The 1,153,433-nt window shown below is 35.6% G+C and overlaps 1 protein-coding gene, 1 long non-coding RNA gene and 5 pseudogenes across 7 annotated transcripts; 3 read left to right on the forward strand and 4 right to left on the reverse strand.

Annotated features, from left to right (window-relative positions):
• Positions 1–291,667: 291,667 nt before the first annotated feature.
• LOC116871727 lies at positions 291,668–293,008 on the reverse strand (annotated as a pseudogene).
• A 39,060-nt stretch (positions 293,009–332,068) lies between these two features.
• Positions 332,069–332,532, reverse strand: LOC116871728 (annotated as a pseudogene).
• Positions 332,533–348,735: 16,203 nt separating this feature from the next.
• Positions 348,736–933,856, forward strand: KHDRBS2 (KH RNA binding domain containing, signal transduction associated 2). Of its 6 annotated transcripts, none has more exons than XR_004383467.1 (10): positions 348,736–349,066; positions 443,106–443,233; positions 555,961–556,077; positions 646,168–646,314; positions 733,113–733,240; positions 739,177–739,375; positions 874,710–874,792; positions 916,542–916,715; positions 918,666–918,726; positions 933,834–933,856. XR_004383467.1 is itself a non-coding variant. In XM_032864460.1 (10 exons), exons 1-10 carry the CDS (start codon positions 348,976–348,978, stop codon positions 916,757–916,759), a joined length of 1,020 nt encoding a protein of 339 aa, XP_032720351.1. In that variant the 5' UTR covers positions 348,736–348,975; the 3' UTR covers positions 916,760–916,961. The 6 variants fall into 6 exon arrangements, 4 of the variants coding, with proteins under 4 accessions (XP_032720351.1, XP_032720353.1, XP_032720350.1 ...); XR_004383466.1 differs by lacking the exon at positions 933,834–933,856 and adding an exon at positions 897,111–897,169; XM_032864460.1 differs by lacking the exons at positions 918,666–918,726; positions 933,834–933,856 and adding exons at positions 897,111–897,169; positions 916,744–916,961 and having other exon boundaries at positions 916,542–916,593.
• On the forward strand, positions 867,358–868,304 carry LOC116871752 (annotated as a pseudogene).
• Positions 933,857–949,136: 15,280 nt separating the features above from the next.
• Positions 949,137–963,026, forward strand: LOC116871658. Its single transcript, XR_004383469.1, has 6 exons — positions 949,137–949,230; positions 952,737–952,840; positions 955,569–955,750; positions 955,872–955,974; positions 961,388–961,514; positions 962,962–963,026. It is a non-coding gene; the product is annotated as an uncharacterized LOC116871658 (long non-coding RNA).
• A 55,994-nt stretch (positions 963,027–1,019,020) lies between these two features.
• LOC116871791 lies at positions 1,019,021–1,019,177 on the reverse strand (annotated as a pseudogene).
• Positions 1,019,178–1,032,647: 13,470 nt separating this feature from the next.
• Positions 1,032,648–1,032,731, reverse strand: LOC116871786 (annotated as a pseudogene).
• Positions 1,032,732–1,153,433: the final 120,702 nt, after the last annotated feature.

Consider the following 1,153,433-nt stretch of genomic DNA (forward strand, 5'->3'; position numbering starts at 1 on the left):
TTTCTAATATTATAAATAATTATATTACATAGATAGTTTACTTTAAAAACTGTCCACAGATTATCCTACATTAATATTCCAATACCTGTGTATTAGAAACTATAAGGCAAATATCTTAACACCAGAGATTGAGATTGTTAATATACAATCTGCAAAAGGACAGCATATTGCAATAATCCTCAAATATATTTTTATGTTCTCCATCACCAAGTAAAAGAGACAACAGGTTGACTCCACATGTTCTCAGTAAAATGCCTTCTTGTTCAACCTGACTTTATTTTCCTTAGACTAAGCTATATGGCATCATTTTGGACAATTATACAATTTTCCTTGCCCTGTTTGGTCAAGAGACTAGAGGGAAAATGTTTGGGGGAAAAAACAGAATCACTCTACCTTTTCTTAGAGGAAACCAGCAAATGTCACTGAACGAGAAATGTTCTTGATGCAGAAGAATGCACCAGTGATGAGCGTATTTACCATTCTTGATGACTGCATCAAGCCCATACTACCATCAGCATTCAGTGCAGCACCAGGACCTGCAGGAAACCATTCCATTTGTAAAAGGTCAAACATTGGTGGCCCTAAGCTTTTGAAATGAAGCAGAGAAAACAATTTCAGAGCTATTTACTACCCTGTTCCCTGACAGCTTTTGTCCCGGCTTCCAGTAAGAGAGATTTGCTTTTATAGTCACAATCCTTTAAGTAAATACGATGCTTGTGGCTACAAAAATGCATTTGATTGCTTTCTTTGAGTCATAAGGCTTTTATCTTGTTTCTAAAATCATAAAGCCCACTAGACATTGCATTTTTCCAGGAGTATTGACTCGTGTCCATCCTATACATTTAGGTAATCAGATAAGAGTATAAATGATGATAGAGTAAATTTGGTAATGCAGGAAGGAATTTATAATACATGAAGGCTCTTTTACAGGGGAAGTAATATGCCTTTTGGAGGGTAGAAAAATTGTTATTATTGTTTGGCTGTAACATTTTGCATTTCTAATATACTTCCTAGCCTTTTTGTATATTAACAAAAATATATTTGGAGGTTGTTCGGCATTGTTTAACAGAAACACATATATGAGTTATCAAACTTGCTGTCATACCTTGAGAATACTGTGTTAGAATAAGGAGAGTAGTAAATATAAAGCAGATGTAGTTCCTATTAGGATTGAAGGTTGGAATATATTCTACATGTACTTTTAATAAAATAAAGGCATGCACAAAAACATTTTAAGAAAATGGCATTTGTCCAATTTTAAGATTATTTATAATTAAAGTGCACATCTTAATACCTTTATTTCATTATCACTTAAAAATTTATTATTACCACTCTCATTTTATAGTGAGGAACTTAAATGGTTATGTGACTTTCCCGAGGTCACATATTAGAAAAAATTTGCTCTCAGATAATATGAAACTTGAAAATAGAATGATATATTCTTTTTGTTTGTTTGTTTTGCTTTGTTTTGTTTTGTTTCTGTGGACATAGAGAAAGACAGCAAGAGAGGGAACACAAGCAGGGGGAGTGGGAGAAGCGGGCTTCCTGCGGAGTAGGGAGCCTGATATGAGGCTCAGTCTCAGGACCCTGAGCTGAAGGCAGACATTTAAGGATTGAGCCACCCATGTGCCCCAGAATGATGTATTCTTAAACATTTTCTCTAGACCTGTTTTTTTTTTTTTTAAGATTTTATTTATTGATTTGACAGAGAGAGATCACAAGTAGACAGAGAGAGAGAGAGAGGGAAGCAGGCTCCCCGCCGAGCAGAGAGCCCGATGCGGGACTCGATCCCAGGACCCTGAGATCATGACCTGAGCCGAAGGCAGCGGCTTAACCCACTGAGCCACCCAGGCGCCCCTTCTCTAGACCTGTTTTTTTTTTAATAGTTCTGTAAATATAATAAAGAACTTCCTGAAATCTCAACTGCTATGAACTATTTTAGGCCAATAATTATGATACGTTCCAAAATAGTAAACTTTGTTCAACACCTACCTGTTATGTAACAAGCTTTGCTAAGCTGTGGTTAAGAATGGTGTCTAGAAAAGATGAGATTCTTTCCTTCACAGAGTACAGTCTTATAGTTGTAATCAGTGTTACTGAAGAAGTAGTAGAGGATGTTATTTTAACATATAGGTAGGGTCAGAAAGTCTTCAGTAGGAAACTGTATAGGAAAACTAGAGATTAACAGACACATAGAATAAGTGACTATGTTTGCTAAATAGAGTAAGAAGGCAGAGAGACGAGTGAGGAGAAGAGCATTCCAGGTAAGAAAACAGCTGATTCAAAAACTCAGGTGAGATAGAAGCATGAGTGCACTTAAGGAACCAAAATGAGTCCAAGAAGTCTAGTAAGGCTGGATTATAGTGTTTATGATCTAGAAAAGATGAGGCTCAAAGACTTATAAACTAACCTGCACGAAGACTTATTAAATTAACTCAAAGGATCATACTGTCAGATCAGACTCTTAAGAATCAGCAAGCTTATCTGGTATCAAGCTTTATTAATAATATTAAGGATATAAGTAATCTCAAGAACTAGGCAAAATAAGGAAGTTTGGTAAAATGAATGTAAACCCATAGGTCCTTCTTGACATATTAAAATGTATTCTTTTTAAACATGAACTATCTAAATGATGCATGAGGTCATCATTTACATTGAAAAGAATTACTTTGCTCATTACATAGGTTATATAACATTTTTCCTGAAGCCATGCCCCATAAATCCTGAGTTCATATTTGTTTATAATTAACAATCCTATACAAAACTGGTACATCCTTCTATAAGCATTCTATAAATAGTGACTTTCTCACTGGTAAATGCCAATAACGTACCTGACAGCAGATCTGTCAATAGCATGTTTACAAGGGGATTTGACCCCTTTCTTTAACATCTTTCTTTCTGTTTCCAAGATATTCCATAGTGAGAATGTATTGCAGGTCTGCTGTTAGTCCTTTCCCATCCACTTATCAAATGCATTACAGATTTTGAACATTATCATAAAAACAGTGACAAAGGATTAAAAGACATTAAGCCTGATATGGTAGGCTATGGTAAAATATGGAAAACAGATTGAAAAAGAACAATTGCCAGCTTTTGGAATGGTGAGCATGGCTTGGACTAGGGTATCCCACAGTGGCATCCAAGAGAAGAAGGCAGATGCAAGGCAGGTTCACTTGTCAGAGTCCATGGGGACTTGGTGATTAAATACATAAAGGAAGTGAAAAAAAGTAGGAGTTAAGGACCACCTATATTTGAACAAGGAGGTAGATGGGGTCATCAACCAAGTAAACATTAGAAGAGTAGATCTGGCAGTCAAAATTGTGGTCAATTTTAGATATTTCAAGTGTGAAGTGACTGGGAAATGTAAAAGGGAAGCTTTCTAGTACACAGCTGGATAAATGAGTCAGGACCTCAGGAAAAAGATGTGAGCCGGAGAGTTGGGGGTTAGTAGCATAAAAATATTCACTGAGGTCATGGGAATGAATGAAATTGTCTGAAGAGATCAATTAGAAAGAAAGCCAGAAGAAAATCCAGCCAATTGTAAAGAGTACAATGTGGATAAGGAGAACAAGAGGACCTTGATATGAAATTAGGAAGCTAAGAGCTGACTTTTAGACAAATAAAGAGAATGAGTGTGTAAAACTTCTCAGTGTCCAAGCATGTGAAGATTGTTCATTTGATTTAATAATGTGGATGGGACATTGAAATAAAGCCCCAATACAGAGATGGAGACAGAGTGGATAAATAACCTCTCTCAAAGGTTTGTTGTCAAGTCAACAGCAAGATAGAGCTATAAATAAAAGGAGATTTAGGTTCAGAAAGGATTTGTCATTAATAGTATGAGAGTGAATATGTTTGAACACTGATGATAGAACTTCAGTAGAAGAATTTTAAGATGAGAAGATATCTTAGCTCCTTATCTAGGCTATATTCAATTTTGAGACTTGTAACTTTTTCTGTGTTACCCCAAATCAGCAGAAGGCTATGCATTAAGGAGTTTAAGAAATATTTTTTGAAAAGGAATCTTTTTGAAAATCCTATCTGAAGAAAGGCTGGGTTCAGATTAATTCTTTTTTGGCCATGTACAAGGTAAAACTTCCAAGTAGGACTTGAGTATAATCATCTGGGGTGGCTTTACAGCATTCCTTTTTTGCTTTTGTTTTTGCCTTAATCTACCAAATTTGGTGAACATGTATGTGCTTAGGGAATAAAATAATCCATTCATTTTAGCTTAGTCAAAGAGCTAAAAAAGACAATCTGCTATACAACTTATTACAAAATGCAATCTGAATACAGAGAGGAATTTCATTGATATGCTATTAAATTATCCATACCACTTTTCTCTTCTGTTTTCTGAATAATGGAAAAATAACTATATTTCAAATAAAAAAGGACTGGTGTGCATTAATATATTGGTATGCTCATATAGATCCCTAGGATTTAAATATGAAAGTGTTGATAGGAGTAAAAGTATTTGTTTTTAGCTTGTAACAAAAATAATAACAGCAATAATAGTAATCTCTGTTTTTAAAAGAGATCATGTCACTGATTCATCATCAGTAAAATATTTTTTCCTATAGAGGGACTTGCATTTATACTAATTTACCCCTTGGTAATCGCTGGCATTCAGTTGAGAGATTGTTTATTGAATTTAGAAATAAATTATTTAAGCAGGGAAGAGAAGAAAATATTTGAATGTGAAGAGGCTCACAACTTATCTTTTATAATATTATTTTTGATTAATTAACTTATTAACACATCATGGAATTTTCAAGAATCATTCAAGTAAGAAGAATTTGATATTTTACCTTTTGATTGAAATTGGGGAGATCAAGATTCTTTAATTCATCTAATCATCAAGGGCTACTTAGCAGTTAAATGCAGAATATCCATAATAACCTTGCCTTTCAGTGAATTCACTAAAAGAAATGAAAAACTGCTGAAACATAAAACAATTGCCAGGCAAGATAACATTTCTATTTGTTACAATTATACTGATGCTCCTTATTGCTTTCCATTGTGAACATCCCCAAAATGCCATCAGGTTTATGACTCTATAAATCTGGAAAATGCCTTACAGTGAAATAATGGTCATCTGTTTCTAAATTAAAATGGTATCATAACACTGGGGGCTAATATGTATAAAGTTGTTAACTCCTATAAGTAAAACATTAAACAAAGGGAAAATCCTTCTCAAATTTGGTATTTTTAAAATAGCTACGTATATAAAGAATGTCAAAGGGACAAAGGGAATTTTTCTGTTTACACTGGAAAATAAATTAAGATGTAGCAGACCTTTTGATCCAGTCTTGACTATAGATATGGTAGGAGATAAACAGTGGGAAGTATAAGGAATTCAGCCATTAGTTTTAAATTAACAAATTAGTAATTTTTGAGTAGGCATTCCTGAACAGAGCGTTTTGATTATAACTCAATAAAGCTAGAAATAACGACAATGAATTTTGGAGCCTGTAACATGCATAGATGTATAAGGAATGATATAATAGCACAGTGGAAAACATTAAAGATTATAATAATGTCAAGAGTTGATGGAGATGTAGGATGAAATAAAAACTCTAATACATTCCTTATAAAAATGTAAATTGGCACATTTTGAAAAAATTTGGTAATGCCTGGTAAAGTGGAAATTACCGTTAAGCAATGACCCAGCAATTATATTCAATTATACTATACGTGACCACTGGTTGACTTCAGAGCTGGGCCTGGGTAATCTGAAGTCCCTCACCCCCTCCCCTGTCCTTGGAATGTACATTCTGCCTACTCCTCCTACCAGACCATTTTCAAGGATGCAGAATTGAGAAAGCAAGGTGTTGTTGAGACCATCTGGATGGTATGTGTGAATGAAGAACCACATTAAGATCTATGTACAGATCTATGTCTATCTTATAAGATTCTGGCAGGTGGACTTGGAGATCTACTTGTCTTGCAGCTGTTCAAGACAAACCTTGTGAGTAAGTTCCTTTGCTTATTATACCTGCCCCCTACTGGCCTGGAGTGACCTCCCTCTTTCTTCAGTTTCTCCTTGCCCTCCATGTGCAGGGGCCAGTTTCAGATTTTACCCAGTTAGCTCCCAAAGTTGCCAACCAACAGACAGTTTGTTGAATTCTTTACTAGACAAAATGAAACAGGCACCTCATTTGAATGTGTTCAAGGAATTCAGTAAGTATATGTTGAATTAATGAATTATCAGCACAGAACAGAAAAAGACAAAAAAGAGGTAGTGTACTCTATTTAATCTTATCATGTCTGAGACTGAGTTTCAGCTACACAGTTTGCTCTTATTCTCATTTTGCTTAGAAATCCTTTGACATGGTCCCTGTATCCTGCAATTCAGTTCCTTGTGAAGGGTGTTTTACTAGACATAGTTTCTCTGGTGTACCACAAGGAGTCCAGGGCATTCCAACCAGCATCCTGTTCTTGGATTCCTTACTAATTATGTGAATTTAAGTAGGCATTACATCTAAACTTGTCCATTTCCCTGTTCAGTAATTTTGTCGTTTTCTCTTTTGTCTCTATATATGTGTCTTCACCATTATAACTGTACTGCAATAAACTTCCTTACAGATATTTTTGGGGGGACATTTGTGTAAGTTCTTTTAGTAGACAAATGTTCCTCCACCTTTTCAGAGTATAATTGCTGGGTCTTTGGTTAAGGGTAGTTTCCACTTTACCAGGCATTACCAAATGTTTTTCAAAATGTGCTAATTTTCATTTTTATAAGAAATGTATTACAGTTTTTATTTCATCCTACATCTCCATCAACTCTTGACATTATTATATTCTTTAATGTTTTCCACTGTGCTATTATATCATTCCTTATACATCTATGCATGTTACAGTTTCCATAATTCATTGTCATTATTTATTTCTAGCTTTATTGAGGCATAATAAAAAATAAAAGTTGTATATATTTAAGTTGGATAAATTTATGTTTTGATATATGTGTACATTGTTAAATGATTACTGTAATCAGTCTAATTAACATATCTATCATCTCACATAACTTTTTGTACATGTATGTGGTGAGAATACTTAAGATTTACTCTTATCAAATATCAGATATACAGGGGCACCTAGGTGGTTCAGTCGTTAAGTGTCTGCCTTCGACTCAGATCATGATCCCTGGGGATCTGGGATGGAGCCCCGAGTAGGGCTTCCGGCTCAGTAGGGAGTCTTCTCCCTCTGCTCCTCCCCCCTGCTCATGATCTCTCCCTCTCTCTCTCTTGCTTCGTTTTTCAAATAAATAAATAAAAATATTTTTTAAAATATCAGATATACAATCCAGTATTATTAACTATTGTTAACATACTGTACAGTAGCTCTCCAGAACTAACTCACCCTGCATAACTGAAACTTTATATCCTTTGACTAACCTCTTGCCATTTCCCTCTCCCAATAGCCCCTGTAACCACCACTCTACTCTCCATTTCTGTGAATTTGACTTTTTTAGATTCCACATATAAGCACGGTATTTGTCTTGTCTGACAATGTAGTATTTGTCTTTCTCCCTTGGCTTATTTAACTTAACATAATTATCTTCCATGTTGTCACATGTCACAATCCATGTTTTCACAAATGTCTGTATATCTTTCTTTTCTTTTTAAAAGCTAATATTTTTTAAAGGTAAATAATATCCCATTCTATACATATATACCACTTCTTTATCCATTTATCCATAGATGGACATATAGGTTGTTTCTATACCTTGGCTGATGGGAATAATGCTGAACATAAGAGTGCAGGTACCTCTTTGAATTCCTAATTTCATTCCCTTTGGGTATATACCTAGAAGTGGAGTTTCTGAATCATACAACAGTTCTACTTTTTTAATTTTTTTGAGAAACCTCCATACTTTTTTCCAAAATGGCATTAACAATTTACATTCCCACGAACAAAGCACAAACTTTTCCTTTTCTCCACATCTTGGCCAACACTTGTTATCTTTTATCTTTTTGAAAATGTCCATTCTACTAGGTATGGGTGATATCTCATTGTGATTTTGACTTGAATTTGCCTGATAATTAGTAATGTAGAGCACCTTTTCATATACCTGTCTGCCATTTGTACGTCCTCTTTAAAGAAGTTTCTATTTTGCTCATCTTCTAAACAGGTTGTTATGCTATTGAGTTATACAAGTTCCTTATATATTTTAGATATTGATTTTTATTTGATGTATAATTTACAAATTATTTCTTCCATGCCATAGGTTGTGTCTTCACTTTGTTGGTTGTTTCTTTTGCTGTGAACAAGCATGTGAGTTTGATGTAGTTCCACTTAACTATCTTTGCTTCCATTGTTTGTGATTTTGAGGTCACATCCAAAGCTTCATTGTTCAGACTGGTGTTAAGATGTTTCCCTAAGTTTTTTTGTAGTAGTATTACAGTTTCAGATCTTACATTTAAGCCTTTAATTCATTTTGAGTTGATTTTTGTATAAGGTATAAATTGAAGGTCAAATTTTATTCTTAACGCCTGTAGATAGGTAGTTTTGCCAACACCATTTATTAAAGAGATTATCCTTTTTTCATTGTGTATTTTGGGTATGCTTGTTGAAGATCAGTTGACCCACAAATGTGTGGGTTTTTTTCTGGACCTTTATTCTGTTCCGCTGATCTAAATGTCTGTCTTTATGCCAATACCATATTGTTTTTATTACTGTAGCTTTATATTTTGCAATCAGGAAAAGTGAGGTCTCCAGCTTTATTATTGCTCAAGATTGCTTTGGCTATTTGAGGTCTTTTGTACTTCCACATATTTTTTAGGATTTTTTTTCTATTTATGTGAAAAAGTCCATTGGACTTTTGATGAAGATTACATTGACTCTATAGATCACTTTGGGTAGTATGGATATTTAATAATATTAACTCTTTCAAGCTATGAACAAGGGATGTCTTTCCATTTATTTCTTTTTCAACTTCTTTTTTTAAAATTTTATTTATGTATTTTCTAATATTTTATTTATTTATTTGACACAGAGAGAGAGAAAACAAGCAGGGGGAGTGGCAGGCAGAGGGAGAGGGAGAATCAGGCTCCCTGCCGAGCAAGGAGTAGGATATGAGGACTGAGCCATGGGGCTCAATCCCAGGACCCTGGGATCATAGCCTGAACCAAAGGCAGATACTTAACAAACTGAGCCACGCAAGCATCCCTGGATTTATTTATTTATTTTAGGGAAAGATAGTGTGAGCAAGGGGAGGGATAGAGGGAAAAGGGGTGAGAATCTCAAGCAGACTCCCCAGTGGAGCCTAATGCGGAGTTTGATCCCAGGACCCTGAGATCATAACCTGAGCCAAAACCAAGAGTCAGCCTCTAAACCTACTGAGTCACTCAGGATCCCAGATGCCCTGTCTTTTTCAATTTCTTCCATCAATGTTTTCTAGTTTTCAGGTATTGATCTTACACTTCCTTTGTTAAATTTATTCCTAAATATGTATATATATACATATATAAAAATACTTTTATATATTTTAAATATATATTTATATGACATATAAATATATATTACACATATATACATAAAATATATCATACATTATATATAATATATAAATACATATTGTATATTTAACATATGTATGTTATTTATAATGTTTATATATTTATATGATATATTTTTTTATATATTTGATGCTATTGTAAAATGTGATTTTTTGTTAATTTTTGTTTCAGATAATTTGTTGTTATTGTAAAATGTTTGCTCTGTATTGATTTTTTGTGTCCTGCAAATTTACTGAATTCATATATTAGTTCTAACAGTCTAGGACTTGGTGGACTCTATAATATATTCTATTATTTAAGATCATGTCATCTATAAACAGAGAAAATTTAAAATTTCTTCTTTTTCTAATTTGGGTGCCTTTTTTTCTTTTTCTTGCCTATTTGCTCTCACTAGGATTCTCAGTACTATGTTGAATAAAAATGGTGACAATGGGCATCCTTGTCTTGTTGCTGATCTTAGAGGGAAACACATTTTCATTGTTGACTATTATATGAGCTGTGGGCTTGTCATATATGGCCTTTATCATATGGAGATAATTCCTTCTGTACTAAATTTTTTGAGCATTTTTATCATGATAGCATATTGATTTTTGTCAAATGCCTTTCTATATATATTAGAAAATCATATGATTTTTATTCTTCATTCTGTTAGTATGTTGTACCACCTTTATTGGTTCACATATGTTGAACCATCATGCTTGTATCTCAGGGATAAATCTTGATCATGGTATGTGAGCACTTTAATAAAGTTTTGAATTTGGTTTGCTAGTACTTTGTTGAGGACTTTTGTATCTATGTTCCTCTGAAATATTGACCTATGGATATGGTTTTTGCTATATCCTTGGGCAGATCCTTGGGCAGCAGGACTGCCACCAAACTAAGGTAAAGTGGTGCTGAATGCAGGCCACAGGACTGTTTCAGGAAATACAATCAGATCCCAGTTTTGCAAGATCGTTAGTGTAGGTACATCTGGGGTCTCTGGGCAGGCCTCTTGGTGAGCAGGCAGGATTGCCACAGGACCTCAATAGGGCAGGGTTGGAGTATAGTCATGGGACTGCTATAGGGACCACAGCTGGGTCTGAGGTTGGCAGGTCAGTTATTGGAGTTACTGAGTTGTGTAGCACCTTGTGAGCCCTTGGCAGAAGAGGCTGGTGATAGAATGTGAACATGCAGGGCTGGAGCCAAATTCACAGATACAGAGCTGCTTCCAGCCTACAACTAGTACCATAGGTGGCAGACCTGCTAGTTGTACATGAGACTGCCTTGCCAAAGCAGACCTCCTCAGTTTTGGGTTACAACAGGGTTTTGTAACTTCCTACTTGGTTCCCAAAGCCCCCAAAGACGCTTTTTCACCCCTGGATAGCTGCCAAAGTTTCATTTTTGTGGGGAGATGTGGGATAGAGACCTCCAACTCCACCATCTTACAGATACTGCCCTTCATTGTCACTATTTTTTAGTTTAAGCAGTCAGTTCTTTTTAAAAATAATTTACACATGAGAAAAAATATCTATTGTATTTATCCACATATTGCTATTTCTGGTGGTCTTTATTACTTTTTGTAGTTCTATGATTTCAACTTGCATCATTCCTTCCACCTGAGAAACCTAACAATTCTTTTAAATTTTACTTTTACTTTTGAAAGCTTTTTTCTTCTTTTGCTGTGAATTAAATTCTCCCTTGACTTTCAGCAATTTAAAAACTTCATTCCAGGAGCAACTGGGTGGCTCAATTGATTAAGCAACTACCTTCAGTTCAGCTCATGATCTCAAGGTCCTGGGGTGAAGTCCCGAGTCATAGGGCTCCCTGCTCAGTGGGGAGTGTGCTTCTCTCTCTCTCTCTCTCTCTCTGCCCTTCCCCCCAGCTCACACACACTCTCTCTCTCAAATAAATAAGCCTTTAAAAATTTCATTCCCATGTCTTTCGGTTTGCACCGCCAAAAGTCTAATAATACCGTGTTCTTCTGTTTCTTGTGTCTTTGTTCTCTAGTAGTTTTTAAGATTTTCTTTCTACTACTGCTTTTCAGAAAGGTGATAATGATGTGCCCTGATATATGTTAGTGTATTCTGCTGAGGTTTTATTGAGTTTCTTGGATGTGTAATATTATAATATATATCAAATTTGAAAATTCTCCTTGATATTTATTTAAATATTTTCCACCCTCTTCTTTCTCTTTCTTCTCATGGAGTTTCAATGACACATATAAATATACTAGACTATTTAATATTGTGTCCCTTATTCCCGAATTTCCTTCCTTCTCTTCCTCCCCCTTTGCCTTCTTTTCTTTGTTCTTATTCTCCTCCATTTCATCCAACTCCCTCTCCTCCTTCTCCACCCTCTCTTTCTTTCCATCTTCCTCCTCCTTCTTATTCTCTTCCTCCTTTCTCATTGGCAGTATTTTTTCTTTGTCTGTTCAGTTTGGATATTTTCTATTGCTGTGTCAAGGTCACTAATCCTTTCTCTCACAGTGTCTTACTTTATGTGAATCTATCCAGGAGATTGCAGGACTCCTCTTATTTGTTTCCCTTCCTTATGTACAACAGTCCTTCCCTGCCTCTGGTTCAATGTCTGACAATAGTTGTTTCACGTATTTTGTCCAGTTTCTAATTGCTTATAGCTGGTAATAAAGACCTATACTAGTTATTCCTTTGTAGATGAAAGCAGAAGTTCTAGGTAATGCATATATTATCTATATACTATGTGTGTTAGTTTTTAAGTTATCATACAGTAAAATTTATTATTCTCACGTGCATGATTCTTAACTCTTACTCTTACAGTGTAATTACCATTACAATCAGGATACAGACATTGTCATCACAATCCACCCCCATGATATCCTTTAGCATATTCTCCTCAAATCTTTAACCCCTAGTAAGAAATAAGCTATTCTCTATCACTATACCTTTATCTTTTTGATCATGTCATATCAATGGGATCTAGATATTTTCTACCTATTTGAGCCCTGGGAATTCATCAGTTTATAGCTCCCAGAAATTGTTCTTTGCTCTACTTTATGAAATTTTACTTTTACAAATTTTACTTCTACATATACAGGTTAGTATATTTAGAATAATGCAGTGTGATTGTGGTGTAGGTTTTGCTTTATTTTGTTTTGCTGTTATTGTTTTTAAGATTTATTTATTTTAGGGGAGGGGCTGGGGTTGCAGAGGGAGAAGGAGAGAAAGAGTTCCAAGCAGATTCCCACTAAGCACAGAGGCTGAGGCAGGGCTCAATCTCACTACCTGTAGATCATGACCTGAGCCAAAACCAAGAGTCTGATGCTCTACAGACTGAGCCACCCAGGTCCCCCTTAGTTTTTTTGGTTTTTTTTTTTTTTTTTTAATATATTCACTTGTTGAAGGACATTGGGGTTGTTTATAGTTTTGGAGATTTTAATAGAGTTTCTGTAAATACTTGAGCACAGGTTTTTTGTTTTGTTTTGGTATAGACACAAGTTTTCTTTCTCTAGGGTATATTCCCAAGAGTGGGATTGCTAGGTCATATGGTAGTATATGTTTAATTTTATAAGAAACTGCCAAAACAGTTTCCAGAGAGGCTATAATATTTTTCATTACTACCAACAATTTGTGAGAGTTTAGTATGTATGTATGTATGTACATATGTATGCAGTGCCAGTAATATGCATACTGTCAATACTTTTATTTTATCCAGTATAGTAGATGTGCAGTGATATCAGATAGTGGTTTTAATTCACATACTCCTCAGGGCTGTTGATACCAAGCATCTTTTCATGTTCTGTAGGTATACTTTTAAAGTAGTGTTATGATGTCACATAGTATCTTTGAGGAACAAAAATATATTTATTTTTAAACCACTGTCAATAGTTTTTATCTAATTATACTTATGGAATAAATTCATAATTGATTTGTACATTTTTGCAGCTATTTTTCTTATCATTAAATATTTCCATGTTTAGGAATTTTGTTTTGTATTTGCAATTTGAATCAGAGTTATTTCACTTGTATGTTTATATTGTACTAGTAAATGCTGTTTTTCTCTTCCTTATGCTACCTGTCTAGTGTTTTAACAATTGCATGGTTTCCTTCATCATAGTACTCATTGTTCTACCTTCCAGTCCAAACCAGAGTTCTCTACCTACATTATAAACAATATTTCTTGTAGTGGTTTGGTAACTGTTACTTAAATATTCTATCTCAAGGGAAAGCTTTAATCTTGGTTACTAATAGTAAGCCTAACTTTCTGCTTTGTAGTGTTTTGAGTCACTCTACAAAATTTGATTCCCTGCACTTCACTCCCTGCTCCCTGATTGGAGTACAGCTACTATACAACTATTGTTCAATCAGCATTTTGCACTTTCTGCTCAGCTTATAATCTTTTGAAATAGTCATCTTTAATACACCCAAAAAATAACTTTTAGTTAGCTCTTTTTTAAAAAAGATTTTAAAAATTTTATTTATTTGAGAGAGAAAGAGAGAGAGAGAGAACACAAGCAGTGGGAGCAGCAGAAGGAGACAGAGAAGCAGGCTTCCCACTGAGGAGAGAGCCCAATGCAGGGTTCCATCCCAGGACCCCGGATCATGGCCTGAGCCGAAGGCAGACGCTTAGCTGACTGAGCCACCCAGGTGTCCTTAGTTAGCTCTTTTAGTATATTTTCTCTACCGATGACACGATATGGAGCAGAGGTTTCTCCCAAATTTTTAGGCCATCTGGAATTTTTCCAGATAGTCTTTATGGTTTATATTAGCTGTAAAACTAGAGGTTAATACCTTGTTTACATAAAGCATCAAAGTACTGTATGTAACATCAATATGCATCTTATTCTATGTTAGTTAATCTGCATTTATACAATACTTTAATAGAAATTAATTTTATACTTTGTTATTTTATTTTATAATTGTTTTAGTATTTTTTTTTTAGAGCACAGAAAATGTTGGTATAAAGAACTTATAACCAGTGTCTAAATTAAGGACACTGAATCAGCTCTTCCATATAAATCTTCAACTACATGTGCACTTTCACCTCCCTAACTGGTATTCTTAAGAAAAGTTGACAGCTTTCAGATTCCTAAAGATTCAAGTTCAAATCAAGCTTGAGGAGTTAAATCAATTTAGGTAAATTGCTGAATAAAGGCTTTTTCTTCACATCTTAAAAACTATTTAGTGTGGAAGTTGAAAATAGAGTAAGAGTAATAAGGTCAGTGCCCCAATATGACGTCAGAAAAATTATCTACACATAGAATCTTGTGTCAAAAATAGTCATGAGGTATGAAAGACAAATACATCTACTTCATTGCTTTACTTTTTTTTTTTAATTTATTTACTTATTTGAGAGAGAGAGAGAAGGGGGCAGTGGGAGAGGGAGAAGCAGGCTCCCTACTGAACAGGGACTCCATCATAGCACCCTGGGATCATGACCTGAGCCAAGGCAGATGCTTACCCAACTGAGCCACCCAGTTCCCTTCATTGCTTTACTTTAAAACTAGAATTTGCTTACACATGGTACCTTGAAAATGTGTTGTCTGTGTAAAAGAACTTCTATGAAATAAGTGTGATAAAGTAATTTCACACCCTCTTTATGAGTCTTGTCATCATGAAGGAAGTATAGTCTAATGGGAGAATCACTTACCTGATTATTAGACATTAATACGCTAATGCTGAAAGCTTGTGCTAAGAGTTTTTCATCTAGAAATTGCTAAGACTAAAGTCAAACTCTTATTGTAAAATATTAACAATGATGGCCCTGAAAGGATTTTTTTTTCCTAATTATATTTTATTATCTTTTTAGTCAACAAAGTCTAATTAAACTCAGGGTTTCTATCCTAAACTTATTAATAATGATTAACAGAAATTTTATCTGGTAGCAATCAGTATTTAAGCTCTTTTAAATTAAAAAAAATTTTTTCTTGGACTATAGGTACTAGATAGCATTCTTGGTAGTTTTATCACTATAAAATATACAATGCTCATTTATATTTCATTATATTTATAGCAGGTATATAAGAACCACTTTATGGAAACTTTTTATCACTAGGTATTAGTGAGTTCTTTAAAATGGCACAGGCTAAATAATTTTATATAAATTAGGAAAAACTAAAACAGATAATATGAGTATATGTAGCATCAAAGTTATGGTTTGTTACACATCATTTTTCTTTCAAAATTTTTATTTAACTTCCAGTTAGTTAACATGCAGTGTAATATTGGTCTGGTATAGAATTTAGTGATTCATCATTTACATGTAACAGCCAGTGCTCCTCACAAGAGCCTGGTGGTGGGTTTTAAGGGTGGCACATATTGCATAGAGCACTGGGTGTGGTGCATAAACAATGAATTTTGGAACACTGAAAAAGAAAGAAAATTAAAAACAAACAAACAAGTGCCCTCCTTAGCTCCCATTAACTCTTTAACCCATCCCCACTCACCACCCCTCCAGTAACCATATGTTTGTTAATTCTTGTTTCTTGACTTACCTCCCTCTCTTCCCCCCCACCATGTTCATTTGTTTTGTTTCTTAAATTCCACATGAGTGATATCATATGGTGTTATAAATTTGTAAGAAAAAAAATTACTAGCTCTCCCCTATTGAACTAACCTATAAAACAATTTTCTTTTTATACCCTCTTTATAGCATTCTTGAATTTCAACTACACAGCTTAAGAAAAGTACAGCAATGATTTTTTCCATGGCAATCTAGGCTAACTTTTATATTCTTACAGATTTGGAGTCTACTTGCCCTGTCAATTACTGAGAGGTTTTGAAATCTTCAATTATAATTGTGGATTTATCTTTTTTTTTTTCCTAGTTCTATCAGTTGTTGCTTCATGTATTTTGAAGTTATTTTATTAGAGACATAAATTCATAGGGTTATTATAACTTCTTGATGAACTGAGCTCTTTATCATTTTGAAATGACCCTCTTTATCCCAGGTAAAATTCTTTGTTCTAAAACTTATTTTGTCTGATTTAATATAGCCACTACAGCTTTCTTTTGACTCATGTTAACATGGTACTTTTTCTGTTTTTAGGGTTTTTTTAAACTGTGAAACTATTTGGTTGTTGCATTTAAAGTGGGTTTCTTATAGACACCATACAATTAGGTATTATTTATTCATCCAATCTGACAATCTCTGTCTTTTAATTGGGGTGTTTAAACATTTACATTTAATGTGTTTATTGATATATGCAAGTTTCATTTTACTGTCATGGTTTTTTTACCCCTTTGTCCCATATTTTCTTTGTTCTCCCCCCACTTCCCCCACTGTTTGGGGGAGATTAATTAGATAGTACTTTATGATTTCATTTAATTTTATGTGTTGATTTATTAGCTATAGCTTTTTTGTTAATTTAATGGTTGGTTTATGTTTTATAATATTTTTGATATCACTGCTTACCTTTACTTGACATTATACATACTTCATGTATAATGTAAGAATCTTTTTTTTTTTTTAAGGTTTTATTTATTTATTTGACAGAGATCACAAGTAGGCAGAGAGCCCGATGCGGGGCTCGATCCAGGACCCTGGGATCATGACCTGAACTGAAGGCAGAGGCTTAACCCTCTGAGCCACCCAGGTGCCCCAAGAATCTTATAATAGTAAACTAATTTTTCCCCTTCTGGACTTTGTGTTAATGCTATATATTTTATTTTACTACATATTATAAATCTCACATACATTTTTATTATTTTGTTTTTATTATTTTGTTTAAAACAATTGGTTATCCTTCAAAGAATTTTGATAATAAAATAAATATAATTATCCACATAGTTACTATTTCCAATCTCTTCATTCCTTTTTCAGGTCTACATTTCCTTCTGGTATTATTTTCTTTCATTCTGAAGATTTTTCTTTGACACCTCTTATATTCAAGTCTATTAATCATTTTTCAGCTTCATTAGATCCTAAAAGATTCTTTATTTCACCTTCTGTTTTTATAGGTATTTTCCCCGGATACAGAATTCTAGGTTGATAGAATTATTTCTTTTATACTTTGAAGATATGACTTCACTATTTGAACTTGCATTGTTTATGACAAGAAATCTGCTATCTCTGTTCCTTTGTATTTTCTGTTTTGCCTCTGATTCCTTATATAATTTTCCCTTTATTGATAATTTAAGTGATTGATTGTAATTGGTCTTGGTCTTACAAAAAATTGTAAATTTTTTGTGGTTGAGGTATTTTTTTTTTTTTAAAGATTTCTTTTTTTTTCTTGACAGAGAGATCACAAGAGGGCGGAGAGGAGGGGGGGGGGGGGTGGGAAGCAGGTTCCCTGCTGAGCAGAGAGCAGGATGCAGGGCTGGATCCCAGGATGCCAGATCATGACCTGAGCGGAAAGCAGAGGATTAACTCACTGAGCCAGCGAGGTGTCCCTGTGGTTGAGGTTTGTTCAGCTTCACCTATTTGCAAATTTCTAAATTTCATCAATTTAAAAAAATTTTGGCCATTAATTCAAATACTTTTGGTGTCCCCACCCCCTTCTCCTTTCTTCTACTTTAATTATAAACATACCAGGAAGCTTGAAGTTGTTCCACAGTTTACTGATGCTCTGTTCAATGTTTTTCAGTAATTTTTCTCTCTGTGTTTCATTTTAGATGATTTCCATTCCTATGCCTTCAGCTATATTTTCTGCAATGTATAATCTGTCATTTATCTCATCAAGTGTATCTTTATTATTAGACATTGTAGTTTTCATCTGTAGAAATACAATAAAGATCTCCTTTGTATTTTCTATATCACCTCTTAATATGTTCAAATGTCCTGTAGCTTCTTAAGCATATGGTATAAATACATTTTTAATAATTTATTAATACCCTTATATAACAGATCTACTGTATGTGTCATTTTTTGCATGATTAGATTGGTTGAGTTTTTAAAATTAATTTTGGGGGTGCCTGGGTGGCTCAGTGGGTTAAGCCTCTGCCTTCTGCTCAGGTCATGATCCCAGGGTCCTGGGATTGAGCCCAGCATCGGGCTCTCTGCTCAGCAGGGAGCCTGCTTCCCCTCTCTCCCTGCCTGCCTCTCTGCTTACTTGTGATCTCTCTCGGTCAAATAAATAAATAAAATCTTTAAAAAAGTAAAATTAATTTTGGGTAGTATTTTTCTTCTTTGAAGGCCTAGAATGTTTAACTGGATACCAACCATGGTGGACCTTGCCTTGTTGGTGCTGGATGATTTGTATTTCTTTAAGTATTTTTGAATATTATTTCAAGATGTGGTTAAGTTAGTTGGAAATAATTAGTGCCTTTCTTTAACAACAAATTAGGCAGTTCATGAGCAGGTCTCAGCCTCAAGCTAATTATTCCCCAAATGAGGCAAAACTTTTCTAAGTACTCTTCCCACTGTCTCCTGAATTATGAGATTATTTTTTCTTTTTTTCACTCTGGCTAGTGGAAACAGTTACTATTCCTGAACATGATTCCTTGGTGATTGTTTCTTCTAATCTGTTGGGGTAGTTTTTTGTTTGTTTGTTTGTTTGTTTGTTTGTTTTTGTTTTTTTCTTACCCGGCTTTGCATGGGTTCCTTAAAAGTGTGCATTGATCAATACTCAGCTGAATACTCAAATGGGTATCTTGCTTATATCTAAAATTGTCTCTGTGCTATGTTTTATTCCCTGTGAATTCTCGATGTTTTGGCTTTCCTGGATTTCCATGTCAGTCTATTCAACTTAAGAAAACCACCTAACTGTTTTGGGTTTCCCTTCTTGCATTGTTACTTGGTACCCAGGGAGTAATCTGGAGAAACATTAAGGCTTACCTCATTTATTTCCCATCTGTCAGGGAGCACTGACCTTTATTGCCTGATGTCTAATATCTTGAGAATTGTTTCATGTATTCTGTCTTTTTTTAAATGTTTAAAAAATTTTTTTTCCTCAGGTACTTAAATCCAGTTTCTGTTACTACATCTTGGCTACAAATACATGTTTTTTGGTATCTATTTTAATAATTTGAATTCAACCTCATGGAGTCATCTTAACCTTCTATCTTCTGAATTCCTATCCTTCTTTAAAATACTGGATAATTTTTCCTCATCTTATTAACTAGAATGGGAAACACCTTACAATGTTTCTTTATGGTGTAGAGCTATAAGTATGACAATTCCTTCAGTAAAGTCATTTTTTTTTTTTGGAAATTTTATGAACTGGGAAAAATATTAAGAATTGGCAAGTCAAATCTTCATTTTGGTCATCCTGCATATGTTATTCCACTTAATGCAGTCTTAATAGCAGACTGAATTATGTGAGCCTCATGGATCTTTATACACTGTACATCCTTCCAAGATTAGTTGCTTTGACTCTTTTAAATTATATTTATATAAAGAGCTAGCATACACCTAAATATTCTTCAAATAGGACTGTTTCCTTATCTCAGGACTTCTCGGAGACTTAAATGTGCATTTTTTTCAAGAGATAAGTTGGTACTCAATACATCCCAAACATGTTTGGATGTGATTTTTTTGTGGTTGTTTTGAGTATATTTAAGTAATACATATTTGAAAGTATATCCTTAGTAAATATTTAAAAAATCACCAAGAAGTATTCTTCTATGACATCATTCCAAAAGAACTGTCTTAGAAAGCATATTATTATCAAATACTTAAACTGTACCATATTTTTTCTTTTATTAATGCAGAAGCCTCATCTAAATAAAAATTCCAAGGGATTGAAAAACAACATATCTTTCTGCTTTGATACCTGTGCCATTCATTAAATGCCTTTGAAATTTATGTTATTAACACAACTACACTAACAGAATTGGAAAGATGAGCATGAATATCATAGCTATCAAGAAATAGGGATTTTGTTAGACAGAAACAAATATTTCTATTTGGATATTTTTCTTAGTAGTACAAGGTATAGAAATTACAGTATTTGAATTTAAATTTAAATATCTTATAAATAATCCAAATCATTTTCTTTTACTGGCTTCTACATACTAGTTAATAGTTGATATTTTTTTTCTATATCTCAAGGCTTTTAGCAATTAATACTTCTTTTGGTGCATTTTTATTTCTTTGAATATTTTCGTCTGCTGTTGTTAATGTTAGAGACCTTAAGTTTTTAGAAATTACAAATTTAGTCACTGGTTTGAGTTATCAACTTGAATGTAAAGAGTGCCTTACTATTGTTACATTAAGTAATAAAGCATTAATTAACTAGACTACTTAATAAGTGGGTGTTAAGGTTAGCATTGTCACAAAATTTTAAACATGTTTTTTAGTCAGGAAATTGGATTATATTTGTAGAAGATGCATTGTATTTCTCTTAATAAAATCTTTTGTTGATGATTGAAGGACTTGTCCAGTCTCAGGGCCATCCTTCTGAACATCAATGAACTCTGAATTGTACTACATATAAATAAATGTGGTGTTGGATGTATCTATTCAAATTATAGGACAATACCCAGAAATGCATTTGTTTGCTGGTCTTATGATAGAATTCTTACCTCAAAATCTGAATATGGAAGACAAATGAGAAAGTAATTCTAGTTAATTGATAATTCTTTATTGTGCTTTTGTTCATGGAAATGTCCTTATTATGGTCAATTTTTTGTATTATATAAAGGAGAAAATAAATGGTTTATTAGTGATGAACCTTACTATAAAATAAGGGCCTGATAATTTTCCAACTGCTATGAAAGAACATCTTGACTATAACACCCTAACATATGTAATAGAAGGGGGACATAAATGGGGAGTAAGGCATCTCTGCATAGCAAATAGAAAAACACATTACACAAAACAGGTTTTAAGGCTTTACTTATTCATTTGGAGAGTTGATACTGAGGCACAAAAACCATTTTCCTTTTGTATTTGTTGCACCTTCATCATCTATTTCGTAGAATACATGGTCACAAAAAGCCCATAAAATAGGGATCTATATTAAGATAGATCATTTTTTTTCAGTATGGGTAGTCATGAAATAGTACAAATTATAAAAACTCACCTACTAAAAATAATAATCTTAACTTTTTCCTTACTTACATAGGCACAAAAATGTGTTTACGAAATTTCAATCTACATCGTGGAATATTTGTTTTTATAAAAATGATTTTAAAGGCATTCTTGCTTAAGCATTAGAAAATTATGAGTCACATTTCTTATTTTATCCTGACGCCCCATTGAAAAAAAAATTTAAAGAATGATCAATTTTTTAACTTCCCAGGTTGTTCTTTCAAATTCCCACAAATCAGATTTGCTACTCTGCTTCATTGCTTCATGTGGTCTGAGATTAATCTGCAGAGTGTCAATAAATCAAAAACTCTTTTATTCATGCATAAAGTACATTCAATCAATTTTACCCACTGCTGAGTTTCTGGTATTATCAAATCTCTGATCTATCTTTGTGCATTTAATACATAATTTAAGAATATGATATTGACTGATTATTCATTATTTTGAACTACTCATGGACTATAGCAATATTAAAATGTTTCAAACTGACAAACATCACCTCTAGTTGCTATTAGAGTACAATGTCTTACAATTCACTTTCTTTTCTAAGGTACAAAGTTGTCTTATGTACTGGGGATATTTTTTAAATTATTTTTTGGTATCTGGTTATATAATTACATTTGTTTTTATCTGCTTTATTATATTAAATAGTACATTGTCTTATCAACTGTATTCTTCTCCAATGACTCTTGGTCATTCTCTCATTTTCAGTTAATTTTTTATCTTGAAATGATCTAAACAGAAAATTAGAAGAATATTAGAAAATATTTCCATATGCTATTACTCATTTTATCTTACTTGACTTATGGTTTCTCTCTCTCAATATGTGTATATACATTTAGATTAAGATATATATTTTATATTTATATAACTATTTTCTTTTATATAAATATTTTTATGGACCAATTGAGAATAAGTTGCAGACCGGATGCCCATTATAACTAAAAGCCGAGTACACTTTTTGCATAACTTTAGACCAATTGGTGGTATGCTACAACTACTTTGAATTGGCTTGCAAGAGCTAAACGGGCACATCTCTTCTAACTCTTCATGTTAGTGTTGTGAAATCAGCAGTTGTGGGAATACTTATAACATGGAAATCAGTAAATGTAACAAATTTGGGCTTCCTCAACACCACTTAGGGAGAGACAGTTTACCCCTTACTTTATGTATTTTCCCTCTGTCTCTCTGTTATGGAAAACAGTAAATATGTTGGGAACATAGTCTGTGCTTAATGAACATTGGTCTAATGGCTGAATTTCCTATGGATATGTTGTTAAAGCAATCCAATACGTAAGGAAAAACTGAATTTTATCTGATGCTTTCTTAAAATTCTGATACATAATTCAATGTAAGTTCAAAATGCATGCTCAATTTTATTATATATCAACAAATTTAACTTACTTTATAAGTAATTTAATTTTCCAAACATTTAACTTAAAATATCTAGCAGTGTAATATATGGTTGAATATGATCTTTTCAAATTTCACTAGAATGGAAAATTTTTCCATTGTGACACCTCCATTCAGTGTCATGTTTATTTGCTTACTTAATTAAGTATTCTACCCATCTAGAGTGTGTATTAACACATCAAAATAGGATTTATACAGTCTGGCAAAGTAATCAATTTTGCTTGTTTTACTTTTTGCAATTCCTTGACTCTCTAGAATCCCTCCCCTACTGAGTCTATAGATTAACAAATATTAGAATGGTAAAGGTTTTCAGGGATTACTTAAACTACAAGGCTTTGACTTCAGAACATATTATCAGAACTCTGTAACAGCAACTTCCTGCTTATTAATGGACATTACTGAATGGAAAGTATCAACTATGGTATGTATATGCCTATTTATCTCTTGTCCACAGAATAAGTAAATAGAATTAATCCTTCAACTGCCATTTTATTTGGGATTTTCTATCTACACTAATTCCTAAAACATTTAAAATTTTTGAAAAGTCTTTCAATCAAGTCATATTCCCTTTATTGATTTATATTTAACCTTAAGTTTATGGTAGCTTCACTCTCTAATTCTAAAAAAATGCAATTTAATACCTTCTGGCCTTCCCTTTTCTAGCAAATACAATATATTGCTTCTATTTTCCCTTGATCCAAAAATCTTCTTTGTTATCTCTGGAGATTACCATAGAATGCCAATCACTTTTAGATTTTTTTCTAGATGTATCAGTACTACTCAATAAAACTCTAATGCTTTGAGTTGTGCCCCAGGGCTTAGCCCTTGGACCCTTACTCAGTCCTTTGGTGATTTTAACCAGTCTCACATTCTTAAGTATTATCTGCAAGCTCCTAACTCCCAAATCCAGCCCAGACCTCTCTTCTGAACCACCTGGAGTTGTTTATCCAACTAACATTTTGAGGACTCTACTTTAATAAATTAGAGATATATCCAAAATGTATATCCCAAACTAAACTGTTTTTCTTTACCAACAGTAGGGGGTATCTTCAAATGTCTCTCTTTATAACTTCTGCTTCCATTGCCACATCTCTGACTCTGACCCTTCCATCTCCCTTTTATTAAGAACCCTTTTGATTACCTTGGGGCCACCACTATAAGCTGAGTAATCTCTTTCTCAACTTCCTCAATTAAACATATGTGGAAGGCCCATTTTCCTATGTAATTAATCTCAGTGTCTGGGTGTTCTACCTTTTATGTATGTTTCTATTTGTGAAAATTTTAAATTCACAGGGACTTAAATATACAGTTTTATCAAACATATACACCCATTTAACTTATATCCCTATCAAGATACAGAATAGTTCCATCACCCCAGCAAGTTCGTTTGTGTACCAGTCATTTCCTCACCTAGAGACAACCATTGTTCCAGTTTCTATATCTATAAGTTGTTTGTTGTTGTTGTTGTTGTTGAAATTCATATAAATGAATCATATAACTTGTACCATTTCTATGACTGGCTTTCTTCCATCCATACATGCTTTAGGTTATCTATGTAGTTGTGTTCAGTAATAGTTTGCTCCTTTTTATTGCTGAGTACTAATCCATTGTATGAATATGCCATGATTTATCCATTCTATCTTTCTTTTATGAACATGTAAATTGTTTCCAGTCTTTGATCATTATGAATAAAACTACTACAAACTTTCTTGCCTTATAGATATATGTTTTCATTTCTTTTGAATAAATAAGAGTAAATTGTTGGATCAGGGGAAAACTAGCAATATATTTTCAAAATGGTTAAAACATTTTATACTAAGAAAGACATTCTTGCTGATATTTGCACTGCCAGGCATTTCAATTTAAGCCATTATAATTGGGGTGAAGTATAGTTTAAATTGCATTTTATGATGATTAATTATGGTGAACACTTTTTCATGTGCTCATTGGCCTTTCATGAAGTTCTTTGCTCATTTTTAATTGGGTTGTTTCCTTTTTTTATTATTGAGTTAAGGGTTCTTTATAATTTCTGGATATAAGCAGTTTGCCAGATATATGCATTACAAATATTTTCTCCCAATCGGTGGCTTCTCTGTTTACTTTCTCAATGATGTGTGGGTGTGTTTAACTTTTTAAATTTTTTTAAAGATTTTATTTATTTTTTTGTCAGAGAGAGAGAGCACAAGCAGGTGGAGTGGCAGAAAGGGGAAGAAGCAGGCTCCCCACTGAGCAGGGAGCCTGAAGTGGGGCTTGATCCCAGGACCCGGGGATCACTACCTGAGCCGAAGGCAGATGCTTAACTAACTGAGTCACGCAGGCATCCCTCAATGTTGTGTTTTGATGGGCAAAAGTATTTTTTTTTAATTTGTGTTTGCATGTGTGGGGGGAGTTCTTTTGAGAAAAAAGTTTAAGCATACAACTAATTATTATTATTATTTAAAAATACTTTTGGGGGAGCAGTTTAAGGTTCACAGCAAAAATAGAAAGTACAGAGATTTCCCATATGCCACTCCCCTGACACATGCACAGCCTCCCCCATGAAATATACACCCCACTAAAGTGGTACATTGTTTACAATTGATGAACCTACACTGACACATCATAATGACCCAAAGTCCATAGTCTATGAAAGGGTTCACCCTTGGTGATGATATACATTTTGTTTTGTTTTTAATTTTTGATAAAGCCCAATTTATCAAAATTTTTTGAACCCTAGTTATGTATTTAAAACATACTGTATCAGTATTTGAGAATTGGGAATCTAAAGTAAATATATGAAATGACATTGGAAGACATTCTTCTACTTCAGGCAACAGTATTTAGGAAGACGTTTAAGATCAATTACCTTTCAAAAAAATAGTTCTTTTATGAAGTCATATAAAAATATGCAAAAGACTGAAAATTGGACTATTATCTTACAATATACACAAAAATCATTTTAAAATGATTAAAAACTTAAATGTAAGACAAAAAACAATTATCCTACTAGAAGAAAACAAGGGAAAACTCTTTGATATTGGTCTTGGCAATGATTTTTTGGAAGAGACACCAAAGTAAAATCAACAAAAGCAAAATTAAACAAGTGAGACTACATCAAAGCAAAAGCTTCTGCACAGTAAAAGAAAAAACAAAATAACAAGTCAACCTAAAGAATGGGACATTATTTGCATATTGTATATCTGATAGGAGCTTACTATCCAAAATATATGACTCACACAAATCAATAGCAAAAGAAAAAGAAAAAGGAAAAAACAGGAACCAAGCAGATGTCTTCCCAGGGAAGATATACAAATGGCCCAACAAGTATATGAGAAGATGCTCAATATTACTAATCATCAGGGAAATGCAAATCAAAACCACAATGAGTTATCACCTCAGACATACTAGAATGGCTATCATCAAAAAGACAAGAGTTAACAAGTGTTGATGAGGATGTGGAAAAACGGGAATTTGGTGCACTGTTGTGGGTATAGCCACTATGTAAAATAGTACAGATGTTGTTTGTGTTGTTTTTAGCAAAAGTTCCCCACTTCTGAAAAAGAATTCTTTTTTAAATTAATTTTTTAATTTTTTTATAAACATATAATGTATTATTAGCCCCAGGGGTACAGGTCTGTGAATCACCAGGTTTACACACTTCACAGCACTCACCATAGCACATACCCTCCCCAATGTCCATAACCCCCCCACCCTCTCCCAATGCCCCTCCCCCACTGCAACCCTCAGTTTGTTTTGTGAGATTAAGAGTCTCTGATGGTTTGTCTCCCTCCCGATACCATCTTGTTTCACTTATTCTTTTCCTACTGCCCAACCCCCCCACGTTGCACCTCCACTTCCTTGTATCAAGGAGATCATATGATAGTTGTCTTTCTCCAATTGACTTATTTTGCTAAGCATAATACCCTCTAGTTCCATCCACATGGTCGCAAATGGCAAGATTTCATTTCTTTTGATAGTTGCATAGTATTCCATTGTATATATATACCACATCTTCTTTATCCATTTACCTGTTGATGGACATCTAGGTTCTTTCCATAGTTTGGCTATTGTGGACATTGCTGCTATAAACATTCCGGTGCACATGCCCCTTCGGATCACTATATTTGTATCTTTAGGGTAAATACCCAGTAGTGCAATTGCTGGGTCGTAGGGTAGCTCTATTTTCAACTTTTTGAGGAACCTCCATGCTGTTTTCCAGAGTGGTTGCACCAGCTTACATTCCCACCAACAGTGTAGGAGGGTTCCCCTTTTCTGAATCCTTGCCAGCATCTGTCATTTCCTAACTTGTTAATTTTAGCCATTCTGACTGGTGTGAGGTGGTATGTCATGGTGGTTTTGATTTGTATTTTCCTGATGCCAAGTGATATGGAGCAAAAAAGTTAGAATTTTTAATAATTACTACTTGCTACTATCCTCATTTTTAATATTTTTACCCCAAACAAAAACTGGAGCTATTTCTTGTGTTCTGGTGAATATCTATGACTTATGCTCATAGCTTACATAATAATTACTGTAAGTCCCCAAATTCAGAATAATACAACTACTTGATTTTTCACATGCAAACTATTTTTAGAGATCACCATTTGACCATTGGACAGCACTGAGTTTTACTCTTTCACCTTCAAGAAAGAGAGGTTGAATGTAACTAAATATGATTGGTATTTCCACTATTTTTAAAAGATTTCATTTATTTATTATGACAGAGAGAGAGAGCACAAGTACTCAGAGCAGCAGGCAGAGGGAGGGGGAGAAGCAGGCTCCCCACTGAGCAGGGAGCCTGACATGGGACTTGGTCCCAGGACTCTGGGATCATGACCAGAGCTGAAGGCAGCCACTTAACTGACTGAGCCACCCAGGAGTCCCTCATTATTTTTAATTAGTTCACTAACTATCATGAGTTGTCTTTTTATTAAGCCACAATATGGGAAAGTCAGTGAAATAGATTAAAGGAGCTAAAATTTCCCTAATCTATTATGTAAATGTAAACTGTTCTTTAAATGAATACATTTCAACAATTTTTACTTTTTAGTATGCATAGATGCACACTAATGTTCATGTGCAAAGATTGGCATAATGACTATCACTAAGTTGATGTTATAGAACATATTATTTCATGGTTTTAAAGTATCTTCGTGAATTGATGGACTTTGTGACACATAGTTTATTGAAAGCGTTGGAAAGCTCTAGAAACTTGTCATCATCCTCACTGTCCATAATATGTTCTTATCCTCAGGGTAATCTAAAGATTCACTCAATAGTTTAGTATTATAGTACCTGATAAATGGAGTCCATAATCCTCAATTCTTATATTGTTTGTAACTATAATAAATGAACCAGAGCCAGAGTCTTCAAGAATGAATAAGTCAATAAGAACAGTGCCATTTACTCTCTCTTTTTAAAATTTTTATTTATATATTTGACAGAGAAAGAAATAGCGAGAGAGGGAACACAAGCAATAGGAGTGGGAGAGGGAGAAGCTGGCCCCCCACCCAGCAGGGAGCTTGACTCAAGACTCGATCCCAGGACTCTGAGACCAGTACCCAAGCCAAAGACAGTTGCCCAACGACTGAGCCACCCAAGTGCCCCAGTGCCATTTACTCTTAAAACTTTTTTTCAAGATTTTTAAATTTATTTGAGAGAGGGAGAGAGTAAGAAGGAGAGAGAGAGAGCACAAGCCAGCGAGAGGGAGAAGCAGGCTCCCCGCTGAGCAGGGAGCTCAACTCCATCCCAGGACCCTGGGATCATGACCTGAGCCTAACGCAGATGCTTAATGGACTGAGCCATCCAGTCACCCCTCTGCCGTGTACTCTTGAGAATTCATAACCATATAGCAGTCTCATGAGTATAGACTTCCCAGTGGAAGCAGGCACTGCCATGAGCACACTCCTATCAGTCTTGTCTGATAAACCAAGTCAGGATTTCTGGAACTTTTAGTGCAGAGGCAGATATCTCACAAAAGTAGACTACTAGCTAACCCAAAAGGAACTGAACAAGAATGAATTATACAGAAAAATAAAATAAGTGAGGGAGAGCTCATGTGATTGTTTGTAATATTATTGGTCTCATTGTTAAATTTTTATTTTCTGATAGATGTATGAGAAAATCTCTTTCTTCTTTATCTATCTCTAATTCTCAAGGTAGTTGGCTCTGCTTATGTAAAGTGAAGTGAGACATTCTTTGAGTGATAGCTTAACTCAAATGACCCTGCAGAACTCAGGAAAAATCCTAATATTGGCATACTAAAGATTCTAAGAGGCTATGTAGTTAAAAAGTCATGCTTAACTAAAAGTCCCAAAAGCCTATTCTTCAGAGTTTATATTCTCTAACACCTATTAACATCTTTCTGAACTCTAGGATTCTCAAAACATAATTTTAAAAAATTACTATAGAGTTCATCTATCTCCAGATTTTCAGAAATCATTCCTTTGACATGGACTGGCCCTTAACAAGTTTTCTTTTATTTTAACTTTTTTAAAAGAGGCTTTGGGAGGGAGAGATTTCAGCTTCAACTCTCTATGTATTAGCAGGGAATTTCTATAAAATGTAATTTGAATTATCAGTGGGCTCAAATTGATGACTGGTCAATTCCAGCCTGCAGACATGTTAGAGTTTGGCTTAAGCAGCTCAAAAGAAAAATTTGAGTCAGCACTTAAAAACCAGGAGTTTCTGAATAAAAATAGTCATTTCTGGCACTGCCTGATAAACTGGCACATCTGCCAAAGTTAGGAATGCCTTCCCTTGTGCCAACCATCAGCCATAGCTAAGTAGTACTGCTTCATAGAGAGGGAGCTGTATTGGCTGGAACCCCTGCTGATCTACGTAACTTAACGTTAACCAGTCTGGTCACCGCATTGAGTTACGGTCCCTCATTTCATAGTAACTGACCTCAGGTTTGTTCCTAAACATTTACTGAGCCTCTTCACAATAAATGGGAAAGATTCAGAACAAAGAACACATATAATTAAAGCTCATAGCCTGGGTAAAGATAAGGAGTCAGTAAGAGCACAGAGAGTTTCATTTTTCTGGACAGTGAACAGTATTAGAAATGTCATTAAAATGAAGAAGCCCACTTCAATCAATCAAACGTTTGATAGATAGGAAGAGAGTATCACAGCATTGTAGGGGAAAAAATTAGTAGCATTACCAAGTGAAAAACCAATTTCATTTATGTTAGCCTAAGTTTTTCAGAGAGTAGGATGAAAACTTAGACTCATTCTTTCTTCATTTAAAAGGCATTTTTCAACACACAACCCTAATGAGTCAGATCCTGTGTGCTGCAAACCACTTGAGGACATCATCCTAAAGGTACTTGATAGGGTATATTTGGAGGTGGATGAGAAGAGGAAGTGAAGAGCAGTAATTTAGCAGCATAATCTAAAGCATAAGCAGTCACTTTTAGTTACAAGTCACAAAAGAAGTCACCTATCAAAAATGTATAAGGAGTCCAAAGTTAAATCACAAAATTTTCTGAATGAGTATGGAGCTGAAGTGTTCACAGCCTGGAATTAATTTGTGTTCACTGAAAAGGAATTAGTTTCACCTTTTGACTTATAATATATTTTCCCAAATAAACTGTAGAAAAGATAAGTTGCAAAGAAACACTTTCAATCATTTCTGTATGCAGATTAAGCTCTGAGGATCCCAACTATGATTTGACATAGCAATTTAGTTAGAGCTCAACTTTCCTTCTTGGAAAACAATCACTTAATTTTTATTTTGATAGTTTCTTTCATCCAAAATACAGTAACTGGACATTAAGACTATGAGGGAATCTATGAGAAAAAAATGAAAAGATGAATATTATCACACAGAGGTAGTCTTGTTTCTAAATATATTTTTCAATGTGTTTCATGAAGAATCTGGTTACCTTAATCCATTTTGAATATTTACAGACCATTCCAAACCTTTTGAGAACCTCAGCCACCGAATGAATAGTTAGTCCTTTTTCTCACTTTAATCAAACATTTCAGCATGAATTCATGCACTGAATTCTAAGGACCATTTCCTCTGAAATTATCCATAAATCCTCTGTGTCCTATGGTAGAGGAAGTAAAATTTAATATCATTTTTAAAGTCTTGAAATTAAACTATGCTGAATTTTTAATGGAATCTTAGGTTGAGTATGACATCCACAATCCTTTGGGAGAGCTACTAAAATAGTTGCAAAAAATTTTTGGATGAGACTTTCTGGTCTCTTTCTACATATACATTATTAGTCACTCTAGCTCTTTTATTTCAAAGGAAATATTCTTTATTCTTTCATAAATAGGCCTTTACTCTTTGGTAATTTTTTTCCTTTATTGTTAATATGCTCTGTGACTTTGAGAAAATTATTTACTTGGCTAGGCTTTTGATTAAACCCATATATAATTAAGATGATGAGTATTTGAGCTTTATAGTCTGAAATTAATTATGTACCAAAGTTTTGGTACTATGCATTTTTTAACCTTTAATTTTGAAATAATTCTAGATAATAGAAGAGTGACAAAGATAGGCAGTTTCTCTATACTTTTCATTTGATTTCCTTTATTTATTTATTTTTCATTTGACTTCCCTTAATAATAATATCTTACATGGCTATGATATCTTTGTCAAAACTAAGTTTTGAGAAAACTATTAGTATAACATTATACTAATATTATATACTATATAATGGTATAAACCTCAAGCTTTGATTTGATTTCATGTTTTTCCTACTGCCTTTTTTCTGTTTCAGGATCTAATTTCAGATCTCATATCACATTTAGTTGTCATGTCTCTTTAAGTCTCTTTTAAACTTGGACAATTTCTCAGTCTTTCCTTGTCTTCATGACATTTACACTTTTGAAGATACTGATTAGCTATTTTGTTAAATGTCCCTTATACTAGATATGTTTGATATTTTCTTGGGAATAGATGGAGGTTTTGGATATGGGGGAGGAATATCAGAGATGTTATATATTCTTTTCATTGCATCATATCAAGAGTAACATGATATCAACATAACTTTTCATTGGTGATATTTATCTTGATCATTGGTTAAGATGGTCTGTCAGGTTTCTTATTCTAAAGTTACTATTTTTCTCTTTATACATTCCATTCACTAGAAGCAAGCCCCCAAGTCCAGCCTACTCAAAAGGGAAGGGGAAATAAAGCTACACCTCCTAGAGGGATGGGTATCAAGGAACTTGTGGTCATTGAAACTGTGCCATTATTAGTAAATTTGGGGGAGAAACTTTGGGGCTAGGCAAAGATCTTGTTTCTCTTTAAAGTTGCACCTACAGATTTTAGCATTCATCAATGGATCATGCCAGCTACAATTCCTTCTATATCAATTAACTGGAATTCTTCTGTAAGAAAGATCTGTCCTGGGGCTCCTGGGTGGCTCAGTGGGTTAAGCCTCTGCCTTTGACTCAGGTCATGATCCCAGGGTTCTGTGATCGAGCCCCGAATCGGGCTCTCTGCTCAGCAGAGAGCCTGCTTCCCTCTCTCTGCCTGCCTCTCTGCCTCCTTGTGATCTCTCTGTCAAATAAATAAATAAAATCTTTTTAAAAAAAAGAAAAGAAAAAAAGATCTGTCCCTTCTTTCTCATTGTTTTATTTATCCACTTATTTATTTATGTCAGTATACCCTTATAGAGATTTACTTTATGTTTAGCACGATAATGTAATATTATTATTACTTATTATATTGTTTAAGTTGCTTTTGCCATTAGGACCTCTCTCAGATTGACTTGGGGGTCCCTTTAACATGACCCATCATAAATTTTGGCTTTGGGTGTGTGTGTGTGTTCACTTCATTACTTTGTGTCACTAGAAGACAATGCTTGATTCCTTTAGGAGGCTCTGAAGGGTAATCTGTTCCATCCCTTGCTCTTTCCCGGCTTCTGTTCGTTGCTTAAGTGCTTGGCGTTTCTTGGTTTGTAGCTGCCTCACTCCAGTCCCTGCCTGAATCATCACATGTGCCTTCTTCGCTATTTGTCTCTCTGTGCCCTATCTTTATAAGGACATCGGTCATTGGATTAAGGGCCCACCCTAGTACAGTATGACCTTCATCTTAAATAGTGACATTTGCAAAAAACTTTTTTCCAAATAAGGGCAAATTCCGAGGTTCTGGGTAGATGCCAAGTTTAGAGGGCCACTATTCAATTCACTACGATGTTTAGAAATCAAGATCTGAGCATTGCATTTTAAAATAAAAATCACTCTGTATGTATATGTGTGTGTATTATATATATAAATAAAAATGTGATTTTTGTAAGATATTACAATCTATTTGATAATTGCATTGCTTTACTCCTTTGTTTCACATTGTATTTAGAAGTCTAGACATTTCTTTAGGTGTACTATACATTTAATCTCTTAATTTTCAGTATATAAATGTCAAAATATTTTTGTAGAAATCAAATCTGTTGGGTCACGTGATAATGATGCTGTTAAAAGAGCTTATTTTCAGTCTTTCAGATGACCAGAGAAAGGCAAAACCATAAAATTTACATTGCTTCCATTTAGCTTAAAGCAATTTAAATTTCAATGTTTAAATTGTGAAATATTAAAAAGGTACAGGAAAGGTACACAGAGTAAGAACAATGTGTTCACTACCCATATTTAACACATGGTTTGGTAATTTTTGCAACATGAATCTTTGAAAACTAAGTAAATTATTCTAAAAAGAACTAAAATATTGGTGTAAAATTGAAAACCTTCTTTGTGTCGTGTATATTCAAACTCATATGTATAATAACAATCATATATCTATGAACATAGCATTACTTTGTTTTCATATTTATGTAAATGACATACTTATCAAGATTTATCCACGTTAACACATGTAGATATAGTATATTTTAATAACCATATATTATACAAATTTCTAGATTTTAGTAAAATACAGAATGATTATTAGTTCATTTTCTATTCAAAATTTAGATTGTTTCATTTTTCTATATTAAAAGTATTTTTCTGTAGATACCCATGTGCAAAGAACTGTTGATTTTTAATATATGTGGATATCTAGCTCTAGCTGATATTACCATATTGTTCTTCAGAGTGGTTATTCTTGTATACATGCCTATTAGCAATGTAAACAAGGTTCTGCTTCTCCAAGTCTGAGCCTATTTGATATTATCTTACATAGTTTTATATGTATATATAACATATTTTTATTTTTGCCAATTTGATAGGTGTGAAATTATATCTTATTGTTTTAATAAACATTTCCTTAATTCCTAGTAATATTGAGCTTTAAATATGTGTATTGGGAATTCAGATTTTTCCTTTTATGATTTGTTTATTTAAATCCTTGGCTCATTTTATTTATTTTTTTTGTTATTATTTTTAGAAACATAATACATTCAGAAATTAAATACTGATTACTTATAGGCAATACAAATATAATTTTGCAGTTTATGGGTCATGATTAATATTTGTTTTTGTTGTCATACAGAAATTTTAAATTTCAATGTAATGAAATGAATCATGTTTTTCCTTTGTTTCCTTTCAGTGTGTGTGCATGTGTATTATTTAATTTTATTTTTAAATTTTTTCATCCACATTATCACTTCAGTGACCACTTTACTTATTTATTTATTTACTTACTTTTTATTATATGTTAGTCACCATAGAGTACATTATTAGTTTTGATGTTCCATTATTCATTGTCTGTGTATAACACCTAGTGCTCTGTGCAATCTGTACCCTCCTTAATACCCATCACGAGTCTCACCTTCCCCTCACCCAAAACTGTCAGTTTGTTTCCCAGAGTCCATAGTCTCTCATGGTTCATCTCCCCCTCCGATTTCTCCCCCTTCAATTTTCCCTTCCTTCTCCTAATGTCCACTATGCTATTACTTATGTTCCACGAATAAATGAAACCATATGATAATTGACTTTTTCTGCTTAACTTATTTCATTTAACATAAACTCCTCCAGTTCCATCCATGTTGGTGCAAAAGTTGAGTATTCATCTTTTCTGATGGCTGAGTAATATTCCATTGTATATATGGACCACAACTTTATCTATTCATCTGTTGAAAGGCATCTCCGCTCTTTCCACAGTTTGGCTATTGTGGACACTGCTGCTATGAACACTGGGGTGCATATGGCCCTTCTTTTCCTTACATCTGTATCTTCATGGTAAATACCCAGTAGTGCAATTGCTGAGTCATAGGGTAGCTGTATTTTTAATTTTTGAGGAACCTCCACACTGTTTTCCAAACAATCTTCTTACCCTGAGGACATATAACTGTTCTTTTAAACTACATGTTTATTCCATTGGGATTAAATTTTTCATAATATAGGATAAATATTCTTTTATATTTTGTTTTTTTTCCATTTAGCAGTCCATTGTTTCCAACATCATGTGTTGAATAATCCATTATCTCTCTACTTGATGTGGTTGTAAAATCACTATCTCTTGTATATTCCAAGTTGACATATCTGCGTCTATCTGCTTCTGGGCCACCTCTCAAATTCTATTTCTCTGTCTGTGCGAAAATTGTAATATCTTAATTTCATCCTGTTGTGCTATTTATTAAGTCAAATCTTCCCACTTTACTTTTCTATGTAAGTGGTATAATGTACTGGGTTACCATGTAATGTTTAGAGATAGATTATTAGAGTTCAAATCTCAATTCTATCTTCTTTTAACAATATGACACTGGCAAGTTACTTCGACTTTCTGTGTCTCATTTTCTTCATCTGCAAAATTAAAGTATTGATAGTTTCTATATTAGAATGTTCTTTCAAAAATTAAGTGTTCTTATTCCTGTAAAGTATTAGAATTATTCCTGACAAATAGTATCTACTTGATAATTAGTTATGACTTTTCTTGGTCTTATACTTTTAGTTGTGAATTTTAGGGTTAGCATTTTGAGGAGTTTAATAAACCCTATCCAGATATTTAATTGAAAATTCACTGAATTTATAAGGTAATTTATGTTCTCTGGCTGATTCTGTGAGTCAACTTTGTTTGAGCAGCATTAATTTTAACTCAAGTTGTGACGCAAACGAATGTGAAAGTAGTCCTGATAAACAACACTGTGTGGAGCAGCTTTGCAAAGTCTCATGAATATGAAGTAGTTTTAGAAATGTGAGACTTTTTCAAAGAATAGAGGAGTAACTTAGCAATCATGTAAAATCAGGCCCCATGTTACAAATGAGGAACTTGAGGTCTGAAAACTGACTTCTCAGTGGGGCACAAGTGCTCTGGAGTAGTCCTTAGGCTCACAACTGAAGTGTGGCTCTCTGAGTATTCTAGAGTATATTTTATCAAAAACAGTTTGATTAAAAAATAGACTGACTCATTGTTATTAGGGAATTAGGAAATAAGACATATTAATGTTAAAACTCTATTGAACATTACTTAGTATGTTTGTGATAACTGACTATACTTAAGTATTTTAAAGTGGTCCCAGGTGAACAGGAACATACACTGATACTTTGGAGAATATTTAATTGAGATCCTCAGCTGAGAAAAATGGCATATAAAAATCAGCTTTTACTTGGTTTTGATACTTACCTCAAAAGAACTCTGAATTCCTTCTCAAGTCATATTCTCTCTCTCTTTTTCTACAAAGTCTATTAATCACTTACTACTCTGCAAATAATTAGAGGTTTGGAGCATCCCCGATCAGCTCAGGTTTGTGACTGGTGCTCAGCAAGCCCTCTTGCAGAGTGGTTTGGGAAGGATAATAAGGGTGCTGATTAGGTTGCTTGTAAAAACACCTAATTTTTGAGTCACACCCACCTTAAAGAAAAATTGTATTTGACTGCAATTCATGTTTCAAAATCCTGTTTTGCTGTTGTCTCTTCTGTGAAGCCATTTATAACATTACCAGAGGAAAACAGAAAATGTTTTGTAAATAACTTCATCTTTAAAAAATGAATGTAACTGTATCATAACTGGATAAAAGGCTATCAGATGATTCTAAAAATGTACTTCAAAGACCATGCACTTGGTACTATTGCTTGCAAACCATGAATAAAAATCCTAGTGATTAGGTTAAAGGAGGAAAATTTCTACTTATTTTTCAGGTAGTTCTGCTGCTTAAAGCAGGCAGATTCTTGATTCAGTTTCTTGTTGAAAAGGGTTTTACAGAGGAAAAAAAAAATCTTCATTTGTTGTTTACTCATTGGTCCATTTTTCAGCAATTCACATTGAATTTGTGATTTCCATTTCTTTTTGGAATGCACCTACTCGGACTGATATGATTGAAAGGCACTTCTACTTCAAAGCCTCTATTTTTAGTAGCTTGTAAACAAACTAATTAACTGGTGAAATGAAATGATTCATGCCTATTGTCAGTTGAAAAGTGAATTTAGCTATATGGAAACAAAATCCTTGATGTTATTTTAGAGGATTAGAGTAAAACAATCCAAAGTTTGATAAACATATTTTGATAAAAATTCTTTGGTGATATAAGTCGACCTAGACTCCGTCATTTAGATTAAACAAGTAAACGTCTGTTCAAGAACGCAGCATTATGCCTGTTTTTGATCCTCCTCATCAAGAACATAGGTGTGGTTTCATCACATTAAAGAAGTAAATTTCATATGTTAAAAGTAAAGCAAGGTTTCTACCATATTTAATACTTCATGTCTTATGCTTCCATAATGTTCATTTTTAGGAATGTATGTGCAAAACCAGTAATGGTTATAATATTACAATTAATAGCCAGTCACATCCAAATTTGTTTCTTCACTCAATTCTTAATAGTAAAGTAACATTGAACAAATTACTTAAATATTCAGTACTATAAAACAGAGAAGCAATACCTAATTTATAAAATTGTCATGGAAAGTAAATATGATATGGTAAGAAGTATAAACATTTAGACAATTTAGATATCGAGCAATTTTGTTTTCTTTCCACCCACTCTTCTTACTACTCACAAAAGAATGAAACAATCCTACAAGAACGATTTAAGACCTTTCTGTCTTTATAGAAAGGAGAGTTGGTATCTTTGAGTATAGAAGGACCTCAGGAAATGTCACCTGAGGATGACCAAGGAGGCAGGAAACCAGTCAATCTTAAAGAAGTTGTGTTATAGTGGAGAAGATTCCACTCTCTTAGATCACCTGGGTGAGCAGATATAGTGAAGGCTGACCAGAGCAACCAGGAATAACCAGCTCTTCGGAGCTGAATCACATAGCAACCTCCCAACTACTCATGGGGGCAAGATTGCTCTATTGTTTATGTCCAGGGTACTATAATGTTGAAGACCAATTGGGATCCAAAGAATTCTATCTTGTCAGCCTCCAAAACCTCACCTGTTGATTGCCAGTAAGAGTAAGATGAATGAGACCCCAGGGGCTCCCAAACTAATTTCTACATCCCACCAACCCAGTATACAAATACAACATTCCAGACCACAAACAAACTCAATTCTCTAATCATAACTATATCATGGAGGATATGAATTTAGGAGAAGTTTTAAATATTCAAATTCCACTTAGTGAATAGAAAGACAAAGAAGTAAGAATTTAAAAAAGAGATAAGCATCAGGTAGTAGAATTAGGAAAGTGGAAATCAGTTTCTTGAATGTTATTTAAAATATTAAATGCTATTAAAATCAAGAGGAATGATGACTAGGAAACAGCTTTTAGATTTGACAAGGACATCTGGTATCAGGAAAAAATAGTCTATTCATGAATGTTCAAATCATAGAATTTTGCTTAAGAAACTTTTAGATTAGGGGCGCCTGGGTGGCTCAGTTGGTTGAGCAACTGACTTGGTTTTGGTTCAGGTCATGATCTCAGGGTTGTGGGATTGAGTACCCTGTAAGTGCTTCATGTTCAGTGAAGTCTGCTGGAGATTATCTCCCTCTTCCTCTTCCTCCCCCGCTGCTCCTCCCCCACTGTGAGTGCCCTCTCTTTCTAAAATAAATAAATACAATCTTTAAAAATAAAAAGAAACTTTTAGGTTAATTGATGGAGTCTAAAACTCAACTTTCCCAAAGGAAAATTGGTTTCTTTTCTATAAAATTTACTCTTCCAAAGTTCTGTCTTGGTTTCTGTCTTTAACCATCCTGTTTTTACCATGTGGATAGGGGCATATCTTCAAGTGATAAGAGATGGGTACAAATAAATGCACCTGGCTATAGGGAAGATTTAAGTATATTTCTCTTTGCTTATCACCTCAAGATCACCCTGTGAATGCAAAGCCCAATACTCATATCACAGTATATTAGAACCTAAGCAGACTCCATTATTCTAAATATTTAAATAATACTTGATCTTTTAAATGCATTATTTGGTCAGTCATCTTTTAAAACAACATGACAATTATTTTTTCCCTCTTTCTTGTATCATGTGAGGAATTATATGGGATTATGTTAGGAGAGATCTGGTTAAGATCCATCCTTCTGATACACTTGATTGGAGGAATCAGACTAAATGTGCTCTTCAGTAACTGGAATATTTGTGTAAGGCCCTGAAAAAAAAAATAAAGGGACACTACAGATTCAAGAGGTATTGAAAGTGGCATGGTCTATACTTGTTGGATGATCTGCTGCCGGAGATCATGATGTCACAGCAAAGTTTCCTAAACTATTAAAGACGATGAATGAGAGCTTCATCTGTTCAGCAGTTATAGTTCTTGACTGAATATAAATAAAACAGCAATTTAGTTTATGCAACCATTTCTGTGAACTTAATATGTGCAAAGTCACAAGAGAGAAGCCCATTCAGTGGACTATCAAATTAAAAGACCAGATGTTGAGATTGTGGTGAATCTACTAAGAGAATACTACTGTAGGTGACTGGTCCAGGGGCCCAGCTAACTTTTCTTGTGAGATGTTGCTTTAGATTATATTGTCCTCAAAACTTTTTAACTTCTACTGCAAAGAAGTCTTCTGAGAAATTTAAATTTAATTTTGAATATATAAATCTGCAAAAATGATTACGGTGCTGCATCCTTTGTAAACAAAGCTGTTTGTCCATTATTTCCTAAGTAACTAACATTATTCCTAACTAACGTTATTTCTAATAGCTAAATTGGTTTAGCCAGTAAAAGTGTATGTATGGGCAACTTCTTTAATAACTTCTTTAATAAAATTTAAGTCAATGTTGACAGTATATTTTATACTCTTTCGATGAAGCCAAAGAAATCTCATTTTTATCTTTATTTCTTTGGAGTTCTATGCATTATTTTATGACATCTACCAGCTATGTTTTGGCCCTAATATGCATGATTTTAACTAGGAAAATTCTTAGTTTGAAATGTAATAGCTATTATAAATAATTCATTTACATAAAAGCAGGTTTTATGATGGAATCTTTACCCCCAAATCCTAATTTTGTGACACGTGGTGACAATTTTCATTCTTTTTTGTTTCTCTTTCAAGCAACTGTTTAATGACATAATGTTGATACGTTTATTAAATACACAATGTTTACTTCAACCCTATCAACTGACTGAAAAGTTAGATAACTGGAAAATGCAGCAAATATCTAAAATCATAAAATATTAATTTCAAATTTCAAAATTAGCAGTCTAAAGCAGAGGTCAATGAACTTTTCCTGTAGAGGGTCTGCCAGTGAATATTTTAGACTTTGCAAGCCATATGGTGTCCATTGCAACTACTCAACTCTGGTGTGAAATAGCTACAGACGATATGTAAACCAAGAGGTGTGGCTGTGTTCCAATAAAACTTACAAACAGGCAGCAGGCTGGATTTGAAGCCAGAGCATGGGCCAGAGTTTGCTGACTGACTTCTGAGCTTTAGCATTCAGAAATATAGACTTAAACTGGGACTGAATTATCAGTGAAGTAGCTGCACTGATTTGGAACTCAGAGCTTTGGCAGCTCATCATGGGCTTGATTCCTAAATCAAACCTTGCTCAACTCTGTGATTTTCGTCAAGTTACTTAATTTTTCTGTGCTTCAAACTCTTAAATTGCAAATGGAAATGATATGGATACCTGTTTTGTAAAAATATTTGAGATAATTACCCTAGATAATTTATTTAAAGTGCTTAGCAGAGTGCAACTTGGTAAGTGAAAAGCAGTCAATAAACCTTAGCAATGTTATGACTTTTCCCTCACTAAGATTCTATAATATATATGCTATGTAATATAACATGTTTAATATGTAATTTATTATTTGTCTCTCACTAAGATTATGTATCACATAATTCATAATGTATGTCATCTATGCAATACAACCTAAAACAGGTATTATTTGTGTAAGAACAATTGATTTTGAAATTTTTTTGCCCAATAACTTTTGTTGATTTTTCCCCCTTAGTTTTGTATGTATATTACTTAAAATGTTTGAAATAGCTCTGTACTATTTTAATTGAACACACTTTCATTTAATCATTTCTACGAATAAATTTAGGAATAGGCATAATAAGAAATGCTAGACATATTAGAATTAATTAAAGTTTAGGGGAAAAAAAAGTTTAGGGCACCTGGGTGGCTCAGTTGGTTAAACGACTGCCTTCGGCTCAGGTCATGATCCTGGAGTCCTGGAATCCAGTCCTGAATCAGGCTCCCTGCTCAGTGGGGAGCCTGCTTCTCCCTCCGACCTTTCTCCTCTCATGCTCTCTCTCTATATATCTCTCTCATTCTCTCTCTCTCTCAAATAAATAAATAAAAATAAAATCCTTAAAAAAAAGAATAACTGGAAGTCTATATACATAAAGATTAAAGAAAGCTAGGGGGCACCAGGATGGCTCAATCCCTTAAGCATCTGACTTGGTTTTGGCTCAGGTCATGATCTCAGGGTCCTGCGGTTGAGCACCTCCTCATTCAGCAGGACATCTGTTTCCCCTCTCTCTCTGCCCCTACCCCTGCTCACACACATTCTCTTTCTAAAATAGATAACTAATCTTTAAAAGAAAAATAAAGCTAGATAATCTGTTGTATTTAATTAAGAACCAGACTGACATTAAAAAAAAAAAAGTGATTCAAAAGGTTTTCACATGTTAACCACCTGTTCTGTGGAGCACCAACATTATCACAAAATAATTTCGGTCTTGGAAGTAAGGCAAATGAGATGTACGCCTTTGCTGTTTCAAATGGTACAAATTGGCAAAATCTGGATTTCATTAAAAAATATGTTCAACATTTATCATGAGTTGTAAAAATACCTTTTAGTGAATTCTTCCCTTATACCATTTGTGTATACATATTCATATAAAGGTATATGTGGCTATATAATTGCTTAAATATATTACACAACTTTCTGCCTCAACATGGTTTAATAAACATATGTGTTGATCATAACTGACCTTTCTTTGGTGGTTCAGCATCCTACTAAAATAAGCATGATTGTATTTAAGGGCCCCAGGGTGTTCCAATTATTGGTTTCATTTCATTTGGTATTGAGAGCTTCTTATCCTGTGTAATCTGGCACAAATCAATTAAAAGCATACTGTTTCATTTTTACTTTGCATATAATTTGAATGCAAGAGTAGCCGGTCTTTGGAATTGGAGCTTTGCAATATTTTTGTGCTCAAGATGTCTATTTCTGTTTGCTCCTATTTTTAGAAAGATATGACTTCTGAACTTAATATGTGAACCCAGAATTCAAAGAATTTTCCTGCTCCCTCTAAAAATATACTAAGCTTAAACTCTTGGAAGAAAATGATGATGTTTGCTGAATTCCAAAGGTTACGTGTAGGTAACAAAATAAGAATCATATTGCCAGCGGTGTGCTTAATTCTGACTATTGAAAGTTTTACATATATCAAGATTTTACTGAATAATTTCAAATAATTTTTGACAGTATGGGTAGTGAAAGCTTCCAAAAATGTTTATCTGAAATCCCTCTCTCCCTTGTACATTAATCAGTATTGTGATTTAAAATAATTGCAGGACTTCATCACTAATAAAATATTTCAGAATTTGTCCATGAGCCCAGATGGTTAAAAAAGATTCAATGAATCACCAGAAGTCAGGTTACGGATTAAATAGCTCTCATGACTCTTAATTTCTTTCAAAGCCTCAGTCAGTAGGATGTTTATAGTATTGCTGAATTGGTCTTTTCTCATTTGATTCTAATAACTGTAAGCCAGAAACCAAAGATACCGAAGATGCATAAATATGTAAACATGTGGTTTACCACAAATGTTTAAAGTTCTGGAGTTTTACTAGCAGAGGCTATCTAAGCTTAAATTAATTGAAAAATGAAGAAGAAAGTCATTAACATAAAACAACACAGGATTTTTTTTTTTTTTTTTTTTAGATAATGGTCTATTCTCCCCAGCTGAAAGGATGAAATTATTAACTATGGTACAGCCTTCAATCAAATACAAATCAAAATACATTCCAAAAGCATTCATCTTGTACTTTTCATGCTTTTATTTGTGTTTTGAAATATGCTTCCTGAAAAAGACTAGGTATAATTGTTCTTGTGGTTATTGGTGATCTTAAGAATTGTATTTAAAGATAAAATTTTTAAGGAACCTAGCAGCCTACAACTAGCTCAAGTGTCCTTGACTTACTACCTCCCCCCACTGAAGTCAGTCCTTGAATGGAGCAACTGAAAACCTGTAGCAGAAGCCAATTCAGCAAAGCTGTGAAAGAAGCAGCCAGTGTATCTTGGATCCTGTTTTCACCAACTCAGGAGAGCAGGTTGTGCATATGTCTTCCCAACTCTGTGTCAGTGACATTGTGTCGGTAACTTGAAATTGGCCATGGTAGGAGTGTTACCCCCAGAGAAATCAGAAAATGCTACAAATCAAGCCTTTTCATCTTTTTTCCTCCTCTCTACCCCCAGCCCAGTGAGCCAACTCTTAAATATTTCTGAGCAAACCACTGGATATAAATCATAATAGGATAGTTTCTGATAAGGATTCTATCTATCTATCTATCTATCTATCTATATATATATATAGAGAGAGAGAGAGAGATTTTATTTATTTATTTGTCAGAGAGAGAGAGAGGGGAAAAGAAAGAAAGAACCCAAGCAGGGGGAGGTGCAGGCAGAGGAAGAAGCAGGTTCAGCTCCCTGCTGAGCAGGAGCCAGATGGGGAACTCATCTCAGGACCCTGGGATCATGACCTGAGTTGAAGGCAGACACTTAACTGACTCAGCCACCTGGGCGTCCCTTCTTTTGGTTTATAGAAGGTACTGTGATACTCTCATTTAGATTGTTATAAGTAGAATGAATAAGGAAATAAGAACAATGAGCCAAAATCAATGATAATAATACCATTTTTACTTTAGATGGCAGATTATGGACTGTTTATTAATTTATTCACCTAATCCTTTCTTGTTTTGTTCTGACTATATTGTGTGCCAAACACTATGGCTGGGTGCAATTGTTTTGAAGATGAGTAAGAAAAAGGCATTGCACTCAAAAAGCTCGTATCTATAGGTAAAATCATATAAAAGCTATGTATTAAATGCAAATGTGGAGATATGCATGGGATATTATGGGAACCCTTAGAGAAAAGAACCTGTAACAGGACAGTGAGTTCCTAGTGGATTCCTAGAGGAGGTACCACCTAATTTCTGAATAAAATTTGGAATGTAGGTACTACAATATATACTGTTGATTAAATCATTATCAAAGAAATGGAACTTTTCACTTAAAATCCTGCATTTAAAGTATATATTTAATATTCTTAAATCTATCACAATAAAAACATCTTTCTCTTTAATCTAGAATATATATCTATTCTCTTTGTATCTAGCCATACATCTGTCATGATATCATGGTATTTTCTACTTTCAAATTGTCAAAGAGAATTTGGTTTGTTCTCAGACTATGCAATAATAGCTACATGCAATGGGAAGAAAAGAAACATTTTCAATGTAGATTTTATTTTTAAGGGTTCTGATATTTATGTACATACATACACTTGCTTAAATTATGTTTTTGCATATGTCAGAGAAAATATATTTTATGCTTGGCAAATGAAGGTTTATAAGACCTTAGTTGAAAAAATGAAAAATGCCTTAAAAGGTGGCCAAAATGAATTCAAATACTTAAATGCACAGGGTGTGTCCAGACTGCACTGGATGGTTTTTGAATATTCCCAGAGATGGCTTCATTATCTTTGCAAACAAAAATAATTACTAACAGAATCCCATAATTATAGGTTTTATGTGAAGAAGTCATTAACAATGGCAAGAATAAACTCCATTTCAGACCTCAGACACGTGAGTACTAATGCCAGAGAAATCACCTGAAAATCCAAGTACTAATGAATAAAATGTTATTTGTCCAGAGCTGAGACCATCCAACTTGACTAAATATGAATGTGGTACATGTTAGGCCCCAGAATCATTGCAATAAGGCAAGGGCTTCAAATTATGTTACATAACTGAATGCTTATTTTCATCAATTGGTTTGTGTTGAACATTAGTTGCTGAGGTGTTATTAATAAATTTACAAGAATGTTCCCTGAGGTAATTTTCCAGTGGTGAGGTATTAAGCATAGTGAAGACATAAAGAATCATTCTTAAAATTAAATCTGTCAGAGAATGATCTACTTAGCAGACTCCAAATAGGAAAAACTTATATCCATGGTGCTATCTGTATGGAGAAATATTATCAGGGTGTAATGGTGAAGAAATCCTAATTGGATCCAATAGGATGGCTTAGGGGTCCAAATGGGAAGGTTACCCAAAAGAAAGGCAACTTTGAACATGGAAATAATTACCAATAGTTGAATAATGCATTATACATCCAAAATACTTTCAGGAGCATCACCTCATTTTAATCCTAATAAATACCCTGTCAAAAAGGATTTCTTTTTATTACCATGCTGCATAATAAAGCTCAGAAATGGTATGGAACTTGTTTGAAGACACAGGGCTAAAAAGAACTAGAATTGAAATTTGATCAGCAATATTCAAAGGCCACATTCAAGATTCCTGATACCATGAGGGAATTTTAAAAGAGAATTCCTTCAGCTAAAACTGAGATGAATCACTTGATTGTAAACATAATCCAGTGACACAGTGAAAGTACCTGTGATCACCTGGATAATTGTATTGTACAGCATGTGGACGGTAATGGTTGGGTATTCTGACCCACTCAGACTACATCTTAGGGCACTAGTGCAGAATCAATAAGTGTGGCCCTTTATTGATATTCAATCACAAATGCCCTTCCTCTCTTTTGAAATATGAAGAGAAATCTGGTCATTTTCTTCCTAAATTCTTTGCAGAGAAGTAAAAGTCAAGTAGGTTTTAAAGCAACAAGCTTAAGCAAGTCATTTTATAGGTGTTTAACTTCCTTCTTTTACAGTACCAGTATTCTGGACAATTTCTAAAGTGGAGAGGGGGAAATCTTTATGTGAGAAAGAAAATTTACTACCTAGTAATGATGGGAATTTCCTAGAAGGCATTCAAGAATATCAATGTTATGTAATGTAATTACTTTGATTTCTGATAGTTTTAAGCGAGGTCTGGCTTTCGAAGAATATAGGGTAAACTGCAAAGTGTATGAAACTTACATTTAATTTAATTTACTGAGCACTGTTTATGTCTAACGTGTTAGGGTAAACAGAAGTGAACACAACCAGGTATCTGCCATGTTGGTATTTACAATTTGGTGAAGAGAGACACAAGGACCTTTGATATAATGTTGCAGTAAATACTATAGAAGAGGTAAAAATACAGTGAGAGACCAAGAGGAAGAAAGAATATTTTCACTGGGAAAGAGATATGGAAGAGGTAGTATAGAATTAAGACAAGGAATGGCAATTGGCAAAAATAGTGGAAGGGGTAACCTGAAGAACGACATGCTTTGAGAGAGGTTTGAGATGGATTGATGAGACCAGCATAGAAGGATTCTGCTAAGAAGACTGAGACCCGGAAATCAAAAAGACATAGTGGTAACATAGAAGCCAAGGCAGACAAGAGAGAAATTTTCTCTAAATGAATTCAGATCATTAAAGCTGCTTTTGGCTTTGACACATCAAGACTGTATGTTCATTTCCAGGATAGTTCCCAGGGAGTGGAAAGCCATGGAAGAAGAAAGTAATCTCAGTGTATTGAAGAATGAATGGAATTTATAGTGATGATGGGAGGTGGTGTGAGTGGGTAATATTTCTTTCTGAAAATATGCTCTTAGAGAATATGTAGGTGAGTAACAAAGAGTCTTGAAAGAGCAAGTTTATAGGAGCCAGCAGGGAGGGCTAGAAAAAGAGGAGAAATATGTCATGGGCATTGCCTTGGAGGAAACTGGATCCATCACTCAGGTGAAAACAGGGAAACTAGTCCTGAATAGAAGGTGGGACATCTTTAGCTGAGACTAGAAAAAAGGAAGGGAAATATGGATAAGGATATGTTAATAAGTAAACGTGTTGGAAAATTGGAAATATCTACTTCTAGTTACTTCAGTTTTCTACTCGAAGTTGAGTTAAACTACCAAAAGATTATGTGGCAAGTTAAAGCTTGAAAAATGAAATCTTCAGTGAGGGGGAATGGAAGGTGGAACTAAGTAAGAACAAATAAATGCATTATTAAATAGATTTGAGGGTCCAGCTCTGTCTGAAAAACTTTTTGTGTGTGTGTGTGTGTGTCATTAATCTGCATGGTTGTTTAGTTTTATCTCGCAGAGCTTAGGAAGCTGCCTAGGTAAGAAGAAAGAGACTAAGGGATTGAGTCACAATTGCAATGTTGTCCGCAGTGAAAAGACACAACTGCAAGATTATTGAAAATGCTAGTGAGCAGTTTCAGAAGGAGGTAGGGAGAACACACCAAAAAGATGAGATCAGAAACTTTTTACATGCTAGGTGAAATGGAGGGATGGAGGGACTAGAGTTATGAAATTGTAAAGGAACTACACGGGAAATGATGTCCAAGAGAGAGAACACAGGTATGCACATTAATTTATCTTTTCAGGGTTACTTTTTCTCAATTCCAAATCTTACCTTTTGTGTAATAATTCTAAATATTTTCAAAATACATCTATTATTTCATGCTTAACCTACAGATTCAAAGATTTCCTCTTAAAAAAGAAAAAAATCACATCATAGCATCAGCATCCCCACCACAGAACTGATTTGGGGAGACGTGTTTGGCAAATAGCAGTTTGCTTGGATTGCTGATTCAGCTCAGGTGATGAGGGTCGGTTCTCATACACAGTGCAGCTATATGAAGACAAAATGAGCTTAACAGCTAAACTGTAGACGATTCGACATTCTCAGCAGGTGAGCTCTCTAAGTTTGGCCCCACAGATTTCTAACTACAGGAGGCTGCCTGGTAGTCATACTGCATTAATTGGAGCTGATTTATTATTGGACCAGCTACTGTACATGCATTAAGTCACAGATTTTTCTACCTGCTAAATTGAGGTCACTGTGTACAATTTAAGGGCTTTTGTTAGGTAATAATGCTTCTAAAAGTAGAGAAAAATATTTAACAAAAACAAAATTTAAGTTTGTATACGATTAACGTGTAACACCCATAGGGTCTGAAACTGGTAAAAGCATACTTTAATATTAATATTAATTTAATATTGCATGAAGTTATTTTCATTCTGGATGGAATATTGACTATAGATTTTGTTAGACTGTTTGGAAATCTCCCTTTAGCATACCCTCGGTTTTCTGTTAGCCTGTTCACCTTTGTCTTCCTCGCATTTTAAGATATCTTGAATTACCCAGGCTCAGTGTTTAAGTAAGGTTACAGCATTACTGAGGAGAGATGGTAGTAAGTGAAACTTGGTTTTTAATTTTTCATCTAACGAGAAACACATTTTCCAGAAAATCTCATAACCAAACAGTGAGCTTACTCTATTTTTGGTAAATTCACAAATTCCTTTTCCTTCACTTCTTTTTCACTCATAAGACCTTAATAGTATATCAAAACATATATAGGGGCGCCTGGGTGGCTCAGTGGGTTAAAGCCTCTGCCTTTGGCTCAGGTCATGATCTCAGGGTCTTGGGATCGAGCCCCACATCGGGCTCTCTGCTCAGCGGGGAACCTGCTTCCCTCTCTCTCTCTCTGCCTGCCTCTCTGCCTACTTGTGATCTCTCTCTCTCTGTCAAATAAATAAAATCTTTAAACACACACACACACACACACACACACACACACACACATATATATATATATACACTGAATCCTTTTCATATTACATACCACTGTGCTAGATATTTTGGAACACAAAACGATAAAATCCAGGCCATGACGTTAAGTTCTGACAATCTGAGGCAGATTAGTATCATTCAGGGAATAATAAAGGCCAGGAAAGTAGGGGAAATATGAAGTGTTAAATTATGCTCCTGACACTCCTTTATTCAGCAAACATCAATGGAGTACCTCATTTCAGGTACTCCTCTTCAGGTACAGTACTGAACAAAACTGATAAAAAATACCTATTCTCGAATGGCTTACAGTGCAGTGGAACAGACAACAAGCAAGATAAATAGGTAAATACATTAAAGAGTAAATAATGCTAAATAGAAACAATGAGGAGGAAAGGGGTATGCGAAATGTCAACAGGACAGGGTGAGGAATTTTGGTAAGGTAGCCAATGAAGGGGTCACTGAATAGAAATCTGAAGCAAGTGTAAGAGCTAAATTGACTGGCCATGCAGATAACTGGAAAAGCCCAAGTCACGTGGAGGGGAGGTCAGGTACAAAGATCCATAGCAGAAGTATGTATGATCAAGGGGACAGAATAGTGGGTATGGTGTGACTGGAGAGAGAGCATTGGGTAATGAAGTCAGAACCAGATCATTAAACATACATAGGTCATTGGAAGAATGTTGGCTTTAACTTGGAGTAAGAGAGTTTTGGGGTGAGAATGAATAGAAAGGATATCCCCAGGATTTCAGCTCTGAACTGGGTTTCAATGAGTGAATAGAATTGAATTGTTGTGTCATTATTGATAAATAGCTTAATATTAGCAAAGACATAGTAAAAATTACTTTAGAGTCTTTGAGGATAAGATGCCTAGTGTGCCTTGAGTAGAAGAAACATTCTGGGACTGGCTAATTGTGGTGGAATTAAATTACTAATGGCCTTGAAAGACCTGAAAGGAATTTCATGTGGGATTTTATAGAAAATCAATAATCTTGGAAGTTTTTAACCAGCACTTTTGAATAAATTGGAGAAAGAGCAGAGAAGGACAAGAGATAAAAGGAAAACAGAGAAAAAGAAAATTGACCTCTCTAGCAGTTTAAACAATCAAACTCTTATTCCTAACCCTCAGTGGACTTTGATTTTCTTCCCATGGTTTGTAAACATGGATCATTATATGCACTTGTGAACAGAACCACTGATAATGATAATGTAAGAAAAGTAGTTTGAGATGGTAGAAGAGACTAAGAAGTAAAGAAGGATAAAGGAAGATAGAAGAGGTAGGAATAGGAAAATAAGTGAGAACATATATGAGTAAGCCAGACAAGCTAGAGTTTTATTAATAATTTTTATAAGATATTAAGAATGTGTTAATGTAGTAACATTTGTTGTAGTGTATTAATCTGTTTTTTAGGCTACCTCTCACTGGTCCTTCAGGTGTCAACATTTTGAGATAGAGGGTGGTTTGAAACCTATTTTTCTGAGAGTAAAATAATAAAGTACTTTAATGTTTGCCTCCTACTGCCTCTCTGACACAGAAAAATTTTCACACAGGCTGATATAGGAAGTAAAAATAAAAACTGCTTTTACTGAGCCATTGGACTGTGAAATGCAGTAAATTTCTAAATAGCAACACTAGAATGGTGTTTATGACTGTGGAGGATTTGCTTACTACAGGGTACATTTTTAGGTGGGTTAGCAATTTGTGAAATTCTATTTTCTATATGTGACCTTTAGCAAGTATAGAAGATGGAAGAAAAATTCTTTTCAACCTTAACTGGTTTACAAAGTAATCTCCAATAATTGGGTTGTCACTACCCATGGTTAAACTAACTGAAAACAGAATCAGTGTAAATATGTGAAGTTTCATGTTTCTGAGCCAAAATCAAAAAGAGGTAGAGGAGAGTTCTGTGAACAAAGATAAAGAGCAACAGCATCTCTAATACATTTAATGAATTTTCTGTGATCTTTCTTATCAACACTTGTTCTTATTGTCTTCGATGAGACAATCCCAGTATAGAAACATAAAACGCCCTCATTACCTCACACATTCTATTACTGATGGCAAGGGTATAGGAAGCAATATTCTAAGACAGGGGGTCTCAAACTGGCTGGTGGACTAAATCTATGAACCCCTGCTTCTCTTTGTAAATAAAGTTTTATTGAAACACAGTCATATGCATGATTTACCCATGGCTTATGGCTGTTTTTTGGATACAATGAAGAGTTGAATAGTTGCTATAGAGGTTTCCTTACCCACTAAGGTTAAATATATTTCTATGCAGCCTTTTATAGAAGAAGACTGAGGCCCTTGGGTGGCTCAGTCCCTTAAGCGCCTGCCTTCGCTCAGGTCATGAGCCCTGGGTCCTGGGATAGAGTTCCCCCGCTGGCTCCCTGCTCAGCAGAAAGTCTCCTTCTTCTTCTTTGTCTGCGCTCCCCCCCCCCAATTTGTCCTCACTCTCTCAAATAAATAAATAAAATCTTTAAAAAGAAAGAAAAAGTTTGTCATTCCTCTTCTTAAGAATCATTGCTTATGAGAATCATGCCACTGAAGGTAACAAATATTCTGTTAATGGAAGGCAAAGGAAAGTGGGGGAAGAAGTGGATGGCAGAGATAAGAACTCATAGCAGTAAAAGAGCTCATGGGCCTCATTAAACAGCTTTTGAGTACTACTGTCTATGTACAGCTTATTCGAACCCCTATGTCATCCAGTGTTTTATTTTTTTAAATAAAAAGTTCCCCCCCCTGAATTCTATAACACCATATTTGTCATTGCCTTAGGAGGAAGTATTTATTCTCCTTGTACCAAACTACTACAAATACAGCTAGGATGCAACTTAACAAACAATTGTTAAGAATTATGTTTCTTTACCAAGGTGGTCAATAACAGGCTGTTGTCATTTTCTCATTTCATCCCTTTCCTTGTAGAAGCAGTCACATCATTTTGAGACTGTATGGATGAAAATTGCTACTTGCTGAGATCAAAATGTAAAGGCAAAAAGAGATGAGAAATTCAGATGTATCACGTGCCACATGGGCTACTATTTATTTAAAGACTGAAATTTGTTTTGTGTACTGAGGGGAACATCCATATTCTCTCTCTCTGAGGAGAGCCTGATAACACTTCTACCTCATCCATGAAAACTCAAGGGGCCGTGCAGTTCATGAACACGTGCGGAGAACGTGCATAGTACCGTGGGGTGATGGAGACACTGACTTCAGGGCTCCCTGTGAGCTAGCTGCCTTTGCTGCTGCTTTCATGGCTGTTCCACCCTGTTGAACAAACTGGATTGATAAATATTTTCACTTGTTTCAAGACAATTATTGTTAAATTTTTCTGAAGAACTATGCCTCTTTTCACTTTTACAATAGATTTTAAAGATTTTATTAAAGAAACACTATACATGGTCACATAAATATTTTAATTCAAAATAACTATTTATTTATTTATTTATTTTAAAAGAAAATTTGATTCCCCCTCCCCAAATTCTGTAAAGGTAAAAGCGGCATAGTTTTACTTTTTTTTTTTTTTTAATACTTTATTTATTTATTTATTTGACAGAGAAAGACACAGCGGGAGAGGGAACACAAGCAGGGGAAGTGGGAGAGGAAGAAGCAGGCTGAGCAGAGAGCCCAATGGGGGCTCGATCCCAGGACACTGGGATCATGACTTGAGCCAAAGGCAGACGCTTAACAGCTGAGCCACCCAGGTGCCCCAGTTTTACATTTTGTAAGCCTCTTGACTATCTAGCTTAATAGAAGATGTCAGATTCCTTTATGTACTTCTGCATTCATTTTACTGCAGTATGTTGTTTGGTGGGAGTATATGAGGAAATTCTGGCTTTGTATAGATATGTTTGTTGTGATATATTTCTCTCTTCACTTCTGCAGTGTTTGCTTCACATATTTGGGAGCACTGATATTAGGTACACCCATACTTGTAAATGCTGTATTTTTTGGTAAACTGACCTTTTATCATTATGTAAAGTATTTTTTTAAATATAACAGTGTTTTACTTACAATCTATCTCCTCTGATACAAATATGGCCATCTCTCCTCTCTTTTGATTACCACTTGCATGGCATATCTTTATCCATCATTTCCTAAAATGTCTTCAGGAATCCATCAAAATCCTTAAGGAGAACACAGGCAGCAACCTCTCTGACCTCGGCCACAGCAACTTCTTGCTAGACACATCGCTAAAGGCAAGGGTAGCTCTGGCAAAAATGAACTATTGGGGCTTCATCAAGATAAAAAGCTTTTGCACAGCAAAGGAAACAGTCAACAAAACCAAGAGACAACCAATAGGATGGGAAAAGACATTTGCAAATGACATATCAGATAAAGGGCTAGTCTAAAATCTATAAAGAACTTATCAAACTCAAAGAAGAAATAATCTAATCAAGAAATGGGCAGAAGACATGAACAGACATTACTCCAAAGAAGACATCCAAATGGCCAACAGACACATGAAAAAATGCTCCACATCGCTGGGCATCAGGGAAATACAGTCCAAAACCACAGTGAGATACCACCTCCCACCAGTCAGATTGGCTAAAATTAACAAGTCAGGAAATGACAGATATTGGTGAAGATGTGGAGAAAGAGGAACGAACACTCCTATGCTGTTGGTGAGAATGCAAGCTGGTACAGCTGGTACTGGAAAACAGTATGGAGGTTCCTCAAAAGGTTAAAAATAAACCTACCCTAAAAATAAAAATACCCAGTAGTGCAGTGCAACTGCACTACTGGGTATTTACCCCAAAGATGTAGTGATCTGAAGGGGCACCTGCACCCCAATGCTTTTAGCAGCAATGTCCACAATAGCCAAACTAAGGAAAGAGCCCAGATGTCTATCAACAGATGATGGATAAAGAAGATATGTTTATATATGTATTCAATGGAACACTACTCAGCCATCAAAAAATGAAATCTTGCCATTTGCAATGTCATGGATGAAACTAGAGGGTATTATGCTAAGTGAAATAAGTCTATTAAGAAAGACAATTATCATATAATCTCTCTTATATGTGGAAATTAAGAAACAAAGTAAAGGACCACGGGGAAGAGAGGAAAAAATAAAACGACAAAATCAGAGAGGGAGATAAACCATAAGACTCTTAATCACAGGAAACAAACAAAGGGTTGCTGGAGGGGAGGAGTCCGGGGATGGGGTACCTGGGTGATGGACATTAACAGGGGCATGTGATGTGATGAGCACTGGGTGTTATATAAGGCTGATGAATCACTGACCTCTACCTCTAAAAGCAATAATACATTATATGTTAATTGAATTTTAATAAAAATAAATAAATTTTTTAAAAATGCCCAAACACACCCCCCAAAAACAAAGAACAAACAAAACATAAAGTGAGTCTCTTTTAGATAGCATATAATTGAATTTTTTGTTGTTAATTTAGTTAATCTACGTTTTTGCTTAGGAAGTTTAATCCATTCACATGTAAAGTAATTGCTGATAGAGATGGTCTTATCATTGCCATTTTCTTTTGTTTTATGTCTTGTAGCTATTTTGTAGCTATTTTGTCCTTCTTCCTTGTAGCTATTTTGTCCTTCTTCCTCTTACTACATTTTTTTGTGCTTCATTGATATTTCATAACCTTGTGCTCTGAATACTTTCTCATTTCCTTTGCTGTACATTCTGTAAGTATTTTCCTTGCAGTTACCATGAGGATTACCTAACATCTTAATTATGTAACCTATCTCAAATTGATAACAACTTTAATTGCATAAAAAGCTCTATTCCTTTCCATTTCTGTCTTTTCCACTTCATGTTACTGATTCACAAGTCACATCTTTTTATATTGTATATCACTGTCATAAATTTACAGTTATTTTGGTACTTTTATCTTTTAAATTCTATGTCAGAATTAAAGGTGATTTAACCACCAGTGGTATAATACTAAAGGATCATTTTTCTGTCTATATATTTACCTTCACCAGAGAGCTTTATATTTTTATATGCTTTCATGTTGCTGTCTAGCATCCTTTTGTTTCTACTTGAAGGCATTCCTTTAGCATTTCTTATAGGGCAGGTATAATATTAATAAGCCCCCTAGCTTTTGTTTATCTGGGGAAGTTTTAATGTCTCCATTTCTTTCTCAGCTTTATTTCAATATAATTGACAAAAAAAAGTATATATTTAAGGTGTACAATTTGATGTTTAATATGTATATACATTGTGAGATAACCAGCACATTCAAGTTAATGAGCATATCCAACACCTCACATTATTATCATTGTGTGTGTGTGCACGTGCGTGTGTTGGGAACACTAAAGATTTGCCCTCTTAGTAAATTTCCAACACACAATGAAATATTATTAACTATTGTCTCCTTGTTATACATTGGAACTCCAGAATGAATATATTTTACATAACTGAAACTTTGTATCTTTTGATCAACATCTCCCTATTCCCCCATCCCTTGGCAACCACCATTCTGCTTCTATGAGTTTGACTATTTTAGTTTCCATATATGAGAGAGATCATGCAGTATTTGTCTCTGGGCCTGGCTTATTTCACTTTGCATTGTGTCTTCCACACAAGGGGTTGGTGAAGATCAAAGAAATCACATCTGGATAGGAAGAAGGAAAATCAAACAGAGCAAACTCCAAGAGCTAAGACACTTTAGGGGAATGATTATCAGGGTGACCCTGCTGTAGCTGATAACTTACATTTGTTCACCAGCCAGGAGGAGGAACAGTTTGGAGAAACAGGTCTTTTTCAAGTTCTTTCTGTGTTCTATTTCTATTATTTCATTTAAACATCTGATTAATTCACGTAATATTTGATATCTAGAACACCCGAAAATATTAAAAGGAAGAGTTCAAGTACCTGACATTCTGCTTTGATCCTTCACAAAATGGTAGGGAAGAAAAGATGCAAATAAAATCTCCATTCTTTATCTACCCCCAGTAAAGTGCTCCAAATAGTCATGTTTTCATCTAGTATATGTCAAACTTGTGCCAACTCTTTGGACAATGAATAAAAGGGAGTCTGTTCATGAGAACTTAAAGAGTTATTTCCATCAGAGCTTCCAGCCTAGAAAATGTCCTACACTGCTCACTGTTGCACTTAGCTATTGACTTATTTGTCTTGAATTATTTGTTTTGAATGTTCTGAAAAATATTTTGAAGTAAATGGAGCAATAAACCACTGATAATATATAAACACCCAGATATACAGATATACACATAGGTAGGTAAAATGAGGAAGCATGTAGGGTATAATACCTTGGAAGAGTCAAGAAAAAGAAATCTGTAATTTATGTCCATTATTGCTGATGCTTCCAGATAAACCATCTCGAATTTGAAAATTATGTTTTCTAAGAACATACCAAGCCTGTAAGTCAGGTTTCTAGACATACTTTTCCTTATATGTAATTAATCAAGAGTAGATTTTTATCTGTTATCTTTATCTTACTAGACAATTAATCGATGGATTCAGCCCTAAAGGCAGTGGCACTGGGAGTGTAACTAATGCGATATTCACAAATGCGAATCCATTTGCAAAACTCATTCTTTGACTCAGAAAATAAATTCTACCATTGAAAAGTAGACATTTTCTTCTTGAAATATTTTACTATAAATACAAAAATATTTGCGTGCTTTGTCATGCTCAGAAATAATAGTTTCATGTGCTTTATCAAAAAAGTTTTAAATTTTTAAGTTTTACTGTTCTCTGGTCATTGCAAAAAAGTGATAAGAAAACGGCTTCTAGCAGGTCCAAACACCTTGTCCATAAATCAATAAATATGTTAGTATTGATATTTTTATAATTGGACAAAGAAACACAATTTTCATCAACTATGATCAAAGCCCTGAATTTCTCAATAAGATATGCTTCTTTTAAAGAAAAGCAGTTATTTAATTCTTATTTGTCGTTCTTTTAAAAAACACATCATTTCTTAATTTTGTTTACATTATTACCTTTTTATGCAGAAAGCAATACAAATTCTATTGAGTAAATTTCTAATAAAAATTAGTATTTACTGAGTAATTCAGCATGCTATCTTCTTTTTTACCTGCATACCTGAAACTAATACTAGGAAATATTTTTACTTTTTAAGCTTTAACCACTTAAAGCTCAACAAAATTGATTAGCTTTTGAAAACTGCTTCCTTTCATGATGATATATTAACTAGTAAAACAGGCAAGGGAAGAATAAGAAGCCGATCATAGCCACTGAAAAGAGAAATTTATAATGTTACGCTCATATTAACTTATGTGAAATTTCACAAAAGTGTGTCTGCTGATTTGTAAAATTAATCAAGTGTATTCGGGGTTTAAAAAGAGATATAATGAGCCAAAATACTCATAATTACATTACATTTAATTTAATAAAAATTTATATTTCAAAAGTGGCCTACTGAAGTGACATCAGCATTGGTGGGATAGGAAGCTCCAAGTTCACATTCTCCCAATAGAAATACTGACTTAGCAATAATATATGGCCCAAATTACCTTTCTACAAACTCCAGAAACCAAGTAAGAAGTTGCAGCACCGCAGGTGAGTACAAATCCAGAAAAAGATGGCTAGAAGCCAGTGAGAATGTTCCTTGCTTTTACCCACCATAGTCACCCCTGCGTGATCTGGAGAAAACTCCACAAACTCTCAGGCTTCTCCCTCCACTCAGGAGAGGAAGAGAAGCGTGGACTGTGAGTCTAACGATCTCTTTTTTTCAGAGAATACTCAAGGGACTGCTTTCTGTCTTAACTGATTCAGAACCCTGAAATAATTGTCGGTTTAGCGCCAGACCAAGGGCCTCTGAACAAAGCACGCCTTCTTGAGGCACCACTAGAGAGACTGTTTTACTGCTGGTAGTCACCAGGAGGCGCAAGAGATTACAGGATGCAGAGAAGGGGGCAAACTTCTCTAACTGGGAAACTACCTGTACAAGCCCAGAAAAGGTTTTAAACACTCCCCAAAATTTCTGGCTAGGCTTATTAACCAAGATCTTCCTTGGTATGAAGATAGTAAAGACTGAGAGATATGGCTGTTTTGTTTTTTGCTGTTGTTTTAATTATTCAAGACTAATTTTTTTTAGAAGTTTTAGGCAAATGTATTATTGGATGTTGACTTTTCATGTTGTTGATGATTTCTTTTGCTGTGTAGAAGCTTTTTAATTTGAGGCAAACTGAATCTCTTAGTTTTGCTTTTGTTGCCTGTGCTTTGGGGGTCATATTTTAAAAAATCATTTCCCAGACCAATGTCAAGAAGATTTTATCCAATTTTTTTCTGTTAGTTTTATGGCTGCACATATTAAATTTAAATTTTTAAACCATTTTGAGTTGATTTTTGAAATAATAAGAGATAAGGATTCAATTTGATTCTTGTGCATGTGAATATCCAGTTTTGCCAGTACCATTTGCTGAAATGACTGTCCTTTCCCCATTATATATTCTTAGCAACTTTGTTGATGGCTATCATCAAAAAGACAAAGAGTAACAAGTGTTAGTGTTTATATATACATAAGTGAATGTTGTTTAGTCTTAAGGGAAAAAAAAAAGAAGGGGGGAAGTCAATAGCTAAGTGCAACAGTGAGCAGTGTAGGGCATTTTCTAGGCTGGAAGCTCTGATGGAAATAACTCTTTAAGTTCTCATGAACAGACTCCCTTTTATTCATTGTCCAAAGAGTTGGCACAAGTTTGACATATACTAGATGAAAACATGACTATTTGGAGCACTTTACTGGGGGTAGATAAAGAATGGAGATTTTATTTGCATCTTTTCTTCCCTACCATTTTGTGAAGGATCAAAGCAGAATGTCAGGTACTTGAACTCTTCCTTTTAATATTTTCGGGTGTTCTAGATATCAAATATTACGTGAATTAATCAGATGTTTAAATGAAATAATAGAAATAGAACACAGAAAGAACTTGAAAAAGACCTGTTTCTCCAAACTGTTCCTCCTCCTGGCTGGTGAACAAATGTAAGTTATCAGCTACAGCAGGGTCACCCTGATAATCATTCCCCTAAAGTGTCTTAGCTCTTGGAGTTTGCTCTGTTTGATTTTCCTTCTTCCTATCCAGATGTGATTTCATTGATCTTCACCAACCCCTTTCACCTCATGTCTTCTTGATTCATCTTAGGCTAAGTGAAATATCACAGGACCCATCAGGATGAAATGTCGTAGTAACATTTACACTGCAAAATGGCATTGCAGAGCAGCCTTCAACAACTGAAATGAATATCAAAGTAGTGGTCTTCCTGAACATCTTGATGGCTCATACTCTTCTAGCCTATTGTGCTTTAACACTAGCTCTTGATGTCATAGTAATTTTATCAGGCAGCCTGATAAGCCATGCACTATTGCATATCTATACACCTGTTGAGGGTGTACCTGTTTCTAGAATTTCTTCACTTTAAAAACACAAAGAAATGATTCATAGCAGTCAAGAGTTTGTGCTCATTTATTATAAAATACAGCTAGACAATGCTGTGAAAACTGGTAAATCTCTGAATTGACTTATGATAAAACAGAACAAAAATAAACTGCCTTTAAAAAAATATATGGCTTGTCAAATATATATGCATTAGCTTTAATGAGGGAATAATCCACTTTTCCTGTCCAGAGTAATAAACATTTTAGGTTAAATTTTAGTCTTTTGGTGATCTGCTTCTGAGGAAAGTCTAAGTCTTTTCATACACTGAGTCATAAATAGTGAGGTAGATGCAGTGGGGAGGAACTTGCAAAGTTATTTTAACTGAAAGAGTAGATCATTAGCTTCTACTAGTACTACTTCTTTAGGCTCTAAAATATAGTTTTTTTCAGCCCTTACTTTACAAAGATTTTGTTACATAGTTAAGAGACTCAAAGAGCAATGCTACAAAGAAAACAAAACCAAAAACAAGACAAAATCACATTATTTTCTTGAATACTAGTAAAATTCTTACATATACAAAACCCATGTAAAATATACATATTTGCATATTTAACTAACAACACACTGGATTTGGAAAGAGCATTTTTTTCTATACTAATTTATTATTCACTATTCATCCTTCTTTTCTCCATAGTTCCTTTTTGAGCAAAGAAATGTTATATTTGAAATCCTAATGAATAAATAGGATATTAAAATGTTTGCAGTTGGAGTAGTGTGCAAATTAAAATGCAGTGTTTTATACTCTGAACTTCAAAGATTATCACTTAAACTAATTATCCTCAAATTAAAATGACACTATCCATCTATTACAGAATTACTCAAAAGTGATAAAGATCCTTTAACTAAATTTGAAGAACAAGCTTGGAAAAGTTTGATTTGGTAAAAAAGACTATATAGTACATGTGAAACTCACTTGAATTGTCATTAGGGGACATTAAAAAATATAGTTATTCTGTAGAGAATGAGAAAGCATGGCTTTTTTAGCTTCAGAGGTTATGACTGTATAGTCTAATGATATATAGGCTATGTCCTACTTAAAATTCATCCATTTATATGCTCAATAACAGACTACCTGTTACATTTATATGTTTGAATTCCTAGGATAAAATAGTTTATACATTAAAAAACAGGTTTTATATAAATACATATAAATAAATTATCTATATTTATATATACTACTACTATTCTTTTTATGGCCATTTAACTTTTTATTCTTTTAAATATGTTTTTCTAACATGGAGTTTATATATTATATATTACTGTGTGTGTGTATATATATCATTATAAAGTATATATATCATTATATATGTAATATATAAAATATGATAGTATCTATCTCTCAAATTATATCAAGACATCCAATTCTTTCTGATGAGGCCCACCTTGAGCTTAAACTACCCAAAGAACTCAGAACTCTTCAGTTAGAAAGGGTCAGTCATGCTTCCAAACATCTGGTGAAGAGGTAGTTGGGGGGTCAGTTTCATTGTATTTATCTCTGCCAAAGTTGCTGAAGAAAGCTAGTGTTAGTCCTTCACCTGCATCACCTCATTTTAGAAATATCATTCCCTACAATTTTAGTAAAGAGAAAAAAACTAAGTCATAAAATGAAATAATTTGCCTAATAAATTGATTAAATGTCAGATTCAGGATTTAATCCATGGTCTTTAGATCCCAGGCTCCACATTCTTTTCACAGTATAATAGTTCTCTTCATAATCAGCAAAATTAACATTTTGAAAGAATGTTGATATTTCAAGTTCTGCATTCACTGGCAATTTAACAGCCTAAAAATGTCATTAAAAGTAATATGAGAAATTATACTTGTAACAAGTAGAGTGCACTAATTAATCCAGCTGATATCTAGTGCAATATGCTAGTTATTAATGAATAACACTTGACTAGTATCACAGCAATTTAAATTTTATTTATGCATGAAAGAGATGACACTTTTTCTTTTGCTGACTCCTTTTTCTTTCCTATTTTCCCAGCAGGTGACTTGAAAATGGTTTGCATATTAATGTGCTAGTATAGCCAGGATAGCAAGGTTTTTTAATTTGACTAAGGACCAAGAACTGGAAGTTATCTACTCATCCATCCATTCACTTGCTCATCATCCATGTGTAACTTAATATAAAATTACAGTGGACCATTTATGAATGTGGCACACTAGAGAATGTTACATCTTTTTATGGATTTGCTTACTTAGAAACTAAGTCCTGACTTCAAAATATTTGGGCTCCAGACGTAGACTGGAATAGTCAGCACAATATAGTGGAAAAACATTTTCGCATCAGACAAATGTGAATCCTAGATCTGCCACCAACATTTATTTAACTCGAAGGATGTTTCAAGTTTAAGTACTAGATATATTTTCTCTTGAGTAGGTATGTAAACCAATATTTCAGTACTTATTATGTGCCAGGCATTATGTCAAGAGCTCCAAGCTTACTGTGCTATTTAGAAGTCATGTCTCAATAAATAAATAAATAAATAAATAAATAAATAAATAAATATTGCTACATAATTATGTGGGAATTATTGCAATCTTTTATACTATTTTTTAATATCATAGAACTTAGATTAATTCATTGAAGGTTTTAAACACAGTAAAAGAGAAATCCAACAGTCACATTCAAAATTAATGGTTCATAATTTTCTTTCATCATACTTTATAGTAATCATCTTTTTTTAAGAGATTTATTTATTTGGCAGACAGATAGAGAGCATGAGTAAGTCAGAGCAGCAGGCAGAGGGAGAAGCAGGCTCCCCGCTGATCAGGGAGCCTGATGTGGGGCTCCATCCCAGAACCCAAGATCATGAACTGAGCTGAAGGCAGCCGCTTAACTGATTGAGCCACCCAGGTGCCCCTATATTAAGCATCTATGAGGTTGTATCTTTATAAAATTAAAACACAGAAAGTAAAATATATAATAAAGCCTTGACATATTTGAATTAATTTGTCAATAATTTTAGAGCCTATAAGAAACAATAATGAAAAGCATTACTTTGAAATTCAGTTTTACCAATAATGAAAATATGTATTTGTAGAAACCATGGTTATCCATAGAAAAAAGAATACCATCTTAATATTTGCAAAACCAAAAGAAAGGAATATTGGTCTATAATCCCACAGGGCCAAAGACGAGGAAATCATGTTTGAATATCTCAAGAGAGGAAGCCATGACCTATTAGCAAAGCAAGAAGCATTATGACTCAAGTACCAAATAAATTTCAGAAAAATATCCCCCCAAATCCAACTATATCATTTTGAATAACTTCAGTGAGAAAGAAAAAATGGAAACTAGGAAATATCCAAAGAAGTGTCATGTTTGAACAATTACCTCCATGAAAAACTTAGATTGGAAAAAAGGTAACAAAATATAAGTTTGAAATGAGTATCAAATAACTATGCTAACAAACAAATGGTATGACAATATATTGAAAATTTCAGTGATATGAAAACCTTACATTGTTATAGGATTATATTTTTAGAAGCTAAAGATAATTGCTAAAGAGTCTTTTGTTTATTGTTTGTTCCTTTAAGAATGTTCAAGCAAGAAAATGAAGAAAATAGAAGTCTTTTATGAGTATGCTCTATAGAATCTAGTGAGTTCTTTCAAATATCCAAACTGGAGAAATCTTTGCCCAGTCCTTTAAAAAATGTAAACTATCATTCATTGTTCATAAGTTGTAAGTTCTTGTGTAATGTCAAGACATGACAGAGATGGAACTTTTTATACCATCAGTTTGTAACTTACTAATTGTACTACCTCAGAGGAATTATTTAACTTATTTGTACCCTAGTTTCTCACCCTTAAAATGAGGATAAAAATAGTTGCTAGCTCACAGTGTTATTATGAGATTTAAATAGGTAACATAATGTATAGAATTGTTGAATCATTACATTATAAAGATGAAGTGAATATAACACTGTATGTTAATTATACTTGAAAAATACATAAATAGGATAACACATTTAAAGCATGAGGACCAAAAGGTACATGGCAGCATTTAATTCTTTGTTTCTTTTACTCTACTCCTTGGTGTGCTGATAAACTATCCATAACCAGGTGGATAGGAGGGAGACTTGATCTATAGTGCTTGCTAATGTCTATGGTGCAAATACTCCCATCATGGATGATTCCATCCATCATGAAGTCATTGAATGGAAGCTGGAAAGGGATGCACGATAGTATATCACTTCATAGTTCCATCATACAGATATCAATAACTTCAAGAGCATAGATAACAGTAAAATATAGTAAAGTAACTAGGAAATAAGTTTTGAGTAACTATTACTTTGTTTTTAAGAAGAAAGAAAGAACGAAAGTAAAGAGACTTCCTTGAGTAATGAATTGCAAAAATACATATTCAAGGTGTGCCATGTGCAAAGCTTACTTAGAATCTTAGATTCTAGGAGAGAAGACTATGTCTACTCTATTTGACATTCATTTGACTCTCCACAACCAAGAGTTAATGAATAGAAAGTACTTATTCATGGAGGATTTGGTGGAATAAGAAGTAATATTTTAAAGATATATCTATATCAGTAATATGGTATTATATATCTGTATATATATTTAGCTTTTCCATACTTTGCACTTATTCTACAATAAAAAAATACTACTCTTATTATTAACAGCAAAAAGTAAAGCTATGTAACATCCAAATCAAGGTAGTTCATATAGAAACAGAATTAGGTAGCCAACATTACAGGGATGTTAAGTCATGATTGTGACCAAGTTATAGCTGGATCCAAAAGTTAACACAAATTTTCACAGTTTCCTTTTCAATCCAAACTCCTGTAACTATGAGTTGGTTTTATGCTATCCTAATACTAACAGATTTTCATCACCCTGGTAGATCGAATGGTCACATTCTCCCAGTTATTGTGGTGTGACCACAAATGTATTCTACACTTGATTTGGCATAAAACTCTTGCATAAAACTTCTGATTGACCCAGGATGGTTAATGGGCCCATCCACAAACCATCTCTGTAGCCTTGAAATAGAGTATTCAGATTAACCAGTATAGATCATATTTTCTCTAGTGGAGGAGGAGTGGCTTGCTGAACTTCCCAGTTCTATAGAAGAGATGATTCTCTAAAGAAAACTATGAAGGGAAGTAAATAATATGTATCTACTGTAATTGTGACATGAGGGTGAAAGGTAAATTGGTAGCTAGAGGGGAATACAAGGCCTAAGGAATTCACATAAAGTAAAATGTTATGTATGATATTTGGAAATTACCTAAAAGCTGAGAGGAACTATAAATATAGTAGATAGGAGGACTGGACTCAAAATAATCTCAATTGACAGAAATGAGAAACATAAGACAAGATGTAATTTCAAAGGAACAAATATAAATTCCTACATTTAGGTTCAAACAGTTGGTTTTATATAAATAAAAAGTGGAAAAACAGGATTTGTAGCAGTTCTACTGAAAAAGAAAAACATGAAGTTTTATTTAGCTTCAAGTTCAATAGGAACTGACAGCATGACACTATTGCTAAAAAAGGTAATCCAATTTCAGGCTGTTGTATGGTTCAGAACAAAGATGATTATAGTCTCCTAGTGCTCTGTACTGATCACATTAAATCCGGATTATTGCTACCAGTTTTGGATTCCATACTTTAAGAGTGACACTAACAAACTCAGGGGACTCCTGAGTGAGATGAATAGGATCAAATAATATCTTGAAACAACAGAATAAACTGGGTATGTTTTTATCATAGAAGGGATGGCTTTAGAAGTGTAAATATAGCATTCTTCAACTATTTTCAGATATATCCATGGGAAAGGAAGATCATTAATTCTGGGGTCTAGAAGGACAGACTTAGACTAACAGAATTCAAAATAAAATGACATTTTAGGCAGATGCCATTTCTAAATGAAATGACTGCATCTCAAAGTAGTGTGTGTCTTTTAAGCTATAAATCAGCATGGTGAAGTGAGAGAGTTAATATCACTAAGAAAATGAATAAGAGCAGGAGGTTGTGGACACTGGTCCCTGCTAAAACACTACACAGATATTTTAAATATACATATCATTTATATTCTAACTTTTATTTGCTTTCTGCAATTTTAATCCATGCTGTCTTTATACCTGTTTTTTAAATTTTATTTTTAACAGTTTTATTCAAATGTATTTGACATAAAACAAACTGCACATAAAGTATATAATTTGATGTTTTGACATATGTATGTATCTGAGAAACCATCATCACAATCAGTAAAGTGAATATGTCAATCATCTCTAAAAGTTTTCTCACGCCTGGTTGGAAATCCCCCCTCCCAAAACTTCCCTCACTCTAATGCTTGTATTTCTAGGGAAACACTGATCCTTTTTTTTTTTTTTTTTGCCCTATTTTGTTTGCATTTTTTAGAATTTTATATTTGCCACTCTTTCTTCCTGTCTTAGTTTACCCAGAATAATTACTTGTGGTTTATCCATGTTTATGTGTATCAATAGTTTAATCACTTCATCGCTGACTAGTATTCCACTGTATAGATATTCCATAATTTGTTCATCTAGTCACCTATGCATGGACATTTGGACTGCTTTCAGTTTGGGGCTATTACAAACTTTGTCATAGACATAGACTTTCACATCTTTTCTGTAAAGATCTAGGAGTCAAAAGGCTGGATTGTATAGTATGTATATGTTTAACATTTTCAGGCATTTTTGCCAAACTTTTTCCAAACGGATTGCACCATTTTACATTTATACAAGTACATGAGAGTTCCATTATTTCCACATCCTGGTCAATCTACTCAACTGTAAACATTCAAATGGGTGTATAGTGGTAATTTTCCTAATTACTAATATTGTTAAGCATTTTTTCATGGGTCTATCTGCCATCCACTTGTCTTCTCTGAAGTGTCTAAGTCTGCCCATTTAAACAAATTAGTTTGATTTCATATTATTTCATATTATAAACACAAGATTTTATCAGATACACGAGTGCAAATATTTCCTCTTCATTTGTAGCTTGTCTTTTATTCTTCTAATAATATTTTTCTAGAGCAGTGTTTTTAATTTTAATGAAGTCAGTTTATCAATTTGTTTTATGGATTATACTTTTTAAATAGAGTGTGTTAAGAAATCTTTAACTAAATATTCATAAAGATTTTCTCAAAAGTTTTATTTTAGAACCTTATTGTTTTTGGACTCTACATTAGGTCTGTTATCCATTTGGAATAATTATTTTATATAATACACAGGATGGAACCAAATCCATTGTTTTCACATATGGATAAGTGATAGGTCTAGTATCATTTACCAAAAGGATAATTCCTTCTTTAGTTAAATACCTTTTATATGCTTTATAGGAAATCACTTATTATTATTATTTCCAAGGTAGGCTTTTTATACACATAGCATTGCATTACTTAGTTTGGTTACGAACTTATATCCAAGGTAAATATCATTTTTTTCTTTACAGATGAAGAAATAGGGTTAGGGAGGTTAAGTAATTTGGAAAAGGTCACACAGCTAGTAAGTGCTTGGCTGATATTAGAGTTTGGGAATCTGATTCCAAATCCAAGTTATTTCCATTTGTCATTTCACTTATTTCAGACTCAGTAGCCTCAAATGTTTTAAAAAAGGAAGGATCAGATAATCTTTTAACCTATGTCACTTTGGAGGTTCACTCTCTGTTTCAGAGGTGACAGGGCATTTCTTTAAAATGGAGCAGAGAGAGAAACAATCAAGATGGCAGAGATGTAGGAAACCTTAGTTTCGTCTGGTTCCAGGAACTCAGCTAGATAGCTATCAAATCATTCTGAACACCTGCGAACTCAACTGGAGATGTAAGAGAAGAAAACTGACCACTTTCTGCAAGAATGACAAGATGGAGAAACTCACCTTGAAAAAGAGAACAAGAGGCAATACTGACTGCCAGGGACCTAATCAGAAACTAAAAGAATTTGTGATTACCAAACCAGCCCTACAAGAAATATTAAAAGGGATCTTTCAAGCAAAGAGAGACCTCAAAAGTAACACAGACCGGAAACGAACAGAGGCAATATACAGGAATGGTGACTTCACAGGTAATTGTCACAGATAATACAATGGCACTAAACTCATATCCTTCAATAGTTAACTCTGTAAGTAAATGTGCTAAATGCCCCAATCAAAAGACACAGGGTATGAGATTGGATAAAAAAGCAAGACCCACTGATATGCTGTCTGCAAAAGACTCATTGTAGACCTAAAGTCACCTCCAGATTGAAAGTGAGGGGGTGAAAAACCATTTATTATGCTAATGGACATCAAAAGAAAGCTGGGGTGGCAATCTTTATATTAGAACAATTAATTTTAAAACAAAGACTGTAATAAGAGATGAGGAGGGACACTATATGGTAATTAAAGTGTATATCCAACCCGAAGATCTAAGAACTGTAAATATTTATGCCCCTAATATGAGAGCAGCCAGTTATATAAGCCAATTAATACAAAATTAAAGAAACAAATCAATAATAATACAATAATAGTAGGGGATTTTAACACCCCCCTCACTGCAATGAACAGATCATGTAAGCAGAAGATGGACAAGGAAACAAGGGCTTTGAATGACACACTGGACCAGATGGACTTTACAGATATATTCAGAATATTCCATCCTAAAGCAACAGAATACACATTCTTCTCCAGTGCACATAAAATATTCTCCAGAATAGATCATATCCTGGGTCACAAATCAGGTCTCAACTGGTACCAAAAGACTGCCACCATTCCCTGCATATTTTCAGACCACAGTGCTTTGAAACTAGAACTCAATCACAAGAGGAAATTTGGAAAGAACTCAAATACATGGAGGTTAAAGAGCATCCTACTAAAGAATAAATGGGTCAGCCAGGAAATTAAAGAATTAAAAAAAAACATGGAAACAAATGAAAATGAAAACATAACTTCAAAGCCTTTGGGATGTAGCCAAGGCAGTCCCAGGGAAGTATACAGCTATACAAGCCTTTCTCAAGAAACAAGAAAGGTCTCAAATACACAACCTAACCTTACACCTAAAGGAGCAGTAGGAAGAAGTGCAAATAAAGCCTAAATTCAACAGGAGAAGAGAAATAATAAACATTAGAGCAAGAATCAATGAAATAAAAACCAAAAGAACAGTAGAACAGATCAATAAAATTAGGAGCTGGTTCTTTGAAAGAATTAAAAGATTGATGAAAGTTTAGCCAGATTTATCAAAAAGAAAAAAAGAAAGGACCCAAATAAATAAAATCATGAATGAAAGAGGAGAGATCACAACAAACACAACAGAGATATACACAATTCAAGAACATATTATGAGCAACTATATGCCAATAAATCAGGCAATCTGAAAGACATGGATGCATTCCTAGAGATGTATAAACTACCAAAACTGAAACAGGAAGAAATGGAAAACCTGAACAGACCGAAAACCAGCAAAGAAACTGAAGCAGTATTCAAAAATCTCCCAACAAACAAGAGTCCAGGGCCATGGCTTCCAAGGGGAATTCTTTTTTTTTTTTTTTTTTTTCCCAAAGGGAATTCTACCAAACATTTCAAGAAGCATGATTACCTATTATTCTGAAGCTGTTTCAAAAAAATAGAAATGGAAGGAAAACTTCCAAACACTTTCTATGAAGCCAGCTTTACCTTGATCCCAAAACCAGAATGAAGACAGTACCAAAACGAATTACAGAACAATATCCCTGGTGAACATGGATGCAAAAATTCTCACCAAAATACTAGCCAATAAGGTCCAACAGTACATTAAAAGAATTATTCACCACGACCAAGTGGGATATATTTCTGGGGCTGCAAGAGTGGTTCAACATCCACAGATCAGTCAATGTAATACACTACATAAATAAAAGAAAGGACAAAAACCATATGATCCTCTCAATAAATGCAGAAAAAAGCATTTGACAAAGTACAACATTCTTTCTTGATTAAAATTCTTCACAGTGGGGGCACCTGAGTGGCTCAGTCATTAAGCACCTGCCTTTGGCTTGGGTCATGATCTCGGGGTCCTGGAATGGAGCCCCACATCAGGTTCCCTGCTCTGTGGGAAGTCTTCTTCTCCCTCTCCCACTGCACCTGCTTGTGTTCCCTCTCTGGCTGTCTCTCTCTCTCTGTCAAATAAAATCTTAAAAGAAAAACAAACAAACAAACAAAAAAAAAAACAAAAAACAAACAAAAAAAATCTCTTCACACTGTAGGGATAGAGACAAGACACTTTAACATCATAAAAGCCATCTAAGAAAGGTGATAGTATCATTCTCAATGAAGAAAAACTGAGAGCTTTTCCCCTAAAGTCAGGAAAATAGCAGGGATGTCCACTATTACCACTGCTCTTCAACATGGTACTAGAAATCCTAGCCTCTGCAATCAGACAACAAAAAGAAATAAAAGGAATCTTAATCAGCAAAGAAGTAGTCAAACTGTCCCTCTCTGCAGATGACATGATACTGTACATTGAAAACCCAAAAAGATTTCACCCCCAAATTGCTAGAACTCATACAGGAATTCAGCAAAGTGACAGGATATAAAATCAATGCACAAAAATCAGTTGCATTTCTATACACTAACAATGAGACAGAAGAAAGAGAAATTAAGGAGTAAATTCCATTTACAATTGTACCCCAAACCATAAGATATCTAGGAATAAACCTAACCAAAGAGGCAAAGGATATGCACTGTGAAAACTATAGAATACTCCTGAAAGAAATAGAGAAAGACTTAAAGAAATGGAAAAATCCATGCTCATAGATTGGAAGAACAAATATTGTTAAAACGTCTATGTGTCCTAGAGCAATCCATACATTCAATTCAATCTTTATCAAAATACCATTGACATTTTTCACAGAATTGGAACAAATAATCCTAAGATTTGTATGGAACCAGAAAAGACCTGGAATAGCCAAAGAAATATTGAAAAAGAAAACCAAAGCTGGTGGCATCACAATTCCACACTTCAAATTCTATTACAAAGCTGTAATCATCAAGACAATATGGTACTGGCACACACACAAAAAAAAAAAACAAACGAAAAAACCCACAAAAAAACAGACACATAGATCAATGGACCAGAAATGGACCCAGATCAATGGTCCAGAAATGGACCCTAAACTCTATGATCAACTAGTCTTTGACAAGGCAGGAAAGAATATTCAGTGCAAAAAAGACAGTCTCTTCAACAAATGGTGTTGAGAAAATTGGACATCCACATGCAGAAGAATGAAACTGGACCATTTCCTTACACACAAAAATAGATTCAAAATGGATGAAAGACCTCAATGAGACCGGAATCTATCAAAATCCTAGAGGAAAATACATGCAGCAACCTTTGTGACCTCGGCTGCAGCAACTTCTTGCTAGACACATTTCCAAAGGCAAAAATGAACTACTGGAACTTCATCAAGATAAAAACCTTTTGCACAGCAATGAAACAGTCAACAAAACCAAAAGATAATCGACAGGATAGGAGAAGATATTTGCAAATGACATGTCAGAGAAAGCGCTACTACCCAAAATCTATAAAGAACTTACCAAACTCAACACCCAAAGAACAAATAATCCAATTGAGAAATGAGTAGAAGACATGAACAGACATTTCTCCAAAGAAGACAACCAAATGGCCAACAGACACATGAAAAAATGCTCTACATCATTCGGCATCAGGGAAATAGAAGTCAAAGCCACAATGAGATATACACCAGTCAAAATGGCTAAAATTAACAAGTCAGGAAAAAACATGTTGGTGAGGATGTGGAGAAAGCAGAACCCTCCTACACTGTTCGTGGGAATGCAAGCTGGTGCGGTCACTGTGGAAAACAGTATGGAGGTTCCTCAAAAGTGTGAAAATTGAGCTACACTCTGACCTAGCAATTGCACTACTGCATACTTAGCCAAAAGATACAAATGTGAAGGGGCACCTGCACCTCAGTGTTTATAGCAGGAATTTCCACAATAGCCAAACTATAGAAAGAGCCCAAATGCCTATATATAGACACACATACACACACACACACACATATACAAACACACGCATAAATATATATATATATAGAATGTAAATATGCGTACACACAAATATATATATTTGTGTATGTGTGTGTGTAATGTGTGTGTGTATATGCATACACACACAAATATACATATTTGTGTGTGTATGTATATATATATATATTTGTGTGTATGCATATATACACAAATACACACACTGTGGAATACTATTCAGCAATCAAAAAATGAAATCTTGCCATTTGCAATGATGAGGATGGAACTAGAGGGTATTATGCTAAGTGAAATACGTCAATCAGAGAAAGGCAATTATCATAAGTTCTCACATGTGTAATTTAAGAAACAAAATGGAAGATCACAGGGGAAGAGAGGGAAAAATAAAACAAGATGAAATCAGAGAGGGAGACAAAATATAAGAAACTCTAAATCATAGGAAAAAAACTGAGGGTTGATGGGGGAAGGGGATGGAAGGAGGGATAACTAGGTGATAGACATTAAGGAAGGCATATGAAGTAATGAGCATCATATAATGAGTATTATATAAGACTGATGAATAATTGACCTCTACCTCAGAAACCAAAATACATTATGTTAATTAATTGAATTTACATTTTAAAAATGAATATTAAATGAAACAGAGATCCAAAACAAGAGAAAACAAAAGAACCCTATGTCACTTTGTAGACACTACCAAAAAAAAAAAAAATCAAAAGTTAAGTTTTAAAAAGTATGTGCATGTGGCACAGCACAATGATTAAAATAATAAAACAGATTGTCCATCCATCTCTGTGCCAGCATCCCACTTCCTAGAATTCCCAACACCAAAATATTTTATCTGCACAGGTTTCACTTATTTGAGTAAAAAACAAAAAACAAACAAAATAAAAAAACAGTTATTATAGCCTGAAAAAAATTACAGCATTTATTTCTAATTCTAAAAATGAAGCTGGTACACTCTTTCACTAAACCAGAAAATATACCTTCCTCTCTCATAAGCCTGATTCATATTTCTTTTATTAATTCAATATGGGGTTCATAGAACAATGCATTTTATGACTATTAATTCACAACCTGTCTTCTCAATTTTCAAGTGGAGCTCCCTAACTGTGAAAAGAGTTTCATATTAAATCTATAGTAGGATATGACCCATGGTTTTGTGCCTTGAGATTTCATCAGTGGATTTATAACTCCATAATTCATGCTTAGTTGTTGTAACTTCTATACCTGAGTAGTATATATTTAAAGTATGTTTACAAAGCATGCAGATGCAAATATTTCTGAATTAATTTTTGTGTTGGTATTATAGGCTGTTTTCTTTGATGTACATTTTACTTCAATTTAATGAATTAAAAGTGAAGCAAATTGGAAAATGAAAATGATGGAAAATACAAGTGTAATTTCTTTGGGTTTTTTTAATAGATAAGTTTAGAAGGAATAACTTATGTGTATTACATGAAGTACCCAGCATAGTCTACGACATTCCCCTCAAACCCTCCTACTGTCTAATTAAGGGTGCCTTAAATTTATCCTAATAGTAACTTTTAAAAATAAGCTTTATTTCTTACATTTAAGAATTTAATAATAGGTTAGAAATGTTTTTTTTTTTAACCAGTTGCTTATATTTCAGTGGGAATACAGTCCTGATACTTTCTGAGAGGTTTCATTTACTGATCTTTATTGAATCAATCAAACAATGTTGACTGAGTAATAATTAGATGCCAGACACCATGCTAAGCAATGAATTAACAGATAGGTCCCTTCAGTGTTGGAGGCTGTAGAGTGAAACCGTGGTTAGCATGGACAAATCAGGCCAAGGTACTCTGGGATGGTGAAATCAGGCTGAAATCTAAATCAGACTGAAAACTGAATGAGAGAAGTCTAAATAAGGCAGTTCCAAGAGGAACAAACAGTAAGTGCAAAGGTACAAAGATAGAAACAAGCTTAGAATGTTTAAGGAACAGAAAGAAAGCCAGTGTGGTTTGAAGGTGGAGAGAAGAGGGAGAGGTCTGGAAGATAATATTAAATAGATATGCAAGTACTAGGTGTGTAGAATATTATGTGTCATGGTATGGAGTCTGGATTTTATTCTAAGTATAAGAGGATGTCTTAAAGCAAGAGTGATTTGATTAACTTATTTTTAAAAATTATTTTGTCTGTTCTTTGAAGAATGAATTGAAGGGGGCAAATGTGGGGAGGTGTAAGTGTAAGATGGAAATTTCAGATTTATTTATTTATTTACTAATCAATGACAGAACATGAGGTTGACAGTGGGGTTGGAGAGAAACTTACTTAAGACTTATTTAAGCTTATTTTGGAAATCAAGTCAATAGGATTCACCAATTAATTAACTGGATTCAGGGAAGAAAGAAGAGTTAAATCAAAGGAACACTCTTGATTTTTTTATCTAATCTTATAGATAGTTCCATTTATCATGATGGGGAAGACTAGAAATAGGGTATAGTTATGTGTTTGGGATATTTAATGGGTTAAGTTAAGAGTCCCATGTTCAATATGGTAAATGAAGGGACTATTATTAAGACAATGAGATGTATAGAAGGAAGCTGGATATTTTGAGTCTGGAACTTGAGGGAGGCAAGTGATGGATGCAGACAATTATGAGTCAGATAAATACAGATAATCTTAAAGCCATAATCACCAGAAAATGATACAAGTAAAGAAAAGTTTAAAAATCAAACGGTGGTTTAACTTAACATTTAAGGTCAGTCATAAGAGGAAGATTCAGGAAAGGCAATTGCTGAGGAAGTGCAAACAATTCAAGTAAATCAGGGACATATTTTGTGGAATCCAAGAATGGAAAATGTTTCAGGGAAGCAGTGGCCATCTGTGCTGAGAGATGGAATAATATGAGGGCAGCCAAGTGACCAGTGACTTTGGCAACATGAAGGCTAATTATGGGGTTGAAAACACAGTTTTAAAATAATATATTTGATAGGACATATCAGATAAAGGGCTAGTATCCAAAATCTATAAAGAACTTATCAAACTCAACACCCAAAGAACAAATAATCCAACCAAAAAATGGGCAGAAGACATGAATAGACATTTCTCCAAAGAACTACAAATGGCCAACAGACATATTAAAAAATGCTCCACATCACTTGGCATCAGGGAAATACAAATCAAAATTACAGTGAGATACCACCTCACACCAGTCAGAATGGCTACAATTAACAAGTCAGGAAATGACAGGTGGGGCAAGGATGCAGATAAAGGGGAACCCTCCTATACTATTGATGGGAACGCAAGCTGATGCAGCCACTTTGGAAAACATTATGGATGTTCCTCAAAAAGTTGAAAATAGAGATACCCTATGATACAGCAATTGCACAACTGGTTATATGCCCCAAAGATACAAACGTAGTGTTCTGAAGGGGCACATGCACCCCAATGTTTATAGCAGCAATGTCCACAATAGCCAAACTATGGAAAGAGCCTACATGTCCATCAACAGATGAATCAATAAAGAAGATGTGGTATATATATATATAATGGAATGTTATGCAGCCATCAAAAAACCCTGAAATCTTGCCATTTGCAATGACGTGGATGAACTAGAGGGTATTATGCTAAGTGAAATAAGTCAATCAGAGAAAGGCAATTATCATATGATTTCACTTACATGAGGAATTTGAGAATCAAGACAGAAGATCATAGGAGAAGGGAGGGAAAAATGAAATAAGATGAAACCAGAGAGGGAGACAAACCATAAAATAATCTTAATCTCAGGAAACAAACTGAGGGTTGCTGGAGTGGATGGTTGGAAGGGATAGGGTGGCTGGGTGATGGACATTGGGGAGGGTATGTGTGCTATGATGAGTACTGTGAATTGTGTAAGACTGATGAATCACAGACCTGTTCCCCTGAAAAAAACACATTATATGTTAATTTTAAAAAGAATATATTTGATAAAAAGGCAGAGAGGGGTATAATGTTATTATGAGAAACTAAATGTTCATAGGCACAGAGTAGCTATAAGTCTAAGTTTGCCAGAGACAAATTTCTTATACTTCACACATCAGTGCCTACAGAACAGGTAAAAAGCTTTTCCTATTCTACATGGTTGGATTACTTCTTTGACATTTTATTTTCATCATACTCCAATAATGTTTATAACTCACTAATTAATCTGGCAGCCTAATTATTTTTTTAGAAGATTTATTTATTTATTTTAGAGAGACAGAGAGAGTGAGAGAGGAAGTAGGGTAAGGAAGGGGAAGAGGGAGAGAATCTTCAAGCAGACTCCTGAGTGTGGAGCCCAATGCAGGACTTATTCTTGAAATCCATGAGATCATGACCTAAGTCAAGCCAAGAGTTTGCTGCTTAACCAACTGAGCCATTCGAGTACCCCACAAAGATTACTCTTTCTTCACTGTCTTGGTACTCCAGTCAAAAATCAGTTGACCATAAATGTGAGGTTTATTTTTGGACTCTCAATTCAGTTCCATTGATCCGTATGTCTATTCTTAGGCTAATACTATCCTGTTTTGATTACTGAAGTTTGTAGTAAGTTTTGAAATTAGGAAGTGTGAGTGTTCCAACTTTGATTTTCTTAAAAAATTGTTTTGGTTATTCTGGTTCTCTTATATTTCCAAATGATGCAAAAGAAATTCATCTGGGATGTTGTTAGGAATTGCCTTGAATCTGTAGATCAATTTTGGGAAGCAATATATTTCTGTGCACTAGCAATGAACAAATAGAAAATGAAATTAAGAAAACAATTTCATTTATAACAGCATCAAAAAGAATAAAATAGTCAAAATAAGTTTAAAAAGCAAAATGTAGAACATTCTGAAAACCACAAAAATGTTTTAAAGAAATTAAAGAAAACTTAGAAGAGAGAAAGAGCATGCAAGTGAGTAGGGAGAGAGGCAGAGGGTAAGAATCATCAAACAGACTCCCTGCTGAGCCCAGAGCCTGATGGGAGGCTCAATCCCAAGACCCCATGATGAGATCATGACCTGGCTGAAACCAAGAGTCCCATTTTCAACAGATTGAGCCACCCAGGTGCTTCTTGGCAGCCTAATTCTTAAGAAAGAATTAAAGATTTCCGGTAGTGTTTACCTACTCAGTGCCTGCTACCTCAGTTACAGGGGTTTTTCTTCTAATTTTGTCTTCTTGCACTTTGATCTTCCTTTAAGGTTTATCTTTTACTTTTATTTAAAAAAACATAAAGCATACGGGACAGATGTATTTTTTATAATAATAACAATTTTAAAATTTAATCATCAGTTACACTATTATTATATTCCTTGGTGGGAGATTTGTGTCAAATATTGGAAGGAACTCCCAATTACCATTTAATACTTACTCATGCCAAAATTGAGCACAAAATAACACATTACATATAACTAGGTATAAGTATATAGTTGGAAGTTATGCATATTATAACTTAAAACTTTTCTCTTGTGGGAAAACAAGAAGCAATCAATTATCATCTTACTTGTCATTCTTACAAATTCATAGAATACAAAGAAAATCCTTTTGGTTTTTAGTAGAAATAAAATTAAATTTCTTCAAAATTCTTTATAAATTTTCAATGTTTGTACAACATCTTAAATATAGAACAAGTGACAAAAAAGATTACCTCTTTAATGGATATATATGTAAGCATATATGTACATGGTAAAGACAAAATATAAAAAGCTTTATATATACTGATAAGGTAAGATAAAGTTACCTTAAGACCTTATCAAATACCACACCACAACTGTGCTGGTTATTTCCAATTTTAAAAGATATATAATAAAGTTAGTTATCCTTTCACAATTGCAAATAAATTTAAATCTATGTGAAAAGATAAATTTGAGCTAGGGATTCTAAAAACTAATCATCATTTAAAAAGTTAGCAGAAAGTATACAATAGATCATTTTAATTTCCTCAGGTTGACATAATATAGATGACAAATATTTCATTTATAGGCAAAAGAATATAACTCAAGAAGTACAACTTGAGTAATTACATGTGTTTAATGTAATGACATTATTTTAAGGATTTAATTCATTTAGTGGTTTGAAATAGTATTAAAAGAGAAAATTATCAGTTGACATAATGTCTACCTCAGGTGAATAGTACCTATTTGTTGCTTAGTTGAAGTTAAATTAAAACATTTATCAAATAGGTAACTTATATTCTGAATTAAAAGGATAAAGAACTAAGTGATTTGTGAGTTAAATGATATAACATTTATTATTTATCCTGAAAAGATTACCTAGTAAATCCATTACTTCTTGACTGCTTTCATAAATTATTTCAAGACCTTAGTGAATATCATCTACTTACATACTACCTGCCTGAATGGTTTCAGGCATTACAAAAATGGTGGTGGACACCTATCTGTACCGAAAATGTTACTTCTTACCTCCTACACTTGGAAATCACATAGTGAGTTAGTATAATATTAGCTATTATCAACCATTTTTGGCAGATTCCCCTGAGACCACTTTCCCAGAATACTTTAATAAGGACACTAACTTTCATTCGTGAAAACTTTTGTTTGAGGTAGAAAATATTTTTTCAATCTTTAGGCATCTATATATGGAGCACATCAAACTAGTGCTTTCCATGTTGAATATCTGAAATATTATCGACTGAGGAGACCTAATTTTGAGGGTCCCAAACTAGAATGTCACCTTGGTAATTACTCTATCTTCTCAAAAAAGTTAACTAGAAAACTAGAAAACAAGACAGGATTGTTTTGGGGGCACCTGCGTGGCTCAGTCATTTAAGCACCTGCCTTTGGCTCAGGCCATGATCCCAAGGTCCTGGGATCGAGCCCCACAGCAAGCCCTACAAAGGGCTGTCTGCTCAGTGGCGAGTCTGCTTTTCCCTCTCTCTCTGCCATTTCCCCTGCTAGTGCTGTCTCGCTCTCTTTCAAATAAATAAATAAAATCTTTAAAAAAAGAGAGAGAGGATTGTTCTGCTTGAATGAGAAATATCAAACTTATTCAGCAAGAATCTTTCTAGAAAGTCATGGTTTTCTTTTAGAGAAAATGTTCATCCTTTTTGAAAAAAATCATAGCATATTGATGTATTAATTTCAATATACAAATTAGAACATACTATCAGCAAAATTTCCAATTTTTACTGGAAGAAGTTGCTATTTCCAAATCACGTGGCAAGCAAGTAACTTTGCTCCAATCAGAACCAAGCTTTGCTGACCATTTTCCCACAGCCCATCATGCTACACTATGCAATTGTTCCTGAAGTGTCTCCTTTATGTAATGACAACAGCGAAAACAAATCCTACCGAAGATATTTGTCTTTGGGCCAGGAATATCTGCCATTATAAAAGCCCCTTGCTTTCCAACCACAGTGGCTGTGAGATTTATGAGATTCATTGGGAAAGAAGTTGCATTTTAGAATATTGCAATACTCTGTTGGCACTAAAAAATTAATGACACAAAAAACTGTCTGCAAGACAAAAAGTAACGGAAACACTCTATCGTTCAATAATCATTCTGGTAGGGCGCCTGGGTGGCTCAGTGGGTTAAGCCGCTGCCTTCGGCTCAGGTCATGATCTCAGGGTCCTAGGATCGAGTCCCGCATCGGGCTCTCTGCTCAGCAGGGAGCCTGCTTCCCTCTCTCTCTCTCTGCCTGCCTCTCTGTCTACTTGTGATCTCTGTCTGTCAAATAAATAAATAAAATCTTTAAAAAAAAATAATCATTCTGGTATTTAGTATTTGAAGATGGGTAAGATTGTCTCCAATGTATCATTCTCCTAAAATGAAAGAGTGCTTTAAAAAAAAAAAAAAAAAAAAGAAGAACCTGAGGTATTTCCTAACAAGAAATTGAAAAAAAAATTTTAATACTGTCTAAGCAGATGAAGCAACAGCAGCCAGAATTTCCCCTTAAATTGATATGCTGTGAGATGTATTAAAAGCAACAGCTTTCTATAATTGTGGCATTCAAAAGCTAATTATTTAATATCTGTAGCCCTTTTAAGAGATTTGGAAAAACAGAATTCAAATTAATACCTCATTTCTTTAAATCATAAGGTTTCCTACTAATGTTAAAAAAAAGTGTTAGATAAATTTTGAAAAATGTTACTATGCTGTTAAATGTCTCATTTATGTTTCATACACAGTTCTCAGAAATAGGGACTAATTTACTACTGAGTATTTTTGAATTAAGGAACTAAAGATTGAGAAAAAAAGAACTCTGAAAAGTTTAGAAAATTACAAAATATTTTTCTCATTATCAAAGAGAAAGATATATGCTCTGTGGGCAAGAGATCTAAAAGAAAGTAAAGAAAATAAATACCTTGCCTGGACCCTGAGATACAACTACTTACAAGATATCCATTCACTATGAAAGATAAGATGAGGACAATGAATTTTCTGTAATGACCAATGAATGCACAAGCCCATAAATGGGTCTTGTAAAATAACTGAAAAATAGTCCATGTATAATCAAGTTTCATATATGATTATGTAATTAATAACAAGGTCATATAACGTCAATAATTTGAGGAAAAGGATACAATTTCATAAGAATTTTTGGCACAACTGTCATTTTATTTCTTCTTCTGCAAATATTTTATTCATTACCTACTATACTCCAGCAACTAGGCAATTGGTATCTAGATAAACAAGACAGATGAGGTCCTTCATGGAGCACACATTTAATGGGAGCATGGAGAAGACATTGCCCAAGTCAAAAATGTATATAGATAATTTCAGGCAATTATACATGCAGGGCTATAGAGTATATATAATTGGAATCTGGCTGGGGCAAGAGTAATGTAGGGTGGGAGTGGGGCTTTTTCATTGAGGTAGATCAGTGAAAACCTCTCTAAAGGATAGTATTGGAGCTGTTCTGAATCATGTATTAGAACCAAATATACAAAGCTATAAAAGAATAGTGTTGCTGGCTGGAGATCAAGTATTAAGATCCTGGGGCAGAAAATAGTTAAGGTTCCATAAATATTATTTGATATTTTATTTGGAAATTTTGACTGTCATTGGTGCTCACACTGAAGAAAAGAAGCAAAGCTAAAACCACAAGTGTGAAAATTCACAGATTCTTTCATCTACTGCGATCTTAAGTCATTTATTTCTCTATTCTTATTCTTATTCTATTCTTATTTCAGTACAATTCTGTTTAAAAAATATGATCCAAATGTATTTAAGATTATAAAAATTTTCATTTAGAAGGCCAAAACTAAGTGATGCTATTGTCTTCAGAAAACTTTTAATGATAAAGCACAGACAATACTTGTATCATTTTTCTTAAATTCATTAATCTAATCTAAATCCTAATTCCAATAGTGCAGAGAAACACAATAGTTAGCTTTAAACTTGAGTTTTAAATTATATTTCCACTTTAAAGAAAGTTTCATAAACATGTTGTTTTGTAAAAAAAAAAAAAAAAGGAACTTTTGTGCATTAAAGGACACTACCAACAGAGTGAAATGTGAGAAAAATGTTTGCAAATCAAACATCTAAGGAAGGCTTAATACCCAGGGTATATAAAGAACTCCTCCAACTCAACAACAAAAAATTTTGATTTAAAAATAGGCAAATAACTTGGCTAGACATTTCTCCAAAAAATATACAAATGCCCAACAAGCACATGTGAAGATGCTTAACATCACTAATTATTAAGAGAAAACCAAATAAAAAACAAATAAAAACACACTGGCTATTATGAAACACATGCACACATGCTAACAAGTATTGCTGAGGATGTGGAGAATTTGGAACCCTAGGCATTGCTTGTGAACTGCTGCAGTTCCTATAGAGAATGGTACATCAGTTATTCAAGAAATTAAACATAGAATTATCAAATGATCCAGCAATTCCACTTGAATTTACAGCAGGGAATTACACAGACATTTGTACACCCATGTTCATAACAACATTATGTACAATAGCCCAGAAGTGGAAGCAACCCAAGTGTCCATCGAAAGATGAATGAATAAACAAAATGTAGTATATACATAGTGGACTGCTCTTCAGCCTTAAAAAGGAAGGAATTCTGACACATGCTACAACATGCATGGGACTTGAAGACATCCTGTTGAATGAAATAAGCCAGTCACAAAATATTAAATACCATGTAATGTACTGACATGAGCTACCTAGAATAGTCAGATTCATAGAGACAAAAACTGGAATGGTAGTTGCCAGGGGTTGGGGGGAGTGGAGAGAATGAGGAGTTACTGTGTAAGTGGTACAGAACTTCAGTTTCAATAGATAAAAAAGGTTTTGGAGATGGATGGTGGTGATGATTGCACAAAAATGTGAATGTATTTAATGCCACTGAACTGTACACTTAAAAATGGTTAAAATGGTAAATTATGTTATATGTATATCTAACACAATTTTTCAAAAGAAAAAAAAGAAATGTCTTATTAAACGTGGTGGTGATGTATTTTCCATTTGTGATGCAGACTCCTTGCTTAATATGGAATTCTCAAATAAAGCAGCATAACTTTTGCTGCTTTGATTGTGTTAAATATTTCAAAATCTCCAGCACTTTCTCTTATTAAAATAGAGTATCTTGAAACTTGTTAACAAAAAAATTCTACATATAAAATTTTCTTCAAATTTTCTTGATTTTATATGATTATAAGTAGCATGGTGAAATGTGTGAAATTAAAAAAAATGATCTTATGTGCTGGCTAAACCTTATTTACTACATATATTATATATATTATGCTATATAAAGAGAGAAAAGTGGAACCTACTATAACATATACTTCAAATAAGTCAAATTGTCGGCTGTAACATGTAACACATTTCATCAAAATTCAAAATCAATGAAAAATTCTAATAATTGTGCTAGAGCCTTATACCACTGGTTATTGAGAAAGTGATTTTTCTCTGGAGCCAAGCAATTTATAAGAAAGACTGCACATTGTACATGATGACATTTTATATTAATAAACATATGTTTCTAGTAATGCCATGGTGAATTCCCAAAGCATTGCTTTAATTAAAAGTTTTATTAATTAATGTAAACCTCATGTAGTGAGAATGAAATAAACTGCTTTTTCCATCGCACTGAGCTATAAAAGCCTAAAGACAAAAGGTAACTTTACAATAGGGAAATATATATTGAGAGATGAAAAATTATGAAGCTGTCTTCTAGGAAGCAGTTTGCTTCAAAATCATTTATACTTAGTCCAAAACTACAAAAGACCATGAAACATCCCCCAGCCTCATAGAAGGCTTTCCTGAGCAAAGCAAACTCAGAAATTCAGCATCCGTTACACTAGGGAGTGGCATCTCTCATCATTTATGCTACATACATATTATTATAGTAAAAGGTAGGGGAAACCAGTGGTAACAAGACAACAGAAATGTGGTTATTGAACGCTCTAATTGTGTAGAAAAGCCTGTATTTTAGCATATTCTCTAGTGTATTTGCATAACGTATCTCAGTTTGTTTGCCTAAATCCACGGAGATGACTATGGCTAGAAACACAAACCCATCTGGATTCTAGACTCATGTTAAAACATAATCAAAAGTCTTCAAGTTGAGCACTGCTCAGCAATCCTTTTTGTTGCCACTATTTACTCCCCTCTCTTTCTCTCTTCCAGATTTTGTATTTCCTTTTATCTTCTCAAAATTCCATCTCCCATTCCACTTTCCTAACTCTTGAATGATGACCTTACTTTTTATTTCACTTAGACAACAAGACTACAGATGACCATTAAACAACACAGGTTCAAACTACATGGGTCCACTTACGTGAGGATTTTTTTTTTTTTTTTGGTAAATATATAAATAAACACACTGTAAATGCTTTTTCTCTTTCTTGATTTTCTTTCTTTCTTTTTGAAATATTTTACTTATTTATTTGACAGTGAGAGACACAGCAAGAGCAGGAACACAAACAGGGGGGCATGGGAGCAGGAAAGCAGGCTTCCCGCTGAGCAGGGAGCCCTTTGTGGGGCTCGAACCCAGGACCCTGGGATCATGACCTGAGCGGAAGACAGAGGTTTCACACCTGAGCCACCCAGGCGCCCCTCTTCCTTGATTTTCTTAATAACATTTTCTTTTCTCTAGCTTACTTTATTATAAGAATACAGTATATAATACATAGAACATACAAAATATGTGTTGACGGTTATGCTACATGTAAGGTTTCCAGTCAATAGTAGGGGAGTCAATAGTTGTATGTGGATTTTCTACTGCATTGCAGGTTGGCAACCCTAATTCCCATGTTGTCCAGGGTCAACTATATAGGCAACTGCCAATTATACCACTCCATTTGCCTCTGCTTCCACTCTCTCCCTTCACTCCTGACCGTGCTTTTATCAAGGCCAGCACCGCCCCTCTAGATCCTATACCCTGACTTCCTGAAGGAATTTGCTTAGTAATTCTCCCCTCTCACATATCATCAATATTCCACCTCACCAGGATTCTTCTTATGAGACTACGAAATAAATTTTCATTTTAATAATTTAATAACTCCCTTCCTTAAATCCATTTCCCTCTTTCTATATGCATTACATTTCAACTATGTAGAAAAATCACTCAAGAGAGCAGACTATACTCATCGTTTCCAATTTCTCACTTCTCATTTTCTTTTTAGATCATTCTAATCATGGCTTTTTACCCATATGAAACACTCTTTTAAATGACTGCCTTGTAATATCCCATGTTAGAAGCTTCGTCTTACCTTATAAAAATTATCAGTAGCATGGCACAATTATTTTGTTTTATTTTTTCAAATTCTAAGTTTCTTTCTTTTTTCCTTTTTTCTTTCCTCCCCTCTTCCTTTCCTTCTTCCCTCCTTTCCCTCTCCTTCCTTTTTTCCTTTTCCTTCCTTCCTTTCTTTCTGTTTCCTTCTTCCTTTCTCTCTCCCCTCCCTCCCTCCCTCCCTCCCTCCCTCCCTCCCTCCCTTCCTTCCTTCCTGCCTTCCTTCCTTCCTTCCTCTTTCTTTTCTTCTTTTTTCTTTCCCAGAGAAATAAATTCAAATATGAATAAAGAGTTAATGGTCTCCCCCATTTTGTCTCTTGAAATAACCAATGTTAAAAACCTATTGTCTAACATTCTTCATGTTTCTTCATTACCATACAATCTTACACAATTGTATGTATACACATATATAGTATGATTCCATTTAGAAAAATTTCTAGATCATTCTAATCATGCCTTTGTACCCATATGAAACATTCCTTCAAATGACTGCCTCGTAAAATTTCAAAATGGAATCATATTATATGTTTCTCCATAATTTATAAATGCTTCTGATTTATGCATATTTAAGTCTTTTTAATAGTTGAATAGTATTTCATAATAAGGACATACCAAATTTTATTCAATTATTTATCTTTTGCTAGTTGTTTCAATTTGTCATACAAATAAGAGTGTTGTACAATTAGTATCTTTGTTCATGTATATCTATGTCTGGGTTTCCCAGAAATCAGAGCCTAAAATAAATGGTTATGTGCAAGGGCTTTACTAGAGCTCATCATTTAATGAGCAGGAGTGAGAGAGGAGAACAAAGCAGAAAGGACTGAGAGCTAATACAAATACAAATGGTATTCTAAATATTACTTCTTTACTTCTAAGTTTTCCCTCATCTTCAGACAGTATTTCAACTGGTTTGAGCCATTAGTTGCCTTGATTTTATTGAACTGTGGTATGTGACCATTATCACTGGACACAGATGCACCCAGTAAATCCTATGTTTTCCTTACATAATCATGCCTGACCCCAGTGTGTAAAAGCAAAGCTAGTTCTTTATGCTAATCAAAATGGATTACCCCTCTCCACCTCTCCCACCCATGTAGCACGTCCTTTCTTTTGATCCATGGCCATGAGTAACCCAAAGTGAACAAGTAATTTCAGCTTCAAGGTCAGCAGAAGATTATCTGTCTATCCTCATAAGAACTAGAACTAGGACTTTAAATCTGGAAGAGACTAATTTTGGGGAGATAAGAGCACTATTATTAGTGGGTCTGTAAGAGTAACCAATCCTTTGTTCCTCAAACTGAGCATTCTATCCAGTAGAAACACAGCACCCACCACATATTGGTTGTTTATTCAGCAACTCCACTGCATGTTATTGTCCATTCTATCATCCATTAGGATTTATTTGGCTGTTCTGGATAATAGTATACATGATAAGATAAGATTTCATGTGGTTTTGTGTCCCTCTTTTAACTTCTCCTTCCTAAAATGGGCCTCTGATCTGAGGCAATGCTCTGGGGGATGTCATGGCTGAAATTCACTAGACAGGTCATACCATCTACCTAGTTGGAGAATTTCTGTGGTGGACATCTTCTGAAGGAATACAAACTACTGCTTTTGTGGGCAGTCCCATAGGCCTATCTACACATCTCTTTCTGTGTTTCCTTATCCTAAATCTTTGATTCCCACCAGGAGCTCTTTTTCCAAAATATACAGCATGAAATATCTATAGAATCCTAAGTTCCACTATTTCAATTATCCTATTGAGGCTTTCCAGAAATCTGTAGGATTTTCATATAGGAAAACTATTATTCACAGATAACTCTTATTCCATTGGACTTTCTGCATCATATAGCCAAAGAGGTAAGGCATCTTGCCATCAGACTTGATTTGCTCTCTTGCTCTATGTTCACTGAAAACTGGACATCTTCTTAGTCCCCTGATGAATGGTGATAGGAACAGTATTCCCAACCATGGTATATGGTGCTGCAAAATCAAAGACTCCCATGAAGCTCTGTGGCTCTTTCTTAATGGGAGACAGTGCCAGAGTTAATAGCCACCAGTATGTTCCAGAAATTCAATCCCAAAGTACTTCACAGAAGTGGAAAGTCTTTAATTTTCCTAAGTGTACTTTCTGACCGCCAACATGCATGTATTTAATTAGAAAGTTCAACATGTGTGCCACTTATTTCCAGCTCAACTTTGCATACTATCTGCAATACAAAGAAAAACTGTGATATTCTAAAGAATGTTAAGTGATCAAGGTTCTTCTGGAACAAAAGAAAAATTACAAGGCATTATAACTCTGGGGTACTGTTGTGAATATATGCCGCTGTATTTTCCATGCAATTCAAAACTGTACTTGATTCTTCCTATGGATGAATATTAAGAACACATTTGCTAGCTCCACAACCTTATTTCTTTACCTCTCTGTTGGTGGTTTGGCAATAGTTTTACTAAAACAGAGTTTAAGTCAGGGGTTTTATATTCAGCCAAGTAGTCCATTAAGTAAAAAACAAATAATATTGAAAGTGTAAGAACATAAAAAGTATTAGAGCTGTGTTGTGCAAAGTACAGCAGCCACTAGCCTCATGTAGCTAAAAACAACTAAATTAAAATTAATTAAAATTAAATAACATTTAGGGGCACCTGGGTGGCTCAGGGGTTAAAGCCTCTGCCTTCGGATCAGGTCATGATCCCAGGGTCCTGGGATCGAGCAGGGAGCCTGCTTCCTCCTCTCTCTCTGCCTGCCTCTTTGCTTGCTTGTGATCTCTGTCCAATAAATAAATAAAATCTTTTTAAAAAATTAAGTAACATTTAAAATTCAGTGCCTCAGTCACAGTAGCCAGATTTCAAGGCACATTCACTAGTGCTACTTATTGCATGCATTTAGAATACCTCCATCATAACAGAAAGTTCTATTCAACAGCACTCTAGTAGAGGATGAGCTTGATTGAACAGAAATGGTTAGGAAACCCCAGCACTGCTGGTGAAACTTGAATATATTTAATAAGTTGAATACTCTTTATTTGACATTGAAACTACTTTTCATATCTGGAAATAAAACTAAAGAAAGGAAAGGATTAAGATGAAATGTTGCTAAGTACATGACATGTACTTTTACAAGAAAGAAATAATACAACTATCTCTTTTTAATAGGAAGAAAATAGAGAACAATGATAGAAAATAGAATAGAAACCACTGACTTCTATAGTTTAGGAGCAATAGGTGGGAGATAAAATATATCATTTAAATCTGATAACCCAAATAGTAGAATCTTAAGTATATAAAAGATAAACATTAAATAATCTCACTAAATCAAACTGGGTGAAGGAGAAGAGAAATAGAGAGGAAGACTTAACAAGTTTAGTTTGTTTTACTCACAGTAGGGGAATCAATAAACAGTATATGAAAAAGAGGCAAAAAAAAAACCTACATGCTAGTATAAAAGTAATTTCTGGAATAAAAGTGGGAACTTTATTAAATATTACAACTTATATCATCATGATGAAAAAAATATTATTTAAAAACTTAGAGAAGGGGCACCTGGGTGGCTCAGTGGGTTAAGCCTCTGCCTTCAGCTCAGGTCATGATCTCAGGGTCCTGGGATCGAGCCCCACATCAGGCTCTCTGCTCAGCGGGGAGCCTGCTTCTCCCTCTCTCTCTGCCTGCTGCTCTGCCTACTTCTGCCTACTTGTGATTTCTCTGTCAAACAAATAAATAAATAAATCTTTAAAAAAAAAAAACTTAGAGAAAGTGAGAGTAATATTTACATATATACCTATTATATAAAAAAGTAAGAAAAAAAAGAATGTTAGTAAGAATGGTTCACCTATCAGAATTATTTCCAGATTGTCTTTCAAAGCAAAAACCAATTCTATGCTATAGTGATAGATGATTAGGAAAAATTGAATATAAACAGGGGACCAAAAGCACACAGGCAACTCCAAACAAAAGGCAAGTGGAGTTTTCTCTTATCAGACAAGCTAGATTTCAGTGCAAAAACACTGAATGAAATAAGCTTTTATTCATCAAAATTCACAACAATTATAAAAGTCATTTTATATATATATATGCATTATATATATATATATATACACACACACACATACACACACACACATACACATATATACCAAATAGCATGTAATCTTTAAAGAGTGAGTCATCTCAATGCTAACTAAAATGTTCAGAATATGTAAAAAATAAGAACACTTATAAGTGATTTCCATGAAATGAGTATAGTTGATACCAGGACTTTTTAAATATTGGAAGCAATTATTATTTTGGTGATTACATTACAAGGATGGCAAATTGATTTCTCTCATTGAAGCACCTTCAATATACTGGCAATAGTGATGGACATTTTGTGTTGAGAAGGATTCTGAAGGTGCAACAGGGCACAGTGAGTATCTTCATTAAATAATATTTTCATCAGGAAAAAAGTAAGCTGTCTTTGGTCAGATGATTATAATTTTTTATTATTAAAAAAACCTGCAGCAACAGGCAATTGACTTTTATTTTATATATGTATTTATACATATCTAAGTTCAGTATTGTGATATGTTTTGTATATACACTGCTGAACAAGCACAATTGATATATTTTGTGAAAAGTATATTGTGAAATATTGTGATATGCTTATTAAAATACTAACTTTAAAGTTACTCAAAGTAGGTTTCCCTACAGTAATTTTACTTCACTCTAGTCCTGAAGGCCTTGATACAGTTTAATGAATAAGCAAGTCATATATAGCATGTTGACCGAAACTACTGAATCTGGAATTCAATGTGGGTTTGTATACATACTGGATTAAATACTTTGAAAAGTTTTATTCAGTTAGATTCACTCGTTTAAGTATTTATATCAGAGGTTATAGGGATGAAACATTTTATACTGGTTAAGAATATAAAATCTGAAATACAAGCTCTGTTTTTTAAACCTCCACTTACTGGCTGTGGAACCTTGCCTCAGTTTCCACTCTGCCTCAGTTTCCTTGCCTGCACCGTAGGAATTATAATAATATTTATATCATAGAGTTGTAGGAAGACTAAAGTGAGTTAATATTTATTATGTGCCTAAAACAGTGCCTGACATAGAATCATATAAATGTTTGTGAATAAGCTGTGGGGCACAAAGATTATTCCTTACCCTCAAAAAGATAGCAATCTTGACTCATGCTTCATTACATCAACCATTTTCTGTGTCAAAAAACCACAGTCAGCCTGGGTGGCTTAGTCATTAAGCATCTGCCTTTGGCTCAGGTCATGACCCTGAGGTCCTGGGATTGAGCCCTGCTTCAGGCTCCCCACTCAGTGGGAAGCCTGCTTCTCCCTCTCCCACTCCCCCTGGTTGTGTCCTCTCCCTTTCTTTCTCTCTATCAAATAAATTTAAAAAATCTTTTAAAAAAATCACAGTCAAATATCATAGAGAAAGGGAAAGGTATTTACAAATTAAACAACTTGAGAAAAGCATTGTTTTTGTTACTGATCACACACACAAAGAAATATGATGCAAGTTGTTGCTCAATAACTTAAAAAGTTATTTGATAAAATATTTATGTAAAAAATGGCTTTTCAATGAGTGCTGCTGAAGTCCTAGAAACTTTTCCCAATACATTTTAGCCTACGCATATTTTATCTGTTAAAATTTTAATCTTGGCATGGAATTAGCCCTGTATGTGGACAAATGTCTTTAGCAAAATTGAATAAATTAGATTTTTTTAAAAGATTTTATTTATTTATTTATTTATTTATTTGATAGAGAGAAAGAGATCACGAGTAGGCAGAGAGGCAGGCAGAGAGAGAGTGGAGAAGCAGGCTCCCTGCCGAGCAGAGAGCCCGATGTGGGGCTTGATCCCAGTACCCTTAGATAATGACCTGAGCCGAAGGCAGAGGCTCAATACACTGAGCCACCCAGGTGCCCTGAATAAATTAGATTTTAAAATAATATTATTCTTCCAGATATTTAAGAATCACATATATTGCCTACAAAATAACATTTTCCAATGCATTTTACAAGACTTCAGATATGCATATGATTTTATTTGAAATCTAGTTTTACTAATTTTCATTACTTTTCAATGACAAAGTATAAGATTTATTAGCATATTTTTATTTCATTGACCAAATATAAAAAAAGTAATTTAGAAAATTTATCCCTACTGTTTTTGGGATAAAGGAAATAGATTAGGAAAAAATATATATACATAATAATGACCTAGAGATGTTGGCTCTGAGTTGTCCCTTCAATAAGAGGATCTCTTAATTTTTTTTGTATTTTAGTATGATCATGAAAAATATCTGTATTACTACTTTAAAATGAACCATGTCAACACCTAGCATTATTTCATCCCCTTCCCCTGACTAGACCTATGAAATTTATTAAAGTTTTTTTTGTATGACCATCCCTCATTTCCCAGTTAATTTACTGAACCGAGATTTCTTGGTTCATCCTTACCTATACAGCTTTCACTTAATTTTCTTTTACCATTATCCAATTGACAACCAGAATCTTACTTTTCCTACTGGGTTTCTCCTGTTTAATTAAGTGATTTAATAGTCCATGCTGAAAAAGCTTCTGCCTCACTCTGTTTTCATTAAAGAAACATTTCCTGATTGTCAATTGTACTAAGGGATATGAGGAAGGCATTTTAAAAAAGCCCCACAGTGATATCAAGAAGAGAAATACACATCAGTTAAACACTAGAGACCAATTAAAAGGCAACAAATCAGTAAGCCCACGATTATGTGGTATAATCAATATGCGTGAGTACCAGGAGAATGAAAAATTAGGGAAAATAAGTCTGAGATATAATTAGGTCTAATTACATTCTCTGATAATAAGCCTGATCGTCCGGTGGTGATTTTACATTTATTGTTTGAGGTCGTGAGGATATGGTTTACCCATTATTCATTCCACGCAGTAAAGACATTGCTGCAAAGGATTACCTTAGTCACCTAGACAGTGTTGTTGTTATTATTTCTCTCTCTGTGGCTTTTGAGTTTTAAGTAAATGCTTTTGTATGTCCATGTTATACATTTTTAAATGTCAAATAAATATCATGTAAACATGACATAATTTTGAGTGTTATAGATTAAAAAAGGTTATCCCATTTTTATCTTTTCATTTTAACTTCAAACTAAAACAACACAGATTAAAACATATTGAGGACCAAGAACTGATTCTCATATAGGAAGAAGAAAATTAATAAAATCTCCTTACCTTTATTATGTTTTCATTTTTGTCAAGTAAGTAATATATTTAGATTATAATTTGAAGTAATCCAGTCTTGCCTTACCCCTCAAAACATAGGATTCCATGTGAATCCAACTTTCCAGAGTATGGGGCATTATGAACATGTAGTGACAATCTACACATGAAAACATGCACAAGCAATAGATATATTTCCATATTGCATGTATCACATGTATGTATTTGCAACTCTTAAAAAATTGCATATGACTATATACAAGATGATCTGATTTTAAAAGCTCTGTCCCATTTTATTTAATGGAACAACCACCATTAATTGAACAAATTTGCTCTTTATGAACTCTTTTTGATTATGACAAACAGTTACTTGGTAATATTTTTATGTTATAGTCTTCAATATTGGTTTAGGCATATTTATTCACCAAATATATGTAAATTTAGAGATCTCTATATGCCCTGAAGTAAATTTGCTTGGTTAATGAGAAAGCAAAGTTAGGTGTTCTTTTGTTTGTATTTTCCCAAATATTTCTCCAAAAAAAGAGTATAGGTTTGTACTTTTGCTAATAATGTTTAGTGGCCTGTTTTGTCTTATTTCATATTTCAAGTATATTTCAAGATTTTGCTTAGGTGAATAAAAATACCTCCTTGTTATTTCACTTTGCATTATTTATAATGAGATTCAACATCTTTCAAATTCATTGTCCATTTATATTTTGCTTTTTCTTTGCCCATTTGTATATTGAGTTTTGGGTTCTTGTTAATTTATAAGCACTCCTTATATGTTAAAAATATTTAGCCACTTAACTTTCATATTTTTCTCGGGTTCTTGTCTGTCTTTGACTTTGTTGTTCATTATTTTATTTAGAAAATTTTAATTTATATATAATTAAATATGGAAGCAGTTCATTTTTAGAAATAGCATGTTTTCCCTTACAAGATATGCTATAGCTTTACTATAACTATAAGCTGTACCATAAATATTTCCTCTACTACTTCTTTGCAAAGGTAACAAAAGACTACTCAATAAACATATGATTGTTTATATTTATATTTATATTTTGTATATTGAAAACACACACAAAATAGTATTGTGTTTTAAAGTTACGAAGTCCAGGGCAAATTGACATCCATGACAGAAAACTACTGCCAATTACTGACTTTTACGAATTAGTGAACAAGCCAGCAAAACAGGATTAAAAATGAAGGAGATCATATCACAAAATGTACTTTGTTCCTTTATCTTGACAAATGTATTTCAGTACCAATTCTTTGATAATGCTTCAGGGTAGACTAGTAAATTTCTTCTAACACATTTTGTGAAAATAGTTTAGTGTGAGTGATAATGAGGTCTCACTCCAGTTCTTAGCTAATGATTTGTTGCTGAGAAATGGAGGAAGATGGCTGGATATGCAATGAGAATGATGGGCTTTGCAAGCTATGGAAATGACACTTAACAAGTTTCCCTTAATGGGGGAACTATTTTATCTTTTTGGAGTAGGATGCAATTTCATGGCTGTCTGTAATTCTAAAAGCCTGTGGTGAACCTGGAGTGTCACTGTAACTGAAAATGAAATATTAATGAATGAAATACACTTAGTTGCAATAACTAAATATATCTATGACTGCAGAGGAGAAAAGTAAAACAGCAGACAAAGGATTTGTATTTACAAGGGCTATCTCACAACTTGATATTCAACACCTTTTTTTGGCTTTTCAATAAAATGAAACTTGGTCTCTTCATTTCCACGTATGTGGTGTAAGAATACAAGTGTAAGTATTGATACAATATGTTAGAAGTTCATAAGGAAAATAATTAAACAAATTTAATTTTGATCCAGATTAAACTTTTAGGAAAAGCAGTTTACAAGGTGCTCTGGGGTATATATCACCACATGATTATGCATGGGATTTTGCAAAACCATAGTTTGGTCATAAAGAATTTTTGAGGAGGGCAGAATTAGGAGAGAGACTAACAAAAAACAGACTACTAGTACACTACACCAGCAAATTATGTGATATGAGAGCTGTGATTTTCATCCATTCCCTGTTTCCCATCATACTGTATTCATATTTAAAATATACCAATCTATCTCTTAATGGAAACAGAGTTATGTAGGAATACAAATTTCTTTAAATTTCTAGTCCTTCTTCTTCAAATACAAATATCCCATATCTCATCTTGTGAACAAATGGTATAATGATTCTTAAACTTCCCTTTCCTTTCTCCTTTCCTCTCATTTTGCTTCCTTTTATTTATTTATTTTTGCTCTGCCCTCCTTTACCCCTATTTTCTTTATATTTCAGTTTTAATGCAGTAAATACTTGAAATGTGCTAGGAGTCAAGATTTCAAAGATATATGAGTAAAAGATGGACAAATGCTAGATCCCTACCCATGTGAACTCACAGTTAGAGGAGGGATTTACATTCTGGTGTGCCAAGATAAGGACATTACCAGTTCATTCTTGTTTCCCCAATGTAATTACAACAGAACTTTCTTTGATTCTCAGAAGCTTCCCAATGGGAGAGACTATATGTTCACTCTGGATGTTGGAAATATCGGGGTCCGAGGCTTGCTTTATTTGATGTAATTTCAATCACTGCTTTTACATCTTGCCCCTCCATTACTGCAACCTCAAGAGACTTAAGCACAATTTAGTTCAAGCAAGAGAATTCAGAGGTATTAAAATTTGAGGAATGGAAAATTTCTAACTCAATAAAAATTAATTTAAGAATTTAAGAATTCAGCAAGCCCTAAATATAAAAATATTTGCTCCATTAGAAATGTTGAGATTTACTCATATGTAACTCAGAAAAAAAAAACAATTAATTATATAAATAAAAACATTTATTTTATGGTTAGAGTTTTAGTGGTTGTTCTCTACTTCCCTTTAATGTATTAAGTGCCTGTGGAAGCATAACATCTTTTTTTGTTTTTTATTTTGTTTTGGTTTCTTTGGTTTCTTTTCACAATTTGAAGGAAACCAGATGAGGGAAAACCAAAAAGGACCACTGAACCAATTTTCACTAGTTTTGTTGTCTAAGAAGTTCAAACTGATAAATATAAATAATAAAGACAAATACAGAGTTTTTAAAGAAGGCTCTATCTACTATGACAAACAAGGATTAATTCCTTTTATTTGAGCAATATTGTATATTTGATTTGAAAAAATATTTTGGATATATTGCTGATCAGTTATTTAGACATCTGCTTCAAAAATAGATATAGTTTTTAAAAAATATATATATATAGGACCCTTGAACAACAGGAGATTTAAACTGCATGGATCCACTTCTATATGGATTTTTTTTTTTACAGTACAATACTTCAAATGTACTTTCTTTTCTTTATGATTTTCTTAATAACATTTCCTTTTCTTTATCTTACTTTAAGAATACAGTATGTAGGGACGCCTGGGTGGCTCAGTTGGTTAAGCAGCTGCCTTCGGCACAGGTCATGATCCCAGCGTCCTGGGATCGAGTCCTGCATCGGGCTCCTTGCTCAGTGGGGAGCCTGCTTCTCCCTCTGACTCTGCCTGCCACTCTGTCTGCCTGTGCTCGCTCTCACTCTCATGCTCTCTCTCTCTGACAAACAAATAAATAAAATCTTTAAAAAAAAAAAAAGAATACAGTATGTAATACATATAACATACAAAATATGTGTTAATCAACTGTTTACATTATTGGTAAGGCTTCAAGCCAATGGTAGGCTATTGGTAGTTAATTTGGGGGGAATCAAAAGTTATACACAGATTTTCAATTGTGCAGGAGGTCAATGTTCCTAACCTCCATATTGTTCAAGGTCATCTGTATACTTTAAGAAAGTTATGATGAATAAAATATCAAGTGATGTTAGGTAGTGCCAAGGACACAGTTCTCACTTTCAAAAATATGACTGCTTGCTAATTATCCATAAACATTGAAGACAGAGTTTACTGTAGTGATGCAGAATTAATCAGATTGCTTATTATTTAACATGAAATGCTATCTCTATACACCTGTCTATAATACGCAAAATCAAGTATTATTTACATTCCCCTTAGGAGAAAGATTTCACTTACCATAGTGTGGTTTCCTGGATTTATGTTTCATTATTTTTCATTTGTCTGATTTTGTTTGTTAGATATTGTCATTTATAATTTTCAAAGTGGGATGCATAAGGACAATAAAATCTTAATCAAGTTTTCTTATTTTTAGAGAAGCAAGAAATGCATATTAGTCAGTAAGCCAAAAATGTTGTAGTGTTAGAATAAACATACCCAGACCACTATTGATTTATACAATGGTTTGGAAAGGAGAATCATAAAACTTAACTGAGCTTGCAGGAAGCAAAGATGGAGTCAAAGACACAAATGGCTTTTCTCAGACCTAGCGGATATTTATTTCCTGGAAAAACTCAGATGGAAAAAATGGGGGAAGAAGAGCTGTTCAACCTACATTCCAAGAAATAAAGAAGGCACATAAACATGACCTTTGTTTTCTTTTTCCTGGGGAATATTCAAAAGAAAAAAATTAGTTTCATTGTGTCTATTGTGATTCTATCAAATCTTGTTAGCTTCATAACATGAATGTAATTATAGATTTTATGAGTCTATAATTTTATATAAAGATGAAAGATTGTATTTCTTAATTTTAGTCAATTAAATGTATTTTTGTTGGATACATTATACATACTGGAAAGAAGTACTTTCTATTCATTCATTCTTAAGTGCATTTATTCATAATAAGAGTGTACTACACATACACAATTAGGTTCTGGTGAGAATTGCTGAGTGGCTTATGGTTAATGACCTCTAGGAATTCACTGGTTTTTCATCGCTTAGCAAACATTTGTCATTCCATGTCCTTCGGCTTGGACAAAATCAAATCATATATGTTTCAATTATATTATTAGGAATATTGGCTTCAATATTTAGTGAGGTTATTTAATTTAGCAACAATATGACAGTTCTCACTTTGGATGATTCAATATGCAATCCCAACTACACAACTCAAATTTCAATTATCACAGTATATTAATTGTAATTACACAAAATATCAACTTTGCTTTTAGCTTTTTAGTCTATAAACTGACTGCATAAATAGCAAATGTGCATTACAATCAGGAACCAAGCATGTGACTTCTTTCAAAGGCTGTCAGCAATAGGTCATTGCACATCTATTATTCAGCTCACACACAGACAGCAAAGAGTGTAGTTGTGTTGCCTCATCTACAGGTGAGAGATACTAGAGGCAAATTATAAATTATAATCAGAAAACCTTTCAAGTACCATTTCTGTTGAATAATGCTCCAGGCTACCCTGATTCTCTTTGGAACTTGAATAAAAATGTGAACATTTAATTTTTACCACCAAATTCAACTTCATCAGTTCAGCTAATGGACCAAAGAGTCATTTCAACACTTGAAGCCCTATCGTCATAGACAAGATAATGATGCTACAATGGAAGATCATGAAATTTCTTTAGATGAATTTTGGAAAAAATATGACTTATAGCATGCCTTGGAAAACATTTAAGCATGATGGCAGTAAGTAACAGAATAAAATACATGCAGTACAGCAAAAACTATATTGTGCAAATAATTTTCAGAATTCAAATCAAACATAAAAGGGGTTGCAGAAGAAATAGCTGATCATGGGAATGTCAACACTGCAGCTGTTTGGGAGATACTAGGTATGCATCCAGAGGAACTTTGTGAAGGCACACTTATTGAAATAATGATGACAGAAAATGGTTGTGATGAAAAAGATGAAGATATCTCAGAAGCGATGTGGGCAAAAACTTAACATTAAAGCAATTCTCAGAGGCACTTCATGACTTCAAAAGAACAAAGGATAAAATGTTGGAAGTGGATCCAGACTTAGAAAGAAGTATGTCACTTCACAAGGCATAGAAAGGATGTTCAATCCATACTGTAAGTTATAATGACAGGGAGGAGTCAAACACTGTTCAAACTATTGCTGACACTTTTTTTTTAAAGATTTTATTTATTTATTTGACAGACAGAGATCACAAGCAGGCAAAGAGGCAGGCAGAGAGAGAGGAAGGGTAGCAGGCTCCCCACAGAGCAGAGAGCCCAATGTGGGGCTCGATCCCAGGACCCTGGGATCATGACCTGAGCCGAAGGCAGATGCTTTAACCCATTGAGCCACCAAGGCACCCCTGACACATATTTTTTATCAAGATATAGTACATCTCAATTCTCAATGTTCTTAATATTTTAAATTATAATATATAAAATAAAATGTAAATTTACTATTTTTAAATTTTCTATATACATTTATAACTGACATTTTCATTTCTTGCCAAAAACTGCTGAAGTTAATAAGGCAATCATAAATTTCTCATTTGCTATTAAGACCACTTTGCACTCTTTCAGCTTATACAGTCATTTATAATGCATTAACACTACAGAGCAAGACGAGGACTGCCCACATTTACATTATTTAAAGTAAAAAAGGAAAGTAGATGTGAATCAGTACAAAATTATAGTTTTTACTTATATTTATTTACAATATATATCATTTATTTATATTTTATTATTATTTTTACATTTATTTATTTATTTATAGAGAGAGCAGTTGCAGGGGACAGGCAGAGGGACAGAAGAAGAGAGAGGGAGAGAATCTCAAGCAGGCTCTATGCCCAGCATGGAGCCCATCACCAGGCTTGATCTCACAAGTGTGAGATCATGATCTGAACCAAAATCAAGAGTCAGGCACTTAAACAACTGAGCCACACAGCCACCCCTACTTATATATTTAACTTTAAAGATCTTTTTTCCCCATTCTTCTTCAACACTCTCTTTTAGACAGAGACTAGGCTACGTATATGTTAATTACATAAAGCAAATAATAATATAAATTGCAATTATTTAAAATTCTAATCTAAAATAGCTTTTTTAAAATACTTAAATTGTTTAATTTATTTTTAAAATTTCTTTTCAGTGTTCCCAATTCATTTTTTATGTACCACACCCAGTGCTCCATGCAATACATGCCCTCCATAATACCCACCACCAGGCTCACCCAACTTCCCACCCTCTGCCCCTCCAAAACCTTCATATTGTTTTTCAGAGTCCACAGTCTCTCATGGTTCATCACCCCCTCCAATTTCCCCCAACTCCCTTCTCCTCTCCATCTCTCCATGTCTTCTGTGTTATTTCTTATGCTCCACAAGTAAGTGAAACCATATGATACTTGACTCTCTCTGCTTGACTTATTTCACTCAACATAATCTCTTCCAGTCCCGTCCATGTTGATACAAAAGTTGGGTATTCATGCTCTCTGATGGAAGCATAATACTCCATAGTGTATATGGACGACATCTTCCTTATCCATTTGTCCATTGAAGGGCATCTTGGTTCTTTCCACAGTTTACAGCCATTGCTGCTATGAGCATTGGAGTACAGATGGCCCTTCTTTTCACTACATCTGTATCTTTGGGGTAAATGCCCAATCGTGCAATTTCAGGGTCATAGTGTAGCTCTATTTTTAATTTCTTAAGGAATCTCCACACTGTTTTCCAAAGTGGCTACACCAACTTGCATTCCCACCAACAGTGTAAGAGGGTTCCCTTTTCTCCACATCCTCTTCAACACTTGTTATTTACTGTCTTGTTAATTTTGGCCATTCTAAGTGGTGTAAGGTGGTATCTCAATGTGGTTTTGATTTGAATCTCTCTGATGGCTAGTGATGATGAACATTTTTTCATGTGTCTCTAACATTTGTATGTCTTCATTGGAGAAGTTTCTGTTCATGTCTTCTGCCCATTTTTTGACATGATTATCTGTTTCGTGTGTGTTGAGTTTAGGAATTCTTTAGATATCCCGGTTATCAGCCCTTTGTCTGTATTGCCATTTGCGAATATCTTCTCCCATTCCGTGGGTTGCCTCTTTGTTTTGTTGACTGTTTCCTTTGCTATGCAGAAGCTTTTGATCTTGATGAGTCCCAAAAATCATTTTCACTTTTGTTTCCTTTGCCTTTGGAGACATTTCTTGAAAGAAGTTGCTGTGGCCAATGTCGAAGAGATTACTACCCATGTTCTCCTCTAGGATTCTGATGGATTCTTGCTCACATTGAGGTCTTTTATCCATTTTGAGTTTTTCTTTGTGTATGGTGTAAGAGATTGGTCAAGTTTCATTCTTCTACATGTAGCTGTCCAATTTTCCCAGCACCATTTATTGAAGAGACTTTTTTCCACTGTATATTTTTTCCTGCTTTGTCACAAATTATTTGATCATAGAGTTGCAGGTCCATATCTGGGCTTTCTACTGTGTTCCATTGGTCTATGTGTCTGTTTTTATGCCAGTATCATGCTGTCTTGGTAATCACAGCTTTGTAGTAAAGTTTGAAATTAGGCAATGTGATGCCCCCAGTTTCGTTTTTCTTTTTCAAAATTTCCTTAGCAATTTGGGGTCTTTTCTGATTCCATACAAATTTTAGAATTGTTTGCTTAGCTCTTTGAAAAATGCTGGTGAAATTTTGATCGGAATGGCATTGAAAGTATAGATTGTTCTAGGCAGTATAGACATTTTAACAATGTTTAGTCATCCGATCCATGAGCATGGCATGGTCTTCCATCTTTTTGTGCCTTCTTCAATTTCTTTCAAGCTTTTAAGAAAATAAAACCCAGGAACCTAATGTGTTTTTTGAAATTCCTGAGAAATAAAAGAAATAAAATGGACATTAGCAGCTATTGTTCTAATATTTTATTACATTTGAATCTGGCAGAAGATTTTTACATATTGGTAAAGATCAACCACCTCAAATGAAGGGGAAACCTAGACTAAATACTATTAAGATGGGCCAAAATGAAGATACCTAGGGATACAATTCAAATATTCAAAATGCATTTTAAAGAAGGTAATATGCATGTTAAATTGTTGCTTTTTTTACTTGTTAGACATAAAATTTCATTGAATTTACTTATGTAATTCACACACAGTTATATATACATATCTGTATGTCTGTATGTCTGTATGTGTGTGTGTGTATATATATATATACATATACATATATGTGTGTGTATACACACACACATACATAAGACATACAGACATGTATATATGTATATATACATACATACACACAGACATGTACATATGTATATATGTGTGTATTCTCAGACCAAATACGTCTAGTTTTACCCATTATTACATTTTATTCCAAAACTTGCACACTGGAAAAATGGAAGTTGGGTTTAAGGAAGAATATTTTATAACCATAAGGGTGATGCATTCTAGTTGTCTAAGTAGTATAAGCTCCAATGTTCATAAATCCTGTAATTAAAGATTCCAAATAAATATTTAGGCATATCTGATGTTATTGTAATACTTACACATTTCTCGGACCATTACTATCGCTCTAAGTTATGAAAATATCCCCCAGGTAAGAGAACTGATTTCAGTAAATATTCATCACAACTGAAGAATTAGGCATGGGGGAATGTTGTTCATTCATCAGTTCACTGTATTAGGTGCCAATGATTGTTTTTTCCCATATATATCTACACATAGTCTTTCCATTTATTCCCTCGGATCTTTCTGACTTCCTCTTATTTGTTTACTTCTTTCTTCTCTCCTGTTCCTCCAATTTGCCTGGCTTACTCTTTGGTTTCCCCTTTTGAGTACATCATTAGAGTAACACAATAATTTTATGTGCCTCCAGTGTCAGAGTTTAGATTGTGTTCATTAAAATAGCACAACCTCTCTCTCTTTTTAAAAGAGTTATTCATTTATTTGAGAGAAAGAGAATGAGCAGGAGGGGCAGAGGGAGAAGGAGAGGGAATCTCCAGCAGACTTTGTGCTGAGCACAAAGCTCAATACAGAGCTCAATCTCTCAACCCTGAGATGACCTGAGCTGAAACCAAGAGTTGGACACTTAACTGACTGCACCACCCAGGCACCCCCAAATAGCACAGCCTCATAAAAGTAATATAGAACACTGAGGAGACAGTGATTTATAGTATTTTTCAACTTCTAGTGTGATAATCATCACATAATATAAAGTGTTACTATAGAAGAGATCCTGAGAGGCATTCAAAGAAACTGGTAATCCAAAGTGACCAGAAGGTAGCACAATAAAGTAGAGCCTATGGGTGCCTGGGTGGCTCAGTGGGGTCCTAAGATTGACCATGCCCAGTTCTACACTCAGATCAGAGTCTGCTTGTCCCTCTCCTTCTGCTCCTCCCTTGTTCATGCTATTGCAAATAAATAAAATCTTTTTAAAAATAAATAAATAAATGAGAATAATCTACAAATGACAATTGGCTTACATCTTCCTGCCCCTGTTCCATACTCCTATTCTTTATGGTCTTCCTCTTCCGATAAGCACACAAAACATATTGTAAGTGTTTTCTGATTTTTGATTCTCAAAATTGTTTGCATGTTCTAAAATCTCTAAGCGCAGGGGTTAAATTCTGCAATGGCTTTGACATTCAAAAGTTGAAAATCCTAAAGACTGGTTTTGAAAGAGCTAACAGAGCTCCTAGTATTCACAGAAGATTGTTAACTAATTTTATTATTCTGTCAAGTGCTTTATACCCATGGTTCTTTATAAAACCCTATGTAGACACTTTGAAATATGAAATTTTGGTTGTTATACTTCTATACTTTAGTTTTATTTTTATACAAATGTTCTAATCCCTTGGAATCTTAAAGAACAATGAGGCACAAATTTCAGGCAGCTCAAAGAAAATTTATTTCCTTTGTGTGCAAATATCTAAGAACACCACCTTCCCCAAGAAAGAGAGATCAAATGGCAATTAGAGGCTGCCTTTAGATGGGGTTTTTTTTGGTGTGTCAGTTACTGGGAAAACATAAAGAAACATATGCAGCCAGCTTACACCAGAGACTCCTTGCAAAGGAAATGCCACAGCTGATAGAAATGCTAGGGAATACGTGACTCCCAAAGGAAAGAAGGAAACTGGTGCTTAAGTGCAAGTTGACAAAGATCTGCAGGCCAAACCTCCAACTGATGATGATCAAGTGGAATCCTGACTTTAATTATGAAGTAGGAAAAAACAATGGTGGATTTTAACCATCTGAATATAATGTAGTGTGTGAAGCGTAGAAAATAAAATCACCAAATACAGTTTCAACAACATATACTAGATATAGATCGGTGAAAAATCTCTATGACAATTCTAAGTACAGTACAATGAAGAAGATCAGAAATACATGTGTGTTTCCCCTAAAGAAATCGTAATGTGGAAATCTTTTGCTGCTTATCTAAATATGCCTTTTTCCATTATACTTATGTTTTGTGGTACTTAGCTCTCAAATTTAGGTATGGAAAGGTGAAAACACTGAGGATTAGGTGGAATATGTGTGTATTCATTCATTCGTACATTCATTCAAGAAACAAACAATGAATTCTTTCTATATTTTATCTGATTTTCTTGAATTAATTATAACGGTTAAAAAACAACAGTACCATGGATCTTAAATGGAGAAAAGGGAGATATGAAAATAATGGAGGAGGTATCAGACTCTTGATCAGTCTCTTAGATGTCTGCATTTTAACTACACCAGGATGAAGCCAGCTTTCCAGTGACACCGCCGAGCACAGGAGAGTCATCATGTCTGAGCCTGAACAGAGTTTACCATCTCAAAAGCACTTTTAATGACATCATAAATCCCCCTTCTCTGCTGTTTTTTCATCACACTAATATGGTAAAGGTTCATTGCTGGCTAACCCAACTATCTACTGTTCCTGTACATGCCTTCTAGTAATCAACCAGTGCTGGAAAAAGTAGGTAAGTTCAATGATAAACCTAAGATCAGTATATCAAATGGAATCAAAGAGGCAATTCTACTCTATTTTTTAAAAGATTTTATTAATTTGTCAGAAAAAGAGAAAGAGAGCACAAGCAGAGGTAGTGGCAGCAGAAGGGGAAGCAGGCAGAGGGAGAAGCTGGCTTCTTGCTGAGCAAGGAGCCTGTTATGGGACTTGATCCCAGGACCCTGCGATCATGACCTGAGCCAAAGGCAGGTACTTAACTGACTGAGTTACTCAGTCATCCCCACAATTCCACTCTATTCTTTTCCTTTACCTTGTTCTCATAATTTACACATGTATGCATACACACAAACACAAACTCTACAGTCTTCTTAAATCTCAAGTCTTCCAACAAATCCTCAAGTCTTTATAGAAGATCTACAATAAATAGCACAGGAATTTTTCAATGCAACCATAAAAAATTATATCTGTGAACACCCTGTCTTTCCTACTTATTACAAGGGAGGAAAGGCCCTTACTATGAATGTACTATAAATCCAGTGGACTTTTTAATGTAGGTCCATATCTACATTTTTAAATTCAATATTCTAATATTATTGAATACCCTTTTCTCATTTTATATTCAACCTCTACCTGGATTCTTCCCATTGGATTTTAGACATATACAGAATTCTCATATTCATACCATTGGCAATAAACACACCTCACCATAGTCACTCTTTCACTCATTCTTTTATAGCTACTTTGGTAGCTTTCTCTTTTCTTCTCTTTTGTTAGGAAAAAGGTTTTCTATATAAGCTGTCTTCATTTCTGCATCTTGCTCTTATTTCATATTTGTTGTGTGCTAGTATGGATATAAGCCCAGCTGCTAAAACAGAGATCCAGACTTAGCAAAAGGCTAAGCAAAAGTGAATTATCTTTCTCTTGTAAAAGTTGGAACTATTGTGGCAGCACCCTTCTGATAAGTTTTCAAAACTCATGCTCCTTCTTATTGCTCTGATATCCATAAATTGTTGTCTTTACCTGCATGGACAAAGACAGCTTACCAACATATCCACATTCCAGTAACTGGGTGAAAGAATAGGAAAAAGAAGGAGCATTACTAGGAAGTTGTGTTATGTTATCTGTATCTATATCCATAAATCAAAAATATAATCACATTTAACCATGATGGTAATAGAGAAATATTGGCTTAATTTTGGAAGTCCAGTGCACAGATAAAAATGGGAGGTTCTATTACTCTGTAGGAGAAGATAAGAATGGATATTGGAGAATACACAGAAAAATCTACCAATTTTATATGTCCTCCTCCAAAAGAACTTCCACTAAGAATGATGATTGTGTCATAAATTTAAATTCAGTAGGTCTGAGAAGCTAAGATGGCAGAATAATAGTAGGACTTGAGTCTTGCCTCATCCCTCAAACACAGCTTGATAAATATGAAATCATTCTGAATACCAAGAAATTGACCTGAAGACTGACAGAACAAAATACACAACTAGGGAAAGAGAAGAAGCCACATCATGGAGGGTACGAGGTATGGAGATGTGGTTTGGGGAAGAAAAGGATCAGAGATGTGGTAGAGGGTAGGCAGCCCTGATCACAGAGAGAGGGGAGGGAGGGAAGAAAGGAAGGAAGGTGAGAGAAAGAGAGAGGAGCACACAAGGAATCACACCAAAAAAATACTTTCCCAATGTCAATGTCTGAGAAAATGAAGGGGGCTGATTTTCATAAGTTTTTACAACCAGTGGGGCTCAAAGACCAGAGATTAAGAGGTCTGTAGGGGATGGTTGGTGTGGCACCCCCCAAGGCACAACAGTGTTCCTGTGGAGAAGGAGGTCAAAGAACAAGAGAGCAGATGGTGTGATCTGAGGATCCCCTGGGACACATTGGGAGAAGTGGCATTGCCTTGCCAAGGACAAAAAAGCTAATAGGCTCCATTTCCCTCACTTGTCCCTCAGCATAGGTGCAGAGACACCTATTGAGGTGGCTAACCAGGACACTGGCTCTTTGCTGTGCTTTACTCTAAACTCCATGCCCTTGTATTTTGGTGCAGTTGCCCTACTGAGACAAACCTTCATTAGTCCCAGAACAGTGAGAACTTCCCACAGAGGACTAACATGGGTCTGTGTCTCCTAAGGTCCTTAACACTTGGAATTTTAAAACTCAGCAGGCCTGCCTGGGATAGACCCCAAGGTGCACTGTGCTGATGGGTGGACAGATAGCCCAGACACGGAGAGGGATCTGAGGGACAGCTGGGGCACACAAGGGGAGGCTGTTCACTCTTCTGGGAGTGCTTCCCAGACAGCAGTAAGTGCAAACTCCCCTCTCTGGGATAAGGGTGAGTGCTGGCACCTTTCTTTCCTCCCCCCAAACTAACGTCGGCAATGAGCATAGTGCCAACAGTGACAGTCTAAACCACTTACATCAAGCCCCACTCACCAGTGCTCTGCAGGTACTGCTTTTCTCAGGCAAGTGTGCTTGAGAATCAGCACAGTTGGCCCCTTCCCTAGGAGACCAGCACATATCCCTTACACAAACCATGTCTACTAACCGAAGAGTTCTGCAAAGCTTCAGCCCTAGCGGAAATAGCACCAGGTCTCTTCTAACAAGCAGACCAGAACACAGCTACTTAAAACCCACCACACTCTGGCCAAGGTCCAAACACTCTCCACTGCAGCCAAGGAGAAGCTCTGCAGAGGATGGACTTGGGGGAAAGAATAAGCAAAACACAGCAGCAGAGTACACACAGCATACAGCAGAGACACCTCCTGAAGTGCCAGGCCCTGGATAGCATATGACCTCTCCTTCATAAAACCATTATGCTCAGGAGCAAGAAACAGCAGGTTTTCCTTACACACAGAAGAAGACAAGAGATCTAGATAAAATGCAAAGATGGAGGAATTCATTCCAAAAGAAAGAATAAGAAAAGGTCAGGGATCTAATCCAAACAGATATAAGTAATATGCCTGATTCAGAAATTAAAGCAACATTTATAAGGATATTAGCTGGGCTTGGAAAAAGTATAGAAGACACCAGGAAGTCCCTTACCACAGAGATGAAAGAAATAAAAACCAGTTAGGCAGAAATGAAAAATGCAAGAACCAAGATTTGAAACTGACTGGATGTAATGACCACAAGGATGGAAGAAGCAGAGGAACAGATAAATACCATAAAAGATAGAATTATGAAAAAAAAAGAAGATAAAATTATGGAAAATAGTGAAGCTGGGAAGAAGAGAGAAATAAAAATATTAGACCACAAATGTAGACTTAGGGAACTCAGTGACTCAAAAAAACTGTAATAATATTTGTATCATAGGAGTTCCAAAAGAAGAGAGGGGAAAAGGGGGCAGAAGGCTTATTTGAGGAAATTGTATCTGAGAACTTCCTTCATCTGGGGAAGGAAACAGATCCCCAAATCCAGGAGGCACAGAGAACTATCAAAATCAACAAAAGCATACCAACATCAAGACATATCATAGTTGAATTTGCAAAATACAAAGATAAAGGAAAAAATCCTAAAAGTAAGGACAAAAGAAGTCCCAAACTTAAAGGTTAGATAAGTAAGGTTAGCAGATGATCTCTCCACAGAAATGGCAGGTCAGAAAGAAGTAGTATGATATATTCAATGTGCTAAATGGGGAAAATATGCAGCCAAGAATACTCTATCCAGCAAGGCTATCATTCAGAATAGAGGAGAGACAAAGAGTTTTCCAGATAAACACAAAGGAAAGGAGTTTGTGACCACTAAACCAGCCCTGCAAGAAATATTAAAGGGGACTCTTTGAATGGAAAAGAAAGACCAAAAGCGACAAAGACTAAAATGGAACACAGAAAATCTAAAATAATAATAATAAGAAGAAGAATAAAATTAGAAGAAGAAGAAGAAGAAGAAGAAGAAGAAGAAGAAGAAGAAGGAGAATGGGAAGAGGAAGAAGAAAAGAAGAAAGTGGCACTAAATTCGTATATATCAATAATTACTCTGAATGTAAATGGACTAAATGTTCCAATCAAAAGATAGCATGTTAGAATGGATTAAAAAAAAAAAAGGAAAAGAAAAAAACAAGATCCAGCTATATGATGCCTATAAGAAACTCATTTTAGATCTAATAAAACCTGCAGATTGAAAGTAAGGGATGGAGGACCATTTGTCATGTAAATAGATGTCAAAATAAAGCTGGAGTAGCAATATGTATGTCAGACAAACTAGGTTTTAAGCCAGAGATAAAGAAGGACACTATATCATAATTAAAAGGTCTATCCAACAATATCTAATAACTTTAAATACTTGTGCCCCCAAATTGGGAGCATCCAAAAATATAAAATAATTAATAATAAATATAAAGGAACTCATTGATAATAATACAATAATAGTAGGGGACCTCACTTATATCAACGGACAGATCATTTAAGCAGAAAATCAACAAGGAAACAATGGCTTTGAAAGACACACTGGACCAGATGAACTTAGCAGTTATATTCAGAACATTTCATGCTAATGCAGGAAAATACACTTTCTTTTCGAGTGCATGTGGCATTGTCCAGAATAGATTAAATTAGTCTTCAAAAAATACAAAAAGATGAGATCATACAAAGCATATTTTCTGACCACAATGTGATGAAACTTGAAGTTAACCAAAAGAAAAAATTTGGAAAGACCACAAATACATGGAGCTTAAAGAACATCCTACTAAAGAATGAATGGATCAACCAAGAAATTAAAGAAGAAATAGAAAAATACATGGAAGCAAATAAAAAAGAAAACTTGACTGTCCAAAACCTCTGGGATGCAGCAAAAGCAGTCCTAGGAAGGAAATATATAGCTATATAGGCCTACCTCAAGAAGCAAGAAAAATCTCAATACACAACCTACCTTTATACTTAAAGGAGCTAGAAAAAGAACAACAAATGAAGGCTAAAGGCAGCAGAAGAAATAATAAATATTAGAATAAAGAAATAATAAATATTAGAAATAATAAAGATTAGAACAGAAACAAGTATATATATATATGTATACATATATATACACGCACATGAAATAGATATATTTATACATATATATATATTTATATATATAAATACCTATAGATAGATACAGATATAGATAAGAAATAACAGATTGATCAAATCAGGAGCTGGTTCTTTGAAAAATTTAATAAAATTGATAAACTCCTAGCCAGACTTAATAGAAAGAAAAGAGAAAGGGCCCAAATAAATAAAATCATGAATAAGAGAAGAGAGATAACAACCAACACCATAGAAATACAATTATGAGACTATTATGAAAAAGTATATGCCAAACAATTGGGCAATCTCAAAGAAATAGATAAATTCCTAGAAACATATAAACTGCTAAAACTAAAACAGGAAGAAATAGAAAACTTAAACAGACTGATAACCAGAAAAGAAATTGAATCAGTAATCAAAAATTTCCCAACAAATTAAAGTCCAGGACCAGATGGCTTCCCAAGGGAATTCTACCCACCATTTTAAGAAAAATTAATTCCTAGTCTTCTCAAATTGTTCCAAAAAATAGAAATGGAAGGAAAATGTCTAAACTCATTCCACAAGGCCACCATTGCCTTGATTCCAAAAGCAAAGATGTCACTAAAAAAGAGGATTATAGGCCAATATCCCTGATGAACATGGATGCAAAAATTCTCAACAAAATACTAGCAAATCGAATCTAACAGGCATTAAAAGAATCATTCAGCCCAATCAAGTGGGATTTATTCTTATATTGCAAGGGTGGTTCAATATTCACAAATCAATCAATGTGACAAACCACATTAATAAAAGAAAGGATAAGAACCACATGATATACTCCTTAGATGCAGAAAAAGCATTTAACAAAGTACAGCATCCATTCTTGATAAAAACCCTCAACAAAGTAGGTATAGAAGGAACATACCTCAACATCATAAAGACCATATGCAAAAGACCCACAGTTAATATCATACTCAATGTGGAAAAACTGAAAGCTTTTCCTCTACGGTCAGGAACAAAACAGGGATATCCACTCCCACCACTGTTATTTAACATAGTACTAGAAGTCTTAGCCTCAGCAATCAGACAACAAAAATAAATAAACTGGATCCAAATTAGCAAGGAAGAAATCAAATTTTCACTATTTACAGATCTGAAAGACTCCACCAAACAATTGCTAGAACTGATACATGAATTCAGTAAAGTCACAGGATACAAAATCAATGTACAGAAATCTGGTGCATTTCTATAAAGAAAGAGAAAGCAAGGAATTGATCCCATTTATAAGTGCACAAAAAACCATAAGTTACCTAGGAATAAACAAACCTAACCAGAGGTAAAAGAGTTGTACTCTAAAAACTACAGGAAACTTGTGAAAGAAACTGAAGATGGCACAAAGAAATGAAAAGACATTCCATGCTTATGGATCAGAAGAATAAATATTCTTAAAATGTTTATATTACACAAAGCAATCTACACATTTAATGCATTCCCTATCAAAATACCACCAGCATTTTTCATAGAGCTAGAACAAACAACCCTGATATTTGCATGGAACTACAAGAAGAAGAAGTAGTATATATGCACAATGAAATATTACTCAGCAATCAAAAAGAATGAAATTTGCCATTTGCAATGACATGGATGGAGCTAGTGTGTATTATGCAAAGCAAAATAAATCAGCTAGAGAAAGATAAATATCATATGATTTCATTCATATGTAGACTTTGAGAAATGAAATAGATGGACGTATTTGAAAAAAGAGAGGCAAAACATAAAACAGACTATTAACTATAGAGAAAAACATGAGTGTTGCTGGGAGGGAGGCTGGTGGGTGGAAGGGATAATTGGGCAATGGGTATTAAGGAGGACACTTGTGATGAGCTCTGGGTGTTATATATAAGTGATGAATCACTGAATTCTACTTCTGAAACCAATATTACACTGTATGTTCACTAACTAGAATTTAAATAAAAACCGGAAACAACAACAATCCAATAGGTCTTTCTTCCATATTACTCTTGTGCCACTTCTTAGCATCAATTGGCACGGATGACATACTTCCTTCTTGAAATGTGCTTTTGACTTGATTTCTATGACACAATTGTCTCCTGTGCCCTCTGATTTTTCTTCCATCTACTTTGTGGATTCAATTTTTCTATCTATGAAATTCTGGGATTCATTATGAAAACAGCACACCGTTCTCTCTTCCTCTCTCACTTTTTCTGTATTCTGCCTCCTGTAGGCAGATATTTATATTTCTTCTAGGTGCTTCCCTGATTGATGCCACCTCCAATCTAGGCATCTTCTAATGCTCCTCATTCCAGTTAATGACACCAATATGTTCCCAGGTGGGACACTTCCAGTGCATAACATAGTTTCTAGTTTACAGCAGGCACTTGATACATCTTTTTGAAAGAATAAATGAATGAACACATAGACCAATGAGATGATAGCATATCTATCTAGGAGAATCATTTTTAATCACTTTATGCTATATTTTGTACTTATTAAGGATGATAAAATTGAAGCCTAGACAGATGAAATTATTTTCAGAATCCTATAACAGAGGGAATTGTATTCGAAACAATGTTTATCTGTCTGCAAACCTATGGTCTTCCTACAATATTATATTGCCTGTTCTTGACAGAATATGAAAGAAACCAGACTGCAGGAGGAACAGAGAGGAAGAAGAGAATATGAAAATTAATTTTGAAATGTATTAGCTGTAGGAAACAAAGGAGAAGTGTGTGGAATTGTGAATTTGAGTCATTGGGAAAAGACTGGCACCATGAAAAGAAAGGAGACATAATGAATTGAATTTTTGACAAAATAAGTTTAAACTGCTGAGAATCTATGTAAGATTTCCAAAAGTTATTTGGAAGAATGATTCTAGATGTACATCCTAAAAGTAAGCACTGGAATGTAAATATAGGGTAAGAGTGTAGCAAAGGGGAATATTAAGCTGGGGAAAAAATTATCTGAGAATTTTTCTTTGTGATGCTTCTGGCTCCTTTGAATATGCAGAATAAAAGTCACCCTGCCCAGCTTGTCATGAAGTCTAGTACTAGCCATTTTATGGAAAACTTTGATCACTTCTGACCTCAATAGCCTCGCAAATCTCCTTTGACTGTGGTTTTTCCAGATGTTAATTAACCTGTTCTCCACATTATCTATATGAGAAGAGAATTCCTTCTCTGTAGTGTCAGATCATTCTCTCTTCACATGTTCAGCTATGATCGTTACATACAGATGACTTCATTTTATATGATTCTTCTGAGTTTTTCAAGTAAGTATTCAGTCTAATAAAACTGGATTATTGAGATGCATGTTCTCCTCATTTGACATATACACCGGTCATTCTCACATTTTTTCCCACTTTAACGCCTTTTCAGATGCAAAAATTGTCCTTGAATGCCATTAAGTTTTGACAGTCCTGCTGCAAAACTATAACAGAGACTTTTAGAATAGAAGGTAATGTCTGGATTCATTCATGAGCATTGCTGTCGAAAGATTAAGTAAGAAAATCACGTGATCGTGTTGAATTCACAGGAAGACCCTCTAGATATGAAATTCCTTGAGGACTGGAAACATATCATGTTCATTTGTTTCTTCATCAATTAGGCCATTTTCTGGCACATAGAAGGCACTGAACATTTTTGGTGTTCTGAAATGATCTGAGATGGTGAACCATTTTATGTATTACTAGGACATAAACATAATTCAAAATTCAATTTCTACCAAAATAGGGAACCCGTTATCTGTTGCCTTAACTGATCCATGATTTAAAACTCAAAATGCTTTGGCTACAATTTTTAAAGGGCATGGAACAAAATGTTTGTTATCAGTATTGGCAAAGTTATCTCCCGGTGTCAGTATTTCCTTTGGATAACATAATTTAAAAAGCTAAACAAAGCACACAAAAACCCCCAGCATGGATAACCCACTTCAAACAGTTGCAAAAATTGGGGGGGAATCTCTTGCTGTTGGAAAGAGCACCATGCAATTTGTCATGATTGTTGTAGTAATTGTGTCTGCCTTTAGGAAAAATCCAAAGCAGAACTGGGTATTATACTACCTCAGCGTGATCTCTTCAGGCAAATATATCACCATGTGGCAGAATGCCATGCTGAAGCAAACTGCCCTGCGCAAGTCTGAAAAATGATCACTTTTAATCCCTGTATGATGTATGGCGGCATAACACTTAAACTGTTCTCCATTCCCTGGTTTTTAAAGCAATTATACTGTAGGCTGCAGGGCACATTGTTAGATGCGTTTTTCTGTCCTCAAAACTTTCCTTTCCCTATTGAATATTTTCCAACAGGAACGATTCCTAGCTTGCTATGGAAACTGAGTATGAAGCACAGAAGTTGTAAAGGCAGCTAGAAAGTCCAGGTTTTGATCCAAAGCAAGAAATAATAGCTCAATCTGGGATTTGGTTGTGAAGAAATCACCCTCTCTCCTATTCACCTACATACTCTCCTAAAGGTGTTTACTTGCATGTTATTTTAATGTATCTTAAAAACCTTGAATTTTGAAATTGTTCAGTAGATCATGAAGGTTATTATTAATTGGGAATTCTCAAATATCTTAGTAAAAGAATTTCCTCATAAAGTACATTATAATTGAAAAGTATTTGTAGATTCCCATTAAATGTTTTTTAGAAAAAGAAAGTCACTTATAAATATAGTTAAATGCATTCCACTTGCGTCATCTTTTTACAGAGCGCTGTTTTCCTTGTGCTTCTCTTTAAAAATGGACAAAAACAGTATGAAAATTAAAGTGTTCACACCAATGAGTACAGAAAAATCAACCTTCATTGTAGTATAGAAAGGAGGTGCCTGGTCTGTGATGAAAGTTAAAAGAAAATCTTGTTCCCTCTCTAGCCCCTCCAAATTTGTAACTCAGCAGAACTGAAATTTAAGTATATGGCATAGACCTTCAAGTCTATTATAAGTTGACAAGGAAAAATTCCTGCTCCAGAGGAAAGCTTGAATTAAATGAGGTCATCAGTTTAAAAGTAGGAAAGTAGGTGAATATGTTAACCCTTGATCTCCATTGGTAGGTCCATTGGTAAACCCACCCATGCCTCCTTTAGTCTCCTTCAATTGCTGCGGCTCTGTTCATGGGCACACTTCATTATTCACTCATTTACTCATTCATTCAAAATAAATTGTTGAGAACTTCTAAATGTTCTATACCGTATGAACCAAAGAGTGGGGCAAAGAGGCATTCAATACCTAAGTTCAAAAAATACATTTTGAAGATTGTGTATGTTCTTTGAAAACCCAGGGTAACAAGAGAAAGACAAAAGTAGAAATAGATTGGATGCTTTAGAAAAGCTTCTGACTATCTGACCTAAGTGTAGAAGTGTTCTTGTTAATAGCTTATAAGTAGCTATTTCCATCAGAATACAAACATGTTTTCTCTAGCTGCCAAATTGGGACATGTTCTTTCAAAGACTGTCTAACTTGTTACTTTAGTTGCCATGCTAACCATGTCCCTGTTTTTAGTTCCTAGGCTGCACCAGGGCCAAATTCTTAAAGACACACCAGTGCCAATCCTAAACTTTTAGGATTATCAATCATATGTAGATTGCTACTCTGCTCAATAGGATAAAACACTGACTATATTACACATGCTACAACCACATATTCCTCCCCTCCTCCCTCAACAGCTGCCTAAAATCCAAGATCAACATTGTTAGCATATTGCCCATAAGATTTCAGAGAGAAGATTTATCTTAGGTATTACTTGCCCAAGTCAGTAAGTTTTCAAACCATGAAGGACAATCAAGCAGGACTGTGAGCTCCTGTCATTTTTCATTTGATCAAAAACTGATTAGTGATCTCTGGTAGGATTTTGTTTAAAAAAAATTCTGCATTCTATAAGCATAAAATCGCTAATTTACCTCACTATATCACTATCTGCTTAAATAAATTAAGGCACTGAAATGAAGACTCTGAAGCCCATAGCATTAGTTGCTGCTCTTACCATTTACCCACTAATTTTCACTTAGCCAACATAAGTTATTTTTTGTAGTCCACACATTAAAAAAAAAATGAACCATACAAAAATGATAGAAGCAGGCAATAAAAAAGTATATTTAGATTTGGATTCCTTTTCCTTGGAGGCTAACATTTTTTACTTGGTGTTGCCTCTCAGAATTGTCCCTGAATAAAATGCTTCCAATGAGGCACAATTTCATTGGCTATTCAAGGAAAAAACATCTACGGAAATACATTATGAAGTCAAATATACTTCTATGAGCAGCCGAAAGCCAGAACTAAGGAGAACAAAAAAAGACAGTGGAGCTCGATGCAGCTCGATGTGCTTTTACTCTTCTCAAGGACTCAGACTAATTAAGAGTGCTCAGCACGTGTCAGAGACTTAAAAAAAGAGTAAAAGGTCTAGTTAGAATGTTGGAGCCTAGAAATCTTAGGTGAATGCCTCTGACCGACATCAGAAATACTGCTGGGCAATTCAAGAGAAGACAGCCTATTGACCAAAGTCGATAAAATCGCCAAGCTTGTGACAGTTTAGCAAAGGTAACAAATTTACCTTTGATAACCTCTAACAGTTATTTGTTCTGTTACAATCAGGAAATGATAATAGATGGAGAAATGGTCACTGCTATTTAGACCTGAGACCATAGGAGACTTCGAATTTGTTTCTGGTCAGTGGTTTGTCACAGGATGAGGGAAGTCAAATATCAAGAAATGAGATGGATTTTTAATAAGCCTATCAGAATTTTTTATATTGAATTGAACATAGAATTCAGACCAGTTTGAATACATATTTTTCTAATGATGCTTTTACTTTTAAAAATATTTCTAATGCATTTTTATGTTTATTTTCATTGCTCATATACTATAAAAATTGATAACTGCCATCTTAATTGCAAAGCAAAAATTTCCTTTATTCCTCATTCCTGCTATACTCTAACTATAGTCCCATTGCTTTTCTCAGTGCAATTCTTAAGCTATATGAATGTCTGTTTCCAAAATCCCAAATCTTCTTCAACATTTCTTCAGTGCAGTATAACTTTTCTCCCTTACATAAGTATTTAAAATCTCGTAGCCTTGTCTTCAGCTTTATTCTTCAAATATCACGTGGCATTTTATCACTTTTTCTGTCGTGAAGTTGTTTGCTCTTATGCCTTTTATTCCATGGCTCTATACCTCTCTGGTATATATTTCACTAGTTCCTTAGCACCTTCCAGTATAAATACTCCAAAATAATCAATTCTGCTCACTGCTCGAATTTGAAAATATCAGATAAATTCCGTCATCTCACAAAACAAACTGAGGGTTGCTGGGCAGAGGGGGGTTGGGGGGGGGTTATGGACATTGGGTAGGGTATGTGCTATGGTGAGTGCTGTGAAGTTTGTAAACGTGGAGATTCACAGACCTGTACCCCTGGGGGGAAAAATATATATATATATGTTTATAAAAAATAAAATTATTAAAAAAAAAAATTCCGTCATCCAGGATATCTATCATCTTTTTAAGCCTCAATTTTTTCAACATTGGAATAAGTATAATAATAATAACAGCTGGTTATAGTCAAAGAATTGTCGGAATCAAATGTGTAAAATTAAATCATAAATTTGAATAATTTATAAAGATATGTTGATCAATGGCTAACCAATTAGAATCACATTGACAAAGGTGTGTCTGTGATGCAAAATGGCTCGTCAGAAAGTTTGGTGGAATTTTTTTCCTGAGTTGTCAGGGAAGACACTCTTTTCTGTGATTGATAAACTGAAAGATATGGTCTAATTAATTCTACCATACAAAGAAAGGCTGTTTGAGAAACAGAGAGAGACAGAGCCCAATGATATTGCTTGAGTTCTTGAATCCAATCCTATCCTTGGAGGAGCCAATCAACTATTTTTTCCTTATACCTGTTTATCCTTTTTTTTTTAATATTTTACTTATTTATTTATTTGACAGAGAGGGAGAGCACAACAGGGGAAGTGGCAGGCTACCTGCTGAACTGAGCCCAATGTGGGGCTTGATCCCAGGACCTTGGGATCATACCTGATCCAAAGGCAGATGCTTAACAGACTGAGCCACCCAAGCGCCCTTAACTTTTATTTTAAGCTATCAAATCACTGTTAATTCCATATTTTTCCTCTTGTTCAAATCACAGTGGATATGAGAATTCACTCTTACTAGGATAAAAGATAATCTATTTGCATAAATATACTTATATTATTCATTAAAAAGTGCCAGAAGTCTATAAGGAATCATACAATCATAAAGCCTTCTCTAATTAAACTGAACTGAAGAACTCAAATATCTCCAAGTCCCTATCTTCTTGTTTGCGTAGAATTACATATCCACCTCAAATGCCATCCCCCTTCCTAACATTTACCCTCTGTTGAAATATTACTAAACACACCATGCACACAGCAAATGTCATTTCACTTTTAAAAATCCTGTCTTACCAATGTAATATTGTATGTATATCCTGTCTTGCTTCCCTCTTCTATGGTAGCCCTCTACATTGGTTATCTAGATGCCTTTTAAATATCTCTTACTAAAGTATAAGCTCTCTGAAGGCAGCAATTTTGTGTTCACCTTTGTAGCTCCTACAATACCCACGAAATGTAGATAGCTGATACTCTGTTACTATTGGTTTGTTTGAGTTAAATCATGTTCTTAAGGAAATGGGAAGATTTTGGTCTTTAAAACATTTAACATTCCCTATAGTTATCCACATGAAAACAATGGGGACAATCATAAAATTAGTGTGTCAGTTAGAAGGTGAGTATCAGAACCCTCTCTCCCTTTCAAATTGTTAACTGAATTAAATAAGCAATAAATTGAGAGCATCTCTTGGGAAAAAAACTGCCCACTCTTCCTAAATAATTTGTTTGTTTTTTAAAGATATTCTCGCCTTAGTATCATTATCTAAACCCAATATGCCTTCTGCAATAACCTTTAATTTTTCGCAAATCTTATACTGACATTAGGAGAACATTAGTACTTGAAACATTTTTCAATGCATTTGTGATATCCCTGAAATTATTAGATGGATATGAGTTCTCCTTAAAGTTAAAGCATTAAGTAATTCTTTTAATCATTCATAGCTTGGCATAATTTAATAAGGAAACTATAGTTAAACCAGACTAGAAGCATTTAGTTTTCTATCCAATGCATGGGATTTCTAGAGACTCCTCATCTACCCAAAATAACTTCATGCAACAGAGGAAAGCTTAGTGTGACTCTTTACATGCCTCTCTCACATCACATAGTTCTTACTCTTTATTGGTCCTAGGATTGCAATACAGAAACATTATTTATGTTTTTTTTTGGTATACATTTATAACTACCATCACCACTTATTCTATTACTAAGGTATTACATCCATTAAGAGAATTAATTTTAAGATTCATACAGACTTGGGATCAAATGGAGACTAATACCCGCTAGTTTTCTGATATACTGCCCATTAGTTTACTTCACCACCCTGAGTTTGATTTCTTTCCTGTAAAATTATATTGTCATAACAAGACAGATAAATCTAACAATGAATTTGCCATAAAGCTATGTATGAATATTCAATTTTAGAAAGTTGGAGCTGAAGCACTTGGTTGGCTCAGTAAGTTGAGCATGAGATTCAATCTCAGGGTTGTGAGTTCAAGCCCCACATTGGGCGTGGAGCCTACAAATAATAATAATAATAAAAGAAAATAAAATGTTGTAGCAAACCTGAAAAGCATAAACAACTTTGTTGAAAAGTCCTGCTTTGTTCTTTATAACAGAAATAAAAGGACCCTAGTAAGAGAATATCTATGTGGCTTGGATTTATGTGCTGTTCATTTCTTTTCGGCTTTACTGAGCAATAACTGATAAATAAAACTGTATTTGAGGTATCAAAGTAATATTTTGATGTACATATACATTGTGAAAAGATTCTGACAACTGAATTAATATATCCAGACTCCCCACTGAGCCTGGAGTCTGATGTAGGACTCCATCACACAACTCTGAGATCATGACCTGAGCCGAAATCAAGAGTTGGATGATTAACCAACTGAGCCACCCAGGAGCCTCTTCTTTGCCCATTTTTAAATTGTTGGATTTTTTGTTTGTTTGTTTGTTCTATTTTTGTTTCTTTGTTTTTATCATTGAGTTGTATGGGTTCTGCACAAGGTCTTTCTAGGGAGATATGGTGATTTACAGAAGGCTGCTTTGAGAAGCCCAGGTGCATTCTTCAGGCTTCCAAGTCTCTGGGGAAAATTGTCGTCAGCTCCTAGATGAGTACTAAATTAGCCTGACCCTTAGGCAGCAGCTTTGAAAGTATCCAGATGGCCTCTTTCACAGCAAGACTGGAAAATGGGCATTTTGTTTGTTTGTTTTTGTTTGCTCCCTCTGCATTGGGTCTGGAGGAATAGCCATGGTAAGTCTTTGTAAGTCCATTAAGAATTCTTTCAGGGCACCTGGGTGGCTCAGTTGGTTAAACAACTGACTTTGATTTTGGTTCAGGTCATGATCTCGGGGGTCCTGGGATGGAGACCTTTTTCTAACCTAAAAGTAACTGGTTATATGTATTTTTATTTTTAATTGTGGTGAAATACATGTAGGCAGAGAAGCAGGCAGAGAGAGGAAGGGAAGCAGGCTTCCTGCTGAGCAAGGAGCCCAACACAGGGCTCAATCCCAGCACCCTGGGATCATGACCTAAGTCAAAGGCAGACGCTGGGCGCCTGGGTGGCTCTGTGGGTTAAAGCCTCTGCCTTCAGCTTGGGTCACCTGGGATCGAGCCCCACATCGGGCTCTCTGCTGAGCAGGGAGCCTGTTTCCTCCTTTCTCTCTCTCTCTGCCTGCCTCTCTGCCAACTTGTGATCTCTGTCAAATAAATAAATAAAATCTTTTAAAAAAATATTCTTTCTTTGTTAGCTATATTCTGTAGTCTCATGGACACAAGCCCCATTGGCTTTCAGAGCTAGGTGTTTTGGGCACCTTTCCCTCAGGTGGGAGTCTTAAAAGTTGTCATGCTAGATGTGGGATTCCAACTCTTCACTCCTTAGGGAGAAGCTGGAAGTTAAGTATTCCCTTCAGATTGCATGGCACTATGCTGGTAGTGGAGTTTATGGTGAGAGCATGTCTCAGCCTTTCCTGCCCATTTTGATGTGGGTGATGTGGGTATCTTCTCATTTGCTTGATGTTTAGGAGTTGCCTAGCTAATTTCTGAATTTCTTGCAAAGGGGACTTCTCTGAATGTCAGTGTAGATTCATTATGTCCGTGAGAGGAGATGAGTTCAGAAGGCTCCTACATTCCAATCTCAGATTAGATAACTCCGAAGTTTTTTATGGGATTAATTCTCCCCAATGTAATAAGAGTGACATATATATAAGAGTGACAAAATACTCAATAACTGGGACCATAAGTGTCTATCCTAGAGAATCTCAGTGGAATTAGTACTATCTCTTTTTATTCAGTAGCTTAAACTATTATCACTAGTTGTAGACCATTTCTGGAAAAAAATATATATATTTCTAAGCTTATATTAAAGAATATCATAGGACGATCCTCAGACAACAGTGCCAACAATTTTGTTTCTTCTTGCAGAAAAAGATGAGTAATGAATGGGCTGAGCGCAATATTGAAAGAGAAGGAACAAAAAAAATCCAAGATTGAGAGCACTGAAATTATACTTGACATTTAGGTCACACTCACACATTTGGGAAAGAGCAAGTAGAGATGACTCTGAAAGCTTAACTGAAAGATAAGGATACAAATAAAACTGCTTACCAGATTCGTGGGACAAAGGGCAGGAGAGGCTCTGGATGGGGTTTAGCTGGACTTGCTATAATAAGCAGAATTTGTATAAGTGTGTCAAGAGGGCTTATACAAGCATTATTAGTAATAAAAAGAGGTTGTAAGAACAAGTAATGTTTGGTTTATAGCAAGTTAGATTTGCAAGAAAGACAGTTTACTCTTTCTAAAAGATAATGAAAAAGGACATACTACCACAATAAAATAGCATTATCTATAGCTAATGTCCTGAGGTCTTTACCTTACAATACACAGAAAAAGGGGAGATAAAGTTTTAGAGGTCCAACAATGTATTATGTGGTAGTTGTTTGCATTAATCTACAAATATCCTTAATACAAAAAAACCACATGCTGATATGTCAGATTTTATGCATAGTTTTTAGTTGCTTGAATAGAGAAAAACAAAATGTGGTTGTAGCATGTTCGATAGGGGAGCCTGACTGAATTAGGCCACTGGGAATGGAAATGGAAGGAAAGAAAAAGAGAGAAAAGAGAGCAAACTGGCAGTAATACAGCCACTTACAGTAGGATTAGGTACTGTTCATTACCAAACCATTAGTATCACAGCCTATGGCATATAAAAACTATTGGCCTCCTAATGAATACTGAAAGTGCCTCTAATATATCGTGTGTGTGTGTGTGTGTGTGTGTGTGTAAATTCATGTTGACATCTTTTAACTCCCTTTTCTTGCACATTATTTCATGGATATTAAATAGGAAAACCATAATTAATGCTTGAGCAAACTAGTAAATATCTCCCAGCTGCAGCGCTTCCACAGGGGAATGGCTCAATTTCATTGTGTTCATGAGGTTTATCAATGGTTCAGTGTTTAAATCAAACAAGGTATGCATTTTCCTCAACTATAATTGGTGTCAGTTATTATGGTTGAATGGAGTAGATTTGAGAATGCATTCTACACACCCTTAGAAGCACAAATTCTTACACTGATGATTGATTAAACTACACATATTAAGTTGAATGTTCATATTTGCCTCATATTTAAGAGGGAAAATTATTCTTTAACCAACTTGTTTTGAAACATTGTGTGATGTTAGCAAGAATCAAAAGTTCAATTAAAAAAATAGAGAAAGTCAGCTAAGAAATCTCAAATTTATTCTAATATAGTTCTTGGGTTCTTAAAAAATTTTGGATTCTTGAGATTAGATTAGCCGTTATTAGCTCACCTGACTTTATTCTGTCTAAATTTATATTATCCAAGTGCCTTCTAGTTCTGATTAGTACAGCTTTATATAGACTATATATGGATGTAGTAATATCCCTTTCTTGTTTGTTTTGTCCTATCATAGACACAGGGACCCTTCCATAATAGCTTCACATATATTCTCTCTCTCTCTCTCTCTCTTTCTCTGTAATTGTAAAACCATGTACTTGTGCCTGGTCATGAATTTAGTCTTTCTTCTCCCTTCTTAAATTCCAATACATAAAGAAAAACTACTTTTCTTTAATCTTTGATCACTTTCTTGTTCTTTCACACATGTAATTTAGATACATTTTAAATTATTAATAATTTACAAAATTTTAGAGTAATTTTAAATTCATGGCAAAATAGAGAGGAAAGTACAGACATTTCCCAAATGCTTCTTTCTCTTGTACTTTTCCCTCCCCAATTATGAGTATCTCCCACCAGAATGATACATTTGTTACAACAGATAAATTTATGTGGAGGTATTATTATTACCACCTGAAATCAAGAGTTTATATTAGGGTTCAGTCTTAGTGTTGTATTTCAACAAATACATAATGTATCTATTGTTAAAGTATCATTCTGAGTATCTTCACTACCCTGAAAACCCTATTCATCCTTCTCCTGCTCCCTCAGCTCCTGGCAACCACTGATTCTTTTACTTGTCTCCACATTTTTGCCTTTTCCATAATGTTGTGTAGTTTGAATCTATAGTATGTAGACTTTTCAGATTGGCTTCTTCTACTTAGCAATGTGCATTTAAGGTTTTGTTTTCATGTCTTTTTGTGGCTTGATAGCTAATTTATTTTAAGTGATGAATAATCTTCAATTTTCTGAATGTAGTGTGGTTTACTTGTCTATTCACCTACTGACAGACATCTGGGTTTCTTCCAAGTTTAGGCAGTTCTGAATAAAAGAGCTATATACATCATATACAGGTTTTTGTGTGTATATAAGTTTTCAGTTCCTCTGGGTAAATATTTCTGGGTTGTACAATTTCTGGATTGTAAAGTAAGAGCATATTTAGTTTTACTTTTAAGAAACTGCCTGACATCCTAAGTGGCTGTGTCATTTTGCAGTCCCATCAGTAGTGAATGGGAGTTCCTGTTGTCCCACATCTTTGTTAGCATATGGTATTGTCAGTCAGTGTTCCAGATTTAGGCCATTCTAATAGGTGTATCATGGTAACTTGCCATCTGGACATCTTCTTTGGTGAGGTGTCTGTTAAGATCTTTACACCATTTTTTTTTTAAGATTTTATTTATTTATTTGACATAGAGATCACAAGTAGGCAGAGAGGCATGAAGAGAAGGCGGGGGGGAAGCAGGCTCCCTGCTGATCAGAGAGCCCAATGCGGGGCTCAATGAGGGGCTCCATCCCAGGACCCTGAGATCATGACCTGAGCCGAAGGCAGAGGCTTACCCCACTGAGCCATCTAGGCACCCCAGATCTTTACCCCATTTCTTAATTGAGCTGGTTCTATTCTTACTATTGAGTCTGTGTATATTTTGGATAACAGTCTTTTATCAGATGTGTCTTTTGCAAATAGTTTCTCTCAGTCCGTGGCTTCTCTTCTCACTCTTGGTTATGTCTTTTACAGAGCAGAAGTTTTTAATTTTAATGAAGTCCAGCTTCTCAATTATTTCTTCCATGGGTCAGGATTTGATGTTGTTATCTGAAGAGTCATCACCATACCCAAGGGCATCTAAGTTTTCTCCTATGTTATCTTTTAGGGTTTTATAGTTTTGCATCTTGTACATAGTTCTGTGATCCATTCTGAGTTACATTTTATGAATAATGTAGGGTAATGTCCAGATTCATTTTTTTGAAAGTGGATCTCCAATTTTTCCAGCACTGTTTATTGAAAAGACTATCCTTTCTCCATTGTATTGTCTTAGCTCCTTTGTCACAGCTCAGTTGACTTTATTTATGGTGATCTATTTCTGGGCTCTTTACTCTTCCACCGATTTCTTTATTATTTAACCAATACCAGACTGTTTTGATTACTGTAATGTTATGATAAGAATTAAAGTTAGGTAGTGTCAGTCTTTCAATTTGGTTCTTCTTCAATATTATTTTGGCTATTCTGAGTCTTCTGTCTCTCCATATAAAATGTAGAACCAGTTTGTCAATCTCTATAAAATAACTTACTAGGATTTTATTGTGATTGCACTGAATCTATGAACCAAGTTGAAAAGAACTGATATTCTGACAAAATTGAGACTTCTTATTCCTATCCATGAACATTGGCTATTTCTCCATTTATTAAGCTCTCTTTTTTATTTACTTTATTAGCATTTTATGGTTTTCTGTATATAGATTTTGTGCATATTTTGTTAGATTTATAACTCAAGTATTTCAATTTTGGGATGCTAATATAAATGATATTATGTTTTTAATTTCAAATTTCACTTGTTCATTGATGATATATAGTAAAACAATTGACTTTTTTATATTAACCTTGCATACCACAACCTAGCTAAAACCCTTTATTAGCTTTTATTTTTTATATTATTTCATGCATATTTATATATATTCATAAAAAGGAATATACAATATTTACAATATTTATTGAGATTAGTTTTACCTTTTCCTGGAAATCATCTAAATGTAATCATTTAATATGCACTTTCAGGGGCTTTTATTAGCATAAAGCTCATGACATTAATCATAGTTTCATGCTTTCCACAGTTGATGGACATTTTTACTGCTGAGTGGTATTCAGTTATATGAATGTATTTATTTATTCACTTATTAATGAACATTTTGGTTGTTACAAGTTTTGTGTTACTAGAAAAGTGACTACAAATATTTATCTACATAATCTTTTGTAGATATATGTTTTCACTTATTTTGAGCAAATATCTACAAGCAGAATGTCTGTGTCATCATTTTATTTATTTATTTTTGTTGTTGTTTTGTTTTGTTTTTTTTAATTTTATTTTTTATAAACATATATTTTTTCCCCGAGGGGTAGAGGTCTGTGAATCTCCAGGTTTACACACTTCACAGCACTCACCATAGCACATACCCTACCCAATGTCCATAACCCCACCCCCCCTCTCCCAACCCCCCTCCCTCCAGCAACCCTCAGTTTGTTTTGTGAGATTAAGAGTCACTTATGGTTTGTCTCCCTCCCAATGCCAACTTGTTTCATTTACTCTTCTCCTACCCCATTAACCCCCCATGTTGCATCTCCTCTCCCTCATGTGTCATCATTTTAAAGCAAAGCCAAAGAATTAACCAGAATGCCTGTACTCTTATTCTTCTCCTACCAGTAGTGTGTGAGAATTCCAGTGGTTCCACATCCTTGCCAGAATTTGATACTCTCAGCTTTCTTTTTTTTTATTTTATTTTACACATTTTAGGGTGTATCTGACTCTCTCTCTAGCTCTTCCTTGTCTTTTCTACATCATCCTCTTAGTGAGTAATTTCCACTCATTCTACTTCTGAAATATATCTCTAACACTCTATAGCTATCCCAAGTTGTGTCTTTGTAACTTTAACTTTTTTTTTTTTTATAAACATATAATAAATTTTTATCCCCAGGGGTACAGGTCTGTGAATCGCCAGGTTTACACACTTCACAGCACTCACCATAGCACATACCCTCCCCAATGTCCATGACCCCACCCCCAAACCCCCCTCCCCCCATCAACCTTCAGTTTGTTTTGTGAGATTAAGAGTCACTTATGGTTTGTCTCCCTCCCAATCCCATCTTGTTTCATTTACTCTTCTCCTACCGCCTTAACCCCCATGTTGCATCTCCTCTCCCTCATATCAGGGAGAGCATATGATAGTTGTCTTTCTCCAATTGACTTATTTCATTAAGCATGATACCCTCTAGTTCCATCCACGTCATCGCAAATGGCAAGATTTCATTTCTTTTGATGGCTGCGTAGTATTCCATTGTGTATATATACCACATCTTCTTTATCCATTCATCTGTTGATGGACATCTAGGTTCTTTCCATAGTTTGGCTATTGTAGACATTGCTGCTATAAACATTCGGGTGCACATGCCCCTTCAGATCACTACGTTTGTATCTTTAGGGTAAATACCCAGTAGTGCAATTGCTGGGTCATAGGGTAGTTCTATTTTCAACATTTTCAGGAACCTCCACGCTGTTTTCCAGAGTGGTTGCACCAGCTTGCATTCCCACCAACAGTGTAGGAGGGTTCCCCTTTCTCCACATCCTCGCCAGCATCTGTCATTTCCTGACTTGTTAATTTTAGCCATTCTGACTGGTGTGAGGTGATATCTCATTGTGGTTTTGATTTGTATTTCCCTGATGCCGAGTGTTCCATGCTCCTGGATTGGAAGAATAAATATTGTGAAAATGTCTATGCTACCTAAAGCAATCTACACATTTGATGCAATTCCTATCAAAGTACCATCCATTTTTTTCAAAGAAATGGAACAAATAATCCTAAAATTTATATGGAACCAGAAAAGACCTCGAATAGCCAAAGGAATATTGAAAAAGAAAGCCAAAGTCGGTGGCATCACAATTCCAGACTTCAAGCTCTATTACAAAGCTGTCACCATCAAGACAGCATGGTACTGACACAAAAACAGACACATAGATCAATGGAACAGAATAGAGAGCCCAGAAATAGACCCTCAACTCTATGGTCAACTAATCTTCGACAAAGCAGGAAAGAATGTCCAATGGAAAAAAGACAGCCTCTTCAATAAATGGTGTTGGGAAAATTGGACAGCCACATGCAGAAAAATGAAATTGGATCATTTCCTTACACCACACACGAAAATAGACTCAAAATGGATGAAGGACCTCAATGTGAGAAAGGAATCCATCAAAATCCTTGAGGAGAACACAGGCAGCAACCTCTTCGACCTCAGCCGCAGCAACATCTTCTTAGGAACATCGCCAAAGGCAAGGGAAGCAAGGGCAAAAATGAACTATTGAGATTTTATCAAGATCAAAAGCTTTTGCACAGCAAAGGAAACAGTTCACAAAACCAAAAGACAACTGACAGAATGGGAGAAGATATTTGCAAACGACATATCAGATAAAGGGCTAGTGTCCAAAATCTATAAAGAACTTAGCAAACTCAACACCCAAAGAACAAATAATCCAATCAAGAAATGGGCAGAAGACATGAACAGACATTTCTGCAAAGAAGACATCCAGATGGCCAACTAACTTTAACTTTTTAAAGGCAATAACATTATTATTTCTTTGACAGTGTGATTCTTTAACCTCCACACAAAAACTAGCAGAATGCTAAATATCATCAGAGGTTAAGTGACATTAAGTTCTTAAATCACAGAACAGTGAGGTAAAGGAGACATTTTCTTGGTGAATGCTTTGCTTTATAGGTACTGTAAAGCATTCAGATTGTACTTGTATAATGCAATGCTCAAACTACACAATGGCTGAGTTAGGTTGAGAAAACAAATCTTTAGCTTGTGATTCAGAACAATGTACACTGTACCAGGCGGCTTCTCTTGATAGATTGACAAGTAAGTTGTTTTGAACTCTGATCCTTTTAAGAGTCAAAAGGTAAGGGCATGCAGATTTGAGTCTCTAAATAATAACATATCCTGAGGAATGCTTCCGTCCCTGGGGTATCCATTTTATGTTTCTAACTTGGTGCTCATGACAACTTTTCCTCCTCATGAAACAATCTCAAAGTTGGGATTTTTTTTTTTTCCTGGTAAACAACCTGAGTTTTATTTGGAATGACATAAGGAAAAAAAGGGATTGCTTTGGATTTTTTCAGAAGCCATAATATTTAAAAAAGAAGAAGAAGGAGAAAAAGAAGAAGAAGGAGAAGAAGAGGACGAGGAGGAAGAAAAGAAGAAGAAGAAGCAGAAACAGCAGCAGCTATAATATTTCAGTTAATATATAAACACTATATTTAAGAGTTTTTAAATAGATTCTTTGCTCTATTTATTATTGTATTTTTGTTGTACCAGGATTGGGGGGAAAAAAAGAAAGTACTACTCACTCCTTGGAAATTGTGGCAACGACTAGATAAGCTTGTGATATGAAGCACATCTTGGAATATATAGGTCTTTCCAAGTTTTACCAGTACTAAAAAGATCTAGACAAATCAGATGTGGACCAACTCTATGTGGATTTCAGAGTCTTAAATTACCAGATCAAGATATGTTGCTATTCATAGCTTTTCTAACTGCTATTCATATCTTTTCACATATGATAAATGACACATAAATTATGCACAAAAGAAAATTTGAAATACCTACATTTTAATATTGGGAATTAGAGCATTTTCTTATATTTCTATGAATTCTCTTCTAACTATAAGTACTATGAAGAATTCAGAGCATGCCAGAAATTATGGCAATGCTTATCAGAAGCCTAGAATATGGGTAAAAAATTGTTTATTGCCATGCTTTGTTCTTTGAAAATCTATTAACTATTCCCTTATCTGTCCAATAAATCTTAGGAAGATATTTTGTAAATATATTTTTATAATTAGTGTATAAAGACAGGTCTTAAAATTTAGCAGAATATTTCATGACTACTAAGCTCAGACACATAATTCTTTTTTCCCTAACTTATAGAGTAGGATCTGGCTATTCTTAAACACTGACAGTAGTTTCATTGCCTTGCCTGTTGATGCCTCTGACTCAGTGAACACAGAATCTTGCAGTATTCTCAATGATTCTTACAAGTGTTGATCCCCTCCCAACAAAGCAAAGGTGTTAAAGACTATTGTGTTGATAACATATTTCTACATTTAGACCCCTTGAAATATTATCAAAGTCCTTTCTAGGAGATTCTGGAAAGCTGAAATATACTTATATCACATTACGCTGAAAGTTCTATGGCAAAGGTAACAATTTTACCTATTATATAAAATATTTCCTCATTCTGTCAAATGACCTATACAAAAGCATATGGAAAACATTGCCTAGTTTCCACTTAATCACCTGCTGTGGCACTGGACTCCTTGAGACTTACAATACTGTTCTGGATCATAAAGGCAAGATATGTTTTGTGGTTGGGAACCAAAGGCCAAATGCTTATAATATCCTTTATGTGCAATTGTATAATAATTGCATACCCTCAAGGTGAATTTTTTTTTGCTGATGCTGAAGACCAGAATTTTTGGAAAAAAAAAAATAAACACCAAAAAAGAAACCAGTAAATTCATTTTTTTCCAATGGCTTGACAGTTAAAGTTATAACAGGATGTTGGTATGTTCATAGCACTGTAATTACAGATCTTGGATTCTCTTTTGATTCTTACCGTATTTTTCACAATATCTAAAAGTTAAAAAAAATTACAGGATTTATTTAACTATTTACTATTTTTTAAAAAGTTTTTAAAGATTTTATTTATTTCACAGAGAGAGAGAGAGAACGAGCCAGGGGAGCAGCAGGCACAGGGAGGAAAAGCAGGCTACCCGCTGAGCAGGGAGCCCGATGTGGTGCTCCATCCCAGGACTCTGGGATTATGACCAGAGCTAAAGGCAGACACTTAACTTACTAAGCCACCCAGGCATCCCCCAAAATTACAGGATTTAATGTTTGGTTTTTATTCAGACCATGGTATCCCAGAGGAATCATGGATAATCTTGCCTGTAACTATTGGTTTATATTACTTCTCTGTATTAGTGAGAAAAACAGACATTATAAACAGTAATTTATTATTTTAAATCCTACAATTATTTTTATTCTATATGATATAACTATATTATTAAAATGACCATATGCTCAGTTCATCACAAAATAATAGTATTTATTCTGAAATATACTTTTATATTGAGGTTTCAGGACCTAGGATAGACAAGGGTGATTTATTTCTTGTGTTTTACAACTAATTATTAACGTGGATTTTTACCAATCTATAGGGGGAAAATAATTACACTTGTAACCTGTGAGAAGTATTTTCCAAGGTATCTGGGAAAAAAAAAAAACCCTTTAGTTAAATTACCAATGTCATATAGATATGTATTGAAAAACTATTTTAAAATAAAAGCCGTTGAGAGATTTCATAGGTGAAATTTTTAATGTTTTACTGAGGTTTACCATGCATAATGTGTGCAAACATAAGTGTACAATCAATGTTTTATGTATAGACACCTAAATGGCCTTTAAGGTACATCTAATACTAAAATTTTAGCTCCTTGTTATATAACAACAATAACAAAAATCTGTCCCTTTTCTATCAGAAGAAATGGACAAGCTAAGCAAATTTGTTTCTTATATAATTATTTATTTATTATATGATTGCTTTGGGGGGGTAGCTAGAGGCCAAGCATGATGGTCAGTCTTGAATTCATCTTGTATAGGCCACAGTACGCAGTTATTCACTGAAACACTAATCTACTTGTTGCCTGTGAAAGTATTCTGGAGATATGATTAACATCTACAATCAGCTGACTTTAAATAAAGGAGATTACTCTTAATAATCTGGATGGGGCTCATCCAATCAGTTGTTTGGCCTGGAGAGAACTGAGGTCGCCCTGGGGAAAAAACTCAGCCTCTGAACTGCAGCACCACGGAATGAAATGAAGGATTTTTCAGGAGCTACATTTTTATCAAATTGTAAAATGTGATGTCTCAGCTTCACTGTAACTTTAGTCTCAGAGGTTCTTGATACTGTAGTGGGGGCTTCTTTGACCCTGGGCTGTCCTGATTTCCTTCACTTTTCTGGTTACTCTCTCTCAGTGCAAATTCCACCGCATGTCCACTCTCCTCTATGTGTATTTAAGTAGTGGATTTGACAAGAGTAAATCTTAAACCCTCTTCTCCTCTCACTCTGTACTCTGTACTCTCCTCCTAGGCAATTTATTCATGATTGTGTGTGCAACTGTAACCATATGCTAATGATTTCCAAATTTGCCTTTTTAGCCCACATGCCATGTGTAAGATACACATGCATAAATCTCTATCTGATATCTTGGTTTTAATGTCTTTAAGTTGTCTGATAGTCGCCAAACTCAAAACCCAGCTCTCAGTTTTTCTCACTAATGCTTCCTCAAAGCACAGCTACAGGTCCTTCATTGCGCAAGAGCCTTTTGAAATCACAGCAAATGCATATGTGCCAATGAAAGAGTAGTGTTGAGGAATAAAATTTAGTCAGGAGAGTTAGCAATAACTACCTTTCGCACTCCTTCCCCAGCAAATCTGTATTGTGAGACCAATCCTTCCACTCTAAAAACCAGCTTTAGCTTTGTCGCAAGCATTACAATGCTTCTATTTCGAGTCCTTGAATATGCCCTCAAGAGCACAAATAATTTAATTTTGTGCAGAGTTGTACACAATACAGGGGGTAACAGAGATCTAAATAATGAACCTTTCAAACATTCTTTTAATTAATTCTCCTAACAGTTCTTGAAATAGGTAATGTTACCCATATTTTGTAGATAACACAATGCAGGCACAGGGAGAGAAAGTATTTCCTCCAAGATCATAGAAGACAGCAATAAAGTTAAGATTTAGATATAAATGTATCTGAGTCAAAAGTCCATGAGCTTTCAACTTCATGAATCTAGGAATTGACATTCCCTTTACTAATCTACAGCTTAAGACTTACATATTCAAGAATGATTTACCTAATAGCAATTTTCAAAAAATTGAATCTAGTGTTCACTTTATATATTCCTAGAGATTGCAACTTTATATAACTTCTCATGTAACATAAAATGGCATGGAGATGTAGATTTATTTTAGCAAAAATATTGTACTCTAGTATAACAACTCTCTCAGGCTGTCTTTTTAACTCAGAATAATGTGTGTGTCCACACACTTGAGTGTGTGTGTTTAATATGTCACAATTTCTTTCTGTTTGACTATTTTTTTGATATTTTGTGTACTCAAGATTCCACAACTGATTTGTACTTTTTCCCACAGTGTTTTAAATAAGGTTCTAAATTAGCTCATGTAAAAATGTTATTAACTGACTATTAACTTGCTCTTCCAGATCATGACTCAATAAAATATCTTGTGGAGAAGAAATGAGAATAATGTTTTTTATTTTTTCTTGCATAACAATTGGAACTTAATAAGATTTTTTAATAAAAAGGAGACATAGTCCTCTCACAGTCTGAAAATTACAAACACCTTAATTCTTATTATAAAATAAAAACTGTCATTATGCCCCACAGTATAGTGCCATTTTCAATAGCAAGATTTGAATACTTTTGATTTTGAAAATGAGGGTTTTTTTTTTTCCCCAGTCCGCATGGTTTAAGTATTTCCTGACATCTATTTACATCTTCCTTATAGAACTGGATTAATATCAATCACTTTATAGACTCTACTTTCGGCTGTCAATTGTCCCCGCCTCTTCTTTCACTTCTGGAAAGCTCTGAATAGCAGACCCTTGCACAAGTGTGACCTGGCCAAATGTATCCTCTACCCCAGCTCCCATCACCTAGAACTTGCTCTTTTTTTTTCTTTAATTTTTTTTTAAGATTTTATTTATTTATTTGACAGAGATCACAAGTAGGCAGAGAGGCAGGCAGAGAGAGAGAGAGGAGGAAGCAGGTTCCCTGCTGAGCAGAGAGCCCGATGTGGGGCTCGATCTGAGGACACTGGGACCATGACCTGAGCCGAAGGCAGAGGCTTTAACCCACTGAGCCACCCAGGCGCCCCTAGTACTTGCTCTTGATTCCACTTTTTTTTTTTTTTTAAGTGTCCTACTTCTACAGTACCTCTGATTCTTTCAAAAGAGTTTTTAAAGGAAGAAAAGAAAACAAAGATAAATAGACCAGTATAGACCAGAAAAAACAAACAGATCCCAGGCATATGTATAAGAGAATGAAAACATAATCTTTGGTCAAAACATTTGTCTTTAAGGGCGCCAACGCGACTCAGTTGGTTAAGTGTCAGACTCTTGGTTTTGGTTCAGGTCATGATCTCAAGGTTGTGAGATCCAGCCCCATGTAGGGCTCCTCACTCAGTAGAGTCTGCTGGAGTCTCTTTCTCCCTTTCCCTCTACCCCTCCCCCCATGTGCTGGTGCACCCTCTCTCTCTCTCTCTCAAAATAAATAAATAAAATCTTAAAAAAATGTTTATGTCTCTTGATGAAATAAATTTAAATTTTACTTGCTTTTTAAAATCTTACATTAGCCTAAAAAGGAAATAATTTTTCTTATTTTTTCATTTTTAAGCTGCTAAAATTTCAAAAGAAATTGTAAAATGTAGTAGAATCATACTCATTTTAATGACTGAATGAATTAGATTATGATCAAAACAGGACATGAATTTTTTTTTAATTGGCTAATAAGAATGGTCAGTGTTAGGAAGCCTATACACAGTTTTCTCAACTAAAATTAAGTTACATATACTTAGGCTTTTTTTTTTTTTAATTTCTCTCTCTTTCTTCTTTCTTTCTTAAAGGTTTTATTTTTTTTTCTTTTTTAAAGACTTTATTTTTTTGTACTCTTATTCTGCTAGCTCTGCTACTGAAAATATATTTTTATTTATTATATTTTAATTTTTCTGATTAAAAGCAGCAAAATTTCTACATAGATTGCATTAGTGATTGAAATATTCTTTAGATGTTACCTAATCTGATGTCTTTCTTTCTAATTTGTAAATATATACAGTCAACCAGAGTCATACCTTTATACAGAACTCGCTCTCTTCAAACATTTTTAAAATGCCCTTCTAGAAAATGGCATACTAAGAATACCACATCATTTACCTCCATTAAAAATAATTTTCCATTCATGATATAAAAAATGAACAAGAGTTTCAATAAATAATTATTTAATTATTAATTAATTTATTTATTGTAATAAAATTAATTATTGGAATATTCTGTATGAAGTAGGTCTTCTGGTCTTCTCACTTAACTTCAGAAAGAGTTGATTTAGCTTGAATTATTCAGATTCTACATCTCTTTGGTGTGGATAATTTGGAAAGTTTTACCATTTCAATAACCGAGTGTCTGTCAATTCAATTAGCCATGTGGGACTCTGGATCAACCATTTAGACCACACTCCAACTGAACATGCTAAGATCCTTTTGAATGTGTTCAATTCTTAAAGCTCTATGAGTCCCATCTCTGTGCTGTGCTTTATAGCTTGAATAACAGCAACACAGCTTACTTCCTTCAGGGAAGGTGTTTTAATAGCTGCAAAATTCTGCCTTGTTTTTAAATGCATAATTATAGGTTTTGCATTTGCCTGAAGATTTTAATAATTTAAAAGATGCTTTTCTAGTAATCAAAATGAAATAATTTTTCCTGATAATTACCTCAGTCAACTTTTAAAGAGTCCATGATGAACATATTCATGCTGTGAGATATAAAAAGGTGATTAAACAGAATTTAGCATTGAATACATTTTCTCTCTGCCATCCATTGAAATCGCTATTTAAGTTTAGTACTGATGAGAAATTGGTATTTCTGTAATGGGACATAATTAATAGCATCTTTTTCATTTCAGGAAAAATAAATTTTATGCAAGTTTTTTATTTTCATCATTGATGACTGTACTGTGAGGGAGCACTGAGCAGGGATGTACAGAGTTATTCCCTGAACCTAGAGAATGAACTCACTTCAAAGACTACGTCAAGGCAGCTTCATAGACTGGACACCATCTCTAAAGAGACAGAACTATCTCAAGCTTAAATTGAGGGCAGTTCAAGATAAGGAAAATTTCAAATTATGAGCAGAGCAGAGTACTAAGGAGTCCCCATGATAGTTAACACATAGAATACATTAAGGAGAAGTTGGGTTAAGGCACAGCGCTAGTTTCCATTCCCTTAACGAAGATAAAAGCAAGGCTTAGGGAAATATCTTCAACCTACAAATTGGTATTGGGATATTTTTAGGTAAGAAGTGGGAAAGAATATAGAAGAGGAAGTAAGAAAGTATCTAGTCCTTTGGTTCTTTGAACTAAGTTGATGAGAATGAGTGTAATTAGAAGCAGGATTGGATGAAGAGTGGTGATGATGGTGGATAAATATGACTATGAAATAATGTAAAGTCTGAGGTGTGTTCCTCGAGCAAATGGGTCCAGGGTCTTGTAAAAATACACAGGGTATCACTTTGGAGCTTAGTGGTCATGACTAAAAAGCCATAACTCAAACATTTGAATCTGCATTGTCTAATTCTGAGTTTGATTTGAAAACACTGGGTATTGTTGTAAGAATACGGAGAAGAAAATATAAGGGGATCAAGACAAGGAATGAAGAGTCTTCACGATACTATAACAATGTCTCAGGTCTCCTTTAACTCTCAAACAAACTTAAAATTAAATAGTGTTCCAAGATTTTCTTTTTCATATAATGAAGTTTCTCAAACATATCTTGTTTCTGGGAATAATTCTGCTCATTCACAGAACTGTTTAATTCTGCTTTATAAAACAGAATGTTGGTGAATGCTGATTCCCTCCTCTAAAGGACACGTTTCTAGAACCCAAGATTTCAACATCAGCTCACTGGCAATGATTAGGAAGAATTGAGTAGAGAAATCAAGCAGGATTATTACAACTTCGGCAAAAAATAAATTAAGTATATATTCCTTTAATGGAGGACAGTGGCAATGTTGTATAACTCAAAGAATTTGGAAGTTAAGGCATTTTGTAAAACAGTCGTACACTCTCATAGATGAGGAAATTTTGGTTAAAATATGATTTTTTCATATTCTCATCCAAACAATGTTCATTTTAAAATATTTGTATAAAGCTAGTTATGCATCAATGCTGTAGTAGAATGTAATGTACAATGATAATAAGGAGTCATATGCTGTATTCAAGTTTATAATATGGCACCAATGTTAATTTCCTACTTTGACAATGTACTCCTTATTTGAGATGTTACTGTTGAGGAAAGCTGCATGAACGGTACAGGGAAACTCTGTACCATCTTTGCAACTGCTTGTGCAACAAACAATTTCAAAATTAAAAGTAATTTAAACTAACAAAGACAAGGTAGCTCTCCTCACAGGTATCATGGCATACAAAATGAGAGAGGAATTAAGTAAATAGTCACAACAGTCTCAACTATAACAAGTGCTATGAAGCAAGACACTAAAACACAGCCTTGGAGATTTATACCAGTTATATAACCAGAGAATACTTCTTTCTGGAAGTCTAGATGCTGACTAAGAGAAACTTAATTAATTGAACTGGTTGGGGGGAGCACAGCAGGCAGGCAGGACAATCATGTCAAGACTTCGATGTGAGAGATCTGGGCAAATATTTGGAGCTCAAAGAAGCCCTCTTCATCCCGAATACACAGCAAAGTGAGCAAGGATGCTCGGTGTGGCGAGGGGACTAGATAATGCAGTACTTGTATGGTATGATAAGAGTATTAATTTTGTTCTGGTAGTGATGAGATTCTTATGAAAGTCTCTGAGATGCTCTACAAATTAGAGGACAACTGATTAGCCTTAGGAAAATACATGTACTCTTTTTCCTTACGGAAGCGGACATGTCTGCATGGCACAACAATCTTTTCTCAATTCAGATATACAATGACTTATTACAGCATATAAGGATAGCTCACAATCTCAAAGCTAACCTTTACTTGAACATTCATTTTTTTAAAAACTTTCTATCAAAACATACCACAAATACATTCACAAATCATAAAAGTATAGCCCCAATTTTCACAGTGACCACTCTCATGTAGCCACCAGCCAGGTGACAAATTAGAGCATCAGGAACACTCCAGGAGCCCTTCTCATGCCATAGGTACCTGCCCATCTCCCAAAAGATGGCTGCTATGCTGACTTCCATTCTGAGGTCTGACTTGTGCTTCTTTGAATTTATATCATGTAATCTTTTATAGTTGCCTTCTTCCCCTCACTATTGTGCTTGTGATGCATCCGTGTTATTGCATGTAGCAGTAGTTTGTTCATTTCCATTACTGTTATTCTGTTGTTGGAATATTTACTGATTTATCAGGTCTTTTCTTGATGGAAATTTGTGTTGTTTCTATCCACTTATTTTTAAGCATAGAGTATGATGGTTTGGGTCATTATTTTGGGGTAGCAGCCTCATTTGTGAATTTTTTATATACATAATTTAAGCCACAATACATAAATACAATGAATTATTAATAACATAATTTAACAACATAGTTAAAATATGCTAAAGATACTGGAGAAAAATAGAAAATTAGGGAATTTCTTGTTGATTAAAGAGTTTGAAATGAGTGGTAACAAAATTTATAGGTTGGAGGACAGGCATTGAATTAACAATGTTCAAATCAAACATTTAATTTTACATTTTGGTGACTCATATATTGTTATGTTAGACATCTCTTAATTGTTATTTCTTGCAGAAAAGGGAGAACTAAAACCTGTAATTATATAGGGTTTACAACTAACATTAGGTTTCAAAAATTTTCTAAAAGCTTTCTTAATTTTTCAAGATACCCTGCTGTGTTTGGCACAGCTATCCATTTGTTGTGTTTGGCTCTACTATCCATTTACATAATTGATCTTTCATATGCATTGTAGAGAAAAAAATGACTTCAAGAACAGCTCCCTTGTGTTTTTTTTGTGGGCTTCTCTTCCAGAGGACAGACTTAGAAGAGAGAAGATACTGGGATGAGCTACCACTGTCATGACTGGAGTCAGGGACTACATATGGTATTCATCCTGTCCCTCCTCTACTATCCATTCTAAATTCTCATCAAACTTGGCTATCACCTTGGCAGATCTTGACGACTTATCTTGTGATGTGACCCAATATCATTCCTACAGAGTCTGAGACCTCAGTAATAAGAAACTTCGCAGGCTAGGGTTTCTTCATGTATTGATCCAAAGTTACCATTGTTGCAAAGGATTTACCAGAAGGCTCTCCAGTGGATCACCAGCACCCCACACAAACTCCTCCCTGATGGCATTGTGAAACAGTAAGCCTAGTTTTTCTGCTGATCAGGGCTAACTAACCCTGCAAGATAGTGATCCCTAACACAAGAAATCCAAATTACTCTGGATATATCCATAAATTATAACTCAGTAGTATATTTGCTAGTCTTTAGAGTACAGTCCTTCAAGTATCAGGACTTATAATCATTCAGAGCCCAAGGTTAGATGATGGGGTACACTATTGTTTTTGAGTTCTCTCTTGGCCAAGGAGATTGGGGAAATTTCAGAGGTTTCCACTTGACTGTCTCTATCATGATAAATATTAACCCACAGGCCAACACCACAATGTGAAGCTTATTCTAACTACCAACTATGGCAATCCCAATTATAAATGACAACTGGTCGGTCCACAAATGTGATTTGGATTTGGAAATGGGCTTATCCCTGGGAAATGAAAGAAAGTTATCATAACCTTTCGAGGAGACATTCCTAGGCCTCCTGCTCCTCCTTCTTCTGTCTATAAATATTAAATAGCAAACTTTTATCCAGCCTGTCCACTTTACCCCTAGGTATGCTCTCTTAACTATCTGTACAAATCCATGCCAGTTGAGCTTCTTGGTGCCCTTCCACTATTGCCAGTTGTTGCAGTACTTCTAAGCCTCTTGTATCCAGTGGTGAGGTTAGTCATCATCACCTGCCCTCTGTTACTAAGAATTGAGGGAGGGGGTGCCTGGGTGGCTCAGTGGGTTAAGCCTCTGCCTTCAGCTCAGGTCATGATCTCAGGGTGCTGGGATCGAGGCCCGCATTGGGCTCTCTGCTTGGCAGGGAGGCTGCTTTCCCCTCTCTGCCTGCCTCTCTGGCTACTTGGGATCTCTCTCTCTCTCTGTCAAATAAATAAATAAAAATCTTTAAAAAAAAAAAAAAAGAATTGAGGGAGAAGACTGAGCATTATGTCCTTGGATATTATGAGTCCAATTGTGTGATCACCTTTCCTATTATCACTTGCCTGAACCACCCCAGAACTACTTGGTGTTATCCATGCTGTTCTCTCCAGCACATTCCTGATGGCCATGGTGAAAAGAATGCACTCTGGGCCCTCCAGCTGAGCATAATCTATTGTGGCCTTACATAAAATGTTCATTCAGTCATGACCATTTCTCTTGGCCCCTTCATTCCTTCCTCTGCTGTCTACCAGAGCAACCCAGGCGTTTCTACTACAGCATTGGCTCTTGATTTCTCTTCTAAGAGCTTCTAAGGGACAGGCTTCTAAAAGCCAATTCGACCTCATCCCCTGGAGTATTTTCCAGGGTATTAAGTCCCGAGGATGTGCCCTCAAGTTAATGGAATTCTCACTTATCCAGTCTAATGTCCCAACTTCCTTGATCAAGCATCCTTACTACTACTCTGGTTCCTGTCAATGCATGCTAGATAGTACTTATAGCTCTTCTGGTTTATACTCTCTTTTCTTCCTTATTAGGCACAGAAACTCCTCAGCAAGGTTGTAGTTAGAGGTCTGTCAACAAGGAGAAGGAGTAAGGGTATTCCTAAATGGAAATACCTGTTAACTTGCAAGGGAGAGGCCTCTGCAGTCTTCCAGCATGGGGGAAGTGCTAGCTTTGGTTGGGAGGGGTCAGTCACCTATGCAAGCTAAGGTCATTGAGGAGATCTGCAGAACCAATAAGCTCAGAGGCATATCAATGTCTCCCTCCTACATTTTCCAGTCCCAGATGTTCTCAACCAGGACCCTGACTATAACACAAGACATCTGCTTTGAACGAGCTTTTAAATGTCACTGGAGCTCTACCACTAATTATCAGAACCTCAGTTCTACTTTTTAATTTTTTTTTAAGTCCTGCATCTTGTGGGAATGAGCCTGTATTAGTACTTCTGCTATGTTAATTGGCTAGGTACTGCCCTCCAGAAATATGGCGCAAATACAGAGATGGAACCAGAAGAGAAGCAGCTGAAGACCTCAGTCTTATTTTCCCTCCACACGAGATCTAGTCGCACATTAGCAAGGCTGCCACAAACACATTTTTCAGTCTCCCTTTTCAACTGGTTACCTATTAAGACAATGGAAAGCACTGATGGCATATTGATAAAAGACAGGGAGATACCAGGGAATTACTCTCCCTCTCTTTCACTTTTGCTTGATGACCAAAACAACTGCACCTCTTTTATGGTTTCATCAGAGAAAGGTTACAATACAGCCCCTCTGTCTATGGTTCCAGCAATTTATGGGCAGTCCCTGCTATGGTTCCAGACTGTCCTTGGGACTCTGGCTTCTGTGATCTCAATGGGCTTCTCTCATTGTCTCTTTAGCCTTAGGCGAGACTGAGTTTCCCGACGTCTGTATTCATCTCTGGATTCAATCACTGCTCTCTCTGGCTTCACAACTTTTCCCTCATCTGAATAATCAGTTTCTTTTAGTCAGTTTCCTTTTTTTTTATAATTTTTTAATTTTTTAATAAACATATAATGTATTATTAACCCCAGACGTACAGGTCTGTGAATCACCAGGTTTACACACTTCACAGCACTTACCATAGCACATACCCTCCCCAATGTTCATAACCCCACCACCCTGTGCCTACCCATCAACCCCCACCCACAACCCTCAGTTTGTTTTGTGAGATTAAGAGTCTCTTATGGTTTGTCTCCCTCCCGATCCCATCTTGTTTAATTTATTCTTTTCCGGCCCCCCAATCCCCCCATGTTGCATCTCCACTTCCTCATATCAGGGAGATAATATGATAGTTGTCTTTCTCTGATTGTCTTTTAGTCAGTTTCTTATAATTTGAACAGTTAAAGTCTTTTTTAATTTTTTTTTTAATTTTTTACCTGCCTGGGCTTTAACTAATAGAATTAGGATAAATAATGTAGAAACCCATGTCACTTTTATAAAATGATATCTTTTTTCTTTATATCTAGCTTTCAGAAAAATGACTATTACAATTTTCTTATAAAATCTTCCTAATTTAATATATTAAAATTATTATCAATTTTAGGGATATTCTTTTCCTATAACTTACATTTCTAATTAACACGTTCTTAAAATCACAGCAAAAGTGAGTTAAGAAAGAACAAGAAATTACCTTCCATAAAACATGTTTAATTGTTGAAGATATACAGTATTTATACTTAGAGACATATAATTCTAATTCTATCCGGCTGAACTTGACATTTAAAAAATTTATTAATTAGTTTAAAACTAAATCAATACACATACATTGCAAAATAGAAATGTGTATTAATTTAGATATTTTTCTTCCCTACTTATTGAGTTTTCAAGCCAATAGGTAAGGGTAATAAAATGCTCAATGATGCATTTAAAATTGTTAATGCCTTTTTTAATGGACTGTCCAAATACAGATTTATCTACCAGATAGATTCATGTTCACCATTTAGGCTGAACTATAATGAACACATTTATCTGTATCTTGATCTCTACTGATACGTTTCACTAGACAAGTAACCTTTCTCAGTGTTTCTGATCAGTCTGCATTTCAAGCATTATCAGTTAGCAAGACTTGCACAGTCTAACATTGTCTATGATAAAGAGTTCTTCCTTCAACACACATACAAAGAAGGGAGGGGAAGGAAAAAAAAGAAAGTAGAGGTCAGTGGAAATAGAGATTTTCTTTGCAGTTTTACTTTATACATAAGGAAAAAATATGCAAATTGTTGACTTTGAGAATGATCTTGACTCTATAATCTTGTCTTATCTTCTGGACACAGGCCTCCACCTTATAGACTAAACTCACCAGTCTTTTTTGGCCATGCCTGAACCCATACCAAAGCCTAATTATTGAAGTTTCCTAGTGGATTTTAGAGAGTGTAGGGTTCAATGGCAATCTAATCGGGATGTTTTTTCCACTCATATCCTTAATAAATTCTCTATTATAATTGATACAATATAGAAATGATCCATACACTAAGTGAACAGATTGGCTGTCACCTGATGCTGGAGTAAGACAGTAAGACTGAAAGTCAAGAGGTCTTTATTGATCTCAGAGAATTCCTATCTCTAAGATAAAATTAGCAAAATCCTCCCGATATATGATGCATTTGAAACCTCTTTGATTTTTTTTTCTTAAGTCAAAAAATCTAATCAGAATACCATCTCCTTTTTATTTGGTCGAACTATAGGAATTGCTGATATTTGACCATTTTTGGTCTAAAAAATAGCAATTTCATAAAGTTCAACAAAATAGGCTTCTAAAAGCTGAAACAAGATCACCTAAAAACATCTGTTGAGCATGTGAGGCTCCACGTACATGTGAAATAACCTGATGCCATTTATAAAATGAAGACATTCAGCAAATATCTATAATCTGTGTGAAATCACCCAGACTCTGCAAAATGCCAAAACCAGATTTTTCAAAGCATCAATCTTTTCTCTCTACTGACCTAGTGATCTTGCAAGGTTTCAAGGTCAATGTGCCTATAAAGGAATTAGTATAGTAAATCCATAAAGGTTCAGACTCTTTCATCCTGACCATCCTACTTATAGCAAAATGCTGTTATTCAGAGAGAAATCTGAATGTTTTTTCCAGGTCTGTCACCAACGAGTCTTATAAATTTTAAGAAACTGTTGTCAGAATATCCTTTTCACTTGGAAAGAAAGGGTATTAACCTGATGATTTCTGAGGTAATTTTAATTCTAAAAAATGATTCATTATATAATTCTGTTCTTAAGAAGTGGCTTTATTGGCAAATCACAACCTGCTTTTGCCTCTTGAAGCATTCTTCTGAATTAAATTCTTCACTTAATTAGGGCACAGTAGTGCTTACTTTTTATCGCATCCCTACAATTATAAGACCTGTTGATCTGACTTTATATCACTGTGCCATTCACAGAAGTTCTCTTATGTAAATTGGTAAGCCTGCAGTGTTGGTTAAAATTATTTTGCTAGTTTTATGATTTAAACACAAAAACCAGCAAAGAAGATTTTAACCAACATTAAAGAGCCATAAATTTAAGTTAGCTTTTCTTGCTATGTTTTTCTATCCCTCTAATTTTCACTGTTCTCTGAGAGTCATGTTCCCACCTGTAGCATACATAAAAGCCCACACACTTCTGGCAGAAGCTTGAAGATCTGATAGTACCCACAATTAGCACTGTCTGGGCTACAACCAGAGCCCATGAACACCACACAGTCAAGGTTGCTCTAGCATTCCTGCCCTAGCTGGCAATAGGACCCTACTGCTTAAGAATGACAATGAAATCCAGATTCTCCCACCGCTGCAGCAGGTGCTGCTGGAAGCACTCTAGAAGCAGAAACAATAATACTTTTCTTTCCTAACTTTCACACTCAGACTAGGATTTCCCATTAGCAAAAAGTATCTAGGATCCAACACTAAGGAAATCTGGGTTATGTAGTTTTCTCACTTACCTCTATGTCTCTTGATAATCTATTCTCACCTTTGTACCCCTATTCAGCTTCCATACATCATATATAAAACCACTTCATACATTCGCCTAAAAAGGCAAGTGTTTTTGTACAAATTAAGCTGCTCTCAGAAAAATGGGAAGTACAAGGACCCAGAAGTCTCCATACCCATGTCTGTGTGGTGTTAATTTCTTTTCCAGTACATTCAATATCCATCCTCCCTATTCAGCAATCTAAAGACTAAATCACACTGTCAAAAACACTGTGAGTACTCCTTACACAAGAGAGTAGGGGAAAGGGAGAATGTGAAACAAGAAATAAAGTAACTAATGAATATACATAAATGCTCAGAAATAATATACATTAAAATTACAAACACATAAATAATATGCAAACAAGAAAATGTGCACTAATGCTCTTTTCTACACATGGTTACCTAGCCACACTTGATATTAATAACTATATAGATAAGTAGGCACAGAGAGTGAGGAAGACATAAAGAAATGGAAATAGATACAAAGATAAGGACCATAAAGCATAAATACTTAACCATAAAGTGATATTAACTAAGCTTGAGCACCAGTGAATCCTTTTTCCCTCCACAAACCAGTTTGAGAATCCATAAGAATATAGACCCACCTCCCCCTAAAAAATGTACATGAGCAGATACATGTACTATCTCTCACACGACTTCAGAAGGTTCACTGACTCCCTGAAGTCCACCAACCCAGTATTCATTTTTTACATTGATCATTTATTGTTTTTTCTAATGAGAGAAAACTAAGCAATACGCCAAGAGCACATTTCTTCTTCTTAAGAAGAAGAAAAGGAAAAGCAGCCTACCTGATAATAGGGACATTTTCTATATCTCTAGGAAATGAAAACAACAAAATCTTTCTAAGGTTAAAACGGCCACATAATATCAAACCAGTTTGTTTGAATATGAGAAGACAGTCATTTGTTTTGAGCAATTTCAAAGGATATGGGGTTCTGTTCATGAGTGCTGCATCATTTTTGTAATGTAAATTTTACCTTTTAAGTAATGTAAAACTAAACTCAAATTATTCATTCAAAATTGCTTATAATAACTCAAAAATCTTCCATAAAAACATTGTATTTTATTTAGTTTATTTTCAAACTGACTCATTTGGGAAATCCTTCTGAATTACAAACTAGCAAATACATGAAGTCTCTGTTGTGGGAGAATGAAAATTATTTTATAGTATATAATAATACTTCAGTGATTAATATCTGATACATGTAGAGGTTTAGTTTCAATTTTCTTTGAAAATAGAGATTAAGCATTTTTCTTTCAGGGTTTTTAATCTAGTATTTTCCCTTTTTTCAGATCCTGTTGAAACCTTTAGAACTATGTATCCACCCAGTGTTTCTTCAACTATGCTATTTTAATCATAAAATAAGGATTGAATTTTTTCAAACTCATAAATATTGCATGTAATTCAATTAATTGGTGATGATACTAATGCTGCTTAAGAATAGTTTGTTACTAAATTCACAGGAGGAAGCAACCACCTGAAAGCAAATACCCAAGAATAAAATAATTGCACATTATTTATTTGATTTAATACATAATCATGAACAAGTTAATTGCACTTGTTTTTTTCTCAATATTATTTTCAACTTATTTTAGGAGGTAGGTGAAAGAAAGATGGAATGAAGGAAAATAAAATTAGAATTTAATTTACGTAGATTTATAATAATTGTAACTTAAACATCTAAAATTTAAAAAATAAAAATATCTAATTCAGGTAATGAAATTAATTTGTTTCAAACCCAATTTGATAATTTTGTCATTATTAATGTTCATCCGTCTTCCACTTTGGGTCCTACCTTGTGTTTTGTAGCCCATTATTTGCTTTTTAGGTATCTGCTTTTCACCAGGGACTAATGTTTTCTCAGGCATCAGGATAGTTGTTGTTTGTGTTGGATAATAACCCTCGTACTCCTCTGAATATTTCTCAGGCACAATACATAATTCATGGGACAGGGCTTCACTAAAACAAACATTGCAACAGTATCTCAGGGCCCCCTATATTTCCAATTTTATTTCCTACTTTTAACTTTGAGGATTCTAGAAAGTTATCTCCAGTAAGCTGAGAACCATTGTTTCTATATTTCGGCATTAGTTATGGAATCAAAAAGGACACCTTCTCCAGTGGGTGCCCAACAAATATTTACTAATGTAAAAATCTGAGAAATCTCCAGTCAGATCAGTCACCTCAGTTTGACCTTTCCATGTACGAATACTTTCATTCGTTCATCAGCACACATATCTATTACCATCTCTCCTTCCTGTGAATTATCTTAGTTGTCATATTGAATCTCTGGGTCTATCAAATAGATTAGATTGTACACCATTGTTGGTATACTATATGAATTTATTTTGGTTTGTTAGCTTTTTTTTCTCCAATACAATTATAGGCAGAAATGTTAACTGTGTTCTTCAGCAACCTCCTCTATCACCTATTTTCTCGTTGAGTGAAACATCGGGGGGTGAATTGAATAAGCAAGCCAAAGGCATAAGCAATTGTAGATACTTATTCAACCCAAACTTATAGCACTAATACTTGATGTGAGACACTATGCTTTTGATGCTGAGGATTCAAAGCAAAATAAAACAAAAACACTGACCTCATGGAGCATGCTCTGTTGATGTAGAAAGAAAATCACACCAAAAGTTAAAATTCAAGGCAATTAGTACTATCATAGAGGAAAACACGAGATGCAATTGCAAAAAGAGGGAGACTCTGGATTGTGTGTAGGGCAGAGTCAGTGAGAACCTGACAGAGGGTAAGGGTTAGCATCTGAACTTCAGTGCAATAGAGATTTAATATGATTATTTTTATTTGTGTATAATAATCCCTGGTCCCGAGGTAATAAATCTCATTTATGTATATTGTTTTACCCATGTGAAAGAACAATTTTTTCATTGTTAAATCTCCATCTATACTAAATGCTACAACACAGCTGAGGACAATTAGAGAGCTTTTAGGTATTAGTTTTCTCATGAAAAGAAAAACTAGTAACATAGCTGCCATAAGAGTACATTTTTATTTCAAGTGCAGATTTATTTATCAATTTATTTTTAATCCTACCCAGAAAGCAGCACAATCTGTGGGCTCATACTTTCAGTTGTAGGTGTGATTCATTCAAGCAATACCGATGAGACAACCCCAGTGCAACTTTATCTTCCGTGTTCATTTACTCCAAGTGCTCAACTTAAAAGCTAATCCAATGCTGCCTAATTAAAAATTACATGTTTCATCTTCTCATAAGTTAGCAAAATTGTGCCTTTTACTATCGATACTGGCTTGACATAGCAATTTCTTTATATAAAAGCACTAAAACTCATTATAATCCTTATAATGAACATATATAATTTCCTTAATATTTGGAATAACTTCTAAAATGCTTCTGAGCTTTCTGAGCCCTGTTTTGGCCAGGGCTTCAGGGTCCTAGAGTAAACTGTATCACAGTTTTGTCTGGGAGATCTTGACGTTTGGGCTCAAAGTTTGCTTTGTGGGATTTTTTCTTAAGTATGAAAGCTGCACATGCCTGGCCTCGTGCATCCAAAACTACACAAAATCAAGATGTATTTCCTTCATATAAACAAAGTATTAGAAAAGGAGCCTTACACAAGCTTTCACAGGAGAAACCTATCCCGGGGTGTTGTCCAACTCTGTGTAGAACTATTTCCTCTGTCCCGCCACTCACCAGAATTTGCATCTTACCACGGGCTCCCAGTTCTACAACCGCCTGGCCCTGTGTGGAGCATGGACTCTGTGGGAAGAAGGCTGGAAGTCTGATAGCCACAGGACAGCCTTGGGGAGAGGAAGCCAGTGCCCTTCTTCCACACAATGTACCACTCTGGCTGCTTTTAATGTTCAGGGCACCCTGTGGTGGATGAGGTGAAGAGGCAGTCATTAGCCATTGCAGCCTCTTCCTAAGTGCCTTCCTTAACCATGAGAGGCTGGAGAGCTAAAAACTACTTTGCACAAACTCCCTTATATCCAGAGTTATGGATGGGAATTAGCATCTGCCAGTTAAACGCACTCTCAAGATGAGATGGGTAGAAGTGAGGCTGCAGAGAAGCTGCCGTTGCTGCAAGCGAAAGGGGCATGGAGGTGTGGAGCAAGCCTGTTGTGGTGTTACGGTCATGGGTTCTGGGATTGCTGACATGTAGGTATGCTGGATCACTGCTACTTAAGTAGGTCCCTAAGCCCCAAAGTGTACAGGATGGCCTCTGGAGGCCCCTCCATCCTCACTGGGATAGAGGTAGCAGCTCTTCTGGAAGTCCAGTTAAGCAGTGTGTTTTGGGGGTTCACTCCTGAACACTCGGCTAATAATTCTTATGACAACTTCCTGGTTTAAATCTCTTTCTCCTTAAAATAACTAGAATGGTTGCTGTTTTCTGCAACTGAACTATGACAGATATTCATTATGAGTCTCACTCATGGCTGCCCAAACTTGCTTCAGAGACTTTTTCTGCCTCATTTCACTACATTTGCAGCTGTTGCTGTGGTTGATGAATGATACACTCATTTTAGTAACCTTATTCCCAAACTACTTTCACATGGTGAGGGATAGTTGGAGATCATTCCTGAAATAGTTCAGGAATGTCTTATAATCAGAGATGTATGAGTTCCAGAGTACAGACAAAGAGGAGACCCCCTACTTTACCCTACCACTGATCCAAAAATCTGCTTCATTAATTGTCCTAGAAATAACCTCCCCCTGCATAGCTATTATTGGCAGCCTTGACTCCCTTCAGTTGAAACACAACCCTCACTCACAAGTTTTCCTCTATCCTCAAGATACATGATAGCAACTGATACATATATACTCCTTGAAGAAAAAAAATATCCTATTTTGTCTTCATTTGCTTTATAATACTTATAACTATCATATCAGAACAAGCTATAATTATGACCTTATACCTGTTGGCAAAATCCTAAGCCAGAAAAAGGGTAGTTCTTATTAACACATCAAAATTGGGCATTTTTTATATACACATTTATTCTTATCTTTTCAATGATTGAAAAAGCTACCCATCTTCTTAAAGACCTATGCACATTAGCTAATGTTAAAATCAATTTTTGTTTTTATGAATATTTTCACTTTGGTCTTTTACTGAGTTTACTTGAGATACAATAATGTACTCTCTGTACATGGAATAGGAGGAACTATGATTCACTTACATACATATCCACTTTCAGACTTTGACTCCCCAAATCCATAGATCATGTGGTTTTCCCAAATTATTACGGTATCTGGTACACTTGAGTGTATAACATTTTAACTGTACAGCGGAATTGTTTGGGGATTTTATTTTTAATTATCTGTATATTCACTACTCAGATACTGAGTATGCTCAGTATATCCATTTATTTATTGTACTATATTAAAGATGCTACTCTTCCCATTGACAGATGGACTCTTTCCCTTGAAATCAGGCTTGCCTTATGACTTTACATGCCTAATAAAATGCAGAGGAAGTGATGTCTTGGGAATCCAGGGTAAGATCATAACCAATTTTTTAGGTTCTACCAAGCCTATTTTGAACATTTTGTTGAGCGCACATCCTTGTGGAAGTCAGCTTCATTGAAGAAGCGCAACACTGAAACTACCATGATGTGAGAAGCACAAGCCACATGGAGAATCTCTGGAAGATGAGACACCATGTGGAGGGAGGAGAGATAAAGATGGAGATGGAGATAGAGATAGAGATACAGAGACAGAGATAAAGACAGAGATGTAGAAAGAAACCAAGGAGCTCTAAGGCTCAGACATGTAAATGAAACAGCCATCATGGAAGAGAATCCTGAAGCAGCCATTCTCCCAGCAACCACTCCCTTCACAAACTTCTGACCTCTGAAATTGTAAATAAAATAAAATGGTTGTTTCAAGCCACTAAATGCTGGGATAGTTTGTTATGACACAGTGAGGAAAGAATAATCATTCATTCAGTAAATGTCTTCCCAGAAAATGACTGCATGTTGAGTAATACAAAAATGACCATATTTAAAAAGAAAAATCTCTAGTCTTAAATGAAGAAACATCCTAGTATTCACAATAAAAATTGGTAAGCAAATAGTTACACAAAGACCTGCTAAGAGAAATATTAAAAAAAATGTACAGAGTGTTGAGAAGAAATGAAGACATACCTCATTCCAAGTAGGAGCTGGAGAATGAAGTGAAGAATCACAGAGTGGTATCTAAATTGAGTCCTTGTATATTAATGGGAATCCAATTGTAGATAAAGAAGTCAGACATTTAAGATACACAGAATAACTTACAAAGGGAAAATGACACATGTTCCATCATGGTATCGGTGAGATGTCCTAGTATAGATACATAGCATGATATGCACAGGGAGGAAGGTGAAGCAGATTTTGAATGAAGAGAAAATTTATAATTATCAGGTGCCTCGTGGGTCATAAATAGTATCTAACAGGTAACAGAATTTTTTAAAGGATTTTAAAAGTAGTCAAACTACTATTACAAATAGATTCCCAAATATTTGGCAGCACGAGTTTATTTCTTGCTCAACAGAGAAGTCCTGACAGCCACGGAAGTTCTACATTAACTGTTAATGGAAGGATGGCAGGGATAGTGCAGGAGACCACAAGGGAAGGGAGGGAAAACTGAATGGGAAGAAATCAGAGGGAGCCAAACCATGAGAGACTCTCAACTCTGGGAAACAAACTGAGGGTGGTAAATGGAGAGGTGAATGGGAGGATGGGGTCACTGGGTGATAGGCATTAAGGAGGGCACATGATATGATGAGCCCTGGGTGTTATTCACAACTGATGATTCATTGAATACTACATTAGAAACTAATATGTTGGTTAGCTGAATTTAAATTAAAAAAAAAAAATAAAAAGGAAAGATGGCAGTGGGACAGTGATCTTCTGCTCCACACAGTAATTCACAGAATCTGAGTGAAGCAAGCTCCATGTCTTCAGCAAGTGATGTTCAAGGTCACCCTGAGTGCAAACACAGCAAGCAGAAAGGAAAGAGTATGGTGAATCAACCTGTAAGTCTCTATGAGCCATCCCTGGAAGTGACACGTAACACTTCCACCCATATTTCCCTGGTTAGAGGTCAGTCTTAGGACCACACCTAACTATAATGTCATCTAGCCAGATGACCAGAAAGAAGAATTTTCCTGAGCAGCCAGCAGTTTCTGTCACAAGGGTAAAATTAATAGATTTTGACAACTAATTAGTGTGACAGAGAAGGTGTTTAGGCTGACAACCAGATTTCTCACTTGGACAATTTAGGGGGTACTCATGTCTTTGAACTAGCATAAGAAATACAGTAAGAAAATGTCACTTACAGGGTTTTTTTTTTTTAACGATTAAGTGATGTTAACAATAGGTTAACAGGTGTCATCACATCTTGATATTTTTGGATGAGGAGCCAGAAATGGTGACGGGTTAAGTAAATTTCCTAAAGACACACAGCTATTAGATGAGAAATTAGATCTATTTTTCAAATAGATCCAAAATCTATTTGATTTCATAGCTCACATTTTTAACTACAAACATGACATCTAAGTTAAAACATTCAGAAAATGGCTGTGAATTGTATTATAATGCACAGAAAACACTTGAAACTGGGCCTATTTCTGAGCTTGCCAAGGGAGAATGCATAGAGAAATAAGAGGACCTAAGAGGAGCAAAGAAAGTCTGCTCAAATGAGTCTCTTAGTCCTGATGCTAGACCACAGCTCCACTGTGGCATGGCTGAAGAAGCTGACAGGCCATGTAAGAACTGCTTGTCTTTGAAAACTGAGGAAGGAGTCATAGGGACACTCTAAATTTGAGAAATCCAATACTACAATGTCTAAACCAAGGGCCCATATGAGGTGGGAGGCTAACAGTCTTCATAAATGTAGCTCTCAAATCCCCAATTCAGAGTTTAAGTTGATGACCTACTAGGCAATACTAGAAACAAAGATCAGGTCTTAGCAAAGAGTTTGTCCTTTGCACTAAACATGCTCATAAAGTTTATGTCTTATTGCTTCCTCTTATATCAGGTTAACTACCAGATACCATCATGTTTGCCTTGTAGACTTCCACTATGCTTCCATTTTGGTATGACAGAGACTACTGTGTTCACAAAGCCTGGGTCCTCTTCCTCCTGAACCCACAACTAGACTATATTTCTCAGACTTCTGATTAAGTTCGACTATGTGACAGTGCTATTGGTCAGTGCCATAAAAGCAGACGTGGTGCAAGATACTTAAAGGATGCCCTTGTTCACAGTATCTCCCTTCATGCTCTTCCTCCATCCACTAACTGTACATAAGTGATTCCAATCCTAGAGTGCATTAGATACCCAATATGAACAGAGCTGTATAAACAGGTAGACTACAACATGAACAAGAAATACGCTCATACACAGTTAAGCTAGGGTAATGTTCAGGATTGTTTGTTACAGCTAGTGTTACTTTAATTACTGCATAGAAGGATAATGAAAAATTCCTACAGCTCAGACATGAAGGCAGATAGGATTCTTTTAATGAGGGTGAACGTGTTACAATGCAAGTCTTGGGATTCTAGCCATTTATTATATTTCCAAATTTAGGCATTTTCCCTTATGAGTGGCCATTCTAGCCCAACAGAATTCTGTAGAAAATCTTTAAGTGGAGATCAAGGGAGGTCAAAGGCATGAAGAAGAGAAAGGAGTATGAAAGATAAAAAGAAAACTAGGGAGACAGTGGCACAAAAGCCAGGGAAGGGCAGAAATTAATGAAGCTATGAGTGAGCCAGAGTTAAATGCCATACTATTATGGATTAGTTTAAAGAAAGAAAAGAAAAAAGAAAAGAAAAACAAAACAAAACCTTGAATTTACCAGTTGAAGTCATGAGTGATGACTGCTTAGAAAGTATCATTTAGTACTTAGAATGTACCAGACAATGTGCTAGCTAGAGATGGAAAAAGAAATGAGGAAGACAACAGCATACTTCCTTAGGGTTTGCATTTCATAAGAGTGGCTCTTAATTTGAGTTTATTTGAGGTAGATTAAATGTGATTAATACAAAAGAAGTAAACACAACAGGGTAAAGAGATAGAGGGTGGAGGGGTAAAGAGTGTATAAACCAATATAAGACAGGCAGCTGGAACAAGCTGAATCTGGAAGGGAGATAGATGAGCTCAGAGATGACAGACAGGGGCCAGATCACATAGAACCCTATAAATAAGGATCAGTATTTGGGGTATTTCTAAGTGTGATAAGAAATCATCAGAATTTACTCTAGCTTTAGAAATTCTAGCATTAGAAATTACTTTGTTTTCTTTAAATATCTGTCTTTCTTCAGTTATACACTTTTGGGGAATATAGACATACCTCAAAGATATTGCAGGCTTGGTTTTGCAAAGCGAATATCACAATAAAGAGAGTCTAATGAATTTTTTAGATTCCCAGTCATAGAAAAGTTAGTTTTATATCTAACTGTGGTGTATCAAGTGTGCAATGTGTCTCTAAAATGTACATACCTTAATCTAAAGACACTTTAATCCTGGAATTTGCTAATCATCATCTGAGCTTAGTGAGTGATCTTTTTGCTGGTGGAGGGTCTTGCCTCCATGCTGATGGCTGCTAACTAATCAGTGGAGGTTGCTGAAGTTTGAGGTGGCTGCAGCAATTTCTTAAAATAAGACAACAATGAAGTTTACCACATTGACTGACTTTTCCACTCACAAACAATTTCTCTGTAGCATGTTTGAGAACATTATACCCACAGAACATCTTTCAGAATTGGAGTTAATCCTCTAAAAACCTGCTGCTGCTTTATCAACTAATTTGTGTTTTACTCTAAATCCTCTGTTGTCTTCAACAGTCTTCATGGCATCTTCTCCAGGCATAGATTCCATCTCAAGAAACCACTATTTTTTGTTCAGTCAGAAGAAGTAGCTCCTCAGATAGAGACTTTTGAGATGTATTTCTTACATAAAAAGACTTGAAGGTTGAAATCACTTCTTGATCCATGGGCTGTAGAATGTTGTATTAGCAGACATGAAAAAAAAACATTAACCTTGTAATACATCTCCATCAGAGCTCTTGGGTGACCAGATGCATTGACAGTGAGCAGTCATATTTTGAAATAAAGGATTTTTTTTTTCTGAACAGTACTTCTCAACAGTGGGCTTAACATATTCGATAAACCATGTTGTAAACAGATGTGCTGTCATCCTGGCTTTGTCATTCCATTTACAGGACATAGGCAGAGTAGATTTAGCATAATTTATTATGCTAATATATAATTTATTATGCTAATATTATTATGCTATTATTCTTAAGGGTCCTAGGAATTTTCAGAATAGTAAATGAGAACTGGTTCCAATGTAAAGCCACCAGCTGCATTAGTCCCTAGTAAGGGAGTCAGTCAGTCCTTTGAAATTTGAAGCCAATCATTGACTTTTCCTCTCTAGCTATGTAAGTTCTAGTAGGCATCTTCTTCCAATATAAGGCTGTTTCATCCATGTTGAAAATCTGTGGTTTAGTGTGGTCAGCTTCATGAATTATCTTGGTAACCTATGGCAGCTTCTACATCAGCACTTGCTGCTTCATCTTGTACTTTGATGTTATGGGGATGGTTTCTTTCCTCAAACATCATGAACCAACATTTGCTAGCTTCAAACATTTCTTCTATAGCTTCCTCACCTTTCTCAGCCTTCATAGAATTGAAGAAAGTTAGGGTTTTGCTCTGAATTAGCTTTGGAGTAAGGGAATATTGTAGCTGGTGTGATCTTCTATCCAGATCATGAAAACTTTCTCCTATCATCAGTAAGTCTATTTTAATTTTACTTTCTTATCATTTATGTTTTCACTAGAGTAGCACTTTCAATTTCCTTCATAGCTTTTTCTTTGCACTCACAATTTGCTTAACATTTTGTCACAAGGGACCTAGCTTTCAGTTTATCTTGGCTTTCAACATGCCTTCCTCATGAAGCGTAATCACTTCTAGCTTTGGATTTAAATGAGATACGTGGGGCGCCTGAGTGCCTCAGTCAGTTAAGCATCTGACTCTTAATTTTGTCTCAGGTCATGATCTCAAGGTTGTAGGATCAAGCCCCACACTCCCCATGAAGGAAAAGGGCTGCTTGAGATTTTTTCCCTCTCCCTCTGCTCCTCCCCCTGCTTGTACACTCTTTCTCTTCTCTCTAGAATACATAAAAATAAATAAAATGAGAGACATGCAACTCCTCCTTTCACTTGAACACTTAGAAGTCATTGTGGAGTTATTAACTGACCTAATTTCAATATTGCTGCATTTATGGCATAGGAAATTCTGAGGAGAGAGAGGGGGAGAGAGAGAGAAAGACCAGGGATTGGCTGGTTTGTGGAACAGTCAGAAAATGGTGGAACATTTATGAATAGCTTGTGATCTTATATGAATGTGGTTCAAAACAATTACAACATTGAATATCACTGATCACAGATCATTGTAGCAAATGTAAAAGTATAGGATATTACCAAATATGACACAGAGACATGAAGTGAGCAAATGCTGTTGGAAAAATGGCACCAATACACTTCCTCAACTGGATGGTTACCACAAAACTTCAATTTGTAAAAACATAATTTTTACAAAACACAATAAAATGAACCACGATACAATGAGGTATACATGTACTGATTTGTCAAACTTTATTTAAAAACTTGTTGGTATTTTTATTAGGATTACATTGACTTCAATTTACGTTAGAGAGAATTGACATGATTATGATGTTGAGTCATCCTATACAAGAACAGATGGCGTCTCATTTTTAAAGGTCTACTTCAGTACCTTTCAGGAGTGTTTTAAAGTATTCTTCATATATGTTTTATGCAATTCTTGTTCATTTTTTTAAATATTTAATCTTTGTTGCTATTGCAAATAGGTTATTTTTCATATATTATGTCCTCTGGTTGGTTATTGTCTACATAGATGAAGGCTAATGATTTTTGTATGGTAATTTTTTTAGCCTACTAACTTTTATTTTATTAGTTTTTTATTATTGTAATATTAGTTAATTGTTAGTTTTAGCAATGATTCTTTTCAGTTTCCAAAGTTCACTGTTATATAATCTATAAATAGATATTTACATTTATTTAATTATATATTTATTTTAAAAATATATATATCTTTGATTGAGTTGTCTAATTTCTTTGACAAATGTATATAGTAGAATGCTGAATAGTAGTGGAGAAAATGGGTATCCTGGACTTATTTGTTCCTTATCTTAGTAAAATGCCCTTAGCATTTTCTTATTCTATAAAAACTAAGATAGCCTATTTTCTTGAGTTATTTTGTTTTGTTTTTAATCAGGAAGAAGTACTGAATTTTGCTATAGTTTTAGCATATATGGAAATACAGGATTACATTATTTTTTTCTTTGCCATTTTATCATAGTTTATTATATTAAATGATTTCTTAATATTCAACCAAATTGTCATCACTAGAATAAATTCCACCTGATCACTTGTATTATTTTCTTAGTATGGATTTAGATTTCTAACACTTTATCTGGTATTTTTACATTAATATTCACAACAATGTTTCTGTATTTACCAGGTTTATATATAAAGAATTAATAAAAATAATTAGGGGATATAATTCATTACAATACCCTGAAACCATTCATAGGGCATTAGGTCTATCTGGTCTTTAAGGTTTAATAGACTTTGTAAAAATATCTGGGTTAGTTGCTCTTAGAAGGAAAAGGGAACAGTTATTTAATTACTATCTCTATTTCTTGTACAAAAATCGGTCTGTTTAGATTCTCTTTATGGAATGGGATCAAGTTTGATAAACTGTATTTCCACAGAAAGTTATCTGCTTCAATTAGGTTTTCAAATGTATTCACATAGAAATAAACATGAGCAGTGTCATGGTTTTTACAATTTCTTGTTTCAGGGATTCTTCTTTAATTTATTTCATTCTTAGTTTATTTTCTACCTTGCTCAATGATCCTTATTAAATTATCACTTGAGTTAAGCCTCTCACATACACTTTGTAATTTAATTGTTGTGGACATAATTTTTTTTTTTACATCTATTTCCTGACTTCTAACAATTCTTCTCATTCCTTATTTTTTCTCTACTTCTGTTTCTAGTTTTGTTAGTTTCTCATTCATCATGGTTTTTCCTATTGACCAATGCTTGTTGAAATCTATTCATTCAGTTTGGAATGTTGCTTTATAGTTTCTTTTTTCCACAGTTGTGTTTCAAGAAAACTTTTCAAGAGTTGAGTTTGTTGGACCTTATTTCCTGATGTTGTGTGTGTGTGTGTGTGTGTGATAACTCAGAATAAGTTTTGCTTCTATGTATTTTTTTTTAATTTCCTCTTTGCTTTCTTCATTGACCCATTAGTTGTTTAGTAGCATGCTGTTTAGCCTCCACATATTTGTGTTTTTTCCAGGTTGGGTTTTTTCTTTTTCTTTTTCTTTTTCTTTTTTTTTTTTTTTTTTTTTTGGTATAATTGATTTTTAGTTTCATACCATTTCGCCGGAAAAGATGCTTGATGTGATTTCATTCTTAAATTTATTGAGACTTGTTTTGTGGCCTAACATAGGATCTCTCCTGGAGAATGTTCCATGTGCTCCTGAAAAGAATGTGTATTTTGCTGGTTTTGGATGGAATGTTCTGCATATATCTGTTTGATTCTTCTGTTCTAAAGTGTAGTTCAAAGCCACTGTTTCTTTATTGATTTTCTGTCTAGATAAGATTTGTTGATGAACTGGCCGTGAGAGATGATGGAAAGAGGGAGTAAGAGTATATTTCTGGCTTGAGTAAACATGTGCTTGGGGGTGACTTTTATTATAATGAGGAAGACTGAAAGACAAAGATATTTATGATTGAAAAATTTTGCTTTGATCTTGTTAACCTTGAAATGTTCAATATGCATCCACTTGGAGTTGCAAACTGGCTTTATTATTCTGAAATTTTGGGATAAAATCAAACATGGAATTACCTTGTTATGTTATTTTATCAATGGTCTATGACCTCTTATTTCAATGAGTTATCTAAAAAATTAAATATTCCAAAGAAATTTTCATTTTTGAGTTTCTTCCTCTAGATCAGTACTTCATCTTTCATTTACATGTTTGTTCTTTTACTTTAATTTACTTTCTTCTTACAGTAGCAGGTTTTGCATTGACCACTATGACTCTTCTTTACCTCATATTCATGCTGAACTTAAGCAGTTTTGTCCAGATAAGGAGAATTCAGCTGGAATTACTTCTGTACTCTTATTTGAGATTATTTTAATTGTCCTTGCTAGGCTATACTTAACCTGATAGGGAATGCAGTCATTTATCATAAGGGCATAAATAAATCCTAATGGCTCCCTAATTTGCCAACAGATCCTAGAGGCTCTATTTCTGTCAGTGAGAGTCAGATACCATATTTCATCCCTACTATTTAGCCAGACTCTCTATGGCAACTACTTCTATTTTCACTCAACCATCTTGTGGTTTTCCACCTTTTCTAATCCTCATTCCCAAGTTAAGAAGGGAAAAAAATAATATTCATAAGCCTAATTACTTGGAAACATGATGGTCTAAGCGAGCACTGTGACAATTTTGTTTAGTCAGAGTACAGCTTCTGAGGTTGGATTAGGGGTACTTAAGAGTAGTATTATCCACAATTTACCAGTTTTCTTGGCTGTCACCTTGAGGTATATGACATGAAGTTAAAATCCTTTTCTTGTTTGTTTAATACTAGAAAATTTTTGCCTTAAAATTTTTAAGTTTTGCATGTTATCAAGCACTGGAGAAAAGATTTGTAATCTGGTGTCATCCCACCATCTGTATATGGAAGTCCTAAATTGAAAAGTCTACATAATGTAATAGTTAGAAGTCAGCTACAAGGGTCTAAAGGATTCAGTAGTAAAGATTTGGAGGCAATAGGTCAGGATATTTTTTTTAATTTTCTTAAAAAATAATTTTGAAATTATTAAGAAGAAATAAAATTGGAAGCAGGAAAAGAAACAAGTTCAAATAATTTTTGTTAGTTTTAACATTGGAAAGATAGATGCATGATTCAAGTTTAAACTCAGAATGGAAGATGATTTTTACCATGACTGTAAAAGTCACTTATATTGTGGGCATTGATTTTTAAACTTTCACAATGAGAATACTTCTTATTTTTAAAGTGTTTCATGAGAATCAATGTACCAACGTCTACAAAGCTACCATAAAACTGAGAAGTTTTTTTTATTGTTTACTGTGAGTTTTTGTTTTTCCTATGCATTCTCAACTATTTAGCCCTTCCTGGGAGGGTTCCAGGAGTAAAACCTATGCAACCTGGAGTTAACTACAAAGAAGTAAAGCCAAATTATTCATAGTAGGTAAAAGCATGCAAGTTCTAAAGAACTTATGGATATTTCAAACACTCTCTATGAGCAGACACTACTCGTTCCTCCAAAAACCTGCAGGCAGGAAAAAAAAAAAAAAAAAAAAAACACCAACGAAAGCAGAAACAAAAACTCTAACGCAGGGATGGCAAATATGTGATAGTGAGTCCTCACTCAGTTCTCATTTGCCAGTGATGGCCTTCACTGACACACCACAGCTCTTCTTTGCGCTGAACAGAATGATCTCAGAATCATTCTTTTTTTTTTTTTTAATTTTTATTTATTTGAAAGAGAAAGAGAGAGAGAACGTGCATGAGCAAGGGTGGAGGGACCCAGGGAGAAGGAGAACCAGATTTCCTGCTGAGCAGGGAGCCCAACTAGGGGCTTGATCCCAGGACCCCCAGATCACAACCTGAGCTGAAGGCAGACACTAACTGACTGAGCCACCCAGGTGCCCCAGAATCATTCTTTTTTTATTTTAATTAATTAATTTTATTTATTTATTTTAAAGATTCTGTTTATTTATTTGACAGAGAGAGAGACGGAGAAAGCAGGAATGCAAGCAGGGGGAGTGGATAGGGAGAAGCAGGCTTCCTGTCCAGCAGGGAGCCCAAGGTGGGGCTTGATCCCAGGACCCTGGGGTCAGGCTCCATCCCAGGGCCCTGGGATCATGATCTGAGGTAAAGGCAGATGCTTAAGGACTGAGCCACCCAGGCACCCCTCCCTAGAATCATTTTTGATAAAGCTACCTCTGTTGTCTTTTTCCACCAACGACTAGACCAAGTAGATAATTAAAATGAACGTGAATTTGCCAATGGTGTGTGAAATCACTGGTGTTCAGCTTTGTTTGTGTCTTGGAATCACCTGACAGCCACCTAAAAACCACTTCTGCTTATGCAACACCCTGAGAGATTGATTTCCTTGTTCTAGAGTGTGGCCTGGGCACCACTGTAGTTTAGAACTCCCTGAGTGATTGTAATATGTAGCCTGAAAAAGTCTGAGAGGGACTTTTCTAGCAAACACAGACTGCACATTCAACCTGTGCTGGTCTTCATTCAGGGAACTATAATTTTTTTCATTCAGTCCACTGTAGCTGCTCCTGTAAAGCTAAGATTTTACTCTCCCCACAGGGTATGTTTCCTGCAGCAACCAAAATATTGCCTCAGCTGACCCAAAGAAGCCCGTCCAAGTCTGAGGGAAACCTCCTTCCTGCCTGGCCTTTGTGCACCCTGTTTTTTTTTTTTTTTTTTTTACATTAACTAGTCTACATTAATGTGTCTTTACATATATACAAATCTAGCTTCTTATTTAAAAAAAATAGAGGTACCACCTAGTCTGTTTCCTTCATTTTAAAGAAAAGTATATTGAAGATCAGAGCGATCAATGATTTGTAGAAAGTATCAAACTTGACAGAGGCAAAGCTTAGCTGAGAATTCAGTTCACTTTTCTAACTCCCGGGACAGTGGTTTTCTAGGTTTAATATTTCTTAAAACTAATGTTTACTTCCTTCCCTGTTTACTTCCAAATGGTAGAAACAAAAGCACAGGCCACTTTTATTATAATCTGATGCCATCTTCAGAAAAATAGTAACAAACAGCACTCTCTAATTTGATAGAAAGATCCTAAGGAAAAAGTACTCTAGTCAGCAGGCTTTATTCCACCTCCCCCTGCCCCGCCCCAAATTCTTACTGACTTGCAGTACTAAAGAGAACAGCAAGGTTTACCATAGCCCTTCTAGCTAATTTCTGATGGCTCAATGAGATTTTTTTCTTTTGAACTTTGAGAAATTACTCTGAACTTCTGAGTTTATTGAGACTCAGTCCTCATTTCCAGAATTCATTAAGTCTCACACTACTAAATAATTTATTCTAGAAAATAATGATACTCTAGGTAATAATTGGTTAGATGAATTCAGCAAAAGACTAGAGATGTGATAGATCTGGAAACAGAAAACAAAACAAGAATAATTCCAAACTTAGAAAAGTAATAGGGATGGCACAACTAACTTCATATTTTACGGTATGCAAATTAGAAATCTTTTTATGTAAAACCCAAACCCAATCAAATACCATGAATTGATTTTTAAAAAAGTTATTGTTGGGAAAAATTTATTATATAAGACTTTCATTATGACATAACTTACTACCTTAGAGAATCATATCACCAAGTTCAAATTACATTCAGAGATTCATATCAACATACAATAAAAGCCTGACATAAAACAATCAGTGCATGAGGCATTCATAAGCATTAATCTTCTCTAAGATAATCATATTTAAAGTGTTGTTGTAGTTGTAAATAAGTATTTTTAAAATAAATATATATTCTGGGAAAGGTTAAAATTTTTGTTTAAAATGATTAATAATTTTATAGTGAAAATATTAACTCTGAAATGAAAATCCTTATTGTTCCTCAGATATTTGAAACCTAGGTTTAGGCCTATCCATTCAGCATCATAATAGGCAGATGAAATAAAACACACATAAAGGATTAACAAATAATTTATAATAACAATAATACAATATCAAAGCACTTGCCTTGGATATTTATTTTTAATGAAGATCTGTAGATAAATGGTAGAGAGAAAGAACAAAATGATTACAATTAGACATAAAAGAGTAATGATTTCAATAAAATTTCATGTTCGGGAGGTAGTATGGTCTACTCAAAGGAAAAATCCAGTACTCTCATTAGCTAGCTCTGTAATCTTAAGCAAATTGTAATATTTGGGAAATGTGTGTGCTTTAACAAAGATACAGCCTTCAAAATAAATTTGGGTAATGTGGTACGGGTTTGAAGGTTAAATAGAAGGACTTCCTATCACCAAATATTAATGTCAAGTTGTCCCAGTGCCTGTTATTTCAAAATGACGTTCTCTCTTTTAGGTTAAACTTTATCTTATCCTTGGCAGCCCTTCCTGAAAAAAGGAAAGACTTCTGCATAAATGAGGAATTCAATGAAGGCATTTCAAGACAGTAAGTTGGTAACGATTACTGGGGAGAAAATTTCTTCAAAAAGGACGTAATGAGAATAACATGACCCCAGAGAAGGAAAGAATATCTAAAAAGGGAAAACTATGTTTAGAAGAAGGCATGTATCATAAATCTAAGACATATATCATAAATTTTCCCAGGACACCCTTATTCATCAAAGAGCAATTTTACTTGAAGTAAAGAAAGCTTTCTTTACTGTCATTTAGTCTTTGGGTTGTTCCAGAATTGAGTCAAGAAGAAACCAGACTGAATATGTGTTATTCAGATACATTAATTTCATTTAAATGTATTGACTTTAAAATGAAAACTGTATTTCATCCAAAGGAAAGACATCTTTTTTTAAAGATTTTATTTATTGGAGAGGGAGAGACAGGACTAGAGAGAGTAAGCACAAGTTGGGGGGGGGCGCAGCAGAGGAAGAGAGAGAAGCTGACTCCCTGCTGAGAAGGGAGCGCCATGAGGGTCAATCCCAGGACCCTGGGATCATGACCTGAGCCGACGGCAGATGCTTAACTGACTGAGCCACCCAGGTGCCCTGGAAAGACATATTTTAAGAAGGAAATAAAGCATGTAAATATAGGCGAACAGATAAAAATTAGCAAAAACAGAAAATGGAAAAACATCTACGCTTTAAGCATTTACCTCACCATTTAAAAATTTCCTGCTATTACAATGTTTCTGAGATAACAGAACTCATCAGAACAGGATTTCAAAGAGATAAAAGGTCAATTCCCCCTTTGCTATAACACTGCCAGCCTTATTGAAACACATCTCCTTATTTTAAAAGAAGTTGTCCCTATGCCTTTTCAATCTGTAAAAGTTATATAGCAGCATGTTAAAGTGAGGCAGCAGCCTCTAAAAAGAAGCTGAACCTGTGTTAGCCAAGTTGGCAAGATAAGAATCTCACTAATACCAACAGAAGAATTTGGGGTAGAGATGTGGAATGCAGCACTTCTAAAATTCTGAGAAGCACCAGAAATAGCACATTATTCCAGAAAGAAGATCTTATGAATCAATAAATTTAGGTTGAAGTATTTTCTGTATAAGGTCATTGTGAGGTCTACATAAGTAAATATAGGTGAATGACATCGTTTTGAGACGAGTATATGGGAAGAAGCAAATATTAATTATAGGTACATAATTTTAAACTATATAATAGTGAATTTTTCCTGGAAAATATTTTATTACTAGTCTTGATGATCAATGAGGATGCGGCCAAAACCTCTGCTTTGAATATTTATGTTTAATGAAGACTGTTAGAATCAAAGCAAGAGAAAGCAGATAAAGAAGCAGTTATTTCAACAAAAGTTCATATTTCAGAGACAGTACAGCCTGACTTAAATATATATATATATTTATTTATACATACATTTTTATATATACATAAATGTATAATACACACACACACACACACACACACACACACACACACACATACACACCAGCTCTGTCATTATTTAGCTGTGCAATGTAAACCAGAGCTTCTCATTTGGGAAAATGTGTGGTTTAACCACAACATAAACACTCAAAATTATTTACTCCCTCTCTATGACCTCCTCATCCTGACAATCTGTTCAAATGCCAACCTTTGATCTTTCAACCCTACTGATTAGGAAAGCCTTCTGTATAGCAGGGATTAGCTTCAGTTGTTCTGAGTTGTCCTGTTGTCCAAAATCCTGTCGAGCCTTCTCTCCCTGAGCATTCCGGGTGGCATAGCATAGTACTCTGCTCCCTACCACCTTTCAAATCTGTTTGCCCTTTTTGATGATAGGGTGCAATAAGAATTCATTGTTCCATTATTTGATGCTGTGTATGTCCCTTCCAATTGCAAATTTCTGCATGAAGAAGCACTCAAGCTACTATTCTAAATCAGAGGTTGGCACTTGCATAAATTGGATTTGTAAGTGGGAGCCATTTACAGTTTCTTTGCTTTTAGATTTTATTTAATGAGGAGAAACAAACACATTCAAAGTTACTTTACTGCTTCTACCAGAAGGGCACGATATGATGGTACAGTTAACTACGGAAAGACATGAAATGAATGCTGAAAGCCAATGGGTCTCCGGGAGTGGGATCTCTCTCATCTCGTCTCTTAAGTCATCAGATCCCAATGGATGTTTGGTATCAGCAAAGCCAATGTTATCTGTCCATGCTACATCAGCTCTTTGGGGGGAGGGTTGAAGAGACCTCTTTTTTGGAGAAAAAAAGGCCAGGCTCTTCTTAGTAGAGCCCAAGCACTTGAACATGCTACCTCAACCCCCAGTTACCTTAAATCTTTCTCATTTAATCCAACTTTTACCATTGAATCAAAATTGGTTTTTGGCAACAGAATTTTACTAATTAGACAGGATTCTGGGAAGCATCTGAAAGGAGTAAAATAGCCTGTTATTTCAAGCCCAAGAAAAAACAGAGAGAAAGATTTCCCTAGGATTTACTCAAGCTACAGAACAATGGCATTAAATACTGTTTTGTGTATGGCTTAAATAATCATAATCTTGACAAGCCCAATTTTGATTGTGTCCTGGAAAAGAGACAGCTGAGGTCTTGAAGGAATATAAGTGAAGTAGTCCTCAGCTTACGCAAATCAGACGAGACCCCAGAGCTGACCAAAGCTAGGAGAGTGGTGGGTAAATTGGATTGGTGAGGATAGGTGGTAGCGTGCAGAAGATAGAAAATACTGAATGGAGGAAAGACCACTCCTAGCTATTGCCACATGTATGTTTTCTCTTTATTCTCAACATTTATTTTTTTAATTTTATCTAACATAACCATTTCCTTCAGAAAAAAAAATTAGAAACTACCCCAAAATTCTGTTAGAAGATTGATTGATGCATATGAATGAAATGATATAGCTATGAAATGCTTTTGTTGAGTAATACTTAACATTGAAAACATATGCATGATATATTCTTGAGTCAAAAATGGTTATGCAAGAATAAATACAAAGTAATATTTCAGAAATTATTTTTGTATATATATAATCTGTAATCATGTCAGAAGATAAAAAGAATATGCAGGAAAAAATAGCAGTGATTTTTTTTCTTTCATTATAGCTCTTTTGAGTCTTTTTTTGCTTCTTTAGGCTCAAACAGCTCTTGGTTTAAGGAAACTCTTTTAGAACTTGTTTTTGTTTCGAGAGACATATCAGTTTTCCTCTGGGGGCTCACAATACTATAAGGGAGCGTGACAACACAATCAATATAAATTATAAAAACAGGGCAACAACAATGACAAAGTCAAGATAATATGCTGATATATTGGAGAACACAGACTCACCTAGGAAGTGACATCAGGATTGAAATAAATGCAGAAGTGCTTTGCAAAAGGTAATGTGTTTATACTAAAAAAGTATTTATATGTTAAATTCTGGAAAAAGATCTTTCTGATGGCCATCTTCTGAACAAGACACAAATAATTAATAGTTAATTAAAATAACTAATTATGACTCAAGTTTGGTGCTGTAACTCAGTAATCTATTTACCACACCCACATTAATATTATATTTATAGCAAGACTGAATTCTTAAACAATGGTATGCTCTTTTAACAAAAAATGTAATATTACTTCAGTAAAATAAATGGAGAAATTTATCAGATTGATTTTAGGAATACATTCATCCAAGTGTAAACTGATGGACAAATAGGCTGATGATAATTTCATTAAGTAATAAAAGCAGGATTAAGAAAGACCTGAAAACCTGTAATGTGATTCAGAGGGAGCTGTTTTAAAATTGTTCCTTCCTAGTCCCATTATTCATTTCTTATACATATTTTATATATTCTAAATTTGAAATTGCTATTAAAAAAATAACACAATGAAAGTGTTTATGAAATATATGGTTATAAGATGAAATTTACAAGCTCCCTGATATCCAAGTCCTACTCTTTGATGGGAAGGGGGCTTATGTTTTTTATAAATTTTCAATGGACAGACATGTGTATGTAGACACCACAGAAACACAGATGGACATGCACAAATTCATCTAAACAAACAGGATTATACAATACACACCACACTGTAACATTTGTTAATCATTAATAATTTCTTTTTTTTTTAAGATTTTATTTATTTCTTTGACAGACAGAGATCACAAGTAGACAGAGAGGCAGGCAGAGAGAGAGAGAGAGAGAGAGGGAAGCAGGCTCCCTGCTGAGCAGAGAGCCCGATGTGGGACTCGATCCCAGGACCCTGAGATCATGACCTGAGCCGAAGGCAGCGGCTTAACCCACTGAGCCACCCAGGCGCCCCTCATTAATAATTTCTTAACCAGAAAGATAATAGAATGAATTTGTAAGTCCATTTATATTTATCCCTTTACTTTTTAACAGCAGCCTTTGTATATATGAATCTATCACCACACTCTCCCCCTTATTGCCATATGACTTATGCCCTGCTCTTCTGGTCACACTTTAAATGTCACCTCTTCAGAGTTCTATCTTGAACCCCCCCCCTTACCTAATTTAGGCTTCCTATTTCCTCTATCATGCTCCTTGATTTTGTTTTCTTCATAGTATGCATTACAACCTGAATACGTATACGAATACATATATATAAGCAAAAATTTGTTGTTTTCCATGACTTCCACTAGAATGTAAGCCTTTATCTTGTTCATTTTGGCCTACTTACAAAGTTTAGGACTAAGCCTGACTTATAACGGATTATAAGTACTTATTGAGTAAATGATCAAATTTAGTCACTTTTTTGGTAAATATTTTTCCTAGTTATCTCAAGATTACAAGCAATACTGGAAATAAGATCTTTTTATTATTTCTATAATGCAAGTATGTGTGTAAAAAATACCAGGAGTCAACTGGCTAGATTAAAGAATATGTACATTTAAAAATGTTGATAAACATTGCCTTCTGAAACTCACAGCAGTATGCACTCTCACCAATAGCATGGGAGAAGATTATTTCCAATACCTTGAATAAAACTCATTGTTATCAAACAACTTAACCTCTGCCTATCTGATAAATAAAAAAATATCTCATAGTTCTTTATATATTTTTTAAAAGATTTTATTTATTTATTTATTTGACAGAGAGAGAGATCAAAAGAAGGCAGAGAGGCAGACAGAGAGAGAGGGGGAAGCAGGCTCCCTGCTGAGCAGAGAGCCTGATGTGTATCTTGATCCCAAGATCCTGAGATCATGACCTGAGCTGAAGGCAGAAGCCTAACCCACTGAGCCACCCAGGCGCCCCTCATAGTTCTTTATATTTACTTTATTATGATAAAGTTTCACAGCTTTTTACTTATTATGATAAAGTTTCACAGCTTTCTATGGTATACACACACAATGGAATATTACTCAGCCATAAAAAGATGAAATCGTGCCAAATGTGACAACATGTATGGACCCAGAAAGTATTATGCTAAGTGAAATAATTCAGACAGTGAAAGACAAATGCTATATTATTTCACTTATATGTGAAATCCTAAACAAACAAACAAAAAAAATGAAGAAACAAACAAAAAAGCAGAAACAGACCCATAAATACAGAGAACAAAGTGGTGGTTGCCAGAGGATATGAGGGTGGCAGGAAGGACAAAATGGGTGTGGGGAAGTGGGAAGTATAGTAGCCACTGGTTATGGAATGAATAAATCATGGAGGTGAATGGTACAATATAGGCAGCATAGCCAATGGTACTGGAATAGCACTGTATTGTGACAGATGATACGTATACTCCTGGTGAGCAAAGCATAGTGTATATACTTGTCTAATCACTACATTGTGTACACCTGAACCTAATGTACATTGTATGTCAATGATACTTAATTTTAAAAAATCAATTTAATTTTTTAAAAGTACCACATCTTTCTACATTTAAATTTACTTTTTGGTGACCTCAATGTTACATAATTTAACTATTTGTCTTGTGAGTTACTAGTCTTTTTCTTAGTTACTTGCAAAAGCTATTTGTACATTAAAGAAATTCTTCCTTAGTTAACTATGAGAACTAATTTTTTTAGAATTTCCTTTGTGTTTAAAAATTCTTTAATGATATTTTTCTGCATAAGTGTTTAAAATTTATGTAGACAAACTCATCAATGGCTTCTAGGCTATTATTCATTTTCTATAACTGTTTTAAATGATTTCATTAGAAATGGCCAAACCATTTCTTGAAGATATTAGGTAAGAATGATATACACAGATGATGAACAAATCCACAGTCATATCCAGAAATAAAAATCATAAATGTGAAGCTGCAAATTAAAAGGCAAATGAGATGAAAGCAGTAAGCCTTGAAAGAATAATTCATCCCAGGCTTGATTTTTTAAAAATCAAGTAGGCTTGATTTTCTTTAAAAGATTTTATATATTTATTTCAGACAGGGAAGGAGAGAGAGAGAAAGAGCGAGCATGAATGGGGAAGGGGGATGGGCTGCTGAGGGAGCAGCAGATCCCCTGCTGAGCAGAGAATCCCAATCCAGGACTCCATCCCAGGACCCTGAGATCATGACCTGAGCAAAAGGCAGACGCTTAACCAACTGAACCACCCAGGTGCCCCGAAACAGCCTTGATTTTTAAAAACTGTTTAAAAATAAGAGAATTAAATTTAGTAATGTCTAAAATTTAAGTGCATTTTTCATAGATGAAATTCCATACAAATGTTCTTGAAATAAGCTTACTATTTCGGGGGGGAGAATTTAAGAGAAAAAAATAGAACTTTAAAAGCTGAGAGAAAAAAAGTTAATTTTTTCTGAGAATCCATGTGGTTTAGAGATGGTACAAGTAATACACTCAGAACAGTTTTAAGTAAGTAGCTTATTTATATCTTGAGTTAATCCACAAAGGATTTAGGATGGTTTATAAAAACATAACCAACAAAATAGTAAAACATAAATAAAATATCAGGATCAAGGAAAATATAAATTAGAATAGAAGGAACAGACCAAGGGGGAAAGAGAACACAGATAAGCAGATGTAAGGTCCAAAATGGTTGCTATAATTGAGACATAAATTTGTGTCTGACATCCCAAAAACTCAAAGCAAAAAGGAAGGTGTTGTTAGTTACATAGTTTTCATTATCTATGAGAAGAAAATAATCCAGATCTTTGGGAGAAGCAAACCTATTCTTAGATAACATTTTAAAACATATTTTTTATGTAGATAAGCAACATGTGATTTTTGAGTTGGAACTTAAATCTTTAACTGGAAATAAAAGTCATCTGTCACATATGCAGTTGCCTCCAGTACTCCATCTATAGCCATGACATGGCATGTTACCTCCCAAGGTCAATCATTGATTTGTGTTTTCATTTATCTCTGGCAGAAAGCAGACTGTCGCCCTCTTGGAGCTCATAGTGTAATGGAATCCCCAGAGATGAGTAAAGCCAGAGAGCAGGGTAGGAGCTTGGGGTTTAAACAGAACTAGAAGAGGGGCATCTGAGTGGCTCAGTCCTTAAGTATCTGCCTTTGGCTCAGGTCATGATCCCAGCGTCCTGGGATCAAGCCTGCATCCAGCCTGCATCCAGCTCCCTGCTCTGCGGGAAGCCTGCTTTCCCTCTCCCACTCCCGATGCTCATGTTCCTGCCCTTGGTGTCTCTGTCAAATAAATAAATAAAATAAAATAAAATAAAATAAAAAAACACAAACAAACAAACAAAACCAGAAGAACGGGAAAGGTTTTCCTTGCAAGCTGGAATCTGAACAGAATCTGGAAAAATTTCACAAACCTTCAAGGTTAAAGAAGGAAAGGTCATTTATAATTCTGTAAGATTATAAAATAAAGGCAATTTCAATATACATTAAAAGCATATAAATTCATACGGGTTTATATTTTGATCCAATAGATAAAATTAGTCTTTTCCATTAGGTTTTTTTAATATTCGGTAGACCCACAATATTTCTTAAAGCAAATCTTGGATAAATTGAATAACTTTAAATAGAAAATTGAATTGTAAAAAAGTATCGTCATCTTGGTTGACCTTCCCCAGGAAGATATTTAGTTGCTGATGTTGAAAACTTGCTTTACACACAGGAGACCTCTATGGAAACTCTCCACCCATCTTCTGTCACATCACCTATTTCATTTTCTTCATTACAGTTCTCTTTGAAATTATCTTTATTAGTTGTTGATTGTCTCCTACATAATGTACACGTCACAAAGGCAAATTTACAATGTTCTCAGCATTGCTCAATAAATATATTTTGACTAAATAGATAGATTCAGAGGTTCATGATATAAATTTAAGTTGACAATTTTAAAAATGGAGAAGAGGCAAGGTCAGGCCTCAGTGTAGGAAAAAAGACACCATGTCCCCTGGCAAGTACTTATCACTAAACTGTTATTTTGATGGCTGCTTCCCATAGCTGCAATATCATAGATTTTAAAGATGTCCATTTATTTACCTATTTAAATTCTCTAATGTTGTCCAGGACTTAATTTTTGAAGATTACAATACTGAATTATATAACTATATTGGGGGAAGCTATCAAACTTGGAGCACTTTTCTCTGACCCCCAACATTTGTTAAGAACTAATAATAAGAAAGTGAAGGTAAGTGTGTCTTAGTTTGTTGAGTACAACCTTGTAGAAGAGGTAGCATATCTACCCAATGTTTGCCAGTAGGGAAAAAAAAAAAATGAACTTTGCAATTAGAGTAAGTTGAATGTTGTAGGCTTGGCCACAAACTAAGGTGCAAACATTCCTGATCATGAGAATTGTTTAGTGATGTAAAGAAGTCTTCTATGAGGTCATGATTTCCAAGTGTTCAAGCAGAGATCAGATGTCTTGTATGTATACGAGAACTTTTCTAGAGGCTGGACTTCATTTGAGGTATAGTGTGTTCACTAGTGGGGGATGAGTGACAAAAATAGATTAGACTATTAATTGATTTGAGAATTAATTGTGGTTTAGGGCCAACAGAACGTGGTTAATACATTGCAGCTTAGAGCCTAAATTAATCTGATTAAAAACCATATGTTGTTTTTTACAAATTAATCTTCTCCATGTGTTGCTTTCTGGTATGTCAAGACACACCTGTGTCATGATTAAAAACTCACTAGCTTAGCACATGCTCATCTCTTTGACCTTAAAAAAAAAAAAAAAAGCATGAACAAGGTTCTTGTAGCTATTCACAGTTGTACTTTCAGTGTCTAACATCCCATGAATCATTCTATATAGGGGAAGAGTTCTACTCTGGTATACTGATAACTTTGCACAAGTCCACATAGACCATGTAGGCAAGGATCGACTAAAATTTATGCCCAAGTCTTTGTGAAATACACTGTGATTTCTCTGGAACAGGGAAAGATAAGGAGCTTGGTGAGGAGATGCCATGAGGCCATTTCTCATCCACCTCCCCATCTTGAGGGAACTGCCACAATTTGTTTCTATATTCCATTTCCCTAATTTCTGTTGGACACAGGACTTTCTACCTTATCTTCCTCTATGGTACAATTAAAGGCTTTAAAACCCCTTGGCTTAGTGTTTAATGTTGACTCTTCTAAGTCAGAGCAAACTACCACCCAAGAGCTGCCTGTTTCCTGCCTTTCTGGTTGGTATCTTCCTGTAGGTCTTGGGGCACAGAAGCTGACAACATGCAGAACTTGCTGCTGCCATTTGTGCAAGTAATATATTGTCTGAATTCATTCAGGACATTTTCCTTACTAGCCATATCTAGTAAGGAAGAGTGGCAAGGCAAACTAGCAGCTCCAATAGTGGGTGTGGTGGCCCTGGTAGCCACCATGTTGCTGCCTAATGACTGTCACATCACTTAGTATTTTATACTCAGCAAGAGTTACCCTATCCCCAGTCCCTTCTTCTGCCTACCTGGACTTGGTAACCAGATTATAGTCTTTTGGAATGTCATGGAACATAAACAGGAGATTTCAACAAACAATATTCACTTCTGATGTACCCCCTTCTTACTTGTGCATTACAACATGGTCCTCTGATTTTGAGTTACACCTCAGAGGACAGGCAGGACAATGCGTTGTGGAAATCTCATCTTTCTCTGACATCTGTGTTGCTGCCCAAGATACTCATGCATACATTCATGGAGATGAATTATCTCTGTTTTCCAATCTGAGCTCCATCTTGAATTAAACAAACTTTGCTTTTGAGTTTTGTGTACGTATAATCCATTGATGCACATACATTTCAAAGAACTGCCTCTTCTAACAGCATAGTGGTCCCTCCATGTCTTTACAATGTTTGCTGCATGAGAAATTTACAAATATATCACAGAGTTTGATTATCCAAAAGCATATCATGTATGCAAATATTAGAGCCTTCATATCCTATATTTGATAAGGTTCAAAGACTAACAAATCTTCCTAATGATTCATTATTCTTTCAAAATCCCCTGAGTAGGGAAAAAGTATTAAAGATGACCATTTCTCTGTAATCACTACATTTGTAGTTCATGACAAAAGAAGAGAGAGAGCAGCATATCATTCCAGACAGGATGTCCTGGCAGCACCTTAACAGGTATGAAGAAGAAATAGAACAAGAATCTAAAACTTGGTTTATAAAATTGACACAAAGATCACCACAGCGACTTTTCTCTAAGAATACTATCACAGCTTTTGTTAAAAAATATTTATATCTTTCTGATTAAAACAGTTTTATATGTATATGTGTATTTACTATATATACATAAATGTATAAAGATCATATTTAATCATCATATTACTAAGTATATAAAAATGAGTTAACTAAATTAAGTGGCAGATGATCAGTTATTCCACAATGTGCATATAAAATATATAATTTACAGAAAAATACTTATAAGTGGTAAAGCAAGATATAAATACAGTATAATCCAAATATACATTTCATTTATAGATAAAGATACACAAATATAGAGTAAAGCTTTTTAAAATTTAATCTAGTTGTTATTAGCTATTTGTGCTATCTGGAGCAGGGAGTCCTAAGAAGTTACATGTTTTTTACATTGCTTTTCTAATTTTTCCAACATGCATGTTATACATATTGGTGACAACACTTTTTAAAATAAGCACACAGTATACTCATTTCTCTCCCCTCCCTCTTCCTCCTCCACTTTCTCCTCCTCTTCCTCTTCCCTGTCCTCCTTTCGATAAACTGTTGTATGAGTTTTAACTCATGTATTCTGATAACTACCATCACCAAAAGAATATAGAACAATTTCAACACCCCCAAAGAATTCCCTCCCTTCCTCCTTTGTACTCAGACTCTCTTCCTACTCCAGATCCTTGTCACTTGTCACTGATCTGTTCTCTACTCCTATAGCTTTGCCTTTTCCAGAATATCAAGTAAATGGGTAACCCAATTTTTATTTTCACCTTAAATGTTTTCATATTGTTTCAAATTAAGAAATGAGGTTTTCACAGAATTATTTGTTTACAAAATGGTTATATTATAAGAAGTAAGTTCTGGATTCAGAATTGCTTATTCAATGGCATACCTTTTGATTGATTCATAGGTACGTCAAATTGCTTTCCAGGAGTTCAGCATCAATTTTTGCCTCTACAATTAGTGTACAAGGCTGCTCTAAGAAAATGCTTTGCTATCATAGATTGAAAATACGGCAGGTAAAAATTACATTCTATTCACCTGATTTTTTTATTACCAATTTGTTAGATTTTTTTTTCTAAGCATGTTACTAGCCATGTACATTTTCTTCTATGACTCATTGGTTCATATCTTTTGTTTACATTTTCTAGACTATTGGTGATATTTTTAATTATTAACTTGTAGAGGGGATCTGTGTGGCTCAGTCAGTTAAACATCTGCCTTTGGCTCATGTCACGACCAGGTCAAGATCTCAGGGTCCTGGGATCAGTCCCAGGTCATGTCTGGCAACCTGCTCAGTGGGGAGTCTGCTTCTCCCTCTCCCTCTGCCCCTCCCTCCTGTTTGTGCTTGCTCTATCACCCTCTCTCTGTCTCAAATAAAAATCTTTTAAAAAATTATTAACTTGCAGAAATTCTTTAAAAATAAGCATATTAACCTTGCGCCTGTTGTATTTGCTGCAGAAGGTTTCCCAGTTTGTCTTCCTGTTTTCATTATGATTTTTTAATCTATTAAAGTTCCATACAGTTTTTGTTAAACCTATCGCTCTGGGAGTTTTTAACTTTTTCTATTGATTTTATTTGGAGGAAAATATACCCTCCCTCAACATTAAATATTTATTTATATTTTTATTTTGTAAAAAAAAATGAAACAAAACCCATAATTCTGTATTTTCTTTCATAGATCAAATGTTGGTTATTGGATTTCTTTATTTTTGTTTTAGTCATCGTCCACTTGGCTGTGTGTAGATCTATATTTGGACAGCAGATTAAAATATCTGATTCCCAGTCCTCCACAATTCACCCTCTATACTCTTCCAATTCTTAGAAGTGATGAGGAATATATTCCAGCAGCCTATGTCAGACACAGTTAATTGTTTTCTTTTTCTCTCCTCTCTTTCTTGAAAAACAACAACAACAAAAACTGCCTTTTTTTTTCCAGACAGGTAATGTGCTCAGGCCTAAATGATAAATCATAATTGGTTTAAGATAGCATGACTGTATTATTTGATTTCCCAACTCTTTTTATAGTAGGGTAGGTGTGTGATCCTGTTACGATTGCCTGATGGAGTATAGGATATCCAGTTAAATCTCACTCTCAGATGAACAATGACTAATTTTTATGTCCCTAATATTGCACTGGACATACTTAGAGTAAAAATTAGTCATAGTTATAGTTACTTGAAATGCAAATTTAACTATTTGCCTTATATTTCTACTTGTATATCTGATACTCACCTATACCCAGTTCTCGCCAATGAAATCTAATGGCAAGTCTATTGAAAAGATTTCTGGGAAGGTTTCTGTCTTCCAAGTAAAAGAGTCACATAGGACTAGCCCTGACTTTTGCCCATTCATGAATGTAGATGCAGTGTATGGTGGTGTAATAGCCATGTTGGGATGAGTGTTATCCCCAAAGAAATAGAAATGAAAATCACAAACTGAGAAGGCAGATAGAAAAGCTACCTGAAGCCTGGGCTCTGGCATAAGGGGCACTGGAACCCGATTCCTGAATTCTTTCCTTTACAAGAAAAGTAACTCCTATTTAATAAAACCACTGTAAGTTGGATTTCAGAAAAGCTGAATGCATTTCTAATTGTTGCATACTGCTGCGGGACGATTTCTGCACTAAGAGTGTTTCATTTATAATGATAATAAATACAATCATTCCTTCATTTAGCACTTACCTTTTGAGCACTGACTTTATGTTTGAGAAGCACTGATTTACTATACCACTCTCCTAACTGTCAATTATTTTCCAGGGTGGTGCAAAGTATAGAAAGTTTTTGGCATTACTAACATACTTCAAGTTCTTCAAAAATAATGTTAGCCACATGCCAGATGCAATATTTAGGTCAGGGTCAGAGAAGAGGGAATTTATAGTGTATCCTCCTATTTTTGTTCAGAAAGCTAGCACAGTTCTTTGACATAAAGTGAAAAATATATGGTCACTGGTAATTTTCTCAGTCTAATATTTTTGGTTTTATAAGCTGTGAAAATTATTTCTAGGTACTGGGGATAGGTCATCAAGCATGGGTTTGTAGTGTGGCTTTTTCCCCACTTGCTCTTTTGGGCATCATCTCACAATTGGGCTGTCTCAAGAGATATATTAGATAATACTATTAAAACCTGATGTTCCTATTCTTGGAAAACTTGACACAGTTGTCTTGTAGTCGTGACTTACTTGCTGATAAATTTTACATCCATGTTGTAGCAGAAGGTAATTCCTTTTAGGAACTAGCACATTTTTCCAATGTTACAGGCTTTGTATCCTGTTGTATACGGAAGGAAGAAGTGAAGGAAATCATGAACCAAGCACAGCCAATCAACTTCAATCCCAACCAGATAAGTTTTCAAAAATAAATCTAAGTTCTAGTTTGCTTAATATTTTTAAATACTATATTCAAAATAAATTTTATATTAAAAGTATATTATAGGGTTGCCTGTGTGGCTCAGTCAGTTAAGTGTCTGACTTCAATTCAGGTCATGATCCCAGGGTCCTGGGACTGAGCCCCGCCTTGGGCTCCATTCTCAGCAGGGGAGACTGCTTCTCCCCCTCCTTGCTCATGCTCTCTCTTAAATAAAATATTTTAAATAAGTAAGTAAATAAATAAATAATGTGTTGCAGTATCAATTACTCTATTATATAGTCAATAAACTCTTTAGTAACTGAAAAAATATTAATGGAAAATTAATATGTTGATTAATATCATGTTGATTACCTGAACAATTGGTTTCTGAGGAAATATAATTATATGTTATATATTTGGTGATATTAAAGTTATGTTAAGCTATTCAGTGCTTTCTCATTTTAAAAAAATACATCTTCTTCAAGTGAGGTTACTCAAACTTTATTTAGTTAACAGTAGTATACATGGGTTAAAAGCATAAACTACATGTGGTTGGCTGAAATGGCTTCCCAAAATGTTCATGTCCTAATTCCTAGAACCTGTGAATGTTACCTTATATGGCAGCAGGAACTTGTCAGGTTTGGCTAAAATGAAGAGCTTGAGTGCATAGATTATTCTGGATTACCCAGGTAGAACTGATGTAATCACAGGATCTTTACAAGAGGAAGGAAAGGAGTGTCTGAGAGACAGAAGGAGATGTAAAGACAGAACAGATATTTGAAATGCTATACTTCTGGCTTTGAAGATGGAGGAAGGGGCCATCAGCCAAATAATGCAAGGAATGCATCTCTGAAACCTAGAAAAGTCAACCAAGATGGCAACATGTGTCATTCCTGAATCGCTACCCCTAACAAGAACAACTAACCGCTATACAATAACAGGACAGCACTGAGAGGTTCTAGAGTCTGAGAACACAGGCATGAGGATAAAGCACCATACTACAATACAAGATCAAGACAGACTGCATTCGAAGGGTAAGAGAAGTGGCTACATGTTGACCGGACTGCTCCTCCCCCAGGCCAGCACAGCACCATAAGGAGAAGTCCTCCCTAAGTGTTCAGCTTTTCTAGTGCAGAAAAAAACCCATGGGGGACAACCAATGCTCCACAGCATTGTCAGTCTCTTTGTGGGAGGCACCAGTCTGATCTCATCCCACTGGGATTGCAGAGCAATCTATGGGACCCAGCCACTGGGAATCTGACTATAATGGAGAATGGAGGAGGGACCTACAACAACCAGCACTCATATTTTAGCAGACTAAGTTCATGCCTGCAGTGCCAAATGGCAATCCCAACCAGCAGCTTTGCTCATCTGTAGAACCAAGTCAGTAGCGCACTCTGACCAGGAAACTCAACGGGGGTAAAGATCTGCTTGATTTGGATCTCCAAATCGTTGAGTTTTGCCAGCCCTAGAGCCCAGTTTGCAAACACCCAAGCAAGGAGATGAGTCATAATCCCTCCAGTTGGAGAGTGTCTCCCAGCCACATCTGACCAGAGGGCTTGTATAGCCCCACAGCACTCAAGCTCAGAGAAGGGCTGGCAGAGCTGATCACTTGCAGAGCAAAGCCAATGGGCCTGTTCAACCAAGGAAATTGAGGTGCAGGTCAGTTTGAGTTAAGACAACAGAGAGCTCTACTAGTTTTAGAGCTGCTTCTCCCACTGCAGTGGGGCAGAAAAACTAATTCATAGCCCTTCCTATTACTGTATACAGTCTCCAGAGCACATAGGAAAACTGGTTAGATGACTCGTCACATCTGCAAGGCAAAACCAGTGGTCCACATGAGCAGGGAATTCAGTGTGGTCTTCTTGATTGATTTGATAATGCTCAAACAATGAGCATTAACAGGCCCTGGGTCCCATCCTGCTGCCCTGCCAGGGCAAGAAAGCTAATTCATAGTCCCATTCGTAACTGAATATAGTACTTTCTCTTCTTCTTTTGGTGACTGACGCTTACAATTTAACTTCAGAGAAAGATACCCAACCAAGGACAAAATTTTTGCCTAAGCAGGGGTCTTCCTGTTGACTCTGAGGCCAGCTTCATTTTTGACCTTCCTATGTTTTAAACTCAAGAGATGACACACTCTCCTTTAAGAGGTGCCTCTTCTAAACTGAATTTCTGTCATTGGCCTCTAAAGTATCTGACAGATGCACTCACCTCCATATGTGTCTTGTTATCCACCCACTTTTACATTATGTTTAAGCCTACTCAGATTGCTTCATATTTTCAATATTTTGTGAGACTTTAAGTATTTTGTTTCCTCAGTCTGAACTTGACTTTATTTAAACATGTCTTAAAACATCTAAACACCTGAAGGTACAATTTAATATCAAAATATTATGTCTTAATGAAGTTTTTCTTATTCTTGTAGTTGCAAACTACATGTTTGCAACTCCATGTTCTTATAGCTAGTGATTTCCTTCAGATTTGAACTTGCAAAAGGTATACTTCAGTCTGTACTTTAAAACCTCTTGCTCCCCAGAATCCATATCCTTCTTTTAATCAATTCCTTCTCAAAAATGTTTCTCAAAATTTTTTATTAATACTAAGGTGGAGTAAATGACTGTCATTTACAGTGTTATTAGTAACTGATATTTTTTAGAATAAAAATGATCCAAATAATAAGAATAGGTTGTTAAGTTCTAAAGGTAGAAGTTCAGGTATTAATAAAAAATCAAGGTGATTTCATGGGTCTTTAGGCTATCAAGTCACACTTGGATTTCTTAAGTCAATTATTGTGTGAAATACAAAATTTAATTATGTATCATTAGTTGCCTTGTAACAGAAGTGTTTTTAAATAAACTCAGATATCTAAAGTATCTGTAGGTGTTTAAAAAAAAACCCACAGCTGAATCAATATGTGTGGCAATGATTTTATATTCTTGTGGTTATCTTTTAAAATGTAATCATGTGTATAACAACCATCAACATTTAATCTTCAAATGGACTGTTAGTTTTAAGACAGAATAAAGATACCTCCTCTTTTCCTGTCCGACTCTACCAGATAACAAGACGAATGAGAAAGAAAAACGGAAATCTGCCTTGATGATAAGAAAAAATAGATACAGAAAAAAACTTTTGCATATATACATGCTTCCCATTATAGTAAAAATAACACAGGGATGAGAATGAATGCCTAAAAGCATGCCTGCTGGTACAGATTTCATGCAAAGGTATTGGGAAACTAGCTTTTCAAGGGAAGTGGGCTACTCTAAGTGGCAAGATCAATAATGTTTTCCTTGAAAAAAGCAGATTTGTCTCAAGGATGAGAACTCCTGCAGAAACTTCCTTCACATTTTGTTCATACCAGGATCTTGCAAGGGAAGATGAAAAAACCCACCATCTTTGCAACTGAATGGCAGAGTGGAAGAAAACCTGTGGGTTGGAAGCAGTTTTCAGCTAAAGAAAAACACATGCCAGGGGAAAAGATGTACTATGTATGGCATGAAAATCAAGTAAGCAATTTAAGTGTGTTTAAATGTATGGAGATAACCTCTAGGAAAGCCAGGAATTATATAATCTACAAAATACTGTGGAACAATGGAGATTACAGAGATGGAATAAAGTAGATGTATAGAAATTTCAACATCACTTGCAGTAGGAAATCAGTAGGCACTGATAAAGTCACAGATTAATTCCACTAAATAAATCACAATTATGAAGGACCACAATAACTTTAAGAGAGCATAAACTTTTTAAATTATCAAAGGTAAACATACACAGAGAAGGAAACACAGACCTTCTTGAGAAAGAAAATAAACAAAATATAAATTTTAGGAAAAAAATAAAGATGCAAAACTAATCCAAGAATTAATTTCATCTCCATAAATTTAAATGAGGTTTGCTTATCTATTAAAAGAAAAAATATGCTCACATTGGATAATTAAGCAAAGCCCAACCACATGTTATATACAGGTAATATAAAATAAAATAACTTGGAAAGGCTGAAAAGAAAAGAGCAACCAAAACAGAGCAGTAAACTGAAGATTTAAAACTTCTCAGCACATTATCAGATAATACACATTCTACTAAAAAAACTGAATCATAAATAAATATGTTTGCAAACACAATCTAGAGATTGTTGTTAACCCAGTCCTATATTTGCTAATATAGAGGGATTCAGTCAACAGAACTGTTTTTCAAGGAAGTCACAGTTAATTCTGAAAACTTTGATAAGAACTAGCCTAAGAACTATTTGGTAATGAGTCACTTCATTAATTTTTTCATTTTGACACCAACATTATAAGCATTAAAAAAGATGACAAACTGTGGGCTGCTTTAGAATGAATTCAGAAGAATAAAAACTTTATCCTGACTTAAGAATAACTTATGTTTAATCGTTGATTTTAATGCCAAAGGGTATTTCATATGACTTCCACAGTGTTCTAATGTTCTGATTAAAAACAAAAACAAAAACCCCGAAACCCCAACTATGGCACTTCTTTATGTATTAGTCAATAACAACTTTTTTGTTTGGAATTTCTAAAGGATTTCAGTTTTGAGACATAGTTACATTAAAATGAATCAAACTATATTTCTTTTTTTTAAGATTTTATTTATTTATTTGATAGAGATCACAAGTAAGCAGAGAGGCAGGCAGAGAGAGAGGAGGAAGCAGGCTCCCTGCTGAGCAGACAGCCCGATGCGGGGCTCGATCCCAGGACCCTGGGATCATGATCTGAGCTGAAGGCAGAAGCTTTAACCCACTGAGCCACCCAGGCGCCCCTCAAACTATATTTCTAAAATAACTATTTTTAATAGAAGTTTTACCATGATTAGGTTATTCTGGAATCCTGAATTAATTTTTTTTTGGTAGAGTCTAGCAATCTTCTCACCTTGTACAAGATATCCAACTCCTGAGACTCAATTACTCATGTTTAAAATAACAATACTCCCCTCATACAGTTCTTGTTAATCATTTCAAAGTAGGTAGTGCAAAAATGATTCCTACATTAAGCTTCTATTTTACTTTATTACTTTTGGGAGTGGGGGTAAAAGGATTTAAAGACTATTATCTTTTGCATAATATTTACAGAATCAATATTCAGTGCCTCAAATGACAATGCATGCAGTTGAAAACAAATATGCTTAATTAGTGACAAAGCATTTCTACTTTTGATAGCAGTCCAGTAGTTTGTGTGAGACTCATCCTCTTATATATATGGCAGTTGAAAACTCTGTGAAAAAGCTGAAAAGATAACTACTGACAATATTGGAAAACAACCTACATCAGGCAGAACTGGAGGGTAGATGATTGCAGGAAGGGTAATTTTCACTGTGTGACACTTGAGTTTAGATGGCTTTTCTCTCTTTATAGTGTGAAGAAGCGCAAAGTCAGAGTCTAACTAGTCTGAAAAGCCAGAGTTTAGGAATTCCAGAGGAATTAAAACATCCAGGGAATATGGAGTATCCACAGATAGGAATAGACCAAAACCTGACTATAAACTTATTCAATAACCTTGATTCTTCCATAAATTATGTACACAAAGGTGCCCTACAGATAGCAATAGATGAAAGATTACAGCATTGAGCAGGGATTTTTCACTCCTCCTTTCCTGAAGGTTAGACAGAGTTTAGAATTTAAGTCCAATCAAATTCACTACTTGAAAAAACAAAACTCAACATTCTTCAAAGAAAGCTAACGGGTTTCAGTGTCTACAATGCAATAGTCATAGTGCCCCAAATACCAAAACAAAGCAAAATACTAACTGAGAATTAGAAGGAATATCAGACCATTAGATAAAGAGAAGAAGTGATCATTAGTAACAGAATCTGCAGGTACTCAAATGTTGAATGTGGAAGTGGAAAACCAGAACTTCAAAGCAGCTATTATAAAAATGTTTGGACTTAAAGGGAAATACGGCCATAAAAAATAAACAGATGGAGAATCTTGGTGGAGAAATATAAGCCATTAAAAAAAAACTAATTGATATTCTAAAATTAAGAAGTAAAGTATATGAAATGAAATCAGCTATCCCTCAAATGGCTTTAGCAAGCTTAGTGGAGATGCCAATAAACATGGTGAGCTTGGAGATAGAGCAATAGAAGTGATCCTACCAGAAAAACAAAAAGGAAAAGAAAAGATTTTTTTTTAAAGATTTTATTTATTTATTTGACAGAGATCACAAGTAGGCAGAGAGATAGGCAGAGAGAGTGGGGAAGCAGGCTCCCTAATCAGCAGAGAGCCCGATGCGGGGCTTGATCCCAGGACCCTGGGATCATGACCTGAGCTGAAGGCAGAGTAGCTTTAACACACTTAGCCACCCAGGCGCCCCAAAAGAAAAGATTTTTAAATAGTGCATAGAGGCTTCCCGTCAGGCAATATCGAGAAGTCAAACACATGTGCAATTATAATCCTCAAAGATGAGAAACACAGAGAAAGAGGGAGGGAGGAGAGATTATCAAATAAGACAAAATATAAACCACTGGTCAACTGGAGTGTAAGTTATTTAAACTTTTTTTATTGTTCTTGCAATTTTTCCATAAGATTGAAAATACATAAAAAGAAAAAGGAACTAAAGCCAAAAAAAAATTATGCTGCTTTTATTTTTTTTCTTGAAGTGCAGTTTAAACATTTGATTCACCTCTATAATAAGTCAACACCTCTGGGCTATTTAATAAGACACTTTAGAACAAATTAAATTAGAGTATTTACAGTAATGGTTAAGAATTCAATTAAGGAAAAGTCCAACATGTATATAATGCATGATGGAAGAACTAATTATTCACATTCATAATAATCTTAGAAAGAGACTAATCTTTCTATAACTTTATTTTCAAAGACAGAGTAATATTGAAAATAAAGATGAAGACTTAATTAAGTCTTAAAAATAGATTCTGAAAAATTAACTGCATTTTCCATTTAATTTGTAATGCAGAATGCTGTTCTATTGAGCAATATTAAATAAATACACTTTCAGTGTGTCAATGACCTGAAACCTTTATTTTTCCAGATTTAGACCAACCTGCTTCCAAGAGTTTGGCTAATTTTAAAAAAGAATTGGGCGTCTGAATTTGGGTCAGATTGCTCAAGGATATCTCAAAGCAGAGCCTTTGCTTATCTTGAATTTACACTTTATGCACAGAGTCATACCTTTTTATATACCCATTCATACATACATATACGTACACAACTACAGAGTAATTAAACAGAAAGGTTACATTGTTCTAATACAGAAAAATTATTTTCTCTAAAGTTGGATTTTTTTTCTCTGAGAGCACATTAAAGACAATGAAGATCTTTAAAGTGTCAAAAAATAATACTTTTCTCCAATTTAGGCAGTTAACTTTTCAACAGGATTTTTTCTTTTCAATATAGAAAGTATGTTTAAAATCACAAGTAATTTGCAAACTCAAGATTGTGGTATGAAAACTAGGGTAGTAGCGTTTTACAGCATTAATGTTAATAGGTTCATTAACTTAGATTTACTTGTATATAACAAGTCAAAACAACAGCCTAAATAAGAGTAAATGTGAATAATGCAGAAAATAACGTAATTTAATAATGTGAGGTTTATCTAGTTTTTCCACTTTTTAATGTGTTTTGAATTATACAAATTATAGCTAAATGTGTACTTGTTAAAAATGTCAAGTTGTACAGAAAATATAGTTCGGAAAGTCTGCCTTCACTGTAGCCCTGCATCTACTTTATTTCTTTCTCCAGATATAAATATGTTGATGTTCGGTTTTGTTTTTCCAGACCTTTAAAATTATTATTAAACTTTCATTCATGAATGTATGTATATCTATATTTTTTTCATATATTTCCCCTAATGAAAACTACTAAATATTATTGTGGAGTGCCTTTTTTACTTAATAATAATATAACCATGCCATACATATCCTAATATCTATGAAATAATTCCATGTCTATAACACTTCCCTTAAAATTATTCCTCAGTATTCCATTGTACAGATATAACATATATGTTATCATTCTCCACTGAGAGAAATTTAAGTTTTACTATACAAACCTGAATGCAATGGTTCTGCTTCTTCATACATCTTTGAGTACAGGTGAATTGCAGTGTCAAAGGCTTTGATAAATATTGAAAATCTGACTTCAAAAAGATCACTGGTTTATAATTTTATCATTAGTATCAAAGGTACTGTTTACCATTCTCTTTGCAGCACTGAATATTATAGAATTGTTCAGTATCCTGAGGCCAAGACAATATTATGTTGTATTAATTTGCATTTTCCTGTGATTGAGTATTTTTATTAGCCATTTTTCTTTCCTAAGTTTTTTTAACTTTTTAGGACATTTTTCTTCAATGCTGTTAACTTTGTTCTTACTGATTTTTTAAGAATTGTCTTTAGTTTTACTTTGTCTTTAGTTAGCATTTATTTTCCTGAACTGTTGGCGGAGCTCATGATACTCAATGATGAATGAAAAAAAAAAGCTGAATATTTATTGTCAGACATTAATAATGATGATGAACTCTGGAAAAATTAGACCATTTACTTTTATATTCCTGAATCTAGAAACTTCTAGGAATATGATAGGCATCCTTGAGGGCCAAGGGATGCTCTCTAGCAGGCCAATAAATTCTCTCAATATGTATGAAAATATTTGTGTTCATGTGCTTATTCTTTTCCTGGCAAAAGCATAGGTTTGTTTCTTTTCCTTTCTTTTCTCATCTCTTTTTTCTCTCCTCTTTCCTTCCTTTCTTTTTGTCTCTTTCTTTCTTCCTCCCTCCCACCTTCTTTTCCGTTTTTCCTTTCTTCCTTTCTTTCCCTCCCCCCTTCCCTCCTTCTCTTTCTCTTTTCTCTTCTTTTGCTTCCTTCCTTTGCCTCCTTCTCTTCCTTCCTTCCTCCGCCTCTCTCTCTTTCTTTCTCCTTCTTTCCTTCCTTCCTAGAATTACCAACTGGCTATAAAAGGTACAACTCAGGAACAGCCAGATGGAAGAGATGCATAGGGCAAAGTATGTGGGAAGGGGCATGGTGCTTCCACCACCTCTCTGGATGAGTGACTCTTCCAGTACTTTCTTTTTTTAAAAGATCTTATTTATTTATTTGAGACAGAGAGAGTGTGGGGGAAGGGGCAGAAGGAGAAGAGAGAGTTTTAAGCAGACGCCACGCTGAGTGGGGAGCCTGAATGGCTCCACACAGGGCTTGATCCCATGACCCTAAGATTACCAACAGAGTCGAAACCAAGAGCCAGACACTAAACCGACTGTACCATCCAGGTACCCCACTCTCCCAGTACTTTCATGTGTTTACCAAGCAGGAATCTCTAGATAGATTTCATCAGATTCTCAAAGAGGTTCCAAACCATAGGAGTTTATCACTGTTTAAGACCAAACATGGAAATATTCTTACAATTTATTGCATGTGACTCTTCTAACCTTGATTCCAAACCAGACAAACTGATATAGAAAAGAAAAATATGACTAACCAAAAAAAAGCAAAAATATTAAAGCATTCATATGTAGAACCCACCCATGTCTATGAGAGATAGTATACTATGATAAAGTTCAATTAACACAGAAACTCAGTAGCACAGTGGTAGCAAATTAGGAAATGTCAGTTCCACAATAAATATGTCATTCCCATTCTAATTAGCAAATATGATAACTTGAATATACTAAAAACCTTTGAAAATATTATCAATAAAATAGCAAAAGCTCACTATCTCCACTTTTATTCAACCTGGGAAGTCTTAGTTCGTGCAATAAAACAAGGAGATAAACAAAGATTAAAACCCAAGGCTATCATTATTTGCAGATGTTTTGGTTGCTTACACATAAAATACAAATAAACCTATAAATTAAGTTATTGGAATAAATAAATGAGCAATTAATAGTTGAGTAAGTTTACTGGAGGGAAAAAAGTATAAAAACTAGTTGTGTTTTTATTTACCAGAATTAAACTGAAAATGTAATTGTAATAGGATGTGATTGATAACAGGGTATCTGAAAATAAGTCTAGATTCTACATAAGCATAATTACATTCTTATAACATTTTGGGTTGTGAAAAGAGACTATTTAAAAGATATCTTCATAAATCTTATGTTATGATACCACTGATGTCAATTATTTAAATGCACATGATTACATGCATAAATAGCTATATGATTGTGGTGATTCAGTAAGTTAATGGCAGTAACCTCTGGCTACTAATATCTCAGGTGAATTTTACTTTCTCATAATACCATGTATTCAATTTTGTGCCAAATTAACTTCTGTCATTTACCTAATTAAAAACTAGAAAATAGGCATAATATCACTGTTGCAAAGCAAAACTCAAAAACCTGCACGGTACTATGAAAATTTATTTATCTTCATGTCACACTGTTTAGTTTAAACTAAAACAGTTTAGGTGTTTTAATGGTTGCTGATAACACGCACAGTTTACATCATTCTGAAAATATATCTATTCTCAAGAACATGAGCTAACGCTGCTCATTCTACTTTAAAGTTGATCTCTTTCAGAAATCATAACAGAGAGAAACATATATAAGAAGAATATAGCAAAATCCTTCGTAAGCTGAAAAATGTGGGTACCTTAATGTGGGGAGAATAAACACTAGAAGAACTGTCATACCAGAAGTGTCATTTAAGCTGGGACACTGATAAAATTTGGGGAGTCACCTGTGAGGAAGAGACAAGTGATCCTGCCAAAAGAGAGTACAGAAAGAAGACAACCAAGCATGGAAACCTGGATAATCCCAACACTGAGAACCCCTTACAAAGTTACATATAGAAAATCCATAAAATACTCTTTTGTGGCAAGAAAACATGCCATTGAATGGGGAGTGTAGCTGAGTCCAAGCTCCAGCTCACCACAGGACAAGCTAGTAAGTCATGAGGCAAATTGCTCAAAAAAACAACTTTATTCAGAAAGCCAGCAATCTGATGGTGGACTCTTGTCCTAAAGAACCATCTCCCCTTGGCATGAAATTCCAGCTCCTTTATGTTAGCAAGAGAAGGAACTGGGAGGGGACTGAAATCACAAGATGAATGACATCTCTAGACATCTGGGGAAGGTTGTACAACTTCTTTGTCCTTGGTCAGTAGATCTTTGTGTACAGGAGTCCGGTCATGTTGTTTCTGTAAATCTTTTAAACAGCATAGTTATTTCTGTACACTCTTACTTTTCTCCTTAGGTGAAGGAGATTTGAAGTAAAAAGCAGTTTTTGTAAATCTTAGCTGTAACATGTCTTTGGACAGGGCTAAGCAGAAGTTTTTAAGTGACAAGTCACAGTAGCAAGGGAAACAGAAGCAGTATGGAGTCACATATGCCAAATTTCTCCCTGTTATAATGCCTACTGTCTAAGGTCCATTCCACAATCATATGGGATAAGGGACAAGGGGACATCATCACTCATCTGACTACTTCCTGCTGAAACAGGATCAACAAGGGGCAACAGTAGAATAGAATCATTTGACTTGACTTGTGAAATATTCCTTAGTGCCTCTTTTTGGCATTGGGGTCTTAGAAGTAACCATAACCATTTCTATGGAAATAAAAGACAAACACAGGTTAATGGTTGAAGCAAATTATAAACCCAGTGCCCAAGTCCCAAGGACTGCCAGTGAGAAGATTTTCAGATGCTGGGCTCAAAGCATCCTCAGATGGAGTGAGGGCATGCAGCAGCATTCTGATAGATTTTTCTGGTTTGTAGTTCAAATATCTCTGGTGATCCTTTTGAATGGCTCACACAACAGGCATGAAGATTGTCTATGTAAGAGCTTTTGTGGCAATTTCTCTGAAGTTTACTTCAGGTTGTCTAGCTTCAGTTTATAGGACTTTAGGAAAGAGGGCAGTTTTAGAACTTGGTGATTTCAAATGTAGAGAATGGGAGAAAACTGGAAATTTAATTTGGGGAGTTATGACCAAATGTTTGAGGAAAGTGGAATAATTCAGGATCCAGATTAGTTTTAGAAGTAGGGCGCCTGGGTGGCTCAGCGGGTTAAGCCTCTGCCTTCGGCTCAGATCATGATCCCAGAGTCCTGGAATCAAGCCCCGCATCAGGCTCTCTGCTCAGCAGGGAGCCTGCTTTCCTCTCTCTGCCTGCCTCTCTGACTACTTATGATCAATCTCTCTGTCCAATAAATAAATAAAGTAAAAACTCTTTAAAAAAAAAAAAAGCAAATAACACTCAAAGACTAGAATCTAGTGAGAGAACTAGAATCTAGTATCTACAGAAGTCTGTTTCTGAAACAAAATTTTTCACTCTAAAATCACCTTCATTTTGATCAAAGATATCCAGGTGAAGAATAATTTGATTGTGAAATAAGACCAGTTTTAACAGACTTGACCTAATTATTTACATAAATGCAGCAAGAATAGTGATTAGTGATTAGCCATATCGGTTCTTTTTAATCTGCCTCACTGAACTTTTTCTAAGGAATTTCAGATTGGACTTCTAACAGCCTTTTTTTTTTTTTGAGATGTTATTTGTTTATTCATGAAAGACAGAGAGAGAGAGAATGAGAAAGGCAAACGGAGAAGAGGGACTCAATCCCAGACCCTGGGATCACAACCTGAGCCAAAGGCAGACACTTAACAGACTGAACCACCCAGGCATCCCCCTAACAAACAGCCTTTTAAAGCTAAGAGGCAAGCCAAATGTCTGCCATCAGATTTGCCTGCAATACCTGTGTTGGTTATTTGGGTGAATTCCTCTCCTCTCAAGGTCCCCAAAATATCTTGAGGTTCTTGCACCTGTCAGGAAGTGACATTCTTTACCTTCCTGGTAAGGCTGCTGGGAACTCTCTAAGCAGAGTATCAGGCTGTTTTTGTTTCCAGGGGCTTTGTTGGCTGCATAAAGTCGACCTTAGTTCCTTAAAGCTGCCTGGTCATCTCCAAGTCTATTGTCTCTCTCAAATATAACATTCTAGTCAAGCCTTGGTAATACAACCGATGTTTTCAATGGTGTTCTGTTATAAGGACAACAGATGTCTACTGAATTACGGAAACAATAATAATTGCCATGAAAGAAAGAATACTCACTGAGAGTTTCTGAATTCTGGAGAGTTCAGGTAGGGAGAAAAGATAAATGTTTCAATTCGCGCACAAAGGAATATTTTATCAAATTTCTGTAAATCATAGATAGCTTAAGAGAAAAAGTTTCCTTAAATCTGGAAGGGCAAATATTAGAAAACCAGTGATGTTTCATACAAAAGTCATAAAAACTATCATAATTTTTCTCAATTTATTTAGTCTCATGTAACCAATTCTTGTTCTGTTTGCATGCAAGTTTTCCATTAGTTTCTGAAATCCCTAGTTCAGTTTAATGATCTTAAAGATAGCAGAAACCTCTATTTGTCAAAAGTCCTTTTCATTAATCTCCTTGAAGCTAAACACATTTACAAGAGTATCAGAGTGAAACAATAACTGTAAATGACAAAGACTCAAAAATGGCCATGAGTAAAAACTTGATGAGAGTTCATTATAATGTTGACAAGGAAACCTGGTTATTTTTGTGACACATATTTCAGTAATTAGAATTACATATGATTGGGGTGCCTGGGTGGCCCAGTGGGTTAAAGCCTCTGCCTTCGGCTCGGGTCATGATCTCAGGGTCCTGGGATCGAGCCCCTCGTCAGGCTCTCTGCTCAGCAGGGAGCCTGCTTCCTCCTCTCTCTCTCTGCCTGCCTCTCTGCCTACTTGTGATCTCTGTCAAATAAATAAATAAAATCTTAAAAAAAAAAAGAATTACATATGATGACATTATACCAGGACATATTAAAACTTTAATTTTGTATAATTTCTGCAACAGTTATAGCATTCACCCACACAATATAACCTCAGAAGTTTTTGCAATGCTTCCCATGTCACTCAACATACCAAATAAACAAGCCTAATTGGTCAAAAAGACTTAATTTAGAATTTGAATTTTGGGAAATTTTGTTAAAAACTTCAGAAGGTTCTAAAGGGCATGCCTAAATAGGATTACAGATTATTAGAAAATTTAATATTTAACTCTCTATCCAACCAAAGTGGCAATAAGAGATTTCACAGATCACATAGTTAACAAAACTTAGCTCCTTTATTGTTGAGAAGTTTTAATTTTTTTTTTATTTTAAGATTTATTTATTTATTTATTTTAAAAGCGAATGTGACCAGGGGGAGGAGTAGAAAGAGGAAATCCTTAAGCAGTCTCCCCGCTGAACTTGAAGTCCCGAGACAAGGCTTGATCCCAGGACCCTGAGATCATTACCTGAGCTGAAATCAAGAGTTGGATACTTAGGGGCACCTGGGTGGCTCAGTGATTTAAAGCCTCTGCCTTCGGGCTCAGGTCATGATCCCAGGGTCCTGGAATTGAGCCCTGCATTGGGCTCTCTACTCAGCAGGGAGCCTGCTTCTGCTCAGCTGGGAGCCTGCCTCCCCCTCCTTCTGCGTGCCTCTCTGCCTACTTGTGATTTCGGTCTGTCAAATAAATAAATAAAAATATAAAAAGAAAAAACAAAAGAGATGGATACTTAAGCAATTTAGCCATCCAGGCTTCTCCAGAAGTTTTACCTTTCTTAAGTATTCAGAGTCCTGATGAAGGCAAAACATAGAAACTTTGTTTTTCCTGAGCCGATAAAGAAAAAAAAAAAAAACACCTTATTTGCAATTTCTTATCAAAAGCAGACCAAAAATCTAAGAAACCAAATTCTAATCTTATACCAGTGTACTCTTAAAACACGTTCATTCCCATCTCAGTCCTGACCATGCATAAAATTCTTTTCAAAGACTTTCCATCATGAATCCTCTACAACTTCCTTTTTCGTTAAGATTTTGTCCTAAGTTTTCCCTCTCTACACTGTGAGTCTAATTTAGGATGATACCTTTTTTTTCCCTCAGCAAAAACGTATTCTCATTCCTCATCTTTTTTTTAACCTGTAACACATATTGTTTTCCTTATCATTTCTATCATTAATTATGTTTTCAGAATTTTAACTTTTTAAAAAACCTTAGTTTCCAGTGAAATCTAACTAGTAACCAATGGTGAACTATTATACCAGAATTCTTTAGATTGGCAAATTTATACATAGATTTCAAAATTTTTAGAAACATGTGTTTTTCATGTAGAAAATAGAGCATAATATATGTTTACTAACAGACCCAAGTATTTTTGGTTTCTCTATAAGACAAAGGCATACAAACCCATGTTTAGCAATTAATGGTTTAGTCTCTTATCTTTTTTGTAAAAGACTTAAGATATTCAATGAACGCAACACAATTTATCATTTAACCGAGCAAAACTTCAGTTTTAGGTTCCCAAAGATAGTGTTCACGCTATTTAAAACTTTATCTATAAACCTTTTGTTATTTAACCTATTTGCTCTTAACAATCACCGATGAAAACTTCATGAGACACTATCAACCATCATTTTTAAGTCATTTTCACTGACAACGTGCAAGAGAGATAACATGAGCTTATTTGACTTTTAGTAAACCTTGTAGAATAAGTTTTATATCTAATGCTGATGATTCTAAAGGCATGTCTATCTTAAGTTAACAAGCCTGAATTAGCTTTAACATCAAAATGTTGCTACCTGTACCCACTAAAAGTCAACCACTTTGCTCCCCATTGTCAGTTGTTGTTGTTTTTAAGATTTTATTTAGTCATTTGAGACACACAGAGAGAGAGGGAGAGAGCATACAAACAAGGAGGAGGAGCAGAGGGAGAGGGAGAGGCCAACTCCCTGCTGAAATGGGAGTCCCATGTGGCGCTTGATCCCAGGCCCTAAAGATCGTGACCTGAGTGGAAGGCAGATGCCCAACCATCTGAGCCACCCACGCCCTCCCCTCCCGGGTCAGTTTTACCTGGGCTTCCGTGGGGAAGTTTGGAGTGGGCAGTTCAAGCCCCTGGGGCCCCTTCATGTTAATTTGGGAGGTGTTTCAGTTTGAACCTCCAAAGGAGGTGGCTCAACAGGTTGGGGTGCTTTCTGCTCCTCTATACTGAGGGTAGGAGGAGCAGGAGCCCATGGCACTGGGGTTGTGGAAGATAGTGCAGAAACCATCTGCACAGGCAATACTGGTGATAGTACAGGAATGGGAGGAGGGGAAGGTGAAGCCAGAGCTGGCAGGGGTTCAAAGTTTGGACTAACATTCCTCCATCTCCTTCTCCTGGCTCTCCTTCCTGCAAATTAGGCTTTTTCTCTGGTTGCTTTTCAGCATTCTGCACCATTTATTCAAAATAGTCCCTACCAGACTTTCTTTGGGAACAGAACGAATATTCCCTATCCTCCTAGGCAAAAGCTCAGAAAGAACACAGAAGAAACACCACCATAACTAAACGAAGGCCAGGGGACCTCTGTGGGCAATGTTCCTCCCCAAAGGTCGGGAGTTGGACTGAACCAAACGGCCTCCTAGACAAGCTCAGAGAGCCAAACCAAATGGGAACCATTTGGAGGCAACCAAATGGGAAAAAGATCTCCAAATTTTCCAATCTTTTCCAAAAGATTCCAAATTTCCCATTTGGACGCAACCAAATGGGAAAAAGAAAGCTACGAGTCACTAATATCTGTGCAGGGAACATTAAAGTCCCAATTTCCAAATATCTCCCTTTGAGGAAACAAATCTAACACAGCCAGTTTCGTCCAAAGATACCAAAAGCTGCAGCAACAAACAAATCAAATGCAAACGAAGGGGTTCACAGACAGAGCTTGTCAAAAGTCCAGCAATTCTTCCCCTCTCCAACAGGGCGCCTGAGACAAATGCAAACCAAGAGGCTTCTCCCCAAGGAAAAGTCCAAACCGACAAGCAGGGAGTTCCTGGATGTACACGCCGCAGCGACTCACCCTGCTTTCGATTCGGTGACTGGCGGAGGTTTGCACATTCCTGCCGTGACAGCCTGACACAGGGGTGGCCCGCGGCTACAGGAAGTGGCCGAGGAAGTCCCCCCCAACCAATGCTGTCATCCCCCCGCCCTTCAAAAGGGACTTCCGGGAAGAACCGCCGGAAGGTGGGCGGGCTGACTACATGAGGTAACTCCTGGCTGGGTCGCGAAATTGTAAGCCGGTGCAAGCTCGTTTTGCTTGCCACAGGCCAGGCCAGGAAGTCGAAGGCGAGATGATGGGGTAAGGAAAGCGACTTTATTTGGAAGCCAGCAACCCGTCAAGATGGTGAACTATTGTCCTAAAGAACCATCTCTTCTTGGCCTGAAATTTCCAGCTGCTTTTGTTAGCGGGAGGGGATTGGAGTCAAAAGATGACTCACATCTGTAGACCTCTGAGGAGGGTCGTATAACTTCTTTGTCCTTGTCAGCTGATCTGTGCACAGAGGAATATGGTCAGGTTGTTCCTGTAAGTCTGAAGCAGAGCATAGTCATTTCTGTATGTACTTCCTTTTCTCCTCAGGGGAAGTAGGTTTGGGGTAAAGAGCGGGTTTTGCAAATCTTAGCCGTGTGCAGGGCCAAACAGAATTTCTAAGCCGTACATCACAGCAGCAAGGCAGATAGAGGCAATATGGAGTCACATGTGCTAGGTTTCTCCCTGTTACAGGAGTGATGTGGGTTGCAGATGTAAAAACTCTATGGGGCCCTGCCCACATCTTTGAGCCAAACTCGCTTCAGTGTTCGCTGGAGAATTTCCAATGCCATAGCCTTTCGACATGTGTTCATGATAGACTGAAGTATTCCAGAATTAACACCTCTTCTGGTTCCCTGATTAGCCTTCAGTCAATAGCTGTTAGTGGACTGGTGTTTAAATATCCCAGTATTTTCACCTTTTGGGTTAGTAATTCCAAGGTATGGGTTGTACACCACTTCCCACAGTTTCCCCATGTATTTGAATTGTTGCCACAATGTTAGCTGAGTTAGTAATGTACACTTTATTGGCTGTCTTCTCTTTCCTACCTCAGGTTCCCATTCCTGTTAGTCTTACCTTCACTTCCCACATAAATCATTTGCACTCAAATCCTTGTCTCAAGACCTACCCAGAGGAACCCAAACCAAAACTGCAGAAAAGTTTGCAGATAAGGACTTAGTTAGGAAGGGTACAGAAGTGGACAATTTTCAGGTGGTTATTGGCCAGCAGAGACTTTTTTTCCCCCACATGTCGAATTTTAAGCTTAATGTTAAACTATAAAGTAGTCACATGAATAAGTGGAGAGGAAACAGTAGAAACACAGTAGGGATTTTTTTTAAATGTCCATGCGCTAAAAGGAAAAAATTATCCTTACTGGCCATTCCAGATGAATTTATAGTTGGCAACTGCGGCAGATATATTTGTGATACTGGTACCATAAGCCAATGAAATTAGGTGGGTGGGAACAGGGAGTGTGGACAGAAAGTACTGGAAGAATGAGTGAAATCATTCTCAAAGACTCAAATTAGAATGTTGTTGTTAGAACTGACAAGTTAATTTCAAAGTGTTATGTTAACAGACTTTTGTAGCAAGTTATTTTCTAAGTCAGAGATGATGCAGGTATGTCTCACTTGAATCTGGTTGAAAGAGTGACTATGGAAAATTTGAAGAGAAGCAAATTCATCTTTTGACATAAACCAGTATTCTAGTGATCCTGTGGTAGAGAGAGGTTAGTAGTCAAAATTAAAAGAGCTTTTTAAAAAAGGTACACCTATGTTCTTATACTAGTAAACGGGAAAATATATAGGAATATCTCATTGTTGTGGTAAATGAATGATGTAACCGGATTCTAACAGATGGCTTTTCTTCTTCATTTTATTACGTTAGAAAAATCCCACCTGCTTTTAGAAAAATAAACAATGCTGTCTTATTTATAGGCAAACTATTTTAAAGGCAGTTTAATAATTAAAATTCTTAAGGCTTTCTTAGTTTATGGGGGTGGGGGGGAAATGATTGCTCCTATACAGAAACTTCTGGTTTGGAGAACAATATGCAGATGTTTGTTATAAAAAAGAATGTATATTTACAGTTTGAAGCTGTTACTGAATTTTAAGACTAGTATTCAGAGTCACTTTTTCTAAGTAATTATTGGTGCTTCTTTCATAGTTTGATGACTTAAAGATGTTGAAATATAATATTTGCACTAAATTCTTAAGAGACCCACTTGGGTTATTTACTTAACTGTCTTAACTTATTTTAATTTAATAATTGGGAATGGAATATTGCAACTGGCTTTAGAGTAGCCAGTAAATGACAGTTTTTACTAGGACTGGATTTAGATCATGATGCCTTCAACTACCTATTGCAGAAGCAAAGTTTCACTCCTTGCAGGCTCATCATTCTAATGGACCTCTTGGTTCATATTCTCTCTGTGCTCTGTCATTTTTGTGATACCCCTTAGGAAGTTTCCAACAGTCTGCCCTACCTCAGTAGAATGGAGAATAGCAATATTAATTAGGAGACAACCAGATGAAATGGTTGTCTGAGCCATTAAAAAAAAAAAAAAAACCCTTCTTGGGAGATAAAATAATATGCTGTTGAACAACTCTAATGTGTGTTGAAGAGTAGAAAAGGTCTCTTTGTCTTATGTCCTCAAATGTTCTTGTTGAAAAGAATTACCTGGAATAGCATAAGCCACAGTCTGCATAATGCAGTACATCAAAGTCATGGCTGATTGCTAATTCCTCTTCTACATCACTCTTAGAATTGTGATTCTGATGACCCTCTTACATTTTTGATGACCACTATTTATCCTTGGCAATCCACTTCTATGAAATCTGGTTGGCTTAACCTTATCCCATGAACAGTAAATTGTACTGAAAGTGTGGGAAATGAGGCCACACTTAGGGGGGCCTCGGAAATGAGTAGTCTGCTTTAAAGTATGGAGAAAATAATGTGAGATGAAATAATCTTTTCAAGATCACTTTTTAAAACTCTGTCCTTTGAAATCTCCACTTAGACTCCTGAAAATTGTGTATCTGGAACAGTAGCCTCTTAACACTCTTTTTGTGATAGGTAATTGCTGATTATTGCCCCTGTACAATCATCAGAATTCTCTAGAAGAAAATGAGCATTCTGGAATCATGCAATAAGACTGAATGAGGCAGAATTCTTTACCTTTGTGAAATGAATTTCTTCAAGTAAGTTTTCTCTAAATCCCTGAAATAGCCAAAGTGAAGAGCAAAATACTATTTTCAGTGGCTTCAAATTCTCCATGTATGGGATAACATTACATCAGAGATCACTGAGTGAAACTTATTAAGTCTGAGCACTATGTCTAAAAAAACAAATATAAGGACACATTTAAAGCTGGTTTCAGTCCTGGTTCCTTGTTTGCTTTGATGTTGGGACTGAGTTTAAAATGCTTTTAAAGGAGATTCTGATGTATGCCTTAAGGGGACAGCAAGGATGAAAATGAAAACGGCTAGAGAAAATGAACAGATTCCAAAGGAAATAAGATACCTTAGTCACCTTAAATGTCACTTGATTTCAGAGATACTATTTACCATCATTTAACAACTTAGAAAAGACTATGCCTTATTAAAGTATTACCCGTTTAAGCAGAACTCTTCAAAATCGACAAGGGATCATACTTAAACTCATAGCCTAAAGTGCAGTGCATTTTAGATACTAGTTGATGTCCTCTCTTGGCAATAACAGTCAATCCTAGATTGCTTTAGGAAGAACTATAAAAATGTAAATTACTAAGACCTGATTTGGTCTTATTGCCTTAGCTAAGTTCTAACACTTAAACTTAAAATATATGGCTGCTGGAGCTAATTAATACTGGTTAATTTGCATATTCAAGAGTCTTCCCATAGTACTCCTTCTCTCTCTTAATATGAGATGACTCTTTCAAAGCTCATGAGGCCATTTAAATACTGAACTGGATTAAAATTTGTGCCTTCATTTAAAATGTTTCAAATTTTTCTCAGGAACCATATCCCAGTTTGAATTCTATCTTCTGTTCCTTACTAGTTCTCCTCTCTAATAAACAGAAGACAAGGACTATTTGGTATCAAATAACACAATTTAAATAGAAAGTAATGTCTTAAATTAGCATAATAAAAAGTTTTAGAAGTGATTGTATACTCATAAAATAATTCAATCATGCATTTAAATACAGCAGAAAGTAAGCCTAGAATATATACTTGCAAATGGGTCATAAGAAAATATCTACCAGAGTAGATTCATAACACAGCAGAAATGGGAATAAAATAGTTACATATTGGGGCTCCTGGGTGGCTCAGTGGGTTAAAGCCTCTGCCTTCGGCTCGGGTCATGATCCCAGGGTCCTGGGATCGAGCCCCACATCGGGCTCTCTGCTCGGTGGGGAGCCTGCTTCCTCCTCTCTCTCTGCCTGCCTCTCTGCCTACTTGTGATCTCTGTCTGTCAAATAAATGGATAAATAAATTCTTAAAAAAAAATAGTTACATATTTGGAATAAAATAAAAGTGGTATTACTTGATATTAATGTTAATTTTCCAAATTCAATAGTCTCTGATTTTGAGATTACTTGGTTTTTCAAATAAATGGGAATTAAGAATAATTTATTACAAGTTACTGAATGAAACTAGTTGGGTATACAATTGTATATTACTCACAAAATTCAAGGCATATGTTGGTAAATATGCCATCTATACAGAAAATGATATAAAAAAAGTGAGGGTGACTAATGTCACATGCAAGATCTGGTAACCCAAATTTAATCTTTTATAATATTTTTAAACTTTTCTTCATAAAATCCATCAATATTAACATTTTTTTGAAAAATTGAGAAATTACCTCCAAATTTGTTATCTTACAAAGTTAACATAGTGTTTACCACAGGACATTATGCCCCTCTTACTATCATCACCAAAGTATATGAAGGACGTATATTTAAGGAAATAGTCATTACTGAAACAAGTATATGGTCACACCTAGTTGACTACTTTTCAAGGAGGAATATAATATCAATAAGAGCTTATAGCCACCCGTGATCTATAAATGGCTACATCAGAGATACATAGCTGAATTTACCCAGACACAGATAATATGTCAAACTTCATTTCAGAGTTCTAAATTTTTAGTACCTAAACAAGTTGAGCATGCCTTAAACAAATTCTAAAGCTAAGAAAAAAAAGGGGAAAAAGTAAGACAATTGGTCCTTCATTACAAGGCTTTAAATACAGTTGCAAGCTTCAGTTTTAAAATATGTTATCTAATGCACCCTGGATCTCCAATGTGTAATTAATTTTTATGGTTACCTTCCTCTTGAAGGACAAAATGGCCGTTGGACATTTTATCCTTCAGTAAGTTGTTTTCCTCATCCTTTACTAGACTGGACTATCTCTCTCAACACTATTTTAATGTCTAAAACCAAACACCTAGAATTTTTATGAGGCTAGGATCTCTCAACTACTAGTTTTAATTGAATGTCTTAGCATGTTTTGTATCCATTATGGAAAGGACAGGATATACAGTTTCCACAGAAATAATTTAAGGATGCTGTGTTTCCACATTAATAGAAAGCAAATTTTCACTCATGTTCTTCTGCCAGAATTGCATATTCCTAATTCAAAAGCATGAATGGGAAATTCAGTTAATTAGAGATTGTGGTGTGTTTTCAAAGTAAAAACCTAGTATACTTATTAGAAGGCATGAACCCATCATTGTTCTGATAAGCCTTTATCGCATTCAGTGAGCACTTCCACTCTCAGCTATGGGAAACTTGTTCCTAAAAGCAACGAGACCACCTGTACCCGCTCTCTTGCCTCCACTCAACCCCGAATAGTACATGTAAGATTGTAGAAATAACACCAACTGATGACAGAAACCAGCAACTCTTGAGAACTCAACTTTCACTGCACTTTGAGAAAACACTGGAAAAAAAAGAAGTTGAGGATGAGTACTTGATTGCACCTCTCCAACTTCCACACTCAGCATCTGACATCAGTCGAGGTTAAAAATGAGAACGGTGTTTCTTTTGAAAGTTGGATATCATGCTTAGAGTATTGCTTAATGTAAGCACATAAATTAGTGTATTTACATTAACAAATTTATGATGAAAACTATTGGTTAAACACTGAGTGCTCATATATTCATTTATAATTTTCAAAATAAGTTAGTTGCAGCTTATTTGAACTTTACAGCATGTTAAAAAGTTACTCATGAGCAAACTGAAGCCCAGTAAAAGTAAGTAATATGTTTTTTGAATCACTCATCTAGAAAGTACTAGACCCAACCTCCCCCCTCAGGGCTCAGCAGATCTGGCAGGAGGGGCCTTACCAGCTTCTGCAACAGAGTGGCTTCAGACTTGGAAAGGAGGTTCCGGCTGCCTCATCTCCATGGGGCTTCCAGGGAGGGTGAAGTGGGGGTGGGGGGACTTGCAGGAGCATGATGCATGATGCAGGAAAAATTACCAGACCAATATAAGGGTCTACCACATCCTGGTCTTTCTTTAGATGCGTGATACTTCTAGGGACAGAGATTTCCTTCCTTTGAAAGGCAAATAATACCATTGCTGTTGGGAAGTCTAATTATTAAAAAACTCTTCCTTTCATTGAGCGAATGTGTAAATGAGCTAGTCTTTTATTGACTGTTATTAAAGAATAAAGAACATAACATTAAATCTAAATTCAATAATGAGTTTCTTGCTGTTTGGAGACAAAATGGTTTTGGTACTTCACTTTATGATGTCATAACTAAAAGTAGATATTCAATTCAGTGAAATAAATTCTGACCATGCCTATGTCAAAAGTCCTGTGAAAAATGCAAAATTAATTGAGCTAAGCTTGAATAGTAAGAACAGAAATAATTCATTAGTGTTTCCTCTCAATTATCGTCTAACTTAAATCTTGAAGAGATTTAGAGTGACAGTAACAATTGTGACTGAAAATCTTACATGTGCCCATAAGTACAGTTGGCTAATTTTAGACACCTGACATAAAGATGTCAACATAGTCACTTTCTTGTCAAAGAATAAGAGTGTCATTACCCACTTCCAAACAGACAGCCAATACACTTCAGTCTGGTGTCATTTGAAAGAATATCATATGCATTACACACTATGAGATGTCTCTGCTCTAGCCTACAGCAAATCTCTCATCTGTTTTTTTTAGAAACTCTCTTCTATTGATTATCTCTTCATTCACCTGAATCTACAAACTCTACTCATTCCTTCCTGCCTGTCAGAGTAAAAATAGCACCCCCAAAGTTAAACAGGTAAGAAAAATTTTATTCAGTACTGTTGCGATACAGAACACACTATTAACTCTGCTGAAACAAAGGGCACCATAGTTTCTAGGAACTGGAGTAGGGAGCTTGTAGGCGATTGGTATTTGCTGATTGACCTTACCCAAAGGAAAAGTAAACTTTCTGATACCGTCAAAAAGGAGGTGGTTTTACAGTTTGAGCAAGTGCCCATCAGACCCTCCCGTAGACACTGGGAGATAGGGTGCTACCTTCCCTGATGTTCACATTTCAAAGGGTGGTTCCCAGGTCCTTGAGAAAGACAGTCCAGGGTTATAAAACTAACAAGAGGCTTTTTAAAAGATTTATATCTCAAACACGCAGAGAAATACTTTGCAGGTACAAATTTTTTTAAGTAAATGCCCTGAGCAAAGGGAGGCCAAGAGACAGGAAGAAATCCACCTAAAGTTTAATCACACTGAGAGGAATGTTGTGGCTATCTAAAGGTACACAACTATTTCCCTTCTTAAAACAATAAGCAAACAAACCCCAATTCTTCTTTCAACCCCTTATTCTCTTTTGCTGTGAAGTGGTGTAGGCAGGAAATGATGGAGATGAGTGGTCTGCTCTGACCAAGAGGAATATTTCATCATTGAATTGCCTATGCATTGTGATAATAAACACAGACAGATGTTTACTGAGTTCTCTTACTGTTTTACAGTTCTATAGATATAGTGCAAAGTCTTATCCCCTGCATGTTGGGCAGAAAACACCAACTGTCTCTGCCCATAACCCCTTCACATCACTGCCTCTTCTGCCCTGTTTCTTGTTTTCCCTTCAAAACCAAACATCTTGAGAGTATTTTCAATGCTCAATGTATTTGCTTCCTCATAGAGATCATACTATGCTAAGGAATTCACTTTTTCCAGTCACTAAGAATTGAATCATTTCTAAGTCCAATTGATATTTCATAGTATTTATGTTGTATATTCTCTCAGGTATATTTAACAGTTTGTAATGTCATACATCTCCCGTTCTTCTGTTGCTCCGGCCTATTCCTTATCCTCTTTGGCAGTATTTCTTGCTCTGCCATGTCTTAAAATGCCCATGCTTCTCTTTCAGACGGTCTTATCTTCCCACTTAAAATATTCTCTGAGCAAACTTAGCCTTTCCCATAGATTTATGCACATCCATATTCTGATGACTGCAAATTATAATTCCAGCCCATGTCTCTTTTCTGAGCATTAGGCTTATACTTCCACCTTCATTCTAAATATCTTCCAAAGCTCTCCCGAGGATATCCTAAAGTCAACAAAACAGAAAAAATCAACTTGCTTCCAATTCTGCTATTTTTCTAAATTGAAAACCCAATAGCTAACCTTGATTTCTCCTTCTATCCCTCATGTCAGATTTAGTTAAACAGAAACTTTTTTTTTTAAAGATTTTATTTATTTATTTGACAGAGAGAGATCACAAGTAGACAGAGAGGCAGGCAGAGAGAGAGAGGGAAGCAGGCTCCCTGATGAGCAGAGAACCCGATGCGGGACTCGATCCCAGGACCCTGAGATCATGACCTGAGCCGAAGGCAGCAGCTTAACCCACTGAGCCACCCAGGCGCCCTAAACAGAAACTTTTATATCATCTCCAAATTACACATCTTTCAAACCTATCCTCTCCTCTCATGCTGTTTTCTACCAAAATCAGGGCACTACACAGCTCATATGAATTATCACAACCTCCAAAGCCAGCAGCTCTGTGCAGTCAATGAAACTGTCCTTTTTTATTCAAAGTTTTATTCTGTTCTTAGCACACTGCCCAGGACAAAACAAGAATTTTATAGATTTTTTTTAAGTGAATAAAGGTAAACCTGATATTTTTCTTATTTTCATTGAAAAGGAACATAGATTTAGAATCTTCTCACTTTTTTTTTTAAGGAGGGGGTAGGAGAGAGGGGCCGAGGGTGGGGGAAGAAAGAGAGAGAGAGACAGAGAGAGAGAGAATGAGAATCTTAAGCAGGCTCCATGCCCAGCATGGAGCCCAATGCAGGGCTCAATCTCACAACCCCGAGATCATGACCTCAGCTGAAATCAACAGTCAAACAACTAACTGACTAAGCCACACAGCTTCCCCTGCTTTTGAATATTTTCAATAATTACTTAAATATTTTCAGTTTACAATCCAAAGTTACATGCCATATATTATTGAATAGGTTACTAGGAGCTACATTCTCTTTCAACTGCATATTTATCTGTTTCATATTTGAGCACAATACCAGAATGTGGAATAAGTTAGGACCCTCCTCTACCCACTACGAAGTAGGGCTGAGTTATGCCATGCTCTGTATTTCAAGTACCTGTCTGACACCCTTCAACTTAATAAATTAAAGCAACAACTATTTTATTGTATGTCATGATTCTATGAATTGACTGGGCTCTGGGCTTGATTGGGAAGTTCTGCTCCACAAGTGTTGGCTGAGGCTGCAGTCATCTGAAAAGCTCTACTGAGCCCAGATGTCCAATCAAAGTAACTCACTCACATAGCTGACATTTGATGTTGGCTATTGGCTGGAGCTTCCTGGTTCTGGTCCCACCTCATATTGTGGCAGTGGGTTCCAAGAGCATAAAATCAGAAGCTTGTAGGCCTCTTAAGCTTGAAATTCAGATTGACTGAGCATTATTATATTGATTATTGTCCCATATTGTATTGATTAAAGCAGTTCACATGGTTGGCACTGATTTAAGAGAAGGGAACTTCTGTGGGAAGTTTTAGGTGATTTTGATTATTGTGAATGATGCCAACATAAAAATTCATGTACATGTCTTTGTATGAACATATGCTTTTATTTCTCTTGAATAAATACCTAAGAGTGGAATTACTTGGTCATATGATAAAGTGTCTGTACCAAAATTGGAGGAAATTCAAAGCTTTTTTCTCCCAAGTGACTGTACATTTTTACATTGCCACCAGCAATGAATGAAGATTCTAGTTTCTCCAGATTCTCACAAAGATATGTTATCTTCTTTCTTATTACTGCCATCTAAGTGGATATAGAGTAGCATCTCTCTGTGTTTTGATTTGCATTTCCCTGATGCCTAACAATGTTGAGCATATTTTCATGTGCTTATCTCATTTATATATATTTGTATAATCTTTGGAGTAATATCTATTCAAATCCTTTGTCCATATTTAATTGGATGATTTGTATTTTTATTACTGAGATGTAAGAATTTTTTATACATTCTGGATATAGTCTATTATCAATATTTGAATTGCAAATACTCTCTCCCATTGCATGGGTTTTCGTTTTTATTAGTCTAACCACTCATTTATTTTTAGTTTTATTGAGGTATGATCAATATAAAAAAGACACACATTTAATGTATACCTTTTGATGAGTTTGGACATATGTTTGTGATACTGTTACCACAACCAAGGTACTAAATATATCCCACCTCTAGCAATTTCTTTGTATTCTTTTGTGGTGTTCTTTCTTCCTTTGGTAAAGAACACATGAGATCTATCCTCTCAACATATTTTAAAGTGCAAAACATTGTATTATTAATTATAAGTATTATGTCGTAGAGCAGATCTCTAGAACTTGCTCATCTTGCATGACAGAAACCTTATACCCCTTGAAAATAATTTCCTATTTCCCCTTCCCTTCTGCTTTTATTGCTTGGTTTGACTATTTTAAATATCTCATATAAGTGAAATCACACAGTCTTTGTTCTCCTGTGATTAGCTTATTTTACTTAACTTAATGTCCTCTATGTTTATTTATTTATTTATATTGTGAAAAATGGCATTTCCTTTTTTTTTTTTTTAAAGCTGAATATACCATTGCAGGTGTACCACATTATCTTTATCCTTTTATCTATTAGCAGATATTTGGGTTGTTTCCTTATCTTGGCTATTGTGAATAATGCTGCAATTAACATGAGGGTAAAAATAGCTATCTCTTCAAGATCCTGATTTCAGTTCTTTTGGATATATATTATCATTTATGCTTTTGATATCATATCTAAGAAAGCATTGTCTACCCATGGTCATGAAGATTTACCCTAGGTAAACTCTTTTTCTAAGAGTTTTAATGTTCTGGATCTTACATTTAGATCTATGATTAATTTTAAGTAATATGCTTGTATGATGTATAGTAGTGTTTCAACTTCATCTTTACATGTGGATATGTAGTTTCTCAGTACCATTTGTTGAAAGGACTATACCTTTCTTCATAGAATTATCTTGACACCTTTTCAAAAACTAAACCATAAATATCTGAGCTTATTTCTGTACTGTCAATTTAATTCCATTGATCTATAGATTCATCCTTATGTCAGTAGAACACTGTAATGATTATAACAACTTTGTAATAAATTTTGAAATTGGAAAGTGTTTGTACTCCAACTTTATTTTTCTTTATGAAAGTGGTTTTGTCTGTTCTGAAGCCCTTGGATTTCCACAAGATTTTAGAAACAGCTGGTCAATTTCTGGGAAAAACTATAACAGAAATACCAATAGGGCTCATGTTGAATTTGTAGATTAGTTTGGAGAATAATACCATTTTCACAATTTTTTGGATTCATGAGCTTGCAGTATCTTTCCATATATTTAGATCTATTTAAATCTCTTTGAAATTTTCATTGTACAAGTTTTGTACTTCTTTTGTTAGATTTATGTGTGTTTTATTCTTTTTCAATATTATTGCTAAAGGATTTGAAAAAAATTTTATAGTTGCAGTGTTCATTTCTACTGCATGTAAATGCAATTGATTTTTGTATATTGATCCTTTATTCTACTAACTTGCTGGACTCATTTATTAGGACCAATAATTTTAGGGGATACCTTAAGTATATTCTGTATATAAGATTGTGTCACCTGCGTATAGTGATTTTATTTCTTCCCTTAGCAATCTGAATGTCCCCTTTTTTCAATTTCCAGAGACTTCAGATTGTTTTATTTGTGTTTTTTAATTTTCTCCAGTTAAATGTTTTTGTTAGGGAGCGAGGCCACTGCACCCTTCAGTTTACTCCAGAAGTCAGTCTCTGTTGAATCAACTTGGGCGCATCTGGACTCTTCAAACCAGGCAGATTGCCAAGTTTCAGTCAGAGTTCTGGCAAGAAATAAATGGCACATTCTAGGGTATTAACTAGGGTATTAACTGAGGAGAGTTTAACGAATGTATGGAGAGTTTTATGGAACAGCAAATTTTAGTGAAGAACTCTGGAATGAGAATATTAGGAAGCCATTACTATATGAGACAAGAGGGGCAAGAGAAGAAATTATTTAATGAAGCCTGTAGAGAGCTAAGAACCTTGGAAATGGGTCATCCAGTGAGCTGCATCTGTAGATGCTACTCTATTATTTCCTTTCTCTCTCCTGAGTGTTTAATCACTGAACCTCTACTGGTCCTTTCACATAAACCAACACAATTCAGATGCAGGGAGAAAGTGAAGGAAACTCCAGACTATCTCTGTTTCCACACATCCATCTCCTGTTGGTGCTTTGTATTGTACAATCCCCATGGGAAGACCGGGGGGAAGGGAACCTGAGTGATACAACTTGTAGAAGTCATCTCTTATGCATAGCAATACAAGTAAAGGGAGAGAGTAGATTTGGAAGGGCAAGTAAAGACTAACAATCCCAATCACAAACCCAATTGCTTTAGAATCTGATAATGAAGGTTACCACAGTCTGTTCCTCTGTGTCTACCACTACATCTGACTCCTTTAGATATTTTTTGCTATTATGTATCCAGATTGAGATTGTAATTTTGCTTTATATACTGTTATTTAAACTTTTTATTACCATTTTCCCTTGGTAAGATTTATTGCCCTAGTTTTAATTTCTGGTCCTCTTCATCCCTGCCAGCCTGCTGAAGAGGCCCTAGGCATTCCTTTCTCTACAATAGTATGACTTGTCCCTTGCAAAGTATAGATTATATCTAAGGATAACCTAGCTACAAATGTGCTCCTAGACAGAAGATGAATTTAAGTGTGTCTTGAGGTTATTTATATATTAAAGAAAGCCTTGCCATCAACAAGGCAATAATTTAATTTTTTAAAGTTAATGAAAATGTTGTCTTTTTTTAAAATACAGTAATCCAGTAAAGCCAAATGTTTTAAACCATTTTTCATCTGATATAATAAAATTATAATCTATATGACATGGATAAAAACAAGTTGTGTTTTTGCTGCTATAGAAAAAGGAAATTCGTTTAATTCATTGAGTACTGAAAAAAATGAATATAACTGTAAGGGGTATGTCCTAAGGTACTGTTAGATACATTGCAATATTAGATGAGTGTCTGACATGAAATTACTCTCACACTATTTTAGTGTTCAGTACAATGTGTTCAGTACTCTGAAGCTTAAGACATTGTAGGGGTGGAAAACTTCTCCCTTCTAAACTTCTAGGTTCTTTGGCTGGTCTAATAATTAAATTAATATAAAACAGATTAACAGAAGGAAAACAAATTTAATTTTGTGTGTACATACAGAACCCCATAAGAAATAGGCTTAATGAAATGAACAAACCAGTGGATTTTATACTTTTTAAACAAAGAAACAATAACTTTCTAAAGAATTGATAAGATAAAGAAGGTTGGATTTCGGGTAGTAAATTAATGAGGAAACAAGTTTTGATTATCCATCTTTCTCAGCCCTAAATGTCATATCTCTGATGATAAGGAGGCCTTCTGCCCTCCTAGTACAGGAAGGGCACTTTTCACAAGGGAGATTTATTTTCTGCTTTCAAGGGGACAAAGGAAGATCAGAATGTCCTTGTTGTACTGTCTATTTCTTAAGTAACTTTAACTCAAAATAATCAATATGCCAAAATGACTTATTTTGTTTTAGCATATTCTGCTTCTTTTCAATATATATTAAGAATATATGGTTTGGTCCATAGATGGTTTTCCTCAGTTAAATCAAAGTTAGTATTTTTGCCTTTAATTTTTCTCGTTTTCCATGATAAATAAATAGAAAAAAACATTTCTTAAAGTTTATTTATTCTTCATGTAAAGTATTAGTTTGAAAACTCAGTTCTACTGACATTAATATTTTAAAATTGATATTATTTTGAAAAAAATTCAATTTAATATCCTACAATAAGATTGATAAAAAAAATTTCCTTTTCTAAATGTCTAAATGATTATAATCTATGCCCTTTACAAAATAAAGATATTTGTTTTCAAGTATGTCAGTAGTGGAGGAGTGTGAAATGCTTGGGGCTAGAATTGATCTTCAGAACACCTTCTGAATCACACACAAAAGTAATTTGATGACAATTCTAGATGTTTACCTAGTATTACCAATAATGAGCTGTAAAGCTGAAAGCAGCTTTCTAAACTATCAATAATAAGCAAATTTTTATAAATTATACTAGAGAAAAAATACTTTTTTATTCTCTCCACTAGTTACCTTACAAATAAGCTATCAGAATTTGTAGCCAACAAAATGTAGAAAAATTGGTTATTATTAATAACATGGGTTAGGCAATTAAATAATAAAAATGGGGTCACCTGGGTGGCTCAGTTGGTTAAGCATCTGCCTTCTGCTCAGGTCATGATTTCAGTGTCCTGCAATCTAGCCCTGCATTGGGCTTCCTGCTCACTGGGAGTCTGTTTCTCCCTCTCTCTGCTCATGCTCTCTCTCTCTGTCTCTCTCAGATAAATCTTAAAAAGAAAAAACTTTCTAAATTAAAATTTAGATTTTTTAGATTTTGTAATGATTTTGATGCTTGTCAGCTTTAAAATTTATTTTTATGAATGCTTTTTCGTTTTGAATAAATATTCAGTTGTGTGCCTACTCTTGTGTTCTGTTGCTAAAGTTGAGTATGGGAATTGCATGAGTTCCATGTTCCACAAAACCTAGATTTGCTGCTTACTGACCACCTTCAATGACATCTTTCTAACTGTTCTCCAAGCAGCTTCTCCCATCCTGTCACCAACAAACACTGCCAAACAGAAGTCTGAGATTAAATAAGGATAATTTCAAACACAGAAAAATCTGGGTAGAACTCTGTAGAAATCCCTGAAGCAGGATGCTTAGATTATGAAGTGGTTTTTCTCTGGGACTAGGAATGATTAAGTAAAATGGACATTTGGGGTCACCCTGGATGGTCATTATAAAATCCCACCTCATCCAAATACTAGTATTTCCATTATAAATGCCTGGAATTGAACTGAAATTATTCATATGGGTTAGAATTATATTATTAACTTTTCCCCTCTTTATCCTGATTACTCTGGCTAATTTAGAAATCATTGAGAGCAGCTAGTCAATGTTCCCCTTCTCTAGCAAAGGGAATTTAAGTGTTTATACTTGCATTTACTTAATATTAAATTTTCCCCAACTAGGCAAAATGAAAGGCGTATTTTCTAGTTCTTCTTAGGAAAACTCACCTATCCCCTTTTTATATTGTGCTCTTTCTTCTAGGAAAAAAAAGTAGTGGAGTCAGTGCTATTGGACATTACTTTTATGCTTCTCATACTATACCTGGATTTCTATCTTGTATTTTTGTTTTAAATCACATTGACTAAATTATCCAACTGGATAAAAAATGAGGACTGAGGGAATATCTAAAGTCTTCACAAAAAATAGAAGCAAAAATATTTATTAAGATACTGTATAATTTGATCATTCCCAATGTTTGTGTGGTCAAATTCAGAAGAATATGATAGTAAGTAGTCTTTGGTTAATTGGTGTTAATGATATAATTATATTTTATGTGAGAAAATGTTGGTTTCTTTACTTTATAACATTGTTAAATATATGGGTTTTTTTAAAGTTAAGACAGAAGACTAAATAATAAATATGATCCAATATCTTTCTACTACAATATTTACCAAAAGAAATCTTTACAGTATTTAATTTCATTAGACATCATTTACAAAATGAATTAAAATATTATTTTGTAAACAAATTTTAGTTAGATCCAATCTTGATAAAATATTACAAAAAGCAGTATAGCCTATATAACAAGAAAATTAAAAATTCAACTTTAAAACAACTAACAAAATTTTATTAGATACTATCAGATAATGTGAAATTCCTGTAGAATATTACCACTTTAGGTGCACATTTTGCCAGAGAATTAAATAGATGAGATTGATAATAGTTCTTAGGAAAATTTCCCAATTAAAATGTCATAATGAACATAAGTTTGTACTCAATTTACTAGCAATCAGTTGGCCCTTAGGCTATATTGATGCTGAGTTTATCATAAGTAGCACAAATGAAATTAGTTTCTGAGAAACGCAGGAAAATCTTGTGTTTGAATTGATAATTCTCTTTATATTTTTAGAGATAGGTTTGTTAAAGGGCAGATAAAAATATTTGAGCAGCTTTTGTTAAATATTTTATTAATCAATCTAAATTATTTTAACTTAACAGCACTGTCTCAGAAGACTTTGTCTTGGCAATTAGATTCTTAAATTCTGCCTTTAACAATGCTGCTTTTTTCATTTTCTTCCATTTGACTTTCAAGAATATCTTTGCTTTAACAGAAACTTCTAGTCTTGCAAATGTGCTGTCACCACTCTTTCTTGCAGTTCTATGGGGAAAGAGGAGGGGGACACATTCTCTTTTTGTTTTTCTGCCCATGTCTATTTTAAGTCTTTCCTTCCAGGCAGGTTTCTCTTTCTCCAGGAGGACTTGCAAGATTTTTTCAGCCCACATGAATCTCTCCTCTCCTGAACACTTGTTTAGCCACTCATTTGTAAAGTAATAATGCCCTGATACTTTAATATTCCATATGGTTTCACACTTCATCATGTCTGAATGATTACAACAAATATTTTGCACTCTAATCACTGTTTTCTGTGTTTGACCTATTCTACACCATCTCTAGCTCCATCTCTGATCTTTGACATCATCTAGACTTCTGAGCCTATTTATTTTCCCCTAGTTTATCCACCTTGCCTTCCTCTTTTCCTGCCTTCATTGCCTAGATCACTTTCACAACTCTTGTTCATGCCTCAAATCCTCCTACCTCACACTATTACCTTGCTGTACTCACTATAAAAATCTGCCTGGATATACATGATAGTCTGCCTTCAACATGTAAAATACAGTAGTTCCCTCTTATTTACGGTTTCACTCTCCGTGGTTTCACTTATCCACAGTCTCAATTATCCATGGTCACCTGCAATCCAGAAAGATTATCCTCCTACTGACATATCATCAGAAGGCCCATGGAAGCCTCATGCTGTCATCGAATAGGCCTTTATCATCTCATATCAATTCAAGAAGGGTGACTACAAGATGTTTTGAGATAGAGACCTTATCACATAACTTTTATTGCAGCACATTGTTATGGTTGTTCTATTTTATCCTTAATTATTGTTGTTAATCTCTTACTATGCCTCATTTACAAAATAATTTTATCATAGGTATATGTGTATGGGAAAACACACAGTACATATAGGGTTTAGTTCAATGCCTGGCCTCTGACATCCACTCAGGGTCTTGGAATGTATTCCCCTCTGGGAATGCAGGGAGGATAACTGTACCTAAAAGATTAAGTAACTGCTGAGGAATTGCATCATAATGTAGACCAATGCCATTGCACATCACTGTTGAAGACTTCAACTTTAGCTGCATCCTCGTTGATCTCTGAAAATCTTTCTTTGCCTTACCCAGCTTGTACATCATTCTTCAATCATCTCCTCCAGCTTTGCACTTTTCTTAAGTCTCTTTCATAGCATCTACCACAGTCATTTTGGTAGACTTTCTGGCCTTTTCTCTGACTCTAAATGAATGGGTTAAGTTGATTAGCCATAAACTCCTTCAGGTTCAAAATCATAATAACAAAGTTAACAAATTTGCTACAATATTCCTTTCTTTTGTTTAGTGTCTGAGAAAGATACTCCTTCTCATCTTCAGTTTGGCAAATTCATCTCCAGATAGTAGCTTTTTAATATCACTCTAATTCCTCTCCCTGGTCCCATCTCTTTTACTGCATTAGTTCATCATTTTTAACCTTCTAGGGTGCTTTTCCTACCAACCAAATTCATTCTCTGTATCACTGCCAGAGTGATATTTCTAAAATATAGACGGAATGTGTCATTCTGTACTCAAAATTCTTGATGTCTTTTCTTTAATTTTGTTCACAACCCAAATGACTTAGCTCCACTAATCAGACTCATTGTGAGTCTGGCTCATCACTCAGCTTCCCACCAGCCACTGAATTCCTTTTATTGCATCACACGTCTTACATCCTCCTGTATTTGTTTCTGTGTTTTGTTTTGTTTCATTTCATTTTTGCCTCTGTACATGTGGCTTCCTCTACCTGGAATTCTTTCTCCCTGGAAAAATTCTTGTATGTAATTCAGTTTTGCCTGATTTGTAACATTCTGGACAACCTCTCTTCCAACCCTCTTGTCATCTTTCTTGGGTCTCATACCCTTTGTTGTACTCTGTGGCTTTGTGTTTATATCCTGCCTGCGCTGGGGGGGGGGGGGTAATGATAAGTTCATTTACCTAAGATCACATTAAAAATGAAATATAAAGCTTATTTCCCCAAAATTAAAATGACCCTATTTTGTTTTGTTTTGTCTTAAACATCTCATATAAAATAATGCTAAGGTTATCTTACCTTGTCTTTAACATATCAGGCAAAATAGCATTTTGTACAACATAGTATAATGTCACATTTACATTTCATGATTGGTGTATTTTATTAAAGAGTAGGCATTATTGAACAAAATACCTAGTACTAGCAATTCAATCCAAGGTAGAAGGGACCAGGTTGAAGTGGCCATAGTCTGTCAGCATGTGGTTAGCAGTGAGATCCTGTCCAAAGGATGGTTTTATAAGTATGTTTAGATATTTTGTTATAGACACAGAAAATTTTCCGTAATTTGTCTTATTCTTATTCATTAATTTATTCATTTATTAGTTCCTTCAGTATATGTTTATTGAACATCCAGTAGGTGCTAGACACTGTGTTACTTGATGGAAAAATGCTGGTTACAGAAAATAGTTATGGCTCTGACTTCATGATACTTAGAGCTTTTAATCTTGTCATTCCAGTTACAAGTGCAATATATACTAGATAAGAATATAGCAAACACTTCTGCTCTAATATAGGCATTTATAGGTATATGACTGACAAAAACATACTAATGTCTCAACACCTGTTTGGAGCTAGAAGTAAAATTTCCATTAGATTTTACATAAGCTTCCATTTACTCTCTATATGAATGGTTAGTCACACAGTGTCTTTATTAGAAAACATATATGCACCTTATAGCTGAAGGAAACTTTTCAGTTTCTAGTAGAGATACTAGGTCAGGAAAAAAAGTAGTCATCTTGTATTCCGAAATAAATGAGGAAAATAACCCTTTCCAAACACTGCCGTGAGTCAGTGTGCTAGCCATTCTCTTACGCTATCCTATTTCATACAGTAGACTTGCTATTTATATTCTTACACTCATTTACAGACAAATGTTCAAATATTCAGAAAAGATAACATTTTTTTCTAAAGGGCACTCATCCAATAACTATCAGGCCAGAATTTTAATTCAGGACAGTGATCTTTTTATTACCTAGATGCTATATGATTAACAACACTAGGGTGGAACAGGTTTTCTTCCAACCAAGGACACAGCACAGTGCAGGAATTCCTTGCTGAAGAAGTGTCTATAGAGTAGTAAACTAGTGCATCAAAGAATTAGGGCTAGAAAGCTTATTTGCTTTCAAGAAAACCATATCCTTTAGTTAACAAAAAAAAAAAAAAAATGTGAGCAAGAGTCAGTATGAATATCTCAGCCCTCGATAGAGAGGACAATCAAGATGGAATTACGTTTTTGAAGAGAATGAATAATATCTCTTAATAGAGATGTCAGCAGGAGAGATTTAATAGATGAGGATATATGTCCATCTGATAGATTCTCGTGACAAGTTGCCAGAGAGGCTTATTTCAGGAAAATAATACTGTGCTGGATGAATTAGTGTCAAGATCTAGCCCTCATATATTTAGAATTATTTTGTAGGAATTAAAGCCCTCAAACCCATCCACAGAGTTTCCTTTTTTCTGCTTTAGGGCATGAGTAAAGTAGCACAAGATCAACATGTCATTTTCTATGTTTTTAAAATGTTTTGTGAGAGTCCTAAATTGAACCTAATCCAAAAGTGATAAAGATATTTTCTTTTTGAAACTCTACAATTGGCTTTCTTGGATTCCATATTTGTATATAAACACTTCTTTTTTTAAAGATTTTATTTATTTGAGAGAGAGAGAGAGATTAAGCGGGGCACAGGGGGGAGAGGGAAGTAGGGGAGGGACAAGCAGACTACTTGCTGAGCAGGGAGCCAGATGTGGGACTCGATCCCAGGACCCTGAGGTCATGACCTGAGCCGAAGGCAGACCCTTAACCAACTGAGCCACCCAGGTGCCCCTGTATATAAACACTTCTTTAAATAATTTCTGCTTTGCTTTTAGTTCTAATAAGGGAAAGAAATTTGAAAGGTCTACACCATTAGAAACCTGTTAGAGTCCTTTCTTGGCTTATTCAGTAGTTTTGGAGTATCTATTTTGTATCAGGCTCTGGCATATGCTAGGAATACGGAAGTGGACAACTGACATGGTTTCTGCTTTCTTGGAGTAGCAATCTAAAGGGAAAACAAACAGTTCACGATTAGTGTTTGAAAAAAAAAAATAGGGGCACCTTGGTAACTCCGTTGGTGACTCTTGATTTCGGCTCAGGTCATGATCTCAGATTGTGGGATCCAGTCCACCGCTGAAGTCCACACTCAGTGGGGAGTCTGCTTCTCTTCCTCTCCTTCTGCCCCTCCCTCTATTCTCTCTCTCTCTCTCAAATAAATAAATAAATCTTCAAAAAAAAAAAACTTAAAAAATGAAAAAACTTATAGGTATGTGCCTTCTTGATATATAGTCCAAGATAATTCTTCCGAGATATTTGCTGGCAAAATAAATCTTAATAGAAGATTAATTCATTTGCTGTTGGTTATTCGAAGGCGAGACTGACATTAAAAGGAATTAAGTAACTCCTTTTGCAGATTCTGGCATTTCTATGATAACAAACTGTCAGAAATATAGACCATCTCTTTATTCCCTATACTGAAAACTTCTGGTTTTGCTTTCATTGGATATATCTTTACTCTGGTCTGGTAATGTCACCTAAATTTTCCAGGGGGAATTTCTACTCTTCATTGCTACACAACTTCAGTGGCTGTCAATCAAGGTGCACTGTGTTCATTTTGAAAAGAAATAGGTAAAGGACCCAGACTAGAATCATTTGAGTCTCTTTTCTGGGCATTTTAATCTAAAGATTAAATTTAATCTAAGTCAAAGGACATGAAAACACAGGTTAGTTAGAACTTATTTGTCCACAGCAACAAGGCCCTAAAAAAAACATCTCATTCATGCAGCAGCCTGTATTTTCCTGTAGCAGCTCTGTTTTCTGTATTCTCTTCAGTCAAACCCTACCCTATGCGCTGTGAGTAATATGGTGATGAAAACAGATGTGGCCTTTGTTCTCATCATGCTCAAAGTACGGTGGTGAGGGTAGATGTTTATGACATAATCACACAAGTTAGTTAATTGCAAACCAAGAGAAATAGGACCAAGGAAAGACTGAGGTGAGCATAGCAGTTAGGTGTCTAGTAGTTAGCATTGTGGAAAGTCCCAACACCTTCCCCATCTCTCTTGCTAAGTGAAATTTTTTACATTTTATTGAGAATTATCGTTTAATTTGGTTTGCATAGGTAGAGACATACAACTCACAATGAAAGCCCCATGAAAGCAAAGGGAGCTAACAAACCGCATCATCATCAGTTTTCGTTCTTCTTGGAGAACCTGTTGTATAAACAAAAGAAGTTTTTTTGTTCAGTAGAACGCTAACATCATCAAAACTAAAATGATATGGATCAAAAAAGGTGAAGCAATTACGACACTATTAAGCTTACATGAAATGAATAAAAGTACTCCACTTCACTTACTTTCACTTCAACATGACATACTTAGAGCATAGGTATAGCTAAAAGAAAATTGAAGATTATATGATGGTAAAACGTCTGTCTTTATGATTGTAGTAGATATTGCTTCACATTTGTAGCCTTTCTATTTAAGTGTTATGTTTCCATTGGAAGAAAGGAATGTTAGTATTTCTCTGTAGAAATCAATTTTCATGGCTTAAAAAAACAAAAATAAACAAACTGGAAGGTCGTCACCAATAAAGAAATTTGCTGCAGGCCTAAAAATACAAATTTAAGTGTACAAAGGTGAAATTTGAGGTTAAATATTTATTCATTTAGAAGAGTAATCTTTTCCCCTAATATAATATGTATATAACAGCAAACAGCAACTGTTAGAGCTAATGCATATTTTTTCTTAAAATCCTTAATTGGTTAAAAATATTTATAGGTGAGCTAACTAGCCCATTGATGGATTTATAATATTCCTTACTGATCATTACAATAGAATTCTGGTATAATCTTGTAAATATTAACAATAATATTCGTTATTCATCAACAGTAGTTAACTCCAGTCTAAAGGGAAAATTCAAATATTGATGCGCAATGTAAAAACATATTTATTTTCTGACTTTAGCTACATATACTTGCACATATGTTTTTCACCATTATCTTTTTAACTCCTCTGGGGAAAACTTAATAGTTGTTTATAGATCTTCAAGAAAATCATATTTACCAATTGTAAATTTTTCCCTGATTTATCTGTGACAGTGTAGTTATGGATTCTGTATAAAGTTTGTCTTTTACTTGAGAGTGATATAATTTCAGTATACTCTATTGTAACCTGCCTTTGTCATTAGACACAAATTATGAATATATTAACATTTTATTAAATACATTGATAAAAGAGTATTTAACCAATATTATAAATGGAATATTTCATTTGTTTTTCTTTTTTATTATAAAATTGAAATAAGTATTTTTGCAAAAATAGTTTGGGATGTGAAATAAAATTGTTTTCAGTTTGTGCTTACATAATTTGGTAATTATATTTTATTTCAAATTCCAGTAAGTTAACATACAGTATTATCAGTTTCAGATATACAATACAGCAATTCCATACATCACCTAGTGCTTATCATGACAAGTGCACTCCTTAATTCTCATCGCCTATTTTACCCATCCTAATACCATATTAGGTAATTTCGAACTGATTTGTTTCTCTTTATTTCTTTTGCTGTACATTCCTTACTTTGAAACAATTAATTTCCTCCAATATGTAACCATATTTCCAACAATTATTTAGATAATGATTACATTCCCCATCCTTTTAGACCACAAATTTACATTCTTGAAATTTCTCTTTTCCTCATTTTTCAACTGAATGAACGGAGTGGATACTCACAGACTAAATCCTTGCATATGTACGAAGAGTGTCTCTTGGCATTACAAGGTGGTTTGGGAGGGGTGAATTTGTTTCCACCATTAATCTCTCCATTTTTTTCTTTTGTTTAATAAGCAGAAAGGAAAACTGAAGTCAGGTATTTTCCTTCAGTGAAAAATTCTGTCCATGTGTTTAGATGGCATATTTTATTTTACCTTATTATTGAATAATTTCAGCAGGATTCACTTAAGAATTTATATTCTCTTTGGAATTTGGTGCTATTTGAAGGATTTCTTCATATATATAGAATTAAGACTTAGCACAGAAAATTTATTTTTTTAGTTATCCATACTTTTCATTTCTATCCTATTTGTTCTTTCTCAAAAATACATGTTAACACTTTTCCCTTCTTCATAACTGTCACCTTGAACTGTTTTCATCTATTTGTCATTTTCTTTCAATCATTTCACCACTTTTACTCTCATGTAAGTTATTTGATTTTTTACAATGTCAGTTCTGTGTTTATTAGTACAAAAAGAGATTTTTGCATTGTTCCATTATAATTTGCGATTACAATTTTTCTTATCTCACTTAGCTTTCTTTTTAAATGACATTTTACCTAGATAAAAGATTTCATCATTCTATCTTTCACTGCATTCTTCATGCAATCCATGTTTTCTTGAATTTGGCAGAGATCACAAATGACATAATACCTGAAATGGATTTCTTATCTTATTAAGGCTTATAGAAACTATGCTTGTCTTCTATTTCAAATTTTATTTTTAGGGGCGCCTGGGTGTCATTCAGCATCTGCCTTCAGCTCAGGTCATGATTACGGGGTCCTGGGATCGAGCCCCACATCAGGCTCCCAGCTTAGCATGAGGCCTGCTTCTCCCTCTCCCACTCCCCCCACTTGTGTTCCCTCTCTCGCTGTGTGTGTATCTCTCTCTCTGTCAAATAAATAAATAAAATCTTTTTAAAAATAATTTTTATTGTTGTTGTTTTTCCCCTAATCTCTCTTCTGTTGTCTTGAATGGTAAAATATCTATTGGCATTTTCTTGAATTCTAAGACTACTCTCTGCATGCTCTTAGGATCTTCTTCTCATATCTTAAGAAATTTGGATGGCTGAGGTAAAGTGACATTACCAGTTCAGGAATACTGCATTCTGAGATAAGTAGGACAGTTTTCTTCCCCATGGTAGCCAAAGTGTTCCCAAGTTCATTTGTTCTTCCTCATCATTGAGCCCTGTCTTCAGCCTGCCTAGCTCAGTGTATCAAGAACCCTGCTAAGCTAGTTGATTAAGAATTCCCCACTCTTGTTAGCAGATCACCCTGGCCTGCCTTCAGTAAGAGTTCTGTGAAGTTGGTTTATCAAGAATTCCTCTACCTTTGGTCTCCCCTTAATGATTTTTTTTTTTTAATCTACTCACCCTCTTACTCTGCTCTTTGGTTTTAAATCCCCAGCCGACTTTGCTGTGTTTGGAATTGAGCCCTATCTCTCTTCTTTGTTGCTATATTCTTGACACCTATTATACTAGCTGTGAATGAAGTCTTTCTTGCCATTTTACTAAGTGTCAGAATAATTTTTTCTTTAACGTGAGCAGTTGCCTTTTGGCAACTCTTCCACCCATTGCTTCTTTTCCACTCTCTCCCTTGAAAATGAAGAGAATCTAATAAATCAAATCATGAGATTTAAGATTATAAAATATTTTCCTTTGTTTTAAATAGAATATTTTCTATTACTCTAAAAATTAGTTTAACAGAAAGTAAATACCTAATATAAATGACTTTGAAACACATCATGTATGATTTGTGTGTACATATTTAATCTGCATTCAATAATTTGTGACAGATAAAGTGTGAACCACCGAATCTAACCAATTTCCTGTATCTCAGTGTTGAAACCAAATTGAGAAGTTATTTATTTTTTAAGACCTGTCATGATTACTGCTCCATTTATCTGATCATATACAGACAAGGCTTACATAAATGTTAAAAATAATGAATATATTACTGAGCTTGAATATAGTCACATTTATTTTGACATTTTATTCCCTTAACCACTTATTTATATATTGGCAACCACATGGAAAGATTTTAATATTATGTATTTTTCTCTTATTGTATGAAAAAACATCTCAGAAACTGTTTAAGTATGGGATCCTTTCAGTATTATCTCATTTGAACTGTGTTTGCATACGTCTGATGAAGATCCCTTTTTTAAAGATATTATTTATTTATTTGAGAAGAGAAAGAGTGAGAAAGAGATCATGAGCAGGGGGGAGGGGTAGAGAGAGAAGCAGACTCCCTGATGAGCAAGGATCCCTATGTGAGACTCGATCCCAAGATCCTCGGATCGGGACCTGAGAAGAAGGCAGACACTTAACTGACTGAGTTACCCATTTACCCTGATGAAGACCTTTGATTTAATTTTTAAAAATGCCTTGACAGGGGTGCCTGGATGGCTCTGTGGTTTAAAACCTCTGCCTTCAGCTCAGGTCATGATCCCAGAGTTCTGGGATGGAGTTCTGCATCAGGCTCTCTGCTCAGCGGGGAGCCTGCTTCCTCCTCTCTCTCTCTCTCTGCCTACCTCTCTGCCTACTTGTGATCTCTGTCAAATAAATAAATAAAATCTTTTAAAAAAATGTCCTGGCATTAGGTCATCGTATTTGACTTGTGCATGAATATATATGTAGATCCTAATAAAGGGAATATTTAAGGTCAAAATGATCTTTTTAAACATTGTTTTTAAAAATTCGAATTAATGGACTAAAAACAAAGCTTTTTAAAATAAAATGCTACCTTATTTTTTCTGACACCTATTAAGCTCTTTTGCAGCAAAGTGAGTTTTTAGGAGATGTGTATATCATTTATGAAGTAAAGACAACTTTATGCATATATTTCTGCTGAAGAACAGATAAGCTTATCTAAACAGTATTTCATTTACCCAACTGTCAGCTTACATTTTATTACCAAATTTTTATCAAATGGTGAGAGTGGCATTTTAACACTCAGATGATGAATTATTTAAAGCACATTTTTCTAAAATTATTATCTTTCAGGAATTGTAAAGTCAGTCATTGATAAAAGGAAAGAAAATAATTACAAGTTAACCAAAATCATCCTTTTGATAGATAAATACATGATTTCATAGATTTGTGTTTATTTATTTTGTAGCTGGACTTACATTCACATCTCTAAGTCTAAATTCTGTTTAATTCATTATCATGTACAATATAATTTCTCCCTAATCAGTTCCTTGCACAATTTATATTACTCCTCCAAACCCCTGCTAGTCTTTCCCCATTCTTATAATCTAGTCCTTCCCCATTCTTATAATGATCCCCATATTGCCCAATAAACACTGGTAAATACTTTGAAGTGTTCCCTAGGTGGTATTTCGTCCAATTAACTTTTTTTCTTATATAAGTTTGAAGACTCTACCTTAGCCAAACAAAATTATTTATTACAGACACAAAATTGATTTATACTCTAAGAGTGTGAAGTTATTAATCTACCTTCATTTGCAACTCTAATTAATATGATTCTTAACGAAATCTTGCCAGACTAATCCCTTTATGGTCTTTGACTTGAGTGAGCTCCCGAGCCTTTATATTTCCTTACCTCCTTAATCACTTTGTGCTTCCACAGCCCTCAAGTGTTATCCTCCAAAATGTGCAGCATTGAGAAAAGAAGAAAATTAGCAGGATAAATTTGCTAATTTAAATTTAATTATGTACAGAGTAAGAATAACAGATTTAATTTCAATGCTGGTTTATGGGTATAGACTGTCTTTTCAAAAACATCTGTGTCATCCATTGTGATTTATTTTGCTGCAGTGTCTTTGCACTTATAAAGAATGGCCACTAGAGTGCTGCAAGTATCCGTTCAAGTTTGAGTCCTTACTCTGTGTAGATATTTTAGTAGTGATTAAAACAATAAGGCTGATGTGTCTTTGGAACATCTGGGCCACTATCAGTAAAGAAATGCCCCAAATCACTTAAACCATGCACAGTTTTATTTGCTAATACATTTATGCTTCTGATTCTTTCTCTGTTCATGTGTTACATTCAGAAGGTCTAGAAACTATTAAAATAAAGTCAGTGTTTTAGTTAATAAAAGTTAGTTTCCAGGGGTACCTGGGTGGCTCAGTGAGTTAAGCCTCTGACTTCAGCTCAGGTCATGATCTCAGGGTCCTGGGATGGAGCCCCACATCAGGCTCTCTTCTCAACATTGAGCCTGCATCCCCTCTCTCTCTGTCTGTCTCTCTGCCTACTTGTGATCTCTCTCTCTGTCAAATAAATAACATCTTTAAAAAAAAAATTAGTTTCCATTTTACCTTCTTACCATCAGCACTTTACAATGTAGTTACTTTCTTTTAACGTTGAGGCTTGAGTATTTATATATATATCCTTTACATAACATTTCTTAATTTCTATTCACTAAGAATATAGGCCAAGCTAGAGATGAACTTTGATTAATTTTCTCTTTTAAGATATGTTTTTGAGTTTATATATCAATTCAAAATATCAATGATAAGTTTTTGGGAAAAAAAATCCTTTTTTACATGTATAGGCTTCAAGGTCAAGCTGCCCCAAGATGGGCCATTTTGGCATGAATATTATTATTTTGAGTTAAGGCAATCAGAACTCAACAGATTCAGAAAAAGCTCTTTACCTCCACATCTACTCCTAATAAGAATTTAGACAGGGAACATGATCCAGAAAGAAAGTTATTACCATAGATATCTACCTAGTTATGGTAAACAGCAAGGAACTAGTTATGGTAAACAGCAAGGAACCTAGCAAGGTCTGTTTAATCAAAATCTTCTATGTTCCATTGTTTCTGAGTGCCAGCAAACATTTGTTTACCAAACATCTTTTTCTTTTTTTTTCTTTTCTTTTTTTTTCTTTTTTTTTTTTTCAGCGTTTATTTTTGCACCACACCCAGTGCTCCATGCAATCCGGGCCCTCTACAATACCCACCACCTGGATCCCCCAACCTCCCATCCCCCGCCCCTTCAAAACCCTCAGATCTTTTTCATCTTCCTGGGAACTGCATTCCTTCCCTTCGAAGTCCCAAACTCCTACTCTCTTCTCCTTAGTTTCTATATACCTCATTTTGACTGCCTTATCTTTGGAATTTCTGTGTGGATTACCTGTGTGTATAAAACTAAACTTCAGTTTATCTGTCTCCTGTCATTTAATTCTTAGTCCAGCTAGAAGAACCTTGAAGGACAGAGTAAATTCTTTCTCCCTGACATGTTTTACTAGACATGTTTGAATTTTAAAGTTCAGCCTACCAACTAACTGCATTTTTTATACTTAGAGGTGAGTTTGTTGAGGAGCAGGTGCTATTTTATTTATCTTCATAGTTATAGTGTCTACTTTGTTTCTTTAAAAACAAATATGAATAATGATCATTCAAAAACAGGAGAATAAAATGTATTTCTTAGTAAACATTAAGAAAAGCACTTGACCTGGCATATATGTATTTTATTGTCTGTATTCATTCTGATATTTCCACTAGAGTAATACTTTATATGAAATACCTTGGGATATTGTGATCAATTAGAAATATATGTATTTGCTCTTCGTCCCCATTTCTGGCACAGAGCTCCTAAAACCCTTGGAATTTCTTAAGTGATGATAGTGATAGAGGTGTCTTTTGTGATGTTAATGAGAGTTTGGGAATGCTTCTGGGTAGCTTAAGGATGGGGGCTAGTTCTCAGAGGAACCAACAATGTGATTAAAGGGTTGGAACTTTCATTCTTACCTCCCTGACCTCCAAAATGGGGAGAGGGCCCTAAACTGAATTAATCACCAATGGCCAATGACTTAATCAATGTGGACTATGTAATGAAGCCTGCATAAATTTTCAAAAGGATTGGATTTGGGGAGCTCCTAGGTGGGTGAACATGTGAAGATGCTGGGAGAGTGCTGCAGCTGGAGAAGACATGGAAGCTCAGAGCCTTTTCCTCTTGCCTTGCCCTGTACATCTCTTCTCTCCAGTGATTCCTGAGTGATACTTTTTCAAAATAAACCAGTGATCTCATGGGTAAGCAGGTCTCTTGAATTTGTAAGCTGCTATAGCAAATTAATCGAAATCAAAGAGCGGATCTTGGGAACCTCTGATTTATAACAAATCAGTCAGAAGAAGTACAGGTAACAACCTGAAATTGCAACTGACATTTGAAGTTGGGGAATGAAGGCACTCTTGTAGGACTGAACCCTTAACCTGTGGCATTGGACATTATCTCTTAGTAGATTGTTTTAGAATTAAGTTGAACTTGAACTATTTCTTAGTGAACATTAAGAAAAGCACTTGACCCGGCATTTATTTATTTATTCTTGAACTCCTACTGGTATCTGAGAATTGCTTGGTGTTGTGGGGAAAGTCCCCTCATGGTGGAGTTAATCCAAGAACACAAAAAAGATACCTTATTCCTTTTGTTAGGATTAGAAGTATAGGGTAGTAGTACTATTTTCACTGTAAATAAAAAAATGAGATCAAGGCACAGAATTTACTTCATATATTAAGTTGTTAATAGATATTTTACTGAAATTCATATCTCCTAACTGAGAAAAGAAATATTTTTATCATCTTCTTCCTTGTGATAAAGTCTTGAACTTGCCAAAATCTCTATGTTCAATCAGCTCATATCTCAACAGTATGTAAATTACAAGTATATCACTATACACCAACTAAGTAGAATTGGTTAGCTTCAAATTAATTTAACATATTTCAGCTAAGACCAAGAATTAGTATTTTCACCAAAGTCAAGAAATCAGTCATTAAGATCCTAATTTTGTTCATTTGTGTCTGAGAATTACAGGTTGCCCATTGTAGACTGATAGAACCAGTTGGTGATACAGGCATTCATCTTCAGTAAAACTTTGCTTCCCACTGCTTGCAGGCATCCAATCAGTTTTCCATGAAACTTGAGGCAAACCTGTATTTCCAGTCTCATTTTCCATAAGAATCTTTAATAACAGGTACCACCAGAATTTGTTTCTGCCTGTGCCTATATTCATCATGCCCTCTTATTCTAAAATGCCCCTTTTACAAGATAGCTCAAGTTTGGGCTCATTTGTTATGCCTTCCATAAATCTTAAATTGGATATAATTGCTTCCTTCTTTGGAATCCCATAAAGTTTTGTTTACAGATCTAATTATAATATGGTATATATTTCTCTCTGTTTTATTAAATAGGCCCGATTTTTCCTGATGTGTTTCTCTCAGATAATTAATTATCTATTCATTCATTACACAAGTATTTGATAAATACCTACTATGAGCTCAGAATTGCTATAGGCCCTGAAAGTGAAATAGTGAACAAGACAAAATCCCTGCCCTCATAGGGTTTACTAGACTGTAGTTTAGGCAGATAGTAATAAATAAATGGAAGCACATAAATATGTACATAATTGCAGGAGATACATCATATGCAAAATATAAAGCAGGTTAAAAGAATAAAGAGTGACAATGAGCAATGTAGATGGCCTCTGTGGAGATGACAGAAGTGAGCAGATATGTGAGTGCTGAAAGGAGAGGGGCAAGCCATGCCACTCTCTGAGGAAGGAGTGATCTGAAGAGAGGATACAGCAACCGCAAAGCCTAGGGGCAGAAGTGGACTTGGCAAGGTGAAGAACAATAAGTGCTTCGCAAAGGCCTTTAAAGGAGACATGTTTAGGGACTCCTGGTGGCTCAGTTGGTTAAGCACCTGATTCTTGATTTTGGCTCAGGTCCTGATCTCAGGTTAATGAGATCAAATTCCACACTGGGCTCTGGGCTGGGCTTGGAAGCCTGATTAAGATTCTTTCTCTCTCCCTCTGACCCTTTTGCCCCCTTTAAAAAAAAAAAAAAAAAAAAAAAAGGAGACACCTTTAGAGAATAGAAAACAATATGATCATGATGCCTTACCTTCCCTTGGTTTCTTGTATCTCATTGCATTTAGTATACAGGGTTTTACACAGAGTAATACTCAGTGGTAATACAATGTGGTGATTTTGGGGTAAGAAAAATTGGGGTTTGAATTAAATTTCATCTCCTTATCAGCTTAATGACCATGAGCAGATTGCATAACCTGAGCCTTTATGTCTTTGTTTGATCAATGTTTTCACTTTCCAGTTAAAAACCTTATATTAAGATCATCTATTAAGAGAGAAAAAGATAAGTTAAAAAGGTAAATTCTCATAGGAGAAAATATATATTTAGGATAATTAATCAAATAGAACTTATAAAATAAACACTCTGAAACACATTAATATTCAAAAATTGGACAAAGTTGGTAAATTGTTTTAACTAGTAAAACTCCTTAGAGAACCTAGCACCTTTCCTCACTGAAAATCAGCTCCACAGAGCCTTTCCTTGCTCTGAAGAACAAAACTCTTGAAAAAACGGGGCTCATTCATCCGGACTCCATTTTTTGTTCCTTTCAACCTGATCTGCGTTAAATTCGGAGTCTCACTCTATTTTCATTCTTAAGACAACTGGAAAAGACTAATTCAAATGATGTAAACTGCCAGTAGACAAACATTACATTTTTCTATTTATGTCTATGATTAAAAATATTTTGAGGGGTGCCTGGGTGGCTCAGTGGGTTAAGACTCTACCTTCAGCTCAGGTCATGATCTCAGGGTCCTGGGATTGAGCCCCACTTTAGGCTCTCTGCTCGGTGGGGAGCCTGCTTCCCCCTCTCTCTCTGCCTGGCTCTCTGCCTACTTGTGATATCTCTCTCTCTCTCTTTCAAATAAATAAGTAAATAAATCTTTTTTTTTTTTACAGTTTTTTTTTAAAGATTTTATTTATTTATTTGACAGACAGAGATCACAAGTAGGCAGAGAGGCAGGCAGAGAGAGAGGAAGGGAAGCAGGCTCCCGGCTGAGCAGAGAGCCTGATGCGGGGCTCGATCCCAGGACCCCGGGATCATGACCTGAGCCGAAGGCAGAGGCTTTAACCCACTGAGCCACCCAGGTGCCCTGTAAATAAATCTTTTAAAAAAGTATTTTGAGATAAAAAACTAGTCATTGTCATTCTCTTCCATTTTTAATGGGCAGTAAAATTCAAGATCCTTCATTAAGGAAAATAGTTTTCCCCAAATCTGGAAACCAATAAAATTGGTATCAATCTAGCCTGAAATGGTTTATTGTCCTTTTGAGGTAGAAGAATCTTCTGATAATATCTTATGTCCTTCACTTACTTGAGCTCCCACCTATCTTCTTACATATGTGAATAGAAAATATTGATCATTTTAAATGTGAACTGAAGCAGTATGTTCATTTACTTTTCTGAAAAAAATCTCCAGAGTTAGCTGCACACTTAATATGCTTCAGAAGCCTGGGTTCGCTTTACCAGAAAATAATAAAATGAACAAAATAATTTTGCCTTTTAACACATTTACTTTCAGCATATGCCCTGAAAAATTAATATTCCCTAATTAATTATAAGTTTTGGGATGAATTTCTAATTTCATTTCCTGTAAACATGCTCTTTGCTTCTCTTCTTTTGTACCTCTATACCCTGGAAAACAATTTCTTTATATCTCTGTAAGTTTGTATTTGTCCTTTGGTACCCTATTCTCTTTTTACCCTTTCTCTTTGAAAATTCCTAGTATTACTAATTTAAAAAAAAAAAAAGTCTTCACCTCTCCACTCCCCCATTAGAATTAATCAGATATCAATATCTGCAATTGATGAAGGATCATTGGAAGAGAGGCAAGCAGGGACAAGAGGACCCCTGCCCCCCGCCCTAGGAGGAAACCACCCTTAAGGATTCTACACCACTCAGAAAGAGCCCTCTACCATTTCCCATGTGATAGATGACAAACACCTGGTTAGATGTCAAGTACATGGAGGGTTGTAATCAGATTAAAACAGCCTGCCAACAAGCCCCTAAAAACCCCAGACTTAGAAACTCTGGTGGCAACCCTCTCAGGTCCCCTCCTGCTTTGGGAGCTTTGTGCTATCATTTTACTGTGGCTCAATTAACTTTGCTTTTGCTGCCCACCACTCTTTGTCTACTCTACCTCCTTATTCTTCCAAGTGGCATGATCAAGAACCATGAGCACTGAGAGGAGAAGAAATCCTGCAACACAATGTTCCCTCATCATTTTATAGACATTATATTCTACTCCTTGTGCTAGGATACAACTAATGTTTTACAGTTTACAGCCTTCTGTTACATTATAAAACACTCGGACAGAAAGTACTTGTGTTATTAATTTTTGTAACCTAGAGATGGACCCAGTGAGAGGTACATAGTAGATACAAAATTTTTATTTGGTTAATTTCACCTTAGAATAAATAGTATTTCTTTCTGAACTAGAGAATTTCTCCTCTGTAAATTGCCTAGTCTTACCATTTTTATTCTCAAAAAGAAGAAAAAAGTTACCTATCTGTGAAATTACTTATCTGTAAGATATTGGCTGATAATTCTGCCTTGCCGCACCTAGAATTTATCTCATCTTCTTGTGTCTTTACCAACTGCTTGTAAATATACTGTCATCCACTGAGTCTTAGGAAAAAGATACTCTTTATCATGAAAACATTCGCTAAGATGTCAGCAATCATCTCACATTGGAAACTTCTAAGTACTTATGCACCTCTCAACTTGGGCAGTTATGCCAAGTGGCCTCTGTGTAAAGTAGATCGCTCAAAATTTGTAATAGATTTTTAAGCCTTTTGAAGATAGAAGCTGTGTCATACTCTCTTTGTATCATCTGTTGAATTCAACACATGCCTTGCACATGGAAAGTAATTAGTAAGTATATCTTGAATGAGTATGTTAGTATATGTATCTAAGGATATATTATAAATAGATAATTTACTACTGTCTATTAATACCTGTCTTATTAATTAGCTATACATTTGTAGTGACTTTACCTAAAAGCTGTAAGAGATAGGAAAATTAGTATTAAGCAGGGTTAAGCAGGATATTCCCTGGGAGCCCAATCCTGCTTGCCACCTGTTTCTGCATTGCCCATGAGTCTAGAATGGTTTTCACATTTTTTAAAAGGTTACAAAGTAATCAAAGGAAGAATATTTTATGGAATGTAAAAATTACATGAAAATAAAATTTCAGTGTCCATAAATAAAGTTTTATTGGATAATAGCCACACCCTTTTGTTTGGGTATTTTCTATGGCTGCTTTCATGGTACCATAACGAAGTTGAGTAGTTGTAACATGTGTGGCCCTTAAAGCCAAAAATAGTTACTGTCTGGCCCTTTATAGAAAAAGTTTAATGAACTTTTGGGACTTCATCAAGATCAAAAGCTTCTGCACGGCAAAGAAAACAGTCAACAAAACAAAGAGGCAACCCACGGAATGGGAGAAGATATTTGCAAATGACAGTACAGACTAAAGGTTGATATCCAGGATCTATAAAGAACGAAACTCAACACACACAAAACAGATAATCATGTCAAAAAATGGGCAGAAGACGTGAACAGACACTTCTCCAATGAAGACATACAAATGGCTATCAGACACATGAAAAAATGTTCATCATCACTAGCCATCAGGGAGATTCAAATTAAAACCACATTGAGATACCACCTTACACCACTTAGAATGGCCAAAATTAGCAAGACAGGAAACAACATGTTTTGGAGAGGATGTGGAGAAAGGGGAACCCTCTTACATTGTTGGTGGGAATGCAAGTTGGTGTAGCCACTTTGGACAACAGTGTGGAGATTCCTCAAGAAATTAAAAAATAGAGCTTTCCTATGACCCTGCAATTGCACTACTGGGTATTTACCCCAAAGATACAGATGTAGTGAAAAGAAGGGCCATCTGTACCCCAATGTTTATAGCACCAATGGCCACAGTCACCAAACTGTGGAAAGAACCTAGATGCCCTTCAACGGACGAATGGATAAGGAAGATGTGGTCCATATACACTATGGAGTATTATGCCTCCATCAGAAAGGTTGAATACCCAACTTTTGTATCAACATGGACGGGACTGGAAGAGATTATGCTGAGTGAAATAAGTCAAGCAGAGAGAGTCAATTATCATATGGTTTCACTTATTTCTGGAGCATAACAAATAACATGGAGGACATGGGGAGGTGGAGAGGAGAAGGGAGTTGAGGGAAATTGGAAGGGGAGATGAACCATGAGAGACTATGGACTCTAAAAAATAACCTGAGGGTTTTGAAGGGGCAGGGAGTGGGAGGTTGGGGGAGCCAGGTCGTGGGTATTATGGAGGGCACGTATTGCATGGAGCACTGGGTGTGGTACAGAAACATGAATTCTGTTACGCAGAAAAGAAATAATAAATAAATAAATAAATAAATAAATAAAGCTCTTGCTGCAGAAGACAAAAAAAATTTTCCTCCAAATATTTTGGATTTTGAGTATGATTGCGTACAATTTGGATAAAAATATGTGGAAAAGAAAAAAAGAAAAAGTTTAGTGGCTCTCTTCATCAAAACAAAACAAACACTTGATAAAGCAAAATTGACTATAACAATGTTTGTAATCTTTTTTCAACAGCAGGCTTTTCTAATCATTTCTCTAATCTTTCAGTAATGCAATCCCATATTGTATAGGATTAGTTTTTTAATTCCATGTATAGCAGTGATGTGTAGATTTCTCCTGCAAAGGATTCAGATATATGCATTTTCAAACACACATGCAAACACACATGTACCAAATCAATTCATTATAATAAGAATTGGAAGAATCATGGAGCAATTTTATGCCGGGAAGCATTCCAGTGGCTGGAATGGTATATAAATCTAGCACAAATTTAATAATTTTGATTATCTGATATAGGTAAGAGTAATATTTAAAATACTGAATCTTACTAATTTTAACTTTTAAAAAATTTAAAAATAAAAAGTATACTAAGTGCTAATGTGTTCATGTTCCTCCCAAATATTACACAAGCCTGTGATGAACTTTAGGTGAAACTGCATCTAACTTAAGTTACATTTGATCATTTTAATTAAAGGAGGTACAAAGATTTTGTTGTGCATCTTTAAATCCAAAATACTCTATTGGTCTAAAATGCCTAATTTTGATTTTGTTTATTTCTCTCAGGACAGAGTCAGATGAAGAAATTTCAACTGATATTTAACAGGAATCTTACAATAAAATAAACTGAATTTCTGCTTTTAAAAACAACCTGAGCTTAAATAAATGCACTCATTTTAGCTACTTCTTTTCTTTTCCACCACAGATCTATCTCCTAATAATTTCTTCACTCAACAGTCTAGCAGACTCTAACCAGCTAAATTTATAAAATGGAAGAAAACAGTTAAGCCACAGAGTTGATTGGGTAATCTTTCTTTCATAGCAACTGCATTGCTAATTGAGTCTCGACTTCTGGTGATGAACTGTTTGACTTTTGCCAATTTAATGATTTCATGTGTCCAGGATTGCACAGCTGATGTGGCAGTGGGAGTCTACCGCTATATCATTTTGTGTGTGTATTGATGAAGAAGTTTACCTTCATATACACCTTAACTCAAATTTTCTGTTGCATTACAGTAGGTATCGATTAATGATAATTATTCCAAAGCTAGTACACATGATAATTCTCAACAATACCCCCAAATGCTGGTTACCTTTAAGACCCAGAGCATAATTTTAAAGCGGACCAAGTGTCTATGGCATATTTTCAGCTCCTTTTGTGAACTTATATATACTTCCTACATTTTCACAGTGCCTCTGTTATACCTGATGCAAACTTCTAGCCTTCAGAGATCTCTTTGGTGTTCCATCCCTTCCTGTCCTATGACACAAGCCCCTAACTAACATTATTTTCCCGTATTATATGATCACAAATGCAGCCATTTATTAAAATTTCCATGTCACCATGTGACTTTGGGGAGGAATTATGTTAGAACACACACACATATTAAAATAGAACATGAGTAATCAGAATAAGTCCGTGATATTTGATTGGGTAGTGATGACATAATAAGAAGAAGTAATTTCCTGACATTTCTGAAAATACCAAGGTGCTGCCATTAGAATTCTCTCCACATGATAAGCTACACTTTGGGAAAGTAGTGCCCTCATAATTTATAAAGTCACTTAATTTTTTTAAGGCATTGTTGTATAGAATAAAGAGAAATGGTACCCTCATACCAATCTTATTTCCATACTCCCTTACCATTGTCTGACTCTCTCATCTACTTAATATAATCTTTAAAGTCCTATCCTCTTCTTACTAAATAAATAGTCTCAACATTTGCAATGATAGAATGCCATAAATTTGAGTATTTAAAAAATAACTGAAGTCCAATATCAGAAGCTAAATGTCTTCTTAAAACAATATTTATCCCATGTTTCTAGAATATTACAGAAACCCAATCAAATTTTACTTTTTCATGCGCATCTTAAGTATAATACACTGAATAAGCACATTCTTTTTCCAAGTGAATGAATGAATGAATGAAAACCAAAATTAACCAACCTAAACCAACAAAACCAAAAGTCTCTACAGGAAGAAAATTAAAGTAGAAGGAAAAGGAGGAGACACTGATAATGACCTGACAGACTGGTAGGCATTTCTCCTCATATTCTCTCAAAAATTGCTTTTGTGAGCATAACAGACTATCACTTAACACATAAGTATAAATGACCTCAGCTGAAATCAGCAGAGAAACTGTCCAGGTGAGTCCATTCCAAATTGCCAACCCACAAAATCATGAGCCAAATGCATGGTTAGTGTTTTAAGCAACTAAGTTTTTGGATTGGTTCATTAAATTGCAAAGGCATAACTGTGACACACACAGATGATTCTCTTTCTAGCTATCCTCAGTCCTAAACAGAGCAAAAGAGGAAATATGGATATATGAATGCTCAGCTTATTTACATTGACTCCAGCTAAATCACAGAACAATAAAATAGGTCTGCCTTAACCATTAAGTCCTAAAGTCTTCGTACTCATTGCAGGCTTTAGTTTAGATCTCAACTGCATTTCTCCATCACCTAATTTATAGCTAGTTCGCTGAGCAAACAAAACCACCCCAATTCTGCCTCCCGCTCATTTCTTCCTCTGAGTGATTCTCAACCCATTATTTTCCTCATTATATTGTTAATCTCATGAGGAACAAGGCCTAATCACTTGGACATTCTTAAGGTATATGTATAGTTTCATGTTAACTTGAATATCATGTCAGACTTTTTTTTGTTTTAACTTGTCTGTCATCATTCTCTCATGCTCTAAAAATATTTAAGCATTTTTTGTGCCAATTCTTCATGTTGTTAGATTTTCCCCAACCATTCCCTGAATTTACTAAAATATTACATTATTTTCAACTGATTAATTTATAAAATTTGATGTGTGCAAAATATTAATAATCAGTATAAAAAATATTAAATATGTACAACCTGGCAATTATACTCATTTCAAAAGATTTAATCAGTTGCTTCAACACCAAATTTCTTTTTTTAAATCATGTTTTGTCAACTGATAAAATGCTAACTTTACTGTATAGTAAATTCTGAAATTGACTTAAATTTGATTTTGCACTTTACCATTCAGTTCTATCAAGCTATCTAGACCTAGTAGTAAGAAATCTCTTGAATTATCCTGTTTTTGAATGTATTTCAACATTTTCTAGAGCTTAATTGGCCCACTTGATTATTATTCTTTTCCAGCATCTAAATGGCCCTTTTCATAAGTTATTTTTTTAGATTAAATTTCTATTATTTGTCAAATTCCACAATAATCTTTGTGCTTTGATTGGGATTGTTTTGAATTTTATAGAACAATTTAGGCAGACCAAATCATACGATTATTATCTTCATAAATACTAGAAAATGCATTTGACAAAATTCAACACTGATTTATATTAAATCATGTATAAAATAGGAATTTATGGATACTCTCTTAACATGATAAATTATATATAATTCAGTGCAATTGCTAGCATGTTACTTAGTGGCAAAGTAAGAGATATTCCTACTAAATTCAAGAAAAAGATAAACATACCAATTCTCTATTCTACTAGTTAACATTCAATGGAGGATCTTAGCCAAAGCAATTAAACAAGAAAGTAATTAGAGATTATAGATTTTGTAACTATAGATAAAGCTATAGATTAAAAAGGTAAGAGGCATAATAACATATCAACAATCACATTTTAGAAACTTTTGTTTCTTTGTTAGTTTGCTTGACAAACTAACAAATTATGTAACAAGTCAAGAAATGTGAACACACGTAATACTTAGAAAGTATTTTACTATTTTAGGTGTGATAATAGTATTGAAAATATACTTACAGAAGATTCTGACACATTATCAGATAAAATGATGTATCATCTCAAATTTCCTGCAAAGTGTTCTGGGGTGAGGGAAAAGAGAGGTAGTATAGATAAAATTAGGCTGCATGAATTGTCAGAGTTGGGTAGTGGTACTTTGAAGTTCACTATACTGTTCTCTCTAAATTTCTGTATGTTTGAAGTTCATCATAAAAATATATGCACATTTATTCATTTTTTACTCAGCCCTTCTTTGCTTATAAAGATGTTACTCCTCCCAGAAAACAATGTACAGTCAACACTTTATACTTTCTGTATGCACCCTCAGTGTTTTCTTGGGAGTTTTGTTTTCCTGAAGTTTTTTGTATTGATTGGTTATATAAAGATGACAGGAAAGGAGGAAGGTTAGAAGACTGTATACTAACAGAATCTGTCAAGTTCAGAGATCAGAGGGGCTGAAAGAGAGTAACAAATAGACATCTACACAAATTTTTTATTGGAATAGATCTCACAACTCAAGATTCAGAAGCTGATGGGTCTTTTTACCTTTTCACATCTGTTTGGTTGCTTTATTTATTTATTTATTTATTACAGTAAAGGAAAGAGGTGTTTTTTTTTTAAGATTTTACTTATTTATTTATTTGACAGAGATAGTGATATAGGGAATACAAGGCTGGGAGAGGGAGAAGCAGGTTTCCCGCTGAGCAGAGAGCCTGATGCTGGGCTCCACTGAGCCACACAGGCACCCCAGTAAAGGAGAGAGTTCTACAGTTAAGTCCAGGCAACTCAATTAAAAATAAAATCCCTTAAAAGAATAATAGCATGAAATGTAGAGACACCGATATATATCGTTTGCAATATGTAGTTTTCGACCAAAATTACTAAAAATGCAAAGAAATAGTCAAAATTCAGGAAAACTAAAAATATTCAATAGAAGTTGTCTCTGGGCTCCAGTGTTGATGTTAGTCACAAAACCATCAAAGTAACCTTATAAATGTGTTCAAAGAATTAAGCAGTATGCTAATAAGATTCAAATAAGAAATAACCATAGAGAACTGGAACTAAAATAAAAACAAATTGGAAATTATAGAGCTGAAAGTACAGTAATTTAAATGAAAAATTTATCAGCTAAGACTTATATAATATAACAAGCAGTTGCACACATGGTCCACAGTCAGTGAGACGTGCATGGATGGATGGATGGATTGATGGATGAAATTTAAGGTTTTATTCTATCTAAGAAGTGAATTTACCATTTCTCTGCTTGAGTAAACACTCCCTAATGGGAAAACCTTGGTATATTTCTTTATGCTGGCCTTTGTAATCATCTGTTATATAATTTCACACCTCTGTACCCATTTCCTATCTCTTCAAAAAATTAAGCAATAATAGCATTAAACTATCTTGTAATTTATTTGGTAAGAATAATGAATTGATGTATACAAAACATTTTGTTAGCATAATGAAGCATATTAATGTTAAGTACCATGATTAATACTTCTGATTGTTATGAGAGGGCATATAAAAGAACTAGTAGAAATTTATAGCTCTTTAGAAGAATCCTATAAACAAAACTCCCTAATGGCTCATCTTAGTTCAACAGAGGAAAAAAAAAAAAAAAAGATTATCACTTAGAATCATTATATAACAGTACCTTTACTATACAAAATTTCAAGTGCTAAAATGTTTTAATTTTCTACTTTCTCTGTTCCAGAATTCTAGATTCAGTGTAAATAGGATAATTTTTGGACATGGGATAATTTCAACAATACCATATTATTTGGTTAAAATCCCCTTCCTGAATTTTCTAGTTCCCCCAGCCCTCCCCAACTCTTCCCATTTATACACACCAAGGCACATATACAGAGGTAAATACATACAGTGTTCCATTTTACTATAATGAACTTATGAAAGTGTCACTATTTAATGCAATGCTTTTAGTTCTATTGTTTCTATATTAGAACATCAGTTGAACAGTACATATGAAATATTTTTCTCATAAAATGTATTTTTTTAAAGATTTTATTTATTTGTTTGAGATAGAGAATGAGAGCAAAAGTATTGGCCGAGAGACAGAGGGAGAGGGACAAACAGGCTCCTCACTGAGCAGGGAGCCTGATGCTGGGCTCGATCCCAGGACCCTGAGATCATGACCTGAGCCAAAGGCAGACGTTTAACTGTCTGAGCTACTCAAACTCCCTTAAAAAGTGAATTTTAAGAAAGAATTACAGATACTGTTAAAAATGATAGTTACCAGTTCAGGCTTAAACACTGGGAACATATGTTTATTTCTTCTCCATAATGAGAATTCAATATAATGACAGAAAAGTATAATTTTAAATGGTATAAACAAACAGATACAAACTGATAACAAAAGTGAATGAGAGATATATTGTTGGATGAGATTTCTGTCACATTTCTGGAAAAAGAAAAGGTGATGGAGGAGTGTTGACTGTGAAACAGAAGGAAAGAAATCTTACATAGAACAGCATGCAAAGCGTGATACACCAAAGGAAGGGAAAATTCATGGTAAAGGCTGCTAATTTTCCCCAACATCTATTCTGCCTTTCTTCCTTTTTGATAATTAAAGAACACTGACATCCAACCTCCCTTCTTAACAATATGGCTCAGATAGAGATTTTATACCTTTGTTTTCCTTATAACTAAATACAACCATGTGACTAAATGCAAACCAATGAGATGTGAGCAGAATTTGATGTGCAAATCTTCTGGGTCAAAATCTTAAAAAGAAAGATGATTGTGGAGCTTTTTTTTCCCCCCCCTCTTTCCCTTTTAGATTGACAGGAAAATAAATGGCCACAGCCAGTCTACAAGCTGGGGGTCTATGGATAATGTCATGGAGTGGAGTCATCTATCTGCCATGAATTACCCACAAACTTCCGGTCTTTTATGTTAGAAAGAAATTAACTTCTGTTTATTTAAATGATTGTATTTTGGAGCATTTTTAAAAGATTTTATTTATTTATTTGACAGAGAGAGACACAGAAAGAGAGAGAACACAGCAGAGGGGGTGGGAGAGGGATGAGCAGGCTTCCCGCAGAGGAGGGAGCCCAACATGGGGCTCCATCCCAGGACCCCAGGATCACGACTGAAGCCAAAGGCAGACGCCCAATGACGAGCCACCCAGGCACCCCTTTTAAAACAGCTTAGATTTAACCTAACGAATAATCATTTTACCTGACAAAATTCCATATAGGCTCCAGACCATGAAAAAATAACTAAAAATAGTAATGAGAAATTGGGTTGAAAACAGTACTGTTTTGAAAATTTTAAATAGAAAATTTCACTCCACCCGTGTAACATCCTTTTCTAAAACACCCTCATCTGCAGTCTATTAACTTAGAAGGAAAAATGAAGTGCTGTTCTCTTTGGAAATTAAACCAACTTTTAGGGAAGTAAGAGGACAGTTACATTTAGATTTATCCAAGGCAGGAAGCACAGTGAGTTGAGTGAAAGCGAGTGTGGTCAAGGGAGGCAAGTTGAGGTTTGGATCCTATCTTATTTAAAGTAATGGTATTTTTCCACCAGGGATTTTTTTGGCATTAATTTTGATTTTTTAAAATACTGTATTAAACGTACCTTGATTACTATGTTTTTTGTCACCACCCCAAATTCTGTGTCAGTGTCAAGTGCCTCCTCAGTCATTCCTTCTAGTTCTAGCTGGGGTCTTAACAGCTCAGTTTTCCGGAGATCATTTAGATGTCTACCAATGTTTTGTTTGTTTTTTAGGGAGGGAGGTGGGGGAAGAAGCAGAAGGAGAGGGAATTTGCTTAAAGAAGATATTTGCTCAAAGGTGAGCTATCAGTGAGCCATTTTTAGCATTGGCAGAGATCTCAGGGCATCTGGGTGGCTCAGTTGTTAAGCGTTTGACTCTTGATTTCTGCTCAGGTCATGATCTCCATTGGGAGATGGAGCCCTGAGTCAGGCTCTGCACTGGGTGTGGAGCCTACTTAAGATAATGCTTATCCCCCTGGGGCTAATAATACATTATATGTTAATAAAAAAATTAAAAAGTCAAAAAAAGAAAAAGATAATGTTTATCAGTTTTGTTGCTCTATTCTGTTTCTTACCTCAGTAGTTTCCAAAATAACTAGAAATGTAAGCACATCACAAATAAACAGTTATCTAGTATTTTCATTTCCCTTTTTATGGTTTCTCACATATTAATTTATGTTATCCACCTTTCTGCCAAATATCTTAATATATTAATCATATAGAATATAGCTCTCATGAGATTTATGAAAGAATATTTGAAAGTTATTTGAAGAAATATTAAAAATGTGATTTAAATATATAAAAATATTTAAATGAATTAAGGAATGAATACTCAATATGATTATGATATTCTGAATATAGAAAGGTGAAAATCAGCAAATGGGTTTTGATTTTGCAATAATAATAATATCAACAGTATATAAAATAGCAAAAACTAAGCACAGGAAAGAGATATCGAAATTAGCAAATTTAATATAAATTCCTAAAACGCACATGCAAATGTGAGTGTGTATGTGTTGGGGGGTGATTATCTCAGGTCATTTTTCTTTATAGCTATGAGTTTTCTACACTTCTATGTAAATAATTTTACTCTAGCAGGAAAGATATGGTAGTAAGGGAAGTATGTTGATGAAAGAGGTGTATATGCTTTTCAAACAAAACCAAGTTAGAATGCTAGCTCTATCTTCTTAACTTTCTAATGTGATAAAATTGTGTAACTCTGATGTGTAGTATTGTCATTCATAAAATGAAGGCAAAATGGCTTTAGATTATGATTTAAATCTGGGAGATAACAGATGCAAAGAACCTAACAAAAAGAAGATACCTTATATATATTAGCTGTTTTTTGGGGGGCAGGGCCGGTGGGGGTGGGGGATTTGGGATCTGGGTATAGAGGAAGGGTTGTTATAATTAGCAGGTACATTGAAAATAACAAAATTTAGACTTGTACTTTGATTTTATTTTTGTGACTAGTTTTGTAATCTTGAGATACATGTTTAACTTTAATGAGACTGCTTTTTATAAAATAAAAACATATGCTTCAAATAATGTTACTGTGAATGTTAGGAAAATATTCATAAAATGTCTAAAGTGCTTATCAGTAAACACTCAAAAAATAATTGTTATTGTTCTTATTAGTAAGTACTACTGCTACTATTATTTTGACATTTTTTAATGAAAGTCATCTGTTTGCATTAAAAAAAACTCTCCTAAATGTCAAGCCGAAATTTACATTATTATTCATAAGACTTCTATCCATTTTTTAAAATATGCTACTTATAATATGCTTCTTTTGCTCTTTGCACTAAAATTTCAACAATTTACATTTGATGTGATTAATTTTACTCTTTAACTACCGTTCTCTTATGTAATCATTAATTTTAGGGTCCACACTTTCAGAAAATTCCTACTTTCATCTGTTTCAAACTGTCAAATAGAAATCAGTTCTGGATCATTAGGTAGTTTATCTAAGTTAGCTTTTATCTTAGAAATGTGTCACTAATATTAGATTGTCTTGGACATATATGGATATGAATCAATGGTATGACTGTATTTCCCATTTCTGTTATTCCTTTGCCTATACTGCTTAAGAAGACAAAAATCCATACATACTACTTATCCCTTCATACTTTGCTAGTTTCAGCTGTATGAAAATATCAGTATTCCCAGATGTGAAATCTTCATTATACATGCTCTTAATTTCACAAACATTTGGTTGTTGCAGTCTTCAAGGTTTTATGCACTTCCCCTATTCATTATTGGGGGAGATTTTCTTCATAATTAAATAAAATGTAAAGTTGCCAGTTTTAAAGAGAGTGACACAAAAAGTACTGTTTTAAAATTTTAGACTGATAACTATAGTTACCACATTTTGAAAAAAGTCTCAATGAACTAGTCTAAACAATAAAAATCATATAAAGTACTACATAATTGGTCTTTTGAATAAGGTACAGACAGATGTCTACTAAAAAAAAGAGTGCCTAGCTTTTCAGAGAGGAGCTATAAGTAGTTTCATAGAGCAGGAGTTATGGATTTACTTTTTTAAAATGTCATGCATTTTCAGGGTAGAAAAAGGAAAATTATTAAAAAGCAAAAGGAACAGTTCATGTCAAAGAAAGCAAATATGAAGTGTGTGATGCATTTTTCAAATACTGAAATGTTTAGGAGGTTAGAGTGTTATGTGCCCAATTAATATATCTGAAAAGTTGAGCCATGTAATGTTTATTGACTAAGTGGATTAAGGGAAAGAAGGGAAGGTGGTAGGGAAGGAAGGAAGGAAGGAATGTAGGAAGGGAAGAAGGAAGGAAGAAGGCAGGCAGATAAGCAGGCAGGAAGACTGAGCCATGCTAGGTAAGAAAGATATTTCTTCATCCTAAAGGGAGGAAAACAGGTACTTACAGATACCACTGTCTACAAGTAACAGGTAAGTCTACAAGTGACAGGATAAGAGGGACAAAAGCCATTTTTCCTATGATGAATTTGATGGCAAAAATAAATTCATAAGAAGTTTATTTCAAAGTTACAGGAAAAGTGTCATCAAAACTGATAAGTTTGAAGGCTTGGAAAGTAGGCTTAAGAGCTTTATTGACTCAAATCAGAGAACTCTCATCTCAAAATACTAGATTCATCAAGTAACTGCTTGGCAGAAGTGGAATTTAGGGTGTGGTTTCAATTTAATAGAACCAAATGGAGATGAACGAAGATTGTAAACTTTGATTCCTTCAGCTCTCTAAGTAACTCTGTGTGTCCACCCTCTGGAGTTCTTGACTTTTCAGTAAAACTAAAAATATCAGTTATTTCAGTCACTTTTAAACTGGGCCCCTCATGATATGATAAGAACAAAGCTGAACAAATAGTGTTGCTTAATACATGTATTTGACAAAAGTTCAGAGCAAAAATGTCTTCAACATTTTTATTCTTCACTGAGGACCAGAAATTATAACCAACTTATAAACTCACATAAATAATTAGTAGCAGAATCTAGACTACAACCTAGGACTCTAAAATAAAAATGAAAGGAGTACAATTTGCTTCTGGCAGTAAGGTGACATTTAACGGGATGCAGTTCATGACAGGAAGGTGAGAGAGACTCTTTTAGCCAGAAAGGTGCCATAAAGTATATGAAGAAGAAAGCTCTATATAATTGTGTTTGTGTCGGGGGAGGGGAGGGGGTTATTGTGTAGAGATAAATTGATTCTCCAGCAGGAGAAATTTGGGTCATTGAGACAGGTAGTCAAACAATACATATCTTATGCATTGGAAAAGATGTCTTTTGGACTTAGGTTACCAGATAGGAGTCTTTGGAGACATATCTTGAAAGAAGTTGCTGTGGCCAATGTCGAAGAGATTACTACCCATGTTCTCCTCTAGGATTCTGATGGATTCCTGCCTCACGTTGAGGTCTTTTATCCATTTCGAGTTTATCTTTGTGTATGGTATAAGAGAATGGTCAAGTTTCATTCTTCTACACATAGCTGTCCAATTTTCCCAGCACCATTTATTGAAGAGACTGTCTTTTTTTCCACTGTATATTTTTCCTGCTTTGTTGAGGATTATTTGACCATAGAGTTGAGGGTCCATATCTGGGCTCTCTAATGTGTTCCACTGGTCTATGTGTCTGTTTTTGTGCCAGTACCATGCTGTCTTGGTGATCACTGCTTTATAATAAAGCTTGAAATCAGGCAACATGATACTCCCAGATTTGTTTTTCTTTTTCAACATTTCCTTAGCAGTTCAGGGTCTTCTCTGGTTTCATACAAATTTTAGGACTGTTTGTTCCAGCACTTTGAAAAATGCCAGTGGAATTTTGATCGGGATGGCACTGAAAGCATAGATTGCTCTGGGCAGTATGGACATTTTAACGAAGTTTATTCTTCCAATCCATAAGCATGGAATGGTCTTCCATATTTTTGTGTCTTCTTCAATTTCTTTCATGAGTGTTCTGTAGTTCTTCGAGTACAGATCCTTTACCTCTTTGGCTAGGCTTATTCACTGGTATCTCATAGTTCTTGGTGCTAGAGTAAATGGAATTGATTCTCTAATTTCCCTTTCTATATTTTCATTGTTAGTGTATAAGAAAGCAGCTGATTTCTGTACATTGATTATGTATCCTGCCACATTACTGAATTGCTATATGAGTTCCTACTAGTTTGGGGGTGGAATCTTTCAGATTTTCCATATAAAGTATCACATCATCTGTGAAGAGAGAGAGTTTGACTTCTTCTTTGGCAATTTGAATACTTTTTCTTTTTGTTTTCTGATTGCTGTTGCTAGGACTTCTAGTATTATGTTGAACAACAGTGGCGAGAGTGGGCATCCTTGTCATGTTCCTGATCTCAAAGGGAAGGCTGTCAGCTTTTCCCCATTGAGAATGAAATTTGCTCTGGATTTTTCATAGATAGATTTTATGAAGTTGAGAAATGTTCCCTCTATATCTATACTTTGAAGAGTTTTAAAGAATTTTTTTTAAGGTTTTATTTATTCACTTAACAGAGAGGGAGAATACAAGAAGGGAGAGCAGCAGGCAGAGTGGGAGGGAGAAGCAGGCTCCCCACCAAGCCAGGAGCCAGATGTGGGACTCAATCCCAGGACCCCGGGATCACAACCCAAGCCGAAGGCAGCCACTCAGCAAACTGAGCCACCCAAGCGTCCCCGAGAGTTTTAATCAGGAACGGATGCTGTATCTTGTCAAATGCTTTTTTCTGCAACAATTGAGAGGACAATGTGGTTCTTCTCTCTTCTCTTATTGAATTGTTCAATCACATTGAGTGATTTGCGAATGTTCAACCACCCTTGCATCCTAGGGATAAATCCCACCTGGTCATGGTGGATAATCTTTCTAATGTACTGTTGGATCCTATTAGCTAGGATCTTGTTGAGAATCTTGTCATCCATATTCATCAGGGATCTTGGTCTTAAATTCTCTTTTTTGGTAGGATGTTTGCCTGGTTTGGGGATGAGGGTAATGCTGGCTTCATAGAAGGAGTCTGGAAGTTTTCCTTCTGTTTATATTTTTTTAAACAGCTTCAGGAGAATGGGCATTATTTCTTCTTTGAGTGTTTGGTAGAATTCCCCAGGGAATCTGTCGGGTCCTGGGCTCTTGTTTTTTGGGAGGTTTTTGATCACTACTTCAATCTACTGGATATTGGTCTATCCAGGTCGTCAATTTCTTCCCGTTTCAGCCTTGGAAGTTTATAGATTTCCAGGAATGCATCCATTTCGTCTAGGTTGCTTAACTTATTGGCATATAACTGTTGATAATAATTTTTGATGATTGTTTCTATTTCCTTGGTATTAGTCATGATCTCTCCCCTTCCATTCATAATTTTATTAATTAAGGTCCTCTCTTTCTTTTGGATTAGTTTAGCCAGTGGTTTATTGATCTTATTGATTCTTTCAAAGAAACAGCTTCTAGTTTTGTTGTGTTCTACCTGTATCTCTAGTTTCTAACTCATTGATCTCTGCTCTAATCTTGATTATTTCCCTTCTTGTGCATGAGGTTGGCTTAATTTGCTGTTGATTTTCCAGTTCTTTAAGGTGTAAAGAGGGTTGGTGTATTTGGGATTTTCCAGTTTTTTTGAGTGAGGCTTAGATGGCTATGTATTTCCCCCTTTGGACTGCCTTTGCTGTATCCTATAGGTTTTGGACTGATGTGCCTTCATTCTCATTGGTTTCCATGAATTGTTTAAGTTCTTCCTTGATTTCCTGGTTGATCTAAACATTCTTGAGCAGGATGGTCTTTAGCATCCAAGTTTGAATTCTTTCCAAAATTTTTCTTGTGGTTGAGTTCCAGTTTCAAAGCATTGTAGTCTGAGAATATGCAGGGAATGATCTCAGTCTTTTGGTATCGGTTGAGCCCTGATTTGTGACCCAGTGTGTGGTCTATTCTGGAGAAAGTTCCATGTACACTCGAGGAAAATGAGTATTCTGTTGTTTTAGGGTGGAGTGTTCTGTATATATCTATGAGGTCCAATTGGCCCAATGTGTCATTCAAAGCTCTTATTTCTTTATTGATTTTCTGCTTCGATGATCTATTACCGAGAGTGATACATTAAGATCCACTATAATTAATGTATTCATATCAATCTGACTCTTTATTTTGATTAATAGTTTTCTTATGTAATTGGCTGCTCCCATATTGGGGGCATAAATATTTACAATTGTTAGCTCTTCTTGGTGGATAGACCCTTTAAGAATGATGTAGTGTATTTCTGTATTTCTAACTACAGTCTTTAGCTTTAAATCTAATTTATCTGATATGAGAATCTCTACCCCAGCTTTCTTTTGAGGCTCGTTGGCCTGAAAGATGGTTCTCCATCCCTTCACTTTCAGTCTGGATGTATCTTTAGGTTCCAAATGAGTCTCTTGTAGACAGCATATGGACTGGTCCTATCGTTTTATCCAGTCTGCAGCCCTGTGCCATTTTATGGGAGCATTTAGGCCATTCATGTTGAGAGTGATTATTGAAAGATAAGTTTTTATTGACATCATGTTGCCTGTGAAGTCCTTGTTTCTATAGATGGTCTCTATGCTTTTCATTCTGACCCTACGTACATATATGGCACAAATTCTATAGTTCATCATATCAGCAAGTACTTAGAGTTCCTTTTTATTAATTTCATTCATTAATTTAACTTAAATTTTGTTTAGTTGTAAACTCTTTGCCAGTTGTAAAAACATGTAAATAATTGCAAACTTTATGTTCAGGCAGGGAAAACAAGCTCAACTCTCCTTATCACTATATCCACAACTATTTCTTCAATGAAAAAATAAAAACAACGTCCATAAATTACTGCAATTTTATTTCTCCTTCAGGGTCGTATTTTCACTACCAAAAAGAATAAATATTTAGTATAATAGAATAGCTTTGGGGAACACACATGTAGTTATCCTCATTCTGGTTTTAAACCTCCTGAAATAGACACTACTCATCATTATTCTGTGTTTTGATTTATATAAGTTTTTGAAATTGAACTTTTTACATTTGAAAATATTTTCATAAACTGTTTTATAAATTGTTTAGCAAGATGTTAAAAAACAAATTGAACTGAGTAAGTTTTAAAGATCTTATTAACTTTATTCAATGCTTCATGAAGTGAGCAACATCCAATTTAGCATATAGGAAAGAGCTATGAGGAGCTGTTTAAATGAAAAACTTCTTGTAAGCAGAAGGGAGCAGGAAACAAAGAGGTTACAGTAGGCAAAAAAAGCAGATTGGTTATGGCAAGACCATTTTCCTTGAGGGGATAAAAGGGACCTATCAGGTAGATTACCTAAATAGTGCTAATCAGGGAATTCCTGGTTGAGTGGTTTAAGGTTCCATCACTGGGGGAGCCAAAACTGTAATTAAGTCCAAATTGGGTGAAATGGGGCTTACTTTACCTGACTCCATTTTGAGCTTGTTGTCTTATTTTTAACAAAGATTAAAAAATAAATGAACATTTAAACCGCTTTGATTTATTTAAGCGATCTATTTTTTTTTCATCCTTTTTGGGAGGTGTCTAAATTTTTATTTCAATAAATATTTTTCTGTATTAAGTAATTACTCCAAATGCCTTTTAACCTGCTCTTGTAATATATAATTACATGTAGTAGCAAATCAAAATTACACATTCTGACATGTTCTGAATATTTTGTAATAAGAAAGAACTAAGCAGAACTTTGATTTACTAAAAATCCTTATTGAAAAGTTACATTGTAGTTTTGTTCAAAGCAACCACCTTACCTTTTCTAGAATATCCAATTCTCCATGTAAATAGGAGAAGAAAATGGAGATGGGATCTGGTTGGCAAAACTCTTCTTACTAGAAGTTACTTAAAGCAGTGTTATTTCTGATACCAGAATTCATACTGTGCATCCCCATAGTGGTACAACCATTATTTCTTTGAACTTACTTAGAACATATTTAAAACCCTTTAATTCACATGAAACAACCAATAAATGATTCACCATATATTTTTATGAATAATATATATAAATATTTACATATATATGAATACATGTACTCATTCTCAAAATGAATTATATTTTGCTATATTTTAACTTTGGAATGATCCCTAATAACAATGTTTGAGATTTATTTTCTTCCAAAGGGCTATGGGGTTGTAAAACCTTTTTATATATAGATTATTTACTATCATTTTAATCAAACCTATAGTTATCAGAGACATGCAGATTCCAAATAAGTAATAAATTAACTTAAATAGAAATTATATTTATTTGAAGAAGTATTGGAAATGAATTAATCTGATCTTAAAATTTTACTATTCTTTTGTATTTTAAGTTGACTGTAGCTCATGGTGATATCATCTAAAATTCTTTTGACATGAAAGGAAAGACATATGATTAAACAGTCTTTGCCATCATCCATCTCCAGGATGTGTTGAATTAGAAAACCTGGAGGATTGAATGACACATTTTTCTTTCATTTAGTTTCCTTTATGTGATCCTGTTATATACCCAGCTGCATGATCCAAACATCACAGGTGTGTGTGTGTGTGTGTGTGTGTTTGTGAGAGAGAGAGAGAGAGAGAAGTAAAAGAAAAAGGAAAAAGAAGAAGAAGAACAACTAGGGACAACTGGCTGGTTCAGTCAGGGGAGCATGTGACTCTTGATCTCAGGGTCATCAGTTTGAGCCCTACCTTGGGTGTAGAGTTTGCCTAATAAATGAAACTTTAAAGAAGAAGAAGAAGAAGAGGAAGAAGAAGAAGAAGAAGAAGAAGAAAACAAAAGACAAGATGAAAGAGGAGGAGAATGAAGAAAAGACAAAGAAGAGAAGGAGAGGGAAAAGGAGTAAGAAGGAGAAGAAAGGGCAAGTGTGGGGAGGAGTAAGAGAAGAGTAAGAGAAGGGGAAGAGAATTGTAAAGAAGGAAGGAAAAGATACACACATGAAAAGATATGAGTGCAATAAAATAGAGAAACAAAAAAACAATGAGAAGCACAGAGAGACAAAAACAAGAAAAAGAAGCTTTTACAAATCTTTTATTAATCTTTCTCAAAATGTTTATCTGTGCAAAGAATTTTTCCTTTCTTTTGCTAGGCATAAGGTCTTGGAAACTGGCAGCTAAAAAAGAAGGCCCTATTGCATAATAGTTTAGAATCTGGGTTCTGGCGTTAGAACATTTTATTTTTGAACCCTGGGAACTTACCATAATGAGGAATTGCAATGAACCTCAAATAAACAAAGTTAAATTTTTATACACAGCTGTTGGCTATAATGATCTGTTCAGTTTTGAAGGGTATTTAATAAAAACACTTTTTTTTGGAATATTTGAGATAAAATATTTTGTATAGAAAAAGCTAGATACTTGAAAGAAAAATTAAGGCTACTGTTGGCTTGTGATATTATTCTTTTTAGAACTTACAAAACTGAACTCAAATAAATGAACATAATTTCAAAAGAAGAAGGAACATCAAATGATCTGATCTCTCACCCTTGCTGTTCTAACTGCACATTGCTGTTTAAATGTAGTTTGCATAAGATCATTCAGACTGAATCCATATTAATTTCTATGTCTTGACCTACAACCATAATTGTCAATATTCTAATCTTTAAAAGAGGCCAGTCGTCTCCTCACAATCTTTGTCCCTCTTCAAATAAAGTAAAAGACTGAGGCAGAGATTAAGAAAGGGATAAACATGTTTAATATCTATCTGTTCCTCATACATAATATTGGATTGGAAAGGCTGGACTTGGAATTTATTAATGGTATAAGATAAAGGTGACAAAGCAGAACTCTGAAATTACACGGTGAAAACACTCAATGGATCTTTGAAGTAGAATTGCCTGTATATTGAGTCTATTAGTCAAGATCATATTTTAGAACTAATCTGAAGGACAAGAGTTTGCAAGAATCAGAATTAATAGTTAAAAGAGATATGGATGCTTTTAGGGACAAAATGTTTTATTTGCTTTGATTTGAAGTTTTAAATGAATAAATGAGAAAATACTACTTGATGTAATCCAATGAAAGAAGAATTTAAGAAGTATAAATTTTAAATATTTTTATCTCTGGATTGAGTAGGAGAACACATATGCAAATTATAGCTTTGCTTGTTTCACTGGTGACCTACATTTTAGCTTACTTTTAGTCTCCCATCCCCCATGATATATGTTGGAACTTAGGCTGGAATTTCTAAGGGCCATGTATGTTTTTTTTTCCTTTTCCTCACCTTTATCCCATCCCATGCTTGGGCGTACACACCAATATTCTCTTCCATGGAAGACATTAAGGAAAATAGTTTTTAATAAGAATGTAGGGTAATTTCTTCGTTTATGGATGTCCTTGTTGAAATGTTTTCAAATGTACTTTGTTTTCACCAACACAAAATCTGAGAAAAATTATCCTGTTCTGTTTCACTGAAAGGGGCTATTGTTACTTATTCATCTTGGGATAGTCAGCACATAGCATTTTGTGTGATATTGTACTAAGAACTCAATCCATATTTGAAATAATGAATAAATGAGTAAATGACATGAGTATAAAGGGAGAAAATAATGGAAAGGAACATTTCTCACAGGAAATATTTAGGAAGAGAATTTTTAAACACCTCACGTGTCTCTAAGTTTTACAGAGACAAAAATAGACTAATTTATGGTTCATTCTTACCTAAGATTTTTCCTGCCTTCACAAAATCTCTTGGAACATACCATATATTATGGCTTAGTCTGAAGGAAGAGTTCCAATAATAGGATTGGTTAGAAAAATGGTGAATAAGTAGATTCCCCTATCAATAGTTCTTGTTAAGATAAATGCATTGCTATGTTTTTTGTTGTTTCAGTCTTTTCAGGTTTTTTTCTCATCATCATACATAATATAGGACCTGCTTAATCAATTACATGTTTTTAAGGTTCAAGTCAATGGAGAAGCATAAGAAAAATCAATTCGTAAATTTATAATTCATAACTCAGGCTGGAACACTGTTCTTGTTTACAGCTATTTCTTTATGATGTTAACTAATTGTTACTATCAGAGGGCTTGTAACAATTATTTTTGGTTTCTGTCTGTTGATTTCAATAAAAAAGAGGTTGAGCACAGTGGATTTCACTATTTGGTTGTCAAAACACAGCATAATGTTATTAAGTAAACTAAGGCTAATTATGCACTATTTTTTTTTTTTTTTTTTTTTTAAAGATTTTATTTATTTATTTGACAGAGAGATTACAAGCAGGCAGAGAGGCAGGCAGAGAGAGAGGAGGAAGCAGGCTCCCCGCTGAGCAGAGAGCCCGATGCGGGGCTCGATCCCAGGACTCTGAGATCATGACCTGAGCCGAAGGCAGCGGCTTAACCCACTGAGCCACCCAGGCGCCCCTAATTATGCACTATTTTAAATCAAACACAGTAGCTAGAGTTTAGCTCACAAGCATAGGCATGAATATCAAGCATTCAAAAACAAAATCATCGGGTAAATTTCTGAAGTTTCATTTGTATGAGTATTTTTAGGGAAATACAAGAAAATTAAGAACACTTGTGAGGTGTTCAAAATATGGGCAACTTCTGAACTCATCCCCTGTTGAAATTTTCTTATTTACCCATGTATTAAGAAATCACACCAGAGGGGCGCCTGGGTGGCTCAGTGGGTTAAAGCCTCTGCCTTCGGCTCAGGTCATGATCCCAGGGTCCTGGGATCGAGCCCTGCATTGAGCTCTCTGCTCAGCAGGGAGCCTGCTTCCTCCTCTCTCTCTCTGCCTGCTTCTCTGACTACTTGTGGTCTCTGTCTGTCAAATAAATAAAATCTTTAAAAAAAAAAAAAAAGAAATCACACCAGAAAACCATGAATCAGTGTTGAAATTAGCCTTATTGCATAGTTGATCTGATTCTTTGAAGGAATAACCAACTCTGTAGTTTACTCTTCACATTTGCTGTAATATATGATAACACCCTGCAGAAGTATATATTTAATTTAGCATTTTTATATATCTTCAAGAATTATTTTTTTCAAGCTAAAGCCAGTAGTCAGGTATTTTCTTAGCACATGATCACTGGTTGAAAGAATTTTTGAAGGTAGGGTTTCTAGATAAAATACAAGAAACTCATCTAAATTTGATTTTTGGATGAACAATGGTTAAGTTTTTAAGATAAGTATGTATGTAATATTTGGGACATAGTTATAAAAATTATTGGTCATTTATCTAACCTTCAATTTTAAATGGAAATCTTGTATTTTTAATTGCCAAACATTGGCTATAAGAGTTCTTTTAGAGTGGATTATAATAAATAGCTATGTACTAGATGTTTTACTCCCCTTTGAGTGCCTTTCCCACTTAAAAGTATGAGCATCAGGCACCAAAATACTCTTAATGATGCCGAAATTACAGTATATGAGAAGTTGTCCCATGGCCTTCAGAATATTTAGAAATTATTGAGTCTTATTATTAGGTAGGAGAAGGGAAAGAAGTGAATTGATGGTTAGGGTTAGGGTCATGCAGATATAGTTTGTTTTTCTTTGAGGTAGTAGTTTAATGGAATGCGCTGGAAAACTGCTAAAATGCTAAAGCTAGAACACTCTTTGTTTTGTAAAGAGTTTAACCTTGCCCAAAAAGACATCTGTCTTTTGTTATTGGCTCCAGGAAGATAATCTCTAAGCCTTTGAAATGTCTTGCTTTGTAAGAGTATCTTCGTTTGCCTGGGGGCTTTGGGCCCCCAGATGGTAATAGTGTGATTTAGGGCCACTTCAACAAGGTAATGTAGGGTGGTGGTTTTGGGTTCTGCAGGAGGTGTCAACTCAGCCTTCTAAAAGGCTGGAGACTGAAGTAAGCCCCTTGAAAGAGTAAATGAGGCTTATGTGATAGAACCCAATAAAAACTCCAGACATCAAGACTTTGGTGAGTTTCTTTTGTTGGAAGTACTCCATGTGTATCGTTACACATAATTTCTAAGAGGCATTACAACTGTCTGTGACTCCATGGAGAAAGGACATTTGGAAGCTGCATGTTTGGAACCCTCCTGGACTGTGCCTTTTGCCTTTCTTGCTTCAAGTGATTTTAATCTGTATTCTTTCCCTGTAAAGCACTGTGACCATAAAGATTACATCTTTCAGTGAGTTCTGTGAGTTCTTCTAACAGATTATCAAAATTGAGGGGGATTTTGAGAATCCTCCCAAACCTGCAGTTGATGATGGTCTTATAGGATCTGTACTCTTCCAACTTCATAGTTGGCTAACTCTTGCACCCCTCAGCTCTCTTTTATCTATAAAATAATATCAATTTGGTTAAAAAAAAACTTTTCAAAAACAAAACAAACGCCAAAAGGAGTAATCTAATTTTATTACTATTATCTATTGCTACATAATAAACCAGATCATACTATCTGTCAGTTTTGTAGATGGATTGAGCTCAGCTTGGAATCTCTCTCTCCTCATGAAGCTAGTTTAGGCTTGCCCACAGCATGGTGGGCTCAGTGTAGTCAGACTTCTTACAATGGTCAGACATCCCTCTGAGCTAAGCTATTCTAAGACCATAGGAAAGCAGAAAGGCTTCTTTTGACATAATCTTTTGAGTCACAAAGCATCAGTTCTTCTTCATTTTCTGGGTAAAAATTTACTCCTGTTGCTGATCCTAGTTTAAAAGGGGGTCATCTACATAAGAATAATAAATACTAAAAGGCATCACCCACTGGGTGACCATTTTTGAGACCGTAACAAAATATTCAATATGATATCAGGAAAAGAGTTGTCCACCTATAATTAACAAAGTGCCACCACTATTTTTTTTAACAAGGTTAAATAAAGATACTTTCACAAAAACAAAAACTGAGAGAGTATTATAAGGGCCTATTTAGCCAAAGTGATTCCATCTCGGTTAAACAGTGATTTTGTTGTTTATGCAGTAAAAGTTAAATTGACCCCCCCCCCCCCCAGCCCCAAGGAACTTACTTAGCAGCAAGTCCGGGAAACCAGTAAAATATGGTCGACCGGTCCCTGATAACAGAGCCCAAATACAAGGGTGGGTCAGGTCATGTGGAGATAACAGAGACCGAATGCAAGGATGAGCCAGGCCAGGTGGAGATATCCAATCACTATCTCCCTAAAGAATATGGGCCCCGCCTCTTGGGCACCTTTTGGGCACCAATTCTGACCAAAGTGATAGGCTAGTTCATATAGCTACTATAGGGTGAATTGTAATTCAATTGGCCACCGTGTGTGACCTAGCAACATTCTCTGTGTGTTACAATTTCATTGGCCACCTATCTGTGGCCAGGCTTAACCACATGGCCTTTGCTCTATAAAAGTTAGTCTGTGAGGCTGGGAGGGATCACTCTCTCTGTAAGAGGCGGCCCCAACCGGTTGGTTTGATTCTCGATGCTTGGCGCAAGATAAAGCTTTGCTTGCCCTTGGCTTTGTATCAAGCTCGCTCCTTTGATCACGGACCCTAACAGTATGTAACAGAATCTCAGTAAAAGAAATTTTAAATGAGCACATTAGCTAGAAGAAAATAATTCCAGGTGGAAATACTGTGATATGAGTAAGAAGGATTAATGTTTGTTGCCAAATCAAATAATTAACTAAGACAATGATAATGATATACTGCCTTAAGTGACAGATTAAGTGGACAAAATTTAGTAAGAGTTTAGAAAAATTATACAACATAAGCTTGATCTAATAGGCATATATAAAATTCCACTGAAGAAGTTGACATAGTGTTCTCAAGAACATACAAAACATTAAGAAAAGAAATCTTAAAAGTAAATATGAAATATGATTATTCAAATAAAGTTTAAAAATCAATATTTAGGCAGAATTGAAATGTAAAAGTATATAACTGTAAGAACATATAGAACTATAAGCCCATTTTTATGACATTAGAAAATTAGTACCTCCTGTTGATTGTCTCTATATCAAGAGTGGAAAATATTACCTAAACTATATTCTGAGAATGCTTAGCTTACTAAGAATAAACCAACTAGGAGTTTGTAAAGGTCTAGAAAAATCCACAACCATAGGAGACATTGAAAAGTTATTAAGGAATCACCTCCTAAAATGGCTCTGGGATAAACATTTTTAAGCTTGAATTATTTTAAACTATCTAGAAAGAGGAAACTCATGTTACGATACCCATGGTAAAACATAAAAAGAGGGAATGTTATGCAACTTAGTGCTAAAACTGACAATGAGAACATAAAAAATGAAAAGAATTGATTAATGACAGCAGTTTCAGGTCTCATTCCAACTCTGACTCATTAGTAGTAGCTGCTGACAAGTATTATGTAAATAATGAATCATTAGCCTCATTTGCTTTCACCAATTATGATATCTGCCATGAACACATGTGGTTCTACAGATGACAAGCATTTTCCATTCTTGCTATAAAAACCATTTTGTAATAACATAGATAGAAATTCCCATATAGCATCATCAGAATCAATTTCAACATTATAGTAGATAGTAATCAGTTACTATGAGTAAGATGTGTTCACCCCAGGAGTCAAAGAATAATAATATCTTGGGAGATCTATTAATATAATTTATCACATTAATAGATCCAAAAAAAAATCTCTCAAATGATGGTATAAATTTAACAAATATTCCTAGTAATGGACTCAAAATTAGTAATGGCAAGATATTTCTTTATGGTGAAAGTTTCCTGACATAAACTAATAGCTAACTTCATATTTTGTGGTGAAATTTTGCTGGTGCTACCACTGCCAGCCCAGATTTTACTTGAAGGTGTTTTGTTTGTTCCATTTTAGAAATTCTATCTAATGCAATAGGCATAAAATTGAGTTAAAGATTTAACTTTTTGAATTAAAGAAGGTATAAAATTATCATTCAATTGTAAGTTAAAATGCAAAAGTGTTTATTTTAGTAAGGGGAATCATTTCATGAAGTAGCTAATAACAGCCCTAACTACAAATGCTTAGACTTCTTCCAGTTAGAATCTAGAAGAATGTGAAAGACATTTGTTTCATGATAACAAGAAAAATATGAGCAAATAGTTACTGTAGTATTTTATGTGGCTATCAAAGAGCAGTAGACACAAGAAAACCTTGAAGAATTATATTCCAGAGAAAAACAGCCTTTCTCACACAAGTAACAGGGCTACAACTTCCATACCTAGAGCAGGCTGGGACAGGTCAATTGAAGAGTGGCCCTAACATAGAGAATAATTGCAGGGACAAAGAGAAATCAGATGATCATTAGATGAGGTAAGGGTAGCTAGAATGGGGATAAAGTCAGGAAGACCCCCAATGCAGAAGCAAATCAAATGACCAATTTTTCTCTTAAGACACACACTCAGGTTTAACCAAGAAAGTACCATGGAAGAGGGGTTAGATAACAGAGTAATTGCATAGTTCCAGCAGGCTTGGAAGGGAATGTATGTGGCCAAACAAGAAGGACTGGAGTCCAGAAGAATCTCTCACAGATGACTGGAATGTAGATGTGAGAGATCAAAAAACCAAGGTATCTTACAAATTAACAAGTAAACACAGAGATTTGTGGCAAGTATTGTCATATTTAGGAAATACCCAGCAGATGTTGATGGAAACAAATTGCTGAGTTCTACTGCCAAAGGAGAGCTAAATATCTTGCATCATCATGATGGGTTAGAACATATGATTTCTCTCTTGATTTGAACTAATAAATCTATTATACCAACAAACAACTTAGAATATGCTACATTGTAAAGCCTTTGAAATTATAAGTTCTAAAACTAATGAATTGAATTGCATTGAAAATTTTTGAAAAGGAGTCAAACTATCCCTTGTCCTTATTTCTAGCAACATTAGGCTGAGTTCCACTGTGGAGGTAGAGAGAATAGTGGGCTGCCCTTTTCTACCATGGTCATCCTGGTGCTCTTCCCCTCATCTTGGGACAAGGAAGACAGAGGATACAGTCATTTCTTTCAATGCTTGTTCTTATTGGACAGGATGATGTGAGTAATCCCATGCTTCATCTATCAAGATTGTGGTGGTACTGCTAGTCATTATTGTTTCTCTGTCCAATACCAACTGGCTATTTGTTCTTTCTGTATTTTGTGTGTTTTAAAGCCATTTCCTAGTGGTGCATTTGCTGGTTCCTCAAAGTTCTAGATCTTACTCACACATGATCTCTGGGCATGGGAGAGCCACTTGAATTGCAACCTTCTCCTTTTCTCCCCAACTCCAAGCCATGCCATGGCCAACTACCTCATAGCCTTGTGCAGTTAGAGTTCTCTCCCAGAGAGTGGCCTTCTTGGAGGCATTGGCAAGAATACTTAAGATGCTGTAACCATCCAAAGTATCTCATGGACTCATGGGAAGGCCCTAACCATTGCTATGTTAAGTGAAGAAAATCCAGGCTCTCATTTCAGCTCTGCCCCCTCTCTTCTGCCCCTTTTGTGCTCTCATAGCAGCAGAAACTGAGCTGTTTTAGTGACTCAGCAATTTTCTGATAAGAGGGCATCATTTATTAGAACTTAAGAAAAACATGTTTTAGGCACTTTCTGGTGAAGAAGTTGGAAAGAAAAGAGATGGATTGGTTGTTGCTGCATAACTTCATTCATGTAAAGACCATACTTTCTCACTCCTGGTCTACTTATTGTATCTCTTGATTAGTTCACTAAAAGAGTCTGACCTTCTTCTAATACCAGGGAGCATGAGAATTTTATATGAAGATCCAGGTATTCTTCTGACTCTGGAGCAGTTAGCAACTTTTCTGTAACTACACTTTAATGACAGCATTATTTGCATTAGCCACACTCCTGCATCCACCTAAAATATAGATCTTAATCAGTACCTCACAACCACTTTTGTAAGTATATCTCTGTGATAGAGATTTATGGAAATAGGGTAAGTTATCTATGGCTTTTTTGATCTTCTGCAATCATCTATAAACACAAAATGTATGCAAACCTGTATCTTAGAGCATTTTATATTGTCAGGGATGATATGGGTACATTCTACCCAGAGAGATGGATGGCTAATGTTCCTTTTAGGCCATTTTCAGTTGCAGAGTTGACATTTCGGCATAAATAAAATATTCAAAGTAGCATGAAAGGTGCAAATTAGGATTGGTAATAGCTCTAGTATCAGATATATTAATATCATTTTCTGAAGTTATTATCTCATACAAAATTCTCTCGAGAAAGACAAAGAATGAACTCTATAATTACACAAAATATAGGCATCTTACAGTTGCTTCCTGTGATGGCTCTTAAAATGATTGCTCTCCATGTGAATATTTTAGTAGTTGTAACCATCCAATTAGATATACTTAGGTATAGTAAATTAAAAAGTTTATTTCATCTACTGTAACTCTTGAATAAATCACATCAGCAGTTAAGCAAAGGAAAAGTATTCAGAAGTTTAAATCAGAATGAAGGAAAACAGCATTTTCAGTTTTGAGGTACTTTCTGAACTTCTCAGATTGACAGATTGTCATCACCACACCTATCCCTCTAAGGAACATGGCTGGTTTTCTTATTGTCACAGAGCAGAAAAGTGGTTTTCTGGTAGCAACACTAGCATTTCTGCCATCTCTTAGCACCAAATTTGACACAAATGGAACACAACAGCCTATAATTTTCCAAAAAGTGGCACCAGAGATGTGACACCATCTTAAATTACTGTCAGCTCTACTCCCTGAACTGATGGCTTACTGCTGAGAAAGGCAAAGCTGGAGATGAAATTCTCTCATGATGACTGCATGGGATCTTTGTCAACACTCGGCATTCTGGGAATTTTCAGTACTCTGATTATCAGTGTGCATGAAAAAAGACAATAAGGACAGAGATTTGAGCATTAAGGCAGATTTATGTTTGTTAGGAAAATCTATAATCATAATATACGCTATATTATTTTCAATCACATTCCTACAGTTGGAAAGAATAGGTACCTAAAGCTACATTGTGATGAGAGTATTTTATTTATAAGTTGAATTCTATTATAGAGGACCTTATCTATGCTTGATATATAATTAATGATAGAGCACATTGTCTCGTAGCATTCTAACTCCCAAATAAACCTGTTAGGTGAATGGTTCCCCATTTTGCAAAGAAGAAACTAAGACACACAAATTGTTATTCACCTTATTTCAGATCACATAGCTAGGAACTCTCTGGCATGGAACTTGAAATTAAGTCCACTTCAAGATCAATACCTTTTCTTATATGCCACAATTGTCTTTGCATCATGGAAGGGACAAGGGGTGAAATGGTAAGAACACATACTTCTCAAAGTTTCAGTCAAACAAAGATCCAGGAATCAGATTTGGAAAACATAATATATTGACTTTTGAACAAATGTTTTCAAAAAAGATTTAAAAATATGTGTTGGTTTCATTATGGAGGCACCTATATGAAGTACTCCTCATCAAAAGCAAAGGCAGAATGGACGCTAGACACATTCATTATGTATTGCATAGAGCAGGACCTAAGACTTAAACACAGTCTAAAGTCACTTGTCATTTGTATGGGTGGTTGTCTCTTTTAGGACAACTCTATTTCTGTTTTGTCAACTCTAGGTCTGTTTTGTGACTTCTGGCCTTTTAGTATCTGCTTATAGTGTCTCAAAAAAAAATCAAGAAAAAATACATTCTACTCATAGAGACTTCAGAATTTTTTCTGTTTAATTTAATAAGTAATTCAAGTTATATGTAGAACTCCAAACCATAATCTTTTAGAAGTAGCAGTGTAAGCTGGCAAATCAGAAAAATGTAATCATTTGATTTACTAACTCATTGCTACTTGCAGCACCGCACGGATTAATGAGAAGGCAAAAATAGGAGTCAAGAAACTCAAGACAAAGGAAGATGATTCTGGTTTAGGGTGCTATTACCAAATACTAAACCAAAAGTGAGTGGCTTTGAGGTTTCAGTGAGCACTGGCTCTCTGCTGTCTGACCAAGAAGAGTAAGTACCAACTTCGTGATCTCACAAGTCACAACCACCCTTATTTCCACTCTCCCTTATTATACTGAATGGTCAGAAGAGAAGACAGATTTTTTTTAAGTCAATAAAATATAAGAAATGTCATCAGAGAGAAAATTGGCAACTACTTAGCCATTTTTTCAGCCCTGCAATTTTTTTAAGTGTACCTTCCAATTATAGTATAAAACCTTACTTTGACAATGAAGCCATACGGTCCTTCTGAAAATAATTCACTAGTGGCTCCAGACACTATAATCAGCACCAAATGCTAGGGAAATCCTGAAATAATGATGTCCTGGGAGGTAGTCAATATTCTGACACTAAACAAATGCTCCCATCCACTTGGCTTTGCCATCTTGGAGCCAATCACAAGCCCGGCAGGCAGAGACAAGAGCAACAAGCAAAAGAAAATACATTTTTGAGCAAATGATAACTAGGAAAATAGCAACAGTAGGGAGCCAGAACTAGTGTGTAGCAACTGGAGATGAGAAAGCTCAATTTGATCTAAATTATCTGACCATCCCTGAGGCATATTATGAGTCAACCTTTGAAGCTCAAATTATGTTGGTCATTTCCGTCATTAAGCAGCCTCTCTTTGTAGAGATGCCACTGAGTAGACAGGGAAGAGTGTAAGGCTTGTAAAATACATACTGATAGTGACTCTTGTTGGATTATTAAATCTGTGTGCCAGTTGATAAGTAGCTATTTGGATGTGGTCCGGTACCTTTGAAATTACAAATGGACTGCCATTACCATATTTGAACTTAAGTTCATTTGTAAGGCTTAGGGCTTCATGTGAACATTGAATCAAAGGGAACATAATAAACAATAACAACCTGTCTTCATGGAGGTTGAGGACTAACCCATATTATATATTGTTATTATGGTATACACAGAATCAATTTTTGTGAAGCTTTGCCTGACCTGTGTGATAGCCATATTTATTTTATAATGGTTCCTATTTTATTATGCTGTGTTTTATTTGGATAATTATGTGTTCCATTTTTCTCATTATAATTTGTGTGAATATAGTCCTATCAAAATATTCCAGACATGCTGGCAACATGTGATATGCAAACAAAGACAATAAAAATCAACTAACTATTTTTAGTTAACCTAGTAACAGGATGGGCCCATTATCTGGACATGTCCTGAGACATCAGTCAGTTTGGCCGAAAACGTTCTCATCAATTGACTTAAAAAGGGAAATGATAATGATATATTATGATTGAAGACATTTACTTTAGAATAACATTTCCATTTTTATTTAGGGTGTGGAAGGTTTCATGATGAAGAGGTGGGAGCTTCATTGTTGCCTTTGTAATACGGAAAAAAAAGTGGCTATATTCCCTTCCCCCCATGTAGAGTTGCAAGATGACACATATGATTCTGCGAGTTACAGAAAGATATTATTGCATTTATTTTACTTTTAACATTTCTAACTCATGATGTAGCCAACTCTTTCAACAGATCCAAACTTGCAGGCAGACCCAAGTATAAAAGGGACATAATAATAATACACATTTCCCAGTATAGTAACGATTAAATGAAATAATGTACATTAAAATATTTTAAAATACAAGTATCACTTATAAAAGTAAAACTTCCCATTGAACTCACAAAATTTCTAAATTAATGAATTTAACTTCAGCTTCCTTATTTAGTTATAGCTGAAATTTATTGAAGCATAATTTAGGTATAATAAAATAAACAGATTTTAAATGTATAGTATGAGTTTTTGAAATGTACAATTTAACCATCACCAAAATCAACATAAAGGAAATTATTACAGAACAAAGTTTAATTGTGCCAATTTTTGGACAATCTCCACCCACCTCCCCCTTTTCAGAAGCTACTAACATTCTTATTTTTATCACCAGAGCTTAGTTTCCCTATTCTAGAACTTTATGTAAATGCAGTTATACAGTATATACCCATTTGTGCCTGGCTTTTTTTGCTCAGCATAATTTTCATTGTCCTTAGCACAATGTGGGAGGAATACTGACATATTCGCTTTTTGAAATTCCTTTGAGTTATAAAGCACCCAGGTAACACCCTGGATTATAGCAGAATACTATTGAATTTTTTTTTCATTTTTGTAACATTTCTGACCTATGGCATAATCAACTGTATACGACAAATTGATCTCAAAGCCAAGAGAACTGGTTTTTGTCATTTAATAGTTAAATAATATTGGGCAAGGATTCAAATTCTCTGCAACTCGATTTACTTATATACAAAATAGAGATGATAGTAACACACAAGATTCAATGCTTTAATAAAGGTTAAATAACAAATAACAATCTATATGAAAACGTAAGACTTCTGGTTTCGGCTGAGCATCTAGACAACAGATAATCTACAAAAGTACAACTTTTCAAACCATCAGAGATAGGTCATAGAGAAACTAACCAGTCTATAATCCAAGGACAGGCAGAACTTTCAAGTAGGAGTGTGGTGTGAGTGCTGACTTATATAGGGCAAACCACAGGAGGAAAATGAAGTTTTCATACAAGTGGGAAAAATAATTCAGGTAAAACTTTTAATGAATGCTGAAGGTTTTGTCGGGCTAATCTGAGAGTTTAGAAGCCTTAAGAACTGCAGACACAAAGGATGTTTGCATTCATTCATTGGCATTTCTACAAAGAACTTCACTGAATACTCATGAACAAAGTGAAAGTAGGGTTTTTGACCCAATAAACTGCCTCAGTTTTGCAGATTTGGAGGAAGAGAGCGTTCACCACCTTGGAAAAATGAGGAAACCTCACTTGGTTCCTTATTTCCTACAGAACAAAAGCCATTGTCTTTTGGGGAAGGGAAGCAAACTCTATATTGATCCTAAAACACATGTGAAGACCCATTGTGACTTAAGAAAGGGAATATGAAAAATCCCTCTATCCTTGAGAAAGGGACAGTAAATAGTCCTGAGCTTAGATCATTCAAAATTTTCTTCATCTGGAGGATGGACAAAGTTATTTCAAAGTCTCACCATGGGGGGACCTGGGTTGCTCAGTCAATTAAGCATCCTCTCTTGATTTTGACTCAGGTTATGATCTTAGGGTTGTGAGATCATGCCCCACATGGGGTTCCATGCTCAGTGTGGAGTCTGCTTGAGCTTGATTCTCCCCCTCTCCCTGTGTCCCTACCTCCACTCATGCATTCTAAGTAAGTAAGTAAATAAATAAGTAAATAAATAAATAAATAAATAAACTTCAAAAACAAAATCCCACCATGAAGACACATGGACACACCATCTGCTTCAGACTGAGATAGGATCAGAGCACTTCCCCCTACTTTGCACCACAGGCTGGCAAGCCCCCAAAACTAGCATCAGCTGTCCAGTCCTGGAGAGGAGCAAAGTTTAAGGGAAACTGTTGATCTGATAAAGGAGGTTCTAGAAATTTATGTAGGTAGTTTCTTAGGTAGGACATTTGAACTTAGGTAAGACAATTATTTTGGTAGCTCCATTTTACAGATTGGAAAAGTTCCTAAATTATTTAAATCTTAATTTTTCTAAGGTCACACAGTAGGTAGAGCAGAAGCAATTACTCAAGAATTTAGAGAGGACTAGGAATAATTACATGGAACCAGTTGAAGATGTGAGAGAATAATTTTTTTTTTAAGATTTTTTTTATTTGACCGAGATCACAAGTAGGCAGAGAGGCAGACAGAGAGAGAGGGAAGTAGGCTCCCTGCTGAGCAGAGAGCTCAGTGTGGGGCTCAACCCCAGGACCCTGCGATCATGACCTGAGCCAAAGGCAGAGGCTTTAACCCACTGAGCCACCCAGGCACCCCTAGAGAACATTTTTTTTTATAATTTTATGTAGAGTTAATATTTCTCTAGTACAGAACATATATTGTGATATTTTATGGTATATATAATGATGATTTAAGATACAGTCTTGTGTGATGGTTGACAATCTAAGCTCTAGAACCAGATAGTCTAATTTTGCTTCCTATCTCTGCCCATACTAGCTATGTAAACTTAGGCACATTACTTAACCACTGTGTCCTTCAGGTTTCCTCTCTATGAATGGTGAATACAATAATAGCATCTAACTGATAAGGACGTCATGAGGATTTACTGAGAAAATAAGTATTGGTTACTTAGGGCAGTGACTGGCACAAAATGTCCCATAACTGTTAGCTAATATCATCTCCATCATCACCCGTCACCACCACCATCACATCATCATTAGGAGTAGATATTATCAAGAACAGATAAAATAAAATTTCAAAAATTAAAGTTCTATTAAAATGTATTACAGAGATGATGGAGAAAAGAAAGGCATACGTTATAATATTTTTTTTATTTTGGAGTGGAATCATCAATTTAAAATTTACCATGTTCTATTTTAGTTACTTACCTATATGTATATGACTGTATTTCCTGTTAGATTTTATGTTCTTTTATTATTGGAAAGTTTTTTTAACTTCCAAAGTTTTGAATAGTTCTACGCATGTAGTAGTTATCCAATGTTTATTGGCTGACCACAAATGAATGAATAAAGTAGTTGTCACCATTTATAGCACAGAACATGGGAAATGAAGCATCATTCATGTTTAACAGAAAGTTAATTGAAATAAGTAGCTATTTTTGATTAAGCACCTTTCTCAGTTATTTAAATCTTTTGGAAGCACTGAACTTGGCTAAAATATAAAGGGATTACTTCTTTGGGAACATGAATTAAGATACATTTGTTTGTGTTTAGTTAGATGAGGACCTTTACCAATAGTAATTTCACTGAATTCAAATTACAACCTTATTAAATAGTGAATGTTGAGTTCCCTTCTTACAAAGCCATTAAACAATGGTCATCTCATTGCATCTTAAAGTTGAAAGGTATTTTCTTATCAGTGCAGTTTCTTATTTTGCTACTAATTTGATAAAACAAATAGAGTGAGTTCCATAAATTTTCAAAAAGGACTTTACAACATTTTGTTAAAAATTTCCCTAAATGATAAGAAAGATTCATTTTCTTCTTTTTCTAGTGAAATAAAATATATGTCTTTCTACCCTTCATTTTGATCATTTATGCTCAAAGTTCATGGAAGAGGTATTTCCATAAAATATTCTGCATTAGTAGAACATAGTAACTAGTTGATTCATATACTAATTCAAAAAAGGCTGCTCCTCATATCAAATTAATCTTCCACAGTAAAGATTCATCCTGGAATTGTTACCCACATGGGAACATAATGTGCTTTTTCTCTATATTCCTGCTTGGATAGTAAGAGTGTATTCATATTGATTTGCAGCAGTCAATACCATGGTAACATATGAGTGTTCACTCTTTCGTATAAAACAATTACACTTTGAAATAATCTTTTGAGAAAACTAGAAGGCATTGAGGTGACTGTATCTTTCAGTGTAATGTCCTGTGCTTATGAAAGAAGTGACCTATGCTTACAGTCTCAAAAATATTTTGTATAGCAAAATTAGGGACATCTTAAATATTCTGATATTTGTCTACTGATGGAAAAAAAAGGAGCATATATTTCTTAAGCAGAGCCAGCTAGAATGTATGGAAATGACTGCTGTAAAGATCAAAAAGAGGTAGGTTGTGACAAATCGGAACTCATTATTTGAAAGTACAAACAAAGCCAATGTGTGTATATGAAACAGAAACCTGAGAGAGGTCTCTTTGAAAATTTAAAACTATAAAAATGAAGTCTTCAATACATGTGAACAGAATGAGCAGAAAGTTAACAAGCTAATATAAAAATATGTGTTGATTAAAACCTGTTAGTCATAGGCACTGAGATGCTTTGTATTTTTTTATTTTATAAGAGGATATGAAAAATATTTCAGTAACAAGAATATGTAAAAGTAATAGTAATAGGAACTAGTAATAGGGATTAGTGATAGGAAAAACGATACCTGTAAATCACTGCCATATTTTATTAATTAGAATAAAGGATTGAAGGAGCAATCATTAGTGAAATTCTAGTGGAATAATAAGCTAAGAATCTGTCTTCTTATTTTTCCAAACTTTTAGCTTCCTTCTAGTTTAGGATGATGAATAGCCTCATATATATACTTCATTTTGTGTATATACATATATATAATGTATATGTATATATACATACATATGCATGTGTCTGTGTGTGTGTATGCATTATTATGAGAAGAGTGAGGTTCTGTAAGCTATAAAGTATAACTTTATGTTATTATTATATTAATTCTGAAATGTTCACTCTACTTGGTTGTCATCAGGTCTAGCTATTCCTGTGCCTGTAGACATTAGAATTGTTGTACTTTTAATATGTCCATTTCTACAATTCTTCTCTGAAAACAATCTCCACAGCTCCACTTCTTAACTACTTCCCTATTTGTACTTCGAGCAACTATAACCAGACTTTACTTATCCCTGTGATTCTAATTCTGAACCTGTTCTGGACCTTCTTGATTTTTCATGACCCTAAACCTGGTTTTCCCCCACTGTCATCTCTTTTTTGCTTTGATCTTGAGCTTCCAAGCCCTCTTGAGATCACTATGAAGTAATCTTCCCTGACTTGAAAAGAACCTACTATTTTCTTAACAATCTTTAAATTGATCTGTACTTGACTTCTTATTACATTATTCACAATGTCTTTGCAATCTTCTAAATAATAAAAATAATCATAGAAAGCAGTTCCATAGTGCCCACAATGTGCCAGACATAGTCCTAAGCACTTTACATATATTAACTCATTTAACCCTTACAGAAACATAAAGGTATTTAGGTGAGAAGATTTTCAAGAAAAGAATCAGCTATATCACATATGCAGGAAAAGAAAGTAATTATCGATTTTAATGTGATTTTCTGACCCACGTTTTCAATGAAATTCTTCTGTAAAGTCAATTATCTTCTCTCACTAACCCAGTTCAATAGCAGGTTTTAAGCATATCATTCTTGAGCATCCTGTAAAACGTAATGTTTGGCCAGACTTCTTTCTAACATTCTTTCCTTTCTTTGCTTCTCTTATATTGCTTTGATTTAGTTGTTTTCTTATCTTCATACTATGTAAGCTTTCCCATTTTATTATTACTCTCTTTTCTCTTTGAGCACCCTGAATAAGAGCATTCCAAAGTTTGTGCTTTGACCCATAGGACTGAAGCAGATGTCTTTTTCATAAAATCATCCATTGCCCTCGGCACAACTCTGACTCAAATGTGCTTTCTGATAGACAGTTCAGAGCAACCTCAGAATCATCTTGGCTATCAGGGTCCCACTTCAAGGGCATAATGTCTTTCAGCATTCTGCCCCAGGGCATTCTCTGAACTGGCTATTTAACAGGGAGCCACCCAGAAATTCAGCAAGAATTAATCTCTGTGGGCACTCATTTACCAGTGGGTTATGGGAAATGGTGGCTAAATGCTCTGGCCTCTTGCTTTTAGGTGGATAATTCTAGGAGATAATTTTTATGCTTCTTGCAAGTCATGGTGTTACCGAGCCCAGTTATTTACAGCAGCGACCTTAATGATACATCTTTATATTTAGGCTTTTCCCTCCTCTCTGTCCAACTTTGCCTGTTCCCTCTCTCCTGCTTCCTGGAGTCTTCTTCCAAATAAATGACCTGACTTTGTCTTCGTTTCAGGTTCTGCTTTCAAAAGAATGAAAACTAAGTAAGCAGGTAAATATTTTATGGGGAAGGGGTCTCTTAAAAAAAAAAAATAAAAAATGTTAGTTTCTGATAAATCACTGAACACTACATCTAATATTAAGTATGTACTATATGTTGGCTAATTGAATTTAAAAAAAAAAAGATACATGACATATATTTTTTATTTTTTATTTATTTTTTTAAAAGATTTTATTTATTTACTTGACAGACAGAGATTACAAGTAGACAGAGAGGCAGGCAGAGAGAGAGGAGGAAGCAGACTTCCCGCTGAGCAGAGAGCCTGATGCGGGTCTCGATCCCAGGACCTGGGATCATGACCCGAGCCGAAGGCAGAGGCTTTAACTCACTGAGCCACCCAGGTGCCCCGACATATATTTTTTTAAAAAGTGGCAGGGATGAGGATCAAAGAAAGGCGTCTCAGGTCTGGCAGAGGATAGAGTACCTATTGAGGGGCCATTCTGCTGGTCTTTGCTGGTCCATAGGTGTGAGTTTATTTTTGTACAGTGGGTGAGGGTGAGGGGGCACTGTACCCTTCTAGCCCCTTCAAGGGCCTTGTTGACATTTCTATTTTTGGTACAGTTCCTATCATCCCTGTGACAGAGTTGTGTCTCCAATAAACATGTGTCTTGAAGCACAAAAATAAATAATGGTGAACCAATTAAAAAAAAATTAGTTTCACAAATTTTACAAAACCATGTGACCACATGAAGCTATTCCTAGAGACTCTCCCATGGCCTTGGAAGGGGCACATACAAGTGATGGGCCCAGTTACATTATAAGTATCATTTTCAGCATGAAAACTGCTCTTGGCACCAATGCAATAAACAGAGACCAGTGCCCAAAGTGAAAGCAGAAAACAATTTTATTAAGGACAGTACAGTCTCAACGTGGGAGACCAGGCAGTCTCAGAGGTCACAACTGCCCTGAGGCTATGGAGGAGGGGAGTTCATTCTTTTTATGTGAGGTGGGGGGTGCTTGCATCATGCATAGTGTAGTTTCTAATGGAGGCTGTTTCCAATCATTTGGGGGACTCCTCCTCCAGGTTGGGACAAAACCCTACAAGGTTTATTATGGTAGCCTTCCTCCATGGGGTGGTGGTAGCATTGTAATGCAAATGAGTAGAGGGGTTATGCTGGGGCAGAAGTGGAAGAGAGCTTAGCTTGTGGCTCTTGGTTTGTTAGCCCCAGTGCCTATGGAGCCACAAGATCAAAATGTTGTGCCCTCAGGCTTCTAATGTGTAACCTATATATCACCCTCTTCACCTCCAGCCCCTGTCTAACTAACTTCCTACTCTATCATTCCCCTCTCAAGGACTTGTGACTCTAAAATCTTTCAGGTCAAGGTATGAAGGTTCCTCTGTGCATTCCTTCCACTGCTTTTATCTAGCTTCTACCTAATTAACTTTTTTTGACATGTGGGTACTATTTGTCCACTACTTTTCTCTCTCGACACTCTCTTAGCAGAGTTAGCTATCATTTCTATGTGTATATTATCTAATTCTGAGCTACAAATCTACATAAATAATGCCATGCTGGATACACCATCCTGGGCATCATCTTAGGACATCAAGCATAGTCTGAACAACTAAGCACATTTCTTTCTTAGGTTCTTTTGTTCCAAATGGTAATATTTGATCCCTCACACCTGATGTGCAATTATTTATACAACATTCTGTAAATGACTCATCCCATTTCCAATCCCATCCTTCCTAATCAGCAGTAAGTTTCTAATACCTCTTGTCTGTATTTTTAAGTATTCCTAAGCATAGACTAAATTCTCATTGAGATAACCAGCTATACTGTCCAACTTACTAATACAGCCAACGTGTTGCTTGCAGATTGTTTCTTCTATGTGATTCTAATCATATTATTCATTTGCTTATATATCTTTAGGTCTTCCCACTGCTAAAGTTAAATATCAATTTCCAATTCTGTCTTTCAATCTATTAATCAATCAATCAATGTATCCTACCTATTTATGCAAAGGTGAGCTGGCAGAAAAAGAAGGAATATATTTCTAACACCAGAAACAACAGGAAAGGTTAAAACCAGAAAAATTGAGTATTTACCCCAAGATAGTATGATTAGCAAATAGAAAATTTAGTATTTAACTTGGCCATTCTGGACCCAGAAGAGGACCTTTCATTCTTACTTTATTCTTTAAACACTTTATTCATTAAACACCATTGAAAGAGAATTAGTTATTTCCAAGTTACATTTGAAGAAATTATATAGAGGATAGGATATTGAAACAAAGAAGACAAACATGAAAGAGATAACAGTTTCACTGTGAGGTATCTAGATATGTATTTCCTTTTATTTTTACTGATTGATATTTGTTGGGTTTCCTGAATCTGAGAAGTATTTTTCATTAGTTCTGTTTAGCAGTTTTATATGTTTGGTAAAATTGGTAAGGCTAAGTGTACTCATACTTTATTCTCATCCAGGGACTGATTATAAGGATAAGATGATTTGGTTGACTACTTGAATAAGTGAGGAAAGAAGAATTGTTGCTTCATTGGAATTGGCCTGACTTTTGGAATTTGTCCATACAAAATATGTGAACATTTTCCATGGATCAGAGGTGAGTGATGCAAAGGAAAGATAACCAACCTGAGGCCAGTTCAAATCCTCTAAGAAAGTTACCAGAAGAGGAATGGGAGGCTAAAAAAGAATTGATTGAAATTATTAAAAATAAGGATCCAAGGAAAAGGCACATCCCCTGACCTTATTATGCAATCAAATATCACCAGCGGGGGTCCCTGAAGTATCTTTAAATATACCTATGGGAGAAAAAAAAATAGTTTTTCAATATACACCAGACCCAGACAAACAGATTTATCTAAGAAGTTTATAAATCTGTGTGAGAACATTCTTTCCCACCAAACTCAATTCCCTTTTCATGATTGGACCTTGTGAAACCATATTTAGGAGGCTTATAGAGAGAGAAGTAGGATGACGCTCTTCTTCCCCACATCAAGAGGCCAACCAGAAGAAAGGAACAAATTTATCATTAAATCTAAATCAGAGTTTTGGTTATCATTGAGACTGTATATTTTTAATAATTTCTTCAAGACCATGTTGGGTCTTAAATAACTATAGGCTTTTCTATTGTCTAACATTGATTAGAAAAGTCACAGTATATAAGTAAAGAGATACGGAGAAATAAAACAAAGTTTCTCTTACAAATCCATTTTATAAACTATTCTTATTCAACATAACAGTTGCCTATAAGAAATTGCTTCTCAATTTAATATATTTAATCTTGATATTAAAAAAGACTCCTTTATTCAACTGTCTAACCAACATATACAAGATAGACACATCCCGTAAAGATAAATTTCTTTGAAAATCTGGAAAAATAGGTCTTTTTTGGGTTTGTTTTTTGTTGTTGTTGTTGTTTGGTTTTTGTAAGATAAGACCAAATTTTGTCATGTGTCCACCTCTGTACCAATATCATTAATCAGGAAAATGTCAAGTACTGATTTGCTTAACATTGGAATCCTGTACCTGGCAAGGAAGAAAGTATTAGCATGATTGATTATGACTAGTATCAGTCCCAAAAGTGAAAATGGAGTCAACTTCTGGGGCATTAGATTGGCTAATTGGGGAAGAGAAGTATAAAAATCAAAGCAGTGTATTAACACCAGGAAAACTGGTAAAACAGAAGCTATGAACTATCAACAGGGTATCTTTGTCTATATTTTGTTCCCTTTATTTTATTTTACTTTTTAAAAATTTTTTATTATGTTAGTCACCATACAGTATATTGTTAGTTTTTGATATAGTGTTCCATGGTTCATTGTTTGCATATAACACCCAGCACTCCATGCAATCCATACCCTCCTTAATACCCATCACCAGACTCACCCGTCTCCCCAACCCTCTCCCTTCTAAAATCGTCAGTTTGTTTCCCAGAGTCCATAGTCTCTCATGGTTTGTCTCCTCCTCCATTTCCCCCCACCTTCATTTTCCCCTTCCTTCTCTTAATGTCCTCCATGCTATTCCTTATGCTCCACAAGTAAGTGAAACCATGTGGTAATTGACTTTTTCTACTTGACTTATTTCACTTAGCATAATCTTCACTAATTCCACCCATGTTGATACAAAAGTTGGGTATTCATCCTTTCTGATGGCTGGGTGATATTCCATTGTATATATGGGCCAAATCTTCATCCATTTATCTATTGAAGGGCATCTTGGCTCTTTCCACAGTTTGGCTATTGTGGACATTGCTGCTTTGATCATTGGGGTGCATATGGCCCTTCTCTTCACTACATCTGTGTCTTTGTGGCAAATACCCAGTAGTGCAATTGCTGGGTCATAGGGTAGCTCTATTTTTAAATTTTTGAGGAAGATCCACACTCTTTTCCAAAGTGGCTGTGCCAACTTGCATTCCCACCAATACTATAAGAGGATTCCCCTTTCTCCACAACCTCTCCAACACTTGTTGTTTCTTGCCTTGTCAATTTTTGCCATTCTAACTTGTGTAAGGTGGTATCTGAACATGGGTTTTATTTGAATTTCCCTGATCATTAGTGATGATGAAAAATTTTTCATGTGTCTGTTAGCCATTTGTATGTCTTACTTTGAAAATTGTCTGTTCATGTCTTCTGCCCATTCGTTTTTTTATTTCTTTTCAGCATAACAGAATTCATTGTTTTTGCACCACATCTAGTGCTCCATGCAATACGTGCCCTCCTTAATACCCTCCACCTGGCTCCCCCAACCTCCCACCCCCCGCCCCTTCAAAACCTTCAGATTGTTTTTCAGAGTCCATAGTCTCTCATGGTCACCTCCCCTTCCAATTTCCCTCAAATCCCATCTCCTCTCCATCTCCCTATGTCCTCCATGTTATTTGTTATGCTCCACAAATAAGTGAAACCATGTGATACTTGACTCTCTCTGCTTGACTTATTTCGCTCAGCATAATCTCTTTCAGTCCCGTCCATGTTGCTACAAAAGTTGGGTATTCATCCTTTCTGATGGAGGCATAATACTCCATAGTGTATATGGACCACATCTTCCTTATCCATTCGTCTGTTGAAGGGCGTCTTGATTCTTTCCACAGTTTGGCAACCGTGTTCTGCCCATTTTTTGACATGATTTTAGATGTTGAGTTTGAGGAGTTCTTTATAGATCTTGGATACCAGCCCTTTATCTGTAGTGTCATTTGCATATATCTTCTCCCATTCTGTGGGTTGCCTCTTTGTTTTGTTGACTATTTCCTTTGCTTGCAGAAACTTTTTATCTTGATGAAGTCCCAAAAGTTCATTTCCACTTTTGTTTCCCTTGCCTTTCTTTGGAGACATGTCTTCATCATTTTCACTTTTGTTTCCCTTGCCTTTCTTTGGAGACATGTCTTGAAAGAAGTTGCTGTGGCCGGTGTTGAAGAGGTTATTGCCTGTGTTCTCCTCTAGGTTTTCGATAGATTTCTGTCTCGCATGGAGGTCTTTCATCCATTTTGAGTTTATATTTGTGTATGGTGTAAGGGAATAGTCAAGTTTCATTCTTCTATATATAGCTGTCCGATTTTCCCAGCACCATTTATTGAAGAGACTGTCTTTTTTCCATTGGTTATTTTTCCTGCCTTTTCGAAGATTATTTACCTTAGAATTGAAAGTCCATATCTGGGCTCTCTATTATGTTCCATTGGTCTATGTATCTGTTTTTGTGCCAGTACCATGCTGCCTTGGTGATTGCAGCTTTGTAATATAGCTTGAAATCAGGCAACGTGATGCCCTCAGCTTTTTCTTTTTCAACGTTTCCTTATCAATTCACAGTCTTTTCTGGCTCCCCACAAATTTTAGGATTGTTTGTTTCAACACTTTGAAAAATGCCATTAGTGTTTTGATCAGGATGGCACTGAAAGATTGCTCTGGGTACCATAGACATTTTAACAATGTTTATTCTTCCAATCCATGAGCATGGCATGTTTTTTCATCTTTGTGTGTCTTCTTCAATTTCTTTCATGAGTGTTCTGTAGTTCCTAGAGTATAGATCCTTTACCTCTTTGGTTAGGTTTATTCTAAGGTATCTTATGGTTTTTGGTGCTATTGAAAATGGAATTGATTCTCTAATTTCTCTTTCTACAGTTTCATTGTTAGTGTATAAGAATGCAACTGATTTCTGTGCATTGATTTTTGTATCCTGCCACGTTATTGAATTGCTCTGTGAGTTCTAGTAATTTGGGGGTGGAATCTTTTGGGTTTTCCAAATAAAGTATCATGTCATCTGCGAACAGAGAGAGTTCGACTTTTTCTTTGGCAATTTGAATACTTTTTATTTCTTTTTGTTTTCTGATTGCTGTTGCTAGGACTTCTGGTACTATGTTGAACGACAGTGATGAGAGTGAGCATGCTTGTGTTCCTGATCTTCGAATGATAATCATTTGGATTTTCCATAGATGGATTTTGTGAAATTGAAGAATGATCCCTCTATTCCTATACTTAGAAGAGTTTTAATCAGAAAAGGATGTTGTCTTTTGTCAAATGCTTTTTCTGCATCAGTTGAGAGGACCATGTGGTTCTTCTCTCTTCTCTTATTTGTGCGTTCTATCTCCTTTTAATTGATTGATTTGCATATGTTGAACCACCCTTGAATCCTGGGGATAATTCCCACCTGGTTGTGCTGCACAATCCTTTTAATGTACTGTTGGATCCTATTAGCTAGGATCTTGTTGAGAATCTTGTCATCCATATTCATCAGGGATATTGGTCTTAAATTCTTTTTGATGGGGTCTTTGCATGGTTTTGGGATCAAGGCAATGCTGGCCTTATAGAAAGAGTCTGGAAGTTTTCCTTCTTTTTATATTTTTTGAAACAGCTTCAAGAGAATAGGTATTATTTCTTCTTTGGATGTTTGGTAGAATTCCCAGGGAATCCATCAGACCCTGCACTCCTGTTTTTCGGGAGGTTTTTGATCACTGCTTCAATCTCGTTACTGGTTATTGGTCTATTTGGGATGTCAATATCTTCCTGTTTCAGTCTTGGTAGTTTATAGGTTTACAGGAACACATCCATTTCTTCCAGGTTGCTTAATTTATTGGCATATAGCTGTTGACAACAATTTCTGATAATTATTTTTATTTCCTTGGTGTTAGTAGTGATCTCTCCCTTTTCATTCATAATTTTATTAATTTGGGTCCTTTTACTTTTTTTTTATTTTTGATAAGTCTGGCCAGTGGTTTATTGATCTTATTAATTCTTTCAAAGAACCAGCTTCTAGTTTCATTGATGTGTTCTACTGTATTTCTGATTTCTAATTCATTGATCTCTGCTCTAATAAATTATTTCCCCTCTCCTGCATGGGTTAGGTTTAATTTGTTGTTGATTCTCCAGATCTTTAAGGTGTAAAGAGAGTTTGTGTCTTTGGGATTTTTATATTTTTTTGAATGAGGCTTGGATGGCTATATATTTCCCCCATAGGACCAACTTTGCCATATCCCATAGGTTCTGGACAAATGTGTCATCGTTCTCATTGGTTTCCATGAGTTGTTCAAGTTCTTTGATTTCCTGGTTGACCCAAACATTTTTGAGCAGGATGGTCTTTAGCTTCCAAGTGTTTGAACTTCTTCCAAACTTTTTCTTGTGATTGATTTCTAGTTTCAAAACATTGTGGTCTGAGAATATGCAGGAAATTATCTCAGTTTTTTGGTATTGATTGAGACCTGATTTGTGACCCAGTATGTGGTCTATTCTGGAGAAAGTTGCATACATGCTTGAGAAGAATGAGTATTCTGTTGTTTTAGGGAGGAATGTTCTGTATATTATCTATGAGGTCCATCTGGTCCAGTGTGCTATTCAAAATTCTTGTTTCTTTGTTGATTTTCTGCTTAGATGATCTGCCTGTTACTGAGAGTGGAATGTTGAGGTCTCCTACTATCAATGTATTATTATCGATATGTCTCTTTAGTTTGGTTAACAGTTGGCTTATGTAGTTGGCTGCTCCCATGTTGGGGGTGTAGGTATTGATAATGGTTAGATCCTCTTGTTGGATAGACCCTTTAAGAATGATATAGTTTCCTTCTGTATCTCTAACTATACTCTTTAGCTTAAAATCTAATTGGTCTGTTATGAGAATTGCTACCCCAGTTTTCTTTTGAGGTCTGTTGGCACGAAAGATGGTTCTCCTTCCCTTCACTTTCAGTCTGGATGTATCTTTAGATTCAGAATGAGTCTCTTGTAGACAACTTGTGGATGAGTCCTGTCTTTTCATCCAATCTGCAACCCTTTGCCATTTTATGGAAGTATTTAGGCCATTCATGTTGAGAGTGATTATTGAAAGATAAGGTTTTATTGTCATCATCTTTCCTGTGAAGTCCTTGTTTCTATAGATTGTCTCTGAATATTTCTGTTCTATATCACTCTTGGGGTCTTTCTCCTTTTATAGAACCCCCCTTAATATTTCTTGCAGGTCCGGCTTAGTTGTCACATGTTCTTTTAATCTCTGCCAGTCCTGGAAGCTCCTTATCTCTCCATCAATTCTGAATGACAGCCTTGCCAGATAAAGAACTCTTGGCTGCTTGCTGTTCTCATTTAGTACCCTGACTATGTCTTGCCAGCCCTTTCTGGCTTGACAGTTCTCTGTGGACAGGTCTGATGTTATTCAGTGTTCCTCCCACTGTATATATGGAATCTCTTCCCCCAGTTGCCCTTAAAATGGTTTCCTTGGTTCTAAGATTTGTGAGTTTTACTATTACATGCTGGGGCATTGATCTTGTCTCCTTGATCTTGGGAGAGGTCCTCTCTGCCTCTAGGACATGAATTCTTGTTTCATCCCCCAGATTAGGGAAGTTCTCAGCTACAATTTGCTCAAATATATCTTCTAAGTTGTCTCTCTTTCCACCCACTCAGGGATCCCAATAATTCTGACATTGGGACATTTCATGGCATCATTTATTTCTCTAATTCTGTTTTCATGGATTTAAGCCCTTTGTTCCTCCTCCTGTTCCTTCTTTCTATTTATTTTTCTTCTAGATCACTGATTTATTCTTCTTTCTCATTTACCCTAGCTGTTAGAGTATCCAGATTAGATTGGCTCTCATTGATAGCATTTTTAAGTTCTGCCAGATCAGCTCTCATTTCTGCCCTTAGAGAATTTATGTCACCTTAATAGTTTTCTCATGCCTGACTATTGTCTTCATAACTGCTACCCTGAAGTCTATTTCTGACATCTTGCTGATATCCATATTCATTAGCTCTGTGGGAGAGGCCATTGTCTCTGGGTCTTTTCTTTGTTGGGAGTTGCTCCTCCTAGTTATTCTGCTGAGTTGTGTTTGAGGGGATGTACAGCTGAAAATATCAATCACAATTCAGGCAACCACAACTCTTCAACCACAACTCTTGACTGATGATCCTCTGCCCCTGTAGAGATCCAGATGTGTATAATCTTACATCTCAGACTGATTTCATGGGTGTTCAGAGTGGTTTGGTAGATTTCTAGCTAAATTCAGAGGAATAGTTGAAACGGAGTCCCCCACTCCTCCACCATCTTGGGCAAAATCCAGGATCTGTTCACTTTATTTTACTTGATAGGAATCAGTGGAAGTAAAGAAATACTTTTATTAAGTTATTAAGAACATCTCTATTAAGTTATTAAAAACCATTTTTATAGTATTGATTTTCTTAAACCAGTGTGTTTAAAAACCACACATACAATACTTAGGCTTCTACAAAATTTCTTTTGTCCTGTTGGAAATAGCTGGACTCAACTGCTTTCAATCTCAATTCATAAAAATGCTCATCTTCAATGTGATTTTCTATCATACTGATAGCACAGCAAAGTGTCTCAAATAAAATACTGTCTAGGATGTTGTACTTAAAATTTGGTTTCAGAATCCCATTTTTTCTTCTTCAGAGGTCTTTCCTTAAAGATGTATTTACTTGGCTAAAATATGACTTGAGATTTACAGCTAATGCATGCAGAAAAATGTGTAGTCCAGCTTTATAAATAATCAGGACAGTAATAATGGGAAGAAATATAGAGATTACCTTATATCTTATTAGTCATCAGTAGTTCTTTTTACATTATGCTATAGATTAAATACCTTACAGTAGACATGGAAAAAATGAAAATATTTTCCTTTGCAGAAATATAAAATGAATCCTAGGGCTTCTATTTCGATAGATTTATATGTTCTTTGTGTTGTCAGGATTTATATTAGGAAAATATGTTCATTTTTGACACACAAGACTATTTAAATATTTTAAATTTTCATGTTCTGTCTGAAAAAGCTATCATTTATAGCATTTTTTTGTACAACATCAATTTCTAAATGTAGACTACCAAATAAAATTCTTTGTCACTAAATTTAGATGGTATATGTTAGGGATTTGTTCTAGTCTGCTTTATTATTGCTTAGATTTAAATATATTTTTCTCAAATGACATCCAAGAGAGAAGTTATGAAATTACCAAAATTATCTCTATTTTTGATACATGAATTCTAAAGGTATAGGATGCTCCATTGTGATTCTTAATGGCCGTGCGATTGTTGCTGACATCTATTAGAATATTGTTACTAATAAGTCTACATCTCTTTTTGTAAGAGAGAAAGTATACTTCCTTTATGTTTACAGGCTTGATCCTGCTTACAGCTTAGCTTCCTCCGTTTACAAGAACCATTCCATTTCATATTACTAACATGCCAGCTTGGTCTGCCTGTTGCTATGGTTTCCTAGCAGTCATTGGCTATGCCCTGTTGCTTGAAATTATGCTTAAGCATGTCCTCATAGAATTTCATCTTTCTACTGTGATTTTGGTTGTTCTCAGTTTTGCATAGAACAGTAATCCATTTTTTGTAATCCATTTCTACACTGATTTTATTTGACTGCAGCAGAATTGAATGTCTCAAAGATTTGGTTGGCTCAGGATTTATGGGGGCTTGCCTTTTTAATGGCAGACCCTAGACTTGTAATATCCCTACTGCTCATGGAGTTGAACAAATGGCATTGTCCCTGCATGTGCTTTAATACCCTCATGAATCTGACATATTATTTACCTAAGATGAGTTTCAGTGGTGACACAGCTGTTGGTTTCATCTAAGGGCTTACCCTTTTGTTCATTGTGACATGGTGGAAGTACTGACATTAGCAGCATCTGTGAAAATCTAGGTCTCACAGTCAAATTTCAAATTGCATACTACCACTATTCTATGGGCTATTAGCTTGGCTAGGAGCATTTTTCTCCACTGGTGTCACATTTTGTTAGCTAGGCTTTCTGGGAACATGCTGGCATTCTTTATTTTGTTCTCTATTTCCTGAATATCATGCTGTTTAATATTTTGCCAAAATGGTAAAATTCAATAATCAATTTTTATTTTTTCATCTCCAGTAAAAGGTTTTATGCTCTCATGCTATGATGTGGTTTCCACTTAGATGAACTTCAGACTCATTATAGTTATTAACATTACTGAATAACAATTATTAAACACTCATTAAAGTAAGATCCTTTTAAAGAGAAGTACAGAATCAAAAGGGGAGAAACTTATTTTGATTTTTTGAATCATCATTTATTTTTTATGATATTTTTTCTATTCAAAATTAACTTTTTTACAAGATACTCTTAGAGAATTGGTAGAGAATAGAGAGAAAAACAGGGAGGACACAGGGGAAATCAGTTCAGACTAAACAATGGTATGATTGGTCTGGATAGAATAATTAAATATTAATGAAGTTATATATTCACATACTTTCACATATACATTCATATTAAAGCCTTAAAAATGATCTGACAAGACATTTATTTATTATCAAATACATCTATCTCCAATTCATGCTCAGTTACACCCCAGAAATATCTTAGAATTAAATTTACAAGGTTAGTTTTAGATGTAGAGAGACAAAATTACAGTCTCTGTGTCCTTTAATTTGGTCATGACTAGGTAGTATAACTTCATTATTGGTTAATAAAAACCCTAAAAGAATGATAGATTTTGGATATAGATAATTTGAGAGGACAATCCATAAGGTGGACATTTATTCTGTTGAAGAACTGTTAAGAAAGAAGTTAGCAAATATTTATATGTTACCTTAAAATTTAAGTTAAATTTAAATGTATTTTGTATAATAGCATCATAAATTTGAATTTCCTTGTAAGCCCATTTGTTAATCAGGGCAAAGGGTTTTCCTGGAATTTTGAAAAAAAAATGGTATGTATATTGTCAAGTATTATTGATTGATTTTAATTCCAGAAGCTGTCATAAGGAACAGCATTTGTTGGGATATTTGTTATGTAAAATCATATTCACTCATTCAAAGTTTTAAACCATGCTTCTATAAAACATGCATCTTCACCATGACCTTGGTAATAAATTAGCTCAATTTTGCTATAACAAAACCAATCCCCAAATGTATAAAAAGACAGTTACAGAATTTAATCCTGGTAGAAACATGGTAAGGTTCTATTTCTTCTCCTAGATTATAACTGCAAGCAAAATAAAAAGTTAAGTAAAATAAAGATGGTCTTAAAAATGATACAGATTCTGAGTTCATGATCACATAGGATTTTGAGAATATTCAGTTAGACAAGAGCACTGTCTCCTAGACTCGGAATCTCAGCATTAATACTCTTGCTGTTGATGAATTCCTGTCAATGATGCTGCTTTTATAATGGATATTATTTTGTATTATTTTACATGTGCTTCCCTGCCTCTTCTATTTTGGGCCTACTAGACTATGTTCTCATTTTACCACTTGCTTTCTCTGTGGCCTCAAATATGTCACTCCAGTTTTCTCATTCTCTGCTGTCTGGAAAATGAAGAGGCATTTTCTGAGAATGAAATGGGAGAAAAAAAAATTTTTAAGTTTTTATTTTAATCACCTGGTGTTCATCAGGACAAGTGCACTTTAATCCCCATGGCCTATTTCACAACCCCCCCCCAACACACACACAATGGTCAGTGTGTTCTCAATAGTTAAGAGTCTGTTTCTTGGTTTGTCTCTGTCTCTGTCTCTCTCTCTCTCTTTTTTTTCAAATGGGAGAAAATTATGATAAAAATTTTAATCTGTAAAATAACACAAATGTGAATTGTTAACTTAGCAGTTGTAGAGGACTATTTCATGGATTTCTGAGGATGTCACGTATTCTAAAGTTGAAACTGTTTTCTGCCAATTACATAAAACCATATTTGTTTTACTTTAGAGACAGAAAATATTCTCCTATCACTAAAGTCAATGTATGAAATTGAGGTGAATAAATATAAGCATTTTATCAGAAAAATACTTTTCTTCCTCAAAAATTTTCCTTTGTGGGGCACCTGGGTGGCTCAGTGGGTTAAAGCCTCTGCTTTCAGCTCGGGTCATGATCCCAGGGTCCTGGGATTGAGCCCCACATCGGGCTCTCTGCTCAGCAGGGAGCCTGCTTCCCTTCCTCTCTCTCTGCCTGCCTCTCTGCCTACCTGTGATCTCTCTCTGTCAGATAATTAAATAAAATCTTTTAAAAAAACAAATTTCCTTTGTTACAAGCCAGCCATTTTCTACTTTTACTTCTAGGTTCTTGACATAACTCAATGCATTCAGAATTTTTATTGTTTTAGCTTAAACACATTCCACATGAGAGTAATTCATAATCATTATAATGGACATAAAATACAAAAAAATGTAAATAAGCAGATAAAGATAACCTGTTATATTGGAAAGAGTAGGACTAGTGGGTTCAATAGATTTGGGCTCAAATTCCAATACTTCTACTTTTTAATATGAACTTTTGGGAAAATTGTTTAATTTTTTGTACCTTAATTTACTAATTACATAAGGACAATAAATCCATTTTCCCAAGATAGTCTATGTAAGTGATCTAAGATAATACACATAAGCCACCTTTTATAGGGCATGGCACCTAAGTGCTTAAAAATGACAGCTTTTATCATTACAAGACTCCCATTCCCTGTGGAACTATTGTTTATATTATTTCTTTGCTTAAATTTTAAAAAGTACTTTTTAGCTAGAATAAAATCAGGAAAATTAACTATTAGAAACAAACACAAAGATTATCAATCCTCCAAACTTTATATTACATGCCTGCTTACTCTTTATAGTTTTATGTAACTTTTGCTTAAATAACAGTTTCCAGGCATTTTTACTAGGTAAGCATTTGTTTCTTAATTTCATATTCAAAACGTGGGCCCCAGAATTAGATTTACTATACCTTAAGTATTGGACCAGTGAATATTAGAATGGAACTAATCTTTTTCTCTGTCTGGATAATATGTTTCTATTACTAGAACTTTTTTTTCCAAATTCTACTTTCATCCTGAAACCACAAGAAGGTGGGGCACCTGGGTGCCTCAGTTGGTTAAGGGTGGGGCTCTTGATTTTAGCTCAGGTCATGATCTCATGGGTCATGGGGTCCAGCCCAATGTCAGGCTCAAACCCCACCTCAGCCTCCATGCTCAATGGGGAGTCTGCTAGAAGATTCTCACCCTCTGCCCCTGCCCCCTAAAATAAATAAATAAATCTTAAAAACACACACACACACACACACACACACACACACACACACACACGAGGGTGACTTTTGGTTAAGCTTGAGTTCCACTGAAGGGTCCTACCTGTCACTCCTAAAGAACTAATACCTTTGTTTTTAAATTGAAAATGTAAATACAAAATTTTATATTCTTCTTGAAAAGATTTTATGTATTCATTTGACAGAGAGAGAGAGAGCACATGTGCACATAAAGAGGCAGGGCAGCAGGCAGAGGGAGAGAGAGAAAAAGGCTCCCCACTGAGGAGACAGCCTGATGCAGGGTTCTGAAGCCAGACGCCTAACCTACTCAGCCACCCAGGAGCCCCTATATTTATTCTTAATAAACCTTATCTGCCTTGTTTTAGCTTAATATTCTAGCCTAATTTCACATACTTTTATTCTGATCCTGTCGTCAGATATTTTAACAATCCTTCCTGCTTTGTAACATTGACTGAATGCTTTATATATCTTTAGAAATATCTTGACTTTTTAAAAAGTTAAGTAGAATAAAGCTAATATGGAATCCTATGGCATAACCTTAGAGCAGTTTCTCCAGGTTGACAACATTTAATTGATAAATACTCATTTTTTTGAGACAATTACTCAAATAACCATTAGTCATATGCTTATAATCTGGTGTCTATTTCTCCACCTTATCCACAATACATTGAGAATTTTGCTGAATGTAAACTAAAATAACAACATACTGTTTATAGAGCAGTCAAATTCATCTATTAGTATAAAGACCCAATCATGATAGAGTAAGTCAATTTAATTTTTACATGATTCCTTTTAGTGGGGATGGTGGTTCAGTATTACTTTTGTATTCTTTAACAAATCACTCATTTAATAATCTGCTAGGAATTTTTATCTTGATATTGAACATATTGGTTTGATATGATATATTCCAGATTCCATTATTTTTTTCTATTAAATAATCCATTTCCATTTATTTTTATTGCCCAAGCCTCATATTATTGTTTTTATTTTATAGAATAACAAATATCCAGAGGGCACTTACCCTGTGCTAAGCCCAGCGGTGATGCAATGTTGAACTAGACAGACAGATCCTTTTCCTTATGAAATTTATATTCTAGGGAGTTCAATAGACAATAAGGGGGACATCACTTAATGCACAAAGAAAAGAAATCTAGAAGGAAGTAAAATTAGAAAGGAAAAGAATAAATTGCTATGATAGAGAATAATAGAGACAGTTTTTCCACAGATACAAGTTTAGGCAATGACTGCTGAAGGGAGTTATATTTTAGATTAAAAGGGGTCAGCTGAGTGATGAACCAGGAAAAGAAAATTTCTAGCAGAAAGAATAATACAAGGACCCTAAAGAGAAAGCATTTTTTCTTTTCTTGATTCAAATAGAGCTCCAGGTACTCAAGTGTGGTTAAACAGAAAAAGAGTGGCCTGAGAAGAAGCTGGACACTGAGTCAGGAGTCAGATCACTCAGGGGATATTAGGCTTCTCCCAGGCAGATTAGATTTTACTGTGTAAATTGGGACTCCATTAATAGACTTTAAATAGGCAGCGATATGATCATCATAGCATTTCAAAGTGGAATGGTCTCTGGCTGCTGCGAATGGAGAGGATTGATAGGATGCATGAGAACAAAAAGAGGAAGACTAGTTAGAAAGATTTTTAATATTCCCATTAAGATATAATGAATGAATTACTTTAGTTCAGTTTGTCCGAGAGAAAATATGCATCAATTACAAAATTCTTGAATCTCTACAAATAATTCATAAATATGCTGAATGATCAATATGCTGAGTGGTAAATTTTCCAAATTTACCAATTTACTGGAAGATGTTATTTATTCATAAAGTTTAGAGATATTTTGATTGAAATGGATGGTTTTAATAAACTTTGAAAATTCCTAAAATGTTTTAGTCAAGGAATTTAAGTTTTAATTCAGTTTGTTTTAAATTTATTATGAGTGATTTCACTCTGGCAAGCCAAAAATCTAGTGTATTCCTGATTGTTTTACTATTTCCTTGTTGAAAATGAGACTATCTTACACATTTTCAGTGACAAGTTTTGGGCATATATTCAATATTGGTACTTTAAAATGAATGAGTTTCTATCTTCCAATAAATTGAGAGTCAAAAATTCATCAATAAACTCAAACAAGTTAATATTTGAGAATTCCTTAAGGATTAAATTGTGAATCCCTCTTAAAATAGACATTTAAATAAATTTCACCAAAAAATTCACTGCAAAACAACTACAGTAAGTAATATGTAACAGTATTAAAACTATTATGGATCAACTCATCTTAAAGATTATTTTAAAATCCTGAAAATCTCATTAAATATCCCATGTCTCCACAATATGCTGAAAAACTATATAAATACTTAATATAGATGTGTTTGAGGGAACTTGCATTTTTATGAATTGGTTTTTAGACAATTGATTTTACACTAATTTGTTTATTAAAAACACACAAGGTTTTGGTGAATTGAGGATTTAGCTGAAACATTGATAGTGGCAAAGACAATTAAGGTAAGTGGATATGATATTCTGGTTGGAAAGACTACCACATTTGATGCTAAGCTGGATTTGAGGAATGGAGGAAAGGATAGATCAATGACTACTCCTACAGTTTGGAGTTTGTAGACATGGTGAGGGCTAGGACTATTCTCTGAGAATAGGGAAATTTGGGTATAACAATGTTTGCTGCCAATAGGAAGGAATTTTTTTTCAAACCAATATTTTTAATATACTTGGGATGTTAATATAAACACCGTGTAAAGCTACCAAGTAGACAGTAGGATATACCAACCTGGATCTAACAGGAGAAGACTAACATGGAGACAAAACTTTAGGAGTCATCAGAATATGGATGGCAATTAAAACGAAGGATGGGAGAAGAAAGACACATTAGGATTCACTACTGAAATTCTCCAACATTTATACTATGTAGAGAAGTAATATAGATGGGGAAGGAGTCTGAAAGGAGTAGCCAGTGAGTTGTGCTGCTGCCAAAAGAAAGAAAAGGAAGTTTTTTGTTTGTTTGTTTGTTTGTTTGTTTTAATTTTATTTTTTATAAACATATATTTTTTCCCCAGGGGTACAGGTCTGTGAATCGCCAGGTTTACACACTTCACCGCACTCACCATAGCACATACCCTCCCCAATGTCCATAATAACCCCACTCCCCCCAACCCCCCTCCCCCCAGCAACCCTCAGTTTGTTTTGTGAGATTAAGAGTCACTTATGGTTTATCTCCCTCCCAATCCCATCTTGCTTCATTTACTCTTCTCCTACCCCCTTAACCCCCATGTTGCATCTCCTCTCCCTCATATCAGGGAGATCATATGATAGTTGTCTTTCTCCAATTGACTTACTTCGCTAAGCATGATACCCTCTAGTTCCATCCACATTGTCGCAAATGGCAAGATTTCATTTCTTTTGATGGCTGCATAGTATTCCATTGTGTATATATACATCTTCTTTATCCATTCATCTGTTGATGGACATCTAGGTTCTTTCCATAGTTTGGCTATTGTAGACATTGCTGCTATAAACATTCGGGTGCATGTGCCCCTTCGGATCACTACGTTTGTATCTTTAGGGTAAATACCCAGTAGTGCAATTGCTGGGTCATAGGGTAGTTCTATTTTCAACATTTTGAGGAACCTCCAGAAAAGGAAGTTTTCAAGAAGGGTAGAATTGTCAGTTGTTTCCTATAAAACAACAAAGTTTTATTCAGGTTATCACCTTTGACTACCCACTTTTTTTTTTTTAAGGTTTCTAGTTCATTTTATTAGCATACTTCCTGTGCTTTGTTTTTTAAGTACATAAATACAGACATACATCCACACATGCTTGCATGTATTGGATACATACAGCATCTATTTGTGTGATTATGTCTGTCTTCCACTTCACTCTTAACCACGAACTTTTTGAAGGCAGGTACCTTGTCAATCATCTTTATATGCTTAGCACAGTATCTGGAGAATAAAACGTACTCAGAAATATTTGTTGAATTGCATTATTTGTTGAATTGCAATATTTGTTGAGTTGCATTATTATTTCTAATAAGGACTTCATCTTAGTCACCATCAGAATACAAATATAAATATTAATAAAACCTATAAGTGCATCATGCATTTTCAAGTCAAAACTGCAAGTGTATTTCAGTCCTTACTGGGCATTTTAATCTTCACACTTGAAAACCAAGTAACATTTTTTTTATTGAACGCACATTATTTCTTTTCTGTTTATCTCTAAAATTCTTTCTTTGACTGTTTATGAACATCCCTTGAAACTACATGGTTAAATCACAAATGTTGAGCTCAGAGAAGAAAATTAGCAAAAAGCCACATCTGCTTGCTGCACCAGCTACTGATCTGAAACTGCAAACCGCACCTGTAGTGCTAAAATTGATTTTACTCATCTTTGCATATGTCATCAAGATCAGCATGCATTTTGAACCATTACTTAAGATTTGTTATGAAATATTGGAAGTTGCAGTCTGTGAAAATGATTGGTTTTCTGAAAAGCTTCTCTGCTCATTTGCACAAAGACGAAGGCCATGTGTAAGCTCCTCAGCAAAACTGTAAACCTGGCATTATGCCATTATATGAGCAAAAATCCCAGAGATTTGTTTATTCCGAAACAACATAAATGGGAATGAGTTCCATTCTGTGAGATCACATAATAAAATAATAGAGAATGTAACCTAGTATATGTGAGAAAAAATTAAAAAAAAAACAAAAAACTAGAATCGGAATGAGTCATCAGAATCCGTAAGCATAATCCAGAGGATACATGTTTAAACTGACCTTAAAAGTAAATCTATGTACAGAAATCAGTTGCTCTCTTATACACTAACAATGAAAATATAGAAAGGGAAATTAGAGAATAGATTCTATTTACTATAGCCACAAGAATCATAAGATACCTGGGAATAGGCCTAACCAAAGAGATAAAGGATCTGAACTCAAAGAACTACAGAACACTTGTGAAAGAAACTGAAGAAGACACAAAAAGATGGAAGACCATTCCATACTCATGGATTGGAAGAATAAACATTGTTAAAATGTCTATACTGCTTAGAGCCATCTATGCTTTCAATACCATCCCAATCAAAATTCCACCGGCATTTTTCAAAGTGCTGGAACAAACAATCCTAAAATTTGTATGGAATGAGAAAAGAAGCCGAATTGCTAAGGAAATGTTGATAAAGAAAAACAAATCTGGGAGCATCACGTTGCCTGATTTCAAGCTTTACTACAAGGCTGTGATCACCAAGACAGCATCGTACTGACACAAAAACAGACACATAGACCAGTGGAACAGAGTAGAGAGCCCAGATACAGACCCTCAACTCTATGGTCAAATAATCTTCAACAAAGCAGGAAAAAAATATACAGTGGGAAAAAAAGACAGTCTCTTCAATAAATGGTGCTGGGAAATTGGACAGCTATGTGTAGAAGAATGAAACTTGACCGTTCTCTTACACCATACACAAAGATAAACTCGAAATGGATAAAAGACCTCAACGTGAAGCAGGAATCTATCAAAATCCTAGAGGAGAACATAGGCAGTAATCTCTTTGACATTGGCCACAGCAACTTCTTTTAAGATATGGTGGACCATATCTTCTTTATCCATTCGTCCGTTGAATATACAATGGAGTATTATGCCTCTATCAGAAAGGGTGAATACTGAACTTTTGTATCAACATGGATGGGACTGGAGGAGATTACATTGAGTGAAATAAGTCAAGCAGAGAGAGTCAAGTATCATATGGTTTCACTTACTTGTGGAGCATAAGGAATAACACAGAGGACATGCGGAGAAGGAAATGAAAAGTGAGATGGGGGAAATTGGAGGGGGAGACAAAGCATGAGAGACTGTGGACTCTGAGAAACAAACTGAAGGTTTTGGAGGGGAGGATGGTGGGGGGTTGGGTGAGCCTGCCAGTGGGTATTAAGGAGGGCATGTATTGCATGGAGCACTGGGTGTGGTGCATAAACAATGAATTCTGGAACACTGAAAAGAAAAGAAATAAAATAAAATAAAATGAAAAAAATAAATATATGTGCAATAGATTTTCTAGCATTTCAGACTCAATCTTCAGGGTTATTTCATTATAAAGCCACAGAATTTCAGCATTAAGATGAAGCTTAAGAGATCTTACCTGACTTAAAGGGGAGGGCCATTGGATAGCAGGCAATACGGGGGGAAAAAGGTAAGAACAGCTGCATTCATGTCTACTTACATTGTTTTTCTACCTTATCACATATTTCTCGAAGAGATGAAAGCTCTTATCTCAATCTAGTTTAGTATGTTGAATGTTTCCAATAAATATGATTGCAAAAAATATGATTGCTAGTTAATAATCTGCTTTTAATTATACTTGATATTAAAGTAACAATGAAAAACTCCTTTTTATATGGCTTTGTCATATATTTATGACTAGTAATGGCAGCATACCAACCTCATATTAAAATTGGTCTTCATCGCCTAATTACACACTGGGATAAACGAGAAAGGAGTGCCAGTGGCATATGTTGAGAATCTAAACATTAGCATTTGAAATTGATCAACCATAAAGAGCACCATTTAACATATAGTATTTTTTTTTTATATTTGGGTTGTTGATGTTTATTTCTTATCTTTTCCCATGAATTTTGCAAAACAAAAGGAGAGATTCACTCAAAGTGGACAAAATGAAACCATCTTTCTGTTTTTTATCTTTAAAGTATGAATCGCCTATAATAACTCCATTAGCACTAATGGAAATTTGCATGTAATAAATCCTTTTGGTGCCTGGAGAATATACCACAGCTCTTTTAAAGTATCTGGTGCTTTTACCCTTGGGTGTCTCAGAAGCGATGAACCATCAGATATAGTGTTCTTGGAAAGGAATAGGAAGATAATTAGAGTATATTCAATTTTCTGTCTTTGCATATAACAGTCCTTTTTTTCCCCCAAGTGCATGTATACATATCTTAATACTCCAACACAACTACAGAAGAGCTCGGGAAAAAATGCTGAATCCACATGAAGGAGACTATGGTTATTACTTCTGAGAATCTTATAAGAATTTCCTATATTTTGTATAATTACAGTTAGTTATAAAAGGGGTTAGAGAATGTTATGTATACCTTTAAGAACATAGTGTCTGCTTAACTTTAAAAGGACCAGTTGCTTCATTAACTTAAAAATGGTAAAAAATTACCAAGATAAAAGTCATACTTCAGTGTATCCATCACTTAGAGTGTTTGCTATTGTGTCTGAGTGTGCTTCTCATATTCACAGGTAGCATTTCTACATATGAATTTTGGAAGACATAATTCAGACCCTAACAGATGTGATCCAACTAATATAGAACCTCTTTCTGACCAAAAATGAGAAGTTTTTATAATTCACCAGCTCTTTTCAATTTATTTGTTTGTTTGTTTGTTTAAGAGAGCAAGAGAGAACACAAGCAAGGAGAGCAGCAGGCAGAGGGAGAAACAGGCTCCCCACTGAGCAGAGCCCAATGCAGGACTCAATCCCAGAACACTGTGATCACGACCTGAGCTGAAGGCAGACATTTAACCAACTGAGCCACCCAGGCATCCCAATCAGCTCTCTTCTATATGACTACTTAAGTAAAACTCTGGATAGAGGGGTGCCTGGGTGGCTCAGTGGGTTAAAGCCTCTGCCTTTGGCTCAGGTCATGATTCCAGGGTCCTGGGACCGAGCCCCGCATTAGACTGCTTGGAGGGGAGCCTGGTTCCTCCTCTCTCTCTCTCTCTGCCTGCCTCTCTGCCTACTTGTGATCTCTGTCAAATAAATTAAAAAAAAACAAACAAACAAACTCTGGATAGAAAGGCTACCAATTAAGATGTATTTATAAAAATATTCTGTTGCTTTAGGCAGATTGTCACCATGCCTTAATTCATCTTTAGCCAAAACATACAAAATTATTGATTTGTATCAATTCTGATATAATGATAAATTGATAATAACATTAATAGATTTTATACATTTAAATAGTAATTATGTGTTAAGTAGGGATAGTGGTAGTTAACTTTCAAGTATTTATAATTGAGTGTTTAGCTAAACAGATAAGAAAAGTCTATGATATGGAGTTATACTTCCCTGATATGAATAATGCATTCTCTCCATATCCCATATCCTTTTTAAAACTATCATGTAGTGGAAAATTCTTTTGTATTAATACATCAATTCAAATTCATCTGTAATTTTAATAGATATTTTAATATTTACTTTTTAATAAAGCTATTTCTTTCCCAATAAACCAGATAATTAAAGGGTTTAAAAATAAACAAGCTAGGGGCACCTGGGTGGCTCAGTGGGTTAAAGCCTCTGCCTTTGGCCCAGGTCATGATCTCAGGGTCTTGGGATTGAGCCCCACATCAGGCTCTCTGCTCAGAGGGGAGCCTGCTTCCTCCTCTCTCTGCCTGCCTTTCTGCCTACTTGTGATCTGTCAAATAAAAAATATATATATATATTAAACAAGCTAGAAAATACTTATTTTAATGGGCATTCCATTTGTACGTGAATTTCTTTTAAATATGTTTAATGACAATAAAATGATATTTAAATGCACTAGTAAAGCTTGCTAACAAATCTTTTGTAGAAGAGTCAGTATTCAACATGAATATTCTACAGAATACATGGTTTGTAATTCCAGTGGCCATGATAGTTTTCTAGTAGCAAAAATTATTTTTAAAATAATACTTAATACTACAAACATATATACAAAGAAAGTTATAAAGGAGAACAACAAAATTATTCATAAACTCATAACTCAGGCAATCCATACAGATTTGTTAAAATGAAAGTAAAAAAATCCATAAAATTAGAAAATTTAACAAATAAGTAAAACCCCCCATCTCAAACCTGCACATATTTTCTCTTCCAACGATAACCATTTTAAGAATTTTTTGTTATCTTACATTTTATTACACATAGAAGTATATATTAATTTGAGCCATATAAAAGTGCTAAATATTGACCAGCAATTTTATGACTCAAACTAATACATGTGATTCTATATCTTGTTTGTTAATCTAATAATATATTTGAGTACTTTTTATATTAGAAAATGTACTTTATTTAGATTAAATATTATCTTACATATGTAACAGACACTTTCACTGATGCTCTTTTGGTGAAAATTTATGCATCTTTTTGCTATTTCAACCTTTATAGATTATATTGATATATGTTTGTATATATATTTATAGTTAAGCACCTAATAGTGCAACTATTGTATCAATATGATGCACATTTAAAATTTTTACAGGTACCTTTAAATTACTCCCCCAGATTTCTCCCTCCATAGCACATACACAACTTTGTCAGGACTAGGTATTACTTATGATTGATTAAAAAAAATAGTATCTCATTTATTTAGTTGTGAGTTGAACATTTTTTCATATGTATTCATTTATCATTTGTGTTGCTATTTCTCTTCCGGTATACTGACTATACATATGCTTGGTTCCTTTTGATTTTCATATTACCTGTAAAACACTGATTTTCATATCTCCTTGTATGCTTTTTATAAGACAAATGGTGCTTTATTTACCATATATCTTGTCATTCTTCTGAGTTTGTTTACTAAAATCACAAATAAATTTATCCAGCTTTTGCTTTTAGAAATCTTGGATTCATTTTTACATTCAAATCCTTGATCTATCTGGAATTTATTTTGATATAGAAGTGAAGATGACATTTAGCTTTGTATTTTTTTTTTCCGAAAAGTCTGTTGTCACTATTGTAAATGACCCATCATTCTTGTTAGTATGCATCTCACAGAATTTTCTCTTTGTTTTACATGGATTTCTTAACTTAATAATCTTGGATTTCCTAAATAAAGAAATATATCACAAACGATAATTTTGGCAGATGAAACACTGGCCACATTGCAAAAGAAATTTGAGAACTAAAAATACATATTAATTCCATGATAATGATTGAATTATCTAAAGCAGAAAATTTATAAAAGGTATAGGTCTACAGATTAACCTTTGTAGAGTATCAAATATCAGTTTACATTTAATATTGGAGAAAGTAAGAAAAACAAAGTAGAAGTTTCTCTTCACAGGAATTGGAAGAGAACCATGAGAGCATATTGTTGCCTAAGTCAGAGAACTTAAAAAAGTGAAAATTGAGACAAAAACTCTAAAATTGGTAAGAAAAGCAATTTGGACACAGTTATATGCACAAAATTAACATTAGGGATCAGAGAGGGAATGGTATAAGTAAAGGATATCTCAGTTTGTAGATTATTCTTCCTAGAAGTTGGATCTACTAAGAAAAGAGAAAAACACAGCAGAAACTATCTTTAAATCAAAGGCATTTTTAATCTGAATCGAGATTTGTGCAATTTTAAAGGCAGAAGAGAGGCCAAGAGAGGCAGTGGGTGAATGAGAAAGTATGAGAGCTAGAACATCCTTCAGAAGTCAAGAAGGATTAAAATACTGGTATCACTGTAATTTTGAGGAAAATAGAAATGGGCTAAGGACAGAAGGCCAAACTAAAATATGTTCTACTCCACGAGATTAGGTTTGGCATTTGGGAAACTCTAAAACAACCAATGTGAAAATTAATTGAATGGTATCTAAACATTTAAATATGAATATAAATAAATATTCTAACGAAGTCCACAAATGTCAATATTACTTAGTAATATCCATAGCTTTCATGGAAAAGATAACAGAAAGTTAGGAGAAAACATTTGAAGTATTGCAAATGGGGACTTAAGCGAAATTAAAAGCAAAATTTGAACATAAGGACACTGTAGTAACACAGAGGAGAATGCCAGTTAACTTAAACTGATGTATATGAAATTCTTCCTCTGGTGAAATTTTTAAAACACCAAATTATAAATATTAATAGCATTGAGTTTGTTATCTGTTAATCTATTATGCATTTGTCATAAATCATAGATAAATCATAGATTTTAATGAAATTCCTTTTATCAGTAAATATATTCATCTATACCTATCAGAACATTTTTGTAATCTTTGTGAGCACAAATGGGCTTTATTTCTTTCATATGTGAGTCATATATACACACATATATGCATATAAGCAAATAAAAAATATACCTATATGTGTACATATATATGTATATATATAGTATACAAATATACATATATACATATAAATCTCCAAATACATATATATACACATATATAAGCAAATAAAAATAAAGTCAATAAAAATCTATCATGAAAGTGTCCCAAAAAGGTCTTTTGGAAAATGCATTTTCCAGAAATTATATAACATTTATCTTTTATCCAAAATAAACTTAAACATTAATAGTGGCTCTCAAATAATCATGGCAAAGTAATTTTAAATAAATGTTTCTTTTTTGCAATCTTTGAATAAATAAGTTTTTCTATAGTCTATATTAGGTGATGTTTATTTTACTTTGATTAGATTGAAAACGGATTTTTTATTGCTCTATTTCCTGAACATTTCAAAGTAATTTTCAGTCCAATTGAACAAACACATCTTATTAGTTTTTCCCTGAAATGTAATAATTTAAACAGTCCTATTTGTAATTAAATACAGAGGAAAATTCAATCCAAAAAGGAAACGTAGCAAGATAGAGGGCCACTGTATTTTGAGAATTATTTTTCCCAAAATCTGACTGGTATTTAATTAGATAAAGGAGAAAACCAGACAATGAGGAACTTGGTAGCATTATCCCTTGCATTTGGCAACACTTGCCATAACATTAAGCTATTTCCTGGATTAAAATTCCTGTTGCTTTCAATTCTCCATAGATGAATATAAAACCTCCGTTTTGAGAGACCACTTGGTCTTGTTCTTGTTTATGAATCCCTTGAAAGAAACTAGGAGAAAATAGGTAACACTGACATACCCAGTATATGAACTCTTTATCCTTTTATAATTATAGTTCAAAATAAAATATACTACATGTATTCTTGAGTATGTCTTTATATCAAGTTCTTGAATGTAAAATTACTTTTGGTCTTTTATAATTTCATGATATTGGAGTTAATTTTTTTTAATTTTTTTCTTAAGATTTTATTTATATATTTGACAGGTCACAAGCGGGCAGAGAGGCAGGCAGAAAGACAGGGGGAAGCAGGCTCCCCCCTGAGCAGAGAGCCCAATGTAGAACTCAATCCCAGGACCCCAAGATCATGGCCTAAGTTGAAGGCAGAGGCTTAACCCACTGAGCCACCCAGGCACCCAGTGGTGCTGGAGTTTAAAAATGAGAGGGATGTCCGCCTCTCTCTGTGGCTACAGCTTTCTTTAGGACAGACAGATCTGTTGCAGGACTACTAGAGTCAGCCTTAACTTCTGGAGTTCCAAAGGACCTTTCATTGAGAAACTATGTTTCTCAAAAAAATGCAACATTCATCTTTTATTCCAAACAAACCTAGATATTAATGGTAGCTTTCAGATAATGATGACAAAGCAATTGAGCCTTATTTTTTTAGAAGAATACTTCAGCTAAAGAGTTCTGTTTATTTTTTAAAGAATGATGGAAACACATTACTTTGATTAATAATCTCCATGAGCCTCCTAGGAACTTAATATGCAAGTTCAGTTTTTCATAGACAAGGGATTTCCCACTTATCATTTTAAATGTAATTAATTATTTCCATATATATGATGTTACTGTTAAAACACATTGTGTTCCCTACTGAAGAGACAATTCAATGTTAGGCTTCTTCATATTTGCCTTTGATCTTTATTCTAAAGAGCTTCTTGTAGCAGAAGCTTAATAATTTAAAGCCACAGCCTTGAGAAAAATCAGAAAGAAAAATGAAATTAGAAGAGATAATAAAAAGGTGAAAATAAATAAACATAGAGTTACATAGTTTTCTTAAACAATAAGCTCTTGGGAGTTCTTGTTGAAGAGATTATGCTGAGAGCGATAGAAGGATTGTACATGATATTCCTGCAGTTTCTATGCCTCATAGGAAAAAGAGACAACCTACTTCACATTTGGGCCCCATTTGCCAGTGTGTGAATGTGGGAAGTACAGATAATAAGAACTAGGAAGAGGGAGGAAATACTACATTTCAGGAGTGCTGAACTGTTTAAATTCTTTGTGACAGCTCCTATTCACCAATATCCAAACTAAAATCCCACTTGCTGTTATCTACAATGGACAAATGGGAGATATTGGCTGTAAGGAGGCAGATAAAGGAAATCATCCAATCCATGAGGTAAGGTCTGGATGGCTTCTCCAAGGTAGGTTTTGGAATTCCAAAGGATAATCTTGCAATTCAAACATCTAACAGTGAGATAATTCAGCCTTGAGAATGGAGCTCAAAATAAATACGTGGGTACTCTGGACCACAAAGTTTGTTTGTTTAATAATATATAGAATAGGGGAAAATTGATAAAAGGAAACTAGAAAAGGAAATAGGATTATACGATTTACTCAGAAAAAATTTTTTACAATCAATTATTCAATAATGTGATTCCTACATTTCTTTTATTAAGCAAGAAATGAGGCCAATAATCTTCATTTATTGAAATATTTTTTATTATTGACATTATTCCTTTGGATAATTTGTCTTTCTAAAAGTCAAGTAACTAGAGTAAATTACTTCTCTATGATACTTTTAGCTTTTTGAGTTAACAATCTAAATTTTTTTTAAGATTTTATTTATTTATTTAACAGACAGAGATCACAGGTAGGCAGAGAGTCAGGCAGAGAGAGAGGGGAGGAAGCAGGCTCCCCGCAGAGCAGAGAGCCCAATGCAGGCCTTGATCCCAGGACCCTGGAATCATGACCTGAACCGAAGGCAGAGGCTTTAACCCACTGAGCCACCCAGGCGCCCAACAATCTAAATTTTTTATTCAAATTCTTACTGGTAACCCAATTCTTTTAATGTATACAAGTTAACATATTCGTATTTTCTAAGAATCAATCCTTATTCCTAAAAATATGAAGAGATTAAAAGTTAATTCATAACATCATGAGGTGAGTTCTATCATGCACTGGGATAGGAAGGAATTCCTTACAATTATATCCTTTCTATCAATAAATCATCTTAAGCACTAATTTTATGCAAGGCTGTTTGTTAGGCCTAGGAAATATATATATTAAAAAAGCAGCTCCTATTCTTAAAGAATATCGCTGCTGACCTAGTTCTGATTGCCATCTTTTCTTACCTGTATTGTTACAGTAATTATGTAATTGTTCTTTCCTCATCCTGTTCCTTTTGCTTTAAAGCTGCCTAAATTCTCATGTCATACACTTCTCAAAATTTTCCCATTTCTCCTTTTCCCTAAATTGCTTAACATGTAGCCCAAGATTTTCCAATATGTGATTCCATTCTGTCTCTCTTAGCTTTGTCTTTACCAACATCCCTCCCATGTACACTAACATCACAAAAATACTCATTCTGCAAAAATTTTGTGATTTTGTAGCTTTTCCCTTGACCTGATATGTCTTTATTAATTTATATTCATTTCTTGTCCATCAAATTCAAATTCAAATCCCACCTATTCTAAGAAATTTTCCCTCATCTTTTCTTATCTTGAAGGAAATGTTCCCTGTTCTGTGTTTCAACAGCACCTAGTATGTTATGGTATTATTTCATTCTCCTTTTGCATCATATTTAATCACCCTTTTTTGGGTCTCCCATTTGCCTTGAAACTTTTAATTCTTATTTCTTTTTTCTGTACAGATGTCTTTCACTGAGGACCACTTCAAATCCCTTTTTTTTTTTTTTCCCATAATAATCTTTATTGTGACAGGCAAGGCTGGTCCCTCCCATGCTGGGAGATACCGTGTGGCCAGTGACAAAGATCTGAACCTAGCCCCTTTGGGGACTGCAGTGGTAGCAATGGGGGAAGGAGATGGGCCCCATGGCTGGACTAGTACCATGACAGAAGCCTGCTGCTTTGGGGAGACATACTCTTCTAACTGCATCCTTATGCCTCTGGACTTTAGGCGAGAGCTTTCCAGCTCTACTTGTCCTGCATCTTCTCCAGGATAGGCACAATCATGTCGAACTTGGACTACTTAGTGGGTCTTCATTTATGCAGATCTTCACAAGCTTACATACATGGGAGGAATGCCTAGTGGGATGGTAGGCCAAAGGCCCTCCAATGCCACCTGCATTTGAATCTCCATGTTGGAGAGGTCAGCCAAGGGTACCTCCCATGTCACCATTTCCCACAGAAGCACTGCAAAACTCCACATGCCTGCTGAGCATCTGTTTGTATCTTCAGGATTCTGCAGAGCTCAGGGGCCATCTAGGCAGGTGCATACATGCACTGAGAAAATTGCAAGGAGAACTTGACATTGGCCATGTTGATTAGGTCAGTCATGTCCTCACCAGTCATTACTTATGGCTATTAAGTGCATGTTGTGGGATGAGGGGCTCTAATGTGTGTAGGAAGGCCATGCCCCTTGCCATGTCCAATGTAAACTCTACAGCCTGGCTCTGGTCCACAAGAGTTTGCTGCCTTCATGTAATACATTGTACAGGGATCCTGTGTGTGAGGCTGTGGTGAGGAGAAGGTGGAAACCGACAGGCACCTAGCACAGGGAGAACATTTGGATGAGAAAAAATCCTGAGATGGGGACATTCCTCATTGAAGTCCCTGATCTTCCTTGTACTCCAGTTTCAAACCTTTAGCATCTTCATGATGATGTCATTGACCTGTCAATGGCCCTTGCATAGCTCTCCAGAATGATAGTCATTGAATTCTGCCAGAAAGTTGAGCTGTTTGAAGTCAGTGCCAGCATGTTTGTGCAGAGTCCCATTTTGGGGCCAAGTGCAGGTGGTTCTCTTCCAAAATGTGTCCTTGTATGGAATATGGTTAAAGTTGTGGCCCATCTTCTCTGCCTGCTCTCAGAGGAGATCCCTCAGAGGTCCTTGGCTTTGTCCGTGGACATCTCTCCATACTTGTTATAAATGCTGACAAGGGTCCCATTAGCCACCAGGTCCTCTGCAACCCGATGTTGGCCCAAAAAACAGGCATAATGCAGGGGCACATTTCCATGTTCATTCACTGCATTGATGTCAGCTTTCTCACTGCTGCAGCTTCTGCACAATATCACGGTGTCTGTGACTGGCTGCCAGGTGCTAGGGGGTGTCATCACCACGGTTCATCACATTGATTCGTGTTCCCCACATGATCAGCATCTCAACTACAGCACAATAGCCCTCTTGGCAGGCCCAGGGCAAGGGGGAGAAGCCATGATCATCTCCTGGTTGAGGCTGTTTTCCATGTTGTCCAGCCACAGGTGAATGGCCACCACGTTGCCCTCCCACCACTGGGTGAAAATGTCATCCATAACAACTTCTGGGCACTGAATCCGCTAGATTGGGGAAGACTGCAGATGGGGACTTAGGCTGCAGCAGCCTTCTTCGGGGAACTCCTCTCCGGCCAAGCCAGCCGTTGGTCCACCCCTGGCCCTCTTCAGACAGTGGGGGCCCCCATTCCTCCCTCCTTCTCACCTCCCTTGCCCTTCTCTCAAATCCTTTTTTTTTTTTTTTAGTTTTTATTTAAATTCCAGTTAACTAACATACAGTGTAATATTAGTTTCAGATGTACAATATAAATATTCAGCACTTCCACACAATACCCAGTGCTCTTTGCAAAAAGTGCCCTCCTTAATTCTCATCACCTATTTCACCCATTTCGCCACCCACTTCCTCTCTGGTAGCCATCAGTTTGTTATCTGTAGTGAAGTGTGTTTCTTGGTTTGCTTCTCCCTTTTTTTATTCCCCCATGTTCATTTGTTTTGTTTCTTGAATTCCGAAAATTAATAAAATCAGACGGTATTTTCTTTCTCTGACTGACTTATTTCACTTAGCACAGTACTCTTGTAGCTCCATCCATAACATTGCAAATGGCTAGATTTCATTCTCCTTATGGCTGAGTTATATATATATATATATACATATATATATGTATATATATATATATATGTATATATATATATATACATATATATATATGTATATATATATATATGAAACTTCTGTATTCATTCATCAGTTGATGGACACTTGGGCTGTTTCCATAATTTGGCTATTATAGATACTGCTGCTATAAACCTTGGGGTGCATGTATCGCTTAATGAATCAGTCTTTGTATTCCTTAGGTATATACCTAGTAGTGCAACTCCTGGATTATAGGGTAGTTCTATTTTTAGCTTTCTGAGGAACATCCATAATGTTTTCCAGAATGACTGTGCCAGTTTGCATTCCTACCAACAGTGCAAGAGGGTTCCCCTTTCTCAACATCCTCACCAACACCTGTTGTTTTCTGTGTTGTTTTAGCCATTCTGACATGTGAAGTGATATCTCATTGTAGTTTTGATTTATATTTCCCTGATGATCAGTGATGTTGAGCATCTTTTCACGCTTGTTAGCCATTGTATGTTTTCTTTGGGAAAATATTTATGTCTTCTGTCCATTTCTTCACTGGATTATTTGGTTTTGGATGTTGAGTTTGGTAAGTTCATTATAGATTTTTAATACTAGCCCTTTATCAGATATGTCCTTTACGAATATCTTCTTCCATTCTGGAGCTGCCTTTTAGTTTTGTTGATTGTTTCCTTCTCTATGCAGATTTTTATTTTGATGACATTCCAATTGTTAATTTTTGGTTTTGTTATTACCCTTATCTCTGGAGACATATCTAGAAAGAAGTTGCTATAGCAGATGTCAAAGAAGTTACTGCCTATGTTTTCCTATATGACTTTTTATGGTTTCAGTTCTCACATTTAGGTCTTTAATCCATTTTGAATTTATTTTTCTGTTTGATATAAGAAAATGGCCCAGTTTCATTCTTTTGCATGTGGCTGTCCAGTTTTCCCGACACCATTTGTTGAAGAGACTGTCTTTTTCCTGTTGGATATTCTTTCCTGCTTTGTCAAAGATTAATTGACCATAGAGTTGTGGGTTCATTTCTTGGTTTGCTTTTTTGTTCTATTGATCTATGTGTCTATTTTTGTGCCAGCACTGTACTGTTTTTATCACTACAGCTTTGTATTTTAACTTGAAGTCTAAAATTGTGATGCCTTCAGCTTTGCTTTTCTTTTTCAAGATTACTTTGGTTATTCTGGGTCTTTTCTGGTTCCACACAACTTTTAGGATTATTTGTTTTAGCTCTGTGAAAAATGCTGTTGGTATTTTGATAGGGATTGTATTAAATTTATAGATTGCTGTGGGTGGTATAAACATTTTAACAATATTTATTCTTCCAATCCATGAGCATGGAATATCTTTCCATTTGTTTGTGCTTTCTTTAGTTTCTTTCATCAGAATTTCATAGTTTTCAGGGTATAGGCCTTTCACCTCATTGGTTAGGTTTTTGCCCGAGGTATCTTATTGTTTATGGTGCAATTGTAAATGGGATTGATTCCTTAAATTCTCTAACCACCCAAGCACCACAAATTTATCAGTTTTAAGAGGTTTTTTTGGTAGAGTCTTTTAGGTTTTCTATATGGAGTATCATGTCATCTGTAAAACAGTGGAAGTTTTACTTCTTCCTTGCCAATTTGGATGCCTTTTATTTATTTATTTATTTAATTTTTGTTGTCTGATGACTGAGGCTAGGACTTCTAGTACTATGTTAAAAAACAGTGGTGAGAATAGACATCCCTGTCTTACTCCTGACCATAGAGGAAAACTCAGTTTTTCCCATTTGAGGATGATATTTGCTGTTCTTTCTTTCTTTCTTTCTTTCTTTCTTTCTTTCTTTCTTTCTTTTTTTACGATTTATCCATTTATATATTTGACTGAGAGAGAGAGAGAACAAGCAGAGGGAACAGCAGAGGGAGAGGGAGAACCAGGCCCTCCGCCGAGCAGGGAGCCAGTAGCTGGACTCCATCCCAGGACCCTGGGATCATGACCGGAGCCAAAGGCAGCCGCCCTAGGGACTGAGCCACCCAGAGACCCCATGGTGTGCGTTTTTCATATGTGGCCTTTATTATGTTGAGGTATGTTCCCTTTAAACCTACTTTGTTGAGGTTTTTGTTTTGTTTTGTTTTTTGAGGTTTTTTTTTATCATGAAGGGATGATGTACTTAAAATCCTTTTTTTAGGGGCACCCCAGTGGTTCAGTTGGTTGGGCCCCTGACTTGATTTAGGTTCAGGTCATGATCTCAGGGTAATGGGATCTAGCCCCATTCAGCGGGGAGTCTAGTTGAGGATTTTCTCTTTCTCCTTCTTCCTCTGCCCCTCCCCCACTGGTGTATGTACTCTCTCTAAAATAAATAAATCTTTTTAAAGTTTTTTTTTTTTAGGGGTAAAAAGATTATGTCAGTAAATAAATGTCTTTTCCTCTAGGTTGAACATTAGATAGAGGCAGAATCACATCGTGGTTGCTTTTGCCTTAATCAATAAATATATACTAATTGGATTGAAGGTGATATAAATTGAATTGTTTTCAACACCAATTAAATGGAAGATGTTTCAGAAAGAATTTTTATAAATAAGAAAGAGACCTGAGGTTTGCTATGCAAATTCATACTAATAGTGAAAATCCTTTGAGTCGTAAGTCACTTTAAGTTTCATGTTTTGTCAAACACAATTTATATTTCAAATTATGGAGGGATGGAAAGTTGTAAGAGTAAGAATAATTTCTGATATGATAGATTATTATCAAAGCTAATGTTTGTTTTATATAAAGAATCAGTGGGGTTATTTAACCCTAGGTACTTCTGTTTATTACTGGTTCTCACTAATGAATGAGAAATTAATAGAGAGAAAATAAAAGAGCACAAGTATACACCAGACTTAATAAATACCAGAATGAGAAAACACCCATAGTTTATCTAATTAAACTATGTGTGTTGGTTTCAGACACACCTGATGGCAGGGACATTTGCCTGGAGGGCACTATTCTTGATGAAAATATTTAAATGCATCTGTGTTACTTTATTCAATTTTTTATAAGCCATTATGTCATTCATCTATGTATTTTTCAAATACTCATTGAATCTATTAATATTTTCAACTTGTATTGCAGCTTTAACAGATTCTACATACTGACTCAAGCCAATAAAATTCAAATAATATTTACCAAGTGCCTATGATAAACCAGCATCTATTCTGAGCAATGTTATTCAAAGGCATACCAACAGACTTTATTTTAAGATGATTGGCTAACATAAACACCGTTATAAAAGAGCATGATGAAACAGCCAGTGGTAATTTTACATAAGTATTAGAGGAGCCCTGAAGAGAAGCTTCTAACCTGTGCTAGTACGGCTAACGTTGGCTTTCAGGAAAAATTGAAGACTATTAGAAAACTTGAGGCAAAGTTATGCAATTAGAAGAGAGGGAAGACTGAAAAAGAAATGGAAATTCCAAGCAGAGGAGAAAGTGTGAGTTAAAGCAGAGAGAAGCATGAATCAGTAGAACTGGAAACTGCTGACAGTTCATGGTTGCTAAAAGATAAACCATTCTCAAACAGGCACAAAAGGAATGACCAGTATTTCTAAGGTCTTAGAATTTGGTCAATAAAAACATGGTTGCTTTATCTTTTGTGTTGTACATCTTTAAAAAAAAAAATTCTGGCCTTTTAGGACAACAGTCATAATAGGTATAATGATAATGACATATATCATATAATATATGATTAGATATTATAGATAAGTTTATATTATACATAATATATAATAATATATATTATGTCTCTATAATAATACCTATATATTATGTGTGTATACATAATAATATGTATATGCTATATAATTACAACACATAATTACATATAATATATAATAAAATTTCTTAAAGGCTTATGTCCCAGATATTGTGCCAAGTATTTTGCTTCTGTCATCCAGCTTTATCCTCACAAAATCCTTTGAAGTAGATGGTGTTATCAGCCCCATTTTATAAAATGAAGAAATGAACTTTGTCCGAGTTCATACTGTTGTAATGTTATTGGAATCCAGATAATCTTAGGTGCCTTCACTAACACTTGAAGTTTCTCTGTATCATTTTGAGGTGGTAATTAACCTTTCATTAATTACGTTTTTAAGCAAAGAACTTTTTAAGTGACAAATTTTCATTTCTAAGTTGTGGCTTGTCATTTTCTCTGTTCTCCAGGATGATGTGGAATTTCCTGTGGAAAATCTTGGGACCCCATTTGTCACTGATTTTCTTTGAGAAATAATTATTTTGGCTCCTCAACCTCTTTAACTCCCTACCCTACCTTTTGTCATTTTCTAAATTATAATTATCCATTCAGTCATTCAGGATTAGATGATGATTATTATAGTTTCAAATCTGTTCTCTTTTCTGTGTCTTTGAGCTGGCAAGTTTCTCTCAAGAAATGGATGCACTTCTTCTGCTTTTTGAAGGAGCTGATATACCTAATTCTAAGACAACATCTATACTGTGACTTCTTAACCTTGATTAAACTAACGTTTTATTTTGAATCTACCCCATATCATATTTTTCCCTTGAGCTTAGACAAAATTAGTATGGATTTGTATTGTTTTTGTTTTTCTCCCTTCAGAAACTTTGAATTCTAGTTCTGACACTTAGAGAACTATATCAACAGTTTAAACAATTTTCTTTGGATTTGTTGTGATTAAACCTCAGCTCGTTCCAGTCCATATTCCTCCCTTTTCTCAATCTTTCTCAATTAAGAAAATGGTTATGTGTGAGGCTTTTACTTTATTCTGTAGGTCTTTGTTTCCTAAGGTATTTTGTTGTTACAACTGGAAAGAAATTTATTTCTATTATTATGAACCAGTGTATGATTTTCTTTAAATGTTTGAACAAATCATGGCATCATGCTATAAAAAGAAAATTCTAGTGGAGATTAAAAACACCCCACTCTCCATTTACCCCTAACCGAAAGCCTTAATGCACTATATATAGCATTAATCTGAATTACGTATCTTTTTTGACCAGGAGCTCTCAAATGTTAGTGTGAAAAATAATCACTTGAAGAACTTATTAAAATGAAAATTATCTGGCTCCTACCTAGGATGCCAGGGTGGAGTGCAAGAACACCTGTGACTAGCTTCATTATATAATACAATGTAGCATCTTCAGTACACACTTAAGAATCACTGAGTAAGACTACTACAAAACACTTCTTTTCCCAAGGCTCTACTTTTGCTAGGGAAGCTCCTTGACACATCTTCCCTGGAAGCTCACCTAACTTATTTATTTTAATAGTTTTGTTGAGGTAAACATTTATGTACAGTAAAATGCATTCATTGTAAGAATACAATTCAATAATTTTTAGTAAACTTAATGAATCATGTTATCATTACCACAGTTCAACTTTCAGATATGTCTATTAGCCCAAAAAGTTTCCTTATGCCCTTTTGCAGTCTACTGTTTACTTTCTGTCTCTTTATGTTTGTCTTTTCTAGACACTTCAGTCATTCACTCTGTGGTCTTTTTTGTCTGGCCTCTTTCATCAAGCATAATGATTTGAGATCTATCCATGTTATAGTATGTGTGTATCAGTGATACATTCCTTTTCATTGATGAATAGTATTCTAGTGTGTGGACTTACCATATTTTAAAAACATCTATGCTTCAACACACAGACATTTGAATTGTTTCAAGTTTTGGCTTTAATGAATAATGCCAAGATAGTTTATGTATGAGCTTATTTTGACATCTTTAACATTTTTATTTTTCTTGGATACCTTCATCTAATTCATTTTTAAAACCATCTGTCCAGTATTCAAATATTTTATTTCTTGAAATCTTTCCATTTGCAATGGCATGGATGGAACTAGAGGGTATTATGCTAAGTGAAATAAGCCCATCAGAGAAAGACATTTATCATATGATCTCCCTGATATGAGGAATTTGAGAGGTAGGGTGGGGGGTTGTGGGGAGTGGGGAAGGAAAAAATAAAATAAGATGGGATTGGGAGGGAGACAAAACAGAAGAGACTCTTAATCTCACAAAACAAACTGAGGGTTGCTGCCGGGTCGTGGGGTAGGGAGAGGGTGGTTGGGTTATGGACATTGGGGACGGTATTTGCTATGGTGAGTGCTGTGAAATATGTAAGACTGATGATTCACAGACCTGTACTCCTTGGGCAAATAATACATTACATGTTATTGAAAATAAAAAAAAATTTCCATAATCAAAATGATATTAAAAATAATTTTATTCCTTAAGGAAGAACACAAATTTATAGGTATTTACATGCATTGCTTGTGTTACATTAAATATACAGTTTGTGAATCATGTGCCAGAAATCAGTAGTTGTCTAATTCAAATTTTATGCTTCCTTCTTTCTTGAGTAACAAAATTTTCATTTGTTTTTTGTTTTGTTTTTACTGAGTACATTGTTACTGAATCAAAAGGCTTCCCAATTTCCATTACAGTTAAATGTGACCATGTGATTAAGCCCCAGCCAAAGAGCTGTAACTAGATATATTATCTGGAATTTCGGAGAAGACTGCATAGAACAAGTTTACTTAAGCTTGGAGGGACAGCTACTTGTAATTGTACCTTCAATGATGTAAATATAGATATTATTGTATTAAATTTTAGTTTTTCTTACTTTAAGTAAACTGCTTTTGATATTAAATATTTATTTCCAATATTTTGTAACCCAAAATTAGCACAGATATGTCAAAAATATCAGGTTTGTTAATAGATCATCTTTGAAATATTATGAATATTATAACAGAGTTTACATGATCATCCACAAAATTTCAATTCAGAACTTATTTTCCAGGGTGAACTGAGATGAAATAAGAGGGGAAAAGTCATAATATATGTTATATGATATTCTTCTCTTTGATTTTATCTCTTTAAAATTTTTCTCTTAAAATTTGAGGAATACTGACTCAGTTACTGTAAAATTTTGCTTTTATGTGAAGGGTTTTCTCTCTGTATAATGTAACTTTTATGATTATTAAATTACTACTGTTTTTCTTAGTAAATAAAAATATTTTAACCATTGAAATTTTTTAAAAACTTGTATCAGAAATGCTTCTCCAATGTATCATATACTGTGATGACTAAGTTAATAGTGTGTGTAGGTAAATATTTTCTCTTTTTAAAGCAGATTTTTAAATTTTCAGATAATTTTAGACTTACAGAAATTTGCAAAGATAGTAAAAATAGTTCTCATATACCTCACATTCAGTATCCTTCTTTTTTTTTTTTAAGATTTTATTTATTTATTTGACAGAGAGAGATCACAAGTAGATGGAGAGGAGAGAGAGAGGGAAGCAGGCTCCCTGCTGAGCAGAGAGCCCGATGTGGGACTCGATCCCAGGACCCTGAGATCATGACCTGAGCCGAAGGCAGCGGCTTAACCCACTGAGCCACCCAGGCGCCCCAGTATCCTTCATTTTAACATGTTACACTACTGTGGTACATTTGTCAGAACTAAGAAAAAATATTGGTATATTATTATTAAATAAACTCCGGACTTTGTTTGGAATGCACCATTTTCCCCTTAATGTCCCCTCAATTCAAGGCACCCCAGTGCATTTAACTGTTAGGTTTCCCTACTCTCCTCTGGTCTCTGATGTTTTCTCAGTCTTACCTTGCTTTTCAAGTCTTCAGCAGTTTTGAGGAATCCCATCCATGTGTCCTGTGGAATTTCCCCCAATCTGGGTTTGTCTGATATTTTTTCTTATGTTTAACATGGAGTTACAGGCTTTGGGAAAAGAATGCCAGAGAGGTGAAATGTTTTTCTTGTCATATAACACTGAGGGTATGTGCTATCCACATAATATCACTGACAATGCTAAGCTTGATGAGGTAGTATTTGCAAGGTTTCTCCACTGTAAAGCTACTGCCTTTCCCTTTCCCTACTCAACTCTTTGAAAGCAAGTTCAGCCCATCTTCATGAAGGGAGTATATTTATGTGCATGATTTTGAATTCCTTTATAAGAAAGATTTATATTTTCTTCCTTATTTATTATCCAATGTAAATATCTTCTTGATTGCGAAATTTTTTCTTTAGGTAATGTATTATTCAATATATTAACTTTAGAATATTATATGATGTATCAGTCAGGGTTCTTGAGAGAAACAGACCAATAGGAAATACATATACATACATGTATATGTATACAAATACCTGTGCAACGTGCATGTACATGTACATTGTGAGAGAGAGTGTGTTAATTCAAGGAATTGGCTCATCTGGTTATGGGGGCTGGGAAATCCAAAATAAGGAAGGCCAATAAGCTGGAAGTTCTTGGGTAGATGTTGATGCTATAAGGCTGAGGCAGAATTTCATCTTTGGGAGACTTTAGTTATTGCTTTTAAAGCATTTCTATTGGATGAGGCTCACCCAAATTATCAAGAACAATCTCCTTGACTTGAGTTAGCTGATTGTAGATGGTAACCACATTTACAAAATAGCTTCACAGTGATAACTAGAGTGTACTCAACTATATAATGGGATACTATATCAAGATGACACATAAAGCTAACATGTTCTGTGAGTTAAATTTGTGTCCATAAAGGAAGACATTGGTGCAAGTTTTGGTGTCTTTTTCTTCCTAAAGTGCATTTAATTTAAATTTATTTCCTATCATTTGCATCTTTAGGCAAGCAAACAAATAAACCAATGAAATAAAACATGTAGAACTGTACAAGCACCTGGGTAAAGGAACTTTGGTCATTTTCCAAGAAAGAAAAGGAATTACAAAGAAAAACTAGTGCATCAAAGGCAAGAACAACTGCTCTCTCTTAGCGTCGGTTCCCCCAGAGCAAAGCCTGAGGCAGTTAATGGAAGAATGTAATTTTAGGATGTAAAAGTGAGGGACAGGTGAATAAACAGAGAAGTTAAAATACAAGGTCTGTGTCTACTGAGATCTACCCTGAGAGTGTTGGGTACTCAATCCCACAGGACCTTCTGAGAAGTGTCCTAAGATGTGCTCAGGATTGACTTAGACCGCCCGTTGGTGTAGGGTAATCACCCCATGAGTGCCACATGGTTTTCTAAGAGACTGGTACAAATAGTGAGAGGCCCCATGCAGGCTCACGTGAGGGGGGTTTGTTAATGGCCTGCAAGAAGCTGGCAAGCCCAGGGAAGCTGGCAGCTAGTGCAGTGGCTGGAGCAGGAGGCAGGGGGACAGGTTATGAAGAGATGTACACATGTGCTCCTAGCTTTTCTGATTGATCGTGTTCCATAAAGTCATGCTCACTGTCAGTAGAAAACCTCTGTCATTAACAATCTCCAAAGCAAACATGACCATTTCCTTATTAGCTTTGGTAGACTTTCAGGGCCGGGATAGACATTGAATGGCTGGAGAGAGATATTTTTCAAGTATGAAAAAAAAAAAAAACCGAGGCCATTTTCTCCTAAACATTTGAGGATTCATTATTTCAGCCTAGAGTATGGCTTCATTATTGAGGCTCCTGACCGCAGAGTCTCTCTCTTCTGTTACCTACGGCATTCTCCTGTCAGATACATCTGTTTATTCCATTCCTTTTGAACAAATTGATGCATGTTACTGCAGCCTTAGCTAATTTTGAGCCCTAGCACACTACTTTTAGCATGTGGATAATTCCCAGAACTTACTTGTCAATGTGTAGTGTTCCGCTCCTTGAGAAGTAAACCATTAATTTTATTTTCCTGATATTATTGTTGGTAATTCCCATGGTCTCTTGAACCACAGTACCTCAATATGATAAAATTTCAAAACCATCCGCTTTAAAAATAACATCTTCCCCTGGCCAGACTTATCAAAAAGAGAAGAGAAAGGACCCAAATAAATAAAATCATGAATGAAAGAGGAGAGATCACAACTAACACCAAAGAAATACAGACAATTATAAGAACATATTATGAGCAACTCTATGCCAACAAATTTGACAATCTGGAAGAAATGGATGCATTCCTAGAGACATATAAACTACCACAACTGAACCTGGAAGAAATAGAAAGCCTGAACAGACCCATAACCAGTAAGGAGATTGAAACAGTCATCAAAAATCTCCAAACAAACAAAAGCCCAGGGCCAGACGGCTTCCCGGGGGAATTCTACCAAACATTTAAAGAAGAACTAATTCCTATTCTCCTGAGACTGTTCCAAAAAATAGAAATGGAAGGAAAACTTCCAAACTCATTTTATGAGGCCAGCCTCACCTTGATCCCCAAACCAGACAAGGATCCCATCAAAAAAGAGAACTACAGACCAATATCCTTGATGAACACAGATGCAAAAATTCTCACCAAAATACTAGCCAATAGGATTCAACAGTACATTAAAAGGATTATTCACCACGACCAAGTGGGATTTATTCCAGGGCTGCAAGGTTGGTTCAACATCCGCAAATCAATCAATGTGATACAACACATTAATAAAAGAAAAAACAGGAACCATATGATACTCTCCATAGATGCTGAAAAAGCATTTGACAAAGTACAGCATCCCTTCCTGATCAAAACTCTTCAAAGTGTAGGGATAGAGGGCACATACCTCAATATTATCAAAGCCATCTATGAAAAACCCATCGCAAATATCATTCTCAATGGAGAAAAACTGAAAGCTTTTCCGCTAAGGTCAGGAACACGGCAGGGATGTCCGTTATCACCACTGCTATTCAACATAGTACTAGAAGTCCTAGCCTCAGCAATCAGACAACAAAAAGAAATTAAAGGCATCCAAATCGGCAAAGAAGAAGTCAAACTATCACTCTTCGCAGATGATATGATACTATATGTGGAAAACCCAAAAGACTCCACTCCAAAACTGCTAGAACTTGTACAGGAATTCAGTAATGTGTCAGGATATAAAATCAATGCACAGAAATCAGTCGCATTTCTCTACACCAACAATAAGACAGAAGAAAGAGAAATTAAGGAGTCCATCCCATTTACAATTGCACCCAAAACTATAAGATACCTAGGAATAAACCTAACCAAAGAGACTAAGAATCTGTACACAGAAAACTATAAAGTACTCATGAAAGAAATTGAGGAAGACACAAAGAAATGGAAAAATGTTCCATGCTCCTGGATTGGAAGAATAAATATTGTGAAAATGTCTATGCTACCTAAAGCAATCTACACATTTAATGCAATTCCTATCAAAGTACCATCCATTTTTTTTCAAAGAAATGGAACAAATAATCCTAAAATTTATATGGAACCAGAAAAGACCGCGAATAGCCAAAGGAATATTGAAAAAGAAAGCCAGAGTTGGTGGTATCACAATTCCGGACTTCAAGCTCTATTACAAAGCTGTCATCATCAAGACAGCATGGTACTGGCACAAAAACAGACACATAGATCAATGGAACAGAATAGAGAGCCCAGAAATAGACCCTCAACTCTATGGTCAACTAATCTTCGACAAAGCAGGAAAGAATGTCCAATGGAAAAAAGACAGCCTCTTCAATAAATGGTGTTGGGAAAATTGGACAGCCACATGCAGAAAAATGAAATTGGATCATTTCCTTACACCACACACGAAAATAGACTCAAAATGGATGAAGGACCTCAATGTGAGAAAGGAATCCCATCAACATCCTTGAGGAGAACACAGGCAGCAACCTCTTCGACCTCAGCCGCAGCAACATCTTCCTAGGAACATCACCAAAGGCAAGGGAAGCAAGGGCAAAAATGAACTATTGGGATTTTATCAAGATCAAAAGCTTTTGCACAGCAAAGGAAACAGTTAACAAAACCAAAAGACAACTGACAGAATGGGAGAAGATATTTGCAAACGACATATCAGATAAAGGGCTAGTGTCCAGAATCTATAAAGAACTTAGCAAACTCAACACCCAAAAAACAAATAATCCCATCAAGAAATGGGCAGAAGACATGAACAGACATTTCTGCAAAGAAGACATCCAGATGGCCAACAGACACATGAAAAAGTGCTCCATATCACTCGGCATCAGGGAAATACAAATCAAAACCACAATGAGATACCACCTCACACCAGTCAGAATGGCTAAAATTAACAAGTCCGGAAATGACAGATGCTGGCGAGGATGCGGAGAGAGGGGAACCCTCCTACACTGTTGGTGGGAATGCAAGCTGGTGCAACCACTCTGGAAAACAGCATGGAGGTTCCTCAAAATGTTGAAAATAGAACTACCCTATGACCCAGCAATTGCACTGCTGGGTATTTACCCTAAAGATACAAACGTAGTGATCCGAAGGGGCACGTGCACCTGAATGTTTATAGCAGCAATGTCTACAATAGCCAAACTATGGAAAGAACCTAGATGTCCATCAACAGACGAATGGATAAAGAAGATGTGGTATATATATACAATGGAATACTATGCAGCCATCAAAAGAAATGAAATCTTGCCATTTGCGACAACATGGATGGAACTAGAGGGTATCATGCTTAGCGAAATAAGTCAATCGGAGAAAGACAACTATCATATGATCTCCCTGATATGAGGGAGAGGAGATGCAACATGGGGGGTTAATGTGGTAGGAGAAGAGTAAATGAAACAAGTTGGGATTGGGAGGGAGACAAACCATAAGTGACTCTTAATCTCACAAAACAAACTGAGGGTTGCTGGGCAGAGGGGGTTGGGGGGGGGTTATGGACATTGGGTAGGGTATGTGCTATGGTGAGTGCTGTGAAGTTTGTAAACGTGGAGATTCACAGACCTGTACCCCTGGGGGAAAAAAAAAATATATATATATATATATGTTTATAAAAAATAAAATTATTAATAAAAAAAAATAAAAATAAAATAAAAAAATAAAAATAACATCTTTTTCTTGGCTTGACATTTTGTCCATGAGCCATTAGCCACAAATATATCCTGCATACATTTCTTTAATTGAAGAAATTTAGAATTTCACAAAATATTTTCTCTGAATTTCACAAACATTCCTCTGACAAATAAAACTATAAGTGAAAGGGTTTTACACATTTATTTACCAGGAAATGAACATTAGAAAGAAGAGTCTTGAGTCACTTTTAAACATTACTGCAAAAGTTTAAAAAGAAACATGTATTTTTCTTATTTCTCACTCTCTTGTCAAGTGGGAATTTTCTTCCTCAATAATTACATTTAATTACATTTCAAATTACATTTAAATTTAATTACATTTAATTTTACATTGTAATTACATTTCTGGATTCCTACAGATCTCATCAGAATAATTGCAAATATTTCAGACTTGTTAGTATTTCAGATCATTGATTGATAATAATAGAGAAATCTATTCTTTACATACCATGTGCCAAATATTGTGCTAAGTACTTCACATACATTTATTCACTCAAAGTTCACAAAGACCCAAACAACAGATGAGGACACTGAGGCTCGCACAGGGGTCTGGCTTATCTAAGACCACAGAGTCAATATAAGAGCAAAATACAGGTTTGTCTATCTCTATAAACGATGTGACATACCCAAGTCGAGGAACCTTTCAGAAGCTAGTACCACTCTGACAATATTTTTCATTTGGGCCTGACACACATTATCTTCTCGATTTTAATTTGTGCATTTCTTTGAAATTGATGATATTACATTAAAAAACTTTTTGACTCTTTGTAAGATTGGATTGGTGATAAACAGGAGACTATTTTTTATTGAATTATAATCGACATAATAATATATAAGTTTCAGGTGTACAATATAGTGAGTCAATATTTTTATACATTACAAAATGATCACCACAATAGTCTAGTTACCATCTGTCACCATACAAAGCTATTAAAATGTTATTGACTGTATTTCCCATGCTGTACTTTATACCCCCATGGCTTACTTATTTTATAACTAGAAGTTTGCCCTTCTTAATCCCCTTCATTTATTCCCTACTTCCTTCCCTTCTGGCAACTACCAGTTTTTCTTTTTATCTATAAACCTGTTCATGTTTTGTTTTCTTTGTTCATTTGTTTTGTTTTTTAGATTCCTCATATAAGTAAAAGCATATGGTATTCATCTTTCTCTGACTTATTTCACTTAGCAAGATCTCCTCTAGTTCCACCCATGTTGTGGCAATTGGCAAAGCTTTTTTTTCCATAGCTGAATAATATTTCATTGATATATTTCCCATTCACTTATTGGTGAACACTTAGGTTTCTTCCATATCTTGGCTATTGTAAATAATGCTTCAGTGAACATAGGGACATATACATCTTTTTGAATTCATATTTTTGTTTTTCCCCGATAAATACAGAGAAATGGAATTGCTGGATTTTATGGTAGTTTTACTTTTAATTTTTTGAGGAAACTTTAGGTTAAGACATCTGTGGTCTCATCTTTGTGGAACTCATAAGGCCTGAGGCTGGAGAAGGCCTGAAATGGCAAAGGCCATAAAAACAAAGTGGAGGTGAGATTAATAGAGGAAAGGAGAGGGCCATTTTATTTTTAAGTAAGTTTTATGCCCAATGTGGGGTTGAACTCATAACCCCAAGAACAAGAGTCTCATGCTCAGGGCGCCTGGGTGGCTCAGTGGGTTAAGCCTTTGCCTTTGGCTCAGGTCCTGATCCCAGGGTCCTGGGATGGAGCCCTGCATCGGGCTCTCTGCTCAGCAGGGAGCCTGCTTCCTCCTCTCTCTTTCTCTGACTGCTTCTCTGCCTACTTGTGATCTCTCTCTGTCAAATAAATAAATAAAATCTTTAAAAAAAAAAAAAAGAGAGCGAGTCTCATGCTTTACAGACTGAACCAGCCAGGCACCCCAGAAGAGGGCAATTTTAGATTGAGGAGATAGAATGGACAGAGGAGAACTGATCCTGGCAGGTCCAACAAATAATAAAGTCATTAACCTTCATTAGCAGAGAGACAGAAATTGGCTTAGTTCATGAGAGAGCTTCAGATTTTATCCAATGGGATGGATTAAATTCAAACACCTGGAAGAAATATGCTAAGTCTTTGATAAAGAGGTAAAGAAATGAGATGGTGTTTCTTAAATATGCTTCAGGTGAGAGTGAAGAGGCCACAGTGGTAAAAATCTAGAGGCAGAAATACTGGCTGAAATATATAGTAATCTAACTGATATTGTAATTTAGGCTGGTAATTGCTGAAGTAAAGCTAAAAAAGAAGCAGAAAATATTGTTGTGGAAACATCAGGAAAACCAAATACCTAAATTGATACTGGATGGAAAGATGTACAGGCAGGATGCAATAAAATACAATAAAAAATAATTGCAAAAGTTTGAGGATGATGGACCAGGAGACTGATAGTCTTTATGGAATTGTATGTTTTTGTGGGAGAGGATCAAAAAATAGTACTTATACTTAGTCTTGAATGTTAGAAAATTCCTCAAATTCTCAGAAAATACAATGGTATTCAAAGACAATTTCATAGTAGTTCATTTTTTAAATTAAAATTCTAGGGACATACACATTAAAATGTGGAAATTATTTCAAGTTGTGTTGCATTTAAATGCACTTAATTTGTATAAATCACTTGTGTATTCAAATAGTTGACCTTTTGTGACTAGATCAATAGTCTCAAGGTGATCTTTAAATATCAGCCTCACTTTTTGAATATCAATTTTTAGCTTTCCAATCAACTTAATTTTTTAACTATTAGAAAATGAATCTAAGGAAATAAATACAACATGTTGTATCTTTCTTTCTGCTATTTACATATTTTTTGTCTTGAACTTGGATTTTGATACTAACCACAATGTCTTACCTTGACCCGTGAATAGAAGTGGAATCCAACTTTTACATATCTGATTAATAGATGAATATATTAACATAGACTCACTCATATTACATTCACCAGGATTTTTCTACTATTTCTAACCTGGAACCCTGTAGAAATTTTCCTTTTTTGTTGCTTGCCATTCACTAACGTGTTATTTATTGAGCACCTAAAAACTGCTCTCAATAAAAACAAACAAACAAACAAAAAAAAACCTGCTTGCAATATTAACCCAGCAGCAACATAACACTTTAGGAGATTATATTCTAGTGGGTAGAAATTGACAATAAGTAAGTAAGTGAGTAGGTAAGCAAATTAATGAATGAATAAATGAATGATGAAATTTCTGATTATAAAAGTTATTATGAAGAAAAAATATGGTTTTATGATATAGAAATATGTAGAGAGGATAGCCAATGTTAAAGTGGTTAGCAAAGACCTTTCTGAAGACATCACTTTTTTCTTAAAGATTTTATTTATTTATTTGAGAGAGAGAGAATGAGTGAAAGAGCATGAGAGGGGAGAGGGTAAAAGGGAGAAACAGACTCCCCACCAAGCAGGGAGCCTAATGTAGGACTCAATCCCGGGACCCCAGGATAATTGACCTGAGCTGAAGACAGTCAGTCGCTCAACCAACTGAGCCACCCAGGCACCCTGAAGACATGACTTTTGAGACAAGACCTAAACAATAAAAGAGCTAACCATTCTAAGAGCCAAGTGAGAGGGTCCCAGGCAGGGGAAATAAGAATTAAAAGCTAAAACTGTAAAACTCTTAAAAGAAAGCATAGGCATAAATCTGCATGATCTTGGACTTGGGAAAGGATTCCTAAACATAACATCATACGTATAAGCAACACATGAAGAGAAATAGATAAACTGGACATCATCAAAATTAAAGCTCTTTTTTTCAAAGGGAATTAAGACTTTCAAAATACAACATACAGAATGGGAGAAAATATTTGCAAATCATATGTCTCATAAAGGACTTGTGTATAGGATATGTGAAGAACTTTAAAATTCACCAATTAGAAGACAAAATAATTAAAAATGGACAGATGGTCTGAACAGGCAGTTCTTTTTCTTTTTCTTAAGATTTTATTTATTTAAGAGAGAGAGAGAGGGAAAGAGAGCAAGAGCCTGGGACTGGGCAGGGGGAGAGGAAGAAGCAGAGTCCCCTTCCCCATCAGGGAACCCAATGCCAGTCTCGATCCCAGAACCAGGACCTGAAGATGAAGGCAGATGCTTAATCAACTGAGCCACCCAGGTGCCCCTGAACAGGCATTTCTTCGGAGACAATATGCAACAGGTACGTAAGCATATGCAAAGATGCTTGACATCATTGATCATTAAAGAAATGTAAATCAAAACCATAATGAGATGCCACTTCTTATCCAGTAGGATGGCTATAATAAAAATAAATTAATAAGATAATAACAATTGTTAGCAAGGATATGGAGAGAATAGAAGTCACACACTGCTTATAGGAATGCAAAATGGTGCAACCACCTTGGAAAATGGATTGACAATTTCTCAAACAATTAAACATACAGTTACTATAGGACCCAGCAATTCCACTCCTAGCTATATACCCAAGGGAAATGGAAATATATGTCTACACAAAAACTTACACTCAAATGTTCATAGCAACATTATTCATAATAGTTGAAACGGAGAGACAACCCAAATATCCATTAACTGATGAATGCACAAACAAAATATCTGCATCTATAAAATAGAATATTATTTGACCATAGAAAGGAATGAATAATTGATAAATGTACAACATAGATGAAATTTGGAAATGTTATGGTGAAAGAAGCCAGTTACAAAAGACAACATATGATGACATTCATATGGGAATCCAGAATAAGAAAATAAAGAGATATAAAAAGTAGATTAGTAGTTGCTGAGGGCAAGGGATATAGGACAAGAGGACAGTGGAATGAGAGCTAAAGGGTATAGAGTTTCTGTGAGGTGATAAAAATATTTAAAATCAACTATAAAAATGTATTTGTGAAAATATTTAAAATCATGGAGTTGTGTACTTTAAAGGGTGAATTATGTGGTATGTGAATTATATCTCAACAAAGCTATATATTTTTTTTTAATTAAAAAGTCTTTGGGAAAGAACAGAAAGAAAGCCACATAGCTGAATTAGAGTGACATGAATTGCAGATGTTGGGGGACGGAAGGCCAGAAGTCAGAAAGTCCAACAGGCCCTCTGGAAGTGAACCTGGAATTCCCTTCCCTTCTCACTGAATCTCACATCAGCGGCTGCCTGCTTGACCGCTGGGATTACCAGCAGGTCCTGAAGAACGGTTGGAATTTACCTTCACAGCCTTCTCCGTGATATGCAACTTTTCTCTGTTGGCAATACCAAACCTCAGCTTTCCCAGAAAAATGAATGGTAAAGATGGGTCCCATACCTCAGGCTGAACATGGCTGTTTCCTTCTTGTTACTTAGGTTCTGCACATACACACCTTGTGACCTGGTTCTCACCATCCCTGCTTTCCTTTCAATTGCTTCTTTTCTTTGTTTATTTCTGCTTTTCGTGGGAAAAGAGTTTAGTGTCTGCAGAATTGGGAAAAAGGGCCCAGTTTCCCCTACAGGTCTGTACTTCCAGATGTTAATTAATGTTAAAAAGGCCCCCTTTACTTGGATATATAGCATTTTCGTTATAGCCTAACACAAACATTGTACCTATATGGGCTGAAACCCACTCATCATCCTTGTTTCCACATTGTCCGTTGTGACATGGAATAATAATGAATGAGAGGTGCAAATTATATAACCACAATTTTATTAGAAATAATGAATAGGTTATTTGTAAGAAAGGGGGAGTTGAAGAAAGGAACAATTTATCGAGAACCTATTATATACAAGAACTAATACTTAAAGAATGCTATATACTTTAAGCCTCTGAACAATCTTATCCTTTAAGTATTATAGGTCCAGTATTATACTGGAGAAACAGGCTCAAATGCACTGTTACCTATCAAAGTGGCTACACGCCTGTATGTGGGACCTTTCACTTGGGGGACAGAGCTGGGAAGTGGCAAGAACATGGACTAGGATATAGTGTAGAGGGGACTATGTTCCCCATTCCACAGTAAATTCTGAAATGTCCAAGAATTTTAAATTTGAGCATGGACTTCCAGGTTGGTATGGAAGTCGGATAGGATACATCTACTTGATATTGTTAATATAATTTATAAATGCATATTTAGACATACTGTGTATGGCCTCCTTTGTTGTCTTGTTTCAGATCCTTAGTGTTGGGGATAGGCTTGTATTTGTGGATGTGATTGTGCAGGGGTTGCAGTAGAGGCATGGGGGATCGTGGGTAGTAGGTTAGGGAACTGAAATCCTATTTATAAAACACTGTACATGGGGACTAGAGGTTAACATATTATGCATACAGTCTGGGAAATTACTCTGTTGTATGGTGGATGTTCCTCTCTGCAGAGAGGAAGAAAGAATTAACTTGCTCCCCAGTCCAAAGATTAGAGCCCTTATGACGGTACTTCTAGCTGCGAGTCAGGGTGCAGTCAGGAGGGTGTTTGCTGTTGGCCAAAATGAGGGACTCCACAGTGTCCCTCTCATCCTTGCCTTCTGAAACAGCTCTCAATGGAGCAGGACTGTGGCTGACTTTCTTTGTGTCTTTATAAGAGATAAGGATTACTAGGGGAGTAAGAAGATCAACCCAACCCCTACCCAGATGGAGACTGGGTAAATATCCTTGGTTGCGAATATCACAGAACACATGTAAATGTTCATTGCCACTTTGAGGGTGTCAGGATGAACCCAGTGAAGCAGGAACTTGCGTATTATTTCCACAGTTCTGAGGGGGCATATTTGAAAGGATTATAGAGGGGAGGTGAAGAAAGAGAAAGAACACTGCTATCCATTGCAGTGGCAGGTGCAAATCCGCTGCAAATTGGTAGCCTGATCGCCTGTTAGTTAGGAAGGCATTCTCTTTTTAAAATTGTTTTTACACCAAGGAACACAAAACACCAATGCACAGATTGAATTCAGCTTGGTGACATTACGTTTTCTGTGCACAGTGCATTTGAATATGATGTATTTAGATAAGCAGACTTTCTCCAGTTCTCCATATCCTCAATTTTACGTGTCATCTCTTCTACTCTGTATTGACATTACCGAGCTGGCCCTGGTAGCATTTGAATTTTAGCCTCTGGTTTCGACTGTGCTGTCTCTGGAGATTAATACTTGTTCTTGAGAGATGTGAGTTTGTATGTGTGTGTCTGTGTGTTCAGGTTCAAGAGAGACATAGAGAAAGAGAGATAGGTGGAGAGAGAGAGAGAGTTTGAGAGAGATAAAGAGAGAGGCAGACAAAGAGAGACAGAAAGAGACAGAGTGACAAAGAAAGTAAGACAACATCAGAAGGCAGGGACTAAGCAGAAAAATCCAGAGAAATCTGTGCAGTCATTAGCTGTAGCTTTCACTGATACAGAGACCTCATGATGGTCCAGATACAGAGTGCCTGCTCTCCCTAGAATTTCTAGGAGATTGGGACTCATTAAAACTGAGAAAGACACATAAAGAGAAATAAACTGTGATGGATTAAATCATGTCCCCTCAAATTTGTATGTTGAAATCCTCACTGTAATGTGACTATATTTGGAAATAAGGCTTTTAAAAGGTACCTAAAGTTAAATGAGGTCTTAAAGGTGTGGTTATAATCTGATGGGATCAGTGTCCTTATAAGAAGTCAGAGAGAAAAATGTCTTTTTGAGTTCACACACTGAGAGAAGGTCATGTGAGGACCCAGTGAGAAGGCAGACATCCGTAAACCAGGCAGAGAGCTCTCACCAGAGCCCAGCTATCCTGTGCCTTGATCTCTTTCTTATTCTAGTCTCCAGAACTGTGAGAAAATAAGTTTCTGTTGTTTAAGCCATCCAATCTATGATATTTTGTGACGGCAGCCCAAGCTGACTAATACACATAGTGAGAAGAAAGGAGGGATGGATTTCACAGTGAGCTCACCCCATTGATAACAGATGACACTTCCTCCCAAAGGGATCAGAAAAAGAAAGTGCTAGAGAGTTGCACTTTGAGAATCAGGTAGGGAAAACAGGAAATTGGATGTCTATGTGGAGTTTAATTTTGGGATGCTTTTCTCTTGTACTTTGGGGAAGAGTAGTGTTTAGACAAGTGTGAAATGTTTCCATCCCCTTTTGCCATGAAATTATCAGAAGCAACTTCATCTCTTAAGTAAAATCTGTTAGGTTCCTTCAATGTTGCTTGCCAATAGGGAGAATAAAGGTTTGAAGATATCCCATAAACTTTTATTAAGAGGGAGAAATGGACTAAAGAAAAGAAAGGAGAGAGAGAGAGAACTAGGTGATGAGCACTGACTCTGCTCAACTTGGGGAGGACAGGAGAACACAGCTATTGAAGAGAAACTGCCTAGTAGATGGTAGGAGAAGGAATGTGGGAGAGCCCTTCTTTTTTCCAGGTTAAGAGAGAGAAAGGTAACTCAACAGGATCTAAAGGGTTCAGAAAGACGGACATATGGGTAAATTAAATAATATTATGGGACCTAACTAGACTAACAAGAAAAAATTATCTTACAAGAGAGATTGGTACAAAGGCATACCTGGAGTGGATTTGCTTTAATCATATATTTGTGAATTGATAATTGGTCATACCAAGAGAATAAAAGGGACCAAAGGCAAACCATCAAATCATCACAGTCATTTCCACAGCAGCTGGCCCTTCGGAGGGGGTGATGGCAAAGGCGGTAGGGCTTTTTAAAGATTTATTTATTTTATAGAGAGAAAGAGAGTACACTCACACAGGTGCTTGAGAAGGGGGAGGGGCAGAGGGAGAGGGAAGGAAACAGACTCCCTGCTGATCATGGAGTTAGATGTCTGGACCCTGAGATCATGACCTGAGCCAAAATCAAGAGTGGGATGCTTAACGTACTAAGCCACCCAGGCAACGCAATGGCAGTAGGGCTTTTTAAAGGTACATTTCTTACCTCTGTATGTCAGTCCTGGAGATTATGGCATCCATCTTAGATGTAAGGAAGGCTCAGCATATTGACAGATGTTGCTGCACTGCCAGATTCCTATTATCAAGTATATGATACATAATATTAGGAGTGGAAATCAATGCTCTGTTAGCTTTTGTTAGTAACAGATCTGCATTAATTTTTGTGGTGGATGAGACTATGGTTGGACGTAATATTAATCAACATTAGTTACAAAGCAAAGGTAAGTTTTCCATGAGAAAAGAAATAATAGTAATAATGCCTTGTATCTGTATTACCTTTGATAGATTACCGTATGCAATCACGTAACTGAACTCATTTAATCTTCACAGCAGCTTGTCATCTAAGAAAAATAGCTATTACATTATTCTAATATTTTTGCAAGTCAGGATAATACTTATGTCAAAGTTTACTAGGTAAATAAGCAAGAATGTATTGAGTACACATCCAGTGTTTGCCCATCATAACCACAGCCGTTTCCTGTAGCAGATAGCCCAGGAATGGAGGGAGATGTGGGCTCTATCCATCATGGGCTAGCAAGAACCTCATACCCTCACTACAACTAGCACTTTCTGTTTTCGTATCTCAGCATACTATTCAGGCAATAACCTAAGGAAGAGTGCCCTAGGGCAACTCTCACAGGTGCAAAATAAATAACCAGAATCTTATCAAGCCAGTGGAATTCCCTAATGCCTTGTTTAATTTTTTAAAGCCCACCGATACAGTTATCTTTAAACCACTAGAACAGAGTTCTAATGCCAAAATCCAGCATTGATATTAGGCTTTCTGTATTTTAAAGAGACTTACTGAGATTACAGAACTGTCAATGATATATTGAAGTTTAAGAAGAGCTTCATAAGGTAGTCTTCAAGTAATTAGTTAATTAGTGTGTCTGTGTTTTTTTTAACCTTTGTTGCTCTTTCACAATTGAAATAAGCAAAACTTTCAGCATTCAACTCTAAGTTTCATTAATGATTAGCTTATAATCAATAAGTAGGTGACATCTATAGATGTTATAGTAAATTCTACATCTGTTATTGAAAGAAGTAAACTAAATTAATTAAATTTCCATAATATACCACTATAGGTCTTTTTTTCTTTGCCCACAAATCTAATGGTGACAAACAATATGAATTTACTATTTTCACTGGGTCATTAGATGTTATAAATTAAAATCTTCTTTTAGCATTATATTTAGGATTGGCTAAATATTTGTTACTGGAACCAAGAACATTTATATATATTTTTAAAGATTTTATTTATTTATTTGAGAGGGAGAGCAGGGGAAGGGGCAGAGGGAGAGGGAGAAACAGACTTTTCGCTGAGCAGAGAAACCCATCGCAGGGCAGGCCTCAATCCCAGCACTCTGGGATCATGACCTTTTTGAATGAGTCACCCAGGCATCCCTGCAACCAAGAACATTTAGAACCAAGAGACATGTAGAAGGCCATGTAGATATTAGATGAGTTCCTTAAAAGGGGAAAGCTTATCTTTGATAGATTTATAGTCTCAGCACTGAACACATGACTTGCACATAAAAATAAACGTTTAGTAAGTTGAATTCAAGAGATTTGAGGTATAACTGTAGATCACAAACATTACAGTATTTCAGCTAAAAACAAATCCAGAAACAAAATCAGAGAATAAGTAATCATTAGTGGTTAGCCATATATAGCTATATAGTAGTGCAACTTTTCCTTTCCTTTAAAGTCATAATTTGAAAATCACCTTGTAAATGTAAAATCCTACTGAAAAGCTAGATTTCATTTAACTTTTAATATGTATTGTTTCCCACAGCGGGCAGTGGGTTTCTTAATACTGAGACTTAATACTTAATACTTAATACTGAGAACCATGACATCTGTGAGTGCAGGTCAGGACGCTTCTCTGGGCTACTCTCCTATTAGCAAAATTGACTTTATTCCACAGATCACTCTATAGAATAAAAGCACATATGAATTACATATTAGACTATGAAAATTCCAACAAGTCAGGGACTGATATTTGTTTTGTTATTATTGTATACTCAGGGCCTTGTATACATTTGGTACTAATAGGCACTCAACAAATTTTTATAGAATATCAAAATTATAAAAATATTAGTACAGATAATCTTGCAGTTCATATCATCTGCTGCAATAGTATTTTTCAAGTGTAAATCACTACATGATAACATTTATTGAGCCATCATTCTGTGTAGAAAATTGAATTGTGCATTTGGAGACAAAACAAAAGAAATATTTCACAATGATTAAAAAAGCATACAAATTCCTTAAAAGTCTTATTTGAGCAGGTGTTTTGGCATTTGCTAAGCATAATGTAAACAGATTATTTTTCTATTACACACTTTGAACAGAAATGGCTCGGAAGAAATTTTAAAAGACCCAAAGTAACTGTTTTTGGATTCTTGGACAATATCTGCATTTATACCCAGTGGCATGCTGTGATTGACTCTGTTACTCTTGGGGCATTCTTTAGAGTCTGGAATCAGATCAGAATCTAGAAATACTTCTCTCTTGTTCTTTTAATTTTTTTTCCTTCCCGTCAAATCTCAAGACAAGCCAACAGTGTGCACCAGGAAAAACTGATACTGGGGCACAGAGTTTCACTTTTTCAAAGTGAACTAAGCAAAATACTCTCCTTTTGTGTTTTTATTCTGTGGTTGAAGCTGGACTGGAGCTTTAGGCTCTTCGTAAATCTATAAGGAGTCATTACATTGGTGATGACCCTTACCTCAGGCATATCAACAATGTCCAACTCAAGATTTGACCTCATGCAACCCTTTGATTAGATAACTTACTTTAGGGCTAAAAAGGAATCAAGTTGATATTTGGAAAGAGAAAAAGAAAGTTATGGTTCTCAATACACCTACATCTCCATATCACACAAATGCTTGCTGGAATTATACAGAACAAAAGGAACAAATGTATTAAATGTAAGGAAAATTCTTCACCATGACTGTTATAATATCTCAAGCAGATACCAATGGGACTTATAAAATCTCCATTTTCACTGAATTTGATTTAAAAATAACTTATAAAGATCTTAGAAATGCAAGATCTCAAAATAGTCTTAATTTTCATGTGTGGTTTTCTGTTTTGTTTTGTTTTAATGTTTTCAGCCTCCCAGTGCTGCTTTTGCTTCTCACCCAAGTTACTAAGATAGTTCACAGCCGGTCTTCATGTTGCCATTCGTCAATTATAAAGTGTTCCAAATATAACTTGTAGAATAGTCTTCAACATTCAAGAGACTATGTGTATTTCAGAGGCTGCTTCCAGGGTAGTCGACTGGACAGGTGGAAGGGACAAGACACTGCCGGATAGCCTGAAATCCTGAGGGAACAGCTTCAGGAAGAGAAAAAGAACAATCCTTAGGTCTGGGCAGATAAAAAGGTACAAATACATTCTTTTTCAGAGAGTGTGGAAGGGACCTGGGAGCTCATTCGTAGAAACAATGGGAAATGGGACACAGGAAACAGGGGGGAAAAAATTGGAAAATTCAACTGGGCTCATTTGAATTGGGTCTATTTGAATTGATAGATTAGAAATTATAGTATAGATTACAGAATCCCCTGGGAAAATATTTGTCATTAAAAAAGTCTGATTGTAGCAGACTGACTGTTAAGGGAATTATTATTCAGTCTAACTCCTTAGAATTTGGTCTGAGCGTCAGGGTGAAGGCAAGGAAATCCTTAGAGTCGTTTCATAGACAGAGATGACATCAGTTGCAAAGAAGAAAGGTGTCCTCAGTTCCTTCAGTTGCATTGTGCAAACAGTCACCCAGATGATGCAGGTGGCTGAGTGTTTTGGCATTAAGAGAAAGATGAGTTATGAGTGAGCAAACTAAAGCAGATGTGGCAGACAGTGGTGGCACCACCACAGGGAAACCGAGGGGATTAGTTTATGAAACCTGTGTGAGAAGCACATTTGGAAGCAAGCCTTAGGGAATGGTTGAGGTGTGGTGATGCTTTCATTCCTGAAGCTATCATTTATTCTGTTAGGTATTCTCTTCTTAAGATTTCAGGCCTGTCTGTGCAATTACAGGATTTATATTTCTATACCTGATTTGTAAGATGCATTTTCAACTGCATAGTAACTGCTCTACCTGTATGACCTACTTGTACCTTGAAATCAGCATGAGCAATCCCAAATTTATTACTCCAGCTCCAAAAGCAGCAACTCCTGGTGACCTGCATGTTTTGATTAATGGCACACACAGTCTCTGACTTACCCAGAATGAAACCTCAGAGACATCTCTGACTCTTTCTTATATCTACTTGATAAGTTGAAAAATCCTCAGTTACCTCCAAAGTGCCTTTTACTTCCAGATGCTGCTTTCTATTTTCACTTCTACTACCTCCTTTTAGTTAACGCCATTGATGATGACAGTAGCTGTGATTATTTGGTAAATGGTTCCTTATTAGGTGTCACCAGAGCACCAGGACCTTTCACAATTTACCTTATGCAATCCTCAACAAATCTAAAAAGAAGGAACTACTTGTAGTTTCTGTTTTCTGGATGGAGATAATGATCCCCAGAGAGATTTAATTATTTGCCTAAAGTCACCAAACTGATAAACAATGGGGTCAGGAGTAGAGCTACAGCCTAGCCCCACAGCCTAAAATGTTCCACATGTGCTCATCTGGCTTCCATGGAGACGTGTGGCTTTCTAAAGCACAATTTAAACAGACTCCTGCCTGAATCTTGTCTTCCAACACACTTGCTCTTAACACTGATTTATCCTAAACATTGGTGTCAGAAAAGTTTTGTGATAGTGTGAAACTCCATTTATGTCAGCCTCTCATAATACCTTCAATGGCTGTCCATATCTACCGAGACTGGTAAAACATTTCTCTCTGCAACTCCAGAACTTTTATGGTTTGGCCATAATCTACAGTTTTCTCCTCCTTACTTTATATTTTTCCTGCATAACAGTTCCTGTGCAATCTCTGTAATTTTTCTGATATTATAGATCAGTGCCCAAAGTTCCTTCTGCCTTAGTTGCCATCCTATTGATTTCCTACTTGGTCTTCAGAGAGATTTGGAAATAAAGTCTTGAAGATGAATATGTTTTTGAGATAATCTTGTAGGGGCATTATGTCTGCTGGGCTTCTATTTTTAGTGATGTCTGTACATCACTAAAAACCCTTAGCTTCCTTTCATGCACTTGCGTGGAAACTATTCAATTTATTTGAGAATAAATTCCCCTGGCATTGGACCTTGGCCTCACTATTCATTTCCATTTTTATTTTACACATTGATTTATTAATTATCTAACTAATTGTACACTGAATCACACTGAGCTGACAGACGGGAAAAGGAAAGGTGTTTGATGTGGGAAATAACTGTGCAGAGGTGAAGAACATCAGGGGCTCGGGAAATGGAAACATTTAAAGGGGGATGAAGTCATAAGTCGTATATGTACTCCAAAGTGGGAAGACATAGATCAGGAATGCAGTCCTGTCATGGTAGAGTTTGAGGCAATGTCAATTGTAGACTGGAGCAAACGTTGAATTAATGGGTAAAGCTACCAGGTTGTTTTGTCACAATACAAAGAGTGCAGGACCAAGATATTTTGAGGGAAAAATGAAATACATGAGATTGACACTGGATGGCTCAATTTTATAAATAAATTGCCAACAAAGCCACCATCTTCTGGGGTTAAGGAAGAAAGAGCAAGTTGATGACTAAAAGAGAAAGGAACAAGTTTATCGTATCATATCCTGTGGGGAAGGAGAAAAGAACCCAACAAAAATGGATGAAAGTATTCATCTGCAGCAATAAGAACTAAAGGAAGGTATGGAAAATTCTAGCAAACCCAGTGAGCACGATTTTACTTTAATCCATAATGTTGAGATATTGAAACAATTAAGAAACATTAAGTTATGATGTAACACTATAAAAATTGTATAGAGACAGTTAATTTGGAATGTAAATTTTAAATGAGTACTGCATTTTGTGTATGTGTGTGTTACATAGAGCCAGTTGTGGTACTATGTATATATTAGTTCTATGAAATATATTTTATAGAAGACAGGTGTATATATTTATATATATATATTAATTAAATATATAATATAATTAAGTTATGTATTTTAATTAACATAAGATATACATATACATATGCATATTAAATGACAAATTACAGATGGGAGGATAAAGTAATAAAATGACACCTTTTCTAAAAACATTATGTGACTGCAGCTATTTATGATGAAAATGAATATATATGACTAGGAAGATAATTCAGGCTTTTCTAGAATTAAACTTTTCTAGAATTAAAAGTTATCTTTTTTAAAAAAAGATTTTATTTATTTGAGAGAGAGAGACAGAGAAGGACGAGCAGGGAGAGGGAAGGAGGCCGACTCAGTTCTCGACCCCAGGGCCTTGGGATCATAACCTGAGCCAAAAGTAGACGTTTAACCAACAGAGTTACCCAGGCACCCCTAAAAAGGTATCTTCTTTTTTAATGATGAGAATTTCCACCTGAAAGTGGACCTTGTTCATTTTCTTATTCTAAAGTCTTTCTCTCTTTCAACTTAACATCTAATATTTATATGTACTTTCCTTTCATAAAACTATTTTTCTATATTATGTGGTTATATCATTTTCCTAAATAACACTCACCATGCATATAATGAACACTAATGAGAAGGTACCATTGAGCACTTCTCTGCACTATCAAACAAATAAGATCCTTATACTATATCATTTATAAAAGGTCATTTATGTTTGAAATGAACTTCTAGGCGCTCAATCCTTGTCCTATTCTTTATCACGGCTCTAATCAGGTATAACACTGCTTTATACCATTCTCTTTTTAAGTACACAAATTAAGAAGTGCTCAGTAAATCAGTCTTAAGTCTGCCCTATATTAATCCTACTCTGACTTTGGGCCTAAATTAGCTAAATCTGTCTTATTGCTTGTGACTCATTCTTTGACTTTTATTACTTTTTTCAATCCTTCAGTCTGGTATGTGCCATATGATAACCACTGAACTAAGCCCTCATGAGACAAAGATATATAGGATCCCCTGCCTTGAGGAACAAATAGGAGAAACTATCTCCCAGCTTTTGCAGGGCCTAATACTTGCCTTTATGTTATAAATGTGCTTGCTCTGTTTCCTTCTCAACCCAAGTACCAGAATTTTGATAGTTCTAAATTTATAACGGAGGTTCCACAATCCATTCATTATATAACCCCACCGCTGGTTGGCCTCAATGCACTTACACAATGTACACTGGTAGTCCTTATTGGGATCCTCATTCCAGGTGTGCCTGGGTGGCTCAGTTGGCTAAGAGTGTGACTTCGGCTCAGGTCAAGATCTCAGGGTCCTGGAAATGAGCCCCATGTCCAGCTCCCTGCTCCACAGGGAGTCTGCTTGTCCCTCTGCCTCTTCTCCCTGTTCATCCTCTCTTTCTCTCAAATAAATAAGTAAAATCTTAAAAAAAAAAAAAAAAAAAGGAAACTTCATTCTAGATATTTATCCTTGACCCCTGACATCATCATCTTGCTCTCTCCATATCCACATGGGGTCAGATCCCCAGCACTTTTCCAAAACTCCTCCAGAAATATCTAATAATCCTGCAGTTTTTTAGGGCTATCTCTCCAAGTCTGATTTGCTGGTATATCCTTTTCTATTCTTTTAATTTTAAACTATTTCTTTGAACATGAAGCATATTACTTGTAGAAAGCATGTAGTTTATAATCTGATACTCTCTGCCTTTGGTCAGAATGTTAAATCTATTCATTTTTAATGTTATTATAGATATGTTCGGATTTACATCTGCTGTTTTGTGTTACATTTACGTAACACAAAACATGTCACAAAACATGTGACATGTCACAAAACACAAAACATGTCATAAAACATGTGACATGTTATGCGTCTCATGAGTTTAGTTCCTCTGAGCCTCCTGTTTTGCCTTCTTTTGTGTTAAGTGGGTGTTTTTTAGTGGAATATTTTAATTCCTTTTGTGGCTTTTTCATTATATTTTTGAATTATTTTTCTTACTGGTTGCTCTAGGGCTCACAATATACATCTCAACTTATCAGATGTTTTTCAGACTCATACTTGGGTGTAAAAAGATATAGAAACTTTACTCCTATAATTCTAATTCTTCTCAACCATTTTATGTTATTCCTTTTATACAAATGTTTTATATGTGTTTCAAAATCCATGCATAGTTTTAATGATTACCTTATATAATCTTACTGTCTTTAAAGATATTGAAAAAAAGAAAAAGAGTAAGAGCATATTTATAAAGTTTGTTATATTAAGAAACTTATTTATCAGGTCCCATATTTTGCTATTTCTTCCAAATACAGAAAAATTATTTTCAAATATTTTATTATTGTTAATAGAAAACACATCCAGAAACCTAATAGAAAGAGGAAATAAACACAAAACTTTTCTTGGCCTCATTTGCTTACCTTCTATTTCATGTAGAAATAGCCCCATGAAGACATGGGGCTCTGAAGACTTTATAGTCTCCAAGAAAAGTTCATTATTTAAATAGCAATTTTCTATTACTTTATGTCATAACTAAGGAAACTGTCTATCTAGTCATATTCTCCTAGAATTTCTTTTAAAGTATTTATCATCTAGTTTAGCCAAATTATTTTGCCTACAAATAGAACCCAGTTATGACACTTACTCTTACATTATATGATGAGAATTTAATTAAAAGCTGTCTGTTGCCTCTAGTTATGGAATAAATAGGTCATGGGGAAAAAAGTACAGCATAGGAAATATAGTCAATGATATTGTAATAGTGCTGTATAGTGGCATGTCAGCTATACTCAAGTTAAAAAGAATTTAAAAAACAAACGTAAAATAAAAGCTGTCTGTTATGTTTTTATTGACTTCCTATCGTACCTATAATTCTCTACAATCTTCACAATCTTTAGGTCTGCTAGTGATACAATGTTTATACTTTTTGTTTGCTTCTTATCTGTTTTCATCTAAAAATGTCTGAAATTTACCTTCATTTATGCTGTTTTTGCTAAATAATAAAATTCTGGATTCAAATTATTTTTTTTCTTCCCCTACCACTTTGAAGATGTCATCTCATGACTTTTGGCATCCATAATTTCTTTTGTCGCTTATTTGGAGTAATGAGTATTTTTCACCTAGCTGCATGTTCACATTTTCAGCAATGTGAACATGATGTGCTTAAGAGGGTATGTGGATGTGTGTTTTTTAACCTCATATAGATTTGTGGAATACTTGGATCTGTGAGTTGATACTTTTCTTCCTGTAGATTTGGACATTTTTGTGATTATTTCTTCAGATATGGCTTTCATCCCAAGGCACTTGGATGGCTCAGTCAGTTAAGCGCTCTATTCTTGATTTCAGCTCAAGTCATGATCTCATGGCCAGGAGATCAATCCCTGCATGGGGCTCTGAACTGGGCATGGAACCTGCTTAAGAGTCTCGCTCTCACTCTCTCAAAAAAAAAAAAAAAAAAAAAAAAGGCTTCCATCCTATTTCTTTTCACTTTTTCCCTTTGGGATTCCAGTTATATATATCCTAGATGCTGTGATCATGTCCTGTGTGTCTTTTATATTTTGCTTTGTGTCTTTTATGACCATGTCCCATATGTCTCTTATACTTCATTTTTTTTCTTTTTTTCTTTTGGTGTTTTTCTGTTGCTCTATCTTCATGTTCATTAATCTTGTCTTCTGCTCTATAAAGTCTATAGTTTATCCCACCGTATGATTTTTTTTTAGTTCTGACATTGTATTTTAGTTCTAGAATTTCTATTTTCTTTTCATTATTCAACTCTGATGAAATTTCCCCCCTCATATATATGATCCATATTTTCTTTAATTGTTCCTTTATTTTGTCTAATTATAACACACATATTTACTTTGAAAATGTTGTTTGCTAAATCCAGTGTCTGGATTGTCTTTGGGTGTATTGTATCTCTTCATAATTGAATAGTGTTTTCCTGCTTCCTTATATACCTAGTTGTTTTTATTATATGCTAGATATTTTAGAAAATACTTTGAAGAGTTCTTGGGTTATTTTAATATCCTTTAAATAGTATTGAGTTTTGTTCTGGGGTCTACTTACGTTACCATTGGATTACACTAATTTGATCAATGATTGCTCTAAAGCTTTATTAGAGAGGACAGTCCTGGTTTGCCCATACTCTCAAAGCACAATCCTTACTTTTATGGCATAGTCCTTATTTGTATGATAATGGCTTTTCCTCAGTTTCTACTGAAAGCCTAAGGTGTTCATAAGGTGTCTCTGTTCCAGAAAGACCAAAAATCCCATCTGTATCTCTTCACTATTGTGCAGACTAAGAATTTCTTCTCTGCTCTCTAGTCCTTGGTAGCTATTCTCTCCTAGGTTTTCCAGAGATCCAACCATGTACTCACAGATTAATGCCATCTAAAAGCAAAAACTCTGAAAAAATTTTACAGAGATTATTAGGGTTAACATTCTGGGGCCTCTGATTCCTGCCCCCAACTTTCTTGGCATCCTTGAACCACAATCTGTTTTTTCCCTCCAGAGAAACTTACTATTTAATTGGGTTCTATTTTCCTTAGCTGGAGTGTGCAAAAAATCCTTACAAAGAAATCTGTTAAACTTATGTTTTTCCTTGCTTTTAGGATCAGAACTTTTCATTGGTTACTGGATAACTCCCTGAAATTGTTGTTGTACATTTGTAAAATATGTAGATTGAATATTACTTTAGCATGGAGGGTTTCAATGCCATCTAACCCACCATAGCTATAAATGGAAGTGTTACCCATTTTTTCTGAGGTCTCTTGCTCATTTACTCCATTCCCCCCAAGGATGGGGGGAAGGATTCCCCCCACACTAGTTATGGAAAAAGGCATACTATCTATTGCCTATTGTCAGACTCACTGATGCTATTAGTTACATTTGTTTCCAGTAAATGCAAAAATCTTGTCTTGATCTCTTCTTTTTCCATTGTTCTGTTCTTCTCACATTATCATCCTACTTACAGTGTCTGTCTAAGTATCAGATCCTTTTTCTCTGAATCTCTGTAATACGTTATTTAAAGATTTTCTATGTCTGCCTTACAGTGAAAGCTTTATCATTTTTAAAAACTTAACTTCCTAAGAGGGATGAACTTGCTTTATATTGAATTTGAATTGGTTATGTATTGTTTCCAGGGCATAAGTTAAATACAACCATATATATAGTATACACACACACACACACACACACACACATATATATATATTTTTTTTTTCTTTTTTAAGTAATCTCTACATGCCCAATATGGGACTCAAACTCCCTACTATCTTGAGATCAAGAGTCACATATTCTACTGACTGAGCCAGCCAGGCGCCCTTGATGCAACATATATTTTAACTTAATTGATAACAACCACTTAAGTGAAATGGAGGAAGTAGAGATCAGTTTGCTGAGGAATGAGAAATGAGTGGGAAATGAAAATAGATGTAGATGTTGGTCTGTGAAGCATTGGCAGGAAATAGGTTAATAGCTAAAGCATTCAGGCCCTCAAATGATTAATTTATGATTTTTCCATTCCTTAATCCAATTAATATTTATTGAGTACCTACATATATATTAGACACTGAGATATTGTGATAAAAAAGAAAATGAACACAAGAACTTATCCTCATGGAACATGTTTGAGTGGCATGTTTACAGTCAAACAAATATTTGAAGATATCTAAATGCTGGTAAGAAAGAGCAAGTGACAAGGGAGAAATGGAAGGTTCAGGAAAAATAAGATAATTGAGAGTGTGAGGTCTTCGATGAGATGTAAATTGATGGGGAGCAATAGTGCAAATCAGGTTTACTGTTGTCCTTATAGAGGAGGAGACAGAATAAGCATTTATACCTGATTTCATAATAATAATAACACTTGTAGATTGTTCCTATATTCCAAACATTTTTCTAAGCATTTTAATGCATTAACTCAGTTATTCCTCACAAAATTGCCCTAAGTAGAAGTTATTATTCACATTTCACAGATGAGGAAACAGATCCCAAGAGAAACATGTCCAAGGCCACAAGCTAGTAAGTGGTAGAATCAGATGAAGACTCAGACATTTCAGAAATGATTAAACTTTTGAGGGAATATAATATAAAGATAAGTAATGTTGTAAAGAATTAAATTTTAGTGAGGAAGGAACTATAATGAAAAGCTAGGAGCTAGGAGCTAGGCCTTGTAAGTGCACATCAAATTTTATCATTATTGTTCACCAAGTTATATGTTCCCTTCTAAGCACAGCTAACAACTTCTATGGTTGTAGACTGATTTAGATAAATGAAGTGTCATTTGAACAATATTTCTGTGTATTTATTTGAGATGAAAAAAATGGCTCAAATATATTCTCTGCAACCAAGATTTTAAAATGTTAAGATACTATATAAACTGTTTCATTGAGCACATAAAATAAAAATTGGATTAGAAACTGAATTAATTGATAGTTCACTAAGCAATAAACTGAATTAAATATTGATCCTGAATACTTTAAGAATGAGAAACTAATTCGCATCTGAAGTTGATACAAGGTATGTCTTACATAAAAATCAGTCTTTTACTAAGAGAAATAATATAAAGATTAATAGAAGTAATTCTTAGTTTAATGAGTGCTAAAGAGGCATCAGTTGGTTGAGATAAGAAGCTAGTTCAGCACTGTGGGAAAAAGGTAACCTAGTAATAACTATAATGAGAGATTGATGACATTTGAAGGATTAGAAGAATAGGAGTTTTCAAGAGAAATTTATTAAAAACAACCAGATTTACATATAGTATTTTATTATGTCTCCCTCTTGCTTAAGATGGTGACAATGGTAGAATCCAGAAAATGGGTCATCTTGAAATCCCCATTGAAATGTATGAACCATGGGAAAATATAAAGTTGTGAAATGATGTGATCAGGCCTGAATTAAAAAGAAAGAAAATCAATCCCATTATTTCTAAAGAATAGATGGACTAAAGAGGGGGACTAAAACTGGGAGGCCAGGAAAGTATTTCAGAGGTTATGGCAAAGTGCATTGGAACATAGTGATAACATTCATTAAAACAGTAGTGACTGTAGGAAGTTGGAGAGGAAGCAATAAATTTGTAACTGATTGAAAAGTAGGATCTACAGAATCTGTGGCCAGTTGGAATGGGGAGGTGGGGGACATGAAAGAATCAAACATGATTACCAGGGTTTACACAACTGCATGCATAGAAGCATGCCAAAAAGTATCTTGTGCTAGGTATCTTGCATTTCCTTTGCAAATACAACTTGCTTTGCTCTGAGAGGCTGACTTATGCAAGCTATTCTATTCTATTCTATTCTATTCTATTCTATTCTATTCTTTGGCTTCTAATTTAGATTAAGTCCATGGGAAAAAGAAAGGACAATAGAAGAGAGTGATGTCAGTGTATTTCTCTGGCTCCTCCCTTCAGTTTTACCTTAGGTCTCACATTTTCTTTTTTCTAAAGATTGTATTTATTCACTTGACAAGAGAGAGACAGTGAGACAGGGAACACAAGCAGGGGGAGTGGGAGAGGGAGAAGCAAGCTTCCCACCAAGCAGAGGACTCGATCCCAGGATTCTGGGATCATGACCTGAGCCGAAGGTGGGCATTTAATGACTAAGCCACCCAGGCACCCCAGGTCACACATTTTTTCAAGGAAGGCTTCTTAACTTGATCTCCTTCTGAGTTCTAGTAAACATCTTATGTCCTAGGCCCAAAGGGACCAGGGTTACTAACAGCTCTGCTGCTATTAGCCTAGGATGGTTATACTGTTTTTTGTGGCTTCTCAGTGTGCAACCAAATCTCCACGAATAACCCCTCTGAATATAAGTATTCTTTAAATTTTACTAATTTGTTTGCCATGCACTTCTGTTTGGGATCCAGACTGAAATGAGTATGATCTGGCTTCTATTTTAAAATTGTAATTGTAGGGGTCCCTGGGTGGCTCAGTGGGTTAAAGCCTCTGCCTTTGGCTCAGGTCACCATCCCAGGGTCCTGGGATTGAGTCCCACATCGGGCTCTCTGCTAGGCGGGAGCCTGCTTTCCCCTCTCTCTCTGCCTGTCTCTCTGCCTACTTGTGATCTGTCTGTCAAATAAATAAATAAAATCTTTAAAAAAAATTGTAATTGTAGAATTTTGCTTTGCACCAAGATAGAGAAACAGGGACTAGATTTGTTCACTTGAAAAAATAAAAAATGGTAGACATCAGGTAATAATGGACAATGATCTCCAAGAAATTGAAAACAAAAAAGGAGAGCTCTTTGCTTACTCCATCACTTTGACTGCTGAGAGAGAGATTCCAAGCTAAGGTACAGGGAGAGCACCCAGCTGGAGGTATAGGTGACAGTGCCGAGAGATTAAGGCAACTTGTGTTCACAGGACAGAGTACCAAAGAGGAGACAGCTGTACACAAAAAGAACTCCAGCGAGTTTCCTACAGAGGTTCTATCTCAAGTGTTCAATAAAAACAAATTGATTAGCTCATGGGTGTGAGGATACCCAGGACGTGAGGAAAGAACTATCTGGAAGTATTAAAGAGAACAGTTTCTAGCATCCAGGATGGCTAATGTAATGCAGTGGATATGGGAATCTGATATCTCTTCAATGTAGAGATGTTATTGCCTTTGAAAAAATACCTAGAAGTAGGATTGCTGGATCATATGGTATTCCACTTTTAATTTTGAAGGGAAATTCATATTGTTTTCCATTGTAGCAGTACAAATTTACATTCCCATCATCACTGCATGAGGGTTCTCTTTTCTCCACATCCTCACCCGTGCTTGTTATTTCTTGTTTGTGTGATAATAGCCATTCTAATAAGTATGAAGTGATAGCTCATTGTGGTTTTCATTTACGTTGTCCTGATGATTAGTGACGTTGAGTGTCTTATCATCACCAATGACTGAGCAGAGTTCGTAAAGAAGGAAATAAAAATGTTTCATAAGTTATGAAATGCTCAATCTCTTTCATAATAAAATAAATGCAAATTTAAACAACACTGCTAATATGTTTCATCTATGATCAAATTAACAAAAAATCCAAAAGTCTGACAGCACACTATCTTTATGAAAATATGAAGAAATGGGGACTTGATAACATTACTGATGGGAGCATAAATCAGTAAAAAAGGAATAGAGGGCACTTACCAGAACAAAATGAGGACACAAATCTAGAACACTGACAACACCAAATGCTGGTGAGAATGTGGAGTAACAGGAATTCTCACTCATTGCTGGTGGGAATTTAAAATGGTTCAGCTACTTTAGAAGATGGTTTAGTGGTTTCTGAGAAAACTAAACACACTCTTACATATGATCCAGCAATCATGTTCCTTGGTATTTACCCACAGGGGTTGAAAACACATCCATACAAAAACCTGCACACAGATGTTTGTAACAGCTTTTTTCATTGCTGAAACTTACAAGCAACCAAGATGTCTTTCAGTAGGTGAATGGATAAGTAAACTGTGGTACATCTACATGATGAATTATTATTCATCACTAAAAAGAAATGAGCTATCAAGCTATGAAAAGACATGAAGGAAACATAAATGCATATTATTAAGTGAAAGAAGCCAATCTGAAAAGGCTTCATAATAATATTATTCCAAGTATATGGCATTCTGGAAAAGGCAAAACTGTGGAGACCGTAAAAAGATCAGTGGTTGCTAAGAGGTGGGTGGAGGAGATGAATAAGTAGAGTACAGAAGATTTTTAGGGCAGTGAACACACTCTGTATGATAGCACAATGATGGGTACATGCCCTTAAACATTTGTCCAAACCCATGGAATATGCAACACCAAGACTGAACCCATAATGTAAACTATGTACTTTGGGTGATAATGATGTGTCAATGTATGTTCATCCATTGTAATTAATGTACCACTCTGGTGGGTTGATGCTAAAGGGACAGGCCATGTATGTGTGGGATCAGGGGGCATATGGGAAATCTCTATACTGTCATCTTAGTTTTGCTATGAACCTAAAACTTCTCTTACAAAAATCTTTACTTAGAAAAAAGAGGAATGAAGGCTAATTTGGAAATACCTGTCAATATATTAAATATCTATATTCTGCTTGTAAAAAAATATCTTAAAGATATGTTCATATACAAGAAAAGTGACATAACTTACCCTGTTTATATTATTAAGATATTGAAAACATCTCAACATTTGCATTAGTAGATGTGTGGCAGAGACACTCATATGGGCTCACCAATATTATCTTATTTTTCTCTTTGTTACACTGCATTTATCATTCTGCCTATTTTTAGGGGGGACCAGGTGACTGAGTTCTGTGGGTCAAAAGAATGTGGGTAGAAGTGATGTGCCTGATTTCTCAGTTCTCCCTCAAAATCCTCTATTCTTCTATCTATACATAGGTATTTAAAATGTAGTGCCCTATGAGCAGAGGAGGTAGATGAATGAGGGTATTGGAATCAATAAGAATGAGTATAATATTATAGTAATTATATTTTACAAATCATTAGTTTAAGCTCTATATTCTCTCACAGCTTATGTTAATTAATCATCTTCCTATTGTTTTTTAAGTTTCCAGTAATAGGTATTGAATTTTATGGAATGTCTTTTCAGCTTATACTTTTGTTTATTAGAAAATGATATATTGTGTTGAATTACTAATACTTTTTCTGATAAATATATTAACAATTACTACTAATATTACTCCTCCTCCTCCTCCTCCTACTAGCTAGCAAATATTGAACTCTTGTAATTTTCTGTTTTTTTTTTTACTCTGGCCAATGAAAATTTATTATTATCACGTTTTTGCTATCAAAATTTATGATCTTGGTCTTTCCTTCTTGCCTTTGTATAAGGCCAAAAGAGAGAACATTGGCTACTTTTGACAACCTTAAAGCAAACTCCAGGAATGTCACCGACAGCATGACCTTTGTGACCAAATCCAGCAACCAGAACCTCATCATTTTCCTCAATAAAAATCAAACAACCATCCTTGGGTACAAAGGCTGTGATTTTTTTTGCCATTCTTGATCAGCTGGACCCTGACACACTTCCTGATGGCAGAATTTGGCTGCTTGGCTTCAACCCCTACTTTTTCCAGCACAATTCCTTTTGCCTGGGAAGTGCCTCCAAAAGGGTTGGCCTTCAGGGCTGTGCCCACATGGGCTTTCTTGTACTGTTTATCATGCCACTTCTGATCTCGTCGGTGGCTACGGAGCTTCCTGACAGTACAGAGACTGCGACACTTGCCCATCCTGCCGGCCCCACGGGCCTGAGCAAAAGAGTGAACACTTGCAATTTTCCAGACACTATTTTACGTGTTTTACAGCATTAATCAACCTAAATCTTCACAACACTTGTTTGAGATACATAACACTAGCCCTATATTATGAATAAAGAAAGGGAGTCATGTCAAGTTCAACAACTTGACAGAATTAAATGTCCAGTAAGTGGCTGAGTTAGTCTTCAAATCTTCCCTTAAACATAGATTTATATTCTCTTTTATTAAATTACCTTGCATTCCTGAGAACTAATTTCACCTATGACTAAAGACTATTTTAATATACTGGTGAGCATATTTGCTTATATTTAACTTAAGATTTTTACATTTTTATCTATAATTGGAATTGGAATGTTAAAAAAATAAAGTTTTGGTTCACTTATATTAGCTTCTTAAAATGATGGCAATAACTATTTTCTTACTCTGAAACATACGGTATAGACTAAGAATAAGTCTGCACCATTAAATTTGAATTGAACTCAACTATATGACACTCTCAGATTGGAGATTTCAAGAGGTAATTCTTTCAATCATTTCATTGTCTTACCTGATCATAATCTATTCAGACTGTAAAATTTTCTTATGCCACATTTGGTAAAATATATTTTCCCATAGAATTATTCTAAACCTATACTCTTGTAACTAGAAAAAGTAGAATTTGTTTGTCAATAATATAGAAAATTTTCTTTTAAAAAAAGATAATTTTTATCTGACTTGTAATTTGACATTTGCTTATTTAAATGTATCCAGAGTGAGACTAGCATGTTCTGCTTTAAGAAAGTTTTCATTTGCCTTCATGGAATAAACATAATTAGTTTATACACAGAAGCCTTCCAGAATATCTGTTTTTTGTATTCTTTATTAATACATAAAGAAATATTACTATCAGTCTACTGTATTAAAATTTTAACTTTAAAACTGTATATGTGAAACAAATTTAGTTTTAAATTAAAAGTTGCTTTTTATTGAGTTTTTGAAATGAGTTTTTTGAATTTTTATTTCTATATTTACAATTAGACATTTCTTGGCACTAGAAGGAAAATATATTCAAATATCAGACAATTACAAAAAATATTTAAAACATCTGTTAACCTTAAATTGCCATCATACTTAAAAGAAATGCTCATGTACACTAATTTCATTTTTACAGAAGTCTTTTAAAATTTCTTTCTTTTCCCAAAACATTAAAATACACTAAAAATAGCAATGGCTCTATTTACTTGAAAAAGTATTGTAATTTCTGTTTTGATCGTAACGAGTTCCTGTAAGATATATTTTTTTAAGAAAAAAGTACCTGATTCATCAGGTATCAGATCTGTCGGCACCTTCATCTTCAACTTCTATCCTCTAGAACGGAGAAACAAATGCTTGCTATTGGGGAAAAAAAAAAAGGGGGTATTAATAAGATAAATTAGTAGAAAAAGTGGAAAAGTTGGAGAAAGGTCTATATTAAGAAAAAGATATAATGAGGACTATATTTTTTAATGTAAAATTTCATCAAACAGTAATGTAACTTCAAATATACCAAAAGAAAATCTCTACCTGAAAGTTTGGGGACAAGACTGGACAAACCAGGGGTTAAACTTGGGAGGGGGCTGGGGATGCTAATTTCTGGAAATGTGGCAACCCAAGGTGGGAAGCCACTGACCTGCCTTATTTAACACCAGAGGGAGCCAAGACAGGAACTCACGAAGTGATTTGGACACAGCACAGAGGACTGCAGATGAAAAGTTCTTTCTGTCACTGAAAGTGTATATAGTTTCCTGATTTAACAGAGAGGATAGACTAGGAGGAGGGTGGCCTGATGGGAGCCCAAAATAAGTTAGGAAACATCACCGAGAAGGAAAACTACTGAATGAGGAGGAGGAGTAAAGTGTTGTTCTAATTGTTCAACAGTCAGCTGGAAAGTCTTCATTTAAAGTTAAAACTGATTGGGTAGTCAATATCCAATGTTCAAATACGCCAACTTAGTGAAAACTGAAGATCACTTATAAAGATACATTTATTTGTGTATCTGTATATTAAATTATGTTTATTCTTCTCACAAACCATTAGCAGTAATGTAAGTTCATGAGCAGTGAAGCTTGTCTTATTGACTTAGAAATTTAGGGGCACCTGGGTGGCTCAGTGGGTTAAGCCGCTGCCTTCGGCTCGGGTCATGATCTCAGGGTCCTGGGATCGAGCCCTGCATTGGGCTCTCTGCTCAGCGGGGAGCCTGCTTCCCTCTCTCTCTCTCTCTGCCTGCCTCTCCGTCTACTTGTGATCTCTCTCTGTCAAATAAATAAATAAAAATATTAAAAAAAAAAAAGAAATTTAGCATACACATAATGAGAGCCTTTACCCTTTACTTAAATATGGTTATATGTGTGCACGCACACACACACACATTTACACACTTGTGTGTGTATATTGCTTTCATGGAGAGGTGAACTCCTTGAGGTAAGAAATCACTAATTTCTCTTTTGTATCTATTATCACTTAATGCGTATCCTTTCATATAATGAGTTCATGATGACTGTAAACATGATATAGTTTGTTTTTATATAACCTCCTTACATTTGATTCTAGTATTTAGTACAAGCAATTTGCATGATGGTTTATACTATGTAGATAGTAAAATCACTGAACTCCAGGACACTGAATAATTGTTATTCTAAAGAAAAGCAGGGTAGTATAAAAAGAAGGAATCTAGGGGAAAGAACTATTTATATCGCTAAGTTATTATTTTTTCTATAAAAATATATTCCAGTCTTTTCCCCAGTGGATACATTGTAATTTCTCCTGGCTAGAATTGGCAATGCCCTTTTATTTACTCCTCTTACTTCTCATTTAAATATCATGCACTAGACTATCATTCTTGATTTTACTACTTTTTACTGCCTATGGGCTTTTCTTTCAACTCATTTAAAAGGCATTATGCTTTGATAATGGACTATCTGAAGATGGAACTAAATTATAATTTTTTTAACTTCAATTTAATCAATGCCAGAGGCGACCAAGAGATATAGGGTTTCTCATGAAAAGTTCTACTCTCGTTGAACTCTTTATATATTGTGCTGTATTGGAAAAATTTCAGAGTCTATATAATAACGATGTGTGGACAAATATGTAAATATATTTGCAAAAGTAATTCTCATCATTGTAATTAATTAGCATTAAGACAGTATCTTAGAATTTGTTTGGCTTTATTTATAGGATGAACATACAAGAAAGAAGCAATTTTTAACAGTAAGAACACGGACCTCGGGATGTGGTAGATTAGCTTCAAATTCTTGTTCTGATTTATTTTAGCTTGTAACCCTGGTGACATTTTTTAACTTCTCTAAGTTACCCATCTGGAAAACGATGATGACAAGCCCTACAACTGAAGTTTGAATTAGATAACATTTTAAATCACTAGCCTTCAAAAACATTAGTATTCCCCTTAGAGAAAAAGAGAGAAGCTAATGGTTTAAATAGAGGTCCTGTTTGTGTGCTTTTTTCCTCTAGAATACATGACAACCACAAGAAATGGCATGTTTGCACAGCAGCTTCATCTACTTCTGAGTAACATAAAGGGGAAAAGAAAAAAAAGAAACAACTCAGGTTCAAAGAGAATTCCTAAACCCACTATAGGGATATAGCTCTTCTGATGAAATTCTAATTAACTATGAATTTTATAATGAACTTAGCAATTACAGTCATTTCTGAAAGTATATATCCATTGCTTGATAGATTTAGCACAGATTTAAAATAAATATGATAGAGGGATTTATTATTTCTGAGATGCATCCAAAGTGAAGTCTTTATTTTTCCTCAAATCTTGCCTCTTCAGTTTATCCCCAATTCAGTAATGAAGACACCTACCAAATGGTTGTTCAAGCCACTTATCTTGGATTAATTTTTGACATTTCTATTTCCCTCACCCTGCCATGTCCAATCTATTGTTAAGTCCATGGTCTCTCCCTTTAAAATAAAGCTTGAATGTGTCTTTTTCTCTCCATAGCCACTGTCTCTCTATGCTGCCTCTCATTTGATCTATTACATCAGCATCCTGTATTAGGTATTGGCTGCAATAATAGAAACCCCCAAAGTAACCATTGCTTTTAAAAGTTTGTTGTTTCCTTCCTAAAATAAAAGAAACATAGAGTTAAGTAATCCAGAGTTGGCATGTTGGTTCTATGAAGCTGTTGGAGAACCAGAGTCCTTCCTGCTCACCATTTGGTGTGATTCTCAAACTCATGGTCCATGATGACTGCAAGAGCTCCAGCCATCACAACCAGCAGTATGGAGAAAAGAGTGCAGAAGGATGTATTTCCTTTCTTTAAAGAAAGGAGAAAAAAGTGCACATGACACATCAGTTTACATAACTTTGGCGAGAAATGAATTCCATGGCCCACTAGTTATAAGGGATTCTGTAAAATATCTTTAAGTCAAAATGACCAGCTAAAATTTGGGGTTCAGTTTTTATCTGGTTCTTGTTTGCCTTTCCATGTAACATTGCAGCGAACTCCTAGTATGCCTTCATTTATGTAAGTATATACTAAACTTTCACCACTGCATGGTCTTAGCCTGAACTATGTTCTCTGCCTAAAGGGTTCTAACTCCATTCCTCCCCTGGATAGCTCCTTATCTTTGAGGTTTTAGGATAACTCCTTATCTTTCAGTTTTTACTTTTTTTTTTTTTAAGATTTTATTTATTTATTTGACAGAGAGAGATCACAAGTAGGCAGAGAGGCAGGCAGAGAGAGAGAGGAGGAAGCAGGCTCCCTGCTGAGCAGAGAGCCCGATGCGGGGCTTGATCCCAGGACCCTGGGATGACCTGAGCTGAAGGCAGAGGCTTTAACCCACTGAGCCACCCAGGTGCCCCCAGGGTTTCCTTTAATATCACTTCTTTGGATACATCTTCCCTGATAATCCAATCAAAATTGCCTCCTTCCATCAACCCATTTTTTTTTTCTCTTGGAGGACTCCATTATTTCCTTCATAACACCAATTGCCAATGACATTTATCTGTGTTTTTTTTTTTCTTGTTTGATTTCTACCTGTTTACTTTATCCACCACTCTAAAAAGCCTATGAAGGTGAGGACCGTATTTCTTTTTTTTTCAGTGTGCAATGCCGAGACATAGTGATACTCAATGAGCGTGAGGGGAAAAAAAAGGAAAAGGAAAGAAACAAGGGAAAGATTAAGGAAAGAAGATAGGAAATATAAATTCTTTTGAAAACCCAGAGATGCTAATGCCTTTATAAAATGATTGGTGGTTTGGCTTCAATCTTCCTATTAGTCATTTCTTCCATTTTTCTTGTCTCAATTACAGTTCCCAAAAAAGTACATTTAATTCAACAAATATCCATTGAGTTCACATTTATCTTAAATATGAAAACAATCAGAATTGTTTTTAAAGTGTTCTGCTTTGAAATAATGCTGATTTTCCAGATTCAGCTCTCCAGGTGAAAATGAAACGGATTGAATCCAAAAATTTTCCTTCATGTTTAGACGTTGTTTCCTAAGAAAAGAATTTGAATAGTTTTGGAGTCACATTTATGGATAAAGACTTGCAGACCTCTCTCTGCAAGTCCAGACACAAAAATACGAGGATTAAACTCCTCGTACCTTACAAAGTGCCCCATCTGCTGCTGTAATTGTTTGTAAGGAAGTAAAAATACATTAAAAGGCCTTTTGCCTGTATGGTGATATGTATGAAAGTGTTCTACTGAATATAAAATCACATATTTTCCCTCAAAATCAATCCAATTGGATTGAGTGTCCCTGAATACTTTATGAAAGTTTGTCAATCCTAAACATGTCTCTTAAACTTGCTTTGTGTTTAATTGTCAATAGTAATGTCTTATTTTGCCTTTCCCTGAATGACACTTTTACCTTCAGTAATGAATATAGAAAACTAATTGAAATCAATGTTTATCTTGAATAACATTAGGTTATTCTCAGAGCTCTTAGCTATTCTAGTCTGTACTTTGATTAGTTTTATTTAAAGATTTTTCTGTCATATGATGTTGGTGTACCATTTGGATTTTCTCTATTTTTTTCATCATTGATCTGGTTTTACTGTTCTTTTGGTTTGCCTTGTAGGAAATTAAAATTTCCTCTCATTTTACTTTCTACAAGCCATCTTTGAGACTGTAGAACATTTTTTTTTTAACTTTTGCCAAAGAACACTTCATAAACATTGGTGAAATAGTGCACTGCCAATACTTTTAGCTGAGCTGTATTTTATTTTTAATGAAAGGATATATTAGTATTCATGGGAGAATATTATATATTTTGAACTCAGTCACATTTCCATTTGGCTGCTTTATAGAAATAATTTTTCTTTTTATGGGGGATTTATCAGAGAATTTTAAGAAAGGAAAAAGCCTTTGAAAACCATTACCCTGCCACGAATACATTTTGAAGTAAGGGACATCATCATACATGAAAGTTATTTTCATTTAAATAGAAGACAATTCTTCATTCACTAATATAATTACGAGAATGCATACTTAGTAATTCATGTGCCTAAAAATATAGATGCTATAGTAGGCAGAATAATGGCCCCCATAAATGTCTACATCCTAATCTCACGATCCTGTGAATATGTTAGGATTGTATTGTATTAGTTTTCTATGGCTGTTGTAACAAAATACCACAAACTTAGTAGCTCAAAACAATACAGTTTTATTATTTTATAGTTCTGGAGGTCAGAGGTGTAAAATGAGTCCACAGGGCTGCATTTCTTTGAAGGCTCTAAGGCAAAATCATTTCCTTATCTTTTTTGGCTCGGGGTTCCTTCCTCCATCTTCAGAATAACAGTTACAAATTTCTTTCTCACTCATTCTCTCTCTCTCCTTTCTTTTTCTTCCTTCCTTTATCTCCCTTTCTGTTGATTCCTTTCCCTCTTCTCCTTCTCTTTCTCTGTGTCTATCTCTCTGTCTCTATCTCTCCCTCTCTCTTTTTCTCTCAGACCCTCAAACCCTTGCCTCCATTTTTTAAGGACCCCTGTGATGACACTGGGTCCCCACCTGGGTAAATCAGAACAAGCTTCCCTTTCTGAGCTCCTCCACTTATTTGCATCTGTAAAGTCTCCTTTGCTATGTAAGGTAACAGACTCACAAGTCCTGGGAATGAGGATGAGAATGGACATTTGGGAGGAGGCATGATTCAGCCTACCACAACTGCAGGTGGAATTAAGATTGCTAATCAGGGGGCACCTGGGTGGCTCAGTGGGTTAAGCCTCTGCCTTCGGCTCAGGTCATGATCTCAGTGTCCTGGGATCGAGCCCCGCATTGGGTTCTCTGCTCAGCGGTGAGCCTGCTTCCCCCTCTCTCTGCCTGCCTCTCTGCCTACTTGTGCTCTCTCAATCTCTCTGTCAAATAAATAAATAAAAAAAAATCTAAAAAAAAAAAAAAAGATTGCTAATCAGCTGACCTGAAACTAGGGAGATGATTCTGGATTATATAAGTAGGCTCAATGAAATGATAAGGGACCTTGAAAGTAGAGAGGGAACCTGAAGAGTAGGTCAGTGTGATGCAATGTGAGAAGGATACAATCTGCTATTGCTGTCTTTGAAGAAAGGGATCTGGGTCCATGAGCTAATTCAAGGAGCCTGAAGAAGCTGGAAAAGACAGACCTTCCATAAAGCAGGACAAAGACAACCTTGACAACACATATAGATTTTAACCCAATGAGACCCATGTGAAACTTCTGACCTATAAAACTGTAAGGAAACAACTTTTTGTTGTAGTAAGCCACTGAAACTGTGGTAATCTGAGACATTTGGCCAGCAGCTATGTTGGATGAGTCCTATATATCTTAGCCAAGCCTTTATATGACTACAGCGTTAAGCAAAATTTTTGACTGCAACCTCATAGAGATCTTAAGCCAGAACTACCCAGCTAAATTAAACCCAGATTCTTGAACATCAGAAACTGTGTAATTATAATCAATGTTTATTCTTATAAACCGCTAAATTCTTGATTTGTTGCACAGTAGATAACTAATATAAAAATTGATCGAAGCCTGGCATATAGTAAGAATTATATATGAATGACTGGCATTGATGTTCTTCTCTTGAGGGCAAATGAATATGTGTCTTATCTCATCTACCCATCCCTAAGGGAATTCCAACAATCAGGAGCGATGAATAGTCAAATCTAGTTACTCTAGAATGGTGAGCCTTCTTGCTCACACAGGCTTATTAGTGTCTCTAGTATTTCCTTAGGGCTCTGTTCACTTCTTAGAAGTGTCAGGATCACATTTCCAGTCCCTGACCTCTGCCTGCAGAGTTAGAGTTTAGGTTTAACTTTCCAGAAAGTGGACAGATGAGGCCAACAGAAAGCTGCATGCAGAAACTCACAATTAACAAGTGAGAAGGGTAAAGTGTGTGTGTGAGTGCATGTGTGTATGTGTATACAGTGAGTGAGTATATTAAAGATTCAACATTTTGTGGCGAATTGGATTACTTAATTGGTACTCAGGGCAAAAGAATTTGAGAATCTGTTAATTAAATAGGAAAACAAGTTCAGGTCCAACCAAAAATTATAGAATGTCTAATTGTGGCGAAATCTATGTAACTTGATTAATTAGGTTTCTAAGGAACTAGTATTTAATAAATACTATGGGCCCAAATTATTTGTGTATTCTAAATTTTGAGCAAATTAGGATTAAATTTGAAAGTACTGATAGCCTTTATTTTACTTATTTTTCAGTTACATAATGCTGCTCCTGAAAGTCTCAAGTTATTTAGTCCCCAGTGAACACAAGACTGATGTCATTCCTTTAAGATTCCAACTCCCTGGGCGGTTTAACCAGATTATGCTGCCATCCTATTTGCTTTTCTATTATATAATTTAAGAAATACCTAAAAATTTCCAAGCCCTCTCAGCAGGCATAACTTAATGTCATGAATGGGTAAAGTTAAGTCCTTTATTCCCTGTGTGAGTGTGTGTGTGCATGCACGCGCCTGACATGCACACATGTGCACACACAAGCATAAATCTCTTTCAACTAAGTAAAACTCACATTCTGCTATATCATTATGTAGTGACTCTGAGAAAAGAATTAAATGAAAGGTAGAGAACAGCGACTTAACCCGATAAAAAATGAGTATATGGGGGACTTGTTAGCCCTGGAATCCCTTTCAATAAGTGAAATAAAGATGCATTCTACATATTTCCAAGCTTGAGGTCCTACAGCAGCATTTTCTGCTTCTAAACTTGCTTTTAAAAATTTGTTCCATATTTTTATTTTATTTAGGTGAAGTTCACATAACATAAAATTAGTCACCTTAAAGTGAACAAATTCAGTGACATTTAGTAGATTCACAGTGTTTTGTAGCCACCACTTCCATCCAGTTACAAGACATTTTTCTCATTCCAGAAGTAAACCCATTCTCATTAAGCAGTCACTCCCCATTTCCACCTCCCCTCAAATCCTGGCATCTCTCTCAGTCTGCGTTATGTCTCTATGGATTTATTTGTTGTGGCTATTTCAAGTAAATGGATTCATACAATATATGAATTTTTGCATTTGTCTTTATGTAGTATGTTGGTTTCAGTTTCTCTGCATTGTAACATGCATCAGTACCTTATTCCTTTTGTGGCTGGATAATATTCCATTCTATGACTATATCACATTTTGTTTATCCATCCAATGACTGACAGAATTTGGGCTTTTGACTATTGTGAATAGTGCTGCAATAAATACATGAGTATATGCATTTGCTAGAATACCAGTTTTCTATTCCTTTACATATATACTCAGATCATATGGTAATTTTATGCTTACTTTTTGAGAAACCATCAAACCTCTACACCGTCAGCAATGTATGAAAATTCCAGTTTCTCCACATCATTGCCAAAACTTGTTTTTTTTTTCTTTTTTCTTTTTCTTTTCTTTCTTTCTTTTTTTTTTTTTTTAATAGTGGCCATTGTAGTGGGTATGAAGTTTTACCTCATTGTAATTTTGCTTTTCATTTTTCTGGTGATTAATGAAGTTGAGCATCTTTTCATATGCTTGTTGGCCATTTATGTATCTGCTTTGGAGAAATGTTTATTCAAGTTCTTTGCTAGTATTCTAAATTGGGATGTCTTTTTGTTGTTGAGTTCTGAGAGTTCCTTATACATTCTGGATACAGGCCTTTATTAGATAGTTGATTTGTAAATATCTCCTCCCATTCTATAAGTTGTCTTTTCATTTTTGGATAACCAAAATGTACTTTTATGCACAGAAGTTTTTAACTTGAATGAAGTCCAATTTGTTTATTTTGTTGTTGTTGTTACATGTGCTTTTGGTGTCATATCTAAGAATCCATTGCCAAGCCAAGGTCATGAAGATTTACCCCTATATTTTCTTCTAAGAGTTTCATAGCTTTAGATCTTATACTTAAGCTGTTGTTCCATTTTGGGGTAATTTTTACATATAGTATGAGAAGGGGATCCCACTTCATTCTTTTGCATTTTTATATCCAGTTGTCCCAGCATCATTTTTTGTAGAAATTATCCTTTCCCTTTTGAATGGTCTTGTCATCTTCTTTGAAAATCAATTTGCCTTAGATAGCTTGCTTTCCTTTGGACTCTCAATTTTATCCTACTATCTATATGTCTATACTTAACCAACTACACCCTTTCTTGATTACTGTAGCTTCATAGCAAGTTTTTTGAAATCAAGAAATATGAGTCCTCCAACTCTATTCTTCTTTTTCAATATTGGTTTGGATATTTGGGGTCCTTTGCATATCTTGGCCTTCCCTCCTTATATTTGTGAGGATTCAGAAGAGCAGTATTAAAACACAAGAGTAGGCTCTCTACATATATCACTTCCCTTCTCTCTGTTTCTCTTCTACTGTCCTTTAATTATACACTTGTGTCAGCTTAAATCCAATATGCTAATTTGAAAGCTTCTCAATCAGAAAACACCCCCCCCCCCCCACCACCCCCTCCGCCACACACCGTATATAGATAGGCCAGCTTTGAGTGCTGAATTTTCATTTTGTGCTGTGGCATATTAGCATATAGTATGCATTCTGGCTCTGGAAAAATTACATACAGAAGATTTCTCACTGCTCATGCTACTACTGCTATTGGTTCTTGCACAGACAAGTCTCCATTCCCTTCTTCCTTTCTTGAAACCCTAAAATATATCATGAAAGTGAGAAAGAAAACTGGAAGTACTTTCAGTTGTCTAGTTAGTGAAATTAAAACAAGTAGAAATATTAAACCAGCACCTTTTATGTAATGAGCTCTGCCGGAGTCTTCACTAGATGAAAATATGTCAGTCTTTTACTATACTCTGTCCAAGGTACCAAAGCATTAGAAAGCTTAGAAATATTATTACCTTAAGTCTCTATTATCATTACATAAATTATTGGATTGCTGTAATTTTACTAACCTATGATTCTCATTGTGAGTAGCTTCTATTAAATCCTCAAAGAAGGAGTTAGGCTAGTGAAGTATCCCTAAAGTTGATGAGAACTCTGAAATAGAAACTGTGTGTTTTATTTAATAATACTGGTTGGGCACTTTTTATTAGTCTGCAGAAATAAGCCTGATTAAATGCCCTTTAGCTTGGCCTTTCTTATAAGTGTTTGTGAAAGTGTTGAATACACAGTCTGTGCATTAACTGCAGGACACATTCTATAGTGCATACCTTATTCATCCTTCCAAACCAAATTTAGTTGGTGCAAAATTTTCCATAATATCCTATTGTAAAAATAATAGTGCAGGAAATGAAATACCATTAAAAAATTTTTTCAGGACTAGAACTCATATTTAAAATGAGATAAATATCTAAGATATATAAATCAATTCAGTGGTAATTTTGGTTATTTACACCATTAGAAGAAGAGGTGGGCTTACCAGTAGATGTAATTTGTTCATGTACAGGCACATAATACTCTATACAACAATCACCTATAGAAGGCTATACATCTATGTTTACTAAATGTTTACATTAATAAGGTTATCCACTAAATAATTGTGGTATCTATAAAATATTAATATGTGAAATAAATGGAGAACACAGTGACAGAGTCATCTATTTAAAACACATATATCTCATGCTGGATAAACTTATGCAAAGGGTACTTGAAGAGTTTGCCTTTATTCAGCCATATCCTATTTGGAAACAGACAATATTTTACAAGTCAGTTCTGAAGCATGCCAATTTTTAAAAGTCAATACAATGTGTATGTTTTTATTTTATGATGTCCATAATGTGCTAACACATTTGTGTTATCATCTTAAAGATTAGGTTAGCATTCATTAAAAAAATTTTTAAAGGTACATTAATATATTTTATTTCTGTTAGAATGCCTTTTAGGCATTTGCTGAGAGTTTACCTGGGAAAATAAAATTATAAATCGTGTTTGATAATAACTAGGAAAAGTAAAAGTTAGCTAGTTTATCATATTTATAATGACCTGAATATCCAGAAATACTGTATAATAAAATCAGCCCTTGGACAGCTCTCCATGGTACCTTCTTACTGCACCTTTAATCATAGTAAGAAACCTGTGAATAGATAATGTAATTGCTGTTACTGAACATAACAAGAGTTAGTGCATCTTTTTGACCCATGAAACTGGGTCTATGCATGTCCCCATCAATGTCATATGCTTTTAATCTCTTGGCATGCTACAAAGCAAAATGCAATTTTAATTATTGCACAATAATTTTTCTAATTTATACTCATTCCAAAATGTTTACAATTTATCAGCTGTGGTTGTCATCTTATCTACTCTCCATTGCTATTGCATTCCTGGCCACCTCTCTGAAGACTGATGGCACATTTTCCCTTCATATCTCTGTAGCAAGTCAGATGCAGAATGTACAACCCTTCAACTGCTAAGCATCCTACCCACATTCACCTAAAATGGCAAGTACTCTCTATAAATATCCTCCATTTTACATCATAACTTCTTTGAAAATAAGAACCAAAAGAAATCATTTGAGAAGCAAGTGCAAACAGCATGAAAACAATCCTTTGTGGTTCCCCTAACATACATAATGAAATCTGAATTATTTTCCAACCACCATCCCTCACCTTTCATATTTGTCTTTTGTCTTCCACAGCATTGCAGTCACATTGACTCCAGTCAGTTCTGGGAATAGGCGAGCTCTTTCTGCTCACATGGCTTTTGCATGGGCAAATTCACCTGCCCAGAATGCTCTTCTCTTCACCTTACAGATAGATTCTTCTTATCCATTAGGTTTTTCTTTAAAAGTCAACTCCCTAGCAAGACTTCAAGTTTACTTTGGGGAAAAAAAAGAAAAGTTCTTTTCTTTGCATTACCTTTCTTTTTTTTTTTTTTTTAAGATTTTATTTATTTATTTGACAGAGATCACAAGTAGGCAGAGAGGCAGGCAGAGGAAGAGGAAGGGAAGCAGGCTCCCTACTGAGCAGAAAGCCCGATGCAGGATGAGATCCCAGGACCCTGGGATCATGACCTGAGCTGAAGGCAGCGGCTTAACCCACTGAGCCCCCAGGCGCCCCTGCATTACTTTTCTTAACTCCTTGTTTGGTCCCCTCTTGGGCTTTTTTGCAGGCAGCAATTACCAGTTCTCTTGTGTACTTAGTTTTATTGGTCTTTCTTCATTAGAAAACAATCTTTATGATGACAGGCTAGGTTCTTTTCGATATTCAATAAACGTTTATTGAATGCAGACATACATAAATAAATTAAATATTTAACATACAAAAAGGTAGGCTAAAGCAGTACAATCTCGAGCTAAATGGTGCTAAATTCACTTGAATTTTAATCTCAACTTTATTACTAACTAGCTACAAGACAAATTTTTTTTCCTTGCAGGGGTGCCTGGGTGACTCAGTCAGTTATGCGGCTGCCTTTAGCTCAGGTCATGATGCCTGAGTCTCAGGATCAAGTCCTGCATCAGACTTCCGACTCAGCAGGGAGTGTGCTTCTCCCTCAGATCCTCTCCCCTCTCCTGCTCTCTCTCACTTTCTCTCTCTCTCAAATAAATAAATAAAATTTGTATTTTTTTTAAGATCTATCCTTTACCAACTGTATCATTAACTTTAGTCACTCTACTATATATCACATCCCAGGACTTATTTATTTTATATTATTTATTTTATAATAAAGTTTGTACCTTTATAATAAAAAACACTTTTTAATAAAGTTTTTACCTTTTGACAACCTTCATGCATTTGCCCATCCCTCTATCACAAGATACCTTTATAAGCCTAGAGAAACAACATTATTGGGAGCACAGATTATTTTAAGGTGTTAGGTTTTTGTTTTGTTTTGTTTTCAAAGATTTTCATTATTTATTTGACAGAGAGAGACCACCAGGAGGCAGAGTGGTAGACAGAGGGAGAGGAAGAAGCAGACTCCCTGCTGAGCAGGGAGCCCCATGAGGGTGATCCCAGGACTCTGGGATCATGACCAGAGCCAAAGGCAGACCCATAATCAACTGAGACACCCAGGCCCCCCAAGTTGTTAGGTTTTTACATAGGAAAGCTCTTGATTTAAAAAAAAAAAAAATCCTAAAGAAATGTGACATTTTTTCCTATTGTCAAAACCCCAAATTATCAAAGAGTCATGGTTCTCACAGCTTATTTCATGAACTTTTAGCAGTCCTATCACATTTGTTAGCCACATATCCCCTCATCATTGACTCCCATGTAGTATACACTCAGCTTTTGGGTGGGGTGAACATGGCTGATGCCAAAAGAGATCATATTTGTTAGTTCTGGATCACTGAACTTCTCTATCTTTGCCTTCATTTCCATACCTATGAAACAGAGAAAGCAATACCCATGCCATGTTTTTCAGAGTGCTTCTGTGAAGTCAAGTTGAGGTAACAGATGTGAAGACACATTGACATATTCAAAATTATATAATAAAAAAATGTATCATGCTAAGTACAAAATGCAGATTCTGGGGGGAAAAATAAAAATAAAAGCTGAAGTTTCCAAAAACAAAAAATAAAATAAAATAAAATAAAATAAATAAAATAAAAAATTATATAAGTAAAAGATACTTCTCCAACCTCATCTTGAGAAATAATAAGGACAAGATTTGAATACAAGAAGAGAACTTGGAAAAGTTTTAGCACGAATTGTAGGAAAATTAGTCCCCATTCTTCTACAATGAAAACGGTAGTGGAGAGGCAGATTGGAAAATGATTGTTCATGAAAAGAGACGGTGGGAAGATTGTTTTGTAACACTTATAGCATACAAGCTGCATTTTCAGGCCCCGTTACTAAGAGAAGGATGGGCACTGCTTCCAGTATTGGTGATACCTGGAGGATTTAACTCTCCTTTAAATAGAGGTGGGATAGATACAAAGTAGCTCAGCGACAGCACCAGGTGAAACACACTGCCACATCTAAAATAAAGAAAAAGGGGGAAATTAGAGCAGCCGTGGATACCTATTTTCTAGTCTCTTCCTTCTTCCACTTGTCTTCCCAATTCCTTCACAAACTGTAGCTAACTGATTACACTACTCTTTAGTTTTAAAATTCAGCCCCCTACCAGAACCTCTCCTATCGATAGGGATTGGGGGAGCAGGAGAGGGACAGGAGGAAAACCAGAACTAAGTCAATACCATAATGATTGTACACTGGAAGCATGTTGCTGTACAATATCGCCCCAGAGCCGCTTTGTTTATCAATGAACATCCTACTGCGTCCCCGAGATGTAGGTCAGGCTCATTGGAAAATATCAGCCGCCGATCGCATGCAGTCTTCATGATATTTCCAGACCGGGTGCGCTGCTGATTCTTGCACCCTGGAGTGCATCTGAGCTGCGTGATGGAGAGGGGACACCTGTACCTTAGGGACGCAGGTGAAGTCCGGTCTACCTTCCTGGTACTTTTCCTGGCGCTTCCTCATTCCTTCCCTCAGCCTCTCACTCTTCATCTCCATCTCCCCTGCTGTCTTGGACCCAAGCTCCTCTGCTAAAACGGTGCTTTTCCCGCTCTCTCCTTTCTCCGCACCTCAGCGGAAGACAGAGTGCTTCACACAACTGGGCATGCCTAATAACCAGGGAAAGCTCGGGTTGCAAGAAGAAAGCGCTTGCACCTTCGGAGCGGCCCTCCCCTCTGCAGCTGCCTCCTGCCAGTCAGGCGATCCGACGTGCAGCGAGGCCCAATGAGAGTCCGCAGCCTTCGCGGGGGCCCGGCCTCTCCGGGCGCCACCACCAATGAATGGTTGGCGGAGGTGGGACGCGCCCTGTTCCCGCCTCTCCAGTTAAGGCCGCCGGTGTGAGCCGGGGCTCGGCGCGAGAGAGGGACGACGGAAGAGACCGGCAGGTGTGGGCGCGGGGCTGAGCAGCCCGACGGCGGGAGTCGCAGTCGCTCGGTGCATGGGCCAGTGAGGACGCGCGGAGATCCCCTCGCCGCGGCGGAGGCGGAGCAGCGCCAAAGCAAGGCGCTGCCCGGCGACCCTGCGTCCGAGTGAGCGGAACCTTGCGCTTCGGCAGGGGACGGTCCGAAGTCCGCGCTATGGAAGAGGAGAAATATTTGCCTGAGCTGATGGCAGAGAAAGATAGCCTGGATCCATCTTTTGTGCATGCATCGCGCCTTTTGGCGGAAGGTAGGACTTGTCCCCACAGATGGGCGCAAACCACTGGCCGCTCTTCTCACCCGCGGCTTGGTTAGGGGAGTGAAGTTGGGGAGGGACGCCTGTCTCCTTCGCAGACACTGTCCCCTTCGCAGACACTGTCCCCCTGAAGATGCTCGCTTCAGACCTCGGGCGGACCGAGCCCGTTCTTGGGGCGGGCAGCAGTGCTCCTTCTCTACGTCTTAATTTGGGGAAGACCAAAGCTACGAGACGTAATGGCAGTAGTGATGTGACCTGTTAGGATCATTGATGGAGAAACCATAAAGTGTGGCGCGGTCAACAGGGATATTTTCACTTTGCAGAGGAAAGGGACATCAGTTTGGGAGTAAATGGTGATCCGTGTGGTTTTCTAAGAGCTTCTTAGCTGCAAATCAGCATATTTTTTCTTTCTTTATTTCTTTCTTTTTCTTTCTTTCTTTCTTTCTTTTTTTTTTTTTTTTTTTTTGCTGCATTTCGGAAGTGATTTTGATACCCTTTATCTAATTACAGCCGTTCCTATGGAAAGTCTTAGAATTAACCTAGATTAAGACTATGCATGTTCGTATATGTTTGTGGATGTGGCAAAGGCTAAAGTGCTTATCAATTTATTTGAAGTGTGATGATTGGGTACTCTGAGAGATACTGGCCCCTGAGAACACTTCACAAGTGATCAACTGTTTTACCAAGTGTGCATTTTCTTTTGTGTACCTGTAATGTTAAAGGAGATTTCATTCCCAGAGGAACATGTGTATCTTATCTTTTGCGTTGCTTTGAAAGATTGTTTAAACACGCGCACACAAACTTCTGTATGACAGAAATATTAGCCCAGTTACTCTATTCATCTTGAAATAATGCCATCTATCTGGTAAAGATACAATATGTGTAGTTATCTACACATGCCTTTTTAAAAACAACTCCAGATTTTTTTTTTGATGAATCTTTCATTAATAATGAATTGCTTTATCATCAAATTGACTACAATGCAGTTTTGTAGCTTAGGTTGTTATGGACTTACCTATGCCAAAACTAAAAGTGACAACTTCCTCTTCCTTGGCCCTTCTGCATTAAAAGAAATGTTTTCTTTTTTGAGACCTAGTTGTACATGGAAGGAAAAATTATGATCCTCCATGTAGAATTCAAATAACCACTTGGTTTGTTTAAAATTTTCATTTATAGGGTATTTATAGCACAATGAAGTCCAAGTTATTTTTTTTTCTTTTTGCATACTAAACAATTAAGATTTATAATCAAAATCTTGAACATGTGAAATGGCTAAGCTGCTGCAAGGAGTAGGTTGGTTTTCCAGAGGATCTGGTAAGGTGAAAAGCAATTATGCCGACTACTAACTATCTTGGTTACTGAATGAAAATAATAGAAATTAAGTTGAAAAGTAAAGGCAGTTTAAAATTGAAGTTCTCCCTCTACTTTATTGAAAATAAGGATAAATGCATAAAAGTAATAGGAATATTGACAATGAGTTAATAAATGCTTAAGATTGTTCAAAATGATTTAAAATGCAATTAAGCTTTCTGAAATCTTTTATTTCAATATATCTTACAGAAGCATCTTTATTACGCTGATAATGTCTTTAAAATGAAAAAAAAAAAGTTACGAATTGATCATTTTTCTCTGACCTGCTAATTGGAGTTCTCTTTGGGACAGCAGGCTCAATGATTAATTCATCAGTCATTGATGAGAAGTTAGTGGAGTTGGTATATGTTTCAAAACCACCACACTAAAGAAATGCATATGAGAAACTCTTAGCAGAGTGCATAAGTATTTCTGTGGCGGATGAAACAGTCAGAAAAGGCTGTCCCTTTGATTCTTTAACATTCTATCATTCCCAGAAACTTGATTTTTTGATACTTAGGAACATGTTTGAATGTACCTTGTAATTTAATTTTTTCCCAGTAGGGGGAAGCATGTCCTGCTTTTGTAAAGAATTAGGAGGCAAAAGCTCCTAAATAGAAAAACACCTAAGTAAGAAACAAAGAGAGGTGTTCAAATTTCAGAGAAATCATAATGAGGAAAAGGGAACGGAGAAGGTGATGATTATAATCTTGGAATATATAAAAATGTATGCAAAAAATGCATAAGTTTTACACTAATTCTTTATTTCTACCTTAAGTTCTTTATATGTACTTATTAAAGAGTATAAGGTGAGTGTCCTTTGGAATCTCTAATAAATCTTAACGTACATTTTACGTTATAGATCTTTCATTGTTTTTTCAAAAGCCATTTGCCAAGATTTCCAGATTTTGTTTCAGATCTCTATAGGAGAATATGTTGAGATGATTTTATTTCTCTTACCTGGAAATGCACTGATTGAAGGCAGTGGCTATAAATAAACCTGACATAGATATTCATTTGGAGAGAAGGTGCACACTGAAGTACATTTCAGTCAGTACTGTGCAGACAGTCTCAAGACTGAGTGAGCAATAAAAATGATCCAGATGATTCTTCAGAATGATTTTCTGGAAGCTAATATATATATATATATATATATATATATACACATATAAGGTCAGTGATGTAAAGCAATGAGCTTTCACAGTGATTTATTTTGCATTTTTGATTGGCGATAAATGCAGGTCAGTGCTCAATTGCAACTACTTTGTAAGGCCATGGGGTTAAACATACTAGTTTCTTGATTATTTTGTTATTTTTATTGTAATTTGTTTTATTTCACTTGTTTCTGCTATGTGTTTTCAGTAGGTATGATTCTGTGAAAGCTAATGGGAGAACCCATACATTTTATGTATTTGATTGTTGCTTAGAAAAGATCTTGAATAATATGGTTTGAAGAGTGCTTATAATATGTTTGATTAATTAAAATAATTTTCCTCCTGTGATTATAATATTGTTTAATTATCCATTTGTTATAGAAGGTGCTTTTGAATATGATAAAACAGCAAACTCAGCATGATCCTTAAAGTTCCACTCAGCCTCTGAATTTGCTTGCCAGATGAAATTAGATGAGGTTATTTATATCTATGCTGCTTCTGGGAAGTGCACTAAACTGAATCCAGATACCTGGATTTTAATTCCACTTTTGCCTAAACAGAATGTTGATAAACTTCCCTTTCCCCAGGCCCTAGGCCTTGTCTCTGAAATTAAGGAGTTGGACTAAATGATGTTTGGGTTTCTTTGTAGTCCCAGACTTAATTAGAATTATAAAGTTCTCCAGTCTGCAAGATTTCCTAACCTGACTTCTTCACAAAAATTGGTAGATTCATCATTGTTTTGGTTGACTGATCAAATAAGGAAGTCAAATATTGCCAAATATCCCAATAGTTAATTTGTTAGTTAGTTTGTTTGTTTTTTTGTTTTAACATTAGGTGCTATTTTAAAATTCCGGTGAAGAGCATGGCCTTCCATCTAGGATTGGCTTTCATGTTTGTAGGTATAGAAAAACTTTTAAAGCTATGAGAGAGGGGCGCCTGGGTGGCTCAGTGGGTTAAGCCACTTCCTTCGGCTCAGGTCATGATCTCAAGGTCCTGGGATCAAGCCCCGCATCGGGCTCTCTGCTCAGCGGGGAGCCTGCTTCTCCCTCTCTCTCTGTCTACCTCTCTGCCTACTTGTGATCTCTGCCTGTCAAATGAATAAATAAAATCTTTAGAAAAAAATTTTTTTAAGCTATGAGAGAAACAGGAAATAATATTTATCACAAATGCTGACTTGCGGTGACTTAACTACATGTAGATTCTCAGTAAGGATCATTATTTAATTAGGTTGTATTCCTCAAAATTTTTTCCACAAAGCAAAGAGAGTTCTTTAAAGAAAGGCATTGGAATAATGTCTAAAACTAACATCTGATAAAAAAATAGTATTCACATGACTTTTCTTTTGATCAGTGTAACCCATTTTTTCTCCCTGTACATTTGGAATAATCTGGTTTATTTCTTAAATAAAAAATAAAAATTAGTGAAAAAATAAATTTCAAGGTATTTTTGATTTTCAATTGAGACATAATTATGATACAGTGCAGAAACTTTGCTTTAGCAAATAAAACACTTGGGACAGAGTGTTGACACTTCTGTCTACCATGAAATATGGGATATGTCATTTATCTCCTCTCTGATTCTGTTTCTTCATCTGTAAAACAGAAAAAGTTGTATCTACCACCCATGGTTGTGTTAAGTTTAAAAAATTCCATTTGTGATAATATAAGCAGTATTTTATACAAACATGTATAGATCTTTTATACAAATACAACATGAACAAATTACACAAATATAAAATGATGCTTTTAAGATTTTCTTTAACATTTTAATGGTCTTGTGGACTTGACCTCAACTTGAAGCTTGGCTTTGTAAGAAAATGAGCACTGCCTTTACTCTTTGGATCACTGCTGAGTGAATTTTGAACTTACAGACCAAATTATGAAATAAATTGTCTTATGAAAAATTATTCCAATCAGGGTTTTTAAAACATCGTGTTCCGTTATGTTCCCAGTGCTCACTTTCAGTGTTTTACTTGAGCTTAATTAGCCCTTGCCCCATGTCTTTCCAGGGTAATTCCAAACCTCCTCAGGCCTCCTCATAAACCCACACATCCTTCACTCTTGGCAGCTCACTTCATCCTCTGTTTTAGTAGGAAATGAATATATCTCTTCTGACATTTTTCAGCCTCCCATCATCTAAAGACCTGCATAGTCCTTCTTACTCTCCTTCATTCCCAGAAGGTGATATGTTTCTTTTTTGTTCTAGGCTGACTTGTGCACCAGTATCCTAGATCCTAATGCTTATCGTGTCCTCCAGACTCATTCCATAGTTCTGTCTCTTCTGCAGTATCTCCAACTCCCTCTCCGCTCTTTTATAGTAGTAGCCTATAATTGATCCAATCTGAATAACTTAAAAAAAATATTTTTTTCACTTGCCAAAAGTAACCCAAATTTTCTCTCTCCATACTCCTTGTTTCCTTCAAGTTTCCAGTAATATTAGTCTTTACTTAGCTGCCTCACTTTCTCAGTTAACCTCTTCAAAGCTCTTTATTCTGGCTTCTGTCCTCTTCATTGTCGTAAAACCAGTGACCAGGAGACAGAGTCATCTCTGAATTGCCAAATCCAGTAATATCTTTCTGACCTCTCATCAGGTCTCTTGGCTGCAGTTTCCACTGTTGGCCTTTTTCCAGTTTCTTGGCTTTCCCCTTGGCTTCCAGGCACTACCATATTCCTGATTTACTCTTCTCTGTTTCTTGTCCTCACCATCCTTTATCTGTCTTCTCCCCTCCCCAGCTATGCTTGCCAGAGTGATTCACTCAAAGTCAAAGTTTGATTGTGTCACACTTTTTAATAATATTCTTTTTGGGCAAGCCTCCTCTAACACCATGCCAGCAGCGGGAGAGGGGACATTACTTTAACACCTGCAGGTGGAGGTGAAAGTCCATGTTCCCCACTAGGGACCCATTGACACCATTCCGGCCAGAAAGGGGGAGGAGCACTGTGTTCCTGCTTTCTACTTGGGACTCCAGGGACACCAGTAGGGTTGGGGAGGCCTTACTCCTGTTGGAGCATGATGAAAATTCCAGCAGAATGAGACCTCCGATACCACCCTGGCTTGGAGGGAGAAGGGTGTCTTTTTACTCTTCATAAGATGGAAGTCCAGGGTTTCTCTGTGGCCTCCACTTCAGGACACATACTTACTGCGGGTGGAAATGAAGTCCCTGTTCCTCATCTAGTCTTTTCTGATTCCAGCCAGAGAGGAAAAATATATCTCTTTACATTTGGGTGAGATTGGAAGTCTAGGCTCCTCTACTTAACCTTTTTTGACAGAGGTGAGCATGAGATGCTGTTTTGTTTTGTTTTGTTTTCTTCTTTCTTTCTGTATTATTTGACTAGAGAAGGATGTCTGTCTAAAAGTTTTCTATCTTGCTAGGTTGCTCTCTTTCTAGTCCTTTGGCTAGCAGGCTTCTCTTGAGGCTTTTTTTTTTTTTTTTTTTTTTGTTCTCCTTTCTGTCTGCTTCTGTTGACTTTTCTGGTTTGCCAGCTTTTCTTGTACCCACTTTGATGCATCTGCAGCTCAAGAAAAATTAAGGAAACTACTCCCATCTCATTCCTGGGTCTTGTGATACCTCGCCATACAGCCTTCTTTTTTCTTCCTTTTGTTACTGAACCCAGAAGTCAGATCTGTGTGTCTGATGCACAGTAAGGCAATCTCTAAGTCACCAGGTTTAAAGCAGTAAAGGTTTATTCTCAAAAGAGCAGCCCAAGGAGAAGGTAGGGATTTGGTTAGAAATCTGCCTTGTCTTTGTTGAGTCTAAGGACTATGGAGCTAGCGAGGTATGTGGGAGTTAGGGCAGGTACTGGATGGGCCTTGAAACTTATTTACAAGGAGAGGCTCAAAATTTTTGAGATTGTGTGCTGTTTTGGATATCCAGGCTCCATTCTAGGGCCCTGGTGCATTATATTCATGTCTGCAGAACAGGTGTTACCAAGTAGCCTCCTTCCCTGGTTCTTGCAGGTAGTATTGGAAAAAAATAACAAAGAACAAGGTTGATAATTCTTGCATGGCTGTGGAGGAATGTGCCTATGTGCATCGTGTGAGGTTATAATGGAGGAAAAGCCTAGAGTGGGTTGACATGAATAAAGAAGTGGGAGCCCAGACTTCACAATGTCTTCTATGTTTATTTCATATGTAATATTCAGTCCCTACTTATTTGTGTATTGTAATTTCTTTCTTTCTTTTTTTTTTTAAAGATTTTATTTATTTATTTAACAGAGAGAGAGGAGAGAGAGATCACAAGCAGGCAGAAAGGCAGGCAGAGAGAGAGGGGGAAGCAGGCTCCCTGCTGAGCAGAGAGCCCGATGCCGGGCTTGATTCCAGGACCCTGAGATCATGACCTGAGCCGAAGGCAGAGGCTTAACCCACTAAGCCACCCAGGAGCCCCTGTAATTTATTTCTTTGTAAAATTTTCCTGTGAGAGGCACTTGGATAGCATAATTAAGTGCGTTGGACTCTTGGTTTCAGCTCAGGTTGATGAGATCAAGCCTGGAGTGGGCTCTGTGCTCAATGCAAAGTTTGCTTAATACTGTCTCCCCCTCTGCCCCTCCCTTTCCTTCCCTGGCTCTGGAGCGTGCTCTTTCTCTCTCTAACTCTCTCTCTCTTAAATAAATAAATAAATCTTTAAAAAAATTTTTATTCTTGTAAATGCATGTTAGGCATTGTACATTCATATTTCATTAACTGGTTATATATGAATGAGAATGACCAGGATAAACCCATCTGGATAATGGGCCCAATATCTTATTTCAAAGGTGCTTTGAGACAGTTTCTGAAACTGAGATTGAAGTGATGTCTGGTCATTATTCTTAGTTTTTCTGTTTAAGTATACAATCTAGATTGAAGCTCTTTGTTTCCATAGTAGGTGAAGGGAAAGAAGTTTTAGATGTAGTTTTTAGAAACCCTTGGAAATAATTCTATAGTATTGCCCACTTTTCTTATATCCTCATTTGTTTGACACCTGATTTGATCTTTTTTTTGTCTGAATATATAAGAAATGTGTCTTAATTGGAATTATATTCTGATAACAGTTTATTTTTTAAAGCTGTAAACAGTGAAAGATTTAATAAATTCAGAGATTGAAATATGATTTGTTTTCTCACAAAAATGGTTAATTTCAATAAAATAAGTGTGATATGGAAATAGATTTATTAAAAATAATGGCGTACTAGTTGATAACCGATTTGCCAAATTGTTAGCAAATACCTATGCTGTATGACATCTTCATTTTCTCAATATTTTATGTTTTGTTAATGAACATTATTGCATCTTTTATTTGTTAAAAACTTGAGAAGGCATAGCCAAGCATCCTGTTGCTCAGTTATTATTAAATACTTTGGGAAATAAGTCATTTGTAGCATATCCTCTTTTGTCTCTTGCACACTATTTCCAAGCAGATTTTGCAGTAGAGAGGTAATAAACATTTGAGAACACCAGAATGACAAATTTTTAGGCTGTTTACTATAGATACCCTTATAGTTTAGCTACAGTTTGGGATCAGAGTAGGATTCTACTACATTTTAACTATGTAATCACACATGCACTTTAATGTGTGTTGGTACCATTTGTCTGCAACATGTGCTGTTGGTATTTGAAGAGGTAGTAGATGTTTAGTGTATTGTTTTCTGAATAATCTGTGGGAGATTCAGTATATATGTAAGCTGCAAATAGCAGTGCATAGGAAAATCTGCTAGGTTTTACAGACCAATGATATCACGGGGATTCATGATTCTTGTTGGTCATGGTTTCCATAGATTCTTCTTCATTGTTGTCATTGCTGTCAACATTTATTGGGAGATTACTCCTTTGTCAGATGCTGTTCTAGAGGTTTTGCATGCATTACCACAATTAACTCATCCAGCAATCCTGTGTGATAGTTACTACCATCATCCTTGTTTTACAAATGGGAAAAATGAAAAATTAGGGAAGTCAATTTATCTCAAGTCACACAACAAATAAATTGTAAATCTGAACCCCAGGCTATCTTACCCAGAGATCACATGTAACCATTGCAGGGTACTGTCTCTTGTGAAAGAGACACAGTTTTAGTGAGGCTTTAAAAGAAGGGCCAATATTAATATGCAAAGTATGCCTAGGAGATTAGCATGGTTGTTGCCATTAACTTCTGAAATAGGTTCCTGAATGCAAGTATTAGATGAAATTACTTCACAATATTGTTAGATAATTATAGTATATAAAAGATTGGTGAATTTATAAGTGGGGGAATTTTCCTAAGTACAGAATTGGGTTAAAGATTATTCAGATAGCCTAAATTTTCCGAATGTCCTCTATTGACAGTGGTCTCTGAGGGAGTTTGGTGATGAGGTGGCAAGGAACAAGAGAACATTTTCCACTTTTTTTTTTTTTCTTTTTGAATCCCAAAACGTGATTTGAGAACTTTGTGTGATTTGCTGAGGCATTTTTCTTTCCGTGTTTATTAGAAAATTACTTATATTTGCCGAATTTTTCTAGGGAAGGACAGCTATAGGTCCTCTCTTTGTGTCTTGAGGTGGTGTTGGTTTTGTTTAAAATTTGGAAGTGGGCAAATTTCACATGTGGCCAGAAGCAGATAGCTCAGCAACATGGCTTGATTAAAATGTTATCTATAGGTTCTGCGGTTTTAGGATTTAATAACTTTGAAACGGATTGGTTGGTATTATTACACTGTTATCAGAAATGGCACAATTGATGTCTATTTCCCTTAAAATATTAAAGATTAGATTTTACTCTTCTAATAGAAAAGCAGAATGAATGTGTTTTCTCTAGAGTGTAGATATTTTTAGCAGGTTTATAGAATTGTATGTCAGAAAATGATGGGCCCTGGCTACAACTCAGAAGAAGGAGCCTCTGTGACAGAAACTCAGTAAAGGGGCTGAAGGAGAAGAAATTTGTTAATTTGAGAATAGAGGGATGACTAAAGTAATAGCTTCTTTTATTGAACTTACTACACCCTGGCTCAGGTCCTTGCATTATATCCCAAAGTCAGGTAATGCTTCACCTATATATGGGGGAAGATAAAGAGGCAGATTAGAGAGTAGCATACTCAATTTGGCTTTTTTAAGCAGTAAGTCAGAGGTTATATAGATGTTCAATTATAATATAAAAGACTGTCAAAAAAGCAACCATCAAACATTGAAACATTAAACAATATTGAGTATTACTGGTTTAGGGGAATACCAAGAACATGGCTTGGATAAGTTTTAGAGGAGTTAAATACCTGTAACTATAGAATTTATTGCTTCTTTTAAAATAATTTTCTCCAGCAAATTTAAGGAATTTGGTACACATGCAGCAATATACTCATTGTGTGAAAGAACACTATAAAATGCAAACAGTAGATGAATGAATACATAATAGCATACATTTCTTATATGTTTTTAGGCTTGTAAATATTACTTAAGTGGGAAATTTAAATGAGTGTTAAGTTGAATTAGGTACCATTCATGTCTCCAGATAGTCTAAGTTTTTCTTTCTGGGAGGGGAAAAAAAAAAACAACCAAAAACAAAATAAAACAAAAAAAACAAAACTAGAAGCTGCCTTTTTATCCATCCAAGAGCTGGTGGAAGAGGAGGCCCTTAAGGAATTGTGTGAAGATGAAAGAACATTTGGTGTGCTGAGGCAGATGGCATTTTATTATATGATTTTGTTTTGGAATGGACTGGGATGATAGATGGCTGTGCTTTAAGCTAGTATTCTGAAATTGGTGAAAGATTGGAAATTATATCATATCCACATAAGGAAAATCTAGTAGAATAAAGCATTATAATAATTAAAGGCCACTTTAATGGAATTAGATGGAAGTGTTAAGTGTTTGAAATAAGTTGTAGTAAGCCAAATGGTTTTCTTTGAGTAGAATGTGTGTGTGTGTGTGTGTGTGTGTGTGTGTTAATCATATACTGGACATAGGTAATGAATGAAAAACAGTGCAGACTTGGTTCACTGTTTTTTATTATCTGTGCTCTATATTGCCATCGGAGACTTAACTTTAGATTGGGGAGGTAACAAGAGTTTTAGGCAATTAAATAAGGGCACCTAGGTGGCTCAGTCTGTTAAACATCTGCCTTTGGCTCGGATCTGGGATTGAGCCCTGCAATGGGCTCTCTGCTCCGCCGGAAACTTCCTTCTCCCTCTGCCTCTGCCTCTCTCTCTGTCTCTCATGAATAAATAATAGAAAAAAAAAAAAGAGTTATAGGCAATTAAATAATTCCCATAGCATCTGCAAAATGCAATCATAAAGTAAACAGATGATGCTTTAGGAGTGCTGGCTAGGGCACCTAAAGGAGTCTACTTGTAAGGGCCTATTTAGTCAGAGCGGCCCACCCCGGTTGAACTGCCATTTTGTTGTAAAACTTAAATTGACTTTGCCCCTCCCACCACCAGGGGAACTTACTTAAAAACAAGTCCCAGAAACCAGTCCCAGGTAACAAAGTCCAAATACAAGGGTGGGTCAGGCCACGTGGAGGTATTCAATCAGTGGGGGGCGCATACTGTCTCTTAGCTACCAAGGAGTATGGGCCCCGCCCTTTGGGCACCTTTTGGGCGCCAATTCTGAACTAGGTGATAGGCTGGTTCAAATGTCTACTAGGGTAAATTGTAATTCAATTGGTCGCCTAGCAACACTGTGGAGTTTCCTGTGTGTGTTACAATCTCATTGGCCACCTGTGTGTGTCCAGGCCCAACCACACGGCTTTTGCTCTATAAAAGTTAGTCTGGAAAGCAGGGAGGGGTCGTCCTCTCTGTAGGGGCGGCTGACCAGTCTGTTTGATGGTTGGTCTGATTCTTGATGCTTGGCGCGAAATAAAGCTTTGCTTGACTTTCGCTTTGTATCAGTCTTGCTCCTTTAATCACGGACCCATTATTGGGGTACCCAATTTTGGGGGGACCCAACATACGGAAGTCATGGTTGTCTTCAGTAGGAAGGGGCATGTTAGTTGAGGTCTAACAAATAAGTAGTATATGGCCAAGATTCGGGGAAGAAGGATCTAGAAGTATACAGGGCTACAGCAAACAACAGCTCCAAAGCCTGAAAAAAGAACATTTATTTGAATAAGTATAAGTTAAATGGGATATTGTGATTTATAATAAGAAATACATACTCAGTTTTTCTTCTGTGTTCCTGTCAGAGCTCCTAAAACTTTTGGAATTTCCTGAGTACAGCCATTGAGGTCTTTTGTTATGTTAATGAAGTGATTTTTCAAATTTACCTAAGGATGGGAGCTGGTTGTCAGGAGAACTAACCCTGTGATTAGGTGGCTATAACTTTCTCTTCCACTCCCACTGACCTTCCAGAAGGGAAAGTGGGGCGTGGAATCCATTTCCAGTAGCCATTGATTTAAGCATGTAATGCAGTCTCCGTAAAAACTCTGAAGGACTAGGTCAAAGAGCTTCCTGGTTGGTGAACTCATTGAAATTTGGGAGAGCACCGAGCTCAGAGAGAGCATGGAAGCTCCTCAACCTTTCCCCAGTACGTTACTCTGTGCATCTCTTCTGTCTGGCTCTACCTGAGTTATCTCCTTTGTAATAAACTGGTAATCTAACAACTATGATGTTTTTGTGAGTTCTGTGAGCTGCTCTAGCAAATTAATTGAACTCAAGGAGGCTATGAGAATTCTGCTGACAGCCAGTTTGTTAGAAGTGCAGGTAGCAACCTAGATTTGCAACTGGCATCTTCAGTCCAAGGAAGGGAGGATTGGAATCCCCAGCCTATAACTGGTCAGTCAGAAGTACAGGTAACAACCTGGGCCTGCAGTTGGTGTTTGAAGTGGAGAGGGGACCGTTCTGTAGGATTAAACCCCTAACCTGTGGTATCTGATATTATCTCTGGTTATAGTGTCAGAATTGCTTGTGCTGTGTGGGAGGGAACTCCTGCACTCACCCTACCCCCCAACTTTGGAATTGTGTCAAGAGATCCAAAAGATTAAGTATGTTTGGAAAATACAGTAAAAGAGAAAGCGTCAAGAAAAGTGGGTGTAGGGGTGCCTGGGTTCAGTGGGTTAAGCCTCTGCTTTCAGCTCAGGTCATGATCTCAGGGTCCTGGGATCAAGCCTCACATAGGGCTCTCTGCTTGGTGGGGAGCCTGCTTCCCCCTCTCTCTCTGCCTGCTTCTCTGCCTACTTGTGATCTCTCTCTCTGTGTCAAATAAATAAAATAAAAAAATATATTAAAAAAAGTGGGTGTAATGAGAATGGTAGTGGCTTAGTACACATATTCTGTAAACTACTGTGTTAAGTTTGGATTTATGCGAAAAGCAATAGTAAGTCATTTAAAGGTTTTTAAAAGGGCAAATATGACATCAGAGTTTCATTTAAAGCATAGCATGGCTGCAGTGTTGGAGAATGGAATCAACAGTTAAAAGACATAGGCAGGTCATTGGATAGCTAAAGCAGCAATCCAGGAGAGAGAAGTTATGGTGACCTGAATTCAGATAATGAGAGATATGAAGTGGACATAACTAATAGAAATTTAACAAGTAAAAGATAAAGGTTCAGAATGGATAGAGGGTTTGAAAAATAAAGGGTGGTCAAGGCTGTTGTCTGGGTTGTTCCTTCGTAATAGTGGTATCAGTTGTGGACTGGTTTGAAGGTGGTATCAATTATTAAGCTAGAAATTAAAGGAGGTTAATGCTGAGTTCAGGTGGATATACATACATAAACATGAAAACGCACTTGAAGAGTAGGGTTTGGAGTAAGATATGTGCTACCTGTAATGGTTTCATTAGCATGTAGGTGATAACTGACTTTGGAAGTTAGAAGAGCTCACCTTGGGGGAGAGGATATGGAGTACAACAGACAGGAGATTTAAGATAAAACCCTGAGGAATGTCTGCATGTAAGAAAAGAAAAGAAAAGTCTGCAAAATTGACTAAAAGGAGTTCCCTAGAATATAGGTAGGAAAGATCAAGTAAGTTCAGTGTCAGATAGAGTATTGGGATGATGAAGGATTTGGTTAATATTTTCAAGTGCTGCAGATAGGGCAATTAAAACAAACATTATACATTTCTTTTTTTAATATTTAATTTAATTAATATATAGTGCATTATTAGTTTCAGGGGTAGAATTTAGTGATTTGTCAGGTGCACATTACACCCAGTGCTCATAACATCACATGCCCTTCTTAATGCCTGTCACCCAGTTACCCCATCCCCCATCCCTCTCCCCTCCAGCAGCCCTCAGGTTGTTCCCCATAGTTACAAGTCTCTTATGGTTTACTTCCCCCTCTGTTTTTATTTTATTTTATTTTTCCTTCCCTTCCCCTATGTTCATCTGTTTTGTTTCTTAAATTCCCCATTTGAGTAAAATCATATGGTATTTTTCTTCTCTGACTGGCCTACTTTTCTTAGCAGTAATACATTCTAGTTCCATCCATGTCATTGCAAATCACAAAATTGCATTTTTGATGGCTGAATAATATTCCACTGCATTACTTATTTTATATACTTTTATATTATATATTTTATTTTATATATTCATATATGTGAATTTTATTTACATATTATATATATAATTTTAATTTTCTTAAGTGTCTTTTGTAAGGCAGAAGTATATACACACCACATCTTCCTTATCCATTCATCTGTCGATGGCTATCTGGGCTCTTTCCATATTTTGGCTGTTGTGGACATTGCTGCTATATACATTTCTTCCAATGGATTTGGCAAAAAAGAACAAATCAAGAAAGGTGATGAAGAAAATCTCAAATTTCTTCAACCTGAGGAGTGAATAGTAAGGCTATGAGAGAATGAGGTTGGAAAACTCTTTGAGGAACTTCAGCTTCATAGAGGACAAGAGCTAGGAGTAATTTGTCGAACTATAAGAAATAAAAAATATTTAAATATTTTCACCTAAAAACAGCAATTTTGTACGGTTTAACATATTGTGGGGGAGAGAGGCATTTGAGGCAAGTGGTTAACAGCATAGGTGCTGTAACTAGACTCCCCAGGTTCCAATTTTATTCTTATAATTAAAGCTCTGTATTATTTTGGGTGAGTTACTTTCACCTCTATGTGCCTCTTTTCCTCATGTGTAAAATACACGAATAGTTTTAGGCTAACAAGACAATGACAGCCAAGCATTATTGTTTCTTTTGCCCACTTTAAATTACAATGTGATTCCTAGACTGCTCCATCATCGGTTTCCCATTCCCTCTGCTTCCACCTTGTTCCTTTTCTTAGCATTACATGGACCATCCTAATGCAAAACTACATCTTATATCAAAAAATTGTCAGTTTAATCCCTACTCTTTTTCCCAGACTGTCTTTGAACTTGAGTCTTTCCTTATCCCAAATCCATTGCATGCACCTGTTGTTTCGTTTGACTGTTCTTATTGACTTGCTGGCATATACAACTTCATTGACCATTGCCCCTTTCTAGATATACTTTCCCCCTTGAATATGTGATTCTACCATCAATATGGGAATTTACTACTTTCGTTCTAATCAGTGAAGCTCTGATGCACCGTGAGCATAAGATGGGTGCCAAATCTACGGTACTCTTAGATCCTTAAAACTTGTACTATGAGCATTTTTCCACACTGAGTAACATTATAATGTGAAAAGATACACGAGTTCATTTCAGGACCGGAGGAAATACTGTGTTGGTCCTGAAAGAAAACATGTGCTTATGCAAAATTTTAATTATACGTTTCAAGGTTAAACATTCCTTTTGAAACATTTATTGTGTGTGTGTGTGTGTGTGTATATATGGTTATTTCTTAGTCTGGAATGTGGTAAAACAGGTTTGAGTACGATTACCGCAGAAAGAACACATCAAGTGAAGTCAAAATACTAGTGTTTGAGTCCCAGATCTTCTATCTCTTTGCTTTGTGACTGTGAGCAAATTTCTAAATCTCTTGAACCTGTATTTCCTAATCTATCAAACAGGCAGGCTCTTATTGGCTATATCATAGCTCAACCAATCATCTCATGAATCCTATGCAAGGGTACATGTAGTGCATATCTGATGGCAGAAATCAGTAAAGATTCTTATCTGTACTCCACTTTGCCTGGTTTGCTTACTTTAAAGAAATTGAGACAAATTTTATAAACAGTGAAATACAGTTTTTAGGTATACAATTTGATGACTTTTGATAATTGTATAATCTTGTGTAAGCAATACTCTTGGCATGATGGAGAACATTTCTTTCCCTCAGCCCAGAGACTTTCCTTACCACCCCTTCCCATTAATTTTCATTTCCTTTGCCGACCACTATCGTGTTTTCTACTGTTTTAGATTACTTTGACTCTTCTTCAACTTTATGTAAATGGAATAATAGACTACGTACACTTCCTTCTTAAGATCAGTGTTATTTTTGAAGTCATCCATGTTTTTGCACTTATCAATAATTTTTTTTTCTTGCTGAGTAGTGTTGGAATGTATAAGTATGTCATAATTTGTTTATCCAGTCCCTTGTGGATGGACATTTGGGCTGTTTTCGTTGTTACTGTATTATGAATTAGCTGCTACGAATGTTCCTGTGCACTATTTTGCTGAACAAATGTTCTCTTTACTTGGAGTGGGATTGCAGGGTCTTAGAATGTCTATGTGTAGTTAGCCTTATATTATACGGTATTGCCAAATATTGCTTTAAATCTATTGAAATATTTCACCTTCCATCAGTGATGTATGAAAACTCTAGTTGTTCCACTTCCTGGCCAACATTTGAAGTTCTCAGTCTTTTTTTTTTTTTTAAAGATTTTATTTATTTATTTGTCATACAGAGATCACAAGTACGCAGAGAGGCAGGCAGAGAGAGAGAGAGGAGGGAGCAGGCTCCCTGCCGAGCAGAGAGCCCGATGCGGGACTCGATCCCAGGACCCTGAGATCATGACCTGAGCCGAAGGCAGAGGCTTAACCCACTGAGCCACCCAGGTGCCCGAAGTTCTCAGTCTTTTTAACAACAGTTATTCTAGTGGTTTCAAGTGCTAACTTAACCTTGGTTTTCGTTTGCATTTCCTTGATGATTGATGATGCTGAGCATATTTTCATATACTTTTTGACCATTTGTATGTATTCTCTTATTTGAAACAATTCGTTGGAATGTTGACAAATTTTATTTGGATTATTGATCTTTTTATTGTTGTGGGAGTTATTGATATGTTCTGGATTTTCATCCTTTGTTAAATGTATGTACTGCAAATATTTTCTCCCCAGTTTGTGGTTTAGCTTTTAATTTTATGAAGTGTCTTTGGAAAGAAAGAAGTTATTAATTTTTCCTGAAGTCCAATTTATTATTTTTTTCTTTATGCTTACTGTTGTTTGTATTCCCTCAAAGAAAACTTTGCCTACCTCAAGGTACCAAAGATCTCAATATTTTCTTCTAGAAGCTTTATGGTTTTAACCTGTAAGTAGAAAGAGAAGTGATTTTTCTATATCATGTCAAGTAGGGTCACAGTGCTTCCTTTTCTTTTAAGATTTGGAAACCCAGTTGTTTTAGTATCATTTGCTGAAAAGCTTTTCCTTTGCTCATTATTGTGTTTAAATGTTGGAAGATAGAGTGCAAATAGGATGACTGTATAGTGCTTAAATGCATGAAATACAGGAAAAGATCATAGTTTTTAAGTATGTGAACTGCCTTACAATATTGGCTCTCCCAAAAAGAAATGACTACCTTAGAATTATTAAGCATGACATGGGTTTATACTGTGCTTTTAAATTATGTGTAACTTGCGTGCCTGGGTGGGTCAATGGGTTAAGCCTCTGTCTTCAGCCCAGGTCATGATCTCAGGTCCTGGGATCGAGTCCCGCATTGGGCTCTCTGCTTGGTGGGGAACCTGCTTCCCCCTCTCTCTCTGCCTGCCTCTCTGCCTGCTGGTGACCTCTCTCTCTGTGTCAAATAAATAAATAAATAAATAAAATCTTTTAAAAAATAAAATAAAATTATGTGTAACTTTATTAAATGTTTGCCTTTTCCTCATAATTTAGAACATGATCCTTGAAGAAATACGAATATGCTTTTCTTATTATTATTGAGAAGACGACTAGCCAGCCATCTTAGAGGCCTTGGTGTTTACTGAATCTGACAAGTATAGCGTTCTACCAATAAAGATGGAAGGTATTTGCTGCTTATGAGCAGTAGTGATAGCTATTAAAACTTGAACAGTTGCACTGTCTTGAGTTGCCGTGTAGGTTCTAGTATCACAAAACAGTAGGGTCTAGTGTACACATTAAATATTTTATTTAAAAAGACCTTATAATTTTAGATAATAGGTTATATGCCTTTCCTATTTTTTCAAGAAAAAAGCATATTGTACTGAAACAATATATTGTATAGAATTGACAACCTTACCCTGGGTGAGAAAGGTATACTGGTAGACGAACAATGGAGACCTACATCTACATCCACAGTGATAGCCCATTTATTATCTCTTGATCTTCAATGGCATAGTAAATGCCAGCATTGCTATCACCCTGAAATGTGGACATAAATTTTTTGAAATTGCTCAAGGGAGTAAGTGCCTGGTGACTTTACATTAATCCCTAAAGCATAGGTACCAAACCACTATCATTTCGTAAACACATAGGTACTCATCATGTCAACACTAATAACCAAAAGGAAGACTTAACAATGATCCAGACTGAAAGACTAGAACAGTGCTGGCATCTGACAAGGTAATTCTTGGGGGAGTGTGCTTATATGGGCAAGAAAGCAACTCCCTGAAGGAAAATGATAACGTTGTGGGGTTTAGAGATGCAGTGGACAACTTCTGTTTGCATTTGGACAGGAATAAAAATGGATTTAGATTCTATCAAGTGATATAGCATTGTGAAGTACCAAAATGTGTTCCCATGGGGGTATTTAGAAACTCCTATAGAAAGTTGTGAGAAAAATGGGGCTCCTGGGTGGCTCAGTGGGTTAAGCCTCTGCCTTCGGCTCGGGTCATGATCTCAGGGTTTGGGATCGAGCCCCACATCAGGCTCTCTGCTCAGCAGGGAGCCTGCTTCCCCCTCTCTCTGCCTGCCTCTCTGCCTACTTGTGATCTCTCTCTGTCAAATAAATAAAATCCTTTTTTAAAAAAAGGAAAGTTATGAGAAAAGGAAAAAAAATAACTATATTGTTTTCCTCAAAGGATATAGATTGATATGTCCTTGGAAATGGAGATTTTGGTTGGATAACCCATGAATATTCATTTTATCTTATATTTTAAAAATTTCATCATGTTAGACAATAATTCCTTATGTTACCATAAAGGAAAATGGTTTTTGAAATTTATCTTAACAGTATGTTAGAGTGTATGATTTTATGTTAACAGTATAAAAACTTATTAACAGTGTATAAGCCCTATATTAACAAAGAGATATAAACTGTCTTTTTATATATGTATCAAACTTTTACGATTTTTTATTTAAGATTTAAGTGTTTAAGATTCACAGTGAGTGAATAGGAGAGAATAAAGTCTCTGATGCATCTAATGTTTAGCATTAGTAGCTCATTTTGACCACTCCCAATTAGAAATGAAAAAACAAGTACAACTTTCTTAGATGTAATTTGCTTTCTAGTCCCTAATACCAAATATTATATTGATGTTTTGGAATCTTCTCTAAATTTGTTTTGACCCCTGTTCTCTTAAAACTCCAGTCCCTTTCTTAGTGCTCTGTGTTACAGACCCTTGTTCACCTGGCTGCAACCAAATGGGTAAGAGTGGCTACCAAACTCTTTCTGGTAAGAAATTGGCATTAAAACTGGGAAAAAGCCAACAAGTTTGGACTGGTTCTTAGTACAGAGGAAATGTAAACTCTGGAATTGTAGGTCTAATCTTCAGACAGAGCAAAACAGATGTACAAAGTGAGGCCAATATTAGAGATAAGTTCCTGAATTTCCTTTCTGAGAATGTCAAGGGGCCCAGCTGTCCTTGTTTCCTTGAGAAACTCCCGAATTTGTCCAAGATACACACTTTTCTGATAATTACTTAAGATAGCTCCAATTGCAACTAAAATAACTTGGACTAAGGGAAAATAGAACTGGTCCGAGGATAATATTGATCTCTTGGGATGTTTTAGTTTGGATTCCCATAAAAGCAGACCCTGAGATGAGAATTTGAATGTAGGAACTTACTTTTACTAGATAATTGTCAGCACTGAAATGAATTAAAATGCCAGAGCAACTTTTTTAGTCTCTAAAGAGTTAGGATTTTTCCTTGTTTGTTTGAATGCTGGCGAGTCTAATTATAATTTTATGTAAGTTAAAATGCCTATATAATATACACTATTATTTAAAATGTTTCTTTTTAAAAACCTATTAATCCTAAGAAATGGAAATAAAAGACAAAGAACACAGTTATTAGTTTGTCCTATGCTCTGTTGACATCTTCATTGTTAATGGTATGTTAGAATAAATATGTATTTCGGATTTGTCCTGTATTCCTTTTGGGTGAAGTTAAGTCCAAACTTATTTACCAATAGTTGTATGCATAATGTCTTACAATTTTCTCCAGATTAAGGCCTTGAGAAAATATTAGAGTTCAAGTAATTTATTTTGGAGCTGCTCTCAAGAAATGGAGCAGTTAGACACATGAAGGAAGCAGCCCAAAAAAAAAAAAAAAAAAAAAGGTTTGTTTTTTTAAAGCAAATTATTAGTTGAGGCAACTGATGCTTAATCACACCAGGAAATTTTGGAAGCCAGCGTAAACTATATCCGCACTGAGGGATGAAGGAGCTCTAGCAAATTTGATTTCACACCGAATCCTACTAGTTATTGGTTGAAAGTAGCTCCTTAGGGAGCATTATTTCTTGATGTATCATGCTTATCACTTGGGGGCCAAAAGCGGGCCCTTAACAGCCAGTGCTAGCCCTCAGGCAGGAAATGTATAGACCCTTGCTGTTGGAAGTTCAGCAGGTGTGCCTTGATATTGAAAGGATGAGGGAAATTAGGCAAGCACAGACACTACCATGCCTCAGTTGCTATAATGCAATGGATTGTTATTTAATCCATTTTTTATCAGTTTAAGACAGACAAAACATGCAAGAATCTCTTGTGAGTTAGAAAAGAGTTGGCTAAATAAGGAGGAAGAAGGTTTGTCTACCCAACCACCCCCCTCCGAAAACAACAAATTGATAAACACGAATGAGGTTTGGAGAGTACCTCCTCTGAAATGTTTCTATATGAATGAACTTTAGAATAATGCTGCTCTTTATTGAACTGAGGCAAAATATTTTAGCTGCCTGATAACAGCCTGCCACATTACAAATCACCACTTGCAAGGTTACACAAGGTGCCTGTAGAAAAAGCTAAATGAATTACTTCAAATAGTATGTTTGTATTCAAAAGGGAAAAGCTGCAAGTTTGGTAGTGACAGTCTTTTCTTTTGGTTTCAAAAGGCCCATTGCCACACTTTGCCTTTCCATTTGCTGCTGGGAGTTGAAAGCCTGCCGTGAGCAGGTGAATAGAAGATACTCCTAACTGAGAAAGAAAATAAGAAAAGAATTTTTGTGAAACAGTCACAAGATCTCTCATCTGACTATTGTAATATTTATAGACTCTCAGTTTGGTTAAACTAAGTGCAGTTGAAAATATAACATTTAACTATATTTTGTTTTCTTAATCCCTCCTCAATTATTTTCTTATTAGAAAAAAATCCCGTACTTTTGGATCCTTTTTTATGTGTTAAATCTAGAGGAGTCTATCTAATTTAACTGCTAATGATATGTCTCGAAAAAGCACACATAAACACGTCTGTATACACACAGATGGCATTAGGGGAGGGATACGAACACACATGCACACACATGTTACAGTAGTGCTGGTGTTTATTCCTATCCAGGTGGAAGCATACATTGGCTTGTACCTGGGAGGAGACAGCTGCCCGTTTGGCCAGGGTAGTATGCAGGGGACAACTTTTTCAGTGGTTTGTTTTACCCTTACCTTATCATTCTGATGGCTTACCGTATGGGCAAGATCAATTAAGTTCATTTTCTGTCTAAATACTGTTTTAGTGTATATTGTACCACAAATACTTTCAAGGACGCCTGTTATCTCTCTTGGTTTACTTAACAGTGTTTCAGGTAAAACTTTTAGCTTATTGCTTCTCTGATAGTTTGTGAACCCCAGCTCATTAAAAAAATATCCTTCTTTTTACTGATACTGGCCAAAGTACAAACTTCCTGTTATTATTCCATTGGATCTATTGTGTTTAGAGTTTATTTTCATATTAAGTAGTTGAAATTGTTGGTCTGATTAGTGAGTAGGAGTAGGGACCTCGAAACACTTGCTATTCAGTTCTTTGTCATGAGAAATTATATTTGTGGGATCTCTGGAAAGATAGTACAACCTTGGATGACACTTAATCTTTGAGTTCCTTTTCAACTCAGATTCAGTTTTTCTAATAAGGAACAGGAAAAAAGATAGGCTCAGTAAATTGGATGATAAAGGAAATAATGAACTAAAAATGTAGATTAAAGAAAGAGGAAAAGGCAAGGTGACCAATCAGTAAAGTTAGAATTATGTGGTTATAAGCTTCTACTATAATTATCTCAGTAATTACAAAGCCAGTCCACTATCACATTTCACAGTGAGAATACGATAACTTGAAAGCTGTGAATAGTTCTGTGTGGGTTCTTGCAAAAAGGTCTGTAGGAATATGTAAGGCTGGAGACTACAGTAACAGAAGAGAATAGCCTACCTGTGATCTTTTGTAGTGTCAGAACCTTAAGGGTAGCTTCAAGAAGCCAACAAGTTAAATGTGTGAATCACTGTGTGAACACATAAACTGTCTTTCTTCTGAAATGAATATAACAATTATAATATAGTGCATAGTCAAAAAATACTGATATATGTCTTTGGATCTTAGAGTATTTGATGACGGGAATGGGTAATGAGGATTTTTTGGTATGACATGTCCCTACCAAGAGAGCAGGTCCCTGAAAAACTGTTAATTATTATTTTTTAAAAACTGGCATTAAAATCTGGGATGTAAAGGAAGCATAGTAAAGTTTCCAGCTAATATTTTTTCAGCAAGCGATATGACTCAATCACTTCTTATATATAACTTTTTTTTTTTAAACTACCTGACTTTAGCTGATTATGAAGAGTATATATTGTTAATATCCTTTCATTTATTTGGCTAGATGCCTACTTAAGTTGTCATATTAAGTCAGACTTAATTTATTTTTTTAAAAGATTTATTTATTTATTTTAGAGAGAGAGAGTGAGAGAGAAAGAGTGAGTAGGGAGAAGGGCAGAGGGAGACAAAGAATCCTGAAGCAGTCTCCCTGCTGAGCACAGAGCCTGATGCTGGGCTAGATCCTAGGACCCTGAGATCATGGCCTGAGCCAAAATCAAGAGTTGTTTGCTTAACCGACTGAGCCACCCAGGTGTCCCTCAGATTTCCTTTAAATGAGAAATGATACATTGTTGGTTTTTTTTTTTTTATTGCATTATGTATGTAGCTGTGTATTTGATCGTACTTTTTGAGAAAAAAAGCTTCCCTTCATTCTTTTATTTGCTAATAGGACAGTGGTGTCCTATGGTTTTCATCCTGAGGGCTCAGATTTTATCTCTGAAATTAAAGCAATTTCTGACTTGCACAATTGTGAATAACTTGTCTCAGTGCATGAATTAATTGTAAATACTACTCTGTGGGCACAGATATAAGAACAATGACTAGAGAGGTCATTTAAACCTAAGGCTTGGTGCACATTTTTGTAAAGTATTGAATATGAAGCAGTAACTAAGAGAATCTAGGAGATAGATGTTATTATTTAAAGATACCCGATTTCATAAGTAGAAGAAATGTTCGCTACATAGCTTGTAAAGAGATTCTCAAATTTTTGTGTTATAGAATGTAGTTGGGAAAAATATGTGTAGGTTTGCAGTGGTCTTAGTGATGCAGTAATATTTTAGAGTGGTAAAATATGAAAACAATTGATATTAATTATTCCAGGTGAAATTAAGATAGTACCACCCTGTTAGGCAAAAATAACGTATTGTTTTCACTGCAGTGGACCTGAATCATGTGTGGATAATATTTGGTTGCAACAATATGCAGCAACTCATATTTTTAAAGATATTTAAAAATAGTATAGTTGATAATTTGTGTAATGGAAAAAAATGAGTTGATATTACAACAGAGGATCCTGCTGGATCCTCAAAGTACCTAAAAAAAAAAGCTGGGTCTTTAATTATGAAAAACATTCCACATCTTATGCTGAATTATACATTTATAAAAATAATTTATAAAATTTCTCCAGTAAGTAAATGTGATAGTTTTATTATGGAAATTTTATACCACTGAATGTGCTTTTGAAAATTAGGTTGAACAAAATATACTTACTACAACTGATGTAGAAAATGCAAATATAAAATTCTAAGTTACTAATGAAAACTTTCTTGGAAAATTCAGTGAGTGGCAGTGTATGAATATCAGGTTTGTTTCATACAAGTTTTATGTTTATACTTAAACTTTGATCTCTTGCTTTTTGTTTGCCTGCCTGCAAGTTTTAAAGGTAGGCATGATGAAATGTCAGTGTGACACAGGTAAAGCAGACTAAGGCACCAGTTTTATGTATATTTGATTTTAGAGAACATTTTCTCTCTAGAGAAAATTCTTAATCTATTTTTTTATATATTGTGGCTTATTTTTCTACTGAGGTTCATTCATTTACTTATAGTTACTTTTGTATATTACATATACATATAGGTGCTTTTGTATATTAAATATATGCTAATAATCTAACTTAGCAGAAATTTATCAAGTGTAACTATGATGCAAGCACTGGGTTAGATTTTAATACACCAAGGTGATAAAACAATCCTGGCTAAAAATAAACTCTTCAAACCCCATGAAATTAGAATTTCAGAATTTCACATATGGTGTTGGATTAGATTCCAATTGAGGTTTCATGAAGTTCTGTACATTTTATTAAAAGCTGTATTTCAAGAATTTAATTTTTAACTTTATTTCTACTTTTATTGTTTAAATATGTAAATTAATATAAAATGCTTGATTTTGCTGATCGTGATAGGTTAGCCCAGTGACAGAACCTCAGATGGTATGGCTGGTATAGATGTGTTTTAATGTAATTTCACTGGAAGTTCATGTGTCTGGTTATAACAAAATGGGAATTACTTTTAAGATTTAATTGATGTAAGTGATAGAAATGCACAGTGGAGTCCTGAGTCTTCACTTCTGATGTCTTGTACTAGAAGAGTACTGTATTTCCAGAGCTATCCAGATATTCATATCTAAATACTGAGTATGCCTCCTGCCACTTCTTGATAGAATTAACAAAATAAATGAGGGGAGTTTAATTTTTTTCAGTTTTTAAATAATTATATCAAAGCTTCTGTGAAAAACACTAGTACGTGCCCATGTCTTTGATTAGCTATTTATGGGGACTTGGGATAGAGAAAAATCTCATTGTTACCTGTTTTCAGATTATCTTCCAATTCATGGGCTATTTAGTGCCACCAAATATAAAATATAGTGGTCATGAGCTTAGAATTAATGTTTGTTGGATTAAAATGAATAAATTCCAAATATTAATATATTTTTAGTCTATTACCTGTGGACCAGATGGATGATATATGATTTTTAAAGATTTTTATTTATTGTTTATTTGAGAAAGAAAGTATGTGCATGGTGGGGGGAGGGGCAGAGGGAGAGACTCTCAGACTCTGAACTGAACCTGGGCTGTCTCTCTGACCCTGAGATCATGACCTGAGCCAAAACCAAGATTTGCTCGCTTAACCAACTGAGCCACCCAGGCACCCCAATAATGTATGATTTTAAAAGTTCTTTCTTACTGTATGACTTACTTTGAATGGTAAGGAAAGATATTGCTTGTTTTCTGCTTTAAGAACACTTGCTGGCTAACTCGCCACTATGGAAAATGGTTTATTTGTCTTCTATTCAGAGGTCTCTTATATTATATTAAGAGGACTGTTAGAACATACATACATCTCTTTAGTTTTAAGTCATTCTGTATAATGATTTTGGACATAATTTTAGCAAGTAGTAATACATTTCTTATAAAATGGGAGTCACCAAATTAGTTGCAACTCACTGATACTGGTACACTTTTGCCAGTACGAAAAACACTGATGATCCTTTTGCTTATTCAGATCTAGCTCAGAACTGGTAAGTAGTTCCATGGAACTAAAGCATGTGGGCACACATGAAACAGTTGAGACTAGAAAAATTTACAAGGACAAATTCATGAAGAAAGTTAAGCCCTAATGAGTTGAATATTTATTCTTTTGGTAAAAAGAAATTATAGGTCTTAAGTAAAGAGTGAAATTATTGTAGTGGCTTAAATCTATTTAAACACTATTACTTAAACAATCAGCACATTCATTTAGAATCTCTTCTATTTTTCATAAAGCTATCATTATGGATTAATAAAAGCAAGTAAATCTGTTTAGTAGCCTAGAATTAGATGTATTGCTGGTGACTAAGTTTCAGGAGGAGAAAATTCTGGGTGTGAGAAAAGAAAATAAATTCCTTGAAACAGGACACTGGAAAACAAAGGCTACACTAGCTGTTGTGAATTGTTATTAATTCCTTTTTTTTTAAAAAAGAAAAAGTATTTCTAGGGGTGCCTGAGTGGTTCAGTTGGTTAGGTGTCAGCTCAGGTCATGATCTCAGAGTCCTGGGATCCAGCCCCATTTTGGGATCCCTGCTCAGTGAAGAGCCTGCTTGTCCCCCTCCTCCTCCCCCTGCTCCTGTGCGCTCTCTCTCTCTCTCTCAAATAGATAAATAAAATCTTTAAAAAAATATTTCTTAATTTTGTCTGGTTCTTAAAAAATTACTTAAGTATTATGTTTGCTCATTATAATTTGAATAAAGGTGATAAAGCAATAGAAATGGAAATGGTTAGACCTGACACTTGAGGAAAACTTTCCTTAAACTGCCACAAAGGGATTGAAACTGTTCTGAAAGTGATTTTCCCGTAGAATATAGCTTCAAAGGTTGATACATTTATCTACAAGTATCAGTCTTAAAAGAGGTCACTGGACATTTCAGGTAAAAAGGCCAGATGGCTTTTCTTTGGACAGGAGAAGAGAAGTAAAGATCAAGGACTGTAGGGATAACTGCTTGAGAATAGTGTCAAATTGTCACTTTCTTTGAAGCTCTGAGGGGTAACACACGCGTAATAGTAGTACGGTTTAGGAGGAGTCAAAGATGGCTGCCACTGTGTTCCATTCAATCAAAGACACATAGTTTAACTCAGACTTCTGTGATAATCAGATTTTGTTAATGGAACCAAAATTGTATTTGATGAGAAGTCCATTCCTTGCTTTTATCTAGAAGCACAATGTATGTTAAGTCTGAATTTTTATAGGATTAAGGTTCATGTTACTTCATTGGAGCCTCAAACAGAGGCTATAAGGATACACTGTATTTGCATCTTACTGATAAGAGAGCCGAGGTGCATGCAGCCAGAGAGGAGCCATGCCAAGCTGGGCTTGAACCCCAGACTTACTGACAGCAAAGCCTGAGTTCCATGTGCAGCACCGTGAGGACTTTTGGACAGGTGCTGAGTAGCCTAATCACATAGTCACACTGACAAGTAACAAATTACACTCTGTATAATGTTGACTGCTTAGAGCTACCTTGAAAACTGGGACTTTGTGCACAATACAATCCTGACATAAATATTGTAATTCTGGAATTATCTATGATTGTCTTCATTGTGTTTTTAGTAATCCCAAGATTTTCTACAATGACATTTATTTCTTTTAGAATCAGAAAAATATTCCTAAAAGAAAACTATTATGTTTTGGGTTGAAGCTTTTAGTAGGCATAATTCTTTGTCTATTGAAATGCATCCATTTTCCTTTCTTCATCTGTTAGAGCATAAGGTTGGTTTCTCTCCTTTGGCAAACTGGGACCTTGAGAAGGGGTCCATTGCCTCATTTCTCATTTTCTCCTCTGCAAAAAGGAGTCACTGCACCTAATACCTGAGATTCATTTCTCCACTAACACAGGGCATTCTTCAGAATGCTCTCTTATCTGAGAGGTCATCCTGATGTTGCCATGGGCAGAACTGGAGCCCCCCTGCCAAGGCACCCCAGTAGGAACACCACTCATTTCCATGAATTGTTAACTAGCTAAACCTTCTTCAGGCTTGAGGCCACACTGGGTCATCCCAGGGATTGCAGAGCAAAAATGTTTCTTGTAATTAGGGGAATATTAAGAGATGGATGTGAGTTTATCTTTCTGGGAAAAAAACAGGGTGCTTGCTCTCTAATTTTTGTGTTTCAAAACAAGAAACCAAAAAAACCACAAACTTGTTAGAGACCAGGTGAGTGAGAGGTTTATAAACTCTTGAAGTAGGTCAGGAGGAGAGGGAAATGAGAGTAAATGGCTAAATTTACCTATTCATCTAATAAGCAAGCAAAATATGGACTTGCTTTTACTCAGTGGAGGAAATAAGCCAAGGATACAGGAAGATAAACTGCCTGAGGATATTTTGACACTAACTTAATAATGGGTTATTAAAGACAAATAAGAATTAGTAGTAAGTCAGTTGTCTCTTATAGGAGGGTTAATTGCCTCACAATACTGTGAAATTAATCTACTTTCATATATCCTCATCTTTGATAGTTTTAATAAATGCAAACAGATAATACACCACTTGTGCAACAGAGAAGGCAATTAGTATTCGTTATAAAGCATTGGTTATATGCTAGTCAATGTTCTGGTGCTTTCCATCTTAAATCCATCTAACAACTCAATAATAGGGTTGATGATAGAGATAGCAATAGTAATTGTAACAGGGCATTTTATTTATTTATTTATTTTTAAAATTTTTATTTTTTTAAAGATTTTTATTTATTTATTTGACAACAGAGATCACAAGCAGGCAGAGAGAGAAGGAGGGGAAGCAGGTTCCCCGCTGAGCAGAGAGCCCAATGTGGTGCTTGAGCCCAGCATCCTGGGATCCCAACAGTGGCATTTTATTGTTTACATTGTGTCCAGGAGAATGCTGAACTTTGTGATTGAGGTTGAGACCAAGGACCTAGATTCCCAGTGACAACACTTGCACTCTATGTTGTCTTGGGAAAAGTTCTTATCATTCTGTACACCTCCTTTTCTTTTCTGTAAAATGAACACTGTATTGACCTAACACAGTAGCTTTGAGGGTAAATCCATACGACTCACTGATAAAGTTCATGACATACAGGATAGGCTTAGTGAAATCATTGCTGCTTCTCCTGCCCTACTACCTTATTATCATTTATCTGCACAACATTTTGTGAGGGTGATACTTTTTAAGCCCCATTTGGGGAAACTGAGGATCAAAAAGCATAAATAACTGACCCCAAATCACACTGTTTATATGAATGAATTCAAGATTCTCTTTTGCATCCTGAATGCACAGAAATGACTGCTTCAGTTCCCTGACCCTGCCTACTACCTTATCATTGCTGCCCCTCTGGCTGTTCTTGAGAAAAAAATAACTTAAATTCTTCAAAAGTAGTTGCAAGTGAGAAACTGGGCCAAACAGTAACAGGTGACAAGCTTTCCTGGGATTACAGGAGTCAGGTTATCTGGACAGGTGCCCCGGCAGCTGCTGCTTGAAGTCCAGACTTCTTCCTTAGTCCTGAGTGGAAGGAGGTTTTTGGGTTGGTTTTTCAATTTGTGTCAATGCAGAATTTTACTAAAGATTCAGTTGCTCAACTTACTGTGTCCTGAAAAAGTATGTAGGTTGGTTTTACCCGGGTATTATATTAGGATACCCTGTATTAGGAGGCAGAGCATCATGTACCAATAAGTTCCGAAAGAGCTTGATCAAGATTCACAGGCAAAATCACAGGATTCACATTACTATTTCTATGGGATTTCTTTCTTTCTTTTTTGAGCTTAGAGGAGTAAGAGTAAATACAGTTTACTTGGTTGTTAAGAGGGTTTAAGAGAAAGCAAGCTTGATTTGAACTGCCTGGATTTGACTCCCTGCTCTGCAAACTACTGACGGCAGGAGCTAGTTAACCTGAGGTTCTTTGTGTTTCATCCACACCATGGAGACACCCATACTATGTACTTCCTGATGTTGCAATGGGCTTAGCATTATGCTGGTACTGGTTTAGCATCCAGTCAACGATAGCAGTTGTCTATTTTCCTCTTATGTACCATATGGACCCCTGTTTGTCAAACTCAAACTGTAGAATTAGTATTATTAACACATTATAGATTACGTAGAACTCGCTGGGAAAAAAATAGTGGACATTTTTTTTTCTGAGAAGCATGTGCTTTAGATTTCCAGTTATGGAGACATGAAAGAACTTCAGGAAGACCCATTTATAAACTGGAAACTGCCTGTTTATTTTTCTCACTTTATAAACTGCCACCATATACAGTGATTACAGTTGCATGGCCTTAAGTGGAGTTCACCTTAGCTGGAGTCTCAGGATTAGGTTACGATTAGGTTACAACTCACTATCCAGATTTCAGGATCCGTGGGAAAAAACAACAGTAAATTTTTTATCACTAACACTCATTTAAGACTTATAATACACCATGTATTTTATTAGCACCACATTATATATACATTGCAATTTATAAATAACTTTCCTTTTTAACTTTTTTAGCAAATAACATTATTATAGTATTATTATTATTATCCTTTTATTACTTTTTCATATTTTTGTTCCAGTAGCTTTTGTTTTGTTTTGTTTTCGAGTTTTTATTTAAATTCCAGTTAGTTAACAGATAGTGTGATAATAGTTTCAGGAGTAGAACTGAGTGATCATCACTTAAATATAATACCAAATGCTCATGACGGCAAGTGGCTTCCTTAATAACCATCACCCATTTAGCCCATCCCCTACCCACCTCCCCTCCATCAACCTTCAGTTTGTTCTCTGTAGTTAAGAGTCTCTTGGGGCGCCTGGGTGGCTCAGTGGGTTAAGCCTCTGCCTTCGGCTCAGGTCATGATCTCAGGGTCCTGGGATCGAGCCCCACTTCGGGCTCTCTGCTCAGCGGGGAGCCTGCTTCTCCCTCTCTCTCTACCTGCCTCTCTGCCTGCTCGTGATCTCTCTCTCCATCAAACAAATGAATAAAATCTTTGAAAAAAAAATAAAAAAAAGTCTCTTATGATTTGCCTCCCTCTTTTTTTCCTTCTCCTATGTTCATCTGTTTTGTTTTTTAAATTCCCCATGAATGAAATCATACAGTATTTGTCTTTCTGACTGATTTCACTTAGTATAATATACTCTAGCTCCATCCACATCATTGCAAATGGCAAGATTTCATTCTTTTTTATGGCTGAGTAATATTGCATTATATATCATTACACACACACACACACACACACTATATATAGTGTGTGTGTATGTATGTATGTGTGTGTGTATATATATACACACACACATAGCACATCTTTATCCATTCATCAGTCAGTAGATACTGGGCTCTTTCCATAATTTGGCAATTGTTGATGATGCTGCTATAAACTATTATTACCTTTTAGAAACCCTCCATAATCTATTCCTTCAACTGCTTTCAGGAGTGTTAGAGCCTGCTGTCAAACTTCTCTAACCCTAACTGCCCATTGCAGTTAGAATGAATTATAGTGTCTAAATCAATGGCCTACTCAGTTCCCCCTTCTCTAGCCTTGTCTACCTTTCTCATCTAATTTCACACCACTTACATTCCATTGTTCACTTTGTTCCAACAGCACTGGTTCCTTTTTCTTTCTTGACCATTGGTCATTTCCTGCATTAGGTCCCTTGTACCATTTACTTTTCTAGGAAAGTTTCACCCCCAGAATTTTGCATGGCTGATTCCATTTCATTGTTCTTGCCGCAGCCCAAAGTGGCCTTCCATGGCCAGTTTAAATCAAATGGTCTCTTTCCTCAACCTTCTCGGTCCCATTATCATCTTTTCTTTTATTGAAAACATTTGTCATAAACTTAAATTTGTTAACTTACATGTATCCTTATATCCTTTACACATTTTACATTCTGTAAGTGCAGAATCTTTTGTCTCTCTGATTCTCTATACCTAGAAAAGTACTTGGCATATATTAAGCATTCAAATATTTGTTGAATGAATGGATGAGGTTAGGAAGGTTACGAAATGTGTCTATCATCTTGGAGCTAGTGAGGTGACAGGATTCAGTTTATTTGAATACAAACCTATTGCTCTCTAAGGCATGGGGACATATAAAATGCATGAGCATCAATGGAGCAAAACCATAAATGTTATGATGTAATAGTTTTTTGACATTTGTTTTATTTTGTCAACCTTTTTGCAAGGAAGAAATGCCATACCTTACTTCCTGTTGCACTTTTACTTCCCATGCATATGAATTTCTGTCAAAGTTGATGTTCTGGGTCAGTCATATCAGTCTCTGTTAAAAGTTGGAACCCTTTCCTGTGCCAGTCTGCATGGCTGCTGACTAATAGGCGAATTCCCCACATGAAAGAAGAACTCTGGCATATGGTTCCTTGGGTTATGTCTGTGAAGGAGGAAAAAGTTCCCTCACAGTTGTACCAGAAATAGAAAAGTTTTATTTCAGAAAAATAATGCTAATTGCAGTAGTTTGTAACATTCAAGTCATTTCAGATCTTGTAAGGAAAAGGAGGAGGGCATTTGTGTGTCGGGATTGGGTGAAAATATGGAGTCTAGTTACACAAACTTACTGTAATAATTACTACAGTGATTATAAATTATTACAAAATATTTTTATAAGAATCACTACAAATATATTACAGTGATAATAGGATTATTTTTCTCTTCTTCATCCTCTTCCTTGTCCTTCTTCTGTGTGTCAACTTTATTCATTTTATAGATGATTATTAATTTATTTTTATTTATTTCTTACAGATAATTTTTTAGAGGAAATGGAACCCGAATGTTAAACAGCTTCCAAATTGTACACCTTGCAGTTTTATTAGAGAAAAAGAGGGGCACCTAAGTGGCTCAGTTGGCTAAGCATCTGCCTTCAGCTCTGGTCATGATCCTGGAGTCCTGGGATCCAGCCCTGCCCCTGTTGGGCTCCCTGCTCAGCAGGGATCCTGCTTCTCCCTCTGCCACTCCCCCTGCTCATGCTTTCTCTCTCACTCACCCTCTTTCTCTCAAAAAAAGAAATAAAATCTTAAAAAAAAAAAAAGAAAAAGAAAGAGAGAGAAAGAAATGGCAAGAGAGAGAGGAGGTGAGAGGGAGAGCGGGGGAAAGAGAAAGAGATTGCCTTAATGACTTTTCTGATCCTCAGGACTAAAAAAATCCCAGAGAAGGGTTTCATAGAACCAACTTTGGTTAAGCTAAATCTTTTCTGAGGGAGGGGCAAGAGAACAAGGTTAATATCCTATGGGTATCCATAGTGTGAGTGTGCATAAATTATGTATAATTCATGTGTCAATATACATAAGGCAAAGAAACCGCACCTGATTAAAATGTGAAGACTATCTTGATACTCGAAAGCAGTACTGTGAGTCAAACACCACACTAGAAATGGCATCAGGGAAATAAAAGTAGAAAATACTCACTGGTCTCAAAAATCTCATAATGAAATTTGGGATACATAAAACAAACAATAATTTTCAAGGCAGAATGATGTTTTATATGCCCTATATGGGATATATATGCATATTTTAGGGTGGAGGAGGAAGCCATGGTAGAATTTAAACAAGGGGAAAACCACCCAGTGTTCCACTCTGAGGCTATTACTGATAATATGTTTATATACGCCATTCACGTTGTTTTATATTATAATTTGGTTTTTCAAAGTCATGATGATATTTTATATATGCTTTCTGGGTTGTTGTGATTACTTAACATTTTAAGTACAAATTTGTGATTCAGATTCAAACTATGAGCACATTAACCAGGCAAAGGCAAGGGACAAGTTGAAAATTTTTTGAAGTCTTCCTTTGAACTGGATTTTTAAGAAATTGAATATTTCAACTAGAGAGAAGAGAAGGAACATTCATGCTATTTGTTTTCCCTTAAGTAATCACAAGTAATGTCAAACAAGATTTAAAGACATTTTAACTGTATGAAACTTCAGGAAAAATCAAAAATAAAATCAGTAGTAAATATTGAATTGATTCATCCAGAGGCCCTTAAGCATTGTGATTAATATAAAGATATTTTACACAGTCCCTTGTCTCAAGGAGATTATAATCAGTTTGATTAGAAATGAAAGAATTGGTAAACAAACAAAAATCCAGTTTCTATAATAAGATTTGAGTAAGTGTTCAAAGTAATGAGAAGGCATACCAGAAGTTGGTATTTATGGCTAAATGAATGAAAACATTTGAATCTGAAATAGTCAGGAAAAGTTTTAGACAAAGAGGTGAGATAAAATTGTTTATAAGGGATCAATAGAGAAGAGCAGTCATGTAAATTCTGGCTGGTAGGATGGTGGAATGAAACCATAGAGGCCTTTACAGGTGGGAAGCTTTGCTGTAAACCCATCAACCATGAATTGTTTCCTAGAGTAAATCTAGCACTCATAATACTGAGTGCTGTCATCAAGCAATGAATATTATCATTATTGTTTGTCAAAGCCTATTAAAAATATAAAAACCTGAGGGAAAGAACACATTTCTAAGACATTTATTATACTTCTCTTATAAATTCAATCAATAAATATTATTATGTGAAGTGTTATACCAAGAATGCTCTCCTTGGTAATAGGTAGGCTACTCATTCGTGTTCGCAAATGTCCCACTTTGAGACATTACAAATGGTAATGGAACTGGATTTTAAATTACTCTGAGCATTTAGTCTTTCATACAGTCCTTATTATTCTTACAATTTTAAATATTATTTATTCTCTTTAAAACTATATTTACTGCTCTCTTTCTTAATAATTGTGAATTTGAAGTAAAAAGATAATAACTTTTGTGGGTGCAAGAAACATCATTTATTTTTTGTTGTTTTTGAAAATTAGTTCCACAGTGTGTAACTACATGAAAAGTAGAGTGTTAAGTATGTATGTAGAGTTTTAGTATCTGGATTTGTTGTTAAGTTGACATCCTCTAACCCATTTGTGAGGATAACTGTACTACCTCATTGTCATCTTCATTTATTAAAATCCCTGAGCCTCCTTTGCTATTTCCACCAACTTATTTAATGAACTTTGAAAAATTGTCATAAGAGGCACTTTGGACTTAAGACTGTCTGGGTTTGAATCTTGGCTCTGTCAATTATTAAATATGTGATTTGGGACCAGTTGTAAACCTCTTTGCTTTTGTTTCCTTAGTTGTGAAGAAGAGGGTGCACATCTCAAAGGTGCTTCTTAAGAATTAAATGAGTGGTGATAAAGTTATTCATACATCACATGGTACATGCTTTGAGGTTTGTTAAAAAAAAAAAAGAAATTCAAAGGTGCTAAAAGTGCCAGTCCACCTGCCACACATTTTTTAACATTTTATTTTAAAATAATTTCAAACTTACAGGGAAGTTGTAAAAATGAAAATAGTACAAAGAACAAAGAACACCAGTATACCCTTTATCCAGATTCACACGTTTTTAAACATACATCATGTCTCTTTACCCCTAAGTATTTTAGTGGGGACATTATCTAAGATTAGGAATACTCTGTTCCGTAATTACTGTTCAGTTGTCAACCTCAGTAACTTTGATGCAATGCTTTTATGTAATCTATCATTCCTAATATACTTGTATCTGCTGACACAATAATGTCCTCAACATTTCCTTCTCCGGTGTGGGATTCAGCTTAGGATCAGATATTCAGCTGAAGAGTTATGTCTCTTTAGCCTGTTGGATCTAGAACATTTTCATAGTCTGTCTTTATCTTTAATGACATTTTTGATGCATACAGTACCACAATCTCCCCCCCTTTTAAAATGCAACCTCTATTATTTATCATCTAATTTTTCTCTCCTTTGCAACCAATAAGCAATCTGTGGTGAGACACTCCAAAATCCCTCTAGATTTAGCATCTAATTCATATAGCATCTAATTCATATAGCATATAATTCATGCCTGATACGATCTGTACTATTATGATTAAAACAATGATATTTTCCAACTCTGGCACTCCCTCCACATTTACCAGCCAGCTTTCAGTATTCCACTGAAAACTAGAGCACTCTTTTTTCTTTCCTTATTTCCCTCTTTCCTCCCTCCCTCCTTTTCTTCCTTCCTTTCTATATGAGCTCTATTTTTCCACCTTTGATATCAAAATCTATATACATTTCCTAAATTAGGTTATAGAAATTTCTCATTAGAAGTTACCTATTTAGGGGCGCCTGGGTGGCTCAGTGGGTTAAAGCCTCTGCCTTTGGCTCAGGTCATGATCCCAGGGTCCTGGGATCGAGCCCCACTTCGGGCTCTCTGCTCAGCGGGGAGCCTGCTTCCCCCTCTCTCTCTCTGCCTGCCTCTGCCTACCTATGATCTCTGTCTGTCAAATAAATAAATAAATAAATAAATAAATAGAAGTTACCTATTTAAACACGATTATAAGACACTTGTCTAATTACCCTTACATAAATCAAAGCTAGTTGTATTCTCAGACTTGTATCTTATGTTATTATTTACAGGGAATATCAAGAAAGGATATTATGCATATGTATAAACAAGTCTAAGCATGCTTTATAATTATAGTGTTCCATCAACAATGGCTGATCTAGAGGAAACAGTTTGTTTACTCTCGTAACTAAGTCTTTATTCATCTGACAGGAGAGTCAGTGTGCTTCTGTATTCCCTGGGATAGACTTTTGAAGGTTTTCTGGGTAGCAGACTGACTATTGCCCGGGGAACTATTTCCATTTCCATTTAAGTGATAATAAAAGTGTTTTCTTCTAATTTAAATCTAGTCTTGAGTGCAAGAACAGAGCACTACAGTTAATAAAAAGATAATTAAGAGACAACATGTGGGTAAAATTGGTGCCTCTGTGGAACTTCTGAACATACGAGGAAGCTGCCTTTTTAAATGTCAACTTCAATTAAATAAATTTATCATATTAGTTATCTGAGGCAAGACTTTTTTATGGAACTGTGCAGCATGGACTTAGTCATTAGAGAGTGGAAGGTCATGTTCTTTTCATAAACATGAAGGCCACTTTTCTGAATTATTCTACATGGAAAATATGCCCTTGATAGAGAAATTGAACATATGTAATGTAACATAATATACTGGATTGCACAGGGCAGCAAGATGGCAGTTTTCCATTTGGGTTAAATGGAAGCTTGTATTTCATAAATTATAATGGTGGTGAAATGAAAATTAAATTTTTTTTGGTCTTATTTTAGTTTATTTTAGAATATATTTCCCATATTAGTAGTTGTCATATACTCTTTATTCTATAAAATATTGATAAGTTGAGGGAAGAGAAAATTAGACATATTGATGTTGCTCCATTATTGCTTGGCTTTGTTTGAGAAGTTAGAGTAGATGTTAACCATATAACTATCCAAATGAGATTTTAGTCCACTAATATATTTGATTCATGACAAATATCTTGTAATGTTTAATACACTACCTTAGAAATTGATGTTTAAAACTAAGTTTCAGATTAAGGTAAGCACTCTATACTTTTCAAAATGTGCTTTCTGGTATGCAGAATCTACCAAAGAAGACATAGGTTGAGATCTTCCTTAATGATACATGGATTTTTCTGTATTTTTGATCATTGGGACTATAAATAAATGTGTAATGTCACATACATATATAAATAATTGTGGCAGTTAAGCAATAGTGGAATACTTTCCCTGAGAAATTTTACACATTTAGCCTATCAGTTACTTTAAAAAATTTTTATAGAAATGGCTGAATGAACATGTTTAAGCCATGTTTTAAAATCTTTTTTTCAACACGAAGTTATAAAAGTTGATGAGACTGTTTTCTGCAGACATTTTTGCTAAATGTACAGGTCAAAATCTAAAGGATTATTTATTCAAAATATTACATTTATAAAGAATGATAGCATTTAAATTAGTCTTGATTTGTCTTTTCTTTCTATCTGAAGTCTGTAGATGTCCTCATTCTCTTTTGAATATAGTCTTTATGCATCCATTTTAGTAGTCTTTAATTCCCCCATTGTGTCTTCCCCTGTTTGCAGTTGCACTGGTACAACATGCTTACTTTTCAGTTATTTTCTAATGTCTTTTGCCTTTTGGGGTTTTCCTCTAAAATCAAGCAATTTAATTGAGCTCTGCATCAGTCTTTTGAAGTTGAAGACTTAATGCCATCAATAAAAATGAGACTGGATCAAACATCCTGATGGGTCCAGGTTAAAAAAAAAAGAATCCCTTCTTTGTATTGATAATTTTATCTAATTCTGTTAATTACTCATGCTCTTATTTAAGTAATTACCTCTTTTTCGTTTTTGTTTTATTTTGTGAATCCTAGAAATAATGGAAGCTAGCGTGGGCATAACCATGATTTATGGTAATTTGATTAAATTCATCATGTGACTACAAACTAGCTATAGAGTTAACAGATCTAGTGTAGGCCAATAACTTCACTAGAATTATTAATTTATGTGTAACTTATTTACCAGTTAGCATCTATCTGAAAATAATTTAGAGACTGAGATTTGCAATGGTATCTTTGTTTCAGGATAGCATTACATTAAAGCGTAAAGGAAGACCTTTTTTTTTTTAACTTTACTTTTTCAATGTTCCAAGATTCATTGTTTATGGATCACACTCAGTGCTCTATATAATACATGCCCTCCTTAATACCCACCCACCAGGCTCACCCATTCCCCCACCCCGCTCCCCTCCAAAACCCTGTTTGTTTCTCAGAGGCCACAATCTCTCATGGTTCGTATCCCCTTTCAATTTCCCCCAACACTCTTCTCCTCTCCTTCTCCCAATGTCCTCTGTGTTATTCCTTATGCTCCATAAGTAAGTGAAACCATATGATACTTGACTCTCTCTGCTTGACTTATTTCACTCAGCATAATCTCCTCCAGTCCCATCCATGTAGATAGAAAAGTTGGGTATTCATCCTTTCTGAAGGAGGCATAATACTCCATTGTATATATGGACCATATCTTCTTTAACCATTCATCTGTTGAAGGGCATCTTGGTTCTTTCCACAGTTTGGTGACTGTGGCCATTGCTGCCATGAACATTGGGGTACAGATGGCCCTTCTTTTCACTACATCTGTATCTTTGGGGTAAATACCCAGTAGTGCAATTGCAGGGTCATAGGGTAGTTCTATTTTTAAGTTTTTGAGGAATCTCCACACTGTTTTCCAAAGTGGCTGCACCAACTTGCATTCCCACCAACAGTGTAAGAGGGTTCCCCGTTCTCCACATCCTCTCCAACACTTGTTTACTGTTTTGTTGATTTTGGCCATTCTAACTGTGTAAAGGTGGTATCTCAATGTGGTTTTGATTTGAATCTACCTGATGGCTAACAATAGTGAACATTAAGGAAGACCATTTTCTAACACTGTAGAAAAACTCTTCTTCATCCCCAGTGAAACTTCATTGGGTTTGAAAAATGGAGCTATTTTCCATAGAGACCTTCAAACAAGAAATTAATACCTACCTACAGCCTTCTTATTGACAGGGAAATGATGGTATTCTAATTGACTACAATTATTTAGTAGTACTAGTAGCTGCAATTTTTAAAGCACTTTTTGTTCCTATTACTATGCAAGTCACTTAAACCTTTTGTCTCTTTTCATAATGGGGATTGGTCTGTGAAGTAGGAATTATCTCTATTTTCTCTTACCAAGAGGTTTAGAGAACCTAAGATAAAAGAGTTAGTGAGTGGAATAGCAAGGTCTAGAATCCAGGTTGGCCAGACCCCAAAAGCCTTTGTTATGCATGAGGTTTGTAAATAATGCAGCTGACTTCTTAAATTATGATAGTGCGTATTATTTTATGCAAAATAAAAGAATTCTACAAAATCTCTTTTTCTTATAAAGCTAGAAATTCCTCATTAGTGTTAAATGACTTCCAACGTAAGCATATGTTCTTTTGGTGTAACCTGTACTATAGTAGCTGTAGAAATAGAATGTAAACTTAATAGTGGAGTTGTGGCCCTAGTGGCTAGATTTAAAAATGTACCAGAAATGTCAACCACAATAGTGCTGTTTACCAGAAGAGTTAGGACAGAGAGGGTTGCTGTTTTCTTAAGCTTTTAGAGGAAGTTTCTTTCCCTTCTCTCTCAGGAGACAGTTTGTGTATAATGAATGTGTTTAGTATTGATCAGACAGCCTTCATCCTTATAAGGTATCGTTGATAAAATTATTTCAACCAAATCTTTTGGCCTAGGACTCAGTGATCTACAAATTTCCTCAGAAAAACTTAAAATAATTCACTGTCAGATAATTATTCAGTCTCGCCACTTTTCATGTTTTGACTGATAAATTCAGTTTCTTTTATTACAATAATGCTTTCTATTTGATTCATATATTTGTTTGAAATTGAACTCAATTGAAAGGGGCATGGCAGTATAATATTTTGCTTTACCAAATTAGGGAAAATATTTTAAAAATCAGAAATCACTAAGGTATGTATAGATATATTTCCCTGAAAGCTTCATTAAAGATACATGAGGGTTCATTTTTCTTTTCCTACTTTGTCAGCATTTGAAAATGACTCTATATTTTTCTTCTGAAAGCTGACTTTGATTAAATGCCCTGTATACTATGCACTGAAAATTTCTTACTTCTTTTATTTTGTAAAGCAGGGTATTTAAAGTTGTATGCTGTAGATTGCAAAGAACAAGAATTCCTGTTATATATCCTTCCAGTACCACTGATAAGAAAATCTGGAAAACCTCACTTGAAAAAGGAACTGTTAGCAGTAGACAAGAGAGGGGAGTGGAAGTTTTTTTTTTACAAAGTTATCTCAGGTTTATCTCAGTTGAGGAAATATGTTTTCTTTCTTTTTTTTAAAGTTTTTTTTTTTTTTAATTTATTTGACAGACAGAGATCACAGTAGATAGATAGGTGGGGGGGGGGCGGGAAGCAGGCTCCCTGCTGAGCAGGGAGCCTGATGCCCCGTGATGCAGAGCAATCTGATCCCAGGAGCCTGGGATCATGACCTGAGTGGAAGGCAGAGGCTTTAACCCACTGGGCCACCCAGGCGCCCCATTAAGATTTTTTTTTTTTAATTTATTTGACAGACAGAGATCACAAGTAGATAGATAGGCAGAGAGAGAGGGGGAAAATATGTTTTCTAAGGTGCAAAATCATCTAACTCCTGCTAGCTAATATAACTTGCTGAATAATCAAAAAAAGATCTTTCTTGTTCATTTCTTGGAACTCCTGAGTCTGGCTGATTCTTTATCCTGGTTCTCTGGCTGTTAATCCTCCCTTATATACTTTTGGAGACAGGTCACTATAACAAAAACCCCTTACTTTAATATACATTCCTCCACTTCGATGACATTTTCCCGTACATTGAACAAGATTAATACTAGCTTATGGGGGGATAATTTTAACAGTGATTTTTATGTACCAAATAATTACATTAAGATTTATAAATTCTCCATTTAGAACACATTATTTGGCACAACTCCACATATGTATGTATAGGTGTGTGTGAAAGTTGTGACTGTCAAATTTTAGAAATTCTCAATAGACTGATATTGGCACATCATTTCTATTTTGTATTTAAAATACAGATTCTTTTAGAGATGCAAACAGACTTGTTTGAGCTGATTCTTGCCTGTAGTTATTTCAATAATCACATACATTTAGGCCAGAGCTTTGCTTTCAACTGGAAGTGCTTAAAGTAGTAACAGACATAAAATAAAATGTAATTATTTGATTTTAATTTTCAAAAGATTTTAGCCACTCTTTTCAATTTAGAGGAACTGCAATTAAAACAATATTCAGGAAAGTTTCATTTAGAGTAGTGAAGGTAAGATTTTCTTTGTGTAGTCTGCACAGGTTTGAAACATTCAATTAGAATTTCCTTTTTCAGATAGCTGGGCTACAGAGATGATATTGAGATTAAAATGCTAGAAAAGCAACCAGAAAATATGTGTCTAAAAGTAACAAAGAATACCAAGAACAAAGAGAATGCAGCATACCTTCTTAAGCATTAACAGGATGAAGAACATTTCTGAATTGCACTTTCCACCTTGTGTTCAGATATTTATTATCAGTCTTCAAAACCCTTCCAGATGGATGAGTATGTTGGCTGTATTTTTAGTGTTCTGGTGTATGAGGATCTTGGGAATAAGCCATAGAACTCATAAAATGCCATAATTCCCCTCTTCTCCTAGGCAGAAAGTGACCTTTCTTGGTGTAAGCAAGGGTTGAGCTTGTGGCTGTGTTGCTGGGATGACCATAGCCCTGAGGTCATGGGGTGCAGATACTTACCTGGCTGGCTTTGCCCAATATTCCAATATTCCAATAATCACCGGAGGCTGCAGAAACAAGTGCTGAAACGTGGCAAGGCAAACGCAAACTGCTGTGTTCACTAGAGATTACATTTTAAAGACATGAGATTTGGATGCAAATAGGCATAGTTCAGAGATCTGTAATGGAGATCTTTAGAAACAGATGTATTATTTAATCTGTTTCTACTTATCAGTTTACAGCTGGACTCTGGATTAATGCCATAGTGACACCGTTCATTTATCTGCATCGATAAGAATGTTGGATATCAGAAAAAAACCTATTTCTTTCTTATATCTGAGCTTTATGCTTCCCCTGAGGTCCAGCCCATTGTCTTTAATTTATTCTCAAAATAGTCTTTTAATTGCCACTTGACAATGCCTATGTGCTTCCTTTGTTTACTTCATAATGTCTGTATTTGTCACACTTCTCTTTCTCCACCTTTTTTGTTTTTTAAGGTAACTTGAGACCATAGACATTATAGGCAGATGGATTTCAACTTCCTTTACATTCTTTTTTTAAAATAACATTTGCCTAACAATGGAAGGAGCTATTTAGAAATAGGCAAATCCTATTCAGCTTTCCTTGACCTCAAGCTCTTTATGATATATAAAGACTTCCCTCACATAGAAAAATATGGAAATATTCCAACCTGTGTTTTTGATAGCAAAACCCAACATGAGGCACTGATAAAGCAAACAAAGCAAAAAGAGAATAATTACATGCATACATTTAGATGGAAAAACCCTAAATACATTGTTAGGAAACTGAGCGGTCTTTTTAAAAGTAGCAGATGACAGGAACAAGTAATGTTTTGTTTTGTTCCAGGAATGACAGGATGATTCAATAATTGGAAATGTGATTCATATAATTTATCACAGTAATTGATAAAAAGGGAAAAGAAGATGTAAGATGCTCTTGAAAATTATGGAAAAAAGCTTTTAAAATACTCTATTAGATTCTTAGTACACTGTCTGTAGGACACTTCCTTTAGCTGTTAAAGATTCACGTCTACCATTTAGTGAACGTCTATTGTGTCCAGCTCTTGGCTTGCCATTTTATATACTTCTTAACCCATCCTTTCAGGAGTTAGGCAAGGTAAGAAATGATAGCTTTTGTTTATTTATTTGAGAGAAACGGAGAGAGAGAGAGAGAATGTGCACATGTGATTCAAGGGGTGGAGGGAGAGAATCTCAAGCAGACTCCGCTACTCAGAGCTGAGCCCAACCCAGTGCTCCATCTCAGAACCCTGAGATCGTGACCTGAGCTGAAACCAAGAGTTGGATGCTTAACTGACTGAGCCACCCAGGCACCTCACCAATGATATCTTTATATACAAAGATACAAAAGATTATGAGATTTAGGTTTGAACCCACCAAGTCTGACTCCAAAGTCCATACTTTTCCATTAGCACTTCTGTTTCCTTGTAGATTTTTTTCTATTCCATTCGAATGAGATTTCTTTTTCCTTCTATTTTTCAGTTAGTTATTATGTCTTTTTTTTTTTTTTTTAAGTGAACTCCATGCCCAGTGTGGGTCTTGAACTCACCACCCCATGATTAAGAGTCATGTGCTCTACCATCTGAGTCAGTTAGGCACCTCTTGTCTTATTTTGAAGTCTTCTGAACACGTTGCTTTTTCTTTACATTTGAAAGTAAAAGTAAAATGCAAGAAAACCACCCTGGAGGGTAGACATCTCAATATAATCAGTCCCTTTACATGTCTTCACTTTGTTTACAAACCTGACCAGCAGTGTGATTGTTTTCATTTTAGGTTTCTATGTTGAGGCCACTGAACCTTAGTGTATGTGCTATCCTGGAGTACTGTTTATATTATAAATTTCAAATTGATCCACAAGAGCAAATAACTACATCATGCCAATCTTTATGAAGAGATTCCCTGACCATTGTAGAAGACATTAGAAACTGAGTGTTTCTGGGCCACCTGGGTGGTGTGGTCCTTTGAGCCACTGGCTCTTGGTCTCAGCTCAGATTGTGATCTCAGGGTTGTGAGATCGAGCCCTGCACTGGATTCTGTACTGAGCTTAAGTTTCTCTCTTCTCCTCCCTTTGCCATTCCTGCCGCATGCACTTTCTTTCTCTCTCTCTCTCTCTAAAATAAATAAATAAATGAATAAAATCTTAAAATCTCAAAAAAGAAGAAGAAGAACTACAACAAAAAGAAGAAAATGAGTGTTTCCTGCCTCAGAAAACTCTAGAATTTTCAAAGCAAGTTACCTATTAAGGTGTGTATCCACAGGTATTTCTAAAGTAACTTAACGTTGTGCCCAAACAGGGAGCATTGCGTCTTGTATGTTGGACCCTGTGTCCATTTAATTTCAGACTCAGAGGCTAAACTGTTGCAAAGCTCACAGGATGGGAAGGTGTTTCTGAAAAAATGATCTCAGTACATACACTGCTTCTCCCATACCTTTTGTCATTCTGTGAGGGTTATGGTTGTAGCACCTGACAAAGTGTACAAAAGCAAAGAGGCATGTCCTGCAGGTGTAACATGAAGGCCAGCTTTGGATTGGATTTTAAATCGTGTCAGCGCCATAAGGGCAGATGTCTTTAAAGAAACAAGAAAAGCATTGGTTCTGAGAGAGAATACATTGTTCAGTTCTCTACTTGTGAGGACGTAATTTATAAAAGAGACGTGTGTCTTTCTTTCTTTTCTTTTTTTTTTTTTTCCCAGTGCTATCAAGTTTGACTTGTTTTGGAATAAAATTTGAGTCAGTTAACTCCTGGGGGAAAGAAAAAAGCTTTTTTAAACTAAGCCTTGATTTTGCTGTACTGTCAAAAGTTCTCTTATTTACATTTAGTAAATACCATTCCCCTAAAGTTTTGGCTCTTGACCAGGATGGCAGTCTCCCTTGGGCACATTGGCAATGCCTGGAGACCTTTTGCTTGTCACAACAGGTTTATAAAGTAAAAGTTTTCGGTTGTCGTGTCCAAGTCTGTAAGTTAGGATCATCTAAACTCCCTGATGTTGAAATACTACACACTGACATTTGGGAGATCCTTGAAACTCTTCCAACAAAATAATTCCTCTCTTAGAGAATAGAAGACCAATCTAGCAGAGCAGTATTTTCAGTTTATTATATATATGTATAAACACCCATTTGTTCTTCTACTATAGTTGGCTCACAATCTGATATTCTGCATAGTCATGATAACGATTGCTAACATTTTTTGAGCCATAACTGTGTATCAGGCACTCTCAGTATTTTTTCATCCCCATTTGCAAATAAAAATTAAGCCTACAGTATTTCAGTAGTTTATCTAAAGTGACATTTGTATTAAGGGTGGAACTGAGATTCAAACCATGTGGTTCCCACGGTGGCCTGCTGCCTCTCTGGTTCATTGCAAATACCTGTCTTCAGCATTCTTCTGCAGGATAACTGAACACTGTTGGAAAAACAATCACACAGAGCTCATGGCCTAGTACAGGTGTGAATGTATTTTCCAACCTCAGCTAGTTTACCAGTAATTCATCTGTTATTTCCTTGTATTTTCAAATAAACTATTCAGCACCTCCAGCACTTTCCTAAAGCTTATCCACAGCTTCTTACCTCAATTATATGACCTTATTTTATATCCTTTTGTTATAGGAAAAAAAAAAAAAGGAGAAAAAAGATAGTCCAGGGTTTTCTATTAATTCTTGATGATCACCTTCCTCTGCATCCTTATATGATATCTAGCCTCATAATCTTTACTATTTCCTCATAAGGTGACCATGAAGATACCAAAAAGTTAATCAAGCTTAAGCTTCAGGGTCTCTCTTTTATATGTTCTCTTCAAAGGCAGTCGAAAGCCTCCTCGCAATGTCTTCTCGTGGTTTTTTATGATGTTATAAATTTGCCAAAATAGGATGATTTTACCTTATTTTTTCAACAGGTTTTTTTTTTTTTCATTTTGAAATACTTCAAACATGTAGAAAAGATACAGCAAGAAAAACACCCATGCAGGATGAAAAAGACGTTGATCTTAGTAACTTTGGGAATGAGCGCAGTCTGTATGATCAAAGGCAAAAGGCATTGCACATAAGCACTGTATTCTACAGATAAAGTTGTGTCCCAAGGAGGTAACAGTCAGTAGTTCTGAAACTACTATATATATGTGTACTGGAGTTGAACAAGGAGGTGAATGTACAGTGGATGGGAGGTGCCCCATTTCTCATTGCTGGAATGAGTGGCTGCATACAAGCAAGGAGAGAAGACTAGAAAGATCCTTGTAGTAATGAATTTAGGTTAAAGACATCTGTATGAACTCATGGTTATCATAACATGTGTTATGTACCGGCTAGAGACATTATATATTATATATTCATGATTAATATACACACATGTATTTCCTTGCTCTGTGTTCTGAGAGAGCCTACAGTGATGACCATCCACGAGCAATAAGCATACCCAGCAGTCAGATCTTGCTTTTCAGTAAGCTTCAACCTAAGTAAAAGAAACCAGGGTCTTTGGGAAATCATTGATTGTAGGACGGGGGCAGGATATATACAAGATGAGCCTGAGCATCTTGTAGTGCTAGAAAGTAAGGGGAATTCTTTTTTAAAAAAGCCCACGATAATGGAAATAGGTCAGAAGGACACAAGAACCACTGAAAGAACTCCCAGTGGCAACTATGGAACAGTTTGAGTTAAAAAAAAAAAATAAATAAACAAACCCGTCTTGGATGTTAACCCAAAATTTGAGATAGATATCCATGATTCCACGCTGCAATAAATAAATAATTTATAGATAAATAAATGGGAAAAACACAACCAAATCCTGTGCAAGAGAATTCCAAATAATTTATGCAGATACTTTGTCCTCAAGAAGGAAGGAGTTGAAGCATAACTCCTCTTTTCTGAAGTAAGGGCTGTTCATAGTAACTTTCTCCCAAAGAATATAGTATGGAAAGGGAGGAAAGTAACTTTACAGTGAGGCTCCCTGAGAGATGCTACCTCACTCAGTTAGGCAATCCAGGTAAACATCAGTTGTGAGGTCACATTCATAATATGTATTCTTGTTATAATGTAGCAAGAATGTCATTTTAACTGTGTGGTATTTGTCCCCAAAACACATTACCCTAATCTAATCGTGAGAAAAATATCGGGCAAATGCCCATTGAGGGATATTCCACAAAATACTTGATTAGTACTCCTCAAAACTGTCAAGGTCATTAAGAACAAAGAAATCTGAGAAAATATCATAGCCAAGAAAAGCCTAAGGGGATTGACAACTAAATGGGATTTTATTATCCTGGATGGGATCATGAAACAAAGGACACTAGACCAAAATTAATCTATGTGTGTGTGTATGCATGCATTCACGTATCTATGTAAGCATGCGTGTGTGGTTGTGTGTGTGTATATGTGTGTGTGTGTGTGTGTGTGTGTGTGTGTGTTTAAATAATCAGGTCATTTTCATACTTGTAATTCAAATCTAGCAATTCAGAGTTCTTTCCCACCTTCCCCCATTTCATATCTCTATCTGCCTTTTTCCATAGTGAAAATTCTGGTTCCCCAAATATTGGTGTTTTTACTCATTTGCTCTGTACTTAGGTATATATGAATTAGTTGCAGAATTTCCACACTGTTAACACTATCTGCAAATTTAAAAAGCTCTACTAATTAAAGTTGAGATTGCTTGTCAGTTCTTTTTATTCCTATGGAATATTTAATAAAGTTGTGTGATCAAAATACTCTAAAGTAGCTTGATTTATTGTATGTGTGTGGTTATAGTTATTAATTTGATACACATAAGGCATATTCCTCTTTATAAATGATTTTAGAACTTTTATTTTTTAATTTATTTGAACCACGTAAAACACAGTCCTTTAGTTCTGTATTTTCCAAAATGTCATCTAAATTGAGTCATATAACAGTAGCTTTTGGGTTCTGGTTTCTTTCACTTAGAAAAATGTGTTTGAAGTTCTACCCATGTTTTGCATGAACAGATTGATCTTTCCTTTTTATTGCTGAGTTGTATTCCATGATAGGGATGTACCACAGCTTGTTTATTCATTCATCTAGGTTGTTTTGTTTTTTTTTGGCAATTATGAGTAAATCTACTCTAGGTGTTTATTTTACATATTCATGTCACTTCACTTGGCTAAGTTCTCTAGAGTCTGATGACTGTGTAGTGTAGTAACTATATTTTTAACTCTAGAAGAAACTAACAGACTCCAGATAAGATATTTTTTTGGGGTGTTTGATGTAATCACCTTATTCATTTTGTTCCTTTCTAGATGATGACCTAAAAATATTATGTTTAATAAAATGCTTTTCTTTTTATAAAATGAAACTATATTTTCTGAGAAAATATGTAAGAACTGAAATTAAGGCAGAATAAATAACTTACTTTTTTTGGAGTAGGTTGAAAATAATTCTACTGACATATTCACTTGGGACTTATAACCAAAAAATGCTTTGTTCTCTTTTTTCAAAAACCTATAACTTTTTACTTTATTTTTTATTTAATTTTTTTAAAATTAAAAAAAAATTTTTTAAGATTTTATTTATTTATTTGACAGAGACAGAGGGATCACAAGTAGGCAGAGAAGCAGGCAGTGAGAGAGGAAGAAGCAGGCTCCCTGCTGAGCAGAGAACCTGATGCGGGGCTGGATCCCAGGACCCTGAGATCATGACCTGAGCCGAAGGCAGAGGCTTTAACCCACTGAGCCCTCTCCGTCTACTTGTGATCTCTCTCTGTCAAATAAATAAATAAAATCTTTAAAAAAAAACAAAACAAAACACACTGAGCCATAATGTACTATTAGCCCCAGGGGTACAGGTCTGTGAATCGCCAGGTTTACACACTTAACAGCACTCACCATAGCACATACCCTCCCCAATTTTATTTAATTTTTTCAAAAGATTATATTTACTTATTTACTTGAGAGAGAGAAGAGGGAAAGCAAGCTGGGTGAGGAGCAGAGGGAGAGGGACAAGCAGACTCCACCCTGAGCACAGAGTTCAATGCCCAGAGCCCAGAGCCTCAGCGGGACATTTAACTGACTGAGGCACCCAGGCTCCCCATACCTGTAACTTTTTAAAAGTGAGAAATGCTCCTGAAAAGATAAAACAAAATGAGAGAAAGAGATACCATTCTGACAATGGGCAATTTTAACATTTCTACATAAAATTGGTGCTTTAGATGCCATGTTAGACAGAGGTAGAAGAAGGAGGTGAGTTACGTGGAAACAGTCAGATTTGATTTAAATGTAAACCTTCATGGGAAATAGTAATGCTTGTTTTGGTTACACTTTCTTACCTTCACTAACCGCATACACAAACAAATTCAGCCTGAAGATATTTTCATTTGCTGCACTTCACCTTTTCATTTTTGTCTTATTTCTAAAGACAGATTTACTTTTGGGATTATGGCATAAAAGAACAGTGGCAGTTAATCGTAAATGCAAGTTTAAATGTCCCCTCAGTGGGTGGGATGGGGACAACAATAGCCAAACTAACACAAATTTAAACAGTATGATGAACATTAATCTAGCATAAACTGATATATGAGGTGTGAATTGGGTCTGTCTGTGCACCTAAGGCCTCTTATAGAATGAATGCCTAGCAGTACTGAGTGAGATCCTGGAGCATAAAGAGGCTTATTTTTCTTCATTCATGGGTATTGCTGAACTCATATGCAACATGATGTATACCAGCATTACTGGCATGCAAATTGCTCTATACAGATTGGTGTATGGAACTCACATTTTAAAAATTCAGATAGTTCTTAATGACATTTTCACCTTATATGCTAGCTTTTTGTCCTACTCATTGTATCTAGAGTCTTTTTTTTCCCCAAATTTAATTATTAATGGTGAATGCATATAAAATGCATAATTACCAATGCTTTTGCTCATTTATGATTGGTATACAATATTTGCTAAGTTTTGAGTGTAAATTTGGTACTTCAGATTTTTTTTTTTTTTACTTTACTAAAAAAAAGAACTTTGTCATTCCTTGAAGAGGTCAGCCTATGATATGTCTTCAAACCATGTTGGAACAATGAGTACTTATGGTTATGAGTACTTTAAAGTAATGTGAGTTCTATTTAATACATGCAAGGGTTGACTGCACCAATACGTTAATAGAATAGTCTAGTTGAAGAACTTAACTGTGTTTTTTTTTTAACAAAGGAAAATTTCTTCTCTAATATAGTAGAACTCACTACTTAGATTATATGCTATTTCAAAATGTAAACACACACACGCATATATATGTATGTATATATATATATATATATATATATATATGAACTTTTTATGTATTTATATATCCCTGGGAAATGTAATAAGGTCTATATTTTTTGCATTGTAGAAATCCCAAGCACTTTGAAACTACATAAATATTTGTCAGTAGTGACAAGTGACTTTCTTTTTAGTATCTATATGACAAATCCAAAATCAAATACATTGGCTATTTGTTCATAATATATTTTGTAAGACAGCTTTGATTGAACTGAAGAAAAGATCTGTGACTCTCCTTTGTGTCTTTCCCTTCTGAAAAGTGCGTCCTCAAGGTTATTTTGTTGGAAATTCATGATTTTAAAGCTTTTTTTACTGATTTTTTTGACAAGAACATTAGATCCTTTAATCATACTCTTAAATTTTTATCATGATAAAACTGAGGTTCAGAGAGTTTTAATGATTTGTCCAAGGCCATGCAATTGGGTATTGTTAGGACAAAGATAAAGCTAACTTATCTTGATGCCCATGACTACTCTTACATTAGGTTAGGCTGTGACTTAGTTCTCTATGATATCTTAAAGATATGGGGTCTCTAAAAGGTGAGTGTAAAGATATGTTTATACATAAACATATTTACATAAAGATATATTCATTAGCCTAAAGTCTCAGGTGTGATAGTGGAAAGTATCAACTGTTTTAGATATCTACCTATCTACCATTGGATCAATTAATCAATTGATTTTTCTCAAGTACCATAAGTAAAACCTATTTTGTTTCAGGAAAAAAAACAAAACAAAACAAAACAAAGAGTGTTTAGCAAATTAAGTAGATTGGTATTGTAAAATTTAAGCCAAAATTTATATACTCTTGTCTCTATTTTCCAAACTCAGATAATATTAAGCTTCTTAATAGTTAAGGAGCATTTAAATATTTTTCTTCATATTCTACTTCCACTGTTTTCTTCACTTTCTCATAGATTTTTATGGCTAATAAAACCTCCAAGTTTTCATCTTTTTAATATCATTCCTATTTAATGATTTTTGTTTTTTGTGAAGGTCTGATTTAGATCTTATCAAGATACTGCATTAACACTTCCATTGTAATTAGATGGAGCAGTGATGGAATGTTTCCTATTAGTGGCAACAATTGGTATAAGTTTTTTACCCCCTTTTATCACCTTGTGTATATTATGAGTGAATTATTTTAGTGATCTTCCCCTTTAGCAAGGAAATTACTTATTACAATAAGTAATTTCTACAGAATTCTCTCTCTTTCTCTCACACACACACGTATTTGTTATGGTATGTCAAAAAATAATTAGTAATAGAGAATTCTTTTGAAAATGAGTTAGTTGCCTATGCCAAGACAGTGAACAATTTTGATGATTACTGCCATTAAGCCAGTTCTACAAACAAAAAGGGATGATGGAAAGGCCTTAAAAGTGATCTAATATTCTTCCTCTGAAATAAAAAATGGTAGTCTAAATAGGTCATGTGACTTAGTCAAGATTATAATATTAGTTTAAAAAATCCAAGGAAAATCAGAATGTTTGATCTGTCATTTCTGTAGGTTCACAAAATTAGATTCAAAGTAATTAACAAGTTTCACATTTTATAAATCTCTGAGATACCCCATAGAAGAGTCTTGATATGTCGTTTGTTTTGGGGAAGGAGGTAGTGGTGAGGGAGAGAAATACTTCACTGATCTTGCCATTTTTTTGGATAAGTTTTAAATGGGATGAGAATGGTTTTCTATTATAATCTTTTGAACAAGTGTCCCAAAATGTTGTATTATTCAATCAAATTCTCAGGGGGAAATTTTGCATTCCAGTGGCTTCCTGGGAAAGTCATTTGGACTCTTCAGTGAGAAAACACAACAAGAGTACACATAATATCTGATCCCAGAGGAAATAAATGCAATTCTGGGACAAGAAGATAAAATTTAAAAATAAATGAAATTCTCTGTGATAATTATCCTCAGAAAGATATGAAAAGATAATGTGACTTCCAGTTTCAAGGTTGGTAAAATAGAGGCAGAATGTAGGCTGGTAAATAGGTGAGTTGGGGTGGATGGCAGGTTGTGATACTAGTTGAGTGAACATTATGATCCAAACAGTTTAAGAATATCAGGAAGCAATGAGAGAGAAACATAAAACAGAGATAAAAGGGAAGTGTGAATTGGAAGGTAGAAAAAGAGCAGCATGGGTAACATTTCTTTAACAATTTATCACCAGAATATTAAGTATATGATCATCTTTTAATTAGGAGCTCAAGATAGATCATGTAAGCAGTTAGTCCAATGGTTTGTTGTTTTGAACTGGCTTAAAAAAAAACAAAAAGAAAAAACAAAACAAAACAAAAAAACCTCAAAACTAAAGTAAGTGGAAACATCCTCAGTTTGTAACATAATAAGAATTCTGTAATCTGCGTTAAATCTTTTATTAAGTGTTCATCATTACCAACCAAACCATTTACAAATGAAGTATTCTAATGTTTTTAAAATAACCATTTTATAGTTGAAATTTTTGTTTTAGTTGGGTTTTGGTGCAGAAGGGAAATGGGACTGTCCCCTGACACAGGAGCTCAGCTTTAATCTTTGTCAAATCTGTCTTGGCCATTAGAGATGACTAGATATATGATAAATAATGATTTTGCGATGGGACTGGAAGCTGTGCTGGAGGATTTATTTTCAAGCAATTCTGTGAACTGGTCGCCATTCATTGTCCAAGTCAGAGAATGGGGCAGTCGGCAACAAAGGAACATTAAGGATTTTGATGACATTAATGACTATTCTTTCTAATAAACTTGTTCTCACTATTTTGTGGTTATTGAGTTAGACTTTCCAAACTTGCACTTTCCACTTTAACATAGTATTTTTAAAACAGTATTTTATGTATTTTTCAAGATTTTATTTATTTATTTATTTGTTTGTTTGAGAGAGAGAGAAAGAGAGCATGTAATGCAAGTTGGGGTCAGGGGAGTAGATGAAGAGGGAGAGAGCATCTGAGGCAGACTCTGCACTGAGCATGGAGCCTGTAGCGGGGCTTGATCTCAGCACCACAAGATAATGACCTGAGTTGAAACCAACAGTCAGACACTTGCTTAATCAACTGAGCCACCCGGGCACCCCAACAGGTTTTTTTTTAAGTTTCAGATTGAGATATGAGAGGAATATAGAATATAATGTAATGATTCTTGTCTTTTTCTTTGTATCCCCAGGACCTGGGATATAAAAAGTACTCAGTAAATATTTTTTGACTGAATGAATAAATTAGCTGACTATATTGCATTGGCCCTTCCATATGCAAGTTACATAATCTTCACAGCAAAAGTGTATTGTGGTTAGTAATAAAACCCCATTTCACAGAGAGAGAGGGCTTGTGGGAGCTTAGATGATTTATCTAAGGTTGCCTACTCATAGTAGCAAACTGAGACTCAAATCCAGTTTGTATCTGGTACTCTTTTTCTCCAAACTACAGGTGCTAGTTTAGGAGATTGGTGGTTGGAGCTCTAGTGTTAATGTTGCTTATTATCAGTCAAACTATTTTGAGCTATGCATTTAACTTAACTGCATTTTGTGCGTTATTTCATATTCATAAATTTAGAAATTTAGAATACATGCATAATTTCTAAAAAAAAAACTGCCTCTAAAATTATATAATTCTACAACACAAAACCCATGTTCAATTTTTCCACAGTGCTTACATGTTTATGGTGTGAGTTATGATAAAATCCTCTATTTAGAGTCTTATCTATAAGACATTTACTCCAACTTCACTTTTTATCCTGAGATTTTTGCATAATGGTGTGTACTGACAGTAGAGAACAATTTTCCCCCACTCTTGTAGTTTGCTTCCTGTCACGATAAACTGTTGCTATAACCCTGGTCCTCTTGTGGGTTCTGCCCCAGAAATGGACTGATAGGACTGATTAATAAATTTGTGAATGCTCTCTTCAGCCCCATCTGCTTCATTCTGCGAGACAAGAGCAAGAGCATTAGGAGAGAGCACATAGCTCGATCTCTTTCCCCAGAGGGCAGATCTTTGTGAGGCTCCATGTGGATTAATGAACACATTTAGTTTACAGACTTAACCTACATTCTCCAGCCTGGCCCCTATCGGCAATAACAGCAATATTTGACTCTCATTTACAGTATTTATTTTAGTTCTCATTTTGATCTTAACTGAGCATGGGAGAAAGGTGCTATTTTTTGAGGCTCCCATAGAGATCCTAACAGGATTTGATTTCATGGTTATTGTAGGTAGTTAACAACATGAAACCTAGTTTTCTGATCATGTCTCACTTTTATTGACTAGACCTTTGAAAAATATGCTATTCTTAAAGATACCATATATTTAAATTTCTTTTCAATGTGAGGGGCTACTGGGTGGCTCAGTTGGTTAAATGTCCAACTCTTGATTTCAGCTCTGGTCTCAGTCTCAGGGTTATGAGTTTGAGCCCCTCGTTGGGCTCCATACTGGGTGTGGAACATACTTTAAAAAAAAAAAAGATTCTTTTAAATGTTTAAGCTCAAGAATTAACTGTATTGGTAGGCTACTAAAAATTGAATATTCAGTTTTGTGATGTTGATAGCTTTTGGAGGAAACAATTGAATTTCCATTTCATACTTGCACAAGGCTAGAAACACTGAGATAGTAATGGAATGGAAGCACTGAGAAGGAGACTGTTGGATGTGTAGAATGCCCACTTATCCATTATGCTTTCTTCCTTTCCAATAGAAGCCAGATTTTGCTCTGGGGTCTGAATCTCCTTCACCCAGCTCTGTGCTAAGGAAGCTATCCTTCTCACTGGTGTTGAGGGTGGGCCAATTAGATCAATCATCATATGACATTTTTTTAAGCAACTGTGGGCAACCTAATGTAGTCCAGTAAAACGAAAAGGAATGACTATGGTCATGGTTCCAAGAAGGGTTTCTTTTTCTTCATGTAAAATGTGATAAGGAACCATGATTCTTTTTTTTTTTTTCTTTTTTTTAAGAACCGTAATTCTTAAGTGCTTCTCTTTGGTGGGGGTGACAGAGCAGGGGAAATCAGGTTCTTTGTGACCTAGTTTTACTTCGCTGGTGGGCTCTAGTTCTCTTGGTTTGCTTTAATTTTAGGCTGTTTAATATGTCAAGTAATCAATTTCTTTATTAAAACCCATTTTATTATTCTAAAACCAACCTAGTGAATTCTTGTAAGACATTTTGAGAGAAAAAAGTTTCAGAATAGAAAATAATGGCCAAAAGAAGACAGGAATCTATTTTTAAATAAAGTCTTAAACACAGTACATTCAGTAAGTTTCAGGTGTGTGTTTCAGGTATGTGGGTGTGTTTCAAATAAGTGTTAGCAGGTTTTAGATTCATGTGTGCATGTATTTATTTCAAGTGTGTGTTTTGTTTCTTTGGGAAAGTAACTGGTACTTTTCCTGTTTTGGAATTGCTTTCCTCAGAGTAATTTTACTCTGAGGTCAATGGCTTGGTCAAAAGAAGAGAATTTCATTTGATACATACTGGGATTGGATAGGATGAAAATCATTTTCACTTGCAAAAAAGACTTATTTATTTGTTCAGCAGGTATTTATAAAGTGGCAATATTTACCACGTACTATTTTGAGCACTGAAAATAGAGGTCTTAAGCAAGACAGATAGTTTTTTTCTTCATGGATTCGTAGTCAAGACGTCAATTCTCTAATACTACAGTGTTACAGTATCTGTACAGTTCAGGTCAATCTGAAATTTGTGAAAATATTAAAATGTTCTCTCCCTTCTAAGAATAATTATTTGTCCCAATAACAAATCCTTTTTTTTTCAAAACTAAAAATGATAGTGTAACCTAGATTCAATAGTGTAACTGCCCTCATGGAAATACAGAACATGAACACATTAGAAAGGATTATTTAAAAACATAGTAATCTAGGAAACTCTATATCTGTTCATTACTGTACAATATGATAAATTGATATCTATAAGAAACATCATAAGAATCCATCAGGAGGCAATCAAGACAGATTGGTGTCTTGAGCGTCCATCATAACTAGGTAGACCATGTATTGCACCTTATCTCAAACACTGGGAGTAAATGCCTCCAGAGAAAGCACATTTGTCAGAAAGCAAAAACAAAGGAAAAATGAAAGATAATAAAAATGTTTTTTGGAAATTAAGGTGTACTACAAACAATATTTTATAATTTTTGCCAATTAGTTCTCAGCTGCCCCTAGATATGCATAATTTATTAGGCTTGATGCAGAGTACTGTTGGTGATTTTATTTTCCATACTGTTGAATATTCTTGGCATGTGTGATTTTGCTGGGGAAATTTTACATTTGTACTTACATTTGGACCTCTCAAACAGTGATTGGATTATGAGGCATGACCATATGAGGCGTGGACTCTTGTATGACCCAGAATAGCATTTTGCATTTGCTTTGACACATGGCCCAGTCAGTTACAGTCATCATGCATTTATAGGAGCTGCTGATCATATGGTGATTGATTTGGGTCCTGGACTATTCAGAAAGAGCAAAATAATCAAACCAGTCAGATTCTTAACACATGTAGTTGTTAAATTCTTGATGATAGCAATATCGTCTGATTTAGTCAAGCTGAAACATCATAGTTTGGGTTTTTCACTGACCTCCGAATTCGGGATTGATTTTTCTTTCTCCTTACTTTCAAAAGCTTTTGGAAGGTAGTGAATTGGGTAAATGCACTTGACGTTAGCCAAAAGACCAAGAAGCACTTATGAATCAGGTAAATATGTAATAACATGTAAGCAATTAAAATATAATGATTAAGAATTTCTTCTAAGTGCTAGGAACTATTTTAATTACTTTCCACATGTGAAATTCTCTTAACTTGCTGTAAAGTAGCAGGGCTAGGATTTGATCACTAGCATGTGCCTCTAAATTCAGTGATAGCTACCACTGTATTATATTGCTACGGTCTGCACAGAACAGTCTTTCTAAGGGAAAAGATTATTGTCCTATTACAAACTTGGAATTCTAGCTGAATCTTAGAATTTTACTAATAGTTTACATAGATTCTAATTCTAACAGCTTCTTATCAATTTAGAGTCTGTGAGTCACTTAATGATGTAAGTACTGCAGAGATTTCATTTTTGGGCTTCTTCTGTCATTGTGTTTGTCATTTAATTTCCTGCTAAATTTACTCCCAAACTAAACAGAAACTGTTTTGTGCCATTTTAATGAAACATTTTTTTTTTTGCTTTACTAATTTATGAACTTGCAGAAAATAAACAAAAGGGTGTTGAAAAAATGTAAAATATGCAGATAAGGCAAACTGGCCTTTTCCAGGTCTGCATATTGCGTATGGGAGGACATAATACATTTGGATTTTCAGCAAACAATGAGTTTGTCTTCCACCAACACACCAATTTCAGAATCATGGTCTGTAGGTATACATAGAGGGGATCTCCAGATTTCATGAAGATCATTGTGTTTCTCATGCCAGCATATAAAAATAGGAAATAATTTAAACACTTAAATTTTTATTTAAACGGACACACCCCAAGTTGGTACAGTAATCCTCTCTTCCACTTGTTAAATATATGATTAAAAGGCTCTTTCATGAAAGTGTGAATAGTTCACTAAAATTATATTGAGTTTACAGAAGATGACATTAAGTATATCCTATTCTTCACAGCTTAGAGTTTTTCTAATATTAATTTTTTAATTCCTTATTCTAAGGGTGCTTTCTGTCCAATCTAGAAAACATGAAAGAAAACAACACAAAATTACTATCACACCAAGATCAGAGGGATAAGAAAACCCTCCCCGATTGATCAGATTAGACAAGGGTTTCGCAACGTGGCACTATTGACATTTTGGCCTAGGTAATTCACTCTTGTGAAGGACTGTTTTGCATATTGTAGGCTGTTTGGTTCACAGACTTCTACCTGCCAGATTCTGGTAACACCTCCCTCAGTTATAAATTAAAAAAAAAAAAAAAATTCCACATAGTATCAGATGTCCCCTTGGGGTAAAAAAAAAATCACACTCAATTGAGAATTAACAAATTAGCCAGTATTAGAGGGAATATTGAAACCAAGAAAAACCCAATTTGAAGAGTAGACAAGACACTGGGAAATGTGTTTTGTTGTTTTTGTTTGTTTGTTTATGTTGACATATCAGATATAGGTATCTTTGAGCATGCAACTTTTCTTTCTATATTTGGACCGTGAGTCATTTAATCCTTTTATTTGATGGCAGTGTAACTCAGAAAGTCACAAAAGATTTTTACTTAACTAATTTCTAGACAGTAATGGTGGAAATTTAGATCATGCTTCCATTCCTAAACACTGCACTCTTAAACACTTCATATAAAATTTCGAAGATGGATTGGACTGACACCTGTTTAAATATTACATATACATAAATTCTAAACTCAGCACATAAGGAGAAAATTGTGTATGTCAAAGTAATTATTGAAATCTATAGGATGGTGCCAGGTTGAAAAATGATATTCAGCCTGTTAGTAAGTCCTGAATAACTAGTGTTTCCAAAAATGTTAGGAAAGTTTAGCCATTTATTCATCTGAATACCAGATGAAAGGGTTATGTTTAGGGAGTTATAGTCACGTGTGTACCCACACCCTTCTCTCTCTCTCACATACACACATGTGCACATGTGCATGTGTTACACACGAGAATGAGCACACACATATACACACTGCATCCCATGGAGATTTGCAAAATACTAATGCTGAGAGAAGCACATCCAATCCATTTCTACTGCCTCTTACACAATTTCAAATTTTCCTTTGTTTTATTACTCAGTTTAAAACATTTTCTAATTTCCATTGTGATATCTTTCTTCAATGGTTTATGAAGTATATTTCTTGATTTCCAGGTGTGCAGAGATTTCTAATTATTTTACCATTTTTAAATTTGTTTCTAACTAAATTTTATTGTGGTAAACCACAGACTCTGTATTATTTCAGTTTGTTAAAATTCGTAAAAATTAGTTTTTGGCCCAATAAAAGGTCAATTTTGTAAATTTGTGAACTTTCAGGTGTGCTTGAATAGACTATTTTGCTAACAACATCAATAAAAATTAGTTGTCTACCTATTCATAAATTTAGGTTTGTAATTATTTTGCTCAAAATACTGATTCCCCTTTTTTCTGATCAATCTATCAGTTTTTGAAAGGATCAAGTTTAATTCTAACTGTGATGGTGGATTTTTAAATTTTCTCTTATATATAGCACTATCAGTTTTTGCTTTGTATACGTTGAGACCATGCAATTGTTTATTAATTTAGAGGTTTTATATCTTCCTGATAAATTAAACCTTTCATCACAATTAAGCGACTCTTTTAATCTAGTTTTTTGTGTGTGCCTTTTTGATACTAATATGACCATTCCAGCCTTCTTTTCTTTTAGTATATACATACTGTATCTTTGTATATCCTTTATTTCCACAGTTCTTTTTCCTTAATATATAGGTTTTTTTATAAACAGCAAATTATTAAGTATCTCCAATAAAACAATCTTTTTCTTTAAGTTGGAGCTTTAATTTCATTTCCATTCAAAATAATCACCGATATGTTTGCTTTTAAATCTGTCATAGACTGGGCGCCTGGGTGGCTCGGTGGGTTAAAGCCTCTGCCTTCGGCTCGGGTCATGATCCCAGAGTCCTGGGATCGAGCCCCGCATCGGGCTCTCTGCTCTGTGGAGAGCCTGCTTCCTCCTCTCTGTCTGCCTGCCTCTCTGCCTACTTGGGATCTCTCTCTTTCAAATAAATAAATAAAATGTTTAAAAAAAACCATAGTCTAAGTGCTTTCTATATGTCTTGTTTGATGTCACTATACTTTTTCTTGCATTTTTTATTATTTTATTATTCCATTTTTACTGTATTATGAAGTTATGTATTCTTACGCCATTCATTCATCTATTGCCCTAGAAATTATATAATAGCTAATGTGAGTGATGATAGTCTAATGGTCATTGCTAATTCCACTCTTCTCCTTAGAACACTTTAATTTCCCTTACTCCTGATATCCTTAATATATGATTTATTCACATATTTGTGTGCACATGTGTATACGTATAGTTATATACAAATATGTACACTTAATATGTGTACCTGTGTATTTAAGTGTGTATATATATTGTGTGTTTATATATGTTGCATATATATATATTGCCCAGTAAAATCCTGTTATCATTAAAATTTATAAAGGTGATAAGCCATTTAGATTTCCCCATGTAGATAGTATTTTCATTGTTCTGCTTTCCCTTTGTGTGTTTGTGCTTTCATCTGATAGCATTCTTCTATTGAGGAACCCTCTTAATATTTCATTTGCTTAAGCTTGTTGGTAGCAAATTCTGTCACCTTGGTTTTGGCTGATTGGCATTTATTTCTCTTTTTAAAAATACCTTTATTTGGTATAGAATTCTAGGTTGCCGGTTACTTTCTATTTGAAGGCTATTCTCTTGTCTTCAGGCTCGCATTGCTGTTACTGAGAACTTTTCTGTCAGCCTCATGCTCCTCTCGTCTTCTTTCCACTGACTAGTTATCATATATTCTCTTTATCTTTAATTTTTGCTATTTTATGCTGACATAATCAGACAGGAATTTGTGTACACTGTCAACAGTAATTAATTTTAATACTTCTTTTACTTGAACTTTCAAGATTCTACATTTTGGTGTTTTATGGTTTTATGTTACCATAATTTTTCCTTTGGCTTTTAAAAACTAGCCCCCATTAGTATACAATGCAAATTATATTTCCATGTTATGTATTTAAGACAATTTGGCACATTTTCTTAGGATCAAACTGTTCTAATCAAGATATCAGTTGGTCACTCTTCTAGAAAATAAAGCATACGGCGCATGGGTGACTTTTGGCTGTTAAGCATCTGACTCTTGGTTTCTGCTCAGGTCCTGATTTCCAGGTGGTGAGATGGAGCCCCACCGCCAGCTCTGTGATCAGCAGTGAGTCTGCTTCTCTCTCTCTGACCCCACCCCAAAGGTGTGCATCCTTTGTCTCCCTCTCTAAAATAAATAAATAAATTTTTAAAAAATGTAGTTTAAATGTCCTTTTACTTATGAGCCAATCTCCAGTGTTCTAGCTAATTTTCCATTCTGCACTCCCTTGGTACTTTACTAATTCTTATCACATTGACCACACTATATTACCAATCACACATTTCGAAACAGCTCTTCCATAATAAGGATTGAGTATCATTAATGTTTATATCCACAGTGCCTACCACAGCATCTGGAATTTAGTAAGTCCACAGTAAATGCTAAAACGAATTAACAACTTTTGCTACTCAGAATTGTTAATTGAGCATAGTCAATGAAGTGGCATTAAAATATACCTCTTGAATACAAAACCACAAACCAGTTGTTAAAGGCTCTGTTTGTATTTTCAGCTTTATTTATTTATTTATTTAGGAAAATAGTGTTGATTGATTAGGAATAATCTCATTCTGATTTTAGTGTGTGATTTTAGGTTTGTGAGAGACTCAACTTCTTTTTGAAAAAAGCATAGAGATGTTTCTCCATTATTTAAGAACATGTATTACTCTCTGAATTGATATAGCGTTCAGAATAAAAATGTAGTAGAGATGTTGATGATAACAAGAACATAGTCTCAAATTTTGTTCTTTGACACTTTATTTTTTTAATTAGATCATCTTCTTTTGAGAGAGATTTCAGCCACACAATTTCTATTGTCTGTTAGTTCACCTCCTCTTGATACCAACCCCTAAAACCACTGTTAACAGGTCTTGGGTTCATTTCAATAATAGTGCTTGGTTCTCCAGAGAATGAAAATTAAACATGTCTGGAAAAGTTTGTCCATGTGCAAACTTCAGGCTCCTGATATCCAGCCAAGATTTAGGGATCCAGGCCTTTCCTCTTCTCTTCTGCTATTCTATTCTGAAACTTGCTCTTCTAACATTGGGAGAAGAACTACAAACACTGAATAAGAAAACAGAAGAAGGAAGAAAAAGAAGTATGTTCAAATTATTTGAAGAAAGTGGAGCTAACCTTAGTTATACAACTTTTTTGCTTTGCTTCCAAGCCCACCACCATTGCCATGCATCATTATAATGAATCCTATAGAACACCAGTCTCTCAGAGACCTTTAGAATAAATGTATTTTAAATGCTGAGGGTGTCTTACTCAGTCCATTTAGACCCCTAGCCTTTAAATAGTTTATTGTTTTTATGGCATATAAACACCTCTGTATATTTCATAAGAACGTGCAGATTCCAGGTCTAAAACAGATTAGATATGCTCTGCTGAGAGATTTTTTTTTTAATTAAATTTAATTTTTTCTGAGTTCCAAGATTATTTATACACCATATCCAGTGCTCCATGCAATACATGCCCTCCTTAATACCCACCACTAGACTCAAACTATGCCCCCATCTCCTCCCCTCCAAAACCCTTAGTTTGTTTGTGAAAGCCAGTCTCTCATGCTTCATCTTCTCTTACAATTATCCCCAATTAACTTTTGCTTTCCTTCTACTAATGTCCTCCATGCAATTTCCTATGAACCACAAGTAATCTGCTGAGAGATTTTAAAGGTCCACAAAATAAATCATTGTGTCACTAGTTTTATTTAGAATTATCACTCAACCTTATTCTTAATCATAGTAGTCAACATTTTGTCAAATGATTCCAAGTTGTCATTGGACATTTTTTGTAGCAGTGTGAAGTGTTAATGTATGGTGATTCTAGTACTTGAAAGTCAGTTTTATTGAGTGTTCTGGAGATTTAAAAGTAAAATCCAAAAGGAGTCTTAAATAAAAATGTCTATAATTGATGTACAACTCCTATAATTTATGACTAAACAAAAATTAAAATGTTGAGTCCAGTCAACATGTGATCAGCTCAACATGGATAAAAATACTAATATGTCCACAGTGTTTAAAATTTTAAAAAGATACAATGTGAAAATTTTTTAGTGTTATTTCTAAATGAGATTAAAAAAAAAAAACAACCTTGTGAAGATACAGTTCATGGCTTATGAAAGACCATAAAACTGAAAATATGTCTTCAAATGTCTTATATTAATTTACAGGGCAATAAGCCTGAGTAATATATATTGTTTAGATATTTTCTGTGGTTTGAAGAAGATCCCAATTTAAAGAAGATGAACCCAAACTATAAAAATGTCATATGTTTATTCCGGTAGGTTGGGGAGATTATGCTGAAATCTGTGAACTCAGAATGGCTTAAATTACTAAGAAGACTTTATTTTCTAATGTAAATACTATATATATAATTTTTGAAAGGATATTGTCTTCTTACTGTGTTTGGGGATGACATCTTCCCAGGACCTAGTATTTCTTTTCATGTGTAAGAATCTCCAATAATTTAGCACACCAGACTGCTCTCTATTTCCTCAGTCTCTTCTGTCTAGGAGGAGGAGGAGTGGTTTAACATGGTTGAAGAAAGTACTGAGTGATCATAACCCAGCCTCTGTCTCCTTCCTTGTACAGAAAGTTTCCTTCCCATAGGAAATGTGTGTTTTTCTCTGTTCCTCTGTGCCCTAGAATTTAATGGGCAGCATTCCCTACTCTAGTGAGATGAGATAGCACTGCAGGTGATTAGGTGAGGAGAGAAGATATGTCGATTATAGGAATCAGAAATAGAAAATTAACTTGCTTGTGTAACTAAGTTATATTTTTGAATTTCTACTTTATCAGTAATAACATGGTATTTTGGTCTTTGTAGTTCCTTACTTTTATTTCTCAACTGATTCTGAATTTCCCTAGAGAAAAAGGATGCTATTAGAATCCTGTTTGCTTTCCAGGAGAACAATGACAAGATCAGTGAACTTGTTTACATTTTGATGTATTTTAAGTTTATTTTCTTTCACTTATGTCTTGATGTGCATGTGTATTTCTTTCCTTAAACTAACTGAATGAATAAATATTGTCAGTAACAAATGAAGAAAAAATATATTTTGGGGGGCGTTGATGAATGTGATTAAAGCTTTCAGCCAAGTTTGGGAGGAATGGAACTGAGTGGAAATAAGAGGAAATTGATTATTGTGATCTGTTAAGGAGGGGGAGAGAATATATGTGGGAAGTACTTATTGTCCAGCTAAATTCTGCTACTATGGGTAAAATTTTATGTAGCAGAGGCTTGCCAGATGCTGCTGAGCCAATTTTCTCTTTCTGGGTACTCAGAATAAAGAAGAAGAAGAAGAAGAAGAAGAAGAAAAACTACCTTTCAGATAAGCTGTAGTTGTGTGAATGAGTTTTGATCAAGGGCATGAGTGAAAAGGATGTCAGTGATTTCTAGGCATGCTTCTATTCCTTTTTCAATGACTTCAGTTAGCTGTTTTTCTTCTTTATGTCCAGGATTTAGTTTTCGTTATCTGAGGGAGAATTAGTCTGGCAAGATCTTACTCAACCAATATCACCAGTTAACTTCTTAATGGATTTATAGTTCATCTAAGTTATTATTTCTGGGGAATTTTATTTTATAAATTTCATATCATTACAGCTTTCCAGGGTTACAGTTCTGTTTAGCACTAAAAGAAGTTCATAATATTTCAATATTTCATCCCTGCATTTATATAACCATGAACAGTGGTTCTAATATGATATATAATCCTTTCCTGCATATGGTGGAATGGTATAAAGTGTGTATAGTGGAGTTCAAAAAAATAAAAGGTATCAGCAGTTACACCAGTAATTTATTTTGCACAAGAAAATTTTGCCATGGATGCATTTTTTACAATATAAATCAAAATCTCAAAAGTAAACAAGTGAAGGATCAAAAGGCATAAAACAGGATTTGAGCATACAGAGAGAAAGGTCTGCAAGGGATAGAAGACAAGGCTGTCCAATTTGCCATGGACAAAATCTTGGAATTTGTTATTTTCTAAATACATTTTTACTTATATTAAATGCCAGTGTGTTTTATCATCTTGTTCATCTCTTGGCATAAAACCTATTTGAGAAAACAAACACATATATATTAGAATTAGAAGTTTAAGTTATTCTTTTTTTCCATTACAAAGCTGGATATTATTTCCCAAACTTGTTTTATCTCTGAAATCTTATAACTACAATCTGACTCTTTATTTTCCCCCTTTGAGTTTACAAAATCTGTTCTATGGTGGGCCAATTCCCTTGATAATTTTATTTATATAGTATTTTCTTTTAAACAAATTTAATGTTCCAGGATGATGTTACCTGATAAGGACTACACATTATCTCTTTTGGCAAAGACTAGCTGATCTTTACAAGAACTCAGATGCTTAATCTATGACATGTTTGTTTTTCAGAGATATCCCAGTATAAAAGATAAAAGAGGGGAACTTTTCGAACTGTGTGTGTGTGTCTGAAGATATGTATATTTAGAGAAAGAAAAAGAGAAAGAATCAGGTGGTGTTTGCAAAGCTGTATTTATTAGTTTGAATATTCATTAGAGATGAAACTTTTTAATACATTAGAGTGTTATTAAGAAAAGTTTTTGGCCTGGTGATCTATATGTGGAGTTTTCTCTTCTATCTTTTTTTTTTCTTTTTCTTTTTCTTTTTAAATTATTTTTTATTTTTTAAATTTCTTTTCAGTGTCCCAGAATTTATTGTTTATGCACCACACCCAGTGCTCCATGCAATATGTGCCCTCCATAATACCTACCACCAGGCTCACCCAACTTCCCACCCAACGCCTCTTCAGAACCCTCAGATTGTTTTTCAGAGTCCATAGTCTCTCATGGTTCATCTCCCCCTCCAATTTCCCTCAACTCCCTTCTCCTCTCCATCTCCCAATGTCCTCCATGTTATTTCTTATGCTCCACAGATAAGTGAGACCATATGCTAATTGACTCTCTCTGCTTGACTTATTTCACTCAGCATAATCTCTTCCAGTCCCGTCCATGTAGATACAAAAGTTGGGTATTCATTCTTTCCGATGGAGGCATAATACTCCATAGTGTATATGGACCACATCTTCCTTATCTATTCGTCTGTTGAAGGGCATCTTGGTTCTTTTCACAGTTTGGTGACCGTGGCCATTGCTGCTATGAACATTGGGGTACAGGTGGCCCTTCTTTTCACTACATCTGTATCTTTGGGGTAAATACCCAGTAGTGCAATTGCAGGGTCATAGGGAAGCTCTATTTTTAATTTCTTAAGGAATCTCCACACTGTTCTCCAAAGTGGCTGCACCAACTTGCATTCCCACCAACAGTGTGAGAGGGTTCCCCTTTCTCCACATCATCTCCAACACACGTTGTTTCCTGTTTTGTTAATTTTGGCCATTCTAACTGGTGTAAGGTGGTATCTTAATGTGGTTTTGATTTAAATCTCCCTGATGGCTACTGATGATGAACATTTTTTCATGTGTCTGATAGCCATTTGTATGTCTTCATTGGAGAAGTGTCTGTTCATGTCTTCTGCCCATTTTTTGACATGATTATCTCTTTTGTGTGTGTTGAGTTTGAGAAGTTCTTTATAGATCCTGGGTATAAGCCTTTTGTATATGGGGTTTTCTCTTCTATCTTTATTTATTTATTTATTTTTAAGATTTTATTTATTTATTTGATAGAGATCACAAGTAAGCAGAGAAGCAGGCAGAGAGAGAGAAGGAAGCAGGCTCCCTGCTGAGCAGAGAGCCCGATGCGGGGCTAGATCCCAGGACCCTGGGATCATGACCTGAGCCAAAGGCAGAGGCTTTAACCCACTGAGCCACCCAGGCGCCCCATCTTCTATCTTTATTTTAGAGAATAACTCAGATAGGTTCTTAACTTCATCTTTAAAGTCCACTGAAATAAAATCAGTGATTTTTATTATTAATTGAATCAGTGTTAATTGAACCATTCATGTTCAGGTTTCTCTAATAAAGTAATTTGTCAGTAACTCTTAATTGGAAACACATGAAGAAATATGACTTCTCTAGAAAAGAGGTAATCTATTTGCTGATGACTTTAAGAATACTAAAATAATTGCTTTTTATTTTTCTATTGTGGCTAGCATGTGCTTAGTGTTCATCAGGAATTTATTATTTAACCAGAGAATTCTTAAGAACACCATCTCTACTTTCTACCATTCTGTCCAGTAAAAGTAGATGATCTGATCTGCGATTCTTTGATGATAATTGTTCTTAACCGATAAATAGAAAGCAAACTATTTGCAAAATTTCTTGCCTGTGTGATATGAGTCCTAAACTTTATGTAGTCTTCTCAATATCTAACAGTAGTATGGTTAGAGAGTGTGTGCCTATGTGCACATGTGTTCATGTGCTGTGCATGGGTACACATTTTTATGTACGCAGGGTATGTAAGACTTTATACAATATGTACTTTGAGGAATGGTCTGTAAAGCACCAAGAATGAAGCTTATCCACTCTCACAACATAATATGATCTGCCTCTATCTTACTCAGTCTTTGATTCCCTCTCTTCAAATCTCCTTCCACTTTGACTTACATTTCTTACATACCAGAAAGAAGAATGGTAGGAGATGTTGAGAAGTGCCGTTTGCTTTTTATATCATTCTTTTCTAAGGAATCATCTACTACTAACTCCTTTCAGAAATCCAGTCCCTTTAAAATAATTTTGTGTGAATGCTCCCAGAAATGTAGAGATGACATTCTGGTTAGCTATATGATAATCAATTGGGGCGACAGATGTCAAAGACAGCTTACCTTTATATAATAATGTTTAGATAACAACGAAGAGTTTTGTGGATTCCTTTTAAATTTCTTTAGTTTTTTTTTTTTTTTTACACACATCTTTTTTTTGTTGTTGTTGCAAAGCATCCTTCAAATTTAAAATCCACTTTCCCATAGATTTTCATTTTGGCTTCAGGCAGTTTGGGAGATAAATTGGTCAAGTTGTTATCCACTCATCTTCCTGGTTAAAAAGGTATGAGGTTTTGTAATGTAAGGATAATGGTTCCAGTTTCTTTCAGTGTCTGAGATTAAGCTGGTAGATAGGAGCAGCAGTCTTACTAATTATATAAACCAAATTGGCCCTGGAGTTTGTGGCTAAAACAGACATTTATAACACATATCGGAATACATCTCTGAGTAACAAATTATCCCATTTAAAATGATTAGATTTGATGTTATTAATGTGTTCCTTTATATGCGTACATATGTGATACTTCAATTTTTATATTATGGTTTGCAGAGTTAAAAATATTTTTGTTTACTGATGTGTCCCAATCATCTTGAACAATGCCTGCCACATAATAGACAATAGTTTGTTGAATCCACACAGTTTCTGAAATATGGATGCATAGATCCAAGTTTAACAGTAGTAACTGTGGGATTATTTAAACTTTTCTGTTCTGCTCTTTGCTTTTTCATATGGTATTCTTTTTCTGCCAATAACATTTTTATTACATCTATAAGTGTTTTATGTATGTGTGGGTGGGTAGGTAGATAGAAAAATAAATATTGTTAGTTGATAGTTTTAGACTTCATTGTTAAATGATGCATACTGCCTCAGCATTCCTTTGGTGACTGAACATGGAGAAGACAGATCAATAGCAATGTGTCTACACATGAAATGAGAACACTCAAAAAGTCAGTAGGGGGAAAATCACTTTCAACCACTTACCCATGCATCCATCTCTGTCTCTATCTAGGTGTGCATCTATCATTCATCTACCTTTTCTATAACTTTGTATGTATTATATAGCATAACTTCTTTTTAAAATTTTTTAATTAAGATATAATGTATTATTAGCCCCTAATAATGTATTATTAACCCCAGGGGGGTACACATCTGTGAATTGCCAGGTTTACCCACTTCACAGCACTCACCATAGCATATACCTTCCCCACTGTCCATAACCCTACCACCCTCTCCCTACCCCCCTACCCCCGGCAACCCTCAGTTTGTTTTGTGAGATTAGGAGTCTCTTATGGTTTGTCTCCCTTCCGATCCCATCTTGTTTCATTTATTCTTTTCCTACCCCCCAAACCCCCCATGTTGCATCTCCACTTCCTTTTATCAGGGAGATCATATGATAGTTGTCTTTCTCCAATTGACTTATTTCGTATATAACATAACTTCTTAATTAGTACTTGAATATGGATATATAATGTAAGTATGCATGTATATATGTATTTGTATCCCAAAAGCATTTAAAAAGGAAACTGGAAAGATTTGAGTAATGTTTTCAGTATAGTAGGATAGATAGAAGAGGCCAGGGGAGTTGCCAGGCTTCTGTGTTTTTGAGGTACTGACAGATAGCAATGTTGAATTGGGAGGTCAGTTATTAGTCAAAGTTGGTGTGAGAGTCTGAAGAACACAGTTTCTGAACATTTAACAGCAAAATTCCTGTTCACTGATTATAAAATTGGGGAAATGGTATAACTTTATTATAAAATACTATTTCTAACTACAATAGAATGTGTATACTAGTTAGAAGTGTATAACCAGAATAAATACAAGCTTTATACTTAGTGTTGATTTCTTTTTAAGTGAGGTTATTTTCACATACTGCTTGGAAACTACATCTTAAAAAAACAAATATTTATTGCATGTGCATTTAACTATGTAGAGTTTTTGACCCTAAGGGTTATTTAAACTTTTTAGATAGCCACAAGAAAAAATATTTCTGAAATCAAGGAGATAAAAAACACATCCCTAAAATATTTAATTTTTGAAATTTAATTTTTGAAAGTGCACAACTTTGAAATGTGTAAACATTGACATTACTGAACATTAGCTATCTTTTATAGAAAGAGTCTCCTCCCTACTAGTTTAAGTCATTATGCACAAATGACTTACAGTAGTGACTAATGTTTTAAGGTCATAGGACAGAATATTTTATTCCTCTCATCTATTTGTCCAAAGCAAAAGTGGAAGTTTGCTTCACAAATTAATTTAGTTTTGTTAGATGCATGTATTTACCCATGTCCCTGTCTTCTATTATTTATACCAGCTAGATGTCATTTATGTGAGGTCTTAAACGATCTTGGACATTTTAATATGAACTGCACACTATTGTTCCAAGCGTCTTTAAAGATTCACAACCCTTTCTGACAACTTTCAAAATGTCTTTCAAATGTCTGCCACATTTACCACATTTTAATTACACCTTTTCTGTTCTATTTTTATATAAGCTTCTTTCATCTGTTTATATAAGCATTAAAATTCTTATCCCTACTCTAAAATCTGTGTTTATAAATTCATGGACTTTGTCTCTATTAGACACACTAGAGGGCTTTTGTGTTTATTAGTCTGAAAGACTGGGCTCAAGAAAGCTCATTTTTAATGCTTAGTGTGATAAATACTTGAATTGGCAAGTATGTGTCTTACTAGAAGAGTAAACTCCTTCAGGACCCATTATTCTTAGAAGCAGCATTCTTAGAGTAATCTTAAGGAACAGTTTCTGTAAATGATTGGTGATGTATTACATATGATGCCAGTTAGAATTCATGATGATTTGATTGTACCACAGCTTTCCCTCAGTAAAATAACAGGTTTTCAGAAATACTGTTTGATCTATGTTTACAATTGAGTTTGCAAGTTTTAACTTGATGTTATGGTACATATCTTTATCACATTTTTCTCTGGTTGTGATGAAATTTTAGGGAAAACGTTAAGACTGTTAAATCTGCTTGCATATCCAAGGGGCTTTGAAATTACCTATACATGATAGATTTATTTATTATAATCTAATACTCCATTTTTTGAGGGAAAATTTCATGTTCTGAATCCTTATTCTAATTTTTTTCCACAAGATTAAAAGCTTATGTAGTTGCTCTAAGTATCATACAAATTATTTTTGTCCTTGGGATTTTTATCTTAAAGATTTTATTTATTTATTTGTTAGAGAGAGCGCGCATTAGCAGGGGGCCAGCAGGCAGAGGGAGAAGCAGCTTCTTCTCAGGAGTCCTGATGTAGGACTCCATCTCAAGACCCTGGGATCATGACCTGAGCTGAAGCAGACCCATAACCAACTGAACTACCCAGGTGTCCCGGAATTTTTTATCTTATTTCGTAAAATGCAAGAGGACAAAGTAGATTATAGAGTGACCTGCATGGTACCATCCTCACCAGACCTGGGTCCGTGCTCTGAGCAATTTGCTTTATAGAAACCCCTATTGTTCTCCTCTGGCTGTGCCTTCCCCATGAGGAAGGAGACCAATAGGACCAAGCAAAATTTCTCTGCTAGAAAATTAGACTCCATTCATTTCTACATTCATTCAATGAAAATTTTTGAGTGTCCAATAACCAATGACAGGATGCTATTATTATTTCACAGTATTCAAGTCAGTTGTACTACAACAACAACAAAAAAAATAAGCTGTGTTTTATAATAAATGTGTTTTTTTTTTTAGGGGAAATTTTGTTGTGCCCATGTAGAGTCACAGCCCCTATCCCCATTCTCTAGAATATAGGTCTGAAATCCTCAAATCCCTGCCCACTTGACCTAAACCCACTTCTCAGACCTATTTAAGTTTATTCCTCAAGTCCATCTTTCTGACGGCAGACCTCATTCCTAGTGTATGAATATCTAGCCTGAAGGTTTCCAAGGAGTTGACTATATACAGGGGATGTGTGACTGAAGCTTGGAGGTATAGGCTGAGTGTTCCATCTTCCTGTGGATAGACCACATCACAGGTATGCATACCCTGAGCTGCTTCTAAAGAATGTGTGTGGGTGATGTATGGGTGGAATATGTGGTGTGGGCTGGATATCCATCTTTCCAAGGATAGACCACACACAGATGTGTCCACCCAGGGCCTAAGAATTCCAAGACATGGTTCTCTGCAAAGATGGAGTTTGGTGGTGGGATGGATGTCCACACAGATGTGGGCATGGCCTTTTTCAGTACTAGTTAGAGCTGAGAGTGAATCTAGCTCTTCCTATACCATTCTGTTTGAGCAGAGAACTTGGAAAAGTTCTGGACATCTAAATCTAATCAGGCAGTTAACCTAACTAGAAGCATATTTATCAGAGAGTAGTGTATAACAGTACAGCATTGAGTAGAATTTGTCGTATTAAAAGAATAGAACTTATTTTATTGAAAGTTTGTTAACTTGATTTATAACTTTCAAATATTTAGATTTATGATATAGGACCTTCTTTTTGTATTGCTACCCCAGGCCCTACAAGTGATAGGAGTTGGTCTAAACAGTGGTTCCAAATTCTATTTTCTAAATACAATATTCACTTTTTATTAAAGCTTCGAGTTCTTTTTATTTATAGAATTGTAGATCCCACAGGGAACTTTGAGGTCCTTTGGTCCACTCCCTCCCCGAGATTAGAAAATCACTTTGTAGGATCATGTTTTACTATGCCTCTGTTTTAATATGTTTAGACATGGGCATCTTAACAACTTACGAAGCAGTGCTCCCAATTATTTCTTTAATTTAAATTTAAAAAATAATTTTTAAGATTTAATCATGTTCTTTTTTCCCTCCATTTGTTCAGTTGAAATAGGGCTCAGTGTCCCTATTGTCCAGCCTAAGCCAAGACTCAGCACTGGAGCCATCTTCTCTGCATGGAGAGTTTCCTCTGGGGATGAGAATTTACTAATTATTCTTAGTTAGACTGTGCACAATTTATGTATTTTTATACACACCATTCATTTTCTCATTCATTCTATGAAGATTTATTGAGTGTCTAACATCCAAGGATGTTTTTCATTCCTTAGCTTAGAAAAGATTCTCAGAATGCTGTCATTATTTCACAGCATCAATTTCATTTCAGTTTTACCAGAAAAAAAAAAAAGCTGTGCTTTATAAAAATGTTATTTATTTTTCTAGGGGAGGAAGTTTGTTTAATGACTAAGAAATTTCTCATTCAGTCATTGTGTTTTCCTCAAACTTATTTTATTAAGAACTTTGCTGATTTGGAAGAATAATGTAGGAATACTCTCTCTTTCAAAGAATTTATGGGGGGGGATGATAGATAGATTGTTAAGAGAATGTAAATGCCAAAATATAGTTGACATAGAGAACCCTGAGAGATTTACACAAAAAATATTAGAACTAATAAGTAAAAAATAGACAAAGGTTGCAAGATACAAGATTATCCAAAAATAAACTTATTTCTATATCAAAGGTGAAGGATCAAAAAATGAGTTAAGAGAATAACTCCATTTACAGTACATAAAAGGAAATAAAATACTTAAGAATGAATTTAACAAAATGTGAGGATTGCATGCTGAAAGTTACAAAACATTGTTGTAAGACATTAAAGACCTAAATAAATGGAAATGCATCGCACATTCATGATTTGAAAGAGAAATTTTATTAAGATGACAAAGTTGCCTTATTGACCTATAAACTTAATGCAATCCCTATCAAAATCCTAGCTGCTTTCATGCTTGTATAAACAGGCAAGCTAATCCAGAAATTCACATGAAAATCCAAGGGATCCAAATAGTCAAACCAATCATGGAAAAGAGGAACAGATTTGGAGAATTCATACTTCCTGATTTCAAACTTATCTACAAAGCTACAGTAATGAAGACAGTGTGGTATTGACATAAGAATACATTGAAAGATCAGCAGAATAGATTTGAAAGTCCAGAAATATGTCTTCACATTATAGTCAATTGATTTTTGACAAGGGTGTCAAGAACATTCAGTGTGGGACAAATAATCTTGTTAAAAAATGGTGTTGGGACATCTGGATATCCACTTGCAAAAGAATAAAGTTGAACTTCTACTTCACACCATACCAAAAAATAAAAATAAAATAAAAATTAATTCAACATGGGACAAAGACCTAAATTTAAGGGCTGAAATTATAAAATTCTTATGGGAGTAATTTTTGTGACCATGAATTAGGCACTGGATTCTTACATATGAGAATACAAAACTTAGATGACCAAAAAAAAAGGATGTATTGGACTACATCAAAATTAAAACTTGGGTGGAAATGATGCCATCAAGAAAGTAAAGAGAAAATACAGAGATTAGGAGAAAATTACTTGTCTGTTAAGGAACTTATATCCAAGAACGTAAAGAACATTTACAACTCAATAATAAAAAGACAATCCAATTAAAAATGTGCAAAGGATTTTAGACATTCCTTCATAGAATATATGCAAATTACAAGTGATCATATTAAAAGACGCTCAACATAATTAGTTATTAAAAAGCAAATGAAATTCATAATGAGATACAACTTCACACACAGTAGGATGGTTAAAATAAAGATAGACAATAACACGTGTTAATGAAGATGTGGAGAAATTGGAACCCTCATGCATTGCTGGTGGGATTTTAAAATGATACCGTAACTTTGGAAAACAGTTCTATGGGTCCTCAAATGTTAAGCAGATAGCTACAGGACGACTGAATAATTGTAGGAATCTATCCAAGAGAACTGAGCCCATATATCCCCACAAAAACTTGTACACAGATGCTCAAAACAGCATTATTTATTTTATCAAACCAGTAGAAACAACCCAGATGCCCTTCACTTGATGAATGGGTAAACAAAATGAGGTATATCCATACAATTTAATATTGTTTGGCCTATGAAAGGACTGATACATGCTACGAAATGATCTTGAAAACATAGTAAGTGAAAGAAGCCAGGCCTAACAGAGTACATATTGCATGAGTCCATTTTTATGCAAAGCTTAGAATAGATAAATCCATAGAGATAGAACATAGATTAGTGGTTGCCAGCAGCTGCCGTCAGAGGAAAATAAATAGTGACTGCTAATGGGCATGGGGTTTTATTTATTTATTTATTTAGTGAATGAATTGTTTCAAAATTTGATAGTGGTTATTGTTTCACAGTGCTGTCAATATATTTAAAAAACCCCACTGAATTATAACTTTTAAAGGGTCAATTTTATGGTGTGTGAACTCTATCTGAAGCTTTTAAATGGAGAGATACAGATATAGATTTATGAATATATAGATCTCTCTATTGGCGCCTGGGTGGCTTAGTCGTTAAGCGTCTGTCTGCTCAGGTCATGATCTCAGGGTCCTAGAATCGAGCCCCGCATCGGGCTCCCTGATTGGCGGGAAGTCTGCTTCTCCCTTTCCCACTCTCCCTGCTTGTGTTCCCTCTTGCTGTCTCTCTCTTTGTCAACTAAATAAATAAAAAATCTTTAAAAAAAATATAGATTTCTCTATATATCTAATATTTATTCATCTAATGTCTGTCTAGCTAATATCTATATCTACATCTATATCTAGATATACCTCCTGCCAGAAAGGTAATTCACAGAATCCTGTCTAACTCACCTAGCTTGTTTTGAAGATACAAAACAACTTTCATCTGTAAAATATTTTTTGACACAGGAATACTTCCTCTTTTACCACAGCTGAGATTTCCAGATGAAGATACTGTGGTCAGCTAACTAAACAGGTTAAATCTGTGAATAAATAACAAATACATGCTGTGTAAGACAGAGTGTCTTAGGCTCTCCCTTATCTTGTTGACTTTTCCTTCCTTTAGCTATACTTCTGAGGAGTCTCCAGTTTGAGACCATAATGTAAGCATGGTGCTTTTTCCTACAGGTAGATTCATGGACATCAAGAATTATAAAAACAGCAATAAAAGTATATCAAGTAATATTCTAAGCAGTTTAGTTGTTATCACCATTAACACCAAGACAACAGTGTGAAGTAAGAATATTGTTATCTCCATTTGATAGATGAGGAAAATAGAGCCCTGTTTCTTAGGTTACTCTTAACCATTATAATATAGGATGTGAGCAATAGTGAAATTGCAGTAAAAATGAAGAAGAGATGAAGTTACAAAAAGAGAAAATAAATCAAGTTAACCTCAAGCTTTTTAAATCAAGGACCAAATAATTATGTTGAACCCGTCTACCCTGCAGATATCACATTCTATTTTTGCATGATAAAGTTAGACTCAACACGTAGCGGAATTGGAAGAGCCCTTCAGATTCGTTAAGGAAAAAAAATATCATTTGCTGATAATGACCCTTGGAACTAAAAGTGTAAATGGACTTGCACAAGGCCAAGTAATGGAGTAATGGTACATGTTAGTAATAATAGTGGTGGTAATTCCAAGTTTCTAGTCATATGAGTGCGATAAAATGGATATATTTTAGCTACTTATGTTTGGCATGGGAATAGTAATGAAACATGGACTTTATGTTCTAGGACATTGTCAAATGATAACGTGTGACAAAGAGAAATTAGAAGCTTTTCAACTGTTATTTATGTCTTCATATATTTGAAAATGAAAATGTCTCTCTGACAGTGTGACAGGGGGAGTGCAATACAGTGACAAAGTAGAAGGAAAACAGCAGACAGTTAAACCTTGGGTTCCTTCTGAGTAGCTGGTACAATTGTGTCTGTTAAGGAGAGAGATCTCAAGATCCCGGTTTCTAAGTGTACAGTCAGCCACTTGTTCCCACTGCATGTTCCTGAAGGACCAATGAAAAGAGATTGTTTCCTGGGACGTTGCCACAGAACACATTCTGCTTTATCAAATGGTAATCTGTGCCATTTGTGAGACCTATGGAATCTATGGCAATTAAATTCAGACTGCGCGCCCACCAGACATTGGGACCTTTTCCTCAGCAACATTTCAACATTAGAGAATTCATTTCTCAAGGATTTACTGCTTCATTGGTGAGGAGAAGCAGAGGAAGGCAGACTCAAAGAAAATAAAGCATTTCTCACTATATCTAAAGAAGAGCAACCGAAGACAGACCCTGAGTGTGTATTTTGTTCAGGACCACACCATGGTGGTAAGAGGCCCATTCATAAGATGAGACCAGTCTATTTTATCATATCATTTGCATGGGAATAACTAAAAAGAGGAATAGGAAGAACAAATGGAAAGTAGATCATCTTAAGCACTATAGAAACTTTCTTTGTAATATGGCCTCTCATTGATTTTTAGCAGAGGAATTCCTCTCTTTAGAATTGGTTAAAGATGATTGGGGTAAAGGGAAAAGGTTGGTAAGAGAATAGAGAATAGAGAATAGAAATTACCACAAACACCAAGTCCATAAATGATATCCTGTCCAATTTTTAAAACAGCCCAACAAAGTAGGGATATATATATATGTGTGTGTGTGTGTGTGTGTGTATATCATATATATCATATGTTATATATTATATGTTATATAATATAAACACATATGTATATATATGTATGTATGAATATACACAGACATTTATTTGGAATCTCTTAATTGCTTCTATATACTTATGTCATAATTGGATAACTGCATATATCATATTCAGCAGTAACATTGATGCTAAGGAAGAGGACTTCCAATTTATATTTATGTCATTTGTATATACTGCATATAAATTTAACAAATTCAATTTGCCTTTGATAGTTTGACTTACTGAAATATACAAATAAGAAATTAGGCATGATCTGAACAAGAATAAAATATTGTTTCACTGTGATACTTGCAATTATTGGTGACTAGATAATTACCATTTGAAGAGAGGATGTTACTTCTGCTTTTTCTTCTTCCCAATAACTTACACACAATAAGACATTCTCTGTAACGTTTGCTGAGTGAACAAAAGTATTGGATGAAGTAATTGTGCCCTGGAACATGATGAATGTGAAGCAGGTCATATTCAGTTCTATTTAAATACCTTCTGCTTTGGCATATTAGGAATTTTTAACTCCAGTGAATAATAGCTCACCTTTATTCAATTCAGGAAAATTGATTTTCAAACACAAGGAATACCTAATGTAATTAGACTTTTGAACATCTTGAAAATAAATTAATACAAATTCAAGCACATCTGGGTGTAGTATTTCTGTAAAATTAGTCTAAATGGTGAATAAGTGCTGATTTAGATAATTATCGCAGTAAAAGTAGACTCAGGAAAAGATCTTTTAATTTGAACTGAATCAATGCTGATTTAAAATTTTTTTTCTTTATTAAGATAGTATATCTCCAGGCAAAAGTTTATCTTTGGCAAAAGTAAAGTGTCATTTTTTTCCCAACAAACACATATATATATGTTCTACTCATGCTCTAGGGATAAAAATAGTTGAATATGAATATGAGAAAATCAGAAATAACAATAATGACTGCAGGCTGTGCCCACTTAACACTAGTAATACATTTAAAAAAATAAAATAAATTAAATAAAAAATGCTGACACTTTACTTTCCCATATTTTACATAAGAATATTATAATACATAACATATCAACTCAAAAGCTTTAACCAGTTTTCTAAAATAGAACCCAAATTACAGCTAAATAGCAATATGTAAGTAACAATAACTCATATTTGATTGCAACATGCTTAAAATATCACTTGATTACTAAACAAACTTCTACCTTAAAAATAATCTAGTTTTTAGACCTCTGCCTCTAATACCTTAGCCTTCATCATATCCCACCTGGTCTCTGTCTCACAACTGGTCTTTCTGCCTCCTTTCTGGCTGTTCTACATAAGACTGCAGAATAGTCTTTTAAAAACACAAATCAGATCAAAGCCATGGTAAAATTCTTCAAACTCTTTGCATCACACTTAAAATAAAAATTCTGTATCATGGTATATCATCTGTTGTTTCATAATAAATGACCTCAAAACATAACAGCTTAAAATGACTAACATTAATTATCTCACAGTTTCTGTAGGTAAAGAATTTGTGAGAAGCTTAGATGGGTGGTTCTGGATTAGGGTCTCAGAAGAAATTGCACTCATCTGAAAGTTTTCCTAGGGACAGAGTGTTTGCTTCCAAGATGTCTCCTGTGTATTACTATTAGCTGCAGGCATCTAGAATGTGGAACTCTACCTAGCGCTAGTTGAGTATCCCCATGACAGGGCAGTTACTTCCTCTAGACACATGATCCAAGAAAACAAGGAGGAAACCATAGAGTTTTTCATGATGTAGTCTCCAAAGTCATACACCATCACTTCTGCCATATTTTATTCATTAAAATTGTGTTACTCCATCCACACACAGACTACAAGTCCTTCATGATATTACTCCTTCTACCTCTCTCACCTTATCTACACGATCCTTGTGATAGTTGTCAAGAACGCCAAATTCTTTGCAGTCTTAGATGCTTTGGACTTGCTGTTCCCTCTGCCTAGAAAACTCTTCCTAGATGTTGATGAATTTAACCCCTCATTTAATTCAGGTCTCTGATCAAGTATTAGTGTATTCAAGACACATTTCCTAATCATCCCTATCTAAATATCACACCCCTCCCACCGTTTTCTGTCATTATGTTTCTTTGAAACATTTATGCCCACCCAGATTCTGTCATAATTTACTTATTCACTTACTTTCTACTTCAGTTGTCTATAAGATTCAAGAGGGTAGGGATTCTGTCTGTCTGCATTACCATAGTTTTTCTCATTCCTGGAATGGGGCCTGCTACACAATAGGCTCTCAGTAAATATTTATTGAATGAAAGGGTTAATGGTGAGAAGGTTAATGATTGATTTCATGGCTAAGCACCAGCAAGCATAAATATATATTCTTCTGCATTTGTTTTGTTGAGTGCAACTTGGTGTGTGTGTAACCCAGCAAGAACTAAAATAAAAACATTGAATGCATTCAAAGAAGGGCAAACCCAAGATTGTGCATGGGTATATTTGGAATGAGTAGCGATAAAATATTCTATTCCTTTTAAAAGGCATTAATTTTAAACCTTAAGACTTTGTGTCTGGCAGTTAACTAGGTTGAAAATTAAAAACTTGACCTCTTGTCTTTTGTGAAGTACCACTGCTTAGTGTTAGGTGACAATACTATCCCAAAAACATATTTTTGATGCGGTCTCAACAAATTAATTCTATACCTGTTCTTACTATCACTGTGGGATTATGTTTCTCATTCTTTGTCATTTTGTCCTATTTCTCATTTAAATCAATGCCTATGACATTTTAAACATGTACATAATGATACTAGTCTGGTAAAGGAAACAAATGTAAATCGTGGATGTGCCCTCAATAATTAATAATCTGCCTAAAGACTAGGTGTAATCATGTGGCAGTATTGTCTGTCATGATCTTTTTTTTTTAAGATTTTATTTATTTATTCAACAGAGAGAGAGAGATCACAAGTAGGCAGAGAGGCAGGCAGAGAGAGAGGGGGAAGCAGGCTCCCTGTTGTGCAGAGAGCCTGATGCTGGGCTCGATCCCAGGACCCTGAGACCGTGAGTGGAAGGCAGAGGCTTAACCCACTAAACCACCCAGGCACTCCATGATCTTTTTTTAATAAAGATTTTATTTATTTATTTTAGAGAGAGAGAGAGAGATTACAAGTTGGGGGGGGATGGGCAGCAAAGGAGAGAGAGGAATAAGCAGACTTTGCACTGAACGTGGAGCCTGACCGGGGTTCAGTCTCACGTGACCTGTACTGAAACCAAGACTTGGACAGTTCGCTGACTGAGCCATCCAGGCACCCCTATCATGATCTTTTAATGATGGAAAAGAAAAGAGTTCAGTGAAACCTCATGTCCAGCCATCAAAGACAAGTAATAAAATTATGAGCTCTTATTATGTATCAGGTATTATACCAAATTATTTTGGATAAACTTCTTTGACTCATTTAATCCTTACAACAGTTTTACGAAGATATTATACCATTTTACAAGCAAACAGTGTGGCACAAAATTTCTAAGTAAACAGTGTACTCAACTAGTCCCTGTATAGGATCATTGCCTAGCACATAGAAAATTCTTAGAAAGGAATAGGTATCATCACTCTTGATGCCAAGTGTTCTACAACAAATAAGTAACAGATACAATACTATATTACGAAGTTATGATCTTGAGAAAATACTAGAATGCGCTTGCTAAGATTTGTTTCTCATTTAAGGTAGGTTGGAGGGTGGGTAGGAGGGAGCAGGTGAAGCCCAGAATGCTTTTACATGTCTTGTCCAAAGCCATAGAGTTAGGGTGTGGCCTTGTGTTATGACTGAAAGGTAGTTCTGATTGAACATGTAGTACACAATTTGAATCATAGGAGTTCACAAAGAGAGAAATCCCTGTAAGTTACTCTGTACTCCATGGGGAAGAGGACCTGTGAGCTGAGACTTAACAGTGGTTGGAATTTAGAAAAGCAGCCAGGAGAGGGCGGCACGTAAGTATCAGTAGTTTCACAATTTTAGTGAGTTCAGGGTATTAAAATGAATTAGTAGTTAAAATAGTTCGTAGTCTTATGGTTAATCTTGTTGAAAACAAGTAGTTGCGTTATTTATGTATTTATTTATTTATTTATTTATTTATTTATTTATAAGTAGGCTCCACCCTGGGCATGGAGCCCAACACAGGACTTGAACGCAGGACCCTGAAACCAAGACCTGAGCTGAGACACTTAATTGACTGAGTCACCCAGGCACCCCTGGGTTGTTTTTAAATAAAGTTTTACAGTTTGTTTCTGTTTCAATTATCAAATTACTTTTGTATGTACTTAAATTATTTGCAGAACTTTACTACTGATTTATCATTAGTAAATCTGAAATAATTGTTCATGCCTTCAGTAAAAAGGAAAATATTATGCCATGTTTTGAAACATCCTCCCATCCCTTAAGACCTTTTGGAATTGGACTACTATTTACTACCCCTGTTGACCTTCATTCTGAGAGATCCATTATTTGCAACATCTCTTTTGCTAGTATCATTATTCACACATAGAGTTCCCTTCTTATTATTTAAGCGTTGTTTTATAAGAAATTACCCATTGCATTTTACCTTGGTGGGAAACACATATTTAGGGCATAATTTCTTCTTTTATCTAGTCAGTCATTGGGCTAAGTTCACAGATTGTGAAAACGAGTAAAATAAATCTGCTCAGACATTAAAATATAGGGGGAAAACAGGTATGAACCATTATAATATCAAAAAACATCATAATTATTGCCCAATTCCCATAATGTCATCATTTGATAGATTTGCTTTCCTTAAAAAAAAAGGAACTAAGGCCAATTTGCTTAAGATTTTGTAGCTATGATTTTTTAGCATTCAGAGTTAACTCCGAAGACCAAAAAGAGAGCTTAGAGAAATTTTGCATTGGTAGAGATTGTTGGCTTAATGATTAATTTTTACTACTGAATATTAATTTTAAAATAAAATGGTACTTATCACTTATTTCTGAGGTGGATTTGAGGTAGCTTATAATAAAGCATGTACAAAATAAGGGTAAAAATGATATCACAAATTAAACAATCAAAAAGTTGTAAAGAGGGTGAAAAGGAAAAAGAATTACACAAGAAATCCTTATCCTAGGCTAGTTAGAAGAAGGTAAGTTTTCTTTAAAGACAGCTCAGCTCTGAGCTTTCTAGAAGCACGTGAGACAAGATATGAACCTTAGTTACCCACTCCCCAGAAGATATTTTATATAAGAACAAGTTGCTAAATGGTATTTTTAAAAAGATTTCTTTATTTATTTTGGAGAGAGAGAGAGAAAGCACGAGCAGGAGGGGCAGAGGGAGAGAGACAGACAAAATTTCAAAGCCAATGTAGGGCTCCATCTCATGACCCCGAGATCATGACCTGAGCCAAAACCAAGAGTTGGATGCTTAACCAACTGAGCCACCAAGGTACCCCATGATAAATGATACTTTTAAGCAAAGTCTGGCTCTTTTTTTTTTTTTAATCATTTTTGTTTGCATTATTAAATATAAGGCTACATTGAGAACTGCTCTTCTTGAATTTTTATTTATTTTTTATTTTTTAATTTTTTTAAAAGATTTTACTTATTCATTTGACAGACAGAGATCACAAGTAGGCCGAGAGGCAGGCAGAGAGGGGAAGGCAGAGAGAGGAAGGTAGAGAGGAAGGCAAGCAGGCTCTCTGCTAAGCAGAGAGCCCAACGCGGGGCTCCATCCCAGGACCCTGAGATCATGACCTGAGCCGAAGGCAGAGGCTTTAACCCACTGAGCCACCCAGGCGCCCCTCTTCTTGAATTTTTAAATCCCCCCTTTTCCTATTGTTTTCCTTCTTGTATTTATAGTATATATTACATTAGCTCTTTGAACTCCTGTTTATTTATTTGAAAAGGGAGATAATTGTTACCCCATGGAGTTATGCTGCTAAAAAAAATTACATATGTCAAAGTGACATTGATATTTCCTCACCCTTTCTTTGAGACTGAGATTTGAAAGTATATATATCTTTCTGATCAATATCAACAAAGCAAATTTTGTGCCAAATCATTTCCTCAGATTCTTTTACAATTAATGTTAAGTTTATGTTTCACAACAAACAGTTGTTGTTTATGGTCTATGCGGCCATTCATTCTAGACTTAGATTTTTAGAATTTTAAAATGCTGGAATCCTCTTGCATTATAGAATGCTGATGTCTGAGATTTTACATGGGGATTCTAAAAGGAAGATGAAAATTACTCTATATTTCACTCTTTTATTCTATTACATTAATTGATAAAAGTTTGGTTCTGTATTCAAATACAAACAGCAGAAAACATTTCTACTTAGCAACTTAAAGGGTATAATTTGAAGGTGAAATAAGTAGGATAACCTTTGCTCAGTTTTATAATGTAAGTGTAAGTTGTTCATGCCTCATTTATAATAAGGACTTCTAATCACTAGGCAGTTGAACATAATTTGTATTATAAAGTCTTTTTGGAAAATACCCATAAATAAAATAATTTTTTACAACCTCTTATTGACTTTTGGTTTTAGACAAAGCATAAATTTCAAAATAACTCAATACTGGCATCATTCCCCATTGTTATATTTAAAGGTCATTTATATTTTATTGGCAATAACTTGTTTTCTTCCCAGACTAATTCCATGTTCTTTGCTTCAATATATTATACAATTATACCTTGCATGTAAATGTTCTTTTCTCTCATATTGCATTAAAAATTATTTTCAAAGCCTAACTGGAAAGTAAATGTATCTTGATTCTTTAAAATTTCACGAGAACTAGAAGTTACTTGAATTTTAGAACTCTTAAGTACTTGGAAGAGCATGTATTTCACTCCATGAAAAAATTTAGGCACAAAAAAAGTTAAGTATAACCATGCTCTTTGTAATTTGTTTGACTAAGAACATTTATTATTATTTAGTATATAGTTCTAACAAGATTCGTTATATGATTTCTTGGTGAAAAAAATCAGCACGTCTGTGCACACTCGCACACACGATCGATGTTGTTGCTAGGATCACTTATCTAGGGACTGTCATTTATTTTTCCCTCCCTCCCCCTTCACTTCTTACCTATAGTTAGGAGAAGATATCTTACTTTCAGGATTTATCCCAAGTCTCATCGCTAGTGGCTCTTCAACCTCAATCATGTATGCTAAGTCTCCCTCATTATTTCCTGGATTTTACACTTTTTCTTCTCTACTTAATCCTCTATATACTCTGTGAGGTAGACTATAATTCGGGAGTATTTATTCAATTAATGAAAGACTAAATTCATTGCTCACATTGATTAGCTTTAATAGAATCACTCACATTCATCATAAAGTCCCTGGATCATGCAAAGCATATTCTTTGAAATGACTGGGAAGTAAAGAATTTATTTTAGAAAGATCACTTAAAATATGCAACTGCCCAATTTTAAATTTGGTTTTAAGAGAAAAGCTCATTTATGTTAAATAACTGATTTTCCATGAAATAAGATAATTGTGATTTCCCTGTTATTGTGTAATTATATGTCATTTATATTTAAAAAATATGAATCTCTATAATGTGCCAGTTACAAAAATAAATTTAACCACAATAAAATAACTTGTAGAAAGCATTGCTATACAGACACAGCCTAACACATCAATTTTATGGCTACTGATGTTTCTAAAATCTTAAGCCAGCTGTATTCTGGAGGTCAGAAAAATGCTATGTAGAAGTGTATGGGAGACCACTGTTAAATACTCAACACACCCAGTTTAGAAAGTATAAGTTATGGGCACGCCTGGGTAGCTCAGTTGGTTGAGTGATGGACTCTTGGTTTTGGCTCAGGTCATGATCTCATGGATGGTAAAATCCAGTCCAGCCTGGGCTCCATGCTCAATGGGGAGTCTGCTGAGGGATTCCCTCCCTTAGCGCCTCCCACTGTTGGTGTGTGTGTGTGTATGTGTGTGCACACATGCACACGTGCACCCACATGGTCTCCCTCAAAGTGGATACATAAATTTTTTTTAAAAAGAAAGTGTGAATTATGACTTCAGAAAAAAATCACATATATTAAGAAAGTGACTAGAATGTGGAGGTATAAATTCGGATAGAATCCCCTTCATTGAAATTTTATTCATATTTTCAGGATGAGTTTAATCTAAACTTTAAACGATTTGACATTGTTTAAGCTTGGGGCTATAGAATATAATAAACTACAAACATAGGGCAGATACTAAAAATATTTTTAAAATATTAGCAAAATGAAAAGGCTTTCTTGATACGTAAGAATTATACAATATAATTCTTCAGTCCAGCAAGTTGCTTTCCCTGTTTCTCTATAATGTTTTCTTAATCTGGAAATCAGTTTCTGGATCCCTCTTCAGTGAAATTTTGCCTTATGGCTGTAGTGCAGACATTGTTTTGGTCCTTTTAAATTTAGTATATAATAATGAGAATAATAGTAAAAACAAACAGTGCTTTTGACAGACACTTTCCTAAGCACCTTGCTCATATTAATTTAATTAATCCTTACAATACACCAAAAATTCTTTCCTAATTTCCAGGTGTCAAACTGAGGCAGACATACACTGCTTATATTTTAAAACAGTTTTTTGTCTTCTTGCTTTCTGTGTGTGTGTTTGTTTTTTTAAAGATTTTATTTATTTATTGGATAGAGACAGAGAGAGATCACAAGCAGGCAGAGAGACAGGCAGATAGAGAGGGAGAAGTAGGCTCCCCGCTGAGCAGAGAGCCTGATGCGGGGGGTGGGGGGGGTCTTGATCCCAGGACACTGAGATCATGACCTGAGTTGATGGCAGAGGCTTAACCCACTGAGCCACCCAGGCACCCTGTTTGTTCTTTTAAGCCTGAGTTTTAACCACTGTCTGAAACTAATTTTGTAGCAATTACTTCTAGTCCGTTAAATTTTGCATTATTGTTTATACCTGTCAGCCTCAAAATCAATCTCTCTCTCGTTCTCTTTTCCACCCCTTTTCCCTCTACCTCTCTTCCTCTTTCTGCCTATCCCTCTCTCTCGGATCAGAACATTGAGCTAGTCATAGCCCTCCATTCATGTGACATTATCATATAGTTCTTTTATGAAACAGTTTCTTGAATTGTAGTTTTTAGTATTTCTTCAGTTTTATTGCTTTAGTTTTCAACTTCTCAGAGCTCCAGGTATATACACCTTGGTCATTACCTGTCTTTTACATCTTTCATTTTCTCTCACATCTTTTTAACTTTCTGATTTGATAGTGGTGCTTAATTCTTTCCTCTGATTTTATTTCTCTTCTTTTGTCCATTTAGTCTTTTTTTTATTTCTAGTTTATTTTTCACTTATGAATTAAACTCTTTCTCATTCATTCCTGAGCTTTGATAGCTCTTTTTACATGTTCCTCTAATTTATTGGTTCTTACATAACACATTTCTATTTCTGATACATATCCCTCTTTTATTACTTTTGTACATCCCATATCTTACCCTCATTTAATATATATTTTCTGCTTTATTGTGTTTCTCTCCTGCTTTCACTTTCTGTCAATATATTATTTAGTTCATTTTCCTTTTTTGTTTTTTTATGTAATATACTTGTATGAGGTTCAACACAAACTGTTTCTCTTTTTAATGTTTAAATGAGAAAGTTTTGCCTATGTTTTTAGGAGGTTTCTCTTGGAATAGACTCTTCAGCTGGGGTGTCGTCCTTGCCTTACGCTCCTTGAGGACTTTGCTTGAAGCAGTTTTTCCCTCTCAGGAAGGGACTTATTCTTAAAGAAAGACATTTTTGTTTTCTGAAATCCTGAAGTGCTTGTGCTACTATAGTACTGCCAGCTTTTTCCTCAAGCATTGTATAGTCTCCATTGTTTAGGTTTTCCTCATGAGTTATATGGTCTCCATTGTTTACTTCACAATCACTCATCATTTGGAGCTTGTGTGGTCTTGTCCCAGTTTTTTGTTTTTCTTTCTTTGTTTTCAGATCATAGAGAATTCTACATTACAGATCATCTCTTCTTTTGAGGATAAGTACTTGCTTGAAATTTCTGTGTTCCAGGACTCTTGGAGCCATCTAAATTTTCATTTTTTTCACACTCTACCTTATACAGGACCTAGTAGAGTTCCTACTATTTTCAGTGTTTTCAGAATCCTACTTTTTGATAGGGTTCTTATAGATCGTCTGGATGTTTTCAGAGTTTAAGTTTTTTTTGTTTTTTTTTTTTATCCTAGGCATTTGTCTTGTTTCTATAGGAAATTAGGTGAGGTTAAAAATCTAAGTCATTGGGGGTGCCTAGGTGGCTTAGTTCGTTGAGCATCCAACTTTTGATTTCAGCTCAGTTCATCATCTCAGGGTTGTGAGATCGAGCCTTTCATGGGGCTCGTCGCTCTGTGGGGATATCTGCTTGAGAGTCTCTCTCTCCCTCTTCCTCTTTCCTACCCATGCACTGTCTCACTCTCTCTTAAAAAAAAAAAGAAATGAATAAATATTTTAAAAAATATAGGAGCAGTTGGGTGGCTCAGTTGGTTAAATATCTACATTCAGCTCAGGTCATGATCTTGGGGTCCTGGAATGAAGCCCTGCGTTGGGCTCCCTGCTCAGTGGGAAGCCTGCTTCTCTTTCTCTCTCTGCCTCTTCCCCTGCATGTACACTTTTACTCTCTCTCTCAGTCAAATAAAATAAAATAAAATAAAATAAAATAAAATAAAACAAAATAAAATAAAATAAAATAAAAAATCTAAGTCATTGGAGAGAAATGGAAGTCATAGAAATACATCTTTTCTGTTTGTGGGAATGTTCCTACCATATTTTATGGAACAAAATAGTAGGGTTTGGTCAGATTAAGTATGTGCATAATTTAGGAACCAAAATTCCACTTATACACATATTACAAAGAAATTCTTGCACACTTCTTTCATTCCAAGTTGAGCCCAGTGTAGGAAAAAGATCACATTGATTTACAGCTAACTTTTAACCCAAAAACAGAGAATATATACCCATTCCGGGTAATGTTTATAAGTCCTGACCAAAAATTTACCTACTAAGAATTCCTTCATTGAAATCTAAAATATAGGGGTGCCTGGGTGGCTCAGTGGGTTAAAGCCTCTGCCTTCGGCTCAGGTCATGATCACAGAATCCTGGGATCGATTCCCGCATCTGGCTCTCTGCTCAGCAGGGAGCCTGCTTCCTCTTCTCTCTCTGCCTGATTCTCTGCCTGCTTGTGATCTGTTTGTCAAATAAATAAATAAAATCTTTAAAAAAAAAGGAAAAGAAATCTAAAATATAGAAGTAATACTAACAATGCAATTTAAAAAAAAAGAAAGAAATTAGGGATGCCTGGGTGGCTCAGTCAAAGCATTTGCCTTTGGCTTAGATCATAATCCCAGGGTCCTGGGATCGAGTCCCATATTGGGCTCCTTGCTCAGAACAGAGCCTGCTTCTCCCTTTGCTTCTGCCACTCCCCTTGCTTGTGCTCTCTGTCTCTCTCTCTCTCTGCCAAATAATAAAGTATTTTTAAAAAAAGAAATTAATATCAAAGTAAGACTGGCTCTGCCATTTGGACATTTTTCTTATTTTATTTAATTTTATTTCTTTTTAGTGTTCCAGAATTCACTGTTTATGCACCACACCCAGTGCTTCATGCAATACATGCTCTCCATAATACATGCTCTCCAAAACCCTCAGTTTGTTTCTCAGAGTCCACAGTCTGTCATGGTGTGCATCTGGACATTTTTAAAAGTGATATTAAACACTAAACAACATTTTGAGAGTAACAAAATGAAATTGCCAAAATTCTGCAAAGATATTTTATTTGAAACACAGCTAATCAGAATAGACAGGTATAGCTGAAGAAGTTTTCTAAAGAAAATTCATAGCATTAAATACATCAATCAATAAAAATATAAAAAAGAAAATGAATTAATATGCAAGTTAAAAAAGTTTTATAAAATAAAATAAACCAAGAAGAAGCAATTAAGAAATTATATGCCCAGGGGCGCCTGGGTGGCTCAGTGGGTTAATCCTCTGCCTTCAGCTCAGGTCATGATCCCAGGGTCCTGGGATCGAGCCCCGCATCGGGCTCTCTGCTCAGCGGGAAGCCTGCTTCCTCCTCTCTCTCTGCCTGCCTCTCTGCCTACTTGTGATCTCTCTGTCAAATAAATAAATAAAATCTTTAAAAAAAAATAAAAAAAGAAATTATATGCCCAAAGAAAATGAGGGAAAAGTGAAACAAAGCAGAACTAAAAATTCCCTTCAAAATATCTTCTGACCTGAAATCTACAAAAATTACTAACCAATATGAAGGAAGATACAAATAAGAAGAAGGAATCCTGTGTTTGTGAATTGGAAGACTTTATATTGATAAGATGTCCATAATACCCTAAGAAACCTACAGATTCAGTGCAATCCCTATTACATCTCAATTATTTATTTATTTATTTATTGCAGAAATAGAAAAAAATTCTAAAACATGTATGGGATCTCAAGAGACTCCAAATAGCCAAAATAATTTTGAAAGCAAAAGACAAATTTCAAGTGTCATAAATCCTGTTTTCAAAATATGAGACATTGTAAAAAATTGTATATTATATGTAATACATTACACACACACACACACACACACACACCACATCTTTATTCATCAGTTCATGGACATTTGGGCTGTTTTCATAATTTAGCTATTATAAGTAATGCTGCTGTAAATATCAGGGTGCATGTATCCCTTCAAAATAGTATTTTTGTATTCTTTGGGTAAATACCTAGTAGTGCAACTGCTGGATTATAGGGTACTTCCTATTTTCAACTTTTGCAGAACCTCCATACAGTTTTCCAGAGTGGTTGCACCAGTTTGTATCCCCACCAACAGTGTGAGGGAAGAGGGGAAAAGAGAGAGAGAGAGTCAAATCAAGAAATAGACTCTTAACCATAGAGAATAAACTGATGGGTATCAGAGGGGATGTGGGTTCAGGCATGGGTTAATTAGGTGATGAGGATTAAGGAGTGTGCTTCTGATGAGCACTGGATATTGTGTGGAAGTATTGAATCACTATATTGACACCTGAAACTAATATTGCACTGTACGTTAACTAACTGGAATTGAAATAAAAACTTAAAAAAAAAAAAACCCAAAACTGAAACAATACATATGTATGTATGTATGTATGTATGTGTGTGTGTGTATTATATGATGTAACACTAATGATGACAGTGTGATACTGACATAAAGACAGAAATATAGACCATTGGAACAAAATATAGGGCCCAGAAATAAACCCTTGTGTATGTGGTCTAATGTTCTTCACCAAGGGTGCCAAGAACATGCAATGAGGGAAGGACAGTCTTTTCAACAAATAGTGTTGGGAAAACTGGATCTCCACATGCAAAAGAATCAAGTTGGAGTCTTAACACCATACATAGAACCTAACCCAAAATGGATTAAAGACCTAAAAGTAAGACCTAAAACTATAAAACTCCTAGAAGAAATCATAGGGGGAAAGTTTCAGGACATTAGATTTGTCAGTGATTTCTTGGATATAGCCGATATCAAAAAAACAGAAAATGTCAAGTATTGGCAAGAATGCAGAGAAATTGGAACTCTTGTGCACTTTTGTTCTGAATGTAAAATGGTGCAATCATGGAAAATAGTATGGAGGTTTCTCAAAACATTTAAATGGGATTGCTATGTGATCCAACAGTCCCACTTCTGCATATATATCCAAAATAATTCAAAGAAAGAGCTCAAAAAGATACTTCCATGCCCATGTTCATCAAAGCATTATACACAGTAGCTAAAAAGAGGGAGCATCTCAGATGTCTATTGATGGATGAATGGATAAAGAAAATGTACTATATATCTACAATGGAATGTTATACAGACTTTAAGAAGGAGGAAATCCTGACACATGCTACAACATGGATAAACCTTGAGGATATTATGCTAATTGAAATAAGTCAGTCGTTAAAGAGCAAATACTGTGCTATTCTACTCATATGAAGTATCTAATGTGGTCAAGCATAGAAACAGATAGTGAAAAGCTGGTTTCCAAGGCCTGTGGAAAGGGTATGGAAAATGAGAGTTCAATGAGTCTAGAATTTCAGTTTTGCAAGATGAAAACATTCCAAAGATATGTTGCATAACAACATAATAAACTTATCACTATTAAACTGTACTCCTAAAATGATTAAAATGGTAAGTCCTGTTATGTGTTTTTTATTACAATAAAAAAATATTTTCTCACTATAGCTTCTAGCTGACTAAAATGCTAGTGGATGCAAGGTGAATATACCCATGACCAAAAGTTAACTCTGTTGTAATGTCATACTTTCAGTACTATGGAGAGAGCCACTAAAAATAAGACAATGAATGCTTTAAAAAAATTCTTGAACGAATATGGACGTTAACAGATAAAACATGAAAGGAGAACAGAAAATACTAAAATCTGTGTAGTTTGACATTTAACATAAGCTTACCCTAATGTAGAATATGTTTTCCCAATAATATGAAGCTAAATTTAAAGAGAGACCGTATAAACAAGTATAAAACAATTGTTCAACTCCTCTGCACAGAACTGTTTAGTTATTGCTAGATGATAATGGGTGCCTTTAAATTTTTATGGATACCTGTATTGTCTAAACGTCCCACAAAAAAATGTGCATTAATGATGAAATAAAGAATTATTTTAAACTAAAATTTAGAAAGGAAAGGTGTTGTATACATTGTTTTCTCTGGTTTTAAAATCAGGCAAATTTGGCTTATACCATTCTGTGACTATGCATTTGACAAATACAATTACTGAGCTATTAGTCATGTAGATATGTCAAGAAAGACAAGATAACTCCTGAAAGTATCAGAAGGGCAAAAGATGTATCAACATTTCTAAAAGGAAAGTGTAGAAATGAGCAGAAAAAGCATCGAAATGGTATTTTATTCAGCACCATTTCTTGATGGAAAATTTATTGGAATTAATTACTGATTGATAAAATTACAAACATCTGAAAATGCCAAGGGTAGTAGTTTTGTAGAGAACAAATAATGACAAACAAATTCAGTTTATTTTATGGCAGAGTGACAAGGGGAAACCATACATTTAGTAGAGTGGGGATTGAGTTGGTTTCTTCCATGTGTCTCACATTACAATTGCCTCAGAGGGCAGTGATCAGAAGTTCACTGTCAATGTCAGAAGACAGAATGAATATTCTTTCTTTGCAGTTGTCAGAGTTCTGTATGTAATTATTATATAAGGGATTGAAAAGCTTGAATAGAGAATATTGCTTGTTTGAAAAAGACAGTCAGTTAAAGTGGCTTGTTAATAATCTGGAGTGGAAAAGTAAGAATCTGATGCCTTTGTTATAGACATACTGCATATAGATTCTTTTCAAGCAGTACAGTTTATTTTAAGATAATTGTCTTTAGTGAAATTACAGCATATACCTGAAAAAAGTGATTGTAAATGACTGTGCAAACAATGCAGTGTAGCATTCATTCCGCCAATCTGAGGAAGCAATGTAATCTTACTTCAAAAAGATTTTTAACAATTCCACATGAGCCAAATAAATAGTATGCTAAAAGATTTCCATCCGGAATGTTATAGGGATTTTATGTAAGGTATGTGAGATCATTTTGGAAAAGATGCTAATTACAAATAAAATAGCAAAGAACAAAGCTGTTAGATGCAATACAGAATTCCTTTCACCTCCAGAAGTAGTCAGATCTGTAAAAAATAATTGTTCAAAATGTAATATAAATTAGCATGAATTGAGAATTTCCATACTTAATGGGTATCATCACCTTTCCTTTACTCCAAAATTACAGAAACAGAATGCTCTTGCCCTATATCTAATAAAACTAAAAAAAAAGTAAAAAAAACCCTGTCTTAATAGCTTTATTTATTCTTTATCCCCACACATAAATATGCATGTGTATGTTTATATATATATGTGTGTGTGTATTCATTTTCTAATTTCTCATTTTTCGCATCAGAATATAGATTCCATGAAAACAGAGACTTTTCTATTTTGTCTGTGGTACCCACAGTAGAGGTTTAAGAATCTTTGTGGAATAAACTAATTTTAAAAAGAGAGAGTAGATAAATATTGTACATTTGCTCAAAAAATATCCATTTTGGGAATAGTCTCATAAGGCAACAGCAGTGATTCATTTTAAACATATGGACAGATAATTTCATAATGATGAACATGAATGATAGCATTTACAGATTTAATCCTTTAAACGACTTTGCTGTAACTCGCTTTTTAATTGCCTTTAAGTTTTGTTAGAATATAAAATAACATGCTATTTATCTTTACTATCCAATTTGATAATGGATGATTACTATTTTCCAATTTTTTTGTAGGAATAATCCAGAGTAAAAATAAAACATGTAACCTTAAAATATATTTTGTTCTATTTATTGTCCCTAAGAAAGTTATGTTCGTTTAGATATTTTTTATTGTTAAAGGGCATATATTTTTCCTTGTGTTTTGTTTGAAGATGCTAAAAATTAACTTCTTCATGGAAGACAGTCGCATCTTCAGTGGTAACTTTTTAGTTTGAGTTGACAGAGGACTTTGTTTTTAAAGATTTTTATTTATTTATTTGACAGAGAGAGACACAGCTAGAGAAGGAACACAGCTGAGGAAGTGGGAAAGGGAGAAGCAGTCCCCACCCCCCCACAACAACACACTGCGGAGCAGGGAGCCCAATGCGGGCTTGATCCCAGGACCCTGGGATCATGACCTGAGCTGTAGGCAGACGCCCAACGACTGAGCGACCCAGGAGCCCCCCCCCCCTTTTTTAAGATTATATTTATTTACCTGTCAGAAAGTGCACAAGCAGGGGGAGTGGCAGTCAGAGGGAGAAGGGGCAGAGGGAGAAGCAGGCTCCCCGCTGAGCAAGGAGCTGGATGTGGGACCAGATCCCAGGACACTGGGATCCAGACCTGAGCCAAAGGCAGACACTTAAGGACTGAGCCACCCAGGTGTCCCAACAGAGGTCATCTTAATGTATGGTAGCAGCATGTCCATAGCTGTTAACAGATATTTCAAGTCTATCAAGAGTCTTCAAAGTCTCTTTTTAAGAAGGCAAGTAATAAGAATACTCATATTTATGATAACTTCTCCTTTTGCTTACTGTTTTTTCTTGTGGTTTTTTTTTTCAGAAATTGAAAAATTTCAAGGTTCTGATGGAAAAAAGGAAGATGAAGAAAAGAAATATCTTGATGTCATCAGCAACAAAAACATAAAGCTCTCAGAAAGAGTATTGATTCCTGTCAAGCAATATCCAAAGGTACTGCAATATATGCTCTGTTCTCATCGAATTAAGAAAAAAAATGATAAACATATGACCTGATGTTTTATTCATTGTCTTTCATGAAGTAAATATTTAAAATTTCATTATATTAGTATACACAAATATATGATACTGATACAGAGGAAAGAGAAGTCTTTGAAAGTACACCGATATGAACTGTTTTCACCTAAAGACCGTAGCACTTTTATTCCATGAATATGGGAAGCATAAATAGATATTTAATTTTTTTTAACATGTAAATTGTTCAACAGTTTGTCCAAATATACATACTCAATGTTTTGGTTCATGTTGCAATATATATTCCTACTATAAAAAAGAATAGAAGTAATGATACCAAATACACAGCATTAGCCAATCCACACGAAATTATTATAACCAAGAAAGTAATCTAGTCTGTACTAGATCCTTAGATTATAACCTCTAGTCTTCTGTAGTCCGGGTTCATTTATAAAAATAATTATCATACTGTTCTCTTGAGAGTACTTTTTCACTAGGCATTTGCTTTTCCTACAAGATTTCTATCACCAGAATCATGACATAGCATTCAGTGGCAAGGTTTCATCATTTATACTCACAGATTCCAATGGGTAAACGGAGTTCCTTTTTTAAATAAATCAAGTATGCTAACAATGGAAACTCAGATTTAAGCTGGTAATTTACTTTCTGAAGAATGAATTTGAAACAAGGACCATGTAATTATCCTAATGATAAAAATTACAGAAATAAATGCTGTAGTTTACCAATTGTCTTCTAATATGATAAATTTTAGTAAATATTATTAAGTAGAATGTTGTGTTTATAATTATTTCAAATAGGAATAAATTGTTACAGCCCATCAAACCGTAAAATTTAACTTTCATATGAGGTTTTTGGGCATGCAACTGTTTAGTTTTTTTGTGGGTTTTTTTTTTTTTTTAAGCTAGATTTACTCTATTGCAAGAAAGGTGCATTCAGTAGATTTATATTTTACAATTAAATTTTTTAAATTTATTTCATAAGCATGTATTTATGAATATTAAATTAGGCAAAGAAATGTACATGAAAATGTTTACTTAGTAATGAAATGTGGGAGAAATAAGGGTATGAAGAAAAATGTCTTTTTAAAGGAATTTGATTAATCCATTATGAAGTACAAGATTCTCTCTCTAAGTCATCTATTTAAATATTTATATAACTTGATACTGTTTCTCAGAAGAACACTTGTCTATTCTCTGGATATGGGAAAACCAATGACAGACTCAATATCTCTTTCTCAATAAAATGCAGCTCTGTATCTCTGACCAACTCAGGTTGGCCAGGTGTGAAAGGCATTTCAAGTCCTGGTGGCTCTTCAAGTGACAGCATGAGTGATTTTATAGTGAAGATTGCCGTAGTCTGTATTTGATGCGTAATGATGAATATTGAAACAAGAACACTGTATAGTGCCTAATTTTTGTGTGAGATTTAATTTCACAATTTATGGGAAGAGGATCAAATAACAAAACTGCCTATTTGTATTAAAACAGACCATATCTCACTAGCAAGTTATTGTACCTGCTTGAATATTTAGAATCGCAGAATGTTTAAGCTGGGACTAATTTTCGAAATCACAGAATATATAAAACTTTTATTTTCCAAATGAGGTAACTGGGAAATCAAGAATTACTCAAAGACATATCTTCATTGCAGATGGAGATAGCAAGGTTGCTGTTATTGTAGATTCTTCACTTTTTGGGGACCCATTACATTTTTAACTTGACCGGTAATGCTCACATTTTTTATTACTTATTCATGTAAACTATGGAAGAATGTGAGGAATGAGAGTTCCTAATGATTAGGACTTTTATGGAATATTATCAAGTAACAATTTATGCCTTAGAAAATTTGCCATTTTTAATTGATGAATAGAATGCTAAATCACTTTAAATTGTTTCTAAAGGGATGTGCATTTCATACATCCAGTTATCATAGTGAGAGAAGTCTTAGAGCCCTTTTACAGAAAAAGGTACTGAGAAACGAACGGAACAGAATCATCTATCAAGCTGACCTACATTTGTTTTCGTTTGCTTTTAGAGTATAGCAAATTAAAACCAACATTCTGAAAACCGCATTTTATTTCAAAACTGGTGATTCCCTCCTGCTGAGTAATTATTGCCTACCTCTCACAAAAATAGCGGTGGGGTGAAGATTACAGTCACTGTGCTTGAGCCGTATTGGATGGACTTTTGGGAGCTGTAAAGTATGTGGTGTGGTGTGATGCTGTGAACTGTTGAGCAGAGCACAACGGTATTTATGGATTTAAAGTTTAATCTTTTATAATAAAAAGTGATTTATCCCTCGGGGGGTACATTGGAGAAAGACCCACTTTTCACAACTTCTCTCAGAGCCCTCTCTCCCCTTGATGCCTGCTGTCTGTTTGATCCGGTAATTAGTGTGGGAATGACACAGTCCCCTCCAACAAAGGGCAATAAATAACTATGGGACTTCTTGAGGAAATGACCTTATCCTGACTTTACCACATGACCTTTTTGGATAGATTGGACTTCAGTTAGTCTCCAATATCAAGTTAATTTGCTGACTTAATTGAGTAACACAAGGAATTGAAAGACATTTAAGATTTTGAATTACAGAAAATATAAAAACACTGTCAAACACTTAAAGAATGATTTATCTAGCTCTCCTGCTTTACGTTTAATCACTCAATGTGGGGAAAAATATGTCATATCAAATTATTACAATAAACAGCTTTTCTTATTTGTTTTTAATATTTTTGTTTGCAACAGGATTAGTCAAGAAATAGACTATACACATCTATTGTTTACATTCGCAGATGTTTCAGAATCGGTGCAATTATTTCTTGATAGTCAAGTCTCCAAGGAGACAACATGTGGCAGTATGTCCCTCTGTAAGCCTAAGAGACTCACACAGAAGATCCTGGAGAGATTTAGGCAGAAAACTCACCATCATTAATGTGAATTCTTTCTCCCTAAATCCATACATGCTATATTTCATAGTCTAATACACACTTATTTTTTTAAAATTTTACCATTTCCAACTGGTATGCATATTAGAATCATTTTACAGTCCCTGTCGGGCAAGCAGTGGTCATAACTCATAACAAGTTGTCTATAAACTCGGTCCAAGTAAGCTTGGCCATGCCTTCTTGCATGCAGTTGTTTATTGTATTGGAAAAACGCAGATTGAGTTTCATCACTATTTAAAATGTCTCCAAAGATTGCGTTATGATTTAGTGTTGACATGCAGAGCTATATGACATATCCAAGAAAAGAATAGAACTGTAGCTAAGGTACAAATTTGGTATGAAGACAATATTTATCGTTGGAAGTAAGAAAAATAACATGATTTCATGGTCCTCCACCAACAAGTGCCTTATAGGACCTAAGAAACAAAGATACATGTAAGTGGCTAAGGCTGTATTCTCTTTTATTACTGCTAGACATGCAAAAGGACAGTGTCTCACAAGCGTGGGCCATGAGTGGATGGGATATGCTGGTTGCTTGCAACTATACCTATTTGGCCACCTGGGCAATCGAACCTCTCCAACGCCTTTTAAAAATATCTTTTGACGTTGCCTTCAGAATCCTTTGAAATGCATCAGACCTTTCCTTCAATTAATTTTGCCTCGAGGCCCATTTTTTATTTCCCAACTTGAATTGCTGCCAACTTTTTAAAGCAGTAGATCGCCAGGAGTATAAATCGGCCCCAAATTTGGCCCCTTTTAAGATCAAACACAGCTACGTTACCGAGTGCTGCTTTTCAAATCAATTCCTTATGTAGATTAATGCAGAAAATTAAAGTTCCAAAAGATGTTCAAAAGCACCACACTTGCCCTATATTTTGGTTACCCTGCTCAGTCCCAGAGAGAGGGGCTGCCTTTGTGCCCGGCTGGAACCAGTCTCTGAAAACTGGCATGTCTTCTCACAGAGCTTGTTTCTTTCTTTGTGCTCCAAAAGATGAAACCCAAATCCCAATTCTTGATGAGTGTTATTTTTTCTAACTTAATAAGTAATTATCAGATAACTTTAAGAAGAGGTAACCCAGTGTTACTAGCTGTGGAAACTATGACCGAATATCAAAGCCAATATCACCTCCTACAATCTGGGAAACACCTCTCTATTTTTCTAAGCAATGTGGTTTCCCAAAAGCCACTCAGTAGCTTACATCTTAAACCTGTTTTATCTTTACTAGACAGACTATTGCATAGCATTGCTTTTTTACTTCTCTAAAGGAAATGGAAGAGAGGATTTGATGCGGGCTTCGTGATTTCAATTTCATTTATATCAGTTGCCTAGTCTCTCACCTGTGAATGTAAATCTCAATTGGAAAATAACATGACACTCAGATTCACATTTTCTATGAAAAAGAAAAACATTCCAAAATGCCATGGACTGCATTCTCTCTAGTAGAATGACACCTAAAATAACTCTGTTTTTTGCAAAATTTAGAAATTTGCAGTGATATTTATGTCTAGTCCTCGTCTTTTCCAATAACTCTTTCTTTTAACTAATGTACATCCCATGTATTTCAATATTATTTTCCATTTGGTACTTAAAGTTTTTTTCGTCTCCGTGTTACACTGATCCGTGTGTTCCTAATCCTGAATCACGTTCTTCTCTCCACATCCTTTTTAATGGGTTCAGCACAGCCTCACAAAATATGTCCTCATACTTCTCTAAATAATCTCTCCTTTCTATGTCTAGATCTCTTAGAGGATCATTAGTCTGTTTTCGTCTGTTGTTTCCTTTCTGCCAGGTTATTTCACATTTACCCTCAACTGGAAAACTAAAAACTACTTCAGAAGGATCATTAAAATGCAAGTGCCTTTTGAAATATGTGTAAACCTATATCCTGACTCAAGGGCTCCTGGAGAATGAAAAGAACTTCCACCTCACGACCCTCTCTATAATCTTACCATTCTTCATTCGCTTCCTTGTTCATTTAATTCAGCGAGCCTTCAGTGAGTTTCTCTGCACCCATAGAACACAGATGACTCTTCTGTCATTTCTTTCATTGTTGCAGTAGAAGTGGCTTCTCATATAGATAGACCTTAAAGGACTAGAAAAGAAAGATCACTTAAAATCAAGAGGTACTACATTAGCAGTAATGGATTCCCATATTATTACTGGTTTTGAAGGAGTTAGTGACATATGGAAGCAAGTGAATTTGATGTGAATCAAACACTCTATATGCTGAGATTCACAGAAAAACAAACTTTCTCTGGAAAGGATACAGAAAGTAAAAATGAATGCATCCTGCCCGCCACCAAACAGCTAGATAAAGGATTACTGTTACTTGTAGTATGAAGTTAGAACCTGACTGTAAACACTTTTTGAAAGAAATTTAGATCCATGCAGAAAAATTGCTACTTTTATTTGCTTTCTCAAATTTAAGTGATTGTTTAATTTGTGTAGCACATGGGGCTCCTGGGTGGCTCAGTGGGTTATAAGCCTCTGCCTTCAGCTCAGGTCATGATCTCTGGGTCCTGGGATCAAGCCCTACATCAAGCTCTCTGCTCAGCAGGGAGCCTGCTTCCCCCAACCCCTCTCTGCCTGCCTCTCTGCCTACTTGTGATCTCTCTCTCTCTCTCTGCAAATAAGTAAATAAAATCTTAAATTACATAATTAATTATGTAACACAATTTAGATTTCTATCATTTTATAAGTAATTTCCTTAAATATATATGGATTTCACAAGGATATCACAAAAAATAAAACATTGCAAGAATTGAGTTTGAATATCAATGCAGGGGCTTTAAGACATTACCAAATGTTGTGTGCCAGTGTTCATAGCCTCGTTATTTACGATAGCCGAGAAGCAGAAACAATCCAAATATCCTCAGAAGCTAAATGGATAAATAAAATGTGGTGTGTGTGTGTGTGTGTGTGTGTGTGTGTGTGTACAACAGAATATTATCCAACTTTAAAGAGCAATGAAATTCAGATACCTGTTATAACTTGGATGAACACTGAAAACATGCTAAGTAAAATAATCCAGACACAGAATAAATACTATATGATTCTACTTATATGAGGTACTTAGAACTAGCAAATTCATACACGTGGAAAGTGGAATAGGTGTTACCACGGGCTGTGGAGAGGGAAAATGAAGAGTTACCGTTTAATGGATACAAAATTTGTCTTTGGGATGATGAAAAAGTTCTGGAAATGGATGTGGTGATGGTTGTACAACACTGTGAATGTACTTAGTGCCACTGAATTGCACATTTAAAAATAGTTAAAATAGGGGCACCTGGGTGGCTCAGTGGGTTAAAGCCTCTGCCTTCAGCTCAGGTCATGGTCCCAGGGTCCGGGATCGAGCTCCGCATCAGGCTCTGCTCAGCAGGGAGCCTGCTTCCTCCCCTCTCTCTCTGCCTGCCTCTCTGCCTATTTGTAATCTCTGTCAAATAAATAAATAAAATCTTTTAAAAAAATAGTTAAAATAGTAAATTTTATGTTATATAAATATATCATAATAAAAAATAATGTCACAAATATACCAACAAATGTACTTAAATGCACATTACAAGCAGAATAAATTACACCCAAATGTATTTTGTTTCAGGGATGTAAGAGTGGTTGAGTATTTAAACATACTTTTAAAAATTTAATGAATTTTAAAATAGGATCAAACATGATAAAATTTTACAATAGGATCAAACTTGATAGGATCAAAATTGATAAAACAGATTTCTCATCCCTCATGAAATGTGGACATATATTCTATAGTAAGTATATATTTGTAATCAGAGTGAAAAAATCCTTTATTCAATAAATATTGGAAAAATAACTAGTGAAGCATTTAGAGGCAAAAGAAAAGAAAGACTAAATCTCTAGTTCATCTTTTCTACCAATATCAATCTCAACTGGTCTAAGATTAAATGCAAAAAAAAAAAACCCAGAATATATTATGGGAAATTTATTTAATGGGTTTCTAAGAAAGATGGAAAAATACTAAAGCCATAAGTCAACAATTAAAATATTTTATGACATTAAACTTCTGTACAAGCAAAAATGATAATAATGATTACCAAAATCAAAGATCACAATTAAAATGCCAAACTGGTATAACTATTTGAGAAATATTTGAAAAACAAATGACAGAATGTTCATTTCCTTCATATGTAAGGGACTCAATTTTTCTAATTGCACAAGAAGTTGATGATACCAACAGATAGCTATCACACACGAACTGTTTCATTGAAATGATTCTGTTTTCTATCAGACTGACAAGTTTGATTATAACCAAAAATGATGTTAGGGTATGGGGAAAAAAATACTCCATAACCTGTTGTTCAGAACATTGAGATTTAGCCATTTGGAGAAGCAGTTTTGCAAAATCAGTGAAAATCACAAAGGCACAGACTTTCAGAAGCAGTTGGATATCTAGCAATTTATTTAAGAATTATATATTTGCAAACATATATACTGTTAAGTGAAAGTACAAAAGATGATAATTTATTCCTCGAGTATAAAAGGAATATATTTACATTTATATTTGTGTATATATATATATACATATATATATATATATGATGCTAGATTATAAGTAAAAGGAAGGAGGCCCTTTTTTTACTGCAGTCTGGTTGTGCTGTTTGAATTAGTGTTAATATGTTATTTTCTTAATAAAGATATTTTAAAAATAGTTTGAGCTAATGACAACATATTAAAATAGAAACAATTCTGTTTAGAATTTTTTCCTAGAACAGAGGAACAAATAATAAAAACTAAGGATTATTGACTTTTTTAAATAAATCAAACACTTTATTTTGTAGTTTTTACATATGTTAACTCATTGTAAAAATTTTAATAATTCACTCCTTCCCATCTTATAGACAAGGAAACTGAGACTCAGAGGAACTTATTTGCCAAAATCACATTACTAGGAAATGACCAATTCAGAATTTATATCCAGCTACTCTAATTTCACAACTTCTTGTGAAATTAGAGTATATTTCAATTAGTGGTGCCTGGGTGGCTCAGTTGGTTAAGTGTCTGCCTTTAGCTCAGGTCATGATCCCAGGGTCCTGGGTTGGACCCGCATTGTGCTCCCTGCTCCCTGGAGAGCCTGCTTCTCCCTCTCCCTCTGCCTGCCACTCCCCCTGCTTGTGCTTGCACTCTCTCACTCTCTCTCTGTCAAATGAATAGGTAATGATACAAAAAATTCTTTAAAGAATATGTTTCAATTATTATAATGTAAGCGAATGACATCTAGAAACGTACAGTAGAAAATTTGACTCCAAACATGACTCCTCAAAATTTATTATGATCTTCAAAACCAAATAAAAATTTTGTCTTGATGAAAAAATCTTATATTTCTTTTTCTGGTTTATCAGTAAGTATGTTGCTTAAATGAAGCATGTGTTCTAGAACTCAAGTTTGCAGGAACAGCTAACTTTAAAACATGAAACTAGTCTTTAAATCTGGGACCTCCCACTTAGAGAATTAAGATTTTTTTTTTTTTAAGAATCCAGTGCATATCAAACACTGCGCAAAGCACAGTGAGCTATTTTATTCCTTCAAGAATACTATAAAAGTTCTGAAGAAGAAACCAAGTTTAAAAATATTTAAGGAGCTTTCATAAAGCCACACAATGTATTAGTGATAGTATTAACATTGAAATTCATGTGTGTTTGTACTGAAGCTTCTCTTCTTTGCATTAAACCATTGTTATAATTCACTTTTTTATAATACGAAGAGGCATTGAGATAACTCTGGACACAGACTGCTCAGATTGCAAAGGCCCACAGATGGAAAAGCAGATGTATTTCTCCTCCGGTGTTAAGTGAGGCAGAAATAATAGACTCATTAGTTGGAGTGTATCTCATAGGTCGTATGGTCTAATCTACCCAATTAGGAATCATTTCTAGAATATCTGTGATACTCATCAGCCTGTCTGTGAATACCTCTAGTGATTAAAAAGAAAGTTCAATATATTATAAAACAGCTGGATCTAATAATGAGTAGATGTTGCTGTTCGAATTTTTTTTCCTCATTGAAATATGATTTTTATCCTTGTAAGTTGCCATTAGTCCTGGTTCTGCCTTCTGCATCATAAAAAAAATCTCACTTAAAACACTTGAATCACGGTCTTAATTGAAGTATCACTGATAGACTGTCTTCTTTTGGCTTCTGGACACCAGATTTATTTTTATCTCCTGTTATAAAACTGGTTTCATTTCTCAGCCGCCTGCTCTTTCTCCTCTTCCACAACTTAATGTGGAAGTTTCCCAGGGATTCACCATGGTACTCTTCTCTATGTACATTCACACTCCCTTGGTCATCTCACTATGACATGGCTTTACATACCCTATAAACTGATGATCCAGCCAAGACCTGTGCTCAAGACTTAGATACATGGAGCCATCTACTTGATATCACCATGTAGATGTCTAGACATCTCATATTCAAATGATATTCTTCTGACCCCATGTGTCTTACTGGTTGGCAGTACCATCCTTTTATTTGGTCAGAACAGAAACCATGGACCCTCCTTGACGCCTTTCTTGCTCCCACACATCCTATCCAACCTGTCAGGCAAATCTGGGAGTCTTATCTTCAGAATACATAAAGAATCAAATAGCTCTCACCACTTCCACCATTACTTCCCTGGCCCAAGTCATCATTTTCTTTTACCTGGATTACTCTGATGGTCTCAGCCTTTATGTGTCTACTAGTTCCTTCATCTATCCCAATGCAAGTACTCATAATCCCTTTATCCTTCTCTAGTTTTTCTTTTTTCTATAGCAGGTATCACCTTCTAATGGACTTTGTAATTTACTTGATATTTTTCTGGTTTCTCCACATTTGTATGTAAACAAAAAATTGCCAAGTCTCCTTGTCTTTCTCGATCAATCATGTATCCCTATCACATAGAATAATGCCTAGCACATAATTAGGTGGTTTATAAATAATTGCTGAATGAATGTAGTGTAACTCCATAGCCTCTTTTCTAGGACACTCTCTCTGGAGGAAATACAACCGACCCAGAACAAGGATCTCCCTATTCTCACCTCTTGCCTCTTCTTACAGAATTTTCAGGGGACCTATCACACTTGTAGGAGTGACATCACAGTTTCTCTCAAGGAGACCCCAGTATTGCTGTCTTCATTGAAGCCCCAGTGCTGTTCTAATCTTGCCAGAGAGAACCCAAGTACAAGAAGAAGGCAATAAGAGTGAAAATTTTACTCAAGTCTAATGCCTAGATAATCGATTATTTTACTTAACCAAATTTTCTAGTTAAAATGAAGTTAAAGGTTAACTCAGAAATTAATTTCAAGTCATTTCTGAATATCATGTTATAGTTTTATTATTTAATTATCCATTTTTAGTAAGTGCAGTATATTGAACATCATTTGACCTTTTTCAAAAGAGCCTACGAGGCTTCCATATCATAATTCTGAATATTAATTTCAGTTCATTCTTTCATTCAGGAGATATTTATTGAATCTGTATGGCGGTCACTTGGAATTTTACTTGTAAATGTGAAAATTAAAAAGATGCTTTCATGGATCTCAGGATGTCTTGTAGTAGTTTTAAACAATTGTCCCAATATGGCTTTGTACTGGGATAGATCCTAAAGCTTGGGGACTTTATTAGTTTAAATATAAACCTGAGGTCAGATTGTCTTTAAAAGTTTCCCTTTAAACTTAAGAGACTGATACAGAATGAAAAGGAGACAGAAATATGAGAAAATAGGCCTTATTTGAAAACAAACAAACAAGCATAGCAGGTAAGAGAAGGAGGGATAGGGTATTACTTGGAATGTAGGGTTGAGAGGAGCAAAGATCAGAGGAATGTTTATTTTACTGTCAAGTCCTCTCTATAGAGAAGCTTTACTTTATATGGAGGTTTTTGCAACCTGGTAATTTTTAGGTCTGGCCTCTTTGTTTCTGGAAAGAAATCTGTAAGAATATATTAAGATGTAGCATTTTTGAGAGGCTAAAGAGAGCTGTGAAGAGGCAGTATAATGTACTGGGAAAATAATAGAATTTTGGACCAGATAGACCTAACTAAGTGTGAGTCACAGCTCCACCTTCATTCAGCTATGGCAGTGGAAAGTTCCATAAACACCTTCGTCCTCAGTGTTTTTTCAGCTGCAACATGACTATAATGATATGCCATGAAGTTTCACCCAGGATGCTTGAGAATATATCTATATATTTGGCTTGTATCAGTACATGGTGTAAGCTTGCACAAGTATCATCACTAAGTAAAAATTATTTTCTTCTCTTTTTTTCCACTCAGTAACAATCTTTTTGGTGGGGAAGCATCCACTCTGTAACAGGCTCTGTATGTGTGTGACACAGATAATTGGAATTTTTCCCTGAGAATTCTGTAATACCATTTCTGAAAGGGAGGCATTAAGACATTCATAAAAATAGGGAGAAAATGAATGAAAGGGGATAATGATTAAATTGAGGGTAATAAAAGTTTTATTTGTTGACTACTGTGTATCAAGCAATTTTATCTGTGATTTTATAGTACTACCTGATTTAATCCACTTAGTGTCTCTGTGGAATATGTACTATACAGAGAAAGAAATTAAGGCACATGGGCGCGTGGGTGGCTCAGTCGATTAAGCGTCTGCCTTCAGCTCAGTTATGATCTCAGGGTCCTGGGATTGAGCCCCGCATCAGACTACCTGCTCCCCGGGGGATCTGCTTCTCCTGTGCAGCTCCCCCTGGTTGTGCTCTCTTGCTCTCTCCCTCCTCTCTCTGTCAAATGAATAAATAAAATCTTAAAAAATTTGATGCAGAGATAATTAAACTGTTTAAAGTCACATAGACACTTAATCAGATTGAAGAAGAGAAGAAAACTTGTGCATAAATGTTGTCTTGAAAATCTACAATGTTCATTTACAAACTAAATTTTATCCTTATTTATTTAAATAGAACTGTAAAGCATTGCTCACATATTATCTCCACCTCCTTGTTCAAATGTTTAGAATTTGAGATTTAAATTTGTGAACTGTTATAGATTGACATTCATTCATTAAAAATGAATATTTGGCATATGACATTAAATTATGAAATGAAGTTTATGTAACTATGTTGCTATAATTGAAGTTTTACACATTAAATCTGTGCCTCATTGTGTACACCAGTTTGTGTTAAAATATGAGTACAAACTCTTGACAGTGTATTTTGTTTACTTCCTATGTTCTCATCTGAAGACACATCTCTTAGAGGTAGAAATTGATGCTGCTGCTAGTTTATTTTTAACTATGTGTACTAACTAAGTGAGAGTGAAATGTTTTGTGTTTCACTTACTTGGATATCTGTTAACCAACAAATATTGAAGTTTCACAGAATTTTTCATTATCACTTGTGCCAAGAATAACTGCTTCATTTATATGAAAGCCCGTGTAATGTGAAATTAGAAATCATAACCCATGGGCTTAGCTTGCATCACTTTTATTTTCTTCTTTTAGAGTAAGGCATTATACTTAACGTAATGGAAAAATTATTAATTTTATGGTGTCATAAAAAGCTACAAAATTAACTTTTTAGAGGCGTAACTCTCATTGCCAGAAAAACCTAATGACATACTTTTTTTGTTTTATAATTTGAGCAATAGAATCTAACAAAAAGCTGAGGAGAGTATTTTCTTTTCTGTACTCTTATTTTTTGCAATTCAGGTAGAATACTAATGTTAGGTCCAAAATAGAACTTAAATTTTAAGGTAAAATTGTAATGAGGAAAATTAAATTTCTGAAATGGTCAATGCCCTTCTGAATTTTCATCAAATTAAGAAAAAACTCAAGTTAATGAGCACTTTTGATAGTTTGGTTATCTGCTGGGATCTAGTTTCAAAGTCTTCAAATAATTTTTGATTTTATAGTTTCATACTAACTATGCAGTTGACTTTATTACCAACATTTGAGCATGTAATCAACCTATTACTCCATTTTGCTTTAGGTCAATCTAAATCTAATGAATTAGTCAAAGAAATATTTTATTGTAAGACTTAATGTAGTCCTCAAAAATTCTCTACGAAATTGACTGTTAAAATGTAACTTCTCAGTTGATAAAAAAATAAATGGTACAAGACACACAAAAATGTACATAGTTTTGTGGAAGTTGGGGAACATTTTTCACATGTTTATCATTTTTATGTTTGCATCACAGATGGTTTGAAATTATTAAAAGCTTCTTTACACACAGTGATTCTGTACCTAAACTATCAGATATAATTGGATCGATTGCATTACTAAGAACCTTTTATATTTCTGGTATGGATGGAATTGTTTCTGACTACACACTGGGAAATGTGTGGGGAAATGCATTAAGTTAACATACACAATTCTGCTGCCAGACAATATGTTGTCTAACTAGACAGAGAAATTGCTGCAACTGCATTTCACACGTGTGATAAAGGAGTGAGCCCATTATGTACTCCGAAATTATGATGGGATTTTTTTCCCCCAAGACACTCCAGTTGGATAGAACACTCCAATTTTCACAAAAATGGAAAGATTATGCAGAAACTATCACTTTCCCCCTATTTCCATTCTTCTTGCAAATGACTTATGTGAACTCTTGTATTTTTGTAAACTGCGGAAGACAGATCTGGGAATAGCTTCCTCTGTGTATTCTAAAAACAACCATATAGGAGGAAAATTGTTTTAGATTATATGAATAGTAATTTTACATTAAAGACAAAAAAATAATAGCCTAGAAATAAAATTGAATAAAATGAATGCATGTGCATTTTGCTACTCTGGGCATTGTTGAGAGGAGAGCCAAACCTACTAGCCTTAAAGTCTGCATATGAGCCAGAAGGTACATGCATTATGGTCTTGGGCCAGGTCCCTTATGTTTGCTCTATACCAGTCCCTGGCAATTCCATCTCCTGCTATAATCCTCAGAGCAATGTATTTGTTAATGACTTAAAATCCAAATCTTTAGCTGATATCTTTTTTTGACTTCCAGATTTATTCAGTAACTTAGTTGACATCCTCACCTGAATGTCCCCAAGGCCGCTCAAACTCAGCAAGATCAAAACCAAATTACTTCCCTTTTCAGTAGAATTTGTTCTTATTCTTCTCCTATTTCAGTGAATGGCACATCATCATCTTTGTTGAAGAGAGAAATTTGGGTATCATTTTTGACTCTTAATTTGACTTTATAATTGCCAGAGCCTGTACATTCTTACCTTCTAAGCACAGTTCAAGTCCATTCATATTTCTCTAGCCCCACTCCCACCCCTCCTCCTCTAGGCTACCAACATTCTTGACATATATTTTTGCAGTAGCCTGCTGACATGTTTTGCAGAATTCAGAATTCCTCCTTCTGATGTATTCTTCATAAAGGATCTTGAGTAAGTAGTTGTACATGTTGTTCTCCTGCATAAAACCCCTTAGTGTTTCCCTACTGCCTGAATCCAATCTTCATGATACTTCTTGTCTGATTTGAATGGTTTCACTGTTCCTTGAATCCCGTCATCAATTGCTTCTGTATTTTGGTATATTTGTGCATGACTGATCCTCAAAATTCAAAGCTCTGTGTGGTTATAAACTCAAATCTAAATAATAAAGGCGTGTGTTCTTGTATTCTTAAAACAGCGACCCTTCACTTGACATTTTCTCTTCAGCATCATTTGTGCTACTTTTTCAATTTTATTTTTTTTGTTTACATGATCTTTTTTTTTTTACCACTTTATTGACTCTTAATTTTTTTTCCCACTTTTTCTTTTCGAGAGGGAGGGGGAGGGGCAAACGGAGAGGGACAGAGAGAGAGAATCTTTAGCAGGTTCCATGCCCAGTGTGGAGCCTGACATGGGGCTCAATCACACAACCCTGAGATCATGACCTGAGCCAAAATCAAAGGTCAGACACTCAACCAACTGAGCCGCTTGGGCAGTGACTTCTCTCCCCTTCTTAAGATGGATAGAAATAACGGAAGCAATGCTAAGAAATGAATCCTTCCACAAAGAGACGTTAGCAGAGATTGAGAGAGCATATACGTTGGAACCCTGCTTCTTTCTTCCATATATAGCTTAAATAGCAGAGCTTATATTATTTGCTATTTCTTAATTAAAATTTGATATATTTGTGAAGTATCTGGCTAGAAGTCCCATAAAGTCACTAAATAGTGAAATAATTTCAGAGCTTTTCATTCCTTTTTTCTTCTATTCAAATCTAGGTTAGAAAGCATGCAACAGATGAAATAAGGCAGAGGAAACTAGAAATATAAGCGGGAGATCTCAAGAGAGAACATGAACAGAAGCCCAGTGACACCTGGGTGGTGTGTCCCAGGAGCCCAAACATATTTGTTCTACATCTGTGCCTACATTTTCTGAACCAGCACTTGATCATGCCAAAGCCTTCTCTGATGCAGCCTCTCATTATGCTCCATCAGTACCTTGCTTGGCTTCCTCCATTTTGTCTTGTCCAGGAGGTATTGTGGTCATTTTAGTACAAAGATGATAATCCAGTGATAAAAGAGCTTCTGCTAGTGAAAAAAAAAGAAAGCAAATGCCCAGGATTCTAGTACCCCCAACTCCTTAAGAAAGATCTGTTTCATGACTTCAGGGGAGGCGGGCGTGGAATGATTAAGTAGGATGTCTAGGAAAAGACGTTTGAGATTCTTACCTTTGAAGTCATACTATCAGCGCTTTAGGCAAAGTCTGGGTGGAAGACTTCTGGTGGTTGCAAAAGAATCTCCCTTAGCTTATACTTATGATTCAAGAGAACGGAGTATAATTATGCCAGACATTTTCTAAAAAGCAAAAGAATATTCTTCATTAGGTTTAGTGAACAAGAAAAATTTGGCATGAAAGAGGGTTGAGTGAATTTGACAGTAGCTATTCTGCCATTTTGCCCATACATCAAGATGTAACCATGGCCTTGGGAAACACTGATCATATTTTATTGTTTTCTCTCCATGTTTTACAAAAATAAATATTGGAATGAATATTTATATCATTTAACTTTAAATGCACACTTAAAAAGGGAAACCTTTTAAACCATTGTGCTTAGTTATTATTCTGTGCTTTTTAAAAAACAGTATAAAGACTGACATCTCTTATCTTTTCTTTCCTTTTTTTTCCCCCTCTTATCTTGGGGGCCATGCATTACGCTTTTTATCATAACACCAGTCATAGCTCCCTGTAAAAGAAAGTGCTTCTGTGCTATTTGAGATGAAATATTAATGGATTCTGAAAATTTGACTCAGTACTCATCTTTGTTTTTCTTTATTAATAACCAGGTTTTACTTTGCAATAAACAAGCCTTCAGGACCTTCATCATTTGCTCAGTACTCATCTTTGTTTTTCTTTATTAATAACCGGGTTTTACTTTGCAATAAACAAGCCTTCAGGACCTTCATCATTTGCTCAGCCTTAGAATTGTACAAGCAAATTTGGATTTGGAATTTTTGCAGCATGTCCTGCTTAAAACACTAAACAAGTTATTCCCTAATGCTCAATTCATTCATAGTTTATGGTAATGAATTTAAGTCTTGGAAGAGAGTGAAACTAATCCTTGAGATATGACCTTAAAATGTGAAGTTTAATGTTTATCCCATTGAGCAAGCTACAAACTGTGAAATCCTGTTTCACAATCCAGGGTTTCCCCTCCAAGCCCTTCATTCACATACATAATCACCACTGTTCCTCACGTGGGCCCAGCTCCGATGCTATCAGGTGGATCCACAGCTCCATAGCTTTATCCTGCTGTGTTCTTGGTCTCTAAATATGCAATTTAGAAAGCTTGTAACAGGCTGAAGATATTAGTTTGTTTATTTCAGATCTGAGTTCTATTCCCTGAGGTTACTTGTCATGCACAAGTTACTTCTGAGCCATTCCTTAGGAGTGATGTGTGTATGTGAATGACAGCTGCAGAGCACACTGTTATGGTGTATGCCAGCCGTCTCCTCGGAGCAAGCAGGTGGTAAGGCCATAAATGAACCACAAAGAGGAATTTAGCCAGGTCAAGATTTGAATATAGATTTTCCATCATCATCTTCAAGACATTTTGGACAGTCTCCTACGAAAAGTCTGCATTTTCAAATTTTTAATAACTTGATTAAATGAGTGCTAGTACCCCACTCTAAGAGTCCTTCATGTCAATCATGTATTTTCTCAAGAGTCAATGGATTATTAAGTAAACAAAGTAATGCCTTTTCTAAAGCAAATGACTCAACCCAATTTGTCTTAATATGCATAAGGATAAACAGTTAATGAATTCTTATTGAGTGGCAGGCACTGTGTTTTTTACTTGTATTATCTCAGTTAAGCCTCACATAAGTCCATGTGCTAAATATCATTATTATTTCCTTTTAGCAGATGAAGACATTAACTTATAGAGAAGAAAAGTATATTGCCTAGTCACATGCCTATCCATATATGGATATTTAAGACTCAACCCAGGCAGTTGGCTCCAGATGACATATTTAATATTCACTACACTATTCTGGCGTATCTGTTTTTCCCTTCTTTTTAAAAATTTTGCCCATGTGATTAATATATATATATCTTTCTGCAGATACAGCATTTTTGTTCCATATGTTATGTGCCATCTTTATTCGAGATTAACACCAGTGCTGGATCTTAGTTAGGCTAGCCTGCTGACATTTCTTATTTGCACTGTAATATTGGAAAGTGTGTATATGTCTGTGTGTGTGTGTGTGTGTGTGTGTGTGCATGTACACATACCTGCATGAATAACCTTTCTTTTTCTTATGCTTATAACGACTTTAGTTCACCACCCAAAAGCTTAAATATCTTGCTGCCACTTCCTTCAGTGTTTAGTTAATTTGCGCCTCCAAGATATGTGTCGTGGTCCATCTTAGATTATACAAGCCTGGAGAAGACTAAACTGCATTTTTTTCTTCCTATACTCTTAGATATCTTTTTCTTGGTTAAGATTAAGGAAAGCTCTATTCCTCACTGAAGGGGAAAATCTTAAATCTAAAAGCAATCCTATTGTTTAATTTTCAAGAAAGCAGCATTTCAGGAATACTCCCAGAGAGAAGAAGATTAATTCTGGGACTGTGATTGTGAAGTGTAGAAAAAGATGGGTTTTATGTGACAGTATGTGAACCCAATCTGTTTTTTGAGCTAGAAGGAAGGGAGAGTAATATCTATTACTAGGGGGGAGTAAGGGGGAATGAAGGGAGAATAAGGGGGAAGTTCTGATACAGTAAGTTCTTATATCCAGTTTAGAGATGAGGAAACCAAGGCTAACAGAAATTAATTAAATACCTCAGTATTACATCAATAGTGTGTTGCCAAGGCAGGATTTGATGGTATGAGCCCCGAGTCCACATATGCTCCCTGTCTCCCTACTGCTGCCCTGTAACAAAAGATGCAGGTAAAATCTCTTGGGAGGGTGGGGGATGAAGGTGACAAAGTGAAGCTGAAAGGAAGTTTGTCCAGGGAGAATTGAGATTAAATTAAGATCAAGCATGAATTATAAAGAAGGATTATCTTTGGCTTTTGAACCCATGTAAGAACAAGATAAGAGCTGTCAGTTGCTTACAGAACTATAAATTAAAATCATTAACACATTGATTTGATGTCTTCCTTATAAATATTCACTGTGTTCTGGGAGTATAAAGATTTCTGTGGCATAGCCCTAGACCCTAAAAGATCAACAGACTCCTTGTGGGGAAATGGCTTTTACATTGAAGCAAAATACCTAAATAGGTGAAGACAGAGGAACCAACGTTTTTTATTTGGGTGCTTTGAAAAATGTTTGTTTGGATCAAATATTTTTTTAAAATAATTCATTTTCAATCTTTAGTGGAACACCTTTTAGAAAAAACGGGAACATTATGGTTTGGTGTTTAGGCACAAAAAAATGGGACTGCTCTTGATCAGAAATATTACTGTACTACTTATTACTAGCAATGGGTGCAACCAAGGGACTCTCTTTTTCATATCCATGATCTGTGGCCATCTTTAGCACAGGGATACATATAGTACCAACCCTACAAGGTTTTCTTTTCTTTCTTTTTAAAGAATTAAATTGAGATAATGCATATCAGATACCCAACACAACTTCCAAACCATGGTAAGCAAGCTTCCAATGTATGCTAGAGTTTAAAATAAATATTTTATATACATATATATATATATATATATATATAATTTTTTTTAATAAACTCTCAAGAATGATCTCTGTCTCGACTCCCACCAACCATATGGTGGCATTATCAGGGCCATTACTGAAGAAGTGGACATTTATTCCCCCAAATGTTGAGATTGGAATGTGGTAATAAAGGAACCAGCGCAACATAGCTGGGTTAAATGTAGTGTTTCCTTTTGGCTGCGTGACTTTCTAAGAAGACCCCCTGCTCCTACTGCTGATCTGGTTTGCCGTGGATTTAAAGTGAAGAAAGGAAGATTATTATGAATTCAAGATGTACTACATGCCAGCCACAGAGCTAAATGCTTCACATCTGTTATTTCATTTAATCCTTTTTAACAATTTATGATGTGGACAGTATAACTTCACATGAGAAAAAGAAAAATTGAGTTCCGTTGGGTTAGATAAATCACTTACCAATCAGTGCTAGTACATGTTAGATGGAAAAGGTTAGAACACAGCTTTGTTCAACTACATAGGTCTATATGGATGAAAAGTTTTTTGATAGGTATCCTTCTATAACCATGAATACCTTTAACGGGTTATTTCCTGAAAAATTTTCTTTATGTGACTAATTCAATAAGTTCTTACATGCTGAACCATATTATACTTGTTTTTTTGTTGAATTCTTAGAAAGTGCTTTATTTGTATTATATCAGTTAATCATCATCTACAGGCTCTGTAAGTTAACTTATTTAATAAATATTTGTTGAGCAAATTACTCTTTCATGCACTATGCTAAGCAGCAGAACTAAAAACACCTGTAGTAGTACTTGTTTTTTAAATGCTCACTTTTCCTTAAAAGACCTTTTAGCTTGGGAAGAAGACAAGCAAGTGCCGTGTGCATAGACCCTGTGGGGTAAACTGCACAGTGGTTTGGAAGCATGCCACTACCCCAAACTCCAGAATAAGGAAAGGCTCCTCAGAGGATCTGAAAGGTGATTTAAGACATTGAGGAATTACACATATAAAGAGGGAAGGAAAAGGGCAGTGATGAAGGGGTAAGGTTCTTCTAGGTATTTAAAGTGAATACCCAAAACCCTTTCTGTTTTTGTGGCATTGTTCTAAGTAACTTTGAGTGCAAATAAGAGAATTTTGGGTGCTCACTTTTTTTTCTCGCTTGTTTTAGTTCTTATAATGGACCTTGTGCTTACTTACATCATCATGCTTATCACATTGCAAGTCTCTGTTAATGTACTGAATCTTGTCTCCAAGACTGTGGGCTTCTTGGAGCTAAGGGCTGCCTTTATCTCCTTGTTCTTGGTGCCAATCTCAGTGCCCTGCTTGTAAACGGCAGTCAGTAAATGCCTTGGTAGATTAACTAATTTATGCCCATATTATGGACCTTGTTCTTTATAATTGTAAAGAGTAAGTACTAGAGGTTTTAGTCTATGGTTAAGAAAATAGACTGTTTAATAAAGGATACCAGGACTTTGCTTTTATTTGTATTTTGGCTATAATTGGTTTAAAAAGTATGATCAAAGATAATCCAGTTACAGACAACTTTTTATTAATTTTCAAATTCTTGAAGTCAGTCCATTCAGGAAATGTTCAGATAAAAATGTATGCTAACCCATCAGCCATGAGTAGTACTGATGATTCCAGTTTGCTTGTTTCAGAGCCTTTAAAATTTTTACTATATCCTGCGGAGCATTTGCGTCCTTTTTTTATTTGCTCCTGGCTCTGAAATGGATAACATTTGTAAGAGCTTTGTGTTATCCTTTCATATGCAGACTTTTGGTGCTGAAATAAATTATTTAGTCCCTGGCTATTTGACCTCCTCAGGCCATGGGTTTAGGGAAAAGCAAAGAAACCTTGGTGTAAAGAAAAGAGATGTTATCAGCATTATCATGGACATACACACCCTTTCTTAACAAGACACTGTAAGTGGTTTAATGATTACATTTATCATCCCCTCCAGCCACTAAGCTTTCCATATTACCCCAAGGAAACCTCTCAGAAATACTGGCAATTCCCAGGGTTTAATTTGAGTTCTTTGTTATTACACATCCTTCTTCTCACATATTATTTCTGTAAAAGTTCTTTGAATAGCAGCTTTTTCTTTTTCTTTCGTGTGTGCGTGCATGCATTCTAGAAGAGTCACAGGGGCAGCTGGCAGCCTAACTTGATTTTGGAAAAAAGAAAAGAAAATCCATGATGGAACCAAACAAGGTGAAATTAAGCGGTGTCCAATGACCAGTGACTTATGGGAAATAAGCTATTTTCTCTTTCTTTCTCTCTATAAAAGACATATTGATAATGTAATTTGTAAAATCAGAGAATCCTCGCTTACTAAACATATTGCTGTTATTTGACAGATTTAAGGAAAATCTTCTGCTTAGTAGAGTGTTTCTGGGAAGAGGTAGGGAAAAAAAACTTGCTTACTTCAGTTTGGGCCACTTCCAAAGTCTTTGAATTCCTAAGATTGATTGCCCTAGGAGAATTGAAGCAACATAAGGCAAACTTCTTTCCTCAAGGGATTAGTCAACTCCATAAGCAAGAATAACTGGACACCCAAAATGTAATTTCTGAAGAGGAACCAGTCTGAGGGCTAATAACGGTGCATTTGTGTGATCATGTGAATGTCCTTTTGTAGCTCTTCTGTTGTGAGTATTTTTAACAGTAAGAAATCTAAATAACTGAGTGTAAATACTGTTGGGGGTGAGACTTGGGCATAAAAGTACAGTCTTTAACAGCGGGAATTGCTCATCCCAAGATTCACCAGGTCAAAAGGTTAGAGCCCTTTTACCAGTGGAGGAGCCTGTGCAGATATTTTTGTATCTGCAAATAAATGTTTCTGCCAATGTTTCCAAAAGTTAGCATTTTCATTGATGTATACATGTATACATTTCTTAACACTTGAATTGGGTCTGATGCAGAAGAGATAGATCATCTTTGCTGTTGGGGCTTAATGCTGGGATTAGGCCTATACATAATTGTAATCAATTTAAAAATACTTATGAAAGGTATAATTAGTATTTAGGAGACAGCTTTCTTTTGGTCACTTTATACATGTTGGCACATAAATAGAGTTTTTGTGCATGTGCTCCTTTTATTTTTCTTTTAGGGAAAATAATTCATTGCTCTGTGGCTAAGAGATGTTGGCAGTAAAGGGAAAGCCTTGTAGTAGAGAATATATTGTATAGGAATGGGGATCAAATCTGTAGAGACTCTTGTAAAGACCATACTTCCAAGGTGCAATGTATGGAAAGAACTTTTAAACCTTTTAATTTTCTTCTTTTAAAATCCATCTATAAAGTAGTTACTTAAAAGCAGGACAGTGAGGTCAGAGATAGGTGAGAAAAGGGATAGCAGTGAGTGATTTCTTAAAATATTTTCTTTTGTTTAGGTGATTTGAGACACTGGTCATCCAACATACAGTCAGTAGGGAGAGATTATGGAAATAGGGAGATAGTAAGGAAAATTTTAAAACTTTAGGGGACATTTTTTCTGTTTCTGAGGTAGTAAATCATAATAATTTATTAACAATTCATAATAATCAATGATATTCTGAGTGTAGTAGTGGTCAGTTTTGCCTTATGGGTAGAATAAAGGAGAAATTACATGATAATTCTCAAGTAGAGAAATATCCATATGGAATCTGAGAACAGAGAGGTGGCAGAGACCCAGAAAAAACAGGCAGTGGTTTCATTATTTCATCAGCACAATTACCAAACCCCATTTGAGAATCCTTTGTCTACTTCCAAGTTTGGAAGCTGAAGGGAAGATGAGTTTCTGAGTAGAATAAAAGAAAGAATGCAAAACAGAATCCAAGAATCAAAAGCAGTACAGTGGGAGGAAGTTTCATGCCCAGATGTGAGAGTCTGGACAAGGAAAAGACTAAGTTAGGAAGGGGAAAGAGATAACACTACACCACAAAAGCCGGCCTGGTAAATAGGAGGTTTTTCACTCAAAGAAAATAAGATCCATTCCTATGGCCTGAATTGCATCCTCCCCCAAATTGGTATGTTGAAACCCTAACCCTCATTACCTCAGATTTGACAAGGCCCTTAAAGACATGATTAAATTAAAATGAGGCCATTAGGGTGGGCCCTAATCCAATCTGGTGTTTTTAGAAGAGGAAATTTGGATTGAGCAAGAGGGTGGCCATTTGCAAGCAAAGAAGGGAGGTGTCGGAAGAAACCAGTCCTGACAACCCCTTGGTCTTGGACTTCTAGCATCCAGAACTGTGAGGAAATAAGTTTCTGTTGTTTAAGCCACTCAGTCTATGGTAGTTTGTTATGGAAGCCCTAACAAATACATCTGTCTGTCACAAAGCAATTGCATTTGAGAATGTGGAGTGGAGTGCTGGGATAAAAAAAGGAAGGAGGATGGTAATGTTTGCACACGTCTTTCAATGTGCTAGAAATTACTGAATTGTACATATAAAATGGATGGTATGTAAATATACCTCAAACCTAGTTGAAAAAATTATAATAAGTATAACCAAGATTATAATTTATTTCAGAGGATCAAAGAGAATACTTCCTAACACATTCTATGAGGCCAGCCTGACTTAATACCAAAACCAAAGACACTGCAAGAAAACTGCAGACCCATTACCTCTCTTTAGCATAGATGCAAAATCCTCAACAAATTATTAGAAAATCAAATCCAAAATACCATGAAAGGAATTAGATACACACTACCACCAAGTGGAATTATTCTAGCCATGCAAGGCTGGTTCAGCATTTGGAAAAGCAATTAATGTAATACATTGCATTAATAGGCTAAAAACAACAACAACAAAATCACATGATTATATCAATAGATGTAAAAAAAGTATTTGACATTCAATAACCATTCATTAGAAAATTCTCAGTAAACTAGATAGAGAGGGAAACTGCCTTAATTTGATTTAAAAAAATCTACAAAAACTCCACAGCTAATATTATACCTAATGGTGGGAAATTCAAAGCTTTCCTACTGAGATCAGGTACAAGGCAAGAATGTAAGAATGTCTCCTCTTACCACTCCTTTTTTAACACTGTGCTGGAAGTCCGTGTTAATACAGTAAGTCAAGGAAGGGAATAGAAGTCATACGGATTGGGGGCACCTGGGTGGCTCAGTGGGTTAAGCCTCTGCCTTCGGCTCAGGTCATGATCTCAGGGTCCTGCTCAGGGTCCTGGGATCGAGCCCCCACATCAGGCTCTCTGCTCAGTGGAGAGCCTGCTTCCCCTCCCCTCTGCCTGCCTCTCTGACTACTTGTGAGCTGTCTCTGTCAAATAAATAAATAAAATCTTTAAAAAAAAATAAAAAATTAAAAATGTATTATCAATCATTTAGATTACAACACCAAAATGAAATACTTAGGTATAAATTTAACAAAACACATACAAGATCTCTATGAGGAAGACTACAAAACTCTGATGAATGAAATCAAAGATGAACTAAGTAAACTGAGAGATATTTTATATTCATGGATAGGAAGAATCAATATTGTCAAGATGTCAGTTCTTTCCAACTTGATCTGTAGATCTGACGTGATCTCAGTCAAAATCCCAGCAAGTCATTTTTACGAATATCAACAAACATTTTCTAAAGTTTGTTCCAAGAGGCGAAAGATTCAGAATTGCCAACATGATACTGAAGAAGAAGAGCAAAATTGGAGGACCGATACTACCCAACTTCAAAACTTACTACAGGGCACCTGGGTGGCTCAGTGGGTTAAAGCCTCTGCCTTCAGCTCAGGTCATGATCCCAGAGTCCTGGGATCGAGCCCCACATCGGACTCTCTGCTCAGCAGGGAGCCTGCTTCCCTTCCTCTCTCTCTGCCTGCCTCTCTGCCTACTTGTGATCTCTCTCTGAGAGAGAAAATATTGTAAAGGACACATCTGATAATGGACCTTTAACCAAAATACAAAAAAAAAAAACAAAACAAACAAACAAAAAAAAACAAAAAACACTCAAAAGTCAACAATAAGGGCACCTGGATGGCTCAGTCAGTTAGGCATCTGCCTTATCCTAAGGTCATGATCCCAGGGCTCTGGGATCAAGTCCCACATCAGGCTCCTTGCTCAGGAGGGAGCCTGCTTCTCCCTTGCCTGCTGCTTCCCCTTATGCTCTCTTCCTCTTCCACTCTGTCAAATAGATAAATAAAACCTTAGGAAAAAAAAACTCAATAATAAGAAAACACATAAGCCAATTAATATATGGTCCAAAATCTTAACAGATACCCCACCAGAGAAAATCTACAGATGGCAAATAAACATATAAAAAGATGCTCCCCATCATGTTTCATCAGGGAAATACAAATTAAAACAATGAGATACCACTACATACCTATTTGAATGGCCCAATCAGTCATAGTAACACTGAGAACAACCAATGCTGGAGATAATGTGGAGCAGCAAGAATTCTCACACCTTGCTGAGAATACAAAATGATACATCCACTTTGGAACACAGTTTGGCGGTTTCTTGCAAAACTAAATATAGTCTTGCGATATGATCCACTAATTGTTCTCCTTGATATTTACCCAAAGGAGTTGAAAACATGTCCACCCATGAACCTGCACAGAAATGCTTATAGGAGCTTTACTCATAATTGCCAGTTACCACTTTGGTGGGGGATGCTGATAATGGGAGAGGCTACGTGTGTGGGGGGAGAGGGTATAGGGGAAATCTCTGTATCCTTCTCTTAATTTTGCTTTGAACCTAAAACTTCTCTGAAAACCACAGCGTATTTAAAGAAAGGGAATGAAGTTTTATTTGGAAATATCTCTCAGAATTTTAAATATCTGTGGGAAATTATCTTAGAGATGTGTTCATATACACGAAAAATGATACAACTTGTTTATATTCATATAATATTGAAAATGTCCTTAGTGTGTATCAGTAGCTATGTGACAGAGACACTCATATGTGCTTACTAATATTATTTTGTTTTTTCCTTGGTCACGCTACTTTTATTACTCCCCCAGTTATTAGGTAGAACTATGTGGCCAAATTTTGTGGCCCTGAAAACATTTTGCATGTTATTGTAATGATGGAAATATATCATTATACATCTTTCCAAACCCATAGGATGTACAATACCAGTAATGAACTCAAAGGTTACTATGGACTTTTGGTGATCCATGTAGGTTCATCCTTGGTAAGAAAAAAAAAAAAAGTACTATTCTGGTGAGTGATATTGATAATGGGGGAAACTATGCATGTGTAAGTGGGGGTGTATATGGGAAATCTCTGTATCTTCTCAGTTTTATTATGAACCTAATACTGCTCTAAAAATAGTTTTAAAAACCTCCAAAATCTATGATGCTTTTTTCACATATTGATGGCTCAGTCTAAAAAGTGGAGAAATAGGTCCAAGTATGTGTGAAAATTTATGATGTAAAAATTGGGCCTGTCAGAACATTTGTAAGAGATATTTTACTCAATAAGTGATGCCACTGCAGTAAAATTACTTTGTCTCATAATTTATCCCAATGTAACTCAGAGTATTGAAAATTTTAATATATATTTTATAGTTCTAGATTGAAAATTTTGATAAGTGAAGGTCTTTCACAGAATCTTCTTTTTTTTTTTTTTTTTTAAAGATTTTATTTATTTGACAGAGAGCGAGAGATCACAAGTAGGCAGAGAGGCAGGCAGAGAGAGAGGGAAGCAGGGTCCCCGCTGAGCGGAGAGCCCGATGTGGGTCTTGATCCCAGGACTCTGAGATCATGACCTGAGCCGAAGGCAGAGGCTTTAACCCACTGAGCCACCCAGGCACCCCTTCACAGAATCTTCTTAAGGTCAGATCTCATAATGAAAAAAAATGATTTGAGAATTTTTGCATTAAAATTATAATGAAAGGGGCACCTAGGTGGCTTAATCAATTAAGTATCTGTCTTTGGCTTAGGTCATGATCCCAAGGTTCTGGGATTGAGGCCCACATCAGACTCCCTACCCAGCGGGAAGCCTTCTGATCCCTCTCCCCCACTGCTTGCTCTCTCTCTCTCTTTCTCTTTTGCTTTCTAACATAAATAAATAAATAAAATCTAAAAAAATAAATAAATGAAATGAAACTGTAGGTCTGTATTTGTTGACAGAGAAAGATGTATTTTTAACTATTAACAGGAAGTTGCATAATAGCTCACATGGAATTTTTTTTTTAAAGATTTATTTATTTATTTGACAGAGATTACAAGTAGGCAGAGAGGCAGGCAGAGAGAGAGGAGGAAGCAGGCTCCCTGCTGAGCAGAGAGCCCAATGTGGGGCTAGATCCCAGGACCCTGGGATCATGACCTGAGCCGAAGGCAGAGGCTTTAACCCACTGAGCCACCCAGTCGCCCCTCACATGGAATATTTGTAAGCACTCAGCCGACCACACTATGGTGTTTAGGCTATAACAGTAGGCACCAAAGAAATACTGATTTTTATTTTGTTGTTTTATAATGTATGTGTTTTAATATTTAGCATTAATATATCATTAAAATATTATAATTAATGATGTAATTAATATACATTTACTATAATTATAGTAAACCATTCAGTGTAATCAAACATCCCTATTAAATTCCCTGCACATCAACTTTTCAGTCCATGCATTCTCTCTTCAACGTGTCATATTAAGTTTATTATGATGGCCAAAAATACCACTTCCATAGACTACCGACACAAGAAAAATTGATTCCTTCGTTTGCTTCTCATCTTTTTTGGTCTATTTCTCAGTCATCTCCGACATAATGTATACAACACAGGACTATGCAAATATTCTTCCTCTAGATTTATTCTTATTTCTAATTATGGCACTTGTGTCATTTCAGTTGCTTGCTCTAGTATTTGGGTTTTATTCTTGACACCCTCTTCTTTCTTGAGCCTCACAGTAATTATAATCCCTCAATGTAGTTGAGTTTGTCCATTTCTCTCCACCTATTTTGAGAAGTAGCAGCTGGGCTCCCAGCTTCCAGTCTTGTCCTTCATTCTCATACAGTTTTCAGACAGCAGGCAGGTAATCATTTAAGAAAGATGAATCCAATCATGAATACTGCTTGAAACAATTTGATAGCTTCCCAATGCACTAAAGAAATATCCTTAATATTTGACAAGGTCTATCACATGGTTTCCCTCCCTAACTTCATGGGCATGCTACTGTCTTCCATATACATGATTCTCCTTCATGCATTCTGTCACATGCAATCTTATCTCAGCCTTTACATTACCTTGCATCTTCTTTCTGGGATATTCTTTTCACTCTACTTATCTACCCCAAAAATGCTTCTCCCTGTGATACTAGGTTAATGTTATTTTTGCAAAGGAGCCTTTCTTACATCCTTCAAACTGTAGTAGGTAGTGCTGTCATCCATAAATGACAATAAATGTTGACTGGTAAGATGAAAGTGAGATCCAAATAATTGAGTAAAATTGTGAAGGGCATGTAGCTATTTCACATGAACTTGGGTCCCCTAGAACATAGAAATTTCCATATCCAGGTATAAAGGGAGCTTACAGATAAGATCATTGAGCCACTGTCAGAGTTTGCTGACGAATAGAAACATGTATTCAGAGGAGCTCTGAGAGACCCAGTTTGGGGAAATGCCTGCTAATTTTTATAAAGCATAGAGGATAGAATTTATGAATCACTGACTGGTTGACTTGCTATCAATCCTGAATGCTATCTTCAAAGACTTTATTTAAAAATATATATATGTAAATACTTAACATTTAAAACAGGAAAAAAAAATGTGTGCTTAGAAATAACTAGCACGGGTCTCTAAATGTAGATTATACCAAACTAGCTTTTTTGGCAATAAAATATAGTAGACTTAACAATCTTGTCCTTATTAAGGCATTTTATTAATTCCTTCATGATATAATAAAGAAATACAGGGTACAGGTAAAAGTAATTGAGGAGACTAGTGCCTGGTTTTAATTGTCAGTTTTGAAAGACATGTTTATTTGAGTGCTATGAGATACCTTCACTACTTTTATGACTAGTTTAAATGAGGTGCCAAGAGTAGGCTTATCACTTTGTTGTTGTTTCAAACTGCAAAGAATGGCTGTTATATTGAATAACTGAATTAAGATATGTTTTGTATCTTAAAAAGGGATAGATTTCAAAAGAGATAAATACAAGAACATGTATTTTTTCCCCGAACATGTCATAATTCTTATCTATATAAATCCATAGTGTACCACAGTTTTAAGAGCAGCATGCTATTCAGAATAAGTGAATCAGTAATCCTATTCTGTATTACTCAGGCTCTTAGTATATTACATTCTGCTCTAAACCTAACACTCTAAAATACTGGGAGAAAAACTACCCTGGGACTTACCAAAAGGAATTACCATTATATGATCCAGAGTTGCTCAAAATCACCTATTATGAAGAAGAGTACATAGAACTGGAAATTTACCATGTGAAAGAGAGGATTGCAGGGAAAAAAAATGTAGCAGTCTTTAAACATTTGTGGTTGATACCTGAACATGGAACAAATGGGTGTTAAACACAGAGAGGCATTTCAGCCCAATACAAATAATGTGAATGCTATTGACTACTGTCTTTAAACTGTTTAATATATACATTAAAATAACTTTATCAGTGTTAAAATAGCTTATGTCTTATAATATAGAAACAGCAGGCTGTATGTATACATGAGTTTAGCATAATAAAAAAGTGTGAGTAGTTTTTCAGAAAAGGAAAGCTTTTGTGGGAAGTGTACAGTGAGTTAGAAATTATACCCATTAGCTTAATTACAATAAATTTGTATTACAGTAGTATCACATAAATCTTATTATAAGGTGAATGAAACATCAAGTTTATACAGAAACTTTGCTAAAGGCTGGGGATACATTTTCTCCTAGTTTTCAAGCCAGAATGAGTCATTTATGTGACAATTAGCTTTAAGGTAAACCTATTTTTGAACTTACGGTTTTGTAGATGCTAAAATAGGTGATTTTAAAACTAGTAATTAATACAAAGTTAATATCTGTGTTTTCCAAAAAATCTAAAACCCTGTTAATTTAGATGTTGAGGAAGGAAAATCAATTGTATATATACATATACATATATGTATATGTGTGTATATATATATTTGTGTGTGTGTGTGTGTGTGTGTGTAAATAAATTGATCTCTATCTAGTTATAATGTATAATGTGTAAATGTTTTCCTGGATATATTTCACCACCTGCTTGTTTCTAATATGTAGATATTTAATTACAGGACTTAATACAATTCTTTAAAAAAAACATAAATGTATAGCTTATATAAGCTTTAACATTTGTCTGTTCCTTCTTAAATTTATACACATAATATATCTTGACTTACAGGGTAGGGTAGGACTTATAGGGTAGGAAATAGGACTAGGGTAGTCCTATTTCCTTGTTGACATGGAATTTCCTTTAATATTCATGTTGCTTATTCCATGGTGGTATTCTAGATGTTTACTTAAGTTTACAGTGTTACTGATGTTTACTTAAGAATAATTACATTGATTAGATTTTTAGATGGAAAATAAACCTATAGTTACATATAAAACAAACATCGTGCTTAGGTACTTAGAAGAGGTACTCATGTTTAAGGACAATAGTCTTAAAGAGTTCAGTTTACCAAATATTTCTTTGGAATGAGGCTACATCCTGAGATCTGTGTTCTTTAAAAATAATCTGGGTTCTTGTGCATAATTAGTCTCTGGGTGTCAGTTTAGTTTATTAGAACCTAAATCAAATCATAATTTCAGATCAATAGGAACAGATATGTTCAGAGACATACTTTCTTGGATGTTTTAAAATACAAATGGAATTGCCTTTGTAATCTGGGGAATGAGGAGGTCTACATTTTGATATTTATGTTTCAAGCAAAACTTAGCTTACTCCATACAATAGTAATAATGGTAATAAAATAGGATCACTACCCACTCTGCAAAGGCGTGAGTCTTCACTGTCTTTGTTCCCAGGAGGAATATATTTTCATGCTTTGAAAACTGAATCTACATAATATTTATAGTTAAAAAAAAAAATCTCACCTGTACGGAAAGCTGCACCAAATAAACTATAGCTTCAGCTTTTGACTACCAAAAGTGACATGAGTATAAATAGAATGGCAAAGTGTAAGAATCAGATCATCATACCTAATGTACAACACCAAATCTTTTGGATATATGACCATCCAAGTGTGCATGAGTAAAACAGCAGCTCATCGAAACCAGCTACAGGAGGCACTGATTGTACTCTGTCCAGAATGTGTCAAGTGTCCTACTTGAAGTACCTTCAAGTGGCTAGTTGAGGGCTTTTTCTCATTCCAAACACAGATCGTGTCAGATGTACTAAGGAATTAGTTACTTTGGGCACAGCCCTTGGCCAATGACAGATGACAGTTGGGGTTTCTTTACTTCTTAGGTGGATAACCTGAGGAATGTTCTCTGCTGTCTCACAGAGGTCCCCAGTGACACTGAGCCACAGCTGCTCTTAGCAATAACCTGATGATTAGTAGGCTTTCTTTCATTCTTTTTCTCACTTACTCCCTTCCCCAGTGCTCCCTAGAATCCCCTCCCAAATAAACTAGTCATACTAAAGCCTTTGTCTCAGTCTGCAGGTAGAGCAATCCAACCCAAGATAACTGCTTATTGACCCTTCCGGGTGTTCTCATTGACATCCATGTTAATGCACCCAAAGAGATAGAAGGTTGGAGAATTCTACACTGAGGGAATATTAGGCAGCAGTCTTTCAGGGTACAAGACACATTTCTACCCATCAAAATAGAAATAGAAACCTAAAGCAATAACAACAATTAGACAGGAAGAAGGCAGTAGTTTTTCATCCCATTCCTATTTTGTATCCTTTTGTGGACTTTGGTCTTTGACCTCCAAAAAACTGGCTAGAGTTTAACCACTGCTATTTTATCATTATCTTGACAGACTGATCTCACTTACCTGCCCTCATGAGTATCTTCTTCCTGTAATTCCCACAAATTGAGTATAACCAGTCGAAAAGAGTAGAAATTCACCCGAGGAAGCAGTAGTAGATACAAAGAGTCCTAGGACTGTTGATTGTCATTTTTCTTTCTCACTTCTCATTTTCTAAATTTTTATTTTTAATATTTTTTGAATGTTTCAAGTTTTTCTTTATATTTTAGTTAGTTAACATACAGTGTAATATTAGTTTCAGGAGTAGAATTTAGTGATTCATCCCTTACATGTATCACCCAGTGCTTATCACAACAAGTGCCCTCCTTAATACTCATCACCCATCTAGCCCATCTCCCACCCACCTTTCTCCATCAGCCCCCAGTTTGTTTTCTGTTATTAAGAGTCTCTTATGGTTTGTTTCCCTCTCCCCCCTTTCCCCTATGTTCTCTGTTTTATTTCTTAAATTCCACATATGAGTGAAATCATATGGTATTTGTCTTTCTCTGACTGACCCACTTTGCTTAACATAATACAGTGTAGTCTTTCTCTACTTTTGGTGAGTTAAGATGTATGGACTATTTAAAACCACTCAGGGATATTTCTCACTCCATATATTGTTTGACAAAGCATATTAGGAAAGGTAAAATTTTTAGCCCAGGGAAATCACAGTAGAAAATATACTTTAGATACAATACATTTAATTAAAAGTTCTGTATATCAGCTTCTTTTCTAACTTAAAATCTAAGGGTACAGTTATTTTAGCAATCATATAAATGAAAGGTACAAGAGGAAATCTGCCTACCTTATATGTTAGTATGTGCCAGAGTAACATGTGGCATAGAGTAAGTACTCAGAAAAACAAATAAATAAGTAAATAAAACTTCATATATTCCATACATATCAAAACTGGCTATATAAAAATATTATTATTATGGAGCCTATGATGTAATCCTTAAAAAAAAAATTTCATCTCATTTAAAAACTAAGCATTGTATTCATTATGCACAGGAAAGAGATATTTTGAAAAAAAAAAGATTTGTTACTGTAAACAGAAGAAAAATGAGAAAAGCATCTACTGCACTGAATTTAAACTTTATTTTGTTGAGAAAATTGAGGCCAACAGGCATGATCTCTTTCGTCTGCCCTATCTCTAAAACCTAAGGACTGCTCCTTCATCTGTCACATAGGATGAAGTTTCCTTTGTATGCTTAATTTCAAGTCATTTTCTTTTTCTTTTTTTTCTTTTTGTTTGTCAATTCTCACATCATCTTCTCACAATCTTCTCTAGAGCTTTGTTTTATTAATATTGTTTGCCAACATCACCATTCTACAGGCCTTTTCTTCTTAGTCAAAGTAAATATCTAAACCTCTTCCTTCAGAATAGGAAGTATATATATATAGCTGCTATCTAATATCTTTTCCCTCTTTAATTTTAGCTTTAAAAAATAATTCTGTTCTCACTGTGGTCACGTCTACACTGCTGTTAAATTCCAAGTTCACCCTGTTCTGGCTTTCTTGCTTATTTCTTCCTTATTCAAAGCTATTACACATTTTTTGAAAATGTTTAGCATCCCCCAATCCTGTGAATTAAATTTCAGTAGTTGTGACAATCAGAAAACACTTCATATATTTTCAAATGCCTCCTCTCCAGGTGTAATGGTATCTTCACTGATTGTAAATCACTGTTCTTTCAAAACTGTCCTCTTTAAGCACTTTAGTGGTATTCTAGTTGTAATCACCATAGAATTTCTTTCTATGCAAGACTTCCATACTAAATTGTAACACAGTTAATCTTGTTCTCCTTTTTAAAGCTTTATATTTCCTTTGATTGTAAAGCAGTGCATTTTCCACTTTCTCCTTCTACTTCTCTAGTTATCCTCTTTGCCTTTTTCCCCCTCTCTTGGTCCCTTAATTATCAATGTTTCTCAGAGTTTCATTCATTGCATGTAACACTACACGAGTGATCTTAGTGCTTTTGGTTTTTTCTCTCTGAAAGTCTATTGACAGCTATGGTCTTTTAAAGGGGGATGAGTGGTGGTAACATGCATATCACAAGCACAAGACATTATATCTATATTTCAGAGGGCTTAGGAATTCTCTGAAGCCCATTAGTGGACTTCTGATTTAAACTTTTGATCATCGACTATCATTAACTATCCATTGATAACCCCAAAGTTTAAATTATTTATTTCCATGTTTATTACAGAAGTCTCCCAACTGTTCCAGCCTCTAGTCTTGCCCCCAACAAATGCATCTTCCATTCAGCTGCCAGAAGTGTCTAAAATGGAAATCTGTCTGTTGGTTTGTTTAAATATCATGTAGGATGCTTCCCATTCTTTGTACACTACCTGTCTCTCCTGCCATATCTCTTGTTATCTCCTGCACGTAAATACTTTTCATGGTGTGCATGCTATGGGCCAGAAACTATATCGATTATTTTGCCTTGTGTGTCTCAAAAAGTTGTGTCTTGTTAAAGTCTTGCTAAGAGATTTGGAACTCTTTATGGAAACTACAAAAAGCTAGGAACTTAAGAGGAATTATGGAAGAAAAGTAATTATGAAGGAAAAGGTTTCCTGGAAAGTTTGTATCTTTGAAATTATGGAATGAGATTAGTAGACCATAGGGTTCGGGTTATTTTTTATTCAGATCCAGACATTTTAAATATTCTACATGAATATTTGAACATAAACAAGATGGGCCAGGGTAGAAGGAAAACAGCTGGGAGTGTGAAATCTCACATGGCAAATTTGAAAAGTGGAAGTGGCATTAGGGGGCAGTAGCAGAGCATAAACCGTTGGCAGAGAAGCTAGGTTGATTAGCTAGCAGCCCTTATGGTTGATTGTCATTTAGTGAATGATTTGACTTATGTCATGTTACTCTAATGGTTTAAAAGTCAGTGACCTTCCCATTATTCTCATCAGAATCAAGTAGCTCTGATTAAGTGTATGGTGTATTGATAAAGGGTCTGTATAATGAGAACTACGTGGGTTGAATCAATATCTAGAAATGGGGTAATAAATGGTTGTCTTAATATATTTTCATGTTCTTCTAGATTTATCATTATATATCAGTGATTTTCAAGGATTTTTTAACTCAAACTAAAAAAGTCATTCTAATAAAATAATATATATTTCCACTTTTGCCTTTCCATTGGCATCTACTGAGACTTTTTTTTCCCCCTGACAATTTTTGCTCTTCGAAAAGTAATAAAATCTTAAACCAAAGGTTCCAAAATACTATGTTTTCAGATTGTTTTTCATCTTAAAAAAAAAAATCAGTTGTTTTCAGCACTGCCCATTACAGGATAAAAAGGGAAGCATTGTATTTACTAAGAGAAAAGTGCATAGGAAAAAATTACTTATGACTTCCCAGTGGCTATTTTATGCACCGCCTAGGAATAATTTAAAATATCCAATTTTACACTCTTCCTGTAAAAACATGCTGGCAGTTTGATAAGATAAAACATTAAAGAGGCAGTTTTGTTTATATTTAACTTTACACTTAGTTATAATGGCAACACATATAGTTTTTGGTGATATTTCTCTATTTTCCTTAAATCTTTCTTGAGGGAGTAATCTGTTTAAGTCATAGCTGCAAAATATAATGGGTCTGGAAATTCTACTTCATAGTCAATTTCACACAGAACCATTTCTAGGTTTAATCCACCTCCTCGATGGTCTTGACAAGCTTCAGTTATTTGTTATTCCCTTTGTTTGGCAACAGACTACTATTTTAGGATTAAGTGAAAATGCTATATGAGGAACTCATTGTAGAATCACTTTTTTATTAGCCTTTGAATTGGTCATAGTAGTAAGAGATAACATTTTTGGTTAGGTTTTGTATAAGTAGAAATTTAGAGGCCTACTTGCTTTACAAATAACAAGAATTTCACATAAATCACAATTGATAGTATAATATTATCCAGAAATATGGATCCTTTAAAATACAAAACGACTCTTATCAATATTGGTTTTATTGCAGAAGTGGCACTGCATCTTCAACTGATCTGATTAGTCACAAGTGCAAATTCCAAGGGCACAACTGTTGAAAAACAAGTGCATTTACAGAATAATTGAAACTTGTCAAGATCACCTAGATGCCCGAAGAGGAGCATATGATAATCTTTCTGCATACAATATTTAGAATCAAGAAGACAGAAGGTTATTGAGTGCCTTTGCATGCTATTGCATTGACTCCAAGTCTTGCTCAGAATATAGTGATCAATCATGGTTGTGTTCCTAGACCAGAGAAGAGTTAGCCCACAAGTTTAATATCTGTCGACAGTAGGCCCAGGCAATGAGGGAATAGGAAGTGTGCGCGTGAATGCAGTAGCAGAACAGACATACAGAGCTGCAGCCATCAAAAGGTTGCACGTTGTGAACTTTTTCATGTAATTTGAAGATCCCAACTAAATAGATCTCACTGAACAATAATTAAACCACTAGGAGGAAATGTTGTTCATTTAACTTTGGGAATATCAAGACATGAACTCAAAGATTTTAAATAATTTAAAGTAATTGAAAACTTAGGGGCACCTGGGTGGCTCAGTGGGTTAAAGCCTCTGCCTTCGGTTCAGGTCATGATCCCAGGGTCCTGGGATCAAGCCCTGCATCGGGTTCTTTGCTCAGCAGGGAGCCTGCTTCCTCCACTCTCTCTGCCTGCCTCTCTGCCTACTTGTGATCTCTGTCAAATAAATAAATAAATAAATAAATAATCTTTTAAAAAATTAATTAAAAACTTAAGTCAGATTTTCTAAAGTAGGAGCCTATGAAGTGCATTCAATCTTCACAGCATTTAAGGAACAGTAATTAATGGACAGTATTTAAAACCTGAGTATTTTACATAGAGAATCTGTTTCAAAATATTGATCAAAAAAATGTGGAAAAGAGGGTAATACTGGGTTTTATAGCCTAAAGTAATTAATCAGGTGGTGAGAAGTAGTGAGTCTTTCCTTCTGGTAGGTTATAACCTCCTTTAGTGTGCTCAAGCCTCCACCACGCCCTATTGTTCACTGGCACAGAAGACAATTATCAGTTGTAACTTAATATAAGTCTTGCAGTGCTTTTTAATTTATATCTGGAATTTACTCTCATTATTTTTAACCTGAATTGCCTCTGAAGACTTTGAAATTGTAATTCTGCTCTAATTAAACTGATTTTGAAATTATATACCTAATATGGGTTATGCCCAGGAGACTGTCTACTTTAGCATCGAGAAATCTAGAAGATGAAACAAGCAGTCTCAGAATCTGAGAATTACACAGATTTAAGAAAGAGCTAGTAACCACTCAAATGAGATTTGGCATCTAGGGGCTCAGCCCAAAGAATAGGGGATGGGGAAGAGACCAGGCCAACTTTGCAGGTGCAGTTTGTGAATTCTTACGTATGTCACTGAGGAACTATGTGCTTTGCCTCAGAGAATAGAAGAAAAGACTGTGTCTACATTGCTGTACTTTTAAAGTGCTTGGTGAGCATTTGGCAGGCAGAAGCCAGATATCTCCTAAGATTGTGACCGTTCGCTGTGGTAGAGAGGCCGAACTAACAACTCACACTGACAATTTAACATTAGTGATAGTCTTACATTGTTATTGGTTTTCGAATGTTTTTTTCATAAAGGAGGAAGAAAACTCAATGCCTTAACATCATAAAATATAATTTCAAGAAACCAAATCTATCATCTAAGTAAAAGCAAACACTATTCTATTTGTGATAGTCATACAAAATTAAGATAATCTTGAATAAACTATAATGCATAAAAACATTTATATAATAATGGAATGCTGCTGAATCTTTAGTTTTAACGAGTTCCTCATATTTAAAGGAGTATGTCTCCTGATTGGAAACATTTACTGAAACTGCCTCTTACTAAGCTGTATATGATTTGGGGGGAAAAAAAAAAACCATCTTTCTTAGTTCCTTTTTTCATGTCTAAAGTTGTTGTCCTCAGATTCCTTAGTTCACAAGAGTTGACAAAATGATGGCCTATGGATCAAATCCTTGACACATTTTGGTAAAGTTTTTTTTAGACTCATTTGATTTTGTATTATCTATAGCTAACTTGTTTTATGTCATAGCTGAGTAGTTCCAAGAGAACATATGATCTGAAATCTCCAAAATATTTACTATCTAATCCCACGCCTTAGATATTCAACTAATTTTTATGAATAAATCAGACCAAAGTAGACCCTGCTAATCTGGTTCAAAACTATCTGCAACTTGTGTTAAGATGCATGATTTCTGGTCTTGGTGCTGGAATTCGTGGGAATTTTCTAAAATCCATGAGAAGGAAAGAAAGTAAGAGACCTGATCCTTTTTAAACACATTATAGTTGGTGGCGTAATGAACATCGTATTAGCATATTATATGTTTCTACCAGGTATCTTTCTACAATGATCATAATGATCAGAAGGTTAACATGGTGACAAATTCATCATTTTAAATCGGGCTAAAACTGTAGAAAAGTTTCCATCAGTACATTTCGGTTCCTTCCAGATACTCTGGTTTCAGCTATATTGGCTGCCTGCAGTGGATTACAGATAATCCATTAAAGGAGTGGTTGTCAAACTATAGTTGCCTCAGGATCACAGGAAGGGCTTGTATAGTAGACACAGATTCCTGGGCTCCACTTTAATATTTGTGACTCAATGGGGCTGGGGGAGGGGCAATAATTTGTATTTCTAACAAGTTTCCAGATGGTACTGATTCAGCAGCTTGGTCAAGTGACCACACTTTGAAAAGCACATTAAGGTGTTCATTCAGTGATAAGAAAACAAGGAATATCCTACATGACATACTCGCCTGTACATTTTAAGGACGATATTAGGTGACTCAGTAGTTTCCCTTTATCTGCAGGGGCATACATTTCAAGACCGCCCGTGGATGCCTGAAGCCCCAGATAGTACTGAATCATGTATACCATGTTTTTTTCCTATACATACATACATACCTTTGATAAAACTTAACTTATAAATTAGACATAGTAAGAGATTAACAACAATAATAAAATATAACAATTGTAACAATATATAGTAATAAAAGGTACATGAATATGGTCTCTCTCTCAAAATATCTCATTGTACTGTACTCATTCTTCTTCTTGTGATTATGTGAGATAATAAAATGCCTATGTGACAAGATGAAGTGAGGTGAATGCCTTAGACGTTGTGACATAGCATTAGGCCACTACTGACCTTCCGATGATAAGTCAAAAGGAGGATTATCTGTTTCCAGACTGTGGTTGACCATGTGTAACTGAAACCATGGAAAGCAAAGCCACAGATAAGACTACTATAGATTAATAATTTAAGCAAAGGACAGAAACTTTAAAACAATAGTAAAGACCTGGATCTGAGACTGGCTCTTTCTTGTATTCATCAGCCAATTAAAATCTCAATTTTCGGGGCACCTGCTTGGCTCAGTAGGTTAAAGCCTCTGCCTTCAGCTCAGGTCATGATCTCGGGGTCCTGGGATCAAGCCCCACATTGGGCTCTCTGCTCAGCAGGGAGCCTGCTTCTCCCTCTCTCTCTGCCTGCCTCACTACCTACTTGTGATCTCTGTCTGTCAAATAAATAAAATCTTTGAAAAAAAAAATCTCAGTTTTCTTGTATTAAATACTGCAGATGAATTTCAATTTCTACCTATCTTATAGATGATTTTATAGTATTAATGACTGCTTGACAATCTGAAAATTACTGTTAAAATGTAAGACATTTATAAACATTTCAAGACTATTAACTAGTTCCTAGCAATGTCATTCATTAAAATAAGCTAGATCATTTTGCTGATATCTATCCATAACTATCTACTTCACCTTATTCTCAATGTCTTGTTAATGCACAGTTGTGATTTGCATCATTAGAAATTTTTATGTAGTCATTTGGAACGCAGTCCACCATAAAGATAACAAACCATTCATTGAAAATGAGAAGTACTAGACACCTAATGTATATGACATGCATCTCCCATTTACTTCTCCATTTCAAGCTCCTTACTGCTGTCCTTCCTATTTTCTGCTATAGTCATGATATACATGCACTACATCAATAGGAAGTAGAGACCTCTGGCTTCTCATTGGGTTTTATCAGTTAGGAACCCAGCAGGAAATTAGGAAGAAAATGGAGAATGAGGTGAGGATATTTATTCCCCTGGTTCTTCTCTGATATTTCTCAAGATGGCTGTTTCATCAGAGTCATTGTTCCTCTCATGGAACCTGCTCTGTGGCACTTCTCTGCTAACCTCTGCTCCTTCCTCTCTTCAGACATGATGAAGTTTCAGCTTGATGTTACAAGCTCCACATGGAGACTCACTTGGGTGACCCTTAGATACTACTTTTACCTGTCTAAATATACCTTTTATAGTAAAGCCCTATGAATTATTGCAATTTTAGTGGCTCTTGTTGGGATCCTAACTAATAATAACACCCTTGCAATGAACTTCTGAAATAAATATTATTCTACCATTTACAGATGAGGAAGCTAAGGCTCCAAGAAGTGTCTCTATTCAAACTCAATCCCAATGCTCAAGTATACAGTGTTTCTGCTACCAAATTTTCTTAAATGTTGGTACATAAAACAATTTCTTGGAGAGTATGTGATACATATTTATTAGTAAGCTCCATCAACAAAAATTGTGAATTTTGGTAAATATGATTCATTTTAGAAGGCCACATTTTAGAAACACAGTTTTTCCTGGACATAATAATGTTAATAGCAATCTCATTACCTTTACGAATACTACCATTAATTAACATTTCTTATGTTCCCTATTAGGTAATATCTTTAAAAAATCGTGAGGAAAAATATGCCATTCTTACCTTTTTATAGATGAAGAAACTGATGAATACAGAATTTAAGAAACTTGCCTAAGGTTATATACCTCAGAGCAGTGGCTCAGGTATCTGATTACCAGCCCATGCTCTTGTATACCCCACTATATAGTAGACTTTTGGGCCATATATTTTTTTTAAGATTTTATTTATTCATTTAAAACAGAGCACAAGCAGGGGAGAGGGACAGAGGAAAAGGAGAAGCAGACTCCCTGAAAAGCAGAGACCCCTGCCACCACGCTCCATTCCAGGACCCTTGGATCATGACCTGAGCCAAAGACAGATGCTTAACCGATGGAACCACCAAGGCTCCCCCTTTGGGCCATTTTTAGTGAATTGCTGCAAACTACCAGTAGGTCCCCAACTTTACGGCCTCTCAATATTCTCACCTTATTACATGTCTTTAGTTATTATTCCAAGTGAATGAGTCTATCATTATTATAATCCTAGTATCTCTAATTTACTTCCTTATGCCAAGGGCTGTGAAAGCAATAATACCATCTGCTTTGTTTGTTTGTTTTTCTTTGTTAATTTCATTAGACAGAATTATATCGCTACTAAGGATTTTGGAATTTATTTATTTATTTATTTATTTTTAAGATTTTGTTTATTTATTTGACAGAGGGAGAGAGATCACAAGTAGCACAGCAGGCAGAGAGAGGAGGGGAAGCAGGCTCCCTGCTGAGCAGACAGACTGATGTGGGGCTACATACCAGGACACTGAGATCATGACCTGTCTGAAGGCAGAGGCTTAATTCACTGAGCCACCCAGGCACCCCTGGAATTTTTTTTTAAATGGTTATAAGCAATGAAGCTACTTTTTTAATATCTGGGTTTAGTAGTTACATACAGATAACACGTCCAGTCTTAAAATGTATGGATGTTTTTTCAGCTGATCATCTATAAAGAATCTTGTCTCATTTTTCTGTTTTGAAATATTGTGTATAACATCTAGAACATTGGCTTTAGGTGATAATAACAACTTCATTCCGTATCCCTGAGTCTGAAGAGTAGTGTTTTCTTAACACTCTAGAATACTGTTCTTTAACAGAACTTTCTGTGATGATAGACATTTTCTCTCTGCATTGTCTAATGTATTACTAACTAGCCACATGTGGTTTTTGAATACTTGAAATATGGCTAGTGTGACTGAGAAACTGAATTTTTCATGCTACTCAATTTCAATTAATTTAAATTAAAATAGTCATATGTGACTAGTGGCCATCATATTAAAGAACACAGTTCTAGAAAGCACATTAAACAGCACTCTTTGGTCACTGACTCTTTAGTTGACATATTTAAAACAAATTTAAATCTATTTTTTTTTAACTTGGAAGCGGCTAAGATATTTAAGTCATTAAGAAGATTTAGATCTTTTTCACCAATGATTCTATTTCTATTGCTATTTAAATTTAACCCAGTGTATCAAAAATATAAAGTTGGTTTTGTATTCTATGTCTAATGACTTATTCTTTTTTTTGTCCCTGTGTTATATGTTTTATGAATGCATTTGTTGCACTTTGGAACTTTATTTTCTGTAGTTGTGATGGATGTTGTCAGAATACTCCAATATTTGAACAGTCCCCCATGAAATCATGACAGTTACCTATAAGAATACAATTCAGTGTGTCTTCCATAAATCTTTAATCAAATATATAACTTGTGGGGTTTTAATAAAGTTGTAAACATAGGAAATTTAAAGCCATCATTTCACACTGTTTTAATCCATAAAACATAGAAAAGTGGTTGTTATTTTATCCATCTGCAGCAAAATAGAGTGATTTTAACAAGCCTTGGAATAAATACATTGAATATGATACACATTTTTCAGTTGAATCTGACATCCAACCTCATGAATAAAAAAGGTCCTATTTATCATGCAGCGATAGTCATACACATCATATTTATCATGTCTGTAAAGGAATAAGTTATTTCCTGAAACTCTCTTTTGTTACTACGTAGTAATTATGTAATATAATTATAATCATGTTAAGTATATAAGCAGACTAGAACTACTTTGAATTTGTTTTTAATTTTATATTAATCTGTATATTGGCTGGGATGTGGTTTTAAAATGTCGACATTCTTTTTTTTTTTTTTTTTTAAAGATTTTATTTATTTATTTGACAGAGAGAGATCACAAGTAGGCAGAGAGGCAGGCAGAATGAGAGGGGGGAAGCAGGCTCACTGCTGAGCAGAGAGCCCGATGTGGGGCTCGATCCTGGGATCATGACCTGAGCTGAAGGCAGAGGCTTTAACCCACTGAGCCACCCAGGCACCCAAAATGTCGACATTCTTAATGTGTTCTTATAACAATTTTCATCTCGAAGTTATTAATTCTGTCATACTTATGAATATCTACATTAAAATATATTTAGAAAGGTATAAATCTTAAATTTATCAAGCTGAATGAAAGTAGTTAATGAATTCATTCATCGGACAGATTTGAAAGGCAGTTACTATTTTAAAAGACTGTGATACTTTCAATTTCTTTATAACAGATAATATTTAAGAGAAATTTGGAGTCTTTCACTTAAATAACGTTTATCCTAAAAATCATCTCTCCTACATTTCCACTAAAATATTATTAAAATACATCCTTAAAGAGAAAATCTTACACAGTGAATATTTGAATTCACAATTCACCTATATCCAGAATCACAGAGATCTATTCACCAACTATAAAACCAAAGGAAGTAGACTGAAAAATTCTGTAATAAGAATCATCTCAACCCTATGAAGTAGCTACTGATAATATCCTCATTTGCCAGCTGGGGAAATAGGAGCACCAAGTAATTTGCCCAAGGTCTTACAGGGAGTAAGGGGCAGAGCCTAGTCTGGCTCCTGAGTGCGGGCTCCTAACAATTCTGTGTAAATACTTAACTCTCTCTGCCCCGGGGGAAACTATAGACTAATAGGAGGGCATAGGTTTATAAGCTTTTAAATGCAGGAAAGTTACTGGTTGTAGGTAGACTCATGTAAGCTCATATAAAAGAAGAGAAGGAAATGTTACTTCTATAAAAGGTGAGAAAGATATAAGACAGAAACTTTTTTTAATGTGTATTTTCAGTGGCTTCTCAGCACAACCCTTGGTGCCTGGCAAACTCTAGGCATGAAATAATTGCGTGGTTGAATAAGTGAATTAATCAGTCAGTGAATGGATCATTCAGTGAATGAGAAACTGTACAGAAAATCATAATCAGAGTGTTCAAGGGGTCTTGAAATATTATAAGGACACTAGAAATATTAGGCTTGAATGGTAAAGATAGCCTCTGTATTAGTAAAAATTTTTCAGATATCAAAAAATTTTCAGATATTGAAGAATAGGTATATTTGTCCTATATGGCTCCATAGGGCAAAAGTAGGGAAAATTAGTAGAAATTAAAGCATAGTAAATGTTGACATGAAGTAAGAAAGAATTATCTAAAATTGTTCCCATTTGTATCTTAATTTATGAAATGTATGAAATTTATTTCATAAAAGTGAAATACCTTAATATAATAAAATACTTAGTATAATAAAAACTTCAGTCCATTTCAAGTAGCATATATTAGTTTGTAACCTATTAATATATTACTAATTGTTACAGTAAGAATTTTTTAAAACATTGATCTCCTATTTTCTTAATTGTTAAAGTATAATTAACATACAGTGTTATATTAATTTCAGGTGTACAACATATTGATTTCGACAGTTCTGTACTTTCCTTAATGCTCACAGCATCATCTGTCACCATACAACACTATTACAGTATTATTAACTATATTCCCCATACTATACTTTTCATCTCTGTGGCTTATTTATTTTATAAATGGAAGTTTGTACCGCTTAATCCCCTTGGTTTCACCCATTGCCCCATCCACATCCCTCTGGCAACCACCAGTTTATCTACTCTATTTGAGAGTCTGTTCATTTGATTTGTATTTTAGATTCCACATATAAGTAAAATCATATGGAATTTATCTAGAGTAAGACTTTATTTGACCAAATCAGTGATAAAGTTGGCCAGTTTAAGTGCTGCATTTGTCTCTCAAAAGCTTAATTATTTTTATATGTAAGAGGGAGTTTAATTATATTAGAGAATTCCCGTCACTTTTGAAGGCAGTTTGGCAATTTGTTATGAAACTAAACAAACTCTTATCATATAATCCAGCAATCATACATTTTAGTACTTAACTAAAGGGGTTAAAAATTTATATCCACACAAAAGCCTACATACAGATGTTTATAATAGCTTTATCCATAATTACCAAAACTTGGAAGCAACCAAGATGTCCTTCAGAAACTATGAATATAAATGGATAAATAAACTGTGATACTTCTAGACGATATTTCTCAGCATTAAAAAGAAATGAGCTGAGGCACCTGGGTGGCTCAGTGCGTTGAAGCCTCTGCCTTAGGCTCGGGTCGTGATCTCAGGGTTCTGGGATCAGGCCCTGTGTTGGGCTCTCTGCTCAGCGGGGAGCCTGCTTCCCCCTCTCTCTGCCTCCTTGTGATCTCTGTCAAGTAAATAAATAAAATCTTAAAAAAAAAAAAAAAAAGAAATGAGCTATCAAACCATGAAAAAAACATGGAGGAAGCTTAAATACATATTACTAGGTAAAGGAATCCAATCCAAAATCCCTGTAATTCCAATTATATGACATTCTAAAAAGACAAAACTATGGATACAAAAGAAAATCAATGGTTGCTAAGGGCTGTGGAGGAAAGAGGGATGAATATGTGGAGCACTGATTTTTAGGACAGTGAAAATACTCCAAATGATATTATAAAAATGCATGCATTTCATTACATATTTGTCCAAACTCTCAGAATGTACAAGATCCTGCATAAACAAAACAATCTTGAGAAAGAAGATAGCTAGAGGCATCACACTTCCTCATTTAAAGTTATATTACAAAGCTCTAATAGTCAAAATAATAGAGTATTGTCGTAAAAACAGACACACAGTTCAGTGGAACAGAATAAAGATCCCAGAAATAAACCTGTGAATATAAGACCAATTAATTTATGACAAAGAGACCAAGAATTTATAATGGGGAAAGGATAGTCCCTTCAATAAATGATGTTGGGAAAACTAGGTAATCACATGCAAAATAATGAAACTAGACCCCATCTCACACCATACACAAGATCGACTTAAATAGATTAAAGGTGTGAATATAAGACCTGACACCATAAAACTCCTAGAGGAAAACTAAATTGTAAACAACTTGACATCTGTCTTGGCAATGAATTTTTGGGATTTGACACCCAAAGCATAGGCAACAAAGGCAGAAATAAACAAGTGGGACTACATTAAACTAAAAACCTACATAGCAGGATAAAAATTAAAAAAAAAAAAAAAAGAAAAACCGAAAAATTAAAAAAAAAAAACTGGTCAGAGGATCTGAATAGACATCTTTCCAAAGAAGACATACAAATGGCCAAAAGATACATGAAAAGATGTTCAACTCAATAATCATCAGAGAAACAAATAAAAACCACAGTAAGATACAATCTAACACCCATTAGAATGGCTATCATCAAGAAGATAAGGGATACGGGGGTGGGGAGGAGTCAAGATGGCGGAGAAGTAGCAGGCTGAGAATACTTCGGGTAGTGGGAGATCAGCTAGAGAGCTTATCTAAAGATTGCAAACACGTACAAATCCAATGGGAGATTGAAGAGAAGAAGAACAGCAATTCTAGAAACAGAAAATCAACCACTTTCTGAAAGGTAGGACTGGCGGAGAAGTGAATCCAAAGCGACGGGAAGATAGACCGCGGGGGGAGGGGCCGGCTCCCGGCAAGCGGCGGAGCAACGGAGCACAAAATCAGGACTTTTAAAAGTCTGTTCCTCTGAGGGACATCGCTCCAGAGGCTTAACTGGGGTGAAGCGCACGCGGGGTCAGCATGGCCTCAGATCCCACAGGGTCACAGAAGGATCGGGGGTGTCTGAGTGTCACAGACCTTACAGGTATTAGAACAGGGAAGCCGGCTACAGAGACAGAGCCGAGGAGTGAGCTCTCAGCTCGCAGTTACCTTGAAACGGTCGCAGGCTCGGTCAGCTCGGAGCACGGCCGGAGGCCAGGGTGACGGGAGTAATTAGGCGCTGTTCTCTGAGGGCGCACTGAGGAGTGGGGCCCCGGGCTCTCGGCTCCTCCGGGCCGGAGACTGGGAGGCCGCCATCTTCACTCCTGTCCTCAGGAACTCTACGGAAGCGGAAAGCGCTCAGGGAACAAAAGCTCCCGAAAGCAAACCCGAGAGGATTGCTCAGCCCGGCCCCTGGTAAGGGCGGTGCAATTCTGCCTGGGGCAAAGACACTTGAGAATCACTACAACAGGCCCCTCCCCCAGAAGATCAACAAGAAACCCAGCCAGGTCCAAGTTCACCTACCAAGGAGTGAAGTTTCAATACCAAGGAGTGCAGTTTCAATACCAAGGAGAGCAGCGGAATTCCGGAGGAGGAGAAAGCAAAGCACGGAGCTCATGGCTTTCTCCCCATGATTATTTAGCCTTGCAGTTAATTTAATTTTTTTTTCTTTTTAAATTTTTTTCTCTTCTTCTGCTACATGTTTTTAACTTTTACCCTTTTCTTTTTTAACGTTTTTTAACTAGTTTATCTAATATATATATATTTTTTCCTTTTTATATTTTTTCTTTATTCGTTTTCTTCTTTTAATCGTTTCATTTTTTTTCTTCTTTCTGAACTTCTTTTTATCCCCTTTCTCCCCCCTCACGATTTGGGATCTCTTCTGATTTGGTTAAAGCATATTTCCCTGGGGTTGTTGCCACCCTTTTAGTATTTTACTTGCTCCTTCATATACTCTTATCTGGACAAAATGACAAGACGGAAAATTTCACCACAAAAAAAAAAAGAAAAAGAGGCAGTACCAAAGGCTAGGGACCTAATCAATACAGACATTGGTAATATGTCAGATCTAGATTTCAGAATGACAATTCTCAAGGTTCTAGCTGGGCTCGAAAAAAAGCATGGAAGATATTAGAGAAACCCTCTCTGGAGAGATAAAAGCGCGTTCTGGAGAAATAAAAGAACTAAAATCTAACCAAGTTGAAATAAAAAAAAGCTATTAATGAGGTGCAATCAAAAATGGAGGCTCTCACTGCTAGGATAAATGAGGCAGAAGAAAGAATTAGCAATATAGAAGACCAAATGACAGAGAATAAAGAAGCTGAGCAAAAGAGGGACAAACAGCTACTGCACCACGAGGGGAGAATTCGAGAGATAAGTGACACCATAAGACGAAACAACATTAGAATAATTGGGATTCCAGAAGAAGAAGAAAAAGAGAGGGGAGCAGAAGGTATATTGGAGAGAATTATTGGAGAGAATTTCCCCAATATGGCAAAAGGAACAAGCATCAAAATCCAGGAGGTTCAGAGAACCCGCCCTCAAAATCAATAAAAATAGGTCCACACCCCATCACCTAATAGTAAAATTTACAAGTCTTAGTGACAAAGAGAAAATCCTGAAAGCAGCCCGGGAGAAGAAGTCTGTAACATACAATGGTAAAAATACTAGATTGGCAACAGACTTATCCACAGAGACCTGGCAGGCCAGAAAGAGCTGGCATGATATATTCAGAGCACTAAACGAGAAAAACATGCAGCCAAGAATACTATATCCAGCTAGGCTATCATTGAAAATAGAAGGAGAGACTAAAAGCTTCCAGGACAAACAAAAACTGAAAGAATTTGCAAACACCAAACCAGCTCTACAGGAAATATTGAAAGGGGTCCTCTAAGCAAAGAAAGACCCTAAAGTAGTAGAACAGAAGGAACAGAGACAATATACAATAACAGTCACCTTACAGGCAATACAATGGCACTAAATTCATATCTCTCAATAGTTACCCTGAATGTTAATGGGCTAAATGCCCCAATCAAAAGACACAGGGTATCAGAATGGATAAAAAAACAAAACCCATCTATATGTTGCCTACAAGAAACTCATTTTAAACCCGAAGACACTTCCAGATTTAAAGTGAGGGGGTGGAAAAGAATTTACCATGCTAATGGACATCAGAAGAAAGCAGGAGTGGCAATCCTTATATCTGATCAATTAGATTTTAAGCCAAAGACTATATTAAGAGATGAGGAAGGACACTATATCATGCACAAAGGATTTGTCCAACAAGAAGATCTAACAATTTTAAATATCTATGCCCCTAACGTGGGAGCAGCCAACTATATAAACCAATTAATAACAAAATCAAAGAAACACATCAACAATAATACAATAATAGTAGGGGACTTTAACACTCCCCTCACTGAAATGGACAGATCATCCAAGCTAAAGATCAACAAGGAAATCAAGGCCTTAAATGACACACTGGACCAGATGGACATCACAGATATATTCAGAACATTTCATCGCAAAGCAACAGAATACACATTCTTCTCTAGTGCCCATGGAACATTCTTTAGAATAGATCACATCCTGGGTCCTAAATCAGGTCTCAACCGGTATCAAAAGATTGGGATCATTCCCTGCATATTTTCAGACCACAACGCTCTGAAACTAGAACTGAATCACAGAGGAAATTTGGAAAGAACCCAAATACATGGAGACTAAACAGCATCCTTCTAAAGAATGAATGGGTCAACCAGGAAATTAAAGAAGAATTGAAAAAGTTCATGGAAACAAATGATAATGAAAACACAACGGTTCAAAATCTGTGGGACACAACAAAGGCAGTCCTGAGAGGAAAATATATAGCGGTACAAGCCTTTCTCAAGAAACAAGAAAGGTCTCAGGTACACAACCTAACCCTACACCTAAAGGAGCTGGAGAAAGAACAAGAAAGAAACCCTAAACCCAACAGGAGAAGAGAAATCATAAAGATCAGAGCAGAAATCAATGAAATAGAAACCAAAAAAACAATAGAAGAAATCAACGAAACTAGGAGCTTGTTCTTTGAAAGAATGAATAAGATTGATAAACCCCTGGCCAGACTTATCAAAAAGAAAAGAGAAAGGACCTAAATAAATAAAATCATGAGTGAAAGAGGAGAGATCACAACTAACACCCAAGAAATACAGACAATTATAAGAACATACTATGAGCAACTCTACGCCAACAAATTTGACAATCTGGAAGAAATGGATGCATTCCTAGAGACATATAAACTACCACAACTGAACCAGGAAGAAATAGAAAACCTGAACAGACCCATAACCAGTAAGGAGATTGAAACAGTCATCAAAAATCTCCAAACAAAAGCCCAGGGCCAGACGGCTTCCCGGGGGAATTCTACCAAACATTTAAAGAAGAACTAATTCCTATTCTCCTGAAACTGTTCCAAAATACAGAAATGGAAGGAAAACTTCCAAACTCATTTTATGAGGCCAGCATCACCTTGATCCCAAAACCAGACAAGGATCCCATCAAAAAAGAGAACTACAGACCAATATCCTTGATTAACACAGATGCAAAAATTCTCACCAAAATACTAGCCAATAGGATTCAGCAGTACATTAAAAGGATTATTAACCACGACCAAGTGGGATTTATTCCAGGGCTGTAAGGCTGGTTCAACATCTGCAAATCAATCAATGTGATACAACCCATTAATAAAAGAAAGAACAAGAACCATATGATACTCTCAATAGATGCTGAAAAAGCATTCGACAAAGTACAGCATCCCTTCCTGATCAAAACTCTTCAAAGTGTAGGGATGGAGGGCACATACCTCAATATTATCAAAGCCATCTATGAAAAACCCACCGCAAATATCATTCTCAATGGAGAAAAACTGAAAGCTTTTCCGCTAAGGTCAGGAACACAGCAGGGATGTCCATTATAACCACTGCTATTCAACATAGTACTAGAAGTCCTAGCCTGAGCAATCAGACAACAAAAGGAAATTAAAGGCATCCAAATCAGCAAAGAAGAAGTCAAACTATCACTTTTTGCAGATGATATGATACTATATGTGGAAAACCCAAAAGGCTCCACTCCAATACTGCTAGAACTTGTACAGGAATTCAGTAAAGTGTCAGGATATAAAATCAATGCACAGAAATCAGTTGCATTTCTCTACACCAACAACAAGACAGAAGAAAGAGAAATTAAGGAGTCAATCCCATTTACAATTGCACCCAAAACTGTAAGATACCTAGGAATAAACCTACCCAAAGAGGCTAAGAATCTATACACAGAAAACTATAAAGTACTCATGAAAGAAATTGAGGAAGACACAAAGAAATGGAAAAATGTTCCATGCTTCTGGATTGGAAGAATAAATACTGTGAAAATGTCTATGCTACCTAAAGCAATCTACACATTTAATGCAATTCCTATCAAAGTACCATCCATTTTTTTTCAAAGAAATGGAACAAATAATCCTAAAATTTATATGGAACCAGAAAAGACCTCGAATAGCCAAAGGAATATTGAAAAAGAAAGCCAAAGTTGGGGGCATCACAATCCTGGACTTCAAGCTCTATTACAAAGCTGTCATCATCAAGACAGCATGGTACTGGCACAAAAACAGACACATAGATCAATGGAACAGAATAGAGAGCCCAGAAATAGACCCTCAACTCTATGGTCAACTAATCTTCAACAAAGCCGGAAAGAATGTCCAATGGAAAAAAAGACAGCCTCTTCAATAAATGGTGTTGGGAAAATTGGATAGCAACATGCAGAAAAATGAAATTGGATCATTTCCTTACACCACACACAAAAATAGACTCTAAATGGATGAAGGACCTCAATGTGAGAAAGGAATCCATCAAAATCCTTGAGGAGAACACAGGCAGCAACCTCTTCGACCTCAGCCGCAGCAACATCTTCCTAGGAACATCGCCAAAGGCAAGGGAAGCAAGGGCAAAAATGAACTATTGGGATTTTATCAAGATCAAAAGCTTTTGCACAGCAAAGGAAACAGTTAACAAAACCGAAAGACAGCTGACAGAATGGGAGAAGATATTTGCAAACGACATATCAGATAAAGGGCTAGTGTCCAAAATCTATAAAGAACTTAGTAAACTCAACACCCAAAGAACAAATAATCCAATCAAGAAATGGGCAGAGGACATGAACAGACATTTCTGCAAAGAAGACATGTAGATGGCCAACAGACACATGAAAAAGTGCTCCATATCACTCGGCATCAGGGAAATACAAATCAAAACCACAATGAGATATCACCTCACACCAGTCAGAATGGCTAAAATTAACAAGTCGGGAAATGACAGATGCTGGCGAGGATGTGGAGAAAGGGGAACCCTCTTACACTGTTGGTGGGAATGCAAGCTGGTGCAATCACTCTGGAAAACAGCGTGGAGGTTCCTGAAAATGTTGAAAATAGAACTACCCTATGACCCAGCAATTGCACTACTGGGTATTTATCCTAAAGATACAAACTTAGTGATCCGAAGGGGCACGTGCACCCGAATGTTTATAGCAGCAATGTCTACAATCGCCAAACTATGGAAAGAACCTAGATGTCCATCAACAGATGAATGGATAAAGAAGATGTGGTATATATACACAATGGAATACTATGCAGCCATCAAAAGAAATGAAATCTTGCCATTTGCAACGACGTGGATGGAACTAGAGGGTATCATGCTTAGTGAAATAAGTCAATCGGAGAAAGACAACTATCATATGATCTCCCTGATATGAGGGAGAGGAGATGCAACATGGGGGGTTAAGGGGGTAGGAGAAGAGTAAATGAAACAAGATGGGATTGGGAGGGAGACAAACCATAAGTGACTCTTAATCTCACAAAACAAACTGAGGGTTTATGGGGGGAAGGGGGTTGGGAGGGGGCGTGGGGTTATGGACATTGGGGAGGGTATGTGCTATGGTGACTACTGTGAAATGTGTAAACCTGGCGATTCACAGACCCTACCCTTGGGGATAAAAATATATTATGTGTTTAAAAAAAATTAATTAAAAAAAAAAGAAGATAAGGATACCAGACAGTGCCTGGGTAGCTTAGTCAAGTAAGTGTCTTCTTAGGAAGGAGGGAGGATATGCTAGAGGTCTACAAATAAGAATTGGTTCATTAAGGTACCTTGCATGATTGTTGTTAAGAAACTATGAATATAAAATTCATGAGTCAGAGAAGAGGAGGAATGCAAAAGAAACCATAAAGACAAATGGCATTTATAGGTAGCAGGCAAGACTTACACAAAGCCATTTTTAACCAAACCAAATTCTTTATGGCTAATATAACTTGTGTGGGTATCGGTGTTTAGAAGACTCAATTATCAGTCCTCAAATTAGCCACAGTGGCAATTATTTTTTGAATTACTAAACATCTACATGTAATACTGAACTACATGATCTGATGAACAAAACATCCAGTTCTTGAACTTAGAGAGTTGCTAGCTTTAAAACATGGGGTCCCCACGGAAACTTCGATATGCAATCCAAGATAATGGCTGCAGGATCACACAGGAGAGTGTGGTGAGGAGGAGGGTTCAGGAAAGATGTAATAATAGAACTGATTCTGAAATTCAGCAAATTTCCATTGAATTAAGGAGGAGATTCCAGGAAAAAGGGGAGAGAAAATATGTAAATAGGGCATGAAACAGATTTGTGAATAAGAAACCCTGAAGGGTTTTGTGGCCTACAGCACAAAGTTCAGAGTGGCATAAGTTGAGTGGAGCACTTGAGAGAGTGTGGATGACCACCAAGTCACTCAAGAGCCATGTATTCAAGGAAAGTCAAGGTGGGTTGAGGCAAGGTGAGGTGAGGAAACCTTGGACTTTATTTTAGATGTTTTCAGGGACAACATCTATCATAGAGGAAGTTAGAAGTTGAAAATTGCTTGAGGTTGGTGCTCAGGATTGACTTTCCAAGTAAACATTTACTTTATGACACCTGAAGCCAAAGAGGTGAAAAGGGCCCTTGGGCAAGAGCAGAAGGCCACGCTCAGATCCTTGGGGATGCCAATATTTAGAACCTTCAACTCCAAACAACAGATAAGTAAAATGAGAACAGAAAAGTGTCCATCAAATTTCGCAGTTTGGAAATACTCATAACTTTGCCAAAGCAGTTTAAACACACACTGAGAAGGACACATACAGGGGGGAAAATAATCAATGTGATATTGTTTTATCTACTCACATCTTATCAAGGCTCAAAGGACAGTTTTACAAAGGACATATGACATTTGTTTGTATTTTAAATGATAAATGCGAATCTGCCCAAAACAAATCAACAATAACAGAAGGAACAGTGTTCATAAGTGTCCACAGGATTGAGACTAAATCTACCTGATGTTGTCAAATAGCATTATAGGATTTGCACACCTGAACAGAAGCATACAGAATGCATCACATTGCAAGGTGTTATCAGTGATAAGGTTTAAACATTCTCTTTTGTGGCCTAATGCTTCTTAAAAAATTAAATTCAACTTTGAACAAATGTAATTTATTATGCAATATAAAAGTTATGGATGGGGCCTCTGGGTGGCTCAGTCAGTTAAGCACCTGCCTTTGGGTCAGGTCATGATCCCAGGGTCCTGGGATCGAGCCCCACATAGGGCTCCCTGCTCATCGGGAAGGCTGCTTCTCCCTTTCCGTCTGCCTCTCCCCCCACCCAACTTGTGCTTTCTCTTTCTCAAATAAATAAATAAAATATTTACAAAATATTTAAAAATTATAGCATTAATAATTCTAAGGCTTTGGAGATTTGGCTATGTTGTTTGAAAAACAGAAGGCAGAATTTAAGGGTTCAAGATAAATTTGTAACATGTTTTAGAAAACTTTAAAAAATATGATTGGAGTTTATCCTCAAGTAATTTGATGATGCTGATGAAGCTGACCTTGTTTAAATGGTCTTGCCATTCACCTGTAATGGACACTCGTGTTTAAGAGAATGCATAGAGGACAAATTGACTGTGTATCATTAAAGCATGGAAATAGCCTCACAAAATAAGAAATTTGCTCATTAGAAAAAATTTTTTTCTGGAGTTTTGGAAGTTGGTATACCTTTATCAACTGCTTACATGAAGCAAGCCATTAACACACGCATAACCATATTATTTTCCTCCAATTGAGTCTGTCATTCTATTTTTAGTGAAAGATCATCTCACCACCGTAAGCCCAAGTTCATACAGAAGCTTAAGACTTGGGAGTTCGGCTTTCATCTTACCTTTGCCATTTGTCTTTCTTCCCTTTGAAAAGTTACTTGCCCTCTCAAAGCTTTGATAAATCTTTATCTGTAAAGTACTGAGTAATGAGATAATGGTAGCAACTCCATCCAGCAACACATTCTAATTATGACTTCAGGAGCAGTAATCCTGGGGTGAGCTGGACCCTTAGTGTATAACGTGTCCTGCAGACTGTAAACATGTCACCCTTTGACTGTCTTCTCCAAGACCTCATGTTCTGCATAACCTTAATATAAAAATTAATTGTATAATAAAAAAAATTAGTTGTGGTTTATATTCAAACTCATTCTTTTGGGAGTAAAATAGACTTTTGAAATAAATCACAATAAGAACAGTAATTTTGAGAATGGAGAATTTACATCTATTTGTGGATATTTTTAAAAGAAGAGAGAAATTCAGAATCATTTCATCATACAGAATCAGAACCAACTGAACCACTCCTAAATTAAATAATTGCAAATGAAAGGGCAAGTGAGAAATAGTTTCAAAGGGCAGATGTGAATTCCTTCCATTAAATATTTATGCCAGTAAAAGAGTTCATAGACCTGGCATTATTAGATATTGAATGTGAAGTTTCTTTAATATTTGGACTTTTCAAGTTTTGACATTTAAAAAAAAAATTTAACGTAATTGTATATTGCAATCAGCATGCACTTAGTGTGGGTTTTGTTTGTTTGATTAGGATTAAGTTGAGGATTTAGACTCTGGAACCAATGTGTGCTAGATTCCCCTTCAATTCCCCTGATTCTTTGTAAAATGGGCATAGTAAGACTTTTAATGAGTTACTACAGATAAAATGCTACAACAATACCTAGTATATGATAATGTATATTAAATGTAAGCTGTCGTTGTTGATAATACAGTTTCTGTCACTTAGATCATAATATAATTAGGTGATGAATAATACTTACACAGAGTTGTAGGCTTTTAAAAACATATTTTATTTATCTATTTACTTATTTATTTATTTATCTGAGAGAGCGAGAGAGAGTGAAAGAGAGAGAAGGAGCAGGGGGAGGGCAGAGGGAAAGTGAGAAGCAACTCCCTCCTGAGCAGGGAGCCCAGCGTGGGACTGGATCACAGGACCCTGGGATCATGATCCGAGCCAAAGGCAGACACTTAACCAAGGTGCCCAGAGTTGTAGGTTTTTAAATCTTCTACATTGTATTTCATTTAGTACTTTTTGTGGCTGACATTACTGCCATCCTATTTCTCAAATAAGGAAAAAGGCTCAGAAAGGACTAGTCACCTGTTCAATATCTCAAAACTATTCTATTGCAGAATTAAGTCACTAAAACATGCTGCGTTTTCCCTTTTGTCAGCTCACAATTGAAGAGAAGAGCCCTACTATTATTATTTATTTTCATTTATTGAAAGCAAATGTTTCTTGCAAGTGACATTTGATTTGGTCACTGAAGCTTTTTATTGGCTCTCATTAATTTCACAGAGTAGGAATCATTAATTTTTATTTTTTGTTGCATTTGGTTCCTCTAGCTTTATTGGCAAATAATTGACATGTCATTGTAGAAGTTTAAGATGTACAATGTTTTGACTCGATAGACTTATATTTTGTGAAGTGATTACTACAGTAGTGTTAGTTAACACTTCCATCACCTCACGTAATTTCATTTTGTGGTGAGAACATTTAAGATCTACACTCTCAGCAACTGTGAAGTATGTAATAGAGTACTGTTAACTATAATCCCCATGATGTACATTAAATCTCTAGAGCTCGTTAGTGTTATAAGTGGAAGTTCGTGTCATTTGACAGACATCTCCCCATTTCCCCAGCTCCCTAGTCCCTGGCAACGACCATTCTGCTATTCTCTTTTTTTTAATATGTTCAGCTTTTTTAGATTCCACACATAAGTGATATCATATAGTCATTCATTGTCTTTCTCTGTATCACTTATTTCACTTAGCGTAATGCCCTCAAGGTCTATTCACATTGTCACATAATGGCAGGAGTTTCTTCTTTCCCATGGCTGAATAATATTCGACGATATGTATAACATATATATGTAACTGTGTATGTATATCTGTATACCTATTTATAGATGTATGTCTATCTCATACCTTCTATATCCAGCACAAATTGTTTCTATATCTTTGCTATTGTGAATAATGCTGCAATGATTATGGGAGTTCAAATGTCTCTTCAATATCCTATTTTTATTTCCTTTGGATATATAACCAGAATGAGATTTCTGAATTATATGGTAGGCCATTTTTAGTTTTTTGAGGAACTTTTATACTGTTTTCCTTAGTGGATGAACCAATTTATATCCCATCAGCAGTGCACAGGTGTTGCCTTTTCTCCACATGCTCACCAACATTTATTATCTCCTTTTTCGTAATAGCTATTTTAACAGGCATGAGATGATATTCCATTGTGGTTTTTATTTGCATTTTGCTGATGATTAGTGATGTTGAGCATTTTTTTCATGTACTTGTTGGCCATTTGTATGTTTTCCTTGGAAAATAATTTCTATTTGGATCCTTTGCCAATTTTATTAATTGGGTTGTTTGTTCTGTTACCTATTAAGTTGTATGAGTTCTTTATATATTTTGGATATTAACCTCTTATCAGATATATGATTTTTTTCCCATTCTGTAATTTCCTTTTTGTCTTGTTCATTATTTCTTTGGCTGTATGGAAGCTTTTTAGTTTGATATAGTCCAACTTTGTTAATTTTTGCTTTTGTTTCCTTTGCTTTTGTTGCCAAATCCAAAATCTCATTATCAAGACCAAAATCGAGTTGCTTATCCCATATATTTTCTTTTAGGAGCTTATGGTTTTAGAGCTTATGTTTGAGCCTTCAATTTTGAGTTAATTTTTTGAGTAGTATAAGGTGGAGGTCCAATTTTATTCTTCTACATATGATTATACAGTTTTCCCAGCACCTTTTATTTGAAAAGACCATCCTTGCCCCATTGAGTATTTTTGGCTTCCTTGTCAAATATTATTTTATATTATATGCAAGGGTTTATTTCTGGGCTTTCGATTCTGTTCCATTGGTCTGTGTGTGTACATTTATACCAGTACCATATTTTCATTACTATAGCATTATAGTATTGCTTGAGATATGGGTTGTGATGCCTCCAACTTTGTTTTTCTTTGTCAGGATTGTCTTGGTATTTGAGGGTATTTTGTGGTTCTGGATAAATTTTAGGATTGTTTTTCCATTTCTATGAAAAATGCCATCAAATTTTGAGTAGGATTACATTGATTACTCAGTATGTAGTACGGACATTTTAACAGTATTAATTCTGATCCATAAAGAGAGGGTATATTTCCACTTATTTGCATTTTCATCAATTTCTTTCATCAAAGTCTTACAGACTTTGGTATAAAAATCTTTTACCTTCTGGGTTAAATTTATTCCTCTGCATTTATTATTTTTGAATTATTATAAATGGATTTATTTCTTTTTCAAATATTTTATTGTTAGCATGTAAAAACTCAACTAATCTGTTAATTTTGTTTTCTGCAACTTTGCTGAATTTGTTGATTACTTCTTTTTTTTGGTGGAGTCTTCAAGATTTTCGGATATATATGATCATATTAGCTGCAAATGAAGATAGATTTCTTTATTTTTGTTTTTAAAGATTTTCTATTTATTCATTTGAGAGAGTAAGTGAGAGCATGAGCAGTGGGAAGAGTTAGAGGGAGATGGAGAAGCAGACTCCCCACTGAGTAGGGAGCCCAACTCAGGGCTCAATCCCAGGCCCCTAGGATCATGATCCAAGCTGTGAAGGCAGACACAACTGAGCCACCCAGGTGCCCCATGTAGACAGTTTGAATTTTTCCTTTCCAACATAGATGCATTCATTTCATTTTCTTGCCTAATTGCTTTGTCTAGGTGTCAAGGACTTTGTTGACTAAAAGTAGTGAGATTAGGAAACCTTGTCTTGTTCCTGATCTTGGAGGAAAAGCTTTCAACCTTTCATTGCTGAATATGATGTTAGCTGTGTACTTGTCATATATCTCTTTTATTATGTTGAGGTATGTTCCCTCTTTACCAATTTTGTTGAGAGTTTTTATCATGAGTGGATGTTGTTTTTTTTCCAAATGATTTTATCTTTATCTATTGAGATAATTATATGATTTTTATTTTTTATTTTGTTGCTATGTTGTATAGCATGGATTGATCCGTGTATGTTGAACCACCTTTGTATAACAGGAATAAATCCTGCTTGATCATGGTGTGTGATCTTTTTAATGTAGTGGTGAACTCAGTTTGCTAATACTGAGAATTTTTGAATTTATATTCATCAGTTGTTTTCTTTTCTATAGTTTTCTTTTCCTATAATGTCTTTATCTATCTTTGGTATCAGGGAATGTTGGCTTTATGAAATAAGTTTGGAAGTGTACTCTCTTCTTCAAATTTTTCAAAGAATTGGATTAGGATTGGTGTTCTTTTTAAATTGCATAGTGACGTTTTCAGATACACCATCTATTAGGAGGTTTTTCATTACCGATTCAATTTCCATATTAGTAATTTGTCTGTTCAGATTTCTATTTTTTCATGATTCAATTTTGATAGTTTGTTTCTAGGAGTTTATTTATTTCTTCTAGGTTACCCCTTTTGTTGGTGTATCACTCTTCATAGTAGCCTTTTATGGCTACTGTGTTTATGTGTTTATAGCCACTGTATTTATGTGATATAAATTGTAATATTTCTTCTTTCATATCTGTTTTTGTTTATTTCTGTCTTCTCTCTTTTTCTTAGACCAATACAGCTCTTAATTTCATTGCTCTTTTCATTATTTTTTTATCTCTATTTTTTTAAATTTCTGCTCTGATATTTGCTATTTCTTTTGCTGAATTTGGGCATCTTTTTTGTTCTTTTTCTAGTTTCTTGAGTTATAAATTTAGGATTTTTAAATCTTTTTTTAATGTAAGGGTTTATTGCTATTTTTTTAAACTTTCCTCTTTGAACTGCTTTTGCTACACCCTATACGTTTGATATGTTATGTTTTTCATTGTCATTTGTTTCAAGGTATTTTTAATTTTCCTTTTAATTTTTTCTTTTAGTCATTGGTTTTTCAGGAGTATGTTGTGTGTTATTACTTTTTTTTTTTTTAAAGTAGTCTCCACACTCAACATAGGGCTTGAAGTCATGACTCTGAGATCAAGATCTAAGACGATATCAAGAGTCAGACACTTGACTGACTGAGCCACCCAGGCCCCCTGTGTGTTGTTACTTTTCACTTTTGTGAATTTGCTAGCTTTACTTCTGTTATGATTTCTAGTTTATATCATTGTGGTCAAAAAAGATACTTGGTATGATTTCAGTCTTCTTAAATTTGTTAAGACTTGTTTTGTGCTCTCTCATGTGATTTAACTTGGAGAATGTTCCAGGTGTATTTGCAAAGAATGTGTATTTTGCTACTGTTGAATGGAATGTTCTGTATATGTCTCTTAGGTCCATTTAGTAAAATACGGTTCAAGTCCACTGTTTCTTTATTGTTTTTGTCTGGATAATCTATGCATTTTTCAAAGTGGGATATTTGAAGTCCTCTACTATTATTATATTGTCTCTTTCTCCCTCAGATCTGTTAGTATTTGATTAATATGTTTAAATACATCCATGTTGGGTGCATTATATTCATGGTTGTCATAGCTTCTTGATGATTGAACCCATTTTCACTATATAATGACCTTTGTTTTTTGTTACTGTTTTTGGCTTAAAGTCTATTTTGTATGATGTAATAGTAGGTTCTCTCTCTTTTTCTTTCTATTTGCATAGAACATCTTTTTCCATCCCTTCACTTTGATCTTATGTCACTTCCTTAAAATTGAAGTGAGTCTCAGAATGGATGCCTCTAGGTCAGCTGAGAGATGGTGGAGTAGGAGGACCTAAAGCTTGCCTCCTCCCAGGGACACAACTAGATACACCCATATCACCATAAATAGCCCAGGAAATGACTAAAGGACTGGCAGAATAAACTCCACAACTAGAGGCAGGTAAGAAAATAGAAGAAGGTAGGAAGGCAAAGATGTGGCCTGGGAGCACATGAGAGATGTGGACTGTTGCTGTCCACTGTGGGGAGGGAGCCTGTGGTACAAAGAGTGGCAAACAGACTTTCACGCTGGGGAGCCCATGAACAGAAAGGAAGAATCTCCATAATATTTGCCTTTGAAATTGAGAAGGGCTGCATTTCATGAGTTCTTAAGACCATTAGGTCTTAAAGCCTGGACTTTTAAAAATCAGTGGGCTTGCCTTTGGGAGAGCATGAATGGAATTAAGAAACAGAGTCCCGGCTCTTAAAGAGACACCAGTACAAACAGCTTAGAACAAGCTGTTCGAAAAATACCTGCGGCAGATGCAAGGGAGAGTGATTTGCTTAACTCAGAATCAACCTGGAGAGAAAGATTCACAGGGACTGGGAGACCCCATGAAGAACAAAGGAGCTAGCAGGTACCATTTTTGTCCCCTCTCCCCAGAGTAAACAACAGCCAACTGTCAGAGACATCCTAGCACCAGCACTCCTTATCTAACTTCCTTTCACCAAGCCCTGCCCCCATGCTTTGGGGGAATCCACCCTTCCTAGTTGGGCTGGTCTCAGTCCAGGTGCATCAGGTACCTCCACCAGAAGACCAGTGCAAATCCTTTTGACAACGCATCTCCTGACCCACGTGTTTTGTGGGACCTTAGTTCTAGCAATGACAAGAGCAGGTCTCATTTCATAGGCAGACCACCACACACCTTGCTGCCCACAACAGGCAAAGAGAACATCTGCAGACAACAGGACTGAAGGAAAAAAGAGGCCAAGACTCAATGGCAAAGGACATGCAACACACATAGGAGGCACTACGTAAAGCGCCAGACCCAGGGAACACGCAACACTGCACTACAAGACACTACATGGCACCACAAAAAGAAAATAATGCATATTGAGAATAATCTCAGAAGACTCAGTGATTCCATCAAGCATAACATTGAACTATAGGAATCCCAGAAGAAGAGAGAAATGAGAGCACAGAAAATTTATTTGAAGAAATAATAGTTGAAAATTTTCTTAATCTGGGGAAGGAAATAGATATCCTGATCCAGGAGGCACAGAGATCCGCCCAAAAATTCAACCCAAGGCGGACTATACAAGACACATAGTAATTAAAATGGCAAAAAGTAGTGGTAAAGAAAAATTTAAAGCAGCAAGAGAAAAGACCATTACATACAAGGAATAATTCATAAGACTATCAGCAGATTTTTAAGCAGAAACTTTGCAGGCTAGAAGAAAGTGGCATAATACAAAGTGCTGAAAGGAAAAAATCTGCAGCTAAGCATACTGTATCCATCAAGTCTGTCATTCAGAATAGGAGAAATAAAAGAGTTTCCCAGACAAACAAAAACTAAAGGAGTTCATGATCACTAAACCAGCTTTGGAAGAAACATTTGAGGGGACACTTTGAGTGTAAAGGAAGATGATTGGTAAGAGTCTAAAAATTTAAACACACACACACACACACACACACACACACACACAAAAGGAATAAAAATAAATATTTCTGTAAAAATTACTCAAGGGATTGATGAAAGCACATAAAATATGACATCATCTACCTAAAATATGGGGAGGGAGAGAAGTAAAGAATGGGCTGAAACCTAAGCAGCCATCAACTTAATATAGACTGCTGTATGCAAAAGATGTTATATACAAACTTAACGGTAATGATAAAACAAAACAAAACAAAAAAACAGTAATAGATATGCAAAGAATATCATTAAAGAAAGCCAATAAGCAATAAAAGAAAGCAAAAGAAAAGGGAAAAAAAGGTTAGAGAACGCCTGTAGAAGCAACCACAAAACAAGTAACAGAAAGTCAGGAACAAGACAGGGATGTCCACTCTCATCACTTTTATTCAGCATAGTACTGCAAGACCTACCTAGCCACTGCAATTAGGTAACTTAAAGAAGTCAAAGGCACCCATATCAGTAAGGAAGAAGTACAAGTCTTAGTATATGCAGATGGCGGGATACTATATATAGAAAACCCTAAATACTCCACCAAAAAACTACTAGAGCTGATAAATGAATTTAGTAAAGTCACAGGATACAAAATCAATGTATAGAAATCTGTTGCATGCCTATACAGTAATAACGAAGCAGAAGAAAGTGAAATTAAGAAAATAATTTCACTTACAGTTGCATTAAAAACAATAAAATATCTACGAATAAACTTAACCAAGGTGGTGAAAAATACTCTGTACTCTGAAAAGTATAACACTAATAAAAGAAATTCAACACAACACAAAGAAATGGAAAGACTATTCCATGCTTATGGGTTGGAAGGACAAGTATTGTTAAGATATCTATACCACTCAAAGAAGTATATAGATTTAAAGCAATCCCTATCAAAATACCAATAGCATTTTTCACAGAGCTAGAAAAAATAATTCTAAAATTTGTATTGAACCACAAAAGACTTCAAATAACCAAAATAATCTTGAAAAAGAAAAACAAAACTAGCAATATCACAATTCCAGATTTCAAGTTATAATAATTAAAACTGTACAATACTGACATAAAAAGAGGACATATAGATCAATGAACTAGAATAGAAGACCCAGAAACCCACAATTCTATGGTCAGTTAATCCTTGACAAAGAAAAAATGAATATACAATCAGAAAAACACATTTTTTTTCAAGAAGTAATGTTGGAAAAACTGGACAGCCACAAGCAAAATAATGAAACTGGACCACTTCTTTTCATCATATACAAAATGAATTAAAGACCTAAATATGAGACCTGAAACCATAAAAATTCTTGAAAAGTGCTCAGACAGTAATCTCTGATACTAGCTTTAGCAACATTCTTCTATATATGCCTCCTCAGGCAAGGGAAATAAAAGCAAAAATAACCTATTCGGACTGCATAAAAATAAAAAGTTTCTGCATAGTGAAGGAAACAATCAAAATTAAAAGGCAACCTACTGAATGGAAGAAAATATTTGCAAATTACATATCTAATAAAGGGTTAGTATCCAAAATACATAAAGAACTTATTAAAAAAATACCCCCAAGATTCTGATAATTCAATTAAAAATGGGAGAAGACATGAACAGACATTTCTCCAAAGAAGACATACAGCTGATCAACAGACAGGAAGAGATGCTCAACATTACTCATCATCAGGGAGATGCAAATCAAAACCACAATGAAAAATCACCTCACATCTGTTAGAATGACTAAAATAAAAAACACGAGACGCAAGTGTGGGTGAGAATATGGAGAAATGGGAACCCTCTTGCACTGTTGGTGGGAATACAAATTGGTGCAGCTATTGTGGAAAACAGTATGGAGTTTCCTCAAAGCATTAAAAAATAGAACTACCCTACAATCCCGGATTCCACTACTTGGCATTTACCTAAAAATACAAAAACAATTCAAAGGGATACATGCACTCCTGTGTTTATTGCAGCATTATTTACAAGAGCTAAAGTGTGGAGTCATGGAAGCACCCCAGGTGTCCATCGACAGATGAATGGATGAAGAAGAAGTGGTATACACACACACACACACACACACACACACACACACACACACTGGAATATTATTCTGCCATAAAAAGAATGAAATCTTGCCATTTGCAACAACATGAATGGAGCTGTAGTGTATAAAGCTAAGCAAAATAAGTCAGAGAGAGACAAATAACATATGATTTCACTCATATATGGAATATAAGAAACAAAACAAATGAACAATGAAAAAAAAAAAAGCCAGGAAATAGACTCTTAACTATAGAGAACAAACTGATGGTTGCTAGAGGGGAGGTGGATGAGAGCATGGGTGAAATAGATGATATGGATTAAAGAGTACACTTACCATGATGAAAAAAAAATAAAATCAAATTTAAGAAAGTATAAAAAAAAGTTTTCTTTAAAAAATGAAGTGAGTGTCTTATAAGGAGCATATAGTTGTGTCTTGTTTTCATTTTTTAATTTCATCCATCCATCCACTCCATGCCCTTTGATTAGAGAATTCAATCCATTTACATTCAGAGTAATTATTGATGTGTAAAGACTTGGGAATGCCATCCCCCGCCCCCGGGTTGTTTTGTAGTTCTTTTGGTCCTTCCTCTCTTGCTACCTTTCTTTGTGAATTGATAGTATTTGTAGTGGTATGTTTGGATTACCTTCTTTTTATTATTGTGTATCTACTGTATATTTTTGCTTGTAGTTACCATAAAACATCTTATAGATACAAGTCTATTTTAATACCGGTAACAAATTAGAAGGCATACAAAAACTCTACTCTTTTATTCTCTCCTGTTATGGTTTTTATGTCACAATTTATCTTTTTTAATATTGTGTATTCATTAGCTGATTTTTATAGCTATATTTATTTTTAATACTTTTTTACTGTAACCTTTATACTAAATTTATGTGGTTAATACCACCAATTCGTGGTATAGAGTATTCTAAATTTAACTTCTTACTTACCTTTATTAGTGTGGTCTGTATTTTCCTGTTTCCTATGTTTTACTTGCAAATTACTGTCATTTCATTTCGTCTTAGAAACCTGTTTCAGCACTTTTTGTAGTGCACATTTTAAGGGTGCTGAATTTTCTCAGCTTCTCTTTTCTTGGGGTAGTATTTATCTCTCCTTTATTTCTGAAGGATAACTTTGCTAGTTAGAGTATTCTTGATTGTCAGTTTTTTCTTTCAGCACTTTAAATATATTATCCCCACATTCTCCTGGTCTGTAAGGTTTCTGCTGAAAAATTCACTGATAGCTTTATGTGGGTTTCTTTGTATGCTATATCCTTTTCTCTTGTTGCTTTTTTCAGAATCTCTCTCCATCTCTGAATTTTGATAGTTTTGTTTTAATGTTTCTTACAGAGGATCTCTTTAAGTTGAATTTATTTGGTGACATACAAGCTTCATGAACTTGGATATCTGAATCTCTTTCCAGATTTGGGAAATTTTCAGTAATTATTTCTTTGAATATTTGTTCTGCCTCCCTCTCCCTCTCTCCTCTTTCTGGAAGTCTAACAATTCATAAGTTGTTGGTATGTTATAATTCATGTAGGCTTTCTTCACTGTCTTTCAGTATTATTCCTTTATTCTGCTCTGACTGGATAATTTCAAAGTGCCTGCATTCTAAGTCACAGATTCTTTCTTCCATTTGATCCATTCTGATGTTGGTGCTTTCCATTGAATTTTAAAAATGTCATTCATTGTATTCTTTAGCTCTAGAATTTGTTTGCTTCTTTTTTTAATGATTTCTGTTAAACTTTCTATTTTGTTTGTGTATTATTTTCCAGATTTCATCAATTGTCTTTCTATGTTTTGTGCTAGTTCTTTAAGTTTCTGTGAATAGCTATTTTGAATTTTTTACCAGGTATATTGCAGATCCTAAGTCTTTCAGATCAGTTACTGGGAAACTGTTTTGGTTTTTTGATGGTGTCATGTTTCCTTAACTTTTCATCTTCTTTCAAGTTTTGTATTGCTGGCTTTGCATTTAAAATAACAGTCACCTCCTCTAGTCTTTACTAACTACCTTTGGGAGAGAAATATCATCCATAAATCCTGCTAGTTCTCCTATTAAATACATCTGTTTTGCTCTTCTTTCTCCCTTTTGTGGCAAAATTCTTTAGCTTGTTTGCCTTCTCTTCATCCTGCAACATGCCACACCAGATGCTGACAGCTTCCTTTTTGTTTTCCCACAAGTGGGACTAAAGTTCAAGTTTGTGGTCTCTCCTTGGCCTGCAGATTCAGGCCAGCTTTCTGTACATGTTTACTAGCTGTCAGCCAAAGCTCTCTCACCACCACCATAGGGAGTGGGTATGTATGACTAGAGAGAGCTAGTCATGGGTGAGGGATGTGTGTAAGTCCTGCAGAGGGGGAGGTGGTGAAAGGGGGGTATGCAAACAAGGCATCCCCAGCAGTTTGTGGGCTGTCTCTCTCTTTTTTTTATTTATTCATTTGACGGAGAGAGAGAGATCACAACTAGACAGGCAGAGAAAGAGCAGGAAGCAGGATGAGCTCTCTGCTGAGTAGAGAGCCCAATGCGGGGCTCAATCCTAGGACCCTGAGATCATGACCTGAGCTGAAGGCAAAGGCTTAACCCACTGAGCCACCCAGGTTCCCCTGTGGGCTCTCTCTTGATGGAGTCCATAACACATTCAGTAGTATTCATGTCCCTTTAATGCCCTCCTAAAGTCCTATCCATATTCTCTTCTTGCCCCCAGTTATTGGGAGCAATTATTGGGAGTATTATGCAGTACTCTGAATATGGCAGGGGAGAAATGGCTTTTGGCAGCATCCTGCATATCTGGGATAGTGGATGCTCATTCACATGCTGTCATTTTTCCCCCATGGGAGAAATCATGGGGTAAAGTTCTCTCTTGGTGCTGAGCTGTGCTGCCTTGGAGGAGTAATGCAGGTAAAATCAGTTTCTTCTACCCTCTCCAGTGCAACAAAATTGTGTATTTTTTTCTTCAATGATATATTGGAACTTCTCTGCTGAAAAACCTGGACTTCCACAAAGTCTCATTCATCCATGGGTTATTGTCTAAGACAACATTTTTCAGAGGATCCTGGACCATGGCTCAAATGGGTAGGAGTCAGCTCACAGGCTCCTTCAGAATTCACAGCTGGAACTGAGGTTTTTGCCTATACATGGGTGGGCAAGACCCCTTGGTTCCTTGGCATGTGGCACTGGATCACACAACTCCCACAAAGGCACTTTTGTCCATGGATGGATTGTTGTTAAGGGGGAAATATGATGAGAGATGTCTTTTTCAGCCATTAAGATCCACAGAATGGGAATATTGCCATCTTGCTAGCTCCTGAGAGTCATTACTAGTTGTATAAACTGTGATTATGTTAAGGTTTGGGATTTGCAAATTCTCTGTTAGTGAATATATTTTGTCAAATCTCTGATTCTTCTTGCTAATTTATCAGATAGCCCTCCTCAACTGATAAATGCCAAATATCTAAGGTATTTCACACATTTTAAAAAGTCTCTAGGGAGAGTTGAATGTCCATAATACTATTGTTATGAGCATAGAAGCTGTATAATTTTTTGAAAATAGCATTTGGAGAGACATGAAAGGATGATAAGGTTTGTTATCTCTACATAAAAATGACTTGCCATAATTCTCTGAAAGAGGTTAGACCAAAACAAAGCAATATTTTTATTATATTTTTCTATATTTAATACTAAACCTAAAGGTACATTTCTAAAACCATTTTTCCAAATTAACATCTTATCATTCATATTGTCTCAGTGAAAAGATATATTTTCAGCACCTGAAAAATTATATTCTCATCTGTCACCAGCAATTCCAAAGCTGGACTATAATACTGTTTTCTCTTTTTTTTTCTTAATTTTAGGTTTTGCGTACCATGAGCTTATATAGCAGTCAGTATGTCCCATGAAACTTTTGTTCAGACAGAGCATGAGTCTTGTGACATAATGCATGCATAAAGAACAGTAACCCTCAGGACATCTGGGTGGCTCAGTTGGTTAGATGACTGCCTTCTCCTCAGGTCATGATCCTGGAGACCCCAGATCGAGTTCCGCATCAGGATCCCAGCTCCACTGGGAGTCTGCTTCTCCCTCTGACCTTATCCTCGCTCATGCTCTCTCTCACTGTCTCTCTCTCTCAAATAAATAAATAAAATCTTAAAAAAAAAAAGAATATTAACTCTCAATTTGTTGATTTTTCTGGGTTTTAATATGTAATATACCATTCCTGTAATGTTATAGTTCCCTTACATTATTTCCCATTAAATGAGATATTTGAGTCAGTACATCCCCTGGACAGCTTCATTGGTTAACCAAATAGTGTCAACACATTTTGGATGCCATCGATTAAAAATAAATGGTATTTAAAAGGAAATGCTAGCTAAATTACATAGAAACATGGGTGGTTGGGTGGTTGGGTGGTGGATGAATGGATGAATGGATGGGTATAGAGATAGACATCACAATTTTGGTGCATGTTTTAGTTTTTCTGTGAAATATTTCCACTTACATGAAAATTCAGGGAAAATATCTGGTTAAAGGTGATTTTGATGCATTGGCTGCCCTGTTATTCCAAGAATGTTTGTAATGCCCTCTTCACAGAAGGCATGGTTTCTGTTGAACTTTTTGGTGAATAATCATTCTGGTTTGTCACCACACAGTAGTTTATATAAGTGTGATAAAAATACACAGAAAGCTTACACAGTAATTTAGCACCTTTATTAGGTTTTGCTACTGCCCTTCATTATATAACACTTTTCATTTTTGGAAAGGATTATTGTATAAGATATGGGGTTGATTTTATTACCTTTTTCTATTTAAGTTCCAGTCTTCTGTTTCACTCTCCTCATGAGAACTCAGTGAACAGATTTGTTGGTGTATAAATCCCAGTGGAGATGCCCTATTTATTCAGTGTTGCCTAAATCTTTTGTGCCCAAAAGATTTCTTCTGGTTCTATTGCTCCACTGTGATATTTTAATATTCTCAGGGTAGAGAGATAGATAACTTGAGCCAAAAGAATGCTCAAATATGCAGTAATCATTTGCCCTATCAAAGTTGCTAGAGTAGGTCTCTCCCATTAACTGAAGAAGTTGGTCAGATTTGGGGTTCACAGAATTTTTCCCCAACTCTGTTAAGAAATATTGCAAGTGTAAATGCCACACACAGGAGTGCTGGTTCAGTTTAAATACAGACTTTCACATTTGTAATCATGATATAATATGTGAAGTGAGATTTAAAGTGATAAAAGGTGTTTCTTATTTTTTTTAATTGAGGTACCTTACCTTTATTACTCTCCAGATTTAAACTCTATTTTTTAATTAGTCACAATTATACAGTTATTTCTAATAAATCAGTGATTCACAAAGAATGATTCCTGGGCCAGCAGTATCAGCTTCACTTGGAAACTTACTAGAACTACAAATATCCTGTACCAGCTCAGACCTCCTGAATCAGAAACTCTGTGTTTGGCATTCAGCAATCTATTACTTAACACTCTCTCCAGTTGAATCAGATACAGCTACAGTTTGAGAACTGCTGTAATAAATCATATAACTTACCACAGGAAATTAAGTATGATAGCTGAAGCATACAAATTTCCTAAACATACTGTCCAATTTCACAAAATACTTATGGGACTTCACCATCAAATAATTTCATATAAGGTATGCTGTGACGGAGGCAACACATAGAATGGGCATTCAGAAATATTTGTTGAATGAATAAATGAATTCTGTGTAAACCTAGTTCATTTAGGCTCTATAATAGTATACCAGTTTTAGAATTTGAAAAAAATGACCCAATATGCAGCATATTTGAATGCCATTATTTATATTTCAGGGTAGTCTTAATACATCACACATTTTTTTTTTCCTACAATGGTAATAAACATAGATTTAGCTATGAATTCTAAGTACATGTGTGGATACATTAACTTCCAAAAGAATCATAAAATATCTAAAGTATATTGCATGAAAATACAGCAGAATTGATTTGCAACAACTGATCTAGTATTGAACTGTGCTGTCACAAGTTGTAAGCATTTGCTGTAGTTCTTTAGCTATCACAGAAGAATAAAATAGTCACTTTATATATTTAATGGCATTATTACAAAGATCCATTATACTTAGAAGCAAGTTCTAAATTTTAACACACAAATATATTAGCTGGATAGGCTGTCAAAATGCACTTTACATTTTTTCTGTTATTTTTAACAGGTTTTTTGAGTTAAAATTGATATACACGCAATAAACTGTGCATATATAACATATACAACAAATTTTTACATATATATACATATATGTACACCAGAGAAATCATCATTAAAATCAAAATAATGACCTTCATGGCCCCAATTTTCTTGTCCCAAGAGATTCCATCGTAGTCCCTCACTCTAACCCTTACTAATTCATTTTATTCATAGGCAACTTCTGTTCTGCCTTCAGTTACTATAGATTAGTTTGCATACCATTGAAATTTATATAAATGGAACCTTACTGTATGTGGGGCTTCTTTTGAGTGCAAGGGCTTGTTTTTGGTTTCTTTCATCCTGAATAATTAGAAGATTTGAATGGCAGGATTATATGTTAAGTGTGTGTTAGCATTTTCAGAACCTGTCAAATTGTTTTTCAAAGTGGTTGTATCATTTTATGTTTCCATAAAATTATCACCATCTTCCACATCATCACCAGTACTTGATGTGATCAGTCTTTTTAAGTTTAACCATTCTACTTAGTAGGTAATAGTGGCACACTATGGCTTTAATTTGAAATCCCCTAACGCCTAATGATATAGAACATCTTTTCATATGCTTATTTGCCATCTGTACATCTTTTTGATGACTGTCCAGATATTTTTTGCCTGTTTTTTTTAAATTGAATTGCTTTTTTATTATTGAATTTTGAATTTTCTTTATGTATTCTGGATACAAATCCTTGATTACATATATATCTTGAAAATATTTTCTTCCAATCTGGCACTTTTCTTTTTATTCTCTTACACTAGTGTCTTCTGAAGAGCAGAATTTTAATTTTGATGAAGTCCAGTTTATCAGTATATCACCCCTTTTATGAAACTTGTTTTTGGTTTCATATCTAAGAAATCTTTTCCTAACCCAAGGTCATAACGTTTTTTCATATGTTTTCTTCCAAAAGTTTTAAAGTATTAGGTTTTATATTAAGGCATATAATCCATTTTTAGTAAATTTCTATATGCAATGTAAAATTTAGATAGAAATTATTCTTTTCTTTCTTATCCTCCCTCCTTTCCTTCCTTCCTTTCTTTTTCTCCTCCCCTCACCTTCTCCTCCTCTTCTACTTGTCCTCCTTCTCCATTTTTTTTTTTGCATGTAGATATCAAGTGTTTTCTCCACTAAGCTGACTTTAAACCCTTTGTCGCAAAATCAATTGTCCATATGTGTGTAGATTTATTCCTGGGATCCTTTTTGTTCTACTGACTTATCTGTCTTTATAATAAGACCCAGATAAGTAGTTTTACTTCTTCAACTTTGTTCTTCTTCTTTAAAGTTGTTTTGGATATTCTGGTTCCTTTGAATCTAGTTCCTTTGAATTTCTATATGAATTTTAGAATCCAGTTGTTAATTTCTATTTAAAAAAAAGCCTGCTGGGATTTTGATTGGGATTACATTGAATCAGTAAATGAATGTAGATGATGTAGATTTGGGAAAAATTGACATCTTAGAAATACTGTTTTCTGATTCTTGAGCACAGTATATCATTTCATTTACTTAAACCCTGTTTAATTTCCTTAGGAATATTTTGTAGTTTTCTACATATTTTGTCAAATTAACATATAAGTACTTCATATTTCTGGTATTTTAAATGGTTACTTTAAATGTCAGTTTTATAATATTCATCACCACTATACAAATATAATTTCTTTTGTATATTGATCTTAATATCCTGTTACCTTGCTGATCTCACCTATTAGTAGCTATTTTGTAGATTGCATTGGATTTTCTATGTAATTAGTCACATTATCTCTGAATAGAGTTTTACTTCTACTTTCAATTCTGGATGCCTGTGTTTTCTTTTTCTTTCCTCATCTCATCAGCTAAACTTATAGTGTAAGTGAGTAGAAGTGATGAAACTAAACATCCTTGTACAATATTTTTTCTTCCAGTATAGTATTAGCTGTAGGATTTTAGAAGATGCCCTTTATACAACTGAGAAATTTTCCTCCTCTTCAACTTTGGTGAACATTTTTTAATAGGAATGGATGTTGGGATTTTCTCAAATAATTTTTTCATTATCCAGAGATGATGGAGTGATTATATTTCTCTTTTTCAGCTTATTAAGGTGATGAATGTATTGATTAATTTTCAAATGTTTAAGATAACCTTGCATTTTTGGAAAACAGTCCTTGGTAATCCTTTTTTATATATCATTCATTTCTATTAACTAAAATATTATTAATAATTTTTGAATTTATATTCTTGAGGGATATTGATCTATACTTTCCTTATATATTTTTTGTTTATAGTGTTGGGGTAATGCTGGCCTGATTGAAAAGGTTTGGAATTATTTGCCCCTCTGTAATTTTTTGGAAGACTTTGTATATAATTAATATTATGTCTCCCATAAGTGTTTGATAGACTTCATCAGTGAAGCCATCTTGACTTTTATTTGTAGAAGAAGTTTAACTAAAAAATACATTATCAAAATTCATATAGAGCTATACAATTTATCACTTTTTTGATGAGACATGATAGTGTGTTTTCAAGTAATTTGTCTATTTCTTCTATGTTGCCAAATTTATAGACATATCATTATTTATGTTTCTTTATTTTTTAAATATCTCTAGATTCTGTAATGAAGTCACTTCTTTTATTCCTGTCATTGATATTTTGTATTTTTTCCTCTTTTTTCACAACCAGTTTGTCTGCATATTTATCACTTTTATTTATCTTCAGCAAGAACTGCCCATGTTTCATTGATTTTTCTTTATTATGACTTTTTGTTTTCTACTTCATTTATTTTCACTTGAGTTTTTTGTTTGTTTGTTTGTTTTGAAGATTTTATTTACTTATTTGACAGACAGAGATCACAATTGGCAGAGAGGCAGGCAGAGAGAGAGAAGGAAGCAGGTTCCCCACTGAGCAGAAAACCCAATGCCGTGCTGGATCCCAAGACCCTGGGACCCTCAATGAGTCAAAGACAGAGGCTTTAACCACTGAGCCACCCAGGCGCCCCTTCACTCAAGGTTTTTTTTTCCCTCTTCTTAGTTTGGATTTAATTTATTCTTCTTTTACCAGTTACTTAAGTTTGAACCTGGGGTTATCGATTTTGAGACCTTTTCCTCTTAATATAGAAACATATTGACATCAGTTTCCCTTAAGGAGTCTTTTGGTGAGACTGTGCAGGTATTGATTTGTTGAGTTTTTATTTTCATTCAGTTTGGAGTACTTTCTTATTTCTCTTTGGGTTATATTTTGACCCCTATGCTATTAAGAAGTGAATTATTTACTTTCAAAATATTTGGAGATAATTAAGGTGTCTTTCTATTACTAATATACAGTTTAATTCCATCGTGGTTACAGAACATATTTGAATGAGTTTAATCTGATTTGAAAAAAATGGTCAGAGTGTGCTCTATTTTGGCAAATATTATGTGTACACTTGGAAAGAATGTGTGTGGACTATTGCTGGGTAAAGTGTTCTGAACCTTCAGTTACCTCGAAATGGTTGGTAGTCCTGTTAAATCCTTCTATTACCTCACTGATTGTCTGCCTTGTTAGTATTTTTGTTTAAACAATAAATTTGCCTTTCAAAGTGATTTTAAAAATGAATAGCTTATATATTTTCCTATATGCTTACTATTTCCAGTGTTCTTTGTTCTTTATATAGTTTCATATTTCCCCATGGTGTCATTTTTCTTTTGCCTGAAGAGCATCTTATATATTTTTGGTAATAAAGATCTACTGTTGATGAATATTTTTAGTTTGTCTGCAATTACTTTATTCCACCTACATTTTTTTAGAAGATTTTATTTATTTCTTTGACAGACAGAGATCACAAGTAGGCAGAGAGGTAGGCAGAGAAAGGAGGAAGCAGGCTCCCTGCCCCTCCACCTACATTTTTAAGAGATATTTTACCTTGTATAGGATTCAGAGTTGAGTTTTTGTTTCTTTCAATACTTTTTGAAAGTCTTGCTTCACTTTCTTCTCACTTGAATTATTTCTGATGAAAAATGTGCTGTATCGCTATTGTTTGTTTCAACATATCTTTATTCTCTGGCTGCTCTTCAAGTTTTCTCTTCATCACTGGTTTCAGCAATTCAATTATGTTGTGCTTTGGTGTACTGTTCATGTTTCTGGTGTTTGGTAAATGATGGCCTTCATGCATTTGGGGTTTATGGTTTTAACAGATTGGAAAAAAATCTTCAAAAAAATTTTTGGGGGCACCTGGGTGGCTCAGTGGGTTAAGCCTCTGTCTTCGGCTCAGGTCATGATCTCAGGGTCCTGGGATCGAGCCCAGCAATGGGCTCTCTGCTGAGCAGGGAGCCTGTTTCCTCCTTTCTCTCTCTCTCTGCCTGCCTCTCTGCCTACTTGTGATCTCTCTCTGTCAAATAAATAAATAAAATCTTATAAAAAATTTTTTTGTCCACTGTGAGTACTTCAATTACATGAATATTTAGGCTCTTGAAGTTGTCCCATGGTTCACTGATACTCTTTTAATCTATTTAAAAATTTTTTCTTATTGTGTTTCACTTTAGATAGTTTCTATCTATATTTCTACCTATATACTCTAGCTATGTCTTTGAGTTTACTAATTCCTTGCTTGGCAATGTTTAGTCTCTTACTTACCCTATGCAGTCTATTTTTTATCCAAGGTATTTTAGCTTTCATCTCTTGACTTAGCTGGGTCTTCTAAAAATCTGTATCTCTAACTTTTTGAATATATGGAACACAGTATGATAACTGTTTTCATGTCCTTGTCTGTTAACTTTATCTTCTGTATTAGTTTATTATCTGTATTATCCATTTCATCTGACTGATAATTCTCTAAATAATGGCTCATACTTATTGCTTTTTTACATGTTTGGCAATTTTTGGTTGGATGCCAAATTATAAATTTAACATTGTTGGGTGTTGGATACTTTTGCATCCTTAAAAATAATTCTGTGATTATGAGTTTTGTTTTGTTTTTTTTTGTTGTTTTGTTTTGGTTTTGTTTTATTTTTTTTTATGTTTTTGTCTGAACTGCAGTTGAGTTATTTGGAGATAGTTTGATTCTTTTAGGTCTTGCTTTAATGGAATACTAGACAGTCTTGGAGCAGTATTCAGTCTAGAGCTAATTATCCTCCATTATTAAGGCACAGTCTTCCATATAATATTGGTACTATATCCAGTATAGTATCTTTCTCGGTGACTGTTTTCTTGGCCTCAGATAATTTCCTCACATTCATCTACTAATCAGTGTTATGCTGAATACTTGAGGAGAACCGTGGCTATCACAGGTACTCTCATGTGAACTCCAGCTGCCTTGGTCTCTCTGGGCTCTCAGCCTTGCCTCTTAAATTCAGGGAATGTAATGCATCTGCCAAGGATTTCCCTCCCTATCTCACTCCCCGGAAACTGTCAAGCAGTAAACTGGGGTAGACTTAGGCTTCACCTCATTTGTTTTCTATTTCTCAGGGAGCCTTCCTTTATTACTTGATAAGCAGTATGTACCTGATAAGCACTATCTTGAAAAATGTTGCCTTTGCCCCATTCATATATTTATATACACATATATGTATGTATATATAATAATATGTACATATGTATATACATATGTATATATTTCCCCCCCGATTTATTTTTGGTAAATCCAATCCTGGTTTCTCTGTTTTGCCTATAACTTGAAAAGCTACCTGTCTTCTGGTTTTTCACTGGGGTCTTACATAATTTTTTTCAGGATGTAAGAAAACCTGTATTTGAGGTACTAAAAATGTATATCATTTTCATGTTTTATTTGCATAACTATTTTTGGTATACCTTATGCAACAGCTCAGTATTTGCCCAATGGTGTATCTCAACATACGCTCAATGGGATATCTCAAAATTACATTTCTTCCAACTATAGGCAGGGAGAAGTTTCATTTTTACTTATAGAAAAGTAGAAAATATTATTGTTAGTCTATCTCTGTACACAACCGCATTAAATTATACTAGAAAAAGTTATGGGACACCTGGGTGACTCAGTCAGTTAAGCATCTGAATCTTGGTTTTGGTTGTCCCAGGTCATCATCTCAGGGTCATGATATCAAACCCCATGGCAGGCTCTGTGTTCATCGCTGAGTCTGCTTGAGATTCTTTCCTTCTGCCCCTCCACCCCCCTGCTTGCACACTATCTCTCAAATAAATCAATAAATAAATAAGAATTATACTGGAAAAAGCTAAAAGTATTGACTGAATAATTTTAGTGCAAATGGGCAAGTATTTTTTTGCACTTGTGTTATCCCTGTCCTTTTTTTTTTTTTTTTTAAGATTCTATTTAATTATTTGTTAGAGAGAGACAGAGAGAGAACACAAACACAGGGAGAGAGGCAAACAGAGGGGAAAGCAGCCTCTCTGCTAAGCAGGGAGCCTGATGCAGAACTCAATCCCAGGACCCTGGGATCATGACCCGAGCTGAAGGCAGATGCCCAACCAACTGAGCCACCCAGGTGTCCCTTATCCCTGCTTTCGTGTTTGGTTGTTATTCTGTTAACTAACATCCTTAGATTATTATTTGTTTCAAGTATTATTCTAGTGGTTGCTGATTATTTGGGGAAAAATTTGAATCAAAACAATTTACATTTATTTTTAAATTATCTATTTTTAATGATATAATTTCTAAAAATTAAATAGGAACATATATAAGCCACTCTGTTATAAACATTTAAACAATTGCAGTCTGTTTTTGAGAATCCCTCAAATTATGTTCAAAGTATGTGGATTTCTTAATTAATAAGGTTAAAGGATCCTGCATTTTAGAACCTACTAAATAATTACTGTAGAATATAGTGTTTTATCATTATTTATAACTCTTAAAATAAACATAGGCAAAAATTTTGATTTAGTTATTCTAATTAAAGAATTTTGCTGAGTACCTGAAACAATGATATAACTAGTGTATTTGCTTACATTTCAAGTCTTTCAGACTCCGGGAAAAAGTTCTATTAATATGTGTAAACTTCATAATAGAGTTGTAATGCTTGTGTGTGCCTCTTGAAGAGTGTAAGATCATCTTATGTTAATTTGATTGTTTCTTGGAGTTTCTGAAGATTTGTGAAAAAGAAAATAATACAGAAAAGAAAAAAGAAAAGTTAAATGGGCTTGCATTGAATTTCAAGTCCATAGTGATGAACTTTCATATATCAAAATGAACACCCTCTCAGTCAGTATGTCCAAAACTGAATTCCTGATTATCTACCCACCCCACAAATTTCCTTTACTTTTAATTCTTCTGTTTGTTCAGAACAAAACAACTTTGATTACTCTTTGGCCCAGACCCCGTATTCATCAGTCAAGAAGTCTACGAACTCCACTTTTAGTATATATCAAGAATGTTTTTCGCTGTGGCTGCTTTGTCTGAGCCTCTGTTATTTCTTGCCAGGACCATTGCAATGACCTCCTACCTCATTTCCTTACTTCTTGCTTTGTATGCATGCCTACATCTATTCACAACAAAGCCGTCCAAGTGATCTTTTTATTAAAGTGGACTGTTACTTTCCTCTGCTCAAAACCTGTGGAGGTACCTGTTTCACTCCATAAAAACCCAACCCTGCAGTTGCCTGGAAAGTCTGTTTTACCCACTCTCCCCTCCTGAATCAATTGCATCAAAAATGTGCTTGTTGACTTTTTTGGTATAACTTGAGATTGGCTGCTGCATCTAGGTAGAATGGTATCTTTTAGAACAGGTTATCTTTGGTAAAATTTTAACCTTTTTTTGATTGTTGAAGCCTAAGTTTTCATACCTTGCATGTGTTTTATTTCCCCCACATTATAAATAAAAAATGAACTACCTGATCAACTACCTGAATTTATTAGTCTTTATAAAAATCTGCAACTGTGACACAATAGCTTTCATCTCTTTGTTTAGTCTAAAGATACTTACTTTGTGACTCTTACCCAATAGGCTCTGAACTTGAGGCTGGCTGAACAAAATAAACGAAAGTCCTGCTCCCAGATAGTTTACATTCTTGCATGTGATAATGACTGTAGCTAAATAGTTATGGAAATGTTTAGTTATGGTAGTTTTGATGGCTTTTATCACAGGGACCCAGTCTCATCTAGAAAGTCACATATAACTTCCCCAAGGAAGTAAGATTTGAACTGAGATCCGAAATGTGCAAAGAATATAAATTTGCAAAGTCTAAGAAGGTTGAGGTAGATGGATAGATTTGTCAGGGAAGTCTTGAAGCCGGAAGATGTATAGAAGCTGGATAAATGTTGGTGTGTCTGGAGAATAAAGAACAATGAAGGGTGTGGTGCAAGAAGAGGTTGGAAACAGATAGAAGATGGAGACTGAATACCTAATAGATTGTATCAAGGATTTACGTCTTCATTCTAATTATACTCTTGAAGACTTTTACTATGGGAGTAATATTTTTCATTTAATAAGTGGTCACACTGAAAGCCATGTGTATTGCAGATTTAAAAAGGTGAAGAATGAATGTGATAAAACTCATTAGGAGGACAATCCAGTGTGCCAGCCAAGAGATGGTGGTTCTTGGGTTAGGGTGGTGACAATGGAGATGGAGAAAAGTAAAAGAAGGCTAAAAATATTCAAGAGATAAAAGCAGCAGGTTTGAATAGTGCTGCAAAACGTAGCACTGTATCAGTGAAGACTTGTAGGTTTGAACTTTCACAACTATATAGAGTGTGGAGTGTAAGACCTTTTACTACATTAGGGAATGTTGGCAAAGAATCCTGTTCACCTGATTGTGAGTTCTTACTTCGGGATGTTGAGTTTAGACTCGGAGATGAAACTTGGAGATGGCCATTGACAACTGGAAGTCCATATGTGGAGTTTAGAATAGATGTCTCTTCTAAAGATCTGAATGTGACGTCATTGGCACATAGACAGTCATTCAACCATGGGCATAGATGAAATAACATATCACTGAGTGAAAAAAGAGTGTCCATACTATAGTGTATCCTATTTTAAGTAGAAAAACTCTCTAAACTGCCTTTCTTTCAATTTAGGGTCTTGTTATAATAATTTATATTCCATTTTAAGAGTGTGAACTTTTTCTCTCAGTTGTTTGTAAATCTGACCTTTCAAGAAAATATCCTTTGTGAGGAACAGGCAGGCACTAGGCATGTTTGTTCTGTTATTGACCAGTGTCATTCTCATGATAACCCCAAAGAGAAAATCTTTTAAGAAAAACATACTCTTGTTTTTGATATTCACTAGATTTTCATAGACTTTTGTTTTTTATGAATAGAAATTAGTGTTGGACTAAGATGTATAAACTTGATATAAGCACCTGCATTTTTAGAATCTTAAACAATACTCTTCAAGTGGCAATGGTCTGTATGAGCAATTTGGTATTGTTTTGTTTTGGTGTGGGGAAGGAGTGGTACACATAAAATTATAACTCTCAAAGTGGCAAAACAAAAGTGTGTTTTAACATGTCTCCTTTTGAATTTGAATCTTAATGAGTTAACCCTAGTTTCTGATCTGAATGAGTACCCTATATCCCTCCCATTACCCACATTCATTATAGATAGCAGATTCATATGTGTTTTCTTGTATTCATATTATGCCTTTGTTATTTTGTTGATATAAATTTAATAGGTGCCTTGATAGATAACTGTATAATTTGTCCAATTCTCTCCTGGCAGAAAGAGTCCTGGAAATACCAATTGTTCCTTTTATGTCTCCTTTTCATCCATAGAGGTAGCTGTTGGACCTTCTAGAAAACCAGAGCTCTATGGCCTAGAATTTAAGACTATCAGTCACTCTGTTTTGAAATGGATTTAGAATCTTCGCAATATGCTTGAATAATTCCTTCCTCCGTCTATTTTTATACAGAAGTATATGGTCATCTCTGCAGACTTGGGTCCTTATTAGAGTATTTTTTTTTCTTTAATAGGAGAATGTCAATCTTATTCTCAGCCATTAACTCTGTTTAAAAAATGTCGATCTTACCTTGATCAGCAACCTAGACTATCTGAATTCTAGGCATTTGTCAGATATAACCTCAAACTTACTGGTTTTTAATACCTATAAAAAGCTTAGTTGGGGGAAATGACATCTACAGAGAATTTCCTAAAGCTTGTTCATTCATGTAGAAACTCTGAATTTTACCCTTGGACTGGCAGAAGCCACCCGAGACTTATGTTTTGCATGCTACCCTTTCTTTTGACTTTATCTTACTTTACCTAAGGTCAGAGCAGTTTCTCCACTTCCTTATTCCTTATTCTATTTTATAATATATATTGTTGAAAGTTGCCTTATGTGTTTTTGACTGGTTTGTGCCTAATTTACTGAATAAAAGATGGAGGACCTTAATCCGTCAGTTGTTCATAGCTGAATATGAAATACAAATATTTAAACATCTCCTTATGCAAAAGATAAATGCTGTAAAAAGGCTTACCCTTCCATTGATTTCTCAATATTAAATAAACCAATAGTATAAAACTCTCCAAATCTTGCTATCAGCCCTTTCAGAATTAACCTGTCTGGTACTCCATAGTGGTTTTATCTAAATCAACCCCTGAATGGAAGCTAGAGGCTAGACAGTAGACATTTCCTATTTTATACTTTTCTAACATTCATATGCCTTACAAATTAACTGATAATTGATCATAAAAGTATAATTCCTTTTTCTGCAACAAAAATTAAATGATTACCTTGCCTTTTCATTGTTCCAATGCATTTTTCACTTTTACCTATAAATTAGAGTCAGAGAAGAGTGATTAATATAAAGGTCATTTATAAATTCATCTCTATTCCAGAGAAAGAAGGTTTTAGGAAAACATGTAACAGGAGAGGCAGAAATATAATGAAATATTATATTACCTTTGATCAGGTGGGTAATTTTTTTTAATTAATAAACTTTATTTTTTGAGTCACAGCAAAATTGAGCAGAAAGTAGACAGTTCTTGTATACCCTCATTAGGAAGGTGATTTTGATTAGTGTGAAATATCTGTTTTTCCCATAGGCAGAGGCGAGAGGGGAATAGAATAACATACACTAGTTCTTAACCATTCCAGCTTTAGAGGAAACTTTTTAAGAGTCTAGTAAAGTTGCTCTGTGTAATGTTTGACTCGGGGGTGCCAATACTTTCTGATGTCAATGGGAGCTGAGAGAAAACATTTGAAACTGATCACCTATTTGGAAATGTTTATTTCCATAAAGTTATTACCTATTTCCAGGTTGTGTTCATTAAATCATTCTCAAGAATGTGATTTTATTGGCCTCTTTGTGATTATCGCAGCTCAGTAAATGCCATGTGGATGACTTATGCAGTGAGATGTCAGGGGCCAAACTCCAAATCCATAGAATCTGACTGTGGGGAATGAATACGGGGTCTTGGATGGCTGGGACCTATAAAAGACCATTGGGAACAGAATGGCAGAGGGAACAAAAGTAAAACCCCTGGAGAACACATGAAGCAGGACTTTAGGAGATGTATCATTGGATGTGACAAGGCCTAGTTGTCAAGTAGGGTATTCTCTACTGTCTTTGCAGTTTGCTCCCTATAATGACCCCACCCTGTGCATCCACCTAGAGGCTCCTTGATCTACTGAGGTTTCACTTAATCCAGAACCTGGTTAATAGTTATAATTGATAATTAACATATAGTGAGCTTTGGTAAGCACTAGTCTTGATGTCCTATATGTAATCCTTAGAACAAACCATAGCATTATTATCAACCTCACTTTATAGGTAGAGAAATGGTGGTATAGGAATGTTCAGTAATTTTTTTCAAGGACTCAAGAAGCAGAGCAAGAACAGGGCCAAAGTCAGCTGGCTCCAGCATCTGTAATTTTTAACTCTGTGCTCGACTTCCTGATGATCATGTGATGATGTGGAAATGGTACTTTTTCTGGTGAAAAATTAATATCTATTATTATTATTAATTGGGAATTCTGACAACACACTTGAAACCATGAATGGCAAGCACATGGGCTATCAATGTAATTACAGAAAAACACAATTTCCTGGAAAGAAAATGTAAAATGTCAACAACTTTCATTAGTGTGGAATGAGTAATGTACTTAAGTGAATTAATTTCCTAACTTTCTATTAAATGCCAATGGAATTACAGTTTCAGATGACTATTACTTTTATTTTCCTCATGAGTAGCACCAAGGTAATTAAATACTGATATTTCATGCTAAAATTATTAGAAAATTATCATTCTTTATGTATGTTATACAACCTAACTAGAAAAAATGTTGAGTATACTGATAAAATTACATTATTAGCTTATGTGTATGATGTCAGTGACCCTTAGGACCAATTCTAGCTCTAAGGTTTTATGAATGTGCTCATCAGGTCCTCAACCTGGAGTATAACTTAAATGTACTGTTCAGTGATATCAGGGCATGGCAATGCTGTCCTTTTAGAAGAGTGCTGTGCTTTTAGTCATCCAAACAGGCACCCAGATAGTACTGCAGCTATGTTCCCCATGTCAGAGCCGCCGCTGGGTTGCAGCAAAGAATGTGACACATTCTGCCATTCCCAGTTACCGTGTCACCCATACGTTGTGGGAATAGCATTATGCCGGTGGTAACTCTGTTTCTCATAGAAGCACCTGCCATTCTAACCCTACCGAGTGGTATTTAAGGTGCATATTGGTCAGTATTCTTTGTGACACTTGCTAAAATTATGTACCTAAATATACCTCAATCAATGATGTTTCCACCTTTGATTTACCTAGTTTGAAATAAAATTGACATCAGGAACATAGAATTCTGAGTTCCTTGGAGAAATTTTCCACTTAAATGTAGGCTAGCATTTGTAGTGTGCATTTTCATCTTAGTAACTTCTATTTATTTTAAAATCAGACTGTTGGATAATAGAAATGGTATCTCTGTTCTCCCTGGCACATAAACATATTCAGGTCTCTTTGGATCATCATGCATGACTGGTGCTCAGTAAATGTTAAACAGAACCCTTTCTGTATCCTCTGGGGGTTATTGGCAGATACAGCACTGCTCCATTATACAATTTATGCCCCAGAAGGGAACTGGCTTTGTCTGCCAATATATGGAACTTAGAGTGCTGAGCACAGAACTGTTGACTACTACATGTCATTGACAGTGATTGTTAATTTCTTTTGCTTTCTTGATATAAATGAATAATTTCTATCTTTGGAGCCAACCACTCCTGGGGATTTAAAACTGTGAGAAGAGCCTATGAAAAATTCTAGACTCTTTCAAGGATTAATTTCTTGGGTACAGTTAAGGAGCTATTTCTTTTCTTTTTTTTTTTTTTTAGATAAATGCTTGTACTCATCTACTATTTGGCAGAATAAGTGCTTGATTCTTTTACTTTACATACCTGTTTTCAAGGTAATAAATTGACTCCCTATCATTTTTCAAAGTTGGCAAATCCATTTTCTTTAAAACGTCTTTATGAACTGGGATTAAACTATATTTGAGGAGCTTCAGTGCATTATAGTTTTCACCCCTTTTGGAGCTCAAATTATTCCATTTTGGGCCAGTGGGAATTTTGTTCAGTTTTAAGTTGATTTCTGAGTTCTTTTGACATCACTTCAGTATAGTAGTCTTTGGTAATTTTTTCATTATCTGCTATGACCACAATTCCAGTTACCTTGTTGATTCTTCTACCCTCAGTATGCTTTTCGTCCAATAAACTCTGATTTATCGTAGTGGAAGGCTGTACACAAAACTGCAGTCTTTGTGCTAGGAGTATGCATATGTTGGTCATTGTTTCTGGAACTTTTCAGGAGGCAAGCACTGGGCATAAGAAAGGGCACAGAATACTGAGGTGTAAGCATCATACGAGTTCTCACTGATACTCTCAGTGAAGGACTACGTGGTTTTTTTACTTACCTTTTTAAATAGTATATCTATATAATATCCATACCACAAATGCTGGTTCTCCGGGTGTATCCCTTATGGTAGAAGGGATTGAACATGACCCCCAGTGACCCCACTTCTGTTATTCATCCTCTGATAATCCTTTTTTCTTAACCACAAGACTTGTTTCTAATCAACAGAATATGGCGAAGGTGATGAGATATCACTTCTGTGATTATATTATGGAACATAAAGTATTGTCTTGTGGGAAGACTTACTGTAAAGATTCTTACTGGTTTGATTAAATAAGTGACCATATTGAGGAAGGCACAGGGCAAGGAACTTCTGATGGCTTCTAGGAACTGCAGGCAGTCTCTAGATGCTGAGCGTGGCCTCTCAGCCACAAAACCTGAAGTCACCGGTTTTATATAGCTGTGAAGAACTGAACGCCGCTGACAGCCATTACTGTGTAAGAGGATCTTTCCCTGGTCAAGCCTTCAAAATCAGAATCCAGCTATGGCCGACCTCTTAACTGCAACCCTACACTCATAAAACAAAACCCTGGACTCATGCCTGGACTTCTGATCTGTAGAAGCTGAAATAATGTGTGCTCTTTTAAGCCCCAGTACTTTCGCACTAATTGGTTATGCAACAATAGAAAACAAATAACATCCCCATACTTACTGACTGGCTTTATGCCATTTACATAAGCAGTAGTCTTAGAATATCAATTCTAATGCTACCCACCAGTGTGATCATTGCAAACGGTAAGTAGGTAAATAAATAAATAAATAAATATCACATGTTCTTCCCTTTTCCACACATTATCTTTAATAACCTTACCACATGTACATTATCAGAGCACACAGCTGTTTCTACAGTATACTTTTTTACCTTCAACTCTTATAAGCTCCAGGTCTGCACATTATTGTTTAATCCTCACTACCAATTCCGATTTCAAGGACTCATTACTTACTTAGGTTATCCCAAACTACTTCTCTGTGGGATTCTTCGGCAGGTGCTCACATGTTGAGTTCTTACGTGTTGAGATGAGTTTGATTATGGCCTTTTTATGCTTGAAAAACCTGGTGGAGAAGAAATCCCTGGCTCAGGCTTTCTTGAGTATCTTGAGGATGTTACTGCATTTTGTTTTTCTGTTATAAAGTGTGGCTGTTGAAAAGCCTGGTGGTAATCTCATTTTTTTCCCTTATGAGTCACTTTTGTATAGATGTCAAAGAACTTTTTCTTTTAATTTGAAGTCTTGTAATTTTAATAGACATATTTTTTAATGTTGATTGGTGTCAGTATTTTCCTGTACATGGTATGTACTTTCAATATGTAGTAGCTTCTTTTCAATTTCAGAAAATTTTTCTAGAATTATGACTTTTAATATTTATTCTGTTATGTTGCTTTTGCTTTCTTTTTCAGGGAACCCTGTTTTTCCATTTGATCTTCTTTATATATCTTCAGTACTCACTTTCTTTTTTTTTTCATTTTATTTTATTTTATTTTATTTTATTTTCAGTGTTCCAGCAGTACTCACTTTCTATTAAACTTTATATCATCTCATTTTTTTTCATTTATTTCTGACCTACTTTAAACATTTTTCTTCTATTTTTCTTATCATTATCTATTATATTAATTTACCTTTTTTCTTTCCAAATTAGTCTAAATTTATTAAATGGTTTTCTTTTTCTTTTATTTCTAAAAAAATTATTTTTGAATTCCCTAATTTTGATTTATCTTTAGCCCTAATATAATTTTGTTAACGTCTTTAAGGTTATTTGAAATAATAAAATACAATTTTGATATGTTTTGTGGCCATATATTTCTGGCATGCTTTTATGTTTGAAGGAATCTTACATGGTCTGTATTCAGTTTTTGAGTTATAATAATTTCATAAAATTTGACTTTGATCCTTTTCTGGTGCTCGTTCATAAAATTCATGCTTTCCAAACTTAGAAGGAGGCACGGCTCATATGGGGTTTTTAAATTCACATAGTTCTCTATTTCTTTTTTTTAATTAGGTAAAGTATTTGGTATATTACTTTTGTTATTTCTTGGCTTTCAAACCTTCTCTCACTCTTATTTTTACTTTTCTCTCTTTGTTTATATTGTCACTTTTCTGTTCTAATTTTGATTCTACTTTTGGTAATTTTTCCTTGGTGTGACAGGCTGCTCTGAAAAGAATTTTTGGTCAATTTTGAGAGAGCACTGCTCTTCAGAATTTATAGTGAATGTTCTGTACCCACCAGCTACTAGATTAGAAAGATACTCTCATTTTCTTTTTTTTTTAATTATTTTTTAAGTTTAAATTCAATTAATTAACATACAATTATTATTAGTTTCAGAGGTAGAAGTCCCTGATTCATCAGTCTTATATAATACCCAATACTCATTACATCACGGGCCCCCCATAATGTCCATCATCCAGTTACCCTAACTGTCTACCCCCGTCCCCTCCAGCAACCCTGTTTGTTTCCTGTGATTAAGAGTCTATTATGCTTTGTCTCCCTCTCTGGTTTGGTCTTATTTTATTCTTTCCACTCTTCCCCTATGATCCTCTGTTTTGTTTCCTAAATTCCACATATGAGTGAGATCATATGAGAATTGTCTTTCCTGATTGACTTATTTCGCTTACCATAATAAGACCGTCTAGTTCCATCCATGTCATTGCAAATGGCAAGATTTCTTTTTTCTCTTTTCTTTTCTTTCTTTTTCTTTTCTTTTTTTTTTTTTTTTGATGGCTGAATACTCTCATTTTCAACTGTTGATCTCAAATTGGCCTGTCATGTTTTCCAGTGAATACCATTTAAATGTTTTGGGGTTCTCCTATTTTCAGGTTCGTTAACATACTCCATTGCTTTTTTCTCCTCTTCATGTGAACAATGTGCTGACACAGATGCAGGGCGCCAACATTTATGTTTTGTGGTTCTTAGAGAATCCTTGTGACCTAGTTTTGTTATGAGTCTTTCCTAGTGGTTTTGGATTTGCTATTTAGTTGCCCAGTTTGTATTTGTCAGAACATTCAAGATTTCAATGCTACCACTACTCCCTCTACCTTCCAAAAATTCTCTGTTCCATGTGTTATATCAGAAACCCAAATTTCTCAGTTTTCTTTTGCACATTCTCTATAACTGTTTGAGTCCATTAAACATACACCAAACCTTCAAGTCCTTCCACTCTTCTCTATTGCTCATGTTTCTGAATCCTTTCCTATGCAGTCAGAATCCTAGGATTAATCAATCACTTTGAAATAATCAATAGTGCTGTCATTTCCCTAGTTTCTTGTTTTTCCTAAACAATTCCTGTCAATACCCTTTTTGTATTTTAAGCTGACTTTAATGCTTTTTAAATTTTTATATGTGTATATTTATTCATATATATGTTATATATATATCAAGCATCACCAAAAATTGAGAGTTGATAGACACAATTAGACACATAATTTCCAAGCTCTTTCAAATGTTAAAGAGTAAGTTTTTAATGTGCATTGGCAATTCTTTTTTTATCTTTACTTAGCACTTACTCAGATTTTTCGTAGCAATCTAAATCACCATCAGTCTTCAGAAGCCCTCTAGCCTCCCCTCTCAGCTATTAACAGATCATATTTTTCACAAATTCTGAAGGAAAATAGACTCTATCATACAATCTCTTTTTCTTATTTCTGACACTTTTATTCACGCTAATTCTTTTTAAAATTTCCTTGCCACCCTTCCTTTTCAGTACCCCCGTGAACACATTTTCAATGTATAATAACTTTCCATGACCATGCAACCCTGCAATTAACCCTAACCCTAACCCTAGCTGTAACCCTACCCCTCATTTTCTGTTTGCTTCTCAACACATTGTCATAAGGCTTTAATCTCTCATCATTCTGCTGAAAATACATTCCTTAGCATCTCCCTTAGTTTCCTAAGAACTAAGTTCTACGGACTTGGTTCCTTCACAACGCTTTGTTTGTATTTAATACAAGGGTTTATTTCACTGATCACATTCAATTCTTTGCTCCTGTATATTCAATACTTTGTGTATTAAATAAAAAGGAGCAGGGATTTTCTGTAGCACGTTTTTCCATTAATTCTTCTTTTTTTTTTTTTTGAAACTTTCTTTGCTTCCTTAGCAGTAATCTTCTCCATTCTTTTTTTTTAAAGATTTTATTTATTTAATTGAGAGAGCGCACACAGGAGAGTGAGAGAGAGAGACCATGAGCAAGAAGAGGGAGATGGGAGGTGGATGCGGAGGGGAAGAAGCAGACTACCTGTGGAGCAGGGAACCCAATGTGGGGCTCAATCTCAGGACCCCAGGATTATGAGCTGAGCCAAAGATAGCCACTTAACCTACTGAGCCACCCAGCCCCCTTCTGCATTCTTTTTAAATTCCCTTTGATGCTATCTCTCTTCCATTTTTATCCCCAATCCCATACTTTGCTGATCCTCAGCTGTCTTTACAGTGGTTTTTATTTATTTTATTTATTTTACAGAGTCTTCCTCTTTCATGCATTGAATTTTGCCTTCTTTTCCACCTACATTCTTCATTGCCTTAATTCGGAACTTCATCTTATCTGGCTAACACTGTTTTACCTAGCAAGCTTCGTAATCTTTGTATCTCAATTAAATAATATGATTATTTCTTCAGCACCTTCATATTCTAATATATCAAATATAATAGGTACTTCATATCAGAATGAGTAGGTACTGAAGAGTATTTCTTTGGAATTCTTAAGTATAGAGTAGCATCTATATGTTAATTTCTAGAAACTTAATATGCAGATAATTTTATGATGCTATTTCGTTGTCAGATGCTTGAGCTTCACTTGTATGTACTTTAAATTTTTTGTTCTAATGATTTTTATAGACACATTAATTTACATGTGATGTAAGAATTTGGAATATACCAAATCATGTATCTTTCCTGAAGGAAAAAGAAAATAGTTGTAATTTTTTTTAAATAGTTGTAATTTAATTTGTCATGAAAATCATGTTTCTGTAATGAGTGAAATAAGTTTAATGAACTATTTAATGGGAGAGCTTTTCTCAGCTAAAGCATATTTTGAGAAATGTGAGAAACCATTATTATAAATCCACATAATACTTCATTAAGACTATTTACAGAAAACACATTTTTCATCTTTAATGATGCAACATGAATAATTTCATGTATTTTTTCTTTAATCTTTGTTATTAGTTCAGAATAATTGTGTTGATTCCAGAGAAACCTCTAGGAGAATATTATTGCTTCTCCTACTTCTTGTCATTTAATCATGCCTTGGAGATATCTACATAAACATCTTCTATATTTTCGGAAGTGGATTCTGAGTTCATATCTTTATATTCTCCTGGCTACCCATTGTTCTTCTGGGAAAATGCTGATCTCCACAGAGTTCTTACTCCTTGGTACATATAACAAAGTATCATGGCCTTTTCTCTTTACTGACCCCTGCATGGGAGCTCTACTTTATTTCACCAAGAAATGGGAAAAACATCTGCATTAACTGGGCCCTTATCACCAGAACTCTCCAGCATCATTGGATAATGTGGAATCCCCAAATATCTCTTTGGCTTTTGTAGTGGTCTCTTGGTCTTCAGAAGCTAAAAGCCAATCCATGAAGGTGAGCAGGGTCAGACCTTAAATCATCGCCTTCAGCTGGACATTATGCAGATAGATACCAGAGGTAGATAAAAGCCTTTTCAATTTCCATTTTCTTTTATCTCTTTAGAGTTGCACCTGATAGGACTATATGAATACAAAGAAATCTATACTAATAGAAGGAGTGCAAGAAAGGAAAGACAAAATATTTGGTTTATAACCTTTTCTGATGTATGAAAATTAGAAATATGTTCTGTTTACAATGGAATTTGGTCCATGGTTACATGTAGTATTTCCACATCTTTCTTGATGATACTCATTTTTATTTCCTTAACTGTTTCCATAAACTAATATTAAATTTGACAAACAACTGATGTGGTTAGGTACTTTTGTGTAGCCTATCACTAGCCTATAAAATAGAAGCCTCTCTATATAGTTTACCACTGAATCTACATTTTTCAAGACTCTTTTGATTACAAGTGACAGAAATTCAACCTGTGCTAGCTTAATCAGAGAGAGATTTAAAAGGAGAATTTAAAGAGTATCCCATATGCTTGAAGGAAGGATTGAACATTCAAGTTTTGAGACATGAAGGGATCAAGCTGGGCTCAGCACAACTAGTAGACAAGACTCATACAGCATAAGAACTCTGTTTATCTCCTCTCTATTTTTCTTTAAGTTTTAGCTCTATTCTCTCCTATATACACCTACTTCATACACATGGCTGGAATAAAGGGTGGTCTGAGCTCTGAGTTTCCTATTTAGAGTTTATTCCAGAGGATATACACTCTTGTCCGATTTTCTAAAAATTGCCAAGAAGAGAAATGACTTACATGAGCTAGGTCATGTGTCTATCCCTATACAAGTTAAATGTGCAAAGGTAGATGTGGTAATGAGAAAATATGAAATAGTTCCCCTAAATGGAAAAGTCCAACACAGAATATATTCGCTGGACATTCTTAATGTTTATTCTTTAAATTCCCTTTTTCTCAACCCAGACCAAGACAAAACATGCCTTATATTAATAAATATGCAAAATCTCCCCAATAATGTTTCTATAATACACAGTAGTATTGTGTCTTAGCTTCTTCAATAAACTAAGGGTTGTTTTTGGCCCTTTTCCTTGTCAGAAGACTGCTTTTAATAATCTTTAGTGATTTGTTGATTGGGCCATAATCTAGCTCCGGTTCTGGAATTCCCTTAGCTCCCTCTTAAGGGATGAGTCCAACTTTGACTCAGTTACCTCCTAAAGTAGCTGTTTGAATGGTAAATTATCAGTTCCCAATGGCTGGAAAACAATTTTTTTTTTTTCATTTTAAATCACCAGATGAATATCCTCAGTTGTTCTTGATTTATTACAGTTTTGGGATTTAATTTTTTGAATTATTGCCAATAATAGCAATAAAATTTCTATTTACCCTTAATATTTTGCCTATATTAGATATTTAAATCTGATTCTATATAGATAAAAGAGAGGAAAAGTAACTTTAAATGCATATAAGTTTTAAAATTTTTCCCCTCAAAAGTGTGTGAAAAGTTATAAACACTGAATTTGGCAATAAAAAACCCTGATACTAGCTACAAATAAGAAGAGAGAAATGAAGAAACAAAGGAACAATTTAATTGTATAGTTTTACATTATTAGTAATGAAGATACTTAAAGATAAATAAAGATATTTATATAAAGATAACTCAAAATTGAATAACTTGTTGAAAAGCTTTACCATTATATATGTTTAACTGATTTGGGAAGGTCCCTCCCTTCCTTCATCTGCTTTAACAGAGCACTTTATTTCATTCTGTGTTATTCAGTTTTAGTTTTACACAGTTCCATTTAAGACACTTTGGTAAATTATTGTTCCCCCAAATGTCTCTCTTTTATAGCATATTTTTCAACCTTTTCAAATTCACTATTTAGGTACAATTTCAACACACAAGAAAAATCTCTTGCCCATTTTATATTAAGAAAATATTTTAATCCTCTTTATTCTTCAAAGATGAAGCCTAACTTTTCTCTAGAAGATTTTCCAACTAAGTTCTTCTATAACACCAAGGAACTCTATTTTTACATCCCTTTTTCATAATTATACATTCCTCAGTACACCTCTGGGTAAATGTGACATAGCTAGCTATTAGGTAAAAATTAGCTATTAGGCATAAATTTAAAAAATACATCACCTTAACATTTGGTCTTCATGACTGTATTTGGTCAGTGTCTCAAAAGGGAAAAAAGAGCACAATCAAAGGTAATGATTAACAGATGTTAATTGAAGAGGACATTTACACAGTATGGTCAGTGTTAAGGGAAACTAACAAGGAACAATGAGATGTCCAGGAACAGTAATAATGAGGAGCCTTACTACTCCTGAGCCCAAAAGGCCAAGGGAAGAGAGAGAGAGACTTTCAGTTGTGGAAGATGGTTGCCAGACAAGAGCTGTGTCCTATGATAGAGGAACATAGCGCCAAACGAATGTGCAGCTAGGAGGGAGCCCAGAAAATATGCACTCTGGTTTCTCTGTCCTGTTCTCCAGTTACTTCAGTTGTCTCTCATTGGCCAAATCCAATCAGAAGCCGAAGGGAAAGAGCACAGAGACATCAGGTTCCAGACTTACACGGAGAAGCTCAGGGCACAGACCAGGACAAAGAAAAATTTCTAGGATATCTGAATGGACAAATGGAGACTATCCAGAACAATAGTTAATATACAACATTTCAGTCCAGTTTGTTATCATAAAATATAACTACAAACATGAGGTCACTGCTCGAGTTTCATCACATACTTGTTTGAGGAAAACAGTATCTCTGATGCTACCTATTTGACTCATTAAAATATCTGTAAAAATCTGTAGGTTTCTCTTCATTAATCCTCATGGCTATAGAGACCATTTTCTTCAATCCTTGTGCCTAATATAATAACTGCCCTTGATATGTTCTTTGATGTTATTGCATCAAAACTTTGATTCCATCAAAGGGTATATCATAGGTTTGGCTTAAGAATGAAATAAGATAATGGATATAAGACATTTAGCATGGTTATTGGCACATCACGAATATTCATTAAGTATTGATTAACATGTTTTTGGCTTTCCTTGAGGAATGCTACAGTCAACCGCATTATAAAACATGCCTCTGAAGGTATTGCTGCATGGAGTTGAGAATCTCTCTGTGTAGTGCCATAAAAAGTTAATTTCACATGTTTTTATGTATTTTATAGTACTTGTAAATCTATTTATTTGTAAATATATGCTTTTTTCGTATTAGGAATATTACAAATTTTAACATCATCTTTCAATTAGCTTTGGCCACAAGAAAGCTCATTGTCGAATATGCTAGATCAGAAAACTTTTGGTGTCTCTGTGGTTGGCACATCTATAGGCACCAATTTTTAAGCTACTTTGTAGTGTTTCGTACAGCATTTTATTGTATGATTTTATTTGTAAAAGTTCCCTTTGTAAAATTAAAGGAGTTTTAAACATATCAATGAATACACCTTCCTGAGACTCAGGTTTTAATTATGTGCAGACTTCAGAAGATGTCTGTCTTGCTTCCATCCATCTTAGTATAAGCATTAGGAATACAATTAATACTTACCAAATTGAAAAGATCCTCAACTATTGTAGCTATTTTTCTAAATTTATGCATGCAACATTAGATTTTTCTTAGAACTTTCTGCAGTGACAAATATAAGAGACAATTTAAAATTTTTGAATTCTTGATAAATGTTAATACATGAGTCCAGGCTGTATGATAAGACTAGATATGTAGTAGCTGCCCACAGGATTTCTAACTTGTATTCTGGTGATTGTTAGTTAAAATAAAGCATCCTTTTTTAATGATCATATCTTACAAGAATGGTTAATAGCACAGGATATCAAATTCATAGAAAAATCATTTTTTATTTAAAATGTGATATTAAAAAAGCCATAGCATACTAAAAAAACATGGTGAAATGAATATCCTCATACAGAGAAATCCAAGACCTACTTTATTCACAGTGGACACTCAGTTATGGATCATGGTGAATAATTGTTTCTGCTTAGTTCATGGTGTAAAGCAATTGTTTTTAAATATGCTGCACAGAATTTAAGGGTAGACTTTGCCACAATGATTATCATCCTTTTGCAAGTTAGTGGGGAATGAAGTTTGCCTATGAAGAAGTAAGATATTAATGGTAAAGATTTTGAGAAGACATCAGTTAAAAATATAGCTGACTTCTTCTCTATGAGCAAGTCTCCCAACGATGACATACAAAAATGTTCCCTTTTAGTAGCAAATGCAAAAAATATTGATTTTCTCTAAAGCATGTCATTTGCCATTTTGCTTCAAAGCACTTTAAAACCTTTTAACACCACGGAAGTAGAAACTAGAGTACATTAAGTGTACTTTCTGTGGTGTAATTTTCTTCAGAATATTAGATCTTAGGTATAGAATAATTATTACATTTCATGCACACTTTCATGAATTTAGTAAATTTTTCTTTCAATGCCTGTCGTGACTTCTATGGTATAAATAATCACAAAGAAGTTGTCCTATTTCCCTTCTTCTGATAAAGAGTAAATTATAAATTAAAATTATTTGCTTTTAAAAGTCAGATCATCAGTGATTTCATCTTTATTTTTGGGAAAAGTGTTAAAACTTCTGTAGGTACCAGAGATGAAGTCATATTTGATGGTTTTAAAGCTTGATAATTTAAATAATCAAAACTGCTTTACACAATAACATAAGTATATTTTAATTCTCTGATAAATCTGTGTGCCTCTGATAAATATGTTAAGAACCTCCATAAAATATAAGCTTTTATAAATATAAATATTTATTTATATTTTACTCCCCAAATAAGTTTATTTTATACTATTGTTCATTACTTATATGTTACTTTATGATATTGGTCATAGGATTCTAAATATATCACTTGGAATTCCCATTACAGCTGTATTATGTTCATAAAATATGCCAAGGTGTTATGTGGTCATAATGAATTACAAAACTGCTGAAGACTACTTTAGGTGATTTTGCAAAAATTCTTAGCAGCATTTATGAAGTCACTTTGCTGAAGACAACCAAAAATGGCATTGTAATTATGTTATATAGGTATCTTCAAATGTGTGTAAGTCGTATTTTTCCTCATGTATCAGACATTTAGAAAGATAAATGTCGTATTTCTTAATTTTTTTAATGAGGGAGACACTGTGCCTGTTGATGTACATTTGTTATGTATTCGATTTGTGTGCCAAGCTCATATCGCTTTATGACCTTTCTCTTACTAGACTGTCACTTATTCCTTTGTCAATGCATTCCTTCTGTCAGTTAATTAATAGAGCACCTACTCTGTGTTGAGCTGCCATGTGTCAAGGTCGTTAATTAGGACAGTAAGTCAGAAGGTAACATTTATATTTTTATTCACTTATTATGACAGTGCAATCAAGGGGCCAAAAATGGTCTCAGCCACTTTTCTCCACAGAATGACACTGTGGGAAGATTAAGTGGATGCAACACAGATGATGTTGTTGTATTCACGCGAAGGAGTCCCAACAAAGACTCCTGACTTTTTGTGGATGTGGAGGCCTGGTTAGGGAGTGAGGAAGATGGAGAAAGGCCAGAAGTGGAAACTACTAAATCAGAACTGGGAAAATACTCATTCAAGACCCCAGAAAAGTAGTTCTTTGTCGAGATGCCTGGGACTAGAAATGCAGGTGTGTGTGGAGGAGCATGACTGGCCTGGTGGGCCTTAGTCCTCGACTGCAACTTCTTCCAATAAACTGCAATTCAGTAGCTGTACACCAGCTCTGGTGTGGGAATGGCAGCCTCTCCACATGAAACCTGCCAGGAGAAGACTTGTACTTGCCCATGATCAGGCCTCAAAGATCATACATAAGATTTTGACCTGGAGCTAGACTTTTTGCTACGTGATGTGCACTAATAAGAATAAAAGGACATACTTGCCCTTCAGAAAATTAAGTTTTGTCAAATATAACACTTTTTTTTTTTTTTCAAAACCAAAAGTACATTCTTTGGTAATAAATTCTATAACTGATATAAGATGTCTCACAGGGCGCCTGGGTGGCTCAGTGGGTTAAGCCGCTGCCTTCGGCTCAGGTCGTGATCTCAGGGTCCTGGGATCGAGTCCTGCATCGGGCTCTCTGCTCAACAGGGAGCCTGCTTCCCTCTCTTTCTGCCTGCCTCTCTGCCTACTTGTGATCTCTCTGTCAAATAAATAGATAGAATCTTAAAAAAAATAAAAAAAAATAAGATGTCTCACAAGACCTTGAAGTAAATTTTCACTTGCTTATTTATTTATTTGTTCACTCAGCAAGTACTATTAAACACCTGCTCTATTTTAATCACCTTGTCAGGCCCTGGAGATGCTACTGAACATAATAGACTTGCTGTCTGGATATACACCGTTAAGTTTCTGTTATTTACAGAATTACATTAAGATCCTTTAATCTAAAGCATTTGAATCTCTTAATTGTATGACCCCAAACTAATTCTCTACCGAAAGGACTTCTAAGTGAACACCTGGCATAAAACACTTCCCCACACTTCACCACAACCAACACAACCTATTGATCCTTTAACACAAATTAGTGATTCGTTTCATGTGCCTTGACTTCCTAGAACATTTCATGAACATCTCCTTAACTCACAACCTCACCATCTGGTAACATTTCATCTTCACGCAACTCTTGTTATTCCTTATCATAATGTGTGTGGTATTAATTATACCTTCATCTTATTACTGTATAGAATCCTAGATCTGTTGAGATTAGACTAGTTCTGGCTTTTGGAATCTTGTTATAGCATGTTTGTCAGTGCTGTGTGTATACTAAGAACACAATATATATCAGTGTAATTTAATTCAGTCTATTTTTTAGCAGATAAAGAACACTCGTTTAACTGAAAAGTTAGTTTGCAGTACATTAGGACTAACAAATATAGGGGGTTTAGAGGAACATAGATGTTCTAAATTAATTTCATTAATAAAACATATTGAGATGTTGGACAGGAACCATGCATACATGGACTACATACACACAGAAATGAGAATAAAAGTATAACAATAACAACAAAAAAGTCCACATACAAAACTGATCAAAGATAAAGAAAAATCCCTCATTGCTCTGAAAAGAGAGAAATTAGTTATTGCCAGGCCACTGGGATGGTGTTATGTGTAAATCAGAGCATGTGTATAGTCTTCTGGGTCTGGAAACTGAATGCAGGGGCTCTATTACCTACAGAAGGGCAATAGATTACCTTAATCAAGTCTTTCTTAATATGCCCATAGGCTGATCTGGAATTGTGTTCATTGCATAAAGCCTGGAACAAGAAGAGTTACCAGCTAGGAAGGTGAGATCAGAAAAATCATGCCATTCAGGCAGGGAAGATTTTAATCCTTACAGGAGTTAGGGTGGAGGAAAATCCACCTATATGAAACTGAAAACCCAATCCTGTGCTAAAAAAGTTGAGAACTAAATATATATTCATATGGTACATGAACCATAAGCCATTAACATAATCATAAAATGTAAATATTTATAAATATTTGTATAGTATAGCATAAAAATGTCTGACTCTCACTTTCTTTCAGTGTCTCTCTCCCTGCCATTTTTTTCTCTCTTACACACACACACAAGCTCATTTTAAATAATTACAGGAGGAAAATATGTAATCAAAATAATAATTTAAAATAAGTATGGAGAGGCACCTGGGTGGCTCAGTCGTTAAGCAGCCGTCTTCCTCTCAGGTCATAATCTCAGGGTCCTGGGATTGAGACCCGCATCGGGCTCTCCTCTCAGTCAGTGGTGAATCTGCTTCTCCCTCTCCCTGTATGATCTCTCTTGCTTTCTCTCTCTCAAAGAGGTAAATTTAAACATTAAAAAAAAAAAAAAAAAAGGGGGCGCCTGGGTGGCTCAGTGGGTTAAGCCTCTGCCTTCAAAAAAAAAAAAAAAGAATCAAGTCCAAGCAGAAGAATCATTGAGTTTAATATATTGTGTTCTGCTTCTGGTATCAGAAGTTTCCTTTCAAATATATAGTACCTTTTACATTTTCTAATACAACTAAGTGGGTATGAAGAAGGACTTGAAACTTGAATTTACTGTTTTCTTTTCTACAGATCCATGTCTGTTTCACAGTTGAGGATTTCAGAAAAGCAGGCAGGAATACTATCTATAGTCAGTTACAAAGTAACTGAGAAGTCTGCTTAAAGGACCCAATCTTTTAACGTATGTTCATCAAATTAATGCTATTTTAAGTGAGCTAATCAAATTAACTTTCTTCTTAGTCTACTACTGAATTAATATCTACCCTTAGGGAATTAAGACATATACTTCTAGAATGATTAGGACTTTCCATATTATATACAGGAAAATACTAAACAATACAACAGTTGATTTTTTTTAAAAAGATTTTATTTATTTATTTGACAGAGAGAGACACAATGAGAGAGGGAACACAAGCAGGTTGGGTAGGAGAGGGAGAAGCAGGCAGGGAGCCCGATGGGGGGCTCAATTCCAGGACCTTGGGATCATGATGTGAGCTGAAGGCAGACACTTAACGACTCTACCCAGGTGGCCCCAATAGTTGATTTTTAAGCAGCTGGAGCCTTGAGAAAACTAGATAACATCTAGGAAGCAGAAAAGCAATTAGCTGTTTTAAGCTGGAAATAAATGTATGCCTGTTTGTTTGTTTGTTTGTTTGTCTTAAAGATTTTATTTTTAAGTAATCTCCACACCCAACATGGGGCTTGAATTTACAACCCAGAGGTCAAGATGCACATGTTCTACCAAGTGAGGCAGCCAGGTGCCCCTAAATGTGTGTTGAGAATGTAGACTCACGGGGTCAAAGAACTTTGTTTCATGTGCTTCGCTATCCCCAGTGTCTAGAACAGTGGCTGGCACATAGCAAATACTCTATAAGCACTTCTCGAATGATTATGTCCTTATCAAGCATAAGCTCATATACTGATTTCATGACATGGTATAGAGAGGAACAAGTCCTATAAAGAACAAACATCTATAATTTAGACATATAAACACAGCTTACAAGAGATTTACATGACATTTAAATAAAAGATTTGCTTTAGAAATTCAGGATTCTGTGTGATAGCACCATTGTAGTTTATTTAAAGATTTTTAAAATCCTAAAGTATAAGAATATAGCTGACTTAAAGTCTTAGTTTCGTGATTATTCAAAAAAGCCAAAGAACTATCTTTTAAGTAAAAGAGCCCAGCGGCAGATTAAAAAAAAAAAAAAGAAGTTATCTTCCTACATGTCACTGTACTGAGTAAACAATCCTCTACCTTTACAAATGACTGTATGATCTCATCCTGTAGTACTCTAGAAACTTTTATTCAGACAGTCATACATGCTGAACAAGTTAGTGTTTGGGTTTGAACTGTGGATATAATTCAAATTAGGGCTGTTTGGTAATGATACTTTTCACTTAATTGTGATTTAAATGTATCTTTCCAAATCAAAATAACTTGAATTTGGAGAAGGTGGCCCTAGAGTTGTATAAATATGACAAAGACATCGATCAGTAAACATTTAAGGATGGTCCACACAGGATGGAAAACATTTAAAACATGACCAAAGGGGGGCGCCTGGGTGGCTCAGTGGGTTAAGCCGCTGCCTTCGGCTCAGGTCATGATCTCAGGGTCTTGGGATCGAGTCTCGCATCGGGCTCCCTGCTCAGCAGGGAGTCTGCTTCCCTCTCTCTCTCTGCCTGCTTCTCTGTCTACTTGTGATCTCTCTCTGTCAAATAAATAAATAAAATCTTTAAAAAAAAAAAAAAAAACATGACCAAAGGCTCTTTAGTTGTCTGTGAAAGGAGAGTATGATTTACACACATAAATGCTGAAACATAGTGAAGAATTATTTATAGCAGAACAAATGGGACATGAATTGTATATGCATTTAATAAAATTATTAAATTATTTACATTACTAAAATTATTAAAATTTAAAATTGTTAAATTATTTATGTTACTAAAATTCACATCTAATCATTTTTATCAGCATATTCTCAAGTTTCTTTCCTGTGTCTATAAAACACGGACTATCCTGTAAAATGGTAAAATGTTGGGTGATTTTTAACCTAGACCATGTTATTTGGAAACTTTAGAGACAAATATTGATTAAGCACAAGGTATACCAAATCACCACATTTTAAGGGACTCACATTTTTCTACTTGTTATAAATCTTCTCTAACTATGTATGCTTCCTTCAAATTCATATACTTCCCTCTAAAGAAAGCAATCCCCAGTGGGATTTTGGGATCTTGTGGCAAGCAAGAGTAATTGCTCCTTACATTTGTGGTAAGCCTTTTTATTTAAACTGTTCTAGTTCATCTATGTGTTGACATATACTATTGTATTTTGAAATGTATAAATTCTGAGATAAAATCTACTGGTAATGATTGGTATTTTAACACAGAATCAAAATTCTTCCTAATTGCCCAATCCAACAAATGGTTTTTGTTTCTCAAAGTCTGGTCTACCTCCGTCTGTCACCTCTGCTAAAATTATCGCTTCCTCCTTTCTCCATCTCTTGACTTACTCCATCCATTCCTCACATCTCAGTCAGCAAGATGCCTTGAGAGTAAAAGCGGGTCATGCCATGGTTCACTTCCCCCATCCTCCACCCATTGCAAGTTTAGACGCTTCAAAATGCTTTCCATGCTTTTACCTCAGACCAAAATTCTCAACAGCATCATAAGTACCTAAATATTTTTTCTGCGTCTGTCTCCCTTCCAGCCACATTTCTTAAACCTCCGAAGGGAATTTCTTGCTATTTATCAAACTTGTCATGCTCTTGGGGTTGTCTCATATGTCATTCTTTCTGCCTGCAAAGTCTCCATCAGAACTCTGTCACCTTCCACCCCTGCCCCAGCTCCCCATACATCCCATCTCTGTTTCAATGCTAGGGCCCAGGAAGAGTTTTCTAATGACTCCAGTTTCACATTTCCATGGAATCCTAAACTTCTCCTAGCACAATTCTTGGTGTATAATTGTCACTTCATATGTATTTGGGGATTAAGCGATATATTTTTAAAAAATCTAGCTTTCTTTTGTTTTTCCAGAAATTAGTCCTTTGTCCCTCTTCCTTATTTTCTCTTCTAAATATAAGTGCTCCTCAGACTTCTCTCCTGGGCTTTTTTTTTTTTTTTTTTTTTCCCTTAACCCTCTCCCTTAGTAATTTCTTGACTCTAAGTAGCACTTCTATGTAGAAAATTGCTAGACCACTATTTTCATATTTGTCTCTCAGTGTCTATATATGCGTGGCTACTAGATTTCTCCCTTTGGAGGGCATCTGAAATAGAATATACCACAAATTTCCCTCTATAACTTTTGCTTCTGTCTTCCACAGTTTTATTAATGATACAATATATTTTCAACCCTCTGGATGTAGACTATATTTTGATAACTAATTCACGTTCCTTTCTTCATGTTCCCCCAGCTGAATAATTTGCCAGGTCTTAATGTGGATACCACCCAGTCTCTCTTTCACTTCCTCTCCTCTTCTATTTTTGGTGACCACCATTTTACTTTATGTTCCATTATCATTTATCAAGGTTACACCAACTTCCAATGGGCTCCTCCATCTTTAGTTTTTCCCCACTCCACTACATCTTTCCCAGTCTCCCCTGTTGAGCTTTTTTACGTCCCTGTCTTCTTTCCATGCCCAGCTTCTGCCTCCCTGTTCAAGATTCAGCAAAAACATCAAACTTCCTGAATTTCCCAATATGGAAACAATTTTCCTTTGAATTCTTGTAACACTTAATATACTTCTGTTATGGCATTTGCCAGTTTCTTTTAAAAAGTTTAACAGTTGGGAGGCCTGAGTGGCTCAGTGGTTTAAGCTGCTGACTTCGGCTCCAGTCATGACCCTAGGATCCTGGGATTGAGTCCCGAATCGGGCTCCTTGCTCAGCGAGGAGCCTGCTTCTCTCTCTGCCTCTGCCTGCCACTCTGCCTGCTTGTGCAGTCTCTCTCTCTGACAAATAAATAAATAAAATCTTTAAATATATATATATATGTATATATATATTAAAAAAATAAAAAGTATAACAGTTTATGTACATTCCCTTTTCCCCATATAAGTTTCCTGAAGGAAGTACTTATATCTGGGGTTCGCTTTGTATCCCCCATACATTTCACAAGTTCTACGTGCTAACAATGTGTTTAGTAAGTAAATGAGTTGATTTCATCCTTGATTTTACATAAATATGTTTTTGAATGGCATTTAGTTTATGACAACATATTGATATTACAGTTAATGGTTAATTCTAAAACACTCTCTCCCCACCGTTTTCTTGAATACTCATCATTGTCTGTTTTGTTAAATTGAAAGTGGTCTTCTTTGATAGAGTTCTCTGTAAATTCCAAATGGTGTTATTTAATTCTACAGACATAGCTTGATATTTTTTATGGTTGAATAAAGCTCTGTTCCCTTGCTCACCACTGTCCTTTGATGATTGCTGAGATGAGTACCTGAAGTGTTGTCTTTTCCTGTCTGCTTATACAGGAAGAATATTTTTTGATCTACAACTGTGGTCTCTCTCTGTGCAATCTGCCCAAATTTGTTTAACTTTATTTTAATGGCGACAAACACAAGAGTAGAATACTAAAGAATGACTTAATACTGAATTCCCAAGCGCAGAACAGCCAGCAGCTCTATGAATTCCTACTGATTAAGAAGGGGATTCATACTCAAGTCAGGAATAGGATGGAGATGAAAATAGTACTCAAATGTAAACATAAAGAGATGTGAGGGCAAGAGTAATTTGAGGATCAAGAAACGAGGGAGTTCAGACCCAGTTGTGGCATATGAAAGTAGAAGAATATGTGAGGCCAGCAGCAGGGACTAGTCGTTCAGAGATTCCTCACAAGTGGCCCTAGTGATCGGCCCTGCCCTTTCATCGTCACAAAGCAGATGTAATCTTAGTGCCCACAAAAAGAGAACTAAGGCTAGATGAATTGCCCATTCTATTTAAGAAACAAAGCTGCTGGAATTAGTTTACAAACATTTCATTAGAAAAATAACATGTTTGTTTTTTTTTAAAACAAGATTTATTTCATGCAAGTAGTGATGAAGTATTATTAATCATGAAGAAACACATTAGTCGAGAGGAAAAGATATAAAGGAAGACTGTAGCTTCTGGGGTATTCTATACTTAGAGGATGAATTGATAAACTTTGAAATAAATATGCCCAATATTATTGAAGTTTATTTTCACCTAATTTTAAACTGTTCTTGGGTTTACTCTGTTAAAAATGTCCCTGGGAAACCTGGATGGCTCAGTCAGTTAAGAGTCTGCCTTTGGCTCAGGTCATGATCCGGGGTCCTGGGATAGAGCCCCATGTCGGGCTCCCTGGTGAGCAGGGAGCCTGCTTCTCCCTCTACTCTCCGCTTGTGCTCTCTCTTTCCCACCATCTCTGTCTCTCTCAAATAAATAAATAAATAAAATCTTTTTTTAAAAAGTCCCTAAAATATTTTTCTTAAAATGTCCCCAGTTTTATGAAAAGCACTTGCTTTGCCACAAATTATATTTTGTAAGTTTACAAATCCAAATCCATTGAAATGTTTTCTGTTGGTTGATTATTACTTGACATGATTTTAACATTTCCTTTTAGAAAAAAATTAAAGATCTGATTAAAATTGCTCAAAAGGTTGAGTTTAAAAGTTATTGCAAAACAACTGTTCAGTGACTTAGCATAAATGAATTTGACATACACAAATATAATTTTCTTAAAACACAGTTATCCCGTTGATAAAACACATGTGGATAAAATACCTACAAACTATTTGAAGATATTTAATATACTGAAAACACAGCTGTGTTCACTCTGTTAAGCCTTAAGAATCTAAGAGGTTCCCAAGTTACTAAATTATTTTAAAGACACTGTTGTATAGTATTTGAGTTATTTTCTGTGTTTAAAAGAGATTTTGTTTAAGGAAAAGGTTAGAACTAACTGTTTTCAATGAACTGATAATTCACCTGTCATGATTATGTCACTTGACTTTGTTTGAAGGTGGACTGAATATTGGATTAAAGTAGAGAGGGAAAAAATGTCCTAGTAGAACAATTTTTGTATTGGCTATTTTCAGAATTTATGTTAAAATACATTTCCAAAAACTAAGCACAATATAAAAAATATGTACCAGCTTCATTATTACATCTTATGTTTTAAAATCTCAAACAGAAATATTCTCCACTCTTTGGATGGAAGTACCTGCCTTTACAGTAGAGGTGGCCATGTGAGCAAGGGTTTGTAAACATTTCTTCTCTCTACCACAATTACTGTGACATCATCCATGTAGAGGACTTGGTGCCCAGCACACAGTGAGCCTTTGAAAAATGTTAATTGTAACAAGTAATCGCAGCCAATAATCATAAAAATCACAGTATATATAATAAATATAAAAATAAAAGTATTAATATAGAAATAAAAGAATAAGGGTTACTCACTATTTCAGTATAGGTGTCAGATACTATTACAATTTGCTGAAAAAAATAATAATCATTTAATAATAGCAACACACTTTATAAAACTGAAGTATAATTAACATACAGTGTTATAGGGGCGCCTGGGTGGCTCAGTGGGTTAAAGCCTCTGCCTTCGGCTCAGGTCATGATCTCGGAGTCCTGGGATCGAGCCCCGCGTCGGGCTCTCTGCTCCGCAGGGAGCCTGCTTCCTCCCCTCTCTCTCTGCCTGCCTCTCTGCCTACTTGTGATCTTTCTCTCTGTCAAATAAATAAATAAAATCTTAAAAAAAAAAAAAACATACAGTGTTATATTAGTTACAGTTTTACAACACAATGATTCAACAATTCTGTACATTACTCAGTGTTCATTGTGATGAAGGTAGTCACCATCTGTCACTTGAGAAAGTTATGACAATATTATTGACGATATTCCTTAAGTGGTACTTTTCATCTTTATGTCTTTTTTTTTTTTTTTTTTTTTACAACTGGGAGTTTGTACTTCTTAAGCCCATTCATTTCCCCTGTCCTTCCTCACCTCCTTTCTGGCAGCCACCAGTCTGCTCTCTGTATTTAAGAGTCTGTTAATTTGTTTTCTTGCAACCCAGTCACATTTGGCTTGCTTCCATATCTTTGCTATTATAAATAATATCTTTCAAATTGTTGTTTTTGCTTTCTTTGAACAGCCCACATTTTTGAGCACTATTGTCATGTATTACTATCTTTATTCTCCCCATTTACAGATAAGAAACTAAGGAACAGTTAAGTAATTTAGCCAAATTTACATAGCTAGTGAATTTCCAAGCCCATATAATCTGTCTTCAGAGCCATGCTCTTAAGCATTATGCTCTACTTATTAACTGATGTTGAGGCATTTTACTTATCCAAATAATAATCGGGGGAAAAAAAAGTTTTCTGAGCCATTCCTCGTACTTTGTTCCAAATGCAGATATTAGGGAAGTGATAAAATAATATAAGCAAACTTAAAGTATGATAAATAAATACTTATTTGCAAAAGCAAATGGTGATTGTATATTTAGAAATTTTAGAAAAACATTAGAAGGACTTCATGCTTAAAATGCCATATAATTAATGTTACTCATAAAATATACTTTCTATCACTTTAAGCTAAATCTCTGATTATACAACACCATTCTGTTGGATGTATGTGTTCTACTTTGAAAGGTAGACTTTGTGAAAGAATTAAAAGGGATGTCTCCCTTTCAGTTTCAGAATTGGTCATTGGTTAGAAATGAAGCTACTGTACTGAAATAGAAGTGTTGGGAAATGTGTCATAATAATCAAGGCAAGAACAGAAACTTCTCAAGAGTATGGCCCATGTATGTATTTTGTCAATAACCTGTCCTCTGCCAAGAAGGCATGAAATGTTATCTCTTCCTTTCAGTCATAAGCATTCCCAATGGAGACATCACTTTGAGTGCTTTGTATTTTTCCATTTGATGTTTTACTACTACCAGTAAAGGGGCAAGAAGGTTCTGTAACAGAGTATTGAAGAGTTCAGTCAAAATTTATTTAACTGGGGGCACCTGGATGGCTCAGTGGGTTAAAGCCTCTGCCTTCCGCCCAGGTCATGGTCCCAGGGTTCTGGGATCAAGCCCTGAATCAGGCTCTCTGCTCAGTGGGGAGCCTGCTTCTCTCTCTCTCTCAGCCTTCCTCTCTGTCTACTTGTGATCTGTCTGTCAAATAAATAAATAAAATCTTAAAAAAAATTTATTTAACTGGAATTGATCTGATTTTTGTAAGTTATATAATATTAATACATTCGAAGACTATAATTTTCAAGTAGAGCATAAAACAAAATAAAATGGGTACTCATGAACTCCTAAGTTAAAGTCTCAAATATTACCTGTTACTTTGATAGCACTTGTATGTTTCCCTTTCGTCTTTCTCTCCTATCCATTCCCAGAGGTTACCAAGACCTTGAATTTTTGTGTGTATTATTACACCTGTTATTTGAGGAATAGATTAACTACTTAAGCATTTATTCATAAATAAAAACATTATTAATTTTGCTTATTGGGTTTTATAAAAATAGTGTCATATGTTTAGAGCTTGAATTTTTCACTAACATTTTATTTCTAGGACTTAATAATAGAATTTCATGTAGTTATGGGCAATTTATGTTCACTGCTGTAAATATTCCACTATCAATATGTCACAGTTTACTTAATGATTTGTACCATCATGGTTCTGGGAGGAAAATAAGATCTACTCTCTATATAATATTATAATCTATAATTTAGAACTAGCATGATGTTGGAAGAGATGAGGGATGGGACCTTAGGAAAATTGCCACCCATAGGCAGTGAAGACTTGAGCCTGAAGCTTGCCAGAACTTAGAACCGGAAGCTTTAGAGAGATCTGTGGGGCTCCTGTCTCCACACAGTGGGAGCTCATGTAGAGGTCAGTAAAACTGCGAAGCTGAGCACCATGATTTGCCAAGAATATTGGACTCCAATTCATGTTAACCTTCTGTATCTCATGCAAATTCCTGTTATTGACAAAATCCACAAAAGGAAGCCTATGTGGGAGAGGATCTAGGAAACACAGACGTGAAGTATTGGTATGGGTTTAAGTTCACCTCATATCAAGCATACCATTCTTGAACTGATGGCTTTTCCCCAATTATTTTTACTCTTACAAGCTTTGAGACTTAACATTCTTGTACATATACTAAGACTTCTCTACAGAATATAGTAGGAATGGAATTGCTGAGACACTGGTTAAATACATTTACAGATGTATAAGACAATGCCAAAATGGTTGTATCTTTTACATTCTTATATGAGTCTTTGTGGCTCCACATTCTGACCCATGTTTGGTTTCTGACTTCTTCATTTCTACCATCACAGTGTGTATAAAATGATGTCTCATTGTCATCTTAATTTTAAGTTCTAATGAGGTTAAAATTTTCATGTATTTTTCTTTTACAATTCTTTCTTCAATAACATTCATGATTTTATCTTTTATCTATTAAGGTGTCTGTCGTTTCCTTACTGCTTATACTTGTTTTTGTAACCTAATACTTTATTGGTAACATGTACTGTAAATAGTTATCAAATTTGTGACTTATGTTTTCCTCTGCTTTGTGGTATATTTTAATAAGCACATATTTTTAATTTTAATCAAACTTTTATTTTATAGTTAGCATATTTTTATGTCTTGTCTTAGAACTTTTAGGCATTATTTCCCTATATTTTTCTGTTAGAAATTCTAAAATTTTGCCTGTCACTCTCAATCTATAATCTATCTATATTTCTTTATTTTTTTTATTATGGTGTAGGAAGCAATTTCATTATTCTTAACTATGAATAGCCAATGATGCTCTGTATTAGATAGTCCCTTCTTGGCTTAGTATATTAGATTCCTATTATTTCTTTAATAGTCAGCACAACAACTTAGTGGCTTAATACAGATTTGTTATTTTACAGTTATGAAGGTCAGAAGTCTAAAATGGGTCTCATGGGCTGAAATTCAGGTGCTCACTAAAGCTGCATTCCTTCTGGAGGCTTTGAGGGAGAATCTGTTCCATGACTCCTCCAGCCTGGAGAAGCTACCCTTAATCTTTGGTTCCCGCTCCCTTCCATCTTCAAAGCCAGCACTTGCATCACTCCAACCTCTGACTTTGTTGCCTTCTTCTTTAATTTATAAGGACATTGGGCACACCTGGATAATCCAGGATAATCTCTTCATCTCAAGATTCCTAATTTTGTCACAGTTGCAAAGTCCCTTTTGTAGGAGAACATATTTACAGATCCTGGGTATTAGGGCATGGGCATCTTTAAGGGGGACGTTAGTGATCTGTACTGCCCCGTGTCATATATCATTTAACATAAATAAGAGTCTGTTTCTGGATTCTGGATCCCATTGCTCTATTTTCTATCTGTGTTCCAGGACTATACATAATCATACTAACATAATTAATGATAGTGATTCTTTAAAATGACTCCTTGTATGTGATAGACATAGTCCTTAACTTGCTCTTCTGCATCTGAATGTTTTGGCTGTTTTTGGACTTCGACATTTTCATACAAACTGTAGAACTAATTGGTAAGTTAATCCAAATCCTATTGTGATTTTTATTAGAACCGTATAGAACCTATAGATATTGAAAATACTAGAAATTGAGACTTCCTGTCCATGAATATAATCTGTCTCTCAATCTATTTATATCCATTTGACAGCTTTATGAATATTTTTATACATTCTCTAAAGGTTTTAATTGCAAACAATTAAATATATTCTTAGAAAATCTTATTTATTTTATAATGATGCCATAAATGGTCTCTCTCTCCTTTTTAAATTACTAATTATATGTTGCTGATGTACAAAAACACAATTGATTTTTTATATTGATTTTGTATAAAACACCTTGCTAAGCTCTTTCACTGATTTCTAATGACTTTTCTGAAATTACTTTGAGCTTTTTAATGTATATAAATTATATAAACCTTGACTGGTATTTTGTTTCTTACTTTCTGACACTTATAACATTTATCTCATTAGGTGACTTAAATCTTCAATAGGGAATAAAACAAGAATGTGCACCTTTACCTTTTTTTTGGTATTACTTTACTATGAAATATAAAATTCTTATTGGGTTTTAATAGAAAGCTTCTATTGGTTTAAGAAAGTTTCCTTCGTTCTTCAGATGATGTGAGTTTTATAATGATTGAAATTGAACTTCATAAAATTATTTTTCTTTTGAAATAAAATGTTAGCCTTTTTTCTGTCCAAATAAAATGTTCACCTTGTTTTCTCCATTGTTAGTAGGTTAGTTACAATTAGGGGTTATAAATCTTAACCTACCCATGTATCTGTGATAAACATGACTCAGTCATTATATATTTTTTGTATATACAGCAGGCCTTGGTTGTGCTACTATTTTGTTAAGTGGGTTTTGTTTCATGAGTGGATTTGCTCTTTAAATTCTCTTTTCTGGTTTGCTTTTACTATGAAGGTTATATTAGCCTGCTAACTGAGTAGAGGGCTATTTCCCCATATCTTTCTCTGAATAGTCTGCTATTAGCTCACAACCTCAGGAATTTCCTGGGTGAATTTCAGACCTAGCCCCCATAAACAGAGGGCAAGAACAAACTGAAGAAAGAGGCAGGCCACTCCAGATTGGTAGCTGAAAGGCTTAATAAGCAAGGGAACTTATAGATGAGTCTTGTCTTGGGCAGCTGCAAAATGAGTATATCTCAGGACCTGCCCACCAGTACCTTAAGAGATTATATAAGGACCTTAATGAGGTTCAGTCATGTACACAGTCCAGACGGTTCCATAACACATCACTCTTTCTCAAGGCTGTGTCACTGAAGTGGATCCTACTGTGGGATCAGTGGGCAGAACATAAATTCCAAGGACAAGCAAGGGGGTAAAGAGCCTCTGGTTGCCAAAATCTAGGTGGTGGGGTCAATGGGCAATCACATCTTCTCGATGACTGCTTGAACATCTGCCTAGATTGGAGCGACTACCTGGGATTAGTATTTCCTTGTAGGACATTTCATTATGATATTATTTTTAAAATATTTATATGTTTTCATCCTTCTGATTTCCCCTCCATTTTTAATTGAAGTGCAATTTACATACTGTGAAATGTATAGGTTTTAGTCCATGATCTGATGAGTTTTGACAAAAATTTACCTATACTTTCAGCAAAATAGAGAACAATTCTAACATGCCAGTTGATTCCTTCATGCCACTTTCCAGCCAGTCCAGTCCTGGCCTTCTATTATCCACAGGCGGCCACTCTTAGGAATTCTAACAGCATATATTATTTTGGCCTCTAGAATTTTATAATAGTGGAATCTAACATGATACATTTTTTTTTTGTATCTGGCATCTTTCACTCAACATAATTGTGAGATACATCCATGATGTTATGTTAATCAATGACTAATTCTTTCAATTTATGTATAAATGTATTGATTTTTTCCCCTTGGATGGGCATTGGTTTATTTCTAGTTTAATGGTTATTGTGAGTAAAGACATTCTTGTACAAGTAATTTTGTGAACATATGCTTTTATATCCCTTAGTTAAATACCCAAATAGAATTTCTGGGTCATAGTGGAACTCAATGTTTAACTTTATAAATAACTGTCAATCTTTCCAAGACAGTTATATTATTTTAAACTGCTAACAGTGGCTGCTGTATTAGTTCCACATCCTCATTATTTGGTCTTTTTTTGGTTTTGTTTTAGTAATTCTGATATGTGTATGTTTAATATTGACTTGATAGAGTTTTTTATAGCTCTAGATACTAATCATTAATTTTTTTTTTTAAATTCCAGTTAGTTAACATACAGTGTTAGATTTAAGATACTAATCATTTTTCAGATGTATGCATGGGGATTATATTCTCCCGGTCTGTGACTTATCTATTTAATTTCTTAATGGTTTTTGGATCAGCAAAAGTTTTAGTGAATGCTGTTTGCTTACTATTAAGTAAATTTTCCTCAGTTTAAAATTTGCAAAGGCATCCTTCTATGCTTTCTAACTAGCATTCTTAACATTTTGTTTTTATGTTCAGATCTTGGATAGATCTCAAGATAAAGTTTGCCTAAATGTGAGATAGGACAGAAAAGGTTTTTTAGTGTTTGTTTTGTTTTGGGCTTTTGTTTGTTGCATATAAATATCCAATTGTTCTAGATTCATTTACTAAAAAGATTTGCATTTCAGATTTTACTACTTATGCAATTCGTTGAAAATCAATTTACCTTCTCAGTGTATAGTCTTTATGACCTTTATAATATTCCATTTATCTATTTGCCTATAGGTACAGCAATCTACACTTCAGTACAAAATTAAATAAATGTCGTGACAGCAGACATCCTTGAATTTATCCTAGATTTAGAGGAAAAGCAATTAGTCTTCAACCATTCAGTATGGTGTATTTCTTACTACAGGACTATAGATTTAAAATATGTATATAGAAAACCTCTGATTTAGAAGACAGCAACTTAATTTTATTTATCTTTGTTTTTCATTTACCCAACACAGCTTTTGGTGCATTCTATAAGCCCTTTGTATTTTTTAAATTAATCAGTGAATGATTATCCAAGTTGTTTGTTGTGGTAATGTTCCATTCAGTAGCTGACAACATACTCCCATAACTGCTCTTATTTCATCTGTTTTTAGCCATGTTTCAGGATGAATGAGCAAACTGAAAAACCTCGCGGAATCTCCCATTTAGAGAAGCTGTTTTGTATTACGTGGTATCAGCAGTGTTTATAAGTTTTCTGCATATGTGATCGCATCTTTTGTTGAATATGCGATCATATCTTTTATTTGCTGATCCTTAGAACAACTCTTTTACATAGAGAATGTAAGATTGAAGAATAATTGAATCGCATTATGCCTAATCATGAAACTTGGGATAGAATGTTACGGGCACTGATAATACTCAACAAAAATGAATATTAACTTTTTTTTTTTTTTAAAGATTTTGTTTATTTATTTGACAGGCAGAGATCACCAGTAGGCAGTGAGGCAGGCAGAGAGAGAGAGAGAGGAGGAAGCCGGCTTCCGGCTGAGCAGAGAGCCCGATGTGGGGCTCGATCCCAGGACTCTGGGATCATGACCTGAGCCGAAGGCAGAGGCTTTAACCCACTGAGCCACCCAGGCGCCCCTGAATATTAACTTTTATTCAAAAAATCTATTTAAGGGACACCTGGGTGGCTCAGTCAGTTAAGTGTCTCCTTTGGCTCAGGTCATGATCCCAGAGTCCTGGGATCGAGCCCCACATCGGGCTGCCTGCTCACTGGGAAGTCTGCTTCTGTCTCTCACTCACTCTCTCTTGCAAAAATAAATAAATGAAATCTTAAAAATCTATTTAAAATTAACCTTTGCAATTTTGGAGGTGCGTAGTCCAGCATAATTGGTGTGTGTGTGTGTGTGTGTGTGTGTGTGTGTGTGTTTTCAGTAATCTGGAGAGAAAAAACTTTTAGCAATTTTGTAAACCATAGTTCTCCCTGATTTCTCTCTTACAAGTGATTTATTTATTTGATTATGTAAGTAACATATATGACATGTTCAACATATTATTGATCTTGGCAATCCTCTAGGAAGAGGCCTCCTTTTTAAAATGGATCCTAGATTAGAGGTCCAAAATAGTCTCATGCTTGTGTCTGTTGTGTGAATGGCATAACTCTCTTCTGCATGGTAAAGTTTGAAAAGCCCATTACCCATCATTTATTTTGGGTGCAAATTATTACTTTTTCCCACTCTAAAACAATACTCTATTGATTTTGTTTCCTAGTTCAATTTTGTGGGGAAATTGCTCGGACCAAGAGGAAACTCCTTGAAGAGACTACAGGAAGAAACAGGTGCTAAAATGTCTATCCTGGGCAAAGGATCAATGAGAGATAAAGCAAAGGTACAGAACTTTGATTTTGATTTTTAACACATATAGGAGGTTACCTGTAGTAGTCAGGGCCAAATTTACAAGCACATCTGCACTGTTCTCCCATTGTTTCCCACGATTTTCACCTTCTGGGGCCACCTTGTTGCACTCTCAGTCAATTCCTCTATTTTCATAAAAATCAATTACCCCCTTTTTTTTTCTGCCCCAGAACATGTAATTTTGTATCTTTATTCTCTTTAGTCCTTTGTGTAGGTTGTTGCCAACTCTCCTTACTTTTTCTGTGTCCTCTGTAGGATATTCCTATAGGTCTATGCTCATTTTCTTTAATTCCCTGTCTGCATCCCTTTTCTCTCTTCAACTATGTCACCTAATCACATCCATTGTATCATTCTCTCTTTTTTTCCTCTATGCTCCATTTCACTCTGATCTTCCTACCCAAAGCAATTTCAAATACTTATCTGCAAATCTAAGAGAATTCCACTTATTTTCTGAAATGTTTCAGTGATGTTTAACCATTCACCTGACCTCAAAAGAACAAATAAGCTAAGAAATATATGAAGTTTGATGTTTGAAATGATTTATTTCACATCTGAACTACATCATTTTCCCATTTTATAAAGTGATAGCAATTTTTTCTGTGTTAGAATTCATTGTTTTGGAAAATAACAACCATTTTTAGAGATGTATTCATAAAGGACTTTTAAAATTCATTGAGAAAGGGTGGATGTATCGAGGTGGTCCTATTTGACCAGGCCATGCTTTTCTGATTCAATATGTTACCACAGAAAATAAAATATTCAAACATTTATTTCTGACTATGGGAATCACATAGGAAATTGTTTAGATATTCTCTCTTTTAACTGTTAATGTGAAATCTTGAAGAAAATTACAGTGGGAAATGTCACTGAACAGATATCTCATAGTATTACACTGTGCACTTCATACTGTATGTTTTTTGTTTTTTGTTTTTTTTTTTATTCTACACACCTTTTTAAGATTTAGATCAGGCATCATCTCCCCAACGGGGCTTTTCTGAAACTCCTGTGATAGGTTAATCCTCCGATCACTTACCATAGTTTGTTGAAATTTTCTATTTCTACAGTTAATTCATTAAACTGTAAACTTCTACCAGCCAGAGAAATAAAGTAGTGAGTTTCACACACCCAGAGCATCTGTATAGGCACTCCCGTATCTTCCAAAGCAAATGGGTGCTTATTGTTTATTCCCATATATTTGGAATTTTTTTTTTCTGTTCACAGAACTTTACATTGGATTTCTTTTTCCTTGTGAGCATGTTAGGAACCAGCATAAGTATTTGAAAATCTGGTTGGAAACAAATTTAGTTCTATTAAGTTTCCATTAGCTTTAATTTAGTGATATTAGCTGTTACTTAAACTCAAGTTTCTCACTGATTACTTTCTGGGCAATCAATCAGTTTGTCTTTGCTTCAAGCATTTTCATTGTTCCTTTACAAAATGAAAGAAAATGAAAACATCATCATCATCATCATCATAATGTATTGTACTATAAACTACATTTTATAGAATCTAAATAAGACCTTACCTGCCAAGGGTGGTGGGCACACAGCTGAAATAAAGCCACAGACATTAATATGCAAAAGTCTACCTTAGGAAACATTTGATTAAAATAAAAATAAATCCTTGGTAAAATATTGATCACTGGGCTGCTATTTCACCTCTTCTGCATGATCTGATCAGGAAGGAAGATTTTATATGTGATTTTGTCCTTCTAACAAATAAATAAAACTTATCTGATTCTTCAGTGTCAGCACATACGTATTTGTACAGCCACACAGGAATATATTCATGCATTAATTGCAGGAGTATTTATTGCTATGTTACACTGTGTCACCTGTAGTTCTAGTTTATGATAATGAATATGACAAAAATTTTTCTTCTCCTAGAGTTTATAACCCAATGGGAAAGACAGACAATAAATAAGTGAATAAACACATTTTAATAATTTTTATGTATTAAAATAATACAGATTGTTCTTCTGTGTTGGCTCTGCTATTACAATCTTTGTTTCATGATAAATAGGAGACATTTGGATAGTTATCTAAATCAGGATGAAATAACTATGCAAAAGCCTTTCTTACACATCTGCTATGTGCTCAACTGTAGATTACATATTATGCTATGTAGAAAATAAGTATAGACATGAGTCGATCCCTCACAAAACTTATAATTTAATTAGACATCCTGATCTGTTTAATGCTTTCTTTAAAAAGAAGAGTTAAGAGTGACATTCTCATTGAATTTTAGTTTTACAAATCTAATAAGACTTTTTCAACCTTAGAAAAGCATGAAGTTTTAGGATTTGTTGTAAGATCATTATAAAATTGCATAATACAGAAAATAGTTCTAGTGGTTTGGTGTATTAAGAAGATTCTAACAATTTCAATGTTTTTATTTGTCTTGTTTTGGTTTTGGTGGGTTTGGGGGAAACCTTCCTTTTCTTTTAGCTACACCTAGGCAATAACTCTGTGAGCAGAGAGAGAAAACAAAAACCAAAACAAAATGAGATGTGGTGATATTCAAGGGAATATCAGTAGCAAAATCCTACCTTATATTCAATATTTTAGTCCCATACTGGTCAGATCACTGAGTATGTGAACTCATATGTTACTTAGAACAATCCAGGAATGCTTGAACAGAAGCTAACTTTTACTTAATGATGATAAAGATATTCATAGAGAAAATTAGAAAGTAATATATACAGTATGTTTGCAATATTTCAAAATATCTCAGGAAATTAACTGGCAGTTCAGAAATTTCTTTAAAGTCTGAGTCCCTCATACACCATATGGCCAGCCAGTTCTAAATAACCACACAGCTGCCTGCTTCTCTAGCAGTTGCTTCCCCCCCCAGCATTTGCTTCTGAGCAATCTTCAGGGGTAACTTACTGTAGCTTCGGATAGAGTGTTGCTATTTTTAGTGATGCTGATGGCAGAGATTAGTGAGGGAGAACAGAGGAAGCAGTGGTCTACAGGCTTATCTTTGAAAAGAGTGAGAAACAAACATATTATCTTCAAGAAAAAGGGTTTGAGAGGTTAGAGAAGATCAGACAAAAGCTGAGCACACCCAGATAAGAAAGAGGAAACAGCAGGAAAGGTTTAAAGCAAATTTCTTGCCTACCTTCATTATCCTTAAATGGAAATCACAAATAGACATGTTGCAAATCAATTATGTTGTAATGACAGGTATTCTGGCATTTCTATTAATAAGCTTGGTTGAAAGTATGGAACGCAGTCTTAGAACATGCTGGTGACTCTATATTAAAAAATAAAGTGCTGTTTGGTAGAGTTTTATTTGAAAATGTGTGATAATTCTCTAGGCTAGCCTCTCTCTCTTTGATGTGCTAATATCATGTGCAGTTTCTATTTTATAATCTATCTTCTGTATTTGGTGATGGCTACTTCAGTAAATCCTTTCTGATTTCATGGCAATTTGATTTTCATCAACAATAAAATCAACTGAAAACCTTCAAAGTGATGCTGCTGCCTGGTGGGTGTGAACCCCGTACCAATCATCCTTCTCTCATTTGGCTTCTGGGCTATGCCTCACATCAAACGGCACGGTTAGTCTCTCAAATCCTGAAGGAGCGAGGCCATGCTCACTGCTTGTCAGTCAGGCTGGGATCGGTTAGGTGGACTCCTGTTTCAACTTTTTAATATCCCCAACAACAAAGCAATCTATAATCCCACAAAATCAAGAGTCCAGATACTCTGATTTTCATTTTAGCTGTGCCCCTAAGACACTGCACCAGAGATCAACGTTTGCTTCTCCGTTTTGCTCTGCAGGAGAGAGTGCCTAGCCCATTGTTATTTCCAACCAGAGAGAAAGGAATAAGCATTTTTTTTTAAAGATTTTATTTATTTATTTCACAGAGAGAGAGACAGAGAGAAGTAGAGGGAGCAGCAGAGGGAGAGGGAGAAGCAAGCTCCTCGCCGAGCAGGGAGACCGATGTGGGGCTCCACCCCATAACCCTGATACATGCTTGACCTGAGCTGAAGGTAGATGCTTAACCAACTGAGCCACCCAGGCACCCCAGAATAAATGTTATTTTTGTTTAAGTATCACTTGGGTTTGTGAAGGACAAAAAGAGTAGATGAGAAATTACAGATAGGTGGGAATTTATTTATTTATTTTTTTAAAAGATTTTATTTATTTATTTGACAGAGAGAGATCACAAGTAGATGGAGAGGCAGGCAGAGAGAGAGAGAGAGAGAGAGGGAAGCAGGCTCCCTGCTGAGCAGAGAGCCCGATGCGGGACTCGATCCCAGGACCCTGAGATCATGACCTGAGCTGAAGGCAGCGGCTTAACCCACTGAGCCACCCAGGCGCCCGGGAATTTATTTTTGGTTTATTCACTGCATTCTTCTGTTTCTTGGATCTGCATGTTGAGAAATCAGAGTAACAGACTGAGCGGTCCCACCTGAAGGGTAGCACAGTAGCACATGCAATATGGGAACAATGCACTGCAAATACGTGTTTTGTGAGAAAACAAGGAAATTAGTTTCAATGATAGACCAACACAAGGGTGTTTCAACCTATGATCTATTTCAGCTCTAGGGGACCAAACAGTGAAAATAGGTTTGAGTTGAAGAGTGAAATATATCATGATACTAGTGCGAAATAATCTCTTACATTAACATCTTCAACCCTCTTACGTACAGTTTGTCATTCATTGTAGTGGATGACAAAGAATGAAAAAGGAAAAAATGCCACAAACCTGTCTGGGCTCAGTTCTTCATAAACTTCAGTGACAAAGTGTGAGGTGGCAATGTTTCATATGTTGTGAATCAAAGTTACGTGTTACCTTAAATCATTACTTTCCTCTAGTTTGATTTTATTTACAATTACACAAATTTATTTTGATTCTTGTCATTGAAGCCTGCTGTTAGAAAACTTCCAAGGACCTAATGTCTTGGCCATAAACCAAGGATACTGTACAAAAAATATATCTTTTAAAGTTACTAGTATAATAGTTTTTCCTTCATTGCCACTTGTCACTCATTATTTGGCCTGCACCCTTGTTTCCGATAAGAAGTGAAATGAGGGAATCGCAGAATCAAGATCTCTCACATCACAGTGCGGGAAATTTTTATTTATTAAGCTGTTAAATAGAATGTAGGAAGGGACATTTCTAGACATTTTACATTTTATAAGTCAGAATTGTAATAGTGTATTTCTTTTCTGCCACTGAGAAAGCCTGTCCCTTTTTGTTCTAAGATGTACTGTCCTCCTCAAAATACTGCAACCAAAATTCAAATGGGGTATCTCCAGTATAGAAAGGGACTGAGGATGTCTTAGAAATATTTTAAATAACATATTCTGTGGTAGTTTTAAACATGGCTGCAAATTCTTTGACATTTCTTTTAGAGAAAGATGATTAGGGTCTAATTCTCTTCCTCTTGAATCTGGATAGTTTGAGTGGCTTGCTAGTAACAGAAAGACTACGAGGAGGGGGTCACTTCAGGATTTCTGAGTGTAGGTGGGAAAACACAGTGCACCTTCTGCCTCATTTACAAGAACACTGTCTTTTGGGGGAACTCTGAATTGCCTAATAAGGATTCTGACAATCTTAAGACTGCCCTCTACCTCCCACTGTGAGAAAGCCAGAGTGTTATGGAGAGGGAGGCCCTGGATAGGTACCAGTGGGAAATCCCAGTGGATCCCGCCTTTGAGTTATCCCAGGCTAGGCGTTACACCTGAAAGGAAAGAATTCTCCAGATGATACCAGCCTCTAGCCATCTGAATGATCACAGGCTGTTTGAATCTTCCTATCTGCAGCCCCAGGCTCTGGCAGCAAAACAAATTATCCCCATTGTATTCTGTCTAAATGTCTCACCTACAGAATCCATGCACATCCTCATAATAACAACATGGTTGTTATTTTAGGCAACTAAATTTGGCATGGTTATTTATCTAACGCTGGACAACTAGAACACATTCCTACAATTTTATTTGTAAAATGCAAAGATTCTCAACATTGTGAACCATTTTCCAAATACTGGATTTGTTCTCTTCTTGTGTTTCTACTGCCCTCTCATGGCAATTACTAAAGACCTTTAAGAATTCTGCGGTTTTGTGGGGATTTTTGTATTTGGTGTTTTGATATTTTTGTTGTTTACTTGCACTTATTTTGAAGCATATGCCAAAGTTCTATCTCCAAGTTGCCAGTAAGGGAAGAGCCTTCCAAGAAAGACAATTCAAAGATTTCCAGAACGTTTGACTTAAAAAGTATTAGGCTAGTCGGAAGGCTGGACTTACAAGTCCTTGGTACCTTCGAATGTCTGCTTTAATAACATGAGACTCAAGGTTAATTGGGCAAGTAATTCTAATTTCTCTGTAAAGCTTCTTAACTTTATTACAACCTGACAAAGCGAGCGCTCCAGCATTTTATCGGGGATGTTAGATAGATCCTAGAAGGAAAGAGAAATGCACCATATAGCAAGTATTGCCCCAAACCAAGATTGGGACAGTTTTCTTTCTTAGTCTCTCTTTTGGGGCAAGTCAGATGGCTGAAGATTTGTCTTAGCCAAGAAAAGGAGGACCATATAGCATTTTTGTTCTGAGAACATTAACTGAGCTTGTTGCTTCATCGTTCTCTTCTTACATTTCTTATAGATGGTGGAAAATGCATAAGGGATCAAGTTATAAAATATACCACCATCAAGATTACCTGCAGTCTATATATGGACCCATTGACATTCTTTTCTTTCTTTACCAGTTTCCTATGTTAGGGAAAAATTTCTAAGAAGAATGCTAAGGTGATTCCATTTACTGATACACATTTACATTATGTGTAAATACATTCATACATTATGAATGTATTTTGTATTAGTTAGTGCTACATATATGCTTAGTTGACCTATCTCTCTCTCTCTCTCTCTCTATATATATATATATATATATACATATATATATATATATTTCTTTTAAGTATTAATGCTGCTTTGTGTTTTTAAATTGGACCCAACCTTTGCTTTGCGTACACATTGCAAATTCTAGTAGGCGCATGAATAACCAAAGCAATAGACCCATATGAATAGACAATGAATATTTTGGGTCTATATAATAGGCCAAATAAATACTTGGGTCCAATAGACCCACATGAATATACCATTGCTTTCACAGAATTGGATATTAGAAAGAAAAATTCCTAAATAACTTTATTTTGCTCATTGTAAAAAATAATGCATTTTTAGTTTTATGGATAATTTTAATGCCAAACCAAGTAAGAATGGCTATCTAAAAAAATTTTTTAAATGATGATATTTATACTCTTAAAAAAGCCTTTGATAAAAAAGGGTATTACTTATACATTTTTAGAAAGATGGTGTGTTAAATGTTTGTTTTAAATTGTTAGAATTTGACCCTGGGGCGCCTGGGTGGCTCAGTGGGTTAAGCCTCTGCTTTCGGCTCAGGTCATGATCTCAGGGTCCTGAAATCGAGCCCCGCATCGGGCTCTCTGCTCAGCAGTGAGCCTGCTTCCTCCTCTCTCTGCCTGCCTCTCTGCCTACTTGTGATCTCTCTCTCTCTCTCTGTCAAATAAATAAATAAAATCTTAAAAAAAATAAAAATAAAAATAAAAATAATTAAAAAAGAAAAAAAGAATTTGACCCCATATAAGTCATGTTCTCTGAAGAGAAGCTTGGACTACTTGTTCTAGCACAGTGTGGGGAATTCAGAGATACAGTTAAGAGGATAATGGGCCCAGAGTGGTAATGTTACAGTGAAAAATCCCTCACTTAACTCAAGTGCACTATCAGCACTAATTCAGATTCTGAATTTCTTTAGTTGCGGTGATGTTTTTGACTTTGTATTCTGCTTTCTCTTTGTTGTTTTTCTTTTAATTTCATAATTCATTCAGAAGTTGAATAGTTAAAAAAAAGAAGAAGTTGAATAGTACTCTAATTTTATCAGTCATAAATATCTGAGTCATTCTTAGTTCAATAGTGTTGTGAATACTCGAAAATTTGAGCTCTTAACATCACTTGATAAAAAGTAGAGAGCTGTATTTTCTGGTTACAGTTCATGATGCTGCACAGAGCCCAAAGAAGGACAAAGTAGGCAAACTCCTTTCTAATGGATTATGTTACTGAGTTCACGTTTGCTTTCTGTGTGTACTGGTTCACCAAAAGTAAAATCAAAAAGACTGAGGAAAAATGAAAAACCCAGGACACAAAGGAAATTTTATATATTTTGCTATGAACACAATCAGTTGCACCAGTTGACTTATAATAGCTGGGACAAAGTTTTGTATACTTCCAGGGATGCTATTCACAAGACATTCTCTGTGAACTACGCCTCTAATTGTCTGATACTGTTTGTGACCAGCACCAAAGCTAGTTACCAGAGTAAGCACACCAACTGTCTATATAGGAAACACTTCCATGTATGTTTTTCTTAACTATCTAAATACCAGAAATCACCTCAACTTCTTATAAATATATTTAGTTTTAAAATGTTATCTGGAAAGATATATATTATTTTGTATATTTTTTGTGCAAACGGCATTTGTTTTAGTTTTGATAATATTAACATCTAAATTTTTTTGCTTTTTGAGGTCAGGGTTTTGAGATAAACTGTGAACATCTGCCAGTATTCTGCATGTGGTTTATCCCAGATAAGCCATGCCTAATGTATAGGTAGGTATATAATTGCTAACATCTACAATTCTAACATCACTATGGGGTTAAAAAAAAAAGGCAAACAAAATATAGCGATTCATTTAGAGAATTTGGAGTGTCTCCACAAGCTTTCATGTTCACATTTCTAAGCTTACTATACACTGTGTTTGCTGTTTCCTCTTTCTCAATAGTAGGCTATTTTCTTTTCCTTTTGTATGTTTTGACAAATTTTTTTATTTCAATTATTTGGCATTTTTAGGAAATGTTTTCCTCTGTCATTCTTAATTTTCTTCCTTTCACCTGTCTACCTTAAAAAAAAATTTTAAACCTAAAATAATTTAAAGTCAGGAAAAATTTTCCAGTGTTTGAATGTGGAGTAGCTCTCATTTCGAAAGGTGTGAGAGTTATTTATTTCCTCAGCAGCACCACCAATATCATATTTACTTAATATGATATCAAATCATATTTGATTTGATATCATATTAAATCAAACCAAGTCAACAGTCACTACTACCAAACCAGGAGCATAAACAATAAAAAATAAAATAGTAAGACCATCAACTGAACAAACATAGTCTACCTTGTGCTGAGTTAATATTTCCAGGATCTCAATTCTATACCATTTTAAATTAAAAGTGATATCCACATTTTAAAAATAATAATAACTAATAATCTTAAAGCATGCAGAAACTTTTATTTTAATTATCATGTCTTTTTTTTTTTCCATTTTTTTCTTTTCTTTTTTTATTATGTTCAATTGGCCATCATTGGTCTTTTTTAAAGATTTTATTTATTTATTTGAGAGACAGTGAGAAAGAGAGAGAGCACATGAGCCAGGAGAGGGGCAGAGAAGCAGATTTCCTGCTGAGTAGAGAGCCCAATGTGGGACTCAATCCCAAGACTCTGGGATCATGACCTGAGCTGAAGGCTCAGGAACCTTGATTATCACTTGTCTTAAGGAAGATTTCATAATATGGACTTTTTTTGGAAAAAAAAAAAAAAAAAAGTTTTTGAAGGCCTATAAAAACACTATTTATTGTCTTATTAGTGACTAAATGAAGAGACTTTTACAACTGAAAAGTCTCTCTAGAAGAGGAAAATACTTTTTGAGGGCTGACCCCTCAACTTGCCTAAGGCCATATGGTCATGGCTCACGGTTCAAAAGTAACATGTATCTGGGGTGGGGAAGCACAGCATCGTTCTGGAAGTCCCCAGATAAGGCAAAACTATGATAAGGCAAAACTATGTTTGTTAGCAGCTCTGTATTTTTGGCATAACAATTTGCTGGAACATAGAAATTAAACTTGAGTAATCCTTAATTTATTAAGGTGACTGTAGGGTTGTCTTAATTTTCACTGAACTGATTGGAGGTGTAGTATATGTGCTTTTATATCATACATGTACCCACGCATATATATATTGGCTTATATAATCTTAGAGTTGGCAGAGAAAGTAAAGATGCTAGTTTAACTCATTAATTTTTATAAACAAAATATATTGTTCCCCAAGAGACAGTAATTTGCTTGAGATTCCTGGGAAATTACTAGGAAATATTTAATTATTAGAGGTAAAAAGGAAAACATAAAGATGAGGACCAGTTTTCATGAAAGTATCTTTCTTAAGTATCTTGCTTAATTAGCAGATTAATTTCAAGGAACCATAACACTGAAAGGAATAGAACTTATGAAGTTTTCTCTTACCGTTTCTTAAACTATTACATCCAGGATAAGAAGAGAACAGACCCAAATAACTTTAAATAACATAAAATTACCTACAGGATATAAGATTGAGTTGACCATAATTCTTCATCACGATCTAGCCTCTATAAAACTGAGTAGTTTAGATACAACTGATTCGTGAAAAAGTTTTTATCTATCTTCTGTACTATTTATATACATGCAGTGTGTACCCTGGATGGATGAAAAAAAGGAAGGGAGCACCCTTTGCTCAGCATGCCTGAGTTAGCAGCCTTTATGTTGGGGTTTAACAGCTGTCTGCATTTGGTAAGAACTCATGCATAGAAGTGAGGTAATCACCTTGCAAGTCTAGTCCCATCCTTGGGGGAAGAGTAGAAGCAGCATGGGCTCTTTTGGGAAATCTTCCTGTCTTAAGAGCCCAGTTTCCTTTTTAGGAAGAAAGAGTTTTTCTCACTCCTTCATCCCTCTATAGTTTTATAAGTCAAGAAATTGATGACAATATATTTAGCTGCACGTGTAATACCTTCTTCCACATTGCTATGGTTCTTGTTACAGTTATAAGCCAAACATGTTGTTTTAGTGCAGGTATTTTTCCTCTAACCATTGTTTTATTTTGTTTTTTAAATCACCAAGCCTGGATCATATTTTTTTGCCTTGCTTTTATTTGGGTATAATTTACATATGTGAAAATCTACCATTTTTAAGTGTACAAATGTGTATAGTCATGTTTGTATCATTACCATCAAGATAAAGAATACGTCTGTCACACCAAAACTTTACTCTGGGCCTCATTTCATACCCTGGTCCCTGAAGACCACTGATATGCTCTCTGTTATCATCCTTCACTTTTTCCTAGAATTTCATAAATTGATTTATATAGCATATAGGCTTGCTTCTGAGTTGTTTCACTTAACATAATGCTTTTGAGGATAATCCATGTTGTTGAATGTATCAGTAGTTTGTTTTTTTACATCACTGAGACATTTTCCATTTGTGGCTACACCAAAACTTGTTTATCCATTTATTGTATGGTAATTTCGAGAGATTATTATGACTAAGGCTGCTCTGAAGATTCATATATGTCTTTGTATGGAGATATGATTTCACAATAGACAATCTGGGAATTATTCATTGAAAGTTAAAGCACTAGGACATTTACATAATCTTTTTCATTAATATATTTGTCACAGGACTATATATTTTTAAGAAAGTCAGAAAGAAGTATCCAAAAGTCTTGGTTGTATATTTACTCTCCAATTTTTGGTATGGTTTACTTGACATTTGTAACATCTATTAGTTCTCTGAAAGACTGTTTTATTAGTTATTCATTTTTCATTCTGCAAATAATCATTTCTAAATTAAGGTTTAGAGAATTTTTTTTTTCCAGCAGTACCCTAAATTAGGATACCAGAGTTCAGATGCAAACTGGAGATTCTGATTCCCTAGTCAGAGAGATGAGATTTGTTAGATAAATGAAGCCATCTGCATCAATTTAAATAGTTCTACCAAATTGATTCATGAAGTGTCTAATATTTCCATGTAATTAGCAGTGGCATTTTCAAATCTCTATAACTGAGAGGAAAATTTAACCTTCTCTGAAGAATTGCACACTCTAGGGTTGATACTTTAGGAAATTATATTGTTCTAAGGGAATACTCACCAAAGAATTACATCAGATTTTGAACAGATGCTGCAAGAACCCTGTTTTATTGCTGGTGCACCAGAGTGGTGATATTAAAAGTCTTCATCTCCTCCCTCGCATCTGATGTTAAAACAGATTTCCCATTTCTCAACTCTGACAGTTTAGTGGTGAATCTCTTGTGGCTCTTCCAAAAAAATTCTGCTTTCTCTTCTTTTCTCCTCTACTGTAAAATTAAACTCTAGTCATTAAGTTCAATGTATATCTTTTTGTTGGGACTCTAAGGAGTCTTTTCCTCTAAGGGAAGATGGAGGGTTTATTTCAAAAGATAATATCTGTTTTTCTCTCACTCAAAGAATTTAATTTTTTAGTATAGAATTTTACATCTACATATGCATTTTCACTTAAAAGTAAATAAATGTGCAAAATCTATATATAATAATGATAGAATTTTATCTATAATTATAGTAAATATCTATAAATATAGATGGTATAATCCATGAGCTTCACATCATATCTCATATAATTGCTTTACCAGGGGAAATCTTAGAGATTGACTTATTATGAAAATCCACAAGTCTGTTAAGATGCCATCTTCCTGTTTCATCTTTGCTGCTTAGATTTCTGAACTTTTTCTTCTTTGTGCTGCATTGATGGTACTGAATGCAGATGAACCATCCTGCTATTTTATGTTATAGAAGATAGACATACTTAGATAATTAATCTGGAGAATGTTTGTCTCTCATGGCCTATTGCATGGGAGTTACAAATTAATTTCTAAAACTAGTTATGTTTTCTCATAATGTTAGATATTCATAATTTTTTTAGACATTATAGTAGATGGTAAGTATAGTTTACTCAGAAAATGTTGATTCATTCTGTGAAATAGTTTAATAAGAAGGATGTTAGATAAATCAGGCATGTTTTGTAAATTATTTGAAGGTTTTCTTCAAGGCTATACATCATCCATATTAAAAAACAAAAAACAAAAACTCTTCTTTCCCAAATGTGAAGTAATAAATGCCAATGGGTTGACATTAACATGTCAACATATTAATGTTGACAAAAACTATTGTTGCTATCCCAAATATTTTATTGTACCTGCTAACTAAAACTTAGTTATGAGGGTTTTTTTTTTTTTTTTACATATTAACATCATTAAAGTATGTACTATCAAAAATAAGATTGGGATAATTATTATATGAAATTTCTAAACTACAAGGCATTATTACCCATACTTAGTGGAATTATACTATAGTTCATGACCATGGCTAACTTATTGGAGGATTGTTAACTGTTTAGTTTTAGGATATAGTTTCCCAAAATCCACCTGTGCATAATATGTTACCATTTTTATTGTTTGTCCAAATAATTTGACAGAATTCTAGATGTAGACTGGAGCAAGTAACAACAAGACACAAGAGAAAAATTAAAATTCTTACTTCTCGGTCTTGGTTATCTTGAAGGTATGTGTTACTACCTGAAAGCAGAGGGTCTTGTGAATTTTCCCATGTGTTGACAAGCAAATTTTCATATTCTGCCAAAGTGATTAGTTAAGAGTTGAACACTTATTTATTTTATTTATTTTTTTTACTTTTTTTTAGTTTTGAGTTTTTAAATTCTAGTTAATGTACAGTGTAATATTAGTTTAGAAGTACATTTTGGGGTTCATCACTTAAAATATAATATCCAGTGCTCATCACAACAAATGCCCTCCTTAATACCCATCATCCATTTAGCCCATCATGCCCCCCATTTCCCCTCTAGCAACCCTCAGTTGAATATTAATTTATTTAGGCAGGTTATTTACTAATGTCTTTAAGGAAACAAGTTTCCAGGGGCACCTGGGTGGCTCAGTGGGTTAAAGCCTCTGCCTTTGGCTCAGGTCAGGATCTCAGGGTCCTGGGATTGAGCCCCGCATCAGGCTCTCTGCTCAGTGGGGAGCCTGCTTCCCCTTCTCTCTCCCTGCCTGCTTCTCAGCCTACTTGTGATCTCTGTCTGTCAAATAAATAAATAAAATCTTTAAAAAAAAAGTATTAAAAAAAAGAGATAAGTTTCCAGTAAGCATTACTAGCCTGATGTTGCACATACATACCCATATGCAAGCACACATGTCCTGATACTTCAAAAAGTACAATAAAAATATATCACTGGAAGCTCTGACAAAAGATGATGATAAATATAAAAGATATATAATAAATATAATGTAAGTAATATATGAAGAGAGAAAATAAATAAAAACAATATAAATAAGATACAAAAACCAAAATACTCACAAATAAATCAGCATCTGTACCAAAACTAAGTGACAGTTATCCTCCACAAACCCCAAAATGCAGGTGGGTAGAGATAAAGTAATGAAAGCTACAAGAGCCTTGTGATATCAGCCTTTGTGGGGGAAAAGCAGAAAAAAACAATGTGGTGTCTAATGGCACAAAAAAAGGAATATCCCCAAGTAACAGTATTTTGTCAGGTGAATCTAAAATTAGAAGCTGAACCTCGAGAGGTGTTTTTATACCTGGATTCATGTGTGAAGTCATTGAGTCTACTTGAAGATCTGAAGATACTGGAAAAATCTAGGTTCTATGAACTCTTGAAATTCTAAGACAGAGCCACACAATGAGAAGCTGCAAGAATAGCCCCAGTCAGAGCAAGGAAGAAAAGAAGAGCAAGATAAATGGAATATTTAAAATAAATGGATCATTGTGCAGAGAAGGTAGATTTCAGAAAGCAAGAGGCTGTAATTTTTATCCCTTTGGAAAACGAACAAAAGAGGGGGTGGTAGTGTTTACTCCACATACTAAACAGTAAAGAAAATCTCTCTTCACTTAAAAATGAGCAACAGAAAAGGATTTTGGCTACATTTCATAGGGAGCTATTTTAAGAAATAGATGATGAAGCCTCAAAATGAAAATGAAAACAGACATGCACACAAAATAAGTAAAACATGTAATCACATATTTAATAGCAAACTGAAAAAAGAGAGAGAGAGAGAAGTGCTGAATAATACCAGAATTATTTAATTGGGGAAAAGAGAGTTTCATAAAGAGAGATAACAGGACTGATGAAATTATTTTAATAAAAGTAAAACAAATTTCAGAAATTGAAAGAAACAAAATAATAGAATCATCAGTAAGATTATTAAATCACTGTGCTGTCCGCCTGAAACTAATATAACATTTTATGTCAACTACACTTCTAAAAATTTTAAAAAGAGTAACAAAAGAGCAACTAATAATTTCTTAAATTCGAATGTAAGTAGAGAAGGAGCTGATCAGAATTTGAGGGGTGATGTATATAGAATACAAGTGAAGAATTCTGCCATATGTATAGTAGGAGTTCTCAAAAAAGAAAAGCTAAGCAAAGGAACAGAATAAAAAGCCATAATAGAATGAAATTTTCCTGTAACTAAAACTAAGACTTGTAACTACATACAGAAAGTGTTCACCGTGTACTTTGGAAAACTGGCCATAAGGTATTAGATATAGCCTAATAAAAACAATTAGACTTTAAAAAAAAAAGTCTTTGTTCATGAAAGCAAAAATGCTAAGTCACTTATAAGAGGTGGGAAAAGATTAGACTATCTCAACAGTGGTTTCTGCCAGAGATAATCAACTAACATATATCAGATGCTTAAGGAAAGATAACGTGAACCAGGAATTTTTATTCAGCCATACTAACATTTTATACATAAAATGCTTGATTTTTAGTAATGCACAACAACTAATGAAATATTGTTGCCATAAGTCCTTTCTGAGTAATTTGCTGTAGAGAATAAATGTAATGGGTTTACTCGGTTATCCTTAATGATACATTGGTAAGTGACCAAAGCACAGCCAAGAAAATTATGTATACAATTCTATTATTTATGTAAGAAATGGGAAACATAAACATAACATAAACATAAGTAGGTAAATATAAACTTCGAGTTTGAAACATCTTGTCATAATAGAAATTAGGATATCTGTTTATTTCAGGTTTAGGTACAGAGAGTCTTAGAAGCCAACTCAAAATGGCTTCCTCTGTTAAAGACAAGACAATTTGAACATCAATAAGGACAATATATCTTTCATTTCGTCATAGAAGCATACAATTCCACCTATGAATTATACTTGATTGGGGCGCCTGGGTTGCTCAGTGGGTTAAAGCCTCTGCCTTCAGCTCAGGTCATGATCCCAGAGTCCTGGGATCGAGCCCCGCATCGGGCTCTCTGCTCGGCAGGCAGCCTGCCTCCCCACCTCTCTCTGCCAGCCTCTCTGCCTACTTCGATTTCTGTCAAATAAATAAATAAAATCTTTAAAAAAATACTTGATTTTTATCAAGCCTAATTAAAGATCTAATTAAAAATTTATATAAAGCATAGAAGAGGGAGGAACATGTTAAGCAACATAACGTTAATATAATAAGCAAAGGCTCATCTGTCCCAACAGTACCAGGGAAAAGGGTCTTAGTATCTTCTAAAGAAAAAGACATGAGGAAGTGAGACAGTTTGAGATACAACATAGAAATATATTTAAAGAAAAAACAAAACTTAGGAAGAATTGTGTCTGATCACAATGTGTGTACCTAATTGCAATTCTCAAAATAAGAAACAAAAATGTAAAAAAATTACAATTGAATGAGTGAACACTAAATTGATACTATTGAAATTAAAGTTTTATTGTTGATTTTTATAGGTGATGATGGTATTGTAGTTTTTTTTTTTTTTTTTTTTTTTTTTTAAGTCTCCATCCTTTAGAAATGCATACTGAGATAGAGATACACTTTTTGGGAGAATAAATGTAGATATGTGGAAGAACAGTTTTTTTTAATCCAAAAATAAGATTATAAAATGCTTTTCTGAAGGTAAAAAGTGGTAATTATAAAATTCTCTTCCCATAGATGGAAAGACACCAATATCTTTAAAGGTTCTTTCATGTAGTATTAAAAGTTAGGAAGAGGAAACTTGTAAGCAATTGTAGCAGTAAAGTTGAGATAAATGATTGAGGGAAACATGCCAATTTAAAAATGATGTCTGAAACAATAAAATTTAAATCATCGTTAGCATAGAATTTTAGAAGAATTGTATACCATTGACAGACTACCTCTAGAGTATGAAACTGCATAGGGACAAAATTAAATTTCAGTTTTATTTAGTACATGAATTTGACAATATTGGCAAATTTAAAGAAATTTGCCCCTCAATTTTATTTTGATTTTTAGATATGAAAATGATTAATTTTTACTATTTTATTGATTTTTGTAAAATAAATTTTTATTTTATTCTGTAGCTTAATTGTTATTCTGGCTTTTTTACATATAGACAAATGGAGAGAGGTTTTTTTTTTAATTATTTGTACGGATTATGTATCCCAGGTTTATATTTGAGTGTTATTGGTATTTGTGAGGATCATGATAAATACTTTTAATATACTCTAATGGGTTACTGTTACAGGAAATTTTGCATTGCCACAATGGAGAGAGCATTTACATTAAATTACATTACAGGGCTACAATTAAATAGAATGATGAAAAAATTAAAGCTCAAAGTTCAGAGAAATTAGATTCCTTGATAATCAATTCAAAAAATATGACAAACATAGTTTAAATAATGAAAAAAATGATTATGTTTGTAATATAACTAGTAAAGATTAATGATCTCTCATTTAGAAAGATGGATGTCTATAAATTATTTTACCTTGATAAATTGCTACAGTAATATATTTTGCCTTCAAAATGTATCTGTGCTAAGTCATTTCAATTTTGAAGTTATGACTTTAAATAGGTTTAGATATGGCAAAACTTCAGTAATTTATGGTTTCCTTAAAAAAATTGTTTAAAGGAATTTTCACAGTCTGTGCTTCAGCTTCCTTGCATGTAGGTATACATACCTTAAGAGTTACACAAGATTGGGGTGCCTGGATAACTCAGTTGGTTAAGTGTCTGACTCTTGATCTGAGCTCAGGTCATTTTGGGGATGAGTTCAAGCCCCATGTTGGGCTCCATGCTGGGTATGGAGCCTACTTAAGAAAAAAAAATAGAGGGGCACCTGGGTGGCTCAGTGGGTTAAAGCCGCTGCCTTCAACTCAGGTCATGATCCCAGGGTCCTGGGATCGAGCCCCACATTGGGCTCTCTGCTCAGTGGCGAGCCCACTTCCCCCCTCTCACTCTGCCTGCCTCTCTGCCTACTTGTGGTCTCTGTCTGTCAAATAAATAAATAAAATCTTTAAAAAAAAAAAAAAATAGAGAGTTCCACAAGATGATCAATGGGTGGAGTGGAAAGTAAATATTATAAAGCTTTTTTAAAACTTTTTAGAGTGATATTAATATTACTACAATAATGTTAGTTGAATTATATACATATATCTCATCTATGTGATTTTATTTATTTCATTTTTTTATTTTTTAAAGATTTTATTTATTTATTTGTCAGAGATCACAAGCAGGCAGAGTGGCAGGCGGAGAGAGAGAGGGAGAAGCAGGCTCCCCACTGAGCAGAGAGCCTGATGTGGGGCTCGATCCCAGGACCCTGAGATCATGACCCAAGCCGAAAGCAGAAGCTTAACCTACTGAGCCTCCCAGGTGCCCCTATGTGTTTTTTTTAATATAAGATGTGCATATTCAACAAATTATTTTGGTAGAAGTATATAGTCAATAAACTCAAATAATAATCTAGTGCCTTGAAGTTGCGAATAACTAAATAGATTCTAAAAACGTAATGGTGTAATTTTAATGAACAACGGGATATAAGGTTAAAAATATTGGTCTTTGGGGCACCTGACTGGCTCTGTGGGTAAAGTCTCTGCTTTCCGCTCAGGTCATGATCTCAGAGTCCTGGGATCGAGCCCCACATGCGACTCTCTGCTTGGCAGGGAGCCTGCTTCCCCTTCTCTCTCTGCCTGCCTCTCTGCCTACGTGTGATCTCTCTCTCTCTGTCAAATAAATAAATAAAAACCTTTAAAAAAAAATTGGTCTTTGGTTTTGTAGCAATATTTACATTTTACAGCATGAATTCTTTGCATTCGTATGTAATTTTAAGATTTACTTAGATATGCAAAGAATACTATTGATTATATAAAATATTCTCAAATTTATTATGTTTATAGTCTTACTCTAACTTCATTCATATTATAAATATATTGCTGACTGAAAATTTATTTTACATAATGTGCAAAATGTTGTGGAAACCATAAATTTATTTCCTTTGATGGTTTTTGTTGTTACCTTACTTCAGTGATAAATGTATGATAATAAACATAATTTTCCCTTAATATCTAAAATTATCATATCTTTACCTATTTAATCATTTCAAAAATAATAGTCACAAAATTAATAATTTTTTAGTAAATTTTTTTTCAAATAAAGTGCTGTTTAAGGCACATTTTTACAGCTAAACAAGAAACAAAAGTGTGGATAATGTCAATTAATAATGAAAAACAAATACTGGGCAGCAAAGTGGTCTTTGTGATCAATTAAGATTTTATAAAGAACATCTGTTCCAAAGCCAGCATTAACTGAAGACCATTTGACACGAATCTGCTATAAGTGTTCTTACCATCAGACTTCGTTATTTTGTACCAATTCCACAAAGATATATAAATACATGCCCACATTATTTCCTGAAGTAGACAAAAGTTGCCTGGCAAATTAATATTGTTTGACAACCTGACACACATTTCAATGTACTCAGTTTTTATGAATCTTTCTTACACACACACTAGTGAGTAATTTTTAAAAATACGTTCTCCCAATCCTCCTTAGATCTCCAGTTTAAGATGAAATGCAACACGTTGTTTTGAAGGTACTGATGATACTGCATATTTATTGTTTCCCATATCCCAAGTAGAGCATCCTCCAATATTCCTAAGACTATAGAAGCCTACCCTCTTGACCAGGCTTTTAAAATGTCTTTCTTGGAAATTAATTGTAATGATGGCTTTAAGCTACTTCATTGCAAAAGCTGCTGCCAACATTCTGAGAGCTATAATTTTTTTGCTACAATATGACATGACAAATTATTGCAGAAAAAGAACAAAAATAAAGAACTTGGATTCTGAATAAAGCAAATATTATCTGATAGAAAAATCTGTATACCATGCATACACTATAGAAAGATTATGTTGATGAAATGAGAATCCAGAAATTTAAGTGGACTTTCTGTTATTGATTGTTGCCTCAAAGCTGAGGTAATAATCCAAAGAAATCAATAAGTTTAGTCAAAATGAAATAGGAAATGGAAAAAAATCTAATGAAAAATTACAACTGATAGTAAAGACAGCAATATATAAATTATAATTGTTCCTATCATTTTGTTTTTTTAATATATAGCACAAAATAATTTGCCCAGAATTTTATCTTTCTAGCAAGATGACCAATATGATATGTTTAATGTGTGGTAACCTAGGAATTGAAACATAATGGTATACACATTTTCTAGATTTACTGTTTTGATACAGATAGATTGGTTCACTCAAACAGTCCTATAGTCTTAGCAAACCTGAGGATGTTTAGAATATGATAAATTCCTACTGAAGTTGGCTAATTAAACATTTTCACTTCATGAAGAGAAATTTATTTTCCAACCTTATAGGTAATCCCTTTCCAAGGTGAAATCCTAACAACTGATTAAGAGTTTTTCTAATATTTGATCTAGCACATGAATAAATTCTCCTTTCCATCATACAGTGCATACTAACTCTTTTCTCAAATATCATTTAGCTGTTTCCTTCAAGGGCCCATTCTCTTTCAGAAGATTTTGTTGTTATTTCCATTTTGTTCATTACAAAAGTTTCCTTTCCCTTCCACAGACTCACATTTTGTTTCTGTACTATGAATAGGACTAAAATTACACTTGAAGGGATTATATGATGTACTGTGTTAATCCATTTTAGAATTTCACTTCTTACACCTACATTTTAACCTTCAAGATGAAAATGTAGTATATTAATACATTTGGGGTGACATCATTTTGGTGACATTAAGAAGTATAAATGTGCATTTGGTTGGCAAGTAGATGACTGCTATTGGTCATGACTCATTATCCTGTCACAGACATGCTATTTCAATAGATTGGAAACCTTCCTCCCTCTACATATTCAGTGCAAATCATAAATTCTTCAGTGCTGCATTTTATTTTCTTATAAGGTTCAGGGTATTATTTTTTATAGCTAAATTATGATTTATACAAACTGTACTACATAGTTCTTCCTATTCGGTGTTAGTAGGGTGCATTATTACATTCCAAATTAGGCTCTTTTAAAGTACTTGGTAATATTGAGGTGAATTGTATTTTTTAGTATCCTTGTTCTCCTTAATGTTTATATACTTTTTCAGTTTTGAGAAAGAATTAGATTTCTTTACAGATTAATTAGTCTCAGAAGTCAGTGGAAAATATATAAAGGTTTTCTTTTATAAAGAGGGAGTTTGCAAAAATGAAAGATAATCCTTTAATATTCACATGACTTTAATCATAAATCTAAATTTATCTACACCATCAAAATATCTTTGTATTTCCTGGGCAAATTGGAAGGGATAAATTTAATTTTAAGAATGTGATTAAAAGTGTCCAGAAGACAACATAAGCAAATGGTTATCTTGATGACTATAAACAGTGTTCTAAATTAAACATTAAATAAGCTTTGACCCAAGGGCTTCATTACCTTCCAGGAAAGAGAAAAAGTAAATTCTGTTAAGTCACCTGGACATAGCCAATGGCAGTTTAACTGAAATAACTTTTAAATATATGAAGAGGATTTATGAAAGTGCAAGGATATATGTGACCACTTAGGCTTATGCAGTGAATAGTCATGAAATTTATTTAAACAAAAATCAATTTATCTTCATATTTAAAATATCCAGATCTTTGGATTATGTCCTACACTTTCAGTCATCAGCTCCTATGTAAATGAACAGTTCTATATTTATTTGAATTGACAGTACACTCATATATTTATATACACTAGTAAGACCATAACTAAAAAAGAGAATATATATGTATACAGAGAGAGAGAGAGTATCCTTCAGTAAACTTTTTAGTCCAGTGAACCAAAGTAATGAAAAAAGATTTGCAAGGCAAAATATAATCCTATGATCATTTATATACCACAACATCAATTTTATATTGGTATTTTGTCTTTTAGGAATTCATCTTCTGATTGTATACACTTACTCAGCTTCAATCTACTTCAGTCTGGATAACAAAATCCAAGGATTAGGTGAAAATTTTAGACAGAGTTTTCAAATAGTTTTCATTGAAATCATATATGATATTATTTAACAAACAGCATTATAGATAGTAGGATCTATTTAAGTGGCATGCTGAGCATGTCATAGAGTAGTATAATATAGCTTGAGAGTAGGCTTTAATAAATTAAATGTGTATAGTTAAAGATATATATCACATACCCTTAAGCAACCACAAAAATAACAAAATAGACTAGGTCCAATAATACAAGATTAAAAACAAATATTCAGTTAATCTAAATGTAGGAAATAAAAAGAGGGAAAAGAGGAAAAAGTAACAGATGGGACAAATAGAAAACAATATATTTTTAAAAATGAAAACAGTTAATAGGATAAGACTTAAACCTAACCATATGAATATTCACACTAAATATAAATGGTCTAAAGAACCCAATTAAAGAGACTGTGAAATTGGATAAAAACACAAGGTGCAACTATATGATGCTTATAAGAAGCACACTTTAAATATAAGGCACAAATAATTAAATTTAAAAGAATAGGGAAAGATATGCTAAAATTAATCAAAACGAAGTTGGAGGGACTATAAAAATATCAGATAATTTAGATATCAGATAAAAGAATATTATCAAGAATAAAGGTGGTCAATTTTTAGTGATGGGGAGTTAATAATGAAAGGGTTCAATTCATCAAGGGGACCTAACAGTCTAAAATTTATGTACATAATAACACAGCTTTGGAATACATAAAACAAAAGCTATTGGTAGTGCAATGAGAAACAGACAAATCCATAGTTATGATTGAGAAATACCTCTCTCACTAATTTATAGAATATGCAGACAATTAGAAAGAATATGGAAGAGCTGAACAACATTAAATAAGTGACTTAATGAATACATTTTCTCCTCATAAATAGATTACACATTCTTCTCTCAAGTGCACAAAACATATCAGAATGGAAGGGATGCCAATAAATCAGTAGTTAGGTAGGAATTTATAGCATTAAAAACATATTAGAAAAGAAGAAAAGTTAAATCAATAATCTTTGCTTCCACCTCAAAAACTAGAAAAATAAAAGCAAATTAAACAAACAAAAAAAAGATAATAAAGATAAGGAAAAACATCAATGAAACATAAATTAGAACAATAAGGGAGAATTTGTTTTAAAAAAATGTGTTCTTTGAGAAAAATCAATATAATTGAGAAACCTCTAGCCAGACTGCTCAAGGAAAAGAGAGAGAAGAATCAAATTATTAGTATCAACAGTGAGACTTTACTATGGACCCACAGATATTAAGAGGAAAATAAGAAAATGTTAAAGCAATTTTATGTCAATAAACTCTACAACTTCAGTGAAAAAGAAATATTCTTTGAAAGATACAAGCTGCCAAAGTTTCATTAAGGTTCACTAAAAAATAGATAGGTAGCCTGATAGCCCTTTATCAACTAACAATTGACTTTGTTCTTAAAGGCCTTCCCTAAAAACCCTATGCCCAAGCTGCTTCATGGGTAAATCCTATCAATCAAATAAGGAAAGTATAATACCAATTCTGCATAAAATCAAACTAAATATTGAGGAGGAGGAACTACTTTCCAAGTCATTCAATGAGGCCAGCATTGCCCTGATATCAAAATAAGAAAAGAAAATGGGGGCGTCTGGGTGGCTCAATGGGTTAAAGCCTCTGCCTTCTGCTCAGGTCATGATCCTAGGGTCCTGGGATTGAGCCCCACATCAGGCTCTCTGCTCAGCAGGGAGCCTGCTTCCTCCTTTCTCTCTCTGCCTGCCTCTCTGCCTACTTGTGATCTCTGTCAAATAAATAAATAAATAAATAAATAAATAAGAAAAGACATTAACAAGACACAGAATAAGAATGAAAACACATATGATAATCTCAGTAGATGGCATTAAAGCAATTTGTGAATATCTTAACACCATTTCTAATAAAAATATAGTAAACTTGGGGGCACCTAGGTGGCTCAGTCGGTTAAGCGTCTGCCTTTGGCTCAGGTCATGATCCCAGGGTCCTGGGATGGAGCCCCACATCGGGTTCTCTGCTCAGCAAGGAGTCTGCTTCTCACTCTCCCTCTGGGGCTCCCCCTGCTTGTGCTTTCTCTCTCTGTCAAATACATAAATAAAGTCTTTAAAAAAGTACAGTAAACTTGGAATAGAAACAGACTTTTTCAATCATACAAAGTGCATCAGTAAAAAGCCTGGCGGTAACATTATACTTAATCCTGAAAGACTGTATCCTTTCTCCCAGGTTTAAGAACAAGATACCATGTCTGCTGCTACCATTTCCATTCAACATTTTACAGAAATTTCTAGCCAATGCAGTAGGGCAGTACTATTTAAGGCCTCCAGATTGGAAAATAGTAAAACTGCCCTTAACCACAGATAACATGATTGGCTATTGAGAAAATCTATTGGAATGTTAAAAGAAGAAAAAAACAAAGAAAAACAAAAAACTAAAGCTAATAAGTGAGATAGTGAGATTGCAAGATACATGGGTGCCTGGGTAGCTCAGTCTGTTAAGCAGTGTCTTCAGCTCAGGTGATGATCCCAGAGTCCTGGAATCTATGTCAAGCTTCTTGCTCAGAGAGAAGCCTCCTTCTCCCTCTGCTTTTGCCTGCCGCTCCTCCTGTTTTTGCTCTCTTTTTTTTCTCTCTCTGTGAAATAAATAAGTGAAATCTTTTTTAAAAATTGCAAGATACACAATCAACATACAAAAGTCATTTTCTTTTTCTTTTTTTTAAGATTTTATTTATTTATTTGAAAGAGAGAGATCACAAGTAGACAGAGAGGCAGGCAGAGAGAAAGAGGGAAGCAGGCTCCCTACTGAGCAGAGAGCCTGATGCGGGACTCGATCCCAGGACTCTGAGATCATGACCTGAGCCGAAGGCAGCGGCTTAACCCACTGAGCCACCCAGGCGCCCCAAAAGTCATTTTCTAAATTCTTGCAAAAAACAATTCAGAAACTTAAATTAGGAAACCATACTATTTACACTACCAGAATAAATGAGAAATATTTAGGACTATGTATAATTAAAAATTTGAAAGAGCTACATATTAAAAATTACATTGATGAAAAAAATTACATTGATGAAATTAAGGAAAACATAAATATATCAAGAAATATGCCATGGCTATGGGTAGACAGATTGATTAAGAGGTCAATGTCCCCAATCTACATTTTCAACACTATCCCAAAGTCCCAGAATTCTTCAATGGTAAACTGATTCTGAAAATCATATGGAAATGCAAAGAACCTAAAACGGGCAAAACATATTTAGAAAAAAACAGAATAGAGGGGTAGATACTATGTGATTCCAAAACATATAAATTACAGTAATAAAGACAATGTGGTTTGGGTGTCGAGATTTGACAAATAGATCATATTTACTATGCAATGTCAGGAAGGCCCAACCCTGAATTTTAGTTTATTTTTATTTAAATTCAGTTAATTAACATGTGGTGTATTATTGGTTTCAGAGGTAGAGGTCCATGATTCATCACTTATAAAATACCCAGTGCTTATTACATCATGTGCCCCCATAATTACCATCACCCATTTATCCAATCCCCCGACACTCTCCCCTCCAGCAATTCTCAGTTTGTTTCCTATAATTAATAGTCTCTTATGTTTTTTTCTCCCTCTCTGGTTTTGTCTTGTTTTATTTTTTCTTCTCTTCCCTTATGATCTGTTTTGTTTCTTAAATTCACACATGAATGGATATTGTGATAATTGTCTTTCTCTGACTTATTTTGCTTAGCATAATACCCTCTAGTTCCATCCATATCATTGCAAATGGCAAGATTTCATTTTTTTGATGGCAGAGTAGTATTCCATTGTGTATATATACCGCATGTTCTTTATACATTAATCTGTCAATGGATATCTTGACTCTTTCCATGGTTTGGCTGTTGTGGACATTGCTGCTATAAACATTGGGGTACAAGTGCCCCTTCAGACCACTACATTGGTATCTTCGGGTAAAGACCCAGTAGTGCAATTGCTGGGTCGTAGGGTAGCACTATTTTTCAACTTTTTGAGGAACCTCCATACTGTGTTCCAGAGTGGGTATATGAGCTTACATTTCCACTAACTGTGTAAGAGGGTTCCTGTTTCTCTGCATCCTCACCAACATCTGTCATTTCATGACTTGTTAATTTTAGCCATTCTGACTGCTGTGAGGTGGTATCTCATTGTGGTTTTGATTTGAATTTCTGTGATGCCAAGTGATGTAGAGCATTTTTTCATGTGTCTGTTGGCAATTTGTAGGTTTTTGCAGAAAACCTAGTCTTCATGTCTTCTGCCCATTTCTTGACTGGATTCTTTGTTTTTTGGGTGTTGAGTTTGTTAAGTTGTTTATAGGTCTTGGATACTAGCCTTTTATGGGATACATCATTTACAAATATCTTCTCCCATTCCACAGGTTGCCTTTTGGTTTTGCTGACTGTTTCCCTTGCTGTGCAAAAGCTTTTGATCTTGATGAAGGCCCAATAATTCATTTTTGCTTTTGTTTCCTTTGCTTTTGGAGATGTGTCTAGCAAGAAGTTGCTATGGCCAAAGTCAAAGAGGTTGATGCCTGTGTTCTCTAGAATCTTGATGGATTCCTGTCTCACATTGAGGTCTTTCATCCACTTAGAGTTTATCTTTGTGTATGGTGTAAGAAAATAGTCCAGTTTCATTCTTCTACATCTGGCTGTCCAATTTTCCCAACACCATTTGTTGGAGAGACTGTCTTTTTTCCATCAGATATCCTTTCCTGGTCTATCAAAGATTAGTTGATTGTAGAGTTGAGGGTCCATTTCTGGGTTCTCTATTCTGATCTACACTGATATATGTGTCTGTTTTTGTTCCAGTACCATACTATCTTGATGATTACAGAATTTGTAATAGAGCTTGAAGTCCGGAATTGTGATGCCACCAGTTTTGGTTTCTTTTTTCAACATTGTTTTTGATACTTGGGGTCTTTTATTGTTTCATACAAATGTTAGGATTTGTTCCAGCTCTGTGAGAATAGTCAATGGTATTTTGATAGGGATTGCACTGATTGCTCTAGGTAGCATACACTTTTTCACAATATTTGTTCTTCCAATCCATGAGCATGGAATGTTTTTCCATTTCTTTGTATCTTCCTCAATTTCTTTCATGAATGTTCTATAGTTTTCTGAGTATGGATCCTTTGCCTCTTTGGTTAGGTTTGTTTCCTAGGTATCTTATGGTTTTGAGGACAATTGTAAATGGGATCAGCTCCTTAATTTTTCTTTATTCTGTCTTATTGTTAGTGTATAGAAACAGAACTGATTTCTGTGCATTGATTTTATATTCTGCCACTTTGATGAATTTCTGGATGAGTTTTAGCAATTTTGGGTTGGAGTCTTTTAGTCTTTCCACATAGAGTATCATGTCATCTGCAAAGAGGGAGAGTTTGACTTATACTTTGCTGATTTGGGTGCCTTTTATTTCTTTTTGTTATTGTTGAATTGCTGAGGGTAGGACATCTACTATGTGAACAACATTGGTGATAGTGGACATCCCTGCCATGTTCCTGAACTTACGAGAAAAGTTCTCAGTTTTTTCCCATTGAGAATGATATTCACTGTGGGTTTTTCGTAGATGGCTTTTATGTTAAGGTATGTTCCCTCTATCTCTATGCTGTGAAGAGTTTTGATCAAGAAAGAATATGTACTTAGTCAAATGCTTTTTCTGCATCTATTGAGAGGATCATGTTTTTCTTGTCCTTTCTTTTCTTTTCATTTCTTTTTAAGATTTTATTTATTTATCAGAGAGAGAGAGAGAGAGAGAGGGAAAGCACAAACAGGGAAAGTATCAGGCAGAGGGAGAACCGGGATCCCCACTAAGCTAGGAGCCTGGTGTGGGACTCAATCCCAGGGCCCTGGGATCATGACACAAGCCAAAGCCAGACACTTCACTGACTGAGTCACCCAGGCATCCTTCCCTTACTTTTATTTATGTATTGTATCACATTGATTGATTTGTGGATCTTGAACCACCCTTGTAGTCCAGGAATAAATCTCACTTGGTCTTGGTGAATAATCCTTTTAATGTACTGTTGAACTCTATTGGCTAGTATTTCAGCGAGAATTTTTACATTCATGTTCATCAGGGATTTTGATCTGTAATTCTCCTTTTTGATGGGGCCTTTGTCTGGCTTGGGGATGTAGGTAATGCTGGCCTCGTAGAAAGATTTTGGACGTTTTCCTTCCATTTCTATTTTTTGAAACAGCTTCAGAAGAGTCGATATTCATTCTTCTTGAAATGTTTGCTAGAATTCCCCTGGGAAGCCATCTGGCCCTGGACTCTTGTTTTTGGGTCATTTTATTAAGGCTTCAATTTCCTTGCTGGTTATGGGTATCTTCAAGTTTTCTAGTTCTTCCTGTTTCATTTTTGGTTATTTATATGTCTCTAGGAATGCATCCATATCTTCCAGATTGCCTAATTTATTGGCACCTAGTTGCTTATAATATAATCTTAGAATTATTTCGATTTCTACAGTGATGGTTGTGATCACTTTCATTCATGATTTCATTTACTTGGGTCCTTTCTCTTTTCTTTTTGATACGTCTGGCTAAGCTTTTATCAATCTTTTTATTCTTTCAAAGAAACAGCTCCTAGTTTTGTTGACCAACTGTTCTTTTGATTTCTATTTCATTAATTTCTAATCTAATATTTATTATTTCTCTTCTCCTGTTGTATTTAGGCTTTATTTGTTGTTCTTTCTCCAACTTCTTTAGGTATAAGGTTAGATTGTGTATTTGAGATCTTTCTTGTTTCTTGAGAAAGGCTTGTATGGCTATATACTTCCCTAGGACTGCCTTGGCTGCATCCCAAAGGTTTTGAAGTTATTTTCATTTTCATTTGTTTTCATGGATTTTTAAAAAAATCTTTAATTTCCTGGTTGACCCATTCATTCTTTAGTAGGATGCTCTTTGGCCTCCATATATTTGAGTTCTTTCCAAATTTTCTCTTGTGATTGCATTCCTGTTTCAAATCATCTTGGTTTGAAAATATGCAGGGAATGATTACAGTCTTTTTATACCAGTTGAGACCTGATTTGTGACCCTGGTTGTGATCTGTTCTGGAGAATGTTCCATGTGCACTCAAGAAGAATAGATATTCTGTTGCTTTAGGATGGAATGCTCTGCATGTATTTGTTAATTCCTTCTAGTCCAGTGTCATTCAAAGCTCTTGTTGCCTTGTTAATCTTCTGCTTAGATGATCTGTTCATTGCAGTGGGTGGGGTTAAAGTCCCCTACTATTGTATTATTATTGCTGTGTTTCTTTAATTTTGTTATTAATTGGCTTATATAATTAGCTGCTCCCTTGTTAGGGGCATAAATATTTGCAATTGTTAGATCTTCTTGTTGGACAGACCTTTTGATTATGATATAGTGCCCTTCCTCTCTCTTATTACAGTCTTTGACTTAACATCTAGTTTGTCTGATATAAGGATTGGCACTCCAGCTTTCTTTTGATGTCCATCAGCATGATCAATGGATTTCCATTCCCCTTAGTTTCAATCTGGAGGTTCTTTGATTCTAAAATGTGTCTCTTGCAGACAGCATATCAATGGGTTTTTCTTCTTTATCCAATCTTATACCCTGTGTCTTTTGATTGGGACATGTAGCCCATTTACATTCAGAATAGCTATTAAAAGATATGAATTTAGTGCCATTGTATTACCTGTAAAGTCACTGTTTCTGTATATTGTCTCTGTCCTTTTCTGGTCTATGTTACTTTTGGGCTCTCTCTTTGCTCCAAAGATCCCTTATAATATTTCTTGTAGGGGCGGTTCTGTGATCACAGATTCTTTCCGTTTCTTTTTGTCCAGGAAGCTTTTTATCTCTCCTATTTTGAATGACATCCCAGCTGGAAAACATATTTTTCTCATTTAGCACACTGAATATATCATGCCAGTCTTTTCTGGCATATTTTTCTCATTTAGCACACTGAATATATCATACCAGTCTTTTCTGGCCTGCTGGATCTGTGTCCTGCCAGTCAAATGTTTCTACCCTTGTCAGTTATGGACCTCTTGCCCCAAGCTGCTTTCAGGATTTTCTCTTTGTGTCTGAAATTTGCAAGTTTCACAATTATATGTCAGGGTGTTGACCTCTTTTTATTGATTTTGAGGGGGGTTCCTTGTACCTCCTGGACTTGGATGCCTGTTTCCTCGCCCAGATTAGGGAAGAGCTCCACTATAATTTGCTCCAATATACCTTCTGCTCCTCTCTCCCTCTCTGTTTCCTCTTCTTCTGGGATCCAAATTATTTTAATATTGTTCCATTTCATTCATTCTCTCAAATTCTCCCTTCATGATCCAGTAGTTGTTTATCTCTCCTTTTCTCAGCTTCTTTATTCTCCATCATTTTGTCTTCTATATCACTCATTCTCTCTTCTGCCTCATGTATCCTAGCAGTTTGAGCCTCCATTTTTTTTTGTTTTTTATATATCATCTCACTAATAGCCTTTTAAAATTCCAACTTGATTAGATATTGGTTCTTTTGTTTCTCCAGAAAGGGATTCCCTAGTGTCTTCTATGCTTTCTTCAAGCCCAGTCTGTGTATTTGTAATCATTATTCTGAATCCTAGTTCTGACATCTTACTTACTTCCATACTGATTAGGTCCCTGGCAATCAGTACTGCTTCTTTTTCTTCTTTTTGATATGTGTTTTTCCATCTAGTCATTCTTACAGAAAGTGGTCCCTTTTCTTTCTTTCTTTTTTTCTTTCTTTCTTTCTTTCTTTCTTTCTTTCTTTCTTAGACTTTATTTATTTAGGACAGAGAAAGAGAGAGAGTATGCATGAGAAGGGGGTAGGGGTAGAAGTAGGCTCCCTATTGAGCAGGGAGCCCAGGACCCTGGTATTAAGACCTGAAGTGAAGGCAGCCATTCAATCAACTGAGCCACCCATGTACTTCCAAATGGTCGCTTTTCTATTTGTAGAGTTGCAGCTATTTTTTTCTTAGAATTATGGTTGAGTTCGCAGGTGTTCAGGAAGATTTGATAGCTATCTAGCTGAATTTCTGGGACCAGATGAAACTAAGATCTCCTACTCCTTTGTCATCTTGGATTCTCTCCCAAACCTGAGTTTTAGACTTAATTTCTAAGACACAGCAAATTAGTAGAACTGGATCACTATAGCACTATATTAGCATACACTCTAGAATTAAGCTATCTGACTCATTCCAGATCACTCACTGACAGGTATTGTTATCTAGGCTAGTCACCAAAACTTTCAGGGCATCAGTTTCCCCATTTGTAATTGGTTTTAGAAATAGAACTATTCTGAGGTGCCTGGATGGCTCAGTCAGTTCAGCCTCCAACTTTTGGTTTTAGCCGCAGTCATGATCTCAGGGTCATGGGATTGAGCCCTGTGTCCAGCTTCATGTTTAGCGTGGCATCTGCTTGAGATTCTTTTCCCTACCCTCACCCTTCTCCTCTGTTTCTCCCCTGCCCACACTCCCTCTCTCCCTCTCTAAAATAAATAAATAAAATCTTAAAAAGGGTAATAAATGATAGAACTAATCTGAGGCACCTGGGTGGCTCAATCAGTTGAGCCTCTGACTCTTGATCTCAGGGTGGTGTTCAAACCCCTGGTTGGGCTCCATGCTGGGTGTGAAACCTATTTAAAAATAATAATGAAGATAGTGATGATGATGATGATAATAATAATAATAATAATAGAACTAACCTAATAGAGTTAATGGACATATAAAATGAGTTAATGTGTGTAAAGCATTTGGAAAAGTAGTTGACATGTGGTAACCTTTATATAAGTATTAGCTATTATCTTTTTATTACTATATTATAATTACTGTTATTTTTATATTCAGGAAAAAAGAAGCCATATTCTCCAGGGTACCAAGATACTTAATGGACACAATTAGTCAGACAGGATAAAATGAGTTATTAACTTAATTTGAGATTATATAAAGTCTTTCTCTTTTAAAAAAATATTTTCACATTATTCACTAATTTACTTATTCAATAGTACAGGTTGAAATATATATGTTAATATTAACTTAAATTGCTATGCTCTATTAATTGTTTTAATAATATAGTTTGTAAGACTACAGAATTATAATTTTTTTGACACATGTAAATTATTTTTGTCAGTTATATATGTTTTTTCCTAAAATTGAAAATAATTTTATCTCTGACACTACTGAACATTAAGTCCAAATACACAATAAGCTAATTTATGTTAAATAGGCAGTAGCAAATAACCCATTTCAATGTAAATCACATTTGGTCATGGTAGATGCTGATCCATAATGGCATTAATTTTCAGTTGTTATAATGACGTCCCTAGTGGAACTGAGCACTAGAATTTTAGATAGATTTATTTTTGGGATTAATAAGTGCTGGAATATAATCACACTTTTTATAATTTGCAGTGGGGAGTGAAGTTTTTATATCACATTTACAAGAAGCAAACTGATGTATTAAAAAAAAGCTATGAGTTTGCCCTCTATTATCATATAGCTCAAACCACATTAATGTTCTGAACATGCTTAAACTTGGGAAATGTTTGCTATTTTGACAGTTATCTTGTAGAAGGAAAAAGGCTATAATATGAGTTGCTATCCAAATTACTCTTCTAAACTAAGTTTATAGAAAAAATATATATATATTTATATATTATAAATATTTATATGTTTGTGTTTATGTTATTTTATAATATTTTTGTATGAGATTTCCTTTCATAAGATAAGTTTCTATTTCATAGTTTTGAAGACATAGCTCAGAGACAGTAAACTGGTATTTTCCCCCTCACATACAAGTATTATTTGTTTGAATTCTCAGTATTGATAAAAAAGATTAAACATTTTTCATTTCTGATTTACATTTCATTTATGAAATTTTGTGTTCTGAGTTAAAATTTTATGACACATGTTCTTTTTGTGATTCTTTTTATATCATTTTATAATTTTTTTTTGGTGGGCAAGTGTGATTATTCTACTTTGTCATTTAATCAGTTTCTATCTAAAGCAGATCTTACCTTCCTTTAAGGATTCCAAGATGCTACTGAAAATCACCTTCTCATGTTACTTTCAGCACAACTTCTTATAGTTAAAAGAATGAAAATTATTTGATAGGAAAAAAAACAGATAAATTGGTTCCACCAATATATAGTTGTTTTCACTTGATTGTTTTGTTATGATTTGTTCGGTATCTCTTATTGGGACTTAATTCTTTCAAATAGTAAAATTTGAGTGTGAGGAACTACGGCTCTATTCTGATTTCATATAATGTTAGAGTGGGACACACTGCCTTACAAGTGGTAACATTATACTAACGCAAAATTAAATGAGAAACACAGTTATGGCCACTGTCTCTGGCCAGCATCTACTTGGACTGCTCAGGGTTGAAGAATATACATATATATATATATCCTTCTTACCTGAGTACTTTACTTATTAGATTTTTGCCAAAGCTATCAGTTATCAAGTATTTTCCTTTTTTTAAATTGATACATAATTGGCATACAATGTTATATTAGTTTTAGGAGTACAACATAATGATTTGACAATTTATACATTGAACTATATTCACCACAATAAGTGTAATTGCAATTTGCTACTATATATTATTGCAGTATTATTGTCTATATTCCCCATGCTATATAGTTTTCATTCCATGACTTTTTTTATTTTTGTAACTGGAAGTTTATACCTATTTATCTCCTTCACCTATTTTGCAGAGTCCCCCAAGCCATCCCTTCTGGCAGCCACCAGTTTGTTCTCTGTATTTATTATTTTATTTGTTTTTTGTTTGTTTTGTTTCTTAGATTCCATATATAAATGAAATCTCATGGTATTTTCCTTCTCTGGCTGATTTATTTTACTCATCCTACCTTCTAGGCCCATCTGTGTCACAAATGGCAAGATCCTTTTTTTGTGGCTGAGTAATATTCCATTACACATACACCATTCCATTACACATACACCATGGCTTTGCTATCCATTCATGTATCAGTAGACATTTAGGTTGCTGTTGTAAATTGGCTGTTGTAAATAATGCTGCAGTATTAAACATATGGGTGTATATATGTTTTCAAATTAGTGTTTTGATTTTATTTGAGTAAATATCCAATAGTGGAATTATTGGATTATATGGTATGATGGTTCTATTTTTAATTTTTTGAGGCATCTCCATATATTTTCCACAGTTGACTGCACCAACAGTGCACAAGTGTTCCCTTTTCTCCACATATTCATTAACACTTGTTATTTCTTATCTTTTTTATATTAGCCATTTGGACAAGTATAATGTGATAATCTCATTATGGTTTTGATGTACATTTCCCTAATGATTAGTGAGCATCTTTTAATGTATCTGTTGGCCATCTGTATGTCTTCTTTAGAATAATGTCTGTTCAGGCCTTCTGCCCATTTTTAATCAGATTATTTGTGTTTTTTTTATTTGGTTTGATTTGGTGTTGAGTTGTGCAAGTTCTTTATATATTAGGTATGAAGTATTTTTCTGAACACATGTAAAGACAACAAAATGTTCAGTGCTATTGTATTTCTCCCAATATGACCGGAACTCAATTTTCTGCACTAATACATGGATGCAAATGACAGAGCCTCTCAAGTTATTTGCAGAAATTACTGATGTGATGAAGCTTTTTAGAATACTTGAATTTTATCATCCTGCCTCATTCTACCATTAAATATATTCTTGGGTTAAAAGTTGAAATTCCCAAGCATAAGCTGATAGGATCCCTGGAAAATATATATACGTGTGTGTGTGTGTGTGTGTGTGTGTGTATGTATTCTTTTTTTTCCCACTGTCTGGGTCTGGCTATTTAAATTAATGATGAATTTAAAAACATTGGAAAGTCTAAACCTGGTTGAAGGAAAACCAGTTTGAGGGAGTTCAGAAAGAAGACTAATTACTCAGCACAAATGGCCCCATCTATCTTCCTTGACAGTGGAGTGAAATTACTGAAATCATCAGAGCAAGGAGGAAAATCCTCAAACAGTTTAGCCTTTGTGATTCAAGAGGGGATGCTAATTGTACCTACCCTATGAGAAATTTAGAAATGGCATTAAATTTACGTAATTTTCTGATCTCGGGATAACAGTTCTGGCTGTCATTAGTAGGACTGGAAAATATAGAGGCTTTCTCTGTGTTTTTCAAACATTTTAAACCTAGAATGAACTGCTATTTTTGCCATCTGTGTGGGCTCTTCTGTCTATTTCTTGTACCTGACCATGAAGCTGGCAGTGGAGGTGGTGAGTGGGGACACAAAGCACTTCACAGTTTCGTCTGGAGCTCTGGAAATTGTCACTGCACAGGAGGATCACAGGACTTTTGAATGAAAGACTTATCATGACAAGATGATTCTGACAAGGTGTTTCTATTAGAAGAAGATAGACTGTAGTACTACTGACTAAGATGAATCATGGCAGAGTGTGAAAATACTACAGTAGACACAATTCATGCACCGCTGTCTCCCCAGCTTTTACTACATCTTGCAAAGCTGAGTGGGCCAGGACATGGGACTGAGTCTGGGCTCTTGCTGTTTCAACTAGGTGACCTTCCACAAAAGGTTTTCACACCACTAAGCCTCAGTGTCGTTATCTATAAAAGTCAAATTGCATAGATAATAGATTCTTCTAACTCTATAATGTTGTCATATGCACTCTATTTGTGTATTAATCTATAATTTTAGCAGCTCTAAATACCATTGTATTAACAGTATAACTATTATTTAATTATGTAAGTTTGAGAGATGCAAAAAACAGGAAAAATCACTTTTAAATGTGCCCCTGGTTGTGCTAGTGTCATGCATGTCTGACCCTGAACACATTTCATGATTATGATTTGTCATCATAAATGTTTCAAGTCTTCCTTGAACACATGCTAGGTGTGTTTTGCCAAAATGAAAAACTCACAGTAAGAAAACCAAGGCTGGGAAACTAAAGGAGATTAAATTTATCTTTGTGAACTAAGAATCATCCTAAATGAAATTAGATTCTTATTATTTTCTATAGAATGTGATTTATACAATTCATTAAATGTATGACAGTTTTATGACCAGCTATCAAAAAAAAATTACATTCAAATAAAAATATTTCATGTGTTGTATGACTAGACAGAAGTAAAATCTAAGATTTCTCAGTTCAGGAAAGAAGTAATTTTAGAATCCAAATTAAGTGTTGAATATTCGTTAAGAATGAGAGATTATTCAGTTAATCTTTGTTACTCTAGTAAAGACAGTTAGATCTCTTACTGCTTAAATTACAATTTTAGGTCTTGCATTACCATATGAATTAAATTATCTTTTTTTCCCTTTTTCTTTCTGTCACTCATACTCTGTGTAGCCAATAATATTATAAAATGTTCTAAAGGAATTAGATACAATTTTTATGTCTAGACTGCCAGGTAACTTAACTGTTATTTAGATATTCACAGAACAATTTGGAGCTTGCATTTTGACGAGTTGTTGGACACTTTTTTTTTTTAAGATTTTATTTATTTATTTGACAGAGAGAGAGGTCACAAGTAGGCAGAGAGGCAGGCAGAGAGAGAGAGAGAGGGAAGCAGGCTTCCCGCTGAGCAGAGAGCCCGATGTGGGACTTGATCCCAGGACCCTGAGATCATGACCTGAGAGGAAGGCAGAGGCTTAACTCACTGAGCCACCCAGGCACCCCTGGACTCTCTTGATAAAACTAAAACTTTAATTAAAAGACTGAATACAAAAAAAACAACAAACCCCAAAACAAAAAACAGGCTAGGAGAAACAAACACACATATACAAAAAAGAAAAAGAAAACACCCCTCCCCCCGCAAGCCTTTCTGTCCCTAGGAAGACAGGAAGCAAGATCTCCTAGTACATTTATACTTTATTTATGAAGAACTGTAAGAAAGAAATGCAAGTACAATTGATTCTTACCCAACATATTTGGAACTAATATTTTATAGACTGAAAAAAATGTGTAGAACTCATTAAGAATAATGATATAACCTAAGATTTACGTGGGGAAATAAGTAATATGTCTTTTATTTAAATTATTTAAATATTTGTATAATTAGTACAGACACCACACATTTAATACTATGTTTTAATAATATTTTCTTAGAAATTTTATTCATTAGTGTCATTCATATCTCATTGCAACAACCCACTGTGTTTTTCAGATTTTCAGTCAAAACTCAGTAGTATATACATAGCTTTGATACCTAGCCACAAACATCCTGCAGAACCAGGAGTGGGAAATACTACTTCCCTCTTTTTCATGATCCCTAGCGCTAGCTATCTAACCCAGGCTGCTCCTCTGGGAGCTCCTCGCTCTGCCACTTGCTGTTTCAGTGCGTTTTGGTGAAGTCTTTAATATGTTTGTGCTCATTAAGATGGAAGTATTACTAGCATAGTGATACCATGCAAATGGTGCCTGTGTTGGGCAGTGCACCCCAGCAGATACAGCAGATAGTACCAGCTTCACTGAATCAGTATAAGGTGTTGACTGGATGAAATTTGTAAAAGTACATGGAACAGTGTTTGTTTGAGGGTCAGTTCGTGTTAAAAGTTATGTCATTACTGTTGACAAGTTTGGACACAGGAAATCCCGCAAGGCGGCATCATCTGGGATGAGGTAAAAATGACCTCAAGAGACAGCTTGATTGGCAACTTTGAATGGAGAGAAAGAAGTGTTAGAAATGCGATGTGTCTCTTGACTCTCTCACAAATATTTTGGTGAGGAAAGAAAATATTTTACTTGAGGAGACCAAGGTATCATGTAGGTGTTAACTGTGAGCAAAGCAGAGATTTTGCCTTCTTGCAGTAAATATTAAGATTTTTCAAAAACACAGGTTGGGGAAACATGGCTAAGAGCATATATTTATATTGTCTCACTCTACACCCATTTCAAGTCTGCTGGAGGCTGAAGAGCTCACCTGCTTCCTGCAGGCTCCCTTACAGCCTGTGAGCCTGCCTCTTCCATTCAGACATCTCAGAAGCTCTGAGGCCAGATGGCTGTAGGCATGGAGGCTGCGTGTTCTGGCAAGAGTGGTGGTGACAGGTCTTATTTCAGAGATTGGCTGTGGAGGGGCTTTTGGCAACCCTTTGTGAGTGTGGTCAAGGCTAAACGGTGGACTGCAATGGCAGTTTCACCAGAACAGTCCTGCGGTGCAGCCGGGGCGTTATTTCTCTCCGTGGGCTCCTCACTGGTTCTTTGGACATTTTAGAGAACCATAGCTTTACCTAACAACTGTTTGAATACCCTTGTCACTACACCACCTGAAACTCTGATAATGAAGTCTGGTGAAATTTGTTCTCTCTCTCTGTCTCTTTTCTGTATAGGTACAGATATGGCTGTGTTGACAATTTAAAATTAAGATACTTGTGTGATAAAAGTAATTTTCAACCAAAATTGACACCTGATTCTAGTACGGTTTTACTTAACTGAATTTCATATTAATATTTATTGTATGTGGCTATAGGTTTTTAATTAAATTTAAAGCCGAAATCCTGCCCCCAAACAAGCAATATGATATGTTAAGAAAAATCATTTCAGGGGCACCTGGGTGGCTCAGTCATTAAGCGTCTGCCTTCAGCTCAGGCCATGATCCCAGGGTCCTGAGAAGATCCCTGCATCAGGTTCCCTGCTCAGTAGGAAGCCTGCTTCTCCCTCTCTCACTCCCCCTGCTTGTGTTCCTTCTCTAGCTGTGTCTGTCTTTGTCAAATAAATAAATAAAAACTCTTTAAAAAAGAAAAAGAAAAAATTTCAGTGGCTGAATGTTTAGAACATGTTTTTATTTCTGCTTTAAATAGTTATATTATGAAATGAATGTTTTTAGTCCAAATTATCCAGATTCTTCAAGTCATTATTTTGATTTGTTAACTAATGTTATCTTGAAATAAAAGTAATTCATTTTTAAGATATAGTTTTCTTTGGCCTCCAGTTTTGCTTTCTCTCGTTGCTTCCCTAATATATTTCCAAACTGTCCCCCCAGTCCTAAACCTCATTCCTATTCCACCATTACTACACTCTGCTTTGGTTCTCTCTACATCTATGCAAATCTTATATTCTTATATTCTTTAGTCCATTAATATTCATCCAGTGTTTCATTTGTGCCTTTTAATCAGTTCCTTCTAAAATTATATTAATATTTTTTGACCACTGGGTGAAGTATGGAAATACTGAATCACTATATTATAGATATGAAACTAATATAACACTGTGTGTTAACTAATTGGAATTAAAAACAAAAACAAAAACAAAAACAAAAAACGGGTGCCTGGGTGGCTCAGTGGGTTAAGTCTCTGCCTTCGGCTCAAGCGTCCTGGGATCAAGGTCTGCATCGGGCTCTCTGCTCAGCGGGGAGCCTGCTTCCCCCCTCTCTCTCTCTGCCCGCCTCTCTGCCTACTTGTGACCTCTCTCTCTGTCAAATAAATTAAAAAATCTAAAAAAATAAAAACTTAAAAAGCCAAAAAGTGTTCTATTTTTTTAAAAACTAGTTTTTTATGTTAATTAAAAAACTATTCTTTAAGTAATGCAATAATAATAGTAACTAACATTTATTACATGGTTGTTATTTGTCAGGTACTGTGCTAATAAATGTGTGTGTGTAATCTACTTTAGCCCTCACAGCCTTATACCAAAAGTTCCTATTCTATACATGTGAAAACTGAGCCTTAGAAAGTTTAAGAAAGTTAACCAGGGCCACCAACTAGTAAATGGTAAAACAAGTATGGGAACCTGAGCAGTATGCTTTAGAACTTTTGTCCTATACTGTTGCATTTTTATAGTAATAATAATAATAATACAGAGAGATAAACTTTGCTAGGATTTTAAATGATACTAAGTATATCACTTTGGGATAATATAATGACAATAATTTTGATAAAATTTTACTCTTTTCTGTTTTTTAAATTGTTATTTAATAAATAGGGTAAAGTGTAGAGAGTGTAAAATAAAATTTTGTTGGGGTGTCTGAGTGGTTCAGTTCATTAAGCAGCTGACTCTTGGTTTCAGCTCAGGTTGTGATCTCAGGGTCTGGGATCCAGCCCTGCATTAGGTTCTGTGCTCTGCAGGGAGTCTGCTTCATATTCTCTCTCCCCACCCCCCTCCCTCCAGCTCATGTTCTCCCTTTCTCTCTCTCAAATAAATAAACAAAATCCTTAAATATTTTTTTCTTTCCAGACAGTTTGGTCAAACTATACCAATAAATTATGAATAATGCATTTAGGGTCTAATATATTTGAAATAATTTAACCAGATTATCAATTACAAAATGAGAAGTACTCATTCTGTAATTTCTGTTCATTTTTACTACTAGGTAGAAATCATATTTGCTAAATTTATTTGTTCCTCCTAGCTCTCCCTATTGGCTGCCTTGTTGTCTGAATAAAATGCTTATAACCTTCCCCCCAATGAAAAGGCCTTAGAAGCTTTGCCTTAGAAACTTTATCAGTTAGATTTGTTCTGTAAGGCTCTCCTTCGAATTCCAAAGAATTTTGGTTCTGCAACCAGAATTTTCTAGAATGAAGAAGCTATTAAACTGCTAGGAGCACACTTCTTGATGTGATCCTCCCTCCTGGAATCCTCTCAATTCCCTGTCCTTCCGTAATACCATCAATTCATTTCTTCAGCCAATACTTATTGAGGATTTTAACCATATTCCACTAGTAGTCTAGAATCTAGACACAAGAGCTATCACCTAAACAAGGTAAATATTTTCTCTACTTTCATTTAATAGGTTAATTTCATTTAATTCTATATTGGGGTGTAGTAGAAATGAAAGAAAGCAGACAAGCAAGCACATAGACGAGAAAGCCTGTCAGGTTGTGGTAAATGCTGTCTAGGTAACTGAAATAGAGTGATGTGATCAGAATGCTTGGTTGACTCTCTAGATTGAATCGTCAAGAAAGACCTCTCTAAGAGAGTGACATTGAGGTTGAGATAATAAGCTGACTATGAAGAGCCAGCCAGGGTCGGAGGAAAAATATTACAGAAGGAAAAGCAAATGCAAAGACCAGAAGGAAGGTATTTACTTGTGTTTGAGACTTAAAGAAATTTGGCTGGAACCTGGTGGGTAAGAAAGAAATGTCGCAGGGTCAAGGACATTAGCAAGGATTGAGATCAAGTAAGATGTTTAAGCCAGAAAGAACAGTTTTAGTTTTACACTAAGTGAAATAGGAAGAAGTTGAAATGAATCTGATTTGTATTCAAAAACTCTGTTTAGTGAACAAGAGTGGTAAAAGAATTGCTAGTTAGAAACAGTACTGCCATGGCCAGACGGTGTACATAGTGGCGAGATGGAATGAGAGACCAGGAGAGAGGGAAGTTTGTGGCTTTTGAGTATGTTTTGAGAACAGAATCCGCAGGGCTAATTATTTACAAATGATGTAGTGAAGAAGACTGAATACCAAAAATAACTCATGGACTCTTGGGGTAATATAAGTAACTGTTGTCAGTAGCACTGTACTCATGATTAGTTGTAGGTGCCTCGCAGACATTAACATGCTCATGTCAAGAAGAGAGTTGTTATGTGAGTTTAAAAGATCTAGGGAGAAGGCAATTCCTTGGTTCAGGTCGGGGAACATCTTAGATGCCATCTTCTTATTGCTTATTTTATATGAACACCTCCTGCCACTTCTTTTTTGTTTATGTAAATATTGCCCTAAATCTGTTTCTAGGTCATTAAAAATCTGTACTTCTCTTAGAAACAGTTTTAGCAACTCTGTATTTGCTGAACTCGTTTTTTGATGGTAGATTTGAGAAAGTTTATAATAAAGGGAGTGCAAATAATAAACTAAAACAAATAGTAATAATGATGCATAGTTCACATTTATTGAGCACTTAGTATGTGTCTATGTGTCAGGCATTGCTACATGTGCTTAGAGTGCTCTGTTATCAAAAATAATAGTTGCAACAGCCCTAAAAAGTAATTTCTAATAAAAAATGGGAAATCAAGACCATGAAGGAGCAAATGTTCCAGCCAAGAATATTAATAATATCACTGTCATTGAGCCCCATGAGAAACTAAGTGTCCTATAGTATATTTAGCGTAATTCTTGTGGTTGCAAAGGAGAAAACATACTAGTTCTTCAAGGGACGTAAGTATTTTCCTGGTACTCTACAATAGTTATCCCCCATGGAGTATTACTTGAGTATTATTTTGCCATATTTCATTGATTTTAGCACACATATTTTTAATATTTCCACATGTCTGAAATTGGGGTGAATATTACGATTATGAAAAAACAAAAAGCAGTTGCAATACAGTTATCATTGTTTATGGGCTTCAAAACTTGCAGACTGTTTGGAAGAAAGCCCTGGGGACAATGATGAGCCATTCTGTTAAGAAATGCTGATTCAGGGGCGCCTGGGTGGCTCAGTGGGTTAAGCCTCTGCCTTCGGCTCAGGTCATGATCTCAGGGTCCTGGGATCGAGCCCCGCATCGGGCTCTCTGCTCTGCGGGGAGTCTGCTTCCCTCTCTCTGCCTGCCTCTCTGCCTACTTGTGATCTCTCTGTCAAATAAATAAAAAAAAAATAAAGAAAGAAATGCTGATTCAGGGGCACCTGGGTGGCTCAGTGGGTTAGGCCTCTGCCTTCGGCTCGGGTCATGATCTCAGGGTCCTGGGATTGAGCCCCATATCGGGCTCTCTGCTCAGCCGGGAGCCTGCTTTCCCCTCTCTCTCTGCCTGCCTCTCTGCCTACTTGTGATCTCTGTCTGTCAAATAAATAAATAAAATCTTAAAAAAAAAAAAAAAAGAAATGCTGATTCATCGGGACACCTGGGTGGTTCAGTAGATTAGCATCTGCCATCTGCTTATGTCATGATCCCAGGGCTCTTTGTTCAATGGGAAGCCTGCTTCTCCCTCTGTCTTCTGTTCCCCCTGCTTGTGCACTCTCTCTCTCTCTCTGATAAATAAATAAAATCTTAAAAAAAAAAAAAAAAGAAAGAAAGAAATGCTAATTCACCAAATATTCCTGATGGCACAAAGATCATATCATGTTGTGTGATAGACTGCATTGATGATCCTAGTTATTCACCCTTCTCTATATTAATTTCTTTACAATGTAACTTCATAGCGCCACCCATGTTGGGAGTGTGTCAGCCTGCTTTGTACTTTGGCACTGGATCCTCATTTTGACCAAAGATGAATTAGTTTACATGTGTAAACAGAGGCTTGAAAAGGAGCTTGTTCTCTTGTATGTATGTCAAAAACATGAGAACTTTCTTAGAATCAGCCTGCTGGAAGATGGGACATGTGGCTAAAACCAACCTCCACCACCCAGCCAATAGCCAGCCAGCTAACCTTCAGACAACTAAGTAAATTTAATCAATATCAGCAAATCCAACACCCAGCCGACTTCAGATATATGAACTAAATTAATGTTTATTGCTTTATGCCATTGAGTTTTGAGCAGTTTGTTACTCAGAAAAAACTGATACTTATAGAAGAAAACAGCCATCAATGATTTTGAGTTGAAAAATGACAGAAAATTCATGCTCTGAGTGTGAAAAAGTTTTAGGAATAACTGAACCAGTTTATTTTGCTAATATTTTCATTTTTTGCATTTGCATAAAGAGTTCTTTCAATAATATAAAATAAAAATTATAAGGAAGAAAGCAGTGTTTTAAAGTTAAATTGAGCATTTTTTCTTTTTCGTGTTGTGCATTAAATACAGGTCAGTCTTAAAATAGTACTCTTACATTGCATGTAAGTACCTGATTGTACCATTTCCTTGTTTCCTTGTTTATTTCTTACACTGAAGAAGCAAGGACTACGTCATATGTATCATTGGAATAATTAGACTTAGCCTTACAGCTTGCACATCATTAAGTCAATAAATACTGTCTATTTCTATACAGCAAAATTATTAACTATTAAATAATTAGCATGTTTTCCTCACTATCACTGTCTATTTTAACACGACTGGATATACTTCAGTGTTAAAATAAAAAGCTGTTAATTATTTTACGAACTTTTTTTTATTTTTTAATTTTTTATGAACATATAATGTATTAATAGCCCAAGGTGTACAGTCTGTGATTTGCCAGGTTTACACACTTCACAGCACTCACCATAGCACATACCTTCCCCAATGTCCATAAGCCAACCACCCCCCTACCTCTCTCCCCGCCGGTGGCCCTCAGTTTGTTTTGTGAGATTAAGAGTCTCTTATGGTTTGTCTCCCTCTTGATCCCATCTTGTTTCATTTATTCCTTTCCTACCACCCAACCCTCCCACGTTGCCTCTCAACTTCCTCATATCAGGGAAATCATATGATAATTGTGTTTCTCTGATTGACTTATTTAGCTCAGCATAATACCCTCTAGTTGTATCCACGGCATCACAAATGGCAAGATTTCATTTCTTTTGATGGCTGCATAGTACTCCATTGTATATATACACCACTTCTTCTTTATCCATTAATTTGCTGATGGACATCTAGGTTCTTGCCATAGTTTGGCTATTGTGGACATTGCTACTATAAACATTTGGGTGCACATGCCCCTTCGGATCACTACATTTGAATCTTTAGGGTAAATACCCAGTATTGCAATTTCTGGGTCGTAGGGTAGCTCTGTTTTCAACTTTTTGAGGAACCTCCATGCTGTTTTGCAGAGTGGCTGCACCAACTTGCATTCCCACCAAAAGTGTAGGAGGATTCCCCTTTCTCTGCATCCTTGCCTGCATCTGTCATTTCCTGACTTGTTAATTTTAGCCATTCTGACTAATGTGAGGTGGTTATCTCATTGTGGTTTGGATTTGAATTTCCTTAATGCCGAGTGACATGGAGCACTTTTTCATGTGTCTGTTGGCCACCTGGATGTCTTCTTTACAGAAATGTCTGTTCATGCCCTCTGCCCACTTCTTGATTGGATTCTTTGTTCTTTGGTGTTGAGTTTGCTAAGCTCTTTATAGATTTTGGATACTAGCCCTTTATCTGATTATGTCATTTGCAAATATCTTCTCTCATTCCCTCAGTTGTCCTTTGGTTTTGTTAACTGTTTCCTTTGCTGTGCAAAAGCTTTTGATCTTGATGAAATCCCAATAGTTAATTTTGCCCTTGCTTCCCTTGCCTTTGGCGATGTTCCTAGGAAGATGTTGCTGCGGCTGAGGTCGAAGAGTTTGCTGCCTGTGTTCTCCTCAAGGATTTTGATGGATTCCTGTCTCACATTGAGGTCCTTCATCCATTTTGAGTCTATTTCATGTGTGGTGTAAAGGAATGGTCCAGTTTCATTTTTCTGCATGTGGCTGTCCAATTTTCCCAACACCATTTGTTGAAGGGACTGCCTTTTTGCCATTGGACATTCTTTCCTGCTTTGTTGAAGATTAGTTGACCATAGAGTTGAGGGTCTATTTCTGGGCTGTCTGTTCTGTTCCATTGATCTATGTGTCTGTTTTTGTGCCAGTACCATGCTGTCTTGATGGTGACAGCTTTGTAATAGAGCTTGAAATCCAGAATTGTGATGCCACTGACTTTGGCTTTCTTTTTCAATATTCCTTTGGCTATTCAAGGTCTTTTCTGGTTCCATATAAATTTTAGGATTATTTTTTCCATTTCCTTGAAAAAATTTATGGTATTTTGATAGGGATTGCATTAAACGTGTAGATTGCTTTAGATAGCATAGACATTTTCACAATATTTGTTCAATATCTGTTCTTCCACTCCATAAGAATGGAACATTTTTCCATTTCTTTGTGTCTTCCTCAATTTCTTTCATGAGTACTTTATAGTTTTCTGAGAGGCAAGATTCCTTGCCTCTTTGATTAGGTTTATTCCTAGGTATCTTATGGTTTTGGGTGCAATTGTAAATGGGATTGACTCCTTAATTTCTCTTTCTTCTGTCCTGTTATTAATGTCTAGAAATGCAACTGATTTCTGTGCATTGATTTTATATGCTGACACTTTACTGAATTCCTGTACAAGTTCTAGCAGATTTGGAGTGGAGTCTTTTGGGTTTTCCACATAAAGTATCATATCATCTGCAAAGAGTGATAGTTTGACTTCTTTGCCAATTCGGATGCTTTTAATTTCTTTTTCTTGTCTGATTGTTGAGGCTATGACTTCTAGTACTATGTTGAATAGAAGTGGTTATAATGGACATCCCTGCTGTGTTCCTGACTTTAGAGGAAAAGCTCTCAGTTTTTCTACATTGAGAATGATATTTGCTGTGGATTGTTCATAGATGGCTTTGATGATATTGAGGTATGTACCCTCTATCCCTACAGTTTGAAGAGTTTTGATCAGGAAAGGATGCTGTACTTTGTCAAATGCTTTTTCAGCATCTATTGAGAGTATCATATGGTTCTTGTTCTTTCTTTCATTAATGTATTGTATCACATTGATTAACTTGCAGATATTGAACCAAACTTGCAGCCCTGGAATAAACCCCAGTTGGTTGTAGTGAATAATGCCTTTAATATGCTACTGGAACTTATTGGCTAGTATCTTGGTGAGAATTTTCACATCTCTGTTCATCATGCATATTGGTCTGTAGTTCTCTTTTTTGATGGGATCTTTGTCTGGTTTTGGGATCAAGGTGTTGCTGGCCTCATAAAATGAGTTTGGAAGTTTTCCTTCCATTTCTATATTTTGGAACAGTTTCAGGAGAGTAGGAATTAATTCTTCTTTAAATGCTCAGTTGAATTCCCCTGGGAAGCCATCTGGCCCTGGGCTTTTGTTTGTTGGGAGATTTTTGATGACTGATTCAATCTCCTTACTGGTTATGTGTCTGTTCAGGTTTTCTATTTCTTCCTGGTTCAGGTGGTAGTTTATATGTCTCCAGGAATGTATCCATTTCTTCCAGATTGTCAAATTTGCTGCTCTATAGTTGCTCATAATACGTTCTTATAATTGTTTGTATTTCTTTGGTGTTGGTTGTGATCTCTCCTCTTTCATTCATGATTTTATTTATTTGGGTCCTTTCTCTTTTCTTTTTATAAGTCTGGCCAGGGGTTTATCAATCTTATTAACTCTTTCAAAGAACCAGCTCCTAATTTCGTTGATTTGTTCTATTGTTTTTTGGTTTCTATTTCATTGATTTCTGCTCTGATCTTTATGATTTCTCTTCTCCTGCTGGGTTTAGGGTTTCTTTCTTGTTCTTTCTCCAGCTCCTTTAGGTGTAGGGTTAGGTTGCATATTTGAGACCTTTCTTGTTTCTTGAGAAAGGCTTGTACCGCTATATATTTTCCTCTCAGGACTGCCTTTGCTGTGTCCCACAGATTTTGAACCATTGTGTTTTCATTATCATTTGTTTCCATGAATTTTTTCAGTTCTTCTTTAATTTCCTGGTTGACCCATTCGTTCTTTAGAAGGATGCTGTTTAGTCTCCGTGTATTTGGGTTGTTTCCAAATTTCCTCTTGTGATTGAGTTCTAGCTTCAGAGCATTGTCGTCTGAAGATATGCAGGGAATGATCCCAATCTTCTGGTACCGATTGAGACCTGATTTGTGACCCAGGATGTGATGTATTCTGGAGAATGTTCCATGAGTACTATAGAAGAATGTGTATTCTGTCCCTTTGGGTTGGAATATTCTGAATATATCTGTGATGTCCATCTGGTCCAATGTGTCATTTAAGGCCTTTATTTCCTTGTTGATCTTTAGTTTGGATAATCTATCCATTTCAGTGAGAGGTGTGTTAAAGTCTCCTACCCTTATTATATTATTGCCGATGTGTTTCTTTGATTTTGTTATCAATTGGTTTATATAGTTGGCTGCTCTCATGTTGGGGGCATAGATATTTAAAATTGTTAGATCTTCTTGTTGGACAGATCCTTTGAGTATGATATAGTGTCCTTCCTCATCTCTTATTATAGTCTTTGGCTTAAAGTCTAATTGATCTGATATAAGGATTGCCACCCCAGCTTTCTTTTGATGTCCATTAGCATGGTAAATTGTTTTCCACCCCCTGACTTTAAATCTGGAGGTGTCTTTGGGTTTAAAATGAGTTTCTTGTGGACAACATATTGATGGTTTTTTTTTTGTTGTTGTTGTTTTTTTAATCCATTCGGATACCCTGTGTCTTTTGACTGGGGCATTTAGCCCATTTACATTCAAGGTAACTATTGAGAGATATGAATTTAGTCCATTGTATTGCCTGCAAGGTGACTGCTACTGTATATTGTCTCTGTTCCTTTCTTGTCTACTACTTTTAGGCTCTCTCTTTGCTTAGAGGACCACTTTCAATAATTCCTGTAGAGCTGGTTTGGTGTGTACAAATTCTTTTAGTTTTTGTTTGACCTGGAAGCTTTTTATCTCTCCTTCTATATTCAATGATAGCCTAGATAGATATAGTATTCTTGGCTGCATGTTTTTCTTGTTTAGTGCTCTGAATATATCATGCCAGTTCTTTCTGGCCTGCCAGGTCTCTTTGGTAAGTCTGCTGTCTATCTAATATTTTACCATTGTATGTTAAAGACTTCTTTTCCCGGGCTGCTTTCAGGATTTTCTCTTTGTTACTAAGACTTGTAAATTTTAGTATTAGGTGACGGGGTGTGGACCTATTCTTATTGATTTTGAGGGGGGTTCTCTGAACCTCCTGGATTTTGATGCTTGTTCCCTTTGCCATATTGGGGAAATTCTCTCCAATAATTCTCTCCAATATATCTTCTGCTCCCCTCTCTGTTTCCTCTTCTTCTGGAATCCCAATTATTCTAATGTTTCGTCTTATGTTGTCACTTATCTCTTGAATTCTCCCCTCGTGGTGCAGTAGCTGTTTGTCCCTCTTTTGCTCAGCTTCTTTATTCTCTGTCATTTTGTCTTCTATATTGCTAATTCTTTCTTCTGCCTCATTTATCCTAGCAATGAGAGCCTCCATTTTTGATTGCACCTCATTAATAGCTTTTTAGATTTCAGCTTGGTTAGATATTAGTTCTTTTATTTTCTCCAGAAAGGGCTTTAATTTTCCAGATAGGTTTCTCTAATATCTTCCATGCCTTTTTTGAGCCCAGCTAGCACCTTGAGAATCGTCATTCTGAATTCTAGATCTGACATTACCAATGTCCATATTGATTAGGTCCCTAGCCTTCTGTACTGACTCTCTTGGTGTTTTTTTGTTTTTTTGTTTTTTTGTTTTTTTTGGTGGTGACTTTTTCCATCTTGTCATTTTATCCAGATAAGAATATATGAATGAGAGAATAAAATGCTAAAAGGTTGGCAAAGACCCCAGAAAAATGTGTGTTAAGCATATCAGAAGAGACCCCAAATCGTGGGGAGAAGGGAAGGGTAAAAAAAAAAAATTTAATAAAGGAAAAAAGAAAATATATATATTTGAGTAGAACAGAGTGAGTAGAACAGAGCTAAACACTTGATTTTGGGAGTATTTTGGTCTCTTAGAAGAAACTACCTCCCAAAATTTTAAAGAAAGAGAAACATATACATACACACAAACACAAAAATTAAGGGTAAACACGATGGAAGGATGGAATATAACTGTAAAGGTGAAATTTTAAAAAATTCTAAAAAAGGAGTTGATAAGATAAGTTGGTTGGGAAAAGAAAGAAAAATAAAGTGGAGGGAATTTGCTCAGGCTGGAGACTAGAACACACCCTGTGCTAAAATTAGGGTATATTTTGATCTATTAGAAGAGGTTGTATCCCAAAATTTTTTAGAAGAAAAAGTCCTATGTGTATACAAAAGATAAAGTTAGATACAATGAAGGATAAAATATGACTATAATAATAAAGGCTCAATAAGATTTGTTTTAATTAAGGTATTGTGAAGATAAACTAGTTAAAAAAACGTTAAAAGAGGAAAGAGTAAGAGTTAAAAAAATTAGAATAAGAAAAAAAAATTTTATTTAATTAACTTTGCAAGACTAAAAAGAACCATGCCGAGAAATCCATGAATTCCATGCTTTGCTTTCCCCTTCTCTGGAATTCCACTGTTCTCCTTGACCAGTGAGCTTGATCTTGGCTGGATGTTCTTGCTGATCTTCTGGTGGAGGGGCCTGTTGTAGTGTTTCTCCAGTGTCTTTGCAGGAGGTGGAATTGCACCACCCTTGTCAGGGGCCAGGCTCAGTAATCTGCTCCAGTTTGCTCTCAGGAGCTTTTGTTCCCTAAACGCTTTTTGTAGAGCTCTGGAGGATGGGAATGAAAATGGCTGCCTCCCAATCTCCGTCCTGGAGGAGCTGAGAGCTTGGGGCCCCACTCCTCAGTGTGCCCTCAGAGAAAAGTGCTCAATCACTCCCATCTCCCTGGTCTCTGGCCACACTCTGAGCTCACTGGGCCTGTGACAAAGCATTTCTGTTTCTGGCACACAGCCCTGTTTGGATCTCCAAACCCAGCAGATTCCTTCAACTCTTCCAGGAGGGTTTCCCTGGATTTGCCACTTGTGGGGTCCCTGCTCAAGGAGCAGTGGCCTGTGCCACGGATCACAGTTTAGGTATCCCTGAGCTGAGAGCTCACTCCTCTGCTCCGTCTCTGTAGCCAGCTTCCCTGCTCTGATACCTGAGAGCTCTGCTACACTCAGACACCCCCAATCCTTCCCTGACCCTGGGGGATCTGAGACCATGCTGTCCCTGTGAGGGCTCCACCCCCGCTTAGCCTCTATAGTGATTCCCTCAGTGGAGCAGACTTATAAAAGTTCTGATTTTGTGCTCTGTTGCTCCGCTGCTTGCTGGGAGCCAGCCCCTGCCCCTGTGGTCTATCTTCTCGTTGCTTTGGATTCACTTCTCCACAGGTCCTACCTTTCAGAAAGTGGATGATTTTCTGTTTCTAGAATTGCTGCTCTTCTCTGCGATCTCCTTTTGGATTTGTACGTGTTCGGAGTGGTTTGGTAAATTCTCTAGCTGATTTCCTGCTACCTGATATCATCTCAGCCTGCTACTCCTTTGCCATCCTGACTCCTCCCCCTATTTTACCAACTTTTAAATATAGCAAGATATATGAGGAATAGCAAGAATTTTTGAGGTTGGCTGGGAAATTCATTTTAATTTTTTAAGATATTATTTATTAGACACTCCATTTTAATATGAATAGAAATAAGTTTACTTTGCATCTCAAAAATCATTAGTTAAAATACATTCTCTCTATCATGAGATGTTTTTTGGTTGAATGTCACTAAGCTGCATAATTATTTGCTTTGTGTGTTTTTATTTTCATATGCATTGTTATTGTTTTGTAATGTTGATTCTAATACAGTGTTCATGTTTGTAAATAGGATCATTTTATTTTTCATGATGGTTTTTTCAGCATTACAGGAAGAATTATGGAAACCATTTCTACCTGATTCATTCTGCATTCTAGGTGCTCCGTGAGTTTGGCATTTGTGATTCTAAACAGATGGCAAAATCCTGTAAAGTTCACTTTTAATAATTTCCTTCATACTAGCCTGGTTGTACATTTTTAGGGAGAAGCATAAGTTATCAAAATGTTACTGTCCTTATATGCCTGCTCATTACTTAATAATGAGCTCTTGATTAGAAATCACAAAGTGAAGACCTGTGTGGGTAAAGGAAAAAAAGTACAGCACTTTAAAGTGATATCTGTACTAAGAGAGACAGATGTGTTTGTTTTTGGAAAACCGGAGATGAGGTATGGAGGTCTTAATGTTCTTTGCTGCAGATTTTTTTTTCCTGATTTTTAAGAAGGTGAATTTTAAAAAAGCAAACATTTTGGACTTGCACTGTGTACTTAACAGTTAAACAAAGATCCATTTACCAATACATCAATGAAAACTAAAATCATCTTTGTCCTTTGTCACATTTTCCTGTGTTTTCAACAAAACACAGGATTTGTGTTGTATGTGTATATATATTTGTATATATGTATTTGTATTTATCTATTGTAATTCTATAATTAGCAATCAAATTTTAATTATACATTTTTGTTGTAATTTTTTCCATAAAACGTTTCATATATAAGCTCAAGAATCAGCTGTATTAGAAATGTTGTTTTAACTTTAAAGAAAGATGATTTTTGACTACTTTATAAGTAGATCTCTTGTAAGAGGTCCAGAAATTGCTAAATTTTATATGAAGTTCACTGCACAGAAGATTAAAAACCTCTACTTTCTTATTATGTGAAGTCATGACTTTTATTTTAATGCACAGTGATTGATACAGTTTATCTGAACTACTTTTGAGAAAAAAAATTGTGTAAAGGCAGAAGTGTCCAAAATGACAGGTTTTCAAGTGAGAGTTTATGAACTGATGCCTCTTGATCTTCGTGCCCTCCTGCTCTGTGCCGCTGTATAACATTCTTAAACTACTGCAGTTTCTCATGTCTCCATTAAGCCTTGTCCAACATGGTTCCTGTCCTGATTTTTAGCTTCTATACATTTTTGTTCACTTACAGACATTGTCACATGTTTCCATGTTACAATTTTATTTTGCCACTCAATTATTCTTTGGGATTTTTAAGGTAAAGCTATAAGCTTCCAGATGACTGAAGTTATACTTTAAATGTACCGATTCACCCAAAACAAAAAGCTGTATTTCATCTATGTAGGAAGAGAGAGAAATCCCCTTCTACAGGCTTGGTTTCATAGGGTACCCCTAATGCTAGTGAGAGAATGTTGACTCTGCAGTTTTATTCAGAGGCCTGCCATCTTTATCTGTTTTCCGAGGTTGAGAGTAATTATGATGACAACAGTAATGATTTTACTTAAGTAACTGAATAGGCCATGGCCTTTACACCTTAGGAGAAGGCTCTGAAGGAGGAATCTTCACCCTATTGTACAGAAGAAGAATTTGAGGCTCGTGAAACACTGAACAGTTTGTCAAATGTCAAGTCATAACTACCAGATGGCAGATGTGGGACTTAATATCAGATGTGTTCCCCTCAGCAGAGCTTGTGTTCTTCATCTGCTATCATGCCATTAGAAGAGCCCTGGGTCCAAAAATCGTTATTACTTTAAACTGGGAAATTTTAGTTTTTCAAATGAAGTTTCTCCGATGCACTATTATCCTAAAGAAACTTTATGTTTCATTAGTGTGGTTTTCAATATTGCTTTTCATGCATTCTGAAATTGAATTTGAGGGAAAACAAAAGTTTTTAGCAAAACACTCCTTCAAATGTAGGCTAATTTTTATCAGTTTTGGCTTTAGAGGGTTAACATTTGATGTTAATCATCTCCTAAATCAGACACTGTACACTATGTAGATGTGGAATTCTCTGTATTGATTTAATTAAAATTTACAGACTTGTAATAAAGATAATAACCATAATAGTTAACTGTTGAACACTGTGGTCAATTCTATGCACGTGTCTTTAGATGATTTAGGCTTAAAACAATTGCTCTTAGGTGATAAAAAACCTGAAGCATGTGATACTTTTTATTATACGTTGCTGAGACAGGTCATACCCAGCTAAAAATGTTTACTTATTTGCTTTTGGTGACCCTGAATGAAAGTGATATTTTGTCCTAAATGAGAACTTTTATGATGAAGCATATAGTAAAATTCTGTGATATTTCAATCAAAACATATTACTTTTTCAACTTTTATTTGAGGATTTCCATATCTATATGTGATCAGTGCTTGACATTTTTTAACATAGAAAATGAGGAATTCATTTCTCTCTGATATTTTCTTTACTTTTGCAGATCTCCTCTACTCAACTTTACCATTAAACAGTGGAGCTAGCACATGTATATTCTAATTTTATTTTTTCTCTAATGTCAAAAATGCCTTTAAAAGTATGACAAATGTATGAAGAGAGCAGTTTTCTGGGTTTTGTTTTGTTTTGCTTTTTAAACATATGATTGAAGGTTTGACTTAAAGAAAAGCTTTGCCAACTGATTCTGCATCCCCTTTTCAGTTACAAACTTACTTGCAGTGAATTTTAGTTGCTATACCTTAAAGAGTGAAAGATGTGTGAGTTTGTTCCTTGTTAACATAGTTCTATGTTTTAATGGTTTTATTCAGAATGTTAATTACACTCTACGTTTCACTTTCTATTTTTGATAGGTAATAATTAATTCAACAAATTAAAATTGCATGAGAATATAAGCATAAATAAAATGTGGTCTGTGGCATCAATTATCATACATCTGATGAGTTGAGAAGTAAGTTCATGCATAAATTTTAAAAAACAGATAAAGGATGCACATGACAAAAAACAAAACAAAAATAAATTTAAAAACCCCACGAAAATGTGAAAGAGCTTTGAACAACAAGTTTTCCTCTGGCATGTTGAAGAATGGTGGCAGAGTTGAGTGGTCATGAGGACTGTCCCACAGGTATAATTATAAAATCTAGACAAAATAATAAAAAAGAAATGATTTAAAGGCACTGGGAGCTTTGTAAAAATAAGGAGAAGCTGCAAGATAATTAATTCTCAAAATTTGCAACTATAAGGGAAAAGAACTGTTGAGTTAGTAGCTCTCTTATTGAGAAGGGGTTCTAGCTCCCATGGCTAAAGGGAATGGTGGCAGAAAACTACACTCTCATGTCAAGGAAGCAACCTCATTTTTTTTTTTTTTTTACTTATATAAATTTTATTGTGGTTAATATTGCCTGTCATCACTTTTTCCATTTCTTTTTCTTTCAATGTTGTCATATCCTTGTGTTTTGGTTGGGTTTCTTGTAAGGGTCATGTTAGGGTAGCCAATGACGTGGGTGGCAAAGAATTGCACAAAGAATAGAACGAGCAGGACAGAGTTTATTCACTCTCCAAGGGAGGCATCAAGAGAGATGTCTGTTAAGCTGGGCCTTTTAAGGGATTTTGAAGGACATGGGAGGGTTGCACCTGTGTGCATGGGGAGGGGAGAGGTCAACTCTGGCCAGGAGAGCCAGAGGTGGCAGCTTTTTGGGGGGCTCTGTCTGAGGCTTGTTGGGGATGTGGGTTGAGGTCAGGCTAGAGAATAATATGTTTTGTAGTTGGGAATCTACTTTTTGAGAAAGTAGGGCACCGTGACCTAGGAAAACTAAGAGTTAGGGCCAAGCACTGACACCTATGAGTTTTATCTGAAAGCTTGGCTGGGGAGGGAGCTTTAAACAGATTCTTTTCATATCACAAAGCTGAATTTTTTTTTAACTCAACCTGACAACTTCTGCCTTGTAATTTAGGATTTTATATTATATTTATTGATAGATTTATACTAGTTATCTTGATTTGTTTTGTTTTACTCCATTTCTTTCTTTTTTGTTTTCCTTCAAATTTCAATTAGAAATTTTTAATTCAGTTTTTCCAAAATATGTTTGAAAATTATATATTCTATATCAAGCTTTACCTTTGAAATATTTACCATACCCATTTACAGGATAAAGTTACTATTTTAACTCCACCTATAAGTTTAGAAGGAATTAAGAACACCTCAATATTGCCTCCTGAATCTATATTTTAGTTCTCTGCATGTGTGCATGTGTTTGTATGTGCACACATGCTGTATTCTAAGCCATGATTTAGGCATTATTATTGTTGCTGTTGTTATTTTTATATAGTCTGTGTCTGATAGATTTGCCAGTATGCTTACTTCTTTCACTGCTCATTTCTCTTTGCATTTCTAGCCTTCATTTTGAAATAATTTCCTCCTTGAAGTATATTTTTAGCAATTTCTTTGGAAAAAATATTGAACACTTAGTTTTCAGTAACCTGAAAATGTTTATCCTGTGTTTCTTCATGTAAGGTAATTTTTTGCAGATATAATTTTAGATGGACAATTTTCCACTCTCAGAATCTCAGAGTCATCATTGAATACCTTCCTGGACTCCCCTGTTACCTTGAGGAAGTCTGTGTCAGCCTCACTGTCCTTCGTACAGAAGTGGTAATCTTTCATTCCACTCTGGCTGCTTTTTCAGGTTCTTTTTTTCTTTTTATTTCTCTTTTTTTCTTTTTTTGCTCTTTTACAATTTCACTACTATATATTCAGGATGGACTTTTATCTATCCCACATGTGATTCGTATCATTTCCTGGAGATTCTCAACCTTTAGAATATTTCTTCTTCCTCACTATTTTCTGCTGTGGACCCTGCAGTTGGACATAAGCAAGGCTGTCTCATTCTATATTTCTCTTAATCTTGTTCTCAAATTTTTCATCTCCTTGTATCTATGTGTTATATTTGGTATAATTCCTCCAGTGTCTCATTATCTCTTAAGCTGTTTTTCATTTTTTAAAATTGACATATGACTAACATACGATATTGCATTAGTTAAAACATAATGATGCTATATTTGTATATTATTACAAAATGATCACCACAATGAATCTCATTAACATTGTCAGCATATATAGTTGCACAGAGTTGGTTTTTCCTGTGATGGAAACTAAGATCTACTTTTTTTTTTTTTAAGATTTTTAAATTTATTTATTTGACAGAGATCACAAGTAGGCAGAGAGGCAGGTGCAGAGAGAGAGAGAGAGAGAAAGAGAGAAGAAGTGGGCTCCCCGCTGAGCAGAGAGCCCAATTCGGGGCTCGATCCCAAGACCCTGGGATCATGACCTGAGCCAAAGGTAGAGGCTTTAACCCACTGAGCCACCCAGACACCCCTAAGATCTACTTTCTTGCCAACTTTCAAATATGAAATACAGTATTATTAACTAGAGTCACTATGCTGTACCTTACATCCTAATGACTTATTTTATAACTGGAAGTTTGTAGCTTTTGACTCCCTTCATCCATTCGGCTCAACTACTGTCCCAGTCTGTTCTCGGACAACCACCAATCTGTTCTGTTTCCATGAGCTTGGTTTTTGTTGTTGTTGTTTCTATTGTTTCAGATTCCACATATGGATGAGATCATATGGTATTTGTTTTTCTCTTTCTGACTTATTTCATTCGCCATAATGTCCTCAGGGTCCACCCATATTGTCACAAATGACAAGATTTCATTCCTTTTTTAATGCTTGAAAAATATTCTATTATATACATATATCACACTTTCTTTATCCATTCGTCACTTGATGGACACTTAGGCTGTTTCTGTATCTTGGCTATTGTAAATAATGCTGCAGTGAACATGGGGTACATATATCTTTTCAACTTAGTGTTTTCACTTTCTTCAGATCAAAATTCAGAAGCAGAATTACTGGATCATATGGTAGATCTATTTTTAATTTTTTAAGGAAGCTCTATACTGTTTTCCATAGAGTCTGCACCAATTACAATCTCACCAACAGTGCATGGGGTTCTTTTTTTTCTCCACATCCTCACTTGTTATTTGAGATGGAATGTACTTCTGGTGAAGATGCTGTGAAGATTGTTAGCAACAAAGTATTTAGACTATCACATAAACTTCATTGGTAAAGCACCAGCACAGTTTGAGAGAACTGACTCCAGTTTTGAAGGAAGTTCTGCTGTGGGCAAATGCTGTCAAAAACCATCACATACTTTTTAATAGTAGCTTTTCTAACGTTGTGATCTCTCATTTGGTAGTGATTTCCATTTCCTTAAAGATTAGTGATGTTGAGCATCTTTTCACATATTGGTCATCTGTATGTCTTCTTTAGCAAAAATGTCTGTTGAGATCCTCTGCCATTTAACAATTGAATAAATAGGTTTTTGTCACTGAGTTGTATGAGTACTTTATGGTTTTGGATATTAATCCATTGTTTTATATATGTCTTACAGATATTTTCTCTGATACAGTATGTTGCCTTTTCATTTCGTTGATGGTTTGCTGTGCAGAAGCTTTTGAGTTTGATGTAGTTCAACTTGTTTATTTTGGCATTTATTGCATCTCCTTTTGGAGTCCTTTCAAAAAATCATCATCAAAACCAATGTTAAGTAGCTTACTGCTTGTTCCTTCTAGGAACTTTATGGTTTCGGGTCCTACGTTCAAATCCTTAATCCATTCTGAGTTCGTTTTTGTGCATGGTTTCAAATAGTGTTCTGGTTTCCCACTTTTGCATGAGGCTGTCAAGTTTTCCTAACATTATTTCTTGAAAATTATTCCCTCCACATTGCATATATAGGCATACCTCAGAGATATTGTCAGTTCGGTTCTAGACTACTGCAATAAGGCAAATATCACAGTAAAGTGATATGAATTTTTCAGTTCCCCAGTGCATATACAAGTTCTGTTTACACTATAGTGTAGTCTATAGTGTGCAATAGCATTATGTCTAAAAATTAATGCACATATCTTATTTAAAAATACTTTATTGATAAAAAGTGCTAACTACCACCTGAACTTTTGGAGAGTCACGATGTTTTCGCTAGTGGAGCATCTTGCCTTTATGTTCATGGCTACTTACCAGTCAGGGTGGTGTGTGCTGAAGGCTGGGGTGGAGGTGGCAAGTTCCTAAAATAAGACAATAATGAAATTTGCCATATCAATTGATTCGTCCTTTCATGAACAGTTCTCTGTAGCATGTGATGGTTTTTGACAGCATTTGTCCACAGCAGAATTTCCTTCAAAACTGGAGTCAGTTCTCTCAAACTGTGCTGGTGCTTTACCAATGAAGTTTATGTGATAGTCTAAATACTTTGTTGCTAACAATCTTCACAGTCCCTTCACCAGAAGTACATTCCATCTCAAGAAACCACTTTCTTTGCTCATTCTTAAGAAGCAACTCCTCTTCCATTCAGGTTTGATCATGAGATTGCAGCAACTCAGGCACATCGTCGGGCTCCACTTCTAGTTCTGGTTCTCCTGCTGCTTCCACCCCATCTGCACTTACTTCCTTTCTCTTGAACACTTAGAGGCCACCTTAACTGACCTAAATTTAACATTGCTGTGTTTCAGAGAATAAGGAGCCCCAAGGAGAGGAGAAAAGCCTGGATTGGCTGGGCAGTGGAGCAGTCAGAACACATACAGCATTTATTGATCAAGTTTGCCATCTTGATATGGACATGGTTCATGGTGCCCCAAAACAATTACAATAGTAACACCAAAGATCACTGATCACAGATCACCATAAAAAATGTAATCAAAATGTAACACAGAAACACAGAATGAACTAAAGATCTTGGAAAAATGGCCCCAATAGGCTTTCTGAATGCAGAGTTACCACAGACCTTCAATTTGTAAAAAAAAAAAAAAAAAAAAAAAAACAGAGTATCAGTGAGGCATAATAAAACAAGGTTTTAAATCAATGTTCTCCATTATGTTTATTGCCATAGTTACATGAAAAACTAATTTACATATATATATTTTTTTTTTATAAAAAAGGTTAAGTCAGAGGAGAATAGGGCTAGTACCATGAATGTTATATTATATAATCAATACTAATAAATATAAATGCTAGCTTGGTGAAACTTCCAGAATGCTTATTATTTTATTCCCTGGCCACATCTGGATGAAATTATTCTCTCTAGGGTGGAATTTTAGCTTAAATTAATATGTTACTCTTCATTTCATAGAAGTTAGTAGATTTCTAACCTCCAAATATTATTTGAAATGATAATATGTTGGATAAGATTAGTCACCTAGTAAAATTACTGGGTAATTTCTGGGGAACCTGGGTGGCTCAGCTGCTTAAGCAGCCGACTCTTGATTTTAGCTCAGGTTGTGATGTTAGGGTCATGAGATCAAGCCCCATGTCGGGCTTTACACTGAGTGTGGAGCCTGCTTAAGATTTTCTCTCTCCTTGTCCCTCTGCTACTCCCCCCCCAAAAAAAAACTATTGGGTAATTTCTTTTTAAATGTAATTTTGTTTTATTGTTATTGACTTTATATTTAGATCTATTTGATAAATTTTTTAAAAATATTTCACAAATATTTGAAGGAAGCTACCACTTGGAGATAGTATTTTTAGGACAGACAAGGACTCTTGCCTTAATTTGAATAATGAATACATGCAAAGGAAAAGAAGTTGGAAAATCAGTTGAAAAATATGTGTAATTTAGCCAAAAAGTAAAGGGATAATATTTTATATATATTAGGTTTATCTATGAAAATTTCTGCATGTAAGCAGATGGTGGGATGTAGTAAATATACTACTAGTAAATATACTAGTAGTAGTATATATAGTAGTAATATACTACTAGTAAATATACTTCTCAAAATGATTTTGTAAAGTGCAGGAATTGTGAAATCTTAGTTGTCTTAGTTTTCCAACTTGTGTAAGAGTTATTATCTTAAAATTATGTTATAGAATCTCATTTCAATTTAATATATAGAATATAAAATTAATAGAAAATTAAAATAAGAAATTTTACCTTTACTGTATCTCCTTTCTGTTATGACATTTGTGACTAAAGTATAATTATAGAAAAAAGAACATAAATTAAATGGGTCTTTTATGATAGCTGTTTCTATTACATTCTTTGTAATTTTATTGAATCAATGAATTTTGAAATTTAAAATTTCATTGACTTTTAATTGATGAATTATATATTACAATTTAAATTTTCAGATAATTTATTTTACAACAAAATAATAAGTGTAGTATATAATAGCTTAAACCAGAGAAATGCTTTTATAAAAGAGGAAAGTATGATTTGATTTTATATTATTAATATAATAATTATTCTAGATAGAAATGGTAGAAAAGATTAGTATTATGATATTTCATTAGTAGATTTTAAGAGACATCAGAAAAGTCCCCCAACACCAAGTGAATAATAGATGTTAAAAAAAAAAAAAAAAAAGCTTAGCTCTTACTTTATCCCTAATTTTTAGCAATAGCAATGTACCAAGAAAAGCACTCACATCCTATATAATCCTATTGCCTTTCACACATGATCCATCTTTAATAATAGAAAATTTTGGAGACTCATGAGGAAAAATATCAAACACCTTCATTTGAATTAAAAGAAAAAACTGCTGGTTCGTAGAGCCCATAAGGGAAACTTAATAGCAAAATGGAATAGTTTCAATAGCCTTCCCTGCCTGAAAAAGGAAAATGCTCTAACTATTCGGTAAACGTCTTACAGAGAGATCAGGGAGCATTACATCTCCTGTGCTTCATCTAAGGTGACTATAGTGCCATAACGTGCTCAAATTTAATTTTCTCTTTGATCTGCTTTGCAAGTTCACTAGCTTCTTTCAAATAATTTCTCAAATAACCTTCTTTCAGTAAAAGCCTTGCCCGATAATCCACCTCTCTTCAAACTCAGTATGAAATAGATGTGTCAGTAGTAAGTACAAAGACATTTGAAACAAAATCCAATAACTTTTCACCCCTGAGATTTGTTCACCCCGGTGTCATTTTAGTTCATCTTCTGTGTATGTCATTCATGTTTGTACAGATTGTCTTGGTCGTTTCTTGTCCAAAGGCCAAATTATTCCCCTGATATTCAACACACTGAATAAGTAATGCAAACAAAATCTATGAATGACTTGCATTAACATTCAGAAGTCAGTGTGTTTACCAACCGTCAAAAATTTAATCTTATTAAGACTGTGATCCATTCTACCACCGCTGAAGCTTGCTTTGTTGCTGTTGTTGTAAATCTTGGCTTTCTATAATTTTTTTTTCCAACCTGGGCAATTTTAAGTTTTCATTTTTACACTACTTTTTCAAAAGGAATGCTATTTTGCAAAATATTTTAATTTTTCCAATATATTCAGTGTTTCTAACCAGAGCAGCACAGTAAGTAGAGCCCCAATATGTAAAACAAAACAAAACAAAAAACAAATGATTGTGAGACTTTCCATTTTTTACCATCAACTTAAGAAATAGATTTCCTTAGTGATCCTCCATTCCCGGAAAATAGTGGGTAACCTATTTGATAATACTCTGGGTATACCTGATGGTGTTTAAACTTTAAACCAGAGACTACTCACCCATTAACTCCACTAATTAGGCTGAAACTTAATTTGCATGTTCTTTAAGGACTTTGCCCTTGAGTTGCTCATCTGCTTTTACATTTCACTAACCATTTAAATTGTCCTTCTCAAGTAAGGTGACCAAAACACAATAAGCTACTCCAATAATACTATGACTAATGCAAAAAAGAAGGCCTGCTTCTCAAATTCTCAAACACCATACATCATTCTTCATACATAAATGTTGTTACTTTTCCAACCAATATTCCTTGTGACAATTTGTTTAAGTTGTATTTCTCTGTATGTCAATTGAACATGTTTCTGCAGAGCTTAAGACAATGTAACAGTTTTTTGTAGTCGCCAAACTCATTTTTATTTTTGCCATTGAAGCACCATGCTTTCCCAATTTTGAATCATTTGAAAATTGTTAAGTCTGTAATTGATCATTTACAAAGACACTGATTAAATCTAACAAATCTGTATGATGCTTGATTTGATACTTTTATCTCTCTTTCCTGTCCTCTCATTCCATACCAGGTTTGTATTAAGTACTCTTCCAGTTTAATTCGAGCATCTGCTGTTGCTCATTCTTTTAACAACAGTGTGATTATGAGGGATGGTTAAAAGGTTTGCACTTATATTCCAAATCTAACCAACTGATATTTTGTTGGAATCAGTGTTGAGAAGGATTCTGAGGTTGCATTTGAGCTTAGAAGAAAAAAAATCTAAGATCAATGAGTGATGTTTATTGTGCTCTGTAACTGGGAAGATGGTAACATTTTTGCTACATGTGTGCTTTCACTGGATCTAAAGGAGTTTTTCTGATGTTCTTAAGCTAGAACTCACAGTAAGGAGTATGTTTTACATCATGACTCAGCACACATGCACATGCATGCAACCACACACACACACTTCTGAAGATGTCCCTATCTAAATCCTAGAACCTGCAGGGATGTTACCTTACTGACGTGGTAAAGGAGATTTTGCAGGTGTAATTAAGTTAAGGATCTTAAGAGAGAAAGAATATGTTGCATACCCATGGGGCCCAATCTAATCAGAAGTATCTTTCTAAGAAGTAGATAGGGGAATCAGAGTTAGAAAAAGTGAAGGTAAAGATGGAATGAGGAGATGTTAAGGTAGAATCAGAGGTTGGAGATCAGCTTTAAAGGAGGAAGGAGGAGCCACAAGTCAAGGAATGCAATCATCCTTTAGAAACTGGAAAAGCAAAAAAAAAAAAAACCATTCCTCCACTGAAGTGTCCAGAAGGAATATAGCCCTGCTGACATGCTACTTTAGACTTATGAGCTCAACAACTATAAGAGAATAAATTTATATTGTTTTAAGCCAGTAAATTTGTGGTAATATGTTAGAGCAGTAATAGGAAACTAATACAATAATGTATAATTGAAACAAAAGTTTTACTGGATGATACTTACTAAGTGTGTGTGTGTCTGCGTGTACCTCCTTATCAAACGTTAATATAGGACACGTTCTTTGATATACGTATTCTATTGTATTTATTCTATTTCACTTTTTAAAGTGTCAGTTGAAACCCAATTAAATAATGTCACATACCTGTAATGGGTCTCGACCTGCAGTTTGACAAGCCAATGACCAAAGACCTGCACTTTAAAAACACTGGCCCACATTTATTTTCTTATTTTCATTTTTGTGACAAATCCTACAGAATCTAAAGATTTATTACATATCCTAAGTTCTTTATTACAAATCCATAAGTTCTACCACTTTTAAAAAATAGCACCATTTTTTCAATGTTTAATTCTTGGCATTCAGTATTTCTGCTTATAAAACTGGACTTTCAAAATTGCATATCTCACTTTCAAAGCATATCTACTATAAATGCAAATTATTGTAAATCAAATCATTAGGTCCAAATGATGCATTTACTTATTAAAAGATAGCTTAAAGTATTCATTTGCACAGAAACCATGCTACCCAATGACTTGGTAGTACCGAACAAAATTATTATAAACCTTAGAATCATAGATCATATATTTTTAGTGAGAGTTAAAAACTACTTCCTTTCTAGATATTTTAACTCTTTCTAGTCTTGGTTTGTATTTTGCCTGTACTACAACTTACATCAGCTATTTGGGCTCAGCTAGAGTTTTATCAATGCTTATCTTGTTTCTGTCTTTGTCATTAATGAGAAAATAATTTGTTTAATGTCCTTTGATTTACACCATAATTAATTTTGTTTTTGCTTTTAATAATAAAAATGTTTTCTATTTTATTAATATAAAGATTTTGTCAACTAGACACCATAACAAGTTTGAAGGGCAGAAAAAAACTAAAAAAAACACCATAACTTTACATGATTTAATAGGCATATTGTCTTTAAGTGGCTTTAAAATTCAGTTTGTTTTAGTATTACCAAAACCCTCTTGGGCTAAAGATTTCTTTTTTTTTTTTTTAAGATTTTATTTATTTATTTGACAGAGAGAGATCATAAGTAGGCAGAGAGGCAGACAGAAAGAGAGGGAGAAGCAGGCTCCTTGCTGAGCAGAGAGCCCGATGCGGGGCTCGATCCTAGGGCCCTAAGTTCATGATCTGAGCTGAAGGCAGAGGCTTAACCCACTGAGCCACCCAGGTACCCCAAGGTTTATTTTCTTATTTGAGTTAGTAGACTGTAATCAATGCAACATGTGGAATAAAAACAAAACAAAACAAAAAAAAACCCTGTAATTAAGCACTTTAGAAACTCATTGTGAGATTTAAAGGGGGTCATTCTTTGAGGCAGATAAATACAACATGTGCCTAAAGAACAGGAAAGGGGTATGGGGAAGATATCTTTAAGTTATGTCAACATTTTTGCTTATAATACTAATGCTTGGTCACTTACCCTAATGTGAATGAGTCCAGTCATGTTCTAGGTGTATTTTAAGTTTAGTGTGTTTTTTTTTTAAATTAATCAATACTTTCAAATTGATCTATAATTTGTCTTAGTGCAAGAAAGAATTTTAGTCAGTACAGATGCATAAATGTAAGAAGTTCAGAAAGAAAATAAATGAGATGTAGTCAAAGAAACGTAGATTTTGGGATGCCTGGGTGGCCCAATCAGTTAAGCTTCTGCCTTAGGCTCAAGTCATAATCCCAGGATCCTGGGATCCAGCCCCACATTGGCCTTGCTCAGCAGGGAGTCTGCTTTTCACTCTCCCTCTGCTGCTGCTCCACATGTTTGTGCTCTGTCAAATAAATAAATAAAATCTTAAAAAAAAAAGAAAAAAGAAAAAGAAAATAAAAAAGAAACATGGCTTTTGTAAATATGACTGAGTCTAAAGCTGGTTAGATATAGTTAAAAAATAAGTATGTACATACATGTTTATATCTAAAGATAGGAAAAAATTATACTTACATGAATAAACAGCAATTGGTATGATTTTGAGGTGAGTTTTTGGGGTAGGAGATGTCAAGAGGAGGAAAAGGATGCCGGTTTACCCTGTAGTCTACAGATTAATGACAAAGGGCACCAAAGTTTTTATTTCCTTTAGAACCAAGGTGGCCTGTTTAGTTCTTGGCATGAATTTGGAAAGCACAAGACAAAAGATAAGACACACAAACCAAATGTATTTAACAATATGCCAGTAAAGATGAGCAAAACAATGTTTCTGGAACTTCTATAAATGTAATTTGGTTTAATACAATGACCTCAAGAAATAAAAGTCATCAAAGAAATTAAATTTCCATTCGGGGAAAGAAACCTCTTGTCAGATTGGCATGTGTGGCCCATTTGGTTTTGTTCATAAAATATGGAGGAAATTAAGTATTATTTAAAACAAAAATATATTTTTGCTTGAGGGAATTGGGTGCATTCCAGAAACTTTTGACTAAACTCTTTCAGGAGCATAAGGAACAGCAACAAATATATTATGGGTAAAATTTTGTCAATGAAGTATGATTACAAAATAGTTGTTTGAAATACTCATTCACTGAATTAATCCAATTGCTTTTCACTCATTAAAATTGCCTCAGTGAAACTGCTTTAATGAATTTTTACTTCAATCACAGTCTTTCAGAATGCTTTAAACTTCAATGGGTCTCCTTCATTCAGGTTTTGAATTTAATATATTGAAAAGAAAATATACTTCATTTCAATAGTGTCACTGCAACCACATTAATTACACTGATGTTAATCTACACCTATAATTCAGTTTTAAAATTAATTATGATTATTATAGCTTCAAACTATTTGAGTTACTTTGTCAAACATTAGTAAACCAAACATATTGATTCTAGTTGATCTGAGGCTCCAACTTCTGTGTCCAAAGCATTTTTCACAGGCATTTTCAAGAACACCTAATGCCTCCTGAATGTGCTCTGGTCATTTGTCTGCTCTCTAATACTATGCATGTCTTCTGAAAAAGTACTCTTCATTTTTGGAGCACGGCAACTGAATGTCATTAGAGCTTAAGAAAAAAACATATAACCTGTGTTGGGAGTTAGCTGGGAGAAGGCCCTGAGGGAACATTCTACAGACTCAGTGATAGATGTTGTGTCTAATTATACCCTTAAGAGCTTGACTGAAGATTAGGAGGATTCACAGCCAGTTGAACCCTCAGAGTGCTACTTTAACAGATTGGTGTTAAATTGGAGGAAGGTCCTAAATTGAGGCAAGATAATTTTACCACTGGACTTAGATGGGAATGTCAATATTGCGCTCGCAAAATCTGCAAGAAAGAGAGCTTGGATGAAATGTTTGGGACAAACAGATATAGATACACTTGAATGAGGTACTGCATTTGACTGATTCTTTCAATCAAATATTTTTAACAACTAATTTAAAAATGTCAGTGATATTACTTCTGAACATTCAGCAGTACGTGCGGGGTGTGCGTCAACTACTGGTTCAAGACGGGTTAAGGGTGGGTCAGCCTATGTTGGCCAGTATTTATGATCTTTTCACCCAGGACCAATAGGATGATAATTAGTTTCTTTATACTGTGATTTTTTTTTAAAAAAGAAAAAAAAGAGAATTTTAAAAGCTACATTTTAAAAGGAATATTAGCAAACTAGAATTCATCAAAATGAATCCAGGATAGCGACAGGTGTAAAAACATGGTTCAACTTAGAAAACAAATGAGGGAAATGTTTTAGGTTAAAAATATGTGTGTGCTGAGGCACCTGAGTGGCTCCGTCGGTTAAGCATCTGACTCTTGATTCCTGCTCTGCTCATTATCTCAGGGTGGTGAGATTGAGCCCCACATTCAGCTCCGTGCAGAGAGCAGATGGCAGGGTGCAGGGAGAGGTGGGCAGACAGGGAGGGAGAAAGAATCTTAAGCAGGCTCCATGCCCAGCCTCAGCCTGATGTGGGGCTTGATCTCACCACTCTGAAATCATGACCTGAGCTGAAATCAAGATTCAGTTGCTTAACGGACTCAGGTGCCCTGAAGAGATACTAAGGTTCTATGTGACTCAAGAGAGTAAAATTAAGTAGTGGATGGAAGTTTAATTTCTAGATTTCAACTCAATTTGTAAGAAATAGAGGTTCCTTGGATTGGAAAAAGTTACTTTTTCAAAGGGAAAACATTTCCATTTTGTGGTCTACCAACCATTCTTTGATATACTACAATTCAAAATATAAAGAGAATAGTTTTCTAATAAGAAGTCATGGGGGCTGGTGTATGAGGTTTTTAGCAAACTTGATTATAAAGACATTTAGGAAAATAGATACGACAGCCAAATATCCACTTATAGCAGAAAACTAAATTGGATATAGAGATATTTAAATAGTGATTTTTTTCCCTACTCATTTTATATAAATAGTGTCTTTATCAGAGTCCTGACATCTGTATCTTCACTAGCCAATTTGGGGGTCATCTAAAGCTTTCCCTAGCACCTCATTTTCATTTTCATGTAAATTACTTGTGACACAGCACTTTCTGAACCTCTAATTAAAAATTTCATCCCAAATCACAGATACCATTTTATAAGGCATTAAAACATTTTTAACATCTGTCCTGTAAGCAGATTAAACATGATAGCATTGCTTTTGAAAGTGATCTTTAAAAAAGTGTTTACATAGCCAATTGAGGTGTCATATTCCCAGAAATAATTACACTTGTGCTCAATTCCTTTGTCTCCTTTCTTTTTTAACCAATATTATTAGGCAGCCTCTAAGTATCTTAAGCTGGTATGCATTGATTGAAGTCTTTACAGACTAATGTACCTTTCACAAACAGCAGGGGTTTTTTTTGTTTCAAATGAAGCGATTGCTAAAGCCCCAAGTAGGAGAGTTTGAAAGACACGGGTTTAAGGCATTTCTCTATTAACAGGTAGAAAACTGATAGGGAAAGTGGCGATGAGTCAACTTAATATAAGACAGATACAGAATTTTGTAAATTGCCTGATGATTTCTTTCCTCCACGCCATGGTGCTAATTAGCATTACCCTCCTCACGCACTCACAGGTCTCCCTCCCTAGGTTAGAGAATCACAGTCCAATTCCCCAGCGATTCCTACAGGGCCTCTACACAGATTCCGCCTACCTCTTACACCGGAGATCATGTTGCACTCTTCGCACACCCGCCTGGGACCAAACCTGCCTGGCAGGGGTTTTTGCCGTTCCTGACAGAAATGCACACTTTCCTGCCTCCGTACCCATGCTGGTGGTGATTAAGGCTGGCCATCTAAGTTACTGTCCAAACCCAAACACTTCTGACATGAAAGTACTTACTAGGGGCGCCTGGGTGGCTCAGTGGGTTAAACCTCTGCCTTCTGCTCAGGTCATGGTCTCAGGGTCCTGGGGTCAAGCCCCGCATCCCCTTCTCTTCTCAGCAGGGAGACTGCTTCCCCCCTCCCCCTCTTCCTGCTTGTGATCTCTCTTTCTAAAAAAAAAAAAAAAAAAAAAAACAAAATGGGGCACCTGGGTGGCTCAGTGGGCTAAAGCCTCTGCCTTCAGCTCAGGTCATGATCCCGGGATCTTGGAATCGAGCCCCACATCAGGCTCTCTGCTCGGCAGGGAGCCTGCTTCCTCCTCTCTCTCTGCCTGCCTCTCTCCTACTTGTGATCTCTGTCTATCAAATAAATAAATAAAATCTAAAAAAAAAAAAAAAAAAAGTACTTACTATTAGCTATTAGGCAAAGGCAATAGTACAAACCTGGACTCTCCCAGGGCAAACAGGGAAATGAGATTGCTGTCGTGGTAGTGCTTCTTCTCCACCTACTCCCTGGCATTTGCAAATCCCAGCCATCCTTAAAGCCCAGCTGTTCCAACACTGCTTCATAATACTCTGTAGATTATGAAAGTAGACATTAAATGTATTGAAAAGTAAAGCAAAAATAGTCACTTCAAGTTTGAATTACTTGTTTTCTAATATTTTGAGATAGTAGCAATTTTATCTTTTGAAAACTGAACAATGACCACCATTCTAATCTTCCTTCTTAATTAATCGTACCTTTTGCATTATATCTGACTACTTTCACAAAATTCAAGGACAAAGCCTCTCTTCCCCCAAAGAGACAACATGTCCCTGTGCACTTCAAAAATCTCTCTCATGCTTTCAGTCTTACTGAAAGCCCTATATTTTTTGTCTATGTTTTCCACTTCACATCTCATTTGCCTCCACTTTGCACTTTATTCTCTATGTTTAAGCAACATTGGCTTGCTTTCTGCTCCTCACACATGCCAAATTTTTCCTGCCTGAAGGCATTTTCTTTTATTCTTGACTTTGCCCACAATACTGCCTTACTCTCTCTTCAGCTCTGTACAGGCAAGCACCTTATCATTATTCAGCACTAAGCTCAGAGAAGCCCCTTGACCCCACCCTATCCAAATAATACTCTGCCCATCCTGATTCTCCCACCCTTGTCTTTTGTTTTCCTTTATTGCACTTATAATGTAATATATATTGCAGTAATTATATATGTGTGTATAATATATAATGTAACATATATAGTATATACAACATATGTATGTGTATATATGTGTGTGTATGTATGTGTTGTATCTATGTATGTGTGTATCTGTATGTAATTCTTACATCCTTTTGTTATTTGACTTCTTCCACTAAAATGTAAGCTCAATGAGCAGACAGGCCTTGGTTCCTGCTGAGTCTGTATATTGGAACTGTGCTCCTACAGCAGAGAGGCTCAGGAAATATTGTTGAATGCATACATATGCCCAGGAATAAAGTCACATAACTTTTCTTCTGACTTCTATCACTTACCAGAATTATTTTGTAGAGATGCTTTATCTGTCCATGTAAATAATGAGCTCTCTAAGGTCAGAGTCTACCCAGAAAACTCATTTAGCAGTGTCTTCTCATGAAGATGCATTTTAAATGTTTAATAGGTAAATTAACGTATGTTAGTAATTGTTTAGAGCACAACCATCAGTGCAATTTTCCCAAATACTTATTTTTCAGAAAAAAATCAGTTTGTTTCAAGAGGAGAATTATTAGATTTCCTTTTACCAGAGGCAGCCTCTAGAATAAAAGTAATTCACTGTCAATCCCTTGTCATAAAATCCTGAAGAGGATCTTTAAGACAGGGGTGGCTAGCCTTGGAAACTCCTCTTTGCAGAATTAAGAATTCTTGAAAATTAAGGCCTCATTAGAATTCCTTCTTAGAAGGTCTTATTAATATTCTTGTGAACGCTCAGAGTGGGAACTTGTAACTTACCTGGTAATTTTCCTTCAGCACGCTAAGAAGTTTCTTGTTTCCTGAAAGCCATTGCCTTCCCACTAGCTTGTTCCTCCAGTAACAGGCTGTGAGGTAAACAGCAAAATATCCCGCAGCTCAGAATCCAGCCTCAGGCTTGCCTTACTTCTTGTTGTGATATAGGATAATATAGGATTATCAGTGTGGGCTTAACAGTTACCGTTGAGCCAAATGTTTGAGTCAGTTCATTCCCTTAGACTTTGTCTGGCTTATTCAAAGTATTCAAAGAATCCTTTGTTTCCTTAAAAGTCAAAATGCAGATAATGTTAACCCATTGTGAGGTTTAAATAGATCTTAGGTGAATGAATCCCTAGTATACTTCTAGCACGTTGTGGATAGTCAAGGTATGTTCTCCTCCCCCCTCCTACCCCACCCTTACCCGCCCCTACCCCACCTCGGCCGAGTCTAAGTAGCAATGTTTGCACCCGGGCAGCAAGACAGTTGAATATATATCTTCACTTCAGAAAATGATGCCTGTGGTTTTTTGTGGTTGGAGGACTGGAGGGCAATTATAGCCCTCCCTCTTTGACCTGTGTTCTCCAGACGTATCTATCATTGCTGAGTGCCACCACCAGGGACACATGTGCTATTGGAGTAGCAATGGCAGGAGGAGGGCCATGTTAATGATGAAGTCTTAGAATATAAGTGAGGTTCTATGGAGTGAGGTCCAGAGCTGATGACCAAGAAAGAATTCTTGAGACATCTTTGGTGTAAAACGGTGGTTTATTAAAGCACGAGGACAGGACCCATGGGCAGAAAGAGCTGCTGCCCCGGGGCTGTGAGGAGTGGTCCATTATATGCTTGCAAGTTGGGAGGGAGTCAGGAATGGTGTAAGTCTCTAAGGAATTTGGGAAGGAAGATTTCCAGGACCTTGAGGAGCTAGCTATTGTTAGGAAAAAGGTTATTCATTAATGGTAATAAAACCTTGTGTGGGACCCTTTAGATGTATATCAGTGGGCCACAGGCTTGGGAATGTTTGTCAACATTTATCTTGGAGCATTTAGACATAAAGTTTCCATAGGAATTGTTAAAGTAGACTTACAGGACCCTGGTTGGGATTAGGGGTTGGTCAGGCTAGGATTGCCCTTTGCCCTTAGCAAAGCCTCCAGGTGGAGGTACTTGAGTCCCTAAAGGAATGTCACCCCACCCTTCTCAAGGGCTTGTCAGTGGGTAAGGAAATTCAGTAATTTTTCTTCTGCCTCTGTTTCCCACATCACTAAGAAGAGACTGGATTAAAACTTCACAAAGTCTCTTAATATTTTTCTATATATTATCAGTGTTACAGGACAAACCCTCATTCTTTGAACTACTATGATTCCACTTTTCCCTTCTGTTTATGCAGCATTCAAAGATGTTTGCTGCCATGGGGTGAAAAAAGAGTGAATCTAAACCTCATTTAAACATAGGTAGGTGGTGATGAAAGATTTTCGGATAATGACATGAAAATAACACTCGTAAGTATTAGTAACAGAGGAGTTCCTCTCCTGGAAAAGATCTTTTCTGGGTGAAATGAGACAAGAGATGCACCAGCAAATTAAAAGTGTTATGAGGAGCCCACTCCAGATCCATAGCTCTTCCTTTCATACATTTTCTCCAAAAAAAAGTGATTTCACAAATTTTAAGAAAAAAAAAATTTGCAGTAGGGATTTGCACACACAAGAGAAATTTTGTAGTGGCTTTGTTATTGAGGCGGAGAGCCCAGGCTCCAGCCCCTTTCCATCCCTTTGCTCCAGCTAAGGCCAAGGAAAGACCAAATAGCCATCCCATTTGACTAAGATAAGATAACAAGTCATTGCTCCTGCTGAGACAGAAGAAAAAGACCAGATGCCCAGTCCTGTTTGAAAAGAAAAGAAAGAGAAACAGCTCCCTAGGTGATTTAGCACTCTCCTGACATACCTCCACAGAGATTATACTTCCAAGTGAAAGGGCCATTTGGCCTTGAGAGACTGGGAAAGCATCTGGTCCTTGAGAGACCTCAAAAACACCCTATTACTATCCCCCATTGCCTGTAACCATAAAAACTCACTCCTACCCCTGTCCGGTGCTCAGTCTTTGGGAACGATCCCACTGAGCCCGCTGGCATTAATAAAGCTGTATTCTCCCATCTCTCTGTGTGCCATTTGGGTTTCCTCAGTCACCTCGGATTTTCCACAACAGTATCACATGTCCGAGTTCAGATTCTTGGTAAACAATCACGCTTGAAAGTTAGTTACAGAAGGGTGCGAGAACACCCTTCCTCCTGTGTGCTCTAACCCTTACATGTTTTGGGTGTCTCTGGCACTGGATTTGTATTTTCCAGCACTGATAGAACATTCCGTCAATCTGTAAAACAAAGCAGAGATGAACTCTTCAGAAAAAAATGTTTATAAAATTAGCATTCACTCACTACCACTTTCCTCTGAGACATTATCAAATTATATTTTTCTAAGACAGAGTGAAGGACAGAACAGGAAAATGATCATGTGATAAGATATTACAATATCCAGAAGATCAAATTCCTGTCCCCCATTCCCCCTGGGAAGTATTTATCTGTACAACAGAAAGCTTAAGTGTTCATTTGATTAAAACAATTAATACAAAAGTATATAGAGATTATATATCTTATTAACATTTAGATAGGATCTAAGAAGCATCACTTAAGTATATGCTGCCCTCATCTACCCATGCCCTTCCTATCTCTCTCTGTCTCTCTTTCTCTCTCTCTCACACACACACACACACACACACAAACACACACACACAGATGCCTGCAGAAAAACATACTCCATGTTTAAAAGATCCACGGATCAAAATATTCTGATGGGGGATCCAGTCAATATTAGTAATATAATACCAAATATTTACAATATAATATTATTGAGATGTTACTGTTGAGAATCTGTGGAGCATTGAATCGTCTCTGCATTGCTGGTTGTGTGGAGTCTGACCTGAACCTTGCAAGAAAAACACAGGTCCACAGGGCTTTGAAAGAGGATGATGATTTCAGAGAAAGGTGAGGAGGGTTTTTTAGTGATTGGAAAATAATGTCTGCAAAAAGGATGCCCGAAGATGAAACTGATGAGCTAAGCCAGTGCCGGATGAGAAAGGTCTGCAGTGCCTTGTTGCAATTGTTGAATTTTAGGTAACTAGGGTATCAGCAGAAGGTTGTAAGCTGGAACTAATATGATCTGGAAACCCTTTCTTCAGAAAGCTAAAAGTGGCAACAATAAATATTCTTCTGTTGTGGCATTTATTGACCTTGAACCTATGCTGTAAATTTGGATGCCCTTTCACACTGATACCAGGTATATTCTAGTCAGTGGTTAGCCACTTTATGGGTCCTAATGGTGTTTGCTTCTCAGTCTGGTCGCTTGATGAACAGCATAATGCATTTGTTTGAAGTAAAGCCTTCCATAGCATATCTTCAAAGGCCAAATTGATCCGTCTGCTGCCATTGCATTTCCAGTGGGCAACGTCTGCACAACTCCACGGGAACTTCTTCAGCAACTTTTATGGCCTTTTTGTTGTCATTCTTGTTTTCTCTTCTCCGGCTGTAGTTACTCCAGCATCCTAGGTCAAAACTGTTTTGGTATCTCTTTGTCGTATGCTCTACAGATGCATCTGGTTGCACAAGATGTCTTCCCCAAAACTGATATTCCATCTCTAAATTTTCTTTCAGAACCAAGCAGTTGGCCTGTTGCTCCCTGCCAACTAAGCTACCCTAGTATTTGGTTCTCCATTACTGGTTGGCGGTGACGACTTGTCCTTTCAGGGTCATGAGGCTTGGAAGCAAATCTGGCAATATCTTGCTGGGTAAAGACGGCTTTGCTGAGGTCCCCTTGCCTAACTCACTAGTTGTCTTCACTTCTTCATTGGTTCATGGGCTTCTTTTCAGCACACCTTTCCTCCTGGGCCCCATTCCAAATTCAAATGATGCCAGTCTTGGGCTTCAGTAAGCCTTTTTGTCTTTTTTTTTTTTTTAAGATTTTATTTATTTATTTGACAGACAGAGATCACAAGTAGGCAGAGAGGCAGGCAGAGAGAGAGGAGGAAGCAGGCTCCCTGCTGAGCAGAGAGCCCGATGTGGGACTCGATCCCAGGACTCTGAGATCATGACCTGAGCCGAAGGCAGAGGCTTTAACCCACTGAGCCACCCAGGCGCCCTAAGCCTTTTTATCTTTAAGAATGCCTCTTCTTGAAATGGAAAACAGAATATAGGTACACTGAGAGTCAGCATGCTAAATAACGTGATTTATGAAATATTCTCCATCTTTACCCATGTTCTTGCCAAACAACTTTTGTTTCACTTATTGTTCTTTTTAAAAAATATATTTTATTTATTTGAGAAAGAGAGAGAGAACAAGAGAGAGCAGAGAACATAAGCAGGGCGGTGGGGGAGGGACAGAGGGAAGGGCAGAAGCAGACTCCTCACTGAGCAGAGAGCCCAATATGGGGCTTGATCCCAGGACCCCAGGATCATGACCTGAGCCAAAGGCAGAAACTTAACCATCCAGGCACCCCTTGCTTATTGCTTTAATTGGCATATATTCAGAACTTTTATTTATATATTTGTTTTTTTAAAAGATTTTATTTATGTATTTGACAGAAAGAGAGAGAGAGAGCACAAGTAGGCAGAGAGGCAGGCAGAGAGAAAGGGGGAAGCAGGATCCCCACTGAGCAGAGAGCCCGACGCACGGCTGGATCCTAGTACCCTGAGACCATGACCTGGGTTGAAGGCAGAGGCTTAACCCATGAACCACCCAGGCGCCCCATATTCGGAACTTTTTAAGTCCAATTCTAGACTAATGAGTCCTCTTGAAAATAAGCCTTGCCTTTTTGCATTAATGATAATCTTTCAGTGGACTTAATTCCAGGTAGTCTAAACATTGTATTTCTTGGAAAAGCATAAGAAGTGCCATAATTTATAGCAAAATCTTTAAAATAATAATTATCACCTTATTAAATCATGAGCATCCATGGCCCTGGGAACTCTGCAGTCATATCTGCTCTCAGTGTTGGAGAAGGGTTATTGAACACTCTCATTTCTGGATTAGTAAATAAAATTATGTATATGAAACACTTAACACAGGGCAAGGTTACCATATAACCTTGAGTTATGGATGTCCTTATTTCTAAAATCAAAATTTTATAAATGAGAAATCTGCTGCCAGTCATATTTTTCCCCTTTGTAAAACTAGTTCTAAAGGCTTTAAGAGTTTTTGTTTGTTTGCTTACTTTTGTTTTCATTAAAGTTCAGGGGTTTTACTTCAATGTACTCCTTCGATGTAGGTCTTTTTCTTTTTAATCCAGGATAGAATTAGGTGAGGCTTCATCATCTTTAAACTATGAAAATTTACTTCTATTATTTATTTGTTTGTTTTTGCCCTTCCTTGTGTTCTGCTTTCTCCTTGTGGAATTCCTGCTAATTAACATAGTAGTGTTGGGTCCAAGGTCAAAGGAACGAGACTGATACAAAGCGAAGGTCAAGCAAAGCTTTATTTCGCGCCAAGCATTGAGAATCAAACTGACTGGCCAGGGTCGTCTCTTACAAAGAGGCAACCACTCTCTGCCTTACAGACTAGCTTTTAAGGGCAAAGGCCATGTGGTTGGGCCTGGCCACACACAGGTGGCCAATGAGATTGTAACACACAGAGAAAGCTGCACAGTCATGCTAGGTCACACACGGGTGGCCAATTGAATTACAATTTACCCTAGTATACATTTAAACTAGCCTATCACCTTGGTCAGAATTGGCACCCAAAAGGCACTCAAAGGGCGGGGCCCATACTCCTTGGTAGCTAGGGAGACAGTATGCGCCCCCACTGATTGGATGTCTCCACCTGGCCTGACCCACCCTTGTTTTTGGGCTTTGTTACTTGGGACTGGTTTCCAGGCCTTGTTTTTAAGTAAGTCCCATGCGGGAAGGGGGTCCAGGGACAGTTTAAGTTTTACTGCATAAACAACAAAATCACTGTTTAACTGGATGGCATCGCTCTGGCTAAATAGGCCCTTACAGTAGCTTTCCTGGATCTGTCCTCCATTTCTCTTTTTCCTTCATGATCTTTATCTATTCATGTACTTTTTTGGCATTTAATCTTTTTGGACCCAAATCCTGAGTTCAGTCACCCTCTCTCTCCTTCATGGAATGTGCTGAACTGTTATTTGGGTTTGAGTTCCCTTAGAAAAGATAGTGTGTCAAGATTTAGTTACCCGATATTTATTTGGAAAGAGATGTCTCTGGGAATCCTCACAGAAGATCGAGGAAGTAAAATAAGATAATGGAAGAAACCTGTATAACGTGCATTCTCAAGTTCAGCCTGTGAGCTTATTCCACTGAGGTACTCTGAGAAAAGAGGACATACAGATTACCATGTCTAAGGATAAAGCAAGCTTGATTCTTTAGAAGCCAACTCTCCTAGTCACTAGTTGAGAGCTGCTCCTAGAGGAGGTTAATTCCGTGACATTTCCTCCCTGCTAAATACATAGGTGGGGGCTATCCCTCCTGTCCAGAGCAAGACCTCTGGCAAAAAGATGAATAAATACTGGATGCGGGAAGGTAACAGGAGGATATGGGCAGAGTAGCGACAGCATCGGGTACTATTTCAGTGGGTGATGGGGAAATATAATTAAAGCAAAATCTTTTCCCAGCCCAGAAATCCTTTCCACATAGCAGTAAAGAAAGTACTTTCATTATTGAATAAGCATTAAGCCATAATGCAGTGGACATCACAGGCAATCCACCGAGAGACTGCAAAGACAGAAAGAAATCTCACTCTTTGAAGTATCCCATGGGATACAAACCATTATATACTTGTTCTCAACATAAACAATAACTCCTCCTCAAGTAAGAAGTCTTGAAAGGACCCTTCATCATAGAGTTCATCCTAACTTTATGTGGTTCTTGGGGTGATTAGTCTTAGCCAGTCGGCTTCATCCCGGGGAAAAATAAACTTACTACATCTTCATGATGGGAGGTGATTTTGCACCTTGGAGCAAGGAACCCATGGAAGTTAGGCTTCTAAGTCCCACAGAAACTGGGAGAGGATGGTGTTATCTATCCTGATGCTTACATTTCAAAGAACTGGCTCCAAGTCCTTGAGAAATCAACTTCTAGGTAATAAAGTTAACAATAGGCCTATCCGGTCTTTGAAAGGATTTATGTCCATTTCAAAGAGAAGAGGACTTATAATCACAAGTTTTCGAAAGTAAGTGCTGTGAGAAAAAGGAGGGAAGGAAATCTCTTATTTTCAACAGGGAGAATTCAGCCTCTTAAAAGCCTTTTTTAAAAGTTTTTTTTAAAAGATTTTATTTATTTATTTGACAGAAAGAGAGAGATCACAAGTAGGCTGAGAGACCGGCAGAGATGGGGGGCGGGGTAGGAGAGCAGAGAGCCTGATGGGGGTCCCAATCCTAGTGATGAGGGAACAGAAGACTGGCTGAGGACAAAGCAAAAGCTGACACCCTGCAACCTTCCCGGCCCCCACTCCTGGGTGGGACATATGTAACATTCTTTGGGAATCTCTAAACTATCTTAAAGTTAATAGCTTGCTAAAAAGGGAAAAAATGACCTTGACAATGGCAAGGCCTCTGCTATCCAGATTCTTGTAGGTCCTCTTTAGCATATGAAAGTTCTATTGAAACCTCCCTTTGCCTTACCTCCCCAACCCCATCTTATAAAACCTGTCACTCCTCACAACGAAGGGGCAGCAGCTCTTTCTGCCCACGAGTCCACCATTTGCACCAAAGATGTCTCAAGAATTCTTTCTTGGTCATTGGCTCTGGACTCTACCCCACCAAACCTACTTACATTCTAAAACTTCATCACTAGGACCCTGAGACCATGACCCAAGCCAGAGATGGAGGCTCAACCCACTGAGCCACCCAGGAAGCCCAAAAAGCCTTTTATTTTTAATTTACATTTTTTCTTACCTTAGAAGTCATATCTTTTAAAACCATAAAATTTTCATGTCTGCATTTTATCTCCTTCACTGCTTCCTAAAATGTGTTTATTCAAGTGTTCATCTTTCTCCTTCTGCCATTCAATTGGCATGTGTTCAAATGGCATATGTTGAGATGTTCTGCCTGATTTTCTTGTCTATGGCTGCTAGTATTGTATGCTATTTTTATTTGTCAACTTAGATGTGGTTGTTGAAATCAATTACTGCTGATAGTCTTTAAATAGTGAGTGGAAGACACAGGGATTCCCACCCTAGTGGGCCTCTGATCCCAGTTTTCTTGATTTCTCCTAGCCTCAAAGGCAAGGCAGGCTTTTTGGTTGCTTCTCAGCTCCTGAGGTCAGGGAGAACCATGGCACTCCCATGTCCTTCCCCTACGAAGAGCACAGATCTCTGAGGACAGACTCTTCCCAGGATCCACTCCCTTTATCTGTTTCTCTCCATTGGGCTCCAACACTGTTTTCCAAGTGCATTCACTTCCCCTTCTCAATTCCCTCTACTGAACCTGAATGGAGCCCATTTACATCCAGCTGGATATGGAAAAGAAGAGGCTAGAGAAGCATATTTAGAAAATTGTGTTCCCAAATTGTTCTATTCCCACAAATGTTTGTGAGGATCTTAATTACTAAGCAAGTGACTTTTTTTTTTTAATTTTTTAAAGATTTTATTTATTTATTTATTTATTTATTTGACAGACAGAGATTACAAGTAGGCAGAGAGGCAGGCAGAGAGAGAGAGAAGGAAGCAGGCTCCCCGCTGAGCAGAGAGCCCCATGTGGGGCTCAGTCCCAGGACCCTGCGATCATGACCTGAGATGAGCCAAAGGCAGAGGCTTTAACCCACTGAGCCACTCAGGCTCCCCCAAGCAAGTGACTTTTAAATAAAATGAGGGGATACAAGTCTTTCGTATATTAATTCAGGATGAAGACCGTGACCATTTGGTCAAGACCAATGACTTTCTTTTTCTTGAATAGTGAAAGAGCCCTTTTATTGTATCTAGACACTCCACTCACTGTTTCAAACAACACACCTTCTAATTTGAGAAGTTAGACCATTCTTGATGTAATGTAGAATTTATGATTTGATTGTCTTGAATTGAGGTTCATACCTCTAATAAACACTCAACTACCAAACTCAACCATAAGGAATATTCTGGCACTATCCACTTCTATGGTTTTAAAATCCTGACCTACTTTAGAAAACACCATCTTTGGTTCCACTATTTCTGGTAGTTCACCCTTCATGAAACTAGGTGTTGTTAGAATGGGTGTGGTGAGAAAAGATTCCCTCCCCATAGCTTATTAGGGAGAGCTATAACCTGGAAGAGCTCTTGCCACTTTGAATTTGAGCGGGCAGGAATTTGCAAGTGACAAACTGACAAAAACCTGAGGTGCTCTTCAGGATCAAGCCATTGCTTCTCTACCGTGTATTTATGTGCATCCATTTGTATAAAAACGCTTTGTGTGGATAAATTTTTGGACCACTAATTTGCACTGGCATAAAAGAATTTCCACATATGTGTATTTAAAAATGCTTTTAAATTGACAATTCAGACAAATCCTATTCAAGCCAAGGTATAAATAATAAATGTGTGTTTATTTGAACTTCTTGATGGAAAAAGCTGTGCAGACAATAGACTTATTTATTTCTAAAGAAGATTTATGTTAAAAGAAAATTCCCTGGGGCATTAAGAAGAAAAAGCCTGCAAAAAGCACTCTAGTAAATTATAACTCTGAGGATAAAATATGACAAAAATAATTGCTAAAGTAAAAACCACAGCATAAAGCTTGCGTGTACTCTATATCATGTTTTCACCTTTTTTTTTTTTTTTTTTTTTTTTAAATTCCTGTCACTGAAAGAACTACTCCTGGGAGAATAATTGGGATTTTCCAATATGTTAACTCTTTCAATTTATATAGAATTTTGAATATTGTTTTGAATTCTGGATATTTAGCATAATGATATTTAGTGATAGTCATATTTGATTAGTGCTTATTATTTTAATACTATCTTCATTTTATAAGGAGGAATTCAAAAGCTGAAATAGTAAGGTCACTTGCCCACGTTTTATGCCATTAATTGGAAGAGCTGGGATAAGCTCTTCCAATTAGGAAGAGCTTTTCCAAAATGAAGACCTGACATGAGCAGAACCTGGTCTGTTACCTATCATGATATATGGCCTTTCAGTGGTATATGATCCCTGTGACATACTGTAGACAATAAATTTGTGAGTCATTTGAAAGTAAAAATTCAAGGAAGTACATGGGGTGTTGTTAATTTTTCCTTATCTTTCTAAGACATGTGAGCTCTTTGGTTTAGAGTAATTTTCAAATATACAATCTCTTAAAGTTATACATTTAAATTAACTTAATAGGTAAATCAGCATTCAACCAATATACTCTTGCTTACATCGAACCAACAGTTAATTTGAAACTTTTATAATTATATTTTTTCAAGTGAATATAATGTTCATTAAAAACACCCATTAACATAAGAGAGCACTTTAGTGTTAGGCCTGCTAAATTCAAATCTCTTATTCACTAAATAATTGCAACCAAGTTACTTAGCTTCTCTGAGAAAAAACCTTTAACTTTTTCTGAGGGTTTATAATGTGCCAGACACTGTACTTGGGATTTACGTCCATCATCTCATTTCATCTTTACATGAGAGACTTAGAGTTTCCTTATTTTGTAGATGAAGAAACCCAATCTCAGAAAAATATAGTACCTTTCTTCTACATTATAGATAATAAGTATCAGGGCTATTAATTCAAATTGAGGTATTTCTGACTCCAAAATCTTCTCTTTTTTTCCCCACTTTTCGTTACCCTCAGCTTCTTCCAATACCCCCCTAAGGGTTCTATGAAATTAAATGACATAATGTGTGTAAAATACATAGTAGCAGCCTCATTGTAGGTGCTTAAAGAGTAACAATGAATAGTTTCTGTTTTTAATTTTGAATTTTCCAAGAATATATCCTAGTAGATACTCTGCTTGGAAAGTAGTATATTCTACTACTAAAGTCCTCAGTTGCAGGATGACAGTTACTGTGAAGGAAAGTCATATGGTGAGTCATGAAATGTTAAAGATGTGAGAAAGCTTAAGTATCATCATATCTAACATTGTCTATTATTTTTTGTTTAGTGAGCTTGTGGAACAATATCCTCTTACCCCAAACTGTTATATATAAACGGGTTTAAGTTGAGTTGATATGGTTGAGTGGGATGGAAAAGAATCCTTATTTTGTATCCATATGGTCCATGAGACACATCTTTCTGGAACCCTCAGGGCTCCACAAAGCACAACTTGAAAATTACCTCTCTAGTAACTTTCTCTTTTTTTGCATATGAAGAAGGCCACAACAGCAAAATATCTGATAAAATTTGCAGTTAGTAGAGGAGCTACGGCAAGAATAAATATTACACTTGGTACTTTCTATGTCCTGCTCAATGCACTTTCCTGGACTCAGAGCTACATAAAAGTGTCTACAGAAAAGCAGTCTTTTGGGGGCGGCTGGTTGGTTCTGTTGGTGAACCATCTGACTCTTGATTTCCGGCTCAGGTCATGGTCTCAGGGTTGTGAGATCAAGCCCCAACCTGGGCTTGTGAGTGAAGCATGGATCCTGCTTAAGATTCTCTATTTCTCTCTCTCTCTCTTTCTTCCCTTCTAAAAAGAAAGAAAGAAAGAAAAGAAAAGGAAAGAAAAGAAAAAAGAAAAAAAGAGAAGCGGTGGTTGGTATTTGTAAGATTTTTGAAATATTTGTTCCTATACATAGAAAATAATACAAAAATTATTTCAGTCTCTAAGATTATAACAGTTGTTGATAAAGTATAACTATAAATTTTGCATCATTGGGAACTTTCTAGATGCTAAAGGTTGCTGAGATGGATTTCTGGGAGCAAAGAGTAAGCACTGTCCTTATATAGAAATTGATTCTCCTGAAATTGGAATGGTCTAGTAAGAACTAATCCATCTGCCAATCCCTGGGGCACCTGGCTGGCTCAGGAAGAGATGTGACTCTTGATCTCGAGGTTGTGAGTTCGAGCCCCCTGTTGGGTGTAGAGATTACCAGCTGCCAATCCCATTATGCAATAAGGTATCAAGCCAAGGAAGGTCTAGAGAGGAGGGGCTGTTGTAAAAAATTTGCTTATTCTAACTTGTTTATGAGTAACACCACAATACTCTCTTGAGTTACAACCTTCTATTGTTTTACTCACTTACACAGACTATATGCTTGTAATAACAGAACAAATATTTGAGGTGGTGTAAACTGCAATTGCGTAATTTTTTGCTTACAAAATAAAATATCATTGAATATACATATATAAGACCTATACATTGTTATTCATTTAATCAGAGACATACTAAATATAATAATAATTTGGACATATTTTTCCTAAGCTAAAAATAAAGTCATATTAGTAAATATAGATCACTCCATTCCAAGGTTTCAGGACAATAAATGGTTGAGCATTTAAAGAAAACCTTAGCCTGAGGGGTACTTGGGTGGCTCAGTTGTTAAGTGCCTGCCTTCTGTTCAGTCTTCTTCCCAAGGTCCTGGGATTGAGCCCTGCATTGGGCTCCCTGCTCTCTGAGAAACCTGCTTCTCCTTCTCCCACACTCCTGGCTTCTGTTCCCTCTCTCACTGTCTCTCTCTCCCTCTCTCTCTGTCAAATAAATAAATAAAAGCTTAAAAAAAAAAAAAAGAAAAAAGAAAACCTTAGCATGAGCAATAAAGATATGGTTTGATGATAGAAGAAAAATGCAGCATGATTTTTACCCCTAAGTAATTAATTCAACAACAATTTATTGAATATCTTCCTCATATTCTATCAGATACACTTATATATGAAGAATAATTTTGGAGATGAGAAAAATGATAAATTATAAAATAGAATAATGATGCTGTAATCTAGGAACAAAATATTGTGCAAAAATCATAATTAATGTAATTACAGAAGCAATTTTGAAACAGTAAAATCTCCCTTAACCTACATGTTTTTGGTTTGAAAGTTTTTGGATAATTTTTAAAAAGTTGAAAGGGGAATTATAAAAATATAATAAAATACAATAACAATAACAATAAAAAATATAATAGGAATAAACAAGTTTGGGAACAAATACCACTGACTCATGGTTTATAAAGTTTAGGCAGTAGGATCTTAAACAATCAGAATATCATGGACATTTGGTTAACTATTTTATGGGGGAATAAATATTTGGCAAATGTGGTGAGTTGGTTAAGTGATTAAGAGTAAAGACTACTTCTGTAATTAAATATTTAAGAGAAGAAAATAGAACATATATATGATATCACATATATACATCTAGGTGAATACATAGGTGTTTAAAAAATGATGGCTGGGACATCAACAGAGTTATTCAGATGTTCTCTCTGCTGGTAATGTGTGCTTTTCAGGAGACACTGGAAAGACAAAATAACCCAAAATCTGGAGTAGCACAAAGGAGGAATACATGATTTACATCATATTGTGAGCAATTTATAACATTTTTTTTAAGAAAATTGCTCAAAGCAAGTGAACACTCTTCTTAACAAAATGGAAACATTTTCTTTAACTAGAGTCCCACTTTAAAGAGCATTCTATTTGCATGTGTGTGTGAGAGAGCAAAAGAGAAGTGGACAGAGACAGAGACAGATTCCAAAGGATCATTCCAAGTAGCAAATGATGATCACCACTGTGACTTTTAAGGATAGTAGGGTCGATTAACTGGTATGCCCTTTATTTCACTGAGCTCCAGTAAGTTGGACTTGTAAGCTTGGGAATTAGCCCTCAATAACTAAATTACTCTCTCTGATAGAGGTAAAAATAATTTGAAATTTCCTAGGGAATTCCACGTGGGAGGAAAGAGTAATACAAACGTTAGACAAAGGAAAGAAAAAAAAAATTAAAATTGTGTAATGAAGCAGGGAAGAACTTGTGACAAGAGAATGAGAATTTTTTGAGTTGTTGTAATGAGGTTATCAATGTGACCTCTTTGCTTTGTGCCCCTCTGATATTTTAAATGAAGTCTCTGTCACCCATAAATGATTTTAACTGTGGATATTCTAAGGTATTTTAAGACATTTTGAGTTTTACATTACAACTAAAAGTTGGCAAATCCAGGGAGCAAAAGGCTGGACTCGGGGTCACAACATAAGGGAACATCTAATCCTGTGTCCTCTTTGGGGGAATTCCCTTGAGTCATCTGAACTAAGATGAAATACCCAGTTGTAAGCTGACTTAAGTCTTTACTCCAGAATGGAATGAGAGTACAGAGGGTCCCAAAGACCCTGCCCCTCTGTTGGACAAACTATGCAGGAAAATAGAGAATCACCCTTCATGAAGTACGTTTGTTTGAGGAATACAGCATGAGTATCCATGAGAAATTGTGCAAACTAATCTGAGCTCCACTTTAAAAACTTTGGATAAATGCCTTGTTTGGAACGGATGGTCCAAACAGAGGGTTAGGCATAAACAATGTGACGTGAGATCACTAGCATTTTTAGGTAAAGTCCTTCATAAAATAGGAGATGAGTAGTGAGAACCTTGAAAATAATAGTTTCACCAAGCACTGATGAGCATATAGCTTCCAAGGAATCAGAACCTTTTGGGAGAGGGGAGAAGAAATTCATATTAAATGGGCTAAGTGCATAAGGACCTGTTATCTGCTGTAGGATACCCTGGACAGCCCAGGGCTACATGGGACTGAATACCAGGAAATTGCTGAGAGACCACTGGCTGTGATATTCCATAAACTAAACAGATACATCCATGGGGAAATCTGGACCTAGAAAATGTTTATTTACATTTATCATACCTATATCAGTACATATCAGTGTGATTAACCACTAGGCCTGGTGTGAGATGACCTGGGTTCTAACCCAACTCCATGATTTATAGTCTCTGTAATCCTGGACAATTTTCTCTCTGTGTACCAGTCCCCTCATCAGTAGAATGAAGGAAGTAACATTATGTAGCATAAAGTATAGTTGTACATACAAAATTAGATAGCCTATGGAAAGTACTTTGCATACCCATGACCTAACAAGCAATATTAAAATTATGATTTCAATTCTATTACTATTACTGCAAAAAGATACTTGAAGAAGATACACTGATAATGCTAATAGTGTGTCTTAAATTGTGTGGTTGTTGATATTTTTTAAGATATTTGTAGTTTGGGGGGTTTTTTTGCAAGTTTTCTTCAATGAACATGCTATTTTGAATTAAGAGGAAACTTTTCTAATTGTCAAATTATTTCCAAATCGGAAGCATTCTTTTGTGGAAGCTAAAATGCAAGTGATAATTCCTAAGAGAAAGTTTTCTTTAAAATCCTTTTAACGATTAAACACATGAATGCAATTCAAATTAGATTCTATTTCCTGTGATGCTATTCTCTGTAAAACAACTGGTAAAAAACTGATATGTTTTACTTATATTTTACCTTAGGGTACAACACGGGTGTAGAATGTTTGGGGATGTGTAAAACTAGATTCGATATTTGTAATGACTTTGTTTTGAATTTCTCGTGTTTAGCAGCTAATAATTGCACTTGAAATAATTAGCTCGTGATTTCTTTGTAATAGCTGAACACCATAAATCCTGTTCTGAAGGTCAGCGGTTAAAGTAAATATCCTCAGTGGAATAAATGTACCTTTTTCATGGAAGATTAAATAATATCAACTGAATGTGCAGTCTTTTAAGCAGAATTCTAAATGACGTCAAACTGATTCACCCTCTAATGTGTGCATCTTACATTCTTTTGATTTAGTCCCTATGCCCTTTTCTGTGCTTTCATTAGATGGAGAACCAGTCTTCTGTACTGGTAACTTTGGACCAGTTCATGTCAATTTATACCCAAGATTTTTCGCTACCATTTCTAATTCCCTTTTTTTTTTTTTTAAGATTTTATTTATTTATTTGACAGACAGCAATCACAAGTAGGCAGAGAAGCAGGCAGGCGGGGCAGGTGCGGGGGCGAGAAGCAGGCTCCCCGCTGAGCAGAGAGCCCTATGCTTCAGGGCTCCATCCCAGGACCCTGAGATCATGACCTGAGCCGAAGACAGAGACTTAATTCACTGAGCCACGCTGGTGCCCCTACCATTTCTAATTTCTTAATCTTTATCTTTACTTTTCTTGCTGTTATGTCCTCCTTTCTATCTAGTGTAACCTGCCACGATACTATGATCTTTGTTATAAAGCACGCCAAAAGAAAATTGAGCAGAAACATGAAAACACTACTTACTGCCCCATTCATAATCAGCTTATCAAATAATGAATTTACTGCAAAGATAAAGTTTTTTTCCTCAAAATACATTGGAACTCTTGTTTAAGAAATACCTCATGAGATTTTTTAAATTACTATAAATGTACTTACTGGTTTCTGGACACTGGTGCGATTTGGGATGGCTGTGGTGTCTGCCCAGATTCAAATGAAACTTGGAGCTTCATGTTACTAATCCAGCTGGGGGTGTAGTCTTGTTTTGTTGTTTGTTTGTTTGTTTTTTTCTTTTTTGTTTTTAAAGATTTTATTTATTTATTTGATAGAGATCACAAGTAGGCAGAGAGGCAGGCAGAAAGAGAGGAAGCAGGCTCCCCGCTGAGCAGAGAGCCCGATGCAGGGCTCGATCCCAGGACCCTGGGACCATGACCTGAGCCGAAAGCAGAGGCTTTAACCCACTGAGCCACCCAGGTGCCCTGGTAGTCTTGTTTTTGAAGATAAAATCTGGACGTTCTGGCAGACAATGGCTAGCTATTCACAAAATTAGATTTAATGAATAGGTATGATTTTAACTAGCCCTAAATGAAGACTGGGGGCAAAGATGGCTTTTTGTCATCCAGTCTCCATTCTCACTTGTTTCTGTCATAAATGAAACCCTCACACTGAATCTCATGGCTGCTCAGTCTGAAACCACATTTATAGCTTCCATTGCATCGGGCCACCATGTGACTACACTTTTACCAAAGGGATGAGAGCAGAGGTGATGTATGAAACCTCTGGTATGTGTCCTTGACATAAGCTTTTTGCTGCTACATTTTCTTTCCCCAGCCCCTGGAGCAGAATTTAGAAGTGATGGTAGACAGCCTTCTTCATCAACAAACATGAGAATGATGTTCTTGGGGCTGCTAGAGTTAAGAGGGGGAGCCAGGATTCCTGGATAAGACCGCAGACAAGAATCACCTGCTTTTCTGGTTACTCATCGCTTAGACGTCTACCTCAGAAAGAAAACTCTTCGCATTTGAGACACATTTATTTTGGTCTCTCTTGAAACAACCCGGCAATATTTTAAAATAATACTTGAGAACGTAAGAAATAATATTTATTACTGTAAGAAATATGTGTAGCATTTTTAGATTACAAAATGTTCTTCACTTTTCTCAAAATCCACAAAATCCTGGGACCTCACTATTATTATCGAAGTTTCACAGGAAGAAGCGAAGGCCTGGGAATTTTTGCTCTGTCAAAAGTTATGCCAATATATGAGTTCCAATATAACACACCTTTGAAGATACGCAGTTTAGTTTTGAGAATAACCAGTAGTAGCTCACGATTACTTCTGCTGTGTTAACTTTTCTCCTTTAAAATCTTTATCACTGCTAACACCTACTTTACTGGGTCCTAGCTGAAATCCTGACTCACATGTGACCTCCAGGAAGTTTCTTAATATCCAAAGACCTCAGTTTCCTCATCTGCTTCTATAAAGATGATGGGGGAGGGGAAAGGCAAATGTGTTTTTAAATAGCAAGCTGCATTTTATTCATGAAAATCAGCCTAGTGGCCCAACTGCAGAGTACCTAGTCAGGCTCATTTTATTTGAAAACCTTTAAAATGAGTATTATTATTCATATTTGAATGCCATAACTCATAGCATGCAGACACTATAAAATTTGGTTAGCAAGTTTTATACCAGCGGGAAATCAGCTCAGGAAGTATGGAGAAGGAGGCAGTGTGAAGAATCCTGATTTAACCACCTGAACACTTAGGTGGAAATGAAGCTGAACCCAGAGATAAGGACCATCTTGCCTTGCAGCAGAATCCCAAGAGGAAAGAAATGTTTACTACACTCTGTAAGTGCATAGTCGTTGAGGCAAGTGCTTCTTCTCCCTAAACTGAGAAATGGGCATTAAGAAAACCCTTTTAAGTAAAAACTCCTAGGTAGAGATGGAAAGTATGCTTAGGAATGTGGAGAGTGGACTACCAGGCTGAAAGGTGTTGCTGTTGGAGACATTTGATTTGATGCGGGATGGAAAGAAAAGCAGGCACACCTTCCCATCTCTTTCATGGATCCTTCATGTATTGAAATGATGGACATTTCTATCAGTTAAGCACACTAATATGGTTCATATAGTTAACTTATAAGAGATCAATGGCAAATTTGCTTTTATTTATCTAGTTAAGGTCTACTCATGTTACTTTTCTAGTCAGTCCCCAAATAAAACTAAAAATTACTTTGTCATTCAATTTTTATCCTTTGAAATTTAGTGGAACAACTACAAGTTTACTGGGGAGGGGAGTCAGGAAGAGTAAAACATAATTAACATTATGTTACTGTTTTAACTGAATTTTGCTTCCGTGAAAACCCTAGACAAATGCAAATCTGGTGGTAAAATGAACTGGGTTTGAATCCCAACTTTGCTGAAACGACTTGAGATTTTTTAAACTCAGTTTCCTAATCTGAGTTGTGAATAATGTGCAAGGTTATTGTGAGATTAGAAATGTTAGGCGTCAACTACCTGGCACTCATTAGCAAAGCATATAGATCATGTACTGATTGGCTCTGCTCCTGTGCTGAATTAATCAGGCCACAATAATCAGTTGGGTACAGTACTACAAAAAATCTGATCTAACAGTACCATGTTGTTGGGTAAGCTGAGGAGATATAGTATAGCTCATGCAGAATGAATGCCGACATAATGCTTAACTGCCAGCCCTTTAATGGACTTCTGTTGACCAAAATGAGGCAGCAAATAACAGAGAAAATGCGAGTATGAAGGCAGATGACAGTCTGGGCCAGTGGGCACATAGGCTGGGAGATATGCCTTGGTTTTGCATACAAATGGAGAACAGGTAACCTTTACACTGTTTCTCAAAAAATAGCTAGAAAGTGCTTGTTTTCCTTTTTTTAAGATTTTATTTATTTGAGAGAGAGCTAGAGAGAGAAAGCATGCACAAGCTGGGGGAAAGGGACAGAGAAAGAGAGTGAGAGAAGCAGGATCCCCGCCGAGCAGGAAGCCCAGTGCGGAACTCGATCCCAGAACCCTGGGATCATGACCTGAGCCAAAGGCAGATGCTTAACAGACTGAACCACCCAGGTGCCCCAAAAGTTCTTGTTTTCTTAAAGAACAGTGATAATCTTTCGTTTATTATCTGCAAAATATTACTCATCAGACACAAAAACAATCCTTTTCTTCCTCAATATAGTAGTGTACACTCAAACTTTAAGGCATTTCTGTCACTTCTTTTCAGGGGTTTAGCATCTTCATTTAGCTGATTAAAATCCATTGTAGATGATAATTATGCCAGCTTTTTAGAAAAATCATTCAAACACTCAAAAATGATTTTACAATCTTTAAATGGCTTGTATCAGATTTTTATTTCTCAAAGGGTTTCTACTTATGGAAAATTTGCTTAGATTATGTCCTTTTGTCACATTCTCAGTAAATGTTAAGTCAATGCAAAATGGGTAGATTTGTATTTCTAAAAATAACCTCTTTCACAGGAAGAAGAATTAAGGAAGAGTGGGGAAGCCAAATATGCCCACTTGAGTGATGAACTTCATGTATTAATTGAAGTGTTTGCTCCACCTGGGGAAGCTTATTCACGAATGAGTCATGCATTGGAAGAGATTAAAAAATTCCTGGTTCCCGTAAGTGTCTTTCATTTTTCACAAAGATGTTTCTCATAACTTTTTTTGTAAGTGTGCCTTTGATCTTCACTGACTTTTTAGATGGAGAGTCATGGGGCAAACTAATTATTTGTGGAGTTGATAAGAAGGTAAAATAAAATAGGTTACATCAAACGATTAGCACAGGACCTGGCATGTTGCCACATACCCAAGGTTTGACAGTGTCCTCCGTACATCACTAGTTCACAGTCAGGAAGAAAACGACCATTGACACGTAAACACAAATATGTAATTGAAGTAGTGTGCTTTTCTCTTGTGTCTGAATCACTTGGTAGTTGACATGTATTCTTGATAATTTTTCATTAATAGAAAAAGCATTTGCAGGTACAATGGGAGGGGCAAAGAGATTAGATATGTAATATTTGCAACAAGACAATGATGTTACTTGAAAATATCAAATGTACTGTTATGTGACATTATACCAGGTGCAGGCTCATTATAAAACATAATGTAAAATAATCAGTAGAGCCAGACATTTGTTGACATCAAACAAAAATTGGAAAAATAAACTCTTTGCACTCTGTGAGAGCAACAGAGATTGTTCATTTAGTAAGGCAGCATATTGGGTAGAATTCTCTACTGATTTTCTAAGAAATAGAGGAAGGTTAAATGAATGAAGTTTTTATAAAAGTTGACAATTTAGCATTCTAGGAAGAGATCATTCAAACAGAATTGGCGCTGGGGCTTAGAGCTGGGAATAAGATAATTGGAAGAGAATGCTGAGTCAAGTTTTCTGGAGTGCCTGGGCAGAAGTCTTTGGCAGAGGAGCAAGAGAGTAGCTAAGATTAATCTGTTCAGTGAAGAAACACTGTAGATTTCTAAAGTAAGCAATAAACTCAGAGGAAATGGTGGGTAAGATTCATTGATTGGCAGTGATTTTGAGAATGGGAAAAGGAAAAAAAAAAACAGAATTTCAGAACATAAAAGCATCAAAATCTAGCCACATAATGTATTTATATGCCCAGCTTAAAAATTTCTGTCAAGACAAGGTTATAGAGCAATCCCATACCACACTGATTTTTCCCTAACTTTATATGCACACGGAATTTCTGCACAATTTATTTTTTGGTGCTTATCAGAACACCTCCTAAATAGATCTAATATTTCATAAGCATGAGGATATTATGTTCTCTCTTCCTTTTGCCTCCAAACTAAATGCCTACTGCTGTTCGGGAAGCAGTTTTACTATACTTAGATCAGGCCTCTAGTGATATAGGTGGTGTAGAAAAAGCCTAGGACTACCTACATTACTAACTCATTTCATGCCTGTAGACAAATAATTTAAATTCTCAGAGCTTCAGCTTCTTTAAAAAGAAGATAATTATAACTGATTGACCACTGTCACAGTTATTGTAAATATTAAATACCACAATGTGTATGAGAGGACATAGAAAATTATCAAGCAACACTTAAATGGATGCTTTTAATCTATTTTATTGTTATAGTAGATAGAAACTTGGAATGACTTCTTGAGGTTAAATATGTAAGATGAAACACTATATAATTGCTATATATATATATTGGATCTAAGTTGTGGGCTAGGTTAACCCGGTTTTATTATAAATGCTAGTGATACATCTCCCCTATTTCTAGACACTGTGATACATGTAATCATTTCGTGTATAACTTCTCCACGAAAAATATAGACCCCATGAAGGCAGGGCCGGCAGTGTCTCTTGTATTCCCATCATTTAGAATGATGCGTGGCACAATAATTATTTGTTTGGGAGTCTGACTGATGGAATGGCAGATTAATAGTCACCGAGAGTGTTGCAGAAATATAACACAGCTACTTGGGTCAAGTTGAAAGCATAGTATCCCAAAATTAAGATGCTTTATATATACCCATCTGGATGAGAAACGAAAATCGCACATTGACCCATACTACCTGTTCCTGCCCACTTCTGGGATTTTTCTCTCTGCCTGACCGACTGCTCCCTCTCTGTGCTCCAGACATGTGGCCTTTCTGCTCATCCCGCACTCCAGACTCTCCAGGCTCACTTCTCACTGAGGGTCTTTAAAGATTCTTCGCCAAAATACTGACACAGCTGTCATTTAGGTTGCCGCTCATGTTAGCAATGCAGGAAATTCCTCCTTAACCACACCGTCTAAAGTCACCTCCCTACATTTGTATAAGCCTATTATATTTTGCTTACAATATCACTGGCCCCTTAATTAACTGCAGTTTACTGTCTTCTCATGTTTTGGCCCTCTTCACTTACTTAATTTTCCTCATAGCTTTTATAACCTGTTCTATATCTACACACATACGTATATATATTACTTATTTGTTTATTGTTGGTTTTCCTGCTAAAATATATTGTCATGAGGGTGGGCATTATTGTCTAATTTTACTGCTTGATTCCCTGTTTTGAACTATGCCAGACACATGGGAACATGTAATAAATAGTTTTTGTATGGGTGAATAAATGATTGAATGAATACGTTTTTGTTCTCTTTTTAAAAATTTTTTAAAGATTTATTTATTTTGGTGAGAGAGGGAGCATACCAGTGTGGAGAGGGGCAGGGGAAAAGGGGGAAAGAGAGAAGAAGTCTTCCCACTGAGCCTGGAGCCCAAGGCGGATCTTGATCTCACAACCCTGAGATCTCAACCTGAACCAGAATAGAGAGTCAGACTGACTTAACCACACAGATGCCCCTGAATGAGCTTTTTTTTTTCCATTTCAACCAGTTTTTTTTTCTCACTTTTTTTTTAATTTATTTTTTTTATTTTTTATAAACATATAATGTATTTTTATCCCCAGGGGTACAGGTCTGTGAAATGCCAGGTTTACACACTTCACAGCACTCACCATAGCACATACCCTCCCCAATGTCCATAACCCCACCCCCCTCTCCCAACCCCCCTCCCCGCAGCAACCCTCTGTTTTGTGAAATTAAGAGTCACTTATGGTTTGTCTCCCTCCCAATCCCATCTTGTTTCATTTATTCTTCTCCTACTCCCTTAACCCCCCATGTTGCATCTCCACTTCCTCATATCAGGGAGATCATATGAGAGTTGTCGTTCTCCAATTGACTAATTTCGCTAAGCGTGATACTCTCTGGTTCCATTCACATGGTCGCAAATGGCAAGATTTCATTTCTTTTGATGGCTGTATAGTATTCCATTGTGTATATATACCACATCTTCTTTATCCATTCATCTGTTGATGGACATCTAGGTTCTTTCCATAGTTTGGCCATTGTAGACATTGCTGCTATAAACATTCGGGAGCACGTGCCCCTTCGGATCACTACGTCTGTATCTTTAGGGTAAATACCCAGTAGTAAAATTACTGGGACATAGGGTAGTTCCATTTTCAACTTTTTGGGGAAGCTCCATGCTGTTTTCCAGAGTGGTTGCACCAGCTTGCATTCCCACCAACAGTGTAGGAGGGTTCCCCTTTCTCTGCATCCTTGCCAGCATCTGTCATTTCCTGACTTGTTAATTTTAGCCATTCTGACTGGTGTGAGGTAGTATCTTATTGTGGTTTTGATTTGTATTTCCCTGATGCCGAGTGATGTGGAGCACTTTTTCATGTGTCTGTTGGCCACCTGGATGTCTTCTTTGCAGAAATGTCTGTTCATGTCTTCTGCCCATTTCTTGATTGGAATCTTTGTTCTTTAGTTCTTTTGTCCTTTAGAACTTAGTTTGCTAAGTTCTTTATAAATTTTGGACACTAGCCCTTTATCTGATATGTCGTTTGCAAATATCATCTCCCATTCTGTCAGTTCTCTTTTGGTTTTGTTAACTGTTTCCTTTGCTGTGCAAAAGCTTTTGATCTTGATGAAATCCCAATAGTTCATTTTGCCCTTGCTTCCCTTGCCTTTGGCGATGTTCCTAAGCTGTTGCTGCGGCTGAGGTCAAAGAGGTTGCTGCCCGTGTTCTCCTCAAGGATTTTGATGGATTCCTTTCTCACATTGAGGTCCTTCATCCATTTTGAGTCTATTTTCATGTGTGGTGTAAGGAAATGGTCCAATTTCATTTTTCTCCATGTGGCTGTCCAATTTTCCCAACACCATTTATTGAAGAGGTTGTCTTTTTTCCATTGGACATTTTTTCCTGCTTTGTCAAAGATTAGTTGACCATAGAGTTGAGGGTCTATTTCTGGGCTCTCTGTTCTGTTCCATTGATCTATGTGTCTGTTTTTGTGCCAGTACCATGCTGTCTTGATGATGACAGCTTTGTAATAGAGCTTGAAGTCCGGAATTGTGATGCCACCAACTTTGGCTTTCTTTTTCAATATTCCTTTGGCTATTCGAGGTCTTTTCTGGTTCCATATAAATTTTAGGATTATTTGTTCCATTTCTTTGAAAAAAATGGATGGTACTTTGATAGGAATTGCATTAAATGTGTAGATTGCTTTAGGTAGCATAGGCATTTTCACAATATTTATTCTTCCAATCCAGGAGCATGGAACGTTTTTCCATTTCTGTCTGTCTTCCTCAATTTCTTTCATGAGTGCTTTATAGTTTTCTGAGTATAGATTCTTAGCCTCTTTGGTTGGGTTTATTCCTAGGTATCTTATAGTTTTGGGTGCAGTTGTAAATGGGATTGACTCCTTAATTTCTCTTTCTTCTGTCTTGTTGTTGGTGTAGAGAAATGCAACTGATTTCTGTGCATTGATTTTATATCCTGACACTTTACTGAATTCCTGTACAAGTACTAGCAGTTTTGGAGTGGAGCCTTTTGGGTTTTCCACATATAGTATCATATCTTCTGCGAAGAGTGATAGTTTGACTTCTTCTTTGCCGATTTGGATGCCTTTAATTTCCTTTTGTTGTCTGATTGCTGAGGCTAGGACTTCTAGTACTATGTTGAATAGCAGTGGTGATAACGGACATCCCTGCTGTGTTCCTGATCTTAGTGGAAAAGCTTTCAGTTTTTCTCCATTGAGAATGATATTTGCGGTGGGTTTTTCATAGATGGCTTTGATGATATTAAGGTATGTGCCCTCTATCCCTACATTTTGAAGAGTTTTGATTAGGAAGGGATGCTGTACTTTGTCAAATGCTTTTTCAGCATCTATTGAGAGTATCATATGGTTCTTGTTCTTTCTTTTATTAATGTGTTGTATCACATTGATTGATTTGTGGATGTTGAACCAACCTTGCAGCCCAGGAATAAATCCCACTTGGTTGTGGTGAATAATCCTTTTAATGTACTGTTGAATCTTACAGGCTAGTATTTTGGTGAGAATTTTTGCATCTGTGTTCATCAAGGATATTGGTCTGTAGTTCTCTTTTTTGATGGGATCCTTGTCTGGTTTTGGGATCAAGGTGATGCTGGCCTCATAAAATGAGTTTGGAAGTTTTCCTTCCATTTCTATTTTTTGGAACAGTTTCAGGAGAATAGGAATTAGTTCTTCTTTAAATGTTTGGTAGAATTCCCCCGGGAAGCCGTCTGGCCCTGGGCTTTTGTTTGTCTGAAGATTTTTGATGACTGTTTCAATCTCCTTACTGGATATGGGTCTGTTCAGGTTTTCTATTTCTTCCTGGTTCAGTTGTGGTAGTTTATATGTCTCTAGGAATGCATCCATTTCTTCCAGATTGTCAAATTTGTTGTCGTAGAGTTGCTCATAGTATGTTCTTATAAATGTTTGTATTTCTTTGGTGTTAGTTGTGATCTCTTCTCTTTCATTCATGATTTTATTTATTTGGGTCCTTTCTCTTTTCTTTTTGAAAAGTTTGGCCAGGGTTTTATCAATCTTATTAACTCTTTCAAAGAACCAGCTCCTAATTTCGTTGATTTGTTCTATTGTTTCATTGGTTTCTGCTCTGATCTTTATGATTTCTCTTCTCCTGCTGGGTTTAGGGTTTCTTTCTTGTTCTTTCTCCAGCTCCTTTAGGTGTAGGGTTAGGTTGTGTACTTGAGACCTTTCTTGTTTCTTGAGAAAGGCTTGTACCGCTATATATTTTCCTCTCAGGACTGCCTTTGCTGTGTCCCACAGATTTTGAACCATTGTGTTTTCATTATCATTTGTTTCCATGAATTTTTTCAATGCTTCTTTAATTTCCCAACGAATGGTTGACCCATTCGTTCTTTAGAAGGATGCTGTTTAGTCTCCATGTATTTGGGTTGTTTCCAAATTTCCTCTTGTGATTGAGTTCTAGCTTCAGAGCATTGTCGTCTGATGATATGCAGGGAATGATCCCAATCTTCTGGTACCGGTTGAGACCTGATTTAGGACCCAGGATGTGATCTATTCTGGAGAATGTTCCATGTGCACTAGAGAAGAATGTGTATTCTGTTGCTTTGGGATGAAATATCTGAATATATCTGTGATGTCCATCTGGTCCAGTGTGTCATTTAAGGCCTTTATTTCCTTCTTGATCTTTAGCTTGGATGATCTTTCCATTTCAGTGAGGGGAGTGTTAAAAGTCCCCTACTATTATTGTATTATTGTTGATGTGTTTCTTTGATTTTGTTATTAATTGGTTTATATAGTTGGCTGCTCTCATGTTGGGGGCATAGATATTTAAAATTGTTAGATCTTCATGTTGGACAGATCCTTTGAGTATGATATAGTGTCCTTCCTCATCTCTTATTATAGTCTTTGGCTTAAAATCTAACTGATCTGATATAAGGATTGCCACTCCTGCTTTCTTCTGATGTCCATTAGCATGGTAAATTGTTTTCTACCCTCTCACTTTAAATCTGGAGGTATCTTTGGGTCTAAAATGAGTTTCTTGTAGGCAACATATAGATGGGTTTTGTTTTTTTTTTTTTCCATTCTGATACCCTGTGTCTTTTGATTGGGGCATTTAGCCCATTAACATTCAGGGTAACTATTGAGAGATATGAATTTAGTGCCATTGTATTGCCCGTAAGGTGACTGTTACTGTATATTGTCTCTGTTCCTTTCTGATCTACTACTTTTAGGCTCTCTCTTTGCTTAGAGGACCCCTTTCAGTATTTCCTGTAGAGCTGGTTTGGTGTTTGCAAATTCTTTCAGTTTTTGTTTGTTCTGAAAGCTTTTTATCTCTCCTTCTATTTTCAATGATAGCCTAGCTGGATATAGTATTCTTGGCTGCATGTTTTTCTCGTTTAGTGCTCTGAATATATCATGCCAGTTCTTTCTGGCCTGCCAGGTCTCTGTGGATAAGTCCGCTGCCAATCTAATATTTTTACCATTGTATGTTACAGACTTCTTTTCCCGGGCTGCTTTCAGGATTTTCTCTTTGTCACTAAGACTTGTAAATTTTACTATTAGGTGATGGGGTGTGGACCTATTCTTGTTGATTTTGAGGGGGGTTCTCTGAACCTCCTGGATTTTGATGCTTGTTCCCTTTGCCATATTAGGGAAATTCTTTCCAGTAATTCTCTCCAATATACCTTCTGCTCTCCTCTCTCTTTCTTCTTCTTCTGGAATCCCAATTATTCTAATGTTGTTTTGTCTTATGGTGTCACTTATCTCTCAAATTCTCCCCTCATGGTCCAGTATCTATTTGTCCCTCTTTTGCTCAGCTTCTTTATTCTCTGTCATTTGGTCTTCTATATCACTAATTCTTTCTTCTGCCTCATTTATCCTAGCAGTGAGAGCCTCCATTTTTTATTGCACCTCATTAATAGCTTTTTTTATTTCAACTTGGTTAGATTTTAGCTCTTTTATTTCTCCAGAAAGGGCTTTTATATCTCTCAAGAGGGTTTCTCTAATATCTTCCATGCCTTTTTCGAGCCTGGCTAGAACCTTGAGAATCGTCATTTTGAACTCTAGATCTGACATATTACCAATGTCTGTATTGATTAGGTCCCTAGCCTTTGGTACTGCCTCTTTTTCTTTTTTTTGTCATGAATTTTTCCACCTTGTCATTTTGTCCAGATCAGAGTATATGAAGGAGCAAGTAAAATACTAATAGGGTGGCAAAGACCCCAGGAAAATACGCTTTAACCAAATCAGAAGAGATCCCAAATTGGCGGAGGTGGGAGGAAGGGGATAAAAAGAGGTTCAGAAAAAAATAAACAATTAAAAAAAGAAAACGAATAAAGAAAAAATATAAAAAAGAAAAAATATATATATATTAGATAAACTAGTTTAAAAATGTGAAAAAAGAAAAGGGTAAAAGTTAAAAAAAATTTAGCAGAAGAAGAAAAAAAAATTGAAAAAAAATTAAATTAACTTCAAGACTAGAGAATCATGGGGAGAAAGCCATGAGTTCCGTCTTTGCTTTCTTCTCCTCTGGAATTCTGCTGCTCTCCTTGGTATTGAACCTGCACTCCTTGATAGGTGAACTTGGTCCTGGATGGATTTCTTGTTGATCTTCTGGGGGAGGGGCATGTTGTAGTGATTCTCAAGTGTCTTTGCCACAGGCGGAATTGCACCACCCTTACCAAGGGCCGTGCTGAGTAATCCGCTCGGGTTTGCTTTCAGGAGCTTTTGTTCCCTGAACGTTTTCCTCAGAGTTCCAGGAGACGGGAATGAAGATGGCGGCCTCCCAGTCTCCAGCCCGGAGGAGCCTAAAGCTCAGGGCCCCACTCCTCAGTGTGCCCTCAGAGAATAGCACCCAATCACTCCCGTCTCCCTGGCCTCTGGCCACGGTCCGAGCTGACCCAGCCTGTGACCGATTCATGGTAATCCCGAGCTGAGAGCTCACTCCTCAGCTCTGTCTCTGTAGCCGGCTTCCCCATTCTAATACCTGCGAGCTCTGTGACACTCAGACACCCCCAATCCTTCTGTGACCTGCAGGACCTGGGGCCACGCTGACCCCGCATGGGCTTCACTCCGGTTTAGCCTCTGGAACGATGTCCCTCAGCAGAACAGACTTTTAAAAGTCCTGATTTTGTGCTCTGTTGCTCCACTGCTTGCCGGGAGACTGCCGCTCCCCCCCCAGTCTATCTTCCTGTCGCTTTGGATTCACTTCTCCACCAGTCCTACCTTTCAGAAAGTGGTTGAGTTTCTGTTTCTAGAATTGATGTTCTTCTTCTTTTCGATCTCCCATTGGATTTGTAGGTGTTTGCAATCTTTAGATAAGCTATCTAGCAGATATCCTGCTACCTGATGTAGTCTCAGCCTGCTACTTCTCTGCCATCTTCACTCCTACCCCCCAAATAAGCTTTTTAAAAAAATAAATAGGGGCAACTGTGTGGCATAGTCAGTTAAGCCTCCAACTCTTAGTTTCAGCTCATGTTGTGATCTCAGCATTCTGAGATCAAGCCCCATGTTGGGCTAGGTGTGGAGTCTGCTTAAGATTCTCTCTCCCTCTCCTTCTGGCCCTCCCCACCCATGGCCCACTCCCCAAATCATGCTTTCACTCTCAATAAATCAGTAAATAGATAACTAAATAAATATTCTAATATCTCTCAATGTTGTATTAGCTAATTATACAATCGGTAGAATCCTACTTGAAATTTTTCCCATTTCCCTTATTTGCCTCAGCACCAAGCAAAGGATGGCAACTATCTACTTCATTTTTCACTAGAACCACAGGGAGCAAACAGGAACTGCCAGTTCTTTTTTTTATTATGAAAAATTACTTGGTGATCCAAGTTTCTTTTGACATTCAATATTAAAGTCTACAGAAATGCTAACATAGCAGGACATTAAAATTTACAAATATGATAGGTGAAGAATTCTAGTCAGTAAGAGGTATGCTAGAACAACATAGAAAGCTAATGCAGAATAGAACTACCATCTAATTCCTCTACAAAACAGTGTCTTTCCACAGTCACAGTTTTTATCCAGCATGTATCCAGTGTGCCCTATGTCTGGAGGTTGTAGTTGTTCAAGACTGCTAACTTCGGAACATACAACATGTCATGAAATGTCTGAATGCTGTAAGCTGTTGGAAAGCAACACTGTTTTAGTACTTTGAATGAATTGTTAAGGGCAAAAGAATTATTATTACCTAGGGAGAAAATTTCTAACTTGCTGGTCTCTCCATCCAGTTACTACAGTCTTATCAAAACAAGTAGGGTGGCATGTCAATAAAACATCAATACATTGAATTCTCCTAATTTTTAATCTCTCATACTTAGAGCAGATTCTCTATTAAAGTTTTCATTTATTGCTAATTTGTCTTACAAATACAGATTAAGCCTGTTAAATCATTTGACAAATAGTGACAAAAAGGATTTAAAATCCTAAACTAATATATGTTTAGATAATGGTAAAGGCTTTCTCTTTCCTTTATCGTCTGTAAAGGGGTAAACAAATGTCATTATTATCATTATTATATTTTATAATACTCCTTTCTCTTATAGTTCAGGCACTAAGCATGCCATATATGGTTGTGCAGATCGCCTCTTACACAATGCTAGGGAATAACATTTACATTGTAGTTTATGAATGAGACCCCCTGGGATCCCTAAGTACAACTTCCCTTTTTCCAAACCCTTGTCAGCAGAATACTTTAAAATAATGACACTGTATTTCATATTTCTACGGGCTAACTCTCACTTTCAATTAGGTTGAGCTAGTAAGGTATATGAATGCTTAATAATTAGCTCATGATTGAAGCATAATATGTTGTCTCAGAATTTATGAGGGTCTAGCAAAATTCTGCTCATTGAATGTGAGTTTACTAATTCTTTCATAGAAAAGATGAAAGGATGGGTTTCCACACCAACCAGGAAATTAGGTTTAGGTCACAGAGAACAAAAAGATTACTTTATTACTGGCTCAAGAGTTAGTTGTTGACAGAATTAAAAGATTACAATACTCATTTCTACCAAGCCCTGTCATGGCCCCAGAATCTTTCTCAGCACAGTATGCTACACAGAACTAGAATATTTTCAGAGTTGACAGAATCTGAAAAGTGTTTGTCATACCGGGATAGGTCTCTAATGATCATTGCTAGAGGTTTTATCACTTAAAGAAAAGGCATTTTATATATATACATATATGTAATATTCAACATAGAATACAGTATATTGTACCTTAGTAAGAGAATACAATATATTAACACAATTCAACACAGAAAAAAAATACATCATTCTATATTATTTCTTTCCTACATCAGATTGGATGTGTGTCTTGGCAACAGCAGTGATACTTGAAATGGGGCAATTAGGGCATATTATATCATTTCAGGTTTGAGATTAGAAACCTGTGTAGGAAACCTCTCAGGAGTGTGCTATGGAAGAAAAGTAAATGCTTTTCCTCTTTAGAGTAAAAGCAAGGAGAGGACATTCTTGCCTTCTCTTCCTCAAAGACTGTAATCCTAACTCTGAAATGGGAAAATGACACTGATCATTATTAGCAATCACACAGGGCAGTAGATACAAGGAAAATAGAAAAGAAAAGCAGAGTCTTTTCAGTCTAGGAGATGGAATATCTAGACTTTCATGCACTGAAAAAATTTGTATAAAGTTTTGAAAGATTATAAATATAAGAATGTATCCCTGAAATTCATGTTATAATTTGATAAGAAGTAAAAATTTGGTCAGAGTATTTTTTGCAAGTGAATATGTAGGGAAAACAATGTATAAATAAAAAACCCACCAGCCAGCAAAAGTAATGATAATTGGCAAGACCTGTAGACAAGGTGGAGAATGCAGATACATTCTGGGGAGCAGGTGGCAGGAGTTCAGCATGTATGGCAACAACATCTTACAGGCAAAGTAATGATCAGCAATAGCATTAAAAAAAAAAAGTTCAATGTAGAGAGGGAAATAGAATCTATAACCTGGATATCATTCCCTCACTGCTGTGGTTGTTGTTAAAATGTTGGCAGGAGTTTCCTCAGATTCCTTCCTTCAAAACAATTGATTCTCTTTTCTTTCTCGTAATTAACCATATTCTAATGGTGTGGTAACTAATAGCACTAAGCAAAAAGCCACATGTATTTATGTAATTATTACTTGCTCAGAAATGCTTCCTGAATTGCTATAGTACTAGGATAATATTCTGATCGTATTTGGAGACATTAGTAATCAACTCACATTGAGTATTTCTTCTTATCTGATAAGTTGTAATAGATAATACAGACCTATGACTTAGGAAATAATTACAATTATTACTTATTCTTAGAAAATAACTAATAATAATGATTATCATAATTAGAATAACATTAATTATAATAATATATAATTAATTAGAATACCACTGTAATAATATAATTTTTATTATTGTTGTTGAGATAAAGCCACTTTAGTGGCCTTAGTGACTGGCTTAATCTGGAAAGCAGATAAAAAGAAGAAATGGATAACTATTTGAGTTTGATTTTGTATACTCCTCACAGTACAAATAATCAAATGTTCACTTTATGAATCTAGGGCCAGGATGTGATCATCTCCTTTCTGTTTTAAGAAACAATTTATCACTAATGATTTCTGGGCTCATTTGATGTGAGGGATCTCAATTCTTCAAGGCCACTCTTTTCAAGAGTTTTTATTGCTTTTTAGTTACCCAGTATCTTTCTCCTGTTTCTTTCACCATCTGGATTTCATCTTGATGATTTACTTCTTCCCCATTAACTGGCATTAAATCACAAGAACTGCTTTTGCAATACCAAATGTAGTCATTAACATGAAGGTTTATCATCATTCCTAAGGTTATCTGTGTTTTTAAAGATCTGTGGTTCTTAAGGATACAGGTTTGATCTTCCAGGCAAAAATCTTCACCTCTTGGAGCACCTGGCTGGCTTAGTGGAGTGTGCAGTTCTTGATCTCAGGGTTGTGCTTTCAAGCTCCATGTTGAGGGTAGAGATTACTTAAAAAATAAAAATATCTTTAAAAAAATCTTCACCTCTTAACGTCTTCTGATTCAAGTATAATGGAATTCATAGAGGATCAAATAGAAATTTTATATCGTATTCAGAACATTTACTGAATGCTGATCCTGCACTTGTACACAGGTACATAACAAACATATGCCAATACTGACCTGAAAATACTTCTATAGCTGGATGCAACTTAAGAAGACTCATAATTTGGTACAAAATGATTTGGTACAAAAAAAGAATTTGGTACAAAAAAAAATGAATCACAGCAGAAAAATAACTCAATGATCACAATCTGTTAAATAAACGTATAATTTTAACTGAGTCAATAATTTAAGTAAGTAGTATCAATGGTCTAAATAATGCAAGGCAAAAGATTTGTTTATATTCAATTCAACAAATATTTCTAAACATCAAATATATGCTAGGTATGATTCTAGGAATTTGTGTTACATGTCACTGCCTGTATATTTAATAACCAGAGAACTGTCTTCAAGATTTAAAAAATAAATATTATGGAGACAGATTTAAGAGAGAATGGGAAATGAGAGACCAGATTAGATAGTAAGGACAATATGGACAGTAGTATGATGGACCAGGCAATTTTGATCAAACGGAAAGTGTTAATTCTAGAATCAGCAAAATCTTGTTTCTTAAGAGGGGTTCAAAGTGGCAGTGTAGGAAGATCTTGAGCTCACAACCTCCTATGGACACAAAAAATCTACCACCACATGTGGAATAATTTCCTCAGGAAAAAAATATCTAAAACCTGGATGACTGAGCCTTCACAGCAAAGAAGAAAAAGACTGTGTCAAAATAGATAGAAGAGGCAGAGGCAATCCTCAACAAAATATTAGCAAACCATGGTCTTCCCAGGAAAAACCTCTTCCCCCTGCCTAAGCACAGCAATCCACAGTTGGGATCTCAAAAATGCAGCTATTTTCCCTGAGAAGGGAGGGGTCTATGCTCCACATCAGGTACCCAACCCTAGATTCTGATCAGGACAGATGAGCCCCCAAGAAGCCTGGCTTTGAAAATCACCAGGAATTATATCCAAGAAAACCATAGGACTGTAGGAAATGGGAGAATCCACTCTTAAAGGGCTTACACATAAACTAACTCATCCCACAACTTAGCTTAAAAACACCAGTTGGATAAGCACTTGGACCATGTGTGAAGGAGACCAACTTACTAATTTGGGGTGTCTGCTGGAGAAGCAGGAACTTGTTGGGATTCTCTCTGGGACAGAGACACTAACATTTGCCATTTTTGTGATCTCATTCTGACTTGCTAATACTAGCACTGTCAAACACTATTTTGGAAATTTCCTCTAGCCTGTTAGTGTTAGGAGACATGGTACTTTGAAATATAAACAAAATTGGCAAACTTTTATTTAGACTCACTAAGTCACTAGGTAAAATAGAGAGGACTCAAGTAAATAAAATCAGAAGTGAAAGAGGAAAATTACCACTCATATCATCATGTTGATACCAAAACTAGACAAGGGCACAGCAAAAAAAAAAAAAGAAAATTATAGGCCAATATCCCTGATGAACATAGATGTGAAAATCCTCAACAAGATATTAGCAAACCAAATTCAGTAATACATTAAAGGCATCATACACCATGATCAAATGGTATAGGGATGCAAGGATGTTTCAACATCTGTAAATCAATCCGCATGATACACCACATTAACGACAACAACAAGAAAGATAAAAATAAAAAGACAATTCAATAAATGCAGAAAGCACATTTATAAAATCTAACCTCCATTTACAATAAAAACTCTTAACAAAGTGGATATAGAGGAAAAGTACCTAAACATATAATATAGGCTGTATTATAGGCCATAATATAGCCCACAGCTAACATCATACTCAATGGTTGAAAAACCGAAAGATTTTCCTCTAATATCAGGAACAAGACAAGCATACCCACTCTTACCATTTTTATTCAACATAGTATTGGAAGCTGTACCCAGAGTAATAAGACAAAAAGTGAAATAAGAGCTATTCAAGACAGAAAGGAAAGGTAAAACTGTTACTATTTGCAAATGACATGGTACTATATATAGAATACCCTAAAGTCTTCACCAAAAAAAGGTGTTAGAATAAGTGAATTCAGTAAAATTGTGGGATACAAATTAAATATACAGAAATATGGTAGCTCTATACAACTGTAACAAACTATCAGAAAGAGAAATTAAGAAAGCAATCCCACTAACAGTTGCATTATAAAGAATAAATCTTGGGATAAATTTACACAAGAAGGTGAAAGACTATTAAGACAAAGATGAAATAAAATGAAGACACAATAAATGGAAAGATAATCTGTGTTCATGGATTAGAAGAATTAGTATTGTTAAAATGTCCATTCTACCTAAAGCAATATACAAATTCAGTGCAATCTCTGTCAAAATTCCAGATGCATTTTTCACAGAAGTAGAAAGAAGAATTCTAAAATTGTATGGAACCACAGAAGATTCCAATACCCAGTGCAATCTTGAGAAAAAAGAACAAAGCTAGAGGTATCACAGACTCCTTGATACTACAAAAGGTGTCATACTCTCTAGACTACAAAGCTAGAGTAATCAAAGCAGTATGGTATTGACATAAAAATGTATAGATTAGTGAAATAGAATTAAGAGCCCTGAAGAAAACCCACAAATATATGGGCAATTAATTTATAACAAAAGAGCCAAGAACATCTAATGGTGAAAAGATGATCTCTTCAACAAGTGGTGCTGGGAAGACTGGATAGTCACATGCAAAAGAATGAAATTAGGTCATTGTCTTACACCATATGCAAAAATTAACCCAATGGATTAAAGACTTGAATATAAGACCTGCATACCTAAAATTCCTAGAAGAAAAAATAGTGATAAGCTTCTTGACATCAGTCTGTGCAATGTGGATCTGATTCCAAAGGCAAGGCAAACAGATAAAAGTAAATGAATGGCACCGCTTCAAACTAAAAAAAAACTTACCCACAGAAAAGGAAACCATTGTCAAAATAAAAAACCTACTAGATATTTGCAAACCATACATCTGATAAGGAGCTAATCTCCAAAGTATAAAAGGAACTCATACAACAACAACAAAAACCCAAACAACCCTATTAAAAAACAGATGATCTGAACAGACTTTTTTCCAAAGAAGACATACTGATGGCCAGTTGGCACATTAAAAGATGTCCAACATCAATAATTCTTAGGAAATTTCAAATCAAAACCACATTGAGATATACCCTCACACCTGTTAAAATGACTATTATGAAACAGACAAGAAATAACAAATGTTGGAGAGGATGTGGAGAACAGCGAACCCTTATACACTGTTATTGGGAATGTAAATTGGTACAGCCCCTATGGAAAACAGTATGGAGACGTATCAAAATATTAAGAATAGATCTACCATATGATCCAGTTACTCCACTTCTGAGTGTTTATCTAAAGAATATGAAAATACTAATAGAAAAGATATATGCACCCCTATGTTTATTGCAACATTATTTACAATAGCCAAGGCATGGAAGTAACTTAAGTATTCATCCATGGGTGAATGGATAAAGAGAATGTGTTATATGTATATATAATGGAATATTATTCAACCATAAAGAAGAATAAAATCTTGCCTTTTGCAAAAACGTGGATAGACCTAAAGGGTATAATGCTAAGTGAAGTAAGGCAGATGGAGAAAGACAAATACCATATGATTTCACTCATGTGTGAAATCTAGAAAACAAAACAAATGAACAAATAAAATAATGCGAAAACTCACAGGTAGAACAGATTGATTGTTACCAGAGTGAAAGGATGTTGTGAGGTGGGCAAGACGTGTGAGGGAAAGAGGTCAGTTTTATGGTGATGGGTGGTAATTACACCTTTGGTGGTGATCACTTTGTAACATATACAGATGTCAAATTACAGTGTTATACACCTGAAACTTACACAATGTTATATGCCAATTTTATCTCAATTTAAAAAGAAAAAAAAAAAAGAAAGGAAAAATCAATTGCTGACACCACCACCATACAGATAAGAGTCAGTTATGCAGTATGGTATTGACATAAAAATGTATAGATTAGTGAAATAGAATTTCACTAATAGAATTAGTGAAATAGAATTAACCATGGTTAATCTAAGGGCTTATGATTTTATTTCAGTCCATCAGTTCAATTGCAGTGTTTATACTTGGAAGTTAGAATGTACATAAATATGTGACTGTCTTGATTAAAAGTGTACTGTGTCAGAGAAAGCACCAACACAACACTAAGAGATGTTCCCCAAGGCTGCAGTAGCAAATTTTTTACTATTGCATGTGCCTTATTGGTAGGGGGCTCTGAAGAGCTAAAATCATATATGCAAAACTTGTAAGATACAAAGGGTTGTCATAATCAAGATTTTCCTGAAGCACCACCATACAGATAAGAGTCAGTTATGCAGCCAGATGGAGAAAGTTCGAAAGATAAAGGTAGAACAGGAGATCAAGGTGAAGAGTCTGTGGAGTAAAAGAGAGTGTGTTTTGATTAGTTTCTTGAAGGTGTTGATAACCCCCAGTTAAAGAGTCTACTTCATAATGATTATCTTTTAAGAAATACAAGAAAAATGTAGGGAATGGCATATTCTAAAACTGGTTATTTTTGTAAAATTATGTATTCCTGAAATATATCTTCAACTTCTGTTCTAGCAATTAGTTTTTACTTTTGAAATAGCTTATTTTGCAGCTACGTAAGATACAATGTAAACTTATTTTGAATTGCTCTTCTTTGATTAACTGATCTCATTTTACTTTCAGCAAGCTGCAATGGGAAATATATTGACAGTATTCAAACCAGATATCCAGGGAACTTGGAAGGATCCCTACTCTTCTAAGAAATATATCTTCTATCTCATCTCTAATCTTTTTTTTTTTTTTTCCTGGTCCTTTTCTCTGTTGCACCCAGCTTCTCCACAAAGCGTGCGTAAGGATGCATACACAGGTGACCCTTGTACAATGTAAGAGTATGGACGTCAACCCCACCCTGCGTAGTTGAAATTCTGTGTGTACCTTATAACTCCCCCCAAACTCAATTACTAACAGCCTACTACTATTGAAAAGAAGCCATTTCATGACATAGTCAATTAACACATATTTTGTATGTTTTATATATTATATACTACATTTACAATAAAGTAAGCTAGAGAAGAGAAAAAGTTAAGAATCATAAGAAGATTAAGAATTGTTAAGAAAATCATAAAGAAGAAAAGAAATTTACAACACTGTGTCGAAAAATGCATACATAAGTGGGTTCAAACCCATGTTGTTCAAGGGTCACCTGTATAATTCCTTAAAATACAAATAGAAGTGGCTTACTGGATGGCCTGTACTGGATATGGTACAAGTAGGAATTGGTTTTATTTTTCTGTAATTAGTGTTCTCCCTTTCTATTCATTACCAACAGCTTGAGCAAATCACATAGCTTTCCACTCATTCTCCTATTAGAATCTTAATTTACATAATTCAGGTTTTAAGTCCAGTTAGTTCCAATTTATGATTTCAATTTCAAATCCAGTTCAAACTTCCTCCCCAAATTTACAGTTTGGGGAGTAGCAGTGGGGAGGGAGACATGGTCTGCTCATCTATCTCCTCCCACTTTTTCCATATACCAGCTTCTAGCACTCCCAGAGCTTTGTGAATGGTCTTGGCAGGTGAGGTAGGAGGTGATAAGAAATTAGAGAAACGTAGGTTATAAAACTGGTCCTGTGGTAATCTGGTTAATTTGAAACTATTTCAGTTATTTTCCTCAGATAGGATTTATAGATAACAGACTAGAGGAATTCCTGCTGTTCCTCAAATAACTTGCCTTCTTCCTTTTGCCCGAGTGATGTCTGGGAGGAGCTCAGTGTTTTCACATGCAGTCCTTTCTCTCCATGGTGTCTTGAGGGTATTCTACCATCTTCTTGCTTCCAGGGCTTCAGGTGGGCTTTGTCCTGTGTACCTCATTTCCCCTTTCTCTCTGAGAGCTGGAAGGATTATTTTACCTTGTCTTGGAGTTGAAGAATTGTACCAAAATATGCGGAGGTTGGGCCCTTTTCTTATCAACCCTATCTGGAAATCAGTAAGTCTTTCAATTGGCCGTGGCATTAGGTCTTCCTTTCAGGGAAATGATCTCCCTGTTATTTATATATTTTCTTTTCTCTGTATTTTTCTTTCTCTTCGTTTGAAACTCCTATAGCGTATGGCAACTCTCCTGAATTTTTTTTTTCTTCAATTGTCTTTTTCTAGCAATTTGCATCCTCTCACCATTTTGCTCCTGTGTCCCAGGGGATACCTCCTCTATGGTCATCTAAGCTACAAATGCAAAATTTAGCAGTGACGATGCTATCTTCCAGTCCCTTGAATTGTTTAGACGGAATCATGTAGGTATTGTGCTTACTTTTTTGTTTTGTTTTCCATCTTCAGAAAATACTGGAACTGTATTGTCTTAGGTATTTCTTCTGCTTTTCTGTTTAGGTTTATTTCTATCCTCTCTAACAGCTTTATTTCACTGGGCAGGTTTTCTGACTGCTCTTGCTCTCTCCAGATGTTTTTTCCATTTTTTTTTCTTTCTTTCTATCTTGATTAGGTAATAGCACCAGTCCTCTAAAATGTCAGAAAGTAAATCAGTCTTCCCCACACGGACCAAAAATGTAGAACTATGCGGGCCAGAAACACCTTCCTGTTCTCCCATCTCCTTTCACCTTCCCAGATTTGAGGGCTCACTCATTCTCAGTCATTCTAAGGTTTTCCTTAGCTTCTTGCTAACCAGGGAGAATTGGCCTCTTCAGGTGAGTCTCTGGCAACTTCACACTTGGATGAAGTACAGATCTCTGCAACCCATACTCTTTCTCAAATATTCACTCTACCATTGCCCTGCTGGGGTTTTCCTGCACTGGATTTCATGTACTCTCTCAACCCACACACAGTAAAGGCCTATACCAGTTCGTTCTCACATGAACTTCTGAGTGTCTCAGTCTTTATTTCAGCCAACCTGCGCTACTGTGTTACAGCTGATAAAGAAGAAGAAAGCTATATTAAGGTCACTACCTTCCTAGGATTACTAAGGTCTTCCACAATTAGTTTAATGAGTTCTCTTTATGTTCAACATATGGAAGAAAGCATCTAAAGTAACTTTATAGGTGCCAGAGATTTTAAGTTTGAACTCTGTATATCATGTGACACTTCAAAGATGAGTATTTTATTCTGTAATAAATCAGAAATTATGTATTTAAAATACAATAAAATTAAATATTTCACAAGAGAAAAAAACATAATATTCCATGCACATGTACCCCTCTAAAAACTAGATACACAGTAGTTTCCATGTTTTATACAGATGTTGTTGAGTTAATATGCACAAAATACCAGTGAAGGCCTTGCCTTAGTGGCAGAAATATTAGGTAAACCTATCTGGGAATTCAGAGCATTCATGTAAGTGATAAATGTGCCAGTAACAATTCCTATGTGCCATTAATAGCCAATCATGAGTGTAATATTAATTTTACTATGTTTTTCAATACAAACACTAAAATGCTAGTAGCTTATTTCTACTCTTTTTGTATAACTTTTGCCTGAGATTTTTCTGTAAGGAAGAGATAGTGACATTTATTTAAATTCTACGACCTGCTAGGCATTCTCGTGAGTAGCTTATCGACATCATCTTTTGTTATCCCCCTAACAAGCCAGTGGATGTGTAATGCTTATTATATAGATGAGGAGGTTGAGGTTGGGCAGGATGGCGTAGCTATGTAAATAGCATGAGTAGCCTGGCATAGCGAACCCTACCTGACTTTGAAGCCCTAGTTTTCTCACAACAGCGCATCATTTTCCACATTAGACAATAAAAGAGTGGAATGTCTAAGATTGGATCCAGTCAGACATCTGTATTTAGTTACAAAACTGTTGATAAGTGACAAACTAGATATGAATAAAACATAGAAAATATCACCTTTGCATAGCTCCATTTGGTTTTTACCATCGGATGTTTTGGGATTCTAATTCTGTATGTGTGTAAGTATATAAGTGTATAAAAGAATCCCTTATGTTGTTCCTATGTATAGAACCAATCAGTTGTTACCAGTAGTAAGTGACTGTGGAAATTTGTTCCTTTTCAGGGCAAACTTCTTTTGAGATTCCTGAAAACCCGTTTACTCTTAGATTGCCGGCATATTCCTGATGCCCTTTGTTTCTTCACTTTCTTCTGAAGTTTACAGTTTTAGGGCTTGGCTGCTATAATATGGAACTTTCGGTTACTCTGTTAGAAAAAGAATGATAGACTCTTAGAATTTTAGGAGATGCTGTTGTTTCAACTCCATCTTTGATCCAGGATTCCACATTCTCCAACCAGTATTTATCTTTGTTTAGGTCAAAATAAATTTTGAGCACAGAGATTCTTGTAATAATTTTATCCAACCTTACTGGTCCTATTGCCTGGGGCACATTGAAGGTGATACCAACCACCACCTGGTATTAGCACTCTTCTGTGAGATGAGTTACATTTTATCTTCTCTTCTCTTCCCTTTCTCGTACTAATCTACGTCTCATTTGAGAAAGTTGAAAAGCTTTAGAAAGGCATATTATAAGCAAGGGTAGATAACAAAATCAGAGTGACATTCTTCTAAGAGTGAAAAAAGGACCTCCTACAATTAGAAGGTAGATAACTACTCTCCTTAAACCCATAAAGAAACAAGCTACAGGCAAGATGAGGTTTCAGCTAAAATTAGTCCTCATGCAAGGTACAGACATCATCTTATCCCAAACACATTTTTATTTTTTAAATGTATTTCTTAATTTAAATTCCAGTTAGATAACATACAGTGTAATATTAGTTTCAGGTATACAATATAGTAATTCAACCATTCCATACAATATGCAGTACTAATCACAGCAAGTGCCCTCATTAATCCCCATTACCTAATCCATCCCCCACTCACCCCCCTCCCCCAGTCACCCATCAATTTGTTCTATATAGTTAAGGGTCTGTTTCTTGGTTTTCTTCTCTTTTTTTCCCCTAGGATCATTGTTTTGTTTCTTAAATTCCACATAAGAATGAAATCATACAATATTTGTCTTTCTCTGACTGACTTATTTCACTTAGCATAATACTCTCTAGTCCCATCCATGTCATTGCAAATGGCAAAATTTCATTCTTTTTAATGCTGAGTAATATTTCATCGTGTAGACCACTTCTACTTCCATTCATCAGTTGGATCCTTGGTCTCTTTCCATAATTTGACTATTTTTTAAAGATTTTATTTATTTATTTGAGAGAGAGAGAGAGAGCACAAGTAGGGAGAGCGACAGGCAGAAGGAGAGGGAGACTCAGTCTCCCCACTGAGCAGGGAGCCCGATGCAGGGCTTCATCCCAAGACCTTGGGATCATGACCTGAACTAAAGACAGACACTTAGCTCACTGAGCCACCCGGGTGCCCCTTGACTATTGTTTTTAACGCTGCTGTAAACATTGGGGTGTATATATTCCTTCAAATTAGTATTTTTTTTATTCTTTGGGTAAATACCTCGTAGTACAATTCTTAGATCATAAGGTAGTTCCATTTCTAACTCTTTTTTTAAAACCATGGCTGGATATTTGTATTTTACTTTTTTTTTTTTTTTTTTTTTTTTACATTTCTAGAGCTGCAGAAAAACACAAATAGTAAAACAAGCACTTATATTCCTATTATCCAGATTTAAAACTTCTAACATTTTATCTTACCTACTTTCCTTTGTTTTTCTTTCTTTCTTTCTTTTTTCTTTTTTTTTTTTTTTTGTGTTTTTTTTTTTTTTTTTTAAATATTTTATTTATTTATTTGACAGCGAGAGATCACAAGTAGGCAGAGAGGCTGACAGAGAGAGAGAGAGAGGAGGAAGCAGGCTCCCCGCCGAGCAGAGAGCCCGATGCGGGGCTCGATCCCAGGACCCTGAGATCATGACCTGAGCTGAAGGCAGAGGCTTAACCCACTGAGCCACCCAGGCACCCCTTTGGTAGTTATTTTTAAGGAATATAATATTACCAGCCTCCCATGGAACAACTCAAAAACACATTTAACTTTTTGAGGAATCTCCATACTGCCAAACACATTTTTAAGTATGAAACATACCTACTGTGTAAGAAATAAGTAAAAGACCATGTGTAAGAAATATTCTTCACTTAGAGAAGTATACTGAATTATTAGAATTAACACTAAGCTAGTAATTGCACAAGTTTCTGATACAAGGAGAGCAACCCTTTAGAACTTAGATGCCCTACCAATAATACAGCAAAACACAGGTCATACCCATACAAATGATAATGTCAGTATTAAGTCAAAGAATCAGCCTGAAGTTCGATGAGCAAAGATAATCTTTTTTTCCAAAAATTCAACCTTGTTACCCTGGAATTAAACCCAACCCATTTTGTCATAGGAAACATTTTCTGTGTTAAAGCTTTTATCCCCATGCCTATATAGACAAATTTTTAAAATTGTAGATCCGTAAGGAATTTTTAATCTCAAGGCAATTAATAAGTTTCCAAGGCAATTTAAATTTTGATGGTTAGGAAGAAAATAATTGAAAATACTTCATTTTTGCCAATTCCCTAAAGCATTTTCAAAGCTGTGGGATTCCAAAGAGGGTAGTTTGAAAATTACTGGTGTAATCCAACTCTCATTTTACTGATGGGAATACCAAAGACCAGCATGATTACCTGAGCTATCCAAGGTCAGGCAGGAAAAGATGAATGGGTCAGATGCCTCCTTTTCAGGAAAATTATCAAAATAAGAAGGCCCAACTGCTAAAGATCTCTCATGTTCTGTTGAAGAGGATGAAATAAGTCATGTACAGATTATTATGGTTATGTAGTTAACATTAGGCTTCTCCATGTAGTGAACTCTGGACTTGCTACCTTTCAGTAAGCATTTACCAACATTATTTTTAATGGCATGGCAGGCACGGTTTTCCCTTCTCATTCTTAGATACTCATTAATTCGATAGTATCTTCAAAAGTCTATTCTACTTGGGGACCTCTTCCTTGCTTTCACTTTCTTATTTTTATGGCACAAATGCATTATACTCTTAGTGAAAGAATTTGCTGTTGTTTTTAAACATACGTAAAGAATTGTGACAGAGCTTTTATGGTAGGACTAGAAACATTAAAATAACATATTTTGAAATTATACATTGCCAGACATTCTAAGAAATATTCTTTCATCTAAGAGTAAGCTGATGCCTCCTTACATTATAATGTGGTCATTCTTACAGTTAGTAGTAATGGTTAATAATGCAACATATTAAGATATATTTAGAAAGTACACTGCAAAAGGAAAAAAAAAAGGATGAACACAATAATGAATATATGGTATTGGTTATTCTCAGGAATAAAAGCAAAATACCATTTGAAATTACCCCTTGGAACTTCAGGGTCCTCTTGCTTGGGTAACAAGGTTATAGGTTTAACTAATATTCCATACACTGTGGAGAGAATGGTTCTACTTTAGTTAGACCCTTCTGGTTAAAGTGAAAAGTGATTTACTCAGATGAGATTTTATATATAAACATAAGTGGAGGGAAGGGGTGTCATAATAAAATAGCATATATATTTTTAATATTTATATTGTATTATAATAATTATTATGTTAAATAGTTATGCACACACATCTCTGTGTGTCTGTTGTTAACTTCTTCCCAACTGTCACTCTCCTCGTCTTCCTATACATCACAACTTCTACTCAGTTGTGCCTTGTGACTCCTTCGAACTTTGTTTTGCCATCAGAGCTTCAATCCGTCTTGCTCCTGGCCCTTTAGATCTCTCCTTTGGGCCATAGCTCCCAGGGCTGCCCTTTGTTCTCCTTCTTGTATCAATCTGTGATTATAGATTCAAGGTGAACAGCTTGGGAAATTGACTTAAATATCAGAACACTTTCAAATAAATGTAATTCTCTGCCCCAAATTTCATTGATGTAATGTTATATTTTTATAATTTTTAAATTTTATATTTTATAAATATATTTTATATTTTTATAAATATTTTTATATTTTTAAATTTTATAATTTATATAATTTCTTCACTTTTTTCCTTCCCTCCTTCATTCCTTTCTTCCTTTGTTTTCTTTTCTTATCTTTCTTAAATTTCAGTGGAGGCATTTGTCTATTTTTTGTACACATAGGGAAAGAAATCCCTCTAGTCTAATAATTCAAACATAGCACAATATTATAATTGTAACTTCAGACGTATTGCTACATTTGTATGACTTTAACAACTAAAATTTTTTAAATTTTAAAAGAAAATAGCATGAATCCTCTTTTCCTTTAAAATGTATTCCGGGGTGCCTGGGTGGCTCAGTGGGTTAAAGCCTCTGCCTTCGGCTCAGATCATGATCCCAGCGTCCTGGGATTGAGCCCCTCATGGGGCTCTCTGCTCTGCAGAGAGCCTGCTTCCCCCTCTCTCTGCCTGCCTCCCTGCCTGCTTGTGATCTCTCTCTCTGTCAAATAAATAAATAAAATCTTTAAAAAAATAAAATAAAATAAAGTAAAATGTATTCCAATTAAAGTACATAATTTTTATAGATCTTAGTTCCTAACACCATCCCATCCATTTAAAAAATACATATTAGGAATTGTTTGATAAATAGCCCTCATAAATTCTTAATGTTGCTTAAATGAGCTTGATATTTAGAAATTAGAAACATATTGATGAATATATGTCTGATAATGCTACTATTTAAGGAGATGTTTTCTTTACATACAGGATAGGGAAAGGCAAGAAAAAAATGAAATGTCTGAACCAGGAACACCCGCCTTATTCCAGTGGTTTTAGGTACTCTCGGAAATCTTGAAGTCTACCTTCCAACAGATGACATCAGGGTTGGAATGGTTATGCAGTGCTCATGCAGTTGGGGACAGTATTGAGAATTTGGAGGGAAAAAAGATAAATACGTGAGATGATGGATGTGTTAATTAACTTGTTTGGGGGGATCCTTTCACAATGTGTACATATCACATAATTGACTAAATATCTTACAGTTTTGTCAAGTATACCTCAAAAAAGCTGAAAAACATAAACTATATGTTATTTATAAGACAAAAAAATAGTATTGGACTTTCACATCATGTGACATCAAACGGACTTTGGCTTCTTAGGATACTGTGTCATTCTTATTTTCTCCTGCCAGATAGATCCCTGATCACTCTGAGATGACTTTAAAATCAGATGAAACCTCCAGGTACTTTGCCCAGAAAAATGCACAGGCACATTAATATTTTACACAAAAGTTTGGGGGATTCATGTTCATGGATCCAAGATTAAGGGGCTCACACTAGAAACTGTCGAACTCTTACTATAGGAGAAGAAAATATAAAAATGCATGACTAAAACTGTATTAAAATGCTAAACTTATTAATATTAGAAAATTAAGTCATCTATATTGAAAAACACAGGTCAAAATTGCCTCAAACTACCTGAAGATAATTATAATAGAAAAGCAGTTTTTCTTATAGTTATCTTCTTAAATGAATGAATATTTTATCTTACAATGAGGTAATTTCATCACCAAACTGTAATTCACCACCTTTCTCCCTTCCAAATTTCATTTTAAGCAGAATACGAATGTCATATCATTTACAGTGCATTAGAATATATTTCATCCAGAGGTTTCTTCCCCCTAATATCAATCAAGAGATTTTGTCTGATTGAGCAGGAATAGGATTCTGTATACACTGAATAAATATGAGGTTCTACTGTCTATTGCCAATTGACCCTAAACTTCTTATTTAAATAACAAAATCAGGAAATGTAGCTCGTTATTAAAAAAATAAACAAAGTGGTGAAGAAACTTGACTATAGGTTATTTATTACATTTTAGATTAATTTATTGCCGTCACTCAAACTGCCACTTCCAGTTGCAGTGATTCTCTAAACATTATCCATCAGAGTATCAGTAGTCCCATGGCTCTCTACTCTCCCTTACAAGAAAATCCCTTAATATTCTCTAATCTAGAAAAGCTTTCCCACAGTCCAGAATATCTATATCTGTAAATTGTACCTATTATTCATTTCTGATGGGGGGGGGATAAAAATAATTGTATAATATTATAATGGAAGAAGTGTTGCCTCGTATTGGTGACCCAGGTGATTGTTTTTAGGGTATCAGCTTTCCCACTCCCCCACATCCAACCAGTCTGGAAAATATCAATCCTCCTTCACTTTGTGCTCTCCATTTGCATACATTGGACCTGGGGTTATAGGGAGGAAAATACCTGAAGGAAATAATGTTAACCTGAAATCCAAGCATCTCCTCAGATCCCCCTTGACTTTTAGTATCTGAATTTAAATAATCAGAGATCGAGAAAGGGCGGGAAGCCTAATGTCCTTTCTTCCTCCCAGGTCTGGAGCTTGGCTATGCCTGTAGCAGTTCAGAATCTGGGCCCTCTTGCCTCTTGCAAGGCCTTCAAGCTTTCACAACCGTAAGGGCTATGATTGGTTTTGGGGACAGATGTTTCAAGCACCCTGAAATTGGCCACTGGCACATGGCAAACCCTAAGCCCTCACAGGAGAGTATGGAAAAACCCCATGAGCCCCTGTCATTTTATCTTAACATTTCTCCTTTATATTTTCATCTCAATTTTAGAAAGTCAACATCAGAACCCTTTTCCAAACAGCATCAAAATTTAACTAACCCTCCTCTTCATCCAAGTGCCTAAGATTAATAAATTCTCCAAAATATACACTGAGGGACATCTGGGTGGCTCAGTTGGTTAAGCATCTGCCTTCGGCTCAGGTCGTGATTCCAGGGTGCTGGGATTGAGGCCTGCGTCAGGTTCCATGCTCAGCGGGGAACCTGTTTCTCCCTCTGCCTCTCCCCTTGCTTCTGCTGTCTCTCTCTCTGTTAAATAAATAAATAAAATATTTAAAAATATATATTTATACATTGATATTCATAAATCATACATTTAATTCAATATACAAAATACCTAAATATTTCTGGGTATCCAGATGTTTACCCATGTGCAGGACAAAATGTACACATATTTGACTAAGGATTTTTTAATCCTGTTGACAGACTCTATTTTTGCCTAAACACCTGTGTGGAAATCTGCTTAAGTGGTTTTCTTTTGAAGCACATTTCTGCCACCGCTGTTTGGCTAATTCATCTGTTATTTATGTTACAACTCGAATGTCAGAATCACTTGAAAGCTAGACCAAGACAATGATTGCTTAATTAATTTTTTTAGATAACTCAAAGTCCTAAAACCACACTGGCTAATTAAATTCCTCAGAGGCTATTTTTAAAAAATTCAAAAATCCAGTCATGACTTGTAATAATAGGTGGTTAATTTCAGGAAGGGAAAAAAAAGTTTAGCTTTCAGAAAGAGTCCCTCTGTTTTCAGAAATTGTAATTTGATCAGATTGCTAGTGCAGTGCTAATATGCTGGAGAGGAGGATGAATTGACAGTGAAGGTGCTGTTTGCACACGTATCTATCCACTTTTCTCCTTGAAACCCAGCTCTCTGAAGTCGGAAATCAGAGCTGGATTATACGTTATAGGCGTATGCTGCCTGATCTGACTACATACACTGTTGGCCTCAATAAACATCGATGAGTGGAAGTAGCCTCTTACAGTGTGACAAGGTTAAAAATGTTAAACTGAATTTTTACATTTGCCAGATATTCTTCTACAATAATAAGTTTATATGATATGTGTGGGTTTTTTTTTTAAGATTTTATTTATTTATTTGACAGACAGAGATCACAAGTAGGCAGAGAGGCAGGCAGAGAGAGAGGGGGAAGCAGGCTCCCCACTGAGCAGAGAGCCCGATGTGGGGCTCGATCCCAGGACCCCGAGATCATGACCTGAGCTGAAGGCAGAGACTTAACTCACTGAGCCTCCCAGGTGCCCCGATATGTGTGGGTTTCTAAAGAACAATGTTATCCCTCTATAGCACCAAATTTGCTACAATGAACCATAAATGATAGACCTTTACCCTCATTCTTGATTTTTTCTCTGAGTGAATCCATATGGTAATGGGCTGCTGTCCAAGGGGGTCTGATACTTGGTATTGCAGTATCTACAGAGGGAAGGAGTGCATTTATGTACCTATAACCTATCTTGAGATATCATTACATTTCTTAAAGACAACTGGAAAACAGAATTAAAATTGGCCATCCACGGGGCACAGTATGAGATTCGTAAAAGGTGTATTAATTTATGGAAAAGCCTATATAGTTAGGGATAAAGGAAGAAACAGAATTTCTGCAGGCTTAGTTTTTAGGATCTTGCTAAGATTATCATTCCAATATAAATCCCAGCAGTGGTTATCAAGAAGAGACCTTTGTCTTGGATTTATCAGGGCCCATACACAGGCTTTCACCTCAGGGTGTGGAGGTAGAAGGGAGGACCTGTAAGATTCCGCAGGCTGTGTGCCTCAAGCAGACTGAATTAGGGAACTTTCTTAATTTAGACCTAGTTAGAACATCATTTCCCAAAATATTCTGTGGAACATTCATTCTACACAGTGGTCTGTGGGAAAAGAAGAAGTTAGAGGGTCCCTGTGGTCAAGTAAATTTAGAAAATGCTGCTGTCTGTATTTCCTTTTCAGAGATTCATAGTCCAAATTACCATTTTAAAGGCTCTGAGTGGTCTGAAGTAAAGAAGTTGAACCAACTGAGAGCAGTGTCATTTAGGGGGTACCTGGGTGGCTCAGTCAGTTAAGCATCAGATTCTTGATTTCGACTCAGGTCATGATCTCAGGGTCCTGAGATGGAGCCCCACATCAGGCTTTGTGCTCATTGTGGAGACTGCTTGGGATTCTTTTCCTCTCCCTTCCTCTCTGCCCCTACCCCCACTCATGCTCCCTCTTGTTCTGTCTCTCAAGTAAATAAATGAAATCTTTTTAAAACATGGCCTTTACCTCATCCTAAATTTTCTATATTCTCAGGTGTTCTCTTAGATTACTAAAATGCCATTGTTCATTTTTTCATAACCTAATGCATAAATCTAAATGCCATAATTTATAATTACCTGAAACTGTGGCTTCACCTCATGCTCCAGACATGGGTAACCAGATTGCCATGGAATTTTCTCTGCTTTTGCATGTATTTGACAGTACCAATGCCCCGTCCAAGCATGTTTACGGCCATTTTTTATTTCACTAATAAATAATAACCAACTCAAGGGATACTTGATAACTAACAAATCTGCTGTTACCTATGTGAGAAATAGGAACAGAATGATTAACATGCTTAACTTGAGTCATTTCTCTTTAATCATATCCGATTCCAGAAGAACAGACTTAAATTCACATATGTGTTATCACATTAAAAATGTAAATTAGTTTCCCTTTTGATAGTAAATTAGTTTCCTTTTTGATAAGCTGAAAATTTGGCCTTCAGAGTCAGTATTCTTTTTTTTTTTAAGATTTTATTTATTTATTTGACAGAGAGAGAGAGAGAGATCACAAGTAGGCAGAGAGGCAGGCAGAGAAAGAGGGGGAAGCAGACTCCCTACTGAGCAGAGAGCCCAATGTGGGGCTTGATCCCAGGACCCTGAGGTTATAACCTGAGCCAAAGGCAGAGGCTTAACCCACTGGGCCACCCAGGCGCCCCCAGAGTCAGTATTCTATATAGAGAGTAGGTGGGATATAGGTTGCATGTCTGATTTGTATAAAATGGTCATATTATTCTATTATCACAACCTAAGAGTTACCTGGCTGAGGTAATTGGGGTTGCTATCTAATTGCCACAAAGCAGTTGTATAGTGATGGATGGTAACTAGACTTTTATTGGTGATCACTTTGTAGTGCATATAGTTGTTGAATTATAATGTTGTACACCTGAAATCTTTTCATTAAAGATTTTATTTATTTGTCAGGGAGAGAGAGTGCAAGCAGGAGGGGCAGTGCTGCAGGCAGAGGAAGAAGCAGACAGAGGAAGAAGCAGGCTCTCGGCTGAGCAAGGAGCCCGGTTCAGGACTCGATCCCAGGACCCTGGGATCATGACCTGAGCCAAAGACAGCCGCTTAACCCACTGAGCCACCCAGGCATCCCCACCTGAAACTTAGATGATGTTTTATACCAAATTTATCTCAATTAAAAAAAAAAATGAGTCACCCTTGTAAGAAAGGAATCACTTTTTAATTAAAGGGAGATTTTAAAGCAAAAAAGAAAAAAAAGATTACAATTGATGAAAACCATCATTTTGGGCATATGTCCTTCAAATATATTTATCATAATTTACTGATTGTCCTCTAACTAGAAAAAGATATAAACAAATTATAAACATGTTCAGTGTTAGGAAGTTTAATGAATCTTCCACAACATTGTAGCTATACTTTTTATATTAATGAAAGGTAATACTCACATGCAAAAGCAGATAAATAGACAATTTTGTGAAACCTTAACACTGCCCCCCACAAATGACGCCCTAACATCGGCAGCCCCTGGATTGGGAACCACTGCAATGGAGCACAGAATTGGGGGCCACACATATTATTTTATCTATGTTAGAATACTAGTTTCCTGAGAATAGTCTTGGATATGCTCACCGTTACTGCCTCATCTCAAGCTGATGGTAATGTTTCCTCCTACCAAGACAGGGATCCTAGAGAGACCCTTTATTGATTTTTATTGCCATTTATCATCCCTACCCATTCTTTTGTAAATCAACGATAACCAAAGCTATCTCTATGTCAGTCAGTCCAAAGACTAGCTCTTTTGAACTTAACCACACACTTTCAAAGCATAGGGTTATACATTTGATTGGCAACACAAGAGACCTGCCCTTCAGATCCTGCCAGAGATTACAAACTCAAATGCTCAGCTGCCCAATTCCTTTCAAAGCTTGGTTGTGAGACATAATGTTTATTGAAGATTGCCTGTAAGATATGCTTGCCTTCAGATCATAAATAAATTCATGAATTACATTTCCTAGAGTATTTTCCATGGATCAGAGGTCCTAGAGGGTTCTGGCAAAGAACACACACACACACACACACACACACACACATTTCTGCTTGATCACAGTGCCCTATAGACTAACATTTTATTTTTTTACAAAAGATTTTATTTATTTATTTGACAGATAGCGATCACAAGTAGGCAGAGAGGCAGGCAGAGAGAGAGAGAGAGGAGGAAGCAGGCTCCCTGCTGAGCAGAGAGCCCGATGTGGGGCTTGATCCCAGGACCCTGGGATCATGACCCGAGCTGAGGCTTTAACCCACTGAGCCACCCTGGTGCCACCTAACATTTTATAAGATAGCCCTATAAAATGTGCTATTGTATTTATTCCACGACCTTCACATACTCTTTTTACAACATGGCAGCCAGAATCATCCATTTAAAACTAAACCAGGTAATATTAATCCTGTGCTCAAAGCCCTTTGACTCTGAGGCTCTCTGCTTCATGCTGACTAAAACTTAAAGAATTTATGATGGCCTTTAAGATCCTACATGAGTTGCTCACCCCACAGTTTCTCTTCAACCTCACATTCTGTGAGTCCCCTCTGCTGCTTCTGCTCTAGCCACTCTAACCTTCTCATCTCACCTTAAGCAAGTCAGGCTTATTCCTACTTTAGGGCCTTTGAACAGGCTTTTCCTCTGTATGAAACCCACTCCCCTTGATTCAGCATTGAAGACTTCCTCACCTTTTGAAAATCTTTGTTCAGATGTCATTTTTTTCCAATGAGTCCTTCCCAAAACCCAAAGCCCTTGATACTTCCTCTTGCTTCCCTGACAACACTCCTGATTTCCCTTACCCTGCTGTATTTATCGGCTTATCTTTTTAGATAGTGCTCACCACATTCTAAACCACCATGTAATTTGCTTAATTATTAAGTCTCTTGTTTGCTGTCTGTTTCTTTCTGGTACAATGTAAGATCCAGTGATCTCTATCTGATTTATTTATTATCACCAGAACTAAGAAAAATGCCTGGCTCACAGTAAGTGCTCAGTAAATTATTGTTGGTTGAATCAGTGAATGAAAGTTTATTGTAGGTTGTTGTCCCAGCATAATGTAACGCTCACCTGATTGCGAACTCGGGGAGAATTTCTCTCAGGTTTCTCTTTATCCATGACAATGCCCACTTCCAAGTTATGGACTGACGTGAGTCCAGAGGAGAAAAAGCAATGAACTCCCCACTAGGTTCAATGTTGTTTCAAATTATTGTTTTCTTTCCCTATCTGCATGATACGTTTTAGAGTCCTCAAATAATGACTTCATCCATTCACTGGGAGAACAATATGGCGGGTGCTTATTACATCTTTCCCTGAGCTGGAGTCTCTCCAATTTCTTCTGCTTTTCTTCAGAATTTCTCCAGAATCTTTTCCAGTGTGACTTCGACTCTTTACCTCATTAAGATTAAGACTCTGGACTCAAAATTTACTCACAAATATTTATAATTCCTTTCAAAAACAAATTTGTGTAGAGGAAAGAACATTGGTTATTTTCAGAGGACACATTTCTTTGAAGTGCTTAGAAGAGTTTAGCTGTAGCTGAATTTCATTTTAAGGGACACATACTGCTTCTTGTTGATGTGTTGCAAACTTGACTTTTCTTATTTATTTTATAAAACCCATCTGCGTAAGCTACTCATGTCTTTATTGATCTGAGGTTCAGTGTGTCTATTGCTTCTGAATTATCCCACTTTATTTGACCACAGTATTGTGGAAAACATCAAACCACACATAATTGTGATTATTAACAATCAGTTAGTCGAGTACAAAAACTCCCTGCTTGAGTGTATTTTTTTTTCCTCCGTGTCGCTTCACAGATATAAATTAGGATAGCATTTTTATTTTCTTATTTGTAAATGTTCTAAAAAAATGGTAGAAGAGGATCAATACTTATGAGCTTTTTAATATCCTTTAAACATCTATGCTTTAATATTTTTATAATACTGAACCACAGCCAACTTCCAGAGATCTACTTTTCTTTTTGTACAGTTCTCTCTCAAGACATAAAATTATCATATTGCTTCAGTTTGATTTTTCAAGAAACATTGGCTCATAAAGATCTCAAGGTTTTTTAGCAAGTGTAAATCTAAATTAAATACTTGTTTTTAAAACTACATATTCAGTGGGAGTTTATGCACATTATTTTAACCTGAATTTGACTTATATAAAAATTAAAATTCTTTCAAAATTATGAAGATAAGGGGCGCCTGGGTGGCTCAGTCATTTAAGCATCTGACTCTCGATTTTGGCTCAAGCCATGATCTCAGGGTTGTGAAATCGAGCCTCACCATGTTGGGCTTACATGCTGGGTGTGGACCCTGCATAAGATTCTCTCTTTCTTCCTCGCCCTTTGCCCTTCCCTCCCCCCCAGAAATTATGAAAATAATCTCCAGGAATGCTGTCCAATATTATATATCCAATGTGTATATTAGCATATTCTTCTTCCATAAATTTTTTCAGCATGAAATAACAATTAGCAAATTAATAGAATCATTTACTATCAGTAACATTTATGTGAATATATGTATCATTTGCCTTAAGCTCTGTGTGGATTGCAATTCAAAATATGTGAAAATGTTTATTGAATCTAGATTCTATCTGTGTGATTAAAAGAGGAAGTAAAATATATTTTTAGTATTCTGGAACTTTAATGACTTAATACAAAGAAACGGACTAAACTAACCTTCTACATGAACGAAAAGTGTGATTCTAAGTTACAGATTGTTTTATTTTACCCTTAAGTTGTATCTCCTGATTGTTTTGGACTATAACAAAAGTATTTGGAAGGACTGCGAAGCTCTTGTTAGCTGTCTCCTATCAGTAGAAGGATATGAGTCTAAAGAGACCAGGGACAGAGAACCTGGAAGTTGTCCAGGGTTTAAAGAGTTAAGGGCCAGATTGGGAAGATTGTTAGACTAAGTGAAAGCGAATAAGTTCTCTAAACCCAGGCAGGGAAACAGACTTCAGTATACAGGAGATCAGCTCCAGGAAAAAAATAAATAGGAGATCTAAAGGGGGACACCTCCTGAGCCCTGGGAATCACCACAGATTGCTGTGAAGCCAAAGCTAGGTGCCTGAAGATTCCAGAGAAACATTTAGCAACAAAGCTAAGTAAATTAAGACTGATTATAGTTTAGATTTCATCCTCCAGTCTTGATTATGTCAGTGTTTTCCAAGTCAAGGGATCATTTTTTTTTTTAATGAAATCAGAATCAAGTTTTGAGCCAATTGAAAAGGAAAAACATATATGTAGCTGGTATCTAGGAGCACAGAGGCAGGGAGTCAAGAAATAACAACGGTGGCATTTAAGCATATTTAATATTTTATTATAAAGCTAATGTTTACCTTATTAGAATTTGTCTGCTAATATGGCTACCATTGAATGCACACTTGACTTCTGTGGCAAATCTAAAACTGTATTTCATCTTACCTAACCCATAACTGTCTTCATATTTTTGCTTACACTTGGCAGAGTCTACTTTCTGTTACATTTTATATTTTATTTTTAGTCCTGTTGTATAATTAAGAATAGTGGAAGCATCAAGAAACCAGACCGTATAATCTCATGAAACCCTTAATTGACTTTTCTATTAACTTTTCCAGTTTCCCTGCAGAAATTGTTTCTATCGATATTTTAATTTCATGTGAGTCAAATGACAGGAAGTAAAGAGATTTCAGCAGATGGTTGCTACAAACTACACACTACATTTCAGAATTGGTCTACAAAACTCTGCAGCTTGGCAGTGTGTGGTGGATCATTTTACTGTCTGTTAATGCCAAAAGAAATCTGGTGGAAACGTGTGTGCTTTTCCATTTAATTTATTCTCTGACTTTATTAAGAGCTACCAGACTTGATTTACTGGTGTCTGACGTATCCATAAAATTAAAATTCAAGAAGTTTCGCAAGTTAGTGTTTCCCATTTGCATTAACTGAAATTTCACGACATCTAAGATTAAATCTTTAAAGGAACTACTGATAGCTTTAAATAGAGCTTTAAATATTCTTTTCAGTAGGCATTCCTTTAATGCAGGTAGTTGAAAACATTGACTGTTGATGTGGTAACTAAGAGTATGCCCTTATATTTTTAACCCAAATCAATATTTCCATTCTTAAAAACCTCAGCCAACAACTTTCTGTGAAGTAGGAGGCAGTGTTATCTGCTAAATGTCAGGACGGAGATGCTGGGTCCAAGGCTAAGGAGATGTAAAAAACTTTTAAATTGTTGTGGACAGTGCTCGCTTCAGCAGCACATATACTAAATTGTTGTGGATAATAAGAGAGATTAGGCAAAGTCGAAAATGTTTGAAGAACCAGATGATGTTGAAGTGGTATCAGTTGAGGTTATAATAGTGCCATTGATGTTGGAGTGCATTTTTCTGCAAAATTGTCTGTCCCTCAGCTGTCCATGGTAACGTGCATGTGGATGGATACCAAGAGATAGAGATTTCAATTTACCCACAGTTGGGTTTGGGTCATGTGGGTTTGATGTAGCGGCAAGAGTTGAGAAAATTAAAGGCATTGTCAAGGGCATAGTTTGAATTATAGATCATGGGGTTAAAGCTAAACGGAGGAGGGAGTAAAGACAAGACTATAGTAAAGAAAAGAAATTAGACTACTGTATTACATTTAAAAAAAAAAGTGTTATAGAAATAAGAACACCTAAAATAGAATAGGAACAAATTTGTAAATATGGATGGTGGTGCTTAAATGGAAAATCCAAGAGATTAAGCAATTCCAAGTAGTGCAAACTGAAGAGTATGACCATTAGAACAGGTCACTGGGGTTGCCTGGGTGGCTCAGTCGTTAAGCGTCTGCCTTTGGCTCGGGTCATGATCTCAGGGTCCTGGAATTGAGCTCAGCGGGGCTCCCCGCTCAGCCGTAAGCCTGCTTCTCCCTCTCTCAGTCCCCCTGCTCATGTTCCTGCTCTCACTGTCTCTCTCTCTCTGTCAAATAAATAAATAAAATCTAAAAAAAAAAAAAACAAAAACAAACAAACAAACAAAAAAAGTCATTAAAGTGGAATAGAAGTAAATACCACTATGGCAAGAGCTAGGAAAATGGGTAGGTCTCTATATGGCTACGTGAAATCTTTATATTAATGAATGGTTTGTTAGAAAAGAAAAAAAAAGCATAGATTTTAAGGTCACAAATGAATAAGGGTATATGTAGATGGCTTACAGATAGCAGTATGTGAAGAAGGGTGGCCACATGCCTTCATTTCAAGAGCACAGGTTTTTTTTTTACCTGCCAAATAGGAATTTAATCAGTGGAAGCAACACTGATGAAGATGGAAGAAACGCACTTCTCTTTGTGACCCGGACAGATGCGCGAGGGACAGAAACAGCAGCATATGCTAACTGGATTGCAGAGAAAGGAGAGCCAGGCTCTAGTTAAGAAAATGTGGACTCTGTCCACCTAGAGATGGAGAATATATAAGGTATTGTGTTCTGTTGTGTCTTTTGTTATATCACAAAAGTTGAAACAGAAAACAGAATTAAATGGTTTAGGTATGAATAGAGAGGTCAGAGGTTGGATCAGGGCCTAGGACCATGAGAACATTTATGAATGAGAGTGAGGGGATAAAGGTAGATTATAGTCATGATGATGACATCAACAGCTGATGACTGTTGAGTGCTTGCATTTGTAAGGCGCTGTTTTAATTGACTCACCTCAAACTTCAGATTAATCAGATCATGTACTATTGTTTTGAACTGAGGCACAGAGAGTTCTAGAGACTTCTGGCACACAGCTGAAATGTGAAGAAGCTGGGAAGATTGGTGGAGTGTACCTTTATCTGCAGTCAAGGTCTATAGGGATGTGTGGAGAATGGTGAATTTTCTTGGTTCTTTAAAAAAAAAAAAATCACTAGCCTTAGTGACCCCTGGAGTTTTCTCTCTTTTCTCTGTGTGAAGAAGGTGGGAGGGGATTGGTGGAGTTCTGAGATCTGTTCCCAGAGTGCTGCCTGTGGCTCCGGTGTGGTGGCTGTGGTGGTTAGCAGCCTGGAGAAGCAGCAGACGATACACTGTTGGAAAGTGTTTGAGATGTCGAAGGAAGAATGCCGCGACGGTGACCCAGGAAATCAAGGAGACAGAAGAGACAGTCCACTTTCATTGGTGAACCATAGGACGTTCAGCAGTTTACACTGTGAAAATTAATAAACAGAAACCTTACTAACGTAGTGTAGGGAGTCTGGGAAGGGGAGTCTACCACTCAACATCAATTACAGGAAGGAGAGCCAATTACAGACTCTAGGGAGGTTTCCCTTTATTAATTTTCACAATATCCTGTGATGGCCTCTCAGTGCACTGGTTGATACTACATGGCAAAAGTCATTAACATAGATTTATGAGAATCAGAATTACATGTAATGGAAAAATTACATATATCGGTATATTATGCTTTGAATCTATAATAAGAGCTGTGTTCGGAGCATGAGCTCCAGAGCCAGACTGCCTGCGTTCAAAGCCTCGCTCCTTTGTTCACAAGCAATGACTATGGGCAGAGTTAACCGCTCTGTGCACAGCAACATCATCGGTAAATTGAGGATAATTATAGTGCTGTTCTCCTAGGATCTTTCTGGGTATTTAGATAGGTGATTGGCACTTAAAAGTACTCAGTAAATACTAACGATTATTATTTACATGAGTATGTCTTTATCTATCTATCATCTACCTATCAATCATCTGTCTAATCTAATCTATACACACATGCACATACACACAGGACCCTATGGACTCCGTTCTGGGCTAAGAAAGAGTAGGTGCTGAAGACTGTGCTAGAATGTGGCAGGTGCTTCCGAAAACGACATACCACTGAAGCGTGCTTCTCAGTGCTGTGCCTGGTAGCACTTGGCGACGCCGGTGGAGCGTCCCTCTGCCAGAATTTCTCTGGTACTACGTGACAGTCCTTGATTCTGTGGCAACTTTGTCCTGATGCCTGTTTATTCACTGTGGTGTTTCCATTGCCATCTGTTTCCTTTCCTGGCCCATTTTCCTTTTCCCCCCCCCCCCCCCCCAGTTTAGAAACTTGTCGTAGGTCTTCTTTAAGTGAGTTGCTCACAGTGTTCTTTCATCTCTGCTAGCTGCAGAGTTAACCGTGGTATCTTGCTTGTGTTTTATTGCTTGTGGCCCCTGCCCTTCCACTCAGTCTTTCTGAGTCAGCATCTAAATTTGTTCTGTCTCAAGCTGCCCTTGTATCTTTGGAGAAGGCAGAGAGGTCGGGGCGCTCTATCTCTCCAATGGTATCAGCAAATTGTTTCGATTTCTTGAGCATGGGTGGGTCACACACTTTTTGCTTTCCTGTAGAAGAATGGATTTCATGAACATGACGAGAGAGCTTCATTTTTTACAATTTTATGGCTGAGAGCAGTACTTAATCATTCGAGTAGCTTGCTTTTTCAGTTGGTGACTGAAGGGCATCATTGTCGCAGACAAGAGAGCAGCAGTGTCATAATGCCAGCAGTATTAAGTGAAGTTCTGCCCTTTTTGTCAAAGCTGAGTTGGCGTAACAAAAATTTTCCTCAGAGCGCTTTAGGAATTGTAATGATGTTCCCAGATTCCAATTTACCTTTCTTTAAGTGGTTGTAATTCGGCATATGTTAATGCCTATATGGAGGAGGGATGGGGACAATTGCAAAAATACTTGTGGCTCTGGGGCGCCTGGGTGGCTCAGTCAGTTAAGCTTCTGACTGTGGCTCAGGTGATGATCTCAGGCTCTTGCCATCCAGCCCCGTCTGGGGCTTTGCCCTTAGTGGGGAGTCTGCTTGTCCCTCCTCCATTCCCCCTCCCCACCACTCATGCTCACTGGGCACACACTCTCTCTCTCTCTCTCACTCAAATAAATGAATAAAATCTTTTAAAAAAATACTTGATGTTCCAATCTTTATTTTTCTAATGCTTATCAGTATGTATACTAAGGACTTATATGGTTTTCAAAATGCAAAGCACTGTTTGAAACATCATGCTGGATTGGTCAGAGTCAGAGTGTATGGAGTCTGAATGGTATCACTTAAGCCATGATTCCCTCATCCTTAAGATAAATAATAGCAGCTTCCCTGCCTTTCGCTGGGCCATTGTGAGTCTCCAGGTACCTAATATATGTGAAAGTGTTTTGAAAATCCTAGCTAAATTGTAAGATTTCACATTTAATGAACTATATAACACATTTTGGGAGTTTCCTAAGTTGAACCAGATATAAACAGTTTGTTCAAAAAACTTTGAGTCAGTGTCGTTATTCACAGTTTTTACAAATATAACAGAAAAAAAAAATCACCTCTAAAGTAAACATTCCAGAGTAGACACGATAACCACATGGCTACAACACAGGCCCCAGGGCAGTAGGGGCATGGAGAAGGGACATCCACACAGGTGATGTGAATTGAAATGGGGCAAAATGATTAGTAGGGAGACTAAGCTGTTTGATGTATTTGTTTTATTTCATTTTATTAATGACAGTTGCAAGTCATGGCAACACTTTAGGAACATGTGTAATGCACTTGACACAGCAGGCTGCGGTAAGCATTCTATACTCTCCAGTTCTGTTTGAAGTATACTGATAGGAAAGAATGACTGTACTTGTTTTGAGGATATTGTGTGTAGAGAAGAGAAACAGATGTGAGTCATGGGATAATCTATGAATTTATTAAAAAAACACGTTTAAAGGGTCATTGTTCATTGTGTGAATTTATGTTCAGTGCACTCAGTGAATAGTCTTAAAAGTCCAAACTGAAGAATTAAAAATATTATGGCAAGATGATGGCAAAAAGATCAGGTGGAAGATCCAGAAATGGTTTTTGATTCCAGTCTTCAGTGTGTGGGCACCCAGGCCTGTGGCCCTAGTCAGGTCACCCTTATTGTGCTTCTTGCTTATATATCTTCAAGTTTGTCTTCTCAATATAAAGTTTGTAACTGAAAAGCCCTCCCAGTCAGTACTTTAAAGATAATTAAAGTTATCAAAGTGAAAAAATGGAGCAAAGTTCTCTGCTGTGTGTTATGATCAGTTGTTAATGAAAATGAACTAGAAAATGTTTATGGAACCTTATGAATGTTGCTGCATGATCATCAAAAACATGCAGGATCATCGATGGCAATTACATCATTATTCTCCAATACAGTGTTTTGGGTATAATTATAGAATTCTCGTAAACAGAATTGGTCTGAGGAGTGGTTTCCTTTGATTTTACAGATAATGTTTTACTTCACTTTAGCAAGGCTATTTGAAATTGCAAAAACTATAATTATAGAACCTTTCTAATGTGCTTTCTGAACTTCTCTGACAGTATGCCCAAAAAAAAAAAAAATCCTCAACAAGAGAATGAGGGGTTACTTATGCAGACACTGATGTGATAAATACCTTTTATTCACTTCAGGTTAAATTGTGCATTTTAAACATGGCTGTAAATAGCTCTGTCAAGGTCACTTTATGGCCACTAACCCAAGACTGGTGCATCCTATAAAAGTATTCACTAATTTACACTGTATGCTGATTTTCTAATTCTGCCTTTGAATGTCTTAAAGTACCTCACTGTCAGGCTAATACATTTAAAGGAACTGGATGAGTGAGCATTCAAGACATATTAGCATGGCAGGATGTTGTACAAGTGCCCTATATTCTTGACCATTATGTTGGAAGGCAAGTTTTCAAGCCTCTTCTTAAGAAAGGCTTGTGGGGGAGAAAAGTAGAGACAATACTAGACTATTTCTGGTAAGGTGCTAGTACAGAAAAAAAAGTTAATTTTTAAAAACTAAAATGTGCTGTTTTGCATGTCTTAAAAACAGTTGGTAGAAAAAGTAATTAGTAGATTGATAACTATAGATTATGCAGTCACTCCCTCCCCTCAATATTTTTGAAAGCCACTCCAAAGCCTTCTTCTCTAACGGAGTTTACTCCCTATTTTCACGTGGAGCTGTTTGTCAATTTCAAGGCTACAGTTTTTAGAACAGCAAAGACACTTTGTCTACAGGAATTTTGAAAAACCTGCCTCTAATACAGATTCATTGATATCAAAGTTTTTCTCTTATTCTTGTCCATTTTTGAATGATGATTACTGTTTTGAAGCTTCAGATGAAAGAACCATAGAACAGAGCAGAAAATAACATGAATTTGCCATCAGTCTCCATGACACACTATGCCTCATGCTTCTCTAGGGGAAAATTCCAGAAGTTATGGAAAGCTTACCTCTCAGCTTTTGTATATGCCTGTGATAGTATTTAGTTCAGTCACCCCACATTTGGGCCTGGTAAATATTCAATAATCAGAAAAATAATATTAGTGAGATTTCATCACTATAAACATCACTAGAATTAATGTGAATACATAGCATAGTTAAGCTTGTTACATACTCATTAACAACAATAAATACACACACACACACACACACACACACACAACCACATGAAAAAAAATGGTAGTGGAACTCAAATTCCTTCCTTTCTCCAAGGGGAAGTTTGACATTTAGCCTTACCTCAAGCAAGATCAACTTAAAGCAAATATCACTTAAAACCCTCAAGGGATATCATGTCTTACACATTTTAAGTCTTGTAAAGACAAATAATCCTACTCCAGGGAGGGCAATAAACCAAAAGCTAGCATAGTTGAAATAAGTATGTTAAGAGAATTTCATAGAAAATACACTTTCCTAAGACTCAGTGTAGCCTATATTAACACAAAAATCCAGAATCACATCAACATCATTGATTGATGCGGAAACAGACGGTAGATCTATCTATATGAAGAAAAAAAAAATCTAGGAATAAGAGAGTCGTGCAACATCTGGAATGTTAACTTTTAGTGAGCATTTTAACACTCTACTATCTTAATTCAGGAAATTCATTTCCTAGCATCTGTTTCAGAAGGAAGTTGGTGATATCAGTAGTGATTACTATAAGCTCATTTACACCAGAGTAATATATTGAATTTTCAACATCAGCACTTACTGTTAAATAGCAAGCCATTCAACCCTTGGAGCTGTACTGTATCCAAGGGAAGAGCATTAAGACACAACCAAATACAATTTTCACACTGAGAAGCTATTCCAATAGTATGTCAGCTGTCATCCAGTAAGCTTGCCAAAGACAGATGTTTGTAAGATACAGGAATTTTCAGCCACCCACCTTCCTGTTGATTCTGTTATTAGGCTTGCCTTCCTTTCTTTCTTTCTTTCTTTCTCTTTCTTTCTTTCTTTTTTTCTTTTCTTTTGAGAGAGAGAGAGAGAGAGAAATGACAGCTTTCACAGCAGCCAGTGTATTTCATTCCTTTCAGAACTTTCAACTGTAATAAAACACCATATTTTGGTTTTGAATATTGTGCTGATAAACTCTCTGCCAACTAAAGAAAAACATTTCATTTTTTAACAGTTAAACTAGCTATAGATAATATTATGTCTTTCTATTTCAAATTTACAACATGAGACAATAGAATGGTAGATAAAACAAGTTGTAGGTGATTTTGCCTTTAGGAAGATATTTTTAAATCTGGAAAATATTTGTATCTGAGAATATAAATAAATTGTTGGGTATAGGTTATTCTTTTAAAATTTAGTCTCAATAATTTCATATAAATATACAAAACGGTCTATCGTGACTATAAATATAAATCTATGAATAAAATTACAATGTTAGCATAAATGGAAATGGTGCCATTTGAGTTACAGAGTACACACAGAATGCCTGGGTGTGTGCATATGCATGTGCATATACATACACAGACACACACACACACACACACTGATAGAACATTAATGTGATTTATAATGGCAGATTTACCAGTTCTTTATTTACTTGGATTGTGGCATTCTGTGTGCGATCTTAGTCCTTGCCTAAGTGAAAAGTCATTTCAGTATGAGTAACTAGTTACTATTATGGACCATAAATCGATTTCATGTATCCATGTAACTGTTCACAAATCCTGTCTTATAATGTTTCTTTCATGTTTTTGCTTGGTAGTATCAATTCTTTTTATTTACACCTAATTCATTTCTATTTATTTTGAATGGTGTTATTTGACTTAATTTCACGTGGAAGTAATAGAAAGAAGATTAAAATAAAGGAAGGACATTTAAAATTAAATCCATGGAAATTCAGGCTGCAGGGAACAGATAGTAACATGTTACCAAAAAAATGTTTCTTTTTTTTTTTTTTAAGATTTTTATTTATTTATTTGGCAGACAGATCACAAGTAGGCAGAGAGGCAGGCAGAGAGAGAGAGGAGGAGGAGGCAGGTTCCCTGCTGAGCAGAGAGCCCAATGCGGAACTCATCCCAGGACCCTGGGATCACGACCTGAGCCGAAGGCAGAGGCTTTAACCACCGAGCCACCCAGGCACCCCCCCAAAAAAATGTTTCTAAATAAATAAAACTTACATGTAGATATCTCTGTGTGCAATTGGGTATCAAATTTAGGCAAAAATAACGATGTGATTCAAGTTGTTCTTTTGTATCTTGCTACCAAAAACAAGGTTGCAGGAATGGAGAAGCTGAAAGAAAAAAAGAAGTGGTAATACATTGTGCCTTCTGGTTGTGCTAAACACATTTTTTTAGCACAATAAATAATTAAGCATTATTATTTCCTTATTGTAATTTTACTACATTTCCTTATTGTAATATATTTCCTTACTGTAATAATTCCTTTATTATAATATTTTATCTTCCAAAAATAAGACAATCCTGTTTTATTTTCATAAAATTTACTCATCTTAAAAATATGGTTTTAGAGTATTGAGATGTTTAGTGATAGTTTTTTATAATTAACAAAATATTAATTTTTAATAAAATGAATTTTAGCAAGACAAGTCTTCTTCTTCTTTTTTTTTAAGATTTTATTTATTTATTTGACAGACAGAGATCACAAGTAAGCAGAGAGGCAGGAAGAGAGAGAGGGGGAAGCAGGCTCCCTGCTGAGGAGAGAGCCTGATGCGGGCTCAATCCCAAGACCCTGAGATCATGACCTGAACTGAAGGCAGTGGCTTAACTCACTGAGCCACCCAGATGCCCCAAGACAAGTCTTCTTATGTGTATTTCTAGGATCTATATTGTTCCATGTAGGTTGTTTAATATGGGTACTACATTCATTTTTTGGGAACATTCCCTTGCCAGTACACTATTCTCGGAGACTTTCCTATTACATTTTTATATTTATAATATCAAACATTTTTATTGATACATCAACCATTTTCATTGGTATTTGTTACCTTTACTTCTGATGAACAATGGAGTTAATATTATTTACCTTAAGACTTATAAATTAAAATAAGAATAGAGATTTTTGCCAATAATGTTGGCAAATGCTATGAATTTTTCTCCTTTTTTTTTTTTTTTTTTTTTTTTTTTTAATTTTTTTATATAGTTTTTCTCTTATGATTAAGAATGGTTCAGGAGCTCCTGGCTAGCTAGTCAATAGAGTTTGTGACTCTTGCTCTCTGCCTCATGAGTTCAAGCCGCATGTTGAGGGTAGAGCTTACTTAAAAAAAAATAGATAGATAGGTAGATAGATAGATAGATATTGAGAGAAGGTGCCAAGGGAAGAAAGATACGGACTTGACTCTGAGTTGAATGTCAGGGGAACAAAACATTTGCTATCACATTTTTCCTAGGAAAGTACTAGAATATTTCCACATGGATAGAATATCCTCTACATAGTCTGTGACAGCCTTTGTCTTTCTTTCACTATTTAATGAACCAGTATGTCCACTGGTTTCTTCCCAGTGTCTTACAATCAGCATGAAGGAATTCTGTCCATCACATTGGTTCTTCAAAGAAAGGAGGGTCTTGGAGTCTAAAATCTAGATTCATTTAAAAGTATAAAGAACCAAATAGGATGTGGGGAAGATAACTTATGGTCATACCTACTCTCCTTTCTTCTGAGTATTTCAATCTTTAAATTTCAATAGGATTGATTAAACCACTAGAAATCTGTGTATTTTTAACCAGCTTCATTCAATCATTCATGAAAAAGGTGCTTATTAAGGTTCTACTCTGTACCAAGCACTGTTGATGGAAATGTCAGTGTACAAAACTTGCAAAGATTCCTAAATGGATGGAGCTTATGTTCAAACAATTGCTGGAGGTTAAGTAGGTGATAAATATGAAATAAGTAATTTTGAATTCCACAGGAAAGCAAGCGATTTTGATTTTGGTAAATACAATGGAAAGTAGAGCAGGTTGTAGTAGACTGCATATGATAGAACTATGTTTAACATTTCAAATTCACTGGGTACTTGAATGTGTCTACACAAAAATGACCAGCTTAATCCTACTGAGTTTTAAAATCTCAGCACCACTGACATTTTGAACCAGAGAATTCTTTGTTGCAGGGGGCCAGCCTGTGTGTTGGAAGCTAGTTAGCAGCGTCCTTCACCTGTATCCACTAGATGGCAGTAGCACACCCTCCTCCTCACTCCATATGACCGTCAAAAATGTCTCCAGACCAAGACAGATGTCTTTTAGGGAGCAAAATAATACCCAAATGAAAACCACTAGAAAACACGAATAAGAGGTTTTTTGTTTTTTTGTTTTTTTCAGAAGTTGTATCTAGAAAAAAACGTCTGCCTCTCTTGAGAAGCACACTTCCCACAACATTTCCATATATGCACTGCCGGCCGGAAACCAGTGGCATAGAGCAACGATTTTGCCTTTTTTGTTTTTATAACATCCTCCCTTATGTTTCTAGTTCATCTTTTTGTATTTTCTCAAAGAGACACTAAATCCTTTGTAGAAAATAGTGGGTGTAAATACATTAAATTGCCTTTGTCAGTTTTCCCTTTTCTTTCCACTTCCCTTACCAATCTACTAGTCTGAGCTTTTATCCTTTTACAATGGAATTATCGCACTGCCTTCCTGCCTCTGTTCTCCCATGCCCTGATATACAACACTGACAGATTAACCTTCTCAGAGCAAAAGTTTCAAACAGAACATTCTAACTTAAAATATCTTCAGTAAAGAAAATTTAAACTCTCAAAATCTGTCCTAGGTCTTCTGATCTCTCATCTAATTAGTCTGCTCAAAGGGAGGCAGCAATAATTATTACCTCACAATATACTTTGCACATCCTCACTCCATAGCATATCCTATTGCTTTTGACTAGGAATACTTCCCCTAACTTTTTAGATTTCCTAAACTTGTGGCTTTTAATGTTATTTATTTAGAACAGTTTTAGGCTCACCACAAAATTGAAAAAAGATACAGAGAATTCTCATACACTCCACACCCACACACATGCATAACCTCACCCCTACCCTCAATATCAAGTATCATTCACCAGAATGGTACATCATTACCAGTGACACATCATAATCAACCAAAATCTGTAGTTTACCTTAGGGTTCATTCTTGATATTGAATCTCCTATGGCTTTGGCCAAATGTCTGATGACATATCGATCATTTAATATCATAGAGAATATTTTCACTGTACTGACGATCCCTGGTGCTGTGCTTATACATCCCTTCACTCACACCTCTAACAACTACAGATCTTTTTTTTTTTAATTTTAATTTTTATTTTTTTATAAACATATAATGTATTATTAGCCCCAGGGGTACAGGTCTGTGAATCGCCAGGTTTACACACTTCATAGCACTCACCATAGCCCATACCCTCCCCAATGTCCATAACCCCAGCACCCTCTCCCTACCCCTCTCCCCCCGGCCACCCTCAGTTTGTTTTGTGAGATTAAGAGTCTCTTATGGTTTGTCTCCCTCCCGATCCCATCTTGTTTCATTTATTCTTTTCCTACCCCCCAAGCCCCCCACGTTGCATCTCCACTTCCTCGTGTCAGGGAGATCATATGATAGTTGTCTTTCTCCAATTGACTTATTTCACTAAGCATGATACCCTCTAGCTCCATCCACGTCATCGCAAATGGCAAGATTTCATTTCTTTTGATGGCTGCATAGTATTCCATTATATACCACATCTTCTTTATCCATTTATCTGTTCATTCATCTGTTGATGGACATGTAGGTTCTTTCCATAGTTTGGCTATTGTGGACATTGCTGCTATAAACATTCGGGTGCACGTGCCCCTTCGGATCACTACGTTTGTATCTTTAGGGTAAATACCCAGTAGTAAAATTGCTGGGTCATAGGGTAGTTCTATTTTCAACTTTTTGAGGAAGCTCCATGCTGTTTTCCAGAGTGGCTGCACCAGCTTGCATTCCCACCAACAGTGTAGGAGGGTTCCCCTTTCTCTGCATCCCTGCCAGCATCTGTCATTTCCTGACTTGTTAATTTTAGCCATTCTGACTGGTGTGAGGTGGTATCTCATCGTGGTTTTGATTTGTATTTCCCAACTACAGATCTTTTTTACTGTCTCCACAGTTTTGCCTTTTCCAGAATGTCATACAGTTGGAATCATATAGTAGGTAGCCTTTTCAGATTGGTTTCTTCACTTAATAATATGCATTTAAGATTCCTCCATGTCTTCCCGTGTCTTGATCGCTCATTTCTTTTTAGTGTTAAATCATATTCCATTGTCTGAATGTACCACAGTATTTATCCTATAGGTATTTATTTATCAATAGATATTTATTTTTTTTATTTTTATTTTTTTAAAGATTTTATTTATTTATTTGACAGACAGAGATCACAAGTAGGCAGAGAAGCAGGCAGAGAGAGGAAAGGAAGCAGGCTCCCTGCTGAGCAGAGAGCCCAATGCAGGGCTCGATCCCAGGACCCTGGGATCATGACCTGAGCCAAAGGCAGAGGCTTTAACGCACTGAGCCACCCAGGCACCCCTATCAGTAGATATTTATTTATTCATCTATTGAAGGACAACTTGGTTGTTTCCATGTTTTGGCAGTTATGAATAGAGCTCCTATAAACATGAGTGTGCACTTTTTGCATGGACTAAGTTTTCATCTTCTTTGGGTAAATACCAAGAAGTGTGATTGATGGATTGTATGGTAAGTGTATCTTTAGTTTCGTTTAGTTAGGCAAGAAACTGCCAACTCTCTCCCAAAGTGTTTGTACCATTTTACATTCCCATTAGTAATGCGTAAGAGTTCCTATTGCTTCATATCATAGTCAGCCAGTGTTCCAGATTTTCACCTAAAAGGTGTGAAGTAGTATCTCTTGTTTTAATTTGAGTTTCCCTGATGAATTGTGATGTGGAGCATCTTTTCATATGCTTATTTGCCATCTGTCCATCGTCTTTTGAGGTATATGTTAAGATCACTGGCCCAGTTTTTAATCAGATTGCTTTGTTATTGTTGAGTTTTAAGAGTTTTTTTCTGTATTTCACATGAGAGTCTTTTATCAGATTTGTCTTTTGCAAATGTTTTTTCCTAGTCTGTGGCTTATCTATTATTCTCTTAAATTTGTCTTTTGCAAAGCAAAAGTTTTCTTTTTATTATTTTATTGAAGTCCAGCTTTAATTACTTCTTTCATGGCTCATATCTAGTGTTGAATCTAAAAAGGCAACATCATACCCAAGGTCATGTAGGTTTTCTCCAGGGTTCTCTTCTAGGAGTTCGATTGTTTCACATTTTACAGTTCATCTCTGATCCATTTTGAGTTCATTTTTGCAAAGGATTAACGTCTGTATCTAGATTTAGTTGTCTGTGGGTTTCTTAGTTTGTTTTTGTTTGCTTGCATGAGGATGTCAGATTGTTCCAACACCATTTGTTGAAAAGACTGTCTTTGTTCCCTTACTGTAATTTTAATTGAGGTTGCATTAAACTTATAAATCAAATGGGAAGAACTGACCTCTTGACAATATTGAGTCTTCCTATCCATGAGATGGACTATCTGCATTTATTTAATGATTCATTGACTTCTATCATCAGTTTTGTATTTTCTTGATATAACTCTAGTACAATATGTTGTTATATTTATACAGTAAGAATTTTAACTTTAGGGGATTCTAATATAAATACTACTGTGTTTTTCATTTCAAATTCCACTTGTTCATTGCTTATATACAGGAAAGCATTGACTTCTGTATATTTTTTTAAAAGATTTTATTTATTTAACAGAAAGAGAGAGAGCATGAGTGGTGGGAGGAGTAAGGGGAGAGGAAGAAACAGACTTCCTTGCTGAGCAGGGAGGCTGATGCTGGACTCCATCCCAGGACTCAGGATCATGACCTGAGCTGAAGGCAGACACTTAACCGACTGAGCCACCCAGGCACCCTTGACTTTTGTGTATTAATCTTGCATCCTGCAATTTTGTTATAATTGCTTCTAGGAAATTTTTTGTCAGTGTTTTTGGATATTTTACATAGATGAACATGTCATCTGTGAATAAATAGAATTTTATTTTTTCTTTCCCGATTTGTGTATCTTTTGTTTCCTTATTGCGGTAAGTACATGTATCAAGTACAATGTTGAAAAGAAGTGGTTAGAAAACTCATGTTTGCCTTGTACCTGATTTTAGTGGAAAAGCTGTATCTCACCGTTAAGTATGATGTTAGCTGTAGGGTTTTTTAAAGATAGTCTTTACCAAGTTCAGCATATTCCCCCTCTCTTAGTTTCTTGAGGTGTTTTGTTTTGCTTTTTTGTTTGTTTTTTTAATCATGAATGGCTGTCGGATTTTATAAATTGCTTTTTCTGAATCTATTAATGGGATCATGTGATTTTTAAAAATCATCTGTTTATGTGATATGTTACATTAATTAATTGATTTTCAAATGATCAATCAGCCTTGCATAAATCCCAGTTGGTGGTGCTATATAATTCTTTTTATATATTGTTGGATTCAATTTGTCTATATTTTATCAAGGATTTTTGCATGAGAAATAATGATCTGCAGTTTTCTTTTTTTGTAATTTTTTGGGGGGTTTGGTCTCAGGATCACTTGGCTTTATAGAATGAGTTAGGAAGTATTTCCTCTGCTTCTATCTTCTAAAAAAGGCTGTAGAGAATTGGTATAATTTCTTCCTTAAATGTTTGGTAGAATTCATCAGTGAACCCATAAAGCCCTGGTGCTTTCTGTTTTGGAAAGTTATTACTTATTGATTCAATTTCTTTAGTAGATATAGGCCTATTAAGAGTGTCTGTTTCCTCTTGTGTGAGTTTTGGCAGATTGTGTCTTTCAAGGAATTTGTCCATTTCATCTAGATAATCAAGTTTGGGGGCATAGAGTTGTTCACAATATTCCTTTATAATCCCTTTAATGTCCACGGCATCAGTCCCCTCTTTAATTTCTGATATTATAATTTATATTCTTTCTTATTTATTTATTATTTTTTTTAGATAGTCTGGCTAGAGGCTTATCTGTTTTATTAATCCTTTCAAAGAACCAACTTTTGGTTTCATTGATTTTATCTGTTGATTTCATATTTTCAATTTCATGATTTCTGCACTACTTTTCAATTTTTCTTTGCTTCTGTTTACCTTAGATTTAATTTGCTCTTCTTTACTAATTTGATAATGTGGAAACTTAGATGATTGAGTGTTTCTACTTTTCTAATATTTACTTTTCTAATACTTACATTAAGTGCTATAACTTCCTCTCGAAGCACTGCTTTGCCATATCCCCCAAATTTGGTAAGTTGTGTTTTTATTTTATTTATGTCTTCTGGATTTATCTGTTTTTATAGCAAGTTGAAATTTAACTCTTCCATGAAATCTTTACATGTCATTTACTCAAAGTGATGCAGGCCCTCTTTAATGAACACTGATCTTATGTCAGTGCATTTTTTATCTTTTAATTTTGTTAAAGTTTAAATATTTTATCTTATTTAATTCAGCATTAGATTATAAACTTTTCAAAAAGAAATAATAAAACTTACATTCACATTTGTGCAGACATAGAAAATATGTTTAAGAGAAAATAGAAAATATTTCTAAACATAGAAAATATTCAATAATGTATTAGTGATTTGAATAGTCAGTTTGGAGTCATAGAATGTGCACTGAGAGTTTCTGGCCAAGATGGTGAAAGAAGCTGACATGGAAAACATGTACTACCCTGCTCATATGCAAACAGTGGATTGAAAAATTAGGGGGTAATTAAAATTAAAAGTAAAAAAAAAAAAAAAAATTCAGGTGCCAGAAGTTAAGAGGAGATTTTTAGGACTATATAGGAGTGTGTCCTTGTAGCTCATGGGGATTAAGCTGTGGTTATAGAAGACTTAAAGGATGGAGTTTAATTCTGTTTAGAGCTCAGAATAAAGGCAGTAGGCCTTATGGATCTAAAAGTTACTGAACCAGAGCTTCCTTTACAAATATAGTTACCAAGCAAAGGAAATCTCAGTAGAAAACCTCAGTCTATTGGCTGAGGCTGTTAAGTCCAAATTCAAATGGAAAACCTGTGATTTCTAGCCTTATGATAGAAATAGGTGTGTGGTCTCAACTCTTGCCTTACACATATACAGCAGAAATTCTCAAAGAAGAAAATAGTGAAACTACCCAATAGGTTCAAGAAACATAGAGCACATGAGATCCCAAAATAAGTCAATAACAAAACATTTCAAAACATGTGAAATATGTTCAATGACATCATGCAGCAGTCAGAGTAATAATGGCTAAGGAGCCATTGATAAAAGGAATCTGAAAGATACTTTAAGAACTTTCAAATGGTCAATGAACAAAGTAAGAAACATGATTCACAAAGCAAGAGAAGACATGATAAAATAGAGAGGATGTGGGGTGCCTGGGTGGCTCAGTCGGTTGAGCATCTGTCTTTTCACGTCATGATCCCAGGGTCCCGGGATGGAGTCCCATGTTGGGCTCCTTGCTCAGCAGAGTACCTGCTTCTCCCTCTGCCTGCTGCTCCCACTGCTTGTGCTCTCTCTCTTTCTCTCTCCCTGACAAATAAACTAATTAATTAAAAAGAGAATGCTTTGCAAAAGACCCAGGTATAAATTCTAGACAATAAAATAAACAGATTAAAATTAAGAAAAACTCAATGGGATGGGTAAATAGGGTGGACCAAATACAACTGAAAAGAATCTGAGTGTATACGAAGGTGGATTTGAGGTGATTATTCAGAAGGCAACATCATGAGATGAAAAGAAAATCATGCAGGAAGGAATAAGAAGTTCCTACCATGTTTAGTCGAAGTTCAGAGTGGATCAAGAAAATGGATCAGATACACTGTTTGAAACACAGTTTCAAACATTCTGAGAATTTTTCAAAACCAAAAACAAAATTAATTCTGAAAAATATAAGCAAAAGTCCTGGAAATGATGTTAGACATATTTGTCATCTATAATGTATTAAATAAAAATTTCTAAAAAATAAAGTTTTTTAGGAAACTTTATCACCAAAACTAGATACAGAGCATAAAAGAATAATATTTTCCAACCACTGACAGAAAATAATTATGATCAATTTTCAGTTCAATTAGAGGCTACATTGTCATTCAAGTCAGAACACAATAATGATATTTTTCAGACATATAAATAACAAGTTTACCAGCTGCAGACCTTCACTGAAAGAACTACAAAAAACATACTTCAGCCCAAAGGAAAACTGACATAAAAGAAAATAATGGAATGCAAGACACAAAAATGAGTCCAATATCAAGAAAGTATAATGCTCAAATCTAGATAATTATTGGCTTGAAAAGATAATAAGAAGAATATATGGGGGAATGGGGATGGTTAAAACAACAGACTAAAATATAGGCTAACATTAAAATGAAAACTGAAAATGAGGTGGCAGTTCACACTAAAGTACAAACATTTTCATGAGGAAGGAGAACTATGGAGGAGTGCCTGTGGGGTGGACTACTGGTTTTGACGAATGTTACACTATATTGGAATATTCTGAAGTCATTTTACATATTTAAAGTGTATAATAGAACATCTAGTTTTCAGATTACTGAAAACTAGAGGAAATATTTCTAGAGGAAATAGAAACATGATCAATCTATTAGAAGGCAAGAAATAGGGAGAGTGGGAAGCAACAATAACAGAAGAAATAAAAGCAAAGAATAAATATAATAAAATATGTGTGCACACTATCTGTGCCCATATAGATAGCTATTTAAAAACAATATTGACTGGAAACAAGTTGCCACAAGATTAGCAGAGTATATGTCACTTTTTGTTTATGAGTCCATAGACAGATGATAGAATAGGGAAAGATTAAAAATTTAATACCACAAATTGGAAGAATACACACCAAACAACTAGAAGCCATGAAATGGAATTGGGAAATTGGATATGTTCACTTTAATATTATTAATGTAAAACCTATGTTGACATCAGTATGATAAGATTGTTATTTTCCAATGTTCTCTGTAGTTAAATATTCAAAATATTCTCTGAAATTCCCTGTGGTTAAATTTTGTTTCTAAAAATAAAGATGGGGTGAGCAGTCATGCATTCTTGTTCTATCTTTGGCCTCAAGTAAATGGTTTTTTTGTTTGTTTGTTTGTTTGTTTGTTTGTTTTTACCTTACTGGCCCTCAAATTTCATTAATTTTAAAATGAGTGAGTTGCACTAAATTGTCTCATTCAATTTTTTTATTTAGAGGGAGGGGTAGAGGGAGAGGGAGAGAAAAATCTCAAGCAGGTTCCACACGCAGTGTGGAGTGCAATGCAGGGTTTGATCTCGGAACCCTGAGATCATGACCTGAGCCGAAATCAAGTCAGATGCTTAACTGACTGAGTCACCCAGATACCCCTCTGTCATTCAACCTTAATACATTGTGCAGAATGTGAATAATATTGAGGATTTAGCATCTTTGAGCCAAACAATTTCACTCAGGGGAATTTGCTCCCCTTTTGCAGAACAGTGTGCGTAATTTCTTTTATAGTATAAAACCTCAGATAATATACTCTATGACTGTAATTTTCTAGGTGATAAACTGTTAAGTATTCATACCTATTCTGACAGTCTCCAACACAATGTGTTGTGCAGGAATGACCTCTGAAGAACTCCCTGCTTGAACACATACATAATCTCCCTTTCTCCAGTTGCCCCTGCACTTGCATTTACCTCTTCTCTTTGCCTGATCCCCACGGAGTCATCCTTTTGCTGCTTCACACCTATCATCTCCCTTTCTACCTGTCCTATTGCTAGTCAAGGACAGAATGGACGGGGGTGACACTGGCAATGGCAAAGGGAAAAAGAAGGCTAAGTAGACTTTATACACATTTTTCATTCAAAATCCACTGACTTTGGGGCGCCTGGGTGGCTCAGTGGGTTAAAGCCTCTGCCTTTGGCTCAGGTCAGGATCCCAGGGTCCTGGGATAGAGCCCCGCATCGGGCTCTCTGCTCAGCAGGGAGCCTGCTTCTCTCCCCGCCTCTCTGCCTGCTTGTGATCTCTGTCTGTCAAATAAATAAATAAAATCTTTAAAAAAAAAATCCACTAACTTCTGCTAAATTCCAGGGATCATAACTCTCAGACTACATTTAGTGTCTCATGCCCTCTCTCTAGAGGTCTGTTCCTTAAGCCCAATCCTCAAGGTCTACCTGAATTCCTTTAATGAAATACTAAAGTCTTACGGAACAAGAAAAGAATATGATATGCCCATGAGTTTACTAAATCTTCTATCCATTTCTGTATCTTTTGAGTCTCTGCTCAAGTAAATCTGAGAGAATTCTTGAATTCCAAGTTTCTTTCGCAATTTGGAATTCTGATTGCACTTTCCCATTCAAAAAAAAAAAATAGTAATACAACCTTTGGCAATGTTCTTAGATTTCTTTCAGTTTCTAAGACAATAAATTCTGGCATTCTCAATCAGTTTTCTGCTAAGAAAACTGACCTTTTAAAGTCAAAGGTAAATTTCAGTAAGTAGAAGCTACACAAGATTGCATGATTTGTAGAAAAAAGAGAAGCTGCCTCTTTAATTAGATGGTACTTATTGGACATGTTTCTCTATGTTCTACAGAGGAAATAGTGACCAGTGTGTACTTTATGATGCAAAAATTGCTTAGTCTGCAATGCTCTCTCAGAAGTATAAAATTATAATATTTAAAATGATTACCAAAAGTAGCAAACATATAAAGCTTCTTAAAATAACTTCTTTGATTTTAGATAAATATATATAATATATATACATATATATATACGTGTGTGTGTATATATATATATATATACTTAAAATTTCAAATAAAAATTTTTAAGTCCAATATTCAGATTTTTTGTTTCTCTTTTGTTAATATTATTCTTTTAGCTTTTATAAACTTCCAAACTTTTATAAAAGGCTCAGTTACTTGAAGGTTTCAGCAAGTATTTGACCATCAGAGGTTTACAGATCCATGATCATACACTCATAATCAACTTTCTTTACCCTTTATTATATGACAATATACAAAGGAATCAGACCATATTTTCTTGTAGTGATTTTCATTAAAGATTCATATGAGTGGTATTTTAGGCACAACTTTTTCCTATTTTTATTAAAATTCATTTTTGCCCATTAGACAGATGTATAGAAAATATTTTATTGTGTGTAGACGATTGAATTATTTGGTGATTCCTATTATTATGTAAAATTGGGAATGTTTATTTCAAATATACAAAAAAGTTGTTCGTTTGAAACAAAAACAAATTATTTCTACTCACCTGAGTGGAAACATTGCATGTGTTAATTTTGAATGATCTTTCTTTCAGTATAGAGTGTGTTGCTAGGTTTAGACATTGAAATGAAATAAAACTCTACTGAAGTCTGGTACTTAGCTTCCTCCAGACAACTCATAAACTAACTTGCTTGAGTTAGCTCCCCCTTTACTTGCTTTAATTATGATTCTCTTTCCTTTTCTGTGTATATTCTCATTAAATTTATAGTCACTACCCTTCCGTCTTTAGGAGATTTATGGAGTCCATTGTCACCTGCCAATTCATTTACAAAGTCTACCATGGGCACACAATGGTGCAAGTTAGTCTCCTTGAGCATTTTCTGTGAGAACTGCCGGTTCTAAAAGCTTAGCCATTTCTCAACACTTCTGTTTTAACTGTCTTATAAATAGACATGGCAAGCCATGGGAAGGGAGGATTAAGTAATCGAATAATCCTGATCTTTTATTTACTGGATGAGAAAAACAAGTAAACCCAGAGAGAGGACATGTTTAAGTTCATGCAAAAAGTGAATACAAACAAGCTTCATCCAGCAATTTTGAAGATATTATATATTTATAGTAAATATATCTAGAGTAACATTCCTCTGTGCAAACATTTGTTAAAGGATAGTTATATCATTTTAGCTTATTAGTTTTCTGCTTATCAAATTTGTATCTGCAGTACAGTTTCATCATATTTCATGATAATGTTCAAGAACTTAATAACATCAAGGAGTCCAGCTAAGTTAATCCATTTTGAGTAAGCAGTTTTATCTCTCCCTCTGATACATTCCAAGTTGCTTAAATCTTCTCTGTATCTGGATTTTTCTCCCCCCTTCTGAGTAAGTTGAGAGTGAATGATTGAAAAGGTCATAATAATCTATAGGTATTCAGATTGTAGAAAATGGTCTTTGGGCAGACTCATATTATATTGCTATTAAGATGACTAAGTGATGGAAATGAGATACTGTAAAAATGTTCCCTAAGTCAAATTCATGCAGGTTAAAAAGAAAAAAGAAAAAAAAAAAAAAACTGAAGGCAGCTTTTGATTTGGGCCTATATCCACACATGTTCAAGACAACTATGATGAATCAATGTGAAGAATTTGCTTTTAAGGTATAACTATCAGTAAAATTAGAATCTTCTTCCAAAGTTGTTTTTCTGATAATTACCTAAAAGAAAAAGACTTACAATCATCTGATTCAGAGAGAATATGACATCAATTGGGTACATTTCTTTTCACATGTATGATTGCTTTGAAAACTTAGTTTTAACACTTTTAAAAAATACCAAACAAAATTAGGTATTGAAAAATGATCTATAAGGCCTCCAAACAGAAATGGAAACAAAATGTCACTGGCACTTAGAATTTGCATCACTTTTCGGAAGTCTGATTTTTGCCAAGATGGCCAAAATACTATTATTCTAGAATATTTTAAAAATAAATACCTTCTTGAAATAACTGAACAAATGAAAAATGTTGGCCAGTCCTTTCGGATTGAGTATTTAAGCAGAACTACTACAACACTGTATAAGAAGACATTACCTTTCACTAAGGTATAATTTGATAAAAGAGGGGGATAGCTGTTACACACTCCAGCATAGAAAGGGCACGTGTTATTCTAATGAAATGATAAACTCCTGGTGGCGCCTGGCTGGCTCAGTCAGTAGAACATGAGACTCTTCATCCTGGGGTTATAAATTAGAGCCCCACATGGGTGTAGAGATTGCTAAAAAAAAAATTTTTTTAAACCTTAAAAAATATGACAAATTTCTGAATTCTAACTTCGGATCCTCCAAGACTATTTTCTTTATGGCTTCCCACATTAGCACTTATTTCCACTCTATTTTATGGCAGCTAGACAACCACAAGGAGTATAACTGCACTGTAGTCCGTGTTCCTAGAGACCTATATTACCCTTCCTTGCTCAATTTGGATTCTTTTTTGGCCTCCTTTAGAAGAAGAAAATTTGCTTATAGAAGTCTTGAAATTTTTATGTAATTTTATACATAAATATGTAAATTAAAGCATATTTTATAATCAGTAGTAATATTTACTTTCGAATTTCACTACCAAAGAGCCACTACTTGTCTTTAAAAATAGTGGCAACAATGGAAAAGAGAATCAGACAAAAGATAAATCTTAAGGCCTAACACCTAGTTTTGTAATCTTTCCAAAGCATCCTGAAATCTGTTTTTCAGCTATAAATGTGGTATAGATCATTAATTAATTTTGTCTTAAAAATATAGGTGGAAAAGGGTATATAAGTAGAAATCCCAGGCATGATATAACCTAGGAAAACATAGATGACACATATGAATAATTGCTCTTCTTATAGCACAAAAATATAATGACCTGCATATAGTCCTCTTCTAAATCCATGTCATATAGTGCACCCCTGTAAAATGGGCATTTGTTATGTTTACATGATCTTAAAATACACTGGAAAGCATATTGAGAAAGCTTAAATAAAATGAATGAAGTAATTGCTTGACATATTTGATCATTGTGAATAACAGTATGAGTAATTTAGAACTTAAAATACTTTTGCCTCAACAGAATGGGCATTGTACAAATAGCAGACTCATATTTCCTCTTCACTAACCTGTTTCCACATAGCAGTTTTATAATTTTATCATGAAAACAGTGTTTTTCTCCTCTGGAGATTTGAGAGTTGTAAATAAGGAGGAGGAAAAAGCAATGATTTCCTCTAGAACTCATTCAGGTTTGCTTAGCACTTTATACTAAATAAGTTCCAGGGACTACAATTACTAAAGACGTATAAATTTGAATGTAGAAGCTGGAAAGAATTGCTGTATTACACATTGAATTTGAATAGGCAATCAAGATGTGAATTGATAACAATCACATTGTTTTCTATAGGAAACTTCCATTTTTCTGTGGCAATCTTAACAGTTATATAATGAGGTAAACACAAGAACATGGTTTGCTCACCAGTCAAGCGGGGAGTAGCACTTAGCCAGTATTTCCTCTGACACCAGAAAACACTCCAGGTGTAGGGAGTATCCAAGATTGGGCAGCACTCACCAACAACAGTCAACAGTGTCAGTCTCTTCATCTGTGAAATAAATCCCAATAATTATCTGCTCTCATAGCCTACTTTATTTGTAGATACAGAACTATCACACGTTACAATTTTGTAGCTGATTGAAAAACAGCTGTAAGATTTAAAATAAGTATCTTACCCTTGTGTTTTTCCCATTTCTGTACAACAGATGTACATTATACAGTATTATGCATTGCAGCATATTTTAACTGTTTATTGTGAACTGAATCAACCAGCATTTTAAAAGTGATAGATTATGAATGTAGTCATACATTATGAATTTGGGCCACCAAATTGTTAGGGAGATTGGGAGTTTGGACAATCAATTCTTTACCTTCAGCATTTAAGGAATTTTTTACTTTTATTTAAAAAGATGTGATAGTCCCAGAGGGTTGACTTGGAGACCTAATGGAAGATGTTTTCTCTTCTCTGTAATGCTCTGAGTAATAAACACCACTCTTTTGAAGTTGTCAGTACCTCAAAGAGAGAGTTCTCAAATTTTAATGAATAATACAGATATGAGTTCCTTTATGTTTTGTAGGGAAGTTTATAATGGAGATTGTTATGTCTCTTATGGGTAAAAATGGTGACTTGCTCATAATAATAACCCTGATTTAACATACAGTAGTTATTCTAATTGTTTGTAAAATAAGTCTACAAATCTATCATATGCCAGCCTACCTCTCTACATTTATTATCAGTCATCCCATCAATAAGGTAAACAATATTTTTACTATTTTTATTATTGTTATTTTTATTGTTATTATTGCCTCTGAAAATTTAAATTATTTTTCACTCAGCTGTTCATTGACAAAGTCAGTAATCTAAAAACTCTGTCCTAAGGGGTGCCTGGGTGGGTCAGTCTATTAAGCAGCCAACTCTTGATCTGAGCACAGGTTGTGATCTTGGGGTCCTGAAATTGAGCTCCACGATGACTCCACACTTAGGGCAGAGTCTGCTTGCAACTGTCGCTCTCCCTCTCCCTCTGCCTCCCCACCGCCCTTGCTCTCTCTCTCTCTCTCTCTCTCAACAAAACAAAACAAAAACAAAAACAAAACAAACAAAAAAAAAAACCACAAAAAACAAACAAACAAACAAAACTCTACCCTATTCCAAATTTTAGGCAGTATTTTCCTATACTGGAGCTATACTGTGTTGAGCAGACACTGCTCCTGCCCAAAGAACTAGATGGTGGATGAGTGCTAAGCGTGATGGTGATAGTGAATAAAGTCAGAAATCCAGAGACTTATTTGAAACCTTTTATCACAATATTCATTTCTGTGGAAATGGGATATCATTAAAATATGTATATATTTAAGAATCCAGGAAAATGGTGGTTAGCCTGTGGCCCATTTGTGTTTCTCCCAAGCTTTTGTTTCTAGATGACATGCTTCATGTTCTTAGCTTTGACCCCCCACCTACTTGCTGACAACCCCAAAAAGTCCTGCTTCAGATTCTCTCCTGACTTAGTTCCCATCCTACCTGATACCAAGAACTTCCCTGATCAATGATGCCAGGTCCCTGCTGCCTCATGAGACACCCTCCCTTGAAGACCCAGGTCGCTCTCCGGTTTGCTGCAGCTCCTCAACCTCAGTGACTTGGATTTGAGCACGGGCAGCACCACTCTTTCCTGGGTTAGTGTCCAAATCTGTACTCTGAACTTCCACTTGCATGCTGTCCGTCTCGTCTCCCAGCATGTATACAGTTAGTACATCAGGATGGGATTCTACACCTTCTTAGTCCATTGTTTTATATAGCACTTGTACTCTACTTAAAAACAGTACAAAACAAAAAATGAGTGAACAAACAAACAAACAAAAATCCTCAGGGTCTCTTTTGCCTACAGGATTAACTTTATATTCCTAAGAAGGACAATTTCACAATCTGTTTTCCGGACTAGTTTACCAAGCTCATTCCTTGCTCCATCTAAGCCCACCCACTCCCACACCACCCTCGAGCAATGATTAGTACTTCTTACACAGTTCTTTAAAAAACCAAAATACATGGTGCCTTTGGACAGGCAGTTCCATGATGCTCTTTGCCTCTTTTCGGTCACATAGAATCCAGCCCTCATGTCACTTTCTTCCTCAGCTATAATTCCTGCATACCCTTGGACCTCACCCTATAAACCCATTGTACTTTTATGTAACACCCAAGCACTTTTCACAATTATTTTTACATAAATAGCTACATTTTAATAATTATTAATAATTCCTAAGTAATTATAGACATATCATTTAATCTAAGTATCAGTTTTCTCGTTTTTAAAATGTCAATAATATTATTACCTACTTTATAGGTGGAGATGTAATACATGCAAAACAAAAGTCTAGTACACAGTAAGGGCTCAGTGAATGTTCCAAGTAACATAATGTGCTTACCTCTATTACAAATTTTATTACTCCAGGGGCACCTGTGTGGCTCAGTGGGTTAAGCCTTTGCGTTTGGTTCAGGTCATGATCTCGGGGTCCCGGGATCTAGCCCCGCATTGGGCTCTCTGCTCAGCGGGGAGCCTGCTTTCCCCCTCTCTCTCTGTCTGCCTCTCTGCCTACTTGTGATCTCTCTGTCAAATAAATAAAATCTTAAAAAAAATTTATTACTCCACAAAACTATGACTTTCTTGGAGAAAAGAATATTTATCTTTGTAACTGCAAGAGCTCTCTTCATCCTGTCATGTAGTATGTACTCAGTACATTCTTACAAATTATTGAATTATTATTCCTTAATGTTTCTATGTCATTCATTTTAAACCTGGTGTTGTTTTCTTTTTTTTTTTTTTTAGAAGGTTTGGATTATACAAATATCAATAGTAAATTGAATGATATAATTACTAAGCACTGATTTCAAACACTTTGGACCCCACTGCACATGACGTAAACCTATAAAATAGCATCCATTCAACTATTCTGCCTTTTGTTAGAAATCTTAGTGATTACTCTTCTAGCAAGCTAATTTTGCAAGTACTAATACAACCAATTCAATTAAAAGCCTACATGTTGTTAGAGTCACCACATTACAAAAAAAGATGCTCATTTAAGTGAAAGAATTAAATAGCCTAACATTACTAACAGCAGTTTTAAACCCAATCCTGCAATATTGCCTTTGGTTTAATTAATCAATTCTATTAATGGTTGACCACTTTACTCCCATTACCCATACGGAGTTAAGGAGTGTGGTCTAATTTCAGCGACAGAAAAACAATGAGTGGTTATTAAATACATAGAAAGGGTTCTTCTCCCCCTTTATTTCTGAGCTTGATCTGTCCGTCTGGATACTAGTGTTGCTAGGCTACAATAAACAGTTTATTGCCTCATAACCGCTCTCCTACTTCTGCCATGGTCTCCATCCTCCACACGGCCTACTCTCTGTGATCTTTTTAAAGCTTATGTCATATCGCATTTCTCCTCCATTTAAAACTTTCAGTGATTCCTACTGCACTGGGGGTAAGGCCAAAAGCTGCTCCAGCCATACTCCATGATGTTGCATAAACATCACAGGCCTATTCCCACTGCCAGGCCTCTGTCTCCGTGTTTCTGCTCCCATAAAGCTCTTCACCCAGATCTCTTCGTTTGCCACCTTGAATCTTAGCTCACATGTGGCCCCATGAGGCCTTTCCTGAGTTGAGCCTATTTAAAAATTGAAATCACTACGACCTTCTTCAGAATTATCTATTTCCCTTCCCTGTTACATTTTTAAATATAGCACACATATCACACCCTTAATATTTAATATTGTACATGTCATCACACATTACTTACTTTACTTTTTTATTTGTCTATCGCTATTCCACCACAAAAATTTCAGCTCACTTCAGGCAAGGAATTTTGTCAATTTAGTTCACTTCAGAACTCCTGTGCTGATAATGTTACAGGGAGTCAGTAAATACTGGTGAATGATCAATCAATAAATAAAGAAAATGCAAGGATAATTTTGTTTTAATTTAATTTAATTTTTTCAGTGTTCCAAGATTCACTGTTTATGCACCACACCCAGTGCTCCATGCAATAGGTGCCCTCCTTAATACTCACCACCAGGCTCACCCAACCTCTCACCTTCCTCCTCTCCAAAATCCTGTTTGTTTCTCAGAGTCCACAGTCTCTCATGGTTTGTCTCCCGCTCTGATATCCCCCAACACTCTTCTCCTCTCCTTCTCCCAATGTCCTCCATCTTATTCCTTATGCTCCACAAGTAAGTGAAACCATATGATGATTGACTCTCTGCTTAACTTATTTCACTCAGCATAATCTCTTCCAGTCCCATCCATGCTGCCCTCTTCTTTTCACTACATCTGTATCTTTGGGTTAAATACCCAGGAGTGCAATTGCTACTATTGGGTCATAGGGTAGCTCTATTTTTAATTTCTCAAGGAATCTCCACACTGTTTTCCAAATTGGCTGCACCAACTTGCATTTCTACCAATGGTGGAAGAGGGTTCCCCTTTCTCCACATCCTCTCCAACACTTGTTTACTGTGTTGTTAATTTTGGTCATTCTAACTGGTGTAAGGTGGTATCTCAGTGTGGTTTTGATTTGAATCTCCCTGATGGCTAATGATGATGAACATTTTTTTATGTGTCTGTCAGCCATTTGTATGTCTTCTTTGGAGAAGTGTCTGTTCATGTCTTCTGCCCATTTTCTGACGTGACTGTCTGTTTTTGAGTGTTGAGTTCTTTATAGATCTTGGATATCAGTGTTTTGTCTGTAGTGTCATTTGTGAATATCTTCTCTGATTCTGTGGGTTGCCTCTTTGTTTTGTTGACTGTTTCCTTTGAAAATGCAAGGATAATTAAGCTGAATTATCATGTCCCAAGTTTTAAATTATCATCTATTTCTATTAATGTATAATAATTAACATATCATTTCTACTTAGAATTGAATTAATGAATAATCAATAATAAGTTGAATGAAATCTGTGGATAGATGTAATATTAAGTGGCATATTTGGGGGCCCCTGGGTGGCTCAGTGGGTTAAAGCCTCTGCCTTCAGCTCAGGTCCTGATCCCAGTGTCCTGGGATTGAGCCCCACGTTGGGTCTCTGCTCCAGCGGGGAGCCTGCTTCCTCCTCTCTCTCTTCCTGCCTCTCTGACTACTTGTGATCTCTGTCTGTCAAATAAATAAATAAAATATTTTTTTAAATAAATAGCATATTTACATAACCTTAGTTTTCATTTATTTTTTAAAAAGATTTATTTGTTTATTTATTTATTTATTTGAGAGAGAGAGAAAGCAGAGTGGGAGGAATGGAGGGGCCGAGGGAGAGGGAGAGAGAATCCCAGGCAGACTCCTCCCTGAGCGAGGAGCCCAAGGAAGGCTAGATCCCAGGACCCTGACATCATGACCTGAGCCGAAATCAAGAGTTGGTTGCTTAACCGACTAAGACATCCAGGTGCCCCAGTTTTTGTTAATATTTTAATGCAATCCAAGAGTCCCAGTTTTTATAAGTTAAAGACTTAAGAATGTTTATCTGACTAGACATATTTATCTATATAAGAAGAAAAACAAGTACAGTAAAAGATATTAACAAAATCTTAAGATCAGTGTTAAACTTCAAAAATTCTAATGCTTGAGGGCGCCTGGGTGGCTCAGTGGATTAAGCCTCTGCCTTCAGCTCAGGTCAAGATCTCAGGGTCCTGGTATCGAGCCCCACATCGAGCTTCCCCCTCTCTCTCTGCCTGCCTCTGCCTACTTGTGATCTCTGTCAAGTGAATAAATAAAATCTTTTTAAAAAAAGACTCATTTAAATTAAAAAAATAAAATTATAATGCTTATCACAGTTTAAGGGTGAACAATGAAAAGGGTTATCTAAAATTTTTATTAGATTTATTATGTGATAAAAACTTGAACCTATTTAAAGTAGACAATTTGATATTTTAGCATATGTCTACATCTGTGAAACAGTCACTAACTCAAAACAGAATACCTTCAACACCCACAAAAATTTTCTTATGGCCTTTTGTAAAAATCCCTTCCTCCCATAGCTCACTTACCAGGGATCACATTATAGATTAGATTGAATTAAATAAATAAACCAATTTGAGGAGAATTGCCTACTTATCAATATTGAGTCTTCCAACCCATATCTTAGCATATCTCTCTATTTATTTAGGTTTTCTTTAATTTCTCTCAACAAAGTTTTGTAAATTTCAGTGTATAGGTCTTTCACATCTTTTGAAAGATTATTTCTTTCACATATTTTGTTCTGTTGTAAAGGATATATTTTTATATTTTCAATTTCTAATTGCTCATTTCATACACAAAATGCAATTTTTATATGTATTTTATATCTTACAGCATTGCTAACTTTACTCATTAATGGCTTCTTTAACTTTTTAGTAAATTACATTACATTCCTTACATAGACAAATATGTCATCTTCAAACAAAAGCTCTTTAACTTTTTTCATTCCAATTTGAATACCTTTTCTTCTCTTTGCCCTATTCTATTAGCCAGAGCCTACAGTATAACATTGTGTAGAAGTGGTGTAAACAGACTTGCCTTTTCCCTGATCTTAAGGAGAGTAATTAAGTTTTAATCATTAATATGAAATTAGTTGAGGTTTTTCATAGATAATTTTTATTATGTTAAGCAAGTTTTCTTCTATTCCTGTTTTGCTGAATTTTTTGTTTTGTTTTGTTTTATTTTATTCTATTTTATTTTATTGGTCAGAAAAGTGTCCCATACTCTTCATAGTTCTGAAAGAGTTTGTGGGGAGTGAGTATTTCTTTTTAATTGGTAAATTTCATCAGTGAAGACATCTGAGCTTGAATTTTTCTTCTTGAGAAGGTTTTTAATCTGTAAATTCAATGTCTTTAATAGATAAAATGATATTTGAGCTATTAAATATATAGTCTCCATGGAACTTTGGAAGCTTTTGTCTTTGAAAGAATTTGTCCACTTCATACAAGTTGTTGGCTTTGTTGGCATAGAATTGGCTCTAATATATTTTATTAAACTTTCAATATCTGTAGAATCTACAGTGATCTTACTTCTTTTGGTTCTAGTATTAGTAACTCATGTCTTCTCTTTTTCTCTTCATTTTATTTTTCTAATTCTTAGTTATTTCTGTTCATTTTGGATAGTTTCTGTTGCTGTGTCTTCAAGTTTGTCCATCTTTTCTTCTGTGGTGTCTAATCTGTCCTATTTAGTACATTTTTCATTTCACAAATTGTAATTTTCATCTCTAGAAATTCAATTTTCAGTCTTTTATTTCCTTCATGTCTACTTAACTATTTCATTAAAGGGAATATAGTTCATAGCAACTATCTTAATACTTTTGTAACATTTACATAAATTCTGCATCAGTTTCAAGTCATTTTTTTTTTCCTGATTATTGATCATATTTTACTGCTCCTTTGCTTGACTGGTAATTCTTAATTGATTGTTAGACATTATGAATCTCATCATAATAAATGCTGGATATTTTCAATTACTGTAAATATTCTTGAACTTTATTCTGGAATGCTCTTAAGTTACTTGTAAACTGATCCTGCTGTGTCCTGCTTTTGAAGGTTTATTAGGGAAGACCAAAACACTATTTAATCTAGGGCTAATTATTCCCCACTACTGACACAAAACCCTTTTGAGCTCCCTATCCAATATCCTGTAAACTGAGTTTTTTTAGTGTGGTTTGTCAGCCTCCACTCCTGGTTCCATATGAGCAATACAGACTGTTCCCAGTTGTCTTTTCTTGTGGTTGTTTTCTTGGCCCCAGATAGTTTCCATTCACACAGGCGCTGTAAAGAACTCTGTTGAATACCCAAAAGGGATTCTCCTCAGATTTTCAGAATTGTCTATTTTTGTAGCTCTTCATTACTCTTTCCTGGGAACTCCAAACTCCTTGGTCTCCCTGAACTCTTAATAGTGTCTCTATAACTCAGGGAGTTTCTGGACTTTGCTTGGATTATTTACTCCTCTCTGTGCCTTGGCATGAAGACTTTCTCAAGACAATATACTCTAGAGCTTACCCCCATTTCTTTCTCATCACTCGGGGATCACTATTCTAAATTACCTGAAGTCCAGTGTTTGGAAACTGTTGGGTTTTTTATATCTATCTACCTATCTATCTATCTATTTCTACTTTTGTGTTGTTTTGTTTTGTTTTCAGATGGGGAGGTAATTCTGTTTCCAGTTACCCCATCTTGGTCTGAATCAGAAGTTTCTACAAATAGATTCTTAAAAATTATAAACAATAGAATAATGAATAGGCTGTTCAGAAAACAGGTGTTCATATAAATATTCACTGTGAGATACAATTTTTTACCCATATAGGTGGCAAAAAAAAAAATATGGTGACTTAAGTATTATTAGTAAAGTTGCAGAAAATAAGCATCTAATATCCTGTTGATAGATAGTTGTGTGAATAATACAAGCCATTTTGAAAAGCCTGGCTGTGTGCATTAAAATTTTCTTAAAAATAACACATCATTTGACACAATAATTCCTTTTCAGAGAATTTAAACATGGATGAAAAGAAACCATGTAATAAAATGATAATCATAGCATTGTAGTGACAAAACAGTGGAAAAACTTAAACATCCATAAATAGGAGAATGATCAAATGTATTAATAAATCACATGTATGCTATGAAAACTTATGGAAAACTAATTAGCTACTCTACAAACATTGAGTTCTGTTTCATTGGCCCTGAGAAATGGCTATGTTCAGTTAAAAGAGAAACTTGCCAAGCAATATGAATAATAATAATATAATAATAATATTTTTAAATAGAAAAAAAATTAAAGAACCATAGAAATAAAAGTGAAAGGATAAACCCTATCCTATTTATTTTGACCTTCAGGAGGATGTGTTGAAGAGGTGTCATGGAAAGGTTATTAACTCTGTAAAGAAATTATTAATATTTTTATCATATTACTTGCTACATTAAATATTCCTTTAAAAAATAAAAATAACAATTTAAAAATCCCAAGAATGTTACCAACCACTGTCCAATATAATTGCTGAAATAAACAGATACAATTGAAAGAAAATCAATAAAGAAGGCCACTTTAATGTGTATGTAATGGAATGCAAGAATTTAACAGAAATATTCTATTTGTCTAAGATCACAAGAGAAGTTACCTCGTTAAATGAATGATATAAGGCCACTCACTGAGAGGTACCATTTAACATTTATTATAAAAACAAGGCACTGGAAATGAAAGGGATATTTGGTAGTACTTTAACATATCCCATAGCTTTGGCCTGTGTTGCTCATTGCCCAAGGATATTGCCATGCAATTTAAGATGAGACTAGTGATTGGAACTAATAATCTGGTATTTTATGTCTTTCTTGTTTATTCATCTTTCCTAAATGAATCAAATTTAACATTTTTGTCTTGAAAATTTATTTCTTTTAAACTTTTCTTTGTCATTTTAGCTTTTTTTTTTTTTAATATATCTGGCTTGGAAATAGGTAATGCCACTGACATCCCTCTCCACCCCCACACCTCCCCCCCCCCAAAAAAAAAAAAAAAAGTTTGGGTTTATGTTGACATTTTACTAATTTTTCCTTTTATGGAATAATTTGCATGAGTATCCTCTTTCGTTTTAAGTGTTTTATTTTACTTCCAGCTTCATTTATATAAAAACTTTTTTTAAAAGATTTGGTTATTTTAAAGAGAGAGAGAGTGTCAGCATAAGTGGAAATGGCAGGGAAAGGGAGAGAGAAGCTTGGGCAGACTCTGCACTGAGCACAGAGCCCCGATACAGGGCTGGATCACATGACCTTGAGATCATGACTTGAATGGAAACCAAGTCAGATGCTTAACCGACTGCACCACGCAGGGGCCCCATGCAAAACCTTTTAAAAGTCACTTTTTGTTGTTATTTTATTGGTCTTCCTTAGACTCAATTTCATGCTGATGATATCATGTTCACCAAGTCTAAATAAACTAACTCTGGCTGTGGACTCTTTAAGGATTGGAGCTTTTCCAGATACTCAGTTAAGAATAAGCTGCAGACTTGGTTGTTGGCTAAATGTACTTAAAAAGAAGTAGCCTGAAACTGACTCACCGCTATGAATCTTCCTGAATTTGTCAAATCAGGGTTTGCCTACACGTTCTCACCCAAGGCCTTAACCTTCCAAAGATAAATATAGCCAAAACCAGATTTATTGGATTTCATAATTTACTGTAGTCCTAAGATTCTCTACCACTTTAGAAAAATAAAGGATAAAATGTATTCACATACAATCAACATCTGAGGATTTCTTTTTACCTAAAATTCTTCTAAGAAATAAAATGATATAACAGACTTGCCTTATCATTTCAAATACGTGGTACATCAGAATAGGGGATCCTGTAACCTGCATGGGAAAAATAATAGCTAACATTTATCACGTGCTCAGTGTGTGCTAGACACCATCTTAAGCAATTTACATATGTTTATTTATTTAACCCTCCCAACAGCCATACTATTTTGTTTATTACTGTTATTAATCTCATTTTATAGATTAGAACATTTAGGCCCCGAAAGGCTTAGCATTTACATTAAGCCACACAGATAATAAATGTCAATGCCTGAATCTGACCCAGGCTGTAGGACCACCCAGTCACATTCATAATTGCTACATGATGTTGTCTCTCCAGAGTCCAATAAAGACCATTTTATTTTTGCTCATAGTTTTAAAACTTAAGTCTTCTAAATAGTGGCATGGCACCTAAAAATATCATGAAATCAAACAACTAAATGCTACCACTGTACAGTAATGCTACAATCATGTTTTTGTCTCCTTTAAACTCTTTGGGTCTTGTATCATTTTTTTTTAAGTAGAAATTGATTTTTGTTCTGACTCAAAATACATAAAAATAGATTTTTTTTCACAGCACTGTTAGAATTGTGAAAGGGGAGAGAAAGGTACTGAAGTGATATTTCACCCATACAACCCTCTGAAACACACAGTGATGGGATCCACATGGAAAATACCAGTCTTATAGCCCCCGGAGAGAGGGAAGGTCTTTTCTTATTTCTTAGGCAGGCCATAGTTTTCAAAATTTGGATCTTTGGATCGTTTTAGATCTTAAGCCACAGTGAACAGGACCAGAAATCATTCATAACAAGGAAATTAGACCAAAAAACCAACCTTTTGGAAGAGAAGACTAAATGAAAGATCACATCGTAGTCATATTTCTACAAATAGACGTTATTCAAAAACTAGCCAGTACATCAGAGCTAGGGAAAAAAGTGTGTGTCGGGGGGGGGGTCTTATGAATTGGCTGGTTTACATGAATAATTCTGACATAACAGTTTCATCTAATCACACTGTGAATTTAGATCTCATCAAGCAGTCAATTTCCAATGTACCGACAAATGACTATGCTGTCATTTACTGCCCATATTGTTATAATTCAAGCTACTCAACCCCATTTCTCCATGCCCTGAGTCACACTTCTGCTGCTTTTGCTAACCCTGTCCTGACTTCTCTAGATATCTTTTGTATTTCTAAACATTTTTGCACAATCACATATTTTATGTAAACCTAGGGCTGCTATTTGTTCTGCTTTTCTATTTACTGGTCCTTGCCCTCGGTTTTCATTGTCTTTGTAAGTGAATACAGTCATGTACACATAAATGCATACTGTCCAGATACACAAGCATGTAAATGAACATGTGTAAGAATAACATGTGGTTACCTAGACACTCCCAATGTCGGTTGAGTTGTCTTCACATCTGCAGAAATGGAGTCAGGTTTTAAGTCCATTTGGAGACAAGAAAATAGATAGTTGAGAGAAGAAAGGTGACTTAGCCAAACTAGAGCTCAGAATTCCTATTTCCGGGCCCAGAAAGTATCCTATCCAATTTATACATTTATTTATATCACCTGCTAGCTAGTAGCAATTTATTAGTCAAACAGCTGCGGTACACATTTTACAGAAGTGTCAAACACACACGTCCTCCACCACCACCAGTAACACCACCACCAGCAGCAGCAATAATACCGGCTTGGCAACAAGGGCAATGTGACGTCCTTGGATTTCCTTTTCTGTTTTCAGAAATAACACAGGGGGCTTCCTGGGATGCCTCAATCAATTGAGCGTCTGACTTCCGCTCAGGTCATAATCCCACGGTGGCGGGATTGAACCCCACATCAAGCTCTTTGCTCAGTGGGGAGTCTGCTTCTCCCCACTCTGCTCCTCTCGCTGCTCATCCTCTCTCTCTCTCTCTCTCTCTCTCAAATAACTAAATAAAATCTTAAAAAAAAAAAAAAAACCACAATGATTCGGAAGGACGGCCCCCATACACCCCATGATAATGTGGAGATCAAAGGACTTGGAGCTCTGATTCAGAAATCTATGGTCTTTTGACTGCAACATGCTTAATTTCTAGAACAGGTCCAGGCTTGATGGGTTCTCAGAACTGGAAGAAACTAAAAAAAGAATAATTTAACTGGGATAAAGATGAGGGATGTAAGGCATTTAAAATGTTTTTACCATGAAATCCTGGTTGTGATTTGCCTCACATTCATCATTTAACCTCTGAGTCTGCAAATGGGGGTAATAATCCTCCAACCCTCCATCATTCACCGAGGTGCCATAAAGATGAATTTGGTCTGCTCCTGATGCACTTATGGCTCCTGACAGATTGGCAGTGCATAACAGAGGAGCTTTCAGTAGCCTCTTACCTCTTGCGATGAGCAAATAATTGGGTAGCACCATGATTTTTGAAGCTTGCATAAATTGTTTCACCTTGATGAATATTGTCTTTATATCCTAGCATCATGCTATCAAGATAATACCCTGATTGATTTTTTAATAAACTTGATTCTGAGAGCAGTTTTAGGTTCACAACAAAATTGAGCAGAAAGTACAAAGAGTTCTCTTTTATCCCCTGGCATCATATATGCGTAGCTTCCCCCACTGTCCACCTCCATTACTGGAGTAGCATATTTGTCACAATTGATGTACGAACATCGACATATTATTGTCCCCTAAAGTCTATAGTTTACATTAGGGTTCACACTTGGTGGTGTACATTCTATGGCTTCTGATACGTGTATAACAGCTTGTATTGCTATACACGGAATGTTTGCCCTCCCCACCCCAAATTCATATATTGAAAACCTAACCCCAAGATGATGGTGTGGGAGGTGGGACCTTTGGGAGGTGATTAGATTATGGTGGTGGAACCCGCGTGAATGGGATTAGTGTCTTTGTAGAAGAGACTCCAAGGAAAAAAGATGGTCTGTAAACTAGAAAATGTAGGCCCTCACCAGACACTTAATCTGCCGGTACCCCGTTCTTTTTTTAGATCCCAGTCTCTTGAACCATGAGAAATAAATTTCTGTTCTTTATAAACTGCCCAGTCCTATGGGTATTTATTATAGCAGCCTGAGCAGACTTAGAGCCATCTCCACCATTGCACTATTCTACAAAATAGTCTGACTGCCTTAAAAATCCTCTGTGTTAGTGTTCCCTGGGTGGCTCAGTTGCTTAAGCAATTGTTTTTGGCTCAGGTCATGATCCTGGAGTCCTGAGATCAAGTCCCACATTTGGAGTCCGGGGATCGATCCCACATCAGGCTCCTAGCTCCATGGGGAGTCTGCTTCTCCCTCTGACCTCTCCTCTCATGCTCTCTCACTCTGTCTCTCTCTCTTTCTCTCAAATAAATAAATAAAATCTTAAATCTTAAAAAAAAAATCCTCTATGCTCCACCCAGTCACCCCATCCTCCCCTTTCTACCCCTGGGAACTACTGATCCTTTTATTATCTCCATAGTTTTGCCTTTTCCAGAATGTCATATAGTTGGAATCAGATAGTAGGTAGTCTAAAGCTGCTACAAGCATATGTGTGCAGGCTTTGGGGCTGACCTAAGTTTTCAAATCCTTTTGTAAATACCAAGGAACCGGATGGCTGGATGGTATGGTAAATGTGTATTTGCTTTCATAAGAAACTTCCAAACTGTCTTCCAAAGCAGCCGTACCATTACGCATTCCCCCCAGCAATAAATAAAGGTTCTTATTGCTCCACATCCTTGTCAGAATTTAGTGTTATCAGTGTTTTGATTTTTTGTCGTTTTAATGGGTACATAGCCAAAAATTGTTTAAACTAAGAATTACCTAATGGTATATGATGCTGACCCTGCTTTCATATGCTTGTTTCCAATCTGTATTGTCTATTCATATTTTTTGTTCATTTTTTAATCAAGTTGCTTATTTTCTTATGATTGAGTTTTGAGGACCCATTGTGTATTTTGGATAACAGTCCTTTATCAGATGTGCCTTTGCAAATATTTTTTCCCAACCTGACTTGTTTTCTCATTGTCTCAAAATCCTGATTGATTTTTTAAATTTACCCTGCATTATTTTTCAAATTATTTATTAGCTTTCAAATCAGTATTTGCATTTGATTCTGAGTATAAAACTTCTTTGTAGGGGCACCTGGGTGGCTCAGTCAGTTAAGTGTTCTACTCTTGATTTCAGCTCAGGTCATGATCTTGGGATCTTTGAAGAGAAGGCATCTGCTTGCCCTTTTCCCTCTTCTCCTCCACCACTCTCTCTTTCTCCCTCTCAAATAAATAAATAAAATCTTTAAAAAAACAAAACGAAACTTTCTCTGTAAAGCTTAGTTAAGCAGGAGTTGGCAATTCTTCCAGTATTTATTTGTATATGTAAATGTAATTACATTCTAAATAGGATAAAACAGAAGATGAGATAGCTAGGAAGTTTGCTGGAGTCCCAGAACTTCAGTTGTGTTGCAAATAATTTAGAGAAATAGCAAAAGCAATTTGGTGAGGGTTGAATTCCCTGCTGTCACACGCACACCTTCACTTATACAAACATCAATAATTTAGAACAATAAGGGTCTTTAAAATAATAAAGTATTACAAGTGTCGTTTAAGCTTTTTAGAAGAAGAGTCTATGAGAATCCCTCATATCAAAGTCTAAGCCTCAATATGGCTGACTTGCAAGGATCAAGCTAATTAAGTTGAGAATTAAGTGTATTTTGGAAACCCATGAAAATCAGACCTCTTGGAAGAATGTTTTTGTTCATTATAAAATCAAGATTTGGTTATGTATTTCTAATCTATAAATTGTCTGGAGGGTGATAAAGGAAAGAGAACCGTAGATCTGCTCTGTACTTACTGATGTTTTGGAAGCAACATCCGTGATAGTGCAGAAGACAGCCAATTAATGGCTTTTGTGGTTTGCTAAATGCCTGAGTAAAGTTGAGGTGTTTAATAACCACAAAAGCCCTTTACTGCCACTAGAGTCCTAAGACTCCAGTAGCAATTCATATTCGAGACCAGCATTAAAGCTGGTACAACAAACCAGAGTGTAAATCTCTTTTTAAAGCATTTTCTTTCTCCTCCAGAGGATTTGTTGGTACTATTTTTTAATTTCTTTTTGTTTCAATGACTTTGCAGTAAAGAAATACATGAAATGAGAAGGTTTGCAAAGCAAAGTATCATTTGAGTATGTGTTTTGTGAAGAAATAATTACATAAAGAGACAAAAATACAGCCACATTTCCATGTGCACACAGCACCCGAATCATCTGTATTTCGATCCTGCAGTAGGAAAGTAAAAATTCAGTAGTCTGTCCTCTTTTTGATATCCATGGCAGACTTCTTCATGAGGAAGTCTTGTGGAGATAGCTCGGGCATTATTTAACTGAATAATTTTGACCACTTTTTCATTTTCTACAGAAATAGAGCCAGAAATGACTTGTTCAAAGGCTCAAATCTAGTTTAAGAGCAAAACTTGAATTCTGCCCTCATTCCAGCCTTCATTGTCTCAGGTCCAGATGGCTCTAAAAGTCCCCTCCAGTAATTGAATTTCTGTAGAAGAAGTGAATGACATTCCTCTGACTTCAATCCCTCATCCACATTCCTGAGTGATCCTTCCAAAATCTGTCCATGGGCATGCCATTCTGTGAGTACTCATTATCCTGACAACACAAATCTCCACTCTTCCAACCTGCATTCTCCACACACCCTTCTACTGTCTACCTCAGACATGGTGCTTTAGGGAAATTGCTTTATTGACTATTCCACCCCATCGTTTTTCTGTCATGACTTCATACGTTCAAATCTTCCTGGATCATTCTTTTTCACCTCTACCAAATTTCCACCTTTCTTTCTGATCCCTAAATGACTTCATGTAAGGGCATTTATGTTCCCTCTTATGAGGAACAGACTATGTCTTTTGCATTTATTTATTTATTTAGTAAGCAGGGTTCTTTTTTTTTTTTTTTAAAGATTTTATTTATTTGTCAGAGAGAGAGAGAGAGAGCAAGCACAGGCAGACAGAATGGCAGGCAGAGGCAGAGGGAGAAGCAGGCTCCCTGCCGAGCAAGGAGCCGGATGCGGGACTCAATCCCAGGACGCTGGGATCATGACCGGAGCCTAAGGCAGCTGCTTAACCAACTGAGCCACCCAGGCGTCCCAGTAAGCAGGGTTCTTAAAGACAAGCTATCCATATGGGATAGAATCACATCACACTTTAAAAAATCCCAATTTAAGAAGGCTTCTTGGGGCGGTCCGGCATCAGGCTGTCTGCTCAGCAGGGAGCCTGCTTCCTCCTATCTCTCTCTGCCTCCCTCTATGCCTACTTGTGATCTCTGCCTGTCAAATAAATAAATAAAATCTTTAAATAATAATAAGTAAACAAATAAATAAAAATAAAAAGTCTCCTTGTTTACAAATAATGTTTGCTTTCCTTTTTTAAGAATAGAGAGAGATGAGGGAAACACATCCACTATCTTTCCCATGCTATCTCTCTCTCTTTAATAAATCTTTTAAAAAAGACAAACTACTGGTTATTTCACTTCCATTTAAATACTACCTAGGCCATCTATTATACTTAGAATAAAGCCAAGAAGAGCCAGCATGGTCTGCCGTCCGCCTACTTACCAGACCTCTCTCATGCTCACTAAATTCTTGACATACGTGTGCTAGAATTCTGTCTGTTCCTTAAGGAGCCTCAGCTTCTTCCTGGCCCATGGCCTTTGCTTTCCAGCCGCCTGAGAGACTAGTGATCCAGATCCTTCTCTGTAAGGCTTCTTTACACTCAGGTCTCAGTTCATAGGTTATCTCTTCAGGAAGGCTGTGCCTGACATCCCATCTAAACCAACCTTTCCAAGCAGCCCCTCGGTCATGTTGCCCTCTTTCTCTTTATCACAGCATATTATCATCTGAAATGAGCTCACATTTTCCTGGTTCGTTTTTTTGTGGTCTGTTTCCCCATTTTAGAAGGTAAGTTCAAGGAGGGCCATTTTGTTCACTATATTCGCAGCACTTAGAACAAATATATAAACAAACAAGCGTATTTTCTCTATTAATATATGTAGTGTTACTATAGTTAATAATAATACACTTTTTCACCGAAGAATGAAATAGTCCCAGATGCTCTCTTCCTGGCTCCTGGCCTTATAGGCTTGTACAAGTTCAGTAGAAATCCTGCTTTCTGTCCCTACCTGTGAGTGGTATGAGCCTGTGCTGATGGTAACCTCAGGCAAAGGACAGAAGCATTGTAGATAGTATGAGGATGTTGTTTGATGCTGCAATTCACAGGAAATAAAGCAAAACTGAAGTTCCTTTGGCCGGTCTCCACCTCTTGAGAGCCTATAATTTCTCCCACTGGGATGAAAACAAACCAAAGTATAACCTTCATCACAGAACATAGAAGTAATGTTGTTGAATCCCAGAGCATGTTCTTTATAGAACAATTAAATGGTTGCCTTCTTTCAATCAAAGTTTGCAGAATAAATCTTAAAAGAGAGTGAGAAAGGGATGAAGGATCCCTGCCGCCTGGGATCACAACCTGAGCCCAAGGCATACACCTAACCGACGGAACCACCCATGCTCCCCATGAATGCTAATTCTTAATACTACTACACCCTTGGTTTTGATCAAAGGGCTTGACAGACACGAGTAATTTGGTAGGGAAACCGAATGGTCTTGAAGTACCTGATATTGGACGTGATTCCAAGAAAGCAGGCATTACCTTTACTCTTTGAGATGCAGGGTTAGAGATGGAAGAGATCCAAGTGATCCTCCTGAATGGAGCCCTGGAAACGGCCCATCAGTCCCATGTTTGTTGAGAGGATCTGATGGCTTCCTGCAGCGAATCCTTTCTACAGAAAGATTGGTTCTGACAACCTGCAGTGTATGTTCATTGTGTGGCGAAGGAGAGGGGGCTGCCTGACTTAGCAGATTCCAGTGCTCCTGAGGAGCACCATGTAGATGGCAGGTGGGATTAGGGAATCTTGGGAGAAATCTGGGAACAGAGAGGTGTGCTGTCCCCCTTCAGAGGAGAAGCCAGCATGCTGGCTGCTCTGCACGGACCCATGGCAGCAGAGAACCCAAGTCATCATCGCTCAACAATCTGCCCAACATGGAGAGGATGCAACTCAAGACCCATTCAGAGGCAGAACAAACCCACCCACAGATTAGTGAATACAACTTAGAGTCCAATAAAGAGCCTTAGTCAGTTGAGGAAGAGAAATCCAGCCAAACAATTCAACAGAGGTTTCCTATTGATGCAGAAACAGTGGAAGCAAGGAAAGGAAGGAAGGACGTGCACCTCGCTCCTCTAACTCTAAACCCGTGTTCTTTTACACCTTGCAATTCTAATTTATTTCATGAAGATACTTGAGAACTTTCACATCGTATTTTGATGCATCTTCTAATACTCCTTCATTGTATTGCACTCATATATCACAAGTCAGTTCTTCAGCTACTGACCAGGGAGCTAAAGTCTTTCATCAGGTGTTTGTTGGCTTCCTCTCCCCAGTACTCGGTAGTGGAGCTCTTAGCATCCTTCACACTCACTGGATACTCTCCTGCTCGCCTGTGCTCACTTCCGTGCTGCATTCACCTTTCCCACTTGGCAAATGATTCTGTTCACTTCCAATATGGTATTTGGAAAAGCAGCACTTTAATTATTTGTAAGGACTACTCTATTGTAATACGATTACATATTCGGGAAGGATACCATGGCAAGGATTTTTTAAAGGATTAAATTTGGAAGGAACTGGTAGCTGCAAGCCAAATAAAAGGATAACTTTAAACAAAAAAAAGGGGGGGGGACATGTACAGCATATTTTATACTTTTTTCCAAGAGCTTCAGAAAAGTTGCCGTGGCTGAGTAGGATGTTGTTTTCCTGGTTAAAAAACACAGAAGGAATCATTACAGTATTTTCATTTGGGAAAAAACAAAAAAATACTTCTAGGAGAGATTTTTCTCATGAGCCACCTATATACTCTTCTTAGTTAATATTTTTCTATCTAAAACAGAAATGTAAGGGCACCTGGGTGGCTCAGTCAGTTAAGCATTTGACTCTCAATTTCGGCTCAGGTCAGGATCTCAGGGTCATGGGGTGGAGCCCCCTGTCGGACTCTGTGCTCGGTGCAGAGTCTGCTGGACATTCCCTCCCTCTCTGTCTGGCGCTCTGCCTACTTGTGATCTCTCTGTCAAATAAATAAATAAAATCTTAAAAATAAATAAGTAAATAAAACAGAAATGTAGAATTCGACATTCTACATAAAAAGGTGGCAGCTACTAAAAACATCTTTATAATGTCAGGAGTAAATTATTATTTAAATCAACAAAAAGAAAAATGAACTGAGCATACACTGATTCAGAGCATATCAAGGAGGCTTCTCTCGTTGCCTAGAAAGAACGTTTCATGAACAGGTGCAGAGATCTAGTCATCTGGAGGGATTTGAGTCCTGTGGTTCAGGGGCGTTTTTCCACTGTGTCTCCAACACCGACATCGATGTCTGGAACTTGCATGCTGCTCAGAAATACACTGAATAAATAAAATGATGATTTTTTTTTAAGATTTTATTTATTTGACAGACAGATCACAAGTAGGCAGAGAGGCAGGCAGAGAGGGGGAGGGAAGCAGGCTCCCTGCTGAGCAGAGAGCCCGATGTGGGGCTCGATTCCAGGACCCTGAGAATATGACCTGAGCCGAAGACAGAGGCTTTAACCCACTGAGCCACCCAGGTGCCCCAAAAATGATTTATTTAGCAAAACTCCATTAAGCACTTAAAAAAATCTAGTTGGTTAGGTGCATTACTATCTTAATATGTAAATTTTCTATGTCTGGGGGAAGGCCCAGAATTACAAGGTTATTAATAAAAAATCACCCACATGTGCCATAGTCTATCAACTATGCACAGAATAATGTTTTTCATGCACAGAATTTGCACTCTTCTCTAAATGTATCATGATGGTTTCTCTGCTAAAAAGAGTTTGGATCCATTGGATCAATGGTTCCAAACAAAACATTAGTTCTGTGTTAGCCTAGAGTTTGTTTGTTTTTTGTCTTCATAAATTAAGGTAGATAAAATATGCCAAAGTATTGAATCAATGCCTATTTCAACTTAAAATTCAGAAAGAGCTCCTGTCTCATGTGTGCAATAAAGTTGCCAAGGAATTTTGCTGAAGAAAATAGGGTTATTTTGGCTCTATTTAAACAAATGGAACTTGGTATTTTTAGAACAACAATCCAAATCTTTCATTTGCTGTTATTTAAATATTTATCTCCTACCTTAAATCTAACTTGAGGTAGTGGCTGATTTTATAAGCTAGGATGGGTGAAGTTATAACACCAAATACACGAGTCAAATACACTGAAATACATGAATCCTTCGGTGTTCAATCAAAAGGTCTTGGCTCCTAGAGCTCATATATCAGTCACCGGTGTTTGCAAAGGTTTAATAAAATAAGATAGAAAATAAGTCAACCATCCTGCAAAATATCTGCCTGAAATCTGTATAGATATTGTCTTATTTGATGATTTTTATGTAGTGCACAATATGAGTTGGTAATGGGAAAAAATGAGAAAGCTTTCTTGAGTGACAGAATTGTCTTCACTAGCAGTTCAAGATACAAAGTGCATGTTTTTACTTTGTGATATTCGACGTCCTTTGGCGAACAAGCTTTATAAAGCCTTTATCTAGACCTTATGCAGAGTCATGCACCGAACAGATTCTTAATAAATCTGAATCGACTGTTCTTTGACCCCATTTTGTTAATGAGGTTTCCTGGTACCACGCCTGGGCTGATTAAAACTCACCCCGTGTTGGCTAAGCCCTGTTATCTAATAGCCTAAGATGTTTTGCTAAATAATATCCAGCACAGCACTAGTTGTTTTCCGAAAGAGCTTCCTACACAGTCTAATTCAGCTACAGGTTTGATATTGGCACAGGACCCATTACCTCCCAGACTTTCTTGTTTATTACTCTGGTGAAAGTGCCCTAACCTAGTTGTTTGTAGGGGCTGAGGAAATCCCAGGTCTCTTTGTCATGGCCCAGCCATGTTACAGTCTGCATTTCATTCTCCCCTGGTGTCATCTGACAGTCTTGGCCTTGGTAGAGCTGAATATACGTTCACATGTTACCAGTGGTTATACTCACAGTTTTAAATGTGCAGCATCAGTGCCCATCAGGGTCTCAGAGGAGGGAATTTGGCAGGAAAATGATCCCTCACTGTGCCCCCAGGTAGCCTATCTACACCTGTCATCACCTGGCATTTATAGGCAAGTGAAATAATCTTCCCAATTTGTATGTGGGCATAATGCCATCATAACAGATGGACATGAGTGTATGTAACTGGGAAATTATGCATATACATTAAATATGCAGAGTATGAGCACGAGTCCTTTCTAGGAACATCCAAACATCTGTCTGCTCTGAGCTTTTGTGTATACTGTTTACACCATATGCCGTCACAGTGGGAGGGCCTTGTCGGAGAGGCAAAAAGGAGCATGCATGAATTTCAGGGAAATTATTTCATAGGGCTAATTTGCCTCATCCTGAGTAAAAGGAACATGTAACAAGAATTGTAAATATCTTTGTTATTATTTCGAGGGGGCGATTTTTACATTTTGGTAGCAAACAAGCAACATTTTTGGACATTATAGGAAAAATAAAATTAAAATTTGAATCAATCCTAAAAATGTTTTTGTATATGTGTGTGTTATTTAAGCCTTGATAGATTCATTTAAAAGTTCAATGTTTCAATCCCTTCTATCTGAAACCAAAGCTGCAGATCAAACCCATCAGCATTTGTAAAGTGCCTTATAACTCATCTTCAAGGCAAAGGGTATTTTTAATGTGTGTATGATTTATTTTTAATGTGTGTATGATTTATTTATTGCTGGTATACCCAAAGTAGTAAAGCATTCTCTATTATTTGAAGTGTAAAATCCCAGTAATTTCAAATCTTATCTAAAATAATATTAAGGTTCATCTGTAAGTATAACTCATTTTCTTCTAGACATTTATTTTCTTCTTTCTTTAAAATATGGGTAAGTTTTATTTAAAAAATTTTGTAATATTCCTGTTTCACATACCAGTTAAATACATAAGATTTTATTTTTTATATTTATTATTTTATTATTATTTTATTTATTATAAATAATATGTTTATATCATATTTATTTGTTAAAATATTTATTTTATTATTTATTTATCTCAAATGACTGGAAATTATTTTTTCCATTTTTGTTCATCCTGAATTGTCATAACTTAACCTTTCTTGGTCCCTTATGAACTTTTTCACATGCTTAGGGAATTATTTTTCTATCTCTATCTCTTTCTCTCTCAAAGGTCTTTTAATATCAAATAGGAAATAAAAAATACTAAAATAATATAAAATGCAAATTATCATAATTACTACTTATAAACTTATATTTTTACTTTTCAGTGAATGTGTGTGCTAGCTAATTGAGTGCTAAAATTAAAAATGCCATAAAACTACAACCACCCATTCATAGTATAATTATTTTATGACTGCAGAACCTTAGAACTCAGTACCACTCGAACTATGTGGTGATATGTTTTTTTAATAAGATAACATTTATAAGGTAAATTTGGAATGTTTTTTTACTTGTATCTTTAAGGTTCTATATAACTGAAAAAAATGATTTTATATAACTGAAGCATCAGCAACACATGCCATAATTAAATGTTCAATTGGATATCTTCAGGTAGACTATCTTCAGGTAGACTCATGTTCTAGTTATGAAAGATTAATTCAAAATTAGATCTGTGCTTAATAAAGACTGGAAAAAGCACTATAATACAAAATTACAGATTTAGGGTTTAGAAAATTATATTTATGTTATAAAAATAATCCACAGAATATATTCAGCCTAGAAAATATTTAGTATCAACTATCCTTACCTGTGGGCATTAAAAATGTTCTCTTCCATATTTATTTGCAACATGTAGATGCTTCATTACTATAAATGCAGTGGTGTATATATTTTGAGTATCTAATTAGAAAAACCTGAGTTTATTAAATGACCTTGTCTTTTAATGTTTAATAATCCACATACTGTAGTTAATAAGTTAACTGATATCTTCAGTGATACAAATTTACATTAATAGTATGATTAGAAAATTTTTATCACTGTATTATTTTACTAATCTCTTATGCAATCTTTGTGCTAATATTCTATTATCACAAATATGTGCGGATGACATTCAGATTTACTCTCCCAACCCAGATCTGAATTTCTAAGATAACCCTTAATGTCACTTTGACATTTTAAACCTAAGGTAATTGAAATCAACTACAAGGGGTGCCTGGGTGGCTCAGCTGGTTAAGTGTCTACCTTCAGCTCAGGTCATGATCCCGGGGTCCTGGGATGGAGTCCCGCATCTGGCTCAAGTCTGAATTACCTCTCCCCCAGCCACTTCCCCACACTGAGCATGCTCTCTCTCTGAAATAAATAAAATCTTTTTTAAAAAGGCCAAATACAAATTCTCTACCTCTAAGCCTTTTTTTCCACCTAATTTCTTCCTTTATCTGGTTAATGTTCTACTTCTAGTCATCTCTACAGTTAAAAATGTCTTTTGCCCCTACCTTTCCCAATCATATCATTCACTTACCAGTAGAAGACTCCTAAATTTTTTTGTGGTTGCCCATATTCTCTCTCTCTTAACCCACCACACTCCTGCACACACAGATTTTCATTGTTGCTGCAATTTATCTGAGCCAACCACATTGTTCTGGTCTCCTGCCCAAGATATGGCTTGTGTCTGTCCACTCCATGACTCTTTCATATTGTCCTATTAAATGAACTGCCAAAAAAATTGCCATTCATTGCCAATCATTGGCAATATGCCATTCATTTTCTTAAAAAATATCAGTTACTACCCTTTTTGGTCATCAATAATCGGTTTCATGTTTAATCCGTATCTAACCATTTTTAAGTAAGAGAACAGCAAGTACTACAATTTAATCAGATTATAAATTCTGTTGAACACAATAAGCTCCACCAGTATTAATGTTAATACATTTATCAAAGCTCTCATCTTTGTAATGTTAAGAACTTGGTTTTGTCAACACTTTGTATATTCATTGATGCCAAATTGGGATGATACACATAAGGATTTTGATAGGGAAAATGTTCTTGTAAGAAAAATAAATAAATAAATAAATAAATAAATAAATAAATAAATAACGGAGCAAAGGAAGACTGGGAAGCCCTCACATCACAATATCTGACCTAAAGGAAAGAGAAGTGGAAAGGCCTAGTCTGTTCTGGTGCAATGACATTAAAAGCAAGTTCAGGGGAGCCTGGGTGACTCAGTCAGTTGAGTGTCCAACTCTTGGTTTCCACTCAGGTCATGATCTTGGGGTTGTGAGGTTGAGCCCTGCGTCAGGCTCCATGCTTGGTGGGGAGTCAGCTGGAGATTCTCTCCCCTCCTCCAGTTTCTTTCCTCCCCCATCTAAAATAAATAAATTAATTAATTAATTAAAAAAAAAACACAGCAAGTTCAGTAAGGCAGTCAGAGAATCCTTGAGGCACATGACGAGGCATCCCATGACTCCCCGGAATGGCCCTCTTTTAACATTTTGACCACATCTGGTCATTGACTAGGAGTTGCTTTTAGGGAGCACGGCCTTGAGAGCAAGAAGATTTCAGAACAGAGCAACGGGGATTCCCAGTCAATTAAATCTGTAGGTAGAGGCCTGATCTTTTGACCACCACAACCCTGGAAGATGGTCATTTCTTTAAACAGAATATGTAGCTAGGCTCATAGAAAACTTGATTGTATATCAACAATAGCTGTTTTGCTTACACTAAGAATTAACCCATAGTGTCAGATATTCATGTTAGTAAGATGAAGATTTTCTCCCTGTCAGCAGGTTTCTGTCTAGACACTGAATTCCAATCTGCAGATGGATCAGTGAGCACCGACACTGAATAAAGTATTTTAAGTAGACATTTCAAACTTTAATGACACTAGGGTCTGACATTAGCTATATTTAACTCCACACAAGGGCTATACCTACACCAAGAAACATGTAGATCACACCTGGGCCTACACACCTTCCTTTGGACAGGAAAGGAGAAAGCCTGCTGAAGTAAGCCTCTCTTACTGGTCTCTTGTGTTCCATGATGGTCAGCCCCCTCTAGATTTGTTAGTTTTTGCATAAAACAAACCACCAGAAGGCTGGCTTAATGCACCCCTTTATTATTCCCATTCTGGGAGTAAGAAGGTGAATTTTTTTTCAGTCTTCATCCACTTGACTCATGTTGGATGGTCTAGGATGGCCTCACTCTCATGTTTGGGAAATCAGATGGGATGGTAAGAGGGAAGGGGTGACTGGAGCCTCTCTCCACATGGTCTCTCATTATCCAGAAAGCCAGCATGGGCTTCTTCTTTACCTGGAGGCAGAGGTCTCAGTGACAAAAAAAGGGCAAGTTCCAGAGTATGGAAGCACCTTTCAAGTCTTTGCTTTTGTCACCTTTCTTCTTGTCCAATTTGGCTAAGACAAATCACATGGATAATTCCAGAGTCAGTGTAATGGGATCTCTCTAAGGTATGGATGCAGGGAGGCCTGATCAAATTGGGAATTATTCTTTCATATTGTCTGATTAATATGTTTGTCCTCCCTGTCCCTTATTTCCTCCCCAGCCTCCTCCTCCCCCTCTTCTTTATGAGTATATGATACATAAGACTACATCCACATTATTACATTTTCTGATTCTAGCATAAAAGTAGAATTTACATATATTGAATTCATCTCCAATTTCTTAGTTTTTCAATTTCAGGGTTGCCAACAATGAAAATCTATCTCGTTTTACAGTTAATAAGGACCCTGAGAGTTCATGGATTTTCTTCAGATAAGAAAACAAAATGATTCCCCTTACCAATTAGGAATATTACATCAGGAAATTACAGAATTAGTATTTCATTTTAATGGTGGCTGGTCAGTTCACTAAGAAGTAGCAATTCGTCCCATTCCCTGATCCTAAGGAAATAATAGACATGTTTATTCTTCAGTTTGGTGGTTGCTTGAAAGTGAAAATTAAGAAGTAGAAGTGGAATATATATATTACAGTGGAAACTGTAATTTTCTACTGTATAGCTCTCTGTCAGCCAAGTCAGCCATCCTGAAGAGGATGAACATGAAAGCAACATGTTAAAAATAAGAAGATAAATACTTTGGAGTGACTAGTACTTCTGCTTGTAATCCAGGCAATTTTTGGAGCATGACGTAAAGCTGTGCATTAGAAATCCTTGTAGGCTGAATGCATCCCTGCCTTTTTCTGAACAGAGGTGGGTGGGTAAGGATACAAAGTATTTAGTTAATACTACTGTAACACATACATGCAGAGCTAAACGGACAACATTGGTAAGAGGATATACTTGTGTTTGGGGGCACACAACTGGGCTTCAAACATCATTTCTTTCAGCCTTCCCTTTACAGATATTTCTAGTGTCCACTTCTAGGCCCTTTTCCAGCACTAGCAAATCCACTACCATGATTTCACTTAAACATATATTTACTGAAAAAGAATTTAATCAGTGGCCATTTGGTAAAAAAAAAAAAAAACAATTATTCAATTTTGTACTATTCAAGCAGGGGTGTGTATGGGGGTGTGGGGGTGTGTGTTAATAAAAGGAGAGACAGGTAAGACTGATACTTGTTTTTTAAAGAGTATTCGTTTAGTGACTCCAATCATTTCTTAGGGCCCATTAAAATGATGGACATATTTCCACACTGATGAAAGATAAAGAAAGTCCCTTTGACTTTGACTGAATCTCTGGTTATTGCTGTGAAATTTGCCTTTCGCTGTGGCAATCTTTCCATCATCCCAATGCTAGAACGCCAAAAATCCCTTATGTTTAAGTATTGTCCGTCAAGTTGTTTGGTTGGATCACGCAGCTTCTCAGTTGTATGAAACTTTGCTCTGTGGTTTGTCCTTCTTTATGATTTTAACACAGGGTCTGCTTCAGGCCTTGAGACCACCCCTTTTTGGTTTATGCATCAGGAGGTGTTTGAGAATTATGCAGCCATCGCAGTTTACACATACCATCCCGGGAGAGCTGTTTTTCAGTATTCCTTATGCTAATTACCACTTTGGTATATTCCACGATTTTGTTCTGTATTGCTGTCTTTCCTTTTCTGGCTAACACATCAAGTGATATCCCAACACATTTCATCTGATTTCCTGCTGAGTACTTCCTTGATAAAAGAAGCAACTTCAATTTCTCTATATTAAAATAGGAATTTAAAGTATATACACTTTCTACATCACTTTAGATTTTCATATATAAGACTCCAGAAAATGGATGAAAAATGTCCTTTTGTATTGTTTTTGTTCAGCTCTAAGAACCCCCATGCCCCATTTTAACTCATCAGGTCCTGTTTTTTTGTTTTTGTTTCTCTAGGACTACAATGATGAGATTCGTCAGGAACAGCTACGTGAATTATCTTACTTAAATGGCTCAGAGGACTCTGGTCGTGGCAGAGGCATTAGAGGCAGAGGGATCAGAATAGCTCCCACAACCCCTTCAAGGTACATTAGCTCTTACTTGAAATAAATTAACAGCAAACATGGATGGCAAGCCTTGGCCGACCTGCCCTGTGCCATGGTCACAGGTAGGAATAAACAACAACAGTGGCCACCACGATAGAAACCATGACAGTGGATGCTTATATAATGCATAAGCTCTTTCATAAATTAACTCACCAAGCCTTCCATACCAGGCTTAAGTATCATTCACAGGTGACAGATTGAGGTACAGAAAGGTGTCGAGAATTTGCCCGAAGTTTCATAAGCGGTCTGACTCTAGAATTCACAGGTAGAGCTCTTAACAACTATCTTAAGAAAATAAGAGGCATAAACCTGAGACTTTCTTTGTGGTTCTGTCCTCAGGATTAGAGCATGCAGATGATACAATTCTTTGCCTTTTTTGAACCAGGATGATCTTGCATAAAGAGAAAGTTAAAAATGTGTCTGTGCCTTAAGTGGCCCTTGAATTGATAGTCTTTCTGGATAGGTAGAGAGACAGGGATGAGGAGCTAGGTAGATAGATGTTTAGATAGATAGGGAGAAAATATATGCACCACTAGTCCAGAAAGCCAGAAAGGCATACTTCTTATATGGCTGATGGTAAGAGTATTCAAAGTTCAGGTACATTTGACTTTGGAATGCCTTTGGTCAGCAGAGAGGATTTTATTTGATATTATTCACTTCACACAGACACACAAAATTGGGATCTTTCTGCATCAGAATTTGTTTTGTATGACTCTGAATTAGTCCAGCTTTCAACAGAAAGCACTGATTTGTGAAGAGGTAAAGCAAAAAATACTCATAGCCTTCACACACAGACTGTGTAATTCAATCATTCTCTCTACCCTGTTAGAGTTGGCCTTCAAATCTCTAAAGGATATAGATCTAGAATATTATTTCATACACTGCATAGAAATCATCATTAGAGATTTTAGGATACTTCGCTGATTCAATTTACTTAATAAATTATGCCCCAAATATTGTCAACCACCAGTGTCAAAAATCAGTTTTAACATTTAAATCATAAACACCTCCATTTTGCAGTTAATCAGAAAAAAAATAAAAAATGATAAATATCCAAGTAAACTACCAAGGCAATGGCTATTTAAAAATAAAATGTGTCAATTCTGAAAATTACATTTGACTAAAGGAAAACTTTTAAAATCTTCCAGAGATTATTACATTTTTATCCCTAAAGATGAAAATAAGTGCTCTCTAATGCTAATTAGCTAATTATTGCTAAAAATTAATGTGGCATAACTTTTCTTATGGACATACTTTTATGGAATCAGTCTTTTATAAAGTCTTGTACATTTCTAAGCTCATCATGATGGGTTGTGAAATGATATCATTACAGGTAATCTTAAATTGATTAAATCATGTGCCTTAAATAATGAAACTGTCACTTTTGTAATTCCCCAAATGCCAAATTTTATATGGTGTAACCTAGTATATATTGAGTTTTATATAGTGTAACCTAATATACATTTAGAAAGTCTACAGAGGGGGAACAAGTTTTTTCTATTCTTTATTCCTTGAAATTAGGACCATTTTAAAAAAATGCATTAACTTACTTTTGAGATTATAAATTTGTATTAATATATTTTATTTTGTTATTGATGCTCCTTAATGTATCATTATATTTCAGAATTTCAGCAGACCATATAAGATTCAATTTCAGTACAGTTTCATTCTAAAATATTAATATTTATGGTTTAATAAAAAATAGTGCATTGTGGTCTAGTTTTTTAAGTGTGCTAGAAAAAAATTGTTTGAAAGTTTTGCTTTTTAAGAACACATATATCATACAAATCTGATACTACCTAATGTTGAAATTTAAACCTCACTTCAATGCTATATTGATATCATCAATGTATTAACGTTAATGAAAGTAAATGGACCAGAATTCTGCTGTCTTCTATTTCAAACCACATGATGGAAAGTATCTACAATTAAAAAAGAATAAGGAAACAGCTTTACAAAACAGAAGATCATATTGATTAGGAAGCTCTTGAAAACATGAGTTAATGGAAGCTAATTTGTATATACTTAGGAAATTATGACTTTATTAAGTCTTTCAGTTACACTTATATTCAAAAAGAATGGTGTCTGGGATATTTGAAAACTTCTATAATAATTTATTGGAAATGTATTTAATTAAAGCAATTTTCATTTTAATAAATATAGGCATAAAAACTAATCTTCCAGTAATTGTGCATACCACAGAACAAAGCATTATGTCTATATGTTATAATAATTTATAGTACATAATTGAAGAATTAAGATATTTGACATCTCTGACACACATCATCACTATATATTGATTGAGAGCAAACTGAGGAAAATGAAACATTAGGGGCAGATTTTGGAGGCTTTGTTTACTACGATGAGAATTAATACATAGCACTAATGGAGTTTGTGAAAGAAGGGAGTAGTCATACTTGTTTCTAAAGAAGACTATTCAGTCTTCACTGTAAGTGAGAGAGAAGAATTAAAGCACTGAAAGAGGGACAAACAGAAAGACACTGACTTATGGCAGGGAAGCCAGTAAGAAGATACGTCCATTATCCAAGACAGAAATGAACATTCCCTGGACCGTGGAGATATAGGACTAGGTTAGAGATTAGAATTTATAGGAATTAGTGCCCAGTTAGATGTCGGAGAAGAAAAAATATTTGGCCCACGACAAGGATAACTCTCTGATGTCTAACCTAGTTAGGGATGAATGACATCATCCACTAAGATTAGGTGGAGAACCAAGTTAAACAAAGAATAAAATTATTCCTATAATTAATTCAAGGTCTGTGGATTGCTCGTGTGACCTTAGCAGGTGACTTGTACCTTCTGTGTAACTTGGTACTCAACCTTTAAAGTATCTCAGGAGTAGCTACATAACAACGTCATCAAGGTTTTTAAATTAGATAATACATATAAGGCAGTGGTTCCCAAATTGATCTGCACACAAATCCCTGAGAGACTCCTGCCATTTGAGATTATGATTTAATTGGCCTGGGGTGTGGTCTGGAATTTAGAGTTTTTCAAAGTCTTCAGGAGATTGTAATAGACAGACAAGTGAAGGAACCTCCGATATGAGGCATATAATCCAGGATATGGCACGTGTTAGGAAGGAAACAGGTAATAGTCATCATTAGTGTTAGAGAATGCAAGAGTCCAAAGAAGGCGTTTTCCAGCTAGTTATCAATCCACAGTGACACATGTAATAAGTGCAGTGGAATGGGGACTGTTTGGGTTTGGAAACTGCTAGGTTACTGGTAATCTCAGTCAAGATAATTTTCAACGAAGTGGGTAGGCAATAACTAGATTGTATTCAAAGACTTTCAAGAAATCAGAAAAATGGAGGATACTGTAATGTAGATTCATCCAGGAATGGTATCCTAAAATAGGTGATGTGAGACTTCAGCTGAATCGGAGAAGAGAGATGTGAGATTAAAATTCCAAGGAAAGGACACCGCCTATAAGAGGTGTTGAGTCAGAGTCAGGAGACAGGTTTCTAGGGCTGTGTCTGGGACATAACTGAGGGAGGAATAGGGTGAGAAATTACGTTTGATGTGAGCATCATTTTTTTAATTTTACTTTTATTTTAATTTATTTATTTTTTTAGAACGAGAGCTTGCGTGGGGAGAGGGTCAGAAGGAGAGGGAGAGAGAGAGAGAATCTCAAGAACACCCCCTGCTGAGCACAAAGCCCCACGTGGGACTCAATCTTATGACCCTGAGATCATGATCTGAGCCAAAATTATGAGTCTACGCTCAACTGACTGAGCCACCCAGGGGCCCTGAGCATCATATAATTTTGAAGCAGGAAGAATTGTTACAGATTCAGAGATTCAATTTTACCCATTAGGAAAAAAAAAAAAATCCACCTTAAGCCTAGGGAGTTAGTTATACTACTTACTTACCTCTGATTATTCAGTGGGATAGACAGCACTTGTGAATGTAGTGTAGATATAATTTACTACCCACACCTGGGCACTCTGAGAGTGTTAAAATGCTCAACTAAACGGGAAGCTAGGACAACAGTTGTAAATCAGAACTGTTCTAGGCCAACCCGGACATATGCTCACCCTACTTAGGAGGAAACAGAGAGATGTTTGGAGGCCCAGTGAAGGTAAAATTGGTCTTTACATCCTTTTTCATAGATGTGTTTTATATTATCATGGTAATATAGTATAGTGTATTCTCAGCTATTATTGTATTTGAAATGGGCACTGGGCCTTCTGGATCTTTTGTATTTCACCTTCCCCAATCCAGGAGAACATTCTCTGTACATTAGACTTACAATAAATTGTCTGATAATTTCTCTATTCATCAGCTCTATAATCTATTTAAAACTTTTAAGAACTCTACCAGCATTCTTACCGTCCGCTCACAAAAGCTCATTTTCCGCAAGCAAGAAAGAGCCAGCTGACTGCTATTCATAGCTGAATGCATAACCTCCATCCCCCATCCGTGGGCACGGCCAAACAGTGTGATTGTTGACATCCCCACGATCATCATTTTCCCCAAAGCTTTAGTGTTCCTGCTGAAAGCAGTGCTTTCTGGAGGCCAGCCTTTCAGACATAATAAAAAGTGAAATAACCACGCTTTTGCCCAAAGACTTCAAACACTCAACCTTTCCAAAGGCCTTGGAAAACCATAAAAGTTGGCTGCAACCATTTGATCTCAGGCTGTTAATACAAGTTACTTTTGTGTCAAGCACCGTAGTACAGAGCATTCCTTCTACTCTTTTATCGCAGAAACCTGACGTATTTCACTAACACCGTAGTTACCATAGGCAAACAAATTATATTAGTGACTGTACCAGTTCAGGGGGTCGTATGCCTGATGACAAATCAGTGACAGTGAGTTGTGGTTTCAACGACCTCAAGCTTCAGCTACTAGAATAAGCAGAATGATATCACCGTGCTTCAAGTTCCACATTTTATTAAAGTGTGAAAGTGCAGACAGATTTTTTTTTCCTTTGTAAATACAACATTGCACCTCACTGTCAGTTACCTCCAGCGCAGAGGAGACATTGACATTCAGCAGTTCAGTTTCGTGGGTGGTCTGGCGGGTCATCCAGGTTTCCCCTGCTATCCAGCATGCCTGTGAGACCTTTCATAAGCTGAAATGGCATAAAGCAAAGAAGCAATTACCATTAACTTATATGGAAATTTTTTTGAGTGTTCCCAGACCCCTGAAAAATAACCTCTCAGGCTTTTCTGGTACCTTAGGACACATCCTGGTAATGGATCCACAAAATAAACGAAGATAAAGCACAGATGTTCACACAGTTCAAAGCTCTGAGGGCTGGGTATGGAGATGCTAAGTGTAGTTCTTGGGGAAGAAGCTTGGTGGGGACACTCTGGCTGCTCAGGGTACATGCTACTCCTATACTGACTTGCTACCAAAAAAAAAATGCTCAACACTATTTTTGCTTTTCACCTTTTTTCATAAAAGTGGAAATCGTCTTCTGATTTCTTTCAGTTAGCGAAAACAGGTGCCCATGTACGTCTTTTGTAAAAGCAAAGTTGGCATATGGTGAACTTTTAAAAAGCAGGAAATACTTTGTGTGTTAGCTGAAGCTCTGATTTGGGTCTGCTTGGAAAAACTGGAATAAAATGAGAGTGGGTTGGTTTGTGTTCATTTTTTTTCCATTTTATATTAAAGCATTTTGCATGAGTTTCATTATGAGAAGTTATAGCCAACATTTACAAAATTTATTCTACCGTAGAGGTCAAAATACTTTATACCCTAAAGAAACTCAATTACACACACACACACGCACACACACACACGCACACACACACCCGGGAGCACTCATGCATACAGATAAATTTGGTTTTCTTCCTCTCATATGGCGATAAGATGGGAATGCTATATTTTAGTCTCTTTCTCTCATCCCCGATTTCTCATCTGTACATGACCTGTTTCTCCTAGGGGCCGTGGGGGTGCCATTCCTCCCCCACCACTACCTGGACGAGGTGTACTCACCCCTCGAGGGACTACTGTGACTCGTGGAGCTCTTCCAGTGCCCCCTGTAGCAAGAGGTGTTCCAACCCCACGAGCCCGGGGGGCACCGACAGTGCCAGGATATAGGGCACCCCCTCCTCTAGCCCATGAAGCTTATGAAGAATATGTAAGTACCCTTGAGAAATGAGTGGTTGGGAAGAGTTCAGCTGGTTGGGTAATAGGTTAACCCTCAGAGACACTCAATACCATGAATGTAGCAGATGACGTTTGTCACAGAAAACAAAGGTCATTTGCAACAAAATTTAAGCAGCACATTTAAAGGAGAGCATTTTGAGAAAACTTTTATTTTCCAGGTACCATGATTGTTGGTGCCAGTTAAACAGTTTGCATTTTAAGAGTCAAACTATCCTGAGGTTTTCTTATTCTTTAGAAGATCAATTTCAAAATGGATTTAATTATGAATATAATGTAAATTGTCATATACTCAGAAGTTTCTTCTAGGACATGTTAAAGATGAGCATAAAAATCACTCAGAAGCATTTGACAGACATAATATAATTGCATTATAAACTTTGGTAAGAATGTAAGATCACGTGACTGGTCTTTCATTTAAATATCCTTGCTCTCTCTTTTACCATATGAAATATACAGGATTGGCAGATGTGAAGAATTCAAAAAATATAGAATGAGCAGAAGGAATGATGTGTCTATAAGCATTCTCCTCCCTTCCCAACCACTGGGTCACGATATACACCCTTTGACCTTTCATCCAGGTTGTTAATATTCCACTAATCACATGTATTCTAGTCCTGGTGACTAGAATATTGTGAAAATTATAAAAAGGGACAGGTTCTTAATCACTTGTGTAACCATAGTAATCTACTGTAAATGTTAAAGTTAATTGATGCAAGCCAGTCGTCATCTTATGAAATAGATTCATTTTACCTTTAAACTTTCGAGCAAGCTCATCCCTGGTCTGGGTGTTTATTTCAACTGAACCACGCACAGACACACTGTCTTCTTAAATGTCCTCTGTGAGTGGTTACTTATTAAACATAAACTCTTAAAAAATAATAAAAAAACAACAACATAAACTCTTCAAGGATAGTCACATGCTAGACACTCAAAACATATAAATGTTTAATGAACCGGTTAATAACAAAGTAAAATATATTCTAAAACAAAGTGAACATTATCGATAGGTGTCACTAAAAAATGTATTAGCGCTTGGAGTATGTTAGTATTTAGAAATAACGTTACTGCTTAATATGGAACATTGATTATATTTGCAAGAGTGAAGAAAAATTAAGTTTAGAAATCCATTTCTACTGGAAAAGAAGAAATACATCCATCTAAAGTATGTTTTATGCCAAAAAAATGTCTTTTATACGGTATCAGGTATCAATATTTAAAATCTTTCGACAATCTTAAAATTGCAAAATTGGAAACAAAATGTATTCTATCCTGTGAACAAGACTACAAGACAGGGAACACAGAGCCTAGTCTTGATTCTGCCATCTCTTTCCTGAGATATATAATGTATGAAATATGAATTTTTGTTAAAAATCCACAACAGGGATGGTGAGGTTTTGGGGGTTTCTTTTTTGTTTGTTTTTTTTTAAGTCTCCAAGAAACCTTCTACCTCTGCCATCTTTATGTACATTGCTACTCTGGTGTGTTTGTATCTTCCAAATAGAAGTTTAAATAGTCAGATCTTATTTCAAAAACTAAAAGAGAGAGAAAACTTTTTCAGTTAATTGTGGTCAACACTGTTATTAACCAGAAAATGTATATGGGATGTGAAATTTATAGAGCACTGTGAAAGAGAATAAGATTGGCAAAACATTGTAGCTTTGGTATAGCTAAGAAAACACTGTAGCCTTCCATGTGCATTCCAATTTATAGTCAGATAAATCACTGGAACGCAGACCCAGTAAGAGTAAGCTACAAAAGCATAAAGAGTCTATAGCAACATGAGTGAGAAAGTTTATATTCTCAATGGAAATCTAGGAGGAGGGTAGTTCTTAGAGTGAGTAAAGGAAACTATGTAGAGTCATATAATCTGAATTTTTTACTTAGATATTTGAAAAGTATCCAGTCCCTTTTATTCATTCACCCAGTCATTTACTGAGCCTCGCTCTTATTGTAGGCACCGTTCTGAAAGTCCTGGAGATGTAGCTGTGAACAAAACAGATCAAACAGCTGCTTCCTTAAAGTTCACATTTTAGTGGGAGGAGAGCAAACACATATCACTGAGTGAACCAAGTAATGCAAGGTAGACATAAATGCTCTGGAGTTAGTGAGAGGCCGCTGCTGTACCATGGTCTGTCGGGGAAGGTCTCTGTGCTGGCAAGACTTGAACAAATGCATCATGAAGCAAAGGTCCAGGCTCAGGGGCTGCCTCCATAAAAGGCATCACTGGTAAAGGAAACAAGGAGTACAGATACCCTGAAATGGAACCTGCTTGGAATATTTGGGGAACAGCAAGGAGGATATTATAGCTGGAACAGGATGTGTGAGGCAGAGGTGGTAGATGAGGTAAGGTCAAGGGATGGACAGAACTTTTAGGCAGGAGAGTGACATGATCAGATTTATGTTTTAAGAGGTTTATTCTGCTGACATCTGGAGAACAGAATATGGGGGTGGGCACAGAGTAGAAACAGAGACGGGCAAGTGACTTTTTGCAGTCATTCCCCATGGACAGAATAATGGCTTGGAGGGGATGAGAAGAGATCAGAGTCTGAGAGCACTGGGAAAATGATCTGTTAGGATTTGATGATGCGTTAGATGTAAAACTTGTGAAAAAAGAAATGAAATGAAATCTTTGTGAAGTTTCTGTGAAGTGCAGGTTACACTGAACCTTGAACTGAACAAGTGGGTTAAATCGAGGGGTCCTTTATTGAAATGAGAAGTGCCAGAGAGGGAAGGGGAAAATCTAGCCTGAGGGAAAGTCAGTTGTGTTGCTGGAGGGAAGGAACCTGACTTGAGAAACACATAGCTGTATCCCGAGGTTTGCATTCTCACCACGTCACTTGCTCTGTCATTTGTAAATACTTGGGCTTGGATTTCCCTTTCTACTGGAAAGGGGAAATGTGTTCATCTAACGTATCTTTGATACAGTATCAGGTATCACTATTTAAAATCTTTAGACAATCTTAAAATTGCGAAACAAACAATAAATATACTCTCCCCCATAAACAACCCTCAGGTCAGGAAACCCAGAGCCTAGTCTTCTGCCATCTCTTTCCTGAAATCTAGTAGGTATGACATAAGTACCTATTGAATGAATAAATTAAAAATCCACAACAGAGATGGTGTGTGTGTGTGGGGGGGAATCATATGAATAGAGAGTCATGAAATCCAGTAATAGCAATGCCATCAGGCCTGAAGAAAGGTCTAGAACAAAGAACCAGAAAATTGCCAAGAATCCTTATATCTCATGTCTGTTCTCTGCATATATGTTTCTTTTTTTAATTTAAATTCAATTAGCCAACATATACTACATCATTAGTGTTCAACGATTGATCAGTTGTGTGTAACACCCAGTGCTTGTCACATCACGTGCATATGTTTTTATTCACTTAATCTACATACTGGATTTTATTGCCGTCTCTGATCAATGTTTGTCCACCCTAGGGCTGCCATATTCATGACCAGTCCTTGTCACCTACAGATACTGACTGGTTTGTCTGTCTCTCAGTCCTAGTCTAGATCCCCAGCGAGGGAATCATGTTCACCCAGGCTTGTCAAGTGTCCAACACTAGTCAGTCAGCTATGACTAGAGAACAGTTTCTGGAAACTAAGTCTGGGATCTACTACTTCCCAGCCACCAGTGGCAAGAATAGGGTAAAGGTCAAGTTCACACAATATAAGCATGCTTACTGGGAGCCCAACTCCAGGGAGAATATGAGGAGATTCCTTCTCTAGTTTCCAGAGAAAGAGAAAATATTATGAACTTGTCAGATATCCTGAAATATATCTCCAATATCTTAGTCTTGGTAATAGGAAAAGGTAGATAACTGTTCTTCAAAAACCCCTTTATGCTATGTTTCCTTAAAAACTGTCATATGTCATATTTTAATTTTTCCCCTATAAACAGTGAGTATGTACAGAGTTTAATGCATGGCTGATAAGCTGCTGACAGCAATCTTTAAGGTCTCAGTGCCAAGCTCAGATTAACACTCAAGAGCTGCTCCTCTCTGCTCTAATTTTAAACTATTGATTCCTCTGTAAGGGGTAAGAAAAACAAAAGTTTAAGTGTCTCAGTAACAAAATAATAGCACCATGCTGAGTTGATGGTAAAAATCTCAAAGGAGTTCTTAACTTTCAGATAAAATTTCTTAGAAAAGGTTCCCTTTATTATAAATGACACTGGAGCCAATTCTCTTTTCAGACTTTTCTTTCTCCCCTGCTGGGTCCCAGCATTAAATTTCTGACCACACAGAATGTATATATGTAATCAAATCCACTCCTTGCAGCTTGCCTGACAAGCAACAGCTCACAGTAAAGGAGATTGCTGTTTAAAGCCGCCATTAGTGTTAGTGGAGTCTTAAAAAATGTGAATTTGTGTCTCATGGTTACACATCCTAATCCAGACTTTAAATATTTTAAAGTTTCTTTTCACTGACTTCCTACTAAGAGGTACATTTAAATTTTACAGATCCATCATTGTGATTAAAGTAGATTTCGGGAATTGAAGAGTAGCGTTCAGAAAATCTCCTACCTGACAAAATATGAAGCTGATCAGCTCTATCAGTGGATAATATGTTAAGAAAGGGTAAACCAAAACATGAATTTTTGAGTATCTACCAGGTTCCAGGCACTGTATTAGTTCACTTAATCTCTTAATAAATGACGACCAGTTGTTCATGAGCTATTTTAGTAGATGAGGAAATTGAGACTTGAATGCAGTTTCCGGTCTCCAGATCTCTGGATCTCTGTCATCATAAGCTTGCCTCACAGAGAACTCACATGCACGAATACAAACCATTTGTGCTTCATACCTCCCATCCAGACCCCTAGTCAGTGTTTGAATCCCCTCAGCCGTATTTAGGACATCTCCCATCCCTACAGGAATATCTCTGACTATGGAAAACTCAGTATCTTAAGAAACTAGGTGCTGGAAATATAAAGGCTGTGGTTAAAAAGACCTCTACTCTGAAAAGCTTGCCATCTAGTGGGAGAGAGAGAATTAGTCTAACTATTAACATGTCATAGGTGATTGCTATATAGGACTCTTTCTTTACCTTGTACTGCAAGTAATTTTTGCTCTTCTCTCACAAGATTTAATTAAACATCCTAAAGGAAGAAAGTATTTCTTAAATTTATTTTATGTTTGCAGTTCTAATAGTAAAGTGTTTAGTGATAGCAATTGAATTGAACCTTCTTATAATATTGTTGGAAAGATGTTATAGCTGTGCACACTTATGTACATATACATGTTTTATATAAATATTAAATGAATAGCGTATATTAAGTGTCAAAGAGAGACCACACCTGCTTCCAGTAAAGGGAGTTATCACCGTGGCATTGGATGTTTTAGAAAACTTCTAACACAGCAAGGAAGATGGCAATAGCAGACCAAGATGAGCAAGTCTAGCTTTGACAAGTAGAAAGAAGAGGTAGGAAGCTCCCTGCAGAAAGGAATGATAAGGGGGAAGGCAAGAAGAGGGACCTTTCAAAGGAAGTCTGAAGAATCCGAGAGAATGGTTTGGGGAAATAGAATTCATTTAAGACAGCCATGGACATAATATAGGCTGACCTCAAAGGCTGAGAGTCTAGCATTACCCACTGGAATTAAAGGCTACCTAAAGATTTATGAGCAGAAGATAAAGATTTGGGGGAATTTTATAATTCTCAATTGTTCCTAATTCTCAGTTTTCTAATTCTCAATTATTATGGTGGGTTGGAGAACAGTTAAGAAAGAGGAGATATTTAGGCAATCAACAGCAATGACGTTTAATGAGATGTGACCTTGACTTATGTAAGCGTAAGAACGGGATTGAAAGTATCCAGGCGAAACACTGAAAATGGAAACGGTAGGGTTTAAGACAAGAGGTTATGAAAGGAATAGGAAGGACCAGGCAAGGCTCACACCAATGTTTGCTGTAGGAGGGATAAGAGTGGGACAGGAGGGAGGGCTGGAGTGGGGAGGGGCCAGGCAGTGAAGAATGGACTTTGAAGCTGAAGAAACTCCTTTCCAAGGCTTATCCAGGTGCTCACAGGGTCATGTCTCTGAGTTCCAGAAATAAATTCTTTCACCTGCTGTAAGTTGAGATCACTTCCTGACCTGTCACACTTGCCTTTGGTTCAAGTGGTATTAGCAGATAAGGCCATTTGTGAAATCATGCTAAGTGGAGTTCCTTTACCTTCAGTGTAGTCGGATATTTTGTGTGATTAGGTATGGCTAGTGCTCTGTTACAGAAATGATTCCAGGAATACTCTTCCCGTCTCCCCTGGTGTCATGATACAAGTCTTCATGGACACAGTTCTCACTGTTATTTAAACTGGGGACTCAGACACTGGTGCTGAAAATACATGGTTAGTGGTGGAGAAACATGGTTCGAATTGTATGGGCCCAGAAATATTCTGTCAAAAACTCTATCATATCATGATGACAGATCTGAGGGAAGCTTGATAGAGGCTTCCCCTAACTTGACAGTAATCCTCATAGTCTAGAATGTAACCACTAATGAGTTGTGAAACTGAAAGAAACTTTCAAAACTATTGATTATAACAAAGGTTTTGTCAACCATGCTAGAGGAAAAAAACGGAATTTCCTCTCCTCTCTACAGAAAATATGATAAAGGCATTGTCATAGTAAAGGTGATCAAAAATTATGCCTTCAAAAAATAGGAAAAATAATCTAGGGGTATTATTAGGCAACTAGTTAATAAAAATACTGTACCATTTTCTGGATTTTGTGATGTTTGTATTTTCAGTTTTTAAAATCTTCTAATTAGTTGTGATTGCTTTTGTCATTCAAAATAAATATTCACTTTTATGCCGAATACATATTCATAATTTTGTAACCTTTGTTAAAAGAATGCAAAATTGTATATCTTCAGGACCCACAAACTCTTGGTCTGGTCCCCATAGAAGAAAATAATGGCAACATTTATTAGGAAAGTGGATGATAAATGTAGGGCTGGAGGGGTGGGGTGGGGTATTGTTTAAAGAAAAAAACGGGACTGTGTAACCTTAGTTTCTTTAGAGTACTGAAAGTCTTTTCGGCTGCACTTAGCTGTGGCTGTGTTAGTAGTGTTGAAAAGGATGTTCTCCTTGTGGAAATGCTCTCCTTTATTATTATTTTTTTAAGATTTTATTCATCTATTTGACAGAGAGGGAAATAGCAGGAGAGGGGAACACAAGCAGGGGGAGTGGAAGAGGGATAAACAGGCTTCCCTCTGAGCAGGGAGCCCGATGTGGGACTAAATCCCAGGACCCCGGGATCATGACCCTGAGCCGAAGGCAGATGCTTAACAACTGAGCCACCCAGGTGCCCTGAGATGTTCTCCTTTTAACAAAGATTTCATAGGAGAATTAAATGTGCAGATAAATGCACACAATTTCCAGAAGTGTCCATCAGACCATCACTCCCTATAAAAATATACTGACAACACAAATATTTGCTTAAATAAACACTCTTTTGTAGCCTCTATGTTGGTGTAGCATAAAGACCAAAAACAAAACCCTCAGGTACACAAAATAGTTCCCTGTTTCCAAAGATGTAAGTCCAGTTAATTTTTAAATTACCTTAAATTTTTTCCAACATTTAATACCCAGATACCAAAATGGTGTATGGGGATACAACAAAGCAAGAAGAAATGTCAGTTCAGTGCTACATGAGAAATTTGGCTATGCATAATCAATCATGTTAACCTAATTTATAAAATGCATTTTGACAGACTTTTGAAAAGCTTTTCTTTCCATCAGTCTTAACTAAGCCTATCAGCATGCAAGCCCATCCTATCATCTGATTACAACTCTGAGGCATCCTTCCAGTAACAATGAGAGAACTAGAAAATTCACTGGTAAATCAATAGTCCTTAAAATTTCCATAAATGAGTTCAGGCTGCCAACCTCCAATTTCATGTGTATGGAACATTTTTTGACAGGAGAGGGAAATAAGTATTAAATGATAATTGAAATCAATTCTTGTGCCATTTTTGTGGAAGGAAAGATTATGAGCCTGATCTATAATGCATTTTGAGGGAACCACGTGTGGTGGTTTTCTGTATAATAGCCAAGAGCCTTCATCCAATGAAAGGAGATTTTTATTAGAGTTTCTAGATTTAGATATTTGTATTCCATTAAACATTCTTGTTTGAGTTTCATGCTCTAGTCTCCTCTTAGTAGAGACTAATTTGCTGGAATACAGTGTAGGATTATTTTTTTTTTTTGAAATGTAACTAATATTTAAACTAACCAAAACATGTGAAGGTAATGAAATATTTTTTTAAATGATAGGACGGACATAATGCTGCTGTGGTTTAAACCTCCAGAGAAAGGTAGGAGTATTTAAGGACTATTAAAATACTCAATTATTTCCCATTAATATAAGGCAACATCCTCTGAAATTGTGTGCATTTTCCTTCTGAAGTTGAAACGAACAAACCTTCTTCTAGCATTATGTTTTAGATTTTAAGTCATTTTAGAACAGATGCAGTTTCTCCTATCGGCCACTTAGGATTGTATCCAATTGTATCCAAACCTGTACCTTATAATTACCACGATGACTAATGGCTTTTGTAACACTTACAAAGATGAAAATAAGTTTCCTCCATGTGCCTTTTTCAGTCAACTGTTAGCTGATGGAAAATATTATAAAGTATTTTAAAGTTTCCTCTCAGCTTTGCTCCTACGATCTTTTTGCAGGGTCTGCTATAGACATAAGGAGGAGAGCCATGGCAAAAATGTCCCCAAAACTGCCTCTTCAGCCTTCACAAGTTCTACTGCTCTTTTTTTTTTTTTTCATATTATTAATATATTTTAGGTCATCTTATTTTCTATCTTTGCTTCATGCACATGGCCCAAGGATTCATAACAAAAGTGAATTGAACCTTAATTTCTTTCTATAGATATGTTAAGAGGCTGTGTTGAGTACAAATTGATCGTTTTTATATCCTTTTTTTTTCTTCTGAGTTGATTATGATTTTGATGATTATGTCCCCACCCAAAAAAAAAAAAAAAATTAAGACTTATACAGGATGACCATCAGACATAAGAATCCTAAAATCATTTTTCTTTTGCTGGCCAAAAAGCAATGTTCAATGTGTTTTGTCAACACCACCCTTAAGGTTTTGTGGCAAACAGAACTTAGTTAAATATAACTTGCCTAGCTAGTTAGATTGCCAGGGGCTTTTGCAGAAAAACCAAATAGGGGTGGCCACATAGGATTGAGTCCCTATCCATATTTTGGCCCTCTTTCCTTATGGATCCCCCCTGTAACTTGAAAATAGTAGCTGCTGAATCTTCCCATCCATCACGGATCTTTGTGATTATTTTCTGTAGTATCTTATGAGTTAAAGGCACTGCTGGGGAAGCTGCAAATGTTCTTTGCAATAACTTTTAATAATCTCAACATTTGAATTAAGGCAATTTCTCTTCATTATTGGAGATAGGAAACTGTACTTTCCCTTTTTTATTTTATTTATTTATTTGACAGACAGAGATCACAAGTAGGCAGAGAGGCAGAGAGAGGGAGAGAGAGGGAAGCAGGCTCCCCGCCGAGCAGAGAGCCCAATGCGGGGCTCGATCCCAGGACCCTGAGATCATGACCGGAGCCGAAGGCAGAGGCTTTAACCCACTGAGCCACCCAGGCGCCCCTGTACTTTCCCTTTATATGAAACCATGTTGTGGCTGAATTCTGCCTTATGTTTCTTAGAAACAAAGTAGAGAGTATGCCACTAGTGGGCTTTTTTTTTTTTTTTTAAATATCCCTTAGTGTATTATATTCATTATATTCACCTATGATCTATAAACATCCACGTAAAGTGATCTGTTTCCTATTTTCCACAGCCATGGTACTAACAGAGCGAGAGACCATTGGGGGCAGCTGGTGTGAGGGCTAGAGAGAAGGTTTGGGAGGCAGAGAACGAGCAATTTGTTTTCTCGGGTGATCTTTTCTTTCTACTTCTCAACCTCCACAAGGAAGTCCAAAATCCACCCCCCCTTTTTTTTTTCTATTCTTGATGTAAAAAAAAATTAAATTAACAAGCTCATTTGATGTGAGTCATGAGGATGTGTGTCATAGGGAAGGAAAGAGATTTTGCTTTTAATATTCTTCTTGTTCTTCCCCTCCTAGCAGTACTAGATGTAACTACTTGAAAAGAAAAGCCAATGTCTTTTGCTGTAATGTCAGCCCATATTGTAATTTCTGTTACATGACAATATTTTTTATGAAATAATATGGATGAAATTTATACCTTTGCAAAATAATAAATAACTCGCCAGAATAGTAACTGGTACCCACCACTGGTATGTTCATCTGCTCCATACAAGTACAGAGCACCAGCTGGTGTTCATTCTGGCTGTTAAATGTTATATGACTTCCACACTGGTGAAATTCTAGTAGAAATATAACATAACAGACTTTCGCAAATAGACAAATTAACTCAACTAAGCTTAGAAATCAGGAGGATTCCTTAGCCAAACCATCGGGCCATTTGTCTGAGCCAGATGGCTGAACCGCACCACGACCTCTTCTGACCACAGCTGCAGCTGATGGCCCTTGTGACTGCAGAATTCCCAGTGCTCTGCCTGTCATCCTGCTGAAATTCATCTTGGTCTCTTTCCTGGTCAGAGTGTCCCACATCTGTAGAGAGAATGGGATATGATCTGATATACCTCACCCACCTCACTTCATTTATGTAGGGTCTCCTGAATGCAAAAGACCATCATACACTTTTGGATGTTACAAAGGGTCTTATCTAGTCCACTACTTTATTTTATGTTGAAGAAATTAAGGTTCAGAAAAGGGATGACTGAACTAAAGTCACACCCCTGGTTTCCTGACTTTTCTTACAATGCTTTTTCTAATAGATGTTACCAAAAGAGCAGAAAAATCACAAATGCACTCTCTCATGTATCTTCCAATTAACTAGACTCATCCTCCAGCCCCATGCTGAGGTTCAAACTTTTCTAAAATTTACAAGGAATACATCAAGAAGATGACATAGGAAAATGTCTGAGGGGCACCTGGGTGGCTCAGTGGGTTAAGCCTTTGCCTTTGGCTCAGGTCATGATCTCAGGGTCCTGGGATCAAGCCCCGCTCTCTGCTGAGCTGGGAGCCTGCTTCCCTCTCTCTCTCTGCCTGCCTGCCTGCCTGCTTGTGATCTCTGTCTCTCTCTGTGTCAAATGAATAAATAAAAAGGGGGGGGATGTTTGAGCCCTCACCCTAAGTAAATCTACCAGTGAGGTTTATAGGGTCCAACGTTATTATGTCTTCCCTCATCAGAAACCTGAAAACCTTCTAGAAGTCACACATATAACACAGACGCATACACATACACATATGGGCAAGCACACACGGGTACATATCCTCTGTATTTTATTATTACTTTTGTTAGCTACTTGTCACTCCCAAAGAATCCAAGAGAAAATATAAACAAAAGGGGGAGGCTCTAGTCTTCCTTTATTTATCAAAGTAGCTCCATCTTGGAAACAGTATTTCTCGAAACCATGTAAGAGTATCCATTTCTCATGATCTCTCTTCCTTCCTTCCAAAACCCTACCCAGCACTACAGAGTTAATAGTTGTGGAGACAGGAGTCTAGTTTACTATCACATAGAAAACATACCCAGGAGGTAGGAAAAGGTTTGAGGAGATATCTCTGTGGAGTTAGTAGGTTAAAAAGTGCTCACTCATTAAGCCAAAATTGACTCCTGCTTGAAACCAGATTTTTACCAAACATGTCTGTTCTGTTTTAGCTGCCAAAAGTGAGTTAAAGCATTTTAAGCAATAAACTACAGAATGGAATTACAAACATAAAGCATTAACTATAAGGAAACAAAACATATATTTCATTTCATACCTAGATCACATTTAAGATTTTCTTTTACATAAGAAAATACAGTTTTACAATTTGATACAGGATAGATGATCATTTTCTTAGTGGCAAATAATGAGCCCAAATAAATCTACCAAATCCTCTTCATCCCAGAAAACAATCTCCGTTAAAATTTCTTCCCAAACAAACAGGTTTCATCCAGATGTATTCTCCTTTTTTTTCTATTGTAAGCTCCTTACAGGGCTTATAACACCATATTTTCTCCTAACACCACATTTTCAGCTTTCATTTCTAAAGCTGTCTTAAACCTTGATTCTCCCTATTGACCTATATGTTCGAGAGTCTCCAGTTATTTCCATTCTAACTGTACCTCTCTTCCTACACCCATGCATCTAAACCATTCTGCAACATCTCCCAAGTTAGGATTCCTCCCCAATTGTCTACTTCTGTTTAGTTGAACCCCCAAAACATAAAAGTCCTTTTTTGATTCTTTCTTTGTTTCAAATGCTAGACTCAGATGAGTTTTCCTAAAATTCTAACTTTATCTTGTCACTCCTTTGTTAAGAAACATCAAACTTTTCCTATTGCCTAAAATACAAAATTCCAAGTTCTTAACTTTACATACATAATATTATGAGGATATAGTAAGTGACCTCACAGGCTTACTGTGTTAACTGTGTTTCATTTCCAAATGAGATTTTGACGAAGAATAAAAACAAAAATAAATCACAAAGCAAGAGAGAAAAATGTTAAATTTATATAGCGGTAAGTTAGCAGCAACTTTGATATATATCAAATATATTCTTAATATATTAAAATATACTCTGCTGTTTATTCTTAATTGTATAATTCTTGATATATTAAATTCATATATATATTTAAAATATCAAAATGTATTGTGCTATTTGATTCAATTCAACTTAATGTTTATTGAATGCCCATTCTATAAGATGTTAATTTCCACAAGAAGAGGGATGAGGGATTAAAAAAGGTGGTCACTTTAAGGGGGTGTCTATTGTATGTCAGGGATTTTACATGCATAATCTCACAACAATGATGAAAAGCAGGCAGTATAATCCCTGTTTTTCCGTTAACGAGGTTTGGGTTCAAAGATTAGGTAAATCTGTCATAGATTGATAGGTTGATAGCAGAGCCAGGCAGGTCTGTCTTCAAAACTAATACCATGTTGGATATACAGATGTAATGGCAAAGCTCCTGGCTTTAAAAGGACGACAGGTAACACACTTGGACCAAAATCAAAGCTTACAGGTGCAGGGCAGAATGTAATTTGTGAGAGGACTCAAGACTTCATTGTTAGATACGTACTGGTATTTTCCTGACCTACCTCACAAACTCAGTATAAAGTAGTTATGACACATGCTGGAAATCCCATTAAACTAAATGTATCTGTAATATTTTTTTATTTGCTTTGCTTCCACTCAGGTCAAAGAACTAATCAGTTCTAATGCTATTTGATACAGTGCAAATACAGGTATTTAGGGGAAAAGCAACCAATAATCTTCAACTTTAGAGTAGTCAGGATAGAAAAGACTGGAGCAGTTATATGCATACTAAAATTCTTCGGAAATCTACAATATTAAAAGTAGCCAGAAAACCCAACAAGGATAATAATTATTATTTTAATAATGATAATGGAAACAATTACTATAATTAAGAACTCACTGTGAGTCTATATAGTTATTATACAGAGACACTTTGCAAAGTTATTTACCTTTAACATTTAATATTTACCACAGCGTTATTATGTTAGTATTATTCCCATTTTACAATTGAAGAAACTGAACTTTAAAGAGGTTAAGTAGTATGCCCACAGTGAGCTAGCCAGGAAGTGGCAGGGCTGGTATATATAAATAAGATTCCAAGGATAGTGCCCTTAGTCTCCAAGCTTTCACAGTATGGTAGTTAACACATGGCAGGTACTTGTGGAAGTGCTTCACACACGTACACTCAAGTTACCTTCCCCGCAGTTCTGTGAGCTAAGCACGATTACTTTCTTATAGGAAAAATTACGCGTCGGGAGGTGTGCAGTAGATAAGCCCACATGATCCAGGTAAGGAGCGGCAGGGCTGGGATTTCACACCAAACAGCCTGGCTCCAGCCCACCCTGCTCTGCTGTCTGTGGGGAAGCTTAGCAAAAATATCGTTTGGACGGTTAGTTACAGATGATACCAATAGAAAAGAAATGAGCAGGATATTCAAAGGAACCATCTGGTAAATCTTCCTGGTCTATAGTAAACCAATAAAAACAAGGACTTTGCAGGGGTGTGGGGAGACATGAAAGATGAGTTGGGGCAAAGTAATAAAATGAGTTGTGGGAAAAAATTACTGGAAGAGAATTTAATCGTATGAATTTAATCGAATGTTACTGAGGCATCTCAGGATCAATGTAGCTGTGCTTATCAGCAGGGACTGTGGCAAGTAGCTGCCAAAGACAAGAATCACCATTGAGAGCCTATGTAATAATCTCAGTAGAAGTGCGATAGATGAGAAAACAATGGGAGACATTATGGAAAATAGAGTAAATTAATTAGACCAAACTAACTCCAGAATTCTCGTCATTGTTCAAAGGACTTTAGGTAATCTAAACATAGAATTTTATTATTTACTTTTGGGCTTAAAAGTCATTTATTCCAGAAAATACTTGTCCTTTTTAAAAAAAAAATATGGCAATTAGCTTCTTTTTCCATCTTTACTGAGTTATATCGTATAACACATATAACATATTTGTGACATATAACACACATAAGCACAAAGTATACAATGTCATGGTTACATACATGTATATATTACAGAACTGTTACAATAACGTGAGTTAACACGTAACTACTTTTGTTTTGTGTGTGTGGTGGTAACATTGAAGATCTACTCTGTATATAATAAGTATTATCGATTATAGTCAAAAATGCTGTACATTGGATCCCCAGATCTTATTTATCTTATAGGTGGGAGTTTGTCCCCTTTGACCAACATCTTCCCATTTCCCCTACCATCTCAATATTAGTTTTTAAATCACACCTCTTTTCCTTTTCCAGTTTATCTATATTGTGATAAAAGCTTCAGTTAGGAACCATCTTTGATGATTGTTTATGAAAACCACAATTTTTAATCAGATTTTAAAAAGATCTAGAAGAGAAAAATGATTTTTTTTTAAACTCTAAGTAAGATAATATAATATAGTCATATCATGACTACGGATTTTTTTCAGCCAAATGCTCTGAACCACTTTCTAAAGAAATGTTTTAAGCATAATATCATAATGCAGTGGTTTTTACACTATTTTTTTTTAGAAACATCCATCTGTCAAAGGCAATTTTAGCCCTTGCCCCAGTTACATAATAGTGAGGAACAAGTGTTTTATTTTGTTTTGCCTGGTAGTTTTATATATTATCTCAGAAGTTGGTTCTCTGTTGGCAGGACCTCTGCAGCCCCTCAGGGGAATGGTGTAGGGTTGGGTGAGCTGGAAGCCCCAAGGGAGCTAACCAGGCTGAGTCAAAGAGGGAAGCACAAAGCCCAAAAGCATTGCAGGTGAGGCAGAGGGAAGAAAAACTAGAGCTTTCCAATTGCTGGAAAGATTCTTTTCCTCTTCCATATAGCCTCCATTGAATTTTCTACTTGCACTCCTAGGAGAGTATTTGGAAGTTGTTCTACAGGAATTGTGGAACTGTCATTACCCCATTATATTTTCTGGTCATTTCCAACTCTCTGGAAATGATTGTCCTGTTCCTTCGGGTTCTTCACACAAACCAGAATCAAGATATCTAGAGAGTCCACGGCACTGCTGGTCCAGCGCAGGGGTCAGCAAACCTTTCCTGTAGAGAGCCTGAAAGTAAACATTTTTGGCTTTGTGGGAAATACAGTCTGTGTCACAACTACTCAACTTCGCCATTTTAGCACAAAAGCACTCTACATGGCATGCAGGTGAGTGGGAGCCACAGCGTGTCTGCGAAACTACCACCATTGGTCCATGGGCCTTAATTAGCCTTAATTAGCTTAATTAGTCTACTGCATTTTGTATTTAATTAGCCAACCTCTAGTCTACTGTATTTTGTATTTAATTAGCCAACCTCTAGCCTCCACTGTATTTTGTATTTATCTCATGACGGACATCAGAATCAAATTTATAAGGAACATATTTGTGCAAAGACCGCAGAAAGAAGACCCTGGAATCTGAGCGTCTGTGAATTACCTGAGGCGTCTCCTTTTCTCACAGGAGCTGAATGTTAAAGAGGAGGGATAAAACATCCCCTAAAACCATATCAAATTCACTCCATCAGTCCCTGTCAGAGATGGAAGTTTGTATAGAATTATTTCCATTCCGAGCCCCTCCCGCCCTTTTCATTTAAAGATACATATGTGATGCAGCACACTGCCAGATTGCTTACTAGAACAGCTGAATACCATTAAAGAAAAAAAAAAATCTCATTTTCAGCAGAGCTTCCGAAGGCTGGGTGATGGAAGCACTGTGCAGGGACATGTCTTACTAAATGATAAATGAGCTTGGCTCCTCATAATTTTTAGAAGAATGTAGGTACAGTAATACCAATATTCTATAAAGCTACCTACTTCTGATGATAAATTCTCCTGTGTCACCTCACTGGTCGTGCTATGTCCCTGCCATTTGTAATAATCTAGTATTGTAAGCTGCTGTCAGATAAATATTCACACAACTACACCACTTGTTTTCTCCTGAAAGAACCTGTTAGCCATCGTGCTTTGGACAGACTCAAATTTAATGCATCCTTTAAAAAATGTATTTGGCAGTAAAAATGTTGTGAAAATTGATCTTGTTATAAAATTTAGCACCTTAGATTTGACATTAATGCCACTTAGAGACTTCAGCAATCAGTAAGGCAGAGAGGGAACAACTGAATTTCAAGGTAATGGTTCGGAGACCATAAAGTGAGAAATTGGAACAGGTTACAAAACCCCATCTTTCAAGTTGGTCATTTATTTGTCAACTACTCTAGCTCTAGGATACTCCACATATACAAACAAATAAATAAATAATGTTTGCTTGCTGGCATTTTTCTTAAATCCCAGAGGAGCAAACCTGAGTCTTTTCAGATTGCCCCAACATGAGAGAGAAGCAGCAGAAAAAATCAAAACCATGCAGCCAGTGACAAAAAGAAAAAAAAAAGAATGTAATAATCTAATAAATAAGTACAGGTGATGACAGTTCATTTTAAATTTGAGGAGTCATAGCCAATATGCTAGTTTGACTTCAGAAATAAAGGAATATAAAATTAACCATTACGGGCATGGAGCTTAAAGCATCAAGTTGACAAGAGAAGGTGAAAAGTCATATTTGTCCTTGATACCTGTTAGCAGCTTGATTTTAATCACATATGTTACAGTCATGACACAATTCAGTGGAAGGATAGATGTATTCTTGCATGGAAATGTGGAAAGTTTCCTGGTCAAGGCTTCCTCCGGTCTGTGAAGGACAGGTAGCTCCGGAGAGATAATTGCAATCCATTTTCCAGAGTTACACCTGCATCAGTCCTAACAAAGTCTGAATTGTACACATTATGAAGAGTCCCACCTTCAGGCAAGAGTGGAAACTGAGTAAAAGAGATTGGAAAGACTTTCATTTATTAGCACATACGACATGCATATATTATGAAGTGTTCTCGTTTACCCTGGAACTTGATTTTTATGGACAAGCTTGACTTCCTGCTTTATTTTCCCGCATATCCTGATTTTATAAACCCTACCTTCAGCCTGACCTATTTACTATGCTAGAACATTATATGCATTTTCTCACCTTCCCAGTTTTACTCTATACGTAATTCTTTCAACTTTTCAAACACACACACACACACACACACACACACACACACACACTCTTACATTTGATGGGTGTACCTAAACTTTCAGGTCCCCAACCCCGAATTCATACCACCGTTCCTTTCACACCTTAAAAAGTGATGTTTTGTTCAGTCCACCTTTAATGTAGTTAATTACGTACTTGCTGCCTCTTCCCCTAGATTGTATGCCCTCCTGAGGGCGGTTGTATTCTTGTTTATTTCCTACATTATTTTGCAAACAGAAGTGGTCCATAAAAAATCAATTAAAGGAATGACTTAACAGTCTAGCCAGAGAGCTGAAAAGAGATGTGGAACCCCTGCCAGGGGAAGGAAGGATATAAGAAATCCCAGGAAGCTTTTAAATCGTGGCATGGGTTCTAATTAGACTCCCAGACTAACACACGATGGGGGTAGGATGGAGAAGGCTGTGCCATATTCATCGAGGCTAACCTCCGCCTAACTTCCTCGTTTGTTCACATGTTCTCGTTCAGATATGTTTGACTCTCATGGTTGAGATCTCTCAGACGGATTTAGATGAGGTGCTCATCTTGTCACCTGTATTGAGTTGTATACTCGTGTAACACACAGCTTTCTCTACCAGGGCCAGCGTTGTGGTGAAGACATTAAAAAAAGGCATCTCAGCAAATATTGACTAGTTACTGATTAGGTAAATAAAGTATTTGCTTAGCAGTAATTACCAGTTTTGGTGGAGAAGTGGCGGTGGGGGGGACAGTACACACATTCAGGTAGGAGGGGGCTCAATGACATCAATTCTTGATCTAAATTGGGAGATTACTTTTGTACTTGTTCTGCCAGCTATTTTCTTTCATCCATATGAATTCTTACACAATATTGACAAATATTCTAAATGAGGCATTTTGTGAGAAATAGGTGTCAATGATTAGATTTCTTAGGAAAAAATTACTTCTCAGTATTTATTTTTGATGAAGACATTTATTACTAAAGTTATTTTTATCCATGTGTGTAATGAATGCTGGTTACTATTTCTTATGTGAAAATTGCCCTACAAATGAATCAATTCCTCTACTATTTAACGTAGAAACAGTATTATATAATCAAAGGCAATTTTCAAAAATTAAAAATTCAATAATCCCATTATCCTAATAGTTTCGTTCATTATTCTTTATTGCCATGAAAAGTTGCATGCATATGAGATTTTATATCATTAATGTGTACAGTTTAAATAATAATATTCATAAAATAAATATACATAAAACACACAGATTAAAAGCTAAAGTGTTACCTGTCTCAAGCCTCCCATGTATCTTTTTTCAATCATATGCCCACAAAGCCTCTCAGATATAATATCCTGAGCTGAATAATAATCATCCCCTTGCTTTGTCACTTAAAAATGTAGCTCAAAAACACTTATATATGTATTGTTTAGTTTTGTTTCTTTTAAACTTTATTAAAAGGATTCAGACTATGCATAATCTTAATTTTAAGGTTTATTCATATACATATAAATACCTGTAGCTTGTGCATTTTCACCAATATATAAACCAGAATTTTTTTAAAAATCCATTTTATTGTGTATGAACATTTGGGTACTCTCTCTCTTTCTCTCTCTTTTGTTTTGCTTTTGTGAACAATGCCATGAAGATTCTTGTGCCTGCTTACTGGTGCTGGGCCACAGGGAATGAAAATGTTCAGTTTTTTTTAGATAAATTGCCATTCTAGGCAGTAACCACATAAATTATCTAGTATGTTATTATAGTCCTTATTACTCCACATTCTTACCAAATAACCAAATATGAAATCAGATTTTATTGTGGCTTTGATTTGCATTTTTATGATTGCTAATGAGATTTCTTATATTTTCATATATTTATCGCCTGTTGCTCTTCTCTCTTTTGGGAAATGCATGCTTGACTTATTCCTGTTTTTCTACTGGGTTGTCTTTTGCATTTATTTGTAAGGGTTCTTTATATATTCTAAATACCAACCCTTTGTCACTGCTATTTGTTTCTTAAATCATCCCTGGGCTTGTGGGTCATCTTTCATTCTTTTTTGATGTCTAGTGAATATAGGTGATTCTTTGAATGTGGCAGAATGTATCAGTTTTCCTTTTATAGAATGTGATTTTTGTGTTTTTAACTAAGAAATCCTTTCCTATTCTGAGATAATAAGAATCTTCCCATAAGGTGCCTGGGTGGCTCAGTCGCTTAAGCGTCTGTCTGCCTTCAGCTCAAGTCATCATCGTGGGGTCCTGACATCTAGCCCCACGTCCAGCTCTCTGCCGGATGGGAAGCCTGCTTCTCCCTCTCACTCTGCCCCTTACCTCTCCCCCCAACTCCGTTCCTTGTGCTCTCTTCCTCTCTCTCTCTCCCTGTCAAATAAATAAAATGTTCTAAAAAAACTCTTAAAAAAATAATCTTTCCATAAGTTTTCCTTTTAAAAGAGTTTATTTATTTGAGAGAGAGAGTGCACAAGAGTGGGGTGATGGGCAGAGGGAGAAGCAGACTCCCCACTGAGCAGGGAGCCCAATGAGGGGCTCCATCCAGGACTCTGGGATCATGAACTGAGCTGAAGGCAGACACAACCCACTGAGCCACCCAGGCGCCCCTAAAAAGGCATTGCTTTTCCTTCCACATCACTTGGCCAGGAACAGACTTTATGTATGGTAAGTGAAGAGATTTAGGTTTTGTTTTGTTTTGTTTTTTCCCCCCTTCATGGATCACCCATTAAATCAGTGTAATGTATTGAGGAGCCTAGTCCTGTCCACAAATGTGTGGTACCAGTTCTTTTACATATCAGGCTTTTATGTGTGTGTAAATAAATTTTCAAGCTCTGGTTTCCAGTTTTTCTTTTCGCAAGCCTATATAATACCAGCTTAGTTTTCATTGCTTTTAAATTAAATTCTGATGTGTATGCATCAAAGACCTCTGTTTCTTCTTCCTCCTCACGACCATCTTAGATTCCTTTGGTCCTCTTCTTCATAAAAATTGTATTGATATATTATGTGGGACAGAATTAAAATCTTTATGAGATTGAGTACCCTATCCTGTAGATGGCATATCTATTTAACTCCTCCTTAATTATTTTCAAAAAGTTTCATCCTTTTCTCTCTCTTGTTTTTTTTTTTTTTTTTAAGATTTATTTGTTCATTTTAGAGAGAGAGAGCACAAGGCATAGGGGCGGAGGGAGAGGGAGAGAGTCTCAAGCAGACTCCACACTGAGTGCACAGCCCAAAAAAGGGCTCAGTCTCATGACCCATGAGATCATGACCTGAGCCAAAACCAAGAATTTGATGCTTAACTAACCATGCCATCCAGGTGCCTCTCCTGCTTTTCTCTGTAAGTCTTCCATATCTTTTAGGTTTAGATGTCTTATATTTCTTTATTGCTTTAATACATGATGCACTTTTTAAAAATTATTAATATAATTATTTTACATGTTTCCTTACTATGAAATGTCTAATTATAGATTTATTTTTCTTTATTCTACTCTGAATTTTTAAGATTTCCTAAACTTGTGGGTTAGCATTTTTCATCAGTTCTAGAAAGTTTGTAATTTCAAAAATTTCTTCTCATTCACATCTCCTGTCCCAGACATGTATACAGCCTATCAAAAATCAAGCATTAGGCAGCGTGCATGTAAGGAGATATTCTAAGGAAAAGTTTGGTCTCATAGTTTTTTAACTTTTCTGGAATCACACTTTTGAATCATTTGAGGATCCTAAGAATTCCTTTATTTTATACCTGTGCATCTATAAAATTAAGTATATAGATATATATTTTAAAATATATTTTGTCCTTCTCGCTGAGGTCTAAAAAGCTTTCACTGAATTTCTCACCCATGGTCTTTCTGGAAATAACTTTTATTTTTTCCCCTTTTCTTTATAAGTCTTTATCCACCTGTAGACATAATTTTAAACTTACAACTTACAGTATCTATGCAACTATACAGTAAGTTGAATATTCACTATATAGATGATATAAGTTGTATGGGTTCCTAAAGAATGTGGCAAATATACAACTCTTATGTAGAAACTGCTATTATATATTACATTATAAAGTTAGTAATTTAAAGAAGATACAAATGAGATAGAATATATTTCTTTTTTTTTTTTTTTTTTTTAAAGATTTTATTTATTTATTTGCCAGAGAGAGAGAGGGAGAGCGAGCACAGGCAGACAGAATGGCAGGCAGAGGCAGAGGGAGAAGCAGGCTCCCTGCCGAGCAAGGAGCCCGATGTGGGACTCGATCCCAGGACGCTGGGATCATGACCTGAGCCGAAGGCAGCTGCTTAACCAACTGAGCCACCCAGGCGTCCCGAGATAGAATATATTTCTATCTATAAGTGACATTTCACTTAACATAATGCCTTCAAGATCCATCCATGTTGTCACAAATGGTAGGACTTCCTCATTTTTTATGCTGAATAATATTCCATTATATATCTGTATCTAGATATCAACTACTTTATCCACTCATCCATCAGCTGACACGTAGTTGTTTCTATGTCTTGGCTAATTGTAAATAATCCTACTGTGAACACGGGGATGCAGATATGTTTTTCAAGTTGGTATTTTCATTTCCTTTGGATATATTGGAAGTGGAATTGCTGGATCACATGGTAGGTTTTATTTTTAATTTTTTAAGGATCTTCCACACTGTTTTCCATTGTGGCTGTACCAATTTATAATCCCATCAGTAATGCACAAGGGTTACCCTTTCTCCACATACATGCCAGTATTTGTTATCTCTTACCTTTGGGATGTTGGCTATTCCAACAGGTGTAAGGTGATATCCCGTTTTGGTTTTAATTTGCTTTTCCCTAAGACTAGTGATGTTAAGCATCTTTTTATGTATCTGTTTGCCTTTTGTGTACCTTATTTAGAAAATGTCTATTCAGGTCCTTTGCCTATTTTTATTTATTTATTTATAACTTTATTTTCATTTTTTAAAGATTTGATTTATTTATTTGAGAGATAGAGAATGAGAGAGAGAACATGAGAAGAGGGAGGGTCAGAGGGAGAAGCAGACTCCCCACCAAGCAGGGAGCCCAATGTGGGACTTGATCCCAGGACTCCAGGATTCTGACCTAAGCCCAAGACAGTTGCTTAACCAACTGAACCACCCAGGCACCCCCCTTTGCCTATTTTTAATTGGATTGTTATTATTGCTTTTATTATTGATTATATTATTGTGATTATTATATTATTAATATTATATTACTAATATTGTTATAATAATATTATTATTGTTATATTAGTAATATTATTACTGCTATTGCCATGAGTTGTATGAGTTCTTTATATATTTTGGGTATTAACCCCCAATCAGTTCTAGTTTGCAAATATTTTTTCCCCAGGAAGCTATAGGTGTTTATAAGGTAAGAGACAGTCTTGATATAATGTAGCTCAGTAAGTTAAATGTTGTAAGTGCATATTTTCCATAAAATTTCAAGTGGTTACATCTTTATAAGGGTCAAGAGTCAAAATTTGAACTAAAATTAAAAGTTATAGGGTAGGTGTGAAGATAGAATATAGAAAAAAACTAATACTTAAAAATAACTATATTATGTCAGATTCTAAATTGCTTGGCTGATAAAAATAGAAAACTAAATTTAAAAATTCAATATTGAGTAATATATACCTTTATGAGTAAGTTTAGCCCTTTCAGATCATAAAGAAACAAAATGTTGGATTACATTATGTTGTTTTTTGTTGTCATATTAATTGCAGGAAAGGTTCTTTGAAATACAGTATTAAGCCTGTCAGATACAAATGGTGTTAAAAGGATTGTAGAATAGAGAGTAGGAATACATACTTCTGAAATCCTCATTATGCTGTGTCCGAAATAGAAAAACCAACCCAACAGGTCTGGTTATTTAACAGTATGGCTAATTTAAACTCATGCCATTATGCCAATCTTGAATGCATTTAATTCTTCATGGTGAGTCCCTGTTACTTGACTTTTGAGTATTTGTTGGCTCTGGCCTTTTTCAGGGGTTATACAATTATAACATAACATAACATGATAAATGATATGATATAATATGAGATGCATCATAATATAATAAGTTGAATAGATTTGTCATATACACAGAAGTATACCATCAATGAAAAATCCACATAATGTCGTATTTTATTCTTTAATGAAAGGAAGATTATCGGACACAAATAATTTCAAAGGATTATGGAGAGCAGGAATTGCAAAAAATGATTTATAATCACATCGCCATTACCCTGTTTGAGGTTTATGAGATCATACTGATCATACTGTTCCATCAATTCCAAAAACTTCAAGGGAAGCTCTGCGTATATAAGTTGCTGGGGTTCACTCTGGCAACAATACCTGTATCTTACTGTTCCTTAAAAATGTTGTGACAATTCCAATGGTCGTTTTTTTAAATATGTAATAAATAGTTATATCTTTCATTATCCACGGAAAGATTGATTATAGATTCTTTCAGAGCCCAGAGAAGATTATTTTGAAGAGACATGGAAAGAAAATAAGGTGTAATGCCAGCCTTGTGTTTTTTTTTTTTAATTTTTTATTTCTTCACAATACTTGCCTGTTCTTTACCATGAATGCTATTGATTATTTGTGACAATTTTTAAGCTACAGGTATAGTTACGTTGATGGCTGTACAGAAAAAAATACCATAAAAAGTCATGGAAATTTAAGAGAAAGGTTTAATCATTTCTTGTAACATATATAGTGAAAGTTAGATCTTAAAGTTCTTTTTACTCAATTTATGTAAACACAACACCATACCAACTTAAGTAACCTGGGAAGAAACCTTCTAAATCTGTTTTCTTCCAAAAACCTAAGAAGCACAAGAAATTCTCCAAGTAACGCTTCCCACTAAAGAAATAATCTTTCAAAAGAAAGCAACTCTAATATAAGCTTTTCATCATACCCAACAATATTATTCTTTTTTTCAGATGAATTAAAACCATGAAATTTAAATGGGTTTATAAAGATTTGGGGAGCTTCCTTCAAACTCAGTCATCTGTACTGAGTAAAAATAAGTAAGTAACTGTTACAAAGAAATAAAAATGAAGGAGGCTTTGTTTCTGTTATTAGCAGGAAAATACAGTAGCCAGCAGGTTTCAGACAAATCCGTTACCTGTTGTCTACCTCACTAGCAGTGAAAATTAGGAGAGAAGAAAATGAATAAAATTCTAAAAGAATTAGGAAATTCAAATCAAGATGATATAAGCCAAAGGAGATGTTGATAGAATAAGGAGGCAGAAGAAAAATTTAGAGTATACTGTAAAAGTGCCAAGGAGAGAACAATGTTTCACAGTTTGACTTTGACAACTGCATTTTGAAATTTGCAGATTTCTTGACACTGTGACCGAAATGGTGAGTTTTTTATCTTTAATAATTCTTCTCTATATCTGTGCCATGGAAATTCTGCATAGAGACTAGCTTGTTCAATCTTGCTTTCCCTAGCCGGGTGGAGACATGTGAATGGGTTCTGGCCAATGTAAAATGTTCTATGGAAGTTTCTAAAAATAATTCTAAGGACAGTGTAAAAGATCCTCTTTCTCGATTCTCCATTCATTCAGCCAGTTGTCAGAACAGAAGATGCTACCACATCGACCTTGAGGTCAAAGTTGTGCAGGATAGAGCAACAGTAATAGAAGGAGCTGACATTTAGAAAACCACATCGATCCTAAACCATCCACCTTGATTTTTAGGCAAAAAGCAATGAAATTTCATCTTGGTTAAACTAACTCTATTTGGGGGTTTATGTTTCCTGACCCGCATCCTACTGGATACAGAGATAAAATTCAGCAAACATAAAATACTGCTTTTCTTCCTGCAGATGTGTATCAGTTAGCAATTTTATATACAGATCGATCCATAAACTTGTATATTTGATATATACATTTGCTGTATATGTTAGTGTATATATACTATGACATATATATGACATATATATGATGTACATATTGGTATACATTTGATGTATTTTTGACATATATTCAATGTTTATCAAATTGTTTAAGTAACCTTTGCTTTTTTTTTATTTAAAGATTGTATTTATTTATTTGAGAGACAGAGATAGCGACAGAGATAACAAGAGACAGCTTGACCCGGGGGTGGTGGGGGAGCAGGTTTCCCGCCGAACAGGAAACCCGATGTGGGGCTTGATCCCAGGACACCAGGATCATGACCTGAGCTGAAGGTAGACGCTTAACTGACTGAGCCACCCAGGCGCCCCTAACTTTTGCTTTTCATTACATTTCTCCATTCAGTAGATTCCAGAAAGTCAGCAGGATGAAAGAAGAGAAGAGACAAAGGACTTTGTTAATATTTTAGCTCATTTCCTTCTAGTCCTTCTTCCAGTGTCTAGGCTTTTGGTGGCATAAATATAATTATGTTTATGCAATTTGTTACTTTTCTTCAATATTACGTAGTGTTAATACATAGTTTTAATAGCTGTAAGTTGTTAAAGTTTATGACAAATACATTTAATGGTTATAAACTAAGAATAGCTTTGTTAGACAACAACTCAATGATTAGATTTGGAAGTAGGCACTAAAAAGCTGTAATTTAGGCAAAAACTCACTGAAATAATGTAAGGCTCAAGGAACAGAGAAAAGCTCTACTGAGTCCATAGAAAAGGGCCGAATCCAAGACTAAGGAAAGTAAAGATACCCAGTACCAGCTCTGTAAATGCCAAAGGCAGGACAGACAGTCTGGTCACAGCTGAGAGCTCACTGGTCAAGGGCAACATCCTAACAGCACAGTACCCAAAAGTGTGTGTGTGTGTGTGTGTACAACGGTAAAGAGAACGGGGCCTTGACATTTCAGTAGGTTGTTCCTATTTAATTTGGGGTGGTGGCAGAGTTAATTAAAGTGATCCTTAATAAACCATGGTCATAGTTGTAGGAGGTTTTTAATTTTCTATTATAAATAACAAAAGTAAACACAATGCTGCGCACACACACACACACACACACACACACAATTTATAGACTACTTCCATAAATCACTTAAGAGAACTAGAATTGCTGGCCCACATTCCATTTTATGTTTTTGTTATATCTCTTTATAAATTTTTCTTAATCAAAGGCAGGATTTACACTGTATTAAAGCAAATAGGGTATATTTTTTTGCTCAGTTTTCCAGGAGACATTTTTAGATAAGGAAATAAAATAGTCATATTTGTTTGGGGTTTGTTAATCCTAACAACACTACAGAGGGTAGACGTGATTAGAGAAAAAACGGAAATGAGTGACCAGCAGGAAGGCTGCGGAACAGCTGAGGATGGAAGACCTGAGGTCCTCAAACATGTTGTGGCCAGAGTACTGGTTAAAAGGACCATTCAAGAGGCATTTTCTCTTTCTCAGACAAATTATTTACAACCTTCGGGACGCCTGGGTGGCTCAGTGGGTTAAAGCCTCTGCCTTCGGCTCAGGTCCTGGGATCCCAGGACCCTGGGATCAAGCCCTGCATCAGGCTCTCTGCTCAGCAGGGAGCCTGCTTCCCCCACCTCTCTCTCTCTGCCTGACTCTCTGCCTACTTATGATCTCTGTCTGTCAAATAAATAAATTTAAAAAAATTATTTACAACCTTCTTCAACAAGAACAGGCCTGAAGCATATAATAAAATCCCTTTGGTAATGGCTTGTGACAACAGTGATGTAGGTGGGAGAAGGGAGGTCAGTGTTCTAAAGCATCCTTGTTGCCCTGGGTTCTCTTAGACCCACCCCTGGGGAGTGGATCTAAGAGACCCACTACCACTCCCTTCAGAAACATTGCCTTCGCCTCCCCTCAGCAACTGTCTGCACTAAACTGAGAGGAGCAATTCAATATTTGAAATTAGACTAGGGCCTGAAATTATTATAATTCAACTTTAATAGAAAACACTTTTGTGTATTTTAAATAAATTTTAGGCCAAATGACCCTGATGATCAACTCTGAACTTTTCAAAGAGCAGGTGCCTAAAATCCTTTGTGGAAGTGTGATTAGTATAGGTTATAAGCAAACCATACTTAGATAAGTAAATCAGCATCCACGTGGCTAGAGAAAACTGCAAATATTTACAGAAGTCTCCAAACTGGAATAGATGAATTTTTCAGAAATACCAATATATTTCCCAATAGTGTAAAAAAGATGATTATTCTTTCCCTAAAATATTAAGTATTCACACTTAGTTAAGCATGTAATAATAGTGATAGGGGTGGTCAAAAAGCAGGTACCAAGGGAGTTTATTAAAGCTGAGCTATATTGGAAGTCTGACTTGTGGGTATGAGATTTTGGACTCTGTATTGATATTAGTGTTCTCACAGACATTAAGATGGTCCATGGATATTGGTCCATTTCCACCCCAGTCAGTGAGCCAGGGATCTTCCCACAGTGCCCGATGGGCAGCATGCAATTCTCGGTTTCCACCATAAGGTGAAGATTGGTTCTAGCAAACCTTTAAGCACAAGGGAGATCTTAAAAGATCTTTATCTGCTATAAAATTGTAAAGGAGCTTAATTGTGGTCTGTGATTCGTATTAATAGCATTTTATGATTCTCATTGAAAGCTCCTTCTGTGTCATTGGGAAAGATTTAGTTAAAAAAAAAATCTCTTTTCTCTGAGGGGCATTACTTGTCAGGCCATTGAAATCCAAAGTCAGTGCTAAGGACAGCTACATTTTCTTAGACTTAGCAGGTTAATGGTTAAAACCAGCCTATTATTAATAATCCCCAAAAAGATGCTAATTTATCCACTTTAGAGTTGATTAAGGAGATTTTTTTAGTTGAATAAACCTTAAGGTTTTGTACTTCGTAAGTTATTTCTTTTATAAGGGAAATGTTTCAAAGTAGCGTACCTTTTATTAACATGTAAGCAATTTCTAAGTGATGTTTGAAAACAGAAATACTTCTTTTAATAAAGCAACGTATTACTGTTAAAGTTTAATTTTCAAAGAGGCGAAATCATTACTGCCAGCCAAATATTATGGGAATCTGTGCCAAAGATTCTATTTAACTCATAAATTAATGAGGGGGGAGCAGTAATACTGTAATCAGTTCAGGGAGCATTTGAGAAGTAAAGGTATTTATAGGCAGTTTAACAAAGAAATGTCAAGGCAGCATAGAAACTGGTTAATTAGATACAAACTGGTTAGTATCTAACAGGCCATCAATCTTTATGGCTATCTGTTCCACCAGACAAAAATTATTTGCATCTCTACTGGAGAAAATCCACAAGTTAGCAAGCAAAATCTAGGACCTTTAATGAAGAGTAAACAGTGAGCTGAGTCAAATTCATCCCTAGATAGTCCTTGGGTAGCTGTTGCTTCTGTGTGATATTTGAAGAGTGTGCTGTTCATCTTTTTGCTTTTCTTCAAAGTTTTGAATAATTTTTCTGGCAATGAAGTGCATAAATTCAAATGCATGTGGAGATACATTTATTTGACTATTCAAAATTATACATCGTGTGTCTGCTTTTCAACTCAACGTAGGTTGAAAGTATAAATAAGAAATTTATCCTATCTTCAAGTAGTTCACGGCGTGAAAGGGAGATACAGACATCTTGGGATACATTTTGATAAATATAGTAAAAGAGATATGAATGAGTGACGGCCAGATTCTGAGGTGGGCCAGGCATGTCAGGTTTCAGTGACTGGGGAAATTCCTTAAAGGGATGACATGAGCTATCATGCATTGAAGAACAGATACAATATATCAAACTCCTGGAATCCAATAAAGAGAAAATAGACCTCCATCTCTTTTAACATACAGTTTCTGGAGCATTTCCTTCTGCCTTTATTTGTAGATGGAGAATTTTCTACCTATTAGCACAGTGCATACAACCTTGCCACCTGCTCGTTCTCGAATGTATGTTAAGCAATTTTCTGTAGATTTGTTAAGCTTTAGGAGTTTGGATGTAGAAGGAAATAGAACAGTATGTTTCATAAATGGAGTTTCATAAAATGTGGGCTGCAGACCACCTGCATCAGAATTAGGAGACTTGTTGAAAAAGCTGGTTCCTGAAAGCACTTGCCCATGAATACCTTGCCATGTCTTGCACCTGTAACTCCTGTGGATAGCCCGGCACATGATGCTACTCAAGCAGTTGCTTACTAAACCGAACTTGAACAGCTAGTGCGGTAACAGATGGTTGGCTAGAGATGAGGGGTTAGAGATTACCAAAAGTGTGCCAGTAAACCAAGGAGAAGAGGAAGCAAAAGTATCGAACAAATCCCCGTTGTGAGAGGGCAGTGATTTCTCAGTGTAACAACAATAAAATCAGTTCATAACATTAAGCAGAAGCAATCATTTTAAAGGACTTTACCAAATGTTTTCTAACCCGTGGAATACAGTTAAACAATTACATTTATTGCTCCAAATAGCATACATCTCTCTATTAATAATTTCCAAATTGTTGGGGGAAATATAATTAAAAGCAAAATCTTCTCCCAATACAGAAATCCTTTCCACAAACATAGTACAGAAAAAACAAGCCAGGTCTATTATTGAACAAGCATTACACCAGAATGTGCTGCACACCACAGGCAATCCACTATAAGAATGCAAAAACAGAAAGAAATCTCCCCTTTTTATATAGCCAAATAGACACAACCCTTCCCACATATGTTTCCAAGATAAACAATACCTAGTCATGGAGTGAGAGGAATTGGCAGCACCCTTTGTCACTCATAGTTTATCCGAATTTTATCTGGCTACCGGGGTGACCATCCCTGTTGCCTAATTGGCTTTATCCAGAGGAAAAACAAACTTCTCATGAGGATAAAACAACACTCATAAGGATGAGTATAGGTAGTTTTGCAACTTGGAGCAAGACACCCACCAAAGTTACAATCCTGCCTTCCCACAGAAACTGGGACACAGGGGTGTTCTCTCTCTTGATGTTTACATTTCACGGAGATGACAGCTGGTCTTTGAGAAACACATCCCTGGGTCAGAAGGCTGACAAAAGCCCATCGGATCTTCAGAAGGATTTATACACATTTCAAAGAGAGGAGGAAGTATTTAGAATCACAAGTTTTCACAGTAAATACCCTGAGAAAAAGAGGGGAAGGAAATCCCTTATTTTCACCAGGAAGAAGCTACCTCTTATTTTTAATTTGTGTTTGTCCTTAACATCGTAGAAGGTCAACACTGGGAGAAACACTGTGTGACCTTATAAGACAAAAGAAAAGGTAGAACCACTTTCTTCATCTAGGTGAGTTCCTATGGTTTGTATTAAATGACCATAATACACTTGATATAAAATGAAATTTTCACTCAGTAAATGTTGAAATGGAGGTAACTTTCTCAGGAAAACTTTGTTTGTTATAATTTATTTACTCTCTGTCTCTACTGCACTAAAAACCATCATACATGAATTGCCATAACTGTCATTTCACTGGAACAAAGTAACACTTTTATTCTATTTTTAAAAGACACTGAAGGAAAAATTATTGTAAATGTAATTTTTTTCAATGTTTTGCTCTTTTCTCGCTACAAATTACTCGATAATGGCCTGTGTTTATCAGGTATATTTCTTTTGCAAGGCCTTTATCTTACAGTTTTAGAACCACCAGTTTTTGTGGTGTTTATTTTTGGAGTTCTTGCCTTATACAGGTGTTTAAGGCTTATAAAGAGTATCTTCTAGTTTTGAGAATTGAATTATAAATCTCTGTAATTACTGCAGGACTTCTTAGTAGACAGAGAAAACTGTATTTGCAAGTAGTATTTTTAAGTGCTAACTCCAGTTTCTGAGGTGGAAACATATTTAAATGGGGAACTATTCAAAATAGAACAAAACTCAGCTCAGGCAGACTTTTTCACCTCATTGGCAACAGGTAGACACCAACCGGGCACTGTGTAACCCGGCAAGAAGGCAGCGACACGTATGGGACATGGCAATACGATTCATTATATGGGAGTTGTAGTCACTTTGGTTGGGGTAAATAAGGGTAGCAACTGTGGTTTAGGTTCCCTGTTACATGAAAAATTCACTTATAAGTTGACATATAAGGTATTATCCATGCAAAATATAATTTGATCAGTAGTCTAGAACTTGGTCTATGTTACCTTGCCTAGCAATGGTTATTACAGTAATATTAAATAAATGAAGGAGGTACAGCTTCTATGAAACTCTACTAGTGTTCCTTTGAAAGAATGGTGGAAAGAGATTGAGATCTTAGACTTAGTTTCCTCACATCCACAACCAATAGCAGTTAGTGAGGCATATTCTAAAATTCCATTGGCATCAACTCTGATCCCAAAGGTGAGTCAGAACTGGGAAGTGATACATCCTGTGCCATCACATACTACTGGAAAATAGGAAAATGCCCTAATATACATGTTTGCATCAAAAGCCACGAGGTGTTTTTTTTTAATGATTTTTATTTGTGTGGGCTCGTGTCAATCATACTTATTTTAAACAGAGATTCCGTAAAATTCAAAATTCCCAAAGGAAGTATATCATGACATATATCATACTAAATAAACACTAAATAATTAAAATTCGTAGGGTTTACCTTGTTCTCTGTTCAGCACATTTTCTCTCTCTAAGCGTGTAATATTTATGTAAACCAGCCTGTAGGGGAAACAAATGCAAAGTAGATACAATTTCTAAAGAAGGGATATTGAGCTGTGTTGATTAATTTAATGAACAAAAATTGATTGAACAGAGACCACATTCAAGGCAGGGTGAAATAAAATGCTGGAAATAAGACATGAATGAGAGACAAGGAAGGTAAAGATAAATACTCCAGGAAAACATATAGCAGAGTATTTAGTACAGTGAAACCGTAGTTTTACGTGAGTTCAGGAGGAGAGAGAATTGGAATATCAGGAAGGATATACAGAAGCTGTAAGTTCCTTCATTTAACCATAGATTAGTTTTATCTATGACTTATTTACTTCTTTCGTGTTTGAATTTCTCCTTCGTGTCAGGCACTCTTGTAGTCACTGGGGTTACAGCAGGGAACAAGACAAAGCTTTTGCTTTCATGAGATTTCCGTGTTACCTATGATGGACACGAGCCCTGGGAAAAGGATGGAGTATCAATGGGCGTGGGTGGCGTGAAATGAATGTAGGCGGCAGGAGATCCCAAGGATCATGACAAGAATGTGCAAGAAAATAGGAAAGAGGAAGGAACAGATCCGGCTCCTGCACTATAAAGCACATACAGGAATTAGTGGGATGTGTGGTAGGAAGAAAAGTCAAAATACCATCTTGGAAGTTATACCAAGATCAAAAAGAAAGTGGTAGTGAAGGTTTTTGAAGAGAGGAACACTGTAACAGAATGTGCTTTGAAGATTCAGTGCGTGGGGAAGTCAAAGAGGTGGGGCGAGAAGGACCCACACCGGTTAAGAGATCATTTTTACAGTCCCAGTGAAAGGTAATAAAGTACTGAAATCATGGAATAGATTTTGAGAAATATGGCATTGAGGCTTTAAAAATGAAGTTATTCTTGTCTGAAAGATAGAACTCTATCTTCATTGGACTTCCAGGAACAGAATCAACACGTAAAAATAGCATGATCCCATTCCTTCTTCCCCTACCCAAAGGCAATAGAAGAACCCCCCCCCCCGCCGAAAAAAAACAACAAAAAAAACCAGCTTAGATTTTTAAACAAGTGTGAATGTTAGCGATGGTTTAATTCTCATTATCTTAAACAGAAAAGATTACCATGTTAAGCACATTAAAGAAATTCATACAAAGAGAATTAGGGGTTCATTCAATAAAAAGAGAGGTAAAAAATAATAAATGATAATTGGGGGCATTAACAATTATATTTTTAAGGGGCGCCTGGGTAGCTCAGTAGTCTGTGGGATCTAGGTTGGTTGGCAGATAGGGCTCCGTTCTCAGGATGGAATCTGCTTGAGATTCTCTCTCTCCTTTGCCCCACCCCAGCTCTCGAGTGCTGTCTCTGAAATAAATAAATCTTTTTTAAAATTATATTTTTAAATGGAATCCTGGGATTTTTAAATAAAAATGTAGTTGAAATATTTATACTTGAAATACTTCTCAAAAGAAATTAGTCCAAATAAGCTTTCTATGAGCATGTGGAAAAATAATGGCCTAACAACGTCTAAAAGGAAGATGCTTATCACTTCATGAAGGCATCAATAATAATGTGTATTTTTAAAGATATAGTTCACATACCATAACCTAAACCTTTTTAAAGTGTAAAAATTCAGTGATTTTTTAGTATATTGATAGTTGTGCAGCCAACACCACAAACTAACTCTAGAACATTTTTATCATTCCAAAAAGAAACAGTGCCCATTATCGGTCACTCACAGCCCATTCTACTCTCCCTCAGACCCTGGCCAGTGCTGGTCTCCTTTCAGTCTCTGTGTATTTGCTTATTCTGGATAGCTCCTAAAAATGGAGTCCTACCTGTGGCCTTTCGTGTCTGGCTTCTTTCACTTAGCCTAATATATCAAAGTTCATCTATGTTGCAGCACGTGTGAGTACTTTGCTCCTTTTCAGGGCTGAACAGTATTCCGTCTTGTGAGTATGCTACATTTTGTTTATCCGTTCATCAGTTGAGGGCAATTTGGGTGGTTTCCACTTTTTGGCTGTTATGAATAGTGCTGCATTGAACACTTGTGCACAAGCTTTTGGGTGGGTATATTTTCAATTCTCTTGGTATATACCCAGGAGTGGAGTTGCCGGGTCATACAATAGCTGTGTTTAACTCTTTGTGGAGCTGCCAGACAGTTTTCCAAAGCCACCGCACCACTTTCTATTCCTACCAGCAACGCGCGAGGGTTCCAGTTACTCCATCCTCTCGCCAGCACTTATTATCGTCCATCTGTTGTGTGTGTTTTGTCAGCGGATGTAGAAGCCCTCTTATGCCGTGGCTCACTGGCGCCTTCTCCGCTTTTTTGACACATGGGACAAACTACTCAGTCGGGACTAGGAGGCAGGCAGAATCTCTCCCCTCTTCACTGTGAAATTTGGGTCACACACGCAAAGGGAATATAGACTGTCATTATTCACAACAAGTTTTGAATGTGAACGTGTGCGTCTCATCGAATAATGAAAACACGTCTCGCACAGCCAGGATGCCAGGCCCTGTCAGCCTACACAGCGGTAACCAAATTTGCTCTTCAGTATGTATGTCACTCTAATACTGCATAAATAATAGCTATTAGATTCACATGCTAAACCGGCGCTCTGACCTTGTTTTGTCAGAGGTGGCAGCGCGAAGAACCTTAGCAGCTTTAAGATTGGGTAGCTAGGTAAACATGGCTTTCGGTTAAGATCCAGCGGGAAAGCAAGAAGGCAGCAATTTCCGATGTCACAGAAGCCAAGAACACATGGGGCGAGGTGCATTTTCTTTACACAGCTCAGGATATAAAGGACAGACATTCTTCATCTGCCAGTGCAAGGAGGAAGGAACAAAAATGGGTTAGCATTGTTTAAAGCTCATAAACTGCAACCATAAATCAGCAAATTAGCTAATGATGGCCTCTGGGTAGTGATACATGATGAAAAACAAATGAGGAAAGGTACTCGAGCATTGCACTTGGTAGCTGCTGAAAAAAATTAAAGTTCCATCTTCATAAAAAAACTGTTTAAGGGGTGTTATAAAGGGTTGTGCCCTGGTAGCAGAACAATTACTGCTTCAGATGAGTATGTTTTATAATAAATGCTACCCCATCAACTGTGCTTTTCAATGCTAACTCTTGTAAATGATTCATATTGTTCCCAGGAAGAGGCAAGTGTGGGGCTCATTTGGGAAGACGCAGTGAGTCCTGTCTCGGCAGAGTGCATGGAAATAATGAGTGTTTAACCCATACTACCAAGACCAGGGCCCTGTCACCAGGAAGGACCCAATAAATATTTATTAATGAGGTTGCTTATAAAATCAGAGAGTGCCATTAATCTTTGTAAAACCAAATTAATCTTCTGGATCTTGTTTACTTTCTGTATCTATTTTGCTGCTTTATTTTAAATGTAATGATGAAATTTTAAGAGACTGAATTCTGTAATATTGCCAATGTCATCAGGAAGTATTTGCTGAATGTTCTCCACCTGTAAAGCACCTTTGTAGGAGAAGAGGAAAATTTAAAGACATGGAGACAGCCCTGGGCTGACAGTCTAGTAACCATGCAAAATCATGCCTAGTGCTATATTTTATTACCTATTTTCAGAGGACTTAAATGGCAGTAAGGGAGGGTAAGCTGTAAAGAAAGCTTAAATGGAGACTAGTAAGTTCCAGCTAGAGTTTATTAGATGCTTGCTTTTCCTTAAAACTAAGGAAACTAACTTTTTTTTTTTTTTAAGATTTTATTTATTTGACAGATAGATATCTCAAGTAGCGGGAGAGGCAGGCAGAGAGAAAGAGAGGAGGAGGAGGAAGCAGGCTCCCTGCTGAGCAGAGAGCCCCTTTCGGGACTTGATCCCAGGACTCTGGGATCATGACGGAGCCAAAGGCAGAGGCTTTAACCCACTGAGCCACCAGGCACCCAGAAACTACCTTTTCTTTTGATTAGTACAGGCAGAGCTCAAATGCCCTGAGATTTTATGACCGTAAGTTGTTTAAAGGGCTACTACAAGGCTACAAATTCGGATTTATTTTGATTAAAAATTTTAGCTGTCATGTTTATTTCCAGAATTTAATAAACACATGTGAAACAGGTGGCCCCCAGCGGTCGCTGAGGCGTGTTATTTGGGCTCCCGTGTCTTCTAGTGAGTTCATAAGGATCCTTTACTGTGTTATCAGGGGATGAAAGGTGGCGAGGTTGGAGTTAGGGAGCTACTTTCTCCTTCCACAGAGCAGCAGGATGAGAATTACAGTTCTCCTCCATTCAAACCTCAGCTTAATGAGTTCAATCGGGATGCCGACATGGGAGGACTTGCTACGGAATACAGCCAGCACAGAAGTCACCAAGTGGGCCCAGCATCACTGTGTGCCGTCACATATGTCGGTTTGGATAAGCAGGGGACTTCTCCCCCAGTCTCAGAGGGCATCCATAGCTGTTTTTATCTCTTTCATTGCCCAAACTCCTACGAGAAAGCCAGCTTAGCATTAGCTAGTTAGAAGCAGTTAGTATGATCTATTATCATCTCTTCTTCTTGTTGCAGAGAATTGTAACCTTCAAATTGTTCCTCTCTTTCCTTTTTTTGTTTTTTGTTTGTTTTTAGCAAGCCCCGGTCCAAAGAACTGAACGTAGCTTTAGCTCTTATGTGTTACATCAGTTATTAAGAAAATATGCTATTATTAAAAGTACTGGGTTATGTGTTACCATTGGAATATATGGATTGAGATGTTGCAGGCAACCAAACAAAATTATATTTAGGTTATCTACTTTTATGTCAAAAGTCATTATTTTTGACGATGTAAAAAAAAAAAAAAAGATCCCTTGCTACTAGTAGGACACGGGAAAACATATTTTCAAATATATGCAACTTTAATATCATTTTTAATGTAAATCCTGGGGGTTTTTTGTCCAAGTTTCTGCCCATTTAAATTGAAAACATTGTAAAAGTCATTTGAAAGTTCTTGGAAAATGGCCCTTCCTTTTCACTCGCACAATTTTTTGTTTTTGTTTTCTTGCCTTCATAGTAATTGAGAACAAACATTGTTATATAAAGGTAAGAAAAAAGACTAGATAGATAATTTCACTGAAAAACATTTTGCTTGAAATTAAGGCACAGACATTATGTGGATATTTTCATTACAAAATAAATATTTGCTCCAATGGGAAAAGAAACGCATTGGTCATGAACTTCTACACTCCTTTTCTCCTCCATCTTTCTTATCACCTGTTCTTACTTCCTTCTTTCTACACCCATATGCTATTCGTGCTCCTCCTTTCAGGCAGTCTTTTTGTTTCTTTCTAATCTAAGAGTCCAAACACCTGTGTTCTTGACCTTTCACCAACTTTCAATAACTTATTAACACGGCAGTTCTTCATTTTTACATTTTTGCTAACTTTCTTATTCTACAAGTCATTTCAATTTTACTATTCTAGGAAGACCAAAATCATAAAACTTTTAAAAAGGCTTAGAAAGTTTATTGACTTGTCCAATCTCACAGAGAAAATAAGTAACCAACCTGGGATTTTAACCTAGCCACAATGGACCCTATCCACTTGACTGTTAAGCACTTTCACCTCTTGGAGATTAGCCTTGTCTGCTACCCATTCACGCACCTATCCATCTCCTCAATCATTTAGTCAGTCTTTCACAAATGTTTATTAGTTAGTGGTTTTCTACTAGCTATGCCCTTGCTAGGTGCAGGATATTGAACGCAAAACAACTAGAAACAGTCGTGAAGTAAGGTAGGGTTCTAGAGAAATTAGATAGCAAAAAGTTCATAACTACAAATTATAATCTAATTGGAGTAAGAAAAATAGATATTGCCTTGAGACAGTATAAGTGACTACTTTAGACTGGAGGCTCAGAGAACCTTTGTTTTTACTGTGGAAAAGGCTTTACTATGAGATCTGGAGGATGTGAATAATAAGTCAGCCATAGCAAAGGGAACAATGTTCCAGCCGAAGGAAAGGCATCGGAAAATCCCTCAGGTGAGCAAAGGGTTGGCCTATTAAGGAAATCTAGAGTTACTGGAACACTGTAGGAGGGTGGTGAGAAAGGACTCTGGAGAGGAAGGCATGGCTAGATGAGTCACAACTTTTACTCATGTTGAATATTTTTTTAACCTTTTGCAATAAGAAATCTTCAAACTTTTAAACAAGAGAATATATGTACATATTTGGATTTTTTTTAAAAGATCACCCAACTTCAGCATAGGAAGTGAAATAAAGAAGTGAAGAAATAGGAACCAGTTATTAATCCATTATTTAGTCTCAAGTGAAAGATGATACTGTCTTGGCTTGCTGTGGTGATGATGGGGATCGAGAAATGTAGATGGGCTCAGGTATATTTCTATTTACAAACAATTCCAGAGCCTGGATAAATCACAGATCATTCTGGGCTTTATTTTTTTTTTTAAGTTTTTATTTATTTATTTACGAGACAGAAAGAAAGTGCACCTGAAATAAAGGAGGGGGGAGGGGCAGAGAGAAAGACAGAATCTCAAGCAGACTCCCCACCAAGCTTGGATCCCAACTCATGGCTCCATCTCATAACCCTGAGATCATGACCTGAGCCAAAATTGAGAGTCTGAAATCGAGAGTCAGACACCCAACAGACTGAGCCACTCAGGCACCCCACAAATCTTCCTGGGCTTTAGTGTCTCCTTTATATCTTTCCTGGATTTTATACTTCATACAAGTTGAAGAAGGAAATAGAAATTAAGGAGTTTGGGTTTTTTAGAAGAGACCATAAGATGCTTTCATTAATGTATTATGACAAGGGTGTATGTAATTATTTTGAGGTAAATTAAAAATAGAAATATTTCCAAGATATGTGAAATAATATTGAGAATAATGTCCTTCGTTTATCAGAAGGTTAGTGGTATGCTATCCTTTCCTTAATTTTTTTATTTTTTTATTTAATCATTACTCAAATATATATGTAACTTAAGAACTGTTTTAGTTTGAACATCTCAGAAATTAAGACTTATATAAGAAGTTTGACAACATAAGTGTCTTAAAACAAAGTTAGTCATGTATTTCCAAATTTTTACATCACAACGCTTGTAACCTATGTGGGGGAAGTATTCTGTGTCAACACTGAACTGAGACCATCGTCATTAATTCCTTTGGAAAAATCCACATGTGGGCAGAAAGAATCTGATCAGTGTGCTTCTTTCGTGCCTTTCCCAAACCGGTCCTTCCTTTCCTTAGATCTTAAAAAAAAAAAAAAAAAAAAAAAAAAAAAAAAAGTGTGTTGTGTTTAAATTCTCTCTGACTCATACTTGTACCAAAAGAGGATCTTTTTTTCATTATCTAGGACTCAGATATGTATTTCCCTCCGTGGCCATCTGAACGAGCAGCTCTTCATACTACTCCTGCAGATGTCCAAGTTCTTCACCTCCATTTCTGGTTCCAATGCTCTAGGTTCCTGAGTTGCTGAGTGAGGGTTGATCACAGAAATTGGTGAGGAAGAATGTTCCTATACACTAGTCAGTGGTCTGTTGCAAGGTGTTAATTAGCTATTCCTCCTAGAAAAACATGACAAAATAAAACAAAACAAACAAACAAAAAACAAACAAGCAAAAAAACAAGGGACACCTGGGTGGCTCAGTCGTTCAGCGTCTGCCTTCGGCTCAGGTTTGATCCCAGGATCCTGGGATCAAGTTCCGCATCGGGCTCCTTGCTCAGCCAGAAGCCTGCTTCTCCCTTTCCCACTCCCCCTGCTTGTGTTCCCTCTCTCACTGTGTCTCGCACTGTCAAATAAATTAAAAACAAAAACAAAAAAAAAGACACAACAACCCACAAGTGGGTTGTTTCCATATCCTCCTGCTGCCATAAAATGGCAGTTGGTCTTTTGAACCTTTTAAGTTTTGAATCAGGAGCCATCCTTACTGATGTAATCTTTCCTTATCTCTTCCCACCAATCATATAATCCTTACATTGAAGAGAAGGAAAAAGAGGACAGGAATATTCATTCTAAATTAAATGTCTGAATGTTCCTGACTTACACAAAAGCTGTCTGCTTTTTTATATCATTGTCATGAATCCATTGTTTGATTGTGACCTCTGCCAAAATAGTCAGTGTCTCATGTCCAGCCATTGGTGCCTAAGGAAGGGATTATCTCCAGAGTAAAATGTTTGGTGTATGACAGTTGCAGAAAAGCATGCAGGATCCTGTGTTAAAATTATATCCCACATATTCCCATTATTTCAGTAGTTTCTAAAATGTGGAACAATAATGTATACTTTGATTGTGACACTCAAATAGTAATGCTTTGTCTTGAGTGTGTGATAGGACAAACCACGTGCTGATTTGTGAATTATATTTTCTTGTTGCTTTTTAAGAAGTTATAGTTAGCATTAGCATATCTACTTGGGTATGCAAGTTTTAAAAATAGGAAATTTGCCTTATGTGGAGTCTGTGCACAAGGGAAATCTGAGGATGTGTACGGAATACATGAACAAAGCTTCCTGCATTTAAGGTTAATCCAGAATGGCACTCTACATTTAGTTTATGTACTGTACCTTATTACACATTTAAGATCTTTTTAAAAAAAGTCCTTATATCCCTGATCTAGAAGGACTGCGTCATGGATGAATGAATTCTGCTCTACTGCTCAATAGATAAATTCTTGAACTTCAAATAACTTGTTTTCTAATATATAAATGTTTTGAAAAATAGCATTCTATCTGCATATTAATGGGGGAAAAAGGATTTTAAGTCTCTTGTCAACACCAACTAATTAAAGTGTAAATACTTGAGTGTCCCAAGAGTCATGGTGATTATAGGTTGCTTAACCTTCACCGCTATTAGTCTATTGTCTGTATGCCTGTATATGTGTATATTCCATCTTGAATTTCTATCTAATAGGTCTAACACCATAGGTGTAACACTATCTAATAAGTGTAACACTATATATAGCCACAGCATCATTACTTTTAGCCACTTGACACTTTATCCTTACTAAATAATTGAAGAGAGGTCATAGACATCCATTTTATTTCTCTAGTTAGTTATAGCACTGATGTCTGAATACAAATTAGATTCATCTGTTGCAAATAACACAAGGCAGTCACAGGATTTTTCATGCTGCAGGCACATTTTTCTTATTTATTGGAAGCATTAAAAATGTGTCCCACCTAATTTTATCTGAGTAGATAGATAATAAAACATGAAAAATTTCATAAAGTTAGAAAAAAAAAAGGCAGACTGCTTGATCTTCCTGTCATTTGTCAGCTTTTCAGATTCATCCAATGATGCATGTGTCTTTTATATGGAAAAATCATGAAACTTGCCTTATGTGGAGTCTGTGTATAAGGGAAATCTAGAATATATGGGATACATGAATAAGATTTTTGCATTCACTACCAAAACTGCCACGCAGGGAGAAGAGGGTCCCAGAGTAGCTTGAATAACCACTTTGTGTCAAACAAAATGGTGGCAAAGAAGAGATCATGCTAGTTGATATTATTGATCAGACACATAAATGCCCTACACAGTTTTTGTTCCATGTGGTAGATAGATAGTAAAAAGGAAACCTAGACTGAGAATCAGAAGACATTATTACTATTTCAGCTCCAGTCCTCCTGAGTTGGGTGACTTGTGTGTAACACTTAAACCTTCATGAACCTCAGGATTATGACTTAAAATCTAAGGAGTGCAGTTTAATGTAGATAGTTTATTTAATTGCTCACAGTGTTTGTCATTCCTGGGAAAATTTCCCAAGTTTAAAAATAATAACATATTCTCAATATATGCATGGAAGGCTGAGGAAATAAATAATGGTCATTAGATTTCAAAGTGGATTCATTCATAATGCTGCAGGATAGTTTTCATTTTCTTAGTATCTTAACTGTTCCGAGTGGAGTTTGTCTTAGAAGTGTTGCATGTGTTACATGCAGTGATGACGCAGTACATTTATGTCTGTATTTTTGGAATCCAGAAATGATGTCAATACCATATGCTTTTATTGTAGGAAAGTAAACCAAAAATTTTTTCAAGGGTTTGGGAAAACATCACATACATTCTATGTTAAAAATAGTAAGTCCTTGTCTTTCCTCAGTACCCTGTTCTGTTCAAAGCTTTCTCATATTCATTATTTCAGTAGATCCTGGCAGTGGCAGTGCGAGATGGCTCTAGCTGATGGCACTATCTCTGTGCCGCGGGAGAGAGAAATGCAACACTATGATTAATGAGCTGTGTCTGAGGTTCACACACAACTGATTAGTAAAGGACCCTTGACACTGACTCAGTGATTTTTCTTACACCTCACTGCTACTGCAATTAAAACACATTAATAAGAAATATTGAAGAGAATGACTGTGGAGGCATAAGAAGAGTGTTTTTAAGGAACTTTCTGCAAGGGATACAGTCTGCAGTTGTCACCTCCATCCACGTGAGTCAGAACGTCAGTGGTAGATGTTGGCTGCGTCTCTACAGACTTAAAAGCTCCAAAATTCAAATGATGAACCTCAGCTCATCTCACTTTCCTAATCAAATTGGCAAGTTAAAAAGTCTGACAAGAGTAAAATCTGTGATAGGGAAGGCATCATTATGGCAGGAAAGAATTCCGGGGAAACACCGATAAATGTACTTCTCATCCCTTTGTTTTGCTCAGTGTGGGTGCTTAATGTTTGAAAAAAAGTAAGGAAGAAAGAGAAAGAGATGAAGGAAGGAAGGGGGAAAGGAGGAGGAAATGAATTAAATAGCATTCCTATCGTCAATTCATATATTTATTATTTTAAAAATTTACAATGGCAAGTTTTAATAAATCTTATGGTAAATATGACTCCAATTTATAACTAAACATAAAATAGAATTGTATTTTCCTATTGAATTATCCTTTTAAACATAAAAGATACCTATGCATTAAGATTTAACCAACGTGACTTATTGTCTATATACTCTTCCTAATGAGAATTGGATGGTAAACTCTACCAACAATGAGAAGGCAAGCAAGTCTCTCTACCTGATGATTCTCAGCTGCTAAACATGATGGCACAGTGACATCTTTGCATTTGCTTCTAGAGTAACGCACATAAAAAATGTAACTACAATAGATGCCCTTAAACCAAAAGGAATTAACTTTTGAGAATATTCTTTACTGTAATTATGATAAAGAAAATTAAAACAGAATCAGAACTACCAAAGGTGAAAAAACTCATCCTCTCTGCTGTTAATTAGTTTTATGATGCTAAGTGATTACATTTACATGTTCACTTCATTATGAAGTTTCATTGCGTCTTATATTTCATATGCTGATTAAACACATATTTTTGTTTTTAAATAACAATACTGAGAAAACTTTTGCATTCCAAAAATGAAGAAAATACACTTGGCCACACAAAATGGTTCTCATTATATGATTCACTCTGTCTTAAGAGCTCTTCTTCTTTTTTATGCTATTAATGTTTAGTAATATGTTCAGAAATGGTATGAATGGTTAAATAAAAGTAAAATAGAAATACTCCTGAGGCTAATGGAAATTCAGGTGAAGTCTTATTTGCATGGAAAATGAAAACAAAATGATTTTCCATTTAGAAAATCTACCCTTCTATATAAATCAAGTCATCACTATTTATCAGATGTTTGTCCATTTCTATGTTATGTCTATGTGTAGACTTCAGCCAATCTCTGGTTGTAACAGTCATTTGAAAAAGGTTCAAATGAAGGGTAGAGGGCAACAGGGAGGTGGGAGAGGCAGAAAAATGGCCAGAGGAAAGGAGGAAGGGAGGAAAAGAGAGATAGGAGAGAGAGAGAGAGTTTTTCTTTTCTTTTTCTTTTTTTTTTTTAAAGATTTTATTTATTTATTTGACAGAGAGAGATCATAGGTAGACAGAGAGAGAGAGAGGGGAAGCAGGCTCCCCGCTGAGCAGAGAGCCCGATGCGGGGCTCGATCCCAGGACGCCGGGGTCACGACCTGAGCCGAAAGCAGAGGCTTTAACCCACTGAGCCACCCAGGCGCCCCTCTTTTTTCTTTCTTAATTTTAAAGAAATTGAGAGTTGCTCAGGGATATTATGTTCTTTCAATAGGTTTTCTCAAAAAGACCCAGAAATATATTTTGCTGGAGAGAAACTGGGCACAAGTTCAGTGTAACCATAGTATTTTTCACACCAAAATGTCTGGAGAAGCACTTGCCCTTGGAAGAGCTTTTCATCTGGAGAAGCACTTGCCCTTGGAAGAGCTTTTCAAGTCATTAAAGCCTGTCTTGTCCAACTACCTCGAATGATGAATGATGGAGAACTATATGCTGGGGTTTCATTTAATTTGTATCTGGAAGGAATTTTATAGCTCACGACCAAATGTCTTCCAAATAAACACCTTGTTGATTGATGTGACGCATCATAAGACAGAAGGTTTTTTGAATTGGGAATATATGATAGGAGCTGAACATATGGTTTTATAAAGGAAAAGAAACTCTTCCAGAATATGTGAATGAAATAGCATTTTCAAAGCTATTTCAAAAATATTATATTTTAGAGATGTTAGCAATTGCCTGACCTAGAATTTAATCAACAGCAAAGATTTGAAAACACTCCAGGACAAAGAACGTAGGTAATGTGAAAAATGTCACTCAGGCAAGAAAGCATTGCTAATAAATTGTGATTCTGTGCTATAGAAATCATTCATACCAATGTCAATAATAGCTCCACAAACTGTAATTTCATAGATACTGAGATATCTAAAGAGCCTGCCTATTTTGTCTTTTAAGTTCTATTCTGGAAAACCCTTAAAATAATTAAAAAGAGTTGGTGCTTTTTAGGAAAGTTGTAACCAAAAGAAGTTGTCAAATTATAACTCGTGTGTATCAGTCTACTCTAGTTATAATTTATTAAGATATTTAGAAAATTTACTTTCAACTTATTATTTGCTAAGATTAAATTAGTGTTAATTTCAATTTACTATTTTAAACATAAAAATATGAAACCTAAGTCTGATTGATCTTCAGCAACATTTAGGAATTACATTCTTTGCTATGACTTAAAACAAAAATAGTTCTGATTCAATCATACAAACCCATTTAGACACAAAGGGCTTTGAGACTCCCATCCCACAAGTCTTTTAGATTCCAAATACACCAAGCGTCAGCAGCAGCCAGATCATGACTGGATACCATCATCTATCTTTGTCCTTCTGGACCATTCTTAAGTAGTTTGGTTATTATCAGCTGCCCTAATCCCTTACAACGTGCTAGTTGCTGAACATGATACTTAATGGCTTTAAACGGGCTCTTAACAAACGTTTCCTCATGTGCTTCTCCTAGCAATCCCTTGAGAGAAGTATTCTAATAATCTGGTTTGAGGAAAACAAAACCAGGGCTTTCCCAAGGCAAAAATGGCAGCTGAATTCAGTTTTCTTGGTGTCAGTTTGCAGCCTTTATTTACTTTATTATGTTATTAACACTTTTGAAGCTAGTTGAGGATTTGACACACACACACACACACACACACACACAAAAGAGGGAAGAGACTTTTAAATTAGAAGGTATGCAAGCCATACTCCAAATCATAATTCATAATTTAAGTGGCCTTTTTTCTAAGGCCAGGCTTGAGTGAAATATCCATTCATTATATTTTTTTATCCATTCATTATAATATTTAGAAATAACTTAGAACATTTACTACTTTTCCATTTTATTTGTATACAAATATATTCACTTCGTATAATTACTTATTATCCCTAATTATGCTTAGAGTATGTTTATTATGATTAAGATTGCCCTTGGAAATTGTTATGGAAAATTATTGTGTAATCAAGTTATTTCTTAAGTTATTCTTTACTGGCATATTTTGAATAGCTAGATAATTCAAGCTGTGTTTGCCAATAAGGAATTTTTTAAAAATATGTTATCTCTATAAGATTTAAGATATTTGAGAAATTTCAGATAAATCTATTGACCATATTATGTGCATTTAATGTGCCCTGAACATATAAATTATGTTCCTAAAAATACTGGAAGCTTCCCTCCGCCACCCCCCCCCCAAAAAAATACAGGACGCTTCCAACCTTTGAGTTACACCATAAGGTTTCTTATCTTAATCAGTTGGTTGGAATTCTTCTCTGGAAAAAAATATTGTAAATATTAACTACGATCTCAAGACATCCTTCAAAAGTTCCTTTTAATCATAGTATACAGGAAGGAAACAAATGGTAGGAATATTTGGTAGAAACCTATAATATTTTATAAATTAAAACTAAGGGTATTGTTGCTATGAGCGTTGGGGTGCATATGGCCCTTCTTTTCACTATATAACAGAGAAATGATTAAATAAATTGAAGTTACCACAAAAGTCAATCAATCAATCAATCAATCAAAGGGCACTTTTATAAATCCTAGTGTACACAAACACACACACACACTTGTCCTTTTGTCTTCAGAAATTGTGCAGTTGGTGATACATTAAATGTAAATAGATATGTTACTTTTTTATTATTTGAGTTTTTTTATAGTATAATGTAATAGGATATTAATAACAAGTGAGCCATTTGATAATCTTCCAGAATTTAAACAGCAAAAAGATAATGCTACAGGTTCTTTAGGCTAAGAATTCCTTTGGTATAGAAACTACTGAACAAGTCATACAAAGGCCTAAGGAGCCTTAACGCTAATAACAGAGATTTACCAGATTTATAAAGAAGGAAATCACTGAGCCTCTGACCTGTCATTGTATTCAGTGAACTTTTAAGTATGGCAAGAAAAAAAAGTATCTGATCTAACTACATCGTGTCTCAAATTGTCAGATGTAAATTTTCCAAATTCAAACATCCCTGAAAAAGAGGTACATCTTAGATTCAAGAATTTAGTTGGGAACATTTTATCCTTCCTTAGTGGTATATGAAATGATGGCCTATCTTATAACCATCTTAGATTTGATGAAATAAGGTGTTATCAAATCTCCAACTTATACACATCTCTCATATTTTTGAAATTGCATTATCATGACTAGTAGTAAGCCCTTAGAGTATATTACTACCCATAAGCATGGATATATTTATTTCAACTTCTCCTCTACCTTTGGCTCAGAGGTAGAATGGCGGGCTAGCTTTAATTGGGACCTAGGCCATGACATTAAACCTACACTGGGAAGCCAGGAATACAGCTGCCAAGTTAAAGCAGACAGACTAATGAAAAGAGGTTGGACTGCCAGCTTCTTTGTCAATGAGAAAAGAAAGGAAGAGGAATCAAAAGCTTCAAAAAATGAATTCTGTACAGGATGTAGAAATGCAGAATTCAAGAATAAATGGAGATTTTAACATCCATCTCTCTCCATTACTTTAGGGAAAATTGCAGATAGGCTGCCAAAATTTTCTCTCTCTCACCAGTTATCCCTTCCAATTTCTTTTCATAGACAGTGACTTTGGAAAGGATAAATTTGGAGGAGGCTTATATAGGTATTAGAGAAGATCTGTAACAATAACTCCCGAATTTGCAGCTCTCAATGCATCATTCCTTTACTTCCCTCTGGACTTGCCCTGAACTGAAAAAGACAACACTAACCACTCAAAAGCTGACTAAGCTGAGATGAATCCACATTGACTCTACCCCCATCTGTATGCCCTTGACCTTCTTATATTATCTACTTCATAAATTTAATTAGAGAGGACATGGAAAGTGTGGATTCACATTGCAAAAACCCCATATTTCTTTTCTTTCAAGCTTCTCAAGATGTTATATGTACAGTAAAAACTTGTCTATTTTTTTCAACTTCTTTCAAAATAGATTCAGAATAGTAAGATCCCAGTTGGGCTCATCTAGTCACGTACCTCTGTTCTCTCAATTTAGCTGAACTCTCTAAAGTCCCAGATGGTGGGTCCAATCTTTTACCTTCCTGCACTCAAGATTGAATATCATGTATGACTCCCATTTTAAATTGATGCATTGTTGTTGACTCTCATGAAAATGATTCAGTAAATGAGTTAATAGAGATTATTTTGTACTTTACTTCTGGCGTTGCTTACAATGAAACTATGTTTCCCACTATGCTTAATAGATCTATAGATACATTTTTTAATAAATATGATTACTGTATTCTTTTATTAGATCCTTTTGATTTCTAAGCTGCTTGGTTTATCTTTCCCTGACACATTTTATTTATTTTTACTTACGTAAAGTCAATAAAAAAGAGTACTACTTAGGATCCTCAATCTCAGCTACACATACACATACACACACACACACGATCTCAATAGCATTCTCTCTCTTCTCTCAATGTTATATGAGTGTTAATTTAAAAGGGAATAGAGAATAGCCCTATAGACCAGTCTGGAGTCAAAGACTTAATTTTTCAACAGTTTACTTGCAGTTAATGGTTTCCAGGATATATATTAATAATCCTAACCCATTGCATACTAACAAATATGTTTTCAAATGCTTTCAGTTACAACCCGAGGTTCATTCATTTATTTGGAAGACATTCATGGAGTGTCACTTACATGCCAGATATACAGTGGTATACAAATACAAATTAAAAACATAAGGACAAATGAAGGATAGGAAAAACATACAGAGATAAATAAAAAATTGCAGCTGATCTCAAGGGTCTCTCATAGGTGGGCAAAGATGATCAGTGCGATAAATACTGTAACAGAGCTACAAGGAAGCGCAGGTGAGGAACAGAGCAGAATGGAGAGACACACGAAAATGTGGAAATAGTTACCTCCCAGCTGCCTGGGGCATACAGACAAGATGCACAGAAGAGAGGACCTTTGAGCTAAGATGGAGGATGAATAATACTTGTAGTGACTTAATCATGTTATGATGAGCTCTTGATATTTTATCAAATGCTAGGTTAACATTGAAATGGAAGAAAATAGATAACAATTAACCATACAAAGAATAATTAAAAGGCATTTACAAATCCCCACCCCCACCCCCCCACTCAGCCTGTAACCCTTTTTGCTATTCTGAACATAACATTCAGGTGTTAACCGTAAAGTCACCTCCTCACAGAAACTGTAGTTGACACACAGATCTAGATCCGGTGCTCTCTTTATAGTCTCTTAAGATACCCCACACTTTTCCTTTACAGCCTTTATCCAAATTTGTAATTATATGCTGTCTGTGTGTTTATCTGTGCCCTGCTTCCTCATTAGATGCAGGGTCAGATGGCCAAGTTGGATCCCTGGATCGAAGATTATATCCAGCCTTAAGAATACAGGCATTCCTGATGCTCTGACAACGGACAGAGTTCTGGGACATCAGAAACTTCTTCCAGGTCCTTCTTCACAAATCAGACTTGTCCCAGAATAATCAGTGATGTCTCTAGGTGGGTCCTCAGGATTACCTTACAGAATAGGGAGCATTTATATTAGGCAGTATCTCCATTTTATATCAGCTATGAACTGAATTGTGTCCCCTCAAGATTCATTTATTGAAGCCCTAGCCCTGAGTGTAATGGTATTTAGAGATGGGGTCTTTGGGAGTTAATTAGGTTTAGATGAAGTCCTAAGTGTGGGCTCCTCGTGACAGGATTAGTGCCTTCTAAGTGGAGAAACCAGAGAGCCTGCTCTCTTTGTCTCTGCTGTGTGAGGACACAATGAGAAGGCGCCATCCTCGGGGAACTCATATCCTGCTGGTGCCCTGATCTTGAACCCGCAGCCTCCAGAACTGTGAGAAAATACGTTTCTGTTGTGTAAGCCACCCAGTTAATGGTGTTTTGTTATGGCACCCTGAGCAGATGAGCACAATACCCGAGAGAGTTGTCTAAGTTATGTGCATTCTCCAGGGAACTATGCCTCATAAATCCATAGATTCTGGATTTATTGACCATATATAGAATTTTTTAACCAGGGTCATCCTACCTAGCTCTTTCAATAGAGAAAGATCCCATCCTCCTAGCAAATGTGATGTATCTTACTCAATCTGGTAGATCGAGAAAACAAATTGGGTTTTCTGTCTTCTTTTTTCCTCCAGAGCAACACCCATACTCCCACTTCCACAAAGTGGGTGAAGGGATCACAGGCAGGGTGCTGTAACACCTCTGTGCCACGTGGGAACTTGAGGACAGGGGCTCTGCCTGTTTTGTTCACCACTGTTTATCTAGCACTTTGCACACTGCTTAACACCTAGCTATTAAAAAATGAGTAAATTAATGATGCTGATTAACTGCTGTGTAAAATTATGACTTAAAATTGTTTGTTCTAAATATGCTTCTCTGAAGCCCCAAGAAGTATATTCTCCTTCTAGTACTCGATTATTTGATTCATTGTTGAACTGACTGTACTCTATTTTCTAATGAAGTAAACAGTTGGCTTAGTTTTATGTAGTCCAAACTATTTCCTTGCTAAAATTATGTCCTTACAGATTTAGGGTCATTGAAGGAAAGAACACAGGCTTTTCAAAAAAAGCAGTGAATATCTCTCCAGAGAACCACGGATTCTTTAGCAAATAAGCATTTTCAAGGCAGCTAGGAAACAATGAATTGCCCTATTATTTTGAAAATTCAACGAGTTTCTTGAGAGGCTAGAAAGATCAAATTTATAATTAATTAACGAATCCTACCTGTATGGGCCAGGTTGCCAGCGTTGACCAGATGGAACACTCTTACATGTAATTCAAGAGAGTCAATGAAGGGACTGTTTCACGTAGGAATGGTAAAGCAGCCAGAGCTTAGTGACAGCAGGAAGCCTTTAAAACTCTGCCCTGAGGGCACAAGCACAAGGCAGTACTATGGACTATGTATCTAGTACTAGGGACCATGTTCCACTACAATGGAATAAAGCAGCCACGCAGTGGGGAAGGGGGTGTCCCACAGGAGTCACTGTCAAAGCGGAGGAGAGCAGACATGGTCGTGGCGGATAAAACTCATCCCTTTCTCTTTCTCTCCTCCAATTTCTTGCAGTGCCTTCCATTGGCCTAATTAAAGAAAATGCTAGGAGGTGGCAGAGACCTTATGTGACACAATCTGTAGAGGTTAGCCTCCAAGGCACAGAGCAGAGTATAGGTGAGGCAAAATAATAGGTATAGGAAAGCAAACAGAAAATAACCATCAGAACTCCTAAAAATGCCCCAGTCCTCTCTCTGAAGATCAGGGACACATCTGAACCTAAGTAGGGGAAAAGGAGAACATTTGGAAAAGCCCCTTCCATCATTTGCAACCCACAGGTCTTCTTACATCTGTTTTGTCAGGGTAAGGATGCCCCATCTCTTATTTTTGGAAGGGAGAGAAATCTTTCAAGTGGTGACATCCTAATTTAGCAGTGTTTCTTTAAAATGTTACTTAATTATTGGTTTTATAGTGCTTACTGTGTGGCAGGTGCGGCTTTAAAAGTTTCGGCAAATACTAATTTAATTTTATCCTCACACAGTGATATGAAGTAGACTCTATTCTCTTCATCCTCATTCAGTGTGTGAGGAAACCAAAAGCAAAGAAAGTGAAGTGGTTTGCCCCCTAGTTCACACATCTGAACTGATGCTCTTGGGCTCAATGTCCATCCTCCGAGCTTCTAAGAAGTCTTTTGTGGGGGACTTGTTGCGTGACCGCATTCCCGGTAGAGATAAATTGTAAATGGTGACCACGTCAACAGATCAGAGGTGGTGATTTTTTTGCCCATGAATTCTCACAACCCACTCAACTATGTTAACTTGTTCGGAAGACCTTTAGAGAAAATGCATTTTCTACTCACAGTCAAAGCTACTGCAAACACCCTTCGAGATAATTAGGGTGTAAGTGTCCACAGACCGGGGTGCTATTTATCAGAGCCAAAGATTTAGAGGATTAAGTGAGATTAGAGGCAGAATTATGGCAGCCATTAATGTAACCAAATCTAGCATGTATATTGTCAATCCCAAAGACTCCGAGTGTGTTTCCCAGGATGGAAACACTATTTTAAGTTGATAATTCACTTACTTTCCTAAGAAAGAAAATGCACAAACTGTCAGATGATAATTCTTTGACAAATATAGTTTTTAAAGACCTCAATAACTTTTATAAAAATAGCCTTTTCACATAAATGAATTCCATTTTCAGAATGTAAATTATATCCTTTTCCAAATGCTTTTGGCTAATGAAATAATTTATCCCCTGATTTCAACTAAAATAAAATGAATATTAAAGTGAATACTGAATTAAATTTGTAATAAAAAGATGAGTCTCTGTGAAAATTTTCCAGAGAAGAGCTGTGAAATTATAGAATTTAAACACCCCAGCACAATAAATCTACCTAGTTTTAATACTGGTAAAGTGGACAGTTGGCCGTTTGAATGACAGGACTATAATTATGCATTACTCTCATTTGGAAAATATAGAGTAAATTTTATTTTTAGGGAGCTGAGTTTTCCAGTAAAGGTCTGGAAGTCATTTGTAGACAATCTAACAACTGAACCCAGACCACATCATAGTATCACCTAAAACAAGCAAATGATTTGATGTCTTATTGAAAGTTAAACTCCTAGTTATGTGTGTTGTATGAATTGTCAGGGTACCTTAATTTTCCTGATGTATTTGAAAGTGGCGGTTCTAAAATGTGTGTCTTCCTGTGCTCAGATCCTTGTACAAAGTAGAGTTTGTGCTTTCAGTAGATGTTGACAGACAAGGCATATGAAATAGGAGTACAAGTTTTATTCAGCTCAGAGCTTTCTTGGCCATAAACACAGGTGCTTAATGCTCTCAAAATACTCTTTGAATTTTTAAAGTCATGCATCTCTTGTATTATCAAAACAAGGGGGAAAAAATTGTCTTCTAGGGATATACTGAAGATAAAACTAAATGCATTTTCTTATCACCAAATTAAGAAAGGGGTAGTAATAGTCAACATTTTTACATGATTTAACATGGATTAAAGATCCAATATTTTGGAGTGTGTTATTTCAGGCACTATTTCTTCATTAAGAAACCCATATACATGTTTTAGTGGTCCCTAGTTTCCCAGTTTTTATTTTTTTATCCCCAGATTTTGTGGAAGCCACACATTTTTGAAAACCATAAATTTGAGCAGCCTTTACTTCCAACACAAAGTCATCCAAAACACACATAAATACTCCAAAGGCAAACTATGCTATAAGGAAGTAACTATTTCTAGGTACCTCCTGATAGTGAGGAAAATAAATAATAGGAAACCACTTTGATGTTGTTATACCATTGAAACCATTAAATTAGTCCGCTTGCAATGTGATCACATTCTGAGAGAATTAACCTATGTCAGGACGACTTTGTGGAAGATATTTTGTTTCTGAATTTGCTCACTTGGGGCACTGGGCTATCTTCTATAAGTTCCATCCTATCTCCACATCTAGAAAGGGCTTCTTTAAATGAGAATTCTAGGAAGAATAGCAGTGATGTGCTGTGAAAGACTGAACTCACATGCTTTATCAGGACAAAACATATTTAAAATATTTTAACTTAATAAGAAAAATTATATAGACTCTAATGAAAGATTACAATATTCATTCCTAATTTCTTCTCCCTAAAGAGCTGGAGAGAACCCTTAAGAAGAGCTGTGGTATAGCAACAGTAGAGTGTATGGCACTTCTTGACTGTAGCAGACATGGCTAATCCATCCTCGTGGTTCTTTTCTTATTGTGTCCTTAGGGGCTTGGACTCTACCTCAACTTAGTAAACTGGGCAGACAACATCTATCAGAATTACCACATCATTCATTATTTAGCACTTATATGTTAATCTAGGCATTGTATAAGGTACTAGAGATTCAACAGTGAAAAATACATACATACATACATACATACATACATAGGAATGGCATCTCTGCTCGAGGAGCTAACCAACTGGTGGAACACAGTTTTAAAAGCAGCTAATTATAGTAGACTGTTTTTGGGATTCCATTGGAAATAATACAGGCTATCATGGATACCAGAGAAAAGAAAAACAGATTTCTCTTTAAAGGGATGGGAAACACAGGATATTGTTGGTTGGGATTCAAGCCCAAGTAACATCTTGGAGAAGGAAGATTAGAGTCTGAGAGGAGAGAGCTCCTCTGTGAGACCACATTGCTGACCTGGTACGCTCACAGAGTTGAACAGAAAAGCAAGAGTATGGAGCAGAAATAGGTTAGCCTAGAGAGTTAACCTGATGCTATGTAAATAATAAATTTTTAGGGTATTTTAGGAAGTTAGACATCTATCCTGAGAGAAATGTAAAACCATTAAAGGGTTGTAAATATTTTGGAGAGACTTCTGACTTTTGTAAGGAGAATTAGTGAAAGGAAGAGAAGATGGGTGTGGGGGAGAGAGAGGACCACATTAAGAGCCTGACATACTGATCAAAGTGAGAGAAAATGCTGATCTACTATAAGGCAATTGGTACTGGGGATGAAGATAAGTGGAGACATTCAAGAGACATTTAGAGGATAAATTTGACAGAATTCAACAGTCAACCCGATCTGGGAAAGGAGGAGGACAGATGGTTCAAGGATGATGCCAAGCTTTCTGACTTTGGAAACTGGATAAACATTGGTATCATTTATTGACATAGGCTTGACAGGATGAAGAACAAATATGGTGGAAGAAGATGAACTCAGTTTTAGGTAGACTGACTTGGAGGAGCCGGTGAGTCAGCCAAAAAAAGGTAACTAATGGGCAGTGGGGAATACAGGTCCAGAGTTCATCAGAAAAATCTGGTTTGGGATCATACAATTAGAATTTATCCATAGAAATAGTTACTGAAGTCCTTTAACTTAATAAAGTCATTTTATTTAGGTTTGAGGATGTTTTAAGAAAAGAGAAAATAAGAAAGCACCTCAAATAATAAAAACATTAAAGGGAATTCCTGAAAATTCTTTGAGAAGTTTCACACAGTGGACCAACTGTGTCTTCTAGCTATATAAATGAAGAAAGTTTTATCTGGGGTGAGCGTCCTAGCAGGTTCAAACCTTAGACTGCTCTAGATACCTGTCAAATCTGGACTTTATTGAATTCTTGCTGTACCAGAAATCCCCTTTCTTGGTCACTAGGAGTGGCACAGTATGGTTCTAGAGTTATACAAAGATGAAGAGAGTGCCCTGATAGAAAGAGAAAAAAACAGTAATATGATATCTGCTAGCAAAGGAAGCAGTCTATAGGACACCCAACATCTCACTAAAAGGAATTTATTTTGTAAAGCTTTTAAGTGGGAAAATAAACTCATTGCAGTAGTAAAATGAGCTTCTACCTCTCATCATCATAGCAACCTGTAGAAGTATAGAAGGAACATATAACAAGGAGAGATGAAAAGAGGAAGCTGTGAATAAAACTTTCACATTCAACACAGACAAGCGATCTTAGAAGTGTCATCTTACCTTTTGTACTGCTTTCAGTATTTTAGTTCATGGATGCCTGCCTGTTAGCACTGATAAGTTTCCAGATGGGTCCCAGATTTTTATGCTATTTAAATAGTGTCTCAGTACATTATGACAAAGGTGGTCCACAAAAGACATTTTCAAAAACTCTGAAGTCAGGGAGAACTGAAAGCCAAATATTTTAAGACAGAAATGATTTGAGTTCCTGAGGGGTGAACTTGTTTAACTGATAAGGAAATATAGAGGTCTCTGATAGTGCTTAATCTTAGGAAACCAAGGGAAAAGAAATAATATTACCAGGTTTAACCCAGATTTAGTCAGCTCAAGTAGTCAGTGTATATAGATATCCCAACCCTTACTCAAAATCTCCTTACACAATCACAAGGAATCTCTTTGGCCCCATCAAGGGATATATTGCAAACTTGAGAAGAAGGACAGCAGATAAACATGGCGGCGCAGGTGCAGGCTTTGCTTCCCGCCAGCTACGGAGTGTTTAATGCCATTTAACTTGTCTCCAAAAACTGTTATGAAAAACCACAGCCCTAGTAAACACTGTTATTAAATGTGTTGCACATACACAGAAGAGGCCATAAGAAATGAGATCACTTCTGCAAAAGTGGGTTGTAAAAGTTTGTGATACACAAATTTCCATCAGAACAGTTACTGATACAGATGTGACTGCCAGAGAGTCCCTAAGGGCAAAATTATTCCAGACAGGAAGCATGGATTCATTTTACTCTCTAAATACTTCATGTTTCAACAAACCTAAATTGATTTTCCAGAATCAAACTCCCCAAGATAGAGATATGTTAATCTAACTTCCTGCTTAAAATAGTTCTAAAACAGAGTTTCTGTTCTATTACCTCAGGCCCTGTCAAACCCATCCTGTATCCAGCATTCTTCATCTTCCTTTCAGTACCTCCATTCACCCATTGCTCAAGCAAAAAATGTAGAGTCATCCTATATTTCCCATTTTTTTTTTTCACTTTCCATATCAAATCTCTCAGAAAGTTCTGTTGATTATACTTAAAAACACATCTTGAACCTCCCATCCGCAGTATGGCCTGAGCTGAGCCTTCATCATCTCTTGCCTAGAATCATTAGGAGAATGAAAGTCTCCTAATGGCTTACACTCCTAACCTCCTCCAGTCATTTGTGGATAACCCATTCTTCCCCCAGCAGCAGGAATTCTCAAGTATAAATCGAATGGCACTCAACTGCTCACAGCTCTTCAAACCATTGTCGCTTGACAAACAAGTGAACCAATGCAAGTACTTTTCACAGGAAACCAAGGCCTCTTGCTGCTTTTCGTAGCACACCTTCATTAACTGTCTCGTTTGTTCAGCCAGTTAGCTGTGTGTGTGTTGAGAACAAATTTTTGGAAACAGATTATCTAGGTTTGCATCTAAGCTTTACTGCTTTCTAGCTGGGACAAGTTAGTGTACTTTCCTGTGCTTCACCTGAAAATAAATGATAAAATGGAATGTACTTAAGAGAGACTTTGGAGATGATTTATGTTTGCTGAAATTCTTACATTAGTTCATTCTTCAGGACTTTGCTACCTGCTGTTTCCTTAAGCAGGATTGCTAAATCCCAGGTCTTGGTTTAGTCATCTCCTCCTCACAAGTTGGGCTATTGAAAGATAGGTCCTTAGGATATCTTCCCTCATATCTCCTAACTTCATACAATTTTCATGTTCATTTTTTAAAAGTTTATTATTATTTTTATTAACATATAATATATTATTTGACCCAAGGGTACAGGTCTGTGAATCATCATGTTTACACACTTAACAGAAATCACCATAGCACATATACTCCCAGTGTCCATAACCCAACCACCCTCTCCATACTTCCCTCACCCCCCAGCAACTCTCAGTTTGTTTTCTGAGATTAAGAGTCTCTTATGTTTTGTCTCCCTCCTGATTCCATCTTGTTTCGTTTTTTCCTTCCCTACCCCCCAAAACCCCCACTCTGCCTCTCAAATTGCTCATATCAGGGAAATCATATAATAATTGTCTTTCTCTGACTGACTTATTTCGCTCAGCATAATAACCTCTGGTTCCATCCACGTCATCACAAATGCAAGATTTCATTTCTTTTGATGCTGCATAGTATTCTATTGTGTGTATATACCACCTCTTCTTTATCCATTCATTTATTAACGGACATCTATGTTCTTTCCATAGTTTGGCTATTGTGGACATTGCTGCTATAAACATTCAGGTGCACGTGCCCCTTCAGACCACTACATTTGTATATTTAGGGTAAATACCCCAATAGTGTGATTGATAAGGTAGCTCTATTTTCAACTTTTTGAGGAACCTCCATGCTGTTTTTCAGAGTGGCTGCACCAGCTTGCATTCCCACCAACAGTGTAGGAGGGTTCTCTTTTCTCTGCATTCTCTCCAACATCTGTCGTTTCCTGATTTGTTAATTTTAGCCATTCTGACTGGTGTGAGGTAGTATCTCATTGTGGTTTTGATTTGTATTTCCCTGATGCCAATTGATGTGGAGCACTTTTTCACGTGTCTGTTGGCCATCTGGATGTCTTCTTTCCTGAAATATCTGTTCCTGTCCTCTGACCATTTCTTGATTGGATTCTTTGTTCTTTAGGTGTTGAGTTTGGTAAGTTCTTTATAGATTTTGGATACTAGCCCTTTAACTGATATGTTGTTTGCAAATATCTTCTCCCATTCTGTCAATTGTCTTTTGGTTTTGTTTACTGTTTCCTTTGCTGTGCAAAAGCTTTTGATCTTGATAAAATCCCAATAGTTCATTTTTGCCCTTGCTTCCCTTGCCTTTGGTGATGTTTCTAGGAAGAAGTTGCTGTGGCTGAGGTCGAAGAGGTTGCTGCCTATGTTCTCCTTAAGGATTTTGATAGATTGCTGTCTCACATTGAGGTCTTTCATTGATTTTGAGTCTATTTTTAAGTGTGGTGTAAGGAAATGGTTCAATTTCATTCTGCATGTTGCTGTCCAATTTTCCCAACACCATTTGTTGAAGAGACTGTCTTTTTTCCATTGGACAGTCTTTCCTGCTCTGTCGAAGATTAGTTTGTTATAGAGTTGAGGGTCTATTTCTGGGCTCTATAATCTGTTCCATTGATATATGTGTCTATTTTTGTGCCAATACCATGCTGTCTTGATGATGACAGCTTTGTAATAGAGCTTGAAGTCTGGAATTGTGATGCCACCAACTTTGGCTTTCTTTTTCAACATTCCTCTGGCTATTCAAGGTCTTATCTGGTTCCATATAAATTTTAGGATTATTTATTCCATTTCCTTGAAAAAAATGAATGGGATTTTGATAGGGATTGCATTAAATGTGTGGATTGCTTTAGGTAGCATAGACATTTTCACAATATTTGTTCTTCCAATCCATGAGCATGGAATGTTTTTCCATTTCTTTGTGTCTTCTGCAATTTCTTTCATGAGTACTTTATAGTTTTCTGAGTACAGATTCTTTGCCTCTTTGGTTAGGTTTATTCCTAGGTATCTTATGGTCTTGGGTGCAATTGTAAATGGGATTGACTCCTTAATTTCTCTTTCTTCTGTCTTGCTGTTGGTATATAGAAATGCAACTGGTTTCTGTACATTGATTTTAATATCCTGACACTTAACTGAATTCCTGTAGGAGTTTTAGCAGTTTTGGAGTGGAGTCTTTTGGGTTTTCCACATAAAGTAGCATATCTGCAAAGAATGAGAGTTTGACTTCTTCTTTGCTGATTTGGATGCCTTTAATTTCTTTTTGTTGTCTGATTGCTGAGGCTAGGACTTTTAGTACTATGTTGAATAGCCGTGGTGATAGTGGACATCCCTGCTGTTTTCCTGACCTTGGGGGAAAAGCTCTCAGTTTTTCCCCATTGAGAATGATCTTGGCTGTGGGTTGTTCATAGATGGCTTTGATGATATTGAGGTATGTACTCTCTATCCCTACACTTTGAAGAGTTTTGATCAAGAAAGGATGTTGTTCTTTGTCAAAAGCTTTTTCAGCATCTATTAAGAGTATCATATGGTTCTTGTTCTTTCTTTTATTAATGTATTGTATCACATTGATTGATTTGCAGATATTAAACCAAACTTGCAGCCCAGGAATAAATCCCACTTGGTCGTGGTGAATAATCCTTTTGATGTACTGTTGGATCCTATTGGCTAGTATTTTGGTGAGACTTTTCACATCTGTGATCATCAAGTATATTGGTCTGTAATTCTCCTTTTTGGTGGGGTCTTTGTCAGGTTTTAGGATCCAAGTAATGCTGGCCTCATACAATGAGTTTGGAAGTTTTCCTTCCATTTCTAATTTTTGGAACAGTTTCAGGGGAATAGGAATTAATTCTTCTTTAAATGTTTGGTAGAATTCCTCTGGGGAGCCGTCTGGCCCTGGGTACTTGTTTGTTGGGAGATTTTTGATGACTGCTTTAATCTCATTACTGGTTATAGGTCTGTTCAGGTTTTCTATTTCTTTCTGGTTCAGTTTTGGTAGTTTATATGTCTCTAGGAATGCATCCATTTCTCCCAGATTGTCAAATTTGCTGGCATATAGTAACTCATAATATGTTCTTATAATTGTGTTTTTTTGGTGTTGGTTGTGATCTCTCCTTTTTAATTCATGATTTTATTTATTTGGGTCCTGTTCTTTTTGATAAGTCTGACCAGGGGTTTATCAATCTTGCTAATTCTTTCAAAGAATGAGCTCCTAGTTTTGTTGATTTGTTCTATTATTTATATATATATATATATATATTTTTTTTTTTTATTTTTTTTTTTTTTTGGTTTCTACTTCATTGATTTCTGCTCTGATCTTTATTATTTCTCTTCTCCTGCTCAACTTAGGCTTTCTTTGCTGTTCTTTCTCTAGCTCCTCTAGGTGTCGAGTTAGGTTGTGTATTTGAGACCTTTCTTGTCTCTTGAGAAAGTCTTGTATCACTATATGCTTTCTTCTCAGGACTGCCTTTGCTGTGTCCCAAAGATTTTGAACAGTTTTGTTTTCATTTTCATTTGTTTCCATGAATTTTTTCAATTCTTCTTTAATTTACTGGTTGACTTATTCATTCTTTAGTAGGATGCACTTTAGCCTCCATGTATTTGAGTTCTTTCCAACTTTCCTCTTGTGATTGAGTTCTAGCTTCAGAGCCTTGTGGTCTGAAAATATGCAAGTAATGATCCAATCTTTTGGTACCAGGTGATACCTGACTTGCGACCCAAGATGTGATCTATTCTGGAGAATGTCCCATGTGCACTAGAGAAGAGTGTGTATTCTGTTGCTTTGGGATGGAATGTTCTGAATATATCTGTGATGTTCATCTGGTCCAGTGTGTCATTTAAGGCCTTTATTTCCTTGTGGATCTTTTGCTTGGATGATCTGTCCATTTCAGTGAGGGAGTGTTAAAGTCCTCTACTTTATTGTATTATTGTCAATGTGTTTCTTTGATTTTGTTATCAATTGGTTTATATAGTTGACTGCTTCCATGTTAGGAGCATGATATTTAAAATTGTTAGATCTTGTTGTTGGACAGACCCTTTAAGTATGATATAGTGTCCTTCCTCATCTCTTATTATGGACTTTGGCTTAAAATCTAATTTATCTGATATAAAGATTGCCATCCCAGCTTTCTTTTGATGTCCATTAACATGATAAATTGTTTTCCACCCCCTTACTTTAAATCTGGAGGTGTCTTTGGGTCTAAAATGAGTTCTTGTAGGCAGCATATTGATGGGTTTTGTTTTTTTATCCATGCCGATACCCTGTGTCTTTTGATTGGGGCATTTAGCCCATTTACATTCAGGGTAACTATTGAGAGATATGAATTTAGTGCCATTGTATTGCCCGTAAGGTGACTGTAATGTATATTGTCTCTGTTCCTTTCTCGTCTACTACTTTTAAGCTCTCTCTTTGCTTAGAGGACCCCTTTCAATATTTCCTATAGGGCTGGCTTGGCATTTGCAAATTCTCTTAATTTTTGTTTGTCCTGGAAGCTCTTTATCTCTCCTTCTATTTTCAATGATAACCTAGCTGGTTATAGTACTCTTGGCTGCATATTTTTCTCATTTAGTGCTCTGAATATATCATGCCAAGTTCTTTCTGGCCTGCCAGGTCTCTGTGGATACGTCTGCTGCCAATCTAATATTTCTTTATTAGATTTTTATTATTATTACAATTAATTTTATTATTATTACAATTAATTATTACAATTAATAATTACTTTATTATTACAATGCCTACCATTGTATGTTACAGACTTGTCCTGAGGTACTTTCTGAATTTTCTCTTTGTCCCTGAGACTTGTCAGTTCTAGTATTAGATGATGGGGTGTGGACCTATTTTTATTGATTTTGAGGGGGTTTCTCTGTGCCTCCTGGATTTTGATGCTTGCTCCCTTTGCCATATTAGGGAAATTCTCTACTATAATTCACTCCAATATACCTTCTGCCCCCCTCTCTTTCTTCTTCTTCTGGAATCCCAATTATTCTAATACTGTTTTGTCTTATGTTTTCACTTATCTCTCGAATTCTACCCTTGTGGTCCAGTAGTTGTTTGTCTCTCTTTTGCTCAGCTTCTTTATTCTCTGTCATTTGTTCTTCTATATCACTAATTCTGCCTCATTTATCCTAGCAGTAAGAGCCTCCATTTTTTATTGCACTTCATTAATAGCTTTTTAAATTTCAACTTGGTTAGATTTTAATTATTTTATTTCTTCAGAAAGGGAGTTTATTTCTCTAGAAAGGCTTTCTCTAATATTTTCCATGCCTTCTTCGAGCCCAGCTAGCACCCTGAGAATTGTCATTCTGAACTCTAGATCTGACTTATTACCAATGTCCATATTGATTAGGTTCCTGGTCGTCCATATTGCCTCTTGTTCTTTTTTTTGTGGTGAGTTTTTCTGCCTTGTCATTTTATCCAGATAAGAATATATGAACAAGAGAATAAAATACTAAAAGGGTGGCAAAGACCCCAGAAAAATGTAAACTAACCAAATCAGAAGAGATCCAAAACCAGGGGGAGAAGAAAGGGGGAAAAAAGAAGTAAAAAATATAAAATAAAATATTATATATATTAGACTGGTGAATAGAATAGAGCCACCCACTTGATTTGGGGTATATTTTGGTCTCTCAGAAGAAACTACCTCTCAAAATTTTACAGAGAGAAAAACTTATATATACACAAAAATAAGGGTAAACACAATGAAGGGATATAATATGATTGTAATGATGAAAAATTTTAAGAAATTCTAAAAAAGGAATTGACAGGATCGCCTGGGTGGCTCAGTGGGTTAAAGCCTCTGCCTTCGGCTCTGGTCATGATCCCAGGGTCTTGGGATCGAGCCCCACATTGGGCTCTCTGCTCAGCAGGGAGCCTGCTTCCCTTCCTCTCTCTGCCTGCCTCTCTGTCTACTTGTAATCTCTGTCTGTCAAATAAAAAAATAAAATCTTAAAAAAAAAAAAAAGTTGACAAGTTGGTTGGAAAAAGAAAAAAAAAAGGAGGGAATGTGCTTAGGCTGGAGACTAGAACAAAGCTATATGCTAGATTAGGGTATATTTTGATGTATTAGAAGAAATTGTATCCCAAAATCTTTCAGGAAAAAACAAAACCCTATATGTATACAAAATATAAGTTTAAATATAACGAAGGGATAAAATATGACTATAACAATTAGGGTTTAAAAATGTGTTTTTTAGAAAGGTATTGTTAAAATAAACTAAAGAACATTAACATAGGAAAGAGGAAAAGTTAAAAAAAAGAGAATAAGAAAACAATAAAATGGAAAAAAAATCAACTTTGCAAAACTAAAGGATAATGGGGCAAAAGCCATGAATTCTGTTCATTGCTTTTCCCTAGGTCTTGAGTTCCGCTGTTCTCCTTGATCAGTGTGAGTTTGGTCTTGGCTTGATATTCTTGGGTGATCTGTGGGAGGGGCCTGTTGCTGTGATTCTCACATGTGTTTGCACAAGGTCAAACTGTACCACCCTTGCCAATGAACAGGCTAAGTAACCTGCTCAGGTTTGCTCTCAGAAGTTTTGTTCTCTGAACACTTTCTTTACCACTTTGGAGGATGGGAATGAAAATGGCAGCTTCCCAATCTCCAGCCTGGAGGAGCCAAGAGCTCAGGAGCCCCACACCTCAGTATGCCCTCAGAGAAAAGGGGTCAATCACTCCTGTCTCCCTGGTCACCCAGCAGATCCCTGCCACACTACTCCTCTCAGAAGAGGAAGGTGAATCTCCCCAGATCTCCCACTTGTGGGGTTCCTGCTCAAAGAGCACTGGTCTGACTGTGCCTTGGATCATGGTTTAAGGTAACCCTGATCCGAAAGCTCACTCCTTGGTTCTCTGTAGTTGGCTTTTCCACTCGAATACCTGGCAGCTCTGCCACATTCAGACACCCCCAATTTTTTCTGTGATCCCGTGGGACCTGAGGCCACATTGTCCCCACGAGGGCTCCACCCCCACTTAGCCTCTAGAGTAATGTTCCTCAGGGGAGCAGACTTCCAAAAGTTCTGATTTCGTGCTCCACTGCTCTGCCACTTGCCAGGAGCTGGCCCCTTTCCCCACAGTCTATCTTCCCATTGCTTCAGATTCACTTTTCCACATGTCTTACCTTTCAGAAAGTGGTCAATTTTCTCATGTTCATTTTTTTTTTTAATTTTCCTGTATTTCTTCACCTAAGTTCTAGAGGAGTGGATACTTGCTTTCCCTAATACCAAAAGCACTATCTATAAGCAGGAATCAAATTTATTGTAAAGTCCTATTTGGAAGACAGAAGAATGTTTGTATCTCATTTAATCTCAGGAAAAGCAGTGCCTTCAGTTACTAATCAATAAAACAAGAAACAAAATGTTGAAAACACAATGCAGCTATTATTTATAGATATCTCTGTATCTAGCATAAAAACATGGGCAGAGAAAAACATACGAAGCCCAGTATTTGGGTTATATCTCTCAGAAAGAAGAGGGAGGGTGGGAATCACAGCAGGGCAAAGTGAGCTACAGAATTTTGTTTTATTTCCTTAAGTTATATTGTATTATACAATATTTTGATGAAATTAATAAAATTTTAAATTTAAATTATCCATTAAAACCGGTGGGAAAATACTCTGCCTTCAATCCCTCATTACTTCATGCTCTTTTGGACTCATTGGTCACATTTGTTGCCCTAAGAGCATTTGTATGGTGAAATGATTATTTTATGTTTTCCAAATTAAATACCGCCTGCTTAAAAAAAGGCTAAAGTTTTCTCAAATGTTAAAATACTACACCTAAAATAAACATGTTTAAAAGAAAAAGATGTGGGGAAAATTGAGAAGAAAGTTAGAGGATGTAGTTAATTCAATTATGTACTAAAGTTACTATTGAGGATATTATAGATTTTCCCAAATCAGTAAAGCAATTCACCGTAACGTATATAAGTTTGTGCATTTTCCTACTGGGACATTATCCTAGACAACAATTGCATTAACAACAAGTTGTTGGAGGGACACAAGTCTGGGTGGTGTAATCTTTTTGCTTTTTTTCACTTTGTGGGCGTAGATACTTAATTTTAATGTCTTTCTACACTTAGCATGTTCTGGAAGATTGGTGTACTAACCAAACCCACAAGAAATAGATGAGTATAATACGAACCATCAATTTAGCAATTTACAAAAGGAGGCACACATTTCCAATGAACTTTGTAAAACCATTTCCATTGTCCATTATCCAAAACTGTCTGGTGATCATGGAACAACAGCAAAGTAAAGCAGATAAGGTATATTTCATCTAGAACCCCCCCCAAAAAACATATAAAATCTCTCCAGCCCAAATCAAATCCAGAGTGGGTCTTCTATCCACTAGGTCCTGGTTCCTTGGTCTTTCAGGAACCGCACACAGCTTCACATTCCCAGCTTCGTACTGTTGCAGCTTCCACTTCTCTTTCTAGTCACTCCCTCTTTTCATCAGCTTATACTATCGTAACAATTTTAATAACCTCTTAAGTGTCCCTAACATCCTTGTTTCTTTCATCCTTTCCTCCTCCCTGATGCCCGCTGTTCCTTTCTTTTACTTCATCATGCCTCCCCAGCCCAATATCCTAATTTTAACAATGGGGAGGTCTTTTTTAAAAACCTTTTTAAAAATGTCCTTTCTGAATTGGAAATGATATGAAGAAGTATAGAGCTGCATGCGTGTTACTTATCACAGTAGATAGTGTCTTGGCAAGATGAACATGAAATAGCAGGTGAAATTGCCATTGTCAATTGTGTGGTGTTCTCGGGAGTTCTCCCTGTGATTGAGGCCTCTGGGTTTTGAGAAGGGGGATAGAAGCAAATATGTAAATAATAATAATAATAATAATAATGCCATTAATATGTGGAAGTTTTCAAAGTAGAGAACTACACGTAGACAGCCCTGAGCATATCAGCACCCTAATTATAGAAACTCTGACTCGTCACCAATGTTTTAACACTTGATTTATTTCCTGTTCAATTTGTTCAATAGAGCCAGAGTTAATTGGTTTTCCAAATGAGTGTTAAAAATATAAAGATCTAGCTTCATTAAGTGGAGGCTATACTTATTATGCACCAGTGACTTGTAAGTCTATGTAAAGGTTAGTAGGGTGAGCTTTCGGGGCATTGTATACAAAGGCACAGCTTTGACTTGGTACTAATCTGGCTAATAACTAATACATATTGAAAGCCACAGTTGCTGGTAAAAACAGAGAGAGGTTTTAGGAATTGAAATTTCCCCCAAACCAAATATATATTATTAAACAGATTGTCTAAAAACATAGCATTCATTTTCAAATCTAATGTATTTTGTTTTTCTTCCAGGAGAGACGTTTAGAATTTCCTACAGCAAAAGGAGAGAGAGAGAGAGAGGGAGGAAGTCTATGTACCAGTAGAGATTTAGCACTGTGACTTTTTTAATCTACTGCTTAGCATTTCTATAATTGTCATTCTTCCATAGCACAGCAATGCATTTAATGTGATATTTGGACGCAAGTGACAGACGATAAAACAAAGAAAGGCAATATGTATTGGGATAGTTTTGAACTTCTACACATGCACAAGAAAATCATAAAGCAGTGATCTGATTTTCCAAAATAAGAGCCTTTTTAAAAAAGAAGTTGAACACCATCATCAGTAATGTTATTCTCATTACTATTAAACATAATTCTCAAGAAATGTCATCATCACTTTGCAACAGAGTCATTATTTAGGGGGCAGCATCTATATTCACTGTAGAGAAACAAGAGAACTCAGGTTGTGTTTAGGAAAAACTTTCAGAAAAGCTATATGGGAATAAATACTGATTTCATACCTTTGTGCTGCTGCCTAGTGTTTGGGCAACCACCTTCTTGTTTCTGGAGACCATAACAGAAGTATCATCAGGTAAACTGTCTTAATTAGAAACACCAAAATTGAAATCTACTTAACTTCTAGCCGTGATATCAGTTGTAGAAAATATATGGTTTAAATTAAGACAATTCCCATAGGTTTAAGAGGAATATTTTGCACGTAAAAATATTAGTTTAAAGAAAATTCATGTAGGAGGATTCTAAATGCCACCCCATATGAATATGGTGAGTTAATTTGGTTTCATTACATAACATCTTGGCATTCTACATTTTAATAGATTTAGTCTTTAAGAGTAAACTAATCTTTCTTTGGCAAATTTAATTGTAAAAGTAGCTAACAATGTTATACTCATTTCCTAGGGCTGTGGTCACAAAGTACCACCAACTGGGTGGTTTAAAACAATAGAAATTTGTTCCTTCATAGTTCTGGAAGCTAGAAGTCTGAAATGAAAGGGGCAGTAGGGCTGTGCTCACTTTGAGAAGCTAGGTAGAATCCTTCTTACTTCTCCATCAGTGGTGATGGCCGGAAATCTCCATATAAGATCACGTTTACAGGTTATAGGGGTTAGGATCTCAATATATATTTTGAAGAATCCAGTTCAGGCTGTAACTGTTTTGTGGAAGTACTTTCTCAATCAGAAGCATTGTGCATAATTATTTAACTCAAATTCATTTATTATTTTGGCAAGTGGTAAGTTTGAGAAGTGCGTTATTCCATCATCTTAGATTTTGTGGGAGGTGGTGAAGGTGAGGTCTGGTTCACTAAGGAAGTTTTGATATTTGTGAGAGCTCTTTTTAGTTAAGGAGCATAGCTGAAAAATCCTTTCTTATAATAAAATCTGCTTTGTTTATTGATTCTGCTCTATTGTTAACAAATATTCTAGTAGAACATATTTAATGATACATTCAGCAAAGTTTTTAATGTATTAGTTATTATCCGCATAGGGTTTTATGGTGGGTATCCAGGGACAAGTTATGCAAAGCCTAGAGTTTATGTAACCTAGGCTGGAAGGCAGAAGTCCTCCAAAATGAAAGTGGAGTCCAGAACTCATTTGCTTGGTTGAGCAAATTAATTATACATTTTTCACTAAAAGCAAGGGCAAAAAAATTTTCCCCTTAATAATTACCTCAGGGATAGAAATGCCCATGGAGATCAAGTCTGTACCAGGTTTCTAATAACACCAAGGTCATGGAATTGAAAACCCTGGGGAAAGTTACTTTCTCTCAAGTCTATGGCCATTGACCCTAAGGATTATCCCAGCCAACACCTTGCAAATGTAGAGTATGTCCAGGTCACTTTAAATATATGAATAGATGGGCAAGAACACATAACCTTTACTGAAACTTCAAGTTAAAATATACACTTAGCTACTTATGGGTGAGTAATGGCATTTGGAGGAAGATAACATTATTTTCATCATGTTAAACACAAACAAATGCTTATGATTCTCTTAAACACAAACAAATGCTTATGATTCCAAATTTTAGGTAAAACTAAAATGTATTAGCATCATGCACACAGTTTTTAATAGTACTTATTTACTTTAGCCCACAAACTAGATTGTAGTCATTGATTTTAATTTCAGTCATGGTGGATTGTTACATTATATTATTATAGAAGGCAACAGTAGCTCAAAACTCTGATTTTTGTTGACTAGGTAAACAACTGTTTTGCCTTGAATCCATCTGACATATTTTTGCCACTTCAAAAAATCACAGAAACTCTCAACTGAATGGAACTTGAAGGTCAGCTAGTGTAAATTTTTAGGCACATCTCCAAAAATGAATAAATAAATTCAATGCTCTCTTTCATTAATTTTGCTAGAGTTCAACTAGACTAAACCCAAGATGGAACCGTTTGTTCAGCATGGGATAGGAGTGGGGTAGGGCTGTCTAGCAGGTTCTGGACAGCAGTGGGAGGTAAGGAAAAGCAAGCAATAATGGTGGGATTGTGCCAAGTGAGTGTGATAGAACTACCTCTGTGATCTGGGAGGACACCAAGGAGAAAATAAGTCTTGCGTTGTTATAATTAATTATAGTTTAGTTCAGTCCAGAACATGAATTAATTCCATTTAACCCTTCTAGGATTTGACTGCATTGATATTGATGAAATAAAAGCAATTCTGCTAGTAGCTAGATGATGAGCAGGGAACTGAGCATTCAAATAGAAAATACCTTGCAAGAGTGTACTAAGATTTACAAAACAGATAATCTGTACCAAATAATGATGTGCAAGACAAATATCTGATCTCAAACTCTTTTAGTGTTAGTTCATTCAGACCTATAAGATCCAAAACCTACAGCAAACAGTAACTCCTCACAGACTCATGTGGTTCCAGCAATTCCTTAGTTTACAAATTCTGACAATCCCTGCCAGTCCAATGTATGCCTAGTTATGTGGTCTTCTTACAACAACAAACAAACAAACAAACAAAAACCAATTTTGTTTGTCTGTAATTGGGTTCCTGGTGGTCAGTTGGATATAATGATGTAAAAGCAAGAATAATTCTTAATGCAATATTATCCTGTCTTCCATCTGAGTAGTATCTGACTCATTAACTTAACTAACTGTTCATCTTGGATCATCCCTTCTTTTCTCAAAATACCACAAAGCTTTTTCCATTCTAACTTCTGTAGTTGGTCTTAGATTTTATTTTCTTGAAACTTGTATTTCCTTCTCATTTCCTTATCCATTAAATTTTGATTTTAAACAGAATTCACCTAAATACATTTATATGAACACATGATATTTGATGGTAAGCTAAAAATTTTTCACTGGGGACATAAATCCTATTGATTCCAAACTAGGTTAGATTTTGAGGGGTTCTCAAAATCAAATAGTAGATGACTGGTAACAGACTATGATGATTATAACATACATGTGAAAAATATACAAGAATATATGTATAAACATGTGAAAATATGCTATTGTCAAGGGGGACTAAATTAGAAAAACATAAATGCTCATATCTCAACAGTAAAACTAAGGTTTTGTAACAATATACTTTTTAATCTTTTTTTATTAACATACAGTGTATTATTTATTTCAGGGGTACAGGTCTGTGAATCATCAGTCTTACACAATTCACAGCACTCACCATAGCATATACCCTCCCCAATGTCCATCACCCAGCCACCCAGCCCTCCCCATATTTTTTAAACTGTTGTTTCTTTGTAAGGAGATTTTACACTACATGTGTATTTATTCTGCTTTCCAAAGTAGTGATTTGTCTTGTATTTTATCTTTTCATTGATTAGGTTGACTATTAAAATCTGTTATGGATCTTTGTGATGTTAACAGTGCCCTTAGTAAAAAAATATCCAAGTACATTAGCCATTAAATTATAAACTAGCTGATGGGCATTATTTTGCATTACTTTAATACATTTATACTAATTCTGCCACTAACTGTTGACTTTGGATGACTTATTTGGTTTATTGGCTTTTTTTTTAAGATTTTATTTATTTGACAAACAGAGATCACAAGTAGGCAGAGAGGCAGGCAGAGAGAGAGAGAGAGAGAGAGAGGAGGAAGCAGGCTTTCTGCTATGCAGAGAGCCCAATGCAGGGCTCAATCCCAGGACCCTGGGATCATGACCTGAGCCGAAGGCAGAGGCTTTAACCCACTGAGCCACCCAGGCACCCCATTGACTTTTGTTTTCTCTTAAATTACAAGATTAAATCAGCTGACTTAATGTAAAACTCCTATAAAGGGTCTAGCATTTAGCAAGCGCTGTCTTTGGGGTTTGTATTTATCACACATTTTCAAGGTCCTACCATGTAACAAGCACAGTATACAGTACTGGGAAGGCAAAGTAGATAGGACACTATTAATGAACAATTCGTGGACTAACAATCTGGAACACACAAATTCCCATGGGTTATTTTAGGCTGATGTATCTTCATGGTTGGAAAGATGTAAGAGATCAAATGCCTTCTTTGCAGAATTTTTAAGTTGAATTTGAATTGTAGTCTAAATTTCTGTACTTCAGTTACTGTAACTGTAACTAAGAAATATAAGACATTTTAGGATTTGAAATGAGGTAAGAGATTACAGGAATGTGAAAAATATTCAGAATGACATTTCATACATTTTAAGCTATTTTTTTTAAATTACATTCCATTTTTTCCCTCTCTTAGTGATATGTATTTGGACTGAAGCAACATACAAATTCCTCTCCTCTGAAAGGAAGAAAGGAAGCCAGAAGTAGAAAATTTAATAAAATTTAATTAAATTGGGTATAAAAATGTGTTTAAAGTTAGGCAAGAGAAATTTGTCACTGTGGTTATAAGGGAGACGAACCATGAGAGACTTTGGACTCTGAGAAACAAACTGAAGGTCTTGGAGGGGAGGGGGTGGGGGATTGGGTGATCCTGGTGGTGGGTATTAAGGAGCACACGTATTGCATGGAACGCTGGTGTGGTGCATAAATAATGAATCTTGGAACACTGAAAAAAAATTTTAAAATATAATAAAATAAATAAATAAATATTTAAAAAAGAAAGTAAAGTCTCTAGCATTATCATGATATCCAGCAGTACAAAGGAGAATGAGAAGCTAATTCATACAGAATCATGAACGACGCAATGATTTTTTTTTCCATACTCTAAGACACAAAGTTACAAATTTTATTGACTTCAGAACAATGCTTTAAAGGAGACAACTTTTTTCCCTATGTAAAAGACATAAAGGCTATGATATATGCATTTTAACAGGAAGTAGAAGACTATTGATTCAATGATATTGGAACTGGAAAATGAAAATGTGACCAAAGTTGTACATGAAGAAACTTCACATTTGATCATGAGCTGAGTATCATTCTCAAAGAAGTGAAAGTTGGAGTTTTGTGACCTTTTGGTAACTGGAACTGATAGAAATATAAAAAGCAGTGAGAAAAATGGCCAGTGGATTTAAGCCTGGGAACGAATAAATCATCCAAGGGAAGAAGAACCATCTTGAGCAAACCGTAATGAAACTGAGGTATCAGGAAGCATGTTGGTTCTAGATGTCCTTCCGCCTGAGTCTACAAAGAGCCGTCATCCTGTGCTCTTTAGGTCATACTGCATTGTTTTACTCTATTCTGACTTATAAGAAGTAGCTTATTGCATTAATTCTCAGAAACTCTCTAAATGTTTTAAAAGGTTTTGGTGCTGAGTCAGTATTTCTGTTGTATCTTTATGTTCTTTTAAAAAACAGTATCTATTTAATAATCTATCAAAAAATCTCTTCTGTATATAAATATTGGCATTCTTTTTAACATGAATTTTCTTGAGATCTTGTGACATAAGCCATAGATTTTTTTTCTCCTGGGCTATATTACAAAATTTCCTTTACATCACAAATCTTTCTTTACAATGATTACAACTAAAAATCTTCACTCACTGATGCACCAGGATTTCCCCCATGAAAATCCTAGTTACAGAATAAAAATTGCTGCAGTATTTATTCATAGCCTTGAAGTGATTGAAAGGAAGAGGGTACCAGAGTAGGGTCTTGATGAGAATGTGTCAAAGAAGCTCCATCACATTTGTCAGACAATTTTTTGAGGCTGACATTTTCTGGGCACAATAGTTTAGCCTGACATTGGTTTGCAAAGCTTAATAAAAAATTTTTGCAAACCACATTAGTTCAGATATCAATAAAACATTGGCTTTAGGTTTCTTTATTGATCTGACATCAACTGAGAAGAAAGCAGGAATTTGAAGGTCGATGTTTTCTTGAGATATTTTGCAGGTGCCTATTCTATTAACTGGCTCAGCATTAGAAGAGCTAAGTATTTCAGGCTTATGTGTAGTAATATCCTTTTACATGAAAAGTTGCCCAAGTTGTTAGCTAACCAAATGTCAAAGCATATACTTGGGCAGTAAACTAATTGGTAGCAAACCTCATTAAGAATTCCGGATGCAGTAATAGCTTTTCTTCAATTGCCACTGCATTTAATGAGAAGCAGAACAACAGAAGCCACATTACTGGTCTGACAATTTGTCTATTGATTTATTATGCCTGCTCTGCCACCATCTACATGGAGAGACTACAAAACATTAGTTTCATAGTGGTACATTCTAACTTCCGCGAATATAGTAAAAGGAATCTAGTACTTAAAAGTGACACCATTGTTTGGTAGTTTACCTTTTTTCCAGTGTAGCCACTGGCTACACCTGAGATAAGAAACTTATGCTCAGGAAATCATTACAGATTATTTTAATCTCAATCCTGAAGTTTAGAAATGGATGTTACATTTAACAAATTGCTTTAAACATATTTTATGACAAATTGAATTAAATTTCATTTAATTTTTCTACTTTTTTCTCCCTTCATTCCTTTCAGAGGAGAGGAATTTGTATATTGCTTCAAATATATAGGTATCACCAAAAGAATGGGAAAAAAGAAAATCAGGATTTAATTTAGAAAAACAGATACAAATATATGAAATGGCAATCTGAATATTCTTTCACAAACTTACAATGTCTTCCCTCATTTCAAATCCCAGAATGTCCTATTTTTCCTTTAGTTACAATTACAGCAATTAAAATCCAGAAATTTGGACTGTAAGTCATATCTAACCCAAGAAATCCTGCAAAGAATGCACTTCTCATTTATCTGCTTTCAGTGTTTTATCTTTAATGAGTACACACTCTAAAGATATGACTCCACTAATGACTCCTTCGGTGCCATTTTACAGAGTTATATTTAGACGAAAGTAGATCATGTCACTGGGAGAAATCACATTTGCCCTTTGGTCAATACTTCTTCAGAAATCTAATGCTGAAGCTCAGTTTCATTGTAATTACACTGACTTCTAGTAAAAAAACTTGTTTAATGGAACTAGAACTAGAATTCTGGATACAGTTTCATGTTTATAACCTCACATAATGTTGAATCTTGGTTTTATATTTTTTAGTCCCCATTTGAATGCTCAAGTTCCTACATAATGGATTAATTTCTGTATCCTTTTAGCAGACACACACAGAAAGTAGCTTCTTAATGTGATTGTTCTCTGGAAATAATTCTACCCGTAAATATTTAAGATGAATCAATTTTATAGATTTAAACTACTAATGGTAATTGAGCTAATGCTCTCACATTTTCCTTGACGTATATATATTTAAAATCATGAAGTAAATAAGCTTGCCAGTGGGAATATTCCTCCTCAAATAAGATGCCAACAGAGTGATGAGATGATGCCCACTGAGTGAGCATTCAAGCAGTTGCTTTATTTGAATGCCTGAATGGGAATTTAATTTGTTCTTCAAATCCCCCCCACAACATGACAGTTGATTTAATATTGTTATCCAGTAGGGGTCTTCTGGCTGGATTATTAACAGTGATGTGTGGTACCTTATTCACAAATCAAAAATGTTTCACCAAAATAGGATATTTTGCAGGAAGGTAGAGTACTTTCATCCTAAAGAAATTATTTCACATTGAAAAGACAGTAAGCAAATCACAGTAATTTAAGAAGTAGAATCTAGTTACTCTAATTTCTATAGAAATTAACCCATCCTTTGAAATAATAGAAGACAGAACAAAACTGGTAACTGGATGAAGCCAACTTTTGAGATTTAAACAGTGTCATCGTAGTAAGAAAATTTCTACTTGGGAAACCAGGGCATATACCAAAATAGAAACTTATAATTAAAACACATTTTTAGGGTGCCTGGGTGGCTCAGTGGGTTAAGCCTCTGCCTTCAGCTCAGGTCATGATCTCTTGGTTCTGGGATCGAGTTCCGCATCGGTCTCTCTGTCTCTCACATAAATAAATAAATAACCCACATTTTTAATTAATAGATATAATAATTGTATGTACTTCATTTTAACTGAATCCACTTTCCTATAGAAATATCTCTATATGTTTCCATTGCTGCATAACACATTGCCCCCAAACACTGTGGCTTAAAACAGTAACAACTGCTTTGTCTCTCAGAGGTTTTAGGGGCCAGGAATTTGGGAGTGGCCCTTGGTGTTCTGACTCAGGTCTGTTCTGCGTGTGAAGTCAGATGGTGGCTGGAGGTGGGTTGGTGGGGATGTAAAGCAGCTGGGGGCTTCTTGGGCATCTCCCGTTTTCATGTGGACTCAGCGCCTCTCCAGGTGGTCTCCCTTCTTAGGGATTAATTTGGGTTTCCTCAAACCATGGTGGCCAGAGGGGTTAGACTGCTTCCTTGGCAGCTCTCAGTGCTCCCAAGGCAAGTAGCCCCACAGAGCATCAGAAGACTGGTCTACCACTTTTTATTACCTCGCTTTGAAAGTTCCCTAATGTCAGTTATAACTTGGACCAAAGCCCTGCTCTGATTTTAGAAAAAGAAGCCTAGATTTCACCTCTTGAAGGAAGTACACCAGTATGACATTGTAAGAAAAGCAGGTAGATAAGAAATATTGTTGTAGGGGTGCCTGGGTGGCTCAGTGGGTTAAGCCTCTGCCTTCAGCTCAGGTCATGATCTCAGGAGCCTGGGATCGAGTCCCGCAGCGGGCTCTCTGCTCAGCAGGGAGCCTGCTTCCCCTTCTCTCTCTGCCTACTTGTGATCTCTCTCTCTGTCAAATAAATGAATAAAATCTTTAAAAAAAGAAAAGAAATATTGTTATATGTGGCTTTGGAAAATAAATTCTGTTACAGAATCAGTGGCTAGACATAGTGTCTGAAGTCTGACTGCTTTGGGTCATGTCCCAGCTCCACCCCACCGACCTGTGTGACCATACACATGTGGTTTCTCGTCTGCCTCAATGTTCTTATCTCTAAAATAGGAACAATGGTTGTGCCTGCCCTAAAGTGTTATCACAAAGATTAAATGTGATAATATGTATAAAATGCCATGAGCATGCCTGACATGTAGTAAGTATGATTAAGTGTCTGCTATGATCATTATTCAGTTGTATTTGTCTAAATAAGATTGAAAGCATGGGAACTTATATGAGTGTGTGGGATTGATAACAAGTGGCGTGTCTAAGTCAACACTACAGTTCGACAGTCAGTAGGCTTTTAATATTTTTCTTTGAGAAGATGCCCCTGTGCATTCAGTCCCTCTCCAGAAGAGGTGCTAGGGAAGACCTTGATTTTTATACTTCTTAATAAGCATTGTTTCCATAGGAAACAGGGCTGCCTAGAATTCTTTGTGCCTGAAAACAATTGGCAAATTGTCTTGTTTCCAATTCCCACTCACATCTAGCAACGAAAGAATTGATTATGAGGAGGAGGGCAGCATGATTGAGTCTATGATTCAGAAAATACATTTTGAATCTGGGAAAACAAAGTCAAGATTTAAATTAAGTCAGTTTTATAGTCAAATATGCTCACACCAAGGAATTTCTCTAATTTCCTTTCTTTTATCCCCATAAGCTTTTGAGATAATTGCTTTCAGTTTTTATATCTGTTCTTTATCAGGATGTAGAGATCCATTAATTTCTGTCTCTTTACCTTATCTCTCTTCTCTTCCTCTCTCTTCCCCCTCCCCCACACACACTTGATTTACCCTGCCATCCTTCCACCATTCCAAGATAGGGAGGGTAGAGGCATGGATGTAGCTGTCTTTGGGCTTCTCCTCCATGACCCATCCAGGCTTTAACTGAAGAGAAAGATCTGCCAATGAATAGGTGAGAAAAAGGCTTTTCTGAAGCCCATGGCTACAAATTGTACCCAGAGAAAATGTATAAATTAGAGATAAAACACTGAAGAAAGGACATTTATAACTCCCTACCTCACCTCATATAAAATTTGAAGCATTTTCTAAATATTGCTTTTGGCTCTTAGGGATTTAAGAGTTCTTTGAAGTTTGGACTTCTTTGTCCATGTTTGGAATTAGACGTAGGGTGAAAATATTGTAATTTCTTGTGCACAAACTTAGTCGGCAAGAAGTCCTTAGTCATAGCATCAAAAATTAAATTAGTGTAATATGAAAGTGTTATTTGCATAATATTGAAGAAGTTCTGTTTCACATTATCAACTGTTGTGATACACAGAAAAGATGAGCAAAAGTCCTTACACTTCACTTCCCTCACTTTGAAATGGGTATAATGAAGTGACCAGTTTATTGGCTAGGAGAATTATATCAATGTCCTATTTTTGCATGGCATACTTAGTAGATCAAAACAATACTCGTTTATTATTTCACAGTTCTGTAGGTCAGAATTCTTGGTGGGCTCAACTGGGTTTTCTGTTTGGGGTCTCACAAGTTTAAAACCATGGTGTCAGCCTGGCTCTGACCTCATCTGGAGCTTGGAGTCCTCTTTCAAGCTCATGTAGTCATGGAAGAATAAATTTTCTCAGCTGAGTAGATTCTGCTTATCAGTCAGGACTCACTCTCAGATCCTGGAGGCCACCTACTTCCTTGCCATGTGGCTTCTTCAAAGCCAGGGTGATACAATGAATCCTTCTCATGCTTTGGATGTGCTTTGGATCTCTTGACTCCCTCTGTCTCTGACCTCAATCTATGACCAGACTTAAAGGACTCATATGATTAATTCAGGCTCACCAGGATAATGCCCCATCTTAAGATCCACTGATTCAAGACTTTAATGACATCTGTAAAATCTCTTCAGAGCAGTATTTAGGTTATCATTTCATTGAATACCAGAAGAAATTCTGTGTATACCAGCAGCCAGGAATCTAAGGGGCCATCTTAAAATTCTGCCTATTATAAAGGATCAAATGGGATCAAGCATATAAAGGTGTAAATCCATTTTAGCAAATTTCCCAGAATATATAAACACTCAAGTGGTGTTTATTATCATCATCATCACCACTCTTGCTATAAGGTTATCATCATCTGCAGAAGGGTGAGGAGCGCACACAGTGATGCATCAATTTTGGCTAAATGCAGCTAAACTGAATTGGGCCTACAGAGAGTTGCTCATTGGTCTTCTTTCTTTATCTGATATGCCTATGAATTATCAATTTAAGTAAAGAAATGTAGAAACAGATATAATTCCATTAGACACCATCTTAAATAATACTGAATCACTGATGGTCAGCATGACTACTGTCACCTCCTCTGAAAAGCTCTGACTAATGGCATTTCCTTCTATCTTCCATCCAAGCTTAATTAGAATCATCTGTCTTCTCTTTTTATACTCTTTTAAAATCATCTGTTTTTATCATATTCTTTTCTCCAAGTAGTATTTGGACTCTTTAGGGATAAAAAAAAAATAATGCCTATCATCTTCAGGAAATGTCCCAGCACAACAAAGATGCTCTGAAATTATCTGTTAAATAAAAAAAAAAAATAACCAATGGAAATTTGAGGAAAGAGTGCTCTCCTATACTACATGCTATCCAAAATGAAAGCCAGGAAAAAATAATTGATTTAGTGTAATATACAGAATATGTAAAAGAATTAGAATTATGTTAGAAATGGGAATAACTGCTGTTACTGGTTTTATTTACATAGATGTAAATAAATAGATGCGCTCATGAAACAGGTAGTTGACATGAAGGATATCCAGCATATCCACCCACGGTGTCCTAATAGGCAGGTGAGTGGGCTACAGCAACCCAGAATCTAGGAGCTGATGATATTTTGATACCCACAAAAGCAGTCTGCATTAGGAAGTAGGGTCACAGTCAGGTATTTAGAAGCAAGAGTACTATCCGAGTATGAAGGACTGACAAGAACAAGATGGTATCCCATTTCTAAAGAAGTAGACATTATAGGTAGAAACTAAAAAAGGAATTCTGGCAAAGGTGAACCAAAAAAATGAATTTCCATACCAAGGTATGAGATGGAGATGCCTGGGTCAGAAACAAGGGTTGACTACCTACAGAAACAAGGATGGTCCTTACTCTGAGGAAATAGATACAGCCATTAAGTTGAGAAAGGTCCAGAACTGGGAGGATGCTGAAAAACAGCACATCAGAGTAAGACTTTTTTTCCAGTGAGATTGTGTTAAATTAGGTAATGTACTACTGACCACATTGCTATGCAACTACCCTCCAGTGTGGAAACAGATCATTTGATTATAGCAATTCTGAGACACAAGTAGCATTTGCTTTGCGCTCATGGGGAAGGAACTAAGGGAGCCAAGGCATAGGAAAAAGGAGCAGTTGTGATCCCCTAAAACTCCTTATGTTCATGGTGAAAGAATCTATGTTTAAAACATATTTTTTAGACAGAACCACCTGACTCTCTATTCTGAAAATATAATATGTAGCAACATATAATTCATCTGTATAGGATTTGAATCACAAAAACAGGAAATTAGCTTCTTAATAATTTTCTTTGTAAAAGTTTTGTGCCAAGATTAACCAGGGACCAAGAACTCTGATTTTATCTCAAAGGATAAAGAACCTACAGATACTAGCACAAGTCCAAGCAGCATCATTGCAATTCTAAACTTGAAGTTAGGATGTAAAAACAATGCCTTTCTCAGTCATCCTTTTAGGCATATTATAGAGAAAATCTTATCACTTAGGGATGTGTGTGCATTTACACTAGCATGCATGTAACTTAGATACTGATATGTTCTCTTTATTACACATAACTTACTACTTTATAACTTTCACATGCAATAACCAGTACTCATAAATAACATTTTCATAGTGCTACTGAACCGCTGTGGAATTATAAAGTGTTGAAAATAGAAGGAGGTTGATGTAGAGGGACACACAAAGTAAAGATTAGACCTCAAACTTCTTACTGCCCATTCACCTATTTTGTTTCTTCTAAATATTATATTAGTACATTCCATGCCTTAGTGGATATAATACAGTGGAGAAATTCAGAGTCATGGTAGTGTTGATGAAGGTTTTAGTTTTATATGTCAGGAGGATTTTTTTTGAGAAACTCTTAATTGGAAGGGAACTAACTAAAAATAATCTACCAAAAGAAGTTTTGTGAGTTCTGTGCTTTATTATTATTTTTTTATTTCAAAGTAGAAATTCTAAGTCATTACTTTGTTTCAATAAGGTGTCATGATGCTGGCAATATCTCTTGATTATCTTATTGAACATATACATTATTCACAAAACCATGAACTATGTAAAAGAAAGACCTAGTAAGCTTAGAAATAAGAGTACTTTTCCTTTTTTAGGTTAGAGCAGTAGGACTTGCAGTGAAAAGCCCTCAAGATGTTCAAAATGAAGAAATGAAAGGGGGGGGAAAGGACACTTACGTAGCTTATGTCTCTGACTACTTATATATCTCTGACCACCTATTTAATGTTTTTAAAAAAATGTATAATGTCTTGGAACAGATACCTTGGGGACAAAACACTGCAGCATTTAAAACTTACTGTACTGTAATTCATGACTGATGCTGCAAAACTGAGTGAAAGAATATGTGGCCTCATAGATGTATCAAGTGCAGAATAGTTTTTCACTTGGTCCTTTGACTCTGTATTTGATGGCTGCTAAATATGCCACAAAAATGAAGGGTACCAGTCTTCATCAATTCTTTAATTTCCTTTTTATTTTTAGTGAAATTTAACAACTTTAACTTTGTAACTATATAATTACTTACTTAAAGAATTAAATAAATGGAACTTTTTTTCCTCTTATGCATACATTAGCATATGTCTATCTATATACACCACAGACATATACTACTATAAAAATGTATAGCGTTTTTTGTTTGTTTAAGAGAGAACTGCAGAATAACAACTGAAAAACATAAAAAGCATAGGTCCAATTTCATGTTTTAAATATTAAATAAGTTAAAATACCTCATTACCCAAGGCATTAACATAATAAGAAAGAAAAGATAATTATTTGCTTTTATGATGATTGTTGTGGCCAAGCAGAATAACCATAAAATTTACAATTTAGAAGTCATTCTAATATCATAAAATTCTATAGTTTCTTAGATTACCTTAGCAGATAGTATAAAAAGCATTTATACTAAAAACCATTTATGTTTTTTATTTATGAATTAACTATAGTATTCTTTAACCAAACTAACCATAACTAATCACTCTTTTCTAATGATGTTTCATGGTTTTAAACAAATTTCACTGGTATAAAATGTTATCTTGCATTTTCTTTCCTGCTTTGGCAGTAAAAGCACAGATTGGGCACCTTCATGCCCAAGAACATTAAGATGAAATAATTGACATTGCAGAGGGCTTTTTGTTTCTCCATTTGAGTGTTTCTACTCATATGCAGAATGAGCTATGCACGTAGTCTGATAATAACGTGATGGATGCATCAAAATGAAAATGAAACAGATACCCATCCACAAACAAAAGTGCTTTTGTGGGTGTTGTGGGATCTAGCACCAGACACCAAAGATCCTAGGATGAGTCTCACCCACCTATGCAATTATAATAGGCAGACAGACATTGGTCTGTAGAACCAAAGGGGACAGTCAACATGTCAGATCTCTCCTGCCCCTGTTGGGAAAAAAACCGGGAGAGTGTTGACCTGGGCACATACCCACGCACAAGAGAGAATTTTCTGAAGCCTAGCATTCCCTAGGAGAGATTCCAGCACAGAACTGAAGGGGTGGGGGGGGATACATACTTACGTATATATATAAGTTTGGTCACAGAGGAGGCAGCTATACGAGAAATGTTCCTAATGCCACCCTCCCCACCAAGAAAACTGCATGGGGCTGCTCTATCCAGTAGCAGTGACCTCTTCTCTGTGTGTGGTGGGGCTGGGGGTGGGGGTGTTGATTACCTGGTCATCTCAGTTATGTGGGACATGGACATAGAAATCCATTTCTCTCCAGCAATACCCAGAGTGCTGAGGTGGGACCTTCAGGACTCGAAGGGAGAGAGGAGATTAGGAAAGAGATAAGAGACTTGAATTTTGCAGACTACTCAATACAAAGTCCACCCACTAGCCTCTGGGAGTAACATACCTTGGGAACTCTGTACTGGGTCCAGAGGTCTGCAGGCACCTTCCCGAGGGGCTAATGTCACACCTCCCCCCACTCTGTGGCTGGTTCTTTTTGTGCGCTGCTGAGTGCTGTGGCAAGAGAGCTCTTAAACAGATATACACTCAGAAAATAGGCCAGGGTCTTCTGAGTAAGGAAGAAACCTCAGATTTGAGCGATAGTGTCATCTTCTAGAATAAAAGAGAGGTTTCCAGTAACCAGCCCGGTGACTTGCAAGAACCAGAGAAGACACAAAATGCTGCCACAAGAGGGAGCAAGTACAGTGAAACAGGTAGGTGCACACAAAGACAGATAAAAGCCGATATAATAAAAATATCATCAAACAGAATTCCCAATCAGAAGGCAATTAACAAAGACTTAAGGGGTGTCTTTCAACTTCAAGTGTGAAAACAGCAACACAAAACTAAAAGAATATGGAAAATCAAGGCAACAGGCCATCAAGATGCAAATGAGCTATTTTGGAGAAATTCAGTGAGCTGCAAGAAAACTCCGATGGTTCAAAGAAATCTTGAAAGAAAATACGATGAAAATGAGTTTTCTTTTTTTCTGAAGAGATAGAAATCATTAAAAAAAGGACCAGAGATTCTGGAGCTAAAGACCTCACTAAAATAAAAGGGAAAAGATGTAGTAAAACAGCATCTGCAGCGCAGTAGAGCAAATGGAAGATAGAATAAGTCAGTTAGACGATAGAATTTTGAAATAAACTGGTTGGAAGAGAACAAAGGAAAAACAATAAAAAGGGTTGAAGAAAACGTACATGACCTATAGGATTTTGTCAAAAGAACAAATATTGGGATAATTGGGATTCCAGAAGGAGAAGAAAGGAAGAAGAGACACGAAAATTTATTTGAATCGTAGCTGAGAAATTTCCAAACCTGGGGAGAAAATTAGACATCTAAGTTTACAAAGCTAAGAGATCACCATTACTATTATCTCAATGCAAAAAGACCTATTCGAGACACATTATAATGAAACTTTCAAAGATCAAGGATAGGTAAAAAGTAATTCTTTTCTTTTTAAAGATTGTATTTATTTATTTGACAGAGATCACAGGTAGGCAAAGAGGCAGGCAGAGAGAGAGGAGGAAGCAGACTCCCTGCCCAGCAGAGAGCCCTATGCGGGGCTCGATCCCAGGACCCTGGGATCATGACCTAAGCCAACGGCAGAGGCTTCATCCCACTGAGCCACCCAGGAGCCCCCCCAAAAAAATTCTTAAAGCAGCAGGGCAGAGTTGGGGGGGAGACTATAACCTTCAAAGGAACCCCCATTAGTCTATCAATGGATTTCTCATCAGAGAGAGTAGAATGACATACTCAAGATTATGCAAAGGAAAAAAAAAATGCCAGCCAAGAATTCTCTAATCAGCAAAGTTATCTTTCAGATATGAAGGGGAAATAAAAACTTTCCTAGACAAAAGCTGAGTGAGCTCATCACCAGGAGACCTACATTCAAGAAATTTTAAGAGGAGTTCTTCAAGCTGAAATCAAAAGACACTAACCAGTGAATGAAAACTTAAGAAAGTTTATAGCACACTGGGAAAAGTAATTATATAGTCCGACTTGGAAAATTCTAAATCTGTAGTAGGATGGTGAGTTAACTAAACTATAGTATAAAGATCACAAGGAAAAGAGTACCAAGCATTTATAGCTACTATGATGTGTTAACAAATACACAAAACAAAAGAGGTTAATAATGACTCAAAAATACGAAAGGGTAGGAGTAAAAGGGTGAAGCTTTTATAGAGGATCAGCTTAAAATGGACCGTTTTATCTATAAGATGCCTTATGTAAGCCTCATAGCAAAAAGCTAGCACAGACGATAAAGAAAGGGGAAATAGAACATACCATCACATAAAATCACCAATTTACAAAGGTAAGCAAAAACAAAAGAAAAAGGAAACAATGGAAATACAAAACAATTAAGAAGATGGCATTGGTAAGTCTTTACATCAATAACTCTAAATGAAAATGGACTGAGTTTACCAATCAAAATGCACAGAGCGGCTGGATGGATAAAAAAACAACATCCAACTATATGCTGTCTATAAGACTCACTTCAGCTTTAAAGACACATTGGCTCAAAGAGAATGGATGGAAAAAGATATTTCATATAAGTGGAAACCAAAAGAATAACTATAACTATAGGGATATAGTTATAACTATATATATATATAAAGGGATAACTATATTTATATCAGACAAAATAAACATTAAACCAAAAATGATAACAAAAGAAAGTCATTATATTGATAAGAAGGTCAATCCATCGAAAAAATGTAACAATCAAAAATATACATGCACCGGACACTGGAGCACCTAAATATATTAAGCATCTACTTACAGATTTGAAGAGAAAAAAAAACAATAATAGTAGAGGAATTAAGTATCCCACTGAGAGCAATGGTTAGGTCATTTTCCAGACCAAAAATCAACATGGAAATGATGGACTTGAACCATACTTTGGACCAAATTAATCCAGAAGACATTTTTAGAACACTATCCAACAGAAGTAGAATGTAGGTTTTTCTCTGGTGCGTATGCAACATTCTCCAGTTAGACCATATGAAGGACAAAATCAAGTCTTACCAAATTTAAGGAGACTGAATTCATACCAGGTGTCTTCTCCAGTCACAGTGGTATGAAGCTAAAAGTAAACAAGAAGAAAGCTGCAAAATCTGCAAACGTGGAAATTAAACATTAAACTGGTTTCCTGGAAAGCCAGGGGATCAAAGAAAAATTAAAAGCAAAAAAAAAAAAATTTTCAAAACAAATGAAAATGGAAGCACAATATACCAAAACCCATAGATTCTGCAAAAGCAGTTTTGAGAAGGCAGTTTATACTGACAAATGCATGTTAGAAAATAGAAAAATCTTAAATAAACCACCTTGCTTTACACTTCCAGAAAATAGAAAAAGAACAAAATAAGCCCAAAATTAGCAGGAGTAAGGAAATAACAAAGATCAGAGTAGAAATAAATTAGATAGAGCAGGAAAAAAAAAAAAAGAAAAGTCAATTAGGATCTAGTTGTTTGAAGAGATAAACAAAATTGACAATCCTTTAGCTAAACTAAGAAAGACTCAATTCACAAATGAAAGAGGAGGCATTACAACTGCCTATGTATAAAAATACATAGGACCATAAGAGACTGATATGAAAATTTATATGGCAACAAACCAGATAACCTAGAAGATATGAGTATATTCCTAGAAATATACAATCCACCAAGACTGAATCAGTAAGAAACAAAATTGGAATAAGCCAGTAACAAGTGAAGAGATTGAATCAGTAATCAAAAACCTCCCAACACAGAAAAGCCCAAACCCAGAGGGCTTAAATGAATTCTAGCAAACATTTAAAGAAAAATTAATGCCAGTCCTTCTCAACTCCTACTAAAAAATTGAGGAGAAATAAATGTTTCCAAACTCATTAAGACTAAATACCAAAGGCAGATGAGGAAACTATAGACCAATATCTCTGATGAATATAAATGCAAAAATGCTCAAGAAAATATTAGCAAACCAAATTCAACAACACGTTAAAAGGATTATACATCATGACCACGTGGGATTTATCCCTAGGATATAAGGGTGGTTTGGTATGTGCAAATCAATCAGTGTGATAAACCACATTAACAAAATGAAGGATGAAAATCGTATGATCATCTCAACAGATGAAGAAAAAATATTTGACCAAAACAGCATGCTTTTATGATTAAGAGCCTCAACAAACTGTGTGTAGAAGGATCATACTTCAACATAATAAATGTCATATATGACACACTCATAACTAATATCACACTCAGTAGTGAAAAATTAAAAACTTTTTCTCTAAGATCGGGAACAAGACAAGAGTATCCACTTCCACCACTCCTACTCAACATGGTATAGGAAGTCCTAGCTAGAGCAATTAGTAAGAAAAAAAAAAATCCAAATTGAAAAAAAAAGTAAAATTGTCATTATTTGCAGATGATATGATCTTACACATAGAAAATACTAAGACTCAACCAAAGACTTGTAAATAATCAACAAATTCAATAAAGTTGCTGGATATAAAATTAATATACAGAAATCAGTGCTGTTTCTACACCCTAGCAAGGAAACACCTGAAAAAGAAAAGTATCTCACTGACAGTAGCATCACAAATAATAAAATAACTTCAGCATAAATTTAACCAATGAAGTAAAAAATCAATACAATGAAAACTAGAAGACCTTGATGAAATAATTTGAATTTCAGGGGGAAAAAATGAACATGGGGTGTGAGGGAGAGAGATGCAAACCAAGAAACAGACTCATAAAGAACAAACTGAGGGTTACTGGAGGGGAGGGGTGAAATCCTGGTGGGGGATGGGTGAAATAGGTGATGAGGATTAAGGAAGGCACTTTTGATGAGCCCCCGGGATTGCATGGAAGTGATGAATCACTAAATTCTACAACTGAAACTAATATTATGTTGTATGTTAACTAACTGGAACTTGAATAAATACTTGCAAAGGAAAAAAATAATTTTAAAAAGACACAAATGGAAAGATACAGTGTTCATGGATCATAAGAATGAATATTGTTAAATATGTCCGCACTACCCAAAGCCATCGTTTGATCAATGTAATCCCTTTCAAAATTACAATGGCATTTTTAAAAAGATTTTATTTATTTATTTGACAGATCGAAATTACAGGTAGGCAGAGAGGCAGGCAGAGAGAGAAGGGAAGGCAGACTCCCTGCTGAGCAGAGAGTCTCATGCAGGGCTGGATCCCAGGACCCTGGGATCATGACCTGAGCCAAAGACAGAGGCTTTAACCCACTGAGCCACCCAGGCACCCCTACAATGGCATTTTTCACAGATATAGAAAACACAATCTGAAACTGTGGAAACACAAAAGACCCTGAAAAGAGAAAGAAATCCTGAGAAAGAACAAGGCCAGAAACATCACACTTCCCGATTACAAATTATATTACAAGTTACAATAATTAAAACAATATGGTCCTGGATAAAAATAGACCCATAGACCAATGGAACAGAATAGAGAGACCAGAATTAAATCCCCACATATATAGTCGACTAATACTAGACAAGGGAAGAAAGAACACTCAATGGGCAAAGATAGTCTCTTCAACAAATGGTGTTGGGAAAACTAGTCAACCACGTGCAGGAAAGTGAAATTGGGCTCCTATGTTACACCACTCACAAAAATTAACACAAGTAGACTCGAGATTTAAACATAAGGCCTGATACCTTTAAACTCCTAGAAGAAAACATGGGGAAGAAAATTCTTGACACTGGATTGGGCAATGATTTTGTGGATATGACCCCAAAAGCCACAAGGAACAAAAGCAAAAATAGGACTACATCAAACTAAAAAGATTATGTGTAGCAAAAGACACAACCAACAAAATGAAAAGACAACTTACAGAATGGGACAAAATATTTGCTAAATATATACCTGTAAGCTAAGATACAAATTATATCAAGAATTCATACAATATACAACAGCAACAATCTAATTTTTAAAATTGGCAGAGGAATGAAATAGATAGTTTTCCTAAGACATCCAAATGGCCAACAAGTACATGAAAAGATGCTCAACATCACTAATCATCGGAAATGCAAATCAAAACCACATTGGCATATCACCTCACACCAGTTAGAATGGGGATCATCAAGAAGAGATAGCAAGTGTAGGCTAGAATATGGAGAAAAAAGAACTCCTGTACACTGTTGGTTTGAATGTAAATTGGTTCAGCGACTGTGGAAAACAACATGGAGACTCCTTAAAAAATTAAAAATAGTGTGTGATGTTATCATGTGATAACATGATCCAGCAGTTCCACTTCTAACTATATATCTAAAGGAAATAAAAACAGGAATTTGAAGATATGTATACACTCCCTTGTTTATTGCAGCATTATCCAGAATGGTTAAGATACAGAAACAACTTAAGTGTCCATCCATGGACTTTTAAGTAGATTAAAAATTTGTGGTACATAAACACAATGGAGAATCTATCGTTCATCCATAGAAAGAAGGAACTCCTGCTATTTGCAACAACACATAAGGATCTTGATGGCATTCTGTTATGTGATACAAGTTAGAGAAAGACATACTGTCTGATAATTACTTAAATGTAAAATCTAAAACAAAAAAAATGTAAAAGCTTATAAACAGAGAGTAGGATGGTGGTTATTTAGTTTAGGTTAGGTTTTTTGTTGTTTTGTTTTGTTTTATTTTTAACCAGGGACTGGCAGGGGCTGGGAGAGAATTGGGGATGTGTTGTTTTAGAGTACAAATTGGGAACTAGTAAATAAGTCCTGGAGAGCCAATACACACAGCATTGTGCTTATACTCAACAAAACTATGCTATATACTTCAAGGTTGCTAAGAGACTAGATAGTAATTTTCCTACAACAAAAAGGAAATGATAATTATGTGAAGATATGGGGTGTTAGCTAAGGCTAAAGTGATAATCATATTACAATGTACAAATGTATAAAATCAATACATTGTACACATTAAAGCTACACAATGTTATATGTCAATTATATTTCAATTTTCAAATAAACGACCACTCTGCCTGGAGATAGTGTCACTAACCAAATCAAGAAATAATTTTTCAGTCAAAAGACTGAAATTGTTTCTACCAATGCATGCATTTTTGCCTGAAGTGTGTGTGTGTGTGTGTGTGTGTGTGCACGCGCTTCCACGTATAAAATATTGACATGCTATTATCAAGCTATTTTGTGAGATCAGTGAGTTGTTCTTATTTAGGAGACTATTATAACGGGACACTGTGATAATGCGTGTGAGATATAACCAGTGAGAGTAGAACCTGGCATTTCCAAGAAAGGACCTGATAGCCCAGAGGTTGGCAGTGGAAAAGAAAACACACTAATATATTTGGGAGAGTGCCCAGTGGTTGCTAAGTGCTTACAAAGATATTTGTGGAATGAACACAATGAAGTCTTAAAGACTGGTTACTATTTTTCTTTGTAGCAGGTCATGCTCATGTTTCTCTCATCTCTTCCAAGTTTAAGACTCTGATCCTATGTGTCCTTTTGATAAAGATGGAGAGATTAATACCTATCTAACTGGGTTGTGATGAAAAATTAATGAAATATATCTCAGATGCAACTAATGAGGTATTAGGATGCTATTACACATGGATGGGAAACCATGTAGCCCTGTGTTTGGCAATAGTGTGTCATCTCATGGTGGACAGACATTTTCCTCTTCACTCAATTTCTTACTTCCCCCTAACTGCAGCATGAAACAGAACTCTCATCATTCCTCCTCTTTTTGGTAAAAAATGTATGTTCAGCTGGGTATCTTCGGTGCTATTTAGTTGTTATTATTGTTGTTGTTGTTTTTTAATTCTGTTAATTTACAAAGAAATTGCTTAAAAACACATCCAGATTTTTTTTTTTTTTTTAAGGGAGAGAGCACATGAGCAGGGTGGTGGGGGGTGGTGGGAGCAGGGAGCAGAGGGAGAATCTTAAGCAGGCGCCATGCCCATCTCAGAGCCTGACACAGGGCTTGATCTCATGAACCTTAGCTGAAATCAAGAGTCAGAGGGTTAACAGACTGAGCCCCTAGGTGCCCCCAGAGATGTTCTATTAAAGCAGAATCTTCTTCTCATAAAAGACTTCTTCCTTTTATTCTCTATTATCACTTACATAAATTAGAAAACAGTGGTGATATTCGTTCTGCACATTTTGTTTTGCTTATATATCTATATGACTATAAGATACGGGTACCTTGGAAACTCAAGTTCATTATCAGCACTTTATAGAGTAATAAAGAATTCTCATTAAGTAATGGACAGTTGTCATCCACCATGACTTCAGCTGAAAACTGAAACCATCTGTTCTTATAAACAGTTGCTATAGCATACAATATATGGTGTTAAATTACATCCTTTTAAAGTCTGTGAAAATTAAGTAAATGGTCCCTTTTAAATATAACCATTACACTTCTTAAGTATGAAGGGAATCTTATACATAACCCAAATTATGGTAGCCATGCTAGGTATTAAATATTTTTCAAATTCCTTAAGCATTTATGTGGTTCTTTTGTCATTCTGTACTATATTATTTTTTTCAATTATATAACCATTATATTTATTTATATAAAACCATTTGCTGGTAGGTTTTAATGTAACCTATAAGAGGAATAGATTCAAAAGTAAGTTTTGTGAGTATAAATTGCTGCTTGCTTTGTTTAATACCAAACCCTCATCATCTGAATTCTTGGCTGATAATAGGCATTCAGTTAATATTTGTTGAGTAAAGGAAAACCTGAAAGATATATGTTGAATATTATGGATTACCTATCAAAAATTACATAATTTGAAAATTCTTCAGGCATTCCATTTCCAAAAAAGCCAACTCTCTGTACTAATGGAAAAGAGTTGAATAACATGTTTTAAGCTTACTTATCTGCCTTACATCACTTCTCAAATAATAAGAGCCCAACTATGAAGAGCTCAGTCATTACATGGAGATATAAAATACTAGTATATTCAATGCCCTAGAAAGTGGAAAGAGCAACCTTATTAATATTCTCATTTTCAGAATGAGGAAACAAAAATCATCTTAGCTAAAAATGACAAAGTTGAGACTAACATTCATTCCACCTTATTCCAGATCCCAGGCTCTTAACCACTAGTCTATGTTATTTGTTCACTTCCTTCACTTCCATGCAACAGCCCAGCATTCAGGGATTTTATGATAGTACAATGATAATAACCTTCACTATTTCAGAAAAAAAAGTACTCAGGTCAACTGTAAAAAAGATGATTGAAGTAAGGCAGAACAATAAACAAACTGGAGCACAGTATATACTACTATGCAGTATATAATCATCACTTAGGTCAATTGTCATCAATTGTCATTGCCCACTGCCATGTGAACTGTTCTTAATATAACATATGATATTAACACCTGGATAAATCAAAGGTAATGCTACAGTTATTGATGATTTTCATCTTTTTACAAGGTAATAGCTGGGAAAATCAGAGTGCACTAGGAACACATATATTATATGCATATAACGATTAAAAAATAATCGTTTGATTTGGTTTGTGACAGCTATTGTAATTTGCAAAGCAAGTTGGTATCTCTGAATCAATTTTTTAAAAATTATTCAATAATTATAAATTACTTTAAAAAACTCTGACCATATACAACAACATACATATATTATCCCATATTTATTTCTATTTTTTACATTTCACTTTTTAGATTTAGATCTTTATCTGAAACCTGCTTTGAAAATGTGGTGAGGTAGATTCATCACCATTTCATTACTGATTTATAATGTCTACATTGTCATATACCAAGTTTACATATACGCATGATCTATTTCTCAGCTTTCTCTCAGCTTTTGTTTTTATCCCTATATAAATACAAAGGTGCCAGTCACCAAAGCTTTGTAGTAAGTCTTGAAATTAAGTAGAGAAAACCCCACACTACTCTTCTTAATCTTCAAACTTGCCTTGGCTATTATTGGCTGCTTTTACTTCCATATGAATTTCAGGATGTACACACATATGCATAAACATTTTAGGATTTTTTTTGGAAGGCACATTTGTTATTTGTAGATTACTTTAGGGAGGGCTAAATATGATATGGAGTCTTTCTATTCAGGAACACAATATACTTCTCCATTCAGAATATTTGATACTAAATTCATACTTCTAGGTAACTTATTCATTTAGGGAGAGTATTTTAAAAATCTTATTACGTTTTGTAATCACTTGTCATTCTGACTTTTCATGAGCAACAATGGAAGTAAAGTGACAGGAATGATATTTTCAAAGTGCCAAAACTAAAAAATTGCCAGTCCACCAACAGATCCTCATTAAAGAAAATTTTGAAATGATACAGAAAAAAAAAAATGATTCCGGATGGAAATTATAAATTTCAAGAATGAATAACAATTTTAAAATATGTTTTTAAAAGTGGACAAATATTATTAAGATAAAATAATGACATATGATTACAATAATATAGAGCTTAAATATCTAAAACAAATTTATTTATAAATGAGTAGCATATGCATCAGGGCAGGGGGCAGTGGATGGGATTAAAGTGTTCTTAATGTCCTATTTTTTAAGGTGTTCACACAGATATTAATCTTAGACTGTACCTTGATAAGTTAAGTATGCTAAATATGGCAAAATAAAGACTTCAATAAGTTAGGGAGACAAATCAAGAATAGAAACCGAGGGTTCACTTCCAAAGTAGCAGACAGCAAAACATGAAATAAGGAAAAAAAAAATTCAACAGATAAGATAGAAGGAAAAAAGAACATATGAAGGACAAATCAAGAAATAAGATAGAATGGTAGGAATTAAATCCAGAAGTACCAGTAATTACAACACTTCTAAATGTACTAAGTCAAAAAAGATAAATATTATAAAGTAAAAGGATGGAAATACATATGTAATTGTTAAAAAGAAAAAAACATTTAGTTATGTTAATATGTAAGCAGAATGATAGGTAGAAAAAAAATGCTAGGAAGAGGGTAACTTTGTAATGCTAAAAGCTTCATATATATCCGTAACTTGTAATGATTTTAAATTGCTTGCAGTGCACTCAAGAACGTAAGAAGCACATTCTTTTCAGGCACATAAGATGATTTAGGAAGATTTATCATAAAAAGACTCCAAAGCAAATCCGTCCTACTTCAAAGAACTCAGAGCATACAGAGATTTTTCTCTGACATCAATGTATTTAAAGCAATAAGAAACATTTTATATAACCAGTGCCTTGAGGAAAATATCCTAATGGATATTAGAAAATATTTTAATTCAATAATATTAATAAAAATGCTACAAATTAAAACTTGGGAATGTAATTAAAGCAGTATTTAGAAATAAATTAAGAGCCTTAAATACACATTAGTAAAGTATACAGGCTTAAATTTAATGAACCAAGCAAGCATTTTAAGAAACAAAAACAAAGAGAAAGAAAAGTAAACGGTTCCAAAGAAAAAAGTATAAGAATAACAAAAGTTGACCAAATAAAAATATTTACAAGCGAGGTTAAAAAAAAAGTCAGAAGTTGATTTTTTTAAAAAAGATTTATTTATCTATTTATTTTGGGGAAGAAGCAGAAGGAGAGGGACAAGCAAACTCCCCACTGAGAGGGGAGCCCTATGTGTGGGTCAACCTCATGACCTGGAGATCATAACCTGAGCCAGTATCGAGATGCAGATGCTTAACCAACTGAGCCACCCAGGCGCTCTGATTCTTTGTTTTAAGAAGGAAAAAATAAATTTGGCAAACCTCTGATTTAAATAATCGAAAAAGGAGATAATTCACAAATTACCAAAATTCACAGTGGAGACCCAACTATGGGCAGTCAAATAACAAACGTATACTATAAATAACTTTATAGTAATAAATGGGAAATTTTGGATTAAATTTACAAATTCCCAGAAAAAATATAACATGATAAAATTGTTTCATAATGAACACAGATGCAAAAAATCTAAACAAAATATTAGTAAACTGTATCCAGCAATCATCATGATAATTTGACAAAAGAAAATATACCATGGGAAAATTAGGTTTATCCCAAAACACAAGATAGTTTAATTTAAAAATCAATGAATGAACTCATCAGAAGAATGGATTAAAATGAAAAAATTCAAATGATTGATTTAGAGTTATTTTGAGGACCAGGTGGAACAGTGCAGGGGAGGAGGGGTTTTTGTTTTGTTTTCGGGGGGGTGGTTGTGTCCCCCCTGCCCCGAGCTGAACTGCTGTTAAAGAATTATTCTTGCTGGTTCAGGCTGCTGTTGTCTGCCTCTGCTTTTATTTAAAAGAAAAAAATCGCAAGTAAGGTGTATTGTGAGAGCCTTGATTAATTTCTTTAGCAATGCTGCTTTATATTGCACTCATTTGCGCATCTTTCAAGTCTAATGGATTAGAAATCTTGATGAAACTGAAGGGGAAATACTTCAAAATAGGAGGGAAAGGTAGAAGCGTACCTAATGAGGAAATCCTGGTAGTATTTTACTTTTACAAGGATCTCTATTTTATTTCTAATAAAAACATCTTTTGACAAGCACCCTTAATATGGAAAGTGCATTACTCATTTTGGTCTGTACAATCTCTAGTCTAGTTCTGGATATAAAATGCCATTGATTTTACGAGGCGTTATATGTTTAAATCAACACAGCCATACCCAAACCAACACAAATAATAGATAATTATACTTTCTCTTTCTAAAATATCATTTTCCAAGAATTTCAAGAAAGTGTATAATAATAATCTCATGGAAGGGTACAATTCCTAATTAACAATAGGACTTACCCTTTTGTTTCATGGAAGCAGGTGATTATTAAAGTGCTCTGTTGGCTACCTCATTTGTTTAAGCCCCCTCTTCAGAGTCTGAAAACAAATGGACCTCCATCACCTGTTTCTTTATCTTGCTTTTGTTTCAAAGGAACTGTGTTTTTAAGATCTTCAGTGTTTTCCCTTTCTCATTACTTTTGAATCCTCTATGATTTCTGTCCTATCTAATGTCTCTCTTTGAGTTTTATCAAAACAGTGTGAGGGCGCCTGGGTGGCTCAGTGGGTTAAGCCTCTGCCTTCGGCTCAGGTCATGATCCCAGAGTCCTGGGATCAAGCCCCACATCGGGCTCTCTGCTCAGCGGAGAGCCTGCCTCCTCCTCTCTCTCTGCCTGCCTCTCTGCCTACTTATGATCTCTGTCTATCAGATAAATAAATAAAATCTTAAAAAAAAAAAAAAAGTGTGATTTCCAGAGAACAGGACTTCAGATTTTCTTTCTTTCTTTCTTTCTTTCTTTCTTTCTTTCTTTCTTTCTTTCTTTCTTTCTCTCTTTCTCTCTTTCTCTCTTTCTCTCTTTCTCTCTTTCTCTCTTTCTCTCTTTCTCTCTTTCTCTCTTTCTCTCTTTCTCTCTTTCTCTTTCTTTCTCTCTTCCTTTCTTTCTTCACCACTTATGAGCTGTAGGGCGTTGGGCACATGGAGAAAATAAGATTGATTTTTAACAATAAAGCAAGCGTAATAGCACCTTTATTAGATAGTTGTGACATGAATTTTCTTAGGCAGGTTTTCACTGGTTACCAGTGTAAATGTGATCATGCATCCATCAAAGGTACTCTCTTTACTAACTAAATTATGAAAGTCTAACCCTAAAAAATTATCTTGAAAATTATTCTCCTGGTCATAAGACATATAGTAGTAAAGAAATTATGGCAAACCGGCACCATTATTATAAGAGCAGCCCCAAAGCCTGGACTTTATTAAAATAAAATTTTAGAAACATAATTTACAGTGGTCCCTAATTTATTTGATTCTTTGGAGTTCCCTTCCGGCTAATCAGTGTAAAGACATCTTTAAAACATGTGTTACCTGCCCGCTGTACAGAAAGTTCCTTTCCAAATACTAATGCTACATTTTCCTTCTTTCTGTGTTTGTGTGCTTAGCGATTTCACTTTTTAAATGTGTTTCTTTATTCTTTCATATTTAATAATAAACCTGTTTATGTAATTTTGACTTTTGCTTTCCCTGCCAGTTACCCCGGTAACTCTGTGGACTTCTTGCCATGTCCATGTTTTTCTCCTATGCCTTTTTCAATCTTAAATCCTCAAGATTTGCCTTTTCAATTTACCTCCACAAATTGCTAGTATCTACACATACTCTGCATCCACTGCATTTTCAGTAAATGCTAATGACTGAATATGTAACTTTTAAAAATAATTACTACTAACGTGATGTTAGTATTTATTGAGGACGATTAGATGCCAGCACTGCTGGGCTTACATAAATTACAAGATAACTTCTCTTATCACAACCACTTTGCAGATGAGAAAACAGCCATACAGAAGTTAAAAACTTGCTTATGTAGGTGGAGAATCTGTGATTTGAGCCCAAGAATTTTGAGGTTAGAAACCCTATATCACAATTAGATGTCAAATGTATAACAACAAATTGTTCTCACACTGATATTTTACATGATAAAGCAACATTTGAATTCTACATGGGGGAAAAACTGTTCTTCCACTCTCATTACAAATGATTTGTTTGAACTGACAATAAGTCTAGAAATAATAACCACTCAAATCTCAACTAGTAGCTATAAGTAATAGGACTTTTCAGTAATTTGTGTTCCCCCATACTTCTTTCTTTGGCCACAGATAACACAGGCCAGAATTAAAAACAACCAATATTTCAGAACATAAAAGTGGCTGCATAGGATTTTCTTTCCCAACAATATCTAACTGAGGACTTTGTTTTTCATAATTTATGCAATCACTATTTTGCCTGTATCTATAAAAAGAAACTACCCAAATTATTGAACACTGAATTAGAACACATGTAGAAAAATTTATCTCCAACAGAAGTATTAATGCAAGTTCACTAAAGTACAGCATTTAGACAATAGAGTGTCTCTAACAATGATATATATCTTGATGCATTGTGGACACCAGTGTGCTGTTACCCAGAGCTATGCATAAGGCAACTTTTTTAAAGGCGTGCAGGTTTAGGGAGAACACTGACAGCAGGATTCCTGAGCTGAGTTGAGATTATGGTAAACCTTTACTGGTTAAGATCCAGTATGCTTTTAAAAACACAGTTTTACAAAAGTAAAAGCAACATTACATTGCCATTTCCAAGGAAGAAGAGAATAACTTTCCTAAATGAATCTGACTGTAAAAAATCCAGAAATATACAATGATTCCAATTGTCACTGGGTCAGAAGACAGTTTCAGGCCTTAATATTAGTGAAAAATACCAGAACTTTGGATTGATAATAGGTCAGGCCAATTTACTAAGTAAATAAAACAAACGGTAAACAAAAATCTTAGTAAGAGGAAGGATGAAGTGCTTAGTGTGATAACTTTGACATCTTTTTTAAAAATGAGAGTCATTGATAAAGCGGAGTCTTCACTTTCTAAAGAAAATAACTCCATGGTTTTCATCTGTAATGAACAGCCGTAAGAGTTCAAATGTGTAAATTACTCGCTGTCTATAATAGCATCTGTCATATAATATTCTCAAAAGTTACAGGAAGATAGAAACTATGATCGTGGTAAAGTCATAAATCATTTCACTCACAATTTTATACTAAATAGAGATGGACACTCTTTGGCAATTAATTTTATTTCTAGAAATCTGTCCTAAGGAGATAATGAGAGAGGAGGTCAAAGATTTATATGCACAGATGTTCATTATGGCAGTATTTATAATAGCCAAATGTTGAAAGCAAACTCGAAGTCTAATAATAGGGATCTGGTAAAAATAAATCATTGTACATTCCTAACTACACCATAATTTTGTGTACCAAAATAGTATTCTTTCAGGAATATTTAAAAATAAGGAAAATAGCTTATTTTATATAATGTTATGTATAAATATACTTATATATAATAAGTATTATATACATATTTATTATTGATAATTATATAAAAATATATACGGATTTATGTAAAGGAAATGTGAGTCATGAAATTTATGTAACATTTTGTATTGGGATTATTTTTGGGTTACTGTGTTAAGAGAAAACCAAAATAATTTCCTATTCCTGTACCAAGCAATTCTGTGACAAATTCTGTCTTGGGGAATGGGGTGGTGTGGGTGTGTATGTGTGTGTGCGCACGCATGTGTGTGTGGGGGGGTGTGGGTGTGTGTCTGTGTTTTCTAAGCAATAGAGAGAACAAGTGAAAATATCTAAGCTACTGTTCCTACTCCTAGAAATTAAGACTGAACCAACCTAATACATTATATGTTTATAAAAAAATAAATAAAATTTTTAAAAAGAGGATAAAAAGGCAAGCTAACGACTGAGAGAAAATATTTACAAACCACATACACTACAAAACACACATATCTAGAATGTTCAAAAGAAACCTCTCAAAATGCAAGAGTAAAAAAAAAAAAGGCAATCCTGTTTTTGGACAAAAGACGTGATGTCGGAGAGCTGACGATACTGACTGCATCTTTGCGCCTCCATCTGGTTCCTGTTTGCACTATGACTTCTGTCAGGACTATTTGTTCTGGGTCCCTGGGAGATTAATACACATGCCTCAGAAATGGCCACCAAGGTGGGGATGGGGGAGGCTTGGCCTCCCAGGAATCTGTTAGAGATAGTTTCCCTTCCTGATGCGTAGCAACTCCACGAGGTCTAATTAAAGTCTAGCCATCACTTGGGTATATGCCAACCCTTCCAGGTCACTGCAGTCCCCCTTCCTCTCCACCCCTTATTCTATAAAATCTGTGAACTAGACTTTGTGGAAAATAGCTCTGCAGCTACATAGTTACCCTGAATAAAACACTGTAAGCTTAAAAAAAAAAAAAAAAAAAAGACTGAACCAACCTACCAAGACTAACTGCTTAAGCATAAAGACAGAATTCAGAAACTCTGCTTTGTTATTCCCACTCACCAATCCGGAGTTATGTCATAAATTCTGCCTGATCCCAAATAATTCCTTTACTTGCAAGACCCACCTCAAAATCCCTCAGCCTGTATGTGAAGACTATACATAGTCTTTTCTAATTCCCATTTAAAAGCACTCATAAGTTTAGCTTTGCTTGACCCATCAGGTTACTTGATCTTCATTTTTCTAGCAGTCTTTTTATATAACCATGAATGATTTTATTTTCAAAATAATTTGGAAATTTCTCCAGTGAACATGTGTCCTAATTGACTTTACAGCAAATTTTTCCTCTCCACATCCATTTTATTTTCTTCCTTTCTTCCATTTCACTCTTCCTTTCCTCCTCCTTTTCATCATTTTGATTACAAGAATTAAATAAATGAATTAATTTAAAGCCTAGCAGTGTAATACTTTTCAAACTGTCTTAAAGGAGTACTTGGGGATGTGTGGGTGACTCAGTCACTTAATCATCCGATTCTTGATTTTAGATCAGGTCAGGATTACAGGGTTGTGAGATTGAGCCCCTGTCAGGCCCTGCGGTCAGTGGGGAATCTGCTTGAAAGCTTGCCCCTTTCCCTCTCCCTCTGGCCCTCCCACACACCTGCACACGTGCACTCACTCTCCCTTAAATAAATAAATAAATCTTTTTTAAAAAGTAGAGTGCTTGCTACCTACTACAGGAGAGATCAGGGGGCTGTGTGTGTGTGTGTGTGTGTGTGAGTGTGAAAGAGAGAGAGAGACAGAGTCCTGCCTATATGTGTATATACGTGTGGCTCGGTCTGACTTTAGCCGAAGATCTAGTGAACAGGAGAACAGATACAAGTAATTAGTGGCTGAGTAAGTTCAACTGAATAAAACTGAGAGGAGAAAGAGAAAAAGAGGTTCACCACATTGGACAATGGAGGCTCATTCGTGAATACTATTACTATTACTATATAGTCACAAAATGTGTGCATTTTTTTCCTTCTTTGACTGTGGAGGTGGGGGAAGGGTAACATTTCTTTTTTTGTGTTCTAAAGCAAATTTAATGTAGACAATGTTTTTTAAACAGTCACAAAAGTAAGAAGCTAAATGATCCTAATGCTTGCTTTATCTTGTAGTTGGAAAATATAATTTGAAAAAGAAAACCTCCTCCCTGTACCAATCCCACAGAAAATTATTTTTATAGTTTATAAGTCTTTATGATTTTTGTATGTTTATCCATATACCTACATTTCATTTTCTCAAAAAGGGTCCAGTTGCACTTTCACCCTACTGTATTTGTGGGATAAAGTTTGATACATATATTGCTAGATTCTAGAGTATATACAACATTAAATTTTTATAAGTGCTATCCAATTACTCTTCAACATGCTTATACAAATTTGAACTGCCACAATCAAACAACAAGGAATATTACTTTTCCTGCATCACGAATAATAATAGCTATTTGCAATTTTTGTTGAGGTGAGAGATGAAAAAAATAGCTTCTCATTTTTAAAAATTTGTCTTTGAGCATTAGATTCTGAGTAGCATGTCTTACGTTCTATTTTTTTTATTTCACTGCCTGTTAATGCCTATTTTAAAAAACTTAAAAAATTTATGCTAACTTAAAAATCCTAATATTGGTAATAATTAAAATGAATAACTAACATTACTGTATGGACACATATGCATGTGTAGTATTCTGTTAATAAACATTTTTATTAGATTAAACCATTTTCGTAGGTAAAAACAAAAAATCAACAGATATTGTCAACCTAATAATTCACCTAATAGTTCATATTTATGCATTTAATAAGATTAAATACACACATGTTTTACTTGGAGAATGTGCCAAATGCCAGGCTAATTTCTAGACTAAATTGATTTATAACACAAAATTGGTATGTGTTGAATCATATTCTGGGGAAAAAGAAGCACTCTTACCCACAGCTTGAGCAATTTCTCACACAAACTATATTCCTAGTATAGATTTTTGATTTTACTATTTCAAAATGATTAAAATGAATCTATAGAACTACTTACTGAATGACAAAGTCCATTTCTTGACAAAAGTCATTAAATGAAGTAAATTATTTTAAAACATTATCAGTTGATTACTGTAATGATTAAAGTAATAAATACTTTTCAGGTTTTTTTTTTAAGATTTTATTTATTTATTTGACAGACAGAGATCACAAGTAGGCAAAGAAGCAGGCAGAGAGAGAGGGGGAAGCAGGCTCCCTGCTGAGCAGAGAGACCAATGTGGGGCTAAATCCCAGGACCCTGTGATCATTACCGGAGCCGAAGAGAGGCTTTAACACACTGAGCCACCCAGGTGCCCTACTTTTCAGGTTCTTAATGAGAAGCTGTACCCAGAACATGAGGCTAAGATTGCTGAAACACTAAAAATATTTAGGGATATCTGTGTATTTTCAATTTGAGTAATTTATAATTAAATAAATATCTAAGACTAAATATTAAGGTAGTTCTGGTTTAGATAAGTATTTTTAAAAGTCATTACTAGCTGGGAAGTCTATACCCATTGCTAGATTTAATTTCAGGTTTCTTTTCTTTAACTGAATAGAAGAAACATACTTGATAGAGCCGTTATAAGATTTGTTTTCGTACTCTTTTTTTTTTCATACTCTTTAATGAGATTTGAGTACTGTGATTTAATTGCTTCTATGATTCACATTTTATAATCTAAAAGGGTGATGCCTGATATTATCAAGTAATTCTTAACAACCATTCATAATAATTAAATGTTTTATTTTCCTCCTAATATAGCAGTTCAGTAGTTTACATATGATTAATAACCAAGCTCCAGCTTGTATAGGTAATGATACACTTATTAATCTCCTACACATAATAAAATAAAAATGCAATTAGTTTTAGGCATAAATACATGTTACATTTTTTTAAAGAAGATAACAGAGTACTAATTTTTTTAGTGAATAATCTACTTATGTGACTTCGGTAAGGAAATATGATTTTATAATTTAAATTCACTCATATAAAATTATTAGGAAAATATGTACTTTTAGAGCATAGGACTTGAGTTTTGAAGGCAGAAACTGTGTCTTTTTGTCTTCTTCTGTTTCATTTATTGTCTTCCTTCAATAAATATAAATGAGCACTGGCTACATGCAGTGTTAGGAACAAAAGATTCAAAGGCGCTCTCCTCCTTCTGGAGAGACTGACATGTAGATCATTACAATGCAACATGGAAAATGCTGGTCTAGAGGGACATGCAAGTGTTTCTGCCTTAAACGACGAAGGTCAGAATTTACTTTCTATAAAGGGTGGTGTATGTGCTGAGCTTAAAGGGTGAATAAATACGGATCAGGTTAAGAAAGAGAAGGAAGACATTCTAGGAGAAGGAGCCAGTTGTAGGAATGAAAAGGAAATGAGTGAAAGGAAGAAGCTGATTACAAATAAATTGCGTGATACTTTAGGCTGAGGGCCTTTATTCTTTCCAACAAAGTGATTTCATTTTGTAAAAATTATATTTTCTCTCCCACGCTGTGGTACTCTTAAGTATTGTGCTCAGTTATCACTCCCGTGTAGTAGCATTACACATCCATGTAATGGCCAGAGTCTGACCATGGACAGAGACTGCCCATGTGATTTGCTTTGGCCAACGTGATACAGTGAAAACAGAGTAAAAAAAAGGCATAAAATGTGCTTGAGTCCTCTTTTGCTTCTGCCACTACATCAGAAGGATATAGCCTGAGTATTCCTCTACCCCAAGAAGGATGAGAGAAATGTGGATGTAGCCCTCAGCATGGGTAAGTTCACCATGCCAAGCCTAGATCACCCCAACTACAGACAACTCATAGACACATGAGTGAAAAATACATGCTCATTTTCGTCTGCTATTGAAATTTTGTGGTGGTGGTTATGCAGTAATAGCTAGCGAATACACAATTTTGAGCATAAATGCTGTCAACATGGTGGTCAATGCAAATTTTCTGAATTGAAAGACATAACTTTATCGGCTACAGCTTTCTGAGAATTAAATTTATCCAAATTTTTAAAAATCATATTAAACCCTCACACGGGCATCTGGGTGGCTCAGTAAGTTAAGTGTCTGCCTTCGGCTCAGGCCATGATCCCAGAGTCCTGGGATGGAGCCCTGCCTCATGCTCCCTGCTCAGTGGGGAGTTAGCGTCTCCCTCTGCCTCTACCCCTCCCTCCTGCTTGTGCTCGTGCTCTTGCTCTCACCCTCTCTCTCTCTCAAATAAATAAAGTCTTTAAAAGACAAAAAATAAAAATAAATAAATCCTCCCACAGTTCCCCTGGAACTGAAAACAAACCAAAATCTAGCACAGAAAGGACTATCTGTATTTGGGCCCTTCAGAAATGGCCTTTTATGGTCTATAATAGGAGAATAACACTAGCAACTAAAACCAATTTGTTGATCTTCAACCCATGGGGTGGCAAATCCTGGCATGGCCACCCAATCTGCTCACTGGGGTACAAAACTAAATCCTGCAGATATAATGAATAAAATGACAGATGTGTTGTTTATAGAGGAAGATCACGTCCTCGAAAAAACAAGCACGTATCGCTCATTGTCCACACAATAGCTAACCTAAAGTGGCCCAGATCCTGCCAGCCAAACACAGCACAATCAGTAGTAGCCAGAGACTTTGATCTTGTAGTATGTGATAGAAACTGGATTTCCCAGGCACCTGGGTGGCTCAGCTGATTAAGCATTGCCTTTGGCTCATGTCATGATCCAGGGGTCCTGGGATGGAGTCCTGTGTCAGGCTCCCTGCTCAGTGGGGAGCCTGCTTCTGTCTCTGTCTCTGCCCCTCCCCCCTGCTCATGCTCTTTCTCGCTCAAATAAATAAATAAAATCCTCAAAAAAAAAAAAAAAAAAAACTTCTGGATTTTCAATTCTAAAAATAAAACGGACAAAACAAAACCTAAATAAATAAATAAATAAACAAAAGGGCAAACCAACAAGCCAACCAACCAAAAAACACTTCTCAATTTCCCTTCCTGGAGACGTATACTTCTATACGCCCCCGCCCAACATTTATTCTAGATTCTTAATTTGGCACGCAGGAATCATCAGTGCTCAGTAGCATGTTTATATTCCCTGGATAAAATTCACTTCTCTTCCTGTTGTGCAAAAGTTTTCGGACTGTCTCTAAAGAGGATTTAAAGCGGCTCATAACAAGGTTTCTTCTCTCTCCCTGGAACGTCAACAGCAGCATCTGCTCTCCATTTTTAAAGGCTTGAGAAAAGTAAAGAGCTTGGAAATATCTAATCTGGAAGTTGCTAGTTTTGCTCATTTTATTTATTTTTTACTTATTTGCCTGTTTTGAAGGATAGGACTTATTGATGGCATTGAGGTGTCTACACTTAGTGCTATTTTGTGAAAAAGAAATTCGTAGAAAAAGATTTCTACAAAAATTTCTAGCCTGAGTTTAGAAGCTTAGATTTCTTAAGATTGATTTTATTAAAGGGGAGATTCAGTTTATATTGGGAATCTTATCCACATTGCATCAGTTTTTACTTTATTCTTTGTTTGCAAAATCATTCTATGTAAACATGGACTTGAGAGTTAGTTAGGAATAAACTGTACACACATCTGTCTTAAAATGCTTGATGTCATTCCACTGTCTACAGATAGAATAAAAGGGAAGTTAGGTGATTTACATAAATAAAATTAAATTCCTGCCTTTGTGTCATTATGTCATATAAAAATAATTGGGCATATTTTCCTCAAATATGGGCCATATCTTTGGGATGGTATATTATAAATACTGGGGATGGCTCACACGATGGTCACTTTAGGAACTTTATCATGTGCCTCAAAACAAAGGCCATGGTTTTCTGTAATAAATGAATCTGAGGTACAGGGAGAGGCATAGATGCCTCATACGCAGGAAGATGCCACTGAGAGAATACAAAATGGTTTCACACAGGAGCCCTCAAGTGAAACTCAGAAGGGCAGATATTCTGACTGTAGACAGTTGGCTTCTCATATAGGCAACAGTGGGTAGTGACAGGTATATATTTATTATAAACAGCTTATTCTTTTCCCAAACAACTAAATTACAGATTTCAGAAAGAAGATCCATATTTAGGTTTAAATGAATGTTGTTTGTTAAAAGGAAATTACTAGAATAAAAAGCTGGATTTTTTTGCAGGGGATGAAAATGATCCTGAATAGATTCAGTAAACTCGAGAAGTATTAATCACTTGTGGTAAACTATAATGTTACATATTTTCCAAAGCCAACAGCTGTTTTGTATTTGGTACTCAAGAAATATATTTTTCCCAATTTTGTTCTGAAAAAAATGTGTCTTAACTAAATTAAAGTGCTCAGACCACTACTCCAACCATTGATTAAATAAAGTTGTCTCTTTATTTCATGGATTAAAATGTGCTGAGGATACATCATGTGTTTAAAAACACTTCTACTGTATTTTTATAAGATGCACAGGGTTAGTCTACTGAAATGCCACCCAGGAAGGAAATAAAGTCCTCGAATTTGGTGAGTTTCTTCCACTTTTATGATTGGCTTCTGTCTACGAATGCTAAGCAATCAGCTTTAATGTCGGACAGATGTGGGTTTCATTCCCAGCCTGGACACATTCTAAGCTGTGTGATTTTGGACTTTATGTCTTAGTTTTATGAGGAGTAAAATGGGGATGGATGGTACATACCTCTTGGGAGTATAGCAGAACAAATATGACATTTAATATAAAAAATGTGCCTAGAGGGGCACCTGGGTGGCTTAGTGGGTTAAGCCTCTGCCTTCGGCTCAGATCATGATCCCGGGGTCCTGGGATCAAGCCCCGCATCGGGCTCTCTGCTCAGCAGGGAGCCTGCTTCCCTTCCTCTCTCTGCCTGCCTCTCTGCCTGCTTGTGATCTCTCTCTGTCAAATAAATAAATAAAAATCTTTAAAAAAAATGTGCCTAGAATATCATATCCATCGAATGTTAGCTGTTATTGGTATTCATATAAATATTAAGTCTAACTCGCTTATCATTTTGTTGTTATGTTTTTAAACTGGGCTGTTTTCTCATTGGGTGGTTTAAGAAATACAGCATATTACATACTATCTGGTCAAGAAGTCTCAATTACTCTTTCATTTTCCATTATGATCCACTCGAGAGAAGTATATTATTTGCCACTATCCCCTACAGATTATTCCACTTTTCTTCTTCTTGTGATGCTACATACACTGATCTAGAAATCAATGTTTTTTTTAATTCCACTGTTCCCATGCAGTCTACATCCTTATATTATTGCTATCTTTATTAAGATAAACATCTACTTTTACTATCATATTATCCCATACCATAGCAACTCTAAGAGCTGTATTTCTTATGGTTCCCATGGGAGAAGAGTTCTGAGATGGTGTATTTCAGATATTAGTAGATCTCTAAGAAGTGAACCCAAGAAAAATTATATAAATGTTTTGGGTATCACTAAAATAAACATTCTTATGTTATGTTTACATTAGTATTATTAAAGAGAAAAATTGTTCTACTATTGTTGATGGGTGGCAAGATAGGAAGATACTTAGTTTAGAAGCTGGGGTTATGATTGAGAAAATGTCTCCTAATATCCTGAATTGTCTAGTTAATTAATTTCCCCTCCTGAAAACAATTAGCAACTGCCCACATTGGGTAATAAGCTCACTAGAGGGGAAGGAAATATTAGTGTGGAAAGAGTCTGACACACAACAAACAACAGTGGTTGGGCAGGAAATGAGTGGTAGATTGTCTGTGAGCAAAGCACTGAGAAATAAGGCTGCAGAAGTAAGTGGAACCAAATTGCTAAGGGTCTGAAATCAAGGCAGAAGGGTTTGGCTTTCAGTCAATAGTCAATCTATTCTTTCTGACATATTGTCCTTTAAACTGACGGAACAAAGAGATCAAAAATAAAATCTAATGCCTCTTGACATTAGGGGGTGGGGTATGTCATTTAGGATTGACGGTGGAGTGAAGGAATGAAAGAAGACACACACAAAAAAGCAACTGTGGCTGGTGGCACCAGATCCTGGCAAAGAGCAGGTGGTCATCTGCGCTGTCTTTAGAAAAGTGTCCTTTAAGCTGTGACACCTCTATCCACAGAATCTGTATTTTTACCTTTTAATTTAACTGCCATTTTATTTTATGATATTCTCCTCTGTAAGTCATGTTTATTATGCCCTCTGTTTGGAGAGGCACATGGTACTTGAATTTGCTGTCAGATTAACCAGCTGTGTGGTCTCAGGTAAATTATCATCACCTCTTTAAATTTCTTCAGCTGTAATTTGAGGGAAGAAATACTTGTTTCATTGAATTGTGATAGTGGGTTTATACATGGGGTTGAGGATGAGAAAGAACCTTGCACTTTCCTGGGCATAATAGGCAATGTCAACTCGATTCAAATGCCTTATTGCCAAATAGTGTGTCCATGCATGGAATTTAATAAATCCTTGAAATTCTGACTTTTAGAGCTGGTATTAATATATTTTAGTAGTTGTTCATTGTCTCAAAGACACACTGTGGTAAATATTTTTTTATTAAACTATATGATGAATGATATAAAATTAAAATCTTAGAGTCATTCTTCTTACAACTAGGTCTTGCTCTATTTCATACCCTTAATATGAGTGCTGAAATTCTGGAAGGATACCAAACATATGTTGTTATGTTCTTTCCCAAATTAAAGAGGGTATTTCCTTTGAGGTTTCTATCACCAGAGAACATAGACATCCTAGGTAATTTTTTTCCCCTCTCCACACTGATCTCTGGACACTTTCATTGTGTGTCACTGTATAATTCCATTCTGTTCTTTCCCAAATGAGTAATAGTTAGAATGAATTTTTTCATTTGTTTGCCATGGTTTCTCAGCATTCTCTGCTTCAGTGTTTATTTGCAAATGAGAAGCAAAATAACATCATTACTCTTTTCCTATATTGGAAACAGCTTCTACTGTAACTCTTTGTCAATGGGTTAATAGCACAGCATGGCAAAATGCACTTTTTCCTTCTTTATTCAGGTCCTCTTCTAAATATAAAATTACAAATTTATATTTTATCAAATCCAGAACAATTTTTAAACCATAAATATTTTCAGGTGACCTCTACTTAACATCAGCCTAAAATGCAACATATCAAGCTGTAAAAATGGTCACATACAGCATGCCTTTAATAGGAAAATGCACTTTTGATATAAAAAATCATGAAAGACACTGAAGAAAGGCTAGAAGTCAGAGACAGTCAATAATGATTCTTTCACTTTCAGAGGAAAATGATACAGGTACACTTTGAATTAAAAAGTAAAGAAGTAGGTTGCTTCCAAATTCTATGTAAATTGAATCAAATTTTAAAATCAGTGAGTTCACCATTTTAAGTTCTCTGTACTCTCATTGACAGCTGAGAAACAGCTTTTGTAACTTAATCACCTCCAGTAGTTCTAGTATTTATTAATCTAGTATTAATCTAGTTTTTTAAAAATTTAATCTAAGTTTTAAGTTTTTGAAATTTTTAGTTGAAGTAAATCAAGAACGTGGAATGTGAAGTAGACATATGAACCAAAAGATAGTCCCTATCCACCCAAATTGTGCATAGAAATTCACAATCTGCACTTTTCTTGGAAGGATAATCATAAAATGATGTGTGGTTTCCACGTAAGTCTAAAATGTGGTGAGTAAGGCTCCCCATATGCATTTTAAAAGTTGTGATACTCTATTGTTACTGGTTTTATTTCAATACTGTATGAATCCTATGTGTTTTCATTGTGCAAGAAAAATATTTCCCTATAATTTTCGTTTTAGAAACTGCTCCATTTTCAAGTATGAAGGGGCTTCTTAATGATCTCATACCTGAAGCTGGTCAGAAATGCATGTCCACAACAAATCTTCCAGGGACTCTTGGCTTTTCCGTTATACTCCCCTCTTCCACCTCTGTTCAGACACTGTTCCAAATTCTCCACAATAATCCAAGAGACCTACGTAGAATGCCCCTGTAGTCTAGCATTTAGAATTGCAAGAGGATTAGGAATCAACATATTAAGGTTTAAATATTCATTTATTCATATATTTCTTTATCCAACCAATATTTATCAAGCCCTTTCAGTGTGCCAGGTGTGGAAGTGAGCAAAATTAGCACCCCTGCTGTTGCGGGCCTCCTTTCTCAATTTCCACTCCCTGCTTCTAGGAGGTCCCTTTGATTTCTCTGCTCAACTCGGGGCTTGCTCTTCTTCTGACTGAGTCCACAGGTGAGGAGGGACATTGAGAGGAGTTTAAGCTAATATATATTTAGAAAGAACTTGGAACCTTAGTGAAAGAGGAGATAGAATAGACCCCAAAGACAGAACATGGAATGAGGAGGTAAGATTTACAAAAACCAAGGAAGAAGAGGCAGAAGGACTGCCTTGCCCCAGACCTCACCCCCGCATCCAGGTGGAATGTTTAAGGAGTTTGGAACAGGAAGAAATGTCAGGCTGGCTTACTATGAGAGGGCTTTGAGAAGACAGGCAGGTAAGTAAGATTTGGAAGGACCCTTTTCTGTTATAGCCCTCTCTGTGTTATTGCTACCTGTTTTAGAGGCCTTAAATGTCGATTGTTTTTAGGACCGTTGGCACTGGATTTGAGCTTCTTTCTCTGTTGACACAACACTGAGACTCACTAAGAGGCTGCCCTATTTTGCTGGGATACAGGAGCCCAGAAAGGATTCTTTCCAAGACAGAGAAAAAAATGCGGAGTAAAAGTGACCAGTTTCTCCACAGAAAAACCTGAGAAATCATTATGGAGAGATTGCACAGGATTTCATTTTTCTAAGGCATTTCCCCAAATTGCTCAACTCCTATTATTCTTATGGATTATGTCCTTGATATATGCTAGGCTAGTCACTGAAGTGTATGAAACATAACCAGTGAAAATTAACCCTTTCCCAATCATTTTCTATTGACATCTACAAGTTACTCGTTTGCAGTGAAAAGTACCAAGAGTTCTTCTTCTTGTTTCCCCCCCTTAGACTTTATCTTTGATATTATATTTACATCATTTGATATTATAACTGATCTCTTATTTTTGTTAGTAATGACAGGTATCACAGAAGTTTTTTTTTTTTTTTTAAGTCTAATGGAACAAACCAAATGTAGGACAAATTAGGTCTTGTCTAATTTTATGGTACCAAGGCACCCAGGTTTATTTGTGCAGATTAAATCAAATCTTCCAACTCCCAAATACAATGTATATATTAGTATTACCATTTTACAAAATGGAGATGCATTAAAGCCACGATTCAAATTAACAGTTAATCTGATTTCAAATTTCATAATTTTCTACTCCATCATACTAATCTCCCAAACTTTTTATAACCTGCATATGTAATGATCATTCCATTTAGTACATATGTATTTATTTTATAGAATTTCCATCAGCAGGCTTTAAAGAATCTGTGCTAGGTGATCTTTATTTGACATAAAATCCAGATAAATAGTACCAAATACCTTAATGTAATGATTTGCAATTCTGTTTTATAAATATTCAGAGAAATATTAGTTGGTGTGTACAAAATCTTCCAGATTAAAATGAACCATTAGAATTTTATAAATTGATACACCAGCATATTATTATTGTAATAAAAAACTTAAAGACTGTGTCACTGGCACAAAATCAAATAGGTGTTTATAGGAATTGCTAAGCAGACATGTATTTGTCTTCTAAAATATGTAACAGTCAAAAGTGTCAGTTAAATTTAGACCCAGCCACCTTGATTAATTCCAAAGGAGGCCAACAACTGTGATTGACAACATCTTTCTCTAATCTGCATCCTTATTTGCATCATACAAGCATTCCATCTCTTTACTGACCACACATTTTAAAGCTTAAAACAGTTTCTCTGGAAAGCCTTGCCTAAAAGGCAACAGAAATAGCTATTCCTTATAGCATGTGAAACTGGTCCACTAAAAATACAGTTAGGGAGAATATTTTGAAAGTAAAGATACTACAGATTTCATTTCCAGCATCTTTCAATCTTGACTATTTGCCTGAATCTTACAACTAAAAATATATTAATATTAATAACAAACAATACATAATACAAAAAAATCTTTGCCACTCAATTATTGAAGAAATTTTCAAAACTACTGAAGCATTTCTCCATGGCATTTCCCAGAGTGTCACTTACTATTTGTGTTGTATCTGTCAACATATTTAAATTTTATATTTAATTTGAAGGCGCTCTACCAAAGTATTGGCTTTCTATAAGTTTTCCATGATTCCTTATTTCCATTTCAAATAAGTTAAAACAAGGAGTGTCATAAAATATTCAAAAATGTATCATTTTCTATTGTGTTGGTAATGGTTTTTCTTTTAAAAATCTTCCTCACACTGAAATGAAATAAAATGAAACAAACAAACAAAAAAAGAACGAAAGAAAGAAAATCATCCTCTCCAGGGTGCTATTGGCCTACTAGTACCAAGGACAGTTGGAGACTTGTTTTTTTGTCCTTTCCACACTTGCTTGCAAACCTTCTATAAGAGAACAATATAAATGCTTTTAGAAAAGCAATTAAAAATCTATTGAATTTCTCTCACCTATAATAACTTCAGAATATTTAGGCAGACCATGTATAATTGAATTTTCCAATTAAGAACACTACAACATTCATTTTCAATAGCTCGTCTTTTTTTGATGTAGTTCAACATCACCACATTTTTTAAAAAATTTAAGTGTATGTTATTTTTTCAAGTCATTTTATGAATAAGTAAATAAGTATAAGCTAACTGAAGTCTTCTCCCATAAACTGAGTTTGCCATTTAGTACCTGTCCACAGGCTCAGACCTTTAAAAAAGTCTGGCCAGGCTTAAAAGACAGCATGTTCTGCGAGAAGACAAAAGTTAATCAAAGCTGAAACGACAATCTTTTGCACACATTCTGGTTCCTTTAGGCTGCTAGTGTTCATTTAATTTTTGCTGATTAGCCAAATCCTACCATTATGATGGCCATCAGTTGTATCAAGCAGCTTAGCCTGCCTGTTCACCATAAGTAGAGGCTGAAATGTGCTACCAAGGGAAATGAAAGAGGGCTTATATTTTCCAAAATAGTTTGGTGTTTTACAAATGCCAAGGCATGAATTATCTACCAGGAGTAAGTGCCTTAGTGAGCTTGACTTCATCTGTACTTAGAAGGAGAGCTATTTAACTTTTAGTGTAACCCTAAAACCTAGAAGATAAAACACAGTTCTTAAATGTAAAAAAAAAAAGAAAACAAAAAAAAAAAACAAGAAAAAGAAAATTAAGAATGATAATCCATTTTAATTATATTTTCATAATATTTTAAATTATGAGATGCAAGGAGGTTCAGAATTACTATTAAAACTGCTTTTTGTGATACACTTAGAGAAGTGCTATATGAGAGGAATGGACCGACCATTTTAACTTTTGTGTGGGTTTTTTTTTTATTTTTATCGGTAGTTTTTTTTTTTTTTTATAAACATATATTTTTATCCCCAGGGGTACAGGTCTGTGAATCGCCAGGTTTACACACTTCACAGCACTCATCATAGCACATACCCTCCCCAATGTCCATAACCCCACCCCCCTCTCCCAACCCCTCTCCCCCCATCAACCCTCAGTTTGTTTTGTGAGATTAAGAGTCACTTAACTTTTGTGTTTTTAAGAAACACATGAAGAACAGAGTCATGCAGAAAAATGAATACAGCAGTGTGGGAGCTCAGTTCTTTTGGTGTGGCAGTGTTCGATAAGGGATGGGTTAGTATCTATCATAGTTACCAGCATTGCTAACCTGTATATATGAGCAGATGCCTAGTTAAGAAGGTTTTGCTTTCTCTTTTGAATAGAAACATAGTGACTATTCTCTTGTGCTTTTTTCCACTGAATTCTTTGAAAACAGTGGAGTCCGTTGAACATTAAACTAGCTATATGCAAAATCACTGTTTTCATTAATATTTTAGGTAGCTGCTGACAGAATACTGTTGACTACACACAAACTGAGCTTTCATTTCAGCCACATTACAATCATTTATTTAGAGCCAGTATTACTATATACATTTTATAAACGGCTGGAACTCATCCACCACAAGTTGATCAAGTAATTTGCTTAACATCATCTAACAGAACTGAATTTTATATTGGACTCTAACTAGTTTGGGAAAAGATATTTAATCCTTGTGGACCATATTTGATACAATTATAAAATGAAGCTTACAGCCTTGCGAGTTTCTAGGCTGTGATATAGGGAGGAGGGTCTCAGGCGGAGCTCAGCAAACTCCCTGAATTGAGCTGAGAGTCCAGGGAAGCCAAGGCAGAGAGAGATTCTGAGAGTAGTGGACAGGACAGAAATGCACAGTGAAATCTAGAATCTGCAGAATATTGATTAGCACATATATGTGAATAGATATGAGTTTGGGAAAAAGATTACTACTTAAAAGAATCAACAGTAACAGTGTCCAGCACTTACACAGGACTAGGAATAGTACCTGTTTGTTCCCAATTTTCATACTATTCTTTATTATGAATGGGACATTGAGTAGAGGACATACAAAAGTCTCAGTAGTGGGAAATAATAAGCCCTAAACTGAGCACTGTTTTAGTCCACCTAACAAATATTAGAAGCAAGGCTGAAAAGAAAAATTGGTTTCCATAATTAAACTGCATCCCAGAATGAAGCTCTAGAATATTTATATGAAACAAAATATCCAGCACTGAAAAGGTAAAACTCACAAGGCATGGCACTGAGTAGAAAATATCAGGTATACAAAGAAGTAGGAAAACCACAACACATCACAAAGAGTAGAGCCAATAAAAACTTACACAGGGGGACACCTGGGTGGTTCAGTGGGTTAAGCCTCTGCCTTTGGCTTAGGTCATGATCAGGTCCTGGGTTTGAGCCCCACATCAGGCTCTCTGCTCAGCAGGGACCCTGTTTCCCCCTCTTTCTCTGCCTGCCTCTCTGCCTTCTTGTGATCTCTCTCTCTCTCTCTCTGTCAAATAAATAAATAAAAATCTAAAAAAAAAAAAACACAATAACAACAACAACAACAACAACAAACTTACCCAGAATTTGGCACAGATGTTATAATTAATAAACTAGGACACTAAAACAGTTGTTATAAGTATATACCAGTTGTTCAAAATGGTAAGTAGAGACATGGAAAGTATTTTAAAAAGATACAGGTCAAACTTCTCATTATGAGATGGAAAAGAAACTGGGTGGGATTAATAACAGATAATACATTGAAGAAAAAAAGACAAGACACTGAAGAAAAGATTAATGAACTTGAGGACTGGTAAGATTACAGCAACTATTCACAAGGAAGCACAGAGAACAAAAAAATAAAAAGAGCACAGTGGATTATGGAGTAATTTCAAGAAGCCAAGTACAAAGAAGTAGAAAAAAGAAATTGATAGAAAATTCTTTGAAAAAGACTTTAGCTGAAACTTCTCCATTTTCATGAAAACTATGTAAGCCCATACCTCTAGGAAGCACAATGCACCCTTAAGCACAAAAAATGTAGAGAAAACTATTTTAAGCACATCCTAATCAAACTGATCAACCAGTACCAAAGAGAAAATTGAAAACACAGCCAAAGAAAAAGGACACATTATGCACAGAGGTACAAAGATCAGGGGAAGAGCAGATTTCTCTAAGGAATGACTATTCTTTAAGGAATAGTCATGTGAAAAGACAGTGGAGCAATTTTTAAAGTATTGGGGAAAAAAGGGGGGGAGGAATCTATCAGCTTAGAATTCTATACCCAGAAAAAAAAAAATCTTTCAAAAATGAAGGTGAAATAACTTTTGGCTTTCATCAAAGTTCATTCTTTTTTATTCCTAAGTAGTAGTCTATGGGACTACTATGGGACAACTACTATTTTTGTTTTCAATATGTCCCATTTGTTCTTCTCATTGAAACACTTTTTCAGACATACAAAAGCTGAAATAATTCACCAACAATACACTCAAACCACAAAACGCTATTAAGATAGTTCATTAGGCAGAAGGAAAATGGTTATAGTGGATGGAAATCTGGATCTACGTATGGAATGAAGAGCACTAGGTAAGTATAAATACACAAGATGAGCAAATATATGAGATGTTTCTCAGTATTTATATTGCTTAAAAACAAAATTGACTGATATATATGAAAATAAATTGTATGACAATAGCATAACAGCATAGGGGAGAAATGGAAGTAGACTAATGGAAGATTCTTATACAATAATGAAGTAAATATCACATGGAAGTAGACTGTGATAATTTAAATTATATACTATATAAAGACACAACCAAAATAACAATAGTAATAAGGTAACAAAGGAAATTAAATTGGATGATTAAAAAATACTGAATTAATTCAAGAGATGTCAGAAAAGAGTTTAAATGGGAAGAACAAATGGGACATATTGAAAACAAAAATAGTAGTTGTCCCATAGTAGTCCCGTAGACTACTACTTAGGAATAAAAAAGAATGAACTTTGATGAAAGCCAAAGCATGAATGGATCTCCAAATATTATGCTAAGTGAAAGGTAAATGAAAAAGAGTGCATACTGAATGAATCCATTTATATAAAATTCTAGAAAATGTAAACTAGTCTATAGGAACAAAAACCAGACTGGGGTTGCCTGGGGACAGGGCTTATCATCTTGATCATACATCCTTGTGTCAAATTGTATACCTGGAAAATGTTTTGTGGGGTGTACCCTGTGTTACTTACAGCTGAATAAAGCTATTAAAGCTATTCAGATGACAAGATCTAGAAGTGACAGGAAGGAGGAGGGATAATTATTTAAGAGCTATTTTTTTAGGGTCTTACATTTCGATAAAATGGATTGCTGTCTATTTCCTGATCAGCATTTCCAGATCTAAATTATTTGCTGATTAATGCTATTAATTGCGCATTAAAGTAAATGTTTAAAAGGAATCTACTGATTTTTATGCATGAGTTCAAGTCGATGGCCTTGGGCACTGTCTAGGTTCCCATGGCAGATACTTTCTTATAGGCTCTGGTTTGGGGGATTTTTTTCTTTGTTTGTTCTGCTTTTGTATTTGTTTGTGTGAACGTTTTTCTGTAGACTAGTTTTGATTTACTGTCAGCCTCAATAGGGACTTTCATCCATAGTCTAGGGCTAATAAGACTCCAAAACAGTGGTTCTCAAATCTCTCTGTTCATTAGTGTAATCTGGAGAACCTTAAGAATTTCCCAATGCTCAGGCCCCTAGTATACACTGATTAAATTAGAATCTCAGGATGGGGCCCAGGAAAAATACCAAGAGATTTTATTAATTTATTTTGATATCTAACTTCTAAAGCATTTCTTTAGAAAGCACATTATACCTAATCCCTTTTGGTGTTCTATTTTCATACATCGTTAAACATAAAAATAATCTCTTATACATAGGATAACATAAATCTATACATGTCAAACAACTTCAGAGGAGAGAGTGCCTGGAAAAATTCCATGAAATATTAACTTGATAGATGTAAAATATCATTTGGGCTCAAAGAGATATTGTTATACTAAATTCTACTATAAACTCGGTATTAAAGTCAAAATTGTAATGGAAATATCTGGAGGAAAAACTTCACATTGAAAATGTACCATCCATTAACTCTGTGGGTTGAAAAACATTGCTATCATTACATACTTTACACTGGCTTTCAAAGTTACAGTTTAAGAAACATTTCCACAGGGCACCTGGGTGGCTCAGTGGGTTAAAGCCTCTGCCTTCAGCTCAGGTCATGATGCCAGGGTCCTGGGATCGAGTCCCTCACTGGGCCCTCTGCTCAGCAGGGAGCCTGCTTCCTCTCCTCTCTCTCTCTCTCTCTCTCTCTGCCTGCCTCTCAGCGTACTAGTGATCTCTGTCTGTCAAATAAATAAATAAAATCTTAAAAAAAAAATTTCCATGGCCAATGCAGCATTTTCTCCCAATAATCAATTACAAAAATTTATAAAAACTATGAGCAAGGTCCTATGTAAGATCCTGTTTCAAGGGGGAAGAATCAAAGGAGCAAAGAAGTCTAAGACATAGTCCATACCCGAAGGATGGTTACTTCTATGAGTTCCTAAGATCCTGCCCTTGTGTGTCTCTAAACACAGTCTGGGTTTGTAGCTCCTGATTCTCCAACTTGTACCTCAGTTTAGAGAGAGATGAGTTCTGAGAAGTAATCACAGGCACACCTGCTCACGTAGGGAACATGAAGTCCGCAGCACACATAGGACTCCTACTTGGTGAGCTCGTGAAGCTGAGATGCTCTCTTGCCCCACTCATGAATAATGGGACAGGTCAGCATTTAGCATTTTAGCTGCTAAAAAATATGACTACAGAGCAGTGAGTGCCTATGTTCCCTGTCAAGTAGAGATGCCCAAAAGACAGAGAGATAGAAACTGAAAGACTAGGAGAGAGAGGGAAAGAGGGGAGGGAGTGAGGAGCATTCCTTGAACTGCCTTTCCTTCCAGTCTGTGAACTACTGAATTCAATATAGTTCTAGTTGGTTTTTAGACACATACACGGCCATGAATAAAATAGCTAATGAAAGGGAACTAAGAGCTTAAGTTCCAGTGAATTCTGCAAGTCTTCTTTTTAAGTTACTGTTATTACTATTTTTGCAGTCCAAAACACATCTTATTCAAACAGTATGATAAATCTGTCTCAGGAAAGCCTGCCTTTACCCTATTAAAATTTCCCCACCCATTGAGCCTGTCCCAAAAACTTGGATCTATTTTTTTCCAGCTATCTATCTCCATATAGCATAATATATACTCAGTTTAATTACTTTGTTTGTTCTTTCTCTCCACTATAAGCCAGCAACTAGAATATCATCTCAATTTATAGAGAGATTTTTTTGTTTTACTTACTTGTGTATCACATCACTGAAATTGTGCCTGGCACCTTACAGACACTCCAAATACACTTGTCAAGTGAAATAATTGGGTTCTCAGATTGTTAAAGTCTGTAATATTAGAGACAAATATTGGAGAAAGCTAATGGAATGAAAGTTTAAAAATAATGCAATTGAGTAACTTATCTTCTTGTATTTCAGTTACAATTGTGTTGGATATTTGACTTATAGAAAAGCAGATTTAGCACACTGATTTAATGGAAAAAGATTAGGATTTAGAATCAGCTAAAGCTAGGTCGAGTCTTGTCTGCTATCTACTGATCTGTGAGGTCTTGAGCAAGTTACTTACTCTTCTCAGCTGCAAAATGGGAAAAATAGTACTTATCTTGCAGCTAGAGCAAACTGAGGAGACTGGGCCTACATGCCAGTCCCAGACCTGTGATGTCTCAGGACCTTCCCGCCTGCCTGTTATGGCTTGTATTGTGTCTCACCCACCTCAAATTCATATGTTGAGGCCCTAACACCCAGTACCTAAGAATGTAACTATATCTGGAGAAAGGGGCTTGAAAGAGGTAATTAAGTTAAGACGGGATTGTTAGTGTGCTCTAATTCAATATATCTTGTGCCCTTATGAGAAAGGAGATTGAGACACAGAAAGACCCAGGAATGCACACACATAGGAAAGGCCAGCGTGAAGACACAGGGGAAGGCAGCCATGTGCGAGCTAAGGGGAAAGACTTCAGAAAAAACTAAACCTCTGACACCCTGATCTTGGGCCTCTAGCCTCCGGAGCTATGAGAAAACTAATTTCTGTTAAACCACCCAGTCAGTGGTATTTTGTTAGAGCAGCTCTAGCTAACTAATACCCTTCGCTCAAGTATTTTTCTGCCAGCCGGCCCTTCCATCAGAGTGTGCCAATTTGGTTAACCCCTAGAATTGAATTAACAGCTCCTTACTCCTCTTTCTAGGTGAAATCCAGCACCATTTACCATTTAGGTGTTAAGTTTATTTAGCAAAAATGTGATAGATTGCATCAGGGACAGTTTAGCTGTGTGTTATTTAGCTGATGGTTCTGTCCCCTTTTCTCTGAGCATCTTTCCCACCTTTGTGTCAAATTTGGGCTCTTGCAATAGGACACATATATTATCCCTGATGTAGAAATCAATATATAGAAACTATAATAGTGGCAGGAGTTTGGAAATTGGGTATAAATTTTGAAAAAGCAGGGTTATTCAAGAACTTCAGAAGTTGAGTCACTGGTCCTTTTGGTAACTAGTACTTTTTTTTTTTAAGATTTTATTTAATTTTTTGAGAGAGCACCCACATTAACGAGCACAAGCGGGGAAGTGGAGAAGAAAGAGGGAGAGAGAGAAGCAGACTCCAAGCTGAGTAGGGAGCCCAATATGGGGCTCGATCCCAGGACCCTGAGATCATGACCTGAGCCCAAGGCAGAGGCTTAATGACTGAGCCACCCAGGCACTCCCATTTAGTGCTTTACTTTAGAAATTATATAAGGATATCCTCAGTTATAAAATGAGTATGCATAAAAGTAGTAGCCTCCTAACAGTAAATAGAGTAATCCATGTAAAGTGTTTACCACAGATCCCAAAATATGTCACTCAAAATTCTTTACTGTACTATGACATATGATAACATCAAATTTTATGTTTGTATATTTCTGTTTGCTATGCTAATAATAGCAATAACATTACAATCACTACCATAGTTTACCTTGTTTTTACTGCAGACATAGCACCATTTATATGCAAGGCTACTCAAGATAAAATCAGAAACATGGGAATTTGACCTTGGAAAGAACTATAAAATTTATCAAATTTGACTATCCCTGGGATGATTTACTGTTTCCTAGTTCTTCTTCTTTTTTTTTTTTCCTTGTTCCTCTTTGGTCATAAATGAGAAGAGAGAGGCAGTTACTCCCTGGTAATAGAGAGAAATAAAGAAATGTTAAAAGCTTAGAAAGGAAATATAGAGGCATAGAATCAGAAGATGGATTTGTCTGGGAACACTTGATTGCTTTCCAAAGAAATGACCAGAGCTGGTGAGCAGAGCATCCTGATGGATTAGCTAGGTGAATGGGAATAACGAACAGAGCCTGTACCTAGCCATCACCGTCGCATGAAAAGAACAGTAGAAGTTCAGAAAAGCCCACAATGTGCTTCGTGGCTAGAGGAGTCTTTCTTTCTTTCTTTCTTTCTTTCTTTCTTTCTTTCTTTCTTTCTTTCGGAAGAGCCTTAATCAAGGAGATTTAACAGAAATCTAGGCAGTAGACTGGTCTCGCTTGTTCCCTTTGTTGTTCTCTATATTTACCAATCTTTTTACAAGCCTCACTACCATGATTCTGCTTCTTTCACTTCTGTTACCATTTACTCAAACAAAAGTAGCCTTTATTCACTGGTCTCAGATTTAAGGCATGACACAGATTTTTAAAAACTGAACTTTCATCTCTTATGATGCTCTAATCAATCCCGACTTTCTTCTGCCTGTGTGTATATTCTCCTTGTGGCAAGAGTGTTGTTTTCTTGTTCTTGTTCTTTTAAAAAAAAAAATGGATACTATCACACATAACATGTTTCTGGTGACTTCTATCCTTTTCCACACAGTAATCTTATTTATTCTTAAAATAACTCTTCACTAACATTAACTAACTGGAATTTAAGTAAAAACATGAAACTACAAAAAAAATAATGAAGTTCATTTTGAAAAAAAACTCTTCATTATCAATTTCATGAATGTTGAAAGCCTCCTCAAGCATAAAATTCAGAGGTCATTCTATTAGTTTATAAACAGTAAGGAATGTAGCAGAACTGACAACAGAAGAGCTGCTTTAAAATAACCGTCTTTAAATCATTGAAGATTCAGACATATGGGTCTATTTGTCTCCTCTTTGGTTAATTCCTTAAAATGACTATAAGAAGGGCGTGCCTGGGTGACACAGTTAGTTGGGCATCCAAATCTTGATTTTGGCTCAGGTCATGATCTCAGGATTGTGAAATCGTGCGCTGCATTGGGCTCAGCACTCAGCAGGGAATCTGCTTGGGATTCTCTCTCTTTGTTTCTCTGCCCCTCCCCCTGTTCGCAGGCTCTCGCTCTTTCTCTCAAATAAATAAATAAACCTTTTAAAAAATGATTATAAGAAGGATAAGTGCAGACTCAGAAAGTGTTTTACATTTCCCCTAACCTCATTGCTCTTTGTTATTGTTTGGATATTTGTATATGGAAATTTTCTCAGAACTATCAAATATTATTATGTCACTAATGGTATCTTTTTTTTTTTAAGATTTTATTTATTTATTTGACAGACAGAGATCACAAGTAGGCAGAGAAGCAGGCAGAGAGAGAGGGAGAAGCAGGCTCCCCTGCTGAGCAGAGAGCCCGATGTGGGACTTGATCCCAGGACCCTGAGATCATGACCTGAGCCGAAGGCAGCGGCTTAACCTACTGAGCCACCCAGGCACCCACTAATGGTATCTTCATTTTAGTTGTGAATGCTCCCTAAAAAGTCAGTTTTTTGAACATGACCTCCAAGTTCTCAGTCCATTTCATTCATTAGAAAGCAAAATCACTCAAAATCAAAAGAGAAAATCAAGGATAATTTATACAATGAGATAGAAAAGATGAAGGCAGAGTGGATGACAGATTCAAAAATACATCATTTTTGCTGTTAAAATGAAATCACTTATAAAGTCTAAATCCTTTGGTGTTTTTTTTTTTTTTCTCCTTCTTTTGGTTAAGTTTGAACTGAAAAGGAAAGCAGACATTAAAAAATTTCTGGCAGCTTAGTATTTCATATATATTTATTCACTAAGTGCTTCATGTTCAGTATGGCACCCAGTAGGCACATATGGCCACTTAATTTTAAAATTAAAATTAAATAAAATTAAAAATTCAGTTCTTCAGTCACACCAGCCACATTTATATACTCAACAGTAACATCTTACTATGACTACCATATTGGACAGCACAAGCACAGAAAATTTCCATTATCACAGAAAGATCTATTGGAAAGCCCTGCACTAGGATACATAAAGTCTCCAAGTATGAAATACAATAGGAATTTTAACATTATAAGCCAATGCAATGTTAAATTTGGAAAGAAATGAATTACCACAGAGTAAATGAATAGTTAATAGAATAATACAGCAATCTGAATGATCCTTTTATAGAAATTTGTGTATTTGATGATCCTTTGATATAAATGTGTATATGGCAAACTGATATTTTTAGCCCTAATAGCTAACATTTGGGAGTTGAAGTAGAACACATGAAAATGTTCAGTAAAGCAGAATGCTCTCTACCATGGTTTATAAAACCTTTTAGATTAAAGAAATCTCATGTAAAACTTAAAACACAGCTAATCTGGTTGCAGTGAAGCTGCAGGGTCTCTGCCTGGTCAGACAATTTGACACGCTGCAGGTTTCCAACATACCTTGAGTCATGAGTCACAAGGAAAGCCTGAGCTGTCTTTAAGAAAAAAAAAAAAAGAAAGAAAGCAAATTCTGACCACAGTAGGTGAGAGTGGTTTAAAAAGTAGACTAGTAAAGCTCAGAACTAAAGCTAATTCAGAAGTGAGACCCTCCCTACGCTATGTCAAAGTAAATATTTTATTATTAACTTAGTTAATGTGAATGTTTAGATCTTCTCATGAAAATAAGTACAGCTGAAAGAGAAAAAAAAATCCGGGAAAATAAAATTGGTAAATGCTGTCATGACTAAGAACAGGATGGAGTTTAGAAGACAACTCGTGTTTTATACTAGAAGTATCAGAAGGTTAAGGATGAAAAGAAAGGCATTGTTACATCTTGCTGTATTTCTAACCATAGTAATTTGTAAAGATTAGAAATGCTTTCGCCTTTGGATAATAAAAGAATTTTTGTTATATATAGTGCCATATAACAGAAAAAAATCACCACAAAAATGAAAATTACTTAACTGGCTTATATGGAATCATTATTTCATTTTGATATGCATTTGCCTGATGAATAATTTATTAGAAAGTGATAATTGTATAAAACTAAGCACCAAAATTGCTTTATTTATGAATGTAAATGATAGATTCTTAAATTGTTTTTTAATTGGAAAAAAAATGTTACTAAAGATCAGAGCTCAAATAGTTTTGGGGAAGATATAATGAAAAATATTAAACAGATACATCATGCCATCATACTCTCGTTCTGCAAGCTATTAAAATCCCTGCTCCACAACCAAAATCATATTGCCAAGAAGTGTGGCAAGAGTCATTACGGGATGTTAAAATTTTGGATTCTGTTTTGTTTTGTTTTGTTTTCTAATTTATCCCCTGCCATCCACAGGTTGAATCAGATAATTTGAATCAGATCAGCTCCAATGACATTAACAACTTTTTAGGCCTCCATTTCTTAGACCCTAAAATAGCATCAACCTCAAGGCACTATGTAGACTATTGGAGGTAAAAAGACATTAAAAAAAAAAAAAAAAAAGAAAGAAAGAAACTCTCCCCTTGTGTGGCCAGCCCACTGGATACCTATGATTAGAAATATATTAAGCTATGACAGTGCTCTGCTATTCATCTTTAACCTTTTGGTACTTACGAATGAAAAACATGAATTGTCTTCTAAAACTTGATCCTGTTCTTAGTCATGAAGTGTTTACCAATTTTATCTTTTTTTTTCTGTTTGGTGAGTTAGAAGGTCTTAGAGACTTATAACACTGATTTTAAAGCATCTGCTTTGGGTTCTATTCTGAAGCAGGATTGATGCTTACGATCCAAAATACATAAAGCATCTATTTAAGATGGATCCCTTAGCAAACTAACATTCATTAGTACATTACTGTGAACTTCCAGTTTCGTTAGTCATAGTGCTTTTCATTAATTAGATTGAACATAGTGCTGCCCGATCTGTAAAGTGTTAAAAGGCATTTATAAAAATGGGGTAGGAAAACCCTATTGACAAAAGAATCTTCTCAAGAAACACAAAGTTAACAACCTTTCATGGCATGTTAAGGGAAAATAACTAAAATATTACAGGATATCCAACTTAGGTTACACCATGGAAGCATTTTGTAAATAGCTACTACTTCCCTCTGTCTTCACCAAGCACCAGTTGTATTATTTTTATTAATCTGGGTTTGTGATATACTTTGTTTTATTATACAGTTTTTTAACAGAAAATTAAAAAACCATGTTCATGAATAATACTCGATAGAGAAGGTCTTACAGTTCCTTTGGAGCTTGTAATTTCCAAAGAAATTAGGTCTCAGAAATATGCCATTTCTTTACCCTTCATGTAGAGTATACATATATGTATGGAAAAGCTGATTAGTAGCTACAATCTATACAGAAGATGAAGGTAGTATAGAATACCCTTTACTGGGGACTTATTCACTGATTTCCATAAAAAACTTTCTGAAAATTCAACTTTTGTCTCGTTGCAGAGTTAGGCTGTTAGGTGCAGTGAATCCCTACCAATTACGTGGACCCTTCTGTTGTAGGATGGTTTTGAAGAGATAATGACTTCCCGCAGCGAGTGAGTCAACTGACCTCCTGCATCAGTAACAAAAGCTACACATTGAGGGGTGTCCATAGCCATGCAGCTCCAAACCTACCAGCAATCTGTAATAGGCAGCCCTACTTGCAATGGGAAAAAAAAAAATGGAAGTTACTATTAACATCTCCTCTGTATTGTAAGAAATGCATCTTTAAGCACCAAATAGGTAATGCATGATTAAAAAAAAATAGGGAAATATTCACATCAAAATAAAACTTTTAAGAAAAGAAACATGGGAAAGCATAAATCCATGATTTAGGAGATATTTGTCATAAGCATTGATCATTACATCTTATGGGAATACTGACTATTAAAACATAGGCATTCTGTGTTTAGTTTTTTGTTTTAATAATACTTTATGTTTTTTAATTTGTATTATTACCAGGAAGTATTATTATAATAACAAGAGATCATATATGAAGTGGATTTTATGCATTTTATGATATAACTCATTAAGTTAAGGAGGGAACATATAAGAATTAACCACACTTCATGAAGAAAGTTGAATGTCAAGTTCTATTTGACCTGTTAATTATATTCAATACCATTAAAGGGCAGCATTTGCAAATTGCTTCTGTGCCTAATATTTTAGTGTTTAGTGACAAATTTATGATCTTGACCCTCATAATTAAATTACTTAATTCCAGAATGTTTAATGGTTCTTGATTGCATGCTTGTCTTTATTTTCTTCTTCTCTCGATTATGTTAGAAAATTCCATGTTATTTCCTTTTATTTTTACTTTCTTTTAATACCCACTGACCTTTTACAGAAAATAAAACCTGAAATGAGAATAATGACCAAACACTAAATGTGCCTGTTAAGTTTAAGAGTCTTCGATGAAAGTATAGGTATATACCAGAGTGAGGATGATGTTTCATATCATTTAAATTTCCAAATGATTTTCTTCTGGAAGCCACAATAATTTGCTAGCATCATAACACATTTTTACTTCTCTTTAGTTGATAAAAACATGTTAGTTATTATAGCTTCTAATACTAGTATTAGGTTGGACTATAGAAAATTGACAATATGGCAATGTCATACGATCCAACTCAACTTTTTAAATAGGTAAATTCATTACAGCAATCATTAACAAACTGTCAGTAACAGAATTTAGTATTTTGAAAACATATGTATGCATGTCTAAATTGGAGTCAGAGATGTTCTAAACTATTACGAGTGATAACTCCCTTTTTGAGTTACAAGAAATCTTCCGAAATTCCATAAATGAGCACTGATTAGAAAACCTCTATATACTGAGGAAATTTAATACCTAATCTATTTATGTTTCCATTTTTGCCAAGATGTTTTGGTTTGGTGTCTGTGGGCAGTAGAGAGCACAAAGAGACAGCCAAAGATTCTCACGGTACAGGTCAATGTTAAGAAATACATTAGCATGAGGACTTTTACAATAGGCTTTCCAAGAAATAACATCTTCTTTATGAATTCAAGACTGATTTTCTTTTTGGAGTGAGTTCTTCTTACAGAAAACATGATTCTGTTTATTATAGTGGATGCTTGTACCTTCCATTTCCTAGTGAGATAAAGATCAATTAAAGAGGGGAGTGGGACTTCTAACACTGTGTTCACATAGAGCCTGATACAGCCTAAGCTTCTCATCTCCATAGACAGTCTGATCAGTGGTTGTTATTTCAACTGTCATCTATGTGCTGATGACTTCCAGAGCTCTATTTGTAGCCCACACTATCTAAGCCTCAAACCCCTGTGTCCAGTTGCCTCAGACTAACTCTCCAGAACATTAAGGTCATCTGCTGCTTTCCCAACTGCCTATCAGGAGAACATTTAATTGTCTTTGGAAGAAAATACCATCAGCCAAAGTTTTCACAAATTTCCATAAACAACACTGAGGAGAGGGTTCACTGAAAAATTATAAGGCATGTTAAGATCAATATCAATTCAACCAAAAGCAAGAGGGAAAAAATGAAGGCACTGATGACTCAGATGTTAGAGTTATCATCCAGGGGTTTTACAATAACTATGATTAACATATTCAAGAAAGTAGAGGGGGAAAATGGAGCCTCATCCCAAAAGACTTGGAATTTTTAAGAATCAAAGACAGTTACAAAATGCAGATGTATATTTCATCATTCCAGTGCTTGAAACTTTTCCATGGCTCCCTTGCCTACAGGATACATACAGATAAACTCTTTACCATGTCACAGGAAGAACTTCAAAACTTCCTTTTATCTGTTTCTTGAGCCTGACTGCCTACCCTTTCATAGACATTATGTGCTTTGGTTAAGTTTAGTTAAGTTTACTTCCCTAACACAGGTTTAGTTAAGTTTAGTTCCCTAACACAGGACTTTCCTTTGATGTTGCCCGGCATTCACACTTGATGTTCTTGGAAAGTGGAATGCTCCCACACTACCTGCTGGTCCATCTAGAAATAGAGATTTATCCACAAATAACCATCTCAAATAAGACCTTTCCTAAGAAATTCTTGTACTTATATCACCTATTACATACTCTATTAAATGCTTTCCATAGGTATTTCAGTTTCTCAGACATCTATTGGTCTCATGTATATAATAAGCTGAGAGCAGGGGTGTGCTACAACTGATGTTTGCTGGCTCACAAGGCCCCTTGTCAAATGTTCAGAAATTTTGTGATTGGCTATTTAACCCAGCTATTATTAAAAATTAAATTAAAATTAAATAAATGATATGAAAGAGATAGTTAATATTTTCAAGTTCATCATATCTGATTATTTTATTACAATCTATGCTCTAGGTTATTTATGTCTGTTGCTTTTGTATGGTGGAAATAATTTATAATAGTGTGCTACTGTTTATCTCTTCCCAAATTTGTTGCTTTTCCTTGTTGATATCTTGAAATCAGCCGTGATAAGAGTATTTACACCACAGATACCAGCAAATGCCAAAAGCTAGGACTTGATCTTTTGTTATTGATTATGTAAATTTCAGAACACTATGGAGAAGATATTAATAATGCAGATTTAACTTAAAATGGTATCATCCTATAGCCTGTTACAGTGTGAACAGAACCCAAAATTTAGAGACCATTCTCTTAGTATGTGAAAGCCATTGTCCAACTCAGAACAAAGTTGCTCACATAACTGAGAAATGAATAAAACTGACATATGTATTTAAGATTTTCCTTTCATTTTACTTGCCAACCAACATGAATGAAAATTGCAAATGGCATTCATGTCAGATTTAGAATGTTCATCAATACAAGGCTGTCTTATTTGCTGAATAAGATAGCCATCACACAGGAGATGGCATTCCATTGTCTTCTTGCTTCCATCATTTCTGTTGAAAAATTTGGCTTTGTTTCTTTTTGTTCACTTTGAAGATAATGTACCAATTTTTCCTGGATGCCATTAAATTTTGATTTTCAGCAGTTTCATTGGGATATTCCTAGGTGTATTTTCTTTGTATTTATGCTAATTAAAATTCATAGAGTGCCTTTAAAAAAAGATGATAGCCATGTTTTATCTGTTTTGTGATTTATTATGGTATCATTGTAATATCAGAATTATAAAAACTGATTTTACAAGAGATAGCAAGTCACAATGAAATTGTATGTGTATAAAACAAAATAAATTAGATATTTTATCTGTAAGTTGTGTGCTATAAATTTTATTTTAATATAAATTAAATATACAATTTTATTATAAGTATAAATTAAATTTATATATATTTATAAATTTGATTTTTATTTGTAAATTGTGTGGTTACGTCAGTGAAATTTATAGTGAAACTATATATACATACACACCACACACATGCACATACTCTTTTGAAGAGGCATTTGTTAAACAGTTATCAGATCACACAGGCTGAGAACCTCTCAAAGACAGGAATTAGATCTTGTTCTTCTTTTATCTCTGTTGCTTGTATAATAAATTCAGTGATTAATATACAGTCTGGTGAAATTACTATTATTTTAAGTCTACATATAGAGAGAGCCAATATTACTTAGATTTGAAACCCAAAATTGGTGCAGAAATCATAGTTCAAGAAGGAGTGCTTAAATTGAAAAATTAGTAGGCATATTAAGGCAGAGAAATATATTTTCCAAAGAAGATTTGAAAAGGGCTGGCTTTGTATAATTATGTATTTATAGTAATGCACATCTACCCTGTATGCTGCCTTGCCCAATATTGATAAAGTATATGTATAAAGTGACCTATATAGAATTCATAGGGAACTACAAAGAAATCATTCTCTTCTTTCACACTACTCAGGCCTTCACATCAGACTCCACTTCAAATTATAACTTAAGCAAATTGTAGAGGACTTGGTGAAGATCTGGAAAATAGCCAAGACTGCATTCCTTAAGGATCTTGTAAGGATATTTTATTTGGTTCAAAGAATAGAAAACTAAAGAATTTATAACTTCACAAATATGAAGGAATTCAAGATAGAAGAGATGTTCTTCACAACTATGTTCCAGAAAACAGTGAATCTTTCCTACTTGGGTACTTTGTTTTTTTGTGCAAGATGCCAAATCATCTGGCTTCAGCTGGAAGGAAATAACATTAAAACTTTTAATTGCAGAAGGTGATTTTCTCTTTCACTGGGACATCAGATATAGAAAATTCTACTCTGAGACCCTGATGATTTAATTAGCATCTAAACAGTCTTGGACCATCAGCTGTGGCTGGGCAGGCCGGGTTCAGGCTTGGGGGCCAGCTGCTGCCATAATCCTGCTGGAGGTGAGCAATGACATCATTGAGGAGATGGTCACACTCAAGTTAAAAAATGTGGCCACTGGTCACAAACCAGAAGCAGTAGAAGTAACACTTGCAGATTTTGTTGGGAGTCCTCTATCATATTTCAAATCCCAATGGAGAAAAAACAAAAGTGATGGTCAGTGTTTCTTTGAAATTCTACAAGGAAGTTCAGGCACATGATACTGATGAGTTAATAAAGAGGGTGTACAGGGTTTTCTTGGTAAATCCCAAACCAGGATACAATGTCTCTTTGCTATATGACCTTGATAATCTGCCAGCATCCAAGGATGCCATTGTGCATCAGGCTGGCATGTTGACATTAAATTGTTTTGCCTCTGTCTTTGAGAAATGCTTCTAATCCCAAGAAGAGGGCAAAGAAGGAGAGAATGGGGCAGTTATCTGTTAGAGGGATGGTGAGACCATGTATGTTTAGTCTAAAAAGGATAGAGTCACAGTAGTCTTCAGCACAGTGTTTAAGGGTAACAATGATGTAGTGATTGGAAAAATGTCCATGCAAGAGTTCAAACAAGGACACAGAGCCAGCCCCACAGCCCCACAGGTCCCCCCTTAGCCATCAGGAATCTCCTCTGGAGCTGAAAGACACAGATGCTGCAGCGGGTGACAACACTGGCTCTGTGACCTTCGTTTCCTCACCACACCAACGCCAGAAAACGCTCGAGAAAACACCAACAACCCAATCCACATGTCCTGGGACCACCTTCACTACCACCCCAAGTGCTCTAAGGCCTAGATTCACAAATGATGCGGGCAAAACCAGCAACTTCCTCGAGGTGCTGAACTGTGCACACCCAGACACTGAGAAAAAAGAACCGAAAACAGTCTCAGGGAAGACCATTTTCATACCGCTAGAATTGGGAGCAGGAGGAGGAGGCGGCTGGCAACAGAAGGCTACTGGCTAATCATAGCTTTTCATATGGCGCGGCTTCAGGTTCTTAAGGGGTTCTCCATTTTGGTTCCATTTTGTACATGTTTGGAAAATAATCTGGAGAAATGAACTGTGCTGGCAAGGACATAATAGTTCTCAAGAATTAAAAAAAAAAAAAAAAGGAAAAAAAAAAGAATTCCACTTGCTCGACTTAATTCCTTTTATCTTCCCTCATTCCCCTGCCTTCTTCCCCCTTTTCCAAGCCGTTGCACCTTGCAGTATATTACTGGTAATGAGTTGCAGGACAAAGCAATCTTAACTTGTTTTCTCCTAAATTTGAGTTCAAAACCCCTGTATCTAAGAAATACACCTGGGGTCATTAATAAAATATTTCTATTGTCAAAAAAAGTCATAATTTTTAGTACAATTGTGTGAATAGGCAGAGATATAAGATACTAATTTCTTCAGGGGCACCTGGCTGGCTCAATCAGAAGAGCATGTGACTCTTAATCTCAAGGGGTGAGTTTGAGCCCCTCCTTGGGCATAGAAATTGCTTTAAAAAAAAAGTAACTTCTTCAAAGGGAACAGTAGAAACAATGGAGCAAAAATGGGAAGAATATGTTTTGATTTCTTAGTTGAACATTTATATCTAAGTTGAATCTCATACAGATACTGACTGGCTTTGTAGGGAGCATTACTATTTTACTGATTTATGTTAGATCATTACCAGCATGATTCATAATTTTACTTGTCCTAAGAAAACTATATAAACTTGTGTCAAATGTAAGAAAACAAAAATAAATTATGTATAAGTATCCATATTTACTTTCCCTTTTATAGTAAGGACAATTATTTGGGGATCACTGCATTATATACCTTATGCAACTGTGCATTGCCAGGAAATATTTCTATATGTTTTATGGATTTTCTGTGTAAAACTTAAAAAAATAAAAGTAAAAGTGTAAATGAGGAGGGAAGATGTAATAGCCTTCCACAAGCTAAATGGTAAAGCTATTCTTCATAAATGGAGATAATACTAATACGTGATAAAATCATCATTTGAAATATTTCTCTTTCAGTGGTGACTGATTTGAGTCAATCCATATCTGCTCTGGGTGAGAATACTCTCCTTTATGCTAATTTAACAATTTGATACATATTTATTGAGAAAATACTCTATGGAATAAGCTGTACTAAACACCATAAGGCATCTAAAAAAAAAAAAAAGGTGATTAACTATGACATAGTCCATGCTTCTCAGGAGCTTCAATTTTAAAAAAGTGAAAGAATTGTAAAAAAAAAAAATACAGTACATATTTGGTACTGTTCTAAGTACTGGTGATAAAAACAACAGTCTATTAGAATTCAGAAGACAAGGGTTACCATAAACTTGAAAGAAGCAGGAAAAATTTCCTGAAGATTGTGTAATATAAAATAACCTTTAGATATCAATAGCATTTCAACAGATAAAAACAGGGAAAACATAGGAAATTTAGGGATTTGAAGGCTCTGAAAATATGTACCTGAGTCCCACCTTGGCTCTTCTAGTGTGGACCCATGAACACAAAAACAAAACAAAAGCAAAACTTGGCTTGCTTCCTGTTAGAAGCTAGAGCTTTGAGTCCAGAGTAACAACTGAGGGTCAATGAAGCCATATTTTTAGAATTTGGTTGGAGAACAATAGTATGGATGCTAGAAAAGATGTGTGCAGCCCCTGAGACACCTGTGGCAAATATAATTAATGCCCTAGTTACAGACCCAGTGATCCCCAAGATAGAGAACTAGACTGCCTATCTTGTTCAACTATGGGAAATTCCAGCTGTAGTGTTAACTGTTGCTCTACCAGAGGGGAGATGAAGCCTTGAGTTGAGAATAAGGAAGCCTAAATTTCACCTGAGAACACAGGAGCCTCCCGTACACACTCTAATGGTTGTTAATGTGTGTGTTGGAGGGGTAGAGGTGGGCAAATAAAGTTATATATCTTATACTATGGCTGAAAGGTCGATTTCTTGGAATTCTCCCATTAAGTAAAACAAAAAGAATAAGAGATATCACATAAGCACAAAGATAAGATTAATGCAGCAATGCAGAAGATCCAATATCCCATTAGTAAGAGTACTAGAAAGAGAAGAGAAAAGTACAATGACATTTGCCAGAACTGGAGAACACAAGCTCCCACAGTTGAAAGAGCTCCCTGAGTACCCAGCGTTCTGAATGAAAAGACACACACACACACACACACACACAGGCAGAGCATTATAAAATTTCAGAAAACCAAAGGTAAAATTTGTAAAAGCATCCAGATAGAAAAAAAGTGAAATGAAATAAAATAAAACTAGGTCACATACAAGTAGCAGGAATTCTCAGCACCAATATGTAGTAATGAAAACATTCAATCAAAGCCCTCAAAAATTCTGATCGAAAACCATTTTTCAGCCTAAACTTCTATACTCAGTTAATCAATCTAGTGTGGAGTTAGAATTTTAAAATTTACAATCAGATAAATATTCAACACAGTATCACAGGTGCAGTATCCTTTCAAAAACATTGAAACAAAATAATAATGAGAATAATCAAATTCAGAATATAGGAAAGTCAACAAAACAACTGGTCTAGACTACTCTAAAAAGCAGAGTTATAGAAACCAATAAAAGCCTGGAGGATTTTGATAGGGATTACATTAAATGTGTAGATTGCTTTGGGTAATATAGACATTTTAATATTATTTGTTCTTTCAACCCATAAGCATGGAATGTCTGTCTTTCCATTTCTTTGTGTCATCTTCAGTTTCTTTCATCACTGTTTTATTCTTTTCAGAGTGCAGGTCTTTTATCTCTTTGGATGCGTTTATTCATAGGTATCTTATTGTTTTTTGGTGTAATTGTAAATGGAATTGATTCCTTAATTTCTCTTTCTGCTGCTTCATTATTGTTGTGCAGAAATGCAATAGATTTCTATACATTGGTCTTCTATCCGCAAATTATAGCATTTTTCACAGTGCTAGGACAAACAATCCTTAAGTTTTATGGAACCATAAAAGACCCCAAATAGCCAAAGCAATGTTGAAAAAGAAAAGCAAGGCTGGAGGCATCATAATCAAGTTATATTACAAAGCTGTAGTGATCAAAACAGTATGGCACTGGTGCAAAGATAGACACAGACACATAGATCAAGACAATATAATAAACCAAGAAATAAACCACAAGCATATGGTCAATTAATCTTTGGCAAAGCAGGAAAGAATATCCAATGGGAAAAAGACAGTCTCTTCAACAAATGGTGTTGGGAAAACTGGGCAGCCCCATGTAAAAGAATGAAACCAGACCACATTCTTACACCATACACATAGATTCAAAATGGATGAAAGACCTAAATGGGAAAGTTAAAATCCTAGAGGATTTTAGAAATTTAGTTAAAATCCTCACGGAGAACACAGTCAGTAACCTCTTTGACATTGGACAGCAGTAAAAACAATCTATTGGGACTATGTCAAAATAAAAAGCTTCTGCACAGTGAAGGAAACACTCAACAAAACTAAGAGGCAACCTATAGAATGGGAGGAGATATTTGCAAATTTCACATTCAATAAATGGTTAGTATCCAAAATATATAAAGAAATTATAAAACTCAACACCTAAAAAACAAATAATCCAGTTTAAAAATGGGCAGAAGACATGAATAGACATTTTTCCAAGGAAGACATCCAGATGGCTAACAGACACATAAAAAAATGCTCAACATCACTCATCATCAGCACAATGAGATATCACCTTATGCTTGTCAGTCTGGCTAAAATTAACAACACAGGAAAACAACAGGTGTTGGCGAGGATGTGGAGAAAGGGGAACCCTCCTACACTGTTGGTAGGAATAGAAATTGGTGCAGCCACCCTAGAAAACAGTATGGAGTTTCCTCAAAAAGTTAAAAATAGAACTACACTATATAATCCATAAATCACACTACTAGGTATTTACCCAAAGGATACAAAAATACTAATTTAAAGGGATACATAGACACTGATGTTTATAGCAGCACTGTGTATAATAACCAAATTGTGGAAACAGCCAAGTACCCAATGACTGATGAATAGATAAAGAGGGGTGTGTGTGTGTGTGTGTGTGTGTGTGTGTGTGTGTATATATATATATATGATGGAATATTACTCAGCCATAAAAATGAGTGAAATCCTGACATTTGCAATGACATGGATGGAGCTAGAAAGTATTATGCTAAATGAAATAAGTCAGAGAAAGACAAATACCATATGATTTCACTCATGTCAATTTAAGAAACAAAACAAATAAGCAAAGGGAAAAAAAGAGGGAGGCAAACCAAGAAACATTGTGTTAACTACAGAGAGAGCAAAAGTGATAGCTACCAGAGCAGCAGTGTGTGGGTAAAACAGGTGATGGGGATTAAGGGGGCACTTGCTGTAATGGACACTGGATGTTGTATGGAAGTGCTGATGCACTATAATATACACCTGAAACTAATATTACATTGTATGTTTACTATACTCTTTTGAAAAAGAATGAGTACATGAGTAGAGGGGAGAAGGGGAAGGGTAACAAGAGAGAGAGAATCCGGGTGTGGAGCCCAACACAGGAGGATAATTACAAAGAAATAATTCAAAATATATAGGAAGCCAAGAAAATAATAAAATGATTGAGCAATTATTAACTTTAGGAGAAACAAAAAGTATATGAAAATTAAAAAAGAATTGTATTAACCTATTTGGATTCTTAGTGAATAATATTTATTATTGAATGACAGTGTAGATTTTGACTATTTAACAAAAATAATGATGAAACTATATTAAAGTGCAGGGAAAAATGTAGAGAAGACTCTAAAAAAACAATCCTTAGTAACCTGAATGGCTAGTCAATAGAAAATAATCAAAATTCATAAATCAGCAACATTAACCATATTACTTAATACAAAAAATTAATACTAGAATAATAGATGAAAAGGCTTAAAGAGAACTGAGGTTTATAGAGGGACAAAGAAGGAAAGTGCTGTTTTTTGTGCATAAATCCTTTAGTACTATTTTAAAAAATAATCTTATATGTTAAAATTTAGAATATTTAATTTTTTAATTCAACAGGAACTGAATTAGAATAGTCAAAGATCAAATAGAGAAACGATCCCATAGTGCAGAGGAAAAATATGAGGAAAACCGTAAGTAGAATAAAAGAAATTAAGTCAGACTCAGCAAACCTCATATATAAATAATAGCATTATATAAGTGGTAAGCCAGATGGAGAGGTCATAAATAATATTTTTAAAACGTTCTTAGGTTGATGAAAAAAATATTAGTTTTCAGATTAAATGAACTCAAGATCTTAGTCAAAACTGATATGGAAACTTTCATGTCTACATATTTTTTGTTTAAATTTTTGAACATAATAGATTTATAAGCCTCCAGACTGAACTGAAGTTATGAATTGGTGGGATGGGATGGAAGTGCATTCCAGGGAAAGAGACACACCAGCAAAGGCCCAGAGGCAGAAAAATCAAAAGCTTTTTTCAGAGGTAGGGAGTAGTTGAGGTGGATGGCTAGGGTTTAGAGTACAGTCAGTGACTACAAAGGGAAATAAAGGCAAATTTCTCACACAGTGATTGATAACTGGATTGTACACTGCTAGTTTGCTTTCACAGTCTGCAATGACAAATCTGCATTAGTTTTGGTAGCATTAATTTAGTTAGGTAATCAAACTCACCACCAACATTATCTTATTTATGAGATTTTAAAACTGTAGAATGGACAACAAAATAAAGGCTCTTTGTGGGGTTTCTGTCTTTTTTTCCTCTTCCCTTCCTTCCTGGCTCCTATCCTCCCCCAGTCCTTCCCTCTGTCCCTTCCTTCCCTCGCTTCTCATCTTTCCTTCCTTCTTTCCCTCCTATTCTTCTTTCCCTTTTTCTTTTTTCTCCTTCCTTTTGTTTGTTTTGCAATGATGACTGTATCTTTTTTACCGAAAGTTGGTAACAATTTAAGGATCCTGAATTTTATAGTTTCAATCATAATTGTGATTATTATCAGGGGAAGGAAAAAAAAAAAACCCAATGGGGCTGTAACCAGTATGTTAACACCACCATGATATTAGCACACTATCTAACCATAGTATTTTCAAAAGAAAATTTATTTTTAACTTCTTATATAGTCTTCTTTAATATTGATTAAAATTCCAGATAAATTATAGGGTAGGTATTGCTATTTTAATGACATGCTGAGTTTAATTATTAAGCATTAATATCTGGTCCATGAAATATTAGTCAAGGTTATGAAGAAATTATTAGTCTAGTAAAATCTGATGCAGAGTAACTAACCAAACATAAAAACTAAACTAAGGTCACATCATTTAAAATCTCATTAAGCCAAACCAGACCTAAGTTAATCAAGTTGATTGCTAATAGGTCTTTCTACCATTTTCTGTCTTAGGGGTATGATGATGGCTACGGGGGTGAATATGATGACCAGACCTATGAGACTTACGATAACAGCTATGCCACCCAAACGCAAAGGTAAGGCATTTGCTGTCTAAAGCATCCTTCTCAGGATTACTTCTAATCCTGCTATTTTGTCTCTTGTATCTGAGTTCCTGTTCTGTTATGTGAGAGTTTCTAGCAGTGGTTTTTCTCCATTGTCTTCCTGAATTATTAAGTTGTTTACTAGACTGAGAGATAAAAGATAATAATCTTAAAATTGTTAATAATAGCAGTGCATTATTTTAAAACTAGATAATTACCATAACTAATAAACTCATTAAGTAGGCTTGTATTTAACAAAATACTGTTACTTTTGGAGATTATTTTAGTAAATTCATAATTAACACAACAGTGAAACACAAGGCATTTGTTCAATGAAGTTTTTCTCCCAAAATGTAATTTTTATTTATAAAACAAAAGATACATGAATGCTACTTATACTCCTTCTGAAAAGGAAATTTTATAAAACAGCCTATGGAATGAATAATTCCTTTCTGCTCTTGATGGATCTCTAAATGATTATTGACCATATCTTTTCAGATTGATCACATTTTGAGATATCCAGTTATTTTTACTTTTTTAAAGTCACATTTTTTGAGGTAGTATTTATATATAGTAACTTTTGCCCATTTAAGGTACAGAGTTTGTGTGAGTTTGACAAATGCAAACAATCATGTGCCCACTATCAAAATTAAGTTTTTGGGCAGTTTAGTCAACCCAAAATGTTTCCTTATGGCCCTATATGGACAACTTTTCTCCCTCCCAGGGCTTGGAAACAGCAATCAGTTTTTTGCCATTACAATTTTGACTTTTCTAGCATGCCATATAAGTAGAAATGGTATGATATGTAACCTTTTAAGTCTGGCTTCTTTACATATCATGATATATTTGATATTTATTTATTCATATCATTATGTGTATCAATGTTTTCTTCCTTTTTATTACTATGCAGTGTTTCATTGTAAGGATGTGCCATAGTTACTACATTCACTAGTTGAAGGACAAATACGTTGTTTCTTTTTTTTTTTTTTTACAATTATGAATAAAATTGTCATTAAACAAATGCATTCTTAGAAAAATATATCTCCCAAATATTTTTTTCTGAAAAAAGTTACAATCTTCATGGGAAAGTAGGAAGAGTTCCTATGATAGTTAAGTGATTCTCCCCTATATGTGATTGACAGAAACCAGTAGAACTAATTGTCACAAAATCATTATAGTATTGACCATTTATTGACCAACTTTAATGGGACCCAAAGAGATCTGGATGCTTCATTAAGTAATATCTGGGGAGGGGGAGTGACAAAGAAAGAAACAACTTTAAGGTCATTATGGAGTGGAGGAAAACTACATGTAATGCATAAATATGCATGTTGCATGACCAGAAGGAAAGCCTAGTGAAAGAAGTGAAGGGAAATTCTACTTAGAATACTGTAGGCAATTAGGAAAAAGATGAGTGTGAACTGATACTTTTAAAGCTAAGCATAACATATCATTAGGAAAATGACCATCTTCAACTTTGAGTAATTGCTTTATTTGTAGTATGTTAAATAGAAAAGCCATCATGAGCTAAGAATTTATACTGTAGGTGATATCTTAATAATCCCAGTTAAATATCAAAACAGCACAATTATTTAGGATGGCGAAAAGTTTTGCATCATGTCACAGACACTGAATATTGTATGTGATTGGCTACATATTTAAAGCATCTGCTAATATTTTCAAACAAATTATAATTTAATCTTTGTATATTAGTGCATAAAAATGGTGATAATAAAGTACTATATCTTGTTTCAGAAACTATTTGGTGGAAAAAAAAATTACCACACTCTAAAAACACAACTAGGAGAGAGTAAAACAATTTCTTGATTTAGCTTTGTAGAGGTACATTCAGCTGATAGAGATTTTGGAATAATTTTCTGAAAGTGAGTGACTTTCAGCATCTTTCTTCTGGTAACACTTAAATGGGCTTAGCTAACCCTAAGAGACAAGGAAGAAGAAAAAAATGGGAGATTAGGATAATTTATTTTTGAATATTTCAAAGGTGTATATTATAATAATTGAACATAATTATGCATAAAAAGTAATAGAATAATTTCAGAAAAAATTGGTCTTGTTTTAATGAAGCATAATTTATATGTAAAAAGATACTTTCTGTGCACTTCTGCTACCTTCTCTTTTTCCTTTCCTATCTATTTATTCCATTTTCTATGGCTAAATTCATCCCATCCTCCTAAGCCCAGCTCAAAGCCAACTCTTCCAAAAAGTTTTTCCTTAATCCTTTATTTGGGAATAACCTGGTTTTGCTCTGAATTTCAATAGCACCACATCTTTATTTCTCTAGGGCTCTTTCTCTTTCTGTCTTACATGGGATCAATTGTGTACACGTTACATATCACTCTTACTACCTTCCTAGGATCCTTGTCTGATACCCTCATGTCCCTCACAGTATCCAGTGTTGAGTCTTTTATAGGGTATGTACTGAATAATGATTGTTGAATACAGATATGTCAGACTTAATGTGTACCTACACTATGAAGCTATAAAATAAGAGCCTCTTCCCTCAAGGAGAATACAATATGCAGAATTCTATGTATTATATTCATTGACAAAATATTTATGTGTTTCTCAGATACTTTAGTGCTAAACCAGAATAGATAAAGAAATCAGGTCATGAAATTAATTAAAATGATACTAATATTCTCAAAAAGTGATACTAATGTTCTCTTTTGCAATAATTATAAAATACCTATTTTGGTCAAAACATGGCCTTAATACTCATAGAGTTTCTGGCACACTAGAGGTTCTCAGTAAAGATTTGTTGAATAAATGAACAAAAGAAAAATGAATGCATTAATGAAAGAATGAAATTAACAATAGTATTTCAGAAAACTATGAAGAAGAATTTTTAAATATAGTACCAGTTTATAATAGAAATAGATAAACACTGAGAAAATTCGTGACATATGTATTAAATTCCTATATTTTTATTATTTCTCTTGATCCAACTATGCCAGGAGAAGGTAATATTAACAATTTAGTTAAATAAGCACTTATTAAATGATTATATGTGTCAGAGAGCATACTCACCATACAGTGATGATACTTTTTTAAAAAATTTAAAAATATATTTTAGTATTTGCCCCTAACAATTTGTTTGAGGAATCATTTGCAAGCTGCATATATATTTAAATAAATATAAGTGAAACAACTATAGAGTGACCAAGTATTAGAAGTTAGAAGTGAGAGAAAGTTCATTTTTTACAAGAATCAGTATAGAACTGTTGTTTTTTTTTTAAATCAATTGGTGCCTCTTCAACTGGGTTTTTTAAAATATGAGTTGGATTTATGGAGGAAAATGGAGAAAGTTTCTAAAGTGGAATAAAGAGAAATGTATGAGCAGAAAACATCTCCATCATTTGCAAACAATATGAATATTATTTTGGCACTGTCATGGTCATAATCAGAAGAAATTCCAATTTAGAAGCTGAAGGTAAAACAGTAAATTATGTGTGACTTAGCAGAACTGATAGAGAAAAATAAAAATCTTCAGAGAAAATGGTCTTTAAATGACTAGTTAGTCAGCATAGGTGAGGACAGAATTTGTGGAAATTATAAAGTAGAATCTGGCAGACACCTAAATGGAATAATTATATAATCTTCAATAAAGAGTCTAAGGGAGGTTCACAAGGTAACAACCCTAAAAAGGTTCACCTGGAGTTCAGAAGCTCTAACAACTTTAATTAATCCCCCGTTGTCTTGTAAGGTGTCATTAGTTCTGGAAATTTTCAGATGGATCCAAAGAGGGACTTCTCTAAAGATTCCTTAGGAGGCAGCTCAATGTAATGACATTATTAAGGACTGGTAAAGATGATGATATGAGGGGTCTCAGACCATCTTTTTCCTCTTGCTCTGTGTCAATGAGGATAAAAAGTGAAAAAAAAATGGATTGATGAGCTTATTATGCAAGCTTCAAATTGCAGGACTAGCATTGCAGTTTCCAGGGGAACTCAATTATTTGAAGTCTTTGGCTTAAGACAAGTTACATCTGGTGATTAACAACTTTAATTGGACTAAATATTAAATTCTGCCCATGTTCTAATACCCAATTTTTTATGTACTCCTCAAAGTCATTAACATTTTCAGAGATCAATCTTCTGAAAGTGTGTAAATTCACGTTTTACACATGTATTTGTTGATTTTTTTTTATTACTGAGGGTTAATTTTGATAGCTAAACTACTTGTCTAAGTAGTCAGTTCATATTGTAAAATATGCAATAAAATAGCTTTTGTAATACTTCAATAAGAAAACATATTTTACATATTTACATTTGTCACATCATTTTACCAATGAATTGATTTTTCCCAGTGCCCAAATTTTCAGCAAGAACCTATACCAAACCAAAGCCATAGATGTAAAAAAAAAAGTTATTGACATTTACCTAGACTGAAAGTGATACTGCAAATGAAAATCAAAAGAGGGATTTTGATCATTGATTCTAATGACAATTTAATTTGGATGTGAAATGTTAAGAAACTATAAATTTTCAGTGTAAAATTTTAACTGCAGATTGGTATAATAAGCAAAATATCAAAATGGAAGACTTTGCTTTCCTTAAATCATGAATCAGATGAGGAATTCACTAGGAAAAGAATCTTCTTTTTTTTTTAATTTATTTATATAACAGACAGAGATTACAGTTAGGCAGAGAGGCAGGCAGAGAGAGAGGAAGGGAAGCAGGCTCCCCACTGAACAGAAAGCCCGATGAGGGGCTCAATCTCAGGACGCAGGGATCATAACCCGAGTCGAAGGCAGAAGCTTTAACCCACTGAGATACCCAGGCACCCCAGAGAAGAATCTTCTGTAAATCAAAAAGGAATGAGCTAGCAGAGAGAATGTACTTCTCTTTCTGATATGTAAGTTCCCAACGTTTTCTAGAATAAAGATCACTTTTTGAATTATCTTTAACAGTCAAGGTCTACACAGTAGGAAAAAAAAATAACACTCTTAAATTAGGATATTTGAGGAGAATTTAATACAGGAACTATCTTCAGTGGTAGAATACAAGGAAAACCACAAGGCACAGTGCAGTATTCTAGCCCTAGGATCCCTGGGGCAAGGTGTTTGTCACCAAAATTAGGATTGAAGGGAGCTGAGACTTTCGATTCAGAATGGGAGCCATGGTCATTCCACAAAGAGAAAGTTCAGGGAGTTAAAGCCCTGACCTCACTCTCCTCCCTCTTTCCAGTTTCCCACCTTTGCTCCCATTGGCTGAACCCTTGAAGAGGCAGAAGACAAGAAACCTACTAGGTGGTGTTGCTGTTAGACATCCCCAGAACAGGCTGGAGGGAAGAGGGGAAGTGGGAAGGCAAATGGAAGAGAGGCAGCACAGCATCCAAAAATTGTATCAGACCCCCCAACAACTAGTAATTGTATATATTAGTGTCAGTTGCTTATAGATATAAATAATGAATTTATTGAATTGTCATGGAAACAGTAATGCCTTTAAATGAATTTGTATTTTATTAATGAGAAAGCATCTAGGAACTAAAGAAGAAAAGTCAGAATACGCAGTGAGCATACAAATACACATTTGGTGAACAAATGCGTTCTTGGACTCTCTTGCACAACTTCTTAGCTCCTCAAGTGTCAGAGCCCACACAATGGGAACCACTGGTCTGTTGTTCAGAGGCTTGAAACATGAAACTAATGATTCGTGCTAACTAACATTAGTTTTATGCTGGCTGCTGTGCTAATTGTTGAGGCCACTTTGTCTCATTCAATCCTTGCAATAACATTTGAGGCAGAAAAAACTGAAACTTAAAAATGTCAAGTGATTTTCCCAAGTTCATTCAAGTAGTAAATGCTGACTTCCAAATCATATCTGCTAACTTCACAGGCCTTAGACATAGAGATTAATAAATAGTGTCTGAAAATCTAAATCGATTCATTGAGTCAACAGATTTCTGCTATTATTTGAACAAGCCACAGAGAATATGTACTTAATATAATAAAAATCTAGTAATTTATTTGCACGCTTTTTGAAAAGTTTGGACCAAAGGAAAAAATGCAATTTATCTATTAACTATTGTTTTTAAGCTATAAATGTAATGCAAGTCCTTATATTTGATACTAAGAATCTATAGAAACCCTTCTAATGAAAACTTAAGTATAAGTCACTGCAGTTATCCAGTAATTTAATAAAAGTTATCATATTAAGTATATAACAGTTTGTTCTATTCATTTAAGTGGTACTATTCAGTATAAAATGACTCACCCTCATTTTGTAATTCAATTCTCTTATGTTTCAAACTATAGTCAGTGATGAGATTGAATTTACAGTAGGTTATTGGATTTGAGATATTTTCCCACAGTTATTCTACAAGTTAGTTGTATTTTCCATACCATCTAGACACCTCTGCATACATGAACAGTGGATTGTGTATTGCCTAGATTTACTTCAACAAAGAGAGATTGCAGCTCTTGATACAGTTTTTTTAGTCCTCATCTGGAATACTTATTTTAGGCATCTAGAATACTTGCTGTTGATTTTAGGAAAGGAACAATGTGTTTTCTCAAATTATTCATTACATATTTATTGTATTTTTTTATTTCTTTTATTACCGAGGGTTAATTTTGATAACCAAACTACTTACCTAAGTAGTCAATTTGTATTTAAAAATATGCAATAAAATATCTTTTATAAGACTCCAATAAGAAAAGCTAGGAAAAACATTTTCCCTAGTCACGTGAATGACAAGTCTCCCAAGAAAACGTAAGGAAGTGTCCCAGTTAGTAACTGAAACCTGTTTAATCATTTACTGAGATCAGGATATGTCAGTAGTCAGTCATTTCTTCTCAGCAGATTACTTTAGAACTAGAGACACCCCTCAAAAGGAAAGGAAAGTACTGAGCAAACCATATGCAATCAGAGCTTCAGAAATGGGAACTGTTAGATCATCTTAGACTCTTGAAGAACATGATGTTTTGCAAAAAGCCTAGTATTAAAGCCAGTCAAAGAGCCCAAGGTGAAATTCTGGCTTCAATGGTCGCTAAAGATACTTAGCTCCACTAAAAGAAAAAACATATGTAACAGATAGTTATCAACATATTTAGGGATCATAAATGTTCATAAGCGTATATAACTGTTGAGGTATAACGACAAGGAGTAGTGGAGACTGTGGCAAACTGGAAAGTGTGTGCTCTGTTGAAAGCAACTATCTTCGGTTCAAGTTTAGGATACTATGGCCATATAGTTCACATAGAGTAAAGGGCCCCGGGGAGCTTAGATCTTTTTTTTTTTCCCCAAAGAAAACCTGTTTTCCAGTTACTATTGCTGCAAAACAAACCATCTCCAAACAAAGTGGTATAAAATAACCATCTTTGGGGCACCTGGCTGGCTCAGTCAATTAAGCATCTGCCTTCAGCTCAGGGCATGATCTCAGGATCCTGCAATCAAGTCCCTCATTGGGTTTCCTGCTCAGCGGGAAGCCTGCTCCTTCTCCCACTCCCCCTGCTTGTGTTCCCTCTCTCACTGTCTCTCTCTCTCTGTCAAATAAATAAAAACAACATTTTAATGTTTTTTTAAATTGCCATCTTTATAATGCTCTTTCATACTTGAGGATTTTGTATATCAGGAATTCTAACAAAGGACAGCAGGGGTGGTTTGTTTCTTCTTCCCTTTGTCTGGAGCCTCAGCAAGAAGGCTCAAATGGTAGGGATGACTCAGTGGCTGGGGTGTGGAATCATCTGGAGATTCTTCTCTCATATATCTGGCAGGTATATTAGTCAGCTGATACCTAAACTGGGGCTTCTGCTTGGGATGCTCATGTGTACTCGATGTTGCTTAGGCTTCCTCACGGCATGGCAGCTGAGAGAGCCACATATGAGTATCCCAAAGAACAAAAGAGAAACTGTATTGCCTTTCACAACTTGGGCTCAGTCTGTTAGTTACAAGCAAGTTACAAGTCCAGCCAGATTCAAGAGAAAGGATATTAGACCTCACCCTCTCTGGGGAACTGGCACGGTTCAAGCATGGAAAATTGTATTGTGGCTGTTTTGGGAAACTATAACTAGCCACATCAGTTTTTCAGTGCACATTAGCAACTAATTTTTGAAAGTTAAACCCTCTATAGGTTAAACCAAACATATCTGTAGGTAGCCACAGTCACTGTTTTCTAAATTCTGTTCTATACATAAGCAAGAAGTCAGTATCCAGAAAATGTGTCCAAGGACATGGAATTAAGGAGTCCTTCCAAATGGCTATTTGAGGGCACTCTATGGTCTGTTAAGGATGTCCTGAAATCCACGAGTGGACTGTTTGGAGACAATTAGAGAAGAAGACAGACATGCAAATAAACACGTAACATGCAATGAGCACTGTGCTAGAAGGATGTGCCAGAGGTTATGAGAGAACATAGGAGGCCATCGAGTAGAGGGTGATGAGAAAGTACCAGAAGCTTTCTGAAACAGAGCTGATGTCCAGCTGTGATTTAACTGGGTAAAAAAAAAAAAAAAAAAAAAAATCTTAGCCAGGCAAAAATAATGTACAAAGACAAAGAAATGAGAATATGATTCATTACTAAAGAACTACATGTCCTTCAGGTGAATCAAATTATAAGATAACTTAGGAGTGGTAGGGCAGTTATTACCTGAAATGATACGAAAGGAACAGGAAGGCCTGGATTATAGCACTCCAGTGTAAGAAAAGATTGATTTTGGGGTAGAGTTTGAGGTTGTCATCATATCTAGAAGTTGGTAAAGCTGAATTTGTCTTTGGTGAAAATTATGATCATCCTTTTTTTTTTTTTTTTTTTTTTTTTTGCATCAGCCTGATTTGCTCATTTGAGCTCAGCAAGTTCTCTATTAGTTGTTATTCCATCCTTTATCTGAATGATCTGTCTGCACTTCCATTGCTTTCTTTGGTTTCTAAATCAATTTGCACTTAAAACAAAACCAAAACCAAAACGAAACAAAACCTCCAGGTCTTACTTTTTTGTAGTTAAACACTAGTAATGAGAGAAGGGAGGTATTTTTCTTGAAACACCTATGGTCGAGATGGAAAATATGGACTTTGTGATCTTTAAATTATAGAGTGGGAAAAAAACAAAAACAAAAACAAACATGACACTTTTAACTCCTGGGGGTACCTCAGAAAAGGGAACAGAATTTATTTCAGATGCATATGGAATAGAGCCAAAATAAGATATAGATATTAGTAAGTCTCCATGACTAGATTTCTCTTAATAATAATCTCAACATCCTATTTTACTGTTTCATTAAAGTTAATATGTATTAAGGACCTTCTATTTCTAGGTGGTAGAAGGAGAATAATGAACTCTATATTTAAGCACAGGATCACAATTCTATAGTTATAATACTGTGGGCCAGATATTTCATATTCAGAATTGTTTATATTTTATAAGGGCAGTACAATGCATATATTATTATCGCATCTGTGCCACAAATATATATTAATGTTATTGCATTGAAATAAATGAGTAACTATAGTAGGCAGGACATAAATAGCTATACATAATTTATCACTTTAGGTAAGAATTTTGTTGCCTAATAATTTCAGACACCCAATTTAAGAAAAAAAATTTGATTTCAGAGTTTTTGAATTTAGAATTCAAGTATAAATAATTGTGGATTTGTATTATATAATATTCAGTAAGACTGAATTATAGATGTGTGAAAGAAGCGAAGAGAGGAGTCGGAAGGACTAGTCAGGGAACACTTGACCATTTCTTGACCAAGGAAGTAAGTTTCTAATAAAAATAATAACCATAACACAGAGCAGCTGCTATATTAGGCACTTTATAACATGATCATATGAGGTAGACAGTTTTATCCTTATTACAAATAAAGAAACTAGGTTTAGAATGTTTACTTTGCCCAGGACTAGACAAGGTTTGAACTGATTCCTGTCCAATTCCAAAGACTGAGCACTTGTACTAATACCATATTGCTTCCCAAACGCTTCATTTTGTTTTTTAACACCTCAGCTTATTAGGAAATTCTCAAGCTGAAGTAATATCTTCTTCCCTGTAATCTCCATTTATATACATTGATCAGTAAGCAGCTTGTGAAGCTACACATAGTAAATCTAATTTTGATATACCTATCAGCTTTTCTTTATAAAGATAACGTCCCTCTATCAATATCCACAATGTGATAGAGTGCATTTTTTTTATTATTGTGTTATGTTAGTCAGCACACAGTACATCATTACTCTTTGATGTAGTGTTCCACGCTTCATTGTTTACGTGTAACACCCAGTGCTCCATGCGTTCTTGGCTACAATTCTTCATCCCCCGCCCCCACGTGTGATCGTTCAGTATCTCTCACAAAAGACGTAGATTGTTTTCCTGACTCCTCACTGTTCCATATCTTGCTTTGACTAATACAATAATGTCACATCTTAAGCCTATACATTAAGAGGACTAGGCATTTCCCATTTGCTCTCTTCCTATTGCCATGAGAAGAGCTTCTCTTTTTAGCTATTGTGCCCTTAGTCGGAGTTCCGTAATAAACACATGGGCAGTCCAAACCTCAAGGCCAATTCCAATTCCACCCAAGCTTGGAACAGAGCCCCCAGTGAGCCTAGGTTAGCAAACCTCTAGCCTAACAAAAACACGTGAATTGTCTCATATTGTATGATAATAATATTTTGCGATTGTTTGTTAAGCAACATTATTGTACCAGTAACAAGCCAGTGTCCAGGATCAGGGCCCACATAAACATGGTTTTCCTCAACTGTTCTTGGTTCATCATGATTCCCATTTCACTATTTACTCTAGTTGTTCTCTCATAAAACCACTCCAGTTGTCCAAGCACCCATCTGAAGTGTGGCACAATGATCTTGAGGCACATTATATCAGATGAGAGTTGACCGGTGCAAAGATACAGCATTATTATATCATTTGTAATAATGCTTCTTACTTTACTTCTACATCATCCTACCATGTGATTTTCTTGTTTTTTTTTTCTTAAGATTTGATTTATTTATTTGAGAGAGAGGGAGAGACAGAGATAATGAATAGGGAGGACATGAATAGGGAGGAACAGGGGAAGCAGACTCCCTGCTGAATGGGGAGCCCAGTGGTGCAGGGTTCCATCAAGGACCCTGGGATCATGACCTTAGCCGAAGGTAGAGGCTTAACCAACTGAAGCACCCAGGAGCCCATACCATGTGGTTTTATTAAGTGGCTATGTCACATTATTGGGTTTTATTGAATTTGTTTTCTACTGGAAACCTAGGTTCTCCCTAAATGAACTTCTGTCAAGCCAGTTCTAACACCATCCTGCGTCGTTGCAATTGATTTTTTTAACCTAAATGCAGACATGTACATTTATCTCTGTGACATTTCACCTTGTTGTTTAGGCCTTCTTTTGTTGATTTGGAACTACTTTTTTGAATACTAATTCTTAAAATCAGAATAGTAGCTATACATCTTAGCATATCTTGTATTTCTTTATCAAATACCTTTCAAAAAAATTTTTTTTAGAAAACAGAGTACCAAGGACATAGTTCAGTAACAACCTTTAAATTGACATTGACCACTAATTAAAATTCTGTGAGAATAGTTATAAACAGCCACAAATCTACTTGGCAGAAGGCAGCTTAGAAACTATTCACAAAGAAATTATGTAGTATTTTAAAACTACTCATTCACTTACTCAACAAGCATTCATTGAATGTCACTATTCTGCACCTACGTATTCAAAGCAAATAAGGCAGAGCCTGGATGTCTATTTATTCACAATTAGTGCATTTTCGTGTGTGTGTCTGTGTGTGTGTTGTTGTTGTTGTTTTGTTTTTGGGTTTTTGTTTTGTTTTTTTTACAAAACATGATCCTGGACTTCTGTATAAGAATCACCTGCAAATGAAATAGATTTTGGGGCCCCTGCTGAGGACAGCTGATTCAGAATCTGAAGAGTGGAGGCTCAGGAATCTGTATGTTTGGTACAGTATCCATCTGATCATATGCACATTAGCTACTGAGAGCCACTGTGCTAAAGGAAGAGACAGATTTTAAAGAACATTCTGGAACAATCACAGCTGATCTACGTGAAAATGTCCACAAGGTCTTACAGAGGGCAAGTGGGAATGGGTAACATCTTACCTGGTAACACTTTAATAAGAAGCCAACCGCTGAGCTGGATCCCAAAAGGACAGTGGATACCTTCTTAGGTGAAGAAGTAGAGGAAGTCCGTTTAAACAGAAGGATGCCATGGTCGGAGGCATGGGACCATGAATGGAGACATGAAGTGGGAGATTCCACTTCATGGAGTCATGAATTGTATATACTCCATGTATGTTGGAGTGCGGGGTTTGGTAATTATAGAAAAGGGATTTGTACGGCATACTAAGGAATTAGCATTCACAGTCAGGATTAGAGAAAAGAGAAACATGAAAATACACAATTACAATTCAGTTCATAGCATGCCACTATGGTGGTATACAGAGACACAGCCTCACCTGATTAAAGTTATATTTTGAGAGTTTTTGGAAGAATGTGGCTTTGTTTCCTCACATAAAGAAAAAAAATTATCAAAACGGAATCACTATTATTAATTCATATATTCTTTACCCAGACTTTGTTTTATTTATTTAAATTTCCAGAGTCTGGTGCATGAAAACAATCCTTTAATAAGTAAAACCTGCTTCTGGAACATTATACAACAGAGGTGAGATTCCATTTATGTTTGAGCGGGGAAGAACATAAATCAGCATTAACACATAGCCGTAGTGCAGCTTGCACCAATGCATTCAGTCTCAAAGTCAACTAGATTAGAGTATTGAAATAATTAGAAATTATGCTGATGTTTACAGCACTGAAATCTTACTGATACTCATAAATTATGATTCAGCCAAAAAGATAATGTGTATACAGTTGGAATTATGTCCATTTCAAACTAGGGTTCAGTAGCTTCTGTGTACTTGTACCAAGAGCATGTAACAGTTCATTTAATAATGTCATGTATCACTGAGCCTAATTAATCAGTCAGTTGAAGGTCTTATTTATAGAAAATAATTGCTATGTCCTAATGATAATTCCATGAAATAAAACAGAAGATTAATGTTTTTGTTATAAAATTGCTCACCCTTCACTTATGTAATAAAAGGTCAAAGTAAGCAAAAAAATACAAGCCGAATTGGAAACAAATAATTAAAGAGTGTCTATAAAAAGAGGCCATTTTCAGGAATGTATGTGCAGTGTTGAATTCAGATCAGCAAAAATATACTTAATGTACTTCTCTCTTATTTGGAGCATAAGGTTGCACTCCTAAAACACCTATTTTCTATACAGTAGATCATTGCAAGGCTGATCATAATTCTATACTACATGTCTTATATAGATCATCTACCTTGATCATTAACCTATGAGCAGAACAAATATGTCACTCCCCTCAAGAATAATCAGCCTGTTTTTCATCCTGCGGACATTAAATTCCATCAAATGAAACTTAAGAGGGCATGTGTGGTTATTTCCTGTTTCAGAGTATTTCAAGAAGATGGAATCTCCTTCAGCATTGCAACCCTTATGAATATGAAAAAGAGAAGTTTTATGTCTATGACTTTATTGATTGGACAATTACCCATTATTAATATTTAACAAGTGCCTGCTATGTACTAGGCAATTATCATGGGGCTGTCACAGGTTTTCTCGTTAATACTTGAGGTAAATATTATTATTTCCATAATAAAGGTGAAGAAATTGAAGTTCAGAGAGATTAAATGATTTGTCCAAGATGACACACTCTATGAAAATGGAAAATAGCAGTTTTCAATGTTAAGTTCAAATACTTCTCTTTCTATATTCTGTGTTACCATTTTTAGAAGAAATCCTTGTTTTCCTCCAAATGGATTAGGGAATGGACTGTGAACTTTTTCTGACTCATAATGAGCTACCTTTGAGTGGGAGACTTATATCTTCTACTTTTCAAAACAAATTGGCCAAGATAACTGCAGATGGTTATTATGTTCTCTCTCTCTCCATCCATCCATCTATCCATCCATCCACGTTTAATGTAGTTTACTAGTTAGTTTTGGAAGACACAAATTTATATTCTATTTATACTATAGTATATATTTACGCTATACTATATATTCTGTTTATACACAAAACAGCTGCTCTGTAACGCAATGCTATTGGCCAAACAGAATGAATGAATGATGAAATGAATGAATGAATGAATTTCTAAAATATTTTAAAATATTTTAAAACTATTCATCCAATCTTGATGCAATTCCAAGGATGCTTTAAAAATATATATGTAAAAATATACATGTATCTATAGCATTGATCTTTTAGAACTCTGAAAACTGTTGATATTAGAGCAGGGAAAAGGGTATTTGCATTTTCGTTGAACAGGTACACATAAAAAGGAATGTATTTCATGTAATATTTTTGAGCACACACACACAAAATGATCAACATATTTCAAATTTTAAAATATTTTAGGGTCACCTGGGTGGCTTAGTTGGTTAAGCATCTGACTCTTGATCCCAGCTCAGGTCCTGATCTCAGGATCATCAGTTCAAGCCCTGTGTTGGGCTCCATGCTGAACATGGAGCTTGGTTTAAAATATGTATTTATGACATATATATTTTTAAGAGAATTTTATTTCTTTAATATTTGTTTTGATTATTTCTGTATTAGTAATGTATAAGTTTGTCTCATATGGTTTCTTTTTACACAAGTTTTTATTTACTAATGAATGCAATGATAGTGAATTCCCTAAAAAGCAAATGATCATATATGTGAGCACTAATTTCTAGTATCAGAAAGATTAGCTTGTATGTTTTAATTCTCCAATTTCCTTCAGAATAAAGTCCAATTTCTTTTTTTTTCTTTTAAAGATTTTTATTTATTTATTTGACAGAGAGAGATCACAAGCAGGCAGAGAGAGAGGAAGGGAAACAGGCTCCCTGCTGAGCAGAGAGCCCGATGTGGGGCTCGATCCCAGGACCCTGGGACCATGACCTGAGCTGAAGGCAGAGGCTTTAACCCACTGAGCCACCCAGGTGCCCCTAAAGTCCAATTTCTAAATGGAAAAATTCTTGAATAGAAAATGAAATGTATAAGATATGAACACATAACGGAGCTTAAGTAATGTAAGCTATACATTTTTCATATTTAAATCTATTGATCCCAATGTTATTGCTATTTGTGATTTTAATCTCCAAGCATGAAATTAAGAATTTTAAACTATGCATAGAAGGATTCACTCATAATTAGCAGTTATAGTATACATTTTCTTTCCTATGTTTTTTCCTTATGACTTGATATATCATAATTGTGTTTTATATTTACCTATTCTAATAATAATTCAGAATATTTCATTTCTAAACCCTTGAAATTAATTGGTAGCAGCCCAGTTAATATTATGTCTTCATTTCTAACTACTGTAGTATTAATCATGACAGTGGATTCAGAGACCACCAGTCATTTGTGCAATTTAGTAATGAAATTCAAGCACATTTGGTTGCTTTTCAAAATGTACCAGTATGCTGCGATCATAATCTACATGCTAGGTTTACAGCTTTGTAAGTAGCACTTTCATGGAACTTTATGAAATTTAACAGAAGGCTTTGATTACCATGTAAGTGGATATAAAAATAAGGAACTACCAATTTGCAATTTGAGGATGGGAGCTGGGCTGAAAACTTACCTTTACTTGACAAATATTTCTGGAACTACAGCATAAATGCACACCATAACCTGTTTCAGCGTAAATGCTTAGGAGAGCAAATTTAAAGAGAGTTTACTTGCATGCTAAAAATAGTTGGGGGAGCATGCTCAGGTCATGATCTCAGGATCATGAGATCCAGCCCCATGTCCGGCTCTACGCTGGGTATGGAGACTGCTTAAGATTCTCTCTATCCTTCTGCCCTTTGCCCCCCTGCTCACACGCTTATCCTAAAAATTTGGTAGTTATAAATAATAATTCCTATTAATACATTAATCAAGTCCTTTATCCCTTCTTCTAAAATATTATTTTGTAGTTTTTACTTTTCTTCAATTGAGAAAATAATGAATGAAGCTTTAGTTAAAATTCATCCTCATCTAGTTGTCCAGATTCATAGACACAAACCTTCAGTCTACTCAAGAGTCAAAAAGAGGTTGAGATGAAAGACCACACAGCATAAACTAAGTGTAGCCAGAACTTATGAATGCGGGCGCTTTCATCTTCGGATGACCACAACAAGCCGTGGTGTATTCTTAAAGTGTTTAATTATCTCTGGTGATTTTTTTAAAGATTCTATTTATTTATTTGACAGAGATTTCAAGTAGACAGAGAGGCAGGCGCGGTGGGTAGCGGGGTAGGGAAACAGACTCCCCGCTGAGCAGAGCACCCGGAGGTGGGGCTCAATTTCGGGACCCTGGAATCATGACCTGAGCTGAAGGCAGAGGCTTTAACCCACTGAGCCACCCAGGCGCCCCTCTCTGGTGATTTTTATGTCCTACCAAAAGATCAGGCAAAAATTAAGCAAAGTGTGGATCTTTTATTAAGTGCATCCTCTATTTTTCCCTCACTTATACCAGTCTGGTTTGGTTACGTGAACAACTCTTATACAGCAGTGTTCTCATTTATATTATGACCAGAATCTCTCTCTGTAACAACTGAAGGTCCAAAGTATTTCCTTGACAAGCTTGGTTAGTCTCAGTGAGTCCCAGCCAGGCTGCTCCACCATCCATGCAGCTTCTCCTGCCACAGGGCCATGAACACCAACTGCTAGATTGTGAAGCCCTAGAGAAACTAAGGATTGTTACATCACAGGTGCTGGGAAAACAGATTGATTATGGTGACGATATTATTTGGTTTCCTGGACTCCACTTTTCATCCTAACTTTTTCTATTGTGTTCACTGCCGTTTCATTAGTTGTCTGAGGGAATTGCTATCGGTCTGTTTGGGATAAAATACTCTTCTATCCATCAAAAAATAACTGGAATTTTCCATCTCTGATTTTTTTCTAGTTTTACAAATGACCATTAATAAATCAATCAGATATTTCCCTGCCTCCTTTTACTCCGCTTGTGTATATGTTATTTTTCCCAAATATTTATTAATGCCTATGGTCTTGATATCAAAAAGCCAAAATTTGTGGAGAATTTTACTAACAACTAGATATTGTTTAATGAGTCATTGCAGCTAACATGATTTTATATATGTGCCAGTTCTTAGGAAAATCTCATCTGCTATAACCACCAGAGTAATTAAGTTCCAAATCACCAATAATTGTCATTTTAATTAACACTTCCACAATTGTCACAATGTATTTAGATACCTTGATAGCTATATATTTTCTAAATATAAATATAAGAATAACAGTGAACCAAAAATTAAATAACCAGGTTGTGTTTATACTGAATTCATTTGTCTGCTTTTACTCCCATTATTAAACAACAGAAAAATGAAACTAATGTAATGAAACAGTAGCTTTCTGAAATAACGGCATGAAAAGCTTAGAGCCAACACTACAGTCTACTTTCTCTAGCCAAATCATTTATGTTTTTAAAGTTGAAAAATAATGTAACAATATATAAAAATCACAGATGAACTAGTCAGTCACACTACTCTTAAACTTTTAATCTGAATTTCATTCATATCAGAAAACAAAAGTGTTTCATTTTTCACTGCTCTCATTGCTATCAATATAGACATCCCTTCTGAAGCATATACAAAGTTTTATAAAGATATTTATAGCAAAATGTTCTAAATTATTCATGTTCAAACACAATCATGTCTTGAATTCTTTTGCTCAGTCACTTATTCATTCAACAAATATTTACTGGATGTCTGTTCATTTTTAAGGGTTGCTTTAATTGCCAACTATATTATTGGTTATAGCTTCATTAGTAAGGAGATCCACAATTCAGTGGCCCAAATAAGAGAAAAGTTTATCTCCCTCACACATAATAAACATGGGTAAGTAGGTGGGTTCTGCGCCATGATACCATTTAGGGATCCAGGCTAGTGGAATGCTATCTAAGTTTAGACTGCTGTCACAGAATATCATATAAAATAGTGTGGCTTATAAAACAAAGACTTATTTCCTGCAATCCTGGAGGCTGAAAGTCCTAGGTCAGAGTACCAGCATGGTTGGATTCTGGTGAGGTCTCCTATGGATTGCAGACCTCCATCCTCTTGTATCTGTACATGGTAGTAAGAGAACAAGAGAGCTCTCTGGGGTCCCCTTTTTAAGGGCACTAATCTTATTCATAAGGGCTCCACACTCATGATCTAATTACTTCCTAAAGTCCCCACCTCCTAATACAATAACATGGGGGTTAAGATTTCAACGTATAAATTTGGGGAGACAAAAAGATTTAGTTCACCACACTATCACTGGCTCCAATCATTCACACTTCCAGTCAGTTACATAAAGGTTGAAAAGGAGTAGAGGACAAAGGACTTTACTTTTATGCAAATCATTAAAAAAATTTTTACATATCATTCTGTACCTGCCCACCTTCAAATATAAGGGAGACTTATAAGGGAGACTAGGAAATGTAGTCCTGAAGTGGTCAGTCTCTCTTATGGAAGAAAAGACAAATGGATTTTGGAGGGGAACAACTAGAAGTCTTCTATGTCCAGCCCTCTAGTCATACAAATATGAGTGAATACCCTTCTTCTCATTAAAACAAAGATGCCTACTTTCTACCCAACAGAGGAAATCCAAGTTCAATTCCAATTATTGCAACCGCTGAAAATCCAGGATCTCTGGGAAATATACAGACTTATATATTAGGTCCTGATTCTTTGAAGTCTGGCAACCTGTAAATGACAAAGAGATTAATGTTCCTGCTCTCAACTTTCTTCCCCATAATACCCAATATAAAGTGGCGGTAAAGGAACAGAATCATCACAATAGAAACTTCTTGGTAAACACTGAAGGGTCCACAGACAATAAAAATGATAAAATCTTGACAAGCTAAGACACCTAAACAACAACATTGAAATAATATTTTGGCTAGTGCATCCGGCAACCTTAGTTTTCTTTTATGGAGGTTATACCAGATTTCCTAGAAGGTTCTTCTTTATCCTAATTGATAAATGGTCTTATCCATAGCCACACCTGAATTGAGCCAAATATAGCATGCCCTTTTTAGGGAGTTCAAATTTTATGGCATGCTTCCTGATTGTACATGTTCAGGGACCTGAGGATTGTTTTAGGGATCATATATGAGAGTAAAATCTAATGGGACGAAATGAGGGCATTTTTGAGCAGCACTCATTATCTCCTCCTATTGGAATACAGGAACAGCTGACTTCTCTAATCCTGTTAAGCCCCAAATTTCTGAACATTCTCTCATTTTAAATTACAGAACTGACACATAAATCAGGCAGAGATAATTTATCTTAGCGAAAGTTCTATTCACTTTTGTTTCTCCTGGAAAAATGGCCCATTCTTCTTTAAGTTCATGACTTTTGTAAACCTTTCTAAAGGCAGCAGGATTCTGAACAACTGAGCTTTGTTCAGCTTTTATCCTGTAGTGTCAAAATATACGCAGACCTATAGTCTACTGCTCCAAGTTTTCACAGGCAATGGCGTAACAAAGCTTATTTGCTTTCTACCTGGCTGTATTTTCTTCCTTGCACTCTCCACCCTACCTCTAAGATTATGCCCAATATTGGGGGATTTTAATGGCATTTCTACACTTCTATGTACTCCTTTCTTGTTAGACTCAACTGTTGTAACAGAAAGATTCAAAGTTCAATGGCTCAAACAAGATAAAAAAAAAAATTTCTCCCAACAATCCCTGAGATCGGTAGTGATTTACAGTAAATCTACTCCAACAGGAACATTTAGAGACAAAAGCTCCTTCCATGTCGCAGTCCACCACTTCCTAAGGCAGTCTTTCTTAGCGTGGTAGCTGCTAGATCATCACTTGGACTGCATGCTACCAACTGAGCAGGTGAGAGTGCACAAGTCCAAGATGAAGAGGTTGTCGTAAAACTGGAAGTAACCCTCACATCTGTGCACCTCCCCATTGTTTCCTGGCTTAGTCACAGGGCACATCTAGTTGTAAGCATAGCTGAGGAATGTATTCATTCACCGTTCAGCTTTTTGTCCACGCAACGTGTTTTCCTATAGAAGAAACGAGAAGTCATATTTGGATGAGCAAAGGTATGGACTCTGGCAGAGTCCGCTATGATTATCATCTATTATTTTGCATCATCCATTATTTTATAAATGTCTTATATGTCCTACTTTCTCCTTTTCAGAGTAGCTGAAAGTTAAAACTCCTTCTTGGTGTGTATGTACCACTGATGACCCATAATAATTGGAGTTCCTTTCTCATGTTCTCTCTCTATTTTCTTCTTCCTGTCACTTATCTTCATCAATTAAAATTAAAATTGAAATACAGTGAGACACATAGTTATGCCACTAGATAGTGGAGCTAGTGGTCTTCATACATCGTGTTGGAAAACGTAAGCAGGCTTTTTCAGGGAAAAATTATTGATTGGGACGAGGGGAGAGAGAAGCTGCTGTCGATGTCTTCATTTTCTCGTTATCCCTCTAAATGGGAATGCTGCTTATTAAATCACATTCTCATGACTGCCATTTCTTGATCACCTGGGAATCAATGTAACAACTCTCAGGAATTTGCTACATATTAATGAGGGTTCTCAAGTAGGTTATATCACTTCTATTAAGCGAAGGATGCGTAAGAAGGGATAAACATCCAGCCGATAGTCAATGGCCTTAGACTTATATAGTCCCAGAGATGGGAAGAAAAACATATTGCCATGCTTTTTTCCTAGGTAGTTTGTGTATAAACATTCTGGACAATGAAGTTTAGGTTCAGTAGCCTTCTTCTTTTATTTTTTCTCACTATTTTACACTAAAAATTGAATTAATGCATTATCGGTTGCCTCCCAGAAAGATAAAGAGGGCCAAACTTCTCTCTATTTATCTTTTTCACCTCTAATACATAGACCTGTATTATCTTTTTTGCTTCTTTTTCCTTACTGTCAGTGAAATCTGAAGTGTTTAATATAATGAGACCTATGGGATTTCCCTGAGGGATAATGACAACCACAGAATTTTAGGCTTTTGTGTCTTTTAACCTAACCCTTTGGTATCTGTGGCCCACCCTCAGTTCTTATACAATTTAGTATTTGATATTAAGCCATTTTTCTCACCACACTTTATATAACTAAGAGAAATTAATAATCTTGACATAACTTACAAATTTATTATGTATATAATATATAAATCAGAAATTAAGATTCAAGCTGAGGGTGTAAAATGAAGGAGCTTATTTGCAGGAAAAATACAGGGTCTCATAAATTATCAATGTGAGCATATTAATATAAGTAGCTACTGTTTATTCTGAGGACATCTCAGAAGCAAGTGGAATGGTCCCAGGAGCAGGAAGTGGTCAACGGTGTTAAATGGTGCTAATGTAAACTGAGGACCACCTCTCCACCACTAGATTTGAAATGTCAAGGTACTGACAAGAGCTACGTCATTGGAGACAACAGCTTGATTGGACTGTCTTCAAAAACATATGTATAAAAGGAGAGGCAGTGAAAAGAATGAACACTTGCCTCTTTTCAAGAAATTTTACCAGAAAGGGCCAGAGAAAGGGATAGTCATATCCCTGTGTGGGGAAGTGAGGGTGAGAGAGGACTTTTCGGGGATGAAATGCATGAATGCTAATGAGAATGGTGCCTTAAAGGGGAAAACGGTGCAGGACAGAGTGATGAGATCTGTAGTGTGGGAAGACTTGAAGTAACTTGAGTAAGAAATGGAGGAAGGACACCTTCTTGTCAGTTATTGAAACGGGGAAGCATCTAGTAAAATATTAAAAATAAATCACTTATCTATTTGAGAAGGGCATGGACAGGCTGTGGAAGGGCTAGAGGGGTGTATAAATATAATTTCAGTGTTAGGAAGTGAAGATGAAGGGGATGCATATTTCTTAGGGTAACAGGGTTAAGAGCCATACACAATTGGGCAAATTGTCATCTTCTATAGCACGTTTTCTTGGAAATAGAATAGTTATAAAGATCTTCCCTCTTGACAAATTTTGAAGTATTATACTTGTGTTTTAAGCAAAATTTGATTTATAAAATTGGAGGTTAGAGATAAAGAAGTTCTGAGGTACCATGAGAAAATCATAGCACTCTTTGTCAATAACCTGTATTTTTCTTCCTGAATTTTTTTTTAATTTTTATTATTTTTTTTTATTTTTTTAGGATTGTGTTTGATGCCTAGAAGGTTCTCAGGATATTACTTTAGCACACATTTTGCTTTCAAATTCCATATGAGTTTCTGGGTTGATTCCTCCTGATTACGGTAGCATTGATTGCTGTCTAAATCTGTTGCAGTGTCCCTGAATACTATGACTACGGTCATGGAGTAAGTGAGGATGCCTATGACAGCTACGGTAAGACCTTTTCTTTACTAAATCTGTGAAATCAGAACATCCATCAGTCACTGACAACTCAGAAATTACTTCTTTCTACCCCCAGTTTTTACAGAAGTCCAGGCTAAACTGATTTATGTAATTCCAGGGTGAGGTCTGACATACAAGAGCCAGTACCAGAAACCTGGACAGATCAATTTTGATCAAAATTTCAAAAGCAATTAATCAAAATCATAGATCATTTTCAACAACAACAGTGAGCATTTTGAACAGTGTCTTATATGTTCCACTATGTCCATTGTCTGATTCATTGATTTGACAACAATGCTGTGTCTTTCCTGCTGTCACAAAGATCATTGAGGAGTAATACACAGTCAAAATATTTCAAAACATTTAAGGGCCGAAACTGTGGCTTTCAAGTTATTTTCTTGTAGCTCTTAGAAGTGCCATATAACGCTTGGCATAAGAATTAATAGTCAAAAACCATAAGAGACTCTTAATGTCACAAAACAAACTGAGGGTGGCCGGGGGGAGAGGGGTAGGGAGAGGGTGGTGGGGTTATGGACATTGGGGAGGGTATGTTCTATGGTGAGTGCTGTGAAGTGTGTAAACCTGGCAATTCACAGACCTGTATCCCTGGGGCTAATAATACATTATATGTTTATAAAAATAAAAAAAAATTTTTTTAAAAGAATAGTCAAATAGAATGTCAGTCTATAAAATTAATTTCAAAAATACACTCTTTAATTAAAATACTACTTAATATTAATTTTAATTCAATTCAATAAGATGTATTGAGTATCCATGACATATCCATATAGCCTATCACTTTTGAAAGGTAGTCTCTCGTTCCTTAAAATACATATAAAATGTCACTGCTTGTCCACCTTGAAAAAGGACACTGATTTAAATGTTTTGGGGCCCCAGTTTTTATTGAAGTAATACCAAAGCCACTCCGTTCCTCTTTATGGGGAGCAGTAGAAGACATCACGAATGCTGCCTCTGGGTTCGCGGCTCCACACTATGCAGGTGCAGTGCCTCATGAGGGTGAAGGAAACGTCCAGACCTCGGGAGGAAAGGAGGAAGTGCGCCTTCCTTGAAACTAGTTACCTAACCGACTCGCTTCTCCACTTCTTTGGGTGGAGTATCACGAGGCCAACCTCAGAAACAGGAGTAGACAAATAACCCGTTCCCACGGTGACTGCCATCCATAAGCTGCTTACTTACATATATCTTCTCATTTATCTTTTATGATAAATTGAACTATTAAGTGTTTTAACTCCATTTTCTAATGAGGAAACAAAACAACAGCGGTTAAGTCAATATGAGGGTACAGCTGTGGGACGCAGCTTCTGTTTTTAGAGTCTCATCGGTGTTTGGAATGCGATTAGTTGCTGCTACCACACACGAAGCACCTACCTATTAGGGCTCCATACTAAGCAATTTATAATGAGGATTAGCGATGATGGACATAATCCTCATTAAGCACTCTGTGTATATCTACATAATCGAATCCCCACCAGAATCATACAGGGTACGCGCTCATATTGTCATCGGAGCTTCACAAATAAGGAGCTGAGGCTCAGAGCTGAAGTAACCTGCCTGAGTTAAACAATTCACAAATGACAGCAAGAATGTGAATTCAAGCGTGTCTGGTTTCATTGTTGGGAGTGGGAGCAGAGTTCAGTGGACCTAGCAAGAAAGAACAGGATCTGGTACTTTAAACCTAAGTTTATTTTAAAGGAAGGATGTTGAGCTTTGTGAGATTTCTCTAAATCCTGCCAGCTGCTCTCCCACTAATCTAAGGGGATGAAGGTCTGCGAGAGTATTTTCCAGGAAAAAATAAAGAATTAACCCAAAATGAGCACTAGGCTCACTCTCTCTCAGACTCCAGCTTCTCCAGCACCAATCAAATGAACATAATTTCCCTGCTGTGAGAGATGGGGATATTCTCCAAAATAACAGAAACATATTTTCAGAAGTTATTTCACAGAAAAAATAAATGATGGACAAGTTCACACAGGTCTGCCTTAGTTGCTGCAGCATTCTCTTAGTTCAACGGCGCAATAAGTAAATCTGCATTGTTGCAAGAATATTCTTAATCAAATAGGAATCAAGGGGTGCCTGGGTGGCTCAGTAGGTTAAGCATCTGACTTCGGCTCAGGTCATGATCTCAGGGTCGTGTGATGGAGACCTGACTTGGGTTCCCGACTCAACGGGAAGCCTGCTTCTCCCTCTGCCTCTCCCCCTGTTCTCTCTCTCTCTCTCAAATAAATAAATGCAATTAAAAAAAAAAAAGAAATAGGAATGAAGCCACATGCCTTGTATGATTACTTAGGATGATAGGTAAATAAGACACAACATGGGCCTTTCTTTAATTCATTCAACTGTGTGCATATAGGTATTTTGCAGGCTATTGGAATATGATGGCATACATAATAGACATGTTCCCTCCCCCGTTCCTACTGTCTGTTGTTGAGAAACCTATGGCTACATATTTAAAAAAAAAAAAACCTGTGCCAGATTATAAGCCATGTGATATAAGAGAAGGTCAGAGAACATTACTCATGTAACAAATATTTATTTAATGGCTAATATGTGCAAGCCATTGTACTCAATCCTGGAGATACTGTGGTGAACAACCTCTTGAAACTCCCATTACTATTTATAAATCACTTTTTAAAAACTGGGATTTTCATTTGCAAAATATGGTCATTGCTTTTTACACTTGCCACAATTTGAGGAAAAAATCACCTTACTTTATGGAATTACATGTACTAAAATCAATGGATGATATCTGATAGTGTAGCTCATAATAAGAGATGAGTATTCTGTTTCTAAGTATTTTTTTTTAAATGTTATTGCCATGTAAGGTAATAGGGAAAAGTGTGTGAATATAAACTATTATCTTTTCGGATCTTTTAACGGACATCCAGGGACCATGGTCAGAAGGGTGGTGTCCACCTCTCTGATCTATGGGTCTTACATGATTCTATCTTGTTTCTTTGATTCTTCTCCTGCAGCAAAGTCTAGAGACAAACAACAACCCCTTTTATTTTAAAAGCTACACCTGCCCATAAGCACAAGATTTCCTTCTGGGTCAAATTACAATTTACCAATAAGTACTTTTTAACATCCAGAAAAAGTTGACAAATTATTTTTAATAAGTAATGAGGAAAATGTCTGGTCAGACTAAAAAAGATATTAAGTAGGAATTTTTAAATAACAACTTTTTTTATTTTACCTATTTTACTAACTAAAATGTCAGCCATATTGGCCATATTCTTGTTGTGGAAAGATTAGATACATGTATGTGACTAAAAATAGATTGGTCTTTAGGGCCATGATCTTTTCTTTGGCCATTCGGATCTGTTGCCATTTTCTGACATTATTGAGCAAGCATCAATTCAAGAATACGCTTCACATTCTAGGTGTTTTTATTCTTTATTTGAAAATGTTGATATGTCAACACTCTATGCGTTCTAATTTAGGAAGCCCTTCTTGATTTTCCTGTCAGAAGGATAATTGTTCAGGACAGAGTTTATTAAGTCATTCTATTAGGGTCAGAATGATATTCCAGGGGCTGAAGCAAGGAAATCTAACTAATGTGTTGTAACCTTTTTTCATAGTATAGATCTCAAAGGAAATGATATGTGTGCAGCACAGTGGGTTGAGGAAGAAGCTGCTCATGAGGCAGGATTTCAACAGCCCAAGGTCCACCCCACTGCCTCATAGCCTTCTCAGCTCACTATGAGCCATCTGTGGTACACATTTTGACCATAAAATAGGGACCAGAGACTCTGAACAAAGGCAACTGTGTTTTGAATGATGCATATGTGAAATAGTTTTTAGAATTTTTTTTTGCCACAGTGTTTCAAAATCAAAGCAGATACGGAGTTCTGATTCACCTAAAAAAAATTTTTTTCTTATGCTAAAAATAGTACACATCTACTATAGAAAATTTGTTTTGCAAAAGAAGGAATTTAAATCATCCTGAATTACGCTACTATATGTATTCATTCTTTACTTTTTGTTATATATTTTGCCAATTTTTTAATCCATCATGATACACATTTTATTTAAAAAGAGAACACAATGTAGACTGCTTTATAAAAATTCCTTTAAGATTTTCCTATCACTAAGTAAAGGTTTTCTTTTTCAGCTCTTAATCATTACAATTATACCTTGACAAATGCAGAATTTAATATATTTTTCACATGTGCTATCAGAATTAACCACTAATGTGATCAGTTGAAAAGGGATACTCCTTTTGTATAACCAAGAAGTAACAACAATACTTGCAGTCAATCCACGTAGTAATGAGATTTAAATTTTGAGAATTCTCTTCCTCTCGTATCTTCTACAGACAATAGAAAAAGGGCCAAGTCAAAAGCTGAGAAACAGTGAGTGCTCAGCATCATCATCTTGAAATCTAATTAACAAATTAATATGCGTTGTATACACTCAGATATTGGCATCAGGTTATTATGTGGAGGCAGCTTGAAGCACAGGCTTCGTGCTGATAGGTTGCTCATCCTATCCTATGCAAAAGGACAGATGATGAAATTTAAATATGCATGTGGAGCAGTTATTTGGGGACTTACTCATCTCAAATACAGATGGATTTTTTTCATTAATTTTCCATACTTCACATAGTAGCTAATGTATTAACTAGCATCCATTTATAGCTTACCTTTAAAGAACTGTGTACAACCTTTCAAATCAGTAACATTTAAACCTTGCACCTCCACTTATTCATTCATTTCCATTCTAAATCAATAATTCATCTCTTACATTTTGGTTGTATCCTGGGCACAGATACTAAATCTCAGTGGGTTGACTGTATTATTTTTATAAAACAAATAGCCCCAATCCTCAATTTCCTGGCCACAACCCAGATTTGGACAGTAAGTGAAGAGTGTTACAATAAGTTGCCTCTCCTGCTCCGGTTGGTGGAAAGAACTGTGGGGCTAACAGGTATTGGGAAAAGGAAGAAGGAATGCTCTTCGGGATAATCGGGTCTCTCATTTGAAAGACTCATGGATGGACTCTCTCTTTTAGGATTCCTTTAGAAATGGTTTGAAATAAACTACCAGAAGTAAAAATCCAATCATTCAGTGTGATTCCTCACTCTGAATCTTCACACATTGTGTTTTGTATATCACTAGATTAAAATTGTATTTGTCTCTTTCAGGCCCATAAGTCATGTTGAAGTGACAGATAATGTTGACCTCAAAGAAAATCATGCATCCTTTTGGTTGTCATCACAATTGGATTATTCAAGATATTTCCATACAATTTGACATTAAAGATTAAACTGTTCTTTCTTGAAGCATTATAAATATAAAATTTTAAACATTAAATCCTTTATATAGATGCTAGTACTAAAATACAACATAAATAATTTATGTTCAATACTTAATGTATTAATATTTATTAAATACTTCATGATCTTTAATTTTATTAAGTTAAGATTTAAATTTTATGTTTCTGATAGCTTGAATTTATTTTTGGAACACAAATATTGGACTCACAGAAATCCAAATCAGTTTCTTCATTTTAAAAATATTTCTTAATTTATCAGAGTCATTATAATTGTTTTGGGTAAATCTAAATAGCTCATAATTCAATAAGGGTGCATTTTAAATATAGTGCATAGATCAGCTTGGCTAAGCAATACTTCACATAGGAAACACCCTCTGAATTCTCTCTGAGACTGACAGCTAAGAATGGACGGCAATATTCTCTTCTCAGAGAAAAGAACTGTTTATTAAAATGTATTTAATGTATGAACTAAAGAGCTAATTACGCATCATTCTTTAGTGGCATTTAAGATGACAGCTGTGTGGAAGCAAGGAGGATAATATTAACACACTGTCTTGAAATGAATGAAAGCAAAAAGAATTTTGTCCCATATTCTAGGGCATTTGAGTGCTTCACTTCAAGACGATTGCAGAACACAAAGCTCATTTTGTTTTCAGAGGCAGGAATGATTATTATCCCAGTATGAAAATGAGCCCTGCATTGATTAATCTGTGAAAACAGCAAAAGAAAATGAAGCTAACTGACAATCATGCCATCCATGTGATTCAAGAACAAATTCTGTCCATTTTTAATAGTAAGTAGAAATATCAATTTGAAGAAATTGATTTTATAAATGAAGATAATCTTCTTAACATGGGCAAGAATTTACTAGACATTTAAAAAACTCATGTATCCTAGGACTTATTTTTATTTTTCTTAGGACTTATTAATATTGTTGTTACATGATAGGCTACTGAGAAAAATATCACTATGATTTATTCTATTTAACTTTTAATATAGATTTTTAAACTTTATTTTTAAGGTTATTAGATTTCAATTATTGGACTTTATTAGTCCTTTATTTAAAAGGGCTAATGAAATGGTGCTTCTAAAGTATTTTAAAATTCACTTTTTTAATAAAGATTTTATTTATTTATTTGAGAGGGAGAGAGCACAAGTGAGGGGCAGAGACAGAGAGAGAAGCAGATTCCCTGCTGAGGAGGGAGCCCGATGCAGGACTTGATTTCAGGACCCAGAGATCAGGACCTGAACTGAAGGCAGATGCTTAACCAACTGAGCCACCCAGGTGCCACTAAAACTCACTTGTAAAATTAACTTAAGGCATAGTTAACTTTTTGGTCTTTCCTAATTCAGAGGTTGCAGTGAGATGGATATCTAATTCAACTAGTCTGGATAATAAATGTAGATTATGTTGCCTAGACAGACAATCAAAAGATCAGTGTCTTCTACTCTATCTCTTCCAGTGTAACAGATGTATTACAGTTTCCATTCAGTTTTAGGCAAAACTGGAACTTGCTTTACAATATTTCAGATCAGAGATTGTTAAACTTAATGACACATTTTAGAACCACTTGGTTAATCTTGAAAAAAATATTAATGTCCGGTTACCACCCAAGATCAGCTTCATCACAGTCTTTGGAGATGAGAACTGGGGGCATCAGTTGAATAGCTTTCTGGGTGGTTGTTCTGTAAGCTAAAGTTGAGAACAAGTTTTAGATACATATCTGGGAGGTGATGAAAAGTAGCCTGTAATTTTAATATGAATGATCAAAACTGTGCCAGGCACCTGCATTCTTAAAGGCACCACACAGAGTCCTGCAAAGGCTATCTTTTGGAACACTGGGTACTTTATAAGCAAATATTGTATTCTAGGACCTGGCATTTTAAATTCACTTTAAAAAAAGCTGTAAGTTTACATAATGGAAAATAGGATTTCTCCCCTTTTTGAACAATTGTGTGCTGAACATTTAAATCTCTAAAATTCACCCAACAGAGAGTTCACAAAAAATTACAGCTCACATGCACCTATCATTTCTCTTGCTTAGGCAATAAAACAAGCCATAGGAAAGTTCTTTTATCACTTTCTTTTCTGCTGAGTTAATGGTGCAATCATTTTAACTGATGGGGAGGGAAGAGTTGAGTGATTTACTCTCAGAATCTTGGGGTGTACAGATCATGTACAAAAAAAGTAAATTCAGTATAATGATTTATATTTAGAATACACAAAAATGAGCTGTTTTTAAAACACAAAGTACAGAATATAAAATATAAAGCTGGAAAAACATTTTCTTGGCTACCTGGAAATAGACTAGGTAAGAAAAAATATATCCTGAAGGCATACCACCTTAGGGGGTCTTTATAAAATTTCCACAGTTTGGGTAGATTTTTATTTCTATTAATAGAGAGCATGAAATTTTAAAAGACAAAGATACATTGTCCTGAAATAAATGTGCAACACATATTTATCAAATATGTCATAATTTATTGAATGATCCAATGGGAACTGATATATATGGATTGCTGGGAAAAATGCCAGTTGAAAATGTAATTATGATTACTGATGACTAATATCAGTGTCTTTTTATAAATTACCTAGCTCTGCTGGTAACAAGATAGGCTGGGGGAGGGGGAGGATGGATCTAGAATACTTAGGTCAGTCTCTCTGGAGCCTGGCAACTGCGCGGGAAGGTTCCAGGAGATGTCCCCTCATGATCAGGAGAGTGCAGCAGTAGGCGACAGTTCCCCTGGAGGCTGTTGGCATTTGGAAATTCTACCAGGGATAGGTCTAGTCATGGGCAAAGAGTTAAATTCAGGCTGATAAGAAGAATGGGAGAGTGAACAGACTAGGGTGAGTGCCCAGAGTTCGCCTAAATGTTGCAAGTCAGGGGTACAACTCTCCACAAAACTGCCCTCACTTCACACTCTAGTCACAAATTTGGAAGACTCTAGGCCACCCTTTCTTCTGACCAGCTTGTTACAACTTTGGAGTTCCCACTACCCCGTCTGGTTTAATAACTTGCCAGAATGACTCACATAACTAAGGAAATGGCTCTAACTTATGATTAATTATTAGAGCAAAAGGAAAGAATGCAGAATTAGGCGGAGAGAGACAGATACATAGAACAAGGTCTGGGAGATCCCCAAACATGAAGCTCTCAAAATCTTCAGGGTGGCACTATCCTCCTGGCGTACTGATGTGTAACCACATACAAGGTGTTGCCAAGCTCATGCAAACCTCAGTGCCCAGAGTTTTTATTAAAGCTTCTTTATTCAGCATGAACGACTGAATCATTTCCATCTCCAGACTCCTTTCTCTCTTCTCCAGATTGGGCTGGTATCATGCGGTTAATGCCCAAACCCTCTAATCTCCTGGTTGGCCTCTCAGGCATGACCAGGCCCCATCCTGAGTTGTCTCATTGGCATGAACTACCAGGTGTGGTCAGAGGAGCCCATCATGAATAACAAGACTTTCCCATTACTCCAGGAAATTCCTGGAGTTTAGAGGTTACTTCACAGTAACTGGGGACAAAGGGTAGCCCAAATTTTTATTACACAGAGGGTGAGATAAGAGTGCCAACTCGGGAAAGCCGGCAGAGACATGTTGAGGCAAAAAGCACAGAGTCAGAGCCAGTCAAACAGCCAGGTTAACATTTTGCTACACTTAAAACCTGGTTTTCTGTAACTTCTGTAACTTGGTGTTGGTCTAAGAATACACTCTGAGCTCATTGCTGGTCTCAAGTACAGAAATGACAGGTGTGGGGTGGAGTAAGGCAATCGAATTGCTACAAAGTCTATGAAGCTACATCACCATGCCTACCTCCTTCACTGAGTTGAAGGCGTTATTAGAATTCTTAGAGAAGAGAATTATAAAATATCATTTTATATCATCATTCTTATTCTTCAATTTTTCTCATAAAGTCCATATGTATATTTTAAAAAGTCTATAGCTGAATTCTGCAGGTTTTTGATTGACTTCAGATTTTATTTGACAATTATAGAAGAATTTTTTCAATTCAAGTCAGAAACCTCTTATATTGTGTTCAGTTATCATTCACCATTTTTTCCTATACCTTTCATTTTGGAAATCCTTTCTCTAACTGGATTCTTTATCTCCTTTTTACTTAGACAAGATCTTAACTCTAAAGTAAGAAGACAGAAATACATTTATTTTAAAATATTGAGAACCACTGGCCTTTATTATTCTATGGGTGCAAGATATTACTCAGTAGAGTCAAGATATAACCTTATAAAATATAAGGTTAAATTTTAGTTATGTGTATAATAGATGATAACTAGAAATGAAATGGTACAGAGTCATTATTAAATATGATCATGTGTAAAGTGTATAAGGTAGGGGCTAAAACAGAGTAGACAATATAAAAATAGTACCACCTGCAAGGTATGGATAATATACTAATCACAGCATATTTGAATTACAGTGATTCTTCCTCATATTGCCAATCATGGTGGCTGCATCTTGGAATACAGAAGCTAGTAAAAATCACTCATTGCAAGCTAAACTATTCGGTATGCAGTTCTTGACACAGCCTCAAGTTTGTTGGTCATTTTTAAAAAAATCTTCCTGGAGCTCACAATAGAAATAGCAGTAATTCCAATAACTTAAGCTTAGCCACACAAGATAAAATTGTGAAATCATGTAATGATTTGGAAATTAGGTATATACATGATGTAAATTTGGAGATACTAAACAGGAGTATGTATAAGAATGAAGAAAGCTTAAGAAAAATGGCCCTAGAATTTCCATACCTAGACTGAAAAATAGGAACTGGAAGATAATTTAATTCTCAGGTTATAAAACCCAGCCATGACTACAGACCCACATTTTATGAAGGTGAATTAAAGTTAATGGAGAGATGTCAAGTACCAACTAGTTAAGCCACAGATGTACTTCAGAATTTTACCCTCAAAAGTTTCTACAGCTTTCCTCATTATAGATGACTCGTATATTTATTGAATTGTCTTCCTGAATTTACCCATGAATATTTTCAATATGGAACACATTTTAAACATTCGTATTTGTTTCTTATGTCAACAAATGCACTTTGGAGTCAGTTGTTATTTATCTGTTTCATGGTCCAGGCAGCCAATGGGAAACACCTACTTTTGAAAACCTCTTCCAGACTTAACCTAAGAACTTCTTCAAAGACTAAAATGAATCTCACTGGTTTTGAGGAAGATGTTGGTATTTAGGACAAGTTCCCCAGGAGCCAAGAGAAGCTCTTAAGAAGTCCCAAAAGACCCAGCCCATCTCTGGTTTTTGGGATCACTACCAGAAGTCATCATTATCTTTCTTAAGATGAATCAAAATAAATGATCCAAAAAAACTAATCCATAAACATTAGCTAGTTAAGGAAAATGTAAGCTTTTCTTCAAAATATCAAGCAAAATGAAACCATTCACTTGCCAAAATATAACAGGTATCTAAAGTTCGGGTCTTTTGTACTTGAAATTAAGTGGTTTGTTCTACTGATTTCTTCCGCTAACTGGTCCATTTCCATGCAAAAACAGAGGACCTTCCTTTTGAGAAAAATACTTTAAAATCTTAACTATACTAACACTCCTCCTATTTCAAGACCTAAGAAATTTTTTTCAACGAGTATTGTAGAATACCCGTGCTTCAGATGATCACCAAAGTCATCAATTCTAAAATGAAGGTAGGGGTCAGATCATGTTGGGCTCTGGGTGGAATTTCTTACTAAGGAATTTGGACTTGAGCTTGAGTGTGCTACAAGAGCAACTGAACAGACCTAATCAATCGTATTTAGAAAAGTCCCTCTGGCTAGAAGCTGGAGTAGAGTAGTATATACAAACACACACACACACAAAAACTAGGGAATACATACATGTTTATATACATGTATATGTATATACACACAGATACATATATTTTATAATGTATATAACACATATTACAGCATCTATAAAAATATATATGCTGTATATATTTACATATATAAATATTTGTATTTATATATATACATATATAAATATTTGATATACAGTCATGGCAAGTCACACACACACAAAAAAGAGCTGCGTAGTCTGGGTAAAGATGAGAATGGCTTGCCATGGAATAGGGTTGGTAATGGATGGAAAGAAACGCATGAGTTAAATACAAATTAAGGAAGAAAAAGCAAAGCTTAACGACTAGTTAGAGTGACTGGGCAAAGGTGAGAGGATGCCAAGGGTTTTAGATGAGTAACCAGCAATTTCTATGTAGTAGCTTCAGTCTCTGCAATAGGAAACTTGGGAAGAGCATTAAGTAGTATGGAGAAAAAGATGAGTTTAGTTTTGGAAAAAGTTAACTTTGAAACACCTGAGAAGATGCCCCACAGGCAGCTAGATATGTACGTCAGAAGCTGAGAATGGTCTGTGATAATTAAAATTTGCCATCAGCATGTAGATTAAGAAACTTGCCACTTGCCAAAGAAGTCTTTCAGTAAAAAAGAGGAAGAACCAGAATTCAAATGCAGGCCTAGCTACAAGACCCCTGGGAGTCCTATTCGAAATGAAGAGATCCGAGGGAAGGCTGCGGCTTCTTTCATGGGTACAAAATGAAGATGTAAAATATTTAAATAGAATTAATGCATTCAATAAATAATTACCAAGTTCTGCCATGTGCATCACAAAATTCTAGAGTTGAGAAAAGCGTGCTTAGAAAGGCCTAGTCGTCTGTTCTTCTCTAGATGGATTATTCCAAGTGTTACTTTTTTCTAACAGGGAATATCTAATTAAAAATTTGAAGCAGTGATAAAAGCTGTAAGTGCTTTCCAGAAGGTGACTGAATTTCCTGAAAGCATAACTGTGGTGAACTCAAAGTTAACTCTTCTTGGAACAGAATTCACTAGGTTCATCTGTGGAAACAGATGCTGGTCATCCATATTTCCCCTTCAGTGCTATAATGTTGTATCCTCTGTATCTTAAAACAATAAACTCTGCAATTACAACATAGTGGCAATACAAACTGTGTAGATAAAATTGGTGAACCATTAGGTTCCGATATCCCATTAATATTTTAAAATATTCAGAACAGAGCAGACGATCTTTCTTTCTACCTTAGATGAACGAACACTTAGATTTGCACCTTAACAAATTCAGTTCAAGCAGCCCACACTCTTGTTAACAAAATTAAAGCTACATTCTCACTCATTTAGCTAATTAACTGTTGTTGGAATCACCAGTTATTATATAATTCAAGGGAATTAGAATAAATGAAGTCTTATTTTCCAGGCAAGAAAAGAAAAAAGAGAGTGGGAGTCAGGATCTTCTTTCAGATGAAGGGAGTGATGGAAAATGGTAAGACAATTACAGATAAAAATTTCGGGTCTTCTGGGGCACCTGGATGGCTCAGTTGGCTGAGAAAAGACTCTTGATTTTGGCTCAGGTCATGATCTCAAGGTTGTGAGACAGAGCCCCGCATAGGGCTCTGTGCTCAGTGGGGAGTCTACTTGAAATTCTCCCTTTCTGCCCCTCCTCACCTTCTAAAAGAAATAAATAATTTTTTTTTTTTAATTCTCAGTCTTCCAATTCTGAGCTATAATTGTCTTATCTTTAAAAGGAAGATGACATTGGCACCTATCTTGCAGGAAAATTTTAAGTATTTGCTAATAACATAGCATTGTGTTTGACGTTTGGAAGATGTGATAAGAATATTGATTCTCAGAAAAGATGGTTCTCATATAAGATTCTCATATAAGATGAGAATCTTATTTTCTTAGTAGGATAGGTATTTTAAAATTAAATAAAGAAAACAGACATTGTCATAGTGAGTTACAACAACAGAACATCTAACCGAACCTATTCTCTTTGGGAATAAATAACAATAAAACAACATAGAAGTATTGAAAGGTGTTTTTAAGTAGAATGCTATTCCTTAGAGACAGATCAGAAATTTAACTGAGACCAGCAAACAGAGAGGATGAGAAGTCAGGTGAATTCTAATCAACCTTGTAAATGCTCTTATATGAGACACTACTTGTTTGTAATAATAGAGCTTAACTTAGGCTTCCTGCTTTAGTTGGGGTTTCTGCGTATTGGCTTACAGTATTTTACCAAAAATAAATAGCATGAGTTCTCCCTTTTTGTTGTGGTAAATTAAAAAACAATTTTTTCTCCCTTTTTGTTGTGGTAAATTAAAAACCAATTTTTTAGATTCTTTTTCAGATCTCAGATATATAAACAACTAGCTGTGTAGGTCTCACAAATTGGACATAAGAGCTGTGACCTCAATAATCTCCATGACATCCTATATCCCTTCTGAACTGATTGCTGAAATGAATGTACTCTAAAGGAGGCATTCTAAACCTACTTCTGGAAAGATAAAACACTGAAAGTTTACTTTGCATGTATTTAAATAATGCTGATGTGTCCCAAATTTGTGCCTTGTTCCTATATTTCAATTTCCCCACCAAGAACCCTAATGTTTATAGTATCTCTGGAAGAATCAGAGAACACAGTTTTACAACTTAAAATATCATCCAGATCTTTCTTCCCCACTCTGAATGCCTCCTCCACAAAGTAGCTGGTTCCAGGGCAGGAGGGGGAGCACACTGAAAAATGCACACCACTTAATACATCTGATTGCCCTGAAAGCAGAGTACTTGAGATACAGAAGCTTTTGAAGTCACTAGAGTAACATCCAATGCATAAGAGTTACTTGGAATTTACAAGCCTTCATCAAAGTAAGATGTTCCACAGTGACACCAATTAGCATGTAATGGAGATATACTCTATGGAATTCTGTAAACTTGACTGAACTGGGAACAAAATCAGTCTAAGTAAAAAAAAAAAAACTCAAGGTGGAGTCATGTTTTTAGAAGAAATATTAATATATTTCAAACTCATGAAACACTATAATCTAATTGCAAACAATGTGTTTCTGAATAAGAATTCTGTTGTACTTATTTCTCAGAACTGATTTCAAGATTCCTTTTAGTTAGTAACATCATTTAAATGTAGCTTACAAATATTTGAGGTGTTCTTCCTATGTGTCTGTCACCAAAGGGCTCTCTTCTTATAGATCTTGGAATCCATTTTAACAATGATATAAAATAATTAACATAACATAAATAATTAACATAAGAAAGTCTTTAAAGAAAGTGAGTTCTCTTAAATAGGTTAAACAGTACCTGAATTTTTAGTTACACTGTAATATTTGCTCAGAAAATTACTTCCTTGAGATGATTAGATATTAGAGCTCAATCCAAGTTCTGTTGAATGATAGAAATTAGTACTTCCCTCCTCTAGGCTTTCCCCAGCATTTTCTTCAAATATCAATTATAAATGTGTTTAATCTATGCAATTTCATAGTAGTTTTGTCCTGTGATCTCTAAAAATCCCTTAGTATCCTCATACTCAGGGCTTAGTACAATAACTAGCATATAGGAGATCTTTAGTAAAGGAAAAAAAAATATTTAATGAATGCTTTATTTTCCTTCTTCCCTCCTTGTTTTATATACCAAATGGTACATTAAAATCTGAATTGGGAAACCTAGAAATGGTGGGAATTTGATCAAGTCACTGAAGCTATTTCTCATATCATTTTCTATTTCCGGATCCCCAATTTTTTAAACCATTCCAGTAATTTCAACTTGGCAATTATTTTGCACATTCTCTGTGGGATAATTTGTTATCTAATTTGCTATTTCACATCCATAGTCTGGCTGGTGCTTCTCATATGACAATGGTCCTAATACTGAAAGCATCTTACATCCTTTATTATTTTTCAAGAAGATGAAGAAAGATTACTTCTAAATTTCATTGTCTGTAATGATTTTTAAAATGACATCCTGTACCATACCATGGGAATAGAAACCACTGTCAGGGACTCCAAAATTTGTACGAATCCCTAAAATATATTATTCTATTTTATGTTATCTAATTTTATTTTATTTATTTTATCTTTTTAGAGAGAGAGAGTAAGGCGGGGGTACAAAAGGAGAGGGAAAAAGAGAATCAAGCAGGCTCCACACCCAGTGTGGAGCACAGTGCAGGGCTCGATCTCACAATGTAGAGACCATGACCTGAGCCAAAATTGAGAGTCAGTTGCTTAACTGACTGAGGTGCCTCTCCCTAAAATATTTTAAATTCATCTTATCTGCTGAATAGTAGAGCTCAAAGAAGACAGGCAATTTCCTAGTCTATTCTGGGGGCTTTATACTTCAAATTTTAGGGATTCCCATCATAAGGACCTGATAATGACTTGTCTCTTCTATGCTTAAGCTGTTCCCATGTGCTAGGTTCTATGATGGACTTACATTAGGACTTCTTTGGATTTCTAAGAATCACTTCTATCTCTAATACCATGGTGGAGAAATCCTATGACAGGCACTGAGGGGACTGGCTGACCATATAAGTAAGGCTCAATGACACTAGAAGATGATGAAGGAAAAACTTCCCTTGAGTCAGTACTCTCCAGTCTAGATCCAAAGAAAATAACTTCACTGAAAGAAACTGGCTTGTATTATCATGTGGTAATTGTAAACATGTGACTATTTATAAACATTCAGATACTAGAAAAAATATAGACCAAGGAAATTTGGCACAAAAAGAAATTAATACCTCTCCTGATCTCAATTTGCTATTATTATTGAGAATATGAATTAAGTGAAATAAATTCTTGTTTCTTCTGTTAATGGTAAGGAATCTTAGAAAAATCTACAATTTTCACCTGGGTAGGAATACATTTTGGCTGCCTTTCTGGTTACAGTTATAGACAAACAGTATTTCTCATTTCTAGCCTTCAGCAAGGAAGAAAGAACACAGTATGAATTTACATACAGAGAATTATAATAGCACATTTTTGTGCAATGAGATTTGCTTTTGCACTTTTTTGTAATTGGATTCCACTATGATTGTTTTATGAAATCCAGTTGAGAAATACTTTTGTTATTTAGCTAACTAACCTCTTGAGTAAGAAGTCTGACTTTACAATATATAATATTTCTAGTTATAAAGCTTCTAAAATTAATGTCAAATGTCTTCAGCTCAAATATTACTGTTTTTAAGGTTGTCATTGAAAGCTCTTTCTGTCTCACAATTCCTTCTGTCCATCTTTCCTTCCTTCCTTCATCCTTCATTCATGCATACTTTGTGTTCAACCTTTTCTAGGCACTGCATTTTTTCCAGGCACTGAAAATACAGCAGAAAATAGTGACCGTCACCATTTTAATGCTAGCCAAAAGTTAGGAAATGAGAGGTTTTAGCCCATAAATTAGCTGCCCTAGAGCTTTAGATAAAGCGTAGTAAAGCTAAATCAGTGGGTTCTTATCAAACAATGTGTTCTGGGGCAAGTCCCCAAGATTATGCCATTTTAAAAATTCTTTTTTTTTTTTAAGTGTCTTGTCCCCCCTTTCTAAGATTGACTGATTGGTTGATTTAAGATTTATTTATTTTGGTGAGTGCTGTAAAGTGTGTAAACCTGGCGATTCACAGACCTGTACCCCTGGGGAAAAAATATATGTTTATTAAAAAAAAAAAAAAAGAAAAGAAAGGGATGGTGATACAGGTGAATTTGCCACCTTCCCTGTATCTTCTGTCTTTCAACACTACAGTTAAAAAAAAAAAAAAAGATTTATTTATTTATTTGAGAAAGAAAGAGCACACAGAGGGAGAGGGAGAACCAGACTCCCCACTGAGGAGGGAGCCTGACATGGGGCCCGACTCAGGACCCCACAATCATGACATGAGCCAAAGGCACCCACTTAACCAACTGAGCCACTCAGGTACTCCCCCAGTTTAAAAATTCTGATGAAACTGGGGTAGCTGTGGCAGCTCCTGCTGTCATTCTGTTCATGTTGTTGCACTGTTTTACAGAAACCACCAAGAACATTATGCTTCTGAGAAAGGATCCAAGACTTCCATTCCCTGGGAAAACTTGAAACTTCTATTATCCCAGTTTCTAAATCCCATAGACTACAACCGGGTATCTCTAATAATCTAGAACAGAATAAAGCAAAAAGTATTACATTCCTTTTGTTAAAAACATGAATAAAAAGGGGTAGATTTTACCACCAGAAGACAAGGACATTGGCATATTCTTGATCATTCATAGTCAAAGTGTAAAATTCGTATTATATAAGGCGGAGAAGGCATTTGCTAGTTTTGCAAGCAGAATCCATTTTCCCTTCCAGTACATTTTTTTTAGAAAGTTTTATTTAATTCCAATCAAGTAAATACAAAGAATTCTTTCCACGATCTGTCTGCTAAGAAAGTCTAACAGCTTAGGGGTAAATTCCCATCCTTAAGAGATCACATCAGAAAGACCAGCATCCACAATCTCCAGCCAAAAAGACAGCAAGATCTAGAGCAGGGGTCTGTAAATCTTTTCTGTAAAAGCCCAGACTATATATTGTAGGCTTTGCAGACAGTATGGTCTCTGTCACAGTTACTCAACTCTGCCTTAGTTGAGTGAAAATAGCCATAGACAATATGCAGATAAATAAGCATGCCTGCATTTCCTAAAACTTTATTTTAAAAAACAGACAGCTTGCTAGTGTGGCTCACTGGCCATAGTTTGCCAGCCCCTGATCTAAGTCGATCAGTATTCTGAGAAAAGGCAGTATTTCCTATTTTTACTTAAGTTTTCATTTCTATTTTATGTCCTATCAAATACTGAAATAAACTTAAGCATGTAGCTTAAATAGCAGAGAGAAATTTTTCACTTATTATCAGATAATAATAATAAAGAAGTTCTGATGAAGAATATCCCCCAAAAAACATTTTAATGCAATTTTTTCCTATTTGATGGACTTTTATTATTTTTCTATATTGCACATCACTATCCTCTGCCTTATGTATAGCATAGTGAGTGCAGCATAAATTTTAATTATTGTTTTTCCTTAATCTCCCTGAACTGTGTACAAAATATTCTTAGGGGCACTTGAACTCTTCAGGGACACATGCCCTATCTACATCAATTGACCTCAGTCTGCAGTTTCTTTCCAGTTTTATGTCCATTACTATCACTATCCTTTATATCGGCTATCAGTGTCAGTGCATTTCTTTCTATCAATCTCTTTTTCTATGTCCGTACTTCCTCTCATCATAGTTCCATGAATGAAATCTGCTCTCAAATGAAAACTGAATTTGGATTGGAAGACCCAAATAACTTAGCTTCAGGAATTACATAAGAAACCACCATAAACCGCATATTAAGTCCCTGGCCCTTTCAAGGAGGACTACATTCCTTTTCTGGGGTCATAAACTTAATAAAGGCTATTTTTCACAACACTCAAAAGCTTGTTGGCTTGTTTCTTGTGTATGTTTTTTTGTTTGTTTGGTTTGGTTTGTTTTTTGTTGTTGTTTTGTTTTTGGCTAGGTTTTAGAACATTCAGGTTACTGGAAATCTGATTAACAGGTGAATGAGTTTTTTTAATGTACAAATACCCCTTTATTTTCAAGGTATTTGTAAAAACTGATGTGAGCATACTCTTTTGTTGATTTTACTGCGTAAATTTACTCTGTTCCATATCCTGTATATCTCTTACTAACTTTGTCTAAGATAATTTAGCACAAGGACCTCACCCTGTCCCACTTACAAACCATCGAGGGGAGCACTGGAAAATAGCAAGCCCTAGGTCTCTTTTCTAATCATTTGGTTTGGGAGAGAGAGAACAGGCATTAGTCATTTTTGGTTTTGTTTTGTATTATTTTAAGATTTCCAGGCGATTCTCAAGTTACTCAAAGACTAGGAACCACTGGATTATTTTAGAACTCTGTATAAAGGATAAAATGAGGAGCGGTTTACACTGATACCCTCTTTCTCTTCTGTAGCACAAAAATTTTACACATAATAAATGTAGACTTATCCAGGGACTTCAACTTTCTCTTCTTTGAAGAATGCCCCACAAGTTTAATTCCACGTGGCTGCATTTCAAAATATATACTTTTTTGATGATCTCACCATGTGGAAAAGGTAGTAAGGCTTTAGCCCTCAGTGTTGAGATCTTTTATTCTATTTTCCTTGGTCAACTCTTAAACGTCTTAAATGACTGTTTCTGGTAACTGTGAAGCCACGTGAATGTTACTGTCTTTCTCTTGTTCATAGCACCAGAAGAATGGGCCACAACCCGCTCCAGCCTGAAGGCACCACCACCAAGGTCAGCCAGAGGGGGATACAGGGAGCACCCCTATGGTAGATATTGAAGGTCCTTCTCACCCGTGACCTCACCTCAAAGACAATTCATAGCCTGTGGTCTCCACATAAACAGCAACAAGACAAGTAATAGTCCTTTTTTTTTCTATTCTAGGGATAACTGCTCATGATTTCTCCCATATATTTCTTGTATTTCCCCCTATACTGTTGGTGTGACATTGACACTAGTATTATTTTACAAAATGGACTAAAAAAGACATTGGCAAGCATTGTCTATAAACCATTCAGTAGGATGATATTCTCTTGGTTGTTTTTCATTGTTGTGTGTAAACTTTTTTTTTACTTTTTTCTTTTTTCTTTTTCTTTTCTTTTCTTTTTTTTTTTTAAAGAAAGAGCATGAATCTGTTAACAGATTTTGAGTCTCAATCATCTAGCAGAAACTTTGTTTAGGGTTGCTAAAAGACTGTAATATGATTTTTGAACTAGCTGATAATAAAGTTGTAGATAAGATGTTTTAACCTGTCTTTTAATATCTGTTAGTTAGATGAAGATGTTCGATATTAAGTTTGTAAATTTAATTTTAAATGCTGTTTTAATGGAGTTGAAAACAAGCAGCTACTGTATGTATGTAGCTAACTGAATTTGTTCAGTGTTTTAACCTGTATTTGTTAAAAAAGAAAAAAAAACACACATAAAGTTCCATGTGTAAGCTACTCTAAATAGGAAACCACAATTTGTCAAATATGTTTGCCATAATTTGTCAATAAAGCTGAAAACTTTTGTAAAAACTAAATTTGGAATTACTTGTTTTCTAGCTTTAAATGCCTGCTTTATTTCTTCTTCAAGAGATGCCTAAAATGTTTTCTATTTAAAAATTACAAAAATGAACCCAAGCTTGTTTTAAGATATTTGTGTAATACTTAAAAAATGTATTAATAACTTATGGTTGTTAAATAATTTAAAAGTTAACAAACTAAACTGTTACATGAATCATGGTTAGTAAACACTAATGTATAACATGTTAATGGAAAAAAATGGATTTAGAATAATAAATGGATTTTAAACTATCCTCTAAGCTTTATCTTGCTAAACACAAATTCTGATTGACTTGTTTGCATTAGCATGTCTCTCGTGAGAAAGAGTAATGGAGTATAAAGAGGTAAGATTACCACTTACCACTGTCTAAATGCCTAGTTCTTCAACCTTTGAGTTTCCCCGCACATTAAATATCCCATCCAACATGTAAGCATTGCGTAGATTCACTTTATTGTTTTCACTCAAAGGAGTGCGTGGACTTCATTTGCGTAGTTTATAACAATTTGTTTTGACAAACAAATCATCAGTGTCACTGGCCAGTTGTTGCTCTTCAACCTCAAAAACTTTATTTGTAATTTTCAGTGCTAAATATCACCGCCCTTGAAGGCAGTTTAGAGCGCTGATATTTCTTTTGAGACTATCAGACTTGATGGCTGATGATTATTAAGGAAATATGTCGCAGGACTCAAAGGATGACTAAACGTTAAACAGGTAACACTAATAGTGACTCTGTAATTTTGCCTATGCAACAGTAATGTTAAATATTCTCAGTTATTAAGTTCCTGATAGTTAAAAAAGTAAACCTACAAAAACATAACAAATAGGTCTATAGGTTATTAAAACAACTAATTAACATTAACTAGAGGCACCAAAATTATTTTACAATATATAACCCTCAAGGCAATAAACAGAACTAAAATTAACAATAATAGTAATGCAACTCTTGCTAACATCAAACGTAAGCTAAATTTTGATGGAAAAAGAGAGCGAAAGACTTGATGGTAGGGATGAATGCCAAAACTGTTAATCTTTTAAATACAGTTTTTTTGTTTATGGTGGCTTTTGTCAATGTGATTGGTTTACTTTTTTGCTGCTAACCAGCTTAGGCATACTGCTGTTCAGTTTTTGCAGCTGGAGTTGCATGCTAATAGTTTTATGAAGTGTGTGTCTGTCCTCAATTAAAATTGTAAATGTCTGCCTTGCAAAAATGCTGTCGAGTTATATTTAATTTTCTTTTTTTATTCTTTCTCACTATTTCAGGTATCCACAAGCAAAGAGCACATAAGTGAATAGCAGATGTGGTGGGCTAACAAGGATAGAGGTAAGCTTATTTTTTATCCCCTCCAAGAAAGATAATCTGTTTACCCACATACAGCTGTGGCAGTGCGCTAAAACACCAAATGCCGCTTATTGAAACACCGCAAAGGTTTAGACTGTTGTCAAGGAACCGGAGGTATTTTTTATCTTCTTTGAAATAAAGTGACGAACTTGGTGTTTATCTGGTGGGGCTTTCTGAGCTTATTCAGAAGCTTATCAAATGAAATGTGAATTACTAGTTAATCTTCAGCCTTTTTTCTTTGCTACGGATTACTATATATTACCTTTCCCTAGTAGTACAAAAGAAGAGTATTCAAACTTTTACTCTGCAGTTTTAGGGAAAGAAATCACAATTGTTGGCAGAGATGGAGGAAGGGGAAAAGGGAAGCCCATAGCTAACTGCTCACCTACCCTTTGTCAATGAGGGTTTATTAACATTAACATTTATTTAGTCAATAAAAAAATAATGCCACCGGACTTAGTGATAAACTTCTTGTTTCTCATCTGCCATTCTATTTGATTCAGCAAATATTTACTGAATACAAAGCACTACTGAAAACTGAGACTTGATTTCTGCACACAAGGAGTAAAAAACTTGAGCCGGTAAACTTCAGACTGAAAACAATGCAAGGGCAGTTATGAAGTCCACAGACTGACCTGAAGCTCAGAGAATTTCAGTGGCTTTGCCATGACATTTGAAATACGGCTGAAGCCCCAAATTTCTTCTTCTGGACATGGTCCTTTTTCTTTTTACTACGCAATTATCTGTAATACCACGTAGCCTTCAACTAGCCCTCTAAGAACAGGATGAGAGAGCCTGGAAAGGTCCTAGCACCAGATGAAGAAGAGAGTGCCACTTAGCAAAGGGAATAGGTTGTGTCACTTCACGGAGTCCCAAAAAGTTTCGGAAGTATTTCAGAGGAAAGCAGACCAATGGGCCCTGTGGTCCAGCTTCCTGAAGGCACAGAGTGAAAGCAAAGCCTAGAGAGGAATGGTCAAGTGGTTGTCCTTAAGTGCTATGTTAAATTGTTCAGACTTTATGTGAAAAATAAAAGGAAGTCACTCTAGTTTTGAAGTAATAAACAGAGCTAAGGCAAGTATCCCAGAGAACCATGGCAATCCACACATTTAGTCAATCTTATAATTACGAACTTCATCTGGGAGAACTTTTCTAAAATTCAAACTGTTAAAATAACTATCTAAAGCTGTATGAGCTTCAACTAATCAAGTCCCTTTGTGAAGCCACAGAATCAAAGTAAAAAGTTACAGAGAATACGGTTCGGAATTTTATTTACCAGTAACATTGCACATGTGATTTGACTCTTTAAAAATGTTACTGTTTTTATAAACCAAGGGGAGAAAGAATCTTTAACCCAGATGTTCTGTATATTATTTTTCTTTGAGACTTTTTCAGACAATAGGCTTGATCTTGTAAAGCAATGAAAGAGAAACCAATCACTGTTTGTTACTATTTTGATATATTAATCAGTATGTTTTTGTGTCCACTGAAACTATTTTATTGTTGCTGTTGTTTTATCACCTGTGGCTTTCTCACCATTCAGACTACACCTTTGAACGCATTAACTCAGGGCGGGGATATCACAGCAAAAACACCAGTGCTGAGCAAGAGAACAGAACATTCTTGGCTACTGAGATAAAAAGTTAAGGGTTTTTAAGCTCAAAAATATTGGTTTATGAGAAAGGGGATTTTGAGTTTCAAAGCTTGGATTTTAAGTAGGCTTTAACCAGGACATAAACTTATGTGTTAACAGTAGATTTAAGTCTCCAAACAATCAACCAGTCAATGACTCATCCACCTTCTTCCATATATATTCTACAAGATAAATACTGTCCAGTTGAGAAGAAAGCTCAAAAGGCAGCAATATCTAAGATATTAGTTTAAGATATTCATATGGCCTAGAAAATGGGTTCTGTATATTGTATCAGTTGTCCAACAAAAGCCTCACGTAGGTTTGGAACACAGAAGGGACCGTTATCTTAAGTAGAGCCTAGGGAGGCATCAGGCTTCACAGAGTTCCCCCACACCAGTGTATACCAGGTGCTAGTCTGCAGAAGAATGTTTCTACAGAATGTTTCTCCATGCTGGCAAGAGTGAGGCAGGTGTGGCAGGGACAGCCACACACACCACTGCCTCCGCAGGAAGAATGGGAGGGTGCAGTGGCATCAGCATGGACCATCACTGACCCAGATGTGCATGTAGTGTAGATACGATGGGGAAGGTGACAGGATCAGGCTGCACCCCCCACCCCACAAACTCCAAAACTTAAATCCAACCCCGGGAAAAAGAGATGGGGCAACAATCGATCTCTGAGTTGATAAAGCAACTCCTGACCAAAATTAATTCATATTCAGCTGAGATTGTTTTTCTCCAACTGGCAGTCTGGAGACATAAGATTGAAATGAAGCTGAGGTATAGAAAAATATAATTAAACATACACTGCAGTCGTTTATTGCATAACTTTGTTTGACTCTCAAGATAGTCAGAAGTGAATACAGTAGATTTCTCTGGCAATGGGGAATGAGAGTTTCCCTAAATTACTGGCCTTTCAGCAGAAACCTTTGATAAAATGCAGACTGTTCAGAGCGGCCCTAGCTAACAGACATTCATTCGCCCAGTCAAAGGGTGCCTTCTTCTCTTGTTGATATCAGACAATGACGCCGGGTCCCAACATCTTCGCTTCATGACATCATGTCTGCTCTCACTAGTCCTGAAGTTCTGGCTCCCAAAGATGGCAGCCAGGAGGCTAGATCCACTGATCTGCAAGCATCCTCAAGTGGGACATTCACCTCTGCAAGTCATACAAACTTGCATGGCAAATTAAGGTTCATAAATTACAGTGCATTCCATGCAACTGCAGCTTGAAGTTATTCCTGTGTATGTTCTATGCATTTATTCAGATAATGCTGTAATTCTTGGTACACTGATGATTCTGTGACAACTGGGAACTGCTGTTCACCAAAATACAAAAGGCAGCTGGTCTGGACACTAAACAAAGTATTTTAAATAGTACTAATAACATTAATATGTAAGAAAGTCTTTGTGCCTGCTATTTGTCCAATAAAAAGTTTTACTACACTCACGTATGATTAAATTAGAATCAATCTGATGCCACCTAAGAGACCAAATAGCGCTTTTAGGTGTTATTTGTAACATTTAGATCTTTTCACTTTCAGTATATTAATGGAATTGAAGCCATTTAACTTAGTAACAATTGAAGCACTAATAGTTTTTAAGTAAATATGACACAAAATAACATATTAAAGGTTCCCATGAATTCTTCTAAGGGAAATAGTTTTTTCCCAAGCTGTATCATTAAGACATTAATCTTGTGCCTTTATTTCTTCACTTAAAAATAAATAGTCTCGTATTCCGAAAACCACAAATGTCCCTTAAAAATGTAACCCTTTATCCATACAGACTTCTCTCCCATTATTTCTACATCTCTTGGTTAACATCATATAGAAGTTTTTAGATCTGTTTATTTTTTTAAGGGAATAAAGAATAGTGATCTGTAATCTGAGTTGGCTGAGTATCAAGTATCAGTTTCAGTAGCAAGAGACCACCTGTTAACGGAAAACTCCCATCCACTCGCCACTCTTGCAGGTTCCATAGGAAGGTTTAATTTTTTACTCCGAAATGTTCTGTAGTACACAATTGAAAATATCCAATTGTATAATTTATAAAATTTATTCATGTTTAGTGTGAGGCTAGAGTATTAATAGTAACAATGATAATATTGGGCTATGTATTTTCTGAACATACCTTCCAGGCAAGGTACTGTTATTCTCACATAAAAAAAAAAAAAAACTTACATGAAACATCTGTAATGCCTAACCCTGTTTTATAGAACAGGAGGTTGAAGCTCAGAGGTTTAACTAAGGTCACACTACTAATACATAGGAAAGCCAATATTTAAAAAAAGTTTGATAACCCACACATTTTCCAAAATGTTATGGTGAATTTAACTGAATGAATGAATTTGAATGAATTTAACTGAAAAGAATTTTGAATGAATTTAACTGAAATTTTGAATGAATGAATTTAACTGAAAAGAGATTCTAAAATCTCAGATAGCTTTAATATAATTTCTGGTTTGTAGCAATATAATGAATATTGACTAAAAAAGATTATGATAAAATATTTTAACTTGAATTACATCTTTATTTTGATCTTTGCTCAAATTTGTCATTCTTCCAAAAGTTCTGATTCCATCATAGAAAAATGCAGATGAAAAGTATCCCACATTTGTTGTAAAGCATGACTATTGTCTTTTGTAGAACAAATGAATTCACTGATAATCTAAATTCCATTTTGACATTAAAAAAAAAAAACATTCACATGATTAAATAAGCAAGAAAGCAATTTCAGGCTTTTATTCTTCAATCTGTAAATCAGAACTCAGCTTTAAACACAGAGAGTCAATTTCAAATCAGAAATACCTTTTTGTAGTTCTTCACTACACAGTCATGTGTTAAGAACACAGGTGAAGGTATCACTCAATGTTAACTATTTTAAAAAGAATTATTTCCTATTATGTGTAGCATTTATCTGGACATTCTAGTTTCCTACTAAAATATCTGAGTTAACAGTAAAATCACAGTTCTTGTTGACAATCAGGACCCGGTCTTCCATATTCAGCACAAAGATGAATTTCCTAGTCTCTTTACATGGAATTTATTAATTGGTACTAGAAAGATCATTTACAGTGGGAGAAAAAGGTCACTCTACTTGATATGCTGTTTCACATCTCAGTGTCTTATACTTTATTGTCAGACAAATTGAGAAACCAGGAGAGGAAACTGTCTGATTCATATACCACCGGATACCTTAACAACAGGCAGCTTATCTGCTTTTATTAAAAAAAAAAAAAAAAAAAAGTGCAGAGTGAGCCATCTTAAAAATTGGTAGTGAGCTTCTAAACACTAATTTAGTTCAAATTTCTGTTCCATCACGTTTCATACTTCACAGTAGAATACACTGAATGATCTACTTATAAGAGAAATTTGGAGACTCTTAGATAATCTTGGTAGAGCCTCTGCAAGCAAATGGCAGAACTGGGGACATAGGTTTCCTGTCACGTTGATGCCTCTCAGAATGACTTTTATCAGTAGGAAAATGTTCCCTCCCCTTTGTCTCATTCTGCCCTAACACACACATAGCATATTTCCCATATTCTAACCTCTTAGCCTGCCTTTTTTGACATAGGACATTTTTCAACTTCTCTGATACCACCTTGCCCCTCCCTTCCCAATGCCTTCTGTCATTTTCCCAACTGCACACAGGTATCTGAGAAGCCAAAAGAAAGGCAACTGATTATTACTAGGGAAAGAGCACTGTCCAAGCATTCAACAGAGTGCCATGTTAAGAAATGTTTATTGTCTCCATTTTGAAACCAGCACATGCCCACTGTAAACCAAAAAGTATGCCAAGAAAAAAAAATCACATTCAATTAAAACAGGCAAATAATGATATATATATATATCATTATATATAACAGACAAATACTATATATATATATATATCGTTATATATAAATTAACATTTATATATAACCTCTTATTCACCAAATCTTGAATTCTTAGCTATAAAGGGATGCAATAGGTGAGAAAATATCTTTAATTAGTCTAAGCACTCTATTTCAAAATATAAACTTTAATAAAATAAAGTTTAATAAACTTTGAAAATAAAAAATAAACTTTAATAAACATACTTATGGAATTCACCAAGATCAATGTATAATATTTGTGCTGGAGTAAACTGATTTTATTTATTTATTTTTAAGATTTTATTTATCTGAGAGAAAGCATGAGCAGGGGGAGGGGCAAAAAGGGGAGGGGGAGGGGCAAAAAAGAGAGAGAGAAGCAGACACCCCACTGAACAGGGAGTCTGCTGAAAGTCTTGATCCTAGGACCCTGGAGTCATGACCTGAACCAAAGGCAGACATTTAACAAACTGAGCCACCCAAGTGCCCCTGGAATAACACTAGTTATAAACATCTTTAAACAGGGAAGATTATATTTACATGTTGCATAAAGATCTTCTTAATGGATTAATGCTGAATTTTTAAACTGTTTCTTTCAACTTGCCTGTTGGAGGTTTAGAATATAAATTAACTTATTGATTAGTACATAATTATTTAGAACTAACATTTGAACAGATCTGCTGCTTTAGGCTTTCTTATAAAGCAGCAATTTTTAAAATAAATAATACCACATTCCATCAGAGAAACTTCTCTGGAATCCTTTTTATCATTGATAATCCCAAATAAAGTACAAATTGGCTTAACTTCTTAGAGAATTTTTTTTTTCATTTCTAATAAGTAAGTCATTCAGATACAAATAATGGTGTTTTAGGATATGGCAGAATTGCCATGAATTGGGTTGTTTTTTTTTTTAAGAATATATATTCTTTTTTCTAACCAAAAGTAACTCACACTCAGGGTTGAAAAACTTAGAATGTACAATACAAATATGTAATGTAATTATCCCAAATCCATAATCCTAATCCTCAGAGACAGCTCTGTTAATAGCTTGTTTGGTATTCCTTCTGATTTTCTTTCTCTTCCTTTCATTCTTCCTCCATTCTTCAGCTGCTCGTTACTTATTTATTCATTTGAAATGGGATTCTGTTGTATACCTACATGCAATTTTAATTTTCAGCAGTGAGCTGAATTTGTTTCTTTGTGAAAAAGCAAGCTAATACCTATTCCCATAAGGTTGATTTGTATGTGGAGGATTAAAGTTGCATTATTTATACTATGAAACTTTAACCCACAATAGATGCTCTACATTGTAAGCAAAATTACTTGAACTTGTGAAGCTTCAGTTTTCTTATAGGTAAGAGGGGGATAATAATACCACCTGTTCATAAAATTGTGAGATATACAGGTGTGAGTATATCCTCCCCAAATTTAGTTAATATTCTCCCCCAAATTATTTTTCCTTAACTAAAAATTTTAACTTTGAGACACCTTCATGCTGTGTATCAAATGTGTAAATAAAAGCTAATTTAATAAAAAACATTTCATTATCCAAATCAATTTGTAGCTTAGATGTTTTTAAAATAATCTTTACCAAAATACTCAGCTAATGTAGGCCTTAGACTACAGATGTAAAAATGCTCACCATTATATTCATAAGCGAACATATCCTGGGTATCTTCTTAACAGGTAATATGAGATATGTTTATACACAAGAATCTTATAGTAATGTTGCACATCTATAGCTTACACTGAAATAGAGGTAAAAATGAAAGTAAGACTAGTGATAATTTGGTACGTTGTTTCAATAATGACAATAATATGAAGAAAGAGATCTTGGCACTAATGGCATGCATAAGACATATCAAGCACAGTCTTAACTATTTTTAGGAATTATTTCATCTATTTTCTCAATAACCCTATGATGCAAGTTCCAGGGTATCCCCATTCTCTAAAAGAGCAATTCGGGCCTGAGACAGAATGACCTCCCCAAGGTGACATCACTGGGCAGTGGAGTGGACTCTAAACCGAAGCAATCACAATCAGAAACCTCTTTCTTAACCCCTGCACCTGACTGTCCCCTCTGATTTTGGTTGAAAAATTTTGTAGTGAACTAAGTTTGAGAGGAAACCAAAATGCAAATGTATAATTGATTCTTCAAGCCAGTAAAAAGGAATTAGAAGAGAGATTCTCTTATTATGGATGTTGCCAAGATTAAAGTCTGATGATAAATTTCTAAACACTTCTATATACATAAACCAAAATATTTGGAATAGCTCTTTTCCCTGGATTATCTAGAAAATGGGTCATGCATAATAACCCTAAAATCCAAATATGTTGTCCCTGACCATATTTATTCGCCTGTCTTACTTAAATAGAAACTATGTGTCTTTAAGTATAGAAGTTAGCCTTCATGTGAGGTTGAGATATCCTAAATAAAATAAAACTTCAATGGAAAGTGAAAATAAACTGGAAAAATATATTTCTAGAAGAATAGTAATGGTTACTTATTTGTTTACTAATGGCATGTTCTGTTGTATTGATTTGCCCCAATCTGTACAATTGCAAAAATAAAATGGAGTTTTCCTTTGTTTAGAGATCAGTGACAAACACTATTGAAATGTATTTTATATTTTATTATACTTAACGATAGGACACCAGATGAAGGTGAACATGAGAGCAAGGAAAAAGAAAGATTCGGAAAGAACATGAGGGCAGCTAGAAGGCTGACAGAGAGCCATTAGAAGTGCTGAGATGAAACAGGTAGCAAAATGAAAAAGGAGATAGACAACCCTTTATGTCCTTCAGGGAATGTAATGTCCTGAGATCTAAAAATATTCAAAATCACCAACATGTGCAACTTATCACATAAGTCAGTAACTTCAAAAAGTAAAAATATGCCTTCCCTTTAGAACAAACACAGAATACCCCTCGACTGAATGTACCTGGAATTTCTGTTATCTTCTGTATCTGATTTGCATAAACCATTGTCCTTGCCCCTCACTTTCACCAGCAAATTTTTTTTACCACTCTGGAAAATTTCTATGCGTCCAATGTTGAGTAAAGAACAAACATTTGCACCAGACTCTTACAGTGTGTGTTAATTCAAATTTGTGCTTTTAGAAAGTTACAAATTACTACACATCATTTAACTTCAGAATCATTCAGAGATGTTATAAAACAAGAACACTAAATCTATGAATTCCAAGGATATGCCAAGGTAATATTTATTACACTGCTTTGTAATACTGATGTTTGAGAGAGACTGTCCTCCAATCTATTAAAAGTTTTATAGTTTCATATACTATATATTGTGAGTAAAAAATAGACCCTGTTAGAAGAATTAACTCCATAAATGTTCTCAAAAAGAATTTATTATTTGTTCTATTTAGATTATTAAGAAGATGTCTAATGTGGGATTTTATAAGTGTAGTAATTAATTCTCTCAGGATTTATCTCTAAGGTGTTTATGTTCTTTTGAAGTAACAATCAAGTGACTTACTGAATCCACATAGTTTTCCATCACTCATTCTGTTATTCACTATATCACTCAAGGAAGCACTTTAACTAGAAATAATAGCCTGTGATTAAAAGAAATAGGTTTAAAAGAAAGCAGTCTTATGCCAAAGTGCAGCTAAAAAGTATTCAGGGAATGCAAACAGTAGGCTGAGCTAAATACATAGGTAGATGTCACAGAAGAAAAAATTTCATCAAGCACAGCAACTTCGTTTGAAGATACTCAAGATATATTTGGGAAAGAATACCTAGGCTTTACCTTTCTCATGGCAAAAATCTGAGCCCCCTTGGAAAAAGGCATCATGGGTTTTTTTTTTTGTTTTTTTTTTAAACTTAGCTAGTATCCTAGACCAGACTGATGGGAGACATCTATTAAATATAATGAAATGAATAAATATCTATCAATTAGCTTTCATCTACTTCTTTATTTTTAAAGATTTTATTTATTTATTTGACAGACAGAGATCACAAGTAGGCAGAGAGGCAGGCAGAGAGAGAGGAGGAAGCAGGCCCCCCGCTGAGCAGAGAGCCCGATGTGGGGCTCTATCCCAGGACCCTGGGATCATGACCTGAGCCGAAGGCAGAGGCTTTAACTCACTGAGCCACCCAGGTACCCCAGCTTTCATCTACTTCTGATCTTATATTTCATATGTGCTACTAGGATTATGTAAATTATTTTTATATGTAAAATGTTAATACTGTATATGACATTATAATTTCACACATATTTTTTAAACATACCTATCTATTATGCCTTGATACTTTTGAAAACATTTACAATTATATTATGTTTATCACAACAGCTCCAAGATGAAAGCAGGTCAAATTTTTTTATCCTCATTTTAAAGATAAGAAAGCAAAATTTCACAGCGTTAAGAGGTTTGTCCAAAATTACATGAAGTCTATATGGTGGGAGTTGGGCTGAGACATTAACCTCTCCAAAATAACCATCTTGTTTTTGTAAATGATAGTGGCCAATAGTGGAAGAAAGAACAATCAAAGCTGTATGGGAAAGATTTATTTATTATTCATTTATTAAACACTGTTCAGTTATTAAACATCTTACAATAAAACACATTCCCAAAGTATCGAGACTTACTTTTACCTATATCTAAGTATTTATGCATAACTTTAATAATTAATACTTAAATGTTTCCTTAACCCATGGCATAATATTGAAAACTTTTAAAAAATAGCCTATTGGTGTCAGATGCATATGAAATTACTCAAAATCAAGAGGCTAATGATTATAGAACTACACAATTTTTGTAAAATTTTGTATAGATTTTTGTAGAATCTAAATTAATAATTTTTCTGAATTTAATTAGGACAGAATGGAATTGAAATTAAGTGTAAAACACTAAGTAAGAAATTAAGGGAAACATTCTAATTTGATTTATAACATATCAAAACTGCAACTCCCATTTCTTTCACATCTATGATTAAAAGAACTTCAAAAGAAAACAAAATGGGTTATCATTCTACCACTAGACAACAATTAGCATAACTTTGGCCATCCTTTCACTATTACTTACATTAGTCCTTCCATCTTTAAAAAAAAAAAAAAAAGGACTATATGACTATTGGATAATTGAGATTTTAAATGTCCTGTGAGTTTCAAAATCTAATCTTGGCTCAATTTGCAAAGGCCAAAAAAAGTCACTGCAATTTCCTAATTTTAAACCAAGCACCCTGTTTTTGAGAAAAAGATGCTGGAAGGTTTGAGTCTAAATTACACAGATTATCAGTTGATCTTGATTTAATTTACTAAACAATTTCATTTAGCAGTGCAAAAATTTGGGCTAGTCCTCTGAAAGGATTCTGCTATTTGGTCCAATTTATCTCTGCCCAGCTTTGTTGCTAAAGTACATCACAAGCACCTAGGAATACCTATTTGTGCGAACCCACTGTTGAATGAGTACATCAGATCAACAGAATTTACTGCTTTACAATTAAGTTGCTGTTGACACTGTACAGAAAATATATAAAGCATACTTAAAAGAGTCTTAGGCTTACTCAGTTCCAAGTCAAACCTCATCCCTGAATTTGACATGAGTTCCTGAATTCCTGTTCGTGTGATGAGAGAGCTGAACTGTACTATAACACTTCAGGTGCTGGTGTGCTCAAAACCTCACAGATTTCTAGTTAGCTGCTGAGATTGATAAATGTACTTTTTATTAAACATATGTGACTAATTAAAATATTAGAGCTTATTATATAAAGAAGATAACAGCACCTTAAGTTGCAAATAGTAAAATAAATACATGTATTGGATGAGGAGATGATCCTTGCTGCCTCCCTTCTCCAGTGTAGGAGATGGAAGGGTCTAGGAATGTAATATAAAGTGTAGACTTTAACTATACCTATGATGTCCACACACAAAGTAAGATACTGACATGCTACAGAGTATTTCTAGAGAATGCATTTATCTATAAAGAGAAATTATTTGATTATGATATTTGGTAAATATCTAAATGTACATTTCTACCCTTCTTAGGCTGGATTTGTTTTTAGCAATGTTAAAATATACTATATAGGCTTTATTTCATTGATTTCCTAATTAGAATTCATTATTATTGCAATAGAATTATACCTGTTTCCCAAAATAAACTTGGCTGTTAACATTAATATATTGCAGTTGCATTCAGTCAGTTTTATAGAGAGGACACATACCAAACTTCTCAAATAATTTACATATTTAATAATAACTAATATTTTTATTCTTAAAAGGGCCATAGACAACAAAATATAATTATTTAGCTTATCAGACTATTGATTCATAAATATGGTCGTTGTTTTATTTATCTTTGGTTATGTTTAATGTACAAACAGATTAAAAAAAACAACAACAGAATTTAGTAGGGGGCCTGGGTGGCTCAGTTGGCTAAGTCTTGATTTGGCTCAGGTCATGATCTCAGGGTTGTGGGATCGAGCCCTGCCTCAGGCTCCATGCTTAGTGGTGAGTCTGCTTGAGATTCTCTCTCTCCTTCACCCTTTGCCCTTGTTCCCTCTTTCTCCCTCCCTCTAAATTAAATAAAGAAATCTTAAAAAAAAAAAAAAAGAAGAAAAGGAAAGAAAACAGGATTTGGCAACAGAAATCTTAGGACAAGTCATAGTCTGTTAATTTGTAAATGACTCTATTATGATGGAATTAAATTTCAAAATCAAATCACTGGAGCACGAACTAAGCTATGAATGATCCTTATGATTAAAAATATAAAAACAAAACAAAGACTTGCTTATTTGTAAAGAATATGAATTTGACAGTCTTTAATTCTAGGTATACTAGTTCCTTCAGAAGATATTCCGACTTTACCAGAACTTAAGTAAATGAATAAGATTCTTATTTCAAACAGTAATGGAATTTGTTTAGTATTCTATTTTCTATGTCATATATTTCCCAGCATCTAATTGTACTGATTAGGCAGTTTTGAAAGTTTATTTTCTTTCTATTTTAAAACATGAAGTTTAGAAATAAGTATTATTTATTAAATTAAATAGGACACTTGCCAAAATTACCCAACAAACTGCCAACTACTTGTTCCACTTTGCATTTGTGGAGAATCTAAGCATTACTTATAAGTGATGTAATTCCTTTCACATTTCAAAATATGCCCTTATAATGGACTCGACAGAAAAAAAGTGTACAACATAAAACACTGAAGTATCATCCATTAGCCTGATTACTTTTAACACCAATGATTTATGTATTATTTTAGCAGAATGACACATGGTTTATTCCCAATATTCTATTTCCCTTAGTTTCCTCTACTCTAATTTTGACATATAAAAATCAGCTATACGATATCTTATAGCTCCAGGAGCTCCTGGGTGGCTCAGCTGGTTAAGACTTTGGCTCAGATCATGATCCCAGGGCCCTGGGATTAAGTCCCACATCAGGCTTTCCCTGCTCTGCGCGGAGCCTGCCTCTCAGTCTTTCTGCCACTCCCCTTACTTGTGCTCTCTCTCTCTCTCTGTTTCAAATAAATAAAGGAAATCTTTAAAAAAAAATAACTAGGGAAACATATTATATAGATTTTTATTAAAATATTAAGGTTTTATTGTCTCATTCCTAATCAGTTATTCTATCAAATGCCTATGCAGCACATTCAAATTTTTGTTACATGTTACTTGCTCAGTAGCTTCAAAATCTACTAGAAATGAATTTGAAGATTAATTAGTATCTAACAAAACACAGAATTGGAAAAGGTATATCCAGTTAAGTTGTAATGATTGGTTTTAATATCAAGTAATGATACATTTAAAAATCATAATAAAAGTCAATCGCTCTACTAAAATGTTTCTTCATGTACTGTAACACCACACAGCCACCTTTATTTATAACAAATAATGAAACTGTAGTGCTAAACTAATCAAATTCAAATCAATTCAATTACATATGTTTCATGAAACACTGTTTAGGAAACCCAAAATGAACTAGAAAATCAAAGGTTCATTGCTTTATAATCAATTTATTGAGATTTAAACTTCAACCAACTAGGTGATCAATTCATTTCTCAGTTATGCTCTTAGTGGGAAGTTGTCAAGAACATTTGACATCTCTTTAACTTGCTATCTCATTTGTCCTTGTTCATGAACCTCTTGTTGATACATTAAACCACAAGACAAGAAGAGGAGGACAGCCACCATTCTGTTAAAATATACACATCAGCATTTGCAAATACCATGTGTAGTGTTAAAAGGTCTGTAATTTTCAAAGGAAATATGCAGTATCTCTCATTTCCTCAGTTCTTTTTCTTTCTTTCTTTCCCTTTCTTTCTTTCTTCCTTACTTTTTCCTGTATCTAATGGTGCCCAACTAATTTGGAACAATAAGAAATACCATTAATTGACCTAGTGGTGGAGACATCAGGACTCTTATCAGAAAGAAAAAATGGTGAATGAAAAAAAATTCTACTTTATCCAAATATAGTAAAAATATTTTTTGTGACAAATATTTTTTGTGACAAAAGTCACAAAACATTTTTTCTCACAAATTCAAAAGTGGCAATCTTTCAGTGAAAATACACTTTTAGCAATTTCACAAAACTTCTAGCAAAAGAAGGTGTTGAATTAACACATTTTTAATCAACTAGTGCTTTCAGCGTAGTCTTTATATCAGGAAAGTAGAAATATTAGCAGGTAAAGAGTTACAAGTTAAGAAAGTACTTGAAACACAAAAGCAGAGCCTTTTTTAGTATCATAAACCAAGTCTCACATTTGTCTTAGTCTGACCTGGTCACTTGTAATTCTAACCCTATTTTGATCTTCAGTTTGAAGGCAGTAAGGCTCAAGATACATAGACCATTTCCTTCTAGAAGTTTGATTTTTCTGTCATTCTTACAGGAAGGGAAAAGGTTTCTGAATATCAATGTATGTTCTCTATTCCCTAGCTGATAGTTGGAGTTACTGTAAGAATCCTGGGGACTTATTTTATAATAGTTAAGGTTCCATTAAACTTAGTTCTCAAATAGCTTCTTAGAGTTTATTCATCAAATAATTCAGGGTGTAAAAGTAGCACATAAACATTAATTGAACAGCCATTAAGCAGTATGACTGTTTGTTTTTGGTTGATGGAGGACATAAAGGTCCATACCCTGTGGTGGAAAACAATTAGGTCTTACGATGAACACGCCATTAAATATAGTACTACCAGACTTAGACCCGTTTCACTTTACCAAATAGCAGTCAGCCGTAGTCAGACGCCTGCCCAAGTTCTAGGAAGTCATATTTTTACTGTCATGACTTAGCTGCTTATAAATATTGTAGTGTGCCTCATGCCTTATGCTAATGGCAATGACAAATGGTTGTCATTATCTTCATTCAATCTCATAAAATACTTCCTCAGGAGAGACTGATCATAGCTAGAATGCTGCTTAAAGTTAAACTGTTTTTCTAAAACACAGAATATAAAAAGCACTTAAGTACAAGAGGTTGGATGGATAATTTATTTTGTTTTGAGTATGTGTGACAACCGCTACTGTTGTTAAATTCGCCATGAACTGAATTGATACACCATATGGGAATGCCTTAGAGGGGCCTATAAGGTGTGATTGCACAATGCTCTAAATTGTTCCACTCATCTGGGACTATAGGTGAAGATGTATGACGGAGAAGCCAGAAGATGGAATATATCTGACACTGACTGGAGGTTCAGCGTTTGAAACGATGGAGGTGAGCCCAATCATCTATTTGATTTCCTTAATGTACTCTGCTTACAAGACAGGTGCAGAACACTTCATTATGGCCCAAAAAGAAATGCTTAAATGGATCAAGCAGATCTTTCATCTGATAGAGGCTAAGTGGGACCCTCAGTGAATGTCAAACAAGTGAGAGACTTTTAGTTTTATTCTACATCACAGCAGCACAGCAGTTACGCGCTGATTCTCTATGTGCACGATTTTCCTATGTCTTGCACCTTCAGAACTTGAGGTTATGAATTTCTGTATTACAGAATAAAATCAAAACAAAAATCAACTAATAAGGAAATATATTTTGTCGAGGGATTGTGATGATATTCACTTGATTTTTATTAAAAGGCAGACAGGGGACAGAAAGTTCCTGAGGAGAGGAAAGGTCATCCACTACATATGAGACATCTTTATGGAGCTTGTGTCTCAAGAGTTATCTTTGACAGCCTTCTCGACGTCACCTTTTTGTCTCAGAGGGAAAGTTCAGTGTAGCGGGCAGGAAGGACACTATATAGTGGGCGTCCAGTAAATGTCTGTCGAATGAAATGGGGTAGAAGGTGGAATGGGGCAGAGTGGGACAGAACATGATAGACTGGGGACATGATAATTTGTTCCCTCCTAAAATTCTACTTTGTTTTAAAACAAAAGGAGAAATGGATGGGTGGGTGGGCAGTGATATATTTGCTTCAAAATAGAAGCTTGTTTTCTTCTTCATGCACACTTTTATTTAAAAAAAAAAAAAATTGTGGGGCTCCTGGTTGACTCTGTTGGAAGAGCATGCAACTCTTGATCTCAGGATTGTGAGTCAAGCCCCATCCATGTTGGGTGTAGAGATTATTGACATAAATATAAACTTAAAAGATACAAAAATAAAAAATAATCTGTTTCAAGAGTATAAATTACAATGTATATATTTGTTTTAATGAGACATGAAATTGGATAAGGGATTTCAGAAAAGTTTCTCTTGCAGGTAATTAAAATAATTTTTTTTAATTAAAGTGCACTTTCTAGGACCTAGTCAGAGAGACTTTAGGGACTTTAACCTTCAGCTAAGTTACAAAACTATAAAAACATCATGCCTCCTATTTTGTCTCAGAGGATCTTGAGTCTGACCTATACATATCATCTTTCCAAAGAGTTCCATGGAAATTTTTCTGCACAGTCTAACATTCCCTTAGGGATTTGTTTTTAGCAAGAATATACATTGTAGATAAGGTGGCTGTGCGTCCTGGTTTATGCCTGTTGTCCTAGTGTAATTACTAAGAGTCCCGACTTTCACTCTCAGACATGTCCCAGTATGGATGACAAATTATGGTAACCTTGTCTATAAATAATAATAAAATGTTAATAATAATAAACTAACCTTTTCTGGAAGCTTGCTATTCACCTGAGACTTTGAAATACTTTCCTGCATAATGAATTCTTCAGTAACCCCATGAGGGAGATACTTTATTTCCCTTGTTTTACAACTGAAGAAACAGAGATGGAGAGATTGACTAGCACGGCCTCCTCTCATAGTGGGCAAACTGAAACCGGACTAAGGTCTGACTCCTTAACAGCATAGGTTGGAAGATGGTACACGATCTTCCTATTTGCTGGCTGAAATGAGTAGCAGGGTTTTACTGAATATTTTCAAAGATTATCAATAGTTTTAATTTGTTATTCTTATTAGCTATTATAAGACTATATTATTATAAAGGAACATACATTTTAAGATGCAAGAAAAGAGCACTAACTGAACTAGGTTGTAGTTCAGGATAACACTATTACTATACTAAGGATAATAACAATGATTTATTAAGCGACTAGTTTTTCTACATAGGGCTTTCCCTGTGTTCTTCCGACCCTTTTTTTTTTTTTAAGATTTTATTTATTTATTTGTCAGAGAGAGAGCACAGGCAGACAGAGTGGCAGGCAGAGGCAGAGGGCGAAGCAGGCTCCCTGCCAAGCAAGGAGCCCGATGTGGGACTCGATCCCAGGACGCTAGGATCATGACCTGAGCCAAAGGCAGCCACTCAACCAACTGAGCCACCCAGGCGTCCCTGTTCTTTCGACTCTTAAAATAGGTCTGTGGGCAGAACATTCCAATCCCACGAATGTGTACAGATTGTTTTAGCTACTAGGCCTAAATTGCCTCAAAGGTTAAAAGGAAGATCGAGGACCATTTCATTTCAGCAGGCCTCCCAGCTCTGACATTCTCTGCCTAGACAGATGTCTCTGGGAGTAACTGGTTATCAGGATATAAGGCATGAAATCTGGACACTGAGGAAAATTCTTATGTTATGGAAATATAAATATATATGAAAATTCGTATATTCTTTATTATGATATATATGTATTTTATATATATATAATATATTAGCTATTATAAATGCTTACTACAGGCCTGTACTTTTTATACTTTTTTCTTTCATTTTTCTCCTCACCATAGGCCAGATAAGAAGATCATTTGGATTTGAACCAATGTAAGTTTAACTCCACTATGCTAGAATTAGCATCTTTCTCAGAAACTCTCTATGGATTGCCCTAATTCAGGAACCTTTCTGAAAAGCAATATTAAATAAAGATGAATAAATGACATTTGCTTATAATCAATTTTGTTCCACCACTGTGTAAGAAATATAGATAGAAAAGCAGATATGATAGTATTACATAGAGGTTGTTGAGAAGAAATTCCTTTTCAAAAAAGAAGTGTAGAAATTCTTAACAGTGCAGAGTAGGTTCTGTGTGCTGCAGAGAACAAAGTAAATAAAAGTCTGTGCCTATACCCAAAAGATGCTTAAGGTTCACTTGGGGATAGAAGAATATAAATGTATGAATATGGATTATAAGGTATTATAAAATGCCAAATCCTGTAGTGTAATGTGAACAGTGGTTCTTAACTGGGAATGCAATGTGTGTGGTGTGCTTTAAAAATACAAATGTGAGGATCGTATTTGCATTGACTTAATAAGTGTCTGAGGTTAGAGCCTGGAAATGTGTATTTTCTAAGCTCCACAGGTGATTCTGAAGTAACTATGAATAACAACCACTGATTAAAATATATGTGGACCATATTAATATGTTAATTATGCGGCTTTAAAAAGAAGTGGTTAATATGGGCTGGGATTTTAAAAGAAGGCTTCCCAGAAGAGGTGAGATTTGGATGAAAAGTCAGATATGGACAGAAGGTAGGTGAAAGAGTTTCTTTTTTTTTTTTTCTTTTACTCTCTTTAGTGCCAAACAAAATCTTGCCTTTAAAGTTTTTTGCCTGCATTTCAGATTCCTATTAGGTTAACTGGATGATAAAATTTATAACAATAAACACTTGGAAGTGTTCCATTCTCTTCTAATATGAAACTCAGTTTTAAAGTCTTACTTGAAAGCTTGTGTATTATTGCTTGAAAGCTTGTACGTTATTATGGATTATATATTGATTATATATATGGGGGAAGATATATCTATATGTGGATACATAGGTAGATAGAGATTATAGATTTTACTACTTATAATAAAGAATTTTTGTCATAATTAGTAAATGCAGTTTAGACTACAAACTGCCAAGGACAAAAATCTATATTTTATTCAAATTTGAATTTTTAAATCTTTATCATAGGGATTGGCACCCAAAATGTGCCTCACATATATTTGTTTGTTGAATGAATGAAACATTTAGATTTATCCCATCCCACCTTCTGTGTAGGGAGGTTTCCAGTGGTCTCTACCTGAAGGATCAATTATTTGATCTATGAAGGTTTTGTTTAGTTCATTTGTTTCTTGACCCAGAACCAATAATCTGGCAAGGATTTTCAACAATTGTTACTTTTTAAGAGTAAGCTTTTAGACTTTTTCTTTCCCAATAAAAAGATGGAAAAGGCAAAAGAGTTGCAAGCTGCAAGCTGCAAGGAGGGGCATTTCCCATCCATGTTTGTGTCCAGAATAGCTGGTAAACCCCTCTTCTTAGACCAGTCTCTCCGTGGAGGGCGACATCACCAAATCTGTCAGTGGGAAGGAGAAAGCCTTTATAAATAAGCTTTCCCAAGCTTTCTGCAGATCTGCTTTTCCTTTTTTTTTTTTTTTTTTAGAACAGGCTTGTTTTGCCATTGTTTTGGTTTGGGTTGTTAACAGTTTTGAAGGCGTGACTGTCAGAAATATCACTGAGAATCTTTATGTTGCTGCATTACATCTTCCCAGCACCAAACAAGCCAAGCTTCCTTAGCATTTTGTGGTTGTGGTTGTGGTTGTTGTAAAAAAAAAAAAAAAAAAAAAAAAAAAAAAAAAAAGTCAGGAGATCTTCATATTCCCCCCGTAGAATTTTATATTACTATTGGGAACAGTTTCATTGACAAGAAAAATAATAGGAAGAACAAAGAATAAACAGAAAATCAGAGACAGATGAGAAAAGAATATGATAACATGATGACAGAAAGCTCTGAATTTATTATTTATATATGTGTTTTGGAGAATAAAAGGGAAAGTAGAAGGCATCACATGGTGTTTAGTTGTGGACATGTATTTGTAAAACATTTTTAACGAGCGACAGCGGTGACAGTAAAGGCAGATACTTATTTTTGGCATTAGAGAAGGGTCAGGTAGGATCCAGAAGAGGGAGCTTGGGCAGAAGCAATGGTCACAAAACAGGACACCTATCAGCTCAGCCTCAGTGGTACTCAAGGAAGTCCGGACTGCCCAGACCCATTGTTTCTGGTTCAATTGATGTGGCTCTGGGATAGAGGGGTTTAAACAAATGTCCACTCTTCCTTAGAGGACTATTGGATGAACTCTTCACATGACTATACTCTGTAACACACACATGGAATTCTTAGGTGGACCCAAATGCAAGACTTCCAGATTGCTAATTGGAATCTTAGTAACCGTATTGGCTACAAAATAACCCAAGGAACTCTGGTTTGAGAAAAGGCTGGCACCAGGCTCAAGGTTTGTATCCACCGATCATCATGAATAGCTACACTTTTCCCCGCCTCCCCTCTCCTCTCTCCAGATGCTCCAGGAGCTCCTCAACCCAGACAAGCTTGATTATCATCAGCGAAAAACATTTCAACATAAACATGATTACAAAATTCATTCTAAGTAGTGACTGAACACTGAACATATCCACAGTTTAATTCATATTGAGTTGCATAAAACATCTGAAAATAAAATGAACTTGTGTTTTAAGACTATTTCAAGAGTAGATCATCACATCCATGGCATACACGTCATCCCGAGTACAACAGTAATTTAAATCAGCCACTGGTGTGCTAGAGCAGTAAGCGAATGAGATCCAAATATCCACATCTCTTCTCAACTAAGCATTCAATGACTTCACTTTGGTATCTTGAAGTAGACCCTGCAGGGGCTACTCAGACCACGGAAATTGTCAAGGGTTTTGTCTTTGTCCAGTCCATTCAGGCTGTTATTTTAAAAAAATACCACAGAGCGGGTAGCTTCTAAACAACAGAAATTAATTCCTCACAGTTCCGTAGGGTGGGAGTGTGAGATGTGGGGGTGGGCGGCACAGTCCTGTGAGGCCTTACAGCCTTCTCCTTCTATCTAAGGAGCTCAGAGGAATCTTGTTTATAAGACCACTAATCCCACTCATGAGGGCTCCACCTTCATGCCCTAATTATCTCCCAATGGCCCCACCTTCTAACACCATCACCTGGGCGTGAGGACGCCAACGTGAATTCTCCAGGGAGAGAGGCTGACCATTCAGACCACAGCATGCTACAGATTAGAGTTTTGTTTTTTTTCTTTTTCTTGCTCTCTCTTTTGCAGAAAGGAAGTGAGCCAGTTTACCAGCGCATGACCGAGTTACATGCACATTTTGGAAGAAGAAGAAACCTAATATAAATACATGTCTGTAATTAAGAACACTGCTTGTTAAGAACATATTTAAAGAAGACACTGCTTAAGATGGATAGTATTTTGTTAGCCTGCTAGGGCTCATTTCTCTTATTATGCCAGTTAGCCACCCTGCCTCTCTTAGCTCCTCTCTCCTGAAAATAAGAATATAATAATACCTACATCGTAGTATCATCCTGATGATTAAATGAGTTAATACATGTGATACGCTTTCAAGGTTCCTGGCACAGGGAAGGTGCTCGATAAGTATTTTCTATTACTATCAGCAGGAGATCCAACTATATGGCATTTTATAGTCTTCTCCTAAAAGACTGCTTATTTTCAATGTTATTTTCCTTGTGGCGCTTTCCTGTCTTTTAGAAGCCCATACCTAACTTCCACAAGTTCTGTGAAGATCCGTTAAATGAAAGCATATCAAATCACTTTGAAATGCATAAAGTACTATGTAAATGAAAGGTGGAATAATTATGTTAAAGGCATAATTTTGAATTTTGTTTATACTGCATCTTTGAAATGAGCATCAGATTTTTCTCTAGGCATTTATGGCTCCTACAGAAACAAACACAGATGGTGCCCAAACCTCCTACTGAATAGTTGTAGGCAATGGCATTTATCAAAATACCGCAGGTCACTAAATGTGCAAAGACTTAAAACAAACCCCACATCTCAGTGTCAGGCCAGCATGGTAATTTAGGCAAATAAGCCTTTGTTTGATAATTCAAGGATCTTCTGATTTGTCAAATACACTAGCACAACAAACAGAAAATCCTACATGTAGGCTAAGTTTTACAAAATAGGACATTAAAATGCAATTTCTTTTAGAGAAAAAAAATCAGGTTTCTTTACTGATGAGAGTTTCTAGCCAAATTAGAATGTATTTTGGGGATGTGCATGCAGATGTTCTGATTTTACGTTGACCTTCTAGCCAAGCAAAGCAGAGAAAGAGAGGAAACATGACTTAAAGATAGGTTTTCTTCTACTCAAACCTTCTAAGAACCCAGTTTTTGAAGTGCAGGCTTCCCTTCGTCAGCCAGCTAGTCCTGGGATTTCTATAACATAACTCTCCTGATGGGGTCATGGGCTTGTTTGCCCTTGTATCCATTCCTTGCCCTCCCTCTGGCTGACTGGGGGACAGGAAATTCTGATCCCTGAGGCTTCCTTTCCTAGAGCACTGTCTCAGGGGAACTGTCACTGGCTTCTGCCACTGGAACTTGGGAGTGGGGACATTGGGACGTGACAAGAGATGGGGAAGAAGGGAGCAGTCAGGGCACTCTTCTCAACACTGTTTGCCTCCTGCACCTTCTCAGGCAGAAGCTGTGTCTCTTCCGTGCCCACCTCCCACGGCTGAAGCCTGCCACGTTCCAGTTCTTACCTGGTAACGCATGGCTCCTAGGTTTTGGTACCCTCTTTTCATCCTGTGTCCCTCCAGCTAGGGTGGGTTATGCCTTACTCCTGTCGCTAAGTCTCCTGTCACCTCACTTTTCTCTGGTTGGCTTTCATCACCTGTTTTGTGCTTTAATCAATTTCCGGCATTTGAATCCTCCGTTTAACGAATATTCAAAGTGAATACCGTTTTTCTCGACTGGACCCTGACTCACCTAAGATCTGACATAGGCCACCCGCTCCACTGAATTCTTAGGCAAGAAACACTGCGCTCATCGTAAAGATCCCACAGGTTCTTCCGGAGCGTGAACTCCTGCAGTCACTGTACCGTTTGCATCTCTTCTCCTTTCGTTAAAGGTTGAGTCTGTCTCAAGTCTGAGCTGCGCCAAATCCTGAGCGGGAGGCAGAGAAAAAGTGTTCTTCGTTTCTGCTAAGTTTAGTGTCACAAGTATTACACTGTATTACACTGCTCAGCCTCCTCTGACCCCTTCTTCAGACCACACCCTTCAAATTCACCTCCAGGTGGTGATTCTCACAAATGTTAATACCCTTCCTAGCAAGTTGCAGAATTCCCAGATTATTTCCATGCATATGAATGACATGGAATGCAAGAAGTGAGCTGTTGCCCTTCTAAAATTCTGTCCCTCTGCTTTCTTTTCATGAAAGGAAGCTTGGGCCCCAAACAATTCCATATCTTAAAATGGTTTTAGGGAGTTTAAATTAGTTCTGTGAACATCATCTCAACCCTGAAGTATCCAAACTAGGGTTGTACGTCCCATGTATTTTTCAAACTTAGTTTGGATTCTGACATCAAAACACACCTTTATGCCGAGTTTCTAAAAAGAGTATCCTAGGAGGGTTTTTCACATTTTCTCCTATACCTCATCCTATGCCATTGCTCATGCTGCTCCCCCTTCCCAAAATGGCCCCTTTTTCCATCAATTCTCAATCGAATACCCATCTTTCCAGGAGTGTCTCTACACTTTCCCACTCATTGTCGGGCCATGCCGCCTGTCCCCCATTTGTGTCCCCATACTGCATTCTATGAAATAGATGCATGTCTCTCTCTGTCTTGACTTAGCCTATAAGCTCTGAAATGACAGAACTACGTTTACTTTTTGTAGTCCTGCGGCTCCGTGACATCCTTGGCACTGAGGGATTATTCCAAAAATATTTGTTAAACTGTGGCTGAACACCCTGAAAGGTCTAGAGCCTCTCATGCCCGATGAAAATTAATTTTCAGATCATGGAATGATCATGGAATGATGTGTTTTGTTTTGTATGAGAGATATTTTAGTAGCAAACATATAAGAGACACTTGCCATTTCACAAAATGCTTGTGACCCACATATAGAAGTACCAATTTTTTAAAAAGATGATTTATGTATTTATCTGACAGAGTTCACAAGTAGGCAGAGAGGCAGGCAGAGAAAGAGGAGGAAGCAGGCTCCCCGCTGAGCAGAGAGCCCGATGCAGGGCTCGATCCCAGGACCCTGGGATCATCACCCGAGCTGAAGGCAGACGCTTTAACCCACTGAGCCACCCAGGAGCCCCAGTACCAATTTTTATTAAGCAACATTGATAAAGAGGGAAATGGGCACACAAGAGGAACAGTAGCTCCATAACGAGTTTAGAACAAAGCTTCTCAAGTCTCTGCCTTGTTTATCATCCTTCAGTAGAAGTTGCATCTTCTGTGTTTGGGTTCCCAAATCTAAGCTCTTATTTTCAGTGTCCATCTAGATATATTCCCACTGCCTTCACCACCAATTAAGTAAATGCCATGGCTCTAACTCATTTCCTTTGAAAAGGATGCCATGCTCTGTTTATTCCATTTATAATGGATCTGCTTGCACATTTTGGTCCATTGCCTCCAGTGTCATTCCTCATGCATCTGTTTATTCTACCCAATTAGACTCAGGTCTTTGTGGTCAGAGGTACTTTTCTATCTCCTCACAGCATGGTCATAACATGGGCTTGTGAATTAAATGTCTTCTACATTTCACCAATATCTGTGCTAATCTTTTTAGTTCCCTGTCAAATGACCATGTTGGTGTGTTCCCTCTGTGGTAGCCTCCATGGGCATTTGGTCATCCACACAGAACACAGCTCTGAGCTCTCCCATTATTCTAGATCAAAGAGTCTGTGTATGAGGCTGGCAGCACAGGGACTTCAAGACCCCCTCTACCACTTTCCTTTAGAGCCAGGACTATCTTTAAGCTACCCCTCAGAGACTCACTGTGGCCCTTGTAGTAGTACCGTCGATAAGTGATTCTCTGTCACTGAACCTGTTTGTTTCTGTCATAGCACTTAGGATAATTTATACGTATACATATGTACAATATATGTCGAATAAGCACATAAAGTAAATGAACAAGTTAAATATATACAAATATGTAAAATGTATAGTAGATATAAAGTATATGCATGTATATGTATAAGTAATATATACCCAAAAAAACCGTATGTGTGAGTGTACGTATATGTGTGTTTTATGTTTTCATTTTCTCTTCCCCTCCACAGATTTCCTTCACCATGACTTGCTTCACCACTTAACGCCCAAACCTAATACAGTCTGGCACATAGTACATACTCAGAAATATTTGTTGAATAAATAACACCTGAATGAATGAAGCTATGAGAGGAGAGAATTCTTTCCAACCTTCATCACATCAGATCTTAAGTTGTACTGACCAAAAAGTGAAATGGGGAGAGAAACAGATGCATAGAAAAGTGAAGAAGTCAATGTTCTTTTCTCTACTCCAAAGTTTCATAAGACTTATAATGTCTCCTCCCAGAAGGAGGGTCCCAGACTTCTCATTTGTTTTTATCTGGAGGGAAGACAGAAGAAGACAAGAAAGCATTTTCTGTTCACTATTGTTGGTGCTACCCACTAATAAAAACTACAAACATTTCAGCAAAAAGTTAACAATTTCCAAATAGTGTAGCCAAAAAAAAAAAAAAAAAAGAATTGGACATTCCTATATTTACTGCTGCAACCTTCTGTTTCTTCTCTATGAGTACAATCCTAATATCATTAGGATACATCCATAGAAGGTACACCCACTAAAAAGAAAGAGCAGGACAGCATTACAGCCCTGAGCAACAGAGTATGAAAGCTGATGACAAGGACAGTGAGCCAGACAACCTGACTGCAAGTGCCCCATCCACTGTTTCCTAACAGTGAGATCACAGGCAGGTTGGCAACCTTGCTTTCTTTCTTAAAATGGAGACAATACTAATACCTAACTCACAGGGCTTCTTACTGGATTGAAGATAGAACATGTAAAGCCCTTAGAATAATGCCTGGCACATAGTAAACACTCAGTAAATGCTCACTACTCATATTCTTTGTATTAGTATTTTTGTGACCAATTCCAAATTAAGGCAGGTGTACTTCTATTGCAGAATGGATAAATTCTCACTAAGACTGAGCCAGGGGAAAAAGGGAATATGTACATATATATAAGTATCCCTTAGGATAGAAGGGAGTATAGCCATAGATGCATTGGAAATATAAAATGGCATGGCAGAAAGTGAGAATTCTAAGATTTTGTTATGTCCTCTTGAGCAGTTTTTCTTTCATTCTTACTCCTGGTAGAAAATGTTCCTTCATATACCTTGTACATACCAAATAATGAAGATTACTCGTATTTTACCTTTCTTGGTTTAAAAATTTGGAGATGAGCTGATCACAATCTACTTTTTAATAACCTTCAGCCAAAGCAAAACAAAAACAAAACAGAATACCCCAGCCTTGCTAAGGAATCACAAGTGATTTACTTCAATGATTTCAAACTTGTTCATTTAAAGTCTATTTATATCCCCCATAGTTGTTTGAATTCATTTACCTCATCAAGAAAGGAATTAAAATTTCCATGCTGAACTATGTAACATAAATAATTAACACTAACACCTTTAGTTCTTTTAAAAAGAGGAACAAAAATCCTTCTCCGCTTGACTGCACCTTTCCCTGCATATTTGTTCTTTATGAAAGTATGAAAAGTATTTCATTTAACAAATATTTATTTAGTTTCTATTATGTTCTAGGCAGTATATTAGAAACTCAATTAAAAAAAAAAAAACAAAAACCAAAAAACCAAAAAACCAAAAAGGAGCAGTGAACAAAATGAAGTCTCTGTTTTCATGAAGTCTAGAGTCTACGGGGTGATAGACATTAAGGAAGGCTCGTGATGTAATGAGCACTGAGTATTACATAAGACTGATGAATCACTGCCCTCTACTTCTGAAACCAATAATACATTCTATGTTAATTAGTTGAATTTAAATTTTAAAAATGGGGGGGAAAAAAAAAACCTAGAGTCTAGAGAGGGTTTGAAGCAAGAAACAAAATACATACTATCTCAGTTTATAATTGAGATCATCGTAGCCCCAGAAACAAATGGAGAGCTTGAGATCGGATAGTGAGGGTGGGTGGAGGGCAGGGTGACAGCTACAGAAGGCCTAGCTGAGGAAGTATCATTTAAGCAACACCTAAAAGAAGAAAAGGAAAGAGCCATTCAAATTGCTGGGAGAGGAGCACATTTCCTGCAGAAAGAACAGCAGTACAGAGGTTGTGGTGTGAAAACAAATATGCACAAGTCACTGGGTCTGTAAGCGGACACTGGTGAGGAACGGGAGGGCGTGGTGTGAGAAGAGCTAGGAAGGTGAGGTCACGCAGGGTTTTGAGACCGGGATGTTCTCAGTGTGAACCGGACACTGCTAAAAGGTATATAAACAAAGAGCTAGCGTAAACAGGATCTATGTTTCAAAAGATAACCCTGGTTGCTGTGTGGAGAATTCGTGGAAAGGGGACATCAGTAAAATAAGAAGATAACCTAGCAGAGTATTACAGGAATCTAAGCACTCTAGAGTCAAGTGCTTACTTCCTCTACTAGAGTAATTATTTATTAGAGTAATTACTAGAGTAATTAATTACTAGAGTAATCCAGCTTAGACTGGAGAGTCGGCAATGGAGATGTAGAGAACTAAATATGAGAGATGCTTAGGAAGCAGAAATGACAAAATTTGATTAATCAGATTGGAAACAGAGGAACCATGTACGACTCTTAACTTTTGGCCTCAAATCTGGATGATAGCTCCATTTACTGAAAACTGTGGAAGTACGAGGAGTTCTGTCTTGACCGGGTCAATTTTATGATACTTACGTGACACCCCAATGTAGATGTTAAATAAGCATTTGATTATATTGATGTGAAGCTGTCATATAATGTCATATAAATGAGCCAAAGATGGCCCTAGGTCATTTCTTTTCTCACTGCAGGCTGGGACCATTCTCTCAAAAGCCTGCCGGAGACAAAATCAAATTTTTACACATCCATTTATTTTTAAAATAGGCCAAACAAGCAGATTTTTATAGCCATTTAGAGCCTGCTTATTTCCCTCAAAATCCCACCCCAATCCTAGCTCTATCTAGGCCTAGCACTAGATAAGCCCTGGGGCCATGGAGACTACAAACCCAGGCCCCCCTTCTGAGCTCTCTGACCCCAAAGACTGTCGAGTCGCCAAGCCACCACAGTGACACTGCCCACACAGAAGCTTCTGGCCAACACCCGGCCTGGCCCCGCCCCGGCCCCGCAAGAGATCCTTTGTCCTCCTCCGCTTCTGAGCAGCAGCCCTGGGCCCTTGTCTGTGGACAGCCTCCTATTGGCTGAGACTTTCCCGGGGAACCTATCAGCGCCCAATAAAGTTTGTGTGTGCTACTGCCACCTTGAACCTCCCCGACTAAGCTCAGAAGTCTACTTGGAAATAATTAACACAGACATGGCCCTAAGGCCCCAAGAGGCAATGACACTACTTCCAGAGGAGTCTGCAGAAATAAGGCAGGAAGGCCTAGGACTAAATCTGAAATATCAGAATGTGAGATCTAGCAAACAGGAAAAACATGCAAACATAACTACTTGGTTAATTCCTATTCATATGCTATCGCTCAGGCCAGACACTAGCTCTTTTAAGACAAAACCCTGTCTCTTCCCTATTAGGCCAAGCTGTGTTAGAATGACCGCCCTCTTCTCTGCTCCGATGGTTTTTCTGTTATTGCTATCCCACATATTATTTGTTATTATTTGTCCGTATCCCCATTAGGCTGACCTTGAGGCAGAACATGGTTCACCTCTAAATTCCAGGGATTTACCACATCACGGATGGAAAGTGCAAAATAAGGATATTCTTATTTCTCAACAAATGAATGAATTGCACAGTCTGTACTAGAATGGATATAGGAAAAGCTAGAGCTGATAGTGTGGTGGCAGAGAGCTTCAGGTGGCTAGGGAATACTTGGGACATCTTTTGTTTCATGAGCATGGTATTACTGGCCACTCCTCTTTCTCATTATGAAGTCAGATTCCACTCTTACCTACCTAAAGACGCTGGGACACTGGGCTCACATGTGTTGCACCTCTAAATGCATATATATATGTGTGTATCTCTATAGGTAGAGATAATGGAATAAATGAAAATATTTCAAATAGTTAGGCAGCTAATTTCATAAAAACTCAAGATGGCATAATACTGAGGATCTTTTTAAAGTATACTTTAAAATATTATTATACTAATTTGGTTTTGCTTCTTTATATGAAATTTAAAATAAAGGGGGAAAAGGGCATGTTAGGTCAATTTGTGTAAAACCTAAATATGAGTCATATCTGAGACAATTTTCTATTCTTAATTGGAACTCCTTTTTGTGATTTCAGTGCTGTATCTTCTGATTCTCATTCAGAGGAGCAAGGCTAGTCCATGAATGCTATGGATGCATTAGACCATTGTTTCCATATATTTTTTTACTAAGACACATGTTCATCATTCACAATTTGGCTTTTGAAAACAAAATGTAGTATTAGAGAAGTCTATGACCTCTACAGCATGGCACTTAATGACTAAGGTAGAATAAGCATTCATAAATACTTCACAGCAAAAAATAAATAAATGTATAGATGATGGTGGAGGCTAATTAAGTAATAGGCATTTATATCCACAAAAAATCTCTAGACACATGGAAGTACAATATATTCTACTTCCTTAACTATGAAACAGAATTAGTTGTAAGACATAATTAATGAAAGTTTTTCAGTATAAAAGATACCTAACCAGCAATTTTTTGGATATTGATTATAAGAAGTACACTAATTTCCAAATTTAAAAACTGTGGCTTATAAATGTTTTTATTTATTTTTTTAAAGATTTATTTTATTTTATTTATTTTATTTATTTATTTTATAAATGATTTATTTTTTTAAAGATTTTATTTATTTATTTGACAGAGAGAGAAATCACAAGTAGGCAGAGAGGGAGGCAGAAAGAGAGGGGGAAGCAGGCTCCCTGCTGAGCAGAGAGCCCAATGCGGTCCTCGATTCCAGGACCCTGAGATCATGACCTGAGCCGAAGGCAGAGGCTTAACCCACTGAGCCACCCAGGCACCCTATAAATGTTTTTTAAAAACCCTGTGTGTCATAACTAAACTGAACTGAATTAATTTCTATGTCAGGGAGAAATAGCAAATGTTTTAGAATTCTGTATTTAAGTTATGTAATTATCTATGATTATATGTAACTATAGATAATTACATATTAACTTACATAAACATTATGTTTTATTGACTTATTGGTATCTGTTGGTGAAAATATTGACTGGGATTGGTCCCTCCTTGGAGACATAAAATAAGTAAAATTATAGACCTCAGTATGAATAGCCCACACACCAATTTATTATCATTTCTACTAACAAACATATTTTCATGTTTCAGCATTTATAGAATGCTTTCACAATCATTTCTCCGTGATCTTATTTTATCTCCAGATCTATAACAGTAGAGGTTCTACAGATGATAGAGTTGTACATTTGAATTCGTACCATATATATATATACTCATTTTCTATTTGTTTTTTCCTGATAAAAGTTGGGTACAAAAGAGTCCCAATACCTAACAAATCTTTCTGTTTGCATAGGTGATGAAGTGTGGTTTTTTGGAAGGTGAGGACTATGCTTGCCAAGAAACTTCAGGGAATTTTCTGAACATATGCAAAAGCGAAATTACAAAGACCATATTCTTCACAACTTTGTAAGTTCAAGAAACCAGAATAACTATCTTCTTAATAATGCACAGATCAGGGATGCCTGGGTGGCTCAGTTGGTTAAGCAGCTGCCTTCGGCTCAGGTCATGATCCTAGCGTCCTGGGATCGAGTCCCACATCGGGCTCCTTGCTCGGCGGGGAGCCTGCTTCTCCCTCTGCCTCTGCATGCCATTCTGTCTGCCTGTGCTCGCTCTCTCTCCCTCTCTCTCTGACAAATAAATAAAAAATTAAAAAAAAAACAAACCAATAATGCACAGATCAATAATATGTTTTGAGGCATCTTTTTATAATTCCCAAGTGTGTTACATTTGCATACCAAGAATAATGCCCATATAAATTTTTTTTTCTATAACAATTGGTCCTCCAGAGATGAGGAGTTTGTGTATTTTTTTTTTTTTTAACCCATGAAAAACAACACAGAAGCAAAAAGGTAGTTGTCCTCTGGGGGACAGACATATATTGTGGTTTTTTTTTGTTTTGTTTTGTTTTGTTTTGTTTGGCCCTGCCTACTTTTTTAAATCTAGAAGGGCTCTCTAAACACAAACTATTGGGTTTTTCATTTGGTTGGGTTTTTTTAAAGTTAATTTTGCAGCCAATTTTTTAAAACATTTATTTATTTGAGAGAGCAAATGAGAGAACATGTGTGAGGGCAGGGGAAGAGGGAAAGAATGTCAAACAGACTTGCCACTGATCATGGAGCCCCACACATGACCATCCCAAAACCAGGACCCTGAGATCACAACCAGACCTGAAACCAAGAGTCAGAACCTCGACCGACTGAGCCCCCCTGGTGCCCTAAACACAAGCTACTGTAATGCACGTGGTGTTCTGAGACTTTAGTGTTCATCGTAGAAAAACATACCTCTGTTTATAGCACTGTGTGCTCTTTCATATTCCTGTAACTGGAAACTTCCAAAAGGAAAGGTTGCCGCTGTTGGAAATATCAATACTTTCTCACGGGCCTAGGGAATTGCCAAAATCATGCCATTACTGAGCAAATGAGCATGGTTCCAAGCACTTTGCAGGGGCTGACTTGTTTAATCCTCTTGGCAACCTTAAGCAGAGGTGTTATGCTATCTCCGTTTTACAAAAAAGGAGATTGAGGCTCCGAGATTTGATTTTATTTTATTATTATTTTTTAAGATTTTATTTATTTATTTGACAGACAGAGATCACAAGTAGGCAGAGAGGCAGGCAGAGAGAGAGGAGGAAGCAGGCTCCCTGCTGAGCAGAGAACCCGATGCGGGGCTTGATCCCAGGACCCTGGGATCATGACCTGAGCCGAAGGCAGAGGCTTAACCCACTGAGCCACCCAGGCGCCCCTTGGCTCCGAGATTTTAAATAATTTTCCATAATCATACAACTTGTAGATGTGAAACTTAGTAAAAAACAAGAAACTGTTCAAAGCACACACATACAAAAATATGAGGGATGCTACCATCATCATAATCATCAGCCTAAATAGCAGTTTTATTTACATGGGAAATGGGAGTATTATCAGAGGTTATATAGAGAAAATAAGGGTGAGCCATTATCAAATGAGTTGGAAATGTAAACATCTTTTTTTTTTTTCCCTGACAAATATTTTCCCAACACATTTGACCACCCAACTCACCTCAGCTGCTTTCCACATACAATTGCATTCAAGGAAATGCTGTGCTATATCCTATGGCTATCCATCTCCCAGGCCAAAATGCCATGGACTACTCGAATACATTTCCTTCCAGAATTCTTTCCTGTCTCCCTCATCCCAAGAATAAATTTCTGTTTTAAAATATTGAAATTTCTGATATACAGTAGTAATTAGTTGACATTTATGATATACTCTCTAACTAGGGAATTTTTTATAACTATATATACACACACACACACATATATATATATGTCTGTATGTGTGCAGATCAGAACACACACACACACACCAGATTTTACACATTCAAATGAGCTCTCTTTTAAATGGCCCCCATGGGGAGCTATGCATCACCCAAATAATTCTTTAAATTCCTTTTGGGAGTTGGCTTTTAAGAACTACATCTAAAGGGACACCTGGGTGGCTCAGTCAGTTAAGCATCTGCCTTTGGCTCAGATCATGATCCTGGGGTCCTGGGATCCTAGGATCAAACCCCACATCAAACTCCCTGCTCACCGGGGAGTCTGCTTCCTCTCTCTGACCCTCCCCACTGCTTGTGTTGCTTTCTTTCCTCTAAAATGAATAAATTTTTTAAAATCTTAAAAAAACAAAAAGAACTACATAAATATCCACATGAAATTCTCATCCTTTCAGAACTGAAGAATTTCTAGAAAGAATCAAAACTATTCGGAACAAATTAAAATTGAGACTATCAAGTAATGAAACTGATTTTCTTGCAAGACTTAGAAATTGGTTCTGAGAACAACTGCAAAAGTAGATTAGAACATATATGTTAGAATATGATAGTATTGTTTAAATAGTCGCACAGGCTGATGACATGCCTGCTCTGGGGAAGTAAAGGCAACTTGTTACATTATGTGAGAGGCTATACATTTAAATGCCTTCAAACAAATTAAAAATATGAAATCCTTGGGTATATAAGACAACAGGTAATAAAGGAAATAATGAAAATAAATGAGTGTCCCACCTTACAGACAAAAATAGAAAATTAAAAAGTTCACTAAAAAAAAAACAAAAACAAAGATAAGCGTCTGTTACTGAAGTAAGGGATGGGTAGAGGGAATTATCTTCTGTTTGAGTCTTTTTTTTTTTTTCAATCTCTTGAGGTGTCTTTTGAGTTATATCTGCTAAACCCCAGGGCTTCCCAGGCATGATAATAGAAAAATGACTAGGTCTCATTGCAAGCAGACCTGGTTTTGAATCAGATAGACCATGTACAGAGAAGTTACCCAATCTCTCTAAGTCTCAATTTTCTCATCTAGACAGTTATTAAACTGAGAGGATTAAATGTGACAATGCGAAGATGCACTTAGCCTAACGCCTGGGATAGCCTCAAGTAAATGGTGATAATTTATTTGATAATTAGAATTTAAACACCATAATGTTTAAATGTGTGAAAACACTGCTTTGCCTTGACTTCTACTTTTGCATAGAATTTTTAGTATTCCTACTACCAGCTTTTTAACCAATATTTACTACACATATCCTAAACACAGACCACTGTGCCAGAGACTAGGGATACAAAGGTGAAATGAGTAAGTTGTGTTCTCAAAAGCTTGTGATTGGAGAACTGAAGCTTATACCAGGTTATAATACCAGTGAGAGGAAATGGTCCGTGTAAGATACACATGAAGAGCTGTAGAATCTTAGGGAGAAAGTGGTGGATTCTGACAGAGACAGGAAAGACTGCAGTGCTACACAATGATGGAAGAAGAATTGGAAGGTCTCAAGTAGATATGTATGGAAAGAGAGGCTGTAAGTAATTAGAACATTAATAAACCACAGAATGGAGACCCAACAGTGTATTTTCAGGGAAGTACAATTAGTTCTGTTGATTTACAGGTTCAAGTGCTTAAAAGAAGTTACACTGAGAATGTAAACTAGACAGATTGGTGAAGCCTGGAATGCTGAGTGAACAAAAATGGGCTTTTATGTAATAGGCAATGGTAAGTCACTGCAAGTTTTTGAACATGGGATTCGTATGGGAAGTGCCATATTTTAGGAAGCTTAATCTGGAACTATCCAATAGTGTGTGTTGAGGAGGAAAAGATTAGAGCAAAAAGACCACCAGGAAAGATGCTGAAGTAACCCACAGGGAAAGGGAGGTACACTGCTGTCAATAGAGAGAAGGACATAGGGGCATCTGGGCGGCTCACTCCATTAAGCATCTGCCTACAGCTCAGGTCATAATCCCAAGGTCCTGGGACCAAGTCCCACATCATGGTCCCTGCTCAGTGGGGATTCTGCTTCTCCCTCTCCCTCTGCCCCTGCTCATGTGGTCTCTCTTTTGCTCACTCTCTCTCTCATAAAAGACTCTTAATCTCACAAAACAAACTAAGGGTTGCTGCGGGGTGGGGTGGGTAGGGAGAGGGTGGTTGAGTTATGGACATTGGGGAGGGTATGTGCTATGGTGAGTGCTGTGAAATATGTAAGCCTGATGATTCCCAGACCTGTACCCCTGGGGCAAATAATACATTACATGTTAATAAAAATAGTTTAAAAAATAATTTTAAAAAATTAAAAAGAAAGAAAAGAAGGAAGGCAGGAAGGAAGGCAGGAAAGAAGGAAGAGAGAGATGGACAGACAGGTGGGCATAACAGGAGTGAAAGCTGGGAGGGTAAAGGGCTCTTTTGGAAGTCGTGTTTCTTTATCAAGCACAAGACTATAACTTAGATTTTATGCTTTGGGGGGTGGTTTGGGGCATGCTTTTGGAGATAACCAAGGTTGACAGCTTTTGGATCTTTACTTGAGGAGCTGTACAGAGGAACTTGTCTAGGAAAGTGGCAGCCAAGATGGAAAGACAATAATGAGTATGAGGGAAAGAGTTGACAATACCAAGTCTACTATTGAAGTCACAAATTCATCTGTGTTCTCTCTTCACCATCTTTCTTTAGCATTTACTGCTTGATAATGTCCCCAGCTTCTGCATCAACTTACCTGATCCCTGGTGTGTCTATTAAAGTTTTCTTCATATCATTTCTCTTCCACGGCATTAATGATGAGTGGATGCAGTTCAGCTAGCAAAGATAAAAAATTATTCTTTGCTTTTTACAGAGCTGTTGGTCATTCTTGGGATAAGAGAGTAAGTCATTTGGGGTCAGTGACTGGCTACTAGTTGACACTAATCTCCTTCAAGCCAGACAGTTATGAATAATAAAAAGAGGGCCTTTAGAGAAGAGCAAAAAGCCAGACTGACTCACTAAGCACCCAGTAGTCTTCTGTATCATACAGAAGAGTAGGGCATTATACAACTAATGCAGTGTTCTCACATGGTGAGTTGGCTCCTAAGTGTTGGTCTAAACATTTATAATGAAATTTTATCCAAGGCACTGGAGTCCCATAGAATAAATATGTAATATGACTGAAAGATTACTCTCTTACCATGAGGATGACTGAAAGGTGATTCTTCCAAAGCAATTTATGTATCTACCTGAACTTTCAGGGGAAATATTTAAACTTAAACTGAGCTAGAGTGAAAAAGTATAATGAACACTGTGTAACTTTCACTGTGCTTCAGTGATTATCAATATTTTGCCAATTGTTGCCAAGTTTTTAAAATTATACTTAGTACTTTTTTATTGGAATATTTTAAATCAAATATCAAACATGTTGTTTGTAAATAATTCAGTATGCATTTCTAACTTGTAAAAAACTGTTTCTGACATAATGAACATACTCCTGTCATACCACAAATCCTTAATATCATCCATTACCCATTCTATCTATATATTTCTCCAATTATGTCAAAGATGTTCCTTTACAGTTAGTATGTTCAAATCAATTTTCAAACAAGATTCACACATCACTTTTGGATATTATGTCCATAACAGTCCTCCCTTCATTTACTCTTGACATTTGTTTATTGGAAAAACCAATTTCATTTCATATTTTATAGCCAGGTTGCCACATATTTTCTACTCCTAAAGCAAAACCGTAATTCATTCAACATCTATTCAACTATTGTATAATAAACAATTACTACATACAGGACAGTATACTGGTGCTGAGTATATTCAAAGTTGTCTGTAAATCATTGTCCCTAATGCTAGGACTTTACAATCTGAATGAAAATGAAAAATAATAATGCATAAATATAATGACAACAACATGTCAGTAGAAGTTAACTGAGTTGTAGAAGATGCTATGTTTTAAAGGCAAAGGCATGATTTAGAAGATAAAGGGATTCTTTTTAGGGAAGCTGGCATGTGACATGGATGGTTTAGAACAGCCAGCAATTCAGAAGCATAAGAGAACTGCATCCTATGATTGAGAAACTTGAGGGTGAAAAAAAAAAAGAAGAAGAAGAAGAACAAACCTTAGAGGTAAAGGAAGTAAGAGATACATTCAAGAGATTATAAATGAGATGATTCAGCTAAAGCAGGACATTTCTGAAAGAAACACAGGTAAGTAGGGGCAGATCTGGGAAGACCTTGAATGGCAGGCATATTGCTTAAACTTGTTCTTTAAAGCAGGGAACCATCACCTCCATTCATTTTTTCATATGTCAGAGACTGTTGGACATGATGTAAACATAGATATTCCATTAGTAAGCAAAATGCATCAGCTCATTTCATAAGGAAGCTTAAAAAACTGCTTATGTATTCCAATACCAATCATTTTCAAATATTCATAGCCAGTTGGCAAGGTAATTTAATGTTTTATTTTGCCCAACAGCTAGATGCTCCACTTAGAGGAATACAAACAAATTGAAGCTGATTTAACCAGCACAGACTACCCAGCAGCTGAGAAACCTTCATGAAACAAGGATTAATTGTTTGTGGCATAGTATATGACAATAACAACAAGAACTCAACAAATCTACTATAGGAGAAATAGAAGATATCTATTAAGGATAGGTATACCAACCCTGAAAACCTCAGCCTCATTTTTCATCTACAATGAAAATAAAGTGAAGTTTGTAATATGTCTCTTATCAACAATAGATACATACTGACCCACACGTTCTCTCTTTACCAGCCATAATGCCAGTTGATTTTCATCATTAAGAGATCTTCAAATGATAGATGAATTTTCAAAGCCTTCAAAGAAAGTGTATATTGAACTTAATGTAGCTTGATTGGTAAGTGTTTTCTTCTTGCATGCTTATTCCAGATATCAATTTTACATAGATTTTAAAATGTTTTTGAGCGCCCGTATATACCAGAGTTTGTGCTAGACTTTTGTGGAAATATAATTCTGCATAAAGTGTGGTCCCGCTATTCTAGAGGCTTATATCCTAATACCGATGACTAAAGATAAACATATTCAAGTAAAATTATGGGAAGGATTGAGATAGAGGTATTAAATTAGGCTTTTTTTTTTTTTTTAAACCGCAGCACTATCGACGTTTTGGATCAGATCATTCTTAGTGGTGGGGAGCTGTCTTATATATTGTGGGATGTTTAGTACCATCCCTGACTTCTAACCAGGAGATGGCAATAGCACCTTCTCACTAGTGACAACCAAAAATATCTGCAGACATTGCCCATATCTATAGACTGAGTGAAAAATCACCTGTAGTTTTTAACCACTGTAGTAGATGAAAAGTGCATTTTGTAAATGAAGAGAACTCATGGTTGGGGAAATCAAGGAAAGTCCACAGAGGGTAGGGGGGCTGGTAGAAGTAGGCTGAGAAGAGTATTTCAGAAGTGGAGAAGATCGTGAGATAGTGGCCAAACTGGAGATGGGAAGCCAAGTGAATAAGCATAAATTATGTTCCAGAGTCATGTGTAGCATTCAGTGTTCAGAAGGTAGTTAATAGAGAAAAACTGAGCAAGTTTAAAAAGCAATCGTATCACGGAGATCCTTGATTGTATAAAATAGATTGTTTTTCATTTTGTAGGGATGCCAATGGAAATACAAGTGAAATGGATAAAGCATCATTTGGAAATGTTAAAATGGCAGTTCTGGGCAGAATGATCTGGGCAATTGAGAAAGTCCATTTTAGGTGTGGGACTCAGTTAAGGACATAATTCGGCAGAAATTGGAGAATGTATTTGTGGGAGATGTATTTCCCAACACAGGATGAGAGGAAAAACAAGTGAAGAAGTAAATTCAATAGCTTGCTTCTATATTTGATCTTGCAAATTGTAGTTGAAATTGTTTTCTCATAATAGAGTTGACACTTCATGACAGAGCTGATTGGCAGATGTGCCCAGATTCTCTAGGATTCCTTGAAGTGGAAAGTTCTAACTGATGATGCAGAGTTATAAAGGCAAAGATGACATTATTCTCAAAAATAATTCCTCAGTGACATAGAAACTATGAATCCAAGCATTTACATAATCTTGCTGATAAAAAGTATTCAATTAAAATTCCAAGGCCTGGCACAGAAATTTGTCTGCTAAAATTAATATTTATGCACATTAAGGTCTGCACCATTCAACCAGACTTTTGAAAGTCTCCTCATTTTTCTCATGCCTTTAGAGAGTTTTGATCTAAGTTTATCTTCATGAAACATAAAATATGAGGACAAGATTTGTGAAGACAAGACATAATTCAATTCTCTGTGATATGCAACTGTTGTACTTGAACTTCAGAAAACCCCATCTAAAGGGTTAAAATACGTACTTTGTAAACTTACTCCTGATTCATACTGAACTGCTCATTTGCTCTGAAAATAGTTACTACATCTTTGAATATCAAAACCTCTCATGTATACACAATATGGTATTACAAATAGGGAGACAAGGAAGCAACAAAGAGAAAGGCCCAGAAAATCATCACTCCCCCCTCACCCGCACAGCTCTTTCCATCCTTAACCAAGTCACCTCTGACTTAGATCCAAGAAAGGGGCATTTTCTGAAATCACAGAGACTTTCTAGTCTTTGTTTGCCAACAGGCTAGTATTTTTATTTTAGAAATTCTTAAACTTACATATTAGAAATGATGACACCAGAAAATTAAAATGCACTTTTTTGAAGAATATGGATGCACTGAAGTCCTAAGAGATTAACTGATAGGAAGAAATGAAGATCTTGGGAAATCAGTGAAAAAAAAAAAAAATCAATCTCAAGCACAAGAGTTTTGAATAAGCAAACTCTAGTTTCATAATAAGCAGGGAATTAAATATTGGTGGAAATTCAAGAGAGAGTTTTTCTTCCTGGCAGTTAGATATAAAGTAGGTAATAATTGGAAGAAACTTGAATAAGTGAGACAAGTTAAGAGACTGATGCAATAATCCAGATGTTGTTCATTTATCAAAAGCAATTTATAAGGATCCTCAGTATTAATGGCACTTTATTAGATACAAATTAATGCTTACTTGAACTGGGGCAATGACTACAGAAATGGAAATGATCCTACTGAATATTAATAAAATGATTAAACCAGCTCAGTGCCCATTTTTTCTTGAGGCCTTTATTCCTGCATTTACTAGACTTTACCTATTTGAAATGCATCCACAGTTTTGGGATTCTTTCCTAAAATAAACTGCATTAAGAATCATGGGGAGAATTTTGCTAATAGCTGCTGATCAACTGCTTGTCAGTCTGTACCAAGATGACATATTTTTCTGAGTGAAACAGGACTGCGTTGTAAAAATGAGGGGAAGGAAAGAATGGTGGGGCGCAGTGCTACTCCCTCTAGGTTTTTATCAAAGGCTCTATTTCTGTCAATCACCAGAGAATTGAAATCCATCCCAGTCCTGTAAGAATGCTCTTAGTGAGTTGTGAGTGTGTTCATTAAAAGAAATGAATGAGCCAAATGGCCACCATTATTGATCATTTCTGCCCTGTAGCTTTAGACTAGAAATGGTTTTCAAGGGTCCCAAAAGGGATTTCCAATTTTTTTTTTTTTTTTTTTTTTAAATTTCATCTGCAGCACTGTGGACTCAACTCATTCCAGCCACATCTGGTCTGTTCCATCAGGCCATTGGGAGTAATTGTAATGAATAAAGGAACTGCATTTAAAATAAAAGACTCTCTCCCAACACACCAAAAGACTTTTTTAATCCTTCTGTATCTTTTAAAATTTACCCACACTGTTAGAAAACTCAGTTGTAGGGGCACCTGAGTGGCTCAGTCATTAAGCCACAGCCTTTGGCTCAGATCCTGATCCCAGAACCCTGGAATTGAGCCCTGCATCAGGCTCCCTGCTGGGCAGGAAGCTGCTTCTCCCTCCTCTGCTCCCCCTGCTTGTGTTCCCTTTCTCTCTGTGTCTCTGTCAAATAAATTTAAAAAAAAAATTTTTTTTAATTAAAAAAAAAAAAATTCACTTGTAGTCCCACTTCTGACTTTGGCTTAAAGTATCAATCTGGAAAAAAAAAAAAAAAATCTAAATGGTCCAAAAGTCTAAAAATAAGGCTGAGAAGTGAAATCTCTGTCAGTCCCCTAGCTTATCAACATAACATTCATTACTTTGGATTGTTAAAGGAATATTAATTAATTAATATTAATTAATATTAATTACAATTACATGCTTTTTCAGTATTTCATAAAATTGTTAAATGAGATAAATGAAATGAGTTTTCTTTTATGTTAAGTTCTTTTTGGAAGAAGAAAATATTTAAACATAATCAGTGGTTGTATTTGTCTATTTTAAGTGCTTGTTTAATACAAAAATATCTCAATCTACATGTTCATATTTACTCTTTTTTATGAATAAATGTCCATGGACTCTCATTTTTATTTCCTCGATCTTACAGTTGACAAACATTTGTTGATACAGCTGCTTTGTATTAAATGCAGTACAGGGACAGGCCATGTGAGGGTGTGTAAGACGAAACTCCCCATTTTCAAGGAATCAACAATTAAATTGGTGTATGGAGAGGAAAGACAATTAAACTAGTAATACAGAAAATGTAAAAACTGCTATCACTAAGATGAATATTTAGGAGACTAAATAAGTCAGAGTAAGGTTTTGTATCCTTTTGCCAGTATATTTAAAATCCTGACAAAAATCTCAGAAATTTCCTATGAAAAATGGTAACATGAACATATGGCTTCTGTAAACAGTTCAATATCCTCACGGAATCTGCAGGGCTTCAAGGAAGCTGCAATAACTATTAGTATCTTTTTACACCTAAATCATTAACTATCCCCCCATTTTGAAATTCCTATGAAATCTTTAAAACCTACCATATTTTATTTGGGGAATATCTTCTGAGTCAAAATTCTTGTTTTTTTCTCCCTCTATTTCTTTCCTAATTTTCTCCCAAATAAGTAAGTCTAGAAGCAGTTCTTTTATTTCACTGATAAATATGGTTTATCTGCTTTTGGGAAAAAAAAAAAAAAAGAAACACAGAAAAACCTGTGGTGCATTTTCTGCTTCAGTAAATGGGTCACGCTTTGTCAAATTCTGAATATATTAAGCTTTTGTGAAGTTCTGTTTTTCTCAAATACTAGGTTGCTACACTCAATATCAAAGGGTAATCTATTTTGTTCTAAGTAGGCTTTTATTCAGTACAATTTTTTTTTTACCTCAAATCATGAATACTTCAAAAAAGATAACTCAGATAAATTAGAATGTTTAAAGAAGGAGAATATTAGCTTTCATTTATATTTTCACAAATATAAATTTGTGAAACTCCTTCACATATGGAGACGATTATTTCAAATTGAGATCTGTAAGATACCTACTTTTAAAATTTTTTAGTGGCAGTGATGATTTTGATGCAATCCATACTGAAGGACAACAGCCCTGTCAGAAAGCAGCTTCTACCAATGGGGAGATCAGCGTTTGCCAGCCTCATAGGGACTGACCCTAAAACATAGGTGCCAACAAATATAGCTACATATAAATGGAGGTAGAAAATACATATAATCAAGAATATACCATTCACAATCATTTGCCTGAATGTTTTTAAATGGATCTGAACATTTACTTTTTGTATCCAAACTATTTTTCAAAATTGTCTATGCTATAATCTTCTTAGGAGGACTAATATCATTCCATCAAACTTTCTAACTAAAATGATAAAATGAAATATGTACACATTCTAATTTGAGAAATATTTTGTTCTAACAAAGCACCTAGCACAATATCTGGAATATCATAAGCATTCATTAAGTATTTCCTTCCTCTATTTCTCCATGATATTTATCATGATAAATTATTTTGAGTGGGCTTCCTTCTCATAGTAGGACCATTCCAAGTACCATATGACACATTTTTTTTCCTAAAGATCATTTGGTATTAAAATAATAGTTACCAATTACCAAGTATATTAAAATTTATCTCAAGTCGCAAATTTCTGTTGGCTAAACTCATGTTGCTTGGTGCAAATCTTTTCACACACTTAGCCATTCCCATTTTCTTTCAGAACATTTTCATCATGCTGAAAAAAACAACAGCAGCCCTGTGAAAGAAAGAAATGGGCATATAAGAGGACATTGATAGCTGCATCTGGGAACAAACTTTGACCTTCTCCATTTCATCTATTTCCATGTCTCTTTCAAATTTTCTATTTATATCTTCAGAGAGTTTCAGTCTTCAAACCAGTTATCAGTTGGGTTGTCTTGTTGATTGATTTATGGCTTTCTTCTCTCCTCCAGTTTCAATCAAATGCCCATTCTTGAGGAAAAAACATTTGAAATACACTCAGAATGCAGACTCACATGCTGACAATTTGTGTTTTCCCCACAACCATCATCTGAGATTCAGATCTCCACTGTTTCACATGTAAGTGGTTGACATTGCTTCCCTCTCTTCCTCCAATCCCCTTTCACCTAATTGCCCTACTGACTGAAAGCTTGAGAAGTATTTCTGCCATATCATTCCTCCCAACTTAAAAACTTAAGTGATCTCCCATTTCTATCAAATAAAAATTCCCTAGTTTGCATTTCAGGTCTAATACTAACTCATATTTGAATGCCACTGATATATTTATTGTCACAACTCAGTAGATAGCCTTGTACACAAATTCCTGAGCACATATATTTGATGGTTAAATTTAGTTCAGCCACTACTGTCTTGAAAATATTTTCTGACCCTTCCCCTTTGTCCCTAGTGTGGGTTAGGTACACCTCTCCTCTCAGAGTACTTCCAGCAAATCCATCAGAAAATGGAATGTATGGTCATTTTTTGCTTATATGTCTGCATCACCCATTAGGATGTAAGTTTCTAATGGGCAGAAACATGTCCTATTCATCTTTATAACTCTAATACCTGCCGAAGGAAATGCTGAAAAATGATTACAGAAAGAAAGACATTTCCTAAGTTAGGGACTATATTTCTCATTCCAAAAACTTACTGATGTGTCTCTTTTAAGTAAAATGCTGCCTTTATCTCTATCTCTTTCTTTGTCTTTCTCTTACCTTCTAAACTTGGATCAAATTGAACTTCTTTGGAAATAATGAAATGTTCATCAAAGAAAGGGAGAGATACAACTTTAGCTTCCAACTCAAAATAATTTGTTTCTAAAGCAATAGAGTCTAAAAATCACTGGAGTCTAAAAAGTCACCAAACCAAAAAAGACAAATAGGTAACATATGCAGAATCCTGACATAAGCCTCTAACACTCAACTCAGCCCTAGATATGTGCACTGAACTCCAATATGTCATTCTTTGCAACAGTTTCTATCCCTCATACATAGAGCCTTGCTCTTCCCTTTTATTTATTTATTTATTTAAAGATTTTATTCATTTATTTGTCAGAGAGAGAGAGAGAACAGAGGGGGATAGGCAGAAGGAGAATCAGGCTCCCTGTGAAGCAGGGAGCCCGATGTGGGGCTCGATCCCAGGACCCTGGGATCATGACCGGCACTAAAGGCAGACACTTAACTGACTAAGACACCCAGATGTGTCCAGGTCTTTCCTTTTAGTGATATGATATAATCTTTCCCTGCTTATCACTGTTGACATTGCCTCCTGGCCACTCTCCTCTTGCCCAAAGTCCAAGGACCCCTAAAACAGAAAACCAGCTCCACTGGTACCCATTCTGCACTTCTTCATTGCAGACATCCGTTCAGAATTTATTCTGCTCTGTAAGTAGACGCTGTATTGTTGCCAGAATTTACTCTGCTCTGTAAGCAGACGCTGTACTGTTGCCATAATACAACCCTTTATTGTATGTGACAAATTTCCCAAGAAAGCTTTCCTCAATCATATACCTCTGGTTTGGTTCTAGGTACTTTCCTTGAGAGACAGTCCTGCTCACTTCAGAAGACACTGGAACCTTCAATAGTTGGAGCTCTGGGCCCTCACCAGGAAGCAGTCTTTCACCCATGGTTTTGCTCTGCCTCTCATCCTTGAAATCAACTTTGGTACAAGCATGATCTTCAGCTATCAGACCCTATCGTACATCTGTATAATTTGAAAATAAACAAGTGTCTAAAATATGTACATACCTGTTTCTTTCTACTAGTCTGAATTCTTACCAGCTCATTATAATGCTTAACAAAGAATTCAAAAGGCAGGAGTAAGAATGTAAAAACAACTGAAATTTTCAGTCACTGTCTCATTTCATAGACCTGTCATGAGCACGCTATGAAGGCACACACAAATTATGTATTTCCACAATGTCAGCTTCATTCAGTCATAAAACAAAGTTAACATAATTACAAAGCAGGTTCGGGATTCCAAACTCATTGACATTTCACCATGTGATTAACTTGGGCTTCTTACATGGCACACAGAGCAGAACACAGGACAAGTCACACAACAAATAAGATACACGGGGGAAGGAGGTTTAACAGACCAAACACTGCTCATTGGGCGCACAGTTGAAATAAGGCCTCACTCCGGTCTGGGTCAGCTCTCGGCACTTACTGCTTATTATGTTCAAGCAGTGAAGGATCTCGGTTCTATTCAGAGATCAGTCGGGCATAGCCTTTGGTGGCAGCTGCCTTTTCAAAGTGGTCATACAAAGAGATGTCATGTCTGAAGAGGCTGACAGTTTGCTATAAAAATCCTCCCCTTTTAAAGGGGATTTAATCAGTCTTGGGCCCCTGCGAACCTCCTCTGCCTTTCTGCTTGCTATTAGTTCTGGGGTGTCATCAGCTGGGGCTGGTCTTGGGGATAATTCGTAGCTGCAGTATCCTTAACTACCTACATTATCACCTGACACGGGCCCCTGTTGACATGAGTGATTCCATCTTGCTCTCTACAAGACCATTATATCAGTACATAATTCTGCTATCCCTTTGAGTTAATAGGAGTTAATTTTCAAATTCCCCACTGAGTGTTTTTAAATGTGTACTGACCCATTAATGTGTAAATTGTTGAAAGAACTATCTGAGAGAAACCATTAAGTCAGGTGTAGGAATATGGAATTACTACAAGATTATATTTGACCAAGCAAGATCTGTAAAAATGTACTTCTACTGACAGTAAGTAAAAATAATGTGGAATCTTATAAGGAAATTTGAAATTTATCTAATAAATTTAGATCTAATACATCTAACATCAACATTTTTCAGAGAAGTAAGCTTTCACTATTCCCTTTCTCTTTATTTCCAAACACATTCATCTCTATTTACAGATTAGATGTGCTATACTTTAAAATTCAGCTTTATAATACCCTAGTTTTTCAATATTATTATTGATCTGTCTGTTTCAGAATATATAAACCTCTATAAAACAAATACAGACCCCAGGACCCATTTGCCCCAAAGTAAACTTAGTCAACTCCCTGCAGTCAACTTCAGTTTTGATTTTTTTGTAAAAAGTTGTGTTTTGCTGACAAAAGGCCATTTCTTCCTAAGGCAGGTCTCTATTGAATGAATGTTGAATTGTGCATCCTTCTTGATTAGTGATAACTGAATCTTGTTTTTCTTCACATTGCTACAAAATAACAAAGATTGCCAATATTTAGTCTTTAATTATATATGGGCATGCAGGTGATTTAAGAAGATATGCCAAAGTAAGGACTGCAAAACTCCCTAAAAAGACTATATTATTTAAATACAGTTTGGGGCTTAGTTTCTTCCCTGCTTGAAACCTGTGAGGGCTGCCCTATTATGCTTGTACGTGCATTTTTTGCTTCATTCTATGGTGGAAAATGTGAGCCTTTGTTGACTTTGAAGATTCAGGTGAGAAAAATTCAGATTAGAGCAAATAAGTGAAAAATCACACATGCCCTACTGAAGGACAATAAACAAATTCTCCATAATTCCGGCTACAAGGAGGACAGTATGGAACAATACTACCTCTAAAGTTTCAGATATGAAAATACGGGGTTGATTAGAATAGCTGTAGAATTAGTAGCTAAGGTATTTTCCCTATCTTCATTGTTTTTATAAATCAGGCTTGACTGCTTACACTAATTAGACAGAATAAAAGAAAAGTCTGTCAACAAACTGGAAATTTGATGCACCTTTTACATATATTAGTCCTCGAGATCACAAAAAATTATCTTACATTTGCCTGTTTTCAAAAGATCATGGTATGGTTTTTATTTTTATTTTATTTTATTTATTTATTTTTTAAAGATTTTATTTATTTGACACAGAGAGATCGAGTGAGCAAAAGCCAGAGAACAAGCATAAGCAGGGGCAATGGTAGGCAGAGGAGAAGCAGACACCCTGCTGAGCAAAGAGACTGATGTGGGGCTCCATCCCAGGACCCTGGGATCACTACTTGAGCCTAAGGCAACGGCTTGACTGACTGAGCCACCCAGGCACCCCAAGACTGTGGTATGTTTTTTAAAAGAACCTGGAATAATGTAAAATCCCAAGTGGTCCAGACAAAGAGCTAAGTGAGAACTGCATACAATACACACAATAGGCCTACAGGGTGTGCTAAGAGAACTCAGAGGTGAGAGCCCTCCCTAAGGAATGGAGACCATGAAGGCTCCTGGAGGTGGTGCTTAGACAATTGGTGAAGGAAAAGGAGCATTTCAGACAGGCAGGTGGTTCAGTGGAATGGAGATGGGCCCATATTATTTGGGAGCAAACAACTGGGTTGGAACAAGGGATTAATTTATGGAAGTAAGAAAAACAGAACTGAAGAGATGTGTCGGAACCAAGTTGTAGGGTTCCTTGGAGCAATAGAGTTTGAACAGCAAGGACATATTTATTAAACAAATAAATGATTGCCTGCCATGTGAGGGGTTTTTGCAGCGGGCACTAAACAGATGATCTCTGATAAAGGTGTTGGATCTTGAAGAGAGGGGAAGAGAGATACATTCGACTAACAATACAGAAAAGAATGGAACAAGGATAGACCAGCTTAAGTTGTAGTGAACTAGCCCAAGCAAAAAGGGATACACGTGTGACAGCAAAACACGAACTAAAGGAGATGCCTCTGAAAGATGATACAAAGGAAGAAGAAACTGGGCTGAATGGTGGAAAATGTGGAAAATGTGGGAAGAGAAACAGAAAGTTCCACATTCATACATTGGTTGGCTATTAAAGGAGATTGTGCTTCAGGATTTAAAGAATGTGAAACGCAGTTCTGATGCTAACAATCCAAATTCAGTCAAACTTCAAAGGTTAAGGGCACAGTCCCCCACAAGACTGCTCTCCCTTCAGCCATAAGCTCTAGGGTTCCCAGGCCACCCATCCATGGGGCCGAGTGGCTCAAATTTGGAGCTGTGCACTATTCCTTCAGGTTTGATAATTCATTAGAAATCATTCTAGTGAATTCTGGAAAGCACTAGATGTAAAGGATAAAAATCAGAATGAGCTCTATGAAGAAACATGCAGGAAGATGTGGGAGCTTCCCACTCGTAAAGCTTCTGTGTCCTCAAGATGTATCACCCTCTCAGGATATCAATGAGTGTCAGCAGCTCAGGAGGCTGAACTGAGCATCATTTTACATGATTTTTTATTGACGTTTCATTACAGAGGCATGACTGACAGAATCACTGGCTATAAAATTGAACTTAATCTTGAACCTCCTTCCCCTCCCTGGAGATCAGGCTGATGTCACAGGACTGAAACTTCTACTTACATGGTTGGTCTTTCCTGCGTGGCCAGCCCCCATTCTGGCTCACTGGGTTGGCATAAACTATCTAAAGGCATTCCAGGGGTTATCTTATTAGCATAAACCCAGGTGCGGCTCAAAAGGCCCACCAGAAGGAACAAAGACACATCTATCACTTGGCTTGGGACAAAGTCCAGCCACATTCTTTACTCCAGAACACAATGAATTTGAAGTTACCTCCATGCTCTCTTAGGTGGAACCTCGAGCAGACCGGTGAAGTTAGGAAGCAAACTAGAAAGAGAAAAGAGGACTAGTGATGCAACTTTGGCCACAAAGAAAGGTCACATGATATACTTCAGGGTTCAGAGCCACTTAGCAAGGTCTACAATCCTTGTCAAGAGGATATGCATGGGAAAAGCAACCCAAACATACATCAGAAATCAACCCTGAGTCTGATACGAACATTAGCATGAATAGAAACAGTTCTTGCACCTTCTTTCTTGACCTTTTATACGCATGTAAAACAAATCCCTAAAGAAAATGTAATCTAAAAAAAAATACACAAATCCAAAATTGATATAATGGTGACTTAAAATACTTCATTCTTGTTAGACAAATGCAAAAGTGATGAGGTCAGCATTATTAATGCCCTTTTATTTTGCGCACTGGCTACCAGTAAAATAAACTTAGCTGTAATTACTCTATTTTTGACATGTTTTCAGTTCAACTCACTGCCACAGATTACTGCCGCTATCAGCTAAGAAGTAGTAGATTGACCAACCCACTTCCTATACCTGCAATAATAACTACATGTATTTGCCTTTGAGGATGATTGTATCCAAACGAAAAACATTGTCTTTTCTATTTTATTCAGTGACAGTGACACAAGTGAAATCCATGTAAAAGATTTTTTTCTATTTTAAGTATTTATTATTCAACTTTTGAATGATCAGAAACGGATTCCAGAAAAACGTGCTTTACTTAAAAATAAGATATCTATAAGCAGAAAAGAGTTTTATCATAAAATACACTGTATTTGGACATTGTTTCTTTATACTTCTATAATAGATTATGGATTTGGCAAATAATATAAATGAATATTTGTTATTTCAAATAAACAAATAGAGTATAATTTTATATATATATATATATATAATCAGATCTTATAGGTAGGCAAAATATTCATAGCTCCATGGTTGGGAAGTATCAGAAAATAGCTTAAGATGTAAGCAATTTCTTTTTTTTTTTTAAGATTTTATTTATTTATTTGACAGACAGAGATCACAAGTAGGCAGAGAGGCAGGCAGAGAAAGAGTGGAGGTGGGGCAGGGAAGCAGGCTCCCTGCCGAGCAGAGAGCCCCATGTGGGGCTCGATCCCAGGACCCTAGGATCACGACCTGAGTCAAAGGCAGAGGCTTTAACCAGCTGAGCCACCCAGGCACCCCAAGATGTAAGCAATTTCTATAATGTATTAAAAACATATACTAACAGATAAGGACTTAAAAACAACATTTTTGAGTGCTTAGTTTGAATCACAATGATTAGAACTTATATAGGAAGCATTATCTAATGTTTCAGTTTTATTCCTATGAGAAGTAGATGCCAAGAATTAGATGTGCAAGTGATTTGCTGGAAGAAATACCTGCAGAAGATAAAAAGAAGAAGCAAGATCAGGAAAAGTCTTCAGATGCTGGCGCAGGTCTGACATCTGTGAAAGAAGAGAAGGAAGGAAGAAAGGTTGGGTAGTGGAGCAGTGCAGTGCCAAAGGAAAAATTGCACATAAGCAGAGTGTTAGATCAGGCCAGAATTACCTGGCTCTATATAGTACCTCTGTTGTCCTCCATTATGGGATGGGGGAAGCCCAGGACAGCATGGGCTTTACAGGAATGCTGCAATGGATACTAAAAGTATAGCAACTATGGGCGCCTGGGTGGCTCAGTGGGTTAAAGCCTCTGCCTTAGGCTCAGGTCATGATCCCAGGGTCCTGCGATCGAGCCCTAAATCCGGCTCTCTGTTCAGCAGGGAGTCTGCTTCCCTTCCAACCACCCCCTTCCACCTCTCTCTCCTTTCCTCTCTGCCTGCTTGTGATCTCTGTCAAATAAATTTAAAAAAAAATTATAAAAAAAATAAAATAAAAGTATAGCAACTAGAGGTCATTTGTCAACTATTTCCTAGAAGGGATATCTGAGTGGTACACTTCCATGACCATCACATACTTCCATGAGACTGTATGTCTCATAAAATCTCTCCTTCACAGATTTCCAGAAAGTATCCATCCATTCCCATGGATCTCTCTTCCTGAGGGGAATTTTAATGGCAGTATGTTAGAAGGACAAATCATAGACCTGTCTCTGTGGTTAGTCTTTGAGCAATAATTGTAGGTCCTGCTGGTTTCCCTGGTGTTACAACCCAAAAGCTTATTCTTGATGATTCTGAGCCTTACTCAATCCTACCTTTTTTCAAACTAGGATTGCTGCATATATCCACTCACTGTTTTTTTTTTTTTAAGATTTATTTTTTTATTTTAAAGAGAGAGAGAGCGGATAAGCAGGGGGAAGGGCAGACGGAGAGCAGGAGAGAGGCAGAGAAGCAGACTCCCCACTGAGTGCAGAGCCCAACCCAGGGCTCCATCCCAGGATCTTGAGATCAAGATCCTGACCTGAAAACCAAGAGTTGGAGGCTTAACTGACTAAGTCAGCCAGGCGCCCCTTTCCGCTCACTATTAAAACTGAATAAGGGAATATCACAGGTTGTCAAAGTGAATCACCTGGAATCCACACATATTGCCTCCCTCATGAAAAATGTGGCCTTACATAATTCTGGAAAGTGGATTCATTATTGTGGCAAATATGGTGACTGCCCTCCTTACCTGGTATTTTCTGGACACAGATTGTCTGAACTGGTTAAGTGGCAGTTGTAGCTTTTAGTTTAATGGTACCTCTGCTTTATTCCTTGGCAAGAGTTTGTCCCTTTGCAGCCTCGAACCACTGATGGAAAGTTCCACAGTGGAGTTAGGAGTAGATGGCACCATTCCTTTCCTACCTCTTGGTACTTGAGCCCATATATTCTTCCTATTTAGACCTCTGACTTAGTATCTACTACGTCCTAAAGTATGGCAGTGCCTCCTCACACGGTATCGCCATCAAGCTGGCTCTCCAATAGAAGGCCATTCCAGTATTCTGTGAGAAGAGCTGCCTCTGGATGGTGTGGTATGTGATTCAGTCGGTGGATCCTGTGGTATTTGCCAATTCCTATACCACATTTATTGTCGTTTCTCTGTTGGGTGGTGGTGTGAGGAATTCAATGCCTATGGATCAGACTTTTAGTAAACCTCCAGATAATGGTGCTGTCTAAATCTTTATTGGAAGGAAAGTCAAACCCATAAGAATACATATATTCATAATAGATATCTATCCCTGTGGGAGTGAATTCCTGGGCCTTTTGGAACAGAGCATCCCTAGTGTAACTGAATTGTTAACAAGCATTCACGTGGTATCTTTTCCTGGAAAATTGGACATCCAGATGCGGCAGTAGCTGGATCAGCCTTGTATAAGTGGGAATCCATGCAACAGGGCCAATTTGTAGACTCCATCTCTGCCACTGTGACTACTTTGTTCATACGTCCATTACACCAGTTCTGGGGGGGTTGATGACAAAGCTGGCTAAAGTCATTAGCCAAATCATTTTGTGTACTTAGGTATGCAGTGACTCTGCAGTGGAAAATGATTTGTTGTTAGCATTGACTTAGGATACAAAAATCTCCAGATTCTTCGTCTCCTTCCATATGACTTTCCACATATTTCTACTCCAGACTGCCTTATCTTGACTAATCTAATCCTTTTATTTTCCAGTCCTAGGTCATTGCCACTGCCCGAGAATCTGTGTATGTTTTCACCTCAGATCACTCTTCTTTCCCTATAAAGTAGAAAACCATGTCAATTTCTTGCATTTCCACCCACGAGGAAAGATTATCCTCGTCACTGAATTTCTAAGCCACCCCTGAATATTGCTATAATGTAGCCAACATCACTTTTCAGCTTACATCCACATACAAACTGACCTGTCCGTAAGCTGAGCTCGGGACTTTTTTCCTCTTTCAGGTGATCATATGGAATCCCAACCCCACACCCTATCCCCCACAAATCAGACCTCAGGTGCAAACTGGGGAAGGTGCACTGGTACAATTGTGATGAGTGACATGGTGGTTTGGGATACTGGCTTATGCCTTATACTCACATCCTCTAGTCATTCTCAGGCTCAACCAGGATGTACTATTTCCATCTTATGGCAGAATACTGATGGGCCTGCTTAACTTTATGACTTGGTGTGTCCAATAGAGCCCAGTTATAATGAATAGTTCTGAATGCATGGTCCCTTGTTACATCATGGACAAAGGTTCTGTCTCTACCAGGGCTCAGTAACATAGCAGGGGTTGTTTCTCAGGAGGTTGCTTTGTTTGTAGATGGCATTGCCTTACTCCAAAACTCCACGGGCCCATATTATAATTTTTCCACTAGGTCTTTTTATAAATCCCACACTGCATCATCATCCACCATTGACATGTCCTACTCCATGGGATCTGCCACAAAGCCTGAAGGAAACTTTACAGTCTACACTTGCTGCATTGTGATATCATTCCTCATTTTTACCTTCTACTGTGTGTACATGTTAAGCAGTTCCCATATTGATTGTCCAACTATTCTGTCCCTAAATATCCCACTAACATTCCCACAACTCCTTGTAAGTCAAGGTCCCGTGACTGTCAGTCATCCTTGCCCATCATTATAGAAATTGCGAAGACCTAGCTTCAGGCAATCAAGCACTTCCAAATAGGCTCTATTCCTTCAAGAACCATTATTCCTTCTGCTCTTACTGAGCCCCATTCTGTGAGTACTTCTCCTACCATCATCTCTGGCCTACAGAGGAGAGTCAGCACTGAAGTTCTTAGTGATGCTGATACTCCTACCATGGGCACAATTTTTTTTTGGGGGGGTAAAGATGTTAGTTTTTTAGAACAGTTTTAGGTTCACAACAAAAGAGAGGAAGGCACAGAGATTTTCCAAATAGTCCCTGCCCCTTCACATGCGTATCCTCCCCCATTATCAACATCCCTCACCAGACTAGTACATTTATCACTAAGGATGAACCTATATTGACATGTCATAATCACCCACCACTGATGCATTCTTGACGGCCTTTTCTTTTCTTTTCTTTTCTTTTCTTTTCTTTTCTTTTCTTTTCTTTTCTTTCCTTTCTTTTCTTTTCTTTTTTTCTTTTTTTAAAAGATTTTATTTATTTGAGAGAGAGAGAGCATGCGAGGAGAAAGGTGAGAGGGAGAAGCAGACTCCCGGCTGAGTAGGGAGCCTAATGCAGGACTCAATCCCGGGACTCCAGGATCATGACCTGAGTGGAAGCAGTGGCTTAACCGGCTGAGCCACCCAGGCACCCCGCATTCTTGATGGTCTTAATGATGTGTCCTCTAGCCTCTGCTTGGTTTTCTGGTCTTATATAATAATACATTCATTTCGGCATGCTCACTTCTCTGAGCTTTTTTTTTTTTTTTTTTTTTACTTCTTTTTCCATGACCAGGGAAACAGGTAGATCCACTCTGGCATGGGCTCTCACTTTCTCCAGGCTTCTAAAAGCCACTCTAACACTGATTTCATCATATCTCTGAGGGTCCTTGCTATAGTGTTAAATCCTAAAATTCTATGAAAGACGCCCAAGTCAGTGGATTCTTACATATTTAGACTTACATTCTGGCCACTTGATCAAGCTTCCTCAAAATCCATCCCATTCTTTGGATCCATCTTTACAGCTCCTTTGGATATAAAATCTTTCATCCATTATCAGGCTTAGCTCATCTCCACTCAGATTATGTTGAGATTTAACCCGAATTTTTGGTCTAGAAGTCACTAGAGGAGATAAGCTACTCTTCAAGGAGCATCTGTTGCCTTATAGGGGAGAGACCCTTATAGTGTCTTTACTGATCCAGATGTGCTCTCCCTTAATAGAAAGGGACAGTTTCAGCGCACCTGGCTGGCTCAGTTAAGGATGCTACCTCTGATCTCAGGGTCATGAGTTCAAGTCTCATACTGGGTGTAGAGATTACAGAAGAAGGAGGACAAGGAGAAGAGGAAGAGGAAGAAGAAAAAGAAGAATAAGAAGGAAAAAAAAGGGGATCGTTTCTCTTGAAAAGAAATCTAAGGGTCATAGATCCATGGCTACCACATTTCTTTTAATCTTTAAGAGGTAAATGTTATTATTCCTCCTTTGTAATGATAAAATTTAGCTCAGAGTCACTGACTGAATTTACAGAACCATACATCTTGTAAAGCAAAACTAGAATGATAATTCGAAAGCATCTGGTTCCAGAGCCATTGCCTCTCCAATAACAGACTATAATGACTAACACTCTGGTTCATTACAAAAACTCGGAAAGAAGAGATATTGTCTTAAATGTATAACATATATGAAATCTCAATGGAAATAATCACTAATATTACTAATGAAATAGGTCTTCCGAGCCTATTTATATAAAGAGAAAGTGAGAAATTTAAAAAAATAATTACCAAAGTAGGTGAGAAGGAATGAAGTAAACTTCTCAAAGTACAAATTTTTATACAGTTTTGATTTTTGATACACATAACTATAGTGTATAGTTTTTTAAATTAAGCAGTTTTTAAAAACAAAATAAATCCCACAAATCAAAAAACTACATTACACATGAAGTTTGGGGGGGGGTGGCAAAGAGCCAACAGCAATGGAATGATTGTGGCAATAATTTTTCTAAGAGATTCATAATCATTATATTTTTGATCTTTATAACCAAACCTATACTAATAAACTCATATTAAAGAGACTATAAGTCTTACTGCAAAATGACTGATTTTGATTAAAATTTCAATATTTTTAAAATTGCAAATTGACAAAATTTAGCTCACTTACTCTTCAGCATTATAAAGGAAAATAACTGAATTTCTTAAGGACAGAGAAAATGTTTGTTTAATGTGCAGCTGAAAATGAAACAGCGTAAAACAAAACAGGCAAAAGCCTCTGCCTTATGGAGCTTATATTTTAGAGAAACCAACAAATAAACAAACAGACATATAAACAAATACTTAAGGCATTAAAAAAAAGCTGTTTGTGTAAAAACTGGAATCAGTGATATAGATGCCAGCAGAAGATCACTGAAAGAACTGCAACTTCCTGAGGGTTGAGGTACTGCCTAAAAAGTTTATCCACATTAGGACCAGTCATTGTCTAACAGAAAAATGTCATGTGAAAATTAAAGTATTTTAAAAAATTTTTAAAAACCATCTTCTTCCTGAAAATTGCCCATGTTATACATATGGCCCAAAGAACAGCCCATGCATAATGGTAGACTGAATTCTAAAACTTCTAAGTAACTAGCAGACCACCATGTGAGAAAACTACTTCCCAAAGGCATAACCCCTGGTACCATGGGGCTCAAAATAGTATCTCACGAGGGCACCTGGGTGATTCAGAGGGTTGAGCCTCTGCCTTCGGCTCAGGTCATGATCTCAGGGTCCTGGGATGGAGCCCTGTATCTACAGGGGGCTCTCTGCTCTGCGGGGAGCCTGCTTCTCCCTCTCTGTCTGCCTGCCTCTCTGCCTACTCGTGATCTCTCTGTATGAAATAAATGAATAAAATCTTAAAAAAAAACCCAGTATCTCACCAATGACAGAATCAACATTTGTTAATGATTGATTCAGGAGCATCTATAGGAAATATGTGCCTTCAAAATGTTATAATTGCTAAAAGAATATCATTAGTTATTATGACTAATAATGACTTTCTCCTCAGGTTTCTCCTCAGGTTCAAATTCCTTCCTAATTTTAAGAACTCATTCCGTACTGATGTGGAGAATAATCTGATATGAAACTTTATGAAAATCATGGAAAGAATAAGGAAATAAATGGCAAGTTGATTCAGGGTAGTGTTAAATTTTCTTGGAAAAGATGACAATTGGGGGGAAAAGTTAAGATTTATTGCATATTTTTTGGTCTTTAATTTTATATGGTATTCTTGAAAATCCAAAGGTTGAGCAAAACAATGAAATTTTCTAATTATTTCTAGGGAATATGTGGAAATTAATGATTACTTAGTGTCTAGACATAGGCAAACACTTCTTCATACAAATTCAATTTTATTCGTGCTTTTGTAAGTTATTAGCATTCATTTGGATACAGTTTTTGTTAAATTACTTTACTTAATGAGGTGTGGTATGAACATGATATTGCTGACACAAGATACTCAAAACAGACAGAAAATCAGAGTTTTCTTCAGTTAATAAGCTTTCAGAACAAAATAAATTAACATTCTTCTTAATTTGTATTTTTAATATTTAACTCTAATCACATACTCTAGTTTCCTAACATATCAAAGTAAATGTGGTTTGTAAGATACCAGAATGCTATAAAGCACTGCTGCAAGAAAATATTCAGAGGTAATAACTTTAATAATAGGTAGTATTTTAGAAAGAAGATCATCAAAATAAGATGATGGTTGAGACAATGAAATAGATAATCTGGATGAAAGCATAGCTATCCTTCAAAATCGATACCCAGAATATATGCAGACAGCCACACTGATCACTGAGAAGGCTGAAATGAATCAATTTTTCATGCACCAGTCTTTAAATTCCAGGTGTAAAGTCCTGTAGGGAGACTAAAGTTTAAAATGTGGTATGAAATTAGTTTTACTGTTTCTAAGTTTAAGACAGAACTTAACAATTACATATATCTAAATAGATAAGCTATATTTTTAAATGCATTTTTGAATCCCAAAAGTCCAATTATTTCTGGTGAAAATATTTAATTGCTTCACATCTGCATCTAAATTTTCACGTCTCTTGTTTTGAAATTGGCTTCAACCAGGCTAAGTTTTGGCTGTAATCTCTTTCTTCTTTTCAGCATACATAAGTAAGAAAAACAAACAGCTTCTCAATAAAATAACTTGTCCCTGATAATTAAAATAGTCATTGAAACATTGATAGCTTTAGTAACTTCAGATCTAGCCTAACAAAAGAGATTTTTCTTGAATGTTTTAAAGGTGTCTCCACTTAAGTTGAGAAGTCAGGGAGAATACAGGTAGTTGGTCTGTTCTGTGCCTGGTACTAACTAAGCTAGCTAAGCAGACTCTGTAAGACTTTGTTGATTCTTTAGACTTCAATCTTCTTTATTAATATGTCCTTCAGCAGGGTCGTTAGGATTAAACAAAAGGAAATAAAGTAACATTGTGGATGTTTGATATATGGAAGTTCATCATTCATATTTGGCCTTAGCAAATGCCAAGGATCCATTCTAGGGTTTTATTGTTTGTTTGTTGTTTGTTTTTTTAAGATTTTGTTTATTTATTTTTCAGACAGAGAGGGCAGGTACAAGTAGGGGGTGCAGCAGGCAGAAGGAGAAGCAGACTCCCCGCTGAGCAATGAGCCCAACATGGGACTTGATCCCAGGACCCTGGGATCATGACCTGAGCTGAAGGCAGACGCTTAACCGACTGAGCCACCCAGGTGTCCCTCGTTTCTAGTTTATTAGTCAAATTAATTACGTTACTTGATCAACTACAAATATTACAAAAATAGTTTAGGGTATGGATGGTTTAGAATACAATAATATTTCATATATATTCTATCACCTTGTAACTAAAATGTTATAATATTCTTACTAAAGGATCATCATATTCTATTCTTCTAGCTAACTGCTCCCCAATAATCCTTCCCTCAACCTCACACACATAGCCATTGAGTTCAAGATGAAATATTTCAGTAGCTTTAAAATATAATGTGTCTTAGTCTTCCAGAAAGGCATTCAAACAGGGGAAGCTTTAGTGTATTTCAAAACAAACAGTAAGCTGGCTCATATTTTCAAGTCATCATTTTTTTGCATCTAAAGCTCTCACCCTCACTCTATCCATTGGTGCTCAGTGTTTTTGCTGATGGTTCAGAGAACATAGGAATATAAACACTTGTCTATAGTTAACTTCTTTCAGGAAGAAAATGCCATTTTGAGACAGAACCGTAATCTATGACTCAGGACTCTCTCTCTCTCTCTCTCTCTCTCGGATTCTGTCTCTTAAGAAATAAAAAGTAACATTTGGAGGAAAAATGACTGCTATTCTTTATAATACATCTGGAAAAATCTTGTATGTACTTTTCATAGACTTTTATGTATTGGTTAACTTTGAACTTGTCCAACTGACATTATAAATACTGTAAAAAAAATGGAACAACAAATCTAAACAGATTCCAACTATTTCTCTGATTTCTTTCTTTGGTAGTTAATGTGTATAGAATATTATCTATCAATAACATCCAGGGATTCAGTGATTCCCAAAGAAAAAGAAGAAGGTATTTGACTTTAGAAATGGGAATGGACAGGGGCGTCTGGGTGGCTCAGTGGGTTAAAGCCTCTGCCTTCAGCTCGGGTCATGATCTCAGAGTCCTGGGATGGAGCCCCACATCGGGCTCTCTGCTCAAGCAGAGAGCCTGCTTTCCCCCCTCTCTCTCTCTCTGCCTGCCTCTCTGCCTACTTGTGATCTCTGTCTGTCAAATAAATAAATAAAAATCTTTAAAAAAAAAAAAAAAGAAATGGGAATGGACAGACTATGATGAGAAAGCAGCACTGTTGCTTGTTTTTTTTTTGTTGTTTTTTTTTTTAAATTGTGTTATGTTAGTCACCATATAATACATCATTAGTTTTTGGTGTAGTGTTCCTTCATTTGTTTTTAGTTATAATTTTTCATGTTTTTAAATAGTAAATGACATTCACCTATAATAACTCAAATAATATGAGCGAAGGAGAAGGCTCAGCAGAGTCCTGGTTAGGTTAAGTTTATCAAATAATAATATACTTAAAGATTACTATGAGCTAGGAACTGTTATCTGTGGTGACTCATTTAATCCTGATATAAAGCATATGAAACATATTATTGTTGTTGTTGTCATTCCAATTTTGAAGATGAGAAAACTGGGTTTTTTTCCAAGCCAAAGTTCACAGAGCTAGCCTGTCACAGAGCTAATATCCAAACGAAGGTCATGCTGTCTCTGGAGCCTAAACTCTTAACCCTGGTAAAAATCCTGAGTTCATGATTTTAAAACAAAACAAAACAAAAACTTCATTATACTCTTTGAAGACAATAAAGGAATCTGATGCTCACGAATGATGCCTCTATCTAGAATGAAAAAGTTGGCAGACCAAGTGATCTCCCCCATCTCACCATTCCTTTTGTCTGTATGTAACCTAGAATGTCTTTATTGGTCAAGACAATTTAAGTCCTACCCTGAAAGACTGAACAGGAAGGCAGTGAAAAGATGAAACTGTTATCATCCCACATATTAAAGCATTATATTTAATCAGAGGAAATAAAGATAAAGGTCCTTAATCTTGTAGTGAATTGAGATTGTCAGACCAGGAAATCTTCGGAAGCATTATTATCCTTAGCAAGGACATTGAGGAAAAAGCAGATGTGGATCTATTCTGATAATCATCGTGTCAGGTGAATTAACAGCTGAGTCAGCCCAGTTACTTATGTTATCGCTAGAATCAATAGTCACTATTATTGTCTGTCTGCTTCCCACTCACCACCCCCACAATTACGGCAGATTACAAAAAAGAGGCCATAACATGTTCAGTAAACAAACACAGAAAAGTGGCTTCAAATCCTGACTTTATTCTTAGTATGTGATTATAAGCAAGTTATCATTTGGGAACCTCAGTCTCTCAGGTCTAAAATGGGGCTATAGTATGACTGAAGAAGTGAATGAAATAATGGATCTTAAAGTGTCAAGCACTGTTTCTAGGTTAAAATCCTTCTGAATCAAACTAATTGGAGTGTAAATCCCCTTTATTATTTTTGGTCAAGTTGATGAACTAGCCATGAAACAGACCAGTTCATCTAGGCTATAAAAAGATGACCCAAAACATCATGCGGTAAATTGCTTGAGTAGAAAAAGCCCAAATATTGCTGTCTGCTTGTTTGTTTGCAAGTTCAAGGGAAGAGTTTATACTTATACCTTGGGTCTCTGTGGAATGCCAAACACCTTCTGGTGGCATTCATTTGGTATTCATGGAAATAGCTTTCTTCTAGTTCTTTGTGACACTGATTTACATTATCCAGTAGAATTAATACTGACCAAAGTCAAAGAACAGCTTTATTTAGAGTTACAAACATTAAAAAATAAACACATTGAGGGTTTCTTACAGCTAAAGAAAGCAAAATTATAGTGACTATACAAAGATACTTTAAGGAGTGGGTATAAGAAAAACAGGAAGAAATGTGGATTAGTCTGAAATACATCAGTCTGACAGATGTGAAACCTGATTTCTGATCTAAGTGCTGTAATGACTGGAATGTGATTTTGCACAACTAATGTAATCTCTCTGAAACACAGCTGCCTTATCTGAAAAGTGAGGGAAATAAACTCTCTAGGTTGAGTCCCAAAGTCTCAAGCATCCTGTGATTGTGTTAAGGGCTGACAAAGAGCTCTTGTAAAATTAAATGTTATCAAACATGAACACTGACTCACTTAAGCATCCAGAAAACATTTGCTGAGCACCTACTAAGTGTCAGACATTATTTTAGGAAAGTTGGTTACAGCAGGAAATATAGGCATACCTTGGAGGTTTCATGGTTATGATTCCAGATCCCACAATAAAGCAAATATCACAATAAAGCAAGACAAATAAATTCTTTGGTTTCCCAGAGCACATAAAAGTTATATTTACCCTATACTGTAATCTATAAAGGGCACAACAGCATTATGTTTAAAAAAATATATACTTATTTGAAAAATACTTCATTGCTAAAAAATATTAACCATCATCTGAGCTCTCAGTGAGTGATCACTGATCACAGATAACCATAACAAATGTAACATAATAAAAAAGTTTGAAATATGGCAAGAATTTCCAAAATGTAACACAGAGACACAAAGTGAGCTAATGGAAAAAGGGTACCAGGAGCCTTGTTCAATGCAGAGTTATCTCAAACCCTCAATTTATAAAAAAGACATTATCTGTGAAGGGCAATAAAGCAAAATACAGTAAGTTAAAGTTCCCGACCTCATAAAAAGAAACAAGAAACAAACTGGCAAAAACCTACATCTTAGATTGCTTTAGACTACTTTACCTATGAGAACGAGATAATGTGGTGGTGGTAACTGTAATATTTAAGTCCATAAAAACAGAAAGGATGGGAAATCTTGAGCTCCGGAGGGTGATAGGAGCATGTGACTTTTCCATTTGGAAGTACTGTGCTGGTACACAGGTCTTCCTGGTCCTGCTTTGCAATCCACAGTGATATTGAGTGATTTCCTCACTCTAAGAGCTCATAACAAGTAAGCTGAGAGATATTAATGCATTTCTAGGAAAGATAGAACTCATGACTAGTGTCACAATCATCTCTCAACCTCATGCTCATCCCCCTACCCTTCTTCCCATCCATCCTTTCTTTATTCATTTATCCATCCATTCATCCGATCACCTATTCAATCAAATGACACTCACTGAGCCCCAATCTGTAGCAGATACTGTGCTGTGTCCTATATTATTTTGCAGTGTCCTCAAAAGTGTTCATGAAACATCAGTGGTAGCATCAGAAAGTACAGAGATAAGTGACTTCTGGGAGGTGATAGCCATAAAAAGATCTCCAAGAGATTAGTAAGGGAACAGAGCAAAAAATATCCTCTTTTCCTTTCTCTGTTAATTGGAACTCTCCTTGGAGCTTGGCTGGGATGCTGACAACAGGAATATGAACCATTTTTCCTGATTATCATAGCTAGACATGATTTTTTAAAAAAGGATATGACTCCATTTGACAAACTCCTACATCCAAGATAATTTTGAAAGACTGGTCGTTTTTTCAAGATGTTTTATCAATATAGCAGGGGGGGAAAAGTACATTTAATGGGTATGACACTCTCATCTAAAGTACTGGAAAAGACACCTGGGTCTGAATACTGGCCAATGACCTGGGGCAAGGTCTTAAGTTTTTCTCAGTCTCAGTTCCCTTTTCTATAAATTAACAGGGTTTTTAAAATGTGTATAAAGTGCTTCACACATTCCCATTATAAGGTAAGTGCTCAATAAATAATAGATAATATGATTATTTACTAACTCTTTTTTTTAAAGATTTAATTTATTTATTTGACAGAGAGAGAGATCACAAGTGAGCAGAGAGGCAGGCAGGGAGAGAGGGGGAAGCAGGCTCCCCACCGAGCAGAGAGCCTGACGTGGTGGTGGCGGCGCTCCATCCTAGGATCCCGGGATCATGACCTGAGCTGAAGGCAGAGGTTTAACCCACTGAGCCACCCAGGCGCCCCTAATGAGTAACTTTTTAGTGTCAGGCACTATGACACGAACGTAAAGGCATTATTTCATTTATCCTCCCACCACAATGCTGGATGTAAATGTGACTATGCCCATTTTACAGCTGAGGAAACAGATTTACAGAGTTTAAATAACTTAGACCACACCACCCAGCAATACTGAGCTGGTGAGGAAATGATGCTAAAGCCCGTATTTACCCTAACAGACTCCATAGCCTCCCCAAAAGCCATCACTTAGTCTGTATGTCTGTATGCTCTTCTTTCAACTCCAGTCTTACAACAAGACCTGTGGTCAGTGCTAAAAAATAAGAAATAATGTAGAAAAAAAAAGTAATGTACAATTCTGAGGGTCTAGGTAAAAGTGTCCTCATTAGCTTAATAAGGAGAGCAACTGAGAGATTTTGTATAGAGAGTGAGCATATACCAAGTATTCCTCTCTAGCAAATTATGAAAAACAAAACACGTAGAAAATATTTAAGATTTTTTTTTTAGCTTTTTTTCTAACCTTTACTTTTACATATGACCCCAATAGGATAGATGTTATATATACTGATGTGTCTAATTTATATACGCACACATATTTATGATCTGATTTTATTAGCTTTCTCCCTTATGGTTGATGTAGTAAATTGTTCCTAAATGAAGCATGGTACCAATATGCTTTAAAAAATAGAATCTATTGAGTGTGTCTAGGATTCACTGGTTGAATAAATTCCACAATGTATGCAGACTAGTCACACACTGAATTGCTACTTCTTTTCTTTCTTTAAAGATTTTATTATTTGAAAGAAAGAGATCTGAGAGAGCATGAGGAGGAAGAGGCGTAGATGGTGGGCTAAAAGGAGGGATGAAGGCTGGGGTAGAGAAAGCCAGACAAGCAGACATCCCGGGGAGCTAGGAGCCTGACATTGGGCTCCATCCCAGAACCCTGGGATCATGACATAAGCTGAAGCCAGATGCTTAAGGACTGAGCCACCCAGATGCCCTCGATTGCTACTTCTTTTTTAAAAGATTTATTTATTTATTTATTTATTTGACAGACAGAGATCACAAGTAGGCAGAGAGGCAGGCAGGAAGCAGGCTCCTTGCTGAGCAGAGAGCCTAATACGGGGCTTGATCCCTGGGATCATAACCTGAACTGAAGGCAGAGGCTTTAACCCACTGAGCCACTCAGGCACCCCCAATTGCTACTTCTAAAAAAAGGTTTACAATGCTAGGATTCACAACAAATTAAAAGGAAACTAACAATAGAGAGAAAAATGTAAGGTTTTGTCCTAGATTTTTCCCAGGGATAATTAGTTATCCCATCTCTTTGCTCTAAGACCTTCGATTGCATCTCTGTGAGGATATTTACTTTAGCCTTTTTTTTGACAATTGGTTCCTCCTGTGTTCCCTTTCACAAGACCGATTTTTTTTTTTAAGACCGGTTTTTTTTTAAAGGTTAAGTGGAGGCTTTTTCTGTTCACTAGAATTTCTATATAGTATATAGTGTAGTTCTGATGAACATTAAGCTATCAAGATGGGTTGACAAATGGAAGAGTAGATGTAAGAATGAGTAAATATGAGAGAGAAGTTCAAGATACAAAACCTATGCCCTGTCCCTGCTGCTTGATTTTTATACTGGATTTACATGTTGTGGTTTTGATTTGCACTTAAACACATACCTATTTATCATATACCTATTTATCCATTATTTAAAATATGTTGTTCCTAAGGAGATGCAAAATGCAATTACCATATAGATACTGAATACAGAATTAGTTCCTACTACTCTCCACCGAAGAGATAACACAAGGAGCCCCCTTCAGTGTGAAGGCCTTATTGCGGAGTGTTCCCACTGTGATCATTACAATCTTGCTAGGTATTATGGTGGGAAAAGAACAGCTCCTGACATTGTGGTGGTTTCAGATTATGCCCACAAATTCTTTGATATTCTTCTCTTCAAAAGGTAGAACTTAAGTACCTTCCCCTTGAGTGTGGGTTATAATTCCTGACTTGTTTTTAACAATGTATAACTTAAGGAACAATGTCATAAAAAGCATTAGGAAGAAAAAAAGGAGGGAGGCACATTGTGTTCCCTCTCACTCTTGGATCATTTGCTCTGGGAGAAGCCAGCTGCCATGTTATGGAGACATTTTAGTAGCCCTCCAGAGAGGTCTACTTTGTGAGGGACTGACCGTGACCAGCAAGGGGGTGAGCCACCTTAAAAATAGATCCTCTGGGGCTAGTTAAGCCTTCAGGTGATTGTATCCTCAGCCAACATCTTGACTGAAAACTCAGGAGAGACTCTGAACCAGAAACAATATAGCTAGGCTCCTGACCTAGAGAAATTATGAGATAATACAGTTTTGTTGATTGAAGCTGCTAAATTTTGGGATTGTTTGTTACAAAGTAATTGAAAACTAATAAAATTGTTAAATATATTTTTAAAAACTTTTTAAAGCCATGCCATATATATATATATATATATATATATATATAATTTTTTTTCTAGAACTTTAATGTCATTTGTGGAATACTTGGCAATAATCTAACGGGAAAAGATAGTAGCTGGTTTTATCCCAAATTTCTTTTCAAAATCTTTCAAATGGAATGCCTTGGAAGTCTGGTGTTCTTAAAACATATTCTGAGAAAGCATATTTAAAGCAAATTTTCTCTATTCTCACTGTTACTGACTGCTTTCACAAGCTTTCTTCTGACTTTTAAGGGTTATTTACATGTCTCTTGCCTAGAAGGGCCAAAGCAAACTCAACAAATAATTCATTAGTTATTTTCTACTTCCACTGATCAAGTTTCAAAACCTGCCTAAAACAAGCGACTAGCTGGTTTTAGAAGATACTGAAATAACATGCAACTTTTACAAACGATAATTATGAAGCCCTTAGCATACATAATGTAAAATTTTTAAGAATTTAAGATCAGATATAATTGTGACAACATGAAAATTGTATGCTCACACACACACTTAACAATACAAGTAATGCATGGCATTATTCTTGTTTTAGCATATGGAAATATAGAGAGAAGAGTTGCTAAATCTTCTTTCAACTTCTGTCTCCTACCTAGAGGTAACCACGAATAAAAGTTTGGTGTGTACCCAACCTATCAGTCCTCTTCCTATAGTTATAGGCTTTTTAATTTTATATTTATACAAAAGAAATATTATATATTTATATAACTATTTAAAGTTTAACTGTATAACTTCTAGATCTTTCTATATTAATTCAAATACACCTACATCATATGGATTGACAGATTTATTTCCAGTCTTTTATTATTATAAACAATGCTGCAGTAACACATGCTTGCTCACATAGCTTGTACACGTATTCAAGTACTTCTTAGAACTTCTTTGTAGAAGCAAAAATTTTGTGGTTAAAGAAGTTATGCATTTTAAATGCTAATAACTCATCTCAAATTGGTTTCTAAACTTGCCTTTTTATCTAAAATTGCACAAAGAAAACTTACTTTTCCATATCCTTTCTAATACATTAAAATTATTCTCCTTTATTTGCCAATGTGACTGACAAAAAATTTGGAACTTGTTTTAATTTGCTGTCCCCCAATTCTTGCAGAGTGCCATCATATGATTATTGGTGATTTGTATTTTGGTTCTATGAATTCCCCATGAGCCCTTATGATATCCTTTGGTCAGTACAGAATTGACCACAACAGGAAAAGAAAAAAATGCAGTCTCAGAATTTACATTTTGACAGAGAGAAGAGAGGTACTATAATGCAAATGAGTTTTATATATATATATATATATATATATATATATATATATATATATATATAATAACATAGGAAAGGGGACTTGGCAGGTAAGATGATTATCTTCTGATAAGTTTTTGGTAGTGTTTGACATATCATGATAATAAATATTTGCCTACTAATAAAGGAACTAAGGATATCTTTTCTGTCAGTTTTTTTAAACCATGTTTATGAGGCATATCATCACCATTTTTTAATTTGTATGAGGTCAATGCTGTCTCTCTAAACTTTATAAATTCTGAATTTTGTGTATTGTTTAAGAAAAATCTTCCATGTCACAAGATCATTATTAAAAGAAAAACTTTTCAGCAAATTTTAACTCTCCTGGAAAGTTGTCCATTTTTGTCTATATTTTCAAACTCATTAGCATAAAATTGTACAGAATTTCTCACACATTTTAATCTCCCCTGAATCTGTATTCATGTCCTCTTTCTCATGTTTAATATAATCTATTTCCATATTCCCTCTTTTTCTTGATGAATTATTCCAGAGGCTTGCCTATTTCATTATTTTTTCAGAAACCAGCTGGTTTTCCTCTTGGCTTTTACATTTCATTATTTTTTAATCTGAATTAATTTCTCTCTTATTTTTATGAACTTATTTTATTGTGCTATATGTTCCATCCCTTATTTTTGTTGAAATTTGGGGGGAAATTCCTAGGTTAACCCCTAGCTCACAAATATGCTCTGTAGTTATGCCTATTTTACATCCAGTCCCTCTATTATTTTTTTTTTAATTTCAACAAACTTTGAATGTCCCAAATCTTTTCATTATTCTTTTTCATGGCCATAATATTCTGATGGAACTCCCCTCAAATATAATCTTGCTTATCCTCAGGTTTTCTACTATTTTTGCTATTTCTTAATCTATTTTGTCAGGTGTTATTTACTTAATGTTTCTTTTAGTCACTCTTTCATAATGTGAATTTCCTTTAGATACTTGGTGATTCTCAGCAATTTGATCGTATTTCAATTAGACACCTCTAGACTGCTTTGATGACCACATTTTGCCTCCGATGGGAGAGAAAGAGGGAAGGGCTGTGGTAAATGTGGGATGTGAGTTAAATAGTCTAATGAATAGAGACAACCCTGTCCTTCTTGAAAACCAACAGCTCCCTGTCATCTTGCCTTGATTTTATAATCACTTATGTTCTGGCTTTCTGCTTTATCCTGTAAGCAAATAATGCCCAGACCACTGCTTGGTGAAACAGAGGAGGAGGAGGAAATTAGTTACCCTAGGTGCACAAGATACAGCTCAGCAATGATCAACCTCTCATCCCAAGTTTCACCCAACAGTTTGTGTTCATTGCATTGGGCCTGGCTCAATCAGGAAGTTATCACTACTACTTCAGGAATATTTAGATCATGATTTATGTTTTTGTTTTCTTATGGTTGTACTCCAGTTATCTACTCACCCTGGTTTTTTATCTTTCAGGAACCTTATGATAATCCTGATTGTCTAATGACATTCTGTGTAGTTTCTCCATATTCAGGGGTTCATTCACTGAATAAATGAATCTTCTCTTTTCCTTGGCTTTTAGAAGGGAAGATCAGTAGGCACAAGTTCTCAGTCTTTATTTTGGTGCAGTCTCCCTATAATGATAGTTTTGGTGGAAAAGTGTAAACTTCACTAGACCAATAATGAAGAACTTTAACAAATGTTTCCCCTAAATTTTAAGTCCCTGAAGCACAGAATGAGAAACAGCGATTTAATTAACTCCCCTCATTCTGATTTCATTCTCATCCAGGAACATTTTGTACGTGGCCTGGTTTTCCACATAGGTCTTCCTAGAAGAGAAAAATGCATTAAGTGATGTACTTTGAATACTCCAATCTTTATGGTGGCAATTTCTTATTATAAATTATAAAGTAGACATTTTGGTTTGAAACATCAGTGTCTGGATTTTGTCTAGTGTGTCTCTTGCCCTACAGGATAGAACATTCCAGGACTTGCAAGCAAAATCAAGTTTCTAAAAATTAAAGTTTAAGTCCAAACCATGGATGTATAGTGATCAAATGCCTAGATTTTGGTACCAAGCTATCTGAGCCTGAATTCTGGCTCCACCACTTAATCATCACAAGATCTTGTTATCTCAGCTTCCTTATCTAAGAGAGTAGCTAGAAATAGAGACAGAAATTTGTAAGTATTATCAAAAAACATCAGAAGGAAAATTCACATAAGTTCCTATTATCCAAAGAAAACCTACACGATATAACTTGTTTCAAAGAAACAAGGTTCTACTACATGGAACAAAGTTAAGCAAGTATACTTAATATATAGCTTCTCAGATCTCTTAATGTGTTAAGTGCAACATGCTTGAGTCTTTAATAATGGGATATGATGTAGAGATAAACTTAGTTGACTCCAAAATTATTTTATTTTAGCGTATCTCAGAAAACTTATTTCCTCAGAAAATACTTTGGGGAAAGGTGCACCAAAGGGAAATGTCACCCTGACTGTCTCTTGGGAGACCATGGTCTGTCATGTGTCCAAGAGATAATGCTGAGGCATCTCCATGGTAATAATGAGTTTTTAGTAGACATAGCTGTCTAGAGTATACTCTATACTAAGAAATTCTGCATAGCATAAGCAACCCATACTTATAATAGTCACCATCTTTTCCCACCACCACAACTTATTTTTTAAAATCTTGGTCTCCCAGGCCCTGTGATGTTGAGAATAATCCAGGAACATTGAAAAGTGGATTTTTAAAATATTAGTAGGTCACACTGTTGGATTTACTCAATAAATATTTGTCTCTATTGTGGTCGCTATTCTGTGTTTCAGCACATGCTTCTTGGATACACAATACCTTGCGCATATCCAGAAGGAGGCACATTCCATGGTAGGTTTTTCTGTTACCATTGTGGGGCTATTTTTGAACAGTTGAACATTTGGGAATTTGACAGGATAACATATCATTGACTCTTTCTACTGTTTATGGTTGGGACTGACTATAAGCTCTGTAAGGGATGTGAGAGGGATTATTTATAGTCCTCTGTAGGGAAAAGAAAACTCCAAGCAAAACGTAATTAAAAAGATTATTTCCCAACATGTACAAACCTTCCTTTTGGGTAAAACAATTTTTCTCTTCCACTACTAAATACCTACTATGAGGAAGACACAAGGTCAGTGCATCATCTACCTTGGGGGCTGAGAGGACTTGTTTCCTTAACTCCTACTCAGCTTAGCTTGTTGTCAAATTATATCCAAAAAATTTTAAAAGGCACTTTTGCATAAACTTGAGTGATACAGCTAGTTAAGAGGGTTTTTTGGGTTGCATTATCCAAAAAACTTGCTAACTGAGAAAAGAAAATGTTATTATTGATGAGAAAATTAAGAGAAAATTAGAAGAACTAGATGCTGGAAGACACATTGATTCTCAACTACAGTAGGGTCTTTTTTGGTGTGACTCCAAGAGAGGCGAGCTGTCTCCTCATGACTCACATTCTCTTTGAGAAACTAAAAGTGCAGGCTTAGAATGATCTGAATCATTTAACTATTATCATGAAATTAAGTATGGTTATCTGTAAAATTTCATTATCTATTTTTTTTAAAAATATGACATCTGGGTATAATTATGGAGATTTCCAATTTAAATCACACGGATCCATAAATGATCACTCTTACATCCCCAGGCAATGCCATATAACCACAGTTACCATAACAATAGTTGTTTAAAAAGTTTTAGTTTTTCCTAAATCTGTGCCACCTCCAAGAAGGGAATGTAGGGAGAAGAGAGAAAAGGATACAAAGCAAACAGCAGCAGGGGCAATGCATGCCCTCTATCTTCCTGTCACTTTTAGAGTTATTGACACTAATAATTTCTTATATTTGCATTTAGTATAATTTACCAAGCATGCACAAATAATAGTTATATGAGTTATAATTGGATGATGCAATAAAAACACTAATAAGTGGACACTTGACTAAATAAGAATGGAAGGTAAGAGCTCATCTTTTATTAGCTAGCTTGATGACAACAGAGTACGGCCTTCTCTTGTTTGCCACGGTGTCTGGCTCGAATAGGCAACTGATGAGTATCTGCAAATTAAATGAGCTAGAAATTCATGACAAAGGATGAAGCAGTCCATTGTCTGAAATACTGTTTCTTAAGTATAAATTTGAATGCAAGAATGAAGACATTATCTACGATTAGTTTTCTAAGCACATGTAACTAGATGTAACTAGATGGTAATACCCATCTCTAGAAGGGAGACACTGGTCATATTAACGGACTATGTGCACAGGGCAGTGGAAGGGCAGTTGGAAGAGAGAGACGCTGAGAGAAAAGAACAGAGACGTTTTCGCATAAAGATATGTACTGTGACCCATGACATTTTGAGATATTAACCAGCCCATTATTTGACACAGTTAAAGAACCACAATCTGTCAAATAAAATATACCATCCATTTGGCCCCAACTATAGCTAAGTAATTGCACTGTCTTAAACTGATCCCAGATTGAGGGAGATAGGGGCATCCATGCCAACCTTAGATCATTTCTGATTATCTAAATAGGAAAAAAAATGTAAATTTTCCATTAAAAAACAAAAATAAGAATAAAATGCAATATCAAACTAGATCTATTCAAGATGATGATCAGTGTTTCCATTGATCTGGGGATATTCTCTGGTAGCCAGCTCTGCCCCTAGGAACCACTCTGTAGAGAAAGAAAGAAAAAAAAATGCTGTCTCTTCTTAGTGTTGCTAGCTTCAGTTGACCGTCACAGGGCACACAGTCAGCAAAATGACGGTGAGATTGCAGTTAATCAATTCACATGCATGCCAGTATATTTGATTTGGCCACTCCAAAAGAAATGTCTGCTAAGTCTAGTTGATATAAGGCCCCAAGCAGTGATTTAAAAAGGCAGCTGTGGCTGCTTCCTCACTAGGAGGCTTGTTGTCAGGAACAGGCATGGGCAGCATAGAGTGTGGGGAGCTGGCACTGAGTGCTATCAGTTTCCCCAATACCAGGAGAGCATCAAATGCTGAGAAAAGAGACTACAAATGGCAAGGAGAAAGTGAAATGAGCAGGTGTGCAGCTAAATTAAATCAGGAGGTATCTTTATGTACACAGATGTTTTAACTGGTTCTCTTGTGTTTTATAAGCTAGGTCTTGAGAAGTACAGAAATCCTTCTTATGCTACATTAATCTCAAAAAGGAATTTATTGACTGAAAGAAAAGTTCAAGTTTGACATGTCAGGGATATTGGTCTTGAAAGCTATTTTCTGGGCTCCTCCTCCCCCACTATTTCTTCTTTTTTTCTAAGCTGGCCTCGTTCTTTCTTACTTCATATGCATTCCCTTCGAGTGACTGGGGACATGGCTATTGGGAACCCAAATCCAAGTCCTCCCAGCCTAGAAACCCAAGCTAGAAAAAGGTTCTTCTTTCAAAATGTCACAGATTGATAAAGAGAAAACTTTCGCTTCTTTTATTAAGCCACATGTCCAGCCTTAAGCTAGTCACTCTGCCAAGAATGTTGGATTCTTTGATGGGTCCAAGCTAGCACAAATGGCTTGGATATTGTCATTACAGGCACTACAGAACCCACATAGACTGAGTTAGGGAGTACCCTAAGGAAAGTATGAGCTGGTCCACATAGAAAACATGGAAGATTTCCCAAAGGAAATGGATCTGTTTCATAAAGAAGGGGAATGGGAAAAGGTAGTGAGCAGGAAGAGAAATGGCTACTAGCAGGACAATGCACTGATACCAGGACAAATACACAATGGGGAGATACATGCTCCTTGTAGCCTGTCTAGCTGTTTAAAGCACAGCATTTCCTCAATTAATATGAGCAAGATTTTTTTAAAGATTTTATTTATTTATTTGACAAAGAGAGATCACAAGTAGGCAGAGAGGCAGGCAGAGAGAGAGAGAGAGAGGAGGAAGCAGGCTCCCCGCCAAGCAGAGAGCCCGATGCGGGACTTGATCCCAGGACCCTGAGACCTCAACGCATGGCAGAGGCTTAACCCACTGAGCCACCCAGGTGCCCTGAGCAAGACGTTTTTGACTACAAATAAAAAACACACAAACCAAATTAGCTTAGAGAATAAAGGAATTTAAACCACTAAAAAAAAAAAAAAACAAAGATTTTGGTTTATCTGACAGGCTTGATTTGAAAACTTAAAAGTGATTATGCCTTTGATTAATTCATTTCTCAGCTCTTTCTCATTACTGGCTACGTTATCAACAAGCTTCATCTCTGTGGTCCTGAGATGCTACAGAGAGCTCCCAGGGCATCATGCGTTTTCACTCATGATAAGCACAGAGATAAATCTTTCTGTAATTCCTAAATAAGAGGTTTAGGGAGGAGTCTGATTTAATCAATTAGGTGTGCGGTTTTCTTGGGGTTTTTTTTTGTTTGTTTGTTTTGTTTTTTTACCATACCCAAAGAACCACTGAAATTAAGGGAATGGGATCATACCAGTCATTGAAGCTTGAAGTACTTGCATCATTCGTGAAGCAATAACTATCTGGGGAAGAAAAAAATATCACAGCAATTTGAGTGGTGTTCCCACAAGAAGAAAGAATAGATGCTGGGTGAACAAAAGCAGCAAGTGTCTATAAATTTCAGCATAATTTCTTTGAGGACTCAAAAGCATTTCAAGATTTCATAATGTTTCAGAGTCAATCTCATGATTATTAATTATTATAAGGTGTGGTAGCATACATGAGGTCTGAAAAAGATCTTGCAAACCATATTATATTTTCTAAGCCTCTCATCTTAGAGAACAGGGAAGAGATTCAGAAAGGTAAATGACTTCTCCAAAGCTACAGTTAGTGTATACTAGAAATATAATTTTAGTCAGTTTCCTTGCATTTCCTCTCATCATGATGAAGGTAGCCAGAACTACTGAATTATTATTATATGAATTTTGTGAACTGATGACTGGATGAAGGCTTATAAATGATGGAATACCATTTTCCTCTGTTTTATGATTTTTAGAAGCCTTTATAAAACCCACGGTTCTATCTGAGGATTTCTCTAGTTTTGACGGACCACTTTTTTTTAATCATTCTTTTATGCACTGAATTAAAATTGGTCCCAGGAACAAATTCACAATGACTTTTAAGTAAAAGTGATTAGTTATGTGTAGATTAACACTGCTTTTGTGTTGCTTTGCTGCAATACCCTTGTATGCTCCATAAAATCACATGAATTATAATTTCTATATTACTTATTTTCCAATCAAGAGAATGCAAGAATAGTTTCAAAGAAAATTGATAATCTCGGTAAAAATTTACAGAGGAAAAATCCCAAACATAAATGTAAATATGAAGAGAAAATTTTCAGCAGAATTATAAAATTTGCTTTAAAGTTTTCATAAAAAGAAACCACAACTCAGAGCAAATGTTTATTGTGATCTCTGGCTCCAATACAATTTCCCAGTACTCTATTTTCATTTCTTTCCCAAGGAGTCATCAAATAAGCCTGGAGAGTTTCTTTTACTTGAGATGGCCAAACAAGAAGTATACACTGACACTGATTTCATACCCTTATTCTAATATCATAAATGTCTTATGTACTTAGCATGTTTGTTAACCACCCACTCTCCCAAATATCACTGAAATTACAGATGCAAAATCCTCACCAAATGCTAGCAAATCATTCCAACAATACACAAAAATAATAAACTTTATACTAAATGGGGTTGATCCCACAAACACAAGTTTAGTTTAGCATATGTTAGTCAATATACTTGATCGCATCAGCAGTTTGAGACAGAAAAGTCAACAATTATTTCAGTGCAAACTTTTAGTAAATTCCCATTTATATTTAAAACTCTCAGCAAACTAGTAATAGTTTTATAAGTAATTAAATTTAATTAAACTAGTAATAGAAGAAAACTTCATTAAACTATAAAGGGCATCCATGAAAAATTTGGAGGTAATATGATATAAAATAGTGAAATATTGAATGCTTTCTCCCTTAAGTTAGTAACAACACAAGGATGTCTTTTCTCATCACATCTATTCAACATTATACTAGAGTACTAGCTAGTGTAATTGAACAAGTAAAGATCATAACAAACACAAGGACTGGAAAAGATGCAGTAAAATTATCTGTCTTTGTCATGCAGACAACATCACCATGTTATTTAGAAAGTCTAAGGAATCTACTAGAAGAGTACCAGAATTAATAAGTAAATTTAGCGATGTCACAGGATACAAAATCAATATACAAAAATCAGTTTTATATATATATATGCAAAGAAAAATTTGAAGATGAAATTAAAAGTACCCTGTATTGGGTGCTGGTGTTGCTCAGTGGGTTAAGCCTCTGCCTTCAGTTCAGGTCATGATTTCAGGGTCCTGGTATCCAGCCCCGCATCAGGCTCTCTGCTCAGCGGGGAGCCTGCTTCCCCCTCTCTCCCTGCCTACCTGTGATCTTTCTCTCTGTTAAATAAATAAATAAAATCTTAAAAAAAAAAAGTACTCTGTACAACAGCATTTAAATCATTAAGTATTATGCATAAATTTAATAAAAGATGTATAACATATTTACATTGAAAACTATACAACATTTCTGAGTTAAAGGGGCCTTAAGTAAATGAGAAATACACTATATTGGGACACGTGGCTGGCTCTGAGAGTGGAGCATGCCACTCTTGATGCCTGAATTGTGAGTTCAAGCCCCATGTTAGGTGTAGAGATTACTTTAAAAAAATAAAATTAAAAAAAAAAAGAAATAACTACGTTTCTGGATTGGAAGACTTGATATTGTTAAGACATTAATTCTCCCTAATTTGATCCATATATTCAGTACAATCTCAAAAAACTTTGAGGACTCTTTCTAGAAAATTAAAAGCTTATTTTAAACTTTATTTTAAAAGACAAAGGAACTCAAATAACCAAAACAATTAGATAAAGAAGAACAACATTGAAGGATTTATTCTACCTGAATCTAGACTTACTGTAAACCCATAGTAATCAGTAAGTGTGGTGAAAGGATAGACGAAATAGACCAGTGGAACAAAACAGAGAAAGAACTACACATACCTGGCCAAATGATTTTTAAACAATGCTGTCAAAGTAATTCAATAGGGCAAATGAAGATCTCTTAAATGATACTGAAGCAAACATATCCATTTAAAAAAATAAAATCTAATTTCATTCATAATATTCATGTTTTAATTCCTAATAGTCAAAAACTAGAAGTAGCAATGTCTAAATGTCTACTAAAGGAAGAGTGGGTAATTAGTGTTGTCATTCAATGGAATATTATCCCGCACTACAAAAGAAATGAATAAATTATACATACAACAACAGAGACGGATCTCAAAAATATTCTGCTGAGTGAAAGAAGCCAGACACAAAGTACATTCTGTTTGACCTCATGAAGTGCCAGAATAGGTCAAATTACTCAATAGTGATACAAATCAGATCAGTGATTACTTCCCAAGGATAGGGGTTCACTGGAAAAGGGATGAAGGACTTCTGTGAGATAATGGAAAATTTCTGATTCTTGATATACAACCTACTCCCAGAGTAAGAGTAAGACAGTATAAAATGTGGCTAAATATTAACAATGAGTGAATCTAGATAAAGGACATAAAAAGCTCATATTACTATGCTCACAACTTTTCTGTGGACTTGAAATTTAAGTAAAAATGTTTTTTTAAACAAAGTAATTAATTTTATTCAATCTTCATCTCAAAGGATTTGGAAAGACTTATAGTAAGAATATGTGCAAACTTACAATGGTATAGCAAGAATACATAAAATAAATTATAAATTAAAGTGGAACAATGTGGCCTAGAGAGAAACAGGACCAGTAAAGATGATTACAAATATATAGCTATATGTATATTTGAACTTTGAATGTACCTTGGTGCTTCTAAAAAGAAACCAGTAAGGGACACCTGAGTGGCCCAGGGTCTTGGGATTGAGTCCTGCAGTCAGCAGAGAGCCTAGTGCTCTCCCTCTCTCTCTCTCTCTCACACATACATAAGTGAATAAAAACTGTTGAAAAAATTTAAAAATTAAAAAAATAAAAAGCCCAATAAAATACTGAGTTTATCATAAGTACATCAATTATCATAAGGAATATGAAGAATTTATCTTCATCAGATTGTAAACATTACACTCGCCTTACAAAGTTGGAAAAGAGAAGAGGTTTCCTCTCCTTTCCTAGGTTCCAGAATAGTTTACATGATATAGAATTTCTGTTCTTTAAGGTTTGAAGAAATTGCCTATTAAACCACCTCTTTTGTGAATCATTTTATTACTGGTACTTTGAACACTATTTTAGTTAATTGTGTGCTTAATGGCCTATTTAAGCATCATACTTTATTCTGAGTAAATTTAGGTCATTAATATTTTCCCAAAAGTATATAATTTATTTTTAATATTTGCTGCATCTATTTGTATATCACTGTTTTTTTTTCTTTCTTTTCCTGCATTAGCTTTCAGATCTTTTCTTCATGTATTATTTTTTTAATTAAATTAATTTAAATTTTTAAAAATCTCTTGGATTTGTTCATCCTATTGCATTGTCCATATGAAATCATTATTTTCTGCTTTTATGCTTAGTTCCTTCTCTATACTGTTCCTACATTTGCTTTTTTTGGTCTAACTGAAGCTGAATAACTAGCTCACTTATTTTCATGTTTTCTTTTTTAATGTAAAACTGTTTAGGTAAAGAATTTATCACTGATTCATTAAATGCTTCAATGTGGTTTCTATCTATATGATTATAAGTTGCATTATTATATTTTTTAATTTAACATACAGTTATATTAGTTTTAGTCATACAATATCATGATTCAACAATTCTATACATTACTCAGTGTTCATCACAATAAGTATATTATCTTTTTTAAAAAAATCAAGATCCCATTTTTTTAGTGAGTTTTAAGATGTTTCCTTTTTTTAATTTTTTAAAAGAATGTATGTATTTATTTATTTTTAAGAATTTATTTATTTATTTGAGAGAGAGAGAGTGAGAGCAAGAGAGAGCACATGGTGGGGTGGGGAATGGGGGTGTGGGACGGGGAGAAGGCTCAGAGGAAGAGGGAGGAGCAGACTCCTGCTGAGCAGGGAGCCAGATGCAGGACTCAATCCCCGGACCCTGGGATCATGAGCGGAGCTGAAGGCAGACACTTAACCAACTAAGCCACCCAGGTGCCCCAAGTTTTAGGACATTTTCTGAATCATGTCTAGATTCTGAATTGGAAGATGTGGTCACTACAATTTTTAATTTCCTTTCATTTTCAGTTTTAAAAAGATAAGTTTTTGAAGATGTCCCATGGACATTTTAAAATAATATATACTCTTTGATTCTTGTGTTTAAAGCTTTCCATATATCTCTTTAAATAACCTTTTTAATGTTATTCAGATTTTCCATTTCAATATATTTTGGTTTAGTTCGGTTGCCATATAAAGAGAGTGATGTTTTCAGACTTCCCAGGTCAATTATACTTCTGTTAATTTTTCCTTATAGTTCTATGTTCACATTATATTTTTTATTTTGTTTTATATCATCCATTAAGTTTCATAGATTTTATGTCTTTACTACTTGTCCTTCAAAATGTTTTTGGCCTTTAATTCCAACCTTACATTAATTTTGCCACTACTGCTATCTTTTATATATTTGGCTATATACATTATTTTTAAATTATAGTTGCTGGTATCAGAAACATAGGCTGAGAAAGTCTGTTATGGAACCAGAAAAGACCTTGAATAGCTAAAGGAATGTTGAAAAGAAAACCAAAGTTGGTGGCATCACAATTCCAGACTTCAAGCTCCATTACAAAGCTGTAATCAGCAAGACGATATGGTACTGGCACAAAAACAGACACATAGATCAATGGAACAGAATAGAGAATCCAGAAATGGACCCTCAACTCTATAGTGAACTAATCTTCGACAAAGCAGGAAAGAGTGTCCAATGGAAAAAAGGCAGTCTCTTCAACAAGTGGTATTGGGAAAACTGGACAGCCACATGCAGAAGAATGAAACTGGACGACTTTCTTATACCACACACAAAAATAAACTCAAAATGGATGAAAGACCTCAATGTGAGATAGGAATCCAACAAAATCCTAGAAGAGAACACAGGCAGCAACCTCTCTGACCTCAGCCGCAGCAACTTCTTGCTAGACACTGTTTCCAAAGGCAGAAAAGCAATGGCAGAAATGAACTATTGGGACTTCATCAAGATCAAAAGCTTCTACACAGTGAAGGAAACAGTCAACAAAACTAAAAGGCAACCTACAGAATGGGAGAAGGTATCTGCAAATGACACATTGGATAAAGTGTTAGTACCCAAAATCTATAAAGAATTTATCAAATTCAATACATACCCAAAAAATAATCAAGTTAAGAAATGGGTAGAAGACATGAACAGACATTTCCCCAAGAAGACATACAAATGGCTAACAGAGAAAAAATGTTCAACATCACTCATCATAGGGAAACACAAATCAAAACCACAATGAGATACCACATCACACCAGTCAGAATGGCTAAAATTAATCACTCAGGAAATGACAGATGTTGGCAAGGAGGCAGAGAAAGGGGAACCCTCTTACACATTTGGTGGGAATGCAAGCTGGTATAGCCACTCTGGAAAACAGTGTGGAGATTCTGCAAAAAGTTAAAAATAGAAGTACCCTATGACCCAACAATTGCACTACTAGGTATTTATCCAAAGGATACAAAAATACTGATTCAAAGGGACACATGCACCCCAATGTTTATAGCAGCACTGCCAACAATAGCCAAATTATGGAAAGAGCACAAAAGTCCATCAACTGATGAATGAATAATGAAGATGTGGTGTATTGGGGTGTCTGCCTGGCTCAGTTGTTTAAGCACTGGACTTCTGATTTCAGCTCAGGTCATGATCTCAGTGTCATGAAACTGAACCCTATGTTGGACTCCCCACTCAGCAGGGAGTCTGCTTGTCCCTCTCCCTCTGCTCTCCCCCCAACTCTGTCTCTCTGTCTCAAATAAATATATAATATATATATATAGTTATATATTTAAAAGATGTGATACACACATATACACACAGTGAAATATTACTCAGCCATCTAAAAGAACAAAATCTTGCCATTTGCAATGATGTGGGTGGAACTAGAGTGTATTATGCTAAGCAAAATGAGTCAGTTAGAGAAAGACAAACTCCATACGATTTCACTCCTATGTGGAATTTAAGAAACAAAACAGATGATCATATGGGAAGGGAAGAAAAATAAAATAAGACAAAAACAGAGAGAGAAGTAAACCATAAGAGACTCTTGACTACAGAAAACAAACTGAGGGTCACTGAAGAGGAGGAAGGTGGGGGGATGGGCTAAATGGGTGATTGGAATTAAGGAGGGCACTTGTGATGAGCACCACATGTTATACGTAAATGATGAATCATTAAATTCTATTCTGAAACTAATACTACACTCTATGTTAACTAACTTGAACTTAAATAAAATCTTGATAGATAAATAAATAATTAATTAATTAAAAAGAAGAATGTTAGGTGATATTGAGGTTTCTCATGGAAGAATTGAACTCCCAAACCATAGGAAGGAAGGAAGGCAAACACCTCATTTTGAGGGCACAGAACAAGGACAGACATGGAAAGAAGAATACAGCTTGTGATTTGGAAAGTATATGCTCACTAGCTTGCCTGAGGTGGAGAGTTTGAGTTGGGAATGAGTGGACAATGGGGATCATGAGGTCAGTATGAGTCTCAGGCTGAGACTCGTGTTTCAGGTCTATGGCTGCCTTCCAAGAAAAGGTTTGCTTTGGTTCCCCACCATCTCTAACTTTAAGAATACATGCTTGCTAAGGGTTTTGAAGAAGCATTTACAACTCATCCAAGAAGAAGATCCAACCTTTCCAAACATTGGGTCCAAAGAGTCTATCCTTCACTACCAAGGAGGATCAGCTGTGGTCAGAGTTCCACGAAGTGGACACAGACTTAAGAGCCTGAGAGGAAGTTCTGAAGAAGGGGAAGTGAAGGACTGAGATCCTCAGTCATGACAGAAACAGTTCTCTCCACCACTGCCAGGGCAGAGCCTGTGCCTGCTCTTGCCCAGTCTCATTCCCACACTCGTCCTTATTCTACATTTAAATTTGGCACGGGCAGCCCACCACCTTCTCTCCCTGCTTCAGGGACTGACTAGAGCTAATATCTTGTGGCATGCTGTCACACTCCATGCGTGTTTAAACAGGGATAAAACCATTACCGACCTTCCTCCTGGGCTGAGAGAGGAAATTACTAGTAACATGTAAATCGCACGAAAAGTACAAGGTGTTCGATGCAAATGGAAAGTGCTAGCTAAATGTTGAAGAGGACAAAGAGGAAAAGAAAAAGCAAGTCCTTTTCTCATTGCCTTCAATAAACTGGAATCTCCTTTATTTAATTAGTAAGGATAGTGTCATTGTTCCAGCATCTGACTGTAACAGCTTTACTACCCACAAATCTGTAATAAGATAATTTTATCACATTAAAATATCTTATCACTACAACTATAATACACATGCAATGGAGCAGCCACACTCCTCATTTGATGAATCCAATTTGGTTTTTATAAGGCAAATTTTTACTGGCAAATAAAAGCACTTTCAGATGAACTGTAGAATGCAGGGGCAATGGTATCTGGAATGCTTTATCTGACTGAAAGCTTTACACCTCTGGAGATACAAGCAGCTGACCTAATAAACCAGAGACTTCCATAAAAGTCAAAGCTTTTACAGCCACACTGTCTTCTCAATTCTAAATGCAATGATGACATGTAATTGTCACTATTATCTCTCACACACATATTTTTGACCACTGTACTGTTTTCCAGAATGGTCACTCTGAATTCTTCAGTGAAAATAAGCAACTAAAATACTCTTGACAAAATGTTGATACAGTGTGCCATTAATGAACTCAAAAGATACACTGCTTTTCCCCTGTGACCTGACTCCGTGACCCCACCTCCACCATCTTCCTCTGTTCTCATTGCTTTAACCCAGCTGAGGACGTGTCACGTTCAGCCTTTTTTTTCTAGGAGTCCAGTATTGTCTACCCTCATGACTTTATGACTCAAAGGTCGAAGTATAAAGTTGTTCAGTAAAATATTAAGAGTGAAGTTTTAGTAAAGAAGACGGACTTTACTTTATAAGTAGTTCTCAAATGTCTGCCTATTATTTTGGAAGTTATTAACTTTGCTGTCAAGTTTAACTTTTGTGAAATAATCATTGAATTAAAAATTATGAAGGTAATATCCTCATTCCCTAAGATTTTTTAACTTCCATGTTTGTCATGTTGAGATTATTTAAACAAACAAAAATTAGTATTTTCGCAGCCATAATTAATGTTTAATTAAATTAATTAATTAAAAAAGATATTTTACTATAAGAATGCTATTCCTAGGGCACCTGGGTGGTTCAGTCATTTAAATGTCTGCCCTCGGCTCAGGTCATGATCCCAGGGTCCTGGAATCAAGTCCCACATAGGGAGCCTGCTTCTCCCTCTCCCTTTGCCCTTCCCCCTGCTTGTGTGCACTCTCTCTCTTGCTCTGTCAAATAAATAAATAAATAAAATCTAAAAAATATACTATTTATATATATATATATATATATATATATATTTTTTTTTTTTTTAAAGATTTCATTCAGTTGACAGAGAGAGATCACAAGCAGGCAGAGAGGCAGGCAGAGAGAGAGGAGGAAGCAGGCTCCCTGCCGAGCAGAGAGCCCAACGCGTGGCTCGATCCCAGGACCTTGAGATCATGACCTGAGCTGAAGGCAGAGGCCTAACCCACTGAGACACCCAGGCGCCCCCTATTTCTATATTCTTAATTCTATGAAAAACACATATTGTATAAAGAACATTTTGATTATTAGTATAATTCTGATGTTAGTATTATTAATCAGTATAGTCTAGTTAAATGGTTTTACCTTCAGACAGTAAGTCTCTATCTGATTTCTGGAAAGAATGTTCGTATCAATCATATATATATATAAAATCATATATATATATATGCAAACCATATATATATTGTGTGCAAACATAGTATCCAAACCTTTTCAGTTTGATCAAGAGTTCATATATATATATATATATATATATGAGTTTTATATATATATGAGTTCATATATATATATGATTTTATATATATGTATTATATATATATATATATCAATCATATATAATCCCATATATAATCCAAAGTCCTATAAGAAGTTTTTAGCTTTTGTTTTCATGTTTCTTCAAAATCAAAAGTCTAGAATTGAGCAGGGGAATACAGTTTGCTGGTGTTGGATGTGACTCCACAATAGCGTGCTAATGTGTCTGACATTCTCTAGGCTTTTCCTTCATGGACACAAGATGGCCACTATGCATCAATGTTTATTCCTCCAGCACTTCCTCCTGAAGTACTTACTTTGTACAACTTTTAACATGCAGGCAGGCAAAAAAGAAGGTGGTTTGGGTGGAGTAGCTGGTGCTGTGTGCACAGGCCTGCAATGTTTACACTAGTAATAAATCAAATCACTACTTTAAACTAATCAGAAGAAGTAAGGGAAGAAAAAGGCCACATTACAGAAGTAATGCAGCCATAAACATCTAGGAATAAACTTAAGAACAAATATGCAAAAACTAAATAAAGAAAGCATAAAGGACTACCAAAGAACATAAAGGAACTCTTGATCAAACTGAAAAGGTTTGGATACTATGTTTGCACAGAATGGTACAACAATTTACAGATATCAATTCTTCCAGAGATAATCTATGAATCTAACTTGATTCTAACCAGATTATTTTTTTTTAGTAATTAACAACCTGTTTCTAAATTGTACATAGAAAATTAAAAGCTAAATTAAATAAATAATTTTTGAAAAATTATAAACAAAGTAGGACTAATTCTATCCAACATTATTTTATAGGGTCATAGAAATTAAAACAGTGTGGAACTGGTTCATGAATAGACAGCAATTGAATAATAGGGAGCCAAGAAATAAACTCAAATGCAGGCTGGAATTTAGGACATGACAGGCACCTTTCTGCCTAGTAAATGACATTAGGACAGTTAGAGAGCTGTGAATGTTTGTGTGGGATTGATGATGGTAGCAACGCTGGTTCTACACTCAATATTGTACTCCAAAACACATTCTATAAAAACAAACAAAAATATAAAAAAAAAACCCTGATGTTTTAAAAGAAGCCTGAGTGACAGAGGCCATTTGAAGTGGAATACAAATATCAGATGCCAGAAGAAAAAATATTGTTAAACTTGATTGCATAGGATTCTACCCAAGATAGAGTAGCAGGGACCAGATTCATCTTTTAATCTAAAAAGTTAGACATGATATATAAAACATTAGTTTTCGGACACTAGAATCAGGCCACAAATCACTACTTTCAACAAAAAATGATGCCTATGAAATGGGAAGCAAACTAGGCAAGTCTTAGTTTCTTCAAAGGTAAAGTTAGAAAGTATTTTAATTGAATGAAAATCAATATATAAACAATCCAATTTCGTGTGAAGCTGCTGAAAAAGTATTTAGAGGGATTATAAGGTACATGAGCAAATTTTGGGGGCAATGAATATGTTCACTAGCTTGTCTGAAGTTATGGTATCACATGTGTATTCATATGTTAAAACTTATCAAACTGTGTACTTTAATATGTGCACTTTATTGAATGTCAATTATACCTCAAAAGAGCTATGGAAAAAACACATTTTTTAAAATTATACAAGTATAAAAAAGTGACCTTAGAAAAACTTGCCACAAACTACATTAGAGAAACTCCAAGTTTCAAAAAAATGTGAGCAATCCATATCACAATCATGGTTAATTTGCTTAATGTATAAAGAGCTACTATAAATTAATAAACAATAGAAAGTGGCAAAAATATGTAAACAGATTAGTGCAAAAAAGAAGAAATAAATATGTGTGTTAAACAAATGTAAATGTGCTCAATTTCCTTCACAAGAGAAAAATACTAATTAAGACTAAAAAGCAATAACAAGCAGATAGTTTGATAGTGTTGTTAGATTGTGTTGACAAGGATGTAAGGGAATAGGGATCTTTATATATTGTTGATTCATTGCAGCAGTCTGACTGATACAACTCCTTGGAAAACAACTTGTCAATAATGAACAAATTTTGAATTTTGCTGATATATGTATCCGCACATACATATGTGTGTATATGTGTTTATATATTTGCAGATATTATACAGGCCCTATATATGTTTAGAATATGGCTGTGATGATAATCTGTGGATTACTAAGAGGTAGGACTGTATGCTATTTAAAACCTGATTTTTTTTTAATAATTTGTATGTATTAATTGTTGAAAAAACATGTTAAAGAATTGTTTTTGGAAAACTTTGGGCTTTTTAAAGTAAATTTAAACTATGTGAGAGCAATTTTTTAGTTTACATACAATTAATATTTTATCTGGTACATTCCCAAATTATGTAACATCCTAAATACTAATAAATGTTACAATGATAAAAAGGAAGGGGCACCTGGGTGGCTCAGTTGGTTAGGCGTCTGACTCTTGATTTTGGGTTGGGTCACGATCTCAGGGTTGTGGAATCAAGAACCCTGTTGAGCTCCTCATTGGGCATGGAGCCTTCTTGGGATTCTCTCTCTCCCTCTTCCTCTACGCCTCCCTTTGGTGCTCACACTTTCTCTGCCTCTCTCTCAAATAAATAAGAGAATCTTCTCTTTTTTTTTTTTTAAAGGAAAACCATGGACCAGTATAAAATGCAACTTAAGCAATCATTAGCCCAACTCATATTATGTTGGAAAAAAGAAAGTTGTTTTATTTCACAAAGAAAATTAATTCTCTTGTTGTATTAAGATGAATGTAACCACAGGTGTTTACAAATATGACTGGAAATAAAGAGAACAATCTATGAAGATACTTCAGAAATGGACAGAGAATTCATATAAACTTGCCTTAAACTTGTAATCAAAGATATAGGAGTGGAGTCACATAGAAATTAATTCTAAAAATGTCACTAAGTACTAATGTGAGGTCTTTTCCCTTGGTGGCTTAACTGCCAGTTAAAGTGGCAGAAATATGGTAAGAGATTTTTGTTCTAGGGCCAATTTAGTAAGAATGTGTGAAAGAACTTCTGTAAAATTTTTAGAGCCAGTGTCAAATTTTTTTCCTAGGTACATTAAGCCACTATTAGCTTCTGAAGACTTCTTTTTCTTTTCTTTTTTTTTTTTTTTTTTTAATATTATTACATACATCTCCTGAAATGCCTTCCCCACTACCAGAGTCCTATATGCCTGCAAGGATCATCTTTAAGCCTTTATTTTTTTTCCTTTACATTGAAGGATGTACTGATTCATCTAGCAAATTAAGACATGGGGCTTGAACTCACCACGCTGAGATCAAGACCTGAGCTGAGATCAAGAGCCAGATGCTTAACTGACTGAGCCACCCAGGTGCCCCCCCCCATATATTTTTAATTTTTTCAGCCTTTTGTCCCATAATGTGGGATCACAGATGTGAGATTTTAATAGTTACAAATATTAATAGTTCTTTATACTGTTTAGGAAGACATGAGAAGTGAGTAAAATTTTTCTTACTACAGTATTCACATATTCATCAATGAAATATAGCTTATAACACTTATTGTTTAATAAGCTCTTAAAAATAATCAAGATACATTTTCTAGGAGTTGAGAGGGGAGAAACTAAGTGTCAGATTTAGTTGTGGTAACATTGTCCTACAGCCAATGGCGAGCCACTCTTCTTCAGCTGGACCAAAATGTAAAGAAATCTGAATTTTAAAAGGATATGGAAGCACTAATACCAAATGTTCAGACTTCCCATAGATCCTCTGAAGACCAAATTGCATATTTAGGTGGCTTAGAATTGGAGAAATCCCATTTAACATCTGTAGGCTAAGGGCAAAACATCCTTATTTTGTTGCAACAGCTATCTTGACAAAATGCAGTTAAAGAAAAGATGTGCTGGAAAATATGCTGGTGCAATCTACCTAGCCAGTATGTTCAGCACAAAACTCTGGTGAAGGCAGATATCAGAACCAGATGTGATCCTGGATTTTCTTTCCCTAACGTTCAGGTTATTATATAAAATAAGAAGTTCTATGTAAAGCATTTGTAGAACTGAGTCTCATATGGAAGAAACAATCAAAAAGAACTTAGTATCTGTGTATGTATAAATATGCTATGTGTTCATTCCTTCATTCCACAAATACTTATTAAATACCTCTTACATTCTAGGCACTATACTAGGAACTAAGAAGGTTTCAGCAAAGTCCTTATGTTGAGATGATTCTTTTATATTGCTACATGCGCTACATGTGCATAAAATATATTGTCACTATATTTTATGCTATCCTCCTCTGTTAGTCTGCAAGGTTTCTGAACCCATCTAGACTCGGACCACCACCTTCTACAAGATGAGGCTCTAAGAGCCACCAGTGAACAGAAATCAGTCAGAGAACAACATCCATTTCCTTGGGACACAGAAATAAATGAGTAAATAACATTTTGTATGCCTGTCTCCCCATGCTGTTAGGGGGTGGAGCCTGCACTAGCTTGTTTATGGAGTTTAAAGAGAATTACAACAGCTTTTATCCAATCTCTATTTTCTCCACTCTTTCTATACAAAATGCTAATTTTATGATGAGAATGAAGAAAGCATATATCGGGCCTGGAGATTGGGCACTAGCTTTAAATCTGAGCTGTTAAGAGGAACCAATGAAGAAACAATTGAGAGGTGGCTCCCAAAGCCTGCTTTGGGACTGCACTGGGAGGAGGAAGGGAAAGAGGGAGGAATGAGGAAGAAATCTTTCTAATTGCCTAGACCCATTCCTTGAGTAATTTAAGCAGAATTCTGGGCAGTCCTGTTCACCCAATTAGGTTGTACATTTGGACTAAACATGCCTTTTATTATTTCTTTCAGAACACAGCTGGGTCAAGGTCACAGATAATCAAGGACTAGCCCTGGATTTCCACTACTCATCTCTTTACCCCCAGGCTCCATATTGTGATTCACTGTTTCCATACATAGGTATTTATCTGAAAGTTAGTTGTACAATTTAAAAGTTTCATGTGGAGCACAGTAAGCTCTTAGGAGGAGAGGTGTTATATCAATTCAATAATGAGTAAATATTTGATGATCCACATGTAGTTTGTCAGCAGTGCTCCTGTCAGCATGAATAAAATAAACAGGCTCAGGAACCAACTGACCCAAAGGGATCACTACCAGTCACATTATTAATATGTAGGACTCAAGTCAGCAATAATTACATCATCCTCTATCATAGCCTTAGTTCTGTGCTTTCTCCATCTCATTTTATTACAGCAGTTTCTTTGAGCAAGAGACACGTACACTTTGATTATCAGTGTGTGTGCTCTAAATTCTGTTTCCAGTGCAATCACTGTATAGCAATTCACACAAGGGGAAGGAACATCCATCTTCTCTTCTTTCTGATGGAAGAAGAGTTTTATTATACTCCATGTTTCCAATGAAAGTCAAGACTACAATTTATATGCTTTGTGCCTCCAAATCTTGTGCCCTTCTCCCTCCCTGATGGCACATTAAATTCTCCACGATGGAAAAAAACGAAGTTATAGCTGAATTTCTATTAACACCAGGGATTTTCCTTTACTTCCTGGTTTCGGGGTTATATTTGTGGAAAGATAAGCACAAACACAATGTAGAACAATATAGATGTTCACATATAGAAAAGTATACCCCAATACTTTTTTATTCACCCGTGCCAGGACTGGGTTACTATAACAGGAAAGGGGCCTCAAAAGATGAAATTTAACTAAATAAGTGAACAGTTCTGAAGGGAGGAAGAATTTCACACTACTGTAAGATTCAAGTGCCTGCCCGTAAGGGCTGCAACCAGGAGCAGCTGCAACATTGTGGGAGCACAAGAAAGGCCACTACAGTGGGATTTAGTTCAGAGGCCAGAACCCCCACACATGCTGGAATTGATGAAAGATGAGAGTAAATCAACAAAAAGCTCAGAAATACCTCAACACTAGATATTAAAGTCTACCGTGAATTAGAAATTAGTTTGGCAGGCAGAAACCATGATGATACAAGAGAATTAGGCAGAGTGAGACTTCAGAACTTCAAATAAATAATCAATGGCCAAGATACTTACAAAAAACCCCAAAAGACAAGGCAAAGAAGGCTGGAAACCAAATATAAAGATCTTTAAAAATGGGGGCAATACTTGAAATTGTCAAAGGAGCTTTTATGCCCTTGCATGCAAAAGTTGAAACAAATTCCCAGACAGGCGAGTGTTAGGGGTCCAGGAAGAAATGTGAAAGTAGAATCATTAAAATAACATACAACAAAATAAACTAACAAACACAGGCCTTCACCTTAATTGAATGCTTCTTATGGGTCAGTCACATTTCTAACTGCTTTACATCTGTAAACCTTTACATCTGTAAAGCATACACATTTACATGTGTATTGAACAAGCTTGACTCCTGGGAGACAATCAGAATGCAGCTCTATTTTTTGTTTCCTCTCTCCAATAAAATGTACTCAATTGGAGAATTTCTTCATGTCCTCTGGAAGAAAACTTGAGTAAACCCTATGAGTTTCCTGTCACTGTCAATATAAAGCCCTGCTATCTCTTTATGTCATAAACCTATTCTCAGTTTAGTAAATTTTAAAATTCTGCTTTCCATGTAATAATCAAATTTCCCAACTTAATAGGGAAGGGAGATAGCACAGAGTGGTAAGGAGGGCAGGAAAATTCTTATATGAACAGAGGTCTCATAAAATGACATCCTGTTCTCTGTGCCTACCGGACCACCCTGTCTGACCCTTGTCTCATAGACCTGCTAGCAGCTGCTCCCTCCAGGAAAATGGGACTCCCTAACATCATTTCCTGTCTAATTAGCTCCTAGAAATCAGCTTCTCAACCATGTTGAGGCCTGATGGTCCTCCAAGAGTCCCCTTTGGACACATCTCTCAACACACATCTACTCCACATCTGGTCCACAGGAACCATTCATGTATTTTTTTCTAGAACAAGGGTCAGTAATGCAAAGCCAAGGAGTTCAATTTGACTCCACTCTGAGACCCAACTTCACCAGATTTCTAGGGTAGGAATAAGATACCAGTCTGCTCCTATGCCCCAAAGCAGAGCACATATGTGAAGCTCTCTGAATGTTACGATTGAAGCCCTCTCCCCTGACCTGAGAGAGCTGTGGAAGCATCCATACGTACACACTGTTGACATGGTGCTGGAAGGCAAATAAAGGATGGCAGCTGTTCTCTAGAAGAAAATTCTGCTCATATATATCCTAATCTTCAATATCTGACTCTCTTCACTGATGTCATCGTCTCACCTACTTCGAAATTTGTACAGAACATTCTATCTTACAAAATCACTTTAGCATCTCTTTTCTCTCTTGGTGTCTAAGATGAGATTTCCAAAATGACATCCTCTTAACACAGTTATTGTTTCATTTAGTTTTCATATACACTCTGTCCTCTGGGTACACTTACCTCCATCTTGAGAGATCAGGAAACTGAGTTTAAGTAACTCACCCAGGTCATGAAGGTAGTGAGTAGGAGTAGGGCTAACAATTCAGACTTTGGAAGGCTGACTCCAAAGCCTGTGCTCATATACACCATATTATATTGTCTCCCTAATATCCAACCAAAAAGCAAAATCGGGACGTGAAAGTATCAGAGCCTACCCTGATGTGATTTTTAAAAAAAGAAAGGTATATGACATTATTCATATTGGCCCAAGACACTGACCATCTTAAGAAGGGATTGGTTGAGATCCAGAGGACAGGCCATGCCACATTCTATCAGCCAACGGATTATAGAAGTGAATTCTGGCCTGCAAACACAGTGTTCATTACACCAGCAGTTCTACTCACTCCAGAACCTTGGCCTTTTTTTTTTTTTTCCTTCTGCAACTGTTGATTTATTCTTTCTTATTTTTCTCAGCTTTTGACAATGGTATTTTGACCATAGCAACTTTTTGTTTGGATTCCTTCTGATTAAAACATTACTAAATAGGCAGTAAGTAACACAGTACTGGCCCCCTAAGAAACAAAGACAACTATAGGCAATCAGCTTATCTTTGGCAACTCTGGAAAATTAGAGTGGGTTAATAATCATCCGGGTCTTGGCCGACTATGGATTATCACATTTTCTGATTATGATGATCAGCAGAAGCAGAAATTATTCTAAAAGGGAAAAGCCATCTTCTTTCAGAATGTGAACCTGGATTGGAATCAGCACATCAAACAATAAAATGAATTGAAGTCAGGGTATATAATGAATATCTTTGGAATATAATTTATAGAAGTATTACTTTAATATTAAATCTTCTTTTGGAATCTCAATCACATTTTTATGCTTTAAAAATATTTTAGCCTATTAACACTAACAAAGAAAATGTCAAATATTCTATATAATATTTAGGAAAATAGGCCTATTTTCATATCATTAGCTTTCGCAAACTGTATTACCAAAATAAAAATCATTTTGCACATTCTATCCCAAATCATTACCAATATAAGATAACAAAAATTAGTTTAGGGCATTTAAAAACTCTACAGTTAATGGTGATTGTATGTAAAACACTTCAAGTATCTATAAATGATAGGTTCAAAAATAATTTTGTATTGTGATAAGTACATCTCATCACACTTGAACTGAATATTGCTATAGTTCATCACAGTCTGACAATTGCTAAATCCATGATTAATTATTATAACTTGTTCTTGGTCTAAATGTCCACTATCAGATCAGGCTCAAAAATAAAGGCTGATGTACATTACTGTGGCTTCACAGACTGAAAAGAAGGAAGAGAGAGAGAATATGTGTATGATGAGTGAGACAGAAGAGAGAAGGAAGAGTGAGGGAAGGAGAGAAAAAGTAAAAGAGGAAGGGAGGGAAAGAAAGAGAGGAAAAAATCTTAGCCATTCGTCTCAGCCCCATCTACCTTTGTAACCAAGGGAGACTGGCCATTCCCCTGAGCTTGACTGAAATTTAGTGGGGCTTCTTCCTCACTATAATTCCCTGACCTCCCTTTTCTTAGAGTATTTATTTTAGAAAACTTGCAATTCTAATTCTTCTCTGCCCCCTTTGAGATGTAAATCTTCTACAACCTAGAACTGTCTTTCTCAAGAACCTGGGAGTCCTCTTTTTGAAATGTAATCTGGGAAGGAGATAGTGCTGCTGTCTCCCGGTCTCTGTGGAAAGGGAGGAGATTAACCTCAATAAGCAACAATTAGCAAACACAGATGGGGCTAATCACATCCACAAACCTTACCCTCACTTAAAAATCTTCCCATCTTTTGTTTCAGAGAAATTGAGTTCAGTTTCTCTTCTCTTTGCCATAGTCTTGAATAAAGTCTTCCTTTCTTGTTTAACTGATCAGGTGCAATTTTACTTTTACATTTGCCATTATTCTAACTTAAGCACATTTTTAATGAAGTCTCTAAATAAATGAATTCCCTCCCCCCAACACAGGTGTGGCTCCTTAGATCTCTAAGTAACATACCAAAGACCTAGTTTGATTGGCTCAAAGAATGAAGATATTGGGGCGCCTGGGTCACTCAGTCGTTAAGCGTATGCCTTCGGCTCAGGTCGTGATCCCAGAGTCCTGGGATGGACTCCCTGCTCAGGTGGAGGCCTGCTGCTCCCTCTCCCACTCACCCTGCTTCTGTTCCCTCTCTGGCTGTCTCTCTTGTCTGTCAAATAAATAAAATCTTAAAAAAAAAAAAAAAAGAATCAGGATATCAGGATATGTTTTGACTACCTGGTATCCACCAGAGATAAGCCTGACTTAAAAAGGAAAAATGACATGTTCATTGAAAAAGCCCCTATTCAATGTTAAAACATTATATAGAGTCATCTCCTAGAGTTGTTGGGTTTATCTCCATCTCCACAGCCTCCTTTTTCCTTAATAAACAGAACAAAAGACATACTGGTGGACATTTCCTGATCTTGTCTTGCACTTTTCCTCTCCCATGTACCCCAGAGGTGTGATACCATCCTCAACTTTCGGGTATCCATGCCAGCTCTCTGCTTTGGAAAAAAGCAGATCATTTATATTTTTCATAAAGGAGGGAGGTACTCATTAGAGAACCATAAAATGCTATAGGCAAGCAATTACTTGGGACAACAGAAGGAACAAAAGAGAAGCCATTATGCAAATGTAAGCCATTTAAAGATGGTCCCACCCAGAGGAGATAATGTAAATCACTACTTTGTATACCAAGAAAGGTTGGAAAATTATTTCTGGACTTCTGCTCAGTTCATTCCAGTTCTGTTTGAATACTGCACTCTTTTTTGTTTTTTCTTTTAAGATTTTATTTATTTATTTGACAGAGAGATCACAAGTAGGCAGAGAGGCAGGCAGAGAGAGAGAGAGAGAGAGAGAGGGAAGCAGGTTCTCCACTGAGCAGAGAGCCCGATGCGGGACTCGATCCCAGGACCCTGAGATCATGACCTGAGCCAAAGGCAGCGGCTTAACCCACTGAGCCACCCAGGTGCCCTACCGTACTCTTTTTAAGGACAGGAACTCTGTCTGATACGTTCTTTATAGTTTTCAGAGCAGTCGGCAAAAAGACACAGTACATACTTAATAAAATGCCCATTAAACTGAAATTAAATGAATTGTCATGTTTATTAAAGTTAGGCATGTGAAAGTGTTGATGAGCGCTTTTTAGGGTTCTGACAGATTTGTTTTGTGCTTGGCCAAGGTATTTAACACAAACAACGACTTGTTTTCTCCAAGCTGATGATTTCATAGCAGTAATCACAGAGGTAGAGAAAATCTTTTTACTTGACCTGACTTTAATGAACACCACATGGAAAATAAAATGGACTGCAGGCACTAACAGACTGTCCAAGGGCATAATCAGACTGCCATTCCTCTACTGCGCAAGTTTCAAAAGTTTAACAGGCAGTAGTGGAGAAGCAAGCTCTTCATTTATGTGCAAATGACCTTCAAAATGCGGTTTCACGTGCTACACTGAGCTCCTTTAGTTCAAATTAACTATCCCAGTCTCAGGCTCTAACAGGCACTCTGCGAAGTATTTTCTATGACTGAGCCTCAGTAATAATAGCTTTAGAATCTGTTTTAATACGCATTTTTTTCTGTACCTATTTTGTCTGAAAAGTACAATTGCAAGTCTGTTTAGAAGGACGCCTATTTTGGAGGTAAAAAGGGCTGTAGCTTAGATTACCCTTGATTCCTCTAGCCATATTCTTATTGACCGTGACTCTTACTTGAAACGCCTGTTTCTTCCTTCCATTTGTTAGTAAGTTAAATTGATTCTATCAGTGTGAATATTAATAGAATAAAAGTCAGCGATCTTAGTTAAAATTCAATCCAAGATTAGCAATTAACATTTACCCCTTAAAACTGAAATCGGAGAACTTTAGAAGTCATTTTCTACCTAAAATTAAGGAGGTTTAAAAATATACCTTCTAGTTGAGGAACATAGGGAAGATGGGATTTCATAGATGGCATTTGCAAAACAAATTTCCACTGAAAATATCTGCACCAGCTTTTTTTTTTTTTTAAGATTTTATTTATTTATTTGGCAGAGAGGGATAGAGAGAGAGAGAGAGAAAGTAGGGGGAATAGCAGAGGGAAAGGGAGAAGCAAACTCTCTCCACCGAGCAGGGAGCCTGATGTGGGCTAAATCCCAAGACCCTGGGACCATGACCTGAGCCAAAGGCAGAGAGGCTCAAGGGACTGAGCCACCCAGGCGCCCCTGCACCAGCCTTTTAACAACAAAGTCATTGTGAAAAGAACAATAAAATGCAGCTGAGAAAGTGGTAACCTTTAAGATTGTCTTTTGAGCAATTCCACACAGAACCTAAGAAAGGCTATTATTGACAAGAAAGTGACCAGTGCCATCAACTGGTCACTAGTTGATCAACTAGCACAGAAGTAAGCTTTCTGGGGAACCAGTGTTGCAGAGACATAATTAAAAGCAAACCTTCTTCCAACCCAGAAATCCTCTTCACAAAGGCAGTAGAGAAAGAAAAACACTTTTATTAGTGAAAAGTACCTGTCTGATCTACCAAAACCCAAAGGAGGTGGATTTGAGTTCTCTCCCTGTTTTTGCTTCTCAGTCTAAAGTAATCCCTGATCTTGCTTGAAGTCAGGATAAAACTGACACATCCTCCCAAGCTGGAGATTTGACTAGAAAATTTGAGGAAAAAAAATTTAAATTTTGCATTTTTTGACTCTACACATGTGTAAGAAAAATTATCTGAATAAACCACATCAGATGATGTTATGGGAATTTTATATTGGATGAAGTCAACAATTTCAAGATTTCTTTATAGTTGGCTAAAACGTGGTGAATTTGGCCATTCTGTTTGATTTGTAATGATTATATCTGTGAAGACATTATGTAAATTGTTTGACCATGAAATAATTGGGAGTATTTTATTGGCCAGAGAAGTGAGGTTTTACCCATGTTGCTTGGTATTTAAGGGGCTGGGGGCAGGGGGTGAGGCAACATGCAGATGTGCATACCGCAAGGACCAAATCTCTGGGAGGCAAAATTGCAGACTGGTAGCTTGAGTCAACACCATCATTTTAACTAAATCAACCAGTAACTTCAATAGTGCCTATAATTAGCACCTTAACTCCATAGAATGTTCATCATTCTTATGTATATCTCCTAAGCAGAAGTTGGATTGCTTTGGAATTTTAAAATCTTTCATTAATCATTTACCAATTTTATTAATCACTTACTGTTTTTTCAAGTAAAAATCACTTTGCCTCAAGGTGAAAATAGTAATGAAGAATGTTTAAGGGGCGCCTGGGTTGCTCAGTGGGTTAAGTCTCTGCCTTCAGCTCAGGTCATGATCTGTGGGTCCTGGGATCGGGCTCTCTGCTCAGCAGGGAGCCTGCTTCCCCCTCTCTCTCTGTCTGCCTCTCTGCCTACTTGTGATCTCTGTCAAATAAATAAATAAATCTTAAAAAAAAAAAAAAAGAAAAGAAAAAGAAAAAAACTTTAAGCAAGACAGTCTCTTGTTTAAAATGCTAATTCGTCTCCCCAGTGTTTATTTAGGGGAAAATGATAGGGTGAAGGTCTTGAAATATTCTTCCGATTCTCGACTCTCCAGGCATGGTTGCATGATTGACACCCCAGAAGATTTCCTAGACACTCCATTAGATAAGAAGCTAAGTAATGAGTTTCTCATAGAAATCTGAGGTGAAAGCTGTTCAATGGCCGCCTCAATGTTTTTAGCTCTTCAGCAGAAACATAAGTCAAGCTTATAAAGTGATAGCCAGGAGCTAGACCATCATTCCCAGCTGCTTTATCCTTTCCCAGGGTGGGTTTACTCTCGTCAGTTTTCTTGAAGGAGCTTCCTAAACCTCATTCTTGATATTACAGAGCCTCTGCTTCAACATCGGTTTTCAACATAGTATATCATGTCATTGGGAAAGGTGAGAGAGCAGGGTATACAGGGGATTATGTCAACTCATAAGTAATATGTATCGTTTTTAGTTAATGCCTCTCTCTCCCTCTCCCCATCACCATGTCTCCCTTCGGCTCAGTATAAATTTATTGCTAATTTTCATACATACACATCAAACCATACTCAAAAACGATATTTCTAGCATATTACAAACATTGTATGCGGAAAAAAAGTGGTATGTGCTGAGTCAAGTCTGTTATGGACTGGAGGCATCCTACTCAAATTTATGTGTTGAACTACTAACTCCTGTGTGGCCATATTTGGAGACCCGGCTTCTAAAAAAGTAATTATGATCAAATAAGGTCATATGGTGGAGCTCTAATCTAATAGGATTAGTGACCTTATAAGAGAGACACCAGAGAGCTCACTCTCTGCTGCACACACTCACCAAGGAAATGCCACGTGGGTGCACAGAGAGAAGGCAGCAGCCTTAGGCAACCCAAGTAGGAAACTGACCAGAAACCGACCAGGCTGCCACCCTGAGCTCAGACTTTCAGCCTCCAGAACTGTGAGATTATAGATTTCTGTTATTTAAGTCATCCAGTCTGTGGCATTTTATTATGACAGCCCAAACTGATTAATACACTGTGTCTAGAAGTTTGTACTCTACCAAACACATAATGACATAGTAATTTGAACCAGAACGTTTAATCTATTATCCCTCTGACTTACCTTGAGGAAGGTGATGACGGAGAGTTTTCTAATGGAAGTTTTCTTATGAAATTTTAAATATACTAATATTAAAATATCTATTATCTTTTGAATTACATATTAATAACTAGAAATACATATTTCATATTTGATCAAGACATTTGATGAAATATATATCAATATATTGATATATATGATGAAATATATTTATGAGATATAATGCAAAACTGACATAAAACTTTAAGAAAAAATAAAATTTCAAATCACTGTAGGTTATTGTACTAGGCTAGTTTGTGCTTATGTCTTTAGGCTCACCTGAAATTATGTATTTATATTCTGCTTTTACTCGGAGAACAGGTTTGAGGTATTACCATATATATTTTTTGTTTGATGCATACAGATTTCACTTTATGTTAGCTGCTTTTATTAAACTTTATATGATAGTGTAACCTCCCGATCTTTGTTCAGTTTTTTTTTTTTTTCTGTATTCATAAAGCTAGGTTAAAAATAAGCGTTTCAATAATTCCTAAAGATATGTAATTAAATGTGATGGACCTAGCTGACAAATTTAATCACTACATTAGTGCATGGGATAAGTAGGCCCCTTAAGGAAAGAGAATGCTGTCAGCAGGGTGCCTGGCCAAGGCCTATTTATTCTTGGCTTTGGCACTCTGTAGAGCAGTGACTCTCAATCCCTGGTTTGCACTATGTGGAAAGTTTTTAAAACTACTGACACATGAAAACCACACTGGATCAAATTAAACCAGAGTCTCTGGGGAGGGAACCCAGTCCTAGGTTTCCTAAAAGCTTTCTGTATAATTCTAAAGCATAGCCAGAGTGGGCTCGGTTGCCTTAGAGAGACTTGCTTAAACTCCTATAAATATGTCAGTTTTATATGTATTCTTCTTCCAAAAAAAATGTCCATTTCTCTGTCAAGCTCTTGAACTATTTGATAGTAAATTATGTTCACTTTTATAGCCAAGGGGTTGGGGATGATTCACAGAATTCAGAGGCACAGCCCTTGAACACCTTACTAATTGAATAACACATAAAAGTGAATCTCCATATCAAGAAAGAAGGAAAAAATATGTACTAACTCTGATCATGCCACAAAGCAAAGAATTTATACATCACTATTTTGAAGGAGACAAAAATCTAATAGAAACTGAAGTGATGATTCTGATGCTCCAAAGAGAACAGAAATCCTATGTTTTAAAGAAAATAGATTATGAAAAGACATAGACACATACATAGACTTAACTTCAACTAACTGGGGAAAAATAACATTAAGGATAAACTAAGAAATGAGGTGGATGAAATATCTTGGTTAATATTCTGAAACAACACATTTTATGAGATTTGTATTTCTGTAGTAACCATTTACCAATAAATTACCAATATAAGGAGGCAAGCTGAGATCACTAGGGTTCAAGTTACCTTAAAGCAGCCCTCAGAAACCTTATGTCCCTAAGAACCACCTGGAGATCTTGTTAAAATGCAGATTTGGATGAAGCTGGGGGATGCGGTTAAGGCCTGAGATTCTGCATTTTTTAAAAGATTTTATTTATTTATTTGACAGAGAGAGCGCACAAGCAGGGCAAGCTGCAGAGAGAGAGGGAGAAGCGCGCTCCTGGCGGAGGAGAGAGCCCAATACCGGCCTGGATCCCAGGACCTGGGATCATGACCTGAGCCACAGGCAGATGCTTAACAACTGAGCCACCCAAGCGCCCCACGTTCTCCATTTCCAACAAGCTCCCAGGGGATGTGGAAGTTGAAGTCCAAGAACTGCACTTTGAGTAGCAAGGCGGACTATTTGTCCTTAAAGTTCTCACGGATAAAGTTCCGCAGATAACAGCCACGTTTAAAATTCAAAGTCCGTTGTGTGCATTTGGGTCTTCAGAGCAGAGAACGTTTGCCACCTTTTACAGCTTTGTGTAATGCCAGGTGTCTCCACACTACAACTATGGGCCTAAATGGCCGACTGCTCCACAGAGAGACGTTAAAAAAAAACAAACAAAAAAAAAACCCAAAGACTCTATTTTTTGACAGAGATGTCAGAACAGGTATGTTCTAAATGAAAATAGGAAGATGTGGAATTATCTTTTCTAAAAGACGAAAGATAGAAACACTTGCTGCTAGTAATGCCGTGGGCCGAGGCTAGGCTGGAGCCAGTTCCTGCCACTCAGGAGAGCCACTGCTGTTCACATCTCTTCCCAACTCCTGCTCCATGGGGAGCGACGTTAGCTTGCTGGCTTAAAGGCATCAGCAAGCGCTTCACATCAGGACTTTTTTTCCCCCCTCAGGGTGGGTTTATAAGCACACCATGGCACGTGGCTTCTGGCTCACCACACAATTCTGTCAGAAAAGAACTATAAACGTAATGTGAAACACAGTGAGAAATGCAAAGTCCTTGGGGATCATCATGATTTAAGAAGCACAGGGAGCTAAAGGAGTCAGTCTTCTTACCTGAACGGCAAAAATAAGTAGTGGAGACCAAAAGAATGAAACCAAAGTTTGTGATGTCAGGAAGAACACAAAAGTGACAAATGGATCAAAGTCTAAAATGTATTAAATAACGGTATAAAGTTAAACCATGTGTTTTAATAGTTTCTTTGTAACAGTGGTTCACAAACATTTGGTCTTGGAAGCCCTTGATAGTCTTATAAATTAATGTGATTACATCAACTGATTTATACTATATTTGAAATTAGTGGGGCTACCTGGGTGGCTCAGTCCATTAAGTGCCTGCCTTTGGCTCAGGTCATGATCCCAGGGTCCTAGGACCAAGTCCCCACATGGGCTTCCTGTTCAGTGGGGAGCCTGCTTCTCCCCACTCCCTCTCCCTCTGTCTTCCCCTTACCCCTCGCCCTGCTGTGCTCTTTCACTCTCAAATAAAGTCTTTTAAAAATAAATAAAATACAGATATTCATAACTTTTTATATATTAAGCTACTTACAAATAACAGTAATAAACCCATGACAGTTTCACATGAAAACATATTATTTATGAACAATTACTATGTTTTCCAAAACAAATATAATAAGAAGAGTTTTATTATTTTTATAAATTGAATGAACACCTTAATAGAGACAGCTAGATCCTCCTATTTGTTTCTGCATTCATTATATTGCTATATATTGTTTTGCTTGAGCTATATGAGAGAAGTCTGGCCATACACTGATAAGTGGTTGGAAGAAAGAGAAGTATTTTAGTAACCTTTTTAGATGATTGTGGATACTCTTCTTTGACCCTTCACCAAAACAGGACAAGTGATAGTCTCAGATCCAGCTAGGCAACTAACTTTTAAGAAACCATGTTTCTTACAATGATCTTTTTGTACTGTTACATTAAAAATCCATCGTATCTTATAGGTTAAATGGATCTTTTACCAATTACTTTGGTCAGTTGGAAAATACTGTTTCACTGAGTTATGCAGAGCTTCCAAATACTGCCTTTTCATTATGCAATATCAAAAAAAAAATCACATGCACTAATATCACTCCTTATCTCGTCAGAAAAGTCAGTAAAAACTGGAAAGTAGTCAAATTAATGGTGGCAAATGCAAGTTTTTAAAAATTCTAATTTTCATTTTAAAGTTCAAATACATTCATTAACAAACCTACTTATTTTCCTGAAGTGATAGACTCACTTTATTTTTGAGAAAATGTCTGCCCCACCTCTCAATACCATAGTTTGTCATTTTTCTTTTGGAAAAGGAAGGAGTTCAGTTAAAAATGAAGCTATTTCAGTTCACAGCACAGTGTGCTTTCCTCAAGACAGACCAGGAACCTGGGTGTGCAAAGAAAGTGCTATCAGAACCCCCTCCCCCAGTTTTATCTTACAGAATATTAAAAAGACATGTAACTCAGGGGTCAGTATTTAATAAAGTTAATAATAACCACTGCTTTTCCAAGGGTGGTATTTAATAAAGTTAATAATATCCACTGCTTTACTTAGGGATATCCCTAAGTAAAACAGGTGTGTGGGGGGGGGGGGTGTGTGTGTGCGCGCGCGCGCGCACGCACACACATGTGCGTCCTTTAACTGCAAGTGCATGGTGACAGAAAATACAACTACTAGTAGTTTGGTGCCACCTCCTTGATTCATGCTCAAGTGCCAGCAGTTTTCTCCACTATTGGTTTGCACCATCAGTACAAATGTCAACATAGTAAAAAACTGAAAATTCATCTTCAATTAGCAATAATTGCGTCTCGGATAAACCTCATTGGCTATGATACTGCCACTGCACAAAGCTTCATATTATTGTGAAAACCTTTTAACCAGCCACTGAAACAGTCTGGGGACCACCAGGAATCCACAGCTATGCTTAGAAAATAACTACTTTACACTACTACCTCAGTCCAGGATTTTGTGTTACAGTATGATCATAATAATATTACACTGTATTTGTTTATATTTTTGTATCAGTATCTGGTAGTTTTATGAAGGGTCTTCACACATACTATCTTGCTATAATTAGAGTGTAATAATATAAAATTGATCTAGTAGACAATAACAATAATGAAGAAACTGAGATCAAATGTCCAGAAGTACAAACGGGATATAAATATACTAGCCCTTCTGCTATGTCAGAAAGACTCCAAAATATCAATAAAGTTGTTCCTTAAGTATCTTCAGTGGGTGGAATAAGATACCTTTCTGGAAGCTTCCATTACCTTTTCCCCTATTATTCAAAGAGCACTCCTTACTACAGCTTCAACCCATTATACCATGTTCTGTCCTTATCAACTAATAGAATAATTGCTATTTAACTGTATAACACACCTTTATATACCTGAGAGCTATCATACCTTCCTTCAGTGTTGTTTCTCTGTCCAAGAGAGCCAATGCTCAAATTTTCAGAACTCTTTGAGTTTTACAAATTGCCTATGAATTTTGTGGTGAATGTGTATATACCTGTCCCCACTTGTTAATCTGTACATTCCAAGTTTTCAGTGAGAAATTCTCCTTGAAAGTGGTGCCTGGGTGGCTCAGTGGGTTAAAGCCTCTGCCTTTGGCTCCGGTCATGATCCCAGGGTCCTGGGATTGAACCCCACATCAGCAGGGAGCCTTCTTCTCCACCCCCCTACCCCCGCCTGCCTCTCTGCCTACTTGTAATCTCTGCCTGTCAAATAAATAAATAAAATCTAAAAAAAAAAAAAAAAAGAAAAGAAATTCTCCTTGAAAAAGACAAAATTGCCACATAAATGATAAGCACTTTAGTGGGAGGTTCTGAAATAAATTCACAGTATCACATTGTGGAAGATTTTGAATCCTCCATACATAAAATTAAAAGGAAAAAATGTATCTTTGATTTTTCAGTTGTTTTATTGTATATATATTATTATTTATAGGTGCATTTACATACGTGTGAAACTTCATTTGAAACTAGTATAAATGATCTATAAATAATATATGTAGGCATATACACACAGATGACTAAACATTTATATATACATTGATGCAGCAGCATGTATGTGTATGAATGGCTGTGTGTGTGTGTGTTGCCTGATGGAATTTCTTTTTTTTCTTAATTTTGTATTTTTATATTTTTTTCAGGGTTCCAAGATTTGTTGTTTATGTACCATATCCGGTGCTCCATGCAATACGTGCCCTCCTTAATACCCACCACCAGGCTCACCCAACACCCCATCCCCCTCCCTTCCAAAACCCTCAGTTTGTTTCTCAGAGTCCACAGTCTCTCGTGGTTCATCTCCGCTCCGATTTCCCCCAACACCTTTTTCCTCTCTTTCTCTCAGTGTCCTCCGTGTTATTCCTTATGCTCCACAAGTAAGTGAAACCAAACCATATGATAATTGACTCTCTGCTTGACTTATTTCACCCCGCATAATCTCCTCCAGCCTGATGCAATTTCTAAGAATTTTTAAGTCAGGAACAGCTAGTTAGCTAAGTTTAATTTTGTATGTTTCTTACTTTTTTCTAAATTCTGTTTTACTTGCTCATGATTATTTGATAGTTCTTAAGTCCTTACACACCTATACCTCATTTGATTTCCTCAACAACCCTGAGACATAAGAGGATGTGGCTGGCAACTATTATTCTCCCCTTCTTCATTATTTGAAACTCTAATTTTCTTCAAGGTAGCAATAGCACAGCTTATTTCCCAGCCTCCTTTGCAGCTAGAACTGGCCACATGATATGAATATGATCTATGGCCACTGAAATGTGATTCAAACTCTGCTGGGGAATCTCTGGAAAAGTGTGGGCTACTATTGATGTAGGCTTGTCTCTTTTTCATTGTCTCTCATGCCTCCTGCCTGATGTTATGGATGCTTTAACTGAAGTCTACCAATTATCTTGCAAGCATGAGGAAATACCACAGGGACACGGGGATCTTGGCCTCAATATTCTTGGGACACTCTATCTGCTCTGGCTTATCCTATTAGTTCTTATGTGATGAAAACATTATACCTTTTTCTGGTTACCTGCTGCAAAATATATTTCCTAATGGACACAGAGGGTGAGTATTATGAATTTATTTATATAGATAAGGAAATTGAGGCTAGTTTGTTTTACAGCTATAGGACTGGTACCTGGCAAATCACAAATGGGAAAAATTTGAAAAAGAGGAAAAATCAGTCTAGTATACTTGGGAGGCATAGGAAGTTCATCTAATAAACATGTGAGATAGGGAATTTGTTAACCTTTAATCTGATCTGTTTATGAAATGAAACTCTGATTTCCACTACTTTCCTGCTTTCTTTTCACTAGCTTTTTAAAAAAGATAGAATTACAGACCTGATGTATCTAGTAGACAAAAAAATAGTTGGTCAGGGCACCTGGGTGGCTCAGCTGGTTAAGTGTCTGCCTTCAGGTTGGGTCATAATCTCAGGATTCCGGGACTGAGCCCCACCTTGGGCTCTCTGCTCAGTGGGGACTCTGCTCCTTCTCCCTCTCCCTCTGTGCTCTTTCTCTCTCAAATAAATAATAAAATCTTTAAAAAAAATAGTTAGTTGGTCATGAAGAGCCGTAACTTTCTCATATTTCTGACTATGTTTTTCTTAGACTATTTGACCTTCTTCAAACTCACCATAAACTTTCATGCCATTAAGAATTTTCTTATGCAAGTTTAAGAATGAAAGTAAGGATTGGGAATAATATTGCTTTTAGTCTGACATTCGCTTATTAGGGTTTCTAAACTGTAGATCATGAAATCAACTTAGTGGGTCATGATTAACAATTCACAAAATGAAATCAAATACAATAGAAAAGAATGCAATGGAATAGAAACATCAGAGTATATCATAATGTACTAATGTTTTATCAATAAATATATTCACTCATTTATCAATTCAACAAGTATTTATTGAGCACCTATCATATTCCTTGCACTGGCTTATATGTACATGTATATATTGGGTCATGTAAAAATATTTTATTTGTGATTTAGTCACATTTATTTCAGATATCTGAGATCCCTCCCTATTAAGCCACTCCTTATGGGAGAATTATATTTCCTGCCCCATAGACATTGCATTTGGCTACATGACTTAATACGGTCAATTAAATCTTAGAAGTGATGTTTAATCTTCCAAGCAGAAGATTTAAAAGTTATCTTATCACTCTACCTCTGCTCTTTTTCTCTGCCATAAATTTGATAACATCTCATTAGAAACTGACCCATCTGCCTGGGTCATGGAATGAAAATAGCATTCAGTAGGACTGCCGTCAATTCCCAATTATAGATGATAGGAGCAAAAATCAAAGCTTTTTTTCTAAAAAAGATAGAAACTTGAGGGTCATTTGCTGCCACAGCCTACTGTGGCCTAAACTAACTATATCGGCTTGACAGATACTGAACAAGAACGCCTTGGTGTGAGGGGAAAACACTGTGAGTGTGATTGCATGGAGACAACAACAGGAATCCTACTCTCAGGACATGGGACAAAGGATCCCAAGCAAAGAAAACCCAGTTATAGAGAATGATGTATATATAAACAGAAAAGAGTATGTGAGAGTGTGATAAATAGTCATAACATTGCGATCAGCAATGTTAATTCTGAATATGTGCAAATAAACAAATGAGAAGAAAAAAATTCCAAAACTGGCATCTGTTTGGATATAAAAATTCAAAATAAGGTTATTTCTATGAACATCTTGCCATCTTTGACTAGATACCATTCAGCACACTTATTATGTATATTATTAAAAATATGTCAGAATAATTTTGTTCTTTTGTTTGATTACCAAAATAAACTCCAGTCTTCATAGTTTCAGATTTGCACTATCTGTTCTTATGGCTACAACATAATAAAAAAAAATTACAAGGAATAACTGTCAGACCTGAGAATGTCCTCTCAGTTTACAAAAGCCTGTATTTCTTCTTCTTTGAAACTATAATACATGTCTACTTAAAAGGTTTGTTGGGTCAAATTTTTCAATCTGACAGGTCTCCAAATTTGGCCTGATACAAGAATTCAGTTAATGAAATTTAAAGCAGCCTCATTTTCATCCTTTTTTTAAACACAACTATGTATTAGAAATCTGGCAAAGGCTTCTGTCAAATTGAACTATTGAACTCAGGGCAGTAAAAGTCCCTCCCCAGGCAAGAGATTTAAATCATTTTCAAAGTTAATTTCCTGCTCCCAGATGGAGAACAAATCTAATCGGGTTTACTTCATTCTTCGGATGAACAGGAAAATGTCACTTGCATACTCAAAAAGGAAAACGAAAATCTCAGGGAAGGCAGTCTCTAATCCACAACACAGCAAACAAAGAAGGTGATTCTGAAATTGAACGTATGGGGTCATTTTGAATCTAAAAGCAGATCTGAATTTAATCGAGACAAACCTCCAAGCTTGCTTCCAACCTAGTTTTGTTCAGAGAGTGTGCCTGTTCACAACTGAAATACACACATAGGACTTTAAAACTGTTCATTTTAAAGGGGGGAGGAGGGTGGAGGGGACACAGCTTCTAGTCCTAAGAAGGTAGTTGAGTAAACTGCCTGGAGCTTCATTTGTGAAATGAGGCTAGAACCTTCCAAAGCCCTGTGGATGCTGGTAAAATTTTGCTCTTTATTGGCTATAGCTTCAATATAAGATAGGATGAGTTAATGTTTGAATCACAAAACAATGGGACTATAGAAAAAGTAAAATAAGTCTTCTTGTTCTTAATTTAAGAGCTGCTGAATTCTATTTAAAGGTCTGTTGCTATGTACCTAGGAAAGATTCACATTAGCTGTCACACAGACACTGAGTACCTGTATCTCTCAATCGTGCACTTTCTTGCTGACAAAAGTGTCGTCAGCAAAGAAGCGAGTATGTCATTAGATCTTCATGAAGCAGGTTAACACTAGCTGGGCTTCTCTCAATTTACCTTACCACATAAGGCTTTGCTTGACTTTCAAGGGAAAGCAAAGTGGTATGTTACAATCTAAAACGGGAGACATTTTCCTAAGTGGCCTATTTAACTCCATCTCCGTTATTACCTCTGAAGTCAACAAGACAAAGAAATCATTCTGAACGCGCTGCGATGCACTTGGTAGTATTAAAGTTCATTCTTACAAACATAAAGCAGGAAAACAGTTATGCTTCAAATTGATGGTGAAGAAAAGACCTTCAGAGTTGAAGAAAGGATTTCACTCACTCTTTGTTTTCAATGTTAATTCCAGTTGTGGGATTCCAATGTATTGTTTAAAGTAAGTCTGTCTGTCTTAATCCATTACTTAATCCAAAGCATGTCCAGACAATTAAAAGTAAATTGTCTGTGTCTAATGAGCAGAATATTCAAAATCAATAACATAAAAATTGATAGATTAAAAAAAGAACATCAGGGATCTATTCTCTCTTTTGAAACACAGATGCTGCTCAGTCAAACAAGGTAGGTTTTAAGACATGACCACGAGTCATGAATCATCACAAGCAAAAATACCAAAATTCTGTTGGAGCAAAAATACCAAAAGCAGAGAGGAAAAAGTAACAGCATTCTTGAGAACCTCATTCTGTGCCAGGTAGGGGGTGAAGCACTTTTTTTTGCCTGCAAAATCTCATTTAGTCCTTCCTGCAATTTCCATTAAACAAAATTCTAAGACAGTGCCTCCGGGGTCATAAAATAATGAATGGTGAATGTAGCCCAGCTCCTTACTAAAGAGCACTTATACTTTGTATGATACCATCACTTTTTTAGGAGAACTAAAATAGAATTATTTTGTTGTTCCAGAAGCAGGCAAAAGTACAAAAATGGACAAAATATATTGAAAAAGTTAATCTTGAAAAATATTTGTATATCTTAGATAGAACTACACATTAATTAGCAAACTTGACTCCCCAAGCTTGGGGTTCTAATTCTGGAGTTGCATTAGATTATGGTAGGTTCTTTAATTTTCGCTGCAAAATAAGCTTTTACTAACCATTTACTTAATAGAAAATATGTTTGGCAATAGATACACTTAAGATATAGGTAGTTTACTTTTTAAACTTTACACATATTATCGAATCATAAGGGTATGAGATTTCAAAGGATAAGGTTGCAAAAAGAATGGCATTAGTTCTTTACTAGTCAGTAAAAAAAGCTGTCATTATGACATTAGGATGGTCTCACTATGTATATTATCTTGGATTTTTATTCTGTGTAGTTACAGGTTAGTAATTTGCTCTCATCTACAGTCATGGAATCAAAACTTATTTGTATACCTTCAGTTAAAAAAAAACTGTCAAGATATTTGAAATTTGGCACTAGAACTGCCACAGGTAGAATCTGGCTATTAAGTATAATTAATAAGAAAAATATTTCTTATGCAGTCCTTTAACAGTCCCAAGGACACAAGCTAAATCCTATGCAAATACTTTGCTACTACTGGCATTTGGGCAGGACAATTTTTGTTGGGAGAAGGGAGAATCCTGTGTACTGTACAGTATCGTACATTACAAGATGTTTGTTTTTGGCAGGGTCCCTGACCTCTACACACTTCGTGCTAGTAGCCCCCTTCCAGAATGATAAACTGAAAATGTCTCCCCACCCTGCCAGTGCAGAGTTGCCCTCCGTTGAGAACCACAGCTCCATGTTTGAAGACCACTTTTTAAAAATAAACATCTAACTATTTAAATTAAATGACATTTGCAGATCCAGCAATGGGTAGACAATAGTGAGACCATTTGGAAATTTTTTGTAAGGTTGTATTCAGCCAATTTTTTAGGAAAATTACTTAAATTCATCAAGGAGATAGATTAGATATAATTCATTTTCCCCTGAAATTATTTTTAAGATTCTATGTCCCAGGCACTATATGCTATTGGAATTATACACTGAGAGCAAAATTTTTTACCTGAAAAATCATGAATGATAAGCTATTAGAAGTAGCCAAAGTATTAAATAGGATGCCATTCTGTGTTTCTTAGCAGGCACAGGATGTATCCAGACTGTGCCTCACTGATCCATGATGTAATTCGACACACAAACCTTTTCTATTTCTCTGCTTGTCCTGGATGAGCGTGTTGGCTTTTTTCCTAAAGCCTTGTAGAAAGAAGGCTGTTTCATCAGGTCCATATTCATAGAAGGCAGCAAGAGGTAAGAGGCCACCGAACGGGTCTAATTCAGCCACATCTGTCCCCTTTCACAAGGTAATCTAAATACCTTCTCAGAAACCTCATCAGAAAACTCCTGCTTAGAGCTTACTGGCCTCGCTTAGGTCCTTTGGCTGCATGAGTTGCAAGTAGTACAGGCAAATTAAGGAAGAGTGAGAAATAGCATCATTATTACTGCCTAAGACAATCACAGCCCAAAACCTGAGGTGAAAAAATATCACCTCTTTGTTTCCAAATCCAACTTCTGTTAGCCAGGAAGTGGGGGGAGATTTGTGGCTATTAACTACACATGGTGACGGTGACAACAACAACAGTTAGGAGCACCAAGTATAGGAGTGGCACACTAGAAGGAGTTTATTGCGCTTATAGTGTGACAGGCATTCCTCTAACAGAAGTTTAAATTAGGTTCTATTATTACTTTTATTTTACAAATGAGGAGAGCAGAGCCCAGAGTTGAGCAGCTTATGCCAGTTTACACAACAGGTATGTTTAGAATTCTTTTACTGGCTGCTAAGCAAAGGTTACTTCGATAAAGAACTAGCTTTGGTGCTTCATCACCAGTTACTTAACTGTTAAGAAACTGCTAAATAACATTTGTATAGCTGAGGGCATTTTTTACTTTTTCAATAAATAAAAATTCACGAATGTACCAGAAAAAGAAAGGTGAAGAATATGTATGTAAGCAGTCGGCACTGAACACCCAGTTACAATGTAAAGGCACATATATATTTTATTAATATTATTTGGAAATAATTTTGGAGTTTTTTATTAGGTGGACTGCAGCAGGAAAAACCGTACTAGTTCTCCTTAAAGATTACCATCTCTGGCTGGTGTACCCAGCTGGAAAACTGCTGAATTATATTTCATGCATATAATTAGTTGGTGATTGAATATGAGACAAGTAATAGCCACCATGTGTGTCACTGGAGTAATCCAAAATGTTATGAAGAAAATTCTTCTCAATCTTAGGGGGAAAAGAAAGATACAAGAGAAAAAAAGAAATAACTCTTGCAGGAGGAAACACTACATTTAAGAAAAGATTTTTCTGAAGAGAAGACAGACCCCGTGCCAAAGCAAGAAGGCCTACCTCACAGTTCAATTCTATTTTGTTAGCAGTTATTAATAGAAAATCAATTTTGCCAATGGGAAATGTAACATGATTAAATTTAAAAGAATTAAGTGCATCATCCTATACTTAGGTAGAAAGAAAAATCAAACAAAGCAACCTGCAAAAAAATGGACCTCATGGTATCAGAATGGGAGATTGGAGCGAGACCAATAGAAAAGCAATTGATATGAATGCCAAGAAGAGCTTTCCTTATAAGCTTTGTATTAGCCAAGAGTGAGGATGAATGAGAAAAGCTAATGACATCCAGGGTTGGTTGTATAATTTGTACGACCCAGTGCAAAACGGAAATGAGAGACTTGTTATTCAAAATGCAGGAAAAAATTGACCAAAAAATGACATAAAAGGGGTTGGATTTTTTTGTTTGTTTGTTTTTTGATTTTTTTTTTTCCCTTCTGTGGTCTCTCTCACAATTTGTCATGGTATCTCACTGCTTTTTAAATTTATTCTTTAGGGCGTCTGGGTGGCTCAGTGGGTTAAGCCTCTGCCTTCAGCTTAGGTCATGATCTCAGGGTCCTGGGACTCCTGCATCAGGGTCTCTGCTCAGCAGGGAGCCTGCTTCCCCACCACACCCCCGCCCCAACCGCCTGCCTCTCTGCCTACTTGTGATCTCTCTCTCTCTCTGTCAAATAAATAAATAAAAATTTTAATAAATAAATAAATAAATAAATAAATTTGTTCTTTACTGTCATCCTAAGTAAAGATAAACTAGAAATTTTCATTATTTGTGTGAGTTTTACACCTCATCTTTGATTGTGAAATGCCAGTTTTAAATGCAAATATGAGACCATTGAACTCATATGCAGAATCACCAAAATTTCACAACTTGTGTATTGGTTCCTACAGGTGTATGAATTTTGCTCTTATCAGACAAAGGATACACAACATAGAAGCAACTCAAGTTTTTTATTTCAATTCTTGATATGCATATATTCTAACACTGTCTACTTCAGGCTTGCTGGTGGGTGAGGAAAAACTTAAAGGAAAAGGAACTATGGGTTGCTCTTTCTTTCCCTTTCCTCTATATGTTTTTTTATCGTAGGTGGTTGACTAATTTAGGAAATATAACAAGAATACGAAGAGATATGGTAGCTTTTTATTATTAATGTTTCTTAGAATACCATTGCCTTCTTTCTGCATTTGAAGCAAGCTCTGGATCAGACAGAAAGGGCGGTTTCCCCAGACTGTCAGTGCCCCCACTTACTCAGTCATTGATAGAACACCCTTCCCTTGTTTTTGTTTGGAGTCTCTCTGCACTTCAGTGGATACTAAAACCACAAGAATTCTGTGCCCATGGGGCATCCCAAACACACTTTTTGAATGGAGCAACAAGGAATGGCAAACACACATTTTGCCAGAAACGTATGCCCTCTACTGACACATGTTCCCCATCATCCGCTTGGATTTCACTTACAGAACACACGTTCAGAGGCGCCTGGGTGTCTCAGTGGTTAAAGCCTCTGCCTTCGGCTCAGGTCATGATCCCAGAGTCCTGGGATCGAGCCCCACATCGGGCTCTCTGCTCAGCGGGGAGCTTGCTTCCCTTCCTCTCTCTCTGCCTGCCTCTCTACCTACTTGTGATCTCTCCCTGTCAAATAAATAAATAAAATCTTAAAAAAAAAAAAAAAGAACACACGTTCAGAGATGCAGTTAAGAATCTCAAGATACTCTCAGCAGATCAATAAACCAAGCGTGGGGCTCTCTGAGCACTGCACCGAGTTGGTCCAACAGCACAGGTCACATGCCCATGAAGCCAACTTTGATGACATTTTAACTTCAGGAACTTTTCTTTTTATAGTGTTCAGCTCAAGTAACAAAACAGAAAAAAATCTAGATCTTTTTTGGATGATAATACTTTTATTTTAGAAAGTTTCACACCTTTGAATATTTACAGTCAAAGTTTCTTAACTAGAGTTCTTAAGTTGAGCGTATTTGTTTTTCCTTTAAAGTGACTTTACAAAGCTCTGGTCTACTCTACTATATGCAGAGTAACTTAAGTTCTCAGAAAGAATTATTATTTCTGGAAAATGGTAGGGGCAAGGAGTGAGGCTTGAGTTGCACCTTATACCATATAATTTTCTAATTCTAAGGCTTTCTATTTCTTCAATTCTACTTTTCAGTATTATATCTATCATTGTAGTTTTATCTTTACAAGCCAATCACCATGAGAAGTTTTTGAAATGCACATGGAATCATAGCTCAAAGCTTATGGAAGAGTCAGGACTAGAACTCAAAACTCCACTTTCCTTTATGTCTCTTGCCACTGAAACAGGCTATAAAAAATCTATCACTATACCAGTCATGATACAGGCGTTCTGAATCATTTATGCAGAGTAGTGGTTATGCTGCCTTTGAATAGAATATGAGTCAACAGATTGGTTTCCATTTAACTAATTTAGTAATTTAAAAATTATCTTCCTGTTGTCTGTTCCTGTTTCAGCAGCATTAATCAATAGAATACCCATATAGTCAATTTTTCCCTCACCGTCCCCCTTTCCTCCCTGGGGAGGCACTAATTAGAGAGAATGACTAAAATTTTTAAGGATCATTACCCACAGTGTTTCAGTGAATATAAAAGACTTTGCCTGCTTCTGAAAGTAGCAATGAGATGAAAGTCATAGGGGAAGAAAAGCCTCCATGGTTTTTACTCAGGGATGGTTGTGAATCTTTTACCTTACAAAATAAAATATTAAATTTTAAAAAGTCATACGGATATTGGAACATTGAATACCTGTCATTTAGAACTCAATGTATATAAGCAGCATATGAATGTAAAAGGTGTGAAAAGCTACTTGTTTCTATAACTAAGCATAACTAAAGTTATTCTTTGACAAGTGCTACAAATAGAACATGAAAACATAATGTAGTTAGCATATGAGAATGGATTGTATTTCCCATGAAGAGTTATATCCAATGGGAAGATATGAAGACAGACCACATGATAAAACTAGTAAGAAGATTCAGGTAGTAAAAAGTACAGGAACTGGGGTGCCTGGGTGGCTCAGTGGGTTAAGCCGCTGCCTTCGGCTCAGGTCATGATCTCAGAGTCCTGGGATTGAGTCCCGCATCGGGCTCTCTGCTCAGCAGGGAGCCTGCTTCCCTTCTCTCTCTCTCTCTCTCTCTGCCTGCCTCTCCATCTACTTGTGATCTCTCTCTGTCAAATATATAAATAAAATCTTTAAAAAAAAAAAAAGTACAGGAACTACTGTCAGGATAAATTAATTCCAAACCTTTTCAATCTTTGGGTCCATGGCCACCCTTTGCTTGGAATAGGTCGAGTAGCCCTCCCATTTTACCCCTTCACCCTCCTACTTAGAAAATCACTGGGACTAGACAGATAAAGCAAAACTAAAAGGCAATTTTATCGGTCAGAGTTCACAGCGAAACAGAACCAGAAGGTGAAGGTATGATTTCTCGTAAGAAATTGGCTCACGTAATTGTAGGAGCTGGCAAGTTCAAAATCTGTAGGGCAGTCCAGCAGTCTAGAAGCACAGGCAAGAACTGCTGCTATCTTGGTCAGAAATCTGTAGGGCATGTCAGCAGGCTGGAAATGAGGCAGGATCTGTTACAGTCTTGAAGCATAACCCTTTCTTTTCCGAGAAAACTCAAGTTTTTGCTCTTAAGAACTTCAGCTGGCTAGATGAACCTGACACACATTACCAAAGGTAATCCGATTCATTTAAAGCCAACTGTTTGTAGATGTTAACCACACCTATGAAATACCTTCACAACAACACTTAGATTCGTGTTGGATTAAATTGCTACTAAAATGACACATAAAATAAACTATCACACCAACTTAAAAGAAAGAAGACTATGGTTTATGATAATGATATATTAGACCTGAAATTGGGGCAGCATAGTTGCGGGAACCAAGAGAGAACTACAGGGTCTCACTAGACCTAGTTCTTTAACAAGTTCAACATGATTTTTCAAAATGAAACAGGGAGTATCAAAGGCTTAGCACATTGCCTGGAATTTAGCAAATGCACAAAAGACAAGGATTGGTAGTTGGCCATTTTATCGTTTAAAACATTTTTTTAAATGGAGATATAATTGATATAAAACATTATATTGTTGCATTATATTGTGTATTATAATCATATATGCATACTACATAAATTATATCTTATATAATATAATCATTATATTGTATACAGCATAACGATTCAATATTTGTATATATTGCAAAATGATCAACACAGTAAGTCTAGTTAACATCGGTCACCATAATTAGTCACAAAATGTTTTTTTCTTCTGATGAGTACTTCAGGTTTTACTCCTACCAACTCTCAGATACGCAACACAGTATTATTAACTATAGTTGTCATGCTGTACATTACATCCCTATGACTTACTTATTTTGTAACTAGAAGTTGGTACCTTTTGACTCCCTTTACCTGCTTAACCCACCCTCACTCTGTCCCTGTCTCTGGCAATCAAAAATCTGTTCTCTGTATCTATGAGATTGCTTTATTGTTATTGTTGCAGTTTTTGTTTTTATTCCACATATAAGTAAGATCATGTGGTATTTGCCTTTCTGTGTCTCTGACTTATTTCACTTAGCATAATACTTTCAAGGACCACCCATGCTGTCACAAATGGCAGGACTTCACTCTTTTTTTTATGACTGAATGATATTCCACTGTGTGTAAAGAAAACACACACAGTTTTCTTTATCCATTCTTCTATCAGTGAACACAAGTTATTTCCTTAGCTTGGCTGTCATAAATAATGCTGCAATTAACAAGGGGGCATATATCTTTTCAAGTTTGTGTTTTCGTTTTCTTCAAATAAATACCTAAAAGTGGAATTGACGGATCATATGGTATTTCCATTTTCAATTTTTTGAGGAAACTCCACACTGTTTTCCACATTGGCTGCACTAATTCACCTTCTCACCAACAGTGCACAGGGTTCCCTTTCCTCCACATCCTCACCGATACAGGTTATTTCTTGATTTTTTTTTTTTTTTTTTTTTTTTTGGAAACAGCCATCCTAACAGGTATGAAGTGATATCTCATTGTTGTTTCGATTTGCATTTCCCTAATGATTAGTGATGTTGGGAAAAGTTTTCAATTAGCAATAATCGTGCCTCGGATAAACCTCATTGGCTACGATACTGCCACTGCGCAAAGCTTGATGATTAGTGATGTTGAACACATTTTCATGTACATACTAGCCATCTGTATGTCTTCTCTGGAAAAATGTATATTTATATCCTCTGCTCATTTTTTAATCAGATTGTTTTTTGGTATTGAGTATATGAGTTCTTTTTTTTTAAAGATTTTATTTATTTATTTGACGAGAGAGAGATCACAAGTAGGCAGAGGTAGGCAGAGAGAGTGGGGGAAGCAGGCTCCCTTTTGAGCAGAGAGTCCAATGCGGGGCTCGATCCCAGTACCCTGAGATCATGACCTGAGCCGAAGGCAGAGGCTTAACCCACTGAGCGGAGTATATAAGTTCTTTATACATTTTTTTATATTAACTGTTTATCAAATATATGATTTGCAAATATTTTCTCCCATTCAGTAGGTTGTCTTTTCCTTTTGTTGATGTTTCCTTTGCTGTGTAGTAGCTTCTTAATTTGATATAATCCTACTTATTTATTTTTGCTTTCCTTGCCTTCATTTTCCAAAAAAATCATTTGGCCAAGACCAATGTCAAGGAGCTTACCACCTACATTTTCTTCTAGGAGTTTTATAGGTTCAGGTCTTACATTAAAATCTCGTGTCCAATTTTGACTTAATTTTTGTGTATGGCGTAAGATTGTGATCCAGTTTCATTCTTTAGCATTTTGCTATCCAGTTTTTCCAACACTATTTATTGAAGAGACTGTCCTTTCCCCACTACATATTCTTGGCTCCTCTGTTATAAATTATTGATTCTGTATGTGTAGTTTTATTTCTGAGCTCTCTATTCAGTTCCATTATCTGTATGTCTGTTTTTTATAGGAGGTTGCCATTTTAAATACAGGTCAACCTTTGGGATATCCAGGTAATAATACACAGTTTGATATATGGCTCTAGAACTTGTATCAAGATGTTAATTTAGTCAGACCAGCTTCCTCCAAGATTTGGACTGCATAATATTCAATATGGAAAGGATAATCTTGTTTTAATGAGGGAATAATGGAAATAAGCTACATACAAAAGCAGAGATGATATTATCTGGCCTGGAGATAGAGAATGCCCAAAAAAGGGGCAAGATTGAGGAGCTATTAGGAAGACTTCATAATCCTCACCTCTGTGTTCTTCCCACCTCTTGCACTCATTAGCTCAATGATGGGGGGCTCTACCTCCCTCAAATCTCTAGTCTCTCTGTCTCTTCTGCCACTACTAGAATAATTCTCCTAAAACTAAAAGGTCCCCCTGCCATTCTCTGGTTTAAAATCCATCAATGACTATCCATAGTTCTCTTACAAACTTCTTATCATGTGAAGACTATGACTGCCAGACCCCTGCCTGCTTACATGGCTTAAGTTTCAGGCATTTCTCTCACCTTTTGCATTCTATTTTTAATAGATATTGAACCCACTTTCATTTCTGCAAATACGCCTCTCTCTTTTGACTCTGGTCCTTTCAACATCCTTCTATTACTTTCTGACTTTTCTAATGGCCCATAAAGCTAAACTGCTGACAAGCAGAAACCATCTCTTACTCTTCTCTGTATCTCTGGTGCCTAGCATTGCACAAGGCACAGAGAGGCACATAACTATACCTGCCCTCCCTTTTCAGATGCCGAATGCTTTAACCAGCATCAGGAACTACACCTATTTCGTCTTTATATTTCTCACAATGTTGTTAGCAAAGTACTTTATACTTAGTTTCCTCAGTAAATTCATACTGAATTTGGTGAAAGTAGTGATAGAACTATAAACCCTGATAATTACTTAAAATAGGGAAATTATATTCCAAGTGTTACAAAATGGGTATAAACAAACCATATGTGTTGATTATATATGGGGACTGAATATGCTATAAAGTGCGCATATGGTAACAAGAACACAACTCTACTGTATTATTCAATGTGACTCGTGTAAACCTAATATGCTAGCAATAAATGTTAATTAAACATTCAATTAACAATTTACTTATCCTTTTGAAACTTAAAATGATTCGAAGGGGATTATTTGGGTCTCTTAAAAGCACTTCCCTGGTAAATTTAACTAGGTATATTTTCCTCTCTATTAATTTCTTTAAAGTGTACAGAGGCCAGAAAAATTATTCTATTGACCTCAAAGTTTGGCTCCTTCACTTCAAGAAGAGGTTCTGCATGGTTATAAGAGATGCTCACATACAATCAATAGTGCTTTCTTTCCAAAGGCTTTGTTTGGGTCCTTTGCTCTTTAGTCAAAACTCTGGATGTATTCTCTATCCTCTAATATAATAAAACACACACACACACACACACACACACACACACACACACATAATTCCAAAGTTACAGTGATGCAGACTGCAGTCAATTCCTGTACATTTTTATTGGTATTGTTTTAGGTCCACTTTCCTAATAATTTTAAGAACATATCTTTGTGGGGTCCCTGGGTGGCTCAGTCAGTTTTTTGGCTCACGTCATGATCTCAGGGTCATGAAAAGAGCCCTGAGTTGGGCTCTACACTCAGTGCAGAGTCTGCTTGTCGCTCTCCTTCCCTCTCCCCACCCACTCACATGTGTGCTCACTCTCTCTCTCTCTTTCAAATGAATAAGACTTTTTTTTAAGGAGCATGTCTTGGGATACTGTAGCTGTCCAGGTCACTCAACAGCTCCTCAGCATTCCAAAGAGACTTTGTGTAGAACAAGTCTGTAGACAGTGTGGGGTCAGGAACTACTTAACTTGTTCATCATTCTCTATAGTGCCTAGTACTAAATATGGTACACTGTAGGTAATTAATAAATGTCTGTTCACTGGAAACAGGTAGCATGGATTTATAGGACTGTGAGCATACATACTCCCTAGCAATATTAGTAACTCTCCAAAATACTTTGAAGAATAAAGATTATGGTATCTAGTCACAAAGAAGCAAAAACAAAACAAAATAAACACTGTGTCTGCACTAATCCTAATCCTTCAGTAGGTAGGAAGAAAGTGACATCCAAATTAACACTCACTATACGACAATAGAATCCCAGTACAGACGTGGTACCTAACTCAGTTGGAGTAAAATGAATATGAAAGAAAATCTATGTACTGACATATACTTTATTGCATCAATTCTAAGATATAGATTTTCCCATAATTTAACATCTCTAAAATAATAAATCATTTTAAAATTAATGATACTTATTGAAATCACCAAGATCTAAAGGAATGGAAGGTTGGTCTTTATTAGCTGAGTATGGTAAGAAGAAAAGCCACTGAAGAACTGCTTCAAAGCCATTATACAGGGGACAGAGTCCCTCAGACCAGAAACAACAAAAATTTTAAGAATGGCAATCAGTTTCAAGCACTCTAATATGTGAGTTTTTATCAAATAGATGGTTCCCATGAACAAGAAAAAAGGAGCGTACAATTTCCCTTGAGAAAGAAGACATCAGTGGGCTTCCTTCCTAGTAACTAGTTATAACTCAGGGATAGGTGGAATTTTCCAGTTAACATGAATAAAGCCTGGGAAAAGTGCTAGAAGAACAGGAGATTCAACCTAAGATTTGTATGGAACCACAAAAGACCCCAGGTAACCAATGTAATCTTGAGCAAAAACCACAAAGCTGTAGGTACCACAATCCCAGATTTCAAGATATAATACAAAGCTATAGTAATCAAAACAGTATGGTCCAACACAAAAATAGACACACAGATCAATAGACTAGAATAGAGCACCCAGCAATAAGCTCACAATTGTATGGCCAATTAGTCTATGGCAAAGGAGGCAAGAATATACAATGGGGAAGAGACAGTCTCTTCTCTTCAGTTGGGAAAACTAGACAGCTACATGCAAAAGAGTGAAACTGGACCACTTTCTCACACCATACACAAACATAAAGCCAAAATGGATTAAAGACCTAAATGTGAGACCTAAAACCATACAACTCCTAAAAGGAAACACAGACAGTAATTTCTTTGACATTGGCCTTAGCAACATATATATGGATATGTCTCCTCAGGCAAGGGAAACAAAAGCAAAAATAAAATAATATAACTATACCAAAATAAAAAGCTTTTGCACAGGAAAGGAAACCACCAACAAAAGGAAAAGGAAACCTACTAAATGAGGGAAGATATTTGCAAGCAATATCTGAGAAGGGGTTAATATCCAAAATATATAAAGAACTTATACCACTCAGCAGCAAAAAACAAACAAACAAACAAAAAAAAAACAAAAAAAAAACAAAACAAAAACAAAAAACAACCAAAAAAACCCCACAATAACAAAAAAACCCAATTAAATTAAAAAATGAGCAGAAGACCTAAATAGACATTCTCCCAAAGCCATAGAGATGGCCAACAGACACATGAAAAGGTGCTCAGCATCACTAAACATCAGGAAGATGCAAATCAAAACTATAATGAAATACCACCTCAAGTTGATCAGAATGACTAGTCAAAAAAGCAAGAAATAACAAATGATGGTGAGGATGTAGAGAAAAGGGAACACTTGTGCACTGGTGGTAAGAATGTAAGTTGGTGCAACCACAATGGAAAACAGTGTTGAGGTTCCTTAAAAAAATTAAAAACAGAAATACCATATAAGCCAGTAATTCCACTTCTGGGTATTTACCCAAAGAACACAAAAACATTAATTCAAAAGATAAATGCAACCTTATGTTTACTGAAGCATTATTTACAATGGCTAAGATATGGAAGCAGCCTAAGTGTCTACTGATAGATGAATGGATAAAGAAGATGGGATACACTCATATAATGGATTATTACCTGGCCATAAAAGAGAAGAGCTTGCTATTTGTGACCATAGCAACATGGATGGACCCAGAGTGTACATATTATGCTAAGAGAAATAAATCAGACAAATATCATATGATTTCATTTATTGTGGAATCTACAAAACAAAACAAATGAACAAACAAGCAAATAGAAAAAGATTCCTAAATACAGAGAACAAGCTGGTTAACCAAAGGGTAGGAGGATTGGGGGATGGGTGAGATAGGTCAAGGGAATCAAGAGGTACAAACTTCCAGTTGTAAAGTAAGTGAGTCACTTATTTCCACTTACAAAATAAGTGAGGGATAAAAAGTAATATAGTCAATAATACTGTAATAACCTTGTATGGTAACAGTAGCGACTACACTTACCATGGTTAGTGCTGACTTATGTACAATATTACTGAATCAATATGTTGTACACCTGATACTAACATAATATTGTATGTCAATTATACTTCAAAGTAATAAAATTTTAAATAACACAAAACTGAAGAAAAAAAAAAAAAGACCAGGGGATTTTTCAGGGAAACATAGTGTTTTAGATCTTCCTGTCATTCTCAATCAGGCAGCAGTAATGACACAGTTGCCATTGCCTGCACATAAGTAAATATGGTCATGGCTTTCATATTGTCATTTTAATTGAGTTATGTTAGTACTACAGGTGGTACATTTAATTATCATTTAAAATGTCTTTAAAAATTACATTATGATTCTGCACTGAAATGAAAAGTTGTGTGTTCAGACACAGAAGCCCCGCAGCAGGACATATATTTAATAGTCCAGAAGCAAATTTCTGCCTAAAAGCAATGAGTTCTATTATTTCTTTTCTTGGACATCAAAACCCAAAGTATTTGTTGGCATTAAAGGAGAAAGTCCCTATGAGAAGATAAAGATATGTTATCTTTTTTTCTATTGACTATTACATACCAAAAAAGAAAGTGCCAGCAACAAATTTTGTGGAACAGGTGTCAGTAGCTGATGAGGAAATCCCGGGGTTATAGTGGTGCACTCTTTAAAGAAATGCTGCACTGGTAATGCTCTCTTGATGGCACAGAAGACCATATCTTATGACAAAACAGATATATACCAACAACTCTGGGTTTAAAGGGATGGAGAAAAATTACTCTAAATGTAAAATTGTTTTAAAAACATGTTAAGCAATTTATTTCACCAATTTTAAAATATGCACAATTATGATTTATGGTAAAACATCCTTAACAAAGTAATCTTTAAAAAGCTATTTCAATAAGTGTAAGATAAAAATTCTAAGAGCTAAAGTACTGTCACAGTTTAATGGGAAGCTTGTGTTTTTCTTCCTTTGTGAGTCAAATTGGTGTCTTATATTAACAAACTTACATCTTATTTTGTTTTAATGTTGGCTGGATCCTAAACTATCTGGAAAATCTTGGGGAGGTAAGCGTTAATCAGAAATACAGAATCTAACTTTGGTGGTAAGAAGAAGAAAGGTAAATTTAAAAAGATTAAAAGACATTGAAAAGAAACACTACATGTGACTAAAATAACAAACCACTGTCACTAATATAGTTCAATATAACAACATAAGTTGGGGCGCCTGTGGCTCAGTAAGTTAAAGCCTCTGCCTTCGGCTCAGGTCATGATCCCAGGGTCCTGGGATGGAGCCCCACTTCGGGCTCTGCCTGCTTCTCTGCCCACTTGTGAACTCTGTCTGTCAAATAAATAAATAAAATCTTAAAAAAAAAAAAAATACAAGCTGGTCCCCAAAGCACTTCTAAGTGTGGAGTTCAGTCTTGGAGGTGTTTATCCTCTAAGAGTCCATCCTCTTCAGTGGGGTCTTGGAGGAAAGAGGGGAGAATAAGTATCTATTGAAGCACTGGATTATCTAAATCAGCTCTGTTGCCTCTTGGATTGGTACTAGCTACAGCCGTATTGTGATGTTTTTTCCCCCCGCACTTTAATGGCATCTACTGCTGTCTGTGCTAGCACTCAGCCCAGAAAAAGTACGGGATTTATGGGAGAGCTGACTCTATCTGACGCTGATGATGCTACACGGCTAGGTAAACCATTCATTTCAAAGTGACAGAATATGTCCCTTGCAGTGGTTTTAGACCCATTCCAATACCTAGAACAGCATTTTACTGTGCTACAAAATTAACTTAGACTGACTTTCATGACTCTACATTTTTCATTTCCTTCTGAGCTGCCACACCCTCTGGGAATCAGTCTAGCTCTAAATGATTCAGGCAATGAGGCTTCCATTTCTTCCCCCTGAGAAACTAATGTACAGTCTAATAGACTGTTAGGAAATTGTTTCTGATATTCAACCTACATTTTCTTTTCCCTAATTGCATCCCATTACTACATTCTAAACAATTTTTCTTCCTTCTTTATACCCTACAGATTCTTGTCTAGGACCATTTCAATTTGGCCAGGCTTTATAAATTGCATTGTTTTTGTTGTTTCTACTGAAGTCAAACTTTCTTGTTTCTAGTTTTCTTGCTTGATAATTCTGCAAATTCCCTTGCTGCTGGCTGTTACTATGATAGTCAGAAGACTGCCATTTACTAATGGTCTGACCAGACAAGCATAGGAAATAGTACTGTCCTCTTATTTTGAATGCAAAAATTCAGTTACTATCATGATGGTTGTATATTACATCATCTGCATCTTTTCCATCTACACACAATTTCCAAAAATTGACATTATTTAAAGGATCTTCCCAAAATTATATTTTGATTTCTCTTATACAGTTTTTGTTTTACATTCATTAGTGTTTTGTGTTCTGCACGTCTTTTAGATCACCGTTTGCCAGTAAACATCACAACTTTCCCCAGTTTTATGGTATAAACAGTTCGCAAATAACAGAAATACACCCCAAATTAAGCTAATCCCAAAGCTCCTTATTGCTAAATTCTGCCCCCTGCCCCTTTTTTTTTTTTTTAATTTAGGGGACTGGCCAGCTTTGTCTCCCGCTCTATGCTTGGCATGGCGCCCGCCTGGTCCATGCCGCTTCCAGCGTATCCAGTTCTCCAAAGCCAGCAGGGGAGCGCGCGCACCAGCGAGGAAGACTGAACAGACTCCCGCCCGTACATAGGGTGGCAGGTCCTAGACTGCGCGCCGGGCTAGCGGAGCTGAGGAGCTACGGACCCGAAACCGGGGCAGGGGCGTCGTCCTGGGCCCAGTCCCGCTTCACAGAAAGGAAGAAGCCTTACCTCTCTTTTTGGTTTGTTTTGGTAATAAATACATCAAAAATGTATATAATACTTTTTAATGGGTACACTCTCACATCTATTACAGTTAATTAGGATCTTAACTCAGTGACTGACTTCTGTGACTTCTTTGAGCCCCAAGAATGGATATGCTGCCATTCTTTCTCCTAGAAACAAATAAAATGTTCTTTTCACTGTAACTCGCCTTCTAATAATTCATTAAATATTTATGGGAGACTAAACTTGAATTCCAGGCACTATAAATAAAGGGGCAAAGCATTTTTAGACTTCAGTCATCCTCTAAAATTGAAAACAAAACAAAACAAAACACAGACCACCCTAATGAAAAAGACTCACCCACTGCGGGGGGCGGGGTGGGGGGGGATGCCCTAAGGAAAGGTTTTTATGTGTTCTTAATGGAACCACAGTTTCTAAGAAAATCTTCTTAAGAGAGAGGACAGTTTTGAAAAATCTGCCACCTACTAAGTAATATTGTAAGGTGTCAAAGATAAATGTGTGTTGTTTACTGAAGAGTGATAATCTGACTTAACTTTAGAAAAACTGCCGTATAATGAGTATTTTTCTATCTGAGTATATAACTTTACTTTAAATAATGACTGCGGTATTCAGAGCACAAGCCTTCTCACTACCCTTTCCCTGATCTTTCTAATTACCTTTCTTGTACAGCAGTGGAAAAGACACTAGAAGCAAGATTCTTTGGGCCACATTCCCCAGAATGATCTGGGAGCATTAAAGCAGCACCTTGCAACCTCATGAAGTATCAGCAGAGCTGTCATTTGTCCTACTTTCCTTGGAGGACAGTAAAATAGGAGAAGCTTCCTCAAAGGGAGTCAGTCATTTGGTTTTAAAAATGCATATTTTTAGATTTTTATTTATGTATTTGAGAGAGAACATGAGGGAGGAGAAGCCAGAGGGAGAAGCAGACTCCCCGCTGAGCAGGCAGGCCCATACAGGACATGTCCCAGGACATCAGGATCATGACCTGAGCCCAAGGCAGTTGCTAAACCAACTGAGCCACCCAGGTATCCCTAAAAACACATTTTCATTTTCTCCTTCTGTTTCTCTAGATGTGTTACAAAACATCCTGATAACTATAGACTTTGCCTCATTCCTGTTCGGAAAACTATGAAGATTTTGTAAGAAATTTTTGAAGTATTCTCTTACAATATTCGTTGCTTTTTTTTTTTTTTCATTTTAAGTTAAATGAATGCACACTGCAAATTCTAATCTTGGGTATGAGAACTGATCAATAAAATTGATAATGATGACACTTAACCCAAATTCAACTGTGTGAGTCAGAGAGAAGAGAGAATGGAAAAGAGAAAGAGAACAGTGTTGGTAACCTTTCTACTCACCATATCAGAATATGGAGACCTGGTCATAACTTTCTTCCACAGAGCATTGTCTCGATGAGCTAATGGCCTCTCATCACAAGAGCATATTGCTGTGCCAAATGTCATAAAAAAGTTTTATACCTCTTGACTTCATCTGGACAATCAGTTATGGATCCATTTGCAGCAAAAGTCTTCAGAAGAATGATGTATACACGCTATTTTCAATTCCTTTCATAAAATTCTATTTTCCAATATTTTACTTTGAATTAATTTCAGGCTTACTCGTGAACTGATATAAGAATAGTACAAAGAGATCCTATATAGCCTTTGTCCAAATTCCCTATCACCTTTATCATTTGCACTATCATTTCTCTTACTCTCATATACATACTATTTTTTAGAACTATTTGAAATGTCCCTTAACAACTAAATATTTCAGTGCGTATTTCCTAAAAATAAAGTTAGTCACCTGATTACAGCTCATTTATCAAAATCAGAAAGCCAATATTGATATAATATTTATATAATAATATTATATAAATTATATTATTATATTATTATATAATCAACTGACTTTATTCCTCATTTGTCACTTGTTTTAAAAAAAAAAGTGCCCTTTAGAGCAAATACTAATACTAATAATTGTGGTCATGAATCTGATCGGGGATTTTTTGTTGTTGTTGTAATTTTAGTTTCCAGTTGTTTGTAGAAAGGGAAGTGGTTTTTGCATAGCGAGCTTTCATTCTGCAATTATCCTAAACTCACATATTAGTTCTATTAGTTTGTTTTTGTTTATGTTTTTGTAGATTCCACCATACTTTTTACATAGATGATCATTTTGTCTTGGAATGAAAAGTTTTCATATTCCTTTCCAAACTGGCTGTTTTTTGTTTTTCTTGCCTTATTGCACTGACTGGAACCTTTAGTACAATCATGAATAAAGTCTTAAGAGTGCACATCCTTGTCTTATTCCAGTTCTTAGCAGGAAAGTATTAAGTCTTTCACCATTAAGTATGATGTTAGCTGTATCTTTCTATAGACACCCTTTTTCAGGATATGGAAATTCCCCTCTGTAGTGCGTGAAATGATGGCCTCCTAAGAGATATGTGTCTGTTCAAATCCTTGCACCTGTGAGTGTTATCCTATTTGGAAAAAAAAAAAAAATCTTGGCATCTATAATTAAGTCAGGGATCTTGAGACAAGAGTATTATGGATTACCCAAGTGGGCTCTAAATTCAATAAGTGTTTTACAAGAGAAAAGGGGAAGCCACAAACACACAGAGGAGAAGGTGAAGTGAAAGACAGAGGTAGTTGGAATGATGAACCAAGAAACCAAGAAAGGCAAGGAATGCCAACAGCCCCCCGAAACTGGGAAAGGCACAGAAGGATTGTCCCCTGGAGCCTCCACAGGGAGTGCAGTCCTTGCTGGCACCTCGATTTTAGACTTCTGACCTCCAGAACTGTGTGATAATAAATTTTTGTTGCTTAAGCCAACCAATTTGTGATTATTTGTTACAGCAGTCAGAGGAAACTAATACACCTTCTATACCTACTTGGTGAGAGTGTTTCTGTTTCTTTTAAAATCCAGAATGGACACTGAATTTAACAAAGGATTTTTCTCCAACTGCTTCCCCCCCGCCATTTGTTAATATGGTGTATTGCACTGACTGATTTTCAAATATTAAATCAACTTTTTAGTCCTGGGATAAAGCCCATTTGGTCATGTTGTATGACCCTTTTCCTGTACTGTTGAATTCAACTTGTTAAAATTTTGTTCAGCATTTTTGCATCTATGTTTATGAGAGATATTGGTTTGCAGTTTTCTTGTATGGTATTTGGTTTTGGAATCTGAGTAATGTTGGCTTCATAGAATGAGTCTGAAGTATTTCCTCCTTTCAAATATTTGTAAGATTGTGTATAGAGTTGATATTATTTCTTCCTTAAACAGTTGGTAGAATTCAAGTGAAGACATCTGGGTTTTGTAAGGAGCCCAACTCAGGACTCGATCCCAGGATCATGATGGGAGCTGAAGGCAGATGCTTTAACCAACCGAGCAACCTAAGCATCCCCAATGGCTTAGATTTTCTATTTTATATCCTATATTCTATACTACTCTTTTTGTGTGTGTGACTCAGAAAGTTGTCTAATCATCTTGCACAGTGACAGATGGTAGCTACACCTAGAGCACAGTATAGCCTATAGAGTCACTGAAGCACTCTGTTGTTCACCTGAAATATAATGTCACATTGTGTGTCAACTATACTCAATAATAAAATAGATATAATTTCCCCTGAATCTAGGCAAGAAAGGAAGAGAGAGAGAGAGGAAGGAAAGGAGGAAGGAAGGAAGGAAGGGAGACGGGGAGAGGGGAGGAGAGGAGAGGAAGGGAGGGAAAAGGGAAGGAGGGAGGGAGGGAGATAGATATCCCGACTCTACCTCTGAAAGGCCCAGAATTTTAGACTTCCACATCATCGTTCTCGTGTTCAAAAATTACGTTTTGTGGTTATGGTATATCCCGAAGTGTTTCTCTCTTGTTCTCTTCTCTAGGGTTCCAATTTGTTCAATTTAGGTTCTATTCTCAATAAAACAGCTTCTTCAGTTTCTTCTCTATCATTCTAAAAACGCACATTTGTTGAATACTTTTGAGATTCTTCAGGACTTAGGCTGCTTCACTAAAGTGTGAGTCTCAGAAAGCACTCTGTGATTTCTTACAGCTTTTCCGCCTTGTCTGTAATTTAGAGTCTGTGTGAAATTTTCTCTGTTTCACTGATTCTTCTTTATTTGCCTAGCTTCCCTGTGTTGAATTTTAGCTAAATCCCTCTGTATTCTGAGGATTGTAGGAATTCCAATCATCTAGCTTTGCTGAAAACAAAATCCATTTTTATAAAAGGATTATTTTTAAAAATGTCATGACTGTCATATTCTTTCTGATGGAAAAGAATGCTTTTTAATTTAAATAATGTGGTTGGTACATAAAAGAAAAAGTATAATCCCTAAGTATCTGATGATGAAGTCAGGAAAACTTCCCTTATGAAATGAAAATTGATTAAAAAATTCATAATAACCATGATTATTTGTTTAATTGAAAGTATAATTTTTTGTTAATGCATTTATGTATCTATATATATGGTAAGAGTTAATGATAAATAAAATTTCTATAAGCCAGGGTCCCCTGGATGGCTTAAGCATCTGACTCTAGATTTTGGCTCAGGTCAGGGTTTCATGTTCATGATCTAAAGGTCGTGAGATCAGGCTCCATGTCGGGCTCCACGCTCAGTGGGGCGTCTGAGATTCTCTCCCTCTCCCTCTGCCTCTCCTGCAGCTCATGCATGCACATGTGCATTTTCTCTCCCTCAAATCAATCAATCAACCAATCAATCAATCTTTTAAAATTTTCATAAGCCATAGCCCCACTTTTCAAGCTTCTTATATTTTTGAGGGGATGGTAATAATAACATACATAAATAACTACTAGAAAATGCATGATAGGCTATTAAAGATAATTCTTAATTAATATCTTATGTAGGAGAGAACTATTCTGACCGAAGGAAGAAAAAAGGCTTCATGGAATAAGTATCATTTCAATATAACCTAGAAAATGAATGGAAAGCCCAAGTTAATGTTTTTGAGGATGTGAGAGATAAAACTAGGAATCCTAAGACTGAGCAAAGGCAAAAAAGTGAGAAAATATAAGATGACTAGAATTCTTAAGTAGTAGTTATATGTAGATATAAACTTGCTCAGAGAGAAAACTCTTGAAAGTATTACTCCAGGCAGTTCAGACCAAAACACATTTCAAAAATTAATACCCTGTTCATTTATATTATAAGAGAATGGGGGTTTATCCAAGTTCCATTTGGTTGAACAACCCTCAGCAGGGGTGTAAATACATTATTAGGTACTGAGAAAACTGTTAAAAAATTAATGGATATTTGTTTTTTAGTTTAGAGATGGAAAAAAGGAATCATTGTGAACTTTAGATCTGTCATTAATTTTTTTTTCTTTTTTTGCATCTCTTTTGGGGGAGTGAACAGATCAATTAAGCAGAGGTACCCTCAATTTTAAATACCATTTATTTATTAAATATTTATTTAACATTTACTTTTTTTTTTTAAAGATTTTATTTATTTATTTGACAGAGATCACAAGTAGGCAGAGATTCACGCAGAGAGAGAGAGAGAGGGGAAAGCAGGCTCCCTGCTGAGCAGAGATTCAGGGCTCTATCCCAGGATCCTGGGATCATGACCCAAGCCAAAGGCAGAGGCTTTAACCCACAGAGCCACCCAGGTGCCCCAACATCTACTATTTGTAAGCCATTTGTTGTGCGGCTTATATTTTTCCTCCAAAAAAGAGAAATCTGCAAACACTCTCCTTTCTAACTCTTTAAACACTGGCTCTTAATCTTAGCTACATATTAGAACAAGAGGGATCTTTAAAACTAATGCTGATACCCAAGACCCCTCTCTACCAACTAAATCAGAACTTTTAGGGGTGGTGGGTCCAGGTTGAAATACTTTTTATACTTGCCCAAATGATACTAATGGGAACCCAGGGTTGTTGAGAGTTACTATATTGACTAGACAGCAGGAAGAGGGAGGGTTTTACTCTATGCAGATAACTCATTTTGGGTTGCTTTTATCAGTATTTGTATTTGTGCTACTTTTCTTTAAATATACCTCTTCTTCAAACAAAAATGGTCCATATTTCTGAATAGTTTGGTTTAGGGGTGTAGTCCATATTCATGGAACAGGATCAAGAGTATTGCCCCACTCTTGGCCTCATTAGCCAAAAAATTTGACTGATTAACAAAACTGGAATTTAGAATAAAACCTGGATTTAGAACACAGGGCTAATAAGGCCATGGGCACAATCTTTACAAAGAACTATTGGCTTCATTCTACCCCCTATCCACAGAATGTTCCCAACATTCAAAATGTTCCCTCTTGGTCATAAAGAAGTCTAAGTAATGAACAAGAATAAATAACTGCAAATCGATCACTTCTATTGAAAGCATGCTCAGTTATTAGTCAAGAATGTGATGTTCATCTATGAAGAACAACGCAAACTGAGAGGATACTAATCAGAGGTGTAATCAGGTCCAAACAGATGCACTCTGACAAAGAATTAAGTACAGTCTGTAAGTCAGCCTAGGTACTGAAGAAGTACAATTCCTCTGTACCTTCCTTTCAAAGTGCCATGCTCTAATCAGCAACACTGACTTTACCTGAAAGTTGGTTAGAAATGCAAAGTCTCAGATCCCATTCCAGACTTACTGAGCCAGAATCTGACTGTAGCAGGATCCCCTGGTGATCTATGTGCACATTTAAGTTTGAGAAGCACTAAACTAGACTCATAAATTTGTAGCATCAACTCTTGCATCAATAATATAATCTCTGAAATCATTATGTTGCTTTAATAAGAGAAAATAAATATCTTCCTGAAACAACACAATCCCATTTCTCACTCAATAAGAGTATAACATCCCGTGAAAAAGTAATACAATTAAAAATGGATTGCTGTTTTTTTAATGATTACCCATGTTCTTTTAGTCCTGTTTTTTCTTGTACTATGGATTTGTGTTCCAAATGTTATTTATGCATCTCTCTTCCTTTGGTTCTACGTTTAACTCAAAGAATTTTTTTTTTAATCTTAATTCTATTTTCTCCTCATACAAGACTTAAGAAAACAATTGTCAAATGGCTTAGTTTATTCTATTATTTAATTTCTCTAAGTATCTTGATAGACTACAGAGCCATTCCTATATATTATATATTACTTAATATTACTTAATACTATATACTTAATACTTAATAATAATACTAATACTATATTACTTAATACTATATATTACTTAATATTACTTATTAAACAGAGCTCTCTAGTGAGCTTCTGCATTATTACTCCTTTATTGGAAAGGCCCCAATTACTTCCTTTTCCATTCATTCATACTAGGTTTCTTATTAAAAATTACTTTAAAAAAGCAACACCGTATCTCAAATATTAAACTTCCTAATTCAAAAGGGTTTTATACTGCACTTTCAGAAAGTTTTTCTTTTCTAGCATATTTGTGTAAACAAAATAAAATAACATCTTACAAAATGAAATCAATAGCCTGTTTCCTTGATACAGAGAAGACAAGATTTTTGAAAATTGATTGACTCTCATTTATCATCAGATTATGTGATGAGGCAAAGAGAGCAAAGCTCTGTTTTTACATTCTTCTGTGTGTTAAAGTTCTATCATCCGCAAGCTCAAAATATCAGTGATATCTTCTCTCACATGGCTTGTTAGTAGACATGTGTAGTCTAGGACTCACCCCCACAACACAATAGTATCCGTCAATACTATAATATAGCTTAGACCTCAGTCTAGAACTTCCCCATCCCATTTCATTGTTTTAACATTTGCATATGTTTATATAACAATCAGTTTCTTATTCTTATTTTCTCCCTCTTCTCCGCAACCTCTCTCCTCTCTCAATCTGTTTTTGTTTGCTTTGTTTTGGATACCTATTTATCCAACTATATGTAAAGATAAGAAAAGGGAAAGGGGTTACCAATGTTCTCCTTATTCTAAAGTCTTTTGGTTAATTCTCAGTTCTCATTTTACTCACTCTCTCAGCAGCATTTAATACATTTCATAACTTCCCTCCTCCTGAAACATAATCCCTTTCATGATGTCCTGAGGAAGGGATTCTCCCTTCCTCACCGGCTTCTTCTGGCACCATAATTAATTTCTCCTCAGCTCCCCTACCTTGACATTTTGGAGTGCCCTCAGGACTTAGTCCTCTCATCTACTCCCTTCTCCATCAGCATTTATCTATAGGTGAGCTCATCTAGCTCCATGCTTTAATTGCCATTTACATGCAGAAGACTCCTGATATATTTTCAGCCCTCACTACTCCCATCTCTAAGCCCTTATATTCAATTGCCAACTCAACCTCTCAACTTTTATGTCTGATAGCTCTAGAAATTAACACATCCAAAACCAAACTTATTTTCCACCACCCCCCCCAAACCTGCCCTCCTCCGAGTGTTTCTTAGTTCGGTAAGTATAAGTTCCATGCTTACAAAAATCTTAGAGATACTCAAGAGAATCTTGAGTTCTTTTTGATCACAACCCACATCCAATCCATTGATGATTCCTGTCAGGCCTGCTTTTGAAATTGAGAAACCTCATCACTTTTCCCACATGACAGCTACCACTCTGGCTCAACCTATCACTGTATCCCACCAGGTCTATTTCTAGAATTTTCTAAATGTTCTTCCTGCTTCTGACCTGGCTTCTGAAGTTCTAATCTCAGCACATCAGATATTTTCTTTCACAGCACAAGGCAGAGCTTGTCATTCCTCTTTCCTGTTTCATGCAGAGAAATCCCAAAGTCCTTATGATAGTACAAAAGTCCTTTTCCAATAAAGCCCTTACTGCCTTTGCAACTTCCTGTCATATCACTATAATCTCATCCAGGCCTGTGGGCCCCTTGGTGTTCCTCAGGCATGCCAGATATACTCCAGCCTCAGTACCTACACACTTGCTGTTCTCTTTGCTTGAACACTCTTACCTTACTCCTTCACTTCCTTCAGGTCTCAATTCAAATATTATCTTTTTGTAAAGAATTACTTTTAACCAGCTCTTTTCTTACCACCAATCCCTCTTCATCCTTTTACTTTCGTTTGTTTTTCTTCTTAGCCCTTATGATTACTGGTATTTTATGTCTGTATTAGCATATTGTCCATTTCTCCAACAGAATGCAAGAAGAGAGGCTTCATATGTCTTGTTCACTACTGTTTCCCTGGTGTCTAGAATCTTAGAATTGTACCTACTCAATAAATGTAATATGAAGGAAAACCTGAATAGATAAGTGTAGAAAGTGCATGCAAAGGCCCCCTTTTTTAAAAATTCATTATTTTTTTTGCAAAGGTCCTTTCTCAGAGACATAATAGTCTGTGAGGTTTGTGAATAGTGTACAAAGTTGTTTATAACTAGTGAACTTCTACAAATATGAGTTGTGATCACTGAGATTCTCTGAAAATACAATTCAAAAAAATTATATTTTTTTAAATTTACAACCAATAACATCTAAATACAGGTTAAAACAACTGTAGAAACCACTGGTTACACAAACACCTGTTAAGTTTCTTCTTTGTGTCAAGCACTAATGTTAAGCACTATCACTACAATCAGGGAAACTGATATCTGACAACAAATTTTGGGGGGGCCATAAGTGGAGGGCTACCTAAGATAATGTAAAGAATCTATATGTGACTTTACTACATAATTCTTCTCCTAGCCTCATTAAATCCTACTTTGATTTATCCCCACAAGTGGTGACAGTTGAGTAATATAAGTGTGGTAAAGAAGTCACAGCTGGAGGCAGGGCTGGAGTCATAAGGAAGTGCTACTTCTAGCCTAAGAATGAAATCTCTGAAACATTTTTAGAGCAAAAGACAGTCCTGAAGTTTGACAGCACTTGTTATCAGTATCATTTGTTTAACAACACAACAGACCCTCTGCCATTGTTGTCTATTTATATATCTGTGTTCTGTGCTGTTATATTGCATCCTCTTGCGGGGGGGGGGTCTCAAGCATGGTAAATATATAACCTAGCACTCAATATATTCTTGTTACTTGGTTGAATTAGGAACTGGGCAAAATAACACAATAAGCTAGTAGAGCCATAAACACATCCTGGATTAATTTAAATCATCATCAAACATAAAATTTCCTCCTATTATTTAGAATCTCATAATCTCCTTTTCCCCATGGGAGTGAAAATCTTTATGTATTTGAAAAGCCACAGAAGCCCAAGCTAGAGTTCTTAATTGTTTTTTCAATCGAAGTATTAAAATAAGCCAAGAACATGCATCTGTCAAAATGACAGGTTGGATATGGACTTCAAATAATACTGTGTTCTCACTTTTTTTTCTTAATATCATCCTCCCACCTCAGACTTAGAGTGAACCAAAGTCTGGGATGCAAAAAAGCTCATTCATATTTTAATTCAGCTAAAGAGAATATGAACTTAATCCAAAACTTCCCATATAGTTGTGTTATGAATTTATAACAGCAGCTCCATAATTTATAGGTTGATAGGACATATTTCCAAAATAACCTGGTATGACTAATGAAACATTGTGTCACAGTTCACCAACTGAATAGGTAATATAGTTACTGGCTTTATTTCTAAATCACTAAACTCATCATGAGGATAGGAGAGCTGCATCTCTCTGTGATGAAAATAAAGAAGGAACACACGTGACATGAACTCCAATGGCATTGGGATTGAATTCCACACACCAGATATGAATTTAAGTTTGGAAAGGGATATAAGAACCCATTTCTAAATTTTCATATTTGGAAAATATTATCAGGGTCAGATTCCTCAATTCAAATAAAAATAATGAAGATAATAATAATGCCTGTTATTGATTGGGCATTTAATATGTGCCAGGCACTATTAGGAGCACTAACAAAAATATACTAAAAAAACTAACAGCAAGATATGACTAGCTCCTAGCTCCATTTTAAACACGAAGAAACTTCTTGCTTTTCATCCAACTGACCTTCTAGTTTAACATTTCCTCTTCCTTTCATACACACTTTTATATGTTTATCTTTGGCCTTGCTCTTATAATTAGAACATGACTTTATTTCTAACCTTATAAAATTTTCTGGTTCTTACTTTACCTCTTCTCTCCTGGCAGCTCTATTACCTCCCAAGCTCTATTAGGATAATAAAAATATAATGCTTGAGGATCAAGCATTAACTTAATCTCACAACAGAGAATTCTCAAGCTAACTCCAATTGGAAGGATGATAATATTTTTCCTCTAAAATGAGGGGACACATAAATTTAAAAGATTTGCCAAAAATACATGGCTCCCCACATGTATTGAAGTATTATTCAATAGCCAAAATATGGAAGGAAATTAAGTGTCCATCAATAAATGAATGGGAGCTATATGTCTAATAAATTATTATGTACCATAAAAAGATGAGAACATGCTATTTGCAACAACATGGATATACCTAGAGGGTATTCTGCTAAGTGAAATAAGTCAGACAGAGAAAGATAAATACCATATGATTTCACTCATATATGGAGTCTAAAAAACAAAACAAATGAATAAACAAACAAAAAGCAAAATCAGACCTATAAATACAGAGACCAAATGGATGGTTGTCAGAAGGGAGAGGGGTAGGGGAATGGGCAAGATGAGAGAAGGAAAGTGGGAGATCCAGGCTTCCAGTTCTGAAATAAATTAAGTCACATAAATAAAAGGCTGAACAAGGGAACATAGTCAATGATACTGTAATACCATGAATAGTAACCGATGGCAGCTACTCTTGTAGGGAGCATACCATAACACAATAGAGAAATTGAATCACTATGCCATATATCTGCAACTAATTTAATATTGTATGTAAACTATACTAAAATAAAAAATATTTAAAGCCATTTCTGGTTAAGGCATATTTCACAACATATTAAATTCAGCATATGGTCTCTGTTCCATAAGCCAACCCTCACTCTCAGGCCAGAATCCATGTAAACAAATAACAGGTCTATCAAGCAAACCCCATGGAGAGCCCTGAAGAGATGAATATATCTTAGAATTATTTTGTGATCCCATTTAGATCATATTTAGGGCAGATCACTTAATAGATAAGGGTAAAATCTGGCATTAGATAAATCAAATAATTCAACCCATTTTGAGAAAGGCCCTATAATGCTTATACCAAGAGTAACACTGTAATGTTTCAAGCTCCTTAACTTTGTGTTGGACAGCAACTGAGGATGCTAGTAAAGAGAACTTGCAAACCAGATTTCTTTAGAGATCCATGCTATAACTGGGAAGAGAAGAATAGCTATTTGATCAATGAGAGAATAGTGTTTATGTCCTTTAGAGTGCTATGTCCTTTAGAGCTCTGTGCTATAACTGGGCAGAAAGGAATAGCTATTTAATCAATGACACAGTAAGTGTTTCTTACAAAGTATCTCCTCTTGTTTACACATAGAAAATAATTGTTCATTTGAGAAGCAATCTTTAAAAACTTCCTTTACCTGGAGTGTTAACCTTGTATTAGAAAACAAATATGTATTGTTAGGGGTGGCTGGATGGTTTGGTTGGTTAAACATCTGCCTTCAGCTCAGGTCATGATCTCAGGTCCTGGGATCAAGTCCCATGTCCAGCTCCATGCTCAGCAGGGGGTCTGCTTCTCTCTCTGCCTCTCCCCTGCTCGTGTTCTCTCTCTCTCAAATAAATTAATAAAAAATGTTTTTAAAAAGCAAATATATATTGTTACACAAAGGAATAACAAATCCTAAAATCGTTTTTTATTAATAATGATTCTCATTCAGGTATTTTGCCTCAAACTTCCAAATGCAAGGTCATTACAGCCAAGTCAACAGAAATAAGAGTTAATTAAGCAAACTATATATCTAGAGAAGAAAAGCTAAAGATACATAAATCTAAAAACGTCACAGCAGAACAAAGATTCAAATGGGGGTGCTAAAGCTGAAAAATAGATTTAGCTGTCTGTTTTCCATAACCAATTAACATTTTTATAAGCCAGTGGATAGGTTAAAAGACTCAATAGAAATATGTTTTTCATAATAAATGCAGCCTTAAGTGATAAAGGAGAAAATGAAAAGAAAAATTGAAATGTTTGTCTTTCAGATTTTGTGGCCATGGTTCAAAAATATATTCTTATAATGAGATTAAAATAAAAAGTTCTAGATTTACAGGATTGCAAAGGGTTCTTCCAAAAGAAATAAGAGTAACAGTAAAATAACCTGTGCCGGGCACTATGCTTGACTCTTTCCATTAATCATTTCCTAACAATGGGCACACAGACTGAGGAAGTATGTTTACATTCATTGCAGAGATGAGTTAACAGAGACTTGCTAAGATTAAGTAATTTGCCTTCAGTCAGTTCTCATCAAACTTCAAGTTCATGTAATCTGACTCCTAAGATTTGACTCAATTATGTAATTATTCTAACTCAAAAAAGATATAGTTTGATGGCAATACACAAATATTTTTTAAAGGATAGTTAGAATTTCTTCACCTGCAGTGCTCATGCTAAATACGTCTGGGACTACAACATATTGGGACACTCATTTAAATATATAGTATTTATGTGAATAATATACATAAGATTCAATATTAATTAAACACTTACTCCGTACCTGGTGCTCTTCTTCTTTTTGTGTTTTTTGGTTTTTGGTTTTTTAATCTGGTACTTTTCTAAAGGCCCTACATGGATGAGTCATTTAAGCCTCACAGAACTCTGTATCATGGGTACAATTATCATTCTCTTTTTACAGATGAGCAAGAGATTGAGGCTTCAGTTACATGCACATATTTCAACTGTTCAGGAACTATGTTTGGCCAGTGGCCACCATATTGGAGAGCACAGCTCAAGATGGTCTCTTAAAGTTTAGCCTTTCTCTTCTCTAACCCAAGATATATAAACTGCTATCAAGATAATCATCCAAACCCCCACTTTTATAGCATCATTCCTATACTTAGTAATCTCCAGTAGCTTTCTAATGAAATGACTGTATCAAATTCAGAATCCAAGCACACATCATAGTCTAACAAAGAATGTCCTTGTATTTCCTGAACCTAAATGTCATTGTTCTCTGCTTCCATAAAACCCTGGATCCTTTAGTCAAACTAGTCTCTACATCCCATCTCAATCCTTCACATGTGTTTTTCCTCCCCCTATTAGCCCCATCTCCTTCTCTTCAATACTGCTGGTAGTCCACATTGAAGATTATAGTAATAAGAAGTATCATGGATGAAACTTATGGCATGATGATCATTCCTTTATGACACAATCATCACTGCAGTATCCCTTTAGTACAGCAGATGTTATGCATTTAATTTATAATATGTTGCAATTTATGCAATGGTTTGCACTTTTTTTCCAATGTGAAAATAATCTGTGTTTATAGTAGACCAGATTTCAGACATTTTGACGATGACCCATAGCCCACATTAATAAATGCATTTAATCCTATGAACCAACATACAATTTTGTGTGTGTGTGTATGTGTGTGTGTGTGTGTTAAAAAGCAGTATCTACATGAATATGAGTTGCCACAGTTTGATAAAAACACTGCTCTAGACAACATCAGCACCAAACCTAGGCATTACTAGATTGCAATAAAAATCAAAGAAAAAGAAACAGGTTAATTAGGGCACAACTAGGAAGTATGAGTGTTAATCTAGACGATGATCCTGAAAACAGAAAGCCTGAAATCCTCATGTAGCAGAATTGAAGTACAAAGTTTAAAACAGGAGAAAAAAAGACAACTGCACTCACAGAGATAACAAGGGCCAATGTATGTGATAGAGGTAGGAAATAAGTAAATACTCAAACAAAAATTGGTTAAGCAAAGTGCTCAACTAATAAACCCTTTAGGTAATAGGAATTTGAAGGGCCAGATTTCATAGCTTAAAGGAAAACTAGGTGGGCAAAGAAAAGAGTATTAGAAAATTTAGGTATAGGACACTAAAAATACAGCTCTGTGCTCAGAGCTATGCTTGATTAAATGTTTCGCTAACAATATCTTGAAAATCTGTTTGTTTGTTTGTTTGTTTGTTTGAGGGACAGAGAGAGAACATGCATGTGAGTGGTGGGAGAGGAGCTGAGAGGGAGAGAGAATCTTAAGCAGACTCCCTGCTCAGCACAGAGCCCAACGCAGGGCTCAGTCTCAGGACCCTGAGATTATGACCTGAGCTGAAATCAAAAGTTGGATACTCAACTGACTGAGCCACCCAGATGTCCCCTCAATAATTTTATTTTTGAACTCTTCTTTAGTAAGTGAATTCCAGTGGGGCAATGGAGCATGCATGGGAATAGAGAATATACTAACATGCACTAGGCCTATCCACCAGGCATACACAATACTTGTGGACCCACCAGGCATGAGAGCTCAGTGAAACTCAAAGCAAGTACAGATTAAGTGTGTTACATATTCAACTGAATAAACAGAGGCACAGACAGCTCTAAGCAACCAGGTATTCCATTTTAACTAGAACTTGCTTCAAATGCATAAAGCAAGCAGTGGAGTTCTAAGAACACAAGTGACTAAGAATCATAATCATATCCTTTCTTATGCATGTTACTTCCTTGTATTACCCAACTAATTATGCTAAAAGATAGCATAGAAGAATAGAGAAAGATACAACAACCCATAGTCCCCTTTCTTTTCAGTTGTTACTCACCCACTAATAATCTGAAGATAGGCTGTCAATAGAATGCATGTGTCCAAGAAGTAAAATAAAAACAGTTTAGTTAGTTTTGTGTAGCATTCCCACTGTTCTGGTAAGAACAAAATCCATCTCATATATAAATTTTGCACTTTTAGAGATTCTATATATGAATTAAAGGCTCAAATAGCTGCATTAAAACTGGTAGGAATATAAAAATGAATGGTAAGATTTGTAAGTTTTTTTTCTACTTAGAATAACTATTAGCATACTTTAAAAAAATCACCATGACAATCCAAAAGAGACAGCAGAAAAAAATTAAAGCTTTGTATTTTAGTACCTTTAATGGCCCCTTTCCTGTTTTTCAAATAAGGGTTCTATATTTTTATTTTTGCGCTAGGTGTACAAGCTATGTATCTAGGGATGTCCATGGAATTTTTTAAAACCCTAAAATATGGCAATAACTGCAGGTAAGAAAAAAATAAATACACTTGGCTGAAAAGTACTACTTGCTGGCCCAATCATCTCTTCAGCCCACCCCTTCCTCCACACATCTATACCTAGATAAAGTTTTCAGGTTTGTTTGTTTGTTTTAAAGATTTTGTTTATTTATTTACTTATTTGTCAGAGACAGGCTCAGAAGCAGAATGGGGGGTGGCGGGACAGAGGGAAGAATCAGTAAACTTGAAGACAGAGAAATCAGCCAATCTGGAGAATGAAGAGAAAACACACTGAAGGAAAAAGTGGGGGGGGGGTGGAGAGTACATCATCAGGGACCCGTGTTATCAAAGTCCCTGCAAGAGAGGAAAAAGATGACAGTGCAGAAAAATTATTGAAAGCGTAATAGTGGAAATCTTTCAAATTTGGCAAAAACCCATAAACCTAGGGAAGCAGAACAAACCCCAAACATGAAAAACTCAAAGAAATTGATGCCAAGAAAAATCTTAGTCAAACTTCCGAAAGCTAAAGACAGACATCTAAAAACGAGAGAACACCTTATACCTATAGTAGAAAACAATCTGAATGACAGGGAATTTCTCATCAGAAACCATGGAGGTCAGGAAATTGTGGAGTAATATTTTTTAAGGCTGAAAAGGAAAATAATTGTGAACCTTAAATCCTATATCTAGTCACCATACCCTTCAAGAATGAAGGGAAAACCAAGACATGCTCAGATAAAGGAAAACTGAAAGGATCTGGTATCTGCATACTTTCCTGTAAAAAGTCACTAAAGAAATCTTAAACAGAAAGGAAAACAATAAAATAAGGTGTGTTGGAGGATCAGGAAAGAAAAAAGAACATAGTAAGCAAAAATATAGACAGCTGGGGCACCTGGGTGGCTCAGTGGGTTAAAGCCTCAGGTCATGATCCCAGGGCCCTGGGATCAAGCCCCACATGGGTCTCTCTGCTCAGCAGGGAGCCTGCTTTCTCCTCTCTCTCTCTGCCCGCCTCTCTGCCTACTTGTGATCTCTGTCTGTCAAATAAATAAATTAATATATATATATATATAGAGAGAGAGATGAAACAGACTTTCCTTCTCCTCTTGAGAATTATCTTACGATTCCAAATGTATGTAGAGGAAATATTTAGGATGATTATATTATAAACATAAAAGGGTAATAAGATGCAAGTAGAAATTTCTACACTTAACTTGAATTGTAAAATGACAACATCAGGTCATCAAGATAAAGGCCATCAAAAACAAGAAAAGTGTGAAAAACTATCACAGCCAAGAGGAGCCAAAGGAGATGTGACAGCTAGATATAATATGAAAAGAAAAAGGTTGGTAGGTAAAAACTAATGAAATCTGAATAAACTATTGACTTTAGTTAATAATAATGCACCAACACTTGTTTACTAGTTATAACAAATGTAGCACACAAATGTAAAATGTTAATAATAGGGAAAAATGTGTGTGAGGAGCATATGGAAACATTCTGCATTACTTGCTCAATTTTTATATATATCTATAACTGTTTTTTAAAAAAAGTGTACTAATAAAAAATAGTGACAATACTAAATGCTGGAGAGGCTGTAAAGAAACTGGATCATTCATACATTACTGATGTAAATGTAATATGGTATAGCCACTCTAAAAAAACAGTTAATAGTTTCTTAAAAAATGAAAAAAAAGTTACCATCATACAACGCAGCCGTGGAACTCTTAGGCATTTGTCCCAGAGAAATGAAAATCTGTGTTCTCACAAAAACCTGTACACAAAGATTTATATAGGCTTTATTCATAATAGGTCAAAACTGACAACAACCCAATGTCCTTCAGTGGGTGTACTGGTAAGCACTGCGGCATACCCGTAGCATAGAATACTACTCAACAATAAAAAGTAATGCACTACTGATATAGGCAAGAACCAGCATGAAACCAGAAAATCAGGCTGAGTGATAAACTACAACCCCAAAAGGTTAAATATTGTATATTGATTTATATGACATTCTTGAAATGAAAAATAGAAAAGTAATGACCAGATTCAGGGTGGCTAACGGTTGAGGTGGAGGTAGAGGTGAAGATGGAAGGGAATGTGGGTGTTTATTAATGTGCAACAGGTGGTGATGAAAATGTCCTTTATCTTGAGTTTATTACTGGCAAAATCCTGGCTGTGATGTTGTACCACAGTGCTGGAAGACATTACCATCAGGAGAAACTGGTTAAAAGGTACATATGATCTCTCTGTACTAGTTCTTACAACTGCATATGAATCTACAATGATCTCTAAGTAAAAAGTGTAATTGGAAAAAAATATGGAAGGGTCTCCTCTCTTTCCATTAACCCTTAAGCTTACATGAACACAAAAAATTTTAGAAAACATTACAGAAAGTATATTTCATAGTGCATGTAGAAAGTGATAATTCATAGTACTTTTAAAAGTAATTTATGGAACAGGCTATACTATAGAATATTAGCTACTTTATAGCTAAATATCAAAATTACAGCAAACCATAAACACCACTTCTCACTGCACATGCTGGGCTTATACTCTTTGACTCCTGATTTTCCAAGTGACCAACCCTCAGAATACATATAAGGTTAAAAATTTAGAGTCATCTTGATAACATTTCTCATATAAGAGATAAGAAAACCAAAACCAAGGAAGTATAAATGGGGTGGCTAAGGTCCCTTGACTAATTTGAGGCAGAGCTGTGCCTGGGACCCCAGTATCTGTGCTCCTAGACATTTCGCTCTCACACTCTAATTTAAATTTCTTTTGTCTTATGTAGATGGTCCTTATTTGCACCATAAAAACAACTGTGCTTTTGCTGCTTGTTGGTTCTGTACTTATGGAAATCTGTAAAAATTTGTTTATTGATAATTTAAGGGAAGAAGCCTGAAATTCTTTCTTTAAATGTGACTTCTCTTTGCAGAAAGAGCATAAAATTATTAGGATAAAGTTGGGTTAATGGTGACATTTGAGTATAAATTGCACTGTATGGAACATGGTAATGGGCCTTCAAAATAGTAAGACTGATTTTAAGTGATCTTAAAATATTGGATGGAGCCTAGTAAGTAAAAATAACATTAGAGGGCATATTATTTTATAAGTCTTTAAAAATTGTTCCCAGTTTTCTATACACCATTAAGTTAACGCTATGTAAGTATAACTCAAATGTAACTTGGCTCTTTCTGCCACTTCTGGGACCAGTTACAAACATTGCCACATTTTAAAAAATTCCAACTCCAAAAGCAATTATTTGTAGAAATTTTAGAGAAACCAAACATTCGGAAAAGTCTCAGAGAAAGAGAAGTTACAGAGCAACTAACATTTCACATTTTCTACTTGTCGTTGATTGCAATCACTCTTTTCCTGAGGTTTTTTAATCCTTCAGAGCTGCTAAACAAATTTCTCTGTTTCTGATGTGTCTGTTTTCTGTCTCTGTCTCACTAAATATATTTCTCTGTTTTCCTCTCTACGTCTCTCTGCTCTCTTCCATCCCTATTTTTATCACTCTCCCTTATTTTCTCTCCCTCCCCACTTCTCCTCTTCCTCCTCCTTTCTGTCTCTACCATCTATTGCCTTCCCAAAGCCCATCACCTACCCCACTGCATAGTTTTCTGCTCTTACCACTTTTCTTACAGGGTGCAGACTTCTGGAAAACACAATTTTCCATCTCATTAACATAAGAAACTTCAAAATCAAATCAGTATCTAGTTGGTTGAAATAAAAGCACAACAATAGGATAACAAAAGCGTAAACTGGCTTTGCTTTTTGGCTCGGTATGTGTCTTTTGATTAGGAACCAGAAAATGACTTACTGGGGATTTATGTGGTGAAATGTGATGTGCGAAGCTAACAAAAGCAGCCAGAAAGCATACACCTTGGTTGAACAAACACAGTAATGGCCACTGAGTCACAATGAGAGCACCCTTAACACAGAAAATGCCTTTAGTTCTTACTATATATATTTTTTATTTTTTTCCTTACTATATGGTTTAGTAAAGCCACTTAAAATAGCACTATTTTAAGAAAAGAACTTCCCCCACACAAAATCACATCAAAATCTCAGGATGACGGGGATTTCAAATCACAGGAGTTGCACACCATCTGTGATTTGAATCATGGTGATTTGGTTTAAAACATCGCAAAAGAAGTATTTCCATAAAAATAGATCAATAACAGCTACCAAAATCAGGTCAAGGAGTCTGTAAATTCAATAGATAGAATAAATACAATTGTGTGCTGGCTGAAGGGAGCTTTACATATTGGTAGGAATTGGTCCCACTTGATCTCACCATTTCTGTCATATATTCCTGCCAATCCCCTCTCAATCCAATTTTCCTCCTCAATGGAAAGTAGTTAGGGACCACACTGGGTCTCTCCTCATTTTGCTGATGATTAGGAGAAAACACAGAGCACTATAGAGCTTTGGGGAATAGTCAGGGCAGTGAGAACTTAAGAGGAGAGTGAAGGGATGGGAGTTGTAATCAGGTTTCTTTTCATTCATTCATTCAAAGTCTGAAATTAACTAAAAAGTTATGAACCTACATCAGATGCTGAGGTAAAATGAGGGTGGTAAAAGATGAGGGTGGTAAAACAGAAGCCCTAAAATCAGGTTCTTGAGATTCCCTCTTCCTGCTCAGCCCCTGCTCCCATTAGTTTTTCTTCAGCGTCTTCTGTTTTACTTCTTACTCTGTGTTGTAGGAGCACCCTTGTTACCTTATTACTCCCTTAGAAACTTTTCCCACCCCATAGTTACATATCCATAGAGATTTCTGATCCTTGATATCTCACAATTTGCTTAACAGAAGCTTAGAAAATACAGAATTAATGTTGGGATTAATCAGCATTATTTGCAACATTTTGTAAATGTTTGCTGGCCTTTAAACTTCATCTCCAAAAACAGAATAACTTAAATCATTGTTTTTCAACCTCAGCACAATTGATATTTTGGGTCTGCTAATTTTTTGTGTGGGGGTTGTCCTGTGCATTGTAGGAATTTTAGCAGAATCCTGCACTCTAATCCAGTAGAAGCCAGTAGCTGCCCCTAAGTCATAACAAAAAAAATGATCTCCAGGTATCACCAAATGCCCCCTAGGAGGCAAAAAATACCCGAGGTTGAGAAACCCTGGTAAAAACGATGATGATGATGATGATATGATGATGATGATGATGATGATGACGACGACAATGACTTTTCCATGGGACAGAAACTATTCTATGTGCCCTAAGCACACATTAGCTAATCCCCCTCCCCAACACATGTGTCTTAATTTTGGGCGAGAAGATGTAGAGGATACACAGTTTAGAGACCCAAGAGCTAAATTTCATTTTAACTCTAAAATATTCAGATGGACTCAGCAGTCTCTGACTGCCATTATATAAACTATTTAAAATATCATTATTGTTTATATAATTTTCCTTTAAAAGAGGTATTAACATTTTTTTTGTATGTAGTGCATGTATGTCTATACATATATTTTTCTACTGACTTCTCATCAGAAAAAAAATTTTACTTAAAAAAAAGAAATTTGAAAATTATTTCTTCTTTATAAGTGTTAAAGTTTGGGGAAGTAAGAGAAGTATCTATATTCATCATTTATCCAATGCTCTGAAAATACTACAGATTAGTAAAAAATAATCATGTTTAATAGACTGCCTTAAAATACAAACAATTAAACAATGAGAAATGATATCAGATACTCTTTGGGTTGCTAAATAATGACAATTTGCGGGTCAGTGGTTTTTCAATAATCTTATGTTTCCTTTAGCCACATATTGATTTCAAATATTCTGGTATATAGGGAAATTTCTCATCAAGGAGTAGAATAAATAATCACCTAATGTTGGTACTATTTTTTCCCAGCTTGCTAAAGTGTCTGAATAAATCCTAGCCACAAAAGTTTGATACTATTATGTAATAGAAAGGAAGTATTCTGAAATAGTTACAAAGTTTTAGTCCAGAAAATAGCCAAACATTACAACTTCAATTCTTTCACCAAAATTCCTTGGAGAATATGGGATTAAGTCATCCAAGTGACATTTCCTTATATTGAGTTTGGAGGGTTTTTTGGCTTTTTTTTTTTTCCCCCCTCATTTTGTAATACAAATATATCCAAGACGACTTAAAGAAATGGAATGTTTAGGCTTCTCTTTCACCTGACAACTTAATGTCTGGTGATATTTTAAAAATCCAATCCACCTTTACTGACCAAATTATCATTGCTTAAATTACTTATGATTCATACTGTTAAACTATTTTGCATTTTTCTGAAGTGAGTTGGTTTATTCTATGAATTTTGATATATTTTTGGTTTAACATTTTTTAAGATGTGTGTGGTAAAATAGATATAAAATTTACCACTTTCGTCATTTTTAAGTGTACACCTCAATGGCATTAAGTACATTTATGTTGTGCAATATGGCCACCATTTCTCCCAAGAATTTTTTCAGCTTTTGAACCAAAAATCCATAACCATTAAATAATAACGCCACACTTTTCCCTCCTTCCAGCCCCTGGTAACCACTTTTCTTCTTTTTATCATCTCTATCTAATCTCTAGGAGCCTCACATAAGTGGAGTCATATAGTATTTGTCCTTTAGTGGCTGGCTTATTTCACTTAGTGTAACGTTTTCAAGGCTGATCCATGTTAGAGCACATGTCAGACCTTCCTTCTCTTTTTTAAGGCTGAATAATTTTTCCATTATGTGTATATACCACATTTTGTTTATTCATTCATCCACCAATGAGCAGGACAGAGATGGGAACATCATTGAAATGTCAGCATGAATGGGGGGAGGGAAAGGAAGGAAGAACAGGGAGGAGGAGGAGGAGGAGGAGGAGGAATAGAAAAGTAGGAGGAAAGAAAGACAGGAAGGAAGGAAAGGAAGGAGGGAGGGAGGAAGGGAGAAGAAAGGAAGAGGGAGCAAGAAAAAAAAGGAAAGAAAGAGAAAGAAGGAAAATTAAAAAGAGGAAGACAGAAAGATTCAGAGATACAAAAAGGTTGCTTTCACCTTTTGGCTATTATGAATAATGCTGATATGAAAATGTATAAATATCTGTTAGAGTCCCTGCTTTCAAATCTTTTCAATATATACCCAGAAATAGAATCACTGGATCATATGGTAATTCTATTTTTAATTTTTGAAAAACCACCATGCTATTTTCCATAATGACTGCATCATTTTATATTCTCATCAAGTGCACAAAGGTTCTGATTTTTCTACATCCTTGCTAAAATTTGTTATTTTCTCCTTTTTTGATAATAGTATCCTAATGCGATATGTGATGTAGTATCTCATTATGAAACTTATTTATACTTCCTTAATTATTGATATGGAGAATCTTTTCATCAGTTTATCAGCCAGTTGTATATCTTTGGAGAAATATCTATTTGAGTTCTTTGCTCACTTTTTAATCAAGAAATTTGCTTTTGGTGGTTGTGGTAATAGGAGTTCTTTATACAATCTTGATATTTACCCCTTGTCAGATACATAATTTGCAAATATTTTCTCCTATTCCATGGGTTGTGTTATCACTCTGTTGACACTGTTTCTTGATACATAACAGTTTTTAATTTTTTTTAAATTTTATTTATTTATTTGCACAGAGAGAGAGAAACAGAGAGAGCACAAGCAGGGGGAGCAGCAGACAGAGGTTAAGGGAAAAGCAGGCTCCTTGCTCAGCAAGGAGCCCAAAGCAGGACTTGATCCCAGGACCCGGAGACCATGACCTGGTCTGAAGGCAGACACTTAACTGACTGAGCCATTAAGGCACCCAGTTTTTAATTTTGATGTGGTCCAATTTGCCTATTTTTCCTTTTGTTGCCTATGCTTTTGATATAACCAAGAAATCATTGCAAAATCCAGTGTCATAAAGCTTTTCCTCTATGTTTTTTCCCAAGAGTTTAATAGTGTTAGCTCTCATGTTTAGGTCTTTGATCAATTTTTGAGTTAATTTTTGTATATGCTGTAAGGTAAGGACCAGCTTCACTGTTTTGCATGTATAGATACCCAGCTTTCCCCACAGCATTTATTGAAAGATTGCCCCACCCCCAAGGTCTTAGTGCCCTTGTCAAAAATCATTTGACCACATATGTGATGATTTACTTCTGCATTGTATATTCTTTTCCATTCATCTATATTTATTCCTTTATACCAGCACTACACTGTTTCGATTAATGTAGCTCTTAAATAAGTTTTGAAGCCAGGAAGTGTAAGACCTCCCAATTTGTTGTTTTTCAAAATTGAAACAGTCTCTTAGGATTTAGTATGAATTTTAGGATGGATTTTTTTATTTCTGTAAAACAGTGTTGGGATTTTGATAGAGAATGCACTGAATCTGTAGATTGCTTTAACATTTTAAATCTTCCAACATAAAAACATGGGATATCATTCCAGTTATTTTTGTCTACTTTAATTTCTTTCAAAAACACTGTGAGTTTCAGTGTACAAGTCTTTTGCCTTCTTGGCTAAGTTTATGCCTAAGGATTTTATACTTTCTGATGCTATTGTAAATAGAGTTATTAATTTCCTTTTCAGATTGTTCATTGTTAATGTACGGAAATGCAACTAATTTTTGCATGTGGACTTTGTATCCTAGTACTTTACTAAATTTGTTTATTAGTTCTAAGTTTTTGGGGGGATCTATAGGGCCTTCTAGATATAAGATCATGTTGTCTGAAAACAGATCATTTTACTTCTTCCTTTTAATTTGGATAACTTGTCTTTTTCTTGCCTAATTCCAGGACTATGTTGATAGAAATAGCAAAAGTGGGCATTCTTGTCTTGCTCCTTATTTTACAGAAAAAACTTTCAGCCTTTCATTATTTTATATGATGTTAGCTATGGGTTTTTCATAAATGTGTTTCTTATGTTGAGGTAGTTTCTCTTAATTCCTAGTTTGTTGAGAATTTTTATAATGAAAGGATGTTGAATTTTGTCAGATGCTTTTTCTGAATCAACTGAGATGATCATATCATTTTTTCCCCTTCATTATATTAATGCAGTGCATTACAATAATTGATTTTCAAAGTTGAACCATTCTTGCATTCGAGGAATAAATTCCACATGGTCATAGTGTATAATCCTTTCAACATGCTGTTGAATTCTATTTGCTAATATCTTGTTTGGGATCTTTGCATCAATGTTCATCAGGGATATTGGTCTGTACTCGTCCTGAAGTTGTTTTTGATTCTAGTATCAGATGCACACTGGATTCATGAAATGAGTTTGGAACTATTGCCTTCTCTTCACTTTTACGAAATAGTTTCAGGATAATTGGTGTTATTTCTTCTTTCTTCTTCTTCTCCTTCTCCCTCTTCTTTAAGATTTGTTTATTTGACAGCAAGAGAGACACAGTGAGGGGGAACACAAGCAGGGAGAGCAGAAGAGGGAGAAGCAGGTTTCCCACTGAGTAGGCAGCCCAATGCAGGGCTCAATGCGGAGCTCCATCCCAGGACCCTGGGATCATGACCTGAGCTGAAGGCAGACGCTTAACTGAGCCACCCAAGCGCCCCTGTGTTATTTGTTCTTTAGACTAGGAAAGGCGTCTGGCTGTGGGCTTTGCTTTGTCGGCAGATTTTTGATTACTGATTCAATCTTCTTGCTAGTTATAGGTCTGTTCAGATTTTCTAATTCTGCATGATTCAGTTTTGGTAGGTTGTGTGTATTAAGAATTCATCCTTTTCATCTAGGTTATCTGATTTGTTGGTGTACAACTGTTCTCACTACTCTCATATTCCTTTTAATTTCTATAATATTAGTATTAATGTAGACTCTTTCATTTCTGATTGTAATTATTTGAGTTTTCTTTTTTCTTTGTCAATCCAGCTAAAAGTCTGTCCATTTTGTTGAATTCTCAAAGAATCAACTCTTGGTTTCATTGATTTTCTACAGTCATCCTATTCTTCATCTTATCTCTAGTCTAATCTTCATTATTTTCTTCCTCCTGCTAGTTTTATGTTTAGTTTGTCCTTCTTTTTCTGGCCCCTTGTGGTGTAAAATTAAGTTGTCAATCTGAGATCTCTTTTTTTAATGTAGACATCTATAAATACAAACTTCCTTACTAACACCATTTTTTGCTACATCCCATACATTTTGCTATGCTGTTTTTCATTTTCATTTGTCTCAAGGTATTTTCTAACTTCCTTTTCTATTTTTCTTTCACCCACTGGTTGTTTAAGAGTATGCAATTTAATGTCCCCATCTGTATGGATTTTCCAATTTTCCTTCTGCAGTTGATTTCTAGCTTCATTCTTTTGTGATCAGAAAATACACTTTGTATGATTTTTAATCTTTCAAAATTTATTAGGACTTATTTTGTGATCTAACATACAATCTGTCCTAGAACACGTTCTATGTACATTTGAAAAAAAATGTATATTCTACTGTTGTTGGATGGAGTGTTCTGGATATGTCTGCTAGGTCCCATTGTTCTATAGGCTTGTTCAATTTCTCCATTTACTTACTGATCTTCTGTCTGGTTGTACTTGCTATTGCAAATGGGGTTTCCATGTTTCCTACTATTATTGCATAGCTGCCTACTTCTCATTTCAATTCTGTAAATGGTTGCTCATACTATTATGTATTTTTTCAAAGAGGGGGCTGTATTTATGCTTTTAAACACATGAAGCAGGTTCTGTGGCTGCCATGTGGGTGTCTCATTCAGATGTCCCCTCAAGAGAACCTGCCAATAAAGAACATAGCTGACTGACAGCCCCAGCTGCTGTACATTTGGATCCACCATTGTATTTAGTCAGAGAACACAATTCCTATGTGCTGTTCCCAGCCAATAACTGAACATGGAGAATGGAGAGATCTAGAGCCAAGCTACTCCTGTCCAGTGTGGGACTCCTTCAGTGGGCAGCCTTTGCTCGGAGACTCTCCATTGATTTAGCTGAGGCTTTCTCAGAAATACATTATAGCCTGAAATTATTGCTCTCCAATTCCCCTCCCTTCTGTTTCTCCTTTCACGGGTATCAGTCCTACACCACCAATGAAACATTTCCCTTCCTGCTCCCTCTCTCTTTACCCCTATAGGTGTTCTACTCTCTAAATCTCCTATACTGGAATATTGTCTTGGAGTTTTCTTCTCAGAAGACTTGAACTGACACAGCACCTCACTTGGAAGCAGAAAATAGTAACTTTTCCAGAACTGATATCATCTTCCTTACAAGTCTTTGACCTTCACTGTCCACCATACTGGGAGGGGAGTGACTTAAACTTTTAAGTCTCTTTTTTTCTGAATATTCATTCTATTCAAAGTTTAAATCTTCATTTGGGCTTGTTTAAATACCATCTTATGGAACATTCAGTCTTTTTAGTTAAGACAGATTTCCATACAACCTCTCTTCTCCCAAATGATATTGCCTATATGTGTGAAAACTCTTTGCTTGTCCTTTCATTCAGAAAATGAAAATGATGATAGCAGTATACACAGAAGTAATTGTGTAGTGTAGCAGCTAACATTTATTAGAGACTTCTATGACCCAGGAACTATTATGGCTGAATTAATCTTTATAATTCCCTCATGATGTATATCCCCGACTAGCTAGCCTATTGAATGCATTTTTGTGAATCAGAAAAAAAGTGGTCTTTCCTCAAAAAACTTTATTTCCATCTGTCAGAAAATTGTTGCTTTATGTTGATTTCCTCAGAATAAGACTTTTGACTGCCATCTGCTGGGAGATTTTTGTTAAAATAAATATGCAAACTATGTTATCTATTATGTGAATGGAGCCTTGCTTAATGTGACATACGTATGCAGTATACAACCTGTATAACTGTATGTGGCAGCCCCAAGCTATAGACTAACACCTCCAAAAAAAACATTTGCTTTCCCCCATTACTGTGCCTGCAATGGCAGTAGAGTGCTGGGGAATGTGATTTATAAAAGACAAGAAACGAAACCATATAATTATAATGGTTTGAAAATATTATGCTAATTAGGTATATTTAATTTATTGATTTATGATTCTGAGCATGACTAAATAAAGTAGCTTCCTATTTACTAGCTATTCTACTTACTAGAAAAGTTTTAGCTTAAATGAATGGTTGCATTATAACACATTCAAATAGCTCATAAGTTAGATCTATTCCCAAAGTGAAAACATGGTGATTTTGATTTTCTCATAAGTAATAAGAAGTGAAATGGGGTGGCCAACTTATTATCTAATAGTTATTAAATACTACAATATGCTCTATGTGTGAATTACCAGTTTAAAAGGCAATTTAACACAAGAAATATATTGGACATAATTTAATTCATTGCTTATACTTCAGAAGGTACTTCAGTATCCTATAATGCTTAAAATCATTCTTATATACATAAAGTATAATTAGATAGAACTATGTTAAAAATACTATGTTTGAGTTTTATGGCTGCTGTGGACTGAACTGTGTCCCTCAAAATTAATATATGGAAGCCTTAATTCCCCAGTGGGACTGATTTGGAGAAAGAGCCTTTAGGAGGTAATTAAAATTAAATGAGGTAATAAAGGTAGGGTCCTAATCCTATAGAACTGGTTGTCTTATAAAAACAGGAAGAGGTAGAGATCTGTGAATTCACAAACAAGAAATTATGTGAGCACACAGTGAGAAAATAACCATCTACTACCCAAAGCAAGAGCTCTCACCAGACACCAACTCTGCCGGCACCATGCTCTTGAACTTCCAGTCTCTGGAACTGTGAGAAAATACATTTCTATTGTTTAAGCCAACCAGTCTATTATATTTTGTTATGGTGGCCAAAGAAGACTAATACAGTGGCTAATTAGACCCTAAATCAATGATATTTTATTATTCATAGCATCTAGCAAATATTTCAAAAATTTCTATTGATATCTGAAATAGGTAGTTAGAACTTCATGAAGACTTTGAAGGCACATGATTCAAAACAAAATCTAAATGCCTAGTAAAACTCTCACTTTTAAATAATCGTTAGTCTGAAATTCTCCTGTTTCTTCATTATCCCATATTAGCAGCCTTTTCAGTGATCCCAGATCACTGAAAGACAAAGTACACTTAATATTACACTCAAAATATTCAATTACATGAATTAAGTTTTTGTATTGCAGAGTCACTCATGAAGACCACAGAAAATGATGGGAAAATAACACTACATAGCAGTACTAAGGCCAAGGAGTAAAACACTGGACAAATCCCACTGTCGGTCTGTGTCCAGACATGGTGGAAAACATTTGGAAAGCAAGAGCATATGTTTACCAATACTGACTTCCCCATCCCATCACCAAAAGATAATCACTCTTTAAATGAAAACCTACAGGCATATGGGAACTACGGGAACTAGCCATTACACAAGTGTTTGGTTCTTTTATACCCTAAGAAACCCAGTGCAAATTTTCCCTGACTGATCTTTACGCTTCCATATCACTTTAACTTGTTCTCAAGAGTGAAAGAGCAGCCATCAGGCTGGAAAAGAAGAGGCTAAAAAGCATGCAGTTCTGCTCACAATAGATTTTTACAGGCCTCACTGGAATTAATTACTGAAAACTTGCACATGTAGTAATTAATTTTATGCAATTCAGCACCATCTGCAGATACATTATTTTCATTCCAAACTAGTATAATTTGATGTGAAATTGAAATTGTTGGGAATTTTAGGAAAGCTAAATCTTTGCATCTTTGTTTATATTAACCAATTAAATAAGGAAATTACACTTACAGAAAATGGTTCAAACAATACCAACTAGATTACCTCTTGAATGTTGAGAAAAAAAAAAAACCCACAAATTTCAAATGTTGACCTTTGCTTTAGAGGTTATTTAATCTAACTAAAATTACTAGACCATAATGATGCATGCCTGCTGTAATAAGACCATACAGAGTTTTCAAAAACTCTACAGATTCACAGAGTTGTATAAAACTTACAAATTTTGTATTATTCCCATTCATATTAAGTAAGAATCCCCAGCTACTGCTCCCATAATGCCGGTCTATAGAGAGTAAGCATCTTCTTGTTGCATATATACTCCAGAATTTGCTCCCCAGAGCCTGATAAAAAAAACTAATCACAAGAATATGAAGGAGAAGTAGAGTATTATTTCCCTTCTTTGCAGACTCCCTGCCTGGTCCTCATTAGTTTTGCTGTCTCACCCTTTTGTGGCCTCTTCTCATTTATTATAGGCCTTAGGCATGTTAAGTCAGTGCTTTGGCTATTCACGACTGGTTTGAATATGCAAATAAACCCTGCTAAAGCAGAGCCCACTGTGCCAAGATTTGAATGTATCAATCAGAGAGGGTTGACTAGAAGATTCTCTGATTTACAAACCCTGAGACTACCAAAAGTAGTTTAAGATCAAGGACAGTACATCATATAAGTCTGGAAGAACTGTGAGTTATTAATGATAGATCCAGTAACAGTTCTTCCAGAAGACATATAACATCTGTGTCATATTCATCCGTGTTGCTCTCAAGATCACTCCATGACAAAAAAGTTCGGATGCTGTGGGGACAAGGTCTGGGGTACACCTTGATGTGTTCTCTCCCATTCCTGGTGTAAGGAGCACATATGCAAATGCATTTGAAGAATGAGGGTAGACGTTCAAAGTCTCAATCACGAAACATGTTTTCCTTATATTCAACTGGCAGTATTCACTACTCAGATAGAAATCAAAAATAATTTGTGGACAGAGATACACATTTTTATAGGTACAAAATATATATCCTAAGAGCTCACCTTTAGAAGTACAAATGTAGGATTTGGTTTTTAAATTATTTTATTTTTTTAAAGATTTTATTTATTTATTCGACAGAAACAGAGACAGAGACAGTGAGAGAGGGAATACAAGCAGGGGGAGCGGAAGAGGGAGAAGCAGGCTTCCCACAGGGCAGGAAGCCTGATGTGGGGCTCGATCCTAGGACCCTGGGATCATGACCTGAGCCAAAGGCAGACGCTTAACGACTGAGCCACCCAGGCGCCCCTAAAATTATTTTAAATGTGTGGCTTTGTTTTTTCCTTTAATATGTGTATTTCTTTTCTGGTATTGTATACCTGCCTTCATATGCTGTAAAATAAGTAGCCAGAGAGGCAATCATACGTGAATAGCTGTTACTTCCTTTGTGTGTGTGTGTGTGTGTGTGTGTGTGTGTGTGTGTGTGTGTTTTACACTGCCTTAAAACTTCTCATAGAAAATTATACAAGCTATTTCTTCATGGAAGGGGGAAAAGTCATGAAACAGAATTAAATGATTGGTTCTGCAAATAAAATTTTTGTAAGAGACTAATTGTAACTTCCTCACTACTTAAATGAGCTTTTTACAATCAAATTAATTAAATAAATCTTATTGCTAAAAGTATAAAGGTGATAGCAGAACAAATTCTGGGACTGTGTCTGTAATTTAGTCCCACAAGCAAAATAATTCATAGCAATTCTAATGCCATTCTTAGTGAAAGAAAGAAAGAAAGAAAGAAAGAAAGAAAGAAAGAAAGAAAGAAAGAAGAGGAAGGAAAAGGGAGGGAGGAAGGAAGGAAGGAAGAGGGAAGTCATGTTGTTTCAGACATGTATTTAACTGACATTTATGGTAGGAAATTTCACCTAGAAACCTTAGGAATGTGAAAACATGATAAGTCTTCCATTTCTCTTTCTTGTACAGGTAATTTGATCTTTATCTCATTCTTTCACACTCCAAGACTGGAATGAAGTCTTTGTACTTTCTAAACTAAGTGATAAGACTGAAAGAAACAAAATCAAGAGGCTCATGAGGCCAATTCTCCATGAGAGTTAGATAAAATCATCCAAGACTAAATCCTGTTACTGAACTAACTTGGCACAATTTAGCACTGATTTTGACATCAGGAGACTAAAGTTCACGAAATATTTTATCCTTTAAAGAAGAAATCCACAATCTTTGCTGAGAAACAGTTTGTCTTATATTTTTGTAAACAATGTCTTATCGATCCATATTTTTTTTAATTACAAACTACAGCTATAGACATTGGTTACAGACATTCATTATTATGTTTGGACTTATGTTCTTTTTTTCAATACCTGAAGATAAACTAGCAGGTTATATTTTGAAATGAAAATGTTCATACATGCCTTGTTTAAAATATTTCTGAACTAGAACAACTAAAAATGCAATTTTAAAATACACTGATACATTGGAGGAGATTCTTTATCTCCCTTTTTTTGCACTCTAAAATGTAAGACTGGAGTATAATGAGTGTAAAAATAGACTTTCCATTAAATGCGGCAAACTTATCCCTCTTTCTCTCCCTGAGTTCCATGGCATGTAAATCCTCAAGGATGAGAGAATAGGAAACATCAAGAAAAAATTTTTAAAAGATGGAAAACTAAGACACAACTGCAATAGCACAGCAAAAGAGTTGAAAAGAAAGTGCCTGAAGAATGAATTGCACCAGTAAGAGACAAGCCATTGGCATCTGAGAAATTACTCTGTGCTAAAATTTTTCCAAACTGAAAAGGCTCATTGAGGGTCCAATGACAACAGGGCATATTATGGGCATATTATGGAATTTCAGAAACAAAACCTTTGACAGGAACTGAGATTAGTCCAAATTTATGCAGAAGAATTGAATCAAGTGTGAGGGCAAAATAAAAATGTTTTTAGAGATAAAATGTCTCCAAACATTTACCTCTCATGCATCCTTTCTGTGGAAGCTACTGGAGAGTACCTACCCTCAAATCTAGAGTATAAAACCAAGAAAAAAAAACAATGAGATCTAGGAAAATAGGGACTCAATAGGAGAGAAAGGTAAAAGGAATTCCCAGGACATGTAAAGAAAAGCAAAGTTGTATGGAGAATAACTGGTGTAAACTAGCCCATGAAGCAGGAAGAATCCAGGAGCAAGACCTCCCAGAAAATGAATCTGATAAACTACTCTACCTGGTAGATTATATGATGGACTCAACTCTACAAAAAATTACACTTAAGAAGTTTCTGAATTGTATACAAAAAATAAAAACGGAGTGGATAAAAAATTAGTGAATGTAAAAAAAAAAAAAAAGGGTAAATGCCCAGAAAAAAATTTATAAAAGAAAGAAAATTTAATAAAAATACACTGTTTAGCTTAGCAACTAACAATATTTATGTAGGTCTGGTAAACTGCAAAAAGTTCAATTAAAAATTCAAGTGTTGGAGCACCTGGGTGGCTCAGTGGGTTAAGCCTCTGCCTTCTGCTCAGGTCATGATCCCAGAGTCCTGGGATCGAGCCCCACATTGGGCTCACTGCTCAGTGGGGAGCCTGCTTCTCCCTCTCTCTCTCTCTGCCTCTGCCTACTTGTGATCACTCTCTCTGTCAAATAAATAAATAAAATCTTAAAAAAAAATTTCAAGTATTATGGAAGGAGGCAAAGGTTTACAGTACAAAGGACCAATATCCTCACATACCACACTGAAGGATAGCAAATAATGTGTAAAACAGAGCTATTAGAATTATTGATCATTACTATATTATTTAGAAATATGAATATTAAAAGCCCCCCTCCCACATACACCTTGGGAAGGACCTATTCCCATCCCCCAAGGATAAGTGAATCAGATTCAAATGGTTTGGGTTATAAACTTTTTAGTGTTATTTGACTTTTCTAAAAATGTTCATGCAATGCTGTTATAAAAATAACTAGTATTTTGAAATAAATACTTAATTCCAACTGTGCCTGTTTTAAGAAAAATACAAACCAATATGCAAGCAATACTAATGAAATCATCAATGTTACAAAAAAAATCCTTTTTAAAGAGTGCTTATGAAAATTTATGAATATATTCAACTATACTCCATAATCAGGCTGTAAATCTAACATTTCAATAAAAGTATATCTGAAAAAACTGTAAGTCATATTTTCAGATTTATAATATTCTTGTTTAGAAGAAGAAACATTTTAGAATTAGTTGTGAAGTTAAATATATACGTCATTAAAGAAGTTTGAATTCAGCTCTGATGCTTCTAAAATAATGTACTTAAGAAATTACAAAAATGGGCTATTTTGGTATATAACATCAAAATGTTTGCTAAAGAATAAAAACAAGCAGAAGATAATTAAAAGAGAAATCTCACTTAACATTTCTTAGATTCAGAAAGAAAGTGAACACTTTTTCTGATTTGGATAATATCTTCACGACAGTAGATTATCTCCCAAATGTGAAATGCAGTATGCTTTTCTTGCAAAGTCACCTTCATGACTATTAAAAAAAAAAAAAAAGTCTAAATAGACAAGGTAATGAAAACAGAAATGTTCATGGATTCCATTCATTCTCAGAAGAGTAATCCTCAAAATAAAAAAGAAAATGAGAGAGAATGCTATAAAGCTCAAACACATCTACTTTTAGACATATTACAAAGAAAATAAGATAAAATAACCCACATTCCACTTCATGAAAACTCAGCAAATCTTTAGATCTGCTTAGAGACACTGAATGTGGTTATTAAAATAAACTACTATTGGCCTGGTAGCACTGGTATTATCCCAGTTTTACTGATGAGAAACCTGAACTCCGATATATGAAAGGACTTGCCCAAAGTCACGCAGCTAATAAGGCAGCAGAATGAAGACTCAAATCAAAGTCTTCCAATACTGTAATCTAATACTTTTTCCACCACTTTTTCTGAAAATTTGAATTTGGGTGCCTACTCCTAATATAATAGTCATAAAATCAGTATTTCTTAGTGGATGTCTTTTCTATCCATTAGCTAATACTCCCCACCCAGCTGTATTAAAACCATTTTACATAGTACGCAAATATGGACCTCTGGCACCTTACAGTGTTCTGTACCCTCATTTAAAATTAAAGTGTAAATATGAAAGAAACGATTTCAGATATTCTCTCTTTCAACCAAAGTTATGACCTTTCACTGTTTTTGTTATTCAGTGGCAAGTTTAAGAACATATGCATATAAAGATTTCCCAACATCTGAGGCATACATTGTAGAGGAAATAAAATGATAGTTGAGTTCCTTCTGGTATATCTGTTTGATGAAGGTCTTGTTCAATTACGACAACAGGTAGCAAAATAAAGGTTAGCTAATATGGTACATGTCATAATCAGTACAAAAATGGGCAGTTTTGCTAGCTGAATTAGATGTTAAACTGTAATTCAAAATATGTAATTATTGTTGACTTAAACCATTCATTGTCCTAAACCACTGTTTAAGTTGATCTAAACCATTCATTGTCAAATGTGTGCTACTAGTGTGTATTATTAGTTGACTAGTTAAGTTGATTCAAATTCATTGTCAGTGGGCTTCAAGCAATACCTTTGATTACCATATAGTCGAGATAAAGCTATTCCATTCATCCTAGACTATATCACCAACAGTGGCCAGTTTTCCCAGGATCATCATATACCATTGGTGACAAAGTAGCAGTGTGAGAATAAATCCAACTTAATATTTCTCTTTTAAAGAAAGAAAGAAAACAATATGTCCTATATTTATACAGTTTATCTTCATATATGTAAGAGAACATACTTAAATTATTTTTAAAATTTTCCCAGTATTAAATCTTAAATTTTGTCAACTTTAGTAATATTATTTATCAATTATTTCATAGGATATTTTATCAATCAGGATCCAATACAGAAAAAGACGACTCACTATTAGTATTTAAAGCAGAAGGGGTTTCATACCAGGATTGATAAATAGGTGACAGAATTGCTAAGAAGCCAACCAGGGATAGTAAAGCAACCCAGAGATTAGCAATTACCAGAAGATGGTATCATCTCTAAATTGGAGGTGCAAAGGATGGATGGTGTTACCAGAGTCCAGGGGCCAGGGCAACCTGGTAGAAGCTAAAACCTTAATGGGCCTGTCTGAAGAAACTAGAGCCAAAGAGTATAGGCAACTAATATAGAAGATGCCACTTCAGAGAGATCGAGAGGGAAGAAACACTCAAGCTTCTTTTGTCCTTTCTTCAAGTATCCCCCATTGCCCAAACACAGCTAGAACCCAGTGACAGGAGAGCCCCGGAAACATAGTCTATAGAGACCAGCACCATGACTTAGAACAGAGGAAAAAAGAAGAAAGTGATCTGAGGGCAAATAAGCCAAGGATTAGATCAAACACTAAATGAAAGATCTTTTACAAAAATTTAGGTTTGTCTAGTATCTTTCTTCTGAGGAATGAAGTCTCCACATCCTTTTTTCCTGAGGCTCTTAAAAATTTCCAAGAAGTAAATTTATTTTGAAAGACTATAGTTCTCCTATTTTATGTAATAAAAAGCACAAATCAGAACTCTGGCATAAATCTTAACAGTTTATGTGTCAGGGAGAAATTTTTGTATCAATTATCTTCTATGTACAAAGAATGAAATTTTCTATCTTACAGCCTGAATATAAATAAACATATAATCCTTAAATATGTATCTTTCTTAATTGAGTCACTCATCTGTTTACCCAAGGGATCTTAATGAGCACTTCTTGGGGGGAGGAGGGGAGTGCATATGTAACCCAAGAGGCAAAAGGGAACAAAAATGTAGGTGAGAATGCAAAGCAGCAGTATAGAATAATGGTCAAGAGTTTGGTTCTGAAGTCAGATACATGTGATGCTGGGGATAAAATGGGATAGTAATATTCGTCTTACAGGGCCATTGTAAGCACTAAATTTGATAATGTATGTCTCACATTGAATAGAGCAGTTACTCTAGTCATCTTTTAGTTGTATTTTTTAAGTAGACTCTCTAGTCAGTAATCTTTACTGCCCAGTTGTATTAAACATATTAAAATAACACAGTGAGCCCTCAATAATGTCAACTATTATTATTACCATTTCAGTAATGAGTAAGACACAGATCGTTTTCCTAAAGAATCTTAAAGGAGACAAGATTTAGATACTCAATTTTCATGTTACCCAGAAAGCAGTTGGTATATGTAAAGAGATACAGAGGCAGTTCTATTCTTGCCTATTAATGATTAAAGAATAAAAAGTTTGTTTCTAACTTTAAATACCAGAAGTCTACACAGAGGCTGAAGTTTGGGCCAAAGTTTGAAAGAGGTGTACAATTTGTATATATAGAGAGAAGTACAGAGGGAATCATGGGAACAAAAACATAAATGTGAAAATGTGGACATGCTAGGTGTCAATAGCAAATGTTAAGTAGGTACATTTGGGACAGAATATCCAGTGGGTGATAAGGGGTACTTGGAGTCAAATTTGGAAAGGTAAGGTAATTTCAGAACATAAAGAGTCATCAAGGACTGGCTAGAGGGTTTGGGCTTTCAGAAAGCAAATAGGGAGCTAATGTCTAGAGAGGCCTTAGAGACCATAATGGCATCATTTGGAAGTATGAATTAGAATGGAAAAAATAAAGGCAAGGATCAAAACACATTAGGTAGTTTTCGGAAAAAAAAAATGCCAGGAGCAATAATGAGAAGTCGAATTAACCAATTCTATGCATACAAGTTTTGTTCTTGGATAGAGAGAAAACTCTAACAGTACAATGGACCACGCCTAGAATTCAAGAAAGGCGGCATCCACAGATAAGAATACAATCCACCCGATTTAGTGTCTCCTGATAGTCCATAACCACATCCTTCAACTCTTACTTTTCTCAGATAGAAACAGTTTGGCAATTCTGTGTCAACATTATTGTGGTGTGTTCTTAAATTTAATCCAGACCTGACTTTACAGGGCAACAGTCTACTCACAGGATAATCCTGTAGCAGAATAAAGGTAACCACAAGCTTCCTTCAAACCCGATAGAAGTCCAAAAACAACTAATTTCTTCAGGATGTACAGTGGTGACAAACTATTTCTGACTATGACTCAAAGCAATTTTCATCAGTCTTTAAGAGCATTAGAAGCCTGAACCTGGCTTTTCCTTCATTTAATTGAAATATATAGTACATATGTATTCATATACTGGTATAAAAGGATCAAAACAAATGAGTAAGGGTATTTTTTCATAAACTGCAGTGAAAGTATTTTTCCTTTTATCATTGAAGTATCTTAGTGGGCCTCATCTTCACATATAGCCAAAACAGCCATTGTCCCGCATTATAATCGAAGTAGGTTGACTTATTTTTTAAATGAAACATGCTATGATAAATCATATTCTCTGACCTCATGCACTATAATATTCGTATGTATCTGACAGAGCAGTCAACATATTGGCATTTAATTAATTTTGTCTCTCTTTTTTCTAGATTTTGGTCTTCTGAAAATTGGGAACTGTAACATATCCTTTACTTTCGTTTTATTTTCTGATCCAGTGCCTAATGAATACCTAGCAGACAATGGGTATTATCAGAAAATGTTTGATGAATAAATAAATGGAATATTAGTTTGATTTTTTTCCCTCCATATTTTCTATACTTGTTTCTTCATTGAATTTTAACTACAGATTTTAATTATCTTATTTAGATGTACCTTTTATTAAAAATGGACTCAAAACTATATTAGGAAGAAAATGAGGTATGAATTATACACTACATGTAAATGCTGATTCTCAAGACAATTTCACATATGAAAGGCCGAAAAATCTAGAATCTTTCCTATATAAAGGAGGTCAATTTTGTAACCTATCAGCAATAAGAATGGCATATTGAGACTTTACCAAAGAGGAGAATTCTGTTCATCTGGATGGGAGAAGTTGCTGTAAGTTCATTCATTTGTGGTGGTGTTTGTTTGTTTTTTTTTTAAGTGACCCCATTTTTTTACTTTAATGTTACCTGTAGAGAAGAAAATCTCTAGTTAAAAAAATGAATATTCTTTTATGGCATCTGTGATGAATTTGATAAAGCTCTCAGTATCCGATTTCTCAATGAATCAATTACTAAAAAATCAGAAGATAGTATTCACAACAATCATTTTACACTAGAATGAGATATGAGAGGAATGAAAGGAAATCTCCACAAATAATTTAAGAAGTAAAAAGATATTTAAAAAATTACACGTAGAAATACATATGAAGCAAAATGCTGTGCTACTTCTGGGAAAAAATCTGAATATCTGAGAAAAAACTAAGGCCCTGGGAGTCATTTGACTGGTAAAATAATACAATTGGAAATAAAGGAGAGATACAAAGGAGAGGGATCAGATCAGGATAATTGTAAGAAGGAAGGAAACAAGACTGATGGTTACTATATAAAGGAGGATAGTTTTTATGATGAAGATAAATTCAAAGGTAATCCATTGCTAAATATGAGGACACAGAAAAGGAGACATCGGGAACTTTATTTCTGTGATTAATAGAGAAGGGTCAGGATCAATGAGAAAAAGGACCACAGGTAATAAATATACTATTTAGGAAATGTCACTTCTTTTTTCACCAAATGACTGGGAAATCTCAGCCTTTGCTAGATTTGACAAAATGACAATTTTCAGGCAAATCACAAAGCAAGAACAAAAATAAGGTAATTTAAAGTCTCCTTTTGGAAATCATTAGACAAATTCTCTGTGAATTCAGATGTATGGTATGCTCTGTCCTTTAACTCCGACCCTAATAGTTTATATATCCTACAGCTAAGATTTTAAAAAAGTAGTTAGATTGTAAATATATCATATAGAAGTGATTACTTCTGTTTTGTTTGTTTTTGTATTTCCCATATATCCTGAAGACCTTTGAAAATTCTGCGCTTGTAAACAAAGACAATTCAGTGGCCATTTGCCACATGGTCACTCTTCCATCTGGGAGGTAAACTCCCACTAAAATTGCTACAGTGTGATAGCACAAGGCCTTCAGTGCTTAATTCCAAAAACATTCACTTTAAGTTTCAACACAAGAAGTGAAGGTATGGCATGTTCTAAAAAATTCTTGTATCTTTTTCTGTGTCCTGAAAAATTATGCATGACCTCTAATTCGTAATATGTCCATTAGGAAATACAGGAAGCCAACCCACTAGTTTCCCAAAGGAGAAGAAGAATGTTGGATTTCCCTGTTACACTTTTACCACCTTTGTCATAAAGACAGAATCAGTTCATCTTGCCCTTTAGAAGCAGTGACCGGGTCATTTCTAAAACTTTGATCTCTAACGTCACGTACTAAAACAGCAGGGTGAAGAGAGGTAGTGTCCGCCAGACTTACTTTTTAAACAAAATAGTAACTTTACCAGTAGAGGGCTGAGACAGCACTGAAGGCAATATAGTATAGGATTATTGCTCATTATTTTGAGTAGAAAAGAGCATAGATGAATGTTTTTCATCTATGCATTCATCTATGCTTCCAATCTCAGGCCTGCTCCATGCTTATTGCATCAAAATGTTCATTGTAGCAAGATATCCAAGTGATTACTAGGCACATTTAAGCTTGAGAAGCACTGTTATAATTTCTTTCTTTAATATCTGAATCATGACCTAGCAAGGTATACAAAAATCATTGATTTGGGTAGGAAGAGAGAAGGTATTCTCTCTTAATCTCTGTTGAAATTTCCCCAACGTAACAGCATACTGAGATGGACAGACAGTAAATGCTCAATAAATACAATTCAATGCAACAAACCTTATATTCCCACCTGCTCCAAGTCCTGATCTCACCCAAGTTTACTGAAGCTACTTACCAAAGAAAGGAATGATTCTTAGGAAACTTCTGTTGTTTACAAAATATTCATCTATCCTATCTCCCCACTCTTGGATTATACATGGATATTCACAGAAACTCTTTATGATGCTGTCAAAGAACAGTAAAAACACCCATTTGTTTAAGCTGTCTTATATCAAGATTTCACTGCATGTACTTACATTTTAGGAGACATTATCTGAACTGCATTTATATCTGATTTTGTAAAACAGCATTTTAATGAGGTTGTATCTTTGTGAAAAGTATAGAGGAAGACATATACAAACAATAGGCAAGACAGTGTGATTATGTAACTGAAAACACGTTGAATAAAAATAGAAGTTAAAAAATATTGTGATTCGTACCAGCATATTCAGACATGCAAATCTGCATGTATACTGAATAAATCATGGCTGGAATTAACTTGTTCATCTATTAGTGTTTATAAAATCAAGCATTTGATTAACAAATAACAAAAATTGTTTTTATCTGATGATTTAAATTTATTTAGATCTTTTTCCAGATATAAAGTTAAAGATTTCATTTTAAGGCATACTATTACACAAAAACTACTCTACCCTCCTTAAAAATGAGATAGTTATGTTTACCCATTTATTTTTAAATGAAATAATTTATTTCATTTTCTGGCTTTTTCAAAAAGGCAATATTAGTATTTCCATGGTATCATCATTCTAATTATGGAACTATCAATTTAAATAATTATATACATAAAATACTATGAAGAAATAATAAACCACACATAATCATGCAAAAGTCAGCAACATTAAACATGTAAATGCTAGAAAAAAAAACTAGAAGCCTCTAATATAAATCAATTGAAAAGGTGATTCCAACCTAATAGATTAATTGCTAACCCATAAGCACTGAGATACTGAGCATGGCTGCAGAATTGGAAGTTATGAAATGTTAGTTATTTCATTGAAGGAGTTATGCTACTTTTTAAAGTAAATTTCAGTTTGGATCAGATCCAAGAAGAACCCATACTTCAGTGAGGCAGAAAACTCTATCTCAAGAAAGAACTTCCCGTCCTCGAACTGCCCACTTTCACCCCCTGAATTTCCTCTCCTGAAAAATCTATGGCAAATACAGTTTTACTCTGAGCTTTTCAGAAATAAGTGATGATCTTATTGAAAAGTTAGGAAGCCAGAGAATTCTTTAGAGAATTACTTTGTCCTCCAGAGAATTCTTGGAGTGTACACATATCCTTTGGGTGCTCAATATACATTTGTTAGAAGTTAGTATTATTGACTTGCTCTTAATAAGACTGAACACTACTAAATAACAGCTTAGAATTTAACAAGGACAACTCCATTTTCTTAGTCAGGTAGTTGAAATGTTATTGATTTTTTTGGTTTTCCTTGAGAAGATACATTGCTGAAAATATTCTTTATATATAAGCACTGTTAAATTGAAAACATTATACTAGAGGCACTCCCAGGGATTTACAAACCAGTATTTATACAAGGGTTTTTTGCTATATCTGATTGAAGTCAATTAATATTTATGGCGAAGCCTGCAAAAACAGTGATCAAATAACTTTTTTAAAATGACAATTCAGATGCATTAGAAATTGCCATACACATGTAATTCTTAAAGATTGTTGAAAGATAAGGGGAATGGGATTAGTTTTACTAGTCTGACAGTTCAAGAATCACCATAAGAGGAGAAAATTTAACATTTGAAAAGTACTACAGTCATTAAAAGAGTAAATTTGACAGGAATAAGCACAAGGTAAGTAGATAGACTAGAAAAGTAAGGTATAGTACCAACAGTATATGAGAACTGAGTATATCCTAAGATGTCATTTCAAATTATTTACTTAATAAATCATCTTGTCTAACAGTTTATGCAAGCAAATGTACACTAAAAAATATAGACAGTTTAAAGATATATTGTATGAAACAAAGCTATCAAAGTATAAAAAAATTATAATTAATTAAATATTAAATAGTTTTAAAAACTATTCCTGAGATGGGAACAGGTTCCTAAGCAAGGAATGATGCCCAGAAGCCATTAAATATTCTAACAAATTTAACTTTCCAAAATTTAAAGCTAACATATAATAAAAAGTAAAAAAAATTTAAAGCATTGCACTGACAGAAAATATTTGCAATACATGTAACAAGTAGTTAATGTCCCAAACATACAAAAAAAAAAAAAAAAAAAACCCTCCCATTTACAAAGAAGAAAAGAAAAATAGGGCAATAGAAAAAAAATGAGTCATGGATAAGAACAAATAACTCACAAATTCAAAATAATAACCAGTAGACTTTTAAATAGTTGTTCACCCTTACATCTAATTAAGGAAATGAAAATTATATCAAAATATCATACAGCCATCAAAATTATTACTGGTTCATAAAGAAGTCCACCAATGAATTGGTAATTGAAAAAAAAATACATTAATTTTTAGAAATAAGAACTTTTCTTCAAATGAGTGAATACACTAACTGTTCAATTATTATTATTATTTTTCAGATTGTATTTATTTGTAAGAGAAAGCACAAGCAGGGGCCACAGCAAGCAGAGGGAAAAGCAGGCTCCCTGCCTAGCTGGGAGCTGGATCCAGGATTTGATCCCACAACCCTGTGATCGTGACCTGAGCTGAAGGCAGATGCTTAACCATCTGAGCCATCCGGGTGTCTCTCAATTATTATCTTAATGTGTCTACATATGTAAGCATCAAAAATTCTGGTCTTGTTATCAGTAGTTCCTTCTGAGAGGATTAGAAGAAAAGGATGAAGGAGAGGGATTAACTTCATTTTGTCTCTAAGAGGTAAGATTATGAGGAGATTTTCACTTTTTTGCTCATTTTCACATTCTGGAAATCCTGGAAATTAAATGTGTGTGTGTGTGTGTGTGTGTGTGTGTGTGTCTAGCAATGAAAATTAGTTTTCTTTGGGAAAAAATAATGTATTACATCAAACAAAATTATGCCTTCTTAGTATGAACAGAACTGTCCACTTTTCAAGAAAGCTTATTGATTTGGCTTGAAAAGAAATATTAAATCCAAATATCCTTGTAATAAATTTTTCTTTTCCAGAGAAAGTATGTAAAAGATAATAAGCTGGGGCAGCTGGGTGGTTTGGGGCTCTACACTCAGCAGGGAGTCTACTTCAGAATCTCTCTCTCTCCTTCTCCCTCTGCTTCTTCTCCTGCTCATGTGCTCAACCTCTCTCTCTCTCCCCTACTCCTCCCCTCTCTCAGATAAATAAAATAAAATAAATAAAATAAAATAAATTACATTAAAATAAAATAATAAAATAAAATGCTAATAAGCTTTGTTGATTCTTCTGCTGGGGATTTGGAAGCTAACTTCTTCAAGTTAGCATATGCTAGGTAGTGGTGTATTAATGAAAGTATTAATGTAATGGAAAGCAAAAACAGAACACAAAAATCACTTTTTTTGAACACAGCAGACTTCTATAAAAATAGATACCCCACTTTACAAGTAAGAATTTAAGGCCCTATACCTCGAATACAAACAGCTAATATAAACAGAACTATGATTTAAATTTTCAGCAACCCTAATTAATGTTCCTTTTCCCTTCTTTGGACTATGTGTGTGTTATTGCATGTGTTTCTTGACATATTTCTTGAATATGGTTGAATGGCAAGCAGCATCCTTTTCCAGTTGTTCCTAGTTTGCCTTATGATGGTGGTTCTCAAACTTCAGTGTGCATGAAAATCATCTGGAGGGCTTGTTAAAACACAGCCTGCTGGACCACATCCCCCGGAGTTTGTGATTCAGCCAGTAAGGGGTGGGCCAAAACTGTTTCACTTTTCCTAAATTCCAAGGGGAACGCTAATGCTACCGTTCTGAGGACCTCCCTTTGACAACCACTGTCTCATTGTGCGGCAGACACTGGGAAGCAAAAACTGTGTTTTCCAGATTCCCTAGCAGCTAAGGATCTGGATGTGATTCAGGTTCCATCAATTAGATGCCATCTCCTGGGATTTGGAGAATGAACAAATGGCAGAAGCTCATTTCATGTTCATTCTGGCTGTTTTCTGCTAGCAAGCAGGTGTAAAGAGAACGAGGGTTTTTCTACAGTAACATTCCTGTGTCTAGCTTCCTGCAGAGGTGGCAGCTGGGTACTGAGAGACCTTTGGAGTGGCAGTGGCAGCAGCAACAGCCCCCAAAGTGGCCCCATTTCAGCTTCCTATTCCCTAGAACACAGCATCAGCACTGCGATTCTCACTGGCACCTCAACTTCTGACCTGGCGGCAATGGTAGCTCCCTGACCGGTGGGTTCCACGTGTTTGGGAGTCACTTTTGAAGGCCCAGCCTAATTCCGGCTTCTTCCAGCCCTTTCAGTGATTTCCTAAGCACATAATTATCTCTCTACTTAAAATTCCTAAGGTGGTTTCTGTTCCCTCTAGTGAATCCTGACCCAATAGAAATGTAAAGATGTTAAGATAAGGTTCAAAAACAAGAATTTCTTCTGTGATTCAATCCTGCACAACCATGAGCAAATTACTCACTTAGTTTCTATAAATAGACATTTCTCAAACTAAAAATAGTTTACTATACTACCTAATAGAAATGCCAAAATATTTAGAATAACAAAGGAAACTTCCCCAAACTTAACTATAGTTGGGCAGCTCACTACTTCTTACAGAATACAGGTTAGTCCTCAGATGATAAGACAACAGAACTGGAAGGGATCCTAGAGGTTATCTATTCTAATTGCTCCTGCAGAAACTCCTGCCCTTGTACAGCAGAAAAGGACACTGAAATTCGGAAAACTTAAATGACAGCCTACACCCAAGTCCAGGACTTCAAATCTAATTCCTAACAGTTAGTAGGTTAGTTGGGTTATCTAATTTACTGTTAGAAATAGTTAGCACCTTATATACCACAATGTGTACATTATCATCTTTTTATGCCGATGTGTTTCCCATACCTTAGTATATTCTGTATTATAGTGTGAGGAAAAATGTGTTTTATCAAGTGATGAAAAGAGATTGCATGGATAGTTATATGTACTTTATAGTTTGCGGCATTTTTATAAGTCTCATAAACATTTTTAAATGATTCTTTTTTTCCCCCAATGAGTCTTTCCACAATCCTGTGGATATTAGTTACCATTTAGGGGCACCAGAATAAAATTCAGTATATATACTGTATCTACTCTGTAATCAAGGCTTCAGTGTGACTCACACCAAAAATTCTGTTGAGCTTCTGGAAAGAAAGGTATCCTACAAGATAGTCATAGTGATGCAAATTTATTTTTACACTATTTTATATATTTGTGAAGAAAAAAGCTACTGTAAGTCTTTAGAACCCACCTAGAAAAAAACTCAGAAATACAAAAATTGTCTGAGTCCATTGAATCATTGTAGTTAATGTCTATAAGATACCCGTGGGCTCAGAAATTATGTGCTCAGGAGAGAAAGCATACTTCTAGAAATCAGGGCTTTGTTCTCCAGGAAACAGTAAAGGCAGTAATCAAAATGAAATAAAGGCACCCAATGAAGATTCCCATAGGTATAACTGCTTCCTAAGTGGATGTTTGATTGCTCTCAGCTTCTCCTTTTATGTTCATCTTTTTACCACAAAGCCCATTCTCTGTGGCACTTCATAAGGTTGCTAATGATTTACTGTTGGAAGATGCAGGTGTCTAGAAGGGAGATACACAGAAATAGTGCAATTTTTTTTTTAAATGTAGGAGTGTTGGACAGAAATAGATTTTAAAATTCTTATTCCATTACCTTTTTTTAGAAAAGAAGAATGCCTTTCCCCTATATTCACTCTGGTTATCTTAAATCTATGTCTATTTTAATACCCGAGTATTATTAGTATGTGGATTACTATAAGCAAGTTATAAAGAATACAGTTTACCTTAGTATGTTCTTATTTCACTTTCATCTTTTTCATTGCCCCATAGGTTCTCCCACAGGGTCACAATCAGGGATGCTATTGTCATGGACTTTACTCAAAAATTAACCTCTCTCTCTTCAGGGCTCTATTAACACCCTCAACTATTCATTCTGGCTAATTTTACCTGTGTGTTAGAAGACAGGTCATCTAATAAACAACCCAGACTAAAGTATGAAAGACTAATGCCCCCCCCCACACAATTTCCATTTTAAAAGAAGTCAGTTACTAACTAAATGAGTTTCTAAATTGTGAAATTTTAATCTGATGGGCGAGACTGAAATTTTACTTCAAATGCAGTCTTCTTTTCTAATCTGATGGGGGAAAAATTACCCAACCAACAGTGTATTTTATATACTGTGCTTCTCAAAATATATAAACAAGAAAATATATCAGTTTCAAATGATAACAACTGGCAACCAACCTGAGTGGCAAGGACTTTGGTTGACTGCCAGCCATGTGCGGCAAGGACAATCATGATTCTAACACAGATCAATTTTCAATGATGATCCTAAATAATTTCTTATATCCTGTATCTTAAGAGAAGAAATAGTAAAACTTAAGACTACTTATGATACTGTCCCTAAATGGAAAAATCAAAGTTGAGCTCAACTTCCCTCCATCCGGTTTGTGAGGCTATGAACACTAACACACCTTCCTTCCCAGATTTCTGCTAGTGACTTTAGAGAAATGTGGCCCTTCAATCTCACAGTTACCGTATGTGAAGATAATGGATTGGGGTTTTACTGTGTGGGGTATTTTCTTTCTCAAAATCAGAACTCACTTCTTTATAGAGGTCAGGATATTCACTAAGGAATTCTTAGATAATATTCTTTAGGAATGTGGTGACGCTGTTAGTCAGCTAAGTCTAACAGGTCACCTACACGAGTATTAAATACATTCTAAATATAGCCTGGACACAGCTAAGGTACTGCATACACTGGAGGTATTTAATGTACTTTAACATTCAAATGAAATGTGTGCAAGCCACAGGAGAGAATGTATTCACTGGTTTTTGAACGCTGCTAGCTCTCAGTTCTACTCTACCCTGCTGGATCCTCTCTCTATCCAAGACTGCTGCTTTTCTCTGAGTCTTCCCAATCCTGATAAGCACCCTTATGTATCCATCCCCCAAGTGGTGTGCCCCCGCTCAGACTGTCATTCAAGTTTCAGAAGTTACAAAGAGAGGGGCAAGGAAGAGCCAACCAAGAGTTTACGTGACCAAGAGCTTATGAGAAACCAGACATTCATGTGTATAAATCATCCTTCAGCTATGCTCATTTACCATCCAACTGCGGAGCGTTCTGGCTTTCTTTGGGTGGTTGGTCTATGTTCTCCACCTTCCTTTCAGTGACCCTCTCCATCCCCTGCTTCCCGTTCTTCACCTTCTGTTGGAAATTTGAAAAGTCTCATTTTATTATGAAGAGCAATTTACTGTTTGCTTGCCTTTCTTCTCAGCCCTCCCAGGTATGTCTAAGCCCCATTTTTCTCAAGCAAATGCCTCATTTAAGCATTTTGCCAAGCAAAAAAATGTCAACTTGAGGAAAATTATTCTATTCCTCTAAATTACAGATGCAAATACATTATCTATATTCTCTCTTCAAAACGTGAGTATAAATATATTTCTAAATACATTTATTGACACAAATATGTATATTTAAACTGTAATAATTAAATTTGGTTTAGGTTTACTATAACAAGTTATTATACACAAACCAAATAATATTTAATTAAACTTTTTTATAAATTTACATACCCACAGGTTTGGCTCGTTCATTGCTGATAGAATTTCTTGTGTTAGTACAAAAATTATTAAGGATCTGTGTTCTGATCAGTATATCCGTAAGCATATTTTGATGTTAATAGAAAACAACATTTATTATGCCCTAAAATAGGTTCCTATCTGTAAGAAAACCCAATAATTTTGAACTATTAGCGTATAATTAAATGTCATGCCCAACCAAGTGAGTTGTATCTGAGGTAGCAGTCAAGGGCAGATTCTGAAAATACTTTCAGTGTATGTTCTTCCCCACATAACCGATGGACTGCCATAGCAACATCCATTGCTTCTGTCTCTGTAGTGAATGGAAAAAAGTATGTATCAAGTTACTGCGGGTAAATATGAAAGTCCATATTTTATCAGAAAAAGTTTTATACCATGAAACTTAGGGCCCAAAATCACAATGGAGATACTTAGAATCTTAATTATCCCTCTCGGCATTGATGATCACTTATCAATGCAAACAGCAAAGAAAAAATTATTTTAATTAACGTGCACATTAAAAGGAGGAAGAAACTATGCTTTCATGACTGATGTTCTCTATAAGAATAATTGCCTCATTAACCTTATAGTATCAACTCTGCCTCATTATGAAGGTCAGATGAATGGATTTATGTATTTCTAAGTAGCAGAAAATTGTATACAAAATATTGAAAGTGCTACCACTCCATTTGTCATTTAATTTAAATAAAATTTAAAGGGCAATCCTAAAAATTAAATAAAATAGTCACAGAGCCCTAATATATAACATATACAATTGCTATCCTTTATATTATTTGTGCAGAGTAAGTATGATGTGTCAGGATGGCTTTGTAAGTACACTCTTCAAAAAACCAGCATAAACTACAGACATTCTAGGAATAAAATATGATCAAAACAGAAGTGTTTATATACAACTCTAAAAGTACAAGGTCACACGTCCTAAAAAAAAGAGTTTAGAATGGTAAGACAAAATATAACCATTGCTCTGATTATACAAAAATTAAGTAGTGTGCTATTTTTAGGACATCACCTCAAGAAGTGTCAGGACTCTTGACCTATGTTAAATGAACATATCAATATTGTTTCCCAAAATTTTTAGAAGAAATTATCCATTCCATTGATGTTAACTCTCTCTACAACAAATTGAGCATGAACAAGAAATTTTTTACTGTAACTGGACTCCTACTTTCATAGAAATTGCTCAAAGTTAAGGAAAAATTGATTTAGTTTAAAAAGGCTAAGATGCTAATTAATACCTTCTAGATTTTCAAAGTTCTGGAAAAGTAACAGACTCAAATACTAATATTTATCATAATCCAAAATTCTGTAACAGCTTTATTCATTATAGTAAAACAGGACAAACATGTACTTCTGCTTGCTTCAAAATATTCTTGAACCTGAATGAAAAAGTACCTTCATATAGTTGGATGCTTTTTTAAAAAATTAAATAAATTTTTAATTTTAGAACAGTTTTTATAGGAAAGTTGCAAGGATAATATAGAGTTCTCATATACTCTGTCTTTGGTTTTCCCTACTATTAACATCTTCTATTATATGGTACATTTGTCACAGCTAATGAGCAAACATTGATACATTATTATTAGCTGAAATCTACACTTTATTTAGATGTCATTACTTTCTCCCTAATGACCATTTTTTGTTCCAGGATCCCACTCAGGACATTGAGTTGTCATGACTCAGTTGTCACTCACTTAGTCATTATGTCTCCTTAGGCCTCTCCTAGCTGTGATTATTTCTCAGGCTTTCCTTGTGTTTGATGACCTTGGCAGTTTGAAGGAGAATTATTTATATATTCTGTAGAAGGTCCCTTGATTTGGGTTTGTCTGATGCTTTTCTCGTGGTTAGAGTAGGGTGATGGGTTTGGAGTAGGAAGGTCACACAAGTAAAATGCCATTCTCCACACATCCAGGGTATATGTAACCAACATGACTGTTAATGTTGACCTAAATTACATGACGGTGGTAATACCTGTCATCTTTCTCCACTTTCAAGCCTGGACAATTTTTAACACATGTTAGTATGAGTTACAAGAGTTGAGTTTCCTTCTCTTGAAAAATAGGACATATACCCAGCTGTCCAATAAGGATTACGACTATTTCCCCCCAGAAGTAAAAGTTGAGAGGTCTCCAACTCTTTTGCAACACTAGAGTTCAAAACTCCTATTCTCCCTGAATTCTCTCTTGCTAACAGAATAGAAGTGCAATCTCTGTGGTACAAAGAAATTGATGAATGATCCTAAATACATGTCTTAAGGCCAAGAACTAATTGAGACCCCATAGCAAAGGTTTTGAATCACACTAAATTGAATTTATTTTTTAAACTTGATTTTTGAAATAATCTCTGGATTTCAAAAGTCTTATGACACAAGTAGAATGTCTAACTTACAAATAGTAGAGAACCTGCAAGCTCCAAACACATCAATAAGAGAAAATAAACAGTGGGCCGAGAGGAAACTTAAGGGAAAGAATTGTGGCAGGATGGGGAGGGTGATGATGTATGGGAGGGAAAGAGTTGTCAGAAATTTATTTGCAAATAGATCAAAGTCATAGTCTCACAAACACTAAAGTTCCCCAGCCTTTACTAAGTGAATTGAAGATTGCTTTTAACTTCTATTATTGCACTAGTTTAAAAGCTCCTCACATTCAGAGGCTTAGAGTCTAGTAAGAGGAACAAGGAAAGACTAAATAAATGCAAGGATCACAGGAAGACTTATTATACTCATCTGACAGGAGGAAGTAGGTCCAGAAAGATTCCATAAAGCTGCTACGGAATAAATATGTTTCAGAAAGAAAGATAAACTGGATTAAAGAGGAATATAATAAATCTTTTGAAAGAATTAGTTTCTCCAAAAACACCTTCTCATGTGTTGTCATTCTTAGGTGATATTTTTCACACACACACACACACACACACACACACACACGAATTTATACTCTTTATTAATACACTCCATTGTGGTTTGTTGTGGAACTTGTATCTGTGTATATGGTGTGTGTGTACTTCATTTGGAAAACATACCCCACTATCTCTTAGCAGAAACAGAAGACAAACAACTCACAGCATACAAGGGACAGGGCAGCCTGATTTCTCCAATAACACAAAGCTAAAGTGGGTCAAATGTGACCTTAACTGAGATGACCTTACAGCTGTCTGCTGTTTCTCAAACAAGTCAATAAAACAGGAAATACGATGAAAAGGATAAAAAAATATGAAAAATTTGTTGCCTTGGCCAGTTACTGACTGTAGGATAATCACACAAAAACCAGAGACAAAAAAAGCTAAAATGGAAACCAGCAGATCATGTGGTAGCATATAATCTAATCAACACAGATTAAAGACTAAGACCATAAACTTCTAAAACAAAGTGTGAGGGTTCAGATCCCAGCTCTGCCACGTCCTATGTATATGACCTATCTGTTCCTCCATTCATCATATATAAAACAAGGATAATAATAGAACCTATCCCATATCCATCAGGTAGTTGTAAGACCACCTTTAAATAATTTAGTATTTGTGATTTATTTAAGAACAACTCTAACATGTAGTAAAATCACACAAGTGTTAACTGTCATCATTATTTCTTGACACAGTAAGGGTAGTACTCTACCACTGCTCTATGTAAGCACTCTAGAATTAAATAAACTAAGTTTGAGTTCTTACCAACTATGTGTGACCCGAGGAAAGTCATTTATCCTCTCTGTTTCCTCAACTTTAAAATGGGACTTCTGAGGAGTAAATAAAACCATGTATATAAAATCCTTAAGACAATAGATGACACATTAAAAAGAACCAGTAATAGTGTTTGTTGTGATTATTAACATGCCATTATCACTGGCCAAATAAAAAGTAGCAGAAAACCAAGTAAAGAAAAGCTGCTTTAATGGAACTGATAAACCTTAGCACCAGCTATAAATGTAAATGACTTTGAAGAGTCCCAGAAACCTATGGAGAGAGGGTACCACGCTGCTACTTTTGAAGCCACAGCAAATGCGGTTATTGTTGTTATTAAAACATACTTTATGAGTTAATATTTTGCTTTGAAAGCAGAGCACTAGATTGTCTAGCAGGATGGTTTTTCTAGATTTGTGGGATGTGGGCTGATGCAAAAGAAAAATTAACCTACAGAAAATTATTTGTATACGCCATGCTCTGAACATTTTTGGGCAATAGTTGAGTGCTAATTATCACCAAAATTTAAAAAAACTAAATTAGGTGAGGGAAAGAAACATCCTAGATGATTAGAGGTGACAATGCCTGATGCTCACGCAAGGTCAGGAATAGTGTTTGTTTCCAATAGCTAGATGAAATAAACTACATAGCTCATGGATTGCTGTGCAAAATACAGAGAAGGAACTAAACTCAGAAGAGGGGAATAACTAGGCCCAGACAGAGAACTACACCACACCCATCTAAGAAATCATAAAAACAAAAGACAAAATGATAAAATGGGTTCCAAATAATTTCATTCTAGAAAAATCTCAAGAACATTTAGTGGGGTACAAATATATTCAACAGAAATAGACAGAACAAATAAACAACAACAAGATAGTAGATTTACATATAGCCATATACTGATCACATTAAATATAAATAATCTAAATAACTCAACTAAAAGGCAGTTTGTCTGCTAGAACAAAAGAATAAGAACCAACTATATGCTGTATACATGAGACACACTTAAGTATAAAGATACAAATAGGTTAAAACTTAAATGGTGGAAAAGAGGGGTGCCTGGGTGGCTTAGTCAGTTAAGCCACCAACTCTTGATTTTGGCTCAGGTCATGACCTCGGGGTTGTGGGATTGAGCCCAGCGTTGGGCTCCCCACTTACAGTCTCTATTATTTGTGCATCTTAAATTTGATGAAAGACATGACTATAAATTTCCAAGAAGACTAATGAACTCAATTAGGATGAATTCAAAGAAACCTACACTAAGACACATTACAGTCAAAATGTCCAAAGGCAGAATTTTGTAAGCAACAAGAGAAATACAACTAGTCACATAAAAAGGATCCTCAATAAGATTACCCACAGATTTCTCATCAGAAATTGTAGGCCAGTAGGTAGTGTACTGTTATATTCAAAATGCTAAAAGAAAAGACCTATGAACCAAGAATCCTATATTTGTCTTTCAAAAGTGAGGGAGAAATTAAGGATGAAGAATTCATTGCCACTAGACCTTCCCAGAAAGAAATGAAAGGACACTAGGCAATAACTGAAAGCCATATGAAGAAATAAAGGTCTTAGTAAAGGTTAAAGCATGGGCAATTATATAAACAAATACTATTGTAACAATAGTGTGTAACTATACTTTTTGTTTTCTATATAATTTAGCAGACAAATATATTTAAATAAAATAGTTTAAAAGCTACCATTACTATAACTATGGTTTTGAACTCCACTTTTTGTTTCCTACATAATTTTAAAGACAAATGCATCAAGAAATTATTAGTTTATGTTTTTGGACACACATCTATAAAGATACAATTTTGTGTCATCAACAATAAAAAAGGATGGTCTCAGAGCTGTTAAAGAAGTAGAGGTTTTGTATGTTATTGAAGTTAAGTTGGTATAAATTGAAATTACAGTCCTATAACTTTAGAATGTTAAATGTAATCCTGTGGTAACCAAAAGAAAATACCTATAGGATATACAAAAAAAGAAATGAGAAAGGAATTTAAGCATTTCATTGTAAAAAATCAACCATACACAAAGGAAGACAGTATACAGGAAGTGAGGGGCCAAAAAGCTGTCAGGCATGTAGAAAACAAATGGAAAAGTAGCAGAAGTCTTTTCTATCAGTAATTATCCAATTTATTTCATTTACTTAATTATTTATTTTTTAGTAATCTCTACACCCAACATGGGGATTGAACTCACTACCCTGAGATCAAGAGTCACATACTCCCCCAGCTGAGCTAGCCAGTAATTACTCAAAATTGAATTGGATTACTCTCCTTTCAAAGTACCATGCAAAACAAAACAAAACAAAAAACTTTATTTATTTTTCTATAACGGTAGCTATTACTCAAATAGTATTTTTTTTTAAATTTATTTATTTATTTGACAGAGAGAGAAATCACAAGTAGGCAGAGCAGTAGGCAGAGAGAGGAGGGAAGCAGGCTCCCTGCCTAGCAGAGAGCCCAATGTGGGGCTCGATCCCAGGACCCTGAGATCATGACCTGAGCCAAAGGCAGAGGCTTAACCCGCTGAATAAATAGTATTTATTTATTCAGGCACCCCTCAAATAAATAGTATTTTAAAACACATGAAAGGAAACAGAATTCACTGAGATTTCTATATTTAAATAAATTACAATAATATTAATGTTTTTTAAAAGACAATGACAAAGAGAATCTTGAAACCAAAAGTAGATTCTTTGAAAGCATTAACAAAACCAACAGACTTTTGATTAGACTGTGATGGTTAGTCATGTGTGTCAGTTTGGCTAAACTGTTCGTGTTAATCAACAACACTAATCTATGTGTTACTACAAAGTCTGTATTGGCAATGTTTCTTTAGAATTAGTTTCTCTTACCAATTCATAAACCACCCAGGAAAAATGAGAGGAGATTCAGCCTCTTAAAATCAGGAATGAAAGTAGACCATTGCTACTAGTGTTGTAGAAATAAACAGAATATAAGGAAATATTATGAACAATTGGACGCTAACTAATTCAATAATTTAGAAAATTGACAAATCCCTAGAAACATAAAAACTACCAAAACCAACTCAAGAAGAGACTATCTGAATAGACCTATACCAAGTAAAGAGATTGAGAAAAAAGTAAAGCCAAGTCCAAAATATCATAGATGATGAATTCTACCAAAAATATAAAGAATGATTAATACCAATATTTCATAAACTCTTCCAAAAAATAAAATAGTATGAAACACTTTCTAACTCTTTCTCTGAAACCAGTATTACCCTGATTCCAATATTCCCTAAGTTGATCTACAAATTCAAATTAGTCAATAAAAATCCTACTTGCTTCTTTTTCAGAAGTGGACAAGTTGGTCCTAAAATTCATATGGAATTTCAAGGACCATGAAAAGCCAAAACTGGCTTAAAAATAAATACCAAGTTGGAGACTCACCCTTCCCAATTTCAAAACTTACTACAAATCGACAGTAATTAAAACAGTGTGGTACTGGCATAAAGATAGAACAATAAAAGTTGAGAGTCAAGAAAAAAGACTCATCTGTTTATAGAAAATTGATTTCAACAAAGGTGCACAGACTATTCAATGGGGAAAGTTAATAGTCTTTTCAACAACTGTTGGTGGGACAACAGGATGTCTATATGCAAAAGAATAAAGCTGGCCTCCACCTCAAATGTATATAAAAATGAACTAAAAAATCGATGAAAGATCTAAATGTGTGAGTTAACAACATAAAACTCTCTAAAGAAATCATAGGTTTAAATCTTTGTGACCTTGGGTCAAGCAATAATTTCTTAATATGACATAAAAGCACAACCAACAATAACAAAAAATAAATTGGACTTCATTAACATTAAAACATTTTGCGTCAAAGGGCAGTATCAACAAAAAAAGATGACCCACAAAACAGGGGAAAATATTTACAAATCATATATCTGATAAGGGTATAGTATACACAGCATATAAAAACATTCAGAACTAACAAAAGAACAAATGACCCAGTTTTAATAAAAAGAGGCAAAAGACTTGAGCAGACAATTCTCCAGAGAAGATATGCAAATATCTAAAAAATACATTCACAGATGCTCAATGACATTGGTTATTAGGAAAACCAAAACCACAATGAGAAATCACCTCACATCTCCTGGAATGGGTATAATTATTTTTGATGGAAAATAACTAGTGTTGGTAGGATGAAGAGAAACTAGAACCCTTATACATTGCAGGTAAGAATGTAATATGGGGCAACCTCTATGAAAAACAGTTGCCAGTTCTTCAAAAGTTAAATATAGAATTACCATATGACTCAGCAATTCCACTTCTAGTTATTTACTCAAGAGAACTGAGAACATGCACGTACAAAAACTCGTACGTTGATACTCATAGCACCATTGTTCATAATAGCTAAAATGCAGAGACAACCCAAATGTCTATCAACTGATGAACAGATTTTTAAAAAGTTCTATTTATATCCACAGTATGGAATATTATTCAGCCACAAAAACGGAATGAAGCACTGGATTGTCCATATAAATGTGGACATTTATATGAAATGTCCAAAATTGGCAAATTCTTATAGACAATAGTAGATTAGTGACTGTCCGGGCCTAAAGGAAGGAGGAGAATGGAGAGTGACAGTTTAATAGAAATGAGGTTTCTTTTTGGAAATAATGGAAATTAAACTGACTAACAATTCTTGGGCCATACCTCACATATAGTAGAGCAGAATCTCTGATGGTGAAGTTCTAAAATACGCTTTTGAATAACCATGTCTGATGATTTTTTATGTTCTAAATTTTATGCATATGAATAAAAGCATAGTCTTAGATTATATATTCATATATATTCTTGGGTATACATATTATTGGAGGAATATGACTTGACCCATACTATAAGGGGATATACTAAGATGCTTCATAAACATTTTCAAAAAAGATAGTAAAGTTTATGTACATAATACAGCATAAAAAAGGATCATGGTAATGACTTTCATGTTCCATATACAATTATGATTGTTAGAAATATCTGAATTATATTCCAATTTCATTTTATGACTTCAGACAATCTAGATATTGTTTCTATCTTTATACATGTTAGGATGGTGGAAAATGTGATAAATGATATTAAATATATTATAGAAGATGACTGGCCATCTATAACTCAAGTAATCAGGCTTTCAAAAATTTCCTTCAATTCTCAAGTTCTGAGGACCTGATTATGGAGTTTGCATCTCTGGTCACCTTCTTGCTGCCTCTCCCTCTGCATTTCAGTGCTTGTTTGCTCTCACTCCTGAGAGTAAGCATCAAAAGAAAAAGATGGAATTAATATCAACCAATTGTGGGGGCACCAGGGTGGCTCAGTGAGTTAAGTCTCTGCCTTCAGCTCAAGTCATGATCTCAGGGTCCTGGGACTGAGACCCACATCAGGCTCTCTGCTAGGCGGGGAGCCCACTTCCCCCCTCCCCCCTCCCTGCCCGCTGCCGCCTGCCTCTCTGCCTACTTGTGATCTCTCTCTGTCAAATAAATAAATAAAATCTTTAAAAAAATATATCAACCAACTGGGACTTCTTAATAGCTCTGTTCATTTTTCACAGTGAGAAGAAAGTAAGGAGGATGGAATGGGACATAACTGTGATTACATAGAAGTAGAAAAGTATAGTTTACCAGCATGTTTACAGGGAATAGGGCTACCTCAAGTATGTTTTTTGGCTAAATGAATAGGTATAAGGCCTGGACACATGCCACTGAAGTGAGATGTTTCTGGTAGTCTTGAAAAGCAGGGGAATTCCATTTGCTCAGATTTATTCTTTTCTGCTCAAAAAAAGTTTCATTGCTGATTGTGCTTCAAGAAAAGGTAAAGACTATCAATATATTTTCTAAAATGATTTTTTACAATTACAAACATATCATTCTACTATCACATTCCTTTGTCCTAATAACAGGGTGTCATTCTCATCTACATTTATATTGTTAGAAGGACAGGTTTGGGCTCCAGAATGCTAAGGTTCAAATTCTAACTGTGCTGTTGGCCAGATAAATTTGAAGAGGCTGCTTCACCTCTCTGTGCCTCAGTCTTACATGCATCATTTTATTTATTTTTTTTTAAGATTTTATTTATTTATTTGACAGAGAGAGATGACAAGTAGGCAGAGAGGCAGGCAGAGAGAGAGGAAGGGAAGCAGGCTCCCTGCTGAGCAGAGAGCCTGATGCGGGGCTTGATCCCAGGACCCTGAGATCATGACCTGAGCTGAAGGCAGAGGCTTTAACCCACTGAGCCACCCAAGCACCCCTTACATGCATCATTTTAAAATCACAGTGTTCTTGCAGAGATTAAATAATGTATATAAAACACTTATACACAGTAAGTGTAAAATGTTAACTATTATTATTGAATAATACTTTATATTTTTAAAAGAACTTTTTGTAGTATCATGTGTAGTACCTTTATATTTAAGGGAACATGATCTTTTTTTCTCCAAAGTTTCTCTCTTAATTAACAAAATAATGTTCATTCCAACTACCTAGAAAATGCAATAAATAATAAAATATGAAATAAATATGAAGGAATAAGATATGAAGAAAACAAAACCACCCAAAACTTCTAAAGACAATCACTATAAGTAGTTTTATTTCCTTTTTTTCATTTTTTACATTCTGTGCATATTTTTGTCTCATTGAGATTATAATAAATTAAGACTATGTGATGGGATTATTCAAATTTTAGACTTCTAAGAGATGATCTATCAGTGTTGTAGCTAATAATAAAGTCTAGGTCCTTTCATTTGAAGGGATATGTATTCTCCCTCATAACAATTCATTTTCAAATTGTAAGTGTAATGAAAAAGAATACTTATGCTCTTATTTCCAACAGCTTCCTCTAATTCTTCTGTCTTTATAAACTACCCATCTCATTTGTTTTTTCCATTTCATGTACTCTTGATCCCTGCTTGATCTCTTCATCATCAGTTCACCCAAGGTCACATATTCAATGCCCCAAAAGTAGTCCTAGTGTTTTAAAATCAACATACCACAAATAATACAATGATCTCATCACCAAGATTATTAATATTATTTCTCATTTTTTTGTCTGCCCCTCATTCTTAGCAAAAATATTTTAAACCAAATCCCAAATATCATATTATTTCACTACTCATTTTAGTATACATTTCCAAAAAATATAAATCTTCTTTAATATAACTGTAATGCCATTATCATATATAACCAAATTAACATAATACCTTGGAAAGTAAAATACTCAGCTCATATTCAAATTTCTTTGACTAAAAAATGTGCTTCACATCTGATATATTTTTTTAATGGAGTATAATTGACATATGATATTATATTAGTTTCAGGTGTAAAACATAATGATTTGACAATTCTATACATTATGAAAAGCTCACTACCATAAGTGTATTTACCATCTGTCACCATACAAAGTTATTACATTATTGACTAGATTCCCTATGCTGTAATTTTTATTCCCGTAACTCATTTATTTCCTAAGTGGAACTTTGTATCCCTTAACACTTCACCTATTTCACCCATCCGCATATCACCCTCCCCTCTGGCAGCCACCCAACCACCAGTTTGTTCTCTGTATTTATGGGTCTGTTTCTGTTTTTATTTCTTTTGCTTTTTAGACTCCATGTACAAGTGAAATCATATGGTATTTGCCTTTATCTGCCTTATTTTACTTAGGGTAAGATCTTTCCATGTTTTTGAATTTTTCATTCTTTTTTATAGCTGAGTATTATTCCCCCATAATATATATCACATAATTTGTATTCATCCATCAATGGACATTTTGGTGACTTCCAGATCTCAGTTATTGTCAATAATGCTGCAATCAACATAGGAGTGCACATATCTTTTCAAATTAATATTTTCACATTCTTCAGATAAATATCCAGAAGTAGAATAATGGGATCACATGGTAATTCAATTTCTAATTTTTTCAGGAATCTCCATACGATTTCCATAATGGCTGCACTAACTTATGTTCCCATCAACAGTGCATAAGATTTCCTTTTTTCTACATCCTTGCCAAAACTTATTTCTTCTCTTTTTGATACAAGCCATTCTGACTTCTGTGAGATGGTATTTCATTGTGGTTTTGATTTGCATTTCCCTGATTAGCGATGTTGAACATCATTTCATGTGTCTGTTAACCATTTGTATTCCTCTTTTAAAAAATGGCTGTTCAGGGTGTCATGGGGAAGATGCCAGAGTAGGAGGACCCTAGGCTCACCTGGCCCCACAGATTCAACTAGATAACACTCACATCTGTGTAAAAAAACAAACAAACAGAAAATGGGCTGAAGACTGCCAGAATAAACTCCACAACCAAATGCAGTGAAGAGCCCACACAATGAGGGTGGAAGGGCAGAAATGTGACTGGGAACTAAACAGATTCTCAGGACTCTGGCAGGAGGAAAAGATACCATGGGCATAGAGAAGGGAGAGAAACAGATCCTCAGGCCTGACAACACAAATGTGGAAGACACATCCCCATAACATTTACCTTTGAAAACCAGACAGGTTGAATTTCATGAGTTCTTACAACTAGTGGGATTTTAAAATCTGGATTTTAAAAAAAATCAGCAGGCTCTGCTTTGGGGGAAATCCAGGAAGGCAAGAGAAAACAGTCTCTCACCCTTAAAGACACATCACAACAAAGAGCCTGCAGAGATACAGCATAGAAGCAAGTTTGAAAGGTGTCTGGGACATACAAAAGGGGAAGTTAATTACTAGTCTTAGAGTATGTCCTAAAGGACAGAAATCACTGGGGGTACTCCCTTGGGAAGAATGGAACTGGCAGGTACCATTTTCCTTCCCTGCCCCACCCTCTAGCACAAACACATAGCTACTTGCAGGTTTTGATACCTAATTTGTTAGCACTGCCACCTTGCCCCCTTTCAGCTGTGCTATACTTCTGCCAATCCATCCTCCACACCCTGCCTCAGTCCTGGCACTGCAGGGCCTCTTGCACAGAGGAAGGGCAACATGAAGGGCAGCTAGCACCTCTGACCCTGCCCCCTAATTGTGCTTCAAAGATTTGCCCTCTCCAATACATTTTTGTCCAGAGCCCATACAGGGTGATGCTGCAGGCCTAGCACCGAGCAGCCAGCCCCTACAGTGGCCAGCAAGACTCCAAAGTGACTCTTGCCCTGGAAAGAAGGAATGAACAAGACACACAGGTCTGATAGAGACCCAGGAATAGGCTGGAGGCAGAAACTGGTCTGACTGCAGGCTACACCTACCAGTCAAAGCTTCTCAGAGAACAGCACAGGGAAAGATCCTGCAGTTTAATGGTACAGCATCTCGACAAACCCCTGTTCTAACTCAACTCAAGTCCAAGGCATTCCACAACTAGTTTGCTATATAACAGGGACCTAGCATTGCCCACAACAAAAACAGCCATGATGGCTGGACTGAAAGAAAAAGTAAAAGGCACACAACAGCTGGGCACAAACAGCACATAGGTGACACCCTATACAGCCAGGTTCTGGTGAACATGGGACACTACACAGAGAGACATTATAGGACCTCTTCTTCATAAGGCCATTACTTTCAAGTGCAAAAGACACATATAAATAGACACACAGAGTTAGATAAAATGAGGAAACAGAGGAATAGTTCCCAGAGGAAAGACCAGGACAAAATCACAGCAAGAGACTAAAGCAAAATGGACATAAGCAATATGCTTGATAGAGAATCCAAAGTAATGATCATAAAGATATTCACTGGAATTGTGAAGAGTGGAGGACCTCAGTGAGACTTTTAACAGAGCGATAAAAAAATAACCGAAGATGAATAACACAATAAATGAAATTTAAAATACAATGGATGGAATAAATACTAGATGAGACAAAACAGAAGAATGAATCAGCAACCTGGACAAAGGAACAATGAAAAGTAATCAAGCTGAAAAGATGAGAAAAAAATAATTATGCAAAATGAGAATAGATTTAGGGAACTCAGTGACACCATCAAGTATAATAACATTCACCTTGTAGGGATCCCAAAAAGAGGAGAGAAAGAAAAGTGTGCAGAAAATGTATTTGAAGAAATTAAGCTGAAATATTCCTGAATCTGGGAAAGGAAACAGAAATTCAGATCCAGAAGTCACAGAGAGCTCACAACAAAATCAGCCCACCGTGGTCAAAACCAAGACTCATAGTAATTAAGATGACAAAAAGTCATGATAAAGAGAGAATTTTAAAAACAGTGAGAGAAAAGAAGACAGTTACATGTAAATGAAACCAAATAAGGCTATCAGCTAATTTTTCATCAGAAAATTTTTCATCAGGCCAGAAGAGTGACATGATATACTCAAACTGGTGGGGGAGAAACATCTGCACAAAAAGTACCCTAACAAACAAGGTTATCATTCAGAATAGAAAAAGAGTTCCCAAACAAACAGAAGTTAAAGGAATTCATGACCACTAATCCAGCCCAAAAAGAAATGTTAAAGGGCATTCTGAGTGAAAAGAAAGACCATAAGCAAGAAAAAGGAAAATAGAAAGCACAAAAGAAGTAAAAATAAGTATATCTGAAAAAATCAGTCAAGGGACTCACAAAACAAAGGGATGTAAGTATAATACCATATGCTTAAAAAGTGGGGAGGAGAGAAGTAATAATGGGTTCAAAATGAAGCCATTTAATATAGACTGATATATATAGAAGATGTTATATACAAGCTCAATGATAACCACAAATCAAAAACCAGTAATAGGTAAAAATTAAAGAGAAAGGAATCCAAGTATATCACTAAAGTAAGCCAACTTATTGTGAGAGAAGAGAGCAAAGGAAGAAAGGAACAGAGAAATACTACAAAACCAGTCATAAAACAAGTAACAAAATGGCAATAAATACATACCTATCAATAATTACTTTGAATTTAATGGTCTAACCACTCCAATCAAGACATATGGTGACAGAATGTATAAAAAACAATGTATATGCTGCAAAAAAAAGAGACTCATTTCAGACCTAAAGACACTGCATATTGAGAAAGAAGGGATGGAGAAGCATTTTTCATAGAAATGGATGTGAAAAGAAAACAAGGGTAGCAATACTTATATTGCACAAAATAGACTTTAAAACAAAGACTGTGACAAGAAACAAAGAAGGAAACTTTATAATCATTCAGGGGACAATCCAACAAGAAGATACAGCAACTATAAATACCTATGCATGGAACATGGGAGTACACAAATACTTAAAGCAGTTAATAGCAAACATAAAGGAAGATATCAATAGTAACACAATAAGAGTAGGGGACTTTAGTACCCCCAATTACATCAATGGACAGATTATCCAAACAGAAAATCATAAAGAAACAATGGCTTTGAATGATACACTGGACCAGACAGACTAAAACAGATGTATTTAGAACATTCCACTCTCAAACATCAGATAGACATTCTTTTCAAGTACACATGGAACATTCTCCAGAACAGACCACAGGTTAGACCATAAAACAAATCTCAACAAATTGTAAAAGTTCTAACTCATTCCATGCATCTTCTCTGAACACAACACTATGAAACACTATCAATCACAAGAAAGAGCACAAATACATGGAGGTCAAATAACATGTTATTGGACAATGTATAGGTCAACCAAGAAATCAGAGAGGAAATAAATACAAGGAGATCCAAAATAAATACATAAATAAGTAAAGAAAAAGAAAACACAATGGTCTAAAATTTGGGGATGCAGAAAAAGCCATTCTAAGAGGAAAATTTATAGCAATATAGGCCTAATTCAAAAAAGAACAAGAAAAAGCTAACATAAACCACCTAACCTTATACCTAATGGAGCCAGAAAAAGAAAAACATACAAAACTCAAAGTCAGGTCTCCTGAGGCAAGGGAAACAAAAGCCAAATAAACTATTGAGACTACATCAAAGTAAAAAGCTTCTGCACAGCAAAAGAACAATCAACAAAACTAAAAGGCAACCCACTGACTGAGAGAAGATATTTACAAATTACATATCTGATAAAGGGTTAGTATCCAACATATAAAGAATTTATACAACTCATCACTCTAAAAACCCATTTAAAAATGGGTAGACGACATGTACAGACATTCTCCAAAAAAGACATATAGATGGCTAACACATGCATGAAAAGATATTCGACATCACTCATTATCAGGGAAATGCAAACCAAAACTACGAGATATCACCTCATACTTGTCAGAATGGTTAAAATAAAAAACACAAGAAACAACAGGTGTTGGCAAGGATGTGGAGAAAAAGAAACCCTGATGCACTCTCCATGAGAATGAAAACTGGCATAGTCATGGTGACAAAGAGTATGGAGATTCCTCAAAAATTTAAAAATAGAAACAGCATATGATCCAGTAATTCCATTACTGGGTATTTACCGAAAGAAGACGAAAACACTAATTTGAAAGGATATATGTATCCTTATGTTTACTGAAGTATTATTTACAACAGCCAAATTATGGAAGCAGTCCAAGTGTCTACTACTAATAAGAAAGAAGAGGTATATATATATACAACAGAATATTACTCAGCCATAAAATGAATGAAATCTTGTCATTCACAGCAATATGGATAGAGCTAAAGGGTATAATTCTAAGCAAAATATATCAGTTAGAGAAAGACAAATACCATATGATTTCATTCATATGTGAATTTAAGAAACAAACAAACAAAAATGAGCATGGGAAAAAAGAAAGAGAGAGAGAAGCCAAGAAATGGACCCTTAACTACAGAGAGCAAACTGGTAGTTACCAGAAGGAAGATGGGAGAAGGTGAAATAGGTGATGGGGATTAAAGAGGACACTTACCATGATGAGCACTGAGTAATGTATAGAATTGCTGAATCACCGTATTGTTACAACTGAAACTAATAGAACACTGTTAATCAACTACACTAGAATTAAGATTAAAAACCTTTTTTAAAAGGTTAAGAAAAAAAAAATTTAAAAACCAGGGGAAAAAGGAAAAAGAAAAATGTCTATTCAGTTTCTCTGCCCATCTGCCCATTTTTTAATTGGATTGTTTTGGTTTTCTGGCATAGAGTTGTATGCGTTCTTTGTTTATTTTGGATATTAACCCCTTATCAGATATACGATTTGTAAATTTTTTCCAACATTCAGTAGGCTGCTTTTTCATTTTGTTGACGGTTTCCTTTGTGTGCAAATGCTTTTTATTTTGATGTAGTCCCAATAGTTTATTTCTGCTTTTGTTTCCTTTGCATGAGGAGAGATGGCCCTACCAGCTGATGTCTAAGAGATTACTGTCTACATTTTTTTAACAAGCTTTGTTGTTTCAGGTCTTTAATCATTTAGGTATCTAATCCATTTTGAATTTATGTTTGTGTATGGAGTGAGAAAATGGTAGTTTCATTCTTTTGCATTTGGCTGTTCAGTTTTCTCAACACCATTTATTATATATATTTTCCCAATTGTGTTTTCTTGCCTCCTTTGTTGTAGATTATTGCCTCCTTTGTTGTAGATTACTTAACCATATAAGTGTGAGTTTATTTCCAGTGCCTCTATTCTGTCCACTGATCTATGTGGCTTTTATGGAGCCAGTACCATGTTGCTTTGATTAATATAGTTTTGTATTATATTTTGAAATCTGGGAGTATGATGCCTCAAGCTTTGTTCTTTCTCAAGGGTGTTTTGACTTTTTGGGGTCTTTTGTGGTTACATACAAATTTTAGAATTATTTGTTCTAGCTCTATGAAAAATACTACTGGCATTTTGATAAAGATTGCACTAAATCTATAGACTATTTTGGGTAATATGGACATTTTAACAATATTAATTGTTATAATCCATGAGCATGAAATATCTTTCCATTTATCTGTGTCTTTTTTTAGTTCTTTCATCAATATCTTATAGTTTTCAAAGTATACAACATTTTGGTTATCACATTAATTTTGATTCCCAATTCACATAAGGTCCTCACATTGCCAGTAGAAATATCAGTTTATACCACTAGGAAGAACTAAGATGTTATTAAAATAGGATTAATTTGGTGTATTGTCAGTTTTAAAACTTCCTATTTTTCCTACTACCTCAAATCCCCACAAATAGGCTATGAGCACCCTGCTCAGGTGACCAAGAACGCCAGTGTAGTAAGACTGGCCCCTGCCATGAACTCCCCTTCTTTCCCTCTACTGACTGTGACCTAATGACTTCAAATGCACCAATGAAATCCCCTCCTGTTTTTTTTTTTTTTTTTAAGATTTTATTTATTTATTTGACAGAAAGAGAGAGAGAGAGAGAGCATAAGCAGGGGGAGTGGCAGGCAGAGGGAGAGGGAAAAGCAGACTCCCCAAAGAGCAAGGAGCCTGATGCGGTACTCGATCCTATGGGCCTGGGATCATGACCTGAGCCGAAGGCAGACTTTTTTTGTTTTTTGTTTTTTAAGATTTTATTTATTTATTTGACAGACAGAGACCACAAGTAGGCAGGGAGGCAGGCAGAGAGAGAGAGGAGGAAGCAGGCTCCCTGCTGAGCAGAGAGCCCCATGCGGGGCTCGATCCCAGGACTCTGGGATCATGACCCGAGCCGAAGGCAGAGGCTTTAACCTACTGAGCCACCCAGGCGCCCCTGAAGGCAGATGTTTAACTGACTGAGCCACCCAGGTGCCCCCAAATCCTCTCCTATTTTTTTGCTATGTATTCTACCCCAACTCCTAATAAAGGCATCTGATCACAAGTTCACCTTCTTCCCATTCCCTCTCCCTTTTCTCCCCACCTGCTTGGGTGAGCCTGGTCCCTCCATGCTCCCCCTGCTCCCTGTGCAACCCCCTCTTAGTGGTGTGCGATGACTCTCTCTCTCTTTAGTACTATGTGTACGATAAACTTTTCCTGCTCCTCTCCGGTGTCCCCTCTTGTGGTCACACCTGACTGAACATCTCATGAAAGAATATAAACCAGTAGACGCTAAGAGTCCATTATTTATTAAGAATTAGAAAAAGAGAGAAAGTGGAATTAGACAGGAAGAGGCGTACAGCCATGGTGCAACTGTAACAAAATTTCTGTCAGTCCAACAGGAAGCTCGGGAGCAAAGATTACTCTTTAGAGGCACCCTGTCTTGTCAAAAAAAGGCCAGCCCTTGTACCACATTCTTATTCAACTCAGTAGCCAGAGCACAGAGAAAAGCTGAGGCTATCCTACAGGAACTCACATCTGGAAGCTGTCAGCTAGCCACACTGCTCAAAGCTAGACAATAGCACTTTCTTTAAGAGGGACCTAAGAGGGACCTAAGAGGTAGATCTCTGCCACACTTGTATCTTTTAAGTCCTCTCTCTCTCTCTCTTTTTAATGTCACTGACTTATTAAAGAACTGGACCAAGGTTCCTGTAGAGTATCCTACATTATGATTTTGTGGTGTTCTTTAACTTGTTTTTATTCTTCATATTCCTAATAAACTCTAAGTTACTTATGAAGGCTTAGTTGGATTAAGGAAACATTTTTAATATACATACTTCACAAGTGTTGCTTGAAACTCAATTGTTATCTACCTGTTAGGAAACAAATCCCTCTACTATAAACTTACCCACCAACTTGATGGGTATTATATGATGAAGGATTTATTATTAAGAAATGCAAAATCACAATTTTATAAATCTATCATTTTTTCTATTTATTATGGGATCTTCTATAAAGAATAACGTTCTCTTATCAATATGAACTACTTGGTTATCCTACAGTAGAAGTTATACAAGAAAAACAGAATTAATTGTTTTCCTTTAAATTGCCAATTTTCAAAATAAGGAGTGTGTTCCAGTCAGTTCCTATGACCAGTGAGAAGTGGGTTTTATTTTGTGGTTTTATTTATATTGCTTCTGCTTTTCTCTTTTTTGTGTCATATGAACTCATGGGTTTTATTTTGACCCATATTTGAGAACAGAATAAGAAGAGATTGTTTAAGTATGAAAATCAAAACTTAGCCATTTGTTCTAAATTACTCCCTACTGAAATTTTAAAGAAAGTAATGAACTCTTTCCCCTCAAAATTATGAAATGCACAGATAAACATTTAATTCTTCCCCTCATATTAAGATTAAAAACCACTGTTCTAAATAATCTTCATTTTTTAAAGACAGTACATTCTTTTGGCTATTATATACTATATGTCAAATCATAATGTTCCTCACTCCTCAAGAACCCTCTCCATCCTTTCGTATTTTTGTTAACTTTTCATTTTGAAATGAATTCAGGTTTTTAAAACATTGCAAAAAATTAGTACGAAATATTCTGAATACCCTTCACCCAACTTCCTTGGAACAAAGACTTGTGGCTATTTTGGAAAATGTGTCAAACTTGGGGAGAGAAGTCATTAATGAAGGATAGTAAAGTAAGAGATTGAAGAATCCTGGGTCTTGAAAAACAGTGGAACTGCCAAAGCAGTTGAGTACTGTCTGCTTCTGTATTGCTTGTTAATGAGAGAGAAATAAACCTCTATTTTGTATAGCCACTATTTTAGGCTTTCTCGTATATGCAGGCCAAATGAATCTCAATTGATACCTAAGTCTTCTTATATCCCATCCTCAATCCTATCAATCCCATAACATCCTCCAATATATTGTTTACTCCATATTCATATTTACCATGTTGAATTATCCATAATATTTCTAAGAAGGAATTGTGTTCTGAAATATGGCTTTTGAATATACATACCAATAAGCAGACACTAAAACTTTTATACATATTTATGCAGTCTACACCCTTTCTAAACCCAATAGATAGGTAATAAATTTACCTTGATTGTATGTAATCACTATCCCAAGGCCTCTTTGAACAAGAATACCTGCTTTTGCCTTGAAATCAGTTGTGCTTTGACTATTCAGTAGCTCTCTATTGAATCAAAATGCATCACAGATTCTCTATTTTCTATTAGTATCAGCTGATCATTACCACCAGGTATTAAGGTGAGCAGAATGGAAATTACTGAAAGTTAATAAATAAATAAACTATGAATGAGAAATATCAAAATGATTTTCTCCTTGTCTCATGGCTGGCAAGTTATACCATCAGAACTAGAAATTAGGGTTTCTGGCTTCTCTTCCCTATTTCTACTATTTTAATATATATCAGAATAAACATCTACATATAATAAAGACCAATATGGAATAGGAAAAAAAATCTTGCATTTTAACACATAATGATTTCCAAGTCCTTTAAAACACCTTATTTCCAGTATTTCATATGTTATTTATTTGCACTATATCATATTCAATCCAAAATAAGTAGTAATGTTTTTAATATATATTAAGTGAGGCAACATCTCTATAACAGCCAAGAAATCACATCATCTTAATCTACATTCTGGATGTTTACTAAAGAGGAAGCCATATTATTTTTTATGTTTGCAGCCAAATTGATTTTGTGATTTTCCTATTTTTACCAGTTAATTGTGACCAACATGATAATATTACTTACCCCACAGAAATTTTTTACATTATGAGTGCCACATAATTTTAGCAAAAACTACTGTGGCTTATATTTATTTTTTATTTCCAATTATAATTCATAAGTCATATATAACATTTAAAATAAATTCTATTTGGCTAATTTGCAAAAGGTGGTTAGTAAAGAGTCCAAAGTAAACTGTAATAGTCACATGACAGTGTTTTCACTAACATTAAAAAAAAAAAGGTTGTTTTTTTTAATAACAAGACACACGCATATAATCAGGATATCCTGTAACTAAACCCAAATTTATAGGTTTACTAGAACATAAGATAATTACTTCAGAATTGCCATGGAAACGAGGATATTTTAAGACCATCATCATTGAATCTTTATGACCATTTATGTTACAATCTATGTTTCAAATTTACTCAAATAGGAAAGTTGCTAGCCTTCTAAAATAATTCACAAATTATTACAGTTATTACCTTGCATTAGTTCCCAGAAATACAAAACTCATGCCTGCAAAGAATATTTCTAAGCATTTTTTTTTCTCATTTACCATGTGCTTTGCAATGCAGTAACATTACTAGCATTTACAAATAGGAGCATATAATATAGAATACACATGACTTTCCTCATTTGTTGATTTTTCCTTATTTTTTTATCACACTGATCTACATGTAGCAAGACAGCTTGACGGAGAAATTAACTGTGTCTTTGTTTTCACTATTGTGATCTCAGCATGAAAAAAAAAATAATGTGAGAGGTTTGCCCATCTTCCTTCCTTGAAAATAAGGAGTCAGGGTTTTGGGTCTTAGAGATAAGAGTGTCCTCTGCCCTATAGTAGAGGAGTTTGTTTTATAAATAGAGGATTCAGAAAGTATTGTGGATGAGAGAAGAGTAAGGGTATTAATGTTAACTGATTGGAAGTTAACCTCCCTGAAGAAGGCTGGGTTCCTTGAAACCATTAGCATTTCATTCTTCATGCAGCATTCCAGAAGTGGCACAGCCTCCAAACCATGTGTATGTCTGGCACTAAGCATCATTTTTGGAACCATAAAAGAAATCTCGTATCAAAATTAAACAAGGATAAAGTAGATGTTGCCACCAAAGAAATGTGCAATCAAATATATCATATAAACTGAGTACAGAAAGAAAAAAGACTGAGCCCACTAGAGTTGTACTATACAACATAGTAGCTAATACTCACATGTCCCAATTTAAATTTGAATTTATATGGATTAAAATTAAATTAAAAATTCAATTCCTCATTAACACTAGCCACACTTCCTGACTACATATTCTATTACAAAGCTACACTAATCAAAACATTAAGGTACTGACATTAAAACAGATACATAAAACAATGGAATAAACTTGAGAGCCCAGAAATAAACCCATGCATATATGGTCAGCTAATATTTAACAAGGGAGGCAAGAATTCTCAATGGGGAAAAGATAATTTCTTCAATAAGTGGTGTTGAATAAACTGGACACATGCCAAAAAATGAAATGGGACCCCTACTCATAGCACCCACAAAAAGTTAACACAAAATGGATTAAAGAATTAAATAACAACACCCAAAATCATAAAAACTTTTAGAAGAAAACATAGGGTAAAAGGTCCTTGATATTGGTCTTGGCAATAATTTAATGGATAAGACACCAAAAGCACAAGGAACAAAAGCCAAAATAAACAACTGGGTCACATCATACTAAAAAAACTTCAGCACCTCAAAAAGAAACAACCAATAATTGTAAAGGGAACCTACAGAATTACAGAAAATATTTACAAACCACATATATGGTAAGTTGTTACTATCCAAAATATATAAGGACCCATACAACTCAATAACAAACAAACAAACAAAAAACCAAAAAGGCCTTCAATTTAAAAGTAGGCAAAGGACATGAAAAGACACTTTTGCAAAAAGGATACACAAATAGCCAACAAGTCCATAAAAAGATGCTCAACAGCACTAGTTAGCAGGGAAATGCAAATCAAAACACAGTGAGGTATCACCTCAGACCTGTCAGAATAGCTATTATCAAAAAGACAAGAGATAACAGGTGCTGGTGAGGATGTGGAGAAAAGAGAACCCCAGTACACTTCTGTAGGAATGTAAATTGGTGCAGCTACTATGGAAAACAGTATGGAGGTTTCTCAAAAAATTAAAAATAAAAATAAAACCTGGAAACAGCCTAAGTATCCTTTAACTGATGATATGTAATATAATATAATATAATATAATATAATATAATATAAATACATATATGCATTGTGTATATAAATATCCATTTTTAGCCATAAAATAGTAAATCTTGGCCTTATGACAACACAGTTGAACCTAAAGGGCATTACATTAAGTGAAATAAGTCCTACCAAAAAAGCACAAATAATCTTTGACCTCACAAGTATGTAGAACCTTAAAAAAAAAAGAAAAAGAAACAAACAAACAAAAAACTCCTAAAAACAGAGTGGAGTGCAGATTCGTAGTTGCCAGGAGTGGGAGCAAGAGTAGATGGGAAAATGGGTGTACAAGGTTTTATAAGCGAGATAAACATGACACCAGGCGAGGTAGGTGCCAGGCAAGATTTATTCAAGGCACTCTCCGGTGAAGTTTCAGGGCTGGGGGGAAGGGGAGCCAGGAAAGTCACGTGGGGAGGAGGTGGGCACTCTTGGGGGAGGTTCCTCGACTCCGGAATGGGGGAGTCGAGGAAGTCGCACTGGGAGGGAGTTGGCGGGGGTCTTTTATGGGGCCAACTTAGGGCATGGGCTCACATCCATATTTGGTGATCGGAAGGTATGGGGTGAGGGCTCCTGATACTCCTGTTTCCTGCATAGGTATTGGGTTACCTATGGAGAGGTGACCTGGGCTTACACCCTTTTGGCGGGAGAGTCTAGGGTTTAGGAAGGGGTGGAGGGGACTGGAAGATGGTGGCCCCAGTGGTCATTTCTATTTTTCCTCCTGCATTCCCGGGACCGCCAACGCAACAGGGTGAAAATGATCAAAGGATATAAACTTCTAGTTATGAGATGTGTAACTTCTGAAGATGTAATGATATAATGTACAGCATAATGACTATACTTAATAATGCTGTATTGTGTTTTTGGAATTTGCTAAGAAAGTAGATCTTACAAGTTCTCTTTGCCAAAAAAAAAATATATATATATATATATTTAAATAATATATATATTCATATACACATATATATACACATATACATATGTATGTATTTAGAAACTGTGTGAGGCCATGGGTGTATTAATAACTAACCTTATTGTGACAATCTTTTCACAGTATATAGTTTATCAAATGAGTACACTGTATGCCTTAAATATATACAATATTATATGTGTCAATTATATCTCAGTAAAGCTAGTGGGGGTGGGGGGGTGAAGAAGTCAGATCTAATCAACAGCCTAAACTCACACCTTATGAAACCCCCCCCAAAAAAAGGAGGGGGGCATTGTAAATAAGCCTAAAGGAAAGAGAAAGGACGTAAGATTGGAGGAGAAATTAAGGGAATAGGGGATAAAAGTTCAATAGAGAAAATCAATGAAACTAAAAGCTAGTTCTTAAAAAGATCTACAATATGAAAGGTTTTTAACTATACTCACCAAATAAAAAGGGAGAAAAGATTCAAATCACTAAAATCAGCAATAAGAGAGTAGACATTACTACTGGACTTAAAGAAATAAAAAGAACTAAAAGGTAATCCTATGCACTACTGTATGCCAGTGAATTAGACAAACCAGATAAAATGTGAATATTCCTGGAAACAAACAAACTACCAAAACTGACTCAAAAAAAAAGAGAGAGAAAAATCTGAGGAAATTTATATGAAGTAAACAGATTTAGTTAGTAATCAAAACACTTCCCATAAAGGAAAGGCCAGGCCTAGATAGTTAACTAATTAATTCTACCAAACATTTAAAAATAATTAAAATCTATCTTTCACAAACTCTTTTCAAAAATAGGAAGGGAAGATTTCCCAACTCATTCTATGATGCTGGTAGTATTACTCTAATATCAAAACCACAGAAAGACATCACAAGAAAGGAAAACTGTAGAGCAATGTTCTGTTTGAATATAGCCACAAGACTTATTTATCAACAAAATGCTAGCAATGTAAATCCAGCAACAAAGAAAAAGGATTGTATTTGATGATCAAGTGGAATTTATCAGCAATTCAAGATCAGGTAAACATATTAAAATCAATCAATGTAATACAGCATGTAACAAAATAAAGGGGAAAAAAACCCACATGATCACCCATCAGCAGATGCAGGAAAGCAATGGATAAAATCCATACCTTTTATGATAAAAAATACTCTACAAAATAGGAATAGAGAGCACTTTCACAACCTGGTAGAAGGCATTTTTGTGAAAAACCCACAGCTATCAATATGCTTATTGGAGAAAGACTGGATATTTTTTTCCTGAGATCAGGAACAAGACAAAGATGTCTCACTTGTACCACCTCTATGCGACATTGTACTAAAGATGCTATTTAGGGCAATTGGACAAGAAAAAATAATAGAAGATATCCAAGATTGGAAGGGAAGAAATAAATTTTATTTATTTTATATGACCGCATCTTGAATAGAGAAACTTTAACAGAATATACAAAAATATTATTAGCACTAATAAACAAGTTCAGTAAGGTTGTGGGATCGTTATGCAAAAAAAAAAACACTGCAATTGTATACATTAGTCATGAACATTAAAGCTACAGTAATCAAGACAGTATGGTAACGACATAAAGATAGATAAGTAGATCAAAGGAACAGAATATGAAGTTTGAGATAAACTTACACATTTATGGCAAACTGACTTCTGACAAAGCTATCAAACCAATCCAATAGAGAAAGAAGAGTCTTTCAACAAACTGTGCTGTAACAACTGGCTATCTCCATGCAAAAGAATGAAATTGGATTCCTACCCCAAATCACATACAAAAATGAACTCAAAATGGACCAGAGACCTAAATATAAGGAATAAAAACTATAAAAAAAATCCTAAAAGAAAATAAAAGAGTAAATCTTTGTGACTTTGAATTAGGTAATACTTCTTAAAATATGATACCAAAAGTAAAAGTGCAAAAAAAAAAAAAAAAGATAAATTAGACTTCATAAAAATTAAAAACTTCTATGCTTCAAAGGACACTACCAAGAAAGTACAAAGACAGCACACAGAATTGGAGAAAATATTTACAAATAAAATAGAGTAGTTTGACAAATAAAAAACAGGCAAATAACCCAACTTAAAAATGAGCAGTGTGGTGATCATTTTGCAATATATATAATTACTGAACCACGTTGTACATCTGAAAATAGGATGTTATATGTCAATTACACCTCAATTTAAACAATGGGCAAAAAATCTGAATAAATATTTCTCCAAAGAAGATACATGAAATACAAGAAATCAGAAACATCATATATTGCTTATGGACATACAAAATAGTGTGGCCTCTTTGGAAAACAGTCTGGCAGTTCCTCAAAAAGTTAAAAAAAAAAAAAAGAAAAAAAAAAGAAAGATATACTATATAACGCAGCAAGTGAACTCTTACATATATATCCAAGAAAATTGGAAAATATTCACAAAAACACTTGTACTCAAATGTTCATAGAAGAATTATTCATAATAGCCAAAAAGTAGAAACAATTCAAATGTCCATCAGTAGATGAATGGATAAACAAAAAGCAGAGTATCTATCTATATGATGGAATATCATTCAGCTGTAAAAAGAAATTAAATACTGGTACCTTCTATAACATGGGACGAATCTTGAAAACACGGTTAAGTGAAAGAAACTGATCACAAAAGACTCCCTATTATATTTCATTTATATGAAATGTCCAGAATATGTAAACCCATAGTGACAGAAAGTAGAGTAGTGGTTGCCAGTGTCTAGGGGATTGTGAAATGTGAATACTATTCCTATGGAGTTGTTTTGTTTTGATTTTGGAGGGATGAAAACATTACAAAATAAACATGGCAATAGATGAATATACTCAATATACTAAAAACCCCTGAGTTCTGTTTTAAAGGATTGAAATTTATGGCATATAAATTTATCTTAGTAAAATTGTTTATTAAAAAAACCCTAAGATCTACACAGAAAACTATGATGCACTATTGAGAGAAATTAGAAAAGATGTACCTAGATTGCGCACTATTATACATTCATGGATTGGAAAACTTAATTTTAAATGTGAATAAACTGTTTTCAAACATGTCTCTTGATTCAATGCAATCCCAATCAATTACAAGTTTATTCTTAATTTTTTTAAGATTTAATTTATTTGGGGGGGGCAGAGGGAGAGGGAGAAAGAATCGCAAGCAGACTCCACACTGAGCACCCCTATTCTAAAATTTATGTAGAAATGCAAAATGCCAAGAAGAATAAGACATTTCTGTGGTAGAACATATTTTATATGTAGGTAGTCATATTTTACCAGATGTCTAACTTGAACATTATTAAAAAACATTAAAACCATATTAATGAAGATATTCTTGCACTGACACTTAGATGAACAGAACTGCCCACTGTTGTGGGGGCTCCAGCCAACAACAGGACCCAATATTGCTTCCAAAGAAATGAAGTGGAGGGGTAACAGCAACCATAGATGTCAAACTGTACCTGGGAAAGGACACTTCTGGATCATACAGCAAGACCTCCAACTCCCTACCAGCAAGCTGAACAGGCTCCCCCAGAGATGTCATTATCCTTACAATAACATGATCCCTTATTTTATACTGCTAAAATTTTTGAACCTGAATTATCACATTAGGGCAGACTTTACAGGGATTCCTCAAAAGCACTTAGAAAGGAAATAATTATGGAGAGCAGAGTGAGGTCTAGTAGCTGGGAATGCAGTGTGTGAGCATAGTTTCTGGTTACTGTAAACATCTCCCAGAAGGCCTAGCCTTCTAACCTAATTTAAGCTGGAATGAGCTGCATCTCTGGGGATGCTTCATTCCCTTCAGCTATACATTCTCAAATTGTTGAAAACCCTCACAGTTCTAATACACAGGAGAAGAGGAGAAAATACTCCAACCTTGTCCCAGGATCAGCCTTGTATTTTATGTATCCTGCTTGAATGAATATTTATATACTGTAGTTTACATACTGTACTATGTCATACTTTACTGTTTTCACTCAACCTCTCAGCTGGTCACAATAGCTTGTACTTCTATTCTTTCAAGTCCTGTAAATCTATCCCAAACTTGACCTTACACCCTTGGTAACACTACATACTTCAATTCCTTTATTGGGAAATAGGCATAAAAGTATGTCATACAAACTCTATCACATGAGTATGTAAATACATCTCGTGAAGTATTTTCAACTATAAGGTAAGATTTCTATATTAGTTGGACAACTGCTATAACAAATAAACCCTAAGCTTTCATTGACTTAAAACCGTACAAGCTGATTTCTCATTTATGTAACATACTGGACTGGGTTCAGTTGGTGAGGGGAGACAGTCTGCTGCAGTGATTCAGTGACCCCAGTTGCTGCTGTTTCTGACATCAAAAAGAGGCTTCCTGAGTTCCCTCAGGCATTGGCATTTCCCTGGCAACACAACTAACTGAAAGGGAAACTGAAATATAGTTTTCTCACATGCCCAGGGAGAAGAAAAACCACTTTAATGATAGGCTAGCACCACAATATTAAAGCTATTCCCCTGATCACCTTCAATATCTCATTTTATATACAACCACTGAATTTGCATTCAGGTCAATTCAGAGAATGGGAGCAAGCTAGTATGAATAAATTGAAAACCAAGGGGTAACTGCCTGCCATATAACTTAACTCAGGTAGTAAAAATGGAATCCTAATAAAGAAAGGTTGGAAGTTGTTATTTGTCAAGTGGTGGTAATCAAGTTGGTGGCGAGGTAGGAAGAAGGAGTAGATAGGCAGCCTGTGGATCACACTGTGGGATGGAAAAGAGCTACTGCAATACATTTTTGAAAAATATGTGAATAGTTTAAAGGATCAGTGAGCAAGTGAATGTAAAAGCAGCGAACTTCAAAAAAGCAAATAAAGAACTGAAAAACAAAGCTACAAGCCATTCTAAAACATAAAAACCACCAACAAAAAACTGTCTCTCCTTGCCAAGGGGTATAGTTTTTTAAAATTTAATTTACATTCAATTAATTAACACATAGTGTATTATTAGTTTCAGAGGTAAAGTTCCGTGATTCATCAGTTAGATATAACATCCACTGTTCATTACATCATGTGCCCTCCAGAATGTCCATCACCCAGTTACCCCATCCCCCACCCACCTCCCCTCCAGCAACCCTCAATTTATGTCCTATGGTTAAGGTCTCTTTTGGTTTGTCTCCCTCTCTGATTTCATCTTGTTTTATTTTTCCCTCCCTTTCTCAATGCTCCTCTGTTTTGCTTCTTAAATTCCGAATTTAACAGAAATCATATTACAATTATCTTTTTCTGATTGACTTATTTAGCTTAGCGTAATACTCTCTAGTTCCAGCCACATTGTTGTAAATGGCAAGAATTCATCTTGTTAAATGTCTGATAAATATTCCATGGTGTGTGTCTGTATATACACACACACAATATACACACTACATCTCCTTTACCCATTCATCTGTAAATGGACATCTTGGCTCTTTCCATAGTTTAGCTATTATAGACATTGCTTCTATAAACATTGGTGGGCAGGTGCCCCTTCAGATCACTACATTTCTATCTTTGGGGTAAATATCTAGTAGTACAATTGCTGGGTCAGGGGTAGCTCTTTTTTTTTTTTTTTAACTTTTTGAGGAACCTCCATGCTGTTTTCTGGGGTGGCTTTACAAGCTTGCATTCCCCTACCAGCACTGTTAAGAGGCTTCCCTTTCTCCACATCCTCCCCAACATTTGTTGTTTCCTAACTAGTTAATTTTAGGCATTCTGAGTGGTGTGAGGTGATATTTCATTGTGGTTTTTAATTTGTATTTCCCTGATACCAAGTGATGTTAAGCATTTTTTCATATGTCTGTTGGCCATTTGTATGTCTTCTCTGGAGAAATGTCTGTTTGTGTCTTCTGCCCATTTCTTTTCTGGATTATTTGTTCTTTGGGTGCTGAGTTTGATAAGTTCTATATAGATTTTGGATATTAATCCTTTATCTGACAAAACATTTGCAAATATCTTCTCCCATTCTATTGGTTGTCTTTTGGTTTTGTCAACCATCTCCTTTGCTGTATAGAAGCTTTTTATCTTGATGAAGTCTCAATAGTTCATTTTTGCTTTTGTTTCCCATGTCTCTGGAGACATGTCTTGCAAGAAGTTGCTATGGCTGAGGTCGAAGAGGTTGCTGCCTGTGTTGTCCTCTAGGATTTTGATGGGTTCCTGGCTCACATTTAGGTCTTTCATTCATTCTGAATATTTTTGTGTATGTGTAAGGAAATGGTCCAGTTTCATTTTTCTGCATCTGGCTGTACAATTTTCCCAACGCCATTTGTTGAAGAGACTGTCTTTATTTTATTGGGCATTCTTTCCTGCTCTGTCAGAGATTAGTGGATCATAGAGTTGAGGGTCTGTTTCTGGGTTCTCTATTTTGTTCCATTGACTTATGTGTCTGTTTTTGTGCCAGTACCATACTTTCTTGATGATTACAGCTTTGTAACAGAGTTTAAAGTCTGGAATTATGATACCACCAGGTTTAGTTTTCTTTTTCAATTTTCTTTTAGCTATTTAGGGTCTTTTCTGATTCCATACAGAGCATAGTTTTCCTCCACGAAATCAGTCTTGATAAGCCACCTATTCTTGGAGTGAAGAAGGGAGGGGGGAGGGTGGGGAAAGGGGCAAGAACTGCTACCTTATGTCTAAAATATAACAAAGGAGTTTTCAAAAATTATCTTCAAAATAGATTTTCAGGATATCATCCATGTGATAAGCTAATCATATTTTAATAAGGTATAACATATGGTAATGCTACCCTCATGTACTTCCTTTGGAAAGATGTTAAGTAGAAATTACATTCCATTATAAATCATAATTAAAATGTCTAGCATTTATTCTAAGCGTAATCAAAGGTAAGATAGTAAGTATACAATGTTGTACCTTAAAACCAAGTTTATGGTATGCCAAAAAGGGGAATGAAGTAAATGGGAGTCAGGTGACATGGGACCCAGCCCATTCTGATGTTAAATAGTTGTATAAAACTGAATAATATGGTCGTGCCTGGGTGGATCAGTTGTTAAAGCGTCTGCCTTCGGCTCAGGTCATGATCCCAGGGTTCTGGGATGGAGCCCCGAACTGGGCTCCCTGCTCAGCAGGAAGCCTGCTTCTTCCTCTCCCACTTTCCCTGCTTGTATTCCCTCTCTCGCTGTATTTCTCTGTTAAGTAAATAAATAAAATCTTAAAAAAAAAAAAAAACCTGAATAATATGGGTGGGGGAATGGGGCAACTGGGTGATGGGCATTATGAAGGGCACATGTTGTGATGAGCAATGGGTGTTATACACAACTGTTGTTATACACAACAATACATCTGAAACTAATGATGTACTATGTGTTGGCTAATTGAATTCAAATTTTTAAAAAACCTGAAAAATACTTCCTCCAAAGTTCTCTCATTAATAAAATGAAGGAAAAAGAAACATCTCCTAAGTGCTTATAAAACATCAAGTACCTTAATGACATAATCATATTAGGTATTTCAACACTTTCATATACTTATGATGCCCCACATCCCTTTAACTTATCTCTGATTTCTGTAGTTTTATGTGCAATCACTGGAGACAAATGCCCATATCCTGTCCTTTGGAGCAGCATTTCTAGAAGATAGTCTGAACTCTTTTCAGAAGCCCATGGGAATCGACACCCTTTTACCTGGAATAACGAACTCTATAATGAATACTGTTGGTTCAACTTCCTTCTCAGTCTCATTTCCCTACATTTTTATTCCTATCTCCTGGAATCATGTCTCACATATGCTACCTGGATGTAAATTCTTGACTCAGGCTCTGCTTTTGAAGGAACCCATCCTAAAGCCAGTATATTTGAATAATTTCATTTTATTTTATCTAAGGAAACGGAGATTCAGTCCAAAGTTACACAGCCAATAAATGACAGAAGCATAATGGTACAATTAGTCTGCTATGATACAAATCTCATGCATTGATGTGACACCACTGCAGATGATCGCTGACTTTTTCAGTTCTAATAATGTCCGAATCTATTCATATTTGTAGGCATCATTTTCTCTCCTTCGTATTATGTTTCAGTATTATCTAACGTTTACTGAATGGCGACCACCACTACAGGTAAAATGGCAGGAAAAAAACCCAATACTGTTTATATTCTCAATATGCTCACCATTTAAAATAGAAGACAGAGAATCTGACATTGAAAGCAAAAGCAACAAAAGCAAAAATAAACAACTGACACTACACCACACTAAAATGCTACTGCACAGCAAAGGAAACCATTAATAAAATGGAAAGGCAATCTATTGAATGAGAGAAAATATTTGCAAATCATATATCTGATAAGGGGTTAATATCCAAAGATATATAGAGAACTCCTAAAATTTAATAAATAAAAAGCAATTTTATTTTTTAAATGGGCAGAAGATCTGAATAGCCATTTTTCCAAAGAAGACATACAGAAGGGCAAAAAGTACATGACGTTCAACATCACTAATCATCAAGGAAATGCAAATCAAAACCACAATGAAGTATCACTTCACCTGTCAGAATGGCCATTATTAAAAACAAAACAAAACAAAACCAAGAAATCATTAAGTGTTGGCGTGGATGTGGAGAAAGAGAACACTTGTGCACAGTTTTTTGGGAATGTAAATTGGTAAAGCCACTGTGGAAAACAGTATAGAGATCCTCAAAACTTCTACATAAAATACCATAGTTTTTGGGTATTTATCCGAAGAAAATGAAAACACCAGTTCAAAAAGATATATGTACTCCTGTATTCACTGCAGTGTTATTTATAATACCCAAAATATGGAACCTGTGTCCATTAATGAATGAATGGATAAAGAAGATGTGAGATATAAATATATAGATATATGATAAAGAAGATGTGATGTATCACATATTATATAAATAAGATGTGATATATATATATCACATTATATATATGTAATATGACATGTAAAAAGATGTGACATATATATAATGGAATATTAGTCACATAGAAAAGAATGAAATCTTGTCATTTGTGACAACAAAGATGGACCTTGAGAGCATTATGCTAAATGACATAAGGCAGACAGAGAAAGACAAATACCGTTTGATCTCACATGTAGAATCTAAAAACAGAAACACAAAAAACCAAGCTCATAGATACATAAGAACAGACTGGTGGTTGCCAAAGGCAGAGAGTGTGGGATGAAGAAAAGGGGTGAACAAACTCAAAAAATAGAAAAGTTCAGGTCTATAATAAATCAAAGGGACCTAAGGTGCAGCATGGTGACTACAGTTAATAACATTGTGTTGCATATTTGAAACCTGCTAAGAGAAATATCTTAAAAGTTCTCATCATAAGGAAAAAATTATAACTGTGTCTGGTGACAGATGTTAACTAGACTTACTGTGATGATCATTTCACAATGTATACAAAATTGAATCATTATGTTGTATACCTGAAACTAATATTATGTGATATGTCAGTTACACCTCAATTTTAAAAAAAGGGAGACAGAAACACACACTAATATATTTGAATATTCAGTAGCAATTTTGATGACCTATTAAAATATTTTTTCATTAATCTGCTGGGAAAGAGCCACTCTTCTGAGTTTTCAGCATAAATAAAAGACAACACGGTCCCTATAAGCTGAGAGTAGATATCTTAACCTTTTCCCCTGATGTCAACAGCAAAAAAACTGATATTGGATATGAAATCCTCTGAGATTTACACCATGATTTAAACAATGACCTTGCCTCAACTATTATTTGTTCCATACTGAGAGATGAAAGGACAGAAGAGAAGTATCACCAACTGTATTTTATTTCAGGAAGCATGGTACTGGTAAAGTATCATTTAAAACACTCAAATCTTAATCACATCCACTTATCACTGCCATGATCAGCCTGATGGTGTTGTTGGAAAACCCATGTTATCATTTTCCGATATAGTGAAATGAAGCTACTCATCATCAGGACATTTTCTGATTCTAAAAGTACATGACATTCAAGAACAGATCCTATTCATTTCAATGTTTCTCTATAATGTAAAATACTACATGTATATACTAGTATTTCTGAGTAGTTTTCAGCTGACTTTGTTGAGAAGAGAAAATAATAAGCTTGGGGGTATTTATTGCCACAAGCCAAGAAAGGTAGTCTAAGATTTTTTGGTCTTAACACCATTGTGTGTAACTTAAACAAATTGCCCACTTATGGCATTCTTAAATCTATTTTCCAAATGGCTACATATTATTTTAATTTCTGGGCCACTTTCCCTCACATTTCTGCCTTGATCTAGTCATCTCTGTCTTTCAAACAATTAGATATTGATCTTCATGTACTTATTATCATTTGGTAATTTTATGTATTTCTTTGTCAAATTGTTGACCCCTTCTCACTGATCATTATTAAAGTCTGTGACAATATTTTTTTCATGGATAAAGTTCCAATGTCCCTCTGTTTTTGGCTTCCTTGAAGTGGGCAACAGGCAGAGGAATGTGGCTGCAGAGGAGAAGCTATTCATTAGAGAACCAAATGATACCTCCACAGGTTAATTTGTGAGAGGCTTTTATTTATTTTATCATCACCTGAGAAAGTAACATTATCTTATATAGTGAACTCTCTGTTTTTCACATGTCTCCAATATGGATTTGAAGTGATAACTGGAACTGGAGCACATAAAAGACAACAATAATATGATGATATTCCCCTATTTTATTTATTTATATCCCCCACCAACTTCCAAAATGATTTCTTGAACCTTACAATAAAAGTGGAATGTGTACAGGATATTTAAAATAAGGATGAAAGACAAACCCAAACCCATACAGATATGGGAATATTTTCATGTACAAAGTAATAAAAATCGGTATGCCATATTCTTAATCTTCACCATCTAGAGAAACCTAAAAACTCCAAATAGATTCTGAAAGCCCATATTCCTACTAAAGTCAGATTACCACACATGGCTAGCACAACTGACTGGTTAGCAATGGATCAGAATTTAACTGCAGTCAGAAACTAATCTACCACAAAGAAACTCGGGGTTATTTGAGATCTATGGATTGAGAAACAGAAGCAAGTAATCTAAAAGCAGACACAGCCAGGGAGAACTAAACTTGGGAGCAACCTACAACAAAGCCTGACCACCCAAAAAGGTGTATTCCCTTTCCCTTTCATGCACATTGCTTGACATTTTTCTCTTAACACTTTATAGTAGCTGAAGTTCCAAAACAGAGGTTCACTGAGATTATTATGTACCACCTTTCAAATGCAAATAATTTAGAAGTGTTAAATTTAAAAAAAAAAGTGTTAAATAAGTATTAGTCATTCACACTGTCATCTCAACTGTTCACTTTTGTTCAAAACAGAAAGAATTCCATACATCCTCTAATGGAGACATGGAGCTAAAGGGTGGGAGTAGTAGCAGTGAAGTAGGGAGACTAGAGCCAAGTAATTTAGGAACACACCTGTTTCTCTTTCCTTGACTCAACCCAACATACTACATCAGAGTAGTCCAGAGGGACCCCGACCATATCACTGTTTCTGCTTTAAACAAAACCAAGATAAATGAAAAAATACATATCTACATAAAATAAGCCACTACTTCTTGGTATGAATTCAGGTCCTCTGTACTCTGGCCTCAAAAACCACCATCTTTAGGTATGGTGGTTTTGGTCACTGTTATCCTCTGTCACACACACTGTAACAGTGATTCTCAAAATGTAGTCTTCAGATCAACAACACCAGCAAAACTGAGGAATGCACTGGCAGTTCAAAGTCTCAGGCCCACCCCAGAAGTACTAAATCAGAAACTCTGGAAGTGGAGCTCAGCCTTTAAACAAACTCTCCAGGTGATTCAGATGTAGCTGGTTTAAGACCCACTGCTCTACTCCATTCATTATTATCCAAATTCACTTTTCTTTCTTTGTCCTTGCTTTTACTAATGTTCTTTTCTCTGCCCTGAATTCATTTTTTCCCCAACTTCTACCTGTTGAAACACTACCTTTCAAGGTCCCACTTAAATGCCAAGTCCTTCATGAAGTGCTCGCCTGAAAACGGAGCTCAATGATTACTGCAACGTAGGAAAATGTTTAATCAGTACTAGGCACATGGTAGCTATTCAATTGATTGGCAGAACAACATTCTCTTCCCCAAAGGAGAAAATCCAAAATTTGTGTGTTATATATTATTTATAGAGGCAATGTTAAGATCCATGTTTAAAAGCTGCTTGTATATCACAGAGTTTAACTTCTCCCAAGTATCGACTCTTTTTACTTTTACATTTGCTGTAGGCACACCCAAGTGTTATTCCTCACCATTCTGAAATCATTAGAACGGTGGTTCTCAAACTTCAGCCTTAATTAGAATCACCTAGTGAACTTATACCAAGACTAATCGCTGGGCCCCACTCCCAGAGTTTCTCTTGCAGAAACTCTTTTATAGGGCAGAGGGTTTACATTTCTAATGCTAATGCTCCTGGTCTGGGAAACTCACATTGAAAATAATTGTTATGGAATAAAACCTAATCAATCAGCATTTTCCAAACTGACCTAATCATATAACTCACCTAGACCTCTTCTAAACATATTAATTGCCCTTTTTTAGAGGATCGGACTCAGTTGGGCTGGAACCAAATCTCTGTGTGCTTAATAAGAGCCCCACATGATTATATAATCAGGCATGTTTGGAAAACAGTGTTGTGTGTAGCAGTAGAATATATGGTCTTCTACTACTGCCTTTATTTTTATAATAATTTTATTTACTTACATAATCACTGACAAAAGCATAGCTTTTAATTATATTTTATTACATTATTTTTTGTTATTTTATCATTTTTGTACTCTGATTTTTTGATCCCTTTAAGACCTGAAATATTTAATCCCCATGACTGAATACATCTCCCAAAGAGGTAGATGTTTGCGGGAGGTATACAAAGAGAAGTATTTTTGGATAGACTGTATGTTCAGAACTTTCACTCCTCCCAGATATCTTCATCTTATTTTTGAAATGAGGACATTACGTTTCACTACAGAAGTAAAAATTAAATGGTCCCAAAATTAGCAGAAGTTTCAATTACACACACACACATACCCACTGACCAGATAATATTCAACAATTTCAAGGTACTGACTGAAGAAGGAACTAGATCTTTTCAGCATAATCATATCTTGGTCTGCTTCCTTCCCTGAAAGCTAGAATTACTAAATTTACCCTTTCTCTAACAGGTACCGCTCATGTACTAAGATATACATCCAATCATACTTCCCTTGAGTTCTTCATTCTATGGGAATTGGTCTGTGGCAGTGCCCTCTAAATCCCTCACAGTCTCACCTTTTAAGGGCACAGTTCATTTCACTGACTCTTGCTGCTACCACCCATGGACTGCTCACCCTACTTCTTGGGATAAAAAGATTTTCTTTCACCCTTCCTCAGCTTGGCTCCACAGTGAGGTCTCCATTTTCTCTGAGGGTAAATAGTGGTAATATGTAAAATCCCACTCTAATTACCACTTTCATTGTCAAATATTGTTAATTGCTCAAAGGTAACAGAGTTAAGGTTTGATACGTAGAATTAGAAGTTGTCTGTTAGAAATACCAAAAGCAACACAAGTCCATTAAGGAACACACAAAAATACTATTCATTTATCAGTCCGCTCTCATCACAATGATTCCCTTTAACAAAGAACCGCAAAACTCAGTAGCTTAAAACAAGAAGTATTTATTTCTCCCTCACAGATCTATGGGCTGGCTTGAATTGGACAAGACTGGACTTTGCGTTCTGGGCTCCAGGTCTCAGATTAGACTCTGGTCTATTCCACATGCTATTTATTTGCTTAACACCAGTAGCCACCCAAACCATGCTCTTCTTAAAATAGAGCACAAAATTCAGGACACCTGAGTGGCTCAGTTAGTTAAGAAACTGCCTTCAGCTCAGGTCATGATCCTGGAGTCCCAGAATTGAGTCCCACATTGGGCTTTTCATTCTCTCTCTCTCTCTCTCAAATAAATAAATAAATAAATAAATAAAAGATCTTTTAAGAAAAGGTGCAAAATGCAAGTCGAACTATATAGGTAAACTTAAGACTGCTGCTCATGACATATGTTAATATTCCATTGGTCAAAACAAGGTACATGACCAAGTACAACCTAAAGAATAATACATTCTCTACTCCGTTACAGCATCTCTATAATATTTTGTCTGGTGATTGTCGTTCTTTCCTACTACAATCTACATGAGGATAGCAATGTCTGCTTTTCAATAGTATCTATCACATAGCCTCTTAGATAGATGAACTCAAAAAACGCTCAGTAAATTAACAAATTAACAAGTACTACTATAAATACACACATTTACACAAATGTGATCACACTATCCACATTTTATCAAGGAAAAATGATTTTGATTGTAAGTAACCAAAAACATGACTAATAGTGGCATAAGTCATAAGGATATTTATTGTTTACTGAACCAGGATGGAGACAGGTGCTCCAGGACCAATTTAGCAGCTCAACATGGTTCCAGAGACCACATTCTTTCTGTTTTGCCATCCTCCACATCTTGGTTTTTTTGTACTCAGCTCAGTGGCTTAGTGGTCACAAGAAGGGAGCTCTAACTCCAACTATCAAATCCTTGCTCTGATAGTTAAAGCAGGAAACAGGATATATTATGGAGCGAAGAGAGGCCTTCTTCTCAGCCTCATCTCATCCTTTATCAAGGAGTGGAAACTCTTCCAGATTCCTCCATACTTCTCCTTTGATATCTCCTGAGCCTGAATTAGTCTATATCTACTCTTAGGGAAGGTCCAACCCACGTCTCTAAGTAAGATTCCATACCCAATTCTTTTTTTTTTTTTAAGATTTTATTTATTTATTTATTTGTCAGAGAGAATGAGCACAGGCAGAGGCAGAGGGAGAAGCAGGCTCCCTGCTGAGCAAGGAGCCCGATGTGGGACTCGATCCCAGGACACTGGGATCCTGACCTGAGCCGAAGGCAGCTGCTTAACCAACTGAGCCACCCAGGCGTCCCGATTCCGTACCCAATTCTAGTATGTGTGTGTAGGGCATGAGAGTTTTCACACCACCAAGAAATTCTCCAACACCAGTAATATTGTCAGAATATTACTCAGCCATTAAAAAAAGGGGGTTGGGGACACCTAGGTGGCTTAGTAAGTTACATGTCCAACTCTTGATTTTGGGTCAGATTGTGACCTCAGTGTTCAGACTAAGCCCCACATTGGGCTCCATGCTGGGTGTAGAGCCTGCTTAAGATTTTTTCTCTCCCTCTCCCTCTGCCCCATCCCCACAACTCCCAAACAACAAAAAAGAAAGAATGGTATCTTGTCATTTGCAATAATATGAATAACCCTAGATGGCATTATGCTAAATGAAATAAGTCAGAGAAAGACAAATACCACATGGTTTCACTTACATGTGCAAGCTAAAAAAGAAAGCAAATGAACAAACAAAAAACATTCTTAAGTACAGAGATCTGGTTGTTGCCAGAGGAAAGGGGGGGAAGGGGCATGGGCAAAATTGATAAAAGGGATTAAGAGGAACAAATTTTCGATTACAAAATAAGTCACAAGTATGAAAAGTACAGCATAGGGAATATAGTCAATAATACTGTAATAATGTTGTCTGGTGAGAGACAGTGACTACATTTATCATGGTGAGCTCTAAGCAATGTGTAGAATTGTCAAATGAATATGCTGCACACATGAACTAATGTAACACTGTATGTGAAATATATTTCAATTGTTTTAAAGTTTTAAAAATGGGGAAATATTCCCCATACTCCCATTAAGATAAAAAAAAAAACCCACAAAAATAATAAGTGTTGGTGAAGATGCAGAGAAATTGGAACCATTGTGTACTATTGATGGGTGCATGAGATGGTGTAGCCACTGTGAAAAACATATGGTGGGGCACCTGGGTGGCTCTATCAGTTAAGCATCCACCTTCAGCTCAGGTAATGATCCCAGGGTCCTGGGATTGAGCCCCGTTTCAGGCTCCTTGCTCAGCGGGGATCCTGCTTCTCCCTCTCTCTTTGCCTGCTGCTCTGCCTACTTGTGCATGGTCTCTCTCTCTCTCTGTCAAATAAATAAATAAAATTTTTACAAAAAAAAAAAAAAAAAGAAAGAAAAACAATATGGCAGTTACTCATAAAATTAAAAATAAAATTACCATATGATCTGATAATTCCATTTCCAGGTATATATCCAAAAGAATTGAAAGCAGAGTCTCACAGAGGTATTTGTACATCCAAGTTCATAGAGGCACTATTCACAATAACCAAACAGAAGAACCAACTCAATGTCCATTAACAGATGAATGGACAAACAAAATATAGTGTACATATATGCAATGGAATATTATTTAGCCTTTTTAATTTTTTTTTTAAGATTTTATTTGTTTATTTGACAGAGATCACAAGTTGGCAGAGAGGCAGGCAGAGAGAGAGGAGGAAGCAGGCTCCCCGCTGAGCAGAGAGCCCGAAGTGGGGCTCGATCCCAGGACTCTGGGATCATGACCTGAGCTGAAGGCAGAGGCTTTAGCCCACTGAGCCACACCGGTGCCCCTTACTTAGCCTTTTTAAAAGGAATGACACATGCTACAACATGGATGGACCTTAAAGACATTATTCTAAGTGAAATAAGTCAGTCACAAAAGGGCAATTATGGTATGATTCCACTCATATGAAGAATCTGGACTGGTCAAATTCATAAAAACAGGAAGAATGGTGGTTGCCAGGGACTAGGGGAAGGGGGCATAAAGAGTTGTTATTATGGAGTTTGGGTTTTACAAGATGAAAAACCCAAGAAATAAAAGACAATGTTACATTAGTTTATATGTTCACCAACAGTTTATGAGAATCATTGTTTTTACATACTCACCAGTATCAGGTATTATCATACTTTTTTTGAGTGTTTGCCAATCTGATAGGTTAAAAAAAAAAAAAGTACACTGTTGTTCTAATTTGCATTTGTTTAATTATAAATAACATTGAGCCTCTTTTAATAAAATTAAAATTTTTCTGAGTTGCTCATTTTTTATTTTGCTGATTTTCTACCACGATATCTGTGTTCTTACTAATATATACAAATTCTGAGATCATCATAGAAATTAGTCCTTTAACTTTAATTTGGACATGCCAATTTCACTGTACAAACTTGAGAGGAAAATACCCCAGAGTTTGTGACCACCACAGAAGAGATATGTGCAAGGAAAAATCTTCAGGGGAATTGTCTAAGAGTCAAGGGTCTGCTGGATGGGAACATCAAGGGGTTGAAGTAACAAAAACAAAATTTCTACCAAGTACTGCATAGAAATGACTCAGATTATATTGATCCACCAGGCAAAATTATGACAGACAAATAGGACCTTGGAAAAAAAACTCAGGGATTATAGTGTTGCTTACCTTTGAATGTTCTACTTTGTCTACTATTCTAATACATTTAGTTGTTTGTTCATATAAACAGGTTTAAGAGCAGACAGGACAGGCCTCTCAATGTGGTACCACTGGTGGAGGCAAAATGTGCCATTTCTATACGAGAAAATGCCCTTGAAATAGCAGGATTTACCGACTCGAAACATTTGTTTTGACAAAACATTTTAAAGATTAGGCCTGTTATAAAACTAATGACCACATCCATATGTATCAGTCAGTTCCTTTCTCTAAACTGTTTTTTCTTGTACTTGGCTGGAGCAGGAGTACTGCTAATGAATTGCATAATAGGAGACCTTACTTAATTCATTATATGGACTCTTAATATGGTTGTAATAGGCAGAACAGTCATTATAATTATAGACATATAAGGTGTACAAGCAATGATACACTGATTACCTATGCAAATTCATGTAAACTACTAGAGAACTATCTGATTAAGTGTGCACACATGCAAGACTAAGTGAAGAAAAATCTTGTCCAGCTATTCAAAAGCCTTAGCAAATGGTTTCAGTTTATAAAATAAAGCTAAGTAGTTTTTCTAGGAAGAAAATCCATACGATAAAACCTACTTATCATATGTACTTTGTGTATGTTCTGGTATATAGTGCCTACTATGTTAATTTATACCAGAACAATTTTTTTTTTAAAAAATGAATTCTATTACAGCCAAGGTGGTTCATTCTTTGTACCATTTTGAAACTTAAATTATGAAAAAGGTCTAACAATGTAAAATGACTAGTTGAAATTTATATCCTCAAAGATGAGTAATAAATTAGTAATACAAATATGAGACAACTTACTAAGATAATCCTTATGAAAACTGTAACTAGCTCATCTTAGTTCTTATTAACTAGAATTAAGAACCAGAAATAGAACATTTAGTTAACTATCTCAAGTTAGCCCATATTATGATGTTTTAACTACTTTTTATGACATTCAAGGAGTTCATCAAGATATGTGTAACAGCTCAGTACCAGAAAGAGAGTTTCTAAATTAAATGAAGTAAAAAAATCCATGGCACATCTACCCAGCAGATTTCTCCAGATTCCTTTTTCCTTTTTTTTTTTTAACTTTTTCTTCCTCTATCATCCAAACTCTTCTCACCCTGATTACTGTGCCTTCCTTCTCATGTTTTCATTTGTTCTCTATCATATTCTGTTCCCTTTGCTTGAAATACTCTTCCCTATTCTTCCTAGATAAACTTTCCTCATCCTTCAGATATCAACTGAAACATTACCTCCTCTGGAAGGTCTTCCCTGATCCCATAAAGATTGAATTAGATGTCCATTCCACATGCTCTCTTAACCTCTATCATACCTCTTAGTGCACAGCATGTCTTTCTTTCTTTGTCTCTTTCTTTTTTTAAGATTTTATTTATTAATTTGACAGACAGAGATCACAAGTAGGCAGAGAGGCAGGCAGAGAGAGAGAGAGGAGGAAGTAGGCTCCCTCCTGAGGGGAGAGCCCAATGCAGGGCTTGATCCCAGGACCCTGGGATCATGACCTGAGCTGAAGGCAGAGGCTTTAACCTACTGAGCCACCAGGTGCCCCTCTTTGTCTCTTTCACTAGTCTGTTAAGTTTCTTGAGGGCAAAGACAGTGCTAACCACACAGTAGGTCTCCAATGAATATTTATTGGAAGAACAAGTAAATACCATGAAAACAAAAAAATTAACTAGACCTGTGCTGGCCACCACCACAAAGATAAAAATTTCCTGATATACTGAAACAGAAAAAAAAAAAAAAATCTTTCAATAGGAAAACTTTCAAAGTAATTTTCAAGGAAGATAAATTTAGGAGTTAATTCAAGGAAGAGAATTCAGGCAAATATATTTTAGGGGAGGGATCAGGCAGATGGAATATATGTCAGTCCTAACTTTAGAAAACTACTGTCTTCAGATATTTAAAAATCTTTCTGCTTAATAATTTACATGATGGAATAATTTTACCACCCGTTAATTTTAGTGATATAACAGAAGGAGAGACAAATCTCTGGGCTCTGTCATAGTAAAGCGATCCAGAGTTGCTGAAAAGACTAATCATCAAAATGCCTTAGCTTTCCTCCCTTCATGTAATTTCTCCAACCTGACACTGAGTGAGAGGTCTCTCTCAAAGAAACAGCAAGGAAACAGAGAGGAGAAGCAAAATAACTGAGGTGATTAGATTGATGATGACTGACTACTTATGTTCATAATGTTAAATTAACCTGTTGTTTTCCTGCTCCAGCAGATGGACTGAGACTTCCTTCAAACATTTTCCACATTCAAGGCAATACAAATGTCACATATAAAACTCCATTTGGTTGGCCCATGATCTCAAATAGAATTAGTGCTGTTCAGTTAATGCAATATATTTATGGAAAACTAGACTGCTTTACTACAACAGAAAACTCTGAATTAAAAGCATAAAGTTGATATAACAGCCTACTCTTGCCCACTTGCAATAGTAGGTATTTTTGTTTTGCCTGCTCTTACATAAAGTTAGAAGAGTGAGAACACTGCCCTTAGTGGTCTTCCTTCTATTCTCCATCAATATATGTACAGGATTATCTTCTATATTCATGGGAATACTTATGTCCATGGGTATTACACTATAAACAATGGTGGGAGAAGAAACAAAGATGAGCCGATGTAATCAGAAGATCATGAATGAAAGACTTTCAGCTCCTATTATTATACACCAAACATGACTCAAATTCACCCTGAAAGCCTAGTATAGTAGTTCTTAGCTTCAGAAATAAAGAGTGCCTGAAGTCTGGGTTTCACAGCTCTGCGGTAGCTAGCCTCAGTTTCAAACAATACTATACCACTAAAAAGTGATCATTCTGGAAGTGAAAACAGATACTTTACAAAGCAAATAATTGGAGAAATCTGTATATCTTATGTTTTTAGATTGTGTATAGAAATTTCAAAGGAAAAGGTTTTCACTACAATATTTAAATAATTTCAATAAAGCGTACACATTTGTGAATGAAGTAAAATGGCATGGTCTCTCCTATTGATTTGTTTTGAGCTAAAGAGGTTAGACTGTGGCTAATACACTCAGATTATTTATAAGCCTGAATATAGGTAACTGATAAAGTAGGCTTCCAAGTCCAGTGGTTCTCTTAAGATTCCTCATCTCCTGCCACCTGCTTAAGCAAGTTTATTCTGTACATGCTCACTATATGCTATCAATTCCCAACATAAGATCAACATGTACAAAGCCCCAATCCAAGAATGCAATATTTGCAAAGACAGGTAAATAACAGACATATGTACTCCAATTATTCGATTATATAATTGTGATGGTCTTTTACAAAGTGATAGAAAAAAGCACTAAAAAGAAGAAAGAGAAGACACACCCATCTAAGGCCAGGTATTTCTAAACACTACATTAAGCACTTAACATGGATTATTTCACTTACCTCTCCCAACAACTCTTTGAGTTAAACATGAACATTCCCTTTTTAAGACACTGAAACTGACAGATTTTAATTAACAAGTCCCATCTCCCACAGGTGAGATTCAGACTCTGGTCTGATTGGCTCTGCACAAAAAGATGGAAGAGCATTCCATGCTCATGGATCAGAAGAATAACCATTGTTAAAATGTCTATACTGCCCAGAGCAATCTGTACTTTCAGGGCCATCCCAGTCATAAGTCCACTGGCATTTTTCAAAGAGCTGGAACAAACAATCCTAAAATTTGTATGGATTTGCTAAGGAAATGTTGAAAAAGAAAAAACAAAGCTGGCAGCATCATGTTGCCTAATTTCAAGCTTTAATACAACGCTGTGATCACCAAGACGGCAAGGTACTAGCACAAAGGCAGACACATATGATGAAGTTCTAGAACCTAGGTGAGGTTTGGTGGGCTGAGGTCCGGAGCCAATGACCAAGAAAGAATTCTTGAGACATCTTTGGTGCAAAAATGGTGGTTTATTAAAGCACAGGGACAGGACCCGTGGGCAGGAAGAGCTGTTGCCCTGGGTTGTGAGGGATGGCAGGTTATGTACCCTGCGGTTGGGGGAAGGTGAGGGAAAGGGAGGTTTCAACGGAGTTTTCATATGCTAAAGAGGGCCTACAAGATGCCAGGAGACCAATGTTGTCTTTTAGCAAGCCATTAACATCAAGATAGTTGGGAGATTCCTGTCTTGCAGAATAACTATTTGTTTCTTATTTATGGTATTACCCAGGAGAGCGGATGGAGAGGGGGTGCAGGGTGCCAACTTGTCCTCAGCCAGCCTCCTGCTCCCTCATCACATAGACCAGTGGAACAGAGTAGAGAGCCTCAACTCTATGGTCAAAGAATCTTCGACAAAGCAGGAAAAAATGCCCAATGGAAAAAAGACAGTCTCTTCAATAAATGGTGCTGGGAAAATTGGACTGCTAAGTATAGAAGAATGAAACTCAACCATTTTCTCACACCATACACAAAGATAAACTTGAAATGGATAAAAGACCTCAACATGAGGCAGGAATCTATCAAAATCCTAGAGAACATAGGTAGTGACCTCTGGCCACTGGCCAGGGCAACTTCTTTCAAGACGTGTCTCCAAAGGCAAAGGAAACAAAAGCGAAAATGAACTTTTGGGACTTCATCAAGATCAAAAGCTTCTGCACAGCAAAGGAAATAGTCAACAAAACAAAGAGTCAACCCACAGAATGGGAGAAGATATTCACAAATAACACTCCAGACAAAGGGCTGATATCCAAGATCTATAAAGAACTCCTCAAACTCAACACACACAAAACAGATAATCACATCAAAAAATGGCCAGAAGACATGAACAGACACTTCTCCAAAGAAGACATACAAATGGCTAACAGACACATGAAAAAATGTTCATCGTTATTATGTTGTTCTTCTCAAATAATCCTTCAGAATGAGGGGAGAAATAAACAGGTACCACTTCATAAATTTACAGAGTGAAACTTGCCATGTGTGCCAACTGAAACATACACAAAACTGAGAACCGTTATGGATCCTCCTTCTCTGTCAAACGAGTATGTCTTCCAGATTCAACCAAATTCTGAAGAATGGTAGTAGCTCTCTTCTGTGTTTACAGAATACTCATACCTTTTATTTTATAGAACTTCTAATATATTTCTGTTGGATTTTTAAATTTTATTTTCATTAATTTGTCCTGAATACATCTTCTGGATCAGAGACAGATTTCTTTTCACTCACAGCAAATATCACTGGTGCAAATCTTATCCCTGAGGTAATGCCATGAAAACCAGAACGAATCTCTTTTATATACAAATGGAGTCTGTATTATAGATAAAAAATGGTTAAAAATAAATTTCCTCTAGTTTGTATGGATATGCTGCCCTTTCTCCTTTAGACAATCTGGAGAATGGAGTAAGAAGAGGAATGCTGGATTCTAACTCTAAGGTTTGGTATGTAAATCAATCTCTCCACAACTCAGATAAACCCAGAGTCTCCAGCTTTACAACACAAAGATGTCTCCAAGGTTTCAGTCCTCACCCCTCCCTGAATGATATACAAATGCAAACCTCTGGAATTAGGTTAATCTCTCTGGAAGTCTCACTATCTTTACAGTTGTAAATTTCTTTCCTTAGCTTGATCTTTTAGCACAGGTCTTAAATTTAAGCAAAATTTGTTTAGAATTCCTCCAACTGCATAGGGACACACAAAATATTTTCTCTACACAAAATTTTCTCCACAAGAAATTTCACATTAATTGACTTATTTTTTTCTCTCTGTGTATGAGATCCTGGAAAGGAAAAAAAAAAAAATGCCTTAGCTTTGTGTCTCTACAGCCTAGAATAGTAGTTGGCCCATATTATTATGCTTTATAAACAAGATAATCTTATTTCCTGGCTCACCTGGCATAGCCCCAGCTTACTTTTATTTTCCCAATGCAAACATCTGACATTTTTTTTTACTTCGAAGTGTTAGGTAAGCGGCCCTGGGAATGCAGGAGGAACAATAAAATGGCCGCCAGGCCGCTATCTTCCCCCTACCCAGGACTTTCCCACCAGAAGGTTATCTGTCACATAACCTTGAAGGAACCGAAACCTATGCGAGAAACAGAAACCAGCCACTTTGGGACTTTCCAACCTCGCAAGCTCTAACCTTACCAAATACGGTTATGAGCCCCTGCCCTGCCTTGGCCCAATAAAAGCTCACTCAACCCCTTCCTGGGCACGACTTCCCCGACTCTCCTCTCCTGAGCCTCAGAACCTCGCCCTAGGGTGCCTTTAATAAACCTTACCTTGCGCCTATCTCTCCTGGTGTCGAGTGTATCTCACCTGCAAAACCTTACACGAAGAAGTTTAAGTCATCAGAAAAGTTGCACAAGTACTACATTCAATACCCATATACCCTTCACCACTGTTCTACAACTTAAGTCACATTCATTTTCTCTCATCTTTCTCTTATTATCTATATATATACATATATACATATATACATTCTACACACACATACACTCACAAATACATCCTTCTTTTCATGAACCATTTGAAGGTAAGTTAGAGACATCATGAAAATCCAACTTCAAATTCTTCAGAATGTATATCTTAAGAGCAAGAACATTTTCTTATATGACTTCAGTAAGGTTATCAAATTGAAAAAAATTTAACAATGACATAATCTCATCTAGCACATAATAAAATTTTTCCTATTGTCCCCATAATGACCCCATAATGAAATATTTTTTAATTTATTTTTCAGATTAAGAATCTAATCCAGATCACACACTAAATTTAGGTGACATGTCTCTTGTCTTCTTGTATCTGAAGTTGTTTCTCAGCCTTTCTTTGTCTTTCATGATATTTTTCTGGCAAAAAAAAAAAAAAAATTAATGATACTCTTTTCACTCTCAAAAGTGTCCCAACTTGGACAATACATTGTATGTCACCTTATAAGTTCTGAGAGAAAATATTCCATGAATATTGCCATGTTTCTGCTTGATTATTGCTTTTTGAGCAAAAGGCACCAGTGCCTGGATTAAAAGATGATTGAACAGCAACCCTAAAGACAGAAAAAAGATGTATCTTCCCAGATCCATTTGCTTACATTGCAGGGTAGTAGAGTGGTACCCTCTCTTCCCTCTTCTCAGAGAGGATTTGTTTACATTCTAGAGCAAAGGTCTTCTTTCTCCTTCCAAAAGGGAGGATTGGCAGACATGCCAGCCACCCCAAATAAACTCCAAGTTTCATATTTCAGAATTCTTCTCCTGTGGTGCAAATCTGGCTCTTACCACATGGCCTGCATAGACCAGGAAGTCAGAACAGGACAAGATGTTTTATGAGCAGAAGTTCTGTTCTTTGATCCAGAGGTCTCATGTTTCTGCTGTGTTTTAACTTGTTAGCTTACAAGACCCCTCAAAATTTCATACTTAACAATTTGCCATTAAGCATTTAATTGAAATGTTATGAGGGGCACCAAAGGAAAAGACCTGGTCCTTTTAGACTGGATTTATAATTCAGTAAAGAAAACAAACCGAAATTAAAATACAAGGAGGAAAAATTCAGTGTATGCTATGGTCAAAAACTGGACTGCGGGAATATGCAGTGAATTATTATTTCTATTAACTAAATTTCACTATTGATTAATAAAAAGTCATGATGAGAAAGTAAAAATAAGTCAGGTAAATCTGTCTCACAGAAAAGATAATTTGTAGTGCACAGTATTTGATGGTCCAAAAACACATTTAGCTCAAACTTTTTAATTTTAATACCTGTACAAACTATTAGCCCTTATAATAAGTCAATTTGCATATAGTTATATACTTTACATTAATGAGCTGTTTACATATGATTTGAGAAATTTATGTCCTTGATTTGTATGCAATGGCACAAGTGCACAATAGCTGCGAAACAATCTGTATTTTAGGTTTAAAAGACACACATATTTCAAACAGTTGAGTCCCAGAAACATCTATATTTGCGGGAAAGAAATCATCTTACAGTAGAAAATTAAACCATGGTTTCAGATAGGAGAGACTAATTAAAAATTTCATTACATTGAGGTTATATTGATGGATAAGGAAACGGTTTCATACATATACTGAGAGAGAAATGGATAATAAACTCAGATAAGCAAGTGTAGTATAGAGCAACCAGAATAAAAACCATTGGAATAATAAAATCTGATGTGTATAAAATATTCTAATGCCAGTCTTGGATGAGATATTTATTACATTTTTCAGCTACAGAAAATTAATGTTAGAAACTCAATTTAAATGCAATTATTATGAAATATCATTATAGAGATATTATATAAAGTTTTACAATTAAATTTTTTGTAAAGGTAACATTGTACCACTGATAGTTCAAATGCAGATTACATAACCATGATGGTTAATTTTATGTGTCAATTATATTGGGCCAAAGGATGCCCAGATGTCTTGTTACATATTATTGTAACCCATGTGTTGTGAGGGTGTTTCTAGAAAAGATTAGCATTTGAAATGGCGGACTGAGTAAAGCAAATAGCTCTCCCCAGTGTGAACAGGTATCATCCAAACTATGAAAATAGAATAGAATCGTGAAAAAATAGGGCTGAAACATCCAACATATGTATTTTTTTAAGATTATTTATTTATTTATTTGGCAGAGAGAAAGAGAGAGAGGAAACACAAGCAGGGGCAATGGGAGAGGGAGCAGCAGGCTTCCCGCTGAGCAGGAAGCCCGATGTGGGGCTTGATCCCAGAATCCTGGGATTATGACCTGAGCTGAAGGCAGACACTTAATGACTAAGCCACTCAGACACCCCATATGTGGTTCTTGATGTAGGAAAATGTTGGGATTTGGAGCCAATGGCCAAGAAACAATTCTTGAGACATCTCTGGTACAAAAAAGTGGTTTTATTAAAGCACGGGACAGGGCACATGGGTGGCTCAGTAGGTTAAACCTCTGCCTTCCGCTCAGGTCATGGTCTCAGGGTCCTGGGGTCAAGCCCACATTGGGCTATCTTCTCAGCAGGGAGCCTGCTTCCCCCTTTCTTTCTGCCTACCTCTCTGCCTACTTGTGATGTCTCTCTCTCTGTCAAATAAATAAATAAAATCTTAAAAAAAAAAAAAAAAGCATGGGACAGGACCCATGGGCAAAAAGAGCTGCATTGGGGTTGTGATAATTGACTGTTACATACTTTCAAGTTGAGATGGGGTTAGGCACAGCTCAAGCCTCCAAGGTATTTTGGAAACAAGGTTCCCAGGATCCTGAGGAGGCTAACTATTATTGGAAAAAGGTCATTTATTACTGTTTAGTTAAAACTCAGTCATGAGATTCTTCAGATGTCTGTCAGTGGGCCATATGCTTGGAGGATGATTGCCAACATGTATCCAGTGGGGGAGAGATAAAGGATGTTTCCAAAGGAATTTTTGTATGTTAAAGTAGACTTACAGGATCCTGTGGGGTCAGGCTAAGATTGTCTCGTGCCCTTAGCAAAGTATTAACATCAAGGCAGCTGAGTTCCCAGAGGAACGTTGCTCAGCCTATTTCAAGGACTTGCCAATGAGCTGTAGGTACTAAGGAAATTTGATTTTTCTCTTGCCTTTGTTTCCCACATCAGTTCTGATATGTTTCCTCACAAAGTGTTAGGGCTTCACAGTATTATCTGTAATACTTTTTAGCTAATAAGTATTTAATTTTTCAAAATTCCAGTTATCATTTCCATTGAAATAAAATATATGCCATAGGCAGAATGTACTCTTAGGTACATATACCTTCCAGGCTAACTTATCATGGGAAAAAAAAGATAAGTAATTTTTGTGACATAAATAGCTATTTAAATTCATGTTTTACTGGCACGATTCAATATTTTCTGGGTGATGATACCTGTTATACTTAGTCAATGACCTAAGTATAAGGGGGAAAAAAGAGTGAAAAGTAATATCTTATGAAATGTTGATAAACCTTAATATCAATGGCAAGAAGATGGTCAAAGGAAATTATGGATAAGGCCATTCCCCACTGTTTCTTCTACTAAAGCAGATTACTTCTCTGAAAGGAAAAGGTAATAGCTATGAAATATCAGAAAAGGATAATCATTTATAAACCCAGAAAGGGGGTAAAAAGAAGTCGAAGAGCTGAAGGAAAAAGGACAAGAAGAGAATGGAGGGGGGTGAAGGGTGGAGGGAGAAAGGAAAGGAGGGAGAGGAAAAAGGAGGAAGAAGGGAAAGAAAGGAAAAAAGAGGTAAGGAATAAGGAAGGGAGGGAAAGAGGTGTGGAAAGAAGAAAGGAAAGGAAAAGGAGGAGGGAGAAAAGGAAGACAGACGGAAGGAGTATCTCCTGAATCTTCCATTACATCAAGGAAAGCTCTATTTTCAAATTTTAAACCTGATCAGGACAGGTCCATTCAGTTTTAGGTTGATGTTTTTTGTCTTACATATTCAATCCCATGTCCTTCCTGTCTGCCTGAATGCCGCTACAACTTTTAGAAAGTCTTTCACACTTAACTATTGCCTCCAGCCCATTGTCCTCCAACTGCACATCCAAGGAGTCTCACGATGGAGGCTAAACATGTTTTCTTTTAAGAGCATGACAAAGAGAAATAGCAATGATGGGTAATTTGTCAAATGACATGTAAATTAAAATAATAAATAATTAAAATAGTAAAAAAAAAATAATTTGGGGGGAGAGGTTGTTTTTTTCCTTCACAGTTTATATTATTACTGGGAATCAATGCTTATTTAATTATTTTTTAAAGATTACTTATTTATTTAGCATGCATGAGAGTGTGAGCAGGAGCAGAGAGAGAGGGAGAGAATCATAAGCAGACTCCACGCTGAGCACAGAGCCTAAAGAGGAGCTTAATTTCACAACCCTAACATTATGACATGAGCCAAAATCAAGTCATGGGCCCAATTGACAGCCACCCATGCACCCCTCAATGCTCGTTTTATTTATATTTTTTTAAAAGATTTTATTTATTTATTTGACAGAGACCACAAGTAGGCAGAGAGGCAGGCAGAGAGAGGGGGGAGCAGGCTCCCCCCGGAGCAGAGAGCCCGATGCGGGGCTCAATCCCAGGACCCTGGGATCATGACCTGAGCCGAAGGCAGAGACTTTAACCCACTGAGCCACCCAGGCGCCCCTCAATGCTCATTTTAAATGATATGGCATAAACCTATTTTAATATTATCTAATTTTCTTTCCCTTTTTAAAGAATCAAATACCTTGGAAATATCTGCATTTATTGGATGATTGGTTCATTTAAAATGCATCCAGTCTTCTATCAAGTAGCTACCATACCAAAACATTCTGCTCAGTAAAAGATGTACACAAAATTAAGCGAGACTCATTGAATATAGTTTTTTAATTCCTAAGAGTGTTATTAAAATACAGAGAAAGTAATCAGGCAGAGTCCAGTTTCTGTACTGAGGTAAAAATACTTATGAAAAAATCTTTTCATGCTTTGGCTAACTCACCATTCAGGTTGAACAATGCACAAACCTCCACTAATAGTAAAAATACTTACATAACATTTCTAAATGCTTTCTTGTGTATTATCTAATTTAAATAACAAGAAACGGTAGATAGCAAAGGTCTTATTGCTGCTGTTTATAAATGAGGAAAATGAGACAAGTCTTGTTTATTGTTTAAGATCACACAGAAAATCAACGGCAGAAACAAGATGAAAAGTCAGGGTCTCTTGAGTTTTTCCCATTGTTTTTCCCATTTGTTTTTCCCACTACCCTACACTTTTATATATTTTTGTACATGCAAAATCTTCTGCACAGTTGCATGAAAAGACTGTAATAAAATGACAAAATAAAGGCTAATTTTTTCCTTATAACTTCAGTGTTTAAAGAAGTCTTAGACAGGGGTAACTGGGTGGCTCAGTGGGTTAGGCCTCTGCCTTCAGCTCAGGTCATGATCTCAAGATCCTGAGATCGAGTCCCACATTGGCCTCTCTGCTCAGCAGGGAGCCTGCCCCCCCGCCCCCATCTCTCTGCCTGCTTCTCTGCCTACTTGTGATATCTCTCTGTCAAATAAATAAAATAATCTTCTTTTTTAAAAAAAGAAGTCTTAGACATTCAAATATCCAATAAACATTAATGAACTGAAGTTGTAAGCCTACCTCCCTACCTGTCCTCTAGTGAGAATGTTAAGTGATTACATTCTTGTCCAAAGATCCAAGATGTATAACTGATCACTAAATAATTAAAAATATTATTTCTACTGTTTGCAGGACTATGTATGTATTAAATAACTGTGAGGTGATGTATGGTGGTTTGATCAAAGTCAAATAAATAACAAAGCAAGAACTTGAGTACATTTAAGATACAATTATCAATTAAAAATAAGTATATGTTAATACTCCTTATTCATACCTGGTAATTGAATATGAATGCTTTAAATTTATCAAGGTCATATTAGTCAGAAAATAATAATTATTTCTGTCACTTACTTACTTTTTATTCAGGTCCCTCCATAAATTATTACTCCAAAGTCGTAATAGATCACTGATAGAATGTAGTGAACAATGAGAAACCTCAGCAAATGCATTTTTGTCAATTCTGTGCTGATATAAGGCAATATACACATTTTCAAATAACACAAAGCACAAGCAGATTTTTTTAAATTTGTGATAGAGAAATTTAATAATAAACAGAAACAAATGAAAATTATATAGAAAGGAAAGTGAGCAGTGTGAGCCAAGAGAGCCAAAGAAGAAAAAGCAAAAACCTTAACTTCCCTTTACCTCTTTGTCTATTGTCTGTTTCAAAATTCCAAGGGATCACTGCCTTACACCTTCTGGAAGATGTGCTGATGTGAAAACCTGTAGGATCCCAGGGCTGCAACCTGTCAGTGCTTGGATTTAAGTCAGCTGCAGGTTCTTCCCCGGGAGAATTAGCACAAGAATGACTTGACTTATGTATTTTCAATGGATGCAAATGTCAACCTTATCACCAAGGAAGACATATGGTACCCAGTTCTGAAAACTGAATTCCCTTTCATAATGAATTCAAATCTCCTGCTGCGATCGGACCTTGGTGCAGGGAAAGGCTGAGGTCAACGTGCCTAGAGGGTTGCTTCAGTGCCCCACGCAGTGCCTGGAGCTACCTGAAAATGTCAGTTTTTAGAACATCTTTCTGCAAGTTGCTTTTACAAAAGTGTGTAGCTACAATAAAAGCAGAGATTTTTAAAAGTCATTGAATTTTTTTTTTTTTTTTTTGCAAAGAAAATCATATAATGCAGGGTCACCCGGTTAATGTGAAAGTATCTTCTGCTTTTTTCCCCCACATTCCCTTGAAATGTGCAGGGGAAAATTGCCAGTACATAAATTTTAGTTAACATGAAATCAGCATTGGATTTCAGCTGTCATACTTGGATAGCTGCTGGGGTTGTCTGGTTCTACAGAGGTGATAATGTGGCCTAAAGCTTTCTTCCTACACAGCCCACTGATGAACAAACTTAGTCAAAATCCCTATTTTTGCCCTGCGGTCCATCTAAACAGTTTTGTTCCAAAATTACAACTCCATTGTATCAGTTTGCTCAAGAGGCCATAACAAAACACCACTGGCTGGTGGCTTAAAAAACATAAATTTGTTTCTCATACTTCTGGAGGCAGAAAGTCCAAGATCAAGATGTCAGCAGGTTTGGTTTCTCCTGAGGCCTCAGTCCTTGGCTTGTAGAAGGCCATTTTTCTTGCGGTCTCCTCACATGGTCTCTCCTCTGTGTGTGCACATATATGGTGTCTCTCTGTATCTCGAATTTCTTCTTCTTACAAGGACACCAGTCTGATTGGATTAGGCCTACCCTAAGGGCCTCATTTTAACCTAATCACCTCTTTAAAGGCCCTAGGTCCCCAAACTGTCAAATTCTGAGGTACTAGGGATTAAAACCTCAACATACGAATTTTGAGAGGACACGAGACAGCATAATATGCATCATGTGACATTACAAACTGGTTCCTATTACAATGGATCCCATAGGCAACAGTCATGCTCAATCTGCAGATTTGCAAATCCTGGTCCTGTTTGCATCCTGAGTATTAAGCAACTCAAAGATCTGATTAGTGGCCCTTGCACTAGTTTCTTGGTACAATTATTTCCCCACTTTCTATTATCTTTTCATCCAGGATTTTAATTTTAATATGCCTATCACATAATATCCTTAACTAGTAGATCATGCAGTATGGCAGAACTAGTCTGGGTTTATAGCCTAACTCTCTACTCATTGCATACTGTGTGATTCTGGCAGGTTTCTATGTTCCAGTTTCCTCAAGCGTAAAATGGGTATAGTAACAATATATGTAATTCAGAGTTGTTCCTGGTAAATGAGTACAATAGTATGTAAATCTCTTTGCACCAGACACATTGTAAGCACTATGTAAGCAACTGTCACATGTAAGCTAATTTTATGTAACCCATTTATATGATTTTTAAATATGATTTTTAAATGTCAAAATAAAGAAATTTCTGATGAGTATAGACTTTCAGAATACTATCTAAAACAGATTGTAAATGCATACTGTTGGGCTGGCAGAAAGGGCTACTTAAGATGGCGAAAGTTCCCGCCACAAGACCTGAGCTTGGACAGGAGAACAAAGGCCCAAGCAGGAATCTGAGACTCCCGCCCAGGGCTCCTATGGACCAATGGGGCCCCGACGAGCAGGTGAAATATCCGAATAAGGGAAACTTGCCAAAAGATCCCTGAGCTCCCCTCGAGGCCCCTTAAAAGCCCCCTCTTCCCTGCCTTAGGCGCGACTTCCACCACTCTGCTTTCCAGAGTCGCAGAACCTCGCCCGAGAGTGCCCACCTCCTCCCGGTGCAACTTTCCTGGCTCCCCTTCTCCTGAGCCCTGAAACTTCACCGGAGATGCCTTTAATAAATCTTGCCTTGCGCCCACTTTGCCTGGTGTCGTGTTTATCTCACTGGAAAAACTTTACACATACTTGTGTTAAAAATTTGTTTAATCTTCTAGTTGATCAAATCTCACCTCTATTTCATAGGTACACTTGCTCTGAATTTCCTTGTTTTATTTCTTCATTTAGGATAAATGTACATTATCTCTCTTATCGCTAGAAGTCCCCTAGCTGCTCTGCTTCACCTCTCCAACCCCTTCTCCAAGGCTACTACAGAACTTGTCACCTAACTCAACCAATACTATATTAGCTACGGTTCCAATATGGAAACACAAGCTTGAGAATCACACGGCTATTACTCTCTCATAGCCAGCAGGTTCGGTTCCTCCTGCCTGCTGCCTTATGGATGTTTAACTGTCAGGATCTATGATGATTTATATACTTTGAGATCTGTTTTTCATTTCACTTTGGGCTACTCAGACCTGTGTCTGTAGAGATGATCTCCAGGCTTTGGTAGGATTTTCTTTCAGCATTGCTGATTTGAGCCTTTTTTTTTCCTGTTACTGCAGCTGTGCTTCCTCCGTAAGGCAAGCAGCCCGGACTTCATACTGTGATCTTCAGAATAAGACAGGGAATACAACCTATTCTGTGCAATTCCATCCTACACTCCTAATTAGACCCCTTGCCCCTCCTCTCAAATGATAACCTTGTTTCTTATTTCGCCAAAAATAAAAAGTTGGAAAAGGCCTTATCTTCCCAGCACCGAAACATCAGCCTGCATCTGTACCCAGGTCCTCTGCCTCTCTTCTGTTATAAGCTATCACTGCTCCTGTCTACAGATGACCCTTCCACAGGTGTACTGGATCCCAGCCAGCACCATCAACTCAAGGCCTTTGATCCTCCAACGATCTCCTTTTCCATATCATCATTTCTTCCCTCTCTATTGGCTTATTCTCATCAACAAACAAAACATAAAGCCAAATAGCCTTCCCTTCATCCCAAATCACTGCCCAGGGGTACTGTCTTGTTTCCCGGCTTCCCTCTGCAGTTAAATTCTTCTAAGGAATTATCTGTAATCCATGTTTCCACTTTCTCACTGACCATTTTCTCTGGAATCTATTATATCAAGAATTCAGCCTCAACAAAACTTTGAAACTGACCCTCTGAAAGCAAACAGTGACCTCCCTGCTATCATCTGCAAAGGTCAGTTCTCAGTTTTCTTATGTAACTTCTCAGTAGCAGTGAACATGGCTGACCACTGCCTGTTCTTGGAACTTTCTTTGCTTGACTTGTGCAGCATAAACATCCTATAAATATCACAAGCTTTAGAGTCAGGCAAATATGAACACAATTTCTGGATTTCCACCCTGTACCTGTTAGACTTCAGCCAAACTATTAAAGCTCTCTGAGCTAGTATTTGTATTTCTGTTTAACAACAAGCCACCCAGGCACTCCATCAGTGTTTGTATTTCTGTAAAACAGGGATAATAATACCTCTCCTCCTGTAGGGTGTAATAAGTATTAAAGAGTGTTAGAACACCTTGGCTTAATTTAGCACCACATCACAAATATTCAACAAATAATAAATATTAGCATTAATATTATTATTGCTTTATCTGATTCCTGTTTTCACACTTCTGCTTATGTCTTTACATCTGTGTAGTAAAAGTAGTGTTTTTCTCTCTAATTACCTTCACCTGTGGAAATCCTACCACTTTCTTAAGACCCCTTTCCAATACAGTCTCTTCCATGAAGGCTTCTCCTTATATGCTTCTGAAAGACAGTGATTCCTTTCGATAAGCCCTTAATTATGATCCCCACAGCTGTTATTCATGAACACATTTCTCTTACTAGTTTTAAGTTTCCAGTGGGCAAAACCGGTCTGTAAAATAAATAAATTAAAACAAAAAAATCCTCTCAGGATTCAGAATTTGGTAATGTCTCAAGTTTGGAAAATTCTGTAAACATTTGGCCAGTATCGTCATATTACATAACCAAGGACTATGAAAAAAATTTGAGCTTAAATGCAAACTTTATCTGGGGGCACCTGGGTGGCTTAGTCAGTTAAGCAGCCGACTCTGATTTTAGCTCAGGTCGTGATCGCAGGACTCTGGGATGGAGCCCCAAAATGGGCTCTGTGCTCAGCAGGGAGTCTGCTTGAGGATTCTCTCTATCCCTTTGCCTATCCCCCTGCTCATGTGCTACCGCAAATGCACACACACTCTTTATCTAAAATAAATAAATAAATCTTAAAAAAAAACAACAACAAAAAACTTTATCTGTAATTATGGGAAGCCAGTGTTTCCAGCAAAATTAAATACTTAAGTATTTAAAATTAAATACAAGTATGCCTGTAAAGACATTTTCATGTAAAGAAAGAGGCCATGAAGAGAGGAGAGGCTGTGGAGGAGGAGAAACTACGAAGGATAAGGGAGAAAAGCAAGCCAATCCAGACTACCCCAGCTAAGGTACCAGCCGTGTACATGAAGATGTCTTGGATCCTCCAGTCCCAGTCAAGCAATCTGGGCCAGCACTACATGAAGCAGAAAACAAGCCACTCCTCTTGAGGCCTACCCCAATCGCAGATTAAAACTTTGTTGTTGTTAACTGCCCAAGGCTTAGAAATAATACTCTCAAAAGGAAATGATCCAAACCACTCTTCTGCAAAATCTTGTAGCATCACTTTCTATACTGTGTAGAATAAAATATCTCTCAGATTAAATTCTATGTAATATCCTTGAGAGGGATTTACTATGTCTTATTTATCTTTGCATTTCCCAGCCAGTTTGATATTTTCTTGTATAGGACTCAATGAACACATCTGTCCCTGAGTGACTGGTTGGGTGGTCATATATGCCAATCACACATGCAAACTCTATACAGTTAGATAGGGAAAAGTCCCTCCTCACCCAAAGCGATCAAGGTCCTTTTTGGCACCTTGGAGTATGCTGTATCAACCAACTCAGCCCAAGGTGACGTTGAGGTATTCCTAACAGTATCAATATTTGCTGCATAACAGCTTGAGCTGTTGAGATAAAATCAACCATTACAATACATTTATTTTTAGTTTACCTTCCTGCAGATATATTTTAAAGTAAAATTGCTGTCCTGAAGTCCATTTTCCACTTTTTTACACATGCATTATCATTTTCCTATGGATTTTCAAGTATTTCATTGTGAAATAGATGTTTTTTTCTCCCAACATATGCATTCACAACAATGACGGAAGCAGCTCACGTTGGCTCCCAGGAGAGGTTTAGTATACCTCACAGCATGGAACTGGCCTTGTGGCATGAAGGGAATAAAATGGAGACTATACAGTGGAAGGAAGCAAGCAAAATATGGAGCAAACATGGGCAAGAAGGAAAAATACAGCACAAAGTTTCAGGGATGATAGCCCAACTCCTGGCTGACTATGAGCATCTGTCAGTAATGATGAGTCAGAGAAAAAGAGCAGGGGCATAGCTAAGGGAATGCGGTCAGAGAAGATATTCAGTGCCAGGTACCATACGTCGTTAATTGGATATATCAGTTACAAGCAGGGAAAAAGATGTGAAAAGCAGAAGCTGAACCCTGGCAAAAAGCTGTAGAATCCTCCTAAGTAAAGGCAGGTTAAAACTGGCCACCGGGTGAGGGCATACTTGACAGATAGCTGTCTTTTTTGGGAAGGGGCTAGGAGGTCAAAATTTCAGCAAGCTAGCATTTTTTTTTAAACTCCCCAAATAACAAGTTTTTGTAGACTCCAGATCCCTCACCCCTTCCTCCATGAAAGAAGAGAATACTATTTTTGACTATCGCAATTGGTGATGGTAATAATTACCACTTATTTTTGGTTACTATATCAATCCAATAGGGAAATAATCTCTCTTTTTGTAGATGAAAAAACTGAGGTCATGAAAAAGACACTTAGTCATCCAGGATTTAAACAAAGGTCTATCGATACCAAGCTTGAGCTCATCCCACAGTATTTCCATCCTCTGAGAACTTCATTACTCTGCAAGACCAGGCCCCAAGGTAGTGGAGCAAGGAAGCCTACAAGAGGAGGACGACTATTCTTAACAGAGTTTTGCTGAACTGGAGGTAGGGACTGACACCGACATTAATATCAAATATTTACACTGGAACAGACTGACACATACCATGCCTAAAATGATAAGCTTATATACATACAAAGAAGCCACTTTTTACATCTGCTTAGGACTCCTTCTGGGTTTATGACTAGTAATGTGTGACAAAATTCTTTGTATAGATTCAATGATTATGTCCCCACCAAATTCCTATTTTGAAGCCCTAACTCCCTATGTGGCTGTATTTGAAAACAGGGACCCTAAGGAAAATATCAAACTTAAAGTCGTAAGGGTGGGGGCCTTGATTTGAAGGATCAATGCAATTAAAGGAGAGACACCAGAGAGTTCACTCTTCCTATGTGTGAACAAAGAAGAGGTTATAAGAGCACAAAGCAAGATGACAGCCACCTATAAGCCAAGAGAAGAGACCCCAAAATGAAATTATCTTGCCAGCTCCTTTATCTTAAACTTGCCAGCCTCCAGAATGATGAGAAATAGATTTCTGTTGCTTAAGCTACCCAGTCTCTGGTATTTTGTTAGAGCAGCAAGAGCTGACTCATATATGGTTCATGCCCAACAATAAGGAAGAAATTAACAAACTCGCTCAGTTAACACAAAGGTTCCTTGTGTACATAAAACTGCTAATTTTTAAGTTCCTATTTTGGATCTGGTTTGCAATATTATGAACAAAAATCCTTAAAATGTGGATTTTTCTTCTCCAATTGACACAGTATGGCACTCCAAGCCTACAAACAGTGCTCATCTTCATTTCTTTTGACATATTCCTATTCTCTCAGGAGCTAGTCAGATATTAACTTCCTCCAATATTTAAGAGCTTAAACTTTGGAGTGGGATAACCAAGATTCTAATCATGGCTTGGTCACTACTAGCATTGAGCAAGCTCCATAACTGAGCCAAGACTTGATTTCCCTGTATTTCGAAAGGGACTAATGATACTGACCTTTTATATTTGCACTACTACCACTCCTTCTACTGCTACTAGTTCTATTACTGACACTATTGCTCCAACAAGAACAACTGTATAATGCACTATATATCAAGGATTTACTATGTGCTGGGCACTGGACTAATTGCTTTATCTACATGTCTACACTCTGACTAATCCAAATGCCAATTTTTCAAAGAGGTGGTATGTTGATCCTAATTGTACAAATGAAAAGGTTTAGAGGCTAAGCATCTTAAGCAATGCAACTGTTAAGTTCTGAAAAGCTTGGATAAAAGCCAGGATTTGTAGTGTTTTCAAAAAGTGTACTCTCAACCAGCAGGCAACACTGCCTATAATAACGGAATAAGTTCGTGTATGTAAAGTATTTGGTACAAAGCTGGGAAAGACTGGAACCTCACTAAAGCATTCTTGGAGCTATTTTACCCACAGCGAAGCCTTTTCCACCTTCCCCAGTCATTCACTGTCCTATGTTCTCCAAGTGAATATTGGTACATATGTTCATATCTTTATCTTTCTGCACAGATCTTTACTGATCACCTTTCTTGTTAAAATTAAGTGTATACTCGCTTCTCCTTCAGACCGTGGGCTACTAGAAAATAAGAAACCTTATTCAAGCCTGTTACAACCCCGTCCTCACTGCCTCATTCCTCTATCCAGACAGAGCTGTCTTTCTCCTTTAAGACCCTACTTTGCTTTAAACATACGTGGACTATAACCCCTTTCACATCACAGCTATTCACATTGATGCCAGTCTTTACGTAAAGGCAAGACATTCATCATATTCTTCTCTACACTGAAGTACCTCCCACATTGTAGGAACATAATACATATCAGTGAATGGATGAGTTGATATGTGAGTGAATGTTTTTTTGATCTCCTGATTGTGTCTTTTCTCTTAGATTTGTTCAACAGCAATAAGTTATAAAAGCTCTAATCTAAAATCCTAACCCATGGGTTAAAATATAAACTGGAAAGAGATCAATCAGTAGAAAATATTATTTATGTAACTGTATCAGCTTTTATTTTAGATCATTATATGTGAAATAGCAAACTCTGGAGGATACAACAAAAATACCTTTCATTTATACCATGCTTTTAATTTTCACAGTGACGCTGTGGGAAACAAAGTCTTGTTTCCTGTTTCCCTCTGGCCTGTAAGTAAACTAAGGCTTAGAAAGAAGATGAAGTGATTTGCTGAAGGTCCCAGGGCTGGCAAGTGATGCAATTGGTCCCCAAGTCCAATTCCCAAATATGAAGTCTGGATTTCTGCATAAACTAGAGCTATCTTGATATATTACTTGGAAAATTTCTGAAAATCACCACCAAGATAAACTCATTAGGCTGAAAAGCTAAATAACTGGGCGGGGGGGAGGTGGAAGAAGGAGGTTTTTTTTTTGTTGTTGTTGTTGTTGTTGTTTATTCACTTAAGTTGTCCAGGTAAGATACTCCGATTTATAATTGTTTGAATGGCAGCTTTTTTCTTCCATCCTTCCATGGGTCTAGGAAATGGATGCCCTGTGCTTTTCTTGGCTAACTCTGAAAGAAAAGAGATACAGAGGCTCCTTGGACACATGGGCTGTGCCTAGGTATAACTTGCTGTGCCCAGGGCAAGTCAGCAGCTACACACAACTACTTATTCTCCAACCTATATGGTGGTTACTTAATAATGGAAAAAATTATTGAAAACTGGTCTCCAACTGTTTATAAATTATCTGAAAAAATTTTAAAAATTAAAATAAAAAACTCACCTCAGATTCTAATTTTGCATTAATGTTACTTCTAAAACAGCATTATAGTTAAACATATACCGAGAATAAGTCCGTCTTCAAAGGCATAATTTTTATTGAGTGGTAAACCTCATGGTCTAAAGCTACTCTAGAACAAACCCACTCTGAAATCTGGTACCAAAAAAGAAATCATTTCTTAATTCCTGGAGTTAACTAATGCAGCTATTCTGACAATGCTATTTGAATATTTGAAAATGTATTATGGAGAACAATAACTCATTCCCCCATAAATTGTTTCCAAACAAATGAACCCAAAGGCCATTAATGTACCAGCTGTTGCAATTAACCAATACTTCTAACTTGCTGATCTGGCAATTTGTAATAGAGGAGAGATATAGGAAGCTGGGAATACATGTGGAAAGTATTAAAGAGATAAAGCTCAATTTAAAAATCCAGGATATTAGGGGGGAAAGCACCTTACACCATTATATAAGCAAACACAAACCACGCACACTTCATGATGACCAACAATGTTTACATCTGGAATTCAGAACTGCTGAGACCTGAAGATACACATGGGGTCTATTCTTGCCAAACCACAGTGGGTTTGCCATGTTAATCAGTGAAGGTGACTGTAATGTTTGGTAATGTTTCATTCCATGATGTTTCAAGCCATAAACCTGCTATACAGAAGCAGCATGCTTCTGCCTATACTATGGTTCTTATCTTGGATCTTTCTTTAATGGGGAGCTCCCAGCCTGTATCTCCATGTAAAACAATCTGTTTAGCACTTCTGGGCTGCTAAGACCTGCTAAGCATGTATTGGATTTTGTTGTTATTGTTTTTGGGTATTGTATTTCTCCCCTTTGAACTCATGCTATGCTAAGAACTGCAGCTAAACCTCCATGTGTAGAGATTAAAGCCAGGTCTGCTGTGGGCTTTTGAACATCAAATGGCCAGAGTTGTATAAGACTCAAGTAAATTGCATGGATCCTTTCTCCCCCTTCATGCTAGAAAACTGTACATTATCATTCTTGTGACTGTTTTCCTCCACTCTCCTGGTGATGCCAGATACCCATCAGAAGTGATAAACACTCTATCCACAGAGATTATGTATTCTATCCCATAGCAAAGGAGTAGTTGGGACATAAATATGGGAACAGAGAGGTAGAAGGAGCACTGATAGGACAAGGAAAGAGGGAAAATTTGAATTGGCCAACTAAATCTTTTGAGAAAAGGTCACACGCGTATCCTGACAAAGAAAGATTATTTGCAGAAACAGTTCTGCTCTGAATCCCAAAATCTGATTATAAGCATGATCCGAATTTGATACAGTTTCTCCATATTAAAGAAAATTTCCTGT

The sequence above is a fragment of the Lontra canadensis genome, unplaced genomic scaffold (genome assembly GCF_010015895.1).
Source record: "Lontra canadensis isolate GAN:19392208 unplaced genomic scaffold, GSC_riverotter_1.0 scaffold27, whole genome shotgun sequence".
Lineage (NCBI taxonomy): Eukaryota > Metazoa > Chordata > Mammalia > Carnivora > Mustelidae > Lontra > Lontra canadensis.

Excerpts from the sequence above, each read along its gene's own strand:
- KHDRBS2 (XM_032864459.1), top strand. The coding sequence starts at position 348,976 with ATGGAAGAGGAGAAATATTTGCCTGAGCTGATGGCAGAGAAAGATAGC. Across the intron at positions 874,793-897,110 it reads TATGCCACCCAAACGCAAAG|TGTCCCTGAATACTATGACT; the intron begins GTAAGGCATTTG and ends AATCTGTTGCAG. Across the intron at positions 897,170-916,541 it reads GGATGCCTATGACAGCTACG|CACCAGAAGAATGGGCCACA; the intron begins GTAAGACCTTTT and ends TCTTGTTCATAG.